The sequence below is a fragment of the Microcaecilia unicolor genome, chromosome 3 (assembly GCF_901765095.1).
Source record: "Microcaecilia unicolor chromosome 3, aMicUni1.1, whole genome shotgun sequence".
NCBI classification, from domain to species: domain Eukaryota; kingdom Metazoa; phylum Chordata; class Amphibia; order Gymnophiona; family Siphonopidae; genus Microcaecilia; species Microcaecilia unicolor.
The window spans coordinates 465,212,626-466,366,058 of record NC_044033.1 but is presented as its reverse complement, the minus strand read 5'-3'; the positions used below and the strand labels follow the sequence as shown (position 1 = coordinate 466,366,058).

The following is a 1,153,433-nucleotide window of genomic DNA, read 5'->3' as shown; positions in this document are numbered from 1 at the left end:
TTTGGAAACAAAAAAAGGTTTTTTTTTTTGTAGTTTAGCTACCCAGAAGTGGAAGGTGTGGTAGAGATAATGAGCAAAACAAATCTGTGTTGGACAATGAGTTGACATCTTACAGATGGCCATACTCTATGGTTGGCAATTAGGATATATGGTTGGCAGTGTGGATACCAATGACTGTGCAAATTGGTACAATCAATTGGTCTTGTTCTCCTATGTTTGTTATAATGAAAGTAGAAAAACCTAGGACCAGAATATCATTCAAACAGAATGGTATAGCTAGCAAATACAGTGGAGCTAATCAAAAATCCTGCAGATACAGTTAATACTACTCAGATATCACAGAGGTTAAGTAGACTGGATCAGTTCTGGGTATGTTTCTCTTCAATATCTTTGTGAGCAATATGTGAAAGGGTATGAGCTCCATCACATCAGCAGCCATTGCTCAATGGGACTTCTGGAAAACTATCCATAATTGGAAGAATAGCTTTTCAGTATCTTTATACAGAAACAGAGACAATGATGGCAAATAAAGACCATAAAGATCACAAAACCTGTCTAGTCTGCCCATTCATACCAACTACTTAACTTTACAATTCTTCCTCTCCCACAGTGATCATCTGTGCTTGCCCCATGCTTTCTTGAATTCGGATACAGTCCTCTAGCACTAATGATATACATTTCTCTAGCTGTCATGCTTTTATTTCTTTGCTGGACCTTCTATGCTGTTCTCTGATTGTTAAACTAGTTTCGTTAGGAGCAGAAGCACCAGTGTCATATATTTTTTTTTACAATAAAAAAGATGTAAAGGAGTCACTGGAGAGCTGTGAATGGAAATGACAGTTTAAATGTATGGTTCTCTCTCCTCTGATCTTATCTCAAACAGATTGGAATATCAAGTAACTCGAAATATAGCTAGATAACATAGTCTTGAGTGTTACAGTCCACAGGAAACTGTTTTTTCCCCTAAAAATCTAGAGGTTTTGCCGAAAGATTAAGAGGCCCTTTTACCAATCTGTAGTAGGGGCAGACAGGTGAAAAATTGGTGCATTTGAATTATGGTGCTGGAGACAACTGTTACGCATCCCATTGACAGCCAAAATAATAAACCAAGCAGTTCTGGAACTTATCAAACCAAAAATCTCACTGGAGGCCAAGGTAGCAAAACAAAAGCTCTCCTATTTTGGTCACATCATGCGAAGCAAGTCCCTCGAAAAAGACATCATGCTTGGAGTGGTTAGTGGCAAAAAAAAAAAAAAAGAGGCCACCCAAGAATTTGCTGCATAGATACTATCAAGGAAGATACTGGAATGAACATGGCAGACCTGAAAGAAGCTCTGAGAGATCGGAAGGCATGGTGAACACTGATTCATAGAGTGACCGAGAGCCGTACTCGACTGATCGGATAAGGAAGGAAGGAAGGAGTAGGACTACTGCTGGGGTAGCATGCGGCAAATCGGTCTTACTGCCATGGTCTCCCAGGGGGCCGGTGGTAGTTCTAGATCTGCCGCATACCAGGAGCCCGGTGGTAGTTCTAGATCTGCCGCATGCCATTTCTGATGCTAGTTAGCACCGGATTACCGCTGGAGCCCTCACTGCCTCCTTAAATAGGAGGCAGTAAAGGCTTCAGCAGTAAATGGCCATGCATCAATTTGTTAAATAGCACACGGCCATTTACTGCCTTTATTGAGAAAATGCCTTTTTACCTGCTGCAGTGAAAGATGGCCTCAACACATGGCAATCTCATGCACCAACACCACTGTGGGCTACCTTTTACTGCTGCTTGGTAAAAGGGCCCCTAAATATTTTAGAGAAAACCTAAATATGGTGCCCTTTTATTACACTGTGTTAAGTAGCTAATGAAGGTTTTACTGTATGGTAGCCATTAGAGTAAACCAGTGGTAAGGGCAATTGCATGCTAAAATAACCACCGTCATAAAAGACCCATATTAGCTGCTTAATGCAGGTAGATGTGGTAAAAGGGTTGCAACACGGCATGGCCAGCTGTGACCCCTGGTGTGCAGATTAGTACCATGTGGTAGCAGTCATGACTGCCAATAATATGGGAACAGGATGACCATTTTGAAACCCAGAGGCAAACAGGGAGGGAGTGTGGGGCATTAAAGGATGGGGGAGGCTTAGGCTATGCCATTAAGGGAGTTGTGCTACGGGGGGATTCTCCAAGAGGGTTGTGCTTGAGGATATATGGGATATATGGTTAGGGTGAATGGGTACTGATATGTCAGGATGGATTGCGAGGGGAAAAGGACAGCTCTATTTTATTTAGTGCGTTGTTTCTAGCAAAAAAGGTGCCGGTACTCAAATGCTAGGCTACCCTTCATGGGTGGGGTAATCACTAAGGGACCCACCCCACAATAGCCAGACCCCCTGCAACCAGTCACAGAATCTATGACAAGGCAAAATTGGTGCGTAGAGCCTGAGCTCTTTCATGAAAACTTGGGGTCCATGAGTCAATTGTAGCAGACAATGGAAAAGGTGCTGGTACTCAGTACCCCCTCAAAAAAGCCCAAATTTTATTTAACTTTGAGCACAGAGCCCATGTTCCATATTTAGGCAGATAGCACAGGTGCCTGTCAGTACTTGTTTTCCCTCTTCACTAAATGCTGGGCATACTCCTTGAATTTACTGTCCAGACTTTCTTCTTATTACACCTTAGCTTTTGAAGTAAAAGTGTGTTAAGTACAAAAACTTACCGCATTTTGGGAAAAGGTCTCCATAAAACCTAATAGCAGGAATGCTCTCTTTACATACAGTACCATCACATTAAAGATGCAAACATAGTGGGCCCGATATTCAGAGTGATTTAAGTGGGCAGGAGAGGCTCCTGCCCATTTAAATCCCCTGGGACCACTTAACCCCTGATAGTCAATGGCACTAAATGAGTTAGTACCACTGAATATCGCCTTTGACCACTCACAAAATAAGTGGGCAGGACAGGGGCAATACTAGGGGCAGTGTTATGGAGGAGCCCGCAGTTATGCTGGTACCGGAAGCCTAATATAAGACAGCTCAAAAGCTGTCCTAAATTAGGCCACTTAGCATTGTGGATGCCAGCATTGAATATCGGGCCGGTATCCACATAACTTAAAAAATCTTTGTAAAGTGCCATGATCTTGGTCCCCTCCTTCTTTTCCACTCTCCTACAGCCCACACCAAGTTTAACCCCCCTCCCGCAATGTTGTTCCCCCCAGCCTCAGCATTCTAGGTAGGTCCCCCTAAGGCCTACCTTCTAATTCCTGGTGTCCAGAGGGTTGCTGGGGGCAGAAGTGCAGCCCCTTTGCTCCTTCCCTTAATGGCTGGCCTCACAAAATGACTGTCACGACCTCTTGCAGCAACCTAATAGTTCTATAAAAATATACTTTGATTTTGTCTCGTATAACTCTTCACAATGTAATCCATAACCGAATTGTAACAAACTGTATTTCCATCATTCATAATGTATTGTAAGCCACACTGAGCCCGCAAAAAGGTGGGAAAATGTGAGATACAAATGCAATAAATAAATAAATAAATTGTGAACTGCTACAAGAGGTCACAGCAGCCATTTTGTGAGAGCAGCCATTTTGTGAGGGCAGCCATTAGAGGCAGGAGTGAGGGTGCTGTGCTCCTGCCCCCAATGACCCTCTGGACCACCAGGAATTAGAAGGTAGGCCTGGGGGGCTGGGGTTGGGGGTGTGACATTGTGGGGGAATGTTAAACTTGGTGCGGGCTGGGGGAGAGTAAGAAGGAAGGAGGGGGTCAGGAGGGGGATCACAGCACTTTAAAAAGATTTTTTTAAGCTATGCGGGTCCCAGGCAATATTCAGCCAGGACCTACTTGTCTCATACAGTCCCCAGCAGAATATTGGCCAGGCCTGCATAAACTGTGGCAGCCTGCCCGTCTATATTTAGCCCCCAATAATTAGTGCTGGTTCTTGGACATGGCCCAGCACTGAATATTGGGGCCTAAGTTAGCCAGCGACAATCAGTGTTTAGTAAAACACTGACCAATGCTAGCAGAATATTGGGGGGGATAGAATCCCAAATGTTTCCCACACATTTTTCATGTTTTAAAAGTAGAAAATAGCTGAATGTTTAAAATATTAGTTTTCCTGACTGGAAACAGCCTAGTTAGTCAAAATTCACTACAATGAGCAAACTGCAGGTATTAAGAAAATAAGCTTTGATCGCTTCAACTTTAAAAAATGAAAATTAATACTAAAAAATGCGGGTGCTTGAGCACCCCCAATATTGAGAAAATTCCTTGTATGTGTCCAAGGAAGGGTTATTTCCACAGGGCTTAGCACCCCCAATAATTTTGGAAAGTTGGCTCCTATGCCTAGAAGATAGGTCTTCATGTCCCCACTTGCTGCTGTTGCCTCCTCCTCTGCCTGTAAAATCAGAACTGTTAGGATCCCTAAAGCCTCACAAAACCTACTAGCTCATGTATTCCAATATCAAAAGGAACTGACAACTGGCAGAGCTGAAGGTAGCAGCGGCAGATAAGGAATGCTATTCATTGATTCTTCCTGCCGGGCAATGTGCATAGCACATGAGGCACAGAGGGGACACTTTACCTGAGGCACTTTTGGCTACTGTGCCCCACTCCCCCTCTAACCACAACAGATATTCTGAAAGCCAGATTCCCCCCCCCCCCCACCACCACCACAGTCCAGCCATGATCACCCCATTTTCTTCCTTTCTGCAACAGTGGGGTAGTGTCCTGTTTGTCTGTCTTGATTAGATTATAAGATGTGTCGAGCAGGGACTGCCTCATTCATGTTTAGTGTACAGTACTGTGTATGTCTAGTAACACTATAGAAATGATAAGTAGTAGTAGGTGAAGGCTACAATCAATCTTCTCCTTCCTATGTATTTTGGTCTGTGGGGTTCATGTCCCAGGGGTGTGCTTATCAGGGCAGGGAACTTGATTGGAGGGAGCCTTGATTGGGGCTTTGAAAAGGGGGGACTTGTGTATGGGGGGTGGGATCAGCTCGGTGGGAAGTTTGGGTTGTGCCACCACAGTTTCATGCTGTCAGGTTTTTGTTGTTGTTGTTTTCCTCCAGGGCCTGTGTTACATATATTTGAACATCATCCTATATAATAATTCTCACCTCCAACGTTCTGAGGCTGCCTGGAACCGTGGATTCCGCCGGATGTGGTCTGCTTCATGGAGTAGATCGAACTTACGTCAGCAGCAAACAGCGACACAGCCAGGAGGAGGAGTAGCATGAGTAGCAGCCAGGGGGAGGAGTAAGGAGAACTGACGTCAGCAGCAAACAGCGACACAGCCAGGAGGAGGAGTAGCAGCCAGGGGGAGGAGTAGGCAAACAGCGACACAGCCAGGAGGAGGAGTAGCAGGAGTAGCAGCCAGGGGGAGGAGTAGGGAAACACGCTCCACGTGTTTCCCTACTCCTCCCCCTGCCTAGGACTCGCCCGTGTTCCAAAGCACCCACGCATACTAACCGCCGTGGAAAAACCATTGCCGCCCTCCCTGTCCTCTCCAAGTCCGGATTCGGACTGTCGGAGAGGACGGACAGGGAGACCGGCGAGACAGCAACCGACCTGCTCCGGCGACTGTGAAATGTGGAGGTGGGAGGCAAAGAGAGGACGGATAGGGAGGGCGGCGACACGGCAACCGACCGGCTCCGGTGACTGTGAAATGTGGAGGGGGGAGGGAAGACCAGCGTGTCCCACTACAGCGCATCCATCATCCCCGTTCACTCACAACAAAGCAAGCTTCACTCACAACAAAGCAAGCTATCAGATGCTGCAGGACGTTTAAGACACAGGAGTGGAAGACAGCACAGCAAGCCTATGGTAGGCAAGGAAGCCCATTTGTAAATCTCTGTTTCCACTCCCCTACGCAGCCATCATTGCCATACACTCAAAAACAACCAAACCTAGGAGCTCCTGCTGCACATTGTCGTTCTTACATTGCTGATAGTGCCTTAAAACGTCAAGGACACAAGGAGGAGAAGACAGACAGACCCTGCAACTGGGAGGGAGGGGGAGGGATGGGAAGGGAGGGGGCAGGGGGGAAGGAGGGAGGATCCTGCAACTGGGAAAAAGGGACGGAGGAGGGACCCTGCAACTGGGAAAAAAGGGAGGGAGGGAGGGAGGGGGCCCTCCCAGCAACTTGGAGGCGGGGGGGGGGGGGGGGGGACCCTGCAACTGGAAGACGGACCGGGGGGGATGATGACCCTGGAAGTGGGAGGGAGGGGGGACCCTCGCACATACTCTCATTCTTATACACACACTCGCACCCACTTTCTCTCTGTCACACACACACACACACACACACACACAGACACACAGACACACACACTCACACATTCACTCTCTCTCACACAGTCACTCTCACACACACTCACTCAAACATAAACACTCCAAGCGAAACCTTGCTAGCGCCCGTTTCCTTTAAAACAGAAACGGGCCTTTTTTACTAGTATATTTATAAAGTACACCCATGTTATTTGTCAATACATGCATTACAGGACCCATGTGGTAAGTGTTTGCCCTGTGTTGTATGTGCAGGACAGGTCCTTTACATGCCCCCTGCATTTACCACAAAAGCTTTCCATTTATACAACTGAGGATATGCAATTAAGGTGCGGTAAATGCAAAAGCTTACCATACTTTAGTAAACAGGCCTTTATATGTTGCCTAATATTCTTTTCTAAAACTGCATGACTGAATGAGATGTTATCTTCACAGTTATTTACATATTCCAAAAACAACCTCAAATCACATCCATCCCCACTCCATGCAATCATCACATCATCAATAAACCGCTTCCAGATTTTGATTTGTGACCAGTAAGAAAAATTATAGACAAACCGCTCTTCAAACTGTGCCATACAGAGGCAGGCTATTGAGGGGGCTACTGTTGCCCCCATAACTGTACCTCTAATTTACAAAAAAAGTCACCAACTGTAATTCCTTACTGCACTATACTAGCCTGCATCCTAAGATGCTAAGGAATAATATCCTGGTAGGATAATTCTTGCAGTTTTGTAGGTTTTGCTCGTCAACTCAAGATTTTAAGGTTCAGGCTATATCCATGGCCCAATGTTTTTTGGACTGTGGCTACCCACATGCAGTAATGAAAACAGCTTATATGTGTGCTTTCCATACACAATGGCAATGGCTTTTTCAAAAGGGACAGCAAGCACCTCATGATTCCTCTTTGGTGTGTATGTTGACATATTCACCAAATTTTTTTTTTTTTTCAATACGTAAGGCTATTTTGAAGCATTGGTCTATTTTACAACATCATACTTGTTTTGATGAACGGCCTCATTTTGCATATCTTTAAGGTAGGAATCTTGGCGATATTCTTATGCATACTTCTTTAGGAAGTACTGGTGGATTTGAGGCTGTTTCTTGTGTCTATTGTTATTGAGTGGAGGAGTGGCCTAATGGTTAGTGCAGTGGACTTTGATCCTAGCATCCTGGGTTCCATTCCCACTGCAGCTCCTTGTGACCCTGGGTAAGTCACTTAACCTTCCATTGCCTCAGGTACAAAAAGATTGTGAGCCCTCTAGGGACAGAGAGAGTACCTGTTTATAACTGGATTGTAAGCAACATTGAACCTAAACTCTGTTTGGGATAATATGGCATGCAAATTTCATAATAAATAAAATGTGCCTGTGAAACATAAAATTGAGCTAAGGTGGTAAGACATATAAATTGTGTCATTCTTCTACTTGTGATATAAAACAGGTTGTATATTGTATTAAATGTCCATGTCAAATGTTATACATTGGTTAAACTAGCTGAAAGGTGAAATTGAGAGCTGGTGAACATCTAAGTTGTTTGCAAAATTCACTGGAGGAAGCTTGGCTTGTTTCCCACTGGATGAGTACTGGACATACTTTGGAAGATTTCTCTTTTGTAGTGATAACGGTGATTTCTCTTCTTCGAGGTGGGGACATGGAAAAAAACTCTAATCTGGAAGGAAAGATGGTTCATATTTCATTGGAATACTGTCTCCCCTTTTGGACTGAACCAAGAGATTGACTGGTCAGATTTTTGAATAGGGTATGTTAATAATTGACAGGAGTTCATGTGATTAGGTGGTTTGTTTTATTCGCTCATTTCCGGGGTGAAGTAACCATATTAGTTTGTAGTTGCTTGGCATCTTTTGTCAATTAGTTTGGAGGCAGCCCAACCTTTGGTTAGCTGTTGGTCAAAGTTTTTGAGCGAGTCTGTATGTTTATTTATAATTAGTTTTTGTACTAATTTATGTATTTTGTATAAAAATGTTTGAAATTGTTTTGATTTATTCCCTGAAGAAGCGCAATGTAAAACATAGCTTTGTTGGAACCGTGATTAAGGATATTTGTTTATATATATTTTCCTGTATGGATGGGCGAATGTATGAAATCTATTTGCGCTACGAGGCATTGATGGGACATCTAATGAGATAAGTGCTACTTATCCAGTTGTAAGTATTGGAGCCTCCACATATGTGATGATTGAAGAAATATTCTGTAGTGCATTCATATAGTGGTTCTGCTCTATATATATTGGGCACAAATTATTTATTTATGAGCACATGAAAGAATTTATATTTATAATTTACTAAGTATTGCTATTTGTATAAAATGCGTGCCAACATTTACATACTATGATATGTAGAAAAGATTAGAATAATGGCACATATGGAGGTAAATGCAAAAATTCCACCTAAGCGCTATTCTGTGAATTCACACATATTATATAGCATATATTTGACACATGGGTGTATATTTAGGCAAGTGTCGGTGGAGCATGGGTATAACTCACTTACATGCATAACTTATAGAATACTATAAGTTACCTACAGTATGTATCTCCCGCATTTAGGTGTGAGCATTTGCACCAACTCTGTGGCTGGTGTTAATAGTAACATAGTAGATGACGGCAGAAAAAAGACCTGCACGGTCCATCCAGTCTGCCCAACAAGATAACTCATATTTGCTACTTGGTTTGAGCGTTTTCTACCAGAATCCAGCTGTTCCCTGATCTTACTAGCAAGCAGGTTTCCATGCTATGATTTTGCCTGAATCCAAATTATCAAGTGTACAGAAAATTAGTGGCATGCAGAGATCATCTAAGTTGAATAGATCAGCTTTTTCCAGTGTTTTTACAAGATGTAGAATATTAGAGAGAGGCCAATAATTAGCAACACTAGATACATTGAAGGAGGATTTTGACATAAGGACAAATTAGTGCTTAGTTCTACACTTCAGGAAGTGTGCCTTTCAATAAACGGGCATTGATCAAGGAAAGAATGCATGGCTATAGTTTCAGGTCGAGACTCTTTAATAATTACCCTGGTATGGCATCTAGAGCAGATGAAGATACAAATGTAGAACTCAGCATTTTATTGAGTAAAAGAGGATACCTCATTTATGGAGCTCCATGTTGCATCTTGATTTGAACCAGTGTCAGCCACCCCCTCCTCCAGCAATGCACTAACATGCCCCCTAGAAGAGAGGAAAGGCTGCATGCACTCTTGTAGAAACTATCTAAGGCATCAATAGTATGCCTTACTCAAACAGTTAAACAAGTCTGAGTTGGAGCAGTAGTGAGATAGTGTAAAACATATAAAAGCTTCTTAGCAGGATTTTCAGTAGGATTGATTAAGGAAGAATAGAAAGCTGTCTCAGCCAACACCATCTATGATCCTGGGTATCTGCCTTGTAGCAGTGTTGGAAGTAAAGGTTGCCATCTTTCATCTCGGTGCCATCCCAGTCAGCAGCACAGGACTGAGGTTAAGACTTGGGGTTGGCACACTTTTTTGGAGGGCTGGGTTTGGAGTTCAGATTGGGATTCCAATAGGGGGCAAGAGGGGAATTGGAACCAATGGGGGTGATCAGGATGGCCTGGAGCACTGTGGGGGATTTGGGAGGGGTCTAATAACATGATGGGAGTGGGATGGGACTTTGGACCTGTAGTGGTACCATCTAGAAGGGGGGGCATGGGTTTTGGGAGTGCCTGGTATATCATCTCACTGTGTATGGCAATGTGGGCTCAGTATGCCCTGTGCAGTACATACAAGGCAGATAAACATAGTAAACATAGTAAACATAGTAGATGACGGCAGATGTTGGACACACTTCCTGCATGTACCACACAGACTTTCCACTTACTCTGTGTTCTGTTTTAAGATAACACAGGGTAAGTGCAAACAGTTCCTGACCCTTCCAACAAGGGTCTCCTGGATAGGTCTAAATCCAGACGTTCACCTTTCTAGACATGGATGTTCCTTCCCCTTCTGCAATGGGGTATGAAAGTCCATGTTTTAAGTTCACCCATGTCCCACATCAAACAGGCCCAGACAATGCACACTTTCCATATGGACATTCCACATTTCAGACATCCATATCCTAGCTTTCTCAAATCTGCATTTGGATGTCCATGCAATGTGGACATCTAAATATTGGTTTTTACATGTCCAAAACACAAATAGGGCTTTTAAAATAAGCACCTTATTGACTCTGAAAGCTTGACACAACAGAATCCAGACACACGTGAAATGGAGTGATTGTTAAATATCTTTTCTGTTAGCCTCATTGATATATACATATTTTTGGTTCAACTTCCTTAAACTAATTTTAGAAGAAACAGGTCATCTCTGTAAATCTCAAGCAGAAAGCACATCTTCTTCTCACCCAGTAAGTAAAGGGAAAAGTCACAAAGACTTAAGGGATGCTTTTACTAAGTTCTGTTAGGTGTTAATGTGCACCAAACACAGCAAAAAATGGAGTATTATGGGATGCGCTCAGGTGTCCCGTGATAACTTTGCAGTTTGTGCATGCTAACCACATGCTAATTTTTTTTTGAGGGGACGTGTTAAGGTGTAGAGTGGGCATTCCTGTGTTAAACGGTTAGCACATCTACATTACCACATGCTAATCTGTTAGTACACAGATAGGAACATAAGAATAACCATACTGGGTCACACCAATAGTCTATCTAGCCCAGGTCAAAAGTACCTGGCAGAAACCCAATTAGTAGCAACATTCCATGCTACCAATCCCAGGGCAAGCAGTGGCTTCCCCCATGTCTATCTCAATAACAGAATATGGTCTTTTCCTCCAGGAACTTAAATCTTTTTGAAACCCAACTATGCTAACCACTGTTACCACATCCTCTGGCAATAAGTTCCAGAGCTTAACTATTTTTTGATTGAAAAAAATATTTCCTCCTATTTGTTTTAAAAGTATTTCCATGTAATTTCATTGAGTGTCCACTAGTCTTTGTACTTTTTGAAAAAGTGAAACATCGATTCACTTTTACCCATTCCACAGGACTCAGGATTTTATCTCTTTTCCAAGCTGAAGAGTCCTAACCTCTTTAGCATTTCCTCATATAAGAGGCTTTCCATCTCCTTTATCATTTTGGTCACTCTTCTTTGAACCTTTTCTAATACAGCTATATCTTTTATGAGATACAGTGACCGGAACTGAACGCAATACTCACGGTGAGGTCACACCATAGAGCAATACAAACACATTATAATATTCTTGGTCTTATTTTGCATCCCTTTCCAAATTATTCCACACATCCTGTTTCTTTTCTAGCTGCTGTCGCACACTGGGCAGAAGATTTCAGCATATTGTCTACAATGACATCTAGATCTTTTTCTAGAGTGCTGACTCCTAAGGTGGACCCTAGCATCAGATACCTATGATTCAGATTATTATTCCCAATATGCATCACTTTGCATTTGTCCACATTAAATTGCATCAGTCATTTGGATGACCAGTCTCCCAGTTTCCTAAGGTTTTCCTGCAATTTTCACAGTCTGCATGTGTTTTGACAACTTTGAATAGTTTTGTGTCATCTGTAAATTTAATCACCTCACTTATTGTTCTGATTTCTAGGTAATTTATAAATATGTTGAATAGCACTAGTCCCAGTACAGATCCCTGTGGCACTCTACTATTCACCCTCCTCCATTGCGAAAAAAGGCCATTAACCTTACCCTCTGTTTTCTGTCAAATAACCAATTTCTAATTCATAGAAGAACATTGCCTCCTATCCCATGAGCTTTTAATTTTCTCAGGAGTCTCTCATGAGGACCTTTGTCAAAAGCTTTCTGAAAATCTAGATACACTTCATTAACCAACTCACATTTAGCCACATGTTTATTCACACATTCAAATATATGAATCAAATTGGTGAAACAAGACTGAACCCTTGGCTGAACCATGCTGACCCTGGCCCATTAAACCATTTTTGTGAATGTGTTCTTTAATTTTATTCTTTATAATAGTTTTCATATGAGGACAGGCTAAAGAGGTTAGGGCTCTTCAACTTGGAAAAGAAATGGCTCAGGGGGATATGATTGAGATCTACAAAATCCTGAGTGGTATAGAATGGGTAGAAGTGAATCAATTTTTCACTCTTTCAAAAAGTAGGGACACTCAAGGACGTTACATGGAAATACTTTTAAAACAAACAGGTGGAAATATTTTTTCACTCAATGAATAGTTAAGCTCTGGAACTCTTTGCCAGAGGATGTGGTAACAGTGGTTAGCTTATCTGGATTTAGAAAGTTTGGATAAGTTCCTGGAGGAAAAGTTCATAGTCTGCTATTGAAATGGACATGGGGAAGCCACTGCTTGCCCTAGGATTGGTAGCATAGAATGTTGCCACTATTTGGTTTCTGCCAGGTACTTGTGACCTGGCCTGGCCACTGTTGGAGACAGGATGCGGGGCTGGATGGACCATTGGTCTGACTCAGTATTGCTATTCTTATGTTCTTATGCCTGACACTGAAGTCAGGGTTACCGGTCTGTAGTTTCCGAGATCATTGCATTACATTGGCCATCCTCCAATCTTCAGGTGCTATGAACAATTTTAATGACAGGTTACAGATCACAATTTTATATTTGAGTTCTTTCAGCACCCTTGGATGTATACCATCCAGTCAAGGTGATTTATCACTCTTTAACTTGTTGATGTGGCTCAGTACGTTTTTCAGGTTCACTGAGATTTCTTTCAGTTATGCAGGAGCCCTTACTGTCTACAAAATAGGTGATGGTAAGTGCTCCTGCAGTAATTTGTAAAAATGGCTGCACACTAATGGCAATATTAGCATATAACCGTTAATATAAAAATCAGAAAATTAGAGGTTTTATAGCCACAGTAAAAATGACATTACTGTGTGGGAAAGATATATATATGGTAATCACCATTATGGAAATATGTAAGCCACATTGAGCCTACAAATAGGTGGGAAAATGTGGAATACAAATGTTGTAAATAAATATACATACATATACCCGGTAAGACAGGTCCCAGATCTGAGAGTTAAAGCCAAAGAAAGACATAATTAAGTATTTTGTAACCCATTCATAATTAGTTTAATCATGAATTGACAATGAGTGTGACTGTTGGGCAGACTAAACGGATTGTTCAGGTCTTTATCTGCTGTCATTTACTATGTTAGTGGGATCATGGTCCTCCCATTGGTTCACCTCTGATTTGCAGATATGTTTACAAAGGAAAGGTCTAGGGGATTTTTGGTACTTGCACCAACTCTGTGGATTAGACTTCCTGGTGAATTAAGGGAGCTTAACTTGCTGGTGTTACATAATAAATTAACCTTACAGACATGCCCATAAACATTTAGTCCAGTGCATTTTTTGTAGAAAAAAAGGTGCCGGTACTCATTATGGGCGGGGTCACCACATATGGCTCCACCCCTATGATAGCCACACCCACATTAGCCACACCCCTTATATCAGCCATGGCGCATATAAACAGACATCATTGAAAATATATTAGTATAGGAGAAAAACAATAACTTGTGATTTTTTTTCATTATAAATCATTTCTGTCAGATGTTACAGCTCCAGTATACCCAGTGCAAAATAAGACAACAGATGTAAATTCTCAAATTGGACAAATTCCAAACACTAAAATGAAAATAAAATAATTTTTTTCTACCTTTGTTGTCTGGTGACTGTTTTCTATCCATACTGGTCCAAGTGTCTGATTCTGCTGCTCTCTATCTGTTCTCTTAACTCCGTTTCCAAGGCTTCCTTTCCATTTATTTCTTTACTTTCCTCCTTTCTTTTTCCATGTCCAGCATTTCTCCTCTCTCCCCCACCAACCCCTCCATCCATCCATGTCCAGCAATTCTCCTCTATCTCCTGCTCTGCTCTCCTCTCCATCCATTTCCAGCATTTCTCCTTCCTCCCCTGCCATCCCATCCATGTGGATCTCCTTCCTATATTCCCTCCCCTTCATCCATGTCCAGCATGTCTCCTCTCTCCCCTGCCCTGCCCTCCCCTCCCATGTCCAGTGATTCTCCTCTCTTCCCTGCTCTCCTCTCCTATCCAAGTCCAGCAATTCTCTCTTCCCTGCCTTCCCCTTCCATCCATGTCCAGCAATTCTCCATTCTCCTCTCTTCCCTGCCCTACTATCCCATCCCCTCCATGTCCAGCGATTCTCTTTTGCCCCCTATCCTCCCCCTCCCTTCAATGTCCAGAGACTCGCCCCAGCCTCCCCCTGCCCCCGAGATCATTCAAACCCCAGCCCCATTTGCCCAGCCCCCTTGCCCATACACACACACACCCCCAGCCCCACTTGCCCACACACACACACACCCCCAGCCCCACTTGCCCACACATCCCCCCAGCCCCACTTGCCCACACATCCCCACTTGCCCACACACCCCAGAGCCCCACTTGCTCATCCTCCCCTGCTCGCTCCCTGCTGTTTGTACCCCGCCGATCCCTGCCTCTAAAACTTTTATTTTTTTCGCGAACTGGCAGACAAGAAAGAAAACAAACAGCAGACAGGCTTGCCTCCTTCCATCGCGTCGGCCGCTTCGTTTCCCTGCATTCTCAGCGCGTCCTGCCCTCCTCTGATGTCATTTCCTTTCCTCGAGGGTGGGACGCGCTGAGAATGCAGGGAAACGAAGCGGCCCACGCGATGGAAGGAGGCAAGCCTGTCTGGTTTTCTTTCTTGTCTGCCAGTTCGCGAAAAAAATAAAAGTTTTAGAGGCAGGGATCGGCCAGGTGCAAACAGCAGGGAGCGAGCAGGTGAGCCCCAGAAAAAAGGTGCCGGTACGCCGTACTGTCGCATACCGGCACAAAAAAAGCATTGATTTAGTCACACATGAGTTGCTGCAAGTACCAAAAATCCCCTAGACCTTTCCTTTGTAAACACATCTGCAAATCAGTGGTGAACCCACGGGTGGTACGCTTCTTTTCCTTTCCCCTCTTTTTGCACATTGCACCTTTCCCCCATGTAGTAGGATGAGAAGATCTGCTACCCGATCCTGAAGTTCCAGCTCCTGCCATTGAAGTCTCAGAGACCGCATCAGGACCATCCCTTGATGAGCTCCTAGGATGCTCCGCTGCCTCAACCGTGGTAGGGGCCACAGCCCGAACAAGATCATGGCCAGCCAGGCCACCTGGATGGGCCGATGAAGACCCAGGGTCCACCTCTGCTTTAATGGAAGGATTTTAGAGATTGCTTTTCAACTCTATTTAAGTGACCGGCAGTGCACTCGCTCATTAAAATGATTGAGTATTCTGTTTTATGTGAAAATGAGTTGGAATGTAGAAGAAGATAAGACACAGCTCTAAGAAATTTGGTATGTGAAGAGGGAGTTTGAGCATGTTTTGAGCTCAGGCTGGCCACCTGGATGAAGAAACATGTGACCACATTCAAGCATATTTTGTAAGGCTTGTTTACCAAAACAGAGAATTTCTCAAGCATTCTGTAATTTTCTTTAGCTTTGAACATGAGTTCTACGCCTAATAAAAAGGGGACTTTTTGTCAGTGAAATTGGGAGCTCATCTGTGAGTAACGTACGTATTGCGCAGAGAACTATATGTCCTGGTCAAAAAGACTACTGTCTTTTGCTGTGAACAGGGCCCCCCAGCTGATAATAAGAGCCTGGATGATGTAAGGACCAGTGATATATGTATAGGTATTAGGTATGTATAGTGTACTATTGCTTTTCCTAGTCAAGAGACTCCTAGCATTGCTTGGATGTAGGGACCAGTGATGTAATGATTGTTTCTTTTTAACTATAGACAGGTATTGTTTCTTTTCAGTTATATAGCTTAATCATTGTGTATATATCTTAATCATTGTGTATTTTAGAACCTGTAATAAAAGTCTCATTTACAAAAGAATCCACAGTAATTGTTGAGTAGTCTGTTAGTGCTGTGTCAGTGAGGCAGGCTGTAAAACTAGGGCAGAACAACTGTAGATCACCTGTAGATCACAATGCCACTCCTCCAGTCTCATGAGGTACCGCCACCACCTGCTCCCTGGATTCCTGGACCTGCAGAGACAAAACAGGAACAACAGCAGGACCAGTCCTGATGCCTCCTGTCCCCACCCCCCACCAGAGAACTCAAAGAATGGCAGACTGTTGGGTGGCACACCAGCCCAAAGGCCAGCTGGGGGGAGGGAGGGAGGTGCCACCCATGGGGGCAATAATAGGGGTGCTAGAGACCCCAAGGGAAAGGACCTAAACCAGGAGGGGTCTCACCACCCATAGAAACAGGAGGGATACTTCCCGAGGAGCCCTCAATAAAATGAGAAGATGCAGGTAATTGAGAGGGGCCAGATAGTAAATTTAAACCATCCTCCCCCTGTCCCCTGGTGAGAACCGATCCCACAATGTTGGAGAAGACTGACTCTGAAACCTGACACAACTGCAGGAGAACCCTCAGCCTGCTGCAATGGTAATGACACAGCAGCAGCAAGAGGAGGAAGAGAGGCCACAGACTCAGCAGATGACTCCCAGGCAAAGGGCCCCCACCCTGGGCTGACGACCAGACAGACCCACCCTTCACAACAGAGGTAGGAACAATCTCTTCCAACCCGGTGAAATCACGTCCTAAGCCCACTTTTACCTTCTTATTCCTAGCAGGGGAGACTTTTGCACAGTGCTTTCTGCCCTCCCTTTGTGCGGCTTCAACTACTATGGCTGTCTGCACCTGTTCTTTAGAACGGCAAGGCAGGGAGAGAGGGGCTGCAGGAGTACCCACTTGCTCGGGACTCCTCCCATCATCAAGGGAGTCACTTGCACATAGGGAAACTTCCTCTGGCATGTAGTCCTCCACTGAAGCCTCCGGACCTGACGCCATATCGGAAAGCTGCCTCCGAGGAGCAGAAACACCCTGATCCTTTGAGGAGATGATCATTTTAAGGGGCACTTATAGCCAGTGGCGTTCCTAGGGGGGCTGACACCCGGGGTGGATCGCCGATGGGCCCCGCCCCCCGGGTGCAGCGCCCCCCCCCTGGATGCAGTGTGACCCCCCCCCCCAGCGAAAGGACACCCCCCACGAAAGAACCCCCCCCGGGTGCACGCCACTGGGGGGGTGCCACGCGCCTGTCCTTCGTTCCATGCTCCCTCTGCCCCGGAACAGGAAGTAAACTGTTCTGAGGCAGAGGGAGCATGGAACGAACGAAGGACAGGCGCGCGCGGCACCCCCCCCCAGCGGCATGCACCCGGGGCAGACCGCACCCACCGCCCCCCCCTAGGAACACCACTGCTTATAGCCTGCCTCTGCCTACCCTCCCAGCCAATTCCCTCACCGGTGGGTTCCCAGGCGAACAGTTTTCTTTTGATTGCACCAATAGCGCTGTTCAGGACCCACCGAACCCTCCCTCCCCATACACACATGCACCACCACTAGCCATCATGGAAACCCATATCGAACAGGCCCAGCCCTCAGTTAACCTGGGCCTGTTGAGACGAGCTCTCTGGCTTGGCTTTTTTGAGACACAGACTATTTACATAGACAGCCTACTTTTGTTTCAATCCCACCCACTCAGAAGCAGTGGCATAGGACTCTGAAAGAACCGGAGGCATATATATGGCACCAAAATATTGGTGCTGATAAAAACACTATTCTATAAACGGCACTTAAAGCTAGGCACAGTTTATAGAACAGGGCTTATGCCCAGGAATTGTGGCTAACTTTAGGCGTGTAAGTATAAGTAAAAATCAGAAACTCCAATTTTAACTTCAGAATTTAAATATGCAAACAATTAATAGATTAAAACATTTTTATATAATATGTGCTCAGTTTTTAGGTGTATACACTCATATAACTTTAGGCGTGGCCATTTGCACCAACTGAAACGTAGTGCAAATATATGTCCTAAATTAGGTACGTATCCCCCCTCATTCTGTAACAATGTGTATAAATGTTAGTCATGCCCCATTATGCCCATGCTCCTCCCATTCATGCATTCCCTTTTTGAACTTGCGTGTAAAATTTAGGCGTGGATCCTGAGCCTAAATTTATGTGCATATATTTCAATTAAATCTAATTAGTGCCACTAATTGGTTGTCTATTGCACTGCTGTAAATAAGTGGACACTTTGTAAACACATCTATGAATAAGTTTGCCATTATTTCTCAAGCATCTTCCGACTGTCTCTTTGTTATGACAGCTGCTGTTCAGCTATTCTTCCATTTGTGCCCTTCAGAGACTAAATAAACTTTGGATAAATTGAGTCCATTGCAATTAAATAGCATAATGCAGTCTTGCTACATTTCTCTTCTCCGTGATTGTATATAGTAGTCTACTGTAGACCTAAAACAAAGAGTTGGAGTAGAAAATTTTATATACTAGCTGATTGCCTCTTTTGATAATAAAACTTCATTCTATATTGCTTTAGGTGGAACTATAAAAATGTAAATTACTAGCAGCTGATTTGTTCTTATTGCTTTAGCTAAGTCCTAGCACTTAAAGGTAGAATATATTGCTGCAGAAGCTAATTAATATCTGGTAATTTACATATCCAGAAGACATTCTATTGCATATTACAGTATCCTTTCTTTCCTAATGAACACCAGAAGATTGAGAACAACATCTCAAGATCTATCATGCTGCATTCTTTATTGAGAGCGTGTTTCTTCATTTCATGTCTTAAAATGTATCATAGACCAAGGCAAGTTATGCACAGTCTTTTTTTTTTAAAGTATAAAATAATGAAAGTTAAAGCATGTACAGGCAAAGAATGTTTGATCAAATATAAAAAAAAAAGATTTTACTATTTTTTTTCCTTCAGGCATAGAGACATTTATAACAGATAATTCTCACTCCCAAAGACTGAAGAAAATACATTTTATTATGGAAACATGGGGCCCTTTTACTAAGCTGCGGTAAGCACTAAAACGTGCTTACTGCGGGGTAAAAAGCACTATTGCGGGTTATGCTCAGGCATCCTGTGGTAGTTTCAGGATTGAAACAGCAAACGACCCCAAAAGTGAAGAAACTGGAGGGGAAGGCAGAGACAGGGGAGTAGCATGAACAACAGGACACTTCCAAGTACAACCAAGGAGACAAGAGATGAAGGGGGTGAGGGGGGAGGAGGAGGGGGTGAGGGGGAAGGAGGAGGGTGGGAGGGGGCACTGGAACCTTGCTAGTGCCCGTTTCCTCTGGCAATAATTAGAATTTACGCACACACTCCCTAACCATGTTCTGTAATGCACTGCGTCTACACAATTGGGATTTACACCACATTTTCACTGGTGTAAGTGGAGGCACGTAGTTTTAGGATATCAACTAAGTGTATTCTATATACCACACCCAAATCTAGATACCGCTTACAGAATACACTTAGGTGGAAATATTTTCCTCACAGATTTTCTAGGTGCAATCTATAGAATTCGGCCCTAAGCGGGTCTTTTCTGTGCACTAAGTCCATTTCTTCCTGCAGCTGGAAAATGCTGATTTCCAATTTCCAGCATTAATAGCCATGCTAAAATGTTATCATTAATAAAGATTAGTGTGTGAGCTCTTACTGCCACCTATTTTGTATGCAATAAGAGCTCACACACTAATCACACACTAATTAGTTAGTGCATGACAATGCCAATGTGTTGATTAGCATAGAAATGTACACTCTCCACCCAAGACATGCCCCCTCTGTGGAAAAAAATAAAGATACAGACATTTAAAGTCTTGAAAGTTGGTAAGGAACAAAATAACCTTTTCTAAAAATGGAGAAGCTATAAAATAAACTCACTTAGGAAAAACTTCTTGGGTGAGTGGGTTTTCCTGGGGGCATGCTAGGCATACCTTTGCTGGCGGAGATGCTGACCATCTTTCTCTTTTGATCTAGGCACAGGAAAAAAAAAGATTTTAAAAGCTCCCAGGTTTCAACTTAATTCATGTTTAATGTGAGATATAAATGTTATAAATAGTAAATAGATAGAAACTCTGGATGTTGATCACCGGATGGATTCTCATAACATGATGTCTGTTTTAGTGGCCCTTTACCAGGCGGAAAAAAAAATCTCTACACAAATGCAACACATGCTAGAGTGTCCCTATAACCAGCCCTTCCAAATGACACATTAATTACGATTTATGACAAATTACCTATGAAAAAGTTATTGCATTATTATACTTCCTCTGGTTACATCTGTATGCTGCACAAGCTGGCACTGTTTGAAAATATAAGTGAGATTAAATAAAAATGCTACCAACATTAATGAACAACAATGTGGATGAGCAGCTCAAAGGACTGTTTGCTTTGTTTTGAAAGTACAGGGATGACGGCTGCGTGGGAGAGGAGAAAGAGAGACAAATCTCTGTGGATTCAATTTTTTTTTACTTCACGCGTCTCCTGTTCTCAATCTAACCTTGCACTGCTGTTGGCTTCCTTCCTCCTCCCTGAAGGAGCCACGAGCTGCACTCACTCACTCTCCTCTGCGACCCTCATGCTCGTAGTGGGCAAAACAAAGAAAACAGCATGAAACTGTGCACGGGGCTGTAGCCCTGCATGCGCTTCCTTCCTCCTCCCTCCCCTCAGGATGTAACTTCCTGTTTTGGAGAGGAAAGGAGCCAGCAGTGGCGCATGCAGGGCTATGGTCCTGTGCATGGTTTCATGCTTTTTTGTTTTGCCACTGCGAGGGTCGGAGAGAAGGAAAACAGGTGAGATGCCCAAGCCACAGGGCAGCTGGATGCTGACACTGCCAGGAGGGGACCTGAGTCACCCCAGCCCAAGAGCTCACCCCTCTCCAGGGTGGGACAGATTGCTGCAGCCATGAGCTCAGATGGTAAGCCCACCATTCCAGATCTCGCTCATACCTTCCAGCAACAGCAGTCTGCACTGTTTTCACCAGGTTGTACTACACTGCCACAAGCCACCCCTATGGTTCAAGCTCCAGACCTACCTAGATACGACAAGAACCCTATAGCTTGTTGTGGTTTTCTCAATCAGTGCCAGATGCACTTTGAACTACAACCAGACACCTTTCCTAAGGACCAGATTAAGGTGACCTATATAATTTCCCTATTAACAGCTCGGCCCTAGCTTGGGCTTCACCTCTCTGGGAACAGCAAGATCCAGTCCTCTCAGATTTTTCTGCCTTTTTGAGACAGTTCTGGTTAGTCTTTGATCCTGCATTTATGGAAACCAGAGGAAATATCCAACAGATCATGTCTCAGTCAAGACCCCACTGGGGCAAGCCAAATTAGAAGCAAGAATCTTACCTTGGCTTTCTTCTCTTGTTGTCTTGGGATGGAACTATTTAGACCTTGGGACTTTGTGGGCCCAGCTAACTACTGGACCAGAGAATTCAGTAAAGGACTGATTCCCTGAAATTTTCCCACTGCAAGATGTAGACTTGTATAGTAGGGACCCTAAAGTTTTTAAATCCTGGTGAAAATGCTGGCTTGGAAAGTCCCAGTACATGCAGAATCTGGAGGCTGTAGTTAAAGATGCACAAAATTTTCCAAGGAACTTAAAAACCTTATCTAAATAGAATGAGTGAAAAAAAAACAGAGAATGAGCTCCTTAGATTTGCATAGGCTCAAGTCCAAGTCATAGATGAGAAACTAGTACCCAACTAAACCATACTAAGATCAGGGTATACGGTAGGAAAGGGAAGCCTAGAGAGGGAGATGATGGTGGTAAGGCTGGTGTACTATGAATTTCTCCATCAGGTGCTTCAGTTGTCTCATAGTCACTTGTTAGTGGGTCATTTGAGAGAAGAAAAGACCTTGAAGCAAATACTGACCCAATTCTTTTGGCTAGAGATATACTAAAATACAATTGTATTGCCAGTCTTGCCATGTGCCAATTAAGTAAACCTGCTGAGGACTGATCTACTCCTTTACTACAAGGCCCATCACAGAGACATCCTTTGAGAGAGTGAAAGCATCCAATGTATCAAACACATTCTTTTCATTCTTGACTATCTAACCTGGTACTCCAAAGCTGTAGTGCTCTGTAATCTGAAGGTTGCCATAGCAAATGCACTGATAGAGATCTTTTCACAAATTGGATTACCCAAGAAAGTACTAACAGACCAGGGGCACCATTCATAGCATGAGAAACATATAACATTTAGCACTTCTAAGAGTGAAAACCCACTGTACCATGGTATACCACCCTGAAACCAATGGACTTGTGGAACAGCTCAACAATATTCTCAAACAGATTTTGAGGAAGATTGTTGCTGAGGATGAAAAAAATATTTGGACCCATTGCTGCTGCTACCACATCCTCTGAAAACAAGTTCCACAGCTTAACTATTCTTTGAGTGATAAAATATTTCCTCCTATTTCTTTTAAAAAATATTTCCAAGTAATTTCATTGTGTTCCCTGCTCCTTGTACTTTTTGAAAGAGTAAAAAATTGATTCACTTTTACTTTTGTAGACCTCAATCATATCACCCCTCAGCCATCTATTTTCAATGCTGAAGAATCCTAACCTCTTTAGCCTTTCCTCATACAAGAGGATGAACTATAATGTCAGATTTTTTTTCCCCTGAAGCAGCCTGAAGTGGTGAAACAGGTAACCCCTGTCAGGAATTGGAACATTTAAAAGTGAATTGGAATATATGGTCTCAATATTGAAGAACAATTGTGGTCTCCAAGATAAGTACTGTGTTGATTGAGTTAGGCAACTCTGTTTCAAATACTTTTTCGTGTTTATTCTGTATCTTCAACTGGTATTTTGTCATTTTTGAAAGAAAGTAACTATTGAAATTTGTATGAAAGTGGAGGTTTTTTTTATAACCAATGATGGTGAAGAGCCTCCTATATATATGAAGGGTTATCCTTCTAGTAGGTGTGTTTCTTTTTTCAGATTGAGGTCTTTTTTCTCCGCATTATTTATACGTTAATTGATTGGTGACATTTTTGGAGATACAGAATATTATTGTAGAATTATATGTGTTTTGTATGTGATTGAATTCTACAGATTCCTTATATTAGAGGTAATTGAAATCACTCATTATTGCAATGTTCCCCAATTTGCCAGCTTTCCTAATTTCTGTAAACATTTCTTTCATCTGTCTGTTTGTTCTGCCCTCACGGATGGAAGTGCAGCCCTACTAGTATACTCCTTTCCTTCACACATGGAATATCTATCCAGAAGGATTCCACGCTGCTATTTGTTTCATCTTTATCATATAGCACAACCCCCTCCAATTTGATCCACTCTATCATTGTGATATAATTTGTATCCTGATAACACACAGGTGAATTTTCAAAAGAGAAGGGCGCCCATCTTCCGACACAAATTGAGAAATGGACATCCTTCTCACAAGGTCGCCCAAATCGGCATAATCAAAAGCCGATTTTGGGTGCCCTCAACTGCTTTCCGTTGTGGGGACGACCAAAGTTCACAGGGGCATGACAGCAGTGTATCGAAGGCGGGACTGGGGTGTGATTAGGAGATGGGCGTCCTCGGACGATAATGGAAAAAAGAAGGGTGTCCCTGACGAGCACTTGGACGACTTACTTGGTCCATTTCTTTCACGACCAAGCATTAAAATGGTGCCCGAACTGACCAGATTACCACCGGAGGGAATTGGGGATCACCTCCCCTTACTCCACCAGTGGTCACTAACCCCCTCCCACCATAAAAACGTTTTTTAATACTTTTTTGCCAGCCTCTATGCCAGCCTCAAATGCCATACTCAGGTCCATCGCAGCAGTATACAGGTACCTGGAGCAGTGTAGTGGGTGCAGTGTACTGCAGGCAGACCCAGGCCCATCCCCCCTACCTGTTACACTTGTGGTGGTAAATATGAGCCCTCCAAAACCCACCCGAAACCCACTGTACCCACATGTAGGTGCCCCCCTTCATCCCTAAGGGCTACGGTAGTGGTGTACAGTTGTGTGGAGTGGGTTTTGGTGGTGGGGGGGGGGGTTAGGGGGCTCAGCACCCAAGGTAAGGGAGGTATGCACCTGGGAGCAACTTTTGAACTCCACTGCAATGCCCCCTAGGGTACCCGGTTGGTGTCCTAGCATGTCAGGGGGACCAGTGCACTACGAATGCTGGCTCCTCCCACGACCAAATGACTTGGATTTGGTTGTTTTTGAGATGGGCGTCCTCGGTTTCCATTATCGCCGAAAACCGAGGATGACCATCTCAAAAATGACCTAAGGATGACCATCTCTAAAGTTGACCTAAATTTCATGATTTGGGCGTACCCAACTGTATTATCGAAATGAAAGATGGACGTCTATCTTTACGGGGCCATCCTGCGAGGACACCCTCATGAAAACTTGAGCGCCCCGTTCGATTATGCCCCTCACAGTGTCCCACTGATTGTCCTCCTTCCCCCAAGATTCGGAGAAGCCTATTATATCTACCTCTTCATTTAGTGCTATATACTCCAACTCTTCCATCTTATTTTTTTAAGCTTCTATCATTTGTATATAGACACTTCGTATCGTGTTTTTGCCTTGCATCTACAAACTGCTTTGAAGTTGAAAGGGATAATTTGCATCTTTTACACTGTTTTCCATTAAACACGCCTAGCTTTCTTTCACCATTACTGAAACCTCTCTATTGGGATTTCATAAGAACATATGAATATAAGAGCAGCCATACTGTGTCAGACCAATGGTCCATCTAGCCAAGTAGCCTGTGTCCAACAGTGGCCAAGCCAGTTCACAAGTACCTGGCAGAAGACCAAATCATGGCAACATACTACAACTCCCAGGGCAAGCAGTTGCTTCAACACAATGCAAAGAGTGCAGTAGAAACTAGTGTGACAATAGGGTAAATCTATACAAACTCGTTGGGAACACTAGTGTATACTCTTATGTACTGAGCTTTCTAAACTCATATGGTAGATACAAAAGGAGAAAATCCCTCAGAAACCTATCGGATTGCAAATAAGCTAAGTATTATTGTTTATGCATTCGGCGCTCCCATATTGAATTGCACATAAATGGTTGCACTTTTGAATTTCAGTTAAAGCACTTTAAAAATGAAATTGCATAAAAAAGAAAAAATACAAGGAGTTTTTAATCCCTATGATAGAAACTAATCAACGGTTACATTTATATCTGTTGTAACCTAGGATTTGCAATCAGATAGGTTTCCAAGCAGTTGCTTCCCCATGTCTGTCTCAATAACAGACTAAGGACTTTTCCTCCAGGAACATATCCAAACCTTTTTTAAACTCAGATACAGTAATCACTGTTACCACATCCTCTGTCAAAGAGGTTCAGAGCTTAACTAAAGATCCTGTTTCAATAGTATCCTTCAAGGATACTCCACACTGAACTATGCACTCCTGGTACACTCCATTGCCCCTGGTACAAAATAAGTGCCTAAATATATGTATACTGCTTTGAATGTAGTTGCAAAAACCTCAGAAAGGCAGTATATCAAGTTCCATTTCCCTTTCCCAGAATGTTGCCCAGTTCATAGTAAATCTAAATCCCTCATCCCTGCACTGTCATCTCAACCACACATTAGAACTTCAGAGCTCTGCCTGCCTCTTGCATCCTGCACGTGAAATAAGGAGCATTTCTGAAAATGCTAACCTGGAAGGGTTTGGATTTCAGCTTTCTACTTTAGAGCCTAAATTTGTCTTCTAGAACCTCCCTCCTACATTTTCCTATGTCATTGGAATCTCCTCCCCAGCTCTATCTAAAATCCTATCTAGGTGACATATGAGGTCTGCCACCTTTGCACCAGGCAGGTAAGTGACCAACAGGATCATTTTTGAAAGAGATGGACGTCCAAAAAGTGACATAAATCAGCACTTGGACATCCATCTCACAGAAATGTCCAAATTGGTATAATCAAAACTGCATTTTGGACGTCTTTCTCGGAAGTCCGTCCAAATCTCAAGGGTGCATGCCAGGGGCATGTTCAAGGCGGGACTTGGGCATTTCTAAGACTTGGACGTCTTTGAGTCATACTGGAACAAAGCAAAAACGTCCAGCACTAAAACTTGGACATTTTGAGCTGGACCTGTTTTTCTTATTAAGGCACAAAAAGGTGCCCCAAATGACCAGATGACCACTGGAGGGAATTAGGGATGACCTCCTCTTACTCCCCCAGTGGTCACTAACCCCCTCCCACCCCCAAAAAATGTGTTGAAGAACATTACTTGCCAGCCACTATGCCAGCCTCGGATGTCATATTCAGGTCCATGACAGCAGTATGCAGATCCTTGGAGTAGTTTAATGCACTTCAGGCAGATGGACCCAGCCCCATCCCCCCACTACCTGTTACACTTGGGCAGGAAACTGTGAGCCCTCCAAAACCCACCAAAACCCCACTGTACCACATATAGGTGCCCCCTTCACCTGTAAGGGCTATGGTAGTGGTGTACAGTTGGGGGTAGTTGTTTTTTGGGGGGCTCAGGACGCAAGGTAAGGGAGCTGTGTACCTGAGAGCATTTTATGAAGTTTAATGCAGTGCCCCCTAGGGTGCCCGATTGCTGTCCTGGCATGTCAGGGGAACCAGTCTACTAAAAATGCTGGCTCCTCCCACGTCCAAATGGCTTGACTTTGGACATTTTAGACTTGGACGTCTTTGTTTAGAAAATGGCAGAAAATCAGTCGTCCAAATCGCAAAACATCCAAATCCAAGGACATCCATGGTATTTTCGAACACAAAAGATGGACGCCAATCTTTTTTTAATATGACCTTCTCCCCACCTCGGAATTGGGACGTCTTTGTAAAACGTCCAAATTCTGACTTAGACGTTTCTTTCGCAAATGCCCCTCCAGGTGATCCTCACGTCCACCAGCCACCCAGCTATCTAATGATAGAATCACCAACTATAACAGCTGTCCTAACCTTTCCCTCCTGGGTATAAGCTCCTGGAAACACATCCTCAGTGTGAGAGAATATTGCATCCCCTGGTGGACAGTTCCTGACTAGAGGATTACTTCCTACTTATCAAGTCTTATGGTCTCTATCTGACATCATATGCTATTTAAGATGCTTCATGATATACAATTATTACATATTCAGAGCAATGATGTTTAATGGGTAGTACTCATTAAGAAACTATAGTGCTTAGACTCTTAAACAGTAATGTCTGACCTTTGTACTGAATCACAGGAGATGAACGTTAATAAACATTAAAGCTCTGGAGATTCTGAATTTGTCCACATTCCCCTCCCCTCCTACCATCACTTTTAACTTGTTTAAACTCTCCCCAAGAATTGATGTTTATAATCAAGCTGTAATATAGTCAAGTACAGTTGAATAATAATGATCATGCCAAACAACATTTTCGCAAAAGCTGTAATTTTTCAGAAAAGGAGAATATATTTTTGAAACAGCTGAAAGACAACAGATATAATTATTTTAAAGAGATCTGATATGGGATGCTATTTAAATGCCTCTAATAATTGTAGCAGACTTAGAAGGATATTATCCTGTAATTAATGTCAAAAATAATTATTAGTAAGAGATTATTTTAGAATAAAACAAGTCTATCATAATTACTCAAAATGTGTATATCACTTTATTGCTTACCTAAGGGGTCCTTTTACTAAGGTGCGCTGAAAAATGGCCTGCGGTAGTGTAGACATATGTTTTGGGTGAGCTCAGAATTATTTTTTAGTGCACCTACAAACAAATGCCTTGTTTTTTTTGCCAAAAACGGACATGTGGCAAAATGAAAATTGCTGTGCGTCCATTTTGGATCTGAGACTTTACCGCAAGCCATTGGCCTAGCAGTAAGGTCTCACACGGTAACCGGGCAGTAATGGTCTATGTGCGTCAAGTGGCGTTTGATGCTCGTAGCTGCCATGCGCCAGAAAATAAAAAATATTTTTCAGATGCGCGTAGCTGACGCACACCAAAATTGAAATTAACGCAAGGGCCACGCGGTAACCAGGCGGTAACTCCAGTTTGGTGCACGTTGGGCGTGCATAGGTGCCTATGCAGCTTAGTAAAAGGGCCCCTTAAAGCTTTACAGCTTTCTGTACAGATATAGAAGAACCACCTTTGACCTCAGCTCTGTGTCTGGATCTCTCAGCCATTTCTTATGTTATTAATTAAAGACTAAAGTTCTGTACCACAGTCAAAAAAAATAATGAAACATGGTTTTTAACCTAAAGGTCTACAGAAAGCTGGCTGGAGCAGAACAATACACAATTCAGGCTAATTCATTGCAGAAGTAGTGACAATAAATCTATATTTAATTTAATTTATGTTAAACTCATGTTTATAGCCCACTTCTAACAACAGACATATGATGCAGGTTACAAAAAACATCAGATTGCAGTTTTGAGATGTAAATATCACCTAACACATAATAGTCTAGCTACCATAGAATAAAATTCCTATGCAAAGCAAGTGAAGTATAGATACATTTTAGCTCCCAATAAAGCAACTATTATCTTTTAATCAATCAATCAACCTTCATTTCCAATTCCCCTTTAAAAAGCCGTCATATCTATTATCCACATCAGATTTACCCTTTCCCATACTATTCAACACCTTTGTAACAGGATCTCTGAGAGAATAACCAATTTTACTATTTCTGCTGTGGATAAGAAAGAAGTTAAAATCCCACCAATGACATATAATATAGAAATATGTAAAAGAGTCAGTTCACTTCTCCCTGTATTGACCTCCAGGAGGAGAAAAACAGCCCAAAGTTGTGTTTTCCTGAATATCTACTGTCATAAAAAGGGTTACTCATGTGCTAGTTGGCATGGTTTCAGACTCTAGGGATGTGCATTCATTAGCATACATTTAGTTTATTCATGCACCTTAAAAAATTTAGGGCCTCTTTTACAAAGCCACACTACCAATTCTCGGTGCAGCAAATGAAAGGAAGCCCATTCAATGACTATGGGCTTCCTCTCATTTGCTGCACAGGAATCGCTAGCATGGCTTTGTAAAAGAAGCCCTTAGTGCAGTGGTATGCTGGAGCTGGCTCGCACTGGCTCACAAGAGCCGGTTATTAACTTTTCTTCCGACTTGTGAGCCGGTTGTTAAAACCCGCGTGCCGGCTCTCCTCCCTCCCTCTCTCCCTCCGGATCCGTCCATCACCGACCTATCCATCAAATTCTTCGGGGGCAGGCAGTCTTGTCTGCCCACTGCCAGCACTAACTCTCCCCCTGCTGCCGGTTTGCGCTGTAAAAATGGCCGCCGAGACTTCCAGAGGTGGCCATTTTGAAGCATGAACCAGCAGGGGAGAGTCAGCGCTGGCAGCGGGCAGGCAAGACTGCCTGCCCCGAAGAATTTGAAGGACAGGTCGGTGAGGGATGGATCCGGAGGGAGGGAGGGAAGAGAAGTCGCCGCTGAACAACTTGGGAGGGGTGGCAGGGGAGAGAAGGGAGTCGCTGGGCATGAGTGGATGGAGGGAGAGAAGGGTTGCTGGATAAGGGTGCATGCAGGGCAGGGGAGAGGAGGATCACTGCTGGACATGGGTGGATGGAGGGCAGGGGAATGGAGGGTCACTGGGTATGGATGCATGCAGGGCAGGGGAGAGGAGGGTCGCTGGATATGGGTGCATGTAGGGCAGGGGGAGAGAAGGGTCGCTGGACATGGGTCGATGGAGAGCAGGGGGAGAAAAGGGTCGCTGGACATGGGTGGATGGAGGACAGGGGAGAGGAGGGGAGAGAGAAGAAATGCTGGACATGGAAAGAATGGAAGGAAAGAGTGAGGAAAGAGATGAGATGAGGGAAAAGGAAGAGAGGAGAAAAACTGCACATGGATGAAGAAAATAGGAAGAAGCTGAGGACCAGAAATGAAGAAGAAAGGAGGAAAGGAAAGAAATAAATGGAAAGGAAGCCCTGGAAACGGAGTTAAGAGGACAGATAGCAGTAGAATCGGATACTGGGTCAGCATGATCAGGAAAACAGTCACCGGACAACAAAGGTAGAAAAAATCATTTTATTTTCATTATAGTGTTTGGAATATGTTCACTTTGAGAATCAGGTGCATTACCAACTGCCTTGAAAACAATCGACGAAATAGCTAACTTCCGTAAATCTCTGAAGACATATCTCTTTAACAAGGCCTACAAAGTGAACCTATAGCTTAACTATCCCACTTCACCAATTCATCCAGCACTAAAAGTCCTCTTTCTATATCTATCTGCCTAGATCTTTCCTTTCTTCTCATCCTTATCTTTCTACATCACCAATTGTATCTGACATCCTGGAATAGCGATACCATAACAGGTCTCTGTAAGCCACATTGAGCCTGCAAAGAGGTGGGAAAATGTGGGATACAAATGCAATAAATAATAATAATAATAACATTAAAAGTTTATATTTATTTACTTATTTATGGCCTTTTATCGCACATTAAACATGAATTAGATTGGAACCTGGGATCATGTAATTTTTTTTCCTGGAGTAATGCATTGCCACCCCCCCCCCCCCCCCACCAGGCTCTCTCCCCGGCTATAGCCAGCTCTGCAATTTGGGGGAGGGGGGCGCAGAGGGGGACCTGGGGGCGCAGAGGGGGTCCGGGGAGAGAGCCTGTTGTTAAACATTTACCAGCACACCACTGCACAGATGAGAATGTAGGAACAAAATTCCAGGAGCTTGGGATGCCAGAACAACCTTCTGGGATAGAAATTTCAGTGATAGCGGCTGGTAAAGGTTTGCATAGTCTCTCCTCTTCTTTGTTTGAGTTCTCTTTGGCACAGCCTGCTGTGTTACCCTTGAATTAATATTGCAAGCTGTTTTTGTGCTTGCAGTGATTGTTCTGTGGCTCAATTAAGCAATACTAAGCTATAAGGCATCGAGGAACAGATTGTTGTTATGAATAATACCTTTGATAGTTGTGAGACTAAATTCTAAAATGTACAGGAGATAAATTCAGGTTTAATGAATGATAATTACACTTTACAGAGGAAGTTGGAAAATCTGGAGAACCCTGTCAGGAACTACAACTTCAATGTAATTAACTTTCTTAAAATACCTATGGTGTCCTCTAAAGAGATGTTTAAATGTTATATTCAAGAGATTCTTGAAGTCCCAGAGGAGTCTATGCCTTCTTTATCTAATTTTTATACTCTGCCATCTGGTAAAAAAAAAAAAAAAGACTCCTCTTGGAATTGGTTGGAGGGTGCTCTAACTATAAGATGCATTGAATGTCTCTTCTCTTTCGTAGATGTCATATATACAAGCAGTGATTGCAGCTATACTTTGACACTCATTACTGATTGGTTGTTACATATGGTTTTTTTTTAATGTTGAGATGTTACCAAGGAGACCCAAAAAAGGAGAAATAAGGTTATACTATTGAGATCAGAAGTCATCCAGCTTAGAGCTCTCTTCTTATTGAAATATACTTGTAAATGTATCATGATATATACAGCTGTTAAATATATTTTCTTTGAACCAGCCCAGCTAACTGCAACCATCAACAGCAAGAGAGTGACGACTGATCCTGTGGACGATGCTTCTGGACTTTAATTTGCTATTTGTGAGAAGCCCTGACAAGATTTAAGTGCTGCTAGTGATTTGATTTATTTAATGCTGATTACAAATTTCCTTCCATTTCTTTACCAAGGATGTTTTTATTTTTGTTACATTTGTACCCTGCGCTTTCCCACTCATGGCAGGCTCAATGTGGCAGGCAATGGAGGGTTAAGTGACTTTGCCCAGAGTCACAAGGAGCTGCCTGTACCGGGAATCAAACTCAGTTCCTCAGTTCCCCAGGACCAAAGTCCACCACCCTAACCACTAGGTCACTCCTCCACTCCAGGCAACTGGGTTATGTCCCTCATCAACCAGCAGGTGGAGATAGAGAGCACTCTGAATCTGTACTATATGTAGCCTTGCTCATCCAATTCAAACCAGTATTCTCTATCTCCAGCAGGTTGGCTAGTCATGCCTGTACAGCTTCACTGGGTTGGTGGGCTCTGGTCCTTCTTAGGCTGGGTTTGTGGTTGAGTAGCCTCATGCTAGGGTATAAACCTGGTGGTCTAGGTCCCTCCCCTCTCCCCCTCTGACACCTAGGCTGCTTGCTCCCTTCTCCTGCCTCTTGAGGGAAAAGAAGCTCACGGTTCTATTTGCAATGCTGCTGAGGGCAGTCTCTGTACCTTGGGCCTGGCATTCCCGGTGGTGGCTGCAGAAGTGTGAGTACCGCTGGATACATGGTGGCGGAGCATGTAAAATGCTGTTCCCAGTGTGGGAGTTGCAGAATAGCTTCTGGGAAGTACACAATGTGTGCAACTTTGGAGGAGGCACAGGGCAATTGCATAGCCACAAGGGGCCTTGAGGCCTTGGCCCCCTAATTTGGGTTCAGGCTCCCAAACTTTGCTGGTTTGGGTGGCGGGGGGTCCCCAAGCCCTGCCAGCAGAATCTTTCCTGGGGTGATATTTACTGCTGTGCTACCTGTCTGCTTCCCCCTCCCTTGCACGCATGCTCAGTTTTAGTGAAATTGAGCATGATCAATATTCACACATGATCAATTTCACAAAAAACCGAGCATGTGCACCAGGGCGAGAAAGCAAGACAGGCAGCGTGGTGCTATCACTACAGGAATGCTCTACTGGTGGGTCTGGAGGACTCCTGTCAGCCCAGGTATATGGGGTTGTGGCAGGGTTGTAGAATGATGGGAGGGTGGGACAAAATGTGCCCCCCCCACTTTGGGCTTAGGCCCCCCCCCCCAAATCAAGATCTGGCTACATCTCTGGCACAGGGACAGCCTTTTTTGACACCAGAGGTGGATGCTGACTCAAACAGGGAGCGGGAAACAGATGCAGACATTTTTGCGGGCTCTACCGTGGAAGTATCATCACACAGTGTGACCACAGACATTTTGGATGCCGCAGTCATTTCTTACCCACCACTCATTTCTGGTTTCCTGCCTAAGACAGAGGACTTTTTAGCGCTAACACTAACAGGGGTTGGGGCTTTGGCCTCCTCTCTTCTCTTTCACCTGAGTTTGTTCTTTTGATGCATCAGGCATTTCTCATGAAGGGACAGCAGGCTAAGCCTTGGCCCAGGGAGGGGGTCATCTGCTGTTTTGGGGGCAAAAACATGCAGGCTGGATGTTTTGCTAGCAAGGGAGGTGGTTCCCCCACTTTCTTCTCTACAATTGGAAGCAGCCTTTTCCTCGGGCTCTCTGTGACATGAGCCCAGGTTCCTGAGGGAGTAGGTGTCTCCGGGGACTGATGGGGATGATCCCTTAGCTACTTACTTACTTGCTAAGGAGAAACTTTCTCCTTTGATTGCTCATGCCTTAGAGATGCTCAACATTACTGCTCCAGGGGTGGAGCAGGACTATCTGGTGGCTCCTTCCATTACGTCTTGAAATAAAAGACCTCCTAAGTCTTTTCATGTCCATGAGGCAATAATAGAGGTAATTCAGTACCAGTGGGAGTCCAGGAGTCTACCCCATTCTCCTGGTGCAGCTGGAGAGGTTTGGTCAGCCCAGGGTTGATGCCGATTACGGCTGTCACTTAAAAGACTACCATCCCTGTGGAGGATGGTACAGCTTTGAAAGATATGCATGATTGCAAGAACGAAGTGGCCTTTGGTCTGACCCAGTATGGCTATTCTTATGTTATTATATTTAATAAAAATAAAATAAAGAAAATATATTGATAGGTGAGCACACTACAGGTGAAATAAAAGTAATCATACTTCATCGCAATACTTAGCTTCACTGGGGTGTGACTAATTTTCAAGAAATATTTTTGCACATGTAACGTAGAGGGGCATAATCAAACGGTGCCGGCCAAATAGATGGCCAGCCACCTTCGGGGCCGGCTCCGCAAAGGGGCGGAGCAAACCGTATTCTTGAAAAAGATGGCCGGCCATCTTTTCTTTCGACAATACGGTTGGTGCCAGCTAAATCTCAACATTTAGGTCAAATGTTCAGATCGCCGGGTTTAGAGATGGCCGGCTTCGGTTTTCGGCCATAATTGAAACCAGGCCCGGCCATCTCAAACCCGGCGAAATGCAAGGTATTTGGTCATGGGAGGAGCCAGCATTTGTAGTGCACTGGTCCCCCTGACATGCCAGGACACCAACCGGGCACCCTAGGGGGCACTGCAGTGGTTCAAAAATTGGTCCCAGGTGCATAGCTCCTTTACCATGGGTGCTGAGCCCTCCAAATCCCCCCCAAAACCCACTCCCCACAACTCTAGACCACTACCATAGCCCTAAGGGGTGAAGGGGGGCACCTACATGTGGGTACAGTGGATTTGGGGGGGTTGGAGGGCTCCCATTTACCACCACAAGTGTAAAAGGTAGGGGGGATGGGCCTGGGTCCACCTGCCTGAAGTGTACTGCACCCACAAAAAACTGCTCCAGGTACCTGCATACTGCTGTTAGGGAGCTGGGTATGACATCTGAGGCTGGGTGGGAGGGGGTTGGTGACCACTGGGGGAGTAAGAGGAGGTGATCCCCAATTCTATCCGGTGGTCATCTGGTCAATTGGGGCACTTTTTTGAGGCTTGGTTGTAAAAATAAATGGACCAAGTGAAGCCGGCAAAATGCTCGTCAGAGTCGGCCATCTTTTTTCCATTATCGGGCGAAGCCAGCCATCTCGTAACCACGCCCCGTCCCACCCCCGTCCTGCCTTCTGTACCCTGCCAAAACCCCCCCTTGAAGTTTGGCTGGCTCCGTGACGAAAAGCAGTTGGCGCCGGCCAAAATCGACTTTCCATTATACCAATTTGGCCGGGTTCAGGAGATCGCCAGCCATCTCCCGATTTGTGTCGGAAGATGGCCGGCGATCTCTTTCGAAAATAAGCTGGATAGTAACATAGTAAATGACGACTGATAAAGACCTGTACTGTCCATCCAGTCTGCCCAACAAGATAAACTCATTTTACATGGTATGTGATATATATACCCAAGTTTGATTTGTCCTTGCTTTTCTCAGGGCACAGACTGTAGAAGTCTGCCCAGTACTGTTCTTGTACTAAGTTCTGAAGCTAACGTCGAAGCCCCTTAGAATTTACACTCCAGCCCATCTCTATCCATTCAGTCACGATCAGGACATAGACTGTAGAAGTCTGCCTAGCTCCCGTTTTGTTTCCCAATTACCGGCGTCACCACCCAATCTCCGCTAAGATTCCACGGAACCATGTAATCACATGTTTACCTGCATAGTTACCTCTGAACATTATCCTATAGATATCAGGGGTTTATGGTTTATTTGTGCTTGATATACCGCCATACATAACTGGTAGATCACAGCGGTTTAGAAAATTAAAATTAAAAATAAATAATCAGAAATGGAACTACAAATCGTGACAGGAAAGACTGCACAGTCATATTATACTCATACAAGATTATGATCTCCTGTTTTTCCCTCACTGGCCATAGGCTGATCTTCTTACTTGTTGCATATTAGATTCTTGATGTAAATTGCACTAGTTGCAAGCTAGTATTTAACTGATGTAAACCGCACTGAACCCTGATGGGGAATTTAGTAGTATATAAGCCCTAGTTTGATTTGATTTGATACATACTTAAGAGTAAACATGGGAAAAGGGCAAACCAGGGTATGGAAACAAAAAAGAACAAGCCATAAGGGTAACAGGGAACAGGCACTCCAACCTAATTTAAAGAAAAAGGCCTTTTTAAAGAGCCAAGTCTTAATTAAAAGTTTAAACATTTGAAAAGATTGCTCAGATTGAATTGAGAGAGGAAGGGAATTCCACAACGAAGGGGAGACAAAATAAAAAGCACTGTGCCTGGCATTTTAGGAGGTCTTTTACTAAAGCTTAGCTCAAGTTATCTGCAGCAGGGCCCATAGGAATAAAATGGGCCCTGCTGCAGATAACTCAAGTTAAGCTTTAGTAAAAGAGCCCCCTAGTATTTTAGGGGTCCTCGTACTAAGTTGTTCTAAAAAGTGGCCAGTGGTAGGGTTAGCATATGGGTTTCCTACGCTCTCTGGCCACTTTTTAGTGTGACTCTAAAATGACTGAATTTCTATTTCTGCCATTAATGGCCACACATTAATTTCCAAATTAAAATATGACATCTATCTTCCCAGGCTTTACTTGCTTTGAAGAAAATATCACTACAAAGTATTAGCAAGTAACAACCAATTTGCTAAGAATAAATGCAAAAGGAGGACTAATGATCCGCCCTACTTCTTCATCAGTCCTAAAAGAAACCTCCTATACAGTTAAATAACATATTTATTTAATATTTTGACAATTTTTTCCTTTTTTTTTGTTACATTTGTACCCCACGCTTTCTCACTCATGGCAGGCTCAATGCGGTTTACATATTGTATACAGGTACTTATTCGTACCTGGGGCAATGGAGGGTTAAGTGACTTGCCCAGAGTCACAAGGAGCTGCCTGTGCCTGAAGTGGGAATTGAACTCAGTTCCTCAGGACCAAATTCCACCACCCTAACCACTAGGCCACTCCTCTTCAATATTAGAGTCCAAATATGATCATGTCCACTCAGGTACGTATCTGAAACAAAAGCTGCTTCGCTCTACAGCGTGACTGTTTCACACTGGCTTCATCAGACCGAGCATACTAAACAGTGGGGTAACTGAACTTGCTGCATGAAAAAAAAAAGGAAAAAATGTCAAAAAATTAAATATGGAATTAACTGTATAGGGGGGGGGGGGGGGGGGCGGTTTAGGACTGATGAAGAAGTAGGGCGGGTCATTAGTCCAAGTCTCATTTCAGACTTGACCTAAGCCAGTGAAGTCCTTTTTCCTCCATTTACTTTTATTCTTAGCAAATTGGATGTTACTCATGGGTGTAGTTTGGGGGGGGGCAAGGGGGGACAGTGCCTGCCCAAACAGCTTGCCACCTCCTGCATTGCCGATCGCGATTCCGTCTACCCCCGCTCTTCCTCCCTCCCTCTGGCGCTGCAGTCTTCAATCTATCTGGGCTCCCGGCAGCATTAGTAATGTATCTACGCTGCCTTCGCACTGCCCCAGAAGCCTTTTCTCTGCAGCGTCTTTTGGTCGCACCTATGCGGGAACAGGAAGTTGAAGAGAAGGCTTCCGGGGCAGACCGAAGGCAGCACATATACATCGCTAATGCTACCAGGAGCACAGAAAGATTGAAGACTGCTGCGCCAGAGGAGGGGATAATGATCCAAGTCCTCAAAGTTTGCTTGCGCGATCCTGGTCCTCGCAGGCGGGTGGGCAGGTGGGGTGCAACCTTGGCTGGAAAAGGTGCGGCACCACAGAGGGAGGGGTGGTGAGCAGAGTGAAGGAGCAGGAGATGGATGGGACTTGGAGGGGTGGTGAGCAGAGGGAAGGAGCAGGAGATGGATGGGACTCCATCCTATTTATATCCTTCTAAAGGTACGGTCTCCAGAATTGCACACAGTACTCTAAATAAGACCCCACCAGAGACTTATACAAGGGCACTATGACCTCTATTTTTTTTCCTGCTGGTCATCCCTCTCCTTATGCACCTGAGCATCCTTCTGGCAATGACTGTCGCCTTTTCTACTTGTTTTCTACTTGTTTGCCACCCTAAGATCATCAGACACAATCACCCCCAAGTCCTGCTCTTTCGTACACAGAAGCATTTCACCTCCTATATAGAACCATTCCCTTGGACTTTTGTAACCCAAGTGAATGACCCTGCATTCGCTTGTTTACTCGTTCCAAAAATACAGGAACTAGGGGGCACACAATGAAGCTACTAAGTAGTAAATTAAAAATAAATCAGAGAAAATATTTCTTGGCTCATCGTGTAATTAAACTGTAGAATTCATTGCCAGAGAATGTGGTAAATGCAGCTAGCTTAGCAGGGTTTTAAAAAGATGGATAATTTCTTAAAAGGAAAGTGTATAAGTCATTATTAAGATAGACTTGAGAAAATCCACTGCTTATTTACATAAGAACATAAGCATTGCCATACTGGGACAGACCAAAGGTCCATCAAGTCCAGTATCCTGTTTTCAATAGTGGCCAATCCAGGTCACAAATGCCTGGCAAGATTCCAAAAGAGTAAAACAGATTTTATTCTGCTTGTCTTTGAAATAAGCAGTGGATTTTCCCAAGTGGATTATAGATTCCATACTGTAAAAGTATCTATTTCTTAGTTTCAGATGTAAATCAAGTGCCAGAGAAAGATTTGTAACTACTACAGTTTGAACTTGCTTCTGCTTTTGATAGTTATTGATGAGGCACCAGTACTAGAGTTGTCTAGGCATCATCACAATGTATTGAAATGGATTAAGGAATTTCTTTGTAATCGCTATAAGGTGACAATGAATGATTCTAGATACTAGAATAAGCAGTATAAAATCTGTTTTACTTTTTTGGGATCTTGCCAGGTGTCAGGCTTTCAAAGCAGAAACTAGGTTCGTGAGCCCTTGGGCCACTGCCATGGAGCAGCAGTGGCAGGCAAAACCACCCCACACCAGAGACAAGGCAGAACTCCAACAGAAACAGCTAGACTTCACCTGCGCTTGACCGCCCTTCCCCAGGAGTTGCGCCCCTGGGTTCAGGCGGCCAGCAGGACTTACCAGACAGGGCAGGCACTGGATACCAACTAGGCTGAACAGGGACTGAGGGTCAGAGGGGAAAGGAATATACATGGGCAGCAAGGCAGGAAACTGGGCTAGGACTCACAGACAGACAATACTACACAAAGCAGGAAATGGACAAGCTAAAGGACAGGAACTGAAAGCTGCCATGCAGCCACTGAAACAGGGTGCAAATTCTGACAGACGAGACAGGACTGAAAGCTGCAGAGCAGCCACTAAGCAAGAGACACAGACAAACAGAAACTAGACAAGGAATACAGACCAGAAACAAGACTAGGGAAGTAAGCAAACAAACCTAAGCTAAACTACACACAGATAACTAGAAACAGACAAGGAACTAAACAAGAAACCAGACTAGGCAGAAATGCAACAAAGCACCAACAAACCAGGGACCTTAGATGATACAAAGGCCAACTCAGAAGGTTTCCAGGTGGTAATAAACCCATCAGCAGCTGAAACTCAGCTGCAGCAATCATGAGGCAGCTACGGGTGAGGCTAGCTGCCAAACTTCAAACCAAGTCTGGAGGGCTGGAATATCTGGACTGGACCGGAATGAAAGTCTGGAAAGTCTATGGAAGCCACCGGTACTGGCCACCAGAGGTTGAGAGGAACCAGTGCTTTTTTTGTGCCGGTACGCAACGGTACGGCGTACCGGCACCTTTTTTTTTTGCTCCCCCCGCCCCGTGACAGACGCAGTGCCAGCCCCCATTTACGGCCGCTGCTGCTTCTGTTGAGCAGCAGCGGCTGCTACACAAAGAAAAAGATTTAAAAAAAACTTCAAACCTGGCTGAAACGCGGCACCCCGGCACTGTAGACAGCCATTAGGCATTGGCTGTTGCCCCGCAGCCGCTCCTCCTTTTGACTCTACGTCACTGCGCTCCTCCGGGGTCTTCCTCCAGGGGCAGTGACGTAGAGGCAAGAGGAGGAGCGGCTGTGGGGCAACAGCCAATGTCTAATGGCTGTCTACAGTGCCGGGGTGCCGCGTTTCAGCCAGGTTTCAAATTTTTTTTTTTTAAATCTTCTTTTTCTTTGTGTAGCGGCCGCGGCGCTGCTGCTCAACAGGAGAAGCAGCAGCAGCCGGAAATAGGGGCTGGTGCCGCGTGCATCGCGACTTCGCGCCGTTCGCGGGAAACTTGGCAGGGAGAGGGAAACCAACAGAGGGAAGGATTGGGGAGAGAGAGAAAGAGGGAAAATAACAGAGGGAAGGATTGGGAAGAGAGAGAAAGAGGGAAAACAACAGAGGGAAGGATTGGGGAGAGAGAGAAAGAGGGAAAACAACAGAGGGAAGGATTGGGGAGAGAGAGGGAAAACAGATGGAAGGATGGGGAGAGAGGGAAAAACAGATGGAAGGATTGGGGAGAGAGGGGAAAAACAGATGGAAGGATTGGGGAGAGAGGGGAAACAGATGGAAGGGTGGGGAGAGAGAGAAAGAGGGAAAACAACAGAGGGAAGGATTGGGGAGAGAGAAAGAGGGAAAACAACAGAGGGAAGGATTGGGGAGAGAGAGGGGAAAACAGATGGAAGGATGGGGAGAGAGAGGGAAAAACAGATGGAAGGATTGGGGAGAGGGGAAAACAGATGGAAGGATGGGGAGAGAGAGGGAAAAACACAGATGGAAGGATTGGGGAGAGAGAGAAAGAGGGAAAACAACAGAGGGAAGGATTGGGGAGAGAGAGAAAGAGGGAAAACAACAGAGGGAAGGATTGGGGAGAGAGAGGGAAAAACAGATGGAAGGATGGGGAGAGAGGGAAAAACAGATGGAAGGATGGGGAGAGAGAGGGAAAAACAGATGGAAGGATTGGGGAGAGAGGGGAAAACAGATGGAAGGATTGGAGAGAGAAAGAGGGAAAACAACAGAGGGAAGGTTTGGGGAGAGAGAGAAAGAGGGAAAACAACAGAGGGAAGGATTGGGGAGAGAGGGAAAAACAGATGGAAGGATTGGGGAGAGGGGAAAAACAGATGGAAGGATTGGGGAGAGGGGAAAAACAGATGGAAGGATGGGGAGAGAGAGGGAAAAACAGATGGAAGGATTGGGGAGAGGGGAAAAACAGATGGAAGGATGGGGAGAGAGAGGGAAAAACACAGATGGAAGGATTGGGGAGAGAGGGAAAAACAGATGGAAAGATGGGGGAAGAGAGAGGGAAAACAGATGGAAGGATGGGGAGAGAGAGGGGGAAAAACAGATGGAAGGATGGGGAGAGAGAGAGAGGGAAAAACAGATGGAAGGATGGGGAGAGAGAGAGGGAAAACGGAAGGATAGGGAGAGAAAGAGGGAAGACGCTAGATGGAAGAATGCAGAAAGAAATAGGGGAGACACTGGAAGGATGGGGAGAGAAAGCAGAGCTGCTGGATGGAAAAGGGGAATAGAGAAAGACTGGAGAATAAGAGGAAGGGGCATGGGGAGAACAAGGGTGAGGAAAAGATGAAAAGCCACGGGTAGATGAAGGAAATTAAAGAATGGATAGTAAGAATGAATTAAATCTGGACAGAGAGAGAGCCTGAAAAATATTGAAGAAAGCAAAGAAAAAGGAGACAAAAAATGACAAATGGCACAGAAGAGTTAAGCGAAAACAAAGGAAAGGAGAATCACAGACTGGGACCAATATGGAAAGAAAAACAGTCACCAGACAATAAAGGTAGAAAAAAATCATTTTATTTTCATTTTAGTGTTTGTAATATGTCCAATTTGAGAATTTACATTGGCTGTCTTATTTTGCACTGGGTATACTACTACTACTACTTAGCAAATCACGTTATTTTTTTCTCCTATAGTACTGTAATATTTTCAATGACGTCTGTTTATATGCGCCATGGCTGGTATAGGGGGTGTGGTTAATGTGGGTGTGGCTATCATAGGGGTGGAGCCATATGTGGTGACCCCGCCCATAATGAGTACCGGCACCTTTTTTTCTACAAAAAAAGCACTGAGAGGAACACAAGCCAAGACACAGGCAGAAAGCATACTGAAGCACAGAGAGGCTTAACACGCACAGGTGCAGTATAGTGGAGTAATAAGAGCCATGCTGGAAGCAGCCAGCACACAGACACAGAGACAGAACTAACTCAGGAAGAAAAGACAGAAGCCAGCTCAGAAGCTGACCGCCGGAAATAAGGTGAGTCTGAGAGGGGTCACAACCACAATCGTGACGTCACACCAGGTACTTATGACCTGGATTGGCCACTGTTAGAAACAGGATCCCCGCCAGCCCAGGTATTTATCTTTACGGGAGGGGGATGGACAGAGAGGAAATATGTGGGCCATGCCCACCCAGTCCACCCCCAGGCTCACCCAAAAAATGAGGTCTGGCTACGCTACTGTGCTATTTAGTAGCATATCCCAGAGTCTTTAGATTGTAAGCTCCTTTGAGCAGGGACCATCCTTCGTTGTTTATTTTGTACAGCGCTGCATAACCCTAGTAGCACTCTAGAAATGTTAAGTAGTAGTAGTAGTAGTGACTAATGAGACCTTTTTCCCCCATCACCACACATTATATATCCAAGTGGGCAACTTTCAGATAATGAGTACATGTGCAAAGTATGTAATTACTTTTTACCTAGTCTTTACATCTGTTTCTTTGTTGAAAATGGACTTCATGTTATTTGTGCCAATGTTTTTTCCTATGTATACTTTAATGCATACTTTTGAAAATACAAAAGCATGCATTTAAGTGTTCTCACCACCATTGCTCTCAGGAATGCATCTGTTATAAATGTACAATTATCTATGTACAACCTATATCTACATAATTGTACACAGGATGGCAAAGGCATTTTACAAAAGTTCTGTTTCTATACATAAATACCATTTTATGCACAAAAAATGTCTGTTAAAAATTGTCCTCTTTTAAGCTGTGGTTAAATCTGCACATCTAGTGTAACCAGGCTACTGGATTTAACCATTCTGAGCTGTACAATTGTCTCACTCTCCCTGTCCCCTAATTTACATGAATAAGCCCTTAGTTACTCAGCTACATGCTTTTGGAAAATGTCTTCCATAGGCAAATCAGAAGTTAGGAATCACCATTTCTTTTTTTTTTTTTAAGCTTAATAATTTTGAAGAAATCTAGTTTGCCTTTCCAACATTAACTCTCAGAAGGTTAACAGATGAAATAAAATTCTCTTTCTGCCTTTGCAGTTGTAAACTGTGTTAGGCTAATTGAGATTCAAAGCTTTCACACATGTGAAGGAGTTCCTGATCTCTGACATGCACCACATTTTAACCTGACACACATTCTCCCTAAGCTGTATTTCATTAGACTGTAGATAATTGAGGTGCTTTTCCCTTTTGGCTATCTGCTGTTTTAAGTGGCTGACAGAAAATTCTTTGGTCTGAAGAGTCCTTCTAACAGCTGACTTCAGAGTAGAACTGTGTCTTGTTCTGCTTTTGTAACAATTTTAGCCTCATCTAATTTGTTTTGTAAATCAAATTATTTAAATCAATTTTCTGTTCCTCAGTATGGTATAGAACAATAATGTTAGGTCACCTTCCTTATACGTTTACATTTATACTGAGTTTTGATGGTGAAGTTTTTTTTTTTTAAGATAGCGTCATCACGAAACTTTTTATAATGTTAGATATTTTGTCAATGCATACCTTTTCTTTTATTCCAACATAATAAATAGAAATAAAACAGAACAAACAAGAGAGAAAATAAGATGGTACCTTTCTGAAGAAAATATTTCCTTTAAGAGTTAATCAAAAATGTATTGTTAGTCCAGTAAAAAAGGTATCATCTTATTTTCTTTTTTTTGTTTTTATTTCTATAATAGTAAGGGAAAATATATAGTACAGGGCTGCATGACTAACTCCCTCAGTTCTAACCCCCGTCGTCTCTTCGCCACCCTTAACTCCCTCCTCAAAGTGCCCTCTGCTCCCACCCCCCCACCCCCCTCACTCTCTCCTCAATCACTGGCGAACTACTTTCGTGACAAGGTGCAGAAAATCAACCTCGAATTCACCACCAAACCATCTCCTCCTCCTCCTCACCCTATAACACACTCCCTCAACCAACCAACCCAGGCCTCCTTCTCCTCTTTTCCCGTTATCACCGAAGAGGAAACCGCCTATCTTCTCTCCTCTTCGAAATGCACCACCTGTTCCTCAGACACCTTCTTGCATGTTGTAGTCACACCACTCCTCAAAAAACCATCACTTGACCCTACCTGTCCCTCCAACTACTGCCCCATTTCCCTCCTACCCTTCCTCTCCAAGATACTTGAACGCGCCGTTCACAGCCGTTGCCTTGATTTCCTCTCCTCTCATGCCATTCTCGATCCACTCCAATCCGGATTTCGCCCCCTACACTTGACGGAAACGGCACTTTCAAAAGTCTGCAATGACCTGTTCCTTGCCAAATCCAAAGGTCACTACTCCATCCTTATCCTCCTCGACCTATCCGCCGCTTTTGACACTGTCAATCATAACTTACTTCTCGGGTTCCAGGGCTCTGTCCTCTCCTGGTTCTCCTCTTATCTCTCCTACCGTACCTTCAGAGTACATTCTCAGGGTTCTTCCTCCACCCCCATCCCGCTCGCTGTTGGAGTTCCTCAGGGATTGGTCCTTGGACCCCTTCTTTTCTCAATCTACACCTCCTCCCTGGGTTCTCTATCTCCTCCCATGGGTTCCAATATCATCTTTATGCTGATGACACCCAGCTTTATCTCTCCACACCAGACACCACTGCGGAAACCCAGGCTAAAGTATCGGCCTGCTTAGCCGACATTGCGACTTGGATGTCCAACCGCCACTTGAAACTGAACATGGCCAAGACTGAGCTTATTGTCTTCCCTCCCAAACCCACTTGTCCTCTCCCTCCACTCTCTATCTCTGTCGATAACACCCCCATTGTCCCCGTCTCATCCGCCTGCAACCTCGGGGTCATCTTTGACACCTCCCTCTCTTTCTCTGCGCATATCCAGCAGATAGCCAAGACCTGTCGCTTCTTCCTCTATAACATCAGCAAAATTTGCCCCTTCCTGTCTGAGCACACCACCCAAACTCTCATCCATTCTCTCATTACCTCTCGCCTTGATTACTGCAACCTACTCCTCACTGGCCTCCCACTTTGCCATGTATCCCCCCTTCAGTCCATTCAGAACTCTGCTGCACGGACTGCCGGTATACTCATATCACCCCTCTCCTCAAGTCACTTCACCGGCTTCCGATCAGGTACCGCATACAGTTTAAGCTTCTCCTTTTAACCTACAAATGTACTCGATCTACAGCCCCTCCCTACCTCTCTACCCTCATCTCCCCTTACATTCCTACCCGTAACCTCCGTTCTCAAGATAAATCCCTCCTGTCGGTACCCTTCTCCACCACCGCAAACTCCAGGCTCCGCCCTTTCTGCCTCGCCTCACCCCATGCCTGGAACAAACTCCCTGAGCCCATACGCCAGGCCCCCTCCCTGCCCATCTTCAAAGCCTTGCTAAAAGCCCACCTCTTCAATGTCGCCTTCGGCACCTAACCACCATACCTCTATTCAGGAAATCTGGCCTGCCCCTACTTGACATTTCGCCCATTAGATTGTAAGCTCCTTGGAGCAGGGACTGTCCTTTTCTTAATCTGTACAGCGCTGCATAACCCTTGTAGCACTCTAGAAATGTTAAGTAGTAGTAGTAGTAGTAGTTGCATGTTATTTTCCCCTTGCTGTTCCTAACAATGCATCCATTTCTGTATCTAGCTGATGTCTGGCAACCAAAAGGAATGAACTGATGGTGGATTTCTCTAGCACTTTGTTTCAAGCTATCTACAGACCTAGGGTCTGTAGGCTGCACTTTTGACCTGCTGTTTTTCCTGTGTACTTCCTGCACCTGCATGAGGTACTCAGACCTTCTAGTACCAGATCCTGCTAGAGGGTTAGAACAATTTTTGGTAGTTTCTAGAAGGGAACCTGGAAGCAGGGAGGAGTTGGATCTTCTGAAGGGGTGTTGCTACTGACAGTAGTGTACTCCTCCAAAGAAGACATAAACTCTGATTTTGCTGCCAAAGAATTATCTTTGGAACCTCTCCCACCACTGACCATACCTGTCAGGGTAGAGCCCCATTTCTGCCAATGCCTGCAGCTGACACTTTGATGAGAGAGAAGATCAACCTGTCTATACCCAACCAGTTAGACATTTGTGGTACTTGCAGGGGAAAGGATTACTTGCAGGGGCTTGCTGAAGTGAGGAGGTGTGGAAAGCCACCTCACCCTGTGTGGAGGGGCATTTTCGAAAGGGACACCCATGTTTTGATGAGGACATCCTCACAAAACATCCCCATCCAGGGGCGGGAAACCCGTATTTTCTAAACAAGATGGACATCCATCTTTCATTTCGATAATACGGTCAGGGTCGCCCAAATCCTGACATTTGGTCGTCCTTAGAGATGGCTGTTCCCATACTTGGTTGTTTCTGATTTTCGGCGATAATTGAAATCAAGGACGTCCATCTCAGAAATGAACAAATGCAAGCCATTTGGTCATGGGAGGAGCCAGCATTTGTAGTGCACTGGTCCCCCTGACATGCCAGGACACCAACCAGGCACCCTAGGAGGCACTGCAGTGGACTTCATAAATTGCTCCCAGGTACATAGTGCCCTTACCTTGTGTACTGAGCGCCACAAACCTCCCCTAAAACCCACTACCCACAACTGTACACCACTACCATAGCCCTTGCAGGGGAAGGGGGCACCTAGATGTGGGTGCAATGGGTTTGTGGTGGGTTTTGGAGAGCTCACATTTACCACCACAAGTGTAACAGGTAGGGGGGAATGGGCCTAAAACTAACTAAAACTGCTCCAGGGACCTGCATACTGCTGTGGTGGACCTGAGTATGACATTTTAGGCTGGCACAAAATATTTTTAAAGTTGTTTTTGAGGGGGGGCATGTCAAGATAGCGCCGTGAGCGGTCGCACTTGAAGTGAGCTCTGACCTTCTCCTGCTAAACAAAATTCCTAGCCCAAAATGCCGCATACAAAACGCAAAGTGACACTCCGAGTGGTTCCCTTACCTTTGGGAACGTCCACTCCGGTAGGACAGGGTCTCGAGCGCTTCTTCCCCGCTCTTTCTCATGGAGGCGGAGTGGATTCCTTGTCGGAGGGAGCCGGTGAAGCGGTCCCCCCGCTGGAAGCAGAGACATCACTTTCCCCACCAAACTCGACAGCTCCTCCATGCCCTGTAACAAACGCCAGCCGCATGGGGTCTACTCTAGAGTCCGGAAGGGGCAAATCGGAGAGGCCCATAAGGGAACCTGGCTGTGCTGGAACAACTGAGATTGCAGGACGAGCAACAGAGTTGAACCTAGACAGGATATGGCTGAAGTTATTAGATAGAGAGAAAACCCTGGGACGTTCCTCGGAAGAGGTACAATTTTTAAATTTACATGTGAAGGAAGTGAAGGACTCCCTGGATATGGTTAAACAAGATTTTTCTACAAGAATTGAGGCCTTGCAGAGAGAGACTTAGCAGACAGAAGATTTCAAAGTGGCTGTGATTAAAGATAATGAGAACTTCAATAGGAGACTGAATTTACGTGTATTGAATTTTCCTAGATTGTTGTGTGTACCCCCAAATTATATGTTTGTAAGATTGTTGAAAGAAAATCTGAATTTTCCACATGAAGTTGTTCCTCCATTAAATAAGATCTATTATATACCTAGTACAATGAAAAAAGCTGAAGAAGAGAAATCAAACGATTTACAAAATATCACAGCTATTTTGGAGAAAACTTTGGATGACATAATTGAAAGAGGGACGTTGATAGTGTCATTTGTTTTTCAACAGGACTTGGATATAATAATGAGACTGTATTTTAAATCAACTAACCGCATTTTTGCTGGTCAAAAGATTTGGCTTTACCCTTTTGTGACTAACCTGTTTATAATCAAAACAGAAAAATGCCTATATTGCGACTCAAATCGGGAGATGGGCATCTTTCTCCTGTGGGTGCCCAAATCGGTATAATCGAAAGCCGATTTTGGGCGTTTCCAACTGCAATTTGTCGTGGAAACGGGTAAAGTTGACGGGGGGGTGTCGGAGGCATGGTGAAGTGTCATGTTTTCAAAACAGGAAACTAGTTTGTGAGCCCTTGGGCCACTGCCGAGGAGCGGCAGCGGCAGGCAAAACCACCCCACACCAGTGACAAGGCAGAGCTTTAATGAACAGTTAGGCTTCACCTGTACCTGGCCACTTTTCACCAAAGGTTGAGCCCTTGGCTTCAGGTGGCCGGCAGGACTTGTAGGACAGGGCAGGAACAGGATCCCAACTAGATTGAACAGGGACTGAGGGTCAGAGGGGAAAGGAACATACAGGGACAGCAGGGCAAGGAAAGGGTAAAATAAAGGACAGGACTGAAAGCTGAAAACAGCCACTAAAACAGGGAGCAAAATACTGGCTAACAAGACACAAAACTAAAAGCTGCAGAGCAGCCACTAAGATACAAACAGACAAGGACTACACACAAAACTATAACCCAGAGACAAGACTAACAAGACAAACAACAAGCTAATCTAACTATCCACAGACTAACTAGAACAGACAAGAATCAAGGCAGGAAACCAAACTAGAAACTGGACTCAGCAGAAGTGCACCAGCACCCCAACATACCAGGGCCTTAGACGCGATGCAAAGGCAAAGCCAGAGAGTTTCAAAATGGCTAATAAGCCCAGACAGGAAAGACTCAGCTGCAGCAATCACCAGGAAGCTATGGTGGCTGTGCAGGCTCAATCCAAGCAAGCAAACCTGGCAGCCTGGAAGATCCGGACCGGACTCAGCTAAAATCTGGAATGGGTGATGGTCCATAGCAGCCACCTGTACTGGCATATCAGGGGGGCCAGTGTACTACGAATCCTGGCCCCTCCCATGACCAAATGGCTCTGATTAGGATGTTTTTGAGCTGGACGTTTTTAGTTTCCATTATCGCTAAAAAAAACAAATGCCCAGCTGAAAAACGTCCATTTTTTTGAAAATACGGTCTGTCCCGCCTCTTCACGTACCCGTTTTCGGACATAGACGCCCATGGAGATAGGCGTTCGCGTTCGATTATGCCCCTCCACGTCAACTCAAGAAAAAAGAAAAATGTTTCTCTCTATGAGGTCAAAAATAATAGACATATGGGGACCCTTCCTCTTGGCTTATCCGTGTAAATGTCTCATAAGGTTAAATCAGATAAAATATGTTTTTTATGTCCCTGATCAGCTCAAATCCTTACTAGAAGCAGAACAACGTCACCATTTCGGTAGAAATTAATTAGTATTTTGAATTTTGTAAAACTTCACTAATTCCTGCCCCTCCTTTCTTTTTCTAAGTCTTGAGGTCTAAGGAAGCCAAATTGTATTGGAGTGTATGTAGAGATTAAGGATGTTATTTGAAATCATTTTTTCTTATTAATTTTATGGCTGTGTTTAACTTGGCAGTATGTTATATCTGTTAAAGTATATATAAATAAACATTAAATACTTGTATATAAAGTTGTTTTTGAGGGTGGGAGGGGGTTAGTGACCACTGGGGGAATAAGGGGAGGTCATCTGGTCAGTTCAGGCACCTTTTTGTGCCTTGGTCATAAGAAAAACTGGACCAGGTAAAGTCGTCCAAATGCTCGTCAGGGACGCCCTTTTTTTCCATTATGGATGCCGTTAGGTACGCCCAAGTTCTGCCTTCTCTATGCCTCCGACACCCCCCCTGGAACTTTGGTTGTCCCTGCAACGGAAAGCAGTTGGGGACACTCAAAATTGGTTTTCAATTATGCCGATTTGGGCGACCCTGTGAGGAGGACACCCATTTTGTGATTTGTGTTGAAAGATGGGCGTCCTTCTCTTTCAAAAATGAGCCTGCTAGTGGAATTAGAAAAGGTTCAAAGAAGAGCGACCAAAATTATAAAGGGGATGTAACTTCTCTCATATAAGGAAAGGCTAAAGAGGTTAGGGCTCTTCAGCTTGGAAAAGAGATGGGTGAGGGGAGATATGAATGAGGTCTACAAAAACCTGAGTGGTGTAGAACGAGTGAAAGTAAATCGATTTTTTACTTGTTCCAAAAGACTAGGGGGTACTCGAGGAAGTTACATGGAAATACTTTTAAAACAAATAGGAGGAAATATTTTTTCATTCAACAAATCGTTAAGCTCTGGAACTCTTTGCCAGAGGAGGTGGTAACAGCGGTTAGCATATCTGGGTTTAAAAAAGGTTTGGACAAATTCCTGGAGGAAAAGTCTATAGTCTGCTATTGAGACAGACATGGGAAGCATGTAGTATGAGATTTGTAGTATGGAGTATTGCCACGATTTGGGTGTCTGCCAGGTACTTGTGACCTGGCTTGGCCACTGTTTGGAAAACAGGGCTAGATGGACCAAAAGCAGAGTTCCAAGCATGCCTGAGAGATAACAATTATACATGTGAGTAAGGGATTTAATAAATAAAAATGCTTTCAACAGCTTACAAAATAAGAGGTCATCTAAGACACTGATTAAAAAAGAGGGAATTGGAGAAAATCAGAACTCTCATGAAGCAAAGTCTGCCTGATGATATTTTGCTGCTTTTTTCAATGCATTTTATTAAAAAGGCCCCTTAGATTTTAAGTCCTCTGGGGACAGGAAAATACCTAGGGTACCTGAATGCATCTGATGATGAATTACTTCTCAAAACGCATAGGCTAAATCCAAATATCTATATCCTAAATAGTGACTTGCATGGCCAGAATTAATTCCTGTAAGTGCTCTGGCTGTTCTTAAAAAATTACTTTATTAGTCAACCATATAAATGCTTTTGAAAATCTCCTACATTTGTATGCATTGGCTAAGGGTTTTACTTGTTTGTGCATTTTCCATTTATTTATTATGCAGTCTTTTGTTACTATGGTTTGAGTTGTGCACCCTCAAATTTATGGCCTTTAGTAATACAAGCCAAAAATCAATATCCCATTTACTGTACTTTCACTTACCAGCGAAGTAAGTGCATCATTCACACATTTATACAATTACAAATACAGCTAAAATGAGGTCAAGTGATCCTGCCTCACTAAAATGATAAATATCCACATGATTAATATCTGTATTCAATATTTTTAGATCTGTTACTGTAAATTGTAACCTATAGGAATCCAAAACTGATTCCATTTTAATAATAATCAAGACATTTCCCAGTTTAGGATATTGAGAGAATAATAAATATATATATATTTTTAAATCAGGTATGAAATCAGATAATAAACTTACCAAAGTCATTTTGGAAATCTTCCCACAAACCTTGTATGCAGAAGTAGAAAAACTGTTTCTTATCCTTTAATATAATACTATTTAAAGACAGATATGATGAAGTGATTGTACTAGTGCAAATGTATTTATTTATTCACAGTAACTTGATATACTGCCTTAACCAGCAAGTAGACCTAGGTGGTTTACAGTTCTAAATTAAATAAAAATAAACATAGAGACGAGAAAGGAACTATACTATTCTGATAGGAAAGCAGATATCACACACACACACATAGCATATGAACATAGCATAGGGAGATACGATAAAGAAAGGGGAGGTAAATTAGAGATAGGAAGGAAGAGGGAGGGGTGAGTTTGAACCAGCAGCAAATAATCCACAGGTGACTAACTTGGAAATAATCTATGTCTTCTTTTATTTCCACAATGTGTAATATTACATTAACCAAGCAAGCAATTCTTGTGAAAAAATTGACATGGTTTGAGAACATGAAGAAAATAAAAATGAAAAATGAAAAAAACACACCATATATACACTAGTTTACTATAAGTGAAGGAAGTAATCATACTGAATATTAGCAAGGAAAGAATGTATATCATCAAAAATAGAAAAGGAGATGAATGAATAATAGTTCTTCTGGAATCTGAAAATAAATCAGTGAATGATATTTTCAGTTGGCACAACATTTGGCAGAGCCAGTCACGGAACTTATACCACCCTCTTAGCAGGACTAGAAAAGATTAATTGGTGAATCATCAAAGAAATGTAATTGATAGATCTGTATTTTGATGGCATAGTTACACGGACAGTTTTGGAACAATAAAGATTCAAATTGGACAATTTCAGGTCTTAGAAAGGCAAACTCTAACTCTTCTGCATCTCTTTAGTTATATCTGGAAACATTATTTTACAATTCAGAAAGAAATCTTCCTGGTGTCTAGCAAACATTTGTAGAAGCCAGTCTCAGACAACAGAGCTAAGGAAGCAACCAATGTCACTGGAGTAGCCAACTCGGAGGCAAATGTTTTTAGAAAAACAGACATACAAACAAATCCATTGAGATTACTTTTTTTTTTTCCTTGCTGACAGTATGAAAAATCAAATAATTTGAGATGGTACACATTTTTTGTAGAAGGTTCCAAACGACTGCAGCTTGATAATGCAAAGAAAAATTAAATATAGCTTTATATTTAAGTTGTCTAATAGAAGGAAACTGTAGCAACATTAGTTTATGCATTGAGGGGTCCTTTTACTAAGTTGCAGTAAAAAGTGGTCTGCAATAGTGTAGGTGCCTGTATTGGGCGGGCGCCAAGTCAGTTTTTACCGCATCTACAAAATTTTTTATTTTTTTTTAATGGGACGGGAAAAGGGCCTGCGGTAAAAATGAAATCAGCATGCACCCAAACTGGCCTGAGCCCATAATGCCACCCATTAATCTAGCGGTAAAGGCTTACACGCTACATGCGTGGTGACTGGTTGGCCCGCACCAAGTGCTGATTACCGCCAGAACCTAAGTGCGTAGGAGGAAGTAAATAAATAATTCATCCAGGTGTAATGGGCGTGTGCCAAATCTCAAATTACCACCAGGATGGCACGCTAGCCTGGCGGTAGTTTCATTTTGGCGCGCACTGCACATGCGTAGAGCCACTGCGTCTTAGTAAAAGGGCCCCTGAGTAAGGAGAATTAGAGCAAAGTAGATTAGCCCAGTCAACAAGATAAAAAGGAGTTAACCCAGTTAGTATTTTATAAAAAAAAAGAGCAGAGTTTAAACTGAGCCCTTGCTTCAATTGGAAGCCAATGAAGCTTCTCAAGAAGCAGGGTAGCAGATTCAAATACAGAAACTGAAAATAGTAAGCGTGCCACAGTATTCTGCACTAATTGTATTCCGCTTACTAACTTCTTTAGACAGCCTACAAATACAACATTGCAGTAATCCAATCTGCTTAGGACCAGTGCTTGAACTGGATGCCATAGAACCCCGAAATTTATGAATTGCTCTTAGCTTTTGCATAGTATAGAAATATTTTTATCACAATCTGTTTATCATGATCTGAGAAGGTCAATAGACTATGCACATTAATTCCTAAAGTTCATAAAGAATCTCAAAAACAAAAGAATCAGTTATTTTTCATAAGGGAAATTCCAATGCTTGAGCTGCACTGATATTGGTCTCAGAAGTCTTTATACTGTGTTTAATTCTCATTATTTCCACCTCATTACTCTTGGCTTTATTCATAGTCTCTTGAACTGTAACAACTAGTTTATTAACTTGAGGAAACAAAACTTGCCTAAGTTCTAAATATGCTTGCCAAATAGACTCCAAAAATTGCTCTTGTTACTGTAATTGAAACTGAGACTGAAGCAAGAGAGATCCCAAACAACTTGAGATCCCCTTAGGGATTCCAATTACTGTATCCTGCAAACTCCCAGGCAAACCCACCTTAATCTGGGGAAAGTGCAGCTCTAGTCACTTCCAGCTTTTCTCCGCTCCCCAACTGAACACTTCTTTATCTGGCTGTCTCCCACAGAGCCAATATCTCGGGCTTCCATTCTTCTGTCTCCTGCTCATACTAGAAGCATTAAGTAAACACTGTCCCAAACATTTGTGTCATACGCAGGATATATCAACATACCAGTTGATACCTGGGGAAAATCAGATTAACTGCTTCTCACAACCATCTGAACATTCTTGTTCTTTCGCACAGGCGAAATGGTGTGGAGCAAATCCTCATATACTCCCCTTATTTCTCTTGCAATGAATCTTGTCTTATCTTATTTTTTAATTCTTCAAAGCTGTGCAAATATGCATAAAACCCTATATTCATAGTTCTTCTTTCATAATTATTCTTTCCAAACATTTACTTATCTGTAAAGCAGCAATCTAACAGTAACAGGGAACCCCCGCCAACATGGCCAAGTTTCGCATAGTGCTTTATCAAGGAAGAGGCTCTCTGTAACAGAAACCATGTAAATAGTATTACTTGCACATAACCCGAATCACCATCTATTTTCTTACATTCAATATCATTAAAATAACATCCTTACCTTTACATCCTGCTTATAACCCTGTCTACCAGAAAATGGCCGCGGCATTTCAGCGCGAACCCCGCTTATAAATGAGCTACAGCTGATCGAAAAGCAAGCTATATGATTGGATCTTCACCCCCAACCAAGCTGCCAATAGAATTGCCTCCCATACAATTACATCATAGACCACCAATCAATTTCCGAATTAAGACCGTCCGGAACTAAAGTTTGTAGCCTGAATATCCATTTCTGCTCCCTAAAGTTTAAAAGTTGAGCAACATTTCCACCCTCCCATCCCGAGCTAATCTGATCGATAATTCTCCATCTAACATCGGAAAGTAAATGCCCTTTCTCCAGCCAATGTTGTACCAAAGGTGCTGACAAGATAGAATTTTTTATACGAGATTTATGTTCATTCAGCCTCGTTTTGATCGGTCTGCTCGATCTACCTATATATAATTTGTTACAAGGACAAACTATCATGTACACCACATTTTGTGAGAGACAATTAGTGTTAGAATGGGCAGATATAGGTCTAGACCTCTCTGAATATCTCCAAGTCACCCCCTCAATAGTAGTTTCACACCATTGGCAAGATCCGCATTTTGTATGACCCGTAAGAACTACACTATTGCTCTTACCCTCAATGTTTCTATATGATAGTATTTCCCCCAAAGTTTTACCACGAGTGTAAGCTCCAATGGGGTGTTGTGTAAAACATTCAAAAATTTGAAGAACATGCCAATGATGATGAATGCTTGCCATAACTTTTAAACTTAAGGATGAATAAGGGAGAACAGCAGTCAGTCTATCCTCTTGCTCCTGGGATTGATATTGCAATAATAAATCCCTGTTCGCAAATCTTGCTCTCAAGTATGCCTTGCACATTCGGGTTATGTGCAAGTAATACTATTTACATGGTTTCTGTTACAGAGAGCCTCTTCCTTGATAAAGCACTATGCGAAACTTGGCCATGTCGGCGGGGGTTCCCTGTTACTGTTAGATTGCTGCTTTACAGATAAGTAAATGTTTGGAAAGAATAATTATGAAAGAAGAACTATGAATATAGGGTTTTATGCATATTTGCACAGCTTTGAAGAATTAAAAAATAAGATAAGACAAGATTCATTGCAAGAGAAATAAGGGGAGTATATGAGGATTTGCTCCACACCATTTCGCCTGTGCGAAAGAACAAGAATGTTCAGATGGTTGTGAGAAGCAGTTAATCTGATTTTCCCCAGGTATCAACTGGTATGTTGATATATCCTGCGTATGACACAAATGTTTGGGACAGTGTTTACTTAATGTGAATTTGAGTCCCCACAGTGTGAGATTTGGGTGTTACTTTATGTAAGACATACTAGAAGCATAGCATCATTGATATGAGCCTGTCTAGCTGACGTGGCCAAGAGTGAAAACATAGGGGGTCTTTTACTAAAGCTTAGCTCGAGTTATCTGCAGTAGAGCCCATTTTATTCCTATGGGCCCTGCTGCAGATAACTCAAGTTAAGCTTGAGTAAAAGACCCCCATAGTGACTGAACTCAAGGTACCTAAGATCCTGGGCTTAATGAGTTATCCCACCCAAGAGGTATCACCAGTTCTCCTATCTTTGACAAGGACTCCACACCAGAGCTTTCCTGGATTCTTTGGAGCCCCTTTATTAAGGCTTAGCATGTACTAATGCTAAGAAGCCAATTGGTATAAAATGAACTTCTTAGCATTTAGCATGTGCTAAGCTTTAGTAAAAGGACCTCTGTGACACTTGACCAGAATTCATCAGTCCAGCGATGTGGTAGCAAGGGCTCCAAGGGAAAAACCTTCATTTTCCTTTTATACTTAACCAACAAAAAGGTGAACTATAGGAGGTAAATAAGAAGCTTTCTGACAGCTTTCAAATCATAGCTGTCATCTTGGATGGTACAAAAAATATATTGTGCCAATACTTTATAAACTTTTTATTTTTTTTAATCCATATGTACTTTTTCCAATCTCATTTAATAAACAGCTTGATCTTAATAAGTAATGCAGTACTATTTGAATAATTTATCATATGGTTTGATAAACTCAACACAAATTTAAATCATATAAACTGTCTAGTAGAAAAGGAAATAATCCCTAGAGAAACTGAAATGTGCTTTAATATCAACTTTTGCTGTTTCATAACTTCTGAATCATTTATGAAACATTAAATCCAGTGCTATTGGATTTGCTGAGAGAAGCTAACCAGAAGTAGATCCTTGTTTTGATTTCTTCCAGGTAATAGTCACAATTTACAATGTGGAATAATAATAGCTTAATGATTAGAGAGGAAGGTTATATTCAAGGAGACCAGGGTTCAAATCATACTTCTCCAAATGTGATGTTAGACCTTGCACAAATCACTTTACTCTCTATTACCTTAATTACAGCTTAGATTATATGCGCTATTGGGCAGGGAAATAACTTCTATACCTGAATGTGACAGAAATTGATCTCAGATTGAGCATCGGTGAAATTGCAGGAAGACCTGTGAGGCTGGAAGACTGGGTATCCAAATTACAAATGAAATGTAATATGGACAAGTGATGTATATTGGGGAAAATAACCCAAATTTATAGCTACATGATGCTAGGTTCCACATTAGGAGTCACACCGAGGAAAAGAATGTAAGCATCATTGTAGGTAATCTGTTAATTTACCTTCTAATTACAATAGAGCAGCTGAATTGTGGGGTACCTGGGGAAAGGAAGAAGCTATATGGATCATCTTGGAAAGAGAAGCCTCTCAGATGGTTCAGACCTTATCGCAGTTGAGGGGTTTGCATGCTCCTATGAAGCAGAGAGCTATGCGGCTGGTAGTGTAGCTACTGGCAGGGTCTCCCAAGCCAGACAGGTCTCTGCAGAGTTGCTAGACAAACACGTACCCCTCTCAGATGTATGGCAGCACTGAGTTGTATCAGCCCCTCAGAAGTAGTGACTCTGAGTAGTAACAAGCTGAATAGATCCTTAAAGTGGCAGCCTTGAGGTCAATGATTTTCATGGACCTGGCCTTGTGGTATGGAATTCAGTAAGGATTTGCACAGTATCTGATGTCTTTTGCCTTCTACACCAGATAAGCAGTATGGCAGTGCCACACATACTGAGTGGTTGCCTGGAGAACCTTTTGGGGATAGACCTGTCAACGTACCCCAATATTCTGCCAAAATATTCTATGGATCAACAGTTCACTGATGTTTCCAATATGGTACTGGAAAATAGGACCCCCAGACCAGAAGGTACCCAAAGTTCAACTGTGGAAGAGCAAGGAAGAGGTCAAAGTAACTGGAGTATTGATGATGCAGATAGGCTAAATCCATCAGGATGCCCACCTGCTAACATGGCCCATGGCAATTCAACCACTCTGTGCTGCACAAAAACAATACAAGGTCGGAATGTGGAATGTGAATGGCCTGAACACAGGAAAACTGGACATTGTGAAAAGGGAAATGAATCGACTGAGCATTGACGTACTGGGCATCAGTGAAATACACTGGAATAGCAATGGATTTTTTTTCAATTCGAGTGAGCATGTGGCAATGACACCATCAGATAGAGAGAAGTAGGCTTTATCATGCACAAGAAATTTTCCAAAGCCATTGAAAGTTATCAGACACTGAGTGACTGAATAATGGCCATCTGAATCAGAGGGAAGCCCCATAACATCACAGTCCTGCAAATATATGCCCAAACAGTAGATGCATCTGAGGAAGAGGTTGAAGAGTTCTGTGGTGAACTTCAGAATGCTTTAAGCCAAACACCAAATAAGGACATTATCTACATTATTGGTGATTTCAACTCCAAAGTGGGAACTATGGCAGAACCCAAAATTGTTGGAAGATTTGGTTTAGGAGAGTGGAATGAGGCAGGAGATCATCTGGTTCAGTTCTGACAAGAACATCGGCTAATGGTCACCAACACTTGGTTTGAACAACCCAATTGGTGGCTGTACACCTGGATATCACCAAGTGGAGAACACAGAAACCAAATCAACTATATCCTGTATCAGGAAAGATGGCAGAGATCAGTCTTGGCAGTGAAAACATACCCTGGTGCTGACTGTGGATCAAGATAATCAGTTACTGGTAGCCACAGTTAAGCTCAGATTGTGCAATGCCAAACAATAGGCAGCTGCAAAGAGATTTGACACAGACAAGATCAGCGACAGCTACATAGTTGAACTGAGGAACAGATTTGACCATCTCCCCATGGAAGAAAGACACCCAAATGAACTGTGGGAAGAAAACACACGTAATCGAAACAGAACTAAAACATATCTCATACAAGAAACCATCAAAATCAGCCCATTGTATTTCCGACTCAACTATCAGCATTGCAGAAGAGAGAAGGAAGGTCAAAGCTATTGGGAACAGAGAAGATTTCAGAAGGTTAAATGTAGACTTCCAAAGAGAGGCCAGAAAGGACAAAGATAACTATTGGAATGGACAGTGCCAGAAGATGGAGGAAGTGAATAGGAAAAGTCACATGCGAGAACTCTACACCCATGTGAAGAGGGCACAGTCAACATTCATGGCTTGCAAGGCAACAGTTCATGGGAGCAATGGCCAGGAACTGTATGACTAGCCAGCAAAACATGATTGGTGGAAAGAATATACAGAAAAGTTATATGAAGGTGAACAACAGAGCCATCTGACAGACAAGGATGAGACACTGCAGCTGGAACCAAATATTCTGGAAGAGGTAATGTGGGCAATGAAGCAATTAGCCAACCGAAAATCCCCAGAAATTGATGTTATACAAACAGAATTACTCCAGCCCATACCAGTGGCAGCATTAACAGAATTATTCCAATGTATATGGAACACATGTAAGTGGCCAAAAGAATGGGGATATAAAGGACTGCACAAATTACCACACCATAGCTCCGATACCACATGCAAGCAAAATCTTGCTGAAGATCATTCAACAGCGCTTGAGTATAACCATCGACAGGGAGTTGTCAGATGTGCAAGCTGGCTTCAGAAAAGGCTGAGGTACTCATGATCATATTGCCAACCTTCGATGGATTATGGAAAAAGCTAGGGAGTACCAGAAAGATCTCTACATGTGTTTTATTGATTATTCAAAGGCATTTGATGTGCTTTTGCACAACAAGCTCTGGACCTGCCTGAAGGAGATGGGCACACCACACACCTGATTGAACTCCATCAAGATCAAGAAGCTCCAGTCCGAACATCATATGGAGACACAGATTGGTTCAAGATTGGAAAGGGCACACGACAAGGATTCATCCCGTCACCATCAGCTTTCAACATGATTGCTGAAATTGTCATGTGATGATCAGGCCTGGATGAGTCCAAGATTGGCATGAAAATAGGTGACAGAAACATCAACAACCTCAGATACGCTGATGATACCACCCTGCTGGCTGAACATAAGAAGGATCTTGAACATCTGATCAGGAAAGTCAAAGAAGAAAGTGAGAAGACTGGACTGCACCTAAACATCAAAAAGACAAAGATCATTACATCAGCAAAAAATGTGAATGTTGACATCAAGATCAACAATGAAGAAACTGAAGTTGTCAAAGTTTTCATCTTTTTTGGCTACAAAATTAATCATGATGGTGAGTGTACCACTAAGATCAGGAAATGACTGACACTTGGAAGAAGTGCAATGGTCAGCATGAACAACATCTGCAAGAGCAAGGACATCATCCAGGCAACCAAATATAGATTGGTCAGTGCAATCATCTTTCCAATAGCAACATATGGCTGCGAATCTTGGATGCTGAGAAAAGCAGATAGGTGAAAATTGATGCATTTGAATTATGGTGCTGGAGATGACTGTTACGCATCCCATGAACAGTCAAAATAACAAACCAAGCAGTTCTGGAATGTATAAAACCAAAAATCTCCCTAGAGGCCAAGATAGCAAAATAAAAGCTCTCCTATTTTGTCACATTGTGTGAAGCAAGTCCCTTGAAAAGGACATCATGCTTGGAATGGTTAGTAGCAAAAGAAAGAGGCCACACAAGAATTCACTGGATAGATCAAGGAAGATACTGGAATGAACATAGCAGAACTGAAAGAAGCTGTGGGATATCAGAAGGCATGGCAAACACTGATCTATAGAGTGACCGAAAGCCGTACTCGACTGACCGGATAAGGAAAGAAGGAAAGAAAGAGAAGATGAAACTTGTATCCACACGGGTGTTATCTGCAGACCTCCGGCACAAATGGAAAAGCTGGACAAGAACCTATTAGAAGATATTCATAAGCTTAATATGAAAGGGGAGGTGCTATTATTGGGAAATTTCAACTTGCTTGATGTGAATTGGAATGTTCCGTCAACAGAATCAGAAAGAAGTAGAGAGATCGTGAATGCCTGTCAAAGTGCCTTGCTCAGACAACTGGTGACAGAACCCATGAGAGAAGGGTCAACATTGGATCTAGTGCTCACAAATGGAAGAAGTGTTTCTAATATCCGTATGGGTACCCACCTGGGTAATAGTGATCATCACACGATAAGGTTTAATAAGAGCAAAAGCGGAGTAGAGATGCACAAAACTTAAAGTACTGTATTTTAAATATACTGATTTTGATAAAATGGGGGAATGCTTGAAGAAGAAGATGACAGCAGGGGTAGAAATTGGAGAAGTGGAAGTACACTGGTTCAAGCTGAAAACTCCTATAAATATGGCAAGTGATCTTTATTCAAGGAAAGTAAACAAAAACAACAGAAACAGGAAGCCTATATGGTTCTCCAAACAAGTGGCTAAATAAGGGCAAAAGAGGCTTCGTTGAAGAAACACAGAAGAACGCAATGAGAGGATCACAGAAAAGATTACCGGATTAAACTCAAAGAAGCAAAGAGAGAAATACAGTTAGCAAAAATGTGGATGGTAGAAAAATTGGCTAAAGATATAAAGAGAGGTGACAAAGCCTTTTTTGGATATATTGGGGAAAGGAGAAAAAAATATGAATAGAATTGCAAGACTGAAAGATACTGAGAATAGCTATGTGGAGAATGATGAGGATAAAGCAAACAAGCTAATACTTCACTTTGGTGTTCACAGAAGAAAATCCTGGAGAAAGACTCTGGTCGGCTGCAAAGGATATAACTGTGAATAGAGTGGATATAGCACTATTCATGGAAGAAAGTGTTTATAAACTATGGAGCCAGATGGAATACATTCCAGGATACTGAAGGAGCTCAGAGAAGTCCTGGCAGGCCCACTTAGGGTTTATTTAATAGATCTTTAGAGACAGGAAAGGTTCCATGGGATTGGAGATGTCAGACCTGTGAGTTCTTTTATCAAGTAGAGTACTGCCAAGTCTGGTACTCGGAACAGGTTCTGCTTGGTGGCCGGACAACCCCAGGTTTCACCTGTGCTGACCGCTGTTCCCCAGAGTTTGAGCCCCTAGGTGCGGGCGGCATGCAGGGCTTATGAGATAGAGCAGAAAACTTGGTGATGAACGTGATGGCCAGTCAGGCAGCAGGCAAGAGAGTGATCCAGGTACAGGCAGCGTCAGTAGGCAGGCAGCAGACACGAGAGTAATCCAGGTACAGGCAGAGTCAGTAGGCAGGCAGCAGACACAAGAGTAATCCAGGTACAGGCAAAATATCCAAAATCAAGCCATTGGGATGTAGGAGGTATCAGCATTTTTGGTAGAGTGGTCCCCCTGACATCCCAGGACAGCAATAGTGCCCTAGGGGGCACTGCAGTGGACTTCATAAACTTCTCTCAGGTACACATCTGACAATTGCACCCTTACCTTGTGTGCTGAGCCCCCAAAACCCACCCCAAACCCACTATCCCGAACTGTACACCACTATCATAGCCCTTACGGGTGAAGGGGGCACCTATATGTGGGTACAGTGGGTTTCTGGTGAGTTTTGGAGGGCTCACAGTTTCCTCCACAAGTGTAACAGGTAGGGAGAGGTAGGAGCCTGGGTCCACCTGTCTGAAGTGCACTGTACCTACTACTAAACTACTCCAGGGACCTGCATGCTGCTGTAATGGACCTGAGTATGACATCAGGGCTGGCATAGAGGCTGGCAAGTAATGTTCTTAATCACAATTTTTTTGAGTGGGAGGGGTTAGCGACCACTGGGGACATACGGGGAGGTCATCCCTGATTCCATCCAGTGGTCATCTGGTCATTTGGGGCACCTTTTTGTGCCTTTTTCGTAATAAAAAGAGGTCTAGCTCAAAACATCTCAGTTTTAGTCCTGGACGTTTTTGTTTTGTTCCATAATGCTGAAAAACATCTAAGTCTTAAGAACGCCCAAGTCCCGCTTTCAGCACGCCCCCTTGAGATTTAGACATACCTTTGACAGACTTCAGAGAAAAACATCTAAAAAGAGGTTTCAAAAATACTGATTTGGATGTTTTTGTGAGATACAGTAGGGGAAATAAGTATTTGATCCCTTGCTGATTTTGTAAGTTTGCCCACTGACAAAGACATGAGCAGCCCATAATTGAAGGGTAGGTTATTGATAACAGTGAGAGATAGCACATCACAAATTAAATCCGGAAAATCACATTGTGGAAAGTATATGAATTTATTTGCATTCTGCAGAGGGAAATAAGTATTTGATCCCCCACCAACCAGTAAGAGATCTGGCCCCTACAGACCAGGTAGATGCTCCAAATCAACTCGTTACCTGCATGACAGACAGCTGTCGGCAATGGTCACCTGTATGAAAGACACCTGTCCACAGACTCAGTGAATCAGTCAGACTCTAACCTCTACAAAATGGCCAAGAGCAAGGAGCTGTCTAAGGATGTCAGGGACAAGATCATACACCTGCACAAGGCTGGAATGGGCTACAAAACCATCAGTAAGACGCTGGGCGAGAAGGAGACAACTGTTGGTGCCATAGTAAGAAAATGGAAGAAGTACAAAATGACTGTCAATCGACAAAGATCTGGGGCTCCACGCAAAATCTCACCTCGTGGGGTATCCTTGATCATGAGGAAGGTTAGAAATCAGCCTACAACTACAAGGGGGGAACTTGTCAATGATCTCAAGGCAGCTGGGACCACTGTCACCACGAAAACCATTGGTAACACATTATGACATAACGGATTGCAATCCTGCAGTGCCCGCAAGGTCCCCCTGCTCCGGAAGGCACATGTGACGGCCCGTCTGAAGTTTGCCAGTGAACACCTGGATGATGCCGAGAGTGATTGGGAGAAGGTGCTGTGGTCAGATGAGACAAAAATTGAGCTCTTTGGCATGAACTCAACTCGCCGTGTTTGGAGGAAGAGAAATGCTGCCTATGACCCAAAGAACACCGTCCCCACTGTCAAGCATGGAGGTGGAAATGTTATGTTTTGGGGGTGTTTCTCTGCTAAGGGCACAGGACTACTTCACCGCATCAATGGGAGAATGGATGGGGCCATGTACCGTACAATTCTGAGTGACAACCTCCTTCCCTCCGCCAGGGCCTTAAAAATGGGTCATGGCTGGGTCTTCCAGCACGACAATGACCCAAAACATACAGCCAAGGCAACAAAGGAGTGGCTCAGGAAGAAGCACATTAGGGTCATGGAGTGGCCTAGCCAGTCACCAGACCTTAATCCCATTGAAAACTTATGGAGGGAGCTGAAGATGCGAGTTGCCAAGCGACAGCCCAGAACTCTTAATGATTTAGAGATGATCTGCAAAGAGGAGTGGACCAAAATTCCTCCTGACATGTGTGCAAACCTCATCATCAACTACAGAAGACGTCTGACCGCTGTGCTTGCCAACAAGGGTTTTGCCACCAAGTATTAGGTCTTGTTTGCCAGAGGGATTAAATACTTATTTCCCTCTGCAGAATGCAAATAAATTCATATATTTTCCACAATGTGATTTTCCTGATTTAATTTGTGATGTGCTATCTCTCACTGTTACCAATAACCTACCCTTCAATTATGGGCTGCTCATGTCTTTGTCAGTGGGCAAACTTACAAAATCAGCAAGGGATCAAATACTTATTTCCCCCACTGTAAATGTCCAAATGCAGACTTATTCACTTTTTGGACATTTTTCTCTTTTGAAAATGAACCCCATAGGTTCTACAAAGCTTTATTTTGAATAAGAAATTCTTCATCAGGAACCTTGCATATTCTCTAGAGCTTGTTGAGAGAGAAAACCGCTACTGGAGATTTTGGATTAAGTTTAGGGTTACCCCTTTGGAAAAAGTATTGCTCATATGCTAATAAATGGGGCATTTAAACTACTCCTTTGGGAGGTGTTTTGAGCTATATAACTGATATTCTAGTGCCTAGTTTACACGTTAATTTAGCACATTGGCACATTGGGATAAATCATGTTATATGATCTACTCGAGGATATGTGTGGCGTGTAAATGATTAAGGGGCCCTTTTACTAAGGCACGCCCAAAAGTGGCTTACGCTGGTATAGGCGTGTGTTTTGGACGTGCCCTGGTCTATTTTCTGAGTGAGCTTGGCAAAAAGGGGATTTTTTAATGTGCTGGAAAATGGACGTGCGGCAAAATGAAAACCAGTGAGCATCCATTTTCGGCCTGAGACTTTAACACCACCCATTGACTTAGTGGTAAGGTCTCACGTGCTAACTGGGCAGTAAGCATGCACACCAAATGCCGATTACTGCCAGGTACTATTTTCTACCCCATGTTTTGGGCACACGCCAAAAATGGAATTACTGCCCGGGGCACAGGGTAGCCAGGCGGTAGTGCCAATTTGATGCATGTTGGATGTGTGTAGGTGCCTACATGCCTTTGTAAAAGGCCCCTTTAGGTTTTCATTTTTCAATTATTTTGTCACTGGTACCAGTTATAATTAGCCATCATTTATCTAGATTACCATAGCTGTCTTTAAAGTGGCCGTATTAGAATTGCATATCATTAGTTTAGTATGCATTTATTTCTCAACAATGCATTATATTGCTCATCTAGGCTGGAGCCTTCTCAGTGGTTCACAAAACACATATCTAATAATCATAAAACCACATACTGACAAAGAAAAGACAGATCAATTGAGCTTTTCCTCTAACATAGTGCATAGGCCACTGAAATTTAATACACAGGTGGTATTAGAAATGGCAATAAAATTGCTGCTTTTAAAACAACTTATTATATAGGTCCCTTAGTTTCTACTGCCATGTTCTTTACATATATTCCTAATGAAAGGCCACTCCTAAAACTGAATACTTTCAGGGCTGGCACATTACTCCATCATGCTCTATCACCTTTCCATGAGAACATGAGTCATTGTATTAGCAACATCAATAGCTCTGACCTGAAACCCGAAGGATGTTCTGCTGCTTAACAAAGTTCTCTCTGATTCTCTGTATATATTTGGTTTCCAAGGTGATGCAGGATAAGACTAATGCTGTGGCTGTTTACACCTCTTATCATTCAAGCACACCAGCTGAAAGGGGATCCAAATCACACAACCACTCAGTCTGACATTAAGTGCAGATTTGGAATGTTACAAATTGATTCAGATGTTTGAATAAATCAGATCTTGTCTTATGGTATTGTGCTCCATAGCTAGCATATGTTGTGCTTCTCATCTGTATTTTATATATTGCTAGCTTTGTATGTAACATAAGATCAGTAGGTTTTTTGTTTTTTTAAAATTATGGTATAATTTTGATAAATTGGACTACAGCGGATTGTAGAAACTGAGAATGTAATTTCATATAAAGACTAAAAGGCCCATCTTATCAACCCAATTTTCTTCTTGTTGCAATATCAAAGACACCAGCTGGTCTATGGTTTGTCTTTAATTTCTTCATGTTTAAGGAACTTCTGTGCATATCTCACTCTTCCCCCTCCCCCCCCCCCCCCCACCTGGGGTTTGGAATCTACTCCCCCTGCTGGTCTAACTTAAAGGTGGTCTTCTATTGGTCCTCGGCAGTGATAGAATTGCAGATACGCTGCCTGCAGCCTACTCTGAAATATTCCCTCTGGCCTATGCCACCTCCCCTGACATCATATTCTATTTCTTCATAGGTGGAATGGGTCAGAGGGAAAACTTCAGACTAGGGAGAAAATGCCGGGATCATACTAAGGACAGGGTTTGGGAGTAGAAGAGATCATAAGAGATGTTTAGAGAAGACAGGAGAGGCTGCAACATGATTACTTTTTAAAATCATGATTAATAATTAATGCATTAATTTCAGCATTATCTGCAATTAAGTTGAAGCCCTAATTGTGGCTTTTTTGTGAAAGAATATTCTGAAGAAGGTCTCATACAGAAATTCCTTTATTCTAATCTAATCTAATACAGAATTTGTACACCACACAAATCCCAGCAGGAACTTCAACCGTCAATATAGGGAATTACATCAACATGATACAAAAGAAAATAAAAACTAAGCGGTCTTTTCACAAAGGCATGCTAGCATTTTAATGTGCACTAAAAGTAAGCATGTGTTAAATGGTAGAGATGCTCATATGTTCCTATGGGCATCTCTAGTGTTTAGCATGTGCTAATCAGCGCATGCTAAAAACACTACCTTACCTTTCTATAAGACCCCCTAAGTAAGCACATTAAAATTTATCAAACAAGAAAGTTTCCAACTTCCTTCGCAATCTCATATAATTTAATTCTAATCTGGTATTCAAAGGAAGTGTATTCCAGATAGCAACAGCCTGGAAAGAAAACAGAGAATCTAGTTGACACCTATAACATAGACCCTTTAAAACTGATTTGAGTGCTTACAAAGGAAATCAAAGGAATTGGTCTAATGCACTCTCCAGGTTCTGGAAGCCCTTGTGTTTTTGTTTAAAAAAATGCCTTGTAGGCCTCTGTATAGCAACAAGGAAGTGAAGGCACACAGTCTGGACTCCTCTCACCTCATGAATACAGCTGCTACTATTGGCTACTTTGGGAGCTCAACCTAGAGCAATGGTCACAAGGGAAAAGAGAGTGTTGGAGAAGGGTTTGCAAGTTGGAGAGAGGATAGTCAACATCAGGAAGTCACAAAGGACCAGGGAGATTACCGGAGAATAATTTGGACTTTACCAGCTCAAAGGAAACATATAGCCACTTGATAATTCAACTGTTGTGCCTCTTGCCAGACAGTGGAAAAGGAGAAATTGTCATAGTAAAACAACCAGGATTCTAGGAAAAAAAGATAGGGGTACATTACTCCAGCAGAGAAAAAAAGGTATATTCTCTTTCTAAATTTAAATGCAGAAAAGATAGATTATTCAAATCTTAATACAGCACTGAAAGGTAGGTTCCTATTCCACATCTTCAGGGCTCCTAAATAGAGGCTCAGTTATAGAATTGCTCCTGACTTGTTAAATAAGATAATTTTTCTCACAGGTAATAGAGTAGACTTAGTTCAGGAGTGTCAAAGTATGCATGGGATTTCATTTTAAAATCCTTTTAAATACTTTCTGGTCAGGATATGCATTCTTTAGCACACAATCAGTTCATTACTATGCTTTAAAAATGTTGTGCAAGCAACATCAATTTAATCCACTTGAACCTATGAATTAAATGTCTGTTAAGCTGATTATCTCACAACATTATTCCTTCAGCCCGGGAGCATCGGGTTGAAAAATGATGGTCCAATACTTCTGGGCAGGCAGATCAGGGTCCCCCTGGATTAAGGCCCCCAGTTCAAGCCTCGCTTATCCCCCACAAGTTCAAGCCTCCACTCCTTCCTCCCCCTACCCCCACTTTAAAGGTAGCCCTCGCACCCTCAAAGGGCTACCTTGACATTATTGATGATCCATCTCCATCCCTGGACCATCCACAAAATAGCTGGCTTTCAGTTTAGTGGTCTGTGGTGATATTCAGTGGCACTAACTGGTTAAGTGCCACTGAATATTGGTGGATAGCCCCGTACAAGCAATTTAACCGTTCAGGAGCCACTTGTGGCTAGTTAAATTGCTTTGAATATCAACCCCAAACTATATGATCTAGTTAACAAAGGGATGTTAGAAAAGTTCACTTTTCTTGAAATGTCATTTACTGCAGATATAGAATGGCATTTTAGAAAGGATGTCCAACTCAGAAGATGGGCATCCCAGTCTGTATGCCACATATGGGCATCCATTTCTCATGCATTTTAGAACAGGATCTGCCAACATAAAGTCTGTTCTAAAATACAAGAGAAATGGGTATCCATGTACTGGTGATATCCAGCATGAACATCCATTTTACAAACTGAAACTTTCAACTTATGAATGGGTCAAAATAAGGGATATAGATTTCTCTGTGGCAGCATAAGAACATCTATGTTATAAAATGGTCAAACAGACATCCATGCATAGCAGAGGGATAGCCCAATGGTTAGATCAGTGGGTTCAGAACCTGGGGACTCAAGTTAAAATTCCACTTCCACTATTTGTGTGTGGATTAGTAGCCCACTGGTTAGTTCAATGGACTGAGAACCAGGAGAACAGGGTTTGAGTCCTACTGCAGCTTCTTGTGACTCTGGCTAAGTCACTTTCATTGCCCAGGTACAAAATAAGTGCCTATATATATTACTAGTAAAAAAGGCCCATTTCTGAGAGGAATGAAACGGGCGCTAGTAAGGTTTACCTTCGGCAGCGTGGGGAGGGCGCAGGATGGCAGCGTGGGGAGGGTGCAGGTGGGTATTTTTTTTTGGTGGGCGGCAGCTTTGGGGTCCCGGCGGATCAGGTGTTCGGATGGCACTCCTCCCCCTGCATAGCTCGGTGTTTGTCGCTGTGCGTCGGGGGGGGTGGAGGCCCTGCGTAGGCCGCTGTTTCTCGCAGTGCGTCGGGGGGTAGCGTCGGAGGGCGGTGGAACTGGCGATTGGCTGAGTGTCATAGCCCCGCCCTCCAAATCATCATGTTGTGAAGCGAGGGCGGGGCATACACTCATGGGATCTTGCAACTACAAATTTGCATTTAGAATGTTGGGGTTGTGAATTATGTGTGGATGGGGCGTGGCTGAGGGCAGGTCTATGAGTGAGAGTGAGAGTGAGTGGTGCTGACAGCCTAGAAGACTACAGGGCTTCACTGTTTCCCTGCCACACAGTGAGGTTCAGAATGTTGGAGGTGAGAATTATTTATATAGATTTAAACTGATTTGATTATAATCATAGGAAGGCAGTGTATCAAATCCCATCCCTTTCCCATTTTTGTTTAAATTGTGGACAGAAAAATTCCTACTATACTTGAATATATTTTTATTTTATTTATGTATTTATTGGGATTTATTAACCACCTTTCTGAAGAGATATACCAGGGTGGTGTACAGCATGTACAGTTTAACATAAAACTTACAATTATTTAACAGCATAACAATAGAAAAATAACCAAGAATAAACATAAATACAAGAAATTAGGTAAACTTCAAAATAGCAAATTGAAACCTAATAATAGAACTACCATGAAACAGTATAAAAAATATACACATTTAACAGCACTGGAATTCAAATACCAGAGATATAATACAATGTTAGCATAATACTAATGATACACCTAATAAGCATGCATAAGAGCACTCAACTAACATAGCTAAGATTGTACTTCCATCAATCACAATGTATTGTAAGCCACACTGAGCCCGCAAATAGGTGGGAAAATGTGGGATACAAATGCAATAAATAAATAAATAAATAAATAAGATGCTAAATAGTTTCTAGAATACGGTTTACCATATAGCTAAGGGACCAAGAGCACAGTAGGGTTAAATGGTCAGTATTCTCAATGGAGAAGGGTAGATAGTGGGGTTCTCCAGGGGTCTATGCTGGGACTGCTGCTTTTTAACATATTTATAAATGATCTAGAGATGGGAGTAACTAGTGAGTTAATTACATTTGCTGACGACACAAAGTTATTCAAAGTTGTTAAATCGCGAGAGGATTGTGAAAAATTACTAGAGGACCTTACGAGACTGGGAGACTGGCAGATGGCATCTAAATGGCAGATGACGTTTAATGTGAGCAAGTGCAAAGTGATGCATGTGGGAAAGAGGAACCCAAATTATAGCTATGTAATGCAAGGTTCCATGTTAGGAGTCACCGACCAAGAAAGGGATCTAGGCGTCGTCGTTGATGATACGTTGAAACCCTCTGCTCAGTGTGCTGCTGTGGCTAAGAAAGCAAATAGAATGTTAGGTATTGTTAGGAAAGGAATGGAAAACAAAAATGAGGATGTTATAATGCCTTTGTATCGGTCCATGGTGAGACCGCACCTCAAATATTGTGTTCAATTCTGGTCACTGCATCTCAAAAAAGATAAAGTGGAATTAGAAAAGGTACAGAGAAGGGTGACAAAAATGATAAAGGGGATGGGACAATTTCCCTTTGAGGAAATGTTGAAGCTGCTAGGGCTCTTCAGCTTGTAGAAAAGATGGCTGAGGGGAGATATGATAGAGGTCTATAAAATGATGAATGGAGTGGAATGGGTAGACGTGAATTGTTTGTTTACTCTTTCCAAAAATACTAGGACTAGGGGGCATGTAATGAAGCTACAAAGTAGTAAATTTAAAACGAAACTGAGAAAAGTTTTCTTCACTCAATGTGTAATTAAACTCTGGAATTCGTTGCTAGTGAATGTGGTAAAGACGGTTAGCTTTACGGGGTTTAAAAAAGGTTTGGATGGCTTCCTAAAGGAAAAGTCCATAGACCATTAATAAAATGACTTGGGGAAAATCCGCTGCTTATTTCTGGGATACAAAAACTGTAAAATTGCAGCGAAGGTCTTCTACTACTATATATTGAATATATAAAACACTCGGTGGTAGAATTTGTTGCTAAAGTGGGACAGCACCAGTACCGGAACACTCAGATAAGTGGGGAACTAAATACCTTTGTGGTGTTAAAAGGTTAAACATAGCCAAGTTTTTTGACACCATTGAACAAGTGATCCGTGAACACGGGTATAAACATACAATATTAAAAAAGAAGAACAAAGTTAGGTAGGTTGGGGGTAGGTCAATGATTATAACCGTCACGAGTTAGGGGTCCACCAGAATTGGTGCGAGGAAGAATACCCTGGTGACTGTAGGAGACCTGCCCTGAACAAGAATTGTGTAACAGAAATACCCAATTATAAGTTTGTTAAACTTTAGCAACAAATTCTACCACCGAGTGTTTTGTATATTTCTGGAATAAGCAGCATAAAATGTATTGAACTTTTTTGGGATCTTGCCAGGTATTTGTGACCTGGATTGGCCACTGTTGGAAACAGGATACTGGGCTTGATGGACTTTTGGTCTGTCCCAGTGTGGTAATACTTATGTACTTATGATGGTTATCTAAAATGAAGGCAAGTTCTTTGTATAGTTAAGCAAGAGATAAGGAACTGATCTAAGTTACAGTATGTGTAGCAAGCTGGTACAGGTGTAGAATGGGTGTATAGTCAGTCACCCTATGTATTAAAGGCTTGAGAGAAGAGCCAGGCTTTCACCTGCTTCCTGAAGTAGAGGTAGTCTCAACTTATACATAGCCCCTCTGGGAGTAAATTCCAGAGTGTCGGGGCTATTCCTGAGAAGGCTCGCTGGCGGGTACCACATCATTCAATTTCTTTTGATGAGGGTACAGATAGTGATTGTCCTTGAGAGGACTTTAGAGGTCTTAAGTGGTATAAAGGGTTGGAGGAAGTGACATCACGCGACGAGATGGCTGCCTAAGAATTTAGCTCCTGCACTTCCCTACCTCATTGAGCCAATATCCGTGGTCATCCATTGTCAATTTGATGATTTACCGACGGGACGAGGTTGGAGTTCGTATTAGCCCACAATGAGCAAGCTGTCGGCGTCCCAGCAACGTGAGGAAGAGCGCCATTCCACTCATCAGTTGGCAAAGGGCCTGTCGCACCATGTGTCTCCGGAACAGAGACGATCATCGGACTCGGACACGGCATCCTCCCACGTAGATCCGCGATGTTCGGCTCTTAAAAATAAAAGCACCCCCAAGGACTTGGCCAAATGTCTAGAGGCAATAAGAGAGGAAATCAAGGCCTCCAAGGTGGAGATCCTGGAGCACGTGGACGCTATTAGCCTTGATCTGCGCGAGCTGGTGGACCGTGTGGAGGTGCTGGAAGAACGCGCCGACGAGCAGGCTGAAGCACATGCGGCGATGGAAACCCGTATATCCCAACTGTCTGAGCAAGCCGATGATTTACAATACAAGCTGGACGACCTCGAAAACCGAGGTCGGAGGCATAACCTACGATTTCGGGGGGTCCCGGAACATGGAGGTGGAGAGGACGTACCCACTATAGTGTGGATTCTGTGTGAACAAATCCTGGGCGAAAAATGCACCGCCGGCGAGCTGGAGATAGACAGGGCACATCGAGCTTTAGGTAAAACTATGGCAAATAGACCTCGAGGTATAAAAGCGCGCTTTGCATCATATGCATTCAAGGAGTGGGTCTGGCAGCAGGCCCGTCAGTTCACAACGCTGGAATACAAGGATGCATGGGTGGCTGTTTTTCAAGATCTTTCAGCTTACACGCTAGCACAGAGACGTGCAATGAAACCTGTCCTAGAAATTTTGAACAAGGAAAAGCTTGCTTACCGTTGGAGCTTCCCTTTTGCAGTGTGTTTGAGTTGCAAGGCAAGCAGCTTCGGTTTCACAAGGTCTCAGAGGCTTGGCAGAGTCTGCATGAAGCAGGACTCACTTCAACAGCGGTTTTACCAGTGGGACTTGCGACATCCACAAAAGCCAGGTTTCAGAAATGGCAGTGAGTGGGGCAGAAGGCCCCAAAACAAGGGACCTAAACCGGTTTGTGCACTGAGTGACTTTGTTTGAATGCATAACTTAAGTGCAGTGAGACTGGTAACAGTGCTTGACAGTTGGTCAGTATTCCAGCGGTGATAGCTATTTACTGTAGTGGAGTGGCTGCGGGTGTATGGTATAATGTTCTAAAGATATGATAAGGTGGGGGTGTGTGTATTGTGTGGGAGAGGGGTAGGGTGGTCTATTAGGTCGGGGGTTATTTTCTCTGACGCCCATTCAGTGCCTGAGGTACTGTCTGGTGGGAGGAAGGGGAAAGGGAGTGTCTGGTGGGGGGAAAGACACGGGGAGTGTAATCAGGGATTGGGATTTGGTAAGGGGGGAGATGGGGGGGGTAGGGAAGGGGAGGGAGGGTGGGCTGCAGATAGGGGGGAGGGTGGTGGATAGTGCTGAAGGGAAGAGGGAATGGGGGACAAATGTGATTCTAAAGCCAGGTTGTATTGCATGTTGGGATGTATGTTTATTGATTACTAATATAGCTATGTGTGCCTTAAATATTGAGTAATGAGTGCAGAACTCAAGATATTATCTTATAATGTCAAGGGCCTGAACATGCCTCCAAAATGTCAGAAGCTCTATCAAGAACTACATCAGTTGAAGCCACACCTGGTTCTTTTACAAGAAACACACCTTAGCCGAAAATATGAAATACTTCTCTCCTGCTCGGGTTACCCTAGGGTCTACTGTGCCTCTTCTGCGACCTCCAAAAAGAATGGGGTAGCGATCTTGATCCACAGTAAGGTAGGGGTGCAGGTAATGCATGTTAGGAAGGACCCGGGAGGGCGTTTTATATTTTTGCATGTTCAAATAGACCAGGTTGATTTAACGATAGCGTCTGTATTTGCCCCTAATAGTGGGCAGGCAGAATTTTTTGCTAAAGTAAAGGAGTGTGGTAGCTAAAGAATTCACTAGCAACGTTTGTACAGGGCTCTTTAATAATGGGAGGCGACTTCAACGCAGTCATGAACCCTGGGTTGGATCGAACGGGAGCGACTAAAACAGAGGGGAAACAAGAGGCGGTAGCGTTAGACTCCTTGGTTTGCTCCCTGGGAACTCTTGATTTGTGGAGATTGACACATATGGCAGACAGGGATTACACATTTCACTCACAAGTGCATGACTCTTATTTGCGCATCGATTACATATTTGTGGACGTTGCGCTGGTAGAGAGGGGGCCAAAAGCGGGAATAGGCAATGTGACATTTTCTGATCATGTACCTGTATGGGTTACACTGCCAACTATAAGGACAGAATTAAAGGACAAGAGATGGACATTAAACACTAGCCTGCTGCAGGAGAAGGAAGTGGAGGAGGGATATAGAGCAATGCTGAAAGAATACCTGGATTCAATGTGGACTCGGGGCCGTCGTTAGCCACAGTTTGGGATGCCATGAAGGCGGTCTCCAGGGGCTATTTCTTGCAGTTCGCTAGTAAGCATTCTAGGGTACGTAAGATGCAAATAAAGGGCTGTATGGAGAGAATCAGAATGCTGGAGGATCAACATAAAGCATGCAGATCTCCCCAGACCTGGCACCAGCTATGTGGAGAGAGGTTGGTGCTAGACTCTATTTACTCAGAGCAGCTTAGTTTGGGAAGGGAGAAACAGCGGATGGGTGCCTATGAGTTTGCCAATAAGGCGGGAAGATGTTTTGCATTGAAGTTAAGGAGGCAAAAAGTTGAACGTACAGTAACACAGGTGCGTGACAGTCAGGGTTCAGTATTATGTACTTCAGCTCTTATTCGTAAATGCTTTGGGGAATTCTATCAATCTCTCTATGCTCAGGAGATTGACCCCTCTGTGGAAGCCATTGACACTTACCTGGCGGACAGTGAACTTTCTACTTTGGCCCCTCAACATCGGGCAATGCTAGATAAACCAGTTACGCCCCTAGAAGTGAAGGAAGCTATTCGCAGTTTGCCATCGTGTAAGTCACCTGGGCTGGATGGGCTTCTTAATGAATTCTACAAAACATTTGCACCAGAGTTGGTGCCACTCTTAGCTGACTTGTTTAATCAGGTGGGAGAGGGAGTGAGTTTGCCTTCGTCCATGACAGAGGCATGGATCGCGGTGCTGCCCAAGCCAGATAAAGACCCCAAGGAGTGCGGTTCATATAGGCCTATTTCAGTTTTGAATGTAGACGTTAAAATACTGGCGAAAGTATTAGCAAATAGGCTGGCACCACTGCTCCCGACACTTATACATCCTGACCAGGTTGGTTTTGTGTCGTACCGTAAGGCCATGGACAACATCAGGCGTACATTAGACCTAGTGTTCCTAGAGAAGAACAACCAAAGGCCTTTATATCTCCTTGGTTTGGACGCAGAAAAAGCTTTTGATAGGGTCCATTGGTCCTTCATGTACAGGGTCCTGGAGGTTATGGGGTTTGGGGTTCAATTCAGGAGCTGGATTCAGGCATTCTATGAATCACCTAGAGCCTGTGTCAGAGTTAATGGAAGCAACTCGGAGCTGTTTACGTTGCATAGGGGAACGAGGCAGGGGTGCCCGTTATCCCCTTTACTGTTTGCGATGATCATGGAGCCATTTGCGTCTAGAATACGGGTGGATCCGGGAATTTTGGGGGCGCGAGTAGCAGATAGAATACATAAATTGGCTCTCTTCGCGGATGACATTTTGTTATATGTTACTCGCCCAGTGTCTACTTTCCCGAACCTCATACGCCTTATAGATGAGTACTCCGCAGTTTCTGGTTTAAAGTAAATATGGCCAAGTCAGAGGCCCTGAATATCACACTTCCGGCGGATACAGTCGAGTCTCTTAAGACGTCCTTTTCTTTTAGATGGGCTAACAAACAAATTAAATACCTGGGGGTGAATATAACTTCAAATCTCAATGAACTGTTCGCAGTCAACTACATGGGACTGATTGGTCATATTAAGGCAGATTTAGAGAGGTGGGGAGATCAAGAGGTCTCTTGGTTTGGTAGGATAGCTATCATTAAGATGAATGTGTTGCCCCGATTGCTATATTTATTTCAAGCGTTACCTGTAATGATGCCCAGGCGAGTTCTTGCATCACGTCAGGATTCTATAATGCGCTTCGTCTGGGCTAGTAAGCGTCCGCGCCTAGCGTGTAAACTTCTTTACCAGTATCGGAGAAGGGGAGGTCTGGGAGTTCCAAATCTCCTATGGTACTATAGGGCGGCACAAGGGAAAGCTGCAATTGAATGGTTCCAGGACTACCCAGATAGACAATGGGTGCACTTGGAACAACATTCCCTGGGGCTGAAGCCACTAGGGGCACTTATGTGGCTTCCTAAATCTTTCAGAGATCTAGGGGAGGGAATGTGTCCGTCCATGGGTGTCACTCTCCACTACTGGGACAGCTTATTTCCAAAAGGCCGCTGTACCTTGACAAGCATGATGCCCATAGCATATAATCCTCTGTTTTTTCCAGGGAATGAAGAAGGAGTGTTCACTAGGTGGTACAAGGAGGGACTGAGAACATGGGGTCAACTGGTTGAGGAGGATTCTGTGCTTATATTTGCAACATTGAAAACTAGGTATTCGGTAAGGGATGGGGATGACTTTGCCTACCATCAATTAACCAATTAACTCACTTCCTTAAAACTGAGGCTGTCCGAACGGTCCTAAAACGGGAAAGGTCATGTTTGGAAGAAATATGTGAAAAAGTCACCTCAACTTGAGGTTTAATAAGTTGCTTATATCGAACTCTTAGTGCACAAGTCCCCAGTTATACTTTACACAGGAAGAGTTGGGCGGAGGAGCTTGGTGTGACCCTGGGGGGGCCTGAGTGGGACAGAATAGAGCTGAAGGTAGCAGGTGTGTCTACTCATGTCTCATTTAAGGAAAATGCAGTAAAAGTACTGTTTAGATGGTATCTTACGCCGGGCCGTCTCCGACGAATATTTCCAGCCTCTTCCGGACTGTGCTAGAGAGGGTGCGGGCAACGAGGGACAATGGGCCATGTGTGGTGGAACTGTGTAAAAGTTAGAGCATTCTGGAAGGCTGTTCAAAGTAGGGTGCAGAAGTGGGTGGGATGCGGAATTCCCTGGGCTCCTGAGTTTTTTTCTTTTTTTTGTACCACCCCCAGGATTAAAGTAGTACCAACAGGTTTTGGTGCAGCATGCAGTGGGGGTAGGAAGGGTGGTTATCGCATCCCACTGGAAGCAAGTGGGGGTCCTCTATTGCAAAATGGCATAGCAAGTTGAGATATGTGTGCGAGATGGAACGGCTGATAGCGGAACGAAAACATCAGATAAATAAATGGCACGCGACCTGGACAACTTTTTCATGACCTTACGCCTGGTGTGTGCAGTGTGAAATAAAGAGGGAGTGGGCTGATTGGTATTGCTTATAGGTGCCTAGGGGGATGGGGGGGGGGAGGGGGGAGGTGGGTGGGAAGGAAGGAAGGGGGGAACCGGAGTGAGGGGGATATATAAAATATAAAAGTCTCAAAATCCTTAAAGGTTTTTTGAAGTTTATTGAGGTTAACATAGAGATGTTCTAACTGTGACAAGGGAGATGTGCTGGCATTTTATAGACTGAATGTTTCATTCTTGACACAGTGTTTTGTATTTGGTGTTATTGAAGCAATTATGTTTTGTTCAATTGTTTAATAAAGACTTCATTAAAATAAAAACAATTGTATAAAGGGTTAACTTATTATTTAAGTACTTTGGCCCATTTTGTCTGAGGACCTTGAAAATCAGACATAGAGTTTTAAATTTAGTCCTGTAAGGTACTGGTAGCCAGTGTAGCTTTTGCAGGAAGGTCACTCCACTTGCAGGACACTTGAAGCCTTCTATCAGTTGTGCTGCAGCATTCAGAATTAGTTGGAGCTGAAACAAACTCTTTTTGGTTTGACCAGTATACAGAGCATTACAGTAGTCTAGTTGTGATGTTATCATAGCATGGGCCACTGTGGTCAGACTTGTCTTTTCAATATATGGAGAGAGACTTCATAACTGCTGTAGGTGATAGAGACCATTTTTGAAGGTTGCTTGAATTCGTGGGATCAGAATGAATGATGAGTCTAGCTGCAGTATCCTAAGATTCCTGACCTGTGATTTTAGGGGGAGTTCATACTTCCCAAAAGGTATTTTGAAGTTGGGTATTTGTCCACTTATGTTTGGTATCCAAAGAATCTCTGTTTTATTTGGGTTCAGGCAAAGTTTGTTGTTGTTTGCTCATTTCTGAGTTGAGGTTAGGCAGTCAGTTTACTCAGAGCTGTGGGTAGATCTGGTTTAATGGGTATCAGTAGTTGCACATCATCAACATTTAATCATCTCTTTGACCTCATGTGCAACTTTCTTTAAATTAGTCACCTTATTTTCTAACTCCTCTTACTCTCTTACCTATCTATATGTTCCATCTTTGCTTATATCCTACGCTGTCTATTAAAATGTTCTATTATGTATTGTGTTGACATTGTAAGTATTATACTATACCATAGTTTGTATTGTTTGAATATTTTTACTGCCGTAATTGTCTATTGCTTATGTTGAATTTATTCTTACTGTACACCACCTCAAGAGAATTCTTTCAAAAAAAAAAAAAAAGGTGGTAAATAATACAAAAAATAGATGTAGAATTTTGTGTCAGTTGACTGAAGCAGCTCAGTCAGAGGCTTGAGGTAGATATTAAATAAAATGGGAGACAGTATGGATCCCTGTGACACCCCACAATCAAGTGCCCAAGGTAATGATGTGCAGTTTCATATTCTTCAGCTTGCATATTTCTTATACATTCAAGAACAGTAGGTATTTTACTGTGCCTGGAGGGCTCACAATTACAAAAAAATAAACCAACAAAAACAAAAAACAAAGAGCTGATGTGTGATTGGGACCTGGGCCTTAGCCCACTGCACTAAGCATTAGGCTACTTGTCACCTCTGCATGGAGGTTTATTAAGAAGCTAATTTAAATAAATAAATAAATAAATAAATAAATATATATATATATATATATATATATATATATATATATATATATTAGTACCATAAATGTGCAGAGTCCCTGAAGCTGTCAGAAAGCCTGGTATCCCTTGCTAGTTTCATATTAAGGAGGTACATGCCTTCATACCTCCAGTGCACAGCTTCTGAATCAGAGCACCTTTCTGTTATGTAGATGTGCCAAGATAAACTTGATAAAGAAATATACAAACATTTGCTATTAAGACAACATTTGAAAAGATTTAATGGAACTTGCTAGTTAAAGGAGTTGGGCATAAGAGGTCAGCATTATCCCTCACATTCTATATATATAGTGCCTAGATTTAAGCACCTAAATTTTGGTGTGATAAGTTGTGCACTCTACCTAATTTGCTGACGTCATTAACGAGCAATGATTGGCCACTAACAACTAACAATTGATGTTAATTGTCACCAATTAGGACTTGTGTGCACATCTGTCTGCACGCTATTCAATAAAGCTTGGCACCCAAATCCAACAATGTGCAACTCAAAAGGGAGTGTGGCCATGATCTGGGCACGGGCATCTCGGGGGTATTTGAAAAGTTGTGCCGATTGTTACAGAATAATGGGGTTAGTGCATCTAACCTGGGCACCAGTATTTGCACCAGGTTTCAAGTAGGCATAAGTTTGCCACCCAAAAGTACGGTGCAGGAACTGGCACTATGCGCGATTCTATAAAGAGTCCACGTCCTTTATAGAATCATGCTTAGCACTGATCTTTTCTGTCACCCATTTTTCAGCACCATTTATAGAATCTGGCCCTATGAGTGTAATATAGATAAGGAAAGTAATCTGTATAGTGGCTGGATATTTCGGGGAAGAATTTATATAATATAAACTTTGAAATGAGCAGAACCTTTAGAACAATATGCATTCATAAAGAAATGCATAATAGAAAACACCTTTATCTGATATTGGGTTTAAGACTTGCTTGATTGAAAACCTAAGCAATTCTTCAAGTCATTTTTATACATCAACAATTTTTCTTATTGATTTATAAATAACAGCTTTTTCCGTAATTTATTTTACTTTGTATATAAGCAACCACAGTCATTTTTTTTTATTTTTCACTTTATCTGCAAAGTGATCTGCATTATTAATGTAGACAGAACTGTCTGAAGCTACCAAAGCTAAAATCCATGCCTCAACACTTCCCCATTAAAGGGAAAGTGACATGCATGCACAACTGCAAAATTTCTGTAAGTTTTAACTCCATCCTGCATCTTCTTTGACATCTTTAAAAATAAAAGAGAATAAAAATGTGAGAATACATCCAAAACACTGCTCAAGTGTATTTTTCCTTCCTTTTCAACATTATTAAAATCTGTTACTTCCTTTCTGAACATGCTATAAAAATGCTCATTCAATCTCTCGTTACCTTGTTAGATCATGATGGGGGCCTGAAATCGTTGGTCACAGGGGAGTTGGTCGTCAGCTGCAGGCAGCGGGAACAACAAGCTGTTCTGCCCTTGTGCCAATGAGGAGGAGGGAGAGAAAACAGTCCCTGCACCCCCCATTGCCGCACTCAAAAGTGGTCTCTGCCACTCCCATGCTGCACTCACTGTGCACTGGAACCCATGTCAAGGCAGGTCATGGAGTGCTACCTGCAAACTGAAGAGCTCAAACAAGGACTTTGCAGCTCAGCAAAAGAGGAAAACCTTGCCTGGCGTGGCACATGCTGAACCCACTGCCACTCAAGTGCTGTGGGAAAATAACAAGAAATGGTAAGCTAGATTCCATTGTGAGCAACCAGTGAGCCTGAGCATGAGCCTGCTGTAGCTGCCTGCACAATGGCAATTGGATCTTTGCCAACACCCTTCCTGCTTCTTCCCGAGGCCAGCCCTTCCCTCTGCCCCTATGATTTCCCTTCCTATTACTTACAACCCCAACCCTTCCATCCAACTTTTACTCCTTCCCTTTTTCTTGATCTATCCTGTCTATGGCTTCCAGCAAACCCTGGCCTTCCTTCTAACCCCCCCCCCCCCCCCCCCCCGCCTTCCTCCTTGCACTGCCTATCTCTAGCCACACTCAGCCACCGCCCGTTTGTGCTGCTGACCGCCTAGTCACCTGGATCAACTTCCTACCTATTCAAAATGCAGCAAAAAAAGACATCTTCCTTCACCATTGCTTGAAAAATGTAGCTATCTAATCATCATTGTATCGTGTTCCCATCCACTTCTGCTTACAGATCCTTATCACCTTCAAATGTATTCACTCAGTAAGCCCTTCATTACTTATCTTCTCTTTCCCTAAACCAGTGGTTCCCAATCCTGGTCCTGGAGGCACACCAGCCAGTCAAGTTTTCAGGATATCACCAATGGATATTCATGAGCTGGATTTGCATGCAGTTGAGGCTGGATATTCATTCTGGATAGCCTGAAAACCTGACTGGCTGGGGTGCTTCCAGGACCAGGTTTGGGAACCACTGCTCTACATTCTTCCTCATGATCTCTTGTCTCTTGGCAAGTCACTCTTACATGTGAAACTGAGCATACTCAATTTCACTAAAAGGAGCGTGCCCAACATGAGGGGAAGAGAGAGCAGGGCAGACCAGTGCTGGACGAAGTCCTCAGCAAACCAGGGGCCCAGAGTGAATTTTGTAGGGGTCCAGGCCCCTGTGGCCCCACCTAGCTGTGCCACTGGTGAGCACTCTGTGTAATTCAAAGTAATGAGCCATGATAGAATTTCTGACTGTTGAAGGAGTCCCTCCACTTGAAAGATGCCATGGCACATGGCTGTATCTGTCCATGTCATACCTTTAGATTGCCTGAAGATACGAAGAGCTCAGTGGGATAACAAGTTCAAGTGCTCTCAACTTCTTTCTACCATACTGTATAACCTTATTGGATTCATCTTCTCCTAAGTTAGATATATAAGTCCAAAATAAGAGTGGATATGTCTTTTGCATCAATTAATCCTCACTACAGATGCTTTGAGTTGAGGATGATGAGCTCATGTAGGCAACCAACATTCACAACGGATGTTGTCAAGATTGAGTTGAACTCTCCACATCAACCATTTGGAAATAAGGGCAATTATCCATACCCTACTAGTATTCCTTCATCAAATGAACAGTCAAGTAGCAATGTTTTATGTAAACCAGCAAGGGGGTTCAGTCTTTTTGTGTCTCTGCCAAGAAGCAGCTCAGATCTGAAACTTTGCAATAGCATGCTGCATCCAGATGCAGGTCATTCACGTAACTGGCCCACAGAATGAGTTGGCTGATAAGCATTCACCACTACCCATGTTGTAGGTGGTAAGGACGCCTGCATTATCCATTCACTAATCAGTTAGCATGGAAACACCCACTCCCCACCCCTAACATTCCCCTTAAAAAAAAAGAATTTTTTTTAGTGTGTTGTTAGCACACACAAATTGCAAAGTTACCGCGGGATGCTTGAGTGGATCCCACAGTACTCCATTTTTTGCTGCGTTAAGCAGTATGAGGCTTTAGATAGAATATGTAAAAGAAGCTGACGTGCTAACCTGCAGGATGTCCCATGGATTAGCATATTTCTTTTGAAAACGTTTGCTATGGATACAATTGAGCTCCACCACAGACTTTTGCAATAAATTTAACTACAGGGCACAATAGAAATATGCCTACAATGAGAAGAAAAAAAATCACAATATAATCAAATGAAATTTGTAAGCAAACTGAGCCTTTAATCTTTCATTTGCAATTTTATCTAGTAATGTAAGTGTTACTGATGCACAGTAATCAAACTATACTGATAGACTTAATAGTATAAAAAATTCAGGCTTATTTTTAGACATCAAATTTGCAATCAATATTTGTTTTGATGAAAATTAAGGAGAGATTCAGTACCATGAAATGGAGTTCATTAATTAATGACAGGCCAATTACAGTTACTGTATTTCAAGATATCTTGTGGCTTTCATTCAATAAGAGGTTGAAAGAAATATTCTCCAGTGGTTGGAAGAAGCCCATGCTCTCATATTTCTTGTATTTTGTTATGTGCCACAGTTTTTTGCACTCAAGTACCATACTTAGAAGTCGAATTGCTAACCTGTAAAAAATGTTGTGGTTAAAAGTTGTTTTTTGTTGAACGAATGCTATGGGTCCAAATGAACTCCTACCCTTAGTTAAACCTTTTTTCATATTTTCATGTATATAGCCACTGCTGTAAATGCATGCAAATGTCATTAAAAGTGTCTCCATTTGCATATCAATGGCATTCAAAGGCAAGCATGTCTTCTGACATTAGCCCTCTCCCCTGAGTTCAGCATATCACAGTGGTCTAGTGGAACTCGTCCCCCTAGACCTAATATGGGTGAAAGCGTTTTGAAAAACTACCAGAAAGCTTCACCCACTCTGAAACCCAACCCAAGCAAAACCATTTAGTAGCCCCAAGGGAAGTACTCTGCCCAGCTCCCCCTACCTTAGAGCTTATTCCAAGGGTATAATTCCTGAAAGGAGCAGGAGCAATCTGTACTTAGTTCAACCATCTAGCCCCCTAACAGTACATTGCAACGATGGGGTAGAAGTGAGTAGGGATTACTCCTGGACCTTTAAGGGTAAGCTTGGAGGCTAAGGGAAGTAGGAATTAACAATTTTTTGAAAGAGGGTGAGACTTTCTGAGGTCAACTTATTTGGGTCTATAGTGCTAGACCCAAATAAGTTGACCTCAGAAAGTCTATATCAAAAAGGCATTCTGGCTCCTATTGGGGGCATGACAGGGACCACACAAATTTTTTGAATTGAAGTTACCACTACAATAAAATACAGATCCTTCAGATTTCTGTATCCCAAATACATCACTCTGTACTTCTTTGTGTTAAAGGGGTAGTTATTAAACTGTGATATGGCCCTAAACCAATAGAACATGTTATATTATTGTAACACATGTTGATATGAGGGACTATGGGTTATAGAAAAGGCAATTCTATAAAAGGGCATATGCAGTTATGTGCACCTTGTGCACTTAAATGTACAGAAAAACAATACTAACACACCAATGTGCTCTACACACTATTATATAAGATAGTGAGTACTATAATGCATAACTGCAAGGGGACATATCCATGGGTGGAACATGGGAGGGTCATAGGCACGTCTCCAACATATGTATACACCTTATGGAATACTCTAAGTTTGATGTTTTGCATGGTGCACTTAGATGGCTAAAGGGTAGCAGTAAAATACAGATTTGGAAGCTTATTTTCAAAACAATTAGACTTACAAAGTTGTATAGTAATTTATGGAACTTTGTAAGTCTGTGTGCTTTGAAAATGAGCCCCCTGGTGTTTCACAATTGGGCTCATTTTCAAAAGAGAAAAATATCCAAAAAGTGGCATAAATCTGCATTTGGTTGTTTTGTCACAAACATGTCCAAATTGATATTTTTGAAACCAATTTTTAGATGTTTTTCTATGAAGTTCATCAGAAGTGCATTCAAATCACAAGGGGAGCATGTCAGGGGCATGTTAAGGGCAGGATCTGGACATTGATTTTTTCAACCATAATGGAAAAAAAAAATGTCCAGGACTAAAACTAAGACGTTTTGAGCTAGACCTGTTTTTATAATGAATAAGGCACAAAAAGGTGCCCTAAGTGACCAGATGACCACTGGAGAGAATCAGGGATGACCTCCTCTTACTCGCTTAGTGGTCACTGACCCCCTCCCAACCCCCAAAAATGTGATTAAAAACATACAAACCTCTATGCCAGCCTCAGATGTAATACTCAGGTCCAATAGAGCAGCATGCAGGTCCCTGGAGTAGTGTAGTGGTGGGTGCAGTTCACTGCCGACAAGTGGACCCAGGCCCGTACCTCACCCTACCTGTTATACTTGTGGTGGAAACTGTGAACCCTCCAAAACTCACCAGAAACCCTCTTTACCCACATATGGGTGCCCCCTTCACCTATAAGGGCTACTGTAGTAGTGTACATTTTGGGGGTAGTGGGTTTTGGTGGGCTCAGCAGACAACATAATGGAGTAATGGTGAGATGTGTACCTGGGAGCATTTATTTGAAGTCCAGTGCAGTGCCCCCTCAGGTGCCCCATTGCTCTCCTGGGATGTCTGTGTGGCCTACTAAGAATGCTGGCTCATCCTACATCCCAATGGCTTGATTTTGTGTGTTTTTCACTTGGACGTGAAAAATGAACCAAAAAGATAAATATACAGAGCACAAAAACATCTAGCAAATAGACATTTTCAGGAAAAAATATAGACATTTTTCTGTTTTGAAAATGGCTATATTCCACACTTGAATTATGGACATTTTGAGCAGAATGGCCAAAGTTGGACTTAGACTTGTAAGTGCCTGCGTAACTTGTTATATGTAGGGCAAACCAATCATATGTTAAACACCTCTATGTTTGTGCAGCGCTGCGTACGCCTTGTAGCGCTATAGAAATGCTAAATAGTAGTAGTAGTAGTAGTAGTAACAAAAGTATTGCATTACATCAAAAATATTGGAAGCCCCCATGGTAAAACACTTAAGGATTGACTGGTCCGATAGAATGGGACACTTCTAGGAATATTTAGGTACATTGTATCTTTAATTTTTGCAAGTGCTTATTAAATGTTTGGGTTTGGCATTCTTATTCTCCTCATTGCCATGCTAGGACAGTCATTCTGTTGCGGCATTCCTCCTCCTGAGGCAGCTATGCGAAACAAGGGGACCCTTGTTGGGGTGCAGGATCTGAACTGCCAGCTGAATTTGTGAAAGTTTATGCACTGATCAATATCATGTTATATTGGAGCAACTTGTCTAAAATGTTTAGTGGTGAAATGTATAATGCAGTATAAGCCGGGCTCTGTCCTGTAGAACAGTATTGTTGAACATTATTGAAACTGAGTCGAGAAAACACTTTCTCTTTGTATTATTTAAATTAATGGTGACTGTTTTTGTTTTTTGTTTTTCAGTAGTGGCTTTTCTTCCTTGATAGGGAGTTGTTTTCCACTACTGTTTTTACAGTCTAGTATTAAAGCATATGCTTGTTAGCCCAGACAATTGAGATTTTGTTGTATAATTATTATTCAATTTATTTCTAGGTAGGGTATCTTCTCTAACAGTTTCTGGAGTGAGTGGGAAGAGTAGCCTAATGGTTAATACACTGGTCTTGACATCCAGAAGTGGCCAGTTCAAATCCCACTGCTGCTCCTTGTGACTCTGAGCAAGATGGAAAATATAGATAGGTAAGCAAGCAAGTAAGAAGAGTTAGAAAGTAAGGTGAATAATTTAAAGAAAGTTGCACATGAGGTCAGAGAGATGATTAATATTATCTCAGCTAGGGTAGGAGTGGATAAACATGTCCTGCTGCAGTATGTGCAGCCAGAGTCACTCCTTGTGTGAGTGAGACTAACAAGTTAGTTACTTCTTCCATTAAAGGACTGGTTGAAGAGCCAGGCTTTCACCTGCTTCCTGAAGTAGAGATAGTCTTGAGTTAAGCGGGGCCTTTCAGGCAGTGCATTCCAGAGTGTGGGGGCTACCCCGGAGAAGGCTTGCTGTGTGTACACATTGTGTAATGTCTTTTGGAGAGGGTGTAGTTAGTGATAGTTCTTGAGAGAACCTTAGTGTCCTTGGCGGTGTGTAGAGGATCATCCTATTCTTCAGGTACTTAGGGCCATTTCCTTTAAGTGCCTTGAAGATCAGACATAGAGTTTTAAATTTAGCCCTGTATTGTACTGGTAGCCAATGAAGTTTTTGCAAAAGTGGTGTGATGTGGTCACGTCGCTTGCAACCTTCTATTAGTTTTGCTGCTGCATTCTGAATCAACTGGAGCTGGTGCAGGCCCTTTGTAGTCAGGCCATTGTATAGTGCATTGCAGTAATCCAGTCTTGATGTTACAATGCCATGCACAACTGGGATAAGATTTACCTTCTCGATGTAAGGAAAGGAGCAGCATAGCTGTCGCAAATAGTAGAAGCAGCTCTTGAAGGTTGCTTGGATTTGGGGGATCAGAGTAAGTGTTGAATCAAACTGTATTCCAAGGTTCCTGACTTGTGACTTGAGGGGGGGGTTCGTACTTCCCAAAAGAGATTTTGATGTCAGGTATGTAATCCACTTAGTAACATAGTAACGTAGTAGATGATGGCAGAAAAAGACCTGCACGGTCCATCCAGTCTGCCCAACAAGACAACTCATATGTGCTACTTTTGTGTATATCTTACCTTGATTTGTAACTGTCATTTTCAGGGCACAGACTATACAAGTCTGCCCAGCACTATCCCCGCCTCCCAACCACCAGCCCCGCCTCCCATCACCGGCTCTGGCACAGACCGTATAAGTCTGCCCAGCACTATCCCCACCTCCCACCACCGGCTCTGCCACCCAATATCGGCTAAGCTCCTGAGGATCCATTTCTTCTGAACAGGATTCCTTTATGTTTATCCCACGCATGTTTGAATTCCTTTACCATTTTCCTCTCCACCACCTCGTGTTAGGATCCAGAGAAGCTCAGTTTTACTTGAGTTCAGGCAAAGTTTGTTGTGTTTAGCCCATTCTTGAGTTGATGTTAGACAGGTATCAGTTTATTCAAGACTGTAGGTAAGTCAGGTTCAGTGGGTATGAGTAGCTGCACATCATCTGCGTAGATGTAGAACTGAGTGTCCATTGACCAGATCAGCTCAGCTAGTGGCTTGAGATAGATATTGAACTGAATAGGTGACAGTATCAATCCTTGTGGTACCCCGCAGGTCAGTGTCCATGGTAGTGATGAGTTGCTGCCAAACGTTATGGATTGTTGCCTGTCTAATAGATGGGATCTGAACCAGGCAAGTACTGTTCCATTGATACTTGTTTCTGTCAGTCCTGCTAACATGATATGATCCACAGTGTCAAAAGCTGCTGAGAAATCTAGCAGTACTAACACCGAGGCAAATCCCCTGTCTCGGTTTCTGTGAAGATCATCTAGCAGGGATACAAGGACCATTTCTGTTCCATAACTGGGTCTGAATCCAGATTAATCAATTATACAGTTCCCTTCAGAACATGACTCTTTTAAAGCATTTATCATTTAACCATTTCACTCTTAATTCTACCCTACGTAGGCGATTAAGAAAAATGTGGAGGAAAAAGCCTCAAAAGGACAGCTCCTCTATAGTGTGGCAACAAAGCCTTCCATACCAAGGAGCAAAACTGTATCATCATAGGCAAAAAAAAACCCTCTATCTGCTGCTAACTGTCCTTCTCATTTAATTTTAATTCAAATATATTTCTTAGTAACTCAACTTATCTGTACACGTTGCTCAGTACTCTCCAAGCGCCACGTGGATAGGATTAGGATTGAGATGGTTAAATGGTAAATGCTTTAAAAGAGTCATGTTCTGAAGGGGACTGTTTAATTGATTGATTTAGCTATATCCTCTCTAGCTCATATTACAAGTAATAGAAGAAGTCTTTGAATCCATATTGACATGGATCTAGGAAGTTTCTCTCTTCTAGCCAATCATTAAGTTGAACACAGACTGTTTGTTCTGTAAGTTTCCCTAGAAATGGGATGTTGGATACTGGCCAGTAACTTTCAAGTTTGTCCTGGTTAAGGTTGGTTTTCTTTAGCAAAGGGTGAACTCCCCTCCGTTGCCTCAGGTACAAAATTAGATTGTGAGACCTCCAGAGACAGGAAAATACCCAGTATACCTGAATGTAACTCACCTTGAGCTTCTACTGATAAAGGTGTGAGCAAAACCTAAATAAATAAAAAGATAATTTATCCATTTACACCTGCTATAAATGACACCACCTACAGTAAACTTAGGCATGCAAATTTACATTAGCATTCTATAAAGGCATCTTGGTGCACAGATATCATTATAAGATTGATGCAACATCAGCATACCTAAATGGAGGGGCAAAGTTATAGAATTGCACCCTCAGTAATGAGATGCAAGATATGGAATGCATGCAAAACAGGTCATTACTATATAAACTGAAGAACTAACACAGCTAGTGGTAACACAAGCTGTGTTGTTCATGGAAGAACACAGCCAGCAAAAAGCTGGAGGCATTTTTGTATGTTTACAGCCTGTGGGCATCAGGCCGCAAAGCTGCCCAAATGAATTCCATTTACCACCACCTTTTGTCATCTGTCAGTCAAACAGTTTTTAATCCAGTTTACTACTTTGGGTACTATTTGCAATGTTTCATAAGAAGTCCATTTTATAAAGTTACTTTGTACCTTAATGTGAGTCTCTTGAAACCTATTAAATAGCAGTATTCTAATTACTTATCTAGATGCAAAATCCAAGTGCCACTTTGTACCCACTTAAGAGGAAGTATGTTCATACTTTCATTTCCAAATTATCATGTGTACAACATGGGCAAAATGTCTATGCAGCTTATTTTCGAAGGAGATCGCCGGCCATCTTCCGACACAAATCTGGAGATGGCCGGCCATCTCCTGAAGCCGGTGAAATCGGTATAATGGAAAGCCGATTTTGGCTGGCTCCAACTGCTTTCCGTCGCAGAGCCAGCCAAAGTTAAAGGGGGTGTTTCAGAAGGGTATGGGAGGCGGGATGGGGGCGTGCTTATGAGATGGCCGGCTTTGGACGATAATGGAACAAAGATGGCCGGCTCTGACGAGCATTTCGCCGGCTTCAACTTGGTCCATTTATTTTTACGACCAAGCCTCAAAAAAGTGCACAATTGACCAAAGGACCACCATAGGGAATCAGGGATCACCTCCCCTTACTCCCCCAGTGGTCACCAACCCCCTCCCACCCAAAAAAAGTAAAAAACATTTTTTGCCAGCCTCTATGCCAGCCTGAAATGTCATACCCAGCTCCATGACAGCAGTATGCAGGTCTCTGGAACAGTTTTTAGTGGGTGCAGTGCACTTCAGGCAGGTGGACCCAGGCCCTTCCCCCCCCTACCTGTTACACTTGTGGTGGTAAATGGGAGCCCTCCAAAACCCCCAAAACCCACTGTACCCACATATAGGAGCCCCCCTTCACCCATAAGGGCTATGGTAATGGTGTAGAGTTTGTGGGGAGTGGGTTTTGGGGGGAGTTGGGGGGCTCAGCACCCAAGTAAGGGAGCTATGCACTGGGAGTTATTTTTATTATTATTTTTTTATTTTTAGAAGTGCCCCCTAGGGTGCCGGGTTGGTGTCCTGGCATGTCAGGGGGGCCAGTGCACTACAAATGCTGGCCCCTCCCATGACCAAATGCCTTGGATTTGGCCAGGTTTTGAGATGGCCGGCCTCGGTTTCCATTATCGGCGAAAAACTGATGCCAGCCATCTCAAACCCGGCCTCTCTGACATTTGGCCGGCCCCAACCATATTATTGAAACGAAAGATGGTCGGCCATTTCTTTCGATAATACAGTTCGGGACCGCCTTTTGCGGCGCTGTCCCATATAGATGGCCACCCATATAGATGGCCAGTACTGTTCGATTATGCCCCTCCACGTAACACATGTGGATAAAGGTGAGCCAGTCGATATAGTGTATCTGGATTTTCAAAAGGCATTTGACAAAGTACCTCATGAAAGACTTTAGAGGAAATTGGAAAGTCATGGATAGGAGGTAGTGTCCTATTGTGGATTAAAAACTGGTTAAAGATAGAAAACAGAGAGTAGGTTTAAATGGTCAGTATTCTCAATGGAGAAGGGAAGATAGTGGGGTTTCCCCAGGGGTCTCTCTTATCTGCACCCTTCTCCTCCACCTCTAACTCCAGACTCCGTTCCTTTTATCTTGCTGCACCATATGCCTGGAATAGACTCCCTGAGCCGGTACGTCAAGCTCCAACTCTGGCTGTCTTCAATTCTAGGCTAAAGGCCCACCTTTTTGATGCTGCTTTTAACTCCTAACACTTACTCACTTGTTAAGTAGCCGTATTTTATCATTCCCACCTTTGTTATTCCCTTATCTCTTATTTGCCCTGTTTGTCTGTCCTAATTAGATTGTAAGCTGTGTCGAACAGGGACTGTCTCTTCATGTTCAAGTGTACAGCTCTGCGTACGTCTTGTAGCAATATAGAAATGATAACTAGTAGTAATAGTAGTAGGGTCTGTGCTGGAACTGCTGCTTTTTAACATATTTATAAATGATCTAGAGATGGGAGTAACTAGTGAGGTAATTAAATTTGCTGATGACACAAAGTTATTCAAAGATGTTAAATCGCAAGAGGATTGTGCAAAATTACAAGAGAACCTTAAGAGACTGGGAGACTGGGCATCTAAATGGCAGATAACGTTTAATGTGAGCAAGTGCAAAGTGATACATGTGGGAAAGAGGAACCCGAACTACAGTTTTGAAATGCAAGGTTCCACATTAGGAGTCTCTGACTGGGAAAGCGATCTAGGCGTCATCATTGATGATATGTTGAAACTCTCTGCTCAATGTGTGGTGGCAGCTAAGAAACCAAACATTAGATATTATTAGGAAAGGAATGGAAAACAAAAATGAGGAAGTTATAATGCCTTTGTATCGCTCCATAGTGTGACCGCACTTCAAATATTGTGTTCAATTCTGGTCACCACATCTCAAAAAATATATAGTGGAATTAGAAAAAGTACAGAGAAAGGTGATGAAAATGATAAAGGGGATGGGACGACTTCCCTATGAGGAAATGCTAAAGCAGCTTGGGCTCTTCAGCTTGGAGAAACGACGGCTGAGGAGAGATATGATAGAGGTCTATAAAATAATCACGTGTGCCATAAAAGCATAAACCGATAGATATCTCTTAAATCAACTGAAACAAAATCATTTCCTTATAAACACATATGTTAGCAATAAAATATAAATAAAACCTACTGTAGCTTTCCAGTTTGCAAATTCACTCTAGTTTATAAAACTAACTGCTATAAATTGGCATCCTCTAAATGGTACTCAAAAATCTGGGTGACCTGTAAAAATCGGTTTCTAATGTCAAAATTGAAAAACTAGTACAGAAACCACACTTAAAGATCAATAAACATTAAGAAAAATTGTGCATATTTGTGAAAACAACAAATAAAAACTTTTATATAAAATATTTGATTGTGCTCAGTTTTTTTGGTGTATAGCAGTGAAATGACAGTTCAAATCATGTATGAACACCACATGTACATCATTGCACATCCCCCATCCTAGCCATAGTACAGAATAGATGAGTAGTATGCAAACATCTAATACTCTATCTATGAGAATTATTTTATAACAGTCACTTAGCTTGGGTCAGGTTTGTGCATGTCCAAAGAAATCTTCTTTCAGCAAATTCCTAATCACTGCTATACTTTTTAAATATCAGTCTGTGTGAATATTCAATAGAAAGTTTTCAAAATTCCTGGTTCCCTACATGGACCATGTTTCGCCAAATTAACGGCGTCTTCAGGGGAACTGATCTGTAAAAATGAAACGTACATCGTATAGATGCTAGCACTGCACAGCATGTAAAAAGTAAAGCAAAAGTACAGAGTATTAGATGCTTGCATACTACTCATCTATTCTGTACTATGGCTAGGATGGGGGATGTGCAATGATGTACATGTGGTGTTCATACATGATTTGAACTGTCATTTCTCTGCTATACACCAAAAAAACTGAGCATAATCAAATATTTTGTATAAAAGTTTTTATTTTTTGTTTTCACAAATATGCACAATTTTTCTTAATGTTTATTGATCTTTAAGTGTGGTTTCTGTACTAGTTTTTTAATCCTCTAAATGGCGCCAGAAAACAGAACTCATGTGCAGTGAGTATATTGTAAGCCCCGCCCCTTTTACCCTCAGCATAAGGGTGTATGTCCCCGATGTTATTGTTTGTAGTCTAATATTGTTTGTAGTCTAATAACCGAGTGTTTGGAGTCACCATACCAAGAGCAAGGGGAGGAAATACAATAAATTTAACTTCTTCTTCTAAAGAAAACAGTGCCTAAGAGAATAATAAAATCAAATTTTTAAACATTTTACTTAAAAATGATCAGACCCAAACGTTAAGATAATTATTTTATTTTTCTCTAACTCAATTAGGTAAGTATTAAAAAAAAATTTTATGTTTCAAACTTTTTTTTAGCAACTCAATAATATATTTTTTCTTCAATATTTGAACACAAAATTTCTCTATATATACTTATAAAAATGTACTTAAAGATTTCTTTTCATTCTCTTAAGAGGGCTATCACCAATACCCTAGAATCTGTGCAACCATCAGATAAGTTCATGCTTTGAAATATTTCAATTTCCTTTATAAACTTTCATATTTCATTTATTATTTTTCCCTCTTTTGTAAGGATCTGATTCTCTGTGTGTACTTTTATGTCTCTGCAGAATTCACCATGTGACCACTCAAAATCTAGGTGAGTATTTCAGTTTATTTTCATTTCATAGTTACTTAGCTGTGGTCGAGCACATTATTCTCCAGAGAAAAGCTGAGCTGTAGAACTCTTTCTTGTGTGGGGGCCCAATGAAGATCCAAATAGTGTTCTTCCACTTCTTTTCCTTGTAGGTCTTCTTCCTAAACCTAACTTAATCAAATTAAAACTGGAAAGATAACCCTATCTTCCTGACACTCATCAAAGGAACTCCTCTAGGTGACTTTTTAAAGAATTTAAAGAATTTTAAAACACTGTGGCCAATTGAACTTAAACACAAATTAAATTAATTAAAATGTACTTGTCTTCCAGGTCTAAGCTTTATTACTGTTTCCCTATGCTAAAGAAGGGCACATCCAATCATCCTCAAACCTAACCAGCAACCCTTTCAATGTTCCCAACAAACACTCCTCAACCCCTTCAGACTCCCACCAAAACCTATATTGTCACACAGCACGGCAGCCCAACTCGCTTCTCAATACAGGGAATTCCTTTTCATAAATTATGTTATCCCAAAATTCACTCCTACTCATTCACATTTACCAACTCTTTATAAACTCCGTTTAGAACTACCACCATTCACCAGTGTAACTAATTATACTTAGCAAGAGTCACAGCTACTCTGCTTAACTTACAAATTTTCTTTTAAGTACTTTCAAACTGCGCTTTCATACTTTCCACCTCATACACTCTCTCAGCACATCCTTCTTCCTCAACTGCTTTTTCCCTTCTCCTCTGCTGACCAACAAGCCATTTCCCAGACAACGGAGTCTCAGCTCTCAGCAAATTCTAAGGACCTGCACTGCTGGCCACAATGGGACTCTGAGACAGCTCAGGTAATTTTATTTTTTTAAAAACAATTCTATTATAACCCCTTAGGGTTACAATATATTACAAATGATCTAAAAAAAAAAAGGGTGCGCCTATACTCTGGGTGCCCCTACTCGGACGTCAGACTCCTTCACTTTAAAACCAGGAACTTCTCACTACTTCATTGACTTAACTACTACCTTCTTGGAGTCTGACCTGTGCTAGATTGCCACCTGCCCCGACCACTGCCTGGACGTGACTTCTGCACAGCTCTGTCCTTGCCTCCTTCTGTCTGAGCCCAAGTCATCTTTCTCGCCCGACTTCCTAAGTCCTGTTGGCCACCTGGACCCAGGGCTCAACCCAGGGGTGTAGCCAGATGGCCAATTTTAGGTGGACCTGAGCCCAAAGTGGGTGGGCATGGAATTTGTCCCCCTCTGGTTTGCTCCTCTCTCCACCCCTTCCTTCCCACAAATCCCAATATTAAATACTTGAGCTGGCAGGGATCCACAAACCCTGCCAGCTGAAGATTTACTCCTTGAGCAGCCAGCACTCATCCAAATGGTAGCCGTTAGCACTTGCATCAAACTCAGTGCTTTTGCATGTGCGAAAACTGAGCATGTGCAGAAGGGCTGGTCTCACTGTCAGCTCAAGGCAAGTGCTGCTGGCTGACATTTGGAAGAGCGCTGGCTGCCCAAGGAGAGAAAATCTTCAGCTGGCAAGGTTTGGGGATCCCCACCAGCCACAGCAAGAGTGTCACAAGTTTGGGTGGGCCTGAGTCCAAAGTGGGTGGGCCCCAGCCCACCCAGGCCTACCTGTGGCTACACCACTGGCTCAACCGCTGGGGAACGGTGCTCGCCGCAGGTGCAGTGTTGGACTTCTGATTGCTAGTCCCTGGAACTCACAAGGGCTCACTTCTATCCCTGATATCCGTGACATAAATGAACTTATTTAAAAAAAAAAGTGTAAAAATCATGAACTGATAAAAGATCCACTGCAAACTTCTATAAATAGACATACTAACACACTGTGTAAATAAATAAGAAGAATGGTACTATTGGCAAAATATTTATTCACTAGAAAAACATTTTAAATGCTACATTACAAACAAGTTCAATTTTCCAGCACACAGGATGCAAGACAAATAAAAAGCATAGCTTGCAACAATAAAGAGGTCCTTTTACTAAGGTGTGCTGAACAATGGTTTGTGGTAGTGTTGATGCGGGTTTTGGGCGCACGCCAATCCATTTTTCAGCGTGCCTGTAAAAAAGGCCTTTTTAAAAAATTTTGCCCAAAATGGACGTGCAGCAAAATCAAAATTGCCGCGCATCCATTTTGGGTCTGCGACCTTACCGCCAGCCATTGACCTAGCGGTAAAGTCTCACGCAGTAACCGGGCAGTAATGACCTACTTATGTCAAATGTCACTTGGCGTGAGACTGAAAATACATTTTTTGGCCATGCATATCGGATGCGCAACAAAAATGAAATGACCGCAAGAGCCATATGGTAACTCCATTTTGGCGCTCGTTGGGTGCATGTAGACGCTTATGCGGCTTAGTAAAAGGGCTCCTAAAATACAAAGTAGATAAAAACAAAATACTGTGAAGCTGTACAATGAATGCAACAAAATTCTATAGTCACCTGTCAATAATAATTCACATGTACCAATAAAATTCAGTGGCATTCTTCATAAATCAAGCATGCCAAAAATTAAATGATCCTAATACAAAATGCGAAACCTTGATGTACATAATTCATGAACAGAAACAGTTGTTCCACCACTCAATACACACAGACGAATGAGCATAACTTACAATATGAATGCATTGACAGAAATTGATACTGAGTAGCAAATAATAAAAATATGAATAACGTATTATCTATACCTCTACAATCTACATGTATCAATATATATTTGCTTTTCATGCATAACAGTGCTCCATACAATAATAAAATTAGATTCAAATAACAATAATTCTGAAGCATGAAAGTACAGATTTGCAGGAATCATAAAAATACAGATAAATCCATTTTTCCATTCAGACCTGCTGGAGATACCCTGCCTGATGTTCAAAAGTATTTAACTGGCCAGGAACTGCACCTGGCCAGTTAAATACACTCGAGCCAGCTATCCACCGATATTCAGCAGGAGATAACCGGTTATCTCCTGCTGAATATCCTGGTAAGCAGCTAGCCCAGTCACTGGCTATGAAGTGTGACATAACTGGTTACTGCTGATTTTCACATGCTGACAGTTTAGCAGCCAGACAGACTTATATTTGACTGCTAGAACCCAGCCAGTCAGCTGATGAATATTGGCTTAACCGGCTATGTTTACGGCAACCCCCCCCCCTGGAAATTCAATGCTGGTGTCCGGATACAGCCTCCGCACTGAATTTCCGTATTTGCAGGCAACAGTGGGGGTTAGCTGGTCTAAGTCCTGTTGTCTCAATATTGAGGCCACCATCTCTAACTGGAAAATATAGCATTGCTCTTGTTGTAACAAAATTGCCATCGTGCCATGATAATGCAACTATCTTAAGAACAAGGAATCTTAAGTCTGAAAAGGTGTATGAAAGCTCTAGGTAGTGCTGTACAAGAGGAGCTGCAACATTGCCTTTCTGATCTATTACACATTCAAGAAATGAAAATGTTTCCAATTTTAAAATGCTTCTTCCCTTGCATGAGGTTGATGGAGGGGTCATGATGGCAACACTTGATGTTATGTGATTTGATGGTAGATGATTTGTTTATATAGTTTTCTTGTGTATTTTATTATGTATGCTTTTATATGGCCCACTTAGGGTGTAAGTGGGTTCGAAATGTTTAAAATTTATAAATAAATCAATAGTACAACAGATAAAATTACATCCATCATTTTTGGTAGGTTAGTGAGGACAGAAAGCTCCTACATAAGATCCACCATTCTGTTCTCTGAGTAACATCAATAACATAGCTCCTAAGCGGTCCTTTTACTAAGAAGCACAAGTAAATGGGCTTATCACGTTCTTATGCAGGTCTTTCCCACGTGCTAAGCCCATTTCTACTGCAGCTGTAAAGTAGCCTTTTTCTGGCCTTGTGATGTTACCATTAGCGTGCAGCTATTAAAAAAAACTTAACACGGGAGCACCTACCACCTCCTATTTTGAAGGCAGTAAGGGCTCCCTCATTAAGGGCCCCTTTTACCAAGCTGCAGTAAACAGGACTCTGTGGTAGCCTTGGGGCATAGATTTTCCGCATGTCGAGGCCCCTTTTACCATAGCAGATAAAAGGAAATGGCAGTGTGGTATCTGCACACTTGATACATGGCCATTTCCAGGGGGATCCCTTAGAGCTACCTATTTAGAAGGTGATAAGGGCTCCCATGCTAGTCCGGCGGTTATTATTTTTTTTCTGTCATGCTGGGGCAGTATTACCACTGGCTCCTGCGGTAGGCTGGTGGTAGTGCCAGATCGGCTCACAACAATGCCACAGTAGCTCTGCTGCAGCATTGTAAAAGGGCACCTAAGTCTGCATTCAATGTACACACGCTAATGTCATTCCATGCCCATTCTCCGCCCCTGATATACCTCCCCTCATAAATACATAAATACAGCATAAAACTAACACAGAATGCTATAGAGACTAATGCAGCTTAGTAAAAGGGCTTCTAAATTTGTAGGGTTGTATTTGGTTGAAATGAAGAAGATTCATTCTGCCAAGTACAGTCATAGTGAAGTGAAAAGACAGAGCCCAGCGTCCAACAACTGTAATGGGCTCAATCACTTCTCAAGATCAGTGTAAGACTCACAAGGAATAATTGTCATCTTTACTTTTCTCTAAAAATGTCATAATGGCCTATTAACATAGTCTTTACCTAAAGATGACTTTTGTATTGGGCCTGTTGAACAGAATGGAACTGGGCCTAAAAATCATGATTTTGCTCTGCCTGTTTCCTCTTTTATAGTGATTATTGTGGCCCCTCTTATATGTGTGGTTTTATATTAACCTATAAATGTAGAGTGGTATAATAAATGACAGCAGGTAAAGACCAAAATAGTCTATCCAATTTGCCCAGCTTAGATTCATCCACTTTTGATAGATGTTTATATAAATTTCCAAATGAAACCCATTATATCAATTTCTGCATCCCCTCTGTTTTCCATATGACTTCTAGCTTCTCATATCTATCCCAAGCATGCCCAAAATCTGCTGAAGTAATGGTCTCCTCCAATGCATTCTTGGAACTCTGATCCAGTTTCATTGTGCAGTGAAGGTGAAGACCTCTATGCTTTTTATCTTCTGCTTACCCATAATCAAAAACCTCACTCACAACTGCAACAAAATAAGTCTCAAGACTCTTCAGCATGGAACAGTCCTATCCCTCAGTTGGCTCCTAAGGGACACAAACCCGCAGGCACATGTCTATGATTCACTTTCTGTGGTCGCCCTTCATTTGATTGGTTCCGAGGTACCAAAAAATGATGTCAGACATACCAACTCTCCATGATCTAACCTGGCAACAGTGATTTGTTTCTTTCTGACTCTAGAGTGCTCAATCTCAAGGAGAGGGGGGTTTGCTAGATCTTATTCATGAACTTGTAATAATCCCTCAATTTACCAGGGTCAGTGGCACCTAAAGATGATGTCAGACACACCAACTCTCCATGGTGCCATCAGGTACTGCAAGTTTCTTTCTTCCCAACTCTTAATCACTCAAGGGGGCAGGATCTTTTCTTCTCTAAGAGTAATTTAATAATAGGGCACCTAGAGTAAGAGGGCAAGCAGGTGTCTATTTCAAGCCTATTCTATAAAGAAAAGTAGGTGCATACTAGGAGAATCATAAGAACATAAGTGTTGCCATACTGGAACAGACCGAAGGTCCATCAATCCCAGCATCCTGTTTCCAACAGTTGCCAATCCAGGTCACAAGTACCTGGCAAGATCCCAAAACAGTACAATACATTTTATGCTGCTTTTCATAGAAATAAGCAGTGGATTTTCCCCAAGTCCATCTCCATAATGGCTTATAGACTTTTCTTTTAGGAAGTTATCCAAACCTTTTTTAAACCCTGCTAAGCTAGCTGCTTTTAACACATTCTCTAGAAATGAATTCCAGAGTTTAATTAAATTTTGAGTAAAGAAATATTTTCTCTGTGTTTGTCCAGATAGGATGGTAGTTGAGTCATGACAACTTTCTTGCAGACTTTAGCAATGAATGGAAGATTTAAGATGGGGTGTTAATCAGTAGCAATAGTGGGATCAGACTTGGATTTTAGGTGGGGAAAATATCCTCCTTAAGGCTAGAAGACTCCATGACATGAAGGTAAAAGAGGAGCAAATCTAAGAATTGCTTAGGCAAATGGGTTGGAATAGAGTCAATTTGAGCAATTGATGAGCTCAGTATGTTGGAAATATCAAGAAGGTGGGCTTAGTGAAATTTGAAAGGCTAATGCAACTGACAGGACTGGGCTCAAAGGAGAAGGCACCCAGTTCATGAAGAGACTTAAGCTCTTTGTCAGTAAGGGGAGGCATAGATATATTGATATAGATGGCTTCTGTACAAAAGCCAGAGCCAGCAGTAAGGTTGATAAGGAGAGAGACTGATGAACCATGATTTCTCAGTTGTCTGACTAGTCTAGACAGCCTAGAGGGGTTATTGTTCTCTTTGTAGGAGAGGAACATATTTTTTCTTAGCTCAGGTAATTCTTCACTGTAGGATCAAGCAAACTCTTTAAAGTAAATAGAACTCAGAGCAAGACCTACATCATTTACACTCATCATGGCATATTTGGCTTTTCAGCATTAGCAAACCTTGATGATGACAGGGATAAGACAATTTGGATGGTATTTTGCATACTTAAATTATCCAAGCAGATTGAAGCTGGTTATTCTAGATATGTACTTGAAAAGACACAGGTAGTGAATTCATATCCTCTGGGAAGGAGTTATATTTCTTTCCATGAAAGCTTAATAATCATTTGATCAGTTCTTCCAGTTTTTGCAGATTACTTTTCTGAGGTGGTCACTTTGTTCAGATTATCTTGTCTGAAAAATGGCAAACTATCTTTCTAACCCTTTGGCAGTATCACTATATTGAACAAAGTTGGTTCCAGGACTGGTCCTTTAATGTATTCCACTGTTCAGCTTTCTTTCATCCAAGTGAATTATATTTATTTATTTATTTATTTGTAGCATTTCTATCCCATATTTTCCCACCAATTTGCATGCTCAATGTGGCTTACATTTTCCATAATGGTGATCACCAATTCTGGAAAAGAAATACATTTTTAAGATGAAGGAGACAGAGAAGATTAGGTATACAGTTATAGAACGTGCATTTTCATAATCAGAAATAAAAGGCGTTGGATTAACTTCAATCGTGATAGATTAACTTGGACAATCAAGAATGTTAAACTTCAATCATGTTGATTAGTAAGGATAATCGGGAAGTACAGAATTATGTATTAGTGTATTTACCATTTCCCTCTGCCATTTGTCAAACAATTTACAAGAATACAATTGAATTACTCTTTATAAATATCTATTTATATGTATATATAAAACTGTTTCCAAATTTGGTAGTATACTATATAGTGACAGTAGCCTTAAAGACTGTCAATATATTATATTGCATGCATGTTTACTGCTTTAGAGGACTTCAGAACAACTCAGGGTGGTTTGCATCACTTAAAAACACAATAAATAATATATTAAGTATAGTAATACAGTTTGGAACGACTAAGCAATGAAATAAATAAATAACTTGGGTAAGCACACTGAATACACAAAAGTACTTTTGGAAGCCTATATTGACCCTGCCACACTCTCGCTAGAGATGGGAAAATCACAGTCCAAACAATTAAGTCTAACAATATGTCACTATCCAATTAACACTCATTATATTTTCTATAATTTCTGGAGCATTCAAGGATAAAAAAAAGTAGGCACAAGCTGAAAAAAATGAATATGTAAAAAAATTGCCACTTGATCATATTTAAATGTAGTCAACAAATGATTGCATCTACACTAAATTTGACTAACAAATGATTGTATCCATTAGGACAGTTGCAACTACTAGTTGACTGATGGAACACAAATTCAACTAGAAAGTGACTAATATCATTGACAAACTAGAATTAAGTCTGATTGATTTACCAATTTAGCAGTGTCCAGTACTCAACTTCTAAGCAGTTTTAAGACCACTAAATCAACCAACCAGAAATCAGCCATTACTCTCTTTGTAGGCTACTGATTTGGCAGACACTGAAGAATGATGTTTTAATTGAATCAATTGGCCTTTCCCAGTGAATGTACAGTGATATACAGCAGTGTATTTACTGTGTGTAAGGACTGAATCATCTATTATTACAGTCCAACTATGCAGTGCATTAAAACTACACCAGAATGTATTTTAACATTTTCCCTACTAAAGAAAACATTACTGTTTTTTTTTCTTACAACTGCAGAATCGGGGGGGGGGGGGGGGGGGGGGGGTGGGGAACTTTAGTAAAATTTGACTCGTACTGTGTTATTCATTTGTGGGTTTGATGTTTACTAAGAAAACTAAGCCACATTGAGTCTGCAAATAGATGGGAAAATGTGGGATACAAATGCAACAAATAATAATAATAATAACATGGCATTGTCCGTAAAAATCAATGGACTCATCAATACAGGAGTATTTGGCTGTTTTTCTGATGCTTTGAATGGGTAGCAACATTTGTCATCTTCCTTATGAACCATTAACATCTAGATAGGAATATTTATATCATATAAAATAGATTTAGGAAATGTGTATATAGAGTGAGTATTTGTAATATTTCCAAAGAACATTTTGATACCTATGTGGTTTTACATTTTATATGATTATTTAGAAGAGTGATTATAATGAGTTTGTAATAAAATATTAGTAATAATCTATTCTTTTGTGGTATATACAATTTGCATATTGAAGAATAGTTACAAAAATGTTTGGGAACTTCAATTATATTTACACATAGATTACTGCAATGGAATATACACGGGTTGTAAAGAAGAAACTTCAAAAGGCGCAAAACACCACCGCATGGCTAATTCACGGAAAATCATGTTTCAACAAAGCCACCCCATTTCTACAAGCCTCACACTGGCTACCTATCAAGGCAAGAATAACCTTCAAGCTTTGCACCTTTGCATAGGATCATTTTTGGCCTTGCACCTGGCTATTTGACAGACCTCATAAATCTGCCACTACACAAAAGAAGACCAGAAGCAACTATTTCACACCTCACCTCCACAACTGCCAGAGTCTGAGATACAAATCCGTTTACTCATCGGGTTTCTCCTACCTTTGCTCTAAAACCTGGAATTCACTCCCCAAAGACTTCAGGTGTATGAATAACTACCTGAAATTTTGTAAACACCTCAAAGCCGCCTTCTTCAAGAAATTCTTCTATGAAGACTCAAAGAGAGATGCAAGTCACAGTCCTGCCAACTCTTTACATCTTTAGCCATTTTTTTCTTCCACCTGCGCTTTCACTAGCCATATTTCCCTTCTTCACTTCTGTGAGTAAATCTGAAATGTTAAGCAATGGTCTTTCCGAAGTTTGACTGGCTTGAACCATTCTATTTATGGACTTAAAATCTTTTATGAGTTTACATCTCAACATATTGTTAGCAAGATCTGTGCAGTATTTTATTTGTTACTTATATCCCACATTTTCCCACACATGCAGGCGCAATGTGGCTTACAGAGAATTAAATAAGAGTACAATCTTAACAGCTTAGGCAAGCATAAAGAAATACACAGGAGGGAAGAAACTAACAAAGTGAACTAAGTAGGGAAGGGACAAGGGATGCTTTAATCAACATGGTAAATTGAGGGGTAAGTCTTAGCAAAGAGGAATGTCTTTAATAACTTCTTAAAAAGGGCATGGTCCACTTGGGTTTTAAGGTGACGAGGTAACGTGTTCCAGTATTTGGGACTCCAATAACGGAAAGACGAGGCGAAGATTTTCTTATACTTGACTCCCTTACAAATCGGAAAATGGAGATGGAGATATGACCGAGCAGCAGGGTTGGCATTTCTAGGCGGAAGGTCGATCAAGGGGAGCATGTATTCCGGGGCATCCCCATAGATGATTTTATGTGTTAGGGAGCAGATCTTAAAGGCAATGCGCTCCTGTACAGGTAGCCAATGAAGTTTAAAGCGCAGGGGGTCGGCGTGTGCGAAACGCCGTTCGTTTAGGATGAGCCTCGCCGCGGTGTTCTGAGCCGTTTGGAAAGTTTTCAATAAGGAGGCCTGGCAACCCACATATATACCACTACAATAATCCAGGTGGGATATGACAAGCCAATGGACAAGGGTACGAAGCAAGTCTCTGGGAAGGAGGTATCTAATGCGTCGAAGCCTCCACATGGCCTGGAACATTTTTTTGGAGACCAGGTGTACATGATCAACCAGCTGGAGATGTGAATCCAGGTGTACTCCTAAAAGTCTCAGGCTTTTGGCAATCGGGAGGGTCGAGCCCAGAGCTGGAAGCATTGTGTCAGTTACATGAGCGTGCGTGGACGAGAGGATGAGACAATGAGTTTTTTTTTTCCCTGTTTAGCCTGAAGCGGAACACCCTAGCCCATTGTTCTAAAGTGGAGAAACAGGCATCTATGAGCTTGGCAACTTCTGATACTGTGGATTGAAAAGGGATGTAGACTGTAATGTCATCCGCATAGATGAAAGGGTTGAGGTCCAGATTTGCAAGTGCTGTGGCTAGAGGCATCATCATTATATTGAATAGGGTGGGTGAGAGGGGAGAGCTTAATTCCTGGGAATGTTTTCAGTCATCCCAAAACACTGCCAGTTTAATTTCATATTTCTCAGTTAGGCTGAGGTGGAAGTTTATCATTCTGTAATCCAGATAAAATCCATTGCATGCTACTAGAATTTTCTAAACAATGCAATTTATTGGGACCCATAGATGTTCCTCTATGTACATTTACTGAAAGGTTCAAGGCAATGGGGCCCTTTCACTAGGCAGCGGTAGGGCTACCGAATAGGTAGAGTGCCGCAAAACAGCAATACCGCCAGGCACGCCCAGGTGCCTTGTGGTAGTTTTGTTTTTGCCATGCACCATTTCTCATGCCAGAAATTAGTTTTGTATCTTCTAGCACAGGGGGTGGGGAGTAGGCATGTCCAGCAGTAATCAGGCAGTGCCGTGCGCAGTCCGATTACCACCGGGTTAGTGCATGATCCCTTAGCACCTACTAAATAGGAGACAGAAAGTGCTCATGCAGTAAATAGCCATGTGCCAATTTTTTATTAATGCACGGCTATTTACAATCTCCATATTAAAAATAGGTCTTTACTGCCATGGTAGTAAGTGGCCTTGGTGCACAGCAATTCCATACACTGATGATACTGCAGGCTACTTCCTACCGCAGCTTAGTAAAAGGGCCCAAATATTTTTTGCGTAGTGTTGATACGTTTTTTGAGTTGGAAAGTTGATATAAATAGAATATGATGAAGAAATAAAAGGTGCAAATTAACAGCAGTTGCAGGTCTGCCAGTGTAGGTATTAATAGAGTTTTGGGGCATCATTATTCTGCAAGAACATTCCCAGAAAGGAAAAGAGTAATTGTATAATTACACAGAACACAGATTTCTTTGAATTGCTTTATGTGACAAGATCAGGGAAATGACAGTACTCTCCTTGAGCACTTCATCTGTAGCAATTAACTAATTAGGAATAAGTCAGGTGCAGAAGAATTTAAAAAAAAATAGTTTATTATAGTTACAGAAGTAATTATGTAACTCACTTAAAAAAAAGAGGGAAGATACAGAATGGGGCAGGCTTCTGTGAGACTCTACCTATAAGCTGAATTTTTAATATGATAAATAATTATTTTAAAAATTCTATTGCATGTTTTCTAGTATTTTGTTCTCATGCATTTTAATTTTTTGAGGTACAATATTTTAATTATAAAAATAAAATATAGGCCCTTAGAGGAAAATATTGAAAACTTAGAACACTGTTTTACCCATAGAAATAGGCTGCTTGTAAGTTGCTTACCTGTATCAGTGTGTGCAAATATTACAGGCAAATCTTTAATCAAATCTAGCAGAAGAGTGCTTTGAATAGGGTTAGGATTGTTACTGCTTCAACAAGCATTACCAAATGGCAGTAAAAGGGCTCTGTGGTGGCATTAGCACATGGGTTTGCTTCACACTGAGGCCCTCTTTTACCATCACCGTTAAAAGGCTTTTTTTAAAAGGTAGCAAATGGCCATGTGGTAAGTTAAACACTTGCTGCATCACCATTTCCTGGGGGAATCCTTACTGCCTCTTAATTAGGAGGTCATGAGGCTCCGCTAGCATACCCCTGGTGCTAGAAAATGAAAAAATATTTTCTAGTTCCAGAATTAGCATGCGGTAGGAATCAGAACTACTGCCAGGCTCCAGCTTATGCTACCCTTACCACCATTTTGCAAAAGGACCCCTAAGTACTTTTCAAAGAATAAAGATATATCTATCTATCTATCTATCTATCTATCTATCTATCTAATAGGATTTATTTACCGCCTTTTTGAAGGAATTCACTCAAGGCAGTGTACAGTAAGAATAAATCAATTATGAGCAATTGACAATTACAGCAGTAAAAGTATTCAAATAACAATACAAAGTACGATATAGTATGCTACTTACAATGTTAACACAATATGTAACAGAACATTTTAATTGACAGTGTAGAGTATAAGCAAAGATGGAACATGTAGATAGGTATGAGGGTAAGAGGAGTTAGAAAAAAAGGTGACTAATTTAAAGAAAGCTGCACATTAGTTCAAAGAGATGGTTAGCATATAGATAGGAAAGAGAGCATAGGCGTAGTTTGACTGTTTCATTTGGGGGGGCAAAGGATGGGCGGAGCATATGCGGGAACAGGAACTTGAAGAGAAGGCTTTGGGGCAGAGCCAAAGGCAGCATGTAACATAGTAGATGACGGCAGAAAAAGACCTGCACGGTCCATCCAGTCTGCCCAACAAGATAACTCATATTTGCTGCTTTTTGTGTATACCCTACTTTGATTTGTACCTGTGCTCTTCAGGGCACAGACCGTATAAGTCTGCCCAGCACTATCCCCGCCTCCCAACCACCCACCCCTCCTCCCAACCACCGGCTCCGGCACAGACCGCACAAGTCTGCCCAGCACCATCCTCAGCTCCCAACCACCAGCCCCGCCTCCCAACCCCGGCTCTGGCACAGACCGTACAAGTCTGTCCAGCACTATCCCCGCCTCCCAACCACCAGTCCCGCTGCCCACCACTGGCCCTGGCACAGACCGTACAAGTCTGTCCAGCACTATCCCCGCCTCCCAACCACCAGCCCCGCCTCCCGATCCTGACTAAGCTCCTGAGGATCCATTCCTTCGGCACAGGATTCCTTTATGCTTATCCCACGCATGTTTGAATTCCATTACCGTTTTCATCGCCACCACCTCCCGCGGGAGGGCATTCCAAGCATCCACTACTCTCTCCGTGAAAAAATACTTCCTGACATTTTTCTTGAGTCTGCCCCCCTTCAATCTCATTTCATGTCCTCTCGTTCTACCACCTTCCCATCTCCGGAAAAGGTTCGTTTGCGGATTAATACCTTTCAAATATTTGAACGTCTGTATCATATCACCCCTGTTTCTCCTTTCCTCCAGAGTATACATGTTTAGTTCAGCAAGTCTCTCCTCATACGTCTTGTAACGCAAATCCCATACCATTCTCGTAGCTTTTCTTTGCACCGCTTCAATTCTGTTTACATCCTTAACAAGATACGGCCTCCAAAACTGAACACAATACTCCAGGTGGGGCCTCACCAACGACTTATACAGGGGCATCAAAACCACCTTTCTTCTGCTGGTCACACCTCTCTCTATACAGCCTAACAACCTTCTAGCTACGGCCACCGCCTTGTCACACTGTTTCGTCGCCTTCAAATCCTCAGATACTATCACCCCCAAGATCCCTTTCTCTGCCCGTACCTATCAGACTCTCCCCGCCTAACACATACGTCTCCCGTGGATTTCTATTCCCTAAGTGCATCACTTTGCATTTCTTCGCATTGAATTTTAATTGCCAAACCTTAGACCATTCTTCTAGCTTCCTCAGATCTTTTTTCATGTTTTCCACTCCCTCCGTGGTGTCCACTCTATTACAGATCTTAGTATCATCCGCAAATAGGCAAACTTTACCTTCTAACCCTTCGGCAATGTCACTCACAAATATATTGAACAGAATCGGCCACAGCACCGATCCCTGAGGCACTCCACTACTCACCTTTCCTTCCTCCGAGCGAATTCCATTCACCACCACCACTGGTGTACAACACTACCACTGCCAGGAACGCTGGAAAAGACTGCTGCCTGCGCCGGAGGGAGGGAGGAAGAGAGAGGGGTAGACGGACACACTCCTCTCCGTCCGCTTGGCTTGCCTGCCCTCTCTGTCTGCGTCCAGCTCAAAAGGAAATGACGTCAGAGGAAGGCGGGACGCAGACAGAGAGGGCAGGGAAGCCAAGCGGACGGAGAGAAGCGCGTGCCTGCTTGTTTTTTTTTTTTAACTACTGGCGCGGCGGTGCCTCGTCGTCATTTGGGGGGGCATTGCCCCCCCTCGCCCCCCCAGTCTACGCCCATGAGAGGAGTTAGAAAATATGTTGACTAATGTGCATGCATATGAGGTCAGAGAGATGGTTAATTATCTCAGCTAGGGTAGGAGTGGATAAACATGTTGTGCTGTAGTATGTGCAGCCCATGTCACTCCTTGTGTGTGTGAGTGAGACTAACAAGTTAGTTACTTCTTCCATTAAAGGCCTGGTTGAAAAGCCAAGCTTTCACCAACTTCCTGAAGTAGAGATAGTCTTGTGTTAAACAGAGCCTTTCAGGAAGTGCATTCCAGAGTGTGGGGGCTACTCCGGAGAAGGCTCACTTTCAGGTTTCACATTGTGTAATGTCTTTTGGAGAGGGTGTGGTTGGTGATAATCCTTGAGAGGACCTTAGATTTTACAGCGAGAGATTGAATAATGAGAGATGGGCGTCCTTCTTATGTTCAGTGGGAAAAAATCTGTTGGTTCAGGCTGCTTTGTGAATATTCCATCATTGCAGCCAAGTATTCCATATGAAGGGCATTTGCTTTGAACTTTGTTTTAATTCATTTATCTAGTCCTTACATGCACATGGTTTAGGTTTTTAAACCCAAAGGTGATTCCTAAAGGTGGTTGCACAATCAGGTATAAACTGTGTTGTTTTTTTACTTTACTTGTTGTGAACTGCTTAGTACTTACACAAATTCATGTTAAAGTATACTTTCTATGAAAAGAACTTTTTAAAAATTTAATTATGTATGTATTTATTTTTTGTGTGTAAAAGTATCCAGGAAAAAGCTGGTGCAAGTATCAATAAGCACTTTTTTTCTCAGAAACTTTTCAAAGTGAAAGCTTATGTTTGCACTTGTTTCATTTTTGAAAATTGATGCAATGTTCATAGATCAAAAGAACCTGCAGAATTTGCAACTATGGGACTCTTTTATCAAGCTGCACTAGTGGCTCCTGGTGCGGTTCAGTTTCAATGGGCTCTGTTGGCATTGCCAAGCAGGAACTGCTAGCACAGCTTGATAAAAGAGGCCTTATGTGAACAGTATGTAAATTGTGCACATATGGGTTGTTTCTCCCCTGAAGTTTCCGACTTCCTTTAGCTGAACAGAACCTGCATTATAAATTGGGACCTTCAAATGCTCTTGGGGTACTATTGGATTTTCAAACAAATATTTGAAATGTCTGGAAAAAAAACAAAACAAGAAACTTACCAAGGGGTCCTTTTACTAAGGTGCATTGAAAAATGGCCTGCACTAGTGTAGGTGCATGTTTTGGATGTGTGTAGATCCATTTTTCAGCGCACCTGTAAAAAATGCCTTTTTTTTTTAGCCGAAAATGGATATGCTGCAAAATAAAAATTAGCGTGCATCCATTTTGGGACTGAGACCTTACTGCCACCCATTCACTTAGTGGTAAGGTCTCACGTGTTAATTGGGCAGTAATTGTCAATGCACGTACAATGCTGATTACTGCTCGGTTAGTGCCATGAGCCGGAAGATCAAGTACATCGCGCGTAGTGGATGTGTGTAAAAAATGAAATTACCACCCCGGCCTCGCGGTAGCCGGGCGGTAGTTCCGGATTGGTGCATGTTGGGCATGTGTAGGCGCCTAACAGGATTATTTTCAAAAGCGATCGCCGGCGATCTTCCGACATAAATCGGGAGATGGCTGGCAATCTCTCAAAAGCGGCGAAATCCGTATAATCCCTATAATCGAAAGCAACTTTTTTGACACCATCACTGCTTTCCTGTCACCGCGCCGGTGAAAGTTCAAGGGGGCGTGTCGGCGGTGTAGCGAAGGTGGGACATGGGCGGGCATGGGTGTGGCTACCAGATGGCCGGCTTTCGCGGACAATGGAAAAAAAAGTGGCGTTAATCAGTATTTCGCTGGGTTTACTTGGTCCTTTTATTTTCACAACCAAGCCTCAAAAAGGTTCCTCGACTGACCAGATGACCACAGGAGGGAATGGGGGATGACCTCCCCGTAGTCCCCCAGTGGTCACCAACCCCACACTAAAAAAAATAAAAATAAACTCCTTTTTTTACCAGCCTGTATGCCAGCCTCAAATGTCATACCCAGCTCCCTGACAGCAGTATGCAAGTCCCTGGAGCAGTTTTTAATGGGTGCAGTGCACTTCAGGCAGGCAGACCCAGGCCCATCCCCCCCACCTGCTACACTTGTGGTGCTAAGTGTTGAGCCCTTCAAACCCCCCAAAACCCACTGTACCCACATGTAAGTGCCCCCCTTCACCCATAAGGGCTATGGTAATGGTGTAGAGTTGTGGGGAGTGGGTTTAGGGGGGATTTGGGGGGCTCAGCACCCACGGTAAGGGAATTATGCACCTGGGAACTATTTGTGTATTTTTTAAACATTTTTAGAAGTGCCCCCTAGGGTGCCCGGTTGCTGTACTGGCATGTCAGGGGGATCAGTGCACTACAAATGCTGGCTCCTCCCATGACCGAATGCCTTGGATTTTGCCGGGTTTGAGATGGCCGGCATTTTTTTCCATTATCGCTGAAAAACAAAACCGGCGATCTCAAACCCGGCAAACTCTGACATTTGGCCGGGCTAAACCGTATTATTGAAAACAAAGATGGCCGGCCATCTTTTTCGATAATACGGTTCCGGCCAGCTGTTGCGCTGCCGCCAAAATAGATCGCCGGCAACGTTCGATTATGCCCCTCTAAGAGGCTTAGTAAAAGTTCCCCAAGTGTGCAATGATAGAGGCTATCTATGCTGTCTATCCTTGAACTGAACTCTACTTATGTCCATGACAATAACGTGTCCTTTAGTTTACACACCTCCTGAGGCTTCCATTCCCAATAAAAAAAATCTTCCATTTCACAGCAGAGGATAATGAGAACTCTCTCTTCTTTTCCTTTGATTAGCTCTAAAGAAACATGATTTTTTTTGCTTTGCTTTTCTTCCCATGAAAAGTCATTGGAGCTGGCCCTGATATGCTTTTTTTTTCTACTTTTTCCTCATTGGAATGGAGGTGAAAACATACCTCTCCACACTACTCTTCAAAAGCAGTATTAACTAACCATAGGCACCTCATAAATACACTTTGAGGGCAAGTTTATTAATGGATGCTGTTGCTGCCTCTGTCGCAGCTGCCATTCTTTTTCCTGCTCTGGATACCACTCTGCTCTGCTTACCACTGCTCTGGATACCACTGTGCTGCATGCTCCTTTGCTACATGTCTTACCACCGGTGCTATGCCTAGTCCTGGGGCTCCTGTATTTGCAAAGGAGGGCCTTGTGTCTTAGCTGACATAAAGGTCCAAGCCACAAAGAACGCTATGGTTGTGAAATGATGTGGGAAAGGCCTGATGCCCTTTTATTGGTTGGATTGTGAGGGACTAGTCCAAGAAAAAGTTTGTTTCCTTTGTGCCATGCAACACACATTAGATAGCATGCTGATACCACAGGTGCACCTGCTCTCATGTTGGCATTATGATTTGCATGTTACCTACACCATTGTATGATAGCATGCACTACATTACTGTGCTATACCTACAAGGGCACTGGCCAGGCCTAGTCCTGGCCTTCTGACTGGCCTTGATTTGCATGCATGAGTTAATACTGCACTGCACAACTTAGTGGGAGCAAACCTTTAATATAGTCCTGTTCTAACAAGTACCATGCACTACTTTCCAAGCTAACTACCCAGCATGCTTTAATAAATATGCACTTGAGCAGAAAAGCCCTGCTCATTGCTCTGCTCAAGTCCTGCTAGTGCCCTCATGTGACAGACTAGGCCTGCTGCTGTGTTAACTTTGGCAGCCCAAACAGACCTGCTTGCTTTTTTCGAACTATGGATAATAACATAGCAATAACACTGGGCAAGGCTGACTTTTATATTGCTCTATAGATTTTCTTAAATTTGAAATCAGATAACTAAATATTCCTGCTTCCTTGTTCGATTTTGTTAGCAAATCGTATTAAATACTTTTATGGAAGAAAAAAAATCAAACTTGCTATACAAGAGAAGATAGTAACTAGTTGATTAATATATTAATTCAAAGCAGGTTGATCAAAGTGCAGAATTCATCTTCCACTTTGCAGATTGAACCTGGCTTTGTTGCTCATTTGGGAATATAATAAGAATATCTCCACTCCTGCAAGGATTATGTGACTATATTTGTATTGATTTACAACATCAAAATCATGGAAACATATGAATGTGTACTCTTCTGTTTACAACAATTTCATTTAAGAATGATCTGTTGAGAAAGCTAGAATGCTTTCATTTAGATGCATCTGTCAGTATATGTTCTGCAGTAATGGAAAAAGTTAGTTGCTATTGCTTGAAAACCTAAAAAAAAATATTTCACCTTAGGAGTTTTCAAATGTTTATGTAGTTTATGTTTTCTAAGAAGATCATCCTTGGACAAAGTTCACAGAGAATTGGGAAAAATACAAATGCAAATAATGGTAATCTTACACCATAAGTTATTTTTTAAGGAACATATTTCATTCGTGTCTAAGAAATGTTTTTATAAACTGCATATGATACACTCAGACTACTGTGACTCATTTCTTTCAGGGATTTGGCATATTTAATTCTGATGTCTGCAATAATTACAACATATGGCAAGAAAAGTCATACAAGGTGCGAGAAAATGGGACCATGTCATACCTATTTTCAGAGAAGAACACTGGCTTCCTATGAAATATATGATCCAGTTCAAAATACTAATGTTGGTTTACAAAATCAACAAACATTACATTTCTGCCCCCTTATTCAGATACCTTATTTCTTTCATACCTAGTAGAGGCTTATGTTCTTTGGTACCTTCTTTTCATTATAGACATTTACAATCAATTTGTGATTCTATTTCTAGTGTAGCTGGTCCTACACTTTGGAATCACCTGTCTCAATATTTATGATCTGAATTAAGTTATTCGATGTTTACAACTAAATTAAAGACCTGCCTAAGCTAACCTTTAACTTAAACCTGGACAATAAAGCATGAATTGGAAAGAGAAAAGCAATTGGTCTTGGCCTGAATTGAACATTCTTGGCTCTATATTTTGAATTCGTCTATGAATAAATTGTACCTTTCTTTTTCATTTTCCTCTATCTGTTTTGTAGTTTTTATGTAAACTGCTATGTCTGACATATGTAATAGTGGTATATCAAATTGGAAGTAAACTGTAAGTACCACAAGCTTACCTGGTCTCCCCAGTATCATTCCTAATAAAATATAATAACCTCCATTGATCAATGGCATTGCCTTCACTCTATAGAACTGAAAATTATTTCTGCTTATTATGGAGACAACAATCACTGGTGGAGTCAAGAATGGTGGCAGTAACACAGTGCTGAGCTCTGTTCATTAATTTTTCTGATGGTGAAAGAGAAGGGCAATCCCTCAGAACCCCAGCAGCAACCTTCTACACCTACTGTTGAACCTATGGACACTTTTGTACAGTGGACAAAGCCTTCGCCTCTGGTCTTCGGGGAGTTGCCAGCTGTCTCTGCCATTACCAGGAGATGCATTATTAGAATTTGGCTCAGGGATATCTTTGACCCTTGATTTCCATTCACCTTCACCCAGTGGTGTTCTCTCTCTCTCCTTAAACAAAACAAAAGCACCCTGTAGATATGTACATTCTATTGGTGCAAATGATATGCACAGGGAGCAACCAATTGACAAATATTGTTAAAACATGTAATGTTCTTTACTGTAAATTCTAAATGCCTAATTGATTTTTGCAGAATGTTTTAGTTGATTTTTGCCAAATTTTGAGTGCATATCAGAATAGGGCTGAGGCAACTAAGCCTCTTCAGATTAGGAATATCAGGTCCATAATGGAACAGTGCTACAAAGCCATGTCCCCTTCATCTGTACTTCCTCTAGGTTGTTCCAGCCTTGATCCTTATCCAACCCAAACCATGCCCTCACTCCCACTAATCTTGAAACCAAATTATACCACAAAACACAGAACTGTGTTTCATCATAAAGGGGGGATTCTATATAAGGCACCTAAAAAATCCGTGTGGAAAACATGTTTGCCTAAGTGTACTCCATAAGTGGTTCCTAGATTTAGACACAATGTATAGAATTACGCTTGCTTGATATCCCAGCACCTAAAACTACATGCATCCTTTTATATCAACAAAAACATGGCGTAAATCCGAGCATGTAGATTTAGGCACACTGGACCATATTCTATAACTATGTGTGTAAATTTCAGAATGCCCACAAAATGTCCATTTCCCTACCCATAACCACACCCCTTTTTGGCTGCACAAGTTAGAAGTTGGATGCACAGTATTACAGAGTATGCTTACCGAGTTGTGCGTGTAAATTCTAATTATTGCCAATTAGTGCTCATTATTGCTTAAGTGCTGTTATCAGCACTGATTGGCTTGTTAAGCCAATTAAGTTATGTGCATTGTTACAGAATATGTTTGGATTTTGGCACGGATCTCTAGGCGCACTATATAGAATCCAGGGGAAAATGCCTGCATCAGGAGTCATGAAATTACATGCAAATAGAAAATACATATGTTAATACAGGCACACAAATAATGTAACAAAAAAAAGAACAAAATCATTGTAAAATGATTTAAAAGAAAAAAAAAAAGGAATGATATGTTATAAAAGGAGTATCAAAATTAAAATGATGACCAGTGCTGAAATCTATTAAAAATTAAATATAAACAGGAAGGAAAATCATATGGTACAAAAACAAAGCGTTAATAAAGACATAAAATGATAATTCTGATATAAACGAATCCAAATTGTCACTAAATAAAAATAAAAATATATAAATAAATATACTTTACATATCTCACAGATCTTTAAATGTCAGAGACCCAAAGATGTTACATTAATTAATATTAAATAAACTAACCTTTTTGATCGCTCCTCTGTACATTCCTGCTGGTAATGCACTAAGAGCTCCTCTACCAAACTGTGTTTGCGATTCCCATGTGGCAATGCCAATAAAGCCCATTCAAAGTGAATGGACTTTGTCGGCATTGACACACCAGGAATCCCTAGCATGGTTCAGTAAACTAGCAGATATTTCTGCAGGAAGTGATGTAAATGTACATCCAAAGGGCTAATCAACAGGAGACCCTTAAATGAATATCAACATAAACCACTGAGACAAAAAGTTAAACTGCCACTGTACTAGAAGAGCAAGCACATTTAAATATCCAAAAAAATTAATAAAATATCTACTTTTGAGACAATACAGCTAAAACAAGCCTTAAAAATAAAAAGCTTTTAAAAAAACCCTATAGGACTCTTTTTGCAAAGCGGCGCTACAGATTAGCGGCGCACTGAATGCAAAGAAGCCCATTCAGTTCCCATGGGCTTCTTCATATTCAAGATGTGCTAATCGGTAGTGCCGCTTTGTGAATGAGCCCATAGAGATTTAAACTGTGGGTTTTCTTAACAAACCATCCAGGTAAAGATTACATATATATGGAGCTGAGCAGATAGCAAATACAGGGGTCCTTTTACTAAAGTGCGCTGGAAAATGGCCTGATCTGGTGCAGATGTGTATATTCGACACGCGCAGGTCCATTTTTCAGCTCATCTGCAAAAAAGGCCTTTTTGGGGGGGCAGAAAATGGATGTGCGGCAAAGTAAAAATTGGCACGCGTCCATTTTGGGCCTGAGAGACCTTACCGCCATCCATTGACTTAGCAGTAAGATCTCAAGTGTTAACTGGGTGGTAATCGTCAGCACACGTACACTGCCAATTACTGCCTGGTTAGTGGCTTGCGTACTGGACACACATAAAAAATGAAATTACCACCCAGTCCATTCTGTACCCAGGTGGTAGTTCCAAATTGGCATGCGTTGGGGTGGCTTAGCCACAAGTGGGCCTGGGTGGGCCAGGACCCATCCACTTAGGACTCAGGCCCACCCAACAGCAGCACACGTTTAGCGGTAGCTGGTGGAGATCCCAAGCTCTACCATCTGAAGACTTCCCCCTGATGGTAATGAAAACGCTACTCTCCACAATACTGGCACCTGCGCATGTTCAGTTTTCAGCGCATTCCTGCTGCAGACTGCCAAGGTGGAAAGAAGCATTTTCCTGCCAGCTGAGATGTATTTTGGTGGTGGTGGGGGAGAACATTTGGTGCCCACCCACTTCTTGCGTAGGCCCACCCAAAATCTGTTGTCTGGCTATGTTGGGCGCACGTAAGTGCCTAGGCGGCTTTGTAAAAGGGCCCCTCATATTTTCTTTTTAGTAAAATTGCATAAATAAAAGTGCAGTTACATAGACTCAGGGCACTACAGTAATTTGAAACAGATGAAATGGCTAAAACCTTTGGAGTTTTCTCTTGGACGTTTTTTTGGAAGGCCTCCTGACCTCCCTACTCCATTGTTTCTGTATTTGTGCTTGCACGCACAACTTCCTTTTTGACTGTTCAGATACTTTCTAACCCATAAAAAGAAGACCACGCGCTTTTGTAACTTTGCACATGGACTATTGCAATATAGTCTATGCAGGTTTACCTCAATCATCTGTAAAAACACTTCAATTGCATCAAAACACAGCAGATCATTTTCTTTGCAAGGTGAAGTACTGTCACTCCATTGTTTCAGTGCTGTTATCAGAATTCAGTTTTGTTCAGAATTCTGTTTAGGGTCTTGCTTTTAAGGCATATAGAGAAGGAACCCTGGACTATCTATCCCACTTCACAAAGGCGTAGCCTAGTGGTTAGTGCAGTGGACTTTGATCCTGGGGAACTGAGTTTGATTCCCACTGCAGCTCCTTGTGACTCTGGGCAAATCACTTAACCCTCCATTGCCCCTGATACAAAATAAGTACCTGAATATATGTAAATCACTTTGAATGTAGTTGCAAAAACTTCAGAAAGGTGGTATATCAAGTCCCATTTCCTTTCCCCTTATGCTCTGAGTCGAGTACTGCAATCACATAGGGGCCCTTGTACAAAGCGTGCAGGATTTGTAGCATGGAATGTTGAAACAAATTGGGTTTCTGCCAGATACATGTGACCTGGCTTGGCCACTGTTTGCCATTTCTGGTGCTCCGGGAATTTTTTTTCCGTAGTGCAGCATTAACCTGCGGAAATCAGGCATCACCATTCGCTGTCCGGTTACTGCCAGGTTACACGGGTGCCCTTACCATCATCTCAATGGGTGGTGGCAGGTGATCCCCACCTCATGGTAATGTGATAAGTTATCTTACCACGTGGCCATTTTGGGGAGGGGGGGCATTTTACCTGCTGCTGTAAAAAGGGGCCTAGCATGTGGAAAAACAGACCCTTCCGCTACCGCAGGGCCCTTTTTCCCGTAGCTTAGTAAAAGGGCCTCTTAATGACCATTGTTTAGTCCTCCCAACTGTGTCAAGTGCTCACTGGAACTCTACTCTCTACCAGTGCTTTCTATTTCTAGCCCCTTCAATTTGGAACATCTTACCTCCTCAGCTTTGGGCTGAGCTATCATATAACATTTTTTAAATTAGTTTGAAGAATTTCAATGCCTATTGAGAATAAAGGTGAACAGACAATTGCAGAGATCATTGTACCATTTCTTTTACTTTCCATCCTATTCTCCCTTCCTATTTCTCTCTTGTAGATTTAAGGATGTTTGTATTAACTTTTATATATAAATAGAGTTCTATTCTCTTTCCTTTTATTTTAAGTTAGTCTTAGCTGGTCCAATTCTGGCGATATATCAGGAATTTTGAATAAACATAAAGATAAACAAACATAGCCCTGAAGCATAGAGAAAAAGGATTTAGGGACCATAGAAGACAATGCTGCAGTATTTTGATCTGCCAATAAAAGAATGCACTCTTTCCTGGTTGTGCTCCCATTGCACAAGCATGAACCATTACACATCTATGAACCGCTGTGCATGCGACAATAGAAAAAGAATGTGCATTCTTTCCAAAATCATATGCTTATTTCCAAAAGAATGCACCCATTTGCCAAACAGTGCACACACTTTTGAAAGCATACAGTCCCTGACATTGTTCATGCGTGTTCATTTTGGGTGTCCTGGGGGCCTGCTAGGATTGGGTGTAAACTAGTAAAAAAGGCCCGTTTCTGTATGTAATGAAACGGGCATTAGCAAGGTTTTGCTTGGAGCGTGTATGTTTGAGAGAGTGTGTGTGAGAGTGACTGTGTGAGAGAGAGAGAGAGAGAGTGATTGAGACTGGGTGCGAGTGTGTGTGTGAGAATGAGAGTGTGTGCCAGGGTCACACCCCCTGCCAAGGTCCCCCCTCCCTCCCAGTTCCAGGGTCGTCCCCCTCTCCCTCCCTCCCTCCCTCCGAATTTCAGGGTCTCCCCCTCCCTCCGAGTTTCAGGGTCCCCCCTCCCTCTGAGTTTCAGGGTCTCCCTCCCTCCGAGTTTCAGGGTCTCCCTCCCTCTGAGTTTTAGGGTGTCTCCCTCCCACCCAGTTCCCCGAGTTTCAGGGTCTCCCTCCCAGTTCCAGGATCCCCTCTCCCTCCCTCCCTCTGTTCCAGTTCCAGGATACCCCTTGCTCCCAGTTCCAGGGTCGTTGTCCCTCCCTTCCTCCCTCCCTCCCGTCCAGTGCCAGCCCTCCTCCTTCCGAATTTTAGAAGTCTCACCGAGTCGGGGTTACGGCGGATCGCGGCTGCGGTAAATGGCCTGCAGGCTCGGCCCGTCTGTCTCTCTCAGCTTTGGTCCCGCCCTCATTTCCTGTTTCCGCAAGGGAGGGACCAGAGCTGAGAGAGACAGATGGGCCGAGCCTGCAGGCCATTTACAGCTGCTACTGCCGTCCGCCGTAACCCTGACTGGGTAAGTGAGACTTGTAAAATTCGGAAGGAGGGGGGCTGGCAGTGGACAGGAGGGAGGGAGGGAGTCACGGAGTCTACAGCCTTTTCGGTTTCAGTGACATGAGAGGCGAGAGGAGCAGCTGCTGAGCCGACAGCCAGCTGTGAGTGATGTCAGCCTGGCTACGGAGCCTAGCTCAGCAACGCTGAAGGACCCACGGACACAGGCAGACACATTAGAATGTTGGTGGTGAGAATTATTATATAGGACAGCTTTGATTGTACCACAGAAAGGCGGTATATCAAATCCCGTTAGGCTTATCCCTCCCCTTTACAAAAAAAAAAAGTCAACAAATGCAATTGAAATTAACATTCCCGGAATCAACATGGGAAATGACACAAAACAAAACATTTCTGGCTGCCCATCCCTAGTAATCATTTCCTTTATTCACAAAGGGCCAGATTCTTTATATGACGTCTAAAATGTAGGTGTGTTGTAATAATGTTTGTAACGCTATTCTATAAACCATGTCTACAGTAAGAAGAGGTATATAGAATAGCGCATAGGCTGGGAGAATAGCATATAGGTATGGTTACTTATGCTATTGAAAACCTGATGTAAATACTACCTCCTAAATGTACAGTGATACCTCAGTTTTCGTCGATAATCTGTCCGAAAACAATCGGCGAAATCCGAAACCAACGAAAACCGAGGCAATAAGACATTTATATAAAATGAATACAAAAGACTAATGTAAAGAATAAAGAAACATTTATTTAACATGGTAGTTTCATCACAGTTGAGGGACCTTAGGTATCAAGGCACTATCTGGGGTCACATGTCTTCTTGGTCTTTTGGCACTAGGGCCAGCTTCAGAGTCAGTGGACCCATGTCACACAAGAAAGCTGTCCAAAAAGGTCTGTTTCTGCCGCCTCTTTAAGATTTGCCTAAAATGGGGCAAGACATTATCATTAAACTCTAGGAGTTTCTGAATGGCACACCAGTAAGGGCTTCACTTTACAATCACCACTAGCATTACCACACAACAAAAAAGTTAGCCTATCTTTCATAGGCTTATGTCCTGGCAGTGTCTTTTCCTCCTGTGTAATGAAAGTTCTCTTTGGCATTTTCTTCCAAAACAGGCCGGTTTCATCACAGTTGCAGACTTGTTGGTGGATGAATCCTTCAGCCTCTACGTAATCTTTGAATTCAGACACAAATTTTTCGGCCCCAGACTTGTCCGAACTTGCACCTTTGCCGTGCCTAGTGACACTGTGTATGCCAGTGCGCCTTTTGAATTTTTTGAACCAGCCTCTGCTGGCCTTAAAATCACTAAGTAGACTAGCACTCGTCCCAGGCATTTTCTTAATGAGATCAGCATACAACAGTCTGGCCTTTTCACATATGATGGCCTCAGAAACAGAATCACCATCTAACTGCTTTTGATTGATCCAGATTAAATAATAACTGTTCCACATCTTCAATTGTTTGCGATCTCTGTTTCGTTAGCACATTCACACCTTTCGCTACATTAGCCTCCTTTATTGCTACCTTTTTCGCCACAATGGAACTTATCGTGGATGGCGACTTCCCGTACATGCAGCCGATTTCAGCAATCTTAACGCCGTTCTCGTATTTTTCAATGATTTCCTTCTTCAATTCGATCGTGTTCCTGGCCTTCTTATTCGAAGGGCTGCTGGCTGTGGAAACTTTTTTTGGCCCCATGATGGAGCTAGGGGTGATGATCACACAATGAGAAACAACGCCATAGGAGAACGCCATAGGAGAACGCCAAAAGAGAACACCACAAGAGAATGCAAAATTAGCAGCGTGGGCACACCGACGAAATTCAAGGTAACCAACGAAAACCGAGACAAAAGTTTTGAAGAAAAAACCGACGAAAACTGAAAACGACGAAAACCGAAGTCAATGAAAATCGAGGTTTTACTGTATACGTGTTCCTCCAAACACACATAAATTTAATTGACTCCCCTGACGCGCCTACACTCCTCCCTTGTTCACGCCCCCTTTTCATTTATGCATATTGGAATTTACACATGCCTTTTTGAAGAATATGCTTTAAACAGTGTTTATAAATTCCAATTATTGCCAATTAGTTTATTATTATGCTTAATATAACAGATTGCAGCGGTGTATAAAAGTCAATACATTAAAATTTGACAGAAGAACTCCAAAACGAACAGGAAAGGCATTCACACAAGAACAACACACATATAAGATAAATTTAAAAAATATATAATTCTTCTTCCTCTGCACAGGTGAGCCAGGTGATTGCTGCTAGCTCCTGGAAAGGTGAAAACCAACAGCCAGAGTGCTGATAATTGATTGTTATCAGCCAATAATCATGACTAATTGGCTCATTACTCAATTGAGTAACACATGTAAATTGGCTGTATGCACAATTTAATGTGTGCTACTCACCATTCCTTATATAGAATTCTGCCCAATGCCTTTATTATGTTTGATGACCCCGTTAACTCCCTACATCATATGTTTGAATACCCTGTTAACTCTCTGCATGAATCAAGTGGGCCATATTAACTTCCTTCTTGGTTTCTTTCTTGGCAACATTTTCAATGTTTCTTCCCCTGGCAACCTTCATTATCAATGTTTTCTATCTACTCTGACATTGTTTTTGCTTCTTTCTATTTCCATCACTTGGATCCCTTTTCCGTGTTTGACATGAAACTTTCTTGGCTCTAACAGCCTTTTTCACCTTATTATTTAACCAAACTAGCAACCTCTTGGTCTTTTGAGTTCTGCATGGGAATTGATTGCTTCCTTGAGTAAATTGAATAAATTAATACTTAAGTTCCAGGAACTGTCAAAGCTACTGCACTAAGTATTCAGCTGAACCAAGAAGAGACAAGACCATCTCCTCCTCTGAGTTCAGTTTGGGAAGAATAGGAGAATGTGATGACCTGCCAGTGGGTTGTTCAGGGAGTTGCAGTGAATTAATGGCACTCCTGCATACAATAGTCAAATGATGGGAATAGATTAAGTGCTGGGAATTTACACTCCTCAGAATGTACTTTTTTTTATACTGCAGTTGCAGAGGATTGGCCACATTAGACAGTATGTTCAGAAAGCCCCGGAGAGTCTAATTTTAAGCTTCTCGGTTTTAGGAATCTAAGGGGTCCTTTTACTAAGGTGCTTTAACCAATTTAGTGTGTGCTAATGATTAGCGTGCATTAAATGCTAAGAAGACCATTTTATACAAATGGGCTTTTTAGAATTTAGCATGTAATAATCATTAGCAGGCATAAATCAGTTAGTGCACCTCAGTAAAAAGACCCCTAAGAAATCTTGGAATCTATACTCCTCTCAACGTTTAGGCATCTATAACCTGCCAAATATAATCTGATAAATTAGACTACTAAATAAGCTACCTAAAATCACACACTCAGCATTTTATAAATAGTGGGCTCTCATATGTGCTAAAACTTATATACAATACATTTTCTCTAGTGTGTACTTAAAAACATCCTCAATATTATGTGCACAATATTACTATAGATTCTAATAAAAAAAAAAAAAACTGACTCATCATGCTAGCTATACTGAGAAATCCTATGATCTAACTAAAGTTCCATCCCTTGAAAACCAGAACACTAATAGCATCAGAAACCTCAGTGACAAAGCACCCTCTCAAGCACATCATTCATTCATTCATTCATTCAATTTAAAATCTAAGGCCCAATATTCAAATGTACATATCTAGATAACAGTACCTGATATTCAGATAAGTACTTCTGGCCAGGGCTCTCCACTGATTTTCAGTAGCACTTTGCAGATAAAGCCATAGAAAATTATAAAAGACCACCCCAGAGAGATGTGAGGGAGGAGTGTGGCTGGAGGCAACCTTTATCCGGATAGTGGTGATAACTATCTAGATAAAGCTAGGACAGAAATATGGCTGTCCTATCTTTATCCAGATAGTCCTCCAGATAGTAGTTGAAATATGGCTGCTATCCAGATAATGGTGGTACTGTTCTCTCTATCTGAATATTTATTGTTGACCCCTATCTAGGTAGCAGTGGTGAATATCCAGATTTTCTTTAAATGTCACAGCCAGCATTTAAAAAAAATTGTCAACTTTGGAATTGAATTTTGACCCACCAGCCTAAAAACTGCAAAACAGCCAATGCAATAAGATACAAATAGGAACATATAAACAAATATAAACTAATCATAAACAGGTATAAGGGTATTGAAACAAACCAATAAATATAAACAAACATAAAATACTAAAATAACATAGAAAAACAAGAATAAAGTCTGTAACAATCAGTGCATTTTGTCTAGTAAAAAAAGGTGCTGATACTCAAATGCCAGGCCACCCTTCAGGAGTGGAGTGATCATTGAGGGACTCACCCCACAATAGCCAGGACCCCTGCAACCAGTCATAGAATCTATGACAAGGCAGAATTTGTATGTAGAACCTGAGCTCTTTCATTAAAATATGAGATCCATGGGTCAAGTTTAGCAGACAGTGGAAAAGGTGCCGGTACTCAGTACCCGCAAGTACCTCCTCAAAAAAATTGTTACTAACAATAGAGGAAAAAATGATGACTAAGATATGAGGCGTATTTTCAAAGCACTTAGGGGTCCTTTTACTAAGCCATGGCAAAATGTGACCTGTGGTGGTGTGGGCACATATTTTTGGTGCGCTCCAGGCCAGTTTATACCGTGTATGGGAAAAAAAGTTGTTGTATTTCAATGGACCGTGAAAAGGGCCTGCGGTAAAATTGAAAGCAGTGCATTCCTATTTATGGCCTGAGTCCTTAACGCAACCCATTGATTTAGTGGTAAGGGCTCACTCCAACTGCCGATTAACACCGGAAATGGCACACGCGGTAGAAAATTAAAAAATAATTTGTCCCAGTGGTATTGACGCGTGCCAAATCCAAAATTACCACCTAGCCTGGCAGTAGTCTCATTTTGGCATGTGCTGCATGCGTGTAGAGCCTACCGCACCTTTGTAAAAAGGCCCCATAGATTGAAAAAGTTCCATAGGTTACAATGGAGTTCATTTTTGAAAGAGAAAAACATCCAAAGAGTGTCATAAAGCACCATTTGGATGTTTTTTCTTCTCAAAACATCCAAATTGGTAGTTTTGAAACCTATTTTGCAGATGTTTATTTATTTAATTAATCTGCAGTGCATCTAAATTACAAGGGGGTATGTTGGGGGCATTTTAAAGTCAGGATTAGGGCATGCCTAACTCTTTTGCAGCCATAATGGAGCAAAATAAAAATGTCCAGAACTAAAACCAAGAAGTTTTGGTCTAGACCTCTTTTCAGAACGAATAAGGCACAAAAAGGTGCCCTAAATGACCAGATGATCACTGGAGGAAATCAGGGATGACCTCTGAAACCCCCCCCCCCCAGTGGTCACTGACCCCCTCCAACCCCCCCCCCCAAAAAAAAATGTGAATAAAAATATGACTTAAAAGACAGATATTAAAATCAGGTCTATTAGAGCAGCATGCAGGTCCCTGGAGTAGTGTACTGGTAGGTGCAGTATACAGTGAGGGAGCCAGGTTCCTATCTCCCTCTACCTGTCACACTTGTGGTGGAAACTGTGACCCTTCCCAAAGTCACTAAAACCCTACTGAATCCACATATAGGTCCATTCAGAGTGAATGGGCTCTGTCGGCATTGACGTGTGGCTTTGTAAAAGGGAGGGGGGAGGAATCTTTTTGCTATGAGCACTGCTGGGCAAAATGGTAGAGACTATTATAAAGAACAAAAGTACAGAGCATATTCAAAAACGTGGCTTAATGAGCCAAGCCAACATGGATTTAGTGAAGGGAAATCTTGCCTTACCAATCTACTACATTTCTTTGAAGTGGTGAACAAATATGTGGAAAAAGGTGAGCTGATTGATATTGAGGGGCATAATCGAAAGGGATACCCAAGTTTTGTTGAGGACGTCCTCACAAAATATCCTGATGGATGGTCGGGGAAACCCGTATTATCCAAACAAATGGATGTCCATCTTTTGTTTCGATAATACGGTCGGGGACGCCCAAATCTTGAAATGTAGGTCATCCCTAGAGATGGTCGTCCATAGACTTGGTCGTTTCTGATTTTCAGCGATAATGGAAACCAAGGACGCCCATCTCAGAAATGACCAAATGCAATCCCTTTGCTCGAGGAAGGAGCCAGCATTTGTAGTGCACTGGTCCCTCTGACATGCCAAGACACCAACTGGGCACCCTAGGGGGCACTGCAATGGACTTCATAAAATGCTCACAGGAACATAGCTCCCTTACCTTGTGTGCTGAGCGCCCCAAGCCCCCCTAAAACCCACTACCCACAACTGTACACCACTACCATAGCCCTTACAAGTGAAGGGGGCACCTTGATGTGGGTACAGTAGGTTTCTGGTGGGTTTTGGAGGGCTCGCTGTTTCCTCCACAAATGTAACAGGTAGGGAGGGGGATGGTCCTGGGTCTTCCTGCCTGAAATGCACTGCACCCACTAAAACTGCTCCAGGGACCTGCATACTGCTGTGATGGACCTGAGTATGACATTTGAGGCTGGCATAGAGGCTGACAATCAATATTTTTAAAGATGTTTTTTGAGGGTGGGAGGGGGTTAGTGACCACTGGGGGAGTAAGGGGAGGTCATTCCCAATTCTCTCTGGTGGTCATCTGGTCATTTTGGCCACTTTTTTGTGCCTTGGTCGTAAGAAAAACAGGATCAGGTAAAGTTGTCCAAGTGCTCATCAGGGATGCCCTTTTTTTCCATTATGGATTGAGGATGTCCATGTGTTAGGCACACCCAAGTCCCGCTTCGCTACGCCTCCAATACGCCCCCTTGAACTTTGGCCATCCCTGCGATGGAAAGCAGTTGGGGATGTCCAAAATCGGCTTTTGATTATACCGATTTGGACAACCCTGTGAGAAGGATGCCCATCTTCCAAGTTGTGTCGAAAGATGGGCATCCTTCTCTTTCGAAAATGAGCCTGTTTCTGTAACTGGATTTTCAAAAGTCATTTGACAAAGTACCTCATGAAAGAGTCGTGGGATAGAAGGTAATGTCCTATTGTAGATTTTAAACAGGTTAAAAGATAGAAAACAAAGAATGGGGTTAAACGGTCAGTATTCTCATTGGAAAAGGGTAGATAGTGGGGTTTCCCCAAAGGGTCTGTGCTGGGACCGCTACTTTTAAACATATTTATAAATGATCTAAAGATGAGAATAACTAGTCAGATAATTCAATTTGCTGATAACTCTCAAAGTTGTTAAATTGCAAGAGGATTGTGAAAAATTGCAAAGGGACTTTAAGAGACTAGGAGACTGGGCATCCAATTGGCAGATATTTAATGTGAGCAAGTGATGCATGTGGGAAAGAGGAACCCAAACTATAGCTACATGATGACAGGTTCCACATTAGGAGTCACCGACCAGGAAAAGGATCTAGCTGTCATCGCTGATGATATTTTGAAACACTCTGCTCAGTGTACAGTGGCAGCTAAGAAAGCAAGGAATGGGAAGCAAAATGAGATTGTTATAATGCCTTTATATCACTGCATGGTGTGACCGCACCTTGAATACTGCTGTAATTCTGGTCACTGCATCCCAAAAAAGATATAGTAAAATTAGAAAATATACAGAGAAGGGTGATGAAAATGATAAAGTGGATGAGATGACTTCCCTATGAGGAAAGGCTAAAGTGGCTAGGGCTCTTCAGCTTGGAGAAGAGACGGGTGATGGGAGATATGATAGAGTTCTATAAAATAATGAGTGGAATGGGTGGACTTGAATCACTTTTCTACTCTTTCCAGAAATACTAAGACTAGGGGGCACGCAATGAAGCTATTAAGTAGTACATTTAAAACAAATCAGAGAAAATATTTCTTCACTCATCATGCAATTAAACTCTGGAATTCGTTGCCAGAGAATGTAGTAAAAGAAAGAAAGCTGACAGTCTCAACACAATTATAGAGATATGCTGAGCAGCAAAATTGACTCAAAAACCGTGCAGCGCTTGTTCCTGCCATTTTGAAAGAGTGCATGTAGAAGTCAGAACCAGTAGCTGCATGGTTTTTGAGCCCACATATGTGACCCTTGAAGAAGCCACTATCAGCGGTGAAATAGATCCTGTCAGTATTTTAAACATTTTGCAGACACATGGGACCCTTTCACTAAGCAGCACTGTAGTCATGCTAGCATTTTTAGTGCACGCTAATAACGCTAAAGACACCCATAGGGGTGTCTCTAGATTAGCAAGCGCTAATTTATAGATAGCATGTGCCAGTGGCATAGCTACATGGGGCCAGGGGGGCCTGGGCCCCGTAGATTTGGCCCTGGACCCCCTGCCAATGGCCCTCTCGACCCCCCTCCCACCGCCAACCCTCCCCCGCCATCGCTGTGGGCTACCTTTGCTGGCGGGGGGGACCCCAATCCCCACCAGCCGAGGTCCTCTTCTTCCCGCAAAGGCTTCGTTCTGTTTTTGACATCCTACACGTTGTACGTGCAGGACGTCAGACTCACAGAAACAGAACGAAACCTTGCAGATCAGGCTTAGTTCTGTTCTGTGAGTACAATGTGCAGGACGTCAAAAACAGAACGAAGCCTTTGCGGGAAGAAGAGGACCTCGGCTAGTGAGGATTGGGGTCCCCCGCCAGCAAAGGCGAGAGGGGGGTCAAGAGGGTTGTCGGCGGGAAGGGGATCCGCAAAATTGGTTGTGGTGGTGGTGGCGAAGGGGGGTGTCGGCAATGGCCGGGGGAGGGTTGGCGATGGCGACGGCAGGTGGGAACTAAAATGTGCCCCCTCACCTCGGGCTCTGGACCCCCCTCCTGCCAAAGTCTGGCTACGCCCCTGGCATGCGCTAACGACATTAGTGCACCTTAGTAAAAAGGGTCCTGAATTTATAAATTAGGCACACCTAATAAAACTAGATTACAATAATAAAATTACATTGCAATCATTGCCTGCAGCACAGTTCTCAAATGTGAAAAATCCAAAAATGCAGTAAAGAACATTTCGGTGCAGTAACTTCAAGGGGATGTGCTGGGTACAACACTAACATTTACCACACAGCTTTTGTACTTAGCTATGGTAAGTGAATAAATTAAATCATAGAAAGTGCTGCCACACTTCAGTAAAAGGACCTCTACCTTGTTTATTCTTTTTCAAGGAAAGCACAATTTCTACTAGACAAAAAATGTAATCTAGTTGAGATTTATGATTTGAGTTTTAATCATATAGTTGATCGTTAATATGGGAAATGCAATGCTTGCATTAGAATTTTTCCTTCATTAACACAATTCATAAGCAGAGCTGAGTCATTTGCTATTATATTCATTTCTTTCTTGTGCTGTGATACAGGGCAGTAAGCAATGCTTAGAACTTAATTCCAATTGTCTATAGACATCAGATTATTTTAGCACTTTTTAAATGCTAAACAGAATTCAAATTCAATTACCTCTCCTGCAGTTAAAAGTAGAATTGCTTACTCTATAGTTAATGCTTCAGATACCAGCATTATAGTTTCATTTTTATTTCATTATAAATATTGTTGTTATGATGCTGGCTGATTGCAAAATTAGTCTGTAAATGAAGGGGGTGTATCCAGTGTTTGCCCTGCATCTAGCATATTGGGCATACACTTAAGCATACAGGCACCATGTTACATGTCTATCTGCCCAGGCATGCCATGGAACCTCACAGTTTGCCTGCCTGGATCTGATCTGGTCCCTCTTAACAGTACCTCCATCACTCTGACCACCCCCACCTGATCTGATCCCCCCACAGACCCCCAAACTAGTTTGATATCTCCTCCAATCTCCTCTTTTTGAACACAACCCTATGATCAAGCCCCCCCCCCCCCAGACACAAAACCCCTTTCACGCTAACCTGACACTTCTGCCACCCCCTCGATCACAACTTACCTCCCCACCAAATGGGTAACCCATCTGGCCCTGGGTTTCAAAATGAAGCTCATGAACATCGTTTGGCTCTCAGTCACAAAATGGCACTGATGACCCCTAGAAGTTGTCTCACATTACTACTACTATGGGTCAGCTTTCCGCTTACATCTGTGCCATTTTGTAACCCAGAGCCAGATAAAGCAGGAGAAGAAAGGACTGTTCCTACTCTGTTCCAATAGATGGCCAGAGATTACCCCCAAATAAGCCTCATGGGTGGTTGAGGGAGGGGGATCAGAGGAGTGGGATGAGGATCTGGTTGGAATGGAAGGGTGGGGCTTTGCACCAGGGAAGGGACTTGATTATAGGGTTGTCTTCAAGGAAAGGGCTTGGAGGGGGATCTGATCAGGTGGAGGTCATTTTCTTTGTTTTTACAAACCTTTTTTATTATTAATCACTACAATCATACAAAGACAAACATGTGACACAAAGGTGGATGAATGAACCTGCCTGATCTCAACATCTCCAAGGTATCGAGTCTCCATATTTTAAGTCGTAAAGAGGTATTACAATCCAGCATTATGCGTGGCTGCTCTGTGCATGCCAAAGGCGGCTTCATACACGCAGACAAGCTGCATGTATAATAGCCGTCTTCAACCTTAAAAAAACACAAGTCTAGGTGAAAATGTCCAAGTGCTTGTCAGGGATGTCTTTTTTTCAGTATGGGTGAAGGAGTATTAAGTGTCCAAAATATGGATGTTTCTGTGAGAAGGACATCCATGCCTTTGCTATGCCTGCAACATTCCCTTTACTTATTTATTTTAATTTTGGATCACAAGTAGCAGCAGTGGGATTTGAACCAGCCACCTTTGGATTGCAAGACCAGTGCTCTAACCACTAGGCCACTCTCTTGCAATTTCCCAGTGGGGGGGGGGGGGGGGGCGCAGTTCAAGACGTCCAAAATGTTTGAAAGAAGGTCATCCACATCTTCGCTATGCCTCCACTGACACACACACACCTTTGCCCCCAGGGACCTGCATACTGCTGCGATGGACCTGAGTATAATATTTGAGGCTGGCAAAAAAAAAAAAAAAAGAAAACAAAAACGTAAAAGAGCTGCAGGTGTTCAGAGAACACATTCACGTCATGGACCACAACCTGGAAAACAAGAGTTTAAAGTAGGCTTCTCTCTCGGAGGCCCTTTTACTAGGCTACGCTAAAAGGGGTCATTCGCTACGGTTTGCATATGGGTTTCCCCATGCACTGAGGTCACTTTTAGCACAGCTATAAAATGGCCACATTTCTATTTTTCCCATTAGTTGTCAGGCACTAGTTTCCAAATTAGTGCATGGCCATTAGTGCATGAGCCCTTACTGACACCTATTTAGTAGGTGGAAAGGATACATGCACTAACCATGTGCTAATTGGTTGGCACACGGCAATGAATCTGTGCTAACTGATTAGTGCTAGGCACACTTACTGTCCAGCTCCAAACACAATGTGGAAGTGTGCGCAGATGCCTGAACTACCACAGGATGCCTGAGCCTGCATTTTGGTGCTTACTGCCACTTAGTAAAAGGACCCCTCAGTTTGTTACTAAAGTACTATATTCATAGAAAGGTATGACTCCAGGTACAATGTAGACAAAGAGAATCGGTATTTGAGCTCTACAATGACAACTAGGTCTTTTTCTTCAATACTGACTCCTAAAGTGGACCCTAGCATTAGATCTTTTTCTTTGGTGCTGACTCCTAAAATGGATCTTAGCATCAAGTAATTATGATTCGGATTATTCTTTCCAATGTGCATCACTTTGCATTTGTCCACATTAAATTTAATCTACTATTTAGTTGCCCAGCCTTCCAACTTCCTAAGTTTTTCCTGCAGTTTTTATAATCTACAAACTTAATCACCTCACTCATCATTCCCATTTCCAGATCATTAATAAATATGTTAAATAGCACACGTCCCAGTACATATCTTTGGGCACTCCACTATTCACCCTCCTCCACTGAGAGAATTGGTCATTTAACCCTACCCTCTGTTTTCTGTCCATCAACCAATTCCTGATCACAGTAGAACATTCCTCCTGTCTTATGACTCTTTAATTTGCTCAGGAGTCTTTCATGAGGGACTTTATCAAATGCTTTCTGAAAATCTAGGTACACTACAGTGAGAGGAATAGCCAGTAGGAAAAAGGAGGCGAAGGTGCCTCTGTATAAGACTCTTGTGAGACCTCATTTAGAATATTGTGTACAATTCTGGAGACCACACTTTCAAAAAGATTTAAACAGGATGGAATCAGTCTAGAGGGTGGCTAATAAAATAGTCAGTGGTCTTCATCATAATAAAGTAATAAGGAAAAATAATAAATTGTGCATTTATAATATCTCGTTCCTGAATGGAAAGACTTTCAGAGTTTTTTTTCTTGAGCCAATGATTGAAAAAGACTGACAGGAGAGTAGTGGTAGTTACTGCTCCGAAAGAAAAACCTGTTCAGCATTTACTGAGGCTCTTTTTCCTCTGAATCATAATATTCCCAAAATGACATAGTTAACCTCTCCACTATTGGCGAAATTAGGCGTAGACCACATGGCAAAACCCACACTAGCTGCTTAACACATTTTAATAATAAGGCCACTGCTCATTTTCTGCTTGAGGCCATACAATAGATTTAGTATTCTATCCTAAGAAGATCCTAGGTTTCTCAGCTTCAGAATTTTGAAACTTTAAGTTCCATGGACATCATATTTATTTAGTCCTAATGTACAATATATTGTAGTGAGTTATACAGGAAATATCTTCATCTAAAGAGAGAAGTTCTGTAAATCAATTTAGGTCAGTGTCTGTGTTAGCTATGTTATGCCCAGTGCAGAAATTTGAGAGGGATCTTCAGAGTGTATCAGCAGGTTATAACTCCTTCAGCTTCAGGCAGGCTGAGGCCCCTATGCCATGGTGACCCAAGGCAATTGTCCTGCTTGTACCCCCCTCCCCCCAGCAACCCTGAGGTTCACTTTAGTAAAACCAGAACTACGTACTGAACTTCTTCAAGTAACTTAGTGGATGATTGGATTGCATGCCTGCCAATGAACCCACAATTTATTGAATCCTTAATGGCAATAGCCATCATACTAACCTGTGATCTCTGCGATAACATTGTCCAATCAAATTCCAAAAAAAACATAAATATTCCATTTCAAATTCATTGAGTATAAGTCTACTAAACTGTAATCAATTTATCATCTGTTTCATGCAGGCATTCAAGCAGCCAATAATCAACTTGTGAACTTCCCACTAGGACTGACAATTGACTATCATCCACATAAATTGGAGAAAATCCCACTGATGGACTGTCTGGTCAAGAGACTGTGAACAGATGTAAAAAGCAGTGGCAACAAGAAAAAGCTCTGGGGAACACCTCAGAACAAAGGAGACTAATTATTACCAAACTTCACCTTAAATTTTCTCCCCTTAAGAAATGATTCAAGATAATGCAATACTTACCTGACAAGCCTAATCAAACATATCTTACTAGCAATGATACACTACATCAAAATCAGAGCTTAAATTCAGGGCAATTAACATTATAGCACCATTCTTGTGCAGAGAGCATGGAGTCCATCACTGCGTTTTTCAGAGATTCCATTCCCTTCCTTCTCTAAAACCTGCCTGCTTCATATTAGGCCCATTATTGTTTTCAAGTAAAGAGGCAATCTGATATACCACTTTTTCCTCAAACAATTTGGCCATTAAGGACAAATTGGAAATGAGATTTTACTAATGCAAGCTATTAAATGTGGTCTCACAGATATTTAGTTATATGTAAAATATGCTTAATCATCCTTCAATAATATTAGCCATCAAAATTGATAAATTATAAATTAAAACAAAAAACAATATATACCAATTGAGACATGAAATTTACATAACACATCTACACTTTCCACAGGGTTGCAGTAATCCTATTCTAACCCCATGAAACCTCAAAGGCTTGTTGAAAATAATCAGGTATTAAGCCTTCTTAAAGTTCAGAAGTTTGTTTTTTGAAGTGGAAAAGAGCTCCACAATGATGGGCCCCGAATGGCAAATGAGGAACAAAGGGGATGGTATTCAAAACAATTTAGCTGGCCACTGAGCGGTTAAATCAATCAAGGCTAGCTGCTAATTTTCAACTGCATTTAACCAGCTATGTGCCACTGAAATTCACGGTTAGCACTGAACTCAAAACCAGCTATGTTGGGGGGAATTTTGGGCATGGAGTCAGCACTTGGCCACTTAAATGCTGATATTCAACCCTTTCAATCAAAACGATTGGCCCAACATCTTACAGTTTATAACAAAATTCTTTATTTTCAAACTGCTTGAAGGATTGTTAATATAAAACAGTTCTTTTTACTCAGCTAGCTTTATAAAGTTGACAGTTGTTCTATAAAAGAACCGTTGGCCAACATGCAGCATGTTTTGCTAATGCTGCATCAGGGTTCGGTCCACTGCAAATATAAAAATAAACAAACAATCCCAATTTTTAGAAAAACGTTTGTTGAAAAAAAAGCAGATAATATAGAAGAAATCTCACTTACCACATTGAATGAAGTTGTTGAATGAGGTGATCTTTAAGTGTGTCCGATCAAAATTGATATTGAGTCCTTAAGCAGCCAGGTTTAGTGCATAAATGGGACCACATGAAAGCCCATCTTATTTTTATGTGCTAGCCCATGGCCACTTAAGGGGCTCTTTTACTAAGCCATGTAGGTGCCTATCCTGCTTATTTTCGAAGGAGAAGGGCGGCCATCTTCCGACACAAATCGGGAGATGGCCGGCCTTCTCCTAAAGCTGGCCAAATTGGTATAACCAAAAGCCAATTTTGGCCGGCTTCAACTGCTTTCTGTCGCAGGGCCGGCCAAAGTTCAAGGGGGCATGTTGGCAGTGTACCGAAGGCGGGGCGGGGGCGTGGTTAAGAGATGGCCGGCCTCGGCCGATAATGGAAAAAAGTAGGCCGGCCATGACGAGCATTTGGCAGACTTTACTTGGTCCCTTTTTGTTCACAACCAAGCCTCGAAAAGGTACCTGAACTGACCAGATGACCACCGGAGGGAATCGGGGATCACCTCCACGTACTCCCCCAGTAGTCACCAACCCCCTCCCACGCCAAAAAAAATAAATACATTTTTTTGCCAGCCTCTATGCCAGCCTCAAATGTCATACCCAGCTACATCACATCACTATGCAGGTCCCTGGAGCAGTTTTTAGTGGGTACTGCAGTGCACTTCAGGCAGGCAGACCCAGGCCCAACCCCCAAATTTGTTACACTTGTGGTGGTAAATGGGAGCCCTCCAACCCCCCCAAAACCCATTGTACCCACATGTAGGTGCCCCCCTTCATCCCTAAGGGCTATGGTAGTGGTGTACAGTTGTGAGTAGTGGATCTTTTTTTGGGGGGGGAGGATTTGGGGGGCTGAGCACCCAAGGTAAGGGAGCTATGCAGCTGGTAGCAATTTGTGATGTCCACTGCAGTGCCCCCTAGGGCACCCGGTTGGTGTCCTGGCCTGTGAGGGGGACCAGTGCACTACAAATGCTGGCTCCTACCACCACCAAATGGCTTGAATTTGGCCGGGTTTTAGATGGCCGCCATTAGTTTCCATTATCAGTGAAAACCAATGTTGGCCATCTCTAAGGCCGGCCCAAATGTTGAGATTTGGCCAGCCCCAACCGTATTATCGAAACAAAAGATGGCCGGCCACCTTGTTTTGATAATATGGTCGGGTACGCTGCTTTACGGGGCCGTCATTACAGATGGCCGCCCTTATAGATGGCCAGCCCCATTCGATTATGCCCCTCCATGTGTGCCCAATGCGCACTGATTTAGAACTACCACCCAGCTACTGCGCGGCCCAGTCAATAATTTCATTTTTTACATGTGTCCACTATGTGCGCCGGAAAATATATTTTATTTTCCAGCATGTGGCGCTAACCAGGCGGTAATCGGCATTGTACGTGTGCTGACAATTACCGCCCGGTTAAAGCGTGAGACCTTACCACTATGTGAACGGGTGGTGGTGAGGTCTCAGACCCAAAATGGATGCGTGCCAATTTTCATTTTGCCGCATGTCCATTTTTGACCAAAATAAAATATATTTTTTAAGGTGCGCTTTAGTAAAAGGACCTCTAACTGCCGAATATGAACTTAACTAGCTCTGTATTACCTAGCTAAAAAATAACTGGACATTAAAAGTCGAAGCCCGAGAATAACTGTCAGTGGTGTGCAAAACGCTCACCACCACTAGCTGAATATCAGACCCTAAGTGTTGATTCTCAATGAACATGTAAGGGAGAAGAAAGTGAAAATCAGTCAGTCAGTATGTAGAGCTCAATGTACCAGCACCAAGATTAAATATGCAGTAAGAAATGGCATCCAATGGTGTTAATACTGCGGAAATGTAAAAGCAGTTGCATGGACAGACCATTAGATGCAATGGTTGGTGCTATGCAGTGGCTTATTCTTGTAAATCTGATTTCATTTTTTGTTTCCTCATGCTGGCATTAATGGGGTGGTTCCTGGCATAAAACATCTGCTGAACTGCATTCTGACTCAGCTTCCTCTTTCTACCATTACTTACACGGGCCCACACCATTCTGATCCTACCAATATCCCATTAGTTTACATACTCTGTGATCATTGCTTTTGTATATAGATGTATACTTCTTCCTCTGCCTGCTTTACACCTTTCTTGGTGATTTTGGTTTCTAGGGCTGCTTTAACCTTTCTATAGAGTCTTGAGTTTTATTTCCTCTATAGTACACAGAGAAAATGATTATTGTACTTCCTATCCCCAATTGCCATATGTCATCCAGGAAAACCTGTCCTAGGCTAACAAATTTTATATACTCAAGTATCTTGAAGACCTTGATTACTACTACTACTACTATTTAGCATTTCTATAGCGCTACAAGGCATACGCAGCGCTGCACAAACATAGAAGAAAGACAGTCCCTGCTCAAAGAGCTTACAATCTAATAGACAAAAAATAAATAAAGTAAGCAAATCAAATCAATTAATGTGAACGGGAAGGAAGAGAGGAGGGTAGGTGGAGGCGAGCTGTTACAAGTGGTTACGAGTCAAAAGCAATGTTAAAGAGGTGGGCTTTCAGTCTAGATTTAAAGGTGGCCAAGGATGGGGCAAGATGTAGGGGCTCAGGAAGTTTATTCCAGGCGTAGGGTGCAGCGAGACAGAAGGCGCGAAGTCTGGAGTTGGCAGTAGTGGAGAAGGGAACAGATAAGAAGGATTTATCCATGGAGCGGAGTGCACGGGAAGGGGCATAGGGAAGGACGAGTGTGGAGAGATACTGGGGAGCAGCAGAGTGAGTACATTTATAGGTTAGTAGAAGAAGTTTGAACAGGATGCGAAAACGGATAGGGAGCCAGTGAAGGGTCTTGAGGAGAGGGGTAGTATGAGTAAAGCGACCCTGGCGGAAGATGAGACGGGCAGCAGAGTTTTGAACCGACTGGAGAGGGGAGAGGTGACTAAGTGGGAGGCCAGCAAGAAGCAGATTGCAGTAGTCTAAACGAGAGGTGACAAGGGTGTGGATGAGGGTTTTGGTAGAGTGCTCGGAAAGAAAGGGGCGGATTTTACGGATGTTGTAAAGAAAGAAATGACAGGTCTTGGCAATCTGCTGGATATGAGTAGAGAAGGAGAGAGAAGAGTCAAAGATGACCCCAAGGTTTCGAGCTGAGGAGACAGGGAGAATGAGAGAGCCATCAACAGAAATAGAAAACGGGGGGAGTGGGGGAGCTTACCTGCTATTGAACCCTAAAAGTCAAATCTTTGGAGGATATCCTTTCTACTCACTAAATAATATTGCGAAAACTTTCTTATTGCTTTGGGATCTTTGAGCCAGGAATTGTGCTGCTATGTCCTTTCCTGGTGATTTGGGTTTCCATACACATGTTGATACTTCTTTACCCCTCTCATAGTACCAGGGAAAATCCTGATTTCCAAAGTAATAATCCTTTTTTTCTAGAAGCTGTGTTGGGACTAGTCAATAGCAACTCCTTTGTGACTGCCTGGGGAAGAGAGCAGATAAACGTTTAGGCTGCACTCCAAGATTCCTTTCAAGTAAAGGACTATAGTTCCTGACCTAACCCTCTTAGTGCTTATTTACCCCATGTCCAAAAGATTTGGAATCTTCATGCTAATAATGTTGATGTCATCTTACCCCTCTCCTCTTGCATAGGGCTCTTGCAACCAATGTTCATGTCACTTCATCCCTTTTTCAGTTCTTTTACCAATGTTGGTGCTGCCCTACTCCTTTTCTGGATTCTTGAGGTCTTCTTAACAATGTTAGGGGTCCTTTTACTAAGGTGCACCAAAAGAATGGTCTGCGCTGGTATATTCGTGTGTGTATTGGGTGCACGCAGGTCCATTTTTCAGCACACCTGCAGAAAAGACCTTTTTTTTGGGCCGAAAATGGACATGCAGCAAAATGAAAATTGCCGCACATCCATTTTGGGACTGAGACCTTACCGCCACCCATTGACCTAGCGGTAAGGTCTAATGTGTTAACCGGGCAGTAATCATCAGCATGCGTACAATGCCAATTACCACCTGGTTAGCGGTTTGTGCTGGAAAATAAAAAATATGTTCCGGCGCAAATAGCAGGCGCGTCAAAAATTAAATTACTACCCGGGCCACGTGGTAGCCAGGCAGTAGTTCAAAATTGACATGCGTAGGATGCGAATACGTGCCTACATGGTTTAGTAAAAGGGCCCCTTAGTACTTTGTCTGTCTCCCTGTGCCTTGAAGTCTGTTGGCCAATGTTGGTGTTGCACTGTCTCTTCCCCTAATCCTTGGAATCTGTATTTCATATTTTGATCTGCTCTTCCCACTGACAATGGTTTGGAGTCTTTATGCCTTGGCTAGTGCCTTTTGCCTTTCATGATTTCATGAGGTTTTCATGGCAGGTGCCTTCCAGCTAGTTTTAAGCAAGTTTCAATAAAAAATGGATGGAATATCAGACTGTTGATAAAAGCTCTGCTTGCCCCATTAGCTTTAATGTAGCTGAATCATCTGAATAATTTGGAGACTGAAGGTAAACTACATGGGTAATTGAACTAAATATAATCCAAACACCCCAAAATGGCTGTGCACATTCATAATTATTTAATTGCCACCTAGGTCTAGAAATCTGGTAAATTCAGTGCATTTTTTATTTACACTATAATATTATCCTTATTCTAGAATTTATTTGGGCAAATTCCTCAATGATCTTCAATGAAATAGACAAGGGGGCTTGTTTTTCAGAAACACAGGTAACATCCCAACCTCCCTTGTATTTCATTGTAATAGTTGTTTTTTAGAAGGCATCAAAACATAGATATTAATTAAGCCACTGCTACAGTAATACAAGTTGATATTCAGATCTATACAGTTCTTTGGGAGTTAAGTGGAAAAGCCATTTGTTCTGAATTACCCACACCGCCCACCCCATTTACTAGTTAAATGTCGGCCACTTACTAGTTAAATGTGTGAAGAGAAAGGGGCATAGGGTGTGTTTGCTAAAATTTCAACTGAATAGTGCAAATATTTAATGCTGCCTTGTTTATGTCACATAAAATTTCTTAATTCAATACCAACACGACTAAAGTCTAAAAAGCACATAAAAAGCAAGTATACAGATGTCTGGTTATCTTTATTCAGTTTTATTCAGCAGTGCTGATTTAACAGGATATCTCCTTAAATATCTACTTAAAGTTAACAGGTCAACTTATTTAGAAATCTTAAGTTAATTTGTCATATTTACACCTGCTTAAAAACAGGTATAAATATGAGTCTTAAACTGGCACTTAGATGTCCATATTGCATGGATGTCTAAATCTCAATTTTACAAATCGAGGATATGAACATCCAAAGCTCAAGAATGTGCATCTGGCAAGGGGAATGGTCTGGGTATGTTTTAGGTGGGAATTGGGAGGGACAGGTAGGCTTAAAATATGCCAAAATACGTGGAGGGGCATAATTGAACAAAAACGTCTATCTCCATGGGCGTTTATCTCCGAGAACGGGTCCGTGAAGGGGCGGACCAAACCGTATTTTCGAAAAAAATAGATGTCCATGTTTTATTCGACAATTTGTGAGCTGGGCGTTTTTGTTTTTCAGTGATAATGGAAAATGAAAGCGCCCAGCTCAAAAACGAATAAATCCAAGGCATTTGTTCATGGGAAGGGCCAGGATTCGTATTGCACATGCCAGGACACCAACCGGGCACCCTAGGGGGCACTTTAAAAAAAAAAAAAAAAAGGTAAAAGAGCTTTCAGGTGCATAGCACCCTTCCCTTGGGTGTTGAGCCCCCCAAATCCCCCTCAAAACCCACCGCCCACAAGTCTACACCATTACTATAGCCCTAAGGGGTGAAGGGGGGCACCTACATGTGGGTACAGTGGGTTTGGGGGGCGGTGTGGAGGGCTCCCATTTACCAGCACAAGTGTAACAGGTGGGGGGGATGGGCCTGGGTCTACCTGCCTGATGTCCACTGCACCCCCTAATAACTGCTCCAGTGACCTGCATACTGCTGCCAGGGAGGTGGGTATGACATTTGAGGGTGAACATAAAAAGTTGTGAAATGGCATATTTTTGTGGTGGGAGGGGGTTTGTGACCACTGGGGGAGTCAGGGGAGGTCATCCCCGACTCCCTCCAGTGGTCATCTGGTCATTTAGGGCACTTTTGGGGGCCCTATTCGTGGAAAAACAGGGTCCAGGAAAAGTGCCCTAAATTCTCGCTGAAAACGCATATTTTTTTTCCATTATCGGCGAAAGGCGCCTATCTCTGATCGGCCGATAACCATGTCCCAGTTCCGCCTTCACCACGCCTTTGACACGCCCCCATCAACTTTGTCTGCATCCGCGACAGAGTGCAGTTGAAAACGTCCAAATTCGGCTTTCGATTATACCGCTTTATTCGTTTTTGTGAGATAAACGTCTATCTCCCGATTTGGGTCGCAATATAGGCGTTTTTCTTTTTCAATTATAAGCTGGATAGGGTTCTCTTATAGATAGTAAGCAAACATCTTTCATGATTGCTTACTATCTATAAGAGAACTCTTTGTATTTTGGTATTATTTTTGATTGAGTATCTCTTCCTCTAATTATTGTTTAGGCTTAAAATATAGACATTAATTCCTCTTTGCAGAAGGGGAAGGAATATCCATGTCCAAATAATATACATTGGGAGCATGCTGAAACATTCAGGTTGCCCTTTTTGACAGGATCAATATCTGTTTGCACATACCCTGTGTTTAACAGCAAAACATACCACAAGGTGAGTGCAAAGCCTGTGACATAAATACAGGGTAATGCCCAGCATCTGTACTGCATGTACTGCACAGGGCATATACAATCCAGAGCCCCCAGAACCCCCAAAACTATGGTGGTGCACCCCCAACCCTATGTCCCCCTCCTGGCCTCCAACAGCAGGTATAAACCTCATCCTATCCACATCAAGATTTCTGATCCCTTTCCTGATCACCTTACATTTCTGATCCCCCTGCCAACTCACCTTTACTGTGGTGTCCAATCCCTCTCCACCCCCCCCCCCCATTCAACATTGATCTCCCATACATCAAACCTTGTCCCAGCCACAACAGTGGCCTACCAGAGCCCTGCCCTCTTTATACTACAAATTCCTCCCCCACATCAAGCAGGAACTAGCCAGGACTGTGGCAGTGATGCCAGATGGCAGTATTGCTTCTCTGCTACTATCCAGGATGGCACCAGGATTCAAGATGGAGCCTCTTCCAGGATCTAAGATGGCACCACTGCCTTCTAGCAGAAAGCAGTAGAGAAGCACCGTTGCTTCTGGGTAATGCTACCATGGACCCGGGTAGGTCCAAGTGAGTGAGGGAGGTTTACGGATGGGAGAGGGTAGGGTTGTAGGTGTGAAGTAGAGATTAATATTTTACCATTCACCAAGGATCACTCTCCATGTCATTTGGCCTGCAAATTAGAGTGATACAGAAAGTACAAAAATCCCGTTATCTGAAAATCTAACTCCAAAATCCATAGAAACCCTAGGGGCCAGTTTGATCTCAAGTTGCATTATTAATTTTCTGTGGGAGTTACTAGCCTTTAGTACTGAGCTGCAGTAAAATGCCATATTTTACGTAGCTTAGCAACTTTTCCCCTAAATAGAAGCATATTCATTTTTATATGAAATTTCAAATGTTGAGTTTCAATAAGAGTCTTTGGAGAGCTATTTCCAATAGCAAATAGTACATACTGAAAACTCAATCAATGCTGATTCTGCAGCTGATAGATGTCTCCTATGTCTGTTGCTGCAGGTGCTAAAACAAACTAATCTACATTATTTTGCAAGTATTCTTTACAAAACACATTTTAAATTAATTTTAAGTATAACATCTCTCAATGCACATATTTTTATAAAATATATTCATATAAAGATTGGGTTATTGGTACTATAGTTTTATATTTATTATACAGTGCACTCCATTTAAGTGCACGTCGGATAAGCGCATGTTCTGTTTAACTGCATGCTGTACTTCGGTCCCGTGTTTGATGCCATCAATTTCTATGGGGACAAACTTCGGTTTAGTGCACCACTGATAAGTGCAAGATTCGCTTATATGCATGGTTTAAGACTGCTCCTCTGCAGGAAAGACTCCGCATAAGTGCATGCACGGAACATGGAAGCCGATTGGCGCGTGACAACCAACGAGATTTCAAATATACCGCCCCTTTAACTGCCACAGGGAGAATAAATGAAAGAATGTTGTTAGAGTGTACACTGGAGTCATCGTTGTCGTGCAACTGTAAGACTTTAACACTGGCTGAACGAATAGAAGTTCTTAAAAAATTAGAAAACAAACAAAGTCAAGCGTCCAGTCAAATTTCACGTATATTGAAGCAGAAAGATCAGCTTCTGGAAGACTGGCAAAACAATACAAATCCACACAGGAAACGAAAACGGGCATGAAAAGCTGAGGATATAAAGATGCTCTTCGGTGGTTTTCTCAAGTCAGGAGCAGACAGTTTCCTGTCAGTGGTCCACTGCTTATGGAGAAAGCTAATCAGCTAGCTGAAAGTCTTGGACTAACTGGATTCAAAGCCACTGTTGGATGGTTGGAAAACTGGAAGGAGAGGAACAACATAAAATTCAAGAAACAACATAGTGAAAAACAAGACGCTGATGACTTTGGTGCTGAAAATTGGGTTGTTTCAGTTCCTACTACCATCTTGAACGAGTTTTTTTCACCTCATGACATTTTCAAAGCTGATGAAAGCGGTCTCTCCTGGCGAGCAATTCCTGATGGAACACTTGCATTCAAACAAGCTGAAACTACAGAAAGTAAAACATCAAAGGACCAACTGACAATCCTCCTTTGATGCAATATGGATGGGAGTGAGAAGTTGGAGCCCCTCGTCATTGGAAAGAGCAAACAGCCTCATTGCTTCAAGAATGTTAAGCAACTTCCTGTGTCATATGAGGCTAACGCAAATTCATGAACGACTGTGGAAATTTGGAAGCAGTGGCTAAAGAAGTTAGACACTAGAATGCGGGCACAAAAGCGTCAGATTGTGTTGCTTTGTGATAATTGTGCTGCACACGGTGATGATGTCAGGCTGTCTAGTGTCAAGGTGGTCTTCCTGCCACCAAACACTACCTCTCTGATTCAACCTATGGATCAGGGCATAATAGCCAATTTCAAACAACATTATCGGGCTCTTGTGCTACATCGTCTGATGAGCATTATGGATAACAAGACTGGCAAGGATAAACATGCTGTTGAACTGGCTCCTAATCTATCACTGTTGGATTCCCTATTTATGCAGAAAGAAGCCTGGAATCATGTTACACAGGCAACCATTGTGAACTCCTACAAGTGGGTAAGCTTTGTTAAGGATGTGGAGAGGGACGAAACAGATGCAGCTGTTGCAAACACGTCAGATGAACAGAGCCGGTGTTACTGAAGAGGACTTTCATCACTACGTAGCTGTTGATTACTTCAAGTAAGCCTAACGTAAGTTAACGGAGACTGTATACTGTACATATAATAAACAGTACTGTACATATGTTTATCAGATGTCAAGCTTCTTTGGGTCACAACGGTTAAGTGCACGCTCCGGTTAAATGCATGTATTTCTTTGGTCCCAGACCCTTGCACTTAAGTGGATTGCACTGTGTATTCAATTTTAAAAGTATTTAGTTCCTCCTATCTATCATCACTCCTTGTTCTTACATTATTATATTTAGAATAATGGTGAAGGTTCCTAGACAGTTTACCAATGACCCCTAGTCATAGCTGCTTGGGATATTAATAACCAGATATTTAATAAAGTGTGATGCCCAGTGAAATGGAACATTGAGTTGCAATGTATGAATCTACTCTGCCAAAGAATAATGATGGCTTTGCTCTTATTTAATTTTAGCTTAATGCTGAAAAACAACTCATAACAACCCTCTCAATATATTAGGGATAATCACAGCCAGATTAGTAAAATTAAGTAAATTGTCATACATAAATACAACCTTATTTTCTATTTCTTCTGATCTTAGTCCCTCACCAAAATTGTTGTGTCGAATTCACATGCTACATAGATCAATAGCCACTGTAAGAGAAAAGGAAACTGTGACAGAGCTGCTTATTGTACCTTGGCAAGTAAAATAGAGCAACTCATTAACGCCCTTGTGAAGTAAAATAGAGCAACTCATTAACGCTATACTTCACATCACATACATTGGACCTATTATAGAATTTATTTTCACAGGAAATAAATGTATTTTCCTAATCCCTTCACTCCTTCTCTGACTATCTTCTCTGCATCCCCCTCCCCTTCAGTCCTATGTCTTTCCTTCACCTGAGAGACTGCCTTCAGCTATCTTGGCCCAAACTCTGGAACTCCCTTCCCTCCTCTCACAGAACCTCGATGTCCCTTCAGACCTTTAATGCCTTGCTTAAAACCTCCTCCTCCTCCTAACTTTTCTTTAACCTGCATACTCTCCTCCCTCCTTTGCCTTAAGCCACTACCCCTTCTGTCCCCCTGTCTCTTGTCTTCCCTTCTCGACCCCCACCATTAGCTGTTAATATTATTTTTACTGTTGAAAACTGCTTAGCTACCTGGACAGGCTCAATTTGCAGTAAATCAAAATAATAATAATAAAAATAATAATAATTATTATTATAAACATATATACTCTTTTCTCTTATCAGGCTGCTTGCTTGGACAAATATCATCAAAGTATACTACCTTCTACAACTAATTACAGGCAGTTCCAGAAACAGATAAAAACTTATCTATTTGAGAAATTTGTATTGAATTATTCCTGATTTATAAGGTGCAATCAGTCTCTTTTAATATTAATCATTTATGTATTTCCAGGAAATGACCAGTCTCTTTAATGTGATCCAAATTGAACCAAAAGGTATATAGTGGAATATACATTTTATTGTTATGTTATGTTAATAATAATATCAAGGGGTCACAGTTGATCCTGTCTGATGCACTGGTGCTGTCCTATTAAAGAGAGTAATAATAGAAAGAACCACATAAACTAAATGAACTTTAAAAACTCCCTAAAACCCAGCATGTACTTACTAGATGCAATTCAACTTACATAGTACATAAATGTAAGGATTTATATACATAGGAGGAGCATGGGTGGGATATGGATGGAACTCCCACTTTCATGCATAACTTAAAGAATATTGCAAGCTGTGCATATCCTTTCTGCATTTACATGGCCGTAGTTGTGCCAAATCTGTAGCTAGTGTAACAGCTGGTGCATAGGTGTATGGCACACTGATATAGTTTACACTAGTATTCAATAACAGAATCTGGATGCACATATGCCATTATAGAATATGCTCCCACCGAGTATCCTTGGAGTGCTTAAAAGGAGCTACCCAATTGCAGAATTGCCCCCATAATATTATTAATCTAGTGCTTTTGGGGAGAAAGTTAACTGTAACAAGGAAGTCTTGGTTCAATCTTTGTTTAGTGGAAAACTTATGTCCATATCTTTGTCTTCAGTGTTGAAATCAAAGGTTGACTTCAGCATTTAAATTTATATCCAGATATTCAGCCCAAGCTGTACCCAGATATTTATTTCTTTTATTTTTATTTAAAAAAATGTATGTCCTGCATTATCCTACAGCTTTAAGTAGGTACCACAGCATTAACTGGGTGCCCTGTGTGGTAAATGCACAGCAGATGCAGGACACACTTCCAGCATTTACTACACAGGCTTTGCACTTAGTTTTTCTTGGAAGGGGGTTCTATTGGCTAAGTGGGAAGCTTATGTGATTTCTGATAAAGCTTCTCGTTAATTTCTTAGTAAAGCTTATGCATTGGGAAAGATGTTTATCCTTACATATTGGTTGCTATTTACAGTCTATTAATATGGGTAACCCAATTTCAATAGTGATGAGGTTAACTTCCCAAGTTTTTATGAGTATCATGTAGACCTCAACATGAGACAAGATTCCATTGAGTGCTGAGCAATCAGTAGGACAATGCCCCTTTTTGGTTAAAATTTGAACAAGAATGATGATTATACCCCACGCTTCATTTGCTACCTAAAATGGTGTTAAAGCCTGATCAACTCGGTGGCACACTCTTATTATCAACCATTCAGACATTTTCCAGAATAGGAACCTGTGTTTTGACTAAAAGAGACACGATGACGTTATTACCTATTTGGCACACCATAAATCAGTTTTTATGCCTAATCGAGTCATTGACATATCATGTCCTAGTTTAAAATCTCAAAGGCTAAATAGAAAGACCTTGCAGAATCTCAGATAAAACTGTTTGCCATCCTATTGACCCTGGCAATTAAGTCTATCTTATTGTGCTGGAAGGATGCATCTAGGATGGATTATAATATATTGTGGAACATAATTTGTTTCTTGTCTAAATTTGAGCATATTGCAGTAAAAGAAAGCTAATTCTGTACATCGATATGAACAAACTTTGGCTTAATTGAGTGAATATTGTCAAACACCTAACTGACGTTAGTTTTATATTATTGTTTCTCAGAGGTTTATAATCCAGCTTATAATCGAAAGAGAAAAATGCCTATATTGCGACCCAAATCGGGAGATGGGCGTCTTTCTCCCATGGGCGCCCAAATTGGTATAATCGAAAGCAGATTTTGGGCGTTTCCAACTGCAATCCGTCGCGGAAATAGGTAAAGTTGGTGGGGGCGTGTTGGAGGCATGGTGAAGGCGGAACTGGGGCATGGTTATCGGCCGAGGAGAGATGGGCGTCTTTAGCTGATAATCGAAAAAAAAGGCGTTTTTACCGCGATTTTGGGTCACTTTTTTTGGACCCTTTTTTCTCATGAACAGGTCCCAAAAAGTGCCCCAAATGACCAGATGACCACTGGAGGGAATCGGGGATGACCTCCCCGGACTCCCCCAGTGGTCACTAACCCCCTCCCACCAAAAAAACCCCACTTTACAAACTTTTTTTTCCAGCCTCTATGCCAGACTCAAATGCCGTACCCACCTCTATGACAGCAGAATGTGTTCTATCCTGTGACAGCCTTTCCCTGGTTCTGATGTGGCTCTCGGGTGAGTGTGACAGCTTTTCTGTTATGTGCACTGCAGAGTCACATCAGCAATGCATTGTGGTGGGTGTAGGGGATTGGGCTCCGTGATTCCACTAGCTTGTGGCAAATGCTCACGATGTTGGTAGTTGGTAGGCTCTACTCCCATGATGCTTTTCCCTCTGCTTACTGGGTCAGAGTGTGCCCTGTTTTGTTTCCGGTAGTCCATGAGGTAGTGGCCATTTTTGTAAGCCAGTTTTAGATCCCTTTCACGTGTTAGCCACGTTACAGAACTTAGTTCTTCCCTTGAATGTGGCTGAAAGAGGGCATTGTACAGCATTCTGCCAGCTCTGACCTACTGCTCATCTCAGTACCAGAGAGACTCGTTGCCAGTGGAGCACAATCTCTGACCTGCAGTTAACTGTGACTAAGTGTCTTTATTCCAATAAAGGACGTTTTTGGAGAGATTAGTCTTCAGGTGTCAATTGGTGTGCCAATGTTATATAGCAGCAACCAGTCCTAGAGGCCTGCGTGTATGCAGGTCCCTGGAGCACTTTTAGTGGGTACCGCAGTGCACTTCAGCCAGGCGGACCCAGGCCCATCCCCCTCCTACCTGTAACACTTGTGCTGGTAAATGGGAGGCCTGCAAAACCCACTGTACCCACATGTAGGTGCCCCCTTCACCCCTAAGAGCTATGGTAGTGTTGTACATTTGTGGGTAGTAGGTTTTGGGGGAGGGGGGTTGGGTGCTCAGCACCCGTGGTAAGGGAGCTATGCATGTGGGAGAGGTCTGAAGTCCACCGCACTGACCTCTAGGGTGCCCAGTTGGTGTCCTGGCATGTCAGGAGGGCGAGTGTACTACAAATCGTGGCCCCTCCCACGACCAAATGACTTGGATTAGGATGTTTTTGAGCTGGGCGTTTTTAGTTTCCATTATTGCAAAAAAAAAAACAAACGCCCAGCTGAAAAACGTCCATTTTTTCGAAAATAAGGTCTGTCCCGCCTCTTCACGTACCCGTTTTCGGACATAGACGCCCATGGAGATAGGCATTCGCGTTTGATTATGCCCCTCCACGTAGTTTGGCAGATACTTTGCTCTCTTTCTTATGTTTTATTTTGTGTTGTTTCACATTGGAAATTAATGAAGACATGCGAACAAGAAAACATAGCATTGAGACACTTCATTCCTCAACATATAGGAGGAGTCCAGTGCAGGTAAATAGCAAGAGTAAAGCAGAAAGCCAATAGGTTACAGAGAAGATGAGACAACCAGTACCCCCGTGAGTACCATCCTAACAACCTTCTATAACTAATTCCATAACAGAAACTGAGGTGGAGGAACCAACCAGCTGTTTAAAGATATCAGCTTAGATGGCTCAAAGAAAATATATTTAACAGACCTGTACTTAACTACACACTTACGGGGAAATTAAGAAAAAATAATGCCCCCAATCAAAGCAGCCCAGGATGCAACAAAAGAAACTTCCCCCGTTGTTTCTGAGTCTTTTCAGTTATATCTGCAAATAAAATCCTTGAAAATCCCAGAAATCACATAGCCAACTTTAGGTACCTTCAGTTTTAGGCTCTAGAACATGAAAATCATCAAAGTGGTGAAAACAAATTGCATAGTCCCATTCTATTGACCCTATAGTATACAAACTTTCAAAAATTAGTTCCCCCTCTAAATGTTTTTAGCCTTTATCTTTGTTATTTGTAACCCCACTTGTGGTACCTTTTTGCTCAGTGAATCACTTATATGTTCACAGTATACATGTCGGTAGGATGAAACAATTAATAAATGCTGATTAGCAGAGTACAAAACCCTGGTAGTTACCTAAGGAGTCAAATAGCAGAACAGAAACAGTGGAAATCCCAAGGAACAAATCTGATGAATTAATGTGAAGGTCTTATATGGAATTCTACTAATAACAGGTAACCAGTGTTCCTTTTTAAGCAAGGGTGTTACATGAGCCCGTGCTTTTAGTGTCAGCAATGAGTTTTATGGCTGCATTCTGAATTATTTGAAGATGCCTTAACTGCTGTAGTTGCAGTCCTTGGAAAAGGGATTTCCAATAGTCCATTTGACTAATTGCTAGAGAATGGACCAAATATATAAGGACCTACCATGAAGAAGGGAATGCATGGAATAAATGAGTTTCAACTTTTTTTTTTTTTTTTTTTTATTTATTTATCATTTTCAAATAATTAACAAGCATAACTTGTTTATGAAATACAGCTAGAGAATAATACCATATAATTAATTCAAACAAAGAAAATATTTAGCTTCTTCAGACCACAGTTCAAGGATGGAGGAACAAAAGAAAAGAGAAGATTACAAAGTGGAAATAAATGTTAAGGAAATATTTGCTGCATATTCCCAATCAAAATTACTTATTAGATGTTAAATATTATTTAAGTTGCTTTAAATCTAAAAAGGATTTTAACTGATCTGGTGAATAGAAAACATACTTATTTAAACCCAACTTAACATTACATTTACATGGGTAGGCAAGAAAAAAAGAACCCCCTATCTCCAATGTCCTTTTTCTCATTGCCAAGAATAGTTTTCTTTTTTGTTGGGTTTGCTTTGTAACGTCCGGGTATATCCATATCCTTTCTCCTCCAAAAAGTGTAGTGGAATTTTTAAAGTAGTTTCTCATAATGGCATTCAAGTCCTGCTCAAATACCAGAGAAACAATGAGGGTCGCTCTGTCTGTACATTGATCTAGAGTTTGTTCTAATAGAGCAGATATGTCCAAGTTGCCAATTGTTTGCGGCAAATTCTGTTTTTCCCCAATCTTCTCCATAGGATTCCCAATATAGTAAATTTTATTTACTGGCGGCAAACTTTCAAGGGGAAATTTTAAAATCTCATTTAGATATCTTCTAAAGAGATCAGAGGGCGAATTTCCTAGGAGTTTTGGGAAATTGAGCAACCTTAAATTTAGTCTTCTGTTATAATTCTCAATCTGTTCAATTCTACGCCGAATATCTCCACTATCTCTTATTGCTGCATTCTTATATTCATGTAGCAAATCAACTTCTTTCTGGATATTCGTAATCTTTGTTGAAGTTTCAGTTTTAACTTGCTCTATTGTATCTTTCAATTTCTCAAATTTCTCATTCATGGCATGGACTTCCCCAGAAGTTTTTAACAAAGTTTCATTCATTCTATTCAACATAGTCCAAATCGAATTCAAATTTACCTCCGGTTTTCCTCCCGAGAAATCCTTCTCAGGACTCGGCAGCGAATATTGCAGCTCAGGTCCCTCAACTGGCGCCTCTCCAACCACACTTCCGGTGGTGTATGGGGTCGCCCCAAGGGCTGCTGACGCTGCCGGACACGGAGGTAGCAACTGCGATGGAGGAGACAGGGAGGTTTCATCAACCGGTGGAAACTCCGCTTCTCCGGGGCATTCCACTGCGGTATTACCTTCCCTTGTTGATTGGGAGAGTGATAACAGAAATCGATCCAAACTTAATTGGGTAGGTGTTGAGGTAGCGGAGGGTAAGGGATCCTTCTTCACCACCCCTTTTCTCTTTGTATGCGGCATTATTTAACAAGGAAAATCGCTTTACCCAAATACGTTGGAGCGCTGTTACAACAGCTCTATGCAGCAGCGGCCATCTTGTTCCTCCTAAATGAGTTTCAACTTTAAGAAATATTTTTGTTTTAATCAGTAGGGATGCGTGAGTCTGGAAAATCCACCAACCGTCCAGGGTGACTCCTAGGACTTGTAGGGAGTCTACCAATTCTATAAGTTAGTCTGCTATACAGAGAGGTCTAGTGAGCATAGTTCCTGTCACTTCAGAGAACACAATGACTTTCAACTTTTGCAGGGTTCAAAATGAGTTTGTGCTCCACAAAATAACATTCAACTTTGAGTTTAACTCAAAAATATTAAGCTAGCGGTGCAGAAAACCAAATGTAGTCAACTGTTGGAGTGTTACAGGGCATTACAGGGTCATGGGGCTGCTTAATAATAGCTTACCAGAGAACAAGTTTTCTTTGGGGACGATTTCTCCAATTGGGCTAGTTTTACGCGTACCATGACAGCAATGAACCTCACTCCTATGACAGGTATCCTTTTCAGTAAAAAAACAAAGAAACTTATGACCAGCTTTTGAGGACTATAAAACATTGGTTGATAAGATCAAAAGTTCTTTTTATGCAAAATTTAGTTATAAGAAAATCACCAACAGAAGCTATTTTATCATTCAACAACTAAAGTGAGTACTGTTAACAAATTCTGTATATACTGTATTTCTGTGCAGCATTTGGCTACTCACTTTTCAGCTAAGGTTGAAATAATCACTAATGGATTTGATGTAGTAGTTGAATGTTTTAGTGCAAAGAGAACCTTGAAACAGATAATATTATAAGATATTTTTGTTGCCTAACAAAGCAGAAATTCTTGACATCCTTCAGTCTATGTATCACACACATCGGGACTGATATGACCCAGTGATAGTGACCAGCTTAAATACTGGTTTACACTTAAATTAATATGTATATTCAGTGCCACTAATAAGATCACATAACTATATCCAAAAAAATGGTATCACACATAATATTTTTACAAGAAATAAAAATGTATGGACAATGTTCAGTGATACAAATAAAACAAATCTTTACATGCACTTAAGATAGTGTTGTTACTGCATTTGGACTCAAAAGTGTCCATTTCTTATCTCTTTTGAAAGAGCTGGAAATTGCCATGTCCAGTATCGCCAAGGTCCTGAACCAAATGATCCCTAGTAATGGGATTCTGAAACCAGTCTTAAGTATTGTGTAGTCACCACCACCACTGTGCAGATAACGAGCTTCCTAAGGTGAAGTGAGAAGTACACACAAATGCTCAGATGCACTATTAACTATTGATTCCAGGCCTACTATGTTATTCAAAGGTATTTACTTCTTCGGTTGATATTTCTGCTGAAATTGATATTGTTAATCATGGAATGTCAAAAGTATTGAAGGATGGTCTATCCTGTAGGACATTTCTGAGGGCTCTCATGTTTTTCCTAAAGTTGCATTTGCACTGTCCCCTTTATCAACTGTCTATTTAAACAGCTTACACACTGTCATAGTTCACTTCAAACAATGCAGCACAATTCTTCTCAGCTTTGTGACTGAAGACATCATGCAGGAGTAGCATTAACTGAAACAACTAATAATCAAGGTCATCAATGGAGAAAGGGCATAACAGCTGAGAAGAGGCAGAGTAAAGCAGGGACCATGCAGGCTGATAGATCTAACAACACAGAAACAGAGAAAAATGAAGGCAATTAAAGGTCATATGGCCTATGCAGTCTGCCCCATCCATGCCATCTACTATCCCTTCCTCTCTCTTAGAAATCTCATGACAATCTCTCAATGAGAGAGCTTTTTTGAATTCAGATATAGTTTTCATTTCCACCACCTCAAATGGGAGGTTGTTCTATGAATTCACCACTCTTTCACCTTCATCCTATGCCCCCTCATTTCAGAGCTTCCTTTCAATTGAGACTTACCTACTGTGCATTTATGCCATGTAGGTATTTAAATGTCTCTATCATATCTCCCCTCTCCTGCCTTCCTTCCAGCATATACATATTGAGATCTTTAAGTCTGTCCCCATATGCTTTAGGACAAGGACCACTGACCATTTTAGTAGCCGCTCTCTGCACCAGCTACATCCTGTTTATATTTTTTGAAGGTGTCTCCAGATTTAAACATAATATTCAAAATGAGATCTCACCAGAGTCTTATACAGGGGCATCATCACCTCCTTTTTCCTACTTTCCCTATGAATACAAGCATTCTACTAACTTTCGCCGTTGACTTTTCTACCTGTTGGGTCATCTCAAGATCATCACATGTGATCACACCCAAGTCCCACTCCTTGTCAAGCACAAAAGTTCTTCACCCCTAAACTGTACTGTCCCCCTTATGTTTTTGCAGCTTAAATGCATTACCCTGCATTTTTTAGCATTAAATCTTAGCCGCCAAATTCCAGACCTTTCTTCAAGTTTCTCTAGGTCTTTCCTTATGTTATCTACACCATCAGGGGTGTCTAACCTATTGCAGATTTTGGTATCTTTCACAAAGATGCATATATTACCAGACAGCACTTCAGCAATATCATTTACAGCAAAGTTCTAAAAGTAGGGTGGGGGTTTTGTTTCTTTTTGTTTTGAATTGGCTTTTGGAAATGTACTTTTCTAGTCAAGCTGCCAAATTCTGCTGTGAGTGCCATGACCCGGGACCCTGATCAGTTTGGAGATCTCTGTATTTGTTATAGCCTAAAATCTGACACATTCTTACCCTTGTAAATGGCTGAAAATCTAGATACAGTCTACTCAATCTGAGCATGCTTGGAAAAACAACCTGCCAGCTACAGAGCCTTACTCCCTTGAATATTTTTGTGCTCTATGAAATGTTGCAGAAATTCCCCATGTAGGGTAGAAGCAGTTGTTACAGTTTGAAGGTTCATTTGGGTCCAAGATGTTTTACTTTTACAGGAAGAGAAAGTTAGATATTCTGGGAAATGCAAACCACATTAATATATAATATAGCTGAGTTTATTTGAAAAGCCTTTGCATAATTTTTATGTAAAATTTGTATGAGTTTGAAGGACTGGCATTTGGAAGGAAATATCTTTTAAGTCTGGGGACAGCACACTTACTCTCAGAGGCCCATTGTCCATTGGGGCTGCAAATGTAACTGGCAGGTTGCTTTTCCAAGTATGCTCAGATTCACTAGAATGTTTCTTTAGTTAGAAAATTAATGATCTGAAAAGAACAAAACTTAAAGGGTTGCATATGTGTTTGCATGTCAAGTGGTGCTTAGATGGTGACTCTGTCTGCAACAACTAAGGCCAGCGCTGGGCTGGTTTTTACAGACTGAGTCCCGCATTTAGCAATCTGGTTTAGGATGAGCTAGAGAGAGCTTCAATGGAAACGCCAGTAATTTAGAACATGAGGACAGTGCCAGACAGACTTTTATGGTCTGTGTCCCACAAATGACAAGATGGATTCGGATAGGCTGGCATGAGCTTTGATGGCAACTCCAGTAGTAGGAACACAAGGACAGAGCAAGGCAGGCTTCTACTACTACTACTACTATTTAGCATTTCTATAGCGCTACAAAGCGAACGCAGCGCTGCACAAACATAGAAGAAAGACAGTTCCTGCTCAAAGAGCTTACAATCTAATAGACAAAAATAAAGCAAGCAAATCAATTAATGTGGGGGAGTGGTTACAAGTCAAAAGCAATGTTAAAGAGGTGGGCTTTCAATCTAGATTCTATGGTCTATGTTCCAGAAACACCAAAGAAAGACCATGATCAAGTATATAATATCACATTCATTATTGAGTTAAATCTTGAATTGATAATGAATGTGACTGTTGAGCAGACTGGATGGACCATTCATGTCTTTATCTGCCATCACGTTACTATGTAATACTTATTTGTTGCATATACATTCACATTGAGAGATTGCCAGATCTAGGGTTTGATAGAACAGTGTAAATGTTACATACTTAACTGGTAATATGCAACACGTTAGAAAGGATAATCAAACAACATAGTGGTTCACATTAAATGGGGAGAAGGGGGGATGAGGGTGTTTAGAGTTCTACTTTGTTGCCCATGCTATGATTGCAGAGCATATGTTGAAACGCAAACCTCTACCCTGACAAAGAGATTTGAAACCTGGCCATGTTGGCAGAGGTTTGGCTCGTTTGCAAAAATTGCTGCTAAAAAGCTAAGTAATTTGCTACTTATAAGTAATGAAATTTTATGATTTTTATAAGTTGTAAGATGAAGAATTAAAAATAAGAAGATAAAGATAAAGATCAGAAAGCAATAATAAAAAGAAAAAATATGAAGTGGGTAGATCTATGAAGAGTTACATGGCGCCCTAAAATGTGGGACGCTGTGCCCGGAAGGGACTGCTAATGAAGATTCTGCTGATCCCCATATATACAAAATATATATTTTTACATAAATAAGTTTCTTTAATGTGGGTCTTTTGAAAAAATATATATAAAAATTAAAAAAGAGATGTTTGGGAGTTTATTGTGATACATATGGAATATTCCCCACATCTATAAAATTAGGTCTCTTTAAATAAACGTGGAGGGGCATAATCGAACGGAAACGCCTATCTCCATGGGCATTTATCTCCGAGAACGGGTCCGTGAAAGGGGCGGGCCGAACCGTGTTTTCAAAAAAATAGATGTTTTTGAGCTGGGCATTTGTTTTTTTTAGCGATAATGGAAACTAAAAACACCCAGCTCAAAAATTTCCTAATCTGAGCCATTTGGTCATGGGAGGGGCCAGGATTGGTAGTACACTGGCCCCCCTGATATGCCAGATCACCAACTGGGCACCCTAGGTCAGTGCGGTGGACTTCAGAAAAAGCTCCCACATGCATAGCTCCCTTACCACGGGTGCTGAGCTCCCAACCCCCCTCCCCCAAAACCCACTACCCACAAATGTACAACACTACCATAGCTCTTAGGGGTGAAGGGTTTTGGAGGCCTCCCATTTACCAGCACAAGTGTTACAGGTGGGGGGGGGGGGATGGGCCTGGGTCCGCCTGCCTGAAGTGCACTGCGGTACCCACTAAAAGTGCTCCAGGGACCTGCATACACGCAGGCCTCTAGGACTGGTTGCTGCTATATAATATTGGCACACCAGTTGACACCTGAAGACTAATCTCTCCGAAAACGTCCTTTATTGGAATAACCACCTTTACTCACAGTTAACTGCAGATCAGAGGTTGTGCCCCACTGGCAACGAGTCTCTCTGGTACTGAGATGAGCAGTAGGTCAGAGCTGGCAGAATGGTGTACAATGCCCTCTTTCAGCCACATTCAAGGTAAGAACTAAGTTGTCTAACGTGGCTAACACAGGAAAGGGAACTAAAACTGGCTTACAAAAATGGCCACTACCGCATGGACTACAACAGGAAACACAACAGGGCACACTCTGACCCAGTAGGCAGGGGGAAAAGCACCATGGGAGAAGAGCCTACCAAGTACCAACATCGTGAGACTGTAACACAAGCTAATGAAATCATGGAGTCCAATACCCTACACCTACCACAATGCAATGCTGATGTGACCCTGTACTGCACCCGAGAGCCACATCTGACCCAGGGAAAGGCTGTGACAGGATCGAACACATTCTGCTGTCATGGAGGTGGGTACGGCATTTGAGGCTGGCATAGCAGCTGGAAAAAAAGTTTTTAAAGGGGGGGGGGGTTTGGTGGGAGGGGGTTAGTGACCACTGGGGGAGTCCGGGGAGGTCATCCCCGATTCCCTCCAGTGGTCATCTGGGCAGTTGGAGCACTTTTTTGGGACTTGTTCGTGAAAAAAAAGGGTAAAAAAACAGTGACCCAAAATCGCGGTAAAACCGCCTTTTTTTCCGATTATCAGCTAAAGACGCCCATCTCTCTTCGGCTGATAACCACGCCCTAGTTCCGCCTCCACCACACCTCCGACACGCCCCCATCAACTTTATTCGTTTCCGAGATGGAGTGCAGTTGGAAACGCCCTAAATCGGCTTTCGATTATACTGATTTGGGCGCCTTTGCGAGACAAACGTCTATCTCCTGATTTAGGTCCCACTATAGGCATTTTTCTCTTTCGAAAATAAGCTGGATAGTAACATAGAGGGGCATAATCGAACTTCGCCGGCCAAATAGATCACCGGCGATCTATGTTGGTGGCAGCGCTACAGCTAGCCGGAACCGTATTATCGAAAAAGATGGCCGGGTTTGTTTTTCAGCGATAATGGAAAGTTATGTCGGCCATCTCAAACCCTGGCCAAATTCAAAGCATTTGGCCATGGGAGGAGCCAGCATTTTTAGTGCACTGGCCCCCCTGACATGCCAGGACACCAACCAGCCACCCTAGGGGTCACTGCGGTGGACTTCAGAAAAGCTCCCACCATGTGCATAGCTCCCTTACTTTGGGAGCTGAGCCCCCCAAACCCACTACCCACAAATTTACTGCACCCACTAAAATTGCTCCAGGGACCTGCATACAGCCTCTAGGACTTATTGCTGCTTTATAACTTTGGCACACCAGTTCACACCTAAAGACTAATCTCTCTGAAAAAGTCCTTTCTTGAAATAACCATGTTTACTCACAGTTAACTGCAGATCAGAGGTTGTGCCCCACTGGCAAAGAGTCCCCTGGTACTAAGATTAGCAGTAGGTCAGAGCTGGCACAATGGTGTACAATGCCCTCTTTCAGCACCATTCAAGGTAAGAACTATGTTCTCTATCATGGGTAACACAGGAAAAGGAACTAAAACTGGCTTACAAAAATGGCCACTACCGCATGGACTACAACAGGAAACAAAACAGGGCACACTCTGACCCAGTTAGCAGGGGGGAAAAGCACCATGGGAGTGGAGCCCAGTATCCTACACCCACCACAATGCATTGCTAATGTGACTCTCTGCAGGGCACCTAACAGAAAATGTGTCACTCACCCCAGAGCCACATCGCAACCAGGGAAAGGCTGTCGGAGGATACAACACATTCTGCTGTCATGGAGGTGGGTACGGCATTTGAGGCTGGCATACAGGCTGGAAAAAAGGTTTTTAGTTTAATTTTTTTAGTTTGGAAGGGGATTGGTGACCACTGGGGGAGTATGGGGAGGTCATCCCCCATTCCCTCCAGTGGTCATCTGGTCAGTTGGGGCACCTTTTTGAGGCTTGGTCGTGAAAATAAAAGGACCAAGTAAAGCCGGCAAAATACTGCTTAACGCCGCTTTTTTTTCCCCATTATCGGCGAAAGCCGGCCATCTGGTAGCCACGCCCATGCCCGCCCATGTCCCGCCTTCGCTAATCTACCGACACGCCCCCTTGAACTTTCGCCGGCAAAGCGACGGGAAAGCGGCGATGCTGTCAAAAATGTCGCTTTCGATTATACCGATTTCGCCACTTTTAAGAAATCGCCGGCCATCTCCCAATTTATGTCGGAAGATGGCTGGCAATCACTTTCGATTATAAACTGGATAGTAACATAGTAGATGACGGCAGAAAAAGACCTGCACAGTCCATCCAGTCTGCCCAACAAGATAAACTCATATGTGCTACTTTTTGTGTATACCCTACCTTGATTTGTACCTGTCCTCTTCAGGGCACAGACCGTACAAGTCTGCCCAGCACTATCCCCGCCTCCCAACCACCAGCCCCGCCTCCCACCACCAGCTCTGGCACAGACCGTATAAGTCTGCCCGGCATTTTCCCCGCCTCCCAACCACCAGCCCCGGCACAGACCGTATAAGTCTGCCCAGCACTATCCCCACCTCTCAACCACCTGCCCCGCCTCCCACCACTGGCTCTGCCACCCAATCTCGGCTAAGCTCCTGAGGATCCATTCCTTCTGAACAAGATTCCTTTATGTTTATCCCACGCATGTTTGAATTCCGTTACCGTTTTCATTTCCACCACCTCCCGCGGGAGAGCATACCAAGCATCCACCACTCTCTCCATGAAGAAATATTTCCTGACATTTTTCTTGAGTCTTCCCCCCTTCAATCTCATTTCATGTCCTCTCGTTCTACCGCCTTCCCCTCTCCGGAAAAGGTTCATTTGCGGATTAATACCTTTCAAATATTTGAACGTCTGTATCATATCACCCCTGTTTGTCCTTTCCTCCAGGGTATACATGTTCAGGTCAACAAGTCTCTTCTCATATGTCTTGTAATGCAAATCCCATACCATTCTCGTAGCTTTTCTTTGCACCGCTTCCATTTTTCAAACATCCTTCGCAAGATACGGCCTCCAAAACTGAACACAATACTCCAGGTGGGGCCTCACCAACGTCTTATATAGGGGTATTAAAACCTCTTTTCTTCTGCTGGTCACACCTCTCTCTATACAGCCTATCTGCAGCTATTATGTGACATATTAAGAAAATATATAGTTGCATATTAAATTTATGCTGATGAAATATGATTTACTTCCTAGTTATTGCAATAAATTATTCAGATTTATCGAGCTTCCTTTAACTTTTCGATGACATGCTGTAGTCTTTTCAACAAAACAATATCAATCTAACAAAATTAAAGCAGCACTTATTTTTCATTCTGACCCTTCTAAACTTCCAGCCATAGTTATCTTAGGTCATGCCTCTATTCTAGTTTCCTTCAAAGCAAGTTAGACCATGTCTGCCTACTTGTGTGGATCATATCTTTTAAGGCCCAAATACATGGAAAACCTTCTCAGAGATGAAGTCAGAATTTGCAGTCTGACACCCAATTTTACCAATGGCTTTAGATTAGCTCCATGGTAAAAAAGAACTCCAAAGTCAGGTTACACGCCCAGTTCCTGGCCCAAACTCCAGAGCTTATTGATTTTAATCTGAAGCTTCAGCACATTGGTCACGCTGCTTCCCACATTTACAAGTACCTTCTTAGCCACTCCCGCACTAAATGTACTGGTTTACGTAGATGCTGGGAGGAGGACATACAACAACCTATGTCTGATAAGCAATGGGAACAGCTTTGGAAGTCCCTCTTCTGGTGCTCTAACTCTTCTAATACTATAAAGTGTATGTATTTCTTTATGCATAGATCTCTTTGGACACCTTATAAGTTGCATGTTATCAATTCCTCTAACTCTAGTATATGCTGGTCTTGCCAGTCTCAAGTGGGTACTATAAAGCATCTTACCTTTGAATATTTGTGCCTTCGTGAGTATTGGCTGGAAATCTGGTCGCAGCTGGTAGACATTTTTCACTTTCCTGGCTCACTCACTTACCAATTTGTGATTCTCAGGGATCAGTATTACAAGAGTCTGCTGACTCCTAGTGAAGGGGCTCTTGTTAGCACCCTGGTTTCTTTAGCATTGAAGGTAATCTTCTCCCATTGGAAGTCTTTACATCAGGCTACCTAGCAGGAACGGTGGAACTTAGTGCTCCAAATTTACAAATTCGAATCACACCTTGCAAAGAAATCTCGTTTTGCTTCATATTGGGAAAAATGGCTACTACTTGTTGCTTATTTTGATATGGTACAAAGATAAGTACTATATTTGATGTATTTTTTGGCATATGCATGCTTTATACTTTGATTTGTATCCTCCAGCCCTCCCCCTCCCCTTTCCCTCTTCTTTTCCTCTTTACTCCCTCTCTCTTGTTTTCACTTAATTTGATTCTGAATGTAGATTGCTGCTTCTTACATGTGAGCTCCGGTATTGTCTTGCTTTGTAAAATGTTACTTGTTGTTATGTTGTGAGCTCTAGATGGTATCTGTATCAAAAATCAATAAAAGAAATTAAACTTCAAAGCAAGTTAGATCACCTTATTGATTTTTTTTTTAAATTTTCATTTCAGGGGGTGTGGTATGAATGAAGATTGGGCAAGGAAACATTAGCCAGTGAGAGCATTATACTTACCACATACTAACTGGCTAACACACTGTTAACATGAGACCATCTGATGCGTACTAAATAGGAGGCAGAGGCAATAAGTGCTTCCATATTAACACTCTCCAGGTACCATGCGATAATGATAACATTAGCACATGATCTGCTATAAAAAGAAATAGAGGGAATGCCACAAAATGTGCTGTGCTAAATTTGGGTTTACTGTGTGGTCAAATCCTGAGTTATAGGGGTCCTTTTACTAAGGTGCACTGAAAAATGGCTTGTGGTAGTGTAGGCACAGAGTTTGGATGCATGCAGAATCATTTTTCAGCGTATCTGTAAAAAAAATGCCTTTTTAAAATTTTTGCCAAAAATGGACGTGCGGCAAAATCAAAATTGCTGCACGTCCATTTTGGGCCTGCAACCTTACCACCGGCCATTGATCTAGTGGCAAAATCTCACATAGTAACCAGATGGTAATGACCTATGCATTGAGTGTCACATGTATGACTATCTCCCAGTTGGTGAGATGTCATATGTGTGTACCCGATGCAAAGAGCTCCTAGCTCTCAGAGAACGTGTCCATTCTCTTGAGGCTAGAGTAGCAGACTTGGTGGAGCTGAGGGAGACAGAGAAGTACATAGAGGATACCTACAGGGATATACGTCAAGCTCCATCTCTGGCCGTCTTCAAATCTAAGCTAAAAGCCCACCTTTTGATGCTGCTTTTAACTCCTAACCCTTATTCACTTGTTCAGAACCTTATTTTATCATCCTCACTAATATTCCCTTAGCTCTTGTTTGTCCTAATTAGATTGTAAGCTCTGTCGAGCAGGGACTGTCTCTTCATGTTCAAGTGTACAGCGCTACATACGTCTAGTAGCGCTTTAGAAATGATAGGTAGTAGTAGTAGTATGTTGTAGAGAAGTCCCACCTCCAGTCTGGTAGCCCCTGTGCTACCTTGCAGGAGGGAAGTCTCCTAGAAGGAGAGCATCACCCTGGTGAAGTAGGAAGTACTCCTGTAGCCAGGACCTGGCCACCAGGGGATGTACTATCCTCTTGCACTGAGGATATGTTCAGGAGGGAAAGGTTAGGACAGCTGTTGTTGTTGGTGATTCGAGCATTAGGCATATAGATAGCTGGGTGGCTGCTGGACATGAGGATTGCCTGGTGACTTGCCTGCCTGGTGCGAAGGTGGCGGACCTCAGACGTCACCTAGATAGCTGGGGAGGAGCCGGGTGTCTTGGTACATGTGGGTACCAATGACATAGGAAAATGTGGGAGAGAGGTTCTGGAAGCCAAATTTAGGCTCTTAGGCTCTTCTTTTTAGGTATATTGAAAACAGGAAACCGGCAAAATAATTGGTTGGACCGCTAGATGACCGAGGAGTAAAAGGGGCAATCAGGGAAGACAAAGCCATAGCGGAGAGATTAAATGAATTCTTTGCTTTGGACTTCACCGAGGAAGACTTGGATGGGATACCAGTGCCAGAAATGGTATTTGAACTGACGAGTTGGAGAAACTTAATGAATTCTCTGTAAACCTGGAGGATGTAATGGGGCAGTTCTACAAACTGAAGAGTAGCAAATCTCCTGGACCGGATGGTATTCATCCCAGAGTACTGATAGAATTGAAAAATGAGCTTGCGGAGCTATTGTTAGTAATATGTAATTTATCCTTAAAATCGAGCGTGGTACTGGAAGATTGGAGGGTGGCCAATGTAACGCCGATTTTTAAAAAAGGTTCCAGAGGAGATACGGAAAATTATAGACCGGTGAGTCTGACGTCGGTGCCGGGCAAAATGGTAGAGACTATTATAAAGAACAAAATTACAGAGCATATTCAAAAGCATGGATTAATGAGACAAAGTCAACATGGATTTAGTGAAGGGAAATCTTGCCTCACCAATCTACTACATTTCTTTGAAGGGGTGAACAAACATGTGGATAAAGGGGAGCCGGTTGATATTGTGTATCTGGATTTTCAAAAGGCGTTTGACAAAGTACCTCATGAAAGACTCCATAGAAAATTAGAGAGTCATGGGATAGGAAGTAGTGTTCTATTGTGGATTAAAAACTGGTTAAGATAGAAAACAGAGAGTAGGGTTAAATGGTCAGTATTCTCAAGATTATTTAGTGGGGTTCCCCAAGGGTCTGTGCTGGGACTGCTGCTTTTTAACATATTTATAAATGACCTAGACATGGGAGTAACTAGTCAGGTAATTAAAATTTGCTGATGACAGAAAGTTATTCAAAGTTGTTAAATCGCAGGAGGATTGTCAAAAATTACAAGAGGACCTTACGAGACTAGGAGACTAGGCATCTTAATGGCAGATGACGTTTAATGTGAGCAAGTGCAAAGTGATGTATGTGAGAAAGAGGAACCAGAATTATAGCTACGTCATGCAAGGTTCCACGTTAGGAGTCACGGACCAAGAAAGGAATCTGGGTGTTGTCATTGATGATACGTTGAAACCTTCTGCTCAGTGTACTGCTGTGGCTAAGAAAGCAAATAGAATGTTAGGTATTATTAGGAAAGGAATGGAAAACAAAAATGAGGATGTTATAATGCCTTTGTATCGCTCCATTGTGTGACCGCACCTCGAATATTGTGTTCATAAAAAAAAAAGATATAGTGGAATTAGAAAAGGTGCAGAGAAGGGTGATGAAAATGATAAAAAGGATGGGACAACTTCCCTATGAGGAAAAGCTAAAATGGCTAAGGCTCTTCAGCTTGGGAAAAGTCGGCTGAGGGGAGATATGATACAGGTCTATAAAATAATGAGTGGAGTTGAAAGGGTAGATGTGAAGCGTCTGTTTATGTTTTCCAAACATACTAGGACTAGGGGGCATGCGATGAAGCTACAATGTAGTAAATTTAAAACGAATCGGAGAAAATATTTCTTCACTCAACATGTAATTAAACTCTGGAATTCATTGCCAGAGAATGTGGTAAAGGTGGTTAGCTTAGCAAAGTTTAAAAAAGGTTTGGACGGCTTCCTCAAGAAGAAGTCCATAGACCATTATTAAATGGACTCAGGGAAAATACACTAGTTCTGGGATAAGCAGTATAAAATGTTTTGCATTTTTTTGGAATCTTGCCAGGTATTTGTGACCTGGATTGGCCACTGTTGGAAACAGGATTCTGGGCTTGATGGACCTTTGGTGTTTCACAGTACGGCAATACTTATGTACATATGTGCGCACGCCAAATGCCACTTGGTCCATGTCCCTTACGTGCAGCCGAAAATAAAAATTATTTTTCGGCCGCAGGTACTGGACACATGCCAAAAAATGAAATTACCACAAGAGCCATGCGGTAGCCGTGCGTTAACTCCATTTTGGTGTATGTTGGACACGCGTAGAGCCTTACGTGGCTTAGTAAAAGAGCCCCATAATGCGTTAAGCCCAGATTCTAGTGCGCTTTAGTAAAAGGCCTCCTATTCAGCACTCTATAAAGAATAATTTCCTGTCCTTCACAAAAAGGTTAAAGGATCATTTATTTAGGCTTAGTTAAGCTTGAATGTTTTTTTGTTTTTGTTTGTTGTTTGAGGGTCCCTTTTCCAAAGCAGTGGCAAGCCCAATGTGGGCTTACCACTCACTAAAAGAGAAGTACTGCCGGACTACTGCAACAGCCCGGCAGTAGTTCCCACCTCCAGCGCACCATTTCCAGTGCTACAAAAATATTTTTATATTTTTAATGCCGGTGTGTACTCAGCAGTAATCAGGCACTGATGTGCGCTGCCCGATTACCACCAGGGTAGTGTGGAAGCTCTTACTAACACCTTAATTGTTGGCGGTAAGTGCTCCCACCTAAAATGGGTAGGCAACAAGTGCTTCACTTGCTGCACGTCCATTTAAAAAAAAAAAACACTGTCTTTCACCTTCTGTGGTAAAAGGAGGCCTCAGAATGCGTCAAAAACACACACCGATGCCAGCGCAGGTTCCCTTCTGCCGCAGCTTCATAAAAGGACCCCTGATTATTTTGTTTGCTTTATTTAACTGCTTTTTTAGAATTTTTTTGTATAATGCTTATCTCTGTTCAATGAGTCAGTTTTATTGTTTTATTTAACTAATTCATCTGTTTAGTACCCATGCATGTTTTAACTTTCTTGTCCTGCTTGTCTATCTTGAATAGTTTGTAAACTCTGTTGAGTAGGGACCATCTTACAGTTTTTGTGTACAACACTGCAAACATCAAGTAGCCCTATAGAAATTGTAGTAGTAATAGTATTTTAATATTTTACTAATGTTTATATTTACATATAGTGTGTTTAATATTGTTTTCAAATAGGTGTGAAACTAATAACATAAGACCAGCCATATTGGGTCAGATCAATGGTCCATCTAGCCCAGTATCCTGCTTCCAACAGTGCCCAATCCAGATCACAAGTACCTGGAAAAACCCTAAATAGTAGCAACATTCCATACTACCAATCCTAGGGCAAGTAGTGGCTTCCCCATGTTCATCTCAGTAAAAGACTATGAAATTTTCCTCCAGAAACTTGCCCTAACCTTTTTTAAACCCAGACATGCTAACCGCTGTTACCACATCTGCCAGCAACAAGCTCCAGAGTATAACTATTCTTTGAGTGAAAGAATATTTCCTCATATTTGTTTTAAAAGTATTTTCAAGTAATTTCATTGAGTGTCCCCTGGTCTTTGTACTGTTTAAACGAGTTAAACATAAATTCACTTTTACCAGTTCTGTAACACTCAGGATTTCATAGACCTCAATCATAGTCCCTCTTAGCCATCTCTTTTCCAAACTGAAGAGCCCTAACCTATTTAGCCTCTCCTCATATTAAAGGCGTTCCATACCCTTTATCATTTTTGTCGCTGTTCTTTGGACCTTTTCTAATTCCGCTGTATCTTTTTTGAGGTACGGTGACCAGAACTGAAAGTAATACTCAAGGTGAGGTCACACCATGGAGTGATACAGAAGCATTATAATATCTTTGATCTTATTGACTATCCCTTTCCTAATAATTCCTGGCATCCTGTTTGCTTTTTTGGATGATGCCTCACACTGGGCAGAAGATTTCAGCATATTGCCTACTATCAGGGGTATTTTCGAAAGAGAAGGACGCCCATCTTTTGACACAAATCGGGAAGGTCTTCCAAATTGACATAATCGAAAGCCGATTTTTTGACACCCTCGACTGCTTTCTATCGCGGGGACGGTCAAAGTTCACGGGGGCGTGTCGGCAGGGTAGCGAAGGCGGGACTGGGGCGTGATTAGGAGATGGTCGTCCTCGGCCAATAATAGAAAAAAGAAGGGCATCCCTGTCGAGCACTTGGCTGACTTTACTTGATCCATTTTGAGGTGTATTTTCAAAGCACTTAGACTTACAAAGTTCTATAATAATCTATGGAACTTTGTAAGTCTAAGTGTTTTGAAAATAAGCCCCAACTGACCAGATGACCACCAGAGGGAATTGGAGATGACCTCCCCTTACTCCCCCAGTGGTCACTAACCCCCTCCTACCATAAAAAACAAGTTTAAAAATACTTTTTTGCCAGCCTCAAATGCCATACTCAGGTCCATCGCAGCAGTATACATGTCCCTGGAGCAGTTGTAGTGGGTGCAGTGTACTTCAGACAGGTGGACCTGGGGGGGGGGGGGAGGGTAGGGGGACTCAGCACCCAAGGTATGGGAGCTATGTACCTGGGAGCAATTTCTAAAGTCCACTGCAGTGCACCCTAGGGTGCCCGGTTGGTGTCCTGGCATGTGAGGGGGACCAGTACACTACAAATGCTGGCTCCTCCCACGACCAAAGGGCTTGGATTTGGACGTTTTTGAGATAGACGTCTTTGACTTCCATTATCGCCGAAAACCGAGGATGACTATCTCTAAAGTCGACCTAAATGTCAAGATTTGGGCGTCCCCGACCGTATTATCGAAATGAAAGATGGACGTCCATTTTGTTTCGATAATATGCGTTGCCCCGCCCCTTCACGGCACCGCCCTTAGAATTGGGTGCCCTTAGAGATGGTCGTCCCCATTTGAAAATGCCCCTCCACGACACCTAGATCTTTTTCTTGGATGCTGACTCCTAAGGTAGACCCTAATATCAGAAAAGCTTAATAGAACTTTCAGATTAATGAGTAACAAATAAATAATAAATGGAAAAAAAACCCCACAAGAACAGTATTGCTAATAGAAGTGTCAGTGCTCGCTGACTATTCTGTACTGCATGTAGAGAAAGACCACATCCTCAAATTCCCGCCAAACGTAATCAAAGACAAGGAAAATTCAAAGCCTAATGGAAAATAATTTTAAAGAACATCTTGATACAAGAACACAAAGCCATAATGAATGAGACCAAGGTACAACGCGTTCAGCATTCTGTCTCCAAAGTGACCTATTTGGGTTGCAAGTACCACAAGGCTTCAGTTGGTACCATTTTGAACCTAGTACTGAATGGAGCAGGAGTGACTGGAATTGCTTCTGTTGTCCTATACCCCTAGACCACCAGAGATTTACAAGATCACTATGGAAGGGGCCGGGGGGGGGGGGTGCTGGGAATCTTTGGATAGGGTAGTGAGGTTTGAAAGCTGGAGTCTGGTGTGTGTGGGTGGGAGGAGGTTCAGGTGGGTTAAAAGTCTTGACTGGGAGGGAGGGTTTTCCAATATAGCAGAGAGGACATATCTAGGCCTTTTAAGATGGCTCCCAGTAGCATCAGGCTGTATATTAGCAGCCTGATGCTCTTGGGAAGATAAATAATACAGCTTGCAACTCGCTTCATCTAAAATTGCTATCTATTCTACTCCAGGCTGTTTTTTTGCATAAATATTGTACTGATATAATGCCTGGAATGTAGGCTTCAGCCCCTTTTAAGAGTAATAAAAAAAGGCCTAAGAGAAAGCTGGAAACTGCTAAATATTGCAGCATCCTTTGGAAATGCAATGATAATACCCTAGGCCTGATTGAAATTACAGGAGGATCATGTTCTGGAAGGAACTACCATCTGTGATCCCTGACCAAGGACTGTCAATATTGTGACATAGATCAATTGAAGGGATTTAGAATGTGGATAAATATGGGTAGTTTTGAATAAAGGCTTCTGTTACTATGACCTACCATATGTTATTTCTAAATCAGCTCAAGGACCAAAGAAGAAACTGCTTGGTTGACCCTTCCTTTATATGATCCAAATGTCAAAATAATCTGAGAAATCTACTGGATATTTTTCAATTCTATAGAATTGTATAATATCTCAGAAAAAAAGCTCCACATATAAAAATTATTTTAGAATATTATGACAGGGCTCCAATTTGTAATGTCCTTCAAATTTGCATCCCTAAAAGTGAAACAAAAGTATGCTTCAAAGATAAGGGACATACATACTCCTTCTAGAATAACTCCATTTGTCATTTAATAAAAGTCATGTTCAATAATGTATCAAAACTTTGACTCCGCTCTGAAGATAGCATTCCAGTTCCTTGGGATTAGTTACAAAGCAACTTGAAACAGCTTGAGAACATTTCTGAAAAGACAGCTTAGATTCTAACAGAGCTTGATCTTCTTTGCCCAGTTTCTTTATATTCTGGAGCAATCCATTGTGGAATTTAGATCTCATGACGCAGACGTAGTAACTATAAAACTTACATCTCCTCTTTCTTCAGATAGTTTTCACAGTCTTGTTCTTTTAAAAGTAAACTTTTAAATTTTATTTATTGCTTCTTTCTTTTCCAGTTTATGTAATGTGTATAAAATGTCATTGTGATGAATAATCAACATATGTTTGAATCTGACAAAAAATCATTTTAAATTTATTAGTTAAGGTATAGCATCATTTGTTTTCTTGACAAAGAGATATCAAAAGTGTGTCCTTCTTAAAATCTCTTTGAAGAAAGTCTATCTTTTGGGATTTACTTACTAAAGTGTGCTAGAATATCATTGCCAACCAATGCCATTAACATGTTATTAACGTGGTAACATAGTAAATGACGGCAGATAAAGACCTGTATTGTCCATCCAGTCTGCCCAACAAGATAAACTCATTTTACATGGTATGTGATACTTTATATGTATACCCGAGTTTGATTTGTCCTTGCCTTTCTCAGGGTACAGACCGTAGAAGTCTGCCCAGTACTGTTCTTGTACTAAGTTCTGAAGCTAACATCAAAGCCCCTTAAAATTTACACTCCAGCCCATCCCTATCTATTCAGTCACGATCAGGGCGTAGACCGTAGAAGTCTGCCCAGCTCCCGTTTTGTTTCCAATTACCGGCGTCACCACCCAATCCCCACTAATATTCCATGGAACCATTCCTTCTAAACACGATTCCTCTGTGTTTATCCCACGCATGTTTGAATTCCATTACCGTTTTCATCTCCACCACCTCCCATGGGAGGGCATTCCACATATCCACCACCCTCTCTGTGAAAAAATACTTCCTGACACTAGTCCTGAGTCTGCCCCCCTTCAACCTCAATTCATGTCCTCTAGTTCTACTGCCTTCCCGTCTCTGGAAAAAGGTTAGTTTGCGGATTAATACCTTTCAAATATTTGAACATCTGTATCATATTACTCCTGTTTCTCCTTTATCAATCTGACTGGTAAATTTGACTTGAGGATCGGCAGTGTTAAGGCTATCAATGAAGGCTAACAGCTCCTTTTCAGGCCCCTGCCAAAACAATATGACATCATCAATATATCTCTTCCACAGCATGACACGGTCATACTGGGAAGAGGTATTGCTTCTTTTCAAACTGAGTCATGTAGAGACAGGCTAGGAAGGGTGCTACAGTAGCCTCCATAGCCACTCCACATTTTTGTATGTAAAATTTATTCTGAAATTCAAAGTAATTTTGACCAATAACCCAAGACAATAATTGCTGCAGGACTGTAATTTTTGGTTCTGGAACTAACCCTTCAGCCAGATATTCACATACTATCTGAATTACTCTATTCTGGGGTAAATTAGTGTACAGAGCCACTATATCTAATCCAACCATATAAAAACTGTTATTGTCAATCCTTTGATAATCTACTTGTTCTAACAACTGTATGAAATGAATAGAGTCACGAACATAAGACTTTGCACGACTAACAAACAGGTTTAATAATTTGTCTAAAAATTTGGAAAGAGGCTCTAAGACTGAGTCACAAGTGGAAACTATGGGGCGTCCAGGTGGGTCCAACATGGACTTATGAACTTTGGGGACGAAATAGATGTAAGGAGTCTTAGGATTAAGATGGCATAAGAATTGTTGCTCTTTAACAGACACAATGTTATTCATAACTGCTGTATTCACATATTCACTGATCCTCTGTTTTATTTCATCAGTAGGGTCATAATCTATTTGATCATAATATTGACTTTGTTGGAGCTGTCTTTGTGCCTGCTCTACATATTTTTGTGTATCCATAACAACCCACCTTTATCCGCCCTCAGAATAGTCAATTGTTTATTATTTACCAATTCACGAATACAACGTCGCTGGCTGGTAGACAATTTACTACCATGCTTTTTCTCCAACTGCTCAATCTTTATCAGTCTGACAATACCAGTTTTTGAAAAGCGTGATTGAGGGGTCCACTGGACCCGGAGGAACCCATTTTGATCTATAACCAGTGCGGGGCAAAAATTGTTCCTCCACTAAATTAGTCTGAGGGTTACCAAAAAATAACCGCATTCTTAACTCCCTAAAAAATCTAAACAATCCCTGTCGAGTAGCAAAAGCATCATATGTGCTGGAGGGGACAAAAGAGAGACCTTTTTTTAATATCGCCTTCTGATCTTCTGACAATACTACATTAGATATATTAATCACATTGCTACCTTCTTGATTGTTTTCATGGCTTTGCCCACTACTTTGCCTGTCTCCATTTTGGATTTGGTGGATATATCAAGTGCTTGTTCCGGGAGCTGTAAAAAGAATTAGATAACATATTATCTGCCTCCTGCGGTTTACTATGAACTGGAGCAGTTTGTCTCTGTGGTTTAACCCTCTTATTGTCATCCTTGCCTGAAGAATCACTGGACGACAATTTAAAGTTTACTCTCCTACCCCCAGAATGCATCTTCCTACCCCGTTACATTTCTCCATCCATCTATAGACGTAACCCTTCATATAGTCATACTCATCTCTTCTATATTTAGCTATTTTCAAAGCTCTTTGTTCAGTACGGTATTGTTCTGTTTAGAATTATGTTCACCCACCTATTTTTCAAATGATAATTTGTCCTGTACCTGCCTAATGCTATCTTGTTTATTCTGGAGTTCATCCTTATGCCCCTTAATTTCTTCCTGTAAAGCATCTATAGTTAGCAGCATAAGGCCCAACGAACATTGGGTAATCACCGAGTTTCATTTACACACATACTGTTCGTTGCCCAGGAATCTGGGCTCTTTGTTCATTTGCAAGCCCCTCTGTACACGCTGGGCGAGACATTCAATCAACGCAGCTGAGTGCAACTCAGCCCTGATCAATGTTTTGTGTACTCTGTATACCTCATCCCAGTCGCAGTCATGTAATTGCTGTGCATCAGAAAACAAGCGAGCACCTCCCAACAGTTCAGAAATGCGGTCTTCAGATAGCCCCGCCTTAGATTCCCAGCTAGCAGCAGCCGTGAGAATCAGTGAATGCTTGTGCTCAAATGGCCATACAAAGTCAAGGGGCCTCACCATCAGATTTCAAGTCCCCAACTGATATCCTCTTTGAATTCCCTCCATCAAGTTGCACACATTCCAATGTGGAGGAGTGGCCTAGTGGTTAGGGTGGTGGACTTTGGTCCTGGGGAACTGAGGAACTGAGTTTGATTCCCACCTCAGGCACAGGCAGCTCCTTGTGACTCTGGGCAAGTCACTTAACCCTCCATTGCCCCAAGTACAAATAAGTACCTGTATACAATATGTAAGCTGCATTGAGCCTGCCATGAGTGGGAAAGCACGGGGTACAAATGTAACAAAAAAAAGCCCCCCCCCCCCCCCCCCCCCCACACACACACACACACCATTTCTACCACAGTCATGCACTCATGTTGGGCTCTCCATCCCAGAATTATTCACCCCAAGATGGAGCACACATTAATTTGAAATCCATACCAAGAAAAGGTGAAAAAACAAGGTAACAAACTTGAGACTGGGGTTAGATATTACGCAGTATTACAGCTATAACATATAACCTAGTTTCTTCAACAACTTATCTTAACCTATACCTTCCCAATTGTAGAGGAATTAAATGCAAGACCTACTACGCATCCAGTTTCTCCTTTTTGGGCAGCCAGATTTGGAACGCTATACCCAGACCAATCCGATTAATAAACGACTTCTTCCCCTTTAGAAAAATGCTGAAAGCTCATCTCTTTAAGCAAGCCTACCCAAATGCCCTAACCTAATCTCGCCAACTTCCACTCCCAATTCTGTTCTGACTTAAATACCAACCTCCCATCCTTCTCTTTCCATCTCTCCTTAATTTTATCCCTCCTTACCCTTTCTCCCAAATTACACTGTCCTATCCTGTCTACCCTCTTTTATCCTAGTCATATATTATCTAGCTCAGCTTATCATACACTACTAAGCCCAACTTTACATTGTTTTACTACTGTTTTATTAAAATTCTATTAACTTTGTATTTCAAATTACTATGTAAGCCACATTGAGCCTGCATTGTGTGGGAAAGCACAGGCTACAAATGTAATAATAATAATAGTAATAAGAACACCTGCACGATTACCAGGGAAGCCGTGTTCATATCCCAGTGCTGATCCTTGTGACCTTGGGCAAGTCACTTAACCCTGCATTGTCTCAGAACAAATCTAGACTGTAAGTCCTCTAGGGATAAGAAAATATCTACTGTACCTGAGTACCTGACTGTAACTTACCATGAGCTCATGGTGAGTTACAAGTCATGAGTTACGAGCTAAATGCAAAATAATAATAATCATATTTGCCCCTTAACACATGTTAAAGGGCACTGATGCAATAAAGCACAATAGATTACCTACTAATGAGACGAAAACACGCAAATGGAGGTAAAACAGTTCATTAGTATGTAAATCCAATAATGCAACATGCAGAAGCTGTATTATTTCAGACAAAATAACACCAGCAGCAAGCTAGAGTTATTTTTCCATCCCAGGAGGATCAGGTCACAAAGTTGTGGCCTGCTGCTTTGGGGCATGTCTTAAATAAGTCACCCAAAGTCACAGTTAGCTGCCCCCAATATACCCTATATCGCCGGTGCCATTTAGAGGCTTGGTCCAAGGTTAAGGTAAAAGGCACCCTCAGACACAGTTGAAATGCTGGACAATATTTCAAAATAATTTATTTGATTGCCATAGAATCAAACATATAAACGGCAAGTGACCGACTCACCTGCAAATGTGCAGTAGACACTTCCCTCTCTGTCCCGTCCTCGCATCAAGACATGATGACGTCAGAGGGCGGAACAGAGAGGGAAACGGAGTCGGAGTCACTGTCGGACGCTGCCACCTGGAAACGAACATCGTGCGCACCAACTTCCACCCTCCCCCCATCCCCGCCGCTGCTCCCGCCCTCCTCCGCATCGGGTCAGGAGGCAGCGGCGGCGAGGAGGGTAGCTGGAAATCTCGCCCATTTTTACAGGCTTAACGGCTAGTCAATATTAAAAGATAATATGTACACTATTTTATATTCATTCAGTTTTTCTCTAGATGTTAAAAGTAAAGGATGGTATGCAAAAAAGCTCATTAATAAGTTTTTTTTAATAATAGTAGATGGGTAGCCTCATTGAATAAACCAAAAAGCTATTTCATATGCATGGAAGGGCATTTTCAATATGACATCTAAATTGAATTTGGGACATTTTGTGATAAAAACACACAAAAATCAAGTGACGAATAGAGCAAATTTAGTACCAGAAAATGTATTTTTTTTTTTCAAAAATTGCCATTTTCTATATGATTTTCTGTTCAGTTTTTATTTAGGTATCGTTTTTGGAAAAAAAAAAAGTACTAGGGAAAAACATACAAAACAAGCCATTGGGATGTCCGGTGACCAGCATTTTTCATAGACTGGTCAAACAGACATCCCAGCAGAGCAGTGTGGCAGCCTTGAGGGCACTGCAGTCAGTTTACTTCAAATAAAAGGTACCAGGTACAATTATCACCATGAACCCCCCAAGGAACAAAAAAAATGTACCTCACTGTACACCATCACAATAGCCCTCAAGCCTGCAGGTGTCACTAATATGTAGGTACAGCAGGTAACATAGTAGATGACGGCAGAAAAAGACCTGCACGGTCCATCCAGTCTGCCCAACAAGATAACTCATATGTGCTACTTTTTGTGTATACCTTACCTTGATTTGTATCTGTCTTTTTCAGGGCACAGACCGTATAAGTCTGCCCAGCACTAGCCCCGCCTCCCAACCACCAGCCCCTTGATTTGTATCTGCCATTTTCAGGGCACAGACCGTATAAGTCTGCCCAGCAATAACCCCACCTCCCAACCACCAGCCCCGCCTCTGCCATCCAATCTCAGCTAAGCTCCTGAGGTATTTAGGTATTTAGTGGTTTTGAAGGGCTCACACTTTCCACCACAAGTGTACCAGTTACAGTGGAAAATGGCCCTGGGTCCCCTTCTCTAAAGTCCATTGCACTGACCACTAGCCTACTTCCGGGGCCAGCGTGCTGCTCTAATACGAATGGCCATCATACAGTGGTGGAAATAAGTATTTGATCCCTTGCTGATTTTGTAAGTTTGCCCACTGACAAAGACATGAGCAGCCCATAATTGAAGGGTAGGTTATTGGTAACAGTGAGAGATAGCACATCACAAATTAAATCCGGAAAATCACATTGTGGAAAGTATATGAATTTATTTGCATTCTGCAGAGGGAAATAAGTATTTGATCCCCAACCAACCAGTAAGAGATCTGGCCCCTACAGACCAGGTAGATGCTCCAAATCAACTCGTTACCTGCATGACAGACAGCTGTCGGCAATGGTCACCAGTATGAAAGACACCTGTCCACAGACTCAGTGAATCAGTCAGACTCTAACCTCTACAAAATGGCCAAGAGCAAGGAGCTGTCTAAGGATGTCAGGGACAAGATCATACACCTGCACAAGGCTGGAATGGGCTACAAAACCATCAGTAAGACGCTGGGCGAGAAGGAGACAACTGTTGGTGCCATAGTAAGAAAATGGAAGAAGTACAAAATGACTGTCAATCGACAAAGATCTGGGGCTCCACGCAAAATCTCACCTCGTGGGGTATCCTTGATCATGAGGAAGGTTAGAAATCAGCCTACAACTACAAGGGGGGAACTTGTCAATGATCTCAAGGCAGCTGGGACCACTGTCACCACGAAAACCATTGGTAACACATTACAACATAACGGATTGCAATCCTGCAGTGCCCGCAAGGTCCCCCTGCTCCGGAAGGCACATGTGACGGCCCGTCTGAAGTTTGCCAGTGAACACCTGGATGATGCCGAGAGTGATTGGGAGAAGGTGCTGTGGTCAGATGAGACAAAAATTGAGCTCTTTGGCATGAACTCAACTCGCCGTGTTTGGAGGAAGAGAAATGCTGCCTATGACCCAAAGAACACCGTCCCCACTGTCAAGCATGGAGGTGGAAATGTTATGTTTTGGGGGTGTTTCTCTGCTAAGGGCACAGGACTACTTCACCGCATCAATGGGAGAATGGATGGGGCCATGTACCGTACAATTCTGAGTGACAACCTCCTTCCCTCCGCCAGGGCCTTAAAATGGGTCGTGGCTGGGTCTTCCAGCACGACAATGACCCAAAACATACAGCCAAGGCAACAAAGGAGTGGCTCAGGAAGAAGCACATTAGGGTCATGGAGTGGCCTAGCCAGTCACCAGACCTTAATCCCATTGAAAACTTATGGAGGGAGCTGAAGCTGCGAGTTGCCAAGCGACAGCCCAGAACTCTTAATGATTTAGAGATGATCTGCAAAGAGGAGTGGACCAAAATTCCTCCTGACATGTGTGCAAACCTCATCATCAACTACAGAAGACGTCTGACCGCTGTGCTTGCCAACAAGGGTTTTGCCACCAAGTATTAGGTCTTGTTTGCCAGAGGGATTAAATACTTATTTCCCTCTGCAGAATGCAAATAAATTCATATACTTTCCACAATGTGATTTTCCGGATTTAATTTGTGATGTGCTATCTCTCACTGTTACCAATAACCTACCCTTCAATTATGGGCTGCTCATGTCTTTGTCAGTGGGCAAACTTACAAAATCAGCAAGGGATCAAATACTTATTTCCACCACTGTATCTGAAGCTGTCATAGAGGAAATTTAGGCCCTAGCAAGGTTTCCATGTAAGCATCTTTAATACATGTGGGACAGATCCAGTTGTGTAATTCCAGCTCCAACCTCTCTGCTTTTCTGCTTTGGAAAATGAACTTCACTGCTAAAATGTATTAAATCATATATTTATTGGCACAGAGTCACTAATTACATATCATTCAGAAGGACAAAAAACTGGAAACTTTAAAATAAAGGATATCTAGGAGTAATGACATGAGTACGGAAAACAGGTGTGAGGATGTTATAATGCCGTTATATCGCTCCATGGTGCGACTGCACCTTGAGTATTGTGTTCAATTCTGGTCGCCGCATCTCAAGAAAGATATAGTGGAACTGGAAAAGGTGCAGCGAAGGGCGTCTAAAATGATAGCGGGGATGGGACGATTTCCCTATGAAGAAAGACTAAGGAGGCTAGGGCTTTTCAGCTTGGAGAAGAGACGGCTGAGGGGAGACATGATAGAGGTATATAAAATAATGAGTGGAGTGGAACAGGTGGATGTGAAGCGTCTGTTCATGCTTTCCAAAAATACTAGGACTAGGGGGCATGCAATGGAACTACAGTGTAGTAAATTTAAAACAAATCGGAAAAATTTTTTCTTCACCCAATGCGTAATTAAACTCTGGAATTCGTTGCCGGAGAACGTGGTGAAGGCGGTTAGCTTGGCAGAGTTTAATAAGGGGTTAGACGGTTTCCTAAAGGACAAGTCCATAAACCGCTACTAAATGGACTTGGGAAAAATCCACAATTCCGGGAATAACAAGTATAGAATGGTTGTACGTTTGGGAAGCTTGTCAGGTGACCTTGGCCTGGATTGGCCGCTGTCGTGGATAGGATGCTGGGATCGATGGACCCTTGGTCTTTTCCCAGTGTGGCATTACTTATGTACCTGATGGTAACCAGTTTGCTTGGTTACAAAAGAGGAGATATCAGATGAAAGAAAAAAAAAAAAAGGTAATATTGAGCTTTATTGATTGCTATTGAGACCTTTAGTACCTTCAGTACTTTATAAAATCCTAGAGGCAGTGCCTTTAATCACATTCAGAACATAAAATAGGGCCTACGACACAAGCTATGAAATGACAGATTTAATGCATCTACATGCCTCTTTACAGTTGTTAATGGCTATTGCATGCTAAAACCAGCCAGTATGGTAAAACTCCCACACTAAGGCTGAGGTTGCCTACCCCTGTCTAGAGGGTCTTTTTTCATTTTTAGATCCTGCAACATTTTATTTCTCATTGAAGAAAGTAATTACCCCAATCTAAAACATTATGCTGTTAGATAAACTCATCTAGCTGATTCCTGATAACCTATTCAATCAACTTGCTCAAAAGCAGTAAACTTGATAACATTCTGATAATGACCCCTCAGACTTTTTTTTAAATTAAGTAGTGAGGGAGAAGGAATCAAGATGGCGCCCAAGCAGGACGTGTAGCAAAGACGCTCCCAAAAAGAAAATTTTTCTTCGACGATTTTCTTAGTTAAACATGCCGAAAAGGAAAGGGAAGCTAAGGGGACCACCCCTCCCGAAGCAAATCCCTTCCTTGCCTGGGCAGCAGTCATTGACTACATTTCTGGTATCGACTCCGACTTCGGACCCATCCGCAAGCGGAGCAGGGAAGAGCTCCGCTCAGGAGAGCGAACTTTCGCTTAGTCCGTTAGGACCTGTGACCCCGACGCTCTCGCACGCACCTGGAGGAACTGTACCGAATCCCGAGACTAGTGGGGCTTCGAAGGAGTGGCCTTCCCCAGAAGCGATAGCGGAGCCCAGAGAGATCTTCGGGCTAGCTGAGGGAGTCCAGCGAACGCCAGAAATGCCAACAGGGGAGGCTACTGGGGTATGGCCTGAAACAACTACGCCAGAAGAAGTTTCTGCTTGTGTATTGGCGATACAACCCTTAGTCAAGCCCCAAGAGGTCTCGCTGGAATCGATTTGGACAGCATTGGAATCGCTTCACAAGGTCTGTACCTCTTTCATAACGTTATCCCTGAACAATTCTTCTCAGATAAAATCTCTTAAAAGACAAATGGAGGGAGTAATAATAAAGCAAACTGACCTAGAGACGCAAATTGGGAAAATATCTCAACAACAAGTTCATATTGAAGGAGATTGTGTTTCTATACAAAGAAAAATAGAGAATATGGAAAATTTATCAAGAAATCTAAACCTACGATTCCTAAACTTTCCAAAATCTCAATTTGTTGCCCCAAAGGATATGTTTGCTAAGTTTCTTAAAGAAATATACAATTATTCAGATCAAACACTCCCTCCTCTTCAAAAGATTTACTATTTGGAAAAGAAACCTCCTTTACCTCAAGTTACTTCTAAACAGGACATTCCTCCTGAAACGCTGGATTTGACAAACTTTTTGGAGCAGTCTGTGGATAATACAGAAACCAGAGCGACATTGATTGTATCTTTTGTCTTCTTACAAGATAAAGAATCTTTATTGAGACTTTATTTTAAAAAAATTTATCCTGAGTTTAAAGGAAGCAAAGTCTCTGTGTTCCCAGACATTGCTCGTTGGACTCAGCAAAGGCGGAAAAAGTTCCTGGATATGAGGCAAGAGTCTTTAAATGTTGGAGCAGTTTTCCAATTACGATTCCCTTGCAAGTGCATTTTGATATTCAAGGATAAAAAATATATATTCTTTGAACCTGAACAATTAAGGTCATTCCTTGATATGAAGAAAAACCAATACTAATTCCATCTCTGGTTTATGGTTCTGTAAATTAAGGAGTACCACTGCTTGTTTTTCCTTAAACTTCAAGTTAATAGCACCAAACTTCCTTTGGTTTAATCAATCTTGAATTCCACTCCTTCTCTTTTTGGTGGACTGTTGTAACCAGATTGTAGAGATGTTTTCTATATATATTATATTCTTTAGTGTATTCGTGTTTATATCTGGTGTATCTTTTCAAAGATGTATTCTTTGTACTATCACTAAAATAATAAATAAACAAATTAAAAAAAAAATTAAGTAGTGAGCTGACACGCTCTTAAAAGCATCAGGCATAGCTCAAATCCTTGGCATAGCTACATTGGATCAATGTAGTATTTGGCGTATTATACCATCTAGGGGGCATGAAGCAAAAGATATTCTATGAACTGTTTTAAATATCATTTTTGAGTAGTAGACTGAAACTGCATCCATATAACATCATCATTCTTGGCAATGGCCACAACCTGACCTTACCCGCAGGAGAAGCCTAATATTTAGTGCAGTGGGCTGAGAACCTGGAGAGCTGTGTTTAGTTCCTACTGTAGCTCCTTGTGACTCTGGGCAAGTCACTTAACCTTCCATTGCTCCAGGTACAAAAACTTAGATTGTGATCCCACTAGAGGCAAGGAAAGTACCTGTATGTAATAAAAGTAAACTGCTTTGGTTGTAGCACAGAAAGGTGGTATATCAAATATGTGACCCTTTACCTCAACCATGACTTGCTGCTCTAGGTTAAAATCAGGGTTGGGCCAATCACAGTGGAGAAACTAGAGTTAGGAACCAGGCAAGATATGGCTTACAGCTACTGAAAAACAGAGCAGAGCAATGGTTACGAGGGAGCAAGAAGCAAAAGATACAAGTGCAGAAACAGCACATTGTTGTGGTGGTATTACCAAAGAGCAGTTCTTGAAGTAACATCACTTATGGGTTACATTCAGTGGATAGGACCAATCATAGTGCAACAACTGAAGTCAGGCAACCGGGCAAGAAATGGCTTATAGCTATTCAGGGTTAGAGTTAAGAGCAAGATCAATCACAGTGCAACAACTGGAATCAAGGACCAGAAGAGAAATGGCTTACAGCTACTCCAGGTCAGGGATGGGCAGCTGGGCCAATCTCAGTGCAATAATTAGAGTCATGGAAACAGGCAAGAGATGGCTTTCAGCTACTAGAAAACAAAAGAGAGCAATAGTTACAAGAAAGTGAGAGACAAAAGATGCAACAGTATATCAAAAACTAATATAAATAAACATATACATAAACATAAATATTTGCTTATAGTTCACTAACTCTCCATTAAGGGTCTGAAGTGGTTTACAGATAAAGGCTGGCCCTGATGGTCTAGTAGCCTCTGTGGGGGCAGGAAAGAAAACCATTCTTTCCTGCCCACTGCTTTGTTTTAAAAATGGCTGCCAAGACTCTCTGCAGCAGTCTCGCAAGACTGTCGAGTCCTGTGAGACTACTGTGGGAAGGCTCAGCACCCATTTTGATAACAAGGCGGCGCCAAGCAGAATAGCAGTAGTGGGCAGGAAAGAGTGGGGTTCTTTCCTGCCCTGAAGAAGCCACTAGACTACCAGGGTCCTTCCAGGTAGGACCCACTAAGGCTCGGAGGACTATAGTGTGCGGGAGGGGGGCAGCAGATGTGGCGGTAGGGGAGACTGTAGTGTGTGGGAGGGGGTGGCAGAAGCATGGAGATGGTGGGGGGAGCAAAAGCCAGTGGCCTGACCTTTACTGCCTAGAGACCCAGATCACTGTCAGTCCACCCCTGTGAGGTATTATATCAAATGGCAATGTATTCCAAACTAATGCACTTTAAAGAATTATCTAGCCACTTTTTTTATAGTGTACTCCAAAAATGGAAAGGAAATAGAGGATGAAATTGGTCTTAGACCTCAAAATTCTGACTGGTTTTAGAAAAGAGAACAGTTGAGTGTTTGTGTAGGGCCAAAGCCCTCAGACATTTTATAAAACAGGCAAGTTAGAACATAACCTGAGCTTGCACCAGCAACCAGTGGACACAAAGCGATAAAGGAGATGCTCTATTGTTTCTATGCAGAAAAGATATCAGCTTAGCAGCTGATATCAAAATTCTAACTCTGTTGCGGAAGGAATCTCCCTATCAGTCCTTTGAGTAGAGTTTGTAATCAGTTTATGCACAATAGAAAATAATGTTACAGGTCTTGACAGAGTCACATTTATTTATGATGAATAATATTTTCACTTTGCTTCCATTAATCCTTGTTTATAGTGATTATAGCTCTCAAATATACCTATTTCTGTTCTTGAGACTGAGGTAAAGGCCAGGCTTGCTCAGCCAAATGTAAGAGGAGCTTGAACTGAAATACTTCTTGATAAAACAAGAAACATAGTTAGACCTCCTTCCAGCTTTAGCTTTGTGTCCCAGTATAATCTCAACCAATTTAATTACCTTATCCTTCCAAATACTCAATAATGAATCAATATCACCATCTACTGGTATCAGAACTGCATGATGTCATTCATTCTTAAAAGCACTTTGGTCAAAAATAAGTTGTACACACTAATGGCTCTGATGGCTGCTTTTATCTTTAGGTGTAGAAGATGATGGTTTATCCAATGCATCAATAGATTAATTAATTCTGATTAAAAAAATCAGCTACCATCAGACTTGTTAAAAATAATAGATCAAGAAGTAGTGTTTTTCTTACATCTCAGCTTCAGTTAATTAAGCATAACCCAATGCAGAAATATTATCAATAAAGTCAGAACTAAACTTAACGATGAACATTGTCGATGGATATTTTAAAGTCGCTAAGGTGCCACAACTAAGTGGCTCCATTTATGTATCCCTAGACCACATGATAGGATCTTATTTTTTTAATGGAATATGGGCTCCCTAACACCCCTAACATTTAGGTGCCTGCTGTTACACCAGTCACTAAGCTCCTGGTGGAGGTTGTGGAGACAAGGATTGTGTCAGAATTTAAAAAAGCATGGGACAGGCATGTGGAATCCCTTTGGAAAGGAAGAGTTAGTGGTTACTGAGGATGGACAGTCTGGATGGGCCACTTGGCCCTTATCTGCCATCATGTTTCTATGTTTTTTTAAGGGTAGGTGCCTAAATGCAGCAGGTGCCTATGTAACTTGCAGTACTTTCTAAGTTATATGCATAAGTGCAAGGTCCACTCATGCACCGCCCCTATTCCACCCATGTGTGCACCCACTTGCATAAAGTTAAGTGTGTATTTGCATATGTAAGTGCAACACATACCTACATAACTGCTAATATTCTCGACATTTTTTGCATGTAATTGATACATAAATGTGGATGCCCAGATTATAGAATTTCCCTCCCGTGTTTCATTTGTATTTTCTTTTACTAAAGATGCTAGAACATCAATGAGGAAGAGTGCAAAAACTGACTTTGATAAGAAGTAATATCCTATGAGCATTAGAAAGGCAATTCTATAACTGAGCACCACATTAATCACTGCTTGAATGCATTTGTTTACAGAATACTAGCATGCACTGTTCTGTAGCAGCACCTAAGCATTATTCTATAATGTCATATTTATGTGGCATAGAGGTAGATAAGAATTCTTTTAATCTCTCCACAACGACTTTGCCTTCCCTGATTGCCCCTTTTACTCCTCGGTCAACTAGCGGTCCAACCAATTCTTTTGCCAGCTTCCTGTTTTTAATATACCTAAAAAAAGTTTACTATGTGTTTTTGCCTCCAACTCAATCTTTTTTTCGAAGTCCCTCTTAAACTTCCTTATCAGTGCTTTGCATTTGACTTGACATTCCTTATGCTGTTTCTTATTATTTTCAGTCAGTTCCTTCTTCCATTTTCTGAAGGATTTTCTTTTAGCTCTAACAGTTTCCTTCACCTCACTTTTTTTTTTTTTTTTATTTGTAAGAAGTCTTTATTATCCAACAAAACAGAGCTTGAGATACAGTGCACAGGCAACACAGAAAAAAGTACTGCTCCAATGCTAATACAACTAGTCTGCTAATGTTTTCAATACTGCAATGTTCAACAGTTTCAACCTTCAATAATCATCATAACAAAACTTCAAAATTTTTTGTAAAATTTTTGGATTCAAACGTTCCCCCCCTCCCATCCTCCCCCCCTCTTCCCACCCTCCCACCCAAAGGACTCGGCTGGCCACCTACTATCCTCTCACTCTCTCATCATACATTCTAAACTGACAGAGCTTCAGAAGTAACATTTTCCCATATTAAGTTCCATTTACCCAATTGATGTTTGCGCTCAGCCTTTAATTTCTCCATTTCGCGCACATACCACAGTTTGTTTAGCCATCTTGCTATCGGAGGGACCCCTTCACGCCGCCAGTGAGAGGCCACAACCACCCTTGCAGTTCCTACTACATGCTTCACCAGTATCTGTTTACATATTGCTAGACCTGCAATCGGAGCTGAGAACAGAAACACTTCAGGGGTCCATGGTGTTGTGCTTCCCAGCCATTTCTGCAACCTAAAGTGGACCGCCCTCCAGAATGCCCGAATTTTAACACAATCCCACCATATGTGCCCCATTGTGCCTTTATGCCCGCACTTCCTCCAACACATACCTGGGGCCAGTGGAAACATCCTCTGTAAGCGGGCAGGTGTAAGATACCACCTATATAGTACTTTCACTGCATTCTCCTGTATGGGGACATGTGTCGACACCCCTACTACACTTCTTTCTATTCTCTCCCATTCAGGTTCTCCCAACTTCACACCCAGTTCCTTTTCCCATCTTTGCCTATGCTCACCACTGCAAGGTGTTTGTTTACTGATGAGAAGGTACAGGTGACTGATCAGGCCACGAGAAGAAGAAAACTTCTCACACATCTTTTCTAGCTCTGATGTTTGGCGTTGCATCACCTCCCGTACTGCTTTAGTCTGAAGGAAGTGTGCTAATTGACAGTATGCAAATTCACCCCCTTCTATCCCCAGGAACCTGTCCTTCAGTGCATTTAAAGACAACAGTGAGTCCCCTTCAAACATTTGGCCCCATGTTCTCACCCCTTCCTTGTACCAAGTAGTAAAGATCCCCTTTGTAGTGCCTGGTAAAAATAAAGGATTAAAAGCTATAGGGGTGCTGCGCGTGAGGACGCATTTTCTCTTAGGGAATAAACTGTCCTAGTAGTAAAGTGTCACCGCTATGGATGGGCAAGCTCGTTCCTCCAGGATTCTAAAAGGCTTCGGTAGCCACATGAGTGCGTTCAACGGCGTGTCACCTAAGGAATGTTGTTCTATGTGCACCCACTGTCGATCCGGGTAATCTTGTTGCCATTCAAGTGCGGCCTTCCCTTGTGCTGCTCTGTAATACCAGGTGAGATTGGGTACCCCCAGCCCCCCTCTCTTCCGTTCCTTATATAGCAGGGCCCTTGCTAACCTTGGATGCTTTCCTGCCCAGACGAACCGCACTAACTTATCTTGCAATGAAGCTATAAATCGCCTGGGCATCATCACAGGCAGCACCTGAAAGAGATACAACAGGCGGGGTAATATGTTCATTTTGAGAATAGCTATTCTTCCAAACCATGAGACTCCCAAGTCTCCCCATCGCTCTAGATCTTCCCCGATAATTTTGCCTATTCCTTTATAGTTAGCATTAAAGAGTCCTTCACCTCACTTTTTAACCACGCTGGCTGTCGTTTGGTCATCTGTCCTCCTTTTTTAATACGCGGAATATATTTGGCCTGGGCTTCCAAGATGGTGTTTTTGAACAGCATCCATGCCTGATGTAAATTTTTGACCCTCACAGTCACTCCTCTAAGTTTATTTTCACCGTTCTTCTCATTTTATCATAGTTTCCTTTTTTAAAGTTAAACGCTAACATATTTGATTTCCTATGTATACTTACTTCAAAGCTAATGTCAAATCTGATCATATTATGATCACTGTTATCAAGCAGCCCCAGCACCATTACCTCCTGCATCAGATCATGTGCTCCACTAAGGACTAGGTCTAGAATTTTTCCTTCTCTCGTAGGTTCCTGTACCAGCTGCTTCATAAAACTGTCCTTGATTTCATCAAGGAATTTTACCTCCCTAGCGTGCCCCGATGTTACATTTACCCAGTCACTATCGGGGTAATTGAAATCACCCATTATTATCGCGTTGCCCAGTTTGTTTGCGTCCCTAATTTCCTTTAACATTTCTGCATCCGTCTGTTCATCCTGGCCAGGCGGACAGTAGTACACTCCTATCACTATCCTTTTCCCCTTTACACATAGAATTTCAATCCACAGTGATTCCAAAAAGTGTTTTGTTTCCTGCAGAAGTTTCAATCTATTTGATTCAAGGCTCTTGTTAATATATAATGCTACCCTCCACCAATTCGATCCACCCTATCACTACGATATAATTTGTATCCCGGTATGACAGTGTCCCACTGCTTATCCTCCTTCCATCAGGTCTCAGAGATGCCTATTATATATAATTTTTCATTTAGTGCAATATATTCTAACTCTCCCATCTTATTTCTTAGGCTCCTGGCATTCGCATATAGACATTTCACACTATGCTTGTTGTTACTATTTACATCATGCTTAGTACTTGACAGTACTAATTTGCAATCTTTTGTCTGATTTTTATTTTTATTTAAGGACACCTGATCTACTACAGCCTCATTTGCAACCTCACTATCAGGATACCCTATCTTCCCTGCTTTGGTGATATCTTTGAAAGATACCTTATCCCAAACCATGCGCTTTTGAGCGACTGTCAGCCTTCCCCCATTTCTAGTTTAAAATCTGCTCTATCTCCTTTTTAAACACCAGCATCCTGGTCTCACCCTGGTTAAGGTGGAGCCCATCCTTTCGGAATAGGCTCCCCCTTCCCCAGAATGTTGCCCAGTTCCTAACAAATCTAAAACCCTCTGATCCATGCATTGAGACTCCGGAGCTCTGCCTGTCTCTTGGGCCCTGCGCGTGGAATGGGTAGCATTTCAGAAAATGCTACCCTGGAGGATCTGGAATTGAGCTTTCTACCTAAGAGGCTAAATTTGGCTTCCAGAATCTCTCTCCTACATTAAAATCCTATCTAGGTGATGTGTGAGGTCCACCACCTTCGCACCAGGCAGGCAAGTCACCAGGCAATCCTCACTGTCCACCAGCCACCCAGCTATCTATATGCCTAATGATCGAATCACCAACTACAACAGCTGCCCTAACCTTTCCCTCCCGGGCAGCACTTGGAGACATATCCTTGGAGTGAAAGGATAGTACATCCCCTGGTGGGCAGATCCTGGCTACAGGAGTACTTCCTACTTCACCAGGGTGATGCTTTTCTTCTAGGAGACCTCCCTCCTCCAAGGTAGCACAGGGGCTACCAGACTGGAGGTGGGACTTCTCTACAACATCCCTGTAGGTCTCCTCTATGTACCTCTCTGTCTTCCTCAGCTCCACCAAGTCTGCTACTCTAGCCTCAAGAGAACGGACAAGTTCTCTGAGAGCTAGGAGCTCTTTGCATCGGGCACACACATATGACATCTCACCAACTGGGAGATAATCATACATGTGACACTCAATGCAAAAGACTGGATAGTACCCCTCTCACTGCTGGACTGCTGACTCCATCTTAGTGTTTTTGAGTTTTTCAATAATTTAAAACTTGCTACAGTATTAAGGATATTAGCCTAATATAAAAGTGTCTTTTAGATAGTATATCGCATGATTTATTTATTGTTTCCTTCTTAGATGGTAATGAAATGTATTTAAAACTCTGTAAGAGCACTTCTTGCTTGTTACCCAAATTACAATAACTGACTATAAATGAAGAGTTGTCCTACGGGTGGGAAGACTAAACTAGATCCTGCAGTGCCTGCTAGATTCTATCTGTTAATGCTGTGGTACAAAGTTTATAAAACTAAGTGGAAAAGACTATGGAGATTAGTTGATAAAATTGCTTTTTATATTTTTATTTTGCCTAATACTAACCTACAATTCCTCCTTTAAACCCAAATCTTTAAGTTCCCAAAGCACAAAGCAAAATAGCATTCACTTACCAGAGAAATGTCCTCTCGGAACTTCTCAGAAAGAAAAGGCATATAAATTTTTGAAGGGAAACCACCTCTGCCAACTGTCTTTGTGTAGAAACCCAAAAGGCTGCAGTAGAATTCGCCACAGTGAACTAAATATTCTAAACACTGATGACTTACTGGGGTAGAAAAAGGCAAAGTATTCCTCCAAATGAGCAACCTTAGCGACTTCACTTGGGGCCATCTGATATCATCCTTTCTGAAAAGAATACTGTCAAACACCACATGAAAAGGGCAACAGTAAGCAGGAAGTGGAGGAGAAATGAAAAGAGGAACATTTTGTACTGAGTCTATTTAAAGGACACATAAAAAAATACAAGCAGGTCTCTGTAAAATTAAGCTGTAAATTGTATTGAGAGTTATAGCAACATGATAAACCACTCAACCTTCAAGCTTGTGGTTTAAGATGTCACCAGAACTCCTCAATGGAATTTACAGCCTTAATGTGGACACTTGCTTGTACTGTATTCCTTATATGCAACATGTGATGAGAGCAGAGCAATATAACAAAGTGACAGAAATTGATCTGCAAGTATGATTATGTTATAAGTTCTACTCATGCTTTTCCCATCACAGCACTGTATCTCCTTGACATTCACTGGCAAAAAGCTTCACAGATAATAGACAGGTGACTCTAAACAAGTTGCTAAGATTATGGCATTATCAAGAATATGAACCTTAAGGGTTTCTCTATAAAACTATTTTATTTAGAAGTCCAAACTAGTTGATATTTGCTTTTTAATACTTCTTTCATAAATTCAACTGGATACAAATTTCAGTGTGGTTTACTATTTATTCCTATTTCTTACCACTCACCTATACAGTATTTTCTTAACTTGTATTTTTGCATGAAAGTTTAACTTTTTCTAAAATGGAAAAATTGAGAACCGCCCCCCTAGGGACAGAAAAAAATACCTACCATGACATCCATTACTCCATCCAGTGGAGAATTGCTCAATGGGAGCACCTTTCTATGACCTGGATATGCCATGTACCAGGTCTAAATATGAACATCCATCTTTTTTGACAAGGGCATCCTTTCCCCTTTTGCAATCAGAGTTGGACATTCATATTTTGGCCCCTCCTTAGTCCTGCCCAAAACACATCCAGACCATGCCCCTTGCCAATGGACATACTGAAGTTTCAGATGTCCATATCCTGGCTTTATAACATTGGGATTTGGACATCCATGCAATATGAATGTCTAAATGCCAGTTGTCAGACATCCAAAACTCAAATGTGTAGACAACTACATCTGGATTTCATTTGATGTTTAGATATATGTACCTCTCATGGCATCACTTAAACAACCTATGAGGCCATGGGCACATTTTTGTGGCTAGGTCCCTAAGCCAAGTGTCACTCTTCCCTCTCCTCCCAATCCAGTGGTGCATCTTCCTTAGCCCCATGCCAGCCAATCTGCATCCCATGAAAACTTGTGGCATAAAAACAAGCAGGTGCTGTCTAGGCTGCACCACTGATGGCTCTGCCAGATCTGCCACTCAGAAACAGGAAGTTCATATATCTTGAGAATAAGAAAGCCATTTTTCTTGGTCCTTGTGTCTGTATTTAGTATTTCAGCACTTTTCCCAGCCTGGGATACTATTTCCAATATTGCTTTAGAAGACAATTGCAGTGGTCATGCTGTTGAGGGCAAGATTTAGAATGTCTTTAGTAAAATTTATTGCACAAATATGATGATTCACCTTAAAATACATTTAACATTTTATTGGGTTTAACGCTAAAATTTATTAACATATGTCAGCCATTCCCAACCCAATCCTCAGGGCACACCTAGTCCCATTGGGTTTTCAGGATATCTATAATGAATGTGCATGACATAGATTTGCATGCACTGCCTCATTTGCATGTAAATTTACTCATGAATATTCATTGTGGATATCCTGAAAACCTGATGGGACTAGATGTACCCAGAGAACTGGGTTGACAATGGCTGAAGTATGTTGTAACAGGTAGCGGTCCTCTGCTAGTCTAAAAGGGCCATGCACTTGCAGGGCCCATGCAAAATTCCTACAGGATGTCATCACACTCTGTCAAGAAAATGTGGCCTTTCATCCAACCAGAAGAGTTTGCAACCCTGCACAGTCCAAGAGAACCAGAGTCTGACTTATCCTGGTGACTGCTCACAGGGTCATGGAAGGAATCGGGGATGACCTCCCATTATTCCCCCAGTGGTCACTAACCCCCTCCCACCCTCAAAAAACATGATTAAAAGATTACTTGCCAGCCTCAGATGTCATACTCAGGACCATGACAGCGCATGCAGGTCCCTGGAGTAGTTTAGTAGTAGGTGCAGTGCACTTCAGACAGGTGGACCCAGGCCCATACCCCCCTACCCGTTACATTTGTGGAGGAAACAGTGAGTTCTCCAAAACCCACCAGAAACCCTCTGTACCCACATATAGGTGCCCCCTTCACCCATAAGGGCTACTGTAGTGGTGTACAGTTGGGGGTAGCGGGGTTGGGGGGGGGGGTTGTGGCTCAACATACAAGGTAAGGGAGCTGTTTACCTGGGAGCATTTTATGAAGTCCACTGCAGTGCCCCCTAGGGTGTCCGATTGCTGTCCTGGCATGTCAGGGGGACCAGTCTACTAAAAATGCTGACTCCTTCCACATCCAAATGGCTTGACGTTGGATGTTTTAGACTTGGATGTCTTTGCGTTTGAAAATGGCCGAAAATCAAAGACGTCCAAATCCAAGGACGTCCAAATCTAAGGACGTCCATGGTATTTTCGAACACAAAGATGGACGTCCATCTTTTTTCAAAAGTGACCTTTTCCCCGCCTCTGAATTTGGACATTCTACAAAGATGTCCACATTCCAACTGTTACGTCTGTGCTTGCCTCACCCTCTGGTGGCCAGAACGGGTGGCTGCTATGGATTGTTTTCTGCTGTCTTCCATGTTCCAGACTTCAGTGAGTCCGGTCCAGATTTTCCGGGTTGCCAGACTTGCTCTGCTGGTTTGTCCTTGAACAGCAACCTTACTTGGCTGATGATGAGTCCAGCTGAGTGTCAGCTGCTGAGGGGCTTATTAGCTTCTGTGAACCTTGCTTGCATTGCCTTGGTATCAAAGGTCATTCCTGAGTTTCTGTTGGTTTGTTGGAGTTCCTGCTCTGTAAGTTTCCTGTCTGTTTGATCCTGTCTGTTTCTGGACCTGGACTTTGTTATTGCCTGCTGCCTGCCTATGAACCGTTGCCTGGATTTGGACTTTGATATTGCCTGCTGCCTGCCTATGAACCGTTGCCTGGACTTGGATTTTGACTTTGCTTTCTGGCTGTCTAAAGACTCTGGTTAGTTTATTGATTACCTGTGTTTTGCTGCCTGCCTTTTGACCGTGCTGTGCTCCTGGATACTGTCTACTATTAAAGTCTTTTCCAGTTATATTCTGTGGTTCCTGCCTGTTGTGTTCAGCACTGCTTTCTGCAGGGGGGATTTTGCCTGCCGCTGCCACTCCTCGGCAGTGGCCCAAGGGCTCACAATTCCAAAGACTGGGTAGAGGAGTGTGGTAGCCATGTTAGTCCACTCTTAAGGTTATCAATAGAAATCAAACAAAATAAAACATGGAAAAGAAAATAAGATGATACCTTTTTTATTGGACATAACTTAATACATTTCTTGATTAGCTTTCGAAGGTTGCCCTTCTGATCTGACGAAGAAGGGCAACCTTCAAAAGCTAATCAAGAAATGTATTAAGTTATGTCCAATAAAAAAGGTATCATCTTATTTTCTTTTCCAGAGACTGGGTGAAAGCCGTGACACCAACTTAGACATTTCTTTTGAAAATGTCCCTCTGTATATACTAGAGATCAGCTTGTATAAGTCAACATGGTAAATGGAGGCATGGAGGAGTGGTTAGTGTGGTGGACTTTGGTCCTGGGGAACTGGGTTCAATTCCCACTGCAGGCACAGGCAGCTCCTTGTGACTCTGGGCAAGTCACTTAACCCTCCATTGCCCCAGGTACAAATAAGTACCTGTATATAATTGTAAGACGCATTGAACCTGCTATGAGTGGGAAAGCGCGGGGTACAAATGTAACAAAAAAAAATTCCAGTCCTAAATTCCTTTCTCAACAACTTGTAATCCAGGGATTATAACAGTCCATAAAAATATGCAAATAAACATCCAGAAAGCTCCAGTACATTCCTTTTAGTGCCTTCCTTGGTTTAGGATATCCCAGCTTTAAGAGTTCTGGGATCCCTGACAGCTCCTTCCCTTGGAATAGTTTTATACACTAACACTATCCCCAGCCCCATAGCTGTCAACCAGAAGGATATAGGTGAGACTCTCCTGTATAAAAGAATTCCCTCTGTCTCTTTGATATTTTAATCTCTTGTGGTTCAATGAAATTGTCTGCATCAGAGCAGTCCATAAATTAATCATCAGACATTTAGTCCTCTTCATGTATCTCAGGGACCTCCACCTCCATAGGGTGGTTTCCTCAAACCCCTTAGGTCTTGGCAAGATCGCCCCCTCCCTAGGTCTGCTGGGAGCCATTACATATTGCCTATAAATCCAAGGCGGCTTATCTTTCCCAGGGATCTTCCATTTGCTAGCTCTTTCCTTGCACAGCATCCTATGCACTCGTGACCTCTTCTCCTTTCCCTTCCTACCCCAGCCCAGGAATTTCTCATTCCCCTGGAGTGCCTTGTGTTTCATGACCCACTGCTTTGTGTGGGAATAGAATTTTAGGGTCAGGTTCAAGGGCATCCTCTTGAACATGACAATGTGTATATGGAATATGCTTCAGCAGAAGATGTTATTTGGCATTACAGCTAAGAGAGAGGGAAAAGATGAGGCAAAGACGGCTATTGCATTCAGAATGTGAAAAAAAGAAAGCATTAAAAGATAAGAGTTTAATTTTGTAGGAATGACATAAGAATTGTACCTTTAGATTGACTTTTGTTTCTATAACAAATAGACATATCTATGTTCCACTTTATATATTTTAAAGAATGGTTGATTAGAATGATACAAGGACAGTATCTACAATATTTCCAGAATTTTTATTCTCAGGATCTATTATATTGAGAATTATATTGAGACATGCTCATCTCCTATTTCTTTTCAAGGTTTATATTAATGGAAATCTTAAGTTGCTCTGAGATGGCAATTGTTCTTTATACAAAAATAGAGTTTAGTAAGTCTTATTTTTATTAAAAAATGTGATGAACATATTGGATCTGAGCAAATATTTGCCATAAAATTACAGCATTAACACAATGTTCTTTGGTACACCCACAACATTTTGCTATTCAATTCAAAATCCCACACTAGGTTAGGGCTGCTGGAAAGCATTAATTTCTGTAGAGACAGAGATGGCAAGTACAATAGTCTTACTGCAGACTTCTGTAATATAATTAGATACCAGTTTATACCTAAATATACCAATTGTTCCTCCAGTAAAAGCTAAACTTTCCAACTCCCATATGGACTGCCTGTCACCAACATGACTGAGGCTACAGCTTTACTTGTATACAGATGACTTTAATGAGCAAGGAGACTATCAACATTGCCGGCACAAATTATCAGAGTAAAGGATGTCATTGGGGAATCCCCATTTCTCAGTGTAGATTCATTGATCGAGAACCTAGAATCAGAAATAAGAAATTCTCACCCAGAGGAAACAATTATCCAAAAACCAAGGAGTTTGTCCAATTACTGCTTGCAACTCCAGCCTGGTCAGAACTGCAGTGCCATGTACAGGGTATTTCCATTCTGTTGAGGCATTTTTCTGACTTTTAAATTTAAAGGGTTCCTTTTCTAAGCTGCAGTAAAAATTGGCCTTGGTTCACCCTTATGTTAGGCCTCTTTTAATGTGGCTGTACAAAAACACCAATTTTCTATTTATTTAATTAATGGCTGTGCGCTAATATTGCCATATCTTAAAAATTACTCTGGAAGCACTTACCACCACCTACTTTGTAGGTGGTAAAGGCTCTGACATTATTCGTGTGATAACCAGTTAGGGTACAATAATGTAGATGTACTAACTGGTTAGTGCAGTAATACCCACTCTCTGTTCCTGATATGTCCCCTCAAAAAAACCAACCCAAATTTAGCACATGGAGCTCCTTTTACAAAGCAGCGGTAAGCACAATGCGGACTTACCGCCTATTAAACAGGGAGTACTCCCGGGCTACCGCAGCAGCCCAGTGGTACTTCCCACCCCCAGCATGCCATCATATCTGGCGCTACAAATGCACTTTTGGTAGTTGCGGTAAAAGGGGGCATCTGCGCATCAAAAACACTTGCTTACACCAGTGCAGGCCACCTTTTGCCACAGCTTGCCTTGCTCAGACAAATGGTGACAGAACCCACGAGGGAAGGGTCGATGCTGGATCTAGTGATCACAAATGCAGGAAGTGTTTCCAATATCCGAGTGGGTGCCCACCTATGTAATAGTGATCATCACATGATATGGTTTGATATAATGGCAAAGGCGGAGTGCGGATGCACAAAACTCAAAGTACTGGATTTCAGATGTACTGATTTTGATAAAATGGGGGAATACCTGAAAAAGGAGCTGTTGGTGTGGGAAGGCATAGGAGAAGTGGAAAATCAGTGGTCAAAGCTAAAGGCTGCTATAAATATGGCAACTGATCTTTACACGAGGAAAGTAAACAAAAACATGAGAAACAGAGAGCCTATATGGTTCTCCAAACAAGTAGCTGAAAAAATAAGAGCAAAAGAGGTTTTGTTCAAGAAATACAAAAGAACGCAATGAGAGGATCACGGAAAAGATTATTGGATTAAACTCAAAGAAGCGAAGAGGGAAATATGGCTAGTGAAAGTGCGAGCGGAAGAAAAAAATGGCTAAAGATATAAAGAGAGGTGACAAGACCTTTTTCAGATATATTGGAGAAATGTGGAGAGTGATGAAAATAAAGCGAACATGCTAAACAATTATTTCTCTTCGGTGTTCATGGAGGAAAATCGTAGAGAAGGACCGCGTTGGCTGCTGAGGGAACATCTGGGAATGGAGTGGATACTGTGCCATTTACGGAAGAAAGAGTTTACAAACAACTGGAGAATCTGAAGGTAGACAAAGCTATGGGGCTGGATGGGATACATCCCAGGATACTGAGGGAGCTCAGAGAGGTCCTGGTGGGACCTCTTAAAGATTTATTTAATAGATCTTTAGAGATGGGAGAGGTTCTGCGAGATTGGAGATGAGCGGATTTGGTCCCTCTTCACAAAAATGGAGACAGGGAAGAAGTGGGAAACTACAGATCGGTAAGTCTTAAGTTGGTGGTAGGAAAAATAATGGTGTTGCTGCTGAAAGAAAGGATAGTTAACTTTCTAGAAGCCAATGAGTTACAGGACCTGAGGCAACATGGCTTTACCAAAGGAAAATCATGCCAAACGAATCTTATTAACTTCTTTGACTGGGTGACCAAAGAACTGGATGTAGGATGTCACTAGATGTAATCTACTTGGATTTCAGCAAAGCCTTTGATATGGTCTCCCACAGAAGATTCGTGAATAAGCTGAAAGAGTTGAACTTAGGACCGAAAGTGGTGAACTGGATTGGAAACTGTTTGACCAACAGGTGGCAGAGGGTGGTAGTAAATTGAATCCCCTCAGAGGAAAGGAAGGTGAGCAGTGGAGTTCCTTAGGGGTCGGTGCTGGGGCCTATTCTGTTTAATATATTTGTGAGAGATATTGCTGAAGGGTTCGAAGGAAAGGTTTGCCTTTTTGTGGATAACACAAAGATAGCCAATAGAGTGAATACCTTGATGGGAGTAGAAACAATGAGAAGGGATCTCCAAAAGTTAGAAGAACAGTCGAGGGTCTGGATGTTTAAATTTAATGCCAAGAAGTGTAGAGTGATGCACTTGGTATGCAGAAACCCAAAAGAGAGATACCGGATAGGAGGGGACAGATTAGTAAGTTCAACTCAGGAGGGAGACCTTGGGGTGTTGGTGTCAGAGAATATGAAGGTGAAGAAACAATGTGACAAGGCAACAGCTGTGGTCAAAAGGATGCTAGGATGCATAGAGAGGGGTATAACCAGCAGAAAAAAGGAGGTGTTGATACCCCTCTACAAGTCGTTGGTGAAGCCCCACTTGGAGTATTGTGTTCAGTTTTGGAGGCCGCATCTTGCTAAAGATGTAAAAAGACTGGAAGTGATGAAAAGAGAAGCTCAAAAATGGTATGGGATTTGCGACAAACCGTACAAGGAGAGACTTGCTGACCTGAACATGTATGCCTTGGAGGAAAGGAGAAACAGGGCTGACATGATACAGATGTTCAAATATTTGAAAGGTATTAATCCTCAAACAAACCTTTTCCGGAGAAGCTGGTAGAACTAGAGGACGTGAATTGAGGTTGAAGGGGGTCAGGCTCAGGAGTAATGTCAGGAAGTATTTTTTCACAGAAAGGGTGGTAGATATGTGGAATGCCCTCCCGCGGGTGGTGGTGGAGATGAAAACAGTAATGAAATTCAAATGTACATGGGATAAACACAAAAGAATCCTGTTTAGAAGGAATGGATCTACAGAATCTTAGCAGAGATTGGGTGGCAATGCCAGTAATTGGGTAGCAAAAACTAGTGTTAGGCAGACTTCTACGGTCTACGCCCTGATCATAACTGAATAGATATGGATGGGCTGGAGTGTAACTTAAAGGGCTTCAACGTTAGCTTGAGAACTTTTAGCACAAGAACAGTGCTGGGCAGACTTCTATGGTCTGTGCCCTGAGAATGGCAAGGGCAAATCAAACTCGGGTATACTATGTAAAATGAGTATCTTGTTAGGCAGAATGGATGGACTGTTCAGGTCTTTATGTGCCATCATTTAATATGTTACCAAATGTTACTATGGAATACATTATCACATCCCACATTTAGCTTTTTTTGCTGCTTTAGACACACATGAGTGCCTAACACAGCTTAGTAAAAGGACCCCCAAGTTCTTTCCTTGTAATTTTGAAAAAGAGATGTATTCTGTTTCCTTTGCTTGTCAGGTTCTTAGTTATTGTTGGTAAATTTTAGAAGGGAAGCTTAGAGGCTTTCTTAGAATTTCAAAGTGGAAAACTAGAAATAGTAATAGTTTAGGTCATAATTCTCTTCTTCCAATTCCAGCTCTCACCTCAGGGGATAGCCACCATACTATACCATACCATATAAGCTTATATCCCACTAATACCTTGCAGTTCAAAGCAGGTAACAAGGCAAGACAGACCAGAGCAGACCTCTGGAACATAATTAAAACAGGAAGCAAAAAAAAATATATATATATATATAAACAAATTTCTGAAACAGTAATGTTTTAACTTTTCTCCTAAACATCATATGTGAATCAGAAGAAAAAAAATATCTGAGTCAGCTCTTTCCAATGCTGAGCAGCTTGGAATGCTAAGTGATTTCTAGCATCCTCAGTCTTTTTTTTTTACCCCTCAGTGAAGGAAAAGAAAACAAGCAATTACAAGTAGTTCTCCATGATGTAAGAGAAACTGCAAACTGAAATTGCAAGTATAGGTAATTAGGAGCTAGGCCATATAAAACTTTGTACAAAAAACAGGCTAATTTAAATAAAATTCTATCCTCAAATAGCAACCAATGAAGTTTGATACAATAAGATGAAATATGATAATATTTGGATACACCAAATTTGAAACATACCACAGTGTGTTGAACACTTTGAATTCTTTTTCATTGAAATTTAGAGCATCCCAAATAAACTAGAGTACATTAATCTAATTATGAAAAAGAAGAATTTGTATCAATAGATGAAACAAAGCTGCCTCAAAATAACTGCAAACATAGCAAAGCTTTCTCATGAGAAAATAATGTTTTTTTTTTCCACTAAGGAAGCAACCTGCACTTACATAGAGGCAGCACTGTCTACAAATACACCAAAATCATTGTTTGCAAGCATAAACCCCAATGAACGTACAAAAATATTAAGTAGAGGAAAGAGGAGAACCTTGAAGAACACCACCATGTTGACAAGAATGAGTTAACTTTCACCTGTATGAATTTTTTATTAGAAAACTTTGAATCCACTGTAAAACATTTCCTGTTATACCTATATCTGTTAAAGCTACCACTGAGTGAGACTGACAATATACCTAGGACCGCCCAGTGGTTGGGGCAGTCTCTGATAGTGAACCCTCATGTCCCTCACTCACCCCACAACTCTAAGTCTGTAATCCTTCCATTCTCCGTCAACTCCAACCCTCCTCCCCTCTGCAAGGTCCTTGCCTCTCTAACCAGACCCCCCAACCAGTCCCCCAAAGTCCTCTAAATTGTACTGGATCATTGGCAGAGACAGTGACTAAAGTATGATGGCTCTGCTTGGCCCAACTATGGCCTTTCTATGCCATGTCCCATCTCTCTGATGTAATTTCCTGTGGGTGGCACGTGGCACAGGAAGGGCCTAGGTGGGTGGGGGAAGGGATATAAAAATGCTAGGTCAGTGAGGGGGGCGAGGAGATGCTGGACTCATGGTGGGGAGGGGGTGACAGATGCTAAATCACAATGGGATGGAGAGATAGGTGCTGGAACTGAGGGGGCACTCAGATGGAAGAGAGAGAGAGAGAGACTTGGAGCAAAGGGGGAGGGTGAGAATTGTTGGATGGGGTAGAAGAGAGAGTGAGAGAGAAATTGGACCAAGAGAGAGTGAGAGAGAGAGATTGGACCTGAGAGAGAGAGAGACTGGAACTGAGGGGGCACTCAGATGGAAGAGAGAGAGAGAGAGAGAGAGAGAGACTTGGAGCAAAGGGGGAGGGTGAGAATTGCTGGATGGGGTAGAAGAGAGAGTGAAAGAGAAATTGGACCAAGAGAGAGTGAGAGAGAGATTGGACCGAGAGAGAGAGAGAGAGAGAGAGAGAGAGAGAGAGAGAGAGAGTGTGGGTGCAGGAGAAGGAGAGAAGCTGGACATGGGGAGGGACAAAGACACAGAGAGGAAATGTTGGACAAAAGGGGAGGGTTAATGACACAGAGGGGAGATGCTGAACAGAGTAAGATAGACACACAGGAGAGATGATAAATACGGGAGGAAGATAGGGACACTGACAGACCAGATGCTGAACATGGGGGGGGGGGGGGGGGGGGGGAGATAGGGACAGGGGCACAGGAGAATACACTGAACAGGATAGATAGTGACATGGGGAAAATGGCTAGTGGACATAGAAAGAGTTGAATAAAGGATTCGACACGGTCCGTGTTTTGACATCACAAAACGCCTGCCTCAGGGGTCACAAATGGTGTTCATAGAGTGCACTGACCAAACAAAGTTGCCAAAGAGCATGTACTCGAAGAAAGTAACAAAAATGTGTGCCAACAAGTGTCCATTCACTTCTAACATTTTAATAATGACTTGGGGAAAATCCATTGCTTATTTCTAGGATAAGCAGCATAAAATGTATTGTACTGTTTTGGCATCTTGCCAGGACCTTTCTTTTAAGAAGCTATTCAAACCTTTTTTAAACTTTGCTAAACTAAGTTATCCACACCATCAGGGGTGTCTACAATATTGCTGACTTTGGTATCGTCCACAAAGAGGCAAACCTTACCTGACAGCCCTTGAGCAATATTGCTTACAAAATTGTTAAAAAGAACCGGCCCATGAACTGAACCTTGAAGCATGCTACTGGTAACATCCTTTTCTTCAGAATGAGCTCCATTTACGATTGCCCTAAGCTGCCAAATTCCAGACCAATTCTTCTAGCTTCGGTCCTTCCTCATGTTTTCCACACCATCAGGGATGTCTACCCTTTTGCAGATTTTGGTATCATCCGCAAAGAGGTAAACCTTACCAGACAGCCCTGGAGCAATGTCGCTTACAAAATTGTTAAAAAAAGAACCAGCCTAAGAACAGAACCTTGTGGCACACTACTAGTAACGTCCTTCCTTGGAATGAGCTCCATTTGCCACTACCCTTTGCCGCCTTCAATCAACCAGTTCCTAACCCAGTCAGTCACTTTAGGGCCCATACGAAGAGCACTCAGTTTATTTATTAGTCCTTTATATGAAACCATGTCAAAGGCTTTGCTGAAATCTAAATAAATCACATCTCTCTCAACATCTCTTTGTACTGTTTCGTAACCCTTGGAAAAGCCAGGCAGTTTTTTTTCAAGATGTCTATTGAGTTCACTTAAATCTGCAAGAATTGTCCCACTCTACTAGGGCAACAACTTGGTCATCACTCCATTTCTTTGATAAGCACTACAGATCATTGGCCAGAATCTGCTCAGATTTTGCAATCTGTGCACAATGGTTGAGCTAATGCTTATGTAACACCCTGTGGTATGGGGTTACTAAGAGACTAGAGCCCTGGTAGAAGGTCACTGGGAGGAGTATCCTGGAGGTCCCTGGGTGGGAAGTAAGCCTAGCCTTAGGGGATGGGTTAGGAAATAAAATACAGCAAGATGGTGCAGCAAACATAGAAACACGACGGCAGATAAGGGCCCATCCAGTCTACCCATCCTCAGTAACCACTAACTCCTCCTTTTCCTAAGAGGTCACACATGTCTGTCCCATGCCTTCTTAAACTCTGACACAGTCTTCGTCTCCATGACCTCCACCGGGAGGTTATTCCACGCATCCACCACCCTTTCTGTGAAAGAGAATTTCCTCAGATTCATCCTAAACCTATTTCCTCTTAACTTCATCTTATACCCCCTCATTCCAGAGGTTTCCTTCATTTGAAATAGGCTCACCTCCTGTATATGAATGCCACTGAGGTATTTAAAAGTCACTATCATATCTCCTCTCTTCCGCCTCTCTTCCAGCGTATACATGTTGAGATTCGTGAGCCTGTCCCTATATGTTTTAGGTCAGAGACCACTGACCTATTTTGTATCTGCCCTCTGGACAGACTCCATCCTGTTTATCTTTCCATAGGTGCAGTCTCCAGAATTGCACATAGTATTCTAAATGGGGCCTCATCAGAGACTTGTACAAGGGCACTATAACCTCTTTTTTTCCTGTTGGTCATACCTTTCCTTATGCACCAAAGCATCCTTCTGGCTTTGAGCGTCTCCCATTTTACATGTTTGGCTACCTTAATGTCATCAGACACAATCACCCCCATGTCCTGCTCTTCTTTCGTACACAGAAGCTCTTCACCCACTATACTGTGTGCGTCTGGTAGCACTATATAAATGTTAATAATAATAATAATACTGTACCTTTCCCTCTGGTTTTTGTGACCCAAGTGCTTGACCCTGCATTTCTTAGCATTAAATCTTAGTTGCCAATTTTTGGACCATTCTTCAAGCTTTGCCAGATCCTTTCTCATGCTATCCACACCCTTCGGGGTGTCCACTGTATTACAGAGTTTGGTTTAAGGGGATGAGTGACATGGTGGGAGGAGTTATATGGTGCACATGATCTTTTGGTGGTCCAAAATTCCCCTGCAATTAGATCAATTGAGAGAGAAAGAGGAGTCCCTGGTTAAGAATTGACAACCCGTGGGTTTGGAGAAGGAGAGAAGTCATAGTCCAGATGGACAGAGGATCACTTCCAGGAGCTGGAGATGAGAACTGGGGAGAGTTCCATCTCATAGGGGAGCCAGGACATCAGAGTCCAGAACCTGAGTGCCAGAGACGCAAAGCCTGTGCGGGGTTGATTGCTGATTAGAAGGGATGGACAAAGAGAGGCACTGTATAAAGTATATTTATTTCTGATCTGCACTCTTGTAAATACTCTGCTAAAATCATGTCAAGTTTACATCGGACTGTTATCTGTTTTTCGTTGGTTTGAACACACTGAATTCCTGGTTGCAGAGGTTAATAAAAGTTCCAGTTGATTTTCATATAAACTGCTGGATTTTGGAGTGATTTAATCCTGGAAAGGGCTCTCAGGGGCTATTCTAACTAATTGCCAGCTTGCATCCCACAGGAGATTTGGAGCAGAGACTGAGTTCATGGGAGTTAAAGAGGGTCTTTGAACCCACTAACTACTTCTTTTCCCCAGGTGGAGGCACCATACATCAAATGAGAACTGAAAGGGTCCAAGGGAATCTGCCCGTCGAGAAGGCTTCCTGCCCACTTGGACCCCGGTTAAGATTGTTGGGCTATTTTTCTTCCCTTCCTTTTTTGTCTTCTGTTGTGTTGGTTTGTCTTGATTTTAGGCTAGTTTTAAATTTTAATATCAACAGCCTTGATGCATACTTTTTATGGGAATGTGGTATATTACATTTTTCAAATAAATAAATAAATAACCAAGACTCTATCATTTTTGGCTGCCCACACCAACCAATGTTTAAGCATGGGTGGCTGTGGCCCAGCTCTGCTCACCCTTGTTGGGCAGACTGGATGGATTGTGCGGGTCTTTATCTGCTATCATTTACTATGCTACTGTGAGAAAAAATGTCAACAATATTCAGGACAAACATTCAATGAGTACCAAAACCCTGTCCTGGAGGGGGATGGGGGAAGGAACTGTCAATATCCTCAAAAAGAAGGGGAGGATAGGTGAAGATAAAGCACGTATTCTCACAAGGAAAACAAATGTGAGCAGGGCTGCACAGCACACATTTAATATAGGACATGGCTGCAATCTCCCCCCTCCCCTTGCTACACAACACCCAATGTCCCCACCATTATGTAAGCTGTGTGCCATACAAAGTAATAGCTCTCCTCAGAATTTCGAAGCAGACTTAAAAACCTGGCTTTCAGCAGGCATTCGGGGACAGTGGCTGACTTGTTAAGCACTGCTATTCTGTTCACTTCTGCCATTTACTCTCCTTTGCCTATACATTCCCAATGTGATATTAATTTTCTCTTTCTTCTCATGTTATATTGAACTACTTTTTCTTTAACCTCTGATATGATTGTATTGCTTTCCTATAATTTAATGGAGTTCTTTTCCTTTATTTTTAGTCTGTACGCCGCTCTGCTCTGCTTGTCAGCTACAGCGGAATAGAATGTCTTGGCAAAGATAAAGATAAAATATAAAGACATAGATTTCACATAATAGTACAACACACTGAGGGAGATGGACTAGGAGGTCCAAGTGGGAGGTTGTAGCAGGACAGGTTGTCATGTCAATACACCATGATCATGCTAGCACAGTCATCACTGTGCCACATATGCACCCAGGAAACCACAGAAGAGAGCAGTAGGAGGCAGAGCCTATATGCATGATATGATGAGAAGAACTCCCTGTCAATCCACAAAGTTCAGCTGAATACTATTTGCTGAAATTTGAATTGTATTTTGGATCAAGGTGCTACGTGAAGCAGTATACTACAGATCCAGTTATTTAACAACCCCTGTAGCAGGGGTTGTCAAAACACGGTCAAAACACAGTCTGTGTTGGGTCTCCAATAAAAATTGTTTTCTTCTCCCCTTCTTGTGGTCAACTTCACTTCTCTTCTGTGTTATTCAAAGCCATGCTGTTGATTCCCTAACACTTGGTGTAATATTCTGAGAGAGCCATGAACCCAGTTGCCAACCCCATCCCACACTAAGCCCTCACTTTCCAGCTATCAGTGCTTCTAACAAACCAATATAATTGAAAACTCATCTCTAGCCAAGAAACACTCACCTTACCATGTCTTTTAGGTAGGCTCCATAGCATTTATTGCAATTGCAACTGCACCAACCCTCACCCCTTTCCCTATATGTGAGACCTCTCCAGCATCATCTCAAACCATGCATCATGAGTGCCCTGGGGATAATGAGTGCACTAAGAGGACTGTGAGTGCTGTAGTTCATATGCTGGGTGCTCTTGGGGACCTGGAATTCTGCTTCAGAGTATGCAGGCATGATCCAGATGCATTCTTTGCATGGTCTTTAGTGCATCCTCCTCATGACATCTTTCTTTCTCCACTCTCTGGGGCAGCCTCCCTCCCTTCTCCTTCCCCTCTCTCTGTGTCCTGCCCCACTTTATAATAAATCATTATTAAAATTGGCAATTACTGTCATCATGTGTTGTTATTGCTAGCACATGATTCCCCACTTTCTCTGACATGTCCACATTCACTCACATTGGTGCACAACCTCAATGCCAAAACAATCATGATAGGAAGAGACCCATGAGATCTAAGTCAACCCTAATGTTCAGTAAGTCTGCCCTTTCCAAAGTGGTTGCTCAGGTCCCATATGCTATTTCTTAATGGAGCTTATCTCTACCTAAGCAGATGGTCTCAGATAGATTCTCGTTGTCTACCCATTTCCCTATAGAGGATTTCAGCAGGGTTCACAGACCTCCCCTCTCTATCGCCAACAGATTCTCTAAGCTGAAGTTGTCTGCACCCCTGTTTCTACTATAGCTCCTACCTACAATGAGGACAATGTTTATTTATTTATTGCATTTGTATCCCACATTTTCCCACCTCTTTGCAGGCTCAATGTGGCTTACTATCAGCCTTATTTTCGAAAGTGATGGGCACCCAGATTTCGACCCAAATCGGGAGATGGGCGCCCATCTTGCAAAGGCGCCCAAATTGGTATAATCGAAAGCCGATTTTAGGCGCCTGCAACTGCACTCCATCGCGGGAACGAACAAAGTTGACGGTGGCGTGACAAAGACGTGGTGAAGGCGGGACTGGGGTGTGTTTATCGGCCGAGCAGAGATGGGCGCCTTCAGCCGATAATCGAAAAAAATGGCAGTTTTTAGCGTGATTTTAAGTACTTTTTTTGGACCCTTTTTTTTCATGAACAAGTCCCAAAAAAGTGTCCTAAATGACCAGATGACCACCAGAGGGAATCGGGGATGACCACCCCTGACTCCCCCAGTGGTCACTAACTCCCTCCCACCAAAAAAAAAAAAAAAAAACAACTTTAACAACTTTTTTTCCACCCTCTATGCCAGCCTCAAATGCCATACCCACTCCATCACAGCAGTATGAAGGTTCCTGGAGCAGTTGTTAGTGGGTGCAGTGGACTTCAGGCAGGTGGACCCAGGCCCATCCCCCCTACCTATTACACTTGTGGTGGTAAATGGGAGCCCTCCAAACCACCCCCAAAACCCACTGTACCCACATGTAGGTGCCCCCCTTCAGCCATAATGGTAATGGTGTAGTGGGTTTTGGAGGGGATTTGAGGGGCTCGGCACCCAAAGGAAGGGAGCTATGGACTTGGGAGGTATTTTACTTTTTTTTTAATTGTTACAAGTGCCTCCTAGGGTGCCTGGTTGGTGTCCTGGCATGTGAGGGGGGCCAGTGCACTATGAATCCTGGCCCCTTCCATGACCAAATGCCTTGGATTTGTTCGTTTTTGAGCTGGGTGCCTTCATAAGTACATAAGTACATAAGTAGTGCCATACTGGGAAAGACCAAAGGTCCATCTAGCCCAGCATCCTGTCACCGACAGTGGCCAATCCAGGTCAAGGGCACCTGGCACGCTCCCCAAACGTAAAAACATTCCAGACAAGTTATACCTAAAAATGCGGAATTTTTCCAAGTCCATTTAATAGCGGTCTATGGACTTGTCCTTTAGGAATCTATCTAACCCCTTTTTAAACTCCGTCAAGCTAACCGCCCGTACCACGTTCTCCGGCAACGAATTCCAGAGTCTAATTACACGTTGGGTGAAGAAAAATTTTCTCCGATTCGTTTTAAATTTACCACACTGTAGCTTCAACTCATGCCCTCTAGTCCTAGTATTTTTGGATAGCGTGAACAGTCGCTTCACATCCACCCGATCCATTCCACTCATTATTTTATACACTTCTATCATATCTCCCCTCAGCCGTCTCTTCTCCAAGCTGAAAAGCCCTAGCCTTCTCAGCCTCTCTTCATAGGAAAGTCGTCCCATCCCCACTATCATTTTCGTCGCCCTTCGCTGTACCTTTTCCAATTCTACTATATCTTTTTTGAGATACGGAGACCAGTACTGAACACAATACTCCAGGTGCGGTCGCACCATGGAGCGATACAACGGCATTATAACATCCGCACACCTGGACTCCATACCCTTCCTAATAACACCCAACATTCTATTCGCTTTCCTAGCCGCAGCAGCACACTGAGCAGAAGGTTTCAGCGTATCATCGACGACGACACCCAGATCCCTTTCTTGATCCGTAACTCCTAACGCGGAACCTTGCAAGACGTAGCTATAATTCGGGTTCCTCTTACCCACATGCATCACTTTGCACTTGTCAACATTGAACTTCATCTGCCACTTGCACACCCATTCTCCCAGTCTCGCAAGGTCCTCCTGTAATCGTTCACGTTCCTCCTGCGACTTGACGACCCTGAATAATTTTGTGTCATCGGCGAATTTAATTACCTCACTAGTTATTCCCATCTCTAGGTCATTTATAAATACATTAAAAAGCAACGGACCCAGCACAGACCCCTGAGGGACCCCACTAACTACCCTCCTCCACTGAGAATACTGGCCACGCAATCCTACTCTCTGCTTCCTATTTATCGCTGAAAAATGAAACGCCCAGCTCAAATCCGCACAACTCCGATGCATTTGCAGAGCACTAACCGTATTATTGGAAAAAAAAGATGGGTGGCCATTTTTTTCGAAAATACGGTCTGTCCCAGCCCTTCACATACCCGTTCTCGGACATAGACACCTATGGAGATGGGCGTTCGCGTTTGATTATGCCCCTCTATACCTACTCACAACCTTACAGTCACTAGCCTACTCTTTATCTCCTTACAATGAGTCCCTCTACATGCAACAACTAGCCCTGCAAACCTCTGGGATTATCACAGCTGTAATGTACTAACCCCCATTACACTAGATACACCGATACTCAATATCCTCTTCTCTCTCTTTCTCTCTTGCAGGTGATAAAGGCTATCGGATTAGGACATGACTGATAAAACCTATAGTCCACCCGAAGAGCCCAGCTGAGGGGAGAGATATAAGGCACACTGGAAGACCACGGCTGTCATTGAACAGACATTTGACATATTAAAATTGCACCTCAGATGTCTGGACAGGTTAGGGGAGAAGCTCTCTATACCTCTGGCAAAGCATGTGATATCTTCCTGGCCTACTATATGCACAGAATCTTGCTATAATCCAGCAGGTGCCTGAACCCATCTGGGAAATGAAGGCAGTAATGTCCAAGGAAAGCCTGTGTAATTCAGAGCCCTTATACTCCTGCATGTCCGCTAGTGTGCAATGGCAACAAAGAATGAACGTGTCATTGTGACACATTTCTTGTGCTTAAGTGAAAATATATTTTACAAGTGCCCCTGTGAACATAAAAAAATGCTAATAGTGTTTTAACAGTGCAGCTGTGATCCCCCATAAATCCCTCCCTCCTCCACATATGTCACTGTGAACATGTGTTTTTATAAACCCAAATCTCCAACCTTCCTTGTGACCCATGTACATTTGTCTCAAGTCATCCCAGTCCATAGCTCTTTCCCTTGTCACAGCCATGCTTTGAGGGAACTGGTTGCAGGCAAATGCTGTGGCACAAAAGCTGTTGTGGGTTAGAAGACTGACCAGAAGAGCCTGGTCCACCTTACCCCACGCCTGAGTCATGCATGACCTCTCCATGGAAGTCAGGGAAAACTAGGTGTGCATCACTTGAGGAGCAGACTCAGGGATAGAGTGAGGTAGACTGAAGATGGTCAGAGACCCACAAGAGTAGAAATGTCAGACAAGGAGTATCTCATGTTATATGGTATAGAACTATCTGGGAAAGCAAGGAGGACAGGCTATGATTCTGGGTCGAGAGCTCACCTGCAGTTCTTGGTACATTCCACTCATTCCCTTTTCCACAGTGGCTGGTAGACCCTGAACTTTCTCAAAGAGGCCACTTATCAGTATTCACACCTACTCAGACAAAATACAAACTAGCGCATGCATCTAACTTCTACCTGAGTACACAGTTGTGGAACGCATTGCCACGCAGATTAAAAACTACTTATGAACTAACTAACTTTTGCAAATCCCTGAAGATCCACCTATTCAACAAGGCATACCAATAAGAGCAACAACTAGAAATGTAATACATAGCAACCTTACATATTATCGACAATGTTCTTGCTTACACCTACTTGTCTGAATTTCAATTACGCTATTTTCTATGACATCTTCATCTTACCTATTATCAGTAATATTTTTATACTCATATTAACTTGTCTGAATTTCGATCATGCTACTTTCCATGTAACACTAACTGTTTATCTCCTAAACTACTATCTACTAATAACACATTTGAGTACATTTTCCCTTGGATTCTATATAGCACACGTGGAGGGGCATAATCGAAAGGTCATCCAAGTACAAATTAGGACGCCCTTGCGAAGTCGTGCAAAATCAGGTAGGTATAATCGAAAACTAATATGGACGTCCTTAGACATTTGATTATCACAGTTCAAAATGGCCAAATAACGGCCGGACAAAGAGTAGTAAAAAGGGCGCCCTTAGACATTCGATTATCGCAGTTGGAAACGACCAAATCTGGCCCTCACAAACTATAGTAAAAAGAATGTACTTAGTTGTTCCGCAAGTACAGTGCATTTAGTTCCGGATATCCAGGTACAGGAAATATGAGAAGCGTCAAATACAGGAATCAAGGACGTGTTCCTCACAGAATTGCCGAAGGATCATGCAGGCCCACCGAATGTTCCTCATATTTCCCATATCTGGATGTCCGGAACTGCATGCACTGTACTTGCGGAACATGCAGTTATATGCATATTGGGTATATCTGAAGAAGTTCACATTCTTCATACTGATCTATATAAGGAAAGCTCCACACACATCATTCAAATAAGGGCCCGCACGCATGGCAATCATTCATGCACGTCAAGGACATCTACGCTTACAGCGTCCACGTGCTCACTCATCCATATATGAGCCATTTATGGACTTGTGCACGAAAGTACGTCCCTCACGCATGGCCGTCCATATAAGGCAACGCCATGTTTTCTATCGGTTACTCACTGAGAAACATGGAGCTCCATAGAGAGCCAAATTATATTGAGTCAGAGAGCCTGCTGCTCATGCAGCTGTGCCTCAGGCACCGCCACAGGCTCTTCCTCCACCACCACCACCTGCCCCCTAGGATTGACTCCATTAGAGCCTGGTCCCACATCAGGGACAGGCTGGAAAGGTAAGTGTTTGCTTCCCTCCCCCCCCCCCATGGCTATCAGGTCCCCCTCCTGTAGCTACTCATATAAGAGCTCCGTCATCAATGTAAGCACTAATTTGAGTCTGCATTCAAGGATAATGAGTAATATGTGTACATGCACAACCATTAATAAAATGTATGTAGTAGAAAGGAAAACCATCCCTACAATAATGCTTACAAACGGTACTCTCTGGCCTCATGGCCACCTCAATGACATCACCTGTACCAATGGAATGCCCCCCCCCCCCCCAAAATCAGGGTTGTGCGCCTGTGCTATTTGATTGCCAAATTAATTTCTGTGCTGAAGGCAAGAAGGCCCATCCTCTGTGTGACAAGGCTACATCCCAGATGTATAGAATGAAGCAGCAAAACCCAAAACTACATCTCCCAGAATGCATTTCCAGTCCCAGCACTGAGAGCCCAGGCGATAGGCAAGCTGGCCATATACCGTCTCTGACCACAAGAGGGAGGGAGAATGAAGGAGCCCAGGTCCCCTGGACCCGCAATCAGTATAGCATGCTGCTCACCTGTAATAGGGAGGGGTGGGGTGAGAAGCAGGAGGAGGATTGGATGGATTGGATGGAAGAGGGGGTTAATCAGGCTGAGCAGGGAGTAGAAACCAGAATAGAATGGGAGCTTGAGAGCCTGGGGAGAGCAGCACCTGAAGGTTTGAAAATCCATATTGTTTTGAAAGTTATTTTGATTGAAACCTGCTTAAAGAGAGAAGCCTGTTTTCTTTTGGGTCAGACCTGTTTCCTGTGGGGAAACCCTGACTGTTGGGGGAGGTTGCTGGAAGAATTACAAACCTGGTTCCTCAAAAGCTTACCCTGATTATGTTGGAAAAACTCTGTGGAATTTGAAAGACTTGTTTGGAGAGGGGGAGAAAATCCTGCTGAGAGGCAAGTACTGATCTTGCTACTGACTTGAAAAAGAAGGATTTTCAAAAGACTATTGCAGCCCTTCAGGACAGGAGGTCGAGACTTTGTGTTTGGGGGCTTGTACACTAAGGTGGCTATTTGATACTGAGACCCAGGTCTCCCCAAATAAGGGGGCTCAGTGGAGCAGAACAAGTTAAATGATGAGTGTGAAAGGACTGAACTAATAAAGTGAATTTGTATATGATGACTGCCTTATTTGCATATTTGTGAAGTCTGGAGAATCCGAGTTAGAGTCCCCGGAAAATGCCCGTGAACTAGAGGAGTGACCGGGACACACTGGACATAACAGGGAAGGATTTCCAGCAGAAGGAAGGCATGGCAGAGCAGTCACCCTGAGTAAAGAAGGAGCCCAGGATATAGAGGTTGGTGCGTGCTAGTGACTGGAAGAGGACCAGCCAGAGAGTCCCACTCAGGAGCCCAGGGGCCAGTGAGGCTGGGCGGAGAGCAGGAAGTGCATGCATTTGTACAAGCTGTTCAGCAGTCAAGGGCCAGTGAGGACAGATGGAGAGCCTGGACAGGAGTCACTAGAGGGCCTCAGCACAAACAAGCACCCCCTGGGGGTTTACACCTGATTCCTGCTGTACAAACTTATATTTTGTAGACGATTTGGGAATCACAGGGACCTGGAGTCCCTCCAGAGGAGGTTCCGGCAAGTGAGACAGGAGAGCCCTGAAATAATCAGGGCAGTGCAACAGCGCCTGAGGGCTTGACGTACATATTAACAACAGGACACCTGTACTCATGTGTAAATTTCACTATGTAATAATGCAAGTGTCCTGTACAATATCAGTTCCCATATGGCTAATAGGCAACGAGTAAGTCATAACACCTCTGTCCCAGATCAATGCCTGAGGTTGCAGCTGCCCTCCCATGAATGTGGCTGCAACTTCCAACTAACCTCCTCTGAGATGAATGAGATGGCATGCCTCACTTCTGTATCCCCCTTTCTGGGGTGGGTGTGTACTGTTTCATGGTATTCCTGCCTGAGGTCCTACTCTTAGGGGATGTCATTGCCACATATTAAAGTTATGTGCTAAACCCCTCCCCCCCAAAAACACAGTACAAAGAACAAAAACAGGTCATCCAACCCTAGTCACAAATCATTATGCAAACATGCTAGTGACCAATGAGTGTGGTCTGCCAACCTATCCTATCCTGTGTGTTGTGTGTCAGACCAGCTTCCAAGGTTCTCTGTCATGTCATCTCATGCATCTCACACCCCATGTGTATAGCCCAGGGGTCACCATACCTTTCCCCATCCCCCAGCTCAGGCCACTCAGCTCCTGCACCATGCAAGCCATGTTGGATGTGCTGCTCTCAACCACAATCGTTTTACATGCACAGAGTGCCAGCAGCAGCAGGAGGAGGAGGTGGCTGAGGAGGGCCAGGAGGAGGTCGAGGACGAGGCTGTGTTGGAGGAGGCCATGATGGAGAAGGCCCCCCCACCTGCAGCCCCATCCCCTTCCCCATCTCCTTCCCCTCCTTGAGCCCCAGCTCCATCCCCTTCCCTAGTTCCATCCCCTGCTCCTCCTGCAGCAGCTGGTAGATGGCCAGAACCAGTTGCTGCAGGAGGTCGCAGCCATAAGGCACGGTAATGAGCAGCTCCACAGGCCACTGAGGGTGCTTGTGGTGCTGCTCATTACCCTGCTACAAAGGGCTTTGCAAAGAGGGCGTGGCCGCCCTTGGAAGACATTGGGGGGGGGGGGGTGGTTGGGGAAAGTTGTACACACTTTTGTAAAATATACAGTTTATTGATTTCATATAACAGGGTGTGTGTGTCTATACCTTGTGCACTACATATTATCAAATGCTGGTGTTGATGTGAGAGGAGGCAGCAATATGGATTGCATGACATGTGAACTGTGAAAAAGGAAATGTGGTACATATCGGTGATAAGTGTGGCCATACAGAAGCCCACCTGTTCATTCCAACCTGCATGGCTGTATGAGCAGGGGGGGAGGCTGGGTGGCCATTTCTGTTGAGGAACAGAAATGGCCATCCAGCCTCTTCCCCCCCCCCCCCTTACCATTGAGCCCCACAGCACAGAGTGGTGTAAATAATGGATATGTTGTCTAGCACTAGTGATCTGCCAAGTAGAAACTTGCAGATAACCCTAGGTAGAGTCTGACAACATGCAGGACGTCAGACTCAGAAACAGAATGGAAGAAGAGGACCTCAGCTGGCAGGGGTTGGGGTCCCCCGCCAGCAAAGGTAGGTGACGGCGACGGCAGGGGAGGGTTGGCGGAGGGAGGGAGGGGGTTGAGGGTAGTCAGCAGGGGGGGGGGTCAAAGTTCGTGGTGGTGGTGGTGGCGGCGGGGGGGGGGTCGGCAATGGCAGGGGGGGGCTAAAATGTTCCCCCTCACCTCGGGCTCTGGACCCCCCTTCCGAAGTCTAGCTACGCCCCTGGTTTTAAGCCTGTAAAATGTATTAGATATGTTCCTGTTTTAATTATGTCCTGAAGTGTATTTCTCCTATTTGGCCAGCAAGTGGTGTTTATTTGCTGTAAAGCTGTTACAGGGAACTGAGGGGGTCTTTTACTAAAGCTTAGCTCGAGTTGTCTGCAGGAGGGCCCATTTTATTCCTATGGCCCCTGCTGCAGATAACTCAAGCTAAGCTTTAGTAAAAGATCCCCTGAATGTTCTTTTCCTTTAACATAAGCAGGAAGCAAGAAGTAGTATACGTTCAAATCTTGATGACAGGGCTCTGATTGGCCTTGAGATTGTAAAATTACCCAGCAGTTGTTGCTGAGGCTATGTGAGCAGTTATATATCCTGACCTTCCCAGGTACTGTTTAGACAGTATATAGATGTTTAGTTTTATAATTGATTCATATTTCAATTACCTGTTATTGTTTGCTGATTTCACATTTTTGTTCATTGTTCTGGTGTGACAATAAACCTGTTTAGTTTGTTGACTCTGCTGTCTGGACTGATAAAGAATCCTGGTGGTTTGTGTGTTGGGTCTGTGAGTGCTTTCTGGGAACTGTGGGGCCACTGAGAGTGTGGCTCCAGTAACCTAGAGATCACTGGGGATAATTTGAGAGTGGAAGACTTGCCCAGAAGTAGTTGTGACCCAGTCGGTGGGAGGAAGGTGCTAGTGTAGAGCACGAGCAGCAGGTGCAAGCGGACCTGAGATGTGTTGGGGACAGACCTTCTAAGTGGCTGTGGTGTAACCCTAGGCAGTGCCTAGGCTTTTCGTGACAACTTGTTTTGGGGAGGAGCTTTCTTGCATGTGTGGACCATGATGGTGGATTCAGATCAGAGCCAAGGATGGTATGGTGCAAGATCAGAGAAGGGGTTATGATGAGCAAATTGATAAACTAAAGAGTACTAAATCACCTAAACTGGATCCCATAGTACTGATAAAAATAAAAAATAAAATTGCAGTTCTGTTATTAGTAGTTTATAACCTACCATTAAAATCAAGTGTGGTACCTGAAAACTGAAGGGTAGTCAATGTAATGCCACTTTTTAAAAAGGGGTTCCAGAGGAGACCCTATAAACTATATGAACTGGTTAGCCTGATGTTGGTTCCAGCCAAAATGGTAGGGGCTATCATACATGGGCATGGATTAATAGAACAAAACCAACATGGATACAGCCAAGGGAAATCTTGCCTCACAAATCTACTATATTTTTTTGAAGAAGTGAATAAACATGTTGATAAAGGCAAACTGGTTCATACTGCATATCTAGAATTTTCAGAAAGCATTTGAAAAAGAATGAATGACTAAGATAGTGTTTTTCTGTGGATTAAGAACGTGTTAAAATATAGAAAACAGAGAGTAGGGTTAAATGTTCAAAATTCTCAATGGAAAAGAGTGATTAGTGGTGTTCCCTAGGAGTCTGTGCTGGGGCCACTGCTTAACATATTTATAAATGACTAATGAGTGAGGTGATGAAATTTGCTGATGCTACAAAGTCATTAAAAGTTGTTAAATCACAAGAGGATTGTGAGAAATTGCAATATGACTTTATGAGACTGGGAAATTGAGCATCCACATGGCAAATGAAATTTAATGTGCGCAAATGTGAATTGATGTACAGAAGGAAGAGCAACTCAAATTATAGTACACGATTCAGAGTTTTACATCAGCATTCACCATCCAGAAAATGGATCTAGGTGTCATCATTGATATACTGAAATCCTCTGCTCAGTGTGTAGCAGCAGCCATGAAAGCAAATAGAACATTAGGAACAGTTAGTAAAGGAATGCAAAATAAAAGAGAGAATATTATAGTGCCTCTGTATCACTCCATGGGGCAATTGCATCTCAAATATTGTGTGCAGTTCTGGTCACTGCATCTCATAACAGATGTGGAAGGGCATTTTTGATATGAGGTCTAAGTCCAGCTTTGGATGTTTTGCTAAAAACATCCAAAATTCAAGTGGAGAAAATACATCTATTTTCAAAACAGAAAAAAAACATCTATCTTTTTTTTTTTTAATGGCTATTTGCTAGATGTATTTGTGCTCTGTGCGTTTATCTTTTTGGTCCATTTTCAAAAATAAAAGTCAAAGTATAAAACACACAAAATCAAACCATTGGTATATATATAGGAGGAGACAGCATTCTTAGCCCACTGGCCACACAGACATCCCAGGAGAGCAATGGGGCACCCTAGGGGGCACTGCTTTGGACTTCAAATAAATGATATCAGGTACACATCTCACCATTGTTCCCTTATCTTGTCTGCTGAGCCCCCAAAACCCACTACCTCCAACTGTACACTACTACAATAGCCCTTATGGGTGAAGGGGGCATGTATATGTGGGTACAGTGGGTTTCTGGTGAGTTTTAGAGGGCTCATAGTTTCCACCACAAGTGTAACAGGGATGAGGAGTTATGGGCCTGGGTCCACCTGTCTGCAGTGCACTGCTTCCACCACTAGACTACTCCAGGGATCTACATGCTGCTCTAATAGAGCTGAGTATAACATCTGAAGCTAGCATAGAGGCTGGTAAGTAATATTTTTAGTCACATTTTTTGGGGGTGGAAAGGGGTTAGTGACCACTGGAGGAGTAAGGGGAGGTCATCCCTGATTCTCTTTAGTGGTCATCTGGTCATTTTTGTGGCTTACTCGTTACCAAAAGAGGTCTTGACCAAAATGTCCAACTTGAAGCCCTGAATGTTTTTGTTTTGTTCCATTATAGAAGAAAAACGTCCAAATGTTAGGAATGCCCAGATCCCGCCCTTAACATTCCCCAACACTCCCCCTTGTGATTTGAACACATTTCTGATAAGACTTCATAGAAAAATGTCTAAAAATTGGTTTCAAAAATACCAATTTAGATGTTTTTGTGAGAAAAATATCCAAATGCAGATTTATGCTATTCATGGATGTTTTACTCTTTTGAAAATGAGCCCCATAGAGGGGCATTTTTGATAGTGCATCTAAGTTGGACTTTGAATATTTTGTGCTAAACATCTAAAATCCAAATAGAAAATATACCTATTTTTGAAAAAAGAAAAACATATTTTTTTTTCACCATTTCGAACAAGGTTTTGTTGCTTGTGCGTTTATCATTTCAGGATATTTTTGAAAAACAAAATGCACAAGTTAAAAACGCACAAAATCAAGCCATTGGGATACAGAAGGGGATAGCATTTTTAGCCGACTGGTCTCCCTGACATCCCGGGAGAGCAATGGGTCCTCCTAGGGGGCACTGCAGTAGAGTTCAAATAAATGCTTCCAGGTACACACCTCACCGTTTCTCCCTTATCTTTATTTATTTATTTATTACATTTGTATCCCACATTTTCCCACCTATTTGCAGGCTCAATGTGGCTTACAACATCACCTTGTACTTGTTTCTCTACCGTAAAGGCGTTCGCCTAGTCCGGTAGAGAAACAAGTACAAGGTGATGTTGTGGTCGGATAAAGGTACATGTGTTTCGGGTACAGTGGGGTCAAAGGGAAGAAGGTTATATAGTGATCATTACAAGCTTTGGTTTTGCTGTGTTGTCTGCTGAGCCCTCCATAACCCACCCAAAACTCACTACCTCCCAACTATATACCACAACAATAGCCCTTATAGGTGAGGTGGGCACCTATGTTGAAATCATTTTTATTGAACTGAAGTAGTTCATGATTATAATTTTTCAAATGGTTGGATAACAGATCCACAAAACTCCCCCCAAAATAAACTTCTCCTTCCCCCCCCCCCCCCCCTACATAGCATAGGAGAAAAGGGAAGGACAGCATTTTCAGAAAGGCAAATTGAGCTCGTGGGGTCAAACTAGACCAGAATCTCTCCCAGATCCTTGGGAAATGGAGCCCTTTGGGTGATAGAAAGTCCTGAATGTCGAGTCTCTGCATCTGCAGTAATAAGATCATCTGTTGTTTCCAAAGAGACAGTGATGGGGCCTCCGAAGACAACCAGAGAAGGAGTATAGTTCTTTTGGCCATCAAAAGGCCCCTGGTCAGAAATCCCTGCACGCCTGACTGGGTGGGAGATGAGAAAGCATATTGACCAAAAAGGATTTGAGGTTTACATCTTAATGTTCTGTTCCACATTCCTTTGAAGTAGTCTGTTAGCTGTTGCCAAAATACCAGCACTGTGGGGCAGAACCAAAACATGTGCCCGAGAGTTACTCCCTGTTGAGAACACTTCAGACAACAATCCTTGGTAGCAATTCTCGCCCAGAAAGCTCTCCGGAGAGATATGTAGAGGCAGTGAACATACTTATAATGCATCTCCCATTGCTGTGCCCTAGAAGAGATGGTCTTAATAGAAAATAAGAAGGACTACAGAGTATCCGCTGTTAAGTCAACATGTAAGTCTTGACTGCAAAGGGAGGTCATACGAGCAAAGTCAATATCTGGACTAGTATCCAGTAGTGAGTGATGGTGAAAGAATCATATTCTCTGTTGGGACTCCAACGTAAATGCTGAGGAAATAGTATCTTGCATATCCTCACGCAAGTGTGGTCATGGCAATGATTGAACATAATGTTTTAATTGCAAATAGGCAAAGTAATCTGTTGCTGAAAACTGGAACAGTTGTTGGAGTTCAGGAAATGGCTGAGACAAAAATCTAAGTCCCTTCCTTGTCCAAGCATAAAAGGTTTTATTGTCACTTCCTGGAGGGAAGTCTGGGTTATTCTGTATAGGCAAAAAGGGCGTAACTCCAGAAGAGAACTGGTGCCACCAACAGAACCACCTCCAGACAGCCTGCAAGGGGCGACAAAACAACCCCAACTGTCTAAAAGCATGGGGCAACACCCCACCAGTGGTATGGAGTAGGTAGCTAAAGTGAACCTTAGGGATCAACTTGGTTTCCAAAGAGGTGATAGAAAAGTATTCCTAGTTACAAAACCAGTTGTTTATGAGTCTCATACCACTGACTACAGAGAGGTATCGTAGGTTCAAAAGTCAACTTGGTTTCCAAAGAGGTGATAGAAAAGTATTCCTAGTTACAAAACCAGTTGTTTATGAGTCTCATACCACTGACTACAGAGAGGTATCGTAGGTTCAAAAGTCCTAGCACCACCCATGCAGCCGTGGAGTCATCAGTGTAGTAATAGATAGCCTAGCTCTTTCCCAATTCCAAAGAAATGTTTTTAATATACAGTGTAGGTACTTCTCATCATGCCTCGTTAAGTACAAAGGCAACATTTGGAAAATATACAAAAAGCTAGGGGACAGCATCATGTTAAACAGAGCTATTCGCCCTAGAAGGGACATTGGGTATGCTCTCTATAAGGTCAGTTTTTTCCCCAGGGAGTGAATCCAGGGTTGCACATTCATGGAATATAACTGGTCTAGATTAACAGGTATAATCACCCACAAATATGTGATATGACTTTCCGTCCAGGGAAAGGGTCCTACCCAGGAGGCGCTGGCTACCTCTGACAGAGGTAAGGCATTACATTTAATGTGATTGATAAGAAAACCAGCTAACTTCCTACACTCCTCCACCAAATGCAAAAATATTGGCAATGATTTGGGTGGATCTACCAAGGTCAACAAAAGATCATCCACAAAAGTCAACTCCTTTAGTGTGCCAACACCCATAGTCACCCCCAGTAGATCCCTAGAAGCACATATGGTACACAAAAAAAGGTTCTAAAGAGAGCATAAAAAGTAGAGGGGAAAGGGGGCAGCCCCATTAATCAATAGAGAAGCTTTTGGAGATGTGTAGAGAGCCACTAAAGCCTCATAATACCATCTCGTGACACCCCCATAACGGAATGTCTGTATAAAAAATGGCCAACCTACATTATCAAAAGCTTTTTCAGCATCGAAGCTAATCACTAAGGTAGGAGCTTCTTGGGCCTTAATATATAACATGGCTAATAACCAGGGCCGTGCCAATACGGTAAGCAAGGTAAGCATGGCAGGGGGGCGCCGCCGCACCATGCTTACCTTCTCGCCCTCCCACTCCCATTGCCCAACTGCCCGCACTCTCTTCTCTCCTGCAGCAAGATCCCTTTTTCTTTTTTTAATACTTTTAATTTTACCTCTGTCCGGCAGCGCAGCGTCAGTGCAGGAGGCGGCGCTCCCGGTCTAGCCTTCCCCTTTGCTCATGTTCCGCCTTCTTCTGATGTAATTTCCTTGACATCAGAAGAAGGCGGAACATGAGTGAAAGGGAAGGCTAGACACGTCGGGAGCGCCGCCTCCTGCACTGACGCTGCGCTGCCGGATGGTCACGGAGGTAAAATTAAAAGAAAAAAAAAAGAAAGGGAATAGTTGCCGGATGTCTGAAAATTCCCCGGCCCAATTCGGGGCCAAAAGTAGCCCAAAAATAGCCTGACACTCAAAACAGCTGCCTGAGGAGCTGGGGGAGGGGGGAAGGAACAACCAGCATGGCAAAAAACTGCCTAGAAAAAGAAACCCACGACACTGGAGAAAACTGCCTGTGGCAAGTTTAAAAGAGCCACAGCCACTCAATTCTGCATGAAAACTACAGAGTTGGCAACTCGGGATGTTGGAAGGGGGGGGGAGAAGAGGGCGGGCAGTTGAGACATGGGAGCGGGAGAGCAGGGGAGAGAGGAGCATGCAAGGGCAGGGTTCATGGAAGGGAGAGAGAGAGGAATTGCTGGATAGGATCAGGGTTGAATGGAGGGGCAAGGGACAGATGGGCATGGATTGATGGGAGGGTAGGGCTCAGGGAAAGAGGGGAATTGTTGGATAGGGATGAATGGAGGGGGCAGGGGACAGAGGGGCATGGATGGATATGGATTGCAGGGCAGGGCTCAGGGAGAGAGGGGAATTGCTGGATAGGGGTGAATGGAGGGGGCAGGGGACAGAGGAGCATGGATGGGCATGGATTGGGAGGGCAGGGCTCAGGGAGAGAGGGAAATTGCTGGATAGGGTCAGAGATGAATGGAGGGGGCAAGGGACAGATGGGCATGGATTGATGGGAGGGTAGGGCTCAGGGAGAGAGGGGAATTGCTGGATAGGGATGAATGGAGGGGGCAGGGGACAGATGGGCATGGATGGATATGGATTGCACGGCAGGGCTCAGGGAGAGAGGAGAAATTGCTGGACATAAAGGGGAGGGAAGAGAGATGAAGGAGATGAAATGAGGGAAAAGGAAGAGAGGAGAAAAACTGCACATGGATGAAGAAACTAGGCAGAAGCTGAGGACCAGAAATGAAGAAGAAAGGAAGAAAGGAAAGAAATAAATGGAAAGGAAGCCCTGGAAATGGAGTTAAGAGGACAGATAGCCGCAGAATCAGATACTGGGCCAGCATGATCAGAAAAAGAAAGTCACCAGACAACAAAGGTAGAAAAAAAATCATTTTATTTTCATTTTAGTGTTTGGAATATGTCCACTTTGAGAATTTACATCTGCTATCTTATTTTGCAATGTATAGCAATTTGTTTCTAAGAATATTGCTGACAATTCCTGTCAGTGTGGTAAGTGGTGAGCGATCATTTTCACCGGGGTGGGGGGGGGGGGGGGCGCCAACTGATAGTCTGCAGGGGGGCGCCAGAGACCCTTGGCACAGCCCTGCTAATAACAGTCTTCGCACATTGATCAAGTCACTCACCCTGCATTTCCCTAGGTACTAGCCATGATTGTTAAGTCTTCTAGGAAGCAATCTGCCAACTGTTCTTGGATGTTTAACTTGCTTTGAACTTCTATTTCGATAAGTGAGTAATAAAATCTGAAATGCAAAATCCAGCTCTATTTTGTAATTTTTATTATAATATGGGCCTAGACCTTTTCCTGAATGATATTCAAGAATTCTTGCTGCAACATTGTGTTAGACGGTTTTGATAGGCCACAACTTTCTTTGAGATGGGGGTCTTTGACAGGTGTCTAAGCCCCCCCATGGCAAAATCCCGTGCTACAGGAGCAATAGTTCATGGGGGATGAGCCAAGTCACTAAAGGTGGGTTGGGTGACCTGGAATAAATGTGTGGAGGTACACACAGGCCAGGGCTCTTGTTGTCAGGGCAGAGCTGGAAGAGGAAGAGTGGTGGTGACAGCAAGAAGCGGAAGTTGTTGCTTTGCTGTTATGGTGAGCAGTGGTGGTGGGGAGCTGTTGATGTTAGGCCTTTTGACAACTGTAGCTCGGGGGGGTGGGGGATTACTCACTGATGTAAATTGTTTGAAAGTTGTTAATAAATCAAGCTGTGGCCTATGGTTATCCCATAATTGTGTGTATATGAATTATTGATTGATGAGGTATGGTGAGGGCGTAAAAGTAACTGGGGGGGGGGGGTAGGATGCGAGCCTGGTAGAATGGACCCCAGCTCCAAGTGAGAGCCTGTCTCGATGGGCCCAGTTAAACACGGGCTGGGCCTGTTCGGGGAGCCTCAGGGCTGGAGGCATAGGCGGTCGGTGGCCCAACTGTTTGGGGAGGCTAAAGGGGCGGGGTTAGGGGTGGAGCCAGGGGCGGAGCTTATAGCCACAATTAACACAGAAAAAAAAAGTAAAAATAAAATAGTCTCAATGAATGCCTTTTATTAAATTTAGATATTATATATGTATCATATGTCAAAGAATAAAGTGGTTGCTCAAAGCATATACTAACCACAATCGCTCAACTGTAAAACACTATGCACAAATTTGTGCAAAAACACACTCAGAACCTTACTGTACCATAACACTAGGCAGACCCTAATACACCAATATACCACCCATATGGAAAATGCTGACCATCAACAATATGAAACAAGGGATCATAATATCACAATTCTCATGAAGAGACACAAAACACCCTTTTAGGGTGGATAGTGTTCACAATGAGCTCCTTTTATTAAAGACTATATGTAGATCCTTCAAGAGGTAGTGTGTCATGATTTATGCTCTAAATCCCTTTGTGATGTTTTGGTGCCACCTCAGTAAGGCCAATACACAATCTCTCCACTGCAAAACACTATACACAAACTTGTGCAAAAACACACTCATAACCTTAGCAAACCATAACAGCACTAATTCCAAGGACAGGACGAGCTACAACCTTATGCATGGAAAGGCAGCACTGTAATTACACCGGGATCTAAAACACCGGTGCACAACCTAGTGAAACAAAAAAACCCAAAAAGGGCTGAAAATACTACACGCTAGCAGAATACTGCACCTTGATTACACATGAAAAACACATGACACAACAGATATGAAGGCACAACTGGAAAGTTACCTCAAGAAGTCAGACTCAACATGCAGTAATACTAGAAAAATTGAAACTTACATGCAAAATATCACAGATGCACATTTCCAAAAGCTGACATATTCCAGTTAATAAATTCTGAATAAAATACTTTTTTCTACCTTTGTTGTCTGATCATTTAGTTTTTCTATTCACTTTGGTCCCAGTGTCTTCTTTCCATTTGATATTTTTTCTCTCAACATGTCCACCATCCTCCTGTGTCCTTATGTGTCCTGTCTATCATCTGTAGTCCTGTCCCTATCCTTTCTCCAGTTTCAGCATCTGCTCTCAAAGTGTTCCAATCCAGCCCTTAAATTCAGCAATTTCCCCTCCATCCATATCCAGCATTTCTCCCCTCCCCTCCATCCATGTGCATGTACTTCCTCTGTCTTCCCTCCCCTCCATTCATGTTCAGCATTTCTCCTTTCTCCCTTCCACTCCATCCGTGTGCATCTCCTTCCTTTGTCTTTCCTTCCCTCCATCCTTGTCTAACATTTCTCCTCTCTTCCCTGCCCTCCACTCCATCCATTTCCAGATTTCTCCTCTCTTCCCTTCCCTCCCCTCCATCCATCCATCCATGTCCAGCACCTTCCCTCTTTCTCTTCTACCCTTCCATCCAGTGTCATCCCTCTTTCTCTCTCCATCCTTCTACCCATTACCCTCTCCCAATCCTTCCGTCTATTGTCTCCCTCTCCTTCCATCCATTGTCTCCCTCTATCTCCCCTTCCTTCTAAACAGTTCTCTCTCTTGACCCTTTTCCATTCAGCATGTCCTCTCTATCCCCATCCTTCCAGTGTCTTTCCTCTTTCCCTCCCTACCTTTACGTCCAGTGTCTTCCCTCTTTCTGCCCCCTCCTTCCAGCATTTTCCCTCTTTCTCCCTCCTTTCATTCAGCATTTCTCCGTCTGACAGCTAGGGTCTCCCCCAGTTTTTCCCCAGCAGCTTCTCTCTCTCTCCTGCCCATGTCCCCTCTTTCTCTCCCCATCTTTCCACTAATCTCTCTCTCTCTGTACCCCTCTTCCATCCAGCATCTTCTCTCTGGCTCTCCCCTGCTCTTTCCATGGCCCCTCTTTCTCTCCCCATCTCTCTCTGGCTCTTCTCTGCTCTTTTCCATGTCCCTGGCTTTCCCCTACTCTCTTCCATGTCCCCTTTTTCTCTCCCCATCTTTCTCTATGGCTCTTCCCTGCTCTTTTCCATGTCTCTGGCTTTCCCTTGCTCTCTTCCATGTCCGCTCTTTCTCTCCCCATCTCTCTCTGGCTCTCCCCTGCTCTTTTGCATGTCCCTGGCTCTCCCCTGCACTTTTCCACTTTCTATCTCTCTCCTCCAGCGTCCTCATGCATCTCTCCTCTCCCTCATGCATCCCACCTTTCTCTTCCCTCCCCTTCTTGTTTCCATCACTCTCACTCCTTTCTCCACCCCCCCTTTTCCCATTCCCATGCCCTGCCATTGCTTTCCTTCCTCCCTCTTCCCCTTAGATGTGGCAACTCACATCATCCTCTCTCCACCAACCTTTCCCTTTGGTCTGGCAGCTGGCTGGCATCGCTTCCCCCCCCCCCCCCCCCCGGACTAGTGCGGTATTGCTCTCCCCCTCTGCTCCTGTCACGTCTTTCAATTTCAAGGCTTCCTTCTGGTAGCAGCAGCAGCAATGATGTAAGCGCTGCTTTCAGCCTGCCCCGGAAGCACTCTCTGTACAGCTTCCCGCGTAGGAGAGACGCTGTCCAGAGAAGGCTTCCAGGGCAGGCTGAAAGCAGTGCTTACATCATTGCTGCTGCTGCTACCGGAAGGAAGCCTCAAAGTTGAAAGACAACGTGACAGGAGCGGAGGGAGAGAGCGATACCGCACTAGTTGGGGGGGGGGGGTAAAGATCGCACGGTCCGCACGCACCAGTCAGGGGGGAGGGAGGGAGATGTTCAAGGCAGCACCCTCTCACGAGCTGCACCCGGGGTGGTCCGCCCCGCCCTTGCTGCACTTCTGGCTGGGGAGGCTTAGCCTCCCCAAGCCTCTTATACTGGGCGCCTATGGCTGGAGGTAGATAAGGGGGAGGGGGTGGAGGTTGGCAGTACTCATGTCCGGCGGGCTCAGGGGCAGAGGCGAGTTTAAAAGAAGCTGGCTGCCCATGAGCCTGTTCGGAGCTGGGGAATGGAGGGGAGGTTGCTGGAGGCAGGGTGCTGAGAGGGAATAAAACCAAACCTTCCTCTGAGGATCAGAGCGTTTCCTGATCTTTGGAGGTGGCTTTCCATCCCTCCCACCCACACATTTGAGTTGGAGGGGCAAGGCATGACTTTTGTGTTGTAGTTTTGTTTTAGGTGGAGTGTGTTTGAGTTGTCGCAGCGGCAAAATCCCGAGCTACAGGAGCAATGGCTCATGGGGGATGAGCCAGGTCACTAAAGGCAGGTCGGATGACCCAGAATAAATGTGTGGAGGTTCACACAGGCCAGGGCTCTTGCTGTCAGGGTGGAGCCGCAAAAGGAAGAGTGGCGGCGACAGCAAGGAGCGAAAGTTGCTGATTTGCTGTTATGGTGAGCAGCAATGGGGGGAGCTGTTGATGTGTCTTTTGACAATTGTAGCTCGGGGGGAGGGGTAGATTATTTACTGATGTAAATTGTTTGAAAGTTGTTAATAAATCAAGCTGCGGCCTATGGTTAGCCCATAATTGTGTGTATATGAGTTATTGATTGATAAGGTATGGTGAGGGTGTAAGAGTAACTGGGGGGAGGTAGGGTGCGAGCCTGGTAGAACGGGTCCCAGCTCCAAGTGTTAAATGTGTGGAAGGGCAGTAAAGGAATACAGAAAACATAATTTCATTGTTCCCTTATGAATCGATCTGGGGGAGGGGATGGGGTGAGGTGAAGCAGATACTTGCTAGGAGAAGCCCAATGTTGGAGTACCTATCATTCACATTCCCCTCTGATCTTCCAAAATTAACAGGGAACAAAGGGGAAATGCTTCTGTAGCTGCTACATTGAGCTGAACTGTGATGAAAGAGCTGGGAAGAGCAGCTCACTCGTCTGTCTGACTACAACACTTCCTAGCAAGCGTGCGTGCCAAATTTATCCCTTCAGTGAGGAAACGGAGGAGCACAGGGGGGAAAGACTAACTATGCTACATGGAAAGCAACTCCTGAAGCAAACACAACTGTAAAGCCCTGCTCCAGAATTAGGTGAATTCTGTGGTTTTGCAGCACCTCAGTCCTCTCCCAGCAGATTAAGAGAATGCTGGCTTTGAAGCTGTTTGATGCCTGCAGACCATGAAGCATGCTTGCCTGAATCACGGAGCCTATCCCTCCCCCATTCATTTTGGGAGCAGGTGAGGAACAGAGGAGCAAAGGAAAGCAGTGCTGCTAACCCCTACTCTGTGTTTTAAGTCGCTTACAAGACTTATCTGGAGGAGCAGGAAAAGGCAGGGGCTGAAGGGAAGGATAAATGTGGTCCTTTATCCCTTTAAACACTCACAGGTGCTGCCTGTACTCCTCTGCAGCCTGACAATGACAGTTTTGCGTAACTTGCACAGTCACATCTGGGAGTTGCTGGGCAGACTGTGTCCCAGCCACCATGTGGACTCCTCAACATGTCAGATGGCTATTGTCCCTGCTATGTTCTCTACATTCAGGAACATTTCAGCAGCCCTATCTCTTTCCCCTGCTACCTGCTTATGCTACCATTACTAGAGATAGCAGACAAAACTTAGACAGCTCTGCTGTGACAGTGCATAGGGACATAGATGCCCACTTACTGGTGGTGACCATACACCCACCTCCAGGTTCAGGGGGGGGGGGAGGGAGGAATTGGGCGATTGAGCTATCCATTTCTCAGATGCTTATCAATGTGTCAAACAATGTCACGTATCTGACCCATTGTCTCCCCATAGCATAAACAGTCACATCTCTTTCCAGTTACTGTCAGGCAGCTCTCCCCTCTCTGCCCTCTTAGGCTCTGCTCAGCACTTTGGAGAGCTCATACCTTCCTGTGTCAATCAGGAGACGTGACGGGCTGAACTAACCAATAGCATCTCAAAATCTCACTTGCAGCAGCCAACAAGCTAGCAACGGAGGAGGGGAATTACTCTTCCCACTTTTTAGTTAAGGCGGCTGAGGTTGGAATAAAGCAGGGAACTGGAGGCAGAGGGAAAGAGTCAGGGGGAAGGAAGGTGGCAGTAAGGGTCTGTGTAGTGCACGCCATACAGCTGGAGTTGGCTGCTTTTCCCTGCATGGGCACACAAAGCCTGTGAAACCCACTAACTGAAGCTTGCAATAAGGATACAGAGAAACCCGACGCTTGCTTGCAGACAGACAACAGTGCAAACTGTGAGCTGTACCATGGAGCAGGATAAATACTTGCCCGAGCTGATGGCAGAAAAAGATAGCTTGGATCCATCTTTTGTTCATGCAATGTGCCTCTTAGCTGAAGGTAGGAATTCAAAATTATATCTGTTCTACTATCGCAGGCTGACGTCTAAGGACTGTTGTCATTTTTTTTTTTACTAAATCTAAGTGGAATTCAACCAGCTGCAACAAGAAAAACGTGAGAAAGGACGTTTATAGTACATCGTTACAGTAAAATGTGTTGTAATGGAGTGAAGGCATTCTAGATCAGTAATCTATGTTTCCAATTTCTGGGCATGAAATAACTATATACTCTGTATAACATGTACTTTGGAAGAAGGAAAATCTGCCAGTTTTAAGTCGCAGTTTTGCTACGACTCTCGGGGAGTGTGCAAGCTGGTGTATGATTTTTTGTACTGAAAGGTTGCGATCACAGATGTTTCCTCTCTGTTTATGCTGAAATATTAACCCCCAACATCGCATAACCCTTAGGAAACAGTTAGAATTCATATGCATTCTTTTGGAACACTGGCAAATGAATCGACGGAGTGAATGCTTAAACTTCCCCATTATCTGTTTGTCTTCCTGATAACCCTTTCACACAGATTTGCGGGTTTTGCAGAATTATGTTGATCTTCGCAGAGATTTCAGCACACATAAAAGTACATTTTCGTCCCTTTAAAAGTCTTTTAGCTATTGTCTCATGAGATTTAATCCAGACAGCTGTGGAAAGTGCTTAACTTTGGAAAAATTAAATGTTCCAAGTAATGCTTTCCAACTGTCAAGCAAGGATGCGTTTACCTATGGTGGCCAGCAAATTGGGCTTTCCGGATTTTCAGTTTTAGTGGAAATGTTTGGAGGGGGTGTGTTCTTTTTCTACCCGATTCTTCATTAATAATGCATTGCTTTATTACCAAGTAAATTAGCATCCACTCTAAGAGAAAGCAGGTAGTGATTTTTGTTTCTTAGTAGACATTTGATCGCCAGCGTTTTGCTTATGTATGTACATATGATATATGACATTAATTTATATATATATATATATATATATATATATATATATATATATATATATATATATATATATATATATATATATATATATCTTATTTAGGTATTGTAGGAAACGAATGTATTTTCTACTGCTGAATTTAATTTCCATTTGGCACAGGTTAATTTAGATACAGATTTGTAAGACTAAACATATTTAGTCATTTGTTTTGATAATATTTATTGCAATATGAGCACAATGTAAATGATTTGTTAAACAAAATAATGATTTTTTTTTTTACTTTTTGTTTAACTTTACTGCATGCTATAACCTACAGGTTACACATTCCTCTATGAATTTTCATTTAATCCTTTTGTGATTAATGAACACAGGCCTTCCAGTAATTAAAGGAGGAACTGTTCAATCCCTTAAACTACTGTCTCACTTTTTCCTACTTGTGTGTTTTTTTCCTTGTTTGTTTCTTTTCATTAAAATAAGAGTATGTAGAATGTGACCCAGGGAAGAAAAATACTGTGCTATATAACACATGGAATAACATGCAAACAGAAATCAATGGCTCTCAAGCAGGAATTAAAAGTATGTGTATGCCTATAGGGAAATCATGACCATGAAACCTGCATTAGAAGAATAAAAAAAAAACCAATCACTAATAGAATCTATTTAAGAAGTGAATACTGTAGAAAATGCCACCAGTAGCCTGATTGTCCTTGACTTACAGCACAGATGGACAGATGGCACTGTGTCATTCCACTTGCTAGCGTCCTTTCTCTTTACAAAAATAATTAGATTGGTAGAAATGTTTTCACCAGTTGTAGACATAGGGGATTATATCTTTTTTTTTTTTCTGCATGGAAGTGAATTGTATTTTGTTAAAAATAAGTTAGTAAATACAAACTAGTTTGCAATATGTAGATGCCAGACAATACATTGCACGGAATTAATAATGACATACAGTGCACTCCTAATAGCTACCTGGAGGCTTAATGAACCATCACAGTAGCTTTTGCCTTTGGCTCAGACATGCTTAATAGTGAAGCTTAATTGTTCCTACCTATTGTGTCCTGCACCCTGTAATTTGATCTCCTTCCAGCAGGGGGAGATATCTATTTCTTCTGTACAGTAACAACTTTAACAAAAAAATTACAAAAATGAAAAGACAAACCCAAGAGTTTGTCTCAAAGGGGCCAGATTAATGGTGAGTGGGGACAACTCGCCTAGTGGGAACCCACTGTTGGTGGCAGAGTGGGGGCAAAGCTGACAGGTTCCGGACAGAAGCAATTGGTTTCTTTGAATAGGGAGGAATGCCATGAACCTGCTGGCAGGGTGATTGGATAGGTGAGGGAGAAAGGCAGGCTGTGGACTGGCCCATAAATGCTGGCTACCTCCGAGGATCAGGGCTTTCTTGCTCCTTGGAGGCAGCTTAGACGAGCAGCATGGTGTCCTTCCCAGCGGTAGAGAAGAAGGTTTCTGACATATTAGACAGGTCCTGGGTTCAAGTCTCTCTCTGGGGGGGGGGGGGGGGGGAGGGCGCTTGGCCAGGCTGCTGCGACTCTGGCTGGGGGGCTTCGGGAGTGGGAACACCCCAAGTTAGGTCTGTGGGGGTTAAGCCTGGGCAGGATGAGTGGGCACTCCGGTGTCCTACTGTATCCAGGCCTATAGCGGATCCGTATGGGTCCCACATGACATACTCTTGGCTAGATCTGGTGGCTGATGACCTCTCTCTCCCCCCCCCCCCCCCCACGATGGCTCCTATGCTTACATGACCCGGGCCCGGTTATTCATAGCACCGGCATCCAGAGCTGGGCTGCGCACTTCAGGAGTTCAATTACTGCTGGTATTAGGCCAGCAGGCTTCGCTCCTGGCAACCTGGGTTCAACTCCTGGGCGAGTCACATGGTCCTGTGGCTTTCCTTTTGCCTCCTCAATCAGCTGGTGCTGCAGCTAGCACCCCCCCCCTTATTAGCAGGTCGATGGGGGGGGGGTCTGGTAGTCTATGTGTGATCTACCTGTGTCTTGGGGAATCTAGGTTCCGGTCTCCCTGCGTCTCTGTCCCTGCTTCCCTTGGGTAGCACCACTCCCCTTTTGGGAGGTTGAACGGTGGCCTTGTTCTTTACAGACTGCAAGTTACACTCTGCTGCTAGGCCACAGTTGTTGAGGCCCCTAGTGGCATGGGAGTGTGGTGGCTTTATTCTTGGCCTCCTAGTCTGTGTGGCCAGAGGGCAGGAATCTGCTCTCCCTCCCTGTTGCATGGGTGTCCCGGGGGGGGGGGGGTGGTATCATGGGGATGGGTCGTGAACAGCGAGTTGCGGGCTGGGCCATTGTTGTTGCTTCTGTTTCCACAGGTACTGTCAACAGAAGGAGCTAGCAGCTTCCGGTGCAGATGGGTGATGGGGCCATTTGTGGCCATGCCTACAGAGGTGGACCCTGGGGCTGGCACCTGGTCTGGTTTTTGGCCTATATGGTGTCGTCAGTGGCTGCTCCCCCGAGAAGTTCACCTGGTGTTGGCTCAGCTTTGGTCCACCGGACTTTTGCAGTGGAAGCGGTGTGCTTACGGATATGGTAAGTGAGCTTAGGTATGGGTAATGGGGAATAGAAAGAGGAACAGAGGTTGTTCCACTTCTGCTGTTCTTCCTCTTCCTGGTAGTTGCAGCCTAGTGGTCAGTGCAGCAGAATTTGATCCTGGGGAATTGGGTTCAATTCTCACGGCAGCTCCTGTGACTCTGGGCAAGTCACTTGACCCTCCAGTGCCCCAGGGTTATACAAGCATCTGTATATACTACGTAAACTGCTTTGAATGTACTTGCCAAACCCACAGACCGGTGGTATATCATGCCTTTTCCCTTTCCTTCTGTGCTGTTGTCGACACCTTCAGGACTGGGGTGGGCTAGGGGGTTGCGACTGGGGCCCACTCACTTTGGCGGCCCATTATGATATTAGGGTGCAAGTCCTGCACGCTTGGCATGTGGCATCACCGAGGACCGTGCATCCCTTTTGTCCCTATGGATCTAGATGGGGATTTGGGGTCTGGATTGGTCTTCACCTCTACGGTCTGTGCGAATATGCAAATAGAAAAAACTAAATGATCAGACAAAAAAGGTAGAAAAAAGTATTTTATTCAGAATTTATTAATTGGAAATGTCAGCTTTTGGAAATGTGCATCTGTGATATTTTGCATGTAAGTTTCAATTTTTCTAGTATTGCTGCATACTGAGTCTGACTTCTTGAGGTAACTTTCCAGTTCAGTATTTTGCTTTCATATCTGTTGTGTCATATGTTTTTCATGTGTGATCAATATGCAGTATTCTGCTAGTATGTAGTATTTTCAGCCCTTTTTGTTTTGCTTTGTTTTTTTCACTAGGTTGTGTACTGGTGTTTTAGAGTCCGGTGTAATTACAGTGCTGCCTTTCCATGCATAAGGTTGTAGCTCGTCCTGTCCTTGAAATTAGTGCTGTTATGGCTTGGTAAGGTTATGAGTGTGTTTTTGCACAAGTTTGTGTATAGTGTTTTGCAGTGGAGAGATTGTGTGTTGGCCTTACTGAGGTGACACCAAAACATCAGAAAGGGTGTAGAGCCTAAATCATGGCACACTACCTCTTGAAGGATCTACATATGGTTGTTAATAAAAGGAGCTCATTGTGAACACTATCCACCCTAAAAGGGTGTTTTGTGGCTCTACATGTGAATTGTGATATTATGATCCCTTGTTTCATATTGTTGACGGTCTGCATGATACATATCTAATATCTAAATTTAATAAAAGGTATTGTGACTATTTTATTTTTACTTTTTTTCTGTGTGTTGTCAGACAATTATGGATGTAAGCTCCACCCCTGGCCCCACCCTTAACCCCACCCCTTTAGCTTCCCCAAACAGTTGGGCCACCAACCGCCTATTGGTGGTTCTATCTATTGAGTCACCAAGCTCCGTCTGCTGCTTGGTCTGCCAGAGGATGGATCTTGCCAGTATGAGGCACCATTTGGGTGAATTTCCTAGTGGGTGTATCTGTGGGTGCTGTTGGTGGCTAATTGTCTTGGATTTTAGAATGATAGCAAGCAATCTGGGGCATTTCACTGGGCAGTGGCCGGACGGCAGGCCCTGTGTTAGGGCTACCTTGTGGGACATAGAAGTTCTACTTAGCTTATGGTGGCTTGGTTGCCTAGGGTCCGGGTGGGGCAATTGGGTTGCCATAGTGTCTCGGGGGCTTGAAAGGTTATACTGTACATGATACAGTTGCCCTCGGGTGGCCTCCTATTGTAGGCGGGGTCTTTATGATGACCTTGCCTTTTTTTGACGCTTAGTTTTGTGTACAGCGGGAGTGCAGAACCTGCATCCTTGTGGCATCCTTGACCACGGCCTTATTTCTGTCTTCTTCCCATTTCCCTTGGCATATCAGTTAGCTGTGTGCCCGGTGTTGCTATGTGGTTTTTACCAATATGAAGGGTAGCTTGGGGTAATGTTTCTAGGCAGTCTTTTGGGGAGCAGTGTCATGGTCCGAGTCTTGAGTGGACTCTGGATTGTTCAGGCACCTCAATTCCAGGATATAATTTCTCCAGTCATTGCAGGTGAGTCCTGGTATGTGACAGCACGCAACAGGAATATACTGGTGGGGTATGACTAGTGGGGTTTGTTGGGCGTGGTTAGCGGGCAGACTGTCTGGTTTGTTGGGGGACTGGGATGGGATCCTGATCCGGTGCCAGTTGGGCTGTAGGCGGTGTATGATGGATATGCCCTTGTGCTGAGATGTTCAAAGTGTGCTGCGGGTCGATACAAGATGAAAATTTCCCCTTTTCAGTCTGATGTTAGTGGGGGTTGGCTGCTTTTCGTTTTTATGTCAGAAGCATTTGGGGGGGGGGCTCCCATTCCTGATTCTAGGCTGCTGCCCCCCTTTTTCAATATGTTGACTCAGTTTTTTGCATGTTGTCCCTAATGTGATGTGCTCTACTTCTGGGGCACAGGCGGTTTTGTGCAGTGTTGGCATCAGCTTTCTTTGGTGCCCTCAAGTGGTGGGGTTTGGGGCAGGGGTCAGACGGATTCCGGCTTTGTGGGATTCTGCGGCTGAATGTGAAAATACAGAGTGCGGGTTTTAGGATTTCCTTGCTGTGTTCCACGGCTGACCAGGCAGGCGCTAGGGGTGCAGTTGGTCTTATTCAGGTGCCAGCCTTGTTGCCTGCATGGTAGCCTTGCCCTTGGTTCTTTCTGGTCGAAATCTGTTGGGCCCATGGCTTCTGTTGGTTTGAAGGGATGGGGTTACTTTGACAGACTGTAGTTTGCTGCCATTCTGCACTGATGCCGGACTTGTCAGGGAGGATCCCAGGCTCGTCAGCATGCACTCATTCTGTTTGGGCGCAGCAACAGGGGCGTGCATGGTGGGCTTGTGATTGGCAGGGTCAAGGAGGGTCTTGGCAGATGGTTGTCTGGGGGCCTTATCATGCTGCATTTGGCCCTCCTAGTTTTGTAGGGGACCAGTTGGGGATTCCCTGGCCTTCTATGCGGGAAATGGCTGACGGCTGCTGGCATGGCCTGGGGTTTTATTTTTACTGATGCTACTTCATGGCATCTTGCTTCTCGAGGGTTTGCTCCGGGTGTTTGTTGGCTTATGCTGAGCTCATCCCCATCTGTATGATTGTTTTTCAGTAGACGTGGACACGAGGTGGTCCATCCAAATGCTTGGACATTCTGTTGTTCATTTGGGGTCTGGTGACTGGCGGGGGGGGGGGGGGGGGGGGGAACTGTCAGCTTGAATTTACCCAGTTTGTCCTACAGGGTGGCAGCCTGTGAGGTAGGGACAATGATCCTTTCCCAGCATGGGGTGGGACCTTTGCTACGGGACATTCAAGGGTGGCTAATGCTGTGTGGACCAGGTGAGCCGAGGAAGGCTACACCTTGGTTTCTCTTTTTTGGAGGGGGGACTTTGACGGGGGTCAAAAACCCCTGTGGGGAAAACCCGAGTTACAGGGCTGGTGGCTCATGGGGGAAGGCAATGGGGCTCTTTCTGGCTAGGCGAAGCCTGGAAGAAGGAGATTGGCAGCGATGGACAGGAAGCAGATTGGCTGCTTTGCTGACATGACTGGTAGCGGTGGACCAGAAGTGGATTGGCTGCTTTGCTGACATGGCGAGCAGCGGTGAGGGTTTTGGATATTCTTACACTGGATAGCTGTAGCTCGAGTGGGGTATGATTTATTATGAAGAATGTTGCAATGTTAAAGGTTGTTTGATAAACTAAGCTGCAGCCCACAGTTATTCCCAATAAGTGTGTGATTGAATTATTTGATATGTGAAGGTATATCTTATTGGGTAAGGTGAGCATTTAAAAATGAAGAGCTTAAGGGTAGTTGGGGGGGGGGGGGGGGTACGAAGTGCACAGGTGAGTTGGTCCCAGCTCCAACAGTTAAAGATACCAGATGCAAAATCAAAGAAAGAAGATGCCACGTCAGAAGAAGCATAAGAAAATAACAGGAACATATTAGATATACCTAACTGAAAATAAAATAATATATTTATTGCATCTTGAATAGATACTTATACAGAAATTACAAGCTAGGGAACTTGTAGGTTTCCTAATCTGTTCAATCAGTATATATCTATATCTACCTATCTATATACATAAATAGAGAGTCTGTATCAAAAAGAGACTAAGGTGAGCAACTTCTAAAGGCGGTAGCTTATGCTAATGTTTTAACACACCAAACACCTGGCATTATTCTTCAAAACACCATATGTCAAGTTTTGCAAAAAAGTGTTTTTGCTTTTTTTAAATAAAGCAGTTTCTGGCCAATGTAGCAGTACTAAGCAAACAAATGTTACATAATTAAAGTGGCAGTTATAGTAACCATCCCCCCTTTTACAAAGCCACACTAGTGGTTACTGGTGCGGTAATGAATGGGCTGTGTCGGCATTACAGCGCAGCAGCCGCTAGTGTGGCTTTGCAAAGGGGGGGGGGGCAAGTTATTATTCTCTATTTTATTATTTTACTTTTCAAGATAAAAATGTAAACTTTTTGACCGCTGATCATATCTAATTATTCTATTATTCAAAAAATAAAAATGGCACTGTAATATGCTGAGAAATCTCAGTGCAGCTCTTATATATATATATGTACAGAGAACATTAATATTACACTGACTGCCAAATAGTAAAATCAGGAAAGGACACTATTGCAATATAGGGTCCAGTGAAGTGTGTTGACCTCTGACCTCGCACAATAATAGAACTACAAGAACTCTTCAGTGTTGTTAACCAGTTTCTCAATTATTTAAGCAATTATTTATGTTAGGGAAACTGTGGGTTCCCTTACCATTCTATATACCGATTCAGAATTAGTCTTATTGGTCCCACTTTGTCCATTACTGTCTTTCAAAAAAACAGTAAATTGTTTAATTTATACTCTTTCTCTTGCATGAGAAAAGTTTTATTTCAATTGAACAAGGGTATCATGGTAAGAGCTTGTAATTCTCATGATTATACTTGAGGATTCCCAAATGTGTTTGATGCTGCTTTCGACTCCTGACTTGTAACTTTTATCTTATCCTTATGTGTCCTTCTGTCTGTCCTTCCCTTATCCATTTTGGTCCTGTCTGTTTGTCCTGATTTAGATTGTAAGCTCTTTTGAGCAGGGACTGTCTTTCTTCTTCATGTTCAATTGTAAAGCGCTGCGTATGACTGGTAGCGCTATAAAAGTGATTTATAGTAGTAGTAGTAGTAGTTTTGTCACTTCTGTAGTAACATAATAGATGTTGTAAGATAAAGATCAATGACCTATCTAATCTGTCCAATTTTTATTTTCACTACTAAGTATATATGCCAGTTGCCAGTTGGCTGGCTGGGTTCACATCAGGCACTGCAACTTAGATTAAATAATACACTTTCTGCTTATTTACAACCCAATTTTTTACTGACTTCTGCGTAGTCTGTGTTGAGGCACCAGTCCTCAGTTTAACTTTGAAAGTCTTTCATTTGTTTTGGCTGGAGAAAGGAAATGTTATCTCCCCTTTGCAATACAAATAACCTCATGCCCTGGATCTATGTTTACATCTAACCCTCCTAGACAACAAAGAAAAAGCCTACAGCAACCTGCATCAATTGGACCATCCAAGGATATCAGAACCAGAAACTATAAAGTTCATACCTGCAATCCATGAGTTAAAAATAAACTATATAACTATTTATAAAATTCTGTATCTGTTAGATTCCTTAAAACTAAAGTCAGCTATCAACCCTTCTGCATTAAGTCTTCAAAGAAATTCACATAGGAGTGCTAAGTATAGCCATTTGTTTCTCTATTGCTGGAAGCCTTTGATCTCACAGGCCTGGTCTGAATTTACAACTTTAAAAAGGTCTGTTCTTTTAGATTATTTAAAGCCTTAACCCTGCATTGCCAACAAGTAAGATTGCTGATCCACAGGGTGAACTCCACAGGATAGACTATAGTGCTGCCCAGGGAAATTTTAACTAGCTTCTGACACAAAAACATGTTTCTTGGGCCCACAGACCATGAACCTTCAAGCATCCCAGTGGTGTGTGGGAGAGGAAACCTTAACCCCCCACCAACCAAAGAGAAGGCAAAAGTGCAAGAGATCAAACACATACATAACAGTACTTAAAAGATCACCTCATTGCCATACCAAATCTATCCCCAGCAACCCCAGACCACCCTTGGGAACTATAGGAATGGTGAATGCCAGATCAGCTGCAGAGAAATCCTCGATGATCCATGATGCCATATATGAACAGCATCTTGACATCCTAGGAATAAGTGAAACCTGGCTAGATGAAAGTGGGGGTTTACCAATGGCCGAATTATGCCCAACAGGTTTCAACATTCAACATCAACCAAGACCATGAAGATGGGCTGGAAGGATAGCTGACTTGATTTGGGATACAATCAAACTGTGCAGAATATCCACCCCCAGCTACATGAATCAGAATTTCTTTTAATCCAACTTGAAGAGGAGAAACCAATCTGGCTGCTCATAGTATACCGAGCACCTTGTAACAACACAATGTCTGTGCAAGAACTCCTAGACCTGATTACTCAAGTGAGCCTGAACTACCCTAGGCTGGTGATCATGGAAGATTTCAATTTACACATCAAAACCTCAGATGCCATCACAGCCACCTTTCTGGACACAATGACAGCACTAGGATTTACACAGGTGATCAATTGTCCAACCCACAAAAAGGGCCACATTTTAGTCTTGGTATTCTACAAAGGGATGGATATCCCAGAATTCTGGGATAACAGTATTGAAAGAACCCCCCTATCATGGTCAGACCATTTTCTAATTAAATTTTCCCTAAGTTACCACCTGAAACAAATAGCATCTCCCAGAGTTTGGAAGGAGATCAGAGACAAGAAAAAGAATTTCCTAGAGGCTTTGGACTATCCACAAGTGGATAAAAAGACAACTACAGTGTCAGAACAGGTTGACATCTGGAATACACTTAGCCAAGGCCTTAGAGCAAATGGCACCACTCACAAATGCTCACCTTTGTTTTCTCCAGAACTTTGGATCCTTAAATGCGAAGGACAGAAACTGGAAAAGGTGATGGCGTAAAGCTCGCCTGGATGAAGACAAGCTAAACTGTAGGAAGCACAGAACAAAGTACTGCCAAGCCTTAACAGCAACCGAAAAACAGTATTTCTCTCAATGCATTGCACAGGCTGCCAACTCAACCAAGCAGTTGTTTGGTATTGTAAACACCCTACTGCAACCCCCCACAACAGGACTAGCCTGCCCAGTCTAAACTGAACTGCAATGATTTTGCTGCATACTTTGCCAACAAAATTAAAAGTTTCCATCAGGATTTACTGGTAATCCTATCCAATCCCTGACCAGTTAACCAGGGGTGCACAAACAGAGACAGATGGGACACTTGTAACCCAATGACAGAGGAGAGCCTTGACAAAATCCTGAGACCTTCGACCAACTACCTGCTCCATGGACCCCTGCCCATCAAAGATAGTGCAGCAGGCAAGTATGGGCCTCATTGAAGGCACCACAAAAATATGAACACCTCTCTTTCTAATGGGTAACTACCAACAGCATTAAACAGGGCAGTGGTTCATTCTCTGCTAAAGAAAAACAACCTTGACCAGGACAAACTTGAGTGTTACCGGACAATATCCAACATCCCGTTTCTAGGGAAACTCATAGAACAAACAGTCTGTGTTCAACTTCATAATTGGCTAGAAGAGAGAAACTGGCTAAATCCATGTCAATCTGGATTCAGACCTGGTTATGAAACAGAAACGGTCCTCGTATCCCTACTAGATGATCTTCACAAAAACTGAGACAGGGGATTTGCCTCGATGTTAGTACTGCTGGATTTCTGAGCAGCTTTTGGCACTGTGGGTCATGATATCATGCTAGCACGACAGAAACAGGTATCAATGGAACAGTACTTGCCTGGTTCAGATCCTATCTATCAGACAGGCAACAATCCATAATATTTGGCAGCAACTCATCACCACCATGGGCACTGATCTGCGGGGTTCCACAAGGATCACTACCGTCACCTATTCTGTTCAATATCTACCTCAAGCTGAGATGATTCAGTCAATGGATATTCAGTTCTACATCTATGCGGATGGTGTGCAGCTACTCACCCCCATTAAACCTGACTTACCTACAGCCTTGAATAAACTGATTACCTGTCTAACATCAATTCAAGAATGGGCTAAACACAACAAACTTTGCCTGAGCCCAAGTAAAACCGAGTTTCTCTGGGTCCCTAACACAAGTGGATAGATACCTGACATCAAAATCCCTTTTGGGAAGTACGAACTCCCCTTCAAATCACAAGTCAGGAACCTTGGAATACAATTAGATTCAACACTTACTCTGATTCCCCAAATCCAAGCAACCTGCAAGAGCTGCTTCTACTATTTGCGAGAGCTAAGCTGCCTCTCTCCTTACATTGAGAAGGTAAATCTTATCCCAGTTGTGAATGTCATGATAACATCAAGACTGGATTACTGCAATGCACTATTGAATGGTCTGACTACAAATGGCCTGCACCAGCTCCAGTTGATTCAGAATGCAGCAACAAGACTCATAGAAGGTTGCAAGCGATGTGACCACATCACACCTTTTTTGCAAAAACTTCATTGGTTACCAGTACAATACAGGGCTAAATTTAAAACTCTATCTGATCTTCAAGGACCTCAAAGGAAACAGCCCTGAGTACCTGAAGAACAGGACGATTCCCTACACACCACTAAGGATACTAAGGTCCTCTCAAGGACTATCACTAAACACTCCCTCTCCAAAAGACATTACATGATGTGATACCCGCAAGTGAGCCTTCTCCGGAGTAGCCCCCACACTCTGGAATGCAGTACCTGAAAGGCTCCGCTTAACACAAGAATTTCTCTACTTGGGGAAGCTGAAAACTTAGCTCTTCAACCAGGCCTTTAATGGAAGAAGTAACTAACATGTTAGTCTCACTCAAACGCACAAGGAGTGACATGGGCTGCACATATTGCAGCAGGACAAGTTTATCCACTCCTTCCCTACCCTAGCTGAGATAATATTTAACCATCTCTATGACCTCATGTGCAACTTTCTTTAAATTAGTTACCTTACTTTCTAACTCATCTTACTGTCTTATCTATATGTTCCATCTTTGCTTTACCTTTCACTATCAATTAAAATGTTCTATTACATATTATGCTGACATTGTAAATAGTATAGAATCAACTAAAGAACTACTGAATTCTTACTGAATATATTACTGAATATATTTTTTGACCACAGAAAAAACCTTTTTAGATCTGTGGCACCAGGGTTTTTTTTGCCTATGATAAAGAGAAGACCATTGTGTCTGCTTAAGCTCCATGGGATTAATTTTTGATCTCGGAGCTCTTTGAGGCTTTTTCCCTGTAAATAGAGTCATTTTTCATTTTGAGGATTTTTTGATTGTTTTGGAAATAGTATATTTTGCCATACTTTGTATTGTTATTTGAATATTTTTACTACTGTAATTGCCTATTGCTCATGTTTGATCTATTCTTACTGTATACTGCCTTGAGTGAATTCCTTCAAAAAGGCACTAAAGAAATCCTACTAATAAATAAATAGAAACTTGACTGCTTGTAAGATAGCAAAAACTGATTTAGGAGACCTTTTTCTAATGCTTAGCGTGTGCTAATGGATATTAGTGTGCACTAACCACCTAAGTTCTACAAAAGTCACCAAACATTGTGTGCAGAAAATTGTGTGCACAATTTAATTGATTAAGGAACTAATTAGTGCCAATAATTGGCTTTTAACAAGCAATTATTGACAGTAATTTGATTTAATTGGAACTTATGTGTGCAAATTTTACACATGAGTAAAAGAAAGGGGCACAGGAATGGGAGGGTCATGGGTGGAATGGGGTATTCCTAGCATTTATGTCCGTTGTTATTAGAATGTGAGGGATATGTGCCAAAATTTAGGCATCTACATTTGCACCACATTTCAGTTAGTGCAAACGGTCATTCCTAAAGTTAGGTACAAGAGCTATGGCTTATAGAATAGAGATTTGTTTTCGGCGTCATATATAGAATTCACACCTAAGGTTCGTGTAGCCCATAGGTATAAAAACTGATGTGAACAATTATTGCAGTTAATTGGCATTATTTAGATTTTGCATGCACATCTTTCTGCGTGGGAGGGGATCAGTGATCACTAGGGGAGTGAGGGAGTCATACCTTTATTCCTCCAGTGGTCATCTGGTCATTTAGAGCACTATTTTTTGTGGCTTATTCATTCTAAAAACAGTTCTAGCTCAAAACGTCTTAGTTTAAGTCCTGGACGTTTTTGTTTTGTTCCAGGATGAAAAATGTCCAAATCTTAGGAATGCCCAAATCCTGCCCTTAACACACCACCAACTTACCCTCTTGAGATTTGGACATACTACGGATGCACAGCAAAGAAACATGTCTAAAAAAAACAGGTTTTAAAAATACTAGTTTGGGAGATTTTGTGAGAAAAACATCCAAATTCTGCTGTATGCCACTTTTTAGACATTTTTCTCATTCTAAAATGAGCCCCATTGTATTGTTTATAATTTCAGCAGTTCAAAGTTTTACTGTTTGTTCCAGCACATCTTTCCCTTATCTCCTCACCCCCTGCTGTTTTTTTTGTTTTTGTTTTGCTTTGATCCATTTCCTTCAACAAAGCCAGAAAAAGTGACAGGTATTCCATATTTGCAGCTAAGAGAAGGAACTTGCATGAAATCCTCACTAAAACTGATCACAGAAGAGCAAGCTAACCTTTTACTCCTCCTTAGACCTAGCATTAAAAAAACAACAACTCTGCATTCAACCTTTGGGTTTTAGCATAGGATTTAAATGAGCTGTGCTCTGACGTCAGCATGAGTATATGGTGCACAGTTTGTGCCTTTGGAAAATACCTTTTAACACTGGGCAGTGGCAGTAGTGTGGAAAATGGTGCACAGAAGCTGTGCTCAATTTTGCACAAAGCCTCCCACACATTATTGTCTTGGCTCCTTTTCAAAGAAGACGAGTTGCATAAAATGTAAATGCTTTTTTTAATGGAGTTTATTTTTGTCAATTTACAAATACCATCTGACAATTAATTAGTGTTCTCTAGATTTTATAAGCAATATTTTTCTCTATTTACTAAAAAATTGGTGTTTTGCATGTTTCTTTGTTGCTGTATATAGCCTTGGATTCTATATATGGCACCCAAATTTGGGCATGCTTCTGAGATGTGCACAACTTAATTGGCTAATGAGCCATGAACAAGCACTAATTGTATGTTAACAACCAATTATTGACATTAATTGGCACCAATTAGGATTTGCACGCACATCTGGCTACCTACTATTCTATAATCCCATAGGGGCCCTTTTACTAAGCAGAGGTAAACTCAATGTGGGCTTACCACAAGCTAATCTGGAGCTATTGCTGGCCCAGCACAGACGCCGTTGGTAGTTACAGCCCCAGTGCGTGCTATTTTCCGTGTTTGGGGAAAATAGGACTTTATTTTTAGCATTGCGCTAACCCAGCGGTAATTGGGCAGCACCACATGCTACCCAGTTACCACCGGGTTAGCACGGCAGCCCTTACCACCACCTCAGTGGGGGGTGGTGAGTGCTCCCCCTCGCATGGCCACACGGTAAGAGCAATCTTACCACATAGCCATGGCTATTTTCAGCATTTTTTGCCCACTGCGGTAGAAAGGGCTGAAGCGTGTGGTGACTTGGTCATGGGAGGGGGCATGGGCAGGACAGAGGCATTCCAAAATGTTGTGTGCTGTGTTATAGAATAACAGATTTCCCAAAACCAACAGGTCTCCCAATCCCTGTTTCACTACTTCTGCATCAGGAGAATAATTAACTGCTGTTCCATCACCACCGCAAACTCTATGATGTACAGTATCAGAACAGATATAGCATTTGGAGAACCATGGGGATTTTGATAGGTGCTTAAGACAATGGGAGTAAAAGTGGATATACTTTTTTGGATCAGTTGAACTATTTGGTTTAAATGTATGCATTGAATGGTCGGCATTTTTTTTTATATGCTTAGCAACTTTGATCTTTTAATTCTGATTGGTGGAAGGCAACCTGAAGACCTTATGGGAAGACTTTAAATGTTGGCATCTGAGTCTCCCCACCACCATTTTGAAGTTAACAGTGGTGATGGAACAGCAGTTAATTATTGTCCTGATGCAGCAGTGGTGAAACAAAGATTCCCTGTTGAGTTTTTGATCAAAATGCTATGCCTCTGATGGACTCTGGATACGTTTTGGAGATAAGTACATTATAGACTTGTTATTCTCTATTTGGAATTGAAAGTTATTTACCAGCATAGCGTATTGAGTGTTGGAGTTCTGTTCCTGTGGAAGCTATGACAGTTCTCATTCTGTTTGATTTGCTTGTGATATATATATATATATTGAAGTGGAGTTTTTTTCTGACCGATGATGGCATTTTTTTTGATGCTCTAGCTTTGTAGAGTGAGCTATGCGAGCATTGTGTTGACAGCTAAGGTCTATTTTCTCCACATTTTTATTAGTTTAAGTGACTGTACTTGCATCAAACAGCGTGGTGCTGTACAGCTGATATTTAGAAACAATTTAAGGGCCCTGTTTACTAAGGTGCATTAGTGTTTTTAGTATGCCTACAATTAGCTCACACACTAACCATGTAGACGCCTGTAGGGATATTGTAGGCACGTACATGGTTAATGTGCATTAAAAACATTAACACGCCTATAACGTTGCTTACTAAACAGGGCCCTCAGTGAGTTTACCCATTTTTGAGTTCCATTTATAGAATCCCCACATGCTTTAGAGACTATGATAATTCTTGTGTGTGCAGTAAAGATATCCACTGCTATGAAAATAGTTTTGTAAACTAATTAGATATTACTAGTGGGTTTTTTTTACTTCCTATTGTCTAATAGTTAGATTACTGAATTTTGGAGTCAAGAAAAGTCCTGGGCATGCAAGTTATTTTACCTCTTTGTATCTCCTGTGTAAATGAACTTGTCTTTCCTTCATGCCACCTAGAACAAGCAATATGGGATTTATTCACCCCCAATATTTTGATCTTTGGAATTCCACAACATGTTTATGCCAAAAATGTTTCTTATAGCAAAATTGATGACTCTTAGGTTCTCTTATTTGACTTCCATCAGTTCATCATCAGTAAAAACTATTGATCATTCTATCTACACTGGGACCTTTTCCTGGTATGAAAGGATTTATTTCATTCTGTTAAAAAAATCTTTTCCAAAACATATGAAGGAATGCAAAATTTAGCAGCATGCATGTTTCATTTAGCTTTGTCTTGTATGTGTAATGACACAGTGCATTAAGTTATACCAGTTGAAAATAACCGAAGCCACTAAGGTTGTCATTTATTCTGAACATTAATTGAAAATTGTTGCCCACTTTCTTTGGAAATAATAGTTTGTTTTGCAATTAATCACTTTTGTTGATTTTTCTTCCTCTTTCAACATTTCCTATCCTAGACAGTATATTTCATTTTTATGTATGTATTTATTTATTGGCTTCTTTACATCTTTCTGTAGTAGAAAAAGTGATTTACATGTTATATTCAGGTATATCTGACACAGGTATCCTCATTGACCGCTGGAAGGTTTCCCTCTATGACTTTGTTTTGACTGAAAAGAGCATTTAATAGAAGCAGCCATCTCGTGCCTCCTTCTTATCCTCCTCTGATATCAAGCACATTACATTCCGGCTTTCTGAATCCTGTCAGTATTTTATTGTCTAGTCAGTATCTAATAATCTACAGCTTAGAAAACATGAACAAATGATCTACCCTGACCTATCCACTCACCTAACCCCCACCTATTCACTCATCCACCCCTACAAAGAGATAGCTCCCCGCCTCCTCAGTGACCTACCCCTGACCTATCTAATTCCCAAACTACCAGCTACTCCATTGACATGTGGTTGGCTTCATGACATTTAATTAATGTATTTATTTAAAAATGTATAGCCTGCTGTATCATCCTGTTTTTTTGGGTTCAAATAAAACATACAAAATATACAGTATCAAAGAAAATATAATTAAAATTGCAATAAATAAAATAATATAATTATAATATAATATAATTGCAATAAATATAATTAAACTATTGACATTAAATTGTTGCAGGAATTACCACTAGTGTTAGCAGAATCTGTGGTACTTCAGGAGTCAAACAGCACACACCAGAATGAGGGAGAAATCTTCTTTATTTGCCAGCAAACAAAGTAGGACATCAGCATTAAGTCTCTTCTTCTCTTTCTCAGCTCTCTGTGTCTTTGTGGCTTCTGTCTGTCCTCTTCAGCTTTCTTCTCCTGTTGTCTGTCTTCTCTCTCCTTCTTCTGTCTGTTCCTTCTGACGTAAGCTGCTTCTGCTCCCACTTATATACAGTTCTATCCCCCTCCTAGCCCCCCTTACTATCCAGATGGTAAAGAATAGATTAATTACCCTGTCTGAACCAATCATCTCTATACATATATTTCCAAAATATCAGTTACATAGGTTTGAGATGTCCTAAACTGACCTATGACCTGGGGCCCCTCACATTAGACAATATGGCACCAGTCTCTTACATTTTATTATGATTAACTTAGGTTCATTGAGGGGCGAAGGGGCCAGTCTTACATTTTGCTATAATCCCAGTCATAGCTCAAACTGCTAACTGGACTCTGGCATTCATTAAGGGGTCAAGGGCCAATCTTACTTAATGGCATACATATCAGTTATTACTTTCAGAAAACCAGTCCTACATTTACCTATAATCCATCAAGGAAGTAAGTTGACTTTTTCTGACCTTTTTCACCTATTAGCTTCCTTCACAGAACTAGCTAAGACCGTAGTTAATTCAAACCAGATGCTGACCTTTTCAACTGTAGTCTTACTTATAAAGTCACACTGAGTTGAACAGATATTCTACACAGAATTATTAATTACACAAAATAAAACATATTCTAAAATAAGCATCCTTATAAGACATATTCTAAATATCAAAAACTTCTAAAATCTAACTATTGCCTCTCTCTAAACAGTATTTCAGCCTAATCTTAAAACAAACTGCCTGCTTGCCTTGTTCATAATAGCATACATATGTGCTAGCATTAGCAATCCATCACTCACAAGGGGTCAAAGAAAGTTTCTGTCTCTGACCTTTCTAACCTTTAGCTTAGCCAAAGCTAGACTTTCTAAGTAATTAAATCCAGCTGGCATTCCTTCACTTGCAGGGTGAAAAGTTGAAATAAATTTTAAACATATATATATAATTATGCCCATGCTGCCTCAAAATAACACAAATTAAAACAAAAATAAAAACAGCATTTGAAAATTTAAAAAGCACATTTTACAAAGCAGCACTACCAATTAATGTGTGCTGAATGCAAAGAAGCTCATGGAAACTAAATGGACTTCATCACATTCAGCGTGCCGCTAATTGGTAGTACCACTTTCAAAAAGGAGCCCTAAATCACCAAACCTTATGAACAAACATTAAAAAAAATATATAACTACACTCCACTTCCATTATGTTATCTCCTTTCCAACAATACAGCTATCAAGAAGCATCACAAATCAGATTTAAATATTGTGAACCTCCTACAAGTAAACAGTAATACAAATGTAAATCATTCCTTATAGATGGAGGAATATTGTAATAAATGGCATATGACTCTCTTGAGAGGAGAGCACAGGTCAAATAATTATGATTTGGGTGATAAAATTGTTTGTTGATTAATAAAAGTGTGCCATGTTGATTGACATTCAAATGTTTAACTTTTTAAAGGCCTATCTTTATTTTGTCATTTTTATACATAAAGAGAATCCTTTGGGATTCATGCAGTTTTTTGGTTGCCAAAGAAAAGCTGACATTCTTTTCAATAACAATATACTAGTATTTGTATGGAATTCTGAAGAGTAGATGAAGTACAGCTTTTCAGGGCAGACAAGAGGTGCCCTCTGGCCCTTATCTACTTTCATAGTCTACACTTTTATCTTTCTGTATATTATACAGTACATTAGTATGTGGATTTTTTTTTAACTTACACCCTTTTATTGTCATTGCACTGGACAGCAAAGGATTTCATGCCATATTTACATTGAATAGGATATTGTGTACAATCCATATTTTATGGCATATTTCCTCATTGGTTTATATCTATAGCCTTGGTCTTCATTGCTTGTCGTCGAAGGCCACCAGCTGGTCAGGTTTTCAAGGTATTCCAAATGAATATCCATGAGAGAGATTTCCATGCGTACTACCACTTTGTTAATTAGATCTTTCTCATGCATATTCATTAGTGGTAGTCTGAAAACCTGACCTATTGGTGGACATTAAGAGCAGAGAATGGAGACTAAGGATCTAATAGTACAGTATCACGTTCTGCCTATTACCATATGCTGAGTCATCATCCTTTCTGTCCTTTACATTGAAGGTTTATGTATAAGCAAGGTCTGAGTCCTATGAATGATTCTTATAATAAAGGTGTACCTTACTATTTTAAGGATTGTTCCTTATCACAATAAGAATACATTTGGAGGGGGTCAATATTCAAAAGGGCTTAACCTGCTGAGTTGGCTATTCCTAGATATTTAACAGCCAGATAATGTCAATGAATATCCTCTCTGACCACTGAAGCACTAACCAGCTAAGTTAGGGGCGGATTGTGGGCACAGCCAGCACTTAGCAGACTTATTGGTCAATATTCAGTCCACAAACTGGTTAAGTGAGTGGATAAAGTTAGGACAACTGAAAGGCTATCCTAACTAGCCTACAAGCTTACCACTCCAGGTCAGAATATTGGTATTTGTGACCTGATTGGCCACTGTTGGAAACAGGATGCTGGGCTTGATGGACCTTTGGTCTGTCCCAGTGTGGCAATACTTATGTATTTATTTACTTATGTTCCAAGCTTTTTTGAATCCAGATACAGCCTTCATCTTCACCACCACTCTGGAATTCATTGCCGGAGAACGTGGTGAAGGTGGTTAGCTTGGCAGAGTTTAAAAAGGGGTTAGACGGTTTCCTAAAGGACAAGTCCATAAACCGCTACTAAATGGACTTGGGAAAAATCCACAATTCCAGGAATAACATGAATAGAATGTTTGTACGTTTCGCCTGGATTGGCCGCTGTCATGGATAGGATGCTGGGCTCGATGGACCCTTGGTCTTTTCCCAGTGTGGCATTACTTATGTACTTATGTACCACCTCCACCAAATTGCCATGCCACGCACTCACCAACCTTTCTTTGAAGAAGATTTTCCTTATGTTACTCCTGAGTCTGCTCCTTACCTTCATCCTATGCATTTATGTCGCAGAGGTATTTCAACATCTCTATCATATCTCCCTTTTCTTGCCTTTCTTTCAAATAATACATATTGAAATCCTTAAGTTTGTCCTCCATGTGCCTTATAATGAAGACCATTGACCATTTTAGTAGCTGCCCTCTGGACCAACTCCATTCTGTTTAAATCTTTTTGAAGGTGTAGTCTCCAGAATTGTACACAGTATTCTAAATGAGACTTACACTGATTATCACATCCTTTTTCCTGCTGGCCGTTCCTCTCCATATGTACCAAGCATTCTTCTGGCTTTTGCCATTGCTTTTTATGCCTGGTTGGCTACCTTAATATAATCACATATCATTATACCCATCTCACTCTTTTTTCATGCACAGAAGTACTTCATTCCCTAAACTGTACTGGTCCTTTGGGTCATAGGAGCGAACTTTAAAAAATGATGGGGGACCTAAACTCAATGGAAATTAACCTTCTGTGGACATGCTCAATGAATTTGCTCAATATTGGGAGTGCTCAAGCACCCACAGAGCTGGCTCCTTTGATTATATAGCTCAAATTAGTGATCCTGCATTTTTTAAGATTACATCTTAGCTGCAAAAATCTGGACCATTCTTCAAGCTTCGCTAAGTCTTTCTTCATATTCAAGAATTTATCCTTGCAGCACACCACTTACAATGTCCCTTTCTTCATAATGAGCTCCATTTACCACTATCCTTTATTGCATTCCATTCAACCAGTTCCTAACCCAGTAAGTCACTTTAAAGCCCATATGAAGGGCACTCAGTTTATTTATGTCATCTATGCATAACTCTGTCAAAGACTTTGCCAGGATGTAATTACACCTCATCCATCACTCTCCCTTGATCCAACTTTCTAGTCACCCAGTCAGATATGTCTGACTAGACCTGTCTCTAGTAAAACCAGCTTGTCAAAAAGGTTAGATTGAGGGCATGTATCACTGGACTTGGGGGCAAACATATGGAGCAATCTGCCTGAGAAAGATCTGGGAATTAAGGAAAATAGGACCTAATAGGACCTGGGGGGAATAGGACCTGAAATGGGAGTCTGATATCAGAAGGGAAAAGGGAATTTGCCACTGTGGGTGTAGTTGTGGTTCCTAGGTTATGCACAGGCTTTGTTACATCCCAGGCAGAGCAGATGAATCCATGCTCCTGCAATAAGTAAGAGTCCTGTGCAGGAAATGTAGAGTAAATGTTGGGTATATGCCCTTGCGTTTCCCACGCAGGATTTGCATTTATGGTACCATACCTTTTGTAGTTAAGGTTTGATAAGTGCAAAACCTTGTCTCGCTTTACTGACAGAGCTCTTTAGACATTTTAGGGAACCTACATAAACATTCATTCCCCTTCTGGGATGGGAAATACACATCTATATTTTACTTCCACCCTAGCCCTGCCATAAACACACCCAGACCATGGTCCCATGCCATATGGTTGTTCTTCAGTTTTAGATGCCCATATGCTGGCTTTGTACAAATGGGATTTAGACTTCCAAGCACATGGATGTTTAATGTCAGTTTATTAACATCTAAATCCCAAACAGTGTATCTAAAATAAGCACCAATGTGTGCTAAAAACAAAACAACATTTAAAAAATTGATTATGTTTTTTTAGTTCATTTTGAAATAAACCTGTTTTTTTTTTTAATTTGTGACCACTTGATACTCATTTTCACTTCCCTTCTCTTCTATTTGAGTTCCTTCACTTCATGTTTGCCATTCCATTGTTATCATAACCTATTGGGACTTGATCTCAGATCGGTATGTTTTTACTGTTTTCTGTATTTCTAGAGTGCTTGCCATAGAAATATAATCATGGACCACAGGGTCTGCTTGCCAGGATGGAAATTGGTACTTTGTATCCTCCAGTCCTATCCAAACTTGGTTCACTGTTTGCTATTCCAGTAGGAACTTTTCCAGCTGATATAATAAATCATACTACCCTTGGTATAGTGGTTTATTTGGATTTAGCACAATTTTTTGTGCTAATATGACTTTTATCAGCACAGAACAATCTGAAGAAAACCACTGTGCTAATCTTAATGTAATAAACATGGGCCCATTAATGAACTGCAAAAAGAATGTCTTCCAATGCAGCATAGTGTGCACATATTTTTAGATCTTTGCTTAATGCTGTATCTTTACCTCACCCTTAAAGGTGAAGTGAAGATAATATAATTTAGAATTGCCTTTGATGGGATTGGATGTCATCTGATTCCTAAGTTCAAACCCCTGGAGAAGGGCTTCCCAAGTTGGGGGCCTACTTATCTGTTTACCTCTGACCCAAGGCTCTTGAGTTTTATGATTCAAAGACCTCCACACTCTACCCCCACTTCCCTCTGACCTATATCCACTCACTCACTCACTGTCCCACTCCCATCCACCCTCTCACCAATCACCATCCAACCATTCACCTATCCTGATCTATACACTCACCTAACCTCCACTTATCCCTTCATTATCCCCTACAAAGAGATAAATCCCAACCTCCTCACCGACCGACCCTTTACCTATCTAATTCTCAATGTACCCACTACTCTATTCTCCAACCCTCTTATTCAATTCTGCACAATTCTGTTTACCTAATTTTAACCAATAACTAATCAACCCACCTATCTATCCCGCTAACCTAATTCTTCATCTACCTACCCTCTTCTCCCAAATTCAGCCATCCACATAATAACCCTAGAGATGTTGGTGAAACGATTAGGATTAGGTAGGCATGTTTTGGGATAGATAAGTGGGGAGTATTTTAGAATGTGAGTGGGACTTAGTGTGCTGGAATGTTCATGTGAGCGTATGTATGAGGCTATCTGGTTGTACTGCAGAGTCTTCATACCTTTGTGATCACTGGCCAACTCTCGCTACATCTGGGTTGCTGGGGAGGGTGTCATGATGTGCGTATTCCTGCTTCAGGTGTGAAGCAAAGAGTATCCAATGCAGGGCCGTGCCTAGGGTCTCCGGCGCCCCCCTGCAGTTGGCCTCTCCGGCGCGCCCCCCCCCGAAAACGAGCGCTACACTACCCGCGCTCTTCTCCCCAGATCCTTTTTTTTTTGTTTAAATTTACCTCTCCGGCGCGTGGCAGTGTTAGTGAGAAGGAGGCGGCGCTCCCCCGCCCCGACGTGTCTTGACTTCGCTGTGTCCCGCCTTCTTCTGACGTCAGAAATGACGTCAGAAGAAGGCGGAACCGAGCGAAGGAAAGACACGTCGGGGCGGCCGGGGGAGCGCCGCCTCCTTCTCACTTACGCTGCCGCGCGCCGGAGAGGTAAATTTAAACAAAAACAAAAAAAAGGATCTGGGGAGAAGAGAGCGAGGTAAGCATGGTGCGGCGGGGCGCCCCCCAGAGGATGGCGCCCTCCTGCCATGCTTACCTCGCTTACCGCATCGGCACGGCCCTGATCCAATGCAATGGTTAAATGTTAGTTTAACTTACATTCTATCTGTAACCTTGAAGTTCAAAGTTGTTTACTTCCATTTTAACATGCTCTTTGTTTATTTTTACTGTACATCTGTTTTAGAGCACAATTTTAACTACTGTGGGCTATGCTTCTCATTATAATATGAAAAGTAATCAAAACAGTTGCAGAGAAATACAAAATTGTGTCAAAATGTTGACACATACTATCAGTGCACACAAAGGGGACAATTCAATAAAGGTCACCTAAAGTTAAGCATCTAAATTCCATTCACTAAGCACAACTTCTATAATGGCAATTAAGGGAGAAGTTCTATATATGGCATCGAACTTCAGATGCTACTTCCATGCCAAATTTTTGGTGCAAAAATATTCTAACAGCTGCAAAGCACCAAAACAGGGCAGAAATGGCAGATCCACATGAAAACACACTTACATGCCCATTATAGCACGTAAGTGTTTCTGTGTAGATCTACAAATGGGTGTGGCCATGGGTTGGGCATGGGAAAACCAGGGGCATTACCTTAAAGTTCGGGGGATCCACACTCAACTTGTATGCTGGGATTTACACCTAGTTTCAATTGGTGTAACTCCTCACACCCAAAGTTGAGCATGAATCCCAGTGCAACATGCCATTCTATAAAGGACACTATTCTCGGAACACCCATTATAGAATACTGTTCAGTGCCAATTTTTTGGCACTGAATTTTGAATGCCATTTGTAGAATTTTCCCCCAAACACTGGATTCTATATATGGTGCTTTGAGTTGCGTGTGTAAATTTGGACATGCATCCAATTTGCAGACACAATTTAATTTGATTAACGAGGCAATCAGTGTTGATAATTGAGCAATAACAAGTAATTATTGGTACTAATTGGTAATAATTAGAATTTATGTATGCATCTTTTTAGGCATATTCTATAAAGAGGTATGCATAAATTCTAGTGAATGGATCCAAAAAGGGGGCATGGCCACGGGAGGGCATGGGTTGGTCAGTGACATTCCTAAAATTTATGCACGCTGAAATGCTATTAGCTGGATCTACAGGGGATTTACACAGATTTTCATTGGTGTAAATGGTCGCTCTTAAATATAGTCATGGTTCCCGGCACTAAGCGTTATTCTATAAGCCACGCATAAATATAAGCATGGTTTATAGAATAATGCTAAGCACAATCTTTTTGGTGTCATTTATAGTATCTAGTCCTAAAGAGTAAGTGCCATTGTAGAATAGTAGATTAAGTCAGCATTTAAGCAGTAACATTTATGCAGGGCCTCTTACTCCATGTAAATATACTTGCCTAAATGTGGCACATTGCACATGTAACTGATCATATTTTATAAAGAGAACACTAGAACAGTCAGAACACTCATGACCTACCCATGCCCCCCTTATATGTAGACGTTACACAATAGTGTCATAACACACTTATGGGTGTAGCTGCAAATTAGTGCCAATTTTTGCTAGGTAAGGCTAATTATTGACAATTATCACCAATCAAGAACCAATTATGTGATTAAGTTATGCACTTAAGTGGTACTATTCTATAACTAAAGGCTAGATTCTATATATGGCACCTGAAAATTCGCATGGAAAAAATTAAGTACGCCTAAATATTATAGAATAGATTTAAATTTCTGCGCAGTATATAGAATACCTTAAAGCACCTGTCCACATGACCAAATTTAGTGGCATCCATTTGTTTGGTTTAAATCCTGACATGTTTTACTTGGTGTAAATCCTGATGGCTAAATTAGGCACAGTCAGGGTGTATTCTAGAATAATGTGTATAGAGTTTAGAAATGCCCATGCCCCACCCATGATCATGCTTCCTTTTCAACTATGCAACTTAAAATTTAGGCACAGAACGTTATAGAATACACTTAGGGGTCCTTTTACAATCACGCTGAAAAATGGGCTGCGGTAGCGTAGGTGCGGTTTTTGGGCATGCGCAGAATCATTTTTCAGCACACCTGTAAAAAAGGCCTCTTTTTAACCTAAAATGGATGTGCGACAAAATTAAAATTGCCGCACATCTATTTTGGGTCTCAGACCTTACTGCCAGCAATAGACCTAGCGGTAAAGAATTTGGGTGGTAAGGACCTACGCGCGTCAGATGCCACTTAGTGTGTGTCCACTATGCGCACCAGAAAATAAAAAATATTTTGCGGATGCACGCCAAAAATAAAATTACCGCAAGAGCTATGCGGTAGTTGGGCAGTAAGTCCATTTTGGTGCGCATAGGTGCTTATGCGGCTTAGTAAAAGGGCCCTTAGCAAGCTGTGTGCATAAATCTCAATTAATGCCAATTAGTGCTGAAGATTGCTTGTTTACATCCAGTTGATATCACTGATTAGCTAGTTAGCCAATTAAGTTATGCACATTGTTGTAGAATACACTTTGTTTGCCACACAGATTTTTAGGCACCATATATAGAATTTGGGGGCATGTATTTAATAGTATTTTTTATTTTTTATTTATTTGTTACATTTGTACCCCACATTTTCCCTCCTATTTGCAGGCTTAATGTGGCTTACAGTACCGCAAAGGCATTCGCCAAGTCTGGTTGAGAAACATATACAATGTTATGTTGTGGTCGAATGAGGAAGATGTGTATCAGATATCATGAGGGTCGTGTATCAGATATCATGAGGGTCGAGGAGAGTGAAGATTATATATTGTCCAGGATGATCATTGGTATTGCTGTGTTGCCTGGTGTAGGGGTTTACGTTGGATCGGTGGGGTAAGCCTTTTTGAAGAGGTTGGTTTTTAGTGATTTCCTGAAGTTTAGGTGGTCATGGATTGTTTTCACAGTTTTTGGGAGTGCATTCCATAGTTGTGCACTTATGTAGGAGAAGTTAGATACATAAGTTGTTTTGTATTTGAGTCCTTTGCAATTTGGGTAATGTAGATTTAAATATGTTCTTGATGATCTGGTTTTGTTTCTGGTTGGTAGGTCTATGAGGTCTATCATGTATCCTGGGACTACGCCGTAGATAATTTTGTGGATCAGGGTGCAGATTTTGAAGATGATGCGTTCTTTGATTGGGAGCCAATGCAGCTTTCTCTGAGGGGTTTTGCACTTTCGAATCATGTTTTGCCGAATATCAGCCATTTCTAGAATTAGAAGGTTATTGCATTAGCTAGTCCTCTGAGTATGAGGGTTGACCAAAGCCATAAGTGCTAGGAAAACTTTGGATTACAATTAAGAAATTGAAGTACTGGCTATGTAAGAGTTTTGTTGCTTGACATGAGTTCTACCTCCTGTACATACCTTCGAGAGAAGGTCAAGATGTGCTGAGTGTGCAGATAGTTCTTAAATTTAGTCAAATCATTGCTAAGAAATAGTTGTTTCCCAAATGAATTCAGTATTGTTGCTGTTTTAAATGTACTACTTGCTACTTCTCTACACATTATAGTTCCCTTAAGAATTAATACTAGCAAGATACCTAAATAGCTTCCCTGATTGTGGGCCCAGTTATCAAATAAATATGCATCTTCCCTTTCCTCAACTTAGTTTTGCTTTTTTCTAGTTAGACTTTTGTTTATTTTCAATTCTGCAAATATATCAGACTTGATTTCAATCTCAATAGGCATTTTAAGGTCTACAGTAGTGACTCATGAATGCTAGACTTTTTCTACTACAGGGTAAGTGATTTGGAACATATTTAAATGCAGCAATTTTGTAACTGAATGTGGTTAAGTGTATTGTTCTTACTTTGTAGTGACTTCAGAAACAAAGCATGAACAGTTTGCTTTCCGGCTTAAATCCAGATAGTACTGACATCCTGTGAGTGGCTTTGCACCTTAAGCAGTTATCAAAGTTACAGCACTCATATGCTTTCATTTCAAAAAGGGAATTAAAGTCTTTAGGTAAAATATTTGTAGACTATGCCTCAGTGCATGCAGCTTGAAAATGGCCACTAGAATAATTATTTTTGAAAGCCCATTTAGGGCTTTTAGACCCATGGGGAAACGAGGGGGCATAGAATGAAGGTGAGAGGGGATAGACTCAGAAGTAACCTAAGGAAATACTTATTATTATTATTAGCATTTGTATAGCGCTACCAGACGCACGCAGCGCTGAACACATGACACAGAGAGACAGTCCCTGCTCAGTAGAGCTTACAATCTAAAATAATACAGACAGAAAGACAATTAAGCGCGAGGGAAGTACTGGGTGAGAAGGAACAAGGGGGAGGCAAATGAGTAGTGACTAGGAGCCAAAGGCAGCAGTGAAAATACTTCTTCATGGAAAGGGTGGTGAATTCATGGAACAGACTCACGGCGGAAGTGGTATTGAAAAGAGCTTGGGACAAGTACATAGGGTCTCTAAGGGAGTGATAGGGAGAGTAGATGGCATGGATGAGCAGACTGGATAGGCCATACAGTCCTTATCTGCCTACATTTTTCTCTGCTTCTCTGTTTCTGTTATTCCTGTGGGCCTTCAAACATGTTATCAAAGGGAAATCTCCACAGACATTCCCTTTGAAAGTGCAGATACAAATATTTTAAAAGGAAATCTCCTCATGTCATCATTTGGCTCTTCCTTGCCCCCATTCTTTTGAAGTGGTAAAAGTACCTATGCTGTAAACCAGTATGTTTATGTCTACCAGCAGGGGATGAGAACAGTTTTCACTCCCTCCCCTCCCCCCCCCCCCCCAATTTTACCTCATGAAACTGCTTGGATACCCAGGTAAAATCATTTCAAAATGGTCTCCTAGGGATAATTTTCAAATCAATGTGTATCTTTGTGCTTACAAGCCTTCAAGTCCCACAACATTTCTGTTTGAAAATCTGGAGCATCTGGTGCCCACAATTGGGTTGGGGGAGGGGGAGGAATTCTATGAATGGCATTCAAAATTTGGTATCAGAAAAAACAAATCAGCACTAAGTGCTATTCTATAAAGATCGTGCACCCTTTATAGAATAGCTCTTAGAGCAGATTCCCACGCCCAACTCTGGACACCAGACTTATGCCAGCTGACACCTGGTATAAATTCTGGTGCACAAGTTAAGTGTAGATGTGCCGTATTCTATATCACTGTGCCAAACTTGTCAGAATGCCCCTGACTTGCACATGCCCCTCCCTTGACCATGCCATTTTTGGGTTATGCACTATGGGATTTGTCACCTAATATTATAGAACAGCGTGTAGCCAGATGAATGTACAAATCCTATTTGGTGCAGGTACAGCAAACAGGAAGAACCTCTGCGATATGGTGGCTGTAATCAAATTTGGTTGCCATATGTAGAATCCGGGAAAAGGTGTCTTTAATGCCCACATTTTGCAGGTGCAAAGTATCAAGGTTAAAGCTGTGACCATCAGGCACCGGAGATTTTAAAATGAAAACATCATGTCTGCTTTTTTGGGGGCCCACTCCAGTTATGTCCTCAGCCACCTTTTTCCCTACAAAGGGCCCAGGCAATTTTAGAGGAGTAGCCTAGTGGTTAGAGTGGTGGACTTTGGTCCTGGGGAACTGGGTTCGATTCCCACTGCAGGCACAGACAGCTCCTTGTGACTCTGGGCTAGTCACTTAACCCTCCATTGCCCCAGGTACAAATAAGTACCTGCATATAATATGTAAGCTGCATTGAACCTGCTATGAGTGGGAAAGCGTGGGATACAAATGTAACAAAAACAATTTTAAAGTGGTCTTTATTCATGAATAAACACCCATTTATCTGTGGAACGCCTTTGAAAACTGCCCCCATGATGTATCTAAGTTAGTCTGAGTGTAAGTTAAAGATACTCTAAAAACTCAAATAGATAGGAGTATGTTTTGTTTTTCTGAGATAACTAAGGACTCTAAGACATTTTCTTAACATAGAATGTGACTATTTGTATTCACCTCACCAAACTCGACAAACAACATTGTAGAGGTCATTTGCACTCTTACATGTGGATGAATTGAGCAGATCAAGTTTCTTTTCTTATCCTAAATTTAAAGCAACACAATTTAAAACAATGAATTTAGACTAAAGCCAAGCCAGTAAATAGGTTCTTCTTAATTTCCAGCAAAGCCAAAGACAGTGCAGTGCAATTTATTCTATGAAGTTTGAAAATAATAAAATCATTTGTCTTATTGAGGCATGTAAAGGAGGGGAGGGGCTGAGTTTGAGTTGATCTGCTTCCCAGAGAGAATAATTTTCACAGCTCCATCTTTAGGTCAGATGTCTGTGAAGCACAAGTTTTTCAATCTGTCAAGTTGGGATATGATGGCTACTTTCACCTATTATTCTGTGTATCTGACTCCCACAAGCGGAGTCTGATAAAATATGTTTTACCTCTTTTTCACCTTTTGTCCTTTTCTTTTCTCCTGTATTTTATTATATACCAAGCATTACAACAGTAAGGGCAAAGACTTGACAGGCAATGATTCTGTCCACCTCCCACAGTCCCTAAGTACTTTTTTTGAAATTGGTTCTTTCTGATCCTCAGCATCAGCTTTGAGGAGTAAACTCTATTAGTCACCTTCACACATCCAATTAGCAAAAAAGAACCCTGCAAACTACTGGATAAAGTAGGTACCATTGAAATGTATTCTAAAGAAATTGTCCCATATTCATTGAATGAGACAAAAGCATTGAAAAAACAAATCAGACAATTAGCAGCATGAAAACCTACACATAAATCAAATTACAATATAGAAAAATGTAACAAAATATATACAATAAATATAAGGAGTAATTTTAAGAAAGTGCACCTATTTCATGTGCGTATTGTATGCCTACTTTAAAACAGCAATATAGGTGTTCATGTCCTTTAAAAATACAAGCACATAGGCTTCCAAAGTTAGCTAGGTTACTATGAGGGGCATAATCGAACGGGGACGACTATCTCTAAGGGCGCCCATTTCTAAGGACGTCCCGGTGAAGGGGCGGGGAAACCCGTATTATCAAAACAAGATGGGCGTCCATCTTTCGTTTCAATAATACGGTCGAGGATGCCCAAATCTCAACATTAAGGTCAACCTTAGAGATGGTCATCCCCGGTTTTCGGTGATAATGGAAACCGAGGACACCCATCTCAAAAATGATCAAATCCAAGTCATTTGGTCATGGGAGGAGCTAGCATTCATAGTGCACTAGTCCCCCTGACATGCCACGACACCAACCGGGCACCCTAGGGGGCACATGTAAAAAATGTAAAAAAGAAAACAATTAGCTTCCAGGTGCATATCACCCTTCCCTTGGGTGCTGAGCCCCCCAAATCCCCCCAAAATCCACTGGTCACAACTCTACAGCATTATCATAGCCCTAAGGGGTGAAGGGGGACACCTACATGTGGGTACAGTGGGTGGTTTGGAGGGCTCACATTTACTACCACAAGTGTAATAGGTAAGGGGGGGATGGGCCTGGGTCCACCTGCCTGAAGTGCACTGCACCCACTACAAATTGCTCCAGGGACCTGCATATTGCTGTCAGGGAGCTAGGTATGACATTTGAGGCTGGCATACAGGCGGCAAAAAATGTTTTTAAATTTTTGTGTGTGTGTGTGTGGGAGGGGGTTAGTGACCACTGGGGGAGTCAGGGGAGGTGATCCCCGATTCCCTCCGGTGGTCATCTGGTCAGTTCGGGCAGTTTTTTGGGAATTGGACCTGAAACAAAAAGGGTCCAAATAAAGCAGACCAAATTCTCGTGAAGGCCGTCTTCCTTTTTTCCATTATCGGGCGAAGCCGGCCATCTGAACGCATGCCCCCATTACGCCCCGTCCCGCCTTCGCTACCATGCAGACATGTCCCCTTGAACTTTTGCCGGCCCCGCGACGGAACGCAGTTGAATCCGGCCAAAATCGGCTTTCGATTATGCTGTTTTGGCCGGATTCAGGAGATTGCCGGCCATCTCCCGATTTGTGTCGGAAGATGGCCGGCGATCTCTTTCGAAAATCAGCTGGACTGGGGTCCTTTTACTAAGGTATGGGGCATGAGCTTATAGTTAGTGTGGGCTAAATGATAAGCCACCCATTATATTCCTATCGATATAGCACGTACTTAAGGGGTCTTTACGAAGCAGTGGTAAGCACAATGAGGGCTTAAGACTCACTATTCCAAAACTATTACTGGGCTACCACAGCAGCCTGGTGGTAGTTCTCACCCCCATCACGTGCCACTTCCTGAGCTGCAAAAATATTTCTGTAGCATTGGTTTTTACCTGGCGGTAATTGGGCTGTTCCACACGCTGCCCGGTTACTGCTTGGTTAGCGCGAGAACCCTTACCGCCACCTCAGTGGATGGCGGTATTTGCTCTACCCCCCCCCCCCCCCCCAAATGGCCGCATAGCAAGTGGTTCACTTGCTGCATGGCCATTTATTTAAAAATAAGTTTTTAAAAAGCTAGCCTTTTACCCACTGTGGTAAAAGGGGGCCTCAGCTTGCATCAAAAATTCATAAATATAATAACATCCACTGAGTTAAATCCTCACAGTGAAACAATGAGGCCAATGTCAGTCTGATTGCTAAGAATGTTCAAGGAGGAAAACACCACCAAGATAGAGGAATAGAAGAACCACTACAAAGGCCTTGAAAAGGATTAAAAAAAAAAAAGAGGTAGGGTTGTAGATGAACCTTCCAACATTCACAGATGGTCGCCAAGAATATTTATTCAGGAATTGCCACTGAGACTGGACATGGAACCCAGTTTTGGCATAACTGTGTACTTCAGGAGCCTGCTGCTGTGTCTAATGAGACCATTTTTTTTCTTTTATAATGAGATCAGTAAGAATTAAACAACTACAAACAATATTGTGACTTTTTTGCGCTAAAATGAAGACACAGATTTAGATTTTAAATAGATAGTCACTTTTTAAGTGCCTTTATATCTTTAACATATTGTTCTTTTACTGGGAATAAATATGCAAATCCTATAGATATGCTATAAATGATGTTCGGTTCATCTCTTATGAAATCTATTATTAGATATGTATTCATGTATTATTATTAACATTATTTTTATTGTCCTGTCATTGTACACAGTTTATTTATACATAAGCTATCTCTTATATACATATACATATATTTTGTGGTTTACATTCAGCTATTTATATAGGGTTCTGTTTACTAAGGTGTGCTAGCGTTTTTAGAGCATGCATAAAATTAGGGCGCGCTGTGTAGGCACCCATAGGAATATTGTGGGCACCTACACAGTTAGCACGCGCTAATGGTTAGCGCATGCTAAAAGCACTAATATGCCTCTAGCGCGGCTTAGTAAACAGGGCCCATAGATTTTTCTTTCTTATAACCAGATTGTATGACCCCTGAGGTAGGCATGTTTTTTACAATTTTATAACAGATAACCATCTTAAGTAGAGGAGTGTGGTAGCCGTGTTAGTCCACTCTTCAGGTTATAAATAGAAATCAAACAAAATAAAACATGAAAAAGAAAATAAGATGATACCTTTTTTATTGGACATAACTTAATACATTTCTTGATTAGCTTTCGAAGGTTGCCCTTGACGAAGAAGGGCAACCTTCGAAAGCTAATCAAGAAATGTATTAAGTTATGTCCAATAAAAAAGGTATCATCTTATTTTCTTTTCCATGTTTTATTTTGTTTGATTTCTATTGATAACAGATAACCTAAGCAGGAGAAGTGTATTTGTGTTATGATTTTATAAAGGCAACATATTTATTTATTTGTTACACTTGTATCCCACATTTTCCCAACTATTTGCAGGCTCAATGTGGCTTACATAGTACCGTAAAGGAGTTTGCCAAGTCCGCTAGAGAAACAAATACATGGTGATGTTGTGGTTGATTAAGGTTCAGGCACAATGGGGATCGAAGAGAGGAGAGGGTGACATTTTTCCAAACAAGGTGGCTCAAATTTATTTAGATTTAAAACATGCAAAATCATTCACATAATGTCGCTTCTAAGACAGGCCTGGCAGGGTTGTTTGTCACCTAAATTAGGGCACCATGTATAAATTCTGGGCCTATTTCCCTATCTCCAAAACTTAGGCACACACATTTAAACTAGCTCTGCAGCTGCCATAAATATGCACACCAAAATTATATGTGCATATCTTTGCTATTTGTCACGTCTGTGGCCGTGACCACCCTCAGACTTACCTTATTCCTGGGGGTCAGCTTCCTAGCTGGCTCCTGTTTCTTCTGTCTGTCCTTTCTGAGCTAGCTCTGGCTCTCTGTGCTGGCTGCATCCAGCAGCATGACACTAATTGCCTCACTATACTGCACCTGTGGGTGTTGCCTGGGTTAGCTCTAGAGAGTTGCACGGGGACAGAAATCCTACCCATCCCCGCCCGTCCCTGCTGGAATCTTACCCGTCCCCACCCATCCCCGCTGGAATCTTACCCGTCCCCACCCATCCCCTCAAAAATTTAAACCATCCCAACCCGTCCCCACCCGTCCCCGCAAGAATTTAACCCATCCCCACCCATCCCCGTAAGAATTTAATAGTACATAAAAGAAAGTTCCAGTCAGCTCCCTTTCTGGATTTGAGCCACAGCACTGTAGGCAAGGACGGACCGGAAGTTGGATCTTGGAACACTCTAGTGCGCACATGTAAGATTTGTCTCTGATTCACTGGGATTGTGTGCTGAGAGGCCGCCACATGCACGCGCCAATAGGTCAGGTGACATCTGATTCTCGTGCCTGTGTCAGAGCTGAGGTCTGTGCACCAGCCTGGGAGCAAAGAGGATTAATAGTAACATAGTAAGTGACAGCAAATAGACCTGAACGGTCCATCCACTCTGCCCAATAGTCACACTCATGATCAATTCATCATTAAATCAACGAGTGTGATATTATATACTTGATTATAGTCTTTCTTTCGTGTTTCTAGAACAAAGACCACAGGAGTCTATCTGGCCCCATCCTTATGTTCCAACTGCTGGAGTTGCCATCGAAGCCCACTCCAGCTTATTCATGTTCTCATTTGTGGGACACAGACCGTAAAAGTCTGTCCAGCACTGTCCTCATGTTCCAGCCACTGAAGTTGCTGTCTAAGCCCTTTCCAGCCCATCCTACACCAGATTGCCATGTATGAGACACAGAACATACAAGTCTGCCAGGTATCAGCTCTAGTTCATCACAGCCAGAGTCGCCATCTAAGCGTCACTTGACACATCCACACACATGCAGCCATTTAAGGTTAGCTTTTATATAACTTCCATTTTCTAATTAGAGATCCTCTGTGTTCATCCCACGCCTTTATGAATTCCGTCATCATTTGTGACTCTACCACCTCCTTAATGGAAGACTTTCCACATTTATGCTGTTAAATCAAGGAAGAAGAGGAGGAGACAGCACTCAAATAAATTGGTATTCGGTAGATGAGAGGCTGGTGCAGGTGCAGCTTACACTTCCACGGGAAGCCCACAGAACTGGTTCCATCCCCGCGGGAACCCCGCAGGAACTGCCTCCGTCCCCGCGGGAACCCCACAGAACTGCTTCCATCCCCGCGGGAACCCCGCAGGAACTGCCTCCGTCCCCGCGGGAATCCCGCGGGTTCCGCGGGATTCCCGCGGGGACGGAAGCCGTGCAGCTCTCTAGTTAGCTCTCTCTCTCTCTGTGTGCTGGCTGCTTCCAGCATGACTCTAATTGCTTCACTACACTACACCTGGGTGTGGGAAGCCTTCCTGTGTTTCACTGTGCTTTCTGCCTGCTCTGTGGTTTGTGCCTGAACAGCCTCCGTAGTGCTTAGAGATTGCTGCAGCTGTGCCTTTGGTGTTGAAGGGCTTTATTAAGCACTTAGAGACTGCAGTCTTTGCCTTTGCATTGCCAATGCCTCCGCAGTGCCTTGGGTCCCGAGGTTAGTATGCTGTTGGCACAGTTAGCTTTCCTTGTCTTTTCTTGTGGGCTTCCAGTTCTTCTGTTTTGCGAGTTACTATCATCTGTGGGCCTTGCCTTCTGGCTCAGGGTATTATTGCTCTGTGGGTTTTCAGCCTTTCTGTGTTTATTATTCTCTGTGGGCTTCTAGCCTTTCTGTTATCCCTGTGCAGTGGTGCTGCTCCCTGTCTGTGGTTGGTCAGTGGCTGATGCTGCAGCCATTTCTCTCCTTTCTATCTGTTAGCTACTGTAGCTCCAGTCTAACCTTTCCTCTGGCAAGCGTAGCTGTCATTCCCATTCCCTTGAGCTTAGCTTGTACGTAGCTCCTGTGTCCTCTTCCCTGCCTGTCTGCCTTGCTTTAGCCTAGGTACCTGGGAGCACCACTGGATCCTGACTCCGGTTGTTCCTGTTGCTGGTTCCAGCTCTGGTTTTCCTGTAAGCCCTACCGGCTGCTTGAACCTGAGGGCTCAACCCTCGGGGAAAGGCAGCTAAGCGTAGGTGAAGCCTACTCCAGTGTGTTCCGGTCCGGTGCGTTCCAGTCCCGAGTGTTCCAGTGCAGGACTCCAGTCCAGGGTTCCAGTCCAGCCTTGTCTCTTCTCTGCTCCGAAGGTGATCTTGCCTGCCACTGCCGCTCCTCGGCCGTGGTCCAAGGACTCACGTACCCAGGGTTCCCGGGGAAGAAGACTGACAGAATGCCAAGGCCCTCGAGAACACGACAGAATGCAAAGGCCATGAGTCTGGCAAGATCATCAGTCCAGGTGGGGTTCCTGCCCATAACTTCGTTCCCTATGGACAATCCGGATGTAGTTTCTGATTTTGACTTTGACCCGGCAAGATCAGCGCTCCAGGTGGGCTGCCTGCCCATTAGTTCGTTCCCTATGGACAATCCGAGTGCAGTTTCTGATTTTGACTTTGATCCTTATGCCAGCGCAGTTTCTTTTTTGGGCCCTTTTATGACGCTTCGGGAGTACCGAGATGAACTTTTGTCTGATCCAGCCCTGAAGGATACTCCTGAAGCAGCAGCTGAAAGACAGCGTCTCTGGTGGCGTCTGGTCCGCCATAGCCCAGTTTCTGACATGAATCCTGCTATCTCGCTCTGTGAGTACCGCCTTAGACTTCTGGAGGAGTCAGCTCTGCGGGATACTCCTGAAGCTGAGGCCGAAAGAAGACGCCGGGGAATTCCTCCGCTCAGGTCTCCTCAGCAGAGCAGCCTGCGGTACCATAGCGGGTTAGTTCCTATTCTGGATTCCAGTCCACCGGCGCTGAGTCCAGTCCAAGGAGAGTTTCAAGTGGAGCCTTCGAATCCTGTTCGAGTGAGGCCGCCATTTAAGCCTCTGAGTTCGTTCCGAGGGACGGTCCTGACCAGGTCTCTGAGGTCAGGCCGAGTGAGATGTCGGACCAAGCCTCTGATTCCAGTCCAAGTGGTGCCGCCACCTAGGCGCCTGAGTCCAGTCCAGGGAGTGCGTCATACTGAGTCCCCGCTTCCAGTTCAAGTAACGCTTCCACTTAAGCTTCCAAGTCCAGTCCGAGGGAAGCTTTCGATTGAGCCTCTGATTTCTGCTCGAGTGGCGCTCCGGGCCGAGCCTCCAGTCCTCCTTCAAGTGGCAAGCCCTTAGAAACCTCTGATTCCAGTCCGAGGGGTGCTTCTGACGGAGTCTCCGAGGCCTATGCAAGTGGCACTCTGGGTCGAGCCTCCGGTTCTTGTCCAAGTGACCCGTCCAGTCAAGCCACTGAGTCCAGTTCGAGGGGGGCTTCCAATCAAGCCTCCGGTGCCAGTCCGAAGGGTGGTTCAGGTGGAGCCTCCGCTTCCAGTCCAGAGGGCACCTCCTATCAAGCTCCTAAGGTCAGTTAGAGTGGTACTTCAGACCGATCCTCAGTTAAAGTCCAGTTCGCAGGGCGCTCCCAGCCAAGCTCCTGAGTCCAGTTTGAGGGGCGCTGCCAGTCAAGCTTCTGATTCCAGTCCGGGTCCCAGTCCCGGTTCAACTCCTGTTCAGAGTTCCTGTTCCAGTCAAGACTTTGATGCCAGTCTGGGTCCCAGTCCTGGTTCAGCTCCTGTTCAAAGTTCCAGTTCCAGCCAAGATGCTGAGCCTGCTCTGAGGTCCAGTTCCAGTCAAGCTCCTGACGCCCGCTCGGGTCCCAGTCCCGGTTTCCTTCTTGACTCTAGTCCGGGTCCCAGTTCCGGTTTGCTTCCGGAGTTCAGTCTGGGTTCCCTCAGAGAAGGGTTCCTTTTGAACGTTGTTCCTCTTGATGCATCCAAGTTCCTGAGCTGGCCCAGCGGTGATTGGAAGGAGCCTCCTGTTGACAAGTTCCGCTCCTGTCTGCCAGTGCAGGACTTCTTTGTTGCTTCCAGTCCAGTGATCCATGTCTGGGTTTTGAAACCCATCAGAAGGTTTCACCACAGTTACCCCTGGACACCTGAACCCCCCATGGAGACCGGAGGGGGGGTCTTGAGGGGGAGGTACTGTCACGTTTGTGGCCGTGACCACCCTCAGACTTACCTTATTCCTGGGGGTCAGCTTCCTAGCTGGCTCCTGTTTCTTCTGTCTGTCCTTTCTGAGCTAGCTCTGGCTCTCTGTGCTGGCTGCATCCAGCAGCATGACACTAATTGCCTCACTATACTGCACCTGTGCGTGTTGCCTGGGTTAGCTCCCTCTCTCTCTCTCTGTGCTGGCTGCTTCCAGCATGACTCTAATTGCTTCACTACACTACACCTGGGTGTGGGAAGCCTCTCTGTGTTTCACTGTGCTTTCTGCCTGCTCTGTGGTTTGTGCCTGAACAGCCTCCGTAGTGCTTAGAGATTGCTGCAGCTGTGCCTTTGGTGTTGAAGGGCTTTATTAAGCACTTAGAGACTGCAGCCTTTGCCTTTGCATTGCCAATGCCTCCGCAGTGCCTTAGGTCCCGAGGTTAGTGTGCTGTTGGCACAGTTAGCTTTCCTTGTCTTTTCTTGTGGGCTTCCAGTCCTTCTGCTTTGCGAGTTACTATCATCTGTGGGCCTTGCCTTCTGGCTCAGGGTATTATTGCTCTGTGGGTTTTCAGCCTTTCTGTGTTTATTATTCTCTGTGGGCTTCTAGCCTTTCTGTTATCCCTGTGCAGTGGTGCTGCTCCCTGTCTGTGGTTGGTCAGCAGCTGATGCTGCAGCCATTTCTCTCCTTTCTATCTGTTAGCTACTGTAGCTCCAGTCTAACCTTTCCTCTGGCAAGCGTAGCTGTCATTCCCATTCCCTTGAGCTTAGCTTGTACGTAGCTCCTGTGTCCTCTTCCCTGCCTGTCTGCCTTGCTTTAGCCTAGGTACCTGGGAGCACCACTGGATCCTGACTCTGGTTGTTCCTATTGCTGGTTCCAGTTCTGGTTTTCCTGTAAGCCCTACTGGCTGCTTGAACCTGAGGGCTCAACCCTCGGGGAAAGACAGCTAAGTGTAGGTGAAGCCTACTCCAGTGTGTTCCGGTCCGGTGCTTTCCAGTCCCGAGTGTTCCAGTGCAGGACTCCAGTCCGGGGTTCCAGTCCAGCCTTGTCTCTTCTCTGCTCCGAAGGTGATCATGCCTGCCACTGCCGCTCCTCGGCCGTGGTCCAAGGACTCACGTACCCAGGGTTCCTGGGGAAGAAGCCTGACAGAATGCCAAGGCCCTCGAGAACACGACACTATTACACTAGTATTCTGTAAAGGAAAGTAAGCACCTATTTTCCTATATAGAATAGACTCTGTCAGACATCCAGTTATAAATTGCCCCCCTCAGGGGGCAATTCATTGTACATATCCTAAAGACCTGACTGGCTGGGGTGCCTCCAGGATCAGGTATGGGAACCACTGCCTTATAGAATACTAGCATAACATTTAAGCACTGCCATTTACCAGAAATGTAGCCAGGCTGAAGGTGCGGGGGGGGGGGGGGGGGGTGAGCAGATTGCCGACAGTGCCAGGGTGTGTTTTAAGTGCGACAGATCATGTAAAAAAAAGGCGCCATCGCTGTCAAAAGTCCATTTGGGGGAGTGGCTGCTCCCCTGGCACCCCCTAGCTATGCCACTGCCATTTATACTGGCCATAGAGCTGGCATAAATGGGAGAATCTATATGTAGCAAACATGTGGGCAACATACATTATTCTGTCAGTTACCTGCCTAGGTATCAGCCCTGTCTATAGCCTATCCATGTAAATGCCCCCCTTAGAAATGCCATTAAAGTGCATATTTTTAGAATACCAATTAGGTAGCCTACCTAATTTTTGTGAGTAAGTGTACACTTAGGCTGTGCAAATGTCAGCATTCTATATTGTGATATCCCCCTTCTCACTCAAGGTGACCTGGTTCCTGGTTCTCAATATTTAAATCGTATGCGGATTAGTGTGCTACCCCTTCTTGCTCAGGGTGACCTGGTTATCACTAAGCAAATTGGACAGGTCTCACCAACAGCATATTCCTCAGGCAACTCTTTATTCCAGCCCCTGGGCACACTTCTTCTAGCTTAATACTTTATACTTTCATAGGTCTTCACACTGAGCCTCCCCACACAGATACATGGGCTCAGTACTAACTTCAATACTTTGGGGACTTCTAACCCCAGGCTTTTCAGCCTGCTTCTCTCAGTACTGGGACACACAGTCCCCCCTTCTTTGGACACACAGTCCTGGACACACAGTCCTTCCTTCTTTGAACACACAGTTCTTTACAAGTACTTGGGACACACAGTCCTTTGAACACACAGTTCCTATAAGTACTGAGGACAAACAGTCCAACCCTAATGCTTTAGGGCCTTCTTACCCCAGGATTTTCAGCCTGCATGTCTCCTTTGGACACACCGTCCACCACAAGTCCATAGGGTTAGCCAGTATCTTCCAGGGGATCTCTCTTCTTCTGCTGCCCACTCACTTCTCTTCCCTTTCACAACTCAGGTGGGTATAAAGGGGTTAATTAGCTACACAGGACCCAGCCCCTAACCAGCTACACCTGTTGCCACCCCCAGGACTCTCCCCGGTCCTAGCAACCTCCTCTCAGCACTAGCTTCTCACAATATAAATATAAGCTTCTTGTTATAGAATCGCTCTTCAAGGTGACAGTTCTATAAGTGGGCAACTCCTTTTACACACTCTAATGCTACTCGGTGAGAGCCTATTCTATAACATCATCTGGGAACATTATGGAATACTAGCGTAACATGGCATTGCTCTGTCTTACATATAGGTGCCCACACTTACACCAGTCATAGGCCTAGTATGTTGCAGGCACTCTCATGCAAAGCACACCTATGCTTTGCCCACATCAGAGGCATAGCCAGACTTCAGTGGGAGGGGGGGTCCAGAGCCCAAGGTGATGGGGCACATTTTAGCTCCCCCTGGCGCCGCCAACCCCCCTGCCACTTTTGACCCCCTGACTCCGCCGCCCCTCCCCCGTCCCTTTTGACCCCCCTTCCCACCGCCACCAACCCTTCACCGCCACCACCAGGTACCTTTGCTGGTGGGGGTCCCCAACCCACGCTAGCTGAAGTCCTCTTCAGCGCCGGTCTCCGAGTCCAGTGTGTTTGCTGATCTGGATTCTGTTTCTGTGAGTCCTGACATCCTGCACGTTTCTATATGCAGGTAAACCCTCAGTGCCTAAAAATCATATATATATCCATCACGCCGGACATGGCGTGTGGTGGGGGTGGCACTATCACCAGGTACTGCAGTGGGCTGGCAGTACCAAAATGATGCACAGTAAAGCAGAGGTATACGTACTGCCACTTTATAAAAAGGCCCTTAGAGTACTTATGGGCTTAAGAACAACTTTTCTCTGCATTTATACATGACAAGGGTGTACATAAAAATGAGTGCCTAGTTATAGAATTGCTCTTCAAATGTATAGTTTTACAAACATATCAAGAGAGCAATTGTACATCTATATCTATGTATCTAATTTTATATCTGTACAAACGTTATAAAACATTCCCTCAGAAAGAAAAGCATTAGATGCTGTTATGCTAGTTAACATGCAGTGCAATCTATTGTAACTCCAATTCCTCATTCCCTTTACTAAAAATGCTCCTAAGTTTGCAATTCAATAAAATTGCATCCATAGTGAGTTATGTAGAAATGTTTGCTACCGTGAGGCTAAAAATTAGTGAAACAAATGTGTAAACAGAGCTTTGTCTGAAAAAGTTCAGGGCTTTTGATTGTTGAAGAGCATTTTGAATGCTTTATCATCATTATTATTATTATTATTATTTGTGTGTGCTGAAGACCATGTGTTAAATTATTTTACTATTTAGTGCATAGGCCTCTAATAGGTTCAGGTATTCAAACTAATAAAGAATGTAGCTAAAGAAAGAGTTTCACAGGAAGGAAAGGATACCCTTTTTCAAAGGATATTGATTCATAATCTGGAAATTGATTTTATAAAAGTAACACTATTATAAAAGGGGGGGGGATCATTGTTTTAAACATTCACCCTCTTATTTTTAAGGTAATCAATTTTTCTTGAATACCTTCCACCTCTAACAACATCAATCAAATGAAAGTATCAGGCATAAAAATGGAAATTAAGCAGCATAATTAGTAATATGCTATTTTTGGATGCTTCTGACACCACTTAGTAGGTGTGTGAAACAAAATTCAGTTTTCCATACAGATATAGCTAGATAAAGACACATTGTGGTAAAAGGCACAGGCATGGATTGTTAGCAAAATAGTGCATGGTGTGTAGATAAGTTGGAAGATGGCTAATTCTGTTTTATCTTTTCATCATAGTAGCTACTGAAAAAGGGTCAGGAACTTACCAGACTTTTGAGGTTCTCCAAACAAACTAGACCAGTAGTATATCTCACTAACATTTGTCAACCGTTAATTATCTTTAATTGATTTTGACTGGTGCCACGCCCACTTTCAGATTGTCAGCCTATCAGAGCTGAGGATCTGCCTCAGTTTGAGTGGCTGAAGTTGAATTTTAAAACAAACCTACTGGTTTTGTAATTGTTTTCCCGCTCCTCTTCATACAGCATATCAGCCAGCAAGCCTTGTCTCTCACACAAACACAAACACACACACCTGCTTTTAAAACTTGAATCATGTTACAAAAGAATAAAAAAAAGCAACTTTGTGCTCAGTTTTGACCCCACAGAATTTAAGGTCCCCTCCACCCTCTCACAGCTCATTCCCAACACATCTGGACAAGCCTGTCACTCCCTCCTGCCAAAAGGACAACATTTGATAACGCGTGACAAACAGATATTTTTAAAAAGGCAATGTGTTGCCAGTACTCTAAATCTATGACCCAGTTACTTTCCATCTATCAGGGGGCCAGAAAGATATATCAGCTAAATTTAAGGCAGAGCCCCAGGACCGCTGAGAAACTGAGCCGGGCCCGGAGCAGGGCCGCTGCCGCTCCCCGATCGCCGCCCCCCCCCCCCCCAATTGCCACCACCCCCCCGGAACATTGTCACTCCTGCCCCCTCCCCCCAGGATCGCTGCTGCCGCAACTGAAGTGCCTTGGGGCTGGTGGGGATCCCAAGGCCCCGCCAGCGGAAGAATCCAGCGCTGCACTTCACTCCATGCCTGCCCTGCCCCTGCAGCTGCTTTTTTCTCTCATCGCACATTCTCAGTTTCAAAACTGAGCATGCTCCTGAGGGGGAAAAGCAGCTGCTCGGCACGGTGGTAGAAGCGAGTGAAGAGCAGCACTGGAGGGGGGCTCGGCACTAGAGTTTTCTCTCTCCTGCTCCTGTCAAGACCCAATCACTCGGGGCCTGTCAGGAGCAGGAGAGAGAGAGACCCCAGTGCGGGACCCCACTTGGAGGCCGGGCCTGAGGAACTTTGCCCCACCCACCCCTCCTCTTGGCGGCCTTACAGAGCCCCACATCCTCATCCTCTTCCATCCTCTCACAGCTTATTCCTGACACTTCAGTACAGCGACTCCCTCCCTCCCTCCTGCCAAAGACATGTTACCATAACCTAAGGCTACCTTCCCAAGGCAGGTGGTGGAGAAAAAAATGGTGGTGAAATTTAAAAATGTGTGGGAAGAATACAGAGGATCTCTAATTAGAAAATGAATGGTATAAAAAACAAAACTGAATGGCTGCATATGTGTTTGTACGTCAAACAGTGCTTAGTTAGCAACTCTGGCTGTAAAATTTAAGACTGGTGCTGGGCAGGCTTGTACAGTCTGGGTCCCGCATATGGCAATCTGGTTTAGGATGGGATAGAGAAGGCTTTGACGGAAACTCCAGTAGTTTTGAACTTTTTCTGTCTGTGTCTCACAAATGACTAGACAGATCCAGATAGGCTGGAGAGGGCTTTAACAGCAAATCCAGTAGTTGGAACATATGGACAGAGCTGGGTGGACTTCTATGGTCTATGTCCCAGAAACACCAAAGAAAGACCATGATCAAGTATTTAATATCACAATCATTGTTAATTTAATTATGAATTGATAATGAATGTAACTGTTGAGAAGACTAGATGGACCATTCAGGTCTTTATCTGCTGTCACTTAGGGGTATGTTTACTAAGATGCGTTAGCATTTCTAACGTGCCTTTAAAGTTACGGCGCATTAAACGCTAACGTGCCCATACATTTCTATGGGCGCACTGGTGTTTAACGCGTGTAATCCCATACAGGTAGGGAAGTAGGTCACATTCAAAACATGGCAGCTTCCTTGCTTTTGGAAAGCATTTCCTCTCTAGTAAGCGTCTTTATTGACTTGAAAAAGATACAGGTAAGGAAACTAACATTCTTATGAAAATACTTACAGAACTTTATACATGGATTGCTTGCTCTAGCTGTTTTAACAAAAGAAGCATTGGCAAAATACAAATAAAAAGATTATGAGTGCAATACAAACCGGCAAATACGGTTAAGTAAAACCTAAGCAAAGAAGTTTTTGAGTTCAATACAAACAGGTGTTGATTTTAGCAAATTCAAGCTAAAATACAAGACAAAATACAAGCAAACATAGGTTCTATTTCTTTACCACTTAGAGCAGCTTTCACAGTTCCAGTGACATGTGTAAGGTATCGCTACAGCATTCTGACCAGCCCAGAGTTAGCAGCAAATGGCAGGACTAATATAAAAGGCATTTATTTTCTTCCTTTTAACAAATTGCTTGTCCTTCTGCTTTCTCTGTAAAAAGAAAGAACTTTTATGCTGTGGGTTTGTGTGAGGAAGAGAGGTAATCCAAAAGTAGCTCCTTTAAACAGCAAGCATTCATTTTCTCAGTTTTCACTGTTCCAACATTTAATGAAAAAAGTTACAGAACAAACCTTTATATAAGGATTGCTTGCTCTAGTAGTTTTTATGAAAAAAATTGTTACAGAATAAATCAGCTTATTTCATACTATTTTTGCAAGGCAGCCACTGCTCCTTAGAGCTATAGGAGTGTTTGGGGACAGCCACAGTTAAGGTTAGAAAGTCGTTAAGCATAAAGACCTACAGGGGCCATCCAGTCTGCCCACCAGATGGCCAGAGTAGAATTTGGCACTCTGCACAGGTTCCATGTCTTCATGGTTAAACATTGGTATATTTATTCTTGATCTCTCCATGTCACTTTTTGGGGCACATGGCGCTCACACACAAGTGGCTCAACTCCTTTTAAAATATCAACTGAAGCACCAGGTTTACTCACCAGCAAACTGATTTTAACTCAGCTGGGTCATTCAAACAGCCCCACCCATAATTCAATAGCTAGATCATCTATCCCAAGCACCCTGGCACTGAGTTCCCCATTCAGGGAGGAAATAATTTCTGAGGACAAATTATGAAGCCATTTACAGTGCCAGTTTGACCAGCACTTTGAGAGTCACCAAAAGATGTAGTAAAAAAAATGCATTCACAGAGAAGAAGAAGAACCAGACACCACAGAAACCAAAGTCAGACAGGAATAACAGAAACAACCAAGTGGGCCAATGCAGTGATTGAATTGAACCTTTTTACAGATTTTAGAAGTGTGGCACTCAGAAAATTACAGTCTCACTAGAGAGATGGGAAGGGAGGGAATATTTTTCATTTTTTTTCTGCACACTAAAATTATCATATTGAAGCAAACAGAAATGCTGCTACTGACATTCTCTCAGATGTCATGATTTAGATATCATAAGCAGTAGAGCATCACCGGAGGATTACTTACAAATAAGATTTGTGAGGTTTGTAATGTTTTATTTCATCGTGTTCAATTAGTTAACTTAATGGTTCATAGAATAAACACTGAAACGCAAGAGAATGTAGAAGCCATTGCACAAATATGCTGTTATCGTGTGACCACAATTTAAGTTAGCTCCACAGATCCACCACTACCCCTCTTCTCTTTCTGGCTACCTCATGAAAAAAAACATTAAATTATAGTACAGAGGGGATAGTTCTTTTCAGCACCTGGGTCAGTAATGCATGCATCAACTGATAGCATGGGTACATCCAAGCTATCTGCTGAGACACACAAGTGGCAAACCCTAAGTTGCAAACCTCTTTGAAAGAATTATCCAAAATAGGCTTTTTAAATTGTTAAACTAGTCCAGCTTATACTCTAGATTCATAATGCTGTGCATGCCCCATATGCATCTCAGTGTATGTTAACTAGTGGGAACAACAGAATAGCAGTAATTCTATATAATAACAAGCACCTCCAACGTTCTGAAGCTGAGAAAGTGAAGCCTTGAAGCATTCGTGCTCCTGCTGTATCCATCTCCTGAAATGACGTCACTTACTTCCGTGTAAGTAAAGACCAATCACTGGAAGGGAACGCTGCAGAGTTGCCAGGCAACGGAACAAAACGTCACACGCATGAAGTTGTCGTCATCCCTCCCTGCCTCCCTCCCTCCTTTCCAGTTCCAGGCCCCCTACCTCCAAATTTTAAAAGCCAACTTCACTTACAAAGTCGGGTTTACGGCGGCCGACAGCAGTAGCGGTAACAGACATGCAGGCTTGACCCTTCTCTCTCTCACTCAGCTCTGGTCCCGCCCTCATTTCCTGTTTCCGCAGGGCGGGACCAGAGATAAAAGAGAGAGAAGGGCCCAGCCTGCATGCCTTTTCCTGCTGCTGCTGCTGCCGGCTGCCGTAAACCCGACTTCGTAAGTGAAGATGACTTTTAAAATTTGGAGGTAGGGGGCCTGGAACTGGAAGGGAGGGAGGGAGGGAGGAAGGGAAGGACGACGACACCCTCATGTGAGTGACGTCGCGTTCCGAGGGGGGGGGACCTGAAACTCAGAGGGAAGGAGAGAGAGAGGGGGGAACCTAAAACTCGGAGGGAGAGAGGGGGGAACCTGAAACTCGGTCCCCTGGAACTTGGAGGGAGGGAGGGGATGACCCTGGAACTCGGAGGGAGGAGACAACCCTGGAACTGGAAGGGAGGGAGGGGATGACCCTGGAACTCAAATGACAACCCTGGAACTCGGAGGGAGGGAGGGATGGGACAACCCTGGAACTCAGAAAGAGGGAGGGGGAGGACGACCCTGGAACTTGAAGGGAGGGAGGGGGATGACGACCCTGGAACTTGGAGGGACGACGACCCTGGAACTCAGAGGGAGGGAGGGAGGGGGCAACGACCCTGAAACTTGGAGGGAGGGGGAGGACGACCCTGGAACTCGGAGGGAGGGACGACGACCCTGGAACTCAGAGGGAGGGAGGGAGGGGATGACCCTGGAATTCGGAAGGAGGGAGGGGGACACTGGAACTGGGAGGAAGGGAGGGAGGAAGGGGGGCCCATGGCACACACTCTCATTCTCACAAACACACACTCTCTCTCTCACAGACACACTCATACCCAGTCTCACTCTCTCTCTGTCACACACACATACTCGCACATTCATTCTCTGTCTCACACAGTCACTCTCACACACACTCTCTCAAACATACACACTCCGAGGAAAACCTTGCAAGCGCCCGTTTCATTGGTTTCAGAAACGGGCCTTTTTCCCTAGTTTATTATAAAGAAAAATGTTTTCTTCACTAACAAAGATGTGTTTGAACAAATGGAACTATGCAAGTTTTTTAAATATATTTAATGACAGTTTTGCAAGGAACAAATAATCTACAGAGAACTGAAAAAGAAATTGAGGCGGTCCCAAAGTAATGTATAATGGTGGCTATGCATTCTAACCTTTTGTTCTGTTGCCCACTCATCACAAATAGAAATATATACTCACTCACGTATACTTTAGAGAAGTGATTCTCAACTCAGAAGTGGGTGTGGCACCTGTCAAAATCAATTAAAGCTGATTAATGCTTGACAAATGCTAGTGAGGTATACTGCTTAGTCTCAGAGCAGGTTGAGGTATCACTAGAGAAATACTGTGCATGCTGCTTAATGAAATTGACAGAAAATAACAGTTTTTGTTTGTAATGGAAGCATTTAGGTTTCTAGAAGGTATATTCACTAAAGTGTGTAAAAGCAGTGCAATTTCAGTATGGGAAAAAATTCTGAGTGATTCACAAACTTCAGGTCCTGTGTACATGTGGTAATTTTTCTCTTTAAAAGATCTGGCTTAATGTGAAAAGAAATGCTGCTCAGTGCCCTCTCCCTTCCCATTTGACAATGTCGCAAAGGGCCAGAAATCTCCAGGGGCTTAGAGGACATTAGAGTAACCTACTTCAACATTTGTTCGCGCCCCCCCCCCCCCCCATTTTTATGGAAGCAGCCGGTAGGATATATAATAAGTCTACAAATCCATGTAATCCTGTAGTTCCTTGTAATAGGTTCATTCAGAGCAGCTGTCAAGTTCCCTGTGTCTTATGGGACTCTTTCTATTGGTTTGCCTTGTTCCCTGTGCATAATGGGCAAAGCAAAACTCTGAATACATCTGAACTGTAAGTTATTCTTCCTTGTCTGATTACTGCATTAAAGAAGATTTTGGTTCAAGAGAGCTTCTCATAGTGATGTTCAATACTCTGGTTTAACCTGTAAGCCAATTGTCCAGTGAGAGGGCAAAACAGCATAAGTGTGGGGCAAGCAATATGTGCAGGTGGTTATCCAGGCAGCTCTACCACCCCACAGTCAATGCAAATTTCTAGCCACAGTGTCCTTGTTCTCCTGCACCATCCCATGGGATTTCAGCCCCAGTAACATCATGTTTCAAAATGGTGTTGCCTGATCCCTAGCAGTATTTGAGAATGTATTGCTAAGGATCAGTATGAAAAGATTATAAGACCCTTTTACTAAGCCTCGTAGGCACCTACACACGCCCAAAGCTCATCACTTTGGAGTTACCACCCGGCTACCACGAGGTCTGGGCGGTAATTTTGTTTTTTTTACGTGCGTCCGCTACGTGCACTAGAAAATAATTTTTATTTTCCTGCGCTCGACGGAATCCGGGCGGTAATCATCATTCTACATGCGTAGATGATTACCACTTGGTTACCACGTGAGACCTTACCACTAAGTCAATGGCTGGCGGTAAGGTCTCAGACCCAAAATGGACGCGTGACAATTTTTATTTTGCCGCATGTCCATTTTATAGGTGAGCTGAAAAATGGATCTGTGTGTGTCCAAAACACGCACCTACACTAGCGCAGCCCATTTTTCGGTGAACCTTAGTAAAAGGACCCCTATGTGATGAAAAGTGGGTGGAAGATGATCCATGTGATCACTGAAGGGAATCACTGCCTCTGAAGATGCGGATTGCGTGGCCTCATGATGTCATCAGCTCCACCTCCTTCATAGTCTGTAAGACTGGGGTCCTAAACTCATTATTTGCCACCTCCTTCCTTGCTTTGATAAATCTGCTAGGAGAGAGATAAAAATGCCTGGGTACCTGATTATATATTAGGGTCACATGGAGAACCACTAGCTCATTGAAAATATTTGCAAGAGATGAGCAGGTGAAGGCCTGGATTACTTGCTGGTCTGCTTCCTTCTTGCTTCCCATGCCATCAACATAGCTAAATCCTACCCATCCCCCCAATTTTATAGTTTCATACCTAGAGAAGCTATCTGATTATCATTAACTGGATAATGACACACTGAATATTGACCTCTATTTTGTGTTCTAAACCTGTAGTCCAGAATACAAATAGTGGTTGAGAGCTGAAGATTTTCATTTTCATAATAATGTAAAGGGTTTAATAAAATTAAAAAAAATCATACCTGGCCTGGGAGGGCAGCATCCATTCTGGCTGAGAACCTTGGCAGGAAATCTCTTGTGGGGACCCGTTCGGGTCACCAGTCTGGTTTGTTCCAGGTGTGGTAGTAGGTCCCAATTATCGTTGAGCTATTTTTGGCCCAATTATAATTTGCATTGGTGACTAGTTCTGAGGTCTGAAGTGACTCTGGAGGAGGTCTGACTGCTGGGAGCTGGAAAAACAAGGCAGCTGTGAATAGGTGGCTGCCACTTGAGATCACAGGCAACCGCCAGCAGAGTCAGAGGTCCATTTGGACCAAAATGGAAGACAGGGGCAGCCTGAGGAGCATCTCCAGCTAGGTCTTCTGACCTTGGATTACATATATTTTAATTTTTATGGTACATTTGTAGCTCGGGCCTCAGGGAATTATTTTTTTTTATTATTTTTTGTGGTGGGAGTGGGTCTAAGGGTTCCCTGGGTGGCAGGCTTGTGTTAAAAGTCTTTTAAAAATATTTAAAGTGTTTATTTTTTATAGTTAAGGTGCAGAGGGTCTATTGTTGCTCATAATGCAGATTTTTAAAATCCAATGGTTGTGTTCACAAGCGTAAAAGTTTTAGAATCCTTTCTTAAAATTTGGGATTGTTTTGGTGTGTTTTAGGTTTAATTTTTACTGAAGATGTGTAAAACGGCAATGAAGCTTGATTTTTAAATCTTAAAAACATGGTCTGGATTGTATTGACTTGACATGGGTGTCTGGGATATTTTTATTGGAATTCTGTGTAATTTCTACTCTATTTTGTAAAGAAATGTGTTCCCCCCTATTGAAATCAATTGGAAAAATGGTTTAAAAAATGGAAATTTCTTGAGATTCCATGAGGTAGAAGAAAGTAAACATTCCATGTGCCAGCATATGATTGGCTCAGAGGGATCAGGTGGCCCCAGCACAGTCACCATTGTCTGGGTAATGGGAGTTAAGTACATAAGTACATAAGTATTGCCATACTGGGAAAGACCAAAGGTCCATCAAGCCCAGTATCCTGTTTCCAACAGTGGCCAATCCAGGTCACAAATACCTGGCAAGATCCCAAAAAAGTACAGAACATTCTATACTGCTTATCCCAGAAATAGTGGATTTTCCCCAAGTCCATTTAATAAAGGTCTATGGACTTTTCCTTTAGGAAGCTGTCCAAACCTTTTTAAAACTTCGCTAAGCTAACCGCCTTTACCACATTCTATGGCAACTAATTCCAGAGTTCAATTACATGTTGAGTGAAGAAAAATTTTCTCCGATTCGTTTTAAATTTACTACACTGTAGCTTCATTGCATGCCCCCTAGTCCTAGTATTTTTGGAAAGTGTAAACAGATGCTTCACATCTACCCATTCAACTCCACTCATTATTTTATAGACCTCTATCATATCTCCCCTCAGCCGCCTTTTCTTCAATCTGAAGAGCCCTAGCCGCTTTAGCCTTTCCTCATAGGGAAGTCGTCCCATCCCCTTTATCATTTTCTTCGCCCTTCTCTGTACCTTTTCTAATTCCTTCTCTATACCTTTTCTAATTCCACTATATCTTTTTTGAGATGCGACGACCAGAATTGAAAACAATATTCGAGGTGTGGTTGCACCATGGAGCGATACAAAGGCATTACAACATCCTCATTTTTGTTTTCCATTCCTTTCCTAATAATACCTAACATTCTATTTGCTTTCTTAGCCACAGCAGCATACTGAGCAGAACGTTTCAACATATCATCAGCGATGACACCTAGATCCCTTTCTTGGTCTGTGACTCCTAACGTGGAACCTTGCATGACATAGCTATAATTCGGGTTCCTCTTTCCCACTTTGCACTTGCTCACATTAAACGTCATCTGCCATGTAGGATCCCAGTCTCCCAGTCTCGTAAGGTCCTCTTGTAATTTTTCACAATCCTCCCACGATTTAACGACTTTGAATAACTTTGTGTTATCCCAGTTGCCAGTGGATCCCAGGAACTGGAAGACAGTAGGTGCATGTTTGTGTCTCTGCTGAGTGAAGACAGGAAAAACAGTTTAAGTGCTGAGAGTGATTACCTAAAAAGATTTAAATGACTAGGGAAATAGGAAGTAGCAGGGCTTTGCCTTGAAAACAATTGTTTTGGGGGAAAAAAACAGTAAACTGTTGTTTGTTTGATTTACTACTGTGCTGTAGCTAGGTTAAGCCTGCTGTGTTAAAGAAATCTTAAAGGCTGAAAACAGATTAGCCAGCTCTATGTGTGTGTTTGGAAACAGTTCATGGATGAGATAACAAACTCTCACAAGTGCTTGACTGGGAAGTTGAGTGAGCCCAAGCAAGAGAGTGAGAAGTCTGGTAATTGACTGCTGCACTGATTGAGTGGGCTGAGTTGCCAGTAGCCATGGCTCCTATAGCATAGGGCACAAATTGAAAATAGAAAGCCCATAGTGCTCCCAACCTGGCACAGCACCTACTTCTGGAAGAGGGAGAAAGGGGGGTCCTTGAATTTTATTTTATTAGAGCAAAGGTATTGCAGTCTCTGAGGGTGGCAGAGATCTTCCTATCACTGGAGCAGCAAGGGCCCCCATGCAAGCAAGGCCAAAGTCCAATCATGAGAGCATACAGATAAGTGTTGTCCAGCACACATGCCAGAGGGAACCTCACCAAGGGGACTTTTGTTAGAGCTAGGGTGAAGTAAATACTTACCTGGGCATGGAGAGTCTTTGATCCTGGTTCAGTAGATCCTGAAAGATATGACAAAAACACAAAGAATCAATTCCCAGACAAAGAAACAAAAGTATTTTGTAAAATTGAAGAATTAAAATGGTTAAAATAGAGGGAATACTTATCTGATGACTATCTAGAGTTGAGTTTCTGTAAGTGGTAGACATTGGCCAAACAGAGCATCTCTGAAGAATTTTAGTAGCAATTCTGGCTAAAGGTTGGAGAAAAGGGATATGCAACATTGTTAATTCAGAAAAGGTTTGTTTCTGTGCAATTAAAATTCAAAGCTCTTTAAACAGATTTTAACCATACAGCTGCATTTTTAAAAATCTTATCACATTTGCTGGTTTTTAACATACATTTTAACCAGTTACCTTTTTAAAGATTCCTTGCAAAAAAAGCTTCTTTTACAACTGAACCTCTGGTTTCAATGTTGCGCCGTAATACTGCTATTGTACTATAAAAGGTTTAGGTACTTATTTAACATCACACAAACTCCAAGAATCCACTTCCCACTCATTTTTCTTTGTGAATTCCCTGTGGCTAGTTACACCATAACAAAATTTCAACTAAGTGGTGGTAATACAAGTCCATCATTAAGGACTTTATAGTAACATAGTAAATGATGACAGACAAAGACCAGTATGGTCCATCTAGTCTTCCCAGTACAGTGGCTAGAAATGTGCCCCTCCATGCTGGTTACCCACTTTATTACCACTGTTTAGAGTTATATTAGTTGATCCATGCAGATTACCTATCACTCTGTGCAGGTTACATTACTCTATGCCTTATTTTGAAGAGGTGAAGTTGTTCAAGGTTTGCTTTGATTCAGTCCTCTTGCTATGTAGGTATTCTCATGCCTTTTTCAATTTTGTCAGTGCATTTTTCTCCACAACTTCCACTGGGAGAACATTCCAGGCATCCACCACCCTTTCTGTGAAAAAGTATTTCCTGATAGTGCTTTTAAGTTCACCCCCTTGCAGCTTCATGCCATGCCCTCTAGTTCTATAGCTTCCCTGTCTTTGAAAAGTATTGGTTTGCTCATTAATATCTTTCAAATATGTAAATGCCGGCATCATATCTACCCTGTCCCTTCTCTTCTCTAGGATATACATATTCAGGTCTTCAGGTATTCATAGGTCTTTTGGCACAGACCTCACACCATTATAGAATACTAGTGTAAGTCCACATTTATGCACCTAAATTAGGTGTGAGCACTTACACCAGTAAAATGGCTGGTGTAAATCCTTGCACCTAATTGTAGGCAGGTGCATAAATGCCAGTATTCTATAACCTGTGACTGTGACTGCCTGGCATGCCCCTGACCTGCTCATGAAGAAGTCCAAAGACTAGGTTAGATTGGTTCTTCCAAAAAACACCAAAGGAGACGTTTGCTCAAAAGAATCGTCTCCTTTGGTGTTTTTTTGGAAGAGCCATTCTACCCTACTCTTGAGACTTCTTCTGTCGACACTCTTAGGGACTAAGTGTTCCTCCACTTTGAGTAGTTACTTTCTGCCCATGCCCTCCTTAAAGTTGCAATTTATAGAATACTGACTGCAGGCAGTTAAGAACATATGAATGTAAGAATAGCCATAATGGGTCAGATCAATGGTCCACCAAGCCCAATATCCTGTTTCCAACAGTGGTCAATCCAGGTCATAGTAACATATAGTAACATAGTAGATGACGGCAGAAAAAGACCTGCACGGTCCATCCAGTCTGCCCAACAAGATAACTCATATTTGCTGCTTTTTGTGTATACCCTACTTTGATTTGTACCTGTGCTCTTCAGGGCACAGACCGTATAAGTCTGCCCAGCACTATCCCCGTCTCCCAACCACCAGCCCCACCTCCCAACCACTGGCTCTGGCACAGACCGTATAAGCCTGCCCAGCACTATCCTCACCTCCCAACCACCGGCTCTGGCACAGACCGTACAAGTCTGTCCAGCACTATCCCTGCCTCCCAACCACCAGTCCCGCTGCCCACCACCGGCTCTGGCACAGACCGTATAAGTCTGCCCAGCCCTATCCCCGCCTCCCAACCACCAGCCCCGCCTCCCGATCTTGACTAAACTCCTGAGGATCCATTCCTTTGGCACAGGATTCCTTTATGCTTATCCCACGCATATTTGAATTCCGTTACCGTTTTCATTTCCACCACCTCCCGCGGGAGGGCATTCCAAGCATCCACTACTCTCTCCGTGAAAAAATACTTCCTGACATTTTTCTTGAGTCTGCCCCCCTTCAATCTCATTCCATGTCCTCTTTGTCCTAATTGGCAGAAAACCAATTAGTAAAAAGGAAAAAAAAAGGAGAAATAAGAGATAGGGAAGATCCTGACACTTCAATAAATATGATAAACAGATTTAATTATGTCAGTAAAGTGACTATAATAAAAGGACACAACAGAATCAGATATATATATAAAAAGTTATAAGATTTCTTATAGCACACAGCTATTCCAGATCAAACTTAAATCAGTTCATCAATCACTTGCTGTTGTGTCCAACCTCACTGAGACTAAATGTTATTAAACATGACAAACATTATCAAAAAATGAAAAGGGGAGAAAACCAGTGACGAATTAGCTTAAAGGTACTCTTCACACTCTGTTCTTGCAACATGAACAGAGAGGAACACCCAATGCCCACACTAGAAAATCAATGGTGTTTCGGTTTGTGACTTGTGTCCGGGGTGAATGAAAGTAGTGATGAATGCATTGTAAACCACTGAAGGTTTAAAGATCAGCATTGACAATCGCTCATAAGCTTGTGTAGAGAGCGATTCTCAATGCTGATCTTCAAACCTTCAGTGGTTTAAAAGCTAAACTAACAAAATAGGAGGAAATATTTTTTCACTCAAAGAATAGTTAAGGTGTGTCTTCTTTTCTGGGTAGGTCGAGAGACATCAGGAAAAACATGAACTTTACAATTCAAAAATAAAGTTCCTCTATTATGAAAGAAAAGCTTGAATACCCAGTCCCTATCAGGTTCAAGCAAATAGGAGTCCTTTTAATAATCCACAGTAAAATGTAGCCTGCGCTAGTGTGAGCGCATGAAATTGGCGCACACTGGGCCATTTTTTACTACAGTAGGAAAAAGGTCTTTCTAAATAGGGCACTAAATGGCCATGTGCTAAAATTAAAAGTAGCACATGCTATTTACTGCCTGAGCCCTTAACGCCACTTATTTAATTTTCATTAAGGGCTGACGCTCTACTCCTACAGTAAGCAGGCAGCATGCGGCAATATGACCACGCTGCCAATTACTGCCAGGAACGCCCCTGTGGTAGAAAATAGAACATTATTTTCTATCGTGGGAAACTGCACATGCCAACTTTGAAACTAATGCAGGGCAACCAAGCTACTCCTGCGGTAGTGTTGATTTGGCATGCACTACCCGCATGTTAGTCCTAGTGCGGCCTAGTAAAATGGCCCCAATTGAAGAGGCCGAAAACCAATGATTCATCATTTTTTTCAATTAGTTGAGTAATATTCAAAGGATCAGCTGAAATGTCAGAATCCGCCTCTTCCTGTCGGCCAAAATCTTTCTTCACAAATGATGGAATATAATAAACCCTCGAGAGCTTTAAATGTAAGAGAAGTTTAAACCATAAAGCTTATTTTTTTTTTAAATTTGTTTTCCTGTTTATTCTCCACTAATAATCCCCCTCTTATTTGATATCTAATGATAGAAATGGCTAATTTTTCAGTTTGAGCCAGTCCAGATGGCTCAATCCGTCCTCTTTTTTTCTGGATCCATATGGTAACTCTAGTCTTGCGGGATGATTTCAGGCCACCATCAATCTCACATAATTGGCATGGTTGCATTCTGATCACTCCAACCTGGCTACCCTGCTGCTTGCTATGTTACCAACTTGTATTTTCTTTATCTGTGACTGCTTTTCTCCTCTTTCCTCTGCTATTGAGAAAAATAGTGATAATTTTTACAATACTGCAGCTTTGTAACCTTGCTCCTATCAGTATTCTCTGTATCTGTCTCAAGCTTGCTTCAATTGTGTCATTGTTCAGTTGCTACTCTTTCTGCATTCAGGCTATTTCAGGCATCTACCACCCTCTCAGCAATGTATTTTCTCGTGTTTCTTTGGCATCTTTCTGCACCTTCATAATTATATAATAATATAATAGCTGAAGCCAGAATAAAGGGTTATCCAGTCTATGAAATTATTCTTGTCTGCACTAAGAATATATCACAACTGTCATTTCTAGTGCAAGATGAATCAAATAGTATATTCTATGTTTGGGGAGCACAGGGGCCCTTTTACTAAGCTGCATAAGCGCCTATGAGCGTCCAATGCGCGCCAATTCAAAATTAGCACCTGGCTACCGCATGGCCCTTGTGGTAATTTCATTTTTGGTGTGTTTCCAATATGCGCAACCGAAAAATAATTTTTATTTTCGAATGCGCATATTGGACATGCGCCAAGTGGCATTTGATGTGTGCAGGTCATTACCGCCCGGTTACAGCATGAGACTTTACCGCTAGGTCAATGGCTGTCAGTAAGGTCACAGACCCAAAATGGATGCACGGCAATTTTGATTTTGCCGTATGTCCATTTTCAACAAAAACTTTAAAAAAGGCCTTTTTTACAGGTGTGCTGAAAAATGGATTGGCACACACCCAAAACCTGCGCCTACACTACCGCAAGCCATTTTCAGTGCACCTTAGTAAAAGGACCCCAGTGTTTGTTAAGATCTTTCCATATTGAGAACAGCTTTTTTTTTTTTTAATCTTCTCCATTTGTGCTCTACCACACTGAACAGATGTGTGTAAAGGATCCTCAGTTCGGTTGATAATCCACAACTATCCCAATGTCTAATCAGAAAATGTTGAAATAATTTAAACAATCAGTACTATCATGGCCTAAACTGTTTCTCAAACATGTAGCTTCCTAGGTCTCCTGGTTCCCTGTATAGTCTATATAAAAACTCTGCATTGTGTGAGTGCTTAGGTTTCTGCTTCCACTGGTAGTTATTGAATCCGCAACCTTCCAGCAAGATCCAGCTAGTTAATTCTACCAATGCTGCCTGCCAGCAAGCCCCAGCTGTGCATTTTCATTTGTTTCTGCTAGGACTTTTAACATTTGAAATAATCTGGCAGTTTTTACAATTCATTCTGCTAGCCTTAAAACTCATTGAACCATTTGAGTATAGGACTTTATGTATACATGATTCAGATAATGACCTCTTGCTCGACAAGGTTCTTTTATAACCAAGATCTATAATGTAAAACAGTACTAATTTAACTTCCCCATTAACGAATTTGAAAGGCCTTCCATTCCAGTGTTTACTCAGATATATTTAGAACTGAATTGGAAAGCCTATCAAACACTTTAGTTAGAAAGGTGAATCTGATCCTTATCTGTGAAAGACAGATAGTACTTATGACTGTGCTTCATCTTGCATCTGACCATCAAAATGCTGTGTTACTCTTTTCATTAGCTTTATTGTCCTTGAATTAGTCCATCATTGTACACAGCAGCAAGACTACCACCCCTCTACAAATAACTAGTAAATAATGTACATTGGATAAGAAATAAATAAGCCACTTATTTGATTTAATTATGCAGTGTGATAAATTGTCTCTCATTGGAAATGCTTAACATTTTATTATGCATAAGTCTATAAAACTATCATGACTGATTTGATCATTAATATAATAAAACTCTAAACAGCATTGGAAAATAAATGTAACCCTTACATAAAATTGAACCAATAGAGATTTTAATCTTAAATTCAATAATATGTGACATTTCATCTAGGACAATAATATTCATATTGTTACATTCTGTACCAGTCTTTCACTCCTGTGTTCCCTAGTATGCATGTCAGAATCACTGTATGCTCCTGTTCCTGTTTCCAGTGTCTGTAAAAAATTCTATATTATTACTATTATCTTTCTAGGACATAATCTATATCAACTATTGAAGGATCTTTCTATCATTTGGGTTTCTGTTCTGAGAAACAGTCAATGGTTCTTTTACTAAATGGTGGTAAACGGTGGTCTGCAGTCATGTTGGCACACAGTATTTCCACACACTAAGGCCAACTTTTACCACCAAAAAGGTAATTTTCTTTAAATGGCTAGTAAATGGCCATGCGTTAACCAAACACATTGCCATGTGTCCATTCGCTGGGGGAGCCCTTACCGCCTTCTGTTTAGGAAGCGGTACATAAGAATATAACATAACAACATAAGAGTAGCCATATTGGGTCAGACCAATGGTCCATCTAGCCTAGTATCCTGTTTCCAACAGTGGCCAAGCCAGGTCACAAGTACCTGAGATAAACCCAAATCATGGCAACACTCTATGCTACCAATCCCAGGGTATGCAGTTGCTTCCTCATGTCTGTCTGAATAGCAGACTATGGACTTTTCCTCCAGGAAATTGTACAAACCTTTTTAAACCCATATATGCTAACTGCTGTTACTACATCCTCCAAAAAAGAGTTCCAGAGCTTAACTATTCATCTAACTTCCTTGAATGTCCCCTATTTTTTGTACTTTTGGAACAAGTAAAGAATCGATTTACTTCTACTAGTTCTACACCACTCAGGATTTTGTAGACCTCAATCATATTTCCCCTTATCCATCTTTTTTCCAAGCTGAAGAGCCCTAACCTCTTTAGCCTTTCCTCAAATGAGAAGAGTTCCATTCCTTTATCATTCTGGTCGCTCTTCTTTAAACCTTTTCTAATTTTGCTAAATCTTTTTTGAGATATAGTGACCAGAACTGAACACAGTACTCAAGGTGAAGTCACACCATGGAGCAATACAAGGGCATTATAGTACTCTTGGTCTTATTCACCATCACTTTTCTAATAATTCTTAGCATCCTGTTTGCTTTTTTGGCCACGGCTACACATTGAGCAAATCTGAGCATATGATCTACAATGACACCTGGATCTTTTTCTTGGTTGTTGACCCCCAAGGTGGACCCTAGAATCAGGTAACTATGATTCGGATTATTCTTTCCAATGTGCATCACCTTGCATTTCTTCACATTAAATTTCATCTGCCAATTGGATTCCCAGTCTTCCAATTTCCAAAGGTCTTACTACAATATTTCACAATCCAAATGTTTTAACAGCATTGAATAGTTTTGTATTATCTGCAAATTTAATCCTCATTTGTCATTCCGATTTGCATATCATTTATCAACATGTTAAATAGCACCAGTCCCAGTACAGATCCCTGTGACACTCCACTGTTCACTCTCCTCCAATGAACATTTAACCCTATCCTCTGTTTTCTGTCCAATAACCAACTCCTAATCCACACCAGAACATTTCCTGCTATCCTATGACTCTTTAATTTTCTCAGGAGTCTCTCATGAGGAACTTTATCAAAAGCTTTATGAAAATCTGGATATACTACATCAACCGGCTAATCGTTATCCACATGTTTATTCACACCTTAAAGGAAATGAAGCAAATGGGTGAGGCAAGATTTCCCTTGGCTGAACCCATGCTGACTCTGTCCCATTAAACCATGTTTGTCTATATGTTCCATAATTTTATTCTTTATAATAGTTTCCTCTATTTTTCCCAGCACTGATGGCTTACCGGTCTGTAATTTCCCACATCACCCCTAGAACCTTTTTACTCAAACTGCATCACATTGGTCACCCTCCAATCTTCAGGTACAATAGATTATTTTAATGACAGGTTAAATATTACTAACTGCAGGTCAGCAATTTCATGCTTGAATTGTTTGAGTACTCTTGGATGTATGCCATCTGGTCCAGGTGATTTACAAAATTTTAATTTGTCGATTTGGCTCAGTAACCTTCCAGGTTCATCAAGATTTCTTTCAGTTCCTCTGCAATAATCACCCTTGAAAACCATTTCCAGTACAGGCAAATCTCTTACATCTTCATCTAAAAAGACCAAAGCAAAGAATTTGTACAGTTTCTCCACTATGGCCTTGTCCTCCATGAGTGCCCCTTTTGCTCCTTCATGATCTAATAGTCTCACAGATTCCCTCACTGGCTTTCTGCTTCTGATGTACCTGAAAAAGTTGTTACTGTGAGTTTTAGCCTCTGTGGCAAGTTTCTATTCATATTCTCTTTTAGCCTTCTTTATTAATGTTTTGCATCTGACTTGCCAGTGCTTATGTTGCTTTTTATCTTCTTAATTTGAGTCTTTTTTCCATTTTTTTGAAGGACATTCTTTTGGCTGTAATATCCTCTTTTGCTTCACCTTTTAATCATGCTATTAGCTCTGATCATAGGGGTGTTATTGCCCTGTGCTATTCTGGGGCCTTTGGGCCTGTTTTATTAAGTTGCACTAGCGGTTCCCAGTGAGGTAATGCCAGCAGAGCCCATTAAGAGTAAATGGGCTTTGTCGGCATTTGCACACTGGGAATCGCTAACACGGTTTGATAATTACTGTCCCTGCTGTCACTACTCTGGCCAGGTTGGCTGAGGGGGTTAAGGGAGAGAGGTGGATATGTTGGATCATGTTATGGGGAAATGGAGAGAGAGGTGATATGCTGGACCATGAATGAGAAAAGAGGGAAGATGTAGGGAGAAGGGAGGGGACAGAGTGGAGATGCTGGACCATGTGGAGGGAGGGGAATAGAGGGTAAATACTGGATATAAGGGGAGGGAAGAATAGGAAAACAAATGGGAGATGATGAACTGGGGACAGGAAAGACAATGAAGCTGATGCTTGTAGATACTGATGCTGGTAGATGATGGAGTGAGAGAAGAGGAATCATTTTAACAAGAGTCTGATGCAGAAGAGGGCTTGGGGCTTGTACAGGGGCTGAATCTGGAATTATGGGGCTATTGCTGGCAGACACTGGGTTAGGAGTTGTGCCGGGATGAGGATCTGATGCTGATGCTAGCAGAAGCTGGAGCTAAAAGTGAGTTGGGAGAGAGGGGCTGATTTTGGGAGAAGAGTCTGATGCTGGGACTAGGATAATGCGAACTACACTGGCAAAGGCTGGAGAAAGAGGAGGAAGAGGTTGAGGTCATTGACAATAAAAGGGTGTTCATTCTTTGAAGAAGCTGAGAGTGGTTGAAAGTTGGAGGGGGGCAGTAAAAAGAAAAAATGGGAGCCTTGATAAGAGGTTAACACATAATAAAGGGCCTGGAGATGGAAGAGGTATGATTAGCAGTGAATGACCTGGGATTGGAGAGGAGATGAGAGGCAGAAGCTCAGAAAGCGGTGAGTATAGAGGATGAAAATGGTGGACCAGAAAGTGGGTGAAAGATGATAATAGAATGCTGGTGAAAGAATACAAGACACAGGTGGAAATAAGAGGACTAGAAAGGTAAATGTAACAGGTGAAAAGGTGATAAGTAGGCAAAAGTTAAAAAGAGACAGACTGACTCCTGGAAGGAAAGGAGAAATAAAAATCCTAGGTATAAGTGCTTAAAAGGCAGATAAGGAAAATGGAGAAGAAAGAAGAAACAGAAATATCAATGTCAGAGGCAGTTGCTGGATAACTGGTTATATCACATGATATAACTGGTTATCCACCTATTTTTAAACCAGGTTTAAGCAGTCACATTTAGCTGTATCAAACCCTGGTATATCGTTGGCCAGTTTAAAGATAACCGGATATATCTGAATATTGACATAACCGGTTAAATTTAAATCGGCTGAAAAAAACCCGGATATTCAATGCTGGTCACCAAAAACAGCCTGGCATTGAATATCTGGGTTCAGTGCAGCCTGCAGGAGACAGCCCGGCCATCTCCTGTGGTCTGAATATCAGGGCCTATATTTTTTTTCAAAAATGGTCCAAAAAGATAGACACACTGAGCACGAAAAACCTCTAGCAAATGGCCATTTCTGAAACAAAAAGTTGGACATTTTTCAGTTATGTGCCAGCTTTGAATACTGTAAAGGGGTCCACTTCCTCCACTCTGGGTTGGGGCTGGCAGCCCTATTATGCTCACAGGTTTTCAGCAAAAACTGCCATATGGACTTAAGACCAAAGTGCTTTATTCTCAATTCAGTTCCACTCTCAAAATTGAAATGCAGTTCACAAACAGGGTTCAGGCCGGGTTCCAAACTCCAGCCAACATTCAGTTCCTTAACAGTTCAGGCCCTCTTCCTTTGCACTACCTTCCCCTCTCCCTCAGAAGGGCTCAGTCAAAGTTCAGCCTGCTGTTCTATACATCCCAATAATTCAACCCTTTCACAAACAGTCTCTTCAAAGGAAACCACTACTTAATGCCCCTGTCCTCTTCGCAGCACCCAGGAGGACCCTGTACCAAACAGGGCTGGCAGCTTTCCTCCTACCTCATAGCTCCACACCCCTGTGGCCTCTCACAAGGCCTTCATGTGCTGGACAGGGCTACATTTACATTTTCCCACTCCATGGCAGCTTACTCTTCCCCCCCCCCAGGGAAGCTCCAGTGGCAGGCCCTTCCTGTTCTCCACCTACTCCATGGCAGCTTCTCTCTTACTTAGTTTCCTCCCCCTCCTGGTGGCTGGGAGCCACCCAGAAATCTCTCCCCCTCTCACAGCTGGAGGGAATTATATACCGGCAATGCAGCTAAGGGAATGAGCTTCACCTCCCCTTCTCCCTCTAGTGGGGAAGGGAGTAACTGGCTCCCCTAGCACTGAGCCACTGCTCCCCCTGCTGGGGTTGGAAATCCATTCCACCCTTTTGGGGCTACCCTCCTCTCTCCTGCTTGCAAGGGCTTCTGGGAACCATAGTTCAGGGTTTAGCTGCTTCTCTGTGGGGACCCGAGTGCTAGCTTTGTCACAATACATTAATATTCTATGGGCCCGATATTCAGCTGGCAGCGGGCAGGACTTTTGCTGCCCACCACCAGTGTTAAACCAGGATATTCAATGCCAGGCTGTTTCTGGTGACTGGCATTGAATATCAGGGTTTTATAACCGCTAACAATTTAGCTGGTTATGTCAATATTCAGTCTAACTGGTTAACGTTTTAGCAGTTAAAGATAGGACACCTATTTATGCAGTCCTATTTGACAACTACAGGGATGCCGAGAGTCACAGCCAGGCCCAGGGCAGGACTGCTGACTGCCACCCCAGCTGGGCCACGACACTGCGCCAAACACCTTCACCACTAGGGCTGCCTCCCATATTTGGACTGCCGCCCCCTTACTTTCCTGCTCCTCCCTTGGTCTGTTGTCTCCTGCTCCAGTATGCCGGGACCCGGAAAATGCATTAACCCAATAACCCAGGTGACCTGGATTATCATGTTAATACAATCATCTGAGTCCTGGCACACTCAGAGTAGGAGAGAGACAGACCTGAAAGGAGCTCGCAGGTACCAGGCCCCTCCTAGGAGGCTGGTCCAGGGGAATTCTCCTCCCCCCCGCTCCCCCTCTCGAAGACCCTAGAGAGCAAAACTTATCCGGTTGGGCACTGAATATTGGCACCTAACCAGATAAGCCACGCAATATAGCTGGTTATATGCTAGGTGCTAACCAGCAACATTCAGCAGGAGAAATTGGTTATCTACTGCTGAATATTAGTGGTTAAGCGCCAATATGCTGTTTAACTGGTCAATGGTTGTGTCTGGCCAGTTAAAAAGCTTTGAATATCAGAAAGTATACATTTATTATTCTAAAATAGATGTCTATGGCATCTGTACTCAGCACATCAATGTCCATTTCTCTGTATATTAGAACAGATTTGCATCAGCACATTCTGTTCTAATACAGAAGGGACGTCTCAATTCTGACTTCTATTTCCTTTCTAAAATGAGCTGCACAATGTAGAAGTACTGTATTTGACAATAAATAAGAAACATTACTATGGGGGTCAAGATGGTATTGAGAGAAGATACATGAACACATTGCTCTTTCTTTACCATTGAAACTGGTGGGCGCTTTTTCTTCGGACCCAGCTGATTTTCAGTATGGGAAAGCGGAAAGGAGCTCCAAGGGTTTTCCCTCCAGCCTTGGTAGCTCCTCAGCATCTAATCCAGACTGCTTTGGCAGGAAAGTGATGTGCCATTCTGAAACAATGGTTCCTGCTACGGGAGGACTGCCGAGAGATTCGGCAGACCTTAGCTTGGACCGGGTTTTGCTGAGCTCAGGCCGAGCCCCCCCCCCCCCCCCCCCCGCAACCTGGAAGTGAGCTTGCAGTACCTTTGGGAGCAGGTTCCCCTTCTCAAGTGGTTTCAGGGAACGCTGCTCAAGGAGGGATTACCAAATTGAAACCTGATGGAGCCTGTTTGGCAGCGGAGAGATCTGATCCATGAGAAGCTGGAGTGGAGGAGGTTCCCTCTGGAGGTAACATACTGGAGCTGGGGAGATTAAGAAACTGGCCATAGTGACTTTGGATACTCTTTGGCAGGCTATCAAAGCCATGGACACCAACCTAAAACAGGCAATGTTGGTGATTAATCTAGATTACGGGACTATCTCTTCCAGGATGGAGAAACAAGGAGATTTGTAAACCTCACAGGGGGAACAACTGAAGTAGCAGGCGGAACAATTGACAGAAGTGAAACAACTAAAGTTATTGTTAAAGGAGAGATCTTTAATAGCTCAAAAGTTAGAATACATGGAAAATCAATCAAGGAAAAACAATCTGAGGTTTTTAAACTTCTTTAGATCTACGGTTATCTCACCTATGAAAGTGAGGAGATACTTTCGAGAGATTCTGCTAATACCATTTGAATATATGTCTCCATTAGTAAGAACTCAATATTTGACTTTGGAATAAAAGTGTGGTAGTTCAACTCCAGTTGGTGCAAAGGGTGAGAGGCGAGAAGAATTAGATTTAACAGCGTTTCTGGAAAGCTCCTTGGAGGTTAAAACAGCTAGAACGACTCTCCTGGTGACATTTGCCTTGGAACATGATAGGGATTATGTCTTGAAGTTGTATATTTCCTGATTTGTCACAAGCTACGCAGAAGCATAGAAAGACTTTTTGACTCTCAGACCAACAGTATTGGTTTTGGGAGCCACATTTATTTTGAACTTTCCTGTTATGTTGTATTTTCTTTCAGACTAAGAATTTCCTTTTCTTTGAACCCAAACAATTGAATGATTTTATTGTGGCCAGAGAAGGAATTCATGTAGTGTTGGGTTTGAGTGACCAGCCTCAAAGTTAATGAGAACTAGATACAGGAGTCTGTTTATTCATTTAAGATGCTTCTTTTGGGGGGGGGGGGGGGATCTCTCCTTCTTCCTTTCTTTTCCTTTTGTTATTTTTATTTTTTTTGACCCTTAAATATGGTGGACTAAATAATAGTTTACTTTTGTATATTTTTTACTTATCTCTCTCTTATTTTGAGGGTTCAATTTTTCAGATTTTTCTCAGGTTTATGGATTATTGTATACCTGATTAATAAATGTAATATATAAATTAAAAAAGAGAATGTTTCTCTTTATTACTATTATTTTGTGGATGGATGGGCTAAAAAAGAAACCATTTTAAACAGTTTTGCTTCTTTTCACAAGAAGTTATTTATATAGCATTTAAACAAAGGACAACTAGACCAAAAAGTGGTGCATATTTTACAAGCTTTTTGGTATTTATTATAGAGTGAGATTGTATTGTTTATAGACTATAGTTATTGTGTGCTGTGTCTTGCAAATACTGGCTCCATTGTGTGCCTGCTTGATCCTTGCCAGCCTGCGGCAAACATGGTGGTTTGGTATTTATTGGCCGTTAGGGGTTTTCAGGGAGTGTGTGGGTAGGCTGGGTGTCAGTGAACACAGCTGCTGCTGTCCTTTCAAGACCTGTATTTCTTTCCTTTCTAAATGTTATGCCTACTATATTTTACTGTAAGCCACCTAGATGGTCTCAAATGGGTGGGATACCAAATAATGAATAAAACTTGGAAACTTGACAACATGGAAACTACTGATATAATAATAAAATCCTCTGAAAAGAAGTAATTTTATGGCAAAAGTAATCTACTGTAGGTGAAAATAACCATCATGGCAACTGCTGGACAGCAGCAAGCACTAGTCACAAAACTGGCAAGTCATACGACACAATAAACTAACCAAAACACTTTAACTCAAAACAAGAGTGGCTGATGTATTCTTTATGGTGTTTGATTTCAGTGCTGGATTCATCGCTTTTTCATTATGTGCAACAAAATTTTACTAACACATAGTACTGCATTCATGTGACAGTTGCCATAGTCATTGTTATGATGAATGATATGGCAGACAAAGAAACTAAGGAGGAATGTCAAGTATTATAAAGTATGTGTGCCTTGTCACCTAATCCTGCAGCACTTCATGTACTTTGCTGTGACTAAGAAACTCCTACCATATGTTTCCCCTCAGGGTGTTTTTTTCATCCAAAGTTCTTAAAACAAAGAACTAAATTTGTGTGGAGACTTTGGATACATAGGTCTAAAATATCATCAAATGCAATTATATATATCGAGCTTCCTGTCTATTTATACACTATACAATGAATGGAGATTGGTACATTTATAATAGATCAGGTTTCATTTTTCTGAAAGTGTATTTGTTTAATGGAATGTTGCTTTTCGTTTGATGTCATGATTTACGGAAAGAACTCTGTAAGAACAGATGAATAATAAAGCAGGCTGCTCCATAGATGCTTTTTAACATTATACTCTTTATAGCTTTTTTGTACTCAACCTGCTATCATTTTTTCCTTTCCTTTCAATCATCTTGACCCCTTGATACCTTGCAACCACAGTCAGTAAGTATGTTCACATCACACCTCGTGCACATTGAGGGAATGAAAGTGCTTAAGATTTCTATATTCTCCTACACTATGAAAATATAGTGTTAGTGGAATATGCATGCAGTCAATTTCAATGATGCCATTAGGAATGCCAGCTAAGCCATAGAGTGTTTGACTGACATCCTGCACCTTTCACTCTGCATTTTGATATAATTTCCAAGCTGTTCCACCTGTGACCCACAGTACCTGACAAAAATACCCCAAAATAAAACAAAATTGGATAAATGCTCATATTTAGGCACAAAACAGCATTTTCATTACCTTAATCTGCTACTTCATCACTTGATACCTCACCACTGCAGACATTTAATTTTACTTATCATGTAATCCAGCTAAATGCATTCAAATTATGTTCTCAGAAAACATACATCAAATGGGGGAAGCATACTGGTAATCATGACTTCTTTGTGTGCTTGACAAGAGGAAACCGGAAGTCCCTGCACACACACTAGGGCTTATTTTCGAACGAGAACAACATTTAAAAAGTGGCATAAAATGGCAGATGGACCTTTTCTTGCTGAAATGTCCAAACTGGTGCTTTCAAAACCCATTTTCCAGACTTTTTCTATGCTGTTCATCTACTGTGCATCGAAATCTCAAGGGGGCACGTTAAGGGCAGGATTTGGCGTGCCATGGAGGTTTTTCAGTCATAATGGAACAAAAGGAAAATGTCCAGGACTAAAACTAAGACATTTTGAGCTAGACCTGTTTTAATAACGACTAAGCCACAAAAAAAGGTGCCCTAAACGACCAGATGTCCACTGGAGGAATAAAGGAATGACCCCCTTACTCCCCCAAAGATATAAAAGAAACAATACATACTAGCCTCTTTGACAGCTTCAGATATTATGGCCAGTTCTATTAAAGCAGTAAGCAGATCCCTGGAATAGTCTAGTGGTCAGTGCCATAGGCGCCGACTCCGTGGGTGCTGTGGGTGCTCGAGCACCCCCAATATTTTGAAACCTGCCCAGCAGAGCAGAGTAGGCTCGTTGTCAGAATTTTCCTTCTCTCTCGGCGTCCCGCCCTCATTTCCTGTTTACGCAAGGGCGGGACGTCGAGAGGGAAGGAAAAGGCTGAAAGCAAGCCTGCTCTTTGGGGTAACTTTGATGAGAGCTGACAACTGAAGAAGGAGCGAGAGTTTCATGACATCTGAGCGCCTCTTGATGTTTCAAAACGTCATTGGCTGATGGAAGGGATGCCGTCCTAATATGGAAAAGGGCTGGGCTGGGCTTGGTCTCAGTCTGCCAATTGCAGCTGCAAGCGCTGCTGGCTAGCTGTGGTTGGCGTTAGGACTGGACTGGAGGCGGAGCAGCTCAGTAGGGAAAAGCTGCATGAGTGTGTGTGGAGCCAGTAACGCCATGCTTTGTCTCTGCCTTTCAGTGCCGTTGCTCGATGACTCCCATGGCAAAGTTGAAGTCAAGTTTCCGACTGAGTCTTTTTCTTCCATCGAAGGAGCTATCTACCTATCGCCACTGTGGCATCAGGTCAGAGAACATCCTCTTTAGAAGTACTAGATAGGGGAGCACATGGTTAGAGCAGCAGGGTTCAAATCCTGCTTTGAGTTTACACTGACTTTCCATTTCCTGTCCAAGCTCAAGGCCAGTTACATATCCGAGTACATGAGTTATTTTCAAATTCACTGATAATCTAGTTGTACCCGTTGAGGTAATGGAGGAGGAAGTGACTTGCCATGGGTCAGAAAGCATGGAATGTGAGTTCTGATTTCCTTCATTCCTAAACTACATCTCTAAGCCTCGGTACTGTTTAGACTATAAACCCACCTGGTCAGAGAACTTGTATACCTGGGTTTAATTCATGCTGAGCCCAGATTTGGGAAAGTTAAGTTATCTAAACTCGAAATACAAGATCCTACTTAAAAAAGATCAGTATGAGGGGGTGTAGTTGAACTCAAGTTGAACCCAGAAAATATTTGTGTGATTGGAAAGGGTGAAGGGGCAGGATACCATGGGAGGTTCTCTATTTATTGTTTTCAAAAAATACAAAGACTAAAGTAGAGTTTCTGGAACTGTGGGTTCTAATCCCATTTTGTGACGAGTGGACTCTCCATAGGATGCCATTAGTCTGTGCTACCCAGGGGTCTTGCGCTTTCCATAGCTATGCAAAATGGGGTTGAAGTCACCGAAAAATTGGGGGGAAGAGAGGGGGCAGATGCTGGATGGAAAGGGGAAAGAGAGGGGGCAGATGCTGGAAGGAAAGGGGGAGAGAGGGGGTAGACACTGGATGGAAAGGAGGGAAAGTTAAAGATCGAGGAAAGAAGAAACAAGAGACTGGGACCAACACAATTAGAAACAGTAAATGGCCAGACCACAAAGGTAGGAAAAAATGAATTTCATTTTTAGTTTAGGGCAGGGGTGGTAGCTGTGTTAATAGATACAGAAAATGGAAGTAAGGTGATACCTTTACTGGACTAATTTTAATACATTTTTGACTAATGTCTGGAGACCAAACCCTATGTCAGAACAGAATACCATAACAGCAGTATACTGTCCTGACCTGAGGAAAGAGGTTTTGGCCTTTGAAAGCTAATTGAAAAATGTATTTAGTCCACTAAAATGATATCATATTTTGCATTTTTTGTTTTATTTGTATTTGTTAACCTACAGTATAGTGATTGAAATATGTCAATTTTTGAAATTTGCATCTCTTTATATTTGCACAGTACAGGGGGACTGAGGGGTGGGACTGTTCAGGGAAGAAGTCCTGGTGCAGGTTGCAGGCAGCCTATGAGTGGCACTGCCACTGCCCAGCTGAAGACTGCAGTAGACAGAATTTTAAGGTAAGGTATGCACTGCCTGTAAAAAATGATTTCAGCACCCCCAATCATTTTGAAAAGTTGGCTCCTATGGTCAGTGCAGTGCACTGTGGAGAAGGGGGACCCAGGCCTAATATCGCACTCTAATTGCTACATATGTGAACTCTCCAAAACCCACCAAAAACCTACTATACCCATATATAAGTGACACGTGCAGCCATAAGGGCTATTATTGTGGTGTGTTGTTGGGTACAGTAGGTTTTTGGTGGGTTTTGGAAATATCACTATACAATATAAGGGAGCAACAATGAGATGTGTTCCTGGAGCTTTTAGTTGAAGTTCACTCTACTGCCCTCTAGGGTGGCCCACTGCTCTCTGGGATCTCTATATAGACAGTTTACCAAGAACGATGACTCCTCCTACATCCCAAAGGCTTGATTTTGTGCGTTTTTCCACTTGGACTTTTTTTTTTAATAGACAAACAATAAATGTGCACAACACAAAACATCTAACAGGTAGCCATTTTTTGCTGTTTCAAAAATCGCTATATTAGCTATTTGGATTCTGGACATTTTGAGCAAAATGTCCAAAGTCAATCGTAGTCGACATATGGAAAATGCCCCTCACTGGCACCTTTCTTTTGTGACTAAATACGAGTCTCACTAAACACATACTGACGCCATACACCCATGATCCTCTTTCCTATTTTATCAATACAGGTCTCTAAGATGCTACATCTCTTTGTTCCCTCACCCCATTGCCATCTTTCCCAATCCAACTGTGATACATGCTATGTAAGTGCTTGTTGATGATGAGCTGTTGCAGTTGTATCTTTCATTATCTTTGTGCACAATATTTCTATGCATATTCATTGTGCATTATGTGATATGACCGGACCGACCGTTCACTTGTCTATTAGATTGTAAGCTCTTTGAGCAGGGACTGTCTCTCTTTGTTAAATTGTACAGCGCTGCGTAACCCTAGTAGCGCTCTAGAAATGTTAAGTAGTAGTAGTAAATAATCTTTGCTCAATTTGCTGCTTAAGTTTTCTGCACATATAATTTGAGTGCATTTATCTTTTTGTGTATAAAGTGTCAGGTGATGAAAACACTGCTCTTCTGTACCTAAATATGAGCCTCATAACATTTTTATGTGTAAAAAGTTTTAGTGAGGCTCATATTTCCCCACCACCACCACCATTTGCCACAAGCTTTCCACAAATATTATTTGAATACATTTAGCATGAATATGTGATGAACTGTTGTGTCCATAGTGATGAAGTGTTATGCGATGAAGGCCTTAGTGATGCAGTGTCAGATGGTACAGTATCAGGTGATAAAGAGTGGCATTTTTGAAAGGGACATCCAAGTTGCGATTTGGACGTACTTGCAAAATTGCAAAATCTAGGGGTGGGGAAACCCGTATTTTTGAAACAAGATGGACGTACATCTTTCGTTTCGAAAATAACATCAGGGACATCCAAATCCTTAAATTTTGCCGTCCCTAGATTTGGACAACCCTAGACACGGACATTTCTGATTTTCGGAGATTTTCGAAACCAAAGATATCCATGTCAGAAACGACCAAATGGAAGCCATTTGGTCATGGAAGGAGCCAGCATTTGTAGTGCACTGGTCCCCCTGACGTGCTAGGACACCAACCGGGCACCATAGGGGGCACTGTGGTGGACTTCATAAATTGCTCCCAGGTACATAGCTCCCTTACCTTGTGTACTGAGCCCCCTAAAACCCACTACCCCTAACTGTACACCACTACCATAGACCTTACGGGTGAAGAGGGGCACCTAGATGTGGGTACAGTGGGTTTGTGGTGGGTTTTGGAGGACTCGCTGTTTCCTCCACAAACGTAACAGGTGTGTGTGTGGGGGGGGGGGGTGATGGGGCTGGATCCGCCTGTCTGAAGTGCACTACGTCCACTAAAACTGCTCCAGGGACCTGAGGCTGGCACAACATATTTTGAAAGATGGTTTTTGAGGGTGGGAGGGGGTTAGTGACCACTGGGGGAGTAATGGGAGGTCATCCCTGATTCTCTTCGGTGGTCATCTGGTCATTACCGTACAATTCCTCCTAGAATGGGATAACATATGTAAAACAATATTAGACACAATTGCCCCAATCCAAACTAGAACATCGCACAGGAAAAAATCTAATCCATGGTTCACCGAAGAGCTGAAAGAACTCAAAACGCAAGTCAGAAAACTAGAACGCGCATGGAACAAAAAGAAAGATGAACACACACAATGCATGGAAATCACTTCGGAGGAAATACAAATACACCATAAAACAGACTAAAAGAATACACTATAAAACTATGATTGGACCAAACTACAAAGACACGCACAAACTCTTCCACCTTGTAAATAAGCTGCTAGACACTACACTTGTTACAAACAATAACAAAGAAATACCAGGGGTTGCCGACCTCGCGAATTACTTCAAAGAGAAAATCACACAACTACGACTTAGAATACCTACCAGCCCTACCGAATACACCACATTCCTGAACTGTCTAGACCCTGAAGACGGAATACACCCAGCAGACAGGATCTGGACCAAATTCGAAATACTGTCAGAAGACCTTATCTTTAAAACGCTTAAAAGATTCGCCAAATCCCAATGCAAACTAGACATCTGCCCAAGCAACCTCATGAAATCAGCTCCTCATCAATTCATATTAGACTTAACGAACCACCTGAATTTCATGCTACAAAACGGACTTTTCCCGAAGGAAAAAAGAAAAATCTTACTCACCCCAATACCCAAAGACACAAAGAAAAACGCTAGTGAAATAACTAACTACAGACCAGTTGCATCCATACCACTAATTACCAAAATAACAGGAGTGGTAACTAAACAACTCATAAGTTATCTCGACAAGTTCTCAATACTGCATGACGCCCAATCAGGATTCCGTTCGAATCACAGCACAGAGACAGTATTAACTACCCTATTGACCAAATTTAAGCAACGGATCGCAACAGGCTCCAATATACTCCTCCTACAATTTGACATGTCAAGTGCCTTTGACATGGTTGACCATGGAATCCTATTACACATTCTTGAATATTTCGGCATCGGAGGCAATGTCCTAAATTGGTTCAAGGGGTTCTTAACCTCACGCTCATACCAAGTCACATCAAATTCAACCACATCTGCTGCATGGATACCTGAGTGCGGAGTACCGCAGGGATCTCCCCTCTCACCAACAATCTTCAACCTACTGATGACCCCACTAGCAAAACTTCTATCAAACCATAACCTCAACCCTTATATATATGCCGATGATGTAACGATATATATTCCTTTTAAACAAAACATCAACGAAATCTCCAACAAAATCAACCAAAGTCTACACATCATGAACACCTGGGCAGACGCATTCCGACTGAAATTGAACGCAGAAAAAACTCAATGCCTCATTTTAACCTCCCAATACAACACAACAAAATTTACTGCTATCAACACACCTAAACTAAACTTGCCAATTTCAGAAAACTTAAAAATCCTTGGAGTAACAATCGACCACTACCTTACACTTGAGACTCACGCGAACAACACAACAAAAAAGATGTTCTTCTCCATGTGGAAGCTGAAAAGAATAAAACCATTCTTTCCAAGATCTGTCTTCCGCAACCTGGTACAATCACTCGTATTAAGCCATCTAGATTACTGCAGCTCATTATACGCAGGCTGCAAAGAACAAATAATGAGAAAACTTCAGACGGCCCAGAATACAGCAGCCAGACTCATCTTCGGAAAACCAAAATACGAAAGCGCAGCACCATTATGCGAGAAACTACACTGGCTCCCACTCAGGGAACGTGTCACCTTCAAAATATGCACGTTAGTGCACAAAATCATTCACGGTGAAGCCCCTACATACATGTCTGACTTGGTAGACCTGCCACCTAGAAACGCCAAAAAATCATCCAGAACTTTCCTCAACCTCCACTTCCCTAAGTGCAAAGGCATAAAGTATAAAGCACTACATGCATCAACCTTCTCCTACAAGAGCACGCAACTCTGGAACGCACTACCACGTGGCCTGAGAGCGGTATATGAGTTGACAGACTTCCGCAAATGATTGAAGACCTATCTCTTTGACAAAACATACCGCAAGGATCAAAACATATAAATCCCATATACACCATAACAATGCCTCAAGATACTACCCCATGTACTCCACTTCCCCGTACTCTCTCCCATTCAACAATCTACCCACAGATAAAAACTGTCTACCCCATCGCTCTCTTGCTATTACTAGATCAGCGTAGTAATTCCCCAACGTCATACCCTTTAGTTTCTACGCCCCAAAGGTGATTGATCCGACTCTGTCTTCCTTAACTATTCACAATGTAACCCATAATCGTAATGTAACAAACTGTATTTCCACCATTTACAATGTATTGTAAGCCACACTGAGCCCGCAAATAGGTGGGAAAATGTGGGATACAAATGCAATTAAATAAATAAATAAAAATAAATTTCGGGCACCTTTTTGTTCCTTAGTCGTAAGAAAAACACGTCCGGGTGAAAACATCCAAGTGTTCATCAGGGACGTCCTTGTAGGACGTCCAAGTGTTAGGCACGCCCAGGTCCTACCTTCGCTACACCTCCGACACACCCCCTTGAACTTTGGCCGTCCTTGCGACGGAGTGCAGTTGGGGACATCCTAAATCGGGTTTCGATTATACCAATTTGGACGTCCCTGGGAGAAGGACGTCCATCTTCCGATTGTTGAGAATTTAGGGGTCCCGAGCCCCCCCAAGAAGGCTAGAGTGACCTTAATCTGACTCCATCTCTAAATAGCACTAGTACTGGGGTAATCAGGGAGTTGTGAAGTTCTAAGAGGAATTGCCACTGAGAGAGACGTTAGGTCTAAGGGACCCGCATTAGTCCGCCTCTCAGCACTGGCAAGGAATAGATACCAGCCTTATGACAAACTGGATTTAGGTTACAAGTTATACAATGCCGCGAAAGATAGCCTGATATAGCAAAAGCATTTATACTTACAGCCTTTCATCATTAAGTGAAGCCCACAAATCATCATTTGGAATGAGGAGTTTATTTGCTAAGGTATAAGTCAAATCAGTGATTGACAACAGGCATGTACAATCAATTAATTATAGGAATATAATAAGCTGCAAACAGGTGTTAATTATTTGCTAATGTTTTATAATTTCTTTCACCAATTAGAGGTTTTACAAGGGAAAGCAATTAGGTAATTTGTCAATTCTGCTGGACACATTGGTTTCCCTTGGAGAGAGAGTGCCAACCCTTTTCTCTCTAACTCAAACCAGGAAATACCCGGATTTTTATAGGTGCCCTCAGGATATGGGTAATATGACAGTAGATATACCTGATTGGATCTATGCTAATGTCATGGTTGTCACTGATTGGCTCATGCTAATGAGTAGCTTCTATCTTGCTAACATGGTTTTGTCTTTAGCTCGCTTCTTAAGCAAGACCCTGCTCACAGGAAAGTCTCTCTCCTCTCTTGGACAGCTAGTTCCCTATTTTCTATGCACCTGGCATGACTCACTGATTGCTCAACTTGTTTTTCTAACTTACATTAGAGAAAATTCCACTTTGTAACAGATACGGGCTTCCATTTTGTGTTGAAATCCTCCATTTTGTTTCCATATCTATTTACCTAACTTTTAGGCCTCAATCCGGGCTACAAACTAGGCCATACTTTTCCAGTAAGCTCCCAGTTATGTCAGCCATCAGATTTCTGACTCAGCCAAGGTCTGTAATGGCCTGAGCTCTATGACTAGGCCCACCACCATTTCAGTGGGGGAATCTCTGGCTGTACCATAATTATACACTGGCCTAACCCCTCTATAGACCCCCGTGGGACCCTTCCACACGGAGGTGTACAGCGGGTCTGTTCTTCTATGACCTTGTTGACCGCCTCCCTGAATTCCTGTGAGACCCCTTCCCATGGGTATCGCTGTTGGGGAGGCATCAGAAGGTGCAGTTCAAACCTTATTCCCATGACCACAGCTTTCTGTCTCTTTGGATCTAAGTGAATCTTTGGCCATTTATGTTCCCACATTTATTCTATTAAAAATCAACCCCAATTGGTTCAGTGTGGAATCTTACTTGTGTGTGAAATATTTTGTAGAACAAATGACAGGTAAAGAATAAATAGAAATGAAGACAGAAATAGTTTACAGAAATAAAGTATTTATTCTCACCAAAATCAGGTCTTCAATTTGGTACATTCATCAAACAGGTTCTAGGTTTAACTGGACAGAGCTTTGCCGTCGGAGAAGCATTGGGGAAAACTTCCAAAAATCTGTCTAATTCTCATCTCTTTTATAGGAGCTGGTCTCAATACAAGTCTATGGCAAGACACTTTTTTTTCTTAATCTTGCATAACCTCTGAATCATACTTTACAACCGGTCAGGTGCCCATCTTTCCGTTTTAGCTATTGCAAGTTATTGTGCAATTTCCCTTTTTGTAAACAACTCCCTAGATACGGATATCCAAACATCCAAACATCTTGTGATCTGGGTGCCATCTTATAAAGACAGACTCCGTGTTATGAACCAAACTTCTTATCATTTCTGTCTTTAATTTCAGCATCATGTGTGTTACACTCAATTTGGAAGTTGCACCAGGTTTCATTAGAACTCACCAAGCAGTCCTGCTCTTGCAGGCTCTCTGCTATAAGGCCATCAGCTTGTTATCAGGCCTAGTCAGTGCTTTTCAGCTGTTTAAAGCTATGTAGCTTGGCCCACCACTATTCCAGTGGATAGGTCTTAAGCTAGAACACATATTAACCTGCAGGAAAAGCAAGTCCTTGCTCAGCCAGTCATAGATTTTTAAACCTAGCTGGTATTTTTACAGCCTGAGTCCTAAAATCTGGCCTTTCACCCTTCCGGTGGGCATCCAGTGAGGGCCTCTTGCTGTACTATAATTATACATTCCCCACTTGTCACCCCAGCAGCTGGGGGTGACACAAAACTAGTTTGTCACTATCTATTCCAGAAGGTGCCAAACTATCAAACGAAAGGACGAGTTTTGCTCTTATGGATTGCTAGCAGATATTATGCAAGACAGGAAACTTCATTCTTAGGTGGTATATTTTTGGGCATATGGAATTCCCTTTATATTACCCAACCCCTTGGGCTTAATCCTGATGTCATCTCTCTTGAGGTTTTATGAATGGGACAAATCCATGAGTTCATCTACAAAATCCCATGAAGTATAGGTATGCGGGTAATAGCAATTTCAGGTGGATCATACTAATAAACACTTTCAGGTCTTTCTATGGCTTCTATTGTATCTGCTGCATAGTGCATGGGGAGATAATCTAATGTATCTATCTCAGTGGTCCTCGAAAGGAATAGTGGTTTTGATTAAGCATTGTTATGGTGGCTCAACAAATATATGGTTAGTACTCAGATTGCAGGCTGTTTTAGGTTGTAGGTATTCAGAATCCTTAAACAGGTCGGAATGCCTGGACCTTACTATTACTCATCATTAGCATCCAATCATGAGCACTAAAAAGTGGATAGCAAGTATGAGGTTGCCTTATACAGCAAAAATGGTCAATCCTTAAAAAATTTATATTAACAAAGGTCATGCATGGATTTTGACATATGCATAATGACCTGGAAGTATGGGAAGCATTTTATATATTCGTTACCCCACTTGGAGCCTAGTCAAACCTACAGAAAGACATGCAGCTTAAGTAAGCCTACACCAAAGTTAAACAATTGCATAACTGGTTGATACTAACAGGGTTTACACCTACATTATGATATCTTAGCCAGTATTAGGGTTTGATGTTACCCCTGTATCTGAGCAATATCAACTTCAATTTAAATTACATAAACAGAAATAACGGGGTAACTCTTAGAAAAACAATTAGAACAATAAAGGAAATAATAGGAAAATAAAAATAAAACCTTTTCAATATATAGACAGGATTACTGCTAAACTGAAAATAAAACAAAATATGAATCTATAATGTCCATAAACAGCAACAGTAAATCTCAAGTTGATTCTGAATTCTCTTTCATTGGTCGTGGTTGAGGCGATGGAAGCGCAGAAGAATCTGGACGGAGATCTGGAAGATCTAACAGGGCTGGATTTTCAGGCTGGCCTGCTGAAGGAAGTGGCCGGTCTTGAGATGGTTAGGCTGGTAACATCTGGTTCTGCAGCTGAGTAAACCCGTATATCTTTCACATGGACCCAAGACTTGTGGTCCAGTAGTTTGCAAGGTGTAAAGATTATTGCCACAACCTTGGGGGGATCTAACATCATTTGGGCCTGGATAGATCTTGAAGACGTACTTGTGGTGTACAAACTTGGATCTTTCCATGTCTTTATTCTAGGCATGCACCATCATAATCAGTCCATCAAGAGTCAGAGGCTGGCAAAGGAATAAGCAAAATGACTGTATGCCTGAATGATACATTGCTATATCTTGGTGGGCATAATCAGTGTGAATTGAATAAGCAAAAATAATATATAGATGTCAAGAGACGTGAAAGACAATGTAAACATGGAGAAAACAGTGCTAATTAAGTGCAAAAGCAAAAGGGAAACCATAAGGGTACAATAACGAAAAGCCAATTTACATAAATAGCAATAGTATATATGAAATTATATCTCCTGATTGGTAGGGGTCAACTGCAACCCTCTTAATACTAGGAATTGGGATTTGCATAATATATCCCCACTTCTGGCTTGCATAATGTGCAAGACAGATTGGTAATTATTACGAAGACATGATCAAATAACAATGGTTAAGTATATGGAACAAAAGAAAAGAGTACAAAAAAACCCACAATAAAAATTGATTGTTCGAGTTATTGATGTATGGAGGGTCAGGAATATGGTGAACAAAAATAGGCAAAAGGCACGGATAATGCATTGCAATCTATGGCCAGTAGGTATGGAATCTTCACCTGCGATGACTACCATTCACCAAGGGTTGGGCCTTCAGCTGCAGGAGGCCAGCAGGACTTACGAGCTAGATGATTATGAAAGAAGGGTAGAGGCCAAAGCTTCTTGCAACTCCAGTAAGTGGAGAGCCTGTCTCTTTCGCTCATGGACCAATTGATGCATCTGTTGAAACTCGCGCTCAATAATGTCTCGTATCTCACACCAGGTAATGTTGGGGTCTGTGCATCTGTCCTTTAATTTAGCGATTCTTTGCTGCAACATAGCCTTCAGATCAGGTACATTATCGTGTAGCTCTTCTTTGCTAGCAGTCGTCTCCCCGGTGAGGGACGTCAACGGAATTCCTGTATCCATCTGGGGAAAGGCAAAACTTAAACAGACCAGTAGTGCAATTTATGTGGCAAATTTATTGAAAGAAGTCATAATGCGAGCAGGGGTCATGAAGAACCATTGCGTAAATACAAGAATTAGAAAATGAGCCTATTTCAGACAAGGGGTTAGGAGGCGAGTCGTGGGTATAAATGGGGGCCAGGAAGGAGGCAGGGTAAGAAACAAAGCATCGAGAATGAAAAAATTTAAAAAAACAACAACAACAAAAAAATTTTAGAAAACCACCCTGAAGGGTGTAAGATAAAAATAGGCTTAAAAAAAAATAAAAATAAAAATAAAACAAAATATTATACATCTGAATTGCAGCAAGGCATATTCAGATGGCAATGCAAGAAAAAGGTTCCTTGAAAAAGATAAATGGAAGAAAAAATATTCAAAAGTGCAGACACCCTTGATTGACCTTCACATAGAGTTTAAGTAACCCTTTTCAATCAGTCAAAGAAGTAGGAAGAAGCATATCGCTTCAAGACAAAACCACCACGTGGCAAGAGTTAGTTGAAGCAAGGTGTTAGTTAAATACACAAAGCATAAATTCCAGGACCGCTGCACACAAATAATCTACACCAGTTTTTCTCACAATCACTCGCAGTGAAAGACAGAGATAAAAAGTGCAATAGTTGGCATTCAAGGGGTTATTGTGATCACCTGTGTTAAATAGAAAGGAATCAGAAGGTGGAGTGCATAATTTTCCTTATTTATGTCTGAAAGCTTCACCAACTCTCTGTTCGAGAATACTACAAAATCTATGATCAGCGCAAAATGTTCCCCCAAATGGCCAGTTCAAGGGAATATTTCTCGCATTTATTCCATATAACGGATAGTGGTTATTAAATATTTCTTCTTTCTTAGACAAGGAAATAATGAAAAGCTTTCAGATATCACACACACCATAAAGATTCAATTTCGACAGCGCAACAGTCAAAGCAGTCAACATTTTAACAATAAGCAATACACAGCTTTTATTTAAAAGGGATCCCGTATAAAGTAAAATGGCATAAATAAGTCAGTTCAGGTATATATAAAAAAAACATAAAATGAACACCCTCTGGGGATCGCTCATCCCTGCAGTTGATAAGAACTCCCCAGAGAAGGTATGCATAAAAGCAACTAAATAGCTTGCTGACTCAGTTAGGTCATTTGTATGGTACCATAAATATACACTTGCAATTAAACCAAGAGAAATATAAAACAAAAACATGTCACCTGTAATAGAAACAGAAACATCACACCAATACATATACAGAGAAATGGTTTCTGGATACTAAATGAGGAGCTGAGTAGTATGAGTAACTGAGAGCAACAAAATCAGATCGGGTTCGGATTACGCCCAGTCAGTATGGACGGGTGGGGTGGGCGATTTTGATTCCTGGGCTAGCGTTGAACGGGTAGTAGACACTGCGATGCAGAATGGTTGATGTGATGGCGACGGGAACATTCCACATTGACACGACAGTTGAGGTTTTGGTGAATCTGATTTTTTTTTTATTTTTTATTTTTTAGATCTATGTGTTCTAGGTACGCGTAGTCGTGGTCGTGAACAGATGGCTGCGTAATAGCCGCATTGCCCGAACTTGAGCTCGGGGCAGATGCCGTGATGGTTGAGAACACTGAGCGGCATAATGGCCATATTGCTGGCAGCGATAACACTGGACATTGGCATAGCAATCAGGACTAGGGCCAGAATGGTAGTCTCTAGGTCGTCTATTAGCGATGGGTGGGCCTTTTTCAGGTTGAGACCGGCGGCCACGATTATCAGGGTAATCATTCCTACAGTCTTGGCAATGTGGGTTATCTAGCAAGGGGAGGTCACTCGGTCGCCTGCTGTCTCTCTGTGGCTGTCGTATCTGCATCCGGGAGACACGTAGCGATGGGGAGTCTGAAGGAGGTTGACGGTATTGACTATGAGGAAAGTGCCGGCATGGACATTCCATGGCATAATGTCCCAATTGGAAACAACGGTTGCACTGTACTTCAGCTCGGTGGCTGGGAGTAAGCTGAGAGCGATAGTCCCGGCACTGATTGTTAGCACTAGGAGCATTGGATTTATGTTGAATGGGTGAATCGGCTCTTGCAGGGGGCTGTCTACTAGGCCGCAGATTAAGATTGACCTCACCAGGTATCAATAACGATGTCAGATCGACAGTGTCTGGGATCACGTGATCAGTGATAGTCGATACCCATCTACTGAGGATCTGCGAGTGGAGATGACGGGTGGAATCGGGTGAGTATGTGTAAATAAAGTCTAATAACCTTTTGAGAATTTTGATATTAAAGGTGCCCTTATGGGGCCACGAGAGTCCAGGCTGAAACTTATTCCAGGAATGCCATATTTGGCAAAACTTTATAGGATTTATGTGGTCTCCTGGGAAGTGATTTATCACTATCTCAAGAGGCAGCATAATGAATTGGGTACCAGAACTCTGGTATGGTAGAACACCGATATCTGGGTTGTGTCAAATTGTACTGGCAAATCTAGTCTTATAAAACACCTATATCACTACTATCTATCACTATTATCTCCACAAGAAATCCGAATATAAAATTGCCAATAGAAATCCGACTATGAATACAACTAAAAATCACCAACTCCGTAGGTTATCACAACTAACGTGACAATAAACTACAGGTACATGGAGGAAATCCGAAAGGTCACTCGAATCGTCACGGTGTTCCCTTAACGGCACACCCCCTCTACTGTGTTACCCTGCGCTGGGTAGACAGATAGATATAAGGCGGGGGACACGCATCATGCAAAATCTATGCTAAAGGACTCAAATGTCCGTTCCGTCATTCCCTAACTACTCTAACCATGCTCGCTAAATTCCCTACACTATTTCTGACTAAATCTGGGTTAGTACCTAAGCTATATCCAAGTATTTACATGTCCCCAACGTCATACCCTTTAGTTTCTACGCCCCAAAGGTGATTGATCCGACTCTGTCTTCCTTAACTATTCACAATGTAACCCATAATCGTAATGTAACAAACTGTATTTCCACCATTTACAATGTATTGTAAGCCACACTGAGCCCGCAAATAGGTGGGAAAATGTGGGATACAAATGCAATTAAATAAATAAATAAAAATAAATTTCGGGCACCTTTTTGTTCCTTAGTCGTAAGAAAAACACGTCCGGGTGAAAACATCCAAGTGTTCATCAGGGACGTCCTTGTAGGACGTCCAAGTGTTAGGCATGCCCAGGTCCTACCTTCGCTACACCTCCGACACACCCCCTTGAACTTTGGCCGTCCTTGCGACGGAGTGCAGTTGGGGACATCCTAAATTGGGTTTCGATTATACCAATTTGGACGTCCCTGGGAGAAGGACGTCCATCTTCCGATTTATGTCGAAAGATGGAAGTGTTTCTTTTTCAAAAATGAGCCCAAAAGTGTCACCAAACCAGTTACTAATGTGTGTTAAATAGGAAACCCTTCTGTTATTTTATTGTAATACATTAGTAACAGGTGCCATGGGCAATATACGTAATAATGAGATGTAAAAGCATGTGCATGTGTGAAAAACACCTCTTTGTTATGCAAATTGAATAATACAGATTGCATTGAAGTCCACATGCTGAATTATTCTAGGAAAAATAACACCAACTGAAAACACTAACATGCAGCCCGATGCCCCCAGGTGTCATCTTAAAGGGGTTGATGCTGTCACAAAGATATATGGTTTGGGGTATCCCTTCCCCTTCTCCCCATAAAGTACCCCCCTCCAGTGGGAGATCCAATGCTGATACATCTGTGATCCTTTGGAGGATGCTGCAGAATCAACCCAAGAGACTAGAAGGCCTGTATCAGAGGATATCAAAGCATGATGGTCACTCTCTGCAGCAGGGTCAAGCAGTCTGGCCTGATCCCATCGTGGATGATAGTTAAGTACATCCTGACTGATGCAGTTAGGGAAATCCTAGGAAAAAAATATATTTTTTATAATATATGGGGATAGCCCAAAGAGCACCCATTGACATTCCTTGTGATCTTGGGCAAATCACTTAACCCTCTACAGTGTATTGTCTCTGGCACAAAATTAGTTCGCATTTCCTCTGAGAACAGGAAAATATGTTTAATATTTGAATATAACTTGCTTTGAACTATTACTGAAAAGGCAGGAACTAAGGGGGTCTTTTACTAAGGCACGCTCATGTTTTTAGCGCACACTAAAAATAGGCGCATGCTTAACATTAGAGATGCCAATGTATTCCTATGGGCGTCTCTAATGTTTAACACACACCTATTTTTAGCATGCACTAAAAACGTGAGTGTGCCTTAGTAAAAGGCCTCCTAAATCTTTAAAAAAGTGAATTGGCCTTACAAGATGTTTCACAGAAGTGGGTCTTGGGATGCCATAGCACTTCAGCTTGTTCGTGTCCAGAGGATGGTTCCCTGAAGAAATAGGAAAGATGGAGCGACATGTGGTTCAAGTGCCCAGATTTGACTCCCTTGTCAATCATATTATCCAATTAGGAAATAGGGCATGTTCTTGGATTGGTTTTGTGTGCAATTATTGGGGGAAGGGGTACCAAAGGGATAGAGGGAGACCATGGCTGCCTCTGTTACAGAGTGACAGAGCTCCCAATTTTAGGTGTGATGTGCTCTTTAACCAAGCATATAGTCCATTAATAAATTGGTTTCTACGGCAAATGATAGAAAGTTAATGTTGCTTTACAATTTATATCTTGCTTCTATTGAGGATTATGAGTAAAGTGACAGCGTTTTTGAATGTTTCAATTCTGTTGAATTATTTCTCACTATAATGGTTTGCGGTGCCTCCAGTGAGGTAACAGTATGCTAATGTTAATCAAAAACTAATTAAGAACCACCACCGGGAGAAAAATGTTTGCTTCAGTGATTCTCTGGTGCATTTGAAGAATATCTCTCTGAATATGAACCTTGCCTACATGATGGATATTTTTAGTAATTTGAAGCAATTTATAGCCTTTTTATTGAAATGATTTGCATTATCTTTGTCCTAGGTTTTGCTCTTTTCCTTTTTTTTTTGTTGCTGCAAGAAATGGAGTAATTTCTTTTTGCTGTCATACTGAGAATATGAAAGTAGACCACATTTATGTCGTCAGTTTTTAGCACATTATGACCACGTCTTTGTTGCCATTTTGATCCCAGTGTAGAGTTATAAAGTATCTGCCTAGTGTTGTGTTGTGCCCAACCACCTAACCTACTCAGATGTATTTCAAATATACTATAGGTTGCAAAGTGGGATGCAGAGACTTCTATGCCAATAAAAATAGTTTGTGATGACTTCTTTTAAATGTGGAACGAACAAAGCTGTGTTGACATCTTTCTTCCTCGTATTCAATTATTATTCCTTTAATTATTATTCATGAGGCTTGTTCCTTGCAAAAGAGAGCAGCATTAAATATAGCAGGGGTTATTTTGACTAAAGACTTAGTTCATGGAATGCTAGCAATGTATTTCAGTCACACCTGGAATTTTTCCTACAAATTTGATTTAGATCTCTAAAGTGGAAACAGTAATAATCAATGTCTCATTAGTTCCCTAATTAATACTTCAACTGGAAGAAGGGAACCTGGGGGGGCGGGGGTATTTTGCTCAAAATATATAAAGTAAAATAATTTGCCCTACCAGCTTCTAAATTTAATGTTCTTATCTATCTTGTGAAATCTCACAGGAACAAAAGGCTGCAAATAGATTCTGTTTTCAAATATATTTCTCTCTATTAGTTACCCTTCACAAATGTCCTCTGAAAATAGGGCATCTGGAGATTATAAGAAATCTGATAGAATAAAACTGCCTGTTAAGTGTTGCAGACTGTCACAGTGATTCTCTTTACTATAAATTGTATGTGCCCATATAATCAAGTAAGGTAAACAATTATGACCTGAAACTTTTAGAGTAAAATCAGGGATAAACTATAGGATTTTTCCAGGGGCTCCAAAAATTCCCCTTTTAAATGTATGACACCAAAGTGCCTCTCAGTAAAGTATAGACCTGGCACGTACTGTGGTATGAAATTGGTAGTGACAAGAGTCTTTTGTGTGTCCTCTCTCTCCTATTCAGACTCTTTCTCTCTCTGACTTTGTCCCTCCCCCACACATGCTCTCTTTCTTATTTCTCTCTCTCTTTCTCCCAAGGACCAGCTCCAGCAGCTTTGAGCCACCCACCCCACCCTGCCCCACCACCAGCAGTTGCAGCAGAAACACGTTACAAATATTTTCACACCTTTGCAGTTTTTGACTTTCTATTTTTATTTTATATTCATATATTACACTACATTACATTAGGGTTTATATTCTGCCATTACTTAAACAATTCATGGGGATCACATCTTAGTCATAAGTTACTGAGGGTCCCTTTTAAGAAGCTGCGGCAAAAGGCATGTTTTACATGCGTGCCAAGGCCCCTTTTACCGCAGCTGGTAAAAGGGAAGTCTCGCCTTCCTGCTGGAAATGGCCATGCAGCAAGTAAAGCACTTGCCGCATGGCCATTTTGGAGGGGAGCCCTAACTGTCACCCATTGAGGTAGAGGTAAGAGCTCCTGCATTAACCCGGTGGTAACCGGGTAGCGCATGGAACTGCCTGATTACCCTGGGTACACTCTGGCACTACAAACATAAATACATTTTTGTAGTGCCAGAAATGATAGCATGCTATGGGTGGGAAGTACCACCAGGCTGCTGTGGTAGCCCTGCAGTACTTCCTGTATAGCGAGCGGTAAGCCCACCGCTGCTTAGTAAAAGGAGCCCTGAGACACGTGACTCAGTTAAATATTTAAAAAAATATCATCATGATGTGTAAACAATAATACAATAAACTGAAACAATAAAATGTTAACAGCACCTAGATAATATAAACTTCCAAATTAGGAAAGTTTTCAAGTATTTTCTAAATATTAAATAATTCCATTCAAAACTGACAAAAGAAGGTAGACCATTCCAAATAGAGGGTGTCTGGTACAAAAGGATGATACCAATTGTTTGAAAGGACGTAACTTGTTTTATAGATGGAAAATAAATAAGATATTGATTATGGGAAGAATGATCTAGCCTACCCAAATATAGACTGATCAAAGTGGTTAGATAAAATGGGGCAAAACCATATACAATTTTAAATATTTAAAACACATGGAGGGGCATAATCGAACGGGACACCCAAGTTTTCATGAGGGCGTCCTCGCAGGACGGCCCCGTAAAGGGACGGGGCAACCCGTATTATTGAAAAAAGATTGGCGTCCATCTTTTGTTTCAATAATACGGTCGGGGACGCCCAAATCATGAAATTTAGGTTGACCTTAGAGATGGTCATCCTTAGGTCGTTTTTGAGATGGTTGTCCCCGGTTTTCGGCAATAATGGAAACCGAGGATGCCCATCTCAAAAGCGACCAAATCCAGGCCATTTGGTTGAGGGAGGAGCCAGCATTCGTAGTGCAGTGGTCCCCCTTACATGCCAGGACACCAACCGGGCACCCTAGGGGGCACTGCAGTGGACTTCAGAAAAAGGTCCCAAGTGCATAGCTCCCTTACCTTGGGTGCTGAGCCCCCCAACCCTCCCCCAAACCCACAGCTGTACACCACACCTTCTCTTTCAAAAATTCACCCAATAGGGGCCCTTCTATGAAACACGGTAGGGCTACCGTGTGGGTAGTGCATGACAAACCAGCACTATCGTTGGTTGTGCTCAGGCGCCCTGCAGTAGTTCTGGGTTTGTTGTGTGTCATTTCCCATGCTAGAAAGAGGGCAAGGAGTAGGCATTCCTAGTGGTAATCGGGCAGCAAGGGAACATTGCCACATGTTGCCCAATTAATATACAAGTAGTGCGTGAGCCCTTACTGCTTACTAAATAGGAGGCAGTAAGGGCTTAGGTGCTAATGACTGTGCGCTAATGTGGAGATTAGTGAGTGGCCATTAATAGAAGAAATTGAACTTCATTTTAGAGGTGTGGTAAAAAATGGCCAAAGCATGCAAGCATTTGCTAAAACTACCGCAGGCTACTTTTTAGCATGGCTTAGTAAAAGTACCCCATAATTTGAATTGAAACTGAACCTCAATAGGGAGACAATGTAATTTTTGATAATAAGGAAAAATCTTATCAAACATAGGGCTCTGTTTACTACGGTGCGCTAGCGTTTTTAGTGCGTGCACAAATTAGCGTGGTTAACTGTGTAGGCACCGAAAGGAATATTGTGGGCACCTATACAGTTAGTGCACATTAATGGTTAGTGAGTGCTAAAAGCATTAATGCGCCTCTAGCGTGGCTTAGTAAATGAGGCCCATAGAAATTTAAAAAAAAACATTCAAACTGCTTTGTTCTGTACCGTTTGAAGTCTTTTAAAAAAAGATATTTAGAACAACCCAAATACACAATACTACTGTAACCTTTTCGGTTTCAATTGTTTGTTTTGAGGGAAAAAAATAATAGTAATACCTGGTGGGGCTGGAGAGGGGATGATCTGAGGCTTCTCCGGGAGTGGGGAGGCTGGTGTGGCTGTATTTCGGGCTTTCTTGCAGGAGTTGTTGATGGCCGGAGGTGCATTGTTCCTGGGTGATGCTGGGAGGCTTGAGCTTGCAGTCTCCATTGGTGCCGCTGGGCTAGAAACTTGGAAATGAAAAGGTTGGGCAGATGGGTTGCAAGCCAGAGTGGTGCTGGAGTTTTTTTGGAGTTTGTGGAGAGGTCGCACTTGGTGATGCACTGGACATTGGGAGTATCTGGTGGAGCAGTGCCAGGTGCTGGCATCCTTCATGTTCCCCACCTGCAGCCACTGATGTCACCGCATTAGTGCAGTGGTGACGTCAGTGGAGCTACGCATGTTTACTAATTCATATTTAGGCCCAACGTTTTTAAGAACACTGCTGAGGTTCTGGGGCTGTTCTGGAACCTGGAGGGGAGAGGGGCTATCTTGAGGTAGTCTCCGATGGATGATGGGAGGTGGAATTTCTCTGTGGCAGAAAGTTTAGGCTCCTGAGTCTGTGGGGGATGTTTTGTGGTGCACGCATGTGCACAGGAGGAGGAGTGGAGTGAGAGGAGCATGAGAACCTAGTGCCGACTTTTGGCAGAGCCATGCAGTGATCATGTGCCAGCTGCATTTTTTTTGAACAACTTAAAGTAAATAGATGGAAAAAAGAATAATATAGGATGAAATGCATTTCTACATGCTCTATGATTGGAGGGTTTTGGGGTAGAGAAGAGGTGCTGTTATAGTTTGTGGTTGTCAGGGGGGGGGGGGGGTCTCGTGACTTGAATGAAAAAAAATACACTGCTGAGTTTTTGGAAGTGTAAAATTGGTTTACAAAATTAAGGAGAAACAACCCCTGAATTTGTGTAGCAACTGAACTCTGAAAATTAAAATTTCAAAAACTAAAAAAAAATGGCAGCCTGGGCTCAGGATTTATTGATAATGTGAGTGTCAGAGAGGTTCAGTGGTGCTGTATTAAAAGGCATTTCTTTGGCATCAAGAACCTGTACAAAAAAGTATTAAATACTTAAATTTTACCAGACACCGTAGTATTCTAAATTTGTGATTCAAATAATTTGACTATTGCTGAATGTTCTGTTAACAGTTTAAAACAAAATGTTGCTGAGTGCAAGTCTAAGTGAAAGCAGAGTTCCTTGAGTATTTGTGGGAGGGCTAGCTTAGGGTGGGTAGTAATGAGTTGGAGTTGATAATTGCAATCCTAATAAGTGTTGTGCTATGTACTGTACATTTGATAGTTTTGATAGACCTTGCTTCCTAGTGAACCTAGTGAGTGGAGGAGTGGCCTAGTAGTTAGGGTGGTGGACTTTGGTCCTGAGGAACTGAGTTTGATTCCCACTTCAGGCACAGGCAGCTCCTTGTGACTCTGGGCAAGTCACTTAACCCTCCATTGCCCCATGTAAGCCGCATTGAGCTTGCCATGAGTGGGAAAGCGCTGGGTACAAATGTAAAAAAAAACACCCTAATTTCTTCCAGTGAAGATGGAAGAGATGATAAGGGAAATGGAACAGTTAAAACAGATGGTGAGAGCATTGAGGCAAGCCCAGTGGTCACCAACACCATACCATAGTATTGAGGAAGGACAAAGAACTTCTGGATTTTTATGGATTTACAAAAAATCCTGGGGATCTCTCTGGGGAAGAAAGGGTGGAAAACACCAAGTCCTCCCTGATGATTCTGAGGATTCCAGAGGAAGTTCAATTGTAGACCGTAATGGACCATATGAAGGGTCAAGATAGGGAAACTGTCAAGTACTCAGCTCCTTATATACATTGCACCCTGGACATAGAATACGGAGACAAAGTCCCACTGGGAATTTGCATAAAGGAAGACAAAGAGCTGGAGAAACTATTAGAGTTCACTTACCAACTACAAGAAAAATTGGCTGCCATTGATATTGTGTGGAGATTATAGTGGATGGAAAAAAGACAGGAAGAGTTCTTGATTCAGCAGAGAAGATAAGTTTTGTCACAAGGTGAGCCTTCAGGAGGAAATGCAACCTTGTTAAGGTAATTGGGTTCAGCAATTGGAAGTTTAACCAGAGAGATTTTGCAAATGTAATGTCATAATTGTGGAGAGCCAGGTCATCTCACTCAATTTTGTCAGAGTGAAAAGTTTCCAGTAAAACAACAGGGTTTTGATGGGAAGCAGTCCATCACAAGTGCACAGAAGAGGCTACCAGAGAAAGGTCAAGGAAACGCAGAAATACAAAGGGCTAAGCTGGAGATGAATTTGGAGATGGAGATAGTTATGCAAGACTGGACTGTGTTGCAAGAGAAGGCAATTGGAACTAGTCCTGTCCTTACATTTATCATAGGGGATATAGAAACTAAGTGCACAGTTGACATGTGTTCAAATGTATCAACTATAGTGGCTAGCTACTATTATAAACACTTCAACAATACTGAAAACCTCCTAGATGCTAGCTGGATAAATGTGTCTATGGCTAATGGAACGGCTTTACTAGTGATCAGCTGTATTGCAGTGGAAGTTCAATGTTTGGATCAGAAGATCCCAGAATGCTGCATTTTTGTAGTGCATGACACAAAGTTATCATCTGAAGATGAGGTGCAAACTCTTTGGATTGTTGGGATAAATGTTCTGAAATATTTGGAGAGTTTTTTCAAGAATTTGTCTTCCTTTTTAAAAAATTTGAATCAGCATGAAATAAAGAAAATACATGTCACTATTGAGCTAGATATGACCATTCAGATACAGATAGACTGGAATATATGAAGGTGATTGGAAAACATCCGCTGGTGTTTCCACCTATGTTGGAGAAAATATTGAAAGTGTCAAACAGTGCAAGGTATGAGGGCGTGTACAATGATGGTGACAGCAACACAGGATAGACATCGTACTGATAATCTGCTGGCGGCCAACACTTTGGTGATCCCGGACCAGGAAATATCTTCTTGCGAGCCCTAAATATGGGAGTCCTAAATATGGTTATCCTACCTAGGGCTACAATCACAAAAGTGGTCAAAGCACTACAGATCATGAGTTCAGAGGTACAAATCAAGAGAAGTGGCAAAACCAGAACAGATCATGAGTCTAGAGGTACATATCAATGATATGTTGAGTGTTGAAGGTGTCCCCAGTCATTGAATGGGACTGTTTGGGGATGAAGATATCCCAGAGGTGAAAGTAAATTGGGAGCTTTTAGTGAATACAGGAGTGTATTTTCCATAAATAATCAAGATATTGGCTACACTTCCTTAGTTACCCACCCCATCAACAATGGAAAACTGGCTCCAATTAAATAACTGTACCACCACATATCACCTCAGATCCTCCAGGAGTGGAGGAGTAGCCTAGTGGTTAGTGCAGCAGGCTTTGATCCTGGGGAACTGGATTCAATTCCCACTGCAGTTCCTTGTGACACTGGGCAAATCACCTAACCCTCCATTGCTCCAGGTACAAATAAGTACCTGTATATACTACGTAAACTACTTTGAATGTAGTTGCAAAAACCACAGAACGGTGGTATATCAAGTCCCATTCCCCATCTTTATAATGACTTCAAAGAGCATGTGTTTGAACTAGTTAATTAAGGGATCTTAAGGAAAAGTAATAGTCCTTGGGCCTCACCAACTTAGTAATCCAAAAAAAAGAATGGAACACTTCATTTCTTCTGTGACTAGAAGGCTGAATGTAGTTACAGTGAAGGATGAGTCACTGGACCTGCTGGGAAAGTCTACATGGTTCACATCCCTGGATCTGACATAAGGGTATTTCCAGATGAGAATGGGCCCTGTGGCGATGCATAAAACAGCAGTGACAACCCCATTTGGATTGTATAAGGTGACCCACATGCCAATCAGGTTGTATAATGCCCCAGCCAACTTATAGGTATCGACGGAAACAATTCTAGAAGAATATGTGTTCCAAATTTAACCCCTCTATTTAGATGACATCTTAGTATATGCACCCACTTTCAAATATCTGGAAAGACTGGATCTTTCATCAGCTCTAGTTTTAACCTTCCCAGTTTTTGATGCTCCTTTCAAGGGTCTTGCAGCTATTCTTAGACAAGTTCACTAGGGTGAAGAAAGAGTAATTGTGAGTGCTAGTTGCAGCCTCAGGCAGCGAAGGAGAAATTTAGGGAGTATTTGCAGTTGAGAACGTTTGTTGTATGAACCAACCACAACCCTTTGAAGTATTTGGAGATGGCAAAAGTGCAAACAGTGGAACAGAAATGACTGGTGCAATTAGCGGAACTGGAATTTGATGTGGATTACAAGCCTAGACATATAAGTCAGAATGCAGATGTACTCTCCCGTCTGCCAACAGTGGAAGAAGTTGAAAATTCTGACAAAGACACTGAGAAAGATTTTCTGATATTGCCTCATAAAGTAATAAACTCTGTAATAATGTTGAATAAAGCCAAGAAAACTAAATTGGTGCCAAAATAAAATTCACCTAAGAATATTCTATAAAGTACACCTTAATTTAGGTGCACTTTATATAATAAGCATACATTTCTGTTTGGTATAAAGAATACACTGAGCACTGCTCCACACAAGTAAATTTAGTGTTGGGCAGTTATGCCAAGTAACACTTGGTATAAATCACAGCACTTAAATTATGTATGGACCGGGTGTATTCTATAACATCATGCATAGATTTTAGAAGCACCCACAATCCGCCTATTCCACACCCATGGCTATGCACACTTTTCAAATACACAACTTAGAATTTATGCACAGCACATTACAGAATATGCTTAGACAGTTCTGCACGTAAATACTAATTCATACTAATTAGTGTTGAAAATTGATTGTTATAATCCAATTCTCAATGCTGATTAGCTTGTTACCCAATTAGCTTATACGTATTATTATAAATATGCTTTGATTTCCACACGGAAATCTCAGCATGATTTATAGTATCCCAGAGTTAGTGTTTATGTCCATATTAGGTAATTCTGAGATGTAAAGCCGATTGTAAAATAACTAAAATTATTGGTCATTAATTAAAATATTTCCACCTGATTCTTTAATGGCAGGTATATTGTTTTTTTTCTTGTTTAATCTTTAAATAGCAAATTGTGACCACTTTTCCTATTGTTTGCATAGTAATGTCTGCTTTTCTGAATAGTTGATTCCTAGCCTTATTGCTAAGAAGAAGGATATAATTCAATCTTAACTAGTTGTTCCAGTACATTTGTATTTTTGGGGTCCTGTTTATCCAAAGTCTCCAAATAAGAAGTTGAGACTCAAAGAGGGGCATTTTTGAAACAAGCATCTAAGTTGGAATTTGGACATCTTTGTAAAATGTCCCAATTCAGAGGAGGGGAAAAGGTCATTTAAAAAAAAAAATAAAACGTACATCTTTGTTTTCGAAAATGCCTTGGATGTCCTTGCATTTGGATGTCTTTGATTTTTGGCCATTTTCAAATACAAAGATGTCCAAATGCAAAGCATCCAAAACAGAGGAGGAGTGGCTTAATGGTTGGTGCAGCAGGCTTTGATTTTGGCAACTTGGGTTCAATCCCCACTGCTGCTCCTTGTGACTTTAGGCAAGTCAAATGCACAAGGGGCATTTTTGGATATGACATCTAAGTCTAAATTTGGATGTTTTTTCTAAAATGTCCAAAATCAGAACAGGAAAGGTCATTTTCTATATATAAAAAAAAAAAGTCTATCTTTTCCTTTTGAAAGTGCTGTTTGGAAAAAAGGTTTGTGATGTGGGGGAGTAAGGGGAGGTGATCCCCGAGTACCCCAGTGGTCATCTGGTCATTTGGGGCACCTCTTATATGGAGTAGCCTAGTGGTTATTGCAGCAGACTTTGATCCTGGGGAAGTGGGTTATGCACTATAAAAAGAGGTGTAGCTTAAAACATCTAAGTTTTATTCTTGGATATCTTTGTTTTGTACGTCCATGTTCCGATTTATGTCGAAAGATGGACTTCCATCTCTTTCAAAAATGAGCCTGTAGGTCAGTTAAGTCCTTTCTTAGGCTTTTATTTATTTATGTAGAATATGAGTTGTGCCTTGGATAAAGGCTTTAAAAAGCATCCCAAACACAGGGCCAAGATGAATCAGAAGGATTATTGTATTTGAACTATTTGGTAATGGAGTCATTAACTAGTTTTATATTTTATGTAAGCATTTATAGATGAATAACTCTTCTAGGCAAAGCTACCCAATGAGTAATTCCCAGGTTCCGTTTACAGGAGTCTGGCTAAACCAACTTCCTAGCTCTGTCCAGGGGTTATATATTATAAAGGAACCTGGCTGTTCTGGGCCTACACCAGAACTTTTCTTCTGTTAGAGAGAACTGGATTAAAAGTAAAGTCACTGCTGTGAAATATATTAATTTATTATATAGGTAACAAAAATAGAATAATACACCCTACACTACAGTTCAGCTGTACAAGTGTAGCTCCCTTATGCTGATAAGCAACTGTAGAATGTATTGTCAAACTAAAACACTGATATATAATCAGGGTCAGTGAGTAGAGAGGTATTTAGCCTCCAAGAATTGGATTTGTTTGTCTTACAGATGTTGAAAAATTGCAGAGTTATGGTGTGTGGTCACAAATTACAATGTTGTGAATTTCCACTGCATATAAAAAAATGGACTAGGTTGGAAACTTCAGTTCCAAGATGGCGGCATAGCGAGTTGCAGCACCAGACGCTCCCAGACGCGCTCCGTATTAAAGCCAAGAAGGACCCTTAAAACCCTCGTAAGATGGGGAAAAGGAGAGAAAAGGCATGGGAATGTTCCTCAACCCCTACCAGGACTCACCCTTCCCAGAAACCGCCGTTGAAGCGCTTTGGGGTGACGACGGGACCTAGACAATCTTCTTCCCCTGCTATCGGCGCCGACGTATCTGTGTCGGCCAGCAGTGTAGATGGGGTTTTCTTAAGCCCCCTCATGCGTGCAGCTCCCCCACAGCCAGGAGGAGGAGGCATGGAAGCAAGTCCTATAGTTCTGTCTCCAGGAGAATAGGAGCAGAACGTGCAGGGAGGGAACCTGCCCATGCCGAGTGAGGTGGTCAAGAGTGGTCTGGTAAGAGAACAGATTTCAATGCATGTTTTGCCTTTACAGATAGTTACCAATCTGAACCAGATACTCAATGCTCTCCCCCCCACCCCTCCGTTCTATCATTGGGGACTTTAGTTAAACCAGCCATAGTGACAATGGAGTCACTCTGGGATTTGACATACACTTTGCATTCCTCTTTGCAATCTTTAATTTTAAAAAATACTGCAGAAATTAAGGTTTTGACCTAGGCAGTCCTTATCCAAGCACAAACTAATACCCAACAGTTTTCTGAAGTGAAACAACTAGGGGAAAAATTACAAAAATTGGAGAATTTGGGTCAAATCTCAATTAAGGAAAGGAATTTTACCTTATGTCGATTAGAATATTTGGAAAATCAAACTAGGAAACTTAATTTGAGACTAACCAATTTTCCAAGGTCTCCATTGATAACACCTGTGGATATGGTGAAAAAATATTTGGTAGATGTTTTGGGGATGCAGAGTGACTCACTGCCTCCTATAGTTCGTGTGCAACACTTACAGAATAATACAAAATTTGTTACTGGAATTTCTCAATCAAATATAGGAGATGGTATAAACTTGACATCCTTTTTGGAATCATCATTGGAAATTGTTACTCAAAGATCTACTGCAGTGGTGTCTTTTGCTTTGGAAACGGATCGAAATGCTGTTCTAAGACTTTCCTTTAGACATTTAGACTCTCTATTCTTAGGATCTAAAATAAGAATGTATCCATATTTATCTAGAGAAATGCAGAAGAGGTGCAAGGCCTTTTTGGCTATGTGTCAGAGGACTTTGGCTTTAGGGGCCAATTTTGTACTTAAATTTCCATGTATATGCCGAGTGTTATTTGAAACTAAGCAGTTTCAATTCTTCGATCCTAAGCAGTTAGAAGAGTTTTTGGTTTCTAAAGAAGAAGTGAATGTGAATGTTAACTAACAGAATGCACACTGTGTGATAGTTTGGAAGAAGAAATAGGTCAGCAGTATCTCCTGTGTTGATTTATTTTACTTTAATACTAGTAATAGTAGTATGCTATTTCTCTCTCTCTTGGATCTATTTTGCCTAATTATAAAGGTCAAAGGAATTAAGTAAATTTCAACTTAATGTTAATAGAGATAATTGGTTTAATTATAAATTTCTGTATCATCTCTGTTTCAGCTATAAAATATATATAACTAATTTTTTTAAAAAATGGACCAAATGGCTTATTAAAAAGAAATCTATTCTGGATTAGGAAGAATGGGGTGATAAGAAAAAAGTATCATTTCTGTCTGAGCAGTGTAATGATCTCCAGGGATCAACTCATTTTAAGTGATATATCATGTAGTCTATGCAAGACTCTGGACCTTCTAATCACTGAAGTAGAATCAAACATATAAACGGCAAGTGACCGTACTCACTTGCAAATCCACAGTACAGACTTCCCTCTCTGTCCCGCCCTTGCGTCATGACATCAGAGGGTGGAACAGAGAGGGAAACGGAGTCGAATTGTCAGACTGGAAAGGAACATCGCGCGAAACAACCTCCACCCTCCCCCCCATCCCCGCTCCTGCCCCCCTCCGTATTGGGCCCCCTGCACTGACCTGACAGCGCCTCTCACCTTTGTGTGGAAGTGCTGCAGGCAGCAGCAAAGCGATCTGCTGCTGCCTGTAGCGCTTTCACACGGAGGTGAGAGGCGCTGTCAGGTCAGTGCAGGGGGCCCAGCACGGAGGGGGGAGGGAGCAGCACATGGGGGAGGGCAAGGGGGAGAGGCCACGGTTGCTGGACTTGGGGTGAGAGCAGGGCACAGAGGAGGGTTGCTGGACATGGGGGGAGGGGGGAGGACAAGGGAAAGAGGAGGGTCGCTGGATATGGGGTGGGGGAGGATCGGTGGACGGGGTGAGGCCAGGTGAGAGAGGAGGGCTGCAATACTCGCCCGTTTTTACGGGCTTAACAGCTAGTTATGAAATAAATCAAGATGTTAAAGAATCAGCTACCTCATCAAAAAAGTAAGGATCGTTTATATTGGCGCCGTATAAATTAAAGACTATCACACACATGGCATTTATTTCTAGAAAAGCTTTAATAAGTACATACGTATTGCCATACTGGGAAAGACCAAAGGTCCATCGAGCCCAGCATCCTGTTTCCAACAGTGGCCAATCCAGGTCACAAATACCCGGCAAGATCCCAAAAATGTACAAAACATTTTATACTGCTTATCCCAGAAATAGTGGATTTTCCCCAAGTCCATTTAATAACGGTCTATGGGCTTTTCCTTTAGGAATCCATCCAAACATTTTTTAAAACTCCGCTAAGCTGCCTTTACCACATTCTCTGACAACCTATTCTAGAGTTTAATTACACGTCGAGTGAAGAAAAATTTCTACAATTTGTTTTAAATTTACTACTTTGTAACTTCATCGCATACACCCTAGTCCTAGTATTTTTGGAAAGTAGTAAACAAATGATTCATGTCTACCCATTCCACTCCACTCATTATTTTTATAGACCTCTATCATATCTCCATTCAGCTGCCTTTTCTCCAAGCTGAAGAGCCCTAGCTGCTTCAGCCTTTCCTCATAGGAAGTCGTCCCATCCCCTTTTTCATTTTTGTCACCCTTCTCTGTACCTTTTCTAATTCCACTATATATTTTTTGAGATGCAGTGACCACAATTGAACACAATATTCGAGGTGCAGTCGCACCATGGACCGATACAAAGGTATTATGATGACCTCATTTTTAATTTCCATTCCTTTCCTAATAATACCTAATATTCTATTTGCTTTCTTAGCTGCCACAGCACACTGAACAGAGGGTTTCAGTGTATCTTCAACAACGACGCCTAGATCCCGTTCTTTGTCGGTAACTCCTAACGTGGAACCTTGCATTACATAGCTATAATTTGGGTTCCTTCCCACATGCATCACTTTGCACTTGCTCACATTAAATAGAGTGTGAAAATGATCCATGACTATCTAAACTTCAAGCGATCATTAAAGACCTGTTTTGCAAGGTCTACCCTACTGACCCAGCGTAAATGCCTCAACTCTGCAAATGTTCATACAGCAGTCCATGTGGCTCATGCCTCTACACCTACAAGAGCAGACACGAGCAGTGATGCCTCACATTGCATCAAATTTTGAGTGCCATGAGGTCAGTCTCACAATATTTGCTCTGAGATCTATAGGAACTCACACGGCTCAGAAGCTGAAGCAGCTCTGTGAATTGTGCTGGTTGTGTGTGGGAGGAAGAACGTCCATCATTGTTCTTTCTGGCCGCCTGCCTACTTGTTCACTCTGGGATTAATTTACTGCAGCCCAGGGCTGACACTTGACTACATTGGAGCATTTGCACTGAATCTGGGTTAGCAAGCTTTATTTTAGGGTCCCACTTTCCATCCTTTGCCACCCTGCAGCCTGCATGCCTATGAGTCAATTATGCCATGAATTACATTTTAAAATGAACTGATCTCTCACCAGGCTACAAGAGCTGCACTGTTCCTTTGATCTCTCAGTTCTCAATTGATCTTGTCAGTGATCACCTTGAAAACAGTACTGAGAACCATAGAGTATAATTAGTAGTAATTAAGATCTCATTACATACCACTTAACCTCTTACTTTCATCCTCCATTCTGTTAAGAGTAGATTTTGTGTATACCTATGTCATTAGAAGTGTTTACTTACAATAGATTTGGGCTCATTTTCAAAACAGAAATACTAAGAATGCTGGTCCTCCATGCATCCCAATGGCTTGTTTTTGAGTGTTTTTCCCTTGGACTTTTTTCCCCAAAAAATGGTCCTAAAAGATAGACGCACTGAGCGCAAAAACCTCTAGCAAATAGCTATTTTCAAAATAAAAAAGTTGGACATTTTTCTGGTTTGTTTGCTACTGAATGTTTGGACATTTTTTTTCAAAACATCCAAAATTGGATTTAGATATCATATCAAAAATGCCCCTTTTATAGTTTTTTTTTTCCTCTCCTCTTTCAGTTTCTACACTTTGGGCTTCTTTTACAAAGCTATGCTAGTGATTCCCATGCAGCAAATGAGAGGAAGCCCATAGGAATAGAATGGGTTTTCTCTCATTCGCCACACCAAGAATCAGTAGCACAACTTTGTAAAAGAAGTCCTTTATGAGGGGACTTTTTAATAGGATTTCCAGTGGCTAACTCGGGGTCCTATTACAAAGGTGCGCCTACCTCTTTTTCAGGAAGCAGGTGAAAACCTGACTCTTCACCCAGGCCTTTAATTCATGATCTGACAGTCTATCCACTTACTCCACCCCTGGGCTAGCTTACTTGCACCCTCTTTTACTTAGAGGTATAATTTGCTTTCTGTTTGTCCTGTGTATATACCTCAAATGCACCTGACCCCTCATCTGCCTATTACGATGTTTCTTTGTATTTTATTATGCAAACAGTGTTAGCATCATATCTATGTTATTTGAATGTCCCAATATGTGCCTGCTAAGTTGTTGTATCATTTATATTACTGTATACAAATGTTTTTCATGCTTTCTATTATGGTATCATTTGTATTCTGATTACATGTATCATATTTCTGTTACAATTGTATTACAGCTTAGTAAAAGGACCCCTAAGTTAGCTGTTCATTTAGGGGTCCTTTTACTAACCTGCAGTAAGCACTAGCTCATGCTTACCACAGGTTAAAAGGACTTACAGGTGTCCTGAGGTAAATTTTAGAACTGCATGTGCAAACCATGCTCTAGAAATATTTTTATGTTTTTCTGGGAGGGGGCGTGTCTGAGGCGAGAGAGTGACAGCTTAGGTAGGAGCATCAAGCCAGGAGATATTAAGCCCTTTGCAGGAGTTCAGTTTGTCCATTAATTCCTCTTTCTTAGAGGGGATATTTGCAACATTAGTTATATAATAATGCATGCAGCATACAAAACAACAAAACATAAATCACAATACAATTAAGCATGTTGGTAAACTGGCAAACAGATAAAACCCTGTATTAAAGCAAGCCATACATCACCCAGTTAAGGAAGAAAAACTAAATTTTGTTTGATTTTTATTATAATTATTCTTTTGTATTTTTATATCTATAGCATTGATTTATAATTTAGCTCGTTCATTGCTAGTCCCTTTATACCATGTATTCAGATCTACAGAAGAAATCAATTTTTCTATGCACGTATGTGCAATACATACAATCAGGATTGCCAGAACAATCTAGAGACAGTGAACTATTAGAGGAAAAAACCTAAAATACACTTATGGACTGATGTACTAAGCTGCTCTAAATTTTGTGGTTAGCAAGTCAAACTTCCTAATTTAGTATGGATGTTAACTGGCATTAGCACTCAATGTGCTAAACTAATGAGATGCATATCATGATTAAGTTAAAGTGGCAGCATTAAACCAAGTGTGACCATTTTAGTGAGTCTGCAGTCTGGATCTCCCTGAAGCACATGCTGACTAGTAATGTAATACTGGCCTAGTTTGTACATGAAGGAAAAGGCCAACGGCAGGAGGAAGGTTAAGGAGAGTCATGCACTTGGGCTTCGTCTCTAAATCCTCATTCATTGCAGAACCCAAGACCAAAGAACAATCCACACATCAAAATCTCTACCCATGACACAAAGACCATATTCCAGCAGCCCCAAAGTTTTCACTTCTTCTGCTGCCACCTACCAAATTCCCGATCAAACAATCAAACACCCCTGTATCACTAATAAATGCTGTGTCCATTAGAATTCCTAATAAGAGCTGGCATGGTTTGATGCCTTGGTGTCTTAATGATTTCCATAGCATTTATTTATTTATCAACTGTATTTAGATTAAACATACTCCATCCCCAGCTTACACTGAAAGTAAGTACAACTAAAAACCCAGTTATGATGAAACTATTACACATTCATCATACAATGGAACTAATGGTCTGTTTTGCTTCTTTCCCACAGTATAATAATCTATTCCCAAGATATTCCACTTTTTATCCATTTTGCTTGCACTGGAAAATCACCATTTTTGTATTTAGTTCCCCAACTTGGCCCTATGTCTAAGTAGTGAACTTACCTCAGGGCCGCTACGTCATATTGCTGTAATGTAGATGACATCTGTTATTGACCATGCAGACTTTCTGTCAAATATTAGGGGTGGGGTGGGGGTAGATTTACTTAGAGGGCATTTCTATGAATTGGTACCTCATTTTGGCCACCACTAAGGAACACAGCACAAATTCTGTAATGGCTTAAGCGTACACCTAAGTGTAACCCATGGTTATTTAAGAATCATGATAGAGTGAACCCCCAAGTGGCAAGTCATTAGGGGGGTGACTGGAGGACACGGGAGGAGCTCAGAGGTTATAAAAGGGAAACCCAGTGGGAAGAGAATTGTCTCTGGTTCTGCCACTTGACAGAGTAACTGAGTTCTGTTACAGTATAGCAATGCTTATGTTCTATGCTATGTCCCAGAGGGAAGATCTTTAAAAGCACAGTAGTGCTGAAGATAGGCCGGAGCTTGGTGGAGTCACTAGTGATTATGCTGAGCAGCCCAGAGAGAGCAGGCACTGTGGGAACACCATTGCTGGAATCTACCTGATGTCATCAAAAGCTACCAGTGGGAAGATCTTTAAAAGCACGGTACCACTTGTGGTACATAACTACATGGATATGTCCACATAACTCTCTGGAGTCCAAAGGCTGATGGAGTTTGATGGAACCTGGAACTCTAGTTCTGTAAAGTGCACTTGGACCTTTGTGATTACAATTTTATTTATTCAAGATGAGGAGGAAGCTCAAGGGTGAGAAAGTCCTTTACTATTGCCATGTAAAACTTTTATGGGTCTGATTGATAAACATATTAGTATTCAGTCTGTCATGCAAGGCCCAGTGGCAACTTCCTCCATGCCCTTGTATAGCTCTGGAGCTTCACTCAGCCCTGGAGGCCCTTTTACCTCAACTTTACCAGTTACTTCCTTAACTTACTCTGAGGGAGAGTCTCCTACTTCGAGGTGGCGGTAGATATGATGGTGTGCTGGGGTGGGAAGTACCAATGGGAAGTACCATTGGTACTTCCTTTTTAACGAGCAGTAAGTTTACAACTGAAAATTCATCTTGTAGTTTATAAAATAGGGCTAGTTAGCTAACGAACTGCTAATTGATGTTAATAACTTATTGGTAATAATTGATGTTAATTGGCATTAATTAGTGGTTATACTTATAACTGCCCCTCTTCTATAATCTGTGCATTCAAAATCCAGAGTGAACAGCTGCAGGGGGTGCATGGACCTGGGAGGAGCATGGGCAGATCAGGGGCACACCTAGCAGTTAAGCATGCAGGTTATAGAGTACTAACATTTACATACCTAACTGCCATGGGCAGGCATGGGCATTTACTTGAGCTATTTGGATGGCGTAAATATGAACTTACACTGGTATTCTACAACAGCTATTTTAGTACTGTAGAGTGGGGTCAGTAGGTTTTGGGTGGGTTTCAGAGAGCTCAGGGGACAAGATAAGGGAGCAAAGGTGAGATATGCACCTGGGAGCGTTTTTATGATATGCACAGAAGTGCCCTCTAGGGTGCCCCATTGTTCTCCTGGGATGTCTGGGGGACCAGTCTGTGAAAAATGTTGGCGCCTCCTACATCCCAATAGCTTGATTTTCTATGTTTTGCACTTCCCCCCCCCCCCCCAAAAAAAAAAAATGGATCAAAAACAAAATGTCCAAAGCACAAAACCTTGTTCAAAAACATATTTTTTGGGGGAAAAAAAAGACATTTTTGTTTTTTGAAAATGACCTTCTTTCCTATTCAGATTTTGAATGTTTTTTGCAAAACGTCCAAAGTCAGACTTAGATGTAATATGGAAAATGCCTCTCCACTTATGGGCACTGAAGAGTTTTTCAGATGCACCACTGTTTTTTGTTTTTCTGTTTTATTTTTGAGAAGACACATTTATGGTATGAATATACATACATGTAAAGTCATGTTTTGGGTATGCAAATTTGTTCAAATGTATCCATCCTCAAATTGTATAATGTTATCTTCCGTCCATCCATTTTGTAGTAGGTAATTAACAGCATCCTAATGAACATACCTTGATATTTCATGTGAACAGAGCAATTCTCTTAGGGGTCCTTTTACTAAGGTGCACCAAAAAGTGGCCTGCACTTGTATAGATGCGTGTATTGGATGCGCACAGGTTCATTTTTCAGCGCACCTGCAAAAAGCCTTTTTTTGGCCAAAAATGGAGGTGCAGCAAAATGAAAATTGACTTGCATCCATTTTGGGCCTGAGACCTTACCATCACCCATTGACAGCAGTAAGATTTCATGCATTAACCGGGCGGTAATTTTCAGCGCGCGTACAATGCCAATTACCGCCTGGTTAGTGCCACCCACCAGAAAATTTCCGGTGCACCTACTGGACGTGCATACAAAATAAAATTACTGCGGTAGCTCGGGCTGTAGTTCCAAACTGCTGCACATTGGGCATACGTAGGAACCTTCGTGGCTTAGTAAAAGGGCCACTGAGTTGCTTATGCGCCTTCATTTGCTTGCACAGACATGCACATTTTTGGCATGTACACACTAAAAAAATTTAGACTGCTTTGATGTGCCTGGTAAGGTCTTCCTGCAGCTTACTAATTTTGATGAACACCCTGAAGTTTCTTACATACAGGGCTTTTTTGAGGGGGTACCTGGAGGTACTGAGTACCGGCACCTTTTCCATCGTCTGCTAAAATTGACCCATGGACCCAAAGTTTTAACGAAAGAGCTCAGGCTCTACACACCAATTCTGCTTTGTCATAGGTTCTGTGACTGGTTGCAGGGGGCCTGGCTATTGTGAAGTGGGTCCCTCAGTGATCACCCTACCCTTGAAGGGTGGCCTAACATTTGAGTACCGGCACCTTTTTTACTAGAGAAAATGCACTGCTTACATACATCCATTAGCTGGGAAGCCATGACCATACAAATAGCAGGCATAAATCTACCTGCTCAGATTTTGAGAGGATAGATTTTGCTAGGTATTCAGCTGCCTAATTGATTATCTGTTGAAAGATAACCGTGCACATTTGCATAACTGTCTTAGTCTATGCTTTTTTCCCAAAATTGATCCCTTAATGTCCTTATCAAATTGTGGTTTCAAAACATACTAATAAAAGTGGAGTATCATCTGAATTTGTACAATGGCAATATTTCCTTTTTCTTACTGGTAGTGCTTCCTCTCATGTGCCCAGGGGTACTATTAGCTCTTCTCACTGCAATCTTGAATTAGGAGAGATTCACCAATTGAGACTTTTTCTTCATTACCCTCTAAATTGGCTTTCTGTCCCATACTTGTGTTTTGTCTTTTTTTTGTTTTTTCCCTTCCTGCAGAGCCAGTGGTCTCCAATCCTTAATTGCCTCCTTTTGGGGATTTTCTTGGTTTTCTGTAGTGAGAACAAACTTCTACAAGAATTAAAAATGACTCTATGTATGACCCAATACAGAAGGAAAATCACAGTTGATACAAATATACTGTATATATAGAACTGACTGTGATAATCCTTCAACTAAAATATAGCGATATATTCCAGCTTTTAATTTTTGTTTCTACATATTTATGACTAATTGTTTTATTACTTTTCTCTTCTTCAGTACCATGCTTCTTCCTTTTCTTAGGCCTTTCTACAATCGCAATAACACCTATTAAGGAGAGTCAATTTGTCAATCTGTCCATACACATCAGTTTATTTGCTTATGGCATGGCGGGAGGAAAGTTTGTGCAGCGGAGACCAAATCACAGTAACAGAAAGAAATCAGGGCCAAAAATTAATAAGGACCCAACCCCGTGGCTAAAGCAGAAGCAGCAGAAAAAAAAATTCCAGCAGACCAGAAAAAGCAGTAAGAAAACAAAACTTAACTAACCAGAGGGGACCCAATTCCCATCAGCTGAAAAACAGGTTAGCAGGGACCCAACCCTCACTGTTTGAAGCAGAAGCAGCAATTAGATAAGGCCAGAAGAAGTAATGGGGGATTCAACCCTTGTTGGTCGAAGAAGCACTATGGCAAATGAGTGCATCTACATATCCTAATAATTATATAGGGGGAATTCTATATAAGGCACCTAATGTTAGGTGCTACTTCTGAGCCGAGGTTTTGGCATGCAAAAGCATTCTAACTGACGAAAGGTGCCAAAACGGGGTAGATATAGCAGATCTGCCTGAAAACACACCTACACGCCTATCCACAGAATAGCATCTAAGTGTTTCTGTGTGGATCCTCAAAGGAGGCGTAATGATTGGAGAGAGATGGGTGGATTATAGATGTTTCCCTAAGATGCACGCAGTTTTATAGAATAGTGCGGATGGCCAACTTGTACATTCGGATTTACATCTGGTTTTAGTTGGTGATAACTCCTTGCAACCAAAGTTGAGCACGGATTCCAGTGCTACACGCTATTCTATAAAGGGCATCCATCCCAGAATGGCCGTTATAGTATACCGTTCAGTGTTGATTTTTTTTTCAGCTCCAAAGTTTGAACGCTATTTACTGAATCCAACCCATACTGTATATAAAGGGTATACAGAAGGAAAATCTCCAGAAGCTCAAAGCACATTCAGTCAGAGGCTTAAAAACCTGCTGCATCCAATTACCAATTATTCAAAACTACTTTACAAAAAATCTTTATAAGTGCAACAAAACTTAGCTTTGGTGTTCAAGAGTGCATTGTACAAGCCCTTATTGTTCAATCCAATGCTGGCCAGCATTTTCCAGTGTCAGCACTGCTGCAACAAGGAAAACATAGCAAAAATAGCATACCAAAGCTTAATCTGATCTGTGAAAACTCATGCCCATGTTTTTCCTGACAAAAAATAGAAACATGCAGCCATGGATTTGGAAAGGGAGCTGGCAAGTAAGAAGCTTATCCTAGAAATAAGCAGTGAATTTTCCCCAAGGCCATATTAATAATGGCTTATGAACTTTTCTTTTAGGAAGTTATGCAAATCTTTTTTAAACCACACTACGTTAACTGCTTTTACAAGGCAGGACCCTGATATGACCTCTCCCCCATCTGACAGCTGGCTAGCCCTGGTGGTCTAGTGATGGCCCCCATCCTACCTTCTAAAAGTAGGAAGGACTATCTTCTTTCCCTCATCCTGTGGGTGTCTCCTTAAAATGGCAATGCCCCACCTTGCCTGGTGCATCCTGTTGTTAAAATCATCCATAGTCCCTGAAGATTGGAGGGTGGCCAATGTAATGCTTATTTTTAAAAAGGGATCAAAGGGTGATCCAGGAAATTACAGACCAGTAAGCATGACATCAGTGCTGGGCAAAATAGTGGAAACTATTATAAAGAATAAAATCACTGAACACATAGGTATACATGGTTTAATGGGACAGAATCAACATAGATTCAGCCAAGGGAAGTCTTGCCTCACCAATTCACTTCCTTTCTTTGGATGTATGAATAAACATGGAAAAAAGGTAAGCCAGTTGATGTAGTGTATTAAAATTTCTAGAAAGTATTTGACAAAATCTTTCATGAGAGACTCCTGAAAAAATGAAAAAACCTATGGAATAGGAGGCAATGATCTATTGTGGATTAGGCATTAGTTAATGGATAGAAAACAGAGAGTAGGGTTAAATGGCTAATTCTCTCAGTGGAGAAGAGTGAATAGTGGAGTGCTCTAGGGATCTATACTGGGACCGGTGCTATTTAACATTATTAATAACCTGGAAATGGAATGACGAGTGAAGTGATTAAATTTGCAGACAACGCAAAACTATTCAACATTGTTAAAATGCATGTGGATTGTGAAAAATTTCAGGATGACCTTAGGAATTTGGAAGGCTGGGCATCCAAATGGTAGATGAGATTTAATGTGGACAAGTGCAAAGTGATGCACATTGGGAAGAATAATCCAAATTATAGATATTTGATACTAAGTTTGACCCGGAGTCAGCACACAAGAAAAAGATCTAGGTGTCATCATAGATAATATGCTGAACCTTCTGCACAGTGTGTGGTGGTGGTCAAAAAAACAAACAAGATGCTATGAATTATTTGGAAACGGATAGAAAATAAGACAAAAAATATTATAATGCCTCTATGTTGCTCCATGGTGTGACAACACCTTGAGTATTGTGTACTCAACGTTAGGAGTCACAGACCAAGAAAGGGACCTAGGTGTCGTCGTTGATGATACGTTGAAACCTTCTGCTCAGTGTGCTGCTGTGGCTAAGAAAGCAAATAGAATGTTAGGTATTACTAGGAAAGGAATGGAAAACAAAAATGAGGGTGTTATAATGCCTATGTATCGCTCCATGGTGCAACCGCACCTCGAATATTGTGTTCAATTCTGGCTGCATCTCAAAAAAGATGTGCCCCTCCACATCTTTTTTGAGATGCAGCCAGAATTGAACACAATATTCGAGGTGCGGTTGTGCCATGGAGCAATACAAAGGCATTATAACATCCTCATTTTTGTTTTCCATTCCTTTCCTAATAATCGAACGGGGATGACCATCTCTAAGGGCGCCCATCTCTATGGACGTCCCGGCGAAGGGGCAAGGAAACTGCTATTATTGAAATAAGATGGGCTTCCATCTTTCGTTTCGATAGTACGGTCAGGGACGCCCAAATTTCAACATTTAAGTCGACCTTAGAGATGGTCGTCCCCGGTTTTCGGCGCTAATGGAAACCGAGGGCGTCCATCTGAAAAACAACCAAATCCAAGGCATTTGGTCATGGGAGGAGCCAGCATTCATAGTGCACTGGTCCCCCTCACATGCCAGGACACCAACCGGCCAACCTAGGGGGCACTGCAGTGGACTTTAGAAATTGCTCCCAGGTGCATAACTCCCTTACCTTCGGTGCTGAGCCCCCCCAACCCCATTACCCCTAACTGTACACCACTACCATAGCCCTAAGGGGTGAAGGGGGGCACCTACACGTGGGAACAGTGGGTTTCAGGTGGGTTTTAAAGGGCTCACATTTACCAGCACAAGTGTAACAGGTAGGGGGGGAATGGGCCTGGGTCCGCCTGCCTGAAGTGCACTGCACCCACTAAAACTGATTCACGGATCCGCATACTGCTGTCATGGAGCTGAGTATGACATTTGAGGCTGGCATAGAGGCTGGCAAAAACATTTTTAAATTTTTTTTAGGGTGGGAGGGGGTTGGTGACCACTGGGGGAGTAAGGTGAGGTCATCCCCGATTCCCTCCGGTGATCATCTGGTCAGTTTGGGCACCTTTTTGAGGCTTGGTCATGAAAAACAATGGACCAAGTAAAGTCAACCAAATGCTCGTCAGGGACGCCCTTCTTTTTTCCATTATCGGCCGAGGATGCCCATCTCATAAGCACGCCCCAGTCCCACCTTTGCTATGCCTCCGACACGCGCCCATGAACTTTGGTCATCCCCGTGATGGACTGCAGTTGAGGATGCCCAAGATCGGCTTTTGATTATGCTGATTTGGGAGACCCTGAGAGAAGGACACCCATCTCCCGATTTGTGTCGGAAGATGAGCGCCCTTTTCTTTCGAAAATGCCCCTGATAGTGAAATTAGAAAAGGTGCAGAGAAGAGCGATGAAAATGATAAAGGGGATGGGACGACTTCCTTATGAGGAAAGACTAAAGCGGCTAGGTCTCTTCAGCTTGGAGAAAAGACGGCTGAGGGGAGATATGATAGAGGTCTATAAAATAATGAGTGGAGTTGAACGGGTAGATGTAATGTGTCTGTCTATGCTTTCCAAAAATACTAGGACTAGGGGGCATGCGATGAAGCTACAATGTAGTAAATTTAAAACGAATCAGAGAAAATGTTTCTTCACTCAACGTGTAATTAAACTCTGGAATTCATTGCCAGAGAATGTGGTAAAGGCGGTTAGCTTAGCGGATTTTAAAAAGGTTTGGACGGCTTTCTAAAGGAAAAGTCCATAGACCATTATTAAATGGACTTGGGGAAAATCCACTATTTCTGGGATAAGCTGTATAAAATGTTTTGTACTTTTTTGGGATCTTGCCAGGTATTTGTGACCTGGATTTGCCACTGTTTGCCATATTTTTAAAAAGATATAGCAGAATTAGAAAAGGTTCAAAGAAAGGTGACCAAAATGATTAAGGGAATAGAACTCCTCTCATATGAGGAAAGGCTTACGAAGTTAGGGATCTTCAGCTTGGAAAAGAGACGACTGAGGGGAGATATGATAGAGGTCTACAAAATACGTGGAGGGGCATAATCGAACACGAATGCCATCTCCATGGGCGTCTATGTCCGAGAACGGGTACATGAAGGGGTGGGACAGACCGTATTTTCGAAAAAAATGGGCGTCCATCTTTTGTTTCGAAAATACGGTTTGTACGGACCAAAATGTCATGGATTTAGTCGTTTGTGAGCTGGGCGTTTGTTTTTTTTTAGCGATAATGGAAAATAAAAACGCCCAGCTCAGAAACGTCCTAATCCAAGCCATTTGGTCATGGGAGGGGCCAGGATTCGTAGTACACTCGTCCCCCTGACATGCCAGGACACCAACTGGACATCCTAGAGGTCAGTGCGGTGGACTTCAGAAAACGCTCCCATATGCATAGCTCCCTTACCATGGGTGCTGAGCCCCCAACCCTCCTCCCCCAAAACCCACCACCCACAAATGTACAACACTACCATAGCTCTTAGGGGTGAATGGGGCACCTACATATGGATACAGTGGGTTTTGGAGGCCTCCCATTTACCAGCACAAGTGTAACAGGTAGGGGGGATGGGCCTGGGTTCGCCTGCCTGAAGTGCACTGCGGTACCCACTAAAATTGAGGGACCTGCATACACGCAGGCCTCTAGGACTTGTTGCTGCTGTATAACCTTGGCTCAGCAGTTGACACCTGAAGACATTTACTGACAGTTAACTGCAGATCAGAGGTTGTGCCCCACTGGCAAAGAGTCTTCCTGGTACTGAGATTAGCAGTAGGTCAGAGCTGGCAGAATGGTGTACAATGCCTTCTTTCAGCAACATTCAAGGGAAGAACTAAGTGCTGTAACGTGGCTAACACATGAAAGGGATCTAAAACTGTGTTACAAAAATGGCCACTACCTCATGTTCTACCGGAAACAAAACAGGGCACACTCTGACCCAGTAAGCAGGGGGAAAAGCACCATGGGAGTAGAGCCTACCAACTACCAACATCGTGAGCATTTAACACAAGCTACTGCAATCATGGAGCCCAATACCCTATACCCACCACAATGCATTGCTGATGTGACTCTGCAGTGCACATAACAGAAAAGGTGTCACACTCACCCATGAGCCACATCAGAACCAGGGAAAGGCTGTCACAGGATAGAACACATTCTGCTGTCATGGAAGTGGGTACGGCATTTGAGGCTGGCATAGAGGCTGGAAAAAAAGTTTTTAAAGTGGGTTTTTTTGGTGGGAGGGGGTTAGTGACCACTGGGGGAGTCAGGGGAGGTGATCTCCGATTCCCTCTGGTGGTCATCTGGTCAGTTGGGGCACTTTTTTGGGACTTGGACCTGAAAAAAAGGGTCCAAATAAAGCGGACCAAATTCTCGTCAAAAACGCCCTTCTTGTTTCGATTATCAGCTAAAGACGCCCATCTCTCCTCGGCCGATAACCACGCCCCAGTCCCGCCTTTGCCACGCCTCCGACACGCCCCTGTCAACTTTGTTCGTTCCTGTGACGGAATGCAGTTGAAGATGACCAAAATCGGCTTTCGATTATACCGATTTGGTCATATACGGGAAAGACACGCATCTCCCGATTTGGGTCGAAATATGGGCGTCTTTCTCTTTCGAAAATAAGTTGGATAGTGGTATAGAATGTGTAAACTTGAATCGATTTTTTACTTTTTCAAAAAGTACAAAGACTATTTTAAAACAAACAGGAGGAAATGTTTTTTTCACTCCGGTTGATTTGGAATCAGCAGTGCATCTGGGTTTAAAAACAAAGTTTGGACAAGTTCCTAGAGGAAAAGTCCATTGTTTGCTGTTAAGATAGAATGTAGAAAGCCACTGCTTGTCCTTGGGATCAGTAGCATGAATCATGATACTCTTTGATATTCTGTCAGGTACTTGTGACCTGGGTTGGCCACTGTCGGAAGCAGAATACTGGTCTAGATGGACCATTGGTTAGATCCGGTATGGTTATTCTTATGTTCACATATGCCCCTGTCATCTTAATTAGACACACTTACCAATCTATTTTCTCAAGTCCCAGAACAGAGGTGCATACGTTTGCAAATGGAGGAAGGGGAAATACCTTCTATCGTACTATAAAAGTGCACTTTTCATCTTGTGTGCGTGTGTGTTATTGTTATTAAGTAAGGAAGTATCAATAGAGAGGGTAAAACAGTAAACAAACATAAACAACCAAAGAAAAAAGCACAGCTGGGCCTTCAAGAATGTGACAACACGAATCCTTTATTTCTGAAAGACCCGACACGGGCCATGTTTCAGCATAAAGACGCCTGTTTCAGGGGCCCAAATATTCTTAAAATCATAAAAAAGGAAAAAAACTGTAAAAACAAGTTCCATTTTGTATTAATGTCTCCCGAGTAGGAAGTGAACGCAGATATCCACACTTTCATGGTAAATGTCGTAGATTAAAAAAAGGCCAAGTATCCACACTTACGTGTTGAGCGCCTTCGGTATGAATGATCAGTTTTTTGTCTGTTTTCATTTTTTACTGGTTTGCCCCTTAATTGTTGTATTCCTACACTGTTTATTATTCATTTCTGCTGCTTCTTACTCAGCTTACTTCCCTAAAATATACGTAGGGCATGACATCTTCATTTTGCATTTTTTGTAAACTGTCTCCTCATACTAGCATTTAATAGCTCAGTTAAAAGAAACACTTGTTCTTTATGGTTTGCTTGATAGGGGAATGTGTTAGAAATTCAGCTATGTGTTAAAATATCATGTAATATTCAGCTTGGTACAATGCCTTTGGGCACTCTTGCCCCAGCTAGGAATTTAACAGATCCGATATGTCTTCTATACATTTTTTTAATCCCTTGCTGAATTCAAGTATTTTATCTGCTTTCAGAACATCTTGAAGCAATGAATGATGCAGGTTAATTGTGTGTTATACATTATTTTTGTTTGTTTTGAGCCTTCAGCTTGAAAATTTTCTCTGACAGCCCTTAGCTTTTCTATTTTGAGATATAGTAAATAATAATTTCTTGCTTTCTTTCTACTTTCCAAAATCTTGCATCTCTCTCACACATCTTTTTTATTTTATTAAGTCGGAGTCTTGCTCTCTTTTTATACAGAAGTAACTGCATGCCCTTAACCATCTTTGTTGGCCTTCCTTGTATCTTTCCAGGGTGTAGCATGAGGTTTTGGAAATGGCCTAGTCATTCGGCGCACACACTTTTCAACATGTGGACACATAGGGGTCCTTTTACTAAGCCGCGTATGCGTCTATGCATGCCCAACATGCGCCGAAATGGAGTTACCGCATGGTTACCACATGACCCTTCGATAATTTCATTTTTGGCACATGTCCGCTACACACGCCCTGGAAAATATTTTTTATTTTCTGGCACGTGTCAGCTACTCGTGTCAAGTGGCATTTGGCATGCGGTCATTACCGCCCGGTTACCGCATGAGACCTTACCACTAGGTCAATGGCTGGTGGTAAGGTCTCAGACCCATAATGGACGTGTAGCAATTTTGATTTTGCTGAAAGACCTTTCCTTACCTGCTGTCCCTCTTTTATGCCTTCCTTCCCCCTTCGACCCCCTCTCCCTCCCCTGTATTCTTTAACCCTTTCCTTCCCGCTGGCCTACAGCCCAGTTGTGTCTGGCCTCCCTATTTGGTTTGGCCTTCTCCTAAAAAGGGCTTTTTTACAGGTGTGCTGAAAAATGGATTGGCTCCTACACTACCACAAGCCATTTTTCAGTGCACCTTAGTAAAAGGACCCCATAGTACATTTGTTTTACAGGATATGAGTTTTTATTCCTTAAAAGTTGTTAGTCCTTTTGACTGCCTCTGCAGTACAAACTCGAGATATTTTTTAAATATTCTGTTCCAGCAATCTTGTTCTAGAGCTCATTATCCTTGAACATCTCCATTCTACCTCAAAAGGTTCTCCATTTCCTAAGTTTAACCCCCTTCTTCCTATACTATCAAGTCATCCTCTATGCCCTTAGACCATGCAGCGCTGCACATGTATCTGAAAGCATATCAGAAGCTTGAAGAAAGAGTAAATTTTATTTTACTGTAACGCATTTGAGATATGGTTTCGTTTTTCTATGATACTGTTATGAATGAGACACACGAGAGCTTTTTCACAATAAAGGTTCTTTATTGTTTTCAAGCTGTCTACAGAGCGTGTGTTACCTCTTTGTTGCCTCAGAAATTTCATTTAACAACATATTTTTTAAAAATGCATTTACTTCCCATTTATTCAAAACCACTATTTCTGAACCCCTGCACTTATCATCATGGTTCTGCCTACAATCTATTTTCTGAAAGTCCAGAGTACAAGGTAATTTTATACTGAAGAAAGGAGAAAGACTGACTTCTCTCATGTCTGTTTTTAGAATTATGTATGTGATAAGGTATGATACTGTATACTAATTCTAGCATTTAACTTCAACTATATATCTTACAGTCAGGGTAGAAATAATAATATTACTTATTTTTATAGTATTTAACTGGGAAAAATCTCAACATTTATAGCTCTGTCATAGGCATAATCTATATGTCTAATTTAACAAGGGAAAATGTATGGGGTTTGCTGTGATATATAAAACTCTAGTTTGGAAGTTATCTCCTACTTTGCACTTCTAATGGTATAGAATAGTAGATAATCCATTCTTGACACTAATCGGTGTGTGATGTGAAGGATTCATTCAGTTAAATTATTAAGAATGCAATTCACTCAACTTTTCAACATAGGTGCCTGAGAGGTCCCTTTACAAAACTGTGTTAAAAAATGGCCTTAGCATGCCCTTATGCAGATTTTTCCTGTACCACAGATTGAAAATGGACAATTTTCTATTTTTTTATATTAATGGCCAACAGCTAATGTTAGGGTATGAACTAAATCTAAACACAAGGGGGAGATCCCTTCAAATTAGTCAATCTACACAAATATATCTAGCAAGAGATACTCTTTTCAGGGTCTAACTTGCAAAATAATTAAGAAGTGGGAGGAGGAAAAAAGCCTCAAGAAGCTCCCAGCGTCATTTAGCAGCGGGAGCGGGACTGCTTCATTATCGGCTTAAAAAAACCTCCTACTTTAGCACTGTAACGCCCCTTAATGTTGGGCCAAAACAGATTTGTATTGTTTGTACTCACTGTCTAATGCACAGAAAAATATATTATATAGTGATTTTCAGCTTTCACTTATCTTCTTGTGGTGCTTCCTTTTCCATGCGTAGAGACCGTGACCTACGATGGCCAGCGTTTTGTCAGCCTGCTTCAGGGTCTGGAGGTCAAAAAGTTCTCCGCACTAGGTATTTTTTAACTCCTCATGCTTCTTAATTATTTTGCAAGTTAAACCCAGAAAAGATTATCTCTTGCTAGATATATTTGTCAAGAGCTAATGTTGCCATTAGCACATGGCCTTAAATAGAATTACCGCATAAGCACTTACCAACACCTATTTCATAGGGAATAAGGGCTTATGTGGTAATCCTGTGCTAACCAGTTAGTGTGTGGTAATGCAGATGCACTAACTGATTACTACAGGAACATCTACTCTTCATCTCCAGACACACCTCCTCCTAGAATTTTTTTTTTTTAAATTTTACTCACTGTTCGTGCGGCCAATTTGAGCCTATATCCCATTTTAAGCCACAGCAAGTGCATGCTGGTACTTATTGCATAAGAACCTAAGAATGGCAATACTGGGTCAGGCCAATGGTCCATCTAGCCCAGTATCAGGCTTCCAACAGTCCAATCTCACTGCCAACATGTATGACAATTGCCCATTTTTTTTACTGTATTGTAATTGCTAAGCCTTCAGAACATTGCCTAACACGTCTTGGCATGGTGTTTGCTTCAGGGTCTTTGATAATTATGAAACACAGATGCAAATCAATATCTGGGCAGCAAACGAAGGGGTCCTTTTACCAAGGCATGCTACAAAGTGTCTGGCAGTGGTGTCGGCATATGGGTTTTCGCACTGTGGTAAAATAGTTGCCTTGCCATCTTTTTTGTAATAGCCATGTGCGTGACCATTACCATGGGAGCCCTTACTGCCACTTACTTAGGAGGTGGCAAAGTTTCCCGTGCTACTTCCAAGCTAATTGGGTAGTGTGCGGTAATGTGCCCATGCTACCCGATTAACATAGATACGCCTACTCTCTTCCCATTGGTACATCTCCCGTGCTGAAAATAAACCATAATTTTCCAGTGCAGGATTAGCACACACTAAGCAGAAAACTACTGCGGGATGCCTCAGAACACCCCATGATAGTGCTGTTTTAGCACGCGGTAGGCCCAGATTAAGCCTACCATGCGTTAGTAAAAGGATCCCTAGAGCAAAAATTGAAAATACAATAATGAAAAAAATGATACTAAGCAGCGTTATAGGCACGTTAATGTTTTTAATGCGCATTAACCATGTACGCGTGTTACCCATGTACTTGCCTACAATACCATATAGGCGCCTACATGGTTAACGCGCATGCTAAGTGTAGGCGCACTAAAAACACTAACGCACCTTAGTAAACACAGCCCTAACATAGTTCCCCCCCAAAATAAATAGAATATACATTAACTCCAAATTGGTCACAGAGACATACAATTTATTGGCTGCATGCAGTATTTAGATAAAAAATAAAAAGAATGAAATACTAAAATGATGATAATAGATGAACTGAGGTGTACAAATACACTATATAGGCACAAATTACTCTTGCTTATAACAGTTCCAGAAAGGACATCAAAGAGCATTAATTCATGACATATTTCTCCAGCTCAGCAGGAGAAACCAAAAAAAGATGGAAACCATATATAAGATATCCAAATTTTACTAAATTCCAAAACACCAGTGGCCCTTTTAATAAGCTGTGGTATGCACTACCACGTGCTTACAACAGCAAAAAAGGGCTTACCACGGGATATGCACAGGTATCCTGTGATAATTTTTGTATGTGCATGCTACACAGGGCCCTTTACTAAGGCACGGTAGGCCCAATGTGGGCCTACCACGCACTAAAAGGGCACTACCGCAGGACGTGCTGAGACATCCCATGGTAGTTTGGCCACTAGTACATGCTACTTCAGTGGTAAAAAAATATTTTTTAATTTTTGTCATGGGAGGTATGTCTAGGGGCAGAGAGTAGGCATGCCTGCGCTAATTGGGTGGCACGGACACATTACCGTGCGCTACCCGATTAGCATAGAAGGTCTGTGGGAGCCCTCACCACCTTTTAAATAGGTGGAGGTAAGGGCTCCCATTGGAAATGACCACATGCTAATGGGATGTGGCAAAAAAAAAAAAAAAACTCCGACCACAGCCATTTTTCAGCCACGGTAGAAAGTGGCCGGAGCGCATGGGAAACCCATGTGCTAATCGCAGCTCCATTCACTTTCTAGCATGGCTTGGTAAGAGAACCTCACATGTGCTAAAAATATGTATTTTATTTTTTAGCACCGGGAGCAGGTCTGGGGATGGAGAGTAGGCACTAGTTTGTTATTTCAGCTTCATTGCTGCACACTAACCGATTAGCGCATGGTTAGTGCATGAGCCCTTACCATCTACAAACTAGGGAAAATTAGTGCATGGCCATTAATTTAAAAACAAAATGAAAATTGGCTATTTTCCCATGTGGAAAAATGACCTTAGCAGGTAGAAATGACCTATGTAAGCATGCGCTAAGCCACAATTTATGGCAATATGATAAATGGGACTCCTAGCAACTTATGATTATTAAATACCATAGTAACATAATATAGTAAATGCCAATAGATAAAGATTTGCATGGTCCATCTGACACAGACTGTAGAAGTCCAACTTGCACTGATCTTACTTCACAACTACTGGAGAAGCCTTCAGAGCCCTCTCCAGCACCTCCTGATCTGCCTTTGCCAGTCTGCCGTGCATTGGACTTATTTCCCAACTACTGGAGAATACCACTCCTGGTCTTCATAAGACATCAACAGCCAAGAGGCCTTTTAAGTTTTGTTTTGATTCCATCCTCTTGGGATCCTATCTGTTTATTCCATTCATGATAAAGGGATGGGACAACTTCCCTATGAGGAAAGGCTAAAGCGACTAGGGCTCTTCAGCTTGGAGAAAAGACGGCTGAGGGGAGATATTATAGAGGCCTATAAAATAATGAGTGGAGTGGAAAGGGTAGATGTGAATCGTCTGTTTACTCTTTCCAAAAATACTAGGACTAGGAAACATTCAATGAAGCTACAAAGTAGTAAATTTAAAATGAATCTGAGAACATTTTTCTTCACTCAACATGTAATTAAACTCTGGAATTCATTGCCAGAGAATGTGGTAAAGGCAGTTAGCTTAACGGGGTTTTAAAAAGGTTTGAATGGCTTCCTAAAGGAAAAGTCCACAGACCATCATTAAAATGGACTTGGGGAAAATCAACTGCTTATTTCTGGGATAAGCAGCATAAAATGTTCTGTACTTTTTTGGGATCTTGCCATGTATTTGTGACCTGGATTGGCTACTGTTGGAAATAGGATGCTGGGTTTGATGGACCTTAAGTCTGTCCCAGTATGGCAATACTTATGTACTTACATAACAGAATCCTTAAAAAACAGACCTCTTAATCCTCTATGTGTTAATAAACTGTTTCACCATAAAACAGCAAAAGCTTAAAATGCAAGACCCAAAAAACAATAAAGATACTGATAACAATACCAGCTCTAGTAAGTTAAAAAAAAACCTTCAACCCCCCTCCCCCCCAAAACAAAAAAAAGACAACCCTACTCTACCTCTGGAGCAGCAAAACAAGTTGAAAACACAATAGGAACAAGCATACAGCAGTTCAAAAATGATTGACAGTGAGCTGTGGGAAATATGACCTACCTCTTGGCATGTTGGGATACTTAGGAGCCAAACTGGCCACCATGAGACAGGATGGACTCTGTGGCCTTGGACTGACTTAGCATTGCTTATTTTATGTTCTTATACATGTTGTCATAGCTGTTGATTTCTTATCATCTACTTACACATACTTTAGATAGAAAATATGTGTACTGTTTGACTTATTCCTATACAGCCTTTCCTTTGACTAGTTAATGATTTAACTGGATTGCATAATACAGTTTCTTTTTTTTTCTTGTTTATAATAATCATATTTCTTGATTCCAATCCTAGTCTGTAGTATTTTTGGCTTCACATCACATGTTTCAAACACTGGAAGTATGGGTTGGAAAATCATTTTCTGTTCTTAGAACCATCTGTCATAAGATGAATATAATTAGTCTGAAAAACTAACAGCCATATCTAATTTTTATTACAATTCTTTTGTGTTATAATAGGTAATCTTTAGATTGTACATACAATCATAATTATTCTCTGATGTTACTATATTGAGCAAACTTTCATAATAGCCTATGCATTGAAGTTTAATGTGAATACCAAGGCCATTTATCAGACTATTGGTATATGTATATAAAAGGCAATTGCTATGCATGTTAAAAACAATTCTGTAACCTAGGTACCAACATCTATATTGCACAACTTAAGCTGCATATACAAATCCAATCGTATTCTGGATTTGTGCATGCAACTTCACTAGTTAACAAGCCAATCAGCACCGAAAATTGCCACTTAACAAACAATTATTGACACTAATTGGCATTAATTTGAATTTACATGCAGAAATGTAATTTGATGTGTGTAAATTCTAAATCACATAGTTGAAAAGGGACGTGGAATGGGAGGGTCATGGACATTTCTAAAATCTATGTGTGTAATTATAAAATACACCAAGTTCACATGTAATTTTGGCATCTGCGTTTATACCAAGTTTTACTTGGTATAACTGCTTGTAACTAGTTTAGTCGTGCAGACAGGAGCTTGGCGTATTCTATAAACCATGTGGTAATGTAGGCCTAAATTTAGGCATACTTTATAGAATACGCCTAGGTGTATTTCATATTAATGCAAATTTTTATATAAAATCTAGTCCATTGTGTGTGTGTTACACACAATGGACTAAGGGCATATTTGCATATATATAACAATATATCTAAAACTAGTATAGGAATGGTACTACAAGAGTACCACGAGATGCTGAAAGATGTTGCAGCAAACATTTTCTTTTAGTGGCCACAAGGGGTAGGAGTGAGTGGCTTTTGCTCCTGCCCCCAACGACCCCATAAAACATCAGGGACTAAAGGTAGGCCTAGAGGAGGTCTACATATACCGCAGGGAAGTTTAGGGGGTAGGATCTCCTGGGGTGGGAAGGAGAGAGAGAGAGGTCATATTCATTGTGGCAGGCTGGGGATAGGGAAGGAGGGGGTTTTAAAAAATAGTTATGGGTGTCTCAGTTGATATTCAACTGAGGACCACATAACTGTCTTTTGCGAGCCCTGGCTCAATATCAGTATCACCCCTTCCCTTGGTGGCATATAAACGCCAGACGAACGTGGGGGAGTTGCTTAAAAGATCTAGTAGTCCCATAGTGGAGGGCAGGCATTCCCCGTGTGGCAAGTGCGTTTATTGTATATATCAATGGGACACCTCCACCATCCCTATTCCTGACACCAGCAAATGGCATAGTTTAAGACATCGCACGTACTTGGCACTACTAACTCTCTCTTTAAGAGCCCTTCAACTGTAACTACTCCCCTAACAAGGCTCATATATGGTTTTAACCTCCACCTTAACCATATATCATATAGAGATCATTCATATGTTTTTTATGTTTTTTATCGCCTCAGCAGTGCACATGACCAACTTCACTCTTTTATTGGACATTCAAAGGCACCCAAATCCTCACTGGCGATAATATTTTATTAAACTGTTTCTTCATTTACTTATTTACACTTAAAAGAAAAATAAAATCCCCCACTAGTCTATAATATTGTTTGATAAAGTTAAGATAGCATTTGAGCTCCTAAGAAATGAGAAAAAAAAAAAGTAAAATCCAGCAGTCAACTACAGGAGAAAAAAGGCTTCAACAATAGCTTTGACTGGCTAGAAATGTAAGGAGGGGCGACAAAAATTTCTTCAGGTATATTAGTGAAAGAAGAATGACTAAAAAGGGAATTGTGAGACTAAAAGATACAGTGAACCGCTATGTAGATAATGATGAAGAAAAAGCCAATTTGCTAAATAGATACTTTTGTTCTGTTTTCACTGAAGAAAATCCTGGAGAAGGACCGCGAGGGACTGGCAAAAGTACACCTGAGAATGGAATGGATATAGCACCGTTCACGGAAGAGTGTGTATCAACAACTTGGAAAGCTAAAGGTGGACAAAGCCATGGGACTGGACGGGATCCACCCCAGAATATTGAGGGAGCTCAGAGAGGTTCTGGCGGGTCCTCTTAAAGATTTGTTTAATAAATCCTTGGAGACGGGAGAGGTTCCGAGGGACTGGAGGTGGTCCCTCTTCACAAAAGTGGTGATAGGGAAGAAGCTGGAAACTACAGGCCGGTAAGCCTCACTTCGGTTATTGGAAAAGTAATGGAAACCATGCTGAAAGAAAGGATAGTGAATTTCCTAGAAACCAATAAGTTGCAAGATCCGAGACAACATGGTTTTACCAGAGGGAAATCGTGCCAAATGAATCTCATTGAATTCTTTGATTGGGTAACTGGAGAATTAAATCATCGACGTGCTATAGACGTAATCTACTTAGATTTTAGCAAAGCTTTTGACACAGTTCCCCACAGGAGGCTCTTAAATAAACTAGATGGGCTGAAGATAGGTCCCGAAGTGGTGAACTGGATTAGGAACTGGTTGACGGAAAGACGACAGAGGGTGGTGGTAAATGGAGTTCGCTCGGAGGAGGGAAAGGTGAGTAGTGGAGTGCCTCAGGGATCGGTGCTGGGGCCGACTCTGTTCAATATATTTGTGAGTGACATTGCCGAAGGGTTAGAAGGTAAAGTTTGCCTATTTGCGGATGATACTAAGATTTGCAACAGAGTGGACACTCGGGAGGGAGTGGAAAGCAGGAAAAGGGATCTGAGGAAGCTAGAAGAATGGTCTAAGGTTTGGCAATTAAAATTCAATGTGAAGAAATGCAAAGTGATGCATTTAGGGAGTAGAAACCCACGAGAGACTTATGTGTTAGGCGGTGAGAGTCTGATAGGTACTGAGGGGGAGAGGGATTTTGGGGTGATAGTATCCGAGGATCTGAAGGCGACGAAACAGTGTGACAAGGCGGTGGCCGTAGCAAGAAGGTTGCTAGGCTGTATAGAGAGAGGTGTGATCAGCAGAAGAAAGGAAGTGTTGATGCCCCTGTACAAGTCGTTGGTGAGACCCCACCTGGAGTATTGTGTTCAGTTTTGGAGGCCGTACCTTGTGAAGGATGTTTAAAAAATGGAAGCGGTGCAAAGAAAAGCTACGAGAATAGTATGGGATTTGCGTTCCAAGACGTATGAGCAAAGACTTGCTGACCTGAACATGTATATCCTGGAAGAAAGGAGGAACAGGGGTGATATGATACAGACGTTCAAATACTTGAAAGGTATTAATCCGCAAAAAAATCTTTTCCGGAGATGGGAAGGCGGTAGAACGAGAGGACATGAAATGAGATTGAAGGGGGGCAGACTCAAAAAAGATGTCAGGAAGTATTTTTTCACGGAGAGGGTGGTGGATGCTTGGAATGCCCTCCCACGGGAGGTGGTGGAGATGAAAACGGTAACGGAATTCAAACATGCGTGGGATATGCATAAAGGAATCCTGTGCAGTAGGAATGGATCCCCAGAAGCTTAGCCAAAATTGGGTGGCGGAGCAGGTGGGGGAAGAGAGGTTGGTGGTTGGGAGGCGAGGATAGTGGAGGGCAGACTTATACGTTCTGTGCCAGAGCCGGTGATGGGAGGCGGGACTGGTGGTTGGGAGGCGGGAAATATTGCTGTGCTCTGAAAAAGGCAGGTACAAATCAAGGTAAGGTATACACATATGAGTTTATCTTGTTGGGCAGACTGGATGGACCGACTGGATGGACCATGCAGGTCTTTTTCTGCCGTCATCTACTATGTTACTATGTTACTATTTAACTGTTCATTTTACTTTTTAATTTTTAATCTCTACGTTACTTATAAGCAATACTTAACTTGCACTGAATGGTCAGACCAGGGGTTCAACAATGCCCGACATGCATGTTTCGCCCTAAAAGGCTGTGTCAAGGGCTCCCCTAAAAAATACATAAATATAAGTGCATTAAAACATCGTCTTTAAGGAGGCAGCACAGGTCCCGTATTTTACAAATGCCCAGCTGTCTCCCCAAACTATACCCCATATTTTATTCTAAACCATACTTCCAACCTACCCTTAGCCGTTCTTAGTACCAGCCTCGCAATGTTTTCTTTCTGGATTTCCTCCTGCTAAGATGGCGACGGCTCCCTACTCTGTGCTTTTAGCTTCTCCTTCTCCTATTGGTGTCTCCACCCCCTGAGTCCGATGGACCAATCACAATTCCCCACTACATTAAGGTAGCTCCTTATATTAAGGTAGCCCATTCTAACTCAGCATTAAGTCCCTGTGGGGTCACTGTTTTCAAAAAATATATATACCATTGCTCTCTGTAATTCAAAAGTTTTTTCACTGATCCTCCCTCCCTGCCCACATGCACATGTTCCAATACTCGCCATTGCATATCTTCTATTCTATGTCCTTTCTCAAGCCAATGTTCTACAATCGGGGCTTAGCAGTTTCTCGTCGTAATCTTAGATTTGTGCTCAGTTAACCTCACTTTTATAGGTCTACTCGATCTCCCAATATACATAAGTCGACACGGGCATATTATCACATAAACTATATTTCGCGAATTACAATCTGTAACATCCCTTGCTGTCAATTTTTTCCCCCTCCCCGGGGGTATCCAGTCAGATCCTTTTATAGTAAGCTTACACCATTGGCATTTCCCACATTCCTTATGTTCACCACCTTTCTTCCTTCCCACAGGTTTCCCAAACTTATTGCCTGCTAATGTTTCCCCTATCGTTTTCCCTTTAGTATAAGCTATCATGGGATATTCCTCAAACCCTCCATATAGTTGGATAATATGCCAATGTTGTCTTATATAGTTTAAGACATCACATCTCATATAATACGGAACGTGTTGTTTATTGTATTAGATGCCCTTGTGGTTTATACTACATAGGGCATACAAAAAGACAACTTAAAAATCGTTTGGCAGAACACATTAGTAATTTGCGACATAACAGGCAGGAAAACCCTTTGGTGAAGCATTGGATGCAATGCAATCACTCTATAGAGCAACTTTGGTGCGCTGTCATTACACATTTCCCTCTATCTAATAGGGGTGGTGATGTTAGTGCCAGGTTGCTGGTGATTGAACAACGGTATATTTTTTTATGGGGGACGGTAGCTCCGAATGGGCTTAATCTGGAGGTTGAATGGGTGTAAGGCATTTCCCCTTTAAGGATGGAGGGAGGTGTTCCAGTGTTGCCCTTTTAAATGCAGAGTAGATTTGCTACGTGCAGTGATTTCCTGTGCGGTGTCTGTGGCTCAGCCCTGAGGGCAGTGGCGTAGCCAGACCTGAGATTTTGGGTGGGCCCAGAGCTAACATGGGTGGGCACACACTGTCTATATAAGTATGAGTAGTGTCTCTTGGGATCCTACAAAATAATGCCTAAGAATTCACTTGATGATGGATTTCTAAGTAGTCTGCCCAACAGCTGCCCTGCATCAGTATAACCACATACATACTTAATGGAAAAATTGATATTTTTAAATATAATTACATTATCCTACAATCTCTCCACTGCAAAATGCTATACACAAACTTGTGCAAAAACACACTCATATCTTTAAAACCATAACAGCACTAATTCCAAGGACAGGATGAGCTACAATCTTATGCTTGAAAAGGCAGAACTGCAATTACACTAGGCTCTAAAACACCAATACACTACCTCGTGAAAAAAAGCAAAACAAAAAGGGCTGCAAATACTACATGCTAGCAGAATACTGCACCTTGATCACACTTGAAAAACACATGACACAACAGACATGACACAAGAAACTAGAAATCAAAAAATATGAAGGCAAAATACTGAACTGGAAAGTTAACTCAAGAAGTCAGACTCAGCATGCAGCAATACCAGAAAAATTTAAACTTACATGCAAAATATCACAGATGCACATTTCCAAAAGATGACATATTCAAATTAATAAATTCTGAATAAAATACTTTTTTCTACCTTTGTTGACTGATCTATTCGCTTTGGTCCCAGTGTCTTCTGTTTTACGCAGTGTCTTCTTTCCATTTGATATTTTTTCACTCACTATGTCCACCATCCTCCTGTGTCCTTATGCGTCCTGTCTACCATCTGTAGCCCTGCCCCTATCCTTCCTCGAGTTTCAGTATCTGCCCTCAACGTGTTCCAAACCAGCCCTTAAACTCAGCAGTTTACCCTCCATCCATATCCAGCATTTCTCCTCACTCCCCTCCATCCATGTGCATCTACTTCCTCTGTGTTCCCTTCCCTCCATCCATGTCCAGCATTTCTCCTCTCTCCCTTCCCCTCCATCCATGTGCATCTCCTTCCTTTGTCTTTCCTTACCTCCATCCTTGTCCAACATTTCTCCTCTCTTCCCTGCCCTCCACTCCATCCATGTCCAGCATTTCTCCTCTCTTCCATCCCCTCTATCCATGTGCACCTCCTTCCTGACTTCTCTCCCCTCCCTCCATCCATTCGTCCAGCAACTCTCCATTCTCCCTTATCTAGCAAATGTACTCTGTCCCCTGCCCCCTCCATTCATCCATCCATGTTCAGCAATTCTCCTGTCTCCCCTGACCTCCCCTCCATCCATCCATGTCCAGCAACTCTCCATTCTCCCCTGCCCTCTCCTCCATCCATCCATCTCCAGCAAATTTCCTCTCTCCCCTTTCTGCTCCATCCATTCATGTCCAGCAATTTTCTTCTTTCCCCTGCCCTCCGCTCCATGTCCAGCAACTCTCCATTCTCCCTTGCCCTCTCCTCCAGCCATCCATCTCCAGCAAATTTCCTCTCTCCCCTTTGCCTTCCATCCATCCATGTCCAGCAATTCTCCTCCTTCCCCTGCCCTCCGCTCTGTCCAGCAACTCTCCATTCAACCCTGCCCTCTCCTCCATCCATCTCCAGCAAATTTCCTCTCTCCCCTTTCCCCTCCATCCATCCCTGTTGTCCAGCAATTCTCCCCTCTCCCCTGCCCATCCTGTTTCTGTCCATCCCCTTCCTCCTTCTATCCAGCGTCTCCCCCTCCCCCTTCACAGCATCTCCCAGCCACCTGTAAAGAATGACAACGTGGATGCAGCAGCTCACAGGTTTGCTTGCTGTGTAAGTGAATGGCGACGGCTGCTCGGGGGAGTGCAAACAGTGATCTTTACTTACAGTGAGTGGATGCGATAGGCTGGCCGCTGGCTCACTTCCATTCCATTCTACTCCCGAAGTCGCAGCGACGAACGGGCAGGCAGCGCTGCGGTAGTAAAAGCAACAAGTCGACTGGTTCGACTCTCCGTCCTTAACTTCCCTCACTCTGCGTCCCACCTTCCTCTGACGTCATTTCCTTTCGGGCGGGACGCAGAGGGAGGGAAGTGAAGGACGGAAAGTTGAACCAGTCGACTTGTTGCTTTTACTACCGCAGCGCTGCCTGCCTGTTTGTCGTTGCGACTTCGGATAAAAGTCGTCGTTCCAATCGTCGTCGTTTGGGTGGGCCTGAGCCAAGATTATTGCCAATTAGTGCTCATTATTGCTTGTTAAGTGCCATTAAGTGCTGATTATCTTATTAAGCCAATTAAGATATGTTCATTGTTATGGAATATGCTTAGAGTTCGGTGCAGAACATTAGACTTTATATATAAAATCCAGGGGTATATGACTGTATCTTCATTAAGTTTTATGTATCAGTCTGCAAAATGGTGGAATCAATTACCACCCTTCATTGGCTGGGAAACTAATTTTGGTAGGTTTTTTTTTTTTAATTATTTAAAACTTGGTTATTTTCTAAGTTTTAATTTTTTATAAACTTTATTAATTATGACTATGTAAATTCAAGATTCTGAGTTCCCATTATCTTTTTGTAAGCTGCACTTTACTATTTATGGTATGTGCAGCCTATAAGCCATAATTGTATTGCACTGTATTGTTTTGTATTGCTCAGACAAAAGATGACGGAACCCACAAGGGAAGGGGTGATACTGGATCTAGTGCCCACAAATTGAGGAAGTGTTTCCAACATCCGGATAATAAGAGCAAAAGCAGAACGCAGACACACTAAACACAAACTGGTGGATTTCAGACATGCTGATTTTGGTAAAATGTGGGAGTACCTGAAGAAGAGCTGATGGCATGGGTAAACATAGGAGAAGTGGAAGGGCAGTGGTCCAAACTGAACGCTGCTATATATATGGCAAGAAATCTGTATACAAGGAATGTAAACAAAAACAAAAGAAAATAAGGGCACAAAGGGCTGCATTCAAGAAATACAGAGGAGCGTAACAAGAGAATTATGTAAAAGATTACCAGATTAAATTTAAAGAAGCAAAGAGGAAAATACAGCTAGCAAAAGCACAGATAGAAGAAAAAATGACTAAAGATATAAAGAGAGGTGACAAGACCTTTTTTAGATACGTTAGGGAAAGAAGATAAGCTAAGAATGGAACTGTAAGACTGAAAGATGCTGAGACCAACTATGTGGAGAGTGATGAGGATTAAGTGAATGTGCTAAACAATTACTTCTCTTCTGTGTTCACTGAGGAAAATCGTGGAAAAGAACCGCAGTCAGCTGCCAAGGGTATATTTGGGAATGGAGTGGATATTGCACTGTTCATGGAAGAAAGCGTTTATAAACACCTTAAAAATCTGAAAGTAGACAAAACTATGGAGCCAGATGGAATACATCCCAGGATAATGATTTACTAAATCTTTAGAGATGGGAGAGGTTCCATGGGATTGGAGATGAGCGGATGTAGCCTCTCTTCACAAAGCAGGGACAGGGAAGAAATGGGAAGCTACAGACCAGTAAGCTTCATATCAGTGGTAGGAAAAATAATGGAGTTGCTGTTGAAGGAAGAGATAGTTAACTGTCTAGGATCCAATGGCAACATGGTTTTACTAAAGCAAAATCCTGCCAATTGAATCTGATTGATTACTTTGATTGGGTGACCAAAGAACAGGATAAAGGACATGCACTAGATGTAATCTACTTGTATTTCAGAAAAGCCTTTGATACAGTTCCTCTCAGAAGACTCACGGATAAGTTGAGAGGTTTGAACTTAGGAGCCAAAGTGGTGAACTGGATTGGAAACTGGTTGACTGACAGCCGACAGAGGGTGGCGGTAAATAGAATTTGCTTGGAGGAAAGGAAGATGAGTAGTGGAGTACCTCAGGGTCAGTACTGGGAACATTTCTGTTTAATATATTTGTGAGAGACATTGCTGAATGATTAAAGTTTGTCTTTTTGCGGATAACATGAAGATTGCCAACAGAGTGGACACCCTGGAGGGATACTAGTTATTTACAAGTCATTTATGAGGCCCCACTTGAAGTATTGTTTTCAGTTTTGAAGGCTGTATCTTGCTAAGGGCATAAAAAGACTTGAAGCTTCAGTGAAAAGTGATGCAAATGGGATAGGGTTTGTGCCACAAAGCATATGAGGAGAGACTATACCTGAAGATGTATACTCTGGAGGAAAGGAGAGATATGGGTGATATGATACAGACATTCAAATATTTGAATGGTATTAATCTACAAGCAAACTTTTTCCAGAGATGGGAAGGCAGTGAAGCTAGAGGACATTAATTTAGGTTGCAGGGGGGCCGAATCAAGAATAACATCAAGAAATACTTTTTCACAGAGAGGGTGGTAGATACCTGGAATTCCCTCCCGTGGGAGGTGGTGGAGATGAAAATGGTAACAACATTTTAAATATTTCATGGTAGATTTCTAAAATATGCTATTGACCCCAGTTCCTCTGACTTACTAGTCTTGCTTATGCTAACCACATCATTATTTTTGATCTCTCTATTTTGTATGATGGCGATTGGCGAGAATGCATGCAGTGCATTGAGAAGAAAGATTAAAATGTACACAAGTCTTTTCATGTAGAAAAGGTAATAAGATGTGACAGAAAACATGAGGAGAATCTACGACAGAAAGAGTTTTAGGGCCCTGTTTACTATGCTGTGCCAAAGGCACGCTAGTGCTTTTCATGTGCGCTAAAAATTAGCATGTGCTAACGCTAGAGACACCCATAGGAATAAGTAGGTACCTCTATCATTAATGTGTGCTAATTATTAGCACATGCCAAAATGCTAGGACACCTTAGTAAACAAGGCCCTTAAAATGAAGTTGTCAAGTTAATTTGGGGGTTAACGTATATTTAAGTGGTTATTAAAATGTGATAGCCACAATCTCTGTACAAAAGAAAGCTTTCTAAAAGTGAATTTCCATTTTTAAGCCTTTGGTATCCATTAATAATTGAGGAAATTCTTAAAAACCCATCAGTGATGGTATGCGATAGAGTCAAACAAAATCAAGTTGATGCCGCTAGTGTTCCTATTTTCCTCAAGCATAAAAGATATTTTGAAGTGTTTAAATTACTCTCCAAGAAATTAATGGGGAGTTGTGTGTTATGACAATGTTCCAGCCTAGAATGATGTCGTCCTCATGTGAAAATAAATATTACTAAATCAGGGATGCAGTAAAGAAATAAAAAGGTGCCTATTTATTCTACTGAATGGATGCTTTCATACGGCTTTGTGGAGAATACTAATTAAATACTTGTAACATCTCCTCTGCCTATGGAGTCCAGCAAAAAATGGAATACCATGAGATGGTATTGCTGGACTCCATAGGCAAAGAAAACGTATGCATAATTTCAAGGGGGCGTGGACAGGGGTGTTTTGGGAACATTCCAGGGGAGTTCCCAGAATTTATACACATTGTTACAGAATAGATTCAATCAGCACCTAACTTAGACGTAATTGCTCGTGTCTAAGTTAGGCATCATTTATGCGCTTACCCTGGATTCTATATAACGTGCCTAGAGATCTGCTCTGAAATCCAAGCGTATTCTACAACAACGCACGTAACTTAATTAGCTTAACAATCTAATTATCGTTAACATTTAAGCAATAATGAGCACTAATTGGCAATAATTAGAATTTATACGCACAACTTGCTAAACATATTCTATAATGCACTGCGCCTAATTTTTAACACATGCATCAAAAAGGGGCATGGTTATAGGTGGAGAAATGGGCTTTTTTTGAGGGCATTCTGAATTTACACATGTAGTTATAGAATGTGACCCAGTGTACATAAATCTATAAGCCTGGATTTACACTACATTTTCATTGGTGTAAATGGAGGTGCTTAATTTTAGGTGCTGAGATATCAACTAAGCGTATTCTATATACCACACTTAAATCTAGGTGCCACTTATAGAATATGCTTAGTCAGCATTGATTTCCACACCAATTTTTGAGATGCCATATATAGAATATCCCCCTTAGCACTATACTATAAAGGATGCAGATCTTTTATAGAATAGCGCTTAAAATTTTCAGCTACAATTTTTCAGCGCTATTTATACAATCTAGTCCTAAATGTAGAAAGTTCCTTAATGACAAGAAATTGGAAACAAAGCACTAAAGTGACCCACACAGAACAGCAATTCACCCATAACATTAGACAGGCAAGGAATTAGTCTAAAGACCATATAACAGAGAATTTAATTCATTTTTCAGGAGGCATATAATACTTGTAAGCTATTTTTTTTATTACCAAAAGTAGATATATATCTTTTTGCCAAAAAGTGGATTGAACTCTTCTTTGAATGACATTTTTTATTATCTTGTTTTTCTTTTGAAGCTTAGATGTTACAGCTCAAATCTGGAACCCCCAAATTAAGCCTCAGCAGCTGACATGTCTGAAAGAGACCATTGTATTGGTGTCAGTCATTGATAGTTAGTACCCCAAATTATTTTCTTTCTATAGTCTTCCCTTAATCTTACATAGACTTATGAATCACCTATTTCATTTCTGAATGTTTTCAGTCTGATATAATTTATGTAGATGGTATATCAAACATTTCTGTCCAGAGAAAACACATATAGGAGCCCTTTTACTAAGTTGTGTTAAGGACGTAGTATGGGTTTTAATGTGTATTAGTCATAACATTGGCGCTTGCATCCACATTTGTACTCATAAATTAAACCACACAACTACCATCTTTCATGGAAGAAAACTTGTCCACAGCTTTATTTCAATATCAACCAATCAAAAAATAATTAGAAGCAACTAGTTAACAAGCGACCTTCAAATGACCTTACCATCTATGTTGCTAGTTGGTGCCAAACTAGCTGCCCACATTCCATCAAATATATTTAGTTATTCATCATATGTATTCCAGTGAGACCTGTGGTGTGGACAAGGCCTCACCTCAGCTTATGGAGTTCTCGCACACCAGCATCTCAAACCACAAAGAAAATAGTAATTCAAACCATAAATACAGGCCACTTGCCAATTGTTCATTACCTTTTCCCATCGCTGCGATCCCCTACCCCCAACCCAAAAGAAACAATCTCACCAATGCAAACAACACAATACACACACACACACACACACACACACAAATGTTAAACACTTATTCCCAGCAAAATTTAAAAAACAAAACTAATAACCCCCAAAAATAGACGGGCCAGGAGGGAGCAAAATAATCAAATTTAACAGCTCCATGTTCCCGCTCCAACCACCCACCACCCTAGCCCTTCTTCACAGATTATTTACTCAGCCTCAACATGTCCTCCTTTCTGCCTTCCTAGAATTCTGAACACATCCCAGCTTCCATTAACCCTTTCCTTCTCAGCACTCCTCCTAATATCCTTAATTAAATTTCACATTAAGGGGTCCTTTTACAAAGGCGTGCTGAAAAATGGGCTGCGGTAGTGTAGGCACGAGTTTTGTGCGTGCGACAATCCATTTTTTAGCGCACATGTGAAAAGGCCTTTTTAAATTTTTTGCCAAAAATGGACATGCGGCAAAATGAAAATTGTCGCACGTCCATTGTGGGTCTGATACCTTACTGCCAGCCATTGACCTAGCTGTAAAGACTTATGCGGTAACCGGGCGGCAATGACCTTTGTGCACCAAATGCCACTTGGTGCGCATCCGTTATGCGTGTCTGAAAATAAAAAATATTTTTCAGATGCACACAAAAATGAAATTACCGCAAAAGCCATGAGGTAGTTGAGTGTAACTCCATTTTGGCGTATGTAGACGCTTACACAGCTTAGTAAAAGGACCCCTAAGTTTCCCAAACGTCCTCTTAAATGTATTTAATGTAATTCCAATTTCTTTTAATAAAATTTTAGTTTTATACCCAGCAGCTCCACATAATTAATTAACTTTACTCGAATCTCCCAATCCTGCTATTAAATGTTTCCATTTTACAACATGAAAATTAATAAACTTTAAACTAATTTCCATGATATTAATCCTCCTTTTTTCATTTCACCCCCTCTCCCCGACCCATCCTACATCATAAATGCACTACCCAGATGGCATACACTTCATCTGAAGTGATGCCAATATTATATTGCCCTCATGTAATTCCTTGTGCTTCCTTTAGCATGGACCTATGCTAAGATGTAGAATCCATTAAAACAGCCCATATGGTAAAAATCATGGGCTAATTGATTTGATGCAGTGAGTAGACATGAGAGGAGCATAGAATAAAAGTAGCAATTTGTGATAGCTATTTTGCAGTCATCACTGTTGCTGACGTGGCTAAATTTACCACCACCTCCAGTAGCACGGCCATTACAGTAAGGATTCTCAACACCCTGCCCTGATCTGATCCTTTAATCTGATCCCTTGTCTGATCTGACTCCCCAATTCCCTTATCATATCCCCCTCCAATCCCTGAACCCCTGATCCAAAAACTCCTAACAAGCTCCACCCCCAATCTAAAGCCCACCATATAGAGTCACCATTTTGGAAACCAAAATCCAAACAGAGTGGAAGTGGAGGGTGACAGCTCCCACCTGGCCCACTAAACCACCAAGGATCAGATCACCTCTGGGAAATTTCTAAGAGTAATAAGGGGAGGGGGGTCTGGGGAAGGTGAAGAAGTTTAAGATTTGTATATGTGGGCAGGCCTTTGATTGAGGAGGAGCTTGTCAGGCCTTTGAGTCAGTAGTTTGGAGACTGGAGGAGGGTATGATAAGGGAATTGGAGGGATTGGATCAAAAAAGAGGATTAGATCAGGGGGATTGGAGCAGATGATCAGTTTGAGAGTTGGGAGGATCAGTTCGGGGGATGTATTGGATGAGATTGGGTCAGCAGGTAGCACAGAACCAGGGTGGGTGGGACAGATAATGCTGCCATGGGTGTCTTTAATTCTTCAGCTGTTGAGATGAGCCTGCATGACGTGTCTGGGTACAGAGTGCGTTTCTAGTCATGTAATGTGGTATCCATGCAGCAAGTCTCTGCCCTGTGTGGTAAATGTGAGGCATATGCTGGACCCCCCCCCCCCCTCCCCTGCTTTTACTGCACAGGCTTTGAACTTACTGTGCATTAATTTTTCCTGTTAACACCCAGTAAGTGCAAAACCTTACCACACTTTAGTAAAAAAGCCCCTATGTTTAATTAAATTTACTGTGAAAACTGCAAATATTTGAATTATATTTGTAATAATAAACATGAAATTAATTTTCATAACAATTGACTGGAAAATAGGCTTAAAATAATAGCATATAAGAGAAAGCACTTTATAGCCTTGCATTGTTACTGCAGGTACCTTTGGGGAATTGGACCCCTTCTTCACACATCGAAGAAGCCCCATTGTTATTATAAGTCATAGAACATGATGCATTAGGTGGGTGCTTCTTAATTTGGTCAGTCTCTCTCTTATAGTATGCTTGCTTGCCACAAGTCATTGTTAAGGTATGCCTAGTTGTTAGAGCAGCAGAGTAAGAAGAATGGAAACCTGAGTTCAAATCCTGTTAATGATCCTTATAACTGAGCAAATCACTTCACCCTCCGTTGTCTCAGACACAAAATTAAGCCCACATTTTACAAAAGCTGTGTGATAGCACTGACATACATTGTTTACCAATAATGCAGCTTAACATGACATTTTTATCATATTGTACTTTGATGATGAGCTGTGAAGCATCTAGAGATGCTCATTATTATGCAAAATGAGTAATGCAGCTTGTGTAAAACTTTGCAAGCTGTATTATTCAGTGAAAGTGAACACTTTGGGGGTGGGGGGGATATACTTACTGCGAAAAACAGAACAAGTCAGACTGCTACAGCTCCCTACAGGGAAATTAAATACTAGCAGAATATCTCACTGCTATCATTCGTACAGAATACAGACAGAGCAACCACTAACTAGATGTAGGAACTCTAAGAACTCTGAATGCAATGGAACACTGGAGAAATAGAACAGCACAAATTCCCAGGACCCAAAGAGCAACAACCTTATCCATGAAAAGGCAGCACTATAAATATTACACTGGGCCCTAAAACACCAATACACCACATAGGGAGAAAACAGATCAAATAGAACCGCTACAGATCTCTACACAGAAACTAATAGAAATGCTGCAGATCTCTACAAAGAAACCACATGCTAGCACAACACCACACCTTGTTCACATGTGCAAAACATAGAAATCTCAAATTATGAAACCAGGAAAAACAGATCAGTAATAAAGATATGAAGGCAGAAAGCATAACTAGATAGTTCAAGAAGTCAGACTCTGCATGTACAGTAAAACTAGAGAAATAGAAATTGAAATATAAGATATCAGAGATGCATATTTCCAAAAGCTTATATATTCCAGTTAAGAATAAAATACTTTTTTCTACCTTTGTGGTCTGAACATTTTATTTTTCCATTTGTTTTAGTCCCAGTATCTCCTTTTTGCTTTTTTCAGCTTTCAGGGTCTTCTGTCCGTTTGACATTTCTTCTCTTTCCATGTCTGCCATTCATCTTTGCTCTTTGTCCCTATCCATTCTGTCCAGAATCTTCCCTCTATGTTCCTGTCTCTATTCTCTCCCCATGTTTGGCATCTCTCTCTTCCCGTCCTACCACACCCCAATCCTTAGGCCAGCATCTCTTCTTCTCCTTCTTCTTTGTTGCCCCCGCCCCCCCCCCCCCAACACTCACTTCAGAGCCAGTATCTATCTGTTCCTTTTACCTGTCCCCCCCTGCAGTACAGCACATCTCTCTCTCTCTCTCTCTCTCTCTCTCTCTCTCTCTCTTTCTTCCCTCCATCCCCTTCCCCAGGTCCAGCATCTCCACCCTGGGCCCCTTACCCCATTCAAGCAGTTCTCCCCACCTGTCTAATCTCTCTCTCTCTCTCTCTCCATTCCAGGTCCAGCATCTCTCCCCTGAACAAGATGGTTATTTGTCCATCTGTTCCTAAATTAAACAAATAATCATTCAAAATTTATTAAAGACCTTATCTTACATATTTTTATAAGGGAGAAAAATGTTATATTATCTGCATATAGGTGATAAGATACTCCAAGATCACATAGCATGGTGCAATGGGGAGCAATATATATGTTAAACAAAACAGCTGATAATGTCAACCCCTGAGGAACTCTAATAAGCACTGAAGACCTGTTGAGCAGCTCCCAACTACAGTCTTTCGAGTTCTACCACTGAAATATTCTTTAATTCCAAATACAAAAGATTTACAGCATATACTCAACCTCATGGACCTCAATCATTACTTTCTCAAAGAGAAATTAATAAGGATCAGCATTCACTCAATTCTTCCTCTACTCAGTAATGAAGATTAGAGATATACCCTGGATCTCAAATACATATATGTATACTCCAATCCATCCTTCTTGCAAGAGGTACTTCAGATTTTAACTTCAATCCAGTCATTTCCATATACAAAGTTTTTCCTTTCAGCCTCTTCCAGCACCCAGGGTGTTTTCAAATATCTAGCTGTTGGAACTGACCACTTTTACGAATAAGACCTTCTAGTCTTTTATACCTAAACAATTGGCTTCGGGAGGCTCATTGTAGTCATAAGTTGATAAGGAATGTCAAAGACTAGAAATGTTGGATTGTCTATTGTAGAAAAAGTAAAACACAATCCAGTCTTTGACATTCCTAATCAACTTCCATAAGTCCATACTTCATCCAACCAGCACCATTTCTTTAGAGAAGTTGTCTTGGACATCACTCAAACCAGGAATCTTTTTTTTTCTAGATGATGCAAATACTCATATTCAGGCCATATAATCAGGACCTAAAGTCACGACCAGGGCACTTGGTTGTTTCTGTTCACGTAATGTCATTGGCTCATCTAAAAATGTGATGCCCATAGTAGAAACCTGAGTTCCAGTGGAATCAGTTATCCAAACTTATCCCCACCATTTTGTATCTACCTTCCTGACTTAGCCTGATTCACAAACAAGCATCTATTTCTCTCAACTACAAGATCAAGAATGATAAGGCTTTTTGAAGTATGCTTCCTGGTTGTCTCTTCATACTGTCACTGATCAATATTGTTTAAGTGAGGATTCAGCAGGGGGGAAGGAGCTTGGATTTGGTACTTAGGGATAACTTTCCCCTGAGACTTAGAAAATAAATCAGGAATCAATATACGATATTTCTCTAAGTTACTAAAACTCTGCAGAATTGCTTTTGTCATTAATGGGTAGAAAATTTTAGCACCAAGATAGCTATCCTGCTTATTTTCGAAGGAGAAGGGCGCCCATCTTCCGACACAAATTGGAAGATGGGCGTTCTTCTCGTAAGGTCGCCCAAATCGGCATAATCGAAAGCCGATTTTAGGCGTCCTCAACTGCTTTCCGTCGCGGGGATGACCAAAGTTCAAGGGGGCGTGTCGGTAGTGTACCGAAGGTGGGAAGGGGACGTGGTTAACAGATGGGCGTCCTCGGCCGATAATTGAAAAAAGAAGGGAGTCCCTGACAAGCATTTGGCCGACTACTTGGTCCATTTTATTTCACGACCAAGCATCAAAAAGGTGCCTGAACTGACCAGATGACCACCGGAGGGAATCGGGGATGACCTCCCCTTACTTCCCCAGTGGTCACTAACCACCTCCCACCCTGAAAAAATCAACTTCAAAAGCTTTTGTCTTTTTTTTTAAGAGTATGTCCTTTGCTATGCCTCTGTCCCTGCAGTTGAGAATGTCCAAAATGTGGATGTTTTTGTGAGAAGGACATCCATTCCTTTGCTATGCCTCCAACATGCTATTTATTTATTTGGATTACAAGTAGCAGCAGTGGGATTTGAACTGGCCACTTCTAGATTACAAGACCAATGCTCTAACCACTAGGCCACTCCACCACTCCTCTATTCTACTCCCTTGAAATTTGGCCATCCCTGAGTGGGGTGCAGTATGCAGGTCCCTGGGGGGGGGGGGGGTATGTGTGTGTCAGCAGAGGCATAACAAAGGCATGGACATCCTTCTTTCAAACATTTTGGATGTCCTGAATTGCCCCCCACAGGGATGGCCAAATTTCAAGGGAGTGGAGTAGAGTGCAGGAGTAGCAGAGTGGCCTAGTGGTAAGCGCACTGGTCTTGCAATCTAAAGGTGGCTGATTCAAATCCTACTGCTGCTACTTGTGATCCAAAATCCAACTAAATAAATAAATAAGGAGGGTGTTGGAGGCATAGCAAAGGCATGGGCATCCTTCTCTCAGAAACATCCACATTTTGGACGTCCTCAACTGCCGTCGCTTCCCTTCCTTAGGAAGGAAATCGTGTGCAAATGAGCTAACAGCGAGTAGCTGATTTGCATGCAATTTCCTTGATGTATGCCTGTTCCTTTCCAGATCGGTAAGGGAAGGGCTTTTTCCATTCAGTTAGTGGGACCAGTGCACTACGACTGCTGGCTCCTCCCACAACCAAATGGCTTGGATTTGGTCATTTCTGAGATGGGCGTCCTTGCTTTCCATTATCGCTGAAAACCGGGGACAACCATCTCTAAGGTCGACCTAAATTTCATGATTTGGACATCCTCGACCGTATTATCGAAATGAAAGATGGACGTCCATCTTGTTTCGATAATACAGGTTGCCCCGCCCCTTTACAGGGCTGTCGTTAGAGATGGGCGCCCCCGTTTGATTATCCCCCTCTATATGTGCTACAGGATTTGCCAGTGTATTTTTGAAGAAGAGATCTATCTGTTCTGGAGATTGTGATGAAAAGATTTATTTGGCAAAACAGAAAGCATACACTGCTTTTACAATTGATTGTCACCAGAGACCAGGGAAGATTGTTTCTTCTGGATCACCACTTGTACAATATTGCTTGTCACCTCTGTCACCTAACAGATTGGATGAAGTAAACCACACACTATTCCCCTCTCAGTTTAGAATATGGTACTATCCACCTCCTTGATGTGGGTTATTTGATTTTTACTTGAGCTACCACAGAAAATCAAACAGCAAGTATGAGTTAAACCACTGAGGCACATGTGACAATAGATCTGCAGACAGGGTACAAGCCATGCCACACCTTTGCTCCCATTGGTAAAAAAAAAAATTAGATTATCTCCAGATTTTCAAAGTAAAACATATAAGCACTGTTTTTACTATTTCTTGAGTAGGATGCCTGACCTAATTCATGATAATGATATTATTAATTCTTTCTATCTTTATTTCTTACATATAGCTTTACAAGTATAGATCATTTCACATATATGCAGGGATAAAGATAAAATGAAAGTTTCAGTGCTGACAGCCTTGGAGGAATTCTTCCAATTAAATAAAATGGAAAATGAGAAAATAAAAATTAAGCTTTGGATGTACTTTGTAGAAGTTGTTTATTTTTGCAATGTGTGTATGAATGCCTGTTCTGGTATGTGCATGTCTATACATACGGCTATGATTTCTGAACATGCGGCATCGTTAAAGTTCAGACTTTTAAATGCCCAGTTGGGTATATATGCTAAGCTCAACTTTGTTAAATGTTTCAGACATATTCATCTACTATTTTTACTGCTCTAATTGCCTATTGCTCATGTTTGATCTATTCTTACTGTACACCGCCTTGAGTGAATTCCTTCAAAAAGGCGGTAAATAAATCCTAATAAATAAATAAATACTAGCTCCCATGATATAAGTGAACTCTATTATTCTGTCTTACTGTATTTTCAAATGTAACCACATTGAACCTGAACTTGCTTGGGATAATATGGGATGTAAATGTTTTTAAAAAATCATTTATCCTCCACCTTATAAGACACTGCCTATCCAGCTGGATGGTGATAGCACAAGGAAAGTAAGTTTGGTCCAGTGAAGACTATCTCAAAATAGCCTGTTCCTTAGCTGAGCTCTAGTATTACGATATTGAAAATGCGAGCATACCATGTTTCTGTGGTTAAGTTTCACTGACACGTTGGCTGGAGTCACTGGGGCTCATTTTCAAAGCACTTAAAGTTACATAGGTTACAATCCAGCTTATTTTTGAAAGAGAAAGATGTCCATATTTCGACCCAAATCTACTACTACTACTACTACTTAACATTTCTAGAGCGCTACTAGGGTTACGCAGCGCTGTACAAAATAAACAAAGAAGGACGGTCCCTGCTCAAAGGAACTTACAATCTAAGTAACAAAATGTCAAGTTGGGCAGTCTAGGTTTCCTGGGCAGAGGTGTAGAGGTTAGGTGCCGAAGGCGACATTGAAGAGGTGGGCTTTAAGCAGAGATTTGAAGATGGGCAGGGAGGGGGCCTGGCGTATGGGCTCGGGGAGTTTGTTCCATGCGTGGGGTGAGGCGAGGGAAAAAGGGTGGAGTCTGGAGTTGGCGGTGGTGGAGAAGGGTACTGAAAGGAGGGATTTGTTTTGAGAGCAGAGGGTACGGGTAGGAACATAAGGGGAGATGAGGGTTGAGAGGTAAGGAGGGGCTGCAGATCGAGTACATTTGTAGGTTAGTAGCAGAAGCTTGAATTGAATGCGGTACCTGATCGGAAGCCAATGAAGTGACTTGAGGAGAGGGGTGGTATGAGTGTATCGGTTCAGGCGGAAGATAAGACGTGCTGCAATCGGGAGATGGACGTCCGTTTCCCGTGGGCGCCCAAATCGGTATAATCGAAACCCGATTTTTGGCGTTCTCAACTGTAGTCCATCACGGAGACGAACAAAGATCACTGGGGCATGTCGGAGGCATGGAGAAGGTGGGACTGGAGCATGGTTATCGCCCGAGGAGAGATGGGCGTCTTTAGCTGATAATCGAAACAAGAAGGGCGTTTTTGATGAGAATTTGGTCCGCTTTATTTGGACCCTTTTTTTCAGGTCCAAGTCCCACAAAAGTGCCCCAACTGACCAGATGACCACCGGAGGGAATCGGGGATGACCTCCCCTGACTCCCCCAGTGGACACTAACCCCCTCCCACCAACAAAAATCCACTTTACAAACTTTTTTTCCCAGCCTGTATGCCAGCCTCAAATGCCGTTCCCACCTCCATGACAGCAGAATGTGTTCTATCCTCTGACAGCCTTTCCCTGGTTCTGATGGTCTCAGGTGAGTGTGGCACCTTTTCTGTTAAGGGCACTGCAGAGTCACATCAGCAATGCATTGTGGTGGGTGTAGGGTATTGGACTCCGTGATTCCACTAGCTTGTGTTAAATATTCACGATGTTGGTAGTTGGTAGGCTCTACTCCCATGGTGTTTTCCCCCTGCTTACTGGGTCAGAGTGTGCCCTGTTTTGTTTCCGGTAGTCCATGAGGTAGTGGCCATTTGTGTAAGCCAGTTTTAGATCCCTTTCATGTGTTACCCACGTTACAGCACTTAGTTCTTACCTTGAATGTTGCTGAAAGAGGGCATTGTACACCATTCTGCCAGCTTGGACCTACTGCTAATCTCAGTACCAGCGAGACTCATTGCCAGTGGGGCACAACCTCTGATCTGCAGTTAACTGTGAGTAAAGGTGCTTATTCAAATAAAGGACGTTTTCAGCGAGATTAGTCTTCAGGTGTCAACTGCTGTGCCAAGGTTATACACCAGCAACAAGTCCTGTCCCTGGAGCACTTTTAGTGGGTACTGCAGTGCACTTCAGGCAGGCAGACCCAGGCCCATCCCCCCCACCTGTAACACTTGTGCTGGTATATGGGAGGCTTCTAAAACCCACTGTACCCACATGTAGTTGTCTCCTTCACCCCCAAGAGCTATGGTAGTGTTGTACATTTGTTCCTCCCACGACCAAATGGCTTGGATTGGGACGTTTCTGAGCTGGACGTTTTTAGTTTCCATTATCACAAAAAAAAAAAATGCCCATCTTGGAAGGGACCAAATCCATGGCATTTGGTCCGTCCAAACCGTATTTTTGAAATGAAAGATGGACGCCCATCTTTTTCGATAATACAGTCTGTCCCGCCTCTTCACATACCCGTTTTTGGACATAGACACCCATGGAGATGGGCGTTCGCGTTCGATTATGCCCCTACACGCAACTTTGTAAGTCTAAGCGCTTTGAAAATACAGCTCACTGTTGTCCCACAAGTTTAAAGTTTTTATGGGTATCCAGATAATGCATTTGTGGGTTTTATTTTGGGGTAGCAAGTGATCTAGTATTTTGCTCCCTACATTAGATAATTCCTTTTTATTTTTATTTCTCCTGTGCTGTACTTCTTACAGAGAATGTGATTTCTCAGTGTCTCCTTTTCTAATTGTGGTCCTTTATTCTGTAATTGGTGAGTACTGGTCTATGTTCTGCGGGGGACCAAGGTTAGAGATTCTGCTGGCATGTAATTTATGCGTGGATCCATAGGAATCTGACTTGGCTGGCTTTTCCAATAGGAAGCATATTGTGGTTCTGTACATTCACTTCTGTCTTTTTAAACAGTACAGTTACTGATATTTGTGTGTTCAGAAGTGGTGCTCTTAAGCTTGCCACATAGGCTCTGAGAAGCTTCTTTGCAGGATTTAGTGTTACTTCACAAAGTAATTTGGCAGGTAATCCTTTCTTTGTCTGCTCCTACGTAAGGAGATGGGGGTGAAAGGAACACAGTCAGGAACTCCATGGACTTGAACTGGTTCATGTCAGCTCCAGAAAAGAGAGAAAACAGTAGAACCAGAAGAACAGAAAAGAAGACATTTTATTCATACAGCTTAATAAGCATTTTATATTTCTTATAAAGTAAAGTTGAGGGATATGTGCCACTGCAGTAATTATTTTCCAGGATACTGTGATATGTGTTGTGAGGTTGACCAGACTCAAGTCTATTGTAAAGGTAAAGTTTAAGTTATGGGATAATGCAACTTCATTTAAAAATGCGAGTGTTTCCAAGGTTTCCATAAGTCTGCATGTGGTTTATGTTGCTGCAGGACAGACTGTTTACTTAGATATCTGTTATCAAGTGCACTCTACGGCAATATTTAGAAGTATACCAAGCACTACTCATGTCTATATGCCTAGTGCCCCCCATGTTAACTCTGCCCCCCCCCCTAAAATGTCAGGTCTGGTTATGCCCCTGGTGTCAAAAGCAGCAGATAGATAAAAAAAAAAGAATGAGGATAGAATAGAGACCTTTGGAACTGGCCAGGAACAGGTCACTGGAGACTTTAGCAAGGGTTGTTTCAGTTGAATGAAGAGGGTGAAAGCCAGATTGAAGCGGATCAAGAATAGCTTGATTTGAAAGAAAGTGAAGACAACGGCAGAAGAGCAATATTCTGTTAATCTGATGTGGTGAAAAAAAGGAATATCAAGCAGTAATTTATCTGCAGAATGCAAGGTCCAAGATGGACAATAGATTCTTAATGAGCTGGCAACACTAATAAGAACATCCGCATTTTTAGGTATAACTTGTCTGGAATGTTTTTACGTTTGGGGAGCGTGCCAGGTGCCCTTGACCTGGATTGGCCACTGTCGGTGACAGGATGCTGGGCTAGATGGACCTTTGGTCTTTCCCAGTACGGCACTACTTATGTACTTATGTACTTATTGTTCTGTGCTTTGAAAATCAATGTCAAGACCTTAAATTTGATCCTACAGTGAATAGACAACCAATGTAGATCTTTAAGAATCAGTGTTATGTGAGAGAATAAAGACATATCTGTAAGTAAATAAGCAGCATCATTCTGTGCAGTTAGTAAAGATTGAAAGGAGGAATACTATCTTAAGGAAAACTTTAACACTTCTATAAGGTATTTCTTAAAAGTTTCAACAGGAGTAGTCCCAGGAGACTTAGGAAAACTCAGTTAATGGAAGTTTAATCTTCCATTGTGATTTTCTATTAGTTCAATCTTTCTGTGGATAACCAGTTTATCCTTAATTATTGCTGCAGTTGTGTATCTTGCAAAGTTTTTACTTCCTCTAAAAGAGACAAAATCTGAGCCGAAAGCTCACTCTTAGTTCCATCCAGATTTTTAGCTAACTCATCAAATTTACTCACAAGCAATGAAACCTCTTGAGCTCAGATTGCTACAGTTGAGTACAACCTCTGGAGAGCCACCCAAATATTCTCCAGAGACACTACTCCAGGAATCTTACTGCCAGCTTCTGATGCTGACTGCTGTCCAACACTAACACGTGCATCAACTTCGCCCCTGATTCAGGCCTCCACAATTGTGACTTCCCTGAGGCTGACGGGTATGGCAGTGGATTGCATGCTAGTGAAACCAAATTTTCTCCTTCACTTTGGGTTATGACCAGGGAATTTTCTTCTCCAGAAACCCATGGAGGGGCCTTGGATGCAAAGCATTCTATCATCTGCTGAAGGGGAGATGAAGATTTGGTGGCCAAGGGAACCACTATAATAGTCCCCTTATGCTTAGTATGAGGCATACCCAAAGTCAGGAAAAGAAAAATTCAGCAGGAAAGGTAAAATGCTTCTAAACACGGCCAATCATCACACCACTATCTTGCCACCCCACCCCCACCCCCAGCATAAACATTTCTTAAGTTATCCCGTTAATCATTACCCTCACTTTGGTCTATGTGTATTGGGCCTTGAGAGTTTGTAAAAAAAAAACATCCATGTATACCAAAGTGTCAAAAAGTGAAAAACCAAAAACTCCAATTCACATGATCCAAGGCCTTCTCACCATCATAACTGATGCCCAATTTATCATGTTCTACTAATGATAGCAGCTTGTGAATATTGGTGACTGACCCCGGATTCTATATAGGTTTCCCAAATTTGGGTGCCCAGGGCAGATGGGATCACAAATTAATTAGTTAATGAGGTGTCAACAAACAAAAATTGGATTTAATTTGCAAGTATTTGGATTTGCATGCACATCTGCCCTAGTCGCTATTCTATAACATACGTACCTAAATTTCATAGCATGCAACTCAAAAGGACCGTACCTATGTGAGGAGTATGGGCAGATCAAGGGGGATTCCCAGAAGTCAGGTGCAATGTTATAGAATAATGTTGTATTTATTTATTTATTTGTAGCATTTGTATCCCACATTTTCCCACCAATTTGCAGGCTCAATGTGGCTTACATTTGCCGTAGTGGCGATTGCCATTTCCGGTTAACAGAATTATAAATGATATTGCATTCAAGTGCGTATATACATGGTAAAAGAATACATTATGGTATTGCATATAGGTTCCTGCGTGATGGATTGGACTGTAACTTATGTTATATCATCAATTATAGAGAGATCTTATTCGACATAGGGTTAAAGTGGCACTGCATTAAGGTGCATATATCTGCAACTAAGTTGGGTACCAGCATTACACTAGGTTTCAGCATGTGTAAATCCAGTGCCCAGCATGAGTCGCAAGATCTGTGGTAAACTAGTATTTTGCAAAGGGTGAGCACCCTTTGCAGAATATTAGTTTAGCATGGATCTTTTTGGCACCTATGAGCACATGGGTGTCTACCAATACAGGTACATAGGCAGCCATTAATTTTGTCAGATTCTTTACATTAACATTTAATAAAGAAATATCTATAAGTGTCTTGCAAATATGGTTCTTTACCTGCGTTTGGAATCATTATTATTAATGCACAGTTCACATTAAGAAGACAAAGCCCCTGTTCAGTGATTTGAGTGTAAAAGGCTTCTAGTTCTCTAAGAATTTGTAGCTATGATAATGGTAAAATTTGCCAGCAAGACCACCAGGTGTTTTATGTAGTTTGATTTCATCACTCTCTGAATTTCAGCTGCTGTAATGGCCAATTTAAGTGATTCTAAGTCATCAGGGGATAATTGAGCTAGTTGCATCAAGGCGAGAAATTGCTGGATATCTGCTACCCATGGAGCATGGGACAATTAGAGAATAGCAAAAAATATGGCCAATACATTAGCAATATCATGACAGCAGTGGCCCCCTCAGTCATGGTTTAGCGAGCCTTGCCAAAACTCTCCTGGTTTATTTCCAAATTTATAAAAACAAAATTAGAAAACATCATGTCTTTTGTTGTTATTTTCATGAACAAGAGCATTCAGAACTGCTTTTTATGGTCAGGAACTTGTTGCTATTGTCTGAAGTAAAATGTTGGAAAAACTTCCTCATCTGTGCCAGAGCCGGTGGTGGGAAGCGGGACTGGTGGTTGGGAGGCAGGGATAGTGCTGGACAGACTTGTACGGTCTGTGCCAGAGCCGGTGGTTGGGAGGCAGGGCTGGTGGTGGGGAGGTGAGGATAGTGCTGGGCAGACTTATACGGTCTGTGCCTGTGCCAGAGCCGGTGGTTGGGAGGTGGGGCTGGTGGTTGGGAGGCGGGGATAGTGCGGGGCAGACTTATACGGTCTGTGCCCTGAAGAGCACAGGTACAAATCAAAGTAGGGTATACACAAAAAGCAGCAAATATGAGTTATCTTGTTGGGCAGACTGGATGTACCGTGCAGGTCTTTTTCTGCCGTCATCTACTATGTTACTATGTTACTATCCCTTTGTAGTTGTTGCTCTAGTCATAAACTGTTCTTCACCATGTTCTTTTTCTTTTCATAGTTCAACAAAACGAGGATAAGAGAGTTAGAGCCCCTTTTACTAAGCTGTGTAGGCACCTACACGGGATGAACGTGTGTCAAATTGGAGTTACCGCCCAGTTACCACGTGGCCTTTGCGGTAATTTCAATTTTGGCGTGCCTCCGCTACGTGTGTCTGAAAAACATTTTTTATTTTCTGGCACGCATAACAGATGCGTGCCAAGTAGCATTTGATGTGCATAGGTTATTACCGCCCAGATTCTTTACTGCTAGGTCTATGGCTGGTGGTAAGGTCTCAGACCCAAAATGGATGCGCGGCAATTTTGATTTTGCCGCATGTCCATTTTTGGCAAAAAAAGATGCCTTTTATACAGGCATGCTAAAAAATGGATCAGCGCAAACCCAAAACCCGTGCCTACACTACCACAAGCCAATTTTCAGCGCGCCTTTGTAAAAGCACCTCTAAGTAATTAGTAATTCATAAAATACAAAGACAAAACCTCTCTTGTATAGACTGCAAGGTACTTAATATAGTACTATATTCCTGTGGAGTGCAAAATATGAGAAAGGGAAAAAGCCTCTGTGCCCCGACCTCCACCCAATAGATATTAATAGGGTAAAGAGGAAACAAGGTGAGTCCAACTTTCTTCATCTGCATAAAAAACCCTTTTCTCTTTAAATCTTGACTGACTGACTCTTTTTGCACATTTGTATCTACCACTAACTCAAAAGCTAAATGTTTTTTTCAAGTTTTTGGGATGGATCCATGTAAAATTAGATTCTCCTGTGAAGTTTTTAGCAAGATTTAAAAGGGTTTTTTTATGCTGATGAAGAAAGTTGGACACATCTTTTTTTCCTCTTTACCTTATTAATATATATATATATATATATATATATATATATATATATATATATATATATATATATATATATATATATATATATAGGGTGGAGGTCAGGGCACAGAGACTTTTTCCCTTTCTCATATTTTGCACTCCACAGGAATATAGTACTACATTACGTATTTTGCAGTTTATACAAGAGAGGTTTTGCCTTTTTCTTTTCATATACATCAGAAATAATCTCTTCTCTTAATATCTCTTTAGCTCTTTCCAAAACAATACTGAGTTATCACCATGTTCCTTTTTATTAGTTTGGACATCAGAAATGGTGTGAACTTAGCATTTGAAAATAGATTGGCAGGGAATTGCTATCAGTACCCATTCATCCACTTATTAAAACCCCCCACCTCAAGCCATAGTTGGGTATTGTCCAAATATTTACTGCCAGATTCTATATAGTGTGTCTAGAGATCTGCACCAAAATACGGTTTGTCCCGCCCCTTCACGTACCCGTTCTCGGAGATAGACGCCCATGGAGATGGGCGTTCGTATTTGATTATGCCCCTCTATGTAATTTATGCTTGAGCCAGCCTACTACCATTGCAAAACAAATTCCAAGTATTAGTTAGGCACACTGAGGTACATATGGATCTGATGACAGATAGGGTTCAAACCATATTCATACCTTTACTTCCATTCTCAGAAATTTAGATTACCCCTGAGATTTTCAAAACAAAACCTATTAGAAATGGCTTGACCACTATCTGAGGAAGGTGTCTGACCCAATATTGACTGTTCCCCATCTTTAGTTCTTACATATGGCTTTACAAATATAGATCATTTCACATATATGCAGGTCATATATTATACAAAACCAATCAGATGTGGCTGTATCAAAATTATCAGGGAGATTACAGTCTGATGAACCAACTTTAAAGAAACTTTTCTGATCTCCAATTATATAATGAACCATAGCGGAGTCACTCAAAGTTTCAGTAACTTCACCATCGATGAGATTTATATACCTGCTTCATCACAGGTCCAGTTCAAAGTCCTTAATTATACATACTGTCAATCTTTATAAATATACTTATAACAAATAAAGCTTAAATAAATTTAGATAAGTGTGAAATACTCATCTTAACAGATTCAACGGAAAAAGGCAAACTTTCCCAGTTGGTCAGGGGACAAATTATCTGGCGTGAGTCATGTTTCTTTAAAAGGCTTTTTCAAGGAATAGCCCCTAAAAAATAAGCATAACATTAAAATGCCGTACAAAAAAATTAACAATTCATTTACTGATATTTATCCCTTACTCATATCTCACAATTACCTTAAATACAATGGTAAAGATAAGTTCAAAGTTTCAGTGTTGACAATCTTAAGGAAATTATTTCAATTAAATAAAATGGAAAGTCACAGAATTTATTTCTACTCCCATCAAGCTTCCAACTCAATGCTATCTCTCTGTGCCCATTAGAGCTCCCACCCCATAGCAACAATGCCAATGGTGCACACACCCTTCTGTATCAGCTCAACATAATATACAATCCTCCCCATAGCAGCTCCTACCAGTGGCTTACAATCCTCCCTACTGCAGACTATCCAGTGGCATAAACCCCCCTGTCCCCCCTCCCCCCCCCATTGGAGCAGAACCCTCCCATTGCAGCTCCTTGGTGGCATACAAACCTACAATTGCAGTTCTGCTCAATGCAAAGATCCCCATGTGTGGGCAAGAGTTTGACACAAGGCAGCATTCGCCAGGTTTAAATTCCCCCTAGTTGTATATTCCTCAAAGGGACCCCCCCCCCCCCAAAAGCCTCATCCCTGACCTGAGCATTCAGGGGTCCCCTGTGCCTAGTAGGGCAGAAACAATGGTTCCACCATCCAAGATGGTCAGTGAGACCTCTAGTGGCAGTAACATAGTATTACCACTATGGCTTAAGCTTCCAAATAGTCCCATCACTCCTTATATGGAAGCATGTCCCCTAGCAATAGTTAGAGGTAATTGGTAAGAATTGACAGCTAGAAAAAAATGTTGTTTCCAGGTCATTTACAGGAATTTTCATTTTATTCATTTATATTTAGCCATTTTGTCAATTTCGGATAATAGTGCACACTTTTTGGAAAGTAGTGCAAGCTATATGGAATGAGGGTGTACTGTTTCAGAAAGAGGGTGTACTCTTTTAGTGAGTTTGAGCATGAGCACTAGTTTGCACATGCATAATGGTTTTTGCATGTCTGGTAGTTCCACTATTGGGAACGTGCACACTATTTACACATAGTGTGCTCTCATTCCACATAGTGCACAGAATTCCAAATATTGCACATTATTATCAGCAAATGACAAAACACAAAATGTAATATTTTTCTGCTGGCTTTCATTTGATAATAACATTAAATGACATAGGATATCTCGTTAATATTTCCTATCTTGCTGCAAACAACAGCCCATCTGTAGTAAATGATGCCGTATTAAAATCAAAGCCAAATAGGATAGGATCAGAAGGCGATTACTCCCATCCCATGCCACTGGGCTATCAGAAAACCCCCAGTGAGTTTCAGTGTGGTGGAGAGGTTGACACTAAGGGTAGGGATCTTCTCAGGACTCAGGAGGTACTGATGTTGGGGGGATGCATGCATTGGGGGTGGGAATCAGATGGGGTTAGTGACACCAGGGACTGGGAGGCAGATGACTTGCTCTGTCTTTATCAAATTTTTTGACAGTTGAGACAGCATTGGGGTCTGAAGTACATTTAGTGCAGGTACACCCATACTATTTTCCAGGGCATGTAACATGGCCCCATGCATTAGATGTACAGGGCAGATGCAAGGCATTCACCCTACATTTACTGCACAGACGTTGTTAGGCATGCCCACTGCATTTATTGTACAGGCTTCTGCACTTAAGTAAAAAGCTCACTAACTCTGTTATCAAGTCCACACACCATCAGCAATTTTTGTAAAATCAACTACATTTACTTAGAGAAATAGCATGCTACAGATCCTCAAAGCAGGAAGTCAGCAAATTACTCTGCAATTTACAACAAAAGAGTCTGTTTTCTCTGAGCCAGACTGAAATATCTTTTCATGTTTAAGATATTCATTTAACTTCCTTGCTTTGTCTCGGAGGAAAGACAGTAGCTAGCAAGAAAAGAAATGTAAATCTCCACAACTTATTTTCTGATGAGACATCCCATGGAAAGGAAATAGGCAGAAGGAGAGTAAAGGAAAACTTCAGCAGCAACAACAACTAGCCTAAGAGTAAAGCTGGGGTTTTCAGCTTCTCAGACTTGCTACTTGCTCCCTGAAAAAAATAGGGAATTTGGTGGCAAATTTCTGTCAGTCATTATCCTCTCAATCTGATGTTTTGAATAACTGGACCACATGTTTGGAAAGTAATTTGGGACTTTTGAAGACACAGGTGTATGCTTTATCTGGAACTGTGGACAAGATGGATCTTAGAGGTTCTTCTATATGACACTTTGCTGTGCCCACAGTACTTGTAACATGTGCGCGTGCTACCAGAATGCTAAAAAATAAAATTACTTTTATCCCAAGGGGGGGGGGGGTGTCTAGGGGTGGAGAGTGGAGGAGTAGCCTAGTGATTAGACCACCAGTCTTGATATCCAGAGGTTGCTGGTTCAGATCCCACTGCTGCTCCTTGTAATCTTGGGAAAGACACTTAACTCTCCATTGTCTCATAAACAAAATTAGATTATGAACCCTCCTGGGACAGCGAAATACCCAGTGTACCTGAATGTAACTCAGCTTGATTTACTACTGAGAAACATGTGAGCAAAATCTAAATAAATAAATAAGAATAACCATAGTCGGTCAGACCAATGCTCCCTCTAGCCCAGTATGCTGCTTCCAACAGTGGCCAATCTAGGTCACAAGTACCTAGCAGAAGCCCAATTAGCAGACAATATTCCATGCTACCATTCCCAAGGCAAGCAGTAGCTTCCCCCATGTCCACCTTCATAAAAAAAACTATGGACTTTTCTTCAGGAAATTGTCCAGAACTTTTAAAAAAACGCAGATATGCTAACCACTGTTACCACATCCTCTGGTAATGAGTTCCACAGCTTAATTATTCTTTAAATGAAATAAATATTAAGTATTTCCATTTAATAACTTTGAGTGTCCCCTGGTCTTTGTACTTTGTGAAAGAGTGAAAATTCAATTCACTTGTGCCTGTTTTACACCACTCGGGATTTTATAGACTTCAATCATATCCCCCCTTAGCCATCTCTTTCCCAAGTTTAGCCTTTCCTTATATGGGAGGAGTCCCACCCCCTTTATCATTTTGGCCACTCTTCTTTGAACCTTTTCTAATTCTGCTATATCTTTTTTGAGACATGGTGACTAGAATTGAACACAGAACTGAAGGTGAAGTCACACCATGCAGTCATTATAATATTCTTCGTTTTATTTTGCATCCCTTTCCTAATAATTCCCGGGCAGAAGATTTTAGCGTATTGTCTACAATGACACTTAGATTTTTTTTCTTGCATGCTGACTCCTAAGGTGGACCTTAGTAGCAGGTAACTATGATTTGGAATATTCTTCCCAATGTCCACATTAAATGTAATCTCTCATTTAGATATGTCTGTGCTAATCAATTAACACAGCCAAATTGCTGCACAGTATCTGATTAATGCATGCTTAGCGCATGAGCCTTCACCACCTACAAAATAGGTGATAGTAAGGGCCCACATGGTAATGGCCACATGCTAATGGCCATTAATGAAGAAAATAATCAACAATTTTTCCTGATGTGGCAAAAAGTGACCTCAGTGTGTGGGAAAGACCCATGTAAAGACACACTGTGACCACTTTTAACCACAGCTTTGTAAAAGTGCCCCTTTGTAACTTCATGTTAGAGTGGAAGGTTTGAAAAATATGACAAGGAAGCATAATATGTGAAGCTTTAACCCCAGATTCTATAAATGGCAACTAAAGTTGCAAATGCAAATCAGCACACATTGTTGATTTGTATGTGCAACTTAATTGATTAATGAGCCAATCAGTGCTCAATGCATAATTTGTTCCATGCTGCTTTTTGGCACCATTTACTGAATCTATAGTGAGGGCTAAACTTGTAATAAAAAAGGAATTGGAATTATGGAGCCCAGAGAAGCGGCAAGTGGGGTAGAGAAAACTGACTGGATTAGGGAGTAGAGTGACTGTTCTCTGTGCTGCTCCAGACTCACCACCTAGAAGGGAGGGGCTAGTTCAGAACTCCCTGTTGCCCTGCATGTTTAATATAGATGTTAAACTTTATGTTGATTAAAGCTATACTGATTAATTTTTGTATCTTTGTTTAAGTCGTTACTGTCATTACAAAATGTTGGTTACAGGAAGTGTATAGTACATTAATTGCTAAAGGTTGTGTCTAGAAAAATTATGCCTCTAGACATACACTGAATTTTACAAAATAACATTTTTACTATACCTCAGTAAGGGCCCCTTTCACCAAACTGTGGTAAAAGGGGTCCTGCGATGGTTTGGTACATGGATTTGCCAAGTGCTAAGGCCTCCTTTTACCACAGTGGGTAAAAGGGTTTTAAAAAAGGAAATGGCTATGTGGTAAGTTAAAAACTTGCTGCAAGGCCATTTCCTGGGGGAGCCCCATGGGCATAGTTTGGGGGGGGGGCAAGGGGGCAGTGCCCCCCCAAATGAGCTGTCACCCCATCCTTTAATCCCCTGAGCCGCCAGCAGCCTCAGCGAGAAAGCAGTACTCACGCTGCTTTAGACCTGCTCCCAGAAGCCTTTTTTTCTCCTTCAACTTCCTGTTCCCGCGTAAGCGGGAAGCTGTAGGAGAGAGAAGGGCTTCTGGGGCAGGTCTAAAACAGCGTGCGTACTGCTTTCTGCTGAGGCTGCCAGCGGCTCAGGGGATTGGGCGATTGGGGGGGGGGGGGGGGTGATACGGGCCCACTGGAAGACTCCAGTGCTGTGGTAGATCTGAGACAGAATACCAAGCCAACAAAGGATCAAAGCACATTATAAAAATGACTCCAGCCATGAGCTGCATTGGGAGTTTAACGGCGACGTTAAACATCAAGGGCTGCACTGAGTTTTTGTGTCGGGGTGAAATAATCCAGGGTCCTGTTTCTCCACTGTTGAAAAACCCCAGGACTGTAGACAGTGGGTGACAAGTGAGATAAGCACAAAGGAAAGGTACTGCTGTCGTACCAGGTTTAGTAGGACAGTGACGAATGCAAGAAGATATATTTTTGCTTTATGCTTGCTAGTGGGATGCTTAAGGTGTTTTGAATCTCTGTAGAGTATCTACTTTACTCGACTCTATTTGTTCAGGAATTGTTTACTTGTAGAGAAAGCTATGACAGGGGAATGTCCCATCCTGCACCATTCAAAGGTTTTACATTTCATTCTACTTTTGCTGTTGATTATGAAAAGAGATGCAGGACTATAAATTATAATTAAAAAAAAAGTCTAGTACGTGTAGTAAGCAGTAAATTTCTAACCCCTACTTGTATTACTAGAAGCCATGAGTTGGTGAACAGAGGCAACACACAGCAGGGGAGCACAAGGCATGCTTGGTTATTTTACTGATTTCCCTGCTGCAACTCAGGGCTGTTGGATCAGTACTGCCAGAGTTGGCTTGGAGCATTGTGTCACAGCAGGAGCGGTGAATACAGTCGGTTTGGGGGAAGGGGGAGCATAGGAAGGTCAGGTGTGGGGGAAAGGGGAACAGGGAAGAAGATGAGTGGGACATGGTGGGGGTGGGAGAGGGAGAAGGAGCAGAAGATGGATAGGACTAGGGGTTTGGGGGGGAAGGGGAACAGAGCAAAAGATGAGTGGGACTTGGTGATTGAATGGGAAAGGAAGACAACGAGATGAGAGAGAAGAAATGGGAAAGCCAACCTGGAAAAAATTTAGAAGACTGACACATGGAAAGTCGAAGAAAGTGGGACCAGCCCAATCAGAAACAAAGGCAGAAAAGAAAAAAATATATTTGTATTTAATATTTTTCAAAGATTGAGATGTGCCTGCTTTGTGAAATGTACATGTACTTATTTTTTTTAAATTTTGTATTTTGCAGAGTATTGGAGAAAAACACATTTCTGTTTCTCTTTTACCAGTATTGCCCTGCTTGTAGTGTCGCCCTTATCGTCGCCTATATAGGAGGCGGTAAGGGTTCCTGTGCTAACTCAGCAATAACCGGGGACAAATTACCACTGGATAAGCCCCTGGAACTAAAAATAAAAACATATTTTTAAAGCACTGGAAATGGTGCGTGGTGGGGGCAAGAACTACTGCTGGGCTACTGAGGTAGTGCTGAATTGGTGCATGGAAGCCTGTGGCATGCTTCCCACAAGAGACCCCTAAATTAATTTACTCATCAGATTGATCAAAGACTGTTGACTGAAATAACATTCTTTTTGTTTGAAATAGATAGATAGATAGATAGATAGATAGATAGATATGGCTTCATGAATTATTTCAAAGACAGGTGCTTTTTACTGATTCCTTTCTCATAAAAGAAATACAGCTTTGCCAGACAGATGGCTCAATGCATAGAATTCTGTATTCTTGTAATTGCCTGGTTCTGGGGTTGAAGAGTGGGATTCTCTCTTGAAGACATAAAACAGTTATAAAATTGAAATTTGAACCTCATAAAAATACGAGAGCCATATTATGTGGTCATAAATTTTTCAATACAGCTGTCTGCAAACAACAAGATGGGAATCCATAATGGGGCTGCCAAAATTAAAGTAAAATCCTAGAGCTGGGAATTAGAAACAAGTGAGGGGAACAGGAAACGGAGAACTGTGAGGAAGAAAGGCAAAAGGTCCACAGCTCTATCTCTTTCTCCTGTTAGCCCTCAGTGCCTGCTGAGTTCTAACCTTGGGTACCTTCATCCTAACCAGTATATGTTCTCCTAACTTGCCTAATCTGAATTCCAAAATGCTGCTGCTCAGTAGTAGAAATCCTTTCTTCAAGGATTCCGTGAGCTGGTTCTCCTCTTGGAGTGAGGGGTACATGAATGTTGGTGTCCTTGGCAACTACTCATTACAGGTGACAGATCAGCTACATTGACCTTGTGGATGCAACACAACACATCCATAAATTTTAAACAGTGCATGTACTGTCCATCTGAAAACTCAATGTTACTTATGAGCACACTTGTACAAGTTATACTAAAATACAATATCAAGACCATTATATCACTATCACGCTTATTTGCAAAAGAGAAGGACGCCCATCTTTCAACACAAATCGGGAGATGGGCATCCATCTTGCAAGGTCGTCCAAATCGGCATAATCGAAAGCCAATTTTTTGACACCCTCGACTGCTTTCCTTTGCGGGGTCGACCAAAGTTCACGGGGACGTGTCGGCAGGGTAGCGAAGGCGGGACATTGCACTAGTGTCTACCACCCTACCAATGTTCATAGTCCACAGTTAGTTGACAGCATATTCTGAACAAGTTTATACAATCTGTATTGACATGCCGAAAAGCATGTAGGTGTGGGGTTTTTTTTTCTGTCATGCAATTTCTCAATAACCAATGTTTGCTCCTAAAATTGGCTCTTGTACCACATTCAATTCAATCCTCTGTGAAAGTGCTCATTCCCATAATATCTTTTCAGCCTCAAAGTTTCTCTTTGTCCTCTACATGCTGGCATGTTAGCTTTATGAAGAGATTGTAGTTAAAATTTAACAGAAACTAACTCCACAAATACTCTGTATTGTCTATTTAGGCTGAGTTTTTACTCTGCTGGTTTTTTCGGAGGTCGGTGGAGCCTATGATGTTAGCCAACACAGTGGTGTCCTAAGTTATTGGTACCCTGCACTTTTGAGGCTTATTTTTTAAATATTAAAGTGTGTTTATACATTTAACACCTAAGTGCTCAGCCTAAATAGACAATACAGATTGTTTGTGGAGTTAGTTTCTATTTAATGTTGGCACTCTCACAATTTTTTTTATTTTTGAGTTAAAATTTAACACCAAGAAGTGCAGAGTGATGCAGTTGGGGTGCAGAAACCCAAAAGAGAGATACTGGATAGGAGGGGAGAGATTAGTAAACTCGACTCAGGAGAGAGACCTTGGGGTGATGGTGTCCGAGGATCTGAAGGATATCAAGGCGGCAGCTGTGGCCAAAAGGATGCTAGGCTGCATAGAGAGGGGTATAACCAGCAGAAGAAAGGAGGTGTTTATGCCCTTTACAAGTCATTGGTGAGGCCTCACTTGGGGTATTGTGTTCAGTTTTGGAGGCTGTATCTTGCTAAAGATGTAAAAAGACTGGAAGCGGTGCAAAGAAAAGCTACAAAAATGGTATGGGATTTGAGGTGCAAACTGTATGAGAAGAGCCTTGCTGACCTGAACATGTACACCTTGGAGGAAAGGAGAAACAGGGGTGACATGATACAAATGTTCAAATATTTGAAAGGTATTAATCCACAAACAAACCTTTTCCGGAGACGGGAAGGCGGTAGAACTAGAGGACATAAGTTAAGGTTGAAGAGGGGGGTAGACTCAGGAGTAATGTCAGGAAGTATTTTTTCATGGCGTGGGTGGTGAATACATGGAATACACTCCTGCGGGAGGTGGTGGAGATGAAAACGGTAATAGAGGCAGACTTCTACGGTCCGTGCACTGATTGTGACTGAATAGGACTGAACTAGGCCCTTCTGTGCCTTCTAAATTCTATCTGTTAATACTGTGGCAGAAAATTCAAATTTTAAAACTATTGGGAAAAGGGTATGGTGACTAGTTAATAAAGTTTGCTTCTGTTTTTCTTTTTTAATTCTGTGTTTATCAATATCCTACAATTCCTCTTTTAAACTCAATCTTTAGTTACCAAGCATAGAGCAAAATAATTTCACTTACCTAGAGAAATATCCTCTTCTCTCAGAACTTCTCAGTTACAGTACAGACTTTGTTGTTGTGCATTATTTTGCAACTAACACATGATAACTGCAAACCTTTACTGCACTTTTGTAAACAGGTCCCTTAATGCAATTAGAATTCCAGCCATTTGTGGGAAGGACTGGATCAGCACTCTCCTGTTTGAACTTTGAGATTCACCCAATAGGCCCTTCTGTGAAATGTTTATTTATTTATTTGTTACATTTGTATCCCACATTTTCCCACCTATTTGCAGGCTCAATGTGGCTTACATAGTACCGAAAAGGCATTCGCCAAGTCTGGTAGAGAAACAAATACAAGGTGATATTGTGTTCATTTATTTAATTTTCAATATTGTGTTACAAACAAACAACTATATTGAAAGATGCTATGTGTAAATACATTAGAAAAACAATCACACAAAGAAACCCCTGATGTAATGGCACAATTTGACAAATTGAAGAGTAGCAAATCTCCTGGACCCAAAGTACTGATAGAATTGAAAAATGAACTTGTGGAACTATTGTTAGTAATATGTAATTTATCATTAAAATCAAGCGTGGTACTGGAAGATTGGAGGGTGGCCATAAGAACATAAGAGTAGCCATGCTGGGTCAGAGCAATGGTCCATCTCGCCCAGTATCCTGTTTTCCAAACAGTGGCCAAGCCAGGTCACAAGTACCTGGCTGAAACCCAAATTGTGGCAACACTCCATACTACAAATCCCAGGGCAAACAGTTGCTTCCCATGTATGTCTCAATAGCAGACTATAGACTTTTCCTCCAGGAATTTGTCCAAACCTTTTTTAAACTCAGATACACTAACTACAGTTACCACCTCCTCTGGCAAAGAGTTCAAGAGCTTAACTATTCACTGAGTGAAAAAATATTTCCTCCTATTTGTTTTAAAAGTATTTCCATGTAACTTCCTTGAACGTCCCCTAGTCTTTGTACTTTTGGAACAAGTAAAAAATTAATTGATTTTTACTTGTTCTACACTACTCAGTATTTTGTAGACCTCAATCATATCTCCCCTCATCCATCTCTTTTCCAAGCTGAAGAGCCCTAACCTCTTCAGCCTTTCCTCATATGAGAGGAGTTCCACCCCCTTTATTATTTTGGTCACTCTTCTTTGAACCTTTTCTAATTCTGCTATATCTTTTTTGAGATACGGCAACCAGAACTATAACGGCTGTTTTTTTAAAACGTTACAGAGGAGATCCAGGAAATTATAGACTGGTGAGCCTGACGTCGGTGCCAGGCAAAATGTTAGAGACTATTATAAAGAAAAATAATTACAGAGCATATTCAAAAGCATGGATTAATAAGACAAAGCCAACATGGATTTAGTGAAGGGACATCTTGCCTCACCAATCTATTACATTTATTTGAAGGGGTGAACAAACATGTGGATAAAGGTGAGCCAGTCGATATTGTGTATCTGAATTTTCAAAAGGTGTTTGACAAAGTACCTCATGAAAGACTCCAGAGAAAATTGGAGAATCATGGGATGGGAGGCAGTGTCCTACTGAAGGAGTGGATGTGTTGGCCACGGTGCTGGAAGAACGGATGAGGTCTAGACCAAAGGGGAGGGGCAGAAGAACAAGAGGAACGCGGTCCCCCATAGGACGTAACCAGTGTGCAAATTGTCGACAAGAAGGACACTGGTGGGCTGATTGTCCAGAGGAGATACGGGACAGCCCGAGAGAAGAGGAACCATGGGACCGGCAGAGAGAGGAGGAGACGGGCGACCGTACAGGGGCCCCTAGATGAGGCCGGGGAAGGGGCCGAAGAGATAGAGGACGGGATGACCGGAGGGAATGGCAGATGGCTGTGGACGCTACCCGAGACAGCACAGCATGAAGAAACCGGGAGGGCAGAGTCCCCACTGACCCTCTGGTGGAAATTCGGGTGGGGACAGAGTCTATGAAGGCCTTACTAGACACGGGGGCCCAGCGATCTGTTATCACCACCGCCATAGCCCCAGCCACGAAAGAAACTATACCAATTGTGGGAGCCTCCGGGAAATCCCTTGCGGCCCCCCTCCTCAAGGAGCGCCAAGTCCAGATCGGAGGGACGATGGTGTCTCATCAGTTCATACACATCCCTGGATGCCCAGTCCCCTTGATTGGTCGAGACCTGCTCTGTAAGCTCCAGGCCACCTTGAAGTTCAAGACCACGGGTGAAGTGGAAGCTCGCTTTGAAGATCGGCCAGTAACACTTATCTGTCCAGTAAGAGAAGAATGGAGACTACACGCTCCCTCAACTGTAGGACCTGGCGACTGCCGTTACGACCAGAATACCCCTTTTGCCCAGCAGAGGCGAGCCATAATGGATGAAGTGCCTGATGTATGGGCAGAAGTGAACCCCGGAGGACTGGCCGTTAACGCTATCCCCATCTGGATTGAGCTCAAACCGAATGCTCAAGTTGTCAACCAAGGACAATACCACGTCCCCTATGCAGCCCGGCATAGTATGCACACTCATCTACAGAAACTCCTTCAACAGGGGGTTCTTAAACCAATCAGATCCGCATGGAATACCCCATTGTTGCCCGTTAAGAAGCCAGGAACATCCGAATACAGACCCGTCCAGGACTTGAGGAAAGTCAACAACCAGGTAGCCGACATAGTCGCCCTCGTACCAAACCCCTACTCCATCTTAGCCCAAGTGCCATCCCAGACCAAGTGGTATAGTGTCATTGATCTGAAGGACGCCTTCTTCTCCATCCCCCTTGCTGCCGACAGCCAGAAGTTGTTTGCCTTCACGTGGGAAGACTTACAGACGGGAACCAAGCAGCAATATACATGGACCCGGCTTCCTCAGGGGTTCAAGAACTCCCCCACCCTCTTTGGTGACCAGCTTGCCCAGGACCTGAAAACGTACCAAGACGAGTACGGGCCGGTCGTCCAATACGTGGATGACCTGTTGGTGGCCCGTGAAACGTACACGGACTGTGCAGAAGCTACCCTTTACCTCTTGAAAACCCTGGAAGCCCAGGGGTACCGGGCCAGTCGCAAGAAGGCCCAGATATGCGAGATCGAAGTCGAGTATCTAGGGTTTCGCCTCCGAGAAGGAACCCGGAGGCTCGGTATTCCCCGAACTCAGGCTATCCGCAATCAACCCACTCCTGTTAATAAAAAGGAGTTGCGAGCACTCCTCGGAGCCGCTGGATATTGCCGGATATGGATCATCAATTTCGCTGTTCTGACCCATGATCTGTACGCCAAGCTAAAAGGACCTGAACTCGAGGGCCAAAATCTCCAGTGGGAGAAACACGAACTGAAAGCCCTTCAGGACCTCAAGGATGCCCTTGCGGCCCCACCAGCGCTCGGACTGCCAGATGTGACTAAGCCGTTCCACTTGTTCATCGACGAAAAGAAGGGATTGGCACTTGGAGTCCTCACCCAACTGGTCGGCACCTGGCAACGCCCTGTAGCATACCTCTCCAAGGGTATGGACAATGTGGCACGAGGATGGCCGGGCTGCCTCCGAAGCATTGCGGCGGCCTGTCTGCTGATACACGAGGCCAATAAGCTCACCTTCGGCCAGACACTCTTTGTGACCACACCCCACACCATCCGCAGCCTACTCGAGAGCCATGGACCTAGATGGATGACCAACTCCCGATTGGTCAAATACCAAGCCCTCCTGTGCGAAAATCCGGAGGTGCGGATCCTGGACACAACCAACCTTAATCCCGCCACCCTCCTTCCGGCCCCTGAATCACCACTCCACGACTGTGAGGAGGTAATGGCCACTGTGCACTCGAGCAGACCTGACCTGAAGGACCAACCCTGGCAAGGGGGCATCACCCTTTTTACCGATGGAAGCAGCCAGGTGATAGAGGGAATTCGAAGAGCTGGCTATGCTGTTGTGTCTGAGGACCACGTGATCGAGGCTATGGCTCTGCCGCCCGGAACGTCAGCCCAGAAGGCGGAACTGATAGCTCTCACCAGAGCCCTCCGGTGGGCTGAAGGAAAAGTTGTTAACATCTACACAGATTCCAAATACGCTTTTCTCACCCTCCAGGTGCATGGAGCCTTGTACAAGGAGAGGGGATTTCTGACAGCTGAGGGGAAAGGACTTGCAAATGCCGCTGAGATCTGCCAGTTACTCGAGTCAGTATGGAAACCGAAGAAGGTGGCTGTGATGCACTGTAGGGCCCACACCGGGAGAACGGACCCTATCGCCCGGGGAAATCAGCGGGCAGACGACGCTGCAAAAAGGGCAAGTCAGCTCCCCCACTCCTCTCACCCTTCTGACCCCGTACTCGTCGTCCAGCTCCCTACGAAGACCCCTATCTACACCCCCCAAGAAACGGAGTGGGCCCAACAAGAGGGTCTGGAGTCACGCAATGGCTGGTGGATACTACAGGATGGGCGCATATGGATACCCGAAGCCTTGGCCTGGACGGTGGCCAAGGAGGCTCACGACCGCACCCACCTGGGCAGGGACGCCCTGGGGCGCTTACTTGAGAAGACCTACTACATCAACAAACTATCCCTGTGGACCAAAAACGCTTCCAGCCGATGCGCAACTTGTGCCCGGAACAACCCTCGAACGGGGCCCGGCCCTATGCCAGGACATGTTCTCCGAGGCACCAGCCCTTTCCACGTATGCCAGATTGACTTCACACACATGCCCCCGGCACGAGGCTACAAAGCTATCCTCGTCGCCGTGTGTACCTACACCGGATGGATTGAAGCCCAGCCCACTAGAACGGAAATGGCTAAAGAAGTCACCTCCCTACTGCTTCATCAAATCCTACCCAGATACGGTCTCCCCAAGCAAATAAACTCTGACAACGGTCCCGCCTTCGCCAGCGAAGTAACACAACAGCTCAGTACCAGACTGGGCCTCGATTGGAAGTTGCATTGTGCCTGGAGACCCCAAAGCAGTGGAGTAGTGGAGAGGGCTAACTGATCCCTGAAGAACCAGCTAGCCAAGCTATGCCAAGAAGCAAAAGCCAAATGGCCCGACCTGCTCCCACTGGCCTTGCTGCATCTTAGGTGTACCCCCAAGGCTACCGGCCTTACTCCTTACGAGATGATGTATGCTAGGCCACCACCACTACCCTCTTTTCCCGACTCCTTGCAGATACAGGGCGAGAGTTCCTTAGTGAAACAGATGAAAGCATTACATGAGGTAGTGCAAGACATCCAGCAATACACTGAAAGAGTAGCTCCCTTGGTTCTCACCAGTCCCACACATCGGTTCAGGGTAGGAGATGAGGTCTGGGTAAAAGAGTGGGATGAATCTGACTGCCTAAAGCCCAAATGGAAGGGGCCCTCCCTTGTTCTCCTAACGACCTCAACCGCTGTTAAAATTGCAGGAAGCCCAGTGTGGATACATTGGACCCGACTGAAACCTGCTGCTCCCACTAGCAGCACCCTGAAGCGTTGGACTGCGCACCAACATCCTGACGCTCCATTACGGCTGACTCTAAGAAAGACGTGAACCACCAGATTCATGCCTGCCCAGCAACAGGAACTCAGCTTCTGGACCCACTGCGTTTTTGGCTCTCTGTTTATCGCAGCCTTCATCGTGGGCCTCATTATCTTCTTGCTGCAAAAGCTCGGATACCTCCCACCACATATATAATGCTGACCATCTTCCTTCTCCTGTGTGCAGTCCCGAGCTATCCTGCCACCCTGAGCCTGAATTGCACTGAATGTTTGCGCCTCGTGCGCCATCGTATAGAGGGAGGATATCACCTAGTCACCACCCTCATTCACCAGACGCAGCCCCCGGAAGGCGATTGCCGTCTTCTCCCGACTTGTGCCCTCATCACTCCGAATGGCCTCCAACAGTTCCACAGATGCCTCCAAGGAAATCTCACTATCTGCCATAGCCCTACCAAGCCGAGATACTACAATGTCACCCTCAGCGTAGGACTCCCTGCGTATGTGGCCGGGCCTCCGGGAGTCGAGGGAGATGGCATTCTGTATTACATAAATTCCACTCGCATCCTTGTCGGTGGCATCCAAACTGTAGCAACCCTAACCTTCGACGTCTGTGCCGCCATGGACAAACACCCTTGGTCTCGCAAGTGTGGCAGCCAGAGTTGGCGTAAGGCATATGTTAACGACCACAAGTATGTCTGCCCCTTCAGTCCAGACATGAGATGCTGCTCCCCGTGGGTTTGGCTCCCATGCGCCGGCGACACTCGAGCCTCGGGCTGGGACCGAGTATGTGCTTATACGGGAGGAGGATATGCCGGATGCACCGGCCTGGGCGAGTTTCGTCGAGGTTCTGGTAACTATGTGTCCCTAGACTGGCCCATTCGAGGACACGACATGCCATGGAGAGGGACGTGGGGCCTCGGCATTGACGGCGGAGGAATGGATCCGTTGACATATATTACCATATATCAGAGTCTCGAAACGAAGCCTCCTACGCACTACCAGACTACTGTCGTCGGCTACCAAGACGTATTCGATGAAATCGCTCGTGCTGAACAGACCGAGACTAAATTCCCCATTTCCCCAGAAGCCCGGAATATGTTCCTCAACTTGGCTGAAAACATTGCCCTCTCCCTGGGAATTGCCAACTGTTTCGTCTGTGGAGGCACCGACATGGGTGAACAATGGCCCTGGGAAGCGAGAGAGATCCGACAGCAAACATGGGATGCACTCAACACCACCAACATTACCTTTCCCCAGCGGCCGAAGCCGTACGAATGGGCCCTGAGAACAAATATCATAGGTACCCTCTGCGCTAGTCGAGCGCCATCGAAGCGTTACTCTGTACCAGTGGGAGATTCCGCTTGCACGGGGGTTCTTCAGTATAATGGAAGCCGGACGACCTGGTGGCAAACAGACAACCTGCCCGCCCCGGAGCCTATCTGGACAGAACCCACCTTGAACACGACATGGACGTACGGAGGAAACGCCTCCCTCAAGTGGGTAGCCCCGGCGGGCTACTACTATATCTGCGGACGCAGGGCCTATGAACAGCTCCCGGCCCGCTGGTACGGTACCTGTCTCTTGGGCACTGTCCGACCTAGTTTTTTCCTTCTGCCCCTGCGAGTCGGCGAAACTTTGGGTATCCCCCTATACGTGGACAAGGGGCCTGATAACCCTGCCAGACGTAAACGGTCTTTCCCAAACATCAAGCCCAAAGTCCAAATTGGAGACTGGAAAGACAACGAGTGGCCGCCTGAACGCATCATTCATTACTATGGACCGGCCACATGGGCTGAAGATGGTACATACGGGTACCGTACCCCTATCTACATGCTAAATCGCATTATTCGCCTACAGGCCGTACTCGAAATCCTTACCAACGATTCGGCCCTTGCCCTCAATATCCTAGCTCGACAGAACACTAAGCTCATTACCGCAGTTTACCAAAATCGCTTGGCTCTTGACTACCTCTTAGCCCAGGAGGGCGGGGTGTGTGGCAAGTTTAACCTCAGTAATTGCTGCTTACAGATTGATGACCAGAGCCATGTCATCAGAGAAATAACTGACCGGATGGTCAAATTAGCCCACGTCCCCGTCCAGACCTGGAACAGTGCGTGGGATTGGACTTCCTCCCTAACCAACTGGCTACCAACCTCCGGGAGCCTGCATGGCCTCCTCGTCATGGGTGGCCTGTTCTTGTTGTCCTGCTTATTAATACCTTTGTCTCTCCCCTTGGTTTTCAGGTGCTTCCGCTCCACCATGGAAAGCATCGCTGATCGCCGTGCTGCTGCCCAACTTATGGCTCTCCAGATGTACTCCCCCATTCCCCAGTCTGATGAAGCTGACGATGAAGCACCTTGTGGCTGATGGGCACTTTTCACCTCCTGAGTCACTTAATGAGCCAGTACCCTTGTGCCAGCATAAGACCGGCTACAAAGGGGGGGGGATTCCACTAGGGGCCTTCCGTCTCAACCCCGGCGAAGCAACCACCGGCTGCGCAAGGGCTTAGGGCTTGCTTGTTGCCTCCCTCGCTAACTATCCTTGTCCTTTCTTTCCTTTTCAGGGTTCATGGAGGATGGAGGTGATACTCTCCACCAGAATGGATGTTCAAGTATCAAAAGGGGGGAATGAAGGAGTGGAACGCCGGATACTGCTCGAATACTATGAATACTACTGAGCAACAGGACAACCTCATGTTTTTTTTGTGCCTACTGATGGACTTATACTTATGCACTCTACCTCTGCTTTTGGCTGTTTAGCCACACCTTATCACTGCACTGGACATTTGTGCCTTATCCAGTTTTACTGTTTACTAACGAAAGAAGTTTGCTGTTTACTAATGTAAAGACAGAATGCAGGGCTATTAGACATATAGCTTGTAACAGTAGTTTGCAAGGCCTATACAAGACCAGCTTGCATGTAGCAACGCCATCTGAATAGACGACCTTGGTGGGTGCTGACACCCCGCCCTGCATTCCTGAGCCGAACGAACCTTATCTCCTGTGCTAGAAAGGAGCATTGTGTGTGTGAAGAATAAGCTGCTAAGTTTCGTTTTTCTTGCCAGTATCATTTCAGTGTTATGACGTGTGTACGTACTGGGACTACAATTTTGTACTGTAAGAACTACAAATGTTTACTGCGCATGTCGGTTGTGACGTGTAAGGGGCCAAATGCGCAGGCCCAGTAGGGGAGTATAAATGTAAGTGTCAGATGATTTATGACACACAGTGTCCCGAGACTACTCGGTGCTGTTCACTTGCTAGCAATAAAGTTGCCTTGTTTGGAACCAAAATTTGCCTTTCGTCTCCTGATTCCCCACCTGTTTCACTACTATGGATTAAAAACTGGTTAAAAGATAGAAAACAGAGAGTAGGGTTAAATGGTCAGTTTTCTCAGTGGTGATGGGTAGATAGTGGGGTTCCTCAGGGGTCTGTGCTAGACCGCTACTTTTTAATATATTTATAATTGATCTAGAGATGGGAGTAACTAGTGAGTTAATTAAATTTGCTGGCAACACAAAGTTATTCAAAGTTGTTAAATCTCAAGAGGACTGTGAAAAATTACAAGAGGACCTTGTGAGACTGGGAGACTGGACATTTAATGTGAGCCAGTGCAAAGTGATGCATGTAGGAAAGAGGAACATGAATTATAGCTACGTAATGCAAGGTTCCATATTAGGAGTCACCGACCAGTAAAAGATTCTAGGTGAAATAGTTGATGATATGTTGAAACCCTATGCTCAGTGTGCAGTGGTGGCTAAGAAAGCAAATAGAATGTTAGGTATTAGGAGAGAAATGGAAAACAAAAATTAAGATGTTACAATGCCTTTGTATTCCTCCATGATGTGATTGCAACTCGAATAGTGTGTTCAATTCTGGTCACCGCTTCTCAAAAAAGATATAATGGAATTAGAAAAGGTACAGAGAAGGCCAACAACAATGATAAGGAGATGGGATGACTTCCGTATGGGGAAAGGCTAAAGTGGCTAGGGCTCTTCAGCTTGGAGAAAATATGGCTGAGGGGAGATATGATAGAGGTTCATTAAATAATGAGTGGAGTTGAATGGGTAGATGTGAAGCCAAAACTACTAGGACTAGGGGGCATGCGATGAAGCTACAATGTAGTAAATTTAAAACGAATCAGAGAAAATGTTTCTTCACTCAACGTGTAATTAAACTCTGGAATTCATTGGTTTCTGTGTGATGACTGAGATAAGGGTGCCTATTTGTGGTTTGAAAAGCACTTTGGGGCACTGATTTATTTCTGAGCACTACACTAATATTTTTAATTTGAGATATCTTGTAGCTGTTCTTAGATAGATTGCTTATTTATTTATTTCCCAAATTGTCTCGAACAAGATATAAGTTTAGTGTGGCATTGTAACAAATGTAGAACTGGCCGTCAGTTCTGGATACATAGAACATAGTAGTTACAGGTTCTGATAACAATATAACATGAAGTCAAGTTAGTAAAGCATATTTGTAATATACAAGATAAAATGTGAAAAGAGTCATAGAGGGGCATAATCGAACGAAAACGTCTATCTCCATGGGCGTTTATCTCCGAGAACGGGTCCATGAAGGGGCGGACCGAACCGTATTAAAAAAAAAAAAATAGACGTCCATGTTTTATTCGACAATTTGTGAGCTGGGCGTTTTTGCTTTTCAGCGATAATGGAAAATGAAAGCGCCCGGCTCAAAAACGAATAAATCCAAGGCATTTGTTCATGGGAGGGGCCAGGATTCGTAGTGCACTGGTCCCCCTCACATGCCAGGACACCAACTGGGCACCCAAGGTGGGCACTTTTACAAAAACAAAAAAAAGGTAAAAGAGCTCCCAGGTGCATAGCACCCTTGCCTTGTGTGTTGAGCCCCCCCCCCCAAATCCCCCTCAAAACCCACCGCCCACAAGTCTACACCATTACTATAGCCCTAAGGGGTGAAGGGGGGCACCTACATGTGGGTACAGTGGGTTTGGGGGGGGGTTGGACGACTAAGCATTAAGCAGCACAATTGTAACAGGTAGGGGGGGATGGGCCTGGGTCCACTGCACCCCCTAACAACTGCTCCAGGGACCTGCATACTGCTGCCAGGGAGGTGGGTATGACATTTGAGGGTGAAAATAAAAAGTTGTGAAACATCATTTTTTTGTGGTGGGAGGGGGTTAGTGACCACTGGGGGAGTCAGGGGAGGTCATCCCCGATTCCCTCTGGTGGTAATCTGGTCATTTAGGGCACTTTTTGGGGCCTTATTCGTGAAAAAACAGGGTCCAGGAAAAGTGCCCTAAATTCTAGCTACAAACGCATACTTTTTTTCCATTATCGGCGAAAGGCGCCCATCTCTGTTCGGGTGGTAACCATGCCCCAGTCCCGCCTTCACCACGCCTCCGACACACCCCCGTCAACTTTGTACGCTTCCGCAATGGAGTGCAGTTGAAAACGTCCAAGTTCGGCTTTCGATTATACCGTGTTATTCGTTTTTGTGAGATAAACGTCCATCTCCCGATTTAGGTCGGAACTTGGGCGTTTTTCTCGTTCGATTATAAGCAGGATAGTGATTGTCTGTGCAAATAATTAGAGGATTGACTGTTTCTGTCATTAATGGTCAGTCTTATGGAGGAACATAATCAAACGGTGCTGGCCAAATAGCTGGCCGGCCATCTTCGGGGACGGCTCCACAAGGGGACGGAGCCAACCATATTTTTGAAATACGGTTGGGGCCGGCTAAATCAATCGCCGGGTGTAGAGGAGATGGCCGGCTTCATTTTTTCAGCCATAATGGAAACCGAGCCTGGCCATCTAAAACCTGGCGAAATTCAAGGCGTTTAGTAGTGGGAGGAGCCAGCATTTGTAGTGCACTGGCCCCCCTCACATGCCAGGACAACAACTGGACACCCTAGGGAGCACTTCTAAAAAAAAAAAAAAAAAAAAATTAAAATAGCTCCCAGGTGCATAGCTTCCTTACCTTGGGTGCTGAGCCCCTTAAATCCCCCCCAAAACCCACTCCCCACAACTCTACACCACTACCATAGCCTTAAGGTGTGAAGGGGGGCACCTACATGTGGGTACAGTGGATTTGGGGGGGGGGGGTTGGAGGGCTCAACATTAACCACCACAAGTGGAACAGGTAGGGGGGATGGGCCTGGGTCCAGCTGCCTGAAGTGCACTGCACCCACTGAATACTGCTCCAGGGAACTGCATACTGCTGTCAGGGAGCTGGGTATGACATTTTAGGCTGGCATATAGGCTGGCAAAAAACTTTTTTAAAATAATTGTTTTGGGTGGGAGGGGGTAGGTGACCACTGGGGGAGTAAGGAGAGGTCATCCCAATTTCCCTCCGGTGGTCATCTGGTCAATTGGGGCACTTTTTTGTGACTTGGACCTAAAAAGAAATGGACTAAGTGCAGCCGGCGAAATGCTCGTCTGAGCCGGCCATCTTTTTTCCATTATGGGATGAAGCCAGCTATCTCATAGCCACACCCTCGTCCCGCCCCCACCCTGCCCCATCCTGCCTTCTGTATCCTCCCTTGAAGGTTGGCCGGCTCCGCGACGAAAAGCAGTTGGGGCCGGCTAAAATCGGCTTTCGATTATACCGATTTGGCCGGGATCGCCGGCCATCTCCCGATTTGTGTCGGAAGATGTTCGGCGATCTCTTTCGAAAATAAGCTCAATGGTGTCTTTAGTAGTTTACAAAATGTAAAATAATCTTAAATTTGGTGGAGCTGCTTAGGTAAAAATGTTTTATCTAGTAGTACATTGGTAGGAACAACCAGCAATGTGAATAGTCATATTTAATTTTATTGCATTGAGGGAAGAGTAATACAAGAAAGTCTCTTAAGGATTTTTTAGCATTACATGTTGGCAGCTCTATAAGGTTTCACATATAGGCTTGGGATGAAGCATAAATAATTTGGTGGGCAAGTGCACATAGTTTGAAAGAGATGTGTGAGTTTATAGGGAGCCTATGTAGGGGTCACTTTGGTGTATTGAGAGATTCTAAATACAAGGCAAGCTGCTGTGTTCTGTGCAGTTTGTAATTTTCGGATTAATGAGATCTAAGGTCCTGTGTAAACAACATTGCAGTAGTCAATTTTATTTTACTTGGTAGCATCTAGTGACTAGAAAGCCTTTAAACTATTGAATAACATTTCCACATATACGAAAATAATCTAGTAGATTCAGTAGAATGTTATGGTCTACTGTGTCAAACGCACTGGACATATCAAACTGTAAGATAATAATCTTTCTGCCTTTACTCAGACATGAAATCCAATTTTGTATAGTTTGCCTAAGAAAGAGTAGAGTATTTTACAAAAGGTTTGCTGAATGTGAAGACTTTAGCAAAACATTCATATGTTGTTTGGAAAAAATACTTTATGATTTGTTTTCAGTCTTCAGTTTGTTAGCATCACAGAGTGCCTTTTTGTATTAATATCAGTTGAAAGGCTTAGCAGTCCTGCCCTCTTTAATTATTCTACACCACTCATGATTTTTGAAGATATCACATTCATTTTCAGTTGTCTATGCTCCAAGCTGAAGAACCGGAACTTGTTCAGTCTCTCTTTTGTTGCTCTTCTTTAAACCCGAACTGCAAGTAATTCTATAAACGGAGCTAAAAGTTAGGCGCCCAAAATTTAGGGGGAAGCTAGTATTCTATAGCAGAAATGTTTGTGTGTGGAAGTCAAGATTAGGTGCCTAAATTTAAGCACAACTACTTATGCTTGCTGTATGGTGGGTGTAAAATGAGTGTGCCTAAATGCAGCAGTTAGAAACCTAACTGACAGTATTCAACAAAGGGTACACATAAATAATCAGAATGACCATAACCTACCCATGTCCTTTCTATCATTTATCATTTATTTTCACTTCCTATACTGTCTTCCTTGTAATCAAACCAAAACTGTTTACAATGTGCAAAGGCAATTAAAACAAACAACAAAACAGGAATGCTATAGTTTGATAGTAAAGCTCACACACTCAAGACTAGCCATCATTTACACACCCACTTAAATCATACCAATCACAATCATTGAATCCAGAACAACTAATTTCTGTCCATATAAAGTAAGTAATTACACTTACATTTCCTTTTCTTTCCCCATTGCAAAGATTGATCAAAGAAGACTGACTAGCCCATAGGCTAGAGTAGTAAAATTCTACTGACCAAAAGCCAAGTTGAAAAAAATAAGTTTTCAGTAATACTTGGAAAGACTTATATGAGTCTTCAAAGCTTAAGTGCTGAGGAAGCGAGTTCTAAAGGGCCGAGGCGAGAGTTCTAAAGGGCCGAGGCGAGGAAGGAAAAAGCAGAGGAGCGCGTCAACTCCCAATGTGCTTTTGAAGGCGGTGGTAGGACCAGCCTGTTCTCAAAGATCACAATGTGCGAGAAGGCATGTATGGAAAAATATAGGTTGCTATATAAGAAGGGGTGGCCGTATGTAGGATTTTATAGGTCATTGTAATCATTTTGTATTTGATCCGATACTCAATAGGAAGCCAGTGCAAGCGTTGTAGTATAGGAGAGATACGATCATACCATTCGGCATTACATATGATGCGTGCTGAAATGTTCTGTAATGTTTGGAGACGTTTCAAATTAGCCCTTGTGACCCCTGCATAAACAGAGTTACAGTAGTTATAATGAGAACTTATGTAAGCATAGTGTAAAGTACACAGTAAAGGGAAATCCAGAAAATTGCAGACTACTCTTAAATGATGAAGGAAGAAAAAAACTGATTTCATGACTTGAGATTTGAAGCGTAAAAGAAAAAGCAGAATCCAGTGATATGCCTAGATATCAAAATGAAGGAACAGGAGTTACTTGACTTTTGCAGTTTTGCGCTGGGACACTTATGTGTTTTGGCTGTGCCCACTAGCACACAATTGGCAAGAGGATATACACAAGGGAACATGAGATGGATTTAGGCATGTCAAGCATCAATGCACACGTCTTATAGAATACAGTAAGATGCATGCATTGAGTAGCACATTTAAACACCCACTTACATCTGCCATTGGCCTGGCATAGACGGGCATACCTTGTTCTTGGCATACCAATACAGCTTTGGTGCTACTATTCTATAATGGCATCAGGGCACTCCCTAGGCTTCATTGGGGCTCCAAAAGGAAGTGCAAATTTACAGAATTGCCCCAAATATGCATAATTTGAATTCTGTTCTGATCATTCTGCAGAAAAAGTGGGCTTTGCTTAAGTCAATGTTATACTTCTTGCTGCTACTTTGATCCTTTTTTAAAAAAAACTGTTGTGTAACCTACAAAGGTTATTTATACTACACTGCATTGCATTGAGTGGTGTGAACAATTTCATTTCGGTGCATAGTTTGCATAATACGTTGCTTTATTTTGGGATTCATGCTGCCCGTTCATTGTTACTAACCTTTAAGCAATATTTTACATATATATAAACTCCTTAAGTGGCAGAACTGTCTTTCTTTTATGAATATAAGATTACAAGCCTGATGTAATGGCACGATTACTACTCAGTATATAACCTTGATAAGATTCAGGCCATAGCCACTTTCCTTTGAAGTCATTTTAGCAGATTTATTCATTCATTGCTGATCCTTGGCCATTATTTCATTTTTATCTACTTATCTGTTCAACAGTGCTCTCTCTGTATATTGGCTCTATATGAGCCTAAGCCATTTGTGATGAATGGAACCATATATTTTAAAAACTGTAACAGGAGATAGGGCAGCAGGGTCAGAGTGATTGAAAGCACCTCTTGTTTGGAACTGATTCAGAGCTTTGACCATTTGTAAATTTATTGAACGGATAGGGAATTTGATGTTTGGCTTGAAGAGTTACAAACATAGACAACCTGCCAGCTGCTACTTACATATTGACTAAAATAAGAAAAGAGGTCTCTGTCAACTTACAAAGTGTGCTAGTTTGTAAATTTTAAGAAAATAAGGGTTGCCATATTAAGACAGATCGACAGTACATCAAGCCCAGTATTCTGTATCCAACAATGGCCAATCCAGGTCACAAGCACCTGGCAAGATCTGAATACAGTAAAACAGATTTTTTTATGCTTATCCAAGTTCATCTTAATAAGGTTAGTGTAAATGGATGTGCGTAGTTTTAGGTGCTGTGATATCAACTAAATGTATTCTATATACTGCATCTAAACATAAGTACTGCTTAGGTAATACACTTAGGCATAAATTTATTCCGTGCGGAGTTTTTAGGCACTATATATAGAATCTAGCCCCATGCCACTTATGATCTTTTCTTTTAGGAAATTGTCCAAACCTTTTTTAAACACTGCTACACTAACAGTTTTTATCACATTCTCTGGCAACCAATTCCAGAGTTTAATTACACGTTGAGTGGAGAAATATTTTCTCTGGTTTGTTTTAAGTTTACTACTTAGTAGCTTCATTGTGTGCCCCCTAGTCCTAGTATTTTTGGAAAGAGTAATCAAGCGATTTCACTCAGTATTTTATAGACCTCTATCATATCAGCCATCTCTTCTCCAAGCTGAATAACCTTTAGCCTTTCCTCAGGAAAATTGTCTCATCCCCTTTATCATTGTGTTGCCCTTCTCTGTACCTTTTCTAATTCTGCTATATCTTTTTCTGAGATGTGGTGATCAGAATTGCACACAGTATTGGAGTGATAGAATTCTCATTTTTGTTTTCCATTCCTTTCCTAATAATTCCTAACATTCTATTTGCTTTCTTAGACTACACTGCACACTGACCTGAGGGTTTCAACTATCATCAACAAAGAACCTATATCCTTTTCCTGGGCAGTAACTTTTATAATTGGCTCAATAGGCAGGATCTGAACTTACACTTCAAAATATATTATGATAAATATCAGATTCCATACAGTATTTAGATATACTTATTACTAAAACTCAATACCGGTTTGATGTTATTGCATGCTTTCAGGATTACAAATTGAAAGAACGGGTGTTGCAAGCAGCCCAAAAAGTATCTAATTTTCATTGGGACACCTACGCTGTGGAGATCTATCAAGATCTAGCCTCAGCCACCCTAAGATGGTCAAGAGATGGGCATTCGATATCGGTGGCGGCATCCGTTTGCTTTGGTGTTCTACAAAGATGGGTGCATGCACCAGATCAAGTCAGTGGCTGAAGCTCAGGAGATTTTGCCAGAGGAGGAGCCAGTTGCACCCTTTATGACTCCTAGCAAATCGAGACCCTTGCTGACCGCTGCGGCTCGTCCGAGGTGGCAACATTCTGTGAACAAGTTTCCGTGATGAATATGTTTGGCTATTGTTATGTTCTTTGATATATATTACTCATTGGCCCTGTATTGCTTTAGAGGGTGGATGAGGTAGAGGGGCCTGACATTTCCTTTTGTTAAAAGGGGTAATCTTTGCTCGTGTATGGGGAAGTGTCAGTGCTATGTTTAATATATGTTTGGTCAGGTGGGGGAATGGGAGCTTTGATGCATTTCCTCTACTAGATTCCTCTTCTCTGGTGAGGGGAGGATATTGGAACAATGTGAGGGGGGTGGGAAGGGGGGGTTTGGGGACTAGGGATAGGGGAGGGGCAAGGATTGAGCTAAGAATGGGGTGGGGGAGAAGAATGGGAAGGTGGTTTGTTGGTTGGGATGGATGGATAGATGTGTGGTCCCGAGTGACTTTTTTCATTTTCTTTTTTATATTTTCTTGTGTATATTTAGATGTCTGATATATCATTAGTGCTCCTGAATGCAAGAGGGCTGAATATACCTATGAAACGTCAGCTCTTATTTAGGGAGTTGACTCATTTGAGAGCGGATGTAGCCCTGATTCAGAAGACACATTTGAAACCTGTACATGAGCATTTGTGCATCCATCCTAAGTTTCCTTTGATATACTTTGCTTTCAACCATGAGGGGTCTAAAACTAGGGGGGGGGGGGGGGGGGGGCTCCTGATAGGTTTTAACAATTCTCGTCCTTGGCAAATTGAGAGTGTGATTCGAGATCCGGGAGGCCGTTTTTTGTTGGTGGTGGTCTCTTTGGGTGTCAGAAATTTACCTTAGTAGATGTTAATGGGCCCAATGCGGATCATAAAATCTTCTTTTCCCGATTGGATCAAATCTTGCTAAAACATACAGTGACCTCTCTATTGATGGGGGTGACTTTAATCTGACATTGGATCCTCGCATGGATAATTCATCAATGACAGTTCAATATGCACAGAGAGCTCGTTCTGTGTTGTATGCTTTTTTGATCAGGTGACAATTGTTGGATCTCTGGCGGATGGCTAACCTATCGCACAGACTATACATATTTTTCTCCTGTTCATAAGTCCTTCTCACGTATTGACTTTTGGCTTGGGGATAATACCATACCTGGGATGATCTGGGGTCATCAGATTGTATCTCATGCATGATCTGACCACAGCCCTGTGATGCTTCAGCTTCACTTAATGGTGATACCCAGGGTTCGACCCAACTGGCGTTTAGATGACTGTTTGCTGGCAGATATGACCTACTTTTTCCAACTGGAGAACTTGATTAAAGAGTATATTAGATTCAATGATACTGGAGAGGTGTTGCCGGCTGTTTTATGGGACGGGTTTAAGGCAGTTATGCGAGGTCACTTTATCGCGCTGCGGGCACATGTACAGACCGAGAAACACCAAACAGAAGATTCACTTCACAAGCAAAATAGCAAAGTGCAAAATAGCAAGAAGCACCCTGCACATGGTAACAAGCTTTTCAGTATAGCAAGCTGATAGTGGTTATGAAATAGACAGGATGACTGCAGATGATGATGATGGGTAGCTCGCTCACTTCTGTCTCTAAATTTAGGTTCAGAGCGGGTTTACAACAACAACAAAAAGGGCCATACAAGTCCAAAACTGCAATAATAAATAACTATAACTCACATAAATTACTTGATAATCATAAATTACTTGATAATCTGTATGCTTTATTGAATTGTTTATATCCATTATGATACACTTGTTCTTTATGTAACCAATTGTTTATCTACTCTTGATTGACACTTGTCATGATGTATTATTGTAAGCCACATTAAGTCTGCAAATAGGTAGAAAAATGTGGGATACAAATGCAACAAACAAATAAATAAATAAATAAATAAATAAATAAAGCTACTATAATTTAATTTCGTAACAAAAATGTTGAAAACAAATACAATTTCAACTGTTTACAAAAATGCATATACGAAGGACATAGTTTAACTTCTATTGGGAGTATATTCTAAAGTTTTATAAATTGAAAGCTGATAAACTTCTGGAAATGTCTCAATTTAACACCTCTAAAAGTGGGATATTGTGACATGAGATACGTACAAGTTCATTGATCACTAAAATCACTCAACAAAGTAATTAATAATGTTAAATCAGTCAGAAGTGAACTTCTAAAAATTTTAAAAAGCAAGACAACATATTTTGAAAGCTATTCATGCTTTTACTGGGAGCCAGTGAAGATCAATTTACAACAGAGACACATGAACAGATCTGGCTTTATGAAAAATAAGCCTAGCTGTTGTGTTATAAATCAACTGCAGTCTCTGTAATAACTTTTGATTAATTCCAATATTCAAGAAATTATAAAAATCCAATTGTGATAACATTAATAACTGCTCTAACACCTTAATGACCCTGTTTACTAAGGTGCGCTAGTGTTTTTAGCGCTTGCTAAAATTTAGCATGCGCTAATACTAGAAACACCCATATATTCCTATGGGTGTCTCTAGTGTTAGCATGCACTATCACACCTATAGCACGGCATAGTAAACAGGGCCCTAAATGAATAGGACTTAAATAAGAACAAAGTAATCAAAGTTGTTTCAATTTGATCTAAGTGTTCTGAAATAAATGTTTAATCTGAGCATTCATTGTTAAAGCAGAATCTAGAACAGAAGTTCTATTCACCAAAAACTGAGAATCATTTGAACAAATATAGCTGGGAATATTATGTATTTTTACAATGAACCAGAGACCTTTTTGTCCTATCTGTACTTAACTTAAACATAATAGAAGAGGTCCGGAGTCTAATTTTCTATGTACAGTATTTAATTTTAGAAGAAGTAATATTTTGGGGATAAGTCCATTGGAATCAGCAAGAAAATATCATCTGTACACCAGTCTGCAATTTTACATTTCCATGTGAGGCTCATATTGATATTATATAACAGTGGAGAAATGGAAGACACCTATGGGATTCCATAGGGAGAACGCCAAGAAAAAGATGACACACCTTCCTTAATAACCGAGTATCACCTATTTGTGAAAAAAAGAGCTAAACCATTGATGCACAGTAGCAGTGAAACCTAATTCTGATAAAATAACAATTAACTTATTATGATTGACAGTATCAAAGTCAATAGATACATCAAATTGTAGTAACACCATATCTGTACCTTTACTTAGAATACACTTAACTTCAGTTGTTAAAGATAATAAAGAGTGTCTCTGTACTGTGATATATCATAAAGCCATGTTGGGATTCGTGAAGTAAATTTATTCTCTGCATGAACTCAGATAATTGAGAACTAACTACAAATTCAACCAATTTGGTAAAGAAAGCTACTTGCATTTGGTCTAAAATTAGCAGCCTGAGATAAGTCTAATCCAACCAGCTTTGGAATTGGAGTTAAACCAATATCTCCCATAGATGGTGAAAACCATCCTTGATCCAATGTCAAATTAACCCAATAAACTAACCAATGTAAGAAACTCCAAGGAGGATTTCTTAACAAAACAGAAGGGCAAAAATCCAAAGTGCAAGATGACAGCGAAAGCTTTTTAAAAATAGGCCATATCTGTCGAACTGACATTCTAAATGTAGACCTTCTCTTTCTACTGGTGTATCAGATAAACATTTTTCCATCAATTGCTCTTCACTTTCAAAATGTTCTGTTGAATCAAATGATTGATAAATCTTATTAACCTTTGATGCGAAATAAGTAGCTAGTTCATTTGCCAAAGGCTCAGATGCAGTTGTTACTGATAATAAACAAGAAGGAACAGTAAATTGATTAATAAATTGAAATAATTTCTTCAAATTAGAATCTTCAATCCCAACAAGTTTAGAGTGCAGTTGCAGCAAGATTGATGCACTGTGTTAGGGACACACTGTATCTGAGACAAACATGTATGGGACATGATGGGAATAGAAGCAAAAAAAGTACACATGTCACAACAATCTAAGCATAAAGTAAAATATTTGATATTTTTTGAGGGGGGAGAGGATGTGCTAATCAGCTAGCATGCTGATGTCGCTGCTGCACTAACTAATTAGCACTTACATAACACGGAAGCCCTTAGCACCTCCTGAATAGGAGGTCATAAGTGTTCCCATGGTAATTTTTTTAATGGCCGCATGTCAATGCTAATATTACAACATGGCCAGAAATAAAACAAATAGAAAAAGGCCCTTTTTGGCAGCTGCACTAGAAATGGGCTTAGAATGGAAAGGCCCATTTAAGGGCTCCCTAAGCCCACTTAAGACAGCTTAATAAAACATAAAAACATAACATAAATGTTGAAAACTGAAGGTTCATCAAGCCCAAAATCCTGTTTCCAACAGTGGTCAATCCAGGTCACAAGTACCTGGCAAGATCCCAAAATAGTAAAACTGATTTTATGTAGCTTATCCTAGAAATAAGCAGTGAATTTTCCAAGTTCGTCTTAATAAGGGCTTTTAGACTTTTATTTTAGGAAATTATCCAAACCTTTTTAAAACCCTGCTAAGCTAACTGCTTTTATCATATTATCTTGCAACTAATTTCAGAGTTTAATTACATGTCGAGTGGAGAAATATTTTCTCTGGTTTGTTTTAAATTTACTACTTAGTAGCTTCATTGCATGCTGCCTAGTCTTTGTATTTCTGGAGAGAGTAGACAAGTGATTCACCTCTACCTATTCCACTCCACTCAATATTTTATAAACCTCTATCATATTTCCCCTCAGCTGTCTCTTCTTCAAGCTGAAGAGCCCTAGCTGCTTTAGCCTTTTCTCATAGGAAAATTGTCCCATCACCTTTACCATTTTTGTAGCCCTTCTTTGTACATTTTCTAATTCCACTATAAATTTTTTTGAGATGCAGTGACCAGAATTGCAAACAGTATTTGAGATGTGGTCACACCATGGAGCAAATACAAAGGTGTTATAACATTCTAATTTTTGTTTTCCATTCCTTTCCTAAACATTCCTAACATTCTATTTGCTTTCTTAGACACTGCTGCACACCGAGCAGAGTGTTTCAATGTATCATGAATAATGACACCTAGATCCTTTTCCTGGGCAGTGACTCCTTAAATGTAACCTTGCATCACATAGCTATAGTTTTGGTTACTCACTTTAAATGTCATCTGCCATTTGGATGCCAGTCTTCCAGTCTTGTAAGGTCCTCTTACAATATTTCACAATCTTTCAATTTAACAACTTTGAATAACCTTGTGTCATCAGCAAATTTAATTACCTCACTAGTTATTCCCGTATCTAGATCATTTATAAATATGTTAAAAAGCAGCGATCTCAGCACAGACCCTTTGGCAACCCCACTATCTACTCTTTTCCATTAAGAATACTGATCATTTAACCCTACACTCTATTTTCTACCTTTTAACCAGTTTTTAATCTACACTAGAACACTACTTCCTATCCCATGACTTTCTAATTTCCTCAGGAGTCTTTCATGGGGTACTTTGTTGAATGCCTTTTGAAAATCCATACATAATATCGATTGGCTCGTTTTTATCCACAGGTTTCTTCTCCCCTTCAAAGAAATGTAATAGATTGATGAGGCAAGATGTCTCATTAATCCAAGCTTATGCATCTTCTTTGTAATTTTGTTCTTTATACTAAGACCCCCAAAATTACCGTAAAAGGAAAACTTCTGAAAAAAAAAGCTTGTAGATGAACAGAAACTAAACAAACATTTCATATTTGTTTTATTTTTGCTTGCATACTCCTAGAAGCAGTTTCTTCCATACCATCTGTGTGGAAGATGGTGTGCTAGCTCATTTTTAGCACCCAATTTGTCTGTATGCTTTGAAAGAGGAAAGGAAGAGAAACCTATTATTATAGACTATTGAAGCAATCCAAACTTAAAAGTAAATCCCTAACATTAGTTATTTTGGTCTTGTTCTGCAGAACATAAGAGCATACTAGTGTCCCAGGAGTGGGATGAGTGACAGAGAAAAAAATGAGTGTTTTGTTGAAAGCCAAAGGCTGAAGCTATATTTATTTTCCTGTCATATTTCATGAGGCTGCCCGCTGTGTTAAATTTCTCTGACTCTGCAAAGGGTTCACATAAATGAGTTTTATTCCTCTGTGTACTTCTAATGGGTTCTTCATCTACATTCCTCAAGAGATCACTAACTGAAGGTAATTTTATTTAGGAGCTGGGGTAAAAAGGATAATTTTCACTAAACAGTTGTTTTTTTTCTTTCATTTGAACCTGTTACAGAAAATATAACCAGTAATCATTGTAGAGATCTAAACATCTTTTGGCAAACTAGAATTATGCACATTAATTTTTGTTGTTTGGATGGTAGAGTCACTACAGTGAACTTAAGGGATAAACGAAGCCTTAGGATAATTGGATTTTACTAAAGTGCCTTTTATGATGTCTTCTTAGCATGAGCCCTTAATATTCTCTTTACCAGTAGTATGAAATCATTGTAGAGGAGTAAGTGGTTGATACTGATCAAGACAACTTGAAAATGTCTTTAGTCTGCCTGTGTTGAGTTTTACTTTTGCTTCTTTCACATATTCCTCAAGGGAGAAATATGACCAAAGTTAAATGTTTTAAGAGGACCTTAAAGGCTTTTTCAGGTTCCATCTGCACAATATGTATACTTACAGATGCAGAAACAGATGTACTGGCTCACCAGATGTCAAGATTTGCAGTGTCAGATTTAACAGCTGAACTACACAAGCAACGAGTATGGAAAATTAAATAAAACCAACTTGATCAATAGAAAAAAGCTTATTATAGTAGTTCTTGCTGTTTTTAAAAAAAATGTTGTTTTACAGAAAATAATATATATAGGTTAGGCACTGCACTAACTGCTATACATAGAATACAGACTTTGTTTAATTAAGTCGTTTAGCAGCAATAAGTTTAAGGGCTATTTTTAAGCTTTAATAGTTTGAAGCATTGGTGTGTTTGTAAAATTAGTTCTACCGTACATCAATCTTTTATTATGAAACTAGTAGAAAAAGCCCGTTTCTCATTGAAATGAAATGGGTGCTAGCAAGGTAATCACCTTCTGCCATTAATGTTTTAAAAGGAAGTTCCAGCGTCTCCCCTCCCTCCCTCCCAATTCCAGGGTCCCCCCCTCCCTCCCAGTTCCATGGTCCCCCCTCTCTCCCTCCCTTCCTCCCTCCTTCCCTCCCAGTTCCAGGGTCGTTGTCCCTCCCTCCCAGTTCCAGGGTCATCGGCCCTCCCTCCCTCCCTTCCAGTTCCAGGCCCCCTCCCTACGAATTTTAAAAGTCATCCTGACTTACCTCATTATAGCGGCCGGCAGCAGCGGTATAAAGCATGCAGGCTCGGCATTGACTTCAGTTTTCCCTTCTCTGTCTCTCAGCTCTGGTCCCGCCCTCATTTCCTGTTTCCACAAGTGCGGGACCAGAGCTGAGAGACAGAGAAGGGAAAACAAGTAAGTGCTGAGCCTGCACGCTTTTTACCGCGCGAGGTAAGTCAGGATGACTTTTAAAATTCGGAGGGAGGGGGCAATGTTCCACCCTGAGGGGCCCTTTTACTAAACCTTGGTAGGCTCTGTGCACTTGTAGCACGTGCCCAAATGAGACTACTGCCAGGCCAGCGTGCCCCCCTGGTGGTAATTTCAGATTTGGTGCATGCCCATAACATCTGTATGAATTAATTTATTTATTTCCTCCCACGTGTGCCATTTCCGGCAATAATCAGCAGTTGGTGTGCGCCGACCGGTCACCGCACGTGTAGTGTGTGAGCCCTTACTGCTAGATCAATGGGTGGCATTAAGGGCTCAGGCCGGTTTTAGACATGCACTGGTTTCAATTTTACCACATGCTCTTTTCCCGTCACATTGAAAAAACCCTATTTTGCAGACGCAATAAAAACTGGCCCGGCACATGCCTAATACACACGCCTACATTGTTTTAGACCACATTTTGCTGTGGTGTAGTAAAACGGCTCCTTAATTGCATAAGATAACAGCTTATATTGGGCTGCTTAAAAAGCAGTCCTATCTTATGTGGTTCATCTTATGCAGTTACCCTGGTATTCTGTATCACTGTGTACAAATCACAGGAACGCCCCTGCCCTGCCCATGTATCTCCCATGGCTGTGTTCCCTTTTGGCTTGCACCTATGGGATTTGGGTGCACATTGTTATAGAAAAGCATGTAACAAAATGTGGGCCCTGTTTACTAAGCCACACTAGAGGTGCATTAGCAGTTTTAGAAAAACCATTAGCGCGCGCTGTGTAGGCTCCTACAATATTCCTATGGGTGCCTGCACAGTTAGCGGGCGATAATTTTGTGCATGCACTAAAAGTGCAAGCGCACCTTAGTGAACAGAGCCCTGTGTGTCCAAACACAAATTGGTGCCAATTAGCATTCAATTATTGGCACTAATTGGTTTCTTAGACTTTTATAAGACCTTTTACTAAGCTGTGGTAGCATTTTGGCATGCGCTAAAAATAAGCATGCACTAAGGCATCTCTAGCATTTAGCACGTGCTATAAACGCTACCACAGCTTAGTAAAAGACCCCCTTAGATGGGTGCCCATATTGGATCGGAGCCCAAATATCAGTGCCCAATTTTGGATACCATATATAGAATCTGGGGGTAACCATGCACAAACCAGTTAGAATGCACTAATATAGGTGCACTATCTGGTTAGTACAGGAATGCCCACTCTCTGCCCCTGACACATGGCTTCACAAATTTATTAAAAATAAACACTTTCTTTGGGCAAGCACCTGGCAAAACTAAGCATTAAGCATGCAATAGCACTTAACATATCATAGTAAAAGGACCCCAATAAAATATGGGCATGTGTTTGAGCCCTGGACCTCTGGGAAGCTTGTACCGTGTTTCCCCGAAAATAAGACATCCCCTGAAAATAAGACCTAGTAGAGGTTTTGCTGAATTGCTCAATATAAGGCCTCCCCCGAAAGTAAGACCTAGCAAGGTTTTTGTTTGGAAGCATGCCTGCCAAACAGAACACCAGAGCATGCAGCTGTGATTCTTTTTAGCCCGCCGCCGTTGTCCCCTACCTTCACCATCCGTGCCAGAGCAGCTGCATGCAGGACATGAAGACCATCACCTGCCGCCAACCCCGATGTTCCCTTCCGTGGCCGTCACTTGTAAATGTGCAGGCAAGGCATCAAGAGGCCCGTCGCCTGCCGCCATCCCCGTTGTCCCCTACCGCCAGATGTAGAACTGCACACAGTCTGCCGTTATTCCGTCGCCTGCCGCCATACCATACGCTGTCCCTGCTGTGCGAGTCTGCTGTGATGAGCTCCCCCTGGTGGCCGGAAGCTGCAATACCGTCCCTGCTGTACATGTGGTCCAGGAACTGCTGTGGGAGATCGTTACAGTCTCCAGACAGTGTGTGGGAGCCAGGTACTTTACAGCCCTTATTTTTTGTGGCCCTATGTGTGAGTCAGGCAACCAGTGTGTCACTTTGATTCTTTTAGGGGGTGTCTGCCTTTCTGCTGAAGGGTCTAAAGTACAAGAAATATACAGTGCTGGTATATTTTTACCCCTACCTAGACATGAGCGCAAAAAGAAAGAGCTATTCCGTCGAGTACAAGAAAGGAATCGTGGAAGACTCTCAGGGTAAAAATCTTACTGCTTTCTGCAAAGAGAAGATGTTGAGTATCCGATTGGTCTGAAAATGGCGAGCAGATTACGGTAACCTCAGTCAACAAGTGGACAACGGAAATGCTAAAAAGCGCAAGTATGGATCAGGTTGGCAACCATTATTTTCCGAGCTGGAAGACCTGATCTGTGAATGGGTTGTTGACAGGAGAGCAAAGGATTTGGTTGTGAATAGGGCTCACATTCAAGAATTTGCCCTTGCATTGGCACCACAGTTCGAAATAGCCCCTGAAGAATTCAAAGCATCACAACACTGGATGGATAGTTTCCTTCAGCGAAGTGAACTGTCTTTAAGAAGATCCACAACACTGTTTAGGCTGGAAGATGCTGAAATTATTAAACGTGCATTTGCATTCAAGTCCTTTATTGATGACACTGACTTCTCTAAATACAATCTTTCCAACATGATTGCTAAGGATGAAACTGCAGTGTTTATGGGCCAAGCATCTCAAACAACATATGAACAGCGGGGTGCCTCCTCAGTGTACATTCCCTCCACTGCTTACGAAAGTGCACGTGTTACTTGTATTTTGGCAATTCGTCTGGATGGCACTAAAGTCCCACCTTTAATAATTTCTAAGGGCAAGAAGGATAAGATTCAACGTGTTTCAGGCATTTTTATTCTTGAAACTGAAAAAGCCTGGGCCACACAAGCAGTTATAAGGAAGTGGGTCGATTTAATGCTGCCGCTTGTTATGCGAGGGAGCCAAAGAGGTCTGCTAGTCTGGGATTCAGCCACCACACACCGCGCTAAAGACATGAAGAAATTTCTTCACGAAAGAAAAATAGATCAAATAATGATTCCCGCAGGAATGACGGCCTATCTCCAGACTCTTGATATTGCAATAAACAAGCCATTCAAGGACAATTTACGCATGGAAATGAATGACTACATTGAAAATAGAATGGAGAGAAATCAGCGTGGGAACTTTGTGAAGCCTAAACTGCAAGAGGTTGTGACTTGGGTGAAGAATTCATGGGAGAAAAATCACTGACAGTTGCATTGCAAATGCACTACGAGCAGGCTACCTTGACAAGAAGTACTCATTTAAGGACAGTGCTATTGCTAGACATGAGAGATTTGGGCCAATGATTCTGAAAGAAATGGAGTCACAAGAAGTTCACCAGGAAATTCAGGGTTTGGATTGTTATGATGATGTTCCAGAAGATGATGACATGACTGTCACTGAATAAATCTTGCTTTGTTTTCATAAATATCGGGATCGGTAAATGTACTATAGATTGTTGTACATGGAAATAATGGTAGTAACAAGAAATTCTTGATAGGATTCACAGTTTGTCTGGTTATGCTGGTTTGTGATGACAACTACTGTACAGTATATAATAAATGTTCGGTTTTTTTTGTTCAACAATAAATGTGAATTCTTCTTCATGGAAAAATAAGACATCCCCTGAAAATATGACCTAGCGCATCTTTGGGAGCAAAAATTAATATAAGACACTGTCTTATTTTCGGGGAAACAGGGTAAGCAAACAACTGAGGTAGCTTTAAGAATGGGGGGGGGGGAAACCCCTCTTTATTCAGGACAGTGATGCAAAACACAAACAGAAAACCTACATATACACCATAGCAAACCTTCAGCACAATGTTATAGAAGATAGAGTTAACCATATGAGGTAACACAGTAGATACAATTTTACTAACAATATCATGAACAGGAACAAACAATATCAGACATCAAACTAAATCCACATTTTAAAACCTGACATGGCCATGTTATCAGAGGACTATATCAGGGGTATAATGTAAAAGTAACTATCAATAGGCTTGAAGCAGGCAGCTAAACTGTTATCTATTAGCAGCCAAAAAGGGGAGAAGAAAAAGAAAAGAATACTGGTGACTTTTACGCAGTGACATAGCCATGGATGGAACACCTTGGGGTCTAGGCCTCCCCATTTTGGGCTTATCTCCCTACCCCTCCCAAACTGTAGTATCCTGAATGGCTGATGGGGATGCCAAAGCCCTGCCAGCTGAATAGCTCGGGAGCCCAAACCCGTGTGCATGAACTGAGCATGAGTGAGGACTGCTGGCATTGCCAGCTGGAAAGAATGCTGCCAACTTCTTCATAACAGAAGAGGTTCAGGCCACTGAGCTCTTCACCTGACAGGGCTTGGGCATTGTTCTTCTATGTAAAAAGTAAATGTTTTAATGGGAAGGTATGCATGGTGTGTGTATATCACAGGCAGTGAAGGATATGTTTAAGTAAGTGGGTGTATGGGGTTTTGGAAGTATGAGGATGATAGCAATGTTGGTGTCTTCTGGCCCCATTCTCCACGCTTGAGTTTTCACCTTGTTTTTGTCTGTGTTGTCAAGGTGCAGTGGTCAACATTCCAACAGTTCACAGCATCAGTTTCTCATTGAGAGGAATAGGTATTTCTTATTGGAAGTCAGCATCACAAAAAATATTGAACTGATATTTCTAATTCTATAAATCTGAGATATTCACACTTTCTGCATGCCAAATTTTGAAGTTCTGTTCCTTGAGTTGAAAACTTATTATGCCAACAGATAGATGGACAACGTCTGTATGTTTCACATAATTCATTATAATGTTCCATTTCTTGGAAAGCATAAAATATTGAGTTACATACAGTATGAGTAATGCCCATGAGAGAAAATTACTAACCCAATCCTTGTCTTAGGCTTGTACTTTTGTACGCTTGGTAGAATGCATGTGCTGGCATCTTCCTAGAGCCCTGATGTAGGTGGATTGTGATCATACTGCAGTTTAAAAACCATTTATTACTTCTTTTCTTTTTGTAGAGGCCGCTGCTGCTCAACAGGGGATGCAGCAGCGGCCAGACAGCGTTACCACTGGCAGCTGCGGGTGGCAAGGGGGTTTGATGTGCCGGGGGGGGGGAAGGGTTGGGTCGCTGGACATGGGGGGAGGGGAAGGTCACTGGACATGGGTAGCTGCAGGGGGGGGGCAGGGGGAGAGAAGGTTCCCTGGAGTTTGATGGCTGGAGGCGGGCCAGAGGAGAGGGAGGTGGAGAGGGGGTCCTGACACCAGAGAGGTGGGGGTGGGGAGGGGGCCCTGCGAGAGGGGGGTGGGGGCTCACACTCACTCACTGTCTCTCACATACACTCTCTCTGACACACTCCCTGTCTATCACACTCTCTCTCTCTGTCACACACAGTCTCACACACACAGGCACTCTGTCTCTCACACACGCTCTCTCACACAAACACACACACACACACACTGTCTCTGTCTCTCTCTCATTCTCTCTATGACATACACACTCCGAGGAAAACCTTGCTAGCACCCGTTTCATTTGTGTCAGAAACGGACCTTTTTTACTAGTATATATAGATAGATAGATAGATCTATCTATCTATCTATCTATCTATATATGTATATATATATATATATATATATATATATATATATATATATATATATATATATATAGTGATTGTACTTTTGTAGAACATAAAATTAAATTAATGCATATGCTATGGTATGTATTACAGTTCTGGTTATCAGTTTGATATCTCAATGAAGTTCAGTCCTTATTTGCATGCAGAATGCATTGAATAGAAATCAAAGAAAAAGGCCTGGATTAATATCTCATGATGACCTTCTGTTATTCTGGATTCCTATCATGAGTCCTGCTAGCTTCAGAGAAAAATATTTTGTGTTTGTGCATTCCTAAAGTAATATCAGCATCAAACTCAGAGCTGCATTTAATATGCATGTAAGCATTTTTGAATCTAAATCTTATTAAAGATTTAGGTCGTCACATTCAGATTCAATAAAAGTGTTTTATGATCTTCAAAGTTTTAATTCAGTAAGACTACTTTCTTGTTGGCTAGAGAAGAATAATTTTAATTGTAGCAAAAAAGTAACTAGGATGTATGCAGGTGAAAACATGCTCAGTTTTCAGAAAATAACAGCTTTCCCATGATTTTCATTACTTTTTCAGTTCATTTCACACATTCCCTTTAATAAAATATTGTTGATAGGTGTTAGTACGTTTTAATGTGTTCAAATTGGTTGTATGTGTGGAGGAGTGGCCTAGTGGTTAGCATGGTGGACTTTGATCCTGGGGAACTGGGTTCCATTCCCACTGTAGGCACAGACAGCTCCCTGTGACTCTGGGCAAGTCACTTAACCCTCCATTGCCCTAGGTACAAATAAGTACCTGTATATAATATGTAAGCCACATTGAACCTGCTATGAGTGGGAAAGCACGGGGTACAAATGTAATAAAAAAATAATTCATAGGTTAATATGTTAAATCAATTTTATGCACTCATTTATTTAAGATGCATTAACTAATACATAACCCTAAAAGTAAATTTCAAGGAGGTAAATATTTTTAGGTCTTATAGGAATGTGTGTAAATGTTTGCTTTCTCATACTAAAATCATAGATATTACATTTAGAAGGCAGCAAGTGCTCCTGTATTAAACCTGCAATAGCCAGTTAGCACACGATAATTTTAATGCACTGGCTGACTTATGCTTCCATGCCTGCTTTCCACCTATGCCACACCCCCAGATAGAAAAATTCTTTAAAATTCAGGGGTCCTTTTACTAAGCCATGGTAAAAAGTGGCCTGCGGTAGTGTGGGCATGTGTTTTTGGCACATGCAGGGCTATTTTTTTACAATGGCTGGGGAAAAAACTTTTTAAAATGGAAGCAATACATGGCCGTGTGCTAGAATTAAATGTAGCATGCAGCTATTTACTGCCTGGTCCCTTACCACCAGCCATTGACCTACTAGCACCAATTGATGCGACAGAAAAGGCTTTGTTGTTGAGCCTCGCTTCCGCCCATGTGGCCATTAGCGAATATCCTCTATTAACACTTGGGGCATTGAAGTCACACCACGTGTATATTATCGAGCTTTTCTTTGACCCCTGAGGCAGGCGTTGACTAACGCCAAAACACGGCCTGTGTCGGGTCATCAATAAAGAATTTCAAGTGCCCCAGTCTTAAAGGCCCAGTGTTGCTTTTTTCTGTATGCTTGTTGTGTATGCTGTTGTACCCTCTCTATTTGGGAAATAGCGCATGCCAACTTCCACATTACCGTCGGCTGGACATGCTAACTGGGTGGTAGTGTTGATTTGGGGTGGGCTATATGCGCAGTAGTCCTTCTGCCGCTTTGAAAAAGGGCCCTTCAGTGACTCAAAGTTAAGTATGCATAAGCAGGGAAAATTCTGCAAAACATGTTTGTGAGGGACCTTGCTTGTGCATCAACCACACATTAAGTGCCTAATACACATCTGTAAAAGGGGCCATAATGAAGGTAATTTTGCAAAAGAGATGCTGGGAAGGGAAGACAGATAGGTACATATATTGTACATATTTTCTAATAACAACATAAGCACCTATGGGTTCCTTTACTAAGCCATGTTAGGGCCTACGCGTACCCAACGTGCGCCAGTTCCAAGTTACTGCCTGGCTACCACGTATGCTGGGCAGTAATTTCATTTTTGGTGCATGGCACTACCAGGCGGTAAAAGGCATTTGACATGTGTTGACCCTTACCGCCCAGTTAACGCATGAGACCTTACTGCTAAGTCAATGTTTATCTTTTATGACTGTATATACTAGGGCAAATTTTTTTAAGTGCCTAAATGACTGTATAAAATGGGGGATAAGTTCATAACTGACACACTAAATTCAGTTATGAACTTATCCCCCAACTGAGAGAAAATTATGAGCATATTTAAGTCCATAGATGAATGTTAACTTTTTGACAGCATATTTTTTTTTCCTTTTTTGTTTTTTTTTACTGAAAATAAGAGGCACTTTTCTGGTATAAAAATTGAAGTAGATGGTATATTGAAAAGCAAGCTAACCAAATTTCAGGACTATATTTTAACTTTATGGGGCAAAATACTGTGTTGAAAATGATGTGCAGTTGACACTTTTGGCACCTATTTACTAAACTGCTAGCTAGTTACTAATGTGTGTTACTGTCTTAGCACATGCTAAGGTAATTAATATGAGCAATTATGATCTAGACCATAATGCATAATATGGTTCCTGTAGTAAACTAATGCATGCTAATAATGGTAGCGCCTGTAACTTGTAAGCCACTTGTTTTTGGATAACAGCGGGATATAAGAATGCATAAATAAATAAATAAATAAATAAATAAATATCACGATACAGAATGTTAGCAACTCTAGTTGTGTGTTGGGTACTTAACATGGGTTTCAACATGCTTCACATGCTTAGGGATCTTTTTATTAAGATGCACTAATAGATTTAGCATGCACTAAATCTATTAGCACACCTTAGCAAAAGGACTCCTTAGTGTGTTTTAATAGTTAACAAAATCCTACATTCTGTGAGTGATTTTTAAAACCTTCTAGATCTTTCTCTATAATTTCTTTTCTATCTACCAATTGATTTTATATTTCAGTATATTATATTGTGATATTATCTTTCTACTTACTCCCCCTTCTTTGAAAGCATTTTTAAAAAATAATTTTCTTTCTTTTTTTCCTATTGATATTTTCTTGTTTACTGCCTTGTGGCACCATGTGTGATGTGCTGGTAAATTGAGTACTGTAAAATAAATAAGTAATTCTTTATAGTGGGCCCTAACATACATGCTTATACATGCATAAACAACAAAATTCTGCATAACTGCTGTTCTGTAAGTACATGCATATCTTACATAGTATTGATTATTTATTTATTATTTATTTTATTGCATTTGTATCCCACATTTTTGCAGGCTCAGTGTGGCTTACAATAAGTTGTGTTACATATGGATGGGTTGTAATCACCACTGTGTTTTTTTCTATTTGAGCTATTATGGACTATTGTTCTTCTGTGGTTGTTCCAGAGGTTGGATGGAGCATGGGTGGGTCTTACACTTAAGTACCTAACTTATAAAATACCATACGTTATACCCATATGTCTGGCATTTAGCAGCCAGCACTTACATGAGTGCCCATGTCTAGATTCTAGGCCATTATTTCACCTGTTTCAGTGGTATTCTATAAAAGAAAGTAGACACCTACTTTTCTTTATAGAATACACGTCACATAGGTGCCATATAGTTGAACTGCTATTGAATTACCCCATATGCCTAACCTTGAATTGTATGTTGATGTGGACTAGGGAGCGATACAGTGGCAGAGAAATCATTGTGAGGGTGCACTGCCATTAATATAGGTGAACATTATCCCCTGGATTCTATAAATTGCAACTAAAGAGTCCTTTTACTAAGGTGCACTGAAAAATGGCCTGCGGTAGTGTAGACGCGTGTTTTGGGCACACGCAGAACCATTTTTCAGGGCACCTACAAAATATGCCTTTTTAAACATTTTCGCCAAAAATGGACATATGGAAAAATGAAATTTGCCACGTGTCCATTTTGGGTCTGAGACCTTACTGCCAGTCATTGACCTAGTGGTAAAGTCTCATGCAGTAACCAGGCGGTAATGACCTATGTGCGCCAAATACCACTTGGCACACGTAGCTGACGCATGCCAGAAAATAAAAATTAGTTTTTGGGTGTGCATAGCAGAGCCGCCCCAAAAATGAAATTACCGCAAGGGCGATGCGGTAACTCCATTTTGACACAGGTTGGGCTTGCGTAGACACTTACGTGGTTTAGTAAAAGGGCCCCTAAATTTATGTGCAAAAATTAAAAATGCTTAATGAGTCAATCAGCACGAATAATTGGTTGCTAATAATGATTAGTGCATATTTAACTCATAGAATTTCCTGATGAGCTAGGTCTTTAGGTCGTTTCTGAACTGAAGGTTAATGAAAAAAGCAGAGAGATAATATGGAATAGTTAATTATAACTTCTCTCAAAGAAACATCCAATAGCCCTCTCTCAGCCAAAGAACTTGAAATATATAGGATGAAACAGACAGAGAAAGAGATTATTGGATTTCAGTTTGCCAGGAACCGTCCAAGGGAGAAAGACCTTGCCCTCTGAATCTGATCATCAGTGCCTTATGTGTGATATACTGCACTAACGACCCACATTTCCATCAGGTCCCTGATCATTTGTACAACTTGCTTCTGAAGCCACAGATGATTCACCAGCACCACTTGGTGAAAGATGTTATCTCTTTGCATTTGCTGTAGCAGGATAACTGCTCTATAGACAATGTAGTTAATATTGATTACAAAAATGAAGGTTCAGATGGCTCACATAGACAAAATGAAGCAACCTTTCTGTTTTCCCATCCTTATATTATGAATTGGTGCTTATATATTTTTCTAAAGAGAAGTACATTCATAAAATCACAGTATAAAAATAAAACAAGGAAAATAAAAGTATGACCTGGGATTTTCCATTGTGAACATCTTGCCTACAAATGATTTAAATGAGATGTGTATCACTTTATTTACAAACACAACAAGAGAGCTGCATTTCAAAGGAGATTTCAACAGATGCTAGATGGTTGCAGGGAGTCATCACATATTTCAAACTCTACTATGGTCTTGAAGCCTATGAAAGCACAATGGGGATTACTTTCACCAACCTGATGCAGTGTTTCCCGTGCCTTTTCTGTCTGCCTTCCTTTACAGCTTGTCTGTGACAGGTTGACTGACATGCTGGGCACCAAGAAAAACAAACAGTGAGTCAGGCTTGTGCATGTATAAGAGTCAGGAAGCTGCAGGTGATCCCTTACAGTGGCAACTAGAAGTTAGCAATCATGTTAGAAACCAATATTGGGGATTTTGATATTGATCACTATGTAGAATGGATAGAGAAGCCTGGATTTTGGAACCAACAACCTTGAGGATTTGTAAACTGGGAAATGATTGCGGAGGATGCATAGGGCAGAAAGTATAACTGCACCTTTTCCCCCCACTTAGCAACCCTAGTCACTCGGAGACCCTTTTACAAAGCTGCGGCAAAAATGGCATGGAGCATGGCACACTGAGGCATCCTGCAGTAATTTCAAGATATGCACGTGCTACCCTCATTCTAAGAAATAAAATGAATTATTTTTGCGGTGGGGGCATGTCTGGGGTGGATAGTGGGTGTATTAGCACAGCTACATTACCATAAGCTAACTGATTAGCGTGTGGGTAGTAGTAAGGGCCCATACACTAATCTGTTTTAATGGCCACATGCTAATGGCAAAATTAGCACAAGACCATTAATACAAAAAAAAAAAAGAAGGAAATTTGTTCATTTTATCCCAACGGTAAAAATGACCTTAGCTTACAGGAAAGACCCATGTAAGGGCAAGCTAAGGCTTACTCCCCCATTGGTCACTAAGCCCCTACCACCCCCAAAATTGTGATTAAAAACATTACTTACTAGCCTTTATGCCAATCTCAGATGTTATACTAAGGTTCATTAGAGCAGCATACAGATCCCTGGAGTAGTCTAGTGGTGGGTGCAGTCCACTGCAGACAGGTGGACTCAGGCCCATACTTCCCTCCAAAACTCACTAGAAACTCACTGTACCCACATATAGGTGCCCCCTTCACCCATAAGGTCTATTGTACAGTTGAGGGTAGTGGGGTTTTTTTTTGGGGGGGGGGGCTCAGCAAACAAGATAAGGGAGCAGTGGTGAGATGTGTATCTTGGAATATTTATTTGAAGTCCACTGCAGTGCCCCTAGAGTGCCGCATTGCTCTCCTGGGATGTCTGTGTGGCCAGTCTACTAAAATGCTGGTTCCTCCTACATCCCAATGGCTTCATTTTGTGCGTTTGTCACTTGAACATTGCTGTCTTAAATGGACCAAAAAGATAAATGCACAGAGCACAAAAACGTATAGCATATAGCCATAAAAAAAAAAAGATAAACGTTTTTCTGTGTTGAAAATGGCTATATCCCCCACTTGAATTTTGGACATTTATAGCAAAACATCCAAAGTTGGAAATAGCCGTCAAATCGAAAATGCCCCTCTTTGTTACTATCTTTGCCCTGAGCACATTAGCAGTCAGTTCACCCCAGATCCTTGTCAATTTGCTGGTGCTTAGTGGTCAGCCAAGATGGAGTAAAGTAAGATTTGGACCTCTTCCCACATTCTTTTGTAGACACACTTGAGTGCGGTTGCTGGAGGTGGGGAGAGTGGTGAGGATTTTGTACAACACATTTTTAGATACAAGATAGGGAGATTGGGTTAGCTTGCTCCTTTTCATTGGTGGACAGGAGTGTAGGTTACTTGTGGCACTGCTTATCTGCTATAATTTAATCTTGGGGGCAGAAAGAACAATTTCTCTCTTCTCACCCACTAGATTTTTCTTGTGAGCAGGATGGGAGAGGAATCTGGCACTATTCACTAACTCCATTTTTTTTCAATCTTGGGAAGATACAAAGAATGGGGTATGGGGCCTGTCTTGGTTATTCACATAACTTTATCACAGCTATTTAACCAAACTGAATTATTCAAACAATTTTAGTCACCTTCAGCACTGCCTTTCTATCCATTTAAATTATGCACTATCATTAATTTTCCTGGGGAAAAAATGTGTCTAATAAGCAGGTGACATTTTCCTACAGCAGTATTTATCTTGCTATCTCCAAACATTAGCTGCACAAGTCTTTGAAATATTGACCTGATGTTTTTCATATCAAAAAGAAAGTGCCACAGGCAATTCTTTCAACAGCTAAAAGTGCACACACATTGTGAAACATTGTATATACGTTTAGCCAGAATGAGGGAGGATGATACACAAATAGATATTAGAATGGTTGAGTGCAGGGGTGGCCCGACCATTAGGCCACCTGAAGCGGGGGCCTCAGGCAGCACTCTTAAAAGCGGCATCTTTGGAGGTGCAGCTTAGCAGCATTTTACCTGGTCATGGTGACTTGCCAAGTCTGGCAGTGGCAGCGATTCCCATACATTGCCCTGCCTCCGCCGGCACCTGCCTCTTCCTTTTACTGCTGCCGCCTGAAGTAACTTCCTGTTTTGCTCTTCTTCAGCCACAGTAAAGGGAAGAGGCAGGTGCCAGCAGTGGCAGGGCAGTGTATGCGAATCGCTGCCGGGTTTGGAAAGTCACTGTAACCAGGTAAAATGCACGAGGGGGGGGGGGGCAGCAAGCTCAGCCTCAGTCAACATCTTTCCTTGGGCTGGCCCTAGTTGAGTGGGGGCAGAGTCTGGTGTCAGGGGAGGGTCTACTTTTAAGAAGAGTGATGTGATTAGGAAACTGCAGAATGGTAGAATGTTTTCTGGGAGGGCTTAGGGTCCAGGGAGGTTGCATCCTGAGGGTAGGAGGAGCTAATGTGTCATAAAACAAGCATTAAAATGTATTTGGCAACTTTAGTAATTAAGGGGCCCTTTTACTAAAGGGTGTTAAGCCTTTTCTCCCCCCCCCCCCCCCCCCCCCCCCCCCCGATATTCAAAGGTATTTAATCAGCCAGGAGCAGCTCCTGGCTGGTTAAATAGCACTTGGCCGGTTAAGCTCTAATATTCAGTGCAAGATAGCTGGTTATCTCTGCTGAATATTAGCGCTTACCCCTGAATTATTTATAGTGTGCCTGGCATTCTGCGCTGGAATCCAAGCGTATCCTGTAACAATGCACGTAAAACCAATCAGTGTTGTTATCAGCACTTGACAAGCAATAATGAGCACTAATAGACAATAATTAGAATTTACATGCACAACTCCCTAAGCATATTCTGTAACATATTGTGCCTAAAATTTAATGCATGCAGGCAAAAAGGGGGTGTTGTTATGACTGAGGAAATGGGCATTTTGTGGGCATTCCAAAATGTACATGCGTTGTTATAAAGTATGGCCCTGTGCGCCTAAATCTACATGCCAGGATTTACATCACATTTTCATTAGTGTACATGGAGCCATGTAGTTTTAGGCACAAGGATGTCACCTAAACATTCTATATACCATGCCTAAATCTAGGCGCTGCTTATAGAATGTGCTTAGGCAGAAATGTTTTCTGTGCGGCTTTTCTAGGCACCACATATAGAATCTGGCCCTTAGTGGCTATATCACGTGATATAACCAGCTAGCACTTCACTGGCTAAGTTTAGTGGCCAAATTGGACTGCATAAATAGCAGTCTTATCTTTGGCTGCTATAAACCTAACTGGCCAGCGCTGAATATTAACTTAGCCAGTTAAGTTTAAGCTGACCAAAAAAGTGTTAAAAATGGATACTCAATGCTGGTCACCAGAAATGGTCCAGTATTAAATATCTGGGCTCAGCACCAATGGTGACACTTAGCCGGCCTGCCTCCCATGGGCTGAATATTGGCCTCTTAATGCGCAGTTAGCACATACAAACAGGTGATCAGAGAAATGCGTTTGCATGTAAACCCATGTGTTACCTAATTTTAAAAAATATATTTTTAGGAGGGGGCATGTCATGGATAAAGAGTAGGTATTTTCACATTACTCAGCTAGCCCATTAGGATCAGTGTGTGCTAACTAGATAACACAGGATTAATGAGGGAGCATTTAGCACCTCATAAACAGAAGGTGGTGTGTTCCCATGGTAACTTTCCACATATTCTACATGCTAAAGGGAAAGTTTATCTATTTCTACATTTATATTCCGCACTATCTTGGAAATTCTAGACGGAGCACAATATAACATACATAATAATTAAAACCATTAACATAAAACAAATTAACAACAGATAGGACAAGTTCCACAATACATATCAGCATCCTGCAAGCCATATGTCTACTCTAAATTACCATGGCAAGACTTTCTGAAATTAGAGCATTGTTATATCAAAAGTTTACTGAAATAAATTAGTTTTCAACTTCACCTTAAATTGTTTCAAATCAAGCAACGTTGGCAAATGACCTGCAAATGACAAAAAGGAAAAAGCCATAAAAAGATACTGTGGTAAATCTGGGCTTAGCACATGGTAGAATCCTGTGTTACCACACATTTAGCCTATATTTTACTACACTTTAGTATAAGGGCTACCCAGTTGGCTATATAATAGGCATTTTGTTCTGTTTCATCATATTTTGATCAAAAATCAGTGGAGCTGGCTTAACCTATGAGCCAAGTGAGACACTGGCTCAGGGCACTGGTGATGAAGGGTGCCATAATCCCCCAGCCTTTGATGTCACCAGCCCAGTTTAACTTTCTTTAATGTTCATCTAATCAGGCAGGCACAGATAAGTAAAGATGGGTAGAGTCAGGATATAGAAACTGCTTCTTTGGGACTACCTGCTGCACACCCCTCTCTCACAGCATGCTACATGCCCTCCTACCCTTCTCTTTCAGTTGGTATGAGTTGCCTCAGGCAAAGACCAGCTTTACATAGAGGATGCTTTGGAATCACCTCTGCATATCCCCCATCAGTTCCCCACACAGACATAGACACATGCAAACTGCTTGCAGAAAATCTGATTTTCCCCAGAATCCCCTTATTCAAATCCCTGGTGAAACAGTAGGCCTGATGACCAAAGCCCCAACCTTTCCATCATTACTCACACCTGCATCATCCTGACATCCTTCCCAGAACCCCAAATTGTTGATCACCCTCAAGTTCCCTGATACTTTTGCACCATTGGCTGCCTTCTTCAAAGTTGTGCTGCTGACCCCTAGTGGTAGTCTCAGGGTACAACCACTAGGAATTCAAGCTGCCATATAAGGGCCTTGAGCCTGAACTGAAAATCAGTAACCTTTAAAAAAAAATTGAGCTAGAATTCTTATCATGTGTTACAGCATTAGTATACATTAATACTATTAATGTGCTATTTTAACACAGATTCCATTTTTGCAATGGGACCTAGTTAAGAATAATGTGCGATAATGGTATTAACACTTGCTAATATCTGTAGCTAGTTGTGTAGTATTCAAAGATAGAATTAATCTGATTTAAAAATGCATTTGAGATACTGTAGGTACCACATTATCCAGTTTTTGAAAGGAAATAACACAATTTTTTCAAACTAATTAAAACATATTTTATTGCATTTACGTTGGCTTGGAGAAATCAAAAGACATTTACTATTTATTGTTAGTTTAAGCATAATTAAAACCTTTATATATTAAAATTATTCTAATTACTGTTGTCATTTGTTGCAGTCACTGTGAATTCGGTAAACATGTAAGAAAAACTACTGAATTAGCAAGATACCTTACCATAAGAGATTTTGCTTACTTTAATACACAATAGAGTTGATAAAGCTGAGTAGGTCTACATTTTAAACATATTTTTGCAAATTTCCATGTTTTCTATATGTGTTTGCCAAAAATAAAAGAAAACTTTAAAGTGCATGCACAGTTATACACATTTGGTCATAGATCTATTTATTTATTTATTATGATTTATTCACCACATTTTTGAAGGAATTCACTTAAGGCGGTGTACAGCAAGAACAACTAGAACATAAGATATAGAAAATTACAGTAGTAAAAAATATTCAAACAACAATACAAAATATGGTATAGTATGCTACATTACAAATATCAACACAATACACAATAAAACATTTTAATAGACAGCATAGGATGTAAGCAAAGTCGGAATATATAGATAGATAAGACAGAGTAACAGGAGTAAGGAAATAAGGGACTAATTTAAAGAAAGTTGCAAATGAGGTCAGAAACCTGCTTGAACATTATCTTAGCTAGGGTAGGAGTGGATAAACATGTTCTGTTATAGTATATGTAGCTGGTGTAATTCTGTGTGTGTGTGTGGGGGGGGGGGGGTGTATGTGCGTATGTGTGTGACTAGCAAGTTAGTTACTTCTTCCATTAAAGGTCTGAAGATCCAAGCTTTCACCTGCTTCCTGGAAGTAGAGATAGTCTTGTATTAAGTGTAGTCTTTCAGGGGAATGCATTCCAGAGTGTGGAAGCTACTATGGAGAAGGCTCACTTGCTGGTATCACATTGTATGATGTCCTTTGGCGAGGGTATGGTTAGGGATACTCCTTGGGAGGACCTTAGTGACCTTAGAGGTGTTTAGAGGGAGATCATGCTCTTCAAGTACTCTGAGCTATTTCCTTTAAGGGCCTTGAAGGTTAAACATAGAGTTTTAAATTTGGCCCTGTATTGTACTGGTAGCCAGTGATGTTTTTGCAAAAATGGTGTGATGTGGTCACGTTGCATACAACCTTCTATTAGTCTTGCTGCAAAATTCTGAATCAGCTGGAGCTGGTGCAGATCCTTTGTAGTCAGACCAGTATAGATTGCATTACAGTAATCCAGCCTCGATGTTATCATGGCATGCACAACTTTGTCTATTAGATTGTAAGCTCTTTGAGCAGGGACTGTCTCTCTTTGTTAAATTGTACAGCGCTGCGTAACCCTAGTAGCGCTCTAGAAATGTTAAGTAGTAGTAGAAGGATTGTCTTCTCAATATATGGAGACTGTCACAAGCAAAAGAAGCTGCTCTTGAAGGTTGCTTGGATTTGGGGGGGATCAGAATAAGTGTTTAATCGAACTGTATTCCAAGGTTCCTGACTTGTGATTTTGGGAAATTCATATTTTCCAAAAGAGATTTTTGATGTCAGGTATGTGTCCACTTGTTAGGGACCCATAGAAGCTTGGTTTTACTTGAGTTCAGGCAAAGATTGTTGTTGTTAGCCCATTCTAGAATTGATGTTAGACAGGTAGTCAGTGTATTCAGGGCTCTGGGTAAGTCAGGTTCAGTGGATATGAGTAGCTGCACATCATCCGCATAGATGACTTGCTGCTCTCACCAAAGCTATTCAACTTGATGATGGCACCCCTTGATCACTATCCAAACAAGACCTCAACCCCCTTATATACACAGACAACGTTTCAATCTACATCCCTTTCAATAAGAACATCCATGAAATCACGAACAAAATTGCTGATAGCATAAGCACCATGGAATCCCGGGCCTCATTGTTGAAGCTTAAACTGAACATGGAAAAAAATCACAATGCCTGATACTCACATCATCGCACAACACTGAACACTTCCCAAACATCAACGCCATGGGCACATCCCTCCCAATATCCGACAATCTAAAAATCCTAGGAGTCACCATTGACTGCAATCTGTCTTTCAACAAACAAATCTCAAACACTACGAAGAAAATGTTCCATACCATATGGAAACTGTAATGCATAAAATCTACTTCCCAAGAGACGTTTTCTGCACATTAGTTCAATCTATATACATGGCCCATGCAGACTACTGCAACGGAGTTTATGCCAGATGCAAGGAACGAGTACTAAAGAAACTGGAAACAGCACAAAACACAGCAGCAAGACTAATATCTGATGCAAATCAGTTCAAAAGCACAAGTCCACTGCACCAAAAACTACACTGGCTACCCATCAAAGATTGCATATAGAATAATTTTTGGTCTTTCACTGGAATACATGACAAACCTAATAGAACTACCTATGCACAACACAATCAAAGATGCAAGAACAGACCTCACCTATGTAAAATACATTTGCTGGAAATCAGTTCCACGTGGAATTTTTAAATACCACATACAGAATCTGGCCCTTAGTGTATAATGTACCTCATTTTATAACAAAAGGGGCTTTACATGGACAGGATGCTGGGCTCGATGGACCCTTGGTCTTTTCCCAGTGTGGCATTACTTATGTAGTAAGACAGCTTGGGAGCCCCAATGGATATTTTTCCATGAATGTAGTATGCCCTTGAAGGTATATATACTTTCAACAGTACAATAAAGTGCCCAGGGTTAAGATGATAAAGGAACGTTACACAGAGAATTCATTTTGAACCCCCCCCCCCCCCCCCAACACACACAGAGTTTCTAATGTGTAGACTTTGTTCTGATGCAATGTACATTCGTGCAACACAGGTAAACAGCATGCATCAGTGGAATTTTCAATGGGGCTCAAACTCATAGTTCTGTAAATAATGTTATTCCCCTTCTCATGAATTTCACTTTTTGAATTTATTCAAAAAATGCTTTGTATATCTAGCTCTATAATCAGGATGGAGGCTGATAGAAGTTAAAAGTAGATCAACATAGATCAGATATTATATTACTGATATTTTTTTATCTCTATCAATTATTGTTATTTTTTCAGAAATTGAAAAATATCAGAATTCTGATGATTCAAAAAAAGAAGACGAGGAAAAGAAGTACCTTGATATAATCAGCAACAAAAACATAAAGCTTTCTGAAAGAGTACTGATCCCTGTCAAGCAATATCCTAAGGTAATAATTGTAATTTTTAACATATTGTCAGGGAATTTATAGCTGAGGAATAAAAAAATTTGGACAGCCTTTTCTTTCATATTTTTAAATGGAATAACTTCAGATTCAAGAAACGTATAGGCTATGGGTGATACTTTTATGTGTCAGATTAGATGTGGAATTTATATGTGTATCTATGTATCTATCCATCTCTCTATATAAATCATGGCAGTATGGCAATATGATACTTACTTGTGTAGTTAAGCTTTGTTAAATCTGGGGAAGACTGCTTTAAAGCCATTTACTTGGGTAAAATTGCATAGCTGAAAATTGGGCTGCACTGGCCAGATATACTTTGAGTGGAGTATGAGGAAACATTCTCAGAGATCTGTTTAGATTCAGGGAGAAAATTAATGCATTCACAAGTACACAAACTAATGTACCCCTCTTGACGGGCTGCATAAAATAGCATGTGGCAAGTGTACAACCCCTATTAGCACACTTAGGGGTCCCTTTACTAAGCTGCAATAAAAAGTGGCCCATGGAATCAGCAGCACGGGGTTTTTCTCATGTGCTGAGGCCACTTTTAGCGTGGCTGTAAAATGGCCACAATTTCTCTTTCCCCATTGATAGCTACATGCTAATTTCCCAATTAACATGTGGCCATTACTGCGTGGGCCTTTATTGCCATGTATTTATTAGGCAGTAAGGACTCACGTGCTAACCCTATGCTAATTGGGCAGTGGCTTACCCATACTCTCCACCTCCAAACATGCCCGCTGCGCTAATGAAAAAAAACTATTTTTAGCGCATGGCGTGCACCAATCCCAGAACTATAGTATGATGCCTGAGCATGTCCCACGGTTGAGCTGCTTAGTAAAAGGGCCCCTTACTTTATACTACATTTTCAGTCAGAATGTATTGGACTACTGTCTTTGAAAATTAGCAGAAAATACACCTTGTGCAAGCTTTCATGTATCTCAAAAGTACATGAGCTATTTGAAAACTTCCTCTAACAGAACACTTCTCTCCCTGTTTAAGTAAGCTGCCGCATGGACTGTGTTGGCATTAATGCACCGCAGCCGCTAGCGCAGCTTAGTAAACAGGGGGGGTTGTGAGGTCCAAAAAGACACCAATTTTAAGTCTATTTTACAAAAGGCAAACTAGAGGCCTCTTTTACCAAGCTGCGGCAAAAGGGGGCCTGCACTGGCATCGGCATGCATTTTTATGCTTGCCGAAGCCCCCTTTTACTGCAGCGAATAAAAGGTACGTCTTTCTTTTTTCAGGGAATTGCCATGCAGCAAGTGAAGCACTTGCTGTGCAGCTATTTCAGGAGGCAACCCTTACCACCACCCATTGAGCTGGCAATAAGGGCTCCCATGCTAACTCGGTGGTAACCAGGCAGCACGCAGCACTGCCCGATTACAACCTTATACACAGCAGTGCTACAAAAATTAAAATATTTTATAGCGCTGGATACGATGCTCACTGGGGATGGGAAATATCACTGGGCTTACCCCCGCTTTATAAAACGGGCCCTAGGTACCCATATGCTATTATAAGATAGACATTCAAATCCAGCCCTAATAGGGGCGTAAAATTGGGGACCAGGATGATGCATGCTAAGCACGAATTCTAAATCAGCAAATACACATGAAATTGCATTATAGAATACTAGTGTAAGTTTGGAGGTACATGCCTAAGTTTAGGCATGAGGACTTACACTAGTTGAATGGCTGGTGTAAATGCTCACACCTAATTGCTATCAATTTGCCCCCGGACTCTATATAGGTCACCTAGCATTCCGCGCTGAAATCTAAGCATATTCCATAACAGCATGCATAACTTAAATGACTTTACAAGCTAATCAGTGTTGATAACAGCACCTACAAGCAATTATGAGCACTAATTAGCCATAATTAGAATTTACACACATAACTCGCTAAGCATATTCTGTAATGAACTGCGCCTAAATTCTAATGTGCACAGTTCAAAAGGGGCATGGTTATGGGTAGGGAAATAGGCTTTCATGGGCATTCCAACATTTATACGCATAGATAGCCCAGTGTGCATAAATCTATGTGTAGGGATTTACACTACATTTTTGTTGGTGTAAATGGAGGCACATAGTTTTAGATGCTAGGATATCAACTAAGTGTACTCCATATACCGCACCTTAATATAGGCACCCTTTATAGAATACGCTTAAGCGTAAATGTTTTCCATGCAGATTTTCTAGGTGCCATATTTAGAATCTGGCCCTAGGTGCATAATGATAATATTCTATAACCTGTGCACATAAGTGCTAGCCCCTGACTCACCCATGCCCCTCCCAGGTTCACACCCCCTTGCAGTTGTACACTATGGATTTTGCACATCCAATTTCTAGAATACCGACTAAGGGCAGTTGTGAATGTAGTTGAAAATTAGTGTCACTTAGTACAAATTATAGCCAATTAGTAACTCATTTAACAAATAAATTGTGTGTATAACTGGCATGCTTCCAAAACTTGCAAGTTTAACTTTGTGTGTTAAGCATCAAACTGTGTGCACGTTTAGAAAATTAGGGGGATAGCACTCAATTGCAGTCAAATTTACACCTGTTGCAAAGAAAATTGCATATATGAGTGTTCACATGCACTGCAACTCCACCTCTGCTCTGCCCAAGTTAAGAACCTAGATCTCCTGTATATAGATTGTTTAAAAGTGGGTGCACACATTGCCCTGGATCCTATATATTATGCTTAAATTTCTGTGCAGAAATCCAAGCGTTAGTGCTATTAATTGCACGTTAACAAGCAATTATCAGCACTAATTGGCATTAATTAGAACTTATGCACAGAAGTCACTAGGCACATTCTATAACGTGGTGCACATAAATTCTAATGCGCGTTGTCAAAATGGGGGCATGCCCGTGGGCATGGAATGGACGTGTCATGGGCATTCTGAAAATTTATACGCAGGCATCGAGATTTACACCAGGTTTTACTCAGTGTAATTGCTTGCTATTAAATATAGTTGCATGGATGGTTCATAAGCATATTTTATAAATTGTGCAGAAATGTTATAGAATACGCTTAGGCAGAAATGTTTTCTGTGTGGATTTTCCAGGTGCCATATGTTTGCACCTTTTATAAGCTTATGCAGTCGCACAATTGTATAAAATTCCTTTTTCATTGAACAGCTTTATAAATTTATTCCCTTAGTATATGAGAATTTCTCCTTTGCAAATGATTCATAATAGAAATCACCCATTTATAAAAGGAAAAACAATTCTATAGTCAAAACATTTTGACTTGTACATTAAAATCAAGGATGGCTAGGTTTGATTCATGTTCATTAATGATAGCAGTTTTCTAAACTATGTAACAAAACTCATATGGTAGAATATCTAACCCAGAATTCTGGCTATATTGTTACTTCAGAATAGAATTAGAGATATAGGGGCCTGTTACTAAGCTGCGTAAGCGTCAATGTGCGCCCAATGTGTGCCAAAATGGAGTTACTACCCAACTACCGTGTGGCTCTTGCGGCAATTTCATTCTTGGCACGGATCCGATACTCACAGCAGAAAAATAATTTTTATTTTCGAACACACATATCAGACATGTGCCAAGTGGCATTTCACGCACATAGGTCATTACCGCCCTGTTAACGCTAGGTGAATGGCTGGTGGTAAGGTTGCAGACCCAAATGGACGCATGGCAATTTTGATTTTGTCGCACGTCCATTTTCAGCAAAAATTTTAAAAAGGCCTTTTTTACAGGTGCACTGAAAAATGGATTGGTGCACGTCCAAAAGCCGTGCCTAAAATACCGCTAGCCATTTTTCAGCGCACTTTAGTAAAAGGACCCCTAAAATACAAGATACTTATTAGCAATATCCTCTTATGTCCTCAAGAAAAATTCCTTCTAAACCTTAGAGCTCTTTTTACTAAGCTGCAGTAAACACTAGCGTGTGCTTATCGCAAGATATGCTGAGATGCCAAAATGAGACTACCGCCAGGCTAGCATGCCCCCCTGGCGGTAATTTTGGATTAGGCTTGCGCCCATAACACTGGGACCAATTATTCTTTTATTTCCTACTGTATGCAGTGTTTCCAGCGTTAATCGGCAATTGGCGCACGCTGAATGGTCACCAAGCAGGTAGCGCATGAACCCTTACTGCTAGATCAATGGGTGGCATTAAGGGCTCAAGTCGTAAATAGGTGTGTGCTGGTTTCAGGTTTACCACAGGCCCTTTTCCCGGCACTTAAAAAAAGCCCTGTTTCCTGGACACAGTAAAAACTGGCCTGGCAGAAGCCAAAAACACACGCCCACAGTACCGCAGGCCATTTTTAGCCATGGCTTAGTAAAATGACCCCTAAGTTCTGAATGTGTGCGTGGGCTGAATAATGTAATAAATAACTTCATCTTGCCCATATTTCAGATGAACAGCAGCTCTGGTATTGAAAGTAAAATGACAAGAATTTCCATATACATCTAATGCATTTTCCATCTAATTTATTGTCATATGATATTTAGTCTGTCATTAGCTTTGATTACACACCCATTACTTCATATTACACTTTCATCAGCAAAAGCTATAAATTATCATTTAGAAAAATCCTATCAACCTAATTGAAAGGTGTAAAAAAATTAACATACAGTGAATTAATTAGACATTTACCTATTCAATAATATTATCATCCAAATGATTAAGGACTTAGGCATGCATAAGAAGAACAAAGAACTGGTTTCTTGCTTCATTGCCTGAGATGCTTTTCTGAGACTGTTATATTTTCTACAACCATCGTAAAACACTTGAAATTTGCAATAGAAATACAAATCCTAATGGAAAGGTTGGCTATGATTTCTATGTTCAATTATTAAAACTGAGTCTGATGAAAAGAAGACAAGAACAGTTTCTGGTTCTTTTTTTGGGGGGGGAGGGGGGGAATTACCATGACAGCAAACTCATCACAAATGTGAGAGTGCTCAATCAGGTATACAACTTTTTATTCTCTCAAATAAAGGAAAGCAGGCAGAGAGTATAGTTTAGAAAGAATGTGGAGAGAGAAGTCAAATGTGCAGGTTGAGATGTGGAAAATTCCAGAGTATTTTACAAGAGACTCAGCCCAATGTTGAGCCTTTCATAAAATAGGTGCAGAACTGCATGCTGATGGGAGCAACAATTTTAAAAAACAACTGTTCGCCCGATTCTATATAGTGTGACTTAAGTTGCACGTGCAAATACAGTTGTATTCTGTATTTGCACATGCAACTTAGTGAACGAGCCAATCAGTGCTAATAAATGACAATTAACAAGTAACTAGTGACACTAATTGGCAATAATTAGAATTTACGCGTACTACCAACTAAGTGTATTCTATAGCGTGATGCATGTAAAAGGGGGCATGGCCATGGGCACGGAATGGGTGGGTCATGGGCATTTATAAAATATCTGTGGTTGTTACAGAATACACCTAGTCCACGCTTTATTTAGGCTTCAACATTTACACCAAATAAAACAAATTTAGTTGCATCAACAGGCATGTAGTATATTCTATAAACCATGTGGAAATTTAGGCATATTCTATAAAGTACACCTAAATTAAGGCATACTTTATAGAATACACATAGGCTTTTCATTGTTATGATGATTATTTAGGCATTATATATAGAATTTAGCACAGTATGTGGTGAAAACAACCTTGAAACCCCCATTCCCCTTCCACATATACACCACACATGTGGTAGAAACAAATATTTTTATTTATTTATTTATTTTATTTATTTTAGTACATTTATACCCCGCTTTTTGCCACATGGAGCAGCCCCAAAGCGGCTTACAATGGACTAAGAAAATCAATTATAATGACAGTTGTAGGCAGAAGAGAAAGGGAGGGAAGGGATGATTAATACAATATAAATGAATAAGCAGCAGGTAGGGAAAAGAAATCAAGAAGAAAGGAAAGAAAGAGAAATGAATCATGAGTCCGGAATCAGATCTTGACTCGCCGAGACACGGTAAATCAGAGCCTGCGTCCACGCAAAAGAGAAGACCAGCAGCCAAAGTCGACCACCTCAAACCAGAAGTAAAGCTGAGAAGGCCACTCAGTAAGGATATGCCCATCGCAGCTGGAAGTCGTTCTTCTGCTTCTCTTGACAGGCGAAATGATGCAGACTCGAGAAGTGCAGCAATGCAGGCCGTTAACTTTCCCCACACAGCAGGCCTTCCCTGAGGTGCCCCGCCTTCGTCACCCTTCATCTCAATGGTTGTTGGTCATCAACCTTCAGCTGATCTCTGCCACAATGTCGCCGCCAGAGAATCATTGCTCCCACTTTTTCTGTTGCCAAAATCCTGTAGCACAAGTTCTCTCCATCCCAAGGCATCAGTCCCCCTGATCACCCTTGCTGGCATCTGATGATGCCTGCAAAATATCCCAATCCCCCTAACACATCAGATCCTCCACCCCCAACACATCCAAACCATTTCCTGAGGCTCCCACTGTTTGTATTCAAAACACCCTGGGCAAAAATGTCCCCAGATTAACTATATATTTATGAAGACATAACAGTTATATGTGCCGTTTGATCATTTCATGAAGTACACCCTATTGCATTATGAAAATTAGTAGTTTCTTCATCCCTGTTTTGAAATTTCTGTCAAGAATGCATTTAGCTTTTCATGAGAAAAAGGTAGTCATAGCCTGAAATAGGAAAAAAAGAACTATTAAGGTCTTCCCATCCAATTAAGAAACCCAAAATAAATAAACTTTTTTTTTTTATAGAGGAGTTTTAGGCTTACATTCCCTCTCTAGTAATAGAGAGTAAAAATGTTGCTAATTAGCAATATGGTTGGATTGTTGGTTCAATTGTCTTGATAATGAATGTGACTATTCTCAGGTCATAATAATTAAACAAATTAAACAAAGCGCTTAGATTTTAGAAATGCCCACGCCCTGCCCGTGGCCATGCCCCCTTTTCAACTATCCTGCTATTTTCAAAGGAGCTCGCCGGCCATCTTCCGACACAAATCGGGAGATGGCCGACCATCTCCTGAACCCGGCCAAATTGGTATAATCGAAAGCCGATTTTGGCCGGCTCCAACTGCTTTCCGTCACAGAGCCGACCAAAGTTAAAGGGGGTGTTTCCACAGGGTATGGAAGGCGGGACGGGGCGTGGTTATGAGATGGCTGACTTCGGCCGATAATGGAAAAAAGAAGGCCGGCTCTGACGAGCACTTCGCCAGCTTCTCTTGGTCCATTTATTTTTAGGACCAAGCCTCAAAAAAGTGCCCCAATTGACCAGATGACCACCGGAGAGAATCATGGATCACCTCCCTTACTCCCCCAGTGGTCACCAACCCCCTCCCACCCCACCCCCCCAAAAAAAAAAATTAAAAAAACATTTTTTTGCCAGCCTCTATGCCAGCCTGAAATATCATACCCAGCTCCCTGACAGCAGTATGCAGGACCCTGGAGCAGTTTTTTTTGTGGGTGCAGTGCACTTCAGGCAGGTGGACCCAGGCCCATCCCCCCTACCTGTTACACTTGTGGTGGTAAATGGGAGCCCTCCAAATCCCCCCAAAACCCACTGTACCCACATGTAGGTGCCCCCCTTCACCCCTTAGAGCTATGGTATTGGTGTAGAGTTGTGGAGAGTGGGATTTGGGGGGATTCGGGGGGATTTGGGGGCCTCGGCATCCAAGGTAAGGCAGCTATGCACCTGGGAGCAATTTTCGAAGTCCACTGCAGTGCCCCCTAGGGTGCCCAGTTTGTGTCCTGGGCTGGCATGTGACGGGGACCAGTGCACTACAAATGCTAGCTCCTCCCACGACCAATGCCGGACATCTCTAAAGCTGGTCCAAATGCTGAGATTTGGCCGGCTCCGACCGTATTATCGAAACGAAAGATAGCTGGCTATCTTATTTCGATAATACAGTCGGGGCACTGCTTTACAAGGCCGGCCATATAGATGACCAGCGCAGTTCGATTATGCCCCTCCACGTGACTTAGAATTTAAGCACACCAAATTACAGAATACACTTAGAGAGTTGTGCGCATAAATCTAATGAATGCTAATTAGTGCTGATAATTACTTGTTCACATCCAATTGACAGGGATGATTAGCTAGTTAACCAATTAAATTATGTGCACTGTTATAGAATACACTTTGATTTCAGCACAGAATTTAAGACACAAAATATGGAATCCCAGGGTAACTGCTTAATGCACTTTAGTAAAAGGGCTTCCTGGACACTAATAACTGTGGTTAATGGTATATGGTAGCCCGTACATAAGTACATAAGTAATGCCAAACTGGGAAAAGACCAAGGGTCCATCGAGCCCAGCATCTTGTCCACGACAGTGGCCAATCCAGGCCAAGGGCACCTGGCAAGCTTCCCAACGTACAAACATTCTATACATGTTATTCCTGGGATTTTGGATTTTTCCAAGTCCGTTTAGTAGCGGTTTATGGACTTGTCCTTTAGGAAACCGTCCAACCCCTTTTTAAACTCTGCTAAGCTAACCGCCTTCACCACATTTTCCGGCAATGAATTCCAGAGTTTAATTACACGTTGGGTGAAGAAAAAATTTCTCCGATTTGTTTTAAATTTACTACACTGTAGTTTAATCGCATGCCCCCTAGTCCTAGTATTTTTGGAAAGCGTGAACAGACGCTTCACATCCACCTGTTCCACTCCACTCATTATTTTATATACTTCTATCATGTCTCCCCTCAGCCGTCTCTTCTCCAAGCTGAATAGCCCTAGCCTCCTTAGCCTTTCTTCATAGGGAAGTCGTCCCATCCCCGCTATCATTTTAGTCGCCCTTCGCTGCACCTTTTCCAATTCTACTATATCTTTCTTGAGATGCGGCGACCAGAATTGAACACAATACTCAAGGTGCGTTCGCACCATGGAGCGATTCAATGGCATTATAACAGCCTCACACCTGTTTTCCATACCTTTCCTAATAATACCCAACATTCTATTCGCTTTCCTAGCCGCAGCAGCACACTGAGCAGAAGGTTTCAGTGTGTTATCGACGACGACACCCAGATCCCTTTCTTGGTCCGTAACACCTAACGTGGAACCTTGCATGACGTAGCTATAATTCGGGTTCTTTTTTCCCACATGCATCACCTTGCACTTGCTCACATTAAACGTCATCTGCCATTTAGCCGCCCAGTCTCCCAGTCTCGTAAGGTCCTCTTGTAATTTTTCACAATCCTGTCGAGAGTTAACGACTTTGAATAACTTTGTACTGATAATCTCCCCCCTAAAACTTTACAATGCACACAAATTAATTGTGCATGCCAATTCATAGATTGAAATGTATTAAATCAATCTTCTGAGTACTATTTTTGAACTAATAATCCAAATGCATGCTAACAAATGCACATCCGATTTTAGCCATTTTGAAGGATACAGTTTTCACAATAGAGGTTATAGCTACCTGATTAAATTACTTAAATAACTGACCTGTACATATTGCACTTGGTTATACAGAAATGATAAAAATCTATATTTATTTTTATTATTCATATTCTGGTTGAGTATCATATCTGCTGTTCATATTGTTTGACAGTCTATTTCAAGATGGAAAACTGATGTATCCTTAATTGTTTGGATCTGAATGATTAACTAATTTAACATTGTGTGTCTCCTAAAATCAATGTTCATAATGGACTTTAAAACAATAAATCTTCCAAAATTGCATTATCTTAATCACCATCTTAAATGTAACCATAAAACTTGATACATCTATATTTTAGCTGTGCACTTAAAAAAAGAAGCCATAGTAGAACATTGATTCAATTTAATAAGACTTCTGCCACAGTAATAGTGGAAATGTGATAACACAGATTCTTGTATTGGAAACTGAGAGACACTGACAAAACAGAGTCATGGTGCTCAGTTCTAACAATTAAGAAGAGACAAGCCTTTATCTTGACTTGTTTTCTCACATGCTTACACTATGGGGGGATATTCTATATATGATGCCTAAAGAATTGGCAGTAAAATCAGTGCTGACTAAGCATATTTTTTAATCGGCACCTAGATTTAGGCGCTGATTATAGAACATGTTTAGTTGATATTTCAGTGCCGATATCTACGTGAATCCATTTCCACCAACAAAAACCTGGTGTAAATCTCAGCATGTAGATTTAGGCACATTGGGCCATATTATAGAAATAAGTGCCTAAATGTTGGAACACCCATGAAATGCTCATTTCCCCACCTATAACCATGCCCCTTTTTGCCTCCACATGTTAAAAGTTTAGTGCACATCCTTACAAACTATGCTTAGTGAGTTGTGCACCTAATTTATAATCAGTGCCAATTAGTGCTCATTATTGTTTAAGTGCTGTTATCAGCACATTAACTTGTTAAGCCAATTAAGTTAAGCACAGTGTTATAGAATCCATGCCACTTTCTGCACCTAAATCTAAGCGCACTATATAGAATCCAGAAGTATAGGACTGATCACAAAGGAGCTCTTTTATCAAGCGGCAGTAAACATTAATGTGTGCTAATTGCAGCTTAAAATGGCATCTCATGGGGTGCACTACTACTACTACTATTTAGCATTTCTATAGCGCTACAAGGCGTACGCAGCGCTGCACAAACATAGAAGAAAGACAGTCCCTGCTCAAATAGCTTACAATCTAATAGACAAAAAATAAATAAACTAAGCAAAACAAATCAATTAATGTGATCGGGAAGGAAGAGAGGAGGGTAGGTGGAGGCGTGTGGTTACGAGTCAAAAGCAATGTTAAAGAGGTGGGCTTTCAGTCTAGATTTAAAGGTGGCCAAGTATAGGGCAAGACGTAGGGGCTCAGGAAGTTTATTCCAGGTGTAGGGTGCAGCGAGACAAAAGGCGCGAAGTCTGGAGTTGGCAGTAGTGGAGAAGAGAACAGATAAGAAGGATTTATCCATGGAGCGGAGTGCACGGGAAAGGGTGTAGGGAAGGACGAGTGTGGAGCGATACTGGGGAGCAGCAGAGTGAGTACATTTATAGGTTAGTAGAAGAAGTTTGAACAGGATGTGAAAACGGATAGGGAGCCAGTGAAGGGTCTTGAGGAGAGGGGTAGTATGAGTAAAGTGACCCTGGCGGAAGATGAGACGGGCAGCAGAGTTTTGAACCGACTGGAGAGGGGAGAGGTGACTAAGTGGGAGGCCAGCAAGAAGCAGATTGCAGTAGTCTAAACGCGAGGTGACAAGGCTGTGGATGAGGGTTTTGGTAGAGTGCTCGGAAAGAAAGGGGCGGATTTTACGGATGTTGTAAAGAAAGAAACGACAGGTCTTGGCAATCTGCTGGATATGAGCATCCTGAAGTACGTTTGACATGTACACACGCTGCTGGCGTGCTAAAAATAACATTAGATTTTTTTCACCAAAGGGGTATGCTAACTGATTAGCACAGGATTAACACCATCTACAAAAGAGGTGGCAGTAAGAGCTTATGCGCTTACTTTTCTTAATGGACACATGTTAATGGGAACCTTAGCACATGACCATTAAACCAGAAAATGGAAAACATAGTAACATAGTAAGTTGCCCAGTCTGCCCAACAGTCACATTCATTATCGATCCAAGATTAAATCAACAATAAACATGATATTATATACTTGATCAGGGTCTTTCTTTGGTGTTTCTGGGACATAGACCATAGAAGTCCGCCCGGTTCTGTCCTTATGTTCCAACTACTGGAGTTGGCGTCAAAGCCTACTCAAGCCTATCCAAATCCATCTTGTCATTTGCAGGTCACAGACTGTAAAAGTCTGTCTGGCACTGCCCTCACATTTCAAATTACTGGAGTTTCCATCAAAGCTCTCTCCAGCCCATCCTAAACCAGAGTGCTATATGCGGGGCTCAGACCATACAAGCCAGACCAGCACCGGCCTTAGTTGATACAGCTAGAGTCACCATCTGACCATCATTTGACATGCAAACACATGTTTTTTTTTTATATCATTCATTTTCCAATTAGAGATTTTCTGTGTTCATCTCATGCCTTTTTTAATTCTGCTACAGTTTTTTTTCCACTACCTCCCTCGGAAGGGCATTCCAGCTGCAGCGTGTGGAAAAATCCCATGTAAGGGTGCACTAAGGCCACTTTTTGACACAACTTAGTAAAAGGACCTCTAAGGTTTTTCATCTAATGAGGAGATATACCACTACCATAGCTCTTATGGATGAAGGGGGCACCTACATGTGGGTGCAGTGGGTTTATGGTGTGTTTTGGAGGGCTCACATTTACCACCACAAGTGTAACAGGTAGGGGGGGAGGGCCTGGGTCCGCCTGCCTGAAGTGCACTGCACCCACTAAAAACTGCTCCAGGGACCACGTACTGCTGTGATGGAGCTGGGTATGACATTTGAGGCTGGCATACATGCTGTAAAAAATGTTTTTAATTGTTTTTTTTGGGTGGGAGGGATTTAGGGACCACTGGGGGAGTAAGGGGAGGTCTTCACTTGGATTCCAGGGCTCTGTCCTTTCCTGGTTCTCTTCCTACCTCTCCCTCCGCACCTTCAGTGTTCACTCTGGTGGATCCTCTTCTACTTCTATCCCTCTGCCTGTAGGCGTACCTCAGGGTTCTGTTCTTGGTCCCCTCCTCTTTTCTATCTACACTTCTTCCCTTGGTTCATTAATCTCATCCCACGGCTTTTCCTACAATCTCTATGCTGATGACTCCCAAATCTACCTTTCTACCCCTGATATCTCACCTTGCATCCAAACCAAAGTTTCAGCGTGCTTGTCTGACATTGCTGTCTGGATGTCTCAACGCCACCTGAAATTAAACATGACCAAAACCGAGCTTCTCATTTTTCCCCCCAAACCCACCTCCCCACTCCCCCCGTTTTCTATTTCTGTTGATGGCTCTCTCATTCTCCCTGTCTCCTCAGCTCAAAACCTTGGTGTCATCTTTGACTTTTCTCTCTCCTTCTCTGCTCATATCCAGCAGATCGCCAAGACCTGTCGTTTCTTTCTTTACAACATCCATAAAATCCGCCCCTTTCTTTCCGAGCACTCTACCAAAACCCTCATCCACACCCTTGTCACCTCTTGTTTAGACTACTGCAATCTGCTTCTTGCTGGCCTCCCACTTAGTCACCTCTCCCCTCTCCAATCAGTTCAAAACTCTACTGCCCGTCTCGTCTTCCGCCAGGGTCACTTTACTCATGCTACCCCTCTCCTCAAGTCACTTCACTGGCTCCCTATCCGTTTTCGCATTCTGTTCAAACTTCTTTTACTAACCTAAAAATGTACTCACTCTGCTGCTCCCCAGTATCTCTCCACACTCGTCCTTCCCTACACCCCTTCCCGTGCACTCCACTCCATGGATAAATCCTTCTTATCTGTTCCCTTCTCCACTACTGCCAACTCCAGACTTCACGCCTTTTGTCTCGCTGCACCCTATGCCTGGAATAAACTTCCTGAGCCCCTACGTCTTGCCCCATCCTTGGCCACCTTTAAATCTAGACTGAAAGCCCACCTCTTTAACATTGCTTTTGACTCGTAACCACTTGTAACCACTCGCCTCCACCTACCCTCCTCTCCTCCTTCCTGTACACATTAATTGATTTGATTTGCTTACTTTATTTTTTGTCTATTAGATTGTAAGCTCTTTGAGCAGGGACTGTCTTTCTTCTATGTTTGTGCAGCGCTGCGTACGCCTTGTAGCGCTATAGAAATGCTAAATAGTATTAATAGTAGTATCCCCGATCCCCTCCGTTGGCCATTTGGTCAGTTGGGGCACCTTTTTGAAGCTTGGTCCTGAACAAAAAGGGACCAAGTGAAGCCGGCGAAATGCTCATCAAGGACACCCTTATTTTTTCCATTATTGGCCAAGAACGCCCATATCTTAAGCACACCCCCTTCCCGCCTTTGGTACGCTGCCGACACGCCCCCATGATCTTTGGTCATCCCTGCGATGGAAAGCAGTTGAGGACACCCAAAATCGGCTTTCGATTATGCCAATTTGAGCGACCCTGAGAGAAGGACGCCCATCTTCCAAATTATGTCAAAAGATGGGCGCCCTTCTCTTTCGAAAATGCCCCTAAAAGTGGACCAAGATGGCGTTAGAGTAAGACACTGGTGCTAGGTGCTCTCGCGCTGGGGTTTTATTACTTGCTTCTTCAGTGTAATACTGCATGATGCCTAAGTGCCGGGGAAGCTGCAAGGAGTTCCTCCCTCTCCAATGACTCCTAGTTCTATGCGACAAGCCGCTATTACATCTTATGCGGTAGCCTCTCCATTGCTGTGCATTTCTGCTACTGGGGCAGGGAAGAGCCCCAGTTTGTACAGCAAAGCTTCACTGAGCCCAGGAGGACCCATTCCCCCCTCCCTTGATTCCCAGAAATGTTGTTCAATCTTCCTTACTACAAGGAGTAGAGAATGCCAGTAATTCTGATGTTGCGGGGGCAGCTGAACACATGAGCTCCAGTGAAATGGGTCCAACTGCAGTGCAAATGGGATCTTTAGCACTGCTATGGGGGGGGGGGGGTACACCAGAGAATCCAGTGGGGGAGATTGATCTGGGAGCTGTGTCATCACAAGCAAGAGTTCTGCAAGTTGCTTCGGGTGTTGCTCCTCCGTTGAAGCCACTGGTAAAGATGGATACAGTGACCCTGGACACTCTATGGACTGCCATCAATAGTTTTTATCAGGTTTGCTCCTCATTTGTTTCAATTTCTACAACTTCTTCTGTTAAACTGCAGGAATTGGAGACTAAAGTTAACTCCTGCACTGCCAGGGTTGACATGCTGGATAAATCTGTAGCTGAGATAAAATCTTCTCAATTGCTCTTAATGCAAGATATCTCACTAATGTTGAAGAAAATTTAAAATTTGGAAAACTCTCAAAGAGGGCTGAGCTTAAGATTTAAAAAAATGTCCACAATCTAGATTGACACCATTGAGAGATGTTTTATACAGTTTTTTGCAAACTGTGTTAAAATTTCCGGAAGCAGCCTATCCACCCTTGCAGAAAATATTCTATGTGACTTCAACTAAAAGAAAATTGACAGAGGTCCCTGTTGATCTGAATATTTCAGACATTTTGGAATCTTAGAAAGTTGTACGTAACAGCTAAAGCTAGTTTATTGGTTTCTTTTGTTTTCCATCAAGATAGAGATTAGGTATTGAAACTGTATCATAATACAGGAAAAATTCTAGACCTAGTACTTAGTGGAGCACATGATCTGGTGCAGAAAGTAATGGTGCTAGGGCTGCTTGATAACAGTGGTAATAATATGATCAGATTTGATATCAGCTCTCAAATTAATACGTACAGGAAATCCAATACGGTAGCATTTAACTTTCATAAAGGAGACTATGATAAAATGAGAAGAATGGTGAAAAAAAAAGAGGAGCAGCTACAAAGGTCAAATATTTACATCGGGAGTGGATGCTGTTCAAAAATACCATCCTAGAAGCCTAAGCTAGTTATATTGCATGCATTAAAAAGGGAGGAAGGAAGGCGTAACAACAGCCAGCATGGTTAAAAATTGAGGTGGAGGAAGCTATTAGAGCTAAAATAAAGTGGCTAGAACTCTTCATTTCAGGTATCTAGCACTTCCTGTCATTATTCCTGAGTCTGCCCCCTGTCAACCTCAATTCATATCCTCTAGTTTTAGTGGCTTTCCATCTCTGGAAAAGGTTTGTGTGCGGATTAATAACTTTCAAATATTTGAACGACTGTATCATATCACACTGGTTTCTCCTTTCCTCCAGGGTATACACGTTCAGGTCAGTAAGTTTCTCCTCATAGCTCTTGCAATGCAAATCCCATACCATTTTTGTCACTTTTCTTTGATCCACTTCAAGTCTTTTTACATCCTTGGTAAGATATGGCCTCCAAAACTGAACATAATTCCAGTAGAAGAAAGGTGGTATTGATGCCCCTCTGTACAACTTGTAGAGAAAGACATCAACACTTCCTTTCTTCTATTGGTTATACTCCTCTCTATGCAGCCTAGCATCCTTCTGGCCACAGCCACCACCTTGTCACATTGCTTTGTCATCTTCAGATCCTCAGACACCATTACACCAAGGTTCCTCTCCTGAACCGAGTTTAGCAATCTCTCCCCTCCTATCTGGTATATCTCTTTTGGATTTATGCACCTCAAATGCATCACTCTGCACTTCTTGTCATTACGTTTTAACTTACAATTTAGGTGCACCATGTTATAGAATACACTTAAGTTGTGTGCATATTTCTCAATTCTAATAATACTTGCTTGTTAACATCCAATTAACATTGCTGAATAGCAAGTTAACCAATTAAGTTATACGTACTGTTATAGAATATGCTTCAGTTTCCATGCAGATTTTCAGGTGTCATATATAGAATCCAGGGGTTATTGCTTATAACCAATTATAGATAATTGTGTTTTGGTTACCATTTAAAGAATTTGAGGGTTTATGTGGTATCTTTAGAAGTTTTAAAATTAATCCTAAAGGAGATTGGCCACCAAGGACAGTGCTTGTAAAGAGGAGTGATGTGATCATACTTGTGGACATTTCCTAACAGTCTAATTGCTGTTTAAGATTATTATGTGAGATTCCCGCATAAATCACATTACCGTTTTCCATTCGGGAGATAAAAAGAGAATAAATTAAAAGATTCTGGGGCAGCTGCCTGGAGAAGACTTGGCAAAATAAAGAAGAGAAGTCCTGATGGAAAATCCTACAAAATTAGAAGGAGAGCTGGTGGAGTGGAAAATAAAAGAACTTACTAGATGTAACCCAGTTTCTTTAATTATTTTCTTTGTCTAAAGAAGGTATAAATGCCCATAGGCATGATTTCTTCTATATACTGTGGGGTCCATTTACTAAGTCACGCTGAAAAATGGCTTGTGGTAGTGTAGGCGTGGGTTTTGGGTGCACGCTGATCCATTTTTCAGCGCACCTGTCAAAAAGGTCTTTTTTTGTCGAAAATGGACGTGCGGCAAAATCAAAATTGGCATGCGTGCATTTTGGGTCTGAGACCTTACCGCTAGCCATTGACCTAGTAGGAAAGAATCGAGACGGTAATGACTTATGTGCATCAAATGTCATTTGGCGTTCGTCTATTACACATGGCCGAAAATTATTTTTCAGACTCACATATTGGATGCACACCAAAAATGAAATTACTGCAAGAGCCATGCGGTAGTCGGTGGAACTCCATTTTGGTGCACGTTGGGTGCACATAGATGCTTACACGGTTGAGTAAAAGGGCCCCTGTGAGTATAAATTAGCACCCAAATAGGTGCCTACTTGTCTTTTAAACTAGGTGCTTCCTTAGAAGATTTCCCTCAGAATGTGATTCAGCCTAATGGGAGATGTAGAAAACTTTCTGACCAAAATATATTCATCAGCTTTGATAATAACAAAATATTCACATGCTGCTGTATGAAAATGTGCCTCAGAGATCTTACATATCTCAAATAATGATGATGAATAAACTTGTTATAGTGGTGAATAAACCATCCCACACTCTAAATTATACTTTTTTTTAATGTCAGAGCAACATAAATGAGCATTTTTATTACTTTTTGGAATGCAGTATTACTTAACTACTATTGCCAGCTGGAAATGTGCACAGAAAATGTTCTGAGCATGCTTTTGATAGTAAAATCAGCTTGAACATAAGAATAAAATGCTTTTCTGCATGTCATTCATAGAAATATTTCATTTAAAATATGCCTTTTGTATGACAACTCCACAGGAATCAATGGGGAAGCAAAGTTAAAGAAATGAAAAATAAAATAAAATAAAAACATATATATTCCACTACTATCCCACTAGGTTCAGTGTGGACCACAGTTCTAAGAAGCTGGTCATTCCCAGGTCAACATCAAAAGCTAAATGAGAAATTATTAAAGTTACAATTAGCTAAGAAATTTTTGAAATAAAAAAGTTTTTAGTTTTTTTCCTAGACTCCATATAACTTCTTTTTTGTTTAAGATCATCAAGAAGAGAATTCCAACACAGCCCCATCTGATAAATTTTTTTTTAAGACTAAAAAAAAATTATTTGATCTAATTCCTTTTGCAGATGGAAAGTGTAAAAAGAAAGACTCATAACATGAAAAGATCTGCCAGATGAAAGAAGAGTTATGAAGGAGGTCATATATCCAGAGATAGTACCTGAGAGAATTCTAAACACAAAAGTGCATGGTTTAAACAGGTCTCATGCTGGTCTTCCAATGTTGAATGAGGATTAAATAAAATATCTATTACCTTTAGAATAGATTCTAAGATACATTCTTTTCCTTGAATTGTTATCTTATTTGGCAATAATTAGCTCCTTATTCTATTAGGGGTCATTTTACTAAGGTGCGCCAAAAAATGGCCTGCAGTGTTGTAGATGCATGTATTGGACGTGCGCAGGCCCATTTTTCAGCACGCCTACAAAAATAGCCTTTTTTTGGCTGAAAATGGACATGTAGCAGAATGAAAATTGGCATGCATCCATTTTGGGCCTGACACCTTACCACCACCCATTCACTTAGCGGTAAGGTCTTACGCATATGTGTACAATGCTGATTATGGCCCGGTTAGCACCACATGCCAGAAAATAAAATATATTTTCCAGTGCGCATACTGGATGCATGTTTGTACACGCGTAAAAAATGAAATTACTGCCCGGGTCACGTGGTAGCCAGATGGTAGTTCCGAATTGGTGCGCATTGGGGGAGCATAGGCGCCTACATGGCTTAGTAAAAGGGCCCTTTAAATTGCACATGCAAATTGGGGCTGTGCCTAAACTTGCAAGCACAATTTTTGGCAACCTTTATAGAGTCAGACTGATAAAGTGGGTTCTGAATAGGCTGAACCTATGTATAGTCCCCTGGATTCTATATATGATGACTAAATTTGTGCAAGCAAATCAGCAAATTAATTTATTAAATGAGCTAAACAGCATCAATAATTGGCTGCTAACAACCAATTATTGCTATTAATTCACCTTAATTGGAATTTACACTCGCATCATATTCTATAGTGATGCACTTGTAAAATTCTTTAGTGCATAAATTCAGGGGACCATAGCTGAGGGCATTCTCAGAATTTACACGAATTGGGCGTGATTCTATATATGGTGCCTAAAGTTAACATGCGTTAGGTAATTACGCTTAAACATATTCTAAATACTGCATGTAAATTTTTTGTGCGGTATTTATAATATACTAAAGTGTAATTCATGTGATTGAATCTACGCACATCCATTTATTCCAGTAAAAAGGTGGTATAAATCCTTGCGTGTAGATTTATATGCACTGGCCCATATTTTATAACAACATAGATAGATTTTAGAACACCCACAAAACACCAATTTCCACTCCCTTAAGTATGGCCCTTTTTGCCTGTGTGTATTAGAATTTAGGCGCAGTACATTACAGAATACACTTAGCAATGTACACATATTAATTCTAATTTTTGGCAATTAGTGTTCATTATTGCTTGTTAAGAGCTGTTAACAACACTTAACAGCTTGTTAAAACAATTAATCTATGTGTGTAGTTATAAAATACACCTAGGTTTACCAGGATTGCTACGGAGTAGACCCAATTGGTGCCCAGTTGTGGCACCGGCATTTATATCTGCCTTCAGCAAGTGTAATTCCTGTTGTCTTAAGTTAGGTACTGTTTATACGCTTGGCTGCTATTCTATAAAGGGCGTAGATCCTTTATAGTATAGCGCTCAGTTCTTAAGTTTTTCAGTACCGATTTCTCTGCACCATTTACAGAATCTAGTCCTAGTGCTCATCTGAGTCAGAAGATGCATATGGGAACAGCGTAAATAGATAGTGAACAAGGGGCGTTTAAAATCTATTAGGGATTTGGAAGTGTCCTGGAGTGTATAGGAATCTGCCTGTCCTCCTTAAGCATACTCTTTCACAGGGCATAAGTCCATATAAGTACATAAGTATTGCCACACCGGGACAGACCAAAGGTCCATCAAGCCCAGCATCCTGTTTCCAACAGTGGTCAATCCAGGTAACAAATACTGGCAAGATCACAAAAAAGTTCAATACATTGTATGCTGCTTATCTCAGAAATAAGCAGTGGATTTTCCCCAAGTCATTTTAATAATGGTCTATGGAATTTTCCTTTAGGAAGCCGTCCACACCTTTTTTAAACCCCACTAAGCTAACCGTCTTTACCACATTCTCTGGCAATGAATTCCAGAGTTTAATTACACATTGAGTGAAGAAAACTTTTCTCTGATTTGTTTTAAATTTACTACTTTGAAGCTTCATCACATGCTCCCTAGTCCTTGAATTTTTGAAAGAGTAAACAAATGATTCATGTCTACCCATTCCACTCCACTCATTATTTTATAGAGCTCTATCATATCTCCCCTCAGCCGTCTCTTCTCCAAGCTCAAGAGCCCTAGCCACTTTAGCCCTTCCTCATAGGGAAGTCATCTCATCCCCGTTATCATTTCCGTCACCCTTCTCTGTACATTTTCTAATTCCAGTATATCTTTTTTGAGATGCAGTGACCAGAAATGAACACAATATTCGAGGTGCAGTCACACCATGGAGCGATACAAAGGCATTATAACGTCCTCATTTTTGTTTTCCATTCCTTTCCTGATAATACCTGACATTCTATTTGCTTTCTTTGTTGCTGCAGCACACTGAGCAGAGGGTTTCAATGTATCATCAATGACAACGCCTAGATCCCTTTCTTAGTTGCATTACATAGCTATAATTTGGGTCCCTCTTTCCCACATGCATCACGTTGCACTTGCTCACATTAAACGTCATCTTAAGAGGTGTAGCTCTAGAGTGCTCAACAGAGAAAGTATGGTTCAGTCAGGAGAGATAAAACCCAAGGGAAGACAAGAGCAGCCCCCCCCCCCCCACCACCCACCACACACACACACGCTCACAGCATATGCTTTCCAACCTATATGTAAAGTATTAAATTCTGGTTAAGGTAGAAAAAGATTTTCCTTTGGACACTTGGAAAATCTTGTTCCTTTGTGGCCAGACAGGAACCAGGTCTGGGTTTGTTTAATGCTGAATTTAAATTCTGCACATTGTGATTTTGATACCTAGCAAAAGCCAGTTCCCTTTTGAAGATTGCAATTGACTGGCAAAAGGCTTTTTTTGGTCTGTCACATACAGGCATATTTTTGAAAGAGAAGGACGCCCATCTTTTGACACAAATCGGAAGATGGGCGTCCTTCTCTCAGGGTCGCCCAAATCGGTATAATTGAAAGCTGATTTTGGGCGTCCCCAACTGCTTTCAATCGCGGGGATGACCAAAGTTCCCAGGGGCATGTTGGAGGCATAGCGAATGTGGGACTTGGGTGTGTCTAACACATGGGCGTCCTCGACCCATAATAAAAAAAAGGGCGTCTTTGATGATCACTTGGACGACTTTACTTGGTCTTTTTTTTTGTTACGACCAAGCCATGAAAAGGTGCCCAAACTGACCAGATGACCACCAGAGGGAATCGGGGAAGACCTCTTCTCACTCCCCCAGTGGTCACTAACCCCGTCCCACCCTAAAAAAATAGTTTTACAATATTTTTTGCCAGCCTCAAATGTCATACTAAGGTCCATCGCAGCAGTATGCAGGTCCTTGAAGCAGTTTTAGTGGGTGCAATGCACTTCAGGAAGGCGGACCCAGGCCCATCCCCCCTTACCTGATACACTTGTGGAGGTAAATTTGAGCCCTCCAAAACCCACTGTACCCACATCTAGGTGCCCCCTTCACCCATAAGGGCTATGGTAGTGGTGTACAGTTGTGGGTAGTGGGTTGTGGGTTTTTTGTGGGGGCTCAGCACACAAGGTAAGGGAGATATGTACCTGGGAGCTTTTTCTGAAGTCCTCTGCAGTGCCCCCTAGGGTGCCCGGTTGGTGTCCTGGCATGTCAGGGGGACCAGTGCACTATGAATTCTGGCTCCTCCCATGACCAAAGGGCTTGCATTTGGTCGTTTCTGAGACGGGCGTCCTTAGTTTCCATTATCACCAAAAATCAGAAACGACCAAGTCTAAGGACAACCATCTCTAGGGACGACCTAAATGTCAGGATTTGGGCATCCCCGACCATATTATCGAAACAAAAGATGGACGCCCATCTTGTTTCGATAATACAGGTTTCCCCACCCCTTCGCCGGGACATCCTACGAGGACGTCCTCAGGAAAACCTGGGCGCCACTTTCGATTACGCCCCTCTTGGTGTTCCATATATGATATGGGAGGCTCAAAAGTCAAATTAAGTAGGGAAACGGGATGGTCCTTCAGAAACAAACCAAGGAACAACAGCTTTTTCAGATGGCATATTTATTGATTGTTGATATTCCTGAGTGACTTCAATGACACTTTGAAGATTCAACACGGGATAGTGTTTCAGCATAAAAGCCTGCTTCTGGAGTTTTTAAAACTGCAGAGGTATGGATTGAGTATAATGAGCAGACACAGTAGTATAGCCTATGCTGATGAGGCAATAACAGTCTTTAAAAAGACATTGTGTAGTCATGGTAAGACACAATATTAGTGAGTGTGAGAGCACTAAAAAAAAGACAGAGTTATGGACTTATGCATTTGCTTGTGTGATTAAGAGTGACAGCTAGTCTGTTTGGATAAGTCACACTTGTCTATACAGTAGTACAATGTTCTACTATTACATGTTTGAATACTCTTTCTAGTCCCAGCAATGCAATTATCAGAAAATACGCATGGAAATCGCTAAGCGTAGACTATGAAGAACTGCGACTAAATTGAAAAGCGCATTGTTACATCATAGACTCAATCGGTGTCAAATTTATACCTACTTTCTGCAGGCATAATTGCTGGCACCTAAAGGTAGGCACTGTTTAGAAGCTTAACAAGCTAATGAGTGCTGATAATGGCATTTAACAGACAATAGTGAGCACTAATCGGCACTGATTAGAATTTAAGCGCACAACTCACTAAGCAGGCAAAAATGGGTGTGTTATGGGCATTTTGTGGGTGTTCCAATTTACGCACCTAGTTTTAGAGTATGGCCCAGTGTGCCTAAATCTTTGTGCTGGGATATATGCCATATTTTCATTGGTGTAAATGGATATGCGCAGATTTATCAAATAAGTGTATTCTATAATCGGCGCCTAAATCTAGGCACCAATTATAGAATACTCTTATTCGGTACTGATTTCAGTGCCAGTTTTATACGCTATGTGTCATGTGGTCCATAGGGATAAAATAGAACATGCAGCATTTAGCATGTACTAATGTCCATTACTGCACATTAAGCTTTAGTAAAAGGGCATCACGATTTGATAAGTGTAATAATCAGAGCCATAACTACATTAGTACTGAAGCAGTCAAGCAAAAAAAAAAAAATTAAATTTCATTTCTCAGCAGTTATTTCCTTTGCAGTGTGTTCATGAATGATTTTGCATTATATAAATCTTTTTATTTATACTGATGAATTCTATGCAGTTATAGTAATTATTATGGGATATCAGTGCTGATGCTGTTTAAGGATTGATAGGACTACATATTTTTTTTATTGTATTGCAGAGGTGCAATGACTTAAATTTGTGTCATTGTTTTGCAGTGAATCACTGTTTCTGTGATTAACTTTGTTTTACCTTTTAAACATGTAAGTTTTATCGGTCTACTCTCCACATACGGTCAATACTTAACTTACTATTCTACATAAGACAAAGGCACTCTTCCATTTAATACAAATGTCAACTTAAATTGTGTTAATGGCATTTATATCAAACTTCATTAAAATATTCTTTCCTGTTATAATTACAACTACCAGGAGATTTTCTCTACTTTAAGAGACTCATTCTCTCAAAAGGAGCTAATTTTATAACATTTTGCACAGGTAGAACACAGCTATTCACATAGAAAAGGCCTCATAAAATTTGTATTACACCTTAAAATATGTGTGTTGCAGGACAACATATATTTGCACAGTAGGCATCCATAGGGGAGGAGTTTGGGCAGAGCATGGATGGAATAATAATTTACACGTCTATGCATATAGGGCTAGATTCAGTATATGATGCTCAAAAATTGAAAAAAAATATCAGTGCTTAATGTCATTCTATAATGGGCACTCAAACATAAGCACCTATTATAGAATATTAGTGGGTGCCGATTTTTCCGCCTGCTGAAACCAGGTAAAATTCCCAACACCCAGGCTGAGCGCACCCCTCCCCCCAATATTCTATAATATTGCACACAAATTATAGGAATGCCCTTGATCCGCCCATGGACCTCCTATGACCATGCCCCTTTTTGGGTTGTGTTCTATGGGATGTTTTAGTGCTGGGGGTGTGTTTGAGGACAGAGAGCAGGCATGTTCAGTGTTAATTGGTTAGCACAGCTGCATCACTGTGTACTAACCGATTAGTGCGTAGTTTGCATGGGAGCCTTTTCAACTAGTAAATAAGTGGTGCTAATGGCCCTGCTAAATAGAAAATTAGCATGTGGTTAATAATACAGAAAACGGGAAATGTGGCCATTTTACAGCCACGGTAAAAGTGGCCTGAGCACATGGGAAAGCCCCATGCTACTGATACCGCAGGCCACTTTTTACCACAGCTTAGTAAAAGGGTTCCTAAGTAACCTAGGCAACTTATTATAAAAGTACCTTTACAGTTCCTAATACAGACATTGCAGCAGTCCTATCCAAAGAGATCCGTCAGATAAGCTCCACATCTGTCAAAACTGTATTTTGTTCTATGTAATTCATTCAGTTTTATCTAATTCATTCATTGAATAGAACTGGGCAGAGTGGAGTTTGACAGATTACAGTGAATATGGTTGTCTATGTGGATAGCACACTAGAAGAGAGAGGAAAAACCTGATATATAGCAGATAAAACCTTTCCACTGTAACTCTCCACTTTGTCTATAATTGTGCTAATGTTAGTGCTACTGAATATATTTAATGAATCTATAAAATTTCTGTTTCTATAATTCAGACTTATTTTGGCTGTAGATGTTTATTAACAGATAAGGGGCCCTTTTACTAACCAGCTTATTTTCGAAAGAGAAAGACGCCCATATTTCGACCCAAATCGGGAGATGGGCGTCCGTTTCCCGTGGGCGCCCAAATCGATATAATCGAAACCTGATTTTGGGCGTCCTCAACTGCAGTCCATCACGGAGATGAACAAAGATCACGGGGGCATGTCAGAGGCGTGGCGAAGGCGGGACTGGGGCGTGGTTATCGCCCGAGGAGAGATGGGCGTCTTTAGCTGATAATCGAAACAAGAAGGGCATTTTTGACGAGAATTTGGTCCGCTTTATTTGGACCCTTTTTTTTCAGGTCCAAGTCCCGAAAAAGTGCCGCAACTGACCAGATGGCCACTGGAGGGAATCGGGGATCACCTCCCCTGACTCCCCCAGTGGTCACTAACCCCTTCCCACCAAAAAAAAACACAAACTTTTTTTGCCAGCCTGTATGCCAGCCTCAAATGCCGTACTCACCTCCATGACAGCAGAATGTGTTCTATCCTCTGACAGCCTTTCCCTGGTTCTGATGTGGGTCTCGGGTGAGTGTGACACCTTTTCTGTTAAGGGCACTGCAGAGTAACATCAGCAATGCATTGTGGTAGGTGTAGGGTATTGGGCTCCCTGATTCCAGTAGCTTGTGTTAAATGCTCACGATGTTGGTAGTTGGTAGGCTCTACTCCCATGGTGCTTTTCCCTCTGCTTACTGGGTCAGAGTGTGCCCTGTTTTGTTTCCGGTAGTCCATGAGGTAGTGGCCATTTGTGTAAGACACTTTTAGATCCCTTTCATGTTTTAGCCACGTTACAGCACTTAGTTCTTACCTTGAATGTTGCTGAAAGAGGGCATTGAACACCATTCTGCCAGCTCGGACCTACTGCTAATCTCAGTACCAGGGAGACACGTTGCCAGTGGGGCACAACCTCTGATCTGCAGGTAACTGTGAGTAAACGTGCTTATTCAAATAAAGGATGTTTTCAGCGAGATTAGTCTTCAGGTGTGAACTGGTGTGCCAAGGTTATACACCAGCAACAAGTCCTGTCTCTGGAGCACTTTTAGTGGGTACTGCAGTGCACTTCAGGCAGACAGACCCAGGCCCATCCCCCCCCACCCGTAACACTTGTAGTGGTAAATGGGAGGCCTCTAAAACCCACTGTACCCAAATGTAGTTGCCCCCTTCACCCCTAAGAGCTATGGTAGTGTTGTACATTTGTCCCTCCCATGACCAAATGGCTTGGATTGGGACGTTTCTGAGCTGGGCATTTTTAGTTTCCATTATCGCTAAAAAAAAAAAAATGCCCATCTCAGAAAGGACCAAATCCATGGCATTTGGTCCGTCCAAACCGTTTTTTCGAAACGAAAGATGGATGCCCATCTTTTTTCGAAAATACGATCTGTCCTGCCTCTTCATATACCCGTTTTCGGACATAGACGCCCATGGAGATGGGCGTTCACATTCGATTATGCTCCTCTAAGCCACGTAGATCTGTGCGCTTGCAACGCAAGCCAAAATGAGACTACTGCCAGGCCAGCATGCCCTGCTGGCAGTAATTTCAAATTTGGCATGCACCCATAACACCTGGATGAATTATTTATTTATCTCCTCCTATGCGCGCCTGCCGGTAATCAACACTTGGTGTGTGACAATCAGTCAACTTGTGTGTAGTGCATGAGCCTTTACCACTAGATCAATGGTTGGCATTAAGGGCTCATGCCGGAGGCTGGTTTTGGGCATGTGCTGGTTTCATTTTTACTGCAGGCCCTTTTCCTGTCCAATTAAAAAAAACATTTTTGTAGATGCAGTAAAAACTGGCCCGGTGCGCACCCAATACACGCCTACACTACCGCTGACCCCTTTTTACCGTGGCTTAGTAAAAGGACACCTAGTATGCCTAGAGAGCAAAGGACAATTCTATAAGTAGTCATCTGCATACATAAATGATGAGAAAATTAGCACTTATGTGCATACGTGCCCTAAGTATCATTCTACCTGGGTTTGTACTATGGCATACAACTGTAATGGGACATACTTGTGGCTATAACATGGATGTGACTCCCAGTTATGCATGTGAGTTACAGAATACTGCAAGTTATGCAGGCCCTTGCCTTGTTTATGCCCCTCAAGTACTTGAAGAACAGGATCACCCTCTACACACCTCCAAGGACACTGAGGTCCTCCCAAGGAGTATCCCTAACCACACCCTCTCCAAAGGATATTACAAGATGTGATACCCGCAAGCAAGCCTTCTCCAGATTAGCCTCCACACTCTGGAATGCACTCCTTTAACACAAGACTCTCTCTACTTCAGGAAGCAGGCAAAAGCTTGGCTCTTCAACCAGGCCTTTAATAGAAGAAGTATCTAACTTGCTAGTCTTACACACACACACACACACGCACACAAGGAGTGGCACTATCCATAGAAAGAGCATGGACGGGTCAGAGGTATTCCCCAAAATTAGGCCTGATGTTAAAGAATACCTATATTTGTGCGCTTAACTACCATGAGCTGGGCATTTACACTAGCGTTTGGCAGGAGTAAATCTTCACGCCCCAAAAATTAGGTGTGTGAAATGTCAACTAAGCCAATATTTTAAACAATACACTCCACGAAGAGCACCTTTTACAGAATACTAACTTAGCATGGATCATTCCGGTGTTTAACGTTGTGTGCCATTTATTGAATCTAGCCCTATGGCCAAACTATAGCCCAAGAATACCTACATACATAGGGCTAGATTCTATATATGACACCTAAAAAAAAATCAATGCCAAGAAAACCCTGTTTAAGTGGTATTCTATAAGCTGTGCCTAAAAGTTGGCAGAGAAGTTGCATATATATTTAGGCACAGCTGTTTGCATCAATGAAAACGTGGTACAAATGCCCACACCTAAATGTACATGTGGAGCACCATTATTCTACATTTACACACGTAACTCAAAACTAGGCCCCTAATCCACCCTGAAATGCCCATGATCCTCCCATTTCCATGCCCCCTTTTCCTGGTCACATATACATTTTAGGTGCAGATCCTGTGCCTAACTTTATGTGGGAAGTCCCAATTAAATCTCATTAGTGTCAATAATTGTTATTCGTGTTGTACTTAGCTGCAAAGTTTTGATGGCAGAACATTTCTATACAGAAAGGGGCAATAAGGTTGCATGTCTCATTCAGTCAAGACTTTGCGAACACTACAACATTGCTGTACCACAAAACCACTTGGATCACAACATGAAATGAATTATGGCAAATGAAGTTATGATTGCTTTGGGCATTTCCATTCCGATAGATAAAAAAACTGCATGCAATAAAACTGGACATAGTGATGAAGGAGACCAATATGAGATAGGTGTTGATAAAATTGGGTGATAATGTCAAATAATTATTCTGTGAATTGGGTGGAGAGGGAGAATATAGCCAAGTACCAAGAAATAAGGTCAGATTAAAAGAAAATATAGCTGAGAAAGAGAGAGAGAGAGAGAGAGAGAGAGAGAGAGAGAGATTTCCCATTGTATAAGATGCCACAACATGATTAAAAACAATTTTCAAATGTAAACTGATAGGTTACCTGAACATACTAAATTTTATGAACTTCACAAAGAAGATCTGCTATGATGCAAGCACTACTGTGAGGACTAGCAATAATGAACAAACTAAAATATGCTGTAATTTTCAGGACTGTTTTAGTCCTAGCTCCTTTTAGGACTGCTTTTACAAAGCCGCACTAGCGATTCCTGTGTGGCAAATAAGAGGAAGCCTATAAGAATTAGCTTCCTCTCATTTGCCGCACAGGATTTGCTAGCGTGGCTTTGTAAAAGAAGCCCTTAGTTTGTTATCTGTAATGAGGTGAATAGGTATTCTGTGGGCTGTAAGTACAATAAAATAAGATAAAAGCAAACTGATACATTATGCTCCCATCCATTCTCCAGGAATTAAAAAATACCTACTGCACCTGAATGTACACTACTCCAATAGCCTTCAGGCTTGCAGGTGTCATATACTGTATATTCATATACAATAGCTATTTTTCTGTCCCTGGAGGGCTCACAATTAAAAAAGAGTTGAAGTGGGATTTGAGCCTGGGTCCCTTAGGTCTCAGGCCACTGCACTAACCATTGGGCTACTTCTCAGACATGCATGCTACTCTGTTAAGAATGTCCATAATACCTGAAGCTGTAATAAACCCTGGTACCCCTTGCTGTTTTACATTCAGGGGAAAAGGGAAGGAAAAGTAACCACTGGGGGATTAAGAAGGTGTCTGCCTTAATCCCTCCAAGTACCAGGTCTAAATATGGACATCCATCTTTTAGACATGGATGTCTACTACTACTACTACTACTTATTTCTATACCTCTACGAGACGTATGCAGCACTGTACACTTGAACATGAAGAGACTGTCCCTGCCCGAAAGAGCTTACAATCTAATCAGGACAAAAAGGACAAATAAGGGATAAGGGAATTACTAAGGTGGGAATGATAAAACATAAATGGGTACTGTACAAGTGAATAGGGGTTAGGAGTTAAAAGCAGCATCAAAAAGGTGGGCTTTTAGATTATATTTGAAGATGACCACAGATGGAGCTTGATGTACTGGCTCAGGAAGTCTATTCCAGGCATATGGAGTAGCAAGATAAAAGGTACAGAGTCTGGAGTTGGCAGTGGAAGAGAAGGGTACAGATAAGAGAGATTTACCCAATGAATGGCGTTCCCGGAGAGAAGTGTAGGGAGAGATAAGCATGGAGAGGTACTGAGGTGCAGAGTGAATGCACTTGTAAGTCAATAAGAGGAGTTTGAACTGTATGTGGAAACAGAGAGGGAGCCAATGAAGTGACTTCAGGAGGGGAGTAATATGAGCATAGTGACAATAATGGAATATAAGTCATGCAGCAGAATTTTGAACAGATTGTAGGGTAGAAAAATGGTTTACAGGGAGACCTGTGAGAAGCAAGTTGCAATAGTTTAAGCAAGAGGTGAGTGTACTCAGAAAGGAAAGGACAAATTTTGGTGATATTATAGAGAAAGAAACAACAGGTTTTAGCAGTTTGTTGGAAATGTGCAGAAAAAGAGAGAGAGAGGAGTCAAAAATAACCCCAAAGATACGAGCTGATGAGAGTGCCATCCACAGAGATAGAGAATGGGAAAGAGGAGAGGTGGGTTTAGGGGGAAAGAAAAGGAGCTCAGTCTTGGTCATTTTTAGTTTCAGATGGTGGTGAGACATCCAGGCAGCAATTTCAGACAGGCAGGATGATACTTGGGCCTGGATTCCTGCTGAACTGTCCAAGTGTTCGTCAGGGATGTCCTTTGAGTGAAGGACATGTATGAAGTCGTCTTTGGCATGCGCAGAGCAGCCAGCATAACGATTGGCTGCTCTGCGAATGCTCAGCTGGCCGACTGGCTTCCCCTCCTTAGGAAGGAAATCACATGCAAATAAGCTAATAGCGAGCAGCTCATTTGCATGCGATTTCCTTCATGCATGCCCGTTTTTTACCAATTCGCTAAGGGATCGGTAAGGGAAGGGCTCTTTCTGTGGAGTTAGTGCATCTGGTTGTGAGACCCTTTTCAAGACTTGGGAGCAGTTAATTTCCTTAAAATACCCAGGTGCTACCCAGGTAGTAACAAGTGTTAGATAGTTTTAATGTTCTTCCTTGTTTTGGTTATCTGCTATTGTTTGCTGAAATTTTCACCTGTTTTTCCAAGTAGTCACTGTTCTACTGTGACATTAAACCTGTTAGTTTATTAGCTCTGTTGTCCTAGACTGGCTAAGAATCTTGGTGGTTTGTGTGTTGGGTCTGTGGGTGCTTTTCAGGAACTGTGGGACCCCTAAGAGTGTGGCCCCAGTACCTAGAAATCACTGGGGAATAACTTGAAAGTGGGAGACTCACCCAGAGGCAAATGGGACCCAGTCGGTGGGGTAGAGGGTGCTAGAGTAGAGCACATGCCCAGGTGCAGGTGGACCTGAGCGGTGCTGAGGGCAGATCCTCTAAGCGGCCACAGGGTTAGCCTCAGGTGGGTGCTAGGCGTTTTGTGACAGGGAATTTTACTAAGACGCGATAGTGTTTTTATCTCAAGGAACAAATCAGCTGATGGTAAATGCTGAGACGCCCAAAGGAATAATGGGCATTTTGGCATTTACCACCAGATGATTTCTACAACAAGCTATAAACGTTACAGCAGCATAGTAAGACTCCCTAACTATATTCTTCAGATAAACTAAGATAAAGATGAGAATCCTATAAAAGAATATAATTGCCTATGTTCCTTTCCTTTATACAACTGTATCTGAATTTTTAAAAGTATGGGTCGAGCACAGAGAATCTCAGAGGGAGAAGAAGAGATTATAAAGCTTAGTAGTTGGTATGGATGGGCAGACTGGATAGGCTGTATAATCTTTTATCTGCTGTGATTTCTATGGCTCTATATTTCTAAAGATTATTCAAAATGCATTTCCAAACAACCTGTGAAATTTCCATAAACACAATTGCTCAGTTCCTACTCCTGGCTTGTTTGTCTCTAAGCACAATGCAAAATACACTTTCAAACAACCAGTGAAGCTTTTTCAATTGCTGCTCCCGATTTACTTGTCTCCAAACATCACAGACAGTAAAATCTGTGCACAGCCTTCTGGCACGGCATTTCTTCTAATTGGGGTATTACTTCAGTTTAAACTCTGGTCGGCAATGCGCCTAGCTTGTACACAGCTCTCTGGCAGCATTCTAAGCACAGATGCTGGGTTCTGCTGGTATTCTATAACAGATCATGGGTGCACAGCACACATAGGGGTTAATTTTATAGAAGTGTTTTTACATGTGTATACCATCTACAAATATGTGTAGTAATCGGAATGTGCAAACTTGAATGAGACTCAGGTATAAGTGAACAGGGTGGACTGCGTACAGAGTTGGGAGATGTTATGATTTACATGTGGTCTTTAGAAAATACACATGTTTGCATATGCTGTATGTACATACATTTACAGTTGCTCCTCACTATAGTGGTATTTACTGATGATTTTGTGGGGAAATTTTATAATTGCATATAAGTACTTATGTGTCTTTATAAAATAGGCTTAAAAAGGCACTTAATTGACCTTGCAAACTATGCAACCTGTTTGAAAATTATTCATATTGTCCCTTTGTCTCTGGCTCAGACCCTGGCAGCTTTTAAGGATGTGCATTCACTAGCATGAATCTGATTCATTTGGCTGCATTAAAATATTTAGGGCCTCTTTTACAAAACCACATTACCGATTCTCGATGCGGCAAATGAGAAGAAGCCCATTCAATTCCTATGAGCTTTCTCTCATTTGCCATGTGGGAATCGCTAGCAAGGCCTTGTAAAAAAAGCCATTTGTGCATGCAAAGTGAATTGCACATGTGTAAGTTTTAACATACTTAGAAACTATTAAAATGAATATGAGAAATGAACCAAAACAAAAAACCTTAAAAAAGTATGAGGAAAAATTGGAAAAGACAGCTGAAGTGGGTTTTAAACCTGAGACTCAAGTAGCCCAAGCCATGGCACTAATCATTAGGCTACTCCTCAAGGCTGAATATTACTCTGTTAAGAATGGCCATAATATCTGAAGCTGTCATAAACCCTGGTTTCTATTGCCAGTTTCACATTCAGGGGAGAGGGAAGGGAATGGCAACCACTGGGGGATTAAGAAGGTGTCTGCCTTAATCCCTCCAGTGGACAGCTGCTCAATCACAGCACCTTTCTGTAACCTGGACGTGACAAGTACCAGGTCTAATAGGACATCCATCTTTATAGATTTCTACATCCCTTCCCTTTCTGTGATCAGAGTTGGAAGTCAATATTTGGGGCCCTCCCTAGTCATGCCCAAAAGACACCCAGACCACACCCCCTCCCCATATAGATGCACTGCAGTGTTATAGGTCCATATCTTGCCTTGTAAAATTGGGATTTGGACATCTAAATACCAGTTTGCAGACATCTAAAATATGAATAGAGCTTCTAAAATCTCTACCAAGGTAATATCGGTGATGACTACTACTACTACTACTAATCACTTATATAGTGCTACAAGGCATATGCAGTGCTGTACACCATACATGAAAAAGACAGTCCCTGCTCTAAAGGCCTGCACGATCCATCCAGTCTGCTCAGCAAGGTAAACTGGCATATGGCAGTGGTTCCCAAACCTAGAGGTACCCCAGCCATTCAGGTTTTAGGATATCCACAATCAATATTCATGAGAAAGATTTTCATGCAGTGGAGGCAGCACATGCAAATATTTCTCATGAATATTCATTGTGGATATCCCAAAAATCTGACTGACTGGGGTGCCTCCAGGACCAGGTTTGGGAATCACCGGCATATGGTATGATGCAATTGCCGCCAAAGCTCACTCCAGCTCATCCAGATCTGTCTAGCCATAATTGAGGCAAATGCTATAGAAGTCTGCTCAGCATTGGCCTTGTTCCCTAACTACTGGAGTTGTCATTGAAGCCCCACTCCAGCCCATCCAGATCTGTCTAGTCATAATTGGGGTGCAGACCTTATCAGTCTGGCCTTATTTCTCAATTACTGGAGTTGCCATCTAGCACCACTGTTTGTTTTGTTTCCATTCTCTTTACATATAGGAATCCTTTGTGTTTATCCCATGTATATTTGAATTCAGTTACCATTTTCATCTCCACCATCTCCTGCGAGAGAGCATTCAAGGCACCCACCTCTTCTCCATAAAAAGTACTTCCTGATGTTACTCCTAAATTGACCCTCTGCAACCTCAATTCATGTCTTCTAGTTCCACTGCTTTCTCCTCTCTGGAAAAGATTTGTTTGTATATTAATGCCTTTCAAATATTTAAACATCTATCTATGTCACCCCTTATCCCCTCTTTCCTCTTTGGTATACATTTTAAGATTGTCAAATCATTTCTCATACATCTTGTGACACAAACCGCAAACCATTGTCATCACTTTTCTCTGAACAGCTTCAAGTCTTTCTGCTTCTTTAGCAAGATATGGCCTCCAACACTGAGGGCCCCTTTTACAAAGCACCGGATTAGCGCTGGAGTCCTTACCGCTACCTCAATGGGTGGCAGTAAGGACTCTCCTCCAAAATAGCTGCATGGCAAGTGCTTCACATACCAGTATGTTTAACAGGGGCCTCAGCGCACATCAAAAACATTCACCGACACCAGCACAGGCCCCCTTTTGCCGCAGCTTGGTAAAAGGGGCCCTGAATGAAATATTCCAAGTGGGGCCTCAACGATGAATTATAAAGTGGCATCAACACTCCTTTCTTCTATTGCTTGTGTCTCTCTCTATGCAGCACAGCATCCATCTGGCCTTGGCTGCTGCATTATTACATTGTTTCACCACCCTGAGATCCTCAGACACTATCACCCCAAGCTCTCTCTCCTGAAACATGCTTACCAATCTCTCACCTTCTATTTTGTACATCTCCTTTGGATTTCTGCCCCTACCCCCCCCCCCCCCCCCCAACTGCATCACTCTGCACTTCTTCACATTAAATTTTAACTGCCAGACTTTAAACCATTCCTCTAATTTTTGGAGATTTCTTATGTTTTCGTCTCCCTCTGGGGTGTCTACTCTGTAGACTGTCTTCATGTCATCTGTAAAAAATGCAAACTTTCCCCTCTATCCCTTTGGTAATGTCACTCACAAATATATTAAATAGACTTGGCCCCAGCACTACAGCTGGCACAAATTGTACCCAAAACTAGTTGTGGTCATGAATGTTGAAGGAGTAGCATACTCTGTTCCAAATGTTGAGGTTTATTCAACTATTGCTTTATGAATTGCAGCAGAAGTAGCTCTGAAGCAAGTTATATTGTTTTCTGTGGGGGTGATTTATTTTTTTTTAACTGACTGCATTAGTGAAAAGTACACACATGCTTTCATATTTACATATGCTTTTGGTGTGAATAATTTTTCTGAATTAAGTACTGTACATAGATCTGAATTTTCAAAAGGAAACACACATTTTAAGTGCAAACACCTCCTTAAATCCACTCCTTAAATCCTCTTCAACCTGCAAGTAATTTATTCTCATTTAGGCAGTAGGTATATATCTGTACCCACAAACGGTGGGCAATTTTATGGAAGCCCAATTCCATGCAAAAAGCATTTGCATTACCTGCAGAAATGGTTTTGAAAATTACCCTCCCTATGTCATAGAAAGCTCCTGACTTAATTAACCTTCACAGAACATGGGAAGGATGCTGGCACTGATGATACGAAAATGAAAACATGGGCAGCTCTGGAAGATGAACATAATAGATAAGTGTGATAAGAAGGAGTAAAGATAAAGGCATTCTAGAGGAAGGTAATCAGACAACCAAACAAGGAAGCCATAAACTAAATTTATTGAGCGGTGATCTCCAAATTTTTCCCATGGAGTGCCACGCTGGACATTTCCAATTAACGAACAGGACCAGACAGAGACAGGGTCATCCTTGAAGAAAAGTTTCTTAAGTGGGATGAAACTGTTCTCCAAGTGATTTCAAATGTTTGGGAAGGAGGGAATCAGGGTGCAGGGAGCAAGGTTTTTGGTAGTAAGGCAGATAACCTTTTTCTCCAGTCCTAGAGAGGGGTGTACTTACACATATACTCCCAAATGGTCAGCACTAGATTTCCTGGTGCCCTCTTGCAATATATAAATTCACCCCCACAACCCCTGAAAGATAGGAATTGGTGTGGCACAATATAGCTTCATGCCCCCCCCCCCCCCCCAAAAAAAAAAAATTGTTGGTGTCACACCTGCCATGTTTACCTTGCTTACCATAGTGCACATCCTACAGTCCCTGTTATTTTTGCTCCTGGAGCTAGAAGCAATCCATACACACTCTCTGTACTGCAAACTGGGAGGTCCTGCATTACTATTAGTGGAGAACACCCCTCTCCCATGGTTGTGAAGATGCCCAGCCCATGATAGCTGCAGGTGGGTCTGATCTACAATTGTGGGGATTCATTGGGTAGATTCACTTTTTGTGGGTTCAGCAGTCCCAGACCATACTCATAGCCAATGTATTTTGTGATTTACACATCTAAAACACAGCTTTCTACAACTGGGTTTTCTAAATGTATGTGAGATGCACGTGTAAGTGCCAAAATAACCATCTAAGGGTGTAGTTATCAACATGGGCTACCATTAAGATTTGTTATTTTACCACTAAATTGTGCTATTTTAGCACAGGTCCCATTTTATGCAATGAGATCTATTACATTCTGTTCTTGTATTCTGCTAATGCCCAATGAGTTCAAAGCAGATCACAAACAATAAAAACTAGATAAAACACAGTAGGACCATATAAAGAATGTAAAAATAAATAAATAAATAAACTTCTGCAAATAAATTCAGATCACATCAGTTTGGAAGTGACATTCACACACAAAAAAAAGAGTTGTTTTATCATTCTCCTAAATAGCATAAAATTATATTTGGTTGTTAAATTCTCTGATACTACATTCCAAACTTTAGCTGCCTGATAAGAAAAGAGGGAATTAAAAAGTCTCTTTGATCTTATATCTTTAGGATCTGGAAAACATGTTTGGTTCGAAGAGTGTAAAGAATGTTTGTGGAAGACACATGAAAAATCAAGTAAATGAATCATATAGACAGGAACTATTCCTTTCTTAATGGTAGCCTACATTGATAGCTTCCCTCAAAGTATGATAACCAGATTTTAAAGGTTTCATCATGATAGACAGCCTTTCATTATCAATTAAATAACAGATGAACAGTAGATTCCTAGCTTAGGTACTGAATAGTCAGTCATTCCTTTCAGCCATAACTGTTTTTCTCATCTTCAGATTTTCTTTCTTCTTAATGTGCATTCTATGCAGCAGAGCAATTTTATATAACGATGATCTATTTTTCCCAGGATATTGTAACTGAGATGTAACGATATGAACTCCCTTTGTCCCCATTTTTCTCTAAAGTGAGATAACTGCTTATGTAAGTTCTCTCTCCTGTTTTGGTCACTGAAGCATTTTACTGGTTCTGATTAGTCCCACAGAGCGAAAGCATCATCATCTTGTCAGTTTGGAAGAGTCATTAAAACGTGTGCAAGCTTTGATGATGCATGAGCCGGGGATATGTAAATTCCCTCTTAGTAAATGCATCCTTCATCCTGTCAATTTTCTACTACCTGCTGTTAACTCAATAGATACAGCAGCTCACCAAAGCTGATTCACAGAACATATATAACTAGTTTACTTATTATAGAGCACTGTAGATTAGCCATTAGCATTTCCATATTGCATTTGCACAATGGGTCCTATTTTATGAATGATTTTAATATCCTGCATCAAACTGTGCTTCACAAAACAGACAAAATATTTTATCAAGTAGTCATCTTATCTTTCTTATATAAACCTGCATTTTGCAACTTGGTATTTTTCTCTTTCTTTCTTTCTTTCTTTCTTTCTTTCTTTCTTTCTTTCTTATCTTTGAACCAGGATGAATATGTAGGCTAGGTAGATGCTAAAACAGATCCTAGACAGAATGAAAAATGAGGAATTAATAAGGCATAAAGAATAGATGAAATCAGCCCAAGGGAACTATTGCGATTTAGATGAAATAGTTATACAGTTATAGTGCTTCAGAATTCAAAAAATAAGGGAAAGGCGGGTTCTTCAAAACTGGCAAAGCATATCTGTTCTGCTCATATTCGAAAAAGAGATTAAATCAGAACTAGATACATTAGGTGCAATATTCATCCGGTGGCAATCAGCATTTTGACAACCGCTACTAGTGTTATACCTGGAAATTAAATGCCGGGCCATTTTTGGGCTTGGGCATTGAAACTTCCAAATATACGGAACTGGCAAAACATAGCTGGGTAAGTGCAATATTTGGCACTTAGTGGCCATTTTACAAAGGCATGTAAGGGCCTATGCACATCCAGTGCATGCCAAATTGGCATTACCGCCCAGCTACCGCGTGCCCTAGGCAGTACTTCTGGATTTGGCGCACGCTGAAAACACGTGGCAGAACATATTTTCTATTTTCTACAGTGGGGCGCCTATCCGGTGGTAAATGGCAGTTGGTGCACACTACATGCTTACCGCCCAGGTAGCATGTGAAACCTTACTGCTAAGTCAAAGGGGGGTGGTAAGGTCTCAGGCCGAAAATGAATGCAAGCTGGCTTTCATTTTGCCGTACATTCATTTTCCAGCCTATTAAAATAATCCCTTTTTTCCAGACGTGGTGGAGAAATGGTCCAGTGCATGTCTAAAACACGTGCCCACAGTACCGCAGGCCACCTTTTGGTATGCCTTTGTAACTGGCTATGAAGAACCGCATAAAGATAGAATTGCATTTTTATACAGTCCTATTAATGTGGAGGGGCATAATCGAATGGCGCCGGCCTTCTATTTGGCCGGCGCTGCAAAGAGCAGTCCCAAACCATAGCTCCCAGGTAAATAGCTCCCTTACCTTGGGTGCTGAGACCCCAAATCCCCCCGAAACCCACTCCCCACAGCTGTACACCACTACCATAGCCCTTAAGAATGAATGGGGGCACCTACATGTGGGTACAGTGGGTTTTGGGGGGGGTTTGGAGGGTGTAACATTTACCACCACAAGTGTAACAGGTAGGAGGGGGATGGGCCTGGGTCCACCTGCCTGAAGTGCACTGCACCCACTAAATACTGCTCCAGGGACCTGCATACTGCTGTCAGGGAGCTGGATATGACATTTGAGGCTGGCACAGAGGCTGGCAAAAAAAAATATATATATATTGTTTTTTTGGGTGGTAGGGGATTGGTGACCACTAGGAGAGTAAGGGGAGGTCATCCCCAATTCCCTCCGGTGGTCTTTGGTCAGTTGGGGCACCTTTTTGAAGCTTGGTCCTGAAAAAAAAGGGACCAAGTGAAGCCGGCGAAATGATCGTCAGGGCCGGCTTTCTTTTTTCCATTATCGGGTGAAGCTGGCGATCTCATGAGCACGCCCCCATCCTACCTTTGCTCTCCTACCGACATGCCCCCTTGAAGTTTGGCCGGCTCCAAGACGGAAAGCAGTTGGCGCTGGCCAAAATCGGCTTTCGATTATACCGATTTGGCCGGGTTCAGGAGATCGCCAGCCATCTCCCGATTTGTGTCGGAAGATGGCCTGCGATCTCCTTCGAAAATAAGCTGGATGGTTATCTTACCCAGTTAAATGCTGAAAATCGGCACTTAACTCTCTAAAACTCCCCTCCCCCTTTTTACAAAGCCTTGTTAGCATCTGCTGTGCAGCAACGCGGACACAACCCATTCACCCCCAAGATATCTGGTTTCAGCTTAGGTGCTAACCAGGTTTTTTCAGCAGCACTATTTAGTTAACTGCCACTGAAAATGCTCGGTTAACTTTGAGTATTTATAGACTGGTTAACTCAATGTCAGTTTTAGGAAAAGAGCTGTGATTCAGCATGATAAAAGTTGATAGTTTCACGTGGAAAAGAAGAAATAATACCAATTATCCAGTATGGTTTCAGAAGTAATTGATCCTGACATATCAACCGTATTGGATTTTTTTTCTCTTCAAAAGGTTAGCAAGAAATATGACATTAACTCTAAGCAGGAAAATGGTTTACAGTATTGTCATAATAAACTTAGATTCAGAGACCAAAGTCAGACAGCAGCAATCAGAGCAGGACACATGGATGTTTATAAACTGGGGAATGAAAGAAATCAAGATTAAGACTGATGAATAAGATTTATGTGCTTTTAAGTCCCTGACTGGTTGGTTGATGTAGTGAAACCTCTTGAGACCATACCTAGTTTGAGAGAGTAGAGAGGAAGATGGTGAAGAGTCAGCAGCTGTGGCATACAGCTCATGTTTTTCATGATGGAAAGTTCCATTTCATCCCCCTGCTGCTAAACTACAAAACACTGGGAGGATTATGCAGGTCACTTTCTGAGAAATCTCTCTTTCAAAAGACAGGGTCAAGGAAGGACATGATATTTTATTCCTAAAATGTTACTGAAGCACAAGTAAAACTTAGAATCAGGGCCTAATTTTAGGGGGGGGGGGGACCACCTGGAATGAGTAGTTCTGCCCTTTTCAAATTCCAGAGCATCATCAGCGGTACTCTGCTTCAGCCCCTCCCCCCTTCAAGCAACCCACAGAGAAGAGGAGGAGAGGGATGATTCTGCAGCAGAGCAGAGAGCAGGCAATCTACTCCCTAATCCAGCCCTCTTCTCCTGTTGTTCCTGCCCCTGACACTCCATATAGCTAACCAGGCAAATTTAAGATAGCTTCAAAGCTGTCCTAAATTCACCCAGGTAGATATATGGGTGCTGGCAATCAATATTGGCTGGGACCCACATAACAAAAATGGTCTCATGTCTCTCTAATCCCCTCCCACCCCCTGACAAGGTTCATAGCTCCCTCCCACCCACCCCTGACAAAACAAGACCTCCAAACCCCCCTTCTGGTCTATACACCCTCCTATCCCCATCTCCACCCCCACTCAGAAAAGGCCCCTTCCCTATTTACCTGAAGTACCTGGCAGTCTAGTGGAGCAGTGGGGACAGGAGCAAACCTCACTCCTGCCCCTAGCAGCTGCCTTTACACAATGGTTGCCACAACCTCTAGATGTAGCCTCTCGGTACTTCAGTAGTACCTGGAGGTTGCCACAAAAGGTCGTGGTAGCTATTTTGTTAAGGCAGCCACAAAAGGCAGGAGTGAATGGCATTTGCTCCTGCCACCATTGCCCCACTAGACCACCAGGGAGTTCAGATAGTCCCAAGGTGCCTTGCCAGAGACCTCCCACCCTCCATAGTCACATATCATGTGTTCATTGCAAGCCTCACCCCCAATCCTAGACCATTCTCCCAACAGAGACCTGGACCCCTCCCCCTTCCCTGGGCCTCTCTGGGCCTAACTTAACTAGTCATTTCTGGAAGGGTGTCCAAACAGGAGCAATCCCCAGTCACTTCTGCACTTGCAGGAGAGAAAGAAAGAAGAGGGAAGACTGACAGACCATTCCTATTGTTTAACCAAGCAGGTCCTTTTAAGAGAGATTCCCCAGGAGCATCAGGCCACAAGTTAGTGGTCTGATGCTTCCAGGCAAGAAAAATAATACCTGCTGGCATTATTTTTCCTAGAACAATGTAGCTTGCAAAGTTCACCGCAAGCTACGTTATTCATGAACCACAGGAATCATAAACCTGTGGTGCTGAGTTACCACAGGTTAGTGACTTCCTATGGTAAGCTAAACTGCGGTAAAATGCCAACTTTTACTGCAGATTGGTAACTTCCCCTTGTATGTTTTAATGATTATTGTCTTGTTTTGATTATGTACTGTTGAGTATGAGTTTATCCATAGAAAGATGTGGTCAAAACTGAAACTAAACTCTATGAAAAAAAGTAAGTAAGTCTACACAGATATGCATTGCCCCTTTGACCCTATTCTGGATTTCTGAATGGTAATTTTTATATTTATTGGTAACACTGAACGCTCTTATCTGTGAATGTCTATATTCCTTTGAAGTTAAAACATCCCAGTGTAGTTTGTTATTGTTCTCCGTTAATGAGAAATTCATTTGACAATGGCAAGATGAACTAAAAGATTGGATTCATTTTGTTCCTAAATCAAATTATTTTGTTCCTAGATGAAATGATGAAGTTTTTCCTTTATTGATTAATAATTTTCAGTAATACAGAGAAATCTGAATTATAGGGAACAATTTTATGTACAGTGTATGGGCATTTATGGATGATAGTGCATCACTGCTGCTGCTGCTGCTTAGTCTGTGATTTACAGTTTTTGCTTTTAGATAGGCCATACTAAATTTTGCAAGGAGACACTGGCACATTGATTACCTTTAGTTTGCAGGTCATCTGGGACTGTATTCTGTTTACAGAGGAATAAGACATTACAGTAAAGGTTTCTGAGATGGAGATCATTTTAAAATATACCAGACTTGCTTGTCTACCAGCAAATATACCGACAATGACATAGCTGCATGTTCCCTTTTAGTAACAAATGAAAAAAATATTGATTGCTTTTGAAGTATGTCATTTGGCATCGTGCACAAAAAAATTTTGAAACCTTTTTACAAGAGTAGAAATAGGGTCTATCAGTTGCATTCATAGCTGATGTTTTTTTAAAAGCATGGCTTTAAAATATTTGGATAAAGACATGCTATGATGTTTTTCACAAATACCGAGTCACTCTTTTGTCATAAGAATGTAGGTAATAACATATTAGTTAGACCAACAGTCCATCAAGCACAGGGGCCCTTTTACTAAGGTGCATAGGCACCTAAACGTGCCCGATATGTGTCAATTTTGAGTTACTGCCTGGCTACCAAATGGCCCTTGCGGTAATTTCATTTTTGACGCGCGTCCGCTACACACACCGGAAAATTCTGGTGCATGAGAGGTAATTGGTCGGTAATCGGCATTTTACACATGTAGATCATTACCGCTCAGTTACCGCATGAGACCTTACCGCTGGAGGTAAGGTCTCAGACCCAAAATGGACACGCAACAATTTTCATTTTGCCGCATGTCCATTTTCGGCAAAACGTTTAAAAAAGCATTTTATACAGGTGCGCTGAAAAATGATTCTGTGCATGCCCAAAACACGCGTCTACACTACCACAGGCCATTTTTCAGCGCACCTTTGTAAAAGGGCCCCACAGAGTCCTGTTTCCAGCGGAGGCCAAGACAAGCCATGAATATCTGGCATGATCCCCTGAGTAGATCCATTTCTTGCTACTTATGCCTTAGTACAAGTGATGGCTTTTCTCAAGTCTACCTGGCCAGTAAGGGTTTATGGACCATTCCTCCAGGAACTTGTTTAAACCCTTCTTAATCCTGCTTTGCCTCACCAAATCTTTTGACCAGAACCAGCTTCAAATGTTTTTGGCATCTCTTCCTCTACAACTTTTGTGGGTTTCTATTCATGCCCATGCTTTGTAATTCTATTTAATGCACAACAGAATCTTTTTTAACACTCACAGATCCATTGTACCTGCATTAATTCATAGGTTGCACTAAGCATCTCACTCAGGAATTAGCATGTGCAGTTGGTATACAAGTGTAGTAACTGCTACCATGCTGGCATGACAACATAGGCTAATTTATAAGGTTCCAAGTTTCTTAACACTTGACATACTGTCTTCTGCGCTGCTCCTTTCCTTTGGAATTCACTCCCTGTGGAACTCCATAATGAGCTATCTTATCCCTAGTTTTGTGGAGGAGTAGCCTAGTGGTTAGTGCAGTGGACTTTGATCCTGGGGAACTGAATTCAAATCCCTCTACAGCTCCTTGTGACTCTGGGCATGTCACTTAACCCTCCATTGCCCCTGGTACAAATAGTACCAGAATATAATATGTAAATTTCTTTGAAAGTAGTTGCAAAAAAACCCCACAGAAAGGCAGTATATCATTTCCCTTTCTCTTTTTAAATTCCATCTCTTTCTTCATGCTTTCCCTTTCCTTTCTCCTGAGTGATTATGCATTGCTGCCAGGCCTGGTACTGTTTTTCCTTTCCTCTTGGCTTTCTAACTGTGCTGTCCCTTTATCTTAGTTACTGTAGTTCCTTTCTATTTCCTTGTGATTTGTATTTGTACACCGCTCTGATTATTTTGTGAAGAGCCTAATAAACTAAACTAAACTAAATACACTGCCTAGGGAATATTCCATCGAGGCGGTTTACAATATGAAACTATTAATAGTAAATGAAAAGGAATTGGAATGGGGACAGGAAAGCGAAGACAACCACAGCTAAAAAAAAGAAAAAAAAAAAACCAGTGCTATAAATTAGGATAGTAGAGGTGGAGGGACGCCACTACGTGCACAGCAGCAAACAAATGGGCCTTAAAATGAACATGGAGGATTCCAAACGAAGGGCCAGGGGAAGAGTGTTCCAAAGAAGGATACATATCACATTAAATATTCGTGAACGTATAGTGGATAGACGGACAGAATGCAAAGGAGGAACTTGTAGTAAATGGTTCTCTGAACAACGGAGTGTCCCAGGGGAGGTATAAGGAGATCAGGTACTGGGAAAAATAATGGGGTTGACTAGATTGCAAGATCTTATAGACCAGGAGAAGCAACTTGTAACAAAGTCCAGAAGTGATGGATTCTATATAATGCGTGGCAAGTAGCAGGCATTAAATTGTGCACACGACCAATTTATGCACACTATTCAATTGAGTAACGAGCCAATCAGTGATGATAATTGGCCCATAACAACCAATTATCATCACTAACTGGCAAAAATTGGAATTTACGTGCACTTCTTTTTAGGCGTAGCTGAAAAGGGGGCATGGCCATGGGACTGTTACTAAAGTTTATGTGCATTGTTATAGAATTCAGGAGAATGCACCTACATTTAGGTGTGGATATTTACACCAGGTTTTCAGTTGCATAAATGGCTGCACCTAAATGTAGGCATCTTCCCCTGGGCTATGAGTATTCTATAAACTGCGTCTTACTGCAGATGTGGTTTATAGACCAGCGCTGTATGTGTTATTTCAACGCACCTACATTTTAGATGCTATTTATTGAATCTAGCCCAAACTTCATGCCCTGTAAGTGGATGGGAACTAGGCAGGATGTGAATGGAGAGGGGGAATAGACTTCACTGTGCAGTGAGCGCATGGTACTAACCGTGCAGTTACTTGTGCAGTTAGCACAGGTGCACCTAACACTTCTTCAAGAGGAGGTGTTAAGTGCATCTGTGCTAGTAGCAAATAAACTTAAGGGCCCTTTTACTAAGCCACGTAGGCGCCTACGCGCACCCAAGGAGCATCAATTTGTAGTTTTCATTTTTGACGTGCATTTGCTACACGCGCCGGAAAATATTTTTATTTTCTGCCGTGCAGATGGTAATCAGCATTGTACGCGCATAGACCATTACCACCTGGTTACCGCGTGAAACCTTACCACTAGGTCAATGGCTGGCGGTAAGGTCTCAGACCCAAAATGGACACACGGCAATTTTCATTTTGCTTCATGTCCATTTTTGGAAAAATGTTAAAAAGGCATGCAAATGATAAAGGGGATGAGGAAAGGCTAAAGCAGTTAAGGGTCTTCAGCTTCGAGAAAATATGGCTGAGGTGATATATAATAGAGGTTTATAAAGCAATGAGTGAAGTGGAACGGGTAGACTTGTTCACTCTTTCTAAAAATACTAGGACTAGGGAGCACGCAATGAAGAGTAGTACATTTCAAAAAATCAGAGAAAGTATTTCTTTACTCAATGTGTAATTAAACTCTGGAATTCGTTGTCAGAGAATGTGGTAAAAACAGTTAGCTTAGCGGGGTGTAAAAAAGGTTTGGATAACTTAAGTACATAAGTATTGCCATACTGGGAAAGACCAACAGGCTCATTTTTGAAAGAGAAGGACGTCCATCTTTCAACACAAATCCAAAGATGGACATCCTTCTCACAGGGTCGTCCAAATCTGTATAATCGAAAGCCGATTTTGGACGTCCCCAACTGCTTTCCGTCGCAGTGATGGCCAAAGTTTAAGGGGGCGTGTTGGAGGCATAGAGAAGGCGGGACTTGGGCATGCCTAACACCTGGATGTCCTCGACCCATAGTGGAAAAAAAGGGCGTCCCTGACGAGCACTTGGACGACTTTACCTCTTCCTGTTTTTCTTACAAGCAAGGCACAAAAAGGTGCCCTAAATGACCAGATGACAACTGGAGAGAATCGGGGATGACCTTCCCATTTTCTCTCCCAGATGTCACTAACCCCCTTCCACCCTCTTTAAAAATATTTTTTGCCAGCCTCTATGCCAGCTTCAGATGCCATACTCAGGTCCGTGACAGCAGTATGCAGGTCCCTGAAGCAGTTTTAGTGGGTTCAGTGCACTTCAGACAGGCGGACCCAGGCCCATCCCCCCTACCTGTTACGTTTTTGAAGGAAACAGCGAGACCTCCAAAACCCACCAGAAACCCACTGTACCCATATCTAGCTGCCTACTTCACCTGTAAGGGCTATTTTACCATCCTTGATGTATCTTAAATGGGCTGGGCAAAATCAAATCATGCTACTCCTTGAGTTCTGTCAAAAATTCCCCTCATGAAAGCCCCCCTCCCTATCTGAACCCCCTCATGAAGACCCTCAATTCAAGCCCTCCCCAACCTGAAGATTCCCTAACCCAGACTATCACCCCCATAAGTCCAGATCCCTCCATGTGTAAATCTCCCCCCTTCCCAATATATGTCCCTTCAAACCTACCCTGACATGTCCCTGGTCTGTACCAGGTTCAAGCAGGAGCAATCCACTGTTACCTCTGCCCTTACCAGATATGGATATTTGACTCCTAACAGCAGTAATGCAAGACTACTGCTAGGGGTCATTGTTGTCATTCTGAACCTGGCACCAGCTAGAGTATGAACAACTAGGGATTGCTCCTGCTGGACCCCAGCGGAGGTCAGAGATAAGGCATGGTAGGAATGGGGAGAGGGCATGAGAAGATCTGGAGGACTTGCAGATGGGGAAATCTGGAATGGAGGGGTCTTCTAGTTGGGGGGTATGACTTGGAAAGGCTCTTCAGGTTGGGTGGTTTTCAGCTTGGAGGGGTTCAGGAGGGGGTTAGCCATAGGGGGCCATAGGGAATGGGGTTTATGTTTGGGGGGCTCAGGGGGAAGCTTGATTTGACTTATCCCTACCCCTTTAAGATGCAGTCTATGAGCAATGGGTCATGGCTTTGCAGCCCAATGCTTCTGGGAGAATAACATTATGCTGCTTATGATTCAACCCTGGAATTCGTTACCAAAAAATGTGGTAAAGGCGGTTAGCTTAGCAGAGTTTAAAAAAGGTTTGGATGTCTTCCTAAAGGAAAAGTCCATAGACCATTATTAACTTGGACTTGGGGGAAAATCCACTATTTCTGGGATAAGCATTATAAAATGTTTTGTACTTTTTGGGGGATTTTGCCAAGCATTTGTGACCTGGATTGGCCACTGTTGGAAACAGGATGCTGGGCTTGATGTACCTCTGGTCTGTCCCATTATGGCAATGCTTATGTAACCTCACAAGAGATCTTGGGCTCTGTCGGCATTACCACACAGGAACCACTAGCATGTCTTGATAAAAAAAGGCCTTATGTTAAGAATCTATTAACAGAGCAACATTTGTAGTTTCCATTATATCTGTGATTTTGAAAATTTGTTTGTTTAACGTCTAGACTTTATTGCATGGGCATAGATTTAGAAGCATAGTTATCAAATGAGCTACTGTGAAGACATGTTATTTTACCACTACCTCATGCAATTTTACTGCAGGTCTCAGTTTATGCAATAGGATCTAGTTACTGATAACTGGGATTAGCACACTGATAACTATGCACCTTAATGTCTTAACAGATATCTTGGTTAAAACTTGAATCATGTCTGTTTATTCTGAAACTTAATATACCGTCTATTTTGCAATACAAATCAAGGCGGTTCACATAAAATAAAATCTATATTTAAGGAAAAAGAACTCCAGAATTACATAGGAAAGGCACAGTCATACCAAGAAGCATTCATTAACAAAAAAGAGTCATAGCAGTTTCTAGCAGTAGTAGTCAGATGTCACAAAAATATCAGTCAGATCTATCTCTTGTCCGAGGCTCCAGTGGTCCCCTAAAGGCAATTATGTAGAATTGCATTTTCAAGGCCACTTTAAAATTGGTCAGGTTATGTTCTGAACATAATATTAAGGGAAGATCATTCCAAAGGGCGGGAACTAAAAAAAAAAAAAAAAAGCACTACTTCTGGTGCTCTCCCAGCTTGCTCTAACGGGTCTGGAGAGAACTAATCTATGATCATAGATGGATCATAAAAAACACATTGGAACATATGGAATAAGATGTGAAGCCAGATAATTCAGGAGGCCAGTGTGTGGAGCTTTCTGGACCAACACCGATATCTTAAACCTTATTCTATAAGCATTAGGTAGTCAATGTAATAATAGGAAAACATGATCATGCCTCTTTGCTCGACAGAGTAGCCATCCTGCTGTATTCTAAAGCAACTGTAAGCACATCAAACTTGACCGAGTAATACCTGCAAAGATAACATTACAATAGATCTAAGGCTATGTAGGACCCTTTTAATAAAGGGGCCTGTTTTACTAAGGAGCACTAGTGTTTTTAGTGCATGCTAAAATTAACGTGCGGTAAATTTATTTATTTTAACACATTTATACCCCACATTTTCCCACTAGTAACAGGCTCAATGTGGCTTACAAAAGACCATGGAGCAAACTACAGTTCAGTAAAATACAATTAAACAGTGTAATAGTAAAATAGTAGACGCATAGGTAACGTGTAGAAAAACAGAGATAATAAGAGTGAATAAAAAATGATTAGGTCCATGGATTTTGCTATAACAAAGAAGAGGTAAATTAGGTTGAGTCAGGAAGGTAGGCTTTCTTGAACAGGGTGGTATTCAGTAATTTCCTGAAATTTAGATGGTTCTGAGTTGATTTTAATATTTTGGTTAGTGCATTCCATAACTGTGTTCCTATGAAGGAGAAGCTAGGGATGCCCATATAATTCTATGGGAATCTGTAGCATTAGCACAGGCTAATTTTCAGTGCGTGCTAAAAACTCTAGTACGCCTATAGTGATCCTTAGTAAACAGGGGCCAAAGTGTGTTAGGCACATTGGGTCATATTCAGTAAATGGCAGCCAAAGTTGGGTGCTCTTAAGATCTGTGCTAAGCTCGTATTCTGTAAAGGGTACTCTGCGAAAAGTACCCTTTGCAGAACGCTAGTGTAGCGTGCTTCCTGCACCTAACTTTGGGCACACTACTACTACTACTACTACTATTTAGCATTTCTATAGTGCTACAAGGTGTACGCAGTGCTGTACAAACATAGAAGAGGACTTACACCTGCCAAAACCTGCTGGAAATCCTGGAACCCTACTGATGGCAGTTGAGATCCCAAATCCAAGTATTCTATAACATTGCGCCTCATTTCTGGGAATGTCCCTGACCCCCCTATGCCCCTCTCACAGTCACATCTCCTTTTGAGTTGCATGCTATGACATTTAGATGTACAAAAAAAGAAAAAAGGTAGGGGGTAGATCAAATGTCTTTCCAAACAGTAGGTTTATTCAAAAATCAATCCCAAAAGCACAGGTTTATACAAATGTCAACAGCAGACACGCATTTAACTCTGTGCCGGTTTGGCTAGTCTACACTGTGTTCCAGTTTGATGCTGTACTTTGGATTCTGTAGCCAATTTATGTGTTTTTATCATTGGCGGCTGAGATATTTCGCTTGACTCTTGAAACGGGCGTGGTTTGTGCTGAAATGCAGGACTGCATCAAGTCTATGGAACTACATGTGTAAATTTCAGAACACCCTTCTGTTATCAGCTTCTGAAACAATTAGTTTATGTACTCCTTATACTTGTGGGTGTATTTCTTTTGAATTTATATGTTAAAAAAAAAAACTTTCATCTGGATCACTTTAAAGTAAAATTACAAACTCAAATTAAACTGTGGAATAGTTAAAAAAAAAATTTAAAAACAAAGAAAAGAAAAGAATGTACAATAGTGGGACAATAAAATGAGCTGTGTATATCTGTTGCTGAAAAACTCTTCCCTGCTTTAGCTCTAACTCCACAGAGACATGTTCCTGTTTCACCTACAGGCAATGACTCATCAGGTCATGATGAGAACGCTTTGATATAAACTTTCTGGAGCGATTCCATATACAGTTACACAGATCAAAGCAGTGGGTCCCAAATGGACAGACGGTATGAATATGAAATGATCCAAATGATATAAATACTATCAAAATCCTTTTTGCCAGGCATCCAGCATGGTAGTTAACATATCCCTTATCTATTTAACTTTTGACCCCAGGGGGTCAAGATGGCAGTGGACTGCTGAGACATTGAGGTTAATTCACCAAGGCAGCTTTATTTAGTTTAGTTTAGTTTATACAGAACTTATAGCCTGCTAACACCATTACAGTTCATTGCGAGTTTCAAAATAAGAAGTGAACACAATGTTCAGACTACAATACAATATACCACAATAAATATTAAATTTTGGGTTTTAGCTTAGCTCTGTAGTTTTGGAATCTATAAGCTGATTTCCTCCAACTACATGCTGTTGTAGGAGAGCCAGTAATTCCAGAGAATTAGTCCTGTTATCCTAGTATAGGAAGCTGGTAATAAGGTTTCAGGACTTTCATTTTGCAGGTAATGACAGCAACAGGGATGTGCATTCAGTAACATTCTCCATGTGCTTTTACATGTTGTTTTTAACCTGACATTTTACTTTTTTTTTTCTTGTGTGCTTAAGTGTACACCTTTGCTCAAATAGTGCATCTTATTGCTTAATAGGGTACCCTATTTAAGCAGTAGTACACACTGAGGGGCATAATCGAAAGGGGAGCCCAAGTTTTGCTGAAGACGTCCTCACTGGACATCACGGCGAAGGGGCGGGGAAACCCATATTATCGAAACAAGCTGGGCATCCATCTTTCATTTCAATAATACGGTCGGGGATGCCCAAATCACAAAATTTAGGTCGACCTTAGAGATGGTCATCCCCGATTTTTGGCGATAATGGAAACCGAGGACGCCCATCTCAGAAATGAGCAAATGCAAGCCAGTTGGTCCTGGGAGGAGCCAGCATTTGTAGTGCACTGGTCCCCCTGACATGCCAGGACACCAACCGGGCACCCTAGGTGGCACTGCAGTGGACTTCACAAATTGCTCCCAGGTGCATAGCTCCCTTACCTTGTGTGCTGAGCCCCCCAACCCCCCCAAAAACCCACTCCCCACAACTGTACACCACTACCATAGCCTTAAGGAGTTAAGGGGGGCACCTACATGTGGGTACAGTGGGTTTCTGGTGGGTTTTGAAGGTCTCTCATTTACCACCACAAGTGTAGCAGGTAGGGGGGGATGGGCCTGGGTCCGCCTGCCTGAACTGCACTGCACCCACTAAAAGTGCTCCAGGGACCTGCATACTGCTATCATGGAGCTGGGTATGACATTTGAGGCTGGCAAAAAATATTTTAAGTTTGTTTTAGGGTGGGAGCGGGTTGGTGACCACTGGGGGAGTAAGGGGAGGTCATCCCCGATTCCCTCCTGTGGTCATCTGGTCAGTTCGGGCACCTTTTTGAGGCTTGGTCGTAACAAAAAATGGACCAAGTCACCCAAGTGCTCGTCAGGGACGCCCTTCTTTTTTCCATTATGGGTCGAGGACGCCCATGTGTTAGGTACGCCCCAGTCCCACCTTTGCTATGCTTCCAACATGCCCCCGTGAACTTTGGTTGTCCCCGCGACGGAAAGCAGTTGAGGACGCCCAAAATCGGCTTTCGATTATGCTGATTTGGGCGACCTTGGGAGAAGGACGCCTATCTCCCGATTTGTGTTGAAAGATGGGCACCCTTCTCTTTCGAAAATAAGCCTGATTGTGACATTGCCTTGATATGAAAACAAAAAATTAAAAACCTAAATAAAACAAAAATCCTATAAATGACAAGGAGAACTAAACAAGATGATGCATTTTGGCCTGTACATCCCTAGACTGCAAGGTTTATGGCCTGTGGAGACTTTACTGCTAGGTCAATGGCTGGCGGTAAGGTCTCAGTCCCAAAATGGACGCGTGGCAATTTTCATTTTGCCGAATGTCCATTTTCAGTAAAAATAAAAAAGGACATTTTTTGTAAGCGCGCTGAAACATAATTCTGCACATGCCCAAAACATACGTCTATACTACCGTAAGCTATTTTTCAGCTCACCTTTGTAAAAGGACCCCTTAATTCCTTCAGCTTTCTCAATACACTAGAAGACAACTTTACTCAATCTGTATGACAATTTTCATACTGGAAAACTTGGATTTTCCCCAGGTTGGATCTTTAAATTATTCAGTAAAATTCTTGAAGGGAGTATATCCAGATCGAGTTGTCATCTTAGCTGTACATAAGAGCAAGATCCAGTCTGCTAAAGGCCATGTACAGTGGGGGAAATAAGTATTTGATCCCTTGCTGATTTTGTAAGTTTGCCCACTGACAAAGACATGAGCAGCCCATAATTGAAGGGTAGGTTATTGGTAACAGTGAGAGATAGCACATCACAAATTAAATCCGGAAAATCACATTGTGGAAAGTATATGAATTTATTTGCATTCTGCAGAGGGAAATAAGTATTTGATCCCCCACCAACCAGTAAGAGATCTGGCCCCTACAGACCAGGTAGATGCTCCAAATCAACTCGTTACCTGCATGACAGACAGCTGTCGGCAATGGTCACCTGTATGAAAGACACCTGTCCACAGACTCAGTGAATCAGTCAGACTCTAACCTCTACAAAATGGCCAAGAGCAAGGAGCTATCTAAGGATGTCAGGGACAAGATCATACACCTGCACAAGGCTGGAATGGGCTACAAAACCATCAGTAAGACGCTGGGCGAGAAGGAGACAACTGTTGGTGCCATAGTAAGAAAATGGAAGAAGTACAAAATGACTGTCAATCGACAAAGATCTGGGGCTCCACGCAAAATCTCACCTCGTGGGGTATCCTTGATCATGAGGAAGGTTAGAAATCAGCCTACAACTACAAGGGGGAACTTGTCAATGATCTCAAGGCAGCTGGGACCACTGTCACCACGAAAACCATTGGTAACACATTACGACATAACGGATTGCAATCCTGCAGTGCCCGCAAGGTCCCCCTGCTCCGGAAGGCACATGTGACGGCCCGTCTGAAGTTTGCCAGTGAACACCTGGATGATGCCGAGAGTGATTGGGAGAAGGTGCTGTGGTCAGATGAGACAAAAATTGAGCTCTTTGGCATGAACTCAACTCGCCGTGTTTGGAGGAAGAGAAATGCTGCCTATGACCCAAAGAACACCGTCCCCACTGTCAAGCATGGAGGTGGAAATGTTATGTTTTGGGGGTGTTTCTCTGCTAAGGGCACAGGACTACTTCACCGCATCAATGGGAGAATGGATGGGGCCATGTACCGTACAATTCTGAGTGACAACCTCCTTCCCTCTGCCAGGGCCTTAAAAATGGGTCGTGGCTGGGTCTTCCAGCACGACAATGACCCAAAACATACAGCCAAGGCAACAAAGGAGTGGCTCAGGAAGAAGCACATTAGGGTCATGGAGTGGCCTAGCCAGTCACCAGACCTTAATCCCATTGAAAACTTATGGAGGGAGCTGAAGCTGCGAGTTGCCAAGCGACAGCCCAGAACTCTTAATGATTTAGAGATGATCTGCAAAGAGGAGTGGACCAAAATTCCTCCTGACATGTGTGCAAACCTCATCATCAACTACAGAAGACGTCTGACCGCTGTGCTTGCCAACAAGGGTTTTGCCACCAAGTATTAGGTCTTGTTTGCCAGAGGGATTAAATACTTATTTCCCTCTGCAGAATGCAAATAAATTCATATACTTTCCACAATGTGATTTTCCGGATTTAATTTGTGATGTGCTATCTCTCACTGTTACCAATAACCTACCCTTCAATTATGGGCTGCTCATGTCTTTGTCAGTGGGCAAACTTACAAAATCAGCAAGGGATCAAATACTTATTTCCCCCACTGTATATGCAAGTTTTGTTTTATGCCACCTAAAATATAAGTAAACAGATTGATGATTTTCTAGAAATGTAAGTATAATAAATATTAATTTTGTCCAAAATAAGGTTGAGAATGTTAAAAATACATCTGTCATGAAATGCCTAGCCAGCCACCTGGGGTTACCCTGCGGTCTAGCCACAACACAGCTCAGGTCTGCCTACTCCTGCCACTTGTGTTCTACGCTAGCACACTCCTTCCACCGACTGGGTCTCAACTGCCTCTGGGCTAGTCTCCCACCCTGAAATTATCCCCTGAGTTCTAGATTACTGGAGGCAACACTCCCAGTGGTCCCACAGTTCTCAGAAAATACTCACAGACACAACACCCAAACCACCACAATTCTTAATCCGTCCAGACAAGCAAAGGCACAAGCAAAGGCAATAAACTAAATTGTTTATTGTCATGCAAAAAATTAGAACAATGAACTGAAAAGGTGCAACAGCAAATAGTAACCAGTAACTGAAATATGGATCAATTATAAAACTAACTAAATATTTGTATACTATCTAAATAATACTTTGGGAGATCAGGACACATAGCTGCTTACAAGTTATCAAATATAATTTTTTTGCAGGGCTTCAGCAAAGATCTCTCTCTCTCTCTCTTTCTTCTCCCTGGTTGAAAGTGGAGCAACAGCCAATAACTCCTGGGTAACTTCAAACTCCAGGCCAATCAGAGCCCAGAACAACATTTGAAAATAGCTGGCTACATCACTGAAAATAGCTGGCTGCAGGCACTTCCTCTTTGTGCTGAAACTATCATTCACTTTTCTACAACAGCTTTAAACATAAACATGCGCCACCTGCTGGCCAAACTAGAGAAATACATTGCTGGAAAATATCAAAACAATTATCACAGGCTTAAAAAAACCCACTGTTCTGTCACAATATTGTAACCCAAGGGGTTAAAATAATCTTGACTGGGCTCCTCCAGGGAAAAAAATACAGGTTTTAATGTGACATCACTCTGGGACAGCAGCTGAGCAACTGGTTGCCTTGGCAATGGCTTGCTGGGGAGTTAGGAGTTGAGCAGAAGGGGTTGGTGTGCAATAGTGAGTGAATGTGTGTGGCAGTGGCTCCTGAGAAGAGAATCAGAGCACTATTTGAAGGTTTAACAATTCAAATCTAGACAAAGGTTATTGAAAGTGTAAGATGCTGATGACTTGGGCTAATGACTGATGATTGGGAGAGAGAGGGGGTTTAAATGGGAAATTAGGTAGGTGAGTCTGGTGTTAAAAGTGAATGTGTGAGGAGAGGGGAATGGATTACTGAGAGCGCAAAATTATAAGAGAAAAGATGTCAATCATGACAGAATGAATGTGCTACCAACCAGCTTCTGAGAGTGTATGGTGCTTAAGTGAAGATAGTATTTGTATGGTAGGGGAATTTTGTTAAATTTATTTCAAATAGTTAAGAGTGCCCCAGTGTTTGTTAAAGTCCTTACCACAGGAAGGTGAAAATTAACAGAGAGTAAGAAGAGAGGGTTTTGCCTTCAATTATTTTTATTAAGAGAAAGGTGTAGAGAGAAGAGGAGAGAAGAGTTGGAGCATCTGCACAGCTGCTGAGAGAAGAAGAGGGCAGCACTGGAGTGCTCTTACAGCCACTGAGATACTGGGCCCCCACGCAAGAGAGTTGCAACACAACATACTTACCTGGGATCTGGGGAAACAAAGAAACAAATGTTAACGGCTACTGTTGTTAAATTTTGAGCAATAGAAACAAAGTTTACACTGGAAAATAGGATATTGAAGCTCAAGTGTTATAATTTTGATGTGTAGAGAACAATTTGTGTATAGAGAAGAGTATTACTAACAGCTAGTGTGCAAGCCTTAAATTACTGAATTGTTGAGTTTGAAACAAATGTTATGAATAAAGAAACTTTTTCTTGAAAGCAATTCTATCTTGATAGTTTTTTTTTTAATCCCTCACCCTGCTCCTGAGAAAGCCTCAGTGTGCCTGGCCCGACTACATATGGAAGGCACTCTGGTTAATTTGTTGGGAGGTTTGACTCCCAGGAGGGGGCGGGGCTTACAATATCTACAAGCATTTTCCAGTGCTAAGTGCTACCTCACCCAAGGGCTAATTTAAATGTTAATGCTGAAGTTTTACATATACCAACCAAGACTCTCTAGTCATTGTAAAATGCTTATTATTTACTTGTTTTGCATTTTACATCCTTTAGAAGCTACACTTGTAAGGTCTTGAGAGTCCTGTCCCAAATTGAAATCTTATCTTAGGGGAAAAGTTATGTTCTGGTAAAAGGAAGGCTTTTACTGCACCTTGATTTATCACAGGAGTCACCAGCTTTGTAGGCAATATTATTCTAGTGCCACCGGAGCATCAAGCCTCAAAGAGTGGCCTCATCCACAAAGGCTTCTGGAAGGATTGTTTTTGCCTCATAGAGGCTATGCTTCATTACAGTTGAGTTACACATGCAAGCAGAGATTTAATTTGTTTTTCCAGAACAAAGATATTCAAACTCTTATATAGAGGTCCTGATTTTTTATAAGGAGATAATATTAATATATCCTTTCTCCTGGATGCACACCTATCTAGTCAGTTTATCAGGATTATTACAATGAATATTGTGAAAGATCCTTCCCTCTGCACAAGGGTCTTCGGGATCTTGCCTCCACCCTGGCCACTCAGCCTCCTGGCCCCCTGCAGTCCACAGGGCAGGGCTCAAAGAAAATAAACTCCGAAAAGGTAAAAGTCACCAAGCTCCTTTATTGTCAGGGCTTCACAGTTCAGTAACTTCCAAAAGGAATCCTGCAGCCCTTCAAAACAGTTGCTCCTGTTTTTCTCTCAGGGCCCAGGTACAGCAGAAACACAAACACGTCCCCTTCCAGTTGCTGCACAAATCAGTTGGAGCCAAATTAACAGTACCCACAGATAGGTTCCTCTGTAGTCCAACTTCACACCCCAAAAAGAATCCCTATATTTTGTCCACCCCCACGGGGTTTCTGCAAACAGTTCCAAACACACAGTTCTGTGGGCCTCAGCCCACAAAAAGGAAAAAAAAAACCACTGTAGCTTACTTTCCCCTCCCCCACACAAAAGAAGGTTTGTTTTCCCAACAGTTCAAAATTCACAGTGCTTAATGCCTTAGCACTCAGTTCAGACACACAGTCTCTTCAAAGAACACAGCTTGAACTCCTTTGGGAAAGAGGAAAAGATCCCCCCCTTTCTGGGTCACTCTATTACTTCACTGACCCTCCTCCCACATGACCTTTCCCCTTTCCACTTTTAGCCCAGCTCTGACACCAAGAGTTCACCTGGTTTTTCAGTTTAGCTTTCAAGGCATGAGCCCAGGCAGAAAGGTCCATGGGTTCCTCAGAGCCTGCCTCCTGCTCCTTCTCTCCAGCAGCCTGCCAGTCCATGGGCTCATTCTCCTCTACTCTGGGCGGCTGTTCCTCTCTTACTTGATTATGTTCCAGGTGCCCCTCCCTTGCCTTGTCAGAGCCTTCTCCCGGGGAATGCTGGGGCCAATAATCCCTATACCAGGGTTTTCCCTGGGGATGCTGGGAAATGTAGTCCTTCTCCCACCTCCATTTTCTAGGGGGCACTACTTTTTCCCTTCTCTCTCTCTCTCTCTGAGGCATGATTAAAGGTAAGGCTCTGCTCTGTCTCCCTCGGCTCTGGAGCCTCCTTCCTTCTCCCCCCTCCACTTCCATCTGTTCAAAACCCTTATCCTCCCCTTCACAATATGCATGAGATGGATTTGCATACATTGGATCTCCAATCTATCTAAACCTATATCAGCAGATTCATTACTGACATCCTGAAAACTTCACCAATTAGGTGTGCCTTCAGGACATGTTGTTCTGGATAATTTGTGAAGCCAACACAGGAGCATATGTGTGTGGTACTATAGAGTCTACCAACCAGTAGGATCAAGAGCACAATGATTAAAAACCAGAAAAAATAGTGAGTTTAGCCCGTAATTGTGGATAATTCACTGTGCTGGTCAAACAAACTTAGTGGTTCTTAGAAGGTAACTGTGCTGGTCAAACAAACTTTGCGGTTCTTAGATGGTAACTGGGTGGAGTGGGGCTTCAATGACAGCTTCAGTAGTTGTAAAGCAAGGCTTGTGCTGGGCAGATTTCTATGGTTTGTGCTCTGAAACTGGCAAGGACAAATTAAGATCACGTATACATATTTAGTATTGCATCATACGTTATGGTATGAGTTTATCTTATTGGGCAGACCGGATGGACCGTACAGGTCTTTATCTACCATCATCTACTATGTTACTTTGTTACTATGTAACCATGGAGTCCTTTTACAAAGGTGCACTAGCATTTTTAGCCTGTGCTAAATGCTAGAGATGCCCATATATTCCCGAGTGCTTCTCTAGCGTTTAGCGTGCACTAATCATTAGGTAGTACCGTGCCTTTGTAAAAGGACTCCATGAGCAATAACAACTAACATGAAAACTGAAATGTTGTGAATTTAACAGAGGATTATATCTGCAAACGCCGTGAGCTGACTGAGAATAAGAACGGAGGAGCACTGTAGTGCTGGCTGGAGAGGTGTAGAATAAGTGCTATTAGTAAAGCTGTTTCAAAGTGCAAAGAAGGGTGATATACACAAGCTATTACTGCAGAAAGAATAGTGCTTTTTTTTTATTTTTAGAAACCATAACACTGAAGGGTTTAAATGAGCAACTGGAGCTGATGTGAGCTTTTTCTGACAGATGTTCTATAACAGGTCTTTGTAAGGTTGAGAACAAAAGAGGGTTGTTTTTTTTTCTTTTGCCTGTAGCAATGAGTGCATGTTATGAGATTGCATTGTTAGATTGTTTGATGGGCACAGGCACTTCAAATGTGTCTGAACAGGGTGAAAATAGTTTGTATGTTTACCACTAGTACTGTTTTTGCTCACAATCTTCTACTCAGAGCTGGCACGGGCCTAGGGCCCAAACATTTTGGGGGCACTGTCAGATGACTGAGGACTCAGAAGTCTAGCATTGTCAGCTTTCTGGATTTAAAATTTTTACTTATTCAGTTTTTGGTTTCTATAAATTTGTAAATTAAAGATCTCGAAACAAGAATGATAGGTAAAATATCTGCATATTTTTCAGCATTTATCCCTCTACAGCTTCCCAATCCTCCACCATTTCAATGTATGGACTGTGGTAATGCTCTGCAATGGAAAGTGTTGTATTAGTCACAGGAAGGAGGGACTACAAGGGCTTTGGGGGAAGAGACTGGGGCACTATGGGGGAGCCTGATCTCTGCACAGGGCATTGGAGAAAACTAGTAGAACTAGCGAGTGTTGTGTGTGGGGGTGGGGGGGAGAAAGATTTTGTCAGAGATGTCATTGAGAAGGGGAAGAAATTTAAGAGGAATGTGGTGAAGTGTGTGGCTCCCAGAGAGGATGGGGAGGGAGAAGGAGAAGATGATGTAGGGCTTTGAGTCACCTAATTGCTATGTTGTGGTAGTGTGTACAGGGAGAGTGATTGTGTGCTAGGTGGCTGGGTTGGGGGTGTGTGCGTGCAGGGGGAGGTGTTGTGTGCTGGGGGGGGGGGTATGTGTACGCAGGGGCAGAGGAGATGGGGGGAGGATGTTACCAAAGTGCTGCTCACAAATAAATAGTGCACTTACCTTTCATGAAAATTGGTGATAATGAGTCTTTGTCTGGTACGGATCCCCAGCTGGTATGCTCCCTGGTTAGATCTGTGTGCAAGGAGGGAGCGGAGCTATTCATCCTCTGGGTCTTTTCTGGTGGGGTCTTCCTTCTTCGAAAATCCAGGTTGTGTAACATGCAGCAGGCTATGAAAATGTTTGCAACATCAGAATCTTGAGCTGGCAAAAAGTGCATTCTGTGATGGTGTGGGTGCTCCTATACCTCTTGTTCTACTCCTCCTTTGCATCATTGTAGGAGTGAACTATGGGGAAAAGCAGAATCACTGTGCTGACTGTAATGGTGACCTTGTGGAGGTGTGGTAATGGTTCTAGTTCTGAATGCGTCTAGAGAGAGGGAGGGAGTGTGCTGAAGGTTGGGAGAATGGAGTATGGGGTTTAGGAATCCCTCTACTGCTTACCTAGGATCCAACCAACGGTGATCTCCTCTCAGTCAAACCTGTGGTAGATTTCAAAATGCTGGAGGATGTAGGCATCATAGATGAAGCCTTGGTAGCAGGCATACACATTCACAGTCTCCACCTGAGCTTCATATACAATCTGCATGTTCATGGAGTGAAATTATTTTCTATTCCTATAGGTCTCCTCTTGTGCCCGGAAAGAGATCTACGGAAGGGGATCTAAGTGCAATGTGTGTGCAGTTGATGATGTCTATGACTGAGGGGAAGCAGTCTGTGCCATAGAACTGAGCCATGTTGTTCTGGAGTGCCTGGGCGATAGTGGGGAAGATAATATAGTATGCAGTGTGGGTGATGAAAGCATCAAGGAACTGGGGCAAGGTAGTTGGAGATGGCAGGCTGGGTGAGGCCTGCATTGACTGCTACCACTAACAGGAAGGTGCCGGTGGCCAGAAAGGCGAGGGAGGCAGTGACCTTCAGGTGGACTGGCACAGGATTATTGCCGTATGTCCTAAGCTGGAGGAGGGGTTGTAATTGGTCACAGAGGTGCTGAATGTCAGCCCTTTCAAAGCAGAACCTAAGTCATTCCTGGTCAGTGAGGTCCAAGAAGCAGGTGTGGAGCTTGAATACTTTCTCTGATAGACATATTCTTCAGGGCCTCTTCTCCAAACTCGCATCCTCCTCCAGATAGGTGCGAGCCACCAAAGCATGCTGCATATCCATGATTGCCATTCATGTGTATCACTCCAGAAACACCTACTGCACCTTGTGAGACTTTGCACCATCACCAGCACACAGTTGTGAGACACACACTGGCTGCCCAAAACACTCACTCTCCCACCACCAACAAACAGTCCTGATACACAGAACTGCAACACTAAGCACTCACTCTCCCAGAACCAGCAAACAGTCCTCACATGGCAGCAGCAGCACAGAGCACTGTGACATACTGAGACTAGACAAACAGAGGAACAATGAGAAACAGGAGACAAGTAGGTAGGGATGTAGAATGGGAGGTGGGGGGGGGTTTGCGGACAGTAAGGGTTTGGTCAGAGAAGGGGCAAGATAAAGAGGAAGAGATGGGTGTGGCTGGGAGGGTTAGCAGGTGTGGACAAGGACTTGAGGAGGTAAGACACAGAGGGGGTAACTCAGGAAATATAATAGTGAAAAGATTCAGACTGGGGCAAATGGACAAAAGTAACAAAGCATTCAGCAACTCTCCACTATTTGTCACAAATGACTACTTCCACCTCTCCACTCTCCAACTCAGCAAAATCAGAAATGAGTCTACAGACACGTTTAGTCTTACCCTAGATGCTTTTAAAGCAGGTCTAATTCTGGAATTTTTCTTTCTGCCCCAAGAAGTGGTTTTGCTATCCGTTATTGGCAATAAACGTTCATCACATAACACCATCCATGTCACATGAAACGCCCACTTTCTGAACATCTTCTTTTCGGCAACTAGCAGATTGAGCAGGGTTTGTTTGTTTTTTGGTTGGTTTGATTATATGCTTTAGATGTTTTTCTGTGAGTAATGTTTATTTGCCTGTTATACCATTTTGGGGCATTTTTATGGTTTGAAAATAAGCCTCTTAATTATCAAAGCAAAACAACCCAGGTAGCTTCTGCTTGAAAATGAATTACAAATTGCACACTATTGAGTGCATATATTTTCCAATGAAACAGCCTATTGAAATTTGCCCCTTCAAATGGTAAAAATCTGTCTACAAATCTTTAATAAAATGGACTGATCGAAAGCTGAAACTATATTATTGCTGTATTCGTTTGGAACTTTGCTGTGAATTTTTGTTTAACTAAAGTTATTAATCCATTTGTTTTATGGCGTAATTGCAAACTTTTTATTTCTTCCTGTTTTGGGAGATGAACATCCTTGTTCATGCCATGGAAAATATCTTTTGGATGTTAAAAATATATGACCAATGTTTATTATTCACAGATATTTTTTTAATACCATAAGTAAATCAATTCTTTTTTAACAGAGAGTTTTAATGACTGTTTTCATGCTGTCTTCAATAGTTTTATTTCACCCTGTAATGCACTAATTGAGTTGCTGGCATGAAACTCTTTGTATCTGAAATGTTAATATCACTCACTGGCATTTGTGTCTTCATCTCAGTTGAAGGCTTTAAAGCAGTGGTTACCCAACCTGCATTATGCCAGTGTAGAAGCGGTTTCACTCAGACTCCATGCATCAGGCATGGGTCAGTGTATTATTGGCATTCTTTGAATAAATATATCAATTTATATAGCCTGAGTGACTACAGATTTGGAAGATCAGACATTAGCACTGGAGTTTAATCTCATATGGTTCAGCATTTGTAATATCTCTGTTTTTCTTTTCTTTTGTTTAAATAGAAAAACCTTTATTTACAAAATTATAGAAAGGTAAGTACACAGGCTAAATGTCAACAATGTAATACAGACTGAGCCAATAACTAACAAAGACGATAACAGAACAGAACCCACCCCACCCCAGCCTCCCCAAACCCCTTTATTCCCCCTAACCCCCACAACAAACTAACCAGCAAAAGATATGAGTTACTAGGTTCAACCCCCCCCCCCCCCCCCCCCCAAGCAAATCCTAAGTAATGGAAGCCTCACCACTGCTGATAGGGCCTCCAAACTGCACAAAAATGCCCCATAAAGTCACACTTCAGAGCAATCAGTTTGGACATCAAGTACAAGAAATCGAACTTGCACAGCAATTGGTCACAGCCTGGAGGGTCCAGCTGGCACCAAGTCGACGCCAGGCAAATATGCAGTGCAGTTACCACAGAGGCCATAAAGTGGTACGGATCATCAGCCAAACAGTTAGGTTTTCCATTGAACAAATAGACGGAGATAGTGGGGGAGGGGGGTACAGAACCCCAAGAAGGCCCTGTAAAAGCCGAAACACCGTAGTCCAATAAGCTTATACCTTGGGACAGGACCACCAAATATGAGCAAATGAGCCCTCTGCAATACAACCCCTCCAGCACTCCCCAGTGCTTGAACCAAAGATTGGTTGAAGGTGTGCAGGGTTGTAATTCCACTAGAAAAGCATTTTATATTCATGTTCCATATAATTAGAAGCAATCAAAACTGTCAACAGCTGAAGATAGATTAGTCTCCACTGTACCCTGTCCAGAGGAGTGCCCAAAAGTGTTTCCCAGTGGTGTTCATAAAGGAAGTCAATAGGGCAGCTATATAACAGAGTTTTATATAACTAGGAGATCAAATCCATTCCCACTCCCATCTTCAAAAGGGCCTGGTCACCCTGTTCCCAATAAGGAAGATATTTTTCCTCATAAAATCCTTTAATTGACAGTAGAAGAAATAGCCATATCCTCATCCCCCAGCCCATATTTGTCCTGTAATGCCTAAATTCAAATGCCCCTACCTTCCCACCTCTTAAACACCCTAGTATAAGTTCACAGTGCAAACCTTGAAGCATACTGAATAGAAGTATGTTCCAGGGTTTGCGCCAAAAAATAGCACGGCCAGGGGAACAAAGCAGAGTGAATGGTGTTCCATAATCCAAGGGTGCAAGAAACCTTATACGGCAGCCAGCCAAATGCATGAGCTGAGGTAAAGGCATCCAAGCAAAGAAAGCAAACCATGCTCCAGCTGTACCCATTGCTTAGACAGGAAGGCTGCCCACTCAAAAGCATTGAGAGTTGAGCAACCCAATAATAAGAAAATGTCAGTCACTCTCTTGCCCCATGGCCTTGTCAACATACATACTAGTCTGATGTAGCCAAAGAGGTTTGTACCGCAAAATATAAGCAAACACATTCCTCTGAATCTTGACTAGAAACTCTTTGGGAATGGACAAGGGAAGGCAAGCAAACAAATAAAGAAAGTGGGGCAGCACATTCATTTTCACTGCACTAATTCTGCCCACCCAGGAAACAAGCAAACCCTCCCAGCAATCTAGGTCAACCAGCACCTGATTAAGCAAAGGGGGATAATTCAATGCAAATGATCTAAATTCACGGGGATGTGCACCTCCAGATACCGAATGCTCTAGGAGGCCCACTAAATGGGAAATCATAAGAACATAAGAGCAGCCATACTGGGTCAGACCAATGGTCCATCTAGTCCAGTATCCTTTTCCAAACAGTGGCCAATCCAGGTCACAAATACCTGGCAGAAACACAATTAGCAACAACATTCCATGCTACCAATCCTGGGGCAAGCAGTTGCTTCCCCATGTCTGTCTCAATAGTAGACTATGGACTTTTCCTCCAGGAATTTGTCCAAACCTTTTTTAAAACCCAGATATGCTAACCGCTGTTACCACATCCTCCAGCAAAGAGTTTCAGACCTTAACTATTCATTGAGTGAAAAATTATTTCCTCCTATTTGTTTTAAAAGTATTTCCTCAAGTGTTCTCTAGTCTTTGTTCTTTTGGAACAAGTAAAAAATTTATTTACTTCTACTCATTCTACACCACTCAGGGTTTTGTAGACCTCAATCATATCTCCCCTCAGCCATCTCTTTTCCAAGCTTAAGAGCCTTAACCTCTTTAGCATTTTCTCATACGATAGGATTTCCATCCCCTTTATCATTTTGGTCACTCTTCTTTGAACCTTTTCTAATTTTGCTATATCTTTTTTGAAATACGGAGACCAGAACTGAACGCAATACTCAAGGTGCGGTCGCACCATGGAACGACACAAAGGCATTATAGTATTTTTGATCGCATTCACTATCCCTTTCCTAATAATTTCTAGCATCCTGTTTTCTTTTTTGGCCATTGTCACACACTGAGCAGGAGATTTCAGCATATTCTCTACAATGACACCCAGATTTTTTTCTTGAGTGCTGACCCCCAAGGTGGACCCTAGCATCAGGTAACTATGATTTGAATTATTCTTTCCAATGTGCATCACCTTGCATTTGTCCAGATTAAATTTCATCTGCCATTTGGATGCCCATTCTTCCAGTGTCCCAAGGTCTTCCTCCAATATTTCACAGTCTGTACATGCTTTAACAACCTTGAATAGTTATGTGTCATCTGCAAATTTAATCACCTCACTCGTCATTCTTATTTCCATATCAATTATAAATATGTTAAATAGCACTGGCCCCAATATAGATCCCTGTGGCACTCCACTGTTCACCCTCCTCCATTGAGAGAAATTACCATTTAACCCTTCCCTCTGTTTTCCGTCCAATAACCTATTCCTAATCCACACCAGAACCTTGCCTCCTATCCCATGACTCTTTAACTTTCTCAGGAGTCTCTCATGAGGAAATTTATCAAAAGCTTTCTGAAAATCTAGATACACTACATCAACAGGCTCACCTTTATCCACATGTTTATTCACGTCTTCAAAGTAATGAAGCAAATTGGTGAGGCAGGACTTCCCTCGGCTGAACCCATGCTGACTCTGTCCCATTAAACCATGTTCATCTATGTGTTCCGTAATTTTATTCTTTAAAATAGTTTCCACTATTTTGCCTGACACTGACGTCAGGCTTACCAGTCTGTAATTTCCGGGATCACCCCAGAACCCTTCTTAAAAATCAGCGGCACTTTGGCCACCTTCCAATCTACAGGTACTACAAACAATTTTAACGACAGGTTACATATTACTAAAAGCAGATCAGAAATTTCATGCTTGAGTTCTTTGAGTACCCTAGGATGTATGCCATCTGGTCCAGGTGATTTACTTCTCTTTAATTTGTCAATTTGGCTCAATATATCTTCCAGGTTCACTGAGATTTCTTTCAGTTCTTCCGCATCATCACCCTTGAAAAACATTTCCGGTACAGGCAGATATCTTACATCTTCATCCATAAAGACAAAAGCAAAGAATTTATTCAGTTTCTCCACTATGACCTTGCCTCCCTAAGTGCCCCTTTTGCTCCTTTGTGATCTAACGGTCCTAAGGATTCCCTCGCAGGCTTTCTGCTTCTGATGTACCTGAAAAAGTTATTACGATGAGTTTTAGCCTCTGCAGCAAGTTTATCTTCATATTCTTTTTTAGTTTTCTTTATTAGTACTTTCTATCTGACTTGCCAGTGTTTATGTTGCTTCTTATTTTCTTCATTTGGATCCTTTTTCCATTCTTTGAAGGACAATAGTTTGGCTGTAATAGCCTCTTTTATTTCACCTTTTAACCAGGCTGGCTATTATTTTCTCTTCTTTCCACCTTTGCAAATGCATGGAATGCATCTGGATTGGGCTTCCAAGATGGTATTTTTGAATAACGTCTATGCCTGATGTGGAGGGGCATAATCAAACACGAACGCCTATCTCCATGGGCATCTACAGTGGGGGAAATAAGTATTTGATCCCTTGCTGATTTTGTAAGTGTGCCCACTGACAAAGACATGAGCAGCCCATAATTGAAGGGTAGGTTATTGGTAACAGTGAGAGATAGCACATCACAAATTAAATCCGGAAAATCACATTGTGGAAAGTATATGAATTTATTTGCATTCTGCAGAGGGAAATAAGTATTTGATCCCTCTGGCAAACAAGACCTAATACTTGGTGGCAAAACCCTTGTTGGCAAGCACAGCGGTCAGACGTCTTCTGTAGTTGATGATGAGGTTTGCACACATGTCAGGAGGAATTTTGGTCCACTCCTCTTTGCAGATCATCTCTAAATCATTAAGAGTTCTGGGCTGTCGCTTGGCAACTCGCAGCTTCAGCTCCCTCCATAAGTTTTCAATGGGATTAAGGTCTGGTGACTGGCTAGGCCACTCCATGACCCTAATGTGCTTCTTCCTGAGCCACTCCTTTGTTGCCTTGGCTGTATGTTTTGGGTCATTGTCGTGCTGGAAGACCCAGCCACGACCCATTTTTAAGGCCCTGGCGGAGGGAAGGAGGTTGTCACTCAGAATTGTACGGTACATGGCCCCATCCATTCTCCCATTGATGCGGTGAAGTAGTCCTGTGCCCTTAGCAGAGAAACACCCCCAAAACATAACATTTCCACCTCCATGCTTGACAGTGGGGACGGTGTTCTTTGGGTCATAGGCAGCATTTCTCTTCCTCCAAACACGGCGAGTTGAGTTCATGCCAAAGAGCTCAATTTTTGTCTCATCTGACCACAGCACCTTCTCCCAATCACTCTCGGCATCATCCAGGTGTTCACTGGCAAACTTCAGACGGGCCGTCACATGTGCCTTCCGGAGCAGGGGGACCTTGCGGGCACTGCAGGATTGCAATCCGTTATGTCGTAATGTGTTACCAATGGTTTTCGTGGTGACAGTGGTCCCAGCTGCCTTGAGATCATTGACAAGTTCCCCCCTTGTAGTTGTAGGCTGATTTCTAACCTTCCTCATGATCAAGGATACCCCACGAGGTGAGATTTTGCGTGGAGCCCCAGATCTTTGTCGATTGACAGTCATTTTGTACTTCTTCCATTTTCTTACTATGGCACCAACAGTTGTCTCCTTCTCGCCCAGCGTCTTACTGATGGTTTTGTAGCCCATTCCAGCCTTGTGCAGGTGTATGATCTTGTCCCTGACATCCTTAGACAGCTCCTTGCTCTTGGCCATTTTGTAGAGGTTAGAGTCTGACTGATTCACTGAGTCTGTGGACAGGTGTCTTTCATACAGGTGACCATTGCCGACAGCTGTCTGTCATGCAGGTAACGAGTTGATTTGGAGCATCTACCTGGTCTGTAGGGGCCAGATCTCTTACTGGTTGGTGGGGGATCAAATACTTATTTCCCTCTGCAGAATGCAAATAAATTCATATACTTTCCACAATGTGATTTTCCGGATTTAATTTGTGATGTGCTATCTCTCACTGTTACCAATAACCTACCCTTCAATTATGGGCTGCTCATGTCTTTGTCAGTGGGCACACTTACAAAATCAGCAAGGGATCAAATACTTATTTCCCCCACTGTATGTCCGAAAATGGGTACGTGAAGAGGTGGGACAGACCGTATTATCGAAAAAATGGACATTTTTCAGCTGGGCATCTGTTTTTTTTAGCGATAATGGAAACTAAAAACGCCCAGCTCAAAAACGTCCTAATCCGAGCCATTTGGTCATGGGAGGGGCCACGATTCGTAGTACACTCACCCCCTGACATGCCAGGACACCAACTGGGCACCCTAGAGGTCAGTGTGGTGGACTTCAGACAACGCTCCCACATGCATAGCTCCCTGACCACAGGTGCTGAGCCCCCAACCCCCCTCCCCAAAAAACCCACTACCCACAAATGTACAACACTACCATAGCTCTTAGGGGTGAAGGGGGCACCTACATGTGGGTACAGTGGGTTTTGCAGGCCTCCCATTTACCAGCACAAGTGTTACAGGTAGGGGGGGATGGGCCTGGGTCCGCCTGGCTGAAGTGCACTGCGGTACCCACTAAAAGTGCTCCAGGGACCTGCATACACGCAGGCCTCTAGGACTGGTTGCTGATATATAACATTGGCACACCAGTTGACACCTGAAGACTAATCTCTCCGAAAACGTCCTTTATTGGAATAAGCACGCTTACTCACAGTTAACTGCAGATCAGAGGTTGTGCCCTACTGGCAACGAGTCTCCCTGGTACTGAGATGAGCAGTAGGTCAGAGCTGGCAGAATGCTGTACAATGCCCTCTTTCAGCCACATTCAAGGGAAGAACTAAGTTCTGTAACGTGGCTAACACGTGAAAGGGATCTAAAACTGGTTTACAAAAATGGCCACTACCTCATGGACTACCGGAAACAAAACAGGGCACACTCTGACCCAGTAAGTAGGGGGAAAAGCACCATGGGAGTAGAGCCTATCAACTACCAACATCGTGAGCATTTGCCACAAGCTACTGGAATCATGGAGCACAATACCCTACACCCACCATAATGCATTGCTGATGTGACTCTGCAGTGCGCATAACAGAAAAGGTGTCACACTCACCCGAGAGCCACATCAGAACCAGGGAAAGGCTGTCAGAGGATAGAACACATTCTGCTGTCATAGAGGTGGGTACGGCATTTGAGGCTGGCATACAGGCTGGAAAAAAAGTTTGTAAAGTGGGGGTTTTTTTGGTGGGTTAGTGACCACTGGGGGAGTCAGGGGAGGTCATCCCTGATTCCCTCCTGTGGTCATCTGGTCAGTTGGGGCACTTTTTTGGGACTTGTTCGTGAAAATAAAGGGTCCACAAAAAGTGACCCAAAATCGCGGTAAAAACGCCTTTTTTTCAATTATCAGCTAAAGACGCCCATCTCTCCTCAGCCGATAACCACGTCCCAGTTACGCCTTCACCATGCCTCCAACACACCCCCATCAACTTTACCCATTTCCACGACGGATTGCAGTTTGGAAACGCCCAAAATCGGCTTTCGATTATACAGATTTGGGCGGCCACGGGAGAAAGACGCCGATCTCCCTATTTGGGTCGCAATATAGGCGTTTTTCTCTTTCGATTATAAGCTGGACAGTGTCCTAACCTTAGCAGCTGATCCTTTTAATTTCTTTTCAACCATTTTCCTCATTTTATTATAGTCATCCTTTTGAAAATTAAATTCAACTACAGTAGATTTGGTTTGCGGATTCATCCCAGATAGTAGCTCAAACTTGGTCATGTTATTGTCACTCTTTCCCAGGGGACCCAACACAGCCATTTCTTGCACTATGCTCTGTATGCCACCAAGCACCAGATCCAAAATGGCTCCCCCTCTCGTCAGTTCCTGGACCAGCTGCTCCAAGAACAATTGTTTATTACATCTAGACATTTTTTCTCCCTGGCACTCCCTGATGTAACATTTATCCAGTCAATATCGGGGAAATTGAAATCACCCATTATTGTAGTGTTCACCAATTTTTCAGCTTTCCTAATTTCTGTAAACATTTCTTCATCCATTCTGTTCGTTCTACCTTTAGAACTGTGAGGAGAGGTTCCAACACAGTAATATTCAAAAGCTCAGACTTTGAAACAATCAGGTTCAATCCGGACAATTGTCCATACTAGAGCATGAGATTCAGTAGAGTCTGCAAAGACTGAAGCGGATCCATTAACTTAAACAAAATATCATCAGCATACAGCTGATTTTTTTGATCCTGATCCCTATCCTGAATCCCACGGATCACTAAATTCTCATGAACTGCCTGATCTAAAAGTTCCATCACCAAGGCAAAGATTAGTAGGGAGAAGAGGCATCCTTTCTGGGTACCTCAATGCAATGGAAAGAAATCCATGTAGGTACCATTGACCTGAAGACAAGCCACTGGAGAACCATGAAGAAGCAACATCCACCCCATGAAATTACCCGAGAAACCAAACTACCACAAAGTGGCTATTCTGAACGGCCAAGACACCTTATTCAGTGGCGTACCAAGGGGGGGGGGGGCGGTCTGCCTTGGGTGGTCTCTGCCTCCACTCTCTAAAATATGCGTACATTCCCTCATCTGCGAGGCTGACAACTGCTATGGTTTAAAACACTCCTAAACAAGCCCTGAGAAAGGGAAACTGTAGAATTGGGGGGGGGGGGGGGGGGGGGGCGGGGAGGGGTATCCAAAGGGCCCTCAGTGGATACATTCAGAGCAGCTGCTCCATAATGTCAAGTGCTGTACCAGAGGGCTGCCAATCAAGAGGGATCCAAAGTGCTCTGCATCAGAAGAAGGCCCAGTGAAACTCATACCTGCCACCCCCAGGATGCTACACCACGCCCCAAACAATTATGCCATGCCTCCAGAAGCTAGAAAAAAAGGTGACAGGGAATGTGTAATGGTCTGCACCATCCAGCAATAGCCTTTGAACCTGGGTTGCCCATTCCAGCACCTGACACAGGTATAAAGTATATGGAAGCTGCTACCAAGTTCCACACTGGGAGGAAGTACACATGACTACAGTCTCCCTTTCCACTCCCTTCTCCTAGATTGTGGCTGTATGGCATCTGTGAGTGGGACCTTTCTTGAGACTTCTCTCCAGGGCCAACCACCAGGTACCATTAGGAAGACCCACATAGTACCAACCCTACCTATTTAAAAAAAAAAAAAGCAGCACTACAAATATTAGACCATGCCTTAAAAAAAAAAACAATACATGTATTATTGGGAAAATAGGACAAGTAGGACTGCTACAGATCACAACTCAGCAACAACACACTAACTGCATATACTGCAACACTGGAGAATATAAACAGAAATGCATTTTTTAAAATTTGTTTATTCACAAGCAGCAAATACCCAACTATGCTCAAATGCATTTTGTTTTGTACTGAACAAAATACAAATCTAACATATTCCAGCTAATAAAATCTAAATCAAATTCTTATTTTAATTTTGTTCTCTGGGCATTTTATTTTTCCAAACATGTTGCTCCCAGTCACTCCTTTCTATTTTCATCTCTCCGTCTTCTAACTCTCTCTCTCCAGTGTCTGCTGCCCTTTTGCATTTACTGTCTCCTGTCTTTTCCATCCCTCCCTTACAACTCTCTCTGACATATTTCTTTCCCTTTTTGCTTATTTAAGATGGGATATAAATATGGAAATTAAATTAAATTAAATTCCCTCCATGCATTTCTTTTCTTAGAAAACAAAGAGGGAGAGCAGCCTCCCAAATTCATTCCGGTTTTATCTAATCCTCCCACCTACAGCCTGACAAGCTCAAGAATTGACTTGCCTTTCTTTACCATATCTCCATTTTAAGCTGCCCTGTGGCACTTGGAAACTATTTTAAAGGACTGCAGAGTACAATATTGCTCCATCAGGCAAATGTCTAACACCTACAAGATGTGTTCACAATCATTCTGCTATGGAGTTTCTCTCCATCTAAGTAGTTTCTCATGCAAAGAAACTCAGGGGTTGTTTTACTAAGCTACAGTAAGCACTAACATGTGCTTACCACAGGTTAAAATCCACTACTGCAGGGTGCAGAGAGGCATCCCGTGGTAGTTTTGTGTTTGGCACATGCTGCCCCTGCGCTAAAAAATAGAAAATATTTTTAGTGCTGGGGCATGTTTGGGGACGGACAGTAGGTATGCCTAGTGCTAATCAGTTAGTGGAGCTGCATTGCCGCGGGATAACCAATTAGTGCATGGTTAGCGCATGAGCCCTTACCATCTAGTTAATAGGTGGCAGTAAGGGCTCCCAAACTAATGGCTATACACTAATTGGGAAATTAGCACTTGGCCATTAATACAGAAAATGGGAAATATGGCCATTTTACAGCCATGCTAAATGTGGCCTCATTGTGCTAAATATGGCCCCGCACTACTGATACCGCAGGCCACCTTTTAGTGCAGCTTAGTAAAAGGGCCCCTCATTATGTAAAATCAATAGTGCAGCTTACATTGAATTTTTAAAGCTGTATTATTATTGGGAGCAGAGGAGTAGCCTGGTAGAAAGGGTAAGATGCTACAAACCACAGACACAAGTGTTTTAATCCCACTGGTACTTTGATCTCGGTCAATTAACCCTCCGTTTCTTTAAGTACAAGCTTATCCCCAATATTTAACCAATTTGTAATACCTACTGCCACGGTTAAATAGAACACAGATGTTCAGAGCAGGTATCCGGATACCAGCCAGTGCTAAATATCTAGATTCAGTGCCAACCAGCAGCATTATCTGATTAAAGGGAGTATTCAAGCCACTAACCAGCTCTTTTGTTGTCCTAGCATTATCTGGATAGTTATCTAGTGGCCCTTTTACAAAGTAGCAGTAAGCCCAACACGGGCTTACCACATACTAAATCTGAACTACTGCCGGCCCAATGTGGCTGTTGGCAGTAGTTCCGGGTTGAGCATGCGCCATTTCCAGTGCTCTGGAATGTTATAATTTTTTTCTAATGCAGCACTAACCCAGTGGTGATTGGGCATTGCCGCATGCTGCCCGGTTACCGCCTAGTTACCACGGGATCCTTTACAGTCACCTCAACAGATGGCAGTAAGTGCTCCCCGCTGCATGGCCATCTTACCATATGTTCAAAAAAAATCCGCAATCAAGCGGAGAACTCGAACGCCCCACGGGAAAACACAGAAATAGGTAAAAAGTGGGATGTTTGACCACGGAAATACAAATCCTGGAGACAATACCATAAAAGCTTCTTTATTGAAGAAAAGACTCGAGTCTTTTCTACAATAAAGACGCTTTTTTGATATTTCCATCTTACCATATGACCATTTTGGGGGGGAGGGTGCTTTTTACCCGCTGCAGTGAAAAGTGCCCTGGTGCGCCGGAAAAATGGCCCCTGCCACTACCGCAGGGCCCTTTTTTTCCTGCAACTTAGTAAAAGGACCCCCCTAGTTAGCAGACTAAATATCCTGACTGAATAGATAACCTCTGGCTCCGCCCAATGCCAAATCACTATTTGGAAAGTGTTGAGGCATTAGAGAAGATTTTCAGCAGCACTATTGGGTTACTGCCGCTGAACATTCCACTGGCTGGCCCTTATCCAGGTAGCAGCACCAAATTGGATAAGTGCTTTTGAATATTGACCCCTTGGATTGAAGTCCTTCAAAGAGAAGGAAATATCTACTGTACTTGAATGTAACTCACCTTGAATTACTACTAAAATGGCCTGAAGTAAACCCAAATAAATGAAGAAACACCCCCAGAAGTGGTGTTTACTTTCACCTAGGTTCATCACTCTTGCCCCAGTGGCTCCATCTTCAAAAATAGTGCTGCCAAGCCCCTGACAGTGGTCTCTCATTACTACTACTAGAGGTCAGGCAATAAAATAATGGAGCATTCCATTATTTGGCTGCTTGACCTCTAGCAGCAGCAGCATGAGCCTAATGCAAGGTTCCTGTCCACAATACTTCAAATGTGTTTTTGCAGACATATAGTGCAATGATTAGAGAACAAGAACAAGGAGTGCTATGCCATATGTATACAGACGATATATACTTTTCCAGGATGATAGTAGTAACATAGTAAATGACGGCAGATAAAGACCTCTATGATCCATCCAGACTGCCGAACAAGATAAACTCATTTTACATGGTATGTGATACTTTATATGTATACCGAGTTTGATTTGTCCTTGCCTTTCTCAGGGCACAGACTGTAGAAGTCTGCCCAGCACTGTTCTTGTACTAAGTTCTGAAGCTAACATCGAAGTCCCTTAAAATTTACACTCCCATCCCTAGATCGTAGAAGTCTGCCCAGCTCCCATTTTGTTTCCCAATTACCGGCGCCGCTACTCAATCTCCACTAAGATTCCACTGAACCATTCCTTCTAAACAGGATTCCTTTGTGTTTATCCCACGCACGTTTGAATTCCATTACCTTTTTCATCTCCACCACCTCCCGCGGGAGGGCATTCCACATATCCACCACCCTCTCCATGAAAAAATACTTCCTGACATTAGTCCTGAGTCTGCCCCCTTTCAACCTCAATTCATGTTCTCTAGTTCTACCGCCTTTCCATCTTCGAAAAAGGTTCATTTGCGGATTAATACCTTTCAAATATTTGAACGTCTGTATCATGTCACCCCTGTTTCCCCTTTCCTCTAAGGTATACATGTTCAGGTCAGCAAGTCTCTCCTCGTACGGTTTGCAAAGCAAATCCCATACCATTTTTGCACCTTTTCTTTGCACTGCTTCCAGTTTTTTACATCTTTAGCAAGATACGGCCTCCAAAACTGAACACAATACTCCAAGTAGGGCCTCACCAACAACTTGTAGAGGGGCATCAACACCTCCTTTCTTCTGCTGGTTATGCCCCTCTCTATGCAGCCTAGCATCCTTCTGGCCACGGCCGTCAAGTCGCACTGTTTCTTCACCTTTAGATCCTCATACACCAACACCACAAGGTCTCTCTCCTGAGTTGACCTTACTAATCTCTCCCCTCCTATTCGGTATCTCTCTTTTGGGTTTCTGCACCCAAGTGCATCACTCTACACTTCTTGGCATTAAATTTTAACTATCTATAATCCTCAGGGATAATATATATATATATATATATATATATATATATATATATATATATATATATATATATATATATATATATATATTTATATATATTATTCCTCTTTAATCATTTTAAATTGGGAGACTATTAGGCTCATTTTTGAAAGAGAAGGACGCCCATCTTTTGACACAAATTGGATTTACAGTTTGGGGTTTGAAAAATTGCTAACTATGATACATGCCATCCTCTTGAGTGAATCAGGGAGGAAGTAGGTTTCTAGTCTCTCCTAAGATTTGCATCTTTACATTTGATACCAAACTCTAAGCAGAGATGGTATTAATTTATTATAGTGTGATATTTTAGGGGTAACACAAGAGATGGTGTGTGGGAATACGGTGATAATAGCCCTTGGATTTCCCAGAATCCCCATGTTTGCAGTCCAGGATGAAGGCGAAGTCTCAAGAAGGAAATCTATGGGCTAAAATTCTAGGAGCTGTGGAGGACGGGTATGCTACAGACAGGCAGTCAGTCAAGCCCCTAAGAGTAATGTAGGTGCTACCTGTGTAACATTCCCTACCCAACTAATATACTGCTAGGATCTAAGAGGAAGCCTCAGGAACATGAGAGAACTAAGTAGCACTATGTATGGGAGGTACCAATGGGGAACAGACAGTAAACTAGCTCTTACATTAGAGAATGATAAGAGGATGAGGTGGGGGGAAGGGCAAGTATAGAATGGAGCAATCCTGCAGTAAATCCCAAGCTGGAGGGGAACATCCTGTGTCTAGGATGGGAATTTCAGTCTCTGACAAAAACCCCCATAGGAGTAAAGTGTGGATAGAGTGTGCTCGTGAGAGAAAGGAAGGGGCAGGAATCCAAAGCTCCTGGAAGAAGAGGAGGGGGGCAACTAAAAAAGCATTTTGGAGGGAGTGAGAAAGAGGAGACAGCCACTCCCAGGGGAAACAGAGATTTGCCCATATGGCCTTTATTTGCTATTGTTTTCTATTTCTCTTTGTTTTTAAGGTTAAACGTTTGGTTGTTATTCTTGATTCTATGCTGTCTTTAGAGGACCAGTTCAGTGCACTGGTTAGAAAACTATGTTTTAATCTTCATCTGTTCCATAAAATCTGAACTTTTGTCCATCATGCAGATCTCTAAATTATTTGGAAGACAGTGGTCCTGTCCCATTTAGATTACTACAATGCTATCTGTTCTTAATTTCTAAAAAAAAAAAATCCCTATTCAAAATAAAGATTCAAAGAATATTACTTAGATTTAAAGTTGGAATAGAGCCACTCTGGGGTCTCTGCTGGTGGCTTTCAATGTCATGCCATGCCCAGGATTCAGTATTGAATTTCCAGAGCTGGCTACACCATAGCCCGTAAAAGGACCCTGTGATGGTGTCAGCGTGTGGGTCTCCTGTGCGCCAAGGCCCCCTTTTACCTCAGCAGGTTAAGGGCTTTTTTAAAAAAGTAAATGACTGTGTAATAAGTTAACCACATCCCACATGGCCATTTTCTAGGGGTGTCCTTACCGCCACCTATTTTGGAGGCAGTAAGGGATCCCATGCTACCCCTCTTGCCCCCCCCCCAAAAAAAAAAAATTTGGATCTGTCAGAAATGGCATACAGTGGGGACAGACACTATCACTGGGATCCTGCTGTAGCCCAGCAGTAGTGCCGGATCACTATGTTGCAAGCCTGTGGTGGGCTTTCTGTGCTTTAGTAAAAGGGCCCCTAAGTGCAATATTCAGCATTTAACTGCCTATGGGGCACCTCATAAAGATAGCTCTGACTTTTATGTGGTCCTATCATAGGCCTATGATAGGCCTATGACAGGCCTGCTGTGCCTCAAAATAGTTGGTTTGCTGTAAGCATTAACCAGTCATTTTCAGTAGCACTAACCAGCACGGACCAGGCTGCTGGCATCGGCATTTAAAAAGGAGATAGAGCAGCCATTAAACTAGAAATGGGGGGAAGGCCGACAGTCGCTCAAAAGCGCATGGTTCGGGAAAAGGTATCTTGCAAAGATACCTCACAAACAGGGAAGATAGGGTTTCTGGATAGTGAGGTTGCACAATAGACCATGGTAGACCAGGTGCCCTTAAATACATCTAAAGATCAGACAAAAGATGGCAAATCAATAGTGTCAGGTACTAAGCATCATGCAAATAAGAACAACAAACATACTCTGAAATGTCTATATGCAAATGCTAGGAGTCTAAGAAATAAGATGGGAGAGTTGGAATATATTGCACTAAATGAAAAATTGGATATAATAGGCATTACTGAGACCTGGTGGAAGGAGGATAACCAGTGAGACACTGTCATACCGGGGTACAAAGTATATCGTAGTGATAGGGTGGACCGGACTGGTGGAGGGGTAGCATTGTATATTAACGAGAGCCTTGACTCAGATAGATTACAAATTCAGCAGGACACAAATCACACCTTTGAATCATTGTGGGTTGAAATTCCATGTATAAAAGGGAAAAAAATGGTGATAGGAGTGTACTACCGTCCGCCTCGCCAGGATGAGCAGGTAGACACAGAAATGATAAAAGAAATCAGAGACGCGAACAAAATGGGCAATGTGATAATAATGGGTGACTTCAATTATCCAAATATAGACTGGGTAAATGTAACATCGGGACACGCTACAGAGATACAATTCCTTGATGAAATCAAGGACAGCTTTATGGAGCAACTGGTGCAGGAGCCGACGAGAGAAGGAAAAATTCTAGACTTGGTCCTTAGTGGAGCGTATGATCTGGTGAGGGACGTTATGGTACTGGGGCCGCTTGATAACAGTGACCATAATATGATCAGTTTTGATATCTACCTTGAAGTAACTGTACACAGAAAGTCAAATACGTTAGCGTTTAACTTTAAAAAAGGAGACTATGATAAAATGAGAAGAACAGTAAAAAAAAAACTTAGGGGGGCAACTGAGAGAGTAAAAACTGTACAACAGGCGTGGACGCTGTTCAAAAATACCATCCTGGAGGCCCAGGCCATACATGTTCCGCGAATTAGAAAAGAAAGACGGAACTCCAAAAGACAGCTGGCCTGGTTGAAAAGTTAGGTGAAGGAAGCTATTAGGGCTAAAAGAAACGCCTTCAGAAAATGGAAGAAGGAACCGTCTGAAAATAACAAGAAGCAGCATAAGGAGTGTCAAAGCAAATGCAAGGTGCAGATAAAGAAGGCCAAGAGGGATTATGAAAAAAAGATAACATTAGAGGCAAAAAAACAGAAAAAAAAATTTTCGGTATATTAAAAGCAGGAAGCCGGCAAAAGAATCGGTTGGGCCGCTGGATGACCGAGGGGTAAAAGGGGCGATCAAGGAAGACAAAGACGTAGCGGAGAGACTGAATGAATTCTTTGCTTCGGTCTTCACTGAGGAAGATTTGGGTGGGATACCGGTTTCCTAAAGGACAAGTCCATAAACTGCTACTAAACGGACTTGGAAAAATCCAAAATCCCAGGAATAACATGTATAGAATGTTTGTACGTTTGGGAAGCTTGCCAGGTGCCCTTGGCCTGGATTGGCCGCTGTCGTGGACAAGATGCTGGGCTCGATGGACCCTTGGTCTTTTCCCAGTATGGCATTACTTATGTACTTATGAAAATGATCAGTTAGCCACAAACAAGCAATGGGCTGTGTTGGTATTACCGCATCTGCAGCCGCTAAAGCGGCTTTGTAAAAGAGGAGGTTAGAATATTGACCCCATTGCTTTTAATTTCCCTTCTTTGGCATCCATTGGCCATGAAAGCAGATTTTATAGTTTTGATTTTTATGCTTTTTGAGGGGTATGGTATCTCAGTATTTAAGAGAAAGGGTACAACAGAATATTCCTTTAAAGGTACTGTGATCCAATCAGGACACTTGATTTAAAATCCTCTCAATTCAGGAAATCAAGTCGGATTCTATTCAAAATTGAACTGTGTTTGAAACGATTCCACAACTGTGGAATAATTTCCCTTTTAATCTGAGATGCAAACATAGTTGTTTGCATTTCCGAAATCTATTACAGACTTGGTTCTTCTCTTAGATAGTGAGAGTTTGGGGTTTTCAGAATGAGTTCAAGTTTCTTTCTGTTTATTTGTACCCTAACCTGGAATTGGAATTATTTTTCCCTTGGGACTTGATTTATTTTATGTTCTTCCATTGAAGTTGTATGGATATGGAGGAGATGTGATTTACCTTTTTGTAGATATTAATCATAAATCTGTGATTTGTTTTAGAGTTGGAGGATAGTTTTATTATATTATTTATGAGTATTTTAATATAAGATAGTATGAAAGGGTGGAATATTATGAGTGATATATAGGAAGAAGGTTTTGCATTATAGGGGCCTTTTTACTAAAGGGTGGAAGGGGTAGCTTGGGCTTGGTGTGTTGCAAATCAGGTCTACTGCCACGCTTGCCCAGGAGCCTGGTGGTAGTACCGCCTTTGCTGAATGCCACTCCTGGTGCTAGAAAGGTGGGGGTTACTGCTGGGTTAGTGCCGGAGACCTTACTGCCTCCTATATAGGATTTGGTAAGGGCTACAGCTGTAAATGGCAGAAAAAGGTGGTCTCGGAGTGCAGCAAACCCAGGCACCAATGGCACCGCGGGCCACCTTTTATTGCAGTTTGGTAAAAGGGCCCCATAGTGATATGCTAATTTAATATGAAAAGATGGGGTATTAGACTTTTTAATAATCAACTATGATTCTACTCAATTTTATTTGTAGCATGGGTGGACGATTGCATGGGGAATGATGCATGAGTCACTATCATGTTTTATTAATTATGATTTTATTGTGTTTATCTTTATCAACTTGTAATCTACATCTATATGGGATACCCTAGTAGATGCTGAGTATTGCTAAGGAACCTTTAAATTACAAAACATTGGAGATAGAGAATCCAGGAATAAACTATATTTTATGAAAGATTGAGGGTGGTTGTGGGGCTTTTTTTGTATTTTGCAAGTTGACTGGCCTCTTTAAAAGACATAGGAACCAGCTGGGGTCTGCAATCTTTGCATTGCTGCAGCTGGGAACCAGCAATGATCCTGGCTACAGCAAAGAGACAAAAAAATTGTACAGGATTTGTTAATCCACAGTATAGAAGTATCATGTTACTGAATCCCGCAGTCAATTTTTCTGCTGTTACATGTTGCAAATGATTTGTTTTGCTATGGTTAGTAATTAGGAGCCTTAGATTTTAAGCCTCCTTGGGCAGGAAAATACCTATAGCTTAATGTAATTTAAGTTGCTTTAAACTCAGATTTATACAGATGAGTAATTGGAGCTTAAATACGTATTCAAGCTATCAGAATTATTAGGAAAGAAATGGAAAATAAAAATGGAAATGTTATAATACCTTTGTATTGTTCCATAGTGTGACTGCACCTTGTATATTGTTGTCAATTCTGGTCACTGCATCTCAAAAAAAGATATAGAGGAATTAGGAAAGGTACAGAGAAGGGTGATGAAAATAATAAAGGGGATGGGACAACTTCCTTATGAGGAAAGAATAAAGTGGCTAGGGCTCTTCAGCTTGGAGAAGAGATGGCTGAGGGGAGATTTGATAGAGATCTATAAAATACTGAGTGGAGTGAAAGGGGTAGACTTGAACTGCTTGTTTACTCTTTCCAAAAATACTAGGATTAGGTGGCATGCAAGGAAGCTACTAAGTAGTAAATTTAAAGCATACCAGAGAAAATATTTCTTCAATAAACATATAATAAAATTCTGGAATTTGTTGCCAGAAAATGTGGTAAAAGTAGCTAGCTTAGCAAGGTTTAGAAAAGGTTTGGATAGTTTCCTAAAAGAAAAGTCCATAAGCCATTATTACTATGGACTTGGGTAAACCCACTGCTTATTTCTAGGATAAACAGCATAAAATTAAGCATATTTTCAAGATGGCGGCTGACTGACAGGTTACCGAGCCGTTAGCTCCCGATGCCATCTCCGAGTTAACCGTTGTTCGGTTACTTGTTGCCTGTCGGATGGCCAGACTTTGTTTGCGCCGGTTTCCATCGTGGCTGCGGTGTCCTGATTTCATCCTTTCATGTCAATTGGGGAGCGGAAACTTGAGGGGCTGCTCTGACCTGCGAAGCTTGTTGCCTGCGTGTCGGTGGGCCGGCTGTCATTACTAATGCGATGTTCCTGCTCGTGTGTCCACGCCCGTTGCTCTTGGGGGCCCTCGGGTAAACCGCCAGCGGTTGGCCGATCGCCTCTTCATTGACAGATCTGAGCCTGTTTGGGACCGGGACCTGTGGTTTGCTGTTCGTATGCCGATGCCGCCCCTCCCCCGTTCTTCATTTCATCCGATGGGGAGTCGGTTGCCGCTGCTGCCCTGATCTTCTGGCCATTGTGTTGGAGCTGTTGCCGGCCTGATGGTGCTGTGTCAGCAGTCCCTGTTCTGGAGGGCCCCGACAGTTGGAGCTGTGGTGGAGGACCGTTTGTGCCACCATCTTGGATTCTACTCCGTTGCCTGCCTCCTGCTAACGTCTGCCATTTGGGTTCCACTGCAGTTTCTGTTTGGGGATTGTCTCGCCTGGTCCTGTTGGAGCTGCTCTGTTCTGCCTGGATTTCTATCATCCCATCAGGCTGTCCGCCGTCCGTCTTTGTCTCTCTTCCCTTCCCCTCTCCCTTCTTCCCTGTCCTTTTCGCCCCTATCTAATGCAATTGTAATTGATTTCACTTCCCTTCCTTTCCCTTCTTCCTCTGTTCCTCTTCCTCTTCTCTTCCCCTATCTTTGTAATTGTAATTTTTCCCAGTTCATTGTAAACCGCTCTGAGGCTGCTTTCAGTGGCAAAAAGCGGGATATAAATGTGCTAAAAATAAATAAATAAAATCTGTTTCACTATTCTGGGATCCTGCCAAGTACTTGTGGCCTGGATTGTCCACTGTTGGAAACAGGATACAGGGCTTGATGGACCTTTGATATGTCCCAGTATGGCAACGTTCATGTTCTTATGTTTATCTTGTTCTATGCCAGCCTGGCTCTGCCAAGCTGCAGTTTTGCCCGTAGCTAGTGCACACTGTATACCAACCAAACAAGCAAACTAAAATATCCTTTCTATTTGACTCTAACTATACTTCTTTAGGTCTGTCTCTAGCAAAGTAGGCTATTCTCTTTAGCCCAAACAACCTGGAGCCATTTATTATTATTATTATTATTAGCATTTGTATAGCGCTACCAGACGCACGCAGCGCTGAACACCTGACACAAAGAGACAGTCCCTACTCAAAAGAGCTTACAATCTAAATAATACAGACAGACAAGACAGTTACGGATGAGGGAAGTACTGGGTGAGAAGGAAGGAAGGAACAAGGGAGGGCAAATGAGTAGAGGCTAGGAGCCAAAAGCAGCAGTGAAAAGGTGGGTTTTCAGCATGGATTTGATAACAGGTAGAGATGGAGCTAGACGTATAGGTCCAGGAAGTCGATTCCAGGCATAAGGTGCCGCGAGAGAAAAGGAACGAAGCCTGGAGTTAGCAGTAGAGGAGAAGGGGATAGGAGGTTTGCTTTCTTTACCAGGTAGACACAAATCACCCCACCACACCATATGTCATGCAGTGCATGCAAATATCTCTCACGAATATTCATTGTGGATATCCTGAAAACCTGACCAGCTGAGGTGCCTCCAGGACCAGGTTTGGGAACCACTGCCGTATGTGATAGCATGAGTGGGCATAGGCAAGGCGCATGTACAAACATAGCCAGACCATGGTTTAAAAGTGAACAAAAACTCTTTAATTGTGTGGTCCAAAAGGAAAAGCATACAGAAACCTGTTCTTCTCACTGATTGTTAACCCAAGAGTATACACAAAATGGTTTGAAGTTCAGTAACAAACAAAATAGAGTTCTGGTTTCTACCAGACAACAGAAGAATTACAGTATGCATGGAGCTGCAAGGTAGAAGCTTGTACCTAGCTCATGGCTAACTCTCTGGTCCTTCAAACATATGTCTGCTTCTTCCTTTTCTGGGCCTCCCTGTCTTTTCGCAGCTCTGAGTTTTTATTTCCCCTGGCTGAGCTTCTCATGCCTAAGCCTCTTAATGTGGCCCTGTGAGAGAGGGTACTCAAGGGGCATCTTCTTATACACTCCATCACACACTCAAATTTATGTGTTCAATTAGAGGGCATTATTTCGGGTATTCTGTGCATGTGGCACGTAAATGGGTGGAGTATAATTTTATAAGAGGGATACCTAAGTGGGAAAGTACGCTGATACCAGGTTACGCTACTAATCTATAAAAACTTAATTGCCTAGATTGTGTTATAGTTTAGAGTCCAACCGCTCTTTCTCTGGGCAGAATAATAGAGTCACTCAGAGTGCCATAAATATAGATATAATTTGAAAATGCTTAAGTTACACATTTCAAATAATACATTCACCACATTTTGGGATATTGATTTGTATTTGTATACAACAAATTTCACCCATCATGTTTAGCATTTTTTAGCTAGTATAGATCATCATAGAAGTTAAGCCATTGTTGTATCTGGGTAGGGAATGGGTATAATTCCTAAACTAGCTCCTTGTAGAAGCAGGCAGAAACATTTAAAGTAGCTAGGGTTCTATATTACAATTACTCTGCGTTATAAAAAAAAACAAAACAAAACAAAAAACCCAAAACAACCATGAGGTCAGAAAACTGAGCTTAAGTGTATGACATGAGACTTGACTTTAAGAGGGTTGTCATGTTTAGGATCCTCAGAAGTGATCTGAATGTTTTTTGGGTACCTGTTAATGATTTTGCAACTGAGGATATATCTAGGCAGAAGAACTTGCAATATGTAATCCAGGCTTTGATTACTGCTGTGCGGGTTATTGAAATGTGAAAGACTAGTTAAGTGCAATGGTCCCAAAACATGGCAGCTAGATTAATGTAACGAATGTAATGTAATGTAATGTAATGAAACATATTTATTTATTTTTAGTATTAATATACTGCCTAGACCTAAGTGGTTTTCAATTTCTTTACAGATAGTGGCACTGTCCTTAATGGGCTCACAATCTAAGAAGTATATTGTGCATGGGGCAATGGAGAGCTTTTACCAATCTGCGGGAAAAAGGGCCCTGAGCTAGCTATGAGGGCCATTTTTCCTGTGCACCAGGGCCCTTTTTAGTGCAGTGGATAAAAAAGCCCCCACACACACATGGCCATGCAGTGGGGAGCCCTTACTGGCACCCACTGAGGTGGCGATAAGGGTTCACGCGCTAGCCCAGCAGTAACCAGGCAGCATGCGGAGATGCACAATTACTGCCGGGTTATCACCACACAAGCCATTTCTGGGGGTTTTCTTTTTACCCTGGAAATGGCACGCGCTAGGGGTGGGACTACCACCGGTGACCATGTTCGGCTGGCAGTAGTCCTGGAAGAGCAAATGGTAAGCCCATGTTGGGCTTACCACTGCTCTGTACAAGGGCCCCTAAGTGACTTTCCCAGGGTCACATGGAGCTGCAGAGGGAATTGAACATGGTTCTCCAGGATCTCAACTTACTGTCATTAGGTACTGTAATCTGTCTTCCCAAGAAAGAAGATGTTTTCACTCAATAACTCCTTAATTATCCACATTTATTCTCCTATTTGTCTTTAGAATAACTTTTCCTAGGGGAAAAACTCCCATAGGTTACCTGTTCCCCCACTGAGACAACAACCCCAAACAACTTACTGTTATCTGTTCCCCTTTTAATTACAGAATCTCATTCTTTAACGTGACACTACCTCAGAGATTCTTTCTTTAGTGTCTTCTGTACCTCCAGTGGCCTAATTTCTATCCTCTTCTAGACTATACCTATATGTGCAATGTATCTGCTTCATCAAGCCTTCGTTAATAAGATAAGGGAATTTGCATATTTTGCATCAGATTACCTCATCATATCTTTAACATTAACATAAGCCATTAACACCAATTTAGTGCACATTAGGTGGCTGCATTAGTATTAATTAATATAGGCATTTAACATTCATTAATGATTAGAGTAGCATTAACCATCCTGTGTGTAATAAGATATTAATGTATTATAATATAAAGTTTACAAAAGAGCAGCTTAAATGAGGCATCTATTTTGAGACAGCTGACTACCATGAGTATTTCCGATCAAGGAGGTGTGTTTTGTAATTGGTGATAGCCATAACCGTAATCCTTATCACAGTTTCCTACATCTAAAGTTACATTTAAGACCACTGAATATTAGCCACTATCTTGATCCATTTGTAAGTGCAATAAATACATATATCCTCTGTCTATGCCATTTTTACAATACAGGAATGCATTCTCAGCTATTTTAAACATACTACTATGGCATACAATCAAATATCACAGAACACAATCTATTGATGTAGTGATTTGTGTTCAATAATGCATGACCTTATGATGACATCTGTCAGTTCTGTTCTGCTAAAATATCAGAAATTCTGCAGCTTGGTCCTCCCTCATCATTTTTGGGCAGCATAAACAATCAGACTTTTCTGGTCTCTGTACTACTTGAATATTGGAGTAACACTAATGTTTAATCATAATAATTGACTTATTATTTTGGGATTGAATGGTAACCTGAAATCTTTTTTCCCTCCCCTTTTCCTTTTCGCTTCAGCAACTGTGTGCATCTGAAGGCAAAGAAACCCCTTAAGCCTTTGGAGATATGAAGCTCTTTGTTATTAGTATTATATGGCAATTCAGCGGAAACTTTCCTATCTTCTGTCAGTTTTAGTGTTTTAATTTTTGAAAAGATTAAAAAACTCTATTTTGCAATTTTATAATTTTCTTATATTTTACATGTCTGTTCCCAAGTGGCAGTTTTTTTTCTTCCTATTATGAATTTGTGTGCTCTAACCACTAGAATTGGAGAAATTGTGTGTGTGAGGGGGGCAGGGTAATTTATCCAAATTGGTTCATTTTATGCATACTACGACGGGAATGAACCTCATTCCTAGGATATGTGGATTAGATAGCGGGGCATTTTCGATATGACGTCTAAGTCCGACTTTGGATGTTTTGCAAAAAAACATCCAAAATCTGAATAGGAGAGAATGTAATTTTCAAAAAAGAAAAACATCTTTAAAAAAATACTGTTTTGAACAATATTTTGTGATTTGGATGTGATGTGATTTTGGTCCATTAAAAAAAAAAAAGTCCAAATGCAAAACACACAAAATCAAGCCATTGGGATGTAAGAGGAGCCAGAATTTTTAGCAGACTGGTCTCCCAGACATCCCAGAAAAGCAATAGGGCACCCTAGGGGGCACTGCAGTGGACTTCATAAAATGTTCCCAGTACACATCTCACCATTGCTCCCTTATTTTGTCTGCTGAGCCCCACAAAACCCACTCAAAACCCACTACGCCCGACTGTACACCACTTCCATAGCCCTTTTGGGTGAATGGGGCCACCTATACAGTGGGGGAAATAAGTATTTGATCCCTTGCTGATTTTGTAAGTTTGCCCACTGACAAAGACATGAGCAGCCCATAATTGAAGGGTAGGTTATTGGTAACAGTGAGAGTTAGCACATCACAAATTAAATCCGGAAAATCACATTGTGGAAAGTATATGAATTTATTTGCATTCTGCAGAGGGAAATAAGTATTTGATCCCCCACCAACCAGTAAGAGATCTGGCCCCTACAGACCAGGTAGATGCTCCAAATCAACTCGTTACCTGCATGACAGACAGCTGTCGGCAATGGTCACCTGTATGAAAGACACCTGTCCACAGACTCAGTGAATCAGTCAGACTCTAACCTCTACAAAATGGCCAAGAGCAAGGAGCTGTCTAAGGATGTCAGGGACAAGATCATACACCTGCACAAGGCTGGAATGGGCTACAAAACCATCAGTAAGACGCTGGGCGAGAAGGAGACAACTGTTGGTGCCATAGTAAGAAAATGGAAGAAGTACAAAATGACTGTCAATCGACAAAGATCTGGGGCTCCACGCAAAATCTCACCTCGTGGGGTATCCTTGATCATGAGGAAGGTTAGAAATCAGCCTACAACTACAAGGGGGGAACTTGTCAATGATCTCAAGGCAGCTGGGACCACTGTCACCACGAAAACCATTGGTAACACATTACGACATAACGGATTGCAATCCTGCAGTGCCCGCAAGGTCCCCCTGCTCCGGAAGGCACATGTGACGGCCCGTCTGAAGTTTGCCAGTGAACACCTGGATGATGCCGAGAGTGATTGGGAGAAGGTGCTGTGGTCAGATGAGACAAAAATTGAGCTCTTTGGCATGAACTCAACTCGCCGTGTTTGGAGGAAGAGAAATGCTGCCTATGACCCAAAGAACACCGTCCCCACTGTCAAGCATGGAGGTGGAAATGTTATGTTTTGGGGGTGTTTCTCTGCTAAGGGCACAGGACTACTTCACCGCATCAATGGGAGAATGGATGGGGCCATGTACCGTACAATTCTGAGTGACAACCTCCTTCCCTCCGCCAGGGCCTTAAAAATGGGTCGTGGCTGGGTCTTCCAGCACGACAATGACCCAAAACATACAGCCAAGGCAACAAAGGAGTGGCTCAGGAAGAAGCACATTAGGGTCATGGAGTGGCCTAGCCAGTCACCAGACCTTAATCCCATTGAAAACTTATGGAGGGAGCTGAAGCTGCGAGTTGCCAAGCGACAGCCCAGAACTCTTAATGATTTAGAGATGATCTGCAAAGAGGAGTGGACCAAAATTCCTCCTGACATGTGTGCAAACCTCATCATCAACTACAGAAGACGTCTGACCGCTGTGCTTGCCAACAAGGGTTTTGCCACCAAGTATTAGGTCTTGTTTGCCAGAGGGATTAAATACTTATTTCCCTCTGCAGAATGCAAATAAATTCATATACTTTCCACAATGTGATTTTCCGGATTTAATTTGTGATGTGCTATCTCTCACTGTTACCAATAACCTACCCTTCAATTATGGGCTGCTCATGTCTTTGTCAGTGGGCAAACTTACAAAATCAGCAAGGGATCAAATACTTATTTCCCCCACTGTATGTGGGTACAGTGGGTTTCTGGCGAGTTCCAGAGAGCTTACAGTTTCCTCCACAAGGGCAACAGGTAGGGGGAGGTATCTGTAGTGCACTGCACCCACCACTAGACTACTCCAAGTATCTGCATGCTGTTCTAATGGACCTGAGTATAACATCTGAGTCTGGCTTAGAGGATGGTAAGTAATATTTTAATCAAAGACAAAAGCAGGGGATCCCTCTATGACAAAGAGTCACAGCAGACAAAAGTAGAGGCTGACCAAAGACGAATCCACCACTGGAGATATAGTCCAACAGTCTTTTATTAATACAATTAAGAAAAGGACCCAACAAGGGCCATGTTTCGGCGCATGTAAGCGTCTTCATCAGGGGTCAAATAAATACATTCTATGAGGCAAAGAAAAGAATAAAAAGTAAATGAATAAACATCTATAATGCTGTACAAAAACACACAATTTGATTAAAAACATATAAATAAATAACAACATATAAATTAAAAAAAATGTATGTTTTGAAAAAAATATATATATATATTTTAAAATACATACATTTTAAAAAACTTATATATATATATATATATATATATATATATATATATATATATATACTACTACTACTACTACTACTACTACTTAACATTTCTAGAGCGCTACTAGGGTTATGCAGCGCTGTACAGTTTAACACAAAAGGTCAGTCCCTGCTCAAAGGAGCTTACAATCGAAAGGACAAAATGTCAAGTTGGGGCAGTTGAGATTTCTTGAATAGAGGTATAGTGGTAAACAATATATGTGTATGCTTATGAACACTTTACGTAGCTTCAACCATCAAAATAAAGACACTAAATTTGTGCATAATCAGCATTCAGCGATCGATGCTACATTCTTAGAGGTTACCACCGGAACAAACAACTCATAAAGGTAGAAAAGAGTGGACCCGCTTTTTTGCTTACCTACATGGAGGCCAGGTACACAGCTCTGAGCAAATACGATAGTGTAGAGCGTCAATAAATCTGAGCACTGAACGCTTTAGGAATACAAGCCATTTAAGGACAAGCTTATTAAAACTATGTTAGATTGTTTATATTCAACCTGTTTGAGTATAAGAGAGCCTGTGGTGTGAAGGCTGATGTTAAAATGATACTTTTATAATGTTAAAAACATATTTTCAGTGTTAAATGATGTTAAAACCCGTTGTGCAGAAAAAGCGCTCCAACAGTACTTAATGAGGAACGCCAACATCAGAATAAAGTGGAAAAACTCTCTCGTGGTAATGGACCACCCAATAGAGGGGTGAAAATCTAATCTAAACAGTGTATGTTAGGACAGGAACTTACCGAGTGAAAAAACACTTGCATCGTCTGTAGGAACAAATCTTGCAAAAGAGGAAGTGACACCAGTACCATCTAATGTAAAGGTCATACATTACATATGCATGAGTGGCTGATGAATAATGCATAGTCTAACTTCCTGTGGGACCCATATTGAAAAAACGGGAGTGTATGTCAGTCAGTATCTGTTGCTGTAGAAAATAGGAGGTTTGGGAAATGAAAGTATGATTTGTAAAAGATCAACGATAAAAATAAATAAAAAAATGTGTATTAATAATATATTATAAAAATAAAAAATAAAAAAAATAAAAGTAAAAACTTGAAAGGATGAAAATATAAAAAATATGTATAATAAAAATATATACATATTCTTCAAGAGTGTAAACTTTTGGACAGTCACCTACCATATAAACAGTGCCTTGATGGATCACAAATATTGAACATCATTGATTGGTATCACTAAAAACGTCTTCAATGTGTATTGAATCACAATCTGATGAGGTGACAAATATCACTAATCCAGATTTGTAACAATGCATTTCCATAGTACAAGATGAATGCATGCAAGAAAATAACTGAATTATTGTAAAACATATCAATTAAAAAATATGACCCATATAATAATAGCGAAAACAAACAATACAATACAAACCAACAAACAAAAATAAATAGAAAAAGGTTATAAACAAATGCACAGGTATATGCAAGAACTTTGCTCATGTCACTTCCATAGTAAGCGTTATGTTAATAAAAATAACTAGAAGAAAACTACAAATAAAAAAGATAAAAAAGAAGAACAAAAGGGGTTATCCTGATGAATGCTAACTTGGAAATAAATACATATATATGCACCAGTAGAATAAAATAAAACAATAAAAATAAAATAAAAATAAAGATTAAAAAGTACATAAAAGAAGTATATTGTTAGATGGATCTAGAAGGGTATCTTTAAAAAAAACTAACGATTGGCTTTGTTTGCTATGCATAAAAAGTATTTTAAAAACCTTTTAACAAATCTGACTATTGAAATGAATGGATGATCAAAGAAAGTGTACCATCTTTAAATAACTGAGTTGAAACAATGTTGATTCTAGAGGACAGTGATTGATGATACTTGGCTCAGAAAAACAGCCCAGTTCTCTTGAGAAAGCCATTGGCGAAACGGGTCCCCATTGGGAGCGCTACATGAAGCTAAGTGTTATAAAACATTTTGAGTGCCTTATATTGCCTGATAATTATATGGTGATGGTGTGGTCTATACCAATTTGAAATTGTTAAGTAAACAAAAAAAGAGGGAGGTTTTTCTGACCTATGATTAAGCAGATCGCCTATGGAGTGCTATGAAATTTCTGTGCTACAGCACTGAGCACCGTGGGCTTCTGAGGTCTTTTCCTCCTCAACAAATTTGATTAATATAGATATATTACACGAGTTTACATATTGATGAGCACAGTTTGGAGTATGAAATTGTCATTGTGTCTGTGCAACAGTTGTTGTATGAAGTGATCTTTGATTCCAACTACTGGATTTGCCATCAAAGCCCTCACCAACCTATACTAATCTGTCTTGTCATATGGAACACAGACAATAGAAGTCCACTGGCACTGGCCTCATGTTTCAACTAGTGAAGTTGCCATTGAAGCCCTCTCCAGCCCATCCTAAACTGTATTGTCATATATGGGACATAGACTATAGAAGTCTGTCCAGCACTGGCTTTAGTTCTTCACAGCCAGAGTAGCCATCTCAGCACCACTCAACACATCAACACTCATGCAGTCATTTAAGTTTTATTTTCTTTATACCATCCATTTTAATTAGGAATCCTCTGTATTCATTCCATGCCTTTTTAAATTCCATCATCATTTTTGGATCTACCACCTCCCGTGGGAGGTCATTCCAGGTATCGTCCACTCTGTCCATGAAAAAGATGTTCATGAACTTAGTCCTAAGTCTATCACCTCGCAAACTCAATTCAATTTCATTTTCTCCGGAAAAGATCTGTTTCTATATTAATATATTTCAAGTATTTAAATGTCTGTATCATATATCCCCTATACTTCCTTTCCTCTAGGGCAGGGGTAGGCAACTCCGGTCCTCGAGAGCCGCAGGCAGGTCAGGTTTTCAGGATATCCACAATGAATATGCAGGAGATTGATTTGCATACCATGGAGGCAGTATATGCAAGTCAAGTTCATGCATATTCATTGTGGATATCCTGAAAACCTGACCTGCCTGTGGCTCTCGAGGACCGGAGTTGCCTACCCCTACTCTAGGGTATATATATTCAGCTCTTCCAGTATCTTCTCATTTGTCTTTGGCACAAACTCCTACCATTGTTGTCACCTTCCTATAAACTGCTTCAAGTCTTTTCATGTCCTGAGCAAGATAAGGCCTCTAAAACTGAACACAATACTCCAAGTGGGGCCTCACCAACAACTTGTACAGGGGCATAAACACCTCCTTTCTTCTGCTGGTTATACCTCTCTCAAAGCAGCCTAGCATCCTTCTGGCTACAGCCCCTGCCTTGTCACACTGTTTCATCATCTTCAGATTCTCAGACACTATTACTCCAAGATCCTTCTTCCTGTCTGTGCATATCGGTCTCTGACCTCCTAGCACATATAATCCCTTGGATTTCTACTCCTCAAGTGCATCACTCTGACCTTCTGTGCATTCAATTATTTTTTTTATTATTAATCATAATTTTTAACAATATTGTAAGGCATTATAAAACCTTATACAGAAATTAGAATAGATAACCCTGATAAGGTGGAACCACTTCTTCTGCTATTTTCAAGATTTATGTCCAAAAGTTTGTAAATGAGGAAAGTTGACAAATTTTAAAATCATGTTCTACATTCCATTTTCAATACCTCCCAACCTCCTCTGCACATTCCCATAGTCCTGTATTACACAAGCTTGGACTTCTTGAAAATCATCAGTTTTCTTTTCTAGCGCATTAATTTGTCCCAAAGTTTCTACTACTTTCTCCTTCACTTTCTCCTTGACTTTCACATATTCAACTGATTTCTCGAACTCTTCCAGTCTGTTACTCATTACACCTTCAAGGATTACAATAGCCTGCCAGATAGAATACAAGGTGACTATTTCTGGCTTCTCCAGCTTCTAATTTCTACGTGGTCCAGGACTTGCCTCCTTCAATACTCCTGACTGTTGGCTCAGTGTCTCCATGATCTGCTTATCTGAAGCATAACAGTCGCTGGCTCTCCTAGTGACAATTTGTTCACATTTCTAGGTAATGGAGGACTCACTCCCAAACCCTCACCCGATGTTGTCTGTGTTTCCAAGTTAAGGCCTTCCCCTCAAGCCATCGCGCTTACTACATCATCACTCAGAGTTGGTGTTACAGCCTCTTGCCGCACACTGAGCAGAGGGTTTCCATGTATCATTAATGATGACACCTAGATCTCTTTCCTGGTCAGTGACTCCTAATGTGGAACCTTGCATTACATAGCTATTAATTTAGGTTCCTCTTCCACACATGCATCACTTTGCACTTGCTCAAATTAAATGTCATCTGCATTTAGATGCCCAGTATCCCAGTCTCGTAAGATCCTTTTATAATTTTTCACAATCCTTTTGTGATTTTATAACGTTGAATAACTTTGTGTCATCAGCAAATTTAATTACCTTACTAGTTACTCCCTTCTCTACATCATGTATTAATATGTTTAAAAGCAGCAGTCCTAGCACAGATTCCTGGGGAATCCCACTATCTACCCTTCTCCATTGAAAATACTAACCATTTAACCCTACTCTCTGTTTTTTGTCTTTTAGCCAGTTTTTAATCGACAATAGGACACTACCTCCTATCCTATGACTCTCCAATTTCCTCTGGAGTCTTTCATGAGGTACTTTGTGAAACGCCTTTCGAAAACCTAGATACACAATATCGACCGGCTCACCTTTATCCACCTGTTTGTTCACCCCTTCAAAGAAATGTAATAGATTGGCGAGGCAAGATTTCTCTTCACTAAATTCATGTTGGCTTTCAGGCTCATTTTCAAAAGAGATAAACGTCCAAAAAGTGACATAAGTCTGCATTTGGACGTTTTTCTCACAAAAGAGAGAGAAGCCAGCATTGAATATGACAGTCGATGGGCACCACAGACCCTGATGCAGGAATTGAAACCCGGGCCGAAGTTGGGCCGTGGATGGTGATAAGAGACTAAACAGCTGGAGAGATAAGTGAACCTCATAACACTAGCAGAAGGCAGAATTGAATGTTTTGGGGGAACCTTATGTTCAGAATCAAGGAGGTTTTTGAGCCTATGATGAATGGATGAAACTCCCTTAGGTTGAAAGAGTGATCAACAAAGGAGTATCCTATCATTAATTGAGGCTTTTCCTCCTTAAAAGAACATTACACCACGAGTATGATAATTATATAGATATCTTTTTTGGGTGATGAGATAATAATGTGATATTCTATTACCTCTGGATTGGTGTTTAAAAATATTACTTGCCAGCCTCAGATGTTATACTCAGGTCCATTAGAATAGCATGCAGGTCCCTGGAGTAGTCTAGTAGTGGTGCAGTGCACTACAGACAGGTGGACCCAGGCTTCTACCTCCCCCTACTTGTTACACTGGTGGAGGAAATTGTGAGCCTTCCAAAACCCACCAAAAACCCACTGTACCCACATATTGGTGCTCCCTTCACCTGTAACTTACAGAGGAGCCAACTTTTCAAAATTATTGGGGATGCTAAGCCCAATGGAAATAACCCCTCCCTGGACACATACAAAGAATTTTCTCAATACTGGGGGTGCTCAAGCACCCACAGCACCCACAGAGTTGGCTCCAATGCTTAAGGGCTATGGTAGTGGTGTACAGTTAGGGGTAGTGGGTTTTGTGGGGCTCCGCAGACAAGGTAAGGGAGCAATGGTGAGATGTGTACCTGGGAGCATTTTATAAAGTCCACTGCAGTGCCCACAAGGGTGCCCTATTGCTTTCCTGGGATGTCACTTTTCCACTGTTGTACCTGATGCCAAGTTTTTATTTATTTATTTTTATAACATCTGAGCCTTGTGTCTATTGTTTATCATTAGATTTGGGCTTTGAATTCAGATCTATAGATGAAAAGGAGGGTTCATTATAAATATCTAAATACCAGAGTGCTATTTTTCCATACTTCATGGCAAGTGTGTACATTTCCTAATTATCTGTCCCAGTGCAACTGAAGTTTTTACCTCCTCAGTGCATGTAAATAGTTTCATCCCTGTGTGGATTCTCTGATGCCATGTGAGGCTTTTTAGCCACCCTCCAATTTTCTGGTACCATACTTGATTTTAAAGATAAATTAATATTACTGACAATAGTTCCGCAAGTTCATTTTTCAGTTCTATCAGTACTCTGGGATAAACACCATCTGGTCCAGGAGATTTGGACAACTTCCTAAAAGAAAGATCCATACACCATTATTAACGTGGACTTGGGACTTGCTGTTATAATTAAATAAAATGCATGAAACTACCTGATCCTCTTCTTCCAAAGCTGTCAGAAACTTGCATACAAATCAGTCTACTCCACTGGGTTCTCATACATAGGCACCAAATGGTGGAACTCACTTCCAAACAACCTAAGGCATATGTCAAGCTACCTAGAATTCGTAAACATCTGAAGGCTTTTCTATTCAGAAAATTCCTCCCCAAAATCAAGTCTGCTTAGCCTGAGCTAAGACTCTTCTGCTCCACACACCCAAAGCACACCATATTCCCTATATAGGATATACAACTCCATCGAATTTGTTATTACTTTAAACTTTTGTTAGCTGCATTGAACCGATTCATTTTGGATAATTGTGGGATATAAATAAATAAATAAAATATCCATCACTTGTTCCTGGCATCAGCAGCATAAAATCTGTTTTATTCCTTTGGGATCTTTCCAGATATTTGTGACTTAGATTGGCTACTGTTGGAAACAAGATATTGGGTTTGATAGACCTCCAGTCTGTCCCAGTGTCTGATGCTTATATACTTATGCAGTGCTTGTGTGGGATTGAGAGTGAGGATTCAAGGACTGGGTAGGGTGGAAGAATGGGCGCTTAGAGGTTAGTGGGGACTAAGAAACTTAGCAGGGATTAGGCATACATATAGTAAATGACGGCAGATAAAGACCTGTATGGTCCATCCAGTCTGCCCAACAAGATAAACTCATATGTGCAACTTTATACAACATGAACTAGGTGTTTAGTTGAGGCCATAGTTTATATTGTTTTCCTGTACATAGTAAAGTAATTCAGCCTATGACTCCTTTGTCAAACAATACAATCATTCATTACTCAATAGTGCCTTTTCAGCTGTCTTTTCCTTTGAGTAAATGGCAACTTTCCTGACATTTATGTTGGTTTTAGTTGAAATTCTATTAAAATTGAAGTATCCAACTATTCAGCTCGTCAAAACAGACATGTTATTTTAGCAAAATCATCATAAACTTTTACCAATTCACTTACTGTTTTTACTAGTAAAAAAAAAAATCTGAGTAAAATAAGTTTGGCAACTTGAGTACTGAAAAGGTATTTGAGGCGGGTGATTTCTGTAACATTTTCAGATTATTTGTCTACATTCAAATAGAAATAATCAATCTATTATCTATATTGAAGTTAATGTTCAACAAACATTTAGCTCTAACATTCATGAAGTATCTTTGGGGTCCTTTTACAAAGCGGCAGTAAGCCCAATGCGGGCTTACCGCTCGCTGAAAGGGAAATACCACCAGGCTACCGCAGCAGCTCGACAGTAGTTTCTACCCCCAGCATGCGTCATATCCGGTGCTACAAAAATATTTTTGGTTTTGTAGTGCCGGTGTGTACTTGGTGGTAATCGGGCAGTGCTCCTCTATCTCCTGCTCTCCTCTCCATCCATGTCCAGCATGTCTCTTCTCTCCCCTGCCCTCCCCTCTCATCCATGTCCAACGATTCTCCTCTCTCCCCTGCCCTCCCCTTTCATCCATGTCCAGAGAATCTCTCTTCACTGACCTACACTCATATCCATGTCCAGCATGCCTCCTCTCTCCCCTGCCCTCCCCTCTCATCCATGTGCAGCGATTCTCCTCTGCCCTGTCCTCCCCTGCCATCCATGTCCAGCGATTCTCCCCTCCCCTGTCCATGTCCAGCAATTCTCTCTTCCCTGCCCTCCCCTCTCATCCATGCCCAGCGATTCTCCTCTTGCCCCTGCCCATGTCCAGCAATTCTCTCTTCCTTGCCCTCCTCTCCCCTCCCCTCCATGTCCAGCATGTCTTCTCTCTCCCCTGCCCTCCCCTCTCATCCATGCCCAGCGATTCTCCTCTCCCCTGCCCTCCCCTGTCCATGTCCAGCAATTCTCTCTTCCCTGCCCTCCTCTCCCCTCCCACCTCCATGTCCAGCTTGTCTCCTCTCCCTCCTGCCCTCCCCTCCATGTCCAGCAATTCTCTATCCCCTACCCTTCCCCCTCCATGTCCAGCATGTCTCCTCTCTCCCCTGCCCTCCCCTCATCCATGCCCAGCAATTCTTTTCTCTCCCCTGCCCTCCCCTGTCCATGTCCAGCATGTCTCCTCTCCCCCAGCCCTCCCCTCCCCTCCATGTTCAACGATTCTCCTCTCTACCCTGCCCTCCCTCAAATGTCCAGAAATTCTCTCTCCCCTCCTCTGCCCTCCATGTCCAGCATGTCACCTCTCTCCCCTGCCCTCCCCTCTCATCCAAGTCGCGGCGAACCGGCAGTGAAGGTAGCAGTGCTCACTGAGGCAGGCACACAGGCAGGTTCATCTCCTTTTGCGTCGCTTCCCTCTCAGTGCGTCCCGCCCTCGACGGTGGGAAGTGCTGAGATGGAAGCAACGCGAGAGGAGACGAATCTGCCTGCGTGCCTGCCTCAGTGAGCACTGCTGCCTTCACTTCCGGTTCGCTGCGACTTGGAGAGGGGAGGGCAGGGGAGAGAGGCAACATGCTGGACATGGAGGGCAGTGGAGGGGAGAGAGAATTGCTGGATATGGAGGGGAGGCCAGGAGAGAGAGGAGAATCGTGACGGGTAATGAAAAGATTTTGGAACGCGGGAGCAAGAACGGAAGGGAGCAGGCAAGTGAGGAACCTCAGGAAAAAGGTGCCGGTACACTGTACCGGCACGTACCGACACAAAAAAAGCACTGTATATAGTCAAACATAATATATGTACAAAAAACAGTGAGTAAGCACCAAGCATACAGATCCATAATAAATATTAAAAACATGGGAACACAAAATATATGAAGGACATATTAAAACGTGCAAATTATGTAAAATAAATTATATTATAGTGCTGATAGCGTAAGGGATAGTAACTGTGCATGGGCATACTGGAAAGTACACTAACCTGTATAAACAGAAAACATCCAATATGCTGCTGTTGTAAAATGCAGGATTGTCCGTGTAAGTGTAGTAATGTCCAATCTTTTGTTATGAGAAATTGAATAGTTGTCTGCAATAGACTATAGCATCTTGATGATGAAAAGAATATCACAGAAATGGAAACGGAAGTAAAATGTGTAAGAGAGATGGTTAAAAACAGGGTGTATGTGGACCTTAAGGAGCAAACTAAAAAACAAAAGACAAAGACAAATAAACAAACGGAAAAATGATAGCATCTGCAGTTAAAATGAAATACTAAAACTACTCTGCAAAAATCTAAAGGGAATGTCTCTTTGAGCAATGTGCAATATTAGTTACTAATGCTGTGGCGTCAAAAGCTGCAGGCAGTGTATATCGAAACAAAACTTACCTTTAAAAAGACCCTTGTTTGCAAAGACGTGCTTGCCAGTGAAGTTGGTTTTTAGCGTAAGCCAAAAGAGAGCGGTTAGACAGATGATACGTTATAAAGGTAAAATGGCGCCAACATTTGAGGATATGACGTGTGGTGACGTATATTGCAAAAAAAGTTAAAAAAAACTAAAAAGCATATCTAATTAGATATACCTTTGAATCAGAAAACGTTTTGTAAAAATTATTTACTTTAGATTATTGAAAAGACTTGAGGGTTGTTTAAAGATGGATGCACCAGTTGAAAGTGTGACGTGGCGCTAAGGATGGAGTGACGTGGCAATGTTGGTCAAAAAGGAAAGAGACTGCTAAAAAGAACTACTTAAAAAATACCTACAAATAAACGGAAAAAACGTTGGTAAAATGGCAGCTACCAATTTGTGCAAGAAAAAGAATGAAATGATATGTCTTAATACTGAAGATCATGAATCGCTCGATAATAGAAATTATATGGGAAAGAGGTGTACTAGCAAAGTGTGCATTCAGGGTGATAGTAAAAACTGGTGTGGCTGCGGGAATCGTGAAAGGCTAAAAAATGAAAAAAATAAAAGAAAATAAAAGAACCGCTTGAAAGGTGTACTTGCCAGTGTGTGAGAAGATTGTCAATTGGTATGGTGTTTACATTAAACCTATCTTAGGAAGCCCTGATGCTCTAGTGGCCTATTCGGGCTGGGGGCAGGAACAAACCCCACTCGTTCCTGCCCCATGCCACTGCTCTGAAGCAATGGCTGCCAAGATTTTCCATGGCAGTCTCATGAAATTGCTAAGGGAGGTCCCAGCAGCCATTTTGCAATTGGAACCAGCATGCAAAGTGTCAAAATGGAGCAGAACAGCAGACCATGTGATAACACACTCACACAACCATTTATAGATGAGTGCCTAAGTGTTTCCTTGTAGATCTACAAAGGGGGTATAATGATGGGAGGGGCATAGGTGTGTCAGGGGCATTCCCTTAAGATGTATGGAGTGTTATAGAATAATGCAGATCTGTGCACAACTTAGATGCTGGGATTTACACCTAGCTTCAGTTGGTGTAAATCCTCGGGCCAAAAATTGAGTGTGGATCCTGGTGCTACACCCTAGTCTATAAAGGACGCACATCCTGCAATGTATTTTATAGAACTACATTTAGCACTGGTTTTGGGGGGGGGACAAATTTTGAGTGCCATGTACTGAATCCAGCGCAATGTGTGTACTTTGAGCCACAGAAAAAAGAGGCTTCCAAGTGTTTGGAAACAATACACGCATGCATTTCCTTTACCAACATCTGTGCGTGTAGCAAACATGCCATTAAAATATATGCTATATGCCATCATTCAACATAGCTTCTTAAGAACATAAGCATTGCCATACTGGGACAGATTGATGGTCCATCAAGACCAGTATCCTGTTTCCAACAGTGGTCAATCCAGGTCAGAAGTGTCTGCCAAGAGTAAAACATATTTTATGCTGCTTATCTCTATAATAAGCAGTGGATTTTCCCAAGTCTGTCTTAATAATGGCTTGCTCATTGTACATTTTAGCTGCATAATAAGATGGTCTTTAGAAGGCACAGTACATCATAATTTCTGTTTGAAAATAGGCTGGGTTTTCTCTGAACTGAAAGGAACACAAGTACATCTGAAGTTAGGAACCCTACTAAAAATGAAAGAATGCTAAGAATATATTACTCAAATTCTCAAAGGAAATCTTTGATAAGCCTCTTTGTATTTTTTTTGTATTTTGCTCTTAGTGAAATCACATTGAAAAATGTTTTAACCAGCTGAACAAAGATTATTGGATAACTACACTATAGAAATTTGTGATAAAAATGTACTACATTGATTGCATTTCCTAGTTCTTCAAAGAATAAAGTATTCAGTTTCATTTTCTTTTTAATTACCTCAAATACTTTTCTGGAAGTCTTTAGTACAGGCAATGGCAAAGTCAAGATGTTCACTGGGAAAAGAGATCATTTCAGTCTCAACACGTCTGATACTTTTTCTTTATAGTTTTAATGACTATATCCTGAAAGTGTTTCAAATTACCAGATTATAATCCAATTGGACGCAGTACTCTCCTTACATATATAAATATGAATTGCAACAAAATATCTGAGGATTTTTGCAGTGAAAAACAATCCTTACTGGATCCAGTCTGAGAACATGGCCAGCCCAACCACTAGACAAGACTAGGTAGTGGCCTAGGGCAGCACTTTCTGTGAGCAGCTGTAATATTTACCTGGACAGTTTTCAGTTAGCTCAATTTATCTGGGTAAATGACTTTTGGAAATTGCCCTCATTATTCATGTGTGTATGTGTGATATATTGTTATACACACCACTCGTAACAAAGCTTAATATTTCAAAGTATGATGTCTTGAGGGTATGTGTGTAGGGGGAGGGGAGAGATTAGGGGCCTGAAAGTTAATTGAAGGGGTGGGGCATAAGGCTAGGTTTGGGTGCCCAATAGTCTTGCACTAGCCGTTTCTGAGAGAGTCAGTGAGAAAATCACACAGCAATGTAATCAGGGACCTTGGTTTATCAAAATGACATGGTTGCAGAAAGGGATACAAAATCTATCTCTTGCCATTGAACTCATTTGTCTCCTCAAAACTGGAGGGGGGGGAGGAGCTGGATTGAAAATGTAAGTGGAGGGATTGCATCTCTTGCCCTTATCCTGCAATGTCTTGCTACTACTGCTACTGATCTGGGCTGGTACCTAATTCTCATCTACTGCCAGGAACCAATGCCATACTTTGACCCATGTAGCTGAACACTGTCTTGCATAGTTCAAAGCAACTCTTGCAACAGATGCCACTGCCTGTTTCCTCCTCTTTGAAACTATTTGTATTACTTAATATTTATATTCCATTTAGCCCCAAATGGTGGGGAACAAGGTGCAATCCAATTACAGTTAAAAACAATAAAACCATTGAATTAAACTGTAAACAATTATGAGGAGCAATTGCTAATGTGCATTGAGGGAATATCATATACGTTTCACCAAATAATGTGTACTACCTGACAAAACTGTGCATTGTTTTCCTTTGAAACATTAAAGGTAAATATTCAGCAGGTGATGTTCAGAGATCTTTTCATCGCCACTGGCTTTATGCCCAGATATTCAATGCTGGGTCATGTCTGGGCACTGACACTGAATATCTGGGTATTTGCGGCCAGCTGGCATCTAACTGACAAAGTGCTGATATTCAGCTTTAATCAGTTAAATTCAGCCGGCCAAAGGTAGGACTGCTATTTATGGGGTCCTATTTATAAGAACATAAGCATTGCTATACTGGGACAGACTGAAGGTTCATCATGCCCAATATCCTGTTTCCAACAGTGGCCAATCCAGGTCCAAGTACCTGGCAAGATCCCAAAAGAGTAAAACAGATTTTATGCTGCTTATTCTAGAAATAAACAGTGGATTTTCCAAAGTCCATATTAGTAATGGCTTATGAACTTTTATTTTAGAAATTATCTAAACCTTCAGGGCCGTGCCTAGGGTCTCTGGCGCCCCCCTGCAGACTATCAGTTGCCCCCCCCCCCCCCCCCGGTGAAAATGATCGCTCACCACTTGCCACACTGACAGGAATTGTCAGCAATATTCTTAGAAACAAATTGCTATACATTGCAAAATAAGATAGCAGATGTAAATTCTCAAAGTGGACATATTCCAAACGCTAAAATGAAAATAAAATGATTTTTTTTCTACCTTTGTTGTCTGGTGACTTTCTTTTTCCGATCATGCTGGCCCAGTATCTGAGTCTGCTGCTATCTGTCCTCTTAACTCCATTTCCAGGGCTTCCTTTCCATTTATTTATTTACTTTCCTCCTTTCTTCTTCATTTCTTGCTCTATATCCATTTCCAGCAATTTCTTCTCTCTCCCTGGGTCCTGTCCTCCCATCCACGTCCATCCTTGTCCCTCTCTGCTCTTCCCTCCTCCATCCATAGCTAGCAATCCTCCTCTCTCCCCTCCCCTTCCAGCAATTTGTCCTCTCCCTGGGCCCTGCTGCTGCCCTCCCATCCATGCCTCTCTGCCCTCCCATCCATGCCCTTCCATCCATGCCTGTCTCTCTGCCCTCCCATCCATGCCTCTCTGCTCTTTCCTCCGCGCCCTGGGGCCTTTAAATCTTTTACTTCCGGTCGCAGCAGCGTCAGTGAAAGCGGAGCGCTGCCGACGTCTCCCTTCCCTTCGCGCTCTTGGTTCCCTCAGTGTCCGCCTTCTTCTGATGTCAGAAGAAGGCGGGACACTGAGGGAACCAATGAGTGCAAGGGAAGGGAGACGTTGGCAGCGCTTTCACTGACGCTGCTGCGACCGAGGTAAAAGATTTAAAGTCCTCGGCGGCGCAGGGCCAGGGTAAGCACCACGGCGGCACCCTCCAGAGGTGGGCGCCCCCCTGCGGCGCTTACCCCGCTTACCGCATCGGCACGGCCCTGTAAACCTTTCTTAAACCCTGCTAAGCTAACTGCTTTTATCACATTCTCCAGCAATGAATTCCAGAGTTTTATTACACGTTGAGTGAAGAAATATTTTCTCTGGTTTGTTTTAAATGTACTATTTAGTAGCTTCAATGCATGCCCCCTAGTCCTAGTATTTTCAGAAAGAGTAAAAAAGCAATTCACATCTACCCTTTCCACTCCACTCATTATTTTATAAACCTCTAGCATATCTCCCCTCAGATGTCTTTTCTCCAAGCTGAACAGCACTAGCTACTTTAGCCTTTCCTCATAGGAAAGTTGTCCCATCCTATATCATTTTTGTCACCCTTCTCTGTACCTTTTCTAATTCCAATATATATTTTTTAAGGTGCGATGACCAGAATTGCATATAGTATTTAGTTAGTGCACTTAACTGTTAAGGTCTGAATATTGGCATTTAACCAGTTAAGTGCTGACTCTGCCCTATCTCTGCCCCTGGACTACCTACTGAATAGCTTGGCTTAGGCTATTAGATGATATTCATCGGCACTATCTGGTTAAGTGCTGATGAATATAGCTCCACAGAAACACCATTTTTGGTGACTTTTATAGAATTAGGGGGATTATGATCAAAAGGATATGATTCCATGAGCCTCCTGAATGTGAAAATTTAATCACTCTTAAGCTGCATGGTAGTTTGTTCCACATATCAGGATCACTACCTACAATATATCTCTTTCTGGTAGATGATTTCTGACATACAGAGTTAGAAGGTATAATTAGTCTGACTTTCTGTGATAGATGTAGTTGTCTGACAGCTGAATAAAGTAAAACTGTATCACAGAGATAAACTGGGCTAAGCCATACAGTATTTTAAAAACAAATATCAGTAGTTTAAAATGTATTCTGCCTTTGACCGAGAACCAGTGCAGCTTTATTAAAAACGGGGTAGGGTGATCGGTAGATTTTCCCCTAAAAAATCAGTTTAGCTGTTGCATTCTGAATAATCTGCAATAACCGTAGTTGTAAATCAGGTAAACCTAGAAAAATAATGTTACAATAGTCCAATTGACTTATAATTGTTGCTAACAATTCTGTTTGGAATTGAGATGGATCTAAGAATGGTTTAATTTTAAGTAGAAGCTTAAGTTTAACAAATGTTTCTTGACTATTTGAGAAGTAGCTAGTTTTATTGTAAGCTGCAGTAAGTATACATTCCCCCCCCCCCCCCCCCCCCCACATACACACACACCCCCACACACACATAGGATGTTAGTTTTATCAGGGTTAATCTTCAGATCATTAGATAACATCCACTGATAAATTTAATCAAATACCTTTGTCATCAGAGTGAAAGTTTCCACAGGTAACAGTAATGTCATCAGCATAGGACAAGTAGGTGATATAAAAAGGTCTGAGCACTTGTTGTAATCCACTCAAATAAGCATTAAAAAGGATTGGAGAGAGCGGGGAGCCCTGTGGCACCCCCTGCAAGATATGCTAAGGTTTTGAGAGAGACTGATTCCAGGTGACCTGTAAGGTTCGATGTAAAAAAAAATCAGCAAACCATTTCAGTACATTATCTGGGATTCCAAGATGTATTAGAGGCATATTTTCAAAGCACTTAGACTTAGAAAGTTACATATTAATGTGCATTGAAAATGAGCCCTTTAATCTTCCAAGCAGAATCTTATAGTTGACCAAATCAAAGGCTACAGATAAATCTAAGTGCATGATCAAGCTTGACACGAACTTATCCAAGTTGTTTAAGTTTGTAATCAATGCCAATAAAACTGTTTCCATACTATAGTTGGGGCACAATCCCAATTGCATGGGATCTAATATTTGGTGTTGAAAAAGATATTCTTGTAATTTTATTCTTACCACTTTCTCCACCATTTTAGCTATCAAAAGGGATATTGGCCACTGGTCTGTAATTTGAACATACAGCAGGATCCACATTGGTTATTTAGGTAGGCCTACAATCTGAAGTGACGGATTGTGGTTTCTGGCCTCTGTGATGTGATACCTGCAAGCGAACCTTCTCTGTAGTAGCCCCCACACTCTGGAATGCACTCCCTGAAAGGTTCCACTTAACACAAGACTATCTCTACTTCAGGAAGCAGGTGAAAGCTTGTTTCTTCAACCAGGCCTTTAATGGAAGAAGTAACTAACTTCTTAGTCTTATACACACAGACAAGGAGGGACACAGGCTGCACATACTGCAGCAGAACATGTTTATCTACTCTTACCATAGTTGAGATAACATTTAATCATCTCTCTGATCTCATGTGCAACTTTCTTTAAATTAGTCACCTTATTTTCTAACTCCTCTTATTCTCTTACTTCTCTATGGGGGTCTTTTACTAAAGCTTAGCTTGAGTTATCTGCAGAAGGGCTCATTTTATTCCTATGGGCTCTGCTGCAGATAACTCGAGCTAAGCTTTAGTAAAAGATCCACTATTGGGCTCATTTTCGAAAGAGAAGTGCGCCCATCTTTCGACACAAATCGGGAGATGGGCATCCTTCTCCCAGGGTCGCCCAAATCTGCATAATCGAAAGCCGATTTTGGGCGCCCTCAACTGTTTTCCGTCGTGGGTATGACCAAAGTTCCCGGGGGCGTGCCAGAAGCATAGCGAAGGTGGGACTGGGGTGTGCTTAATACATGGGCGTCCTCAGCCCATAATGGAAAAAACAAGGGTGTCCCTGACGAACACTAGGCCGACTTTACTTGGTCCTTTTTTTTTTACGACCAAGCCTCAAAAATGTGCCCTAAATGACCAGATGACCATCGGGGTGACCTCCCCCTACTCCCCCAGTGATCACTAACCCCCTTCCTCCCTAAAAAAAATGTTAAAATATTTTTTCCAGCCTCAAATATAATACCCAGCTCCATCACAGCAGTATGCAGGTCCCTGGAGCAGTTTTAGTGGGTACTGCAGTGCACTTCAGGAAGGCGGACCCAGGCCCATCCCCCCTACCTGTTACACTTGTGGTGGTAAATGGGAGCCCTCCAAAACTGACCACAAACCCACTGTACCCACATCTAGGTGCCCCCCTTCATCCCTAAGGGCTGTGGTAGTGGTGTATAGTTGTGGGGAATGGGTTTTGTGGGGGGGCACAGCACACAAGGTAAGGGAGCTATGCACCTGGGAGCTTTTTCTGAAGTCCACTGCAGTGCCCCCTAGGGTGCCCGGTTGGTGTCCTGGAATGTCAGTGGAACCAGCGCACTATGAATGCTGGCTCCTCCCATGACCAAAGGGCTTGGATTTGGTCGCTTCTGAGATGGGCGTCCTCGGTTTCCATTATTGCCGAAAATCGGGGACGACCATCTCTAGGGACGACTATCTCTAAGGTCAACCTAAATGTGGAGATTTGGGCATCCCCGACCGTATTATCAAAACAAAAGATGGCCGCCCATCTTGTTTCGATAATATGGGTTTCTCCGCCCTTTCGCGGGGACGTCCTGCGAGGATTGGCCACTGTTGGAAACAATACTGGGCTAGATGGACCAGTATGGCTATTCCTGTGTTCTTATGTACAGTCACCCCCCCCCCCTCAATATTTAAAACCATTTAAATGGCACTTAAACATCTATCCATAAATATTCAGCAGGAGATAGCTGGTTAGCTCCTACTAAATATTGCTAATTAGATCTTAGCAGATAACTGGATATATCTCATAATAATCAGCTATCTGCCGATATTAACGCATTGCCAGCTAAGTTTGGTGGCCAAATTAGGCTGCCGATATAGCCGGAATATCTTTGCCCGGTTTAAACTTAACCAACTAATAGCTTAATATCGGCTTGGCCAATTAAATTTAAACCAATCATAAACACCCTGATATGCAATGCTGACCACCGAAAACGGATCAGCACTGACCGTGGGATTCAGCTTGGCTAACTCCCATGGTCTGAATATTCACCCCTTTGTGTCCACTACTGTTTTTTCTGTAAACCACCTTGAGCAATCTTGGGAGAACAAATTAATTAAACATTGAAACAAATACATAGATATTATGAAAATGACCTTCTAGGGATGGAACATTCCCCCATTCAGTTCAGTAAGATTTATAAAAGAAAATGTTTAGCTGCCTAATGTTCTTTGTGTCCAAACTTGCTACTGTTGAAAAAAACATAACATTTTTACATAATTCTTTAAGGGGTCCTTTTACTAAGGTGCGCTGAAAATGGGCTATGCAAGGGTAGGCATGGGTTTGGGGCGTGCACAGATCCATTTTTCAGTGCACTTATAAGGTCTCACACGGTAATCATCTACGCGTTAAGAATGATAATTACTGTCCGGCTTCCGCCACGTGCCAGAAAATACAAATTATTTTCTAGCATGCGTAGCGGACACGCTTAAAAAAATGAAATTACTGTCCGGGCCACGTGGTAGCCGGGCGGTAACTCCAAATTGACGTGCTTTGGGCGTGCATAGGTGCATACGCATCTTAGTAAAAGGGCCCCTAAATTTGTTAAAAAAAAAATCAAAGTTTGAGAGTTTCCATACAAAATGCCTACACTGGATATGGATTTTGGAAATTTTTGTTTTAATTACCTTTCCAGATATATATCCAAGGTAAACCGCAGGAAGGGTTATTATGTTTCCTTCCTATCTGTCCTATAATTGGGGTTGTTGTTCAGAAATGTTTAATTAGCATGACAAAGGCCGACCTGTGTCCATTTTAGTGACAGAATCAGACCCAGCTCTTCCTAAATAACATGATATTGGTCTGTGATTCATTATCATACCACCAGAATCTAGAAAGTTCTGTCTGAGATTTGTACTTGAATGTAGTGCTGTTTAGAAGTTGTAGTAATGCTTTTGGTCATCCTTTCTCAGCATGTCAGGATCAGACTGGTATCTGTTCAATATGAGACATCTGTTTATTTTTCTTAACCCTACCCAGCACTATAATGGACTGAGTTCAGACTGAGTTCAGAGATTTAGTAGGTAGGATTAGCAGCTAGCAAGCAAGTTTCCTGTACAAATGTCCCTCAGAGACATATTTAAACATAAATGAATGAATCAAATAGAATCCAAGAAACTAATAACCTTATGTAAAAAGGGCTTTTAACCGTATCTAAAATGGAAGAACCCTTAATAATTGTTTACTGGCAGGGAAAATAGGACTGTTAGGAGAATGTTATAACCTCAACCACTACTACAGTGCATGTGTGAATGTTCATTTTTCAGAGAGAATGTGTTAATGTTTGTGCATTACTACCTAATGCTAAACATTATATAGAAAAGAGATGAAATTAAAGAAAAAAAAAGAAGACAGATTTATTTTTCTGTCTGTTGTGCTGATAGGTGTGATCAAGCGAATTAGAAACTGGAACTTGTTAAAGATATCAATATCAAAATTGGGAATCACGTTATAAGTCTCTTGTATAACCATCATTCATAAATGTTTTATAATGATCATCTATTCCATTTATTATTCAGCATTTAACTCAAAACATCCATAAGGACATTGTTCAAGTGCAACACCTCTAAGCAGCCTGCTACAAATGGGCCCCACGACCTAAAGAAAAACATACAGACTTCAATCAACACCAGAGTTGAAAAGATACCACAGAGCTGTCAATCCCTTCTTGTACAGCTCCTGTATATTTCCGGAACTTACTCTGTCAATAAGAATCCCCATAGATTGTGTTGAACTGTGTAGACAAACTTCAAGAGAATTATCTCTCGAAGCATTGGCTAGAAGGCTGCTAGTGTTATGTTTTGCTATGTGCTGCAGCTTGTCAGTGAGTGGCAACCTTACATTTACTCTAGATTCAGGAATGTCTAATTCTGTTTGGGATTTGGGTTCAATACGGACCCCCAGGTGGACATCTTAAAATAACAGTTCAGAGTCCCCTGAGTTAAGCAGACAAAGTTCAAGTTGAACTATCTAAATACTTTCTCCTGCAGTCTCTTTCTTTGAAGAGTCATATTAACATAGTAAAATAGTAAATGGCGGCAGATAAAGACCTGTACGGTCCATCCAGTCTGCCCAACAAGGTAAACTCATTTACATGGTATGTGATACTTTATTTGTATACCCGAGTTTGATTCGTCTTTGCCTTTCTCAGGGAACAGACCGTAGAAGTCTGCCCAGCACTGTTCTTGTACTAAATTCTGAAGCTAATGTCAAAGCCCCTTAAAATTTACACTCCAGCCCATCCCTATCTATTTGGTCATGATCTGGGCATAGAGCGTCAACACCCAATCTCTGCTAAGATTCCAGTGAACCATTTCTTCTAAACAGGATTCCTTTGTGTTTATCCCATGCATGTTTGAATTCCATTACCGTTTTCATCTCCACCACCTCCCGCAGGAGGGCATTCCACATATCCACCACCCTTTGCCTTTGGAGACAATTCAATAAACAGGCATCTAGAATGTGCCACTAACATGCATCATTGGCATCAATAATTGGCAGTGAATGCATGTATGCACTAGGAACTATTCTAAATCATGTAACGACTTTATCATAACAATACTCTGTAAGCCACATTGAGCCTGCAAAAAGGTGGGGAAATGTGGGGTACAAATGCAATAAATAATAATAATAATAATAATAATAATAATATAAAAGATAGCATATATGTGATATAGTGCATAAGTAGAATATCTCACCCCCTTTTGTAAAGTAAATTTGTCCATTTTATTTATTTATTTGTGATATTTATATCTCGCATTATCCCAAACAAGTTGTGTTCAATGTGGCTTACAATAAACAGTATAGGATACATAACAAAGAATAATGCATAAGAAAGTAATTTGTTGTAAGAATCCAATTTTGCATAATCCTGCTCCTAACCCCACCTTTTTTGCATAGCTCTGTCCCTAACCCCATCCCTTTTTGCACCCCACATCATGACCCTTTTACAATGTCACAGGAAATAATGTCATAGCCATGTCCATTTTCCAAGATGGCGGCCACTACAGGACATACTATGTCACTTCCTGAATTTACTAATGGCCACCATCTTGGATGGAGTCACATGACAGGAAGTGGCATTGAAAAACCCTGACACTGCCTCCTACAGCTAGTTACCACTACTGGTTACCATCTTGGATGGGGTCATGTGATGGTTAGTGACATCAAAAAACCCAACACCACCCCCTACAGCCTTGGAGGAATGTGCACAGCTTAGAATTTTTCTTACAGAAAAATAATAGGCATTTTTAACCCTGGAATCACCATCTTTTTTTTATTTTTATTTTTTCTTTCAAAAGGATACCTTGTGTTTACTTTAAGATGGATTGAGTTACGTTCATCTGATTTTAAGAATGACAGGAAGAACTAGCATGCTATAGAAAGCCTTTATTGGCATTGTGGTATGTAGCCTGGGGGCTGCTGCGCAAGTGGTCAAAAGTGGACAAAACAGGAAAAATCCTCTGCTCAAGTTTAACTATTTTTGTGCTTGGTCCCTTTAAAAGGGGTTTAACCACAATTCCCAGAAGGCTATGCATTGTGAAGCCAGGAGGGCTGTGCTCAGACGACGGGAAGCTGCTGACTCATCAGGCTTCCAGCTGGGCTAATTAGCAGTGCCTTTCTAGAATATGAAAGGGAAATTCAAAAGGAAAGTTTTAGGTTTGAGAGAGGGACACACCGAAGGGGAAGATCAGTACTCCAGGGTTCTAGAGAGGCTTGGTGAGACGGCACTCTAAGGTTAGAGGACAGGGCAAGGCTCAACCCTGTCAGCTCACAGCCATGCCTGGAGTAGGAGAGGGAACTCTTCCTAGTAAGGGATGGACCCCGGGGTTGATAATGCTCTGTTGAGAAAGGAGCCCCAGCCTAGAGAGAGGCAAAGAGGGGGCAGTGCTCCAATGTGTGACTGAAGTGAAGGTTCAGTGCCTGGAATGAGGGAGCAGGATTCCTTGAGGCTAGGAACCAGTCCAGTGGTTGAGACAGGAGGGTTCAAGCTGTACTACGGACAAGGAGCTAAGTGCTGGGGGTTGAAGTTCCACTAAAACCAGAGGAGCTCCATGAGTTAGGGTAAGTTCCCAAACAGTTATTTGTGAGAGGCATCTGAAATTGAATGGAAGTCTGTGATGACAAGGGCACAGCGAATATCATGTTTATGATAACACAGTGGGGGAAGTGCTAGTGGAAAAGCCAAACCCTGTAGCTAACTTAAAGGGTGAAAAGAAATGGTGTTTAACTCTGAGTTTCTAAGGTAGCACAGTGGGGAAAAGAGTCAGTTACTGAGAAATACCCTATAGATATTTGAATGGTTGAAAAGGAATGTGATTTAACCCTTATTGGGGGAAGAGCTAGAGGAAAAGCCAAATCCTGTAGCTTGTGGTGTTTAACCCTGAGTTTGTAGAGTAGCATAATGGGGGAAAGAGTCAGACAGCTACTTGAATGGTTGAAAAGAAATACCCCATAGATACTTGAATGATATGGGGGAAAGGTCCCTTGATTGTTTGTTTCTAAACTGAGTCGTGCCTAGAGCTATGCTTTCTAAGACACGTTAGAAAACCTGGCCTGGATTGTGTGAAGTGAGCAAGGGCAGATAGGAAATTTAAGTAAAAGGTTGCAGGAATATGTGGAATGCATTTTGCTGACCCAGTTTCTGATATATGCTGTTTAGTTTGCACATATTAAAGAATCTGCATCTTACTGAATGATCTTTAGTTTGTGTCTCATGGGTACCCCAAAAAGGTGGGGAGAGGGTCATCTTAGAGCAGAAGGTAAAAGCCTTATCCCTAGGGCCAGAAGGGGGCACCCCAATGGGAGATATCACAGTACACCTAGGTGCGCTCACTTACATCAGCTATTGACCTGACATAAGTGATCACACCTAACTTTTGGCATGCCAAAATGGGTTTGTGCTAGTATTCTGTAACAATTTAGGCATATCTAAATGCCGTTATAGAACTGGCATCCAGTGTGACCCATCGTGGTGCCTAATTTGAGGTACACAATTATAGAATTACCCCTTTCTATTTAAATGACATTTCATCTGCTTTCAACTGACACTACCTACTCGCTACCTAGGCTTTCGAGCATTTATTTCTACCTCCTGATTGGCTAGTTATCTGCCCTTAGAGCTCCTCCCATGCTCTATAATGCCTCATTTTCATGATTGGCTGGAGGCCTGCCCCTAAATATTCCTCTCTGAAGATCACTGTACTGGCATTAAAGAGGTTCAGTGTAGTCCATTCCTCTTTCTTTAGGGTCTGTTAACTGAGTTACATAGCTTGTATAACCTGTTAGTGCTAGAATTTTAATTAGAGTGTACCCGGAGTCAGAATAACCCCTGTACATAAACAAGATTTATAGGTGAGACCAGAGCTGGGACTGAAATCCTCTGGGAGGCTATAAGAGCTTCATTCTTTTTCTACTCACTCTGCTCTCTCAATAAGTTAAGCAACTCCACGTTTGTTGTTCTGAACCAATGATTTACTGAAATGAAGTCTCTTGAGCAAACAATATGATAAAGGCAGGCATAAGGCAAGGCAATGAAAACTGAGTTATTAACAATGTATTTGAAGCTTGATGCTACTAACTCCAGTGACAAGAAAAAGGGGGATTAAGACAGTTAATTCAATAATCACATAGAGTTCAGTTGATAACTGCTAAGAGGCTCCGATGCAGATATTTCAAAGAAAGTTCCACTGGAGTGATGGGGATTGGTGACTGGGGGAATAATATTATTATTATTTTTATTCTGCTGATTGGTTTCCAGATTGAGGAGCTGGAGAGAGAGAAAGAAAAAGAAGGAATAAGGTAACTTTCAGATATATCACCAAAACAGGGAAGATAGGGTATCCCAACAGTGAAATAGGTAAAGAGACCATAGTAGATCAGCAGGCTTATTTTCAAAGCACTTTGGGAGGCTAAGTTCCATAGGTTTCTATGGAACTTTGGGAGGCTAAGTGCTTTGAAAATATGCCTTCAGGTGTCCTTAAATAAAAATAAAACAAAAGATTGCAAATTAATACTGTCAAGTACTGAGCATGATGTAAATAAGAACAACAAACATAGTTTGAAATGTCTATATGCAAATGCCAGAAGCCTAAGAAATAAGATGGGAAAGTTAGAATATATTGCATTAAATGAAAACATTTGATATAATAGGCATCTCTGAGACCTGGTGGAAGGAGAATAACCAGTGGGACACTGTCATACCAGGGTACAAATTATATTGTTGTGGTAGGGTGGATCAAATTGGTAGAGGGGAAGCAATGTATGTTAAGGAGGGCTTTGAATCAAATTGATTGAAAATTCTGCAGGAAACAAAACACATCTTGGAATCCCTATGGATTGAAATTCCATGTGTAAAGGGGAAAAGGATAGTGATAGGAGTGTACTACCGTCCGCCTGGCCAGGGTGAACAGATGGATGTAGAAATGTTATTGGAAATTGGGGAGGCTAACAAACTAGGCAACGCAATAATAATGGGTGATTTCAATTACCCTGATATTGACTGGGTAAATGTAAAATCAGGGCATGCTATGGAGGTAAAATTCCTTGATGAAATCAAGGACTGCTTTATGGAGTAGCCAACAAGAGAAGGAAAAATTCTAGACCTAGTCTTTAGTGGAGCGCATGATCTGGTGCAGGAGTTAATGGTGATGGGGCCGCTTGATAACAGTGATCATAATATGATCAGATTTGATATTAGCTTTGGAATAAGAATACACAGGAAATTCAATATCTTAGCATTTAACTTTAAAAAAGGAGACTATGATAAAAATGAGAAGAATGGTGAAAAAAAATCTTAGAGGAGCGACTGTGAGGGTCAAATTTACATCAGGCGTGGATGCTGTTTAAGAACACAATCCTGGAATCACAGGCCAAATATATTCCGCGTATTAAAAAAGGAGGATGGAAGACCAAACGACAGCCAGCATGGTTAAAAAGTGAGGTGAAGGAAGCTATTAGAGCTAAAAGAAAATCCTTCAGAAAATGGAAGAAGGAACCGACTGAAAATAAGAAACGGCAGAAGGAATGTCAAGTTAAATGCAAAGCGCTGATAAGGAAGGCTAAGAGGGACTTCGAAAAAAAAGAGTGCGTTGGAGGCAAAAACACGTGGAGGGGCATAATCAAACACAAACGCCTATCTCCATGGGCGTTTATCTCCGAGAACGGGTCCGTGAAGGGGCTGGCTGAACCGTATTTTCGAAAAAATGGACGTTTTTGAGCTGGGCATTTGTTTTTTAGCGATAATGGAAACTAAAAACGCCCTGCTCAAAAACATCCTAATCCGAGCCATTTGGTCGTGAGAGGGGCCACGATTCGTAGTACACTGGCCCCCCTGATATGCCAGGACACCAACTGGGCACCCTAGGTCAGTGCGGTGGACTTCAGAAAAGCTCCCACATGCATAGCTCCCTTACCACGGGTGCTGAGCTCCCAACCCCCCTCCCCCAAAACCCACTACCCACAAATATACAAGACTACCATAGTTGGTTCAAAACTCTGCTGCCCGTCTCGTCTTCCGCCAGGGTCGCTTTACCCATACTACCCCTCTCCTCAAGACCCTTCACTGGCTCCCTATCCGTTTTCGCATCCTGTTCAAACTTCTTCTACTAACGTATAAATGTACGCACTCTGCTGCTCCCCAGTATCTCTCCACACTCGTCCTTCCCTACACCCCTTCCCGTGCACTCCGCTCCATGGATAAATCCTTCTTATCTGTTCCCTTCTCCACTACTGCCAACTCCAGAATTCGCGCCTTCTGTCTCGCTGCACCCTACGCCTGGAATAAACTTCCTGAGCCCCTACGTCTTGCCCCATCCTTGGCCACCTTTAAATCTAGACTGAAAGCCCACCTCTTTAACATTGCTTTTGACTCATAACCACTTGTAACCACTCGCCTCCACCTACCCTCCTCTCTTCCTTCCTGTTCACTTAATTGATTTGATTTGCTTACTTTATTTATTTTTTTGTCTATTAGATTGTAAGCTCTTTGAGCAGGGACTGTCTTTCTTCTATGTTTGTGCAGCGCTGCGTACGCCTTGTAGCGCTATAGAAATGCTAAATAGTAGTAGTAGTAGTAGAAGAACTAAGTTGTCTAACGTGGCTAACACAGGAAAGGGAACTAAAACTGGCTTACAAAAATGGCCACTACCACATGGACTACAACAGGAAACACAACAGGGCACACTCTGACCCAGTAGGCAGGGGGAAAAGCACCATGGGAGAAGAGCCTACCAACTACCAACATCGTGAGACTGTAACACAAGCTAATGAAATCACGGAGCCCAATACCCTACACCCACCACAATGCAATGCTGATGTGACCCTGTAGTGCACCCGAGAGCCACATCTGACCCAGGGAAAGGCTGTGAGAGGATCAAACACATTCTGCTGTCATGGAGGTGGGTACGGCATTTGAGGCTGGCATACAGGCTGGGAAAAAAGTTTTTAAAATGTTTTTTTTTTTTTGGTGGGAGGGGGTTAGTGATCACTGGGGGAGTCCGGGAACATCATCCCCAATTCCCTCTAGTGGTCATCTGGGCAGTTGGGCACTTTTTTGGGACTTGTTCGTGAAAAAAAGGGTAAAAAAAAGTGACCCAAAATCGCGGTAAAAATGCCTTTTTTTCGATTATCAGCTACAGACGCCCATCTCTCCTCAGCTGATAACCACGCCCCAGTCCCGCCTTCGACACGCCTCCGACACGCCTCCGACACGCCCCCATCAACTTTATACGTTTCTGCGACGGAGTGCAGTTGGAAACGCCCAAAATCAGCTTTTGATTATACCGATTTGGGCGCCTTTGCGAGAAAAATGCCCATCTCCCGATTTGGGTCGAAATATAGGCATTTTTCTCTTTCGATTATAAGCTGGATAGTAACATTTTTTTTAGGTATATTAAAAGCAGGAAGCCGACAAAAGAATCGGTTGGACCTCACCAATTTACTACTTTTCTTTGAAGGGGTGAACAAACATGTGGATAAAGGTGAGCCGGTTGATATTCTGTATCTCGATTTTCAGAAGGCGTTTGACAAAGTACCCCATGAAAGACTCCAGAGGAAATTGGAGAGTCATGGGATAGGAGGTAGTGTTCTATTGTGGATTAAAAACTGGTTAAAAGATAGAAAACAGAGAGTAGAATTAAATGGTCAGTATTCTCAATGGAGAAGGGTAGATAGTGGGGTTCCCCAGGGGTCTGTGCTGGGACCGCTACTTTTTAACATATTTATAAATGATCTACATGTGGGAGTAATTAGTGAGGTAATTAAATTTGCTGATGAAACAAAGTTGTTAAATCATGGGAGGATTACTTCTACAATTTGACATGTCTAGCGCCTTCGACATGGTTGATCATGGAATACTATTACATATCCTCGAGTACTTCGGAATTGGAGGCAACGTTCTCAACTGGTTCAAGGGGCTCCTAACCACATGATCATACCAAGTGACATCTAATTCGACTACATCAGCTACATGGACACCTGAGTGCGGAGTTCCACAGGGATCCCCCCTCTCACCGACCTTATTCAACTTAATGATGATACCCTTGGCGAAACTACTATCAAACCAAAACCTCAACCCATACATATACGCAGACGACGTAATGATCTACATTCCATTTAAACAAGATTTAAAGGAAATTTCCAACGACATCAACCAAAGCCTACACATCATGTACACATGGGCTGACGCATTTCAGATGAAACTCAATGCAGAAAAAACCCAATGCCTAATACTCACCTCACAACACAACACGAACAAATTCACCACCATTAACACACCAAAATTGAACCTTCCAATTTCGGACACCCTAAAAATTCTTGGAGTTACCATTGATCGACACCTAACACTTGAGAGTTGCGTGAAAAACACAACCAAGAAGATGTTCCACTCAATTTGGAAATTAAAAAGAGTAAGACCTTTCTTCCCAAGAACCGTCTTCCGCAACCTGGTACAATCAATGGTACTCAGTCACCTAGATTACTGCAATGCACTCTACGCTGGCTGCAAAGAGCAAATAATCAAGAAACTTCAAACAGCTCAGAATACTGCAGCTAGACTCATATTCGGCAAATCAAAATATGAAAGTGCTAAACCCCCACGAGAAAAGCTACACTGGCTCCCACTCAAAGAACGCATCACATTCAAAATATGCACCCTAGTCCACAAAATCATTCACGGAGATGCCCCAGCCTACATGTCAGACCTGATAGACACCACCCAGGAATACTAATAAATCATCCCGCACATTCCTTAATCTTCACTTCCCCAACTGTAAAGGCCTAAAATACAAACTAATACATGCGTCAACCTTCTCCTACCTGAGTACACAATTCTGGAACGCGCTGCCGCGGAACTTAAAAACGCTCTATGAACTAACTAACCTCAGCAAACTACTGAAGACTCATACCATAAAGACCAACAGATGTGAACTCTTATACAAATATCCAGAAATGCCTTGCGATATATGTTTGTTATGTTACTAGTATGTTTTTTTTTCATTATCATGTTATCAAGACCCTCCTGTAAGCTAAATGTATACTTTCATAAATGTTGCCACTACTCATGATCTATTGTAAGCCACATTGAGTCTGCAAAGAGGTGGGAAAATGTGGGATACAAATGCAATAAAATAAATAAATAAATAAATTGTGAAAAATTACAAGAGGAGACTGGGAGACTGGGAGTATAAATGGCAGATGACGTTTAATGTGAGCAAGTGCAAAGTGATGCATGTGGGAAAGAGGAACCAGAATTATAGCTACGTCATGCAAGGTTCCATGTTAGGAGTCACAGACCAAGAGAAGGATCTAGGTGTCGTCGTTGATGATACATTGAAACCTACTGCTCAGTGTGCTGCTGCGACTAAGAAAGCAAATAGAATGTTAGGTATTATTAGGAAAGGAATGGAAAACAAAAATGAGGATGTTATAATGCCTTTGTATCGGTCCATGGTGCGACCGCACCTCGAATATTGTGTTCAATTCTGGTCGCCGCATCTCAAAAAAGATATAGTGGAATTAGAAAAGGTGCAGAGAAGGGCGACGAAAATAATAAAGTGGGTGGGACAACTTCCCTATGAGGAAAGGCTAAAGCGGCTAGGGCTCTTCAGCTTGGAGAAAAGGCGGCTGAGGGGAGATATGATAGAGGTCTATAAAATAATGAGTGGAGTTGAACGGGTAGATGTGATGCGTCTGTTTACGCTTTCCCAAAATACTAGGACTAGGGGGCATGCGATGAAGCTACAAAGTAGTAAATTTAAAACGAATTGAAGAAAATCTTTCTTCACTCAACGTGTAATTAAACTCTGGAATTCGTTGCCAGAGAATGTGGTAAAAGCGGTTAGCTTAGCGGAGTAAAAAAGGTTTGGACGGCTTCCTAAAGGAAAAGTCCATAGACCATTATTAAATGGACTTGGGGAAAATCCACTATTTCTGGGATAAGCAGTATAAAATGTTTTGTACTTTTTTGGGATCTAGCCAGGTATTTGTGATGTGGATTAGCCACTGTTGGAAACAGGATGCTGGTCTTCATGGACCCTTGGTCTTTCCCAGTATGGCAATACTTATGTACTTATGTACAGTGTTAGAACCCAGGAGAGAAGAAGAGATTGTATAAACTACTTCAATAAGGTGGGGGGGGGGGGGGGGATGACGACGTAGATTTATCATTTAAAAATAAAACAAAACCAGAAGCCTCTTATTTTGGTTTCAGATTTAAGATGGACTCCTTTAGCCTACCTTTAAAAGTAGTTTTCCCCTCCTAAATACCAACAGCTTTTCACAAAATCTACCCTCATCAGCCCCTGAGTCTTTCCTCTGCCATACTCCTGTGGAAACAGGAAGTTATGTTAAAGGGGGGACTGGAGCTGATGTGGGTAGTATTAGGAGAAATGCTGTCTGTGTTTGTGAGGGGAACACTGCATTTAAAAGTACACAAGGGGAGGCATCCTGAGACACAGACAGGAAGGGGGTTGCCGGCTTTTTTTTCCCCCTGCATACACAACACCTCCAGCTTAACCTATAGGGCCAGTAATATCACCGGCAAAACTTTTGGTGCCCTGGTTCATAGGTTAAGACTGCCCTGACCAAAAGCAAGGGGGGGGGGGGGGGGGCGCATGCCTGGCACATACTGACAAATGTTTCATGGTAAGCACAGCTCATGGCAAAACCAGAAGTGCAAACATACATCGGTGCCGTTCTTCTATACCCTTAAATATAAGCTTTTCAAAAATTGTTTGCACTTATATTTTTGAAAGATTCATATTTAAGAACAGAAAAGCAGTGCCAATGTGTGCTTTCAATTTTGCTTTTGCTTAGACTTGCATGCATGTTTTTTTTCCCCACTATCAGAACTTGCAGGCTGCCTGGCTTCCTTCCACTTCCAAAACAACAGAAAACCAGCAGTTTTATGTCAGAAATTTAGAAGAAATCCTCTCCTCAAAAACTTCAATGTCACTCCTGAGCTGGCAGTATGTTTTCAGCACCTTTTGTTTTGTGCTGTTGTCTGAGAATTGGGAGAAAATGCCAAGCAACTTCTTTATTTTATTTACAGAAATGTACAATCCATCCATCCAAAAATCTGGGCAGTGTACATGAAAACAAACATAATCAAATGACATAAAACACCATCAATTAGCACTCTTTCTCTAGTGAAATTTAACTAATGAATGGTCATTGTAGAGCACTGTAATGCATTGTTTACTTATGTTCTCTCAGCATTTTAGCAAGGAAATCATAGGCGTAGACTGGGGGGGGCGAGGGGGGGCAGTGCCCCCCCAAACAACGCGAGGCGCTGCCGCGCCATTAGTTAAAAAAAAAAAAAAAGTTTAAAAAAAAAAAAAAACACATGCAGGCACGCGCTCCTCTCCGTCCGCTTGGCTTCCCTGCCCTCTCTATCTGCGTCCCGCCTTCCTCTGACGTCATTTCCTTTCGGGCGGGACGCAGACAGAGAGGGCAGGGAAGCCAAGCGGACGGAGACTCTCCGTCTACTCCTCTCTCTTCCTCCCTCCCTCCGGCGCAGGCAGCAGTCTTTTCCAGCGTTCCTGGCAGCGGTAGCGTTGTACACGCTGCCTTTGGCTCTGCCCCGAAGCCTTCTCTTCAAGTTCCTGTTCCCGCATAGGTGGGAACAGGAACTTGAAGAGAAGGCTTCCGGGGCAGACCGAAGGCAGCGTGTATATCGCTACAGCTGCCAGGAACGCTGGAAAAGACTGCTGCCTGCGCCGGAGGGAGGGAGGGAGGAAGAGAGGGGGTAAACGGAGTCACCATCTTGGACCTCGCGCGGGGGGAGGGGTGGGGAGATGGATGGGACTGGGAGGGTGGGAAGCAGTGGGAAGGAGCAGGAGATGGATGGGACTGGGAGGGTGGGAAGCAGTGGGAAGGAGCAGGAGATGGATGGGACTGGGAGGGTGGGAAGGAGCAGGAGATGGATGGGACTGGGAGGGTGGGAAGCAGTGGGAAGGAGCAGGAGATGGATGGGACTGGGAGGGTGGGAAGCAGTGGGAAGGAGCAGGAGATGGATGGGACTGGGAGGGGTGGGGAGCAGCGGGAAGGAGCAAGAGATGGTTGGGGTGGGGAGCAGAGGGAAGGAGCAGGAGATGGATGGGACTGGGAGGGTGGGAAGCAGTGGGAAGGAGCAGGAGATGGATGGGACTGGGAGGGGTGGGGAGCAGAGGGATGGACCAGGAGATGGATGGGATTTGGAGAGGTCAGGCACAGCAGAGGGAAGGAGCAAGAGATGGATGGGACGGAGGGATGGTGAGCAGAGGGAAGGAACAGAAGATGGATGGGACTGGGAGGGGTGGGGAGCAGAGGGAAGGAGCAAGAGATGGATGGGACTGGGAGGGTGGGGAGCAGAGGGAAGCCTACTGGAAAGAAGACACTGCATAAAACAGAAGACACTGGGATCAAAGCGAATAGAAAAACTACATGATCAGACAACAAAGGTAAATAAAAGTTTATTTTATTCATAATTTATTAATTGAAATGTCAGCTTTTTGAAATGTGCATCTGTGATATTTTGCCTGTAAATTTCATTTCCTTCCTCCATATTAGCATATTCATTTGCATATGTATATATGCAAATGATATGCTAATATGCTCCGCCCATTTTTTGCCCCCCCAAATGAAACAGTCAAACTACGCCTATGAAGGAAATAATAGATAGATGCACTTAAGGAAGCAAATATGTTTGTTCTAATATACAGTATACTAGTGCAGAGTCCAGAAATAATGGCATGACATTTTTGGCAGGCAGACTAACTGGAGGATGCATAAGTGTTGAGTCACTGAGGTCTTCAAGGTTATTTTTGGCCATAATACATTCTAGAACAAAGTTATTGAGCATGGGGACTGTGGTTGGGGGTGGTTACGTTCAGAGAAACCTCAAAGCAATGGGTAGCAATGATGAAAAGTGTAGGTTGAACTTTGTGGTCTCATAAATATTTATGTAGTCAAGCAAACATTTTCTTCTATAAGCCTTAATAGTTTATTAATTATGGAAATGACTTGCTATAAGCCTTTAACTTCAATCACTGTTTTGTGTTTTGATTTTTTTTTTTTTAATGCTTGACATAATCCTCTCTTTTGGAAGGAATTTTTTATTTTATAAATAATGGGAGAACCTATCTGGCAATTGTATCACGAATTATTAAATACATTCACTCTGTAGCTCCTCAGTACCTCTCCACTCTTATCTCTCCCTACACTCCTCCCCGGGAACTCTGTTCACTGGGTAAATCTCTCTTATCTGCACCCTTCTCCACTGCTATCTCCAGACTCTGTTGCTTTTATCTTGCTTGACCACATGCAATGGAAGTAAAACCCAGCCTGGCTCAATCTGTCCTCCTTTTTCTGGAGCCATATGGTAACCCTAGCTGTGATGTCAACTGTCAGTCACTGTAAAAGCACTGTAACTTTTAGTTTCAGTTTTCATTAGCTGCAGTCCATGTGTGTGGAGGCTATTTTGCTTGGAGGTAAAATGCAGTCTTTCATTATTTAAATTATTATATTCTGGCTTGGATACTGTGGGTTTAGTGGAAGGATGCTGGCTGCAAACTCTGACAATCCCCAGCACTGGTCCACATTCACACAACCAAACCTTTTGGTTTCAGTTTCATCTTCCACAGAAACTAGGTGTTTAGTGTTGTCTGCAGCTTTGCCTTCAGTCAATGGCTTTCAGTTTTGGTGGCAGTTTCGGTCCAAACTGAAAAAAGCAATTTCAATTGGTCTTTACTCTTGGAGGGGGGATATGATTGGGATCTTTCTTGTGGGGTCTTCCTTAGGAAAGGATCTATCTTGCGGGTATGGTCTAGGTTTGTGGGGTCTGCTTTAGGTGGGGGGGGGGGGGGGATTGATATATGTACCATGAGAATTACTGATCACCACCAGGATTACGTTATTTTTTATCACTGTAGTCTACCTTTAATGCATTGGCAGATAGTGTGGGTCCATCCATGCTATCTGCAAATATATTTAATGCAAGCTTCTGTGATAGGTCTACTCTGCTGGATACACTCCTGAGATTTAGCATGCAAGCTTGTACTTGCGCATTATTTTCCAAAGCTAATGTGCAGTGAGATACATGCAGGGCTTTTTTTGAGGGGGTACTGAGTACCGGCACCTTTTCCAGTGTCTGCTAAAATTGACCCATGGACCACAAGTTTTAATGAAAGAGCTCATGCTCAATACACCAATTCTGCCTTGTCATAGATTCTTTGACTGGTTGCAGGGGGCCTGGTTGTTGTGGGGTGGGTCTCTCAGTGATCACTCCGCCCCTGAAGGGTGGCCTGGCATTTGAGTACCCGCACCTTTTTTGCTAGATAAAACACACTGTTTAATACTTTTAACTTATGCAGACTGGCTAAACACTAATTAATCCATAGGTTGATGTGTGTTAAATGGAATTTGCATGTACTAAGAGGCTCTGTTACTAAGATGTGTTGTCTTAATGCAGGACTTTGAGTACCGGCACCATTTTTTGCTAGACAAATTGCACTGGATACATGGAAAACTTACTGCGCTATAGTAGACTGGCCCCAAATTGAAGAATATGCTTTAAAATTATTCCAGTACAGGTTTTAGAATCTAGGTTGGTTGTGATACATTTTATTAAAGTAGAACAACACAATCGGAAGATGAAGTAATATATAAGCTATTGTGACCAGATGGGCCCCCTTTTTTTTCCAATAACTTTTTTTTATTAACTTTATAATAACACTGTGCCAAACAAAAGCAATAGGTAAAGTGGGTCCAGCATCTGTTGTCTCTTTACCCAATATATACTAAAATTCTGCACAACACAACACGCTGTTTAATTCTTTATAATAATCAAAACTAGCCAGCCGATCAAACCTCCTAAAGCTATTTCTGTTTCCATTCTCAGCTCCTGTGTACCTGTTGAAGATGATTTTCCATTCACTGTAGTGCAAAGGACTGACATTTTGTTCTTCTATTTCAAGCCCTACGATAATGAGATGTTTCCGGCTCAGACACTGAGGGCATATTTTTTTATTCTAAGCTGTCATGCTTGCTGGACTCTGTTGCACATCAATTGGCAGTTCTACTAGTCTAAAGTATCATTTAGTGGCTAGAGGTAGCATTTACAGATTTAAGCAATAAAAACAGAAATGTGAAAAGCATTTCTATATAAACCATTTTGGTTGTACCACAGAAAAGTGGTATATGGAATGCTTTTAACCTTAAAGTTTTGTGGGGAAAAGAATGTTGATGTTGAACCATTTTGGAAACACATATTTTGTCTAGATTTCTAGAAAGTTAAAATTTCACTTGCTGACAAACAAGATAAGTTCATTGTTGCTTAGAAAATGTCACTGTGGCTTTCAGCATTCACTTACCCCCGAATTCTGTATAGCATGTCTAGAGATCCATGCCAAAATCTAGGCATGGATTCTATAACAATGCGCGTAACGCAATTGCCTTAACAAGCTAATGAGCATTGATAACAGCACATAACAAGAAATAATGAGCACTAATTGGCAATGATTAGAATTTAAGCGCACAACTCGCTGATAAACCGTGTCTAAATTCTAATGCGTGCAGTTCAAAAGTGGGGTGGCTATGGGTAGGGAAATGGGTGTTTCGTGGGCATTTCAAAATGTATGTACACAGTTATAGAATATGGCCTAATGCGTGCAAATCTACATTCAGGGGTTTAGGCCACATATTCGTTTGGCCTAAATGACATGTGTTGGTTTAGGCACTAGGGTTTATACATAACCATTTTCAATATAGTACATAAGAACATAAGTAATGCTACACTGGGAAAAGACCAAGGGTCCATCGAGCCCAGCATCCTGTCCACGACAGCGGCCAATCCAGGCCAAGGGCACCACTTATGGAATATACTTAGGTGGAAATCTTTACCTCGTGAAGTTTTTTAGGCACCATATATAGAAACTGGCCCTTATTGTATACCGAAGCATGGAATATTTTGGACACCTACAAAGCGTAAGAAAACTGCCTCACTTTGTCCATTCAGTCTTCTCCTGTGCTAATTAGCCTGTGCCCTTAATTATTTGTCTCTTCATGGATATACAGGTTTACTGCTTAAGCTGGCTGCAGACCAGAAAATGTGTTGTTCCCTTGTGGCTCAAAAAAACTACCCCCATCCCCTGCTATTCAACTGGAGGTGGGCAGCACTGTTGATGTCTGACACTGGCGTTTAACCTGGATATTCAATGCTGAATCATCTGGTCGCTGGCATTGAATATCCGTGTTTTTTAAAGCTGGTTAGCATATGCCTGGTTAATTCGATATGCAGAATTAACCGGCCATTTGTTAGCATGTAAAGATAAGACAGCTATTTATGTAGTCTTATGTATTTGCTAATGCTGGTTGGCTAACTCTGAATATTGGGAGCTAACTGGACTCCACCCCCAGAATGCCACCAACATAGCCCGCTTACACTACAGTGCTAACTTCATTTTCAGTGGCTTTTAACTGGTTAAGTCCCACTGAAAATGTACATAAATACATAAGTACATAAGTAATGCCACACTGGGAAAAGACCAAGGGTCCATTGAGCCCAGCATCCCGTCCCCGACAGCGGCCAATCCAGGCCAAGGGCACCTGGCAAGCTTCCCAAACGTACAAACATTCTATACATGTTATTCCTGGAATTGTGGATTTTTCCCAAGTCAATTTAGTAGTGGTTTATGGACTTGTCCTTTAGGAAACTATCTAACCCCTTTTTAAACTCTGCCAAGCTAACCGCCTTCACCACGTTCTCCGGCAACGAATTCCAGAGTTTAATTATGCGTTGAGTGAAGAAATATTTTCTCCAATTTGTTTTACATTTACTACACTGTAGTTTCATCGCATGCCCCCTAGTCCTAGTATTTTTGGAAAGCGTGAACAGACGCTTCACATCCACCTGTTCCACTCCACTCATTATTTTATATACCTCTATCATGTCTCCCCTCAGCCACCTCTTCTCCAAGCTGAAAAGCCCTAGCCTCCTTAGTCTTTCTTCATAGGGAAGTCGTCCCATCTCCGCTGTCATTTTTGTCGCCCTTCAGTGCACCTTTTCCAATTGTACTATATCTTTCTTTTTTTTTTTTTTTGTTACATTTGTACCCCGCGCTTTCCCACTCATGGCAGGCTCATTGCGGCTTACATGGGGCAATGGAGAGTTAAGTGACTTGCCCAGAGTCACAAGGAGCTGCCTGTGCCTGAAGTGGGAATCGAACTCAGTTTCTCAGGACCGAAGTCCACCACCCTAACCACTAGGCCACTCCTCGGCGACTAGAATGATCGCATAACCACTGATAAGTGGGTTAACCGGTCAACGGCCATTCCTGGCCAGTTAATTTGCTTTGAATATCGGCCGGAAAGTATATGCTAAGTATTAGATGAAGGTGGATTATGAGCATCTAAGGCCATATCAACCTATATACAAATGTGTACTAAAGGGGTAATTTTATAACAAGATACCTAGATTAATAGGAAAAGAAGACATGTATTTTGAGCCTAATTTGTAGACACATAGATGCCTATGTATATTTATAAAATACTAGCACAAGTCATGTAGAAATTGTACTCCAAATGATGGCACAGATATTACGCCTGCTTGAGAGCAGATCTACATATTAACATGGACTTTAAATGCATATTTTGTACTTGTAAATCATGCTCCATCTAAATCTTCCCCTGAGAATGCCTATTGTAAAAGTGTGAGTAGGTTGTAGCACACGTATTTCATTAATTCCTTTAAAAGTCCTTCAATCAATATCAAATTTGTGGGGGCTTTTAATATAACTGGCACATGCATTTTAGGCATGACCTATTTTAAAAGAATCCATTTATGTACCCTTAAACAGCATGTTAGTCACAAAAATGATGTGTGAACCTAGGTGGTTGCATAGTGTCTGCCCAGTAGAGTGGGAATTGGATACACAATCAAATTTATTGGTTGAAGAACCAAGGCTACGACCGGAATTACTCCAGGAGGTTGAATAAGCAGTTCAGACTTTTTAAAGTTCTCCACACAATAATTCAATCAACTTTCATGTATTTTCTCTGAACCAGAACCTTTTCTTAATGTCTTTAAGGCATTTCAATATTTAACAGTGCAAAGCAGAATAATGTAGCCAGTAGGTTTTGCAACTGGGTAGAACTATATACAAAGTCTCTCCTGTATTTAATATAATGCTTCAGTTCTTTACTCACTTTGATTGTAATCACAGAAAGATGGCATATCAAATGCCTTTACTCTTATGTCCTACCACTAAAGTGCAGGGGTTAACACAGTTCAAACATGCTTTTCCTCTCTCTGCAGGGTGCAGACTACATGTACACTCTAACAAGATTATCAGTCATGTTAACAAGTAGTTATCAATTATGATTTAGCAAGTAGTAAAGTTGAGACATAGAGGCTCTGCAGTTAGGCAATACCTTGGTAGAGGTTCTATTAGATGTTCTGAAAACCCTTGAAATAGCCATAAATATACCTGATCCAAGGTCCCAATGCTCAAAACTCTGGCACCGAGAAATAGCACCAGAACAGTACATCTGAACAACTCCCTAATGCTCAAGACTAATGAGATGCAAATATAGGCGTGCTCATAGCATTGAGCATTAGGAAGTTGTTTGGAAGATAGGGGGAGGATGATGCCTGGTGCATGCGCTTAAGAGTGCATTAAGCAGAGCATTTCAGCGCATGCCCAGAATGCCAGAGGGGATGAGGGAAGGAGGTGGAAGAGGTGTCATCCATGAACAAAAGCTAAAATAAACCTCTTGGACCCCCACCCCCACTCTCCCTATCTGCTGTGCCTGGAATTCCACTTTCGAATCCGAGTAGGAAAGAGGGTTAATCCTCAGATTTTTAAAAATCTGAATTTGATTTACATTTGTATCCAGTGGTGTGCTGGAGCCGGCTTGCACTGGCTCACAAGAGCCGGTTGTTAATTTTTGTGACGTTTTGCAAGCCGGTTGTTGAGACAGGGTGAGCCGGTTTGCCTCTTCTCTCCCCCCCAAACCGCAAGGTCCCAGCACATACTTGAAGGCAGCCACCCTGGTGGTCTAGTGGCTGCCAAGACTTCCAGCGGTGGCCTCGCGAGACGTCTGCTGAAGTCTTGCAAAGCTGCCCTTGTAAGTCTCGGCAGTCATTTTAAAGAGTGATCCGGTAGCAGGCAGGAAAGACTGGGGATCTTTCCTGCTGCAAAGAATCCACCTAGACCACCAGGGTGGCTGCCTTCAGGTATGTGCTGGGACGCTGTGGCTCAGGGGACTGGGGCATAAGGGAGGAGGTCTGGAATGGGGGGGGGGGGGGGGAATGTGGGGAGGATACAGTAAAAAAAACAAAAGGTTGTATTTTCAAACATACAGATGTACACAGAGGAAGTATAATAAGGGAATAACTTTTCAAAGGTAGAGTAGTAATTTATTATAAATCATAATCGGTGTGTCATTTGAAGGGGCTGGTTAATATACGGACACCCTAACCCTGTTATATTGGTGCAGAGATCTTTTTTTCTCCTGGTAAAGGGCTTCTAAAACGGACATCATGTTATGAGAATCAGGTGCTCAACATTCAGAGTTTCTATTTATTTACTTATTTATGGCATTTTATCCCATATTAAACATGAATTAGATTGAAACCTGGGAGCATTAAATTTTTTTTTCCTGGAGAGAGTAATGCATTGCCCTCCCCCCAGTCCACATCTGCGCCCCCCCACCACCACACACACAAATTGCAGGGCTGGCTATACCTAGGGAGAGAGCCTGTACCACACCACTGTTTGTATCCCACATTTCCCCACCTATTTGTAGGCTCAATGTGGCTTACATAGTACCAGAGAGGCTTTTGCAGACTCCGGTGAGAACAAATACAAAGTGATGTTATGGTAAGATAATGTTCATGTGGCATGGCCACATTGGGGAAACATACATCGGAAGAGTTGAGTTTTGTCCATTACATACTTTAGTTTTGTTGTGTTGCAGGGATCAGGCATTTACGTTGGATCGGTGGGGTACGACTTTTTGAACAGGTTAGTTTTTAGTGATTTCCAGAAGTTTAGGTGGTTGTACGTCGTTTTCAAGGCTTTTGGTAGAGCGTTCCACAGTTGTATGTTTATGTAGGAAAAGCTGGATGCGTAAGTTACATAAGTACATAAGTAATGCCATACTGGGAAAAGACCAAGGGTCCATCGAGCCCAGCATCCTGTCCATGACAGCGGCCAATCCAGGCCAAGGGCACCTGGCAAGCTTCCCAAACGTACAAACATTCTATACATGTTATTCCTGGAATTTTGGATTTTTCCATGTCCGTTTAGTAGCGGTTTATGGACTTGTCCTTTAGGAATCCGTCCAACCCCTTTTTAAACTCTGCTAAGCTAACCGCCTTCACCACTTTCTCCGGCAACGAATTCCAGAGTTTAATTACACGTTGGGTGAAGAAAAATTTTCTCTGATTTGTTTTAAATTTACTACACTGTAGTTTCATCGCATGCCCCCTAGTCCTAGTATTTTTGGAAAGCGTGAACAGACGCTTCACATCCACCTGTTCCACTCCACTCATTATTTTATATACCTCTATCATGTCTCCCCTCAGCCGTCTCTTCTCCAAGCTGTATAGCCCTAGCCTCCTTAGTCTTTCTTCATAGGGAAGTCGTCCCATCCCCGCTATCATTTTAGTCGCCCTTCGCTGCACCTTTTCCAATTCTACTATATCTTTCTTGAGATGCGGCGACCAGAATTGAACACAATACTCAAGGTGCGGTCGCACCATGGAGCGATACAACGGCATTATAACATCCTCACACCTGTTTTCCATACCTTTCCTAATAATACCCAACATTCTATTTGCTTTCTTAGCCGCAGCAGCACACTGAGCAGAAGGTTTCAGTGTGTTATCGACGACGACACCCAGATCCCTTTCTTGGTCCGTAACTCCTAACGTGGAACCTTGCATGACGTAGCTATAATTCGGGTTCTTTTTTCCCACATGCATCACCTTGCACTTGCTCACATTAAACATCATCTGCCATTTAGCCGCCCAGTCTCCCAGTCTCGTAAGGTCCTCTTGTAATTTTTCACAATCCTGTCGCGATTTAACGACTTTGAATAACTTTGTGTCATCAGCAAATTTAATTACCTCGCTAGTTACTCCCATCTCTAAATCATTTATAAATATATTAAAAAGCAGCGGTCCTAGCACGGACCCCTGAGGAACCCCACTAACTACCCTTCTCCATTGTGAATACTGCCCATTTAACCCCACTCTCTGTTTCCTATCCTTCAACCAGTTTTTAATCCACAATAGGACATTTCCTCCTATCCCATGACCCTCCAATTTCCTCTGTAGCCTTTCATGAGGTACCTTGTCAAACGCCTTTTGAAAATCCAGATACACAATATCAACCGACTCCCCTTTGTCCACATGTTTGTTCACTCCTTCAAAGAATTGAAGTAAATTGGTCAGGCAAGATTTCCCCACACAAAAGCCATGCTGACTTGGTGTCAGTAATCCATGTCCTCGGATGTGCTCTGTAATTTTGTTTTTAATAATAGCCTCTACCATTTTCCCCGGCACCGACGTCAGACTCACCGGTCTATAATTTCCCGGATCTCCCCTGGAGCCTTTTTTAAAAATGGGCGTTACATTAGCCACCTTCCAATCTTCCGGTACCACGCTCGATTTTAAGGATAAGTTGCATATCACTAGCAGTAGCTCCGCAAGCTCGTTTTTCAGTTCTATCAGTACTCTAGGATGAATACCATCCGGTCCAGGAGATTTGCTACTCTTCAGTTTGCCGAACTGCCCCATTACGTCCTCCAGGTTTACCGTGAAGTCAGTAAGTTTCTCCGACTCGTCCGCTTGAAATACCATTTCCGACACCGGTATCCCACCCAAATCTTCCTCGGTGAAGACCGAAGCAAAGAATTCATTCAGTCTCTCCGCTACGTCTTTGTCTTCCTTGATCGCCCCTTTTACCCCTCGGTCATCCAGCGGCCCAACCGATTCTTTTGCCGGCTTCCTGCTTTTAATATACCGAAAAATTTTTTTACTATGTTTTTTTGCCTCTAATGCTATCTTTTTTTCATACTCCCTCTTGGCCTTCTTAATCTGCGCCTTGCATTTGCTTTGACACTCCTTATGCTGTTTCTTGTTATTTTCAGACGGTTCCTTCTTCCATTTTCTGAAGGCGTTTCTTTTAGCCCTAATAGCTTTCTTCACCTCACTTTTCAACCAGGCCGGGTGTCTTTTGGACTTCCGTCTTTCTTTTCTAATTCGCGGAATATGTATGGCCTGGGCCTCCAGGATGGTATTTTTGAACAGCGTCCACGCCTGTTGTACAGTTTTTACTCTCTCAGTTGCCCCCCTAAGTTTTTTTTTTACCGTTCTTCTCATTTTATCATGGTCTCCTTTTTTAAAGTTAAACGCTAACGTATTTGACTTTCTGTGTACAGTTACTTCAAAGTCGATGTCAAAACTGATCATATTATGGTCACTGTTATCAAGCGGCCCCAGTACCAATAACGTCCCTCACCAGATCATGCGCTCCACTAAGGACCAAGTCTAGAATTTTTCCTTCTCTCGTCGGCTCCTGCACCAGTTGCTCCATAAAGCTGTCCTTGATTTCATCAAGGAATTGTATCTCTGTAGCGTGTCCCGAAGTTACATTTACCCAGTCTATATTTGGATAATTGAAGTCACCCATTATTATCACATTGCCCATTTTGTTTGCGTCTCTGATTTCTTTTATCATTTCTGTGTCTACCTGCTCATCCTGGCGAGGCGGATGGTAGTACACTCCTATCACCATTTTTTTTCCCTTTTATACATGGAATTTCAACCCACAATGATTCAAAGGTGTGATTTGTGTCCTGCTGAATTTGTAATCTATCTGAGTCAAGGCTCTCGTTAATATACAATGCTACCCCTCCACCAGTCCGGTCCACCCTATCATTACGATATACTTTGTACCCCGGTGTGACAGTGTCCCACTGGTTATCCTCCTTCCACCAGGTCTCAGTAATGCCTATTATATCCAATTTTTCATTTAGTGCAATATATTCCAACTCTCCCATCTTATTTCTTAGACTCCTAGCATTTGCATATAGACATTTCAGAGTATGTTTGTTGTTCTTATTTGCATGATGCTTAGTACCTGACACTATTGATTTGACATCTTTTGTCTGATCTTTAGTTGTATTTAAGGGCACCTGGCCTACCACGGTCTGTTGTGCAACCTCACTATCCAGAAACCCTATCTTCCCTGTTTGTGAGGTATCTTTGCAAGATACCTTTTCCCGAACCATGCGCTTTTGAGCGACTGTCGGCCTTCCCCCCATTTCTAGTTTAAAAGCTGCTCTATCTCCTTTTTAAATGCCAACGCCAGCAACCTGTTCCCACCCTGGTTAAGGTGGAGCCCATCCTTTCGGAATAGGCTCCCCCTTCCCCAGAATGTTGCCCAGTTCCTAACAAATCTAAAACCCTCCTCCCTGCACCATCGTCTCATCCACGCATTGAGACTCTGGAGCTCTGTCTGTCTCTTGGGCCCTGCACGTGGAACAGGTAGCATTTCAGAAAATGCTACCCTAGAGGATCTGGATTTGTATTTGTATTTGTATTTAAGTCCTTTGCATCTTGGGTAGTGCAGATTTAGATATGATAGTGTTGATTCTGATGTGTTTCTAATTGGTAAGTCGATCAAGTCTGTCATGTATCCCGGGGCTTCACCGTAGATAATTTTGTGGACCAGGGTGCAGATTTTGAAGGCAATGCGTTCTTTGATTGGGTGCCAGTGTAGTTTTTCGCGGAGGGGTTTTGCGCTTTCAAATAGTGTTTTTCTGAATGTAAGCCTAGCTGTCGTGTTTTGAGCGGTCTGGAGTTTCTTTAATGTTTGTTCTTTGCATCCTGCATAAATTCCATTGCAGTAGTCTAGGTGGCTTAGCACCATTGATTGTATCAGGTTGCGGAAGGTATCCCTCGGGAAGAATTGTTTCAGGCGTTTGAGTTTCCACATTGAGTGGAACATTTTCTTTGTTGTGGATGCCACTTGGCTCTCTAGTGTTAAGTTGCGGTCTACTGTAACTCCGAGGATTTTCAGGATGTCTGATATAGGAAGGGTGTAGTCTGGGGTGTTGATGTTTGTGGGGTTGTCCGCGCTGTGTTGGGATGAGAGGATGAGACAGTGAGTGTTTTCTTTGTTGAGTTTTAGTTGAAATGCATTTGCCCATGAGTCTATGATGTTCAATCTGAGCTTCATTTCATTGGTGATTTCTGTCAGATTGGTATTGCACGGAATGTGTATTATGACATTGTCTGCATATATGGAAGGGTTAAGGCCTTGGTTGGATAAGGACTTGGCTAGTGGGGTCATCATTAGGTTGAAAAGTATCAGTGATAGTGGTGATCCTTGCGGTACTCCACAGTCTGCTTTCCACGGTGGTGATATGCTTGAGTTTGATTTTACTTGGTATGCTCTTGTGGTTAGGAAGCCCTTGATCCAGCTGAGTATGTTTCCACCAATCCTGAATTTATCTAGTAATCTTATTAATGTGTTGTGGTTTACCATGTCGAATGCACTGGACATATCGAATTGGAGGAGAAGGATGTTTTTGCCTGTTGCTATTTCCTGTTTGAATTTGGCTAGGAGAGTGATTAGTACTGGCAAACAAATCTCAAAAAGCAATTACTTCAGAGACAGGCATAATACTTGAGTTCTGAAGCCACAATTCCTGCTCTTACTTTCATGTTTCTTTTGTTTACCTGACCAAAGTCTTGTATCAAGTGAGCCAGCAAGCTCATTGGTTCACACGTCTCTAGCACCCATATTTGCTTCTGAACTTCAGGGCCCAAGTTTACATTCACAGCAGAAATCCAGTTCTCCTTTTTGGAACTAAAAAAAAAAATGGTTGCTTTGATTGCTTGAAAAGTTTAATGAAAGTTCCCTCCCCCCCCCCCCCCCCCCCCGATCATATTGAGTTTAGACTCTAGTGTGTATTGATTATACAACAGGATATTGTTTATTGGATGTATGAGCATAGTTAAGATTAACTTTTGATTTGGAATATACAAAAAGACTTAAGCATGCATGTGTGCCTTTGCTGGAATTGGCATATTTACTTTATATTTTTCACTTCTGTACAGTATGCATATCTGGAAGCTAATGTTAGGTAACCTTTATTATTTGCACATAATACACTCTTGGAGATAAAGACAGAACTCTATGATTATAATTCTATCTAGTTTATACTTGCAACTTTAATTTGGTTGCTTTGAAGAACATGTCCCTGTTAAATATTCATTTCTGGTGGAACTCCCTATGCCAAATCTCCAGATATGAAGCAAACATAATGAGATAAAGTGAAATAAAGCTCAGTTTCTATGCACCTGGAAGCCCTTGCAACAGTTCGCCAATGCAAAGCTTTCTCCTTATAGTGCCCTGTCCCCAGGAGCCTCTGAGCAATTTTGCAATAACCCTGAAGTCTATGTGCTCATTTGCATAACTGACAATATTCTATCAATTTTGCATGTTATTGCTTGGCACACCACTGAGCCATCCATGCTCCCCCCCCCCCCCCCCCCCCCCCCCCACCTCACACTTGCATGCCTCCTTGTAGTTATGCACTATAGATTTTATGTACTAAGTTTGTCAAACTCTAACTAATGGGCAGATGATCAGAAGCAACCGTGGGTGCTAGAGGTTATTAGTGCCATACTAGGGCCTGTGCATGCTAAACAGGGTTCTTAAACAGGAGTGGCCTAGTGGTTAGGGTGGTGGACTTTGGTCCTGGGGAACTGAGGAACTGAGTTCGATTCCCGGCACAGGCAGCTCCTTGTGACTCTGGGCAAGTCACTTAACCCTCCATTGCCTGCCGCATTGAGCCTGCCATGAGTGGGAAAGCGCGGGGTACAAATGTAACAACAACAACAACAACAACAAAAGTAGCATACAAATGCATGCTAAACTTATTCCTCCCCAATGATCAGCGAGTAGTGTGCCAAACATTGGTGTGCTATATGCGGCAAGCCCTATGCCAGGTCTGAGTTGGTGTTAGGGTTTGCAAACTATTGGGGAGGAATGGTGAGCCCTGTCCAGCATGCATTTGCATGCTAGCAGACACCCCATTCCCTCCAATGCAGCCCCCCCCCCCACAGGAGCAGGAACCCTGACCCCCCCCCCCAAGCGACATGGGGGGCTAGAGGTCCAGTGGACCTCCAGTCCCTCTGACCCCCCCCCAACACAAGTTCAGGGGGGGACTGAAGATCCAGAGATCTAGACCCCCTAACCCCTCCCTAACATCCCTTAAGTAAAGCCCTGGTGGTCCTGTTGTGAAACCCTGTCCAGTGAATCCCAGGATGCACTGGGCAGGGGTGGGTAATGCCATTTTTGAGGCGGCACTGCTGGAAGAGGAGGGAGATAGACTCCCTCCTCTAACAAAGGTACGGGGGGGGGGGGGGAAACAGGGAAGAGGGCCGCTAGACCAGCAGGTTTGATTCATAGCACACTGGGCCACCAGGGCTTTAATTGGGGGGATGCTAGGGGGGGATTAGGGGGACTGGAAATCTGCCGGACCTCCAGCTCCCATGTCGCTGGCTTGGGGTGGGGGTACTAGGCCACTAGGGCCATGCTGTTTGGGGTCTGGTGGTCTGGCACAAACGTCCCACACTTTACCCTATGATCAGAGATAATAGCCACATAAATTTGCATGCTATTACAGTGGCGTACCAAGGGCGGGGCGGTGGGGGCGGTCTGGGTGTCAGTGGGTGGGGGGGGGGGGTGCTCCGCTGGTGCTGCAGTCAGCCCTCGTCTCCTGCCACCTGCCTTTAAAGAAAAAGCTGTGAAGCGGCATGACAGGCAGCGCCTTGCACCTGCTCTGCTTGTAAACAAAGTAAATCTCCATTCTCCTCGTCGTCATCGGGCCTTCACTCACTGGGTTCCGCCCTCCTCTGAGGTAACTTCCCATTTCCGCGAGAGTGGGACCCAGTGAGTGAAGGCCCAACGACGAGGAGGAGAATGGAGATTTACTTCGTTTACAAGCAGGGAAGACGTGAGGCACTGCCTGCCATGTCACTTCACAGCTTTTTCTTTAAAGGCAGGGTGGTGGCAGGAGACGAGGGCTGTCCTCTCTGGACGAAGCTGGTGGTCGGGTCAGGGGCTCAGATGGGAGAGGGGGGTTTCAGATGTGGGGAGGGGGCTTCACAGATGGGAGTGGAGCTGAAACGGGGGGCTGAAGAGGGGGGCAGGTGGGAGATGTGTGCTGGGGCTAGAACTAGGGGCAGGTGGGATAAGGGGGCTGGAACTGGGGGCTGAAAAAAGGGGCAGAGAGAGAGGGGACAGATCTTGGATGGATGGATGAATGGGGGGGGGGAGAGGGATGGCAAATGGTGGATTGTAGGGGCAGAGAGAAAGGGCAGACAGTGGATGGAAGGGAGAGAAAGGGCAGACAGTGAATGGAAGGGGGAGAGAGAGAGGGCAGATGGCGGATGGAAGGGGCAGAGATAGAGGGCAGATGTGCATGGAAGGGGCAGGGAGAGAGGGCAGACATTGGATGGAGAGGACAGCAGAGAGGGCAGACACTGGATGGTAGAGCAAGAATGAAGACAGATGCTGGATGGAAGGAAGACAGTGAAAAGAAGATGAGGAAAGCAGAAGCCAGAGACAACAAACTGTAAATAAATATATATTTTTAATTTTTTTTGCTTTAGGATAAAGTAGTAAAGTAGCTATGTTACTAAATGTTTATAATAGAACATGTAAATAAGGTAATCTTTTTATTGGACTAATTTTAATAAATTTTGACTAACGTTCGGAGAGCAAAACCCCCTTTTTCAGGTCAGGATAGGAAACTGTAACAGTGGCGTACCAAGGGGGCGGGGGGCAGTCCGCCCGGGGTGCACGCCGCTTGGGGGTGCCACGTGCCTGTTGGCTCCACTCGTTCCGTGCTCCCTCTGCCCCGGAACAGGTTACTTCCTATTCTGGGGCAGAGGGAGCATGGAACAAGCGAAGCCGACAGGCGCGCGGCACACCCCCAGCAGGTAAAAATGCACCCGTGGGGGTGTGTCCTTTCACCGGGGGTGGGGGGGTCGCGCTGCACCTGGGGGGGGGGGGCGCATCGGCGATCCGCTCCGGGTGCCAGCCACCCTAGGAATGCCACTGCACTGTAACAGCACTATACTGTATTGACCTGAGGAAGAAGGTTTTGGCCTCTGAAAGCTAAATGTATTAGTCCAATAAAATGGTATTATTTTATTTTCTATATTTGTTTTAGTTCTATTTCTTAATTTGTAAAGTGGTGATTGGTATTTGTTAGTTTTTTCAAATTTGCATCTGCTGTCTTTATATTTTGCACAGTACTAGGGGACATTTTCTGTTTCTGTGGTGTTGCATTGTATGCAGAGTCTGGCATCTGGGGGGTTCAGTTTAATTTTTGTCTAAATAGAAAGTTTATGATTACTTATTCTATAGTGGATTAGGGTGTATCTGTGTTTGTGAAAAAAGACATGGCTTTCAGTTGGCATTGACTGTGCAGGATCGACGATCTGTACTATTCTGTCTGGTTTCATTTTAGAATAGGTGAATTGATTAGTGTTTAAGATGCTTTCCTTTTCCTTGTGTGACTCGTAGAAATGACTGCTTATGGTATGGTAGAATTGCTCTATAGGTCCTGAGTGTTTTGTATTCTTGGTATGCCTAGTACTGGATTTTGGTGGGGGGTGTTAAAAAATGACTGGCCCCGGGTGTCAACTACCCTAGGTACGCCACTGTGCTATTATCGCCGATCATAAGGGTGGTAAAGCTCTACGCTGTTCCAGCACTATTTGGAACAGAATGGGGTTTTCAATCATCTGGGCATCAGGGTAGTTACACTTGTAACTGTTAATTACTGCCAATTAGCTCAATTAACTCCTAATTCTCACCAAGTAGCACCTAATTTAATAATTAAGTTATGCATGTAACTACCTTTAGTCTATAAACTTCATGCACAGTTTTGCATGTTAAGCATGGAAATGTGTGAGCAAGATTATAGATTTAGAGGAATAAGATCTATAAGCTTAAAAAGTGTCCACAAAGTGCAAATTAATCATTTGCATGTAAAAATGAAGTCAACAGCATTTATCTTAGCCTGAATGTGTTGAACTTCACTATAATGGAACCAAACTAAAGTGAAGTCCCCAAGCCTAACTCTGCACTAAGGGATCCCTTTACTAAGCTGCAGTAAGCACTAACGCATGCTTACTGCAGCAGAAAATGTCTTACTGTGGGGCACACTTAGGTGTCCTGCAGAAATTTTTGCAAGTATGCATGTTACCCATGCACTAAAAAATACAAAATTTACAAGCAAGTGCCCAGTTATAGAATTAGGGAGTATGCATCACATTGTATGTATTTTGGGACAGACCTCAAGGCATTTTGGTTGCTTTTCTATGGACCACCTCTAGCCTCTGTTCTTTTTTATTTTTGGATATGTGAGTGTCTCACAAAATATTGCTAAAATCACCAGAAGCAAAAAATGAGGTTTTAATGAATTTTATTAGAGCAAAAATGTGGTAGTCAAAACCTCATTCTTTTATGTGAAAAAAAGAAAAAGGTTACAGAGGTTCAAACGTGACGGCTTTTGGACCCATGACATGAAAATCACCCATTCTCAACATTTTGGATGCAGAACTTTACTCATGTTTTTTCAGAGATGGTCACATATGATCTGCAAAACTGAACACAGAATTCAGTGTGAAACTCCAGCAATGACCTATGTACAGGCGTTATCATCTCCTTTCCTCTGCTGGTTATGCCTGTCTCTATGCACTCTAGCATGTCTCTAGCATTATCCACTCCTTACTCGTGATAATTTGATACATTGATATCATTAGATATGATCACCCCAAGGTCTCTCTTCTGGTCAGCACACATTAGCCTGTCAGCCCCATCACATACAGTTCCTTTGGGTTTCTGTATCCCAAATGTATGACTCTGTTATTGTTTTTCATTTATTCTTAACTGTCAAGCAATTAATCATTCTTCAAACTTGTTTAGATCATTTCTTATTGTGGGTACTCCAGGACAGCCCCCTCTGTTGCAGGTCTTTGAGTCATCTATGAAAAAACAAATTGCCTTCTGTCCTCTACAATATTACTCTCAAGGAACTGAACAGAAGCAGCCTTAGGATTGATCCCTAAGACACTCTGCTAATCATTTTTATCCCTGTCTCTCTTCAGAGTGAAGCTTGTTTACCAGTAACCTCTATCAATTACTACTCAACCAGTTTCTAATGTATTCATTCCTAGGTAACTCAGTTTATATTTAAGTTTGTATATAGGACAGTATCAAAGGTATTGTAGACATCCAAGTAATCAATACTTAGTGGGTAATGTTATTTATTTATTTGTTGCATTTGTACCCCACATTTTCCCACCTATTTGCAGGCTCAATGTGGCTTACATAGTACCGTCAAAGGCGTTTGCCCAGTTGGTGGATAACAAATGCAAAGTTGTATAGTGATCGTATGAGGTATAAGTGGAGGGTCGGAATGGATGAAGATTGCATGTTGTCCTGTTCGATCATAGTCATGCTGTGTTGGTAGGTGAAGAGGGTTATGTGGGGTCGTTGGGGTAGGCCTTTTTGAAGAGGTTGTTTTTTAGTGATTTCCTGAAGTTCAAGTGGTCGTGGATTGTTATAACTAAGAAGCGCTAAAATGTGTCCTACACTAGCCCCAGCATGGGTCTTTCCCATGTGCTAAGGCCACTTTTAGAACTGCTGGTAAATGGCCGATTTTTTCCATTTTTAAAATAATGGCCATGCACTAGGTTTCCCATTAGCGCAGGGCCATTAGCAAGTGAGCACTTTCCGACACCTATTTGTAGGTGGTAAGGATTTACACACTAATTCTGAGCTAATCAGCATGCAACAATGCCCATGCGCTAACCAATTAGCATAGCCACACCCCCTCTCTGCCACCAAACACACCCCAGCACTAAAATATAAATTTTATTTTTTAGTGTATGAGTAGTGTGCACACATGTAAAAACTACTGCGGTTCACCTGAGTGCACCCTGCAGTAGTGCATTTTAACCTGTGGTAAGCACGAGCATAGAGTTTACTGCAGCTTAGTTAAAAAGCATTAACATTTATGTACTGAATATACACATAAATGATTAGAATACTGGCATATCTGCACATATGTGTGTGTGTATATATATTTATTTATTAGGATTTATTTACCGCCTTTTTGAAGGAATTTACTCAAGGTGGTGTACAGTAAGAATAAATCAAACATAAGCAATAGACCATTACAGCAGAAAAAAACATTCAATTAACAATACAAAGTATGTATACTACTTACAATGTCAACACAATATGTAATAAAACATTTTAATAGACAGCATAAGGTATAAGCAACAGTGGAACATATAGATAGGTAAGAGAGTAAAAGGTAAGAGAGTAAGAGGAGTTAGAAAATAAGGGAACTAATTTAAAGAAGGTTGCACATGAGGTCAGAGAGGTGATTAAATATTATCTCAGCCAGGGTAGGTGTGGATAAACATGTCCTGCTACAGTATGTGCAACCGGTGTCACATCTGTGTGAGTGTGTGTGATTATGTCTTCCATTAAAGGTTTGGTTGAAGAGCCAAGCTTTCAAGAGATAGTCTTGTGTTAAGCAAAGCCTTTCAGGGAGTGCATTCCAGAACCTGAGGGCTACTCTGGAGAAGGCTCACTTGCGGCTATCACATCAAGTAATGTCTTTTGAAGAGGGTATGGCTAGGGATACTCCTTGGGAGGACCTTAGTGTCCTTGAAGGCGTGTAGAGGGCGATCTTGTTCTTCAAGTACTCGTGGCAATTTCCTTTAAGGGCCTTGAAGATCAGACATAGAGTTTTAAATTTAGCCCTGTATTGTACTGGTAGCCAGTGAAGTTTTTGCAAAAATGGTGTGATGTGGTCACATCACTTTCAACTTTCTATTACTCTTGCTGCAGCATTCTGAATCAATCGGAGCTGGTGCAGACCCTTTGTAGTCAGATTGTTGTAGAGTGCATTACAGTAATACAGTTTTGATGTTATTATAGCATGCACAACTGGGATAAGATTTGCTTTCTCAATGTAAGGAGAGAGGCAGTGTAGTTGTCACAAATAGTACATAAGTACATAAGCAATGCCACACTGGGAAAAGACCAAGGGTCCATTGAGCCCAGCATCCTGTCCACGATCAGCTATTTCGACGCCTTACGTCCTGCAAGGGGCTACATACACGGTGCAGGACGTAAGGCGTCGAAACAGCTGATCGCAGGAACTTCGTTGAACGAAGGCGCTGCTCCGGCGCTGAAGAAGACTCTCTTCGGCTGGCGGGGTTCGGGGACCCCCGCCAGCAAAAAAGGTATCTGATGCGGCGGCGGGGCGGGCGGCAAAGGCGGGGAGAGTTGGTGGCGGGAGGGGTATTCAAGGGGATCGTCGGCAGGGGGGCCAGGGCCAAATCTACGGGAGGCCCAGGCCCCCTCAGTTCCCACATAGCTACACCACTGATCTGTTACATATATATCTGTGGCAATTAAGTACTAGCACTTACACCAGCTACATTATAGGTGCATATTTATGCTGTTATGATAGTATTCTATAGAAACCTACTTTCCTTTATACAACAGGTGCCATAGAGGTGCTTTCTTAGGGATAGCCTAGTGGTTAGTGCAGTGGACTTTGATCTTGGAGAAATGAGTTCAATTTCCACTGCAGGTCCTTGTGACTCTGGGCAAGTCACTTAACTCTCCATTGCCCCTGGTACAAAATAAGTACCTGAATATATGTATACCACTTTGAATGTAGTTGCAAAAACCTCAGAAAGGCAGTATATCAAGTCCCATTTCGCTTTCCCTTTCTTGTGAATAAATATAGATTTACCAATTTTCTAGTGTCAACGTGAATCTGAATTGATAATCTTCTATTAAATCCATGCTGCCTCAGATTCTAAAACCCTCCAACTTATTAGCTTTTCCCTAATTTTTTCTCCAACTGAAACTAGGCTAACTGGCCTATAGTATCTGATAGTGGGGTAGCCATGGGGGGGTCTGGGCCCTCTCTGCTTTAATGCCTATCGGGGACGACAAGCCCTGCCAGCCAATGTATACTTTAATATGGTTGCGGTGGAGAGGGGCAAGGAGAAGAAAATACCTGGCCCAACCAGTCCACATTTGGGCCCCCTCCAAAATTGATTTCTGGCTACACCCCTGGTTTCTGACCTCCTCTTTATTCCAACTTTTGTGCAGAGGGAGTAAAACCACACTTCCCCAGTCCCACAGGCTCACTCCCAACTCCAAAATCCTGTAGAACATGTCCTTTAGTGGACCTCCTGGAACTTATCTGAGAACCTTTGTTATCCTAGAGTATATAGTAACCATCATCATGACCTTGTCTATTTTCAGATTTGTCTGTTCCACACAAACATTTAATGTTATGGCATCTACCCTACTCCTTTGTGTTCTTTTATGAACCTTCAGCAACCTGCCAAGGTTTTCTTCAGTGAACAATGAACACACAAGTTTTTAATTTCTACTTTTTCATTGCCCCTCTACACATCGCTCTTCATCTTTGAATCATAAAGTTCAAACTCTGACCTTTCTTTGTTCTCTGGAATGTCACTGATTTACCTTTTTATCTATCCTTTTTTTTCTGCTGTTTCTGTTGCCATCCTATTCTTTTTTTCCCTTTCCAGCTTGACAAAATATTCTTCTGTACTTGGACTAAATGTAATTTCTACCAAGCACATCCTTGTTGATGTTCTTCATCTTCTGTGCTGAATAAGGACAAGTGCTTGTCATTAATGAGTGCTTAAAGACTAGCAGTGGGAAATGCAAAGTGAGGATTACACAGAGCGGATCTGAAGTGCTATAAACCTACCATGGGAATTATTTTACATTGCTAAAAATCTTCTGTGCTGTATACCAGTTGAGTCAGCTTGTGATAAAATAGCTTGTTATTTGAAAGTGAAGATAGAGTCTAAGATATCAAATTCTTGTTTATTGCATAAAAAAGATTTTTTTTTTTTTATGCTGAAGCTCATTGGTAAGATTTTAGACTGGTTTTAAGCTGAGATACATGAAATATAGTATTTTAAACTTAACTATAGTAAACTCATTCCCACATTCATCACTAAAGACTTAACATTTCACATGACTGAGTATCTAGTGAATATCATTAATATATTAGTTCAGATCAGCCATTCTTCCACCAAAAAAAGAAAAAAAAACACAGTTTGGCCCATTAAACATATCTATCTATCTATCTATCTATCTATCTATCTATCTATCTATCTATCTATCTATCAAGTCTTCACTGGATATTGTAAATTCTGGTTTAGACCTGTCTACAGTACCAAAGTACTACTGGCATCCTCTTTGGATATTTGGCTAATGAATCTGGAGATATCTACTCTAATTGTAGTAGCCTATCTAGACATCACTACATCATTTGACACAGTGGATCATATTAAGGGGCCCTTTTACTAAGCCGCGTAAGCGTCTACACGTACCCAATGCATGCCAAAATGGATTTACCACCTGGCTACTGAAGGGCTCTTGCAGTAATTTCAATTTTGGCATGCATCTGATACGTGTGTTCAAAAAATAATTTTTATTTTCGGACGCGTGCCAAGTGGCATTTGACGCATGTATGTCATTACCGTATGGTTAGTGCATGAAACTTTACCGCTAGATCAATGGCTGGCAGTAAGGTCTCAGACCCAAAATGTACATGCACCAATTTTGATTTTGCCGCACGTCCATTTTTGGCAAAAATTTAAAAAAGGTCTTTTTTACAGGTGTACTGAAAAATGGACCTGTGTGCTTCCAAAACCTGTGCCTATACTACCGCAGGCCGTTTTTCAGCGCACCTTATTAGAAGACCCCTCAAATATTTCAGAGAGTGAGAGGTCTTATGTTGGAGTCAACCGTGTTGACTTGGTTAGCCTCTTATTTGACTAATAGGAAGGATCAAATATAGAATAATGTCAGAACTGAGCCTTCATCACCACCCCCCATCTGCGATATTGTTTAACCTATATGTTATCCCTATGTGTGATATTAGAAACCAGAGCATAAAATGCAGAATTTAAGTAGTTGATATAAAGATGTTTTTATCCCCTTGGAAAGATCTGAACAAAACCATTGATTTGATAGGTAAGAGTATTAAAGAGGTTTTGTTATGGCTATCAAGAACTATGTAAGTCTGATCTTGGAGACACAACTGCTAGTTATAACTATAAATACTATTATGGATGACCCTCCCCAAGTTGATTTGATTGGACATCACATATGAATTCTGTGTGAAATTTGTCACCTGGGAGTCCTTTTGGACTCATCCTTAACATTTAAATCTTGTTAAGTTTTAAGCATTAAGAATAACTTCAAAACATGAAATGTGATGCTGAGCCAGACCAAGGATGATGGAGCCATCATCCTGTCTTCAACTGTGGAAACACTGGGTCACAAGTACCCAGCATATCCCCTCCAAAATAGACTTATTTCCTAACACATTTCCAGGAATGAACAATGACTCTTCCAGGTCTATCTGCCTAATGTTTTTTAAAGTACTTTTCCTCCAGGAACATGCCCAAACCTCTTTTGAATCCATTTATAATAGGCCTCTTGACCCCATCCTCCAGCAACAGATTCTAAAGCTTAATTTTGAGCAACATTAAAAACAATCTTTCTGTAATTTTGTTTTCAATCTCTGGTCATTAGTTTCAAGGCATGTCCTCTTATATTTGTGCTGTTTTATAGGTTGCACAACCATTTCCTATTTAACTGTCCCATCCTTCTCATGATTTTATAATATTCTATCATACCCCCTCGCAGTCATCTTTTCTCCAAGCTGCAAATCACTAACCTTTAGCTTTTCATCATAAAGAAGGTGTTTTATCCCCTTTATTATTTTTGCTGCTGTTCTCTGAACCTATTCTAGTTCCTCTGTCTATATCCTTTATGAGCTGGGTTAAACAGAACTGCACATAATACTCAATGGGGGGGGGGGGTGGGGGGGGGCACCAGGGATCTATATAGAGGACCAATTATAGCCTTTGTTTTGTTCTCCATCCTTTTAAACCAATCCCTAAAATTTTAACAGCCTTGAAATACTGGGCTGAAGATTTCAAGGTATTATCCATAATGACTCCAAGGTATTTTTCTTGATGATGACTTCTAATTCAGAATCCAAAATTTTCTTCTATGTGCATTACAAAGCCAGCCTGTCCATCTATCTCCCTCCTCTTACCAATGTACACTGCCACCTCTTTTTGCTCTCTCCTCACATACACACATACAGGCAGCTCATCCCTCTCTCTTGCCTCCTACCCTTACCCCCCCCCCCCAAAAAAAAAATTATATGGCCACACTGTCCCTCTCTCTTGTCCCCCTCCCAATACATGCTGCTATCTTTCTGTCCCACACATTCACACACTTCCAGCCAGCATGTCCTTCTCTGTCCTCCACATACAGCAAGTCCGCTGCTCCCTATGTCACCCCTATGTACACTGTCACCTGTTTCTGTCCCCTCCATACGTACCTACATGCAAAATGTCCATCTCTGTCCTCCCCACATACATACATACATACATACAGCCAGCCTGTCCCTCTCCCTACCCCTCACCAATGTATGTGGTCAGCCTGCCCCGTCTCTGCCTGTTTCCCAAATGCACACTGCCACCTACAGCCAGAATGTCTCTCTCTCTCTCTGCTCTTTTCCCCCCATAAACAGCCAATTCATCCCTCCCTCGTCCCTCCAATGAAGAAGGTCAGGCTGTTCACCTCCCTGCCTCCTCTTACCCAATTGTTATTGGCACCCACCCACCACTCAGCATCTTCCCTCCCTTCACGGGTCCAGCATCTCTCTCTCTCTCTCTCTCTCTTCCATTTTCCCACCCCAGCCCAGTGCAGCATGTGTCCCTACCTCTGTGCATCCAGTATCTCTTCACCTCTCTTCCCTCCATCTCCCAGAGGCCCACATATCTCACTCTCTCCCCACTATAGTACATCATCTCTTTCTCTCTCAATCTGCTCCCCACACATTCGCTCATTATCTCTCCTCTCACTCCCCATTCCCCCTGCCCCTGAAGGTCCAGATTTTCTCTTGCCCCCTCCCCTCTACTAGTCTAGCAGCTCTCCAGAACTCTGCTTTCAGAAAGTTCAGCAGCTATTCATCTCTCCCTCCCATTGGTCCAGCACCTTTCCTGCTCCTCCTTCCCTTGATGGTCTAAGCACCTCTCCCACTCCTTGTGGTTTTTCAAACCTGCTTGTTCACCAGTAGCAGCAGTAGTGATAAATACAGGCTGTCAGCAAGCAGCCCAGAACCTTAATTCTAACGTGTCTTGCCTCCCTCTGATGTAACTTCCTGTTTGCACAGGGGTGGGACATGGCAGAAGGAAGGTTCCAGGTCAGCTGCTGACAGCGTGTGTTTATCACTGTTGCTGCAGGAGAACCAGCAGATTTGAAAAACCATGGAAAGAAGTGGGAGAGGTTCTTGGACCAGCAGGGAGGAGGGGTGTTCAGGAGATGTGCTTGATTCACCGAGAAAGGAGGAGATAGTCAGTTTTGGGAGTCGGGTTCAGTCAGTAGTGGGAGAAGTGCTGGACTCTCACTGGGTAAGAGGGAAGGAAGAAAGGAGGGAGCAAGAGCTTCTTGGACTCATGGGAGGAGAGAGTTGTAGGAGAGGTTTTGCATTTCTGACAGGAAGAAAGAGAAGATAAGCATAAATAAAATGTAAGAAAAGAAATAAACAGGCAGTGTCACGGTAGGGTTAGGGATTCACTGAATCCCTTGAAGGCCCTGACTGCATGCCGCTGCTAGACCCCTAGCAGTAGTATCATGAAACTTTTGCTACAGGTCAAAGTTGCCATTTTCAATACAGAAAGCAGTGGGGCAGGAGCGTCTGAAGATCACTCTTACCAGGGCCGGTCTTAGCAAGTGCGGAGCCCTATGCAGACCAATTTGACGGGGCCCCACCCTAGCCCCGCCCCACCCTTGCTCCGCCCCCACCCTAGCTCCACCCCCACCCTAGCTCCAGAGCCGGCCACCCCTCCCTCCGAGCTCCAAGGCCCCCAGCTCCAGGGCTTGTCGATCCTGCACAGTCAATGCCAACTGAAAACCATGTCTTTTTCACAAACACAGATACACCCTAATCCACTATAGAATAAGTAGTAATATTTAAACTTTCTATTTAGACAAAAATTAAACTGAACCCCCAAGATGCCAGACTCTGCATACAATACAACACCACAGAAACAGAAAATGTCCCTAGTACTGTGCAAAATATAAAGACAACAGATGTAAATTTGAAAAAAAAACTAACAAATACCAATCACCACTTTACAAATTAACAAATAGAAATAAAACAAATATACAAAATAAAATAATACAATTTTATTGGACTAATACATTTAGCTTTCAGAGGCCAAAACCTCCGTCCTCAGGTCAATACAGTATAGAGCTGTTATAGTATCCTATCCTGACCTGAGGAAGGGGGCTTTGTTCTCCGAAAGTTTGTCAAAATGTATTAAAATTAGTCCAATAAAAAGATTACCTTATTACATGTTCTATTATAAACATTTATTAACACAGCTACAATACTATATCCTAAAGCAAAAAAATAAAAATATATATTTTATTTACAGTTTGTCGTCTCTGGTTTCTGCTTTCCTCATCTTCTTTTCACTGTCTTCCTTCCATCCAGCATCTGTCTTCGCTCTCTCTCTGCCATCCAGTGTCTGCCTTCTCTGCTGTCCCCTCCATCCAATGTCTGCCCTCTCTCCCTGCCCCTTTCGTGCACATCTGCCCTCTATCTCTGCCCCTTCCATTCACTGTCTGCCCTTTCTATCCCTTCCATCCACTGTCTGCCCTTTCTCTCTGCCCCTTCAATCCACCATTTGCTCTCCCTCTCCCATCCATCCGGGTCTGCCCTCCCTCTCACTCCCCCTTCCATCCAGGATCTGCCCCTCTCTCTCTGCCCCTTTTTTTCAGCCCCCAGTTCCAGCCCTACTATCCCACCAGTCCCCCGTTTCAGCCCCAGCCCTTTCTCCCACCAGTCCCGAGCTTCAGCCCCCAGCCACTCTTCCCTGTCCCCTTTTCAGCCCCCAGTTTCAACCCCAGTCCCCAGCCCTTTTCTCTCACCAGTCCCAAGCTTCAGCCCCAGCCACTTCTCCCTATCTCCTTTTCAGCCCCCAGTACCCACAGTTCCAGCCCCTGCCCCTTTTCAGCCTCCAGTCTCAGTACTAGCCCCCTTATCCCACCTACCCTCCTTTTCAGCCCCCAGTTCCAGCCCCCTTCATCCACATGCCTTGTATTAGAGCCCCCCTTTTCAGCCCCAGAACCATTCTCCCACCTGACCCACGCATGCCCTATTTTCCCACCAGACCCATGCATGGCCCCCATTTCCCATATGGCCCCTTCTCAAACCCCAGTTCCAGCCCCCTTCTCCCATCTGAGAACCCCCATCCCACACCCTTCTCCCATCTAAGTCCCCCTTACCCCCTCCCCCCATCTGAGAACCCCCACCCTGCAACCTTCTCCCATCTGAGTCCCCCCTTACCCCCTCCCCCCAACTGAGAACCCCCATCCCACACCCTTCTCCCATCTGAGTTCCCCTTACCCCAACTGAGAACCCCCAACCCACACCCTTCTCCCATCTGAGTCCCCTTACCCTCTCCCCCCCAACTGAGAACCCCCATCCCACACCCTTCTCCCATCTGAGTCCCCCTTACCCCCTTCCCCCAACTGAGAACCCCATCCCACACCCTTCTCCCATCTGTCCCCTTACCCCCTTACCCCTCCCCCCAACTGAGAACCCCCATCCCACACCCTTCTCCCATCTGAGTCCCCCCCCCCGACCAGACCCGACCCGATCCACCTACCAACTCCTGCTGCACCCACTAATTTTAAAAAAAAAATTGAGAATCGCTGAGTAGCAGGCAGCGCCTCGCGTCTGCCCTGCTAGTAAAAATCTCCTGCCCGTCATCGGGCCGGCCTTCCCGCATTAAGTCCCGCCCTCCTCTGAGGTAATAGGCTCTTCCCGCATTAAGTCCCACCCTCCTCTGAGGTAATAGCCTATTACCTCAGAGGACGGCGGGACCTAATGCGGGAAGAGCCTATTACCTCAGAGGAGGGCGGGACTTAATGCGGGAAGGCCAGCCCGACGACGTGCAGGAGATTTTTACTAGCAAGGCAGACGCGAGGAGCTGCCTGCTACTCGGCGCTTCTCAAATTTTTTACAGAACAGCGATCGATCGTCGGGGGGGGGGAGCGGCGGGCAGGGCGACCCCAGGCATGCCGCGCGGGGCCCCCTTGAGCGCGGGGCCCTATGCGGCCGCCTCGGTCGCCTCGCCCTAAGACCGGCCCTGACTCTTACCCTGCCATTAACCCACTGAGGACACCCTCAATAAATGCTGAGGGGGGAGGGTTTGAGGATAATGATAGAGGGAGGGTGGGAGGCTTTCTTACTTGTTGGCGGGAGGTGAGTTAAGGATTTGGGGAGGGGAAGGGGGGCTTTCCAACATGATAATCAGGATTGGGGATGTGTTTATGGGTGCTGATGGAGAGGTATACTCAGTGGCATTCCTGGCCTGGATGGCACCCGGGGTGGAGCGCCGATGCGCCCCCCCCCCCCGGGTGCAGCACGCCCCCCCGCTAGATGACACCTCCCCCCCCCCGGCGAAATGACACCCCCCTCAGGGTGCACGCCGCTGGGTGGGGGGTGCTGCGGTGCGCACCTGCTCCTCCAAGTTCGCTAAACTTTGTTCGTTCGCTGCAGTTCCCTCTGCCCCGGAACAGATAGTAACCTTTTCAGCCCCAGAACCATTCTCCCACCTGACCCACGCATGCCCTATTTTCCCACCAGACCCATGCATGGCCCCCATTTCCCATATGGTAAGGGGGTAAGGGGACAGATGGGAGAAGGGTGTGGGATGGGGTTCTCAGTTGGGGGAAGGGGGTAAGGGGGACTCAGATGGGAGAAGGGTGTGGGATGGGGGTTCTCAGTTGGGGGGAGAGGGTAAGGGGACTCAGATGGGAGAAGGGTGTGGGTTGGGGGTTCTCAGTTGGGGTAAGGGGGACTCAGGGGGTAGTAACCTGTTCCGGGTCAGAGGGAGCTGCAGCGAACGAACAAAGTTTAGCGAACTCGGAGGAGCAGGCGCGCCGCGGCACCCCCCAGCGGCGTGCACCCGGGGCGGACCGCCCCCCCCCCTTGGTACGCCACTGGGTATACTATGGGTGGGGATGCTGCCGGGGGGATCATTATGCTGAGCAACCCCACCATGCCAAGTACATTCAACCATGATAGCATATGTTAACTTACTGTGCACTAACTGCAATCACTTTCCATGTCCAGTCTCTACCCATAACTCACTTAGTTCTCATCCTACAACACAGTAAGCTGTTTTTGACATGCAGCAACTATTTTCATGGGCCCACTCTATTGATTAACATGCATTAAATCCCATACTAACTGCTTAACCCACTTTAGTAAACATGCCTCTAAATTTCATCTACCATTTAAACAACCAGTCTCCTATTCTCACTAGATCCTTTTGCAAATCCTCACAATTTTCTGCTGTTTAATGACTTTGAATAATTATATGTCTTCTTCAGATTTGATTACCTCACTCATCACTCATTTCCAGATCATTTATGAATATAATAAACACCACACTAAGTAGTGACCCTTGGGGCACTCCACTGGTGATCCATTTCCCTATCAATAATTGACTATTTAATACTACAGTCTATTTCCTGTCTTCTATCCAGTTTGCAGTACATACAAATGTGTTGCCTCCTATTCCATGCCTCTGCAATATCTTAAAAAGTGGCTCACGAGGGAATTTGTCAAAGGCCTTTTGAAAATGCAAATACTTTATCTTAGCCAGCTCACTGTCCACTTATTTGTTTAAACCTCCAAAAATTATCTAATACATTGATAAAGCAAGACTTGCCATTTCTGAACCCATGCTGAACCATTAAGCAGTGTCTATTTACATGGTCAGTAATTTTGTTTTTATTTTTATTTTGCACGGCACTGATGCCAGACTCACTGGTCTATAGTATTCAGGATTACTCCAGAGCCCTTTTTAAAAACTGACATTATATTGTAGTGTAGTAAATTTAAAACAAATCGGAGAAAGTTTTCTTCACCCAATGCATAATTAAACTCTGGAATTCGTTGCCGGAGAAAGTGGTGAAGGCGGTTAGCTTGGCAGAGTTTAAAAAGGGGTTAGACGGTTTCCTAAAGGACAAGTCCATAAACCACTATTAAATGGACTTGGGAAAAATCCACAATTCCAGGAATAACATGTATAGACTGTTTGTACGGTTGGGAAGCTTGCCAGGTGCCCTTGGCCTGAATTGGCCGCTGTCGTGGACAAGATGCTGGGCTCGATGGACTCTTGGTCTTTTCCCAGTGTGACATTACTTATGTACTTATGTACTTATTGGCCACCCTCCAGTCCTTAGTATCGTGGCCATTGTGTAGTTTACTGACTTCCATACTGTAAAGCTGCAATTGGTATTGATGCCCCTGGATTAGTGTAATATTCTGTAATTAATTCTACCTGCCACTTCATTAAAGGCCTTGAAGACTATAATGATGGAACTCTAGAATACAAACTTAGGGGGTCTTTTACTAAAGGTTAGCTTGAGTTATTTGCAGCAGGGCCCATAGGAATAAAGTGGGCCCTGCTGCAGATAACTCGAGCTAATCTTTATTAAAAGACCCCCTTAAGTACTTATATCTCTCACTAAATTGAATTCTAGTAACCCTTCTATTTATTCAATTTCAATTCCAATTCCAACACAATAATATATAAACTTTATTACTTCAATAGTTATCCTATTGTGAGGGAAAAGACCTCAGTGGCTCTCACGGCTCCCAAATATGGAACACGAGGAAGAACCTCACATTAACACCACCATCATTGGTCTAAAAACCCTCTTAATTTTATTATATCATTCCCTTATTCACTGGTGCATAACAATCCCACTTACCAATTTATAACTACTATGTTTAATCTGTTAAACTTCTAAAACAGTCCACTTTCAAAACTTTGCCTTTACTGCATAATAATTTATAGCCACTGAGGGGTCCCTTTTACCAAGCTGCAGGAAACAGGGGCGAACGCTGGCAGCGGGGGGCCGTGTTTCCCACACACCAGGGCCCTTTTTACCGCAGCGGGTAAAAAAAAGACCCCAGGCACACGGTCATGCGATAAGAGAACTCTTACTGCATGGTCATGCGATGGGGAGCCTTTACCGCCACCCATTAAGGTAGTGATAAAGGCTCCTGCGCTAACTGGGCAGCGCGAGGTGATTCCCGATTACCAGTGGGTTACCGCTATGCTACGCTAGCTGTTTCCAGGGGTTTTCTTTTTCCTCTGGAAATGGCGCACTCTTGTAGTGGGACTACCGCCACTGGCCACATTAAGCTGGCGGTAGTCCCGAGAGAGCGGTAAGCCCACGTTGTACTTACCACCCAGAGTTCTTTTCCTTCGCAATAGGAAAATTAGGAAAGTGCTAAAGTGTATATATTATTGTGTTGGAATTGGAATTGTATACATAGAAGTGTTACCAGAATTCAATTTATTGAGCTGTATAAGTACTTAAGGGTCCTGTTTACTAAGGCATGCTAGCATTTTTAGCACATGCTAGTGCTAGAGATATCCATATTTATTTATTTATTTATTTATTTGTAACATTTGTATCCCACATTTTCCCACATATTAGCAGGCTCAATGAGGCTTACAGAATACCGTAATGGTGAACGCCAAGTATGGCAGGTATTAAACAAATACAATTAGAAGAAGGGTCAGGTAAGGTAGGGGTAAAAGGGTACAATAAGGGACAAGGAAATAAGAAATAGAAATGTCCATTGCAATATATGTATAGATGCATTGTAGAATTGAGGCATTTAAGTAGAATCAATAGGGTAGGCCTTGCAAAACAGATAGGTCTTTAAAGATCGCCTAAAGTTTTGATGGTCGTGCATCGCTTTCACACTCTTTGGTAATGCATTCCACATTTGAATAGTTCCATATATTCCTATGGGTGTGGCTAGCATTAACGTGTGCTGATTTTTAGCATGCGCTAAAAAAGATAGGGCGTCTACAACGTGGCTTAGTAAAAAAGGGCCCTAAGTTTGTATTCTGGAGTTCCATCATTATTGGTAGTACAAACTGTTGTTGCACCAGGACATGTCTCTTGACTGGCACTACTAGTAGCAAACATGCTGGCACATAAATGTTTGTGTGCCCACGTTGACCCATTCATATTGTATATGTTTATGATTCTAAAATGGATGATCTTACACTTTACCCATGCACCCATTTTTCCATATATTTCAGAACAGGCTCTATGTTGGCAGATCCTGTTCTAAAACACTAATGGAATTTGAGACATCCCAACCTGAACGTCTCAGTTTCATACTACTACTGCTTATCATTTCTATATCGCTACTAGACATACGCAGCGCTGTACACTTGAACATGAAGAGACAGTCCCTGCTCGACAGAGTTTACAGTCAAATTAGGACAGACAAACAGGACAAATAAGGGATAAGGGAATTATTAAGGTGGGGATGATAAAATAAGGGTACTGAACAAGTGAGTAAGGGTTAGGAGTTTGTACATCTTTTCCAAAATCTGCCTCTAAATGTGAGAAATGTTTGTATATCCATGGAAATGAGTGTGTGAAGACTTTGGATTGAGAGAGAGAGAGAGAGAGAGAGAGAGAGAGAGAGAGAGAGACTCTCTTTATATTTCATGGGTTCTTTCCTATATGGATATACCACAAAGGCACTGATTTTCCCTGAGATGATATATTATTGATGGAGAATAATTTTGAATTTGTACATTACATACAATGTCTGACTGAGTATATGACCACAGCCACTGAGTTCTTGCTAACAGCAAGTCTAACCCAAACTTCCCAAAAGGAAATAAATTGTGAACTTCTCACCCAGATCCTCAGCTGTCACACTGTTGCAGTGCCAGTAACTAGTACTTATGTCAGCAACTCTCCAAAGAATGTTATTTCAGAGTCCTTGGAAATCATGCCTTAATATATTCAACAACAACAAAACATATCATCTTCTGCCAGTATTAATATATTAATACACTTTAAAATGAACAAGTGTAGCCAGTTAATTGTGATAAATTAGAGCGTGCCTTATCACATAACTACACTCTCCTAATTGCATTTGGGGAGATTCTCTCCCCCTTTACATTACCTATGCATCCCCTTTGCATTTTTCCTCTCCTCCTGTCCCTCCCCCTCCCCTCCTTCTTCTACTCCCCCTCTATCCCCATCCCATTGCACTCTTCCTTCTCCCATCTACTTTTTGCCCTTTCAAACTTCTTGAATTCACTCCCCTTTTCCCTCTTGTTATCCCCCTTGTAGTTTCTCCCTCTTCTTTCTTAAGCTTCTTTTGTATTCCAGCTGCCTCTTTTACCACAGCTGCAGGAGACCTCTTGTTTTTGGAGCAAAGGGATTTGAGTCCCACCAATACACTGTGCTCCCCTCCCCCTGCCCCCGCCCACACACCACCACCACCACCACAAGGCATCTTATCTTTTTGTGCTCAAAGGGTTACTAGCAGCACTCTGCTCACTCTGTTCCTATCCCTGAGGGATGTCTCTTTCCAGTCTGAATCATTGTCTTTGCACTAATGCAGAGCCACATCTACTGTTGTTTTTCCTCTTGGTGTGGGGATATGACAATGTTTATGTTTGTTAGGTGTTTTTTTTTTTGGGGGGGGGGGTGTTTGTGGAGCATTTTACACATATGTTGTGATATGCTCTTGTGTACTGCTGTACCTTGGGGACAGTTGAGAGTCTAAAATAATATGAATGGAAATTTAAACTAGAAACTTTATAGTATCTTGGATAATCCGTACTAATAAAATTGTTAATGATATCTAATATGACAAGATCTTTAGGGACTTATAGAAAATACAGAGAGCAATATCTTCCTTATTTAATTACAAACTTTATATTTGCCTCTTAAATTACAGAAACATTCACTAGACTCAATTAGTGATACCCACAGGCAGCAGGAAAGCATTTTTAAAAATTGTTGGATCTGAGAAGTAGTCAGAGGAATGGGCATGAAAGTGATGTTCCATTTTCATATTTGACTTAAATCTTTAGTCATGCTTTTCTATAATTTTCCTGTCTCTAGTGCCTTTATGTCTCTTTAGACCCCATGTCTGCCTGAATTAACTGCAATTTCCAGAACAATATTATAAAGGGGAGGAGTGAAATGATCTAGCATGGTCTATTTATGTATGAATAATGTACAGAGATGATTGGAAATGTAGAGCTAATATTTTCCTTCTCTAACCACACATTTTTCCACTGACAGTACAGAATACTGATTCAAAGATATGGAATATATTTAATCCATCTCAAAAGAAAATTTATATCACCCTATCAATTTTCCAATCAAAATTGCTAATGATTATGAGTTAGCCTTCAAGTTTAAACATGTTTTCCAAATGCAGCCCTATGTGAACTGAAGCTGGCACAACTACTACATGTTAAAAGCTTAAATTTGATAGCTTTCTCCAATTTAATGCATAATCACTATTTTTTACATTGTTTTACGGATTCAAAATAAAAATTGACTATGGCAGGTGAAAAAAATTGGACATCTTCTCAGTCATTTCTTTGTAATAATCCCTTGATAGAAGTGGAGGGGCATTTTCAAAAAGGAGATCCAAGTCAGAATAGAGACATCCAGCTCATAAGGTCCAAAATGGAAATTCATCTCATATGTTTTCAACAGCAAATATGTCCAGATTTCCTGTTCAAAAATATGTGAGATGGATGACTGTGTGTTGAGGACATTCAACATGAACAAACTGTAACCTCCAACATATAAATGGCAAAAAAGCAGGGACAAGGAAGTCTGTCTGGCAGCATTCTTAGAAAAATGGCCACATAAACTTCCCTGCAAAGCAGAGGGGCAGCCTAGTGGTTTGAATAGTGGGGCTTAAACCAAGGGACCCAGGTTCAAATCCCTCTTTATTCTGTAATTGTGAACCCTCTAGGAACAGAAAAATACCTACTACTACTATTTAGCATTTCTATAGCGCTACAAAGCGTACGCAGCGCTGCACAAACTGCTGTACCTGAATATACACCACTTCAATAGCCTTCAGGCTTGCAGGTGGCTTATATATTTAGGTACAGTAAGCATTTTTCTGTTCCTGGAGGGCACACAAGTAAAAAAAAAATTTAAAAAAGAGTTCAAGCGGGATTTGAACCTAGGTCTCTTGGGTTACACTCAATAACATTTTGGGATACTTCCTATCACTATTCTTCTATGACTTGTGCCAAAAACTTACTAAGAATAGATTTTTTGACTTTTATTATATATTATACAAACACTCTAAAACAACTGAGTAACCAATTAACACATCATTGATCAGATGTATCTGATCAACCAACAGCCCTTCCCAATCAGTCTCTGTATTGGCAACTGCTATGTTCATCAAAGTCCTTTTAAACTTTCTTCAATAACCGTAAGTTCTCAAAATGTGGGGATCCACTGTCCCTGATATTATGATGCTATGATATCCATTGTTACAGTACCAGCTCTCCCAATCTTCTGTCTCTTCCAAAATGTAATCTTGCAATCTTAAATACTGTTTCGTCTTGTGTCTTTCATTCTGCTACAGATAACTCTTCAAATTGCTACAAACAGCTCTACACATAGCTTGTGTTTCGCCACTGGTGTTTTCAGGAGCCGTTAACTCATACTTTTATATCATTTTGGTTATTATTTCATCAGTAGTTTCAGTCTCAATATTATGCCTAGCGCAGCACTTTCGGATTGGAACAAGCAGACCATCCGCCACTTCTATTGACGAACATAGCAGTTGATGAACATAGCAGTTGCCAATACAGAGACTGATTGGGAAGGGCTGTTGGTTGATCAGAGACATCTGATCAATGATGTGTTAATTGGTTACTCAGTTGTTTTAGAGTGTTTGTATAATATATAATAAAAGTCAAAAAATCTATTCTTAGTAAGTTCCTTGGGTTACAGTCAACTGCACTAGGCTACTCCTCAGACCTTTTTCTTGCCATGTTAAGAATGTCCATATTTGAATCTGTCACAGAGCCTGGTATTCCTTTCTTGTACTTCTTTCAAGAGTCCCTCAGGCACAGCACGCTGTGTAATACTGGGTGCTGTGCCCAGCAGAATGTTAGCCATAGGGCCAAGAAAGTGGCTTGATTTTCAAGCTGCAGCAGAGGTTGCAGGGTGCACTGAAGACTCATAGGACAGTTCAAGCACCACAGGGGAGGCTTCTGACACTTGTGCCTCCTGAGAGGCCGGGACCATCACCAGTTGCTGGAGGGAAGAATGGGAGAGGTGGATGCTGGAGGGGGCATATGGGTGAGGGATGAGATTGTGTTAGGAGCCAAATACGTTCCATGCAGTGACGGTGGTGTTGCCAAGGGGAGGAGCATAAGGTGATGTGTGGTGGTAGAGGAGTAGAGGAGGGAGAGGGGAGGGGTGGGGGTATGGGATGAGGAGTTTAAGATATTATTATCATGAATAAATGTTGCACTTTTATTGAAAATGTCTGTCTATGAATGTTTGTCTATCACAGATGCAAAACTGGTGTGATTCCTAGTCAACTCTATGGGGGGGGGGAGGGGGAGGATGTCATCATCTTCTTGGTATGCCTACTGCTGCTGCTGTCTGTCATCTGGCAGGGGCTGCCTTCTTTACAGTGCTAAGTTGTGCAGCATGCAGCAGGCTATTAAGATTTGCGGAGTAAAGGAGCTCCCCCCAACTCAGAACGCTCAAGGCATCAAAATCTATTTTTGAGCGGCCCATATGTCCACTCAATGATGGCCTGGGTGATCTGATGGGTCCTATTGTATCTCTCACATACCTCATTTTGAAGGTGCACTATTGGAGTCATGAGCCAGGATCGCAGGGGGTAGCCACTCTCACCTGAGGGGAATGAGAAGAGATCACCGATATAGGAGTGTATTGGCTGGTATGAGCACCTTGTGGAGTTTGAGTAATTTGTGTGGGTTCTGGGGGCATTGTGAGGGAGGGAGTATGGTGACCTTGGGAGATTGGAGGGGGGTTGTGGGTATGAGAGTGGAGAATCCTTGTACTGCTTATCTAGGAGCCAGCCACTGGTGATCTCTCCTGAGTCAAACCTCTGGTAGGTTCCTGAATGTTGTAGTATATGGTAGGACCCCGGGAACCAATGGCACACAATCTTCCCCTGGGCATCACACACCAGCTGCATATTCATTGAGCGATAGGATTTTCAATTTCTATAGTGTCCTCATGTGCTTGGAGGGGGGGGGGGGGGTTGAGTATGATGTGTGTGCTACAATGACACCTATGACAGAGGAGAAGTGGTCTATTGAATAGAACTGAGTCATGTTGTTCTGGAGGGCCTGGGTGGTAGTGGGGAAGATGATATACTGTGAGGTGTGAGGAAGGTATCGAGTAACTGGGCAAGATGCTTGGAGATGGTGAGCTGAGTGAGGCCTGCATTGATTGCTAGCATTGACTGAAATGTGCCAGTGGCAACAAAGGCGAGGGAAGCTGTGAACTTAAGGTTTTGTCCTGAGTTAATCAGGTAGATGACTGGATATTGCCTTGAAATACCAGCAGTGCCCATACTGTGCTAGATTCTATATATGGCACCTAAAAAATCTGCACAGAAAACATTGATGACTAAGAGGGGCATTTTTGAAAGGGACGTCCAAGTTGCGATTTGGACGTCCTTGCAAAACGGCGAAATCCAGGGGCGGGGAAACCTGTATTTTCTAAACAAGATAGAACTCCATCTTTCATTTTGAAAATACCGTCAGAGACGTCCAAATCCTTAAATTTGGATGTCCCTAGACATGGATGTTTCTGACTTTCGGTGATTTTCGAAACCAAAGACATCCATGTCAAAAACATCCTAATGCAAGCCATTTGGGCTTGGGAGGAGCCAGCATTTGTAGTGCACTGGTCCCCCTGGCATTCCAGGACACCAACCGGGCACCCTAGGGGACACTGCAGTGGACTTCATAAATTGCTCCCAAGTACTTAGCTCCCTTACCTTGTGTGCTGAGCCCCCCAAAACCCAGTACCCCTAACTGTACACCACTACCATAGCCCTTACGGGTGAAGGGGGCACTTAGATGTGGGTACAGTGGGTTTGTGGTGGGTTTTGGAGAGCTCTCTGTTTCATCCACAAACATAACACTTAGGGGGGGATGGGGCTGGGTCTGCCAGTCTGAAGTGCACTGCACCCACTAAAACTGTGCTGTCATGGACCTGAGTATGACAGACTGTCTCAGCTTCTGGTCAGTTATGGTTTCATTGAAACATACAATTTGACTAGAGATGTCTAACTTCATGCATTAAGGCATCATATGCAGTAGTTCTTTCTTTTCCCCCAGTTTTATTTTTTGAAAATTATATGAAAAGACATTTTTTATTTTGTTCTTATTTAAAACATAATTTTCTCCCTCCCCCCCAGTTCAATTTTGTAGGGAAATTGCTTGGACCCAGGGGGAATTCCTTGAAAAGACTGCAAGAAGAGACTGGTGCAAAAATGTCTATCCTGGGTAAAGGTTCAATGAGGGACAAAGCTAAGGTACTGTGAAATCAATTTTTTTATTCCCTTGATTAGCTTTAATTAAGAACTATGGCATTGAAATACTTTAAAACCTATTCAAACTAAAAAAAATCAAGTTTGAATAAACTTTATGCTAAAGTATACAGATTAATATTTGTTGTCTTATGACAAAATTTTTATTGGGAAGTATTACTGTAATAAGTTGCATTGCGTGTGAATGAAACTGGTTGGTTCAAGTTTTATTCTTTGGTGCGAAGTGGACGTTCCTCTTGTAACTCCTTATTGTTTTAAAATACGTTTGCAGCATTCTGAAAGATACTCAAATAGCAAAGAAAAGAATGATGGGCATCCGTTGTTAAAATATCTTTCTGTCTTGCTGTGTGGAACTTTTCCAGTCATTTGGGCAGTTTTCCACAGAAGTCACTCTGTGACTAAAGACCTTTCATCAAGAACTGCATGTACATTCTCCTGTTGAGACATCTTGTATTGCTTTGGAAGTAACACAATATCTCAATCAGTAAAAGCCATGCCTCAGTGAGGCTTAGAGATTCAATTAATTAGCAATCAGGCCTGCTGTAATTATTGCACTATATCATGAACTAAGACTGAAAATAAAAACGTACATATAACAATATAATCAGAGCAGAAAATAAAATAATGTAGACAATTCTAAAAGAATCAGAGCATAGTAAGTAACAGTCTTTAATGAGGCATCTAAAATTCTAATAACTAGTGTTCAGGCATTCTAACTTATAGAGATGATTATAACGAGTAGTGTCTGCTCTAGAAAAGGCACATTGATAGGTGCCATCTAATCTCTTTCATAGAGAGATCTTGCAAGCTATGCACTGGCCAGTGTAAGTGGCCTCATTTGAATATACATCAGTAACCATTCTCTGAGACAATTTGACCTTTTCCATTCAGAGCTTTAAAAGCAGATATAAATAAATTTAATTGCTCTCTAAACTGGGTTGGTTAGTGATGTAATCCTTTTGAAACTGGGATAATATGCTCATGGAATCCAGAGTTTATAAGAACTTGAGTTGTAGTATTTTGGACTAATAACCAAGTTTGATTCATTCAGAAATTGACAAACTCTCCTTAACTGCTGGAATTGGAAAAACACAAAACTCAGATATTTCTGTTTGGTTTTTTTAGGTTGCATGGTTAGAGCACAGTTGAAAAATAAATCCTGTGGAGGAACTTTTTCCAAAATGCTGTCTAAAAACATCCTAAAAAATCCAGTAGTGAACATGGCCATTTTCAAACCAGAAAAACGTCCAACTTTTTGTTTCAAAAATGGCCATTTACTAGATGTTTTTCAGGTGAATTTTCGAAAGAGAAGGGCACCCATCTTCCGACACAAATCGGGAAATGGGCGTCCTTCTCTCTAGGTTGCCCAAATCGGCATAATCGAAAGCCAATTTTGGGCGTCCTCAACTGCTTTCTGTCGTGGGGATGACCAAAGTTCACGGGAGCATGTCAGCACCGTAGCAAAGGCGGGACTGGGGCGTCCTCGGCCGATAATGGAAAAAAGAAGGGCGTCCCTGATGAGCATTTGGCTGACAGTACTTGGTCCCTTTTTTTTCACAACCAAGCCTCGAAAAGGTGCCCGAACTGACCAGATGACCACTGGAGGGAATCGGGGATCACCTCCCCTTACTCCCCTAGTGGTCACCAACCCCCCCCCCCCACCATAAAAAAAACTTTAAAAACATTTTTTGCCAGCCTCAAAAGTCATACCCAGCTCCATCACAGCAGTATGCAGGTCCCTGGAGCAGTTTTTAGTGGGTGCAGTGCACTTCATGCAGGCAGACCCATGCCCACCCCCTACCTCTTACACTTGTGGTGGTAAATGTTGAGCCCTCCAAACCCCCCTGTACCCACATGTAGGTGCCCCCCTTCACCCATAAGGGCTGTGGTAGTAGTGTACAGTTGTGGGGAGTGGGTTTTGTGTGTGTGGGGGGGGTTGGGGGCTCAGCACCCAAGGTAAGGGAGCTATGCACCTGGGAGCAATTTGTGAAGTCCACTGCAGTGCCCCCTAGGGTGCCCAGTTAGTGTTCTGGCATGTGAGGGGGACCAGTGCACTACGAATGCTGGCTCCTCCCACAACCAAATGGCTTAGACTTGGTCATTTTTGAGATGGGCGTCCTCGGTTTCCATTATTGCCGAAAACCAGGTACAACCATCTCAAAAACAACCTAAGAACGACCATCTCTAAGGTTGACCTAAATTTGCTGATTTGGGTGTTCCCGACCATATTATCGAAACAAAAGATGGACACCCATCTTGTTTGCCCCGCCCCTTTACAGGGCCATCCTGCGAGGACGCCCTCATGAAAACTTGGGAGCCCCGTTCGATTATGCCCCTCTTTGTGTTCAGTGCATCTTATCTTTTAGGACCATTTGCTTAAAAAATCATCCAAGTGAAAAGTAGAAAAAAACAAGCCATTGGGATGTAGGAGGAGCCAGCATTCTTAGTAGAATGGCTACACAGACATCCCAGCAGAGCAGTGGGGCACCCTAGGAGGAACTGCAATGGAATTCACATGAAAGCTCCCAGGTACACATCTCACTGTTACCTCCTTGTATTGTATTGCAAGCCTACTCTAATGTCCCAACCTAACCTGATCAACCACCGCTCCCATTTCTATTCTGACTCTGATACCGACCTCATCATTGGTTTTACTTACCCCACCTCCCCATTCCCCCTCTACTCATCCCAACCATCTCTCCTTTACTATATTCCTCCTTACCCCATTTCCTCCAACCTATACTATCATATCTTGTCTACCCTCCCTTATCCTAATCATACATTATCAAGCTTCAACTTTATCATGTTTCACTACTGTTTAATTTCTCTCACTATTAGACTTTGTATTTCAAATTACTACGTAAGCCGCATTGAACCTGCATTGTGTGGGAAAGCGTGGGGTACAAATGTAATTAAATAAATAAATAAATAAATAAATAAATAAATAAATAAATATAGTGAGCCCTCCAAAACCCATTAAAAACCTACTGTACCCAATTGTACACCCCTACAACAACTCTTATGCCTGCAGGTGTCACCTATATGTAGGTACAGTAGGTTTTGGTGGGTTTTGTAAGGCTCATACTTTCCATCACAAGTGTACCAGTTAGAGTGGAATATGGGCCTGGGTCCCCTTCTCTACAGTCCACTGCACCAACCTGTTTGCTGCGCTAATAGGACTGACCATAACATGTGAAGCTGTCATAGAGGCTCGTATGTACTGTTTCTTTCACATCTGTGAGGGGTAGGAGGGGGTCAGTGACCACTGGAGGAGTAATGGGGGGGATCATGCCTTAATCTCTCCAGTGGTCATCGCATCATTTAGGGCACCTTTTTGTGACTCAGTCACGATTGAAACAGTCTAGCACAAAACATTTTAGTCCTGAACATTTTTGATCTGTTCCATCATGGCAGAAAAATGTACTAATTTTGAGAATGCCCAGATCCTGACCCCAACATGCCCCTTTGTGATTTGGACACAGTGCAGAAAAAAAATGTATCAATCTGAATTTCAAAAATTGTGATGCCAACTTTATGCCATTTTTGAGACATTTTTTTTCTTTTGAAAATGAACCTCATTGAGTAAATATAATCCTGGGAATTTATTTATTTATCATATTTATAGCCCACCTTTATCCAAAGCAAGTAACAGGTTAACATACATAAAAACTTACATGGCAATCATAAGCTCAGAATCAGAACAGTTCAATCATTCTTCAGGATAAGACTTTACAAAATAATGGGTCTTCAGATACCATTTAAATTTTTGAATGTTTTCACAAGTTCTTAGGTAACCTGGCAAGCATTACATAGTGATGGGCCGGCATCTGGGGTACTGTGCTATCATTTTGTACAATGTAACCCACCCATGTGCACACTTAGAAATCAGCACCAATAGTATTAATTGAAAACAAACTATAAGCAGTAGGAAACAAGCACGGATTATACAATTAGCCTATCAAGTGCTTTTGACCTGGTCAATCATAATGCAATGTTTTTTGTTTTTGGATGACATAGAGGGACATAGTCGAAGGGGGGTGCCCATCTATAAGGGCGCCCATCTCTAATGCTGGTCCTGTAAAGCGGCGTACCCAACCGTATTATCGAAACAACATAGGCAACCATTTTTCTTTTCAATAATACGGTCGGCGCCGGCCAAATCTCAACATTTGGGCCACCCTTAGAGATGGCCTACATTGGTTTTCACCGATAATGGAAACTAATGGCGGCTATTTCAAAACTGGCCAAATCCAAGCCATTTGGTTGTGGGAGGAGCCAGCATTTGTAGTACACTGGTCCCCCTCACATGCCAGGACACCAACTGGGCACCCTAGGGGGCACTGCAATGGACTTCACAAATTGCTCCCAGGTGCATAGCTCCCTTACCTTGGGTGCTGAGCCCCCCAAAACCCACTCCCCACAACTGTACACCACTACCATAGCCCTTAAAGGGTAACAGGGGGGCACCTAGATGTGGGTACAGTGGGTTTCGGGTGGGTTTTGGAGGGCTCCCATTTACCACCACAAGTGTAAGAAGTAGGGGGGATGGGCCTGGGTCCGCCTGCCTGAAGTGCACTGCAGTACCCACTAAAAACTGCTTCAGGGACCTGCATAGTGCTGTGATGGAGCTGGGTATGACATTTGAGGCTGGCATAGAGGCTGGCAAAAAATGTTTTTTTGTTGTTGTTGGGTGGGAGAGGGTTGGTGACCACTGGGAGAGTAGGGGAGGTGATCTCCAATTCCCTCCGGTGGTCATCTGGTCAGTTTGGGCACCTTTTCAAGACTTGGTCGTGAACAAAAAGGGACCAAGTAAAGTCAGCCAAATGCTCGTCGGGGATGGCCTTCTTTTTTCCATTATCGGCCGAGGACAGCCATCTCTTAACCATGCCCCCGTCCCGCCTTCGGTACACTGCCGTCACGCCCCCTTGAACTTTGGCCGGCCCTGCAACGGAAAGCAGTTGAAGCCGGCCAAAATCGGCTTTTGATTTGTGTCGGAAGATGGCTGCCCTTCTCTTTCGAACATAAGCTGGATAGGGATATTAGCAAACAATTTGACTTGGATCACAGGATTTCTTTCTACAAGATCATATAGAGTTAAAATGTAGGGAGTTATCTCTGAGAGTTGCTCTCTTGTTTGTTGGGGTGCCACAGGGCTCCCCATTATCCCCTGTCCTGTTTAACATCCTATAGCCATCTTTAGAAAAGAAACTAGAAGCTTAAGCTATCAAACATTTATCTATGCAGATGATATTACTATTTTATTTTCGGTAAATTCTGAGCTAAAAGATGTATTTCATGAGCTGTTTCATTGTATTTCACTGATTAGTGATTGGTTGAGTAATACTCATTTGAAACTGAACAAAGAAAAAACAAAATTCTTACTGATGGCTCTTAAAGGTAATTTAAGTAATGAGTCAGCTTTTATAATATATGCTGTAGAATATAATTTGTAGAGATCTCGTAAATTACTGGGTATTACTCTGGATTGTAAATTAACGGTGGAAAATCAGATTAATCATCTTGTAATGTAGATGCAATGCAATATGATTCTTGTATTCTGCTAAATGTCAAACAGCAGAGGTTCAAAGCAGGTAACAAAGACTAAAGGTAAACAATACAGCATGACAATAAACCAGAAATTTATAGATAAGTGAGTTTACAGATCTATGCTAACGGAAAAGTAACATGTCATTCAACCGTACATTTTTTTAAATAAGTAGACTGGATGGACCGTGCAAGTCTTTATCTGCCGTCATCTACTATGTTACTATCCAGCTTATAATCGAAAGTGATCGCCAGCCATCTTCCAACACAAATCGGGAGATGGCCGGCGATATCTTAAAAGCGGCAAAATCGGCATAATCAAAAGCGGAATTTTTGACAGCATCGCCGCTTTCCCGTCGCTTCGCCGGCGAAAGTTCAAGGAGGCGTGTTGGTAGATTAGCGAAGGTGGGACATGGGCGGGCATGGGCGTGGCTAACAGATGGCCGGCTTTCGCCGATAATGGAAAAAAAAGCGTCGTTAAGCAGTATTTCGCCGGCTTTACTTGGTCCTTTTATTTTCATGACCAAGCCTCAAAAAGGTGCCCCAACTGACCAGATGACCACTGGAGGGAATGGGGTATGACCTCCCCATACTCCCCCAGTGGTCACCAACCCCCTTCCATACTAAAAAAATAAAACTAAAAACCTTTTTTGCCAGCCTGTATGCCAGCCTCAAATGCCGTACCCACCTCCATGACAGCAGAATGTGTGCTATCCTCCAACAGCCTTTCCCTGGTTACGATGTGGCTCTCAGGTGAGTGTGACACCTTTTCTGTTAGGTGCCCTGCAGAGAGTCACATTAGCAATGCATTGTGGTGGGTGTAGGGTACTGGGCTCTACTCCCATGGTGCTTTCCCCCCTGCTAACTGGGTCACAGTGTGCCCTGTTTTGTTTCCTGTTGTAGTCCATGCAGTAGTGGCCATTTTTGTAAGCCAGTTTTAGTTCCCTTTCCTGTGTTACCCATGTTAGAGAACGTAATTCTTACCTTGAATGGTGCTGTAAGAGGGCATTGTACACCATTGTGCCAGCTCTGACCTACTGCTAATCTTAGTACTAGGGGACTCTTTGCCAATGGGGCACAACCTCTGATCTGCAGTTAACTGTGAGTAAACGTGCTTATTTCAAGAAAGGACTTTTTCAGAGAGATTAGTCTTCAGGTGTCAACTGGTGTGCCAAAGTTATACAGTAGCAATAAGTCCTAGAGGCTGTATGCAGGTCCCTGGAGCAATTTTAGTGGGTGCAGTACAATTGTGGGTAGTGGGTTTGGGGGGGGGGGTTGGGGGGCTCAGCTCCCAAAGTAAGGGAGCTATGCACGTGGGAGCTTTTCTGAAGTCCACCGCAGTGACCCCTAGGGTGGCTGGTTGGTGTTCTGGCATGTCAGGGGGGCCAGTGCACTAAAAATGCTGGCTCCTCCCACGGCCAAATGCCTTGAATTTGGCCGGGGTTTGAGATGGCTGACATAACTTTCCATTATCGCTGAAAAACAAACCCGGCCATCTCAAACCCGGCGAACTCCACGGCATTTGGCCGGGCTAAACTGTACTATCGAAAAAAAAAAGATGGCCGGCCATCTTTTTCGATAATACGTTTCCGGCCAGCTGTAGCGCTGCCGCCAACATAGGTCACCGGCGATCTATTTGGCTGGCGACGTTCGATTATGCCCCTCCACGTAAGTAAATTTCAGGATCTTTGCGAAAGCAGAGGTAAGATGAGGAAGCTCATAGCTCCAGTGGTAGCAAGAACCAAAAATGAACAGCCTGATAGTGAAAAGAGTCCTCTAAAATTCTCTTATAATGAATACCGGCAAATGATGAAAAAATTAAGCACTATGAAACTTTGGCACTTAGGATTCCACAATCTGAAGGGAAAGAAATCAATCTGAGAAAATATTCCGGATAAGAACCATCAAATATATTAAAAGCTATTCAGGCCAGTTTAAAATAAACACAGGCATGATGGGGAGCTAATGAAGCAGATTAATACATGAGTGGCACTATCAAATTTTTCTCAGATGACATATAAGCTTAGCAGTTCTGGGGGATCTGAAGCTTAGGGCATAACCTAACTGAGAGATAGATAAAGACTGTTGTAGTAAATTGGATAAAACTAAAGCCTGAACCAGAATGGCAAAATGTTTTTTTTTAACAAAATAGTGACAAATGTTACTCAATGGTTAATGCAGTGAGAACCAGGGGAACCGGGTTCAATTCCTACTGCAGCTACTTACCTGTATGACTGTGGGCAAATCACTTAACACTTCATTGCCCCAGGTACAAAATAAGTACCTGTGTATAATATGTAAAACTGCTTTGATTGTAACCACAGAAAGGCAGTATATCAAGGCCCATTCCCTTTCCTTGTTTGAACAAGATGGTTTATTTTGGGGTTAAAAGAAAGTATAGTATCTAAAATAAAGTTTAAAGCCTTAGAGGACGTTCAACTTTTAAATAACCTTAAAGGACATTCAATTTTTAAAGACAAGTCTATTGATATTAATAATGTGACTATTATTAATGTACCTGGAATTGAACCAACATCACGGTTAAGACAAAGCAATTTAGTTTTGTCAGCATCCAATTTAAATCCATAGATTGAGCTAAAACACTCAGTCATAGAGATACATGTAGCAACCTTTGATGTAGTAGCAGTAGTAGTAGGAAATTGGGAAGAATATGTAAATATATATGACAACAATTTAGACTTTAATCTTTAATTCTAAGCAAATTGGACTACTGCAATATAGTGTATTGGGGCATTTCTAAGAATGTATTGAAAAGACTACAGACAGTTCAAAATGTGGCAATTCGGCTAATCCATGCCCTTAAAAAATCTGATAGGATAACTTTTTTTTTTTGGTTCACTGGCTTCTGGAGGTGAGAATTTTATATAAATTATGTTGTTTAACATTTATGATCCTGTATGGAATAATACCTCTGTATATGCTCAGTATACCTCAGTATATGCAGACCAACTATTAATCGGTATTACATATCTCGAAATCTAATGCAATTGTCATTTCAAACTCCAAAAGGCATTTGTCTGAGAGAATGCTTGTTTCTCATTCTTCCTATCAGGCAGCAAGCATCCGGGCTATTTTGCCTAAAGAAGTTAGGGCCCTGTTTACTAAGCCGCATTATAGGCGCGTTAATGTTTTTTAATATGTGTTAACCATGTATGCGCGTTAACTGTGTACGTGCCTACAATATCCCTATAGGCACCTACATGGTTAGCGCACGTGCTAATTGTAGGTGCGTTAAAAACAATTACACACCTTAGTAAACAGAGCCCTTTAGACTCTTAACAAATATATTATGCAAATATATTTTGGCTAAATAGTTATCAGTTTTATAAGCTAAGTCATCTATGTTCTTTATTGTGACTTTCTATATTGTTGTTCTAGCTTCTTTACTTGTGATCTGCTTAGAACTATTGTTGGTTAAAGTAGAATATAAAAGCTGAAATTAAAGGGGCAATTTTCAAACCTATGTGGCTGGTTGCAAAATTCATGGGCACTTTTGCCCACATACCCTGCATCAGTTATCAGTGGGGAAATGTGCACTCTCTTTTGCAGATTGCCTAGAAATAAAGGGGGCAGTGGCGTACCTAGGGTAGTTGACACCCGGGGCCGGTCATTTTTTAACACCCCCCCCCCCCCCAAATCCAGTACTAGGCATACCGAGAATACAAAACACTCAGGACCTATAGAGCAATTCTACCATACCATAAGCAGTCATTTCTACGAGTCACACAAGGAAAAGGAAAGCATTTTAAACACTACAGTGAGCACTAGAACATCAATTCACCTATTGTAAAACGAAACCAGACAGAACAGTACAGGTCGTAGATCCTGCACAGTCAATGCCAACTGAAAGCCATGTCTTTTTCACAAACACAGATACACCCTAATCCACTATAGGATAAGTAATCATAAACTTTCTATTTAGACAAAAATTAAACTGAACCCCCGATGCCAGACTCTGTATACAATGCAACACCACAGAAACAGAAAATGTCCTACTACTACTACTACTTAGCATTTCTATAGCGCTGCCAGGGTTACGCAGCGCTGTACAAGTTTAAACACGGGGAGGGACAGTCCCTGCTCAAGAGAGCTTACAATCTAACGGTAATAGACTACGCAGTCAGTGTAGGTAACAGGAATGGGGAAGGTGGTTAGTCCTCTAGTACTGTGCAAAATATAAAGACACAGATGTAAATTTGAAAAAACTAACAAATACCAATCACCACTTTACAAATTAACAAATAGAAATAAAACAAATACAGAAAATAAAATAATATCATTTTACTGGACTAATACATTTAGCTTCCAGAGGCCAAAACCTCCGTCCTCGGGTCAGTACAGTATAGTGCTGTTACAGTATCCTATCCTGACCTGAGGAAGGGGGTTTTGTTCTCCGAAAGTTAGTCAAAATGTATTAAAATTAGTCCAATAAAAAGATTACCTTATTTACATGTTCTATTATAAACATTTAACACATCTACAATACTTTATCCTAAAGCAAAAAAATAAAAAAATATATTTTATTTACAGTTTGTTGTCTCTGGTTTCTGCTTTCATCTTCTTTTCACTGTCTTCCTTCCATCCAGGATCTGTCTTTGCTCTCTCTCTGCCATCCAGTGTCTGCCCTCTCTAATGTCCCTTCCATCCACTGTCTGCCCTCTCTCTCTCTGCCCCTTCCATCCACTGTCTGCCCTCTCTCTCCCTTCCATCTACCATTTGCCCCAGTCTGCCTTCTTTCTCTCTCCCCCTTCCACCCACCATCTGACCTTTCTCTCTGCCCCTTCAATCCGTCTGCCCTCCCTCTCCCATTCATCCAGGGTCTGCCCTCCCTCATGCTCCCCATTTCCTTCCAGGGTCTGTTGTCCCCTCTCTCTCTCTGCCCCCCCCTTTTCAGCCCCCAGTTCCACCTGCCCCTAGTTCCAGCCCCAGCCCACATCTCCCACCGGCCCCCCCTTTTCAGCCCCACTATCCCACCAGTCCCCAGCCCTTTTCTCCCATCAGTCCTGAGCTTCAGCCCCCAGCCACTTCTCCCTGTCCCCTTTTCAGCCCCTAGTTTCAACCCCAGCCCTTTTCTCTCACCAGTCCTGAGCTTCAGCCCCAGCCAGTTCTCCCTGTCCCCTTTAAAGCCCACAGTTTCAGCCCACAGTTCTAGCACTAGCCCCCTTATCCCAAATACCCTCCTTTCAGCCCCCAGTTCCAGCCCTCTTCATCCACTACATGCTTTGCAACCCCCCTTTTCAGCCCCAGACCCATTCTCCCACCTGCCCCAGGCATGGACCCATTCTCCCTCCTGCCCCCTTGTCGGATCCCAGTTCCAGCTTCAGACCCCTTCTCCCCTCTGAGCACCCCCACCCCTCCCCAATCCCATTCTCCCCTCTGAGCTCCCCCCACCCCTCCCCAGTTCCCTTCTCCCCTCTGAGAACCCCTCTGAGCTCCCTTGTCCCCTCTGCAAACCCCTCTGAGCTCCCCCACCCCTCCCCAGTTCCCTTCTGCGAACCCCTCTGAGCTCCCCCAACCCTCCCCCACCCCTCCCCAGTTCCCTTCTCCCTTCTGCGAACCCCTCTGAGCTCCCCCACCCCTCCCCAGTTCCCTTCTGCTGACCCCTCTGAGCTCCCTACCCCTCCCCACTTCCCTTCTCCCTTCTGCGGACCCCTCTGAGCTCCCCCACCCCTCCTCAATTCCCTTCTGCGAACCCCTCTGAGTTCCCCCCAACCCTCCCCAATTCCCTTCTCCCTTCGGCGAACCCCTGAGCTCCCCCACCCCTCCCCAGTTCCCTTCTCCCCTCTGCAAACCCCTCTGAGCTCCCCCACCCCTCCCCAGTTCCCTTCTCCCTTCTGCGGACCCCTCTGAGCTCCCCTCACCCCTCCCCAGTTCCCTTCTCCCCTCTGAGAACCCCTCTGAGCTCCCTTGTCCCCTCTGCGAACCCCTCTGAGCTCCCCCACCCCTCCCCAGTTCCCTTCTCCCTTCTGCGAACCCCTCTGAGCTCCCCCACCCCTCCCCAGTTCCCTTCTCCCTTCTGCTGACCCCTCTGAGCTCCCCCATCCCTCCCCAGTTCCCTTCTCCCCTCTGCGAACCCCTCTGAGCTCCCCCACCCCTCCCCAGTTCCCTTTTCCCTTCTGCGGACCCCTCTGAGCTCCCCCACCCCTCCCCAATTCCCTTCTGTGAACCCCTCTGAGTTCCCCCCACCCCTCCCCAATTCCCTTCTCCCTTCGGCGAACCCCTGAGCTCCCCCACCCCTCCCCAGTTCCCTTCTCCCCTCTGCGAACCCCTCTGAGCTCCCCCACCCCTCCCCAATTCCCTTCTCCCTTCTGCGGACCCCTCCTGCCATGCTTACCTCTGTAATGGAGCCGGCTCGCCTCAAACAACAACCGGCTCGCAACAGCTGTCAAAAATTAACAAGCGGCTCTTGCGAGCCGGACAGAGCCGGCTACAACACACCACTGGACGCGGATCACAGCGCCGCCGGGGAAGGCGATGGGAAAGAGCAGGGCAGCCGGCAGCAGCCAGGCTGCGGCAATCAGGAGCAGGAGCCCCCCCCTTGGTGCATCACCCCCCCTCGGCCCCCACCCCTCCCTGCAGAGCTATCCCAGCGCTGCCCAATATCCCGATTACGGAGGCTAACACAGAGGGACGGAGGGAGGGAGGGGACGACCCTGAAACACGGAGGGTCAACTGAGCATGAGACACTAACGGCTGGACATCAAAAACCTCCAACAGGGATTAGACTGTACACCACAGCCACTTTTACGTCACTTTATCGGCTGGGACCCCAGCAAGACGAACTTCACTCATGACCGCAACAATCCCACCATAAGATAAGTAGAGAGTTCATTCTAAGTTTAAATCAACAATGTTTCCTTCTCCTTATAAAGGATATATCGGGAGGGGACAACCCTGAAATACGGAGGGAGGGAGGGGACGACCCTGGCACTCGAAGAGAGGGAGGGAGGGAGGGGACGACCCTGGCACTCAAAGAGAGGGAGGGAGGGAGGGGACGGACGGCCCTGGAACTGGGAGGGAGGGGATGACCCTGGAACTGGGAGGGAGGGAGGGAGGGAGGGACGCCTGGCACACACTCTCATTCTCACACACACACTCACACCCAGTCTCACTCTCTCTCTGTCACACACACACACTCGCACATTCACTCTCTCTCTCTCACACAGTCACTCTCACACACACTCTCTCAAACATACACACTCCGAGGAAAACCTTGCTAGCGCCCATTTAATTTGTGTCGGAAACAGGCCTTTTTTACTAGTAGGAATATAGTGGACATCCTGAAGTTTATCGCCAGCTGATTTCTACCATGAGCTAAAAATGCTACAGCAGTTCACTAAAAGACCCCTAAAGTAAGCACTGATTTTTGTGCATATTTTATTGCAGATAATTTCGCCCTGAAAAAACATAATTGCAAAAGTTTTGACCATGGAAATCTGTGATTTGTTTCTTCGCTAAGGGGGTCTTTTACTAAAGCTTAACTTGAGTTATCTACAACAGGGACCCATTTTATTCCTATGGACCCTGTTGCAGATAACTCCAGCTAAGCTTTAGTAAAAGATCCCCTTAATTTTATGCTGTTTCTGAGGCAACCACATTTCCCTGCAGGTAAAAAGTGTGGAGTTTTATCCACTTGCACTGTTTAAAAAAAATAATGATGAACAATTTTGATAATTCATTCACTTGAGTAAATGCATTTTGAAAAATGTTCATATGATGTTTTTTTTAACACAATAATATCAGAGTATTTTTATTATATCTTTTAACATGGTAATATGAAAAAAAAAACCTTTTTTGAATATGATGTCTCAGTGTTAAGGTAATTCAATCCTTCAATTATTTGGTTTTCATTTCTCTTTCTTTTTTTAAAGATATTTAGTGCATAAAAATCCAAGCATTATTCAATATGTTTCAAACAATTTATAAAAATAGCATCTCCCTTGAATCTTGTTTTCTAATTCCTCTTACTCTCTTACCTATCTTAACCATCTCTGCGACCTCATGTGCGACTTTCTTTCAATTAGTCATCTTATTTTCTACCTCCTCTTACTCTCTTACTTACCTATATGTTCTATCTTTGCTTATACCTATGTTGTCTATTAAAATGTTCTATTACGTACTGTTGACAATGTAAATAGTGTACTATGCCATACTTTGTATTGTTTGAATATTTTTGCTGCTGTGCTTGTCTATTGCTCATGTTTGATTTATTCTTACTGTACACTGCCTTGAATGAATTTCTTCAAAAAGATGGTAAATAAACCCTAATAAATAAATACAAGTATTTTCTTAGTAATAATATTCCCTCCCAAGATGTGCATAAGTATTGCCATACTGGGAAAGACCAAAGATCATAAAAGGGGGCATGGCCATGGGAGGTGCACAGGTGGACCAGGGGTGTTCCTAGAATCTGTATGCAGTGTTAGAGTAAGGGAGATCCACGCCTAATTTAGGCATGAGAATTTAAACCAGGCTTTAGTTGGTGTAAATACTTGCAATCAACATTGAGTGCAGGTTCTGACGCCAAACACTATTCTATAAATGTCAGCCAAGTCTGAGCATCGTTCATTGAATAGCGCTTAGCCCTAATTTTTATTGGTGAATAAATGTGGGTGCCATTTATAAAATTGAGTCCTAAATGTCTATGTCCTAGTAAGGTGAAAACAGTTGATATGCTCTCATATGGAGCATTTTCATATTGTTGCCAAATATGGACCAAAATTAATTTGTTTATATACCTAATATAACTGGAGTTATTATTTTATAAAGCACTTTGCAAAAATGAAAGACTGGACTTTCTCTGACAGACTGGTACACTGCTTTTGTCAGAGATGAAGTATAACAGTGTCCTGCCAGAAACTTCCTCAGTTTCCAATTAGTCTAGTATAATCCCTAGGGTGGATGTCGAAGTGATATAAGGTAATGGAAGTAAATGCCCTGAGGAAATACACTGTCAGTCTTCACAGGAAGACTATCAATGCACTATAATCATGGTTATTGATTCTTATATGGCACTGATCAGAGAGAACATATTATGAATCACTTTGAATCTGACTCTGGATTTAAATAATGCAGTAGTTAATAATGTCCTTTATCTGAAATGCAGATACTAATAAGTAATATGGTTTTTTCACAGAAGCCAGCATAATATAGAAACAGAATGTGGCAGATGGTGGAGACCATAAGGCCTATGTATTCTGCCCAGATAATTTCTGTTTCAATGCCTTAGGCTACAATTAATCTCCATCTTCCCTTCAGTTTCCCATAATTAAAGAACCTATGGGCCCTATTTTCTAAATTGTGCTTGCGTTTTTAGCGTGCGCTAAAACTTAGCGCATGCTAATGCTGGAGGCACCCATATATTCGCATGGGTGTCTCTAGCATTTGTGTGTGCTAATTTTTAGCATGCCTATAGTGCAGCTTAGTGAATAGGACCCTGTTTAATCCATGCCTTCCTGAACTCTTACTGTTTTTCTTTCTGTCATCTCAATGGGAAGTTATGCCATGTATCCACTTACAAGGAAATCCTAAGCTTTTAAATAAATATTATTGTTATCATTATATCTTTGGGCCCTGTTTACTGAGGTGCGTTACTGTTTTTAACGCGCCTACACTTTAGTGCACGCTCTAACCATGTAGGCGCCTATAGGGATATTGTAGGCACGTGCATGGTTAATGCAAGTTAAAAACATTAACGTGCCTATAATGCTGCTCAGTAAACATGGCCCTTTATGTTTTGCACATTATAGCCAGTGTCGCCTGGTTTTAGCTTTGTTAATTCAGGTCTTTCCCAAGGGCTTGGTAATCCGAGAGATATTGAGACATTTCAAGTAGGGTAGTTTTTTGCAAAATTGATGGGGTTATGTCTTTTAAAAATTTCGAGTATTTGGGGTGGGTGGGGTGTTCCAATCATTATTGTGCCAAGAGCTCAAATCCCAATTGGTATTACCATTGATTTTTTGCTCCAGATTCTTTCCATTTCAGTTTGTAAATCAAAATGTTTTATTTTTTTACAACTGTTTTTCATCAATGCTACTATCAGTGGGTATTGCCACATCTAAAAAACAATTTTCTTTTCTATGACCATGATGTCAGTAGTGTTGTGCTCCAAATGCCTTGTCAGTTTGTATTTTAAAGTCCCACAAGATCTTGACCTGCTTATTTTCTGTAACTTTTTCAAGAATATGATCCCAATAGCTATTTGCTACAATAAAACCATCTTTTTTTTGCAGAGATTCCAATGGATTAATTTAGCCAATTGATCATAACATTATCTATAATCTGGTTTATTTTGCATAATTGGATATGCTATAATTCAAACTATTTTTCAGTCTTAGCTTTCACACCATTTGTTTGTAATGCTTGTTCTTAGCCTGCTCAGATCATCTCTTCACCTTCTTTTTATAAGTGCTCCAATTTTAAGCCATTTGCCATGATACATTCTCTAGCTGATTTTCAAAAGTAATCGCCACCCTCTTCCGACACAAATTGGGTGATGGGCGGCGATCTCCTGAATCCACCCAAATCGGCATAATCGAAAGCCGATTTTGAGTGGCTTCAACTGCGTTCCGTCACGGGGCCGGCGAAAGTTGAAAGGGGCATGTCGGCATGGTAGCGAAGGCGGGACGGGGGCATGCATTGAGATGGCCAGCTTCGCCTGATAATGGAAAAAAGAAAGCTGGCCGTCAGGAGAATTTGGTCCATTTTATTTGGACCCTTTTTTTAAGGTCCAAGTCCCCAAAAAGTGCCCAACTGACCAGATGACCACCGGAGGGAAGCGGGGATCACCTCCCCTTACTCCCCCAGTGGTCACCACCCCCTCCCACACACACACACACACACACAAAAATCAGACATTTTTTGCCAGCCTGTATGCCAGCCTCAAATGTCATACCCAGCTCCCTGACAGCAATATGCAGGTCCCTGGAGCAGTTTGTAGTAGGTGCAGTGCACTTGAAGCAGGTGGACCCAGGCCCATCCTCCCCTACCTGTTACACATGTGCTGGTAAATGGGAGCCCCCCAACCCCCCCCCCCCAAAAAACCTACTGTACCCACATGTAGGTGCCCCCCTTCACCCCTTAGGGCTGTGGTAATAGTGTAGAATTGTGGGCAGTGGGTTTTGGGGGGTTTGGGGGGCTCAGCACACAAGGGAAGGGTGCTATGCACCTGGAAGCTAATTTTGTGTTTTTTATTAATTTTTTAAAGTGCCCCCTAGGGTGCCCAGTTGGTGTCCTGGTATGTCAGGGGGGCCAGTGCACTAGAAATGCTGGCTCTTCCCATGCCCAAATGCCTTACATTTCGCCGGATTTGAGATGGCTGGCTCCGGTTTCCATTATGGCTGAAAATTGGAGTCGGCCATCTCATCTAACCCCGTGAGCGATTTGGCCGGCGCCAAGCGTATTTCGAAAATACACTTAGCTCCGCCCCTTCACGGAGCTGGCCCCGAAGATGGCTGCCCATCGATTTGGCCGCCGCCATTCGATTATGCCCCTCTGTCACATTTTCCATTAATATCTTTTATATATTATATATCATCATCATTATTAATATTAATATTATTATTATTATTTATAAAACATTTTCTTTACTGTTCATTTTTCTCTTTGCTGAGAGATTCTTTGCCCACACAGTCACCATGAGATTATTCACACATTTGTCAGGATTGTCTGCTCATTTTAGAAATTCTCTAATAGCTTTATTTACTCCAGAGGTTTCTACCATGCTGAAACATATGGAAAAGATCGGCACTAAGTGTGATTCTATAAAGGAGGTGAGCACTTACCCCCAGACTCCATTTATTGTGCCTAAAATTCCATGCAGAAATCAAAGCATATTCTATAATAGTCTGTATAACTTAAATGTTTAACAAGCTAATCAGCACTGTTAATTAGATGTTAATTATCAGCTCTAATTGGCATTAATTGAAATCTACATGCACAACTCGCTAAGAGGGGCATAATTGAACGAAAACGCCTATCTCCATGGGCGTTAATCTCCAAGAACGGGTCCGTGAAGGGGCGGACCGAACCGTATTTTGGGAAAAAAATAGACGCCCATGTTTTATTCAACGATGTGTGAGCTGGGCGTTTTTGTTTTTCAGCGATAATGGAAAATGAAAGCGCCCAGCTCAAAAACGAATACATCCAAGGCATTTGTTCGTGGGAGGGGCCAGGATTCATAGTGCACTGGTCCCCCTCACATGCCAGGACACCAACCGGGCACCCTAGGGGGCACTTTTACAAAAACAAAAAAACAGGTAAAAGAGCTCCCAGGTGCATAGCACCCTTCCCTTGTGTGTTGAGCCCCCCAAATCCCCCTCAAAACCCACTGCCCACAAGTCTACACCATTACTATAGCCCTAAGGGGTGAAGGGGGGCACCTACATGTGGGTACAGTGGGTTGGGGGGGTTGGACGACTAATAAGCATTAAGCAGCACAATTGTAACAGGTAGGGGGGGGATGGGCCTGGGTCCACCTGCCTGAAGTCCACTGCACCCCCTAACAACTCCTCCAGTGACCTGCATACTGCTGCCAGGGAGCTGGGTATGACATTTGAGGGTGAAAATGAAAATGTGTGAAACATCATTTGTTTGTGGTGGGAGGGGGTTAGTGACCACTGGGGGAGTCAGGGGAGGTCATCCCCGATTCCCTCCAGTGGTCATCTGGTCATTTAGGGCACTTTTTGGGGCCTTATTCGTGAAAAAACAGGGTCCAGGAAAAGTGTCCTAAATTCTAGGTAAAAACGCATACTTTTTTCCCATTATCGGTGAAATGCGCCCATCTTTGTTCGGCAGATAACCACGCCCCAGTTCCGCCTTCGCCACACCTCTGACACGCCCCCATAAACTTTGTCCGCATCCGCGACGGAGTGCAGTTGAAAACGGCCAAAAATCGGCTTTCGATTATACCGCTTTATTCGTTTTTGTGAGATAAACGTCCATCTCCCGATTTAGGTCGGAACTTGGGCGTTTTTCTCGTTCGATTATAAGCTGGTAAGTGTATTTTATAATGTGCGGTGCCTAAATTCTATGTCACATAGTTGAAAAGGTGCATGACCATAGGTTGGGCGCGAGTGTTTCTAAAATCTATATGCATTATAATAGAAGACACCCGATTTGCGCCTAATTCAGGTGTCAGGATTTACACTAAGTAAAACATGGTATAAATGGCTGCAACTAAATTTGGTTGGGGTAAAAGGGGCAATCAGGGAAGACAAGGCCATAGCAGAGAGATTAAATGAATTCTTTTCTTCGATCTTCACCGAGGAAGATTTGGGAGAGGTACTGGTGCCAGAAATGGTATTCAAAGCTGACGAGTTAGGGAAACTAAATGAAATCTCTATAAACCTGGAGGATGTAATGGGGCAATTTGACAAACTGAAGAGTAGCAAATCTCTTGGACCAGATGATATTCATCCCAGAGTACTGATAGAATTGAAAAATGAACTTGTGGAACTATGGTTAGTAATATGTAATTTATCTTTAAAATCGAGCATGGTACCAGAAGATTGGAGGGTGGCCAATGTAACACCGATTTTTAAAAAAGGTTCACGAGGAGATATGGGAAATTATAGACCGGTGATCCTGACATTAGTGCTGGGCAAAATGGTAGAGAATATTATAAAGAACAAAATTACAGAGCATATTCAAAAGCATGGATTAATGAGACAAAGCTAAGATAGTGATTCCAAGAGGTGTTTTGTTCCTGCAGAATTTTTAGTCTATTTGATTCAAGGCTCTCCTTAATTTACAATGCTACCCCTCCACCAATTCGATCCACCCTATCGCTACGATATAATTTGTGCCCCGGTATGACAGTGTCCCATTTGTTATCCTCCTTCCACGAGGTCTCAGAGATGCCTATTATATCTATTTTTTCATTTAGTGCAATATCCCCCACTTAATGCTAAGCCTTCACCTTCCTCATGTTGATTATTCCCGTTTAGCCACCGACTACTTCCACCTAGTAAAGTATCCTTGTATTATCCTCTTGTTCTTTCCAGACCTTCTCACTTTTGTGTCAGTACCCTCTATGCATTGTAATTCTTTGTAATTTTGTAAGCCACATTGTGCTCACTATAGTGGGAAAATGTGGGGTATAAATGTACCAAATAAATAAATAAATAAATAAATACATAAATAAATAAATATTCTAACTCTCCCATCTTATTTCTTAGGCTCCTGGCATTCGCAAATAGACATTTCAAACTATGTTTGTTGTTCCTATTTACATCATTCTCAGTACTTGGCAGCATTAATTTGCAATCTTTTGTCTGATTTTTATTTTTATTTAAGGACACCTGATCTACTATGGTCTCTTGTGCAACCTCACTATCAGGATACCCTATCTTCCCTATTTTGGTGATATCTTTGAAAGATACCTTATCCCGAACCATGCGCTTTTGAGCGACTGTCGGCCTTCCCCCATTTCTAATTTAAAAGCTGCTTTATCTCCTTTTTAAGTGCTGATGCCAGCAGCCTGGTCCCATCCTAGTTAAGGTGGAGCCCTTCCTTTTGGAATAGGCTCCCCCTTCCCCAGAATGTTGCCCAGTTCCTAACAAATCTAAAACCCTCCTCCCTGCACCATCATCTCACCCACGCATTGAGACTACGGAGCTCTGCCTGTCTCTTGGGCCCTGCACGTGGAACAGGTAGCATTTCAGAAAATGCTACCCTAGAGGTTCTGGATTTGAGCTTTCTACCTAAGAGCCTAAATTTGGCTTCCAGAACCTCTCTCCCACATTTTCCTATACCATTGGTACCCACATGTACCAACTACTACTACTACTACTATTTAGCATTTCTATAGCGCTACAAGGCGTACGCAGCGCTGCACAAACATAGAAGAAAGACAGTCCCTGCTCAAAGAGCTTACAATCTAATAGACAAAAAAAATAAATAAAGTAAGCAAATCAAATCAATTAATGTGAACGGGAAGGAAGAGAGGAGGGAAGGTGGAGGCGAGTGGTTACAAGTGGCTACGAGTCAAAAGCAATGTTAAAGAGGTGGTCTTACAGTTTAGATTTAAAGGTGGCCAAGGATGGGGCAAGACGTAGGGGCTCAGGAAGTTTATTCCAGGTGTAGGGTGCAGTGAGACAGAAGGCGCGAAGTCTGGAGTTGGCAGTAGTGGAGAAGGGAACAGATAAGAAGGATTTATCCATGGAGCGGAGTGCACGGGGAAGGGTGTAGGGAAGGACGAGTGTGGAGAGATACTGGGGAGCAGCAAAGTGAGTACATTTATAGGTTAGTAGAAGAAGTTTGAACAGGATGCGAAAACGGATAGGGAGCCAGTGAAGGGTCTTGAGGAGAGGGGTAGTATGAGTAAAGCGACCCTGGCGGAAGACGAGACGGGCAGCAGAGTTTTGAACCGACTGGAGGGGGGAGAGGTGACTAAGTGGGAGGCCAGCAAGAAGCAGATTGCAGTAGTCTAAACGAGAGGTGACAAGGGTGTGGATGAGGGTTTTGGTAGAGTGCTCGGAAAGAAAGGGGCGGATTTTACGGATGTTGTAAAGAAAGAAACGACAGGTCTTGGCAATCTGCTGGATATGAGCAAAGAAGGAGAGAGAAGAGTCAAAGATGACCCCAAGGTTTCGAGATGAGGAAACAGGGAGAATGGGAGAGCCATCAACAGAAATAGAAAATGGGGGGAGCGGGGAGGTGGGTTTTGGGGGGGGGAAATGAGAAGCTCAGTTTTGGTCATATTTAATTTCAGGTGGCGTTGAGACATCCAGACAGCAATGTCAGACAAGCACGCTGAAACTTTGGTTTGGATGCAAGGTGAGATATCAGGGGTAGAAAGGTAGATTTGGGAGTCATCAGCATAGAGATGGTAGGAAAAGCCATGGGATGAGATTAATGAACCAAGGGAAGAAGTGTAGATAGAAAAGAGGAGGGGACCAAGAACAGAACCCTGAGGTATGCCGACAGGCAGAGGGATAGAAGTAGAAGAGGATCCACCAGAGTGAACACTAAAGGTGCGGAGGAAGAGGTAGGAAGAGAACCAGGAAAGGACAGAGCCCTGGAATCCAAGTGAGGACAGTGTATCGAGAAGTATGCTGTGATCGACAGTGTCAAAAGCAGCGGAAAGATCAAGAAGAATGAGGATGGAATATTGACCTCTGGATTTAGCCAGTAATAGGTCATTGGAGACTTTAGTAAGCGCAGTTTCAGTTGAGTGGAGAGGGCTAAAACCAGATTGTAGTGGGTCAAGAATAGCATGTGAGAAGAGAAAATCAAGGCAGCGGCGGTGAACAGCACGCTCAAGTAATTTGGAGAGAAAAGGAAGGAGGGAGATGGGTCGGTAATTAGAGGGATAAGTAGGGTCGAGTGAAAGCTTCTTAAGGAGAGGTGTGACCACAGCATGTTTAAAGGCAGCAGGGACAGTCGCAGTGGAAAGTGAGAGGTTGAGAATGTGACAGATAAAAGGAATAAGAACAGGAGAGATGGCATTAAGAAGGTGGGTGGGAATGGGATCAGAGGAACAGGTGGTACATTTTGAGGAAGAAAGGAGAAGTGTAGTTTCCTCAATAGTAATTTTAGGAAAGGAGGAAAGGGACTGAGGGGAAGGAGAGAGAGGGGAACGGACTAGTTGAGGGAGAGGTGGTGAGGTAGAGAAAGCAAGGTTTATCTTTTGAACCTTGTTGTGAAAGAATTCAGCAAGGGTCTGAGGAGATAATGAAGGGGGAGTTGGGGGAGGGGCACCTTGAGGAGAGAGTTCAATATGGTGAAGAGAAGTCGAGGATTAGAGCCAAGAGAGTTGGTCAGTTGGATATAATAATCCTGTTTGGCACATAAAAGAGCAGATTGGAAGGAGGTCAGCATGAACTTAAAGTGTAAGAAATCAGCAAGGGCCCGAGATTTCCGCCAGAGGCGTTCGGCGGAGCGGGTACAGGACCGTACGCAGTGGATATTAGAAGTCAGCCAAGGTTGGGGTTTTGTACGCCTTACAGGGCGGGTCATCAAAGGTGCAAGAGTGTCTAAGGCAGAGGATAGAGTATTGTTGTAAGAAGAAACAGCCTCGTTGACAGATGTGGATGGTGCCACAGTAGAGAGGAGGTTTGAAACATGGGAGGATAGAGATGAAGGGTCAATATCGTGAAGATTCCTAGATAAATTAGATAAGATAGGATGGGACTGGGAGGGAAGAAATTTAAGTGTGAAAGTTATAAGATGGTGATCAGAAGAGGGAAGATCAGAGGCAAGGAAACTAGAGGGTGAACAGTTGGAGGAGAAGATGAGATCAAGACAGTGACCATTTTGATGAATGGGGGAGGTGGAGCATAGTTGGAGATTAAAGGAGGAAGTTAAAGCGAGTAACTTGGAAATATAAGAGTTGGAAGGATCATTAGCAGGAATATTAAAGTCCCCAAGGATGAGAGAGGGGGAGGAAGGATCATGGAAGAAGGCAAGCCAGGCGTCAAAGTCACTGAGAAAGGATGAAAGGGACTTATCAGGGGGACGATAAATGACCGCTATTCGAAGAGGCAGAGGAGAGAAAAGGCGGTGGACTTCAAAGGAGGAAAAACAGTGAGATTGAAGTGGAAGAAGGGGTTGAAATCTGGAGGAGGGAGAGAGAAGTAGTCCAACACCGCCCCCACGGCCAGCAGGGCGAGGAGTATGTGAAAATAGATAACCGCTATGGCACAGGGCTGTGACTGAAGCAGAGTCATCAGGGCAGAGCCAGGTTTCTGTTATGGCGAGCAGATGGAGGTGACACGAGATAAAGAGGTCCTGGATATAGGCGAGTTTGTTACAGATAGAGCGGGCATTCCATAGGGCGCAAGAGAAGGGCAGAGAAGAGGAGGGGAGTAGAGAAATAGAGATGAGGTTAGAGAGGACGCGGTGAGATCTGTAGAGTTGGGATAATAGTTGGTGAGGGGGGCCAGGATTGGGATTGATGTCACCGGCTGAGAGTAAGAGAAGGAGTAAAAGAGAGCGGAGGAGAGTAGGAGAGGTGTGGCCACAAAGGCGTCGAAGGCGAGAGGTATTTAGGTGGAATGGGGAAGGCAAAATGGATGGAAGAAAGAGGCAGAGATTAAAAGCCAAGAGGGAGGAAGAGGGTAGGAGAAAAGATGAGGTGATGAAGTCGATGGATGGGCAGTGAGTTCCTGTAGCGGAGAGAGGTAGGGAGTGAGGGAAAAGATTAGGAAGGGACAGGGCTAGGAAGAGAATGTGAATAGGGGCCATAAATGACTGAGGTACTTTATCAACTGGGAAGAAGATTAGATGTAAAGAGAAAAATGCCAGCTGACTCCTCCCCAGCACTATCTAAAATCCTAGCTAGGTGACGCGTGAGGTCTGCCACCTTCGCACCAGGCAGACAGGTCACCAGGCGATCCTCATGTCCACCAGCCACCCAACTATCTATATGCCTAATGATGGAATCACCAACTACAACAGCTGTCCTAACCCTTCCCTCCCGGGCAGCACTTGGAGACATATCCTCGGTGCGAGAGGATAGTATATCCCCTGGTGGGCAGGTCCTGGCTACAGGAGTACTTCCTACTTCACAAGGGTGATGCTCTCCTTCTAGGAGGCCTCCCTCCTCCAAAGTAGCACTGGGGCTACCAGACTGGAGGTGGGACTTCTCTACAACATCCCTGTAGGTCTCCTCTATGTACCTTTCTGTCTCCCTCAGCTCCAAGTCTGCTACTCTAGCCTAGGAGCTCTTTGCATGGGGCACGCACATATGACATCTCACCAACTGGGAGATAATCATACATGCGACACTCAATGCAAAAGACTGGATAGCACCCCTCTCGCTGCTGGACTGCTGACTCCATCTTAGTATTTTTGAGTTTTTCAATATTTTAAAACTTGCTACAGTATTAAGGATCTTAGCCTAATATAAAAATGTCTTTTAGTTTATATAGTATATTGTATAATTTATTTAGTGTTTCCTTCTTAGATGGTAATGAAATGTATTTATAACTCTGTAAGAGCACTCCTTGCTTGCTACTCTAATTACAATAACTGACTATAAATGAGTTGTCCTAGGGGTGGGTGGGTGTTGGCAGGGCTGCCGAGAGGGGGGGCAGGGGGGACAAAATTCCCCGTGCCCAGGCCTCCAAGGGGGCCGGGCTCTGCAGTCCACTCCACCCACTCCCCTCCATCCACCACCGGGCCGGGCCCCCCCCCCCCCCCGAATTCAAATCATAGCGCCTCACCTCAACTTCGCTCGGTGTGAAGGAAGCGCAGCAGTGGCAGTCTGCAGATCGCCTCCCTTCGGGCCTTCCCTCCCTGTGTCCCACCCTCATCTGATGTAACTTGCGCGAGGGCGGGACACAGGGAGGGAAGGCCCAAAGGGAGGTGATCTGCAGACTGCCTCTGCTGCGCTTATTTCACATGGAGCGAGGTCGCGGTGAGGCGCTATGATTTGAAGTCAGGGGCACCCAGCCCGGTGGTGGACGGAGGGGGGCGGCGGTAGTGGTGGCGGGGCCCCCGGGGGCGGCCTTGCCCCAGGCCTGGCCCAGTCTCTCGGCGGACCTGGGTGTTGGGGAGGGTGGGTGGGAAGACTAAATTAGATCTTGCAGTGCCTGCTAGAGTCTATCTGTTAATGCTGCAGCACAAAGTTTTTAAACTAAGGGGAAAAGACTGTGGAGATTAGTTGATAAAAGTTTGCTTTTTTATATTTTTTATTTTGCCTATCACTAACCTACAACTCCTCAAAGCACAAAGCAAAATAGTGTTCACTTACCAGAGAAATGTCCTCTTCTCTCAGAACTTCTGAGAAGTTCTGAGAGAAGTTGGCTGAAAACCCAGAAGTGGGCGTTTCACCAGTCAAAATCAATTAACTTTGATAAATGCTAGTGATATATACTACTGCCTTCCTACAGGGTTTGATTTCTACTGCATCGTTTAGATTTGTTCTTTTGATGGTAGTGTTGTTTTCAAAATACATATTGAAAATACTACTTGTTCTAGGGTTCAAGATCTCATCATTTATTTAGGTGATTTAAAGTTGTTACAAGAGCTTAGAGGAACTACCCATATGGATGGACATACCTAAAACATAAAAAATGATGGCAAATAAAGACCTTATAGCTTATCCAGTCTGCTCATCCAAACTAATCTCTACTATCTCTTTCGCTCTCTTAGATACCCTCTGCCTGTTCCATGCTTTATTGAATTCAGATACAATCCTTATCTCCACAGCCTCCACAGGGAGGCTATTCCACACATCTACCTCCCTTTCTTACATTACTCCTGACTCTTCCCTTTTTATTTGCATCCTATGACCCCTGGTTTGAAAACGTCCTTTCACATGAAAGAGGCTGTTTTTGTGCATTTATGCCATGGAGTTATTTAAATCTCTCTCTCTCTCTCTCCCTCCCTCTCTCTCTCTCTCTCTCTCTCTCTTTCTCTCTCTTGTGATCCTTAGGCCTGTCCCCATTCACATTATGATGAGGATCACTGACCATTTTAGTAGCCACCCTCTGAGCCAACTCCATCCTGTTTATATACTTTTGAAGGTGAATTCTCCAGAATTGCACACAGTAATCTAAATGAAGTCCCACCAGAGACTTATGCAAAGGGCACTATCACCTCATTTTTCCTGCTAGAAATTCATCTTCCTTTGCATCCAAACACCCTTCTGGCCTTTGCTGTCACTTTTTCTACTTTTTTGGCCACTTTACAATCAACAATATATGATGATCCCCAAGCCCTGATTTCCTTACCTGTGCAGAAACACTTAATTCTCTATACTGTACTGTTCCATTAGGTTTTTGCAGCTCAAATGTATGACTTTACATTTTTTTATATTAAATCTTATGGGCCGATGTTCAGAACCTAATGCTGGAGCTAAAGCCGATTGGCGCTATACTAACGCTGGTGTTAATCTATGCAGAATGTTCAGAGGGCTCTAGCATGGAAAATAACATGAGCACTAAACATTTCACAGATAATATTTAAATCGAGTCAAACAGATGTTAATGAAGTCATTTCTTATTCCCACCCCTATGCTCAGAGAACAGTGCACAAAACAAAGCTGGAAACCTAATGCCAGTTTGGAGCTGGCGTAAGGGTGTTTGAAGAGATTTCTCATGATTTTCTCCTTAAAATCTTCTCTTCAAACACCCTTACGCCAGCTCCAAACTGGCATTAGGTTTCCAGCTTTGTTTTGTGCACTTCATTGAATTTGAATGAAGAAGGAAGCCCCCTGGAAACCTCTAAGCGCCGGGAGTGAGACATATATGTGTGCAAATTCAAGCAAAGCCTAAAATGAAAGCACCTGGCACCTGTTTTCTGTACTTAAATGTACACTTTCAGTGAAAAAAAAAAGGCGTAGAGGAACAGCTCCAATGTATTCTTCACGTCCGAGTTTGCTGCCACATGCACCCAAGAGTCATGCTTACTGTGAAAATCTCATCCACATGTGCCATGCACGTTTGTCCTCCTTACTTTTGATCCCACAGTGTGAGTATTATTTGCATGCAATTAATGTTGAGCAGCGATGACTTAATTTCTGTGTTGTTCCCGCACTATTCCTGAGTACTGTTCACTATAGCACCGGAGTTCTGAGCAATAGTTTCCAAATTCTAGACCATCCTTCAAATTTTCCTAGATCCTTCTTCATAATATCCACATCATCCGGGATGCCTGCTCTGTTGCCAATTTTGGTATTGGCCGCAAAAAGGAAAGCCTTACCAGACAGCCCTTCTGCAATATTACTTACAATTTTTTTTTTCTTTAAACAGTACACAACTAGTAACACTCTTTAATTTAGAGAATGAACTCCATTTATCACTATTCTGTTTCACCTCCCAATCAACCAGTTTCTAACCCAGCCACTCACTCTAAGGTCTATATCTAGGGGGCTTTCTTTATTTATAAGTCACCTATATTGAACCATGTCAAAGGGTTTTGCTGAAATCTAAATACAGCACATATAACACTGTCTTTTGATTGAACTATCGGGTCACCCTGTCAAGGAAATGAATCAGATTTATCTGACAAGACCTATCTCTAGTAAAACTGAGCTACCTTGGATCCTACGATCCATTGTATTCCAGAAACTAAAGGCTAATGCTAAATGACTAATGTGGCAAGTATTCAACATTACAAGCCAATGCTCTCAGGAATAAAATTAAAGGGGATGATTAAATTTAAAAAATAGTCATTCACTCCTTGATCCCTTGCAAAAAAAAAAAGTGCCTCCCTTTGACCTCTCACCTCCCTTATCTGCAGTGACCTTAAACTTAGTACCATAGCACCAGATATGAAAATAGAACTGCTAAAGCAAGAACAAATGGAGTTGCAGCTGCTGCCCCCTACTCCTGCTAGATATCAGGAGCACCCTAAGTGCCAGAGGTGTCAGGGAGTATATGGTTTGGGGGTGTCTTAGGTGTGTCCTAAATGTTTTCAAGGGTTGGGGTGTAGAAGCTAGGGTTGCATGTTTTTTCTTTTACATCTGATCATGGATAGGAGGATATTTTTTGAACATCACCAGTCCCTTTAAATCTTTGTGATGCTGCAGCTAGGAGCATGCAATGTTCCTGAAATCTGCCAAAGGATTCACTAACCCACAGTAATGAAATACCACCTATTTTACTGCATGTTAGTAAATCTGAGACTAAAGTTGTAAGAAGCTCTTTAGAAATATTTAAAAGCAAATGAGTTATCCTGTCATTCTGCAAATAATAAATGATCTCATTATTATTATTATCTCCTAACTCAATATCTGGTGCTACTCAGTGTAAAATTCTAATAATAAATATTGTGCACCGGATTCTGCAGGAAATAATAGGAATATAAGTGTTGAACTACAATCTTATTAATTTTCAAGTGTAAACATTTTTCTCCGATGACAAGCAGGCTGCTTGTTCTCACATGTGGGTCAACGTCCACTTCGGCCCAGGAATCGGACAGCAATTTTGCAAGCAAAATATTTAAAAAATCTTTCCAGAGTCTTCTAGCACGTGAGCAGCATGCATCGCGCATGCGCGGCCTTCTTCCCGCACGTTGTGTGAGCATTCCTGCTCAGTTATTTTTTCTCTGCGTTGAGGTGCTCCTCTCATGCCTGGGAAAGAGTTTTCTGCGTTAAAAGTTTGCCTCTAAAAATCTCAAAACATGCAAATGGGATTCTTTGCTCCGTGTACTTTGCAGATATAAAATACATGGGTTAAAAATTGTTGGGTATTTCAAACTTTAAATCCCTGAGTGTATGTTACCTGGCCATCCCTGCAAAGAGGGGTGTGTGGGGAGGGAGGGAGGGGTCAGTTTTCAAAAGGATTATCTTCATTGGTAAACATCTTTATATCTACAGGAAATCTGTTTGAAAATTGTTCCCCTGAATGATCGATAAGATGTACTGGTACGGATAAATTACTTTGCTTTTAAGTTCTGTATACAATTTGCATGAATAGCAGTGATTTCAGTCATATTCAACAGCAAGGAGATTGTAAATGAATATCATGTTTCATTTTTACCTTCTGTAAATTATACTGCACTACAGTAGCTATTCAATTATGCTGGTTAATCAAGATAGGTTAAATTTACAGCACTGCATGTTTTTTGATTGCCAATTCTCCCGAATACAATTAAGGTCATGTAAGCTGTTTTGAAATTCATTTAAGATCAGAATAGAATCCCATTACTTAGATAAAGAATTAAGGATCATATGTTCAAAAACTGCTGGAAGTATGCATCTGTCATCCTTGTTAAGAAAAAAAATAGGATTAGGTAAATCAAAATTATCCAGTTAATGATGTAGGGATAGGGGAGCAAAAGTTAAAAAAGAACAAAGAATAGAGGAGAATTTAACAATCTAGTAATTCAAAATAAAAGGAAACAGAAAATCATAATTATGTTACCAAAAGCATGCCTGTTTTCACATGTATCACCAATCATGTGTTTCTCAAGAGATAAAATATTAAAGTTATCTAAATATTATCTCAAAATCCAAGCTACAGGCATGTTCCTTCCTCATCCTGAATTATTAGATGTACTGTATTTTACTTACAGCACGCTCAAATCACAATTGTCCTTTTGAATATCCATTAATTTTCAGTACATAAGTATTGCCATATTGGGTCAGACCGAAGGTCCATCAAGCCCAGCATCCTGTTTCCAACAGTGGCCAAACCAGGTTACAAGTACCTGGCAAGATCCCAAATCAGTACGATACATTTTATGCTGCTTATTCTAGAAATAGGCAGTGGATTTTCCCCAAGTCCATTTTAATAATGGACTATGGACTTTTCCTTTAGGAAGCCATCAAAACCTTTCTTAAACCCCGCTAAGCTAACTGCTTTTACTAATTCTTTGGCAATGAATTCCAGAGTTTAATTACACTTTAAGTGAAGAAATATTTTCTCCAATTCATTTTAAACTTACTGCTTTGTAGCTTCATTGTGTGTTCTCTAGTCCTAGTATTTTTGGAAGAGTAAACAAACAATTCACGTCTACCCGTTCCACTCCACTCATTATTTTATAGATCTCTGTCATATCTCCCCTCAGCCGTCTTTTCTCCAAACAGAAAAGCCCTAGCCACTTTAGCCTTTTCTCATAGGGAACTCATCCCATCCCATTTATCAGTTTCGTCGCCCTTCTCTGTACCTTTTCTAATTCCACTATGTCTTTTTTGAGATGCAGTGACCAGAATTGAACACAATATCCAAGATGTGGTCACACCATGGAGCAATAGAAAGGCATTATAATGTCCTTATTTTTGTTTTACATTCCTTTCCTTATAATACCTAACATTCTATGTGCTTTCTTAGCTGCGACCGCACACTGAGTAGTGGGTTTCAATGTATCATCAACGATGATGCCTGGTCGGTCAGTGGTTCAAAATTAGATATTTTTTTGAATAAAACTAGGTATGTGCTATCTTTAGAAATGAAAAAGGAAATATAAACATCTCCTACTTTGTTTCTTTTTGTTGTGTGCATGTTCCTTCTGACAGATCAGACCCCTGTTGTTTTATGAATACCTTTGTCTGGGTTGTGAGGAAGAAAAAAAGAATCAGGAATCAGAAGATTAATTTAGTTCTTCAAATTCAAGTGTGCCTTGAGAGGTTTATTTTCTTTTAATCATTTCCTTGATATGCTGACTAGACTAGATGTGTGACACTTTAGTATGTTTTATTATAGGTTATCACAATCTGTCCTAATATTCGAGTGTACCACAAAAAAAAAGAGAAGAACCAACCTCCACAATACAAAACATATGCAGAAAACAGTTGAGATGACCAGTGAAATCATTGGTGTATAGGTGGCTTTTATTAGCTATCTTCAAAAGTGACTTGACACGGGCCATGTTTTGACTGTATGGTCTGCCTCAGGAGTCTGCACTCATGTCTGAGTGGATCCAAAAACAGTTGACAATGCAGTTAAGTTCTAAATACTGGTTTCTTTGGTTTTTGTTTTTTTTTTTTCGCAACTGAGGAATGTATATTCATTCCTCCTAGTATATTTATAATGCTTTGGTGCATGACAATCTGATTGTTGTTTTTTGGATCTACAAGTTCATTATGGTGTTCAGTAGTCACCACTCAGATATGAGTACAGATTCCTGATGCAGGCCATACAGCCAAAACATGACCTGTGTTGTGTCACTTTTGAAATCAAGCTAATAAAAGCCAGCTATACACCACTGGTTTCACTGGTCATCTCCACTGTTTTCTCAGTTCTGATATTTGAGTGTTACAGAGGATTTGTGTTTGTAAGAACAGAGAATGGGCTTGAATGTTACCAGAATTCGTGCTGATTTTTATTTTTTCATGCCTGGAGAATCCGTTCCAGTACCAATAAGATAACAGAAAAGGATGTGCATTTTATAGTGTGCTTTCAGTCAGTTAACATACCTTAAATAACGTTGGGGTTCCTTTTACTAAGATGCGCTAAGCACTAACATGTAGGATTTTTTAAAATGTATTTTTTGGAGGGGGGCATGTCAAGGGCAAAGAATGGGTGTGGAAGCAATACTCTAGTAACAGTCTCAAATTAGCGCATGCTAATTGAATAATACAGGGTTAACACAGGAGCCGTTAATGCCTCATAAATAACAGTTGTTAAGTTTTCCCATATTAATTTTTTTAGTTGTCCTGTGCTAATACTAATATTTGCCCATAACTTGAAAATAAAATAATTGAAAACAGCCAAATTTATGTTCCAGCTACAAATGAGCATATCGTGTAGGAAAGTCCTGCATTAAGACAACACATCTTAGTAACAGAGCCTCTTAGTACATGCAAATTCCATTTAACACACATCAACCTATTGATTAATTAGTGTTTAGCCAGTCTGCATAAGTTAAAAGTCATATTGCATGTATTAAACAGTGTGTTTTATCTAGCAAAAAAGGTGCGGGTACTCAAATGCTAGGCCACCCTTCGGGGTGGGGTGAACACTGAGGGACCCATCCCACAATAGCCAGGACCCCTACAACCAGTCACAGAATCTATGACAAGGCACAATTGGTGTGTAGGGCCTGAGCTCTTTCATTAAAACTTGGAGTCCATGGGTCAATTTTAGCAGACAATAGAAAAGGTGCCGGTACTCATTACCCCCAAGTACCTCTCAAAAAAAAGTCCTGGTATTAAAACAAAAGTGTGAAATGAACTGAAAACAAGTCCAAAAGGATAAACAAACCAAAAAATGTGGCCCTGTATACATCCCTAATAATAGAACTACCATAAGTAAATCAATCTAAGAAACATATCAAATTCTAATATAACGTTTTGCTCTTGTTTGAGAAATTATGGGCTGGATTCAGTATATAATGCTGAAAGTTAGGAGCTGAGCCCCTAAAAGATTTGACCTTTATAAAATTTGAATAAATAAATAAAATAAAGAATAGGGGTTTGGCACATAAGTTGTGCTTAATTGTGGGTGTGGGACACCCTCATAAAAGTTAGTATACTCCAGCACCCAATGTTAGGCACAGTTGGCCATTATTTTGCAACCTTTGCCTAACTTCTTGGATCACTCTTGACCCCTCCCCCCAAGCCTATGCCCCTATTTCAGATGGATGCTAGAATAAATGTGTGCAGTTTTTAGAGGAGTATGCAGATCTCAGATCTACGCAAACCCCCAGATTCTATATATCGTGCCTAGTGTTCCGTGCTGAAATCCAAGCGTATTCCTTAATAATGTGCGTAACTTAATTGGCTTAACAAGCTAATCAGCATTGATAACGGCAATTAACAAGCAATAATGAACACTAATTGGCAATAATTAGAATTTACATGTATTCTGTAATGCAGAGCACCTAAATTCTAATGCACGCAACCAAAAAGGGGCGTGAATATGGGTGGGGAAAAATGGGTGTTTTGTGGGCATCCCAAAATTTACACGCACAGTTATAGAATATAGCTATCTGCAGCTAAATCTACGCACTGATATTTATACCAAGTAAAAAGTAGCATTAATGGATGCGACCAAATTTGGTCAAATAGAGAGGCACTCGGCGTATTTTGTACCTTATGGAAATTTAAACCCATTCTATAAATTTAGACATACTTTAGAGAATACGCCTCGGTGGGTTTTTTACCGCATGGATTTTTCAGGTGCCATATATAGAATCTGGCCCATAACCCCTAATCTGTGCTTTGGAGTTAAAGTGGGTTATACATTTTTGAAAATAAATAAAATAAGTGCCTAATTGATTGCAATTAAGCACTAATTAATTAGTGCAAATTAAAAGAATTTGAGTTTGAATATTAGATCCACACGCATATTCCGACACCCAATTCTGAGTGACCTATTTTGATCACATAAAGGGCAATTTTATAAGTGCTCAAGGTTATATGCCCCTTTACATGTGTGAATACAAATAAAAGTTGCACTTATTCGCATAAGCACCCTAATTGCACCTTTCAAAGAGCATGTGTAAGTACTATAGCATTCAACTGCAAGGAGGGTGTGCATGTGGGTGGATTATGGATGGAACATGGACAGGACTCCCAGTTATATACATACTTACAGAATATATTAGGTTGCACGTGCCCTTGCTGCATTTGGGTGACCGGGTGCTGCTGTAATTGTTGGTGTCTAAATAAAAGGTCACCGATGCTGGGTTATTCTAGTATTCTGTAACAGAATATGGGCGCTCAGATGCCATCAGGCCTTGACAAATTTTCATTAAATCTAGGAGCCAGTGTCTGTGCCTATTCTCATTTCTCCTTCCCCACTCTTCCACAGTAAAGTTGAGGGGTGGGGTGGGAATCCCCTCCCAGATTAGCAGTAGCGCTTTTAGAAATGTACTTGCTAAAGTTTTTTTTTTCCTGTTTTGTGTCTGTGAGCAAAGAAACTTCAGTAACTCAGCTCCTTAAGGTGCCTCTGCTAATCACTGCATAAGTCAATAGTCTCCCTTGCCAAAGCATGATGTCAGCTATGTGACAGCACCTTCTTTGTTTCACCTATCAGCATAGGCTGAGTCCCCATCAGTTTCTCTCTCATATCCCCCCTCCCCACAGCCTTCACCCAGTTTATCTATCTGTGGATAAAGGTGAGCCGGTCGATACTGTGTATCTGGATTTTAAAAATGCATTTGACAAAGTACCTCATGAAAGACTCCAGAGGAAATTGGAAAGTCATGAGGAAAGGAGGTAGTGCTTTGTTGTGGTTTAAAAACAGGTTAAAAATAGAAAACAGAGCATAGTGTTAAATGGTCAGTATTCTCAACGAAGAAGGGTTGATAGGTTCTGCAGGGGTCTGTGCTGGGCTTTTTAACATATTTGTAAATGATCTAGATATGGGAATAACTAGTGTGGTAATTAAATTTGTTGATGACACAAAAAGTTATTCAAAATTGCTAAATCACAAGAGGATTGTGAAAAATTGCAAGAGGACCTTATGGGACTGGTAGATTGGACACCCAAATGTCGGGTGATGTTAAATGTGTGCAAGTGCAAAGTGATGCATGTGGGAAAGAGGAACCCGAACTATAGTTATGTCATGCAAGGTTCCATATTAGGAGACACCAATCAGGAAAAGGATCTAGGTGTCATCATTGATGATATGTTGAAACCCTCTGCTCAGTGTGCGGTGGCAGTGAAGAAATCAAATAGATCTTAGGTATTATTAGGAAAGGAACAGAAAACAAAAATGAGGATGTTATAATGCCTTTGTATTGTTCCATGGTGCGACCGCAACTTGAATATTGTGTGCACTTCTGGTCATTGTATCTCAAAAAAGATATAGTGGAATTAGAAAAAGTACATATAAGGCAATGAAAATGATAAAGGGGGTGGGACAACTTCCCTATGAGGAAAGGCTAAAGCGGCTTGGGCTCTTCAGCTTGGAGAAAAGACGGCTGAGGGGAGATATGATAGAGGTCTATAAAATAATGAGTGGCGCTGAACGAGTAGATGTAAATTGCTTGTTTACTCTTTCCAAAAATACTAGGACTAGGGGGAATTCATTAAAAATATAAAGTAGTAAATTTAAAACAAATCATAGAAAATATTTCTTCACTCAACGTGTAATTAAACTCTGGAATCTGTTGCCAGGGAATGTGGTAAAAGCAATTAGCTTAGGAGGGTTAAGAAATGTTTGGATAGCTTCCTAAAAGAAAAGTTCATAAGTCATTATTAAAATGGACTTGGGAAAAGCCACTGCTTATTTCTAGGATAAGCAGCATAAAATCTATTGTACTGTTTTGGGATCTTGCCAGGTATTTGTGACTTGGAATGACCTTCAGTCCATACCAGTATGGCAATTCTGTTCTTATTTCTCTCATACTCCCTTCCCACAGCCTTCATGCAGGCTCTCTCTTTTCTCATTCTCTCCCCCCCCCCCCACACACCTTTCACCCAAACCCTATCTCTCATTTTCCCCCATCTATCCTTCACTTAGACTCTCTTGTGCACCCCTCTCCCCAGCTTTTATCCATGTCTCTCTGGTTCTCTGTCTTATAGCAGGCACCAATTCTTGCCTCGTTATTCACAGTGCTGCCTTAGAAGCTGCTTCTCCTGCCTCTGCACAGCAATTGGGCTCTCCATATACTAGAACTGTGTGGTTCATGAGGTTCAGGAAATGTTGCGGGACTTTAAACTGTGACACTTCCTGAACTTCCTGTGCCAGGTGGCTCAAGTATCTGGAGAGCTTGATTGTTATGCAGAGGTAAGTTTGAGGCAGTGCTGCAAAAGGAGAAAAAAGGTCTTTTGTGCCTATGAAATCCCAGGTGCCAGGGTATAATATCTAGGTGCCATGGTACCTGGGATTTGTCGAGCTTTGCATTATACTATAGGCTTTCAAGGAGAACCATGACTGGGATATTGCTATACCAAGTTAAACTCTTTTCAGGAAAGACAGTTATGGAAAAAGGGTGGAGGAGTGGCATTATATGTTAAAAATAATATTAAAGTGACAAAATTGCTAGACTTAAAGAGCAAGGAGGAGGCACTGTGGATTAATCTGTAAAGAGTGAATAGGCCATGTATGTAAATTGGTGTGATATACAGACCTCCTTCACAGACAGAAGTGGACTGAGACATTGACAAGATTGCAGTGAAAGAAATGGTGATATAAATGGGCGATTTCAGTATTCTGGATATTGATTGTGGTGCCCCTGTTGTGAGCTCATTTTCGAAAGAGAAGGGCGCCCATCTTTCAACACAAATCGGGAGATGGGCGTCCTTCTCCCAGGGTCGCCCAAATTGGCATAATCGAAAGCCGATTTTGGGCATCCTCAACTACTTTCCATTATGGGGACAACCAAAGTTCCCGGGGGCGTGTTGGAAGCATAGCAAAGGCGGGACTGGGGCATGCTTAACACATGGGCGTCCTCGGCCAATAATGGAAAAAAGAAGGACGTCCCTGACGAACACTAGGCCGACTTTACTTGGTCTTTTTATTTTTACGACCAAGCCTCAAAAAGGTGCCCAAACCGACCAGATGACCACCGGAGGGAATCGGGGATGACCTCCCCTTACTCCCCCAGTGGTCACTAACTCCCTCCCACCCTGAAAAAAAACAACTTTAAAAACATTTTTTGCCAGCCTCTATGCCAGTCTCAAATGTCATACCCAGCTACCTGACAGCAGTATGCAGGTCCCTGGAGCAGTTTTAGTGGGTGCAGGGCATGTCAGGGGGACCAGTGCACTACGAATGCTGGCTCCTCTCACGACCAAAGGGTTTGGATTTGGTCGTTTCTGAGATGGGCGTCCTCGGTTTCCATTATCGCTGAAAACCTGGGGACAACAATCTCTAAGGACGACCATCTCTAAGGTCGACCTAAATGTTAAGATTTGGGCGTCCCCGACTGTATTATCAAAACAAAAGAAAAATGCCCATCTTGTTTCGATAATATGGGTTTCCCCACCCCTTCCCGAGGATGTCCTGCAAGGATGCCCTCAGGAAAACTTGGGCGCCCGTTCGATTATGCCCCTCCACAAATGCCCAATGGTTGTCAATTTTTCAGTTACTGCCCGACTACCGTATGACCCTTGTGGTAATTTCATTTTTGACGTGCGTCCACTAGGTGTGCCGGAAAATATTTTTATTTTCTGACGTGTGGGTGGTAATTGGGTGGTAATCGTGATTCTACGCGCATAGACCATTACCGCCCAGTTACCACATGAGACCTTACCACAAAGCCAATGGCTGGTGGTAAGGTCTCAGACCCAAAATGGACGCGTGGCAATTTTCATTTTGCCGCATGTTCATTTTCGGTAAAACTTTTTTAAATGTCAATTTTTACAGGTGCGCCGAAAATGATTCTGTGTGTGCCCAAAACACATGTCTACACTACCACAGGCCATTTTTCAGCTTGCCTTTGTAAAAGGGCCCCTAAGAGCAGCTGGTCAAGTAGTCAGGCAAGCAGAAATGCAAATGGAAGAAGAAATATCCAATTAGGTAAAATTTGGAGACAAGACATTCTTTAGATATGTAAGCATAGGCGTAGTTTGACTGTTTCATTTGGGGGGGGGGGGGGGCAAAGGATGGGGTGGAGCATATTAGCATATTCATTTGCATATATACATATGCAAATGATATGCTAATATGGAGGAAGGGAAAAAGAGCTGGCTTTTTTTTGGGAATAACCATAATGAATATGTATGAGATATCAAGCCAGCTCTTTCTCCTTTCCTTCCTTCTTTCCTCCTTACCCAGCACTCCCTCTTCAGTAGTATTTCCCCACCCCCTTTCCCATACCATACCAGTGTTGACCTTAGAAATGCATAAGCTCTATATGTAGATCCTTCAAGAGGTAGTGTGTCATGATTTAGGCTCTACACCCTTTCTGATGTTTTGGTGCCACCTCAGTAAAGCCAACACACAATCTCTCCACTGCAATACACTATACACAAACTTGTGCAAAAACACACTCATAACCTTACTAAACCATAACAGCACTAATTCCAAGGACAGGACGAGCTGCAACCTTATGCGTAAAAAGGCAGAACTGTAATTACACCAGGCTCTAAAACACCAATACACTACCTCGTGAAAAACACATGACACAAGGAACTAGAAAGCAAAAAATATGAAGGCAAAATACTGAACTGGAAAGTTAACTAAAGAAGTCAGACTCAGCATGCAGCAATACCAGAAAAATTGAAACTTACATGCAAAATTTCACAGATACACATTTCAAAAAGCTGACATATTCCAATTAATAAATTCTGAATAAAATACTTTTTTCTACCTTTGTTGTCTGATCATTTAGTTTTTCTATTCGTTTTGGTCCCAGTGTCTTCTGTTTTATGCAGTGTCTTCTTTCCATTTGATATTCCATTTAATAGATTCAAAATAAAATACTTTTTTGTACCTTTGTTGTCTGGACATTTTACTGTTCCATCATGCTGGTTCCAGTTTCCTCTTTTCCTGTCTTTCTGCTAATTCTCCTTCAACTGCTTGCTGTCCATTTGTATTTTCTCTTCTCTCCTGTCGTATTCCATTCCTTCACTACACCTACCTTTGACACATTATTTCTTTTTTAGCTGTTTCCTCTGTTTTTTTTTCTTTGCTGCCTCTCTGTTCACTTAAATTTCACCCTCGTCCTCATCCTTCTCCTTTTTAGTTTTCAGCTTTCAAATTCCATTTCCTTCTCTCACCCACTAGCTGCCCCATTCCTCTTCTCAGTCCTTCCTCCAACCTTCCATTTCCTTTCATCTTTAATCAACTCTCCATTACCACATTTCTGCCCCCCCCCCCCATCACTATCATCCTCTCATTTGTTTCCTTCCCACCTCCCCTTTGGCCTCTCCCAAATAGTTCCACCATTTGCAGCATCTTCCTCCCTCCAACCTTCTAGCCCAGCACGCCTGCTCCCTTTCTCCCCTTGTAGCCTAATATCTCCCTGTCCCTTCCACACACACATCCAAACCCCAGTATCTTCCAGCCCCCCCCTCCCTGTGGTCCAGCATTTCTTCCTCTCTCTCTCCCCTCCCTCCAATTGTCCAGCATTTCTCCCTCACTCCCTTCTGTCCCTGGATCCACAATCTCCCTCTTTTTCTCTTTCCCCTCTAATGTATATCTATCCCTCCCTCTCATCCATCCCCATGTACAACCTCTCTTCCCTCCTTCTTCTCTCCCACTGCCCACATCACTCTCAGTATCTCCCTTCCTTGCACCCTGGGTCCAACATCTATCTCTTTCGTTCTCTTCCTTCCCCTTTTAGCATCCCTCCCATCCCCATACAGCATCTCTCTCTGTCTCCCTCCCTCCCACTTCCATGTGCCAACATTTCCCCTTTTCTCTTGGTGTCCCTCCCTCCTCCTCCACATCCAGCATTATTTCTCCCTCTCTCTCCCCCATGCATCTTCCCCCACCAACATTCCCCACTTCTCTCGCTCACCTCTACCTAGCATTACCCCATCACCCCAACAGTGCTCCTGTGACTGTCTCGGTCTTCCCCGCCGGTGCTGCCTCGGTCCCTGACTCCCTGCAGCATTTTTGTCTTCACCCGTCCTGTACCCGTCGCCGTCAGAGCTGCCATTCATTCTCTCACAGGCAGCCTCGTTCCCGCTCCCCTTTGCCGCGTCCTCCGGAAGTGCATCAGAGAGAGCCGGAGGAGTGGACGTGGCAAAGGGGAGCGGGAACGAGGCTGCCTGTGAGACAATGAATGGCAGCGCTGACGGTGACGGGTACAGGACGGGTGAAGACAAAAATGCTGCAGGGAGTCAGGTACCGAGGCAGTGCCAGGGGGGAAGACACAATTAAGCCCCGCCAGTTCGCCGGTGCGACTTGTTTGGGGGGCAATGCCCCCCCTTGGCCCCCCCCCCCAATCTACGCCCATGTATGTAAGTGATAGGAGGAAGGGCAAAAATGGCATTATGAGGCAAAAAGGTGAAGGGGAACAATATGTAGAAGCTGGTAAGGATATAGCGGAATTGCTCAATAAATATTTCTGTTCTGGATTCACAGATGAAGGGCCAGGAGTAGGACCACAGAAGACAAATGCTAATAAGAATTGCTTTTCTAAGAAGCGTCCTGTGAATGGTTCCAATCTTGTGTTTAAGCAAACATATTTTGTATATGGTTTAAATTAACGTTTCTACCCTTATTTTTTGGTTACAATTTATAACCCCCCCTTCCATTTCTAAAATTCAAGATAGTTAACAACCAATATACATAATCAACTGAACAGACACATTTCATGACAACACATAATAGAATATTACTCACAGATTAAAAAATTAAAACCAAAAACTACATATAACAAATATGAAATTTAAAAGTAAATAAATTGTCATTTATGTGCATTTATGCCACTTAAAACTAGATGGTTCCTCATAGAATTATCCTTTTTATGAACAGTGTCATTGTGAATACATATGAATTGGGGTGCTTCAAATCCAAATAATGCCAGAGCAAAGCAAGGCTAGAACATGGACAGAGTAAGGTCATTCTACCTAACTATCCAGCTTATTTTCGAAAGAGATCGCCGGCCATCTTCTGACACAAATCGGGAGATGGCCGGCCATCTCCTGAACCCGGCCAAATCGGTATAATCGAAAGCCAATTTTGGCCGGCGCCAACTGCGTTCCGTCGAGGAGCTGACCAAACTTCAAGGGGATGTTTTGGCAGGGTACAAAAGGTGGGACAGGGCATGGTTACGAGATGGCTGGCTTCGCCCGATAATGGAAAAAAGATGGCCGGCTCTGACGAGCATTTCGCCGGCTTCACTTGGTCCATTTATTTTTTAGGGCCAAGTGTCAAAAAGTGCCCCAATTGACCAGATGACCACCAGAGAGAATCGGGTATCACCTCCCCATACTCACCCAGTGGTCACCAACCCCCTCCCACACTAAAAAAATAAAAATAAAAACCTTTTTTGCCAGCCTGTATGCCAGCCTCAAATGTCATACCCAGCTCCCTGACAGCAGTATGCAGGTCCCTGGAGCAGTATTTAGTGGGTGCAGTGCACTTCAGGCAGGTGGACCCAGGCCAACCCCCCCCCCCCCTACCTGTTACACTTGTAGTGGTAAATGTTGAGTCCTCCAAAACCCCCAAAACCCACTGTACCCACATGTAGGTGCTCCCCTTCACCCTTTAGGGCTATGGTAGTGGTGTAGAGTTGTGGGAAGTGGGTTTTGGAGGGGGGATTTTAGGGGCTCAGCACACAAGGTAAGGGAGGTATGCACCTGGGAGCAATTTTTGAAGTCCACTGCAGTTACCCCTAGGGTGCCCGGTTGGTGTCCTGGCATGACAGGGGGAGCAGTGCACTACAAATGCTGGCTCCTCCCACGACCAAATGCCTTGCATTTGGCCGGGTTTGAGATCGCCGGCATTAGTTTCCATTATCGCCAGAAACCGATGCCGGCCATCTCTAAAGCCGGCCCAAATGCTGACATTTGGCCGGCTCCAACCGTATTATTGAAACAAAAGATAGTCGGGTATCTTTTTCGATAATACGGTCCGGCTGCCGCTTTACAGCGCTGACCATAAAGATGGCCGACCATCTATTTGGCTGGCGCCGTTCAATTATGCCCCTCCACGGGGCCCTTTTACTAAGCTGTGTAAGATTCTATGCACACCCAATGGACGCCAAAATGGAGTTAACACCCAGTTACCGTGTGGCTCTTGCGGTAATTTCATTTTTAGTGCGTATCCGATACTTGCGGGCAAAAAATATTTTTTATTTGGATGTGCATATCAGACGCACGCCAAGTGGCATTTGACAAGCGTAGGTCATTGCCGCCCAGTTACTGCATGAGACTTTACCGCTAGGTCAATGGCTGGTGGTAAAGTGTAGAGAGAGTGGGAAGTGGACCAATGACTCCAGGGAGACGTGATACAAGATTTCTAAGTACCACTTTATTCAATGACTCGACACAGAAACTGTGTTTCGGCCACAGGCCTGCCTCAGGAGTCTTGAAAGATCCTTGCAATACAAAAATAATCTTGAAGTAGAATAATCTTAGATGATCCTTATGATTCAAAAATGGATCTTGAAAGCGAATGGTCCAGTGAGATCAAAGTCTGATAATTCTCCTTCATCACCTCCCTGTAAAGCTCCTTCTGCTCTTCATCTAAATACTTCCACTCCTCCTGGGAGAAAGAGACAGCAATGTCCTCAAATGTGAACCACTTCTTGGGAGGAGGGTCAATTTGTATACAGCTGAGCAGAAGTTCCTGCAGGCATTTCCCCCTCTGCTTTTGTAGTTTGCAGGATTCGAAATGAATGGGGAGAGAAACTGAATGGCCTTTCTTTTGCAATGCTCTTCCTTTGCACAGGTTTGCACAGATTGGGTAACAGACCCAAAATGGACACGCGGCAATTTTGATTTTTGCCACATGTCCATTTTCGGCAAAAATTTTAAAAAGGCCTTTTTTACAGGCGCGCTGAAAAATGGATCAGTGTGCGCCTAAAACCCACGCCTACCCTAGCGCAAGCCATTTTTCTGCGCACTTTAGTAAAAGGACTCCTATAAGTATAGCATTGATATTCAGCCACTACCTGTAAAGCTCAAGTGTCTTAATTTCAGTCTGCTAAAAAGCTGTACAAACTTAAGCCACTTAATTTATAAGCACATATGGCTAGATTACCAAAGATAGGCTCATTGACCTGACAAACAGAATATAGATTTGCAAAGCTAGTGTTAAATGTATTAATTTCAATTAAAAAAAGATCTCATTTACAACTCATTTGTTGATCTTTATTTCTACTTAGTTTTAAAACAAAACTACATTAATCATCTTGCATGGAAAATGGCATTGCTTTGCCCTGTAAATGGCAAAGCCTTTAGCCTTTGTTTTTTCCTCCATAAAATATCTTTGCTAATATGATATCTAATGGCCCTGCTCCGTTGCAACAAATACAATTTCCCTTGCTATGAAAAACGATCACAAGCTCAGCTGGTATGTGTGCACTATAAGCTCCATCGAATGAAATACACAATAAGTTCCAGCAGTTCCAGTAATTATTTAAGAAAATTGAGTTAGCTTTCAAAACAAAACCAAAATAATTAGGGTGCTTCAGATTTTGTCGGATTTACTCTTTTGGAGGAATTATTAGTGTTGAAAGCATTTGAAAATTAATTTTCTTGTTGGATTCCAGTATAATTAAGCAAGGATCAGCTTGTTAGCACCATGTAAGACCCTATTCAGGCGTCTCCATTATATAGATGAAGAATGCAGAGCACAAACAGGAAAAAAAACCCTCTATGCCAGAGAGACCAAACAGGAAAAAGTAGAGGCTGATAAAAGGACATATCCAACACTGGAGCTGTTATGGAGAAATACTTTATTGGTGAAGATATTGAAGGACCCATAGATGAAGAATGAACATAGCATATGAAGATAATCAGGGTATTCAGAAAAGGACATCTTATATTCAAAATAGAAAAACAAAATATGGGGAGGGGGATTTTTCAAGCTGTCTTCCCAGATATATACTGATTTAACTGGGTAAACTAACTGCTGTTAATTGTCGGTACGATAATTGCAATTATGATAAAATTACTTGCAGGGTTCTATAACATTCATGAAGCTAGTATACAAAAGGGCTTCTCAGAATAACTTTAGGAGTTACCAGGAAAACTCCTTTCTGACTAACTTTTGCCAGATATCTTAACAATGCTGTGGCAAAAGGGGGCCTGCGCGGGTGTCGGTGCATGTTTTTGACACACACTACGGCCCCCTTTTACCACAGTGGGTAAAAGGCAGGTCTTCCTTTTTTCAAAGAAGTGACTGTGCAGAAAGTGAAGCACTTGCTCTGTGCCCATTTTTTTTTTTGGGGGGGGGGGGAACATTTACCACCACCCATTGAGGTAGCGGTAAGGGCTCCTGCGCTAATCCAGCGGTAACCACCCGATTACTGCCGAGTACACACCAGTGCGACAAAAATAAAAATATTTTTGTACTGCCAGAAATGGCGGATGCTGGGGGTGGGAACTACTGCCGGGATGCTGCTGTAACCCAGTGGTACTTAATTTTAGCGAGCGGTGAACCTGCATTGGGCTTACCACAGCTTTGTAAAAGACCCCCTAAAATAGCAGGCTGAAAGATATTCAGATAAGATATCCATGTATTGCTGAGTTGTCATGTTCAGTGCCTCAAATATAACTTAATAGCCGTTGAGCCCGTTAAAACGGGCTGGTGGTTCGCCGCCCCTGCCGCCCCTCCACCCGGCCCGTCTCTTCGCTATTCAACTTACATCTCCACAGCAGGCAGAGACCAACTGAGGTCCTGTCGGCCTTCCTTCTCTGCCTGTGTCCCGCCCTCGTGTGACGTAACGTCAGCGAGGGCGGGACACAGGCAGGAAAGGAAGGCCAACGGCAGCTCAGCTGATCTGCCTGCTGCGGAGATGTAAGTTGAATAGTGAAGAGATGGCCGGGTGGAGGGGTGGCAGTGGCGGCAGCGGCGACTCCGGTGGGGGGGGGGGTACCAGTGGCGGCGACCTTGGGGGGGGTAGCGGTGGCGACCTCGGCGGTTCCCTCCCCTTCACGCAATTTTCCTCTTTGTCCCGCCCCTGCCCCCCCCCCGTCATCACGTATTGACGCGGGGGCGGGACAGACAGGGAAGTCTCTACTGCGCATTTGCGAGTGAATACGGTCACTCGCCATTTATATGTTTGATTCAGCCCCACTAAATGTTGCTGCCATATTTTTAGTTGACCTGAGAGTGTTGCCATCAGGAATGTGGTTGAAAAACTATGTGGATTGATTGGGATTTTCAAATCTATGCATGCTATTTATCAGCAAAATTGTGCCTGCAAAAATAGCAAGTTCAGTATTTGTAAATGGTACCATGTTGTTTGGTTTGTAGGCAAAGGAATTTGGACCTGTTTTATACCTCTTTCATTAGTAGCTCATGGTCAGTTACATTCAGATACAGTTGGCATTTTCCTGTCCCTACAGGACTTACAATCTAGTACCTGAGGCAATGAGGTTAAGTAACATTCCCAAGATCACTGTGAGCTGAAGTAGAATTTGAACATGACTTCCCAGGTTCATAGCCTGCTGTTCTAACCATTAAGCTATTTCCCTAGTCCAGTTGGAGGGAGTTTCAGAACATGCAGTAAAACTCTGAAAAAAAAAGTGAGTCCATAAGCATTCTGAAAGTTGTAGCTCTCAGGGGTCCTGAATTATAAAGAAGTGATCTCACAGAGGCAAGCAGTATGTGGTAAGTAGTAGCAAAACATTAGAAACTCACACCCTCATGATCAAAAGCCCCGCGCTGTTCCAAACAGCGCTCTAAAAATAGCACTGGAACAGCGCGGGGTTTTACCGCACCGATGATCAGAGATAATGAATGCAAATTTAAGCAGCGCAATTATCTCTGATCAAGGGGTAGAAGTGCGGGCGAATTGTGCCGAGCATGCGCTCAGCACAATCCTCCCGCACTTGTTTGACAGGTCGGGGCTGTCAAAAGCCCAAACCTGTCAAACCCTCATGATCAACAGGGCTGGCGGTCCATGGGACCACCAGGCCCTGTCTACCCCTGCGCCGAGCAACAGGGGTTGGAGGGCCGGTGGACCTCCGTCCCCCCGACAATCCCGCCCCCCTCCCAGGTTCATGGAGGCCTGGAGTTCCAGTGGGTCTCCAGCCCCCCCCCCCAAACCCCCAGAAAATGTCAATTGGCCGCTGGCCAAACCCTCTCCCACCCTCCTACCCAGCCCACCCCAACTCCCCCCCAGCGTAGTAGTAAGGACAATCCCCCTCCCGGCTCCCCTACCTTTAATTGGAGGAGGGACGCAGCCTGCCTCCATCCTCTTCCTTCTGTTGACAATGCTGCAAAATGGCAGCACCCAGCCCCGCCCATTGCATCCTGGAATGCTCTGGGCGGGGCTACAGACCATGTAAGCGAATGGGGTGGGAGAAGGGGGAAGGGAGAAGAGGGAAAGGAGAAGCTGGATCGGGGGGGGGGGGGGGGGGGGCACCAGAGACTCAAGCACCAGCCCCGTTGAAGCTTCTGGTCAGAAGCAGTAAGAAAGTAAGAACTTCAATTCTGTTTCGGATTCATGTTTAAGAAATTGAGGGGCCCTTTTACTAAGCCACAGGAGGGCCTATGTGCAGGGGAATACAGTAATAAAGAAGCAAGAGTAATACATTTTCACCAAATGCAACCCACCAATGGCAGAGGTGAACTCTTAGAAAAAAATCAGTACGATGAAGACATTGGAAAGTAATAATTTCCTTGGGAAATAAATCCAGATTGAATCATCAAGCATAAGGTATAAAAAAAAAGTTAAAGATGTTTATATCTTTGCAGAACATAACTCATTCTGCCAGCTGCCAGAAGGCAGAACTACATTTTCAGCTTAAGCTGGATATGTGCAGTAGGAAAAGAATCAATTCTCTATGATTTCATATAAACCTTATTTTCATTCCCGGTGTTCCTGCTACCTGCCTCATAGACAAATCTGAGTGACTGCAAACATGTTTTATTTTATAAAGAATGCTTGTTACAACAGTCTCTTATGTCCCTATTTGTGTCACTTATTAATATTTGATACCCCACTTTTCATTAAAAAAAACAAAACAATAAAGTAGCCACGGCTGATATTCAAAACATTTTAACCGGCTGGAATTGGCTGCTGACCATTAAATCACATGTTCATAGCTCTCCGGTCATTTTCAGCACCACTTATCCAGTCACCTCAGTTAAAAGTGACCGGTTAGCACTGAATTCAAAAGGGGTTACCATGTGGGCATTCCAGGGGCGGAGTCGGGTTAAGTGCTGAAATTCAGCCCCTCACCACAAAATAGGCAGTCCTATCTTTAAGAAGTCAAGGGCTGAATATTGTCTTAAGGGTCCTTTTACTAAGCTGTGGTAAAATGGGGCCAGTACTAGCATCAGTGCATTGTTCTGATATGCGCTGAGGCCCCCATTTACCGCAGCAGGTAAAACACTGTCTATTGTTCTGGCAAAGAAATGGCCATTGAGGTGGCGGTAAGGGTTCTTGCGCTAACCCGGCCGTGTAAACACCAGCGCTACAAAAATAGAAACTTTTTTGCAGCGTTGTTAATGGCACACACTGAGGGTGGGAATTACCGCTGGGTTCCTATAGTAGCCTGGCAGTAGTTTGAGATTGGCACGTGGCAAGCCTGTTGCCGCACAACAACACTTTATTGAAAGGGCCCCTTAGCTGGCAATATGTTAGCCAGCTTTAAAAAAAAAAGGATATTCAATGCTGAAGCCCGGATAGGGCCCAGCATTGAATATCCAGAAATAGTGCTGGCAGCAAAACGCTCACAGCCACCAGCTGAAAATCGGGGAGTTTGTTTTTCTTCAGCAGTTGTTTGTATATAAATATAGTAACATAGTAGATGACTGCAGAAAAAGATCTGCACGGTCCATCCAATGGTTTACGCATTTAGTAGGGATGTGTGCAGGAAATATTTCCTGTTTGATTCATTTATGGATGTGTCACCCATTCAGTTTATTTCTGGATCCTGAATCATTTGTATGTTTCATCCATTTCTGTTAAAGTCAGCAGGGCAAGAAAAATTTGTACTTGGGCTGTGGATTTTCTATGCATTTACAGTGAAACTTACTTAGAAATTGACGGCAGGCATCTGCCAAAGAGGCAAGAATACTACAAAACAAAAAGACTGGCATGAAGACCCCATCAAACGATGGGAGGGATAAAGGGTGTTAAAAGCCACCACAAAAGCAACACAAAGAGTGGAATGAAGACCTCACAGCTCCAGTGTGACTTATGTTGGCATGAAGGTCCCAAGGCACCAGGAGAGGGGAAAATCATTTAGGACAAGATTCAGTAAATGAAGCCCAAATTTGTTGCCAGAAAATAAATTTGCACTATGTACTATTCAATCAAGGGCACTCAACCTGTGGAGTGGAGAAGTGGCCTAGTGGTTAGAGCACCTGTCTTGCAATCCAGAAGTGGTCAGTTCATATCCCACTGCTGCTCCTTGTGATTTTGGGCAAGTCACTCAACCCTCCATTGCCTCCGGTACAAACTTAGATTGTGAGCCCTCCTGGGACAGAGAAATATCCAGAGTACCTGATTGTAACTCACCTTGAGCTACTACTGAAAAAGGCGTGAACAAAATCTAAATAAATAAATAAGCATGGAGCACCCTTTATAGAATAGCGTGTGGCGCCAATTCCTATGCCCAAATTTGGATGCCAGGACTTATGAAACCAGATGTAATTCCTGGTGCCCAATCTGGACACACACCTACAGTATTCTATAACTGCAAATTTCCAGAATGCCCCTGACCTGCTCATGCCCCTTTCATGGCCATGACTCTTTTGGGTTCTACACTATGGGATTTGGATGTCCAGTTTTGTAAAATATCACATAGCAAGGTGCACATGCAAATCCAAATTGGTACCAATTAACATCAATAATTGATTGTTAGCACCCAATTGACATTAATTGGCTTGTTACCCGATTTAGTTGTGCATGCATCTCAGGATCATACCCAAGTTCAGGTGAACAAATTTGAGGGCCCTTTATAGAATCCAGGAGTTAATGCATTTTAGTTCTTTGGCCCAGTTGGTACAGTTTATGGTTTTAAACTATAGTTATATTTTGATGGTGTACTTTTTTGATGTCCTTAACTCGGTGGAAGATGTATTAACTGTGCTAAGAGATTGTATGCAAAAGCTTGACATCTGGTTGTAGCAGTACTGGGTAAAAGTAAGAGTTGTGAAAACTGGGATTTTATGGTTAAGTGCAAGTCTGTCCCTCTCACCATTTCTTTTAAGGAACTAGCATTGCTCCCTACTATCCAGCCTGTCCCTAACCAACCATTCTCTCCTCATTAGCTAGCCTGCCTGACCAACCTACAAGCTAGTCCCTCCAGACAGCTTTCCAGACCTGCTTGCCAGTCCCACTCAGCTAGTTAACCGGTCAGCCTTCTTTCCCCCACTCCCTGCCTACCTCCACCTTCAGACTCAAAAGCAAGCCAATCCCTGAAATCTTTGTAACTTCTGTAATTTTTTCTTCTGTCAGTTGGGTCCTGGAATGCTTAACAAGTAGAGCACAGTACACTCAAAGCAGTTAAAACCACAGAAGGAAGAAAAACAATGTACACCATATGAGCTGTGCTTGGGTGTGTGGAAAAGATTTGTAATATTGTCTGGCTGGAACATCAAGCAGGCAGGTCTAGAGTGTCCTGCTTGATATTATATTAGGAGCCTAGAAGATCCTTATTAAGCCATATGACCTGCATTGCATTGTTGCAAGGGTTAAGCTGAAGGGGTAGGCCCAAAGGGCAATGCCAGGCCCCTGTGGAGCCCCTTCAGAGCACTGCAAGAGCTTTTGAAGCTCTCTGTTGAGTGCACCTTTTCTGATTATCGGGTGTGCCTTCTATCCAGCTGTCAGGGGCCCAATTGACAAATTTATGGTGGTTGGCCCAGTCTCTAGTGAAGGTACTTTGGGCTGTGCGCTAGATTGAACTTCTTTAATTTCTGCCAAGTGGAACCCCCACTCCCTTTGATTTCTTCTGACTACTTTGGTGTTAGTTCCAGTTGGACAGGAACTGTCAAGATGCTCAGTAGGAGTTTTGATGCCTAAAGTAGTATCTAAGTCCTTTGCTTCTAGGGCTGAGATAACTTCTCAACAAGTTTAGACATATGGAAAGTGGTTAAGAATACTAAATCTATCTTTGTTGGACCTCTGTCTCAGCTGTGAACTTTCATGCAGCAGACCGTATTTAAACTGGAGGAGATTGATAATAAGATTTCAAATATTGATGAATGTATCCAGAAAGTGGCTAACAGGAAAATTGGATCTGATATAATGGATCTAAATAGTTCATTCAACTTAAGATGCTAGTTTGTATTTTATTATTACTGAAGGTTATCCATACTTTCACTTCATTTTCTTCTTTTCTTTTTGACGACCACTTCCCCCATTTTTGAAGACTTCAGCGATAAAGGGGACAATGATTTCTTTGCTTTGTGATACTGAGACTTTGTTTCTCTTTTTTTCACTATTATTTATTTGTACCTTTTACTTTTCTGTACAAGCGGCTTGCTTGGTATATTATTTTGTACATTATAATTGAATAATAAAACAAAAAAAAAACACATCAACCTTGTTTGTGCAGATATAGGTCACTGTAGGTGTTCAGAGACTTGAGGCCAAACAACAGGGATGTGTATATCTTAGTATGCATACAAATCATTTACATGCCTTAAAAATTTAAGAGGTCCTTTTACTAAGGTGTGCTAATGGATTTAGTGCACACTAACGGATTGGTGTGCAATAAGTACCACACATCCCATAGGTATACAATGTGCTAATTATTAGTGCGTGCTAAATCCATTAGCACACCTTTGTAAAAGGACCCCCTAGTGTACAGTACATCAATTTAGTGTGGGTTTACTCTAGGAATTAGCACGTACAAATAATTTTATTTATTTTATTTGTTGCATTTGTACCCCACATTTTCCTACCTATTTGCAGGCTCAATGTAGCTTACATAGTACCGTCAAAGGCGATTGCCCAGTTGGTTGATAACAAATACAGGTTTATAGTGATCGAATGAGGTATATGTGGAGGATCGGAAGGGATGAAGATTGTGTGATGTCCAGTATGATCATTAGTCATGTTATGTTTCTGCATGCATTAAAATTTATTAAAAAGAATGTGTAAAAAAAAATCAATGGAAATCAGAAAGAAAAGCCACATTCTTTGAAAATAAGCCTTTTCTTTTTTTTTCTTTTTTGACTGTGCGTATCACTATGAAAGAGAAATTTGGGACTCAGAAAGCTTCTATGAGCTCACCAATTGTTTTGGGACTCAGAAAGCTTCTATGAGCTCACCAATTGTTTTGGTTTAAATGCAGAGTTCTCATCTGTGAGTAATGTGATCTAACCATTGCACAAGGGTGTGGTGGTTAATTGATGTTAATGCCCTTCTGCGTAAGGGCTGCCAGATTCCTCACAGAATTACCTCCTTCCATAGTACCTTCTGTCACTAATCATGTACTCATAGTACTCTTTGAAGACCGTTGTTGACATAGATACCAGATGGCTGGAAACACATACTCATAGCATTTGTCTGTTTTCCTGAAACTCTGTTCATTCATCTCGCCCACTAATTTAGCAGTATTTCCACTTCTCCCATCAACATTGCAAGCAAACTCCATGTGCCTGACTTTACTTAACATTCTTTAATAGAGAAGCAGAGAAGTAAACATGCTAATTTTCACATGATCACACGGTGTAGCCTCTTGTTATTAAATAACTTGATCCTGCTATTTAAACAAAGCATCTTCACTTTTTCTTTTGCATTACTTGGGAAATACTTCACTTGGTCTACTTTGGAAGGTGATGGTGTGGGGAGAGGGGGGTTTCAATGTGGGCTACTGTTAAGGTGTATTATTTTACTGTTAACTACAGTTATTAGTAACTAGGTTACATTGCATAATATAGGACCTGTGCTGAACTACCACAAGTTAGAGGTAAAATAACACATCTTAATAGTAACACATATTGATAACTATGCCCCTGAATCTTCTTACATAAACGAGACATTTTAATAGGTACATTACATATTATTTTGCTCACACATTCTAAACATTTTTAGTGCAAGTTTTACTAAATATTCGTCAACTTAGGCTCTGAGCATCATAACATCATCCTTTAGAGTGGAGGAGTAGCCTAGTGGTTAGTGCAGCCGACTTTGATTTTGGGGAACTGGGTTCAATTCCCACCGCAGCTCCTTGTGACTGTGGGCAAGTCACTTAACTCTCCATTGCCCCAGGTACAAAATAGGTACCTGTATATATGTAAACCACTTTGAATGTAGTTGCAAAATACCACAGAAAGGTGGTATATCAAGTCCCATTTCCCTTTATAATGCATAATAGGAGTTTACTGTTCTACACAGCTGAAAACATAAGAAAACAAAATGTAAAAATCTATGATTTACCATTAGCACTCTGTGGGGGTCTTTTTGCTAGAGTGCAGTAAGTTTTGCATTTATTGCATGATAACAGCAGAAATTATCTTGTGGTAACTGCAAAGCCTGAGTTCTAAATAGATATGGGGAAAGCTACTCTTATCCTTGGGGTCAGTAGCATAGAATCTTGCTATTATTGGGGATTCTGGCAAAAGAAAAGAGGAGAGATCCTCTGCACAGACAAAAAAAAGTCCAAGAACAACAGCAGAGGAGGTCCATGAAAAATGGAAACAACCGAGGGTTCACAGACAGACATTTATTGAAGAATGGCCCTACTTGGCCAAGTTTCGGAATGAGCCTTCATCAGGGGTCTAAAAACACATATGAAAATAAATCAATTAAAAATCCTACATACAAATAAATACAAGCAATCATGGTGAAATTATAATCTATAAACAAGAAAAAGCAACACTGGGCCTTCAAGAAAGAGACAATGGCAGTCCTTTTGTCGCGTTCTCGAGGACCTTGGCATTCTGTCAGGCTTCTTCCCCGGGAGCACTGGGTTCGTGAGTCCTTGGGCCACTACCGTGGAGCGGCAGTGGCAGGCAAGATCACCTTCACGGTAGAGACGAGACAAGACTGGACCGGAACCCCGGACTGGAGTTCTACACAGAAAAACACGGGACTGGAACGCACCGGATGGGTGCGCACTGGAGTGGAGCCCGCTGGACTGGAACACACTGGAGTGGACCCACTGGACTGGAACATACAGGAGTGAAGCCCGCTGGACTGGAACACACTGGAGCGGAATCCACTGGACTGGAATCCACGGGACCGGAACCCGCTGGACAGGTACACACTGGACCTAGGCTTCACCTACGCTTAGCCACCTTTCCCCGAGAGTTGAGCCCTCAGGTTCGGGCAGCCGGCAGGGCTTACAGGAAAAACCAGAACTGGAACTTGCAAGCAGGAACAGCAGGAATCCGGATACAGAAGTGCCCCCCAGGCACCTAGGCGAAAGCAAGGCAGACAGGCAGGGAATGTCCGGGTTCTGGCAGAAGGTAGGTTCAAAGCAATGGTCAGGTCAAGGAACAAGACTATGGTTGGAGCTTCAGTATCAAGGAGTACTGGCAGCAGACTGGACAAGGGCTGAAGCTCCAGAAGCAAAATAAAACACACACGGGAAAACCAGCAGGCTAAACACTAAGACTAAGACTAGGAACTGAACACAAGCTAACAAGAAAGCTGTGCCCAAGCTAACAAGTCATACACTAGAAACATACACTAAGCAAACCCAGGAGATCTAGTAAAGCTGTACACAGGCTAACAAGCAAAGCTGTGCCCAAGCTAACAAGTCATACACTAGAAACATACACTAAGCAAACCCAGGAGAACTAGCAAAGCTGTACACAGGCTAACAAACAAAGCTGTGGCCAAGCTAACAAGTCATACACTGGAAACATACACAGAGCACACAGGAGAACTAGCAAAGCTGTACACAGGCTAACAATCAAAGCTGTGCCCAAGCTAGCTAGTCAAACACAGCAACTCACACGGAGCAAACAATGTAGCAGTGTACAGAGCACTCTACATACCAGGGCCCTTAGACGAATTGCAAAGACAAGGGCTGCAGTCTCTAAGTGATTAATAAAGCCCTTCAACACCAGAGGCACAGCTGCAGCAATCACCTTGCTTCCAAACAGAGGCTTGACACTCAGAGAAGTCAGCCCACAGGAAGGACAAGCGGGAGCCATCTTGGATACTGGCATAGAGGAGTCAGCATCCATCTTGGAAGAGGCATAGCCCACACAGGTGAGGTCCAGTAGGGCAATCAGCACACAGAGCCAGAGAGAAACTAAGACAGAGACAGACACAGAGACAAGCAGAAGCCAGCACAGCCACTGACTCCCAGAAACAGGGTAAGTATGAGGGTGGTCACGGCCACAGACGTGACAGTACCCCCTCCTCAAGACCCCCCTCTTGGTCCCCCTGAGGAGTTCGGGTGTCCAGGAGTAACTATGGTGAAACCTCCTGATGGGTCTCAAAAGCCAGACATAGATCACTGGACTGGAAGTCACAAAGAAGTTCAAAACTGGCAGACAAAAGTAGAACTTGTGACCAGGAGGCTCCTTCGAATCACCACAGGGCAACCTCTGGAACGTGGATGCATCAAAAGGAACAAAATTCAAAAGGAACCCTTCCCTGAGAGAACCCACAATGTCCTGGACCTCTTGGCCAATCCATGTAATGACAGAAACAAGGCTGGAGCCACTACCCCAGCTAACATCAGAAGCTGGGCTGGGGCCCGAAGTGGCATCCCAGTCTTGTCAGGAACTAGAAGTCTGAACAGAAGCAGATCTGGAACTGGAACCTGGGTTGGCATCCAACACGGAGCCGGGATTGGGACCCGGACTGGAATCAACCCCTTTACTGTAACTGGAACTGGATTCAGGAACTTGACTGGAACTGGGACTCAGCAAGAGGTCAGCTTCCTGACGGACACTGGAACTTAGGGCGACCTCAACATCTTGGTCGGACCTGGAACTGGAAACGGACTCAGCCTCCTGGCTGATACTGGAACTTGGAGCGGACTCAGCATCTTGGCTAGCGCTGGTACTGGAAACGGACTCAGCCTCTTGGCTGATACTGGAACTCGGAAGAGATTCAGCTGCAGGGCTGGACGTACACCCCTCTGGCCAGACTGGGATGTCTCTCTAGCGTTAGCTTCGGGGATATTCTCCAAGGCTGAATCAGAACAAAGTCTATCACAGTCCTCTTGGAACGTCATCTCATCCTCAAGAGCAGTAATTGAAGCAAAACTTATGGGCTGGACGCCCCCGCTGGAATCAGGAATGGAACCGGGACTAGAACTTGGGCTGGCATCCAAGTCTGAAGTGGAACTGGAACTCTGGACAGGAGCTGGACCGGGACCTGGACCAGAATCAGAGTCTGGACTGGGGCAGGAACTCTGAACCGGAGCTGAACCGGGACTGGGACCTGGACTGGAATCGGAATCTTGCCTGGAACAGGAACTCGAGGCACCATCTGCCTCCTGGCAGGGACAGAACTTTACCTGAGGCTTGGCAGAAAACACCCTTTGGACAGGGATCGGAGGCTCGATCTGAGGCGCCGCTCGAACTGGCCTTAGGAGCTTGAGTGGAGGTGCCCTCTGGACTGGAAGCAGAGCTCCTTCTGAACCACCCTTCGGACTGGCACCGGAGGCTTGGTTAGAAGTTCCCCTCGAACTGGACTCAGTGGCTTGACTGGACGGGTCACTTGGACAAGAACCGGAGACGCGACCCGGAGTGCCACTTGCAAAGGCCTAGGAGACTCCGTCAGAAGCACCCCTCGGACTGGACTCAGAGATTTCAAAGGGCATGCCATTTGAACGAGGACTGAAGGCTCGGCCCGAAGCGCCACTTGAGCAGGAATCAGAGGCTCAATCGAAGGCTTCCCTCGGACTGGACTCGGAGACTTAAGTGGAAGCATTACTTGAACTGGAAGCGGGGACTCAGAACGAAGCACCCCCTGGACTGGACTCAGGCGCCTTGGTGGCGGCACTACCTGGACTGGAATCAGAGGCTTGGTCCGACGTCTCCCTCGGCCTGTCCTCCAAGACTGCTGAGGAGCCCTGAGCGGAGAAATCCCACAGCACCTTCTTTCGGCCTTAGCCTCAGGAGCTGGACTGGAACTGGAACTCTGACCCGGAGCTGGACTGGGACCACTCATCCCCCTCCTTGCCACACGGGCCTCAGGAGTATTCCGCAGAGCTGGATCCGAGAGAAGTTGGAAGCGGTAAAGGAAGAGCTTCGTAGAGGGATCCATAGCAGAAACTGGGTCTTCAAAAAATCCTCGCCCAGAAATGCGCTCTCTCTCTACTGCTGCCTCAGGAGTATCTTTCAGGGCTGGTTCAGACAAAAGTTGTATGCAGTAATCCTGGAGGGTCATTAATGAATTCAAAGAAAAAATCAGGTCGGAACTGGGATCTGAACTGGAATCAGGAGCTCCACCGGGGTCAGAACCCGGATTGTCCATAGGGAACGAAGTCATGGGCAGGCAGCCCACCTGGACCGATGATCTTGCCGGACTCATGGCCTTTGCATCCTGTCGCATTCTCGAGGACATTGGCATACTGTCAGGCTTCTTCCCCGGGAGCACTGGTTTCGTGAGTCCTTGGGCCACTACCGTGGAGCGGCAGTGGCAGGCAAGATCACCTTCACGGAAGAGACGAGACAAGACTGGACCGGAACCCCGGACTGGAGTTCTACACAGGAAAACACGGGACTGGAACGCACCGGACGGGTGCGCACTGGAGTGGAGCCCGCTGGACTGGAACACACTGGAGTGGACCCACTGGACTGGAACATACAGGAGTGAAGCCCGCTGGACTGGAACACAATGGAGCGGAATCCACTGGACTGGAACCCATGGGACCGGAACCCGCTGGACAGGTACACACTGGACCTAGGCTTCACCTACGCTTAGCCACCTTTCCCCAAGGGTTGAGCCCTCAGGTTCGGGCAGCCGGCAGGGCTTACAGGAAAAACCGGAACTGGAACTTGCAAGCAGGAACAGCAGGAATCTGGATACAGAAGTGCCCCCCAGGCACCTAGGCGAAAGCAAGGCAGACAGGCAGGGAATGTCCGGGTTCCGGCAGAAGGCAGGTTCAAAGCAATGGTCAGGTCAAGGAACAAGACTATGGCTGGAGCTTCAGTATCAAGCAGTACTGGCAGCAGACTGGACAAGGGCTGAAGCTCCAGAAGCAAAATAAAACACACACGGGAAAACCAGCAGGCTAAACACAAGAAGACTAGGAACTGAACACAAGCTAACAAGAAAGCTATGCCCAAGCTAACCAGTCATACACTAGAAACATACACTAAGCAAACCCAGGAGATCTAGTAAAGCTGTACACAGGCTAACAAGCAAAGCTGTGCCCAAGCTAACAAGTCATATACTGGAAACATACACAGAGCACACAGGAGAACTAGCAAAGCTGTACACAGGCTAACAAACAAAGCTGTGCCCAAGCTAGCTAGTCAAACAAAGCAACTCACACAGAGCAAACAATGTAGCAGTGTACAGAGCACTCTACATACCAGGGCCCATAGACGAAATGCAAAGGCAAGGGCTGCAGTCTCTAAGTGATTAATAAAGCCCTTCAACACCAGAGGCACAGCTGCAGCAATCACCTTGCTTCCAAACAGAGGCTTGACACTCAGAGAAGTCAGCCCACAGGAAGGACAAGCGGGAGCCATCTTGGATACTGGCATAGAGGAGTTGGCAGCCATCTTGGAAGAGGCATAGCCCACACAGGTGAGGTCCAGTAGGGCAATCAGCACACAGAGCCAGAGAGAAACTAAGACAGAGACAGACACAGAGACAAGCAGAAGCCAGCACAGCCACTGACTCCCAGAAACAGGGTAAGTATGAGGGTGGTCACGGCCACAGATGTGACACCTTTATTGTGAAAAAGACCTGACACGGGCCGTGTTTCGGTGCAAAAGCGCCTGCCTCAGGGGTCAAAGTGTGTCTTTACAATATATGAGCAGAAATGTTCAGACAGTCTGAGTAAATTGCCAGCCACCACTGAGCGTTTGTTCAATCCTACCACTACTACTACTTAACATTTCTAAAGCGCTGCTAGGGTTACACAGCGCTGTACAATTTAACATAGAAGGACAGTCCCTACTCAAGGAGCTTACAATCTAAAGGACAAATGTTGATTAGTGACAGAACACAAGTAGTTAATGTGTTTAGTAGGGCATTCAGAGGAGAACATTTTTGTTAAATTTTACACACAACCAATATGTATTCAGGAGAGAAACTATTTGTACATACTGATTGTGCTACCCACAAAATTAAAAAGATCAGAAATGGTTATTTATACTGAATGTATCTGATGGGTCCCACAAAAACACACACAAACAGACAAAAGACAAGTTTGAAGAGGCCATATAAATCATATATGACTGTGTGAAAACTGCCAAAAGATTTTTTTTTATAAAAAAGGGCCATGATAAAGGAAACAATACGGGTTGATCAATGACGATGTGAGCAACGCCATTAATACTTTTGGGGCATGGTTCCCAGATGGTGTATGTTGTTTAAAACTCTGAAGATCCCCGTTTAACAAGTAATGTTAGTTTAGGAATGAAGATGGTGGGCACATTGTGTTAGTGTACTATCTATGAACCTATTAGACAGTGTGTGGGATAATACTGGAAGTATATAAAAAATAATTATGTGCATGAAAACATACATCTACACTACCACAGGCCATTTTTCAGTGCACCTTAGTAAAAGGACCCCTTACTTTGCTGAGATGGGGGACTTTCTCAGGAAAGAGTTAGTTGGATGGGAACAGCTGAAGGAAGTAGAACATCAGTGGGGAAAACTGAAAGGGGCTATTCTAAAGGTGACAAATTTTTATGTTAGAAAATTGCAAAAAAGTAAGAGGAAATTCTAAACCACTGTAGAAAGCAAATATAATATCCACATCTTAAACTTTTCAATCTATTTGATGGAGGAAAAGACTTCAGATGCTCAGCTCTCAATTGTATATTTCAACTGCAGAAGCCGGGTGAGCTTCCTCATTAGTCTTAAAAAGCTCTGTCATGAAAAACACCTAGCCAACTGCCTGGAGTTACCCCACAGCCATTTAGAGGGTCTACCTCCAGCACAGCTCAGGTCTGCCTGCACTAGCTGCTTGTGCTCAACACTAGCACCCTCCTCCCACTGACTGGGTCACAACCACCTTTGGGCGAGTCTCCTGCTCTCATATTATCCCCAGTGATGTCTAAGTTACTGGGGCCACATTCCCAGTAGTTCCACAGTTCCCAGAGAGCACTCACAGATCCAACACACAAACCACCAGGATTCTTTATCAGTCCATACAGGCAGATTGAAGCTTGAAGAATGGTCTGAAAATTGGTAACTAAGATTTAATGCTAAGAAATGCAGGGTCAAGAACTTGGGTCACAAAAACCTGGGGGAAAAGTACAGTATAGGGGGTGAAGAGCTTCTGTGTACAAAAGAAGAGAGGGATTTTGTGGTGATTGTGTCTGATGACCTTAAGGTGGCCAAACAGGTAAAAAAGGCAATGGTCAAATCCAGAAGGATGCTCGGGAGTATAAGGAGAAGGATGACCAGCAGGAAAAAAGAAGTGATAATGCCCTTGTACAAGTCTCTGGTGAGGCCCCATTTAGAATACTTGTGTGTAGTTCTGGAGACTGCACTTACGGAAAGATATAAACAGGATGGAATCGGTCCAGAGGGTGGCTACAAAATTGGTCAGTGTTCTTGTTCATAAAACATAGAGACAGGCTCATGAACCTCACCATGTATATGCTGTAAGAAAGGTAGGAGAGAGGGGATATAATAGAGACTTTTAAATACCTCAGTGGCGTTAATGTACAGGAGATGAACCTTTTCAAATGAAGGAAAACTCTGGAATGAGAAAATAGGCTTAGGATGAATTTGAGGAAATACTCTTTCACAGAAAGGGTGGTGGATGCATGGAATGACCTCCTGGTGGAAGAGAAGATTCCAAAATAGCAGACAAATTGTCTATATCCACACCTTGTTGAAGTGGATCTGGAACCACAAAAACCCCAGAAACTTCCCCCATTTGTCTCGCTGCAGCAGGAATATAATAAGCCTTGTTCAAAGCTGGAATAGAAGTTGAGGAATATTTCAGAATATCAATAAGGTATTTTTTAAAGAATTCTACAGGAGATAGTTCTGGAGATCTAGGAAAATTCAAAACCCAGAGATTAAGCCTCCGATTGAAATTTTCAACCTGTTCCAGGTTCCTATGTATAATCAAGTTATCCTTGATCAGAGAAGCAACAGATGTTCTGAGTTCTTTAATATCTCCTTCAGTCTGCTGAGCTGATTTTAAATATTTCTGCTTATTTAATTCCAAAGAAGTGGAAAGATCATCTACTTTGCTCACCAAGAATGCTGTATCCTATGCAGACTGCCACTGTCACTGAAAAAACCTGAAGAGTTTTCCAGATGCTGTTCATGGTCACTGCTGATTCTCCTGAGGGAGCCAAATCCAGGTTAGCTCCCTGCTCCTTCGGTTTGGCATTCGCCTCATCTGGCCTAGCACCGCCATCAGAGAGTCCTACCCTCGCGTCTTCTGGTGAAAGAGAGAGCTCAGCATCAGCCCGATAACCAGCAGGGCATGGGGGAGAAATGATCGACAGAGGAGATAAACAGATGTTATTTTCCCCCAAGAGTGCGGACACTCCTCTGGTGCACTCACTACGGGGTTCTCAACTCCAGTTCTCGGAGGAATGTGCATGGCAAATTGGTCAAGCGTTGGTTGTGTTAGGGAAGAAGTGTGGGCTTGTGGTGAATGCAACCTCACCACCCTCTTCCTTTTGGAATGTGGCATTCTTTCAGAGGTATCAAGGTAAGAAAGCAAACAATTTCCACCCGATGCCGATTTGAAAATCCCCATACACCGCTCAATCTGCCCTAGAACCTTTTTTAAGTACATATAGGTAGGCAAAGAGGATGACACCAATGACAACCTGCCGCTGGGATGAATTTCAAGAGTATCATTTATTAAAATCACCAGCAACGTAGACCTGACACGGGCAATGTTCTGATGGATGCAGCCCCTGCCTCAGGGGTCATGAAATAGACTGCACAAAAATGTAAAACAAAAAATGAATAAAAGTTCTATAAATGAATTTGTTGTACAATAAAATCTAATATGTCACCATAAAAGTAATATGCTTAAGAATATAATACTAAGAAATGTACCCCCCCTGTTTACTAAGTCATACTAGCGGGTGCTGTGCGCTAATGTCCACACAGCTTATTCACTTTGAATGGGCTGTATCAGCATTGCCGTGTGGCAGCCGTTAGCACAACTTAGTAAACAGGGGTTTATATTGCTAACACCCCAATAAGCACATAAGTAATGCCATACTGGGAAAAGACCAAGGGTCCATCGAGCCCAGCATCCGGTCCACTACAGCGGCCAATCCAGGCCAAGGGCACCTGGCAAGCTTCCCAAACGTACAAACATTCTATACATAACGTACACACATTCTATACAATGTACTGTATTGAATATGCAATATGAGTATAAATAGAATAACAAAAAATGCAATCAGATACAGGAACATTTTAATAAAAAAAAGATCACACGTAGAGAACTCCGGTGCTTAGAAATCTGACATCTGTTTATATACTTTCTAAAAACCATCGAAGATTGAACTAAAAAATAAATATGAACTATCTATAAGTATTTGATTTGAAGTGAAACGGCATACCTGTAGATGGAAGGGTAATGAATATAACTAGTGCACAAGGAAAAATAAACCTTTTCTACACTTCTACACTATTTGACAAAAAAAGAGGAAACTGCATGGTTACCTTCTAAAAAATATGGAATAGCCGCTTTAAAAAAGCATGAAACCTAAATACTTAACACAGCTTTGTAAAAGGGCTCCTTTGTAACAAACTCTCATGACAATTCCTCATGTTTGTAATTGGGATCTTGATTCTGCTCCATCAATGTTTTATTATGAAATTTTCCTTATTCTGGTTCTACCCTTTTCTATTGTTTCTTTTCCCATTATTACTCCTTTTTTTTAATGTGATTGCTTTTAAGAATAAATCATGTCACCAATCAAGTATTTTATAGTGTACATTTTATTATATATTTATGAAATTTGATATCACACCTCAGCTACAAGGATAGAAACACACTGCATTTCCCAGCACACCAATAAACCAATCTCAACTCCATATAATCCCCCCTGTTTACAAAGCCACAATAGTGAACGGGCTGTGTCGACACTAGCACACCGGCAGCATTAGCGCAGCTTTGTAAACAAGGGGAAAATCATTAAAGTATAACATAAAATTATAATTTTGACACAATGGTTAGAACAATTTACTCGTGACAAGTTTTAGATCTGCTAGTATTGGATAGCAGAAATGTTAAACTTTATGGTACTCATAAGCCGCATTGAGCCTGCCATGAGTGGGAAAGCGCGGGGTACAAAATGTAACAAATAAATAAAAATAACAGTCTACCAATCTACTAATCTACAAATACTGAGACAATGAGGCTGGTACTGAAAACCCCTATGCAGCCACCATTCAGTGCTCATCACATGTAGGGTTTTAGCCACCAGAAATGCATAATGTTTAGCTGTACAAGTTGTTGTACAGCTAAAAATTATGCATTTCTGGTGGGGTAGGATTAGGAGCAGTGTGGGGCAAGGCAAAATTTAGGCACTCTCCATATAACTTAACCATATAAGTTAGACTGCAGAAACAGCAGGCCTAACTTTATATGGATAAGCTATTCTTGCAAAGTTAGGATTGCATTTCCTGTGGACTGTTGAAAATGCACATAAAGTTAAATGGATTAATATTTAGAAGCTATACTTCTTTTTCTGTACTCCATTGTTTATAAATTTAAAAATTTATCATCCATCTGGAACTTTAAGATTACAGAGAAAGTGCCTTTTAGATGTTCCCTCATTTCACCAGGTCCATCTGGAGAAAGATCAATCGTAAATGTTTTTTTATTGCAGGACCAACAATGTAGAGTGATCTCCCTCTAGAATTAAGCCAGATGACAACTTTGCTCATATTTAAGAGGCAGCTAAAAATACTTATTTCAAGAGACATTTTCTGAAAAAAAAAATGGAAGGAAGTGGGCGGATAAATGCATGATGTTTTTTGTCATTATAATGATTTTGTATTTTATGTTGTGATTTTTTTTATTGTATTTTTGTATATGTTTATGATTTATTTATGTCCTTTTGTAACCTACTTAGATGGGTCAGATAATGCAGGATATGAATTTGATAAATAGATTATAAGATTGTTTGAAGGGATCCATTGACAAAAAGTAATATGGAAAACAGGAAAGTAGTCCCAGCTTAGAGAATAACTTAGGTGTCAGTGGAAACTGAATTGGAACCCTCAATATCTATTTCTGCAGTCCACTATCCCCTGGATTCTATACAGCATGCCTAGAGATCCGCACTGAAATCCAAGTGGATTCTATAACACCATGCATAACTAAATTGGCTTAACAAGCTAATCAGCACTGATATTAGCACTTAACAAGTAATAATGAATACTAATTGGCACAAATTAGAATTTACGTATACAACTCACTAAGGGGCCCTTTTACTAAGCCGTGTAGGCACGTACGTATGTCCTACGTGTGTCAGTTTGGAGTTACAGTCTGGCTACCGTATGGCCTGGGCAGTAATTTCATTTTTTATGCGCATCCGCTACCCGAGCCGTAAAATAATTTTTATTTTCCTGCGCATGGCTGAAACCGGGCGGTAATCATAATTCTACAAGCAAAGACGATTACTACATCTTACCGCAAAGTCAATGGGTGGCAGTAAGGTCTCAGGCCTAAAATGGATATGTGCCAATTTTTATTTTGTCGCACATCCATTTTCAGCAAAAATTTTTAAAAGGCCTTTTTTTTACAGGCATGCTGAAAAATTGATCTGCGCACACCCAAAACACGTACCTATACTAGAGCAGCCCATTTTTCAGCGCACCATAGCAAAAGGACCCCTCAGTGCATTCTGTAATACAGTGTGCCTAAATTCTTACACATGCAGGTAAAAAGGGGCATGGAAATGGGCATGTCATGAACATTCCCAAATTTACACACCTAGTTATAGAATATGGCCCAGTACACTTAAATCTACATGCCAGGATTTATGCCAAGTTTCAGTTGGTGTAAATGGATGCACTCAGATTACAGCGCTGAAATATCAACTAATCGTATTCTGTATACCGCTTCTAAATCTAGGCACCGTTTATAGAATACGCTTAGTTGGCACTGCTTTCAGCACGGATGTTTTAGGAGCCAAATATATAATCTCCCCTATATCTATTGTATTGTCAACATTTTTTTGATTCCATAGCTTCCTACAAAGCATGATTAACTCTTTACTACAGCACACACTAGATGGTTTGAAAGACGTGTTTCCTTTTGTATATACCAGTCTGTTTTATTTTGTATTTCACAATCATTGTTCTTACAGTTATGTGTATGCATGCATGCAGAATAGAACATTTTGAATTATTTACCACAATTATGTTGAATCCCAGCTTTACATCTGTAATTTTATCAGTACTCCTGAGAACCATGATAAATACTTTTAATATCCCTTAATGACTTAAGGCCTTATTTACTAAGTTATTTTTTTTTTTTTAACATTCCCTTCTCTAGGAAAAATAAAGCTTAGAAATTTCAAACTACCAAACTAGAGACAACAGTTACATTTAATTACTATGCATACAATTAAACAGAAAAAAATGAACAAAGCTATGACTTAAAAAACTGTAGCTCTATGGAGCCCCGTGAAATTGGATTTCTTGAGAGGCATAATATGAACCAACGGTAAGTTGCATTTAGAGATGCAACCTTCTGTAGATATTATTATGTTTGTAAAATGTCCATCAGGGACTAATGTTCCCTTACTCAGTGACACTGATTAGCCTCTAGATGATTTTTCTGATTTATTACTGCTGTACTGTAGTGTCCTTTCACCATAAATCTAACCAAAATCAATATACTCTTTATAGCTAGAACTTCATGTTGGCACTGTTATGGTGCAATCTACAATAATTTGTGGTTTCTCAGTAACAGTTTGGAAGACAATCTGTACAGTCTATTACATCTGCTTATGACACATATTAGCTACTGCAATTGGGGAAAATGTCTGCCTTGTCTGTGAAAGTAAGCACAATAGTATTATTTTATGTATTTATACAAATGTATTAATCACCTTCCTAAATACAAATGTCTGTTTAAAAAATCTGTCAACTACAGATGTAGAATCATTTTACACCTCACTAAAAATACAGTTTTTCATTGATACATTGGTAGTTCTTTCTGCAGTTGATGAACAGAGTCCCAAGAATTATTGAACTTCACATTTCTTTGTCATAGAGCTGCAATTAACAATCTATGTGATCTATAGCAAGTACAGTAATTTTTGTAGGTTACCACAATTAGCATGTGGTATTACACATGTACAAAGCTAATGATAAGTAAATTATTGAGTCCAATAATCAAACAAAGATGAGCTCCTATATTTAGGGGAGAAATTATTCAGGTGTGGTAAATGATCGCCTTCTATTGCACCTTGATATAGCATGGGTTTCAGCACCCTGTGGTATCTCAGTCCCACAGGTTGCTCAATCCCATGATAAAAGAATAATGTTACTTATGAGCCACCTTATAAGCAGCATTAGTTTAGCAGTCTGGGAACACTGGGCAGCAAAGCCACTACCCATTGCTTCCAGGCTGACAGAACAGTACTCCCCAGCTTAACCCCCCCCCCCCCCCCCCAAGACCTTACATAACTGGAAGTACTCCCCTCAATTGAAATGCCCCAACAACCACTGGAAGACCTCCTTGGGCCTACCTTCCATTATCCCTGGGGTCTAGTGGGGATCTGCACAGGAGAAATCCCCACTTGTTCCTGCCCTCACCTGTACTGGGATTCAAAATGGTGCCACCAATCCCTAGCAGTACTCCTATGTAAGGAAATATGACCCCTAATAGTAGTACTAAGAGCCGACTGCTAGAGGTTGTGCTAGTATAGGCAGGAATGAATGGGGATCACTGCTGCCTGGACTCACACTAGACCCCAGGAATAAGGTAGGTCTTAGAGGAGGCCTTCTGATCTTTAAGGGGTACTTACAGTGGGGGTACTTCTGCTTAGTAGGGCATTTACTTTGGGAAGGCTTGACTTTGGGTAGCTCATAAGGAGGAAGGTCTCAGCCTATAAGGGTGGATGGGCAGTGAGTGATGGGGGGAGCAGTACAATTTATCCATTGCTGGCCACTTTACAAGATGGATTGGTCAGAAGCCTTGGTCTATGGCTTGGCAGCCTGGTGCTCCCAGGCCAATGGAAGAAAGCTGCTTGTGAGGTAGTACACTGAGGTAGCTCACAAACAGTATTATTTAATTACCTCAGGAGTCAACCACCTACAGTACTCAGGTACCACAGATTAGTGACTCCTGTCATAAATCAAAGTGTGGCAAAAGTCCACCTTATACTGCACCCTGATTATTGTTAAGTTCAAGCCTTCTTGGGTCTTTTATTGTTTCTGGTATTTATTGCTACAGAAATGAAGCAACTAGTGGCCTATAGGATGATAGTGCAGGAAGACCGATATTCCAAGTAGCTATGAAACTTCAGCGATTCCATACTTTGTCACGGGTAATTTGATGGCAGAGAGCCAGGGAAAACTTAAAACATGAAAACAAGAAAACAAATTGGCAACAATTAGAGACAGGTTTCAGGTTTAGTTAAAATTTGATATACCATTACAGAGAAAAAATATTTATGATTGATTTACATAATATAAAAACATATAGAGAAAAGTTAATAAAATAGAAAAGAAAAAGAAAAAAAACAGAAAACATGGGACAGGATTTTGAGTTATTTACCTTTGATGTATAGCCCTGGAGAAAGTGTCATAATTAATGAGCAACTAGTTGGATTTCATGCCTGATGCCCATTTAAGCAGTATATGCTTCAGAAGCTGAACATAGTAACATAGTAGATGATGGCAGATAAAGACTTGAATGGTCCATCCAGCCTGCCCAGCACTCACGCTCATTATCAATTCATGATTAAACCAAAAATGAATGGGTATAAGATATTCTATCTTGGTCTTTCTTTGCCATTTCTGGGACATATACAGTGGGGGAAATAAGTATTTGATCCCTTGCTGATTTTGTAAGTTTGCCCACTGACAAAGACATGAGCAGCCCATAATTGAAGGGTAGGTTATTGGTAACAGTGAGAGATAGCACATCACAAATTAAATCCGGAAAATCACATTGTGGAAAGTATATGAATTTATTTGCATTCTGCAGAGGGAAATAAGTATTTAATCCCTCTGGCAAACAAGACCTAATACTTGGTGGCAAAACCCTTGTTGGCAAGCACAGCGGTCAGACGTCTTCTGTAGTTGATGATGAGGTTTGCACACATGTCAGGAGGAATTTTGGTCCACTCCTCTTTGCAGATCATCTCTAAATCATTAAGAGTTCTGGGCTGTCGCTTGGCAACTCGCAGCTTCAGCTCCCTCCATAAGTTTTCAATGGGATTAAGGTCTGGTGACTGGCTAGGCCACTCCATGACCCTAATGTGCTTCTTCCTGAGCCACTCCTTTGTTGCCTTGGCTGTATGTTTTGGGTCATTGTCGTGCTGGAAGACCCAGCCACGACCCATTTTTAAGGCCCTGGCGGAGGGAAGGAGGTTGTCACTCAGAATTGTACGGTACATGGCCCCATCCATTCTCCCATTGATGCGGTGAAGTAGTCCTGTGCCCTTAGCAGAGAAACACCCCCAAAACATAACATTTCCACCTCCATGCTTGACAGTGGGGACGGTGTTCTTTGGGTCATAGGCAGCATTTCTCTTCCTCCAAACACGGCGAGTTGAGTTCATGCCAAAGAGCTCAATTTTTGTCTCATCTGACCACAGCACCTTCTCCCAATCACTCTCGGCATCATCCAGGTGTTCACTGGCAAACTTCAGACGGGCCGTCACATGTGCCTTCCGGAGCAGGGGGACCTTGCGGGCACTGCAGGATTGCAATCCGTTATGTCGTAATGTGTTACCAATGGTTTTCGTGGTGACAGTGGTCCCAGCTGCCTTGAGATCATTGACAAGTTCCCCCCTTGTAGTTGTAGGCTGATTTCTAACCTTCCTCATGATCAAGGATACCCCACGAGGTGAGATTTTGCGTGGAGCCCCAGATCTTTGTCGATTGACAGTCATTTTGTACTTCTTCCATTTTCTTACTATGGCACCAACAGTTGTCTCCTTCTCGCCCAGCGTCTTACTGATGGTTTTGTAGCCCATTCCAGCCTTGTGCAGGTGTATGATCTTGTCCCTGACATCCTTAGACAGCTCCTTGCTCTTGGCCATTTTGTAGAGGTTAGAGTCTGACTGATTCACTGAGTCTGTGGACAGGTGTCTTTCATACAGGTGACCATTGCCGACAGCTGTCTGTCATGCAGGTAACGAGTTGATTTGGAGCATCTACCTGGTCTGTAGGGGCCAGATCTCTTACTGGTTGGTGGGGGATCAAATACTTATTTCCCTCTGCAGAATGCAAATAAATTCATATACTTTCCACAATGTGATTTTCCGGATTTAATTTGTGATGTGCTATCTCTCACTGTTACCAATAACCTACCCTTCAATTATGGGCTGCTCATGTCTTTGTCAGTGGGCAAACTTACAAAATCAGCAAGGGATCAAATACTTATTTCCCCCACTGTAAGTCCACCTGGAATTGTCCTTACGCTCCAACTACTGAAGTTGTCATTGAAGCTCACTCCATCCAATCCCAATCTGTCTTGTCATATATGGGACACAGACTGTAGAAGTCCACCCAGTACTACACTCACAATCCAACTACTGAAGTAGCTGTAAAAAGCCCTGTCCAATCCATCCTAAACTGTCTTGCCTTTTTGGCACACTGATCATAGAAATCTGCCCAATACTGGCCTTAGTTCTTCACAGCTGGAGTCACCATATAAGTACCACTCAACACCTGCACACATACAGTCATTTACATTTGGGCATCAATATATATGGATTGTTTCTGATTCTCAAAGAAGCTATGACTGGAACATACAAATATATTCTGAGAAACTAAAGGAAATGTTCCTGAGACCAATGAAGGAATGGGGATATGAAGGCCTGCAAGTTGTTTTTTTTTTTTGTTTAAATAATTTTATTGGTTTTCAAAACAAGACAAGTGATAAACAGCAACTATACATTGGAAGTCGTAAACCATGTTCAATGCAACTTAGGTAAGATGAGAGAAAAAGAAAAGAAGTGGGATAATAAATAAAAAATAAAAAAGGGGGGGGAGTATATGCACAAACAGTATACAACGAAAGAGAAGCAACAAAGGACCTTAGGCACAGCATGATACAACTTGAAAATAAGACACAAGTGGGGACCATTTCTTCTCATGTAAGGCAAACCTAAATGACTTTTTTGCAAGATAAGTTTCATATTTGTAAGCTTGAAACAGTGAAGTCCACTATTCTTGATATGTGACCAGGTTCAGGGATTTCCAATGCAGGAAAATGAGAGCATAGTATGAACCAGAGCACATTCACTAGATGATAAAGTGCTCTGAAAGCAACGGTCTTTAAGAATCACATATTGATATAATAGTGAACCCGGAAGATGGAAAACTTCTTGTGTCTTGGATGGTAGTTTGCAAGATTGTCCAGTTGTCAAAGTACGGTCATGCTGAGGGTCCCCCCGTTTGCCACTGAAGAAGCCCTGTGGTGGTGAAACGGGTCCATTGGGCAGGGAAGCCCGATGGCGACCGCTTTGCAGCTAAGTGATGTTTAACATTATGGGCAATGTAGCTTTTGATATTTAATATTTGATTTGTTTGTTACAAAATTTGAGCACATAGGAGGATGGTGAGAAAGTGACCAGTGATTGATTTGTAGTGACGCTCATGTAGAGCACAATTTGTCCAGCATTATTGCTGTATGTCACTTATCTGAGGTCCTTTCCACTTTTCCTTATCACTGTTTTTGAACAGGGTTCCCATTCATATAAACCCGCTCTTTTCTTGTTTGATACATAGAAATTACACACACACATACATTTACCATTCAGAGCAGGTTTAAATTTGTGTAAGATATTTTGTGCAATATTAGAGAGAGTTCTGAGAGCTGCAAAGAAGAAGTAGGGGGGGACTTTAACAGGGTGGCTTCCTTACACTTAATGTCATCTAAAACAGTTTTTTCCAAGTCAGTCCTGGAGTACCCCCTTGCTAATCAGGTTTTCAGAGTATCCACAATGCATGTATATGAAATAGATTTCTATATAATGGAGGCAGTTCATGCAAATCGAGTTCATGAATATTCATTGTGGATATCCTGAAAACCTGACTGGCAAGGGGGTACCTCAGGACCAACTTTGGGAAACACTGGTCTAAAATACCATACCTCTTCTAAAGAAAAGAGACAGAAAAGTCTCTGGAATGTTCTCCCCAATTACATAAAACTAGAGGATTCTTTAATCAAAATCAAAACTGATATAAGAATCATCTTATTCAAGGATGCATTTTCATGAGTTAACCCTCCCCCTACCAAGTCAAGGGCTGGATTGCAGGTGCAGTGGAAAATCCTGAGAAGCACTACAATAACTCTATCCTTTTTATTTTCTTTAATTTTCCTGTGTAATGGAATTCCTTTCATGGATTTTATATTATAAATTTATACATGTATGTAAACCGCTTAGGTGCATCCTGATGGCCGGTATAAAAAAAGAAACTTGAAACAGAAAAACCAGCTGCAGTTAAGCTGGCTGGCAGTAGGCAAAAATCCTTAGCCCATGAGGAAAGCATTGCTAGGCAGCCAGGGGAGGGGGAAGAATGTTCTGGAAAAAACATTGTTACCAGGCAGTTTATTAAAGAACCACCCACAAGAAGGGAGGGCTTTAAAACTCCCAGAACCTGGGAACAGCCAGAGATGGAGGGTCTTCCCTAATCTATGAACTTTGAAACCACTTACACCCCTGGGAAGACAAGAGGAACCCATGAAATTAGAGGGCCTAGAAGCTTGAAAAGGGGCCAAACAATGTTTTGAACTGACATGTTTCTGTGCTGAATATTTTTGCACCAATATATCTGTGGCTTGATAATTGCTGTGAAGAAATATATTTTGGGGGATTTTCTCTCTTATATTAAGTCTGAGCTAAGATGGCTGCTGCAAGCTGTAGTTGTAGTCTGGCAGTACTATGGCTAGAGGTCAGCCTTAATACTGCAAGACTAACGACAGAGCTCACAGCAGCCATCCTAGCCAGTGGAGCCACTGTGGGCAGGAGCAAGTGAGGATTGCTGATGCCCAGGATAACTCACTGGACCAGCAGAAATAAATGGTAGGTCCTTAGGGGAGCTCTGATCATGGTGGTGGGGGGTTTGAGGAAGGAGGTATGATCACGAAGGGGGGAGGGTTGGAGGTATGATACTAGGGGCTCAGAAATAGGTCAAATATGTTGGCAGGGGGTGCATCCAACAACTGCAGCTACTACCCAGAAGCTATGCGATTGCCATAGAAACATAGAAAAATGAAGACAGATAAAGACCATATGGCATATCCAGTCCACCTATCCATACCATCTAGAATCCATTCCTATCCCTTATTTATATGGCCCTATTTGGTCGCCTTACTAAGTGTGCACCAGCACTGAATATTGTCAGCACCCACATGGCTGTCAGCTCCTCCCAGACTCCACCCTCAGAATGCTTCTCTCCTGCCCACTTTGCAAATAGCTGGTTAGTGCCAATATTTAGTGTCACTGCCTGATACATGCATAGTATAACCAGGTGCCCCTAGGTGCAGCCAAGGATAGAACAATCTCCTCCAGCCACAGGCTCCCGGCACAATGAAGAAATAGATGTCCACCAGTAACTTCAATCTTAAGGACTTTTATTCTATGCAGGTTTCTAGTACACAGTTCCAACAGCAGCATAGCACATACCAGGATTCAATACAGGCTTACAGGCTCCAGTCTGGGCTCTTTATCCAGTGCACAGTAAACAGTAATTCAGTTCCCAAGACAAACAGTTCTTTCAGTTCGTCATTACAGTTCAGTCACTAAGCAGCATTTTCTACCTTCTATCCCCTTTACCTTCAGGAGAGTTCAATATTTTAGGGACTCCTTCTACCCAAGGGTTTTCCCCTGCATCAGCTTCACAGTGAATTCAATACTTTAGGGACTTCTTCTTACCCCAAGGATTTTCAGCCTGCAAATACTTCCAAGACTTCAGTACTTTAGGGACCTTCCTGCCCAAGGGTTTTCAGCCTGCAACTGCTTCTCTCCTGCTTCTCTCTCCTGAACTGAACTCCACTCCTGGGACTCCTTCCCACCTGCCTAATCAATCCCTGGCTTCAGCTACCACCACCAATCATTCCCCTTCTATTAGCTTCCTCACACCCAAACCAGCTGACTTGAGCATTAGACTAATGAGACCAATGATGAGCTCCTGCACACAGGGTTTCCTAGCTCTCTTTCCCCCTAGTGGCAGCCAATCTACACATCCTGTCAGCTTATTCCCTTGTCTTCCCCTATTGCAGCTAGGAGTCCAGTCCGGGTTTTCCATCTCACCCCCTAGCTCCTTGCCTGCAATGCCTTCTGGGATTTGTAGTTCAGACTGAAACTGCCTTAACCCAACTATCCTGGATGTGACTTTATCACAATAGCCAGATTTTGACGTCAGGAGAAGCAAACCTTTTGTAAAACAGGTGCCAGTGCTAGGCTGAAGGGTCGATTTGCATAGGCACAATTTCATTTAAAATCCATTTGGAAGAGTGGCCGCTCCCCTTGCATCCCCTAGCTACACCTCTGCCTGCAGAGCGTGATTTAAGTGAACACAAACTTCTCTGCTTGCTTAAATCACTTTGAATTTCAACCCATTTATTTTCTGTGCCAAAACTTAGTAATAGTGCCTTGTTATAATGTGTTGCTTTCTTTTAAATGACTTGGATAGAAAACATTATGTGTTCTATTCTTTGGGGAAAAAAAAAAACCTTGTGAACTTCTGATCGCCATTATTTCTACGTTATTGTTTTCAAATTATCTGGGAAAGATTTGCAGGAGTACTTGAATAATGTGCTAACGTATTCATTCTTTGATACTGTCACTGAGTATGTAAGAAAAAAAATTGGTGAGCCCGTTGGAGGTAGTACTTTCTTTATCAGAGTTCAGAAGGAGTCTCCTTTCAGCAAATCAATGGCAACAAGATGGAGTTGCTTCCGAGATATGTGAGATACTAATTCATATCGTGCTCAGAATGCTACTTATCTGCTAATGTTGTACACTATTGTAGATAACTGTCACAAATTGGCTGCAGTGAAAAACAGGTTCAGGCTTTCTAGCAAACTAGGCCTTTAAAATCATAGGATCTCTCACACCTGATATTTTACTAGAAGAAATGTGACAATCTGATGAAGCTTGGCAGAGTTACAAAGTTGGCAAGGATTGTGTAACATACAGCTGGACATAGGCATTTTGAGAAACTTCGATAAGAGATAATTGGGCAAAGATAAGGCCAGGTGCAGAAAAGTTGAATTTAGAGGGGGGCTGAGCGAAGTTTGGAGATAAGCAAACTCACTAAGGATGAAATTTGGTCATAATTGGATGGGAGATAAGCAAACTCAAACTTGGTCATAATTGGGAGCTTTGTGCCAAGTAAGATGAAATTGCAGGTAGCCAAATGTATAGGCTAATAGAAAATAATGGTAGAAGAAAAGTATAAATACTGGCAATTTGTTAAATCAGTCGGAGAATACAGTAAACTGTGCAGACACCTGTTGTGTGTCACAGAGCGCTGCTCTCCCAATATGAGAAATGAAATGACTGATATATGCACTTTGATGATCTTGTGTTACTCCTGCTTTTGGTGAATAATTAATAAACTTTGAGAGCTAAATTAATCTGCTTTGAGAGCTAATTTCTCATATTCACCTAATCCCAGTGTCCTTCTGATTATTGACGAGGTCTCATAATTATTTAATACTAGTAAAAGTGGCCCGTTTCGGAGAGCAATGAAACGGGCGCTAGCGAGGTTTTGTTGTTTTAGCGATGTTGGGGGGGGGGGGGGGGTCAGTGACATACCGACAGCATGTGGTCCCGTATCCTTCCATTATTGCAGCTCCTCAATCGGTGCTTCGTGCGTGTGTAAGGTATTGGTGTGTGTCATTCGGTAGCGTAGCGTTGTGGGTGCTGTTTGATTGGTCCTCCATGGCTCCGCCCTCAACGTCATGACATTGTACATGAGGGCGGGGCAGACAGTCATGGTTCCACTGCGACCTACACCATGGAAGTTGGAGTTGAAAAATGTTGCCTCATTAGAACGTTGGGGTTGCGAATTATGTCCGGAAGGGGCGTGGCTGAGGGCGTGTCTACTGAGTGAGGGTGAGTGGTGGTGACAGCCTAGGAGGGTGAGTGGTCCTGCCAGCCTACCCTAGGAACAGTAGATTCAGTGCTTCACTGAACGTTGGAGGTAAGAATTATTTATATAGATTATATTCACTATTTAGGAGCATTTTACTGGAACAGATAATATACAAATAAAAGATAATCAAAAATACAAAAACATACAGAGTTAGTTTTTGAAGGTAATAGGTTTATGAAGAAATGTAGCACTTGTAACCTTTTGCAGTGGAGAAGCCATGGGGGGAGAGGGAGAGTGGCTGGGGGCCTACCCCTACAATTTGAACTCAGTCCTCCCTCAAGCCCTGCCAGCACCCCCTGAGTCCCCTCTGTGCTGCCTCAGCAGCAAGGAAGTGAGCAATGTGCTTCCAGTCACTAACAACAGAAATCCTCATGTGTGCGTGCTCAGTTTATACACATAAATTGGGCATGTGCGGCGAGTGGCACTGTTGGTGACTGGAAGCACGCTGCCAACTTCCTAATTGTTGAGGCACCAGAGGGAGTTTGAACAGAGGACATCGTCACCTGGCAGGGCTCAGGCATCACTACCAGCAAAATGTATGATTTTTAACATTGCAGAAGGGCTTGGAGGCTGAGGAGAGGAACAGATAGAAAATGTTTCCCCCCTCCTCCAACAACAACAACAAAAAGGACTGTAGAAACTATGCTACTGATATTCTGCCTTTTCCATATCACTCCCAGATGAAACTGTAGCAGCATTGGCTACTGCATTATTTTATTCAGGACTGGGTTGAAAGAGTTTATGAACCCATAGGAGACCTGGAATAAGGGAAGAAGTCAGTCCCACCAGTAAATTATTTGGTTACTAAAATCAAGCAGCAAATTGAGAGCTAATGCAGTAAAGTGCGCTGAGCTTTGCATACAGGTTATGCTTTTATATACAATTTTGTGTGTGCCCTAGGTAGAAAGGAGTTTTGTACACAAATTTTATGTGAAATCTTGGAAAGACATTGCACAGCATATTTCAATCCGCACTAATAAAGCTGTGAGCTATTCTGTGCAGATATGGAGAAGTGTGCCAAGGACAAAAAGACTGAATGCAACTGTAGGGCATTAACGTAAGATCTGTCATAGCATTAATGAGGACTCCATGCCTGTTTCTTCCCTTTACTGCAAGATAAGGACCTTCAACTTTTTTCTGAATTTCATAAACTGCATAGGTAAAAGACAGAACTGAGAGAGGTGTCCAAAACAGATAGTAGACGTGCTGGGGTGTTGATAAATGTATCAGCAATGTCAGTTGCATGCTCATACATCAACACATATGCTGGAATGAAGTCGTAAGGGTGATCTGAAGTTCTATGAACGTTAAATAATACTAGAGGATTGAGGGGTTTATTACAAAAAAATGTGTTAAAATGGGATCAGTCAATCAATGATAACAATGCTGTTTTCCCACTCGAGTCCTTTTACTATGCCACATAGGCGCCTACACGTGCCAAATTGGACTTAGCGCCCAGTTACCGCGTAGCCCTTGTGGTAATTTCAATTTTGGCGCACATCTGCTACATGTATCTGAAAAATATATTTTATTTGCTGGCGCATGTAATGGACATGTGCCAAGTGGCATTTGACGCACGTAGGCCATTACCACCCAGATTATTTAACGCTAGGTCAATGCTGGCGGTGAGGTCTCATACTCAAAATGGACGCATGGCAATTTTAATTTTGCCGCATGTACATTTTCGGCAAAAAAAGAGGCCTTTTTTACAGGCGTGCTAAAAAATGGATTGGCATATGCCCAAAACCCACGCAAGCCATTTTTCAGCACACCTTTGTAAAAGGATCCCTCAGTTTAACAGAATGCCAAAAGCCTCAGCGGTACACCTTGCCAATGATTTTACACTGATGCAAGGATTTCTTGCACTCACCTCGTCATCGGTTCTCAAGTGTCTTAATCCAAAGTTATTAGAAATTTCCCTCCACTTTCCCACTACATAAACCGCTAGCTTATATTAAATATGACACAATCATGTTTCGCCCCTTGGTCTGTCTCAAGGACCGTCCCATCAAGATATCAATAGCACTATCTCAGTTCCTATATGTAAAGTCTCCCTGCTAAGAATTTCCCCAGGATCAGCATCATTTAATGTGGAACTTTCCCATGTGCTAAGCCCATATTTAGGGGCTCTTTTACTAAGCAGCATGCTAAATGGTACTACTGCGTGTTTGAGAGCAGAGAGTAGGCATACCAAGGGCTAATTGGCAAATCACTGCACAGTGTCGAATAACACATGTTTAGTGTGGGAGCTCTTACTGCCTAGTCAATAGGTGATGGTAAGGGCTCCTGTGCTAATGGTCTCATGCTAATTGGGAAATTAGCACATCACCATTAATGGGAAAAAACAAAAATGCAGCCATTTTACTGCCACACTAAAAGTGACCTCAGTGCGAAATATCCATGAGCTAAAAATAGTGCAGGCCACTTTTTAGTGCAGTTTAGTAAAATGACTCCTTAATGTGGCAGTAAAATCAGGCCTTTTTTAAATTTACAGGTCATGAAACTCCTAAAAAAATTAAAAAGTCATGGGATAGGAGGTAATCTTTCGTTGTGGATTAGGAATTGGTTTTTGGACAGAAAACAGAGGGTAGAGTTAAATGACCATTTCTCTCAATGGAGGAGGGTGAATAGTGGGGTTCCACAGGGATCTGTACTGGGACTGGTGTTATTTAGCATATTTATAAATGATCTGGAAATCAGAACAAGTGAGGTGATTAAATTTGCAGATTACACAAAACTATTCAACCTTGTTAAAATACATGCAAACTATGAAAAATTGCAGGAAGACCATATAAAGTTGATGCTAGGGTCCAATGTGAGGGTCAGCATCCAAGAAAAAGATCTAGGTGTTGTGAGAATATGCTGACATTTTTTGCTTAGTGTGTGGCGGCAGCCAAAAAAGCAAACAGGATGCTAGGAATTATAGGAAAGGGATGGTAAATAAGATTATAGTGCCTCTGTATTGCTCTATCGTACAACCTTACCTAGAGTATTGCGTTCAGTTCTGGTCGCTGTATTTAAAAAAAAGTATATAGTGGAATTAGAAAACCTTCAAAGAAGAGCAACCAAAATGATAAAGATAATGGAATTCTTCTCATATGAGGAAAGGCTAAAGAGGTTAGGGCTCTTCAGCTTGGAAAAGAGACGTCTGAGGGGAGATATGATTGAGGCCACAGTGGTGTAGAGCGAGTAGAAGTGAATCGACTTTTTACTCTTTCAAAAAGTACAGAGACTAAAGGACACTCAATGAAATACATGGAAATACTTTTAAAACAAATAGAAGGAAATATATTTTCACTCAACAAATAATCTCTGGAACTTCATTGCCAGAAGATGTAGTAACAGCAGTTAGCGTATCTGGGCTACAGCGGTAATGGCACACAGAGTGAAAAGACACAAGGTAGTCTGGCCAGTTGATTGACTGTGCATCTGAACAGAATGATATTGCCAATGAAACCATTCAAACTATTGGATGTAATCAGAGTATGCACTTAGGGCTTGTGCACCAAACAGAAGCAAATCGTCATTGAAATCAATGGGGAAAAAAGGGGACCAGAGCATGATCATGCAGGTAAACAGAATATGCACTTATCTGACATGTGCTTAAATGGAGTATATATTACTTGAGTTTTTATGGCCATTTTGTTGTTGTTGTAGGAGTATGGTCATTAAGCATGCACCCTCTTTGCAAACAGTGTGTACTATTAGTAACATTTATTTATTTATTTGTTGCATTTGTATCCCACATTTTCCCACCTCTTTGCAGACTCAATGTGGCTTACAATACATCATGAATAGTGAGAATACATGAGAAAGTATACCTTTAGTAATAGCATAGAATTTTTGGTAACATGATAATGATAGAACATGGAAATATTTTAACAAGCAAACATCTTAAGAGATATTTAAGAAATATATAAGAATTATTAAGAAAATGTACATTTAGTAATAAAAGAGCATTTTGGGTAACATGATAATGAAGAAACATGTTAGTACAAAAATTCATATTTGTTGATCTTTGTTGTACATGACAGCAGATAAAGACCTGTACGGTCCATCCAGTCTGCCCAAGATAACCTCATTTTACATGGTATACCGTATTTTTCGGACTATAAGACGCACTTTTTTCCCCCAAAATTTGGGAGAAAAATGGGGGGTGCGTCTTATAGTCCGAAGGTAGCGTTTTTGGACCTCCGTTGTGTACTTACAGGATTCCATGTTCCCTGGTGGTCTAGTGACGTCGGGGCAGGAAAGAGCCCCCTCTTTCCTGCCCATCGCGCTGCTCTCCGTGCTTCTCAATGCTTTCTGACGGTCTCGGCGAGATTCAAAATGGCCGCCGAGATTCTTGGCGGCCATTTTGAATATCGCCGAGACCATCAGAAAGCATTGAGAAGCACGGAGAGCAGCGCGATGGGCAGGAAAGAGGGGGCTCTTTCCTGCCCCGACGTCACTAGACCACCAGGGAACATGGAATCCTGTAAGTACACAACGGAGGTCCAAAACCCAGACAAGACGCACCGGAGCACCTAGGTTTTAGAGGAGGGAAAGAGGAAAATTTTTTTTTCCTATTTCCCTCCTCTAAAACCTAGGTGCGTCTTATGGTCCGGTGCGTCTTATAGTCCGAAAAATACGGTATGTTACTTTATATGTATACCTGAGCTTGATTTGTCCTTGCATTTCTCAGGGCACAGGCCGTAGAAGTCTGCCCAGTACTGTTCTTGTACTAAGTTCTGAAGCTAACATTGAAGCCCATTAAAATTTACACTCCAGCCCATCCCTATCTATTCAGTCACAATCAGGGCGTAGACCATAGAAGTCTGCCCAGCTCCCGTTTTGTTTCCCAATTACCGGTGTCGCCACCCAATGTCCGCTAAGATTTCATGGAACCATTCCTTCTAAACAGGATTCCTTTGTGTTTATCCCAAGCATGTTTGAATTCCATTACCGTTTTCATCTCCACCACCTCCCGCGGAAGGGCATTCCACATATCCACCATCCTCTCCGTGAAAAAATACTTCCTGACATTAGTCCTGAGTCTTCCCCCCTTCAACCTCAATTCATGTCCTCTAGTTCTACCGCCTTCTTGTCTCTGGAAAAGGTTCATTTGCAGATTAATACCTTTCAAATATTTGAACGGCTGTATCATGTCACCCCTGTTTCTCCTTTCCTCCAAGGTATACATCAGGGGCGTAGCAAGCCTTCCGTGGGGGAGGGGTCCAGAGCCCGGGGGGAGGGGCACATTTTAGCCCTCCCCCCGGCGCCACCCCCCCACCGCCGACATTGCCGCCCCCCCCCCTCCCGCCGTGAACCCGCAGCCGCTGCAGCCTACCTTTACTTTTGCTGGCGGGGGATCCCACTCCCCGCCAGCCGACATCTTCTTCTCAGTCGCTTCCTGCTCTTCAATTTGTTTGCTGACATCCTGCAATTACGTGCAGGACGTCAGCAAAGAAATTGAAGAGCAGGAAGGATTGAGAAGACGTCGGCTGGCGGGGAGTGGGATCCCCCGCCAGCAAAAGTAAAGGTAGGCGGCGGCGGGGGCGGGTTCACCGGGAGGGGGGTCCTGGGGTGAATCTGCGGGGGCCCCGGCCCCCTCAGGCCCCACGTAGCTACGCCACTGGTATACATGTTCAGGTCAGCAAGTCTATCTTCATATGGTTTGCAACACAAATCCCATACCATTTTTGTAACTTTTCTTTGCATCGCTTCCAGTCTTTTTACATCTTTAGCAAGATACAGCCTCCAAAACTGAAAACCATACTCCAAGTGGGGCCTCACCAACTTCTTGTGGAGGGGCATCAACACTTTTGACACATACAAACACACAAAATCTCATCTTTTTTCTGATTGTTATGGTATTTTGCCATTATATAGAAGCTTGACCCCTAATGGTAATAATGGTGAAGGTTCTGCATTGGGAGGGGTCTCTGTCATGGTGGAGGGGTTGCATAGGTCAGGTGCTGCCAGGGGCAGTTGCTTGAGAGGTTTGGATGAAGCCAAATGGCCAGTTGTCCTGGAGGGGGTCAGGTGCATTGGGATGTTGGTGTGTGCTTCCACAGAGGGGAAGTTGGCATTGGGGAGTGGTGTGTGTTTTATGGGGAGGAGAATTTGGCATCAGGGTGGGGGCTGCTGGTGTTGAGGTCAGGGTCCAGGGTCCAGGGTCAGGGAGCAACAATTCTATAAAGCTGCTCACACATCTCTTTTGGGAGAACTGTACATTTTTTCCCACTTGCAGACTTCTAAAACTACTGTACCCTCTGGATGTGGAGCGACTTGGGCATGCAGCTCTCCTCCTATTTCACAAGAGGATTTACATTTGGCAGATCCTGTTGCAAAATAGTATTCCACAATCCTAACCTGGATATATGAATTCCCCTCTCCACATTCTATTTATTCATAAATTATTTTATACTATTATTGTGGAAAAAAATCCAATCAAATGGACAATAACAGCAAGAACAATAAATTAAAACAGAAAATAAAAATACAGCTTTGACAAATTTCAACGCTGAACTCCATAGGCCTGAGGAAACAACAATTGGCGTTCATTCCTGCTCCCAAAGAGGCCACTAAGCTACCAGGTCTTCCTAAAGTAGGCCTAAGAGGGACTATGAGTAGTCGGGCGTGATGGGTGGGGTGACAGAGAGTGATCACGGGAGGGTGGAAGGGGAGTGAGGGAGGCCACCTCTGGGGTGGGCTCGGGAAGTGGACTTTTTGGTGACATGTTGGAGAGAAGTTTCATTTTTATTTTTGGTTTCTGCTGAAATTGAATTGGGATTGGTTGCCTCTATTTCCTGATTTATCCACATTAGGTTAACCCACGGGCAGTATGGCACTTTTTTAGTTAAGGACTAGCAAACAGATCCCTATCCCCAAACTTGCTAGTTGTTTGGGGGCAAAATACTGATAGGGCTATGGTACTAGTGGGTTCATATCATTCCACTGCTATGGATTTACCGTTTTTACAGTTGGTTTTCTGTCACTATATGCAATTCTTGGCAAATTTGTAAAATCTTTTAAAAGTTTTTCTCATTTCCCGTTTTCCTTTAGTATTTTTCAATAACTTTTGTCACCAGTTTACATTAGCAAACAAGCACCAATCAAGAACAGATTGTAAAATAATGATGTGTAAAAATGTTTACAAGCAACATAGTTTATGTTCCATCATAATACATGATGAAGATTTGCCTAACTCTTATTTTCATTGATTGATTTTGACACATCTTATTTCTCTGAAAATGCAGAGAAAGCAGCCATGTCAAATACAAATCAATAAAAGACAGTAAATCATTTGTTTTCCATGAGTAACTGTGCTTTAGTCAATTAAAAACTATTCTTGAACTCATTTGCATTTGAACAGTGAGTTAATTAAAAGTTGTTCTATTTTAACCAGCAGTCTTTTCTTTTTTTTTACAGAACATATGTTTTTTGGGTTCACTCTTACACCTATGTTTCCTACAGTGAGGATGTAAAAGAGAAATTATTTTCAATGGTGTATACATTTTATTCATTATTAGTTAGATTTACTAAAATGTACTATTGTGTCAGCATGCGATAATACTGTTAACACATTATTAGTTAGTAGGTCCCATTGCATAGAATGGGACCTGGGGTAAATAGCATATTAATGAGCAGTAATGCAGGGTAGTAAATTTGCTTCCTTTAGTAAATGTATTCTTATGTGGATTTATGAATTTGGGGGTAATTATATAACTACATGATTTCAAAGCTGAAGAATGCAAGTCATTCTGTTTCAGATATAATCCCAGGAATAGTATGTATTTACATTTATGTCTGCTGTTTGGGACACACACATATTTTCTGAGCTAATGTATATTGTGATCAAGTGCTTCAGTCACAGCCTAGTGCAGGAGTTAGGGCTGAAGATTTCCCCACAAGATAGCTTGAAACCCGTCAGGGCCCATTTACTAAACTGCGTAAGCGTCTACATGTGCCCAATGAGCCCCAAAATGGAGTTACTGCCTGGCTAACACACGGCTCTTGCGGTAATTTAATTTTTGGCGTGCTTCCAATACGCGCATGCGAAAAATAATTTTCTTTTCAGACGCGTGTATCAGACACGTGCCAAGTGGCATTTGATATGCGTAGGTCATTACCGCCCTGTTACCATGTGAGACTTTACTGCTAGGTCAATGGCTGGTGGTAAGGTTTCAGACCCAAAATGGACGCTCAACAATTTTAATTTTGCCACATGTCCATTTTCGGCAAAAATTTAAAAAGGCATTTTTTACGAGTGCGCCGAAAAATGATTCTGCGCACACCCAAAACACATGTCTACACCACCACAGGACATTTTTCAGCATGCCTTTGTAAAATGGCCCCTATGTTTTTAGAAGTAAGAGAGACTGTTTGAAACTGGAGTAAGCCTATCTACCTGCAAAAGTAGCATTCAAATTACACCAACAAAAATGTGGTGTAAATCCTGGCACATAGATTTACATGAACTGGGTCATATCCTGTAACTATGAGTGTAAATTTCAGAATGCCCATGAAATGCTCATTTCCCCGCCAGGGGCACATTTTACCGCCCCCCCCCTGGCGCAGCCGACCCCACCCCCCGCCCCCATTGCCGACACCTCCAACAACATTGCCCCCCCCTGCCGATGACCATCTCGACCCCCCTCCCACCGCCAACCCGCCGCCTGCTACCTTTGCTGACGGGGACCCCAACCCCCACCAGTCGAAGTCTTCTTTCTTCATTTGGTTTCTGACTGAGTCTGGCATCCTGCACGTACAACGTGCAGGACGTCAGACTCACAGAAACAGAACGAAGCCCTGCAGATTGCAAGGCTTCATTCTGTTTCTGTGAGTCTGACGTCCTGCATGTTGTACGTGCAGGACGCCAGACTCAGTCAGAAACCAAATGAAGAAAGAAGACTTCGACTGGCGGGGGTTGGGGTCCCCGCCAGCAAAGGTAGCAGGCAGTGGGTTGGCGGTGGGAGGGGGGTTGAGATGGTCACTGGCAGGGGGTCCAGGGCCAAATCTATGGGGGGCCAGGCCCCTGTGGCCCCATAGCAGCTACGCCCCTGTTCCCCGCCCATAACCATGCCATTTTTGCCTGCTTGTGTTAGAGGTTTCAGTGCACTTCATTGCAGAATATACTTAGTGAGTTGTTTGCGTAAATTCTAATTAGTGCACATTATTTTTTGTTAAGTGCTGTTATCAGAGCTCATTAGCTTGTTAAGCTTGTTAAGTTACGCACTTGGATTTTGGCACTGATCTCTAGGTGCGCTATTTAGAATCTGGGGGATTGAGCTTACTGTTATACCAGTTATTAGTAATCCTACAGCTTGTATTCCATTATTCACCAGAATAATGGAGGGTTATGTTACAGTACAGCTGGAGAATTATTTAACTCAACATGATGTTTGACATAATTCCCAATCTGGTTTTCAGAAAAATAAAACTGTTTTAGCACTGAAACTGTAGGAAGTACTTTAGTAGCTCAAGGTTAAGCCCATTTAAGTAAAGGTCAATGTGGAATTATTATTCATTTCAATCTATTTATCACTTTTGACCTGTTGATCATGATTTTAATGTTAGCTACCTTGAATGGATTGTGTATACCAGTGGCGTAGCCAAGGGTGGGCTTGGGTTGGGCTTGGGTGGGCCCAGGCCCACCCACTTTGGGTTCAGGCCCACCCAGTAGCAGCATACATATGGGGTGGCTGGCAGGGATCCCCAAGCCCCACCAGTCGAAAACTCCCAACAAGTGTCCCTCCTGCATACCTTGTAAGTAGCAGTGAGCAGTGACATACATACGGCTTGCACCGGCCCCACAGCCTTCCCTCTGATGTATTTCTGCCTAGGCGGAAACAGGAAGTTGCATCAGAAGGAAGGGTGTGGGGCCAACATGAGCAGTGCATATTAGTTGCTGCTCGTTGCTGGTGAAAATCTGCTATTTAAAAGGTATACAGGAGAGGGGGGATGTTTGAGAGACCATATGGCATGCAGGCGAGAGAAGGAGAGACCAAATCACCTGTGGGATGGGGCGAGATTCTTCTGCCCACCCATCTTAGGCCCAGGCCCACCCAAAATTGGGTGTCTGGCTACGCCCCTGGTGTATACAAGGAAGAGATTTAGGGTGGTTTCATGGTTTTCTCTCAAATCATGCAGTGAAAAAAGAAGGACTCGTATCTGATAGGCAAGAACTTTTAGTGGAGTTCCTCAAGGTTCCTCACTATCTCCCTCATTGTTTAATGTCTTAATGCATTTACTTGGATTGACACTTGACTAGGCTAAATTGAAAAAAATATATTTATGCTGATGATAACAATGTTTTGCTTCCTGTATCAAAGGATTGGTCAGAGACTCTAGTGGAGATGCAACATTGCATTAAGCTAATTGAAGAATGGGTTATAATTTAAGATGAGATATAACCCATTCTTCAATTAGCTTAATGCAATGTTGCATCTCCACTAGAGTCTCAATTTGAGAGGAAGAAGACAAAATTCTTGTGGATGGCTTCAACTAATGATCCTTGATATAACCAATAGTTCTTTATTGACTAAACAATTTTCACTTGAATCAGTTTCAAAGATTCTTGGTCTAGATCTTGATAATTTACTTTTGATGAAGTTTTACATTCAGATGGTAGTGGGAAAAATCTTTATTTGCTCAAGAAACTTAGGGGGTCTTTTAGAAAGCAGCGGTAAGCCCAACATGGGCTTACCACATGCTAAAATGCAACTACTGCCGGCCCAACGCAGCCGCCAGTGGTAGCTCCGGTTGGAGCATGCGTCATTTCTGGTGCTCTGGGAGATTTTTTTCCCCTAGCATGGCGCTAACCCAGCAGTAATCAGCAATGCCACACATTGCTTGATTACCACCAGGTTTTGTGTATATAAATGTGACTCAATTAATTATTTTTATCTGAAACTGCATTGACTCCCAATGGAAGTTTGGATGAAATTTAAAATGTGTAGTATAGTTTTTTAAGATTTTAATCAGGGATGCTCCACTATATATGACAGAATTAGTATCTCTTTTACATTGAGATAATGCTATATATAATACTTGCAATGCCTTCTTTGCTATGTTTTCCAGCTTCAAGTAAGATAACATCTGTGAAACAGTTTTCACTTTCATTTGCATATCAGACTATGGCTGTTTGGAATTCTTTACCATATTCAATTAGATCTTGCAGACATTATTCGATATTCAGGAAAGGATGGATCCCTGGAACCTTCCCAAAAATACAAATACCCTGGTGGTCCAGTGGGACCCCTGTCAAGGCCCCTCTGATATCACTGGTGGCCTAGCATCAACCCCCCAAACCCCTGGTACCTTCAGTGGAAGAGGGAGGTAGTCCTAGTCCCTCCTCCTATGAACACTGCCTCAAAATGATAGCACCCAGACCTATCTAGTGAATCCTGGGATACACCGGCCTTTTTGGTTTTGCAGAAAATGGACATGCGGCAAAATCAAAATTTCCACACTTCCATTTTGGGTCTGAGACCTTACCACCAGCCATTGACCTAGTGGTAAAGAATCCGGGTGGTAATGACCGACGCACATCAAATGCCACTTGGCGCACGTCCACTATGGGCGCACGTGGTAGTTGGGCGGTAACTCCATTTTGGCATGCGTTGGGCCCACGTACACGCTTACACGGCTTAGTAAAAAAGGCCCCTATGTGCGTAACTGTCACTTATTGGCCCTCTACACATACCCCCTGATTCTATAAAAGTCAACAAAAATTGCACATGCAAATTTAAGCAAACCCCGATTTGCGAATCCAATTTAATAGAATAACTAACCAATTAGTGCCAATAACTGACTTTTTAACAAGTAATTGTTGGCATTAATTAGATTTATTTGGGATTTATATGTGTAAATTCAAGTGCGTGATCTATACTTAAAATTTATATATGGCCTGACATGGGGGGTGCAGAAATGGGAAGGTTATGAGCATTTTGGGGCAGATCGGGAGCATGGTTTTGAGTTAAACATGTAATTATAGAATATGGGTGTTCTGCACATAAAATGAGGCATGGGCATTTGCACCACGTTCTTGTTGGTGCATATAGCAGTGTCTATGTGCAACCTCTCTGCTTAAGTGTTATTCTATAAACCACGGATTATAGAATACCACTTAAGCGGGTGGGGGGGGGGGCATAAGGGCTATTTTTTTTTACATATGTGCACACTTGGCAGCTAATATTAGGTGTACTTAGAAATAGCTAATATTAGGTATCAAGTTACAGAATAAAGGGGATTATTATAAACTAGGTAAATAGGCCAGTAAGAAATCTAGAAAGCATGTATCTTCAATACAAGCTCTATTTGCTTTAGTCCTGATTTTTAATACTTTCCTTTTTTTGTTTTGTTTTCACCTACCCTTTGACCTTGTTATGAGTCACTGTCTATTTCTGATTTCTCTCTTTCCTGTCTTAAATTGACATTCCTTTTTTTTTCATTGTTAACATTTTCTGAATTGTATACCGCCTTGTCATGCTATGCAGGAATGGAAGAATATTAAAACTTCTCATAAATCATAAACCAGTGGTTCTCAAACCTGGTCCTGGAGCCACCCCAGCCAGTCAGGCTTTCAGGATACCCACAATGAATATTCATGAGAGAGATCTGCATACACTGCTGCATGCAAATCTATCTCATGAATATTTATTGTAGGAATCCTGAAAACCTGACTGACTGGGGTGCCTCCAAGACCAGGGGAAAACCAGTGTCCTAAGCCATACTTGGACAGTACAACCATATGCTTCAGTTATCAGAATGTGTGTTTGAATGTTTGGTGCTAAACATTAATGGGTCAGTATTGAAAAGTACTTATCCAGATAACAACACCTTCAGTGATCAGGATATTCAGAGGCATTCAGTGTGCTATGATTAAAAAAAAATGAGCAGCAGACTTGTGAGGTCTTGTGATCATTCAGTCTGAGGGCATATTAAAAATTTGAAAATCCAAAAATGTATACCTAATTAATATTATCAATTGATCTTGCACTGTGTTTTTTTACTGTATATATTTTTAATGACCCCCCCCCCCCCCCCCGTGTGTGTTCATAATTTACTCTGTGTATTTTAGGACTGTCCAGTGACACTGAATATCTGAATATCTTTTGACTGTCCAGCTGGTGTTTAAAAATACATTGTGATTGTGGTGGCTTAATATTGACCTGTGAGGGCCTTCTCAATTTCCTTCTGTCTAATTGAGATGAATTAAAAATAACAGCTGGCAAGACTTTTGAACTTGTAGTCAGTCCTGCAACATGTTTATCAGCATTTTGTACAAAAATAAGTTCTATAAGTGATTTATTAACATACTATAATGGTTATAAATGATCTGTATACCATCCATAAATCATTTGCCTCACAACCCCTAGCGTCACTAAATAATCTTCTTGCTGCAGAAGATGACTCTAATCTTCAATTCCCACTTTTGTAATTTTATCCATTTGTAATACATCTCACAAATTAAGAAATAATGAGATTCCTTTTACTTTTTATCATTGAAACTGACATCAGCTCCATTTTGCTGCATGGGATTATCCATTCTGTATGCTATTGAGCTGGCACATTGTATCTGTAAAAAATCAGTCTCTGAAACTGGCTGGAGTAATCCTCTCAGACAGTCCAGACATGTTTGACTGTCAGTCCTGGAGATTCTATTTCACATGACAATCTGTGACTTAAAAACTATTTTGACAGAAAATTCTTTGCCAGTTTTGCTCAATAAAAAAGCAATTTCATCCTGTGTTAACAAAAGCATAACTTTGAGGTCCTGTACACCTTTTGCAGATTGCTACTACTACTAATATTACTATTTATCATTTTTGTAGCGCTACTAGACATATGCAGCACTGTACACTGGACATAAAGAGACAGTCCTTGCTCGACAAAGCTTACAATCTAATTAGGACAGACAAACAGGACAAATAAGAAATAAGGGAATTACTAAGGTGGGAATAATAAAACACGGGTACTGAACCAGTAAGTAAGGGTTAGGAGTTAAAAGCAGCATCAAAAAGGTGGACTTTTAGCCTAGATTTGACGACGGACAGAGATGGAGCTTGACGTACTGGCTCAGGAAGTCTATTCCAGGCATATGGTGCAGCAAGATAAAAGGAATGGATTCTGGAGTTAGCGGTGGAGGAGAAGGGTGCAGATAAGAGAGATTTACCCAGTGAATGGAGTTCCTGGGGAGGAGTGTAGGGAGAGATAAGAGTGGAGAGGTACTGAGGAGCTGCAGAGTGAATGCACTTGTAAGTCAATAAGAGGAGTTTGAACTGTAAGCGGAAATTGATAGGGAACCAATGAAATCACTTGAGGAGAGGGGCTAATATGAGCATAGTGACACTGGAGGAATAAAAGTCATGCAACAGAATTTTGAACAGATTGAAGGGGAGAGAGATGGATCTGTGAGAAGTAAGTTGCAATAGTCTAAGTGAGATGTGATAAGAGTGTGGATAAGGGTTCTGATAGTGTGCTCAGAAAGGAAAGGACAAATTTTGGTGGTATTATAGAGAAAGAAACAACAGGTTTTAGAAGTCTGTTGAATATGTACAGAGAAGGAGAGAGAGAGGAGTCGAAGATGACCCCATGGTTACGAGCTTATGAGACAGGGAGGATGAGAGTGTTATCCACAGAGACAGAGAAAGGGGGAAAGATAAGAAGCTCAGTCTTGGTCATGTTTAGTTTCAGACGGCGGTGAGACATCCAGGCAGCAATGTCAGACAGGCAGGCTGATACTTTGGCCTAGATTCCTGCTGAGATTTCTGGTGTGGAGAGGTAGATCTGAGAGTCATCAGTGTAAAGGTGGTACTGAAAACATGGAATGAGACCAGAGTACCAAGGGAAGAAGTATAGATGGAGAAAAGAAGAGGTCCCAGGACAGATCAAAAACTGTTAAGAGTAAATTTTGCAGGGACGGTTTTTATAAGGGGTTTAAAGTAGACAAATTGTCTCAGTGTAAAAGAAGAGATTTTATTTCATCCAACGCTCATATTTTTGCAAGAATAAGAATACTTTTTAAAACATGTCAGAAATTGTTCCCATATGAACTAATAGGAAAATATCAACTGTGAAAGCATTCTGGCAGGGGTTTATACCTGTTTGACCCATGAGTAAATAAATTTAAGTCTAAGGGTCCCCGAGGCAAATAAATGGTATATATGTATTTTGGCTGAATAAATAGTCACAGGCATGGATGCTTGGAGTGAAAAGTATAAAGGAGAAATCTATGGTGACCCCTAATCTTCCTCTTGCACACTCTGAATATATTTATTTAATGCCTTAAAGATTGTCTTTCTGTGACAAAAATCTCAAGAAAGTCTTTTTTCATATCTGTTACTGTACAGTTTTTGTTTAAAACTTGCCATCCAGAGGGAGAAAAGTTGGCAGAATATAGGGGGGTCTTTTACTAAAGATTAGCTTGAGTTATCTGCAGCAGGACCTATATTATTGATATGGGCCTTGCTGCAGATAACTCGAGCTAATCTTTATTAAAAGACATGCCAAGTTCTTAAGAATCTAGTCACTGCACATATGGAAGATAGATGTAACATATGCCTTGGTGACATTCACAACAGAAAGTTAAGGGTCCTTTTACCAAACAGTGGTAAAAAGTAGCCTTACAAGGTTTATTCCCACACACTAAGATCACTTTTGCCACCGGGTTAAAATGGCTGATTTTCTTATTAGCACGAAAGCCCCCTACCACCACCTATTTTGTAGGCAGTAGAGACTCACATGCTAACCCTGGGATTCTATATATCGCACCTTAATTTCCACATGGAAATTGAAGTATATTCTATAACAACGTGTATAATTTAATTGGTTAACTAGCTAATCAGTGCTGTCAATTGGATGTTAACAAGCAATTATCAGCACTAATTTGCATTAATTAAGATTTACGGTCACGACTTGCTAAGTGTTTTCTTAACATGAAGTGTAAAGGGGGGCGTAGGCATGGGTGGGGTGTGGGCATTTCTAAAATCTATGTGCATTGTTATAGAATATACCTGCTCTGCTCCTAATTTAGGTGTTGAGATTTACGCCAAGTAAAACATGGTGTATTTTTTATTTTTTTTTAGATATATGCCACCTTAAAACCTAGGTGGTTTCCAAAATTATATACATAATAAGAACAAAATACAAAAAATACAAAACAATCCAATTATTACCCATTAGATTAAATTAGATAAACAGTATATTAATTACTACTCAATATAATGCTGCCACAAAAAGTTGCGTTTTAAGCTGCTTCTTAAATCAAAACACATCATTACATAAGCATAAGTGATCTTTGAGTGCATTCCATAGCTGTGTACCAGCCACTATAAATGATGAAGACCTTGTTTCTGTATTGTGTGATTGCACTTGTTTTATCCGATCTCAAAGATCTGGTAGGATGGTATACCTTTAAAACTTCCTGAAAGTAGGAAGAAGTAACTGCATACAAAGTGCAATGAATTAGTCTCAGAACCTTTTACTGTATCTGATGGACAACAAGTAACCAGTGCAAGTTCTTAAGCAATAGTGTGACATGAACAAACTTACCCACCCCAACTATCAATCGTGCTGCCGCATTTTGGATCATCTGCAAAGTTCTAAGTCTCGGTGATGATATTTCAAGATATAGGGCATTGCAGTAGTCCAACCGTGACAACACTAGACCTTGTACCACAAGTCTCAGATCATAAGTGGATAGCATCGGTTTAAGCCTCTGGAGCATATGTAGCTGAAAAAAAACATGTCCGAACAACTTTACTAACCTGGGCACCCATGTTCAAAGCATTGTCTAATTTAACCCCTAACAATCTCATCTCCTTTTGCACAGGTACGTATTTATCACCCACATTGACCCTTTCGGGCCATGAGTCATGCTGAGTTTTCCCCATAGTCATGACCTCAAGATTCCTGTAGAACAGGGATCAGCCATTGCTCTTGTTGGAGTTACAGAATGTATAATCATCTCAATCTCATGGCCTGTCACTGGTACAAACACAGTCCACCTATCATCAGGTAATAGTAAAACATCCAATCGCATACCATTATCAAGATATCTCTTGAGATGACGAATCTTATTCAATTTATTATACAGAATTTTCAGGCCCCATATATAGAATCTAGACATAAACCTGTGCTAATCGGTTAGAGTGAGGCAACGCCTATGCGCTAAACAGTTCAGAATACGCCCACACTCTGCCCGCAGACCTGCTCCCAGCGCTAAAAATAGATTTTATTTTTTAGCACATGAATAGCACATGCCCGTCTCCAAATTACCATGGGACATCTCAGCGCACCCTGCAGTAAGTCATTTTTTGCAGCCGTAAGCATGTGTTAGTGGTTACTGCAGCTTTGTAAGAAGGCCTCGGTGTCTGGTCTAGAAGAGTTCTAAGTTGGTATCTTCAAGACAGTGTCAACTTTAATCATTTTCCTTCAGTTCAAAGAGGAAAAATAGCTATTGTAAAAACAAACAAACAAACAAAAAAATAAAGTTGTGCTTTACTGTACAGTGCACCAGAGCAGTAAATCAAAAGGTTTGGTTCCAAGTTTAAAGAACTTCATTGTGATAGTATGGTCAGACAAACAAGAAAAAGTATTCTTTGTGGGCAGTTGAAAGAGGACATACTGAAAAATACACTATGCAAAACATGCAACGACGGTATCGGTCCCCACATCGAGAAATTGTCTACGGCAACAGCAGGACATTCCCTCCACATGCAAAATGTGCAAATATACCTCTGCACATGGAGGAATGTTTCTAAGTGTGTTCAGCTATGTCACTGCACAGGTAGCTCAATCTCTCTGTGTAGGAGTCAGAGCTCCTGGTCCTCCTGTGCCTCAAGTGCAGGAGACACATCATGAAGCACCACCACCACCTACCTCCATACAATGTCTCCATGAGGGCATAGAGATCAAAAAGGAGCAGCTTGGAAAGGTGAGTGTGATGCAGTGCCCCCCCAGGATCACAGCACCACTCATGTATAAGCACCATATATTGGCAGGGTCACATGTACTGAGGTCCCTTTGTTGTTGCTGCAATATATGTTATTGCTTTTTTCATAAGAAAGAAAAAAAAAACATTGCTGAAGTCAGAATGTACAGAATAGCCAATGAAAACTAATTATGGGACCCCTTGCACTAACCATGCAATGCTAAAATGAGGGCCTACACATATCTGGAGACCTCCCCTCCCCCACATCCTGGCCCACACCTACATACTGATGAGAACATTGGCAGAAGCTCATTAAAGTACATTGAGCCATCCAAAGGCACCATGCCATACTCTATCCCCCATGGCCACCTCAGCTCACATAGCACCTGTAATGCATACCCATTCCTCAGCCCTATCCAATCTGCCTGTTGCCATCTATCACAGTCTATGTGAGGTGCATTGCACAACATGTCTGAATTAATAATGTATGTGATGCCAAGAAGGCCCATCACCTGAACCCTATCTCCACCAACTTATGTTTTGCAGATGCTTTGGAATACACTGGGACCTTGAGAAGCTCCAGTGCTGGCACAGGTGTGTCTGACGTGAAGACCCTGCCTTAATCAAGCACATATGGGAGCACCTCAGGGCTCAACATAAGTACAGAGAAATAGCACCCCTCTAACAGCTCTGTCCCTGATCAAGGCCTGAGTATATAGCTACCCTCATTACAGTATGCCCAAAACCACCATATCTACTAGAATTTGTTGCAGCCAACCCCCAACCTATGAGATGACATAGAAAGGAAGGAGGAGGAGGGAGGAAGCCTTGTGGTCAGCATTTTCCGACAACCAATACCAAAGTACCTAGCTTGTCATACACACACACCTACCTAGCACATTGCAGCCACTATGGCAGAAGAAATAAAACAGTTACCCCAATCACCCACAAAGAGAATAAAACCTATGTCCCCTGCATTCACCCATCCAGAGCTTGCTCACCTAGGGCCCTCCATCAGGCCCGGAACCCATCCTGCATGTCCATAGCCAGGGGACAAACATATCTGATATCATTAGCTCTGCAGTTTCCTGCTATGTCATCTTGTTGATGCTACACCTCATACATGTCTCCCAGGTAACAACAACTGCCCCCAACTGTCCCTGTACCTACCTCCCAAGAGCCAGCTGCACCACTATGCAAGCCATTTAAGATGTGTTGATCTCATTGCAAACCTTTTACCCATAGGGTACCTTCCAGCTGCTGAACAGCTTGCTCAGGACTAGTCTGCCCCACAAGAGCCTTCCAGGAACAGCCTGATCAGGAACAGCCTGCCCAGAACCAGCTCACCTCTGAGAAAACATGGGAGCAGCTTTAAATGAACCCTGGGCACTAGGAGGTGCCACTCCCCCCCCCCCCCCCACAACCAGTGGGGGAAGAAGGGGTGCAGGAACAACCCCCGGAAGCTACACTGGAGGGTGCAGCTGCTGATGGCTCACATGAAATGGCTGCCAGCTCCTGATGCAAGTCTCAGCCATGCACAGAGGCTTGCAGCAGGAGTCGGTGACCGGATGTCACCTTCTGGCCCAGATTGTGGCCAGGTTGAGAATGCTCCATCAGGAGCGGCAGCAACCTCAATGAGGCCAATAGACAGTAATCAGCCTGTATATAGTTATTAGTGTTTATTTGTTAGAAATACAGTGTTTACAGTTTTTGGCATATAAAGGCCTGTCTTCTTTCTGTAAAAAAATGTGTTGATTTCCTGATATGCAATGCTGTCAGGTGCTGTAGTACCAACACTACTAGGCAAGTTCTGGGAAAGGGAGACTGTAGAAAGGGGGGGGGGGGTGAAAGGGTGACAAATGGGAAGAGAAGTGTCCAACGGGCCCTCAGGGTCCACAATCAGAGCAGCTCCCCCCCCTGAATATCAAGTGTTCGACCAGAGGGCTACGCTAGTGGAGAGGGATCTAATGTGCCCTGCAGCAGAAGAAGGTCATGTGGAACTAGAGAATGACACAGGCATAAAATTTGTCCCCGTCCCCACAAGCTTTATGCCTATCCCCACCCCATCCCTGCAAGTTATGTCCCCATGCCCACCCTGTCCCCATGAGCTATGTCCCTGTGCCAGCTAGCTCTGACTCCCATCTGCGTAAGACACAGACTAGACAATATTGCCATATTTAGACTGACTCTGGGCAGAATTTCTGCATGAAATAAGCCCTTTCCTCATTATTTAATACCTCACTGCATTCCACAAAACGAAATGAGCAAGCTAGTAGAAAGTATCAGCGAGCCGATAATCGGGACTCATGGAACGGAGAGCAGGCACTGAACAAATGAAAAAATAAATAGTCAGTTGTCTCCCGAAGAAGCTGTCTGTGAAACGGAGATGCTCTGTTTGAATAACCGCTGAGAGAATCCTTCAGATTAAGATAAGTGCTTGTATATTCTCTCCTACATAGCATGAAATGTCCTTTCTGTTGAAAGTTACATATGAAAAGCAAAAGCTAATATAATTCATATAGAAGAAAACTATTATTGGGGGGTTTTAAGACCGGTGAAGAAGTTCCAACGGCAGTTCTGTGAAAACAAATAACTCACAAGAATGAGCTGAACACCAGAGGTCTCTTCCTCTTTAATAACCTACATTTGCCATTCTTGCTATACAATATACAGGGCTTTTTGAGGAGGTACTTGGGGGTACTGAGTACCGGCACCTTTTTTGCTAGAAAAAATATATTTATTTGGAATAACATATATTCCTGACAAAATTCTTGTCACCCCTTCTTACAATTCTAACCATTTGTTCTTCCACTTGAACTTTCGCCAGATGTATATCTCTCTTGGTTTCTTTCAGCTTCATCTGGTATTCCTCTCTTGTGTTCCTCTTCTTGAGTTTTCCTGTATTTCATGAACAACTTCTCTTTAGCCTTCGCACATCTTTTTTTTTTTTTTTTTGCGATATGGTGCATTCTTGCCTTTAAGCAGTTCTTTGCCTTCTAATTGCCTTAGTTGTCACTAGAATTGATTACTGTAATGTTCTTTATAATGGTCTTTCTGTGAAATCCATTAAGAGCATTCAATTAATACAATCTACAGCAGTCAAATCACTCTATAATGCTCATAGATCTGACCATGACTTGCATTTTCTGGTTTCCGGTTTCTGCCAGACTAAAATTCAAAAATATTGCTCTTGATTTTAAAGACTATCTTCCTTCTGCACCCAATTATTGGTCTTCCTTCCTCATCCAGTAGATGGTAGACCCCTTCTTGTTCCCTGGATTTTTCTCATGTCTTACTGCTTGCTCTTTCCCATCTGTCCCAAATCTGGTTGGATATTATACAATCTTCTGCCTTTTGTTACTTGGGACCACAACTACGGAACTCATAACCCAGTGATATCTGCACCGAGCCCTCATTCTGAAACTGTAACTCATTACTTTTTCAGGCCTTTTTTTTCCATCTAGGCTTTGACTAACTCTTCTGGTTAAAATATTGGGAGTTTGCACCTTATCCCTCCTCTATTCCCCTTCCTTATCAAACGTAAGTATGATTTTCTTTTCTTGGTATTGTAACCTCTTTTCTGTACCTTATAATATTTATTTTATTGTAAACCAACTTGTGGCACCATGTATAGTTTGGCGGTATATCAAGTCTTCATAAATAAATACATTTAAAATAAAATGCTGTGGTCAGTTAAAGAAGAGAGCCATTATGGCCAAATGCCTTGATTGAGTGAACTGCCGAGTACATTTAAAATATAGCAGTTGATGAAGTCAACATCCATTTAGGAGATGTAGATAACATCCTTCCTGAACAGCCTTCATTTCAGATGACAGTGCTTGCTGGTGAAAAAAACAAGTGAAATAATGCAGAATTAGGCTGTCTGCAGGATTCTGTGAAAACATAAACAAGGAAATACAGACTCACTGCTGGGGAAAAATAAAAAGAGCACCAAAAATCACATAAAACAACTGATAGATCTATTTCAGAAATAAAGCCTGCGGGTTCTCATGTGCTCAAGTGGAAATTTATTACTGTTTCAACTGTAAAGGTTTATCATTATTATTATTTTGTAGAATTTTCCCCATGTTTAAATAAATGACTCCACAATCAAGAATACAAAAGTGAAAGTCCATGACTTGTGTTGAAAAGCTTAACAATGTGCTACCACAGAGGCATAGCTCTTACATTCCACAAGCCTAGTATAAAATGATTGGATGGCATTATAAAGCATGCATCACTCCTGTGTAGTGTCAGGAATAGAAAAACGTATCCTCAGGATTCTATATATCACGCCTTAATTTCTGCACAGAAATTGAACCATAGTCTATAACAATGTGTGTAACTTAATAGGTTAACTAGCCAATCAGCGCTGTCAATTGGATGTTAACAAGCAATTATCAGCACTAATTTGTATCAATCAAGATTTATGTGCACAACTTGCTAAGTGTATTCTATAACATGGTGCGCTTAAATTCTAAGCTGCATAGTTGAAAAGAGGGCATGGCCACGAGCTGTCAGTAGGCATTTCTAAAATCTATGTGCGTTGTTATATAATACACCTGCTCTGTGCCCAATTTAAGCATCAGGATTTACACCAAGCAAAACATGGTGTAAATGGCCATGACTAAATCTGGTCACATGGAGAGGTTCTCAGCATATTCTATATACCACATGGAAATTTAAGCCTATTCTATGAAATATAGGCATACTTTATTTTTTTTTTATTTCTTTATTTATAAGGTTTTCATTTTACATTCATGCCATTAAACACAAATATATGGAAATACGGAAATATTTCAGAAACATTAAACATTAAAAAGAAAAAAATAATCAATATTTAGTCCACATTATGATCCAAGTACAAAGAAATTAAACAATAGGAAAAAAGAAAAGCAAATAAGTGCTAGACGCAGAAGCATACATATTGAACGCAGCTGGTACATAGTTTGTCATTCAAGTATTAAGAACGTACTCTTTACTAGAAATAAAATCAAGTAACTTTCCTGGGTCAAAGAAAAGATAATTTGAAGAATTATATACAATCATACAACGACAAGGATACCTAAGCAGAAAAGTTCCTCCCAAATTAAGTACTCTGGATTTAAGCTGAAGAAATTCTTTCCGTCTTTTCTGGGTGTCCCTGGCCAGGTCCAGGAATATTTGAATTTTTGCACCTAGAAAGTTATCATTAATATGGCAGAAATACAATTTGAAGATATTATTTTGATCAAATTCAAGACCAAATGTTACCAAGAGTGTGATTCTCTCCGTTATAACTTCTAATGAGTTTTGGAGAAAATCAGTTAGGTTCATATCAGCAGAAGCAAGATCTCTTACATTTCTAGCACCCGATATGTACTGAACCCTTGTAATGGGTGGAAGATTATCTGAGGAGATAAGTAAAACTTCCATTAAGTATTTTTTAAACATATCCAAAGGGGAAATCAATGGAGTCTTTGGAAAACTTAGCAACCTCAAATTATTTCTTCAAATTTGATTTTCCAAATACTCAGTTTTACGAGACTGGAAAAAATTATCTTTAGAAACAGCAGATGAAAATTTTTGAAAGTCTGAATTTCATTTTCCAGTACCTGAACTTTGGTATCCATAGCCTCGAATCGTTATACGTCAGAAGGCGGGACTAAGGGCACGAAGTTCACAAACTGAAGCAAACAGGGAAGGAAAGCTAGAGACAGGCAGCAGGGCTTTAACGTGGCGCCTCAACAGAGGAGGTATTTAAAAAAGATGGATGGGAGCATGAGGGGACGGTGGGGGCGAAGGACAATCGCTGGGCATGTTTGGGAGTGGGAGGGGAGGTAAGCATGGCGCCCTCCTGCCATGCTTACTGTCAGCTATCGTTGTCCAGGGTTGGTCCCGGGGTCCACTTCACAGAGGCAGTGGGTTCCCAAAGAATAGGCAATCCACACGGATTTGGATATATAAAGTATATTATATTTGCATATATGTATTGGCTCACAGCACTTAGTACAGGAAAAAGGGTACAAGCTGTCTTGGGGTGTGTGTTTAGAGGGAGGGAGAAAGAAAGGATAGGGTGTTTGGTCAGAGGAAGAAAGAAACCTTGGACTAGGGCTGTCTATGAAGGGGGGGGGGGGGAGCAGAGCCAGGTGCTCTGGTGGCTAAAGATGGAGGTGTGCAGAGAAAGAAGAAGAAGAAACAAAGACAGCCCAGCAGAGTCCCGTGCCCTCTGCTGCAGGGAGAAAGAAAGAGGGAGACCTAGTGCCCTGGATACAGAGAAGTGCCCGGGACAGAGAGAGGGGGGGCAGTAGACCCCAAGCTGAGCTCTGTGCTCTGCTGCACAGAGAAAGACACAGAGAGAGAGAGAGCCCTAGTGAGCTCTGCTTTATACCTAACTGGTAAAAAAAGGCCCGTTTCTGGAACAAATGAAACGGGCGCTAGCAAGGTTTTTCTGGGAGTGTGTATATTTGAGAGAGAGAGCCAGAGTGAATGTGCGGGTGTGTGACAGAGTGAGACTGTCTGTGTGACAGTGTGTGTGTGAGAATGAGAGTGTGTGACAGGGCCCCCTCCCCTGTTCCTAATGCCCCTCACCCCATTCCCTCCCCTCCTTTTCCTCCTCCTTCCCACACTTTGGGTTCCTTAAGGCTTTCAAAAGTCTATGTACCCCCGTGGCCCTAACGCCCAGTATCCGGATACCCCACCGCTTTCCTCCTCACCCCTCCCCTAAGATGTAATACTTTCACATCCTTCAATTTTTTAAAAAAGTGTCCTATCTACCCTGTGTACAAATGCCCGGCATTCAGATTGTGTTCCTCTCGTAAATTTTCATTTCTTTCATTCATTCACAACTTGCCCCCCCCCCCCCCCCCCCCCCCCCCCCGAACACTTTTGGTTCCTTCAGTCTTTTAAAACTCTCCTATCTACCCTGTGTCCTAATGGCCAGCATTCAGATTGTTTTCCTTTCCCAAATTTTCATGTCTTTCAGTCGTTCAGAACTCCCCCCTCCCCCCATTTAACACTTTCAGTTCCTTCAGTCTTTTAAAACACTCCTATCAACCCTGTGTCCTAATGGCCAGCCCTCAGATTGTTTTGCTTTGCCAAATTGTCTGTCACTGATGTCACTGAGGTCAGTGCATGCCTGCCTAGCAGACCACTTCCGGCAGGCACGGTCCAAAGCACATCCTGTTGGAGGTGAGAATTATTATATAGGATAAGAACTGAGGGCTAGATGCACTAAACCTTAACGACCCTCTAACAACACTTTAAGGAAGGAAATTCCTAACCGTTGTATGCATTTAAGGCCTTTTTCCTATGAAGCAAGCAGCTAACGAAAACAGAATGCAAAGGAGAAACTACCATTGAAATGTGGACAATTCGGAATGCACTAACCATACCAATGATTGCAACGAATCATTTACCGTCAGAAATTTTACGTGTGCTCAGACCTGTCATTAAGGCCCCCTGCACCATAAAAATCCAAGCCAGCATGTTTAAAAAGAAAAGTGAGATACAAACACAAACACGTGGCTCTCCGCTTTCCCCTGCATCATTATAAAACAAAACATACTGGTCTCCCTGCAGCTTAAAAATCCTGTCTCTCCCCTTCTACTACTACTACTACTTCTACTTAGCATTTCTATAGCTCCAACAGCTTTGAAAATTAACACCCTAAAGCCAATTTTCCCAGTACTGTAAACAAACTGCAAAGAGGTCTTTTGTTTCAAAAGGGGATTTACGAGGGTCTGTTGTTCTTTTTAGAGTTATCTTCAACTGCACTCTTCTGCTAGATCAGACAGCTAAAAGGCTTGCAGGTCGGGATACCCCCTCGCACGCCCCAGTCTGACGTAAGCAACCTATGTAGGTTTAATACGTTTGTGGCTGCTCTGCGCATGCTTAAGGAGCAAATTAAGGACGGGGATAACGTACGCTTGATACATTGTACATTTCAATACCGCACCAAACATTTCTGAGCTGTTGTTTTTGTGCATTCTTCGTTGTTTCAAATTCGTTAAGCACTTTTACGATTTAGATTTTTTAACGTTTGGTTGATGCATCTAGCCCTGAGAGGGAACAGGAGCAGAGAGAGATCAAAAACATCTCTCTTTCCCAGTTATTTCCTTTACAGAACTCCAGATACTTTCTGAAGTCAGGAAAGGTGACAACTTTCACAGGTTGTCCTGTTTGAAATTACTAGTCATGGAGCCTCACTGTCTGGCTTTGGTTGCTCTGAAGCCCTGCTCCCAGATGGAACAAAAGGTATGTTAATCAAGAGTAATTGAGAAACCAAAGGGCTATCAGGCCTCTCTGAGCACCATTTGGTGCCATCCTCAGTGGTTCCTGAAGGGGAGGGGGAAGAGTTTATCAGAGGTCAGAAGCTGGTTTAATATTATGTATAAGTATGTCCAGAAATAATTTTGACCTCCCGCAATCCTGACACTTACCTCCTGCAATGGAGCCGGCTCGCCCCGAAGAACAACCGGCTCGCAAGAGCTCTCAAAATTTAACAAGCGGCTCTTGCGAGCCGTAGCGAGCCGGCTCCAGCACACCACTGGGAAGAAGTAGCAACGGGGCCTCCTACTTCAGCTGCCAGGGCTAAACCATCTCCGGGTGCTCTTGGTTGCTGCTCCTCCGATGCCTCTCTTTCACCTCCGGGTCACGGGGGGGGGGGGGGGGGGGGCTGTATGCAAGGGAGGACTCAGCGTCGCTTCCTCGGCACTATGTTCCAGGTCTTGATGTGGAGTTGCCGGAGCGTTCAGCATGGATGCCGGTGTTCGTAGGACCATCGTATCCAGGGTCGCCTATCACATGGTTGGAAGGCCTATGTGACCTGAGGAGGTAGGCACAGTAGTCTTTCCTTTCCTTTTCCCCATTATTGGTTCCAAGGAAACCCCAGGCTATTGGCGTTTCTCTGGTAGTCTGGAGCTAACAGAGCGCTCATCTGCTTCAGACGCCATCTTGGATCATCTCAAAAAAGAAATATAGGCATACTTTATAGAATATACCTAGGCCTATTTTTTTACACCCAGAATTTTCAGGCACCATATATAGAATCTAGCCCTGTGTCCAAGGAAAAAGTACATGGTACATGTCTTTGGGGTTCTTCAAACTGAGAAATCAGTCACAAACAGAAGGAAAAAACTCCACAGATAGGATGCACCAGGCGAAAAACAGTGGAGGAACAGAAAGGAAAACCTCTCACAGATGGTGTCCAAAAAACTTCTTTATTTCAATAAACTTAAAGTAAAAAAAAAAAAAAGACGCCTGCATCAGGGGTCACTTGGTAATTACTGAAAAGGAAACATTGGACAACACCGCTCTAGCTAAACTTGGTATACTGAAATAAAGAAGAATTTTGGACACCATCTGTGAGAGGTTTTCCTTTCTGTTTCTCCACTGTTTTTCACCTGGCACATGTCTTTGGGGAACATCATTCGGGATTGTAAAAGCAGTAAGGAATTCTGATTGGACAATGAGGATATGATGTTGGAATCTCATGTAAAGGAAATCAGAGGGAGTCAATTAAAGTTTTGTGTAAAAGGGAAAGGAATTTGAATTTAGCTCATGTCTCTCAGTAGCTCAAGGAAAGTTACATTCAGGTGCACTGGGTATGTTTATGCAGTTGAAGTACATTCCAATGTTTGTTAATAGAAGCTTTAAATTCACAAGCCTATGGGGGAAAGGGCAAAACATTGGCCATCCTCTCAATATCTGTGTTGGCAGATGGTAATAGCTACCACTTTGGTAATACAAGTACTGCTTTTTCCCGGGAAAATGTATTTGTTGATGGGAAATAATTTAGAATTAACGCATTACACACAATTGGGTCAAATTCTATAAATGGTGCCTTAAAAATTAGCACCAAAAAAATCACACAGTTAGCGTGATTCTATATACTACGCCTAAAGTTAGGCATAGTTTACAGAATATGCTCACATGCCATTCTTGTGACTAAAATTTAGACGCACCTATTTAGGCCACCTAAAACCAGGCCTAAATACCTGTGCCTAAGTTATGCGCAGATCGGTCATATTCCATAATAATGTGCATAGTGTTCTGAAATGCCCACAATCTGCCCATTCCATGCCCATGGCCATGCCCTCATTTTGACTATGCACAATAGAATTTACATGCACCGCATTGTAGAATACACCTAGAAATTTGTGCGCATGCATTCTAATTAAAGCCAATTAGTGCTGCTAATTGATTGCTAAGTACCAATTATCGGTACTGATTGGCTTGTTAAGTTGTGCGCACAATTTGGCCATGTTGCAAAATTAGCACACACAAGTTAAGGCTCCATATATAGAATTTTGGGGAATGTTTAAAAGAGCATGGTGGTTTTAAAGAAGCTCTATTCTTGTTTTGGACATTTGAAAACCGGTATTTATGACATCCATATTGCATGAATGTCCAAATTCTGATTTTATAAAGCCAGGATATGGACATTTAAACCTGCAGCATATCCATACAGCAAGGGTGTATTTTGGGAGGAGCCAAAATATGGACATCCAACTGATTTCAGAAGGGGAAGGGCCATCCATGTCCAAAAAGATGTACCTGCATGTTTAGACCTGGTACTTGGCATGTCCACGTTACACAAAGGTGCTCTAATTGAGCAGTTCTCTAATGGAGGAAGTAAGGGAAGTCACGGTAGCTATTTTATTTTTTGTCTCTGGAGGTCTCACAAAAAGGAAAACAAAGGAAAGGCCAATACAAAGGGCTGCAGTGGGCTTTGAACCAGCATCAGCTGGTTCTCTGCACCGATTCTCACCCATTAGGCTACTCTGGATGCCTGTGTGGCCATTTCTTAATTAAGGATATTCCTATGCTTCCACAAAGAAGTCCATGTCCCTTGTTTTGCCCCGTTCATAGTTTGGATGTTTCAGTTTGTAAAACAAATGTTTCTGCTTGATATAACCAGCACTTGGTTGTCTATTTCTCATATATTTTAGAGCAGGCTTTATGTCACCAGATTCTGTACTAAAATATATGAGAAATGGGTGCCCTTTCTAAAATCTTATTTTCAATATGACCACAATTCTAGGTACCAGTCTCTATGTTTGCCTAAAATAATTAAACTGGAGATCTTTCACCTGGATGCCTTAACTGTCAAACTGTTGCTGTGCCAGAGCTTTTCCTCTCAGGTTTCTTTGTTCTTTATACTGGGGTCTGGAGTTCTTATCTTCTGGCAGAATTTCTCAGTCTCCTCCATCTGCTTCTTGTTTGATTTCTTCTAGTGCTGTTCTTCAGGATTCTTCTTCCTTATCTGACTGGTACAGTGGTCGTTATGGAAGGTGGGTAGGGTTTTTAGGGGGCTTCAGAGTTTTTGCATGGATGACATTTACAGTGCCAATAAGGTTTATTTTATTGTGTCAAGTTGGACAGTTTTCTGACCTACAAATATGAACACTGTGATGGATTGTGTGACAGTGCTATGCTGCTCCAACATGTCAAGAACTGATAAACGGAAGCTACTGTTTTTTGGGAAAAGTTAACAGCTTCAGTGTTTTAAAGAGATTAGTATAGATAGTTTATTGGTTTTGTTTCATGGTAACAAAAATGGGTGCATGACATCTGAAATTAAAATGAACTGGCTAAAGAGTTGGGACATGAAATTACAATAGAAATTGAGATACAATTTGCTAGTTCTTGATATTTTTGAAAAAATATCCATAGAATGTCCATCATCCAACACCACATCCCTGTTGCAACCAATGGACATGGGAATTATAAACATTTTGAAGACCTTGTAACATGCAAAGCTCTTAAATTATATCCTTGAAGCAATCAAAGAAAATCTGCTCACATCATCTTCAACAGCAAAGGAGGTCAGTGCAAGGATTGATCTTTTATACACAATGCAGTTTGTTGTGATACAGTAGAGTCTTGCTTATCCAACCTTCGTATATCCGGCATTCTGGATTATCTGACAAAACTAGGTGAAATCACAGCATCATTAATACAGGTTTCTTCCTCTTTCCTGGTGTTGCAGTTAGTTAAAAGGAAGCAGTGCTAGGTAAGATTCTTGGGCATAATAAGCTTGTAAACTTTTGTTACAGCTTCCACTTTTGAAACATGCATTCAATATGCCTCTTTTATCCTTCATCCTCTTCTTCTGTATTATCCAACTTTTCAATTATCCAACCATCTGTCAGTCCTATTTATGTCAGACAATCGAGACTCTATTGTAGTATCAAGACTATTCAGCATTGTTTTGCGCACTGTGGTTTTAAATACTCACACTTGGATACACCAGATATGGCCAAAAGTGAAAATGATGTTATTTTGGAACTGCAACATGTAGGAAATTATGAACAGTTTTTATGCGTTGACCATAATCTTCAGTGTTATAATGCAAATGGAGGTTGTGAGGATGAAATTGTTGAACAAATTGCAGCCAAACACGAGAAGACATCAGAAGATCGGGAAACTGAAGAAGAGAATATTATTGAGTGTCAATGAGTGATGAACCAGGATGCCAGGAAATTTATTTCTGGATTACAATTTATTTCATGCAGTAAGATAATGAAGACAGGCCTATATCTGCTCCATAAACCTGTCCCAATTTTGTTCAGCTGCAGTCAATGATGAGAGATCATCAGGGTACACTCAGCCAATTCATCCAGCATTAATAGTGTTTTCAAGAAAAATCTATCTGTGATTTTTGACTTTTGTTTCTGCTCTTCTGTATTTTTGTTACTGAATAAATGGAAAATTTATATTTTACCTTTTGCTTTTACTGAACTCATTTAGCACTATCCCCCAGGTTTTTAGGGCAGTTGCTTAATTGTAACAAATGTATTAAAGTCCTGATATGTTCCAATTAACCAGAATCCATTGTATTTCTTTAAAATTCACAAAGAATAAATACTGTTTTATCAAAACGTATTTAAGTTTTCATCCTCTGTATACAGTTCATATTTAGGTATCCTTTATAGTTTTACTTCAGCTTAGCTGATTAAATGCTCTAGTTCTATATTCATAAGGAAGAGCACCCTGGAACTATGACAGGGTATCATAACAAAGGCTTTGTAGCAGAGTTCATAAAGCAAGTTGGAAGTTTTAGGGTTAAAGTAGAAAGGGTAACAGGTTTGGTGGAGTTTGGAGAGGAGTGTTAAGGATGGTTAGGAGTAAAGGAAATGAAAATAAATAAATAAAGCTAGGGTGCATGGAGAAATTGACTGAATAGTTACATTAACGGGTGAGCCAATAGGGGGGGAAGTAGATTTTTCAGTAAGTGAGAAATTATGGCGGGCTAAAAAAATTTTGCATGTGAGGAGAGTTGGAAATGATCGCGGTTCACCCTCCCACCCTCCCTCTTTGCCAGGGTATTAATTTGGTAGTCTGTACTTTCTGTAGGAGAGTTTTGTGGGTTGAGATTCTAGCAGGTTGGGTTTAGGCGTTTTGATAGGATTCTTGTCGCAGACAGGATGGACCATTCAGGTCTTTATCTGCCGTCATTTACTATGTAATAGTTGGCCATCCCTATTAAGGAATGTTTGTGAGCAGAAAACGTTATGAAAGCAGTGTGAGGGTGGAGTGGGACAGATCTATGTGTGGCACCGCCATGGATCTATACAGTGAGCATGACTTGGCGATACCGCAGGTTATGCATGGGGGAATTTTTGATATTCATTGGTTAGTGGATGACCACCTAACCAAGTGAGGCTTATATCTGATATATAATTGATATGAACAAATTGGGAATGGCTGATAGAAATTATATAAACTAAAGCTGCGACCAGTTCAGCCACAAACCTTAAGTTGCAATTTGTATGTTATATTTGAAGTGGAGCTAAGGAATGAGTGTGAGCTTGTGAATGTCTTTGTTAGGATTTTTCCCCTTTAGCTCTCAATATATATATATCGTTTACAAAATGCAATAATATTGTCATGACACCAAATGTTTCTGGCAGCAGATACTTCTGGAGAAAATATTCTTATATGCTAGTTGATAGCAGAAAATTGTGAATAATCCATTCATGAGGTAGCTTGTTAGTCCATAGATTACCATTTTCATTCACATAAGACAAATATTCAGAAAATGCTGAGCTTCTAAATTAGCCTCCTAAATGTGTGCCCTATATTCAGTCAAACATAGAAGCATAACATTTCAACTGAGAATTTATCTTTAGCAGCTTAAAAGTTAGGCTCATAAATTTAGACCATCTAAAATCACCAATATCCACATTAACATACAATCTCATTTTCTAGTTATTACTTTTCATAATTTTTTAACAGACCATCAGAAATGTACAGCTCTTAAAAGCTTACTCTTCAAAGCACAGGGTGAATGTTCTTCATTGATCCATTAAAATTTTTTTAACTCGTTTTAAATTTAATCAGTTTAAATCTTATATTTTTCAAATCTTTTAAATGCCCATACTATATATTCATGAACTGTGTCAAGACTTATCAAAAATTTCACAGAAGAATTATAGCAAGGAACAGGAACCCTAACATGAATTCATATTTCACCAAACTGGATGTTTCAAGGGAATCAACCCTTCCATTTTTGTTTGCAGTATTATATTCTGCATAGCAAAAAAAGAAAATGTCATCAGAAAGTACAATAAAGACCAGTCTGCACACAAAAAAACCCCTCATCAATATAAACAGGTCCAACTCACTCGAAATATTACCCACGTTTCAACCTTCTGCTTTAAATGTCAAAGATGGTGGTGTCTTTATTTCATCATTAAAATACTTTCTATATGATACAGTCAGCTGGGAGAGTGCTCATTTATAAAGGGGGGGGGGGGGGGCAATCTGTGAGATCCAAATATACACAATGACATTTAAGTTACAACCAAAAGTATTAAATAGGTCCACACCCAAAACACCTATTCTCAAAAAATGACAAAAAAAAATAAAACAAGGGAAGATTTTTTTTAAAGAGTAGTAACTTAAATCATACTTATATAAACAATGGAGAAAAAAATCATTCTTATACAAAACAGGTCATACAATCTCTTATGGCATATACCAATACAGGTCAAGACCTCCAAAGCTGAAAACAATCAGATATGTCTCCTTTGCCTTTACTAAATCAAAGTGTTTAATACGTGCACTGATCACCAAGTGAATTTAATGGAAAAACATTTTACTCAATTATCATATAAAGTGATCACTTATCTGAATCAAAACTTTTCAATGCTGAACAAGTTGACACACCTCATAGAGGATCACAACTCACCAACTTCTAAATTTGGCAAAAAAGCTTAATAACTATTAAATTCACTGGCAGATTTACCCCCAGAATCTTTGGAAGCAGATCAAAGATGTGCATCCAATTAAATTGGCTAAGGAGTCAATTAGTGCAAATAATTGGGTTCTAATTGGTACTAATCAGCACCAATTTTTATTATATTATTTTATTTATTATTTATTTGTTTCATTTATATCCCATATTTTCCCACCTATTTGCAGGCTCAATGTGGCTTATGTGGAGGGGCATAATCGAACGCGAATGCCTATCTCCATGGGCGTCTATGTCCAAAAACGGGTACGTGAAGAGGCGGGACAGACCGTATTTTTGAAAAAATGGACGTTTTTCAGCTGGGTTTCTTTTTTTTTTTTAGCGATAATGGAAATTAAAAACGCCCAGCTCAAAAACGTCCTAATCTAAGCCATTTGGTCGTGTGAGGGGCCACGATTCATAGTACACTCGCCCCCCCTGACATACCAGGACACCAACTGGGCACCCTAGAGGTCAGTGCGGTGGACTTCAGACAACACTCCCACATGCATAGCTCCCTTACCACAGGTGCTGAGCCCCCAACCCCCCTCCCCTAAAACCCACTACCCACAAATGTACAACACTACCATAGCTCTTAGGGGTGAAGGGGGCACCTACATGTGGGTACATTGGGTTTTGCAGACCTCCCATTTACTAGCACAAGTGTTACAGGTAGGGGGGGATGGGCCTGGGTCCGCCTGGCTGAAGTGCACTGCGGTACCCACTAAAAATGATCCAGGGACCTGCATACACGCAGGCCTCTAGGACTTGTTGCTGCTATATAACATTGGCACACCAGTTGACACCTGAAGACTAATCTCTCCGAAAACGTCCTTTATTGGAATAAGCACGCTTACTCACAGTTAACTGCAGATCAGAGGTTGTGCCCCACTGGCAACGAGTCTCCCTGGTACTGAGATGAGCAGTAGGTCAGAGCTGGCAGAATGCTGTACAATGCCCTCTTTCAGCCACATTCAAGGGAAGAACTAAGTTCTGTAGCATGGCTAACACGTGAAAGGGATCTAAAACTGTCTTACAAAAATGGCCACTACCTCATGGACTACCGGAAACAAAACAGGGCACACTCTGACCCAGTAAGCAGGGGGAAAAGCACCATGGGAGTAGAGCCTACCAGCTACCAACATCGTGAGCATTTGCCACAAGCTAGTGGAATCACGGAGCCCAAATCCCTACACCCATCACAATGCATTGCTGATGTGAATCTGCAGTGCCCTTTACAGAAAAGGTGTCACACTCACCTGAGAGCCACATCAGAACCAGGGAAAGGCTGTCAGAGGATAGAACACATTCTGCTGTCATGGAGGTGGGTACGGCATTTGAGGCTGGCATAGAGGCTGGAAAAAAAATTTGTAAAGTGGGTTTTTTTTGATGAGAGGGGGTTAGTGACCACTGGGGGAGTCCAGGAGGTTATCCCTGATTCCCTCCAGTGGTCATCTGGTCAGTTGGGGCACTTTTTTTGGGACCTGTTTGTGAAAGAAAAGGGTCCAAAAAAGTGACCCAAAATCACGGTATAAACGCCTTTTTTTCCGATTATCAGCTAAAGACGCCCATCTCTCCTCGGCCGATAACCACACCCCAGTTCCGCCTTCACCACGCCTCCAACACGCCCCTGTCAACTTTACCTGTTTCAGTGACGGATTGCAGTTGGAAACGCCCAAAATCGGCTTTCGATTATACCGATTTGGGCGCCCACGGGAGAAAGACACCCATCTCTCGATTTGGGTCGCAATATAGGCGTTTTTCTCTTTCAATTATAAGCAGGAGAGCAACTTGTCCTCCTGTGCCAAAGAAAATTTTAAGCAACACCACCACCTCTCTCCCCCCCATGTCTCCATAAGGACATGGAGATCCATTAGAGGCACCCCCCCACACACAAGGATCAAAGCCCCAATCAATCAGGGTCATATACAGTGAGGTACCTTTGTTATTGCAATACATCTTGCTGATTTTTCCTACGAAAAAATAACAAAACATTGATGAAATCAGAATGTATAAAATATCCAATGACAAGTAATTATGGGGCCCCTTCACTAACCATTCAGTGCTGGACCCCCTTCCACCCACCCACGCTTCCTGCCCCCCACCTACATACTGATAGGAATGTTGGCAGTAGCTCACTAAAGTACATTGAGTCACCCAAAAGGCATACCTGGTTTACCCCACTGCCCAACCCCAACCCCAATTCCCAGCAACAGTGCACATGCTCCACAGAAAGGCCACCATGCCATCCTCGATCTCCATGGTCACCTCAGCTCTCTCAGCACCTGTGCCTGCGTATTGCATACCCACCCCTTCAGCCCACCCCCCCCCCCCTCAATCTGCCTGTTGCCATCTGTCACAGGCTATGTGAGGAACACTGTACAACATGTCATAAAAAATAATAATGTATATGAAGCCAAGAAGGCCCATCACGAACCCTGTCTCCACCAACTTGTGTTTTGCAGATGCTTTGGCATCCACTGGGACTTTGAATCAATCCAGCACTGGTACAGGCGCATACACCGAGAAGACCCTGCCTTAATCTAGTGCATAAGGGAGCGCCACAGGGCACAATGTAAGTATCACAGACATAGCACCCCTATAACAGCTCTATCCCTAATCAAGGCCTACGTATGCAGCTATCCTCATTATAGTGTGCCCACAACTCCCACGGGGCTCAATTTCGAAAGAGAAGAAGATCCAAAAAGTGTCAAAAAATCAACATTTGGATGAATTTCTTCTCAAAACATGTAAATCTTTATTTTTGAAACCTATTTTGCAGACATTTATCTATGCAGTTCATCTGAAGTGAATCCACATCACAAGTAAGCATGTTGGGGGTGTTTCAGGGGTGAGCTTAAGGCGTTCCTAACACTTTCACAGCCATAATGGAACAAAACGAAAACATCTAGGGCTGAAACTTCAACATTTTTGTCTAGACCTGTTTATAGAATGAATAAGGTATAAAAAGGTGCCCTAAATGACCAGATGACCTCTGGAGGGAACCAGGGATGAACCCTACCTTACTCCCGCAGTGGTCACTGACCCTCTCCCACCCTCACCCCCAAAGGTGTGATTAAAAATGTTACTTACCAGCCTCTATGCCAGCTTCAGATGATATGGCCAGGTTTATTAGAGCAGTAAGCAGGTCTCTGGAGTAGTGTAGTGGTCAGTGGAGTGCACTACAGAGAGAAGGACCCAGGCCCATATCCCACTCTACCTGTTACACTTGTGGTGGAAAGTGTGAACCACTACACTCCCCCAAAACCTACTGTACCCACATATTGGTGACCCCTTCACCCATAAGGTATACAATATGGAACAGTAGGTTTTTGGTGGGTTTTGGAGGGCTCATCATACAGTATAAGCGGGTAATGGTGAGATCTGTACCTGGGAGCTTTTATGTGAAGTCCACTGCAGTGCCCCCTAGGGTGCCCCAGTGCTCTCCTGGGATGTCTGTGTGGCCAGCCTACTAAGAATGCTGACTCCTCCTACATCCTAATGGATTGATTTTCTTCATTTTTCACCTGGATAAAAGGATGAACTCACAGCACAAAAACATTTTGCATGTGACCATTTTTGGAAAAAAAAAGATAGGCATTTTGCTGTTTCAAAAATGGCTATATTTCCTATTTGGATTTGGGACATTTAGTGCAAAAGGGCCAAAGTCTGACTTAGACATCATATCAAAAATGCCCCTCCATATCTACTAGAATGTGTTGCAGGCAACACCCAATCTAAGAGATGACATGGAAAGGAAAAGAGGAGGGAAACAGCCTTTGGACATCAGCCTCCAGCAACCAATACAAAAGTGCCCAGTGTATCAAACACACCTACCTAGCACATTGGATCTTGTAAGCCAATGGATTCCAGGAAATTCACTATCCTTTCCTTCAGCAGTGCTTCCATTACTTTTCCAATGACTGAAGTGAGACTTACCAGCCTGTAGCTTCCTGCTTCTTCTCCAGTCTCATAAAATCTCTCCTGTCACCAAAGATTTATTAAACAAATCTAAGGGATCTAAAACTGGCTTACAAAACAGGGCACTACCTCATGGACTACCGGAAACAAAACAGGGCACACTCTGACCCAGTCAGCAGGGGGGAAAGCACCATGGGAGTAGAGCCTACCAACTACCAACATCGTGAGCATTTGCCACAAGCTAGTGGAATCCACCACAATGCATTGCTGATGTGACTCTGCAGTGCGCATAACAGAAAAGGTGTCACACTCACCCGAGACCCACATCAGAACCAGCGAAAGGCTGTCAGAGGATAGAACACATTCTGCTGTCATGGAGGTGGGTACTGCATTTGAGGCTGGCATAGAGGCTGGAAAAAAGTTTTTAAAGTGGGGGGTTTTTTGGTGGGAGGGGGTTAGTGACCACTGGGGGAGGCCAGGAATGTCATCCCCGATTCCCTCCAGTGGTCATCTGGTCAGTTGGGGCACTTTTTTGGGACCTGTTCGTGTAAAAAAAGGGTCCAAAAAAAGTGACCCCAAATCGCGGTAAAACACCTTTTTTTTTTTTCGATTATCAGGCGCCCACGGGAGAAAGACGCCCATCTCCCAATTTGTTTTTCTCTTTCGATTATAAGCAGGATAGTGGTCCACAGCATCTTTCTTTCTCACAATTCCAGTTTTAGCTTTCCTCATTTCACTAATATACCTGAAAAATTCTTGTCACCCCTCCTTACATTTCTAGCCATTTGTTCTTCTACTTGTGCTTTCACCAGCCGTATATCTCTCTTCACTTATTTTGGTTTCATTTGGTATTCTTTTTTTGTGTTTCTCTTCTTGAGTTTGTTTGTGCTTTCCGTGCCACGCCTCCAGAGTCTCTAATCACGGCTGGGCACTACTCACACAAATACAATCCCCTCGACCGGTACCTTAAAAGAACCAGACAACTGGTAGCACTATTTTAGACTGCAACCAAGACAAAAAGAGACCAAGGAAGCGCTTCCTGGGGTTAACACTGGTTTATTTAATTATCCAAAGATTAGGATAAAAAAATTAAGAAAAATAGTCATAGAAATAGTCTAGAATATGACAGAAATGAGAACATATATATAGAAATGGAAATTACAATGGAAAGTGGAAGCAGGACATTCTTTCAAACTCCCTGGCTTGGGAGCCAAAAGAGATGTACACTGCCCAACTTCCTATCTGGCGGAGAAATATTATATAGGGTCTCTTTTCCCTTACAAGACAAAAAGGGAGCACAAGGGGGAGGGGTTGTCACACCCCCTTAGTTAGCACCTTACAGTCAGTCAGGATCTCTAGTATCAATAAAATACATAGCATCTGTTTATATTTCCTTTTGAAGATGCATTTGGTCTGTTGTCCAAATGTTTTGGACCTCTTCTATTCATCTATACCTACATTTCTCAAACCTTTAATTAGTATTTCCCCTATTCTAAAAGAGGAGACAAAAGTTAACTACTGCTTCCAGTTGCTATAGAGGTGTTAGGTTTCTCTTGTCAATAGAACTATTGCTTTTGACTCCAGGTATCAGGGAGATAGTGTTTGAATTGTTCTAGGCAGAGAAGGAAATAAGGTGTTGTAAAAAAAAAAAAAGGGTAATTCTCTCCTGCATTGTAATTTACAGAAAAAAGAGAAATTTCTACTTCCCATCGTCTGTACATTAATTCTTAGATATTAGATATTTAGCAGCACTGAAACTGCTTGGTTCAGGCCTTCATAAGTACAAAGTACTCCTCCACCAACAAGTTTTACTGTATTTTGTGAACTTCAACTCTTTTCCCTTTATTTTCTCAGCCACTTGTTTAGACAACCATATTGGTTTTCTTTTTCTATTGCCTTTATTTACTCTCCTTACATAAAGGTCTGTAGACATTTTTGTAGCTCCTTTCAGTCTGGATCATTGACTTTCCATTTCTCCTATGTCCTCCAGCTCTTTTTTTCAGGTACTCCCCCATTTTACTAAAATCCAAATGTTTGAAATCCAGGACTTTGAGTTCTGTATGGCTGATCTCTGCTTTAGCTGTTTGATCACTACTGCCCAGGTAGATTCACAATAATAAGATGTTCAGCTTTTTACTGTTTAGTACTTGTACTCTTCAATAAGCTTCCACTTTTGCTATGCCTGAAATGTAATTTGTAGAAGTTCCTGAAGCAGCTTAAGACCTTGATATTGATTCAGCAGTTGACACTCTCTGATCCCCTATTAACATCATTTCATTTTGATTTTGGATTGATTACCCTCATGATGGTTTCATAAAGATAACACTTGCAGAGCCCCCAAAATTGGTGGCTTGATATTCAAAGATAAGCTGGGCTCCTACATTTAGGGGACAATTAGTTAGCCCAGTACAGTGTGGGGAGTGTTTATTCTATAGAAGTACCCCCCCTCCAATTCCATTATAGACTACTGGCATACAAATTTAGTCATGAATATTTATGCTATTTATGCCAAGTCTATTGCTGGTGTAAATAGATGTTCTACAAAATCTTGAGTGCTGTAGAATGGATAAAAGTGAATTGATTTTTCACTCTTTCAAAGTACAAAGACCAGGGAACACTCAATGAAAATACCTGGAAATACTTTAAAAATATATAAGAGAAAATATTTTTCACTCAAAGAATAGCTAAGCTCTGGAACTCATTGCCGGAGGATATAGTAACAGCGGTTAGCGTATCTGGGTTTAAAAATTGTTTGGACGAGTTCCTGGAGGAAAAGTCCATAGTCTGCTATTGAGATAGACATGGGGGAAGCCACTACTTGCTCTGAGATTGGTAGCATGGAGTGTTGTAACTATTTGGGTTTGGCCACTATTGGATGAAGGATATTGGTCTAGATAGACCATCGGTCTGACCCAGTATGGCTATTCTTATGTTCTTATGCCTAATGGTGTCATGCAATGTGTGTAACTTATACTATATAAATTGTATTTGTAAGTTGGAGATACCGAGTTATAGAATCGCCTTTCAATTCTCCAAAGTTAGACTCCTAAATGTGTACCCTATTTTCATTCAAACGTAAGATCCTATTATGTTTATCTCAATTTAGAAGCTTAAAAATTATGCATACAAATTTAGGACTGCCATTCATTTGTCTAGATTTATAAGCCTAATCTCAGAGCCTAGTGCTGAAAATCAGCGCTATGCTCCTAACTTCCCTGTCTATATCTGTCCCTGTTGCTACCCACTTTTTATGCTCCTAAATTAACATTTTAGTGAAATTTTAAGCATAAATGTATGCACTCAGCCCTAGTAAATTTTTAAAGAGGCCAATTTAGAGGTGTAACTCTCAAAGTTAGAAGAATAAATTCTTTGAATATTAGACCCTTGGTGCTTTTTTTTTTCTCATTTTGTATCTCAATTACTTTAATTTTGGTCCTAGTATTTAGACTTCATACTACTCTTCCTTGTCTCTCCTCTTACAGAATTCAGTACAAAGGGCAGATTAATAAACAAAAGCACCTGTAATCTCCAGATTCCAACTTATTCAGTTTGCAGCCCATCCATTTTTCCAATTCATTATTAACAGACAAGATATTTATTTTAACTTTTTTTTCTGTTTTAATTTAGCATGTTCTGTTCTACTGTGTACAAACAAAGGTACTGCGCAGTCCAGTCATGATCATTCATAATCTGACAGTATTGCACTTTCTTCTGTCAGTTAATTCATCACTAAATAGTGCATGACAGTCTATGTTTCACCTCACTGATATTCTTCTGTGCCATGCTTGATGCCAGCAAATATATTGTTCAAAAGAGCTAGCATGCAAGGCAAAGAATTGCTTCATTTTTGCTGAACATTTCAATTTTCATCTCTATTTCTAATAATGCAAAGGCAGCAGAATGTTCATGTTTTTTTTTTGGCAGGGATGGGGCAGGGGGAGAAGCAAGCAAAGTCCATATTGGCTTGGCCAATGTCATAATAAATGTCAGTGATAGAAACATGGCTTTTGGTTCTTAGTCCATTTCCCTAAATTGCTACATCCCTATCTCTGTTTCTTTCTAAATGGTCCTTTTGCTAAGTTACAGTAAGCACTAGTGCATGTTTACCACAGCTGAAAAGGTCTTATCGTGGGATTGCTGAGGTGTCTCGCAGTAATATTATAAGGTGTGCATGCAAACCAACGAGAATATTAAAACAACATTTTAATATTCTCATTGAGGGGGATGTGTCTGGGGGCTAAGAGTGGCCATTTCTGCACTAATCAGTTACGACCCCTTTTACCAAGCTGCGGCAAAAGGGGGCTTGTGCTAGCATCAGAGTATGTTTTTGATGTGCGCCGAGGCCCCCATTTACCGCAGTGGGTAAAAGGTAGGTCTTTCTCTTTTTGAGGAAATGGCTGTGCGGCAAGTGAAGCACTTGCTGCGTGGCCATTTCAGGGGGGAGGGAGGGAGCCCTTACCACCACCCATTGAGGTGGCAGTAACGTCTCCCATGCTAACTCAGTGGCAACCGGGTAGTGCACAGCACTGCCTGTTTACCACCGGGTACACACTTACGCTACAAAATTAAATATATTATAAATATATTATATATGTTTATTAAAAGTTACCCGACGTGGCCATGTTTCACCCTCAGGTTGTGTCAGGGGTAAAAAAAAACTACAAGATAAAAACATACAAATTGAATCTACAGCATCATTATAAATCAAAACTTACAAACAATAACTCGAGAAAGTATTAAATAATGAAAATCATATTAAAACTATAAAATAGTAAAACAATAAAAACAGAGAACTTTAATTTAAAAGAACATTAAATGTAACAGCAATCAAAGTTTAAAAAGAATATATACTCACAAACAGGCAACAGAAGACCATAGTGTGATAGTGTATGTGAAGGCAGAACAATTAAGTCAGTGTATTATCCATAGTGACATGCTATTCAATGAAACATATAATTTCATGTGACCAGTGGCGTTCCTACCCTCTACGGCACCCGGGGCGGATCGCCGATGCGCCCCCCCCCCCCGCGAAATGACACCCCCCCCCGGGTGCACGCCGCTGTGGGGGGGTGCTGCAGCGCGTGCCTATCTGCTCCCAGTTCGCTACGCTTGCTAAATTCTCTCGTTCGCTGCAGCCGGAACACCTAATGTGCCTCATGCCAAAACCATATTCATTCATTCATTCAAATAGCACTATTTACAAACATCCACATGATGCAAACACTATATAAAGTTAACCATAATGCCCAAAAATGCCATTGGCACCACAGCGACATAAAAGCTTTCATTTATGATTATTAGTCTTTCTTCTATGTTTGTGCAGCGCTGCGTACGCCTTGTAGCACTATAGAAATGCTAAATAGTAGTAGCAGTAGTATTTCTTAAAAATATATGGGTATCAAGTCTTCACTTACTTTGTCTATTTCATGCCACATCCATATTTATGCATTAAATCAAAATGTCTCGGGGGACAATGTGGCAGCCTGAAGGGAGCACCGTGAAGTTGCTCCTGGACTCGCGCTGACGCCATACTAATTTAAGTAATATATTTTGTTCAACATATGCCTAAACGGAGAGGCAGACAGAGTTCAAGCCCCACTGCACCTGGCTTGCAGACAGTGGGGCCCATGGATTGCTTCACTATTCCAGGAACTATTGAACGCTGTGAATCTTCACTGCGAGTGGGAACGGTGGGAGGTGAACTGCTCCCACAGCTTGAAGTAGATACTTCTTTCAGCCCCGAGATTAGGAATCCGCCGCCAATGCCTGCAATAGGACAAGGATTGTCTGCACAGGGACTCCTACGATCTGAAGAGGCAGTAGCACTCCCAATAGCAGGGCCAGACCCGAGCAATAGACTGCCGAACACTCCCATGTTGATGGGCATGACACAGCATGGCGCCGGCGCTTCAACAATGGCACATTCATTACTCATAAATTAAGAAGTAACAACAAACATAATCATCCATCTAGCCCACATCTAGAAGAAAGCACCAATATCAAAGAAAAAACAACAACTTAGAAATCAAGGGCCCTGTTTACTATGCCGTATTATAGGCATGTTAACATTTTCAACGCGCATTAACCATGTACGCACATTAACCGTGTACAATATCCCCATAGGCAACTACAGTTATTGCATGTGCTAATTGGTTATACACTCATATATATTTGAGTTATAATATCTAATTAACTCCTAATACCAAGTTTATCATTTCTCGTGCCCTTTAAGAAAAATTTCTAGTTGAAAAGATTCCCAGAAAATAAATTCCTTTCTCTGAAAAGCAATAAGACACTTATGGATATTTAAGGAAAAAAGTTGCCTCTAGGGCCAATACTCAAGATTTAAAAGTTTAAAAAGCTTTTCTTCTAAGTTGAGCGGCCCTAGAGACATCAGGAAAAACATAAAGCTCATCTCTCCCCCCCCCCCCCCCAAATAACTTTATAGTTTTAGGCTGTTTTTATTTGTTTTATTGAATTGCAATATGTCATGTTGATTTTGTTACCCCCTTCTCTACAAAGCCATGCGCACTGGAAGCTGCTAGTGCGGCTTTATAAACAGGGGGTTAGTGTTACACTGATTAATTTTGAGTGTTTTATTATATAAGCTGCCTAGCGCTATTTGTAGTAGGTGGGGTGAAAGTCATATTTAATGAAATAGTTAGAAGATGGCCCCTGAAATGTGCATATCCAGATAGTGTCCAACCGATTATCCGTTATGGATGGAAAATGTAGATATGATATACAGCTCTACTATGATTAGTTGAAGTTTAACAAGCATCTTCTGTTGAAGCCCTAGTAATGTGCACTGCATTGCAATAATCTAGATGGAACAGAACCACTGCTTGCACACCCTGTCTCAACCAAACCTAAGGGTCCTTTTACAAAGGCATGCAGAAAAATGGCCTGCGGTAGTGTAGGCGTGGGGTTTGGGCACACGCAGAATCATTTTTCAGCACACCTGTAAAAAAACCCTCTTTTTCACGAAAATGGAAGTGCGGCAAAATCAAAATTGCCATGTGTCCATGTTGGGTCTCAGACCTTACCACCGACCTAGCAGTAAAGAATTTGGGATGTAAAGGACCTACATGCATCAGATGCCACTTAGCATACATCCGCTACACACGTTGTAAACTGGGAGTCTGATCTCCACCAGCTCTCTCTCCATGCAAGAGAGAAGCTGGGAGGACAAGTCAATTCACTAATGTTCTATGGATTTTTCCTTTAAGAAGCCGTCCAGACCTTTTTTTAAACCCCGCTAAGCTAACCACCTTTACTACATTCTCTGGCAACAAATTCCAGAGTTTAATTACACGTTGAGTGAAGAGCAACATGCTGAGTATTAATGCTGTTTACATTTTTACACTGGTGAAATCTTAATAGCATCACAGTAGCTTGAAGGGAGTCATACAGCAAACTACAGCATAGGCAGATTCAGTTCACAGAGGAGAATGCTTTAGACAAACACTTACAGACCCGATGGAGAGAGAAAGGGAGGACAACTAGCCCAGCATGCACTGAAGAACAAGGCAAGCTAGGAGGAAGAGCCCCACAAGACACGGGGACCTGGGACATGTGCTCAGGAAGAGCCTATTACAGAGACCTACCAGATTACTGGGATTTGTAGTTCAAGGGCATAGTTCTAAATCAAAGGTACAGGCAATAAATCTCTTATAGGCAATACTTAACATATATTCATAAAAATTACACAGCCTGCCTCCATGCAGGGCATACTTGGGCATATGCATGTCCAGGGGTGAGGTTTGAGCAGAACATGGACAGAATCATGATTTATGTGGCTTTTTTTGTTTTTTAATATTATCCAGTATTTAGATGTAATTGTTAACCAAAAGGATACTGTGATACAAGTGGATCTTCCCTCCACCATCTTCAGTTGGTGCCATACATTCTAACTCTCCATTCTTATGTTATAAACTTCTTAAAAATATATTTTCTTAATTTGCATTCATGCACAGATACTATATAGAAATAGCAAATGTAGCAACAGTAGAATTAATGAGCACATATTTCTGAAAAGCCACTTTCAACAAGCTTGCTGGCTGCTCCTATAGATTTGCGTTCATTATTACAAACATGGGAGACTCAATACAAAACAGTCCAAGAAATTCTGGTGTTGTTATCTACCTTGGGATCAGCATATTTACTGTGTCTCATTATGTAAAGTATTGATACCGAAGAAGATATAATGGGATTGGTTTTGTGTACTTCTGCTGATAAATAAATACTAGCTATTGTAACAATGCTAGAATTTTCTCCTGATTCATTAGGTTTTATTCTTCTGTGCTTGCCATTCCAGGAACTCTGTATTAAAAGTTAGCATGTCATGATTACTGTAGACCACGTGGGCTTGATTTGCATAGTTTTCTTCCCCATAGATATTTAAGTCTCCTTATTGCAACATGCAGGAATGCAGGTGCTTTGTACTTGTAGGTTGTACGTACACCTTGCAAGCTCATTTTCTAAGGAAATATTTCTTCTGAAAATCAGTCAGCATGCATGCTTCATATTACAAAAAGCAACTACTAGTTATGAGGATTGGAGCAGTCATTACCAAAATCAGACAGAATATCCACTCTGTAGTATACTTGCACTATGATCTATATAGAAGCTCATGAACTGTATACTTATGGAGAAAAAAACCCTCTAAATACATTCATTTATCAGGAAAGAAAAACGTATCAGAATAAATCATAGCACCATCAGTGCTTTTTTTTATCAATAGCTGAAGAAAAACCTTCTATTAAATCTAAATATATATTATTCCCATTGCACAATCTCAGAATGCTTTAGAATCGCTTATCACAATTAGATATATTAAGCTCTGCTGATCTACCATTACAAATTCATATACATGATGATTATGCTTCAAGCACTCAAACATGTTTTGTCCTAGATTTCTGTTTTTCAGTAGGTTTCCCACTGGTCATGCTCTCTGTAAATGTTAAATAATTAATAAGTCCTTGTTTTTAAAAACAATCTTTATTTATATATAGGAGGAAGAACTGAGGAAGAGTGGAGAAGCCAAATATGTTCACTTGAGTGATGAGCTTCATGTATTAATTGAAGTATTTGCTCCACCAGGGGAGGCATATTCACGCATGAGTCATGCCTTAGAAGAAATTAAGAAATTCCTTGTTCCAGTAAGTGACGTTTGCTGTTTTATATTATTGCTTCAACAGCCACAGGTGGTTTTATTGATCATAACCACTGTTTTAATATGCTTTGAGGAATATACTAAATTGTGAGAGTATAAATTAATATTATTGAGAGAATTTTATAACAGGGCATCTATAGAATTTTCAAACATATGCCTATTTTTAAAGGCTACTTTTATATTAAGTTGCCCTTTTCCTAAAGCTTAGTGCGTGCTAACGGACATTAGCGTGCGCTAAGTTACACATGGCCCATTGGTATAAAATAGGATACAAGCATTTAGCACACACTAAATGTCTGTTAGCATGTGATAACATAGTAGCATAGTAGATGACGGCAGAAAAAGACCTGCACGGTCCATCCAGTCTGCCCAACAATATAACTCATATGTGCTACTTTTTGTGTATACCTTACCTTGATTTGTATCTGTCATTTTCAGGGCACAGACCGTAGAAGTCTGCCCTGCACTAGCCCCGCCTCCCACCACCAGCTCTGCCATCCAATCTCGGCTAAGCTCCTGAGGATCCATTCCTTTTGAACAGGATTCCTTTATGTTTATCCCACGCATGTTTGAATTCCGTTACCGTTTTCATCTCCACCACCTCCCGCGGGAGGGCATTCCAAGCATCCGCCACTCTAGCTTTAGGAAAAGGGCCCTTGTCTTATGTGAATAAATTCTGTGGTATGTCATATATACAAGAGTCCACAGAAGCACATAATAATGTAATTGACATATGTAGAAGTACAGTCTATATTAGTCTGATGAAGTGAACGTACTGTCCATGATTCAACCTCAATAGTGTAATCACACCAAAAACATTTGCCACAAGTTTTGTGTGAAACTAGAAGTTGGAGGTGCATGTGTAAACATTAATAGTTCACCAATATTATGTCTCCTCTGATACATTCCCAGTAGCAGATCTTGAAATAATTGTAAAGGGGCTAATCATGACAAAATATTTGAATGAGTTTGACCACTTGAGGAGTACCCAGCATGCATGTTAAAACACAGGCAATCCTATCCATCTCTCTTGCTTGTGATATTCCAGCAGCCATTTATGATGAGAACAGTGAGCATGCTTATAAGCGTTCCTGAGAATAGAAGTGAGATGTCCTTGCATGGTCAACCAATCCATCATATCTCAAGCATGATACTTAAAATCCTGTAGATATGAACACACTCAGTGCAACTTTGATAACTGGCTGTAAGGCAAGCTAGATATTAAATTATAAGGATGGAAACTTTCAAAATTAAGCAAATTAATTCTGTCCACATCATTATGGTATTCAGTGGTCTGCAATGTAACCATGCTTTTAAAAATGCAAAGGTCTAAAAAGAATCAGTCATTTCCAAGTGACAATGCATTGTGAAACATACAGTGGCATTGATATCATGGAGTCCACAGACAAATCATTCCAATTCTGCTCTGGAACCATTCCACAAAACGAGAGAAGGTTGCAACACAAATACATATGAGTTTTTATAAAACAGAATCCTAGAACTATCCCAGTTAGTGCATAAATGCTCTTGCAAAAATGTACACTTTTTCAATAGCAGGTACAAATATGTGTGCACTCTGTGAGACCAATTTTAAAATTAGGTGCCTACTTTCCTTTATAGAAATCTAACCTAAACAGGTCTATATGTGCTTAGGGCTACTTTTTTTAAGCTGTGCTAATGGATTTAGCCCGCACTAATGATTAACGTGCGCTAAAAGCTAAGAAGCTCATAGAAATTAAATGGGCTTCTTAGCATTTAACACATGTTAATCAATAGTGCAGACTAAGGGCCAGATTCTATATATGGTGCTTAAAAAATCCATGCGAAAAACATTTCCGCTTAAGTGTATTCTATAAGTGGCACCTAGATTTAAGCGCAGTATATAGAATATGCTTGGTTGATATCCTAGTGCCTAAAACTACATGCATCCATTTACACCGAGAATGTGACGGAAATCCTGGCACATAGATTTAGGCACAGGGGGCCATATTCTATAACAATGCATGTAAATTTTGGAACTCCAATGAAATGCCCATTTCCTTGAACATACAGTGGCATTGATATCATGGAGTCCACAGAAAAATCATTCCAATTCTGCTCTGGAACCATTCCACAAAACGAGAGAAGGTTGCAACACAAATACATATGAGTTTTTATAAAACAGAATCCTAGAACTATCCCAGTTAGTGCATAAATGCTCTTGCAAAAATGTACACTTTTTCAATAGCAGGTACAAATATGTGTGCACTCTGTGAGACCAATTTTAAAATTAGGTGCCTACTTTCCTTTATAGAAATCTAACCTAAGCAGGTCTTTATGTGCTTAGGGCTACTTTTTTAAAGCTGTGCTAATGGATTTAGCCCGCACTAATGATTAACGTGCGCTAAAAGCTAAGAAGCTCATAGAAATTAAATGAGCTTCTTAGCATTTAACACATGTTAATCAATAGTGCAGACTAAGGGCCAGATTCTATATATGGTGCTTAAAAAATCCATGCGAAAAACATTTCCGCTTAAGTGTATTCTATAAGTGGCGCCTAGATTTAAGCGCAGTATATAGAATATGCTTGGTTGATATCCTAGTGCCTAAAACTACATGCATCCATTTACACCGAGAATGTGACGGAAATCCTGGCACATAGATTTAGGCACAGGGGGCCATATTCTATAACAATGCATGTAAATTTTGGAACTCCAATGAAATGCCCATTTCCTTGAACATAACCATTTCCTTCTTTGCTTGCCACATTAAAATTTAGGCGCAGTGTGTTACATAATACACTTATGGAGTTGTGCGTGTAAATCTAACTACTGCCAATTAGTGCTCATTATTGCTTGTTAATTGCTGTTAACAATGCTGATTGGCTTGTTGATCCAATTAAATTATGTGCGCTATGGAAAACGCTTCAATTTTGGTGTGGAACGCTAGGAGCATCATATAGAATCTGGTAGTAAATCCTTTAGTGTACCTTAATAAAAGGAGTCCTTAACATTTAGGTGGTGTGTTAGTACCTAAGTGCTGCAGGTACACACATAATTTACAGTATTCTGGAGCTTACATGCATACATTTGAGCCCCACCTATGACCTGCCCATTTGTATACCCCCTTGTAAATATGCGGTATGTAAGATAAGTAGGTATTGACAGAATAGCGGTTAGGCAGAATTTTAGCAGCGCACATGTGCACATGTAAATGTCATTATTCTAAACATCGTATATAATTGATGCATAAATATTAGCATTTATGTTATAGAATAGCCCTCTATCCCCCCTCATTCTATAGCATGAATGCCTAAATATACTTGCACTTAAGCACACTGAATGTTACAAATGTGTGCACAAGTGTTAGTTAGGTGCTAAGCGGTATTCTAGAATCTTGCAAGGAGCATTCACCTGGGGTGGGGTATGAGCATTCTCCCACAATTGCCTGCACATTTTATAGAGTAGTGCAGTGGTTCCCAAGCCTGGTCCTGGAGGCACCTCAGCCTGTCAAGTTTTCAGTATATCCACAATGAATATTCATGAGTTAGATTTTCATGCAATAGAGGCAGTTTATGCAGATCTCTCTCATAAATATTCATTGTGGGTATCCAGAAAACCTGATTGGCTGGGGTGTCTCCAGGGTCAGGTTTGGGAACTACTGGAGTAGTGTCATTTAGGTGCTAAAATGCTGCATTTAGGCGCCCACATTTTTGCCTGCCACAGACGGTGGAAGTGGGCACACCTAAATATTGATGCATAAATGTCAACATATGTTAGTATTCTACAATGGAATCTGGGTGCCCAGATGTCATTATAGACTTTGTGCTTCCTCTGAATTCTATATATGACACCTTAGCTTATGTGCACTAACTTGGTTGCATGCCCAAATTGCACACACAACTTAATTGATTAACAAGTCAATCAGCGCTGATAATTGGTAATTAATGCCCAATTAGCGGCACTAATTGGATTTAATTAGAATGTACATGCACCACTATCTAGGCGGGTTGTGGGCATTTCAAAACACTATGTGCACTATTATAGAATACATCCAATCTGCGCCTAACTTAAGTGCAGGTATTTAGGCATGGTTTTAGGTGGCCTAAATGGGTACACTTGCATTTTAGTCACAAGAATGGCGCGTGAGCATATTCTATAAACTACATCTAACTTTAGGCGTAGTTTATAGAATCACGCTAACTGTGTTTTTTTGGCTCCGATTTTTAAGGCACCATTTATAGAATTTGGCTCATAGTGCCCACAATTTTAGGAACTAACTTTAACATACTTTATAGAATTGCCCCCATATATATGTATACACATATTTTTAAAGTTCACACACACATCACAGTGCTGGCTTTTCCCATCCAAACTACTTAATGAGAATATCTATTTGTATAGGTGCATCACTAAAAGGAGGTGCTGTGTTGCTATGTGCCTACTTTTTACAAATGTATATCTTCACACTATTTTATAACAACATTTTTTCATATGGAAAATATGTTTTACAAGTATAAAGTGATTTATGAAGTTCTCCCCATTGTATGTAATGGATATCAAGGACATGGTACTAACTCCTAATGAAAAATTTCCTATGGCCTATCACAAATGAATGTGTAGAATTCACAGATTTGGAAAAGTATTGAAAACTAGGGCTGTACGTTAATTGTTAATGTCACAATTGAAGTGTTAATTGTTTTTAATTGTAATTAATAAATAATTGTGGCTAATAAAATTAATCACCCCCATCCCTGTGAGCAGTGCAATTGGCATCTCTCCCTTCAGTTCCCTCCCTTGCCCGCTCCCCTGTACCTTCAAAGTTGCTTAGGGTGGGAGCAGTGTGTGATTGGGGGTGTGTGAAAGGGGAAGTAGGGAGTTGTGATCAGAGGGAGTGTGATCCAGAGTATTATGTTATGTTATGTAATAACATGTTTTATAGCCCGCTACATATCTTGTCAGGTCAAGGTGGGTTACAGGAACTAAATAAGCCAGTTACAACTTTCTGGGAATTACATTTAAAAAGCATATTCATTCCTAAACCATAACTATTTGCAGAAATAAAAATGTTTAAAACTTTTCCTAAACAGTGTAGAACATTGACAACTTCACAAAAATAAGGGATGTGAATTCCATAGTGAAGCAATCTAATAGTATAGCGATACAGAAAAATATGACTGATTTTGAGGCAGTAACACTAGGAAATTGTAGGAAAATTGGTTTCATGTGTTTCTTGTGAGAGATTATGATCGGAGGAGAGTGATTAGGGAATGGGGGATTGTGATTGTGTGTGTGTGTGGGGGGGGGGGGATTGGGGTTGTGCAATTGGGGAAATGGGAAGGTGGGGGTTATGAATGGGGTGAGTGTGACCAGGAGGTAGGGAATTGTCATTAGGAAAGGAATATGATAAGGGGTTGAGGTGTTGTTATTTGGGATGGGAGTGTAATCGGGAGGTAGGGGGTTATGATTGAATATAGGATTAGAAGGTGGGGGTGGGGTTGTGATGGGGATGATGTATGATCTGGGGGGGGGGGGGTGTTGGATAGCACCATACCCATTTACGTTCCTGCCCGGGAGCATCAGGCTATGGTTATTGACCCCGATGCTCCCGGGCTTCTGGAATAATGCTGCTTGTAAGTTGGCTTACAGGTAGAGTTATTTATTTACAATGGGAGTCAGCAACCTGCAGTACTGAGATACCTGAGGTTGCTAACTCCCATGGTAAATCAAGGTGCAGTAGGAGCATGTCTTTTACTGCACCTTGATTATTTCCCCCCAGGTTTCATTGCATAAAGTGAGATCTTTGTTAAAATAGCATTGTTTGTGGTAAAATAACCCGTCTTAATAATAGCCTTATTACTAAACCACATTAGGAGGGAAATTCTATAAAGCTGCACTTATCTGGTCTATTCTATAAAGGTGTCTGTGTGAAGACTTTTCTACACAGGAAAGTAGGCACCTACTTTCCTTTATAGAATACTAGTAAAAAAGGCCTGTTTCTTAACACAATGAAACGGGCACTAGCAAAGTATTTGTTTTCTGCCATTAATGTCTGACGGCACCCAGAAACAAATGTAACTGTCAGATTTGGGCAGGGGTTTTTTTGTTTGCATGAGGAACTGAGTGAGTGACACGGCTCGAGGGGCGAAGCAGCGTGAGCATCTTTGTTTTGATCAGCTGTGCTCCAAGGGCGGGTTTAGCGAGTGGAGGGCTCAGAGGTCGGAAGGGCTCCGATGGCGGGGCTTAGTCAGCAAGGGGCGGGAGTGCGGAAGAGCGGGAGCAACTTTGTGGTGATCAGCTGTGCTCCGAGGACGGTGCTAGCGAGTGGAGGGTTCAGCAGAAGGCAGGGCTCCGAGGGCGGGGCTTTTACAGCGAGGTGCGGGAGGGCGGAACACAGCGAGCAACTATTTTGTAATCAGCTGTGCTTCAAGGGCGGGTTTAGCGAGTGGACGGCTGAGAGGATGGCAGTGCTCCGAGGGCGTGGCTTTGTCAGCGAGGGGCGGGAGAGCGGAACAGAGCGAGCAAGTTTCTGGTGATCAGCTGTGCTCCGAGGGCGGGGCTAGCGAGTGGAGGGCGGAGCTATTACAAAGGCGACGAACACTTCAGGGCTTCAGGCTTCACTGCATTGCTGGCAGCTTCAGAACGTTGGATGTGCTTTTTATTAGGTAGGATTTGTGTAACAGAACAAGTACAGGCACATAATTTTGGAGTGACCTCTTATACCAGCTATAGATCTGGTACAAATCTCTGCATCTAGATTGCTAAAAAATATGCAAAAATTATAGTATTCAATAATTTCGGCATGTAACTATTCACCTCACCTGTGCTCTGCCCAGAATCTGCCTATGTGTACGCCCACTTTCAAACTATGTGCATAGAGGAATATTGGCATTTACATGGATAAGTACAGACATATGTACATAAATGTGAGATTCTGGTCATTTCTGCACATTCTTGGCTCTTAAATATTGGTACCCTCTTTATAGCATTCTGGGTTTTAACATACCCAACTGTTAACATGGATCTCAAACACAATTAATACACTACATTAAGAGCATGTTAATTCGGTATTAAGGGCTAGATTCTATATATGATGCCTGAAACATCCACAAGGATTGCGGAGTCTGAATAAGGAGTATGAGCATGCATGGTGATGGATGTTTGGGGCTTGTGGTGTGGAGGAAATGAGCAAATGAATAGGAAATATATAAAGGGAAAGAGCAAGAAAAAAGAGGCAGAGATGATATGTTGTTTGTAGTGAATATAATGTTTGATGAAACTTGATGACCAGTAAAGCTTTTGTTGGCTATTTTCTTTTTCCTTGTTTCTTTCTTGATTAGTTAGATGAAACTTGAGTTACTATGGCAAGATGCAAGCCTTTTATACATGGTCATATTTTACTTCATTGTAATGTTTCTTAAAAGCTGTAAGCATTTTCGCTGTTACACGAAAAATACAATATAAAAATTAAAAAAAACCAGATAAGAACAAATTTCACCACAGTAGCTAAATGGGAGTCAGTGACTTTGCTTAAAAAGTTACTCCTGTCGGAATTCTACAAAACTGCAGAGCTCAGAATTCACACAGAACTCTCCAGCTGCACAGAATTCAACATTTTTGTGTAGAATTTGTGCTCTGATGGGAGCTGGCAGGCTGGCTGACTGGTTCCCCCTGCCCCCCTCTGAGCTTGCAGTGCTGGCTGGCTGGTTCCCCTGCCACTGCCACCCCATCAGGGGTGTCTACCCTATTGCAGATATTGGTGTCATCTGCAAAGAGGCAAACCTTACCAGAGAGCCCTTCAGCAATATCACATACAAAAATGTTTTTAAAAATTGCCCAAGAACTGAACCTTATAGCACACCACTGGTTACATTTTTTCCCTCATAATAAGCTCCATTTACCACTATCCTCTGTCGCCTTCCACTCAATCAGTTCCTAACCCAGTCAGTTACTTTAGGGCCCATACTGAGGGCATTCAGTTTATTTATTAGTTATCTATATGGAGCCGCATTAAAGGCTTTGCGTCGGTACCTTGAAGAAGAGCAAGGCGCTGTGGATCCTTGTGTTTGAGCACCAGGAAGTCACTACTGGTCCTACCTCCCTGATGCACGTTTCCTGTTGTATGTGGGTGGGACCCGGCAGTGACTTTCCAATGCTCAAACACGGGTCTCCACATTGCCTTGCTCTTCCTCAAGCTACTGACGCTGTTGATGCAAAAAACCACAAAAGAACTTTGACAGAAAGGTTTGAGGGAAGGGTCACAGAGAGATATCAAGAAGGAGAGAAGCAGGACCACGTGAAGGGGTGGGGATAGAGGAGTTGAGAAAAGATGTGCAGAACTTTGCTCTGCCTCTCAGCAAGAGTTTCAGCTTCCCCAGTGGGAGTACGAGAGATGACCCGCCAAGATTTGGCAGGTTTGCAATCGGACACGCTGGTGCCGTGGGGCCCCTGGGAATGCAATGCCCTGTGCGGCCACCCCTGTTGCTCCTGCCCAAGACCGGCCCTACAGGGCTGCATATCAGTTCTTCTGTTCAAGGGCAGGTGGAGTCATAGTATTGATCCTGAGTCCAGTTGTCCTCTTTCAGCACAGCTTCTTCTTCCCCGCTGCTGTTTTGATGTTTGATGCTTCATGAAGCATTTAATTGATGTATATGACAGAACAGTGTGTTTTAAGCCTGTACAATTGCCTGTATTAAATAAATCTTGAAGTGCATTTATCTAGTTTGGCCAGCAGGTGGTGCATGTTATGTTTTAAGCTGTCACAAAGAACTGACCTTTTCTTTCATTAGTTAACACAGATAAGGAAATGTCTGAGTGATGTAACCAGCTTTTATAAAATGTTGTTGACTGGGCTCTGATTGGCCAAGGAGCTTTTTTCATTTCAATTGTACTGGCTTTTGCTCTAGTTTCAGCTCAGGAGAAGAGAGAGAGAGAGAGAGAGAGAGAGAGAGCTCTTTGCTGAAGCCCTGTAAAAAAACAGTTATATTTGTTAACTGGTGAACAGCTATATACAGTGCATCTTTTCTAGCAAAAAAGGTGCCAGTACTCAAATGTTAGGCCACCCTTCAAGGGTGGGGGTGATCACTGAGGAACCCACCCACAATAGCCAGGCCTCCTGCAACCAGTCACAGAATCTATGAAGGCAGAATTGTTGTGTAGAGCCTGAGCTCTTTCATTAAAGCTTGGGGTCCATAGGTCAATTTTAGCAGACAATGGAAAAGGTGCCAGTACTCAGTACCCCCAAGTACCCGCTCAAAAAAACCCTGGCTATATATGTCCTGATCTCCCCAGGTACTTTTTAGAAAGTAACTAAATGTTTAGTTAGTGTATAATTGATCCACATTTCAGTTACCTGTTATTGCTTGTTGATTGCACATTTATTTTGTTCATTGTACAAGTGTGACAATAAACCTGTTTAGTTTGTTGACTCTGCCTGTCTGGACTGATAAAGAATCCTGGTGATTTGTGTGTTAGGTCTGTGAATGCTTTCTGGGAACTGTGGGACCACTGAGAGTGTGGCCCTAGTAACCTAGAAATCACTGGGGATAATTTGAGAGCAGGAGACTCGCCCAGAGGCGACTGTGACCCAGTCGGTGGAAGGAAGGTGCTAGTGTAGAGCACAAGCAGCACGTGCAGGCAAACCTCAGCTGCGCTGGGGATAGACCCTCTAAGTGGCTGCAGGGTAACCCCAGGCATGTGGCTAGGCATTTTGTGACGATGTATTTCTCATTTTCATGAATGCTTCTCAACCTTGCCACTTCCTCTCTCCATTCTTTTACTTCTTTTATGAGGGATTCAAGCTGAAGGCATCTTGCACATGGAACCAGTCCCTCTCCTGGAATCATGTTTTCTGTCTATGGGAGGCCCAGGCCAAATGACCTGCTACTCTCTCCCCCCTTTTTTTTCAGAATATAATAATGCAAGCTTTTCAGACTGTGAAAATCAACTTACAACAAGTGTACAGCATAGCGTATATCTAGTAGCTCTATAGAAATGCTAAGTAGTATGAATATAATTTTATAGGGTATTCAAAATGTAAATTTATATATCATTTTTGGAGACCCCTTTTACTAAGCAGCACTAAAAAGTAGCCTGTGCTGTTTTTAGTACATGTGTTTTCCAAGTGCTGAGGCCACTTTTAACATGGCAGTAAAATGGCCACAATTTCTATTTTCCCCTCAATGGCTACACACTAATTTCCGAATTAGCATGTAGCCATTAGCACATGAGCCCTTGCCCCCACCTATCTACTAGATGGTTAGGGATCCCACGCTAATCGGGTAACGTGTGATGATTTACCCATGCTACCCGATTAGCGCAGAGCATGCCTACTGTCTGCCTCCAAACATGTCTCCATGCTAAAAAATAATTTATATTTTTTAATGTGGGGTGGCACATGCCAATCCCAGAACTACCACTGTATGCCTGAGTGCATCCCGCAGTAGTACCTTTTTAGCGTGTGGTAGGTACGCATTAGTGCTTACCGCCACTTTGTAAAAGGGCCTCATGGGTTTTCATTTCTGTGTTTGAAACAATTATAGGCTGCCTCTACTGAATTATGATACACTGTTCTGTTAATTGGATGTTCAGTATCTGTTAATATAATATAGTAGCTGAAGCTGTGCGTCATGCTTACTCTCATTGATTAGAATATCCTATTGAATATTTCATGGCATGGCATTTTGCCAGCCCAGTCTGAGACTTGCTAATGACAAGCAGACACTGTTATAAAAATGCAGACATGGTTTTGTATAATCTTCCTGATCAGATTTCTATCCTAAATATATTTCACTGCTGTGTGGTGCATTGTGTTTGAGGGAAAAGTAGGGCATTACTTAAGATAGAAGTGATCAGTCACTTTAATGGCAGCAGTTGAAACACAAAAAGCCTGTTTTTGCACAGATTGTCCATGTAGGCAAAGAGACATCCAAGTGCATTTTACAAAAGTTTTGTTAAACATGGGATACTTAATAAAATACCTATAATGCAGTGAGAAAATATGTTTGTGGTGGGGTGTACAGCAGGAACAGCAGTTTTACAAAGAAACACATTCAAAAACAGAGCAGTACCACATGAGGCCCTGCAATCAAAAATGCTGGCACTTACATACATAAGCAGTAGCTTTTTTTAATGAAAATGCAGATCAAGGAGAGCCAATTAAGAAGCCAAACACTGAAACACAAATCTTTGGGTCTCTGAGGTGGTCTTAAATACCAGAGAGGTAAGGGCAATTACTCCTTCAATCACTTTTCCCAAGGCTAACATTTATGCATGTCCAGAAGTAGGTGTAAATGCCAACTGGGAAAATTTGGGAGGTTGCAAAATAGGAAATATAGCTGTACTTTTCAGATCTACCTAAATCATGCCCAGAACATGCACCCTTCACAAACAGGGCAGGTGGCACTGTGGCACTCTCCTTTCATCCCTCCAACACAGTCCATATACCCACATGTGACACCTTGTCCGAGTCAAAAAGTGGAATTTATTATGGCCTCAGCATTCACTTACTTACATATATGAAGACATTTACAGTATCGTGTAATAAATAATATACATGTATACAGTCAACAATATCTAGCAATCAAATACATGGCACAATAGACCATGGTCATTAGTGCATGAGCCCCTACTGCCACCTATTTTGTAGGTGGTAAGGGTTGACCCGCTAATCATGACCTAAACAGTTAGCACACTGCAACGTAGCTGTGCTAACCATTTATTTATTTATTTTTTATATTTATAGCAGCATTTATATCCCACATTTTCCAAGCATGTTTGATTCGATGTGGCTTACAATATTAGTTCATGGATGTAGAGTAATACAATTTAAGAGAATAGATGGGGAGTATAGAATGAAAAGAGAGATCAGTAGGAAGAGAGTGGGTGGGTAGTTGTGGGGAGAGGTTGAGGGCGGTTTGTTATTGTGTCGGGAAGACTGATTGATCAGGTTTGGCTGCTTAGTTTCCTGTGTTTAATTATATTGAAGTGCAGAGCACACCCACTCTTGACCCCCAGATCTGCCCCCAATCCCAAAATTTCCATATGATGTGTGAGCATGCCCCATGATAAGGCATTTTTCATCTGCGGTAAGCTCGCATTAGTGTTTACCGCCGCTTAGTAAAAGGACCCCTGAATATGATCAAACAAAAAATATCTCCAAACCCCACGTAGTAAATTTAACCTATAAGAAACCTTTTCAGTTAAAATATTAAGCTGCTCAGTTATCGTTAGACTAGAATCAAAAATGACACCTAGAATTTGTAAAGAGGAATTGAGAATAAATTTCAGATTGCCAATCATCAACTGTATAACTGGTGGGAAAGAATCAATCTATGGAATTTTGTTGCATCTTTATTAAGTTCAAGTTTGAATTTACGTGTTCATTTTCCCACCTTTAGGGGTCATTTTACTAAGCTGCAGTAAGCACTAGAGCACACTTACTGTAGATGAAAATGGCTTCCCAATGTGCATACACAAGCCGTGTGATTAAAAAAATACTACATTTTTCTCAGAGGGGCATGTCTGGGGTGGAGAGTGGGTGTGAAAATGTGAATCAATTACCGTGGGCACATTATTCCACACTAACCCCGGATTCTATAAACAGAGTCAACTTAATTACTTAACAAGCTAATCAGCACCGATAATTGGCCACTAACAAGCAATTATCAGCACTAATTGGCACTAATTAGAATTTGTGAGCACTATTTCAAGTGTATTCTGTAAAGTGGTGCATGTAAATTCTAATGCATGGATCACAAAAGGGGGCATGGTCATGGGAGGGGCATGGGCATTCCTAAAATTTATAGTATCCTTTTATGAAGCTATGGCAAAAAGGGGCCTGAGCTGGTGTTGGCGTGTGTTTTTGACTTGCACCAAGGCCCCCTTTTACCACAGCTGGAAAAGGGAGGTCTTTCTTTTTGTAAAAGAAATGGCCATGTGGCACATAAAGCACTTGCCACGCGGCCATTTTAGAGGTAGCACTTACCACCACCCACTGAGGTGGCGGTAAGGGCTCCCATGCTAACCTGGTGGTAACTGGGAAAAACCACAGCACTGACTGATTACCGCCGGGTTCACACCAGTGCTACAAAAATTGCAATGTTTTTGTAGTGCCAGAAATGGGGCGTGCTGGGGGAACGAACTAATGCCAGGCTGCTGCAGTAGCTCGGCGGTACTTCCCTTTTAGTGACTGGTAAGCCCATGTTGGGCTTACCACTGCTTCATAAAAGGGCCCCACATGCATCGTTATAGAATAAGCCCGATCTATACCTAAATTAGGCATAGGCATTTACATCAGGTTTTAGTTGTAAATGGTTGCACCTAAATTTTATTCATGGGGACAAGCGCTACATGTATTCTATAACTGTGCCTAACTTTAGGAGAGGTTTACATGTAGGGACTAATCACAATTACCCAGCCCCAAGTAGAGAGTGGGCAATGAGGGAAGGTAAAAAGATGACAGAAAATAGAAATTTTGCACTCTGGAATGGCTAGGTCACAGCTTCCCTCTTACAGATCCGAATACTTTGTCCAAGATAACATTGAAAGAATGGGACACAAGGCTCAGATATTATAACAAAAATAGAAAAGCTGGTTTATTAGAAATACAGTAATACCTCGGTTTTCATTGACTTCATGTATTGTCGGTTTCGGTTTTCGTTGATTTTTTCTGCGAAAAATTTGTCTTGGATTTCATCAGTTGCCTCGGATTTCGTCGACGTGCCCATGTGACCTCGCTGCTAATTTTGCGAAAACAAAGGGCGACCCACGCGTTCTGCTGCTCATTGTGGCATTGTTTCTCATTGTGTGAGCGTCACCCCGCGCGTCTACTGCAACGCACGTAAGATAAAATCACATGTGCTCAAATTTCATTGTCCCTGTTAAGTGTGTGATGTGGAGGGCAAACAAGAAAGCATGGGTCACGAGGCCGATTTTCATTACGCGGATGAGTGGAGGAGTGGCCTAGTGGTTAGGGTAGTGGACATTGGTCCTGGGGAACTGAGAAACTGAGTTTGATTCCCACTTCAGGAACAGGTAGCTCCTTGTGACTCTGGGCAAGTCACTTAACCCTCCATTGCCCCATGTAAGCCACATTGAGCCTGCCATGAGTGGGAAAGCACAGGGTACAAATATAAAAAAAAAATGAAATGTTTGGCCCAAGTGTGAAAAAATACCTCCAGGATAATCATTTGCCCCTTAAGTGCCTCCCGGTAATGGACAATGCTCCTGCATATTTCTTATTGTTTTTAGTGTTAAACACTATATTTATTCTCTATAAAATGTGTTTTTGGTATGTATTTTGGAGCATCTAGAACAAATTAATTGGATTTACATTGATTCATATGGAAATAATTGCCTCGGTTTTCATCGGTTTGGGATTTCGCCAATAGTTTTCAGAGGGATTATCGAGGAAAACCGAGGTAACACTGTATTGGCAGCAGTAGGCTTACTATCCTGTAGCAGTAAACAGTGTCAGTCAAACATTATGCTGAACTTCCCAAAATGATGGTAAAGTACTGAATTTTAAGTACCTGTCAAGGTGGAGTGAAGATAACACATATTTTCATCTAGTCCTGAATTATTAGGACTCCTAACAACCTAGGTACTATAAAACAAAAGAGAGAAGTACAACCTGACCAATGAAAAAGTCTCCACCGCACTCACAAACTTAGGAACTGAAGTTAGTCATGGAGTTAATGAAGGAAGCAGACAGCACAGCTGGGATGGCAGACTCTCTGTTTCTCAGGATGGTCGGTCAGCAGCAGGTGGTCCCAGTCAGTCAGCAGATAAGCTCTCCCCATCCTGGCAAGAAGAGCATGCTAGCAGGTGTTGCAACAGATTAATAAGCCTTCATCATGTGGCTGGCTCGGGCCAGCTGATAACAGCTCTCGCGTGAACTGCCCAAGATAACAGCCAGCGAGCTATTATGCTTACAGAAGAGGTTTTTATACCCTTTCATCTGGTTTGGTGCCATGCTGACTAGAATAACAAAGTCTGATGTTTCCCACTGTTGTATCTTTGGGGGACTATTCAACTGATTTCTTCTGACCATAAAGTCCCCCAGCTCTGTAAACAGGGTTGTTATTGAAAGTAACTTTGCCTTGCTGGGGCCTTGATGTGTCAGCAATGTGCCTGGAGTCTGCAAACCAACCCCTGCATATGAACTGACACTGGCCTAAGCCTGTTACGAGAAAGTCAGGTTTATAGTGCTACATTGTGCCAAATGCATGGCCTGTTTTGTCCCTATATATAGAATTGCGCTGTGTGTTCTTTTCACTGCCAATTTTTTAGGCACCATTTTTTAGAATTTGGTCCTAACTAATTAGCATGGCATTAGCATGTGAGTCCCTATTTACTATAAATTGGGTGGCAGTAAGGGCTAATATGCTGATTTTTGATAATGGCTGTGCACTAATGGTGGGGTAGAGGAGAGTAGGGTTTTTGATGTGTCTTCCAACAATCAACACAAATCAGTTGTAAACGGGTGACATCAAAGATATTTATTTGTCAAATCATTACTACAACTTGACACAAAGACATGTTTTGGAGTCTAAAAACAAACACATATAAATACGTATGAGAAAATGCATATAAACAATATATATGACCATTAATTGGGAAAATGGAAAATTGGACATTTTCCAGCTAAGGTAGAAATGGCCATAGCACTTGGGAAAGACACGCTTAAAGGCATGCTAAGGCCACTTTTATCACAGCTTAGTAAAAGGACCCTTTATTGTATAGTCCTGAATCAACATAGTTTTTTCTAGTTCCTGGGAAACTTCTTACAATAATGTGATATCATCTACACATGTAAAAAGTGCAAGGCCAACTGACAAAAGTTCTTTTTCAAAGCATACTTATTACAACTTAAAATGTATGGGGGACAGGGGATGAACCTTTTTAAACTCCATTAGATGAATGGCATATACTTGATTCTTTATTGGCCCTTTTCTATAATACGATTTTTATCAAAGCTTTTATGATATACACTAAACAACTCTATATGATCAATTTTTCATAAAACAAAACAAAACTAAACAACAACAACAACAAAAAAAAGAACCAGTTCAATACATTGCCTGAGATACCTGGTCCATTCAATAGTTGCAACAAAATGTCATGACCAACTAAATCACAAGATAGAGATAGGGCAAATTGAAGCAAGACTGGTTTTCCACGTGGTCTAAGGGCTCACACTACTAGACGGAACACGTCCACTTTTGTGGAGAGGGACCTCATATGCCTTTCTCCAGTTCTCTGGGAACACTCCTCACTCCAGAAAAACATAAGGTCAGATAGTGAAACTGAGCCATAAGGACTTCCTTAAGTTCCTTTGGTACTCTTAGATGTATGTCATCTCACCCCATTACTGTTTCCACCATTAATTTAGCCAGCCCCTCACAAACCCAGTCCTCTGAAAACCAATTAGTCTACCACACTTTCACTCTTATCTGTATTTGTCTTCTGTTCCTGGCCCTTCATCTGTGAACATAGACCAAAAGTATTTGTTAATCAATTTTACTATATCTTTATCAGCTGCTACATATTCTTTCCCTTCAACCTTGAGTCTCATAATGCCACCTTTGCACTTTGTCCTTTGTCCTATCACTAACATATCTTTAAATGAATGTCTTGTCACCCTATTATACCACATTGGCATGAAAAGTGATCCATAAATAATAAGAAATAGATAAATACTTGGCAGCTAAAATTCAGAGGACAAAAAAAGTGCAAAATCATGCATTTGTGATCCAGATATTCAAAGGAATGGTAGATGATGAGGATGAGGGAATGATGTGCACCAAAACGGAGAGAAATCTTAGGGGTTATAAAGTCAAAATAATCCAAACCATGGGGCAAGTCACTGTCTAGATCAAGATAAATGCTGAGATAGATACAATGAGGCATAACCAACAATAAAAAAGGGGTTGATCATTCATCTATATGGAGTGTTGGTGAGAGCTCATCTTAAATACTATGCTCATTGCTGGGGGTTGTATCTCAAAAAGAAGAGATGTGGTAGCTGTGTTAGTCTACTTTTAAAAGTAATAGCTAAAAATAAATAAAATGAAAATAAGATGATAACTTTTTTTTATTGGACTAACAATACATTTTTTCCCAGCTTTTGAAGGCAATACAATCTTCAGATCAGAAATGAGCAAGTGTTGACAAATATCAGAATATGTACTTGAGGTGGGATTTGATATACCACCTTAATATGATTACAATCAAAGTGATTTATATATTTTGTACCAGGGATAATGGAGGGTTAAATGACTTGCCCTGAGTCAAAAGGAGCTGCAATAGGCATCAAACCCAGTTCCTGTGGCTCTCAAGCCACTGTATGAACCACTAAGCTACTCTCCCACTTTGCTCTCCTCCACATAAAAGCATTCCAATGACAGGGAAAGGGAGGGGTGGTGTTGGGTGAGAAAAGGGAGAGATGGATGGTGATCAGAAGGTGACAAAGCAGTATCATTTTATGGGGACCGGTATTCAACCTGTGGCAGGCAGCAAATTTGCTGTCCACCACCTGCATTAAAACCTAGATATTCCATGCGGGGCCATTTCTGGTGACTAGCACTGAATATCCAGGGTTTTTTTTAATGGCTAAAAACTTAACCAGTTATGCCGATATTCAGTGTTAATCGGTTAATTTGTTAGTGATCAAAGACAGGACTGCTATTCATGCGGTCCTATTTGACTGCTACATTTATCCGGTTAGGCACCGATATACTATTTAACTGGTCAGCGGTTGTGTCTGGCTGGTTAAATAGATTTGAATATCTAGGGGATGGTTTATACTGTTATAGGAAACCTAGATCCTTGTTAAGTCCTGTCTGAGGGTGTCAAAATATTTCATCATTTTAACTTCAAAAAGGTTATATTCCTGGATTGTTTTAAAATTTCCTTTTAGTATTCTCACCATAGTCATTGATGCAGTTCTCTAGCCTTCCAGAGTGCTCTCCCAAAGAAGCATCATCCTGTTTAGCTTTGTGGTGTTTAATGTTGTGCCTGTGTCTGTTGATTCTTGTAGCATCTGGCCTGCCTCTCCAATATAATGTCCTTTTTCACATTTATTGCATTGAATGATAGATACTGCATTTGAAGATGAGCATGTGTCGGATCTCCTTATGCTGAATATTTTTCCCATGTGACTGTGGAGTCCTATGCAGCTTGGCATATTGCAGGGACGTGTGCCATTCTCTTCTTTTTCAGCTTCTAATGGGAGTTTGCTTTTCACTAATTTTTGTTTCAGATTAGCTGGTTGTCTGAAGGCCAGCATTGGTGGAGCTGTGAATACCTCTTTCAGTAATGCATCAGCCTAGAGAAGTGGCTTTAGACCTTTTATGATTCTTTAGGGGGGGGGGGGGTTCAGCTCTGGATGGTATGTCACATGGGGACTCTCTGTGATTGTCTTTGTTTTGAAATAGTTTTTTCCTGGGAGTTTTAAGAGATGAGAATCTCCTTGGAGATTATTTTGGGGTTGTAGCCTTTTCATTTGAAGGATGCATCAGGATTTTGAGGTGTTTATCTTTCTTTTGGGTCAGGGCAGATACAATGGTATCTTGGGTCTTGGTTGTGCATAATGGACTTTTTTGTATATGGAGAGTGAAGTTGTGGAGGTAGCTGCATCTGCCAGTTGGTTTCCTGTAAGAAGCTGTATTTAAAACAAAAGGGATACTCCACAAAAACGTACTGGTCACACCAATGTACTAGAATTGTATGGTAAAAAAACTCAGTGTTAGAAATATACAAAAAATAAGGAGGAAAAAGACGTTTGATGAGAAGATAGCTTAAGAAAGCAATTTGAGCACATTCTGATCCCCTGTTGGGATTTTGAAAGAAAGATAATGTGTTTTTTTTTAATATATATAAACGTTGAAAAATCAAAATATTAAAAAAATTGAAAACTGTGGACATTAGTATGAATAAAGTTTAATTGTTGAGATTTGGAGGGCTTTTTTTTCTTTTTCCTATGATTAGTCTGTCATCTGTGAGGCACTGTGCTTGCAAGGAACTTTTAAGTACCACAGACTGATGAGGTCTTTTTTCTCCTCATTATTATTATTATTATTTTTTTGCATATTTCTAGCACTGAGTGTTTTTACCCACAATTCTAGCTGTATTTAGCCATTGTTGATATAAACTGTGCTGCTTACAAAGTTGACTTTTTCTGTGGACTTGACAATTTTGAATTTGATTGAAGGATGATATTTTATTTATTTATTTATTTATTTATTTTATTTAGTTGCATTTGTATCCCACATTTTCCCACCTATTTGCGGGCTCAGTGTGGCTTACAATACATTGTAAATGATGGAAATACAGTTTGTTACATTATGATTATGGGTTACATTGTGAATAGTTAAGGAAGACAGAGTCAGATCAATCACCTTTGGGGCATAGAAACTAAAGGATATGACGTTGGGGAAGTACTACGCTGATCGAATAATATCAAGAGAGCGATGGGGTAGACAGTTTTTATCTGTGGGTAGATTGTTGAATGGGAGAGAGTATGGGGAAGTGGAGTACATGGGGTAATATCTTGAGGCATTGCTATGGTGTATATGTGATTTATATGTTTTGATCCTTGTGGTATGTTTTGTCAAAGAGATAGGTCTTCAATCGTTTCCCACTGATTGCAGGCTCAAAGTGGCTTACATAAATCTGTAGTGAGGCTACAGTGCAAGAAGAACAATTTTACAGATTGAGAATAAGATAGGAAATAACAATTAAACAGCAATAGACACGAGATAATAACTAGTAATTAGTGTCCTTTGGTCTTATTTATGGTAAGAGTTAATATGCACTGAAAGAACTGTAAAATTGTTTGAAAGTATCATCTCCCTCAGTCCAGATAATATAACATGTGTCATCAATATATTTGTAGTATTTAAGGGGTTTAGTCTGATATGTATTCAAAAATGTGTCTCCAATTGTGCCATAAAAATGTTTCCCTATTGTGGTGACATCCTTGTGCCCATAGAAGTACCCATAAGTTGCAGATAGATGTCATTATTGAAACATAAATAGTTATGAGTTAGAATACATTTAATACATTTTTTAAATAGTTTCCAGTGTGTATTGGTGGTTCAGGGCAGATGTTTTCAGGAATTTATCATATGCAACTATTCTGCCTGCATGGGGAATGTTGCACCATAGTGATTCTACATCCATTACGACCAGAAGAGCATCTGGTAGTAGCTGCTTGATCTTTTTTAACTGGTTTCTTGTATGAAGCTGTTTATCTTGTGCACTAAGAGAGTCTTTTACTAAGGCACGCTCACATTTTTAGTGCGCGCTAAAATTGTGGGTGCGCTAAATGCTAAAGATGCCCATAGGAATGCATTGGCGTCTCTAATGTTTAGCGTGCCTACAATTTTAGCATGCGCTAAAAATGTGAGCGCACCTAAGTAAAATACCCTCTATGGGTTTAAGAATGTCCTCTAAAAGTTCAGATATTTTCTCTGTCAATACTAGATAAAGTTTATGGATTTCAGGTAGCAGACAGAACCTTAAATCCATAAACAACTGTGTTGTATAATCCTGTATAGGTTCCCCAGGTTCCTGGAGTATGTATTGACAGAAAGCTGTCTGTGTCCCTCTTCCATGTTATTTTTGTGTGTCTATAATCACTACAGAGCCTTTATTGTCTGCAGGTTGAGAGAGATTATATTAAATATTCTTCTGTTTGCTGGAGAGTTGATTTTACCCTATATCTGAAACTTTCTATGCAGTTGTCTAATTTATTATTTTGTCCATCATTTAGGGTGAAAAAATCCACATGATGGAGAAAACAATAAATTTGACAATTATATAGAGTTTCAGACTCCTCAATTGTTTGCTAAAGGAGCATTGAGGTAATCTGGAAGTTGCAGAATCTAGTGTCATATGGTAAAATGGATGCTGTAATTGAAATGGCATCCACAGAACTCTAAAGAAAGAATGTTTGCTTATATATAAAGAGAATTCATCAGATTCTGATGATAATCCATTACTGCAGCCAAAATCTGGCAAAAGGCAGTTGACTGTTACTTTGCTGAACTTCAGATAGATCAAGAGTTATGCACACTTCAGTGGTGAAAAACACATCAAGTGTCACATACAGTTATTAACAGACAGGCTATGAAATATTTAGGAACACCATCAGCAACTGTCTCTGCTGAGGGTTTATTTTCATTATCAAGACACATGGAGGGACATTTTCGATATGATGTCCAAATCCAATTTTGAACGTATTGCAAAAGAAACATCCAAAACTCCAGTGCCAAGCATGGTTATTTTCAAACCAGAAAAATGTCTCTCTTTTTGGTTTGAAAATCACACTACTTTAGATGGTTTCGCTGCTCTCAGTGCATCTTTCTTTAAGGGTCATTTTCAAACAAAAAACGCCCAAGGGAAAAACACACTAAAACAAGCCATTGGGAAGTCTGGGGCCCAGAAGTCTCACTAGACTGGCCACACAGACATCCCTGCAAAGCAGTAGGACAACCTAGGGGGCACTGAAGTGAACTTCACATAAAAGGTCCCAGGTACACATCACATCATAACCCCCTTATATTATATGGTGAGCCCTCTAGAAATAGAAAAAAATGTACTGCATGCAATTATACATCACTACAATAGCCCTTATGCCTGTAGGTGTCACCTATAGTTGGGTTCAGTAGATATTTTGTGGTTTTGGGGGCATTCACACTTTCCACCACAAGTGTATCAATTAGAGTGGGATATGGGCATGGGTCTCCTTTTCTGCAGTCCACTGCACCAACCACTAGGCTACTCCAGGGACCTGCTAGCTGCTTTAAGAGGAATTGTCATTATATCTGCAAGTGTCATAGATCCTGGTATATACTGTCACACCTCTTAGGGGGTGGGAGGGAGACAGTGACCACTGGGGGATTAAAGGGGGGGGTCATGCTCTTATCTGTTCAATGGTCATCTGGTCAGTTTGAGCAGCTTTCTTGCACTTAGTCATTATTGAAACAGGTCAAGCCAAAAACATGCTAGCCTGATATTCAGCACTATTTAACCACCCAGGAATGGCTCCTGGCTGGTTAAATAGTGTTAAGCCAGCTAAGCACCAATATAAAGTGGGAGACTGCTGGTTATCTCACCTGAATATGAGCGCTTAGAGGTTAGCCGTCTAAGCACAAATATTCAGTATTAAACTGGCTAAGCTGAGCAGGTAAGATAGGCTGCTTAAATAGCAGACCTATCTTTAACCACTATTAACTTGGTCTGAGTCAGTATGACAATTCTTATGTTCAAACTTAACTGGCTAGTGCTGAATATTCATTTAACTGGGTAAATTGCCATGGCCAGAACTGAAACCGGATATTCAATGCCAGGTACCTGATATGGCTCAGCATTGAATATACGAGGAGGGCAGCAGTGGCAGCTGACCGCACCGCCTGCCTCCAGCTGAATATCGGAGGGGGGGGGGGGTTACTTTTTGCCCTGGAAATTTGTATAATGTTTTATTATCACAGAAAAATGGCCAAATTGTAAGCCCACACTAGTCCCGCCCAAAACATACCTCCAACGCACCCCCTTGAGATTTAGGCAAACTGCATAGAAAAAAAGTCTTAAAAATGAGTTTCAAAAAGACATCCATCTGCTGCTTTGTTTTCTGGATGTTTTTTCTGTTTCAAAAAAGAGCCCCAATAGTCAATTTAAAAATGTGCAGTTCTTTCACCGGGCAAAATTAAGAAATTTTGTATAACCCTGGTGATCGGCTCAAACATTAAGATGATGTATGTTTACTATCCATATGCTGAATGTATAATTGCAAAATTAATTGTGATTAAATTTTTTAATTGATTGATCACAATCTTACTAATCTAGTGCTTATTATTTAAAATGATTTAAGTGGGCAAGAGAGGCTCTTGTTCACTTAAATCAGCTGTGGCTGCCTAACCCCTGATACCTAGCAGCACTAAATTGAGCAGTGCCACTGAATGTTGGCTCTGATTGCTCATTTTAAAGTGTGCAGGTCAGCAGTATAGGGGGCGGTGTTGGTGGGGGGTGCTTGCAGTTATGCGGGTGCTGGCAATATTCAGTGCTGTGACCTGCATAGTAGCTAAGTGGCCCAAATTAGGGCAGCTGAACGCTGAATATCAGTCAGGACCTGTGTATAAAATTTTTGCAGTTTCCTTCCAATTCCTCATCTCACTCTCTCTGATGAGGTCCATAGGCCTCCCTCCCAATGTGGCCCATAAACTCCCCTCTCACAACTCCCTCCACAGTTCTATAGCTCCTCCCATCCCCCCCCCACCTAACAGCTAGAATAGGAGATCCAGTGAGGCGATGGGGGCAGGAGTGAAGCCCACTCACTCCTGTCCCTAGTGGCTGCCTTCACAAAATGGCTGCCATGACCACTAGAGGCAGCCTCACAGTACTACTGCGAGAGGCTGAATATCAGCTGAGACCCACATAAACTCTGGCAGCCACAGACATCTCAATTAGGCTCAGATATCCAGCACTGAATATCTAGGCTTAATTCTGCCCATGGCTGGCAGCATTTTCAAAAGGCACTGACCACTGCAGGCTGAATATCATCTGGTTAATTGAAATGCAACCCTAGTAATTTAGGGCATCAATGTATATAAATGCCCAGAATACCAGCAAATGTGTGTAAATGCCAATACTCTGGCTATGTGCTATTCTCTAAATAGTGCCTAAATGCATAGCATGTAGTTTTAAGGGGGCATATACATGGACAGAGTTTGGGTGTAGCTCAAGTGGGGGTGCACAGTTACACATGTAAATTACCGTATTTTTCGGACTATAAGACGCACTTTTTTCCCCCAAAATTTGGGAGGAAAATGGGGGGTGCGTCTTATAGTCCGAAGGTAGCGTTTTGGACCGCCGTCCCGTACTTACACGATTCCATGTTCCCTGGTGGTCTAGTGACGTCGGGGCAGGACAGAGCCCCCTCTTTCCTGCCCATCGCGCTGCTCTCCGTGCTCCTCACTGTTTTCTGACGGTCTCGGCGATATTCAAAATGGACGCCGAGATTCTCGGCGGCCATTTTGAATCTCGCCGAGACCGTCAGAAAGCAGTGAGGAGCACGGAGAGCAGCGCGATGGGCAGGAAAGAGGGGGCTCTTTCCTGCCCCGACGTCACTAGACCACCAGGGAACATGGAATCGTGTAAGTACGGGACGGCGGTCCAAAACCCGGACAAGACGCACCGGAGCACCTAGGTTTTAGAGGAGGGAAAAAGGAAAATTTTTTTTTTCCTATTTCCCTCCTCTAAAACCTAGGTGCGTCTTATGGTCCGGTGCGTCTTATAGTCCGAAAAATACGGTATGTAATGCTAATTATAATTAGCATTCTATTTATCAACCTAGGCACAAGCATTTATGCCAGCTCTATAGCTGGTGTAACTGGTTGCACCTAAATTTGATAGCGTATTTGTGCTGCTGTGCTAGTACTCTATTGGGCTCATTTTCGAAAGAGAAGGACGCCCATCTTTCAACATAAATTGGAAGATGGACGTCCTTCTCACAGGGTCATCCAAATCAGTATAATCAAAAGCCGATTTTGGACGTCCCTGCTTCCTGTCGCAGGGACGGCCAAAGTTCAAGGGGGCGTGTCGGAAGTGTAGCAAAGGCGGGACTTGGTCATGCCTAACACTAGGACGTCCTCAACCCATAATCGAAAGAAACAAGGACTTCCCTGACGAACACTTGGACGACTTTATCTAGTCGTGTTTTTCTGATGACCAAGGCACAAAAAGGTGCCCGAACTGACCAGATGACCACCGGAGAGAATCGGGGATGACCTCCCCTTACTCCCCCAGTGGTCACTAACCTGCTCCCACCCTCTACAAACATCTTTAAAAATATTGATGCCAGCCTCAGATGTCATACTCAGCTCCATCATAGCAGTATGCAGGTCCCTTGAGCAGTTTTAGTGGGTGCAGTGCACTTCAGGCAGGCAGACCCAACCCCAGCCCCCTACCTGTTACTTTTGTGGAGGAAACAGCGATCCCTCCAAAACCCACCATAAACCCACTGTACACAAATCTAGGTGCCCCCCCTTCACCCGTAAGGGCTATGGTAGTGGTGTACAGTTGTGGGTAGTGAGTTTTGGGGGGGGGGTTGGGGGGCTCAGCATACATGAAAAGGGAGCTATGTACCTTGGAGCAATTTATGAAGTCCACTGCAGTGCCCCCTAGGGTGCCCGGTTGTGTCCTGGCATGTCAGGGGGACCAGTACACTACAAATGCTGGCACCTCCCATGACCAAATGGCTTGCATTTGGTTGTTTCTGAGATGGACGTCCTTGGTTTCGATTATTACCGAAAATCAGAAACGACCATGTCTAGACCCGACCAAATCAAGGGATGACCAAATTTAAGGATTTGGACGTCCCTGACCGTATTATCAAAACAAAAGATGGATGTCCATCTTGTTTCAAAAATACGGATTTCCCTGCCTCTGGATCGGGACGTTCTGCGAGGACGTCCAAATTGAAACGAGGATGTCTGTTTCAATTATGCCCCTCCACATGTGCCTACTTTGCCTATTTTCCTTCATAGGCTCCATAGAGAAGTCTTTGTCCCAAGCACACTGATCAAGCAAAGCAAAACAAAAAGCACAGAGAGACCTTCAGGAGTAGGACAATGGGAAAAGACCCAATGCTTTATCAGAAGGACCCAACATGGGCCATGTTTTGGTGACTGTTTGCCTGCATCAGGGGTTGCATAAGTTTGCAGAGTTCTGTTTAAAATAGTAGCAAACCTGCCACTAACAGAGCTTAGTTGTAAAACGTGGCACGCTACAAAAACAATCCTAGTGGTAAAATATACACTTTCAGTGCATCCGGTGGATGCTGTAAATGCTGTGGCGGTTTATTGATAGCATTTCCAATGTCAACCGGACTCAGGAATAATGCCAGGAAGTACTTTTTCACAGAGAGAGTGATAGACTCCTGGAATGCCCTCCCACGGGAGAGGAGATAAAAAATGTAACAGAATTCAAAAATGCCATGGGATAAACACTACTACTACTACTTATCATTTCTAAAGCACTACTAGACGTACACAGGAATCCTATACAGAAGGTGTGGAAACAAACAAGATTAGATGGCAACACCAGTAATTGGGAAGTGAAGCCAGTGCTGGGCTGACTTTTACCGTCTGTGCCCTGATCATGGCTGGACAGATTCAGCTTCCATAACTGGAGAACAATGCCAGTGCTGGGCAGATTTCTAGAGTTTGTGCCCTGAAAATGGCAAGGACAAATCAGGATCAAGTATATGCATCATACGTATATGCGCTGCGTACGTCTAGTAACGCTTTAGAAATGATAAGTGGTAGTAGACTAGATGGACTGTACAAGTCTTTATGTGCCATCATCTGCTATGTTACTACATATCAAAAGCAGGCAAACTGTTGTGCAGGTTTATTTGCTTAGGCAATAATCAAAGAAAAAGTACATTTGTACTTTTTCTTTGATTACTGCAGCAAAATCCATGGTGAAAAGCTACCCACAGTGCCTGCCGCACTGCAGGCTGTTTCATTATCAGCTCCTTCAGATTTTCATGCAATACTTTCTGTGATTGAATCTGCATCCTGTATACTGAAGAAAGAGATCTGTATTAAAGAAGTAATTACTAATATCTTCTTAAGCTAATCATGATTTGTAGTTTGGAAAATTTTATGAGCAATTGCTGTGATATTATGTTAAGATCAGAAATAGGAAAATGTGTCCGAAATTGCTTTTTCACCTGAATATTGTGCTGACCCAGTTATAAGCTGAGATATTTTTTAGAAAATGTGTTTGTCATAAGCCTACCTCTTATTATGAATGCCTCCAAGTTAGACAGCCAGTTCTGCAGTCTACTCACTCACAGGTAGTACAGAACATTCATAAGAACATAAGCGTTGCCATACTAGGACAGACCGAAGGTCCATCAAGCCCAGCATCCTGTTTCCAACAGTGGCCAATCCAGGCCACAAGTACCTGGCAAGATCCCAAAATAGTACAATACATTTTATGCTGCTTATCCTAGAAATAAGCAGTGAATTTTCCCAAATCCATCTTAATAATGGCTTATGAGTTAACAAACGCTACACCAAGTTGCTGGGATCTATGTCATCGATTCTCCAATGGAAAGAAAATAGCTTCTAACTGGTATAAGCTGCTACAAGACTGGTCTTTTCCTGCACTGTCCGCTTTAGAAAGCATATGGAATAAGGAACTTAATACTTCTTTAACTTCTGATCAATGGGAAAAAGTTTGGTCTTCACTATACAAGTCCTCTAAATCAGCAGCATACACTCAATCATCATACTTTGTGCTTTATAAAGCTTTATGGATTCCAAATAAACTATCTAAAATTGACAAAAGTTCATCAAATCGTTGCTGGTCGTGTAACTCCTCTATAGGCACTTTGGATCACCTCCTTACTTCTGCCCATTGCTGGAAGAATATTGGTCTCAAATTTGGAAAACTATCTCCAATATTCTGGATATTAAAGACACTTTATCATATACTATCATTATAATGGGAGAGCTTGGCCTGGAATAAACTTCCTGAGCCCCTACGTCTTGCCCCATCTTTGGCCACCTTTAAATCTAGACTGAAAGCCCACCTCTTTAACATTGCTTTTGACTTGTAACCACTCGCCTCCACCTACCCTCCTCTCTTCCTTCCCATCCACATTAATTGATTTGATTTGCTTACTTTATTTATTTTTTGTCTATTAAATTGTAAGCTCTTTGAGCAGGGACTGTCTTTCTTCTGTGTTTGTGCAGCGCTGCGTATGCCTTGTAGCGCTATAGAAATGCTAAATAGTAGTAGTAGGTCTTCTATGAAGCCATATGAAGCTAAATTACTCTGCATATTATTGCACATATCAGTCAAGATGATTTGCCATAGCTGGAAAGACTTTACACTGTTATCATATGACAGATGGTGGAATACGGTGTGCCTAACTGTCAAATATGAACATGCAGCTGCCGAAAGCTGTGGGTCTACTGTTCCTTTTAAGAAAGTATGGTCTCCAATACAAACTTATATTTCTCAACACTAACAGTATTGCGATGTTGGGTGCTATAGCTATTCTCTTATGTATACATTTATCTTTTCGAACATTATCAAGCCTGATGTGGATAACATAGGTAATTCCATTTTCCTTTGTTTTATCATATTTGCTATTCTTGAGTTAATTTCATTACTGTATCTTGCCTAGCTGAGTACATGTTATAACTTGTTAAGTTGTCACCATTGGCTATTTACACTTTGTAATTTTGTTATATAAAACCAATGCAAACTTATTGAAATTAATAATGACTTAGAGATTGTTCTTTTAGGAAGATATACAAACCTTTTTTAAACCCCACCAAGCTCATCAGACTGTATAATGTGATGGAATATCAAGTACATTTTTGGTTCGTGATCTCAAAAATCGATTGTGTTGGTAAATATGCAACCTAACTGCCAATATCTCTGAGACTTGTTGTTTTAAAATCTTTAAAAAAAATAATTTTGAACTGTATCCTATGTTCAACAGGCAACCAGTGTAAGGCTTTTAAAACAGGAGTAATATGTTCTGAATGACTGGTCCCTGTCAGAATTCTAGCCACTGAATTCTGTGCTATTTGTAATGCTTTTATCTGGGTTCTTTGGAGTCTTAATAACAATACATTAACATAATCAAAGCAAGGAGTAATTAAACTCTGTGCAACAGTTCTGAAATTGAGTGGCTTCAATAAATCCTTCAGTCTCCTTACTAGGCGCAATTTAAAGTAAACATCTCTAATAATTTTGTATACGTGCACTTTCATCGTCAGTCCTTCATCAAGCATCACACCCAAATCCCTCAGATTTCGCACAATGGGTATTAAATCATTATCAAACTGAAACACTATTGGAATATCATCAGAGTCATAAGTAATCAATAGTGGAGGAGTGGCCTAGTGGTTAGGGTGGTGGACTTAGGTCCTGAGGAACTGAGTTCAATTCCCACTTCAGGCACAGGCAGCTCCTTGTGACTCTGGGCAAGTCACTTAAGCCTCCATTACCCCATGTAAGCTGTGTTGAGCCTGCCATGAGTGGGAAAGCACAGGGTACAAATGTAACAAAAAAAAATCTTGAGTCTTATTAATATTCAGTTTCAGACTGTTTGACGTTTGAAGATATTCAACAATGGACCACATAATTAACTTCAATCTATTAAATGTATCTTGAACACTTTTCTCAAAAGGGACAAGAAATTATATGTCTTCTGCATACAACCTGAACTGAATTCCAAAACAATTCAGTAATTGACAGAGATACCAACAAAATATTAAAAAGAACAGCAGATAAGCATGAACTTTGCGGGATGCCTGTTAAAAGATGCGTAGATTATGACACATCATTTTCTTGTACTATACAAAAAGTCTACTTTCTAAAAAATATTTGAACCACTTTAAAACTGTCCTACCTAGTCCAATTGATTGTAATCTATTTATCAAGATAGTATAATTTATAGTATCAAATGCAGCTGAAATATCAAGAATCACCAATAATAAACACTGCACATTACTGAAACCAGTGTGTGCCACATTAAACAATGATAACAATAATGTCTCAGTGTCGTGGTGTGAGCCAAAACCAAACTGATTTGCACCAAATGCTTTATTCAAATCCAAAAAATGCACCAATTGATCATAGACCAATGATACATTAAAACCCTGGGCTCAGTGTGTAAGCAAGTAGAATGTTGGGAATTATTAGAAACGAATGGAGAACAAAACTGAGACTAATAGAATGCCTTTGTGGAGTGGAGGAGTAACCTAGTGGTTAGTGCAGTGGACTTTGATCCTGGGGAACTGGGTTCAATTCCCACTGCAGCTCTTTGTGATCATGGGTAAGTCACTTAACCCTCCATTACCCTAGGTACAAAATAAGTACCTGAATATATGTAAACCACTTTGAATGTAGTTGCAAAATACCACAGAAAGGCAGTATATCAAGTCCCATTTCCCTTTCCCCTTCCCTTTTGTGTCACTCCATGGTACAACTACACCTTGAATGATGTCCACAATTCTGGTCACTGCATCACAAAACAGATATAGCAGAATTAGAAAAAGTACAGGCATGGGCAACAAAAATGATAAAGGGAATGGGACAACTTGCCTATGAGGAAAAGCTATAGAGGCTAGAGCTCATCAGCTTGGAGAAGAGACACCTGAGGACAGATTTGATAGAGGTCTATAAAATACTGATTGGATTGGAATGGGTAGACATGAATTGCTAGTTTATTCTTTCCAAAAATACAAGGACTAGGGAGAACACAATGAAGCTACTATGTGGTAAATTTAAAACAAATCAGAGAATATATATACCCTTTGGAGTACTCTTCCCTTCAGCCTACATATGTTGCAATCTCATTCAGAATTTAAGGCAGTCCTTTAAACCCTCCTTTTTAGGCAGGACGTAGGGAAAAATCCACTATTTCTGGGACAAGGACTACAAAATGCTTTGCTTCGTGGATCTTGTCGGGTGATTGTGACCTGCATGGGCCACTGTCGGAGACAGGGTGCTGGGCTAGATGGACCTTTGGTCTATCCCAGTGTGGCGAAGCTTATATCTTATGTCTAGGTACTTGAGGTCATTTCCTGAATCTTTTCGATCCTTCCTTGCTGTCGTTGTTATTTGGGGGCCTATATCTGGAGCAGTGAGCCTGTTTGTTGTCTGTCTGACTCTCCAGTTGCTCCTTCACAGAGAGTTGTAGTCTCTGATCTCTTTATGCTTTCCTATTGATATGTAGTTCTTTTCATTACTGTGCTTCTCCTGATATTAATACTACTACTACTACTTAACATTTCTAAAGCGCTAATAGGGTTATGCAGCGCTGTACAGTCTAACAAAAAAGGACAGTCCCTGCTCAAAGGGACGAAATGTCAAGTTGGGGGCAGTCTAGATAATAATCTGCAAAGTGCTAAAATGGTACATTTCCACTGGCAGTACTTCAAATAAAGATTAACTTGAACTTACTCAATATGTAATTAAACTCTAGTATTCTTTGCCAGAGAATTGTAGTAAATGCAGTTAGCTCAGTAGGGTTTAAATAAGGTTTGGACAAGTTCCTAAAAGAAAAGTCTATAAACCATTGTTAAGATGGACTTTTTTTACTTTTACTTTTTTGAGATCTTGCCAGGTATTTGTGACTTTGGCTGGCCACTTTTGGAAAAAGGTAGTGGGCTTCTTGGACCTTCAGTTTTTTCCCAGTATGATGATGCTTAGATACTTAAATAATTTTAAAAGCACCGTATATACATTTTTATTTATTTATTTATTAGGATTTATTTACCACCTTTTTGAAGGAGTCCACTCAAGGTGGTGTACAGTAAGAATAAATCACATAAACAATAGACAATTACAGCAGTAAAAATATTGTTCAAAGTATGGCATAGCATACTACTTAGAATGTCAACACATAATAAAACATTTTCTGCAGCCTGTGTCACTCGTGTGTGTGTGTGTGTGTGAGAGAGAGAGAGAGACTAACAAGTCCAGAGTGTGGGGGCTACTCTGGAGAAGGTTTACTTGCGGGTAATGTCCTGTAATGTCTTTTGGAGAGGGTGTGGTTAGGGTGGGATACTCCATGGGAGGACCTTAGTGTCCTTGGAGGTGTGGAGAGGGTGATCCTATTCTTCAAGTATTCAGGGCCATTTCCTTTAAGGGCCTTGAAGATCAGACATAGAGTTTTAAATTTAGCCCTGTATTGTACTGGTAGCCAGTGGAGTGTTTGCAAAAATGATGTGATGTAGTCACATCGCTTGCAATCTTCTACTAGTCTTGCTGCAGTATTCTGAATCATATTCCCCCCTTTTAAGATTAATTGAAAAAGTACGTACACTCATTTACAAAACTGATCTATCCCATCCATGCACTTTCCCCTGCCCAATATAGATTCTGAATGATTTGTAATACCCAGCTTGGAAGTACTCTTAACAGCTGTAGTAGAAGTAGATCAGTGTCTATTTTGTGTCATTGGTGACTGCCGGGACTGAAAATATGATGCTTGTCTTCAGGTTCATCTGGCACCTATGTTTATTATGTATGGTAAGTTCCAGAACTCCATAACATATACTATAGCCCTTTAAAATTATAACTTGATCAAGGCTGAGTCTGATCTCACGGATATCTGTTGAATAATAAAACATTCAAGGACCTTAAATAGAGAGTAGAGCAATTAGTGAATAGTTAACTGACAACATAGGCTTTTTTAGAGCTTGGAGTGGCCATAAATTTTCCTTGTACCACTTTTTGAGAAGGACTTTAAGCTGATATTTCTTGTGTACAGCTGGAATAGCAAAAAATGAAGGTAAGACCTAAATTCTTTAGGAATTTTGGTAAATGTCGTAAGCAGCAGCTTTGTGATATTTTAGGCTGGTTAGGACATTATCCAATTTATTGACTTTTAAAGGGTCGAAGATGATGTGTACCATATTTTCCTTCTGATGTTTCCTCAGTTCATGATTGGTGGGTCACTATAGTTTTCTTTCACTACAGGAATTATTTTTGGAAAGTTAGCGGAATATAAAACCATGTATAGTATAATATAGTATAGTATAAATGACGAGGCTAATAAGCCCAATATGGGCTTACTGCTCGCTAAAAAGGAATTATTACTGGACTACCGCAGCAGCTTGGCGATAGTTCCCACCCCCAGCATGCCATCATATCTGATAAACGCTATGAATATGCATCCCCATTATTGCATCATCTTCACTGACTTCCCATAGAATATTGAATTAAATTTAAGAAACTAATACTGATGCACAAAGCACTACATACCACCACTCCCTCTTATGCTTGTCTAACAATACCCTGTACACTTACACATACCCTTCAATCGTTGACAGATAACAGACCTGTCCTACCCCGTCCATCCAAAGCATGGTGGGAGTCTACAAGATCCTCAGCATTTTTCTTTCTTTCTCCTGCCCTTTGGAACTCGCTCCCATGAAATTTACAACTAGAAATACCATTACCAGCGTTCCATTCAGCATTAAAAACGTATTTTTTTCAATTGGCCTATGATTAATTACATGTACTTTCTGCTAAGAACTCTGCAGCAAGAGATGTGAAATGATTATGAAATGATTTTATGTTTTTATTATTAAATTGTGTTTATTCTGGTATGATAAATTGACTGAATGCTGTCTGAGTATCTGACTTCTTTTCTATCAGTAAATTGTCATGCCTTTCTTATTTTAAAAATTTATATTTTCTTTTGTAAACCATTTTGATTTGATTTGGTGTCCATTACTTACGTAAATGGTGCCTACAACTAAGCACCAATTCATAGAATTACCTCCTATATATACAAAAGATCAAGATCTTAATGAACAGCACATCAAATGTAATTTTGCATGTTATATACAATTGCCACCTCCAATCAAAATGTTTTTGTGAATTTAGTTTAGTTTATTTGCATTTGCTATACCCCCCTTGCTAATTAGTAGGTCAAAGTGGTTTACAGTCTAAAAACAAAGTGACAAACAATAGAAAGGAACTACAAAATTGGACAGGAAAGAGCAGTCAAGCACACAGAGGCATTCACAACTCATAGGAGAAAAAATGAGATAAAATCAAAAGTCCAGGGGAAGGGAATGGAATGGAATGGAAGAAAGAGCCAGTCAATACCAGTGCTAGACAAGCCATAATCTAAGTGGGGTAAAATGCAAGAGGGAAAAGCCAAGTATTTTCACTGTGGGGTCCTTTTACAAAGGTGCGCTGAAAAAAGGCTTGCGGTACTGTAGGTGCAGGTTTTGGGCGCGTGCTGGTCCATTTTTCAGCATGCCTGCAAAAAATGCCCTTTTTAAATTTTTACCAAAAATGGATGTGTGGCAAAATTAAAATTGCTGCACGTCCACTTTGGGTCTGAGTCCTTACCGCCAGGCATTGACCTAGTGGTAAAGACTCACGCGGTAACCAGGTGGTAATCACCTACATGCACCAAATGCCACTTGACGCGCGTCCATTACGTGTGTCTGAAAATAGAAAATATTTTTCAGACGCGCATATCAGACGCACGCCAAAAATGAAATTACCACAAGAGGCACGCGGTAGTCAGGCAGTAACTCCATTTTAGCACATGTTGAGCGCATGTAGATGCTTACATGGCTTAGTAAAAGGGCCCCTGTATTCTTTAATAATTTAATTTCACAGAGATGTGTCCTTTAAACTAGGCTAAATGATAGAAGGAACTTTATACATGCATTCCTAAAAAATTAGTAATATTGAAAGTAAGCTGAATTACGGTATGCTTCATAAAAATACTGTAGACCTTGTAGCCTAGCAGCTACAAACAATTATTGAAATAAGTAATGCATATGCCTCACATTCATGATTCACACTTGGATTCAAAATAGTCATGTCATCTGACCATCCACAGCAATTTATATTTCTTGGAGACACCTTTTTCTAGGTTACAGATTAATGGCGGTGACAATTCATGTTATATAAATATTTCAAAGTAAATAATGTAATTTTGTACGAAGAAATTATGCTGGGTGACACAAGGTAGAAATCACCAAGTATGTTGATATATCATTGCAAGGAGCGCCACCTCATTATCCTTGATAGATGAGTATTCTAAAAGACATACCAGCTGAGAACAATGCACATGGTTTGACAGTTGTTGCCAGAGTTATCATAAACCACTGTCACTATAATTTTCTTAATAATATGTCAAGAGACATTGCTGGATGTCTAGGGACATCTTCAATGTTAGAGTATCTTGTGTTGTTGTTCCTTCTCTTTACAGGTGCTGCATTTACGTAGCTTTAGATTTTATTGTAGATTTTGGCCTTGTTTGTTCAGTCCATCAGCCTCTTTTAATACCTGTATATATAACCTGTGAGAAGTGACCATATTTCGTTGCCTTTTAAACTAACAAAGTATAATCTGAACGTTGACATGTAAAATGAATGACAATTTGTGAAAAAAAAATAGAATTCCAAGGTTTGTTGTTAAATGAAAATATAGAGCCACATAAATGGCTTCTCATTTGTGTCTGCCTATCATGGCCTCATAGATCTTTATTTGTGGTCTCCTTCCTTGGAAGTGTTTCCCCTAGAAGTATAGATATATAGAAAGGAAAAATCTCAAATAGCTTCTTTTCAGAGGCTGTTCTTAGAAAAGAGAAAGTTTGTCTGGATAAGTGAACTTTACTTTGTTGGGAGATTTGGTGGCTTGCAGCTTCGGATAGAAGAGGGTTTGTAGGTTTATTGATGATGTCTAATACTACTACTACTTATCATTTCTATAGCGCTATCAGGCATACGCAGCGCTGTACACCATACACAAAAGACAGTCCCTGCTCAAAGAGCTTACAATCTAGATAAGACAGGCAGACAGACATCTGCTTTAATTTCACTTTAAAAAGTGAACAATTGCTATTACCTTGTTTAAATAGTCTAAAAATTATTTTGCCTAAGGTTACATTTCCAGCCCCTGAACAGTAAAAGATAGTTATTAGATAGTTTATTAGTTCTACATTTCTTTGGCCGTAGCATTTTTTTTATAGTGCTTAAGGGATCTTTTTACTAAGGTGCACCGAAAAATGGCCTGCGCTGGTGTAGATGCGTGTATTGGTTGCAGGCAGGTACATTTTTCAGCACACCTGCAAAAAAGGCCTTTTTTGGCCCAAAATGGATGTGCGGCAAAATGAAAATTGGCGCACGTCCATTTTGGGCCTGAGACCTTACTGGTACCCATACACTTAGCGGTAAGGTCTCACACGTTAATTGCGCAGTAATTGTCAGTGCACGTACAATGCCGATTAGTACCCAGTTAGCGCCTCATGCCGGAAAACGTTCTGGCGCACGTAGCGGATGGACATAAAAAAATGAATTTACTGCCCGGGCCACGTGGTAGTTGGGTGATAGTTCAAAATTGCCACGCATAGGATGCACATATGCGCCTACATGGCTTAGTAAAAGGGCCCCTAAATGCCTTAAAACAGAAAGGGCACGAAGTGAGAAATGTGTGCTATAGAGCTGAACTAGGTGTTAAATAAGGTAGGGCGAAGAAGGTAGAATAGCTGCAAAGGTCACAAAAGGGATATTGGAAGCATTTTTCCTTTTGGCTTTTGGCTCCTAGCCTCTGCTCAATTGCCCTCCTCTTGTTCCTTCTCACCCAGTACTTCCCTCACCCTTAATTGTCTTGTATGTCTGTATTTTTAGATTCTAAGCTCTATTGAGAAGGGATTGTCTCTCTGTGTCAGGTGTTCAGCGCTGCGTGCGTCTGGTAGCGCTATACAAATGCTAATAATAATAAGTAAAGATATATAGGCCCTGAAGCTCAAAACTCCGGCGCTAAAGCGAACAGCATACACCCTATACCGCAGGAGCAGCACAGAAATGCAACCCTCCAAAGCTCAGAGCTAATGGCATTCAAACTATATACATGCTATGATACTGAAAGTAAGGAGGAGGAACATGCCTAGCAAATGCACACAAGAAATTTGCAGTAAGAGCAGATCTTTTGCACATGCCCAGGGAAATCCAGAAGTGAAACACACACCGGCGCCATTCTGTACCTTTAAATATAAGCTTTTCAATTTTGTTTTCACTTGAAAGGCTTACATTTAAGCGCAGAAAACAGATGTCAATGAGGGGCATAATCGATTGCGAATGCCCATCTCCATGGGCATCTATGTCCAAAAATGGGTATGTGAAGAGGCGGGACAGACCGTATTTTCGAAAAAGATGGGTGTCCATCTTTCGTTTCGAAAATACGGTTTGGACGGACCAAATGCCATGGATTTGGTCCTTTCTGAGATGGGCGGGGTTTTTTTTAGCGATAATGGAAACTAAAAACGCCCAGCTCAGAAACGTCTCAATCCAAGCCATTTGGTCATGGGAAGGACAAATGTACAACACTACCATAGCTCTTAGGGGTGAAGGGGGCAACTACATGTGGGTATAGTGGGCTTTAGAGGCCTCTCATTTACCACCACAAGAGTTACGGGTGGGGGGGATGGGCCTGGGTCTGCCTCCCTGAAGTGCACTGCAGTACCCACTAAAAGTGCTCCAGAGACAGGACTTGTTGCTGGTGTATAACCTTGGCACAGCAGTTCACACCTGAAGACTAATCACGCTGAAAATGCCCTTTATTTGAATAAGCACGTTTACTCACAGTTAACTGCAGATCAGAGGTTGTGCCCCACTGGCTACGAGTCTCGCTGGTACTGAGATTAGCAGTAGGTCCGAGCTAGCAGACTAGTGTACAATGCCCTCTTTCAGCAACATTCAAGGTATGAACTAAGTGCTGTAACGTGGCTAACACATGAAAGGATCTAAAAGTATCTTACACAAATGGCCACTACCTCATGGACTACCGGAAACAAAACAGGGCACACTCTGACCCAGTAAGCAGAGGGAAAAGCACCATGGAAGTAAAGCCTACCAACTACCAACATCGTGAGCTAGTGGAATCACGGAGCCTAATACCCTACACCCACCACAATGCATTGCTGATGTGACTCTGCAGTGCCCTTAACAGAAAAGTGTCACACTCACCAGAGACCCACATCAGAACCAGGGAAAGGCTGTCAGAGGATAGAACACATTCTGCTGTCATGGAGGTGGGTAAGGCATTTGAGGCTGGCATACAGGTTGGGAAAAAAGTTTGTAAAGTGGGTTTTTTTGTGGGAGGGGGTTAGTGACCACTGGGGGAGTCAGGGGAGGTCATCCCCAATTCCCTCCGGTGGTCGTCTGGTCAGTTGGGGCACTTTTTTGGGACCTGGACCTGAAAAAAAGGGTCCAAACAAAGCGGACCAAATTCTCGGCATAAACGCCCTTCTTGTTTCGATTATCAGCTAAAGACGCCCATCTCTCCTTGGCCAATAACCACGCCCCAGTCCCGCCTTCGCCACGCCTCCTACACGCCCCCGTGATTTTTGTTCGTCTCTGTGACGGACTGCAGTTGAGGACGCCAAAAATCGGGTTTCAATTATACCTATTTGGGCACCCACAGGAAACAGATACCCATCTCCCGATTTGGGTCAAATATGGGCATCTTTAACTTTTTATTATGAGGCGGAATGTGTGCTTTCAGCTTTGTCCAGACTCATACACATTTGTTTCTTGCAACCAATGCTTAGAAGCTTGCATGGGTTTCCTTCTGCTGCCAAAAAAACCAATCAAAACCGGCAGTTTAAAGTGAAAAATCCAGAATAAATCCTCTCTTCAAACCCCTCAACGCCACCGCTGAGCTGGCGGTATGTTTCCAGCATTAAGGGCACCTTGTATTTGTGCGCTGTTCTTTAAACATTAGGAGGGAATACCAAATTACCTCATTAACATCCATTTGATTATATTTAAATACAATTTGTGGCCATCTTTGGTACACATGTTGTTTCCTGTACTGGTGTCCTTTCAATATAAACACTGGTGCTAGTCTGACGCTAATTGCCTTTAGTGCTGGCATTAGGTTCTGAGCATCAGGACCTCAGAATGGAAAGGGCCCAAGTATCTTCTTTTCGCAGGGAGTTCTGAGAGAAGAGGTTACAGAAAAACATTTCTGGTTTCATGTGGTTTTACCATGGGTTGTACAGTACTAGCTGAACAATGTAGAAAGGGTTTCAGTGTGGGTAGTTTGATCCTCTAGGCACTTTTACATGACCTAATTGTCCACTGTCATAGAGGATGTTGGGCTCAAAGGATTATTTGTCTGAACAAACATGACGCTGCTCAAGGTCTTAAATCATCTAAGAGAGATGTTACAGATGGAAATGCTTCCATAGCTGTTTTATTATTCAGGAACAACTACTTAAGAAAGCATGATTACATTGTTTGATTACATTTCTTTTTAAAGATATTTTATGAATCCCTCAGGTGTCTTATTAATTCCAACACAGTCTTTGCTATAATCACTTCATATTATAAATATTTTGCCTACTGTGTTTTCTTTCCTTTTCATAAGAAACAATTTTTATGATTTAAGTGTTAATCATTTTATAGTATTTGTTTATCAGTTCCAAATGAATCAATGTGTGGGTGTAAGAATACATGACATTTCTATTTGCTCCCAGTAAAACCCTCTGACGCAATTGGGTCATCATTATCATGTTTTTTAAGTCTACTGTGGGGCTCATTTTTTAAAGAGAAAAACGTTTAAAAAGTGGCATAAAGTGGCATTTGGATGTGTTGCTTACCAAAATGTTCACATTGCTATTTTCAAAACTTATTTTGCAGACATTTATCCATGTATTTTGTCTGCAGTGGGTCCAAATCACAAGGAAGTGTGTTGGGAATGAGATCAGGGCATTCCTGACACTTGGATGTTTTTCTGCAATAATGGAACAAAACAAAAATGTCAAGGAATAAATTTTGAGTTAGACCTGCTTTAATAACAGCTAAGCTACAAAAAGGTTCTGTAAAGATGGCCACTGGAGGAATAAAAGAATTACCTCTCTTACTCCCCCAGTGGTCACTGACCCCCCCCCCCCAAGATGTGCAAGAAACAGTTTATACCAGCCAGTAGGGCAGCTTCAGATGTTATGGCCAGTCCTATTAGAGCAGCAAGCAAGTCCCCATACAATATAAGTGGGTAATGGTGAGATGTGTACTTGGGAGCTTTTATGTGAAGTCCACTGCAATGCCCCCTGGGGTGCCCCATTGCTCTGTTGAGATGTCTGTGTGGCCAGTCTACTAAGAATGCTAGCTCCTCCTATATCCCAATGGCTTGGTTTTATGCATTTTTCACCTGCACTTTTTTTTTTTTTGAAAATGGACCAAAAAGATTAACACACAGAGTACAAAACATCTAGCAAGTGTCCATTAAAAAAAAAAAAAAAAAGATACATGTTTTGCTGTTTCAAAAATCACTGTATTCACCGCTTGCCGAACCGGGAGTCACTACCATGGCTTTATAAAAGGAATCCATAGGGGTTCCTTTTACTAAAATGCAGTAAAAAGTAACCTACGGTAGTGTGGATCAGGGGCGTAGCTACGTGGGGCCATGGGGGGCCTGGGCCCTCGTAAATTTGGACCTGGACCCCCCTGCCGATGACCCTCTTGATCCCCCCTCCCGCCACCAACCCTCCCCTGCCGTCGCCGTGGGCTACCTTTGCTGGCGGGGGACCCCAACCCCCGCCAGCCAAGGTCCTCTTGCTTCCCGCAGAAGGCTTCGTTCTGCTTCTGATGTCCTGCACGTGCAGGATGTCAGACTCACAGAAACAGAACAAAGCCTTCCGCAGGAAGCAAAGGTAGCCCACAGCGATGGCGGGGGAGGGTTGGTGGCGGGAAGGGGGTCGAGAGGGTCGTCGGCAGGGGGGGCAAAGTTGATGGTGGTGGCGGCAGCGGAGGGGGGTTGGCCGGCAATGGCGGGAGAGGGGTCAGCGGCGCTGGGGGGGGCTAAATTGTGCCCCCTCACCTGGGCTCTGGACCCCCCTCCCGCTGAAGTCTGGCTACGCCCCTGGTGTGGAAGCATGAAATTGGCGTGTGCTGGGCCATATTTTTACTGCAGCTGGGAAAAAGATTTTTTTTTTTTTAAATGGCAGTAAATGGCCATGTGGTAAAATCAAAAGTAGCGTGCAGCTATTTATTTCCTGAGCTTTACCGCCACCCATTGACCTAGCAGTAAAGGCTCATGCATTATTAGTATGGTAACCAGGCAGCCCATGCCAATGTGGCCGCACTGCCTATTACTGTCAGGAATGCCCCCCCCCCCCCCCCCCGTGGTAGAAAATAGAAAAATATTTTCTACCACCAGAAACAGCGCATGCCAACTTCTAAACTACCCCTGCAGTAGTGCCACTTTAGTGCACGCTACCCGCACATTAGCCTTACCTCTGCTTCCTAGAAGGGAATGAATGGTTAGTTTTTTTTTAAGCTTGCTGTGCTAAACTTGGTTGTTGTTTTTTTTATTATTATTATTGTATATCATGCACTGAAGAACAAGGTTGCATAACATTGACATTCACACTTCAGGCAGCCCTTAACACATACTTAAAATTTTTTAAATAATTCAAACAACAATTTCTTTTTTGGAATAAAATTTGGCTGCAGCTTTATTTCCAAATATTAATAAATTCATTTACTTAACATCAACTTAGTAACATATAATTTTCCACCAGGTTAACTTCAGAATGCGGTTAATAATGTTAAGCCCTTCGGTAACGAACTGGCTCACTTTCTCCCCACTTCACAGTGTGATTAATAATAATGTTAAGCCATTCGGTAACGAACTGGCTCACTTTCTTCCCCCCTTACCCCCCTCCCCCCAGGTGACTTACGGTACCGTCAAGCCACCTCTTACTCATGGCGGTTCCGCCCACGAGTTCATTTCCATTTCATATATTTCATACAATTCCTTTAACCGCTTCTGGTGCCTCTTAAACCCCTCATCCAGGCCACAAGCGGTGACAGACTCCATCTTGTCACCGCTCCCCCATAACCAAAGCTGCCGCCAAATCCTTCTTTAAGCAATCCTCCAACAAATCTTGGAGTGCACTCAAAAGATATCAGTTCCAATATCGGACAGATGAACTCCATCCTGCCTATACAAACCTGCACAATCTGACGAGATCAAATCATGTGCTAACACCAAACCCCCCATTCTCCCCATAAATTTTGACACTTCCCAATTCACCCTGCGCCTCAACCGCTCAATACCTTTTGGATTAACTGCCCCCCTCCACACTCTTCTGGGAATAATCTGTGACCATACAATCACTGCTCCTGGAAAATAACTCATCACCTCTAATAATTCTGCTTTCATTAAACGAATTAACTGAACTCCTTTTACAGCACATAAATCATTTCCCCCCAAATGAATACAAATTAGAACTGGAGAAGAAAATCGCCGAGCTTGCAGTAATGCTGGCAACAACTGCTTCCAAGTCATTCCTCATATGGCCAACCAGCGGATTCGAATACCGAATTCCACCAATCCCAGGTTGGATCCCCACTTTGATTCCAGAGCATGCTTGTGTGCCCAAAAGACATATGAATGTCCGCAGATCCATACACATATGTCCAGAGGCAATACATCTGTAAAAGAAACTAGAACAATTAGCATAAACCTAATCACTTCTCATCCCGAACATACCCTTTATATCTATTAGACCTCCATCTTCCCACCCGCTGAATTAAAGCCACTGAACCCCCTTCTTGGGCTACATTGGAAGCAGCACCAATTTGAAAGGAATGTGTCCCATACTCCTTCGGCTCCAAACCCATATATCTCAAACCTTTCTTAAGCACTGCTGCAAATTGATACCTCGTTAAAGGCATACCATTGCTATGCACTAACCAAACCTCACCACCCACCGGTCTTACACCATTGAACTCCACTGCACATTGCACTGGACAAAATTCCAAAGTCTTAGCCGCTCGCAGACTAATCCAAATGCCTTTTCCATCTTGGTCCATTTTAGACTTCCTTAAATATATACGCAACACCCCCTTTTCCACCACCACATCCCTTCTTCTCAAACCTTCATCATCCATAGCTCGCGTTGATGAAGCTACCAACTCCCCAACCCTGCAAGCTGAAAAGAAGGCTACCACAAAAGCCACCTGAAATAACAATATTTCATATTTTGAAAAACAAATATTGGTTAATACCTTGCACAATTGCACTACCTGTGCATAAAATAGCGGCCTCCTCACCCTCTCCATTCGTGATTTCCCATGTTCTCTGGAAAAACCACACAATAACTTACGAATCAAATATTTCCCAGCTGGATCTCCCCAACCCAGCAATTTAGACACAAATGCTATTGCAGCCATCGTCTGAGATACCATCCCAAACGACCATTTATTATCCACTGCAAAAGCAATGTCGGACCACTCTCTCTTCACAAATTGGGAAAACCAAATCCCAACCTCTGTCAGCCAGAAATGATAGGAATCGCCTCCATCCAACTCCATAAGCCTTCCAAGTATTAGGAGCTAATGCTCTCATCAACAGCGCCTCACAACCTCCTGAAAATTGTGCCACAAATCTTCGGACATCCGTGTAGGCTCCCAATCTGCTGACGGAGCCAAAGCTCTGAAGCGATGTAACTGTAAACGAGATAACGCATCAGCAATCTCATTACAAACACCAGGCACATGTCTCGCTGTTAGCCATAAATTTAATTGCAGACATTTTAACACAATCAATCTCAACAGCTCCACTAACAGCGGACAACGCGAATACTGCTTATTGATTGCCCATACTACTGACATGTTATCAGAATACAAGGCAATCCTCCTGTTACACAACCTCCGTTCCCATAGCCACAAAGCCACCCAAATTGGAAATAATTCCAACAAAACTATATTCTTGCACAAACCCATCTCTCTCCACCATTGAGGCCACTCTTCTGCACACCATGCCCCTCCAAAATAAATCCCAAATCCAATTTCTCCCGACGCATCCGTGAATAATTGTAAATCCACACTTGAAACCAATACATCTTGCTAAACACAAGTTCCATTAAACACCGACAAAAATTCTCTCCAGATTTGCAAATCCGCTCGCACTGCCTGTGTCACACGCACTCTAAAATGCGCCTTCCGCAAACCAACTGTTAACAATGCTAAACGTCTCGAAAAAACTCGTCCCATAGGAATCACTCTCGTTGCAAAATTAAAATGCCCCAACAACGACTGAATCTCCTTCAACGTCACCTTTTTCTTGATGCATACCCTATCAATCTCCTGACGCAAAACCACAATCTTTTCTTTAGGCAGACGAGATTCCATTCTCACTGAATCCAACTCTATCCCCAAAAACACCAATTTGGTAACCGGGCCCTCACTTTTTTCCTTAGCCAAAGGCACACCCAACTCCTTTGCCACCGTTCTAAATGCTGACATCAAGGAAGCACACTGCAATGAATTTTCTGGACCCCCAAACAAAAAAATCATCCAAATAATGAACAATAGAATCCCAACCACTAACCTGTTCCACTACCCAATGTAAAAATGTAGCAAATGCTTCAAAATAATTACAAGAAATAGAACAACCCATAGGCATACATTTATCAAAATAAAATTTACCTTCAAACTTAAATCCAAGCAACCTAAAAGCTGTAGGGTGCACTGGCAATAAACGGAAAGCTGCTTCAATGTCCGCTTTTCCCATCAATGCACCTTTTCCCAAATTCCTCAACAAATCCACCGCTTGTTCAAAACTAGCATATTGCACTGTACACAAATCCAGATCAATAAAACTATTTACACCAGAACCTTCAGGATAGGACAAATTATGAATCAACCTGTATGTACCCGGCTCTTTTTTCGGTATCACACCCAATGGAGACACTACCAAATTTTTAAGCGGCGGGTCAGCAAACGGTCCTGCTATCCGCCCAAGACTCAACTCCTTCATCAACTTCTTCCGAACCACCTCCGCATGCTGAATCACAGATACTGAATTCTTACACTTATGATCCAACACCGGTCCCTCAAACGGGATCGGGAAACCTTCCGAAAAACCTACCCACAGCAAATATGCATCACCACCACACGGATACAGACCCAACCAATTTTGTAACGCTGCTACCTTAATAGGAGAAGGGGCCTTGCCAGCCCACACCTGGGCCGCCCATAGCTCCTCCCCTCCCCGACCTTCCCCGACCTCCCAATCCCCCTCTTGGACATTTAAACACAGGGTGGAATCCCTGACAGACACTGCAACAGTGTCTGAATCTGCAGGCAGGCCTATTACATCGTCCCGCATTAAATTGGAAACAAGCATTACCGGGGCTACTCCCCTTTCCCCCCAATCCGCTTGTCCCCACACTTCCTCCTCCTGCCATTCCGAAACTCCCTGTTCGACCAACGCCCATTCCCCCGGTATTTCCAACTGAGCCACTACCATACCCGGGAAATCCAACAGAGGCTCCCGAACGAAAGGGAGGATTAACCGAAGGAGTAAAATTAGCAATCCACAAATCCACATCTCTCACACCCCAATTCTCAGATTTGTCCTTCGCCAAACTCAGCCTAAACTGCTCATCATAATTTACCCAAGCCCAACCTCCATACATTTTATAAGCTCTCAAAATTAAATCACAGTAATTCCATAAACCCGGATAAAGAGCAGGTTTCTGACCTCCCAACACACTCGCAAAAACATGAAAACAACCAATTCATGATTGTCTTTGGTACCCTCCCTCTTTTCTTCTTTCCTTCTTCCTTACCCCCATCCTTCCCCCCATTAACATCCCTATCACGCACTAACAAGGCAAATAAATCTATATATTTTCCTTTTAAAATTCTCTGCTTCCATTTTAACGTTATATAACAATCCAGAGGGGCAATATTACATAATGTATGACCCATCCTCGAACCCATAAATATACCTGCCCTTTGATTCTCCCGCATCCCACTTACAACATTCCCCCTTTCCACCTCTACTTCATCCGAAGAAGATGAAGAAGACCCTGATGAATCCCAGGAGTCTGAAAATTCCCATACCTGCATAGGATCACCTGTTCCACCCCTCCTCTGCCTTTTTTCACTATCCAACCGCCTTACCACATGACACAAATTCCGCAAAAATTTTTTATTCCGCAGCTTCTTTCTCAAACCTTTTCCCGACACCCCTTTTTCCCAACTACCCCGATCTCTAACCCCCTCCCGTACTTCCCCTCCCCCCCCCCCCCCTTCTATATCCAGTTACACACAATTCCTCCAACTCACCCATTGCTCTCCCAGAAGAAGGCCCCTCCAACGGATCCTCCGCCGCAGCATCCTGCAAAGGAACATCACCACGGGTCCGCATACCACCTGCCATCGCACTGGTTGCCGTCCCACATTGCATCCTGCTACTCCTCTCCTGCTCGATATTCAATCCCACCTGACACCCCATTTCCACACCTTGTCCACTATTCACCCCTTCTGCAACATCAGCATCTCTCCCTATATTCCCCATACCCCCTTTAGCACTCCCCCCTCCAGACACATTCATCCCATGTTTCTTTTTTCCACTCACTTTACCCCCACTTTTCACAATCTTCTTTGGCCCCATTAAACAGTATAATTTATTTATTTATTATTATATATATATATATATATATATATATATATATATATATATATATATAATTATTTATTTATTTAATATAATCAATTACCCACAATCACTCACTCTCCCCGCTCCCAAGCAAACACCCCTTCAATTTTGAGTCCCTTAATCTCTCCTTTTAAAAAGGTTACACTGCTGATTTAGGTCCCCTAATTTGCCCATCCAGTTCCTGACCAGAGTTGCACCTGCTTAGCTTCCTGCTTTTGCCATGTGACATACACCTAATAAAAATGGTGCTCATTATTTGCAGCTGTGATCACACTTTCTCCAGTAGTCGATCAAGGTGTGTTACATTCAAGTATTCTGGGTTTGTGTCAAACTTTGTCCCTGAAGTGACTTGCCTTAGGTGGGATTTGAACCAGCAACCTTATGATTATAAGGCTGGTGCTCTAACCACTAGGCCACAGCAGCCACAATAAAAAATTCTACCCCTAACACCTCGCAAACCGGAAGCGCCTTCCCAACACACTTTAACTCACCCACCCCCTCCCAACGTAACACACACTTCAAAAAACCCCGTTTGTCCGCCCAGCAATCAAAAAACCAACCCAAATTCCCCTCAGTACTCCTGGACGCCACTGCCAAACACCAGCCTCCCCCACCTCAGGTAATCTTTAAAGGGGAATCAAACCAGCAACCTTCTGATTACAAGCTCAGTGCTCTAGCCAGTGCTCCACTGATTAGACATAAGAATTTGTTTCGTTTTTTCTACTTTAAACCCCCCCAACTTCTCTTTCACTCCCTCCTATTCACCCTAACCCTCTCCTACCTAACAAAAACTAATTCTGAGCGCCCAAATCTTCCCTATCCTAGCACTTCCCTTCCAGCCAATCCTATCCCTTAATTCCTACCCAATCCCCTTTCTCCCTTTCCTGTTGCTAACCTAAACACTAACTACTTCCAAACTAACTCCCTCCTGCAACTCCCCCCCCCCCCCCTTTCCTTTCTTCTTCTGGCTGCCTGGCTTCAGTCAATGTTAACACCCTCACAGCTTAACTGTGAGGGCTTCCTTATTTGCATTTAGTACAGTTTTGAAAAATGTCTCACTTTTGACTGTTTTGTATATGTTTTCTATACTCAATAAAATAGATGGCGAAAAAGAAAAGTCAGATTTTGCTGCTTATCCCAGGAATAAACTGTGGATTTTCCCAAGTCTGTCTTAATAATGATTTATGGATTTTTCTTTTAGGAACTTGTCCAAACCTTTTTAAAACCCTGTTGAGCTCTCTGCTTTTGCCACATTCCCTGGCAATGAATTCCAGAGTTTAATTACACTTTGAGTAAATAAATAAATTATCTGATTTGTTTTAAACTTAGTAGCTTCATTGTATGTTCCCTAGTCCATATATTTTTGGAAAGAGTAAAGAAGCATTTCTCGTATACCCATTCCAGACTAATCATTATTTTATAGATCTCTATCATATCTCCCCACAATCTTCTCTTCTCCAAGCTGAAGAGCCCTAGCTTCTTTACCCTTTTCTCTTAGGAAAGTTGTTCCATTATCATTTTCATCAAACTTCCCTTTATCTTTTCTAATTTCACTATAATCTCTTTTGAGATGTGTGACCAGAATTGAACACAATATTCAAAGATGTGGTCATACTATGGAGCAATACATAGGCATTATAATATTCTGTTTTGTTCTTCATTAATTTCCTATTAATTCCTAACATTCTGTTTGCTTTCTTAGCTCCTGCTATACACTGAGCAGAGGGTTTCAACGTATCATCAACAATGACACCTAAATCCTTTTTGTGGGTGGTGGCTTAGGTGGTGAATTCCGTTCACTGGGTAAATTTCTCTTATATGCACCCTTCTCCTCCACTGCTAACTCCAGACTCCGTTCCTTTTATCTTGCTGCACCATATGCCTGGAATAGACTTCTTGAGCCGGTACGTCAAGCTCCATCTCTGTCCGTCTTCAAATCTAAGCTAAATGCCCACCTTTTTGATGCTGCTTTTAACTCCTAACCCTTATTCACTTGTTCAGAACCCTTATTTTATCATCCTCACTTTAATATTCCCTTATCTCTTGTTTGTCCTGTTTTTTTAATGCTGGGAGGGGGTTAGTGACCACTGGGGGAGTCAGGGGTGATCATCCCTGATTCCCTTTGGTGGTCATGTGGTCATTTAGGGCACTTTTTTGGGAATTGTTCATGAAAAAAAGGGTCCAATAAAAATGACCCAAATTCGCGCTAAAACGCCTTTCTTTTTTCCATTATCGGCCGAAAGCACCCATCTCTCCTCGGCCGATAAACACGCCCCAGTCCCACCTTCACCACACCTCCAACACGCCCCCGTCAACTTTGCCCATTTCCGCGACAGATTGCAGTGTGAGATCGGAGCCTATCTCCTGATTTGGGTCAAAATCTGGGTGCCCATCCCTTTCGAAAATAAGGCAGATAGCCTCCTTCAGCTCACTTTTTACTTTAATTTTTATTAAATTTTTTAGTAAGCATTACCAAATTATATTGATGAAACATTTCACAAAGCACACAGAAACAAAAGTAGTATATTGCGGATTATTCAAAGTAAGAAAAACTAATATATAAACTAAGAGATGACTATTTATACATTTATAAAGATGGAGGTGAGACGTGATCCATAAAAATCAAACAATACCAAAAGAAAGGGATAACCTCTTAACCTTAACTACTTTATCTGATGGAAAATACAAAATCATACTTGCTCATGACTCTGTAGAAACTCCACTAACTGCTTAGGATCCAAAAAAGCATAATCCTTCATTTGATATTTTACAAAACATTTTCTGGGGAATTTTTGAAAAGAAAGTCATACCGAGGGACAAAGCCCTAAGTTTCAATTGTAGAAAAGCCTTCCTGAAGGGTCCTTTTACTAAGGTGCGCTGAAAAATGGCCTGCAGTAGTGTAGGCATGGGTTCTGGGCGCTCGCAGAATCATTTTTCAGCGCTCCTGTAAAAAAGGCTTTTTAATATTTTTGCCAAAAATGGACGTGAAGCAAAATGAAAATTGTCGCACATCCATTTTGAGTCTGAGACCTTACCGCCAGCCATTGACCTAGCGGTAAAGACTCAAGTGGTAACCGGGCGGTAATGACATAGTAACATAGTAACATAGTAGATGACGGCAGAAAAAGACCTGCACGGTCCATCCAATCTGCCCAACAAGACAATTCATGTATGCTACGTTTTGTGTATACCCTACTTTGATTTGTACCTATGCTCTTCAGGGCACAGACCGTATAAGTCTGCCCAGCACTATCCCCGCCTCCCAACCACCAGCCCCGCCTCCCAACCACCGGCTCTGGCACAGACCGTATAAGTCTGCCCAGCACTATCCCCGCCTTCCAACCTCCAGTCCCACCTCCCACCACTGGCTCTGGCACAGACCGTATAAGTCTGCCCCGCACTATCCCCGCCTCCCAACCTCCAGCCCCGCCTCCCACTATTGGCTCTGCTATCCAATCTCGGTTAAGATCCTGAGGATCCATTCCTTCTGAACAGGATTCCTTTATGTTTATCCCACGAATGTTTGAATTCCGTTACCGTTTTCATCTCCACCACCTCCCGCGGGAGGGCATTCCAAGCATCCACCACTCTCTCCATGAAGAAATACTTCCTGACATTTTTCTTGAGTCTGCCCCCCTTCAATCTCATTTCATGTCCTCTTGTTCTTCCACCTTCGTATCTCCAGAAAAGGTTTGTTTGCGGATTAATACCTTTAAAATATTTGAACGTCTGTATCATATCACCCCTGTTTCTCCTTTCCTCCAGGGTATACATGTTCAGGTCAGCAAGTCTCTCCTCATACGTCTTGTTACACAAATCCCATACCATTCTCGTAGCTTTTCTTTGCACCGCTTCGATTCTTTTTACATCCTTAGCAAGATACGGCCTCCAAAACTGAACACAATACTCCAGATGGGGCCTCACCAACGACTTATACAGGGGCATCAATACTCCCTTTCTTCTGCTGGTCACACCTCTCTCTATACAGCCCAACAACTTTCTAGATACACGTGTCAAATGCCATTTGGCATGCGTAGCTGACGTGCGTTGGAAAATAAAACGTATTTTTCGGACCCTTGTAGTGGACGTGTGCCAAAAATGAAATTACTGCAAGGGCCACGCGGTAGCCGGGTGGTAACTCAGGGAATTGGCGCGCGTTAGGCACATGTAGGCACTTACGTGGCTTAGTAAAATGGCCCCTGAGTTTCTGCATTTTGAACAGATAAATCAGGAAAAAACACTAGGAACTCATTTTACAAAGATGCACTAGCAATTCCAATGCAGCTAATACGATGAAGCGCATTCAGTTCCTATGAGCTTCATTGCATTTGCTGTGCAGCACTTGGTAGCATGGCTTTGTAACAGGAGTCATAAAGATGTGACTATGGAATAGCTTCAATCTATTCATCACATTGTCTCTATCAAAGGTATTCAAAAAGGAAGCCACTAAAGTAGCTCTATTACTAGTCTCTTCAATAGAGGTCTCCAAATGTTGAGTTAAATCCAGGGTAGAATATTCAATCCCACCTTTCTGTAGTCCCAAACATAATTCAGAAACCGTATCACAACACCTTTTAACCATGCCAGCTGTTGGTGTGTTAAGTTGAAGCAAGAGGGTTATAATGCAGGAGTTGGGTGGGGAATAAATCAATACCACTAAATAATGATATATTTAAATAAAAAAGTCTTTCATACATTTAAACAAGGAAGAAAATAACGATTCAACATTTAGGCCTTTAGAGATGTAAAGTTTTATTGTTAGATTTTGAAGTTTAATCACTGTTGCCAATAATCAGGAAAAACAATAGCATAATGAAAGTAAGACAAGGAAGTCGTATTCAGAAAGACTAATGGTATCAAGTGTTCATGCATAAAAAAAAAGTAATCAGATAAAGGATCTGATTCATAATTCACAAAGCTTTTACCTAAAGAAGTAGAATGAGAAAAAAGCCTTAGTAAATGAGACCCTAATTGAATTTTGTGTGCATAAATCATTCTTTTTGTATCCACTTGGCACCTTGGAGTAATGCTTGCTATTCTTGCTAGGATATCTTAGTGAAAAGTGGAGGGGGGAAGTGAGAGAGAGAGAGAGAGAGAGAGAGAGAGAGAGAACACACAAATGACTTTGAAGCCTTTCTGAAAATATTTATTTATTTGTGACATTTATATCCCACATTATTCCAAACAAGTTTATGTTCAATGTGGCTTACAATAAACAGTGCTAGATACATAACTAAGAATAATGCATACGAAAGTAATTTGTAAAAGTATAAAAACAGTAAGAATTTAAAATAATCAATCATTTAAATTTTGTTACCATGAAAGTATGATGCCTAGAAGCTATGTTATAAATTTGCAGTAACTGCAAAATCCTGTGTACTTGAAAGTCAGCAAAGATTAAAATAGTTGTCAATCAGATGGTTCTGTGAACATTACATTTGACAGTTGGGCTGTTGTTCAGATAAGTTATGCATGTAAAGTTGAAGTTAAATAGTTGTGTAGGTAAGCACATAGCAGCCTACTGTCTACATGCATAGGTCGTCAAAAAGTAGGGTCCATCTAGTGCATGTCCATAAAGCACCCCCTGATATGCCTCTTTTAAGTAGGCAAATTTTGAATATATTGTAAAAGAACACATGTACTTTCAGGATGTTGCAAAATCATTCTGTCATCTATGACTGACTTAGGTTAATTTTAATTTTAGCCTCACAGTGGGCAATATAGGGTCCAATTCATTAACCATTCTGGGCATAAGAAGAAACAGTCATCTTGCCTGCATACAACTTTGTACCATTCACAAAGGTGGTAACACGGCTCATCTGAAAAAAACAAACCAAAACAGCTTTCTTCCACCTATGGTGAATCCTAAGCATACTATCATCAGCATCCTTAAATCTTTCCTTCCCAATTTTCCCCCGTGTGCTCTCACAATTTCAGTGCATTTTTATTCAATATCAGTTGTAGAACATTCTAATGTACACAAAAGAACAGTCAGAATGGAATTACCTTTCATCGGTTAGAGTAGCAATGCAATAAGGCAGTGGTCAGAAGTGGAGGAATCAGGGTACATAGGAAGAGGAAAAAGCAAAATTATGCCACTTTGTTGGATTGTTCCGGGCAGCCAAGATGGTTTAATAAAAACTCAGGAATGTTGTCTATTAAACTAATTTGCGGGCAGCAAGCGATCATCTCATGTCTTCCTATGACAGCGGGTGGGTGAATGATTGTGTTCTGGCATAATTCCATAATTTTGCACAATTTAGCACAAGTTAATCTCTCCCATGGGCCTGATGGTGACAGGCACAGCACTCACTGCTCCTGAGTCACTGACAGAGTGCGAAAACTGCACTTCCAGGTCACCACCATGGAAAGGATCCGGCAGCTCACACGAAACCTTGGCCGGAAACTCTCCCTTACTTTCCTGCGGCAACTCAGGAGTAGTTTGTGTTGAAGAGCATATGGGAAGCTGTCAAATATATTCTTTACTATACTATACTACAGGAGTTTTCTATACCGCTATTGTTCCTAATGGATTCAGAGTGTTTACATACTTTTAAAGAATACTCCAGTAATGGAGAAGAATAATAAACATTAGAAATTTTAAACAAAAACAAATGTAAAATCCAAACAGAACTATAAAATGAAACAAAATTATTGTTCAAATAAGTTTTTAGAATTTTCCTAAAATAAAGATAAGAAGGTAGAAGCCTTAGTTCCAAGGGAAGCTTATTCCATATTCTAGCCCCAGCAAATGGAAAAGAGGCCTCAAGAACAGATTTGAACTGGTTATCCTTTAAAGAAAAAAAACAAAAACAACAACTTCAAAGTTCTTGATGCAAATGGAAGGACTGAGCAGCTCGGCTAAACCCTCAAAATTCAAACCAAATATTAACTTATAAATCAAACAAAGAATTTTAAAATCAATGCGTTTACTTACTGTTAAGCCAATTAAAATCTAAAAAAATAAGAGACACACTGTCAAAATGTCCAGCCCCACTAATCAATGTAATGGCTGTCTTTTACAACAACTGTAAATGTTTAAGCTGCTTTTGAAATGCAAGAATACAGTGAATTACAGTAATCCAATAGTGTCATAAATGACAGCCTGAGAAACAGATCTAAAATCTTCTTTCAACAATGAAGATCTTATTGTCCAAAGTTGTCGAAGTTTGAAAAAAAATTTTCTACTGAGAATATTGATCTGTTTTTCAAAAGACAAAGTTGAATCCAGAACATAGTAACATAGTAACATAGTAGATGACGGCAGAAAAAGACCTGCACGGTCCATCCAGTCTGCCCAACAAGACAACTCATGTGTGCTACTTTTGTGTATACCCTACTTTGATTTATACCTGTGCTCTTCAGGGCACAGACCGTATAAGTCTGCCCAGCACTAGCCCCGCCTCCCAACCACCGGCTCTGGCATAGACCGTATAAGTCTGCCCAGCACTATCCCCGCCTCCCACCACCGGCTCTGGCACAGACCGTATAAGTCTGCCCAGCGCTATCCCTGCCTCCCAACCTCCAGTCCCGCCTCCCACCACTGGCTCTGGCACAGACCGTATAAGTCTGCCCCGCATTATCCCCGCCTCCCAACCTCCAGCCCCGCCTCCCACTACCGGCTCTGCTACCCAATCTCGGTTAAGCTCCTGAAGATCCTTTCCTTCTGAACCATACCTAGCACTCTGGAATGACCTTCAATATTCAACTTCTCCCCCAAGAACAATGTAATAATTGTATTTGGCAACTTAGCTATTTCTCCAAACCAAATTATTTTTGTCTTCTGTTTGTTCAATTAAAAAAAAATGACCTGTAGTCCAATTATCAATCAAAGAGATGTAGTGTTGGATTGAATCTAAAGTACTACCCCAGATGGAACAAGCAGTACTCAGAAGAAATATATTGTCTGCATAAAATAATAAAGAAATCTCATCAACCAGAAAATCATCCAAACAAAAATCCACACATAGGCAGTCATAAGCATTTGCTATTGTTTTTATGTAGAAATATCATTATTGTTATCATAAGGAAAAATAAAGGCATATAGTGCAGCACTGAAATCCACAATAGAGCATTGCAAATAACACAACAAGCTCTGGAGCACTTTGAATATAACTCTTCTCTCTTCACAGACCCCCTCGAAAACTCCTCGACCCCCCCCCCATCAACTCCTCATATATCCCCCCCCCCCAAGATCCCCTCCTAACAGAAAGAATGCAAATCCAAGGAGGTTTACTAAAACAATATAAACCTCAAAAGTTTGCTATTATTTTCAATAGTATCTGCAAATATTTGGGGTCACTCAATATGACGGCAAGCTCCACCCACTGGCTTCAACCCACAAAATGGGCCAGAGGTTCATGCTGTCTCCTATCATAAAATCTCCTTGAGTGTAAGTCTGTATTTCTGATTGGTGTAAATGCTTGCACCTAACTGTAGGCAGGTAGGTGTGTAAATGAAGGTATTCTATAACCCATACGCATAACTGCTAGGAATGCCCCTGTCCCACCCATGCACCCTTCCAGGTCCATGCCTCCCTTGAAGTCGTGCTCGCTGAAATTTGTGCACACAGGTTGCAGAATTCTGACAAGGGGCAGTTACACACATAACTGCTAATTACTGTCAATTAACACCAATTGCCAATTGATTTAATACCAATTAGTAGCTTGTTAGTTAACAAAGGAAGTAGCAAACTTCCTTCTCCTGCAATAAAACTAAACATGTGTCTTTGTTATTTCACTGTAGTAAATGATGATGTCATGTTGATGGACGTTTAAGAATAATACACCAGCTTAATAGCAACATGACCTGTTAGTAAATTGTGAGAGGATGTGTGCTTGATTGCAAAGCTAATGTCCTACATCACTTTAACAAGGCTACCTGAACTATAACAACCTGAATTACAGAAATTTTGCCATGATTTTCTGAATTGCAGGCCAATTGTGACAAAGTAGTCTGGAAAAAGTATTACTTATGTAAAATGCAATGTGATTAATGGCTTTTATTCATTTCAGGTTAGACTTTGCATTTTAACTACGGTTGTAAATAGCTTTGCCAAGGTCATTTTATGGCTATTGCCCAGCAGACTGTACAGCACATGTAAAGTCTTCAATTTAGACTACATTTTGAATTTTAGCAATTCTGCCTTTGCAACTCTTAAAGCAGCCTTCCTGTCAGACTAATAGATTTAAAAAGATCTGCATGAATGAGCAATCAAGGTATATTAGACAGCATTTGATTGCTGTTGAGCAGTAACACAGGCTTTGAAATTATTACATAAATGGAAACTGCTTGTGAGGCTGACATAACTCAGATCATTTCTTTTTCTTTCTTTTTTTGTGCCTTATTTTGCCAAAGCTACATTAATAAATAAATAAATAAATAATAAAACTGTATTGCACACATTCTTACATAGCTGGAGATTCCCATGTATCATCTACAGATGTCTAAGTGAAACTCTGCTTTTTTTTATATGTTTTACTCAGTCCAGTCTAACCTTATCTAACACAACATTGCCTATTATGAATGAAGAATTACATAGATCATAGCTCACCATTAATTCAGTAGGTATGCTTCATGAAATATATTTGCATGCTTAGAATACCATGACTCTTTCTTGGATTTATAAAGCAAAATATCACTGGATAAAAAATTGTTTAAAGCACCATTAGCCCAAACTCCTGAACTATGTGCATGAAAAAAAAAAGTTGATATCCTTGATCTTTGACAGCTGCAGAGGTATGTTTTTGTGCATTAGAAAAGATGATTGAAGGTTGACTTTTTTCCCATGTTGGGGGTCATTTTATAAAGTAGATGCTAACATATATGTATGTAAGTGTATATGATTAGAATAATGGTATATAAATATGTATATGCCAAAAGTGCACCTAAACACCATTTTGTAACTACACATATATCTCGGATAGCTAGTAATTTACAGTTAAGCATACACATGTGGGAAGAGCTTAGATAGGGCACACAAGTATGTAACTTATAGAATACTACATGTGATATGCATATTGTTGGAACATTAGTGTACACTTGTATACAAGGAGGAGTAGCCTAGTAGTTAATGCAGTGGACTTTGCACCTCCTTGTAATTCTGGGTTAGCATATTTGAGTTTAAAAAAGGTTTGGACAAGTTTCTGGAGGAAAAGTCCATGGTTTGCTAATGAGACATAGGGAAGCAACTGTTTAGCATAGAATGTTGCTACTTGGGCTTCTGCCAGGTACTTGTGACCTGGCTAGGCCACTGATTGGAAACAGGATACTGGGCTAGATGGACCGTTGGCCTGACCCAAGGGTGTAGCTACGTGGGGCCACGGGGGCATTTTCCCCCAGAATTGGCCCTGGCCCCCCACCACCGACCCTTTCGAACCCCCCTTCCTGCCCCCGCCGCCACCACCGACCAGTTTCTTATATTTTGTTTAACTTGAGTTTAGCTACCAGTGACAGAACAGTGAGTTTTTTTAAGCCTGTAAAACTGCCTTAATTAACTCTTGAATTGTATTTCTCTAGTTAGGCCAGCAGGTGGTGCATGTTTATGCTTAAAGCTGTTACAGAGAAAAGACCTGCAGTGATGTGGCCAGTTTGTTTGGGTTTTTTAAAACTTGTTCTGGGCTCTGATTGGCCCAGGAGCTCAGTTTCATTTGGCATGTACTGGCTCTTGCCCCAGTCTTAGGAAGAAAAGAGAGTAGGATCTCTTTGCTGAGGTTCGGTGAACAGTTATATGTCCTGATCTTCCCAAGTACTGCTTAGTATAGAAACATTTAGTTAGTGTTATAATTGATCCATATTTCAGTTACCTGTTATTGTCTGCTGATTGCACTTTTTTTTGTTCATTGTTCAATATTTTTAAGACAATGAACACTATTCAGTTTATTGCCTCTGCTGTCTGGACTGATAAAGAATCCTGGTGGTTTGTGTGTTGGGTCTGTGAGTGTTTTCTGAGAACTGTGGGACCACTGGAAGTGTGGCCCCAGTAATAAGACATTGCCTGGATAACTATCCAGTTAACTGAGGACAGCACAAAAGCTGCCCTAAGTTAACCGGGCAGCTATCCAGGTACTACCACTGAATATTGGCTGTACCCAGGCAACTCTCAGTGGCTGCCTTGTTCCTGGATATTCAATGCCCATACCCAGATAGGAGCAGGCACTGACTATCTGGACCCTCAGTAGAAGCTAATGTTTAAAGAAATCCTGACCACTGCCAACTGAATATTGAATAACCCTACTGTCTACAAAAAAAACAATCCAAAATATGTTACGGCCAAAGCAAAAAAAAAAAAATCTCTATTTATACAATATAAATAAAGGATGGAGGAGCTCTCATAGCAAACTTTTGAGCCATTAACTCAATCCTTATTATATAGCCATTATTTAGATTCATACTCATGTATAATCCCCAAGCAGCCTCATTTACCTTATAGAATGTGTAATGTGCAATGTGATAATAGTGCAGAAATCAGAATATATAAATACAGAATTCAAATAAACAATACCATCACTTGTCAGAAAAGTCCACAACTGAAAAAAAAGCTCTTATTTGGGAAAGATAGCTCTCCTTTGCTTCCCTTCACCTTGTTTTAATATACTGCTCCGCAGTAAGTGGTCCACACTGCATCTGGGGATGGGACAAAATCCATTACAATTGCCACAGAGCTATCTATAGAATAAGCTATGTTGTCAACACATCCTTTATTTTTTATTTATTATATTTGTACCCTGTGCTTTCCCACTCATGGCAGGCTCAATGCGGCAGGCAATGGAGGGTTAAGTGACTTGCTCAGAGTCACAAGGAGCTGTCTGTGCAGGGAATCAAACTCAGTTCCTCAATTCCCCAGGACCAAAGTCCACCACCCTAACCACTAGGCCACTCCTCCACTTTAGGAATGCAGCCCTTTTATAGCACTGGGTGTAACAGCAGATGTGACAGTGGATGTGTCCCCTTCCTTAACTAAATTTACATCAGAACCAAATGTGAAGATCAAGTCCATGGTAATTTAACTGCAGCTTAAAAGGTGTTAAATTAACAGACAATTTAGCCATCAATGCATGTTGCTGTGCTTTTAATCTACATTGTATTGCCCCCCCAACTTTGTATTAGCATGTCAGAATGTCTCTTCTCTTGATTTCCATAAAACTTCCTTCTCATTTGCTCTAAAAGTCAAATAACATGCCATGTGTTCAAGTAACACACAGAGCATTAAATAGCACACATTAGAGCAGTAGCTCATGTTATATAAACCTGATTCATTTAATGCTGTTTAGTAAATCTACTTATATTCTACTTTCTCCACAGTTCGTCACAGCACTTACATTTTTAATGCTGAACTATTTTACTGTCTTCATTCCAAATTTTGCATAATGTTATTAATCCTCTATATCATATGAAGCAAACATTTCCCCAAATTTAGAATTCTAGAATGCTAAGTTGTCTCTCTTATTGCATTGCCATGTGCCGGGTCTTTCCTGATACTTTCCTGCAAATCATCAATCACAACAGGCATCTCTTGCATTTCTATATTATAGAATGTGATCTGTTGATAGTCATCTGAGAAAATACCAGTTTTTTCTTCTGATGATTGAAAAGCAGCAGGAAATGGTTTAAGAGTAGATGTTTCAAGATACCTCCGATATAAAGTTTGTGTTTGCTAAATACCATGGGCTCAATATTTAAAACAGATGTGTTTTACGCAAATATCTTTTAAACATTCACCCTGTTGTGGCCATTTATTCAGATTACGGGCCCAACATTCAGCCTACAGCAGTAAGCGGCTGATAAGCTTCTTCCAGCCATGACCATGGGCTAAACTAACCCCGTATATTCAATTTCAGGGCATGCGTGACTCCCAGCATCAAATATCTGGGTATCACTGCTGACCCAATAGCCGATTAACTTGTTACATAAAGTTAGGTCAGCTGTTTTGCTGTCCTATTTTTATGTGGTTAATTAGCCGGTTAGCAGACTGAAAATTGTCACTGACTGGATAAGTTTCTGCTACACACTAACTCTGCCCTAGACTACCCATGAAGTAGCCAGTTTCAGCATAGGTGGATGGGATATTCAGCAGCACTATCTAATTAGGTGTGATTTAATATCCCTGGATAGCCCTGCAGAAGTGATTTAAATGGCCAGGAGCCTCTACTGGCCATTTAAATCTCATTAAATATTGACCTCTAAATGTTCCCTTCTCCACTACTGCCAACTCCAGACTTCGCGCCTTTTGTCTCGCTGCACCCTACGCCTGGAATAAACTTCCTGAGCCCCTACGTCTTGCCCCATCCTTGGCCACCTTTAAATCTAGACTGAAAGCCCACCTCTTTAACATTGCTTTTGACTCGTAACCACTTGTAACCACTCGCCTCCACCTACCCTCCCTCTCTTCCTTCCCGTTCACATTAATTGATTTGATTTGCTTACTTTATTTATTTTTTGTCTATTAGATTGTAAGCTCTTTGAGCAGGGACTGTCTTTCTTCTATGTTTGTGCAGCGCTGCGTATGCCTTGTAGCGCTATAGAAATGCTAAATAGTAGTAGTAGTAGTATTCTCAGAGATGGTATTAAGCATGGCCTGTCCAAAAATGTTTCTGGGGAGCATGGAAATTTATCCATTCTCCAAATATCATATGCATTTTAAGTTGGGCTAATAAAATAGCAGGCCTGACTCAAATGGATAGGTGCCGGTGCTGGACATTACATAAAAATATTGTGGTAGCATGGCTCCACGGCAAGGGTTGGAAGTCATAAGAATATAACCACACACAACAGTGGTCAGCAACAAAAATAGCTTTATTAAGTTAAAAGTAAGGATTTTCCAAGTCTGTTCTCTCCACAGGCTGGACATTCTAACTAATCACTTGGAACTTTACTCTAGTTCTTTTTAGCCCTATCCCTGATAGGCTGTACAATTCAGTGTACTCTACTTTTCCCTCATGCTTTTCAGGGTCCCTGCAGCTAGTCCTAGATATGGGTTCCACAGGTTCAACACACTGTCACTTCTTCTTAATGCTAAGATTTCTATAGTCTCCGTCTCATACAGCTTTACAGGTTTAGTCAATACTTTCTTAACTTAAGTTTCTAAGGAAACTTGTCCTACCTCACTGACACCTCTGCTTCTGGCAAATACAGGGTAGCAATCTCTGTTGAAGGTTGAGCCTCTTCCCCAGGCACTCCCCAGATACTATAGCCAAGGGAAACACCCTAGGAGGATTTATTCAAGAAACCTCTGCACTCAGGGCTTCTCCCTTGGAGACTTTTTCCCTCAGGAGTTCTCTGATCTACTCTGCCTCAGGGCGCCTGAGCCCCAACCCTTTGACTTAGCAGGTTAGTGCCACCTTCCATAAGATGGCTTAACTATAACATTGATGAGGGAATGTTCTTATGTACACCTATTCCTATATCACTCACTCCTTCACACACGTGGAGGGGCATTTTCGATGTAACACCTAAATGCTATCAGTGACGCTTATTGCAAAACATCCAAAGTGTGGAGGCCATAATCAAAAAAATATATAAACATTTCCCGAGATTCAAAAATATGCCAGATAGATGTCTGGAAATAATATGCTCCTAAACAGGGGCAAAAAATGCCTACACAGTTCGAAAATACACTACAGAAAACATTTAACTAAAAATGTCTGCGGTAACATCAAGACGTTACCGTGGTAAAGTCCAGATGTTTCCGTGATGTGCGAGATGTTTATATATAGCACTGCATGTGGAGGAATGTTCTTCAGAGTGCACAGCCATGTCAATAAGGAGAGAGCCAAACTACTCTTTGGCAAAAACTGAGCTCCTGGTGACACATTTTTAAGAAGCACCACCACCTGCCCCCATGTGCTGTCTCCATGAGGACATGGCAAACAATTAGAGGGGTCCAGTGGCATACAGTCAGGGCCTTCAAGGTATTCACAGAATCCCCAGGTGGCCCTCACTGCCCCAACATGCTATTTTACCTTTGATCCAGTTGGTACTTTCCTTTGTCAGCAACAGAGCAGATAGCACGATTGGTACAAAGGAGTAATCCCACCTCACAGGGCCTTCAGTGGATACACTGATTCTCCAGATGTTTTTTTGGGGGGGCCTTGCCAGATGTGCTCAGGATTCAGGAGGCTAGTATTCCAACTGTCTGGATTTTTTTAGGATACTAAAAATGTATAAATTATCTGTCTCAGAGTCAGAAGGATGGCTAAGCATGTGGATATTTTTCAAAGTTTAGCCCACTTCAGCTCTCCAATGTCTCCCTTTCCAGTACAGAGGCTGTTGTAGAATCCAGCCAATGGGAAGGCTTCTAGTTCTAGTCACAGGAAGGATGATGAGCTGAGCTGCAATTTGGGGGAAGCTGAGCTCTTCTGAACCAGGGAGCTTTCTTGGGTTAGAGCTGGGATAGAAGGGGGGGGGGGTTGTTAAAAAAGAGTTTTCACATATTTATAAATGATCTAGAGATAGGAGTAACTAGTGAGGTAATTAAATTTGCTGACAATACAAAGTTATTCCAAGTTGTTAAATCACAAGAGGATTGTGAAAAATTACAAGAGGACATTATGAGACTGGGAATCTGGGCATCTAAATGGCAGATTACATTTATTGTGAGCAAGTGCAAAGTGATGAATGTGGGAAAGCGGAACCAGAATTATAGCTACATAATTCAAGGTTCCACACTAGGAGTCAACAACCAGGAAAAGGATCTAGGCGTCGTTGTTGATGATACATTGAAACCCTCTGCTCAGTGTGCAGTGGTGTCTAAGAAAGGAAACAGAATGTTAGGTATTATTAGGAAAGGAATGGAAAACACAAATGAGGACATTATAATGCCTTTGTATGTCTCCATGGTGCGACTGTACCTTGAAAATTGCGTTCAATTCTGGTTGCTGCATCTCAAAAAAGATGTAGTAAAAGCCGTTAGCTTAGCAGGGTTTAAAAAAGATTTGGATAGCTTACTAAAAGAAAAATCCATAAGCCATTATTAAAGTGGACTTAGGAAAATCCACTGCTTATTTCTAGGCTAAGCAGCATAAAATGTACTGTTTTGGGATCTTGTCAGGTACTTGTGACCTGGATTGACCACTGTTGGAAACAGGATACTGGGCTTGATGGACCTTCTTTTGGACTGGCAGTGTTAGCACGGGAGGGGGGGTGACGGTTTCCCTCCCTCTTTAGGGACAGCTTTGGTACATACCAACAGTTTCTGGATTCATCTGCTGCATGCACTAAGGAAGAAAAATTATGTCTTACCTGATAATTTCTTTCCTTTAGCTGCAGCAAATGAAACCAGGGTCTCTCCCTTCATTTTTCCTTCACACTTCTTCTCTGCTGTGGGTTTTTTTTCCTTTCCTGCCTAGTTTGTTATAAAAAAAAAATAAAGAAAAGGATATGTTATGGTTAATTTGGCAGTCTGCCGTGAGTTACAGCTCTATTGCGACTGCTGTGGTTCATAGTTGGTAAGGAAGGCTTCTGGTTTGTTGCCGGTTCTGCTGTGTCATGAGACATATACTAGCTGATGGAGGGGCTGTTCATCCAGTATCACTCACTTCAGTTTAGTAATCTATCTCCATCGTCTTGTAGATGGACACAACCCACCAGTTTCTGGATTCATCTGCTGCGGCTAAAGGAAAGAAAATTATCAGTAAGACATAATTTTACCTTAAGTCTTATTTCAAAGCTGAGATTTAAGGATTTGCCTCCATTATGGGGTAAGTACTGGCCACAACCTTTTAAAACTTACCTATTATAAACATGTCTCTAATAAAGTGATCAGAAAAAAAAAAATCCACACATGTACATCTTTCAACAACAGTAGTCTATATCTTCACTTACTAGCACATTTTGGGTGAATTTTTAAAACAGATTCAACTTCACTTTCAGAAAGTTGAGCACTATTTCTTCTGTGAGCAACTATAAAGACTTTAATATTTAGAACCTTTTGGCTTTTATACTTGCAGGGTAGAAACAATAAAATAGATACATTATTGTTAGAGTTTTCAGAGTATGCAAATTAGCTGTCAGCCTTCCCACTGTCTCTAGCAATTATCACTCTAACAAGATGTTGGGGTGGTTTTCTTTTCACTTTTGATTTTTAAAATACAAAAAGGCTGGCTCCTTCTCAGTAAAAAGTAACAGCTCTCAGCCTAACAGCCTCCTTCCCTGGATAGTACATCTTCCGCAAACACACCATAACTTTACAGGTACTGTTTTCCACCCCCAGCTATTATATTTTTCAAAAACAAAAAATTAACCATTGACCTTGTTTCAGATAGTAGTTTAATCGTGTTTTAAAAAGTGCCGCATTCCTTTCCTTTGTCCTTCTCTGTCAGCCTTCAGATCTTATTTTCCAGGCTTTTCTCTTCAAAGTTTCTCAATCATTCAAAACATGTTTTCCCCAGGTTCCAGAGCTGTAAGGGCTTCCTTTCTTCTCCCCCTCTCCTTTTCTTCATTTGCAGTACTCTTAAAAGACTCCTTATGGGCCTCAGGGTATTAACTCCCCCCCCCCCCCCCCCATCTCATTAGCTCTTTACATACCAGTGAGCTTAATTTATTCCCCCTAATTAGAACCTGAATATTCTCTCCCCTCCAGATAGGACACTCTTATGCCATGCCATCTCCTAACATAAGCTTACCTGCCTCTGGGTTTCATGCTTCCATATCCCCACCCCTTCTGTGATAAGTTCTCCCATTGGTTCTTCCTTATGAGTGGAATATCGCTAAAATGCTCTACTCATTTACTGGGTTCTTTGAGTCTGCTGCTTTAAGGACAAACACCTTTTCTTCTACAACTTTTAATCTAAAACAAGCAATTAGGGTCCTATAGCTCTCACCTACTACACCCTCGTGACAGGGCACAAACTGGACCTGTCACACACAATAAATTCATAAGAACATAAGCGTTGCCAGACCAAAAGTCCATCAAGCCCAGAATCCTGTTTCCAACTGTGGCCAAACCAGGTTACAAGTACCTGTGGCAAGATCCCAGAACAGTAAAATAGATTTTATACTGTTTATCCTAGAAATAAGCAGTGGATTTCCCAAGTCCATTTTAATAATGGCTTACGGACTTTTAGGAAAATATCCAAACCTTTTTTAAACCCTGCTAAGCTAACTGCTTTCACCACATTCTCTGGCAACAAATTCCAGAGTTTAATTACAAGTTGAGTGAAGAAATATTTTCTCTGGTTTGTTTTAAGTTTACTACATAGAAGCTTCATTGTATGTTCCCTAGTCCTAGTATTTAAGGAAATACTAAACAAGTGATTCACGTCTACATAGTCCACTCCACTCAGCATTTAATAGAAATCTATCATATCTCCCCTCAGCCGTCTCTTCTCCAAGCTGAAGAGTCCTAGAAGCTTTAGCCTTTCCTCATACGGAAGTTGTCCCATTCCCTTTATCATTTTCATTTCCCTTCTCTGCACCTTTCTAATTCCACTATATCATTTTTGAGATATGGTGACCAGAGCTGCATACAATATTCAAGGTGTGGTTGCACCATAGAGCAATACAAAAGCATTATAAAATTCTACAGTGTCATCCTGGTTGCCGTCCTCATGCAAGGAGAGAGGTTAGTTGGATCTGGCTCTCTCACTGGCCATGTTAACCCTCACACTCCCCCCTCTCTTCGAGGGGTAAATCCTCAAGGTTTAATTCCAGACCCCAGTCCTCACTTCCCCCCCCCCCCAGGCATTTGCCTAGAGCAGTCCCAGCCTTACCCAACTACAGCGTCCTTTCCAGTGTGTTTTTTCTACAGAAAAAGGTGCCGGTACTCAAATGCCAGGCCACCCTTCAGCGGTGGGGTGATCACTCAAGGACTCACCCCACAATAGCCAGACCCCCTGCAACCAGTCACAGAATCTATGACAAGGCAGAATTGGTTTGTAGGGCCAGAGCTCTTTCATTAAAACTTGGGGACCATGGGTCAATTTTAGCAGACAATGGAAAGGTGCCGGTACACAGTACCCCCAAGTACCCCCTCAAAAAAAGCCCTGGTCCTTTCACTGGGGTTTCCCTATCCATCATCTACTACTCCATGCACATGTAAGGGTAGTAATGTCTCTCCAACTGCTCAAGGCCCTCTTCGACCCTTCACCAGGTCCACAATAAATCCCAAATGGTAACAGTTCCAAGTCAGAGCTGGGCCCCAGCCTCCCCTTACCCCTTTTCACCCCAGTGAGGAAGGGTGCCTGTATGCACCTGGCCGGCCCTTTTACTCCCTTGCTGAAGTCAAAGTCCACTCATGCCATAAATATAGGTGGCACAGTTCTCCTGTTTTCCTTATCAAACACAATCCATGTATACACAGAGCAGTTATAATGTCCTCAGCTACAAACACTTTCCTTCACCCTACTCCCAATATCTTCACAGAGGCTAAAGGGATCCCCACCCATTCCTTATCAGCACTAATACCTGGCAACCTCCCACATGGGTCAGGGTTGAGCCCATTATCTGATGTTATCCTGCTGCTGTAGAACCCCCCCCCCCTCCCCCTCAGCCAGCTGGAGAACCAGGCAGCCAGGAACCCTTTCAATTGTGCCCCTTTTACCCTAGCCAGGGCAGAGATATCCATAGGTTCCTCCTCCACTGCCTCCTCTCTCTCTCTCTCTAACTCCCCTCTTTCTTCCTCCATTTCCCAGTCCATGGGCTCCACCCCAGGGCCCTCCTCCAGCTGTTTCATATCCTCATGATCAGGCTTCCCCATCCCATCCCCCTCTTTTCCCTCAGAATTCTGGGGATTGTAGTGCAGGAAACGCCTCCTGGCCCTATCAGGTGATCACCCAAAGGGTGGCTGGGAATCGTAGTCTTTTGACCTCTCAGGGGAAAGAGAACAACTGCTCCTGAGAGGAGCGAGCCTTTTGTGCCTGGGCCTACTGCTTCTGTGCTCAGGCAAGGTTTCAGGGTAAAATTCTGCCACCCTTCCTTCTCTCCCACAGGTCCTTCTGCCCTTTCTCTTGGACCCTTCATGACAGTTACAGTTACTCATGAGAAAGGGCACCACTTGGATTTAATAGCCTACTCTTATGCTTATTCTGGCCAGATTTCCTTTTCCATACCTAGTTGAAACCAGATAATCTTGTCAGATCATTATCTAGCTTCATTTACTATTACTTGGTTATCCTCTGGATAAAGATATATGACAAATCCTGGATTAAGACCAGTGATAAGAGTATGTAGGCAGAAGATTGATCAAGTCCAACTTTGGAAGGATATGGTGTCTCATATTCCATTACAAGCGAATGAACAGATTGCTTGGATAAAAAATTGGAATGAACACTGTGTTACAGTCTTAAATAAAATAGCACCAATTTATGAAAATAAAATAAAACAGGTAATGAATGGTATACAGCAAACTTAAGAAAATTAAAACATAATTGTAGGTCTTTAGAAAGAAAATGGAGATAAGAAAAATCGATCTTAAATAAGTTGAACTGGAGGAAGGCAGTAAACATCTATAAGAAAGCTATCATTCAGACTAAGAAGGAATATTATTCTCTATTATAATGAGAGGTATCTCTAATGTGAGTAAACTTTATCAAATAGTAGATAAGCTGACTGATGCCTCACATATTTGTAATCCAATATTACAAAAATAATCCCAACGTTATGCCTAGGTACTTATCAAATAACTACTCTACTAACAAGAGACCAGGCTGGTGGACACGAGAGTACCATTAAAGAAGGACTGCTCTTTTAAACTATTAATTGATAAAGTACTCTTAGAGGGGCATAATTGAACGAAAACGCCTATCTCCATGGGCGTTTATCTCCAAGAACGGGTCCGTGAAGGGGCAGACCAAACCGTATTTTCGAAAAAAATAGACGCCCATGTTTTATTCAACAATGTGTGAGCTGGGCGTTTTGTTTTTCAGCGATAATGGAAAATGAAAGCGCCCAGCTCAAAAACGAATAAATCCAAGGCATTTGTTCGTGGGAGGGGCCAGGATTCGTAGTGCACTGGTCCCCCTCACATGCCAGGACACCAACCGGGCACCCTAGGGGGCACTTTTACAAAAACAAAAAAAAAGGTAAAAGAGCTCCCAGGTGCATAGCACCCTTCCCTTGGGTGTTGAGCCCCCCAAATCCCCCTCAAAACCCACTGCCCACAAGTCTACACCATTACTATAGCCCTAAGGGGTGAAGGGGGGCACCTACATGTGGGTACAGTGGGTTTGGGGGGGTTGGACGACTAATAAGCATTAAGCAGCACAATTGTAACAGGTAGGGGGGATGGGCCTGGGTCCACCTGCCTGAAGTCCACTGCACCCCCTAACAACTCCTCCAGTGACCTGCATACTGCTGTCAGGGAGGTGGGTATGACATTTGAGGGTGAAAATAAAAAGTTGAGAAACTTCATTTTTTTGTGGTGGGAGGGGGTTAGTGACCACTGGGGGAGTCAGGGGAGGTCATCCCCGATTCCCTCCAGTGGTCATCTGGCCATTTAGGGCACTTTTTGGGGCCTTATTCGTGAAAAAACAGGGTCCAAGAAAAGTGTCCTAAATTCTAGCTAAAAACGCATACTTTTTTCCCATTATCGGTGAAATGCGCCCATCTCTGTTCGGCAGATAACCATGCCCCAGTTCCGCCTTCGCCACACCTCTGACACGCCCCCATCAACTTTGTCCGCATCCGCGACGGATTGCAGTTGAAAACGTCCAAAAATCGGCTTTCAATTATACTGCGTTATTCGTTTTTGGGAGATAAACGCCTATCTCCCGATTTAGGTCACAATATAGGCGTTTTTGTCTTTCGATTATAAGCTGGTTAATGTGACTATTAATTTTTTGAATTTTTGGAGGGCTCTCAGAGTATTAACTCACCCTATAACATGAGAATTTGCCCAACATCTGTGCATCTCATTGGGTGGTTGATCATCTCAATCATAGAGCCTCTCCGTGGTTTTTTATACTTTTTTTATTTAAATACGTGTTCCCTTCACGAAAACCACAATAGTGCTCAAACACTTCAAAAAATGTATTAAAAGTAACAGTCCAACAAGTATCTCTCGTGCCACTATCCCTCTTATAAAATTTCTTTGACTTATTTATAGTTCATATATTCAAGAGGCACTGTAAAGAATATTTAAATTCACTTAGCTTATCGTGAGCTTCTTCGATAATTGTATTAAATCCCCTTCCACTATATAAGTGGATCCAATATGGGTTATTTCCGATGATTATATTCCACCGTAAGCACCACAGCAAGGTGATAATCTTCACACCCCGGTTGAGCTATATTGCTGTCTTCAAAACATCAAGAGTCCAACACTGCAGGGTTTCATTGGAAAACTTCCTCAGGAACTCAGGGATCACATAAAACCCTCATAGTAAGAGTAATAGACAATACTTCTGAAAAGAGAGAGGGACTGATTTTTGTTCCACTTTTCAACAGTTGTAAACATTTGGCTTGATATCCCAATATATGATTACTCTTGTTTGCCTTTCAAAATTATGACAATTTCATAATGTTTGAAATAACTATTTTCTTTTCCTAGTCCCTGAGGGATTGTGTTGAAGAAATTGTTTACCTACCTTTTTGAATATCACATGGCTAGACTATGGAGTTCTTTTCCACTCAAATTAAGGCATGTTAATGCTTATGATCCTTTTAAAAGAGAGATGAAAACAGTTTTGTTTGTGAAACACATAATTAGGAAGTAAGTTGCTAGTTTATGCTAGTTTTTCAGAGTATTATTATCTAACATAAATATTCAATATTAATTAGTGATGTTGATTATTTTATTACATCCTAGATCAATCTGGATCTAGTATCTTTGATGTAATCCACTGTGAACTATACGAATGGTACTAGTGGACTATAAATGAATTAATTGTAACTTTACTCTGGGATGTATACCATCTGGTCCAAGTGATCTGCTACTCTTCCAGTAAGACTAAAATTAATAATTGGGGGGGGGGGGGGCTATTGTAAAAACAACAAATAATAGGGAAGTAAAATAGAATAGAATTAAAGAGATATGATTTTGACAGAAAAATTAATAAACTATAATAATCGAATAAAGGTTTTATTAAAAAGCCAAATTCTCACTCTGGCTTTACATTTCCTTTAACGAGCTTTCTAAGCAAATGTCTAAACACTGTTCCCTCTAAGCTGAGTGGGAGTCCTCCACCTATAGTCCTGTCAGTGGGAGGTGTGTTTCACTATCACATTTTCAGTAGTGAGAGAGAGGCAATCTCTGCAGGACTCCAGGATGCCCTCCTGTCTCTAGCAATTGACAACACAATATTGAAGCTCCACAGCCTACTGGAAGTAATGCAGCTGGAAGACTTCTGCTCAGATTAAAGGGGAAAGTGGATCTAAAGGAAGTGAATTCCAGAATGAAGGGTCCAAGTAACTAAAAGCAACAAGGCATGAGGACTTTTACCTTAATTTAGTGACTGAAGAAATAGATATTTAGCCTGAGAAGATGGCAAAGGCCAAGCTGGACATTATGGAATAAATATAGAAGACAAAAACTGGAATCTCATGCAGAAAGCATGGTGAACCATCATTAAGATCTGAAACCTAATCCAGTGGCAGATTGGAAACCACTATTGGCCAATTACTATTGAGGTCATGTAGTCTAACCTTTTTGGTATTGTAGAGAAACGTAATGGATATATGTTGAATAAGTTGTAGTCTTTTTTAACTGATAGAGGAGAACCTCAACCAATAAAGACCTACAGTCATCCAATCGGTTGACAACAAGAGCAAGCAATAATGTTTTCAGTGCTCTAGAATCTAGATATGATTTGAATGACATGATTTTTTAAGGAAATTCCCAACTACTGTAGCACTATAAGAATGAAAGAAAGTTTGGAGTGACAGATTTCTTTCTTAATTTGAGTTTGAAAATGTTGTATGCTAGGCTGAAATATGGGTAGCCTATTGTTTCTGAGATCTCCATATTGCCCTTATATGGAAGGCCGACTCCTAGTAGTAGCACTTCAATGATATAACTAGGTGTAAGTGATGCCATTTTGAACCCAGTGCCAGATGGAGCAGGAATAGAAAGGGACCGCTCCTACTCTTGCTGCTTGCCACTTGACCACCAGGCCTTACCTCTGAGTATATCCTGGAGGTAGGTGGGGGTCTGGGGGGTGGGGGAGGGTTGAAGACAGGTAGACTGTTCTGTACTTCATGGGAAGGGCTTGGCAGGGGTTTGGTGGGATCAAAGGATCTGATTGGAAGGTCGGAGCTTAGAGAGGGGAAAGCATGCTAATTCATACATTAGTTGCTTAGTTTACTGTAGTAAAAGATTCCCAAAAGTAGCAGTTCTCAGTGTAGCCATAGAGAACCACACATCTTGTCTGGATTTCATGGTGGTCCTCGAGGATTACTTTAATAATCACTGGCCTAGAATGAGCAAGCCGGCTAGCTGCAGAAAGTTAATAATAGTGTACTGTATTTTAGTACAACATTGTCATAGTGCATGAATGACTTGTCAGGGTCAATCAAGGACTTGATTCAATTACAGTATTTGACATTAGATTTAAAATTTCTATTAAATCATGATGCTCTGTATTACTGATGATTTAATTCTCCTTTTTAGCTTTAATAAGGGATTTTTTTAATCATAATGATGTCTAGCAGGGAATTGCTTCTCTGTACTTTTTTTTTTTTTTTTTTTACAACTGTTACATTAACTTTCAGTAACTGTTTCAGTGCTCAGTCATCATAATCTAAGAAATTCATTATCCAACATCTGTTTTTTAAGGCACTTTGCAATGTTGGTAGTGATGACCAGCTTGTAGTTTCCACTAGAGTAATAAACTGAATTTTCCACATCAGCACACACTTAAAATGCAAATTTATACTCATCCAAGCACTCTAGATGAAGTTGACAATATTGAGGAAGAGAGGGTATCATGCAAAAATTGAACTGTTTCATATGTTAACAGACATGGTTAATCCCTACATATTTTGAAAACAGCAGTTTCATCTAATGTAGGAAATTTAGACCCTACTTTGACCCCCTTTTACTAAGGCGTGCTCACGTTTTTAGTGCACGCTAAAATTGGGCGTGCGCTAAATGTTAGAAACAGCAAAAAGTTCCTATGGGCGTCTCTAACATTTAGCACGCACCCAATTTAAGGAGTCCTTTTACAAAGATGCACTGAAAAATGGCTTGCGGTAATGTAGGCATGGGTTTTGGGCACACACTGATCCATTTTTTAGCGCACCTGTAAAAAAAGCCTTTTTTTGGCCCAAAATGGACGTGCGACAAAATGAAAATTGTTGTGTGTCCATTTTGGGTCTGAGACCTTACCGCCAGCCATTGGCCTAGCGGTAAAGACTCACACGGTAACCAGGCGGTAATGACCTACGCGTGGCAAATACTATTTGGCGCGCATCCATTACGTGCGCCCGAATATAAAAAATATTTTTCAGATGCACGAATTGGATGCGCACCAAAAATGAAATTACAGCAAGGCCACATGGTAACTGGGTGGTTACTCCATTTTGGCGCACGTTGGGCATGCGTAGGCACCTATGCGGCTTAGTAAAAGGGCCCCTTAGCACGCACTAAAAAACATGAACACACCTTAGTAAAAGACTTCTTTCACATCTGATTTTCTCATGTCTTGGGAATAATTATATAAAACATTATTTCATTGGCAATGTCTCCAAATGGGTTACTTTTAGAGATCGTCTGAAGATCTGATTATTTAAGGTCATTTTTTTTAGAAGTTTATGTGCACTTCCAGAATTATTTATATATGAGATGTTTTTTAATTGATGATAGATAAGAAAAGGCATAGCAACAAATTGCCTGAATGTTATCTGAGGCTTTTCCTTCTAAGTAAATGAGCTACACTTTATAATTCTAAGGTTTGAACACCGTTTATATGAAGATTTTTCAATTTGATTTAATTTTGACATAGGCTTCACTCCTCATGATTAGTTACTGCATTGGACTTACTTCCACTTTGTAAAAGGGACCCTATGTTATCTGCCTATTACTTCAGAATTGTAGTGCAAAGTTTGATACTGTCCTGGTTGGACTATTGCAATGCCTTGTATCTTGGTTTGTCATCTTCACAACTCATGGCATTGCAAGTGGTACAGAATGCCGTGACACGACTTGTTGTTGGTGTGGGTACAGTGGGTTTTGGAGACCTCCCATTTACCAGCACAAGTGTTACAGGTGGGGGGGATGGGCCTGGGTCCACCTGGCTGAAGTGCACTGCGGTACCCACTAAAAGTGCTCCAGGGACCTGCATACATGCAGGCCTCTAGGACTTGTTGCTGCTATATAGCATTAGCACACCAGTTGACACCTGAAGACTAATCTCTCCGAAAACGTCCTTTATTGGAATAAGCACGCTTACTCACATTTAACTGCAGATCAGAGGTTGTGCCCCACTGGCAACGAGTCTCCCTTGTACTGAGATGAGCAGTAGGTCAGAGCTGGCAGAATGCTGTACAATGCCCTTTTTTCAGCAACATTCAACGGAAGAACTAAGTTCTGTAGCGTGGCTAACACGTGAAAGAGATCTAAAACTGGCTTACAAAAATGGCCACTACCTCATGGACTACCGGAAACAAAACAGGGCACACTCTGACCCAGTAAGCAGGGGAAAAGCACCATGGGGTAGAGCCTACCAACTACCAACATCGTGAGCATTTGCCACAAGCTAGTGGAATCACGGAGCCCAATACCCTACACCCACCACAATGCATTGCTGATGTGACTCTGCAGTGCGCATAACAGAAAAGGTGTCACACTCACCCGAGAGCCACATCAGAACCAGGGAAAGGCTGTTACAGGATACAACACATTCTGCTGTCATGAAGGTGGGTACGGCATTTGAGGCTGGCATAGAGGCTGGAAAAAAGTTTTTAAAGTGGGTTTTTTTTGGTGGGAGGGGGTTAGTGACCACTGGGGGAGACATAATTTTTGTTGCTGGGAGGATGGTTTTTGCCATTATAATATGTTAGGAAGAGCTTTGCTACTGTAAAATAGAATTTACTGGAATATGCTGACTTTGTATATACTAGCCTATGGGAGAAAAAGGTATAAAAGGAGAATCCTGGACAGAGGCAATCAGAGAGTTAATGTCAGAGGTCACGTTTGTGTCCCAGTTGCTGTCTCATATGATAATTAATTAATTATATTGCTTATTCTAATTGTATTCCTGAATGCTTTAATATATATATTACAGAATATTCCTATGGATTAATGAGAACTTTTTTTTCTCTACCCTCAGTGTGAATGGACAGTGAGGGAGAGACCTTCCAAGCTTCAAGTCTTGATTATTCCATTTTCTTCTAGGCTAAGGTGGGACTCCTTTTCTAATTGCCTGAGACCTACTGGGAGAGGTGTTCATCACAACATACATTCTAGCAGAGCAGTGGAGCAGCCTAGGGGACACTGCAGTGAGCTTCATGTAAAAGGTCCCAGGTACACATCACATCATATTATATGGTGATCCCTTCAGGAATAGCAAACCTTATACTGTACCCAACTGTACACCACTGCAATAGCCCTTATGCCTGCTGGTGTCATCTATATGTGGGTTCAGTTGGTATTTTGAGGGTTTTGGGGCACTCACATATTCCACCACAAGTGTACCAGTTAGAGTGGGATATGGGTCCGAGACTCCTTTTCTATAGTCCACTGTACTGACCATTAGACTACTTCAGGGACTTGCTTGCTCTCTAAGAGGACTGGCTATTTCAGCTTCAGCTGTCATAGAGCCTAGTAAGTACTGTCACTTTCATCTTTTGGGGGTGGGAGGGGTCAGTGGCCTTTAGGAGATTAAGGGAGGTCATGCCTTTATCTCTCCAGTGGTCATCTGGTCAGTTTGGGCACCATTTGGACACTTAGTCATTATTGAAACAGGTCTAGCCAAAAAGTCCTATTTTTTGCCCTGGACATTTTTACAATGTTCCATTATCGCAGAAAAGCATCCAAATGATAAGCCCTCCCTAGTCCCACCAAAAACATGCCTCCAACATGTCCCTTTGAGATGTAGATGAAATGCATAGAAAAACATCTTAAAATGAGATTTGAAAATAGACATTTTTGCAGGAAAAAAGTGTCCATCTGTCACTTTGTGCCATTTTTGGACATATTTTTCTGTTTTGAAAATGAGCCCCTTACTATCCAAATTTTTAGTAATCTTCTGCCATACGTTCTTCTAAAAAATATCTAAATATAGGCATTAAAATAACATCTGTTTGAGAGCATGACATTGATAGAAAAGAAAAACTGACACCAGTAAAGAGAATAAGAACGTGTGACAGGGGTTGATTTAGACAAGTTCAGTGAAGGTTATAGAAAACAGAGTTTAGAAAAACAGCAGGAAGTATGTTACTAAACTTCATTGTGTCAAAGATTAACAGAAGGACTGAGTAAAAATCAACCAGCACACGGGGGGAAAGAAGCAACAGAATGTGTAAAAGTAGAGAAAAATGAAGCAAACCAGCAAACAAGGAAAATGAAGGGACTAAACCATAAATACAGTTATGAATATTGACGGTTCCTTCAGAAACCACAAGAGATCAAAATGACATAGAAATGGTTAAGGAGAGATGAAATTAAATTTAAAAATGAGATGCACAATATACTATGGACAAAACAGTATACAGCATAGCCAAACAAAAAAGTGAACAAGTATGGATTAGGTATCACTGAACTTAAAAACTGTTGTACTTTTCAGTGCGAGGTGTGATGTGCTGATGTCATAAGGCCTGCAGTATGGAAAGGTAGCATGTCTCATTCACTGGAACCTATGTGAAAACTTTAGCATTGCTGTGCCAGAAAAACACTGGGATCATGACCCTCATAGACTTGTAGAAAATGGAAAAGCCGTGAGCTCCTGGAACATTCCCATTCCCACAGATACGAAAAAGAAAAAAACAATTTAAAGCAAGAAACTGAGACGCTGTGACAATATTAATAACTAGTAAAAGAAGCCCATTTCAAAGCAAATGAAACGGGTGCTAGCAAGGTTTTCGTCGCCAACACCCCCCTCCTCCCTCCCTGGCCACCCCCTTCGTTCGTTGTTCTGCCATTGCTCCGCCCCCCAACATCATGACGTTTGACGTGAGGGTGGGGCCCGGAGCGATTTGCCACCCCCCCCCCGCCTCCCTGCCTCACTCCCTGTCAACCCCTCAGTGTTCTGCCATTGCTCCGCCCTCGAGGGCGGGGCCCGGAGCGATTTTGGTGGTTTCACCACCACGAACCTTCGAACCTTTTTGAAGGAAGTCAGAGCTTGGCTTCACTGACGTCAATGTCCTCAGAACGTTGAGGGTGAGTTTTATTATAGTAGATAATTTTTAAAAAGCACAAGATGGGCATGACTAAGAGAAGTGTTGATACCATGTTGAACATGGAGGTTCATGTCATAATGGACTCAATTCTGTAAATGGCACCCAAAATTGGCGTCTCAGCGTTTACCGCTTGCTGATTTTTACCGTGAGCTAAAAACACTAGCGAGGCATTGTAGAAGACCCCCTAAGCAATTAAATTGCATGCACAATTTTCAGTGCCATACATAGAATTAGGGGGTCTATGTGCAAAACTAACACCAATTGGAGACCTTACCCCATGTGGAAAATAAAATGGAATGCACCCCTCTCCTCCATTGCTAACTCCAGACTCCATTCTTTTTATCTTACTCCTAACCCTTACTCACTTGTTCAGTACCCATGTTTATCATTCTCACTTTAGTAATTGCCATATCCCTTATTTGTCCTGTTTGTCTGTCCTATTTAGATTGTAAGCTCTGTCGAACAGGTACTGTCTCTTCATGTCCAGTGTACAGCGCTGCATATGTCTAGTAGCACTATAGAAATGATAAGTAGTAGTAACACTTTCAAGGAGCTTCCAGTGAAAAACAGTAGTGTTAAGATTGCCTCATTAATGTCACTAGGTATCTGCTCAGATATAGGAAATGGTTAACATTTTACACACTCCAAAGATTTGGGAGATCTTTGCTGTCAAGACATTTTGATTCTTTTCTTTTTCTAAGGGACATGCACCGTAAGTTGATGTGTCTATCAGATTTCAGTATATTAAACAGTTTATAACAAGTCATTTTATTGTCTATCAATTAACCTCAATTAATAACATTGAAGTAAATGTGCTATGCTCATTTTGTTAAACTAGTGTTTGAAGGCTAAACTTATTTTAACATTTAAAGTAATTACTATTATAATTAATTTAGATAATAGGTTCTGTTTTCTTTAAAGACTGGATTTATTTCACTTGATGTGAAGGTGTTAAGTTCAGCTTTTCAGATTCAGAGATCTATCTTTCATAATTACAAAAATCTCAACATCAATATGATCTCATCACTAGTTCTCCCACACATATTAATTCTAACAGAATCATTCATTTAAAAAGATAATTCTGGTTCACCATTTAAATGCTTTCATCTTTGAATCATGATAATGGCAATATAACGAGACACTCTACCTACAGACCTTTTATAAACTGTTATCAAAGGGTGGATATATATGCAAATTGTCAAAATCAAATTAGGCATTTGGTTGGAACTATTGAGCCATGGGTAAATTTGAGAAAGAAAATTTGTCTTTTGTTAACCCAGATAAGAATTAAGTCCACATATTTCTTCAAAATGCCTAATCCCTATAAACAATTATATGCATGTATTTTTAGATTTTAAATAAGTAAATGACGCAGGATATTTTTGGAGTGGAGGAGTGGCCTAATGGTTAGTGCAGTGGGTCATAGACCTGGGAAATTGGGTTTGATTCCCGCTGTTGCCTAATGGTTGGCAATGGGTTGAGATTTTGGGGAACTGGGTTCAATTCCCTCTTCAGCTCTTAGTCACTTAGGCCTCCATTGCCCCAGGTACTTAGATTGTGAGCCCATTAGGGACAGTGCCTGGACCTGTAAGAAACTGTGAACGCTTAGGTGTTATATAAATGCTTAAATAAATAAATAAAATATTCAGCAGCACTTAACTACTATGTGATTAGTGACAGGGCACTTCATAGGTAAAGCTGTGGAGGAGCTATAAGTTATGAGGGCATCAGATATATTCAGTGCCACTATCCACAAACCCCCAAATTCTATAAATGGTGTCTTAAGTTGTGTGTGCTAATTGGGCTGCACTGCAAATTGTATGCACTTAACAAGCCAATCAGCACCAATAATTGATACTTGACAACCAATTAACAGCACTAATTGGCTTTAATTAGAATGTATGCATACAACTTTCTAGGCATATTCTACAATGTGGTACACATAAATTCTAATATGCACAGCTAAAATGGGGTGTGGAATGGGTAGGCATTTCAAAAAACTATGCACACTATTATGAAATATACCCAATCTGTACCTAAGTTAGGTGTAGGTATTTAGGCCTGGTTTTAGGTGGCCTAAATGGGTGCACGTAAATTTTAGTCACAAGAACAGCTGCTAAGCATATTCTATAAACAACACCTAACTTTTTCAGTGCCAATTTTTTAGGTGCCGTTTATAGAATTTGGCCCATAGCTAAGCAGCCCTACTTTTGCCCAGTTAGCTGTGTGGCTGCCAGCAGTAAATATCGATTAATATCCGGATAACTTCCGGGTCAGCGACTGACCTGGAAGTTCAGTGCTTGTGTCTGGAGATGGATTCAGCCCACAGTGGTCAGCAGATTTTAAACATTACCAGCCATGTACTGAATATTGGGGGTGGGGGGAGGTAATTTATATTTTTATAGCTATTCATGCTCTGACATCAGGATTTATTCAGAACCTTTTCATAAATTTCTTAGGAAATCTAGCTATAAGTGCCATAATTATGACTGAATAATTATCTAAGTGCCACATTAATTGGTTAATATTGGTGAACTTACCTTGCAACAGGGCCTTTCATCCATAGCTCAGTCTCAAGTCAGCAGGTTGGTGCCGGATGATATTGTGATAAGAACAAAACTAAGGGCAGCAGGAAGCAAGACCTAGTGATACCACTAGCAATGATATTACTGGATTGGAACTAATGGGAGAATCCTATACATGGTGATGAATGTTAGATGCTACTTCTGCACTGAATTTTTGTTGTGGAAAAGCGTTCTAATGGATGCAAGGTGCTGAAATGGGGCAGCAAAAAATACACTTACATGCTCATTTATAGAATAGCACCTAAGTGTTTCCATGTGGATCTGCAAAGGGGGCATGGCCATGAGAGGGGCATGGGTGGGTCGGGGCATTCTCTTAAAATATTATAGATTAGTACGGATCTGCACCTAACTTGAGCACTAGGATTTACACCTGGTTTTAGTTGGTGTAACTCCTTGTGCCCAAAGTTGAATGTGGATCATGACACTAGGCGCTCTATAAAGGGTGCCAATCCTGGAATGTCCATTACAGAATGACATTCAGTGCCAATTTTTTTTTGGGGGGGGAGCATTGAGTTTTGAGCACCATTTACTGAATCCAGCCTTGTCTAAATTGTGCTAAGAAAGAAAAAAAGAACAGGACTCATGCCAGCAGTTTGTGGTGGCTAAGTATCACTCAACATGGCCAAAGGGACTTAGACAGTTAAGGGGTCCTTTTTCCACGCTGCGGGAAAAAGGGCCCTGAGGTAGTGGCAGAGGGCAGTTCCAGGGCCCTTTTTCCCAGAGTGGGTAAAAAGCACCTAAAAAATGTTCATGTGGTAAGATTACTTTTACCACGTGGCCATGCGGGGGGAGCACTTACTGCCACCCATTGAGGTGGCGGTAAGGGCTCCCACAGTAATCCAGGCAGGGCTCAATGCTGCCCGATTACCTCTGTGTTAGTGCCACGATAAAAAATTTTCTTTGTTCTGGAAATGGCGGCGCTTGAGGTGGAACTACCGCTGGAGGCTGCATAGGGCCGGCGGTAATTCCGTGTTGCACATGGCAACCCTTTAATAAAAGGGCCCCTAAGAGCCTTACTAGTTTTGATAGTTTAAATTGTTACAAAGCTAGGTAATAAGTCATAGGAGGTAGGGGGAATAAGTGTTAGATTAAATTGGGAAATGTGTATGCAATTGTACAAGTTACAGGGGAGACCTATCTGCACTCTGTCTGAAAACCCTACTACTACTATTTAGCATTCCTATAGCGCTACAAGGCGTACGCAGCGCTGCACAGACATAGAAGAAAGACAGTCCCTGCTCAAAGAGCTTACAATCTAATAGACAACAAATAAATAAAGTAATCAAATCAATTAATGTGAACGGGAAGGAAGAGAGGAGGGTAGGTGGAGGTGAGTGGAGAAGGGAACAGATAAGAAGGATTTATCCATGGAGCGGAGTGCACGGGAAGGGGTGTACGGAAGGACGAGTGTGGAGAGATACTGGGAAGCAGCAGAGTAAGTACATTTATAGGTTAGTTATTTTATGGTTCATGACCTGCATGTCTCATATAAACATTACTCTTCTTATACATATATCAGCATACAATCTCCTGAAGATACAAATTTCCCAGCATCCTTTTAGGTATGCAAATTAGTTTCTTCAATGGCTACTAATGTTGCCCCCTCCCTTGGGAAAGGCACAAAAACCTTCAGTTGCTACATCACTCCTGCCTTAATCACACAGGATTTTTAGTGATCTTCTACCTCTTCAATGCGACAAGGCGATGGCCGTGGCCAGAAGGATGCTAGGCTGCTTAGAGAGGGGCATAACCAGCCGAAAAAAGGAGGTGTTGATGCCCCTCTACAAATCGTTGGTGAGGCCCCACTTGGAGTATTGTGTTCAGTTTTGGAGGCTGTATCTTGCTAAAGATGTAAAAAGACTGGAAGTGGTGCAAAGAAAAGCTACAAAAATGGTATGTAATTTACATTGCAAACCGTATGAGGAGAGACTTGCTGGCCTGAACATGTATAACTTAGAGGAAAGGATAAACAGGGGTGACATGATACAGACGTTCAAATATTTGAAAGGTATTAATCCGCAAATGAACTTTTTTCAGAGATAGGAAGGCGGTAGAACTAGAGGACATGAATTGAGGTTGAAGGGAGGCAGACTCAGTCCCAGGGACTGCAAGGGAGAATGACCGATTCCCATGGACAGCAAGGGAGAATGACCGGCGAAGAATCCTGTCTGAAAGGAAAATCGAGCCGCTCCGCCCTGCTCATGCTCCAAGCGTGAAGTGAGGAAAATGCCACTGATGGTGGCAGGGAAAATCGAGCCGTCCCGCCCTGCATGCGCTCCAGGGTGAAGCGAGAAAAAACCCCACCCATGGCGGCAGGTTCGGACGGCTGCTCAAAAATAGTCCAAAACTGGATCAGCAAGTTAAAACTTTGTAAGTTGGAAAATAACATGGTACGCTCGAAGGAAACCATTTTTTTTAAAGGAGTGGACCCTGCTCTACATTCTAAAGCTGGGCTGCGAAGCTGCTGCCTTTGGAGGAGCAGAAAGCCTGAAATAAGCACTCACAACCCGGCTCGATGCATGACAAGGGATTCAGCAATCAGAAGGCTAGAAATAAGGACTCACCATCCGTCTCGCTGCCTGACAAGGTGGCCAGCAATCAATGAAGGATGTACTGTGAGCCCTATGAATCCTCACTGCCCTTGCAAGCCAAATTGGAAGGGAGCAGCAGAGCCATGGGAGCAGCAGGCTAAAATGGTGAGTGAACACCCACAGAAGGTGATCTCTCCACAGGAGAACCAAAGACAAATGAACAAACAGTGGATTCAATGAAAGTCCTCTCACAGTTGGTGTCTTTCTAAACAAGGTCTTTATTCAAATCAATAAAACAACCCGACACGTGACGTGTTTCGGCCGAGAAGGCCTGCGTCAGGGGTCTATAAAATAAACATAAAAATGATATATACATATATTATTCAAATACATATATATAAAAAACATGTATGTATAACACATAAAAATGTATAAAGCATAAAAACAAAGTAAAAAAATAGAAATATAATTTACATAAAAACAATAATAAAGAGTACAATGATGTACATCTATTTATAGGGAACGTACCTATTAATTCTTCATGCAAAATACCTTGTAAATAAGATGACTCCCAATACGTTAATTGTTAACAGAGATATCTAGGACGAATATATAAATAAATCAATACATACTGTTCATAACATAATCGTATAAACAATGCGGTAGCTCTTTGGTAAATACACAGATAATATTACATAAAAAGTGGTTTCAATTAAAACAAGGATACCACATATATAATGGTTAATTGTTAACAGAAATATCTAGGACAAATGTATAAATCAATACATACTGTACTTTACATAATGGTATAAACAATTCAGTAGCCCTATGGTAAATACACAGATAGTAAAATTTCTTTTAAAAAAAGGATACCACATGTATATGGATACCACATATATAAATATAAATTGTTCACATATAGGACCAAGATAAAATGGATAAGGATCTCAGAAATAAACATCATAGGGAATTTGTAGATGTGTGAAAAATGCCTCAAAAATATATATAAAAAATGAAAAATAGAAAATAAAAATGAAAAATAAAGAAAAAATAATGATGAAAAAAATATAAAAATAAAAAAAAAATTTAATTAAGAAAAAAGAAATGATATAACAATGATGTATATGTAAATATAATTGTAATAATGAAAAATGATACCAAACATTCTTTTTTGTTTATTCTAGCATTTTATTAAATATTTTTATATAAACCTAAATGAAGCATGCAAATAGAAAAAAAACAATACTAAAATAGACAGGTATATCTTGAGATTTGTTCTCTATAGTCCCTGTTTACTAAGGCGCATTAGTGTTTTTAATGTGCCTACAATTAGCATGTGCTAACCATGTAGGCGCCTATAAGGAGATTGTAGGCACATGCACTGTTAACGCACGTACATGTTAACACACATGAAAAATGCTAACATGCCTATAATGCGGCTTAGTAAACAGGGCCCTATATATTGTTTTAGCACATTCCACTTCTTTGAACAGCTATAAGTATCTCTTCACTCAGCTGCAACACAACAAAGTCAAAGCACGTAACGGACATACTTAACTCTTCCCCTCTAAGATCACCAATGTGTTTATCATATACGATCCTTATTCAACCATAACATCACCTTGTATTTATTCATACTGGAATTGACGAATGCCGACACGGTACCATGTAAGCCACATTGAGCCTGCAAATAGGTGGGAAAATGTGGGATACAAATACAATAAATAAATAAATACCTTCTCATATCTATACACTATACATAACTCCACCAGTTATGTGAATTAATCCTTGTATTACCTTTCCAAATCAACAAAAAGTACTTTTGGTGCTAATGTAAAAAGAAAATTCAAAAGAAATATCATATCCTTTGTTTAGGATTGTGCAAAGTATCTATTACAGAGACCACAAACTTTACAAAATACTTCTATCCGTTTGATCTGTTCCCTGAGCAATTTGACAGTGACACCATGGTGTATCCCACTACACTGACAACCTATAGAAGCCACAATTTATCAATTGTATTTTTAATATTCAAAATTATTCAGGGAATTGCACTGCCTTGTATGTATAGACTAATTAATAACTTGAATTCTACTTTAAGATATGAGATGCACAATCAGTTGAAATCAGTATTTCCAACATATAAGGGCAATAGGCATCAAAACTGTGGGATACATAAGACAATTAGCAAATTATGATGTTTTCAGGAAGTATGTTAAGAAAATGTTATTTAGAAAATATATAATCTGTACTTAATGGAGTTGTAGGTCAATTGTGCGTATTATTGTTTTTATATGTTAAGTTCGATGTGCTCTTTTGTATGTTGAAAGGGAAACAAAGGTGTATGTTCCAAGAATTGTGTTTCTGGTCTCTGCCTTGAACTTAATGGTATAGGCAGAATATAAGAAAAAGGAAATGTAATGTAATGAAAAGAGAAGTCCAACAGACTTCTGAATTATTATTTTATAAATCAGTGGTTCTTGAATATTTAAAAATATCTGAAATACATCCCCAAATATCATTCCAATATTGTTCTAAATTAGAGCAGATGGGAATGAATACCTACTTTGCTTTGACAGGACCAGTAACATTTTGTAGTCCTCAGTCAATTTAGCCAAAAATTACATAGGGGCCCTTTTACTAAGGTGCACTGAAAAATGGCCTGTGGTAGTTTAGACATGTATTTTGGGCACGCACAGAATCATTTTTCAGCATACTTGTAAAAAAATGCCTTTTTTAAGTTTTGCCAAAAATGTACGTGCAGCAAAATGAAAATTGCTGCGCATCCATTTTGGGTCCGAGACCTTACCACCAGCCATTGACCTAGCAGTTAAGTCTCACATGGTAACCGAGCGGTAATGGTCCATGCGCGTGAAATGCTGATTACCACCCACGCACTAGAAAATTAAAATATTTTCCGATGCGCATAGTAGACATGCGTCAAAAATGAAATTACTGCAAGGGCCATGCGGTAGCCGAGCAGTAACTCAAAATTGACATGTGTTGGGCGCACATGGAGGGGCAAAATGGAAAGATCGTCCAAGTACGAATTAGGGCGTTCGTACGATAACGTCCAAAAATAGACCTGTATAATGGAAAAATAGTTTGGGCGTTTTTCGATAATCGATTATCCCTGTAAGAAAACAATCAAATGACGAGCGCATAAGCGTGACTAAATTGGGCGCCCTAAGATGGTCGATTATTGCAGGTGCAAATGACCAAATCACGTGGTCTGTAAAATAATGTACAAAGGTGTATCGCAAGTACAGTACATGTTGTTCAGGCCATCCGGGTACGGAAATATATGAGGAACGCATATATGTGTCAACTACAGACATATCATGCTGCTCCACCCATACTTTCATCATATGTGCCCATCTGAATGTCCGGATCTGCATGCACTGTACACCTACTGAACATGCAGTAAATGCATATTGTGTATATGTGAAAAGGGTCGGGTGGGGTGCGTCATACTCATCTATATAAGGCACGTTCCACACACGTGCAGGCATGTGCACGTCAAAGACGTCTATGCTTACGAGGGCGTCCACGTGCTGATAGGGGCCATATATGGAATGGTCATCCATATATGGAGCTGTGCATGAAACGACGTCCCTCACGCAAGGTCGTCTATATAAGGCACTTCTTTTCCAACACGTGGAAAAATGGCACAACGGCGAGAGCCGAATTTCGGAGAGGAGGAGAGTTTGCTCCTCGTCAGGCTGTGCCTAAGGCACCGCCACACCCTCTTCATACAGCACCACCACCTGCCCCCCAGGCTGCAGGCCATGCGAGCCTGGTCCCGCATCCGGGAAAGGTTACAAAGGTAAGGTTATGGCCCAACCCCCTCCCCTCCTGTACCTACACATATAACAGCTCCGTCATCAATGTTACCAGCAGTAACTGGAGTGTCCATGCAAGGATCATGAGTAATATAGGAATATGCACAATCACTAATAATTTGTATGTTATTTAAACGACCACCATTCCCACATCCCTACAAGAATGTATTTCGTTAGGTTAGTATCGTGACTATGCTATTAGTGTTATGTGAAAATATCGTTAGTTATGTGAAGGCCACATTTTCCAACCCCTCTTTGCAGCCAGTGGGTTACAACGCCTCCGAATAGTGGAAGCATGAGACCAATGAAACCTATACCATACTTTATAACATGGTCATGATAACACATATAAAGTAGTTTAACAAGCATACATTATAATGTATACAAACGGTATTGTCTGGCCTCATGCCCACCTCTCTGGCATCATCTGCATAGGAACCAACTCGGTGGCTGCTGTGGGTGCTTCACCACCCCACCCCCAATATCAAATATGTATGGAGGGAGGGGTCATCTCCACTGGGGGTTCCACCCCCCAAAATGGTAAAAAGGTGGCTCCTATGATTTACTACCAATGGAGGTGCCCCCCCCCCCCCCAACACTGTAGACCCTCTCTCTCTGGTATGTGAATAGCAAATGAATGTGTGCAGAGGACAAAAAGGACCAACACCCCTGACCCCTGCTCTACAAACTTATATCTTACAGACGCTTTGGAGTCCACCGGGACCTCGAGTCCCTAAGGAGGCGGTTCCGCCGGGTGAGGCGGGAGAGGCCCGACCTCATCCGGGCGGTGCGAAGGCACCTCAGGGCTCGCCGTAAGTATTCAAAAACAGGACACCTGTACACATTACTACATACATTTCATGAATAAAGCAAATGTGTTGTACAATATCATTTCCCATGTGCCTAATAGCCACCTAGTAATACCATATCTGTCCCAGATCAAGGATGCAGGTTGCAGGGGTTCTCCCATGAGCGTGCTTGCAACGTCCGACCATCCCCCCGAGATGAATGAGATGATATGCCCCACTTTACTATTCCCCTTATTGTGGTGGCTGATTACTGTGTCCTGGTACAGCTGCCTGAGGCCCTACTTTTACTGCATGTTATGGCCTAAATCACATAAAAGAATTGTGCTCAACACCCTTCCCACTGCCCCCCCCCCCAATAACTCCTACAACAACTGCCCATCAACCCCTCGTTGCATCTCACAATGCAAACATGCTGGTCAGCAATGAATTTGGTATGGCCACATGTCCTGCGTGGTGTGTGTCAGAGGAGGGTCCAGGGTTCTGTTTCATGTCATCTGATGCAGCTCATTCCCCATGGGCATAGGCTACGCCTTACCACACCCTGCCCCATCCCCTGCCTCACGCCACCCAGCTACTGCACTATGCAAGCCATGGTGTATGCACTGATCTCAATCACACTCCTTTTACATACACAGGGCTCCACCAGCAAGAAGCTGAGCGGCAGGATGAGGAGAGCCACCACCTCCAGGAGGAGGAGGAGGAGCAGGAGGAGGAGGAGGAGCAGGAGGAACAGGAGGAGGAGGAGGAGCAGGAGGAGCAGGAGAAGGGGCACATGGAGGAGGAGGAGGAGCAGCAGCCAGGCCAGGAGGCGGGCCACCAGGAAGAAGAGGAGGAGGAGGACTCGGAGGAGGGAGTCCTGATCATAGATGAGGATCTCTCCCCACCTGCAGCTGCATATCAGGCCTCTCCCTCCCCACCTGCAGTGCCATCGCCTGGCCCACCTCCATCCCCTGGGCCAGCTTCTGTGTCCCCTGGCCCACCTCCATCCCCTGGCCCATCTTCCGTGTCCCCTGGCCCACCTCCAGCCTTTGGCCCGGCTACTGTAGTGCGCCTCCTGCAGCAGCTGGTAGATGGCCAGCAGCAACTTATAGTTGGCCAGCAGCAACTTATAGTTGGCCAGCAACAGCTGCTGCAGGAGGTGACAGCCCTACGGCAGGGCAATGAGCAGCTCCAGGGCCCACTAAGGGTACTGCTGGGGCTGCTCATTGCCCTGTTACAGAGGGCCTTACTAAGAGGGCGTGGCCGCCCTTAATTTAAATAGGGGGGGCCTGTTGGGGTTGTGTGTGTGGGGGGAGGGAGGGAAATGTTGGGGTTGTGTGTGTGGGGGGAGGGAAATGTTGGGGTTGTGTGTGTGGGGGGAGGGAGGGAATTGTTGGGGTTGTGTGTGTGGGGGGAGGGAAATGTTGGGGTTGTGTGTGTGGGGGGAGGGAAATGTTGGGGGTTCTGTGGGGGGTGGGGGAGGGAATTGTTGGGGTGTGTGGGGAGTTGTGGGGGGGAGGAGGGCATTGTTGGGGCTTATTTTGTAGGGGTGGGGGTGGGGGGGAAATAAATGTTTCTGTTATAATATAACTATCAGGGTGTGTGTGTGTGTTTGTCTCCCTTGTGCATTACATATCACTAAATGGTGCTGTTGAGTTGAGAGGAAGGAGGCAGCAATATGCATAGCATTAAATGTGCTGTGTGAATGAGAAGGTGATGTATGTCTGAGAATGTTGGCCATACAGAACGCCACCTGTTCATTCCAACCTGCATGGCCATATGTGCAGGGGGGTTGGGCCGGGGAGGCTGGATGGATATTTGTGTTCATGAATAAAAATGGCCAGCCAGCATCTCTCTCTCCCTTCCTCCCTCCCCTCCACCATACTGACCCACAATACAGAGTGCCATCAATAAGAGATTAATAGTGTACCACGTGTGATCTGCCAGGTACACACTTCCACATAACTCCAGGTACTGCTGAGGAGCAAAAGGGAAACAATGGGAAACCCAATAGATGGATGGTTACTTCATCACAGTTGCAATGTAATACTTGTGTTAGGGAAGGGCACAAATAAAAATGGTGCTCATTATTTGCACGTGTGATCACACTTTCTCCAGTAGTCGATCAAGGTGTGTTACATTCAAGTATTCTGGGTTTGTGTCAAACTTTGTCCCTGAACTGACTTGCCTTAGATGGGATTTGAACCAGCAACCTTATGATTATAAGGCTGGTGCTCTAACCACTAGGCCACAGCAGCCACCAGGCTTTAACCACCACCAGTTACTTTGGGTTGGTACCTGTACACACACCCCTTTCCCTCACCACCATGTCATAGGCCTCAGTGGCACTACCTGTAGCCACCTCGATCATTTTGTCCAGGCTACCGATTAAAAACAATGTAATGTGCATGTTCCCTACCCTACTACCTATGGAGCAATTTAGGAAGGTGTTCCATAATGTGCTATACACATCCATTGCATTAATCATTCTCCCCTCCCCCGCCTATGGACCTTGAGAATGGGTGGCCACTTCATAAATGGGGACTGGGGTACACCACATAAACAAGGAAGATGGAAGCTACCGGGAACCAATACAGCACCTCCAACAGCTGGCCCACACCACTGAGAACCTGCCAACCCCACAGTACAGTGCACAGGAACCTGGTGAAAAGAGAGCTACCTAACATCTGACTCCAGACTACATACATACAGTGAATGCACACTCCTTGACTATGAGCACAAAGAGAAGAGGTGGCAGACAAATGAGAGCTTACCATGAACGTCTGTTTCAAGACTGTGTAGTGCGCCTTTTATCTTCTGGAACATTAGCTGCACATCTCCCTGATTGAAATGACCCTCACCGAGGGGTGTTTGATTTGGGCCGACTGTACTAAATTGTTCGCCCCCACACACTGCCTGCTACAACTAGGCAGAGAGAATGGGAGAAAGAAAGGGAGCATCAGGGGATGTGGAAGACAGGAAACGGAAGGCGTGGTGGCTGAGGGCCAACAATAATTTCCCCCCCCCCCCTAAATACACAGGTGTACCCAAGCATACTTAGCTAAACACATACCTTCATATAAGTGAGGGTAAAACCCTGTAACTGATTATTACGAACATCGGGCAAGGTCTAAGTGCAGGAAATGGCAGGTAAAATGGCAATGAAGAAAGGGAAGGCAGGTGGAGACGCCCATACTTATCTACTCATAATCGAAACCATGTGTTCCTAATCGCTATCTGAGCTGGGCACGCTTAGGAATTATGTGTATAATTGAAAAAGTAGCGCCCAAATCAGAAACGCCTATTCCCCCGTCTCAATGGGCGTTCTTGGCGCCTATATAAACGCCCACTCCGTATTTTCGAAAACCCCATTGGTACAATGCCACCACGCATGCCGCCGACCCGGAAGGGTAATTTTCTCGAGGCAGAGGTGGAGCTCCTGGTGCAAGAAATTGTACAGCGGCACCGGAGTCTGTTTGCTCCCACAGGGCAGAGGCTGGCAGCAACAGTAAAGCAGCGGGAATGGGAGGCAGTACGGGACAGCCTGAATGCTGTCTTCCATGCTGGGAGAGACGTGGAGGACTGCAAGAGGAAGTGGCGGAAGCTGAGGAGGGATGTTCGGAGGAAGGCGGGGGCCAATCCCCCAGGCAATGACACTGCCAACCTTACACCCATGGAGCTGATGGTGTACTCCCTCCTACCCCAGGAGGGCATCCACGGGATTGGCTCCATGGACACCTCGGGCCAGGCTGAGGACTCAGGTAGGTGTTTCATTATGCAGTTGGGGTATCTGTTGTGCTGCAGTACACTTGTGTTATAGAAGTTGGGGTCAGGGGGAGGGAGGTGAGGAGTGGGGGGCAGGAGGAGGGAGGGAGATAGGTGGGTGGGGGGGGGGGAGTATCTCTGGCTGTCTTTATGTATATTAACAGGCCACCTTTATGATGCTGTTGTGACCTGGTAACCCCTACTCACTAGCTGTCTACTCTTACTCCCTATCCCTACCGTTGTCATTGGGTTTCCTCTTACTTGTCCTGTGTGCCCATATTTATAGAATTAATTGTAAGCTCTATTTGAGTAGTGGTAGTGGTCATGTGTGTTATAGGAGCAAGCAGACAGGGTGGGTGCTGTGTGTGTGTGTGAGCACCCCCAATATTGAGGAAAGATCATGTAGCTGTGCAGGGAGGAGTGTTGGTCACTGGGCTTAGCACCCCCAATGCTACTTTCCAGTTGGCTCCTATGGGTGTGTGTAGGTTACTACTGTGGCAGAACTCTGGGGGCCGTCCTTCCCTACTACTCCCTCCTATTTTCCCATTACCAAACTGTGCCTAGTTCCTCCTGTGACCTCTGTGCTCTACTGAGTGTGGGCCACATGCATTCAACTGAAGGAGCCTGTAATGGGGGTCATAAAGCAGTTCTATGCAGTTTAGCAAGTCAGTAGTAACACAACACATGCTGCAATGTTGTTCAATTTAACAATTATACAACTAACAGCTTGAGCACAACGTTGTGAGTGGTGTCCTTCTCTTGGCTGCTCATCCACCACCTCTACCCAGCTGCCTGCGGGCCTCTCTCTTTCGTACCCGTGTCAATTCCATTCCTCCTCACCATCTCTTTGCTGGGTCATCAGGTTGGGGGACATACCAATGTATATGAATGCTGAAAGACAAAAGTGGGTTATTTGCACCAACACTATTCCTCACTCTTGTGCTATACAGGTGAAGACTCAGAGGAGGCTGGCCCTAGTGGCCTGCAAGGCCAACGCCCTACACCATCCGTCCAGCCTCAACCTCCACAGCCTGCAGCACCAGCAGTCCAGCCTCCACCACCTGCACCAGCTGTGCATCCTCCGCGTCCACCACCACCTGCACCAGCTGTCCAGCCTCTACCACCTGCACCAGCTGTGCATCCTCCGCGTCCACCACCACCTGCACCAGCTGTCCAGCCTCTACCACCACCAGCTGTCCAGCCTCTGCCACCACCACCACCACCTGCACCAGCTGTCCAGCCTCTGCCACCACCACCACCACCTGCACCAGCAGAGGCCGCACCTCCAGCACCGGAGGACTTTGTTGAGGAGGAGGAGGGCCCAGCTCCCCGCCAGAGGCCATCTGGCCAAAGGAGGCAATTCCTGCGGCTGGCCACGGAGCTACTCCGCCACAACGTGCGCTTGGAGGAGTACCGCCAGCAGAAACTGGAGCTGCAGCGCCAAGCACTGGAGGCACAGCAGCGAGCACACCAGGAACTCCTCCAGGCGCACCGTGAAGGCCACCAGGAGGTGCTCCAGCAACTGAGACGGCTGGAGCAGAGCATCCAACACCTGCGCCCTCAGGGCACCGCGCCTACTCCAGCCCCCGTGCTGCTGGAGCAGCCCCTGCCATCAACATCCTCCTCCACTGACCACCAGCAACCACCAGCTAAGAGGTGGGCATTGCGCTCCTCAGCCTCCGCACCCACTCCTGCAGCACCCGCGAAATCTGCTCCCATTCTGGGTCCTGTGGCCAGACCACTAGAAGCAAGAAGGTGGCCCGATTTCCACGGTGCAGCCGAAGCCGCAGGCTGCCATGGGGATAGGGAGGAGGACACTGGGAGCAGCAGCTCAGAAGAGACTTCCCATGCAGCACCAGCTGCAAAGGAAGGGCGTGGGAGGGGTAGGAGGGGACGGGGGAAGGGAAGGGGAAATGATGGGACATGCTGTAGGGTGAGGGTTGGTGGGAGGGGGGTGGGTGTGGGAGGGGGGTGGTGGTGGTGGTGGTGGTGGGGTTGACCAAACACATATGCACTGTATGTACAAAATAAATGTTCACTTACATTCACCTAAAACTTGTTTCAATGAGTCTTTGTCTTGCTCTTACGCCAAGCTGGTAGGCATTGAGCTCTGCTCTGTGGGCTGGGGGCTCCTCTTCCAGCTCATCTGGGGCCTCTTCTGGTGGTGGCTGTGGCTCCTCTGGGAGAGGCTGTCCTCTGCGCTGGGCCAAATTGTGTAACATACAGCACGCCACAAAGATCTTGGCCACCTTTTCTGGACTGTAGAGCAGCTCTCCTCCAGACCGGTCCAGACAGCGGAAGCGGTTTTTCAATAAACCAAAGGTGCGCTCAATGATCCCCCGGGTGCTGCGATGTTTCCTGTTGTAGGTTTCTTCTGGCCCTGGTTGTGGGTGGATCAGGGGGGTCATAAGCCATGTCCTCTGCGGGTAGCCTCGGTCACCTTTGCAGAAAAGCAGAATGAGATAGATGAGTGTGTATCGCTTGGAGCAGGTACAGGGGGGGCGGGGGGATTTGGATAGTGGGTTGTGGTGGAGGAAGCCAGGGCGGAGGGTTGCCCAGTGGAGGAGGTCTAGTATGGGTGTTACATGCATGTTGCACTTACCTAGTAGCCATCCACCAATGAACTCCCCTCGCTCGAACCTGCGGAAGATGCCCGAGTGCTGTAGGATGTAGGCATCGTGGCTGGAGCCGGGGTACCTGGCACACACGTCTAATATCTCCCCCTGGGCATCACATACAACTTGCATGTTCATAGAATGAAATGCCTTCCTATTTCTGTAGGTGGCTTCGTGTGCCCGGGGGGGTCTGAGGGCTACGTGTGTGCAGTCTATCACACCGATGACCGAGGGGAATCTAGCAACAGCATAGAAGGCGGCCATGTTGTTGTGCAGGGCCTGGGGGGTGGTGGGGAAAGTGATGTAGTGTGAGGTGTGAGTCATGAAGGCATCCAGGAACTGGGTGAGACAGTGTGAAATAGAAGCCTGGGTGAGGCCTGTGTTAGCAGCTAATACGGATTGAAAACTGCCAGTAGCCAGGACAGAGAGAGCGGAAGTGATTTTGAGGTGGGCAGGGATGGGGTTATTCCTACGTGTCTGGGGCTGAAGGAGGGGTGTCAGCTGCTCGCACAGCTGACGAATAGTGGCCCTATCAAACCTGAACCTTGTTAGACACTGCTGGTCAGTGAGTTGTAGAAAGGTGGTGCGGGGCCTAAACACTCGGGGCCGTGAATACCTCCTGCGGTGGGTGGCCTCTTCGTGTAGCATGCATGCCACAAGTGCATTAAGTGCATCCATATCCCCACCACCAGTGCAAGTATTAGGACTAGTAGTCAAACAAACAGCAACACACACAGATCTGTCACTTCCAGCCACCACGCCCTCTGGCCACTCACTCGCCAAACAGTACAGGCACACAGAGACAAACGGAGGTCAGGGAATAGAGTATACACGTGGGAAGAGTGAATGGGGAGGGATAGGGGGAGGGGAAGGGGGCGATGGAGCAAAGGAGTAGGAGTAAGGAACGGTGAAAGGGTAAGACACAAAAAGAGGCAGGGCACACAGACGACGGTCACAGGTACTCAACACGCTCGGCTTTCTCTCTGCAACCACCACTTCCGCTCTTCCACCAACAATATCGCCACTCTCCAACTACACACAATCGCTAATGGGTCTAAAGACGCTTTCCCCCTTGCTCTGATCGCTTTTATTTCGGGTCCATCATATTACGCCCATCTTCCCGCTCAACCAGAGCCCTTTCGCTATTTGTTATACGTTGTACCCGGCCACGTCGTATCATCGCCCCTAACACGCCCCCGACACGCCTCTTATTTGGACGTTTTTACATCCACGTACGAGCGACACGGACGCACTGAAACATTGCTTTCGATTATATGGATTTACTCGTTTTTGTGAGATTAACGTCCATCTCCCGATTTAGGTCGACTCTTGGGCGTTTTTTTCGTTCGATTATAAGCAGGATAGGCACCTATGCAGCTTAGTAAAAGCGCCCCATAATATGCATAAACAAATAGAGAGAGAGGTTCTAATTACTCCCGCCCAGAAGAAGCTCCAAATCTTACAATCTATTGAGTCTTCTAAATCTGTTGCATACACCTTTTCAGCCTATACAGAAGATCTAGTAAGGGTTGAGGATAATGTATGATGCATTGAAGATGCTCAGTTACTAGATATTAACATCTAATAACTGAGGGATCCTTTTACTAAGCTGCATAAGCGTCTACGAACGCCCAACGTGCACCAAAATGGAGTTACCACCCGACTACCGCGTGGCTGTTGCGGTAATTTCATTTTTGGTGCGCATCCAATACGAGTGTCTGAAAAATATTTTTTTATTTTTGGACGTGCATAACAGACGGGCACCAAGTGGCATTTGACGAATGTCGGTCATTACCGCCCGGATTCTGGTGGTAAGGTCTCAGACCCAAAATGGACACTCAACAATTATGATTTTGCCGCATGTCCATTTTCAGTAAAATGAAAAAAGTCCCTTTTCACAAGCGCTCTGAAAAATTGATTGGCATGTGGGCAAAACCCATGCCTACACTACCGTGAGCCATTTTTCAGCGTGCCTTTGTAAAAGGACCACTGAGCCTCTTCAATACAATTTATGAGAAAAATCTTCAATAATCCACTTGTCCCTGAGTGTAGCTATTTCAGTTTTGGTGGAGTGGAACATATGATTTAACTGAAACCATTGACAATAACAATGCAGGGTTAACTGAAATTCTTGCTTTAACTCCTGAGAAGTTTTCACCTATAAGCAACAGTAATATGAGCAAGATTTCATATCCCTTCAGAGGACAAGGACTGCCAATTAAATTCAAACCAGATATGTAACCTTTTTGAGATGTCCTCATCTGCAATCCTTTGCTCCCATTCTCTAAATGCTAGCTGAGTTGTTCGAGACATTGAATATATCCCTTGGGGGCTGAGGAAAATCATACCTGGAGCTAAGTTCAGTGGTAGAGAACTAAGCAACTCTTCCTCAAGCCCAAATCAGTTGGGCATCTCTTCATGCAAACTATCTACAACGATGCTGAAATGTAAGGCCTTATGATAATGTTGAAAAGGGATAAAATTTACTCTGCCCTGAAATTTAGAGGCTTGTAGTATGTATTGCAATTCAAGCTGGCTTTTTGCACCACAGAAAACCCACTAGTAAGGATCCTACTTGTTTAGGGGAAAAAAAGCTTTAGCAGTGAAAAAGGCAGCATACTTTAAAAAATAGTTAATTTTTCTAGTAAGAACCATCTTAATAGTCCATTTGGTCCCACCACAAAAGATGTAAAGGTGTCCAATGCCCTATTAAATTGTGGGCCATATCTACATAGTCCATATTTTTTGGTTATTATATCCCTAATTGTGGCACCGTACCAGAATCCTAAATATTTTATGGGGCCATCAGAATGCTATATGGAATGATCTACGATATCTCGTCTATGTATTATTATAGCACCAACAGGGAATGCCACAGATTTAGACCAGACCAATTGATTTTTGTAGCCATTCAGGTGAGAGTATTGGTCCACTAACTGCAATAAGTTGGGAATAGGACTTGGAACAAGAAAAACCATCACATTATTGACATATATAGACAGCATTCATTCCATAGTTTTATATTTAAATCCACTAACATGAATGTCCTGTCAAATTCCAAGTGTGAAAGGCTCCAATGCAATGTTAAATACTAGTTGTGAAAAGAAGCATCCTTGTCTAATAACATAATACAGGTTAATGCAGTGGCTCCCAAACCTGGTCCTAGAGGCACCCCAGCCAGTCACGTTTTCAGGATGTCCACAATGAATATTCATGAGATAGATTTGTATGCATTGGAAGTAGTGCATGCAAATGTTTCTCATGAAATTTAATTGTAGGTATCCTGAAACCCTGGGGTTCCTCCAGGACCACATTTGGGAACAACTGGGTTATCGGATTGTTGTATTACTAAAATACTATTTCCATTTGATTTCCATATGAATATTGAATATCTTACATGATGGAAGTAGCCACTTTAATTTGCTGCTCAAAATGATTTGAAGCTGTTTTACAGATTGTAGTTAAATAAGGATTCTACTATATATTGATTATTGCCTTGTTAACATTTGACAATTCATATTAAATTTTAGGTTCTCTCTGCTCTTTAATGTCTGTCTGAAATACTTGGATTTCCATTATCTCTTCTTTGGATCTTTTTTTCTAAGGAAACAATGCCTTGTCTTCAATGAATTTTCCTTAAAAAAAATAGCAACTGGTAGATTATCAAAATCACCAATAATGCACACTGAAAATCAAAAATACAGAAAACTTTCTGTTAGAGGTGACGACTTGCAGTCTCTGATTAAGCAGTGCTTATATGAGGTTGGTAAAATTAATAGCATTGAGGATGTGTGTTCATCAGGGTGTCATCTAAATGTTAAATTATTCTAATATAATTAGGGAAAATAATTGCATGTTCCACTCAAGCTCTGATTAATACCCTTGCTGTTTCCTGTGTGGTGATGAAAGTGCTGCTTTGTCAGTGTGATTATTCATCATGAAATTCAGGGGTCTATTAATTTTATCACAAATTGCTTAATACAAAATCCTCACCTTAGTATAACATCATTGGTCACTCGGGTGGAATAGTTTCAATCATCAGAGTCATCGGTCATAAGTCAAAAGTCATCTAAAGTAGTGGATATTTGTAAGACATAAGGTTAAAGTGATTAAACATTTACATTCTAGATCTTTGACATTCTGTCAAGCGACTACTCAAACTTCCCATATACATTGCCCTTAACAGAATTTGACAGCTTTTGTTCTTGTCTATAAAGGCTGTGATTGACTGGAATGGTTAAAGCCACAGGCTGAGAACCAGGGAAACCTGGTCAAGTCCCAATGCTGTGACCTTTAACAAGTATTTTAACCCTCCATTACCTCTAGTACAAAAATGAAGGGCAATTCTATAACTGGGCATGTGTAGTTCTATGTGCCTTGTGTGAGTAAGTGCACAGTTTACTGGCATTTATATGCATAAGTGTAATACATGCTATTCTATAAAGGTAGTATGTAATTCCACAGGGACTGTACACATGACATGGGCATGCCTCCAATTTACACACTCAGGGCCAGATTCTATATATGGTACTAAGGAGTTATGCACGTTGAATTGGGTGCATGCCCAATATAATGTGCATAACTTAACTGAGTAATGAGATAATTAGCGCTCATAATTGGGTGATAACAACCACTTATCAGCACTAATTGGCAATAATTAGGGTTTATATAAGTACATAATACTTATCTACTTATATAAACCCTAATTACTGCCATACTGGGACAGACCGAAGGTCCATCAAGCCCGGCATTCTGTACCTGGCAAGATCCCAAAACAGTGCATATTGTGTTCTATAATGATGTACACGTAAATCATAATGCGCGTACACATTTGAAGGCATGGGTAAGGGTGTTCCCAAATCCTAAGCATATTGATATAGAATAAAGCCAAACTGCACCTAACTGTGGGTGCTGACATTTAAGCTTGCTCATAGCAGGCCTTGTTGCAAGTACCTAGAGTTAGGTGCAGTTTATGTCTAAGCGTGATTCTATAAGGGATGCATACTCTATAGAATCACAGTAATGGGGAGAATCTATATAGGACACCTAAAAAATCTGCATGGAAAACAGTTCCGACTAAGCATATTCTATAAGCAGCACCAAGATTTAGGCATGGTGTATAGAATACACTTAAGTCGATAACCCAACGTCTAAAGTTATGTGCCTCCATTTACACCAACGAAAATGTGGCCTAATTACCGGCATATAGATTTAGGTGCACAGGGCCATATTCTATAAATACGCACATAAATTTCAGAACATCCACAAACTGCTCATTTACCCACCCATAACCACTTCCTTTTTCTGCCTGCATGCATTAGAAGTTAGGTGTACTGCATAACAGAATATACTTAGCAAGTTATGGGGTTCTTTTACTAAGCCATAGTAAACAATTACCTCTGGTAGTGTAGGCACATGTATTGGGCACGCGCCAGGCCAGTTTTTACCACATCTACAAAAAATGGGTTTTTTAATGTGACGAGAAAAGGGCCTGTGGTAAAAATGAAACCAGCCTAAGCCCTTAATTCCACCCAGTGATCTAGTGGTAATGGCTCACAAACTACACGCAAGGTGACCGGTTGGTGCGTGCCAAGTGCTGATTACCGCCAGAACCGGCGCTCATAGGAGGAAATATCCAGGTGTTATGGGCACGCACCAAATCAAATCTAAAATTACTGCCAGGAGAGCATGCTGGCCTAGCAGTAGTCTCATTTTGGCACAAGCTGCATGTGTGTAGAGCCTGCCGTAGCTTAGTAAAAGGGCCCCTATGCGAGTAAATTCTAATTATTGTCAGTTAGTGCTCATTATTGCTTGTTAAGAGCTGTTATCAATGCTGATTAGCTTGCTAAGCCAATTGAGGTACATGCATTGTAATAGAATATGCTTAGATACTGGCGTAGATCTCTTCGTGCGCTATATAAAATACGCCCCTCAGCTTTTAAAACACTGTTAGTTATGTGCATAGCGTGGAACATGTAGATGTTTCCATTTACACCTAACTGTAGGAGCACCAATGCCAGCTTTTGAGCATATTCTATAAAGGTATCCTGGCACATAGAAGCCATCAAAGAACTGGTCCTCAGTGCATAGCATCGGCATACCTAACTGGAGTTTGCCCTGTTATACAGTAAAATTGTCTGTCTAGATTGTAAACCATCCACAGGGAGATTGATATCCATTGTATCTGAATATCAATTGCCTTGAATTACCAAGAAAAGCATGAACTAAATGCAAATTAACCAGATAGAAAGTAAAGTAAAGTTCTTTCATGGAATAAAGGAGTGAGACACCACACTACAAAAGTAGATGAGAGCTATTGCCATACTGGGACAGACCAAAGGTCCATCAAGCCCAGCATCCTGTTTCCAACAGTGGCCAATCCAGGTCACAAATACCTGGCAAGATCCCAAAAAAACATTTTATGCTGCTTTATTCTCTCTCTCTCTCTCTCTCTCACACACACACACACACACACACACATTCTCTCCTTCTCTCATTCATTCTCTCTCTCAATCTCTCATAAGTGCAAGATTTGCTTATATGCATGGTTTAAGACCACTCCTCTGCAGGAAAGACTCCGCATAAGCGCACACATGGAATATGGAAGCCGAATGGCATGTGACAAAGGGGTGGTAAATTTGAAATCTCGTTGGTTAACTGCCACAGGCAGAATAAGCAAAAGAATGTTGTTAGACTGTACACTGGAGTCGTCATCATCGCGCAACTGTAAGACTTTAACACTGGCTTATCGAATAGAAGTTCTTAAAAAATTAGAAAACATACAAAGTCAAGCATCTATTGCTAAAGAATATGGTGTCAATTCCAGTCAAATTTCATGTATATTGAAGCAGAAAGATCAGCTTCTGGAAGACTGGCAAAGCAATACAAATCCACACAGGAAACGTAAACGGGCGGGAAAAGCTGAGGAGGTAGAAGATGCTCTTCTTCGGTGGTTTTCTTAAGTCAGGAGCAGACAGTTTCTTGTCAGTGGTCCACTGCTTATGGAGAAAGCTAATCAACTAGCTGAAAGTCTTGGACTAACTGAATTCAAAGCCAGTGTTGGATGGTTGGAAAGATGGAAGGAGAGGAACAACATAAAATTCAAGAAACAGCATGGTGAAAAACAAGACGCTGATGACTTTGTTGCTGAAAATTGCGTTCTTTCAGTTCTTCCTACCATCTTGAATGAGTTTGCACCTCATGACATTTTCAATGCTGACGAAAACGGTCTCTACTGGCAAGCGATTCCTGATGGAACACTTGCATTCAAACAAGCCGAAACTACAGGAAGTAAAACATCGAAGAACCGACTGACGATCCTCCTTTGCTGCAATATGGATGGGAGTGAGAAGTTGGAACCCTTCGTCATTGGAAAGAGCAAACAGCCCCGTTGCTTCAAGAAAGTTAAGCGACTTCCTGTGCCATACGAGGCTAATGCAAATTCATGGATGACTGGGGAAATTTGGAAGCAGTGGCTAAAGAAGTTAGACACTAGAATGCGGGCACAAAAGTGTCAGATTTTGTTGCTTTGTGATAATTGTGCTTTCACACAGTGATGATGTCAGGCTGTCTAATGTCATGGTGGTCTTCCTGCCACCAAACACTACCTCTCTGATCCAACCTGTGTTCAAAAACATTATCGGGCTCTTTTGCTACGTCGTCTGATGAGCGTTATGGATGACCAGACTGGCAAGGATAAACGTGCTGTTGAACTGGCTCATAATCTATCACTGTTGGATTCTCTACATATGCAGAAAGAAGCCTGGAATCATGTTACACAGGCAACCATTTTGAACTGCTACAAGCAGGCAAGCTTTGTTAGGGATGTGGAGAGGGACGAAACAGATGCAGCTGTTGCAAACGAGTCAGATGAACAGGCTATTGACATTCCAGCCGGTGTTACTGAAGAGGAGTTTCATCACTACCTTGCTGTTGATTACAATCTACAAACAGCTGATGACAGCACCTATGCCCAGATATGCGCCTACACACAGGCAACAGCTGATGAAACAGATGATGAAATGAGCAGCGAGGCACATGCTGACAAAATTCAACAAACTCCTGTTACATTTGCAAGAACGCTGGAGAGTCTCAACACCATGCGAGTCTATCGGGAGGCCACTAGATGTCAGTGCTATGACAGTTTTTACCGTCTGGCAGATGTAGTCTATGGAACTCACAGATACAATAGTGTACAGAGGACTATAACTGATTACTTCAAGTAAGCCTAATGTCATGTAATCAGAGACTGTATACTGTACATATAATAAACAGTACTGTACATATGTTTATCAGATGTCAAGCTTCTTTGGGTCACAACGGTTAAGTGCACGCTCCGGTTATCTGCATGTATTTCTTTGGTCCCAGACCCTTGCACTTAAGCGGATTGCACTGTGTATATATATATATATATATATAGATAGATATAGATATAGATAGATAGATAGATATAGAGAGAGAGAGATAGTTAGTGATAGCCTGAATTTTGGCATTTCTAAATATTTGAGAGGATTATGATCACTTCTTACAACAAAATTTTAAAATATGAGGTATTCTCTGAATTTATCAATGGCTGCCCACTTTTAAAGCCAATAATTCTAATTTAAAAGCTGAATAGTTGCTGTCATTTCTCTCAGATTTTCACAATCCACGACTTGCAAAAGCTATCATCTTCTCTTTCCCACACTGAACCTGGCTGAGTATGGCACCAAGCCCTTTATGACTTGCTCTGTTGTTAAAATAAAAGGTTCAGAAAAATCAGGAAATGCTAGTAATGGAAATGATGACAACTTCTCTTTCAAAGCATCAACAGCACATGCTAAAAATGCTAGTGCACCTACATCACGGCTTAGTAAACAGGGCCCTAAATATAAAAAATGTTTGAAACACATAAATGTAAAAGACCTCAGCAGTGCAACTCAATGAATCAAACTCGTATCATTGAGACTTATACACCAAATTCTTCACTGGTCATTTTAAGCACAATTTATCTTAATGCGTCTCATTAAATGTTTTCTAAAAAAAACTTTCAAAATTAGCTTGCACTTATCTGAGATTGTGTCAGCTTAGGGGGAATCATCCTTCCAACATGAGTCATGATGTTTCATACAATGCTTTATCAATGAAAAAAAACCCAATTATTAAGCAAAGTCCATTTTGCCGATACATGCTTTTCTCAGTCAATCTGATCTTGATTGAGAATAATGTATGTCAGCAAGATGGACCTGGCTTAATAATAATGGCATCTTTAACATGAACCTTATGCCCTGACACACTGTAGTGAAACATGGCTCATGTTGGTGTGGGCCCAGTTTGAATTTCATAAACAATAGATAAATTTTATGAGTGATATTAAATTGAAAGTTGTGATACATTAAATTGATAATAGTAAAATATGAATAAAGGTCATGAAGAACGGGCACCAATGATGATACTGGCAAGCCACAGGGTTGTATCCTTGTATGAAAAGAGTTGTTGCCAAAGCTTCTGCATGACTTAATTTACCAGTCCTACCTATGTTTTCCTTGGAAGTTATTGAGTAAATATTGAAACGCTGAGTTGATATGTGTAAGTGCAATATTCAGTACTTAACTGCCTAAGTGACACTGCGTGAAGATAGGACTGACTTTTATGCAGTCAGATTTGCCGCTTAACTTGAACTGTTAAGTTCTAAATATCAGCACTTAATCATATAAGTGCCAACTCTGCCCCCAGACTGCTCACAAAATAGCTGGCTTTCAATTTAGTGGTCATTGTTGATATTCAGTGGTACTAATCAGTGGCGTAGCTACGTGGGGCCTGAGGGGGCCGGGGCCCCCGCAGATTCACCCCAGGACCCCCCTCCCGGCGAACCCGCCCCCGCCGCCGCCTACCTTTACTTTTGCTGGCGGGGGATCCCACTCCCCGCCAGCCGACGTCTTCTCAGTCCTTCCTGCTCTTCAATGTGTTTGCTGACGTCCTGCATGTAATTGTACGTGCAGGACGTCAGACTCAGAGAACAGTTCTGTTCTCTGAGTCTGACGTCCTGCACACGTGCAGGACGTCAGCAAACACATTGAAGAGCAGGAAGGACTGAGAAGAAGACGTCGGCTGGCGGGGAGTGGGATCCCCCGCCAGCAAAAGTAAAGGTAGGCTGCAGCGGCGGCGGGTTTGTGGCGGGAGGGGGGGGCGGCAATGTCGGCGGTGGGGGGGCGGCGCCGGGGGGAGGGCTAAAATGTGCCCCCTCCCCCCGGGCTCTGGACCCCTCACCCACGGAAGGCTGGCTACGCCCCTGGTACTAATTGGTTGCGTGTCACTGAATATTGGCAGATAGGCTGCTCAAGTGATTTAATCAGCCTGTTAAATTGCTTCAGATATTGACCCCCTGTGTTTCTTCTAAAAGATCAAAGCTGAATCAGGAATGATTTGATATGGACTGTCATTCATTGCAATTGCGACAAATAGTGATCTGGACTATGCTTAGGACAGTATGACATTTATTATGCCCAGATGGTGACATTTTACATAAAGGCAGGACACAGTCTTTGGTTTATAACAATTATGGTTCTGTATATGGAGCTACCTACTGAGGCTGGAGATGAATATTTTGAATCAACTATATTTAATCATCTCTCTATATTATATTCAGTGGAGAACTAGTCTAATGTTTAGTGCAGTGGGCTGAGAATCTAGGGAACTGGGCTCGATTTCCATTGCAGTTCCTTGTGCCTCTGGGCAAGTCACTTAACTCTTTGTTACTCCAAGTACAAAAACTTAGGGGCCCTTTTACCAAGCTGCGGTAAAAGGGTCCCTGCGCTAGCGGCAGCGTATGTTTGTGCCACGCACCGAGGCTCCTATTGCTAAGAGGGTAAAAAGGGTGAAAAAAGAAATGGCCATGCGGTAAGTGTTCAATATACCAAACTGAAGTAAAATTACCTGTTTCTCCTAATCCTTGAAGTCAATGTTATAAGCAGGTTGGATGTAAAGCCATATTGGTTGTAATCAAGACAATTGTGTGTATCTAGAAATGATGTGAGTTTTTTTAGTGACAATACGTTTCATTAATTTAGCCATCTAGGGGATACTTGCCACTGGCCTGTAGTTCTCAGTTTTAGTCATGTCTCTCTCCCTCCCCCTGTTTTTGGAATAGGTGTTAAAATAATTTTACCTAATTCCTTTGGATAGAGACTATACTGAAGAATTTTATTTATTAATATATTTAACCAAATAAGGGTCTCCTTATGAATTTTCTTTTACATACAGGCTGGATAACAGTCCAGAGAACAGCACGATAATGACGATCTCATCACTAAGCCTGACAACTCAGATAGCGAGACCAAAGTAAAATTATTCCAAATTCTATCAATAGGAATATCCGTGGAGCCTCTATAATCAAAACTGCAGAAATAATCTCCAGCTGCTCCTGCCTTACTGAGTCCCATTTGTAAAATGGTGCTGGCTGGCTTGATACTATTGACCATGAATTTCTGTTGCATATCTTTAGTGAAATTGGTATTACAGGGGCTATATTGCCTTGGTTTGAAGGATTTTGAGAAATAGATTGTATTATGTAACTTGAGAGTGAAAGTTATCCATAGAATAGAAGGCTTTTTGAGGGGTTCCCGGGGCTCCCCTTTGTTCCCATTATGGCTTACCATATATATATATATATATATATATATATAAACTCTTTGGGATGAACCCTTTCAGCTCTCAGAACTTCTAGTCTCTCTTACACTGATGACATCTTTCTTCTAATTCAAATGTCAGTAATGATTTCTGAAACATTGAACTCAATAATGGACTGTTGAACCAAGAGCTTTATATTTAACATTAAATAAACAAAAAAAACCAGGTTAGTCTGATTTGGTAATTCAAGACCTGCCAATCTGGTAAATGTTATTCTTTCATCTGAAGAGATTGCCACAATAGATTCCCAATCCAACTGAGGTACAGTATGCTAAACTGAAATTTATCTTTTGTAACTCAGATAAACAATGCTGTTAAAAATACTTTTAAATTACGTCAGTTGTTGTGGTCTAAGGAAGAGTTAGAATATTATGCTTAGATATATTTATCTTTTATTTTTCAGTTGCCTTATAACTGTTTCTCTGTATTACCTTACAAATTGATATTCATTTGTAATAATTTGAAATTTAATATAAAATAAAAAAATTACGCCAGTTGATCAATTTTATCTCAGGAAAATTTTAGAACAGTAATCCAATCAATAATAATTCTGTATTTGGATTACTGTAATTCATTATACATTGGGACATCGACTAAACCATTATATAGACTTCAGGTTGTACACAATACGACAGCTCAACTGATTTTTGGTAAAAATAAGAATGAAAGAGCCTCTCCTTTACTGGTGAAATTACACTGGCTTCCAATCAGAGAACATTGGTCTTTATGGTTTGCTTTGGTATGTTTTCCATTCCTATGGCTAGAATGATTGAGATGGCTCAAAGTTAGAACTTTCATATCAATATCAGTCTGTTATAATATAGAATTATTTTCCAAATTCTATTAGATCTATTTCTTCCTACTTATTGTTTCGTAAGTCTCTGAAAACATATCTACTTTCTTCAGTATACAAGTTATGATTGTAACTTGTTTTATTGTTTTACTGTCATTATTGTTTTTAGTAATATTTATGAGATATGGAGGGGTATTTTTGATATGATGTCTAAATCTGATTTGGATGTTTTGCTGAAAAAGTCAAAAAATCAAGTGGGGAATATAGCAATTTTTGAAACAGAAAAATGTCTTTTTGTTTCAAAAATGGCCATTTCCTAGACATCTGTAAACATTTTGTGCTCAGTACATTTTTCTTTTGTGACCAAGGGAAAAACGCACTTAAACAAGACACTGGGACATATGGGTCCAGTATTCTTAGAAGACTGGCCACACAGCATTCCAACAAAGCAGTGCAGCACCCTAGAGGGCACTGCAGTGGACTTCACATAAAATGTCCCAGGTACACATTTCACCATCATTCTCTTATTTTGTATGGGGAGCCCTCCAAAACCCACCAAAAATCTACTGTACACCAGTACATTAAACCTTAATGTCTGTAGGTGTCCCCTATATATGGGTACAGTAGGTTTTTGGTGGGTTTTGGAGGGCTCACACTTTCCATCACAAGTGCAACAGTTAGAGTGGGATATGGACCTGGGTCTGTTCTCTACAGTGCACTGCACCAACTACTAGGATATTCCAGGGGCCAGCTTGCGTCTAGCCTAGTCTTTGGCCGTTTTCAAGTCCAAACTTAAAGCCCACCTCTTTACCACTGCTTTTGACTCCTAACCACTATTCACTTGCCCTGTCCTTTAACTTCTCCTATTTATTCCCTTACCCTTAATTGTTTTGTTTGTTTATCTGTCTTATCTAGATTGTACTGTAAGCTCTTTGAGCAGGGACTGTCTCTTTTTGTGTATGTTGTACAGCGCTGCGTATGCCTTGTAGCGCTATAGAAATGATAAATAGTAGTAGTAGTAGCTTGCTGTTCTAATAGGACTGGCCATAAGAAGCTGGTACGTACTCTTTCTTTCACATATTTGGGGGCTAGGAGGGGGTCAGTGACTACTGGTGGAGTAAGAAGGGCCGTCTTAATTCTTCCAGTAGTTAATTAGTCATATAGGGCATCTTTTGGTCACTTATTTGTGATTGAAACAGGTCTAGACTAAAACATCTAACTTTAGCCCTGGACATTTTTGCTTTGTTCCATTATGGGAGAAAAAGTTAAAGTTCTGGGAACACCCAAATCCCTTCCCACCATGCCTCCTTGTGATTTGCATGTACTGCAGACAAACTGCATAGAAAAAGTCTTAAAATGGGTTTCAAAAATAGCAGTTTGCACATTTTGGCAAAAAAAAGGTCCATAACCACTTTTTGACATATTTTGGATGTTTTTCTGTTTTGATAATGAGCCCTTTAATTTTTCAATTAATCTATTTAGTGGATGTAATTCTAAACAGTTATTTGTTAACTTATTTTGTTGCAATCTTGAGATAGGATGGAATATAAATTTTGGTTGACGATGAGATGATGAAGCAGCATCTTGGAGAGGGTGTATACCAAAGGGAAAGGCCCAGAGAGTTACATTTTTTGAAATTATGGTATTGGAGTATTTTCAGTAGGGGAGGGCCTTTCATTTCTATTTTGGATTTTTTTTCTTCTTCATTTGGGGCTTCTTTTGCTAAACTGCGTTAGCAATTCCTGCGCAGCAAATATGATGCAGCCCATTCAAAATGAATGGGTCACAGTGCATTTGCCCACACTAGGAATCGCTAGACTGGAATAGTAAAAGAGGCCCTAGATGTTTATTCTAATAAACAAAACCTGAAATAAATCTAAATGAAGTGAAAATAAATTTTATATGAAATAAAACAATGAAATAAAATTATGTTTTGTTTTTTTCCATGTATACCTACAGAGTTGAGGGAAAGGAAAAGTTGCTGAGGTCAGGGTCAGGATAAGGATGAGTCAATTGGGCTGGGAAGGAGGGATGAGAATTATAGATTTGTCTCCACTCACATTAATATTATGTTTAAAATATAGTCATATTAACTTGTGTGTCTTTTTTTTATTTTAAAGGACTATAATGATGAAATTCGTCAGGAGCAATTGAGAGAATTGTCTTATCTAAATGGGTCTGATGATTCAACTCGTGGCAGAGGCATTCGAGGGAGAGGAATTCGAATAGCTCCTGCGGCTCCAGCAAGGTAAGTGCTCAGACAGAACTTTGTTTAAGTCCTATTAGTGTATTCAAAATTTTGCCTCATTACATCTAGAGAAAATGAGAGGTCATTTTAAGAATTAAGGTGCCTTATTACTAAGCTGCTGTAGGGCTACCACACTGGTAGTGCGCACCAAATCGGCCCTTACATATGTATGTATGTGAACACATGATGGGATAGATTCACAAATCAAACCACATTTTTTCTGAAAAATAACACTAATTTTTAAAATATTTTTTTGGAGGAAAAAGACCTCAGATCTCGCATGGACCTTAACATGTTTCAAATTTATCAAGCTACATAAAAAGGTCTCATGGAGGGGCATAATCGAACAAAAATGTCTATCTCCATAGGCGTTTATCTCCGAGAACAGGTCCATGAAGGGGCGGACCAAACCGTATTTTCGAAAAAAAATAGATGTCCATGTTTTATTCGACAATTTGTGAGCTGGGCGTTTTTGTTTTTTAGCAATAATGGAAAATGAAAGCGCCCAGCTCAAAAATGAATAAATCCAAGGCATTTGTTCGTGGGAGGGGCCAGGATTCATAGTGCACTGGTCCCCCTCACATGCCAGGACACCAACCGGGCACCCTAGGGGGCATGTTAAAAAAAAAAAAAGGTAAAACAGCTCCCAGGTGCATAGCACCTTTCCCTTGTGTGTTGAGCCCCCCAAATCCCCCTCAAAACCCACTGCCCACAAGTCTACACCATTACTATAGCCCTAAGGGGTGAAGGGGGTCACCTACATGTGGGTACAGTGGGTTTGGGGTTGGACGACTAATAAGCATTAAGCAGCACAATTGTAACAGGTAGGGGGGGATGGTCCTGGGTCCACCTGCCTGAAGTCCACTGCACCCCCTAACAACTGCTCCAGGGACCTGCATACTGCTGCCAGGGAGGTGGGTATGACATTTGATGGTGAAAATAAAAAGTTGTGAAACATCATTTTTTTTTGTGGTGGGAGGGGGGTAATGACCACTGGGGGAGTCAGGGGAGGTCATCCCCGATTCCCTCTGGTGGTAATCTGGTCATTTAGGGCACTTTTTGGGGCCTTATTCGTGAAAAAACAGGGTCCAGGAAAAGTGCCCTAAATTCTAGCTACAAACACATACTTGTTTTCCATTATTGGCGAAAGGCGCCCATCTCTGTTCGGGTGATAACCATGCCCCAGTCCCGCCTTCACCACGCCTCCAACACGCCCCCATCAACTTTGTACGCTTCCGCGATGGAGTGCAGTTGAAAACGTCCAAGTTCGGCTTTCAATTATATCGCGTTATTCGTTTTTGTGAGATAAACGTCCATCTCCCGATTTAGGTCGGAACTTGGGCGTTTTTCTCGTTCAATTATAAGCAGGATAGTGAAAATTCAATTATAGGTCAAAATATCTAGTCCACTTAATACACAAAGCACTGAACAAAATGGAGCGACTATGGGTGTGTCAGTGGCATTCTTAAAAGTTGCACATGAAATTACAGAATACAGCCTCAATGCAACTTGGCTGCCATACACCAGGTTTCAGCAGCTATAAGTCTGGTGCCTAAAGTTATGCATGGGAATTGGCGCTAAGCATGATTCTATAAATTGTTTTTTGTTTTGTTTTTTGGCACAGAATTCAGCCCTTTAAGTTATGCATGTATCTCCTCAATCTAGGCAAGATTATGTACACCAGTTCTTTGGCACCTAACTGCATGCATAAGAATATACCTGATTACACTTATATTCTATAAAGGAAAATAGGCACCTACTTTTCTTTATAAAATAGACTCCATTTAAATAGGCATCTTTAAGATGTCTAAATATAGACGTTCCTTTATTACCTCTGTAGCAACTGTAAAGCACAGCTCTTACCATGCCAGTTCATGTTAGGCAGTAAGGTGCCCTTTTACTAAAGGGTTGCTACACGGCAACAGGCTTGCCACATGCCAATCTGGAACTACTGCCGGGCTACCACAGGAGACCAGCGGTAGTTTCCACCACCAGCATGCACCATTTCTGGGTTAGCATGGGAGCCCTTACGGCACCTCAATGGGTGACGGTAAGAGCTCTCCACGAAATGGCCGTGCGGCAAGTGGTTCACTTGCCACATGGCTATTTTTTTCCAACTAAAAAGACAGCCTTTTACCTCTTGTGATAATAAGGGACCTCAGCACGTATCAAAAACACGCACTGATGCTAGCGCAGGCCTCCTTTTACCACAGCGTAGTAAAAATTTAGGAAATGATGTGCACTATCAAGCCAGCAGAAAAGAGGAACACTTTCCCTATGAGAATATCCAAATCCCCCAAAAGTGGGGTATTCAGCCTCCTTTTTGTATGTACCTGCACCATCAAGCCACCCTGCTGTTAGTATGCTAATTCCCATATGAACTGCTTAGCATAGATCAGTGGATAGTTTTTAAAGCTATACTGTATCAGTCAGCTATAGGTAATTGAGCTGTCTTACAGTGGTGTTCTAATGTAGAGTAGATCACGTATGCAGAAGTTAGTGAAAAATACATGCTTTATACATTTGTACCTACAGTGAGCAATCCCATTTGAATGCAATCAAAAGTTAATATTCAGTAATGCAAGATCAAAAAAGAGATTCATATTAGAAAGTAAATAATAAAACAAACTTTTTAATATTTCTGTGTATGCTTCCTAGAAGATGTGAAATTATACAGCATAATTAAGAGTATAGAAGTGAAAACTGTGTTTAACTCATATTAAATATTACCAGATACTCAGTTTATGGCTGTGACTGTGTCCATTTGCGATGTGCAGAGAACAATGAACTGTACTCTGAAATTAATTTGCAAATTAGAATTTGAAGAAAATATTTTCAAGAGTAAATGATTTGCAAATTTAAACACATTAGTGAACTTAGGGGTCCTTTTACCAGGCTGCAGTAAAAAGGACCCTGAGGTAGCGGCAGGGGCCGCTTTTGCCACACGCCAGGGCATTTTTTACCATAGCGGGTAAACCTGCTCCCCAAAATGGCTATATGGTAAGATTACTCTTACTGCCTGGCCATGTGGCGGGGAACACTTACTGCCACCCACTGAGGTTGCGGTAACCTGGCGGTAATCGGACAGCATGCGGTGCTGCCTGATTACCCCAGGGTTAGCACCGCACCAGAAAAGATGCACAATTGAGCCAGAAAAACCACCGACAGCCGCATTGGGCCAGTGGTAGTTCCGGGTTACCATGCGTCAACCCTTTCGTAAAAGGGCACCTTAGTTTATGTAAGGAAATTATGAAATTATATGAGAGAAGTCCACAGTTCAAAACATGCTTGCACAAATCACGTATGGCCCCATTTTCTAAGCGCACCCAAGAAGGATAAGGAGTTGCTTGGATTTTGAACAATTTAAAGTGGTGGTGCAGGCTCTAATCCTGTGTCAGCTGGGTTATTATAATACGTTTTATGTGAGTGTTCTGTTTTGTTATTAAGAAAATTACAAACATTGCAGAATATGGCCTTGAGATTGGTATATTTTGCTAGGAAATTTGATAACACCTTTGAATATCAAAGCTTATGGTTACCTAGATACAAATATTTTTTAAAATCTGTACTTTAGTGTTTAAGATTCTATATGGGAAAACACTAAAACTCATGATTTGGTCATCTCTTAAAGGTACATTACAATTTTTTAAAAAATCAAAAGTTATTACATTTCCCAGGGGGGTAAAGGACTGTGATATAAGCAAATTTTTGTGCCTACCTTTTTTCTTTTCAAGCCACAAACATGTGGAATGTACTTCTTGAGAATATTAGAACAACTGATGATTATTTGCTCTTCAGGAAACATTTAAAACCTTGGCTGTTTCAGAGGTTTTGTATCAGAAGTAGTGATTGAATTTTATTGATTCATTCTATGTGGTGTTCCTTTCCCCAGATATGCCTGGGTTTTGATAGTTTGTTAACCGCATTGAACTGATATGGGTACATGCGGGATATAAGCACTATATTAGTATTTTACTAAAGATTACCTCATGTTATCTGCCACAGGATAAATTTTTATTCCTATGGGCCTTGCAACAGATAACATGTGTTGTTCTCTAGTAAAAGACCCCCTAAGTTTGCTTTCACTATAGATACAAAATGGGAAAAGGGAATTTGTTAATTAAGACTGTCCTAGCTCCCACTGAGTCAAGTTCTTGCTTATATTTTATGCCTTCATGGCCGAAGTTTGTTGTGTAACTCTATAAATTAAGGAATTATGCATTTGCACAAATAATCAAAGTATAGGTTCAGATATTCAAAGCTATTTAAGCAGGCAACGGAGGCTCCTGCCCATTTAAATTGCACTCACTTAACTGGACAATACAGCTGGATATTGTCACTAACCGGCCAAGTCAAAACTGGGCAGGAGAGGCGGAATCCTGAGGCAGAGAAGGTGTGAGGAGCCAGGAGTTATGCAGATATTGGCAATATTTAGTGCCAGTGCCTGCATAGCTAACATGGCATGTAAGATTACATAAATAGGAGTCCTATCTTTGCCCAGTTAGCCGTGTGGGTGCCAGCTCTGTATGTTGGCTGGCCCCTGCTGAACTATCAGTTTGCATCCTGAAGCTGATCCCCTCCTCCATCCTGACCCCCTCCCCTGCAACAAAGTGTGATCCCTTATTCCACCCCGCCTGAATAAACGGATTCTTCTTCCTGGCTCCCCCAAGTCTAAGCAACCTCCCCCCCCCCCCCCCCCCGGGCCTTCCTTAACAAGCCTGGTGGTCTAGCAGTCATCAGGGCACGAGTAAACCTCGCTCGCTTCTGCCTCTTGTAGTTCTTGATTGTAAATGGCTCCCTATCTGTTTTCGCATCCTGTTCAAACTTCTTCTACTAACCTATAAATGTACTCACTCTGCTGCTCCCCAGTATCTCTCCACACACGTCCTTCCCTACACCCCTTCTCGTGCACTCCGCTCCATGGATAAATCCTTCTTATCTGTTCCCTTCTCCACTACTGCCAACTCCAGACTTCGCGCCTTCTGTCTCGCTGCACCCTAGGTCTGGAATAAACTTCCTGAGCCCCTACGTCTTGCCCCATCCTTGGCCACCTTTAAATCTAGACTGAACGCCCACCTCTTTAACATTGCTTTTGACTCGTAACCACTCACCTCCACCTACCCTCCTCTCCTCCTTCCTGTACACATTAATTGATTTGATTTGCTTACTTTATTTTTTGTCTGATTGTAAGCTCTTTGAGCAGGGACTGTCTTTCTTCTATGTTTGTGCAGCGCTGCATATGCCTTTAGCGCTATAGAAATTCTAAATAGTAGTAGTAGCTGCAATCTCTAACAGTAGTCTTGCGGTACTCCATAAGAGGCTGACCCCTAGTGGCAGTACTACAAGACTACTGCTAGAGGCTGTAGCACCCATTTTCAACTAGGAACTGTGAGGGACAGGAGCAAACAAAGTTGCTCCTGCCCTGAAACCTCTAGAATTCCAGACTCGTTAAGGTAGGCCTGAGGAACTCTGCTCAGACCTGAGGGAGGGCCAAGAGGGTTATCAGACTTGGTCACAGACGGGTCAGAAGGAGTAATTGAATGGTCAGAGGCCCATGAGAGAGTATCAGGTTTGATTAGGGGGCCAGGAGACTGGCTTTGGTCAGGGGGGTGGAATAAGGGATTGCACCTTGTTGTGGGGGGAGGGGATCAGCTTTAGGTCACAGTCCAATAGCTATGCAGGTGCTGGCCAATATTCAACAATGGAACCCGCACAGCTAACTGGGCAAAAATAGGATGAAGAAAATTATAAAAGGCTTGGGATGACTTCCCTATGAGGAAAGGCTAAAGTGGCTAGGGCTCTTCTGCTTGGAGATGAGATGGCTGAGGGGAGATATGACAACGATCTATAAAATACTGATTGGAGTGGAATAGGTAGATATGAATCGCTTGTTTACCCTTTCCAAAAATGATAGGCCTAGGGAGCGTGCAATGAAGCTAATAAGTAGTACATTTAAAACAAACCGGAGAAAATATTTCTTCACAGAGGGATCCTTTTACCAAGCTGTGGTAAAAGGAGGCCTGCACTAACATCAGTGCATGTTTTTGATGCATGCTGAGGCCCCCTTTAACCGCAGTAGGTAAAAGGCTGTCTTTTTTTTCTCAACAAGAAATGGCCATACGATAAGTGAACCAGTTATAGTGTGGCCATTTTGGGGGAAGCACTTATCACCACCCATTGAGGTGGCAGTAAGGGCTCCCGCCGTAATTTGGTGGTAACCAGGCAGCATGTGGCAGTACCTGATTACCACCGGTAAGCACCAGTGCTATAAAAATAGAAAATATTTTTGTAGTGCCAGAAATGGAGTGCGCAGAAGGTGGGAACTACTGCCGATGGTAGTTCTTAATCGGCGCATAGAAAGCCCATTGCCGCATGCCAACCCTTTAGTGAAAGGGCGCCCCCTATGTGTAATTAAACTCTGGAATTTGTTGCAAGAGAATGTGGTAAAAGCAGTTCACTTAGCAGGGTTTAAAAAAAGGTTTGGATAATTTCCTAAAAGAAAAGTTCATAAGCCATTATTAAGATGGACTTGTAAAAAACCACTATTTATTTTGTAGGATAAGCAGTATAAAATCTGTTTTACTGTTTTGGGATCGTACCAGGTACTTATGCACAGTATCAAGCTTGATGGACCTTTGTTCTGTCCCAATATGGCAACACTTATTTTCTTATGTTATGTTCTTATATGACTCCTATTTATGTGGTCTTACATGCCTGGTTAGCAATGCAGGTACCTGGTCCACAAACACATCAGATCTATGACTGGTCTAAGATCTCATGTCTATTTATCCCATTATGCTAGTATTCTATAAAGGAATATAGGTGCCTGCTATTCTGTATAGAACATAGGCACATTGTTATAGAATTGTTCTCTTTTTGGAGGAGTAGCCTAGTGGTTAGTGCAGCGGACGTTGATCCTGGGGAACTGGGGTCGATTCCCACTGCAGCTTCTTGTGACTGTGGGCAAGTCACTTAACCCTCCATTGCCCCAGGTACAAAATAAGTACCTGTATATATGTAAACCGCTTTGAATGTAGTTGCAAAGTACCACAGAAAGGCGGTATCAAGTCCCATTTCCCTTTCCCCCTTTGTACACAATACTTTCTCCTCTGCTTTATCTGTTGTTGTCCTGCTTCCTTTTCTTCAGATTATTCCAAAACCATTGAAGCTGAATCTACCGAAACTCAACTAAGGACTTATAACAGCAATACTACCCCCTCCCCCCCCCCAAAAAAAGAAAACAACAGATACTGAAATACCGGGTTAAATTGTAGGTTCCTAAACTCTTAATATGTAGAACTAGTAGGCCTTGAAGATTAATGCTAGCTGGCAAATTTCTCAATACCCTACTGATACCCCAAGCTTCTCTTTTTCAGATGGCATTACCTAGCGATCATACAAAGTTAGTTGCTCATGTTAACACCCTCTGAAAATCAATTTTAGTTGGCTCCAACTACGTAGCCTTCCAATTCCCTTGTATAGCCACCTAAAGCCCACTGCATCATTGAAAACTGACCCCAGAAAGCATTGGGTATCCACAAAATTAACACTGAATTTAGAATTGTATCAACTCTATTGAAGATGCTGTAGTCTATGAATAATGATGCTCATATGTAAGTCAATTTATCGATTTTGAGACTGTAAAGGTTGTGGTAAATAGTTATTTGGTAAGAGAAGATTCATTAAAAAATGATTAAAGCCTGAGTAAGGATTGTAAAGGAGAACACATAGCTTTGAATTTGATATTAGAATATAATGAGACATAAATTAGCACAGGAATCAAATCCAGAAAGAGGTCATAGCATCATAATTCAACATTTACAGTGTGGAACAGTGGGATTTGGTCCTATACAGCAGGAAGATAACTGTTTTGCAGATGCCAGACTGGCAAAAGAAGAGCAAACCAGAAGACAACAATATTCCAGAATCTAGACTTATTATAGTATCATCACGTGAGGAGTTCAAACAAGTGCCTGACTTGGCCAAGTTTTACCCTATCTAGGTCTGCTTCAGGGGAAATAGTACTGTACAAACAAAAGCAATATAAATAAAATCATTATTAGTAAAATCATAAGCATAACATTAGTCAACTCAGATAACAGTGGGAACATCTCAATTATATGGTACTTATACATTCAATAAGATTCACATATATACATTTTAAACAAATAAATACAAACATGGACGTATGTTAAAAGTAACATAGGAGCTCTTTAAAAGTTCAGACTGTACATACCCAAATCAATGAGTGTACTTGCAAGCACCAACCTGGTAACTGTGATAAGATAATCATTTTAAAAGAAGGCATTTAAAAATCTCTCACCCTCAATTCAGCTTGTGTTGTAACATCAACCAAGTTTGGTGTGCTAACATCCTTAAATGCTTGCTGTAGATCACATGACCCATTTACAAAAACCCTAACGAGAGGGGTTAGATAAGGCATGGGTGGTGTATCAATGACATTTTGAAGGTACAAGCTGATGATTTATTTGTCTTTCATGGCAACAAGATTAAAAAAACCCAGCTCTCTTCAACTTCTATCCCGCTTACAGCTGGTGTGCCTCAGGGTTCTGTCCTTGGACCCCTCCTCTTCTCCATCTATACCTCTTCCCTTGGTACCCTGATTTCGTCCCACGGCTTTCAGTACCATTTTTACGCGGACGATTCTCAAATCTACATCTCCATCCCTGAAATCTCAACCTTAATCCAGGACAAAATTTAATCCTGTTTATTTTACATTGCTGCTTGGATGTCTCTTCGCCATCTGAAGCTAAACATGACTAAAACTGAACTTCTCATTTTCCCCCCTAAACCCACCTCCCCTCTTCCCCCATTCTCTATCTCTGTTAATGGCTCTCACATCCTCCCTGTATCCTCGACTCGTAATCTTGGTGTCATCTTTGATTCCTCTCTCTCCTTCTCTGCACATATTCAACAGATCGCCAAAACCTGTCATTTCTTTATCTACAACATTAGTAAAATTTGCCCCTTCCTTCCTGAATATGCTGCCAAAACCCTTATCCACACCCTTGTCACCTCTCGCTTGGATTATTGCAATTTACTTCTTACTGGTCTTCCGCTCAGTCATCTCTCTCCTCTCCAGTCTGTCCAAAATTCTGCAGCACGGCTTATTTTCCGCCAAAATCGTTATACCCACACTAGCCCACTCCTCAAGTCACTTAACTGGCTCCCTGTCCGCTTCCGTATACAGTTCAAACTTCTATTACTTACCTTTAAATGCATCCATTCTGCTGCCCCCCCCATTACCTCTCCACTCTCATCTCTCCCTACATTCCTCCCCGTGACCTCCGCTCGCTGGACAAATCTCTCTTGTCATCCCCCTTCTCCTCCACTGTTAACTCCAGGCTTTGTTCCTTTTCTCTCGCAGCTCCTTATGCTTGGAATAAACTTCCTGAGCCTGTACGTCTAGCTCCATCTCTACCTGTTTTGAAATCTATGCTGAAAACCCACCTTTTCACTGCTGCTTTTGGCTCCTAGCCATTACTCATTTGCCTCCCCCTTGTTCCTTCTTACCCAGTACTTTCCTCCCCTTATTGTCTTGTCTGTCTGTATTATTTTTAGATTGTAAGCTCTATTGAGCAGGGACTGTCTCTCTATATCACTGTCTCTCTATGTTAGGTGTTCAGTGCTGCGTGCACCTGGTAGCGCTCTACAAATGCTAATAATAATAATAATTCTATGGAAATTGTTAGGAATCACAGCTCTAGTTTATAAATGTTTAAATTACCTGAACTGCATTAGTTTTTAAAAATTTCTCACGCTCAGGAATGATAAGATTAATGAAAAACACAATCCCCTAGATTCTATATATAGTACCCAAATGTTTGCATTAACTTTGTGTGCACATCACTGATACCCGTGCAAATAAATTGACTAATGTGCTTGTAAATATCAATAATTGGGTGCTCACAACCAATTATTGATGTTGGCAGTCTTAAATATTTGCACACATATCTCACTGCACAATATTCTATAAAGTGCACTTATTTCAATCTTCATATTTGAAAGGGGAGCATGGCCAGGGGTGTGTCAGGGACATTCCAAAACGTTACACGCAGATTTACAGAATTAACTTGAAGCATGCCTAAGTTGGGCACCAGCATTTACATTTGCGTTTAGCAGACATTAACGTTGCACCCAACAGTTAGGTGCTGATTCTGCACCAAACACTATTCTATAAAGGGAGCAAGCCCTTTATAGAATAGCGCTTAGCACACAATTTGTATGACTCTGAATTTTCAGCAAAATTTATTGATTTCCTTCCAATGTAGTAAGCAAAAATATAGAACTTTATGGAAGCTGAACAAATCAGATCTTTCTTCCCGTTTTCTACTTTCTGTTCCCTTGTATAAACATTAGTCATTTCACAATTGGATTACTGCAACTCAGTCTATTTAAGGAATAAGGAATCCCACATCAAGAAAAACTTCAAACTACTCTAAAATACTGCTGCTAGACTCATATGCAAAGCTTCAAAATTCAATAGGGCATCCCCACTATTATCTAAATTACAATGAGAGGCATAATTGAACGCGGACGCCCATCTCCATGGGCGACTATCTCCGAGGACGGGTCCGCGAAGGGGCGGGACAGACCGTATTTTCGAAAAAGATGGGCGTCCATCTTTTGTTTCGATAATATGGTTGGTGCCGGGCAAATGCATCGGATTTGGGCGGATTTGAGCTGGGCGATAATGGAAACCGAAGCCGTCCAGCTCAAAAATGAACATCTCCAAGGCATTTGGTCGTGGGAGGAGCCAGGATTCGTAGTGCACTGGTGCCCCTCACATGCCAGGACACCATCCGGGCACCCTAGGGGGCACTTGTAAAAAGTAAAAAAAAAAACATTAAAATACCTCCCAAGTCCATAGCTCCCTTCCCTTGTGTGCTGAGTCCCCCAAATCCCCCCAAATCCCACAAATCTACACCATTATCATAGCCCTAAGGGATGAAGGGGGGCACCTAAATGTGGGTACAGTGGATTTTGTGGGCGGTTTGGAGGGCTCCCATTTACCAGCACAAGTGTAACAGGTAGGGGGGGATGGGCCTGGGTCCACCTGCCTGAAGTCCACTGCACCCACTAACAACTGCTCCAGAGACCTGCATACTGCTGTCAGGGAGCTGGGTATGACATTTGAGGCTGGCATACAGGCTGGCAAAAAAAAGTTTTTAAAGTTCGTTTTTTTGGTGGGAAGGGGTTAGTGACCACTGAGGGAGTCAGGGGAGGTCATCCCCGATTCCCTCTGGTGGTCATCTGGGCAGTTGGGGCACTTTTTGGGGACTTGTTCGTGAAAAAAGGGTCCAAAAAAAGCAGCCCAAATTCTTGCTACTGCCGCCCTTCTTTTTTCCATTATCGGCCAAGGGCACCCAGCTCTCCTCAGCCGATAAACATGCCCCAGTCCCGCCTTCACCACGCCTCCGACCCCCCCCCCCCCGTCAACTTTGTTTGTTCCCGCGATAGACTGCAGTTGGAGGCGCCCAAAATCGGCTTTCGATTATACTGATTTGGGGCGCCCATGAGAGAAAGGCACCCATCTCCCGATTTGGGTCAAAATATGGGCGTCTTTCTCTTTCAAAAATAAGCCTGAATGGCTACCAATCAAAGCCAGAATCATCTTTAAAACATGTACATTCATCTACAAAATTATCTATGGCATGAGCCCAGATTACTTGATGAAGCTGATAGTTTCTTGATCTAGTACACATATTGAATGTAGGTAAATATATCTCATACTACATTTTCATAGCTATAAAAACATCAGATATAAATCCATATTGAACAGAGATTTCACACATACAGGTTCAACATGGTGGAACACCATCCCTAGTGAGATAAAAAGGATTACCAACTATCTAATATTTTATAAATTTCTCAAGGCATTCCTTTAACTAATTTTTGCATTGTTAGACGATGAACTAAACAGCAAATGTTATGATATCTTTATTTGTTTGCTCTTTTCAAAATCTCGCTGTGTATGTTTTCTTCGTACTTGTTTTCTTCATACTGGTCTTAATTATTGTAAGCCACATAGAACTGAATAATTAACATTCAGATTAAGTGGAATATATAAATACCAATAAATAAATGTGTTGCAATTATGCATTCCAGTTCATGATCATGTATTCCAATGATGTCTTTTCAATTTCAATGACACCTATGGAGCATATTCGCAATTTTAACCAATCAGAGTACACCAGGAAGATAAATAAAAACTATGAACACCTCCAACTATTTAAAAAACACCTGTTTTTGTTAGGAATTTGATACAAATCAGGTGCACTTATTTTTACACACTACTTTCATATGGGAAAATGGTTGTTACTAAAGGCCAGACTGCAGTTTAAAATCTTAGCAGTGACCTTTAAAACCCTTCATGGAGACTCTCTGGTTTATTTAATTGAATCAAAATCATAATAGATCTACCAGAAATCTCATGTAAGACTTTCCCACTGTCCACAAAGTAAAGACATTATGACCTTTACAATGTTCTGTAACATATCAAGCATCCTCCAGTTGGAATTCCCTTCTTTCTTTTCTCAGGTGAATAGGATATTAATCCTCATTTGAGATGCTGTTAAAAACTTTCATTTTTTCAGAAAGATCTCTCTTAAATTTATAGATGTTATATTTATTCTTCTTGAGACTGTGATTATCTATTGTACAATTGTCTAGAGAATTCTCCATCTCTTGATTGTTATCCGCTTAGAACTTGTTGTAACAGACCTCAAGATCCCAGTGTAATGTAATGTAATGAATAATGCCTCTGTATCGCTCCATGAGGTGATCTCACCTTGACTATTGCATTCAGTTCCGGTCGCTGTATCTCAAAAATGATATAGCGGAATTAGAAAAGGTTCTACGAAGAGTGATCAAAATGATAAAGGGGATGGAACTCCTCCCATATGAGAAGTTAGGGCTTTTCAGCATGGAAAAGAGATGGCTAAGGGGAAATATGATTGAGGTCTACAAAATCCTGACTGGTGTAGAATGAGTACAAGTGAACTGATTTTTTTTTACTCTTAACAAAAAGTACAAAGACTAGGGGACACTCAATTAAGTTATATGGTAATACTTTTAAAACAAATAGGAGAAAATATTTTTTCACTCAATGAATAGTTAAGCTCAGGAACACTTTGCTGGAGTATGTAGTATATGGGTTTAAAAAAGGTTTGGACAAGTTCCTGGAGGAAATGTCCATAGTCTGTTATTGAGATGGACATGGGGAAATCATTGCTTGCACTGGGATCGGTAGCATGGAATGTTGCTACTAAGTGGGTTTCTGCCAGGTACTTGTGACCTGGATTGTGCCACGTGAGAATCACCCAACCATCTCTGGGTAGACCGAGTCACCTCAAAAAAATAAGAGTGCTCCTAAGAACTGGACCGGAGCACAAGTGCAGATGAAATGAGGCAGGGCTAAAAGGGCAGCCAAATGGCACAGAAAGGAAAACAGGTAGCCTAGCTATACAGTCTAACCTGGCTGAAACAATGCAAAACATAACATACACAGTAAAGATAAAGTAGAATAGCCTTGCTGTATCATAAACAGCCTAGCTGTGCATCTCAATACTACCAAATACAATGCAAAGCATAAAGTATACCATAAAGATAAAGTAAAACAGCCTAGCTATATGGGGAAATCAAACACAAGCAGCTTAGCTGCACATTTCAAGAGTAGCAGAGCATTGCAAACATATGGCATACAGTAGAACACAATACACTAGGCAAAAGGGTCTGCCCTAGCGGGACAAAGACAAACAGGCAATATTTGGTTGACAGAGGTAACACCACTAGCCATTAAGAAAAGGGTTCATTCTGTCAGTACACTCAGATGAGCCACGGAACAACCGCGGAAAGCTCCCTTAAAACCAGAGTGGAGCAGAAGCAGAACAAAGGGAAAAAGGAAGAGTCTCTTGAGGACCTGCACCACAGGTGGAGGCAAGAGCGGGTCGCTCCACTCACAGAAGACTAGTGATGTCACCTATGACAACCAAACATTCACTGAGGCGCCTGAGCCAGATGCCCCCAAGGCAAGCAAGATAAAGCAACTAAGCCTGAGGTGACGCTCCCAAGGCAAGCAAGGTAAAGAAGCCAAACATGAGCCAACGCTCCAAAGGCAGAAGACTCAACAGCCCTGCACAGCCCACGCGGACCCCTCCAAGCTCCACGCACCACTCCCTCTTACTACTACTACTACTACTATTTAACATTTCTAGAGCACTACCAGGGTCACGAGATGTGGCCTCAGCAGCTGCACCTGCAGCACCCTGTCATCCAGCCCACACAGTCCCAAACACAGCACAAAGCCACTCACTCAATACAGTGAGTAAGGACTCACAGTGGGTGACTGGAATCACACCTGAGGCACAGGAGGCTCTGGACTCACAGGCCTGGCAGCAGACGTCACTGGACCCAAGCAAAGGTGAAAGCTGTAGGCAGAGCTATTACTCCTCAGAACTGCCAAGCTTGAAAAGCAGGCTTCACAGGAACACAGCAATAGGTGAAAGCTGTAGCAAAGCTTTACTCCTCAGGACTCCCTGGCTTGGAGGCAGACTTCCACTGGAACACAGCATAAAGTGAAAGCTTTAGGCCAAACTTTACTCCTCAGGACTCCCTGGCTTGCAAAACAGCTCTCCACAGGAACACAGCATAAGGAAAAGCTGTAGCAAAGCTTCAGGCCACGGCCTCACAATGAAGAAGTGGTGGAGACAAAAAGCAGTGAGGGAATTCAATGGGAGGTGTCCCTATATTGAAAGAGAATGGAATAAAGAAACCTTAACATATTGGCTATTAATGTTTTATGATGGACAGGAGTGGTGCTTTAATGGTAAATCCAGTAGTTGGGAAGTAAGCCAGTGCCGGGCAGACTTCTACAGTCTGAATGGGGGACCATGGCAAATGAGGTGTCGTTGCCGTGGCCTGTGGCGTTACGCTACAATGTTTACGCACAGCCAGCAATGGGTACACAGCAGCTTGACACATAACAGTTACACGTTTGGGGTAATTACTGCTGCAGAAAGAGTTGTGTGGAAAGTTATCAAGTTGATGCAAATGGTAGGCTTGCATGTGAGCAGCCTTGTTATAAGGAAACAACATGTACACAGCTTGTCTCCTGGCTTCGACGGCTGGGAGGCCTAGAACGTCGTTTTGTAAATGTGGTAGGTGCCTCCTTCAACAGGAGACACCAAGTGACGTCGGGTGCTTGGAAAGCAGCCCAGGGGGCCACAGGGGCTTGGTACGGTTTGGCCTGTGGCCCAGAATATGCAACTACGTGTAGAAGCTGTGTAGAAATGCAAATGCTGGCATAATGATTATTAGAGGATGTAATGTAATTTGTTTAAGTTGTAACAATTTTGATGTTCCTGGCTTCGGCCAAAATAAATCAAATTCTATCGAAAATATGGCTTGCAGTGTGGTATTGAAGGGGGCGGGGGTTGATACGTCTGAGTGTGTGCCGAATGCCCGAGTTGTGGAATAAATAAACCTTAAATAACCTATTGGCTGTTGATGTTTTATGATGGACAGGAGTGGTGCTTTAATGGCAAATCCAGTAGTTGGGAAGCAAGCCAGTGCCGGGCAGAATTTTACAGTCTAAGTCCTGAATATGGCAAAGATAGATCAGGATGCGCCGAAGAGGTCTTCAATGGCAATTCCAGTGGTTAAAAAGTATGACCAGTGTCAGACATATTTCTGAGCTGACTGACCTGTTTGTGATTTCAGTGTTTATTCATAAAGGAGTGCATATTTCCATGCTTAGCATGTAAAATTGCACACACAGGTTATAGACTAGTGTCAGTTACACATAATGGGTAAATTAGGTGCTAATTGAAGCTAACAATCAGTGATAATTTTAGTTAATTGGTGATAATTACCTCTAATTTATAATTATGTTATATTAGGCACTTTATCCCTATAAGCAGGTAACAAAAAGAAACTGATAACAGGAAATCAGGAAGTACAACTAAAATAACAGACTAATTATCCTAATAAAATTCTGTACAAAAATAACATTTTAATTGTTTCCAAAATTGTAGATAATAAGAGCTAAAACTAATGTATAATGATAAGGAATTCCAAATCTTAACTGCTTGATAAGCAAAACAGTTATGAAATGCTTCACGTTTCAGACCCCTAATAGAAGGAAGCATCAAAATCAGTCGATCCACATTGTGATCAAAATCAGTCGATCCAGTTGTTTGAAAAGATAGTAGTAATGGTAAATTTTCAGGGAAACAGACGGCAAGACTTCTAAAAACTAAACAACAAAATTGAAATAATACACAAACTCTTACAGGAAAGCAATGAAGCTCAAACAAAAGGGGTGACACAAAATCAAATTTCTTTTTCCAAATATCAATCTAACAGTCGACTGCAATCAGTTGAATGACAAACCCAAATAAAGGAAATTACAGTAATCAAGATGGGAAATAATTAATGGTTGTACCAGCACTCTAAAAGACTCCTAGGAAAAATTTGAACAAACCAAACACAATTGTTGAACCCTGAAAAAATAATCTGTTTAATTAAACTAGAAAACTGAGCCTCCATGCATGAGGTTGAGTCCAACAATACCCCCAAAACTCTCAAAACCATTTCCACTTTAAGAGATATTCCCTTATCTATAGGTATACAATTTGGAATTTCCTCCATGACTCTGGTAAACCATAGAAGTTTAATTTTGTCAGTATTCAGTTTAAGATAATAAACAGAGGACCAATCTTCGATCTTATTTCTATTAGAATTTAAAGAGAAACAGCATGGGCCCTATATGAGTAAATAGGGACTAGCAGAAAGATATCAAATAAGACAGAGAATACTATAATGCCTCTGTATCACTCCATGCTGCAACCTCACCTTGAGTACTGTGTTCAGTTCTGATTGCCTTTTTTCAAAAAAGATATAGTAGAATTAGAAAAGGTTCAAAGAAAAATGACCAACATGATAAATGGGATGGTACTCCTCTCACATAAGTGAAAGGCAAAAGAGGTTAGGGTTCTTCAGCTTGGAAAAGAGATGGCTGAGGGGAGATAAGATTGAGATCTACAAAATCCTGAGTGATATAGAACAAGTACAAGAGGATTGATTTTTTTGCTCTTTGAAAAAGTACAAAGACTAGGGGACTGGGGACACTCAATAAAATTACATGGTAATACTTTTAAAACAAATAGGAGGAAATATTTTGTCCACTAAGTGAATAGTTATGCTCTGGAACTGTTTGTAGGAGGATGTAGTATCAGTGGTTAGCGTATCTGGGTTAAAAAAAGGTTTGGACAAGCTCCTGGAGGAAAGGTCCATAGTCTGCTATTGAAACAAACATAGGGAAACCACTGGGATTGGTAGCATAGAATGCTGCTACAATTTGAGTTTCTGCCCGATACTTATGACCTGCATTGGCCACAGTTGAAAACAGGATTCTGTGCTAATTCCGTGATAAACTCTACATAGAGAATGCCAAGAATGTATCAATAAACCATCTTATAGTACTTGATATTTCCTATTTTTCAGAAAAAAGTAAACCAAATGAATACTGAATCTGAGAACCCAAAATCTGCCAATCTTGTCAACAAGGTGTTATGACTAACAGTATCAAATGCTGCTGAGAAGTCAAACTGTAGTACCACCATCTGTCCTCCTCTACTCAAAATGTTCTTGTCCTCTTGAAGTTAATGCCATTAACAAAGTGTCACTGTTATGCGTCTAAAACCATACTGAGTAGGTTTAATAAATTAAACTTTTCAATATAATTTATTTTATTTTATTTATTTGTAGCATTTGTATCCCACATTTTCCCAACAATTTGCAGGCTCAATGTGGCTTACATTTGCCTTAATGGCAGTTGCCATTTCTGGGTAACAGAATTACAAATGGTAATGTGTTAAGTTGCATACATACTTGGTAACATACATGTAACATAACATATGTGAACAGATCATGGTATAGATATATATAATGTGCATATAAATGTTAAGGAAGAATAAATTATGGTAATACATGAACGTTCCTGAGTACGAAATTGGGTTGTATCATTCTTTAGGTCATCGACTATGGAGAGACCATATTCGACATAGAGATTGAAGTGGTTATGCTTATTCATTAGTGGTAAGGAGGTTGATCAGTCAATTGATAAGATTTCAATTATGTCTATGTCGTGTAAAGTCTTATTTTTTGGTGTTTAAGATGGGTGTTTATGGTATGCCTTCTTGAACAGATCTGTTTTCAGTAGCCTTCGGAAGATAGTTAGGTCTTGCGTTATTTTTATGGCCTTCGGTAGTGCGTTCCATAGCTGTGTGCAGATGTAAGAGAAACTGGTCGCGTATGTGGATTTATATTTTAGTCCTTTGCAGTTAGAGTAATGGAGATTGAGGAATGTGCGTGCTGATCTCTTTGCCTTCCTGGTAGGCAAGTCTATAAGGTCTGACATATAGGTCGGGGCTCCCCGTGAACGATTTTGTGGACCGGGGTGCAAACTTTGAACGCAATTCGTTCTTTTAGTGTGAGCCAGTGTAGTTTCTCTCTTAGTGGTTTGGCGTTTTCGTATTTCGCTTTCCCAAATATGAGTCTGGCTGCTGTATTTTGAGCGGTTTGAAGCTTCTTAATGATTTGTTCTTTACATCCAGCATAAATGGCATTGCAGTAGTCTAGATGGCTTAGCACCATTGATTGTACTAGGCTGCGGAATACTTCCCTTGGGAAGAAAGGTTTGATTCTTTTAAGTTTCCACATTGAGTAGAACATTTTTTTGCTGTATTTTTCGCATCATCTTCAAGTGTGAAATTTTGGTCATTTGTGACTCCCAGAAGTTTAGAGACCGGGAGGGTGTAGTCCGGTGTGTTTATGGTATTGGGTTTGTTTGTATTATATTGTGAAGACAAGATGAGACATTGTGTTTTTTCTGCGTTCAGCTTTAGTTGGAATGCGTCTGCCCAGATACCATAAACTCAATCAACTTGGTAAGTAATGGTATATTTGCAATGGATCTGAAACTAGAAACCTGCAACAGATCTAAATACTACTTATCACTACTACTTATCATTTCTATAGTGCTGCTAGACGTACACAGTGACCTTTGGAATTGGAATCAAAACAATATTATCCATAGATGAGGAAAACTAGCCAAGACTTATTGGAAGGTTAAGAAAATGAACTATCCAGTTAATTATAGGTTGAGGAGGATCTTTGAGAAGAAAAGAAGGACATTTATCAAGAGAACACTGAGTAGATGACAGTCATTGTAGCAAAAGTTATACATCAGATTGAGGGCCTCTTACTAAGGTGCACTAGCGTTTGTTGAGCACAATAATATTTAGGGCATGCTAAACATTAGCGATGTCAATTGGACTATACGGATATACAGTAGCTAACGTTTAGCATGCCCTAAATATTAGCATGCTAAAAAGGCTAGTGTGCCTTAGTAAAAGACCCCTTGATCAAAAGAAGTCTAAATCCTATCAGCAGGCTTTGCAAGGGGAACATCAACTTCTTTCTCATTAGAATGGAACAAGCAAGAAGGTGCATTAAAAAGTTGGTAAACCACCTCTTCCTTGTTAGCAAAAAAGCAAGCTAAGGACCCCTTTCACCAAGTGGCAGCAAAAGGGAGCCTGCGCTGGCGTTGGTGCATGTTTTTCACTTGTGCCGAGGCCCCCTTTTACCACAGCGGGTAAAAGGGAAATCTCTCTTTCCCGCAGGAAATGGCCATGCGGCAAGTAAAGCACTTGCCTCACAGCCATTTTGGGAGGGAGCCCTTACCACCACCCATTGAGGTGACGGTAAGGGCTCCCATGCTAACCCGGCAGTAACCAGGCAGCGTGTGGCACTACCCAATTACCACTGCGTACACTCCAGCACTACAAAAATAAATATATTTTTTGTAATGCCTGATATGTCAGTGCGCAAGGGGTGGGAAGTACCACCAGGCTGCTGCAGTAGCCCGATTGCATTTCCTGTTTAGCACGCAGTAAGTCCACGTTGGGTTTACCGCTGCTTAGTAAAAGGGGTCCTAAATCAATAGAAGTTGGTTGAATATTAGTAATAGAAGGTAGAGAAGGGGAGAGCATGGTAAGACATTTTACAATCCAAAATTAATTTCCCTAAATTTGGGCAATCTATCTCTAGAATAATATACCATCTTGGATTCCTTTATTTGTTGTTTATAAGCAGATAAAAGATATTTCCATTGGGCCTTTAAATTCATATCAGAATTCCTACCTTTCCACCATGTGTGCTCAAGTTTACAACAATCACATTTCAATGTAGCTAAGTGATTAGAAAACCAAGGAGCACATACCTGCAGTTATTTGCATTTCTATAAACTTAGCACTCAAAATCTATAACTTGTGACTACAAGGGAGTGTGCACATGGGAGGAGCATAATAAAACTTTATTTATAACCTATTATATCTGTAAAAGCCTAAGCAGAGAACAAATCACATACAACGTATACAAACAAAAAACATAACAATAAAAACTATTTAATCACATGGACAGGTGTGTGCCAATCATTTATGTGCCCAACCTTTATAATCATGGCAGTTATGCACACAAATGCCACATTTAATTACAGACATTTACACCAGCTAATGATGTAAGAAGCAGCAGCTACATGTTGGTGTGTAAATGCCAACATACACTTGTATTTTATAATGGAAATTATCCCCCCTTGTTTACTAAAGCTTAGCTCAAGTTATCTGTAGCAGGGCCCTACTGCAGATAACTCGAGCTAAGCTTTAGTAAACAACCCCATATGTGTGTGATTGCCAATATAGAATTCACTAAACTATTATAAGGGGGGTGGGATCAACAAATCACTAGAATATGCAAAAAATATATATTTTTGGAGCAGTCTGTGGATAATACAGAAACCAGAGCGACATTGATTGTATCTTTTGTCTTCTTACAAGATAAAGAATCTTTATTGAGACTTTATTTTAGAAAAATTTATCCTGAGTTTAAAGGAAGCAAAGTCTCTGTGTTCGTTGGACTCAGCAAAGGCGGAAAAAGTTCCTGGATATGAGGCAAGAATCTTTAAATGTTGGAGCAGTTTTCCAATTACGATTCCCTTGCAAGTGTATTTTGATATTCAAGGATAAAAAATATATATTCTTTGAACCTCAACAATTAAGGTCATTCCTTGATATGAAGAAAAACCAATGCTAATTCCATCTCTGGTTTATGGTTCTGTAAATTAAGGAGTACCACTGCTTGTTTTTCCTTAAACTTTAAGTTAATAGCACCAACCTTCCTTTGGTTTAATCAATCTTGAATCCTACTCCTTCTCTTTTGGTGGACTGTTGTAACCAGATTGTAGAGATGTTTTCTATATATATTATATTCTTTAGTGTATTTGTGTTTACATCTGGTGTATCTTTTCAAAGATGTATTCTTTGTATTATCACTAAAATAATAAATAAACAAATTAAAAAAAATATATATATATAATGAATCCCAGAAAATGATGATGATATCTGGTTACTAATGCCTGAAATTCCACCCCCAAAGGGATTACTATATAAGGAAAAATGGCCTTAAAGAGCTCAAGGATATAGTATATCTACAGAGCTAACCAGATCGAAAAGATCCTCTCTGCATCATTGGCCGATATAATATGCAAATTAGGATTTAGCTGGTAAACAGAAAATAATGTATTACGTTTTCTATGTGCTATTTTGCATCTCAAGGTGTGTATTAACATTGGTGTTCCTTAAGGCTGGCATGATAATATTTTTTAATTTTATTTTTATTCCTCATTTTTACATTTCTCAACAAGAAACATTTCTATGGTACTATAACATAAAAGAAAACAAACCATTAAAAAAAAAAAGAAGCCGGAAACACTTAACAATGACAATGCTTTACAGTTTACAATAAAGGAGCTGAAGGATTTCACAATATTAAAAAATAAAAACTATATCTAGAGGTTTTTCAGTAGGCTGTGTGATACAGTTACCTAAATAAAATCCTGCACATACAGTATCAATTCTAGGAGAAAGATGCTACAGAAGGAGTAGGCTTTGACAAGGATTTAGTTATCCTTAAGAAAAAATCTTCAAAGCTGTGATGGCTCATAAAATATAGACTTAACATTTTTATATTTCACAACACACTTAGAGGAATAATTGAGCCAATGCAATTCTCCAATCTGGCCGTAGAAGAAACTCTTTTCCTTCGTTTCTGGGTGGCTGTAGAAACATCTGGGTACATCCTAACTTTAAGATCATAAAATGAAGAATCCTTCCAGTGAAAATATTTCAAAAGTAAATCTTTGACACACAGGCGTAGTTTGACTGTTTCATTGGGGGGGGGGGGGCAAAAAATGGGTGGAGCATATTAGCATATCATTTGCATATATACATATGCAAATGAATATGCTAATATGGAGGAAGGAAATGAAATTTACAGGCAAAATATCACAGATGCACATTTCAAAAAGCTGACACATTTCAATTAATAAATTATGAATAAAATAAACTTTTATTTACCTTTGTTGTCTGATCATGTAGTTTTTCTATTCGCTTTGATCCCAGTGTCTTCTGTTTTATGCAGTGTCTTCTTTCCAGTAGGCTTCCCTCTGCTCCCCACCCTCCTAGTCCCATCCATCTCTTGCTCCTTCCCTCTGCTTCCCACCCCTCCCAGTCCCATCCATCTCCTGCTCCTTCCCACTGCTTCCCACCCTCCCAGTCCCATCCATCTCCTGCTCCTTCACTCTGCTTCCCACCCTCCCAGTCCCATCCAATTCCTGGTCCTTCCCTCTGCTCCCCCCCCCCCCCTCCCAGTCCCATCCATCTCTTGCTCCTTCCCTCTGCTTCCCACCCCTCCCAGTCCCATCCATCTCCTGCTCCTTCCCACTGCTTCCCACCCTCCCAGTCCCATCCATCTCCTGCTCCTTCACTCTGCTTCCCACCCTCCCAGTCCCATCCAATTACTGGTCCTTCCCTCTGCTCCCCACCCACCCCTCCTAGTCCCATCCATCTCTTGCTCCTTCCCTCTGCTTCCCACCCCTCCCAGTCCCATCCATCTCCTGCTCCTTCCCACTGCTTCCCACCCTCCCAGTCCCATCCATCTCCTGCTCCTTCACTCTGCTTCCCACCCTCCCAGTCCCATCCAATTCCTGGTCCTTCCCTCTGCTCCCCACCCACCCCTCCTAGTCCCATCCATCTCTTGCTCCTTCCCTCTGCTTCCCACCCCTCCCAATCCCATCCATCTCCTGCTCCTTCCCACTGCTTCCCACCCTCCCAGTCCCATCCATCTCCTGCTCCTTCACTCTGCTTCCCACCCTCCCAGTCCCATCCATCTCCTGCTCCTTCACTCTGCTTCCCACCCTCCCAGTCCCATCCATCTCTTGCTCCTTCCCTCTGCTTCCCACCCCTCCCAGACCCATCCATCTCCTGCTCCTTCCCACTGCTTCCCACCCCTCCCAGTCCCATCCAATTCCTGGTCCTTCCCTCTGCTCCCCACCCACCCCTCCCAGTCCCATCCATCTCTTGCTCCTTCCCTCTGCTTCCCACCCCTCCCAGTCCCATCCATCTCCTGCTCCTTCCCTCTGCTTCCCACCCCTCCCAGTCCCATCCATCTCCTGCTCCATCACTCTGCTCCCCACCCACCCCTCCCAGTCCCATCCATCTCTTGCTCCTTCCCTCTGCTTCCCACCCCTCCCAGTCCCATCCATCTCCTGCTCCTTCACTCTGCTTCCCACCCTCCCAGTCCCATCCATCTCTTACTCCTTCCCTCTGCTCTCCACCCTCCCAGTCCCATTCATCTTCCCTCTGCTGCCCCCCCCCCCGCGAGGTCCAGGATCGTGACTCCGTTTACCCCCTCTCTTCCTCCCTCCCTCCGGTGCAGGCAGCAGTCTTCTTCAACCTTTCTGTGCTCCTGGCAGCGGTAGCGACGTACACGCTGCCTTCGGTCTGCCCCGGAAGCCTTCTCTTCAAGTTCCTGTTCCCACCTATGCGGGAACAGGAACTTGAAGAGAAGGCTTCGGGGCAGAGCTGAAGGCAGCGTGTACGTCGCTACCGCTGCCAGGAACAAGAAAGGCTTAGAGAAGATTGGTGGCTGCCTGCGCCGGAGGGTAGGAAGAGAGGGGGTAGACCGCGCTCGTCTCCATCCGCTTCGCTGCTTCCCTGCCCTCTCTGTCTGCGTCCCGCCCGAAAGGAAATGACATCAGAGGAAGGCGGGACTCAGACAGAGAGGGCAGGGAAGCAGCGAAGCGGATGGAGACGAGCGCGTGCCTGCTTGTTTTTTTTTTTTTTTCATTCTAGCGCCAGTCCACGTCCTCGTCGTTTGGGGGGGCATTGCCCCCCCCCCCCCCCCCCCCCCCCCCAGTCTACGCCTATGCTTTGACAGAACCCACTAATAAAGTCACTATCAAAGTAGCAGGAACTGTTTTCTACTCCTGAGTAGACTCCAGAAAATCTGTAAGATATTTGACCAAGCAACAACTCCCTCATCTCAAACAGGACAAATACTATACTGGTAAAAAGACAGACAAAATCCTCTAAGGTGTCCATAATAACTGCAATTAAACAAAAATTAATCAAAGGTTCTTCTTCCGGGCCATATTTTCCAATGACTGCAGCTTAGATGTCAGAAATTTGTGATCTTTCATAACAGAAGCAACAGCTTCTTGATTCATTTGTAGTCCTTGCTCCAAGGTTTCAGTTCACTTTTCCAAAAGTTTTACTTCTTTCCCATGGGTTTATTGAGCTATAAACCCTGATAGAACATGACAGGAAAACTGTCCTATCTGACTTCAAATTAATCACCACAGGTTTTGTATCTAGGGTAATTGAAGATACAACAGGAAAAATAATCCTCTTTAGTTAGGAGGTCTTTTACAAAGCTGCAGTAGTGTTTTTAGTGTGTGCTAAATGCTAAAGATGCCCATAGGAATATATGGGCATCTCTAGTGTTTAGTGCACACTTATTTCTAGTATGCGCTAAAAACACAAGCGTGCCTTTGTAAATGACCCCTTCAGTGTCTTACCCGGCTGGAGATCTTCAAATACCAAAATCCGCAGGGGCTCACCTTGCCTTCTCTTATCTCCCGCAATGCTAGCAAATGGCATCATTGAAGCAGTCTCAACTGGCTCCCCTTTCCTTCAGTATACAAGGTCTCCGCCACCTTGCAGACCCCGGTTATGACACAACAGATTTCATTGGCATCAGAATGGGGGGGGGGGGGGGGGACTGTGCTCTTCCAGGGATAGAGATACTAAAGTGACAGGAGTCTGCAGTGGCTCAGACTCTCCAGCAGTTTGTACAACAGTTCTGACTGCGGCTTTCAACAAATTATGATTCATTGGATCATACTGAACCATTAATATTGGGTAGGTCCTCCCAGCTTTCCATTTCACCACAGAAAGTTGCCTGAAAAAGTGGGCTGTCAGCAGAACAACTCACTCAGCCACCATCTTGCAAAAATACCCCTACATAAGTACATAAGTAATGCCACACTGGGAAAAGAGCAAGGGTCCATCGAGCCCAGCATCCTGTCCCTGACAGCAGCCAATCCAGGCCAAGGGCACCTGGCAAGCTTCCCAAACGTATAAACATTCTATACATGCTATTCCTGGAATTGTGGATTTTTCCACATGCTAATATCTAGTACTGAAGGAAGGCTCCATCCTTCAGGTTCTTCCTCTCAATACAAGCATAAGCTCCTATGAAACAACAATCAAGATGCCCAATTCATTAAGGATGTGTATTCATTTTGAAAAGAAATGAAAAAAAAAAAAACACAAACAATGAAATAAGCTGTTTCTGTTCATTATTTGCTGAAAGAAAACCACTAATGAGCTTTTGCTTCTGTTTCATTTAATTTCATTTTGTTCCCCATTGAAACCTGCACGTTTAATGAAACAATCAGATGGGTGAGGGTGGGGAGAAGAAACAGGATCAATCACTAGTTAGCAGTTTTTGAAACAGTCTATTTTGACTTGCTTGATTTTTATTTTTATCCTTGTAACAGCTTAAGTTGTGTGTAGAATTTCACAGATATAACAAACAGGCTGACGCACCTTGCTTCTTAGTTCTTACTGAAGAGTATCACAGTTATACAAAGTGTTTATCCAGCACCTTTAGAGCAGTCTTAAGGGTACTTGCCACATCTTTATTTGGCAGGTTGACTCCTAGCGTTAGCGCTGCAAGGTGTCAACTAGCACAATTTTGAGCCTGGGCACCAAATGAGTAGGAGTGTCTAGGGGATTCCTCCTGCACCCCCACCCCCATGAATCACCAAGAAAACCTCCAGTTGATAGCTGAAATATGCCTAAAAACAGAATAATTCATTTGTGTATCTAAAATGTAAACAGTTTATCTAAATGTAAAATGTAAACTTCAGACACTGCTGTGGAGTGGAGGAGTGGCCTAGTGGTTAGGGTAGTGGACTTTGGTCCTGGGGAACTGAGGAACTGAGTTCAATTCCCACTTCAGGCACAGGCAGCTGTTTGTGACTCTGGGCAAGTCACTTAACCCTCCATTGCCCCACGTACAAATAAGTACCTGTATACAATATGTAAGCTGCATTGAGCCTGCCATGAGTGAGAAAGCACAGGGTACAAATGTAACAAAAATAAAAAAAAAATTCCATGTGCCCCAATGAAAGGAGAGTTTAATTTTACTGCCATTTAATTTCAGTATATTCCATCTTTATATCACCAGGCTTCTAAGGCAGAATACGACAACAGTTAAGATGAACCCATCAAGAAACAGGATATCCTCACTGAAATCTTGCCATCTGTATTGTATAGAAAAGTGTAGAAAAATTAGCACAAAATACAGGGGTTATAGTTACTGTTTCTACCAGCTATAATAATTTTAACCTGTTTTAGTAATATTCAATTTTTATTTCATGATACATATCTAGATATGGGAAGCTTTCAAATAAATTAAAAAGCTGTCAAGTTAAAAAAAATTGTCCTCCACCTTATCCAACTGGAACAGCTTTAGACGTTTTACAGATGGACCACACATTTATTTTTAATAATCTTTTGCTATTTGTTTTGAGTTAACAAAGCTCCACCTACTGCCAGAAAACTCTGCCTACTGGCTTCAGCCCATATAGCGGAGATAAGAACACCCCGTTTCCTGTTTTCTTCAACATCCTTGGGTGGTATGGTTATGTTTCATGTCAGGGAGGCTCAGGGTATGAAAGACCGATTTGTTTAAATGATAACTGTTCCAACTTGGGGTCAGCTATCTGCATTCCAGCAGTCAGGAACATGAGTTTCCAGCTCCAGTTAAATAAATGTAAATCTACTGCAGGAGTTATTAACCTGTGATACATATTCCTAAGGTAAATGTCATTGCAGCAAAATGCATTGTTTTATCACAGCTTAGAAGCTGGAATCTCCCAAATTACCTAGACTTCAACTGTCTAAGATAGGATATTGAGCTTGATCAACCACTGATCTGACATAGCATAGCGGTTCTTCTATTCTCAAACTGTTTGTATACACAAAATGGCAGGAACCATTGAGTACATCTGATACTTAGGCCATAATTCTTAATTCAGAAACTGGAAGTATTTTTTATCTAATTGGTGCAACATTATTGTCCTAAGTCCTATTTTCTTTTTCATAGGGGACGTGGAGGTGCAATTCCTCCCCCTCCACCAGGAAGAGGCGCGCCAGCACCCAGAGGGACACCAGTAACACGTGGAGCACTTCCAGTTCCTTCTATAGCTAGAGGTGTTCCTGCACCTAGAGCAAGGGGAGCTCCAACAGCTCCAGGTTACAGGCTACCTCTCCCACCAGCACATGAAGCTTACGATGAATACGTAAGTATTACCTAGTATTCAGTTTTTAAATGTGTTCCCCTTCTTCAGCTGGTTCTTGATTATTTATGGACATGCTTCAAGACTGATTCCTCAAGGTCTTTTCTCACAGACACAGAATGGGGAAGGAAACAGAATTTCATTGTTTTATTGAATTGAGTGAAGCATGTCAAAAGAAGTCTTTCCATTGCTGAAAATGTACTTCAAATTTTGGAAAGAGTGCAAAATAATATACTGAGCAAATAATAATTTTGGAATATAAAAATTACCTTAGTTACAGAAAGAATGTTTGCATACTAGTTACCTCATTGAGGGGTCCTTTTACAAAGATGCGCTAAAAAGTGTCCTGCACTACTTTTAGCACATGGTTTTCCTGCGTGTTCAGGCTACCTCTTAGCACATCTGCATAAATGCCAAAATTCTATTTATAGCATCAATGGCCAGGCACTACATCCCAAGTTAGTGCCTGGCCATTTACCTTGTGAGCCATTACTGCCTCCTGTTTGTTTGGTGGCAAGGGCTCACATGCTAACCCGTGATAATTGAGCAGCACACATCAATGTGGCCACAGTGGTCAGACTCATCTTGGGAAACTGCGTGTGCCAACTTCAAAACTACTGCCGGGCTGCTGCTCTACCACGGCAGTAGGGCCGATTTGGCATTAAAAGGGCCCCTAACTGAACTGTTCATATGCCATGTTTTTCAAACCAAGCTCTTGTAGTTTATGGGTTGATTTTATGAATTTGATCATTCAAATTATATTTATAAAACATACCATTTTCATTCTAATTGCCTCCCTGTTTTAACTCATCACCATTATGTTTTATGGATCTTCAACATAGGACATTATTTTAGAAGCAGGATACTGTCAACTTTCAGTTACAAGTTCATCCTTAGAGCCATTAACTCCCAAAAGCTTTACTTGCAAAAGGATTAACCTAATTCTTTGTCCAGGTCAAAACCTTTTTTTTTCTTTAAACACAATTAAGAGATGGTATATTAATGGATTCCATCTATTAGCCTTAAGAAGTCTATTGATGTTTTATTAAATCAACCCACAGAGTTCATTTGTAATGAATGATAATGCCATTTCTTAACTTGAAGGTTGAGTACTACTGTATGCTCACCCTCAAAATGAATTATTTTTTTAATAGTATACTGAATACATTGATCATTTAATATACTATGTTTGTTGTATAAATCTAAACAACCATGCCTCTTTAAAGACTAAAGATTACAATTATCCATGATTGTAATGCTATGTGGAAAAGTATGCAGGACTGCTTTAACCACCTATGGAGCCCTCGTCAAACTTTTGTGGATGCCCTCTTCCCCTAATCCAGAAATAACCTTTCCACCCCCTCCCCCAGTCCAGTATTGCCCCTATTCTCTCCCTCCACCCCCTCTCCTCAGTCCATCAGCACCCTTTCACCCTCCCAGTGGCATTTCTAAGTAGAAGTATATGGGTTGGCAACAGGAGGAATGCTAAGTAATTGGGGGTGAAATCAAAGTGACATTTCCACACATAGTTTCCCCCCCCCCCCCCCCCCCCCCCCCCCCCCGGCTAGTTTGAGCCACATACTAAAATTGCCATTATAAACGATAACTCTCCCCCTAAATCATGCTGTTAAAGTGCAGTAAAAGGTGAGTTTTGACTGCACCTTGATTTTCTCTGGTAGTTGGCACCTGTGATTTAACAGTCCTGCAGATTTCTGACTACAGTGGTAAATGAATAATGCTGCTTGACAGCCGCCCCACTTGAATTGTTATTCTAGTGGCCCTATCATCAAGCTGAAAGCCAGTTTTCACAGCTGTAGCTTCCAGCCCCAAGTCCATTTGTCCCTAAGCACATCTTCCCACCCCCCAATCCCCAGCCCCCAACACCCAATCAATCCCTGAACATCTCCGATCCAGCTCCCAACATCCTGAACAGTTCCCGAACACCATTGATTCAGCCCCCAACACCCTAATCAATCCCTCAACCTCCCAATTTAAGCCCCCACCTTCACCCCTGTGCCTATACCTCTGTTCCCTAGTGGCCAGTACAGCTGAATAGCTAGGGGCTATAAGTAGTAACTGAAAGATTGATTTGAAGTCTACTTTTAGAAAAAGGACTCCCCTACTGCAGTATTTATATAATACAATTAGCTACAATACGTGAATATAACTCACCTTGAGCTACTACTAAAAAGGTGTGAGCAAAATCTAAATAAATAAATAAATAAATAAATAAAATAAAATAAAGATTGTGCTCACCACTGGATGAATATTGGGATGTATGTCTGCATTATACAAATAGTATACCTGAATAGGCGTGCATTAGAACAATCAAATAACATAGGCATGATGATCACAATGTCAGTACAATACCGTGAAACATCGTAATAGGCAGCAAAGGAGGCAAGTGCAATTGATAGTTTTTTTATCTATTGAGAAATTGTTAGCCATTACCTAAAAAAGAAGAAAAAGGAAATAAGAAAAATATGGACATTGAAAAATATTAATAATAGGATCGATGAGGATTGCGGTGATGCCCCTTGAGATCTGCTTGGCTCAGTTTAGCCAATACGGAAGCACACACGCTGATCTGAAGATCCATTAAAACCTTTAGAGATTTATTAAAATGTCTAATTGTATGTGAAGCTGAGTACTATGATGTATTTAGGCATGAGCATTTATACTAGCTTTTTGCAGGCATAAATCCTGGTGCCTAAAGTTAGGCTTGGAAATGACTTAAGCAAAAACTCTACAAAGACAGGTCTGCGCACAACTGCTTTTATAGAATCCATGCCCAGTGCACATCATTCTGGTGACTAACTTTGGGTGCCCTGTGCAAAATTACCCCCTATTCCCCAGATTCTCTATGTAATGTTTTGAGTTGCGTAGTCAAATTTGGATGTGTCCAATTTGCTAGTGTAACTTAATTGAATAAACCAATCAGTGCTGATAATTGGGCAATAATAAGCAATTATTGGCACTAATTAGCAATAATTAGAAATTACACATGCATCTTTTTAGGCATGTTCTATAAAGAGGTGCACATAAATACTAGTACACAGATCTGAAAAGGGGGCAAGGCCATGGAAGGAGCATGGGTAGGTTGGGATTGCAGTGCCAGATATGCATTTTGATGATGATACCTGGCTGTTGTGTGAAGGAGGTGAGGAAATTATTGTTCACAAGGTAGTGCTTTTGCATAGAGCCTGACCAACATGGAAGTAAAGATGGAACCCAACAAATGTGTCAGCATTAGAAAAATGTCAGGATACGGTGCCATATGCTTTGCTCTGTATGAAAGTACTGAGAGGTTAAACAAAGTATTGCTCAATTATATCCTTCGAGCAAACAAACAGAACAAAGTTGGCATCAGGAGCTGTAAGCAAAATATTAGCTTGATTCTGCCGCTAAACTCCCTGCAAAAGCTGATTGCTCACTCAATCAATCAAGAGCCCCAAGGTAACTGGATTGATCTATTAAGTCAGTTACCCCTTTCCCCTACACAATTTTTCAGGGCCTTTTTGTTAGACTGCAACCAGAACAAGGGAGAGTCTTCATGGTACACAGTACAGGATAGCCTGCTGGCTGGCCATATTATGATCACATCTGGTCAATGTAGGTTCCTCCATTGACCAATGGATTTAGGCTATCTTGTTTCAGATAATCATGGAATTAAGAGACTGAGGTTTTTTGTGTTTTTTTTTTTTACTAAAGCTTAGCTCAAGTTATCTGCAGCAGGGCCCATAGGAATACAATGGGCCCTGCTGCAGATAACTCGAACTAAGCTTTAGTAAAAGACCCCCTGACTGCCTATTAAGAAATATATAGCAAAGATCGTACATATGAAGTCAATAATATTTTATGCTAATATACCGATAATGTTTTTGCAACTTTTCAGAGATAAACCGGGTCTCTGAACCATGTGATTTTAAAATAGGGGGCTGAAATATTATAGAGCTCCTTTATTGCCTATGTTGTGTTACCCTTTTATGAGTTCCCACTCATATATTGCTGTTGATAAGGGCAAATGTTTACTTGCTTATGCAAATGATAGTTTAATGCTGGTCCCTGTCTGTGTTTCTGTATATGAAACGTCTGCTAGAATCCTTTGTGCTACGAATAAAAGTCAAAAATGGGCCATTAGCATATGTTACAATTAAATCACGCTAAAAGTAAAGTTTTATGGTTCTCTATTTGAGAAATTCACTCTTTCTAATTTAGTTTTTCTAATGGATTAGTTTGAAATGTAGAAAAAGAATCTAAGGTTTTGGTCATTATTTTGGATTATTCTTAACTTTTGAAGTTCAGACTAATCTTTTTCTGTTTGCGTCAATTCATACTTATAAAGCCTTATTTTCATACATGCCATTTGTTTTGATGGTTCAAATGTTAGTTCTGTCCAGCTTGGACTATTGTAGTTCGTTGTATGTTAGTCTAAGTAGCAAGTTGTTGGCTAAATAACAGTTTTTACAGAATACTTCAATAAGGCTGATTTTACGATTGAGAAAGTATGATAGTTTTTCAAGTCATGTGAAAGAACTACATTGGCAATGTTCATGCACAAATTACCTTTAAGGCTGTATGCTTAGTTTTTCAAGTAGTATATGGGAGCACATATGAACTCTTAATTCAACTTTTTTCTAATTGTTAGACTTGTAAAAACAATTGTAAAATTGTTTTTTACAATTCTGTTAGAGTTCATAAGAGTTCTACAATTGAAATATCCAGTTTTTAAGGATATTTGGTTCAAGAGTCAGCTTGGTTCTATGTCCTCTTTTCAGACCATCTCTTTGTGGAATAATTTACTTGATCCAGTTTGGATAGAATTAGATTATATGCAATTATGCAAAAAGCTTAAAACTTTTTTTATTTGATACATTTTACAGATGATTTTATGTTTAGCATTATGATGTTTGTTTGTTTTTTCTTCTTCAATTTTGTGTTTTTCTTTTGTAAACAACATAGAACCTCCTGTTACAATAGGTGTGATATATCAATTGTATATTAGATTACTTAGCTGTAATTTCATACTAAGTGCAAAATCTGAATGAATTAACATAATAACGTAGGGGCCCTTTTACTAAGCTTTCCTACATGCTAAGCCCATTTCTCCTTTTTTCAATATATGGCTGTGTGCTAATGTTAGCATTAGTGAGCAACCATTTGAAAAAAATTAACATGAAAACATTTACTGTCTCTTATTTAGAAGTACAGAAGGTCCATCAAACCAAGCATCCTGTTTCCAACAGTGGCCAATCCAGGTCACAAGTACCTGGCAAGATCCCAAAACAGTGCAATACATTTTATGCTGCTTAGTCTAGAAATAAGCATACATACACACACATACCAAGGTTTTAATGATAAAAGCTTTTGAGTCTTTCTTTTTTTTTTCCAGTATTCATGATACTTTTCTTAATATTAGCTGCCACTGCTTTACGAAACCAGGGGATTTTGTCTAATTAAATTGTGAAAGTTAACATGCAAGCCAAACAATAATTAGAATCTCACCAGCTATATTTCATGCATAATTCAACAATAAAAGTATCTGTGAACAAATATCCATATGATGAAATATGCAATGTCTGATTACAGTATTTTAGAGTGTGCCATTGACTGTATTTGATTGGCTAGAACAGAACACATGCTTTACCTTCCTCTGGTGGGGGGTGGAGGGGGGTAAGACAGAGAGCAGTGGTAGGAGACCGAAGCATGGAAAGATAGGGGACATATTGGGAGAGTGAAGGTTCATGGACTGAGTGCTAGATTGCAGATTCAGAGATTGGACAGAGATTTAAGGGGAAAATGGAAGCTCAGGCACTTAGATGCTAACATACATCTAATGTAGCTTAAAATGGTGTACTGTGAGGTGTGCTGAGGCATCCTGCGGTGTGACATTTTAGTGGGTGCTAATCCACAAGCTGAAAATTTTTTCTGTTTTTTTGGAGGGGGCAGTTAGTGCAGCTACATTAAGCTAACTAGTTAGCACAGGATTACTTTGTGAGCTCTTACTGCCTAAAAAATGGGTAGTTGTACGTGTTCACATGCTAAAAGCAATATTAGCACATGGCCATTTAAAAAAAATAATAGAAAATCATTCGTTTTATGGCTGTGGCAAAAATTACCTTCACATGCAGGAAAAACCCCACACAAAGGCACGCTAAGGCCATTTTTGGTCACAGCTTAACGAAAAGGACCCTGCGGACTGGGGGATAATAAAGATTCGGAGGTCCTTTTACTAAGGTGTGCCAAAAAATGGGCTGCGCTAGTGTAGGCGCATGTTTTGGGCGCACGCAGATCCATTTTTCAGCGTACCTGAAATGGACATGTGGCAAAAAATTTGCACATGTCCATTTTGAGTCTGAGACCTTACCACCAGCCATTAACTTAGCAGTAAGATCTCACGCATTAACCGTGCGGTAATCAGCTACGCATGGAGAATGACGATTACTAAACGGTTTCTGCCACACGCCAGAAAATAAAAATTATTTTCCGGTGCACGTAGTGGACTCGCATCAAAAATGAAATTACCATAAGGGCCACGTGGTACATAAGTACATAAGTATTGCCATACTGGGAAAGACCAAAGGTCCATCAAGCCCAGCATCCTGTTTCCAACAGTGGCCAATCCAGGTCACTAGTACCTGGCAAGATCCCAAAACTGTACAACACATTTTATGCTGCTTATCCTAGAAATAAGAAGTGGATTTTCCCCAAGTCCATTTAATAATGGTCTATGGACTTTTTCTTTAGGAAGCCGTCCAAACCTTTTTTTAAACTCCGCTAAGCTAACCGCCTTTACCACATTCTCTGGCAACGAATTCCAGAGTTTAATTACACGTTGAGTGAAGAAACATTTTCTCTGATTTGTTTTTTTTTTAATTATTTATGATTTTTCAAAATATGTGACAAATTTCAATATACATTGTGAAAGCAATACAGCAGTAACAAACTTAAAAAGAAAATATAGGGACTACTTCCCATAATATCAGAATAAGGAGAATTTATAAGAATTATTTCCCTTAACAAAAAGAAAATATGAAATGCTTCCTCAGACCACTAACAAAGAAGGGGGGGGGGGGGGCTCATATATATTAGAGAAGATTTCCATTTATCATATAATCATACAAAACAAGGCTTAATGCTACCCCCCAATCTTATTCTTTTAACTTCACTTGTTTAGAATCTAGAAAGGATTTTAAATGGTCTGGGGGAGAAGAAAACGTATTTTGTTAACCCTAAATGGACTATACATTTGCAAGGGTAGGCCAAAAAAAAAGTTCCACCCACGTCTAGGGTTTTCTGTTTCATTTCAAGAAAAAGTTTCCTTCTCAACTGTGTGGATTTAGTAACACCGGGGAAAATCCAGATCTTTGCCCCCGCAAATAGCATAGATGAATTTCTGGAGTATAATTTTAACACTGCATTTAAGTCTTGTTCAAATACGAACGACACTAAAAGCGTCGCTCTCTCAGAAATATTTTCCATAGATTGTTCCAGTATTGCAGATAAATCATTAAGATCCAAACTCTTATCTTCTATAATTCCTTCAACTCCCTTCTCCCTGCCTTTTCGTTGAGGCAAATAAAAAAATCTTATTTATCAGGGGGAAAACTTCTGAGGGCATCTTTAAAATGTCTTTCAGATATCTTTTGAACATCTCTAGAGGCAGAGTTCCAGGAGATTTGGGGAAATTTAGGATTCTTAAATTTAGCCATCTATTCAAATTTTCCATTTGTTCAATTTTATTATGAAGAAAAATTTTGTCTTTAACAGCAGCTACTTTAAATTCACACAGATTGTCTACTTCTTGCTGCAAAGTTTTAACTTTTGTAGAAAGCTCTTCTTTCAGTTTCGACCAAACCTTGCACTAGAGGCTCTAGAGGCTAGAGCTTTTATCTCACCTCGGGATTCCTGTATTGAGGTATCCATTTTCTTCAGCATTAACCATATCCTTTCCAGGTTCACCTCTTTAGATTTTCCTGAGCCTCCAGAATCCGGAGACTCTAATTCTAGAGATTTATACAGCATGTTAAGATCCCAACCTGGGGGCTCACTCTCAGCACTTCCGGCGGAGCTCGAAACTCCCTTCCTTAGTGCTGTCTGTACTGGACACAGAGGCACTTTCGAAGCCAAGGGAGGGGATAGAGATATTTCATTTTCCCCTAGAGACTCCTCTTCTCCGGTCGTCTTTACTGCGGGAAGCCTCACCCTCATTCCTGATTGGGGGCCTTCGGTCAGAAAACGTTCCAGAGTTGGCTGTAACGGTGACGAGGATGAGGTAGGCTGGATTCCCACTCTCGTCGATCCTTTCCTTTTCGTGTGTGGCATCTGGATAGCAAAATACTAACTTTCTGAAGGTAAAAATACACGAAAAGGAATCAGCGTTCTCGGAGCATCTCACAACATGACCGAGTGCACCGCCATCTTGACACGCCCCCCTCTCTCCGATTTAAATTTACTACATTGTAGCTTCATCGCATGCCTCCTAGTCCTAGTATTTTTGGAAAGCAGACGCTTCACATCTACCCGTTCCACTCCACTCATTATTTTATAGACCGCTATCATATCTCCCCTCAGCCGCCTCTTCTCCAAGCTGAAGAACCCTAGCCGGAGAAAAGGCGGGCAGTAACTCCAACTTGACGTGCGTTGGGCGCGCGTAGACACCTACGTGGCTTAGTAAAATGGCTCCTCAGTAAATAGAGGAAATGAGTTAAATGAGTAAATAGAGGAAAAGAATATGTTGCCTAGTCTTTTCTGTTCTTTTCACAAATATTGATCAAAATGAAAAGTCAAGTCTGCCTCTTTTTGCCTAAGCAGAGCAGTACTGGTACCCTAAGCAGCAGGCTGAAAACCAGAGAAGCTCAGTTCAGAGAAATCCATGTGATCTTAGGCAAACCACTTAACTCTGTATTGCCTCAGGTAGAAAATTAATTATGAGCCTTTGAGAGACAGGAAAATACCTACTTATATAAGTTACCATGAGCTACAACTGAAAAAAGGCATGAATTAAATCCAAAATCCCATCACATCTTATCATGGAATTCTTTTGCTGTGTTTTAAACCAGCACACTGAAGTGATTTGGTCACCTTACTGTAGTCAGATTTGATGGCTTAAAACAAATCATTTTAATTTCAGGCCCCACCTGTCTTTTTAATAGGAAAGTATGCATGCAATGTAGCATGCTGTTCAATTAAGCCTAGCAGCAGGTGGATACTAATAAAAAATCTGATTACCCAACAGACTTACTCAGAATGAGATATGACAGACGCTGTATGCAGGGTGAACAATTTGCAAAATGATTAATGATGAAGATTTCCAATATTTTTGACATTTGCATGGGCAGAAGGAAACCAATATCTTGTACACTGACACTAGCGTCACATGTTAAAGAACATGGGGAGTCATGTGGAAGGCCTATATTTAGGCACCTGTTGGAGCTTATTCTATAAAGGAAAGTAGGTGCCTAGCATAACTGTGTATGCATGTGTTCTTAGGGTCCTTTTACTATGTTACAGTAACAAATGGCTTAGCACACCCTTACGTAGGTCATTCTTGTGCACTAAGGCTATTTTACTGCCTTTAAATGCATCCACTCTATGACCCACTCTATGACCCCTCACTACCTCTCCTCTCTCATCTCTCCCTACATTCCTCCCCGTGAACTCCGCTCTCTGAACAAATCTCTCTTGTCGTCCCCCTTCTCCTCCACCGCTAACTCCAGATTTCGTTCCTTTTATCTTGCGGCACCTTATGCCTGGAACCGTCTTCCCGAACTCACATGTCTAGCTCCATTTCTACCTGTTTTTAAATCTATGCTGAAAGCTCACCTTTTCACTACTGCCTTTGGCTCCTAACCGCTACTCATTTGCCCTCCTCACCCCGTTCCTCTTTACCCTGTAATTCCCTTGCCCGTAATGTCTTGCCTGTCTGTTTTACCTAGATTGTAAGCTCTTTGAGCAGGGACTATCTCTCTATGTCAAATGTTCAGCGCTGCGTGCGTCTGGTAGCGCTATATAAATGCTATTAGTAATAGTAGTAGTAGTACTGCAGCCGTAAAAAATCCATTTCAGGCATTTCAGGAGGCATGGTTTTGGTGGAGCAGAGGTGACATTGCAATGTGAGCATGCTTATTTTATAAAATAAGCATGCATATGTGTAGAGTTCATACACAAATTTATACCTCCTTCAAAGTAGGCGTGAATGTCCACATTGGCATTTATGCACTATCAGGGCTTGATTTAGGAGCCTATTTTACAAAGACACGGTAGTGCTGGGGGGGAGGCAGTATGGCAAAAAGTAAGATTATTCATGTAGTCCACTGGATAAGAATCAGCTGGTGGACTGGTGGTTTATCTTGGACTATTATTTGGTTATCTTTTGCTGCATACGTTATATGATGTTCATTTGTGATTGCCTTAAACTTTATTTGTTCCGAGGTACAAACATTTTACTGTATCTTGCCGATGAATAAATTCAAATAAAAATTTTAAAAAGGGGAAGTGATCACCTCAAAAATGTAAATTGCACTATCTCACTGCTGTTTGTTGGCATATATGCCTTACCTTTTTTTTTTTGGAGCGGGGGTTGTCTTTTTCAACCCATTATGAAATTAAAGCAAAACCCTTAGATAAATGTCATGCAACAGTGTAATATTTATTCATAAATTCTAAGATACAACAGCAAAAAATACACAGATTTCAATGAAATGTTACTGGAGCTTCAAATGGACCTTTTAATAAGCTGTGGTAAGCGCTAACAGATACTTACCACAGCAAAAAACGCCTTACCGCAGGGCACGCTGAGGCATCTTGCAGTAATTTTTGGATGTGCACATGCTACACATGCACTAAAAAATAAAATGGATTTTTTTAGCACTGAGGGCATGTCTGGGGGGGGGGGGGGGCAGAGAGTGGGTGTGTTATGCACTAACCCCGGATTCTACATAGCACACCAACCTATCACTGATAGGAGAGCGTAGACATATTCAGCTGACCTTTCTTCTGAAGTGTGCGACCGAGGCCCTGAAGCAGCCTTGCGAAACGCTGGCCACCGTCGGCCCGGCACATTTACCTGAGAAAGAGGAATGCAGCATTATACGCTATCCAGGAAGCACCCACTATAAAGATAAGTGTGGTGTTTATTTAATCAATATAAGAAAAATGAAAAAATAAAAAATAGTTAAATATCTATGAAACTATAAGTATTACCTTTCACCAGCTGGTACGTTTTTTTAGGCCAATGATGATAGCAAGGTCTATGGACCCGATATAGCTTCAACAGATCAATTCAAGATCTGGAAGCTCTTTGAGGCCTTTTCCGCTGGCTTAGTATATTACAATATTTTAGTCATTTTTGACAGCAGATTCTTTTTGTATATTTTGGAGTCGATCTGCACCCGAACAAACATCGGAGTTTGGTTATCTTACCACAAGGCCATTTCCCTTAAAAAAAAGTCTTTAACCCATTGTGGTAAAAGGGGGCCTCGGCGCACAGCAAATCCATACGCCGTTCCTACCACAGGGCCCATTTTACCGCAACTTAGTAAAAAGGGCCCTAAGTGCCACACAGCCCACAGGTATACATAGGGCTGCATGGCATTTAGCATATGCTAATCATTAGCATGCGCTAAATCCATTAGTGCACCTTAGTAAAATGACCCATTAATTTTATAAAAGCCCATTTATGCATGTAAATCAGTATTATGCCAAAAACAGTTTATAAAATTACCTGCTAAGATAAGTCCAATTTATTTGAATTAAATGAAATTGAAATTTGATGTTTCATTTATCATTTTGGAAGTATGGAAAATAAACCAGCAGATCAATATAACATCAAAAGGATTTTATTAATGATACCGTATATCAGAAAGTTGCTTTTCCAGCATTAGTAGCGGAGTATCCCTTGGCGATTAAAACAAACAACAGGATTTGCTGAATGTGCTGGTTTTTCTTTTTCTTTTATGAGCATTATAATTGTCTCTATCAGAAGGTTCTACTTTAGCCCCTGACGCAACCCCTTTGGGCGCAACACGGCCTGTGTCGGGCAACTTTCTGATATACGATATCATTAATAAAATCCTTTTGATGTTATATTGATCTGCTGGTTTATTTTCCATGTTGGAATTTGCAGATCATTTGCCTTGTTGTTTTTTGGGACCTTAATTTTGGAAGTATGCAATTTTGGAACAGTTATTTTTTTGGTCTGAAAGTGGTCACCTTTTTTTTTTTTTTTAAATTGAAAAATATTAAGCACTGATATGCAGGTGCTTTGATTATTCTTTTGAAGCATTTTTTCTTCCTTTTAATTTATTTCTGTTTTTTTTAATTGTTTCAACAATTTTAATCCACTTACAACTAAGCAGAGTACAATACAAACATACATAATAAAAAAAACAAACAACAAAAGACAAACTGTTCATCATCAGTCCAACAACACTATATAACAACAGGCTCAATTCCACATTTTAACAATATAATGCATTTTCAAGCTCTTATTAAACTGCTCCACACTCCAACATAATCACAAATATCTGGGCAAACTTTACAGACATCATTCTCTCATATGAAACTTGGATTGCTGTTTCCGATTGTAAAGAACTTGCTGACCTATAAATACCATGGCACAGAAATAATCTTTGTAATCTCATATTGTACCCGATAGACAATTGCCATCCAATGAAATTGTTTCAACAAGGGTGACAAATCTCAATGCTCCAACTATCAACTTGGCCACAGCATTCTGAATCGTTTGTAGGGTCTGCATCAGTGGTGTGCTGGAGCCCGCTCGCACCGGCTCACAAGAGCCGCTTGTTAAATTTTGACAGCTCTTGCGAGCCGGTTGTTGTATGGAGCGAGCCGGCTCCACTGCGCGAGGTAAGCATGGCAGGAGGGTGCCATGCTTACCTCCCCTCCCGCTTCCATCCATGTGTAGTGATGTCCTTCGCCCCCCATCCTCCCCTGCCCCTCCCATCCGTCCGATAATTACCTGCCTCGAAGTGCCGCATTATCTAAAGCCTGCCTGCTGCCCGTCTCCAGCTGCCTGCCTTCCCTGCTTGCTTCTCAGGAGTTGGTTCGCGCCTTAGTCCCGCCTTCTGACGTCATTCTGACATCATTTCCTTTTCCCGCGGCGGGACTAAGGGCGCGAACCAACTCCTGAGAAGCAAGCAGTGAAGGCAGGCAGCTGGAGACGGGCAGCAGGCAGGCTTTAGATAATGCGGCGCTTCAAGGCAGGTAATTGAAACGGATGGATGGAAGCGGCAGGGGAGGATGGGGGGGGGGGGGGGCAAGGACATCTAGACCTGGATGGGAGCGGGAGGGTAGGGGAGGGAGGAGAACTGCTGGGCATGGATGGGCAGAGGGAGGCAGGGGAGAGAACTGCTGGGCATGGATGGGCAGAGGGCGGCAGGGGACAGAACTGCTGGGCATGGATGGGCAGAGGGAGGCAGGGGAGAGAATTGCTGGGCATGGGTGGGCAGAGGGAGGCAGGGGAGAGAATTGCTGAGCATGGATGGGCAGAGGGAAGCAGGGGAGAGAATTGCTGGGCATGGATGGGCAGAGGGAGACAGGGGAGAGAATTGCTGGGCATGGATGGGCAGAGGGAGGCAGGGGAGGGAATTGCTGGGCATGGGTGGGCAGAAGGAGGCAGGGGAGAGAATTGCTGGGCATGGATGGGCAGAGGGAGGCAGGGGAGAGAATTGCTGGGCATGGGTAGGCAGAGGGAGGCAGAGGAGAGAAGAGAATTGCTGGGTATGGATGGATAGAGAGGGGCAGGGGAGAGAGGAGAGTTTCAGGACATGGATGGCGGGGAGAGCAAGAGAAATTCTGGACATGGAGGAAAGATAGAGGAAGGAGATTAGATGAGGGAAAAGGAAGTGAGGAGAGAAACTGCACATGGATGGAGAAAATAGGCAGAAGCTGGATCCACTGTACAGTCAAGTATGCGGAGGACCAGAAATGAAGAAGAAAGGAGGAAAGAAAAGAAATAAATGGAAAGGAAGCCCTGGAAACGGAGTCAAGGGAACAGATAGAGAGCAGCAGAATCAGATACTGGACCTGCATGATCAGAGAAACAAAGTCACCAGACAACAAAGGTAGAAAAAAAATAATTTTATTTTCATTATAGTGTTTGGAATATGTCCACTTTGAAAATCAGGTGCTGAACGTTAAAAGTTTATGTTTATTTACCTATTTATGGCATTTTATCCCATATTTAACATGAATTAGATTGGAACCTGGGATCATTTAATTTTTTTTTCCTGGAGAGAGTAATGTGTTGGCCGCGGCCCCCCCCCCCCCCCCCCCCCAGGTATAGCCAGCTCTGCAATTTTTTTTTTTTGGGGGGGGCGCAGATGTGGGGGGGGGTGCAGTGGTGGACGGGGGGGGCACAGAGGTGGATGTGGGGGCGCCGAGGTGGACGGGGGGGGGGGGGGGGGCCCCGAGGTGGACCGGGGAGAGAGCCTGTTGTTAAAAATTTACCAGCACACCACTGGTCTGCATCCTTGATCTATACCAATGATAACCAATCCCAAACCAAAAGACAAAAAATAACAGTAAGAACAGTAATTAAAAAGCCCAAAACACTTCAAATTCATTTTATAAATTATGAAGTGCAACTAATCATAAGAGGGAACTCTCAGTATCTTTATTCACCTATTTCACAACTCAAAATATTTTTCCAGGTCATATGTTTTATCTTTCATTGGGGCTAATTGTGAAACAATGTGCACTTCATCACCTCTGTGCCTACCTTACATACAGATGATCAGAAGCAAACGCCGGCACTAGACGCTGTTAGCGCCATACTAGCACTGGCGTTTGCTACCGTCCCATGATCAGAGTCCCCGAGCACAGAAACAACACTCTTGAGGACTCTGAACGCAACTAGCATGCAAAACAGGGCTAAACCTATTCATCCCAAAAGATCAGCGACCAGCGCGCCAAAGATTGGGTCGCTGGCTGCGGCAAACCCTACGCCATCTTTGAACTGGCGTTAGGGTTTGCAGATCATTGAAGAGGAATGGTGAGCCCTGTCCAGCATTCATTTGCATGCTAGCAGGCCCCCATTCCCCCCAACGAAGCAAACCCCCAACTGAAGACCCCCCCCCCCCAGCGACAGGGGGCTGGAGGTCTGGCGGACCTCCGGTCCCCCCGATGACCCCCCCCCCAGGTTCAAGGAGGGCTGGAGATCTGGTAGGTCTCCAGCCTCCACCAACTCCCCTGAGTATTTCTAAAAGGTCCCTGGTGGCCCAATGGGTGACCGACACCCCCCCTCCGACACAGTTCAGGGAGGGCTGGAGATCTGGTGGGTCTCCAGCCCCCCCCCCTAACATTAACAAGGGGTCCCTGCTGGTCCAGTGTCATTCCCCCTACCCCCACCACCCCCTACCTTGAGTTGGAGGAGGGAGGTAGCCTGCCTTCCTCCTCTTCCTTCGACGCAAAATGGTGGCGCCCACCCCTGCCCAGTGTATCCTGCGAAGCCCTGGTTGGGGCTTCACACCATATAAGGGAGAAACTGTCACTGGGGGGGGGGGGGGTCGGTCGCCCACTGGGCCACCAGGGACCTTTTAGAAATGCTGAGGGGAGTTGGGGGGGGGGGCTAGAAACCCACCCAAAATGTGTTGTCTGGCTACGCCCAGTGGCGATCCTAGCGGGCATGACACCCAGGGCGGAGCGCTGATGCGCCCCCCCCCCGGGTGCAGCGCACCCTCCCCGGCGAAATGACACCCCCCGGGTGCACGCTGCTGGGGGGGTGCCGCGGTGCGCGCCTGTCAGCTGAGTTCGCTGACTTCGCTAACTTCGCTGCAGCTCCCTCTGCCCCGGCCGGAACAGGAAGTAACCTGTTCCGGGGCAGAAGGCGCTGCAGCGAAGTTAACGAAGTCAGCGAACTCAGCTGACAGGTGCGCGCCGCGGCACCCCCCCAGCGGCGTGTACCCGGGGCGGACCTCCCCCACCGCCCCCCTTGGTACGCCACTGGCTACGCCCCTGTGACAAGCCATTGGTTCCTCAATGCTAAGCACAGTAAACTCAAGCATCAAGTGAAACTCATTAGTCATGTAAAATATGCAAAGTTAGAATAGGGTCATTATTCAACACAAGGCTTGACTATACCTCCTTACGCTGTATGGTACATTGTAAATATGTATCACACAGCTAGGACTCTGGCTCCTGACAGCAAACACAGCAGCAGCCAATTTTCCTTTTTAGTGTGCATGACATTGGCACACTGTATAAGTAATAGCTACCACGTCCCCCTACTAAATGTTAGCGTAGAAAATGTGACCTTGTGCTGTCACAGATGGTAAAACAAGGACTCGCAGCTTTGAGGAAAAGGAATCTATGCAAATCTAGCAGCAGAAAGTAATAATGAGCAGGTAGATTTCTTTGTATAACTAAAAATACAGGACACAGGCATTCTCTCCCTGTCATACTACCGGAAGAGAAACTCTGATAGCTTAGCATTGTTTAAAACTCATGACCTAGTACTATAAATCAGCAGATTGGCTACTGATTACTTCGGGGTAGTGTTAGATAATGAAAAACAAATGAGGAAAGGTACTCAAGCATTGCACTTCCTAACTACTGGAAAATTAAAGTTCCATCTTCATAAAAAAATAAGTTAAAAAACAATGTTATAAAAGACTACCCCCTGATAGAGCAATTACAGTTCTAAGTGAGGCTGCTTTATAAATAATGTTACCTGCATTTTTTTTTATTTCACGGTTATCAGTTCTAAACGATTTGTGTCATTACTTGAGAAATGTATCTGCAGTTGGAAACTGTAGATTTATACAGCTATGCATCACATTTTTTTAAACACCCACTGTATTTCATTTTCAACATTTTGTCCCTGAGGAGACAAAAGTCTTGAAGCAGCTAGTCGGTTTATTCAAGAAAATGGTGGCACAGACTACTGAACTTTGGAGAACATTATCTCCAGGATTCTATATAGCACACCTACCATTCTGCGCCAAAATCCAAGAATATTCTATGACAATGGGGTCCTTTTACTAAGCTGCAGCAAAAGGGGGCTCTTTTTGACACACACTGAGGCCCCCTTTTACTGCAGCAGGTTAAAGGCTTTTTTTTTTTTTTTAAGAAATGGACATGCAGCGAATGAAGCACTTACCACATGACCATGACTGAGACATTTCATGTTCTTCCCCTATCCTTCTGTTTAGAGGCTCTCTCAAGCCAGCTTCCTAGATTCCTAAGTTTTGTTTCTTTTTTCCTGTAAAACCTGGCTTGTTCTCCTTATCAAGCCTTTGTTCCATCCTGATTTCCTGACGGCATAAATGCCAGAGTTCTGTGGGACTTTTACAAAGGTTCGCTAGCATTTTTAGTGCACACTAAAAATAAGTGTGTGCTAAACACTAGAGAAGTGTCTATATTCCTATGGGTATCTCTAGCGTTTAGCGCACACTAATAATGCTACTTCGCCTTTGTAAAAGACCCTCTCTGTGTAAGTGCTATTCTGCAAATACCGGCTTAAGTTATATAGCACATATTTGCAAGAGGACATAAGCATGAGTGGAGCATCAGTAGGGGCTCACACCTATGTATGTAAATTATAACATAGTATTGTTTATGCATGCATTTCTGGCATTTAGGTGCTGAAACGTATACCAGCTCTGTGACTGGTGTAAGTGATCACGCTTAAATTCAAATTTCAGGGAGTGGAGCACTTCCCACCACCCACTGAGGTGGCGACAAGTGGTAAATGCCGCCGCTGTAAAAATGACAATATTTTTATAGCACCGGAAATGGTGTGTTCTGGGGGTGGGAACTACCATCAGGCTGCTGTGGTAGCCTGGCAGTACTTCTGGTTTAGCAAGCGGTAAGCCCGTGTTGGGCTTACTGCCGCTTAGTAAAAGACCCCAATGTGCGTAACTTAATTGGCTTAACAAACCAATCAGCACTGAGCACTTAACACGCAATAATGAGCACTAATTGGCAATAATTAGCATTTAGGTTCATAACTTGCTAAGCGTATTCTGTAATGCACTGTGCCTAAATTCTAATACACGCAGGCAAAAAGAGACATGGTTATGGATGGGGAAATTGGTGTCTCATGGGTGTTCCAAAAATGTATGCACGTAGTTATAGAATATGGCCCAATGCACCTAAACCTATGCGCAGGGATTTACGCCATGTTTTCACTGGTGTAAATGGAGGCATGTAGTTTTAGGTGCTAGGATATCAACTAAGCATATTCTATATACCATGCTTAAATATAGGTGCCCCTTATAGAATTCGCTTAGGCAAAAATGTTTTCCACATGGCATAAATGGCTACAACTAAATTAGTAGTGTCAATGAGTACTAGGTGTATGCTATAAACCACGCAGAAATTTAGGCATATTCTATAAAGTATGCCTAAATTTAAGCGTGCTGTATAAAATACACTTAGGCCTTTTTCATTTTGGCACAGATTGTTTAGGCTTGATATATAGAATTTAGCTCTATGCCCGGATTTTCCATGCCGTTATTTATGGTCCTGAGTAATATTTCCATTAGCACATGGCATGTGCAAAAATCAGTACAGGAGCACTTAGTGCTCTTGTTTATGAGGCACTAAATGCTCCTGTGTTATAGCTATATTAACCAGTTAGCTTGTACTAATCATAACACGCCAGCTCGTTAATTCAAACATGCCCTCTCCCCACCCATGCTACTTCTCCAAAAAATATTTTTAGAAAATTCTTAATGTGTATTTTAATGTCCAATAACGGAAATTATCACACAGTGCTGTAACTTGTTTATGTGGTAGCCTGTTCTTATACACCAACTGCACATTATAGGGTCCTTTTACAAGGGCACACTAGCATTTTTAGCATGCACTAAAAATAAGCATAGGCTACCTGCTAGTGACACCCATATATTCCTATGGGTATTTCTAGCATTTAGCACATGCTAATGATTTATGCGTGCTAAAAGCACTAGCCCGCCTTTGTAAAAGACCCCTTAAGTGCTTAACATCTTTTAGTAAAAGGGTCCCTTAGGGCACTGTTTACAAAGGCGCACTAGAGTTTTTATTACACACTAACCATGTAGATGCCCGTAATATTCCTATGGGCATCCACACGGTTAGCATGCTCTAATTTTTAGCTAAAAATGCTAGCACACCTTTCTAAACAGGGCCCTAAAAGTGCTCACCTGATTCTTGCAGTCTCATAAGAACTTCAGCAGGCTCAGATCAATTGAGCTGGCTGATCTCAAAGTCCATTTTCTCCTCTTAAGCATCATCTAGGATTTCCTGGGGCTGAAAAGTCTCCTCCTTATAATATGGGGTCATAGTGTACTGCTTCCATTTCCAAGGAAGCGCCTCTTTTTTGCAAGTCTCATAAGGAGCTTGATGCATAACCCTACCCTTCTCTTCTTATGTCTCATGACTGAGACATTTCATGTTCTTCCCCTATCCTTCTGTTTAGAGGCTCTCTCAAGCCAGCTTCCTAGATTCCTAAGTTTTGTTTTTGTTTTTTTCCTGTAAAACCTGGCTTGTTCTGCTTATCAAGCCTTTGTTCCATCCTGATTTCCTGACGGCATAAATGCCAGAATTCTGTGGGCCTTTTACAAAGGTTCGATAGCATTTTTAGAGCGCACTAAAAATAAGTGTGTGCTAAACACTAGAGAAGTGTATACAGTATATTCCTATGGGTGTCTCTAGCGTTTAGTGCACACTAACAATGCTACTTCGCCTTTGTAAAAGACCCTCTCTGTGTAAGTGCTATTCTGCAAATACCGGCTTAAGTTATATAGCACATATTTGCAAGAGGACATAAGCATGAGTGGAGCATCAGTAGGGGCTCACACCTATGTATGTAAATTATAACATAGTATTGTTTATGCATGCAATTCCGGCATTTAGGTGCTGAAATGTATACCAGCTCTGTGACTGGTATAAGTGATCACGCTTAAATTCAATGCACATAAACACTTGGGGCCCTGTTTACTAAGCCACACTGTGGGCGTGCTAGCATTTTTAGTGTGCGCTAACGCTAGAGACACCCAAATATTCCTATGGATGTCTCTAGCACTAAGGCACACTAAAAACGCTAGCACTCCTTAGTAAACACGGCCCTTGGTTAGGCTAGTACTCTATAAAGGAAAGTAGGTTCATATGTTCCTTTATGGAATAGGCTCCTGCCAGGCACCCTGATAAAGATTTTCCATGCAAAATAACAACAACAACAACAACAACCATTTCTAAAGCGCTACTAGGGTTACGCAGCGCTGTACAATTCAAACATAGAAGGACAGTCCCTGCTCAAAGAGCTTACAATCTAAAAGACAAGAGAACAAACTAAAGACAAGTGAACAATCTAGAGGACGAGTGAACAGTTAATCTGATAGGGTGGATAGATTGGGGTATTTTATATTTATTGAGTGGTTAGGCACCGAAGGCAGCATTGAAGAGGTGAGTTTTAAGCAGAGATTTGAAGATGGGTAGGGAGGGGGCATGGCGTATGGGTAAAGGAAGATTATTCCAGGCATAGGGTGAGGCAAGGCAGAATGAGCGGAGCCTGGAGTTGGCAGTAGTGGAGAAGGGTACTGAGAGAAGGGCTTTGTCCTGTGAGTGGAGGTTGCGGGCGGAAACATAGGGGGAGATGAGGGTGGAGAGGTAGAGAGGAGCCGCAGACTGAGTGCATTTGTAGGTAAGGAGGAGGAGCTTGAATTGTATGCGATATCTGATCGGAAGCCAATGAAGTGATTTAAGGAGAGGGGTGATATGAGTATATCGGTTTTGGCGGAATATAAGACGTGCAGCAGTGTTCTGAACGGATTGAAGGGGGGATAGATGGCCAAGTGGGAGGCCGGTGAGGAGTAAGTTGCAGTAATCGAGGCGAGAGGTAATGAGAGCATGGACGAGAGTTCTGGTGGTATGCTCAGAGAGGAAAGGGCTAATTTTGCTGATATTGAGGAGGAAGAAGCGACAGGTCTTGGCAGTCTGTTGGATATGCGCAGAGAAGGAGAGGGAGGAGTCGAAGGTGACTCCGAGGTTGCGGGCAGATGGGACGGGGAGGATGAGGGTGTTATCAACAGAGATAGAGAGTGGAGGAAGAGGAGAAGTGGGTTTAGGAGGAAAGACAAGGAGCTCGGTCTTGGACATGTTCAGTTTCAGGTGGCGGTTGGACATCCATGCCGCAATGTCGGATAAACAGGCCGATACCTTGGCCTGAGTCTCTGCAGTGATGTCAGGTGTGGAGAGGTATAGCTGGGTGTCATCAGCGTAAAGATGATACTGAAAACCATGAGACGAGATCAGCGAGCCCAGGGAAGAGGTGTAGATTGAGAAGAGAAGGGTTCCAAGGACAGATCCCTGGGGAACTCCAACAGATAGTGGGATGGGAGTGGAGGAAGATCCATGGGAGTGTACCCTGAAGGTGCGGTGGGAGAGATAAGAGGAGAACCAGGAGAGGACAGAGCCTTGGAACCCAAAAGAGGACAGCGTGGCCAAAGTTATGCTTTACCCCACCCTAAATCTATAAAAGTCACCAACTACTTTGTGTGCAAATTTTGGCGCATGTTCAGTTTGTATAATTTAATTGAATAATGATCCAATAGCACCAATAATTGGCTTTTTAACATAACTCCACTTCCACCACTCCCATTCTCCTCACCATCCACAAATCCATTGCCTCAGTGTGTCAACTTTTAAATAATAGCAAATATTGGGATGAAGGAGATAAAAATGAAGATATACTCTTAATGAGGGAAGCATTATGTATTCAGAGACACAAAATATTGCTTCCTCCATTTTGTATCCTTCATCCTGCTTTTGGCTAACTACACTTACCTTTGCGGCCTTTTGTTTATGTTGCCAATTTCTTTTGTTCTGCTCACTTTTTAATAATAATATCATAAAATGCATAAGTAAATGGATACAGTCCCTTTCTTCCTTCCTCCCCCCCCCCCCCCCCCAGAAACAATGCACTGATAGCAGGCTGGCCCTTGCCACCCTCCTACAGGCCCTAAGTGGGATGCACATCATGCCAACTGCATGTTGAAAACAACACCTGGGCTTCTCTTATATAAATCTAAATTTGCCTTAGTCCATAATTCACCTGGCTCAGGCTATGATAAAAGCAATCATCAAATTACTTTGTTAGACTGAACCATTTTTCCCCCTGTTGGACAGAGTAATAGAAAGATACTCTTTATAAATCTCTGGAATTAGGCCTTTTTAACTAAAGATAACCCCAAAGCATTATTGGTTTGAAATAAATGAACATAAAAATTAATGACAGATAAAAACTGCCAAGTCACATCTAATTTTACCATTTTTCTGATCTGCTGCAAATCTACAGATATTAGAAGAGCTACAACTTTCCATTTACTTTGAGGCATTTCATTATGCATAAATCCATATTGCTTTGATTTTTGATTATGAACTAAATAACAGCCTATCATAAATTTATATATGCACACTGGAATGGACCAGAAATATATTGTTTGTCTTTTTATCTCTGATTCATTCTTTCTTGCTTAAAAACATTTTTCAGTTCAATCATAAATACAATAGGGCCTTTTCACAAAAGCATGGGAGGGCCTACACGCACACAGTGCATGCCGAATCATTACTACCGCCAAACTAGTGCGTGAGCCTGATGGTAATTCTGAATTTGGTGTGTGCCGAATGCTGTGGTAGAAAATAATTTTCTATTTTCTACTGCAGGCCACTTACCCGGCGGTAAACAACAGTTGGTGCTCGCTGCATGGGTAGCGCATGAGACCTTACCACTAGGTCAGCGAGTGGCAGTAAAGTCTCAAGCTGAAAATAGACACATGGTTAGTTGGTGGACTTTGGTCCTAGGGAACTGAGGAACTGAGTTCGATTCCCACTTCAGGCATAGGCAGCTCCTTGTGACTCTGGGCAAGTCACTTAACCCTCCATTGCCCCATGGAAGCCGCATTGAGCCTGCCATGAGTGGGAAAGCGCGGGGTACAAATGTAACAAAACAACACGAGCTGGCTTCAATTTTAGCAAACGTTCATTTTCCGGCCCCCTTATAAAAAGGCCCTTTTTCCTAGATATGGGAAAAAATGGCCCAGTGTGCACTCGCTCTACCACAGACCACTTTTTACTGCGGCTTAGTAAAAGGACCCCAGTGTAATTAACAAAACTGACAAAGTTGTCAGACTATGACTCATAAAAACTGTCAATCCATCTTTAACTTTTATATTTAACAGTATCCATAAAGGACTATGGGGGTCTTTTACTAAAGGTTAGCTTGAGTTATCCGCAGTAGGTCCCATTTTATTCCTACGGGCCCTGCTACAGAACTCAAGCTAATCTTTAGTAAAAGATCCCATAAATTCTATAAATGGCGCCTAAAAAATTGATGCCAAAAAATAGATGCCAGGAACTACGACTACATTTAGGCTCGACTATTTATGCCAACAAAACCATGAATTAAATTTCCGCCCTTAAATTAGGTGCAGATCCCCATTATTCTATAACAACAAACATAAATTGTGGGAACGCCCCCAATCCACCCATGACCATCTGATGGCCACGCCCCCTTTTTGGACTCATGCATAAAATTTAAGGGGCCCTTTTACTAAGCTGCAGTAAAAAGCGGCCTGCACTAGTTTGGACGCATGAAATTAGAGCACGTTGGACCATTATTTACCACGGCAGGTAAAAAGGTATTTTTTTAATGCGGTGGTAAATGGCTGTGCGTTAATATTAAATGTAGTGCACGGCTATTTACTGCCTGAGTCCTTAATGCCACGTATTTACTTGACAGTAAGGGCTCACGCGCTACTCCTGTGGTAATCAGACAGTGCGTGTTAATGTGGCCGTGCTGCAGATTACTGCCGGGAACTCCCACAGGGGTAGAAAATAGAAAATTATTTTCTAGCAGGGGAAACAGCACGTGCTAACTTGAAAACTACCACAGGGTGCCTGTGCTACCCCGACGGTAGTATCAATTAAGCGTGCACTACCCACACGTTAGCCCAACCATGGCTTAGTAAATGGGCCCTTAAATGCAGATCCCACACCTAAATTTACACTCGTAAATTTTAGTTAAATCCAATTATCACCAATAATTGCTTGTTAAGAAGCCAATTGGTGCTAACTGGCTTATTATTCAATTAAATTGCTCATGCAAATTGGGCGTACACCCACATTTGCAAGCACAATGTTTAGCAACTTTTATAGAATTTAGGGGTAAGTGTAGACTAAAACCAAAAGTAAGCTATGTTACGATCCCATTTTATATCCACTTTTAAATATGCGCCTTACGTTCAGGACAACATTGATACAAATTTAGGGGCTGTTTTACTAAGTTGTGGTAAGTGCTACAGCTTGCTTACTGAAGCTTAATAGGGCTTACTGCAAGACATGCTCGGGCATCCTACAGGAAGATCCCAATCTTTGCACAGAAACCGCGTGCTAAAATATTTTTATTTTATTCCTAGAGGGGGCATTTCTGTGGTAATCAATTGGCGTTTGTACATCAGTGGTGTAGCCAGTATGGGGCCACGGGGGCCTGGGCCCCCGTAGATTTGCTCCTGGAACCCCCTGGCAACGACCCTCTCAACCCCCCCTCCCGCCGCCAACCCGCCGTCGCCTACCTTTGCTGGCGGGGGACCCCAACCCCCGCCAGCCGAGCCAAGGTCCTCATCTTCACAATCCTGTGCAAGGCTTCGTTCTAGTCTGATGTCCTGAGTCCCCCGCCAGCAAAGGTAGGCGACGGTGGGTTGGCGGCAGTACAGGGGGGGTCGAGAGGGTTTTTGGTGGGGGGTCAAAGTTGGTGGCGGGGCAGTTCAGCAATGGCAGGGGGGTCGGATGCGCCCAGGGGGGCTAAAATGTGCCCCCTCACCTCGGGCTCTGGACCCCCCTCCCGCCAAAGTCTGGCTACGCCCCTGATGTACATTACCATGGACTAACTAGTTAGTGCAGGGTTCGCACATCAGCCCTTACCACCTACAAAATAGGTGTCAGTAACTGCTCCATGGTAATTTTTTTGTCACACTCTAATTGCAACATTAGTGCATGGCCCTTAATTCAAATAATGGATAATCGACTATTTTACTGCTGTGGTAAAAATGGCCTCAGTGTGTGGGAATGCACTAAGGGGCCCTTTTACTAAGGTGCACCGAAAAGTGGCCTGCACTGCAATTTTTCAGTGCGCCTGGAAAAAAGGCATTTTTGTGGCCGAAAATGGATGTGCGTCAAAATTAAAACCAGCACGCGTCCATTTTCAACCTGAGACCTTACCACCCATTAACTTAGCAGTAAGTTCTCATGCATAAACTACCGATTATTGCAGGGTAAGCGCCACGTGGTAGAAAATAAAAAATATTTTCTACTGCGTGTTTTGGGCACAAGTCAAAAATGGAATTACCACCTGGGGCACGCGGTAGCCGGGAGGTAGTTCAAATTTGGCCTGTATTGGATGCACGTAGGCACCTATGCGCCTTAGTAAAAGGGGCCCCCAACCACTTTTTACTGCAGCTTAGTAAAAGGGCCCCTTAATATTTAAAGCTGTCAATACAGAAATGGACTATCCATAAGCACATAGATAAAGGGCCCTGTTTACTAAGCCGCACTAGAGGCGCGTTAGTGCTTTTAGCGCATGCTAACCATTAGCGCGCGCCAGGGGCGTAGCTACGTGGGGCCATGGGGGCATGGGCCCCTGTAGATTTGGCCCTGCCCCCCCCCCCCGCCAACCCCTTCAACCACCCTCCCACCACCAACCCTCCCCCGCTGCCGCCGTCGGGTTCCTTTGCTGGCGGGGGTCCCCAATCCCTGCCAGATGAAGTCCTCTTCTTCGGCACAGCCACGTTGCTGATCTGCAAGTCTTCTGTTTCTGTGAGTCTGACATCCTGCACGTGCAGGACTTCAGACTCACAGAAACAGAAGCCTTGCAGATCAGCAATGCGGCTGTGCCAGAGAAGAGGACTTCATCTGGTGGGGGTTGGGGACCCCGCCAGCAAAGGTACCCGACGGTGGTGGCGAGGAGGGTTGGCACCGGCGGGAAGGGGGGATTGAAAGGGTTGGCACTGGGGGGGATCAAAGGTGGTGGTTGCAGCGGTGGGGGTGGGTCAAAAATGGCGAGGGGGTCAAAAATGGCAGGGGGGGGGTCGGTGGCGCTTGGGGGGGAGGCTAAAATATGCCCCCTCACCTCGGGCTCTGGACTCCCCTCCCACCGAAGTCTGGCTACACCCCTGGCACTCACTAACTGTGTAGGCACCCACAATAGTCTTATGGGCGCCTACACAGCGCATGCTAATTTTGTGCATTCGCTAAAAACGCTAGCACACCTTAGTAAACAGACCCCAAAATATGTAGTCATTCATTATATTCAATTATGTAATCAGCCAGATCTTGGAAAATAATGTAATTTGTTGGTTATCTTATAATATTCTCACAATATCATCACTATTCACTCTTACTTCCATTCTGCTATTGTGCACTGACTTTATTATTACTCTCTACCTCCATTAAGGGCCTTATTCTATAAAGGTTATGCTCCTACAGTGGTGGAAATAAGTATTTGATCCCTTGCTGATTTTGTAAGTTTGCCCACTGACAAAGACATGAGCAGCCCATAATTGAAGGGAAAATCACATTGTGGAAAGTATATGAATTTATTTGCATTCTGCAGAGGGAAATAAGTATTTGATCCCCCACCAACCAGTAAGAGATCTGGCCCCTACAGACCAGGTAGATGCTCCAAATCAACTCGTTACCTGCATGACAGACAGCTGTCGACAATGGTCACCTGTATGAAAGACACCTGTCCACAGACTCAGTGAATCAGTCAGACTCTAACCTCTACAAAATGGCCAAGAGCAAGGAGCTGTCTAAGGATGTCAGGGACAAGATCATACACCTGCACAAGGCTGGAATGGGCTACAAAACCATCAGTAAGACGCTGGGCGAGAAGGAGACAACTGTTGGTGCCATAGTAAGAAAATGGAAGAAGTACAAATGACTGTCAATCGACAAAGATCTGGGGCTCCACGCAAAATCTCACCTCGTGGGGTATCCTTGATCATGAGGAAGGTTAGAAATCAGCCTACAACTACAAGGGGGAACTTGTCAATGATCTCAAGGCAGCTGGGACCACTGTCACCACGAAAACCATTGGTAACACATTACGACATAACGGATTGCAATCCTGCAGTGCCCGCAAGGTCCCCCTGCTCCGGAAGGCACATGTGACGGCCCGTCTGAAGTTTGCCAGTGAACACCTGGATGATGCCGAGAGTGATTGGGAGAAGGTGCTGTGGTCAGATGAGACAAAAATTGAGCTCTTTGGCATGAACTCAACTCGCCGTGTTTGGAGGAAGAGAAATGCTGCCTATGACCCAAAGAACACCGTCCCCACTGTCAAGCATGGAGGTGGAAATGTTATGTTTTGGGGGTGTTTCTCTGCTAAGGGCACAGGACTACTTCACCGCATCAAGGGGAGAATGGATGGGGCCATGTACCGTACAATTCTGAGTGACAACCTCCTTCCCTCCGCCAGGGCCCTAAAAATGGGTCGTGGCTGGGTCTTCCAGCACGACAATGACCCAAAACATACAGCCAAGGCAACAAAGGAGTGGCTCAGGAAGAAGCACATTAGGGTCATGGAGTGGCCTAGCCAGTCACCAGACCTTAATCCCATTGAAAACTTATGGAGGGAGCTGAAGCTGCGAGTTGCCAAGCGACAGCCCAGAACTCTTAATGATTTAGAGATGATCTGCAAAGAGGAGTGGACCAAAATTCCTCCTGACATGTGTGCAAACCTCATCATCAACTACAGAAGACGTCTGACCGCTGTGCTTGCCAACAAGGGTTTTGCCACCAAGTATTAGGTCTTGTTTGCCAGAGGGATTAAATACTTATTTCCCTCTGCAGAATGCAAATAAATTCATATACTTTCCACAATGTGATTTTCCGGATTTAATTTGTGATGTGCTATCTCTCACTGTTACCAATAACCTACCCTTCAATTATGGGCTGCTCATGTCTTTGTCAGTGGGCAAACTTACAAAATCAGCAAGGGATCAAATACTTATTTCCACCACTGTAAATTACGAGCCTAATCTATGCTCCAAAATTAGGAGCATAAATTTAGGAGCATAACCTTTATAGAATAAAGCCCTAAATGACACCATTATAATTTTTCTCTGTCATTGATTACCACAATCCTTACTGAACTCCATCTCTAATGTTAATTACCACCATCTCATGAAAGTCCAACCACCATTATGCTTACAATAACAAAAGTTATCCAGTCTCTTCAGTAAGAATTAAAATAAAACATAGGGCTTCCTCACTCTACTGCTATCTCCTTAATGGTTAGATATTGTTCCCAAATTAAGAGGTCCTTTTACTAGATTGCAATACTAATAAATGGCCATAGCACTCTTACGTGGGTCATTTCCCCACATTAAGGCTATTTTTACTTCAGACATAAAAACCATGATTTTCTATATTTGTTTTCATTAATAGTCATGTGCTAATGTTGGTTTTAGCATGCAGTCTTTTGAAAAATTACTGCAAGTGCACTGAACGTCACCTATTTTGTAGATGGTAAAGGCTCCTGTGCTATCTGTGCACTAACCAGTTAGCATGTGGTAAGGTAGATCCAGTATGGGCTGTTAATCCCAATCAAGTAATCTAATACTGCAAAGAACTGAAAGACAGCCAAACACAATCCAAAGGGTTGTGTAGAATGAACAGGAAGAAATGAAAAGAATGGGAAATACCCTCAGAAACCAAGGCTCCCACCAAGGTCTGATCAACAGGAAGCTATTATCTATAAAAGATTTTGTGTCCGTGACCTAGTTTCCTTCATGGGATAAACTTTCCCTCCTCTTTTCATTCAAAACTGCCCATATTAGAGCACAGATTTTAAGAATAACTGAGTAACAAGATTTTTCAAGCCACAGCATAGCATGCATAAACTTAGCTTAATAAATGCTGGCTTGACAACCCCACATTTCAACTGCCGATTTTCAACGGGGCCCGATTCGTTTCACCCGCTACAGGGCTTCATCAGGAACCATTCAGTTGGATCATGGTATCAGGGGTGTCGGTTTCGGACTAGCTGAACTTCTCTTGGAACCTACAAGGAATACTGGTTAGAGTGCTCACATGTCAAGGCTAATGTGGAACACTTTTGCATGTTCTGCTTTAAGCCATTTTTGCAGCATTAGGTGCACATTAACACCTAACACAGCTTAATAAAAGGGCTCCTTAAGAACTCAGGGGCCCTTTTACTAAGCCGCGTAGGTGCCTACATGCACCAAACGCGCGCCAAATTGGAGTTACCGCCCTCGCACTAATTTCAATTTTGGCACATGTCCGCTACTCGCATATGGCAGTAAGGTCTCAAACCCAAAATGAACGCGCGGCAATTAAAATTTTAAAAAGGCATTTTTTGTAGGAGCGCTGAAAGATAATTCTGTGTACGCCTATTTTTGATGTGCGTCCAAAACACATGGTAGAAAATATTTTCCCAGCAGTAATTGGCAGTTGACGCATGTTGAACGCTTACCGCCCGGTTAGCAAATGAGACCTTACCGCTAAGTCAATTGGCGGTAAGGTATCAGGCTGAAAATGGACGTGCACTGGTTTTAATTTTGCCGCACGTCCATTTTCCAGCACAAAAAAAATGCCTTTTTTCCAGGCGTGCTGAGGAAATGGATCAGCATGTGTCCAAAACACACGCTTACACCAGCGCCACATATCAAGACATAAATAAACTTGAAACTTCTTGTACTTCACTATTAAAGGCATTATTTACATAAAGTCCTTTTATAATTTATATAAATAAGAATATCTTCAGAATTTTAATTACTCTATCTTTTGCTTTCTTTCACTTTTCCCATTAGTTTGTAGAAATAAAAATACAGCATATCCAAATAGCCTATAAACAATTTCTCTCAATCCCTCATAAAAATACACTAAGATCCATCTGCAAATTCAGTTCATTACAGTGCACAATATCAAATTGAAATATAATTCTTTGTTTCATGCTTAATATAATTTGCCAGTTTCTGAATCACCTCTCCCCCTCCCCCAGTGACAGCCATAAGCGCCGACTCTTTGGGTGCTGTGGGTGCTCAAGCACCCCCAATATTTCACCCACCGGAAGTTCGTTCCCTCCCTCCCTCCTTCCTTCGAGTTCCAGACCCCCTCCCTCCGAATTTTAAAAGTGATCTATTTTACCTGGTCGGGGTTAGGGCGGCAGCAGTAAAAAGCATGCAGGCTCGGCTCGGTGCTTAGTTGTTTTCCCTTCTCTCTCTCTCTCAGCTCTGGTCCCACAGGTTACTTCCTGTTCCGGGTCAGAGGGAGCAGTGAACACATGCGAACTTGGAGCCGACAGGGCGACAGGCACGTGCCGCACCCCCCCCCAGCAGCGTGCACCCGGGGGGAAGTGTCATTTCACTGAGGGGGGCGCCACACTGCACCTGGGGGAGGCGCATCAGCGATCCGCCCCGGGTGTCAGCCAGCGTCGGAACGCCACTGCTAATGGGCCAGGATTTCTGTCAAGAAGTAAGAACTTGATTTTGTCAGTGTTTAACTTCAGTTGATAGCGTAATATCCAGGAGTTAGACATTTTTGAACAACTGATGATATCAAAGTTATAGATGAATATATCGGAATCAATGCAGTACTATCATCAGCATAGCTGGACTTCTCTAATGATTGAGTCCTTCACTGACAATGAAGCAACCGATATCCATTGAGAATTTAATGTGCCCTTTTTTTGACATTGTAGATTTTGAGAGGAAGATTGGGATAAACCTGCTGCATTGTTTCAATATTGAAATAGTTAGGAAAGGAGGGAGATTGGATATACAGTGGGGGAAATAAGTATTTGATCCCTTGCTGATTTTGTAAGTTTGCCCACTGACAAAGACATGAGCAGCCCATAATTGAAGGGTAGGTTATTGGTAACAGTGAGAGATAGCACATCACAAATTAAATCCGGAAAATCACATTGTGGAAAGTATATGAATTTATTTGCATTCTGCAGAGGGAAATAAGTATTTAATCCCTCTGGCAAACAAGACCTAATACTTGGTGGCAAAACCCTTGTTGGCAAGCACAGCGGTCAGACGTCTTCTGTAGTTGATGATGAGGTTTGCACACATGTCAGGAGGAATTTTGGTCCACTCCTCTTTGCAGATCATCTCTAAATCATTAAGAGTTCTGGGCTGTCGCTTGGCAACTCGCAGCTTCAGCTCCCTCCATAAGTTTTCAATGGGATTAAGGTCTGGTGACTGGCTAGGCCACTCCATGACCCTAATGTGCTTCTTCCTGAGCCACTCCTTTGTTGCCTTGGCTGTATGTTTTGGGTCATTGTCGTGCTGGAAGACCCAGCCACGACCCATTTTTAAGGCCCTGGCGGAGGGAAGGAGGTTGTCACTCAGAATTGTACGGTACATGGCCCCATCCATTCTCCCATTGATGCGGTGAAGTAGTCCTGTGCCCTTAGCAGAGAAACACCCCCAAAACATAACATTTCCACCTCCATGCTTGACAGTGGGGACGGTGTTCTATGGGTCATAGGCAGCATTTCTCTTCCTCCAAACACGGCGAGTTGAGTTCATGCCAAAGAGCTCAATTTTTGTCTCATCTGACCACAGCACCTTCTCCCAATCACTCTCGGCATCATCCAGGTGTTCACTGGCAAACTTCAGATGGGCCGTCACATGTGCCTTCCGGAGCAGGGGGACCTTGCGGGCACTGCAGGATTGCAATCCGTTATGTCGTAATGTGTTACCAATGGTTTTCGTGGTGACAGTGGTCCCAGCTGCCTTGAGATCATTGACAAGTTCCCCCCTTGTAGTTGTAGGCTGATTTCTAACCTTCCTCATGATCAAGGATACCCCACGAGGTGAGATTTTGCGTGGAGCCCCAGATCTTTGTCGATTGACAGTCATTTTGTACTTCTTCCATTTTCTTACTATGGCACCAACAGTTGTCTCCTTCTCGCCCAGCGTCTTACTGATGGTTTTGTAGCCCATTCCAGCCTTGTGCAGGTGTATGATCTTGTCCCTGACATCCTTAGACAGCTCCTTGCTCTTGGCCATTTTGTAGAGGTTAGAGTCTGACTGATTCACTGAGTCTGTGGACAGGTGTCTTTCATACAGGTGACCATTGCCGACAGCTGTCTGTCATGCAGGTAACGAGTTGATTTGGAGCATCTACCTGGTCTGTAGGGGCCAGATCTCTTACTGGTTGGTGGGGGATCAAATACTTATTTCCCTCTGCAGAATGCAAATAAATTCATATACTTTCCACAATGTGATTTTCCGGATTTAATTTGTGATGTGCTATCTCTCACTGTTACCAATAACCTACCCTTCAATTATGGGCTGCTCATGTCTTTGTCAGTGGGCAAACTTACAAAATCAGCAAGGGATCAAATACTTATTTCCCCCACTGTATATTGCTTTTGTGCTTAACATTACAACAGCTATTTTTGTGGATTAAGTTAATTGCAAAACGTTAACTGGTTAGTGTTGAAGATCAGTGCTACCCAGTTAACTTGAAGCCCCAGCTTCATATGGTCAATTTCTTCTCCCGTGCATAGCTGGATAAAATGTATTTGTTCTACAGAGATAAGGGCCAAGATAAAGTCAGTAATTTGTTCAAGTAATTCTCAAAGTTACCCAGACAAATCACTTTGAATATCAACCCTCATATATTTTACTGACTGAAACTCAAAGAATGCCTTTAGTACTTGTTCCGATCTGACAGTCTAGTGATGTGTTTACCCTTGTAAAACATATTTCTATCATTAATGGCTGGCTTGTCCAAATACTTGGAATGATTAACGACAAGAAAATAGATGTTGGGGCTTCATTTATGTTTGGAAGGAATATGATATCAATCAGCCAAATGCTTGTGAATAAACATCTTTGTGATTGATGTGTGACATCATTATTCATAAAGGCATTCTAGCTAGGGAATATCAGATAGAAGCTGAACATATTAAAAATGGCTTGGAAAAGGTTGGAGTAAAGAACACTAGAACCATCAAATCTATCTAGACATTTTAATGTTTTAGGGATTCTAGTAACAGCCTGACCTGGAGTATAATCAGCAATAATGTTATAATATTTGAGGCCTTAAAATATGGACAATGTGAAAGTGTCATTCAGATCAGCAAGCAGCACTAACATTGTCATGTTTTTATCAAACAGGCATTATTCATTCCACTGTTAACTAATGACCATACAGGTAGTAATTTCCCAGATCAGGCTTGATGTATAATGTAAGGAGGCTTACTTGTCATTTTCTGATTCAGCTATACATTACATTAAAAAAAAAACTACAAAAAAAACCTACCATGTTTTAAAGGAACTCAGAGAACAAAACAATAAAAGGGATTAATGAGTTCGATAAGAGCGGATTCACATAAATCCAGTTTTATCAATTTTTAATAATGTGTAATAAAGCAAGCAGGTTTTTCTAATAATACTTAATCCTATTTGGTTTCTTTAAAGCAGTCATTACTCACACATACTTTAAATTGAATACAGTCAGTGAAATGATATAAATGTCAAGGTCATGTACTATTGCTGCTAATGGTATACTATAAAACAATCATGCAGTTTATAGATTTGATATTTTAAGCAAAAATATTAATAGCAAAAAATATTAGAATTCAAGAAATATTGGCCCTTATTTTAGAAACCCTATTCATGACTTCCACAGAAATACCTGCATTTAAACATATATTTCAAATACCAGAAGAGGAAAGCATGTGGGGCCTCAGGAATGGGTGTAAAAAGCAATATTTATTGAAAGACCCAAATAATGACCAGAAACCCAATTTTAGGAAGCCAGAATTGAAACGTGTAAATCTACACAACATGCATAAGGCAAGGCAATATGGTTTGCGGAGATCAACTTTAGCTTTGTACAAACACTGAAAAAAGTGCTTGTTTTGGGCAGCATTTAATAAGAGGGATTCAGGGAAGTCCTCCCTTAAACCCTTAGAGGCTGATTTTCAGACCTCAAAAGTTAGAACGGCTAACTCCCATGTGCAGCGCTGAGAACCGACATTCAACTCTGGGCCATTTTCGGTGACTGGCAATGAATATCCGTTTTAACTTTGGCCAGTCAGACTTTAACCAGCCAAGCTGAAATTCAGCACTGCCCAGTTGAAGTCAGACTGGCTAAAGATATTCCAGGGTTTCTTGTGGCCAAACTTGGCCAGATCTGGCTTTAAAATATCTGCGGATAGTCAGTTATATCACCCTATATAACCAATTATCCGCTAGCTGCTAACCAGTAATATTCAGTCGTACATGACTAGCCATGTACTGCTGAGTATCAGTGAATAGCCAGTTATCCTGCATTTAACTGGCCAGATTAAGATCTTGGCTGCTCAAATACAGCTGAATATCAGGGGGAGGGGTGCTAATTTGTTTTATCCACCTTGGAAATGACAGTTCAGAACAATTGCAGCCTAGGTGAATGTAGATATATAAGTTTCCAAAATGGCTGACCTACATTTTTATGTTCTGAAATACAAACTTACACGTGTAAAGTGATGACACTTAGGGGTGAGTTCTTCAAGCAACTAGGGTCTTTGCACAGGTGTTAGAGCCTTAATGTCTGTCAAGGGAATTAATATGTACTGAGGGTGTCTTTTACTAAAGATTAGCTTGAGTTATCTGCAGAAGGGCCCAGATTATTTCTATGGGCCCTGCTACAGATAACCCGAGCTAATGTTTAGTAAAAGACCCTCTAAATACTAAGAAACCCATCAGGTATAAAATGAGCTTCTGAGCATTTAGTATATGTTAATTCTGTTAATGTACATTTAGACCCTAACTACTTGATAAATTCCCCCCTTAGTCATATAAATTGTCACGTTACCTTTGTTGATGTTTTAAACGTTTCCAATTGTAAATAGTTACTCTCACTGCATGTAACCAGTACATGCATTTGCATTCCTGCATGCATTTTAGTAAGGACGCTACAGTGCTCATTTTCAAAGAGAAAAACATCTCAACAGCAGCACAAAGCACCAGATGGACATTTTTCTCACTAAAACATCAAAATCACAGTTTTAAAAAGGCAAGGCAGAATTGGGACATTTTTCACTGGATTTGTCCAAATAACAAGGGGGCGTGTTTGAGGTATGTTTTGGGTGAGAGTTGGGTGGGCTTACAATGGGGACATTTTTCTGCAATAACAGAACAGAAAAAAAAGCCCAGGACAGAAAAGAAGTACATTTTTATCTAGACCTGTTTCAGACATGATTAAGGAGTCTAAGGGGCTCATTTTCAAAGCACTTAAGACTTACAAAGTTCCATAGTTTACCATGGAACTTTGTAAGTCTAAAGTGCTTTGAAAATACACCTACAAAAGAGTAGGGGTGACTCTTAAAGAATAAGAACAACCCATGGAACCAAAAGTTTGTGAAATACAGTATTTATTTGATGTTGATACACTCATACACTTTGAAGACTCGACATAGGATCATGTTTCAACATAAATGCCTGCCTCAGGAGTATATAACAATAAATATGAATAAAAACAAAACATGTAAAGGTAAAACAATACTTCAAAGGAAAAAAATACTACAAAATGAAAACAGTGATAAAATCTAAAAATAAAAACGGAATAACTCAGGGTTGTAAAATAAATAAACCAAGATTGTTCGTATATTGATACAAAACAAATGAAAAAACAATGTGCATACTTATGAAACATAAGAAACTGCTAAACAAGAGAAGCATATTAACATAAGCAATTGATCGTATATGTACATATTTGGAGTAAGCCCAGCCCCAGTAGATATAAAAAATGAACAGAGAAATATGTACAAATGGACACTGATATAAATCTATGTTGTGTAAATATGCTTTAGTAATAAAAGATGTATATATACAAATTAACACTAATATACATCTATATTGTGTAAATATGCATTAATGATGAGGGATTAAGTCAGAGAATGGTGCCCTAACTGACCAGCTGACCACTGGAGGGATGAGGGCATGACCCCTCCCCCTTAATTCCCCAGTGGTCAGACCCTCTCCCACCCCCCAAATGTGTGACAGAAACTGTAGATACCTGGCTTTATAACAGCTCCAGATATTATGGCCATTCCTAAGAAAGCAGCAAGCAAGTGGATGGAATAGTCTAGTGCTCAGTTCAGTGGACAATGAATAGCAGGACCCAAGTTCAATTTCCACTGTAACTCTTTCATTTCAGTATAAATATGTAAGTCCTACAGGAACATATACACTACAGTAGCCCTCAGGCTTGCTGTTCACTTATATATTTAGGTACAAGAGGTATTTCTAAGTGTGAAATCCACCCCTGCTCCGCCCACACATACACTGCCTTGCAGCATGCATGTTGCATACTAAGTTTGTATTATTAGTCTTTAATCTTAGCATGCAAATGACACATATTTAGGCATGAAGGATATAGAATGAGAGGGTTAATGTGACAACATTTAATGTCACATCCTACATAAACTGCTGTTAAAACTTATTTTTTTTCAAAAAGAGGCAACGGCCCATTAGAGATGTTCCTCCTCCAATAGAAGGAAAATAGGTGTCATGCACCTTCAGTTGTCATCGGTCCACTTAACTCTCAATTTATCTTTTATCTTTCTCTCTCTCTTTCTCTCTCTCTCTCTCTCTGGGGCTCATTTTTGAAAGAGAAAAATTTTTTAAAAATGGCATGAACCAGAAGATGGACATTTTTCTTGCCAAAATGTACAAATTGGTATTTTCAAAACCCATTTTCCAGATGTTTTTCAATGTTATTCATCCAAATCTCAAGGGAGCATGTTGGGTCGTGTTAAGGGCGGGATTTGCGCGTTCCTAAGATCTGGACATTTTTCAGCTACAATAGAACAAAACAAAAATGTCCTGCATTAAAACTAAGACATTCTGTTCTAGACCTGTTTTAATAACAACTTAATAATAACTCCTCGATACAGAAGGCTTTTTGCCACATTGTATCGGAGCTGTCCTTTTGAGGCTTTTTCCTCCACATTTTTCTTTTTCATATATTTAATCACCAATGTTAGATAGGATTATAATTGAGATAGTTAAATTGTACAAGCTTAAAGAGAGTCATGTTTTGAATGGGCCTACTTGATTGGATGATTTAGAAATATCCTCTCTAGCTCATAATATAATTAATAACAACTAAGCCACAAAAAAGTGCCCTAAATGACCAGGTAACCACTGGAGGGATTAAGGCATGACCCCTTTACTCCCCCAGTGATCACTGCTCCCCTTCCACCCTCCAAAGATGTGAATGAAGCAGTACATACCAGCCTCAATGACAGCTATATACATTATGGCCAGTCTTAATAGAGCAACAAGCAGGTCCCTGGAGTAGCCTAGTGTTGGTGCAGTGCACTGTGGAGAAGGACGCCCAGACCAATAATCCAATGTAACTGTTATTTTTGTGGTGGAAAGTGTGAGCCCTCCAATACCCACCGTAAACCTACTGTACCCACATATAGGTGACATCTACAGCCATAAGAGTAATGTAGTGGTATACAGTTGGGTACTATAGATATTTGGTGTGATTTCGAGGTCTCACTATACAAAATAAGGGAGCAACAGTGAGATGTGTACCTGGGATCTTTTATGTGAAGCCCACTGCAGCTCCCTAGGGTGCCCCACTGCTTTGCTCGGATGTCCGTGTGGCCAGTCTACTAAGAATGCTGGCTCCCCCTCCATCCCAATGGCTTGATTTTGTGTGTTTTTCACTTGGATTTATTTTTTAGAAAATGGACCAAAAAGATAAATGCACAGAGCACAAAAACATCTAGCAAGTGGCCATTTTTGAGAAAAAAAAGATAGATGTTTTGCTGTTTAGAAAATCGCTATAGTCGCTATTTGGGTTCTGAATGTTTTGAGCAAAATGTCCAAAGCTGGACTTAGACATATCGAAAATGCCCCTCCATGTAACTTTGTAAGTCTATGTGCTTTGAAAATGAGCTCCTTAATATCATAAAGGGGCTCATTTTCAAAGCACTTAGACTTAAAGTTATGTGGAGGGGCATTTTCGATATCATGTCTAAGTCCAACTTTGGATGTTTTGTACAAAACGTCCAAAATCTGAATAGAAAAAAGGTCATTTTCAAAAAAGAAAAACATCTATCTTTTAATTAGAAAATACTGTTTTGAACAAGGTTTTGTGTTTTCAACATTTAGGGTTTTGTGGTCCATTTTCAGGAAAAAAAAACCCCTGAATATCTGCAAAACAGAGAAAATCAAGTCATTAGGATGTAGGAGGAGCCAGCATTTTTAGCAGACTGGTCCCCCAGACATCCCAGAAGAGCAATGGGGCACTGTAGGGACACTCACGTGCATGTCATAAAAATGCTCCCAGGCACACATTTCACCTTTGCTCACTTAATTTGTCCCTTGAGCCCTCCAAAACCCACTCAAACCTACTGCTCCACACTGTACACCAGCACAGTAGCCCTTATGGGTGACGGGGCACCTATATGTAGGTACAGTAGAGTTCTAGTGACTTTGGGAGGGATCACAGTTTCTACCACAAGTGTGACAGGTAGAAGGAGATAGGGACCCAAGTCCCCCACTCCATAGTGCACTCCACCGACCACTACACTACTCCAGGGAACTGTATGCTGCTCAAATATACCTGGCTATAACATCTGAGGCTGTCATAGAGGCTGGTAAGTCATATTTTTATTCACATTTTTGGGTGGTGGGAGGGGGACAGTGACCACTAGGGGCATGGGCACCTGGTATTAGAGGCTTGGAAAGGCTTAGCCTCCCTAGACCCAACAGGGACCTCCCCCATCAAAGTCAACTGTCGAGTTGTAAAACTTTTCCTTCCTTCCTGTTATCTTCTCTGCTGGGCCATGGTGCTAAATACAAAGCAAAGTCACACGGGACCATGGCTCTCTGCATGCTGCTGCTGCCCCTTCCTCTGGGACAGCCCTAACTCCTCCAAAAGAGGAAGTTATGTCAGAGAAGACAGGGCTGGCCCAAAGGAAGCAGCCGCAGCATACAGAGAGCTGCGGTCCCACGTGGCTTTGCTTTGTATTTAGCAGAAGAAGGCAAAGAATGGAGGGAAGGAAAGGTTTGACAGCTCCAACGGGTACTTTAGCTCTGCCTCTTATCCTTCTTGGTGTCCAACTCTCCTCTATGCAGTGGTGTGCTGGAGCTGGCTTGCCCGAGTCGTTTGTTAATTTTTAACACATTTTGGGAGCTGGTTGTCAATCTTTAACAGGCTTCCAAAATTTGGGCTTGGGTCCCTTCTCGGCATCATTGTCCTCTTCCTCCCCTGTGGCTTGTTTCAGTGGCATGACTACAAGGTGTCTCTGGGACCCAGGCCCCCCATTTCTGTCTCAGCCCCCCCCCCCCCAACAATAGTGGCCAGCCAGGCAGTTTTTTGCTTCTTCAGGCTCCCTGCTCCCTGTCCCTGCAGTCAGGCAGCTGAGCTGTCCCCTTCCTTCGGGTCTGGCCAGCTATCTCTCCTCTCTGTTTTCAGCAGTGAGCCGCAGTGTGGGCAGCACTGAAGATAGCTGCTTCCAGCTGCCCCGGTCTCGTAGCTGCTTCATCAGATGCCTGACTAAGGGGACAGGGAGCAGGGATCCTCAAAGCAAAACAATCAAACCTGTGAGCTACTTCTTCCATGTTCGCATTCATTCTTTATTGCTGGTACCATTTTTATTTGATTCCACTTATATTTTCAAACCGGCTTGTACAGCATACGGATGTACACACAGAGGAAGTATAATAATGGAATACATTTTCAGAGGTAGAGTAGTAATTTGCTATAAATTGTAATCAGTATGTCATTTGGACGGACTGGTTATAGGGATACCCTAGCACACATTGTATTTGTACAGAGATTTTTTTTTTCTCCTGGTAAAGGGTCACTAAAACAGATATCTTGTTATGAGAATCAGGTGCTCAACATTCAGAGTTTCTATTTATGTGTTTTACTTATGACATTTATATCCCACATTAAACATGAATTAGGTTGAAACCTGGCAGCATTTAAAATCATTTCCTGTGCCTAGATCAAAAGAGAAAGATGGTTTGTGAGAACTTGCTCCTTTTGTTTTGTGGAATGCAGTGGTATAGTATAAAAATCTACTTAATATTGTTTATTACTACTATTTATAAGAGAGATATTGGATAATGAGGGCAGAGTTACCTTCATGCAGAAGTCCAGAGTCAGACTAAATGTGCCAACATAGTCCAGCTCAGCACACTATTAGCCACCAACATAGGAGCCAACTTTACAAAATTATTGGGGGTGGTACGCTCAATGGAAATGACCCCTCCCTGGACACATACAAGTAAGTTTCTCAATACTGGGGGTGCTCAAGCACCCACAGCACCCACAGAGTCAGCTCCAATGGCCACCAAGTTCATACAAAGTTAATTATGTTCAATGGAAAATAAATCTGTTGGCTTAGGCTGCTTGCTATGTGAATATCCTATCACTGTTTCATTATTGCTACCAATAATTACACATTAAGGGCATTTGCTTTAAACTTTGTTTTAATTCATTTATCCAGTCCTTACATGCACATGGTTTTGCTTTTTAAACCCAAAGGTGAATCCTAAGGGTGGTTGAATAATTAGGTGTAAATTGTTTTTCTGATTTTACTTGTTTTGGACTGCTGATCTGTACATCTGCTGTCTGGAATTTTGGAAGATGGAAATGAGACGATAATGCATTTTGGATGTATTATGTATATGTCAGTTTTTTAATGTGCATCTGCCAGAACTGGTTTTAGACATGGCTGGAGCCCAGAAGAAAAACCTCATTTATTGGCCTTCAATCTCCAGAATAGCGGTGGTAAATCTCCAGCTTTGAGATGGACCACCCTTGGCATCTCTGAACACCTTTACATTTGCTGGCAGGGATACCAAGCCCCACCAGCCAAATAAATGGACTGTCGCTGCTCCCTGCTGTTTGTTTCTTGCTCTGAGCAGCATGCCAGGACTTTTCACGCAAGTATGCGTGAGAGTTCCTGGCATGCTGCTCAGAGCCAGAAACAAGCAGTGGAGTGGCAGTAGTCCATTTATTTGGCTGGTGTAACTCGGCCTCCCTGCATGGGGGAAGGGGGGGAGAGAGAGGAATGCATTTCCCCCCTAGTCCACCTGACACCCCCCCCCCCCCAAAAAAAAAAAAATTTGCATGGCAGGCTATGCCTGGATAGAGAGCCTGTTGTTAAAACATTTTCAGCACACCACTGCTTCTATGTATTTTCAGTCATCACCTCTCTCCTTTCTCCTTTTTTACCCAGCTCTTATTAAGCTATTGCCATAGCTTCTCTCCTGAATCTCTTCCACTCAGCTCTTGACAGGGAGTCATTATGCGCATCCTCTCTGTTTATTCAGTCTCATCTGATTCTCATTAGGGAACCATCATAAATACATAAGTACATAAGTATTGCCATACTGGGACAGACCAAAGGTCCATCATGCCCAGTATCCTGTTTCCAACAGTGGCCAATCCAGGTCACAAATACCTGGCAAGATCCCAAAAAAGTACAAAACATTTTATATTGCTTATCCCAGAAATAGTGGGTTTTCCCCAAGTCCAATTTAATAATGGTCTATGGACATTTCCTTTAGGAAGCTGTCCAAACCTTTTTTAAACTCTGCCAAGCTAACCACCTTTACCACATTCTCTGGTAACGAATTCCAGAATTTAATTACATGTTAAGTAAAGACACATTTTCTCTGATTCATTTTACATTTACTACTTTGTAGCTGCACCGCATGCCCCCTAGTCCTAGTATTTTTGGAAAGTGTAAACAGATGCTTCACGTTTACCTGTTCAACTCCACTCATTATTTTATAGACCTCTATCATATCTCCCCTCAGTCGCCTTTTCGCCAAGCTGAAGAGCCCTAGCCGCTTTAGCCTTTCCTCATAGGGAAGTCATCCCATCCCATATATCATTTTTGTCGCCCTTCTCTGCACCTTTTCTAATTCCACTATCAGGCTTATTTTTGAAAGAGAAGGGCGCCCATCTTTCGACACAAATCAGGAGATGGGTGTCCTTCTCACAGGGTCACCCATATCAGCATAATTAAAAGCCAATTTTGGGCGTCCTCAACTGCTTTCTGTTGCGGGGATGACCAAAGTTCATGGGGGCATGTCGGAAGCATAGCGAAGGCAGGACTGGGGCATGCTTAACACATGGGCTTCCTCGGCCGATAATGGAAAAAAGAAGGGCGTTTCTGATGAACACTTGGCCGACTTTACTTGGTCCTTTTTTTTACAACCACACCACCGGAGGGAATCAGGGATGACCTCCCCCTACTCCCCCAGTGGCACTAACCCCCTCCCACCCTAAAAAACATTTAAAATATTTTTCCAGCCTCTATGCCAGCCTCAAATATCATACCCAGCTCCATGACAGCAGTATGCAGGTCCCTGGAGCAGTTTTAGTGGGTACTGCAGTGCACGTCAAGCAGGCGGACCCAGGCCCACCCCCTCCCCTACCTGTTAAACTTTAGGTGGTAAATGTGAGCCCTCCAAAACCCACCACAAACCCACTGTACCCACATCTAGGTGCCCCCCTTCATCCCTAAGGGCTATGGTAGTGGTGTACAGTTGTGGGGAGTGGGTTTTGGGGGGGGGGTTGGGGGGCTCAGCACACAAGATAAGGGAAATATGCACCTGGGAGCTTTTTCTGAAGTCCATTGCAGTGCCCCCTAGGGTGCCCAGTTGGTGTCCTGGCATGTGAGGGGGACCAGTGCACTATGAATGCTGATTCCTCCCACAACCAAATGGCTTGGATTTCTGAGATGGGCGTCCTCGGTTTCCATTATCGCTGAAAAACGGGGACGACCATCTCTAAGGACAACCATTTCTAAGGTCGACCTATATGTTGAGATTTGGGCATACCCAACCGTATTATCGAAACAAAAGATGGCCGCCCATCTTGTTTTGATAATACGGGTTTCCTCACCCCTTTGCGGGGACGTCCTACGAGGACGCCCTCAGGAAAACTTGGGCACCCCATTCGATTATGCCCCTCCATATTGTTTTGAGATGCAGCGACCAGAGTTGAACACAATATTTGAGGTGCGGTCGCACCATGGACCGATACAAAAGCATTATAAAGTCCTCATTTTTGTTTTCCATTCCTTTCCTTATAATACCTAACATTCCATTTGCTTTCTTAGCCACAGCAACACACTGAGCAACAGGTTTCAACATATCATCAACTACGACACCTAGATCCCTTTCTTGGTCGGTGACCCCTAACGTGGAACCTTGCATGACGTAGCTATAATTTGGGTTCCTCTTTCCCACATGCATCACTTTGCACTTGCTCACATTAAACGTCATCTGCCATTTAGACGCTCAGTCTCCCAGTCTCTTGTAATTTTTCATAATCCTCCCCGTAATTTAATGACTTTGAATAAATTTGTGTCATCAGCAAATTTAATTACCTCACTAATTACTCCCATCTCTAGGTCACTTATAAATATGTTAAAAATCAGTGGTCCCAGCACAAACCCCTGGGGAACCCCACTAACTACCCTTTTTCCATTGAGAATACTGACCATTTAACCCTACTCTTTGTTTTCTATCTTTTAACCAGTTTTTAATCCACAATAGGACAGTACCTCCTATCCTATGTCTCCTTACTCTTTCTTATGCATTAAGAAAAAGAGAGCAGCCTGGTGATTGCACAGTAATAAATAATCTTTAGACCTGAGCTCAAGTCCAACCTCTTGCTACCTTGAGCAAGACACTTATTCCTTATACCTTGGATTATAAATTCTTTGATAGAAGTACTCACTGTACCCATATGTAATACCACAAGGAGAAAATTTACTGATATCAAGAACAGGAGTCTATCCTTACTTCTCTGGTTCATAGTATCCTCATCTATAGCTTTTCTCCCTATTCTTGCTTATCTGGCTCTCATCGATTAGCAACCATGTATACTGTAGCTCCCAATATATTTCAGTTTTTCTCTTATAATGTCCAAGTACTATGTCAGGTGCTAAGATGCAGTTCACTCAAGAGCTGCTTCCAATGCAGTCCATGTAAGAGATGGACTGAGTACAGTGTATTCAGTGTACAATGTATTACAGAAGTACTAGGGAGACAGCTGATAAAGTGCACTGCACTAAAGTCACACAATGAAGGACTCCTCCTTTGCAGTGTTCAAAAGTACTCCACTATTATTTTACTGCTAATACTGGTGTTTCCTCCCACTCAAAGTATTTTAGCTTGCTCCATTCCGTTCCAATCTGCTCCATACTCCACCCTAGCCCCACCCATTCCCTTACTCTAGCCCCACCCTATAATCTCACCTAGCCCCACCCACTCTACCCTCCCCAAACAGTTGAATCACTGACCACCTATGACTGAGGGGGTAATGGGGGGGGGGGGGGTATCCCTGATTCCCTTCATCTGGTCATTTAAGGCACCTTTTTGTGCCTTATTCATTATAAAAGCAGGTCTAGCTCAAAAAGTCTTAGTTCTAGTTTTGTTTTGTTTCATTATGGCTGAAAAATGTCTAAGTCTTAGGACTGCCCAAATCCCGCCCTTAACACCCTAATATGACCTCTTAAGATTTGGATGCACTGCAAACAAACAGCAAAGAAAAACATCTGAAAAATAGGTTTTGAAAATACTGATTTGGATGTTCTTGTGAGAAAAAACATCTAAGGAACTTTGTAAGTCTAAGTGCTTTGAAAATACACCTCAGTGTCACCATCTGTACTGCCAAAATGGGCAATGATATTGACCTTTTTTAATAACATAACACTTGCTAGTTAAGCAGTGGTTTCCTGCACCCCCCGAGTTCTCCAGGGGCCACTATTGGCCCCCAGGCCTTGCATTGAAGAATATGGCCTTAGCTTAATATACTATATATAATCCTTTATCTTGTGACCTTTTTCCCTGTTTCCCTGTTTCCTATTTTGTAGAAAACAGAACCCTAGCAGTTGAACAGGGAGAATATTTTATCTCTGTGCCTTCTTGAATAATATGTACACAACATTGTGTCCAAGCTTTTCTTCAGGAACTCTTGTTTACCCTCTAAGTTATCGAATGATTAAGCTTGAGCTGTGTGTTTCCTGCTTCTGGCTTCATTAGACCTCTAGAAGTCAGCAGCTCAGTGATATAATGAGCAGACAAAACACACCCTGAGACCTGGCCAAGCTAAGCATTACATTTCAAACTAACTTATTTAGAAAACTGAGCATAAACTGTAATTAATGAAGTGAGGATGCATCCACACAGTTAATTTTCATGCATACTGGTGTTCGTATGGGAATGTTGTTGAAAACTCAGCTTTGGTAGGAAGGCGATACAAAAGGATGGAGGATGCCAAAATTCCTGAATTTATGTTTTATGGCCAACTAAAAAGTGTAAACAAAACTAAAGCTAGAAAACCAGAGCCTGGAAAGATTCTTATTAATATCTTGGCCTCTGAGAAAGCCAATCATTTGTGTCATATTCAGATTTCCAAGGACGCTAGGACCCACTGAGTGAAACAGATACCAAAAGTGGGGTATGTGATTTATTTATACCTCAAAATAGAATGATATCAGCTGCATAATCCTGCAAAATTTCAGTATCGGCTATGGACTAATTACATCTTTAAAAAATGAAAAATGTTTATTAATAAAAAAAAGTAATTAACCCCATAAATCACATATCCTATATGTACCTGCAGTTTTTAAGCTTCATCAGAGTTGTGAAGAAAATTGCTTAGACTCATTCTACTGATCTTTTAGTATACAAAGTTGCCCCTCCAATTTTAATGGCATCTCTATTGTTTATAGCCCCACGTTTGGTGTCTTTTCACTCAGTGGATCATATTTAAAAAAAAAAAGAAAGTTCTCATAGGCTAAAATTAAGTCTGCTGCTAATAATCATAGGGGTCCTTTTATTAAGTTGCATTAGACATTAATGCTAGACCAATGCAGTAAAAATGGAGTACTATGACACGTGCTCATGCATCCTGCAGTAGTTCTGAAATTTATGCACACTAAAAAATATTTCTAATTTTTTGATGTGGTGTGTAGGGGCAGAGAATGGGCATACCTATATTAACCAGTTAGTGTATCTACATTATTGCACACAGATGATGCAGGAGCCCTTATCACCTAAAAAATGAGTTGCGGTAAGTGCTCACGTGGTAATTTTAAAACATGGTTGCACATTAATGGTGACATTAGCACATGGCTATTAATGCAAAAAGAAAATGGCCTTAGCACGTGGGGAAAAAACACACATGAAGAGGCATTAAGGCCTATTTTTACCATAGCTTAATAAAAGGACCCCCTAGAAAATTGTTTGCTATAGTAACTTGTTTAGCTAGCTGCTCTATTTGTTGCAAAAGTTTTCAGATTTTTAATCATGAAATTCTAAAGACTCACCCATGTTGCCTAATTAGGTTGCCTCTATCTTATTTTGCTTTGTTGTTGCATGGCCTTCTGCTTAATTCATGGATTTATTTTCAGAAGACTGATTTGGATGATGAGGTGATCTTACTAAAAAGCAAACTCTTCCTGTTATATGTTCTCTGAATCCCTTACCTTCAAGAATAATTCCCTTATTTATCCCTTAGGCTTGTTATTGTTGGATATCATCACACCTTCATTGTCATAATTAGCCTTTCCTGAGATATGCAAGCATGCTGTGTTAAAATCTCTGTCAAATAATTCTTCCTTACATTGTGATCAATTAGAAACTTATTCCAGTTTGGCTAATTTGCCATTTGGAGCTAAGTTAATAGAAGGAGTGGTATATGTAGCCTAATGGCTAGTGCAGTGGGCTGTGGTCCTGATGACCTGGGTTTAGTTCCCACTGAAGCTCCTTGTGACCTTGGGCAAGTCTCTTAATCCTCCATTGCTCCAGGTACATTAACTTAGGTTGTGAGCCCTCTAGGGACAGAAAAAGTACCTGCATATAATGTATATAGTAATGCATTCATCTAGTAGCACTATAGAAATGATTAATAGTAATGTCAGATGTTCTTCTGAGAGAAAAACTACCTTGACCCATGTCAACCTCTTTAGCTGATTTTCTAAAGCTGGGTTGGATGAAGGGACTACTTCACTTTTGGTCCTTTTGAACTTAACAGCCACACAGTCCTGATATCTAGATTGTATTACATTAGTGTCAGAGGCAACATTGTATGCTGGCTTAAATGTTTTCTGTATATTGATTCTCCTTTGGAAGGGAATATTCTCAGTTTTTAAGATGATGAGTTGTGGAGTACCTCTGCCTCAGGGGGCCCTTCTGTTGCCCATTTTATTTAATATTTAATCTTTGCATTTATTAGATATCATATGATCACATGGCTTTAATTTTCATTCTTAGACAGTGACCTACAAATTTATCACTCTGACGGATGACCTAGAGGATCATATTGAGTCCATGAAAGCAGGTGAGAGCCTGGCTCTTCTCCCAAGCCTTTAATACATATAGTAAATGACTATACACCCATTCTGTACCTGGACTAGCTAGCTACACAAACTGTAACTTAGACCAGTTCCTTATATCTTGTTTAACTGTACAAAGAACTTGCCTTCAGTTTAGCCACCCATCTGTTTATAAATAATCTTGTCAAGAAAACAGTATGAGCTGTTCTCCTTACTTCCGTAATCTAATACCACAATACTGGGGAACAGCAAAAAAAATGAAACCCAAAGGGTAAGATGATTTACAGTTCTTAATGTATATAGGTAAAGCCCTCAGAGACCAAGGATTAACCAAGGTCTGACCTGCAAGAATCTAATATCTACAAGAGATTATATAGAGGCTTATTTTCGAAAGAGAAAAACGCCCAAATTCCGACCTAAATCGGGAGATGGACGTCTTTCTCTTGTGGGTGCCCAAATCGGTATAATCGAAAGCCGATTTTGGGCGTTTCCAACTGCACTCCGTCGCGGGAACGCATAAAGTTGATGGGGGCATGTCGGAGGCGTGGTGAAGGCGGGACTGAGGCGTGGTTATCGGCTGAGCAGAAATGTGCGTGCTCGGCCGATAATGGAAAAAAGAAAGGCGTTTTCAGAGAGAATTTAGGTCACTTTTGTTGGACCCGTTTTTTTCACGAACAGGTCCCAAAAAAGTGCCCTAAATGACCAGATGACCACTGGAGGGAACCTGGGATGACCTCCCCTGACTCCCCCAGTGGTCACTAACCCCCTCCCACCAAAAAAAAATGAATGTTAAACACTTTTTTCCCAACTTGTAAGCCAGCCTCAAATGTCATCCCAAGCTCCATGACAGCAGTATGCAGGTCCCCGAAGTAATTTTAGTTTAGTTAGTGCTGTGCGGGACCCATGCAGAGAGGAAAAATCGGAAGAAAAAAAAAAAAAACAAGCAAGTGCAGTCAGGGACGTCTAAATTACCAGGATAGTAAAAGGGGGAATCAAACCAGCAACTTTCTGGTTACAAGCTCAGTGTTCTAGCCAGTGAGCCACATTATTCAGATGGTTAGTTGTCCTTCCCTTTCCATTAAGTCCCTCCAAGTTTCTGTCAGCCAATCACCGCTGTTTAGCTGACACAGATGTCAGCTAAATGAGCTGTGATTGGCTGACAGAAACTTGGAGAGACTTAATGGAAAGGGACGGACGTCTAATCAGTGGTGCACTGGTTAGAGCACTGAGCTTATAATCAAAAGGTTGCTGGTTCAATTCCCCCTTTTACTATCTTTTAATTTGGACGTCCCTGACTGCACTTGCTTGCTTGTTTTTTTTTTCTTCTGATTTTTCCTCTCTGCATGGGTCCCGCGCAGCACCAACTAAAGTAAAATTGCTCTGGGGACCTGCATACTACTGTCATGGAGCTAGGTATGATATTTGAGGCTGGCATAGAGGCATCTCAGGGGGACCAGTACACTACGAATGCTGGCCCCTCCCACGACCAAATGCCTTGGATTTGGTAGTTTTTGAGCTGGGCCGCTTCGGTTTTGATTATCGCTAAAAAACAAAAACGCCCAGCTCAAAAAAACGCCCTAATCCAATGTATTTTCGAAAAAAAAGATGGACGTCCATTTTTTTCGAAAATACAGTTCAGCCCGCCCTTTCACAGAGCCGTTCTCAGAGATGGACGTTCTTACACATAGGCGTTCGCGTTTGATTATGCCTCTCTGAGTGTGTCCCATGTTAAGCCATTTTAAGCTGTAGTAAATGCGAGTTAACAGGCCTTTTAGAATCTCCTTGTGATCTTGGGCAAGTCACTTAAACCTCCATTGCCCCAGGTATAAACACTTAGATTGTGGGACAGAGAAAGTACCTGCATATAATGTGTGCTGTACAGTAGTGAGTACATCTAGCAGCACTACAGAAATGATTAGTAGTAGTAGTAATCCTAGGTCACACTGACCGACAGACAAAATATGCATATGTAACCTGTGATGTCAAATGAGTCTTAATGCTTATTGTTATCTGCTTAGATTTGTAGTAATAGGCAGGCTATAACATACATAAATGAAATAAAAAATTCCCTATGAGGAAAGGCTAAAGCAGCTAGGGCTCTTCAGCTTGGAAAAAAGACGGCTGAGGGGAGATATGATAGAGGTCTATAAAATAATGAGTGAAGCGGAAAGGGTAGACGTGAAATGTCTGTTTACTCTTTCCAAAAAAACTAGGAATAGGGGGCATTCAATGAAGCTACAAAGTAGTAAATTTAAGACGAATCAGAGAAAAAGTTTCTTCACTCAATGTGTACTTAAACTCTGGAATTCATTACCAGAGAATGTGGTCAAGGCTGTTAGCTTAGCGGGGTTTAAAAAAGGTTTTCTTCCATATCATAACAACCCCACTCCCAGGACTGAAACAGCAGCAGCACTACCTAAACTGCAATGTAAATATTATACTACATATCTAAACCACGTATTAGAAAAAAGGGAAAAAAGACTAAACGTCAGCCGGCGTGGCTAAACAGTAAGATAAAGGAAATCATTAGAGCCAAAAAACAATCCTTCAGAAAGTGGAGAAGAGAACCAACTGAAAGTAACAGGATAGATCATAAGGAATGCCAAGCCAAATGCAAAGCGGAGATAAGGAGGGCCAAAAAGGACTTTGAGAAGAAATTAGCGTTGGAAGCAAAAATACATAGTAAAAACTTTTTTAGATACATTAAAAGCAGGAAACCGGCCAAAGAGTCGGTTGGGCCGCTGGACGAAAATGGTGTTAAAGGGGCGATCAAGGAGGACAAAGCCGTAGCGGAGAAATTAAATGAATTCTTTGCTTCGGTCTTCACCGAGGAGGATTTGGGGGGGACACCGGTGCCGGAAAGAATATTTGAAGCGGGGGAGTCGGAGAAACTAAACAAATTCTCTGTAACCTTGGAGGATGTAATGGGTCAGTTCAGCAAGCTGAAGAGTAGTAAATCACCGGGACCTGATGGTATTCATCCCAGAGTATTAATAGAACTAAAAAATGAACTTGCGGAGCTACTGTTAGAAATATGCAATCTGTCCCTAAAATCGAGTGTAATACCGGAAGACTGGAGGGTAGCCAATGTTACTCCGATTTTTAAGAAAGGTTCCAGAGGAGATCCGGGAAATTATAGACCGGTGAGTCTGACGTCGGTGCCGGGCAAGATGGTGGAGGCTATTATTAAGAATAAAATTGCAGAGCATATACAAAAACATGGACTGATGAGACAAAGTCAGCACGGATTTAGTGAAGGGAAGTCTTGCCTCACCAATCTAATGCATTTTTTTGAGGGGGTAAGCAAACATGTGGACAATGGGGAGCCGGTTGATATTGTATATCTGGATTTTCAGAAGGCGTTTGACAAAGTGCCGCACGAAAGACTCCTGAAGAAATTGCAGAGTCATGGAATCGGAGGTAGGGTATTATTATGGATTAAGAACTGGTTGAAAGATAGGAAGCAGAGAGTAGGATTGCGTGGCCAGTATTCTCAGTGGAGGAGGGTAGTTAGTGGGGTCCCGCAGGGGTCTGTGCTGGGTCTGTTGCTTTTTAATGTATTTATAAATGACCTAGAGATGGGAATAACTAGTGAGGTAATTAAATTCGCCGATGACACAAAATTATTCAGGGTCGTCAAGTCGCAGGAGGAATGTGAACGATTACAGGAGGACCTTGCGAGACTGGGAGAATGGGCGTGCAAGTGGCAGATGAAGTTCAATGTTGACAAGTGCAAAGTGATGCATGTGGGTAAGAGGAACCCGAATTATAGCTACGTCTTGCAAGGTTCCGCGTTAGGAGTTACGGATCAAGAAAGGGATCTGGGTGTCGTCGTCGATGATACGCTGAAACCTTCTGCTCAGTGTGCTGCTGCGGCTAGGAAAGCGAATAGAATGTTGGGTGTTATTAAGAAGGGTATGGAGTCCAGGTGTGCGGATGTTATAATGCCGTTGTATCGCTCCATGGTGCGACCGCACCTGGAGTATTGTGTTCAGTACTGGTCTCCGTATCTCAAAAAAGATATAGTAGAATTGGAAAAGGTACAGCGAAGGGCGACGAAAATGATAGTGGGGATGGGACGACTTTCCTATGAAGAGAGGCTGAGAAGGCTAGGGCTTTTCAGCTTGGAGAAGAGACGGCTGAGGGGAGATATGATAGAAGTGTATAAAATAATGAGTGGAATGGATCGGGTGGATGTGAAGCGACTGTTCACGCTATCCAAAAATACTAGGACTAGAGGGCATGAGTTGAAGCTACAGTGTGGTAAATTTAAAACGAATCGGAGAAAATTTTTCTTCACCCAACGTGTAATTAGACTCTGGAATTCATTGCCGGAGAACGTGGTACGGGCGGTTAGCTTGACGGAGTTTAAAAAGGGGTTAGATAGATTCCTAAAGGACAAGTCCATAGACCGCTATTAAATGGACTGGAAAAATTCCTCATTTTTAGGTATAACTTGTCTGGAATGTTTTTACGTTTGGGGAGCGTGCCAGGTGCCCTTGACCTGGATTGGCCACTGTCGGTGACAGGATGCTGGGCTAGATGGACCTTTGGTCTTTCCCAGTATGGCACTACTTATGTACTTATGTACTTATGTACTCCACTACCCAAGCTGCAAAGGACTCAAATACAAATCAACTTATGCATCCAGCTTTTCTTACATAAGCAAAGAACTTTGGAACGCACTACCAAAAGCCGTGAAAACAACATATAACCACCTAAACTTCCAGAAATCACTAAAAACTTACCTGTTCAAAAAGGCATACCCTACCGACCCTGAACACAGCAACATGACGAAACCAAAGAACGTAATGGACATAACGTAACTTTTCCTCTATATGATTCCCTAATATGTTTGTTCCACATGAACCCTATTCTACCATAACATCACTGTGTAACTGTTTATACCGGAATTGGCGAACTCCCCTACGGTAGTATTGTAAGCCAAATTGAGCCTGCAAATAGGAGGGAAAATGTGGGATACAAATGTAACAAATAAATAAATAAATAAATACCAGAGTACCAATATACCTGCTATAGGGAAACTTGATCAAGATACAGATCTCTACACAGAAAGTACAGGTTAGCAAAAAGCTTCACTCACAGAACAATGTGGACCCTCAACCAATACAGAATAAGGGACCATGCAGTAGAAATAGAAACCCTCATGAAAGCCAAACTTCGGCAATATCCACAATACTGGAAAAATAAATGAGTGCATTTCCTCCTAATACAAATTTCCCCAAAACTGATACATTCCAATACTTAAAATTTGGAAATAATGTTTTCCCTTTCTACCTTTGATATCTGGGCAACCCCACCACCGCCTGTAGTAGTTTTAAACCAACGTGCCTGTATATAGAAAGCTGAGGCCTAGCGGTATTACTGCTAAAATACTGCCGGGGGTCAGCAATGCCATTTTGAAACCTGAGCTGTAAAGAACTGTTCCTGTTCCATAGGAATAAAATGGGCCCTAATGAAGATAACTGGAGCTAAGCTTCAGTAAAAGGCCCCCTTAGAGAACTGGCCATTTAAACCTACTCTTCATTTTTGATCTTTTAGCCAGTTCTCAATCCACAACAGAACATTGCCTCTTAATTCGTGGCTTTTTTTTGTTAATTGTTCATATTATTGTTGCTGTGTTGTTTTTTTCTTCTTTGACTATTTGAATGCATTTACTGTAAATATATTTTCATCAGGATGTTCTTATTTTGTAAACACTTTGTCACTTAGATCTTTTGAAAAGCTGACAAATCAGGTTAAAGAAATGAAATGACATGAAATCTCTAAAGGAATGACCCCGAAAATCACAAATCTGTCAGGAAAGGAAAATGTCCTTGCAGACAAGCTGAGTCAGATTCTATAAGTCCACATCTGACCCTAAATCTTAAGGTACCAGACAGAACTTTCTTAAGAGGAGAATGCCCATGATACAGAGTACAAAAGGACACCTGTATGCTTGGTCTCCTCTAGTGAAGGTTAAAAAAAACTTGACAAATTCATCCTTATATGACTGAATGCCACTATCAGTACTACCATAAGACTTACTACTAGGGATCATGGGTACCATTTTGAACTCTGGCAGCAGCAGAGGGGGTGATTCCTACTCTGCCACACTAGAATGCCAGGAAACTCCAAGGTGAGTCCTGGGAGGGCTGGGGCATCATATTGTGGAGGGGGGTCTGGTTGAGGATGCTCTTGGTTTGAGGGTTCTGCTGGGGGATTTCTGCTCAGGGGTTTCTGTTCACAAGGAGATCAGAAGGAAGGGGTCTGCCTGATGATGGATTTGGAAAGAGAGTTTATATTGCGAGAGGCAGAAGGGGGTTCACCAACACTGCAGCATTTACATTTTTTTTTTACTGAGGTCAGTAGCTATGCTACTGGACTGCCAGCCGTATGACTGCACTTAGGGGTCCTTTTACAAAGGTGCACTAGCATTTTTAGTATGCATTAAAAATAAGTGTGTGTCGTGCTCTGATAGGACGCTGAGTATCACGCTCCTCCTGTTACTATGCCTAAACATCGAGGGAAAACTGCTGCCAGAGCCTCCCCGCTATCTTCCCCATTACCTGGTCCTATGGATCGGTATGTGCGAGCTCCAGGACTCGACCAAAGTGGCGGAATGCCTCCGGTACGGAACGCTGGCAATTGGGAGACTACAGCTTCCCCCGGACTCGATACTACGCTGAGCCCCGTCATGCGCACTCCTCCTCCTCAACCGATTGGTGCTAGCTCCTTGCTGCTGGAACCGACAGGGTCGCCCCAACGGGGAGTGAAGGACTCAGAAGAGCGTCGGCAGGAAACTCAAATTACAACAGTGGAAGGAATGGAGGGCAGTTTGCCCAAAGAAGCGCCACAGATCGAGAGGAGAGAAGCTGAGGAGCAAGCTGAGATAATTGGACAGCCTTCTGCAAGGTACGAACTTCCCAAAGAATTGGTAGTAAAACCAAAGGAGGTAACACTTGAAGTACTGTGGGACTTAATGTCTACTTTGGGACAAACATTTATTAAGCAGATTAATGATATTGTACCTAGAGTAAATTCCCTGGAAAATGCTTTGAAAAAGAAAGAGGAAGAAGTAAAAGCCTTAGATGATAAAGTAGATAAGATGGATCAAAGGATTGTAAAATTGGAGACATTACAACCAGCAATGGTAAAAGACTTGACGAATCTTAGGCAAAGAATGGAAGTATTTGAGAATCATATGAAAAGTTACAATTTGAGATTCGTCAATTTTCCTCGATTACCAAATATACTTCCTCTAGAGATGTTGAAACGATATCTACATGAAGTTTTGAATATACCGGATCAGAATCTGCCACCATTTTCTCAAGTCTATTATATTCCAGAGAAAGACTCGAATCCTGTAAATGAACAACCTAAAGATGTTTCTCTTTTGCTTGAATCTTCCGATACGGAATTGGCAACAGCCGCCACATTAGTGGCGACAGTTGCATTATTGCCGGACAAGAACTGGATCTTCCGTCTATTTTTCCGTAATAAAGATAAACCTTTTTTAGGTTTTAATATATTATTTTTTCCTGATGTCTCTAAGGAGACTAGACGGTGGAGGAAACAGTTTTTGCTCCTTAGCCGGAAGTTTTGCACTTGGGGGGTACCTATTTTTTAAGATACCCCTGCAGGTGCATAGTAAGGCTTGAGGGGAAAAAATATGTATTTACAGAACCTGCCCAACTCTCAGTGCTTGTAAACTCAGTGAAAAAGGAAAAGCGTTAAAGAATATGTCAAGTTCTCCTAACAGAGATTGTATTATCCTTAGTTTTTTTTTTCTCTTTTTGCTATTCTCCCTGTATTTCCAAATTCTTGGATCTCAATTTATGGACTTGAGTGTCTTTTTTCCTATAGTTTGTTACTGTTATTATTATATATTATTTTTAGGTCAATGGACGCTTTTCAATACAAGAGGTTTCTTGTATAATTATGTTAAATGAATAAATAAAAAAAAATAAGCGTGTGTTAAATCTAGAGACACCCATATATTCTTATGAGCATCTCTGGCATTTAGCACGTGCTAAAAACACTACTGCACCTTTGTAAAAGACCCCCTTAATGCCACCTGTTCACAGACAGTTAAGTATAGCCATAATATCGACAGCTATGACACCTAACATTGACACCAACCCACATCCTAGCTGTCACTGATGGGCATACCCTGTTACCCATGTCACCCCCCACAAACTTTAGCCTAGTGGTTAGTGCAGTGAACTTTGATCCTGGGGAACTGAGTTCAATTCCCTACTGCAGCTCCTTGTGACTCTGGGCAAGTCACTCAACCCTACGTTGCCACTGGTACAAAAATAAGTACCTGAATATATGTAAACCGCTTTGAATGTAGTTGCAGAAACCTCAGAAAGGCAGTATATCAAGTCCCATTTCCCTTTCCTGCATTAACCAGAGTGGTGGTGGTGGTGTTTTTTTTTTTAATCCATGCTGGCTGGTTCTTTATGCATGCTAACAGCAATTTTCCGCCACTAATGGCTATTGGAAAGTAAAATCCACATTAACTGTTTAATGCAGCTTAGTAAAAAAGTTCCTTAATCAGGGTTTATGTTTATTCCACACTTGATATACTGTCTTGCTATAAATACAGTCAAAGCAGTTTACATATACTAGTTTTGAAGGTACCTTTCTGTCCCAAATGGGATCACAATCTAAGGTTATTTGTACTTGGGGTAATGGAGGGTTAGAATAAAGAATAAAGCCATACTGGTTCAGATCAATGGTCTATCTAGCCTAGTATCCTGTTTCCAGCAGTGCCAAATCCAGGTCACAATTACCTGGCAGAAACCCAAATAGTAGCAACATTCTATACTACCAATCCCAAGGCAAGCTGTAGCTATCCCACATCGGTCTCAATAGCCGACTATGGACTTTTTTTTACCAGAAATTTGTCCAAACCTCTTTTAAACCCAGATACACTAATTGCTGTTACTCACATCTTCTGACAAAGAGTTCCAGAGCTTAATGAGTGAAAAAATATTTCCTCCTATTTGTTTTAAAAGTATTTTCATGTAACTTCATTGAGTGTTCCCTAGTCTTTGTATTTTTTGAAAGAGTAAAAAAATCAATTCACTTCTACACCACTCAGAATTGTATAGACCTCATTCATGTCTCCCTCATTCATATCTCCCCTTGGCCATCTTTTTTTCCAAGCTAAAGAGTCCTACCTTCTTTAGCCTTTCCTCATATGAGAGGAGTTCCACCCCCTTGATCAGTCTGGTCGCTGTTCTTTGAACCTTTTCTAATTCTGTTATATCTTTTTAAAATGTGGCAACCAGAACTGAACACAATGCTGTAGGTGAAGTCACACCATGGAGAGATAAAGATGCATTATATTATTCTCAGTCTTCTTTACCATCCCTTTCCTAATAATTCTTAGCATCTCTTTGCTTTTTTGGTGCCATATACTGGGGAAAAATATTTCAGCATATTTTCTACAATGACACCTAGATCTTTTTCTTGGGTTCGGACCCCCAAGGTGGACCCAAACATCAGGTAACTATGATTTGGATTGTTTTTCCCAATGTGCATCACTCTGCATTTGTCCACATTAAATTTGCCATTTGGATGCTCAGTCTTCCAATTTCCTAACGTCTTCCTGCAATTTTTCACAGTCTGCATTTGTTTTAAAAACCTTGAATAGTTTTGTGTCATCTGCAAATGCAATCACCTCACTTGTCATTCTAATTTCCAGATCATTTATAAATATGTCAGCACCAGTCCCAGTATAGATCCCTGTTGCATCTCCTCCATTGAAAGAAATGACCGTTTAACCCTACCCTCTGTTTTCTATCCAAAAACTAATTCATAACAGAACATTGCCTCCTATCCCTGACTTTTTAATTTTCTTAGGAGTCTCTCATGAGTAACTTTGTCAAATGGTTTCTGAAAATCTAAATACACCACATCAACCAGCTCACCTTTATCAACATGTTTATTCATGCCATCAAAGAAATAAAGCAAATCAGTGAGACAAGACTTCCCTTGGCTGAAACCATGCCGACTCTGTCCCATTAAACCATGTTTATCTATGTGTTCCATAATTTTATTCTTATTTTAGCCGGCAATGACATCAGGCTTATCGGTTTGAAATTTCCCTGATCACCCTTGGAACTCTTTAAAAAAAATCAGTGTTATATTGGCCACCCTCCAATCTTCAGGTACTACGAACAATTTTAATGGCAGGCTACAGATTACTAACAGCAGATCAGCAATTTCATATTTGAGTTCTTTCAGTACCCTTGGATGCATGCCATCTGGTCTTTGATTTGTTGATTTAGATCAATACATCTTCCAGGTTCACTGAGATTTCTTTCAGTTTCTCTGCATCATCACACTTGAAAACCCTTTCTGGTATAGATAGATCTTGTACATCTTCTTCCATAAAGACCAAAGCAAAGCATTCAGTTAAGTGACTTGCCCAGGGTTACAAGGAGCTACAGTGTGAATTAAACCCAGTTCCCCAGGATCTCTGGGCACATGCTTACCAAGGTGAATATATTTACCACAAATTTGATTGCAAGATAGCCTTTTTCATTGTATATTGAATAGACTGAAGTTTTCAGTGAGTTTGTTTTGCTTTTTATTTCTTTTGAACCTGGAATCTCTGTATCGTATAGAATTCTTTGTATAGTTAATTGCATCTCCTTTTGGCCAAGAAGGACTAACATATATAAATATATGAGTGGAGGAGTGGCCTAGTGGTTAGGGTGGTGGACTTTGGTCCTGAGGAACTGTGTTTGATTCCCACTTCAGGCACAGGCAGCTCCTTGTGACTCTGGGCAAGTCACTTAACCCACCACTGCCCCATGTAAGCTGTATTGAGTCTGCCATGAATGGGAAAGCACGGGGTACAAATGTAACAACAAAAATATATGTGGGCTGTTTTGCAAATTGCCTCTTTAGGGGCTTGAATATTTAGAAAAGTGATTTGCATGCTTAAACAGGTTTTCATACTATTGCCCAGTGCATATGTATGTGAAATGTAGACTGAGTGGTTATGAAATTGATACTTAGGCATATATTTTATGAACTATACACATGCAATGACACATTCCTTAAAGGAGGTATAAATGTGTACTCTTTCTTTCCTCGAGGTAATTTTATATTCATGTTCCTATGTGCCTAGAGAACATCAGCACCTTGTTTTAAAATTACCCTCTTAAGGACTAATAAGGAAATTAGGCCTCTGTTTTCAGCTTCCATGCATATTTATAATGTACTGAAAACATTCATTCACCAGTTGTACATAAATACATACAAATGCAAAAAATCTCATAATGTGTTCTCTCTGGAAACTTCCTATTAAGTACTTATACATAGAATCTCTTTGCTAATAAGAGTGTGTTGTGAATTAATCATTGTCTGTACTATTAAAGGAAATTATGAATTTACACTCACTGATCTGAATTAACACATTCTACTTTTGGTATTGTATATGTAAATGGGACATAGCGAGTTAATGTTAAGTAATGTATATTTGAAAAAATATTAAAATAGAAAAACATTTATAGTTTGCAGCCTTTACAGTTAAAGACTAGCTTTCTTACTGCATAATTGAACATTGTTGGGTAGTTTCTACTATACCAAAATATTTGATAAGAAAGTTACATTATATTAATAATTTGAGAGCTCACAGACATGCATGTGTTGAAAAACAGGTCTTTTTATATATTATAGTTTCTATTATTACTTTTATTGTCATTTAAATTTGATGATGGCACACGCTTCTTTAGTGTATTTTCTCTGTATTATACATTAGCATATCTTCAGAATGATTCTCTTACTCCATATTTCATATGCAAGATTTCGCATTTAATTCCAAATTCTAGAAATATTGTGTGCATAAATTGGGGCACGTGCCAAATTTGGACAAGCATTGTAATTACATAACGATTCAATTCATGCCAGTAATTGACTTTTTAACAATTACTGGCATGAATTAGATTTAATTAGAACTTATCTGCCGGATTCTGTATATCGCTGCCAGAGTTCCACGCCTAAATCTAAGCAAATTCTATAACAATACATGTAACTTCATTAGCTAAACAATCCAATCAGCATTGTTAACAGCGCTTAGCAAGCAATAATGAGAACTAATTGGCAATAATTAGAATTTACATACATAACTCGCTAAGTGTATGCTCTAACTCACTGTGCCTAAATTCTAATGCACACATCCAAAAAGGGGGATAGTTATGGGCAGAGAAATGGGTGTTTCATGGGCGTTCCCAAATTTACACACGTTGTTATAGAACATGACCCAATCCTCGTAAATTTACACACAAGGATTTACACCATGTTTTCGTTGGTGTAAATGGATGTGCGTAGTGTTAGGCACTGAGATATCAACTAAGCGTATTCTATATACCATGCCTAAATCTTATAGAATATGCTTAGGCGGAAATGATTTCCATGCGGATTTTCCAGATGCCATATATAGAATCTCCCCAATGTGTGTAAATTTAGGCATGGGATCCAAACCTAAATTTTGCATGTGGCTCAAAGAAGGGAATGTGAAAATGGCAGGGTCATGGGCATTTGGGGGCAGATCAGGGATATGGTTTCAGTTATTCATGTAATTACTGAATATGGGGCTTCATGTATAAATTTAAGCAGTGCATTTGCACCACATTTTCATTGGTGCAAATGGTACCTAAATTTACGTGTGATCCCAAGCATAAGCGCTATTCTATGAACTGTGCCTAACTTTAAGTGTGGTTTATAGAACAGTGCTCTTCTTGGTGCCAATTTTTTGTGTATTTATTGGGATTTATTAACTGCCTTTATGAAGAGATTCACCCCAGGTGCTATACAGCAAGTATAGTTTAACATAAAACTTACAATTTTGTTAACAGCATAACAATAGTAAATAATCAAGAATAAACATAAATACAATAAATGAGGTAAACTTAAAAACAGTAAATTGAAACCTAATAATAGAACTATTATGAAACAGTAAAAAAGATATAAACATTTAACAGCACTGGAATTCAAATATTAGAGCTATAATACAATGTTAGCATAATACTAATGATGTACCTAATAAGCATGCATTAGAGCATTCAACTAATATAGATATGATGCTAAATAGTTTATACAATACATCTTACCATATAACTGAGGGACCAAGAGCAGATATATGATGGGAACAAGATGCGTGGTACAGAGTCAGTTAGGATAATTTGATGTTTAGCTAAAATTGAGGCACGTTCTTTGCATAGTTAAGCAAGAGATGAGGAACTGAGCTAAGTTACAGTATGTGTAGCAAGCTAGTCCAGGAGCAGAATGGTGCTATATATAGAATCTAGTCCTTAAAGGGTAATTTGGGGGCCCTTGTACTAAGTTTTGCTAATTAATGGACTTAGCATGCCCTTACACAGGCCTTTCACACGTGTTAAGCCCATTTCTAGCACCTTGATCAAAAGGGATTTATTCTATTTGTGTTATTTCGCCATGCACTAGTGCTAGCATTAGTGTGTGTTCATTTAAAAAAATTAACATACATGGAGGGGCATTTTTGATATGATGTCTAAGTCCAACTTTAGAGTTTTACAAAAAACGTCCAAAATCTGAATAGAAACGAAGTTCATTTTCAAAAAAGAAAAACATCTATCTTTTGTTTTATTTATTTTTTATTTATTTATTGCATTTGTATCCCACATTCCCCCACTTATTTGCAGGCTCAATGTGGCTTACATAGATTACAATTAGTAATGTATAGCGCTTAGGAAGGGGTGAGGGAAGAGAGTTGTTAGGGTAATTATAGGAGGTGTGCGCTCATAGTTGAGTGGACGTAGTGAGGTTATAAGTTCTCATTGTAAGCCTTGTTGAAGAAGAATGTTTTCAGAGATTTCCGAAAGATAGATGTTTTTTTGATTGCTTTCAGGTCTGTAGGTAATGCATTCCATATCTGCGTGCTTTCGACTCCTAACCATGACTCTCTTACTCAACACCCTCACTTATCACCCCTATCACTGCAATTTCCCCACCCCTAGCTGTCTGTTCGTCTGTCCAATTTAGATTGTAAGCTCTGTTGAGCAGGGACTGTCTTTTCATGTTAATTTGTACAGCGCTGCGTAAGTCTAGTAGCGCTATAGAAATGTTTAATAGTAGTAGTAGTAGTAGTGGTGTGCATCATCAAAAATACTGTTTCTAGCAAAGTTTTGTGTTTTGGATAGTAACATAGTAGATGACGGCAGAAAAAGACCTGCACGGTCCATCCAGTCTGCCCAACAAGAAAAACATATGTGTAAACCTTACCTTGATTTGTACCTGCCTTATTCAGGGCACAGACCGTACAAGTCTGCGCAGCAGTACTTCCTGCCTCCCAACCACCAGTCCCACCTCCCATCACCGGCTTTGGCACAGACCGTATAAGTCTGCTCTCCACTATCCTCGCATCCCAACCACCAACCCCTCTTCCCCCCACCTGCTCCACCACCCAATTTCGGCTAAGCTTCTGAGGATCCATTCCTTCTGCACAGGATTCCTTTATGCATATCCCACGCATGTTTGAATTCCATTACCGTTTTCATCTCCACCACCTCCCGCGGGAGGGCATTCCAAGCATCCACCACCCTCTCCGTGAAAAAATATTTCCTGACATCTTTCCTGAGGCTGCCCCCCTTCAACCTCATTTCATGTCCTCTCGTTCTACTGCCTTCCCATCTCCGGAAAAGATTTGTTTGCGGATTAATACATTTCAAATATTTGAACATCTGTATTATATCACCCCTGTTCCTCCTTTCCTCCAGGGTATACATGTTCAGGTCAGCAAGTCTCTCCTCATACGTCTTGGAACACAAATCCCGTACCATTCTCGTAGCTTTTCTTTGCACCGCTTCCATTTTTTTAACATCCTTCGCAAGGTACGGCCTCCAAAATTGAACACAATACTCCAGGTGGGGCCTGACCAACGACTTGTACAGGGGCATCAACACTTCCTTTCATCTGCTGATCACACCTCTCTCTATACAGCCTAGCAACCTTCTCGCTACAGCCACCGCCTTGTCACACTGTTTCGTCGCCTTCAGATCCTCGGATACTATCATCCCAAGATCCCTCTCCCCCTCAGTACCTATCAGACTCTCCCCGCCTAACACGATGTTTTGATTTTTGGTCCATTTAAAACAAAAATACAAAAATGTCTAAGTGAAAAACATAGAAAATCAAGCCATTTGGGATGTAGTATTTTTGGTAGACTGGTCTCCCGGACATCCCAGTAGATAAATGGGGCACCCTAGGGAGCACTGCCGTGGACTTCAAAAACATTCTCCCAGGTACGCATCTCACTGTTGTTCCCTTATCTTGTCTGCTGAGCACCCCAAAACCCATCTAAAACCCATTGCCCACAACTATACACACTACAATGGTCCTTATAGGTAAAGGGGGCACCTATATGTGGGTACAGTGGGTTTCTGGTGAGTTTTGGAGGGCTCACAGTTTCTCCCACAAATGTGACAGAGAGGGAGATAGGGACCAGAGTCCCCCACTCCATGGGACTCTGCACTGCACTGACCACTACACTTCTCCAGGGACCTGCATGCTGCTCTAATAGACCTGGCTCTAACATCTGAGGCTGTCATAGAGGTTGCTAAATCATATTTGTATTCACATTTGTGGGGGGTGGGAGGGGATCAGTGACCACTGGGGGGTATTGGGGGTTCACACCTGATTCCCTCCAGTGCAGTGGCCATCTGTTCATTTAGGGTACCTTTTTGTGCCTTATTTGTTATAAAAATAAGTCTAGCTCAAAAAAAATTTTTGTTCCATTCTGGCTGAAAAACGTCCAAGCATTAGGAATGCCCAGATCCCGCCCTATACATGCCCCTGACATGACCCATTGTGATTTGAACGGACTTCATAGAAAAACATCTAAAAATTGGTTTTGAAAATACCAATTTGGACGTTTTTGTGAGAAAAACATCCAAATGCAGATTTATGCCACTTTTTGGACATTTTTCCTCTTTTGAAAATGAGCTCCATAGTAACCACGTAACATAGTAGATGATGGCAGATAAAGACCTGTACAGTCCATCCAATCTGCCCGACAAGATAAACTCATAGTATAAGGTATGATACATATACTTGATCTTGATTTGTCCTTGCCATTTTCAGAGCACAGACTGTAGAAGTATGCCCAGCACTGGCCTTGTTGTCCAGTAACAGAAGCTGAATATGTCCAGCCATGGGAGGGACACGGGATGTCTTACCACTTCCTATTTAGGGGCCCTTTTACTAAGCTGTGGTAACAGGGGCCCTGCGCATGCAGTGGCGGCTGTTTTTGCCGTGCGCCAGGTCCCCTTTTACTGAAGTGAGTGAAAATAACCAAAAATGAAATGTCAGTGCGGAAAGTTTGCACTTGCTGCATGGCCATTTCCGGGGAGCACTTGAGGTGGTGGTAAGGGCTCCCACGCTAACCTGGCGGTAACGGGCAGCATTGCCCATTTACTGCTGGGTAAACCCCTGCAGAAATATTTTTTCAATATTTCTGCTAGCGACAAAATTAACATGCACTGGGGGTGGCACTACCGCTGGCACCCACGTTGCCCCGGCGATAGTTCCGGGTTGCTGCGCAACAACTCTTTAGTATAAGGTCCCCTTAGGGAGGTGCAAAGGGCTCCCGTGTTATGTATTTGCTAACCAGTTATCACAGTGGTAATGTGAGTGTACTAGCTTATTAGCACATCCATACTCATTCTCTGCCCCTGGCATGACCCCCCCCCAAAAGATGAGAAAAAATAAATACCACATATTTAGCATGTGCAGGTGGCAAATCTAACCCAGAACGCTTTAGCGCATCCTGCTTTAAGTCATTTTTGCTGCATTAGATGCACATTAGCACCAAGCACAGAATATTAAAACATCCCTTTATGTACCTAAGAATTGTCCTACTAGTTCAGACTAAGAGGGGCATTTTAGAAAAGAGGTCCAAGTCAGAATAGAGATGTTCAGCACATAATGTCCTAAACAGATATCCATCTCGCATGTATTTTCCCAATGGAAATATGTCAGGATTTCCTGTTCAAAAATAAATGAGATAGACATCTGTGTGCTGAGGAGGTCCAGTATAAACAGTCATTTAACAAATTGGCACGTCCAACATCTCAATGGCAAAAAATCAGGGACAAGGACATCTGTCTGGCAGCATTCTTAGAAGAATGGCCACACAGACATCCCTGCAGAGCAAAGGCGTAGCCTAATAGTTAATGCAATGGACTTTAAACCAAGGGACTCAGGTTTAAATCCCACTTTAACTCTTTTATTTTGCAATTGTGAGTCTACCTGAATATACAGCATTTCAACAGCCTTCAGGCTCTCAGGTTGCTTACATATTTAGGTACAGTAGATATTTTTCTGTTTCTGGAAGGCTCACAATAAAAAGAAAGTTAAAATGGGATTTGTACCCGAGTCGTTGATTTAAAGTCCACTGTACCCACTACTATGCTACTCCCAGGGCCATGCCTAGGGTCTCTGGCTCCCCCCTGCAGACTATCAGTTGGCGAGCCCCCCCCCCCCCCCCCGGACCTGCCTGGCTCCAAGGCACGTGAAGAGCTGGGCGGTGCCAAAGAGCCGAGCGCTGCTCCCCCAAGCTGCCATCTGGGGCGCGATGGAGGAAATGGCTGGGTTTGGCCTAAGCCTCCTCCGCTCCATCCCCGTTTCCCTGGCACTTTAAATTTACCTCTCTCCGCCTCCGGCTCCGACGTCTGCACAGCGTCAGTGAAAGCGCTGCCTGTCTGACGTCTCTCCACCAGCCTTTTCTTCGCTCGTTCGTTCCCTCTGTGCCCCGCTTTCTTCTGACGTCATTTCCTTGAGGGCGGGACACAGAGGGAACAAATGAGCGAAGGGAAGGCTGGTGGAGAGACGTCAGACAGGCAGCGCTTTCACTGATGCTGCGCAGACGTCGGAGGCAGAGCGAGGTAAATTTAAAGTGCTGGGGAATCGGGGATAGAGTGGAGGAGTAATTTTTTTTTAATACAGCTCAATGGTGCGGCACCCTTGAAGGCAGGCGCCCCCCTGCGGCGCTTACCGCGCTTACTGTGTTGGCACGGCCCTGGCTACTCCTCAGACTTGCTGCCTGCCTTTCTAAGAATGCTCATAATATCTAAAGCTGCCAAAGAGCCTGGTATCCCCTTTCAGTTTCATTTTCAGGGGAGAGAGAGGGGGGACAAGGAGGTCTCATGTCTTAATCCCTCCAGTGGTCAGCTGCTCAATCAGAGCACCTTTCTGTAAACTGGACATTCCTGCAACAGGTCTAACCTATGGCATCCTTCTTTTTAGACTTGGACATTTCTTCTCATTTGGGGGCCCTTTTACAAATGTGCTGGAGGGCCTACGCACATACAGCAAATCGGCACTATCACCCAGTTAGTGTGTAAGCCGGGCAGTAATTCTGAAATTGGCATGCACCGAATCCCACGGTAGAAAATAATTTTCTACCGCCGGCTACTTACCTAACAGTAAACAACAGTTGACTCATGTTACATGCTTACCACGTGGGTAGCGCATGAGTCCTTACCGCTAGGTCAATGGGTGGCCAAAAAAGGCGCACGCTGGTTTCAATTTTAGTGCACATCCATTTTCCAGCCCCTTAAAAAAGGCCCTTTTTCCTAGACGTGGTAAAATATGGCCCAGTGTACACCCAAAAGACGTGCTTGCACTGCCGCAGGCAACTTTTTACCACAGCTTAGTAAAAGTACCCCTTGATTAGCTTTCTTGGACATTCTATTTTTGGGCCCTCCTTAGTCCCATCCAAAACACCCCCACAATACACTCCCTTGCTATTTGGATATACTGCAGTGTTAGAAGTCCCTTTCTGCCTTTGCAAAATCAGGATGTGGATGTTTCAAGTACATGGACGTCCATTTGGGCAGTTTGAGACATTCATATGCTTTGAAAATAAGCTCCTAAGTGTCCATCTAGTCAGTATCTTGTTTCCAACAGTGAACAGCTCAGGTCACAAGTGCCTTGAAGAGTCCCAAAATGTTGCAAGATCCCACACTACTTAAACCCAGGGATAAGCACTGGCTTACCCCAGATCTACCTTAATAATATTTTATAGACTTTTCTTCCAGGAATTTGCCCAAACTTTTTTTTTAAAATCAGGTAAATTAACTGGTTTTTACAACTTGATCTGGAAATGAGTTCCAGAGCTTAACTCTAAATTGAGTGAAAAATATGTTTTCCTATTTATTTTAAATGTTCTACTATTTTATGTAACTTCATGAGCATCCCCTAGTTTATTACTTGTTGAAAGAGTAAACAATCAATTTTATATTCACCTATTTTACTTCATTCAGGATTTATAGACCTCTATCATATCTCCCCTCTGACCATCATAAAGGTATGTGCAATGGCATTTTGGGGCATACTTTGCCAGTAGGCATGTAGTGGCAAAATTTGGGTGGAGCATAGGCAGAGTTAAAAATATTTGCATAATAATAATAATACATTTTATGACAATACCTGGATAATTCCTAAGCTTCTGGATGAAACTCAGATTCACCAGCAATACCAAATCTTTCTTTATGTTACGTGCCGCGTATATTATTAATATTATTATTATTGACTTTTTCTTAAGATGTGAAAGCTGGGGTTACCTGGCTTGATTATCATTAAAAGAATGTAGAAAATGTGATCTCAGCTGAAACAACAAATAAGAGACAAAGAATCAGAGATGGAACATAAAGAATTTAGATGTAAAAATAATGGTTTATAATGTAATATACCACTCTTCCTGTAGACATCACAGGGTGGTTTACATCATAATAAAATAATACATCAGATCACTGAAGTTAAAATAGAAAAGAATGCCAATTTGAATAGAAAAGAACCATTCACACAACATGAAAGGTTAAGATGAGAACAAAAATGGACAAAATGCTTGGTGGGAACGTATGAAAATATGAGTCATTGAATCCTTGGTGTGTTACCACTGTTTGCCACTACAACACCAAAAACCTTCTGGAATAAATATGTCTTCAGGACTGAGTGAAATTTAGGGTATTTGTTTATGTTTAAATTTGTTTATTAATTTTAAATTTTTAACAAGAACATCCTTGTTAATTGAAATACAGCCATAATTACAATATCAATATTTTCCTTCATAAATAACTGTACAGTTCTGCTTCCTTAGACCACATTTTTAAAAGGGGGGGGGGGGCAGAAATTTAGGGTATTTAAGGTAGGGCATTCCAGAGGGATGGGGCAGTGCAATAAAACATGCCATTTCTTGTAAATTCTAATAATGCATTCTTATAGTAAATTTATCCAGAATATGTTGAAAGACATTATTCTCAAGGCTGAAGTTTCATGTATGGATAAAAAAGACTTTGAGGGAATTCTTAAAACAACTGACACCCCTAAAAATCTGGTTTCTGTACTGACAGGCCATATTTCTCGAAATCTGTCTTTCGTACTTTGGTTTAATCCCTTGTCCTCACCAAGTTTGACTATTGCAATTCCATCTATGCTGGACTTAAAGATGATCTTCTCAAAAAATTAGAAACAGCTCAAAATATTGCTGCTTGTCTTATATGTAGATCTCCTGGCTTTGCCAAAGCCACTCCTCTTTTATATATGCTACATTGGTTACCAGTGAGAGACAGAATATCTTTCAAATTATGTGTTTTCATTCACCAAATCCTGTTTGGTCTAGCCCCATCATATGAATAATTTTATTGAATTACCCCCTCATAATGCTGTTTCATCATCTAGAGAATATCTTGTCTTACATTTCCCTATCTGTAAGAATGTGATATACATTTCACTCGGCTAATTTCTCCTATCAAAGCACCAAAATTTGGAATTCTTTTCCTAAATCAATCAAGTTTACAGATGATTACCTAACTTTTAGAAGTTTTCTAAAAATACATTTCTTCAGTCTGGCCTTCTGAATACAAAGAACTCTATTTGAATTTTACCCACACCCCTTTCTTAATTTTGCTTCTCATCTAGTCCTGCCTAATTATGCTCTCACCTATCCAGCCTTAATTATTTGTTTATCCTTGAGATAGTCTGAATCCTTTGTTACTTACTACACATATTAATTTGCTTCTTGAACTTATTGTAATTTGTGTTATATTCTGTACATTATTATGTTTTATTCACTTTATTGTTTGTTTGTATGCCACATTGAACTTAAGTCTATTTCAGGCTAATGTGGGGTATAAATGTCATGAATAAATAAATAAATAAATATCCTTCAAGGACTGCAAAGTAAAGAGTCCTTTTTCAAAGCTGTGGTTAAAAAAAAATGGCTTTGTGCATCATTATGCAGATCATTCCTGTGCACTAAGGCCATTTTTACCATGGCCATAAAAACTCTAATTTTCTATTTTTTTCATTGATGACCATGTGCTAATATTGTCATTAGCTTGTGGCCATTTAGGAAAACAACTGCAGAAGCACTTACCACCTATTTTATAGGCAGTAATGGCTCCTGCATGATCTGTGCATTACCCATTTAGGACTAGATTCTATATATCACTCCTAAACATTTGCCATCAAAATGAAATTTGCCAAAGCACATTCTATAAAGTAAGCCTTAATTTAGACATATTTTATAGAATAAAACTAAGGGGTCCCTTTACAAAGCTGTGGCAAAAGGGGGCCTGCACTGGTTTCGGCCAGTGTTTTTTGACGTGTGCCAAGACCCCTTTTGCTGCAGTGGGTAAAAGACAGGTCTTTGGTTTTTCAAGAAATTTCCTTGCAGCAAGTGAAACATTTTCCACATGGCCATTTTGGGGGAAGAAAGCACTTACAGCCACCCATTGAGGTGGCAGTAAGGGCTCCCACGCTAACCTGGTGGTAACCGGGCAGTGTGTGGCATTGCCCGATTACCGTCGGGTACACACCAGCGCTACAAAAATTGAAATATTTTTGCAGCACCGGAAATGGTGCATGCTCGGGGAGGGAACTACTGCTGGGGTGCTGTGGTAACCTGGTGGTACTTCCCTTTTAGAGATGGTAAGCTCGCATTGGGCTTACTGCTGCTTCATAGGGACGCAAACAAACTGGGCAACACAATAATAATGGGTGATTTCAATTACCCCGATATTGACTGGGTAAATGTAACATCGGGACAAGCTAGGAAGGTAAAATTCCTTGATGAAATCAAGGACAGCTTTATGGAGCAGCTGGTACAGGAGCCGATGAGAGAAGGAAAAATTCTAGACCTAGTCCTTAGTGGAGCGCATGATCTGGTGTGGGAGGTAATGGTGCTGGGACCGCTTGATAACAGTGATCATAATATGATTGGATTTGATATTACCTTGAAGTAAGTACACATAGGAAATCAAATATGTTAGCATTTAACTTTAAAAAAGGAGACTATGATAAAATGAGAAGAACGGTGAAAAGAAAACTTAGAGGAGCGACTGCGAGAGTCAAAAATTTACATCAGGCGTGGATGTTGTTCAAAAACGCCATCCTGGAAGCCCAGGCCAAATATATTCCGCATATTAAAAAAGGAGGACGGAAGACCAAACGACAGCCGGCGTGGTTAAAAAGTGAGGTGAAGAAAGCTATTAGAGCTAAAAGAAAATCCTTCAGAAAATGGAAGAAGGAACCGACTGAAAATAATAAGAAACGGCATAAGAAATGTCAAGTCAAATGCAAAGCGCTGATAAGGAAACCTAAGAGGAACTTTGAAAAAAAGATTGCATTGGAGGCAAAAACACATAGTAAATTTTTTTTTAGGTATATTAAAAGCAAGAAGCCGGCAAAAGAATCAGTTGGACCGCTAGATGACCGAGGAGTATAAGGGGTGATCAGGGAAGACAAAGCCGTAGCAGAGAGATTAAATGAATTCTTTGCTTCGGTCTTCACCGAGGAAGATTTGGGTGGGATACCGGTGCCGGAAATGATATTCGAAGCTGATGAGTCAGAGAAATTTAATGAATTCTCTGTAAACCTGGAGGATGTAATGGGGCAGTTCTACAAACTGAAGAGTAGCAAATCTCCTGGGCCAGATGGTATTCATCCCAGAGTACTGATAGAACTGAAAAATGAGCTTGCGGAACTATTGTTAGAAATATGTAATTTATCCTTAAATTTGAGTGTGGTACCAGAAGATTGGAGGGTGGCCAATGTAATGCCGATTTTTTAAAAAGGTTCCAGAGGAGATCCAGGAAATTATAGACCGGTGAGTCTGACGTTGGTGCCAGGCAAAATGGTAGAGACTATTATTAAGAACAAAATTACAGAGCATATTCAAAAGCATGGATTAATGAGACAAAGTCAACATGGATTTAGTGAAGGGAAATCTTGCCTCAACAATCTACTACATTTCTTTAAAGGGGTGAACAAACATGTGGATAAAGGGGAGCCGGTTGATATTGTGTATCTGGATTTTCAGAAGGCGTTTGACAAAGTACCTCATGAAAGACTCCAGAGGAAGTTGGAGAGTCGTTGGATAGGAAGTAGTGTTCTATTGTGGATTAAAAACTGGCTAAAAGAAAACAGAGAGTAGGGTTAAATGGTCAGTATTCTCAATGGAGAAGGGTAGTTAGTGGGGTTCCCCAGGGGTCTGTGCTGGGACCGCTGCTTTTTAACATATTTATAAATGACCTAGAGATGGGAGTCACTAGTGAGGTAATTGAATTTGCTGATGACACAAAGTTATTCAAAGTTGTTAAATCGCGGGAGGATTGTGAAAATTACAAGAGGACCTTACAAGACTGGGAGACTGAGCATCTAAATGGCAGATGACATTTAATGTGAGCAAGTGCAAAGTCATGCATGTGAGAAAGAGGAACTCGAATTATAGCTACGTCATGCAAGGTTCCACGTTAGGAGTCACGGACCAAGAAAGGGATCTAGGTGTCGACGTTGATGATACGTTGAAACCTTCTGCTCAGTGTGCTGCTGCAGCTAAGAAAGCAAATAGAATGTTAAGTATTATTAGGAAAGGAATGGAAAACAAAAATGAGGATGTTATAATGCCTTTGTATCGCTCCATGGTGTGACTGCACCTCGAATATTGTGTTCAATTCTGGTCGCCACATCTCAAAAAAGATATAGTGGAATTAGAAAAGGTGCAGAGAAGGGCGAAGAAAATGATAAAGGGGATGGGACGACTTCCCTATGAGGAAAGGCTAAAGTAGCTAGGGCTCTTCAGCTTGGAGAAAAGGCGGCTGAGGGGAGATATGATAGAGGTCTATAAAATAATGAGTGGAGTTGAACGGGTAGATGTGGAGCGTCTGTTCTTGCTTTCCAAAAATACTAGGACTAGGGGGCATGCGATGAAGCTACAATGTAGTAAATTTAAAACGAATTAGATAAATTTTTTCTTTATTCAACGTGTAATTAAACTCTGGAATTTGTTGCCAGAGAATGTGGTAAAGGCTTAGCAGAGTTTAAAAAGGTTTGGACGGCTTCCTAAAGGAAAAGTCCATACACCGTTATTAAATGGACTTGGGGAAAATCCACTATTTATGAGATAAGTAGTATAAAATGTTTTGTACATTTTGGGGATTTTGCCGGGTATTTGTGACCTCGATTGGCCACTGTTGGAAACAGGATGCTGGGCTCGATGGACCTTTGGTCTTTCCCAATATGGCAATACTTATGTACTTTTACTCTCCGGTGTAAGGATAAAGAGGAAGAAGACGCAAGTGGTGGTGCCACAGCTGCTGGTTGTAAATAAGAAAACTGAGATGGCAGCTAATGGGAAGAGGGAGGAGAGACACTGACCACTTACCCAGGAAAGATTGCTGCACAGCTCCTACTGCAGGGTCAAATTTCCTGCTTCTCCCCCTGCCCTGTGGTCCCAGTCCACTGAAAGCATTTTCCTTTTAAACTGAAGAATACTCTGCAGTTCATTCAAGCTTTGTTTGAATCATGTTGCTCAATGCAATTCAAGCAGCGTGTCTTGCAGTTTATAATGAAAATATTTCCAGCATGGAGGCTGAAGGAGGGAGAAGAGGCTTGCACTGTGAGAGATAATTGGTAAGGTAGTTGAGCAACAGGTGAAGAGTCGGCAAAGAACCTGCCAGGAGTCCTGTTGAGTATGTAAAGCTAGGGGAAAGAGAAACCTGTATGAGGAACAGATGACAGCAGGCCCTGTTGTTTGGTTGCTGATTAGAAAAATAAAATTAATGATCTTTGTGCGAGATTGGCTTGTAACAGAAGTAGCGACAGAAGCTGCTGGCGTCTCTCTGTTTATAAGAGATAATATAAGAAGCAGTTGATAGAAAAGAAAGCAGAGAAAAAGTTGCAAGTCTCAAGGAAAAGACAGACATATCACATTACCAAAGACCTGTATGTGTGAATGAGGGAAAAGGAAGTTAAAAGGTGCCAGTGGTCCATGAGGGAAAACAAATTGAATAAAAGAAGTAAAAATAAAGTGATGCCGATGTTAAAAACTTGAGAAAAAATTAAGGAGAGAGAGAAACCAGTTTGAAAAATGGAGATCTGTTTTTCAGAGATCCCAATTATACACTGTAAGGAGGTAAGAGGTTTGCTTAGACAATGAATCCATGTCGTAGTTCAGTGGAAAATGGGTCTCCTTAAAACTAGGTTTATTTGTCAGAAAGTATCTGTGGTTCACAATTTGTTTTTTGATGAAAAACTGATGCTTCCTTGTATCACTGAATCATGTAGTTCATTGCAAATCAAGTAGATGTTCAACGAAAGGGACATTCCCTATTTAATTCAGATGTTCTCATTGTTCTTTAAAAATTCAACACATTATTTATTTAGATTTTGCTCACACCTTTTTCAGTAGTAGCTCAAGGTGAGTTACATTCAGGTACACTGGTATTTCTCTGTCCAAGGAGGGCTCACAAGTTTGTACCTGAGGCAATGGAGAGTTAAGTAACTTGCCCAAGATCACAAGGAGCAGCAGTGGGATTTAAACCAGCCACCTCTGAATTGCAAAACCTGTGTCCTAACCACTAGGCCACTCCACCACTCCACATTATGCAATGAGCAGCAATATTCTCATCTTTCACTGTTCACTATTTGTAATTGTACTCTACAAAACTCATTCTGCCCACTCAGAAGCTCTATTAGTACAACTTTGTATAAATCCCACTCTTTGTTACTCCTTTATATGCCACCAGCTTTGTCCACTAATACCTGGGATCAAATCTGTGATGTCATCACTTATATTTCTTCATTGTATAATAGGATATTAATCTTAGCAGACCTTTATGTTCAGTTTGATGGTTCTTATAAATCAATGCACAAAGACTCTAATGAATGATTTGGGATTCAAACAGCATGTGAAAAGTCCACTCACTCTGCAGGGCACACCCTTGATTTAGTCCTTTCTCAGAACATTAATATTCTATTTCTGAACAAATTTAATTCCCTTGCCCTACTTTAGACTGATTGCAAACTGGTGACCTTTTATCCTCATTTCACATCCAACTCAGTTTTTCCTGTCTATTTTCTGGACTATAAGCATGTAGTTTTGACTGCTTCATCTTATTAATGTATTAATATCTCCCTTGACATTTATCACCTCTTTATAGATGATTAGGTGCAGTCTTGGAAATCAATGTTATCTTGTGCCTTGGACAAAGTGCCACTGCTTTGCTATCACTCTTCCTGTTCTAGATATGCACAACCCTGGGTTCATCCAGGCTAGCATTTGCTTTGCTAAGTATCAACTCAACAGAGCTGAATGATTTTGGTGGAAACATCGAAGCCTTAAAAATTATGCACTCTATAAAGAATGATTACATCACTATTCCTACGAAATCAAGTAGTTCAAGAAAACATAATATCCTACTGAACAATTAGAAGCCGGTTGCCAAATTTTCTTCACAGTCTTCTAGAGACTGTTTCTGTTTTGACTAGTCTATATGCAGCTGAGTTCTTAGTTTATCACATTTTTATTGAAGAAAAAGCACAAAAATGCATGTTATCAAATGTTGAATGATACAATGTAATAAAACTCAATGCATGCATAATATACACATCCGTCGTCAAACTTTTAATTTTCTCCCCCTACCCCCTCCTCCCATAACCCTTTTTATTTCAACATTTTTGTTGATAAGAAGTCAAAAGAACCACAACTCACACAAAGATTCAAATAGAGAAATATTCAGACTTACACAGCTGATTTTTTTAGAATCATTTTTTTTTCTGACTCATTCACTCAGAATTCTAGCTCATTGAGCAGCATTCCTTTCAGCCTATTCCATAGGCTGATTCTGCTGGTCCTATTCTTTCTACTTCATCTAATACTTTTCATAGATCAAGGTTTTCTATCTCCTGCTGGAACAATTTTGATTCCTTTTGAGAAGTGTAAATCCTAATGTGACCCCCCCCCCCCCCAGAAAAGTGCTTCTGCCCCAGGAAGAAGGTGGGAGGATTTCCTGTGGGGTCACTATTGAAATGCAGGATGGAGGCACTGTCCCTGTGAGTGGAGATGGAGAGGCCCAGCCCTAGTGGGCAGGATAAGGAATAAATAAAAGGGGTTGTATTTGGGTAAATGAGGTCTGCCTGCCGAGACCCTGAGCAATGAGTAAGAAGTCCTGGAACAAAGGGGGTTATACAATCTGTGACAATTGGTGGACACCTGCAGTTCGTTCCTCACTGTGGGGAGCCTTAAGGGAATGGGTGCCTGGTGGGAAAGGATACCATAGGCAGGAGAGGAACAGGAGTGGAGGAGTCTCATTCCTGGTAAGACACTTCCAGTGCATAGTAATGACCCTAAGCTGGGATGGGTGACAGAAAAATGGAACTTTACCTGATCTTGACTCAGGGGCGTATCTGGACTCCGGCGGTAGGGGGGGCCAGAGCCAGAGGGAGGGGGCACATTTTAGCCCCCTCCCCCCCCCCCGCCGCCACCGACCCCCCCCCCCGCCATTGTCAGAGCCCCCACCACCACCAATGACTCTCTCCACCCCCCTCCCACCGCCAACCCTCCCCCGCTGCCGTTGCTTACCTTTGCTGGTGGGGGGCCCCAACCCCCGCCAGCCGAGGTCCGCTTCCACCTGCCGCTGATTTAAAAACTACTTCTTCAGCCGGCTGGGGACCCCAAACCCCCGCCAGCCGCCCTGAGGTGTTTAAAATTCATCTTCGGCCTCCGTGGCCGTGCTGCTGTTGATAGGAGCTGTTGAATCCACTTCGGAGTCTGACGTCGCAGCATGTACAACGAACAACGACGTCAGACTCCGAAGTGGATTCAACAGCAGCATGGCCACGGAGGCCGAAGATGAATTTTAAACACCTCGGGGCGGCTGGCGAGGGTTTGGGGTCCCCCGCCGGCTGAAGAAGTAGTTTTTAAGGCAGCGGCAGGTGGAAGCGGACCTCGGCTGGCGGGGGTTGGGGTCCCCCGCCAGCAAAAGTAAGCAATGGCAGCGGGGGAGGGTTGATGGCGGTAGGGGGGTCCAGGGCAAAATCTGTGGGGGCCCAGGCCCCTGAGGCCCCACGCAGATACGCCCCTGTCTTGACTTGAGACCTCCATTTGCACCTGGATTGTACATATTTGACTGTTTGTTTTTTTTAATGAATTTGTTCTGAGTTGGTTGTTTAGTAAAGGAGAGTTAAAGTTATTTACCAAGACTGCTGGTCATTTTTTCTGAGAGTGAACTTTTGAGTATTCCAGGGGGAAAGAGCCCTTCAGCCTATCAGGATTTATGCCAGCCCCGGCCTTCACCCAGCTCGACTGAAGTACACTCTGTTTTGCGAACCCAGGTATCAGACCCAGTGAGTTTAGCTGCCAGCCCTGACTGAGGGATGTCAGGGTTACACTAACATTTCAGAACATAAAGAATACCAGTTCTGTTCTTGATCTTCTTCCTGCTTGTTTGATCAAGAATCCTGCAGTTGGCCTAGCTTCCTCCCTTACTATTATGATTAATAGCAGTCTGTACACCAATTCAGTATCTGCTCTCTGGAAGCACGCATCAGGGTACCCAATTCTGAAAAAGCATCATCTTACCCCGCAGGAGGCTTCAAGTTACTGTCCTATTTCAAACTTCCTGTTTGTATCCAAACTGGTTGAAAATATCAGTTTTCATCCTCTCAAATTTGTTGAAAAAATGAATACTTTGCATCCCCATCAACTGGCTTTAGGCCTGGCCATAGTACTGAAACAGTTCTTGTGGCCCATGTTAGTTATATTCACAAGCACTTTTCAGGTAAGTATGTCATTTGGTTTCTCTTGTTCTCTCTTGTGCTTTTCATCTAGTTGATCACAAGCTATTGTTATCTTATTTCTCTGATTTGGGTCTTTATGGGACAATTCTGTCATGTTCACTTCTTTTCTATTCTTCACAGTCATTCTATTTTCTGTATTATTTGGCTCTTCTCACACCACTGTCTACCTCCTGCAATGTGGTGTGCCACAAGGCTCTGTTCTTTCTCTATTTTAATTCAATTAATCCCTAAGTCCTCTTGGCATGTTAATTGATTCATTTGGAATTAATGGTTATTATTATTATGCAGACAATTTTCAATTAATTTAGGACCTTGTTTACTAAGGTGTGCTAGCATTTGTAGTGCACGCTAATGCTAGAGACACCCATAAGAATATATGGGTGTGTCTAGCCTTAGCGCGTGATAATTTTTAACATACACTTAAAACACTAGTGCACCCACAGCACGGCTTAGTAAACAGGGCCCTTAGATCGCTCCACTGAACTCTTGTCTAAAAGCCCTATTTACATTTTTTGCAAGCATTATTACTTGCCACGTTAGTTCAATATTATCTTTTATTTAGTTAGTTAGTTATTCATTTATTTATTAGGATTTATTAACTGCCTTAGTTAACTATCAAAGAAAAGCACCAGGAGCCTTCAAAATTGGGACCCGATTTCTTTATTCGTACACCTTAATCATCACTTTCTTCCTAAATGCCTTTGTTAACTGTCATGTTGCATTTCTTCTGTTTAAACTACTTTAGGGGCCCTTTTACCAGACAGTGGTAAAAGGTGGCCTTAGCATGCCCTTACACCTCACTCAGTATACAGTAGACTTCATCATGTCTCCAGATTAAGGCCTATAAAAGTTTTGTTTTTGTTTTTTTTAATTATCATGAACGGTAGGAAGTTGCCATTTTATAAGAGAAGAATACATAACTAGCCTTGGGCTCATTAGAAACCATAATTACAGAAAATCTGGTGTCTCAACTACATTTTAACACTTGATTTATTTCCTATTAAAGTTGTTAAATAGAGCCAACGTTAATTAGCCACCCAAATGAGTGTTGAAATATAAAGATCCGGTTTCAATAAGCTGAGGTTATACTTATGCAACAATATGTTGTAGGTCCATGCAAAGGTTAGACAAATAATTTATCAGTAAGATATCCATTATGCCGCATATTTCCAATACATTAGCTGAACTATTTTGTGTTCTGGCCAGTAGCAGGCTCTTTTGACCTCAGAATCATGTTTCCAGAGAGATGAACAGCAAACTATAATGAAATTCTGATATACATTCAATATCCTCACTTCAAACACTTATTTAGGGGGTCTTTTACAAAGGCATGGTAGTGGTTTTAGCACGCTAAATGCTAGAGATCTCCATAGGAATATATGGGTGTCTCTAGCATTTAGCGCAGGCTTATTTTTAGCATGCATCAAAAATGCTAGTACACCTTTGTAAAATGACCCCTTATTTATTAAAATATATTGGGCCCTGTTTACAAAAGTGGGATAACATTTTTAGCTTGTGCTAACTGTGTAGATACCCTTAGGAATATTATAGGCATGTATATGGCTAGCACGTGCTAATTTTTAGCATGCACTAAAAACACTAGCATGCCTTTGGAAACGGGCTCATATCTTACTTTTGGGGGAAAAGATCTCAGTGGCTTTAATAGTTTTCAACAGGGCACATTAACAAGCCTCACAAGAGACCATCATCTTAGGTCAATAACCCCCTCCCCTTTTTTTTTAATTACTGAAAAACTTTTCCATTGTTTTTTTTTTTTTTTACTTTGAGCCTGACAGCCTGAAACTGAAAAGATGTGACTTCTCAGATTGAAAAATAGCGGTTTAAATTGTGGATTTAAAAAAAAAAAAAAGTTAAAAAGCAATGGAAAATTTGCTCAGTAATTTTAAAAAAGGGGGCGGGGTTATTGACCTATGATGGTGGTCTCTTTTGAGGCTTGTTAATGTGCCCTGTTTAAGGTCATTAAAGCCACTGAAGTCTTTTCCCCCATAATTAAAATAATGTATTTTAATAAATAAATTAGGGCCCTGTTTACTAAATTAGGGCCCTGTTTACTAAGGTGTGCTAATGTTCTTACCGCACGTTAAAAATTAGAACACATTAATGCTAGAGACATTCATAGGTGTCTCTAGTGTTAGCATGTGCTATAAAATGCTAGCACACCTACAGCGTGGCTTAGTAAACAGGGCCCTAAGTGTTTAAAGTGAGAATATTGAAAGTATATCAGAATTTTATTATAGATTGGTGTAAAATATGTAGTGTATAAATTCTGAAAGACCATCAAAGTGATATTCCATTAATCCAGAGAGTTGAAAGCATTGAAGCAAACCTCAGTAGTTCTAATTTCCAAGGGGCCTGTTTAATAAGCTGTGTTAAGTAGCTAGCACAGATTTTACCATGGGGTTAAGTCTGTTCAGATCCATGCTAATGGTTACTGCATGTTAAAACCCCAAACTAGCTGCTTAATGAAGGTAGCATAGTAAGATAGTAGCATGACAGATAATGGCTTATAAAGATCTGCACAGTCCATCTAGTCTGTCCAACAGTCAGATTCATTATCAATTCCTGATTAAAGCAACAATCCAACAATATTACCAACATTTTACTCACTAAATTCAACCTTGTCATCTTCCACTCTTCTCCTAAGAGTCACAGACCTGAACTCATAGCATATGATATGAGTGTGGTAACATGGTAGCACAGTAACATAGTAGATGACGGCAGAAAAAGACCTGCACGGTCCATCCAGTCTGCCCAACAAGATAAACTCATATGTGCTACTTTTTGTGTATACCTTACCTTGATTTGTACCTGTCCTTTTCAGGGCACAGACCGTTTAAGTCTGCCCAGCACTATCCCTGCCTCCCAACCACCAGCCTCGCATCCCACCACCGGCTCTGACACAGCCCGTATAAGTCTGCCCAGCACTATCCCCGCCTCTCGCCACCGGCTCTGCCACCCAATCTCGGCTAAGCTCCTTAGGATCCATTCCTTCTGAACAGTATGCCTGATTTTGATCTATCTTTGCCATTTTCAATCAATAACATAAACCAGGGTTCTAGATCTAAGAGGTCATAGATAAAAGTTTCATATAAAGTAGAATTTTAAAAAACATTTGTGAAAAGTAGAAATTCTTAGAGTAAGAACTCACCCAAGTGGAATGCCACCCTAAGGATAAAGGCTATTCCTAGAGGGTGGATAAGTTTCTCTATCATTGAAAATCTCCCATGTGCAAATATAAACAAAACTGAGCAAACGTTTGTGCTCCCGATCCAAATGAGTCAACATGTGTTCAATTTTTTATCATTAACAAATTGAATCTATCTATCCATGTTCTCATGCATAAGAAATACTCACTCATACACACACATCAACATATACACTTCATTCATTCTCTTCTTAGATCGTAAATTGTTTTTGGAAAGGTGGGCAGCCATTTAAAACAGGTGCTCTAGAGATCATGTTATTGATTATTGAGACAGCACAGGAAGTTACTAAGGAAGTTCAAGCATAATTGAATGGGGTCTTAACCCACCTACAAACACAAGCAGGGGGTGGGGAAACATGTCCTGCTAAAATAGAAGAACAGTTGAGCGCAGAAATCAGTTTATTGTTTCAATGTCATTATAACTTGAAGCAAACTAAGATCAAGAAATATGATAGGGATCAGCAAGATTATGCTGCAGGAGAATACATACTTGGTTGTGTGAGTCGACTACCATTCAAGCACAAAATCCTTCACCATCAGGATCAATTACTCCTGTGATTTCAGAGATAACTTAGTTGACAAAGGCACTGCTTCAGTACTCATGCAGCTGGATTTATCAGCTGCCTTTGATGTGATGGATCATAATTTTCTGTTACTTAGATTAAGTCAAATTGGTCTTTCAGGTAGGCTGCTTGACTGGTTTTCATCTTTTAAAAAAATCTAAATTATGAAATGACTGTGGGGGTTCCATAAGGTTCCTCACTATCTCCTATATTATTGAATATCTATTTTAGCACAAATCCATGAACTTGTCTTATTATATCCAAGCAGATGATGTTCAGAAAATCTTTCCAGCTACTTCTACTTTATCTGATCCATTTGAACGTATTCAGGACTGTTTTTCCAGAATTTCTAAATGTATATTTGATAACTGATAAGTTAAATGCAGAAATGCAGATAAGACAGTTGTAACTAAGTTATACTCTAGGTCAATGGTAAAAGTTTATCTTTTCCATCTACAAGTCCTATATTAGAGGGCAAAATGATTTCTCTTCAGAAAACAGTTAAAAATTTGGGTGTTTGGATTAATTCTCTTCTAAATGGAGACAGATTTCAAAATTGATCACAAGCTACCTATGTTAGACATATTTTTCAATTGATGATTTGCAAAAACTAATTCAATCTTTGATCTTCTCTAAAATTGATTATTGCAACTTTCCTTTTCTGGGTCTGACTTCTAAATCTCTGACTAAAATTCAATTGCTTCCAAACACTGCTGCTTGATTACTTTTTTCCAGAACCAAATATGGTCATGTTACACCCCTGTATTGGGCCCATCATTGGTTGCCTGTCTAAGTTAGAATACATTTTAAAGCTCTTTGTTTGGTTTTCAAGATTATCTATATATATAAAAGGCACTTTGAAGCCTCAAGCCAGAAACTTGAGGCGCCCGAGATATCCGGTTTGGCCTGCAGGCTCCAGTCACTGTAGCTCTGCCCTCGCGTCAAAACGCGATGATGTTGAGGGCGGGGCGGCCCTCGCGTCAAAACGCGTTGACGTTGAGGGCGGGGTGGCCCTCGCAACCACGTCCCTGAGGGACGAAGGGACGAAGAGGAGAGGTGTGCAACTCGGAACGGAGGCACGGAGGGGGTGTCTGCAACTCGGGAGGGAGGGAGGGAGGACGGGGGGGGGGGGATTACTCTGCTAGCGCCTGTTTCATTTTTGCCAGAAACGGGCATTTCTTACTAGTAAATAAATAATGTCCAGAACATCCATCTACTTTGACACTTGTTCATTCTTGTAGAACCACAACTAGGCTCATTTATGTGAATAAGTTGTAGTTTCCTTTTTTTCTTTAAACCTCATTTGGCCTCCAGCTCTAAAACATTATTTACATTGCCTGTGATTCCTATCTGGAATGTCATGCCTATAGAAATTCGAACCAACATAAATTATTTGCAGTTTAGGAAATTACTTAAATCCTGATTTATTTATTTTTATCAAGGGTTACTCTAAAAAAAATTTTATGTATAAGATTTTGTATTTTTCCTTTACATAAGTGTTATACTTTTTTCTTTGTGTTTCATATTATGTATTTTTACCTTGTTGTAAACCATTCTGAGGCTTTTGGTATGATATAGTATATAAGAACTGATATGATATGTTATGTTATGTTATATTATGCTATGAATATTAGTCAGTGTCCAGTTAGCTTCTGGGTCTTGGCCAAATGTGCTGCCACCTCCTCCCTTCCTCCCACCTCCAAGGAAGCTGATAGACTCTTTCTGGCCCCACTCCTTCCCTCCCACCCCCTTGACAAGGCGAGACACCTTCCCAGCTCCCCAAGGTCAATACCCCTCCCAACTCCCCTCAGGAGAAGACCCCTCCACACAATTAAAATCACTGGTGGTCCAGTGGGAACAATGTGGACAGGAGCATGGAGAAAATAACCTGGACTGTGCAGCAGGTACGTCACCAACAATCTTCCTGGGTAGATTTGATTGTTCTTACATAAGTAATGCCACACTGGGAAAAGACAAAGGGTCCATCGAGCTCAGCATCCTGTCCACGACAGCAACCAATCCAGGCCAAGGGCACCTGGCGAGCTTCCCAAACGTACAAACATTCTATACATGTTATTCCTGGAATTGTGGATTTTTCCCAAGTCCATTTAGTAGTGGTTTATGGACTTGTCCTTTAGGAAACCGTCTAACCCCTTTTTAAACTCTGCTAAGCTAACCGCCTTCACCACGTTCTCCGGCAATGAATTCCAGAGTTTAATTATGCATTGGGTGAAGAACAATTTTCTCCGATTTGTTTTAAATTTACTACACTGTAGTTTCATCGCATGCCCCTAGTCCTAGTATTTTTGGAAAGCATGAACAGACACTTCACATCCACCTGTTCCATTCCACTCATTGTTTTATATACCTCTATCATGTCTCCCCTCAGCCATCTCTTCTCTAAGCTGAAAAGCCCTAGCCTCCTTAGTCTTTCTTCATAGGGAAGTCTTCCCATCCCCGCTACCATTTTAGTTGCCCTTTGCTGCACCTTTTCCAATTCTACTATATCTTTCTTGAGATGTGGCGACCAGAATTGAACACAATACTCAAGGTGCGGTCGCATCATGGAGCGATACAACAGCATTATAACATCCTCACACCTGTTTTCCATACCTTTCCTATTAATACCCAACATTCTATTCACTTTCCTAGCCGCAGCAGCACACTGAGCAGAAGGTTTACACAGATCTGTTGGGTAAATAATTCCCCTAACTTGAATACATTAACAGAATGGTTATTAAAATACCACTTGCCACAGAATACATTGAAGTGGTTTACAATCTTAAAATATCAAATACAAATATATAATAAATAATTTTAAACTATCTTAAAATATCAAATACAATAACCCCTGGATTCCATATAAGGCATGGCAAGTAGCGCTCACTGAATTGTGTGCTCTGCCAATTTACACACGCTACTCAATTGAGTAACGAGCCAATTGGCAATAGTTGGAATTTACACATGCTTCTTTTTAGGTGTATTCTAAAAAGAAGCGTACATAAATTCTAGCTGAAAAGTGGACACAGCCATGGGAGGAGTGTGGGTGTGTTGGGGGTCATTACTCAAATTTAGGCGTGTTGCTATAGAATTCAGGGAAATGCACCTATATTTAGGTGTGGGAATATACACCAGGTTTTAGTGGCATAAATGGCCATGTCTAAATATAGGCTCATTCCTTAGTCTTATGCGCTATTCTATACACCACACCTAACTTTAGGCACGTTATATACAATAGCGCTAGATGCTCTAATCAGATTTGTCTAGATTTTAGATGCCATGTACAGAATCTGGCCCTCAATAGCTAAAAAATGACACAGCTCTTCACTGCAGACTATTCCAATATTCAACTTCCTGAAAGTGTTTCAAAAGCAGCCAAGTCTTAAGAGCTTTCCTAAAGGATAAGTAATTACTAATAGCATGCAAATCACTAGGCAGGGAGTTTTGAAGAGATGGACCCATATAACAAAATACCCTTGTTGTAGTGCTAGACAGTTGAACTTTATGCAAAGAAGTGAGCTCAAGCAAAGATAATTTCAAAGAGCACTATTGCAGAGCAAGAACATCCTTCACTAACCTGTGGGAGGAAAAAATACAACAGGGCACTGTTATACATTGCTTTATGAACTTAAGTATACGAAGCATTTTAAAGGAAATTCCAGTAGAAATATTGATTCACATTCAATGCTCTTTTATATGTTATCTGCATTATATTGCAAGGGTACTCTATTTCAAAAGAGGGTTTTCATCTGTATGGCTTTTGATATGTAAACTTCTCAGCTGTGGTATAAAGCAGTGGTTCTTAACCCAATCCTTGGGGTGCACCTGGCCAATTGGGTTTTCAGGATATCCACAATAAATATATATGAAATACATTCGTATACCAAGGGGCAGTGCATCCAAATCTCTCTCCTGTATATTCATTTTGATATCCCGAAAACCTGACTAGCTGAGTGTGCACTTATTGCAGCATAGTAAAAGGACCCCATGTTACTAACTATCGGCATCAGACCTTTTCAGCATTTATTTAACAGGCAGGAGCCTTCAGAGTGAAATCTCATGGATACGTAGTACTGTAGATACTATTCTTGATTGAAAGTTTGAGTTATCTTTCAGCAAATATTCAGGTGGCCTATGTGTTTAAGTCAGACCACTGAATATGTGGTTCTAAAATTTTGAAAGAAGAGTCATGTGATTAACGCCAAAGTGAATTGCATAAATGTTATGAACATCTACCCCACAATTGTTTTTACATGCAAGTGTTCCTTAAACTATATCATAGATATCAGAAGAGCAGTTCTTTATATCTTGTAAAAGGATATTGTCCATGCATATTGTAAAGAAGCCAATACATTCTAAGATTCAATGTGGGAAGCAGTCTGAAAATGTCCAATAAGGCAGTTTATTAAAATTTCTTGAAATGCACAGAGCTTTTAAGCAAGTGCTTTTAACATTAGATGTGCTTATTATTATTTGCCAACCTTATTGAGTTACTGTGAGATGGAATTTTTTCGCACAATGTGGTATTATCATTAGCTGGTGGAAATTTTCCATTGATTAAACATAGTATAAAGATCTCTTTAGCTAAATGTATTTAAATTCATTAAGCGAACACATTAGACCAAGAAATTGCCATTTTCAAAATGCATTTCAAAGCATATTCTACAAGGAACAATAAAAGCTGTTTTACCATCTTAATACTATAAGTAATAAAGTTACAGTGAAGTCTGCTACCAGAGATTTTTCTTTAGTTTTTCACAGCAGGAATACTCCATAATAATAGAAGAAAGCTCGCAAATTCTCATTGTGGAGAGAAGTTTTAAATTAATATTGTAATCATATGGCATAATGATCTAGTATAATAGCACATTTAAACAAATGAAAGGACCAAATATATCTCAACAGATTATTTAGCAACATTAAAATTTTGCTATTTTTATTTGACTTCAGGTATCTTGGATATTAGATACAGGCTCTATTGGGAGATTCATGTTTAATTCCAAAACATCTGTCAAATATTTTCCTGCTGACAAGTGATTTCTAATACAATATGTCTGTTCATCACAATTAATATTCCACTGCAGACTGGTAAATCAACTCATTTGAAGGTAAACAACAAATGAAAATGTATTAAATTACATATGAACTTCTTTTTACTGAGAGGATACTAGAAGCTTGGAATAGCTTTCCAGCATGAGATAATGGTAACCAAAATTGTGGCACAATTTAAATAGAGGTCAATATTTAGTAAGTTGAGTGAGAAAGATAACTAGACCAATTAGTCCAGTGAACATTATCTGAATATTCAACTTATATCCACATGTCCTCATTATATTTGGTTAAAGATGTCTGGTTAGCTTTAAGACTTTGTTAAATGAGCATGAGTATGGGTCATGCATTTCATAAATTCCTTTCTCTGCTACAACCAAAGCAGTTTACATATTATATTCCAGTACTTTCTCTGTCCCTAGTGGGGTCTCAATCTAATTGAAAATGCTGGGAGCTATCAGTATAAAGAGCCGCATTTCTGTAAGCAATTCTGTGAGCTGAAATAATGAAAGTAGCCCTAATTTGGGCAATTCACTTATGCTAGTTACAACATCATCCACTTCCCAGCATCTATTTAAATTGCCCACAAATAGAAATAACATAGAAAGACCATGATCAACAGGTGATGCAAATGGTTCCTCAGAAACTGTCATCCATGCCTTGTAAGATTACTCCTCGAGTTAGTGGATATGTTGACAACCCTGTAATCTTACAAGGCATGAACAATGGCTTCTGAGATAGGATTCTCCGAAACAGAGTGCTCTGTTGAACTGCTTGTGTCACCTTCTACAAGATAAGCTTTGATTGGGCAAACTTGTTGCACAATATCCCCCGGATTCTATATAAGATGCGGTGAGTAGCTTGTGTTAAATTGTGTGTGTGCCCAATTTACATATATACTTTAATTGAATAATGAGCCAATCAGTGATGATAATTGGCAGATGGCAACCAATTATCATCACTAATTGGCAATAATTGGAATTTATGTATGCTTCTTTTTAAGCATATGCTAAAAAGAGGCGCATGTAAATCCCAATACAAGTAGCTGAAAAGGGGGTGTGGCTGTGGGAGGAGTGTGGAAGTGTTGGGGTGATATTCAAATTTACATGCACTCCCCAGCCCTGTGCACTATTCTTTGAACCATACCTAACTTTAAGTGTGGTTTAGAGAATAGCGCTGGATTTTCTGGATGCATCTAGATTTTAGACGACATTTACAGAATCTGGCCCTATATAGATATATACTTATTTCCCCAAGATATGGATTTGTTTTTGTTGAAGTGGTTAAGTTTAAGACAGCAATTTATCTGCTCAGAGTTAACTCAGGGGCCCTTTTACAAAGTATTGGTAAGCCCAATGCAGGCTTACCGCACGCTAATATGGAGCCACCACCAGCCCAACTCGGGTGCTGGCAGTAGTTCCACCCCCATTTCACAGGCTAGGGAAAATCACCTCATATTTTTTAGCATGGCACTAATCCTTCAGTAATTGGGCAGTGCCACGCGCCACCCAGTTACCACCTGGTTAGTGCAGGCACCCTGGAGGTGACGGTAAGTGCTCTCCTCCCCCCGCATGGCCACATGGTAAGAATCATCTTACCACATGACCATGGCTATTTTCAGCCTTTTTACCCACTGTGGTAAAAAAGTCCACAGCGCATGGCAAAAAAACCAGCCCCCCGCAGCTAGTGCAGCCAGCTTGGTAAAAGGACCCTTAAGTAACTTTGGACAGTGTTGCATATCAATGCAAAAAGGACAAAGAAAAACTGAAACCCAGGAACACCTCCATCACCCATTTTGTACCTAGGTAATTTTTGTAATTCTATGAGTGGATGCCTCGTTTTAGGTGCCCTAATGCCACACAGTGAAACCCTATTCCAGGGGTTTTCAACCCAGTCCTCAGGCATACCCAGTCAGTTGGGGTTTTCAGGATATCCCAATTGACCTATTCTATAATGGCATCTGGGCACCCAGATTTCATTCTGGAATACTAGCATAACCTGGTATTGGTGTGTCTTACATCTAGGTGCCCATATTTACACCAGCCATAAAATTTGTATAATTGTGGGCAAGGAGACATATAACTTACGGTATTCTATAAGGTGTACACATAAGTGGCAGTCTCTCCTAGGCTCCATCCATGTGAACATCCACGTTTTCTAGTTTATTGTGACTTGATATACTGCAAGAGAAACAAAAGAGGAGGAAAAAACAAAATCCTCACAGATGTGTAGACACCAAACAAAAGAGTGAGGTGAATACAAGGAGGACATTCAATGTTCAAGGAACTTTATTGTAGCAACACATTGAAGGACCTGACTCAGCCATGTTTCAGCATGTGAACCTGCTTCAGGGGTCATCAAACCTGTGAAGCTTATGTTGGTAAAAAAAAAACAGGAAACTTTTAATAAAACAACTGCTACTGCTCTGCTATGCAATAAACATGGAAAACCTGTGACATAATACATGCTAAAAAAAAAGTAGTATTTATCACATAGAAGAGCAGCCGTGGCTTAGAGGGGGATAATTGAACGGGGGCACCCATCTCTAAAGACGGCCCTGTAAAGGGGTGGGGCAACCCGTATTATCGAAACAAGATGGACGTCCATCTTTTGTTTCGATAATACGGTTGGGGACACCCAAAACATGAAATTTAGGTCGACCTTAGAGATGGTCGTCCCCGGTTTTCGGCAATAATGGAAAGCAAGGATGCCCATCTCAGAAACGACCAAATCCAAGCCATTTGGTCATGGGAGGAGCCAGCATTTGTAGTGCACTGGTCCCACTAACTGAATTGAAAAAATCCTTCCCTTACCGATCCGGAAAGGAATGGGCATGCATGAAGGAAATTGCATGCAAATGAGCTGCTCGCTGTTAGCTCATTTGCACACGATTTCCTACCTAAGGAGAGGAAGCGACGGCAGTTGAGGACATCTTTACCTGCAATGGCAGTTGAGGACGTCCTTCCTCAATGGGTGGCGGTAAATGCTCCACCCCCAAAATTGCCACGAGGCAAGTGTGAACTTACCGCATGACCATTTTATTGTTTGCCATTTTTACCTGCTACAGTAAAAGGGGCCCTAGCACACAGCAAAAATGGCCGATACTGCTCCACAGGGCCCCTTTTATTACAGCTTAGTAAAAGGGTCCTTACATACTGTGGCCCAGTTTGTTTGAAGACCTTGAAACTTAAACATGATTAATCATATAAGGCCTAGGAAAATTGGGAATCAGATTTAGCTGATTATTGTTTATTTTTGTTACATTTGTACCCCGCGCTTTCCCACTCATGGCAGGCTCAATGCAGCTTACAAGGGGCAATGTAGGGTTAAGTGACTTGCCCAGAGTCACAAGGAGCTGCCTGTGCCTGCCGTGGGAATTGAACTCAGTTCCTCAGGACCAAAGTCCACCACCCTAACCACTAGGCCACTCCTAGTTTTTGATGTGTTCCTGTCATTTGTATTTTGTTTGCTGATATGAGCTATAACTTTTTATATAGTTATTACATTATTCAGTGCATTTTATATTATTATTCTGTGTTATATTTTGATTTTTATTTTGTAACTCACTTCAAGCATTGTCATTTGAATAAAGCAAGTTGAAAATATTGCTGAATAAAAAAATCAGTATAGAAGACTACAGTTTAAGTATGTAAATTTATATATGTATCAACTCAAAGTGGTAGAAAACTACTGAAAAAGATAACTGGGCAGATTGAATGGGTTAGTTGGTGCTTATCTATTAATGTGTTTATAATGCACGAGGGCAATTCTATAACGGGATGCCAAGAAGTAGGTGCCTCAGTGGGGTGTGCTTTAGGATGCACATGGAGGGGCATAATCGAACGCGAACGTCCATCTTGATGGGCGTCTATCTCCAAGAACGGGTACGTGAAGGGGCGGTACAAACCGTATTTTTGGAACAAATGGGCATCCATCTTTTTTCCAATAATACGGTTTGTGCCAGCCAAATGCATCGGATTTGTGCGGATTTGAGCTGGGCGGTTTCGTTTTTCAGTGATAATGGAAACTGAAGGTGTCCAGCTCAAAAACGACCAAATCCAAGACATTGGGTCATGGGAGGAGCCAGGATTCGTAGTGCACTGATCCCCCTCACATGCCAGGACACCAATCAAGCACCCTAGGGGGCACTTGTAACAATTTTTTTTAAAAGTTAACTACCTCTGAAGTCCATAGCTCCCTTCCCTTGGGTGCTGAGCCCACCAAATCCACCCCAAAACCCACTGTCCACAAATTTACACCATTACCATAGCACTTATGGCTGAAGGAGGGCACCTAGATGTGGGTACATTGGGTTGTGGGGGTGGGTTAGAGGGATCCCATTTACCACCACAAGTGTAAAAGGTAGGGGGGATGGGCCTGGGTCTGCCTGCCTGAAGTGCATTCACCCACTAAAACTGCTCCAGGGACCTGCATACTGCTGTGATGGAGCTGGGTATGACATTTGAGGCTGGCATACAGGCTGGAAAAAAGTTTTTAAAGTTGTTTTTTTTTGGTGGGTGGGGGTTAGTGACTACTGGGGGAGTCAGGGGTGGTCATCCCCGTTTCCCTCCGGTGGTCATCTGGTCATTTAGGGCACTTTTTTGGGACTTGTTTGTGGAAAAAAAGGGTTCAAAAAAGTGACCCAAATTCGCGCTAAAAACGCCTTTCTTTTTTCGATTATCGGCCGAGGACGCCCATCTCTCCTCAGCCGATAAACATGTCCCAGTCCCGCCTTCACCATGCCTCCAACACGCCCCGTCAACTTTGGCCATTTCTGCGACACTAGGGGTCTTCTAACAAAGGCGTGCTGAAAAATGGCTTGTGGTAGTGTAGGCGCGGGTTTTGGGCGCGTGCCTATCCATTTTGTAGCATGCCTGTAAAAAAGGGCTTTTTAAAATTATTGCTGAAAATGGATGTGCGACAAAATGAAAATTACCGCGCGTCCATTTTGGGTTTGAGACCTTACCACCAGCCATTGACCTAGCGGTAAAATTTCACACACAAGTACATAAGTAATGCCATACTGGGAAAAGACCAAAGGTACATCGAGCCCAGCATCCTGTCCACGACAGCAGCCAATCCAGATCAAGGGCACCTGGCAAGCTACCCAAACGTACAAACATCTTATACAAGTTATTCCCGAAATTGTGGATTTTTCCCAAGTCCATTTAGTAGCGGTCTATGGTCTTGTCCTTTAGGAAACCATCCAACCCCTTTTTAAACACTGCCAAGCTAAACGCCTTCACTATGTTCTCCGGCAATGAATTCCAGAGTTTAATTACGCATTGGGTAAAGTTTCACACGGTAACCGGGTGGTAATGACCTACATGCGCCAATGTATATAAAAGCAAAAAGGAGCTGGGATACCATAATACATACTAATAAGAACACATAATAGATACATATATGTAAAAGATAAAAATATATATGTAAAAGATAAAAATATATATGTAAAAGATATAAAATATATAAAAATAAAATGAATGAGTACAAATATATCAAATATCAATAACATACAATAAAGAATTGCTGTATAAGTTGGACACCTACCTAAAATAAGGTCTTCATACACAATAAATGTCCTAGTTGCTGCCAAGTAGGATTATAATACATAGAAAAAAGGAACAAAAGAAAAAACTGAGCATATAGACATAAAAGTGATAAGTGAAAAGCAAACACAAAAAGCTGGACAAAACACTTACTGAATGGATGATGAACTAAGGAAAAATAGCAGATACCAACACATGCCTTTTGCATGGTGTAGGCACTGAATCTTTGCACTGCCACAACAAAAAGATGTTTGTGGTATCTCAGATGAGGTTTCCCTTGTGGGTCAAGAACCAGGGCCACTGAGAGACTGAGTGGGGCCCTGGGCAGGGCATCTATCGCCAGGCCTGGGGCAGAATCGTCATCGCCGCCGCTGCCCCCCACCCCCCCAAAATTGTCATCGCCGCTGTCACCTGCCCACCCGAAGTACCTTGGTTGGCCCTGCCACCTGCAGGCAGCGTGGCTCCTTCCTCTGCCCAGCATTGCCTGCCCCTGCAGCTGCTTTCCTCAAGTTGCACATGCTCAGTCTCAAAACTGAGCATGCGTGGCCTGAGGGCCCAGCAGCTGCTAAAAATCGAGACATCATATGATCAAAAAGATCTTCTATAGTAAAAAACCGGAAGTGAGCAATGACTTCCTTTATATTAGTACAGATGTCAAAGGTCTGACCTTTGACATCTGTCCTAATATAAAGGAAGTCATTGCTCACTTCCGGTTTTTTACTATAGAAGATCTTTTTGATCATATGTCTCAATTTTCAGCGCAATATTACTTGGGAAGAAGCTGACCTGCTGTTTATATGCTTTTGCTTTGTTTGATATTACAGCAACTGAAAGCCCCTGACGCAGCCCTTGTGGGCGAAACACAGTCTGTGTCGGGCGATTATTTCTCCAATAAAGTCTTATTAATACCACCTAGTAATCTGCTCTTTTGTTTGCTTCCACTTTGGATTTTGCGGATCATCTGCCTTCTTGTTTTCTTGGCCCAGCAGCTGCTAGGCAGGCAATGCAGGAGAGAGCAAGGGAGAGACCCCTGCGCCGGGCCTACCCCCCTACTCCACTCTGTCAGCGGCTATGTCAAGAACTGCTGCTTTAGAGCCAGTATAAGCCTTCCCATGAAGTTTCTTCCAGAGATTATAAAATGACAAGCATGATGTTTAAATATTTCTTACAAAAACCTCTAGTTGGGAGAGCTGTAAACATTGCTATTTGGCATATCCACGTTTCTGAAATGCTGGCAATTCTAAATATTGAGAGCTGAAAATCCTCTATGCCTGCCATTTTACAAGTCCAGCTGCTTATCTGGCACAATATCTCTCTCCACCATCAGGGAGTCTAACCACTGAAATGTGAGCCAGAGCTATTTATAGAAGATTTGGGTGCTAAATATTTTGCATCTCAGAGAGGAGTGAAGGAGTAGTTTGATGGATAGAGCACCTGGCTTGACATTCAGGGGTACCTGGTTCATATCCTTCTCAGAGCAGTGCAAAACATTTAACAGCCTGCTTTTTTAACCTTTATTTAATCAGCATTGCACAGAAACAGAACAAGATATATACATACAGTTAGAGCAGTACAAAACATTTTATATCATAGGGCAGTGCTAAAAGTTTTGCACCTCAGAGCAGTGTTAAACATTTTGGAGTTCAGAGCGGTGTGGAGGAGTAGCTTAATAATGGTTAGAGCACCAGGCTTGATATTCAGTTCATATCCCACTGCTACTCCTTTGATCTTATAAAAAAGAGAGGACAGGGAGGCATCAGACATTTAGGTGTGATAGGCCATTGGATCTCTTAAAGCCCCATCTGTTTCAAACCCCAGCCTTATGTCATATGGTCAATCCCTTGCCTCCATTGTCTTTACCTTAACACTTATGTCAACCGCAGTTTCTAAATTAAATTGTATTCAAAATATTTTCAATGAAATATGAAGTAAGAGACCAAAATAAATAAATATCCACAATGGAGTATGAAATGTGACCATTTATCTTCTACTTATCTGCAGAACAAGTGCTGTGGCAAACTGTAACACTCGACACCCACACTCTCAATCATTGGCATTTTGATCAACAAGAGCTGCTTCCAGTGTAGTTTAAAAGGTCGCTATCAAAATGTTTTAACTGGCTAATGATTCCATCTTGTGAAAAACCACTTTCTCACAAGATGTTATCATTAGCCAGTTAAAACATTATTTTTAACTGGCTAATAAGTTTGAATTAATGGAAGGGTCTGCTCTTAGCTTCCATTAATTGGAAGCACTATCGTGATTTCATCAGTATATATATAGGAACTTAAACCTGAATTTTCCAGTACGAAACCTAAAGAGTGCATATAAATATTGAATAGTAAGGGGGATAGCAGCAAACCCTGAGGAACTCCACAGGTACTTTTCTAACACTTAAAGAACACTTCGGGAAAAAAAAAAACACTTTGAAAAAAAATGTATTTTTCAATACTTTCTAGGTTCTGTCTACTAAAAATTGACGGAACATCCATGACATTATCAAGAATTTGCTATGAGGAAAGGCTAAAGTGGCTAGGGATCTTCACAGCTTGGAGAAAGATGGCTGAGGGGAGATATGATAGAAGTCTATAAAATAATGAGTGTAGTGGAATGGGTAGATGTGAATCGATTGTTTAATTTTTGCAAAAATATTAGGACTAGGGGGCATACAATGAAGCTACAAAGTAGTAAATTTAAAACAAATTGGAGAAAATTTTTCTTTATTCAATGTGCAATTAAACTCTGGAATTTGTTGCCAGAGAATGTAGTAAAAGCAGTTAGCTTATTGAGTTTTAAAAAGGTTTGGATGGCTTCTTAAAGGAAAAGTCCATAGACATTATTAAAATGGACTTGGGGGAAAAACCACTGCTTATTTCTAGAATAAACAACATGAAATGTATTGTACTTTTTTGGGATCTTGCCAGGTACTCGTGACCTGGATTGGCTACTATTGGAAACAGGATGCTGGGCTTGATGGACCTTCGGTCTGTCCAAGTATGGCAATACTTATGTACTTATGTAAGAATGGTTAACAAAATCTTGTGGTTCACCAATTCAAATGCACTAGAAAGATCAAACTTTAAAAGCTGCACTTTTTTCCCCTTGTTCAATAACAGACTAAACTTCCCAATAGCAAACCCACCACTGTCTCTGTGCTAAAATTTGGATTGAAACCGTATTGTGAAGCATGTAATATATCATGAACTGCCAAAAATTTCATCAGCTGACTAGCTACCAGTTCCTCTATAAGCTTTGTAAATAATGGGAATGGTGCCACCGGCCTATAGTTAGTTATTGACTGATGAGATTGTTTAATATTCTTCAATATGTTGTAATAATATCACCCATATGTCTTGGAAATTTGCCTTGATCTAGATGGATTTGAAGCTGTTCCATGAGTGAAACTCTAAAACTCAGAGGAGCAGCTCTCATAAAAGCAGGCGGACAAGAATCAGTAACACAATAAGACGAGGAATGCTTTTTAAAAGATAGTATCAACCTCAGTCCAATCTAAAGGAAAAAAGTCTGACCAAATCCTATCAGTCAGAAGTGTGCCTTCTTTGTTATTTGCCTTCACAGTATATATGGTTGCAATATTTATCTGAGAGAACTTAGTTCCAATATGTTCAATTTTAATCTGGAAATAATTAGCTAATTGGAAAACATCTGATGTTTTATCAGCGAACACAAATGAATAATTGTGTATCCATAGGTGTTCTAACTATTGGAAATAGATGCTTCGTTTTTGTCACATTCTTGCAGGTGTCTTATTGTTTAGGTATTTTTCTGTTTCTGGAAAGCTCAGAACTATATATTTTAAAAACAAAGAGCAGAAGTAGGATTGGAACCTGGGTCCCTTGGTTCACAGTCCACTGCAGTAACCATTAGGCTACTCCGCTGACCTGCGTACTACTTTCTTCAGAATGGCTATAATACCTGCTGCTGACATAGAGCCCGGTTTACCTTCCCAGTTTCACTTTTAGGGAAGAGGACAGGGGACAGAAACCACTGGGGGATTAAGGAGGGGTCATGCCTTAATCCCTCCAGTAGTCAGCTGCTCAATCAAAGCACCTTTGGTAAACTAGACGTCACTGAAACGGGTCTAGATAAAAACATCCTTATTTTATTTTTATTTATTTATTGCATTTGTATACCACATTTTCCCACCTCTTTGCAGGCTCAATGTAGTTTATAATATATCATGAATGGAGGAAATATATAAGAGAATAGACATTTAGTATTACAGAAGGATCTTGGTAACATGATAATGATAAAGCATGATAGTAGTATAACAAGTATGTATCATAATACAGTTCTGGATATATGTGGAGGAGTTCATATTTGTTGATCTTTGTGATATGCCTTATTGAAGAGATGGGTCTTCAGTAGTTTGCGGAAGTTAGTTAGCTCATAGATCATTTTTAAGTTGCGCGGCAGCGCGTTCCAGAATTGTGTGGAAAAGGTTGACGCATGCGTTAGTTTGTATTTTAGACCTTTACAGTCTTTTTAGACATGGATGTTTATTCTCATTCGAAAATCCCTGTTGAATGCCATACTTTTAGGCTGTCCCTAGTCCCGCCCAAAACACACCCACAACATGCCCCTTTGCTAGTTGGACGAACTGCAGTGTGAAACATCCAAATTCTGACTTGTCAAAATCTAGGATTTGGACATTTTTACCAGTTGGACCTTTTTTTTAAGGTTTTTAAGACATCCATCTGCTTTGAAAATAGGTACCTATGCATGCAGTTTGGCATGCTAAGTACGAAAATCTTTCAAAGAAAATCATAGAATCAGGGGTAAGTGACTTTGCAGGTAAGTTATAGAATAGTGCCTGACACTTACATGCATAACTGCCAACTATTGGCACCTCTGACATATGTAAAATCTATTATTCTATAACGTTCTCGTGCACTTGGTACTTAACTTGAGGCTTCAAGTTATAGAATGAGGGGGAGATACGTCATAGTAATATTTATAGGCAATTAGATGTTCTTCTCAATTTTAGATGGGTTATTTCAGAACAGTCACTGTGGTCTTGTACTGCTTAGAACTGGCATTCATCTGAAACATTTCCAAAAGCATCATAAAAGAAAGTATTTATCTATTAAATAGCAATTTACATACAATAATTGGTTGTCTAAAAATTGCTTTCTACTAATCAAGCTAAAAGTATGTGCAGATTTCTGTACCACATTTTTTTTTACCAGAATTGGCCTTTTTGTGTGTGTGTGGGGGGGAGGGGATTTGTTTATGGTGGGGTTAGAATGCAACTTGCTTGGAATGGATTTTCATATGTACCTGCACTGTTTCCAATAAAAATCTATGAAGCTGGTTTCTATAATCTGTAGGTTTATGATTAATGACTAATAAATAGATTCTCATCAAACTGAATCAACACATCCAAATAAGGGATTCTTGAAATATAATAAGTATCACATTGATATTGATTTAATCATGCCAAAACAAAAACCTGTTTACACCATCTGCATCACCCTGCCAAACTCTAAAAACATCAGTACACCTCATTATGCTTTTTTCCAAATAAAATTCAGTGCACTGATCAGGCGGCATTAGCTATTAATGCAGCACTTAATGGACTCTACCAGTTCAAGAAGAATCTAAGTAGTTAGTGCGTTCTAATCATCTTAAGCTCTTAACATGGAATGAGTGGGGAATGGCTGTAGATTATGCCTTAAATTTAGGGGGCAATTCTATAACCAAGGTGCTAACTTGTATGCTTGTGCTACACGTGATAGTGTTTAGAATGTTAGTATATATACATGTATGCACCCACTTGCACAGATGCTAGCATAACACCTAAGAGCTATTCTGTAAATATATGCTTACTCCCAGATTCTATATAGCGCACCTAGAGATCTGCTCCAAAATCCAAGCATATTCTATAACAGCGTGCATGTCACGTTTACTAAACAGGAACTGGGTTTGTGAGCCCTTGGGCCACTGCCGAGGAGCACCAGTGGCAGGCAAAACCACCCCGCACCACTAGCAAGGCAGAAAAGACATACCGGCAAATCCAGGCAAGGTCTCTAGGCAGTCAGCCAGCAAGCAGAAGACAGGTCCAGGCAACGGTCCAAAAGGCAGGCGGCAAGCAAAGCAAAGTCCAGGTCCAGGCAAAGATTCAATAGGCAGGCGGCAAACAAAGCAAAGTCCAGGTCCAGGCAAAGGTTCAAAAGACAGGTGGCAAGCAAAGCAAAGTCCTTGTCCAGGCAAAGGTTCAAAAGACAGGCGGCAAGCAAAGCAAAGTCCCTGTCCAGGCAAAGGTTCAAAAGGCAGGCGGCAAGCAAAGCAAAGTCCAGGTCCAGGCAAAGGTTCAAAAGGCAGGAACCCAGCAAAAACAGAATCAGGTCCAGACAAAATCTCTCAGGCAGAAGTGCACCAGCATCCACATACCAGGGCCTAAGACGCAATGCACAGGCAACCGACTGCAGTCTCTAGGTGATTAATAAAGCCCATCCACACCTGAGGTGCAGCTGCAGCAAATCTGAGTAACTATGGAGGCTGTTCCCACAGGAGATCTCTAAGGACCAAATATGGGCTTCCTTCCCTTCCTCGTTACTCCAAGATGGCTTCCTATGATATGATCTATCCAAGATGGCTGTACCCCTTGAGCTATCCAAGATGGCTATGACTCTTGAGCCATCCAAGATGGCTGCCGCCATTGATCCAACCCAGATGATGGCTGCCAGAGATAGGAAACCGAAACAGATCTTCCCAAAGACAGAACTACTCCAGAAAGGATAGGCAGAAGCCAGCTCAGAAGCTGACCCCCAGAAATCTGGTAGAGGCTGTGAGGGGTCACGACCACAGACGTGACAGTGCATAACTTAATTGGCTTAACAAGCTAATTAGTGTTGATAGTACTTAACAAGCAATAGTGAGCATTAATTGGCAATAATTATAATTTTCACGCACAACTCACTAAGGGCCCCTTTTACTAAGCCTCGTAAGAGTTTACGCGCATGCAACGTGCACCAAAATGAAATTACCGCGTGGGTCTTGCAGTAATTTTTTGCGCGTGTGTGATACGCATGTCTGAAAAATATTTTTTATTTTCTGGCGCGAAGTGACATCTGACACGCGTATATCATTACCACCCAAATTCTTTACCACTAAGTCTATGGCTGACGGTAAGGTCTGAGACCCAAAATGGACGCATGGCAATTTTGATTGTGCTGCAAGTCCATTTTTGGGGGAGGGGGAAGATGCCTTTTTTATAGGTGCGCTAAAAAATGATTCTGTGCACACCCAAAACCCACGCCTACACTACCGCAAGCCAATTTTCAGTGTGCCTAACTTCTAACGTATGCAGGCAAAAAGGGGCATGGTTATGGGCGGGGAAATGGGCATTCCAAAATTTTTCTGTGTAGTTATACAATATGGCCCAGTGTGCCTAAATCTACATTCCAGGATTTACACCTTGTTTCCGTTGGTGTAAATGGACGCACATAATTTTAGGTGCTGGGATATCAACTAAGTGTATTTTAAATACCGCATCTAAATCTAGGCATCGCTTATAGAATACACTTAGGCGGAGATGTTTTCCACGTGGATTTTTTAGGTGCCATATATAGAATCCCCCTTTAACTTGTATAGTGTGTATTTGGAGCAGAGCATGGGTGGGACATAGACGAGGCTCTCAATATGTACACTTATAGAATAACGTAAGTTATGCACATCCCATGAAGCACTTAGGAACTCACACTTAAACAATTTCTATGGCTGACATAAGTGTGCGCCTCTAAATGTTTTTATGTTGATTCCAGGTTTTGCTGGTAATCTGTAATGGAACCTAGACACCTAGTTTCTTTTATTGAATAGGCTTGTATCATGTGCCTTTTGGGCCCCTAAACTGAGATATAAAATTGCCCTCAGGTAGTTACCGCATAATAACAGTTAATGTGATAAATAACATGGCACAGTTAATGCTGCCACAATAGTGGGCTTAATTAGGGGGAAGGTCTACTGCTCCCTCTATATATGGAGGGACTTTGCTGTGCATCCTGCCCTCATTTTCCATGATGTCCTGTGTTTGCCAAGAACTCTTGTAAGACAGTATGGGGATTCCCCACATGCTAACTTATGTAAATTCCTCTCTTTACATTCTTTTGAAAATTAGCCTCAGTGTTAGATAATTCTGGGGCAATTTTTTTAAAGGCTTGGGGGTTTTTTTATTTACCGATGATGTGGAGATGTTAAAATCTTAAGTGCAGATGTGTAGTGGCTGTCTAATTGCTGAGGTCTTTCTCTCAGTTTTGTAAAGAATTCAATTTCTGGTAATTAGCAAGGCTTAATTAGAGGAAGTTTCTTTCCTATTTTTGCCATAGGACGTTTTTGGCAGTAAAACTTTCCAAGACGTTCTGTGCCATTGTACCAGGTAGAGTTTTGTAAGACTAGCATTGTGTTTCTTAGATGTAATTCTTTAACTCTGAAGTAGTTTTAAAAGCACAAGAGAAGTATTTAACAAACTCGGAGGTCCTTTTACTAAGTGACGGTAGGCACTAACGCATGCCTCCAAAATGCACTACTGTGGGACGCTCCCTGTGTTAGTTCTGGCATCTGTGCACACTTTCCTGGTGCTAGAAGATATGTTGTATTTTTTAGCATCGGGGATGTGTTTTTTTTGGGGGGGGGGGGGCAGAGAGTAGGAATCCCCAGTGCTAATCAGTTAGTGCAGCTACATTGTGACACGCCATTATCGTGTGAGCCCTTTCCACCATCTAAATGTCTGTTGGTAAGGGCTCACGTGCTAATGGCAATGTGCTAATTTGGAAATTGACACCTTGCCATTATTTGGAAAAAATGGAAATGCAGCCATTTTACAGCCATGTGACTGACCTCAGTGCGCAGGGAAACCCACATGCTAATCATAGTGCATGACCCCTTGTAGCACAGCTTAGTAAAAGGGCTCCTAGATTAGCAGAAATAAATATAAAACTCTTTTCAGTCTTGATATTAATTAGGCAATATGCTGACCAAGGCAATATTTTAAAGACCAATTTTAACCTAGATTTAGGGGCCCTTTTACAAAGCATCGGGTAAGCCCAACGCAGGCTTACCACATGCTAAATTGGAACTACCGCCAGCCCAACACAGTCACCAGCGTTAGTTCTGGCTCGAGTATGTGCCATTTCCGTCGCGGCATAATTTTTTTTTAATAGCGAGGCGCTAATCCGGCAGTAATCAGGCATTGCCGCGTGCTGCTCAGTTACCGCCAGGTTACTGTGGGAGCCCTTACTGCCACCTAAATGGGTGATGGTAAGTGCTCTCCACTGCATGGCCATGCGGTAAGAGTTATTTTAAAACATGGCCATTTTTGGGGGGGCTTTTTACCCACTGTGGAAAAAAGGGCCCTGGTGCACAGGAAAAATGGCCCCCCACTGCTACTGCAGGGCCCTTTTTCCTGCAGCTTACTAAAAGGACCCTACATTTTATATAAATAGCCAATTTATTTGATAACAATTTGATTTCTCTCTTTTCAGCTATATACATGTTTAAAACAAATCTGCTAAATTAATGACAGCCCCATCCTATCCAAGATCAGTTCATGAACACGTATATGTTTTCTGATAATTAAATGTTGAGCTGCAAACTAATTGGTAGCATATCTCATTAAGAATTCCACTTGGAGTAATAGCTCTTCTTCAATTGCTGCAGCGTTCAATAAGAAACAGAAGAACAGTAGACACATTACCAGTCTGACAATTTGTTCCATTGATTTATTAGTCCTGCCTTCCTGCTTCCTACATGAAAGTATTACAAAACATTTGTCTGATATTTGTGCTCTTTGACTTGTTAGTGGCATGGAACTAACACTAAAAGAAGCACAAATGCCAGAAATTGCCTGGTATTTACTGTTTACTGAACATGACATTTGCAAATGTCCAAAACCAAGAACAGCTAGGCTTTGGGGAAATAATGAAAAATGGCTGAGCAAAAAGTTTGCAGGTAGTACTATGTAAAACAAAACATGGATTAATAGTAACACACACACACACACACATTATGATATGTAATATATTTTGGCAGTGAATAATTTCCAATGTTTTCATATTGGTAAAATTCATTTTGCATATTGAGAATGAATGAATTGGTTGAGGTATTCTCTGGAATCATCTCAAATTTAAGCCCATCTGCAGTCATCTCATATTTTCTGTTTTTATGATAGGTATTATAACTGACACATATACACTTCATACACGTATGAAGGCCTTTCCTATTTTCATTGACAGTGATATTAGCATTTTCATTTTGCACCTTCTTATACCAAAGCATAATACAATAGCTAATTTTAACACACTAACATTCAGGGACCCTTTTACTAAACTACGGTAAGCATTAATGCATGCTTACTGCGGTTAAAAATCACTACTGTGGGCCATGCTGAGGCATCTCATGGTAGGTTTGACATCTGTGCAAGCTTCATATGTGCTAAAAAGTCATTTTTACTTTTTAGTGCTAGGGGTGTGTTTGGGGGCGGAAAGTAGGAGTGCCCAGTGGCAGCGAAGGGCGACTAAAATGATAGCGGGGATGGGACGACTTCCCTATGAAGAAAGACTAAATAGGCTAGGGCTTTTCAGCTTGGAGAAGAGACGGCTGAGGGCAGACATGATAGAGGTATATAAAATAATGAGTGGAGTGGAACAGGTGGATGTGAAGCGTCTGTTCACACTTTCCAAAAATACTAGGACTAGGGGGCATGCAATGAAACTACAGTGTAGTAAATTTAAAACAAATCAGAGAAAATGTTTCTTCACCCAACGCATAATTAAACTGTGGAATTCGTTGCCGGAGAACGTGGTGAAGGTGGTTATCTTGACAGAGTTTAAAAAGGGGTTAGACAGTTTCCTAAAGGACAAGTCCATAAACCACTACTAAATGGACTTGGGAAAAATCCACAATTCCAGGAATAACGTGTATAGAATGTTTGTACGTTTGGGAAGCTTGCCAGGTGCCCTTGGCCTGAATTGGCCGCTGTCGTGGACAGGATGCTGGACTCGATGGACCCTTGGTCTTTTCCCAGTGTGACTTATGTACTTATAATCAGCACAGCTGCATCACTGTGCACGAACCGGTTAGTGCATGGTTAATGTAGAAGCCATTACCACCTAGAAAATAGGCTAAAAAAAAGTGAGCAAGGTCAGAAATGGAAATGCTATCAGGGCATGAGGAAGAAGAGGAAGGTAGACCAGAAACCATAGCAAAAAGCAACTTTGGTTGATTGACTGAAGATTTTATCAAATTCAGGTAATATTGACAACGTTGATGCTTCATAAGCAGCTGAAACTGACAGGCCAGTTGTTTGTAAGACAGGAAAAGAGCAGAAGAACGGAGTTTGCACCATATGTGCTCAGAGCAGCACAACTGTCTCTTCAGAAGACGACAGTTGCTGTGATACCGCGGGGCACAAGAAGGCATGGGAGCAGAATGAGATGATTGTTCCTTACATAAATCACACTTTAATGATGCTTCCATATTTGGCTACTTCAACTTTCTACCTTAACCTTGAACGCATATTATATCAATTCCTGTGATATTACTCCCCTCCAATAATTGCTCTCAAGAAATTGAAATTGAAATTACTATGTAGGAGAGGGAGCTTCAAATTTCCAGACATCCATTTTAACCATATGGCTTTTATATATAATCAAAGACTATGGTGGTATTGGGATCCCAAGGATGATCTACCTCCTCGATGGGTACAAATTCAGAAAAATATCTTTTTCCCTCTGCAACTGTCAGCCATTTTGGGATGTTCCTTACGCGGTAGATATACATTGCATCCTGTATTAAGTTCTGCTCTCAAAGAATTGGAACTGAAAGAAATGCTCTCATCCAAACCGTGGACAGTATCTCTAAATTTCAGTCTATATTGTTTAATCTGGCTATACGAATCAATAATCTCCCTATATGTCACATGAAATCCCTAGGGATACTGCACTTGAAACATATATTCTCCCATACAGGTCTCAGATCATTTTCATATCTTAAAGCACAATATGATTTACCAGATTAAGATTTTATTAATAGCTAGAACTTAAAGCTTCTCTTTGCATGATTCCCCTTGATAGTCTGACTTATTCTGATATCCCCTCTTTAATCAAGTTACTTCAAGCTACTGTACATATGGCATCAGTTTTATATCAAGCGCTGGTTTGTAAAGCTTACAGAACTGTCTTCACTACATGCTGTTTGGGAGAAAGATAAGGCAGAAATATTTGATCAAAAATTGTGGGACAATTTTTGGGGAACTGCTTTGAAAGCTATAATGTCAGCATCTTTAGCCTAATCATTATTATTTGCTACTCATTGTTCTTTGTGGAGATCATTGAAATTGCTCAAAACTGGATACCTTGAATCAGACAAATCTTGGCATTATTCTATACAAACTGGAACTCTGTCATATATGATATTTGAATGTTCCAAGCTTCAAAGGTTTTGGAATACTATATGGGACACTATTCAGACAATTTTTCGTATCAATAAACCTATCACTTTATCTATAGTTTTGTGTAGTTCAATAGCTGTACCCTCTATTTTAGATCCTTATGTTGGTAAATTACTAAATATATTGATAGCACTAGTGCTTAAAATTATTTTGTCATCATGGAAGTCTATTGATGGTACAGAAAAAAAGAATCAGTAGATCTAAAAAAATAAAACCTCCAAGATGTGCAAAATGTACATAATGTTCAATTTATTCACCACTAAAATAATAAATACATAACCGATCCATTTTTCAGCGCGCTATGAAAAAGGCCTTTTTTTTCCCGAAAAAGGCCTTTTCATAGTGTGCTGGAAAATGGATCGGCATGAGCCCAAAACCCAAGCCAAATTGGATTTTGCCGCATGTCCATTTTTTTTGCCGAAAATGGACATGCGGCAAAATCAAAATTGCCACATGTTCATTTTGGGTCTAAGACCTTACTGCCAGCCATTGACCTAGCGGTAGAGAATCCGGGCGGTAATGACCTACGCACGTCAAATGCCACTTGGCATATGTCCATTATGTACATCCGAAAAAAATATATATTTTTCAGACACGCATATTGGACACACGCCAAAAATGAAATTACCGCAAGAGCCACGCAGTAGTCAGCCAGTAACTCCATTTTGGCGCGCATTGGGCGTGTGTAGATGCTTAATGGGCTTAGTAAAAAGACCCCTAAAAGCCTGACACAGCCATGTTTTGCCGGCTTGAAACAGAACCCAGTGGTGTTGACTGAACGCTTCACCTACTGGTTTTAAACTACTTTCCCTTCAGAAGCAGGAACAGCAGAGATGGTGGTGAATCACTCTCAAAGGGCTGCTTCCGGGACTTGAAACAGAACCCAGTGATGATGGCAGAATGCTTCACCTACTGGTTTTAAATTACTCTCCCCTCAGAAGCAGCAGCAGCAGCAGCAGCAATGGTGGTGCCTTTAATTATTTATGTATTTATTATTTTAGTGGTGAATAAATTGAACATTTTGCACATCTTGGAAGTTTTCTTTTTAGATCTACTGCTTCTTTTTTCCGAGTTGAATCTTGTAGATCGATTGCCTATTTGTTTTCTTTAGTCTATTGATGATATACATTATACTCACTGGTGGAACTTAGGGCCCTGTTTACTAACATGTACTAGTGTTTTTAGCACATGCTAATGCTAGAGACACCCATAGGAATAAATGGGTATCTAGTGTTAGCACGCGCTAAAAACGCTAGCCTACCTACAGCACAGCTTAGTAAACAGGGCCCTTAGTACACTTAACTAGAAAATTGGAAACAAGCAGTGCACCCTGGCAATTAAAATTCAATGAGAAGAAATGCAAAGTGAGGCACTTAGGGAATAGAAATCCACGGGAGACGTATGTGTTAGGCGGGGAGAGTCTGATAGGTACGGGTGGAGAGAGGGATCTTGGGGTGATAGTATCTGAGAATTTGAAGGCGACGAAACAGTGTGACAAGGCGGTGGCCATAGCTAGAAGGTTGTTAGGCTGTATAGAGAGAGGTGTGACCAGCAGAAGAAAGGGGGTGTTGATGCCCCTGTATAAGTCATTGGTGAGGCCCCACCTGGTGTATTGTGTTCAGTTTTGGAGGCCGTATCTTGTTAAGGATGTAAAAAGAATTGAAGCGGTGCAAAGAAAAGCTACGAGAATGGTATGAGATTTGCGTTACAAGACGTATGAGGAGAGGCTTGCTGAACTAAACATGTATACTCTGGAGGAAAGAAGAAACAGGGGTGATATGATACAGACGTTCAAATATTTGAAAGGTATTAATCCGCAAACGAACCTTTTCCGGAGATGGAAAGGTGGTAGAACGAGAGGACATGAAATGAGATTGAAGGGGGGCAGACTCAAGAAAAATGTCAGGAAGTATTTTTTCACGGAGAGAGTAGTGGATGCTTGGATTGCCCTCCCGCGGGAGGTGGTGGAAATGAAAACAGTAACAGAATTCAAACATGCGTGGGATAAGCATAAAGGAATCCTGTGCCAAAGGAATGGATCCTCAGGAGCTTAGTCAAGATCGGGTGGCGGGGCTGGTGGTTGGGAGGTGGGGATAGTGCTGGGCAGACTTATACGGTCTGTGCCAGAGCCGGTGGTGGGCAGCAGGACTGGTGGTTGGGAGGCAGGGATAGTGCTGGACAGACTTGTACGGTCTGTGCCAGAGCCGGTGGTTGGGAGGCAGGGCTGGTGGTTGGGAGGTGAGGATAGTGCTGGGCAGACTTATACGGTCTGTGCCAGAGCCGGTGGTTGGGAGGAGGGGCTGGTGGTTGGGAGGCGGGGATAGTGCTTGGCAGGCTTATACGGTCTATGCCCTGAAGAGCACAAGTACAAATCAAAGTAGGGTATACACAAAAAGCAGCAAATATGAGTTATCTTGTTGGGCAGACTGGATGGACCGTGCAGGTCTTTTTCTGCCATCATCTACTATGTTACTATGTTACCCTTCCATAATAGACTTTCATTAGTATGAAAAATTTGGCATCCGGTGCACACTTACATGGATCTTACATTGTAATGCCATGCTCCTGTTAGGGTATTGCCTTTTGGGTAGGATGGTTAATAGTGATGAAAATCAATAAAGCAAGTTGTGCCCACCTGGAATAGCTAAAATACATTTTAAAATGCTCCTCCAAACTGCTAAAAAAAACCTTCAAAAACACTAAAAATTTGTGTTATATTTTGTTGACAGCCATTGCCCCTGACACAGCCTTGCATAGGTGATACATGGCCACGTTGGGCACAGTATTTCTTTGGTGCAATAAAAGCATTTCAATCTATTACTCCATTCTTCATTTGGGGGCCCTTTTACCAAGCCGCATAAGCATCTACATGCGTCCAAAGCACACCAAAATGGAGTTACTGCCCGACTACCACGTGGCTCTTGTGGTAATTTCATTTTCGGCACGTGTCCGATTCGCACGTCTGAAAAATATTTTTTATTCTCAGGCGCATGTAATGGACATGCGCCAAGTGGTATTTGGTGCGCGAAGGTCATTACCACCCAGTTACAGTGTGAGTCTTTACCTCTAGGTTAATGGCTGGCAGTAAGGTCTCAGACCCAAAATGGACGTGCGGTAATTTTCACTTTGCCGCACATCCATTTTCTACAAAAAATTTTTAAAAGGCCTTTTTTACAGGCACGCTAAAAAATGGATTGGCGCATTCCCAAAACCCGTGCCTACACTACTGCAAGCCATTTTTCAGCGTGCCTTTGTAAAAGGACATCTTGGTGGTTTGCTGATCATGTCCTGCCTATGTCATGAGAATATGCTATGCCTTGTGCAATGGATTGTTCTGATGTTCTCAAGATCTTACAGTCTAATCAGTATGTTTTCTAATGTGTTTACTTTAATTGTCATTTACATTTTTTTAAACATATTTCAAACTGGTACACTAGAAATGTGGAAATTAAATACACATAATTATGGTATTTAAAGATCTAATCTAAGTTCCATTAACTATTAAAGCAGAGCAATCAACTGGGATGCAACTCAGGGTATTTGATGAATTCTGAGCCTTATCTATGCTTTAAAATCTTTATTTGAAGTTTTATAGAAGTATTTGTAATAAATTAAGTTTCTGTAGTTTCTTTTTTTTTTCCTTCAGTAGGATATCTGCAGAGATGATGAGATGCCTGTTGTGCGAATATTGAAGTAGATGCTTTACTTTAGCAACTGAGTGGCAATTTAATTTGACCTTCAAATCTCTCCTACTGGAAATCTGATTTAATAATGTCATCAAGAAGGATTCTGCTATTTTGATTGGAACTATTCAGAAATACTCCCCTTGAACAACAAATCTAATAAGATAAACTTATGCTTAAGCATTTTGAGCTATCAATGTTTGATTTCTTAATTTACCCCCCCTGTTTACTAAGCCTTCGAATGGGCCGTGTCAGCATTGCCGAGCAGTAGCCGCTAGCGCAGCTTAGTAAACATGGGGGGTTGATTTGATTTTTCAAATTTTACAATTACAAAACTTATTTTAGGGTAAATTTCAGGATAAAAGAAGTCTTTGATTATGACTGCATTATCTTTTTTTTTTTTTTTTTTTTTTTATAATATAATCTTTATTAATCATTTAAAGATTCACACAATAATGTGATAATACATCTCACATTGAAAAATAAGGTAAATTCTTTACAAAAAAAAAAGTAACATAAGGAAACAATTAACGCTTTTTTCGTCCACAACTAAGGAAAAGTGGATTCCAAGAAAAGGAGAAAAGAAAAGAGGAAAACATTAAATATTATACTATTGCTACCTCTAGATTCAAACTCCAGCCTGCGATGTAGGAGGGCATGTAACAGTCACTTCTACTCTAGCATCCAAAAAATCTTTAAGCTGTTTAGGGTCTGCAAATTGAAATTGTTTACCCTCAAGCATAACAGTACATATACAAGGAAAACGTAAAACAAAATTAGCTTTCAAGGCTTCAACTCTAGGACGTAGTTCCAGAAAGGCCCTACGTCTCACTTGTGTCGGCCTAGAAAGATCAGGAAAGATCCTAATCTTGGAGCCCATGAACAGATCATCTAAATGTCTCAGGGAAAGTCTTAATACTGCATTCCGGTCCGGCTCCAGCACAAAGGTGACTAACATTGTAGTCCTATAGGTAATCACATCCAATGAACTTTCCAGGAAGGAAGTAAGATTCATTTCTTCACCCATTTCTCGTCTAGGGGGATCTCCCATTGTCCCCTTAACATTCCAGATATAATGGGCTCGAGTTATGGGAGGCAATGAGTCCTTATCCATTCCCAGAATGTCAGTCATATATTTTTTCACCATCTCTATACAGGAAATTAAATGATGACTGCATTATCAATTATTTTCTTACTGACACACCTTATCATTAAAGTTTTGTCACAGGCACAAAATATTAGTATTTATCAAAGAAATCAGGAAAAATGCAAACTGAGCAGTTGGAGAAATTATTATAGGTATATTATTGAAAAAAAAAAACATACAAGGCACAGTGGTGTCAATATTCAAAGGGAGTGGAAAGGGACTTATATACCACCTTTCTGTGGTTTTTCCAACTACATTCAAAGTGGTTTACATATTATATACAGACACTTATTTGTACCTGGGACAATGGAGGGTTAAGTGACTTGCCCAGAGTCACAAGGAGATGTAGTGGGAATTGAACCAAGTTCCTTAGGATCAGGGTCTGCTGCACTAACCACTAGGCTACTCCTCCACTAAGGGCTCATGTGCTAATCATGTGCTAACTGAATAGTGCTGGCACTCCCACTCTCCACCCCCCTGGCATGCCATAAAAATGAAAATATTTTTAAGTGCACAGTTTGCACATGCTAATCTCAGACCTATAGCAGGTCCTCTTACGGTCCTCTCCCTTTTTATGCTGTGGTAATCACATTCTAGCGCTTACTGCAGTTTAGTAAAAGGACCCCTAAGGAGGGAAGCTATCAATGTGGGCTACCATTAATATGTGTTATTTTACAGAGATGGGTAATAATGAAGTACTTGTATTTTGTTACAGTACTTAAGTACAATTGGCAGTACTTCTACTTGTAATGAGTTGCATTTTTTGTACTTAGCAACAAAGTACAAATTTGGAAAGTAGTTAAAAAAAAAAGTATTTTCCATTCCTCTGCTTCTCCCCCTCTATAGGTTTTTCAAATGATGTCAGACACAGCTTGCAGCTGACTGGGCCTGAACTTCTAGTCCCAAAAACAGCTGAGCCCTGGGACTGGGAGTTTGGGCTCAGTCAGATGCAAGCCAAGGTCTGATGACACTGCCTTGAAATCCAAGTCCCCACATGCTACATGTGCACAGAACATCTGTTGATTGGCTATTACTTTGTTGTTGTCAGGCTCAGCTGCCTCCCCAGCCTGAACTGCACCTTCCTTGTGTGCAGGGCCCGCCCCTTCTCCCCTCCCATCCACCATGGCCCTGCAGCACAGTTTGCGCCCTCCCTCCCATTGTACCTCTGCTGGGCTCGCATTAATAAACTACCTTGGGAGACGCATGGGGCCTAGCTCTCTGCAGCATCTCTAATGCTTCCTGCACCAGAATACATTTAAAAAGTTGTGCATATGAATTCTAATTAGTGGCAATTAGTGCCAAGAATTGCTTGTTAGTGTCCAATTATTGGTGCTAATTGGCTTGTTAACCAATTAAGTTGCGGGCGCTATTTAGCCGTACTGCCAAATTTGCGAACGCAACTTTAAGCACCTATATAGAATCAGGGGGGGAATGTAATAATAAAAACTGCATAAAACACAGGTACTGATCTATATACTGCAATTTCAGTGTGGCTCAGCTGCTGTTCAGATGTTGTGTCCATGACATTATATGATTAAAATAAAGGTATTTAAGTTTATTGATTTTTGGTAAATGTGGAAAAGAAAATAAGATGATACCTTTTTTTATTGGACATAACAATACATTTCTTGATTAGCTTTCGAAGGTTGCCCTTCTTCATCAGATCAGAAATAAGCAATTGTGGTAGCAGATAGTATATATGAGTGAGACATCCAAGCATTACTTTGACAGTCTGACAGGTTGGGAGGGTGGGGGTGGGTAGGAGGTATGCATGGGGACATCAAAGCATTTCATTGATATTCTAACAGGATGGGTGTGGGTAGGTGAGAGGAGGGTGGTAAACAGAGAAATACAATTTTATGGTTTATAATGGGCTAGAAAACCCAGATCCTTGTTAAGTCCTGTCTGTTGTTAAATGTGAAAAGTGCTAGTGATGGTTAGTATTTGCTAAGTAAGCCTTTACACCTTCGGATAAACTTTCACCATTCTGGCAATCAATGGACCAACTTTAGCAGGTGGTGGCTGGTAACCACGTGATTCCAGACTGCAGTGAGTGCCCCTATCAGCTGTCTTTGATGTAGGATGCTATTTGGATGTTTCCAGTTCTATTTCATGCCACAAATTCTCAAATGAATTTGTCTGGTGACATGGTTGGCCAATCAAGGGTACAAATCTTCTTCTTGATTTTCTTCCATTCAACAACTCTTTTGTTCATTGATTTGTGTCACTGTCACCTGGAAAATTTTCTCTGCTGATGGAATCATGCACTTCTGCAGTATCTTGATATATTCCTTGGGATTTACCATGCAGTTGATGATTTGTACACACCCCAACCCCACTTGCTGTCATGCAACCCCAAGCCATGATCTTCAATGGATATTTGACAGACACATTCAAAGACTCTGGTTTTCATTCTTTACCTGGAAATCACCTTACATATGTGTGACCCTGGTCTCTAAAGAGACAGAAAGTTCTTTTGTTACTGAAAAGTACATTTTCCCGTAGCTTGCAAGTCCGTTTTGAGAACTTCTTTACTCACTCGATTCTGTGCTTCCTCTGTACCTCTGTCAGCAACGCCTTCTTGCTTTACATTCTCTCAATCCCCATTCCAGGCATCATCTACACACTGTAATTGAAGAAATTGTCACTCCAGAGTTGGCAAAATCACTGTCTGAAAAACTGAGGTCAGGTAAGCTTGCAGTTAGAATTATGTAACTGTGATTGACTGAAGTTGGATCCACTTCTGCAGCAGGATCTAATTCTGCTTAACTTTACTATTTGTTAAGCAGTGGCTAATATAAATGCATATCCAACATGCAAAATTAGTTGTGTTTGAAAGAGGAGAAGAGGAGTGAACACCATAACATGTACAGTTATGTGAAAATTGCATACTGAAACTCAAAACAGCATTAAGAGCTGCTTATTCCAGACTTTTGCACACAACTGTAGTTATTACAGTGCTTATTGAATCAAAAATCAAGTGCTTCAATTCTTCTGGTTTTATTTAAGAGAATTAAACATTTGTTAACTTATAATGCATCATTAAGAAAGATTTAGATATGAAGCAGATCATTATTCTTTATTGCTACTTATGTTATTTTATCAGCAAAATCGTTCTAGAACAATAAAATTTACAATCTAAAGATAAAAGAGCTAAACATCATTAATTGTGGTTTCTTGTTTGAAAAAACTTACTGTAAAGATACATTCAAAATAAAGTAAATATTTTCCTTAACTCTGTTTTAGGTTCTTACACCATGACACTCATTTTTGAAGCATATGGATGTCACAAAAGGCAGAAATGGACATCCATGTGCTGGAAACATCCAAATCCTGACTTGGCAAAAACAGAATAGGGACGTCCAAAGCTGTAATATGTCCTAATAGCAAGGGGACATGTTCTGGGTTTATGTTTGGTGGGACAAGGGATGGCTTGAAACCTGGATGTCCAACGGTGATTACTGAAGGAGAGGAAATGTCCATGTTTAAAAAGAAGGACATCCTTGTTGATGCCCAGATGTACAAAACCCAACTGTCACGTCCAGGTAGAAATGGTGAGAGGTGAGCCCTTGTGCTGACCTCCAAGAAAAGGCATCAGTTGACAAGCCAGAACCTTTAGCTGTACCAATCAGAATTCCCCGAGGGTTAAGTTCCCAGGTTCAATTGGCCTAGCAGGACTTCTGAGTCGGAGGGGCTTGAAGGGCGAGACATCTGGGATGCTAGTCAAGAAATGGTAAGTCAGATGCAGGTGACTGACAGAAAGTGTTGTGGTCCAGGTCTTGGCAGACGGCTGGCAGGCAGGTGTGGTCCGGTCCAGGTCTTGGAAGGCAGCTGACAGGCAGAGTCGTGGTCCAGTCCAGGTTTTGGCAGTCAGAATTGTAGTCCAGTCTGGGTCTTGGCAGATGGCTGGCAGGTAGAGTTGTGGTCCGGTATGGGTTTTGTCAGGCAGTTGACAGGCAGAGTCGTGGTCTGGTCCGGGTGTTGGTAGGCTGCTGGCAGCAGAGTCATGGTCCAGACTGGGATTTGGCAGGCAGTTGGTAGGCAGAGTAAGAAACAGGCAGGCAGAGTCAGCACCAAGAAACCAAAGGCGAGACGCAGAAGGAAGCAGTACCAGATGCAAGGAAGACTTCAAGCCGAAGCATCTTGCGGCTAGTGAAACTGAGATTTCAACGGATAGGATGTGTGTCAGATGTGGGGGACCTCCTGATGCATCATTGACGTCACCAGAATTCCTGCGGGAGGTAGCCGTTGCCTCACCCATGCGCGCATACCCTGAAGAATGCCCCTGAAGACTGCTCGCTTCTTCCTACTTTTGCCGATAGCCAGCCCAGCCTGGAGGACGTGGGGGATGTGGTTGCTGGTTGGCCCGGCCCAAAGGAGGTGAAAGATGTTGCCGCAAGGTAGGTGGCTGCGACAGTACCCTCCCCATTAAAGTCCTCCTGCCCTGAGGACCAGGCTTGGAGGGATGACTGGCATGGAAGGCACAAAGTAAGGCAGGTGCATGAAGGTGTGACACAGATTCCCAAGTGTTGTCTTCTGGTCTGAAGCCCTTCCATGAGAGCAGATAGTATGGCGACCTGCCCGACATCTGGAGTCCAGGATGTCATTGACTTCTTATTCAGGATCCAGATCGATGTCTGGTGAGGTCACCTGATCTGGATCAGGATGCCACATTGAAGAGATGTATGGCTTGAGAAGAGATATGTAGAAGGCATTATATACTTTCATCATGGAAGGTAAATGAAGGCGGTAAGTTACTGCCACAATCCTTTCCCACACTCGAAAAGATCCAAGGAATGTAGGGACAAACCTTCTGAGATGGTACCCAGAGATGCAGGTGTTTGATGCTGAGCCAGACCTTCTGACCTAGGAGAAGGATGGGAGCAGGTCTCTGAAGCTGATCAACCTGATGTTTGTAGGACGTTGAGGCCTGTAAGAGGTGTTGATGGACTTGTGCCCAGATATTGTGAATGTCTTTTATTGCTTGTTGAGCTGCAGATATATCCCTGCGATGGGCATGGGAATTTGGGGGTGCCTATCTTACATGGCATAGAATGGAGAAGTTCGGGATGATCCATGGGTGTTGTTGTTGTAGGCAAAGTCTGTTTAACCTTAGCATAAAGCTGAATTAAGCGTTAGTTGAGAGAACTGTTTAAAACAAAAGAATCATAGGTTTTTTTAGCCAGTGATGAATGAAGGAGGCTCCCTAAGGTTGAACATCTGATCAACAAAGGAGCACTCCATCATTGCTTGAGGCTTTTCCTCCTTCAGAAGAGACAGCACCACAACAGACAGTATGATATAGATATCAATTTTAGTTGTTGAATCATTCTAGGCCATCAGTAACGATGGGATAATAGCAGCATTGTTCTCCGAATTCCGGGATGTCCAGCCAGGTGAAAGGAGTGAACCCAATGTAAGACCACTCGGCGCTTCTGAGTGAGAAACAGAAGTCATCCGGAAAGTGGAATGAGATGGGTAAAAGGCAGAACTTTAGCAGGGTCCAGAAAGTGTTGAGATTCTTCGTGTCATTCATCTGGTTCCAAAGATCTTGACAAGATGTTGGCAGCTGGCAGGCAGAGTCATGGTTCAGTCTGGGTCTTGGCAGGCAGCTGGCAGGCAGAGTCATGGTCCAGTATGGGTCTTGGCAGGCAGATTAAGAAACAGGCGGACAGAGTCGGCACAGAGAAACCAAACATGAGAAGCAGAAGGGAACAGTATCAGATGCAAGGAAGTTTTCAAGCCAAAGCATCTTGCCACTACTACTACTACTTCTCATTTCTATAGCACTACTAGACATATGCAGTGCTATATACTGGACAGTCCCTGCTGTCAGAGCTTACAATCTAATTAGGACAGACAAACAGGACAAATAAGGGATAAGGGAATTATTAAGGTGGGAATGATAAAACATGGGTACTGAACAAGTGAGTAAGGGTTGGGAGATAAAAGCAGCATCAAAAAGGTGAGCTTCTAGCCTAGATTTGAAAATGACCAGAGATGGAGCTTTACATACTAGCTCAGGAAGTCTATTTCAGGCATATGGTGTAGCAAGATAAAAGGAATAGAGTCTGGAGTTAGCAGTGGAGGAGAAGGGTACAGATAAGAGAGATTTACCCAGTGAACGGAGTTCCCAGAAAGGAGTGTAGGTACTGAGGAGCTGCAGAGTGAATGCACTTGTAAGTCAATAAGAGGAGTTTGAATTGTATGCAGAAATGGATAGGGAGTGACTTAAGGAGAGGGCTAATATTAGCATAGCAGCACAGGCAGAATATAAGTTGTGCAGCAGAATTTTGACCAAATTAAAGGGGAGAGAGATGGTAGTGGAAGACCAGTGAGAAGCAAGTTGCAATAGTCTAAGCGAGAGGTGGTAAGAGTGTGGATAAGGATTCTGATAGTGCTCAGAAAGGAAAGGACACATTTTGGTGATATTATAGAGGAAGAAACAATAGGTTTTAGCAGTCTGTTGAATATGTGCAGAGAAGGAGAGAGAGGAGTCGAATATGACCCAAAGGTTATGAGCTGATGAGACTGTTATCCACAGAGACTGAGAATGCTGAAATTTCAAGGGAAAGTTATCATAGTGGGCTACTGTTAAGGCAGTTCATTTTTACCACTAACTCATGCTGTTTTTAGCACAGGCCCCATTTTGTATGATGAAACCTAGTTACTAATTACCCAGTTTAACACAAAAATATCCCATCTTAATGGTAACCCACATTTATACCCCCCCCCCCCCCCCCCATTAGGTTACAAGCCTCTGGGAGCAGCGTCTATACCAGAATGTAACTTACCTTGAATTACCACTGGAAAGGCATAAGCAAAATTCTAAAATAATTAAATAAAAATAAATGCTTTTTGAAGAACAGAGGCAGGGTTGTAATATTTATGTCTTTTCTGTAAAATATATATACACACTTTTACACCTTCCTTAAGACAGTTGTAAATTGGTGTTTGAGAATTTGTATGTTAATGGGGATTGTTTTGGGTATCTATATTATAAAAGCATATAGGTGCTTATGTTATCGATAGCTAGTTTATTTGTTGTAGAATTTTTTAAAGATGTGTGTTTTCAGTTTTTTTTTCTGAATAGATGATAGTTTGTGATGCTTCTTGTGATCTTTGGTATTGAGTTCCACCATTTAGAGCCCACGTAATTAAATCCGGCCATGTAGATAGATTTGTATGTTATGTTTCTACAGTTAGGTAGGTGAAGAAGTAGGTAGCTTCTGGTTTCTGGGCTTGCATTTCTTGGGGATAGTACTACTAAGAATAACATGTATTCTGGAGAGAAACCAAATAATATTTTGTAGATGATGGTGCTCGCTTTGAAGATCAGTCTTGCCTTGATTGGCAGCCAGTGTAGTGTTTCGACTAATGGGGTAGCTCTTTCATATACAGTATCAACTTCTTGAAAATTAGCCTTGCCGATGTGTTTTGAATAGTTTACAGTGATTTCAGTGCGCTTTCCTTGCAACCGATGTATACTGCATTGCAGTAGTCTAATTGTCAAAGTATCATCAATTGTACTATTATCCGGATTGATTGTCTAGGAAAGTAGTCACTGATCCTTCTCAGTTTCCATAGTGTTCTGAAGCATTTTGCTGATATTTGACTGTCTAGTGTTAGGTGTTTGTCAAGAATGATTCCCAGTGTTTTAACTGTGTTTCAATTTGGTATGTTTGGTAGTTTATTGTGAAATTTTGATGGGCTGTGAGATTATGCGGCCTTGAGAGTACCAGGAATTTGGTTTTGTCTCTGATTAATTTAAGTTTCAAAGTTTCTGCCCAGTTTTCCATAAGTTCCAGACCTGTTTTGACATTGTCCATTATTTCTGTGATGTTGTTGTTGAAAGGCATGTAAATGGTGACATCATTTGCGTAGATGAATGGGTTAAAACCCATGATCTCTAGTTTTTTTCTGAGTGGAGCCACCAATACATTGAACAGTGTTGGTGGTATTGGCGAACCATGTTAAGTTCACTTAACATGAGCATGAATGCTAACATGCTGAAGTCAAGTGAACTTTTACATTAATTAAAAATTTGAAAAAAGTACAAAATATATTTCAAAGTGGAATTCAAAAGTTTAAAATGGACCAATGAAGAAGCAGGTAAGCCATAAGCGAGTAGACTCTGCTGATACTGAAATGCCCTGAAGTCCAATAAATATCACCTTTACGCTGATGACTCCCAGATCTACCTCTCCACACCAGTAATCTCGGCAAAACTCCAGGCCAAGATATCTGCCTGCCTGTCTGACATTGCTGCCTGGATGTCTCACCGCCACCTGAAGCTCAATATGTCCAAAACTGAGCTCCTTATCTTCCCACCTAAACCAACGTCTCCCCTTCCACCACTCTCTATTTCTGTCGACAACATGCTCATTCTTCCTGTCTCATCTGCTCGTAACCTTGGGGTCATCTTCGACTCCTCCCTCTCCTTCTCTGCACATATTCAACAGATTGCTAAAACCTGTTGTTTCTTCCTCTATAATATCGCCAAAATTCACCTCTCCTTTCTGAGCACGCTACCAGAACCCTCATCCACACTCTCATCACCTCTTGCTTGGACTACTGCAACATGCTTCTCACAGGTCTTCCACTCAGCCATCTCTCTCCTCTTCAATCTGTTCAAAATTCTGCTGCACGATTAATATTTCGCCAAAGTCGCTATGCCCATATCAGCCCTCTTCTGAAGTCACTTCACTGGCTCCCTATCCATTTCCGTATACAGTTCAAGCTCCTCTTATTAACCTATAAGTGCATTCACTCTGCTGCCCCTCACTACCTCTCCACCCTCATCTCTCCCTACACTCCTTCCCAGGAACTCCGTTCACTAGGCAAATCTCTCCTAATTGCACCCTTCTCCTCCATCACTAACTCCAGACTCCATTCCTTTTATCTCGCCGCACCTTATGCCTGGAACAGACTTCCTGAGCCATTACGTCAAGCTCCATCCCTGGTCGCCTTCAAATCCGGGCTAAAGGCCTACCTGTTTGATGCTGCTTTTAAATCCTAACTTGTCACCTGCTCGTAACCTTTATCTTGTCTTCCTCTCTTCAATAGTCCCTTTTCCCTATGTGTCCTATCTGTCTGTCCTACCCTTATCCCCTATTTGTCCTGTCTGTCTGTCTGTCCTGATTTAGATTGTAAGCTCTTTTGAGCAGGGACTGTCTTTTCTTCATGTTCAATTGTGAAGCACTGCGTACGACTGGTAGCGCTATAGAAATAATTTGTAATACTAGTAGTAGTAAATTAAAAGAGGAATAAACATATAATACTATCTGCTTTACATAATTTTGTTTGTCATGATGTTGGGTCTTTTGTTAGAGATTAATAGTATAGTTATGGCAGACACACAGACATTAATTAATATGTATTATAATTACCATTTGGAATGGAACCTGTACTACCAGATACAGGTTTCCAATAATTAATTGAAATCATTGCAATCCTTAGTGTCACAAAGGACCTTAATCAAATTCAACTACACCCTCCAAAAGGTGGAAGGTCAGAAACTCCATTCCATTTGCTATAGTTTTCTTCTTAACTCTCTCTCTCTCCCTCCTCCTGTCTGCCTCACCCTCACCTGGTTTTCCATATGGCATTTAAGTAACAAATATGCTAGGCCACAGACTGCTCTTCTATAGCAAATGTTGTTTATGTCTAATTAATTATACACATTTTCTGTCTGCACAATGTTGATGACCTGCCACAGTACGGAATATATTTAATAGGCTCTGCCAATGATTTGAGTGGCATAAAAACACACGTCCATTTTCGGCAAAAATAAGAAAAGGCATTTTTTACAGATACACTGAAAAAATGATTCTGCACGCACCCAAAAACATGCATCTACACTATCGCAGGCCATTTTTCATCGTGCCTTTGTACAAGGGCCCCTTTATTAGCAGAAAAAAAATCATATACAGGAAATGCTCTTTCCTATTTTATGAAGAATATTACATATCATAACAAGAATTCATTGATTGCTTCATGCTTGTGGCTGCTCATGAAAACCAAAATGATTTGGCAATCTTATGTTGAGTACTGCAGTCTTGTATGTGATAAAACTACCAATGAACATACATTTGATTGTAACATTGATACACAGTACCTACAAGTGACTTTTTTTATGTATAGCTGGTGCAAGTATATCAAGGATTATATTTTGCTCTGATTTGCTATGAAATCGTTCTCTTTTAAAAAAAAAAAAATTTACTCTTGAGAACAGGAAGCAACAAAATAATTAAAAAATGATTTTAAAAATAAATAATTTGTAGTCCTCCTTCAGGACCCCTTTATTTAACAGGGCAGTTCTGACAGTGTATAATCAATATGTTAAGTTCATTCTGGGAGGAACAATGATAGCCTTGTGCTTTCCAATTGATTAATAGCTAATGGGTTCATTTTGAAAAAGGTTGAGAATCAAATTTTGGGAATCAGATGCCTAAGTCAGTCCTTTTGAGGAATGAGATGGCACAGGGACTAAATTTAGAAAGCCATAAGTAGGGGGGACTGAGGTGAGGCTACTACAGAAAACTAAAAAATTAAACTTTCAGAACCCAATGTCTCCAAATCATCCCCAGGAAATGACTCTTATTTACTTGGATTTTTAGTAGTGGCGTAAGGTGAGTTACATTCAAGTACAAAAGGTATTTCCCTGGAGGGTTTAAAATCTAGTTTTTGTATTGCAGGCAATCACAAGGAGCAGCAGTGGAATTTGAATTAGAGCACTGGGCTGATAACCAGCAAAATCCAACCACTAGGCTACTCCTCCACCCTGTGGATCACTAGTATTTGAATCCCTTGTTTATCCTCCCACTTGTGATAGAATCAACATATTAGTGTCCTAAAAAAAACAACTCTGTCACATAACACATTTATCCCTATATCTTTGATCTGACATTATTCAAATACTGTAACTACTTGGGTTAAATGGTCAGTATTCTCAATTGAGAAGGGTAGATAGCGGGGTTCGAATATTAGGTATAATTAGGAAAGGAATGGAAAACACAAATGAGGATGTTGTAATGCCTTTGTATTGCTTCATAGTGTGACCGCACCTCAAATATTGTGTACAATTCTGGTCACCACATCTCAAAAAAGACATAGTAGAATTAGAACATTTACAGAGAAGGGCAACAAAATGATAACTGGGATAGCATGACTTCCCTACGAGGAAAGGCTAAAGCAGTTAGGGCTCTACAGATTGGAGAAAAGATGACTGAGGGGAGATGTGATAGAGGTGTATAAAATAATGAGTGGAGTGAACAGGTAGATGCATATCGCTTGTTTACTCTTTCCAAAAAAACTAGGACTAGGGGGCACACAATGAAGCTACAAAGTAGTAAATTTAATAAGAATTAGAGAAAATATTTTTTCACTCAATGTGTAATTAAACTCTGGAATTCATTGCCAGAGAATGTAGTAAAAGGAGCTAGCTTAGCGGGGTTTTAAAAAGGTTTGGATAGCTTCCTAAAAGAAAAGTCCATACACCATTATTAAAATGGACTTGGGGAAAATCCACTGAATAAAATGTATTGTACTGTTTTCAAATCTTGCCAGGTGCTTGTAACCTGGCTGGATTGGCCACTGTTGGAAACAGGATGCTGGGCTTGATGGACCTTCGGTCTGTCCCAGTATGACAATACTTACATACTTATAGAGCACTGGAATTTGAGGATGTGCCACATTCAAAAAATGAAATTCTTGTTGTGTTAAATATCCCATCGCATATCCTTCACTAGTAATGTGAAAAATCTTCCCTATTTTGGAGTAGGATCCTCAATTCAATATAATCAGTTTGTGTAAGAAGTTGTCAATGTACTTCTGCTATATATGTAGTTCTACCTTGAATGATCACAGCCCCACCTTTGTCAGCTCTCTGAATTACTATATCCGTATTCTTACTTTTCTCCAAGTTTTCTTTCTCACTACAAGTTAGATTACAAAAGCGCCTTTTTCTTAGCTAATTTCTCTACATGCTGAAATTCATGAAGAACGAGCAGCTTAAAGAAGGCTAGAACAGGTTTGAGGGACGCAACTGGATTTATTCTTGACAATAGAACAATCGGGTCTACTATCCTCAATGTCTGAAAAATAAATCTTCAGTTGCAAGAGTCTATTCTGAAAAGTGACAGATCTCTGTGTAGGAACAAATGACAGCCCCTTGGAAAGAACTAGATGTTTGTTAGCAGTCAATGTGTAACTAGAAAGATTCATCACTATTGATTTCTTTATTGTTGTCATGACTGAGTATCGGGATGATTCTGATGCATTTGTGGAGGCAAAGGATCTCGTATATAATCTTGCCGTTCCTGGAAACTCATTCCTTACGTTGTCCATTGTTGTTTGCCTCCCTTTGATCTCCCTCAACATTCTAGACCTCTGCCTAAAAAAGAAGAACCATTGGAACTGGAAGAACCACTGTCCAATGGACTCCTCATCTTCTTCAAAGAGAGGATGGATATTCTTACACTTCTTATCTAACCAAATATATACAGTTTTCATCTCATAATGTTTCTTATCACGTTGCAGTTTCTTTACTTTCAATTTCTGCAGATCTAATCGGAATTGATCAAGAGGAGTCTGCCTTTTTCCAATTTATTCATTACAGGTGGATAGGCTGTGATGATTTTGAATTTAAGAAACAAGTGCGAGATCTCTCAGCTAAGATGTTGCACCGAGGGTATCTCCAAATGTTCTGAAGAATGGTTGTCATTGGGCTAAGTATAACCATCATGATCTTTTGCTAGCCCTGAAACCACTTCAACTTACAGATGAAGATGTGTTGACATATGTGATGAGATATATTTCTTCTTCCTCTGTTGTTACCCAAGCAATCAAGAAGCACTGGGGTTTGAATGCACTATTCCTCTCTTTTCAAATTCTGAGTTAAGATTTGCATTTAGTCATGGCAGGAATTTGAAGGAAAGACTGCCCTGCAGTGCTACCAATTCACACATGTGTTGAGAAAGATCAGTCAAGTGAAGTGGGTCACTTTAAGTGCAGCAACTGTATGTTCTGTGAAATTATGATTGAGATATCTATCGTTACTGATCCAAGGAAATATGTTTTGAGGTAATTTTGTAGTTTGGGACATCAAAAGTAATTTCTGGGAAAAATAATTTTCTAGCCCCACAAGGGCCTCCCATATTGAGTCAAGAGTTATAATTGCAGGTTTTACAGGCAAAAATGACTTACTAGTCACTGTTAACTCAGATAAATTTCCCTCGGTTGGTTGCTCCCCTCCTGTTGCAGTTGAGTCTGCCAAATCGCTGGCTATCTCCATTATCTTCTCTCCGATAATGATATTCAGTGATTCTAGGCTGGCAACTGACCCCGCTACAGGAAGCACTCCTTGGTCTGAGACACTGGGGGTTTCCTGCCCTTGTTGCTGTCCCAATGTCTGCATAGTCGGAGGCCTCCATTCATTGGGGCTAAACGTGATCTCTGCCTGAAGCTGAGGGAGTGAGGAAAGTGGTCCATCAGACCCAAAGATCTCGCAGGTGTGGTGGGGATCACAAGCTGCTTGCCCCTCTGGTTCGGTATAAATTCAGGTAATATGTTTAAGGTTTGAGGTAAATAGAGAGGAGAGCCGCCTTACAGCATTCTCTTCAGGACGCCATCTTGTTTCCCCCCCAAAATGAACTGTTTTATTGTGCATCGATGTTAGAGTGAAGACGTTTGACACAATTGGGGTATTTAGATTTTGAGGCTTTCAAGTTTGAACTTTACAGTGAAAATTGGAAGGATTTTGCCAATGATGAAGAGTGGAACCGTTTGATCATTACAGCTTTTTAGGTCAGTGATGACCGGGAGCTCTTTGAGGCTTTCCCTTCCTTTTTAGTTATGTTTTTCTCTTTTGCTTTTTAGTGGAACTTTTTTTGTTCATTGTTTTTGTAAAATAAGGTTCCAGATCTAGCCCTAATAGCATGTTAATTCCAAGTATATACACATATTCCTGTTCTGAAAAAGCTGTAAATGTGTGCTTGTGTGGTATTTGTGAATGCATGCGTTTCATAAAATATGCATGCACAGCACAATTCTACCCTATTACCATCCAAACCACACCTCTGCTCTGCTATGCATAATGCACATATAAGCACATATGCAATCTTGTAAGTGCATATACTTGTACACACATATCTGGGTGCAGAATTTTGTAAAACTTATTTTCCATGCTTAAAACAGCTGCACAAATATGAGTGCAAAAAAAGATCATGGCATGCATTGGACATACATGTACGATTTTTTTTTTCAGAACCCTAAGAGACAGCACACAGAAAGCAGGATGTCTCCAATCTCTTACCATGCAACAAGAATTGAAGTGAAAAGACAAGCGATACATTCTTGCTGCATAAATTTGCTGCATGTTCATGCAGGAGTTACTTAAAGGAAGACTTCCATCATGCTATGCCTCTGTTCAGGCAGAAAATGATGATTGGCATTAAACATTCAATATTTACATAGTTCTTGTGATAACTAAGTGAGGATATCACTACTCAGACTTAGAGATAATCGTAGAGGATTTCTGAAAGGATGACAGCCACAGGGTGCTGATACATTGCATTTTGGATTTAATAATGTTCCCTTTCTGAGATGTTTGAATGGAGGGGTGAAGAGATACGAAACAAACATTTGAGGCCTCTTTTACCAAACCACTCTAGCGATTCCCGTGCAGCAATGCCCAAGAAGCCAAATCAAAATGAATGGGCTTTGTCGACATTGCCGCTCCAGGAATGCTAGCACGGTTTAGTAAAAGGGGCAGTTAAATAATTGATAGGTATTATTATACAAAAAAAAATCTTGTCCAGAGATAGAGAAGCAATATAACTAGAGGACATTAATGAAAGTTGCAGGGTGGAAGACTTAGAAGTAACATCAGGAAATACTTTTTCAGGGATAGGGTGGTGTATACCTGAAACACCCTGCCAGAGGATATGGTAGAGACAAAAACAATGTTGGAATTAAAAAATGTGTGGGATAATCACAGAGGATCCCTAAACAGAAGGAAAGAGCATGAAATCAAAACAAAACTTAAATGACCTAATGGCTGTTGATGTGTTTTGAAAGGCAAGAATGATGCTCAGATGGCAACTATAGTAGTTGGGGAAATATGGCCAGTTCTAGGCAGACCTCTATGGTTTGTGTCTAAAAAATGGCAAAGACAGATCAGGATCAAGTTTGGGTATTTCATTTGAAATTCATATCATATGCTGTTAGTGCATGTGCTGTGTCACTTTCACATTTCTGAGCTTGTTTATTTATCTTACTTTCCACTGACCAAGAAACTGAAAAGTTTAGCCAATCATCCAGTGTTTCACATAGAAATTTAGGAGAAATGTCACAAGAATAGGACTGCCTATGGAAAAAATACAATCTTGTGGTTTCTATTCTACCTGTAATTGTTACTGCAATTTCATTAGAGAAAAGAGAATCTATCTATATAAAATGCACCTCCAACCATGGGTGTGCTGGTAAATTTTTAACAACAGGCTCTCTCCCCGGTCCACCATGGCGCCCCCCCCCCTAAAAAAAATTGCAGAGCTGGCTATAGCCGGGGGGGGGGGGGGGGGGCAATGCATTACTCTCTCCAGGAAAAAAAAATTTAAATGATCCGAGGTTCCAATCTAATTCATGTTTAATATGGGATAAAATGCCATAAATAAGTAAATAAATATAAACTTTTAACGTTCAGCACCTGATTCTCAAAGTAGACATATTCCAAACACTATAATGAAAATAAAATTATTTTTTTATACCTTTGTTGTCTGGTGACTTTGTTTCTCTGATCATGCTGGCTCAGTATCTGATTCTGCTGCTCTCTATCTGTTCCCTTGACTCCGTTTCCAGGGCTTCCTTTCCATTTATTTCTTTTCTTTCCTCCTTTCTTCTTCATTTCTGGTCCTCCGCAAATTGACTGTACAGTGGATCCAGCTTCTGCCTATTTTATCCATCCATGTGCAGTTTCTCTCCTCACTTCCATTTCCCTCATCTAATCTCCTTCCTCTATCTTCCCTCCATGTCCAGCATTTCTTCTCTCTCCCTTCCCTCCCCTCCATCCATGTCCAGAATTTCTCTTGCCCTGCCCTCCATCCATGTCCTGAAACTCTCCTCTCTCCCCTGCCCCCCTCTATCCATCCATGCCCAGCAATTCTCTTCTCTCCCCTGCCCCCCTCTACCCATCCATGCCCAGCAATTCTCTTCTCTCCCCTGCCCCCCTCTACCCATCCATGTCCAGCAATTCTCTTCTCTCCCCTGCCCCCTCTACCCATCCATGCCCAGCAATTCTCTTCTCTCCCCTGCCCTCCATACCCAGCAATTCTTTTCTCTCCCCTGCCCCCTCTACCCATCCATGCCCAGCAATTCTCTTCTCTCCCCTGCCCCCTCTACCCATCCATGCCCAGCAATTCTCTTCTCTCCCCTGCCCCCCTCTACCCATCCATACCCAGTGATTCTCCTCCCTCCCCTGCCCTCCCCTCCTGCTCCCATCCATGTCCAATGGTTCTCCGTTGCCCCCATCCTCCCCCGCTGTCATCCATGTCCAGGGATTCTCCGTCACCCCCATCCTCCCCTCCCACTCCTATCCATCTTTTTCTATTACCTCCGTTGAAGCGCCGCGTTATTTAAAGCCCTGCTGCCCGTCTCTAGTCTTCCCTGTTTGCTTCTGATGAGTTTGTGCCTTCAGTCCCGCCTTCGCGGAAAAAGGAAATGATGTCAGAATGACATCAGAAGGCAGGACTAAGGGCACAAACTCATCAGAAGCAAACAGGGAAGGCTAGAGATGGGCAGCAGGGCTTTAAATAATGTGGCGCTTCAACGGAGGTAATAGAAAAAGATGGATGGGAGCGGGAGGGGCGGGTGGGGGCGAAGGACAATCGCTGGACATGTTTGGGAGCGGGAGGGGAGGTAAGCATAGCCTGTGATGGCGCCCTCCTGCCATGCTTACCTCATGTAATGGAGCCGGCTCGCCCCAAAGAACAACCGACTCGCAAGATCTGTCAAAATTTAACAAGTGGCTCTTGCTAGTCGGTGCAAACCGGCTCCAGCACACCACTGCCTCCAACGTTCTATTGAAGCCTCACCTCCAAGCCGGAAATGTCTCCCTTTGCGGTGGTGTAGATATCCAGTTTGCCCATGAGTGTCTGCCCTGCCCTTGCGTCAAACGTGATGACGTCGAGGACAGAGCACTGACACTCAACGAATCAAGGAAGCCCATTGGTTAATCTCTGTTTCCACTCCACAACGCAGCCGTCATTCCCATAGACTCAAAACCAAACAAAATCGCAGCTGCACCCAGTCCCCCCGCCCACAGTCCCCCCCTCACCCACCCTCCCGCAGCCACTCGCTCACCGTTCCGCCGCACACCCTCTCCTCTCCGACTCTGGCCATGCACCAGGACAATTACTACACAGGAGTGGAAGTGACCCATTCAACTACAATGTAAACAAGGAAGCCCATTGGTTAATCTCTGTTTCCACTCCCCAACACAGCCGTCATTCCCATACACTCAAAACCAAGCATACCTAGAAGCTGCTGATCCACATTGTCGTTTTTTTTTCTTCTGCCATCTGGAACACGTCTAAAGCTGTTTCTACTGGATAAACTGCACCTTAACAGGTAAAAGACAAAAGGTTTTTGTTTTCTTACTGCACACCTTTTAAATTTATTTGAAAGTTACTCATCTGAACATATGAATATCATGAAATCTAAATTAAATATCTCTAAAACAGCTTTAAAAATTATTCCACCTGGTTGAAACAGCAATTTTAAACTTTGTATTTTCAGATAATTTGTCAACAATACAAACTTTATCCAAGTAAGAGCCCGTGGCTGCTTCAGCCCCGCTGTTACCTGTCAATGTGTGTCACTGAAAGAGTATGAGGGAGCTCCAGCTGCCTGTGGGTCAGGACAGGACTTAGCTGCTGGACGCCAGAAGCAGTGTCTCAGGTTGACAGCAAATAGCAACCCCCACCACCACCACCAAGCAGGGAGGGGACAGGACCGTGGAACTGGGAGGGAGGGGGAGGGACCCTTGAACTGGTAGGGGGACCCTGGAACTGGGAGGGGGACTATGGAACTGGGAGGGAGGGAGGGAGGGTGACCCTGGAACTGGGAGGGTGGGGACCCTGAAACTCTGAGGGAGGGAGGGTGGGGAGGGACCCTGAAACTGGAAGGGACCCTGGAACTCGGAGGCAGGGGGGATGACCCTGGAACTCTGAGGGGGGGATGACCCTGGAACTCGGAGAGACGGAGGGAGGGATGGAGAGGGGACCCTGGAACTGGGATGAAGGACGGAGGGGCCCCTGGCACACACTCTGATTCTCACACACACACTTTCTCTCTCACGGACACACTCACACCCAATCTCACTCTCTCTCACACACACACACACACACACACACACACACACACACACACTCGCATATTCACTCTCTCACACAGTCAATCTCACAAACACTCTCTCAAACATACACACTCCGAGGAAAACCATGCTAGCGCCCGTTTCATTTCTGTCAGAAACAAGCCTTTTTCATTAGTGTTTTTATAAATTGTTCTGTCAAATATATTTTTTATTTTGTATATATAAACCAAAGCTTTACTTGAAAATGTTCTACCTTTTTCAATATTTTGCTGTTTACTTTGTAACATGTAATGATACAGAAGGTAAAAACTTATGTGTGTTGCTGTAATTTCATTTTAGTCTGAAACAGAGAAAGTAGCTACCAATTCAACTCACTAAAGAGCATGACATCACCCCTGGATTAATAGTGAGAATTACAAGTTCTTCCAAGTGCAAAACCTTCAAAATTAGAAGCATAATTGCATATCTGTTGAAAAATAAATGTATACATTAACATATATGGGTGTAGTTATCAACATGGATTATAATTAAAATGTGTTATTTTACTGTTAACCTCAGTTATTAGTAACTAAGGGGCCCTTTTACTAAAATCCATTAAGAAATGGGCTTAGCACATTTTAAGCTTTGCTTTAACAGTGTTAATCTAAGAAGCATACAATTTTTTAAAGTTAAGTAAAGCATATGTAAAGAGGTTTTGAGCACATTGCACAAGAAGTGTGGGCATAATCAGTAGCCATAGGACAATATACAATTTTTTAAAACTTTTTTTATTTTTAATGGCCAATTTTACAAATGAAAATTACTATATTGCAGCTACTAGAAATGTGTATTTTACATTTTGTATTGTGATTTGCTCTGATGTAACTTACTTATTAATGGCAGAATATCAAATGCAATCAAATCAAATTAGATTGTAAGCTTTGTCTAGTAAAGGTAAACTCTTGTGTGTAATTATGAAGTGATGTATAAGTCAAGTAGCACTATAGAAATGATAAGTAATATTAATATAATCAGTAGAGAAGCTGGCTGGTGCTACAGTACTGTATACATTAGCATACATTTGCTTTATTAGTGTACATTAAAAAATACTTAATGAGCTTGAAATCAATTTAGCATGTATTAACCTATGACTTAACATGTATTGTGGCTCATTTTCAAAGCATTCAAATTTACAAAGTTCCATAGGTTACTATGGAGCTCATTTTCAAAAGAGAAAAACATCCAAAAAGTGTCGTAAAGCACCATTTAGATGGATTTCTTCTCAAAACGCCCAAATTGATATTTTCAAAACTTAGGGGTCCTTACTAAGGTGTGCTGAAAAATGGCTTGCGGTAGTGTAGGTGTGGGTTTTGGGCATGCGCCAATCTATTTTTCAAAGCGCCTGTAAAAAAAGGCCTTTTTAAAATTTTTGCCGAAAATGGACATGCAGCGAAATCAAAATTGCCACATATCCATTTTGGGTCTGCGACCTTACCACCAGGCATTGACCTAGCTATAAAGTCTCACACATTAACCAGGCGGTAATGACCTATATGTGCCAAATGCCACTTGGTGCGCATCCGATATATGCGTCCGAATAATTTTCAGCCATCCATATTGGAAATGCTGCAAAAATGAAATTACCGCAAGAGCCATGTGGGGACCGTGTGGTACTCCATTTTGGCATGTGTTGGATGCACGTAGACGCTTACATGGCTTAGTAAGAGGGCCGCTTATTTTGCAGATGTTTATCTATGCATTTCATCTGCAATGCATCTAAATCACAAGGTGACATGTTGGGGCATTTCAAAGGTGGGATTAGGGTGGTCTTAGGGCGTGCCGAACACTTGGAAATTTTACAACCATAATAGAACAAAATGAAAATATCTGGGGCAAAAACTCCAAAGTTTTGGTCTAGACCTGTTTTTATAATGGATAAGGCACAAAATGGTCCCCTAAAGGACCAGATGACCACTAGTTGGAATCAGGGATAACCCCCTTACTCCCCAAGTGGTCACTGACCCCCCCCTCTCACCCCCCCCCAATAAAAAATGTGAATAAAAATAGTATTCACTAGCCTCTATGACAGTCTCAGATGATATAGCCAGGTCCATTAGAGCAGCAGGCAGGTTCCTGGAGTTATGTAGTGGTGGGTGCAATGGTAGGCCCAGGCCCATACCTCCCACTACCTGTTATACTTTTGGTGGAAACTGTGAGCCCTCCAATACTGATCAGAATTCCACTGTACTCACACATGGGTGCCCCTTCACCCTTAAGAGCAATTGTAGTCATGCACAGTATGGGGGGGGGGGGGGTGGATGGTTCAGCAGGCAAGATAAAGGAGTAATGGTGAGATGTGTACCTGGGAGCAATTTATACGATGTCCACAGTAGTGCCCATGAGGATGCCCTATTGCTCTCCTGGGTTGTCTTGGGGGGCCAGTCTGCTAAAAGTGCTGGCTCCTCCTACACCCCAATGGCTTGATTTTCTACGTTTTTCACTTGTACATTTTTTTTGTTTTTCAAAAATGGCCTGAAAAAAGAAATGCACAGAGCACAAAACCTTGTTAGAAACAGTATTTTTAAAATGTTAGACATTGTGCAATTTCAAAAATGGCCATATTTCTTATTCAGATTTTGTACTTTTGCTGCTGGATTCTATATATCTCACCTAGCATTCTGTGTCTAAATCTAAGCATTTTTCATAACACTGAATGTAACTTAATTGTCTTATCAAGCCAATCAGTGTTGTTAACAGCACTTACCAAGCAATAATGAGAACTAATGGTGATAATTATAACTTACTCGCACAACTCGGTAAGTGTATGCTGTAGCGCACTGTGCCTAAATTGTAATGCATGCAGTCAAAAAGGGGCATGGTTATGGGTGGGGAAATGGGCATTTCATGGGTCTTCCCAAATTTATGTGCATTGTTATGGAGTATGGCCCAGTCCGCGTAAGTCTATGTGCAGGGATTTACATCATGTTTTTCTTGGTATAAATGGATGTGTGTAATTTTAGGCACTGGGATATCAACTAAGCGTATTCTATATACTGTGCCTAAATCTTATAGAATGCGCAGATTTTCCAGGCGCCATATGTAGAATCTCCCCCTTAGCGCAAAATATCCAAAGTCTGACTTAGACATCATATTGAAAATGCCCCTCCATGTAACTTTAAGTCTAAGTTCTTTGAAAATATGCCTCATTAAGTCAGTATGTATTAGAAAGTTATAATACATTCTCATCAACTGAACAGTGAGATCAAGTATTGAAAAACACCACAACTAGCAATTTTTTATATTTATGTTTATATGTGTGTGGTTCATAGGCGCCGACTCCGTAGGTGCTGTGGGTGCTCGAGCACCTCCAATATTCTCACCCGCTGACGTCACCCAATGGAAGTTCCGCTTCCAACCCAAGCCCGAACTGCCCGCCCTCTTCTCCCACAACAGTCCTCCGTCCTCACCTTCCTGCCGCCCAGATTTTAAAATGCATTTTACCTCAGGTCACGGGCGGCGGCAGTGAAAGGTGAGCAGGCTCATCTTCAGCCTTCCCTTCTCTCTCAGCTCTGCTCCCGCTCTCACTGAAACAGGAAATGAGGGCGGAACCAGAGCTGAGAGAGAAGGGAAGGCTGAAGACGAGCATGCTCACCTTTCACTGCTCCTGGGACCTGAGGTGCCCGGTTGGTGTCCTGGCATGTCAGGGGGACCAGTGCACTAGAAATGCTGGCTCCTCCCATGACCAAATGGCTTGCATTTCACCGGATTTGAGATGGCCGGGCCCGGTTTCCATTATGACTGGAAAACGAAGCCGGCCATCTCATGTAAACCCAGCGATCCTCCTCTAAACCTGTCGATCGATTTAGCCGACCCCAACCGTATTTTCAAAATACGGTTTGCTTCGCCCCTTTGCGGAGCCGGCCCCGAAGATGGCCAGACATCGATTTCACCGGCGCCATTCAATTATGCCCCTCTTGTTCAACTACTCAAGAACTAAACTGTGAAAAGGAATGTTTTGTGGCTATGCAATGTGCCACAAGTGGAACTCCTGTGAAATACATGATTTATGTCTAAGCAAACGTGTTTGTAGCCTCCTTGATGTTTTTACCTACACCTGGGAAGATTTCCAATTCATTCTAGATTTCAATTTATATGCCTGTCCATCAATGGGGTTAATAAATGTAGTACCTTCTTTGATGATGCAACAAATACTTCAACCTTCACTTTTATAATGTCCATTATCAACTCTAGAAAGCTTCCTGTCTCACCGATACTCTCAACAATAGCAAAAAAGATCCAAAGACATAATTCAGAATGGCACTGTTATGAAACAGCATAAATAAGAGATCAGGGGCACTGTTTATTAAGGCGCATTAATATTTTTAACACGCCTACAATTAGTGTGTGCGCTAACCATGTAGGCACCTATAGGGATATTGTATGCATGTACACAGTTAACGCACTTACACAGTTAAAAAGCATTAAACATGCTAACATGCCTAGAATGCAAGTTAGTAAACAGGGCCCCAGGTCATATAAAAACATCAGATAAAAATGAGCAAATAGAAATGTACCTTTATATTTTACAGAAAGCAATATAAAGATCAAAAGAACCCTATATTCAATAAGGAACTACTTCAATACTGCATTGATGGAGTCTTTTACAAAGGTGCATAGCGTTTTTAGCACGTGCAGATCACCAGAGACGCCCATCTCTATCATTTAGAGCATGCTTATTTTTAGCGGGCACTAGACACTAGCACGCCTTTGTAAAAGGACCCCTGAATCCCTCAAAGCAGCCCTACTATAAGACATCACAAAGTCAGATCATATAAAATCGCCAAGGGGAATGAAACATTTTTACTAAATAATGCATTACTTCATATCCTGCCTACAAAATAAGCTGAAGCACATTGTGGATCTGCTAAACATATAAATAAATGGCAGTGAACAAATGTTAAATGACACTCTTCTAAAAATCAAAAACTCTCTTAAAGTGCCAAAGCACCGATATCCAGTGTGCCTGTTCTAACATGGAGTCTACATACTAAGGTGAAACAAAAACTCATAGATTCCAGGAAACTACAACTAAAAATGTAAAGGCAGCATGTATTATAATGCCAGGACACCGGATGCAATAACTTAAAAATTCCCATTAGTGTAAGCACAAATGCTGTCATAACATGTGATAAAATATAAATAATGTGACGTATAAAAATATAGCACAAGGTAGGATATCTTTAAGTCCTCATTAATATAAGCACAATTACTACCAATCGCATGGTGTTCTATACAAATCATATCAAGCAGATCAGTTAAACCAAATAAAATCTAAAACTCACTGTAATAGTCAGGGGCTTAGCCAGACATTCAACTTTGAGTGGGCCTGGACCCAAGATGGGTGGGCAGAAGAACCCCTCCCTGTCCCACAGGTGATTTGGTCTCTCCTTGTCTCACCTGCATGCCCTCTGCTATTTACAAGGTATGCAGGAGGGACAGTTGTTGGGAGTTTTCAGCTGGTGGGGCTTGGGAATCCCTGCCAGTCACACCATAGGTGTTATGCTACTGGGTGGGCCTGGGCCCACCCATGTCCACCCTTGGCTACGCCACTAGTAATACTTAGTAGCACAATGAATCAAACACGTCCATACGCAGTAATGGCTTCCAACAAACTGCCAAGGAAAATTGGACATGCACAAGACAGTACATAAAACCAATTGAGTGAGGCAGGATATCATGTCATGGGACACTTGTCAAGCTAAAAACTAAACAAATAAATGAAGTGCAATGGTGCGCACAAACCAGACTTCTATCAAACTAACCCCCCGTTTACTAAGCTGTGTGGTTTAGTAAACAGGGGGTAAATGAGTAAACAAAGTGCTAGTAAACCAAGGTTTAAATTAACAAGAAAAATGGACCTTGAAAATTATATGGTGAATTCATGAAAAAGGAGCTTTGCAAAAATGTGTATAAAAATGGCTTACATGCAGATTTTAGTACCTTGTACAAGATTAGCATGTAAACTAATACTGTTTTAAATATGTCAACATAATAAATATCCAAAGCAGTTGATAAAGCATTGTCTGCAATGTTTATACACCAAATATATTGCACATTGGAGGCAGACATAAAAAAATCCTTGAATCTAAAATAGAAAACATTACAAACACGTGTAGAGCATTACCACAAAACTACAAATCAAGAAAATGATTCGTTAGCATTCTTAAAACATATATTTATTTATTTAGATTTGCTCACACCTTTCACACCTATCAATAAAACAAATCATATTATAAATAATTAAAAAACCAAAAGTATCATATATTGTTATCATTTGATAAGAACAATACACTGAAGCACAGGGTATCCTTCCCTTCTATTCTATAGGAATGCTGTCACATCTAGTTCTGCATTCAGCCCTGTGGGAGAGATAGTATTCAATTCAAAGATGAATCTTTCTTCATATCTTAATAAGATATTATCCATGTCTCCCCCATGCATGATAATTGCACTGATTTCAATAAAAGAAATTTGAGATCAGAAAAACCATGGGAAAAATCAATGCAGTGTTGTACATGGGGAGCTGCTGTGTTACCTCTTCTAATATTGCTTCTGTGTTCTATCATTCTGGTTCTATTCACATGGGCAAAGAATGATATAAACTACTCTTGCAATCAGAAGAATGTCTTAAAGGATTATTCTGTGTGCATAGATCGATAAAAGTAGTAACAGACATTGATGATGAACAAACATCTGCAGGGGTGGTGACCCATTATGGGGACTGATGCCAAATCTTCAAAAGGAAGGGCAGATGGTGCTACAATTTCTTTGATATTTTTGGTGCGGGTATATGCAATATTTAACTTATTATCCTGAAAACAACGATGCCCTTCAAGGATATGCCAATGTCTTCTCGGAACCTCTGAATATCTCCTGAAAGTCTGGAAAATCTTAAACTGCACATAATATCTGTGGACAGTCCCTACATATTGCTATATGCCTTTGGTATTGCAATAAGATGGATATCCCCTGTCTCTGAATCTTTTAACCATAGGTACAACTTGTCAATTGAATTCTGTATGATCACTGCAAACAGAGGAACTTGAGTATGGCAAATTCTGCTTTTCTATTATGAAAACTTTCAAAGTGAAGAAAACTATTCCTATCTGTGGGTTTTCTCTAAACCATAGTAATAAAACCGTAAGTGCTCTTCTTTATCAGAATATCAAGGAAAGTGATCTTGGAGTTGTCATATTGCATGGAAAATCATAGATTTTCATTGAATGAATTCAGCCAGCTATGAAATTTTTTCAGCCTATCTATATTGCCTTTCCACAACACCAGGACATCATTGATATATCTCCTCCAGAATCTCAGCTCTTCTTGAAATGCATGTGTTTCCAAAAATAAAAATTCAAAAAATACAACATATACAATGGCGATGTCAGGGTCCATGGTAGCCCCCATTGTTGTCCTCTTTGTTTATAAAATTTACCTAGAAAGCAGAAATCATTTTCCTTAGGAGCTATAGAGGCCAACTGCACAACAAATGCTGTAGATACCCTAATGTTATCAGATCTATCATTTAGAACATCAATTATGGTCCTTAAAGCCTGTTCTTGAGGAATATTGGTGTACAATACTTCCAGGTCAAATGTGACAAATACTATGTCTGTGAGATCACTATCAAACTCATCTAGCAAGTTGATCACATGAGAGGAGTCATTCATATTAGACTTCACCAGAGGGATAAAGGGCCTCAAAAAGGCATCAACAAAAACAGAAAGAAGTTCTAAAATAGAACCAATAGCAGAAACAGTGGGTCTTCCAGGGGGGATTAATGAGGGATTTGCGTATCTTAGGTGACATGTATATTGTTGGTGTAACAGGATGGTCTGTGATCAAATAATCTCTAGGTGTCAGAAAAACAGATTCAAAACCAAAATTGATCCAAAAGTAGATTTCTTTTCTCAGTTCTTCAGTTGGATCAATATCAAGTATACAATAGAAATTGGTGTCTGATAATTGCTGTTCTACTCCTTGTATATAATTAACAGTATTCTGGATCACAATCCCCCTCCCTTGTCTGTCGGTTTTATTACAATGTCTTTGTTTTCTTTTAGACTTTTGAGGGTCCGATTCTCTTCCTTGGAGAGCTTGAAAAAAATCCTATTCTTCTTATCCTCTAATGTAACTTTACACATTGATGAAATGTAGAAATTAAAGGATCTGTCAGACTAGGTAGAACCCATTTAGATTTTCATCTGACAAAAGTTGTGTCAGTGTTAGATGAGCAATCCTAAATTTCCTTTCAAATTTAAACAAATCAATCCTAGTTTGTAATGGATTATATTGATTAGTAGGTACAAACTTCAGACCTTTCTGATGCTTATACTGTATTATATTATTTTTTGATAGACCCCTGAGGCAGGCACAGTGTGCGCTGAAACGTGGCCTGGGTCAAGTCAATTATATTAAAGGATTTTCCATTGCTCTACTCGAAGGCTCTTTTGTGATTTTTTTGTTTTAGCTAATGTGATGTTAGCCCCATGCTGGCTCTGTTTTTCAGATGTTCCCACTTTATTTGAAAACTTAAGATGAGCTTCTACTCCACAGGGACCTCCAGAGGTTTCTTTGGAAGGATCAGCATGCCAGTCTACCCATTTCAGTGCTTAAAAAATTAAGGGAGCATGGAGATTTGGGTCTGTTAAATGTGTGATACCTGACTGTGGCATGCACAATTTGATGAGACATATCAGTGATTGGTTTCAGAGGTTAAGATTGTTCAGTCACCCCATTTAAAATAACATTTTCTTCAAATGAGCATTTCAGCTGTCTGCTACATACTATGCTCAGAAGAACACTTGGAGCACTGTGGAAGAACTTATTTATTCTGCAAGGGTCACTTGGAAATGGCTGTGTAAATGTCACCATTTTTCTGTGGCGGTGACACCCATTCTTTCCATTCATCAGAACCCTGGTACAGATTCTCCAATTTCTGCCAACTGGCGATCTATAGGAATTTATTATTTAATATCAACTTCTGACCCTAAAGCCTTTTTTTGGAATTATAAGCTCTGTACTCCATGCTGTCAACAGATCACTTTGCCTATCTTCAGTTGAAACATTACATCTGTAGCTTGGACTGGGTTCACCTTTGTGAGGCTCTATATATCCCCATATAGAGCTTTTTAAAGCATATTTTGGTCTGTCAGGGGCTTGCTCTACATGCCAGTTTGCTTCAGCCACTCTAAGTCATATGTGTTGGGACTGCCCTAGAATTCAGTTTTCTTGGTCTTACATGCTTCACAGTGTATCAACCTCCCAGTTTGTTCTCGCTCTTATAATTTTATGGAGTTCCTTTTCCTTACTTTTTTTCTGAATTTTTATAATGTAAATTGCCTTGACTTACATGTTAAAAAAGGTGATCCATCAAATTTGCTATTTGATGTTTTCAGCCTATCCGAGCTCACTTTTCCAGAGATGAGAGGCTTCCTTCAATAGACAATTTTAATGGGGGAAAAAAATCTATATTGTTGTGCTGAAGGGAGCCATTAGCTCCAACATTAGCATTATGGCATATGCAGATGATCTCTCTACTGGCTTTGGAGCATTTGGACATAAAAGATATCTCTTCAGCAAAGGGAGAAAAGTTTCAGTGCATCTGGGAGAGATTTTGGGCAACCTTGCAACCAGCAGCTCACAGCAGAATCCTTGGTCAATAAGAGATTTTATTGCCTTTTGCTAGTTTTGCATACTACCTCAAGCGGAGTTGGGTGTTGAGAGGGAAGGGGGGATAGGCATTGATGTTTAATATTTTTAAATGATTCTATACCTTTGTGTGTCGTTGTTAGGTTTGCAGCGGTTTGGAGATTTTGGGGGGTCATTTACAAAGCGTCAGTAAGCCCAACGCGGGCTTACCGATTGCTAAATCAGGACTACTGCTGTCCCAACATAGCCATCAGCAGTAGTTCTGCCCTGAGTACGTGCCATTTCTGGGGGAAAACGAAAACCCCTGGAAATGGATTGTATGGTAGTAACCCAGTGGTTATTGGGCATTGCCACATGCTGCCCAGTTACCGCTGGGTTACCACAGGAGCTATCACCACCTTATTAGTGATAAGACCTCCTGCCGCAACCGTATGGCCATGTTTGCCTGGGGTTTTTTACCTGCTGCGATAAAAAGGTTCCTGGCGTACTGAAAAAATGGCCCCCACCGCTAATGCAGGGCCCTTTTTCCCCGCAGCTTGGTAAAAGGACCCATTTGTGTTTTGCTGGAAGTGTATTTGTTTATACCATCTGGTTGAATAAAGATGATTTATACATAAAGTTATTCTGGGGCAAAATTCAGCTGCTAAATAGATAACACATTCATTTACTGGCAGTGCATAAATATGAGGTGTAACTGTATATATTGATACGCTGTGTTTTTGACTTACTGAAAATTCATCTAATTTTAAACAGATAACTTATCTATTTAGGCATATGTAGTTGCAGTGAGACTGAAAAATGACCTCAATAAAAATGCAATAATACAATATGACATAATTCCCCTAATTCTATATAAGATGCTCAAAATTACAATGCAAATTTAGGTGTATGCCTAATATGCATGTGCAATTTAATTCCATAGTGAGCCAATTAGCACTGATAATTGGGCTCTGCTAATTGTCAACAATTTGAATTTGCATGCACATCTTTATAGTCACAATTCTATAAAGATGTACGCATAAATTTTTATGTCAGATCTGAAAAGGTAGTGTAGCCATGGGAGGGACATGGACAGACCAGGGATGTTCCTTGAATTTGATGCAGTGTTACAGAATAAGGCAGATCTGCACCTAATTTAGGTGTAAAGGTTTCAGGTGGTGTAAATCCTTGTATCCAAAATCAGGCGCGAATCCCAGCACCAAATGCTATTCTATAAACGGCACCCGACTCAGAGCACCGTTTGCAGAATCTAACCCTATATCTAAAATAATAAATACTGTGTCTTATCCCCTTTCTTACTCTTATTAGACCCGACACGGGCCATGTTTTGGTGTCAACAACGCCTGCCTCAGGGGTCCAAATTTCCCGTATAAAATTACACAAGCAGGGAGTTCATTAAAAAAAAACACACAAGTCCTCTTGACGAGTATGTAACTTCCCAAATTTCTGATAGTGAAAGCTCCTGTCTAACGCCTGTAGTCTCAGTCTTGAAGGCCCAGCTGGGCTTTTCTCTTTTTGTTTGCTATTTGTGTTCTTCCCTCTCTGGTTACTGTATTACTTTTATTAGAGGTCATACCACACAGCTTAGGGGGAAAATTCACTCCCACGTAAACTACATTACATTGCATATAAAATATAGAACATAATATCAAAACAAAATGTGTAGTGCAGCATTAGATAACAAATCAATTATGTATTGGGAGCGGATGTAAGACTTGAGGTCACTGGAGGGTAACAAAAGATCTGTGTGGCTTGCATCACTAATCATCTGATTAGCTTATTGTTTGCATCCATATCAGCTGTACTTTCTGTTCCTTCACTTTTCCCATTATGATGCTAAAACTGTCTATTATAATTTGAACACTGCAGAAAACTGTCAACTTATTATGAAAGTCGCCCTTTCAGACATCATCCCGATTGTAATTAAGTATGCTAGAAGTTTAACAATGTATTTGTGAACTGAATGAAAAATGGAGCATTATTGATCATTGTTTCTCCGGTGTAAATTTCACACTGAGCTGTTTGTACTCTGGTCATGCATACTGTAGCGGCCTGCATCTTGATAATTATTCACTGCCTATGTTACAAAAAGCTGTAATATGATGATTGAGATATGGGATAGTTTTCACTTCTCTTTTTATAGTGGTTTCAACTTTTTTCACTGTGAATGATGGAGGTACTAAATAGAACTCCTATCATCTCATATGCCTTTTTTTTTGCATGAGATCCTTAGAAAAACTAGATGGTAGCATATACTCGCAGATCCTTTTGGACATTTCTATTAAATCACAGATAACAGTGTATTCTGACATTAGTAGAACACTCATCAAAGCAATTTCCCTTGGTAAATAGCTATTTGTGCTGGCAAAATAACATCTAAAAATGTCCTCTTTTTACCAGCTGAAAGCATGCTAGATTTTCTATAGCATAAGTACAGAAGTACATAAGTCCATAAGTAATGCCACACTGGGAAAAGACCAAGGGTCCATCGAGCCCAGCATCCTGTCCATGACAGAGGCCAATCCAAGCCAAGGGCACCTGGTGAGCTTCCCAAACATGCAAACATTCTATACATGTTATTCCTGGAATTGTGGATTTTTACCAAGTCCATTTAGTAGTGGTTTATGGACTTGTTTTTTAGGAAACCGTCTAACCCCTTTTTAAACTCTACTAAGCTAACCGCCTTCACCACATTCTCCGGCAACGAATTCCAGAATTTAATTATGCATTGGGTGAAGAAACATTTTCTCCAATTTGTTTTAAATTTACTACATTGTAGTTTCATCTCATGCCCCCTAGTCCTAGTATTTTTGGAAAGCATGAACAGACGCTTCACATCCACCTGTTCCACTCCAGTCATTATTTTATACGCCTCTATCATGTCTCCCCTCAGCAGTCTCTTCTCCAAACTGAAAAGCCCTAGCCTCCTTAGTCTTTCTTCATAGGGAAGTCGTCCCTATGGGCAGACTGGATGGACCATGCAGGTCTTTTTCTGCCGTCATCTACTATGTCCCATCCCTGCTATCCTTTTAGTCGCCCTTCGCTGCACCTTTTCCAATTCTACTACATCTTTCTTGAGAGGCGGCGACCAGAATTTAACACAATACTCAAGGTGCGGTTGCACCATGGAGTGATACAACGGCATTATAACATCCTCACACCTGTTTTCCATACCTTTCCTAATAATACCCAACATTCTATTCGCTTTCCTAGCCACAGGAGCACACTGAGCAGAAGGTTTCAGTGTATTATCGACGACAACACCCAGATCCCTTTCTTGGTCCATAACTCCTAACGTGGAACCTTGCATGACGTAGCTATAATTCGGGTTCTTTTTTCCCACATGCATCACCTTGCACTTGCTCACATTAAACGCCATCTGCCATTAGCCACCCAGTCTCCCAGTCTCATAAGGTCCTTCTGTAATTTTTCACAATCATGTCGCGAGTTAACGACTTTGAATAACTTTGTGTCATCAGCAAATTTAATTACCTCGCTAGTTTCTCCCATCTCTAAATCATTTATAAACATATTAAAAAGCATTGGTCCTAGCACAGACCCCTGAGGAACCCCACTAGCTACCCTTCTCCATTGTGAATACTGCCCATTTAACCCCACTCTCTGAGAGGACATAATATGAGAGTGAAGGGGGGCAGACTCAAGAAAAATGTCAGGAAGTATTTTTTCATGGAGAGAGTGGTAGATACTTGGAATGCCCTCCCGCGGAAGGTGGTGGAGATGAAAACGGTAGCGGAATTCAAGCATGCGTGGGATAAACATAAAGGAATCCTGTGCAGAAGGAATTGATCCTCAGAAGCTTAGCCGAGTTTGGGAGGTGGGGCTGGTGTTTGGGTGGTGGGGCTATTTCTGGGCAAGACGTCTACGGTCTGTGTCCTGAAAATAGGGCTAGTTCTGGGCAAGACTTCTACGATCTGTGTCCTGAAAATGGCAGATACAAATGAAGGTAAGGTATACACACGGAGTAGCACATATGAGTTTATCTTGTTTGGTAGACTAGATGGACCGTGCAGGTCTTTTTCTGCCATCATCTACTATGTTACTATATGTTACTATCCAGCTTATAATTGAAAAAGAAAAACGTCTATATTGCGACGCAAATCGGGAGGTAGACGTTTATCTCACAAAAACAAATAAAGCAGTATAATCGAAAGCCGAATTTGGACGTTTTCAACTGCACTCCGTCGCGGATGCGGACAAAGTTGATGGGGGCGTGTCGAAGGCGTGGTGAAGGCAGAACTGGGGCGTGGTTATCGGGCGGTCAGAGATGGGCGCCTTTTGCCGATAATGGAAGAAAAATATGCGTTTTTAGTGAGAATTTAGGGCACTTTTCCTGGACCCTGTTTTTCCATGAATAAGGCCCCAAAAAGTGCCCTAAATGACCAGATGACCACTGGAGGGAATCGGGGATGACCTCCCCTGACTCCCCCAGTGGCCACAAACCCCCTCCCACCACAAAATATGCCGTTTCACAAATTTTATTTTCACCCTCAAATGTCATACCCACCTCCCTGGCAGCAGTATGCAGGTCACTGGAGCAGTTATTAGGGGGTGCAGTGGACTTCAGGCAGGTGGACCCAGGCCCATCCCCCCCACATGTTACACTTGTGCTGGTAAATGGGAGCCCTCCAAACCGCCCCCCCCAAACCCACTGTACCCACATGTAGGTGCCCCCCTTCACCCCTTAGGGCTATAGTAATGGTGTAGACTTGTGGGCGGTGGGTTTTGAGGGGCATTTGGGGGGCTCAACACCCAAGGGAAGGGTGCTATGCACCTGGGAGCTCTTTTACCTTTTTTTTTGTTTTTGTAAAAGTGCCCCCTAGGGTGCCCGGTTGGTGTCCTGGCATGTGAGGGGGACCAGTGCACTACGACTCCTGGCCCCTCCCACTAACAAATGCCTTGGATTTATTCGTTTTTGAGCTGGGCGCTTTCATTTTCCATTATCACTGAAAAACAAAAACGCCCAGCTCACAAATTGTCGAATAAAACATGGACGTCTATTTTTTTCGAAAATACGGTTCGGTTTGCCCCTTCACGGACCCGTTCTCGGAGATAAACGCCCATGGAGATAGACGTTTTTGTTCAATTATGCCCCTCTATGTTTCCTATCCTTCAACCAGTTTTTAATCCACAATATGACATTTACTCCTATCCCATGACCCTCCAATTTCCTCTGTAGCCTTTCATGAGGTACCTTGTCAAATGCCTTTTGAAAATCCAGATATACAATATCGACCGGCTCCCCTTTGTCCACATGTTTGTTTACTCCTTCAAAGAATTGAAGTAAATTGGTCAGGCAAGATTTCCCCACACAAAAGCTGTGCTGACTTGATCTCAGTAATCCATGTCCTTGGATGTGCTCTGTAATTTTGTTTTTAATAATAGCCTCTACCATTTTCCCCGGCACCGATGTCAGACTCACTGGTCTATAATTTCCCGGATCTCCCCTTGAACCTTTTTTAAAAATCGGCGTTACATTGGCCACCCTCCAATCTTCCGGTACCATGCTCAATTTTAAGGATAAATTGCATATCACTAACAATAGCTCCGCAAGCTCATTTTTCAGTTCTATCAGTACTCTAGGATGAATACCATCCGGTCCAGGAGATTTGCTACTCTTCAGTTTGCTGAACTGCCCTATTACGTCCTCCAGGTTTACTTTTAGCTGGATTGTAAGGAGGTGTGTCAAAAATTTGTGGGAAAGTATAGTACGGGGCAGTTTTTATACCTTGACACCAAGATGTAGGCTCTGCAATAGGGCACACTTGGCGCAAATTCTATAATGGAACTTAGGCACACCTTAGACATTATTGAATAGTAGCACAAAGCCACATTGGTGCACCAAAGAGTAGGTGTGCTCACATAACCCAATTCAATGACTGGTGTAAGTCAGTGTGTCTATGTGCACCATGAAATATGCATAACTGATAATATTCTGTAAGTTGCGTGCATCGCTTGGTGACATACCCATAGCTTGCCCCTGCACTGCCCACATGTGAACCCCTCACAGTTACATGCTAAGAGCCAGATTCTATATATGGTGTCCAAAAAGTAAGCGTGCTGGAATAATGCACCTAGCGCTATTCTATAAACCCCGTCTACACTAAGATGTGGTTTATAGAATAGCACATAGGCTGGGGGAACACGCATATATATAGGCACAGCCATTCATACCACAGAACACTACTACTAATAATCATTTCTATAGTGCTACTAGATATATGCAATGCTATGCACATTATATATAGGTACTTTCTCCATCCCTAGAGGGTTTCTTAGTCTACATTTTTTGTACCTGGGACAACAGATGATTAAACCCTTTAGTGTCCAATGTTCCCATAATAAGCAATATGGGAACAGATTGATGGGAACATTGGACACTAAAGGGATAAGTGACTTGCCCAAGGTCACAAGGAGCTGCAATGGGAATTGAACCCAGGTTGTCAGGATCAAAGCCCGCTGCACTAACTATTAGGCTATTCCTGACCTCAAAGCCTCCTTAGTGAGTGGAGGGAACAGTGTAAAAGCCTGTGCCTAAATGTACAGCCTGTTCCCCTGAATTTTATAATAACATACGTAAATGTGATTGACACCCTCGACACCTTCACACTTCTCCCATGGCCATGCCCCCTTTTCAGCTATGTGTGTTGGAATTTACTCTCGCCTCTTTTTAGAATACATCTAAAAAGAAGCAAACGTAAATTCCAATTTTTGCCAATTAGTGATGATCATTAGTTATCTTCTAATTATTATCACTGATTGGCCCATTTCATAATTTAATGTGCGCTACTTGCCATGCCTCATATAGAATAAGCGAATTAGGACTAGATTTTTTAAAAATAGCACCTACAGTAGCACTTATGTGTATAAATGTCAATTATTGGCATGTCTGACACCACTTAGTAGTCTGTAAATATTTGTATTCTCCCAAGCTGACAAATTTTATCCAAAATTATTTTTAAGTAATACATTTGGATGATTTGAGGCCTTGTTGACCAGGATTAATCAGTGATATTGCTTGGGATTCTCTGTCTTTTCCTAGTATATTGTCTCCAATTATTATTTGTCACTCTCTGTTAAAAAGTATAAAAAGTACAATTCTTCCTTTTTATTTATTTTGCTAAGCAAGACCACAGATTCTGGAACAAAGGTATAACTTTTTTGTACCTTTCCTGTTGGACAATGATTAAAGTCCTACACATTGATACTTCACAATAAATCAATATTTTTTGTAGAAATCTCTTTTTAAATTCCAGTCCAGGAAAGGTTAGGATGACTAATAATATAATTTAATATAATACCTGTCAAAGACATATAGGACAGTAAGTATTTATGGATCAGTTTGAGCTGTGCCTAGGAAAATAAATAGGTTTGGCCAGATTGGAATTGCTACTGATATTGCAAAGCTTGAAATAAGCTCAAACATCGAGGGACACTCTTCTCAAATGACTTTTCTGTCAGAAATAATGTAATCTGTGAGAAATGTACCCTTGATTATTAATAGTTTTCAAAGTCTACAGCATTACCATGTAATGGTTAATTGCTATAGGGGTAATCTTATCAAAGAATTTTACACATATAAAAAAGACTTTTTATGCATGTAAAAGGGCTCATACAGCATCTTTTATAAAATTATCCTTGGGGTAATGCATTTAAAAGTATGTGCAGTGCCAACAAGGTATGGACTTTTATGCGACCCATATGAAGATGTGCTCAAGGGCAGAGTTTGTGCTGAGCGCAGGTGTAATCGTGTTTTGCATATATTTGGAAAGTGCATATTTATGTGCACACTTTATATGTGAATATTTAGAATTGCTTCCATGCAGTTAGCTTAATGGGGTTTAACCAATGTTTTGAAAACTTCCTAAAAGAAAGTTCATAAGCCATTATTAAGATGAACTTGGGGAAAATCCACCGCTTAATTCTAAGATAGGCAGCATAAAATGTATTGTACTGTTTTTGGATCTTGCCAGGCACTTGCAATCTGGATTGGCCAGTGCTAGAAATAGGATACTGGGCTTGATGAACCAGTGGTCTGCCCCAGTAAGTTTATGATCTTATGTTAGGACTTAGGAGCCCTTTAACTAAGGCATGATAAGCCTAACACAGATCTACCATGTACTAAAAGAACACTACCGCGGGAGACGCTGAGGTGTTCCACAAATGTTTTCTGCTTAGCAAGTGTGAATCCCACGCTGGAAAATATTTTTATTTTCTATTGTGGGAGGTATTCCCATGGGTGGAGAGTATGCATGCCTGCACTAATCAGGTAGCACTGAGTCAGTGCTGTGCAAGTGTTGTGTATAAATTACAAATAGAAAACAATAACAATGAGCAGCTATAATAACCCTCCCACCACCACCACCACCCTCTACCCTTCCAATCCCAACAATAGCTGACTTCTCCTACCTCAAGGAATCCTGATACACTTTTTTAAAATGTCCAGGGGTACAAAATACTACCCGATCTGTATGCACTAGAGGGGAGAAATATGCCCTATGAAGCTCTGTTATGAGTTTTTAATCTGTGGATGAATAAGAAGTCATCAACAATCCCAGGATTCAGTCTAGCTCTCCTGTCTTCTACAGTCCCTCCTACAATAGAAGATGTCTTCTTAAAAGATGTGCTGATAGCAGGATGTACAGGATCCCCCCATGCAAATTTAGCTAACTGTGACCAGCACGTTTGCTCGTTTTTCCAAAAAATAAAAATATTGTTGCCTGCATCAATCAAACATAAATAACAGCCCAGTTCATAACAGATTTCAAAGTAGAAAGTGACACAGGGACAAAGTGTGTTCCTGTCCTCATGGGCTCTGTCCCCATCCCCACCCCATCCCTGTTGGATCTGTCCCCATCCCTGCTGGATCTGTTCCTGTGTTCACCCCATCCCTGTGGGATCTGTCCCTGTCCCCATCCCCGTGGTTACCATGGGTTCCCGTCCCCGTGTCATTCTCTAGCACTGACACATTACTTCGCGCTACCTGATTAGCACGGGAGTAGTTTGGCAGCTCTTACCGCCTCCTAAATAGATGGTGATAAGGGCTCCAGCAGTGATAGTCATGTGCTAATGTGGAAATTAGTGTGTTGCCATTACAAAAAAATATGTCAAGGCGTCATTTTACTTCCGTACTGAAAGTGGCCACTATGCATGGAAAACACATGCGCTGACAGCATCGCCAGCCACCTTTTTAGTGCAGCTTGGTAAAAGGACCTCTAAATGCATGAACCTTCATAATTGGTAGCTATACAATGAGAAAATATATAGACCTGCTTTAAAAGGATATTGTAACATTAGCACTGACATTTGTTTTTATAGATAACAAGATAGCAACAGGCATTACTGAGGTTGTGTGGCTCTTCTGTTGTGCAAATATTCCATTCTGCCCCTTTAGGTATGTTAGTCATTTGGGCTTCAGTTTTTTTAAAATTTATTTTATAATATATCACTTTTTCTCTATATTGATTTTATAAAATATTATATTTTGATGAGGTAGGCTTTGGTGAGTTTTATATTTTTTGACAATAGCACAATATATTTTGAACCAAATGGAAACAATTCTTCTGCTCACCAGTATCTTCACTTGCATTGCTCTGGATGATAACTAGTTCTGCTTACGTGTTGATATTATACATACTTTCCTTGTCAAGTTTTAATGCATGTTTTTTTTTAAATCTTGTTGACCTCAATACATTGTTCTTTTGGTTTTCTGAAGAATTATCAATAGTTTCACTCCATAAATGGAGAAGTTTCTAAAATGATATGACACTGTTTTATTTTGACGGTTTAGAACATATTTTTTCTTTTCTTTTTTGCATATAGATTACATTGACCCTTTTTATATATTGAACATTTTAAATTGGCTGTTGAATAATACTATCAATATCATATAGTGATGGATACAAGGATTTATAAGTAATATACTAAATACCACAATTTGTAATAAATCCAAGTGTTCCAACTGTTCTCAATGTTCACCATATTTTACTGGGGGGGGGGGGGGGACCTCTGTGGCTCTCACGGCTCTATCTGTAAGGTACCTTGAGAAACCTTACAAATATACCATCATTGGTAAAAAAAAAAAACCCTTAACTTATATGCTTTATCATCCATTGATGTGCTTGCAATCACCGTATATTCATAAACTGCAATAATATTTTCACTTTCATTTAATTCAATGTTCATACAAAGCAAACCAATACTTGTCTTTTTAACTAAGGCTCTTCTTGGCTCAATGGAGCTGTCTGTTTCGCCTTACTTGGCTTCATCAAGAGCCCGTACATTGTCCCTGTTTTTCGGACACTAATTGATCACCCCGCTGCTCTAATACATAATGTGGAGTATCGTAATCTGCTCAACTAACTGCTTTTACCACATTCTCTGGTAATGAATTCCAGAGTTTGATTATATGTTGAGTAAAGAAATATTTTCTCTGGTTTGTTTTAAATTTACTATTTAGTAACATCACTGTGTGCCCCCTAGTCCTCCAAGTGATTCACATCTACCTGTTCCACTCCACTCAGTATTTTATAGACCTCTATCATATCTCCCCTCAGCCGTCACTTCTCCAAGCTGAAGAGCACTAGCCGCTTCAGTCTTCTTTGGGAAGTAATCCTATCCTCTTTATCATTTTCTTCACCCTTTTCTGTACCTTTTTGTAATTCTGTTGTATCTTTTTTGAGATGTGGTGACCAGAATTGCACACAGTATTCGAGGTGCAGTCACACCATGGAGCGATACAAAGGCATTATAACATTCTCATTTTTGTCTACCATTCCTTTCCTAATAAGTCACTCTCAGTATATGTATCAGCTTAATGTGGTGGCTGTTGTCACTGAATGCCTTTATTGAATATGAGGAAAATTAAAACCCTATTCACAAATATAGAAAACACATTATTAATCATAAATCCCATTGTGTTTGATTAGGTTTTGTGTTATTAACATGGAATATATGTGTTAAAATCACTAATATATGTTTGTGAATAAGATCATTCAAATCTAATACAAGTTATGTGCTCAGCGCTTTTTTTTCCATCTTAGAAATATTTCTGGCTATTATGTTAATTTTAGCAATGAATTTGCTAATCCCTAAACTTCTATTTAGTAGCAATTTTTCCACTACAATAATTTTCTAAGGACATGTGAAGAAGAAATTACTGTTAATCCCCAAATTTTACCATCTCTTATTCTAAAAATATGGGGCCTGATATTCAAATGGCGGAAGGCAGTGTTTTTGCTCTCTGCCATCATCGTTAAACCTGGATATCTAATGAAGATCCAGAGGGTTTTTTAACCGCTAAAGAGTTAACCAGTTATGCTGATATTCAACGCTAACCGGCTAACTTTTTAGCAGTTAAAAATAGGACAGCTATTTATGCAGTCCAATTTTGCCACTAAACATATCTGATTAGGCGTTAAATATTGGTTCCTAACTGGATAAGTCACGCGATATAACCGGCTATGCACAAGGTGCTAACTAGCAATATTTAGCAGAGATAACTGGTTATCTGCCATTGAATATTAGCAATTAGGTGACAATATGCTGATTTTTTTGGTGCCATATATAGAATTTGCTGCGTTATTGCATAGTGTGCTAATTAGAATACACAATAAAGCATCTTAATAGGCAAAATAGGGTGTTAGTGGTAGAACATATCAACATAGCAGTTAGATTGATATGATACTCATAAAGTCAGTATGATTCAATGAAACATCTTGATATGCCCCCTCCCTGCCCATCTTCAAATCCTTGCTCAAAGCCCACCTCTTCAATGTCGCCTTCAGCACCTAACCACTACACCTCTATTCAGGAAATCTTGACTGCCCCAACTTGACATTTCATCCTTTAGATTGTAAGCTCCTTCGAGCAGGGACTGTCCTTCTTTGTTAAACTGTACAGCGCTGCGTAACCCTAGTAGCGCTCTAGAAATGTTAAGTAGTAGTAGTATATGCAGCCAAAGGGCAAAGTCATTGGGATAAATATATGCGTGGCTAAGTTGAAGACAAATTATATATACATTTGAATAAGGTGTGAGGGACTGATCTTAGTTATAGGGTGTGTGGCAAGCTAGTCCAGAAGTACAGAGAGTGGTTAGTCAGCCACCACATGTATTACATAGGCTTGGAAGAAGAGTGAGGCCTTCACCTGCTTCCTGAAGTAGAGGTAATCTTGAGTTCAGCATAGCCCCTATGGGAGAGTTCTCAATTAACACCCATCAATGAGATGGTTCTTGAGTGGAGGCTTTATTTATTTGGATTTTTGTTCACAGCTTTTTCTGTATTAGCTCAAGGTAAGTTACATTCAGGTACACTAGATATTTCCCTGTCCTTAGAGGGCTCACAATTGAAGTTTCTACCTGAGGCAATGGTGGGTTAAGTGACTTGCCCAAGATCACAAGGAGCAGCAGCAGCAGGATTTGAACCAGCCACCTCTGGATATCAAGAGCCTGCTATGAGTGGGAAAGCGCGGGGTACAAATGTAATAATAAAAAAAAGACCAGTGCTAAACCACTAGGCCACTCCTCCACTTTAGTCTCTTCTTCTCAAAAATATTGAGATGTATGAGGATCTTTGTTTTACTGGGCCAAAGTATGCTCTTGTTAAGATAGATGAAGAATCTTTGGCAGTGTGTCCATGTCAGAGAACAATCTGTTCTTAGTTTGCTGGGCAGACCTGACTTCCTATTGTTAAAAGTAGATAGACGATCACAGAGTTCTGTAGCTATGCAGTATAAGAAAAAGACAGTTTGTGTTTGGTAGCAATTAGCACAGAAGTGTTAATTATGATAAACAGTACTTGCTGATAATTTCTCTGAAGTGCCTTTTTTTCTGGAAGGGAATGGCCCTGCAGAAATTGCTTATTCATCCGCAGCATAGAAATAGCTATATTATAATGCGTTTCAGTCCTTTGGTAACAAAAGTTTTTTAAAAAATAGTCTTTAAAGTCCTGAATCTAAAAGATCAACAAAGGCAATTATTTTTGTAGTCTTATTTATTGCATCACAATCCCATACCTCATATGGTTTAATGGGAATAACAACTGTTGTTCCAGAAAATATGTAGGGTTTTCTGTTTTTTAGATATATTAATGAACACCAGTCCTTTAGAGCATCATACGTCAATTATCTTATACTGCTAAATTAAGTTCTCCGAGGACAAGCAGGCTGCTTGTTCTCACTGATGGGTGACGTCCACGGCAGCCCCTCCAATCGGAAACTTCTCTAGCAAAGTCCTTTGCTAGTCCTCGCGCGCCCGCGCGCACCGCGCATGCGCGGCCGTCTTCCCGCCCGAAACCGGCTCGAGCCGGCCAGTCTTCTTTTGTCCGCACTCGGTACGGTCGTGTTTTCGCCGTGTCGAGCCCCGGAAAGTCGACCTCGCGCGTCCAAATTTGTTTTTGACGTGTTTTTCTTCGGAAAAGTCTTTAAAAGTGTCGGGAAGTGCTCCGGAAACCCCCCCCCCGGGTTTCGTGTTAACCCCTTCCCGTACTTCCAGCTTTTTGCCCCGATAAGTTTTCTTTCGTCGTCGGGGTAGGCCTCTTTTCGGCCTCGGTCGAGATTTTCTCCCTTAAAAGTTTTTGGTGCTCTTTTTCCGTCATTTCGGATTTTGATTTCGCCGGCGTGATTTTTCCGCCCATGACATCGAAGCCTTCCAGCGGCTTCAAGAAGTGCACCCAGTGCGCCCGGGTTATCTCGCTCACTGATCGACACTCGTCGTGTCTTCAGTGTCTGGGGGCCGAGCACCGCCCTCAGAACTGTAGTCTGTGTTCCCTGCTTCAAAGGCGGACTCAGGTAGCGAGATTAGCCCAGTGGAACGTGTTGTTCTCGGGCTCTTCGTCGGCATCGGCACCGGGATCTTCGAGTGCATCGACGTCGTCAGCGTCCAGACCATCTTCCTCGGCCGCCCCTGCATCGAGTGCATCGAGGCATCGGGCCTCTGCATCGGCGCCAAGGTATGGGGTGACTGCATCGACGTCGGTGGTACCGGGACCTCGTCTGCTGATGTCGTCGGACGGTGGTGCATCGTCAGGAGTGCAGGTGAGGGCTGTCCATTCCCCTGCTGGTGGCGGTGAGCCTTCGGGTGGGTCTCCTCCTACCCTGAGGGCTCCTGCGGTACAGCCCCCCCGAGACCGACCTCCTTCGGCCTCGGCCCCGAGGAAGCGACGGCTGGATTCTACGTCCTCCTCGTCGGTGCCGGGGAGCTCCGGTGACATGCTTCGGAAGAAGTCGAAGAAGCATCGACACCGGTCGCCTCCCCGCGTCGGCACCGAGAGCTCTGGGTCGCCGAGGGAGTCGGCACCCAGCAGGCATCGGCACCGAGAGGACCGCTCACCCTCTGTTCAGGAGGTGTCGATGCGCTCCACTCTGGACAGCCCGGAACAGCCTCCTCGCCCGGAACAGGTTCTGACGTCGACGCCTGCATCGACCTCTTTGCCTTTCTCTGCAGCCGCTCTGAACGAGAGCCTCCGGGCCGTTCTCCCAGAGATTCTGGGAGAGCTGTAGCGCCCTACCCCTCCAGTACCGGCGGTGCTTGCGCCTCCGGTACCGTCGAGCGTGGCGCCGGCTGGCCCATCGCCCGGGGTGAGGTCCCCGAGGTGCCGACTGCGGCCACCTCCCAGGAGGGCTCCCCGACTACGTTGGCGGAGGGAGCTTCGCCGATGCGGGCGAGGGAGTCTACCTCTCGACGCCCCCATCGTGGACGTGGCTCCACCGAGTCGAGCCGGGCGAGGTTGCAGACACAGGTTCGTGAACTTGTGTCTGACACCGAGGGTGAGGCCTCGTGGGAGGAAGAGGAAGACCCCAGATATTTCTCTGACGAGGAGTCTGAGGATCTTCCTTCTGATCCCACTCCCTCTCCTGAAAGACAGCTTTCTCCTCCTGAGAGTCTGTCTTTCGCTTCCTTTGTCCGGGAGATGTCTACGGCCATCCCCTTCCCGGTGGTTGTGGAGGACGAGCCCAGGGCTGAAATGTTTGAGCTCCTGGACTATCCTTCTCCACCTAAGGAAGCGTCCACTGTTCCCTTGCACCATGTCCTAAAAAAGACATTGCTTGCGAACTGGACCAAGCCACTAAGTAATCCCCACATTCCCAAGAAGATCGAGTCCCAGTACCGGATCCATGGGGACCCAGAGCTGATGCGCACCCAGTTGCCTCATGACTCTGGAGTTGTGGATTTGGCCCTAAAGAAGGCTAAGAGTTCTAGGGAGCATGCTTCGGTGCCCCCGGGCAAAGACTCTAGAACCTTAGACTCCTTTGGGAGGAAGGCCTACCATTCTTCTATGCTCGTGGCCAAAATCCAGTCGTACCAGCTCTACACGAGCATAGACATGCGGAACAATGTGCGGCAGTTGGCGGGCTTGGTTGATGCTCTTCCCCCTGAGCAAGCCAAGCCTTTTCAGGAGGTGGTCAGGCAGCTGAAGGCGTGCAGAAAATTCCTGGCCAGAGGGGTGTATGACACCTTTGATGTTGCGTCCAGGGCCGCTGCTCAAGGTGTGGTGATGCGTAGGCTCTCATGGCTGCGTGCCTCCGACCTGGAGAATAGACTCCAGCAGCGGATTGCAGACTCGCCTTGCCGTGCGGACAATATTTTTGGAGAGAAGGTCGAGCAGGTGGTAGAGCATCTCCACCAGCGGGACACCGCATTCGACAAGTTCTCCCGCCGGCAGCCTTCAGCCTCTACCTCTACAGGTAGAAGATTTTTCGGGGGAAGGAGAACTGTTCCCTACTCTTCTGGTAAGCGTAGGTACAATCCTCCTTCTCGACAGCCTGCGGCCCAGGCTAAGCCCCAGCGCGCTCGCTCTCGTCAGCAGCGTGCGCCTCAGCAAGGCCCCTCGGCTCCCCAGCAAAAGCAAGGGGCGAGCTTTTGACTGGCTCCAGCAGAGCATAGCCGACATCCAAGTGTCAGTGCCGGGCAACCTGCCGGTCGGGGGGAGGTTGAAAGCTTTTCACCAAAGGTGGCCTCTCATAACCTCCGATCAGTGGGTTCTGCAAATAGTCCGGCAAGGATACACCCTCAATTTGGCCTCAAAACCTCCAAATTGTCCACCGGGAGCTCAGTCTTACAGCTTCCAGCACAAGCAGGTACTTGCAGAGGAACTCTCCGCCCTTCTCAGCGCCAATGCGGTCGAGCCCGTGCCATCCGGGCAAGAAGGGCTGGGATTCTATTCCAGGTACTTCCTTGTGGAAAAGAAAACAGGGGAGATGCGTCCCATCCTAGACCTAAGGGCCCTGAACAAATATCTCGTAAAAGAAAAGTTCAGGATGCTTTCCCTGGGCACCCTTCTCCCCATGATTCAGCAAAATGATTGGCTATGCTCTCTGGACTTGAAGGATGCCTACACACACATCCCGATACTGCCAGCTCACAGACAGTATCTGCGATTTCAACTGGGCACACGTCACTTCCAGTACTGTGTGCTGCCCTTTGGGCTCGCCTCTGCGCCCAGGGTGTTCACAAAGTGCCTGGCTGTAGTAGCAGCGGCACTTCGCAGGCTGGGGGTGCACGTGTTCCCATATCTCGACGATTGGCTGGTGAAGAACACATCCGAGGCAGGAGCCCTGCAGTCCATGCAGATGACTATTCGCCTCCTGGAGCTACTGGGGTTTGTGATAAATTATCCAAAGTCCCATCTTCTCCCAGTGCAGAGACTCGAATTCATAGGAGCTCTGCTGGATTCTCGGACGGCTCGCGCCTATCTCCCAGAGACGAGAGCCAACAACTTGCTGTCCCTCGTCTCGCGGGTGCGAGCGTCCCAGCAGATCACAGCTCGGCAGATGTTGAGATTGCTGGGCCACATGGCCTCCACAGTTCATGTGACTCCCATGGCCCGCCTTCACATGAGATCTGCTCAATGGACCCTAGCTTCCCAGTGGTTCCAGGCTGCTGGGGATCTAGAGGACGTAATCCACCTGTCCACGAGTTTTCTCGAATCCCTGTATTGGTGGACGATTTGGCCCAATTTGACTCTGGGACGTCCTTTCCAAATTCCTCAGCCACAAAAAGTGCTGACCACGGATGCGTCTCTCCTGGGATGGGGAGCTCATGTCGATGGGCTTCACACCCAAGGAGGCTGGTCCCTCCAGGAACGCGATCTACAGATCAATCTCCTGGAGTTGCGAGCGATCTGGAACGCTCTGAAGGCTTTCAGAGATCGGCTGTCCCACCAAATTATCCAAATTCAGACAGACAACCAGGTTGCCATGTACTACGTCAACAAGCAGGGGGGCACCGGATCTCGCCCCCTGTGTCAGGAAGCCGTCAGCATGTGGCTCTGGGCTCGCCATCACGGCATGGTGCTCCAAGCCACATATCTGGCAGGCGTAAACAACAGTCTGGCCGACAGGTTGAGCAGGATTATGCAACCTCACGAGTGGTCGCTCAACTCCCGAGTGGTGCGCCAGATCTTCCAAGCGTGGGGCACCCCCTTGGTGGATCTCTTCGCATCTCGAGTGAACCACAAAGTCCCTCAGTTCTGTTCCAGGCTTCAGGCCCCCGGCAGACTGGCATCGGATGCCTTCCTCCTGGATTGGGGGGAGGGCCTGCTGTATGCTTATCCTCCCATTCCTCTGGTGGGGAAGACTTCGTTGAAACTCAAACAAGACCGAGGCACCATGATTCTGATTGCTCCTTTTTGGCCGCGTCAGATCTGGTTCCCTCTTCTTCTGGAGTTATCCTCCGAAGAACCGTGGAGATTGGAGTGTTTTCCGACCCTCATCACGCAGGACGAAGGGGCTCTTCTGCATCCCAGCCTCCGGTCCCTGGCTCTCACGGCCTGGATGTTGAGAGCGTAGACTTTGCCTCTTTGGGTCTGTCAGAGGGTGTCTCCCGCGTCTTGCTTGCTTCCAGGAAAGATTCCACTAAGAGGAGTTACTTCTTTCTGTGGAGGAGGTTTGCCGTCTGGTGTGACAGCAAGGCCCTAGCTCCTCGCTCTTGTCCTACACAGACCCTGCTTGAATACCTTCTGCACTTGTCTGAGTCTGGTCTCAAGACCAACTCTGTAAGAGTTCACCTTAGCGCAATCAGTGCATACCATTACCATGTGGAAGGTAAGCCGATCTCAGGACAGCCTTTAGTTGTTTGCTTCATGAGAGGTTTGCTTTTGTCAAAGCCCCCTGTCAAGCCTCCTACAGTGTCATGGGATCTCAATGTCGTTCTCACCCAGCTGATGAAACCTCCTTTTGAGCCACTGAATTCCTGCCATCTGAAGTACTTGACCTGGAAGGTCATTTTCTTGGTGGCAGTTACTTCAGCTCGTAGAGTCAGTGAGCTTCAGGCCCTGGTAGCCCAGGCCCCTTACACCAAATTTCATCATAACAGAGTAGTCCTCCGCACTCACCCTAAGTTCTTGCCAAAGGTCGTGTCGGAGTTCCATCTGAACCAGTCAATTGTCTTGCCAACATTCTTTCCCCGTCCTCATTCCTGCCCTGCTGAACGTCAGCTGCACACATTGGACTGCAAGAGAGCATTGGCCTTCTACCTGGAGCGGACACAGCCCCACAGACAGTCCGCCCAATTGTTTGTTTCTTTTGATCCCAATAGGAGGGGAGTGGCTGTAGGGAAACGCACCATATCCAATTGGCTGGCAGATTGCATTTCCTTCACTTACGCCCAGGCGGGGCTGGCTCTTGAGGGTCATGTCACGGCTCATAATGTTAGAGCCATGGCTGCATCGGTAGCCCACTTGAAGTCAGCCTCTATTGAAGAAATTTGCAAAGCTGCGACGTGGTCATCTGTCCACACATTCACATCTCATTACTGCCTGCAGCAGGATACCCGACGCGACAGTCGGTTCGGGCAGTCAGTTCTTCAGAACCTGTTTGGGCTTTAGGATCCAACTCCACCCCCCGAGGGCCCTGTTTGTTCTGTTCCAGGCTGCACTCTCAGTTAGTTGGTAAATTTTTTAGGTCAATCTCAGTTATATCCTCGCCGTTGCGAGGCCCAATTGACCATGGTTGTTGTTTTGAGTGAGCCTGGGGGCTAGGGATACCCCATCAGTGAGAACAAGCAGCCTGCTTGTCCTCGGAGAAAGCGAATGCTACATACCTGTAGAAGGTATTCTCCGAGGACAGCAGGCTGATTGTTCTCACAAACCCGCCCGCCTCCCCTTTGGAGTTGTGTCTTCCCTTGAAGTGTATTGTCTTGCTACATACTGGACTGGCCGGCTCGAGCCGGTTTCGGGCGGGAAGACGGCCGCGCATGCGCGGTGCGCGCGGGCGCGCGAGGACTAGCAAAGGACTTTGCTAGAGAAGTTTCCGATTGGAGGGGCTGCCGTGGACGTCACCCATCAGTGAGAACAATCAGCCTGCTGTCCTCGGAGAATACCTTCTACAGGTATGTAGCATTCGCTACATCTGTTGAAAATGTAGAGACTGCAAAAGTTCTGCCTGTTGAACAGTACTGGAGTTGCGTCTTCCTTCCTTCCTGACATAATGAAAATATATATTCCTTGGAGGAAAAGTCTAGGCTACTACTACTACTTATCATTTCTATAGCGCTATAAGGCATACGCAGCACTGCACACCATACAAACAAAAAGGCAGTCCCTGCTCAAAGAGCTTACAATCTAGATAAGACATGAGACAGATAGAACAATTAAGGGTAGGGGAATAAAGAGGTGAGGATAAAGGATAGGGCAATAAGTGAGGGTACTGAGTAAGAGAGTCATGGTTAGGAGTCGAAAGCAGTAGCAAAGAGGTGGACTTTAAGTCTAGATTTGAAGACAGCCAGAGACTGAGCCTGACGTACCGACTCAGGGAGTCTATTCCAGGCATAGGGAGCAGCGAGATAGAAGGAACGGAGCCTGGAGTTAGCAGTGGGGGAGAAGGGGGGCGGCAGGAGCTATTTACCCAGCGAATGGAGTTCACAGGGAGGAGTGTAGGGAGAGATGAGAGCGGAGAGGTACTGAGGAGCTGCAGAGTGGATGCACCTGTAGGTCAATAGGAGAAGTTTGAACTGTATGCGGAAGTGGATAGGGAGCCAGTGAAGCGACTTCAGGAGAGGGCTAACGTGAGTATAGCGACTCTGGCGGAACATAAGACGCGCAGCAGAGTTTTGGACAGATTGAAGGGGAGAGAGATGGCTGAGCGGGAGACCAGCAAGAAGCAAGTTGCAGTAGTCTAGGCGAGAGGTGATAAGGGTGTGGGTAAGGGTTTTGGTAGCGTCCTCGGAAAGGAAAGGGCGAATTTTATTGATATTATAGATAAAGAAATGGCAGGTTTTGGCAATCTGCTGAATATGAGCAGGGAAGGAGAGAGAGGAGTCGAAGATGACTCCAAGGTTGCGCGCAGACGGGACAGGGAGGATGAGAGTGTTATCTACTGAAATAGAGAACGGGGGGAGAGGAGAGGCAGGTTTAGGGGGAAAGATGAGAAGCTCGATTTTGGTCATATTTAGTTTCAGGTGACGAGACATCCAGGCAGCGATGTCAGACAGGCAGGCCGATACTTTGGTCTGGATTTCAGCTGTGATATCCGGTGTGGAGAGGTAGATCTGGGTATCATCAGCGTAAAGGTGGTATTGAAAGCCATGGGATGAGATCAGAGCACCAAGGGAAGAGGTATAGATGGAGAAGAGGAGAGGTCCTAGGACAGATCCTTGGGGTACACCAACTGTTAGCGGGATAGATGTGGAGGAGGAACCACCAGAGTATATGCTAAGAGTACGTTGGGAGAGATAGGAAGAGAACCAGGAAAGAACAGGGCCCTGGAATCCAAGAGGTGTGATCAACAGTATCAAAAGCGACAGATAGGTCGAGGAGGAGGAGAATAGAGTAGAGACCTTTAGATTTGGCCAGTAACAGGTCATTGGAGACTTTAGCAAGCGCCGTTTCAAGGCTAGTATAAATACCCAGTCCAAGGAGGCGTGTGTGAGCGGTGGTGAAGTGGAACCCTTGACTTTGGTTCAGATCCTCGGCAAATGCACCTTCTTGCAAGAGGACCAGGGTTTTGGTTTCTGAGTCACTGCATCCATGAAAGAAGACAGTGGATGCATAATATTTGAGAGAAATTGATTGGAATTTACCCCTGATGCAGCAACGGCGAAACGGGGGCTCCCCTGTCGGGTTATGTATTAAGCATTCAGAAGTGCCATTTGGAATGGACACTGCAGCATGAATATGAGCTAAGTGTTTTGGGGCTGACTTCTCTGTGAAGTAATTGTTATTTGTGCATTCAATTGATACAGTACAGATTTATAGACATAATGGGTGGACAGACACTAATACGGGATAGTACACCTTAGAAAAATTGGTGACTGATAAGTGATGTGGAGTTTTTTCACAGCCATTTGTGTGTGAGACTTGCAACAATATTAACTGAGGAGCACTTACTGTCTCCTATTTAGGTTTTAGCCTATTACCATGCACTAATGTGAACACACTAGTTGGATAATTCTTCCACGTCCACTCCTCACCCATGATACGCACCCTCCCCAATTTTTTTTTAATTAGTGCACAATTAGCATGTACTGACAGGCAAATTACCACAAAAAGCTTTAGTGCCTTTTGTGGTAAGCCTTCTTTCCCACGTTAGGGGCTAGATTCTATATATATGATGCCTGAAAAATCTGTGCAGAATAGATTTCCACCTAAGCGTATTCTATAAGCGGCAACTAGATTTAGGTGTGGTATATAGAATACGCTTAGTTGATATCCGAGCGCCTAAAACTACGTGCATCCATTTACACCAAGGGAAACATGGTGTAAAAACTGGCATATAGATTTAGGTGCAGAGGAGCATATTCTATAACAGTGCTCGTCCATTTTGGAACACCCATTTCCCCACCCATAACCATGCCCCTTTTAGACCATGCATTATAATTTAGGCACTCTGTGTTACAGAATACAGAGTGCCTAAATAGTGAGTGCCTAAATAGCGAGCTATGTACTTAAATTATAATTATTGCCAATTAGTGATCATTATTGCTTAAGTGCTGTTAGAATGCTGATTGGCTTGTTAAGCCAATTTAGTTACATGCGTTGTTATAGAATATGCTTGGATTTTGGCGCAGAACGCTAGGTGCAATATATAGAATCTGGCTGTAAATGCTTGTTAGAATTTTAATGCAGTTTAGTAAAAGGGCTCCTAAGTTTGTACTTGAGGCAATAGAGGGTTAAACAACTTGGCCAAGGAGCAGCAGTGGAATTTGAACTGGGATCCCCTGGTTCTCAGCCCGTTGCTCTAACCATTAGTCTACTCCTCCACTCCACTGATATATATTTTCTTGTAGTAACTCTGAACCAAATGCCTCAGAAGTTGAGTAAATCCTACATAATTTGGAACTATTAATCAGCTGTGGGCTACTTTATTGATTGACTGAAGCTTTTTGAGTGAGTGGATTAAGTGCCAGCTGGCTACCCAACTTTGATAGTCTCAGCCTTGATTCCAACCGGTCCAATAAAATCTTTATAATAACTTGCCTGATGCTTAAAATGTTATAAAAGTGCAATAAAATCTTTACAATAAATTAGCATAAACATGAGAATCATAGAAGAATGTTAAATGAAGTATTGATGTTTTTTGTCATTCCTACTTAATTGCCTTTGTTCAGTATTATTTCAACATTTCTTTTCCTTAGATGGACTCCTGTTGTCCTGTTTTGGGACACATTTCACTGCAATGAGAGGGTTATTGACGATACTTACTATAGTTTGACTGTTTATATAGGGCTCCATTTACAAAGCTGTGCTAGTACTTAGTGGTGCCAAATGCGACAAAGTCTATTCAGTTCCTATGGGCTTCATTGCATTCGGCACGTGGTAATCACTACCATGGCTTTCTAAAACGGGTATATAGTTTCCACATCTTCTTAAAAAAGAACTGCACTGTTATGTGATTAGTTGACAACAAGGCCCCCTGATTGATTACAATTGCATGTCTGTGACTGAGTGATTTTGATCTGCTTCTTACGCAGGATACGACTATATGAAGTCCTTAATCATGAGGGTGTATTTAACCAATAATCAAGCAATATTGATAAAAAGTGAGTAACCAAAGCTGTTTGAATTTAAGAGAGGAAGATGAACTGAACTAAAGTATAACATAAGCAACATCTAAAATGAGAATTCAGTGCTCGCCTAGAAGTGAAAAGCTTGCATGGAGGCCTTGGTGTGGCTGCCATGTCTGCCTATTCCAGACTTGTGCACACCACTGTAAACACACATGCAGATAGTAGAGCAGGATTCAAGAGCCTTGGAAATGCAGGGGAAAGGGAAAAAGGATGGAGGATGGGTGAGCCAGTCCAAGTCACCACAAAAGAAGCAGCAGCTTCATGTGGAAACAAATGACAGGAAGGGCAAAGCCTTGTCATATTAAAATATGAAGGACAAAACAGAAGCTGTCATTGTTTCTGGGTGAACAGTCCCTGTGATCTGGGAGACTGTGATTTAAAAGCCTACATGTGGAGAGAGATTATGGGTTGAATTGCTAAGTCTCTGTGCTTTAATACACTTAATAGCCCTTAGGGGCTTTTAAAATCCAGGTGCTATTGAAGACTTAATAGCCTTTAGCGGCTTTTAAGATCCCTATTCTAAATGGACACATATAAATGGTTCCAAATACTTCCATCAACTGCTATGCAGGTAGTGAACACAAGTAAAAAAAAATTCATAATAATTTAAATTTATTAGTATGCAATACATAAAGTTTCAAAAGCTAAGATCGGTAGTTAGAAAATATGGCACAAGCTGAAGATAAAGTCACGATAGGCATTTCAGAGACTTGATGGATAGAAAAACAGGTTACAAATTACACTGAAAAAATATGGAGGATTAAATTGGTAGAGGAATGGTGTGCCATAAAAGATGGCATAGAGTCAACCAGGAGAAACGTTCTACGGGAAACAAAATAATAATTCCCAACATTCTATTTTCTTTCTTAGCTGCTGCAGCACACTACTTGTGTAGTCAGTGGTACTGAACATATGTAAAGACGTGTCATTCACTATCTATGTAGTTCAGGCCTATTATTTAGTAATACATGTTAGGGGTATTTTTTATAAAAGGATACCTATTAAAAATTTCTCAAAAAATTAACTATCCTGCTTATTTTTGAAGGAGAAGTGCACCCATCTTCTGACACAAATCGGGAGATGGGTGTCCTCTTAAGGTCGCCCAAATTGGCATAATCGAAAGCCAATTTCGGGCATCCTCAACTGCTTTCCATTGTGAGGACGACCAAAGTTCAAGGGGGCGTGTCGGCAGTGTACAGAAGGTGAAACGGGGGCGTGGTTAGTAGATGGGTGTCCTTGTCCGATAATGGAAAAAAGAAGGGCGTCCCTGACGAGCATTTGGCCGACTTTACTTGGTCCATTTTTTTTCATGACAAGCATCAAAAAGGTGCCCGAACTGACCAGATGACCACCGGAGGGAATCGGGGATGACCTCCCCTGACTTCCCCAGTGGTCACTAACCACCTCCCACCCCGAAAAAAACAACTTCAAAATCTTTTGTCTTTTTTTTAGAGTATGTCTCTGTCCCTGTGACAGCAGTTGAGGATGTCTTTGTGAGAAGGACATCCATGCCTTTGCTATTCCTCTGACACCCTTTTTGTTTATTGATTTGGATTGTGGATCACAAGTAGCAGTAGTGGGATTTGAACCAGCCACCTCTGGATTACAAGACCAGTGTTGTAACCACTAGGCCACTCCTCCATGCCACTCCCTTGAAATTTGGCCATCCCTGTGGTGGGGGCAGTATGCAAGTCCCTGTGGGGGGGAGGTATGTGTGTGTGTCAGCAGAGGCATAACAAAGGCGTGGATGTCCTTCTTTCAAACATTTTGGACGTCCTCAACTGCCCCCCACAGGGATGGCCAAATTTCAAGGGAGTGGAGTAGCATGGAGGAGTGGCAGAGTGGCCTAGTGATTAGAGCACTGGTCTTGCAATCTAGAGGTAGCTGGTTCAAATTCCACTGGTGCTACTTATGATCCCAAATCCAAATAAATAAAGGGGGTGTCAGAGACATAGCAGGCATGGATGTCCTTCTCACAAACATCCACATTTTGGATGTCCTCAACTACTATTGTTCCCCCTCCTTAGGAAGTAAATCGTGTGCAAATGAGCTAACAGCAAGCAGCTCATTTGCATGCAATTTCCTTCATGTATGCCCGTTCCTTTCCAGATCAGTAAGGGAAGGGCTTTTTTCATTCAGTTAGTGGGACCAGTGCACTATAAATGCTGGCTCCTCCCACAACCAAATGGCTTGGATTTGGTCGTTTCTGAGATGGGCATCCTTGCTTTCCATTATCGCTGAAAACCGTGGACGACCATCTCTAATATTGACCTAAATTTCATGATTTGGGCGTCCCCGACCGTATTATCGAAACGAAAAATGGACGTCCATCTTGTTTTGATAATACAGGTTGCCCCACCCCTTTACGGGGCCGTCCTTAGAGATGGGCGCCCCTGTTCGATTATCCCCCTCTATGTTATTAATTTATTTTACAAACTTTTATTCCACTTGATCTGTAGTTCTCAGCAGATTATGAAATTACTTACACAATGTATAAGAACAAATTGACATTACCAAAAAACATAACAGAATAACTACAACATCAAAGTCCTAGAGCAGATATAAATCATTATTCATTATCCCAACTGTAGGCCTGCATAAACAGCAAGGTCTTGAGCTCTCTTTTAAACTCTTTAGTCTGTGATATTTCTAATTTGAAGGGGCAACTTGTTCCAATAAACTGGACCAACAATGCAAAAAAACTTACTTCTATACTCATCACAGCATATTACTTGATGAGAAGGAATGTCAAGTAACTTCTGAGATGCTGACCTCAATGGTATACATGAAGTCTCGTTGCCAGTATCTCTGAAACTCATTGCATAAGAATCTTAAAATTCAAGCAAGCGATTTTAAATTGTATCCTGTACTCAATATGTAACCAGTGCAAAGTTTTCAATACTGGTGTAATGTGCTCAAATTTACTGGTTCCAGTTAGAACCCTGGCAACTGAGTTCTGTCTATTTGCCATATACAGTGGTATCTATGAAGGGCATTTTCGAAAAGGACGTCCAAGTTTTGATTGGGCATCCTCGCAAAACTTCCCGATCCAAGGGCGGGGAAACCCGTATTTTCGAAACAAGATGGACGTCCATCTTTCGTTTCAAAAATACCATCAGGGACGTCCAAATCCTTAAATTTGGTCATCGCTAGACATGGACGATTGTGATTTTCAGTAATAATCAAAACCAAGGACGTCCATCTCAGAAACGAACAAATGCAAGCCATTTGGTCGTGGGAGGAGCCAGCATTTCTAGTGCACTGGTCCCCCTGACATGTCAGGACAACAGCCAGACACCCTAGGGGGCACTGCAGTGGACTTCCTAAATTGCTCCCAGATACATAGCTCCCTTACCTTGTGTGCTGAGCCCCCGCAAAACCCACTACCCACAACTGTACACCACTACCAAAGCCCTTACAGGTGAAGGGGGCACCTAGATGTGGGTACAGTGGGTTTCTAGTGGGTTTTGGAGGGCTTGCTGTTTCCTCCACAAGCTACCTCCTGAAGTTGATACATTTAAGCTAAGTCAAAGTTATTGGCATTGCTATAAATTTATGAATTCTACACACTAAAAATACCCTGTAACACTGTTGGGGATGTATTTAATGCACAGGTCAGACCCTTACTGCATGGCACCATGCTACATGCAGTGCCAGATAGCATAGGAACACCTGTGTTTTCTGCTACTGCATAAAGGGGCCCTTTTACTAAGCAATGGGGCTAATGCGTGGGTAATGTGCATCAATTTGACACTACTGCTAAGTTAGTGCAGGCACCCAGCGGTAATTTCTAAGTTGGTGCACGTTGTTTCCCATGGTAGCAAATATTTTTCTATTTTCTACCATGGGGGGGCACTCCCAGCGGTAATTGACAGTGGGGACACATTGACACATGCTACATGGTTACCATGTAGTTAGCACGTGAGCCCTTACCAGTAGGTTAGTGGGTGGCAGTAAGGGTTCCGGCAATAAATAGCGAGCGCTACTTTTGATTTTAGTGCATGGCCATTTATTGCCCCATAAAAAAAAAACATTTTTCCCAGCCATGATAAAAATTGGCCCAGTGTTCGCCAGTTTTACATGTCCAAACTACTGTAGACCACTTTTTACCATAGCTTAGTAAAAGGGCCCCATAATGCGGTATGGGGCCAACCAAAATTAAATAAAGCAAACAGAATATAGCTGTGATAGTGCACCCCTTAGACATCCCCCTTCCATACACATTCACCCGGCACATATCCAGTCCTCCCCTGTCTGATATTTCAATTTCCAGTTCACTCTTGGCTCTCAAGAGCAAACAGAGCATAGCTGTAGCAGTGCATCCTTCAAGACATCACCCCCTACACACACACACACACACATACACACTCCTGATCCCAAGTGTCTGGCATGCCAATCTTGAATCCTCCCAAGGTTCAGAACCCCACCCCAAATGTCAAACCCAGACTAGAAGATCAAAACCTTGTACTCCCAGAATCACTCTCTCCCTCCATTCCCCTAACCCCCCTCCAAGAACCTACTTGGGTTATCAGTGGTAGTTTTGTAGTCCTGGGTAGGAATGGTCTCCTTCTGCTCCCAACAACAGAGGAAAACCTCAGTGGATAGAGTATACCACATATAAAACAGTAGAGGAAAAAAGAAAAAGAGTCTCTCGCAGATGGTGTCCAAGGAACTTTACTTCAAAAATCTTCAGGAACACCCAGGCTGTTCCCAAGATCCAAAATGTTTGGGGTGGAATTTTGACTTTCTGAGCAGAGTTTGGTACATAGAGGAATGGGATTTGGACCTTTGGGTGATGAGGGTTTGATCTGGGGGAGGATCAGAAATTGGCTTGCTAACCGGGAAAGAGGATCAGATATATGTGGAGAAGAAGACGTATTGGTGGGAGGGGAACCATCACAGCTGTGTTCAGTTTGATTTTCTGAGCCAGGAGGGGGAATGGAAGATCATGCGGGTATCAGAAAGAGAATCAGAGATTGGGGGAGATCACCACTGCACCTCTACTATGAACGGCTGTGCTACTAGACTGCTGATACTGCAGCAGCGCTTATGAGCTCCTCCTGAGGTAGCAGTATGTGCAGCTGTGCTATTGGAAGTTCTGACAGCTAGAATATGTCATTCCCAGCAACCATCCCTACCCATGTTACGCATCTAGCACAGGGTTTTGTAATGTGTTACTTTTTTGGATGTACTGTAGATGTTCCCATGAGTCTGCACTATAGTCTACTGTGCAGTATAACCCAAGCTAACTGTTTAATGCAGCTTTGCAAAAGACACCCCAACTATTTTTAAAGGCTTGGTAACAAATTAGGGGGTCTTTTACAAAGGTGTGCTAGTGTTTTTAATGCATGCTAATGATTAGCATGCAATAAATGCTAGAGATGCCCATAGGAATATATGGGCATCTCTAGCATTTATTGAATTGATAATATCCATTGTTACACTTGTTCTTTTTTGTAACCAATTGTCTATCTACTTCTGAATGGCAGTTGCCATGTTGAAACATTGTAATCAACCAAAGTCTACACATCATGAACACCTGGGCAGATGCATTCCGATTGAAACTGAACGCAGAAAAAACTCAATGCCTCATACTTACCTCCCAATACAACACGAATAAATGTACTGCTATTAACACACCTAAACTAAATCTGCCAATCTCAGAAACTTTAAAAATCCTCGGAGTCACTATTGACCGCCACCTAACACTTGAGACTCACGCGAACAACACAACCAAAAAGATGTTCTACTCCATGTGGAAATTGAAAAGAATAAGACCATTCTTACCAAGATCTGTCTTCCGCAGCCTAGTGCAATCACTCGTACTCAGTCATCTGGACTACTGCAACTCACTATACGTGGGCTGCAAAGAGCAAATACTGAGGAAACTTCAAACAGCCCAGAATACAGCAGCAAGACTCATCTTCGGAAAACCAAAATACGAACGTGCAAAACCCTTACGTGAGAAACTACACTGGCTCCCACTCAAGGAATGTATCACCTTTAAAGTATGCACCTTAGTTCACAAAATCATTCACGGTGAAGCCCCTTCATACATGTCTGATTTAATAGACCTGCCACCCAGAAACGCTAAAAGATCATCCTGAACTTTCCTCAATCTCCACTTCCCTAAGTGCAAAGGCATAAAATACAAAGTACTGCATGCTTCAACCTTCTCTTATATGAGCACGCAATTCTGGAATACATTACCACGCAACCTGAGAACAATCTACAAACTAACCGACTTCCGCAAACTATTGAAAACTCATCTCTTTGAGAAAATTTATTGCAAGGATTAAAACACATGAAGTCCATACACACTAATAGAAATGCATCAAAACACTCTCTTCTGAATTCTCTTCCCCCGTATTTTCACCACACTTCTCTTGCTATTGTTTATCGCCCTATCATTTCCCCATTGTTACATTCCATTGTTCTATTCCCCAAATGATGTTTTGACTTTGACTTTGTCTTCCCATAACTCTTCACAATGTAACTCATAATCGTACTTTAACAAATTGCATTTCCATCATTCACAATGTATTGTAAGCCACACTGAGCCCGCAAATAGGTGGAAAAATGTGGGATACAAATACAACAAATAAAATTTTATTTTTAGCGCACACTAAAAACACTAGCGCACCATTGTAAAAGGGGCCCTGAATGCACAGTATCGAATGTGCATTCATAATAGTGCCTCATTTGCAAGAATAGATCACCATTTTTAGCCCAGGGAGACTACACCCTACCCCCCACCACCCCTTTAAAATATTCACATTTCTGCCACATTTACTGGGCTCATACTCTTCATGCATACTTGACGCCTATAATACTTTGGGCTTGATATTGAAAGTGTGTTCCTTATCTTATAATCAAAAAAGTAGAATGTTAAATACTTCATTTAAAATTAAACAACTAGGGGGCATGTAAATAACTTTACAGCTGAAGGTGTTTGTTTCTGTATATTTTCAGTGTTCTTACTACACATTTTAGGATAGCTGAAAACGTGCATAAACTTAAATTAACCTCTTTGATTCCCTGCTTCTTTTTATTTCTTATAAAGAAATGAGATGGCTCAACTCTCATGAAGCTCAGTCTGCGCTGTAATTTCATTCAGTAATTTTAAGTAAAGGAGTGTGGTAGCCGTGTTAGTCCACTCTTAAGGTTATCAATAGAAATCAAACAAAATAAAACATGGAAAAGAAAATAAGATGATACCTTTTTTATTGGACATAACTTCAGTAATTTTAAAACTGCCCTGCCATTGATTAATACTGAGTATTTTGAAATTCCCCTGCCATTGTTAGTACTTGTGGTCAAACAACAGAACAAAATATTTTCCTTTTTCTCATTTTCCTCAATCAAAAATTGTGAATATTGAAATATTAACTATTCAAATACTTGGTCAATTCAGAGCATTTTAAATTCACATGACCAGTAAAAAATCTAGTCACTAAGATAGAGGGATGACCTACCTCATTTACACAGGTCACAATGACAAATTAATAGTATGTTTCCTTAACTGTCATTGAAAAATCACATCTGAGAAATTCCTATAGTCTTCTAATAGAAAAATTGGCAAGATGCTCTGAAAGAAAGCAATTATTGAGGAATGAAGCATCCATAACAGTAGAGGGTACTGATTCAACATACCCTGTGGACATTGAGATGGAGAATCCTTCAAATAAAAACAGTCCATTGTATGCAAGTAGCATAGGAAGGATATGCTGACAGAAAAAAAGAATTCTAGAGTATGTTTAATCTGCTTTGTACATAGTTTGCCCTAGAGCTGTTTCTGTGCCTAATAAAAAGGAAGAGATGAATATTGAGCTTATTCTAAGTTTTTTTATTTTGTTTTAATTTTTAAGTTCATGTTTTGATGTAACAGGAATTTTCATTCTGTATGATTGAAACACTATGGGGCTCATTTTCAAAAGAAAAGAATGTGCAAAAAGTGGCATAAGGGACAGATGAACGTGTTTCTAACACAAAATTGTGTAAACAATATTATAACCAAACAAAAAGCATGTCATTCAAGTCCGATATTTGCTCAAAGAAAAATGTTTTGAGGGTGGGCATTTTGTGGGCTTGAGATGGGCAGTCTTATGTGATGTAGGGGTATTTTTTTGTTTTGCTTTGTTTTGTTTTTGTTTTTTTTTTGCAATACGGATAGCAAAACATTTTCCAAGTGCCAGAAAGAAAAGCCCAGGACCAAACGTGTCATTGGACCCATTTGTGATTTTGCTGAGTTGGAGAGTGGAGATGTGGAATTGCTGGTTTATGAATAAGAGTGGAGAGTTGCTGAGTGGTCTGTAGCCTTTGGTTTTTTTTTTGCCCCTGTCTGAACCTTTGGACCCTCACATTTACTGCATTGCCTCTTCTGTCTCTCACCTCCTCAAGTCCTTGCCCACACCTGCCAGCCCCCGGCCACACCCATCCCCTGCTATATATCTCATCCCCTTCCCCCACCAAACCCTCACTATCCCCAAACCCCTACACTCCCATTCAAACCCCCTACCTGCTCGTCTTCTGTCTCATTGTTTCTCTGTTTGTCCACACAGAGGGTTTAAAAAAAGGTTTGGATAATTTCCTAAAAGAAAAATCCATAAGCCATTATTAAGATAGACTTGGAAAAATCCACTGCTTATTTCTAGGATAAGCAGGATAAAATCTGTTTTATTGTTTTGTGATCTTGCAGGTACTTGTGACCTGGCTAGGCCACTGTTTGAAACAGGATCCTGGCCTAATGAACCATTGCTCTGACCCAGTATGGCTATTCTTATGTTCTTATCACTCTGGACAGAAATTTCCTTCTGTTCTGTGGATAAAAATAAATCTGTTGGATCATAGAGCACATGCATTTACCCATCAATAAAATGGACAAGCCTTATGGCTGGGTTGGCACAAGGAATGGAAACTGCATACCAGGATTTTATTGTAGAATCCTTGCATTGCTTTGTATCTGTAATTCAAAGATTTAAAAACCAAATTTTCCTATACTCAAATTTTAATTGCACAAGTACTACTACTACTCATTTCTATAGTGCTACTAGACAAACGCAGCACTGCACACATTATATGCAGGTACTTTCTCTGTCCCTAGAGGGCTCATAATCTAAGCTTTTGTACCTGGGGCAATGGAGGGTTAAGGGGGGTCTTTGATCCTGGCAACCCTGGGTTCAATTTCCACTGCAGCTCCTTGTGACCTTGGGCAATTCACTTAGGGGGGGTCTTTTACTAAGGCGCGCTCACGTTTTTAGCACACACTAAAAATAGGTGCGCGCTAAACATTAGAGACGTCAATGCATTCCTATGGACGTCTCTAATGTTTAGAATGTGCCCACTTTTAGCACACGCTAAAAAGGTGAGTGCGCCTTAGTAAAAGACCCCCCCTAAGTGAATTGCCCAAGGTCACAAGGAGCTGCAGTGGAAATTGAACCCAGGGTTGCCAGAATCAAAGCCTGCTGCACTAACCCATTAGGCCACTCCTCTGTACCTGCATGCAATTAAATGCATTTCACTTCTGTTATTGTTAATTCAAGCTCAGTGTTTTGCCCCTTTCTAGTTTTCCTTCTACCTATTAGGAAGAGGTTACACATCCTGTGCTTCTCATTCTTACCTTGATAACATTATTGTGCGCTGATTATTTCTAGATCAGTTTTCTGGTAGAGTACATGGAGTTTACCCATTTGCCCTCTAACCCCCATCACTTACAATTTATCACCTTCTTGGGATTGCTGTTCCTTTATCCTTGGGTAGAATGCACAAAGTTACAGTTTATCAACTACAGACCTGCGGGGGAAGTTGAAATGTGTCTTCTCCGATGGAGGATAGAAAAGTAGATTTTCTCTTTCAATGGTTTTTTTTTTTCAACATTTTAGTTTGTACAAGAATATCCATTGCCAGGAAAGTAACTTTAGGGGAGAAACAATGTAAGGTATATGAACATCTGTTCATGAGCATGTCTAGATAATTAAGGAGCTGATATGGAGGCAGGCTGGTGCTTAATGCAATGCTGAATATACATGATAAATGGTGACTGTGTCAGTACTGCCTACAGTACTTAGCAGCCTAAGGGCTCCTTTTACTAAGTGGCAGTAAGCCCATGGTGGGCTTACCGCTTGCTATAACGGAAGTACTGCCAGGCTACCACAGCAGCCTGGTGGTACTTCCCACCCCTGTGTGCCGTCATTTCTAGTGCTGCCCGGTTACCACTGGGTTAGCGTGGGAGCCCTTACCACCACCTCAATGAGTGGCGGTAAGGGCTCCCCCCCCCCCCCCCCTGAAATGGCTGCACGGCAAGTGCTTTACCTGCCGCCCAGCCATTTCCTGCAAGAAAGCCAGACTTTCCCTTTTACCAGCTGCGGTAAAAGGGGGCCTCGGAGCACGTGTAAAACACGTGCCGACGCCAGCGGCAGCCCCTTTTGCTGCAGCTTGGTAAAAGGGGCCCTAATATTGCTGCTAAACCAGGAATTTCCATTGCTGCCTTTGCTTCTCCCTGTGTATTTAAAATAGCTGATAACTGTCAGTTTAGCAAGTTAAGTAGGTTGATATTATATTGATAGGCAAGTTATGTGTTTCCTATCTGTGAGTTAACACATAGCTCACTTTGTATATCAGTCCATTAGATTTTTGGTTATGTCTGGTTTATACATAGGAAAGAGCTTGTATAAATGCATAATTACATAGCTGTATAAAATATAATGGCACTCAAAGGGGGAAATTCTATATATGGCGCCTTAAAAATCAGCGCCGTAAAATCGCTTGGTTAGAGTGATTCTATAAAGTACACCTAAAGTTAGGCATAGTTTATAGAATACATTCAAGTACCGTTCTTGCACCTAAAATTTAGGTGCACATATTTAGGATACCTAAAACCAAGCCTAAATACCTGCGCCTAAGTTAGTCGCAGATCAGGTGTATTCTATAATAGTGTGCATAGTTTTTCAAAATGCCTACAACCCAGCCTTTCCATGCCAATAACCATGCCCCTTTTTCAACTGTGTGCATTAGAATTTATTCACCACCGCGTTATAGAATACACCTAGAAAGCTGTGCACATAAATTCTAATTAAAACCAATTTTAACCGCTAATTGGTTAAGTACCAATTATCAACACTGATTGGCTTGTTAATTAAGTTGTGCATGCAACTTGGCTGTGTGGCCAAATTAGTGTGTACTACTTAAGGCGCCATTTATAGAATTTGGGGGAAATGTGCCTACTTTGATGTGATCTGCATGTAGGCTTTCAGAGCGCTGTTGGTTGGATGGAGCACAAACAGTTGTGATAAAATACAATGTTTGTGAGCTCTGTCAAGCAGGGACTGTTACTTCCATGTTCAGTGTACAGCTCTGCATATGTCTAGTAGTGCTATAGAAATGATAAGTAGTAGTAGTAGTACACCAATGCATGGGTAGACTACATGCACACATTTATACCATTTCTGAATCAGGTGTGAATTTGTGTGGGGGCATTTGTATGTGTAAGAATCCTTTCAGGACCCTCACTAGTCCAGTCTACTCCTGATGTTAGGACCATACTGTGGGGCTAACACAATAACCTTACCTCAGATAGAGGGCAGGCAATGAAGGGACATACAAATGATGGCAAAATATGAAAAGGTAGCATTTGGGGATTTAGATCACGAATAACGAACATTCCTCCAACTATAGACCCAAGTCTTCACAGCCCAAAATACACACTGAAAAGAATAGAACACAAGGCTCAGATATTATAAAAATATAAAAACTAATTTATTATTACTGGTAGCGGAAGAAATAGTGTAAATCAGAGATAATGCATTTATGCTAAATTAGCCAAACTGATAGTAAAAGAATGAATATTTATGTACCCGTCAAGGCAAGGTGATCAGAACGCACACTTAGAAAGTGAGTGGTGGTGGTTCATTTGATTTTTGGTGTAATGTGTGGATTAGCAGAAAGAAATATGACTGAAGTGTTAGGAGGAAACATTTGCCTTTTTGCAGACGACATGAACATGTTCAACATAGTGGACATCCCAAAAGGAGTAGGACAACATGAGAAGTGGCCCTTGAATACATAGATGCGTGGGCTAAAGCTTGGAAGTTAAACTTTAATGCAAGGCGGGGGGGCGGAGCAAGATGGCGGCCGCAATACTCTAACGCGAATAACCTCGAGGAATTTTGCTGGAGCTAAACCTTTCTCGTGTTTCATTGTTGTTTAAACAACGCTTTTCTTCTTACCTTTTTGCCACGATGCCTCACACCAAGAGAAAGGCTTTTGTCAGAACAGGAGCCCAGCCGGTTCTCACATCGACACCAACCCAGCAAACAATCGAAGGATATCTCGCGAGAACCAGTCAGGCGTTGGGAGTTCCCGCTGAGCAATGTGCGCAAGGAGAAGCCATACTCCAGGGACAGGACATATCGTTGTCCCCCCCAACGCGTTCTCCTCCGCCGCAACCGGCAGAGATCAGCTTTAGAGGTGAATCACAAACCCACGAAAGTGGAGGACTGGTATCTCATCTGGGCCCTATAGCTGAAACCTCTCCTGAGGCCCTTCTACCATCCGAGGCTCAAGCTGCGCCGGTAACACTTGAGGCAATATGGGGGACGCTCCAGACTGTTTTGGCATCAACAAGTAAGATAGAATCCTTAGTAGTAAATGTTCAGACTTTGACTTCTTCCTTTACTACCATGAAAAACGATGTTACAGATAAGATAAATCATTTATCTGAAGAAAATATTAAGCTGAAGGAAACCACTGTAAAATTAATACAAGATAATACTTTGATACATGGAAGGTTGGAATATTTTGAGAATTTCCCCAAGACTCCAATCTACCCACCGCATGAAATTTCCAATGAAAAAAGTGAAGGAAAAAGAATGTGATATTCAACAGGAGGGAAAAGATCTTAACGTATCAGAACTATTGGAATCTTCTTTGACAGAGTTAACTGAACGCCAAACTCTTCTGGTATCATTTATTTTTCATCAGGATTTGGAAAATGTTAAGAAAATTGCGCTGAGAAACTTACAAACCCCATTTTATGGGGGCAAAATCTGGGTATTTCCAGATGTTACAAAACAGACGCAAGCAAGGAGAAAAGAGTTTTTGGCACTTCGATCTGCAACATTGGCTCTAGGAGCCTCTTTCAACCTGAACTACCCATGTAAATGCAACATCAAATATCTTGGGGTTAAATATGTTTTCTTAAATCCTGAACATTTAAAACAGTTCATTGTTCAGAAAAAGATAATTTAATACATGTTGTGACTAACAGGTATAATTTGCCTCAAGTAATAGATTTAAAGAGACATACCTGCTTATAATCGAACGAGAAAAACGCCCAAGTTCCGACCTAAATCGGGAGATGGACGTTTATCTCACAAAAACGAATAAAGCGGTATAATCGAAAGCCGATTTTTGGACGTTTTCAACTGCACTCCGTCGCGGATGCGGACAAAGTTGATGGGGGCGTGTCAGAGGTGTGGCGAAGGCGGAACTGGGGCGTGGTTATCTGCCGAACAAAGATGGGCGCATTTCACCGATAATGGGAAAAAAGTATGCGTTTTTAGCTAGAATTTAGGACACTTTTCCTGGACCCTGTTTTTTCACGAATAAGGCCCCAAAAGGTGCCCTAAATGACCAGATGACCACTGGAGGGAATCGGGGATGACCTCCCCTGACTCCCCCAGTGGTCACTAACCCCCTCCCACCACAAAAAATGATGTTTCACAACTTTTTATTTTCACCCTCAAATGTCATACCCAGCTCCCTGACAGCAGTATGCAGGTCACTGGAGGAGTTGTTAGGGGGTGCAGTGGACTTCAGGCAGGTGGACCCAGGCCCATCCCCCCTACCTGTTACAATTGTGCTGCTTAATGCTTATTAGTCGTCCAACCCCCCCAAACCCACTGTACCCACATGTAGGTGCCCCCCTTCACCCCTTAGGGCTATAGTAATGGTGTAGACTTGTGGGCAGTGGGTTTTGAGGGGGAATTGGGGGGCTCAACACACAAGGGAAGGGTGCTATGCACCTGGGAGCTCTTTTACCTTTTTTTTTTGTTTTGAAAAAGTGCCCCCTAGGGTGCCCGGTTGATGTCCTGGCATGTGAGGGGGACCAGTGCACTACGAATCCTGGCCCCTCCTACGAACAAATGCCTTGGATTTATTCGTTTTTGAGCTAGGCGCTTTCATTTTCCATTATCGCTGAAAAACAAAAACGCCCAGCTCACACATTGTTGAATAAAACATGGGCGTCTATTTTTTCCCAAAATAAGGTTCGGTCCACCCCTTCACGGACCCGTTCTTGGAGATAAACGCCCATGGAGATAGGCGTTTTCGTTCAATTATGCCCCTCATAATGTAATAACTGGTTTAAATTAGGCTAAGCCTTTCTGTTAGAGATTATGTTGTATTGTTTTTCTAAATTTGAATCTCATCTCCTGAGTAACTGCTTAACCCCCCACCTTATGGTGGTCTAATACAAGTGATACAATTTTTGCTTTAGTATATTATGGTTATATTATTAATATGTACTACTTTACTTATTCAAGATGTAAATGCTTGTGAAAAAAAATTGAAATTGATAAATAAAAGAATTTAAAAAAAAATGAAAAAAAACTTTAAGGCAAAGACATGCAGAATGTTAGACTGTGGTTGCAGAAATCCAAAGGAGCTATCTGGAATAGAAAGAGGGAAGCCGATTGTTAATATGTGGCCTGGCTTCAGACCTACCACTGGAATAGTGGTGGGCTAAGCTACACAGCCTAAGGCAACTGAAAAAGTACTGACTAGGCCAAATAACAAGCTAATGATGTCATATTTGAGAATCTGCAAAAAGCAGGTCTGAACAATGAGTCTTAACACAACCAGGTACAACTTTCTAATTGGAAATAGCACCTATAATGAAAAAATAATGGGTAAAAGGAATAAAATGATGTTCTTAAAATGGGACTTATTTTCCATAAGATGGCACACAGATCATAAGATGTTATGAAAGGTATTACAAAAGGAAGATGTTTTAGTAAACGAGAAAAACAACTTGTTCCAAAAACATGTTGACATTGACGGAAGTGTGGCAATCTCTAGAAATAGATAGAACGGAAAAGAAATGGGTACAGATGAACATCTGGCCGGATACGAAAGTATGATCTCAGAAATTGAGAAATATTAGAAAAAAAGGTACCTCACAATTGACTTGTATTGGGACCTGGGGCTATAAAAGAGATAAGATTTTGACAGAGAGTTGGAGTCTTCCCCAACACTTCTCAGACGGCAGAGCTCTATGCAATTGAACCCAGAATCTGTTTGATGTCTGTACTTAATTGAAAACTTGGTAAGAATAAAGCCTTCTTTCTGACATCTATCTCTGTCTTTATTTCCAATAATTCCTTACCTGGCATCGATACTACAAACTAAGCCACACACACAACTGACACTCAGTGTGTATATAGATTACTGTTGCATTTTAATAGAATACATGTGGGTACATAGATGACCAAGGATTCACTTAGATTCTGATAGACAGAAGGCCATGGTCATGGCATTATCCTAGAGTTACGTCTTCTGGTGCTTCCACAACAGAAATATCACTGGGATGGAATATCAAAAGAATTTAGGCAGTCGGCCCAACAGCTAGTGGAAGCGCAGACCCTTTGTCCCCGGAGAAGGGTATTCCTGGGGCGCAAAGAGGGCCTTTAAAATTTACACGATGTACCTGGAGCAGGAGAGGGACCATGGAGTGATAGCGTATGAGGCTGTCAAGTTGGCAAAAGAATGTGAAATGGCAGTAGCCAAAGCAATAAGGACGCTAGGCTGCAAAGAGAGAGGCATAGCCATATGTAAGTGGTTTTTCTAATCACTACATGCACATACATAATTGTTTTCATGTAAAAATTGACTTTCTGCACATGCAAAAGGTGCCCAATCCTTCCAAACTGATTTCTATAATATTAGATCCTGATATCTAAGTACAGCAGACAATGGTTAAGTAAAACAATGACTGTGTCAGTTAAAACAAAACCAGATATTCAGTGTCAGTACCCAGATATCAACCTTTTTGCTGTCCTATCTTTTTCCAGTTTGTTATCCAGTTAGTAGTCTGACTATGACTGCTAACCAGGTAACCTCTGGCTCTGCCCAGTCTTCACCCTTGGAAAACCCAACACTATCTGTATAGTGCCAAGGCCATCAGAGAACACATTCAGTGGCCTCTCTGACTGAATATCTCTCTTTCTGGTACTTAATTCAGTTAAAGCACTTACTAACCAGATAAGTACCTATGAATATTGGTCCCTTAGTCTATCCTCTCTAGTGATAAGTCTCCATTAGCATATAGATAGATCATGAAAACATTCTTTGTTGCTTGAATTTTCTATGGAAATATCTGCGTTATGTCAACCCTCATAGTATTTGGTCAAGATATCCATTTTTATATGTTCAAAGCTGTAAGCCCTGTGACGTCTATATTGATTGTAGTCCCCGATAACAATATTGAAAGCTGTGGTTTCATAATTTATTTATTTATTTGTTGCACTTGTATCCCACATTTTCCCACCTATTTGCAGGCTCAATGTGGCTTACATTATGCCATAATGGCGATCACCATTTCCGGAATGAGAAATACAAATTGCTATTGCATTAAGGTTCATAAGTGACAGGGTAGATTAAGCAGTCAAGTATACAGAATTCATATGGGAAATAAAGTGGTAATGCGTTAAAGTTCATTCGTGGCAAATTAACTGAGGAAATCAAGTATAGAGAGCTCAGTTTTGTCCTGTTCTGGTATAAGTTTCGTTGTCTGGTATTTAGGATGGATCATTGTGGTATGCCTTGTTGAACAGGTTGGTTTTTAGTGATTTTCGGAAGTTAGGTCGTGCATTGTTTTTATGGCGTTTGGTAGTGAATTCCATAGTTGCGTGCTTATGTAGGAGAATCAATAATAAAATTCTTAACACTGCTATAGAATCAATATATTCTTGACATAATTTTTTTTTTCATTTCCGTGGATGTTATTCAACTACAGATATCAACAGAAACATTTGTATATTGAACTTCTTAGGAAAAAATTCTCTTCATTAGTATCTGCCAATAATCCTGCTAACTCTACTCAAATGATATTTCTTCAAATAAATACATTTTATTGATACAAAATAGAGTCAACAAAATTAATAATTGATTGCTAGTCACATAATATAGGGTAGGCACCAAGCTTGGTTTATATTGGGGGGGTTAACATTAGAGTATATACATTTTTGACTTTTATATATAGTTTTGTGATATTCAATACATTTTCTAATTTATTTGGCTCTCATTTTTTCATAGGGGTATGATGATGGATATGGTAATGAATATGATGATCAGAGTTATGAGGACTATGACAACAATTATGACTCCCAAACACCAAGGTAATATTTGAAATACCATTTTATTTTGCATCAGCCTTGTAGTTGATACTTTCTATAACAGTGCCAAAGATATTTTGCTGGGATCAGGAAATATGGCATTCAAACCAGGGCCCTAGAAAACAGAGGAGACTTTGAAAATACAAAGAGTAGAGATTATGAATAACCCAGAGAAACCTTGATACAATAATAACAATAAAGAAGACTTGGTTACTAGGGAATGACAACTATCTATGAAATTGGAGAAGTACTACCAATTCTATATATAAGACTAGATTCTATATATGGTGCTGCAAAAATCAGCACTAAAAAAAATACAACTAGGCGAATTCTATAAATTACACCTAAAGTTTGGCACAGTTTATAGAATATGCTTCTATAGTCATCCACATGACTAAATTTAGTTGCAGGTATTTACGCCAAGTAAAAACTCAGTGTAAATGCCAGTGACTAATTTAGGCGTGGAGCGGGTGTATTCTATATCAGAGTGCATAGATTTTAGAAACCCTCATGACCCACCCATTCCACGTCTAAGACAGAGCCTCATTTTTGGTTCTGCATCTTAGAATTTATATGCAGAACTTTAAAGGAAATGCTTAGCAAGTTCTGTGTGTAAATTCTAATTAGTGCCAATTAGTGTCAATAATTGCCTACGAAGTGGCAATTATCAGCACTTATTGGCTTGTTAAGATAATTAAATTGCATGTGCAACTCCGCACGTACTATATAGAATCCGGGGGTTAGCACTCAAAATTGTATGCACAAATTTGGGCACACCCAAATTAAGAGCTAATTAATGCCAATAATTGGGTGCTAACAATCAATAACTGGTACTAATTGGCAATCATTGGAATTTACACATGCATCTTTACAGTTGCTATTCTATAAAGATGCATGCCTAAATATTTTGCGCAATCCATACATGGGACGTGGCCTTAGCAGGGGCATGGGTGGGTCGGGGCATTTCTAAGAGTTGTGCACAGTATTATAGAATTCAGGGGATCCATACCTAATTATGGCATTGGGATGTACACTAGGGTTCAGTTGGTATAAATCCTAGGTCCCAAAATTGGATACAGATCCCAGTGCTAAGCACTATTCTATAAACAGCACCCAACTTACAGCATCATTTATAGAATAGCACTTAGCACACATTTTGTCCTAAATACAGTGACTGAGACCTGAGCATCTACAAGGTTCAGCGGACATTTCAGCAAACATGTAAGGACAGGACAGCAGCGTAGTTAAGCCAATACTGAGAAGCAGGAGATCAGATGGGAACAGGGCAGTCCTTTACACTACCTCCTTAACTCATTGTGCCAAAAAGAAAAAGTAACTTCGTTTTTTTACCATATATATATTTTCCCCCTCATTCTATAATCTAAGCACCTAAACCCCCAAATTCTATATATGGTGCCTTAATTTCCATGCGGAACTCTAAACGTATTCTATAATAATGCATATAACTTAATTGGTTAACTAGCTAATCAGCATTATTAATTGGATGTTAACAAGCAATTATCAGCACTAATTGTCATTAATTGAGATTAATGCACACAATTCACTAAATGTATTCTACAATGTGGTGTGCCTAAATTCAAAGTTGCATAGTTGAAAAGGGGACATGGACATGGGCAGGGTATGGATGTTTCTAAAATCTATGCACATAGAATAGATATATATTCTATATAGGTATATATAGAATACACTCGATCTGCGCCTAATTTAGGTGTTGGGATTTACGCCAAGTGTGGCCTAAATAGATGTGACCAAATTTGGTCGCGTGACAAGCCGCTCGGCATATTCTATATTACTGTATGGAAATTTAAGCCTATTCTATAAAATTTAGGTGTACTTTAGAGAGTACATCTAGGTGGAATTTTTTTCTGTGCAGATTTTTCAGGCACCATACATAGAATCTAGCCCTAAATGTGCCTTTTGCGAACTAAGATTCTAGAACAATAGCGCTTACACACACACATACACACATATAACACTGACGTGTATAAGTGCTGGATGGGCTCTAAGCAGTATTCTGCAAACTTAGCGTGCAACCCAGGTAACAGCAACCTTTGAAAATATGCATCATAGTGTATCAACAAATAGCATACCTAGGGATTATGAAATTAGGTTTTATTTATTTTTATTGATTTCATATCCGAATATGAACTGATTTTCTTACATTTAAAAAAATGTAAATATTTTCAGTACAAATTTGTTGTTACATATATTACCAAAATTGAATTTCCAATATTCCATATGTATTATTCCTTTACATGAGTTTATTGAATTGAAAAGACTTCCAAAACTGGATCATATTTCTCTCTGAGAACGTGCTGCGAGCAACAAAGAGATAAAAGTGTGTTTTCTACATATAGCAATAGGGAATAACATATGATAGACTTTTAATGCAGTATGCATTATACATGGGAAAAATAAAGTACTTAACTCTAATTATCCTTAAAAACCTTTGAATGTTCATTATTATAGCAAATTATGGGACCCTTTTATTAAAATGTGATAAAAGTTTCAATTACCATGATGCAACAGGGGTGTTTCCACTATTTTTATTGCAGTTTGTTCGTTAATGATCCATTAGTATAGGGCTTCTGAACTCGTCCTCAGGGCACATCTAGTCCCATCGGAGTTTCAGGATATCTACAATGAAGTTGCATTAGATATATTGGCATGCACTTCCTCCGTAGTATGCAAATCTAGCTCACGCATATTCATTCTGGACATCCAGAAAACCCGATGAGACTTGATGTGCCCCAAGAACTGGGTTGAGAAGGCCTGCATTAGGGCACCATACTGCTGAGAATTAATGCGAGATCAATTACCATCTCCTATTTTAGGAGGCGGTAAATGGTCCCACGTTAACTCTGTGTTAGCATATGGTAAGTGTAACACGTTAGTTGGCAATGCTTCCACACCTGTTATCCACCCATGCCACACCCCCAGAGGGAAAAAAATCTGAAAAATGCAGTAGCACATGGTTTAACATGTGAAAACAGGCAAACTACCTCAAAACCCCTTAACAGTGTCACATGGTAGCCTCTTTCCATGTATTAATCACACGTTATATCCTGTTTCCATGTGTTAATTGCGCATTAAGGGCTTAGGGGGATATTCCATATATGGCACCTAAAAAATCAGTGTGGAAATCAATGCCGACTAAGCATATTCTATAAGCAGCGCCTAAATTTAGGCGCGGTATACAGAATATGCTTACTTGATATCTCAGCACCTAAAATATATGCCTCCATTTACACCCACAAAAATGTGGCATAAATCCTGGCACATAGATTTAGGCACACTAGGCCATTTTCTATAACTACGCGTATAAATTTTGGAATGCCAATGAAATGCCCTTTTTCCCGCCTATAACCTTTTTGCCCTGCAAGCATTAGAAGTTAGGCCCACTGCATTACAGAATGCACTTAGCGAGTTGTGGGCGTACATTCTAATTATTGCCAATTAGTGCTAATTATTGCTTGTTAAGAACTGTTATCAATGCTGATTAGCTTATTAATGCATGAAACTTAATTGGCATAATAAGCTAATTTGCTTGGATTTTGGCGCAGATCTGTAGGCGCGCCATATAGAATCCAGGGGTTAATGTTCTTTAGTAAAAGGGTACCTATACTGGCTGTAGCCAGCCAGATCAATGGAATCTGTGCTTTGTCACATCTGACTTTTCTATTTCAAAAGGGAGAAATGTTTGAAGTGTGCATTTTGGTGCAAAGTCATCAGATGCCTTTAACCTAATGACCTTTCCCCAAATTTCAAAGCAAATGAAAATGCATATTTTCACTGAGAAACTTGCAGCAGGCAAAAAGTATTCAAAGCATTTGCATCTGCTTTTTCTAAGGTTCTTTTTTCATAGAACGTAATGCATGGAAATGTGCTTTATTTTCTTCCCCCACCAAAGTGTATTGTTTCTACTAAATATGGCTATAAGTATGTGGACTAGGGAAGAAAGTTCTTATATTTAACCACTCTGAGTTAATACAATTTTCAGACAACTAATAGGGATGTGCATGGCCAAGAAAAAATTTTGTTTGTTTTCCAAACTTCTTCCTGATTTTGTTTTTGTTTGGGAGGGGGGTTTGGTTCATTATACTTATTTGTTTTATAACTTACCCCCCTGTTTACTAAGCCACGCTAGCAGCTGTTGGTGCTGTAAGTCACCCTGGATGGAGGTCAGGCCACGAGGGTCTGGACCTGAGATACAGAAAGGAGCCAAACCTTTGGAACACTGTCTTTGGGGATAGGCAAGGACAGGAGCCTGCACAAATTTTACATAATCCTGCTTTAGGGTACCTTTTATGCAGTTGAAATGTTCCTGTGGTTTCAAGCTGAAGAATAAACTGAGTTCAAACTGCTGACTACAGAGTGGACATTGTATCGCTGATCCCTCAAGACAGCGTATTTTAACTGCCAGCCTTGCTTCCCACAGGGGTTTGGACCTTGACTTTCAGGTTCCTGGGGGAGAAGAAGGTAATCCCTTTGCGGGGGCTCCAGCCCACTTGGACCCCGGACCCAGAAGCGTCCAGGCAAATGGGCTGTGTATCAGTAAAGCAGAATTTGCCCATATTAGATTAGATGGACCATTCAGCCATTATCCCCCAGATTCTGTAAAGTTTGCCCAAAGTTGGACACCAAAATTTGCTTGTGATCCTGAAATCTGAATGCAATTTAAATATTTAATGAGCCAGTTACAGTCAATATTTGGATGCTAAGAATCAATTATTGACATTAATTGGCACTAATAAGGATTTCTGCATGCATCTACCTGCACTCTATTCTATAACCCTGAGTGCCTAAATCCCAAAGCACTTAACCCGAAAGGGGTCATGGCCATGGGTGGGTATGGAGCATTTGGGTGCAGTATTATAGAATAGCACCATTTACATGCCCAAATATGGGCTACTGTTAAGGTATGGCATTTTACTGTTTAACATCAGTTATTAGTTACTGGGTCTCTTTGCATAAAATGGAACCTGTAGTAAAATAGCATGACTTACTGGTAAAACAACACGTCTTAATGGTAGTCCACATTGATAAATGCCCCCTTAGTAGCACTATAGATATGTTAAGGTTGTAATAATACTACTTGGTCCACCATAACTAGGATAAAAGGAAACGATAAAGCACATGAAAAATTAGGAGCCAGGGGTCACAGAGTATTCTACTATCTGTGGCCGAAAGTGTAATGAAAATTGGATGAATGGTTCACAATGTATAGAGGAAGAAGACTGACAGACTTTGATGAGCCAAGAAGGCTGCTATTGTGCAGTCTGAGAATTAGGTAGTTTGAGGGAGGAACCACCAAAATCATAGTCATCGTTGTCTCCAATTTGATGTTTGACTGCTTATATTTAAACAATACTGTGGCCACACAGAAGCAGCCACTGAAGTGCACTTTTGGTGCAGGGTTGGCCACCCCCCTTGGCAGTTGTATAAGCTGTCTATTAGGAAATCAACCTTCCAAAACAATATTCTGACAGAGTGATCTTACAAGGCTAAAAGCATAGAATATAGAAATGTCTTTCAAAAATAAAATGAATATATACACTTTGGAGGCAATTCTATAAATTGGTGCTCAGCAGGTGCCAATAAGGAACCAAAATTGGTGTGCAACATTTTTACCTCCTTTGTGCCTCATGTTTGTGTATATATGGTCTGAAAAACAAGTAATATTTATAAGCTCTGTGTTAAGATGATTGACCAAATTTCTCAGCCATAGACATACTGGATAGTAACTCAAGACATTGCAGTCCTATACTAATTTGCATGTCATACTTGTTTAAAAAAAACACAATTAAAGTGTAAAATAAAGAACCAGAACTCATTTTCTGTTAATAGTCTTGCTTTTGTTTATCACTGATGATAAAGGTTGTTAATCAGGGCATAAAGAATGAAGCAGACATGCTGACTTAGAGGTATTTCACACCTGAATGAAAATTAACGAATTAGAGACGGTTTATTAGTGGAAAACTCAGATAGATTTCATGTCTGGCTTTATTTCCCTCTTTTTATTAACATATTTCAAAGACATATATTTAATTCCATTTCTTGTATAATTGTAATAATATCACAGAGCGCACTAGTGCCGGGTTATTGCGGGAGCCTTCACCGGCACCTCAATGGGTGGCGGTAAGGGCTCCCCCCCGAAATGACTGTGCGGCAAGTGCTTCACTTGCCGCATGGCCATTTCCTGCAAAAAAGAAAGACCTATCCTTTTACCCACTGTGGTAAAATGGGGCCTTGGCGCACATCAAAAGCACGTGCCAACGCCAGCACAGGTCCCCTTTTGTCGCAGCTTGGTAAAAGGGGTCTATAGAAAATGTCAGCAGATAAAAACCTGCACAGTCCATTCCTCCTGCCCAAAAAGGTGGCCAGAGTTGAATCTGGCACACTGTGCAGGTTTCATTTCTTCATGATTAAACACTGGTATGCATGCTCTGTCTCTCCCTGACACGTATGGGGCACAGACCATAGAAGTATGTCTGGCACCAGTTCTTACTTCCCAACTACTGGAGTTGCCATCAAAGCCCAATCCAACCTTGATCCTAATCTGTTTTTGCCATTTATGGGACCCAAACTGTAGAAGTCTAGCTGGCATTGGTCTTACTTCCCAACCTCTGAAGATGATGTCAAAGTTCATTCCAGCTATGAGGTCATTTTAACTTTTTCTTTAATAGGATTCCATCTTTTTTCTATATAATGTTCCCTTATGTTCTTGAATTTTGTCAGTGTTTTTGTCTTCACAACCTCCTGCAGGAGGGTATTCCAGGCACCCACCACCCTTTCTGTGAAACAGCAGTACCTGACATTGCTCCTAAGTCTCCCACCTTGCAAGCTCAACTCACGACTTCTAGTTCTATCGCATCCCTATCCCTGAAAAAGATTAGTTTACATATTAATACCTTTTAAGTATTTAAATATCTATGTCATATACCCCATCCCTTCTTTAATCTAGGGTATAGATATTGAAATCTTCAAGTCTCTTCTCATACACCTATGAACCAGAAACAACAAGATCAGCACGAACATACCAAATACAAATCAATGTATGCATCCAGCTTTTCCTATTTAAAGCGCACAACTATGGAACGCTCTGCCAAAAATAGTAAAAACAAAGTACGACCACCTCAATTTCCAGAAAGAACTAAAAGCAAACCTGTTCGGGAAGGCATATCCCACTGATCCAACATAAAAGACTGACTACCTGCAACACAACAAAACTAAAGATCGTATTGGACACAACCAATTCCCCCTTCCTCCCTAAGTTCCCCATTATATCAACCATATATGAACCCTATTCTAAAGCAATAACACCTTGTATTTGTTCATACCAGAACTGGCGAACGCCACTACGGTACTCTGTAAGCCACATTGAGCCTGCAAATAAGTGGGAAAATGTGGGATACAAATGTAACAAATAAATACGTAAATAAAAATACAGCTTTTGGCACAAGCCCTATATCAATTTTGTTGCCTTCCTTTGAACAACCTAAGTGTTTTGATATCCTTAGCAAGATATGGCCTCCAAAAGTTAACACAATACTCCAAATGAGGCCTCACCAAAGGCATTGACCCCTCCTCTCTTCATCTGGATATGCCTCTCTCTCTATGCAGCCTAGCATCATTCTGGCTATAGCTTACCACCTTGTCAAATTGTTTTTCTGCTTAAAGATCCACCGACACTATCACCACAAGGTCCTTTTCCAGTCTATGCTTATCAGCCTCTCAGCCCCTAGCAAGTACAACTTTGAGTTTCTACACTCTGTGTGTATCACTCTACACTTTTTGCATTAAATTTTAACTGCTTAACATTAAAAAATGCTTCTAATTTGATCACTTCTCATGTTGTCCAAGCTGTTGCAAATCTTTGTGTCATCTGAAAAAAGGCAACCCTTTGGCAATGTCACTCACAAATGTGTTGAATAGATTTCTCCCAAATAATGATCATTGGGGCACTCTGCTACTCACATTTTTTCCTCTGAGTGAATTCCATCACTACCACCTTCTGATGTCTGCAAGTCAACCAGTTTCTAATTCAGTTCACCACTTTGGGTCCTAACTTCAGCCCATTCAATTTATTCACAAGCCTCCTATAAGTATCAAAGGCTTGGATGAAGTCCAAACCACATCTAGCACATGCCCTTGATCCAGTTCTCAGGTCAACCAGTCAAAGAAATCAGTCATATTTGTTTGGGATGATTTTCCTTTTGGTGAAACCATGTTGCCTTGGATATTGTAAGCCATTGGATTCTAGGAACTATCCTTTCCTTCAGCAGTGCCGCTATAGTTTTTTCTACCACTGAAGTGAGGCTTACTGGTCAGTAGTTTCACATTTCCTCTCTGTCACCATTTTTTGTGGAGAGGGACCACATCTGCCCTTCTCCAATCCAATGGAACCTCCCCTGACTTCAAGGATATATTATACAAATCTTTAAGAGGTCCACTAGAATCTTTTTGAGCTCCTTCATATCTATCTCATCCAGCCTATGGCTTTGTCCACTTTCAGTTTTTCCAGTGTTGATAAACATTTTCTTCCATGAGCGATTCGATTATCTACTCCACTCCCATATATGTCTTTGTCAGCCAATAAAGGTCCTTTGCTGTTACTGTGGCTTAACACGGGGCTTTATCCCACTATAAATGTCAATTGAATATGGCATCTATTGGGGACATTACCAGTATTTTCTATTGCAGGTCATGTGCAGTGGCGTAGCAAGGGGGGCGGGAGGTGGTCCGCCCCGGGTGTCAGCTCAAGGGGGTGCTCCCTGCCAGCTCCCCCCCCTCGGGTGCAGCACAATGACACCCCCCTCGGTGCATCAACACCCCCAGACCCAGTGCCTACCCTCAGCTCCGTCCAACCAGCTCCCGCACCCTACCTTTAAAGAAATCTCAGAAGCCTTGGCGAGGCGAGGCACAGCGCCTCGCATGTAAAAGAAGTGTGGATCCTCTCATCGGGCCTTCCCTCACTCTGTCTGTCCCGCCCTCTGCTGATGTAATTTCCTATTTCCGCAAGGGCGGGACAGAGTGAGAGAAGGCCCGATGAGAAGATCCACACTTCTTTTACATGCAGGCGCGAGGCGCTGCGCCTCACCACGGCTTCTGAGATTTCTTTAAAGGTAGGGTGCGGGAGCTGATTGGACAGAGTTGTGGAGGGTAGGCACTGGGTCGGAGGGGTGTTGATGTGCTCAGGGGGGCGGGATGTCATCGAGTTGCACCCGGGGGGGGTGCAATGGCAAACTGCCCCGGGTGGCAGCCCCCCTTGCTACTCCACTGGTCATGTGTTAACACTAACACGTGGTTCCTGCTCCTGGTTAATACAGAAGCACTTAGCACCTTCCCGGCAGGCAGACTGAATCCTTTTTCTTACCTCAGACGCCCAGAAACAGCTCTTCTTTCTTCCCCAAGCAATGGTAATGGGCACACAGCTTAAGAGACAGGGGAAATAAACCTGCTTCCTGGGAGAAGGGGTGGGTGAGAGATAGAAAGCCCTTCCCCCCTTTTCATTCACTCTTCCTCTTCTCAGAAGGCAGGCTTAATTTATGATTTATTTATTTATTTTTTATTTATTTACGGTTCATTTCTACCCCACATTTTCCCTCCCTTTTTCCTCCAACAGTCTTCATCATCCTTTGAACTCCCCAACTTCCTCGTCCAAGCAACAGTCGCTCTTCCTTGAATCCATCTTCATATCTTTCTCCAGGGCAGCACTCCAAATCCTTTTGTAGAGCATTTACCAACACTCTTCTGGACTGACTGGTCCATCATGTTACTGTATCTTGGCCCCCATTATTCATGGGCTATGCTATTATATGTGGCTACAATCTTGAAAGAGGGACTGTCAAATGTATTTACATTAGTGTGATATGTAGGCCTCCTTCACAGACAAAAGAAGTGGACAGAGATTTAATTGAAGGCACTAAAAATATAGCTATGAAAGGGGAAGCAATGGGAAACACTATTAATATGTGATTTTAATATGCCAGATGTTGATTATGGTATCCCTATTGTGGGGTCTTTAAGAAGCAGGGAAATCCTAGATTCTCCACAGGGAGGGGGGCACTATTCTTGCAGTTGGTAATAGAACCCATGTGGGATGGGGCCATACTGGACTTAATATTTACTAATCGAAAGAGTGTTTCTGATGTTATAGTAGATGATCATCTGGCATCCAGTGTTCACCAGATGATGTGGCTTAATATTAAGATAGGTTTGGAGAGGGTTCATTCATAAATGAAGGTTCTAGACTAACTTTATTCAGATGGGGGATTATCTCAAGGAATTGCTGTCTGGATGGGAACATATGGAAGAAGTAGTGGGCAAAACTGAAAGGAGTTATTGTAAGGGCAATAAACCTTTTTTTAAAGAAAAGTAAGTAAAAGTAAGAGGAAAAGAAGGCCACTTACTTCTCAAAAGTAGTAGCTGAAAAGGTAAGGAAAAAAAGGTTAGCCTTTATAAACTATAAGAGATCGCAGAAAGAGGAAGACAGGCGACAATATCTGGAAAAGCTAAGAGAAGCTGATGGAGTAGTCAGGAAAGCAAAGAAGCAAATGGAAGGAAAACTAACCAATATGGTAAAATGGGGGAGGGGGGGACAAGACATTTTTCTGATATGTTAGTGATAGGAGAAAGTGCAAAAGTGTCATTGTGAGTCTCAAAGCTGAAGGTGAGGTGTGACAGAACAGTGGGGATTTTAAGCCTGTAAAACTCTTAATTTTTGAAGTGTGTTTCTCTAGTTTGGCCAGCAGGTGGTGCATGTTTATGCTTAAAGCTGTTACAGAGAATAGACCTACAATGATGTGGCCAGGAAGAAAAGAGAGTAGAATCTCTTTGCTGAGGCTCAGAGAACAGTTATATGTCCAGATCTTCCCAGGTACTAATTAGTTAGTATATAAATGTTTAGATACTGTTATAATTTATACATATTTCAGTTACTTGATATTGTTCTGCTGATTGCCCTTTTCCTGTTCATTGTTCTAATTTTTCAGACAATAAACAATTTTCAGTTTCTTGCCTCTTCATCTGGACTGATAAAGAATCCTGGTGGTTTGTGTGTTGGCTCTGAGTGCTTTCTGGGAACTGTGAGACCACTGGTAGTGTGGCTCCAGTAACCTAGAAATCACTGGGAATAATTTGAGAGCGGGATACTCGCCCAGAGGTGGTTGTGACCCAGCCGGTGGAAGAAGGGTGCTAGTGTAGAACACAAGTAGCAGGTGCAGGTGGACCTGAGCTGTGCTGGGGATAGGCCCTCTAAGTGGCCACAGGGTAGCCCCAGGTGGGTGGCTAGGTGTTTCATGACATGAGGAATATGTAGAAGCTGATAAAGAAAAGGTGGAATTGTATGACAAATATTTCTGTTCTGTGTTCACATCTGAAGGACTGAGAGCAGGACCGCAGAAGACAAACACAAATAGGAATGGAGAGGTGGTAGTCGAATGATTTTCAGAGGACTGTGTTCATGAGGAGCTGGCTAAACTAAAGGTAGACAAAGTGATGGGGCTGGATGGTGTGCATCTGAGGGTACTGAAGGAACTTAGGGAAGTTCTAGTGGTTGTGCTTGCTGACCTTTTCAATGTTATTTATTTATTTACTACATTTATATCCCCCCGCCTTGTAACAATAGTCACATACGTGGTCCCAGAAATGTAACAATCTCTAAGCATATGATGATTAAACATGATCAACAAAATGGCTTTAACCACAAAGAAAAAGAAAAAAAATCAGACAGATAAGTCCTCATGTATCGAAAAAGGCTTTTACAAACAGATGCATTTTTAGCAATTGTTGAATGTTCCCTAGAGTTGGGGGTGAAAAGCAGATGTGGCCCCTCTCCACAAAAGTGGAAGTAAGGAAAATATTGGGAACTATAGGCCGGTTTGTATGACTTCTAAGTAAACTAATGGAAACACTTTTAAAACAGAGAATAGTAAAGTTTTTGAAATCAAATGGATTATAGGACCCAAGGCAACATCGTTTCACTAGCGGGAGATCTTGTTAGACAAATCTGATTAATTTATTTGATTGGGTGATCAGAGAGTTGGATCAAGGGAGAGTGCTAGATGTGGTTTGTTTAGATTTTAGCAAAGCCTTTGACACGGTTCCTCATAGACAACTAATAAATGGGTCATAAAATGACTGACTAGGTTAGGAACTGGTTGAGTGGAAAGCAACAGAGGTTAGTTATAAATGGAACTCATTCTGAGGAAAAGGATGTTACCAGTGGTGTACCACAAGGTTTGGTTCTTGGGCTGGTTCTTTTTAACATTTTTGTAAGCAATATTGCTGAAGGGCTGTCTGGTAAGATTTGCCTTTTTTGCGGATGATACCAAAACCTGCAATAGGGTAGACACCCCTGATGGTATGGATAACATGAGGAAGGAAGTAGTGCAGCTAGAGAAATGGTTTGTAATTTTGCAGCTTAGATTTAATGCTAAAAAATGCAGATTCATGCATTTGGGCTGCAAAAACCCGATGGAATGGTACAGTTTATGGGGTGAAGAACTTTTATGCATGAAAGAAAAGTGGGATTTGGTTGTGATCATATATGATGATCTTAAGGTGGCCAAGCAAGTAGAAAAGGTGATAGAAAAAGCAAGAAGGGTGCTTGGGTATGTAGGGAGAGGAATGGCCAGTAGGAAAAAGGAGGTGATAGTGCCCCTGTATATGACTCTGGTGAGACCTCATTTAGAAATTGCGTACAATTCTGGAAACTGCACCTTCAAAAAGATATAAACAGGAAGGAGTCAGTCTAGAAAGTGGTTCCTATAATGGTCACTGGTCTTTGTCATAAAGTGTATGGGGACAAACTCAATATGTATTCTTTGGAAGGAAGGCAGGAGGGGGAGATATGATAGACATTTAAATACCTCCATGACATAAATGCATAGGAGGCGAGTCTTTCAATTGAAAGCAAGCTCTGGAATAAGGGGGCATAGGATGACGGTGAGAGGGGATAGACTCAGAAGTTATCTGAGGAAATACATCTTCTGGGAAAGAGTGGTGAATTTGTGCAACAGCCATCCTGTGGAAGAAGTGACGACAAAAGCAGTTTCTGAATTCAAGAGAGCTTGGAACAAGTGCATCGGATAGGGAGTGATAGGGAGAGTTGATGGCATGGATGGACTGACTAGATAGGTGATATGCCTGCTTATTTTCGAAAGAGAAGGGCGGCCATCTTCCAACACAAATCAGGAGATGGCCGGCCATCTCTCAAGTCTGGCGAAATTGACATAATTGAAAGCCGATTTTGGCCGGCCTCAACTGCAGTCCGTCGCGGAGCCAGCCAAACTTCAAGGGGGCGTGTCGGCAGGGTACAGAAGGCGGGACGGGGGCATGCTTAAGAGATGGCCAACTTTGCCCAATAATGGAAAAAAGAAAGTCGGCCCTGACGAGCATTTGGCCGACTTTACTTGGTCCCTTTTAGTTTCACAACCAAGCCTCGAAAAGGTGCCCCAACTGACCAGATGGCCACCGGAGGGAGTGGGGGATGACCTCCCCTTACTCCCCCAGTGGTCACCAACCCCCTCCCACCCAAAATAAAAAATAAAAAACATTTTTTTGCCAGCCTCTATGCCAGCCTCAAATGTCATACCCAGCTCCATGACAGCAGTATGCAGGTCCCTGGAGCAGATTTTAGTGGGTGCAGTGCACTTCAGGCAGGTGGGCCCAGGCCCATCCCCCCCACCTATTACACTTGTGGTGGTAAATGGGAGCCCTCCAAACCCCCCCCAAACCCACTGTACCCACATGTAGGTGCCCCCCTTCATCCCTAAGGACTATGGTAGTGGTGTACAGTTGTGGGGAGTGGGTTTTGGGGGGGATTTGGGGGGCTCAGCACATAAGGTAAGGGAGGTATGCACCCGGGAGCAATTTTTGAAGTCCACTGTAGTGCCCCCTAGGGTGCCCGGTTGGTGTCCTGGCATGTGAGGGGGACCAGTGCACTACAAATGCTGGCCCCTCCCATGACCAAATGCCTTGGATTTGGCCGGGTTTGAGATGGCCGGTATCGGTTTCCATTATTGGTGAAAACCGATGCCAGCCATCTCAAACCTGGCCATCTCTGACATTTGACTGTTCCCAACTGTATTATCGAAATGAAAGATGGCTGGCCATCTTTTTCGATAATACGGTTCGGTACTGCTCTTTGCGGCGCCGGCCATATAGATGGCCAGTGCCGTTCGATTATGCCCCTCATGGTCTTTATCTGCCTACATTTTTCTATGTTTCTATGTTACAGTATGTGCCTCCACATTCTCCTGCAGGCAGGCTCAGATCCCCAGTTCTCCCATTGACCTGCAGGGACTGGCTGGAGACACTGCTTCTGCAGCACTACAGGAATTTACTGAAGATAGTGCTTCTTCTGTGGCCCACAGGGATTAGCTGAAGGCTGCTGGGGAATGGAAGTAAGAAGAGAGCAGCTGAGGTATATCTGGTCTGAAGCAGGAAGCTACAGAGAGCAGCTACTGCACTGTGTTGTTCCAGGGGGAGATGATGAGTAGACGCTCCTTCCTGATTGCCATTACATTTTGAGGCACTCTGTGCACTTGTGTTTGGGGAGCATAATGCTTGGGTTGTTAGAGCCATGGGTAAATTTTAGCAGTAACAGAAAATGTACCAGCACTTAGTACTGGTGAGTTTCCCCTAAAAAGAAAGCCCTGCTGTTGCATCTAACTCCATAATTAGTGAGAAAGCAAATTTTAATCAACAACGTATTTTCTCTTCAGTCAGTGAAAAGTTTAGCATTGTATTATATTGTAGTACATCTGCTGGGAAGCATTCCCACATAGTTGATTCTCTACACTGCAAGGTTGAAAAGGTGGCTGAATTTTCTCAGTCACTGTTGTTTAAACAAAAGTTACAAAGTAGTTTTCATCCTTTTGTGCTGCTTTCTAACTCTTTCATTTCTCCTGGCACAAGCACCATTGAAAGAGAATAGAAGACAAATTAATATAGAGAAAACAGACCAAAAGAGCCCACACATGGCAAGAAAAGGAAATCTTCTGTTTCAGCATTTGGAATAATAGACTATGAGTCATGTAAATGCCATCCTTTGCTGCTGAATCACCATGAGGGGCATAGTCGAATGGGGTGCCCAAGTTTTCCTGAGGACGTCCTCGCAGGACGTCCCAGCGAAGTGGCGGGGAAACCCGTATTATCAAAACAAGATGGACGGCCATCTTTCGTTTCAATAATATGGCCAGGGATGCCCAAATCTCAACATTTAGGTTGACCTTAGAGATGGTCGTCCTTAGAGATGGTCATCCCCAGTTTTTGTCAATAATGGAAACTGAGGATGCCCATCTCAGAAACGACCAAATCCAAGCCCTTTGGTCGTGGGAGGAGTCAGCATTTGTAGTGCACTGATCCCCCTCACATGCTAGGACACCAACCGGGCACCCTAGGGGGCACTACAGTGGACTTCATAAATTGTTCCCAGGTGCATAGCTCCCTTACCTTGGGTGCTGAGCCCCCCCCCCCCCAAAACCCAGTCCCCACAACTGTGCAACACTACCATAGCCCTAAGGGGTGAAGGGGGCCACCTACATGTGGGTACAGTGGGTTTCTGGTAGGTTTTGAAGGGCTCACATTTACCACCACATGTGTAACAGGTAGGGGGGATGGGCCTGGGCCCTTCTGCCTGAAGTGCATTGCAGTACCCACTAAAATTGTTCCAGGGACCTGCATACTGCTGTCAGGGAGCTGGGTATGACATTTGAGGCTGGCAGAGAGGCTGGAAAAAATATTTTTAAAGTTTTTTTGAGGGTGGGAGGGGGTTAGTTACCACTGGGGGAGTAAGGGGAGGCCATTCCCTATTCCCTCAGGGGGTCATCTGGTCAGTTCGGGCACCATTTTGAGGCTTAGTTGCAAGAAAAAATGAACCAAGTAAAGTCGGCCAAGTGCTCGTCAGGGACGCCCTTCTTTTTTTCATTATTGGCTGAGGACATCCATGTGTTAAGCACGCCCCAGTCCCGCTTCGCTATGCTTCCGACTAGCCCCTGGTAACTTTGGTTATCCCCATGACGGAAAGCATTTGAGGGCACCCAAAATCGGCTTTCGATTATGCTGATTTGGGCAACCCTGGGAGAAGGACGCCCATCTCCCAATTTCTGTCGAAAGATGGGCGCCCTTCTCTTTCGAAAATGAGCCCAAATGTAACCTTGGACAAGTCACTACCTATTTCTTCCCTTAGTTACCTAGCTGTAGTGGGTAAAATTGATAATAATACAATTGCTTCCTGTCTTTTATTCTTGCTCCCATTCAGGAAGCTTTCATTCCCTCTGGACAGGTCTTACTCCAGAAGTTAAATGTAGTGCAAGGCCATTTACCGCCCCATTAAAAAAAGTCCTTTTTACCAGCAATGGTAAAACGTGACCCAGCGCATGCCAATTTCATGCATGCAGACTACCACAGGCCACTTTTTACCGCAACTTAGTAAAAGGGCCCTCAATATGTAATTAAGTTGTGGAATTCTTCACCAGAGAATGTGGTAAAAGTGGTTAGCATAGCAGGGTTTAAAAATGGTTTGGATAAGTTCCTAAAAGCAAAGTCCATAAACCATTATTATGGAGTACTGTACTTGTGAAAATCTACTGCTTACTCCTGGAATAAGCAACATGAAATCTATTACTCTTTTGGAATTGAGTGGTACTTGTAATCTGGATTGGCCACTGTTGGAAACAGATGCTTGGTCTATCCCAGTATAGTAAACCTCATGAGTTTATGTACAAGGACACATTTCTGGAGGCATGTTTAGGTCAGAGAGGAAAATTATGGGTGTGTGAGAGGTAATTGCATAACAGATTCCCTATGTGTGAAGGCTACAAGGCACCTATTTGTTAGCCTATTTTATAAAGACACATGGAGGGGCGTAATCGAATGGGGGCGGCCATCTATAAGGGCGGCCATCTTTAATAACGGCCCTGTCAAGCGGCGTACCCGACTGTATTATCAAAACAAGATGGTCGGCCATTTAGTTATATCTCCTTGAGAGGACCTATATATTTAGCACATGAAATACATTTGTACATGAAGAGTTTATAAAATAAAGTTTACAAAAAAGTGGGTGTGGATTACACAAACATTCAAATGAAGTCACAAAAAAATCCACTAAATCAGAAAATAACCCTTACAAAAAATGGAAGGAAAAGCCTCAAAGAGCTCAAAAATCGCAAGCGATCTAATGAGCTAGAAGGAGCACAGTGGTCTCTGTTTCATCATCGGCATAAAAACCTTCCATACAAAAGTGTACCCAAAACAAAACTGGATCTCCAGAGCCCCCCCTCTGAACTTCTGTCAGGGGAGGTCAGGGGGACAGGAGGTCCGCTGGACCTCCAGTCCCCTGTTGCTGGGGGGGTGGGGTTCCTGTGGGGGGGGGGCTGCATAGGGGGGAATGAGGGCCTGCTAACATGCAAATGCATGCTGGACAGGGCTCACCATTCCTCCCCAATGGTCTGGAAACCCTAACGCCAGCTCTGAGCTGGTGTAGAGTTTGCCACGGCCAGCAAGCCAATCTTTGAAGTGCTGGTCACTGATCATTGGGGATGAATAGGTTTAGCCCTGTTTTGCATGCATTTTCATGCTAGTTGCATTCAGAGCCCACAAGCACGTTGTTTCACATGCTCAGGGGCTCTGATCATTGTGCAGTAGCAAACGAAGGCACTAGTATGGCGCTAACAGCCTCTAGCACCTGCGTTTGCTTCTGATCATCAGCCCACAAGAAGGGCAACCAAAATGATTAAAGAGATGAAACAACTCTCAAATAAGGAAAGGCTAAAGAGGTTAGGGTTATTCAGTGTGTGTAGAAGAGACAGCTGAGGGGAGACATGATAGAAGTCTATAAAATCCTGAATCAAGCAAAACCACTAAATGTGAATCAATTGTTTACTCTTTCAAAAAGTACAAACAGTAGGGGGCATTTCATGAAGTTAAATAGCCACTGTTGGGGTTAGATGGCCCCTTGGTCTGACCTAGTAGGGCAACTCTTATTTTCTTATGTTCAATGGTTCACTATAGTATAGAGCTTTTCAAAACATATTAATGTCTCAAAAAGCCCAAATAGACGTCAAAATCCCCATTTTGCAAAGGCAGAAAAGAGATGTTCAACATCGAAGTACATCCAAATAGCAAGGGGAGTGTTTTGGCCGGGACATGGGAGGACCCAAAATCAGGACATCCAACGATTACCAAAATGGGAAGAAATGTCCATGTCTAAAAGGAGGGACATCCTTAGATCAGTTTCAGTCACATCAAGGGTATGAAAAGGTGCTCTTATTGAGCAGCTGACCACTGGAGAGATTAAGGCATGACACCTCCTTAACTCTCCAGTGGTTGCTATTCCTCTTCTTCTTCCCTGAAAGTGAAACTAAAAGGAGATACCAGTTTCTGTGACAGCTTCAGGTATTGCAGGCATTCTTAAGAAAGCAGGCAGCAAGTCTGAGCAGTAGCCTAGTGGTTAGTGCACTGGACTTTAAAATAAGGGGTCCAGGTTCAAATCCTACTTTAACTCTTATTGCTTTATTGTGAGCTCTCCAGAAACAGAAAAATACCTGAAATATATGTCACCTGCAAGCCTGAAGGCTATTGAAGTAGTGGACGTAATTACAAAACAAAAGTGTTATAGTGGGATTTGAACCTGGGTTCCTTGGTTTAACGTCCACTGCATTAATTACTAGTCTGACCCTCTGTTTTGCCGGGAGGTCTATGTTGTCATTCTTCTAAGAATGCTGCTAGACAGATGTCCAGTCCCTGCTTTTTTGCCATTCATATGTTGGATGTTCCAGTTTATAAAATGGCTGTTCATGCTGGATGTCCTCAGCACATGAACATCTATCTCATGTAATTTTGAACAGGAAATCCTGATGTATTTTCTGTTGGAAAATACATGCAAGATGGATGTCCATTTTGCATGTTATAAGCTTGACATCTCTATTCTGACTTGAACAACCTTCTAAAAATGTCCCTTCACATGTCCTTCATGCATTACAGTAGATTTATCTTATTATTCTGGTTTACTCTTGCTGCCTTGCTAGTTTTTATTTATTTATTTATTGCATTTGTACCCCACATTATCCCACCTTTTTGCAGCCTCAATGTGGCTTACAGGGTGTTAATATGATATAGTCATTACATAATCTTAGATACAGTCGATAATAAGTTGAGGGTAAATGAGGATTTAGATGGAAAGGTGTTAGGTAAGGTCGTGTGAGAGGTGTTTTAAAGCACTGGGGTGATTTACGGAGTTTTGTTAATATAGCACATTTTTCTATGCTTTTTATCTTCATCACTCTCTCCTACTTTTCCCTTATATACAGTGGGGGAAATAAGTATTTGATCCCTTGCTGATTTTGTAAGTTTTCCCACTGACAAAGACATGAGCAGCCCATAATTGAAGGGTAGGTTATTGGTAACAGTGAGAGATAGCACATCACAAATTAAATCCGGAAAATCACATTGTGGAAAGTATATGAATTTATTTGCATTCTGCAGAGGGAAATAAGTATTTAATCCCTCTGGCAAACAAGACCTAATACTTGGTGGCAAAACCCTTGTTGGCAAGCACAGCGGTCAGACGTCTTCTGTAGTTGATGATGAGGTTTGCACACATGTCAGGAGGAATTTTGGTCCACTCCTCTTTGCAGATCATCTCTAAATCATTAAGAGTTCTGGGCTGTCGCTTGGCAACTCGCATCTTCAGCTCCCTCCATAAGATTTCAATGGGATTAAGGTCTGGTGACTGGCTAGGCCACTCCATGACCCTAATGTGCTTCTTCCTGAGCCACTCCTTTGTTGCCTTGGCTGTATGTTTTGGGTCATTGTCGTGCTGGAAGACCCAGCCACGACCCATTTTTAAGGCCCTGGCGGAGGGAAGGAGGTTGTCACTCAGAATTGTACGGTACATGGCCCCATCCATTCTCCCATTGATGCGGTGAAGTAGTCCTGTGCCCTTAGCAGAGAAACACCCCCAAAACATAACATTTCCACCTCCATGCTTGACAGTGGGGACGGTGTTCTTTGGGTCATAGGCAGCATTTCTCTTCCTCCAAACACGGCGAGTTGAGTTCATGCCAAAGAGCTCAATTTTTGTCTCATCTGACCACAGCACCTTCTCCCAATCACTCTCGGCATCATCCAGGTGTTCACTGGCAAACTTCAGACGGGCCGTCACATGTGCCTTCCGGAGCAGGGGGACCTTGCGGGCACTGCAGGATTGCAATCCGTTATGTCGTAATGTGTTACCAATGGTTTTCGTGGTGACAGTGGTCCCAGCTGCCTTGAGATCATTGACAAGTTCCCCCCTTGTAGTTGTAGGCTGATTTCTAACCTTCCTCATGATCAAGGATACCCCACGAGGTGAGATTTTGCATGGAGCCCCAGATCTTTGTCGATTGACAGTCATTTTGTACTTCTTCCATTTTCTTACTATGGCACCAACAGTTGTCTCCTTCTCGCCCAGCGTCTTACTGATGGTTTTGTAGCCCATTCCAGCCTTGTGCAGGTGTATGATCTTGTCCCTGACATCCTTAGACAGCTCCTTGCTCTTGGCCATTTTGTAGAGGTTAGAGTCTGACTGATTCACTGAGTCTGTGGACAGGTGTCTTTCATACAGGTGACCATTGCCGACAGCTGTCTGTCATGCAGGTAACGAGTTGATTTGGAGCATCTACCTGGTCTGTAGGGGCCAGATCTCTTACTGGTTGGTGGGGGATCAAATACTTATTTCCCTCTGCAGAATGCAAATAAATTCATATACTTTCCACAATGTGATTTTCCGGATTTAATTTGTGATGTGCTATCTCTCACTGTTACCAATAACCTACCCTTCAATTATGGGCTGCTCATGTCTTTGTCAGTGGGCAAACTTACAAAATCAGCAAGGGATCAAATACTTATTTCCCCCACTGTATTTGCTTTACATCCCTTGCTTTTTCCATCTTGTATCTCTTTTCTGAAGAGTGCTGATCTGGCATATTGGAACTCATTTCAAGATAATTATTTTGGCTTTTAAGGTCATTTCCAGATTAGGTGGTAGATGCCTAAAAAATAGGTTTCAACCCAACAGACTCAAACAGGAATTGACTGCAATTAAGGGATCTTTCAAGACTGCACTGCATTCAATCAAATTACCATCAGAGCCACAGTTGATAAAACAGCCCAAAGATAGATGGATAAGTGTAGGTTCTGGTAATTAAGACCTGTGACACAGTGGCATCTTCCCTACCAATTGTTGCCCCTACATAATTCTTTTTCTGTATTGGAGCATTCTTATGTACAGAAAATAAATTCCGAGGTGGATATAGAGACAAAAAGAGTAAGTCAAAACAAAAGATACCCAGAAAGCATTGACAAAACAGAATATTTTGCTGTTTGGGGACTCCATTACCAGAGCCATTAGCTTATGGACCCAATCGAAGGGTCCAAACAAAGCAGTGGTAAGCCCAATGTGGGCTTACCACTCTCTATACAGGAAATACCGCTGGGCTACCTCAGCAGCCCGGTGGTACTTCCCACCCCTAGTGCACCGTCAATTCTGGCGCTACAAATATTGATTTATTTTTGTAGTGCCAGAGTGTACCCGATGGTAATCAGGCCGCACCGCATGCTGCCTGGTTACCACCGAGTTAATGCTGGAGCCCTTACCGCCACCTCAATGAGTGGTGGTAAGGGCTCCCCCCCCTGCAATGACTGCGCGACAAGTGCTTTACTTGCCGCACGGCCATTTCCTTCAGGAAGGTGAGACTTCCTTTTACCAGCTGTGGTAAAAGGGGATCTCAGCATGCATGTAAAACACGCACTGATTTTGCGGATCGCTTGCCATCTTGTTTCTTAGAAACACGCACTGATGCCAACGCCATCACCCTATTGCCTCAGCTTGGTAAAAGGGGCCCTAAATGCCTTCCTGGATACAGAAAAAAATCAGGATAAATGCTACAAAATAATGTAATTAAATGTGAAGAAGAGTGCCCTCAAGATATCCACTTTCTTTTAGCGGTTAATAATAACCTCTGTCAGGTGGTATAGCACTTCATTCATCAGGCCGCTCTTCATTTAACACCACACTATGTGCTATTTGTTATTTGTGTAGTCAAACAAAGTGAACTTAATAAAGTGACTTTAGTGAAGTGGCAGCTGGCCATCATTGGTGAAGATTTATTAAGTTCACTATGTTTGACTACATAAGTGACACAAATAGCACATAGTATGGTGTTAAATGAAGAGCGGCCTGATGAATGAAGCGCTATACCACCTGACAGAGGTTATTATTAACCACTAAAAGAAAGTGGATATCTCTGAGGGCACTCTTCTTCACATTTAATTACATTATTTTATAGCATTTATCCTAGTTTTTTCTGAGAGTATTATTTGAATAATAACCAGTGATTTGGGGATTTTTTGTTTTTATTTATTCCTGGATACTCAAGCAGCAGGAATACCAACCAAATACTGACTGAGATCAAAGAAGAGAATACAGATTCTTAAACTGATGTAATCCACCTGGGCACAATGACCTGGTCAAAAATAGCACACTTGAAGCACAAATAGCTTTTCATAATATGGGGAAGGGTCTGAAGTCTTTGTACAGATAGTAGGTAGCCTTTGCTAAACTACTACCTACCTATAGAAGAGTTCGATGAGAGGTCGCAAAGCCTGGTGTCAACGAGGAGGTTTTAGATTTATAGGAAGATGGGGAAATATATGGAAAAACAAAAGACTATACTGTAAGGATAGCCTATATCTTTCTATGGCAAGAAGGAGTATCCTTGATGAGATGTTTGGACAATATGTTACTAGGCAGTTAAACTAGAATGCAGAGGTGACAAATGGAAGCAGGTGAGATCAAGACGTCACCCCCAGATAATGCAATAGCAATGGGGAAGATAATGTTAAAATCATCATCAACAAAGGATAAGGGGGAGACTAGGCAAAACACTATAGAAAAGATACCAGTAAAATTATGCTGGAAACCAATGAGCACAAATGCTCATAGTTTAAGTAATAGCATTCTACAAGCCCTGGTGGCTGAAAAAATAAAGGGAAAAGAGGTGGCATTCAGGGAATATAGAAGAATGCAAGAATAGAAACACCTAAAATAATACCAGATAAAACTCAAATAAGCAAAGAGAGAAAAACAGTCGGTGAAAGGGCAATTGAAAAAAAATAGCTAAAGATGTAAAGAGAGGTGACAAGACTTTTTTCAAGTTTATTGGAGAAAAGAAGAAGACTATAAATGGAACGTATGAGACGGAAAGATGCTGAGAACTGCTATGTAGAAAGTGATGAGGAAAAAGTAGATGTGCTAAAGAAATACTTCTGTGTTAACAGAAGAGAATTCTGGAGAAGGGCCTCAGTTGGCTGACAAAGATATATATAGGAATGGGCTAGATATCACACCAACCACAGATGAAAGTGTTTGTGAACAATTTGAAAAACTAAAAGTGGACAAGCCATGAGACTAGATAAGATCCATCCCTTGATATTGAGGAAGCTCAGAGAAGTTCTGGAGGCCCTCTCAAAGATTTAACAAATCCTTGAAAAAGAGAGGGGTTCCGTGAGAGTGAAGAGAAACGAATGTGATCCCTCTTCATAAAAGTGGTAACAAAGTACAAGTTGGACCTTCAGGCCTGTAAGTCTTACTTCAGTGGTTAGAAAAAATAATGGAGGCTCTGCTGAAGGAAAGAATAGTGAACTCCCTGAAATCCAACAAGTTATAAGATCCAAGGCAATATGGTTTTACCAATAAAAAAGCATGTCAAAGAAATCTGATGTCTTTGATTGGGTGACCAGAGAATTGGATCGAGGACATGCTCTAGATGTAGTCTACCTGGATTTCAGCAAAGTCTTTAACATGGTTCCTCATAGGAGGCTTATCAATAAACTTAGCACACTGAAATTAGGACCCGAAGTGGTGAACTGGATGAGAAATTTGTTGACCAACAGATGACAGAGGGTGGTGATAAATGGAATTTACTTGCAAGAAAGAAAAGTGGGTAATGGAGTGCCTCAGGGATTGATACTGGGGCTGATTCTGTTCAGTATATTTGTGAGTGTCAGGGCTGAAGGGTTAGAAGGAAAAGTATGTCTTTTTGCAGATGATACAAAAATTTGCAACAGAGTGGACACACTGGAGGAAACAGAAAACATGAGAAGAGGTCTACAAATGCTTGAACTGAATATTTCTACAAACAAATCTTTTCTAGAACCAGAGAAACAGCAAAACAAGAGAACATAAATTGAGGTTGTGGGGTGGTAGACTTAAGAATAACATCAGGAAATATTTTTTCAGGGAGAGGGTAATAGATGCCTGGAATGCTCTCCTGGTGGAGGTGGTAGAGACAAAAACAGTGACAGAATTCAAAAATATGTGGGGTAGACACTAAGGTTCCCTAAATAGAAAGAAGATAGTTTCAAAAGCAAACTTAACATATCAACAGCTATAAGTTCATTTATGATCGGCAGGATTTGTGCTTAGATAGCAGCTCCAGCAGGGGGGAAATGAAATCAATACTAGACAAACTTCTACAGTCTGTGTCCCGTATATAGCAAGACAGATCAGGATGGGTTGGAGTGGATTTTGCTTGCAACTCTAATAATTGTGGAAAACAAATGAGCAGATCAGTATAATGTCCAAAAGACTTTATTGAAGATACCATACGTGAGACAAATGCCCGGCACAGGCCATGTTTCGCCGAACAATAGGGCTGCGTCAGGGGCTAGTCTGTATCTTTCTTAAATAAGAGCAGTATCAAATTGTGTATCAGGACAAGGATAAAAGGAATTTCCTTTATAAAAAAACCAGCATAAGCAGCATTAAATAGCATATGCTGTATGACGCCAGATGAACGATAAATGGTCTGCTCTCAAAGGCTGGATCGGGATCAAATATGCGAATTTGATGCCACACTCATATCATGTGCTAAAAGTGTGTGTCCTGGATATCTCAGTGGGGTTGGGGAAGACATCATAAAGTGGAACTTAGGGCCCTGTTTACTAAGCTGATCTATGGGCGTGCTAGCATTTTTAGCGTGCACGTTTGGGAAGCTCGCCAGCTGCCCTTGGCCTGGATTGGCTGCTGTTGTGGACAGGATGCTGGGCTCGATGGACCCTTGGTCTTTTCCCAGTGTGGCATTACTTATGTACTTATGTACTTATGCACTAAATGCTTAAGACACTCATTCGAATATGTGGGTGTCTCTAGTGTTTAGCGTACGCTAATTTTAGGCACGCACTAAAAACACTAGTGTATCATAGTAAACAGGGTTCTAAGTGAGTAAAATATAATAATACTATTGGATTGTTGGTTCAATAACAATTTGATAATGAATGTGACTGTTGGGAAGACTGGATGGACCATGCAGGTCTTTATCTGCTATCATTTTCAATGTTATTATGTTATGTTCCCATTCCCATTTAACCTTGGTAAATAAAGCACATGGTCTTGTTATGTTAATCCTAGAGAAGGAAACTAATGGTGATCCTTGACTGAGGATTTTCATCTGCTGCTCCATATTTAGGAAATCTGTTATCCAAATAGATTTGTTTCATAGCAGATTTTAAGGATTTTAGACAATCTATTGAATCCTAATCTTTCAACAGGTATTTCCAGATTAATATTTTAGGTCCAATATTCAAAGGATTTATGCACCTTACTTTTACAAAACTGTGTTAAGCACTAATGTATGCTTAACATGGGAAATAAGCCTTACTGCAAAATGTTTTTATTGGTTTTGAGGTTATTTTACCTTTTGCATACACTAACCATGCAGTTTTTTTTAAATATATGCTTGAAGTGGGTGTGTCAGTGGCAAAGAATGGGCATGGAAGCAATATTCAGGTAGCGCTCTCACATTAGCACATGCTAACTGAATAACACAGGGTTAATGTGGGAATCCCTTAGCACAGCCTAAATAGGATGCAGTAAGTGCTTCAATGTCAATTAATTGCAATTGCCTTACCCTGACAACACTAGCACATGACATGTAAATAAAAAATTTGAAAATGTTGTATTTTATAGGAATGCTTTGCTAATGGGAAAGTCCTGTGTGAGGAAGTGCTAAGCCCATGTCGTATCTCATCTTAGAAAAAGGGCCCCTTTGAGAGTTATGCATATAAATTGATGTCTTTGCAAAATTTACTGGGGCTCAGTGCATAAAATTTTACTCAAAATTTCACTAAGCTCGTAAATTTAGGAGCACAAAAAGTGGGTGGGGATAGTACACACCAAAATTTAGCATGCACTAACACTAGAGACACCCATATATTCCTATCGGTGTCTCTAGCATTAGCATGTGCTAAAAACAATAGCACGCCTACAGTGTGGCTTAGTAAACAGGGCCCTTAGAAGGCTAATTTATGAGCTCAGCATTTTCTGAATATTGAGATGTGAGTTCCTGCTGCAAATGTATTTCTTGATTTATATTACTATGGGAAATGTTTTACACTGCTGTACTGCTACCTTGTGGTTTTAGATATGCATATGAAATTTTTATGTATTTTATTATAATACATCTCACCTGAAATATGGCATACTTCCGATGGCATGCAGTAATGAACATTAGTACTAGTAGTGTCAAACAGTGACACAAATTTTACATTTTAGATGAGTTGTGTATCTGTTTGTAACTCACCTTGAGCTTGGTTTTGGAAAGGTGAGTAATTAAAAATCCAAGGGACCCTTTTACGAAAGGGCAGTAAGGCCAGCAACATCTTGGTGTATGGTGAATTGGCCCTACCGTCGGGCACGCCCAGGAGTCCAGCAGTAGTTCTGGCTTTCCTATGCACCATTTCTGGCACTAGAAAATATTTTCATTTTCTAGCGCTGAGGGGTAGGTGCTTAGCGGTAATCAGGCAGCGCTGCATGCTGCCCAATTACTGCTGGGCTACTGTTGGATCCCTCACTACTTTTTAAATAGGAGGCAGTAAGGGATCCAGCAGTAAGTGACTGCATGGCCATTTTTTAATTACCGCAAGGCCATGTACTGCCTCTTATGGAAAAAAAACACTTTTACCAGTGGCGGTAAAAGCTGGCCTCAGTGCACGGCAATTCCATGCGCCGATGCCACTGCAAGCCATCTTTTACCGCCAATTGGTAAAAGGGCCCCCAAGTTAAAATGATCATACCTGTGGTTGTCTCAAAGTCTCTAATTTCCTTCTTGAAAAATTTCAAGTTACATATTGGTATATTCTTCACAATTATAGCTGATATAAAATTCCTCTGTTAGCCCCATGATCATTACCTGCAGAAGTTCAAAATTTGAAGGATTTTTTTTTTCTGAGCTAATCTTATCTATGTTTCCAGTGAATTGGTTCCAGCTACAGAGTATGCTCATAAGTTATGAAAAGTAGAGATCGTGTTGCTAGCATAATAATGAAAGCTAATTATAGCCTTGTTTCCAATTAGCATGACAAAAAAGGCTTGCTGTTTTTAATACTCATGATCACTGTTATTCTTAAATTATGTTATACCAATGAGCTCTAAAATTAAATAACCATGTGTAATCTGCGTTGAACTGATTTTACTGTTTATTTACCTAGAAATGCTACAGGTGGTTATCATGTGAATTGATTATATCCAGGAGAAAATTATGATCTTGCTTAAAATGAATAACATCAATCTTTACATGGTGCTTGCTAAAGAATTCAATTCTATCACCCAAAAAGCAATCAATTTTCTCCCAAGTACAGAAATACTGCACTTCAGTTACAGAGTTACAGAGGAAAAGGCTTCAGATGCTTTGCATTCACTTTTGGTTATATCAATGTGAAGGCTTGGCTGTCCAGAATCCACCATTAACTTCAATCACTGCAATGCAGTTTTCTGGCAAGCTTCTTCATAAGCCGAAAAAAACTCTGAGTTCTTTATTAATTTTATTTTTTCGTTTTCTCTTATATATACGTTAAATTCCTAACAGAAGGTACTTATCTTATTCTGATGTGGAATATCGGTTACGCTCTACAGCAAGCCCCTGTTTCGCTTGAGCTTCTTTAGGAATGTTACCCTTTAAGTCTTCGTGTACCCCATAGAGACATATAACAGAATACTTTTATCAACCGGAGAAAAGTGAAAGTACATGGAACAGCTATTCTATCTTGAATATTACTCATACCTTACGTTGTGCCCTGTCCGATTTTCGCTGGAACTGTTGTTAACAAAATGGCGCTCTGTATTTAACCGGATGCCATCAAGTACAACCAATCAGATCACCTTTTAAATTTAAAGGGGCCAACCCAGTTATACTGTTATCCATATTGAACTATTCCTATCAGAGAGAAATAAATGTGCTGCTCTTAAAAAAACTTTCCATTCGATTCTGTTATCCAGACCATTGGGAGCTATGGTATTTAGTCGATTTATCCAACATTGCTCCACTTGGATGAGAATACGATCCCTGTCTCCTCCACGTATAGAGGCTGGGATGTGATCATTAATGAAGCATTTGTAATCCCAAAATGTGTGTGTGGTTTCTATGCTATGAGCGACTAAAGGTGCTTCTAATTTTTGATACTTTATGTTATGTTTATGATCGCTCAGACGTTGTTTCAGTGTTCTGGTGGTCTTTCCTACATAAAGTTTACTACAGATGCACTTGAAAACATAGACCACGTATTTGCTGTTGCAATCTGTACTATGCCTTAGTTGGTATTTTTTATTGTCCAAAGGATTAATAAAAAAACTGATACCACTTATTAAAGGGCAAAATTAACGTCACATTCATTATGACCTAAAGGTAATCTTTCATCTGGGGTAAAGATTTTACTTTGTAATACATCCCGTAAATTTTGACCCCGTGCATATGCAATTCTCAACTGATGCTTGTAAAACACGTGGTGTGTCTGCATAATCTTCCAATGCTTTTTTTTTTACCCTTACATTTCACCGATCCCTCTTGTATATTTAAGGACGCATGTCTTTGTCTTCTCATTGATGTCCATATTGTTTGTCTTTTGTTGCAATAAGTGATCCCTATGGTTATTTATTTATTTATTTATTTATTTATTTGTGACTTATATCCCACATTTTCCCACACATGCAGGCGCAATGTGGCTTACAGAGAATTAAATAAGAGTACAGACTTAACAGTTTAGGCAAGCATAAAGAAGTAAGTAGGAGGGAAGAAACTAACAAAGTGAACTAGATAGGGTAAGGAACAAGGGATGCTTTAATCAACATGGTAAATTGAGGGGTATATTTTGCCTGAGTATATGCTGTTGTTATTATCTGATCAGGGTACCACTTTTCCCTAAATTTTTGCTGTAATATCCTTGCTTGTCGTTTGAAGGTGGAATCTTAGTAGCTGGGAAAAAGGTAACCCTACTTTAGTTGCAATTGGATGATTGCTGTTAAAATGTAACAAGGTGTTACGGTCTGTAGGCTTGATGTATACTTCTGTGCTAAACGATTGTTGATGTTGTGTGATTAAGACATCAAGAAAATTAATCTGTGTTTCCGATTGTTGCATTGTAAATTTTATATGTATGTCCCTTGTATTTATCCAGTCGAAAAATTGTTGGAGTTGGATTAAATTTCCAGTCCATAACATGAAATGGAGTGGAGGAGTGGCCTAGTGGTTAGGGTGGTGGACTTTGGTCCTGGGGAACTGAGTTCAATTCCCAATTCAGGCACAGGCAGCTCCTTGTGACTCTGGGCAAGTCACTTAACCCTCCATTGTCCCAGGTACAAATAAGTACCTGTATATAATATGTAAGCACATGAGTGGGAAAGCATAGGGTACAAATGTAACAAAAATAAATAAAATGTCATCAATATAACAATACCATTTAAACATAAATTGTCATTGTTAAAATGAATAACACAAATTCAGATCTAAGGGAGTAGTTAAGAAAGTGCAGTAAATCAGGGAGTGACTAACCTATGCTCCTCAAATGTCTTCAGGCTGACCATTCCTTTTGTGATCCAAGCTCATCTAACAGCCATAATGATGTCTTCTTTTCAGCCCCAACACTTGAACCAGCAGCTTGGCACCAACAAGTTTGAACCCTCTTATATAAAGTTAAAATCTGCTTTTTAAAAAAAACATCTCTTACATGATGGTGAACTTAGGGTCCTTTTTACTAAGCTGCAGTAAAAAGGGGCCTGCACTAGCATCAGCCCCTGTATTTGATGAGTGCTGAGTTCCCCTTTTACTGCCGTGGGTAAAAGGCTGTCTTTTTTTTTTTAGGAAAAGAAATGGCCATGCGGTAAGTGAAATACTTCCGTGCAGCCATTTCGGGTAGGAGCCCTTACCGTCACCCATTAACCGGACAGCGGTTAAGTTCTGGCACTACAAAAATGGATCATATTTTTATAGCACCGGAAATGGCATGCGTTAGGGATGGGAGCTACCGATGGGCTCCTGCGGTAGCCTGGTGATAGTTCCATATTGGCACATGGTAAGCCTGTGGTGGGCTTAAAAAGGGCCCCTTAGAGAACATTGGAATTGTTTCTTTGATGTTGAAAAAGGTTTTTGATAAGGTGGAATGGCCTTTTCTTTTTATAGCTTTAGAAAAATTTGGACAGCTAATGTTTGTGCCTTGGAGGTTTTGCATTGCATAGAGACATCTGACAGGGTGGGGGTGCCCACTTTGACTCCTGCTTTTTACATTGCTTTTGGAATCCTTGGACATAGCAGTGAGTAATCATACTTATTGGGGTCCCCATTAATAGATTTCCCCAGGTTATTTATATTCTGCTGGCACTTTATTATTTCTCAGTCGTTGGCAAGCATTGCACTGTTCTCTCTAAGCTGAGTGGGAGTCCTCCAACTGCATTGCTGCCAATAGAAAGTGGTGCTTCAATATTGTGTTTTCATTGCTAGGGACAGGCAGGTTTCCTGGAGTCCTGCAGAGCTCAGTATTGAAAATGTGATAGTGAAACAACACCCTCCACTTGCAGGACTGTAGGCAGAGGACGTCTGCTCAGCTCAGAGGGAACAGTGAAGCATTAATGTCTGGATATTCCATCAATTATAACAAATCAGCAACTATGCCATGTGGATAGTTGAACTATGAGCTCATAACCCTTACTCCAACTTCATAAAGACTCCAAATCTAAATATTTAGAAATTATAATTGCCTAGGATTTAGCATAATTGTATATATTACATTATGAGCATTTGTGGTTCGAAAATGACCAAGTTTGGCACTGGACTTTTGGCCGTTTTTTGCAAAACATCCAAAATCGGATTTGGATGTTGTATCGGAAATGCCCCTCCGTGTCTCTCATTGTGGATCAGAGGAGTCCCAGACCATTGGAAATGATGTTGTAACCCTTTCTCTTCTGGAATTTCATTTGATCATGGCTTAACATTCTTGTAAATACTTTATAGAAACTACTACAATCTGCAATCATGTCTGAATGTGTTCAATCAGCTGAATCTAATTATCAATTAAATTTGGTCAATTGGTTGATTAACTAAGGGGGCAGTTACTTTTTCAGAGATCTCAAAGGCAGAGGAGGGGATCCAGGAAGCCATGTGCAAGAAGGCAGTTGAGGCCCAAGCCATGAATTCCTTGGGGGAAGACCCCAATGGGATGTTAACGGCTGACCCGAAACTATCCCCGCTGGTGAGCATGCAGATCTGTTCAGGGTCCGGAGACTTGAACCTGCCAGAAAACCTGGATTTGGAATGGGGAAGTGATGGAGCTGGAGGATCCGATACCACTAATCCCCAGATGTTATCCCCTATGACTGCTGTGGGTGAGCCTCCCCAGGGAAACCTGGGTAGAAAGCCCGGAAGTGTGCTGATCATCCGAGGAAAAGGACTGAACACTTTGTGGAAAGTACCAAAAGACTTAGAAATGGGCCTTCCCAAACCCACCACCATGTTGGACTACCTGTGTTTGCCTACAGGGGAATTGGACTTGAATATCCTCAAGGTCTCAGAGACTGAGAAGGTAGTAAGGAGCCCAGAGGTGGATTGTCTGCTTAGGAACCTCAGCATCAGCACAGTTTTGGTTGGAGGGTATATATCTGCTATCCTAAAATCAGAGGAGGCAGGAGGCCACTGGTTAGGAGAGCCAGTACCACAGAAACTACTGATGGAGCTCTGGCTTGACCAATGGGGAATAACCAGAGTGAAGCTTCCCAGAGTAAGCACAATGGATTTGCACTTAAGTAGAGCGGTTTGGAATACATGGGGGTCAAAATACCCCTTTACGCCTTTGCCAGTGATGCATGTGGTAGATGCACAGAGGGAGGTGTGGATATGGGAGACCATTTTTCTGCAAATGAGGCCTAACTGGAGTCCTCTGGATGAACCAGAGGACCCCGCATCCGCCACTATTTTGATACCCAATATGAGAATTGGACTACTGGGTAATCCATTTATAAGCATTGTGTAGAGATTCTGGACTCCCATCATCAAGCCCAATGCCATAGTGTGACCAGACTGTTACCTGGAGGAGTCATGGTTAGGAAACCAGACTGTGCTTGGTATGGGTAAAGAGAACTGGACTGATAGCTCTCTAATTCAGTTCTAATTATTGAAAGGTTGAGGAATAAAGAGAATGAAAATTTAACTTGGGTTAGACACAGGTCCATGTTTGAGCTGTTGGAAAATAATGTTACAGATTAGGGTGGTATGATGAACAAGAATGAAATGCTGTTAAATTGAAATCACAAAAATGTGTTTAGAGATATAAAGCAGAGATACAACTAAAAGTATGGTGTTAAGGTACACAGAATTAATAAATAGTTTTGAGTTATTGTTGAAATAAGTGTTCTCACCTGTATGTGGAGATTTGATGGGAAATAGTTGACTGTGTGTGATGGGAGTATAGGAGTATGGCTGAGCAGGCTGCCACTCTTGGTAGGCCCAGAATGCCCTGACTCATGCTGCTGGGGGAAAAGAGAGAAAAGTAAATAAATTTGCTGTTATGGGATAAATTTTGGGTAAGTATGGTGAATATTTAATAGGGGTGATATGTAAAGAAAATGAACATGAGGTTCAAGTGTGCGGGGAAAAAAAGGCAAAAAAGAATGTTGTATGTTGTTGAAATAAAATGTTGTGTGGGGTTGCTGTTGATCCAATTTAAGGGAGAACAAAACCTAGGGTAATCCCTTGAGGACAAGGAATTGGTTACCCGAGCGGAGAGTGTAATCCCTTGTTAGGTTGGGGATTACTGAGAGAGTAAGGGCTTCTTTTACAAAAGCCACACTAGCAATTCCCATGTGGCAAATGAGAGGAAACCCATAGGAATTGAATGGGCTTCCTCTCATTTGCCGCACCGAGAATCAGTAGCACAACTTTGTAAAAGAGACCCTAAGTTCCCTAGAAAGTCACTGAGGGGAGTGACTGGGAGGTTCCTGGGTGTAGGGGAGGACCCAGCCCAAGGAATGGTTCTGGGAATAAGTTGCATAAAGAAACTGTTCTGAGTTTAGTGAGTGATAGGTTGGGAGGGGTTAGGAATCAATAAAAGTAATTGCATGTCAAAGCACATGGTCTTTTGGTTGTCTGAAAGTCTGTTGCTAATAGATCTGGAGGAGGAGAGGAGAATCCTGAGCAGAAGTTTATCACTGGCTATATAGGAAGGTTGTGGTTCTTGAAAGTGGCAACCGGTAGATTGTTTGCCCTACAGGTGGACAGAAGAGAGACCCAGCACAGGAGCAGGAGATTGAAGCTAGGGAGAAGTCAGTTCCAAGACCAGGGTGGATCCAGAGACGTGTCACTAGTGGCAGAGGGTCAGACCAGGGCAGGGTCTGAACCTGCAGAGATTATAAGGAGGAGAAACAGCCAGTAGGAATAACACTGCTCTGCAGGATAGGCATGGACAGGAGACTTTTAAATACTTGTACATACTTTTCATTTAAAGAGAACCATGTAAATATGCACAGTGATATTTAAGATCTAGTCAGGAGCAACTCCTTTGTATATGATGGGTTTAGTAACTTTCCTTCATAGATCTCCGATGCAAAATCAATTCCTTTTACAATCTCCTAGTGTTACTACTTTGAAATTGATTAGACATTTTCCTGCATTACTTTCTTACCAGATGGCTTCTTTTTGGAATTCACTTCCTCTAGTATTACGATGCATCATTTAGAAATAATTTGGAAATATTTTTGTTTCCATGAGCCATGTCTTAATTGTTTTATTCTCTGGATCTCTATTTTAATTGTTTGTATTTTATTTAATATTGTCATTCCCAGAAAATTGAATCTTGTTCTCTTAGTTTTGTAACCCGCCTTGAACTGTTAGGGTTTATGGCAGGCCATAAGACATGTTAATAACATAACTTCAGACAGGCCAGGCTATTTGCCCTGGTTACATCCCCTAACTCTATCCAATGTCACCAGCAGAATTTCCCATGGGTTAGCACTGTGTCCCTTATGTTTGTTTGCATGAGAAACTCTGCTATTGGAGCCTGGCAAACAAAGATAACTGTACCTCAAAAATACAGCCCATGAACATATTGTTAGATGCCAAATTTCTCTGGATTCAACATTAATGATGTACTTTGCCTAGGACAGAGAAATACCTGTATATAATATGTAAACCACTTTGATTGTACCCAGAACAAAAGCATATCAAATGTATAATCCACCTATTGAATAGCAGCATTTCATTAATGTAAAACTTTATATTTATTTATTAGGATTTATTTATTGCTTTTTTGAAAGAATTCACTCAAGGCGGTGTGTAGTAAGAATAAATCAAACATAAGCATAGACAATTAAAGCAGTAAAAACATTCAAATAACAGTACAAAGTATGGCATAGAGGGACATAATCAAACACGAATGCCCATCTCCATGGGCGTCTATCTCTGAGAATGGGTATGTGAAGGGGCAGGACAAACCGTATTTTCGAAAAAAATGGGTGTCCATCTTTGTTCCGATAATACGGTTTGTGCCAGACAAATGCATCTGATTTGGGCGGATTTGAGCTGGGCAGTATTGTTTTTCAGCGATAATGGAAACCAAAGGCGCCCAGCTCAAAAATGAACAAATCCAAGCATTGGGTCATGGGAGGGGCCAGGATTTGTAGTGCACTGGTCCCCCTCACATGCCAGGACACCAACCGGGCACCCTAGGGGGCACTTGTAACAATTAAAAAAAAGTTAACTACCTCTGAAGTCCATAGCTCCCTTCCCTTGGGTGCTGTGCCCCCCAAATCCCCCCAAAAACCCACTGTCCACAACTATACACCATTACCATAGCACTTAGGGCTGAAGGGGGGCACCTACATATGGATACAGTGAGGTTTGGGGGTGGTTTGGAGGGCTCCCATTTACCAGCACAAGTGTAACAGGTAGGGGGGGAAGGGCCTGGGTCCACCTGGCTGAAGTCCACTGCACCCACTGACAACTGCTCCAGGGACCAGCATACTGCTGTCATGGAGCTGGGTATGACATTTGAGGCTGGCATACAGGCTGGAAAAAAGGTTTTTAAAGTTTTTTTTGGGTGGGAGGGGGTTAGTGACCACTGGGGGAGTCAGGGGAGGTGATCCCCAAGTCCCTCCGGTGGTCATCTGGTCATTTAGGGCACTTTTTTGGGACTTGTTTGTGACAAAAAAGGGTCCACAAAAAGTGACCCAACTTCTCGCTAAAAATGCCTTTCTTTTTTCGATTATCAGTCGAGGACGCCCATCTCTCCTCGGCCGATAACCACGCCCCAGTCCCGCCTTCACCACGACTCTGACATGCCCCATCAACTTTGTCCGTTTCCACGACAGATTGCAGTTGAAGACGCCCAAAATAAGCTTTCGATTATATCGATTTGGGCGCCCATGGGAGAAAGACGCCCATCTCCTGATTTGAGTCAAAATATGGGCGTCTTTCTCTTTCGAAAATAAGACGGATAGTACACTACTTACAATGTCAACACAATATGTAATAGAACATTTTAATAGACAGCAGAGGATATAAGCAAAGATGGAACATATAGGGGCCCTTCTACTAAGCCTCGTAAGTGCCTATGCGTGCCCAACACATGCCAATTTGAAACTACCACCCAGCTACTGCTTGGCCCGGGTGGTAATATCATTTTTTATGCGTGTCCACTACGTGCAGCAGAAAATTTCTGGTACGTGGCGCTAACCAGGTGATAATAGGCATTGTACGCATTCTAATGATTACTGCCCAGTTAATGCGTGAGACCTTACCGCTGTCAATAGGTGACGATAAGGTCTCAGGCCCAAAATGGACACACGCCTATTTTCATTTTGCCAAATATCCACTTTCGGCCAAAAAAAGGGTCTTTTTTGCAGGTGCACTGAAAAATGAACCTGCATGCGTCCAATACATGCATCTACACACACCTTAGTAAAAGGACCCCATAGATAGGTAAGAGAGTAACAGGAGTTAGAAAATAAGATGACTAATTTAAAGAAAGTTGCACGTGAGGTCAGAGAGGTGATTAAATGTTGTCTCAGCTAGGGTAGGAGTGGATAAACAGTAATAAGCTTTCATGTGTAAAGTGCTATTCATGAAAGTTTACTACTTGTGAAAGAGTCCTTTGTGAAGATTGTTCACAAAAGCAGTGGTTGCATGATTTTAAAAAATACACACACGCACACAAAAACACCAATACTTGTGCTTGTTTCAGAGCATTCTGTAGATTTTTTTTCTCTCCTGCCCCTATTGAGCAATAACTTTGCACATAGGAGATAGCTCTGTGGATGCTGTGGGTGCTTGAGCATCCCCAATATTGAATAAATTCCTTGATTTCTTGATTTCTTACACTTTAAGTTCATGCTGACCTCCTTCCAATCTGCTCTTTTACATGCCAAACAGGATTATTATATCCAACTGACCAACTCTCTTGGCTCTAATCCTCGACTTCTCTTCACCACATTGAACTCTCTCCTCAAGGTGCCCCCTCCCCCAACTCCCCCTTCATTATCTCCTCAGACCCTTGCTGAATTCTTTCACAACAAGGTTCAAAAGATAAACCTTGCTTTCTCTACCTCACCACCTCTCCCTCCACTAGTCCGTTCCCCTCTCTTTCCTTCCCCTCATTCCCTTTCCTCCTTTCCTGAAGTTACTATTGAGGAAACTACACTTTTTCCTTTCTTCCTTTCTTCCTTTGATCCCATTCCCACCCACCTTCTTAATGCCATCTCTCCTGCTCTTATTCCTTTTATCTGTCACATTCTCAACCTCTCACTTTCCACTGCGACTGTCCCTGCTGCCTTTAAACATGCTGTGGTCACACCTCTCCTTAAGAAGCCTTCACTCGACCCTACTTGTCCCTCTAATTACCGACCCATCTCCCTCCTTCCTTTTCTCTCCAAATTACTTGAGCGTGCTGTTCACCGCTGCTGCCTTGATTTTCTTTCCTCACATGCTATTCTTGACCCACTACAATCTGGTTTTCGCCCTCTCCATTCAACCGAAACTGCGCTTACTAAAGTCTCCAATGACCTATTACTGGCTAAATTCAGAGGTCAATATTCCATCCTCATTCTTCTTGATCTTTCCGCTGCTTTTGACACTGTCGATCACAGCATACTTCTCGATGCCCTGTCCTCACTTGGATTCCAGGGCTCTGTCCTTTTCTGGTTCTCTTCCTACCTCTCCCTCCGCACCTTTAGTGTTCACTCTGGTGGATCCTCTTCTACTTCTATCCCTCTGCCTGTCGGCGTACCTCAGGGTTCTGTTCTTGGTCCCCTCCTCTTTTCTATCTACACTTCATCCCTTGGTTCATTAATCTCATCCCATGGCTTTTCCTACCATCTCTATGCTGATGACTCCCAAATCTACCTTTCTACCCCTGATATCTCACCTTGCATCCAAACCAAAGTTTCAGCGTGCTTGTCTGACATTGCTGTCTGGATGTCTCAACGCCACCTGAAATTAAATATGACCAAAACCGAGCTTCTCATTTCCCCCCCCAAACCCCCCCCCCCCCCCCCCCCCGTTTTCTATTTCTGTTGATGGCTCTCTCATTCTCCCTGTCTCCTCAGCTCAAAACTTTGGGGTCATCTTTGACTCTTCTCTCTCCTTCTCTGCTCATATCCAGCAAATTGCCAAGACCTGTCGTTTCTTTCTTTACAACATCCGTAAAATCCGCCCCTTTCTTTCCGAGCACTCTACCAAAACCCTCATCCACACCCTTGTCACCTCTCGTTTAGACTACTGCAATCTGCTTCTTGCTGGCCTCCCACTTAGTCACCTCTCCCCTCTCGAGTCGGTTCAAAACTCTGCTGCCCGTCTCATCTTCCGCCAGGGTCGCTTTATTCATACTACCCCTCTCCTCAAGACCCTTTACTGGCTCCCTATCCATTTTCGCATCCTGTTCAAACTTCTTCTACTAACCTATAAATGTACTCACTCTGCTGCTCCCCAGTATCTCTCCACACTCGTCCATCCCTACACCCCTTCCCATGCACTCCGCTCCATGGATAAATCCTTCTTATCTGTTCCCTTCTCCACTACTGCCAACTCCAGACTTCACGCATTTTGTCTCGCTGCACCCTACGCCTGGAATAAACTTCCTGAGCCCCTACGTCTTGCCCCATCCTTGGCCACCTTTAAATCTAGACTGAAAGCCCACCTCTTTAACATTGCTTTTGACTCGTAACCACTTGTAACCACTCGCTTCCACCTACCCTCCTCTCTTGCTTCCCGTTCACATTAATTGATTTGATTTGCTTACTTTATTTATTTTTTGTCTATTAGATTGTAAGCTCTTTGAGCATGGACTGTCTTTCTTCTATGTTTGTGCAGCGCTGCGTATGCTTTGTAGCGCTATAGAAATGCTAAATAGTAGTAGTAGTAGTAGTAGTAGTTGATTATATCCAGGGAGAAGTAATTTCCATTGAGTTTTGCACCTCCAATAATTTTGAAAATTTGGCTCCTTTGCAGTTTAGAACATCAACCTCATTGTCTTCTCCCAGCTCTTCTTTGGTTAGTATGTACTACTTTCGTTGATTTACATTGGATCTGTGCTCTCATTCTTTCAGTAGAATTTTATTAAAACAAAACATTTAGGGCCCTGTTTACTAAGGTGTGTTAGTGTTTTTAGCGCGCCTACACTTAGTGCGTATGCTATTCATGTAGGCGCCTACAGGGATATTGTAGGCACGTACATGGTTAACACGCGTTAAAAAATGTTAACATGCCTATAACACTGCTTAGTAACCAGGGTCCTTAGAATGAGAGATCTGAATTGAATCGTGCAATCATCATGAAGGAATTTGGTTCTTATTAGCATATTTATGCATTAGGGTTAAGATACTCAAAACTATAGCATAATCTGTAGTAAGAAAGATTACAGTCTTGTAATAGATGTAAAAAGCATTTTGATTTGTTAGACTATGAACTTCATCTGATTTCAATAACACTAATTGCCATCTGAATCTATTGCAGTATACCTGAGTATTATGACTATGGTCACGGAACAAGTGAAGATGCTTATAACAGCTATGGTAAGCCCTGCTCCATTTCTATTAAAACTATGAAATCTGAAAAAAGTGCCTGTTGAGAAGGCAATAATAATAATAATAATAATAATTTAATGAGGGTAAATATGTGTATTCTTATATAAAAATGTTGTTTGAAGATTGTCCCCTTGACTAGAACTAAAAGTGCATATGCTGAATGACAATACACATATTTTTAGCCATGCATAAGTGGGCAGAGAGGAGGTAGGACTGGAGTCTTTGCAGGAAATTGTGCATGGAAATTTCACTATTAAAACTCCATGTGTATTTTCAGATATGACTTTGAATATATTTCAGTACAGGAACAATGTATATGAGTATTTTACCCAAGATGAGAGCAGCAGTCGCCATTTTCAAGGTGAAATACTTGGTGGAGTTTGATATTGCCCACTGACAAAATATCTGCCAATTTGATTTTATTTTTATAAAGTTGCAAGTTAGGTAGTTTAGATGATATTTTATTTAATGAGCTCAAGCCAGAAACTGGGCAGATCAGTTTGGATCACAGTGATTATGGTTGTAGATCAATTTTAAGAGCAGTCATGGGTGAACTAGAGTATAATTCAAAGGTGTCATCTGTTTTTCTTATTAAAGTGACATGACTTTTTATACATATAGCTCTGATCACTCCACACAAGTTAAAATTAATCAAATACACATTGATGGAGACAGACAGTTACTGATGATCTCCTTCAATATTTAACCACAAAAGAGAGCTGGTATTTTAGCCCCTGCTATTTCAGGACTCAAACAAAGTACATACGTATTGCCAAACTGGGACAGACCAAAGGTCCATCAAGTCCAGCATCCTGTTTCCAACAGTGGCAAATCCAGGTCACAAATACCTGCCACGATCCCAAAAAAGTACAAAAAAACATTTTATACTGCTTATCCCAGAAATAAGCAGTGGATTTTCCCCAAGTCCAATTTAATAATGGTCTACGGACTTTTCCTTTAGGAAGCTGTCCGAACCTTTATTTAACTCTGCTAAGCTAACCACTTTTACCACATTTTCTGGCAATGAATTCCAGAGTTGAATTACACGTTGAGTGAAGACAAATTTTCTTGATTCGTTTTAAATGTACTACTTTGTAGCTTCATCGCATGCCCCCTAGTCCTAGTATTTTTGGAAAGCGTAAACAGATGCTTCACGTCTATCCATTCAACTTCACTCATTATTTTATAGACCTCTATCATATCACCCCTCAGCCGCCTTTTCTCCAAGCTGATGAGCCCTAGCTGCTTTAGCCTTTCCTCATAGGGAAGTCATCCCACCCCCTTTATCATTTTCGTCGCCCTTCTCTGCACCTTTTCTAATTCCACTATATCTTTTTTGAGATGCGGCAACCAGAATTGAACACAATATTCGAGGTGCGGTCGCACCATTGAGCAATACAAAGGCATTATAACATCCTCATTTTTGTTTTCCATTCCTTTCCTAATAATACCTAACATTCTATTTGCTTTCTTAGCCGCAGCAGCACACTGAGCAGAAGATTTCAACGTATTATCAATGATGACACCTAGAACCCTTTCTTGGTCAGTGACTCCTAACGTGGAACCTTGCATGACGTAGTTATAATTTGGGTTCCTCTTTCCCACATGCATCACTTTGCACTTACTCACATTAAATGTCATCTGCCATTTAGACGCCCAGTCTCCCAGTCTCGTAAGGCCCGCTTGTAATTTTTCACAATCTTCCCACGATTTAACGACTTTGAATAACTTTCCAGCTTATAATCGAACGAGAAAAACGCCCAAGTTCCGACCTAAATCGGGAGATGGACGTTTATCTCACAAAAACGAATAAAGCGGTATAATCGAAAGCCGATTTTTGGGCGTTTTCAACTGCACTCCGTCGCGGATGCGGACAAAGTTTATGGGGGCGTGTCAGAGGTGTGGCGAAGGCGGAACTGGGGCGTGGTTATCTGCCGAACAAAGATGGGCGCATTTCAGCGATAATGGGAAGAAAGTATGCGTTTTTAGCTAGAATTTAGGACACTTTTCCTGGACCCTGTTTTTTCACGAATAAGGCCCCAAAAAGTGCCCTAAATGACCAGATGACCACTGGAGGGAATCGGGGATGACCTCCCCTGACTCCCCCAGTGGTACCTAACCCCCTCCCACCACAAAAAAATGATGTTTCACACATTTTTATTTTCACCCTCAAATGTCATACCCAGCTCCCTGGCAGCAGTATGCAGGTCACTGGAGGAGTTGTTAGGGGGTGCAGTGGACTTCAGGCAGGTGGACCCAGGCCCATCCCCCCCTACCTGTTACAATTGTGCTGCTTAATGCTTATTAGTCGTCCAACCCCCCCCAAACCCACTGTACCCACATGTAGGTGCCCCCCTTCACCCCTTAGGGCTATAGTAATGGTGTAGACTTGTGGGCAGTGGGTTTTGAGGGGGATTTGGGGGGCTCAACACACAAGGGAAGGGTGCTATGCACCTGGGAGCTCTTTGACCTTTTTTTTTGTTTTTGTAAAAGTGCCCCCTAGGGTGCCCGGTTGATGTCCTGGCATGTGAGGGGGACCAGTGCACTACGAATCCTGGCCCCTCCCACGAATAAATGTCTTGGATTTATTCGTTTTTGAGCTGGGCGCTTTCATTTTCTATTATCGCTGAAAAACAAAAACGCCCAGCTCACACATTGTTGAATAAAACATGAGCGTCTATTTTTTTCGAAAATACGGTTCGGTCCGCCCCTTCACTGACCCGTTCTCGGAGATAAACGCCCATGGAGATAGGCGTTTTCGTTCAGTTATGCCCCTCCTTGTGTCGTCAGCAAATTTAATTACCTCACTAGTTACTCCCATCTCTAGGTCATTTATAAATATGTTAAAAAGCAGTGGTCCCAGCACAGACCCCTGGGGAACTCCACTAATGACCCTTCTCCACTGAGAATACTGACCATTTAACCCTACTCTCTGTTTTCTATCTTTTAACCTGTTTTTAATCCACAATAGGACACTACCTCCTATCCCATGACTCTCCAATTTCCTCTGGAGTCTTTCATGAGGTACATTGTCAAATGCTTTCTGAAAATCCAAATACACAATATCAACTGGCTCACCTTTATCCACATGTTTGTTCACCACTTCAAAGAAATGTAATAGATTGGTGAGGCACGATTTCCCTTCACTTAATCCATGTTTGCTTTGTCTCATTAATCCATGCTTTTGAATATGCTCTGTAATTTTGTTCTTTATAATAGTCTTTACCATTTTGCCCGGCACCGACATCAGACTTACCGGTCTATAATTTCACGGATCTCCTCTGGAACCTTTTTAAAAAATGCGTTACATTGGCCACCCTCCAATCTTCCGATACCACGCTCGATTTTAAGGATAATTTACACATTACTAACAATAGCTTCACAAGTTCCTTTTTCAGTTATCAGTACTCTAGGATGAATACCATACGGTCCAGGAGATTTGCTACTCTTCAATTTGTAGAACTGCCCCATTACATCCTCCAGGTTTATAGAGAATTCATTCAGTTTCTCTGACTCGTAAACTTCGAATATCACTTCTGGCACCGGTATGTCTCCTAAATCTTCCTCGGTGAAGACCGAAGCAAAGAATTCATTTAATCTCTCCTCTATGGCTTTGTCTTCCCTGATCTCCCCTTTTACCCCTCGGTCATCTAGCGGTCCAACCGATTCTTTTGCAAGCTTCCTTAAAAAAATATTTACTATGTGTTTTTGCCTCCAACGCAATCTTTTTTTCGAAGTCCCTCTTAGCTTTCCTTATCAGCACTCTGCATATGACTTGACATTCCTTATGCTGTTTATTATTTTTTTTCAGTCAGTTCCTTCTTCCATTTTCTTAAGGATTTTCTTTTAGCTCTGATAGCTTCCTTCACCTCACTTTTTAACCATGCTGAATGTTGTTTGGTCTTCTGTCCTCCTTTTTTAATACGCGGAATATATTTGGCCTGGGCTTCCAGGATGGTGTTTTTGTACAGCATCCATGCCAGATATAAATTTTTGACCCTCACAGCCAGTCCTCTAATTTTTCTTTCACTGTTCTTCTCATTTTATCATAGTCTCCTTTTTTTAAAGTTAAATGCTAACGTATTTGTTTTCCTATGTATACTTACTTCAAAGCTAATATCAATGATCACTGTTATGAAGCGACCCCAGCACCATTACCTCCTGCACCAGATCATGGGCTCCACTAAGGACTAGGTCTAGAATTTTTCTTTCTCTCATTGGCTCCTGTACCAGCTGCTCCATAAAGCAGTCCTTGACTTCGTCAAGGAATTTTATTTCCCTAGCATGCCCTGATGTTATATTTTACCCAGTCCTTGATTTCATCAAGGAATTTTATCTCCCTAGCATGCCCTGATGTTATATTTACCCAGTCAAAATCGGGGTAATTGAAATCACCCATTATTATTGTGTTGCCCGGTTTGTTTGCGTCACTAATTTCCTTTAACATTTCTGCATCCTTCTGTTCATCTTGGCCAGGTGGACAGTAGTACACTCCTATCTCTATCCTTTTCCCCTTTACACATGGAATTTCAATCCATTGTTTCCTGCAGAATTTTCAAACTATTTGATCAAGGTTTTCCTTAATATACAATGCTACCCCTCCACCAATTCGATCCACCCTATCACTATGATATAATTTGTAGCCCGGTATGACAGGGTCAAACTGGTTATCCTCCTTCCACCAGGTCTCAGAGATGCCTATTATATCTATTTTTTTTTTTATTTAGTGCAATATATTCTAACGCTTCCATCTTATTTCTTAGGCTCCTAACATTCACATATAGACATTTCAAACTATATTTGTTGTTCCTATTTACATCATGCTCAGTACTTGACAGTATTAATTTGCAATCTTTTGTCTGATTTTCATTTTTATTTAAGGACACCTGATCTACTATGATCTCTTTTGCAACCTCACTATCAGGATACCCTATCTTCCTTGTTTTGGTGATATCTTTGAAAGATACCTTATCCCAAACCATGCGCTTTTGAGTGACTGTCGGCCTTCTCCCAGTTTCTAGTTAAAAAGTCGCTCTATCTCCTTTTTAAATGCTGATGCCAGCAGCCTGGTCCCACCCTGGTTAAGGTGGAGCCCATCCTTTCAGAATGGGCTCCCCCTTCCCCAGAATGTTGCCCAGTCCCTTTTCCCTACACAATTGTCTCATCCATGCATTGAGACTCCAGAGCTCTGCTGGTCTCTTGAGCCCTGCGTGTGGAATGGGTAGAACTTCAGAAAATGCTACCCTAGAGGTTCTGGATTTGAGCTTTCTACCTAAGAGCCTAAATTTGGCTTCCAGAACCTCTGTCCCACATTTTCCTATGTCATTGGTACCCAAATGTACCAAGACAGCTTACTTCTCCCAAGAAACTCTCTAAAATCCTATCTAGGTGACGTGTGAGATCCGCCACCATCGTACCAGGCAGGCAAGTCACCAGGCAATCCTCATGTCCACCAACAACCCAGCTATCTATATGCCTAATGATCGAATCACCAACTACAACAGCTGTCCTAACCCTTCCCTCCTGGGCAGCACTTGGAGAAATATCCTTGGTGCGAAAGGATAGTACATCCCCTGGTGGGCAGATCCTGGCTACAGGAGTACTTCTTACTTCACCAGGGTGATGCTCTCCTGGAGACCTCTCTCCTCCATGGCAGCACAGGGGCTGCCAGCCTAGAGGTGGGACTTCTCTACAGCATCCCTGTAGGTCTCCTCTATGTACCTCTCTGTCTCCCTCAGTTCCACCAAGTCTGCTACTCTAGCCTCAGGAGAATGGACACGTTCTCTGAGAGCTAGGAGCACTTTGCATCGGGCACACACATATAACCGCTCACCAACTGGGAAATAATCATACATGTGATACTCAATGCAAAAGACTGGATAGCACCCCTCTCGCTGCTGGACTGCTGACTCCATCTTAGTATTTTTGAGTTTTTCAATAATTTAAAACTTGCTAAAGTATTTATTTATTTATAACATTTGTAGCCCACATTTCCCCAACTATTTGCAGGCTCAATGTGGCTTACTTAGTTCCGTAAGTGATGATTACCAGTTCTGAATAGGAGAAATACATAGTTGAGGATATTAGCCTAATATGAAAAAATGTCTTTTAATTTATGTGGTATTTTGTGTGATTTATTTAGTGTTTCCTTCTTAGATGGTAATGAAATGTATTTAAAACTCTGTAAGAGCACTCCTTACTTGTTATCCTAATTACAATAACTGACTATAATTGAAGAATTGTCCTAGGGGTGGGCAGGTGTTTGGGGAGGGTGGGTGGAAAGACTAAACTAGATCCTGCAGTGCCTGCTAGAGGCTATCTGTTAATGCTGTGGTGCAAAGTTCAAGTTTTAAAACTAAGGGGAAAAGATTATGGAGATTAGTTGATAACATTTGCTTTTTTATATTTGTATTCTGCCTATCACTAACTTAGAATTCCTCCTTTAAACCCCATTCTTTACGTTCCCAAGGCACAAAGCAAAATAGTGTTCACTTACCAGAAAATGTCCTCTTCTCTCAGAACTTCTCAGAAAGAAAGTTCAGTAGGACCTTTCTTCTTTATATAGTTTTGAATCTAAGGAGCCTTATTTAAACAGGCTAATTCAGCAACCTATGCAAATATTCTACTCCTCCACACCTTAATTAACACCTAATTGAAGTCACTGGATGTGGTACCTCTCCAGCAACCAGAGAACAGAAAATAACTGTCTTTTAGAACAAGAGGTTTTTGGCTGTTAGGTTTCTACCTCTAGAAAAGGTTTCAGTTTAAAACTATGGGAAAAGGGTTGTACACTTTGGCAACCAGTTAATAATGCTTGCTTTTCACTCTCTCTCTCTCTCTCTCTCTCTCTCTCTCTCTTTTATTCTCCCCTTATGTCACAACTGTCAGGAATGGTGTGCCCTTGTACCAAAGCCAGAGCTTTGACAGACAAATCAACCGGGCTGGCACAGGCAGGAATCAGAACAGACTGGACTAGGATAAACTAACAGACTCAACAAGGCAGGACAGAGGATTCTGGATTCTCGAACAGGCTTGGCTGGAACAGGATTCTGGATTCTCAAACAGGATTCAGGATTCTCAAACAGGCTTGGCTGGAACAGGATTCAGGATTCTCAAACAGGATTCAGGATTCTCAAACAGGCTTGGTTGGAACTGGATTCTGGAACAGGCTTGGCTTGGCTGGAACAGGATTCTAGAACAGGCTTGGCTTGACTGGGACAGGATTCTGGAATGGGCTTGGCTTGGCTAGAACAGGATTCTGGAACAGACTTGGCTGGAACAGGATTCTGGAATGGGCTCGGCTTGGCTGGATGAGGATTCTGGAACAGGACTCTGGAACGGGCTTGGCTTGGCTGAAACAGGATACTAGAACAGACTTGGCTTGGCTGGAACAGGATTCTGGAACAGACTTAGCTTGGCTGGAACAGGATTCTGAAACAGATTTGGCTTGGCTTGACTGGAACAGGATACTGAAAGGGACTTGGCTTGGCTGGAACAGGATACTGAAAGGGACCTGGCTTAGCAGGGAACTGGGACAGAACTAGCTCAAACATAGAGCAGGAGCAGAACCTGGCTCAAACACACACAGGAACAGAACTTGGCAGAAACAGAGCTCAAGAGCCAAGAAGCAAACATGGCAGGCAAAGGATTAAGCAGACTAAGGGAAGACAAACAAACAAACAAAGAAGCAATGTGCTTACCAGGACCCAGAGCTGGATAGCAGTGAAGTAATCAGGTATGATGCTGGCTTCTACAGACTCAGAATAAACAGACAAGAACCACACACACAGGAAACAGAACAGGGAATACAGAAACAGAGCTTGGCTAAACACAGAGGTTGGCTTAAACACAGAGCTTAACTATAGCAAGAGTCAAAAGCAGGGCTAGACTAAAAGCAGGAGCCAAGGGTAGAGTCAAACAGATACAGACACCAAGGGCAGGGTGTGGCTCTACAGCCAGGTTTTCAGGAAACAAGGTTCAAAAGCAAACTCACAGAATCAAAGGAAAGCATTGAAACACAAGACTCAGAGAAACACAGCACAGACCTTCAGGAGCAAAACACTCAGGAACCAAGCCAAGCAGGGATATGACCTCTACAGGTAACACAGAGGCAAATTAAGAGGCCCCTTGCAAAGGCAACGTAGGAAAGCTCCCTGGGTCCTTATAAAGGAGTAGGCTGAAGATGTCACAAGTAGGAAATTAAGCAGAAGCAGGGAGACCAAAGCGAGGCTTGGCTTCAGGGACACCAACGTGAGGCTTTGCTAATGGGAAGAACAACAACAAGAAATGAAGCAGAAGCAAGGAGACAAAAGCGAGGCTTGGCTTACAGGACAAACAACAATAGGAAAAAAGGCGGACTGGAGAGGTCACAGAGCTAGATACAGAGACAAAGTAGGTCTGAACATAAGGGCACGGCCACAACTGTGACAGTACCTCCCCCTCAAGGCTCCTGTGGACCCCACAGGAGATCTGGGCTTCCACAGGTAACTATGGTGGTAAAACCAAGGACTGGAGCACTGACCGCAGGACTGGAGTGTGAAGGCACGATTGAAGCTGGAGAAAAAAACTGCACTGGAACTGGAACCAGGACTGGAAGCATGAGCTGTGCTGGAGGCTGAAGCTGGATAAAAACTGAAGCTTGAGCTGGAAATTGGTGCTAAGCTCCAACCAGAACAGGAGCTGATAGACTGGAGTGATAGGCAGCAAACTTCCATGGGCTGTTCCTGTAACTGTAGGCCCAATTGGACTCAAAGTGGTGCTAGACCACATCCCAATGGTCTGGTTCTTTGGGCAAGGTACAGGACTTCACAATTCCCTGATACTGGAACTGGCACCAGGTCTGGAAGCAAGGGATGTGCTAGAAGCTGAAGCTATGCTTGAAACTCAAGTTGTACTGAGAACTGGAGCTGTGTTGAAACTAGAACCAGGACTGGAACTTGTGAACTGAACTGGATCAAAAATAGTAGCCAGTAGATACCATGGCCTATCCTTGTAACCGTAGACCCATTTAGAAAAATGGGGTCCTAGACCACCGCCCAATGGTCTGGTTCTTCAGGCACGGTACAGGACTTCACAATTCCTTGATACTGGAACTGGCACCAGGACTGAAAGCAAGAGATGAATTAAAGGCTGAAGCTAGGCTTGAAACTGAAGTTGTGTTGGGAACTGGAGCTGCTGAAATTGGAACCAGGAGTGGACTTGTGAACCGAACTCACTCAGGGCAGTAGCCGGCAGACTATCAATATAGCCAAAGACCCATCTGAAAAAACTGGGGTTCTGGTCCACCGCCCAATGGTCCAGTTCTTCAGAGACAGAACAGAAAACACCAGGTTGAAGATATCAGTTCATAGGGATTCTAGCTACAAAATTAGCCGTGGTTGAACATAAGCACGCTTGCTCCACGGAAGCCTCCTTCCTAACAGGAGATCTGCAGTCTCCTATTCTCTGAATGAGAATAACACTTGTCTACTTGCTGGCACTGGTATAAGGGAATGGCTAGGTCCTAGGCAAAACTAGACAAATGCAGAAGGAACACTGAAGACACAACACTATAAAGCAGGACAGGACAGAAGACAAAATGAAGGTCAAGGCAGAAACACCAACACCAGATGACTCATCGGGCTCATGGCCTTTGCAGTCTGTCACAACTGTCAGGAATGGTGAGCCCTTGAACCAAAGCCGGAGCTTTGGCAGACAAATCACCTGGGCTGGCACAGGCAGGAATCAGAACAGACTAGACTAGGATAAACTAACAGACTCAACAAGGCAGGACAGAGGATTCTGGTTTCTTAAACAGGCTTGGCTGGAACAGGATTCAGGATTCTCAAACAGGGTTCAGGATTCTCAAACAGGCTTGGCTGGAATAGGATTCAGGATTCTCAAGCAGGATTCAGGATTCTCAAACAGGCTTGGCTGGAACAGGATTCAGGATTCTCAAACAGGTCACAGAGCTAGATACAGAGAAACAGTAGGTCTAAACATAAGGGCACAGCCACAGCCGTAACACCTTAATACTAAACTAGGTCCTGCTTGCTTTTCCCTCTCTCTCTTCCTCTTTTTATTTCCCCTTAATACTAAACTAGATCATGCAGTGCCTGCTAGAGGCTATCTGTTGATGCTGTGGTACAAAGTTCAAGTTTTAAAACTAAAGGGAAAAGACTATGGAGATTAGTTGATAAAATTTGCTTTTTTATATTTTTATTCTGCCTATCACTAACCTACAATTCCTCCTTTAAACCCCGATCTTTGAGTTCCCAAAGCACAAAGCAAAATAGTGTTCACTTACCAGAAAAATGTCCTCTTCTCTCAGAACTTCTAGTAGTTTCTGGTGTCTAAACGTAGATATCAGAAATCAAAGGCAAAGGGATTCATGAAACACAGAGGCAAGATGTTTCTGTTTTTAGACAATGGACTTACACTTTTGAAAAGTTTAGGGCCTTTTTACTAAGGTGTATTTAGCACTTATCCCCAAATTCTATATATTGTGCCTTAATTTCCACACAGAAATCAAAGCATATTCTGTAAAAAAGCACATAATTTAATTGGTTAATCAGCACTGTCAATTGGATGTTAACAAGCAATTATCAGCACTAATTGGCATTAATTTCAATTTACATGCACAACTCACTAAGCGTAATGCTCTTAAATTCCAAGTCGCACGACTTGGGGTGTGGTTATAGGTGTGGAATGAGTATTTCTAAAATCTATGCACATTATTATAGAATACACTTGCTCTGCACCTAATGTAGGTGTCAGGATTTATGCCAGGTAAAACATGGCCTAAATAGATGCAACCAAATTTGGTCGCATGGAGAGGCACTTGGCATATTCTATATAATATGTGGAAATTTAAGCCTATTCTTTAAAATTTAGGCATACTTTAAAGAATACACCTAAGCATATTTTTCCACATAGATTTTTCAGGCATTATATATAGAATCTAGCCCATAGTGCTCAAAATTGTGTACACAGATTTGGGTGCATGCGCAATTGTATTGATAACAAGCCAAGTAGTGCCAATAATTGAAACATAGAAGCATGGTGGCAGAAAAGGGCCAAATAGCCCATCCAGCCTGCCTATCCTTAGCATCTACTATTGCTTTCTCTCCCTAAGAGATCCCATGTGCCTGTCCTACACCTACACTTTCTTAAATTCAGACAGTCCTCATCGCCAACTCCTCCATCGAGAGACCATTCCACATATCCACCCACCACCCTTTCCATAAAAAAGTATTTCCTTAGATTATTCCTGAGCCTATAACCTCTTAACTTCATCCTATGCCCTCTCATTCCAGAGTTTTCCTTCATTTGAAAAAGGCTCACCTGTGCCTGAATGCCATGGAGATATTTAAATGTCTCTAGTAAGACCATGCTGTCTCAGTTCCTGCAGTCCATTTAATTCTAAAATCCTCACAATCCTTTGCTTTAGAAGCATGTCCATTAGTTTACTCAGCATTGAGGTCAGACTAATAGACCTGTAATTCTGAACCTCCTCCTTACTTCTGCTCGTATGCAGAGGGACCACATCTGCCCTTCTCTAGTCCTCTGGGACCACTCCAGACTTAAGAAACATTGAAAAGGTCAGCCAGTAGAGCTCCAGAACTTCTCCAAATTCCTTGAGTACCCTCAGATGTATCCCATAAGGCCCCATTGCTTTGTTAAAAGAGAGCTGAAGTGAGATTTGAACCTGTGTCCCTTGATTTGCAGTCTACTGTGCTGACCACTATGCTACTCCTCTGTCAATTATTGGTGTTAATTGGCAACAATTTAAATTTATGATGCATCTTCCTAGGTATTATTCTATAAAGATGTGTGTGTGTAAAGTTTTACGTGAAGATCCAAAAGGGAGGTTTGACCATGGGAGGGGTATGGGTGGGTCGAGTGTTCCTAGAATTTACATGCAATGTTATAGAATATGGCAGATCTGTGCCTAATTTAGGTGCAAGGGTTTCTACCAGGTTTCAGTTAGTGTAAATCCTCATATCCAAAATTGGGAGCTGATCCCGGAGCCAAGCACTATTCTATAAGAGTCACCTTTTGCTTAGAGGATAATTCTATAAAGAAGCACCTAGAATTAAGTGCCTAAAGGGTGCATAATAGAAGCCTATTCTGACAAATTGTTTCTTGGTCAAAAAATACAATTATTCCCTGATATCTCTAGAGAAACGCAAAAGCGTCGAAAACAAAATTTCTTCTAATGAAACCAGGGGTCATACAGCTGGGTGCTACATTTTACTTGAGATATCCATGTAAATGCATAGTGAGATACCAATCGAATAAATATGTTTTCTTCGACCCAGCTCAGTTAACAGTGTTTCTAGCATCAAGGCAAAATAGGGGTGCTTAAAATGTTATTCTCCCTTTAATTGAGAAATTTAACACTGAGTAATGTTACCTGTTAGCTTTTTGTTTGCTCTAATCTTGAAATTCTTGCCTAATATATATTCCATTTCTTTATATCTTGCTCCAAATATGTGGACTTGAGCAAGAAATTTCAAAACCGTTGCTTTAATAATATTGTATTCCTGACTAAACTATATGTGAAATGTATTGCTTTTCAAAACAAGCTTTGCTTGACTATAATTGTAAAAGTTATAAATAAAATAATAATAAAAAAGAAGCCTATTCTATAAAGGAAAATAAGTGCCTAATAAAATAGGACTAATAGATGAGACTTATCCGTGAAGAACAGCTTTTTATACCCATAAGTATAACTGCACCAGAGGTACAATATGTTCTGCTAGCAAATATCACTTTCTTTTGAGCTATGTACCTGTAGGCATTCCTGAGGCTGGAATAGATGGATTGGTATGGGTTTGGCAGTTATGCATGGTGTCATGAGCTGCAGGGACCTGTTCCAGGATCCAGCACAAATACTACTGTTGTTTCCACTGCTCCATGCACACACTTTCACTAAGGGATGTGCTTCAGAAGGATTTATGCCCAAACAATGATAAAACGAAACATAAACCAGTCTCAGGCACTTTAAAATAATCCTGTCTCTTAGTGCCCCTCCCCCTCTTTCAAAGCCTGAAAGGGGAAAGAAGGCACTGAAAACCCCACAGTCTAAAGAAACAAAACTAAAACCTCTGTTTTGCAGACCACAAAATGAAAGTATTCCTTCCAAAGTTCATTCAATCCATTGTCTGCTTCATTTACAAAGTTCTTCTGTCCATACCTACTTGAGTCCTTGGGCATGCTAGTTTAATCTTCCCCTCAGCTTCCTCTTTAGTCTCTGCTTCCTTCTCTTTTGCCTACCATTCTTCTTTGCATGAATTATAAAAGGGAAGTTGAAGAACAAGTTTGGTAGGCCTCCACCCACAACAAATCATATATATCTTGCTAGCCTCTTGCTGGCCTTCTTCTGCTACTGGGTTAAAAACAGATTCACATTTCAACAACCACTTTTCTCATAGTCCATTTGAGTATCTTCCCTCTGAATGTCTGGTCTTTTTCTTTTGGCATAGGATCTATTTCCATTTCACCTAAATTTCCCTTGGGTTGCCTAGGCAGGAGAACAGGAGGACTTACGAGCAATCTCTCTTGGGATACATCATGTATTATTTCTCAGCACAAGCAACGTATAAGTCATGCCCTCCCATTGGTGTGAAACCACACTTCCTTCAGGGAACATCTTATAGTTCTCACCCCTGCCTGTAATGGATTTCTGACATCAGGGACTTGATCCTAGTTCCTTGGTCATAAGAATCTCAGCTCTCAGCTCTTACCTGGTATCTGATAGAAGCTTCTGCTGCTTGGCAAAAGTTCCCTTCCACTTATAACAGTGGTTCTGAAATTCCTTATCTCCTCCTTCTCAGCACCTCAGGTGATGTGCTTGTCTCAATGCATTTATAAAGCATATATACCTATTTTGAACATCATATGCCCAAATGTAAAACTGATGTCATAACAGAAAAAAGTAATGGGCTCCATATGTGAAACTGATCAATAGTATGTACCACTGAGTGCTGGTTGACACACAGTGACACTGAGGGGTCTTTCTTAAAATTATATGAGTTATATAGGTTAGTACTATCTTTTTAAATAGCAAACCAATTGATTTTGAGGTCATTGGCACTTTATTTCACTGTGTTTTTGGTATATTGGATTTATTACCTCTCTGCACAGATATTATAATTAATACAAAAAAGGGCATCAACTGAACTATAATAACTTCAATACAATTTATAGAATGTTGTAAAAAAAAAAGAAAATATTGGTGTGAAGGAGAAAGACATCAAACTGTGGCAACTGTGCCGCTCAAACAGATCATTTGTCTTTCTCCATGTGAAAAGCAAAAATGTAAAAACTGTGCTCAGGTGTAATATAATAATATAAAGAACAGGGCTGGCTTAACCTATGGGACAGGTGAGGCTCTGGCCCAGGACACCAGAGATAAAGGGTGCTAAACGTCTGAGTCTGTGATGTCACTGGGCCTATAGAGTAAGCCAACCTAGAGCTTACCTGGGGCCATTGTGTATATAGGAAAAAGAAAAGCTGGCAACCCCCTTCCTCTTCCTATCTCAGGCCACCTTCCCCCATCTACCTTTAAAAGTAGTGTTCCCCTCCCAAACACAGACAGCACCCCAGTGTCTTCCTTCTGCTGCACCCCAGCCCTCCTTTGACATAACTTCCTGTTTCCACAGGGGCCAATGTAGATAGCATTAGGTGAAATGCTGTCGGTATTTGGGGGTAGGACTGTCTTTAAAGGTAGGCCTGGGGAGAATGGCCTGAGGGACGGGTGCCAATGGGGGATGCACCAATTGGAGAGCACCAAATTAAAATTTGGCTCAGGGCACCATGATCCCTTGAGCCAGTCCTGATAAAGAGTAAAAATATATTATCAAATACAACTAATCTAGCTAAAAAACCAAGCATGATATTCAAAAGACTAAAAATACTTAATCCAATACTTCAAACAAAAATTTGAAAAAGCTTACAAAAATATTACCCCCCCCCCCCCCCCCAAAAAAAAAAAAAAAAATCAAAGGAAAAACCATATGCTCAGAATATTAAGCAGACCCAAACTACCAAAGTCAGCCAACTACATCCAATCACCACATATGGGGAAAAAGAAAACCCTTACATTAATCTTAACTCATATATCCTTGTGTTAAAAAATGATACAATCAAAAAATGCCAAATCACTACAGTATAGTGCATACCAAAACAGAAGTAAAAGAAAGAAACAACGTATCTTAATAATTATAGAAGGGACAAAGAAGTATCCTAATTGTTAGATCAGTGGGCTGGGAACCAGAAGGTCCAGGTTAAAATCCCATGGCAGCTCCTTGTAGCCTTGAACAAGTCACCTCAATCCTCCATTGCCTAAGAACAGCCAGTTAACCTCATCCCAATTAGGACCTGCCATTTAAACCATCCTACTTGTGGCAGTCCCATGAGCCATTCACAGCTTATTGCATGTGTGTAGCAAGGACAAGAGAAAGAATAATGATAAGAAACTACCAAATCATTCAGATTCCTTATTTTCTCCAGCTGGAAGTCCTCCTCAACATATAGTGTAACTGTCTGGAAGTACTCTTCAGTTATATAGGAGCCAACCTTTCAGAATTATTGGGGGTGCTAAGTCCAATGGAAATAACCCCTCCCTGGACAGATATAAGTAAGTCCCTCGATATTGGGGGTGCTCAAGCACCCACAGAGCCAGCTCCTATGCTTTCAGTATATACTGTATGTATGTATTTCTCCAACTAGAAATTTTTTCCAGAATTAATGTTCTCCTATATGACCCGTGTTTCACCATTGAATAGATTTCCTCAAAGATTATACAAACTGCATATATGTCCACTCATATCAAATTCAACAGCAAAGAATTCCTACAAAAAATAAGCATATCTCACAATTGCATTGGAAAAGATTATATCTTACCAGTTTCAAACAAACATAGGGGCCCTTTTACTAAAGGGTGTTAAGCCCTAACGCACGGTTAGTGAAGGAAAATCTTGCCTCACCAATCTATTACATTTTTTTGAAGGGGTGAACAAACATGTGGATGAAGGTGAGCTGGTTGATATTGTGTATCTGGATTTTCAGAAAGCATTTGACAAAGTACCTCATGAAAGACTCCAGAGGACATTAGAGAGTCATGGGATAGGAGGTAGTGTCCTATTGTGGATTAAAAACTGGTTAAAAGATGGAAAACAGAGAGTAGGGTTAAATGGTCAGTATTCTCAATGGAGAACGGTAATTAGTGGGGTTCCCCAGGGGTCTGTGCTGGAACTGCTGCTTTTTAACATATTTATAAATGACCTAGAGATGGGGGTAACTAGTGAGGTAATTAAATTTGCTGACAATACAAAGTTATTCAAAGTCGTTAAATCGCGAGAGGATTGTGAAAAATTACAAGAGGACTTTAGGAGACTGGGAGACTGGGTGTCTAAATGGCAGATGACGTTTACTGCGAGGTAGTGCAATGTGATGCATGTGGGAAAGAGGAACTGAATTATAGCTATGTAATTTAAGGTTTCACGTTAGGAGTCACCAACCATGAAAGGGAGCTAGGTGTCATCGTTGATGATACGTTGAAACCTTCTGCTCCTTCAGTGTCCTACAGCAGCTAAGAAAGCAAATAGAATGTTAGGTATTATTAGGAAAGGAATGGAAATAAAAAATGAGGACATTATAATGCCTTTATATCGCTCCATGGTACAACTGCACCTCAAATATTGTGTTCAATTCTGGTCGCTGCATCTCAAAAAAGGTATAGTGGAATTAGAAAAGGTGCAGAGAAGGGCGACGAAAATGATAAAGGGGATGGGACAACTTCCCTATGAGGAAAAGCTATAATGGCTGGGGCTCTTTAGCTTGGAGAAAAGATGGCTAAGGGGAGATATGATAGAGGTCTATCAAATAATGAGTGGAGTGGAACAGATAGATGTGAAGCGTCTGTTTATGCTTTCCAAAAATACTAGGACTAGGGGGCATGCGATGAAGCTACAAAGTAGTAAATTTAAAATGAATCAGAGAAAATGTTTCTTCACTCACAGCCAGATGCACTAAACTTTAACGAGCCAATAACAAGCCATTAACGAACAAGTAGTAAACTGTGGCATGCATCAAACAGTTTTTTTCTGATGGCGGTAGCAGGTAATGAAAACGGAATACAAACGAGTAACTACCATTGTAATGTGGACGATTCGGGATGCACTAACCATACCGACGATTGCACCGACTCATTTACCGTGATATATTTAACATGTGGTCAGAGCTGTCGGTAAGGCCGGAGCTGTCATACAGACACGTCATAACATGTCCTTGTGGGCGTCCTTGCCCCCCCCCCCCGCCCGAGGTTGCCAGTGCTCCCCCCTGCATTAAAAAAATTGTGATTTTAGGCAGCCCCGGCCCCCCTCCCTCCCTTCCTTCCTCTCTCTCTCTTTCTCTCTTTCTAAACAGCTCCCGCGATCCTCCGCCCCGTGCCCCGCCCCCTCCGCCCCCCCTGAGGTCATCGCCGCCGCTCCCCCCTCCACCAGGCCCCCTCCGTCTTACCGGACCCTCGCAGTGCCTCTCACCTCTGTGTGAAGGCGCTGCGACGGCAAGAACAGCTGATCCTCTTCCTGTACACATTAATTGATTTGATTTGCTTACTTTATTTTTTTGTCTATTAGATTGTAAGCTCTTTGAGAAGGGACTGTCTTTCTTCAATGTTTGTGCAGCGCTGCGTACACCTTGTAGCGCTATAGAAATGCTAAATAGTAGTAGTAGTAGTAGTCCCTCCTTTTGTCCAGGGCCCGCCCTCGTCTGATGTAAGTAACGAGGGCGGGCATCTGATATTAGTGTTCCACTGTTTAGGACATTCATCATTGACGTATGGACATAGACAAACGTACCTTCTATGCAAAATGACTACCACACAGATAAGTGTGACTTTTTCATATTTATCAGGTTGTGCATTTTTTGAATTGAGCACAGACATTTAAGGTTCAGTTACTGGACCATTTTCATCTGTGGTAGTCAGGGAGGGTCTGGTGCAATGACGACTGGTAAAAGTGTCTTTGAATACTATAGAAAGTGTGATCTTTCAATATGAGTCACTAATATTGCACTATTCAATCTGAGCTATCACCCTGCCTATCTATTAAAAACCTTGACAGCCAACTAGAATTTCTACAGAGTGTGCCCTCCCCAGCATTATCCAGCAGCATTACTAGTACTGCTTAGCAGCCGATGTTAGTTGTAGCAATCTGAAGCCTCTCGTTGCACAATCTTTTGTGTACAGCAAGTGGGGGTAGGGACAGTCATGTAAGTGATGCTCACTATTGTAAAATCATGGAGGTTCTCTAGGGTGTTAAGAGGGCCATTCCTCTTTTAAGGCTTGCATTATGTTGTCCTTCTCACTTCTTTAGAGCCCTCCATTCTTGAGATGATGTTTTAGCTGAAGTGTGTAAAAGTTGGTTTAACGGCTTTCTGTGGTCTGACCATAGCCACGTCAAAGAAGGGCTTTAATCTAATGAGATATCTGCTGTTCTTTCAATATATGATCTGTATGGAGCTTTTGTGCTGTTGCTATCAAAAGTTCAGTGCACCTACAGTTTGTCTGTAAGCATCAAGTCTCACAAGAATCCTGTTGAGCTTCCATTCACTGTTTTTGTTAGATGTTTAACCAAGTTACGTTGTGTAAATGAAAAACAAAATGCGTATATTTCATGATCAAACAAAATGGATTCCTTGTTCCCAGAAACATAGCCTGCAGTCCATTTTGGGGGGAACCCAGGATTGGACTGAGGGGGCAATGCATTTCCTCTCTGCCCCTCCCCCCAAGTTAAAATTCTTACGTTTGCTGCAGGAATGCCCAAGCCCTACTAGCCAAAGAGATCTGCTGCTTGAATTCCCCAGTGTTACCTCAGCAGTGAGGAAGTTAACAGGGTGCTTTCCAGCTGCCGACGCCAGTGCTCCTCAAACGTGTTCAGTTCACGCATGAATTGAGCATGCACGAGCAGCATGTCACTGACTTCCTTGCTGATGTGGATATCCCAGTGTCTAGTAACAAACCTGTTTCAAACCTGTTCTATTCATGCCAGTGCCAGTGCTAAATTTTCCTGTAATATTTCTACATTAGTAATTAATTCATTAATAAGCCAATGCAACATTAACAAAGGACAAACATGAGCCTGGGCAGACTATAATGGCCATATTGTCCTTATCCACTGTCATAGTTTATATATCACAGTTCAAATATTGTTTAAACTAAGTAGATCTGAAGGTAATCCAATCAGTGATGCATAAAGGAGTCCCCAGGAACCCTTTCTTAAATTGTTTTATGATAATATGCAGTATCTCACTTCATATGCAGAGCCAGCAAGACATTCTTGCTACATAGAATTGTAAGTTATGAACGCCCCTTACCACAACAAAAGGGTCAATATTCAGCCAGTTGTGGTCTGCATTTCTTTAAATTCTGACTCCCTCAGGCTTAATAAGACCTGTATATTGAGCACCAGGCCATATACAGGCATCAACACTGAACATCTGGCTTACTGGCAGCATCTGGAAGATATGCAGGTATGGCTGATATTCAGTGATGTTCCTGCATAGGTAAATGGGCTAAGTTAAGATCTGTCTTTTGTGCAGTCCTATATGCACAGTTTCTGTGCCTGAGTAACTCCTGACTCTATCCCAACTCACCCCAGGTCCATCCTATCACTAACCAATGGGTGTTGTGTGATCAGGGCTGAGTTAGTATTCAGCAGCACTGTTCAGTTAAGTGATACTGAATATCGGCTCCCAGAGCTGTTTAAGAACATAATAGCAATACTTGGTCAGACCAGTGGTCCACCTAGCCCAGTATCCTGCTTCCAATAGTGGTCAATCCAGGTCACAAGTACCTGGAGAAACCCAAATAGTAGCAACATTCCATGCTACCAATCCCAGGGCAAGCACTGGCTTTCCCATGCCTGTCTCAATAGCAGACTATGGACTTTTCCTCCAGGAACTTGTCCAAACCTTTCTTAAACCCAGGTGTACTAACTGCTGTTTACCATACTCTCCAGCAATGAGTTCCTCCTGTAGTTTCCAACCTCTCCACTTTCCGCAGTCTCACTGCTTCTCATCCTTTGAAGCCCATTCCATCCGGCTATTCCACCCATTACCACTCAGAGTGGCAGTCATTTACCGCCCTCCTGATAAATCCTTCCCTTCCTTCCTTACCGACTTCGATGCTTGGCTCTCTGTCTTTCTTGACCCCTCATCTCCGTCCCTCATTCTCGGAGACTTTAACGTACATGCTGATGACCAATTCAACCCCCATGCTTCTAAGTTCCTCACCCTAACATCCTCCTTCAACCTCCAGCTGTGCTCCACCACCCCTACTCACCGTGACGGCCATTGTCTTGACCTCGTCCTCTCCTCCTCCGGCTCACCCTCCAATTTCCACGTCTCAGCTCTTCCTCTCTCTGACCATCATCTGATCACATTCACACTTCTTCACCCCCCCCCTTCACCCCGTCCAACTTTAACCACCACCTCCAGGAACCTCCAGGCTATTGACCCCTCCACCTTATCATCTACTATCTCTAATCTCCTCCCCTCCATCAAGTCCTCCGCAACTGTCGACAAAGCGGTCTCCACTTACAATACTGCTCTCTCCTCTGCATTGGATACCCTCGCACCTTCAATCTCCCGTCCCACAAAACGCACCAATCCCCAGCCCTGGCTGACTCCTTGCATCCGTCACCTTCGCTCCTGCACCCGATCCGCTGAGCGCCTCTGGAGGAAATCTCGTACCCTTCCAGACTTCCTCCACTACAAATTCATGCTATCCTCCCTCCACTCCTCCCTATTCCGTGCAAAACAGGACTATTACACCCAATTGACCAATTCTCTCAGCTCCAACCCTCGTCGTCTCTTCACCACCCTTAACTCCCTCCTAAAAGTGCCCCCCGCTCCTACTCCCCCCACTCTCTCTCCTCAATCACTGGCCGACTACTTCCGCGACAAAGTGCAAAAAATCAACCTTGAGTTCACGACCAAGCCACCACCTCCTCTTCACCCTCTAACCCTCTCCCCCATCCAACCTACCCAGGTCTCTTTCTCCTCCTTCCCTGAGATCACTGAGGATGAAACTTCCCGCCTTCTTTCCTCCTCGAAATGCACCACCTGTTCCTCTGATCCCATCCCCACCAACCTACTCAACACCATCTCCCATACCGTCACCCCCGCCATCTGTCGCATCCTCAACCTCTCTCTCTCCACTGCAACTGTCCCCGACACCTTCAAGCACGCCGTTGTCACACCTCTCCTCAAAAAACCTTCACTTGACCCTACCTCCCCCTCCAACAACCGCCCCATTTCTCTTTTACCCTTCCTTTCCAAAATACTTGAGCGCGCGCCATCCTCGATCCACTTCAATCCGGTTTTCGCCCTCTGCACTCGACTGAAATGGCACTCTCTAAAGTTTGCAATGACCTGCTCCTGGCCAAATCCAGAGGTCACTACTCCATCCTCATCCTCCTCGATCTTTCCGCCGCGTTTGACACTGTCAATCATGACTTACTTCTTGCCACGCTGTCCTCTTTTGGGTTCCAAGGCCCTGTCCTCTCATGGTTCTCCTCCTATCTCTCCCACCGCACCTTCAGGGTACACTCCCATGGATCTTCCTCCACTCCCATCCCACTATCTGTTGGAGTTCCCCAGGGTTCTGTCCTTGGACCCCTTCTCTTCTCAATCTACATCTCTTCACTGGGCTCGCTGATCTCGTCTCATGGTTTTCAGTATTATCTTTATGCTGATGACACCCAGCTATACCTCTCCACACCTGACATCACTGCGGAGACTCAGGCCAAGGTATCGGCCTGTTTATCCGACATTGCGGCATGGATGTCCAACCGCCACCTGAAGCTGAACATGTCCAAGACCGAGCTCCTTGTCTTTCCTCCTAAACCCACTTCTCCTCTTCCTCCACTCTCTTTCTCTGTTGATAACACCCTCATCCTCCCCGTCCCATCTGCCCGCAACCTCGGAGTCACCTTCGACTCCTCCCTCTCCTTCTCTGCGCATATCCAACAGACTGCCAAGACCTGTCGCTTCTTCCTCCTCAATATCAGCAAAATTCGCCCTTTCCTCTCTGAGCATACCACCAGAACTCTCGTCCACGCTCTCATTACCTCTCGCCTCGATTACTGCAACTTACTCTTCACCGGCCTCCCACTCTGCCATCTATCCCCCCTTCAATCCATTCAGAACGCTGCTGCACGTCTTATATTCCGCCAAAACCGTTATACTCACACCACCCCTCTCCTCAAATCACTTCATTGGCTTCCGATCAGATATCGCATACAATTCAAGCTCCTCCTCCTTACCTACAAATGCACTCAGGCTGCGGCTCCTCACTACCTCTCCACCCTCATCTCCCACTATGTTCCCGCCCGCAACCTCCGCTCACAGGACAAAGCCCTTCTCTCAGTACCTTTCTCCACTACTGCCAACTCCAGGCTCCGCTCATTCTGCCTTGCCTCACCCTATGCCTGGAATAATCTTCCTTTACCCATACGCCAGGCCCCCTCCCTACCCATCTTCAAATCTCTGCTTAAAACTCACCTCTTCAATGCTGCCTTCGGCGCCTAACCGCTCGAGAAATATAAAATACCCCAATCTATCCACCCTATCAGATTAACTGTTCACTCGTCCTCTAGATTGTTCACTTGTCCTTAGTTTGTTCTCTTGTCGTTTAGATTGTAAGCTCTTTGAGCAGGGACTGTCCTTCTATGTTTGAATTGTACAGCGCTGCGTAACCCTAGTAGCGCTTTAGAAATGATTGTTGTTGTTGTTGTTGTTGTTGTTAAATATTTCCTCGTGTTCATTTTAAAAGTATGTCCATGTAACTTCCTTGAGTGTCTCTTTAGTCTCTGTACTTTAAAGAATGGTGCTTAGCAGGAAGGAATCTCTCCTGTCCATTTATACCATGATAAATATCAACTCCAAAACTGACAGCACATCACTGAACACGATGGAAGTAACTTTTTAAACTCTAGGTGCTGGTGAGACATGTCAAAAAAGCCAGTAGCACATGTACTCTGCCAACTGTGCACAACAGGTGTTTTTATAAAAAATGCTGTTTACATGGCAGGTTTTCTAAATAAGGAAAGGAGGTATGTACTGGATATGTTCTGGACATTCCTATCAAATGTACATATGAATGTACTCCTACAGGAGGCAAGTCTATAAATTGGCACAGTTGCATTCCGCTTACGCACTTCACTACCGAGAATAATTGGTTAAGCGCCATTCTATAAAGGACCATGTAACTAGTTTGCAGCATAGGTGCTAGAGGGCATGCCAATGGGCATAACATGGGTGGAAGCACCAAATCATACACATACCTGGCAGGCGTATCTGATGGTGTATTATAATTTTGGTGTGCGAATGGTAGCTTCCGCTATTATTCTTAGATCCTGTTATAGAATTTGATCTCACTATACTGTATGCCAGTGGGGCACCAAAATTGGAATGCAACATTTTAGAATCAACCTCATCAACTGTAATTTTTAAATGATACATATATACAGTTCAGCACTTTTACCTGCTGGCATTTGTTCAAAATCACTTAAAATCATTAGCTTGCCTGGGACTTAGAAGAACACATTTATTTATTTAGTTAAACATTTTATATATGCCAAGTTTCTTTAAAATTTAATTGATCATAATGCTGATAGAATTTAAGAAAAAAAAACAATAAAAATTTCCATAGTCCTAAAAGCCCACCAACAAATTAGTTCTTTTATAGCTATACAAAATTTTCAATGCCTATACATCTCCTGTTTTGTGATACAGCCTCACATTAAACCCACCCATAAAATAATCGCATCAGGTTCTATCTTAATAGCAGCCTGTATAAACAATCTAATTACTACACCTGCCCTTTAATGTCAGCCTATAAAAATGATAACCTGCATGGGTAACCAAGTCTTCCAAATCTAGTAGAAACGCAAAAAAGGAGCTGTCTGTCTGCATTTCTTCTGGCAAGTGATTTCATTGTCTAGCAACTCTAAAACTTAACTATTGATCAGCCCATTTTTTGGCTCCTAATTGTTTAACAGATGGCTGTTCTAAAACCCAAAAGTCCTGTGATCTAAGAGAATGAATAGGTGAAAACAATTTATTTCCTCAAATGTGATTATCCATACTCTCCAAAAAGAATAAAAACTTAAATGATGTTTCACTTTTACATAGTGAGTTTTCAGGTTCAGCTACAGAGTTCAGAAGTTAGGAGCCCTTTCACTAAAGTGAATTAAGCTCTTAACTTGTGATTAACATTAGAAACAAGCTACCATATAACCACATTAACAGGTTGTGTGGTAATTTGCCTGTTAGCCTGCGTTAAATTGTCCTTTACTGTATTTTCTAGAATTCTTCTGTTGGGGGCATGGCATTAGTGGAGAGTTGGCATAGAATCATTAACCAGTTAATATATTACACTTACTGTGTACTAACTGGCTAATCCTGCAGATGCAGACTGACCATACGAGCAACTGGGCAGTGCCCAAGGGCCCAGAGGCTCTCCCCCCCACCCCCACCACCACCACCACACACTACAGCCCCCAAGCCTCAGTGGGCTCTTCCCGGTCCCACCTTGGAGAACCCTGGTGGTATAGTGGCCTCTGTAGGTGTAGGAAAGAACAACACTTTTTCCTGCCTGCTGCCGCTATTCTGTCCTGGTGCCTCTTTATTTTAAAAATGGCTGCCGTGACTCCCTGCGGCAGTCTTGCAAGACTGTTGACACCCCTGAGAATACTGTTGGAAGTTTGAAAACATGGAAGCACCGGGCAAAATAGCGGTAGTGGGCAGGAAGGAGTGGGGTTCTTTCCTGCCCTCAAAAAAGACACTTTACCACCAGGGCCCTTCAATGTAGGACCAGGAAGAGCCCACTGAGGCTTGGAGGACTGTAGTGTGCAGGAGGGGGTGACAGCTGTGGCGGTAGGGAGTTGTAGTGTGTGGGGGGGCAGCAGGCAGTATTGTGGTGGGGTGGCAGTGGCAATGTGGCAGTAGGAGGTAGTGGCAGCACAGCATTGGGGGGGGGGGGGACAGCGGGCAGCAGCCAGGGGAGGCCCAATGACCTTTACTTCCTGGGGGCCCAGGTCACTGTCAGTCTGCCACTGTAACCCAGAGTTAATGCAGGAGCACTTGTTTCTCCTAAATAGGTGATGGTAAGTGGTCTTGTGTTAACTCTCAGCAGGTTCCAAGTACTCATGAGAACATTAATGCACAACATATAATAACAAATACTGGGATCACCCCTTCTTGATGTGACATTAGTTTTGTGCTTTCCGCATGATAAAATCTTGCATTAAAATGCATTAAGCCCAAAACTTACTGTACTTTAGGAAAAGGGCTCCTTAATCTATAACAGTGAAGTTAAAAATGCAAGAAATTTGAACGTTCATTTAATTGAGGTTAATACCTTAATTAGATGTTTAAAATTTTTTGTAATTGATATTTGTATTTCTGCACTTCCACTCAAGGGACAATATTTAATAAAACATATACATTAAGCAACCCTAGCTTGATTACAGCTTATGCATAATTATTCATGAATCAACAATTGCTATCATTTTTTATATTATTTTAATGTTATCTTTTAGCTAAAAAACAAAATCCTTGTTTTGATTTTTAGGACAAGAAGACTGGGCTACAGCCCGTCCCAATTTAAAAGCACCACATCCAAGGCCATCCAGAGGGGGTTACAGAGAACATCCTTATGGTAGATATTAAAGGTCCTCCTCAGCTGTGATTTCATCTCAAAGACAATTAGTAGCCTGTGATCATCACTTAAACAGCACCAAGACAAGTAATAGTCCTTTTTTTTTCTATCCTAGGGATTACTGCTTAATGGTTGCCCTATGTAATACTTGTATTTCCAATAGCATTGACGTAACATTGACATTCATATTCTTTTATAGCATGGACTTAAATCTGACAAACACAGTCTCTCAACCATGCAACAAGACAATGTTCTCTTGGTTGTTATTCATTGTTGTGTGTAAATTTTCTAAAACAAAGCATGAAGCTGTTACAGATATGATCTCTCTACATACAGCTAAGCCTGAGTATTTGTTTAGGTTTGGGAAAGAAACTGTAATGACTTTTTCAGAAGATAATTAAGGTGTAGATAAGATGTTTTAAACTGTCTTTTTTAACATATGTTAGACTAAGATGTTCAATATTCAGTTGTAAATTTAATTTAAAATGTTGTTTTAATGGGGTTGAAAACGAGCAGCTACTGAATGTATGTAGCTAACAGAATTTGTTCAGTGTTTTAACCTGTAATTGTAAAAAGAAATAAGTTCCATGTGTAAGCTTCTCTAAATAGGAAACCATAATTTGTCAAATATGTTTGCCATAATTTGTCAATAAAGCTGAAATCTTTTGTAACAAACTAAATTTGGAATTACTTGTTTTCTAGCTATAAATGCCTGCTTTATTTCTTCTTCAAGAGATGCCTAAAATGTTTTATATATAAAATTACAAAAATGAACCCAAGCCTGTTTTAAGCATTTTGTGTAAGATTTTAAAAGTTGTATTAATAACATATGGTTGTTAAATAATTTAAAAGTTAACCAACTAAACTGTTACTTGAACCATGGTTAGTAAGCACTAATGTATAACTTGTTAATGGAACAAATGGATTTAGAACAATAAATGGATTTTAAACTATCCTCTAAGCTTGATCTCACTAAACATAAACTCTGATTGACTTGTTTGTATAGCATGTCTCTCGTGAGAGTGTAATGGAGTTTAAAGAGGTAAGATTACCACTTACCACTGTCTAAATGCATAGTTGTTCAACCTTTGAGTTATCCCGCACATTAAATACCCCATTGAACATGTAAGCATTGCATAGATTCACATTCTTGTTTTCACGCAAAGGAGTGCGTTGGCTGCATCTGCGTAGTGTATAACAATTTGTCTTTTACAAACAAATCATCAGTGTCACTGCCCAGTTGTTGCAATTGAACTTCAAAAACTTTATTTGTAATTTTCAGTGCTAAATATCACCGCCCTTGAAGGCAGTTTAGAGGGCTGATATTTCTTTTGAGACTATCAGACTTGATGGCTGATGATTATTAAGGAAATATATCGCAGGACTCAAAGGATGACTAAACGTTAAACAGGTAACACTAATAGTAACTCTGTAATTTTGAGAATGCGAGCAATGTTAAATATTCTCCGTTATTAAGTTACTGATAGTTAAAAAAGTAAACCTACCAAAACATAACAAATAGGAATCTAGGCTATTAAAACAACTAATTAATATTAACTAGTGACAACAAAATTATTTTACAATATATAAACCTTGAGTTAATAAACAGAAATAAAATTAATATTAATAGTAATATAGCTCTTGCTAACAACAAATATATAACCTTGATTTTTGTGAAAAAGGAAATGAGAACATGATGTAGGCATGCCAAAACTGTTAATCTTTTACGTACCCTGTTTTTTCTATGATAAAACTGGTGGCTTTTTGTCAATGTGATTGGTTTACTTTTTTGATGAGAACAAAGCATAGGTCCTTATGCAGTATGGAAAGTCTCTTGCAGTTGAAGTTGCATGCTTATTATTTTAATAGTTTATAAAGTTAATGAAGTTTGTGAAGCTTACCTGTTGCTACCTGAAGCTGCAATTTTGTCATAAGTCATTCAGATTCTTGTTTGTTTTAATGATTTTACTCTCTTTCACTATTTCAGATACATATGAGTAATGGAGAACTTGGCAGAAGGAATAATGACATTATTAGGTAAGCGGTCCAATGGCTTAGACTTGTATCAGAATTTGCCCATAATGATGCTGGTGTCATAATTAAAAAAAAAAGCAAAAAACTTAGTACCCCTTGGTCAAAGAATAGAACTTTAGAAAAGACCTGGTTTAATTTATGATGTTTATTTTGTTCATTTGTATCTCAAAATATTTTTAAGCATCTCACTTACATCTAAGAACATAAGAGTAGCCATACTGGGTCAGACCAATGGTCTGTCTAGCCCAGTATCCTGTTTCCAACAGTGGCCAAGCCAGGTCAAAAGTACCTGGCAGAAACCCAAATCTTAGCAACATATATATGGAAAAATTAACAACCGTAAAAACATAAGCCCCCTCCTGTATTTGAAACTACTATCAGAATCACTGATAGTAATTTTGGAAGACCATTGTATGCAGTATAGAACAAATTTGAGGAATACGTTATTAACCAACCACTATAATCTTAATTCTAGTTCATTTCAAGTTTTTGTTTTCTGTGCATGCAAATTAAGAATTTCAGCCTCATGGTTTGCTAGATAAATTAGGTTGTTTCTTTTGAACTATGGTTATATTGGTTGAACAGTGAGGATCAAAGAGTATGCTCCATATTAGTTCTACACTACTACTACTACTAATCATTTCTATATCGCTACTAGACATACACAGCACTGTGCACATTGTCCCTCAAATTCTATAAAAGTTGCTAAAAATGGCATGCGCTAATTTGGGCACACACTTGGTTTGCATGTGCAATGTAACTGAATAATGAGCTAATTAGTGCTGATAATTGGCTTGTTAACCAATTATTGACATTAATTAGATTTAATTGAAATATATGCACATAAATTTAGGCATGGGATCCATATCTAAATTTTACATGCAATTTCAAATGGGCCCTGCTGCAGATAACTCAAGCTAATCTTTAGCAAAAGACCCCCTAAGGGCCCTGTTTACTAAGCCGCATTATAAGTGTGTTAACATTTTTAACACACGTTAACCATGTACGCATGTTAACTGTGTACGTGCCTACAATATCCCTATAGGTGCCTACACAGTTAGTGAGCGTGCTAATTGTAGGCGCATTAGAAACACTAATGTGCCTTAGTAAACAGGGCCCTAAGTGTGATTTATAGAATAATGATTTTTTTTTAGTGCCATATATAAAATTCAGCCCTATATGCAGGTACATTTTCTGTCCCTAGTGGGTTCACAATCTAAGGGCCATGTTTACTACGCTGTACTAGAGGCACGTTAATGTTTATAGTACACGCTAACCATTAGCATGCACTAACCGTGTAGATGCTACTACTACTACTACTTATCATTTCTATAGCGCTACAAGGCATACGCAGCGCTGTACACCAAACATGAAAAAGACAGATGCCCATAATATTCCTAAGGGGATCTACATGGTTAGTGAACACTCATTTTTAGCATGCTCTAAAAACACCAGCGCACCTTAGTAAGCAGGGCCCTAAGTTTTTTGTTTTTGTTTACCAAACAAAATGTCATCAACTATGTTAGGATTCTGCATGCAAACAGACTCAACACAGACTTGTGTTTTGGCACCTAAGCACCTGCATCATGAGTCATTCAATCTTATAGAAATCCTACTGTGTCACTGTGTATTGTAAAAAAGCATGGATAAAATAGTCCCAGTTGCAGCAATAGAGAATGTCAGCAACTATATCTTCATTTCTATAGTGCTACTAGACATGCAGTGCTGTATACTAAACATGTAAGAAACAGTCCCTGCTTGACAGAGCTCACAATCTAATCTAGACAAATGGGATAAATAAGGGAAAAGGGAATTACTTAAGGTGGGATTGATAAAACAGACATGGGTACTAAACAAGTGAATAAGAGTTAGGAGTTAAGGGAGCCTCAAAAAGGTAGGCTTTTAGCCTAGATAATGAAGATGGCCAGAGATTGAGCTTAATGTACTGACACAGGAAGTCTTTTCCAGGCGTATGGTGCAGCAAGATTAAAGGAACAGAGTCTGGTGTTGACAGTGGAAGAAAAGGGTGTAGATAAGAGAGATTTATCCAGTGAATGCAGTTCATGGGAGGAGTGTAGGGAGAGATAATAATTGAGCGGTAATGAGGACCTGCAAACTGAAGGCACTTGTGTCCTTTGGGTCCTTTTCTGGAAGGCTACTTGCAGTGGTGTACTAAGGGGGGGGCGGTGGGGGCGGTCCGCCCCGGGTGCACGCAGCTGGGGGGTGCCGCGGCGCACGCCTGTTGGCTGCGACTTCGAATCGCTACGCTAAATTCTCTCGTTCGCTGCAGCTCCCTCCCTCTGCACCGGAACAGGTTACTTCCTGTTCCGGGGCAGAAGAAGGGAGCTGCAGCGAACGAGAGAATTTAGTGTAGCGATTCAAATTCGCAGCCGACAGGCACGTGCCGTGGCACCCCCTAGCGGCGTGCACCCGGGGGGGGCGCGCTGCGTCCGGGGGGGGGCGCATCGGCGATCCACCCCGGGTGTCGTCGACGCTAGGAACACCACTGGCTACTTGTTCATCCCTACTTTCTTGTCCTGCTCATTCGTCTGTAGGGTTGCTTTGTCCTTTTTCTTCTGTGGTTAATATATAACAAACACAATATGTTGGAAACCCACCAATGCCCCTTCCACGCACCGCCCAAATGTATGCCCCCTTGTAGGTATGGACTATGGCACATAATATGCTATCTTATAGAATGGAATGTAGTGCACATGTGCATGTAAGTGGTGTTTTTCTATGTATTAATGTGCATAGAGGTACATGTAACTGCATACACCCAGTTATAGAATTGTCCTACAGCCAGCATATATGGCATTACAATAATCAAATTGGAATAATGTTAATGATTGTACCAATAGTCTGTATATATATTCAACATGAAAGACCAATGATAGAAATTATCAAAAAGTAAAATAGAAAAGGAACCATTAAAACCTGATTGCATAAGAAGTTTCCTCACACTAACTCAATATGGTGGAATCCCCTATTTCAACAATAGCTGCCATGTGTTATTTAGAATAAGTGTCTATCAGTGCCTGCTGTTACTGTGAATGTAACTCACCTTGAGCTACTACTGAAAAGGCAAGAGCTAAATCCAAACTATGATGGTAAGGATAACTTTGTGCAATGGGACAATGCAGTTTGTGTCTATTTTTCTTGGCAGAGTGGTTCAAACTATCTCAAATTGGTTGGGGCTCATCTGCTGACTGTAGTCTCAAATCTATTCGATTCACATCTGGGCTTTCAATGGGCCTATCAAAGACATTCACTTCCTTCTTTTTCTGAACCATGGCTGCTTTTGATTTGTATGTAGAGCCATTACCTTGCTAAAGGTTAATCTTCTTCCCTAAGAACATAAAAATAGCCATACTGGGTCAGACCAATGGTCCATCTAGCCCAGTATCCTGCTTCCAACAGTGGACAATCCATATCACAAGTGCCTGGCAGAAACCCAGTTAGTATCATCATTCCATGCTACCAATCCTGGGCAAAACAGTGGCTTCCCTCATGTCCATTTCAATAACAGATTATGGACTTTTCCTCCAGGAACTTGTCCAAACACTTTTTAAAAACCTAGATACACTGACCACTGTTACTATATCCTCCAGCAGAGAATTCCAGAGCTTAACTATTCTTTTGAGTGAAAGTATTTCCATGTAACTTCATTGAGTGTCCCCTAGAGGGGCATAATCAAAAGGGATGCTCATGTTTTGTTGAGGACGTCCTCGCAAAACGTCCTGATGGAGGGGCGGGGAAACCCGTATTATCGAAACAAGATGGACATCCATCTTTCATTTCGATAATACGGTCAGGGACGTCCAAATCTTGAAATTTAGGTCGTCCTTAGAGATGGTCGTTCCTAAACTTGGTCGTTTCTGATTTTCAGCGTTAATGGAAGCCAAAAATGTCCAGCTGAGAAACGACCAAATGCAAGCCCTTTGGTCGTGGGAGGAGTCAGCATTCGTAGTGCAAGGGTCCCCCTGACATGCCAGGACACTAACCAGGCACCCTAGGGGGCACTGCAGTGGACCTCAGAAATTGCTCCCAGGTATATAGCTCCCTTACTTTGTGTGCTGAGCCCCCCCCCCCCCCCCCCAGAACCCACTACCCACAACTGTAAACCACTACCATAGTCCTTATGGGTAAAGGGTAGCACCTAGATGTGGGTACAGTGGGTTTGTGGTGGATTTTGGAGGGCTCACATTTACCACCACAAGTGTAACAGGTAGGGGGGGATGGGCCTGGGTCCGCCTGCCTGAAGTGCACTGCACCCACTAAAACTGCTCCAGGGACCTGCATACTGCTGTGATGGACCTGAGTATGACATCTGAAGTTGGCATAGAGGCTGGCTCAAAATATTTGTAAAGATTTTTTTGAGGGTGGGAGGGGGTTAGTGACCACTGAGGGAGTAAGGGGAGGTCATCCCCGATTCCCTCCGGCGGTTATCTGGTCATTCCGGGCACCTTTTTGTGGCATGGTCATAAGAAAAACAGGATGAGGTAAAGTCGTCAAAGTGCTTGTCAGGGACGCCTTTTTTTTCCATTATGGGTTAAGGACGTCCAAGTGTTAGGCACGCCCAGCCACATCAAAATACCCTGAGACCCCTAGCAGCTCCCCCTATCCCTATCATCGATCTCACTCCTGGCTTTACTAAGAATGCTTATTATCTAGTGACAGCAAGTCAGTCCCCACCTGCTCATGCTTCCATAGCCCTGGGATTCAAATTGGTGACCTTAACCCCTCAGTGGTAATCATGTGGTATAACTGTTAAGGGGTAAGGTCTGCCCATATTTGGTAGGTTGACACCTAGTGGTGATACCACTAGAGGTTGTGGTGGCTATTTTAGACCCCAGGAAAAGAAGGTATCAGCAGCATTGTTCCTGCTCCCATTAGATACCAGGGACTCCCCGTAAAGCAGTGAATGGAATTAGGAGTGGGGGATCTGCTACAGTGCCTTTTGGGGTGTGGCCAGAGTGGGTATTGGATAGGGTGGTATTTTGTCCAGAAGGAGGTGCCTAGAGGGCAGATCAGATGTGTGCAGGGGGAATTAGGATGTGTTATGTGTGTGTAGGAGGGTTGACTTGATTGGGTAGTTGGTGGTCATCGCTGACTAGCAGGGATGATTGAGATGTAGCATGCATAGGGAGGTTACTGGGGCAACTTTGAGTGTGGGAGCAGCAATTCCAAAATGATGGTCCATGTAGGCGTGGGGGATGGGAGTTGCATTTTCTTGAAATTACTGCTCCTGCTAAACAAAGAGGAACATAAAGATGATGAGAACCAGTAGAGGACCAGTAATCTGTAGTCTGCATGCAGGGATGCAAGAAGAGCAGATCATGCATCAGTGCAATCAATGCAGATCATGCATCAAAGCAAAATTATTTATTCAGCAAGGGATGATCTCAAAGAGCACGATGTGGCCATGTTTCATCCACCAATAGGCTGCATCAGGGGTTATTATTAATACAATAACATCAACTCATAAAAACTACAAATATAAATAAATAAAAACAAATTTTTCAAATTTCCATTAAAAGTTCATGCAAGCATAAAATGGAAGGATCTAATGAATATATAAAAATCTCTGTAAAAATGTAATAATAAAAGCTAAAAACAAAATTTAAAAATAGAAAATAAATACATACAATTACATTGTTTGAGGGCAGTCACATAGAACCATAAATGTAAGCAAAGCAGTAACTCACCCAACAGCAAGCCTGTCTGACACACAGATGGCAGCATCCCTATAGGAGAGCAGAATCTGACTATCCAGCTAATCATCAGGGTTTTATGCACTGTGTAGGGGTCACAGTTAAATAATTAAATCTTAAAAACAAATAACAATTGAACAGTTTTACCATGTTTTGTAATGATGCAGCCTCTGAACCCATTGCTGTCAATTTTTCCATTGAGTGACAGCATATAATGTCACTGGAACGCATATGCGAGCTTTAGAACATATGTGCATTCCAGGGTGGAACGCGTGCATTTTTGCAGTTTTAAGCCATTTTTCTTCATAAAAACATGTGGTTTGGATTGGATCATAATCATGTGAGGTGAGCAATCAAGGTTGAGTTAATTGATCAATATATTTCAAGTTTTAAAAGTTTTTTTTATAAATCTGCAGTATTTTGTGTCAAACAGTTCCTTTGACAATTATGCTCATTTTTAAGGTTTTATATTAGTTTTAACTAAATAGACAACTGATTCCTCAGATATCCATATTTCATACTGCTTTCCAAAATGTTATTTGTTTTTTTCAAAAAGATTTATTTGCTTGACTGTGATTTATTGTCATCTTCTGGAGGAGGGACATATAAGTGCAGTCCTCAACCTATTTTACATGTGGCTCCGTATGGCTGAACCTTTTGTAAAATACTGTGGGAATTATCCATGTCCTGACCTGGACATCATAAATTCTCCTATCCATGTCCTTTCTAAAATAGGGCTCTTCATGTGCATATTAAGAATGCCTTTATAAATTACTCTCTTATCCCCTGTTTGCAAAGCCACGTGGTAATGCACTAAGGGGCCCTTTTACTAAAGGGTTGCCGCATAGCAACCGCGAACTACCACCGGCCCAATGCAGGTGCTGGTGGTAGTTCCACCCCAGCGTACACCATTTCCGGCACTAGCAGAAATATTTCCACCGGGGTAATCAGGCAGCACTGCACTTTGCCTGGTTACCACTGGGTTAGCATGGGAGCCTTTACTTCCACCTCAATGGGTGGTGATAAGTGTTCCCCACCAAAATGGCCGCACGGCCATTTCTTTTTTCGGCCTTTTTACCCACTGTGGTAAAAGGGGCCCTGGTGTACAGCAAAAATGGTTGCTGCCACTAGCATAGGCCTCCTTTTACCGCAGCTTAGTAAAAGGGCCTCTAAATTAAATATTGCACTCTGTTATAAGATGAAACAATATAAAAGGCTCATCCCTACAAGGTTTTTGCCATGCGTCCCTGTGAAGTTTACTCCTAAATTTATTTCAGATTTTAGCTCATTGCAAGTTCAAAGTGAGTTACGGTAGGTATTTCTTAATCTCCAGAGGGTTTGCAATCTAAGGGCTTCATTTACTAACCTGCATTAACATTTTAATGAATGTTAATGTGAATTATAAGCTTAGTTAATAAAAACACCCCAGTGAGAATAATGGAGAATGTGTTAAATAAATTGTATTAACTCACACTAATATATTTTCATGCACATTAATACAGGTTAGTAAAAGAAGCTACACATTTTGTGCTGGAGGCAATGAAGGGTGACGTAATCTGCCAAAATCACAATGAGTATGAATGGGATTTGAGCACTGGCCTCCCTGTCTGCTCCTCCACAGCTATTTTAACATTTTAACCTGCTCTTTTATTTAAAAGTGCACTGTCTTGGTCTTGTGTCTTGTATGTTTGGGAAGCTCGCCAGGTGCCCTTGGCCTGGATTGGCCGCTGTCGTGGACAGGATGCTGGGCTTTGATGGACTCTTGATCTTTTCCCAGTGTGGCATTACTTATGTACTTATGTATTTGTTTCTTTTTCTGCTAACTAGCTTACACATTGTTGAACATTCAATGAATTGTTCTTGAATGTGGATATATTTTGATCAGGAAGTTTCTTCCTGCTTCATTTCAGACTTCCAGCTTCCAGAACAGGTCTCTGCTGGACCACAGTGCCATTATCCTTCATTTGTAACTACTTCATCTCACAACTCAGCTTCTGCAGTCTAGCCAGAACCCAGTTAATATGGATCCAGAGTGTGGCTGAGAGATGTTGCTGTTGAGGGTTTTCATAGACCTTACACCCAGGATCCATGATTGCCACTATTGCAGTAACCCAAGCTATTGGGAATAGAAGCCTGGTGTGGGGATCCAAACTGATTCTGACATATGGAAGTGTGCAGCATTTACCACTTACTTAAAATGCCAGCCACCTGTTATTTACATAGAGAGGCATAATCGAACAGAAACGCCTATCTCCATGGGTGTTTATCTCCGAGAACGGGTCCGTGAAGGGGCGGACCGAATCGTATTTTCGAAAAAACATGGACGTTTATCTTTTTTTGAGCTGGGTGTTTTTGTTTTTCAGCGATAATGGAAACCGAAAACGCCCAGCTCAAAAACGAATAACTCCAAGACATTTATTCGTGGGAGGGGCCAGGATTCGTACTGCACCGGTCCACCTCACATGCCAGGACACCAACCGGGCACCCTAGGGGGCACTTTTACGAAAAAAAAAAAAAGGTAAAACAGCTCCCAGGTGCATAGCACCCTTCCCTTGGGTGTTGAGCCCCCAAAATCCCCCTCAAAACCCACTGCCCACAAGTCTACACCATTACTATAGCCCTAAGGGGTGAAGGGGGGCACCTACACGTGGGTACAGTGGGTTTGGGGGGCGGTTTGGAGGGCTCCCATTTACCAGCACAAGTGTAACAGGTGGGGGGGGATGAGCCTGGGTCCACCTGCCTGAAGTCCACTGCTCCAGTGACCTGCATACTGCTGCCAGGGAGGTGGGTATGACATTTGAGGGTGAAAATAAAAAGTTGTGAAACGGCATATTTTGTGGTGGGAGGGGGTTCTTGACCACTGGGGGAGTCAGGGGAGGTCATCCCCGATTCCCTCCAGTGGTCATCTGGTCATTTAGGGCACTTTTGGGGGCCTTATTCGTGGAAAAACAGGGTCCAGGAAAAGTGCCCTAAATTCTCGCTAAAAACGCATATTTGTTTTCCCATTATCGGCGAAAGGCGCCCATCTCTGATCGGCAGATAACCACGCCCCAGTTCCGCCTTCACCACGCCTTCGACACGCCCCCATCCACGTTGTCCGCATCCGCGACGGAGTGCAGTTGAAAACGTCCAAATTCGGCTTTTGATTATACCGCGTTATTCGTTTTTGTGAGATAAACGTCCATCTCCCGATTTAGGTCGGAACTTGGGCGTTTTTCTCATTCGATTTTAAGCAGGATAGTAACATATTAGATGACGGCAGAAAAAGACCTGCATGGTCCATCCAGTCTGCCCAACAAGATAAACCCATATGTGCTACTTTTTGTGTATACCTTACCTTGATTTGTACCTGTCTTTTTCAGGGCACAGACCGTGTAAGTCTGCCCAGCACTATCCCCGCCTCCCAACCACCAGCCCCGCCTCCCACCACCGGCTCTGGCACTGACCGTATAAGTCTGCCCAGCACTATCCCCGCCTCCCGCCACCGGCTGTGCCACCCAATCTCGGCTAAGCTCCTTAGGATCTATTCCTTCTGAACAGGATTCCTTTATGTTTATCCCACACGTGCTTGAATTCTGTTACCGTTTTCATTTCCACCACCTCCCGCGGGAGGGTATTCCAAGCATCCACTACTCTCTCTGTGAAAAAATACTTCCTGACATTTTTCCTGAGTCTGCCCCCCTTCAATCTCATTTTATGTCCTCTAATTCTACCTCCTTCGCATCTCCGGAAAAGGTTTGTTTGCGGATTAATACTTTTCAAATATTTGAATGTCTGTATCATATCACCCCTGTTTCTCCTTTCTTCCAGAGTATACATGTTCAGGTCATCAAGTCTCTCCTCATACGTCTTGTAACACAAATCCCTTACCATTCTCGTAGCTTTTCTTTGCACCGCTTCAATTCTTTTTACATCCTTCGCAAGGTATGGCCACCAAAACTAAACACAATACTTATTTATTTATTTATTTATTACTTACATTTATACCCCACATTTTCCCATCTATTTGCAGGCTCAAAGTGGCATACAAGTAACCGTAAAGGTATTTGCCATTACGGTTGATAACAAATACAAGATTGTGTTGTGGTCAGATGAGGTAGATGTTACATTTGCAATATGTTTGTTTTGACTGCTTTTCAATCTTATATTTCTTACTTACTTATGTAATCTGTGAGTTGGGACCCACACGTACATTAAGGGAAAATTCTTGTTACAGTTTGCTCATGTACATAGTTATTTCACTTAAAAATAGGACCCACCAATGGCACTATAAGGACAATTCTATTACTGGACACCCACATTTATACACCCCTTGTGTGTGTTAATATATAGAAAACTAACACTTTTTACACAGATAGAAACAGAGAAAAATTAAGGAGATAAAGACCATATGGCCTATCCAGTCTGCCCATCTATGTCATCTACTATCTCTTCCTTAGAGATTCTATGTAATTGTCTCAAGCTTGTTTGAATGCAGACACAATCTTCATCTTCACCACCTCCGCTAGGACACCGTTCCACAAATTTACCACCCTATCCATGAAGAAGTATTTCTTTAGCTTACTCCTGAGTCATAAGAACTTAAGAACATAAGTACTGCCCTATTGGGACAGACCGAAGGTCCATCAAGCCCAGCATCCTGTTCCCAACAGTGGCCAATCCAGGTTACAAGTATCTGGCAAGATCCCAAAACAGTACAGTACATTTTATACAGCTTATACTAGAAATAAGCAGTGGGTTTTCCACAAGTCCATTTTAATAATGGCTTATGGACTTTTCTTTTAGGACATTATCAAAACCTTTTTTAAACCCCACTAAGCTAACTGCTTTTACCACATTATCTGGTAACAAATTCCAGAGCTTATTTACACGTTTAGTGAAGAAATATTTCACCTCCATCCTATGCCCCTTCATTGCAGAGCTTCCATTCAATTGAAAGACTCTTCTCCTATGCATTTATGCCTTGGAAGTATTTAAATGTCTAATATATCTCCCCTCTCCTGCCTTTCTTCCAAAGTATACATATTGAGATCTTTAAGTCTGTTCCCATGCATTTTAAAATGAAGACTAATGGCCATTTTAATAGTTGCCCTCTGGTCAGACTCCATCTTGTTTATATATATATTTTTAAGATGCAGTCTCCAGAATTGTAGATAGTTCCTAAAATGAGGTTTCAGGAAGGATTTATACAGAAATATTATCACCTCCTTTTTTCTGCTGTCCATTCCTCTCTCTGTGCAGCCAAGCATTCTTCTAGCTTTCACCATCATCTTTTTTACCTGTTCGGTCACCTTCAGATCATCACATATGATCACACCCAAGTCCCATTCCTGTTTTATACACAAAAGTACTTCAACGCCTAAACTATACCACTCCCTCGGGTTTTTGCTGCCCAAATGTATGACCCTGCATTTTGTAGCATTAGCTGCCAGATTCTGGAGCATCCCCTCCTCATGCTATCCATACCATCAAGGGTGTCTACCCTATTGCAGTTTTTGGTGTTATCCATAAAGAGGCAAACCTTATCAGACAGCCCTTTGGCAATATTGCTTACAAAAATGTTTAAAAGAACCAGACCTGTATTGCATTAGCAAGGTTATCCTTGTGAATTATAATTAAAATTATAAATAAATAAATAAAAAAAAGAACCAGACCAAGAACCAGTCCTTACCGTGTACCACTTCTAATGTTCCTTTCCTCAGAGTGAGCTCAATTTACCACTACCCTCTGTTGCCTTCCACTCAAGCAGTTCCTAATGCAGTCAATCGCTTTAGGGTTCATACCAAGGCCAATCAGTTTACTTATAAATCACCTCTGTGGAAGGTGTCAAAGGCTTTGCTGAAATCTAAATACACCACATTTAGTGCTTTCCCTCAATCCAACTCTCTGGTCATCCAGTCAAAAAAATTAATCATATTTGTCTGACAAGACCTGCCTCTAGTAAAACCAGGCTTCCTGGTTCTCCTTTTTTTTTTAAGTGTTTCCATTAACTTACTTACCACAGAGGTCAGACTAACTAACCTGTACTTCACAACCATAGGCGTAGTTTGACTGTTTCATTTGGGGGGGCAAAGAATGGGCGGAGCATATTAGCATATCATTTGCATATATACATATGCAAATGAATATGCTAATATGGAGGAAGGAAATGAAATTTACAGGCAAAATATCACAGATGCACATTTCAAAAAGCTGACACATTTCAATTAATAAATTATGAATAAAATACTTTTATTTACCTTTGTTGTCTGATCATTTAGTTTTTCTATTCGCTTTGATCCCAGTGTCTTCTGTTTTATGCAGTGTCTTCTTTCCAGTAGGCTTCCCTCTGCTCCCCACCCTCCCAGTCCCATCCATCTGTTGCTCCTTCCCTCTGCTCCCCACCCCTCCCAGTCCCAACCATCTCTTGCTCCTTCCCTCTGCTCCCAACGCTCCCAGTCCCATCCATCTGTTGCTCCTTCCCTCTGCTCCCCACCCCTCCCAGTCCAATCCATCTCTTGCTCCTTCCCTCTGCTCCCAACGCTCCCAGTCCCATCCATCTGTTGCTCCTTCCCTCTGCTCCCCACCCCTCCCAGTCCAATCCATCTCTTGCTCCTTCCCTCTGCTCCCAACGCTCCCAGTCCCATCCATCTGTTGCTCCTTCTCTCTGCTCCCCACCCCTCCCAGTCCAATCCATCTCCTGGTCCTTCCCTCTGCTCCCAACGCTCCCAGTCCCATCCATCTTCTGTTCCTTCCCTCTGCTCCCAACGCTCCCAGTCCCATCCATCTTCTGTTCCTTCCCTCTGCTCACCATCCCTCCGTCCCATCCATCTTCCCTCTGCTCCCCCCCCCCTGCGAGGTCCAAGATGGTGACTCCGTTTACCCCTTCTCTTCCTCCCTCCCTCCGGCGCAGGCAGCAGTCTTTTCCAGCATTCCTGGCAGCGGTAGCGATGTACACGCTGCCTTTGGTCTGCCCCGGAAGCCTTCTCTTCAAGTTCCTGTTCCCACCTATGCGGGAACAGGAACTTGAAGAGAAGGCTTCGGGGCAGAGCCAGAGGCAGCGTGTACAACGCTACCGCTGCCAGGAACGCTGGAAAAAACTGCTGCCTGCGCCGGAGGGAGGGAGGAAGAGAGAGGGGTAGACGGACACGCTCCTCTCCGTCCGCTTGGCTTCCCTGCCCTCTCTGCCTGCGTCCCGCCCAAAAGGAAATGATGTCAGAGGAAGGCGGGACGCAGATAGAGAGGGCAGGGAAGCCAAGCGGACGGAGAGGAGCGCGTGCCTGCATGTGGTTTTTTTTTTTTTTAACTAATGGCGCGGCGGCGCCTCGCATCGTTTGGGGGGGCATTGCCCCCCCTCACCCCCCCCCCCCCAGTCTACGCCTATGTTCACAACCTACTTCTTACTTCCACTTTTGTGTACAGGAACCATATCTGCCCTTCTCCAGTCCTCTGTGAGATAGGGTAGGAGGTAGTGGGAGACAGACTGGATTGGAAATTAGAGGGATACTGAACCTGAGAGATTTATTTATTTGGATTTTGCTCACACCTTTTTCAGTAGTAGCTCAAGGTGAGTTACATTCAGGTACATTGGGAAGTGTGGTATAAGGAGACTAGAGAAGTGATACTGTGAGACGGAAAGACTCGGGTAGGGGGTAGGACATAGAGAGACTTCAAAGGAATCGAAACCAATACACATATGCACTCCCCCAACACACACGTTCCTCTTGCTATATACCCTATTATAGCCTTAGAGTGGAGGAGTAGCCTAGTGGTTAGTGCAGTGGACTTTGATCCTAGGGAACTGAGTTCAATTCCCACTGCAGCTCCTTGTGACTCTGGCCAAGTCACTTAACCCTCCATTGCCCCTGGTACAAAACAAGTACCTGAATATATGTAAACTGCTTTGAATGTAGTTGCAAAACCCTCAGAAAGGCAGTATATCAAGTCCCATTTCCCTTTCCCTATATCTACTTTCTTCATTATCCATCAAGCAGCAACAGAGGAACTCAGATGCCACCAGTATTGCTTTCTTCCACAATTAATCTAATGTGCATTTCTCTTTATTGTTACTTATCATGCTTTGTTGTGATCTCTGGGACTAGAACATGACTGCTATTACTTTATATAGTTTTAGTAAGCACTTTAAATTACTGATGGAGGTATTCCCTGCAGTGGCATCATCAGGCAACACTATTACTGCATGCCAACAAAAGGGAATGCCCCTTTGTGTATCCCTTCGTGCAATCTTAGCACACTGAAAAGGTATTTTACTAAAGCTTAGCTTGAGTTATCTACAGCAGGTCCCATAGAAATAAAATGCGCCCTGCTGCAGATAACACGAGCTAAGCTTTAGTAAAAGACCCCCTGAGTGTGTTTATAAATTGTGATTTTGTATTAGAAGTACTTTATGTTATATTGTTTGTTAGTATGTGCTTCACTTCAGCTGAATAATTTTCTGCTAATCATAATCAGTTAGTAAGTGGGCCAAGGGAGATATAAGGGTTTATATCCTACAGGTAATTTCATGGTTCTTTTATTTTAGTAACTGTTGGAAAGCAGAAAGGAGTGGTTCCTCATGAGAACTTAAGGGCTGCACATAATTTATGGATAGCTTATGTAAATATTTGATCAGTAAAACATAAATTTCCTTTATTATATGATTAAATTATTTCAGAATCTATGGACGTGTTTGGTATTATGGCGAACAGACTCACTCCAAAAGATACTATTTGTTTCAATGTGTTATTTAATACATGGTTTATCAAGCATGGAAAACTGAGGGTTGGAAGGTTGTTAATTGCTCTGGAGGAATTGAAATAATGTTGTTGTGTTTCTTTCATTTTCAGTAATTCTGAGTTAGGAGGGTTTTTTTGTTTTGTTTTTACATACAAAGAACTGAGGAATTTGTATAGATTGTATTCTTCCACATCAGATTCCTACAGATATTTTGCTCTTTTCAATGCTGATATTGACAAAGTTCTATCCTCACAGTTGATTAATAATTTTATGTTATCCATGTTTACTCTCTTAGGGCCTCTTTTTCAAGTTGCACTAGCGGTTCCTCATGAGGTAATGCAGACAAAGCCTGTTCACTTTCAGTGGGCTCCATCGGCATTGCCGTGCAGGAACCACTAGCGTGGCTTGATAAAAGAAGCCCTTAATGTCAAAAGTGTGTGCATGCTTCCAACGGCATATAGACCTTGGATTTGGATGATTAGCAATAAAAGAGGATACTCCAGAAGATTCAAATATAGCTGCTTTAGTTTCATTATGGAACAAAGAAATTAAGTTTTATCATCATTCAGTACTTCGTCAACAATTAAAATCAAATTGTAGGACCACCATGCACCTTGGTAAACAAGCAATTGTGAAAAAAAAGATAGAAATTTGTATTGGTTTGAAAGAAAAAAAGTACAAAACTTTCTGTGCCATAACTAAAAAAAAATATTGAATAAATTGATATAATTTGGAAAATGTGAGAGAGAATTTAGTGTATGTCACACCGCTTTCATTTAAGACAGGTGAAAGACAATTCTATAACTGCACTCCTGCATTTATGTGCAACTTTTACATGTGAATGTACAGTATACTAGCACTTTCACAGGTACACTTGGGGGGGGGGTCAATAAACTGACACCTCAGTCTAGATATCCTGATGCCATGTGCCTAGCACCAATTCTATAATGATGTCAGTAGCCATACTGGATCAGATGAATGCTCCCTCTAGCCCAGTATCCTGTTTCCGACAGTGGACAAGCCAGGTCACAAGTAACTGTCAGAAATCCAAATCATGGCAACATTCTATGCTACCAATTCTAGGGCAAGCAGTTGCTTCCCCATGTCTTTTTCAATAGCAGACTATGGACCTTTCCTCCAGGAACTTGTCCAAACTTTTTTTAAACTAAGATATGCTAACCACTGTTACAACATCCTCTGGCAAAAAGATCCAGAGCTTAACTTTTCGTTGAGTGTAAAAAATATTTCCTCCTATTTGTTTTAAAAGTATTTCTATGTAATTTTCTTGAGTGTCCCCTAGTCTTTGTACTTTTGGAATGAGTAAAAAAAAAACAATTCACTTCTGCTCGTTCTACACCACTCAGGATTTTGTAGACCTCAAATATATCTCCCCTCATCCATCTCTTTTCCAAGCTGAACAGCTCTAACCTCTTTAGCCTTTCCTTATATGAGAGGAGTTCCATCCCCTTTATCATTTTGGTTGCTCTTCTTTGAACCTTTTCTAATTCTGCTATATCTTTTTGAAATATGGTGACCAGAACTGAACACAATACTCAAGGTGAGGTCGCACCATGGAGCAACACAGAGGCATTATAGTATTTTTGGTCTTCTTCATCATCCATTTTCTAATAATTCCTAGCATCCTGTTTGCTTTCTTGGCCACCATCGCACATTGAGCAGAAAATTTTAGCATATTATCCACAATGACACTTAGATCTTTCTGTTGGTTGCTGACCACCAAGGTAGACCCTAGCATCAGGTAACTATGATTCAGATTATTCTTTGGTGACCCCCATGGTGGACCCTAGCATCAGGTAACTATGATTCAGATTATTCCATTGTTCCATTATAGAATACTAGCGTAAGATTGATATTGGTGTGCCCATGTATAGGTGCACCCTCATATGCCATTTCAATGACAGGCTTAAGTTAGTGTGCCTAGGTGCACCAAGTGACGAGCATAGTTAATAATATTCTATAAACTATGCATGTAGGTGGGAGATAAGTCCATGGCCCACACATGCTCCACCCATGCATATGCCCCCCTTTCAGTTAGGCACTATAGCACTTAGATGCTACCTTGTACAATAAAATAATGCCTAGTACACAAAGAGGCTCATTTTTGAAAGAGAAAAACATCTAAAAAGTGGCAAAAAACAGCATTTAGACGTTTTGATTGCCAAAACATTCAAATCACTATTTTCAAAACCTATTTTTCAGATGTTTATCTATGCATTTCATCTGCAGTGTATCCAAATCACAAGAGAGTGTGTTGGGGGCAAGATTAAGGCGTTCCTAACACTTGGACTTTTTCTGGAGTAATGGGAAAAAAATAAAATGTCCAGGACTAAAACGTAAGATATTTTGAACTAGACATGTTTTAATAATGACTAAGCCACATAAAGTGCCCTAAACAACCAGATGACTACTGGGGGAATAAAAGAATGACACCCCCTTACTCTCCCAGTGGTCACTGGCACCCTTCCAGTCCACAAAGGTGTGAAAGAAACAGTGCATACCAGGCTCTGTGACAGCTTCAGATGTTATAACCAGTACTATTAGAGCAGCAAGCAGGTCTCTGGAGTAGCCTAGTGGTCATAAATTGGAGAAGTGGATCCAGGTCCATAATGTACTCTAACTGTTACATTTGTGGTGGAAAGTGTCAGCCCACCAAAAACTTACTGTATCTACATAGAGATGACAACTGCAGCCTTAAGGACAATTGTAATGGTGTATAGTAGGCTACAGTAGGTTTTTGTGGATTTTGGAGGGACCCCTATACAATGTAACAGGGTAGTGGTGAGATGTATACCTGGGACCATTTATGTGAAGTCCACTTCAGTGCCCCCTAGGGGCACTGCAGAATGCTGGCTCCTCCTACATCCCAATGGCTTGATTTTGTGCATTTTTCACTTGAACATTTTTTTTCAAAAATGGACAAAAAAGATAAATGCACAGAGCACAAAAATATCTAGCAAGTGTCTATATTTGCTATTTGGTCCGTAGGGTGCTGTATTACCATGGACTTCTAAGGACTTTTCCCTTTCTTTGATAAAGTAGTATAATTAGTGGTTTGGTATTAGTTTTAATGTCCACTTTGGTTGGAGGTTTGATCTTACTGTTTGTGGATTGTGGAATCAACTTTGTTGAAACTGCTTATAACATCCACAAAAATGACAATCTGACAGCCATAATCAAAGAGGAAAAATGTATGGATTTCCTGTTCAATTATGACTGCAAGGTTGCTATTTTTCCACTGAAAATGTCCAAAATGAATAACCATTTTCCAAAGTGAAAGAAACCACTGGAGAATTAACGAAGGGTCATGCCTTAATCCCTCCAGTAGTCAGCTGTTCAAATAGAGCAACTTTTTGTAACTTTGACGTGACAGAAAAAGGTCTAGATAAAAACATCCTATTTAGACATGGATGCTTCTTCCCATTTGAAAATCCTTGTTATTACTGCTACTACTACTATTTATCATTTCTATAGTACTAGTAGACATATGCAGCACTGTACACGTGAATATGAAGAGACAGTCCCTGATCGACAGAACTTACAATCTAATCAGGACAGACAAACTGGACAAAAAAGGGATAAGGAAATTACTTAAGGTGGGAATGATAAAACAGACATGGGTACTGAACAAGTGAATAGAGGTTAGGAATTAAAAGCAGCCTCAAAAAAGTGGGCTTTTAGCCTAGATTTGAAGATGGGCAGAGATGAAGCTTGATGTACTCGCTCAGGAAGTCTATTTCAGGTCTATGGTTCAGCAAGATAAATAGAATGGAGTCTGGAGTTGGCAGTGGAGGACAAGGGTACAGATAAGAGAGATTTAACCAATGAACGGAGTTCCTAGGGAGGAGTGTATGGAGATATAAGAGTGGACAGGTACTAAGGAGCTGCAGAGTGAATGCACTTGTAAGTCAATGAAGTAACTTGAGGAGAGGGCTAATATGAGCATAGCGACACTAACAGAATATAAATCATGCAGCAGAATTTTGAACAGATTGAAGGGGAGAGGTGGCTTAGTGGCAGTTCTGTGAGAAGCAATTGCAATAGTCTAAGTGAGAGGTGATAAGAGTGTGGATAAGGGTTTTGGTGGTGTGCTCAGAAAGGAAGGGACAAATTTTGATGATATTATAGAGAAAGAAGTGACAGGTTTTAGCAGTCTGTTGGATATGTGCAGAGAAAGAGAGAGAGGAGTCAAAGATGACCCCAAGGTTAAGAGCTGATGAGACAGGGAGGATGAGAGTATTATCCACAGAGATAGAGAATGGGGTAATGATAAGAAGTTCAGTCTTGGTCATGTTTACTTTCAGATAGCAGTGAGACATCCAGGCAGCAATGTCAGATAGGCAGTCCCAAGACAGAGCCGTGAGGTACACCAATAGTGGGATAGAAGTGGGGGAGGATCCACCAGAGTATACACTAAAAGTGTGATGGGAGAGATAAGAAGAAAACCAGGAAAGAACAGAGACCTGAAATCTAAGTGAGGACAGCATATCAAGGAATAGTTGGTGATCAACAGTATGAAAAGCAGCAGATAGATCAAAATGTATGAGGATATAACAGAAACCTTTGGATCTGGCAAGGAACAGGTCATTGGAAACTGTAGCAAGGGCTGTTTCAGTGGAATGAAGAGGGTGAAAGCCAGATTGAAGTGGATCAAGAATAGCTGTTTGGCAAGTGAAAGAACAGACTAGAAGGAGGTCAGCAAGAATTTGAAATGAATGAAGTCAGCATGGACATGAAATTTCAGCCAAAGGCTGAAGTTTGGTACACCTTACAGAATGGGGAAAGGGAGGAGTGAGCGTATCCAGAGCAAAGGAGAGAATAGTATTGAAGGAAGAGACAGCCTCGTTGACAGACTTGGATAAAGTGGAGGGGCATAATCGAACTGGGCGCCCATCTTTATGGGCGCCCTGGCGAAGGGGCTGGGCATCCATCTTTCGTTTCGATAATACGGTTGGGGCTGGCCAAATCTCAACATTTAGGTAGACCGAAATGTTGAGATCGCCGACCTTAGAGATGGCCGGCCTCGGTTTTCGCCTATAATGGAAACCAACGATGGCCATCTCAAAAACGGCCAAATCCAAGTCCTTTGGTCGTGGGAGGAGCCAGCATTCGTAGTGCACTGGTCCCTCTCAAGTTAGGACACCAACCGGGCACCCTAGGGGGCACTACAGTGGACTTCACAAATTGATCCCAGGTGCATAGCTCCCTTACCTTGGGTGCTGAGCCCCCCCCCCCCAAAAAAAAAACCCAAAGCCCACTACCCACAACTGTACAACACTACCATAGCCCTTAAAGGGTGAAGGGGGGCACCTAGATGTGGGTACAGTGGGTTTCGGATGAGTTTTGGAGGGCTCCCATTTACCACCACAAGTGTAACAGGTAGGGAAGGAATGAGCCTGGGTCCGCCTGCCTGAAGTGCACTGCAACCACTAAAAACTGCTCCAAGGACCTGCATACTGCTGTGATAGAGCTGGGTATGACATTTGAGGCTAGCATAGAGGCTGGAAAAAATGTTTTTTAATTTGTTTTGTTTTTTGGGTGGGAGGGGGTTGGTGACTACTGGGGGAGTAAGGGGAGGTGATCCCCGGTTCCCTCCGGTGGTCATCTGGTCAGTTCGGGCACATTTTCGAGGCTTGGTCGTGAACAAAAAGGGACCAAGTAAAGTCGGCCAAATGCTCGTCAGGGCCATCCTTCTTTTTTCCATTATCGGCCGAGGATGGCCATCTGTTAACCACGCCCCAGTCCCGCCTTCGGTACACTACTGACACGCCCCCTTGAACTTTGGCCGTCCCTGCAACGGAAAACAGTTGAGGCCGGCCAAAATCGGCTTTCGATTATGCCGATTTGGCCGCCCCTGAGAGAAGGACGGCCATCTCCCGATTTGTGTTGGAAGATGGGCGCCCTTCTCTTTCGAAAATGAGCTAGATAGTGGTTGAGAAAAGGTTTGAAACACTAAAGGAGAGAGTGGAAGAATCAATAGCCTGAAGATTCCTAAATGTATTGGTAGAGATTGAACTTGACTGGGGGGAGGAGGGTGTGTAAGTGTGAAAGTTATCATATGATGGTGAGTGAGGGGAAGTGCTGAGGTGCAGAAACTGGAGAGCGAGCAGTTTGTGAAGAAGATAAGATCAAGATAGTGGCCACTCTGATGAGTAGGGGTAGTGGAGCACAGTTGAAGATTGGAAGAGGAAGTTAGTGAGAAACTGAGAAGCATAAGAGTCAGAGGGATCATTAGCATGAATGTTAAAATCCCCAAGAATGAGGGAAGGAGATGAAGGTTCAAGAAAGAAGGAAAGCAAGGAGTCAAAATTAGTGAGAAAGGAAGAAACTGACTATCAGGGGGGCGATAAATGACCGTTACTCGGAGAGGTAGAGGAGTGAATAGACGGATAAAGTAGACTTCAACGGAAGAAAAGCATTGAGACTGAGGTGGAAAAAGAGATTGGAATCTACAAGAGGGTGAGAGTAGTAGCATGACACCACCTCCACAGCCAACAGGGCAGTGGTGTAGCCAGACCTGAGATTTTGGGTGGGCCCAGAACTAATATGGGTGAGCACTGTGTATATAGTAGTGTTTCTTGTGATACTACAAAATAATGCCTTCGAATGCCCTTGATAATGGATTTCTAAGTAGTCCGCCCAACAGCTGCACCGCATCAACATAACCATATACATATTTAATGGAAAAATTGATATTTTTAAATATGATTACATTATCCCATATCTTAAAATTGACCATACATAGGTCTACTACAACGCAAACTTCTCAACACACATGGCAGGATCCTGCAATATAATCACATAGGAAAAATGTATTCAAGCAAACCTATGAGCTGCTACATCCTTGTTGTTGTTCTTTATTGTTGGTAGCATTATTTAATCTCACTTAACATGCTGGCTTGTGCAGCATATGGATGTACAAAGAGGAAGTATAGTTTGATGATTATAGTACTAATTCGTTCTACATTTTAAATCAGTGTCATTTGGAGGGGCTGGCTATGGGACTCCCCCTGTATTCATGCAGAGATGTTTTCACCTAGTAAAGGGCCACCAAGTGACCAAAACAGACATCAGATGCAGATGTGATTCCATGTGTCCCCAATGAAAGCAGAGTTTAATTCTACTTCCATTTAAATTCAATATATTCCATCTTTATAACACCAGGCTTCCCAAAGGCAGATTACAGAAACAGATGAACAGTTAATATCAAGAAACAGGATATTCTCACTTAAATTTCTCCAACTGTATTGTATAGAACAGCTTAGGACAATAAGCACAAAATATAGAGATTATAACTGCTGTTTCTACCAGCTATAATAATTTTTAAACTGTTTTAGTGATGTTCCATTTTTATTTCATGCTATTTAAATCTAGATATGGGAAGCTTTCAAATAAATTAAAAAGCTGTCAAATAAGTAAAAAAAGAAAGCAAAATCGTTTGTCCTCCACCTTTTAAGGCTTATCCAACTGGAACAGCTTTAGACTTTTTACAGATGGACACGCATTTATTTTTAATAATCTCACACAGCACATACTATGGAACGGTCCCCGGACCCTTCTTACCTTACCCCCTACACAACACCACATCGGTCCATCAAGCACCAAATAAAACAGTAACTGGGCCTGGAGATCCAGTTGGAAGCGCCTGCCTTCCCCACCCCATCAAGAGCAGCACAACCCGGTGATCACAAGTAGGTCCATCACCCAATCTGCAGTGCCCACCCCTACCACTCAGGTCACTACTTACAAGAAAGGCCCGAATGCGCATCTTGGTGTTCCTCCTCCTGCTGCCCGTGCTTTTGCTGAGGTTCAAGTTTGACATGTTCGGCGGCTTTGGAGGGGGGAAAGGTAGGGAGAGGAGGCGGCCGTGTACAACTCCGCGCGTCTTTTGAAAGGGAAAAGGAGCTAACTGAAGCCCAGGGAAGAAGAGGCAACGATGCACCGAGCAACCGTCCTGAGGGCTGAGAGCGCTGGTACTGCGGGAGCGGAGCGGGCAGAGTTGAGGCGCACCACGGGGCCCCCTTAGGCGCGAGGCCTAAGACCGGCCCTATCCACCACAGCCCGCAACAGCAGCGATACTGGTCTGGAAGCTAGAAGACTTTCCTGTACGCCACTGTGGCGCCTTTCTGTGCATGGGGGGGGGGGGGGGTTCAGGCAAGACAACAAGGCAGAGAGAGTGAAACTGAACATCAGACTTGCAGGAAGGGCAGTAAGCGTGTGGCGCCGCGCTATGACAGACTTCTGGATCAGGAAGCACTTTAAAAAAAAAAGGTTGGTACTGTGGAGGAGGACCAGGGCTGCAGGCTGCATGTGGATGAGAGAGCGAGCCACAGCACAAAGGCTGTGTGTACTCACACTGTTAATCAGGATAAATTGGGCGGGCCTGAGCTTAGATTAGGTGGGCCTGGGCCAACCCAGGCCCACCCGTAGCTACGCCCCTGCAACAGGGCTAGGAGTATGAGAGAAAAGGTAACCTCCATAGACATCCTACTTTTGGACCTTCCTTAGTGCAGCCCAAAACACACCCACAGCACGCCCCCTTGCTATTCGGATAAACTGCAATGTGAAATGTCCAAATTCTGTCTTTCCAAAATCAGGATTTGGACATTTTTAGCAGATAGACTTGAAAATGAGCACCATAGAGAAAGAAAGAAAGAAATACTTGTTAAGAGTTCTGTGTCCTGAAGTAAGGAATAAATTGTGGAACCGTGAAAAGGAATTTAATGTGTTTAGTTTCTAGTTGAAGTAACTCAAGTTAATACATTTGGACAAATAATTTACATATTTAATTTAACTACTTATCCAAGAGAGGTCTTGAGATTCTGAGGGGTTGTTTTACTAAGCTGTGGTAAAAAGTAGCCTTAACATGAACTTGCATGGGTTTTCCCCATTTGCTAAGGCCACTTTTACCGCAGCCATAAAATTGCTATCTACTATGTTTTGTGTTAATGGCCATGCACTAGTGGCATAGCCACAGGTGGGCCCACCCACTTAGGGTTCAGGCCCACCCAACAGTAGCACATGTTTAGCGGTAGCTGGTGGGGATTCCAAGCTACGCCAGCTGAAGGTAATGAAAACGCTACTCTCCATGATACCGGCATCTGCACATGCTCAGTTTTCAGCGCATGCCTGCTGCAGACTGCCAAAGAAGAAAGAAGCGTTTTCCCGCCAGCTGACATTTTTTTTGTGGTGGTGGGGGCGGGGAGAACACTTGGTGCCCACCCACTTCTTGCCTAGGCCCACCCAAAATCTGTTGTCTGGCTACGCCCCTGGCACTAATATTGTCATTAGCTTGCAGCCTTTAAAAAGAATTACTGCATGAGCACTTACCAACTCCAATTTTGTGGGAAATCGACAAAATCTTTAAACAAGGACTTGCTGTCATTAGTCTAGAAGACGTTTTCAACGTTTTTTCTCTTCAGGATGTGACAAGGGTATGTGGTGCTATTTACAGAGTTTTCTGCCTTTTTGTGTATTCTATCTATAGATTGGTAATACTATAAAACAAGAAGTGACAACGATAGACACAGACATACATCATAAGCAGACTCTTGAGGCAGGCCAGTGGGCCGAAACATGGCCGTGTTAAGTTGTCACTGCTGAGTTACTTTTACTGATCAATAAACTGTTTTGACCACACAGCATTGTATTTTTGTCACCTTCGCTGTTTCCTGAGTAGGTGGTAAGGATTCATGAGGCAATCCTGTGCTAACCAGTTAGCATGTGCTAACATGGATGCACTAACCCCTGAATTCTATAAAAAGCGCTAAAAATTGTGCATGCAATTGAAATGAATTGCAAGTACCTATAATTGAGACCTCAACAAGCAATTATTGGTGATAATTGGATTTAAGTAAAATTACCACGTGTAAGTTTAGGTGCGAGATCTGCATGTAAATTTTATGCATGGGTCCAAAAAGAGGGTGAGGCCTTGGGCAGATCAGGGGCATTCCTTTAATTTAAGCATATTATAGAATACAGGGAATCTGTGTCTAATGTATGTATGAGAATTTACACCCAGCTTTCTTTGTTATAAATGATTGCACCTAAATGTAGTCGCAGTTCCTGGCACTAAAAACTATTCTATGAACAGCACCTAACTTTAAGTCTTGTTTATAGAATAGCGCTTAGTGCTATTTTTTGGGTGTTGATTTTTTAGGTGCCATATTTAGAATTCAGGCTTAACGGGTCCTTTTACTAAGCCGTAGTAAACAGTGGCCTGTGTCTTTTGGGTGCACGCTGGGCCATTTTTTACTGCGTCTAGAAAAAAGGGCTTTTTTTAAGGGGCCAGAAAATGGACCATTAAAAGTGAAACTAGCCATCCATTTTCGGCCTGAGACCATACCACCACCCATTGACCTAGTGGTAAGGTCTCATGCGCTACGCGTGCGGTAAGCATGCAGTGTGTGCCAACTGCTGTTTACCGCCGTGTAAGCAGCCATGGTAGAAAATAAAAATTATTGTCTACTGTGGGATTTGGTGTACGCCAAATTTGGAATAACCGCCCAGCTCATTTGCTAGCCAGGCAGTAGTGCTGGTTTGGCACATGCTGTACATGTGGAGGCCTTTATGCAACTTAGTAAAATGGACCCTAAGTGTCTAGAACAGGCATACCTACTCTCTGACCTGAATTCCCACTCCCTCCCCCCCCCCCCCAAAAAAAAAATAGTTTTTTAGCGCTCAGAATAGTGCATGATAATTTGACAGTTACCGGAGGATATTTCAGCATGTCCCACAGTATGGCATTTTAAGCTCCATTAGGCACATGTTAGTGTCTCCAATTGCAGCTCCTTGTGACTCTGGGCAAGTCATTTCATCTTCCATTGCCCTAGATACGAAATATTACCTGCATATAATATGTAAACTGCTTTGATTGTAACCACAGAAAGGCAGTATATCAAGTCCCATTCCCTATCCGCCTAGTAAAAAAGGCACCTGAATGCACTGTTGTCAAGGGTCGATGACACTGTAATTGAAAATATATATTATTGGTATCTTATTTGACTTATGCAAAACTGAGAACCAACTCTAACATTAAGGGCCCTGTTTACTAAGCCGTGCTGTAGGAATGCTATCATTTTTAGCATGTGGTAATGCTATAGAAACCCATAGGAATATATGGGTGTCTCTAGCGTTAGCATGCACTAAAAACGCTAGTGCGCCTTAGTAAACAGGGACCTTAATTATTAATATTATAATAACATATAATATGTTCTTGTACATCCCCTGTTTTAGTGTTGCATGACATAAATATCAATATTTCAAAACATTTAATAACATACTCTTCCACAGTACACTTATTTGAGGCAACTGTGTAAGCTAGTGCCTAGGGGTACGCTTCACTTACAAATGTCAAAAGTGTCATTAATTGATAGGTGCCTATGGGGCTAATTTTCAAAATGCATAGATTTCTCAAAATGGCAAAACAACTTCATCATCCAAAAACATCTAAATTGCATTTTTTTGGACCTGCAGAATTTGGATATTCTACACTGCAGTTCATCCATATAGCAAGGGGGGGGGGGGTTCTGTTGTGGGCGTGTTTTGGGTGGGTCTAGGACAGGCCCAAAATGGCAACATGCAATAGCAACAATTAAATGGGAAGAAAAGTCCAAGTCTAAATAGAAGGACATATTTATTTAGATTGTTTCAGTGATATCTAGGGTACAAACAGTTGCTCTGGTTGAGCAACTGACGGCATGACTCTGCATGAATCCCCCCTGTAGTTGTTTTCTCCCTCCCTCTCTCCTGAAAGGAACCAGAAAGCAATACCATGCTCTGACAGCATAAGGTATTATAGGCATTCTGAACAAAGCAGAAAGCAGGCCTGAGGAGTATCCTACTACTACTACTACTTATCTTTTCTATAGCGCTACTAGATGTATGCAGCGCTGTACACATAGGTGCCCAGTATAAGAGGCTTGGAGAGGCTAAGCCTCCCCTGCTGTGCTCTGAGGGGTTTAAATTGTTGATTTACCTCCATCCTCACAGCAGGAGCTGCAGTGAAAGCCCTCTAGCCTTGTGAATCAGTTGTAGAAATTGGTTTATGGTTTGTTTACCTTACTGCTGGGAGAGGGGGGGGGGTTGGCTGGAGGTGTCCTGGGTTGCCAGGGAGATATTTAACGAGGATGACTTCCTGACTTGCACTGAGGACAGATAGCAGCAGAATCGGATACTGGACCAGCATGATCAGAAAAAGTCACCAGACAACAAAGGTAGAAAAGATCATTTTATTTTCATTATAGTGTTTGGAATATGTCCACTTTGAGAATCAGGTGCTCAACATTAAAAGTTTATATTTATTTACTTATTTATGGCATTTTATCCCACATTAATTAGGGTGTTTTGTGGATCTACATGAGAATTGTGATGATATGATCCCTTGTTTCATATTGTTGACGGTCTGCATTTTCCGTATGGGTGGTATATTGGTGTATTAGGTTCTGCCCAGTGTAATATTTATGGTACAGTAAGGTTCTGAGTGTGTTTTTGCACAAAGTTGTGCATAGTGTTTTGCAGTTGAGCGATTGTGCTTTGAATATGCTTTGAGCAACCATTTTATTCTTTGACATATGATACATACAGTATCTAATATCTAAATTTAATAAAGGGTATTAATTGTGACTTTTATTTTTATTTATTTATTTTTTCTGTGTGCTATCAGACAATTATGGATTTAAGCTCCACCCCTGGCCCCACCCCTAACCCCACCCCCTTTAGCCTCCCCAAACAGTTGGGCCACCGACCGCCTATGGCTGTACACTTGAACATGAAGAGACAGTCCCTGCTCGACAGAGCTTACAATCTAATTAGGACAAACAGGACCTCTAGCCCTCCTTCCTTTCCTCCATCCCTCCTGGCACCCCCCCCCCCCCCCCCCCACAGCCCTAGTAGTCAGTGCAGTGGACTGTAAACCAGCAGACTCAGGATTAATTCCAATTTCAACTCAGCCCTCCAGGAACAGACATATACCTATTGTACCTAAATATTTATGACATCTGCATGCCTGAAGGCTATTGAGTTGGTGCACATTCAGGTAAAGTAGTATTTCCCTGTAACTGAAGGGCTCAGCATTCAAAATAAGAGTTGTAGAGGATCTGTTCAAAATTCTGCTGCACGACTAATATTCCGCCAGTGTCATCATGCTCATATTAGCCCTCTCTTCAAGTCACTTCACTGGCTTCCTATCCGTTTCCGCATGCAGTTCAAACTACTCTTATTGACTTATAAGTACATTCACTCTGCCAAGCATCCAGAGTTACCTAGTAAACCTGGTGTGGAGATGGGCCTAGGACTGGGAAAGTCGAAGCACAGCCAAGCGGCGAGGGAAGTGTTTACACTATACATGGACATGCCAATGCTGACTTATTCTTGACTTCTGTAACAACATTTTGATGCCAAGTTGGCACTAAGCACACAGCATTGCAATGCCCAGACTGAGATGCCAAATTATAGAATTTTCTCAGTTTTGTGTTTCTCTGTATGCTTCAGCTACACAATCATTTCTTGTGGTATAATGAGTGACTTGAACCCCAGTTAAACTGTCTAAGGGGGTTAGTTACTGAGCTGTGGTAAAACAATATCTCATTTTACCATAGCTTAGTTTATTGCAGGAGTCAATAATCTGTATTAACTTAGCTCTGCAGGTTTGTAACTACCATAGCAGTGCTTCCCAAGTCTGGTCCTGGAGTACCCCTTACCAGTCAGATTTTCAGGATAGCCACAATGAATATGTATGAATTTGATTTGCATATAATGGAGGCAGTATATTCAAATCAAGTTCATTCGTATTCATTGTGGGTATCCTGAAAACCTGACTGGCAAGGAGTACTCCAGGACTGGACTTGGGAAACACTGTACCATAGTATGTGAATGGCACAGCTTTACAAGATGCTATTTTATTCCCCAGAAGAATCAAGCTGCTAGCATGTCAACCAATTCTCCCAGGGAATCTCCTTAAAGGAGCTGGTGGAACCCCTGTCCCTTCCAGTCAAGACCACATACTCTTCAGACCTTAAAACAAGCCACTTAACCCCAGATCCCAAGGCAAGCTCCCTATATTATTGAGAACACCTAAACCTCTAGTCAAGACGTCCATATCTCTTGACTTCAAGAAAAGCCCATCATCCCTAAAGACCCTTTATGCCTACCTTTCTTTGGCAGCTTTACTACTAGCAGTAGTACTGCAAGACTACTGCTTGGAGTCAATGGTACCATTCTGAACCCTGTACCAGATGAGGCAGGAGTGATTAGGGTTATTCCTGCCCCAACCACTAGAAAGCAGGGGAACCACAGTAGGTCCCAGAGATTGTCTTTGGGTGATGGCAGAGCTTGTGTAGGGGCCCAGGGGTATGGGATCTTGAAGGGTTTTGGTGGGGTAGAGGATTTATCTGGGGGTCAGGGGTTTTTGGGGGCATGGGAGCTTGTTTTGGGGTCTAAAGAGTGGGGAATCTATATGGCAAATGGACACTGGTCCCTTTAAGATGGTACATGGAGGCATCGGGCCACATGTTAGTGGCTTGATGCTCCTGAGCAGGGAAAATAATCCTAGTTCAAAACAGGAGATTCTTTCCCCATGAATAACACAGCTTGAAATGTACAAGACATGCAGCATTGTTCAATTTGCATAATAATGAAATACATTGCATGCTTTGCATCTCATTATTATGCAGCCTGTGGTAGCAAATTGCGCACACAAATTGGGAACACACCTAAATTTGAATGCACAATTTTTGGCAACTTTTATAGAATCAGGGGGATATGCCTCAAAAATTAGCATAGGTGCTCTAAGCGCTAATCTATAAGGGTATGTGTAAGTGCCATAGCTTGTAATTGCAAAGGGGGAGTACATGCAAGCAGAGCATAGGCGGGACATGGGTGTGTGTCCCAACCATTTAGTTTTTGATCATAAACTGCCCCACTGAATACCAACCTCACAGAAGTTTGTTTCTGTGAAAATGACAGTCTAAAAAAGTGTAAGTATAATATACAAAAATAATTCCCACATTGGATTCTCTCAGTTGTCTTTCCTTTGTACTCTTTGCATTTTTCTATTTTATTCTAATCTGTTTATGGTACAGGCATTGTGTAAAATAAACTGTGAATTTAGGCACTTTAATCTGATTCACAGTGACTTTGATACACAAAGGAGTCAATTAGTCATGTAAATATTTTCTTGAAATTCTTCATAGGCAGTGTGATCCACATGTTGATTCCTTCACAGGCATTGTGAATCAACATGATTTATACAGGTGGTGATTATCAAATCTGAAAGTCATTAGGAAATGAGCAAATGGTATTATACCAGTATGACAGTTACTGGGAAAAGAAAGATATACTGAAGTAATATAGGAGGCTGAAATGAAGTTTGGACAATATCTCTGGCCACAAAACTGATTGTGGGGGAATCTGGTAGCCTCAGTAGCTCAAATGCTCCCAGGGTCAGTTTCATTGGGGTTTCATTTTAAGGCATCCTTCCCATTCATATTAATTGATTTGATTTGCTTACTTTATTTATTTTTTGTCTATTAGATTGTAAGCTCTTTGAGCAGGGACTGTCTTTCTTCTATGTTTGTGCAGCGCTGCGTATGCCTTGTAGCGCTATAGAAATGCTAAATAGTAGTAAATGGTAGTAGTAGTAATGAGAAAGCCACACTAGGTATGTGTATTACTGCATGAGACTGGGAAGAAGGCTTATTTTTAACTTCCTTCATGCTGTTTAGTAGGTTTAGACATTGCTCCAAAAAGTATTTCTAGTGCACATGGCAGGACTAGCTGCCATCTGATCCAAGCCTTTCAAACCTTCATCTGCATTTGGGGGTGAATTCTATAAATGGCACCAAAATATTTTGGCACTGAAAACAGTGCTATTCTATAAGCCGCACTTAAAGTTAGATGCGGTTTATTGAATAGTGCTTATACCCAGGACTCACGTCTAACTTTTGATGCGGCCGTTTGTACCGACTGAAATGTGGTACAAATGTACGCACCAAAATTGGGCACATATCACCCATATTCTATAACAATGCACAAAAATGCTAGGAATGCCCTCATTCCACACATGACCCTCCCATTTCTGTGACCCCTTTTTTTTTTACTTGCATATAATAAGCTTATTATTGGTACTAATTAGCTCGTTATTCAATTAAATTGCTTGCACAAATTGGGTGGTCTTATAGAATTAGAGGGTGATGTCTCCAGGACTGTTAGAGCCCTTATCATTTTTGCAGTGGATGCCCTACCTTGATCTACAGTGGTAGGAGGATGAAAAGTTTGATGAGGAACCTTTAAATCATCAGCATTCCCAGGTAGGCTGCTTGAATGTCCTACAGCTTATTGCTTACTCCTTCTCCCAGGCTGTGCCTTGCTAACCTCACCAGGCTAAATCAATTTTAGAATCCCAGGATTAGCGGCCGTGGCTTTTTCAGGATGCACTAATGGTGCCTTGGTCTCTTTTTCAGGGCAGTCTGACTTCTAACCACTTGGAAGACTGAGGACATCTGCCTTTGAACCCATACACATTCTCCTTGCACCCATGATATTTAACATTTTTATCATCCCTCTTTCTATACCGATGCAGTCCTTAGATCAGGTACCAGTTTTATGTGGATGATGTCCAAACTTTGGCTACTTTTGATATATATGACAATCAGGCCCTCTCCTTCTAAACCACCTAGTTATAGGTGGTATAGAAATTTTTTAAATAAATAAATAAACTCAGACCTACTGGTACTGTGGACTGGCTCCAAACTAACAAAATTCAACTTAATATACAAAAAACAAAATCCAGTTCATGCATCTGAGCCAGCAACCTCTTCATTTACAGCCTTTCCTTTTGGTGCCGCAACTATTACAGGTAGTGAAACTACTAAGTTGTTAGGTGTTTTGATCGATTCCAAGCTGTCCTTTTGGACACACACATCATCTATTGTTAGAAAGTGCTTTTTTAAGATGCTGATGAATTTATGCACTAGTCATCACATATTTAGTTGTCTCAGCACCATCTGAAACTAAACATGACCAAGACTAAGCTTCTTATCTTTCCCCCTAAACCAACCTCTCCTCTTCCCCCATTCTCTATTTCTGTGGATAACACTCTCATCCTTCCTGTCTCATCAGCTCGTAAACTTGGGGTCATCTTCAACGCCTCCCTCTCCTTTTCTGCACATATTCAGCAGACTGCTAAAAACTGTTGTTTCTTTCTCTATAATATCACCAAAATCCGCCCTCTCCTTTCTGAGCACACTACCAGAACCCTCATCCACACTCTTATCACCTCTCGCTTAGAGTATTGCAACTTGCTTCTCACAGGTCTCCCTCTTAGCCATCTCTCTCCTCTTCAATCTGTTCAAAATTCTGCTGCACGACTAATATTCCGCCAGTGTCGTTATGCTCATATTAGCCCTCTCCTCAAGTCACTTCACTGGCTTCCTATCCATTTCCACATACAGTTCAAACTCCTCATTGACTTATAAGTGCATTCACTCTGCAGCTCCTCGGTACCTCTCCACTCTCATCTCTCCCTACATTCCTCCCCGGGAACTCTGTTCAATGGGTAAATCTCTCTTATCTGCACCCTTCTCCTCCACCGCTAACTCCAGACTCCGTTCTTTTTATCTTGCTGCACCATATGCCTGGAATAGACTTCCTGAGCCAGTACGTCAAGCTCCATCTCTGGCCGTCTTCAAATCTAAGCTAAAAGCCCACCTTTTTGATGCAACTTTTAACTCCTAACCCTTATTCACTTGTTCAGAACCCTTATTTTATCATCCTCACTTTAATATTCCCTTATCTCTTGTTTGTCCTGTTTGCCTGTCCTAATTAGATTGTAAGCTCTGTCGAGCAGGGACTTTCTCTTCATGTTCAAGTGTACAGTGCTGCGTACATCTAGTAGAGCTAAAGAAATGATAAGTAGTAGCAGGGGCATAGCCAGACTTCGGCGGGAGGGGGTCCAGAGCCCGAGGTGAGGGGGCACATTTTAGCCCCCCCCCTGGCACCACCGACCTCCCCCCGCCATTGCCGACACCCCCCCGCCATTGCCAACCCCGCCACCAACTTTGCCCCCCCCCCTGTTGATGACCCTCTCGACCCCCCCTCCCGCCGCCAAATCGCCATCGCCTACCTTTGCTGACGGGGGACCCCAACCCCCGCCAGCCGAGGTCTCTTCTTCTCCTCGCAGAAGTATGTAATCTGTTCGGTATATCCAATTCAAATATCACTATACATTGTGTAAATTAAGATAATTTGTGCATACTTATTCTCATACTTATTTGTATCTATTACTTTGGTAGCACTTGGGATAATACTTACTAATATTATTCTTAGAGGAGCTAAAGCTGATCAGACTGTATGTACATATATTCTTATGGAGGCGGAACAGTTAATGTGCAATGATGGTTCCATCTGTGACACTGCCACATATTCCTCTGGGGATATAATGGCTGGAATAGGTAAGGACTGAGCACATTTATAGCACACCCAGAATACCTCCATGAGCAGCCATTTTGTGAGTAATTTGAGTTTTATATATATATAATAGGCTTTGTTCTGAGTATAGTTCTGGAGTTAAAATTTAATGCCAAGAAGTGCAGAGTGATGCATTTGGGGTGTAGAAACCCAAAAGAGAGATACCGAATAGGAGGGGAGAGATTAGCAAGCTTGACTCAGGAAAGAGACCTTGGGGTGTTGGTGTCGGAGGATATGAAGGTGAAGAAACAATGTGACAAGGCGACGGCCATGGCTAGAAGGATGCTAGGTTGCATAAAGAGGGGTATAACCAGCAGAAGAAAGGAGGTGTTGATGCCCCTCTACAAGTTGTTGGTGATGCCCCACTTGGAGTATTGTGTTCAGTTTTGGAGGCCGTATCTGGCTAAAGATGTAAAAAGACTGGAAGTGGTGTAAAGAAAAGCTACAAAAATGGTATGGGATTTGAGGTGCAAGCCATACGAGGAGAGACTTGCCAACCTGAACATGTATACCTTGGAGGAAAGGAGAAACAGGGGTGACATGATACAGACGTTCAAATATTTGAAAGGTATTAATCCACATACGAACCTTTTCCGGAGACGGGAAGTTGGTAGAACTAGAGGACATGAATTGAGGTTGCAGGGGGGGCAGACTCAAGACTAATGTCAGGAAGTATTTTTTCACGGAGAGGGTGGTGGATACATGGAATGCCCTCCCGCGAGAGGTGGTGGAGATGAAAACGGTAATGGAATTCAAACATACGTGGGATAAACACAAAGGAATCCTGTTTAGAAGGAATGGATCTATGGAATCTTAACGGACATTGGGTGGTGACGCCGGTATTTGGAGAATAAAACCAGTGCAGGGCAGACTTCTACGGTCTGTGCCCTGAGAAAGGCAGGGACAAATCAAACTCGGATATACATATAAAGTATTACATACCATGTAAAATGAGTTTATCTTGTTGGGCAGACTGGATAGACCATTCAGGTCTTTATCTGTCGTCATTTACTATGTTACAATGTTACATATTTGATGTGAGTCCCAAATTCATAGTCTGGGCCACATCTTTACCTGTGGGTCTGTAAATTTCCACCAATATTTTCTGGTCTTCACCAGTTTCAGTGAGTAACATATCTTGTTAGGGGTACATCTAACACCTTGCTCCTGGTTGTCCTTGCATTCCATATGCTAATGTTTCGTTGTTCATGCATAAAGAAACATAATCATATGAATGGATGGATAGAGACAAACAGATGAATGCACCCTCAACAACTATCACATGTAGCAAAATGTTTTTGTATAAGATTGAAGTTCAATCATAGAAGAGGCTTATCCACCTGCTCCAGCCTCTGCTGGAACCTGCTCTTCCTGCTCGTCCCAGTCCATCTGCTCCAGCCTCCGTCGGATCCAGCTCTTCCTGCTTGTTCCAGCCACCTGCTCCTGCTGTTCCAGCCCACCTAATCCAGCTTGCTCCAGTCCGCCTGATCCAGCTTCTCCCTGCTCGTTCCAGCCTCTCCAGCTGTTCCAGCCCGCCTGATCCAGTCCGCCTGTTCCAGCTTCTCCCTGCTCGTTCCAGTCTCTCCAGCTGTTCCAGCCTGCCTGATCCAGTCCGCCTGTTCCAGCTTCTCCCTGCTCGTTCCAGCCCCTCCAGCTGGTCCAGCCCGCCTAACCCAGCTTGCTCCAGCCCGCCTGATCCAACTCTTCCTGATCGTCCCAGTCCATCTGCTCCAATCTCCATCGGAACCAGCTCTTCCTGCTTGTTCCAGCCACCTGCTCCTGCCGTTCCAGCCACCTGCTCCTGCCGTTCCAGCCCGCCTAATCCTGCTTGCTTCAGTCAGCCTGATCCAGCTCTCCAGCATTCTGCTCCTGCTGTTCCAGCCCACCTAATCCTGCTTGCTCCAGTCAGCCTGATCCAGCTTCCCCTGCTCGATCCAGTCCATCTGCACTAGCTTGCTCCTGCCCGCCTGATCCAGCTTCCAGTCCATCTGCATCAGCTTGCTCCACCCCACCAGCTTGTCCAACTTGCCTGCCTGCTCACTCACTCCCTACCTCTGTCACTACCTATGGCCCCCTTTCACATTCTATTCCACGCCCTATCCCTCCCCAATCTCTTCCCCCTCCCTCCGCTGTCTACCACACAAACTCACTACCCATCCCCCCCCGTCCTGCCCACTACTGCAATACCCTACCTACCCCTATCCCCCTCCACCTCACCATCCCTACTGTCCTCCTCCTCCTTCCTAGCTCTCAACCTCCAACACCTCCTTCCTGCCATGAACCCTTCCCCATTCCTCCTCCGCGCATCCCGCCTTCGGCGCCTTCGTTGCCCTACCTCCCCCACCCTACTCCGCTCTCTCTTGCTCCTTCTCCTGCTATCCGCGGGAGACATCAATCCCAACCCAGGTCCACCACACATGTCCTCGTCCTCGTCTCATCTATGCAAACGTTCCCGCGATATCTCCAATCTCATCTCCATTCCCCTCCTCCCCCCCCTTCCTACCTCCCCTTCTCGTGTGCCCTGTGGAATGCCCACTCAATCTGCAACAAACTTACCTTCACCCATGATCTCTTCATCTCCCATTCCCTCCATCTGCTCACCCTAACCGAAACCTGGCTCACCCCTGACGACTCTGCCTCAGTCGCAGCCCTTTGCCACGGAGGCTACCTTTTCTCCCATTTGCCCCGCACAGCTAGCCGCGGTGGCGGTGTTGGCCTACTACTTTCGCCCTCCTGCAGTTTTCAACCCCTCCTCCTACAACAGTCTCACTGCTTCTCATCCTTTGAAGTCCATTCCATCCGTCTATTCTACCCGCTGCCTCTCCGAGTTGCAGTCATCTACCGCCCCCCCCTGATAAGTCCCTCCCTTCCTTCCTTACTGATTTCGATGCCTGGCTCTCCGTTTTTCTTGAGCCCTCAACCCCATCCCTCATTCTTGGTGACTTCAACATACACACTGATAACCCATCCGACTCATACGCTTCTCAATTCCTCACCCTAACTTCCTCCTTCAACCTTCAACTGAGCTCCACCACCCCTACTCACAAATCTGGACAATGTCTTGATCTCGTCCTCTCCTCTACCTGCTCGCCCTCTAATCTCTGCGTCTCTGCTCTTCCCATTTCTGACCATCACCTGATCACATTCACACTTCATCACCCTCCCCATCAGTCCCGCCCAACACTAACCACTACCTCCAGGAATCTCCAGGCTGTTGACCCCCCCCCCCCCACCTTATCCGCTAGTATCTCCGATCTCCTCCTGTCCATCACGTCCTCCGAGTCCATCGACAAGGCTGTTTCCAAGTACAATGCCACTCTCTCCTCCGCCCTAGACACCCTTGCACCATCTGTTTCCCGTCCCACAAGGCACACTAATCCCCAGCCCTGGCTTAACCCTTGCACCTGTTACCTTCGCTCCTGCTCCTGATCGGCTGAACACCTATGGAGGAAATCTCGCACCCATACTGACTTCATTCACTACAAATTCATGCTATCCTCCTTCCAGTCCTCCCTATTCCTCGCCAAACAGGACTACTACACTCACTTGACTAACTCCCTCAGCTCTAACCCTCGTCGTCTCTTCACCACCCTCAACTCCCTCCTCAAAGTGCCCCCCGCTCCCACCCCCCCCCCCCCCCCCACTCTCTCCTCAATTACTGGCTGACTACTTCCGCGACAAGGTCCAGAAGATCAACCTCGAATTCACCACTAAACCTTCTCCTCCTCTTCATCCTATCACCCACTCCCTCAACCAATCAACCCAGGCCTCCTTTTCCTCCTTTCCTGATATCACTGAAGAGGAAACCGCCCATCTTCTCTCCTCCTCGAAATCCACCACCTGTTCCTCAGACCCCATCCCCACCAACTTACTTATCACCATCTCTCCTACTATCACCCCTCCCATCTGTCATATCCTCAACCTCTCTCTCTCCACCGCGACTGTCCCTGACACCTTCAAGCATGCTGTTGTCACACCTCTTCTCAAAAAACCTTCACTTGACCCTACCTGTCCCTCCAACTACCGCCCCATCTCCCTCCTACCCTTCCTCTCCAAAATACTTGAACGCGCCATTCACAGCCGTTGCATTGATTTTCTCGCCTCTCATACCATCCTTGATCCACTTCAATCTGGTTTTCGCTCACTTCACTCGACAGAAACGGCATTATCCAAAGTCTGTAATGACCTGTTCCTCACCAAATCCAAAGGTCATTACTCCATCCTCATTCTCCTCGACCTATCCGCCGCTTTTGACACTGTCAATCACAACTTACTTCTTGACACACTGTCCTCTTTTGGGTTCCAGGGCTCTGTCCTCTCCTGGTTCTCCTCTTATCTCTCCCATCGTACCTTCAGAGTACACTCTCATGGCTTTTCCTCCACCCCTATCCCGCTCTCTGTTGGAGTCCCTCAGGGATCTGTCCTTGGACCCCTTCTTTTCTCTATCTACACCTCTTCCCTGGGCTCCCTGATCTCGTCTCATGGCTTCCAGTATCATCTTTATGCCGACGACACCCAGCTTTATCTCTCCACACATGACATCACTGCGGAAACCCAGGCCAAAGTATCGGCCTGCTTATCCGACATTGCTGCCTGGATGTCCAACCACCATCTGAAACTGAACATGGCCAAGACCGAACTTCTTGTCTTCCCACCCAAACCCACTTCTCCTCTACCTCCACTCTCTATCTCAGTTGATAACACCCTCATCGTCCCCGTCTCATCTGCCCGCAACCTCGGTGTCATCTTCGACTCCTCCCTCTCCTTGTCTGCACACATCCAGCAGTTAGCCAAGACCTGTTGCTTCTTCCTCTATAACATTAGCAAAATCCACCCTTTCCTCTCTGAGCACACCACCCAAACTCTCATCCAGTCTCTCATTACCTCTCGCCTTGACTACTGCAACCTACTCCTCACTGGTCTCCCACTTAGCCACCTATCCCCCCTTCAGTCCATTCAGAACTCTGCTGCACGTCTTATCTTCCGCCTGAACTGATACACTCACATCACCCCTCTCCTCAAGTCACTTCATTGGCTTCCGATCAGGTACCGCATTCAATTCAAGCTTCTGCTGCTAACCTACAAATGTACTCGATCTGCAGCCCCTCCTTACCTCTCAACCCTCATCTCCCCTTACGTTCCTACCCGTAACCTCTGCTCTCAAGACAAATCCCTCCTTTCAGTACCCTTCTCCACCACCGCCAACTCCAGGCTCCCCCCTTTCTGCCTCGCCTCACCCCACGCATGGAACAAACTCCCCGAGCCCATACGTCAGGCCCCCTCCCTCCCCATCTTCAAATCTCTGCTTAAAGCCCACCTCTTCAATGTCGCCTTCGGCACCTAACCTCTACACCTCTACCCAGGAAATCTAGACTGCACAACTTGACATTTAGTTCTTTAGATTGTAAGCTCATTTGAGCAGGGACCGTCCTTCTTTGTTTATTTTGTACAGCGCTGCGTAACCCTAGTAGCGCTCTAGAAATGTTAAGTAGTAGTAGTAGTAGTAGCTTATACAAGCTAACATCCTTGAAAAAGAAATTGTCTCCATATTTTCAATTTCTAACATAATTTCTACATTTTTTAAAAATATCAGATGTTTCTTTCTCTGTTTTGGGATTACATTAGCTCAATCCGAGGTCTTTGGAGGTCTCTGGTTTCTCTTTTCTTTGAATCCCTCGTCTTTTCATAAATTTCTCTACATTATTCCTCAGTGAAAATGAAGTATTTTTGACTTGCCACAAAAAGAAATAGAATTAGCACAAGTCTGAATTGTAGACAATAAATAGTACAGCCAGTCGCCAAGGCTTCAACCACATCTGTTGTCCATTAATGCATCTTTTATATTTATTTGTTACATTTGTATCCCATATTTTCCCACCTATTTGTAGGCTCAATGTGGCTTACATAGTTCCGGAGCAGCACTTGCGGACTCCGGTGTAGACAAATACAAAGTGATGTTGTGGTTAAGTAGTTCGATAGAGCTAATATGGCGCAACCACATTGGGGATCGTGCAACAGAAGATTTGTGTCCAGTCTGTACCGTGATTTAGTTACGTTGTGTTGCAGAGATCGGGCATTTATGTTGGATCAGTGGGGTATGCCTTTTTGAACAGGTGAGATTTTAGGTTTTTCCAGAAGTTTAGGTAGTCATTCGTATTTTTCAAGCCTTTTGGAACATGTTCCACAGTTGTATGCTAATGTAGGAAAAACTGGACACATATGTTGATTTGTATTTGAGTCCTTTACATCTTCAGAAGTGAAGATTTAGGCATGTTCTTGCTGATTCGGATGTGTTTCTCGTTGGTAGGTCGATCAAGTCGATCATGTATCCCAGAGCAAGACTGTGGATTATTTTATGAACCAGTGAGCAGATTTTGAAAGCAATTCGTTTTTTGATTGGAATATGCATTCATAATTCATAATTCAAGTCTACTAAAGTGTAAACTGAACTGTATTGAATATTCAGTTACCTCATGTTTGGATCATAACAGCATTGAAATCAGTCTGTTTATGCAAGTCTCTTTGTAGTTATCTGTCAGACACAGAGGGCCTTTCACTAAAGTGCACTAAGCAGTTAACAGATGAACTAATGTACAGTGATTAAATTATCACAGTAACATGAGCTAATTCACATTCTATTTGTATTTTGTGCTAGGGGGTGGGAACTGGGCAGGTTATGGGTTGAGAATGGACAGAGGAGGGAATTCAATAAATGGTAATAAGTGCTATTCTATAAAACGAGAATTCTCTTTATAGAATAGTGCTTAGCATGACTCACACACTTAACTTTTGGGTGCTGTACTTACACCTGCTAAAACCAAGTGTAAATGCCAACACCCAATTTAGGTGTACCAAACTTTTATAAAAATAAAAGTGAGAATCTTGACCTAGCAGTGACCAACACAGGGTCATGGCTCACCTGCCTCCTCATCAGTCACCCAATTTCTTCCTCACTCATTTTTATTTCTATTCATTAAACATTTTCAAAAATTATTTAAATTACATTTAAATGTATATTTTAGAAATAACAATTTTAGAATGCACTTAGCTCAAAGTGATGGACCAGCCACCCGGTATGCGCCATGTTTCGCTATAAGAGCCTTAGGGTTCAGTCGTTAAAAAGAAGAGACAAATAATCATGAAATGACAAACAAACTTAAATGCAACAAAATAACAGCTGTGAAAAGTTCAGATATACAGGTCTGAGCCAAAGGCATTCGTTCCTCCACATTTGAGTAACTTAAAATGGTGGCCCATAACAGAACTAATTTACGGGCCCTTTTACTAAGCAGTGTAAGCTTCTATGCGCACCCAACACTTGTCAAAATGGAGTTATCACCTGACTACCGCATGGATCTTGCGGTAATTTCATTTTTGGTACATCTGATACGTGCGTCTGAAAAATATTTTTTTTATTTTTGGGTACACGTATGGATGCGCACCAAGTAGTATTTGACGTGTGTAGGTCATTACCACCCAGATTCTTTACCACTAGGTCAATGACTGGCAGTAAGGTCTAAGACCTAAAATGGACACATGGCAGTTTTGATTTTGCCGCACATCCATTTTCAGCAAAAAAAGGCCTTTTTTACAAATGCGCTAAAAATGGATCCCCACGCCTACACCACCGCAAGTCATTTTTCAACATGCCTTTGTAAAAGGACCCCTTAAAGTTCCAACCAATCAAAATTAAACTATCAAAATAGTGAAGACCAATCTAACCCCAAATTCAAACCTCTAGGGGCAATTTGTATTCACCATGAATATCCAGCATTGTTCTTTAAGATTAAGAAGTTCAATGATGAGGAAGAACTTGGTTGACCAATGAGGAGGTAAGTGAGCCATGACCCTGTGTTGGTCATGTTAAAAGAGTCACCACTGAGGTCATAATTCTCACTTTTGTTGTTATAAAAATTTGGTACAGGTGTGTTGTTAAATATATAGTCAGCATGGATACAGGTACTGTGCATTGATGATTTGAGTCCCTGCTTGAGATATTTGTGACCTCATCATTTGAACACCCACTTTACATGCACTTCGTGGAAAATTCTGGCAACATCTCCTTGCTAGATACATGCGATTGAAGATAGGCTGTGTGCTTTATAGAATATTATGCAGCAAGATGCATGTGCAAATTTTAAAAGACTGCCAGTTGTTTCCAATGCATGCCCAAAGTTGGGTGCAGAAATGTGGGCATGATATATAGAATCCAAGGGAGACTGCATACTGCAGTTAACCATGGTACTTACAATGCTCGAGTGGAGCTCTTAAAAACACACACACTACTTCCTTAATTTTCCCCCTGGATTCTATATATGGTTCAGAAAATTGTGTGTACAAATTTGGATATGCACACAATTTGCGTGCACAATTTAATTAGATAATGAACCAATTAGCACTGATAATTGGATGCTAATTGATTATCTGTGCTAATTGGCAATAATTAGAATTCATGCACACTTTTGCTAGGCGCTAATCTATAAAGATGTGCACATAAATTATTGTGCATGGACCCAAAAAGGGGGTGTGGCCATGATAGGGGCATGGGTGGATTATAAGTGTTACATTCCACTGCAAATTGAAAGAAGATTTTCATGGTTTGGGTGGGATTTGTTGTACCTCATGAATGTTCTCCGAAATGGAGCATTCTCTCAGACGTGTCCACTGGGGATTAAAAAATAAGTGTTTACCTGATGACCACTGGAAGGAATCGGGGATGACCACTGGATGGAATCGGGGATGACCTCCCGTTACTCCCACAGTGGTCACTAACCCCCTCACACACTCTATGCCAGCCTCAGATGTCATACCCAGGTCCACGACAGCGCATTCAGGTCCCGCGAGTGGGTACTGCAGTGCACTTCAGACAGGCGGAGCAAGGCCCACCCCACCCCCACCTGTTACATTTGTGGAGGAAACAGCGAACCCTCCAAAATCCACCAGAAACCCTCTGTACCCACATATAGGTGCCCCCTTCATCTGTAAGGGCTATGGTAGTGTTGTACAGTTAGGGGTAGTGGGGGTTGGGGGGCTCAACACACAAGGTAAGGGAGCTGTGTACCTGGGAGCATTTTATGAAGTCCACTGCAGTGCCCCCTAGGGTGCCCGATTGCTGTCCTGGCATGTCAGGGGGACCAGTGTACTAAAAATGCTGGCTCCTCCCACATCCAAATGGCTTGAATTTGGACGTTTTAGACTTGGACCTCTTTGGTTTTGAAAATGACCGAAAATCAAAGATGTCCAAATCCAAGGTATTTTCGAACACAAAGATGGACGTCCAACTTTTTTCGAAAATGACCTTTTCCCCGCCTCAAAAGTTGGACATTCTACAAAGATGTCTAAATTCCAACTTAGCCGTTTCTTTCGAAAATGCCCCTCTATGTCACTCTAATGTCTGGTGGTGTGCTAATACCAACACAGTTTATGTTCAGTAATTTTGTTCTTTATAATGGTCTCTACCATTTTATCATGCTGTCTGATCTATAATTTCCCATGTCACCTTTAGAACAATCTTCCAATACCACACTTGATTTTATCTATTACTAATAATAGCTCTGCAAATACATACAGGGGTCCTTTTACATAGGCGTGCTGAAAAATGGCTTGTGGTAGTGTAGGCGCAGGTTTTGGGTGTGTGCCAATCCATTTTTTTAGTGCGCCTGTAAAAAAGGGCTTTTAAAAATATTTTCCAAAAATGGACGTGCGGCAAAATGAAAATTGCCCTGAGTCAATTTTGGGTTTGAGACCTTACTGCCAGTCATTGCCCTAGCAGTAAAGACTCATGCGGTAACTGGGTGGTAATGACCTATGCGCACCAAATGCCACTTGACGCACATATGATACATGCACCCGAAAATAAAAAATATTTTTCAGAAGCGTGTATCAGACGCTCGTCAAAAATGAAATTACCACAAGAGCCACATGGTAGTCGGGCGGTAACTCCATTTTGGCATGCGTTGGGCACACGTAAACGCTTACGCGGCTTAGTAAAAGGACCCCATAGTTCTCTCAGTACTCTATGATTTAAACCATCTGATCCTGGTAATTTATTACTCTTTAGTTTATTTAACTGCCCTATTATGTCTTCCAGGTTTAAAGAGACATTTCATTTCCTCTGATTCATCACCATTAAGTACCATTTCTGGCACATCTTCCTCAGTGAAGACTGAAGGAAATAATTTATTTAGGGGTCCTTTTACTAAGCCGTGTAAGGGTTCATTCTTGTTTACAGACCGCGGGGTCTTTGTTTTAAGATACAGAACACAAATTTGGAAATTATTTGGAATTTATTTTGTTGGATGAACTTAACCTACATTTGGAGAAGAGTGAAGATATTAATGTGGAGCATCTTAAAGGCTTTTTATATTCTGAAAATATTGAATTATGTCCCAGTTCAAACTCATATAAAGGGGCATTCCCTTGATATAGCTGTCTCTAATCCATCTTTGTAAAAGCAGTTAGCTTAGTGGGGTTTAAAAAATGTTTGGATAACTTCCTAAAAGAAAAGTCCATAAGCAATTATTAACATGGTCTTGGGGAAAATCCACTGCTTATTGCTAGGATAATTTTATTTATTATTTATTTATTTATTGCATTTGTATCCCACATTTTCCCACCTATTTGCAGGCTCAATGTGGCTTACATGGTTATATAACATTGTCATTCCAGGATCTTAGATACAGTAGTATTGTGCATAGTTTAGGTAGGGGACGAAAGGAGAAGGAAGGGAGAGATTAGGGTAGTTATAGAGGGTGGGTTTTCATAACTGATTGGGTTGGTGAGGGATATTGATGAGGTTATCTGTTATCGGTTCTCATTGTAGGCTTTGTTAAAGAAGTGTGTCTTCAGAAATTTGCGGAAGATAGTTATTTTGTTGATTGTCTTCAGGTCTGTATGTAGTGCATTCCATAGCTGCGTACTCATGTAGGAGAAGGTAGCGGCATGCATCAGTTTGTATTTTAATCCTTTACAGCTGGGGAAGTGCAGGTTGAGGAAGTTGTGGGATGACCTTGTAGCATTTCTGGGAGGTAGGTCTACGAGATCTAGCATGTAGATTGGGGCGTCTGCGTGAATGATTTTGTGTACAATCGTGCAAATCTTGAATGCAATTCATTCCTTAATTGGGAGCCAGTTAAGTTTCTCTCTTAAGGGTTTTGCGCTTTCGTATTTAGTTTTTCCAAATATGAGTCTGGTGGCAGTATTCTGAGCCGTTTGGAGTTTTTTGTTATTCTGTTCTTCAGCCAGTGTATAGTGCATTGCAGTAGTCCAGATGACTTATTACCATTGATTGTACCAGGGTGCGGAAGATGTAGCTCAGGAAGAATGATTTTACTCTTTTGAGTTTCCACATGGAGTAGAACATCTTTTTCGTTGTGTTTTTCACATGGATATCAAGAGTGAGGTTTCAATCAATGGTGACTCCAAGAATTTTCAAGTTTTGTGAGACAGGGAGAGAACAGTATGGTGTGATAAAGGTGGAGAAATTTTTGTGTTGTGTTGTGAGGTGAGTATGAGGCATTGTGTTTTTTCCGCATTGAGATTTAGCTGGAATGCGTCTGCCCATTTGTGCATTGTTTGGAGGCTTTGGTTGATTTCTTTGGTGATTTCATTTAGATCATGTTTGAATGGAATGTAGATTGTGATGTCATCTGCATATATGTAAGGGTTGAGGTTTTGGTTGGCTAGAAGTTTGGCTAGAGTTGTCATCATTAGGTTGAATAAGGTTGGTGAGAGGGGAGATCCTTGGGGAACTCCACAATCAGGTCGCGTTCGTTATTACTTGGTATGATCCTGTGGTTAGGAATCCTTTAAACCATTTGATTATTGTGCCTCCTACTCCGAAGTATTCTAGTATATGTAATAGTATTTCATGGTTAACCATGTCGAAGGCACTGAACATATCGAATTGTAGGACGAGTATGTTGTTTCCAGTTGCGATTGCTTGTTTGAATGAATTCATTGCGGCTACTAGAACAGTTTCTATGCTATGGTTTGTCCGAAATCCTGATTGAGATTTGTGTAGGATTGAGTGTTTATTTAGGTATTCAGTGAGTTGTTTCGTCACTATGCCTTCCATGAGTTTGGTTATGAGTGGAATAGATGCTACTGGGCGGTAGTTGGTTATTCCATTGAGTTCTTTTTAGCATCTTTCGGTAGCGGAGTTAGTAGGATGTTTCCTTTATCCATGGGAAAGAGCCCATTTTGAAGCCTGTGATTTACGTGGTTCGTGAGGTCTTTTTTGAATTGTTTAGGTGCGGATCTTATTAGGCTATTAGGGCATATGTCTAATTTGCATTGTGATTTGGCGTATTTTCTGAGCCAATGTGAGATTTCCTTTAATGAGAGCTTGTCAAAGTTGGTCCATGATCGGTCTGCTGGGCATTCCCCAGGTTTCGGGTCTAGACATTCAAGTATGTTTGTGTAGTCCGTTGTATTTGTAGGTATCATGAGTCTGAGCTTTATGATTTTTTCCTTGAAGTAATTTGCAAGATTGATTGCTGATGGGGTTTCTGTGTTGTTGGAGGTTGCTGTAGTGCTGTTTAGGAGATTGTTTATGAGTGAGAAGAGTTTGTGTGTATCTTTGTAGTTTGGTCCTGTTTTGGTTTTGTAATATGTTCTTTTAGTTTGTCTGATAGTGTATTTGTATTTTCTTTGTAGTTGTTTCCAGTCTTTGAGTGTGTTTTCGTCTTTTTTCTTGTTCCATGCTCTTTCAAGTCTTCTGGCCTGAGTTTTTAGTTCTTTCAATTCTTCGTTAAACCATGGTATTGAGTTTTTTCTGTGTGAGGTTCTGGTTTGAAGTGGTGCTATATTGTCTAGTATTGTTCTGCATCTGTTATCCCATTCTTGAAGAAATTGGGATGATTCTGTAGGTGTTGTCCATTCCTCGGTGTAGAGTTGTTTCCAGAATATTAGTGGGTCTATTTTGCCTCTCATAGTATAGGTTTGTTGTTTTTGTTTTTGTTGTGTATTTTTTTTTCTCCAGTGGAGGGAGAGGTTAACACTGTAGTGGTCGGACCATGGTCTGGCTGTCCATTTTGTGTCTGTTATTGTGAGATATGGTTCTGCTGAGAATTTGTGGGTGATGTTGTCTAGTGTATGTCCTTTATTATGGGTGGGTTGTGTGCTTGGCCAGTGGTTCTGGGTGGACAAGCAAGTATTCGATATGAAATCTTGAAAGAGCATTTGTGAGTCTTGCCAATTGCCCGTGGGTCTGTAAAATAGGATTAAGTTTAGGTGTTCACGTAGGTTGGGGTGGTTAATTCTGACTGAGGCTATTTCGAGTTGGGGGCGAATAGATTCTGCTGTTGTTGTGACTGTGAATTGAGATTTATAGATTATTGCTATACCTCCTCCTCTTTTTCCTTCTCTTGTCCAGTGGGTAATTTTGTATCCTGGAGGACAGAGCTCTAAGATTATTAGGTCTTTGGGGTCATGGATCCAGGTTTCGCTGATAAGGAGGAAGTCAAGATGGTCATCTGTGATCCAGTCGGTTAGGGTCGTGGTTTTATTGACTGCTGATCTGGCATTGATGTATCCTATTTGTATTTGCTGGTAGTGATCAGTTGGATTTGAGGTAGTGGTCATTTTTATCAGTTGTCTGTCTTCTTGATGTATAAGTTTGTTAAATCCTTTCATTCTTTTCTGTTGATGGTGATCGTGGTTGGTAGGCATGTTGTATATGGATTGTATGGGTGATTTGTGAGTTGTGTGAGTGGTGTTGTCTATGATAGGGTTTGCGGGTGCGTGGTGGATTAGGGGGAGATAGTAGGTGATTAGGAATAGTAATTTTCTGGGGTTCATATCAGCATAAGCAGCATAAAATATATTGTACTGTTTTGGGATCTTGCCAGGTAGTTGTGACCTGGGTTGGCCACTGTTGGAAACAGGATACTGGGCTTGATGGACCTTCAGTCTGTCCCAGTATGGCAAAGCTTATGTTCTTATGTTATAACTGATAAGAAATCAATATTATGATCAGATTATATTTTATTATCTTTTAATTTAAAATATTGTTATGTCTAAGACTGAATGTTTATCCAGAGGTAAGATAAGGAAAGAGTTATTCTGGCAGTCGTTATTAGAAAAATTGAAGGTTAAGCGCCGGTCACTATCAGAGATGCTATCTCATTGGAACAGCTCTTTTGGAGATGAGATAGTACCTTTGAAGAATAAGACAAAGGTTGTTAGGAAAACTGCACATTGGTATGACAACAAATTACTAAAATGAAAAACTGAATGTCGTCGCCTTGAAAAATCATGGTGGAAAACTATGTTAAACGATCTTGGAAAGCCAGGATGAATCAATACAAATGTATGGTTTCAACAGCAAATAAGATGTATTATGCTAAAGTTATTGAATCTAACCCATTGTCATCAAAAACGTTTTTCCATTTTCTCTAAAGAACATAAGAAGAATTAGGTATGCAGCAATTTTCTGGAAGATTTCATGGGACCTTAACTAAGACAGACTTGACTAAGGGAGTTCTTGTATATCAATATTGGTGTACTTTTGAACCCAGTGACATATAAGGAAGTTACTTCCTTGGTATGAATGTTCTCTCATAAATACAGCGTATTTAATAACTTTCCTTTCTACTTGTTAGATCAAGCTCCTTCTTCCATTATTATTTGGGTAACTGTTTTGATCAATTTCATATTAGACAAATTGTACTTACTTCTACATTGAAATCTAATGATTTGGCTAGATCTGCACCTTCTAGTTATAGAAGCTGTTTTTGGTACCAAATTCACCTGTTTTCTGGATAAGTTTTCAATCTTGCATGATTCTGAATTTTGGTTCAGGAAAAATGATAGTATAGAATCCTTACTATATGATAGACTTGCAGATCTAGGACTATCTGGTATGGTGCATATCTGGTTTAAGGACTTTCTAATTAATCATAGTTATTTGATATTGAAACTTGGGGATAGATCTGATCCTTGGACACCAGGGTGCGGTGTACCCCAGGGATTACCTCTATCACCTGTTTCATTTATTATCATCATAAGTATACTGAGTATGATTTCTTTGACTCTGGGGGCCTATTTATTTTCATATGCAGATGATATTTTTGTCTGGCTCCTTGCAGCTGATGTTGCTGAACAAACATTTGTCTGTTGCTATTTGTATTTGTAGTATATCATGGGCAATTGAGAATATGTTGAAACTAAATGCTGACAAAATGATGGTTCAGCAATACTCTGGATAATATTCCCTTTTTAATTACTGTTAAACAACTTTCACCGACCCCTTTAGAACGGGCTCCATTTGTCTTTGTAGGACTGTCTCAATCATTCGTTGTGGCACATATTTCTCAGGTTTTAGGAATTATTTTTGATACTACCTTGTCTTTTGAACCACTATTATCTTGTTTTCTGCTATATTATGTAAGCCGCATTGAACCTGCTAATAAGTGGGAAAGCGCGGGGTATAAGTGTTACACATAAACATTTTGCTCTGCTGGTACAGGCATTCGTATTGTCAAAGTTGGATTACTGTAAGTCGGTTTATGTGGGATTGCCTCAGAAAAAATTGGCTAGATTACAGCTGTTGCAAAATACTACTGCTAAGGTGATTTTTGAACATCATAAATAAGAGTTATACTATTGTTGATGGAGTTATATTGGTTGCCAGTTAAAGCCAGGATTGTGTATAAAATAGCTTGCCTGGTTTTTAAGGAACCCTTTTATTAAGGCGCATAGGGGCCTACACGTGTACAATTCTCATAAAATTGGAACCACTGCCTGGCTATCGCATGCCCTGGGGGTAATTCTATTTTTGACATGTGTCCAAAACACGTGGTAAAATTTTCTACCGCATTATGCTTACCCAGCGGTAATCGGCAGTGTACACGCACTGACGATTACTGCCCAGTTAATACGTGAGACCTTAGTACTAAGTCAGTGCGTGGTGGTAAGGTCTCATGCTGAAAATGGATGCACGCTGGTTTTAATTTTGCCACACGTCCATTTTTGGCCACAAAAAAGGCTTTTTATGCAGGTGCTCTGAAAAATGGACTTGTGCATGTCCAAAACACATGCCTACACCAGTGCAGGCCATTTTTCAGTGCACCTTAGTAAAAGGGCCCCCTAAGTCTTTAAATGGTCAGGGCTCTGTCTATCTATCCCCCCCCCTCCTGTTTACAAAGCTGCACAACAATGCCGACACGGCCCATTCAAAGTGAATGGGCTGTGTCGGCATTACCACATCAACAGCTGTAAGTGTGGCTTTGTAAACAAGGGGGTATATAATTTGCTGAATTATTCTACTTGTCATCTGACATTTAGAATTAAGGATAATAATCTTATGTACCCAGCCATTAGACATGTAACTTCTAAACTTAACCATGAATGATCATATACTTATCAGGCAAACTGTTTTGGGACTCCTTACCATCAGATTTAAGATCAGAAAGTTCCTATGGTCTATTTTGTAAGAGTCTTAAAACATTCTCTGTTAATGAATATTTAGTTGTAAATGATATCTAATTTATATATCTATTTTACAATGATTTTGTGCAAATTGTACTTGTAATTCAATTGCTTCTTTAATTATTGCTGTACACCACTTTGGAGCCATTTGAGGAATTAGCAGTATATTAAGCGCGAGATTAGATTAGAATTTTGTAGGTTGGTGCCTAATAGCATGTATATGTTGCAGAATACTAGCCCTTACATATATGATTAATGCTAATAATAGAAAATTACGGACATAAGTGCTAGGTGCTATTCTGTAACTGATACATATATGTCACTTATGGGCTCATTTTCGAAAGAGAAGGACGCCCATCTTTCGACACAAATCGGAAGATGGGCGTCCTTCTCCCAGGGTCGTCCAAATCGGTATAATCGAAAGCCAATTTTGGACATTCCCAACTGCACTCCGTCGCAGGGATTGACAAACTTCACGGGGGCGTGTAGGAGGCATAGTAAAGGTGGTACTTGGGTGTGCCTAACACTTGGACGTCCTTGACCCATAATCGAAACAAAGAAGGATGTCCCTGACAAGCACTTGGACGTTTTCACCTGGACCTGTTTTTCTTACGACTAAGGCACAAAAAGGTGCCCGAAATGACCAGATGACCACCAGAGAGAATCGGGGATGACCTCCCGTTACTCCCCCAGTGGTCACTAACCCCCTCCCACCCTCAAAAAAAATCTTTCAAAATATTTTGAAAGAAGCCTGCCTGCCAGCCTCAGATGTCATACTCAGGTCCGTGACAGCAATATGCAGGTCCCTGGAGCAGTTTTAGTGGGTGCAGTGCACTTCAGAGAGGTGGACCCAGCCCCCCCCCCCCCACCTGTTATGTTTGTGGAGGAAACAGCAACCCTCCAAAACCCACCAGAAACCTACTGTACCCACATCTAGGTGCCCCCTTCACCCGTAGGGGCTATGGTAGTGGTGTACAGTTGGGGGTAGTAGGTTTTGGGGGGCTCAGCACACAAGGTAAGGGAGCTATACCTGGGAGCAATTTATGAAGTCCACTGCAGTGCCCCCTAGGGTGCCCGGTTGTTGTCCTGGCATGTCAGGGGGACCAGTGCACTAGAAATACTGGCTTCTTCCATGACCAAATGGCTTGCATTTAGTTGTTTCTGAGATGGACGTCCTTGATTTCGATTATCACTGAAAATCAGACACGTCCATGTCTAGGGACGACCAAATCTAGGGACGACCAAATTTAAGGATTTGGACATTCCTGATAGTATTTTCGAAACGAAAGATGGACGTCCATCTTGTTTCGAAAATACAGGTTTCCCCGCCCCTGGATCGGGACGTTTTGCGAGGACATCCAAATCAAAACTTGGATGTCCCTTTCGAAAATGCCCCTCTTAGGGTCCTTCTTGCATGCTTACATTAGCATATGCAAAATGGTGTGTGTCCTGTTTTATACCTCTAAGCCATCTGACACATTGAGGGGCATTTTCGATACGTCTAAGTTGGACTTTGGACATTTTTGCGCTAAACGGCCCAAATCCGAATAGCAAATATAACCATTTTCAAAAAAGCAAAATGTCTATCTTTCTTTTAAAGTACCATTTATAACAAGGTTTTGTGCTCCGTGCATTTATCTTTTCAGGCCATTTTTGACAAAAAAAACCACAAGTGAAAAACATAGAAAATTAAGCCATTGGGATGTAGGAGGTGCCAGCATTTTTAGCAAACTGGTTCCCCCAGGCTTCCCAGGAGAGCAGTGGAGCACCCTAGAGGACACTACTATGAACTTTCTATAAATACTCACCATTGTTCCCTTATCTTGTCTGCTGAGCCCTCCAAAACCCACCCCAAACCCACTACCCCCAACTGTACACCACTACAATAGCCCTTATGGGTGAAGAGAGCACCTATATGTGAGTAATGTGGATTTCTGGTGAGTTTAGTAGGGCTCACAGTTTACATCACAAGTGTAACAGGTAAGGGGAGGTATGGGCCTGTGGCCACCTGTCTATGGGCTATAATATCTGAGGCTGTCATAGAGACTGGCAAGTACTATTTTTATGCACAGTTTTTGGGGATGGGGTCAGTGACCACTGGGGGAGTAAGGGGGGTCATCCCCAAATCCCTCCAGAGACATATCATCATTTAGGACACCTTTTTGTGTCTTATTTGTTGAAAAAACTGGTCTAGACCAAAACATTGAAGTTTTCGCCCTAGACATTTTGTTTTTGTTCCATTACAGCTGCAAACGTCCAAGTGTTAGCCATGCCCTAATCTCACCTTTGAAATGTCCCTGACATGCCCTCTTGTGATTTGGACACATTGTAGATGAAATGCATAGATAGATATCTGCAAAACAGGTTTCAAAAATTTCGATTTGGATGTTTTGAGAAGAAATCTGTCCAAATGGTGCTTTATGACATTTTTTGGACAATTTTATCTTTCAAAAATGAGCCCCTTAGCACATGATAATGTCAATTAGTGCACACTAAGCTTTAGTAAGAGGGCCCCTAGGTATGCAGTTGTAGGGGGCATATATGTGGGCGGAGCATGGGCATATGATGGATGGGTAGCAAAACATCACACATGACTTATAGAATACTTTCAGTTGCAGCACTGCATGGAGCATTTAGGTGTGCCAACTTGCACTAAACATTAAAATGTCATAAGTTGGCACACCTAATTTTCAGTGTGCCAAAGTGACTATGCACCAATATTCTATAACAGCTTAGGCACATCCAGTAGCTTCCATAGAATTGGTACTAAGCATGCCTCATTGTGGCCCCTACATCTTGGTGCCATATTATAGATTTATCCCCATAATACATTTTCTACACACATATGTTCCTTATGAAATTAGCCCCTTAAAAGACAACCTTTCTGAGAACTGTGGGACAATAAAAGGAACAGTTCTAAGTCACAGTAACATAGTAAATGATGGCAGATAAAGATCTGCATGATCCATCAAGTCTGCCCAACATGGCAGCCAGAGCTGCACTCGCCATTCTGTGAAAGTTATAATCATTCATGATCAAAGAGGCAATTTGCCATCATGGCATCCGCATATAGGCAATTAAATATGACACAGTGAACAATATATACAGTGCAATCCGCTTAAGTGCAAGGGTCTGGGACCAAAGAAATACATGCAGTTAACCAGAGCGTGCACTTAACCGTTGTGACCCAAAGAAGCTTGACATCTGATAAACATATGTACAGTAATCAGTTATAGTCCTCCGTACACTCTTGGGTCTGTGAGTTCCATAGGCTACGTCTGCCAGACGGTAAAAACTGTCATAGCACTGACATCCAGTGGCCTCCAGATAGGCCCGCATGGTGTTGAGACTCTCCAGCACTCTTGCAAAAGTGACAGGAGGAGGTTGTTGAATTTCATCAGCATGCGCCTCGCTGTTTTACCTCCAGTAGTTTCAGCATTTCGAATGCAAGTGTTCCATCAGGAATCGTTTGCCAGTAGAGACCATTTTCGTCAGCATTGAAAATGTCACGAGGTGCAAACTCATCATGCTGTTTCTTGAATTTTATGTTGTTCCTCTCCTTATAAGTACATAAGTAGTGCCATACTGGGAAAGACCAAAGGTCCATCTAGCCCAGCATCCTGTCACCGACAGTGGCCAATCCAGGTCAAGGGCACCTGGCACGCTCCCCAAACGTAAAAACATTCCAGACAAGTTATACCTAAAAATGCGGAATTTTTCCAAGTCCATTTAATAGCGGTCTATGGACTTGTCCTTTAGGAATCTATCTAACCCCTTTTTAAACTCCGTCAAGCTAACCGCCCGTACCACGTTCTCCGGCAACGAATTCCAGAGTCTAATTACACGTTGGGTGAAGAAAAATTTTCTCCGATTCGTTTTAAATTTACCACACTGTAGCTTCAACTCATGCCCTCTAGTCCTAGTATTTTTGGATAGCGTGAACAGTCGCTTCACATCCACCCGATCCATTCCACTCATTATTTTATACACTTCTATCATATCTCCCCTCAGCCGTCTCTTCTCCAAGCTGAAAAGCCCTAGCCTTCTCAGCCTCTCTTCATAGGAAAGTCGTCCCATCCCCACTATCATTTTCGTCGCCCTTCGCTGTACCTTTTCCAATTCTACTATATCTTTTTTGAGATACGGAGACCAGTACTGAACACAATACTCCAGGTGCGGTCGCACCATGGAGCGATACAACGGCATTATAACATCCGCACACCTGGACTCCATACCCTTCCTAATAACACCCAACATTCTATTCGCTTTCCTAGCCGCAGCAGCACACTGAGCAGAAGGTTTCAGCGTATCATCGACGACGACACCCAGATCCCTTTCTTGATCCGTAACTCCTAACGCGGAACCTTGCAAGACGTAGCTATAATTCGGGTTCCTCTTACCCACATGCATCACTTTGCACTTGTCAACATTGAACTTCATCTGCCACTTGCACGCCCATTCTCCCAGTCTCGCAAGGTCCTCCTGTAATCGTTCACATTCCTCCTGCGACTTGACGACCCTGAATAATTTTGTGTCATCGGCGAATTTAATTACCTCACTAGTTATTCCCATCTCTAGGTCATTTATAAATACATTAAAAAGCAACGGACCCAGCACAGACTTCCATCTTTCCAACCATCCAACAGTGGCTTTGAATTCAGTCAGTCCAAGACTTTCTGCTACCTGGTTAGCTTTCTCCATAAGCAGTGGACCACTGACAGGAAACTGTCTGCTCCTGACTTGAGAAAACCACCGAAGAAGAGCATCTTCTACCTCCTCAGCTTTTCCCTCCCATTTTCGTTTCCGTTGTGGATTTGTATTGTTTTGCCAGTCTTCCAGAAGCTGGACTTTCTGCTTCAAGACACATGAAATTTGACTGAGATTGACACCATATTCTTTAGCAATAGATGCTTGACTTTGTTTTCTAATTTTTTAAGAACTTCTATTCGTTCAGCCAGTGCTAAAGTCTTACAGTTCCGCCGCGACGACGACCCCAGTATATGCCCTAACAATATTCTTTCACTTATTCTGCCTGTGACAGTTAAAGAGGCAGTAAATTTGAAATCTCGTTGGTTGTCATGCGCCAATCGGCTTCCATATTACATGCGCGCTGTTATGCGGAGTCTTTCCTGCAGAGGAGGGGTCTTGAACCACGCATATAAGCGAATCTTGCACTTATCAGTGGTGCGCTAAAATGAAGTTTGTCCCCATAGAAATTGATGGTGCCAAAAACGGGACCAAAGTACAGGATGCAGATAAACAGAGCATGCTCTTATCCGACGTGCACTTAAATGGAGTGCACTGTATATATAACCTATATAATAATTCTCACCTCCAACGTTCTGAGGCTGCCTGGAACCGTGGAAAAGGAAAATGGAGTAGATAAAAGTGATGTCATTCCTGAAGTGCCACTGATTGGCTGCTATGACATGCTGCAGGATGTTCAATAGACAGGAGTGGAAGTGAACAAAGCAAGTCTATGGTAAGCAAGGAAGCCCATTGGTTAATCTCTGATTCCACTCCTCAAAGCAGCCGTCATTCCTATACACTCAAAAAAAAAAAAGGAAACCTAGGAGCTGCTTCTCATTGCCGTTTTTACAGCTGTTTCCACTGGACAAAAGGAATGGGGAGACACACAGACTCTGCAACTGGGAGGGGAGAGGGGGGACCCTGCAACTGGGAAAAAAGGAGGGGGGACCCTTCAACTGGGAAAAAAGGAGGAAGGGATGGAGGGGGGGACTCTGCAACTGGGAAAAGGGAGGATGGGAGGAGGGGGACCCTGAAACTGGGAGGAAGGGAGGGAGGGAGGGGGGACACCCCTGAAAATGGGAGACATACCGGGGGGGAGTGACAACCCTGGAACTGGGAGAGAGGGGGGACCCTGGCACATACTCTCATTCTCACACACACACACTCGCACCCAGTCTCACTCTCTCTCTGTCACACACACACACACTCGCACATGCACACTCTCTCAAACATACACACTCTGAGGAAAACCTTGCTAGCGCCTGTTTCCTTTAAAACAGAAACGGGCCTTTTTCACTAATATATATATAAACTAAAGGCATTGCTAACAGTGTTTAACTTGCTAATTTCAACAATGTCTTGTTGAAATGTCTTCCCCTCCCCTTTGAGAGGTACAGTACCCCTCACTCAATGCATATGACATAATTTTTTTTTTTAAAGAGTGTTTAAATGTATGCATATCTGAAAGTAAAATAAAATTTTCTCAACTTTACCACTAGTAATTGAGTGAAATTTAAGACATTTAAACTATGAGCATACACATGAGAAAAGAATATTGTCTTTCCTTTAGTGAATGTAATTCATTTGTGTTGGTGATAAAGATGTTGAATGAAAATACCTGCTGAAAACATTTAAGGTAATTAAAATTAAGGGCCTTGTTTACTAAGGTGTGCTAGCTTTTTTAACGCATGGCAAAAATTTGCCTGCACTAACTGTGTACATGCCTATAGGTATATTATGAGCATCCACATGCTTAGCGCACACTAAAAACACTTGCGCTGCTTAGTAAAAAGGGCCCCTAAAAAAATAAAAATAAAAAACTGGACATCTGAAACTGTTTGACAGAGATAAGTTATAGAATTTGTGGTTTTATGAATCCTGACAGAAAAGAAATTCTGTTCAAGTTCAAAAATGAAAAATGCATTGAATAAATGGGGGCAAGTTGGTTAAATATATAAAATAAAATGTTATTTTTGAAGATGTAATGACACTAGTTGATTGAAGTGTGAGAAAATGTCTTACAGGCTGTCAGTATTTCAAAACTTTTGACAGGAAAAAAAAAAGTATTCCAATCCAATATTCCAATTCTACTGGCACATGAAGAAGAACAGGATACTTACAAGCACCTGAAAACTTATTCTAAGAGTCAGAACTTGTGGATGCATAGCCAAAACGGGTTTATGCACATCTGCATGGCTAGGGAGGAGAAAGGACCTTAAGATATACGATGACCCAAAAACAAATCATTTCAATGACTAAAATACAGCTGTAATACCCAATTTTCTATCAAGCTCAAGAATAAAAGTAGCAATCGGGGTTGCTTAAGATAGGGCCACTTGTTGTGAATCCACCAAAAATTTGTTCAGTCCCAACTATCATTGGATATCTTGAACTGCTGTCTTTTCCCCCTACTTGCAAAGTAGAACTAACATAATATACCCAAGAAAGAAAGGACAAGATCTCTTCAGGTATATGAAGGACTTCATCAAGCCCATTTTATATTTCTGGAGATCAACAAATTGTTGTGTCTATTTATAGGTGAAAGTGTATTTATTTACAGGGAAGAGAACTTGAATTGTAATCCAAACTACCAAAAATAGGTTCTCCAAAAGTAATATTGAAGCAATTCACCTGTAACTTATTGACCTTTAACTTGGATCTGTAAATCTTTCAAATTCTCTATAAATCTATCCAAATTGATCTATTAAGGATTTCTCCATTCCAGTTATGACTGCAGCCACCTCCTTTAGTGTTGTTCCCAAAGACTACATCCAGATAGATCTTATTAACCCCCAAATCACCCAACAGTCATATCTACAGCTTTGCAATTCTCCTGCTCTATACCAGCAGCTGGACCTGAAGAGGGTCCAGGTTTTTCCACAAGGGGACTCTAGCAATCACATCGTACTTGTCTGGTGTGATACTGCAGTGCCTTTTACCATAATTACAACCCTGAAGGATTTGATATGAGCCTCACTTCCAAGTATGAGGCATATCGTGATGCTCCCAGCTAAATGAGAAGCTACCCTATCTAATGATGCAACCCTTCATTGCGGTGTTCCTCCTCTGAAGCACTCACCCCAACTGTGAGAGCCTCAAATAGATTCAACTCAACTATTTATGCGTGGCAAGAACCTCAGTCACAAGAAATGTGTGGGTTTTGCCTTTCCATTTCCCCGTGGGAGTTGTGTTCATCCATCTGGGCAAACAGTGAACTTTGTGGAGCTCACACTACCACATATTTTCTGGTGGCCATGTAGCTGCACTCCTCAACTTCAACAAGCCTTTTAGTTTTTTTGTGGATGATTTTAAGAGTAGGTAGTAGGCATAAAGGAAAAAAGTGTCAAAGAAGAAGATATAGGCCTGAAGAGAATAAACCCTAGAATGATTTCCAACTGCAAATTCATAAGCATGCCTACCTTAACACTTGCTAACTACCAGCTCTCTGCACTAAGAGGATAATTCTATCACAGAATGCATACTATAGGCTCTGTTTATGGTACATATTTTAAGCCTATTACTATGAAGATGTCACCACACACTTTTCTTTACAGAATAATAGTGAAAGTGACAGAGAATGTGCAGACATCAAGGTGCTTTAAAGCTAGTCAATCTGAAGACCTGGGAGAAGAAAAGAAATCGGGAGAGTTATGCAAACTGTTACACTATCCAGCTTATTTTCGAAAGAGAAAAACGCCTATATTTCGACCCAAATCGGGAGATGGGCGTTTTTCTCGCAAAGGTGCCCAAATCGGTATAATCGAAAGCCGATTTTGGGCATTTCCAACTGCACTCCGTCGCGGAAACGAATAAAGTTGACGGGGGCGTGCCGGAGGCGTGGTGGAGGCAGAACTGGAGCGTGGTTATCAGCTGAGGAGAGATGGGCGTCTTTAGCTGATAATCGAAAAAAAAGGCATTCTTACCGCGATTTTGGGTCACTTTTTTTGGACCCTTTTTTTTCACGAACAAGTCCCAAAAAAGTGCCCGAACTGCCCAGATGACCACTGGAGGGAATCGAGGATGACCTCCCCGGACTCCCCCAGTGGTCACTAACCCCCTCCCACCAAAACAAAACCCAGTTTAAAAACTTTTTTTCCAGCCTGTATGCCAGCCTCAAATGCCGTAACCACCTCCATGACAGCAGAATATGTTCGATCCTGTCACAGCCTTTCCCTGGGTCAGATGTGGCTCTCGGGTGCACTACAGGGTCACATCAGCATTGCATTGTGGTGGGTGTAGGGTATTGGGCTCCGTGATTTCATTAGCTTCTGTTACAGTCTCACGATGTTGGTAGTTGGTAGGCTCTTCTCCCATGGTGCTTTTCCCCCTGCCTACTGGGTCAGAGTGTGCCCTGTTGTGTTTCCGGTAGTCCATGAGGTAGTGGCCATTTTTGTAAGCCAGTTTTAGATCCCTTCCATGTGTTAGCCACGTTAGAGAACTTAGTTCTTACCTTGAATGTGGCTGAAAGAGGGCATTGTACAACATTCTGCCAGCTCTGACCTGCTAATCTCACTACCAGGGAGACTCGTTGCCAATGGTGGGGCACAACCTCTGATCTGCAGTTAACTGTGAGTAAACGCGGTTATTCCAATAAAGGACGTTTTCGGAGAGATTAGTCTTCAGGTGTCAACTGGTGTACCAATGTTATACAGCAGTAACAAGTCCTAGAGGCCTGCATGTATGCAGGTCCCTGGAGTACTTTTAGTGGGTACCGCAGTGCACTTCAGCCAGGTGGACCCAGGCCCATCCCCCCCCTACCTGTAACACTTGTGCTGGTAAATGGGAGGCCTCCAAAACCCACTGTACCCACATGTAGGTGCTCCCTTTACCCCTAAGAGCTATGGTAGTGTTGTACATTTGTGGGTAGTGGGTTTTGGGGGAGGGGGTTGGGAGCTCAGCACCCTTGATAAGGGAGCTATGCATGTGGGAGCTTTTTCTGAAGTCCACCGCACTGACCTAGGGTGCCCAGTTGGTGTCCTGGCATATCAGGGGGGCGAGTGTACTACGAATCGTGGCACCTCCCACGACCAAATGGCTCGGATTAGGACGTTTTTGAGCTGGGCGTTTTTAGTTTCCATTATCGCTAAAAAAAACAAACGCCCAACTCAAAAGCGTCCATTTTTTTGAAAATACGGTTCGGCCCGCCTCTTCACGGATCTCTTCTCGGAGATAAACGCCCATGGAGATAGGCGTTTCCGTTCGATTATGCCCCTCCACATGCTCCATTCTGACTACTGAACTGAGAGAACCACTTGAATTGAAAGACTTTGGGGAATACGTTTGGTTTGATTGGCTTGGAATACAGATAATTAGAGATGAACCACTGAAGGACTAATGGGAGCTAATTTACATACATTAATTTGCATATACAAGCAGGGCTTGTTTGATCTGTGGGAAGTTCTCTTCTTGCTGAACAAAAAGCAAGGATAAGCAATTATCATGCTTTTTATCTGTGAATATCGTCTGTGTTGGTTTTAGAAAAGACTGATTTATTCATTGTTTGGAAATGTTACCCTGAGTGTACTAGCACTGAGATGTAGTGCCAGCATAAGGGACCATGGCAACATGAGCCAACTTTTGGTTTCGTACCCTCCCATTGGTGCATCTCCCTCCTGAATAGCAACAGCATTTCACCTAACATTACCTGCATCAGCCCCTGTGTCTTCCCTCTGCCGTGCCCCTGTGGAAACAGGAAGTTATGTCAAAGGAGGGGCCAGGGCATGGCAGAAGAAAAACACCGGGGCACTGATGCATGTAGCATTAAGTAAAGTTCTGTCTGTGTTTGGGAGGGGAAAACTGCTTTTAAAGGTAGGGGGGGAATGTGGCCAGAGATATAAAGAGAAAAGGGGTTGCCGACTCTTCTTTTTTCCCTGCTCAGGCAATGCTGCCAGGTAAGCTTTGGGCTAGCTTGACTTATAGAGCCAGTAACATCACAGGCTCAAGCATTTGATGCCCTTTATCTTTGGTGCCCTGGACCAGAGTCTTTCCTGATTCATAGGTTATGCTGGCCCTGCTAAGAGGGAATCCCTGCTGAACTAAGCACAGATTCCTCTGGATTTTTCTGGAACTCTTGAGGACAGCTTGCCAAGAAGGTATGTCACAATATTCATTGTGGAAACCTTAAAAGCATGACTGAGTTGTACGACCTTCAAGGACCATGATTGCCCACCCCTATACTAGAAGCATAAAAAATGAAGGCAGATAAAGATCATATGTGCTATCCATTCAGCCCCTAAATATCATATACTTTTCTCTCCTTTAGGGATCCGATGTATTTGTCTCAAGTTTTCTTGAAAACATAAACAGCCTTCTCCACCAGGAGGCAGTTCCACAAATTCTGCATCCTTTCATGAAGGCATATTTTCTTAGGTTACTCCTGAGTCTGTCCCCTTTCACTTTCGTCTTATGTCTTCTCATTCCAGCGTTTCCTTGCAATTTAAAGACACTCATCTGCTGTGCATTTATGCTACAGAGGTATTTAAACATCTCTATCATACTCCCCCTCCCACCTTTCTCCCAATTATTTATATTGAAATCTAAGTTTGTCCCCATGTGCTCTATGATGAAGACCACCAACTATTTTACTAGAAACCACTCTGGACCAACTCCATCCTGTTTATATCTCTTTGAAGGTGTGGTCTCCAGGATTGTATGCAATACTTTAAATGAGATCTCAATAAAAGCATACACAGAAGAATTATCACCTCCTTTTTCCTTCTAGCTTTCACCATCACCTTTTCTACCTGTTTGGACAACTTAAGATCATCACGTTCGATCACAGCCAAGTCCTGTTCCTCTTTTGTACACAAAGGTACTTCATTCTCTGAACTGTACTGTTCCCTCAGGTTTATATAGACAAAATGCATGACCCTGCATTTTTTTAGCATTAAATCACAGCTGCCAAATTGTGGACCATTCTTCAAGCTTTGCTAAGTCACTCCTCATGTTATCCATACTATTAGGTATCATCATCTATTATAGGTATCATCTTCCAAGAGGCAGACCTTGCCAGGCACACAAGCAGAACAAAAAGGAAAACAATCCTTCCACAGCAAGTTAACAGTCAAAGAGTAGAAGGCACCAAGATAAGGTCCCAGGATGGTCAAATGGGTTTAGTTTATTCTTAATAACCAAAAGGTATGCTCATAATATAGCCTAAACTACAGTATACAGAATGTACTTGACAATCAAATCCCAACACAGGCCGTATTTCGGCAGAAATGCCTTCATCAGGGGTCCCGTCAGAGCTGCAACCAGTGTTTAATTACTGCAAACCATGAGTATTGAACAGAAAATATGAGCAACAAGCACAGTGCTCTGAACCATGTGAAGAGCTGTACTCCCTTTAAAAACCAAGCGGCGTCCTCTTCCGTGAAAAAGCGCGAAATGGAAGAGGATGCCACTCAGTTTTTACTGGGAGTATCTTCACAAGGTTCAGAGCAACATGTTTGTTGCTCATATTTCTGTTTAATACCCACTGCAGTTTGCAGTAATTACACACTGATTGCAGCTCTGACAGAACCCCTAATGAAGGTATTTCTGCCGAAACATGGTCTGTATTCAGATTTGATTGTCAAGCACATCCTGTATACCAGTGTTTCCCAAGTCCAGTCCTAGAGTATCCCTTGCCAGTCAGGTTTTCAGGATATCCAGAATAAATATGCATGAACTTAATTTGCATACACTGCCTCCATTATATGCAAATCTCGTTCCTGAATATCATTGTGGATCTCCTGAAAACCTGACTTACTTGGGAAGTTGCGATTTGGACGTCCTTGCAAAACGTCCAAATCCAGGGGCAGGAAAACCCTTATTTTCGAAAAAAGATGGACATCCATCTTTTGTTTCAAAATACTGTCAGAGACATCCAAATACTTAAATTTGGACATCCCTAGATTTAGACGTCCCTAAACATGGACGTTTCTAACTTTCGGCGATTTTCAAAACCAAAGACGTCCAGGTCAAAAATGTCCAAATGCAAGCCATTTGGGCGTGGAAGAAGCCAGCATTGGTAATGCACTGGTCCTCCTGACATTCCAGGACACCAACCGGGCACCCTGGGGGGGCACTTCTAAAAATTAAAATAAATAAATAGCTTCCAGGTGCATAGCTCCCTTACCTTGGGTGCTGAGCCCCCCAAATCCCCCCAAAACCCACTCCCCACAACTCTACACCATTACCATAGCCCTTATGGGTGAAGGGGAGCCACCTACATGTGGGTACAATGGGTTTTGGGGAGGAATGGAGGGCTCTCATTTATCACCACAAGTGTAACAGGTAGGGGCCGGCCCCAACCATATCTTCGAAATGAAAGATGGCCAGCCATCTCGTTCGAAAATACGGTCGGCCCCACCCCTTCGTGGTGCTGTCCTCGGAGATGGGCACCCTTAGAGATGGCTGGCGTCTCAATATTCAGATTTTTGTTCTTTGGAGATGTGTTGATTGACTGTATGTATCCACCCAGCTGGCTTTTGTTTCATGGGAGGGTGATGGTCAGACCAATTTATCTGATACTGTTCCAATAAGTCTTTGCAACTGTATATTTTATATATATACATTTGTATCTGACTGACAATTAAACTCATATCATGCTACAGTATGGTAGGTAATGGGGAAGGTATGACAGGAGGAGCTTAAATGGTGAAGCTAGTATGTTACCACTACCTTCATGGGTGGTAAAAACAGTTTTTGATAATATGTTTGAAAAAGGTTAACACTCTGGTTTACTATGCAACACTAGCAGCTGTCTATGCGCTAGTGCCAACATGGCAGGGGTGTAGCTACGGGTGGGCCTGGGTGGGCCCAGGCCCACCCAGCTTAAGCACCAAAAGTGCAGAGCAGCCACAGCCTTTCTGCCATCATGTTGCAGCCCGCTCAGCCACATCCCACCTGCTTTTTGGCAGAGGCAGCTCTTCTGACTTCTGGTACTCGGCTTTGACCAGCGCTGCATTGCCATCCCGCACCGCTCTCGCTTCTCGTGGCCGCGCTAAACTGCTAACATAGTCTCGGGCCGCTGCTGCGCCTGTGTTGCTCTGCTGAGCTCAGTTGCACGCCAGGCCACGCTTTACTGCCTACTCCCTGCAGTGTGCATGGCATGATCGCACCAGCACCACACAGTGCCGCAGGGGAAAGGCTGCCGGTCCGGTTTGTTATGGCCATGTCTCCTTGGACTCCACACTGTGCCCACCTGCCCTGCCGGCCAGGTTCTAGATATTATTTTTAGAAGCATTATAGCGTAGCAGCACTCCCCCGTGGCACCCAACACAGGACACAAACAACACAGGTGCAGGAGCCAGGGAGCTCTGCACCACGTGGAACTACAGGCAGCTGCCCAGAAGGTAATACATATATTTTTTTCATTTTTTAACTTGGCATGTAATTGTAATCAAATAAATGCTGGCTAGTGGTGGTGGACTTCTGGGTGGGGTAACTAAGAACTTTATTGCCTATGGCAAAAGAGGTATATTTAATGATAAATATATTTATTTTTTACCCTAGGCAGTGAAAAGCCCACCCCTACCCAAAAGCCCACCACCAGCCAGCATTTGGATTTACTCTTGTAATCAAAATGATGGCTCTGGTGGTGGGCTTCTGGGTGGGGGGTGGACTCTTCACAGCCTAGGGCAAAAAAAGGTATATTTAGTCATTAAATATATCTCTTTTGCTCTAGGCAATGAAGAGCCCATCCCCAACCTGAAACTCACAGACAATAAATTTTAATAGTGCCCAAATTAATTTTTAAAAAGTTGTCTATTTCTTATGTTGGTAGGTTTTCGGGTGGGGATGGTCTCTGCAGTGCCAAGGTTAAAATTAAAAAAAAAAAAAAAAGAAAAGAAAAGCGTATGCAGCTTTCTCTGGGTGGACCGGTGGAGGTGGGCTTTGCAGTGCCCAGGGTATAATGCAATAGGGGTGGGTAGGAAGTAAGACAGAGCTGATGCTAGGCTACAGGGAGGGGGTGGGGTAGTAGGATAGGGCTGATGCTTAGCTATGGGATGGATAGTGGGGAAGGGATGGATTGATACTGGGCTACAGGGATGAATGGGGGGGGGGATAAGGTAGAAGGGAAGGACTGATGCTGAACTACGGGGATGGATAGGCAGTAGGGAAGGGAAAAGCTGATGCCGGGCTGCTGGGATTGATTGGGGGAGTGGCAGGGAAGGGCTGATGCCGGGCTACAGGACAATTGTTTTATTTTTGGTCCTCTATTCTGTAATTGATGAAGGTTGGTATGTATTCTGCATGTGACCGAGGTGAGAGATTCTGCTGGCATGTGGTTTGTGTGGGGTCTATGAGTCTGCCTTGTCTGAATTTTTCAATGGAATGTGTATTGCTGCTATGTATATTCACTGTTGCCTTTATAAAAGTACTGTTGTTGATATTTTGTGTTCAGAAATGGTGTTAAGGTTTGCAACATAGGCTCTAAGAAGCCAGGCTTTAGTGTTGCTTCACAAAGTACCTGGCAGTGAATGGATTTTGTATTGCTATTATTGAGGTGCTACCAGAATTTGAATACATTTTTCCTATGTAATTATATTGCAGGATCCTGCCATGTGTGTTGAGAGATTTGCTATTGTAGTAAACTTATGTCTGGCCAATTTTAATATATGGGATAATGTAATTATATTTAAAAATATCAATTTTTACATTACGTATGTATGTGGTTTATGTTGATGCAGGGCAGCTGTTGGGCAGACTATTTAGAAATCCATCATCAAGTGCATTCTAAGGCATTAATTTGTAGTATCACAAGAAACATACTCATACTTATATACACAGTGCCCACCCATATTAGCTCTGGGCCCACCAAAAATGTCAGATTTGGCTACGCCACTGCTGAACATGGCCCATTCACTTTGAATGGGCCGTGTCAGCACTAACGCATGGACAGCCACTGGCTCCTTTGTATACAGACCCCTGTTTGTAAAGTTGATGTTTATTAAATAAAGCTGAAGCCAGTGTCTTGCCAATTTGAGAAATATAATTGCCTCTTGTGTGTCATTGGATTTAGGTTTTTTTGTGAAGTGGTGAATGAAGTTTGTGAATGCCAATGTTATTGAAAATATTTTCTATTCTGTTTATTCCTGCATATGCCCCCTTTTATGGGGTGAAACCAGTGGCCCAGTTGGATAATAGCATGACCATTTCCTAATCTTAGATTTTGCCTTGATGGAACATAAGTCTATTCAATAATTTATTGCAAGTTAAGTATGATTTCTTTTGGATGAATGTTTTCCATGGATTGTGAGAGGTTTGGGTTTTTTTTGGGGGGGGGCAATAATGTTGTCATGGTCCTACTGTGACTCCAGGTCTGGATCGCTGTGGGGCGCAGCGGGAAATGATATCCATCGGTCTGGGTTGCGGCTGATGAGCTATGGGAGACAAGGCCCATCATGGGACCTGCAGTGTCAGGACCAGCACGTCTTGGATAACATCAGACTCCATCAAGCGCGAGGCATTTAACCCCGGCTTTCTGGGACCTAGACGCTCTCACATCAAAGCCACACTGCCTAGCTTCCTGCTACCTTGAGATGCCCTTCCTGCCATGTGGGTTCCAGCTCTGCTTTTTGCTGCCCATCGGTGTATCTGTATGAATGGGTTCCAGTTTTGCCTCGTGTGTGTCTGTGTGAGTGGGTTCCTGCCTTGCTTTGCCTTTTTTGAATGACTGGGATCGAGTGCAGCAGTCCACTGCTTGTGTGTATCGGTTCCAGCCTTGCTTTGCCTTTTTGAATCATTAGGTTCCAGTGCAGCAGTCTGCGTCTTATGTGTATCGGTTTCAGCCTTGCTTTGCCTTTTGAATGACTGGGTTCCAGTGCAGCAGTCCACTGCTTGTATGTATCGGATCCCGGCCTGCTTTGCCTTTTTTGAATGATTGGGTTCCAGTGCAGCAGTCCGCTGCTTGTATGTATCGGATCCAGGCCTGCTTTGCCTTTTTTGAATGATTGGGTTCCAATGCAGCAGTCCGTTGCTTGTATATATTGGTTTCAGCCTTGCTTTGCCTTTTTGAATGATCGGGTTCCAGTTCAACAGACCGCTGCTTGTGTGAATCAGTCTCAGCTGTGCTTTGTCTTGTTTGTGTGGTAGTTCTTGTGCAGCAGGCCGCTGCTTGTGAGTACCGGTCCCAGCCTTGGTTTGCTGGGACTCTTTAATATGTCTTTGTGCAGCTGTCCACTGCTTAGCCTTCCAGTTCCTGTTCTCTTTTCTTGCTTTGGTATACAGGGTTCCAGTATGGCCTTGCAGCCTGAGTGGGTATGTTTCTATATACTCAGGTTCCCGTTTGGCCTTGTGGCCCATGTGAGTGTCTTTTCCCAGCTTTTCTTCTGATCTTGATAGTCCCAGTTCTACCTTGTTTGCATTGAGTTGGGCCTCCTTGTCTTTTCCAGCCTGGTCACATGCATCTGTCTTAGGGGACTCAGTCTGTCTTAGGTTCTTCCTGTGTACCAAGAGCTCACTCCCCAAGTCAAAGATGTAGAAGGACATACAGCAGCACCTTTCAGGCATATAGTTCTGCTTATTTGAGCTCAACTTTTTCTTCTCTTTTTATTCATTACTGTAAGCTCTGATAAACAGAATGATGAAGATTAAGTTTTGGGGGGAGTTATTTAGCATTACTGTGATGTAATGTTGGAAACATGTTGGATTTTAATTGTGGATGTAAATACTTTAAGGCCTATTAAGGGATCTGTTTGCTCCAAAATGTATGCATTTTTATCACATCTAAAGATAATCCATATTATTCTGAGTGCATTGAACTTAATTCTCTTGGTGTCTAAAATTACTGTGCTTTCTGATGTTGGTATCACTTGCATGTCACAGTTGATATTAATTCAAGTTTCCCTGTGCTTTCGCATTTTATTTTCAGTTTGCTACAAAACTGGTTAACCATAAACATTCCTGGTCAATAAGCAACATCATTCACTTGGGCCCAAGGAGATATAAAAGAGAAGACAGTACGTGTATGTAATTTGTTGTAAAGCATCAAGGTTTATAGCCAGCTATAAATGCCATAAAAACACTTTCTGTACAGCAGTTATTGAAAAGTACTCACAGGGACTGCTACCTTTTTCTACCCATGGAGAGAATAATCAAACGGAAATACGGATAACACAAATGCAGAGATCCCTCTCTTCAATGGTTTGGTGATTTCACATAGACTGTAATGTCATTCATAGCTATGATACCAAAAAGCTTTAGAACATTCAAAATGTCTCCATTAAACTTCTATGGAACACACAAAAAGTTGATCATACTGCACCTTTACTGTTTGCCAAACATTGGCTACTGTTTCCTAGTGAGTACAGTTTTAAATCTTACCATAGATCACAAAGACTTTCAAAGTGGCTCACCATAGTGTTTCTCTGACCTTTGACTTCCATACATACCTTCAAGGGGAGGGGGGGTATGATCCAGTTTTTCCTTATGGAATGCACTGCCAACTGCCATGAGAAAAATACATGACCTAATCAACTTTCGGAAATCCTTGAAGACCTACCTCTTTAACAGAACATACCATAATGATCCATCATTTGAAACTTTAGTAAAGCACCGTCTCATCTGCTTATTTCCATAAATGTTCTCTCTATACATGTTACTTTATACACTATATTTCCCTTGTTTCCTATGTAATTACTTATTGTATATGTTTATTCAGTCATGATGATACCATGACAGAGCAGTGTAAGCCATACTGAGCCTGCGAATATGTGGGAAAAATGTGGGATACAAATGCAATAAATAATAAATAAATAAATAGAGGTCTATAAAATATGAGTGGAGTGGAACGGGTAGATGTGAAGCCGTCTATTTACGCATTCCAAAAATACTAGGACTAGGGGCATGCGATGAAGCTACAAAGTAATAATTAAAACTAATCAGAGAAAAGTTTCTTCACTCAACATGTAATTCAACTCAGAATTCGTTGCCAGAAAATGGTGGTAAAAGCGGTTAGCTTAGCAGAGTTTTAAAAGGTTTGGACGGCTTCCTAAAGGAAAAGTCCCATAGACCATTATTAAATTGGACTTGGGGAAAATATTTCTGGGATAAGCAGCATAAAAATGTTTTGTACTTTTTTGGGGGATCTTGCCAGGTATTTGTGAGCTGGATTGGCCACTGTTGGAAACAGGATGCTGGGCTTGATGGCCTTTGGTCTGTCCCAGTATGGCAATACTTATGTAAGTTGCCTTTATTCCCAAAATGCTAGATCTGATAGTAACTCTACCTATATACTGTACACACTTTGACCCTACCAATTTTTGCTTACTGGCCCTTTTACTAAGCCGCTGTAAAAAGTGCCTATAGCAGTGTAAGTTGCAGATATTAGGTGCACTCTGGGCCAGTTTTTAACCGTGTCTGCAAATAAGGGGTTGGTTTTAATGTGATGGGAAAAGGGCATGCAGTAAACCTGAAACCAGCGCGCGTCTAAAACCAGCTGATCTAGTGGTAAGGGCTCATGCGCTACATGCGCAGTGACTGGTCGGTGTGTGAGAACTTCCAATTACTGCTGAAAACGGCGTGCATGGGAGGGAATAAATTAATAATTCATCCGGCGTTATGGGCACGTGCCAGTGTAAAATAAACTGATTTAGGCACTTTAATCAGGGGGTGCACTGGCCTGGTGTATTCTCACTTGGGCACACGCTGCACGCACGTAGAGCCTGCCATGGCTTAGTAAAAAGGCCCCTCTATTTCTTAACTCCATTATCTGGGAACACTCTTCCTATTTTCCTTTCTGTGGCAGCATTTTACAAGAAATTCAAGAGAGCCTGGAAACTTTTCTTCTGTGAATCAGCCTACACTTAAAGGGCATTCTAAATCTGTGCACAAGCAATTCAGCAAATAGTGCCACCCAAAGCACTATTCTATACGGGCATGTGCAAATAGCATAGTGCATAACTGTAAGGGGGGATGTATATGTGGACAGAGTAAGGAAAGGGACATGGGTAAAGTTTAGTACTTATGTACATAACATACTGTATAGTGTGACTTGAGTTGTGCACACAAATCCAGTCATATTCTGGATTATTCTGGATTTGTGCGCACAATTTAGGGGTATGTTTACTAAGAGTGTTAGCGTTTTTAATGCACCTGTAAATTTAAGGCATGTTAAACGCTAACACGCCTATACATTTCTATGGGCACATTAGTGTTTAATACACGTAAACCATTTATGCATGTTAAAAGCGCTAATGTGCCTATAGCACCGCTTAGTAAACATAGGTATTAGTTAGCTTAACAAGCCCAATCAGCGCCGATAATTGAACTTAACAAGCAATTATTAAGAATAATTGGAATTAATTAGAATTTACGAGCACAAATGTCTTAGCATATTTCTATACAGTGATGTGCGTAAATTCCAAGACATGGATCTGAAAAGGAGGCAAGGCCATGGTTAGGTCATGGGTGGGCCATGGGTGTTCCTAGATTTTATGAGCACTGTTATAGAATACGGCCATTTCGCATGTAGCTTAGGTATCAAGCATTACACCAGGTTTTCATTGGTGTAAATGGTTGTGACTTAATATAGTCGCAGAAAATGCAAGTCGAAGGGGAGGGGCATCCTGCAAGTTGAAGGGGGAGGGGAGGGAGGGAGGGGGTCCTAGAACTCGAAGGGGAGGGATGGAGGTGCGGGGGTGTGGAACTCGAACGAGAATGGGGCCATGGAACGCGGAGGGTAGGGAGGGGGTCCTGGAACTCGAAGGGGAGGGGAGGGGATCCTGAAACTCAAAGGGGAGGGGAGGGGGAGGGATGGAGGGAGGTCCTGGAACTCAAAGGGGAGGGGGTCCTGGAACTCAAAGGGGGGAGGGGGCCTGGAACTCAGAGAGGACACAGAGAGAGAGGAAGGGAGGGGGGTCCTGGATATGGGTGGATGGAGGAGAGGCCAGGGGAGAATGCAGAGTTGCTGCACATGTAGAGGGGGAGGGCAAGGGACAGAGGAGAATTGCTGCACCACGATGAATGGAGGGGGCAGGGGAGAGATGCTGCACATGGATGGATGTAGGGGGCAGGGCACAGAGGACGTTTGCTGCATATGGATGAATGCAGGGAGAGAGCATATTGGTGGACACGGGACACAAACTACACTCTCTCACTCACACAGATAGACACACACATTCTGTCTCTCTCAATCACACACTGTCTCTCCAATCACATTCTCCCTCTCTCTCTCTGACTACACACTTTTTCTCTCTGCCACATACTCATTCACTCTCTCACACATACTCTCCCCTAACAGTTCCTTAAAAACATAATTGCCATTAGAGGACAACATTGCTAGCACCCATTTCATTTCTTTCAGAAACGGGCCTTTTTTACTAGTTTTGTAAATGATTGTTGATTCCTTCACGGGCATTGTGAATCAACACAATTCATACGTGTGGTGATTATCAAATCTGAAAAACATTAGGAATGAACAAATGAATTATATTAGTATGATAGTTACTGAAACTAATATAGGAGGTTCAAAAGAGGTTTGGACAAGTTCCTGGAGTAAAAATACATAACATAGTAGTCTGGTAGACTGGAAAAGCCATTAGAACTTTGAAATGGAATGGGAGGTGTATCCTAAATGGTTAAAAAGCAGCAGAATGCGAACCAGGGGAGCCGAGATCAAATCCTACTGCAGCTGCTTGGTGATTTTGGGGCATCACTTAGGGGGTCTTTTTACAAAGGAATGCTAGGTTTTCTAGTGCTAAAAATAAGCATGCGCTAAACGATAGAGTCACCCATAATTTCTATGAGCGTTGCTAGCATTTAGCGCATGCTAAAACTGCTAGCGCACCTTTGTAAAAGGACCCCCTCAACCTTCCATTGCTTCAGGTAAAAACGTAGATTCTGAGCTCTCATAAATACTGTATCTGAATGTATACTGCTTTGATAGCCTTCAGGTTTGCAAGCAATATCTAAGAAATCAAAAAAAAAGTGCTATGAGAAATTTGATCTGCTGGGTACTTATAATCCAGTCTGGCTAGTTGGAGGCAGGATACTGGACACATGAGAGATAAGACTGAAACCAAGATTGAACAACCTGAGATCCCTAAGGTGAAGTATGTGGTTCACTAATTTGAATACAGAGGAGAGGTCTAAAGATACAAAGTCAACAGAGTTAAGTTGTGATCTCGTAGTTCAATGCAGTGAGGAGAGTTTCAGTACTATGGTGATGGTTTTGTCAAGGGGAGGTAGAAGTTGATCTAGAACAACCTAGCAAAGAATGGGAGGTTGGAGATTGTCCTCTGGCCAGTGGATATGGGGTCAAGATGAGACATCTTCAGAATGGGTGAAATTACATAGGCCCCTTTACAAAGCGGCAGTAAACCCAATGCAGGGCTTACCGCTTGCTAAACAGGAAATACCGTTGGGCTACTGCAGCAGACCGGCGGTACTTCCACCCCTAGCACCATCATATCCGGCACTAACATTTTGTAGTGCCAGTGGTAATTGGCAGTGCTGGCGCACTGCCCAGTTACTGCTGGGTGAGCGCGGGAGCTCTTACCACCACCTCAATGGGTGACAGTAAGGGCTCCCCCCCACAAAATGGCTATGCGGCAAGTACTTTACTTGAAGCATGGGCAATTTCCTGCCAAAAAGAAAGACCTACCCTTTTAACCCAATTGCAGTAAAAGGGGGCCTCGGCACATGTAAAAAAACACACGCCGATGGCCAGCGCAGACCCCCTTTGGCCACATTTTGGTAAAAGGGGCCCATAGTGCTTCCATAAGCTCATGACAAATCTCTGAAAGAGACTAACATGGAATAGAGGAAGAATGAAAGGTAGGAGACAGCAAAGCGTTTATATGAATAGGATGCAGGTCAGGGATCTAACAGGGAGGAGGTGATATTTAAAGTTGTAATTTTGTTTCAATTCCAGGTACCATTAAAATATGGGTCTATTGATATATTTTAAAAATAGACCTGTGGGTAAACAGCTAGAGTATGGTTTTTATTTTGCAGACACAGTAACGATCATTGCACAGTCATGAATAATGATCATTAGTTCTAAATAATTGGACTATATTCTTATACTTGTTTTGAACCTTACTCTTGTTACCTTTTTTATTCCAATACAAACATATTGCATATATATTTCTCTCACAATCAAACTGTAATACACTTTGAATTCAACTCTATACCTCTTACAATTCTAACATTTCTTTATCATGTTTTATGTTACTTAACATTTCATTAGAACTTGGATATGAGACACATTGAACCCGAGATGTTTGGGATAACGCGGGATATAAAGTCATAAATAAAATAAGTAACAAAACATCTGTTTGGTAAAAATGGTTTATACCAGTAAAGATGTCTATTAGTTACACTTTCCATCATTTGAACATGGTTTTCAAGAAAAATTACATCCTAGTTTGTGAGTCAGCATTTCATTTTACAAAATAAAAAACTGCCATCTTAGTATTCAATAAGCATGAAAGCAATTTCAGGCTTACATACCTCATTCTATAAATCAGAACTTTGGTTTATAGAACAAAGGCCAGTTTTTGAGATTCAAGTTATTTTCATATGAGGAAGGCATTCATGTGTTAAGATGAAAAAAAATGAAAGTTAAGGCTGAGGAATTTGATTAGAAAGAAAGGGCCCCTTCTATCAAATGGCAGTAAAAAGGACCCTGTGGTGACATCCAGCATGCAGGTTTGCCGCACACCGAGCCCCCCCCCCCCCCCCCCCCCCCCCTTTTACTGCTGCCTGGAAAAAGGAAATTCTGGGCAGGGGATGGAAATGACAGAGTATTAAGTGAAACACGTTGCCATGCAGCCATTTCCCAGGAAAGCTCTTACTGCCACCTATTTAGGAGGCAGTAGGGGCTCCCATGCTACTCTGGTTAAGGCCATGGCACAACTTAAAAAGACGACGTGCCAGAAATGGAGCGTGTTGGGGCATGCACTACCGATGGACTCCTGCAGGAGGCCCAGCGGTAGTGCCAGATTGAAGAGGGACAAAGCGGTGGTTATGGGTACTGCTGCTTTGTAAAAGGGGCCATAAGGTCTTTTGCATGCATGAAAATGTGCTGGACAAAAAGTAATCACTGCAACGAAGCCGAAACTTCACTAGATCAGTGTGCAGTGTTCTTGTAGACCGTTCAAACTAAAATAATAGACATTCAGGCATATTTACTTAAAGATACTGGATTTTTTTACATTTTTAAAGATTTTAATTTCTAAATTAATCGGAAGGAAAAAAGCCCAAAAAATATGCAGGTGTATATTTATTTATTTGTTACATTTGTACCCCACATTTCCCACCTATTGCATAAACTTTGCACCTGTCTCTTCAATCATAGGCTTAAAAAAACTTCCCATAGTTTAATGCATTTCTTTTACTTATTCATTTTGGTTATCAAAGAAACGGAGTAAGTTTACTTGCCCTATGATGTAATGTGTATGTTTGAATAAGGACAAGTACCAGTAATATTGTTTAGTAAAATTTTACTTAAAAAGACAAATTACTTAGGGGTCCTTTTACTTAAGCTGGCGGTAAAAACGGGGCCTGCGGTAGTGGTAGGCATGTGTTTTGGATGCTCACTGGGCAAGTTTTTGCTGTGTCTGCAAAAAGGGCTTTTTTTAATGGATGGGAAAAAAGGGCATAGCGGTAAAACGAAACAGTTTGCACCTAAAACCCTCCTGAGCCCTTAACACCACCCATTGATCTAGCGGTAAGGACTCACGCGCTACATGTGGGGTGACCAGTCCAACATGCACTAACTGCCGATTACTGCCGAAAACGGCACACTTGGGAAGAAAGTAATAAATCATCCAGGTATCATGGGCATACGCAAATCTGAAATTACCGCCAGGGGGACGTGTTGTTCTTAGGTTGGCTGTTACCCAGGATGGATCATCATGCACTGCACCCTCCCCCCTCCCCCCCGCGAGTGTCATCGCTCTACCTTCTGGGGGTGCAGGGAGCAGTTGTGTGGCTGTCGGCTCAGCCAGTTCCATGCCCCGGAAAAGGAAGAAATGTTCAAAGGGAGCAGGGAACCAGAGGAGCCGACAGCCGCACAGCTGCTCCCTGCACCCCCTTTGCAGTATGCACCCTAGGAGGACTCCTCACAACCGCCCCAACCCTCCCCCTGCCAATGACAAACAGAGAATAGAATCAGAACAGAGCTTAGCAGTGCTTAGATGTTAAACCGCAGTGATTGGGAAGTAAGGCTGGTGCTGGACAGACCTCTATACTCTGTACTCTGGTTATTTCTAGACTGGGCTGGAGTGGACTTTGAGATCAACTCCAGCAGTTGGGAAGTATGTCCAGTGCTGAGAAGACTTCTATGCTCTGTGCCCTAAAATGGCAGGAACAGATCAAGATCAGGAATATATGCTACAGTACATCATACACTGCCCCCCCTCCCAATGTTCAGTGCTATTTAACCGGTCAGCAGTGGCTGCCTGACTGCTTAAATAGCGTTTAACTGGCCAAACTGGGAATATTCAATGGGAGATAGCTAGATATGTCAGTCGAATATTCACAGTTAGCACATACCCCTAATTCTATAAAAGTCACTAAAGATATGCGTGCAAATATGGACACAATGCCCCATTTGCAAGTGCTATTTAAATTTAATAAGTCAATTAGTGCAATAATTGGGTAATTAGCAAGCAAATATTGGTGCTAATTAGAATCAATTAAATGTACATGTGTAAAATTTAGGGGCACGATCTGTGGCCTAAATTTATTCATCTCCTGAAAAGGGGGGGGCAGTTCAGGGCAGATCATTGGCATTGTTTTGGTTTACGCAAGCAATTTTAGAATAAGGGAGTCTCCACACATAAACTTAGGTGGGGCATTTGTACCACATTTTGATTGAGCATTGGCTGTGTCTAATTTACATGCGACCTCGGGACTTGGCTTATAGAATAGCACTTAAGCATTTTTTAGCACTGATTTTTTTATGCGCTATTTATAGACTTCACCTCATAGCAGCTAACCAGCTATATTGCGGGGTATAGCCAGTTAGTGCTGATATTCTACGTTGGATTAGCGGTTAAATAGAACTGCATAAATAAAGACCTATCTTTAACCACTATAAGTACATTAAGTCCAGGAGGTTTGCTACTCTTCAATTAGTCAAATTGCCCCCTTCCAGGTTTATAGAAGATTTCATTCAGTTTTCTTCGACTCGTCAGCTTTAAATACCACTTCTGGTATCTGTATCTCTCCTAAATCTTCCTTGGTAGAGACCAAAGCAAAGAATTAATTTAATCTCTCCTGCTATGGCTTTGTCTTCCCTGATTGCCCCTTTTATCCCTCGGTCATCTAGCTGTCCAGGCCAATTCTTTTGCCGGCTTCTTGCTTTTAATATACCTAAAAAAAATTTTACTATATGTTTTGCCTCCAATGAAATCTTTTTTTCAAAGGTCCCTCTTTGCCTTCCTTATCAGTGCTTTCGCATTTGACATGACATTCCTATGTTGTTTTCTTATTATTTCAGTCATTTCGTTCTTCCATTTTCTGAAGGATTTCTTTTAGCTCTAATAGCATCCTTCATCTCACTTTTTAACCATGATGGCTGTCATTTGGTCTTCCTTTCTCCTTTTTAATACACAGAATATATTTGGCCTGGGCTTCCAGGATGGTATTTTTGAACAGCATCCATGCCTGATGTAAATTTTGACCTTCACAGCTGCTTCTCTAAGTTTTTTCTCACTGTTCTTCTCATTTTCTCGTAGTCCTGTTTTTTGAAAGTTAACTCTAACGTATTGGATTTCCTGCATTTACTTACTCCAAGTCAATGGTCAAATCTGATCATATTATGGTCACTGTTGTCAAGCGGCCAGAGTACCAATACCTCCCGTACAGATCATGTGCTCCACTAAGGACTAGGTCTAGAATTTTTCCCTTCTCTTGGTCAGCATCCTGTCCCAGCTGCTCCATAAGCAGTCCTTGATTTCGTCAAGGAATTTTTCTCCCTAGCATGTTACATTTATTCAGTCACTATTGGGGTAATTGAAATCACTGAGTTCAAAAAACCGGAATAGGTAGAATATATTATCAAACAATGTCTCTTTCTACCACAACTACGACT

General features: G+C 42.1%; 1 protein-coding gene and 1 long non-coding RNA gene across 3 annotated transcripts; one reads left to right on the top strand and one right to left on the bottom strand.

Moving 5' to 3' along the window:
• Positions 1-222,661: 222,661 nt before the first annotated feature.
• Positions 222,662-1,075,288, top strand: KHDRBS2 (KH RNA binding domain containing, signal transduction associated 2). Of its 2 annotated transcripts, XM_030198995.1 has the most exons (11): positions 222,662-222,752; positions 421,539-421,669; positions 579,431-579,547; positions 699,453-699,599; positions 805,598-805,725; positions 833,320-833,515; positions 954,282-954,315; positions 973,154-973,170; positions 1,010,087-1,010,169; positions 1,049,496-1,049,554; positions 1,075,191-1,075,288. In XM_030198995.1, the coding sequence occupies exons 1-11, from the start codon at positions 222,662-222,664 to the stop codon at positions 1,075,286-1,075,288; spliced, it is 1,101 nt and encodes a 366-aa protein (XP_030054855.1). The 2 variants fall into 2 exon arrangements, with proteins under 2 accessions (XP_030054855.1, XP_030054856.1); XM_030198996.1 differs by lacking the exons at positions 954,282-954,315; positions 973,154-973,170.
• LOC115467217 lies at positions 753,641-754,756 on the bottom strand. The gene is made up of 3 exons (XR_003941663.1): positions 754,743-754,756; positions 754,053-754,056; positions 753,641-753,726 (listed from the first exon to the last, which is right to left on the bottom strand). It is a non-coding gene; the product is annotated as an uncharacterized LOC115467217 (long non-coding RNA).
• Positions 1,075,289-1,153,433: the final 78,145 nt, after the last annotated feature.

Bases quoted from the DNA above. Each gene is read 5' to 3' on its own strand.
- KHDRBS2 (XM_030198995.1), top strand. From the start codon at position 222,662: ATGGAGCAGGATAAATACTTGCCCGAGCTGATGGCAGAAAAAGATAGC. The intron at 222,753-421,538 runs GTAGGAATTCAA...TTATTTTTTCAG, and splicing joins AATGTGCCTCTTAGCTGAAG to AAATTGAAAAATATCAGAAT. The intron at 805,726-833,319 runs GTAAGTGCTCAG...TCTTTTTCATAG, and splicing joins GCTCCTGCGGCTCCAGCAAG to GGGACGTGGAGGTGCAATTC.